Source organism: Caretta caretta, chromosome 7 (assembly GCF_965140235.1).
Source record: "Caretta caretta isolate rCarCar2 chromosome 7, rCarCar1.hap1, whole genome shotgun sequence".
Taxonomy (NCBI): Eukaryota; Metazoa; Chordata; order Testudines; family Cheloniidae; genus Caretta; species Caretta caretta.
In genome coordinates, this window is record NC_134212.1 from 61,623,442 (window position 1) to 62,600,847 (window position 977,406).

The 977,406-nt window shown below is 42.6% G+C and overlaps 5 protein-coding genes, 1 long non-coding RNA gene and 2 pseudogenes across 18 annotated transcripts; 4 read left to right on the top strand and 4 right to left on the bottom strand.

The window, feature by feature from the left end:
- Positions 1-15,472: 15,472 nt before the first annotated feature.
- Positions 15,473-174,325, bottom strand: LOC125639870 (uncharacterized). Of its 4 annotated transcripts, none has more exons than XM_048857642.2 (7): positions 174,240-174,325; positions 144,544-144,661; positions 131,428-131,560; positions 82,665-82,731; positions 19,249-19,452; positions 17,677-18,277; positions 15,473-16,151 (listed from the first exon to the last, which is right to left on the bottom strand). In XM_048857642.2, the coding sequence occupies exons 6-7, from the start codon at positions 18,077-18,079 to the stop codon at positions 15,631-15,633; spliced, it is 924 nt and encodes a 307-aa protein (XP_048713599.2). In that variant the 5' UTR covers positions 18,080-18,277; positions 19,249-19,452; positions 82,665-82,731; positions 131,428-131,560; positions 144,544-144,661; positions 174,240-174,325; the 3' UTR covers positions 15,473-15,630. The 4 variants fall into 4 exon arrangements, with proteins under 4 accessions (XP_048713599.2, XP_074986851.1, XP_074986853.1 ...); XM_075130750.1 differs by lacking the exon at positions 174,240-174,325 and adding an exon at positions 173,543-173,628; XM_075130752.1 differs by lacking the exon at positions 82,665-82,731.
- On the bottom strand, positions 58,207-58,381 carry LOC125640706 (U2 spliceosomal RNA; annotated as a pseudogene).
- Positions 76,467-88,205, top strand: PLAU (plasminogen activator, urokinase). Its single transcript, XM_048857641.2, has 11 exons — positions 76,467-76,576; positions 78,234-78,350; positions 79,537-79,594; positions 79,757-79,861; positions 80,504-80,678; positions 81,103-81,200; positions 81,674-81,869; positions 82,676-82,821; positions 83,819-83,959; positions 85,361-85,509; positions 86,798-88,205. Exons 2-11 carry the CDS (start codon positions 78,291-78,293, stop codon positions 86,984-86,986), a joined length of 1,317 nt encoding a protein of 438 aa, XP_048713598.1. The 5' UTR covers positions 76,467-76,576; positions 78,234-78,290; the 3' UTR covers positions 86,987-88,205.
- On the bottom strand, positions 137,682-140,513 carry LOC125639797 (SCAN domain-containing protein 3-like; annotated as a pseudogene).
- On the top strand, positions 173,686-175,070 carry LOC142072767 (uncharacterized). The gene is made up of 2 exons (XR_012669335.1): positions 173,686-173,772; positions 174,395-175,070. It is a non-coding gene; the product is annotated as an uncharacterized LOC142072767 (long non-coding RNA).
- Positions 175,071-219,742: 44,672 nt separating this feature from the next.
- On the top strand, positions 219,743-327,626 carry VCL (vinculin). Of its 4 annotated transcripts, XM_048858478.2 has the most exons (22): positions 219,743-220,122; positions 266,086-266,156; positions 276,622-276,772; positions 278,595-278,703; positions 284,116-284,238; positions 287,107-287,267; positions 294,775-294,865; positions 296,527-296,674; positions 299,500-299,653; positions 300,571-300,746; positions 301,775-301,965; positions 305,089-305,288; positions 305,939-306,067; positions 307,321-307,470; positions 308,186-308,294; positions 309,330-309,632; positions 310,267-310,394; positions 311,785-311,970; positions 316,522-316,734; positions 319,562-319,765; positions 320,746-320,850; positions 324,922-327,626. In XM_048858478.2, exons 1-22 carry the CDS (start codon positions 219,955-219,957, stop codon positions 325,066-325,068), a joined length of 3,417 nt encoding a protein of 1,138 aa, XP_048714435.1. In that variant the 5' UTR covers positions 219,743-219,954; the 3' UTR covers positions 325,069-327,626. The 4 variants fall into 4 exon arrangements, with proteins under 4 accessions (XP_048714435.1, XP_048714433.1, XP_048714434.1 ...); XM_048858476.2 differs by lacking the exon at positions 316,522-316,734 and having other exon boundaries at positions 219,744-220,122; positions 294,772-294,865; XM_048858477.2 differs by lacking the exon at positions 316,522-316,734 and having other exon boundaries at positions 219,744-220,122.
- A 6,425-nt stretch (positions 327,627-334,051) lies between these two features.
- AP3M1 (adaptor related protein complex 3 subunit mu 1) lies at positions 334,052-379,006 on the bottom strand. 3 transcript variants are annotated; one of them, XM_075130755.1, is made up of 9 exons: positions 378,860-379,006; positions 347,350-347,625; positions 346,545-346,716; positions 343,654-343,791; positions 340,841-340,926; positions 340,021-340,154; positions 338,794-339,001; positions 336,786-336,930; positions 334,052-335,109 (listed from the first exon to the last, which is right to left on the bottom strand). In XM_075130755.1, exons 1-9 carry the CDS (start codon positions 379,004-379,006, stop codon positions 335,009-335,011), a joined length of 1,407 nt encoding a protein of 468 aa, XP_074986856.1. In that variant the 3' UTR covers positions 334,052-335,008. The 3 variants fall into 3 exon arrangements, with proteins under 3 accessions (XP_074986856.1, XP_048714438.2, XP_048714436.2); XM_048858481.2 differs by having other exon boundaries at positions 378,848-379,006; XM_048858479.2 differs by lacking the exon at positions 378,860-379,006 and adding an exon at positions 378,456-378,545.
- Positions 378,937-944,464, top strand: ADK (adenosine kinase). 5 transcript variants are annotated; one of them, XM_048858483.2, is made up of 11 exons: positions 378,937-379,066; positions 417,472-417,546; positions 448,081-448,134; positions 562,871-562,949; positions 651,129-651,301; positions 661,266-661,374; positions 805,516-805,686; positions 855,410-855,445; positions 865,669-865,783; positions 909,630-909,716; positions 939,751-944,464. In XM_048858483.2, the coding sequence occupies exons 1-11, from the start codon at positions 379,005-379,007 to the stop codon at positions 939,873-939,875; spliced, it is 1,086 nt and encodes a 361-aa protein (XP_048714440.1). In that variant the 5' UTR covers positions 378,937-379,004; the 3' UTR covers positions 939,876-944,464. The 5 variants fall into 5 exon arrangements, with proteins under 5 accessions (XP_048714440.1, XP_048714449.1, XP_048714445.1 ...); XM_048858487.2 differs by lacking the exon at positions 378,937-379,066 and adding an exon at positions 405,239-405,378; XM_048858492.2 differs by lacking the exon at positions 805,516-805,686.
- Positions 944,465-977,406: the final 32,942 nt, after the last annotated feature.

Here is a 977,406-nt window from a genome sequence, read left to right on the forward strand (position 1 = left end):
TAACCCTAATCTCTCCTATAGACACTGCAGAGGCCATCTACTCCAACTAGCGCTAGTACGAGTTGCAGACTTTTCAAAAGACATTTTAAAAGCTATACATTTAGTGTCTTCATTATATTCTTTTTTCAGCAAGAGTCCAAAAAGACTGAATATCTTGGAAAATATAGAAGATACACTGGGACTGAAGTTCAAATTAGTCCAACCTGGGAAAACCCTCTGGCTTTCTCATGAGCGATCCTTGGCTGTTGTCTTAAAATGACTCCAGCCATTATTACTGGCTTTGGAAAGTATCTACCAAGATGGGATGGATCTAAGTAGTGAGGCTGGTGGATTACTTTTGCTACTACGTTCAGAGAAGACTACTGACATTCTCTCCCTTGTAAAAATAATAGGAGTACTTGTGGCACCTTAGAGACTAACCAATTTATTTGAGCATAAGCTGTAGCTCACGAAAGCTTATGCTCAAATAAATTGGTTAGTCTCTCTAAGGTGCCACAAGTACTCCTTTTCTTTTTGCGAATACAGACTAACACGGCTGTTACTCTTTAAATCTCCCTTGTAAGTCTACTGTTGAAACCACTTGGGTCATTAAACAATGCCATCCAGGCATCTGCTACAACAGTAGTAGATCTTTGTCCAGCAATAGAAGCTATATTTGGATCAATCAGAGAGCTATCCATTGAAAAAGTACTGGAAGAAGCAAAGACTTCAGTCCAGAAGTTGAGTAATGAAGGCATTTATATTGAATCCTTAAGTGAAGAGGACAAGTGTTTGTTACGACAACTGAAAAAGTACACAGACTTGTACTTGTAAAAATCTACAACAGTGACTTCTAGATTCTACTCAACCTCTACGTAGCTTTTACAGATCCCTGTCTTATAAAACATCGACAGTTGAGTGGAGAGAGGCACTACCAGCAATGGGGCTGCCATGTGCTCAGGACAGAATAGAGAATTTGAGCACACAGTGGAATATCATACGACGAATGAACGAAGATTTGACTTCAACTTCTTTTTTATCATCACTAGTGACTTGACCCAATCTTTGTGCTATGTTTCCTGGGATGAAAGAAGTAGGAATTCATCTCTTGTTACTCCCAGTCACAACAGCTACAGCTGAACATTCTTTTGCCTCAACTGAATGGAATTTTGTGTTCTGAAAGAAGTCGCCTTCTGCCTGGTCATGTGAATGATCTAATGAGCATATCAATTGAACGAATGGAAGTACTGGACACACGAGAGGCCACCAAAGATGAACGCATTGCATTCAAGAAGTTCATTGACAGAGTTGTGCAAAATTATAACAAGAAACCAAGAAGGATGAAGATGTAGTGCTTCATAGAAGGCTTGAGTAGCCAACTTTAATTTTTGTGATGATTTTAAAACATGAGTTAAATCTAATTAAATGGTCATGAAACATTTTTCAGTTTTTACTATGGTGCCATAGAGCCACCTTCACCCTCACGGTCTCACCCCTCATCAGCCCTGACTCCCCCACCCTGTAAATTTGAATACCCCCTATAATTTCAATTCCTGGGGAAAACACGCCTCTGCATCTACCTCTCTACTCCAGTAGAAGTAAGTGTGTACTGGGATGGTGGTTGTAGGGAGAGCCATGGCTCATACCTCATGTGGAGCAGTGCACTGCAGCAGGGTATGAATTCCTGGGAAGCTGAAAGAGCAAAGCAGGGAGGAGTCTTTTGCAATGGCTGCTCTAGAGTTAGCATAGCAGCAGAGTCTGGGGGGTGGGAGCAGTGAAGGCCTTTGAAGTGAGTAACTGATAAAATGGAGAAAAGATGTTTCACTGAATAAATCCTTTAGCTACCGCCCCTTCTTATCTGCTTGTCAACAACAGCTTCTGGCTGTGAAACAAACAAAGGGTGAACAGCAGGAAAGGTGATTTGGTGAGGTACCAATGGAATTTGCCACAACTCTGAAGCAGTCCTGACCTGCTGCCTTTTTCATGGGCTGTTGGCTACATACCAACTCTAGAGAACTGAGGCTAGGACTCAGTCTCACGGCACACCCCTTGTGTCTGTGACATTTCCCCCCACCCTTAACAAACTGAAGTTACATGGTCTAAATAATATAACAATAAAAGGGTGGCATGTGGTTTCCTTGTAGAGAGGACAAGGCTTCACCAGTTAGTGCTCAGCCACCCTCTGTCACTCTCTTTCTCCACATCGGTTCTTCCCTATCAAGATCTTCTGCCCCTTCTTTCCCTTAGTAGTAACGAGCACTGTGGTAGTGTTGTCATCACTACCTTCTCTCTTCAAAGAATTCATTGATTCCCAGGTCAGAAGGGAGCACTGTGATAATCTAGCCTGACCTCATGTATAATACAGGCCAGAGAACTTTCCCAAAGAAATTAGTAGAGCAGATCTTTTAGAAAAACATCCAATCTTGATTTAAAAATTGCCAATGATGGAGAATCCACCACGACCCTTGGTAAGTTGTTCCCATGGTTAATTACTCTCACTGTTAAAAATTTGCACCTTATTTCCGGTCTGAATTTGTCAAACTTCAGCTTCCAGACACTAAATCATGTTTCACCTTTCTCTGCTAGACTGACGAGCCCACTATCAAATATTTGTTCCCCATGTAGATATTTATAGACTGTCATCAAGCCACTCCTTAGACTCAAGGAGTTCAATCTATTTAGCTTAACAAAGAAGAAAGCTATCGCTATAAGGCATGTTTTCTAATCCTTTCATCATTCTCATGGCTCTTCTCTGGACCCTCTCCAATTTATCAACGTCTGTCTTGAATTGTGGACACCACAACTGGACACAGTGTTCCAGCAGTGGTCACACCAGTGCCCAATGCTGAGGTAAAATGGCATCTCCAATCCTACTTGAGATACCTCTGTTTATGTATCCAAAGATCACATTAGCCCTTTAGCCACAGCATCGCTCTGGGAGCTTGTTATTGTCCACCACAACCCACAAATCTCTTTCAGAGTCACTGCTTCCCAGGATAGAGATCTCCATCCTGTAACAATGTCCTACATTATTTGTTTCTAGATGTATGCTTTACATGTATCTGTATTAAAGCACATATTGTTTGCTTATGCTCAGTTTACCAAGCAATTCAGATTGCCCTGTAACAGTGATCTGTCCTCTTCCTTATTTACCACTCCCCCCAATTTGTGGGTCATCTGCAAATAGTATCAGGCCCAGCACACCCATGTCAAAGGAGGTGAGCCCCCATTGAGCCACTTCAAGGGGGCAGAGCTACACCTGGGTCTATAAAGGGCTGTCCAAGGACAGAAAGAGTGATTAGGACAGGCTGTGCCTAGAAAGAGAAACCACAGAAGAGTGATGCTAATTGGCTGAAACTTGGAAGCTGCAAGACATATGATTACAACAGATTCCCTGGGAGGGGAGGCAGTGAAATCCTAGGACCCAGGGTGAGCTGCGGGACTGTTTTTGTTAGTTTTATTTGGTTGTTTGGACAATAAACCTGCTTAAAGGAGACTGGGCGTAGCAGTGTATGCTTGGAAGCTGGGAAGGAGCACTGCCAGGTCACATGATCTAAGTCTCTTCACAAACAGAAGGATGGCTGAAATTCATTGAACAAGTTTTTCACTAGGAATTGTCTTCCCATGTCTGTAAATCAATAGGATCCTTAATAAAAGATTTTAAATCCCACCCATCTTCCATTAGGGTGTGTCAGTTCCTGTTTATGGTTAAAGGAGTTGTTCTACTGGGAAGGGCTGAGAAAGGGCAGATAAATGACATTTCATACCAGCCTTTTGTTTATGAATTCATGGTGTCGTGCAGCTCTGCAACACTGCAGGAGCATTTTAGCCTGACCCTTTGGCCTTCCCAACCCTAGTTACTTTGGGGAATTCTTTAACAGTTGCAGTACCACCAGTGCGGCTCCACCAGTCAAGTGCCATAGTCATGGCTCGGTAGTTCTGACCATTTTATCCTCTAGGCCTGCACTGAGCACAATTAAGCTAGGTGCACCTGAGCCTGCCTACATTAGTTTGTCCAAGGGTGGAGAGCTGAAAGAATGAGCAATTTCCCTAGCAGTGCCATGGTTACAAAGACCATTATGAACCAGGATAACTGCATAATAATTGTTAGATGAATAAAACTGACAAATTATTAATATAGGCCCTGATTCAGAAAAGCACTTAAGTGTCTGCTTAAGTCCCATTGACTTAAATGCAGGCCTGAACATAAGAATGGCCAAACTGGGTCAGACCAATGGTCCATATTGCCCGGTATCCTGTCTTCTGTCAGTGGCCAATGCCAGATGCTTCAGAGGGAATGAACAGAACAGGGCAATTATCGAGCGATCCACCTCCTGTCATCCAGTCCCAGCATCTGCAAATCAGAGGCTTAGGGACTTTCAGAGTATGAGGTTGCATCCCTGACTATCTTAGAAAGAATTCCTATTCAGAAATCCTTTCTTGAATTGAGGTCACATGCTGTCTTTCTACAATACATTCCATCTAAGAGTTAACAATTTAGGCCTCACCAGGCAAGTAGTAGTATTGTTGTCCCCATGGGGAAACGGAAGCACAGAAGTGTGGTGACTTTCCCACAAGACAGGCAGTCTGCATCAGAGCTAGGAATAAGACCCCAAACATAAGACTCCCAGTCTTGTGCTTTAGCCACCAGACTCTTCTTCCCCTCTATGTGCACGGAACTAAACCTGGTCTGAGTGATTTGAGGTCCTTCACATTGGGCTGTGTGCTCATGGGGAAACTCCTCAACTTCCCCCTACCTACACTGTACATTAAATATGAAACAAAGCTGCATCGAAAAAAGCCACCCCTTTCACCAGCACAGAATACAATAAGAAAAGGAGTACTTGTGGCACCTTAAAGACTAACCAATTTATTTGAGCATGAGCTTTGTGATGAAGTGAGCTGTAGCTCACGAAAGCTCATGCTCAAATAAATTGGTTAGTCTCTAAGGTGCCACAAGTACTCCTTTTCTTTTTGCGAATACAGACTAACACGGCTGTTACTCTGAAACCTGACAGAATACAATGTTATCCTCAGTGGTTATCATTGGAGGAGATAATATCTACATTATGCATGACAGCTTGAAACGGGTAAACGTTTTAATGTTGACAACACCAAGTTATATGTTAATGACTGTTGTAATTGGTATTTCATCTTCAGTTCTGGAGGGATGGAAAATTTACACGTATTGCCTGCAAACTACAGACCATCAAGGCATGTTAGACTAACTGCCAGTGCTGCTAACACATTTTACTGTGGGTTTTATAATGCCACCCACCACTGTAGTGTCTGAGTACCTTCCTATGTAAAATCACTGGCAACAGTGACATCTCTAGCAGACTTCATGGAGACCAAGCCTCTTCTCCCATTTTGGGGTCACAACTGCTTGGGGTCAGGTTTTAGTTTTTGATTTTTTAAAAGTTTTTTATTAATCTCCTTTGGTGGTGGTAGGATCTAATTAATCTGTGTGTAACATTTAGAAATGTATCAGGCCAGATGGGGCTTTAAGTCACTGGCTGATTTGGGTGGGGAGCAATTTGGGGTTGTGCTTGGTCACAGATCATACTGAACATCCCCCATTAGGGCTACTGTGCTGGGAATCCAAGCCTCTGCAGCTCAGTTCAGGCTCCAGAGGCTAAAACACCCATGTATTTTGAGTCCTGCCACTGTCTCAGTTCTTAGATCTCAGGGTACACACCTTCTACCTGGCATCCCCTTCTGAGAGCTGGAAGCTGCCATCCAGCTGCCTAGCTCCTTTGGGTGCAGCATGGACCTTTCAGACTCCCTGGTACTTAAACACATCCCTCTCCCAGAACTCTACTCCAAAAATATGAAGCTTCTGGTTTAGTTGAACTCACCCATGGGCTCACAGTAGTTGGGAAGCAGCCAACACATACACACAGACACACCCCTGTTCCAGAGTCTAACACATCTATGCTCCATGATAGTTAATCATATAAAGCACAAGTGCATACACATCATACAAAACAATAAACATCCCTTTCTATCTCACCCTTCCCTAGGGAGCCCTGAAGGACCATCAGTGTCCAGAAAGGCAGGCAGGCACGGTGTCCCCTACCTCATGCAGGCTGTCAGATGGTGAGTGGCCTCTCTCTCAAGGGGTCTACGTGATCATCTCTCTCATTGACTGGAGAAAATGGGCTCCTGAGTAGAAAAGCTTCTGCCCTTTTTAAAACCTTCAGCCTGTGTCAGGCAATGCCCTTGCCAGCTGCCCCACATGAGCACAAACTCCTGCCAGGTGACTTGCCCTCCTGCTAAACCAGTTTTTCTGGGCAGGGACCAGCCTTCTGTCCACAGTGACTACATCTCCAGTGATTGGGTACTTAGTTAAGTACCTTATATTGTTGTTCTCTTGCCACCAGACTCTGGAAACTGAACCTAATGTGGAGACAAACAGACAAGAGAGAAGGCAAAAGGCTGAACATTCAAAATGGAGTTTGCAGCGTGACACAGACACCCATGGCTCACACAATTCATAAACTGTACAGACGTATTCCCAACTCATCACATGCTGCCACATCTGCCCCGGAGGAATTTCACCTTCTTGCAGGACTTGTCACTTATGGCGAGTGTAAACCTCTGAGAAATTGCAGCATACACAGTGCACCCGCTCCAGCTCCAGAGCCAGTTGCAATCTAGATAGTAACACAGAACACATCACTGAAAATGGCAAAACTTAGGCCAAATTATGAAAATAAGGTGCTGCAAAACAGAGGGTAATTAAACTGACAAATTCTGCCTGCATTCCTCTCTCTCAGATGACTTCCTGTTATGGGACGTGAATCTTGCTGATTGCTGCCAACATGTACATAAACACAAAACACATTGAAAGGGGAACTTGACGCCAAATCCTCTCCTTCCTCTCTCATTTTTTGTACTAAATCCTTTCTTTCCAACAAGTAGTATGGGCAAAAAGTGTTTCCACTTTTATTGCCAAATAAGGGAATGCAGAAGGCCCAGCATGATCTAAGGTTCAGTGTCCTAACCACAAAACCTTTACTTCTCCAGCAAGATATTACTTCTTCCAGAAAAGTTCTGACTCTTGGTTTGACTCACATCACACTCCATTCTGCATCCTTAGGTTCTTGTAACACATTACTCCCTTGAGAGGAAGGCTGGGTTTGTAGTCACTAGCACTCAGGAAGTATTTATTCTCTTTGTTGATTTTCTGTGACCAGGGGCAGGTCACTTAATTTCTTTATGCCTTATCCCTACCTCCTACAGGTGTTGCAAATTCATTAATGTATGCAGTATCCTCAGATACTAGAGTCATGAGTGTCACAGAGAAGTCTATAAGTAAATAGATGAACTAGGATGTGCTTCTAACCATCATTTCCATGCCAACATATCTCATCTGGGTAACAGCCTACTAGATTAATTGGACGGTACAATGGTTGGGACCAAGTATCAATGTCCAATACCATTCCATCCATCTATGGTAAACCAAGAAACTTTTACTACAGTTTTATTTGGAAATTACTTACATTTGACATGTAGTCTGAAAAGGAGCTTAAAACCAGCTAAAACCCTCTTTCTTCATTCCCTTTTGCATCAACAAAAAGCCACAATTGTTTGCTTAAAGAAAACTATAAGTAGATACAATTGGGCCAGGTTTCATGCCAGAATGTCTGTTAGAATGTCCTTTCCACAGCTGGGAACTTTATTGGCAGTGAGATGTCTAACATGGGCATTTGGGCACCTACATGCTGATTGCATTTGGGCCTCTCCAGTTTGGGGTGTTCCCACTTGAGGGCCTATATTTGGAAACAGGATTTTGTGTCATAATAGCTCTCCTTTGCCTACAACCAACTCTGTCAATTGGATGACATGCCACAAAGTATTCAACTATTCAAAATAAGAAATAAGCCGCAGATCCATATAAATCTGCAGCAGAGTCTTCTGAACCAGAGCTGAGACGCTGACCTCCATCTTGAGACAGCAGAGGAACAAAAGTATGCACAGCTTTCCTTTTGCCAGAAAGTGAGGAGAAGAGCGAGCACAAAAACCTTCAAAGTGGGATCCTATTGGCCTACTACCCCCTTTCAGGACAGATATAGAGAGTGTTGTCAGACGTCACCAGTGTGGTGTTCTGCAATATCCAATGTTGATAACAATTGGTTGCGTGCGTGTGTATTCTCCCTGTGTGCTGTCTTCGCTCTGCACAGATAGCTGGCATAGCAGATCTCGAGCGAACCGCCCAATGACCACAGACTCTGATAGGTACGAAGGCACCTGGCCAGGTTTACTGCCAAACAAAACACAGTCTCTAGCTCCCTGGATCAGATGTCTGTAGTTCTGCTAGTACATATGTGCTCCCTGACAATGGACCGGCTCAGTCAGTGGCAGGATTTACCACTGCCCCCTAGGCCAGACCAAGACAATTCCTCAGGGGAAAATTCTTATACACAAGTAAACAAGTTACATATCACTCCTGACATACTGAGGTGCAACCCTTCTATATAGTAAGGTGCTGCCTCTCACCTTGTACATATTGGTTCGAACAAAACAACTCTATCCATCATATTGCCCTTTTGTCTGTCTTTAGGATGGGTCAGGCTGTTCCCTGTTATCTGTGTGGAATGTGCAAGTATCAGAGTGTTCTGGTACCTTTTAGGTATGTGTATCTTTGCAACATCAGCCCTCTTCTTGCCAGCTTCTGTGAACAGGGCCTGTCTTTTGCTCACAACTTAACTTTGCTTTATATTAGAAAGTCTTGACCACTACTTTAATTCAGGCCTTAGGCCTCACACCAGGCCTCTAATGACAGGGTTTATGCAGTGATGAGCTGCCAAAATCTTAACAACAGGTTCCCTCCTCACCCCACGAGGGGGTAGTTGCCCACCCCCACCCCCCGGGACTCCTACCCCATCCACCCCCCCTCCCCTGTCCCCTGACTGCCTCCAGAACCGGGCAGGAGGGTCTCGTGGGCCACCGTAGTGGGTGCCCCACCCCACCCCTAAGAGCCAGAGGCACCTGCCGGGGGGCGATGTGGCAAGTCCCGGTGGTGCTTACCTGGGGCAGCTCCCAGGAAGCATCCGGCAGGTCCCTCTGGCTCCTAGGGGCGGGGGAGCGTAGCTGGGGGGAGCTGCCACTCCCCCCACTGATCACATCAAAAGCGGCGCCTTAGGCGCTGACTCCCTGGGTGCTCCAGGGCTGGAGCACTGACGGGGAAAATTTGGTGGGTGCAGAGCCCCCACCGGCAGCTCCCCGCCCTGCGCCCGGCCCCAGCTCACCTCCACTCGGCCTCCGCCTCCTCCCCTGAACCCACCACCCTGCTCTGCTTCTCCACACCCCACGCCCGGCCCCAGCTCACCTTACCTCCGCTCCGCCTCCTTCCCTGAACCCACCGCCCCGCTCTGCTTCTCTGCCACCCCCCCCCCCCCCCCCCGGCTTCCCACAAATCAGCTGTTCGGCGGAAGTCGGGGAGGGCTGAGAAGCAGGCCGCGACTTCCCACTTAGGCCGAGGGTGGCAGAGGTGAGCTGGGGCGGGGAGCGATTCCCCTGCGCCCCCCCCTCCACGGGTTACCTGCTGCGGCGTGGGTGGCCCTCCTCGGGCCCGCCCCAGCTCACCTCCGCTCTGCCTCCCTGGGCCTGAGCAGGAAGCCGCTGCTTGCTTCTCAGCCCACCCTGGCTTCCCGCGCAAACAGCTGATTCGCGGGAAGCCGGGGCGCTGCGGAGAAGCAGAGCGGGGCGGCGCGTTCAGGGGAGAAAGCGGAGGTGGAGAGGAGGTGAGCTGGGGCCAGGGGTGGGGCGGGGAGCTGCCGGTGGGTGCTCTGCACCCACCAAATTTTCCCCTTGGGTGCTCCAGGGCTGGAGTATCCGTGGAGTTGGCGCCTACAGCGCCACATTTGGCCAGTTAAATTTGAAGTCCTTTTAAAACCAGTTGTCCCTCGCGGAACAACCGGTTCTAAAAGGGCTTCTAAATTTAACAACGGTACAACGGTACAAACCGGCTCCAGCTCACCACTGGGTTTATGTTTCGATGCCTCATCTTACTACAGAGAGCAAAGCAGGGCTGTGTCACTGAGCACTCCTCTAGGCTACAGAAAAGAGAGCACAGAGGCTCTCCTTGACTCCCAGGCAGACAGGCTGCAGAATGTAAGTGCTGTAGGGGAGTAGCTAGGCTCCTCCAGAAGACTCTGGGTCAGAGGAGAAAAAGACAAGGTTGATATGCTGAAAGTGTGTTAGAAGAAAGGGACTGGAAGCCTGTGGCTGGAGGCTGTTCTATGGTGCACGGGCTGGAGAGAGAGCTCAGTGCTTTACACTGCCTTCACACCTTTCAGTCTGTATTTGCAGAGACACTCATTTTGCATTCAGTTCAGGGCAACCTCTCAGACACGCTGTGCTCACATAGAAATTTGATTTTATTCTGTTGTATTGTTCTCTTAATCTGAAATAACCATTGAGTGAACTTTTGCATGTGTTCCTTCCGGACTCCATTTAGCAAAACATTTAAATATGTGAATAACTTTTAGCATGTGCATAAAGTTAACCATCTGCATAAAGGTTTTCTTGAACAGGGATGGATTGCAGAAAAAGGGATTATATTTGGAAAAGCATACCAGAACCCCTTGGCCCAGGAGGGGTTACAAAAGACTGATCCAGCACCATTAACTCTTCCAAAGTCAACGCCAGAAATAGGGTGACCAGCTAGCAAGTGTAAAAAATCAGGACAGGGGGTGGGGGTAATAGGAGCATATATAAGAAAAAGCCCCCAAAATCGGGACTGTTCCGATAAAATCGGGACTTCTGGTCACCCTAGCCAGAAACAACATAGGAGCCCTTGACTTATGGAGAACTGTTTCAATTCCAGGGTAAACTACTGCACATCTGCATTACGTCCTTGCAAGGAGTCAGACTGATGCAGACTTCCTCCAGTCAGATTACAAGTCACTCTCAAAATAAGTCCCCATGAACTCTAAAGCTAAAATTGCTCATAGCCGAGGGAACATACGTTTCAATGCTGGTCATTGTCAAAGTTCAGGGAAACTGCACCTATATTTCTCCTCAGAGGACCAGCAAGGATACCCAGGCTTCTGGCTCCCGAGCCTCACCCCCATATCTCTACGTCCTGAGCAGGGTATTTCCAGGCTGACCAGTTCCCTGCCTTCACTGTGTTATTTCTAGCAAAAGTCAGTTGGCTTAAGCAGACCTGCTTTGCTTCACTCCTCAGATGGTACGCAATGGCACAGTTGTTATAAGTTACCACACAGCTCTTTCTAAGCAAACAAATTTTACTCGTAAGGTAAAAGCACATCAGAGAAAAAATATAAAAGAGCCCCACGCTAATAACCTTAACAGAGATACTCCCTCCCTGCCCTCAGTCTCCTCAAGGGCTCTTGTGGTGTCAGTCCTTGCAACCCTTCCCAGGAAGGAGTGGGGCCCTCCCCTTGGCAGGTGGTCCTGTTTGTTTGATGGATCGGAATGAAGGCTCTGAGTCAGTTTAAACTCCAGCTTTGTATTCAGAAGTCCTTTCTTTGTCTGTTTGGTCCCTGGAGAACCCAGTTTGGATCTTTGAACTGATCTCACGGAACAGGTGATCCCCAGACAAACGGTCCACCCCTCAGGGTGAAGCTTCAAAGGTGGAGTCCGTAGGTGGGGTTGCAATCCCCTCCTCCCCAGTACTTCCTAGGAATTCCACTTCATACACATTGCCCTAAAAGATCCATCATGTCTTGTGAACCACATTGTTCAACAGTCTCTTGAAGTTCTCAGTACTTCCCAGATGTTACATTAATCCTGTCTTCCTCCTAAAGTCCCATACAATCCCACAAAAGGACATAACCATTTGCATTTTTAACACAGTGGGCTCCTAAAATACTTACACTTAATTCAATAAGGTTTAACTTAATTCAGTAAGATTTGTCCAGGAGATTGCAGAAGATTGCCACCTGTCCCAGTCATATCCACTCATATCACTCCACTGGCTAAGCCAGAAGGGAGAGGATTGGTTGAAGGAGCTGTGCCAACTTGCCAATTTCAGTTATAAAGGGTTTTCAGCAAATTTTGCCATATGGTATTGTGTGGTTTGTGATTCACTTTGACTGCTCAGTTCATTTCACAAAGGCCAAGAAAAACTTTTTTTTGTCCTTGCAGAACTCAAAATGGCAAAAATGGGATTTTCCTGACTTTTTTTAAAACTAACCAAACACTCTCCCCCTCCAAGCAAACATACAAACACTGTCTCACTTTTGGGCCAAGACCAAGCATGGAAAATTTTAACCGAACACAAATGTTCCGGCATGTTCTGAGCATTAGTAACAAATTGTTTTACATTTTCACTAATACCTGGAAGTTATCTGAACATGACCTCACAAATTACAGCAAACCAGAGTCGGTGCTTTTATATGTAAAAATATTTGTAAATCAAATTTACTCTTCTACAAGCGCCAGTTTTCCCCTTTCATGAGTTGTCCTGTAGGACTAAAATTGTTACTTCCTGACACTACAGCATCATGCAAACTTCACACAATGTGATACCGGAATTGAATTTTGAGAGATTTTTAAAATATCACACAAAGTTTTCTTGCAGGAAGTAGAGAGACCTGTGAAAATCAAGACTGTCCCATTAAAATCAGTGCAAGTAACAACCTACTGGATTCTGTAGTGTATGAATGAGTGAATTTTCTGTTCAACCTCAGGATAAAAGTCTGTAGAGATTCCCCAAACAGTGCAGCCTCCGTATCATTTCTAGGAATTGTTAAAAGAAACCAAAGCAGAAGCAGAATAGAGAGAAGAAAGTCTGTTTACCATCACAAAAATTGTTTCCTTGGTCTAAGGGTATGTCCACACTATGAAATTAGGTTGAATCTATAGAAGTCAGTTTTGTAGAAAGGTTTCAGAGGAACAGCCGTGTTAGTCTGTATTCGCAAAAAGAAAAGGAGTACGTGTGGCACCTTAGAGACTAACCAATTTATTTGAGCATGAGCTTTCGTGAGCTACAGCTCACTTCATCAGATGTTTACCGTGGAAACTCTTCTGCAGTTTCCACGGTAAACATCTGATGAAGTGAGCTGTAGCTCACGAAAGCTCATGCTCAAATAAATTGGTTAGTCTCTAAGGTGCCACACGTACTCCTTTTCTTTTTAGTTTTGTAGAAAGCGTTTTTATACAGTCGATTGTGTGTGTCCCCACACAAATGCTCTAAGTGCATGTAGTCAGCGGAGTGTGTCCACAGTACCAAGGCAACCGTTGACTTCCGGAGCGTTGCACTGTGGGTAGCTATCACATTGTCTAAAACATTGTCGCTGGTGGTTCTGGGTACATATCGTCAGGCCCCCCTTCCCTCCCTCCTTCCGTGAAAGCAAGGGCAGACAATCGTTTTGCGCCTTTTTTCTTGAGTTACCTGTGCAGACGCCATACCACGGCAAGCATGGAGCCTGCTCAGCTAACCATCACCGTATGTCTCTTGGGTGTTGGCAGATGTGGTACTGCATTGCTACACAGCAGCAGTTTATCGCCTTTTGGCAGCAGACAGTGCAGTATGACTGGTAGCCGTCGTCGACATCATCCAGGGTGCTCTTTTAACTGACCTTGATGAGGTCAGGGGCGCCTGGGCAAACATAGGAGTGACTCAGCCAGGTCATTTCCCTTTTAAGTTTTGTCTCATGGCGATTCAGTCCTACCGGCAGTGCACTGTCTTTTAATCTGCAGCCAGCAGAAGACGATGGCCAGCAGTCATAGTGCACCATCTTCTGCCAAGCTCCCAGGAGATGAGGATGGCTAGCGGTCGTACTGCACAGTCTGCTGCCAGCAAGATGTATAAAGATAGATGAAGTGAATCAAAACAAGAAATAGACCAGATTTGTTTTGTATTCATTTTCTCCTCCCTCCCTCTGTGAAATCAATGGCCTGCTAAATCCAGTTTTGAGTTCTATCCTTGAGGTTTTGAGTTCTATCCTTGAGGGGGGCACTCTGTTTCTCAAAAAGCCACCCTCTTAGTTGATTTTAATTCCCTGTAAGCCAACCCTGTAAGCCATGTCGGCAGTCGCCCCTCCCTCCATCAGCGCAACGGCAGACAATCGTTCCGCGCCTTTTTTCTGTGCAGACACCATACCACGGCAAGCATGGAGGCCGCTCAGATCACTTTGGCAATTAGGAGCACATTAAACACCACACGCATTATCCAGCAGTATATGCAGCACCAGAACCTGGCAAAGCGAAACCGGGCAAGTAGGCGACATCAGCGCAGTGACGAGAATGATGAGGACATGGACACAGACTTCTCTCAAAGCACGGGCCCTGGCAATGTGGACATCATGGTGCTAATGGGGCAGGTTCATGCGATGGAATGCTGATTCTGGGCTCGGGAAACAAGCATAGACTGGTGGAACTGCATAGTGTTGCGGGTCTGGGACGATTCCCAGACTGCGAAACTTTCGCATGCGTAAGGGCACTTTCATGGAACTTTGTGACTTGCTTTCCCCTGCCCTGACACACAAGAATACCTAGATGACAGCAGCCTTCACAGTTGAGAAGTGAGTGGCAACAGCCCTGTGGAAGCTTGCAACGCCAGACAGCTACCGGTCAGTCGGGAATCAATTTGGAGTGGGCAAATCTACTGTGGGGGCTGCTATGATCCAAGTAGCCAACGCAATCAAAGATCTGCTGATATTAAGGGTAGTGATCCTGGGAAATGTGCAGGTCATAGTGGATGGCTTTGCTGCAATGGGATTTCCTAACTGTGGTGGGGCCATTGACGGAACCCATATCCCTATCTTGGCACCGGAGCACCAAGCCGCCGAGTACATAAACCGCAAGGGGTATTTTTCAATAGTGCTGCAAGCACTGGCAGATCACAAGGGACGTTTCACCAACATCAACGTAGGATGGCTGGGAAAGGTACATGACGCTAGCATCGTCAGGAACTCTGGTCTGTTTCAAAAGCTGCAGGAAGGGACTTTCTTCCCAGACCAGAAAATAACCGTTGGGGATGTTGAAATGCCTATAGTTATCCTTGGGGACCCAACCTACCCCTTAATGCCATGGCTCATGAAGCCTTACACAGGCGGCCTGGACAGTAGTCAGGAGCTGTTCAACTACAGGCTGAGCAAGTGCAGAATGGTGGTCGAATGTGCATTTGGACGTTTAAAAGCGCGCTGGCACAGTTTACTGACTCGCTTAGACCTCAGCAAAACCAATATTCCCACTGTTATTACTGCCTGCTGTGCGCTCCACAATATCTGTGAGAGCACGGGGGAGACGTTTATGGCGGGGTGGGAGGTTGAGGCAAATCGCCTGGCTGCTGGTTACGCACAGCCAGACACCAGGGTGGTTAGAAGAGCACAGGAGGGCGCGGTGCCCATCAGAGAAGCTTTGAAAACCAGTTTCATGACTGGCCAGGCTACGGTGTGAAAGTTCTGTTTGTTTCTCCTTGATGAAACCCCCGCCCCCTTGGTTCACTCTACTTCCCTGTAAGCTAACCACCCTCCCCTCCTCCCTTGGATCACCGCTTGCAGAGGCAATAAAGTCATTGTTGCTTCACATTCATGCATTCTTTATTAATTCATCACACAAATAGGGGGATAACTACCAGGGTAGCCCAGGAGGGGTGGTGGAGGAGAGAAGCACCAGGAGGGGTGGTGGAAGAGGGAAGGTCAAGGCCACACAGCACTTTAAAAGTTTTAAACTTTAAAACTTATTGAATGCCAGCCTTCTGTTGCTTGGGCAATCCTCTGGGGTGGAGTGGCTGGTTGGCCGGAGGCCCCCCAACCGCGTTCTTGGGTGTCTGGATGGGGAGGCTATGGAACTTGGGGAGGAGGGTGGTTGGTTACACAGGGGCTGTAGCGGCGATCTGTGCTCCTGCTGCCTTTCCTGCAGCTCAACCATACACTGGAGCATATTGGTTTGATCCTCCAGCAGCCGCAGCATTGAATCCTGCCTCCTCTCATCACGCTGCTGCCACCTTTCAGCTTCAGCCCTCTCTTCAGCCCTCCACTTACTCTCTTCAGCCTGCCACCTCTCCTCCCTGTCATTTTGTGCTTTCCTGCACTCTGACATTGTCTGCCTCCACGCATTCGTCTGTGCTCTGTCAGTGTGGGAGGACAGCATGAGCTCAGAGAACATTTCATTGCGAGTGCGTTTTTTTCGCCTTCTAATCTTCGCTAGCCTCTGGGAAGGAGAAGATTCTGTGATCCTTGAAACACATGCAGCTGGTGGAGGGGAAAAAAAAGGGACAGTGGTATTTAAAAGCACACATGTCAAGGTTCCTCCCCCACTCTGAACTCTAGGGTACAGATGTGGGGACCTGCATGAAAAACCTCCTAAGCTTATCTTTACCAGCTTAGGTCAAAACTTCCCCAAGGTACAAAATATTCCACCCATCGTCCTTGGATTGGCCGCTACCACCACCAAACTAATACTGGTTACTGGGGAAGAGCTGTTTGGACGCGTATTTCCCCCCAAAATACTTCCCAAAACCTTGCACCCCACTTCCTGGACAAGGTTTGGTAAAAAGCCTCACCAATTTGCCTAGGTGACTACAGACCCAGACCCTTGGATCTTAAGAACAATGAACAATCCTCCCAACACTTGCACCCCCCCTTTCCTGGGAAATGTTGGATAAAAAGCCTCACCAATTTGCATGGGTGACCACAGACCCAAACCCTTGGATCTGAGAACAATGAAAAAAGCATTCAGTTTTCTTACAAGAAGACTTTTAATAAAAATAGAAGTAAATAGAAATAAAGAAATCCCCCCTGTAAAATCAGGATGGTAGATAGCTTACAGGGTAATTAGATTCAAAAACATAGAGAACCCCTCTAGGCAAAACCTTAAGTTACAAAAAAGATACACAGACAGAAATAGTTATTCTATTCAGCACAATTCTTTTCTCAGCCATTTAAAGAAATCATAATCGAACACATACCTAGCTAGATTACTTACTAAAAGTTCTAAGACTCCATTCCTGGTCTATCCCCTGCAGAAACCAGCATACAGACAGACACACAGACCCTTTGTTTCTCTCCCTCCTCCCAGTTTTTGAAAGTATCTTGTCTCCTCATTGGTCATTTTGGTCAGGTGCCAGCGAGGTTACCTTTAGCTTCTTAACCCTTTACAGGTGAGAGGAGCTTTCCCCTGGCCAGGAGGGATTTCAAAGGGGTTTACCCTTCCCTTTATATTTATGACAACACATTTTATAGAACAATGGGTACACTCTTTCACGGTAAACCTTGCTGTTAACGTTACATACATAGCACATGTATTTTCGTTCCAAGGTCGCATTTTGCCTCCCCCTACAGCGTGGCTAGCCCCTCATCCCTCCCCGGGCTAACGTGGCTAACAGCAGGGAACATTTCTGTTCAGCTACAGGCAAACAGCCCAGCAGGAACGGGCACCTCTGAATGTCCCCTTAAGAAAAGCACCCTATTTCAACCAGGTGACCATGAATGATATCACTCTCCTGAGGATAACACAGAGAGATAAAGAATGGATGTTGTTTGAATGCCAGCAAACATACACCGCAATGCTTTGCTCTACAATGATTCCTGAGTACGTGCTACTGGCCTGGAGCGGTAAAGGGTCCTACCATGGTGGACGGAATAAGGCTACCCTACCCAGAAACCTTTTGCAAAGGCTTTGGGAGTACATCCAGGAGAGCCGCAAATGCCAGGGCAAATTAATCATTAAACATGCTTGCTTTTAAACCATGTATAGTATTTTAAAAGGTACACTCACCAGAGGTCCCTTCTCCACCTGGCGGGTCCGGGAGGCAGCCTTGGGTGGGTTCGGGGGGTACTGGCTCCAGGTCCAGGGTGAGAAACAGTTCCTGGCTGTCGGGAAAACCGGTTTCTCCACTTGCTTGCTGTGAGCTATCTACAACCTCATCATCATCATCTTCCTCGTCCCCAAAACCTGCTTCCATATTGCCTCCATCTCCATTGAAGGAGTCAAACAACATGGCTGGGGTAGTGGTGGCTGAACCCCCTAAAATGGCATGCAGCTCATCATAGAAGCAGCATGCTTTGGGCTCTAATGCGGAGCGGCTGTTCACCTCTCTGGTTTTCTGGTAGGCTTGTCTCAGCTCCTTAAGTTTCATGCGGCACTGCTTCGGGTCCCTGTTATGGCCTCTGTCCTTCATGCCCTGGGAGATTTTGACAAATGTTTTGGCATTTCAAAAACTGGAACGTAGTTCTGATAGCACGGATTCCTCTCTCCATACAGCGATCAGATTCCGTACCTCCTGTTCAGTGCATGCTGGAGCTCTTTTGCGATTCTGGGACTCCATCATGGTCACCTCCGCTGATGAGCTCTGCATGGTCACCTGAAGCTTGCCGCGCTGGCCAAACAGAAAATTGAAATTCAAAAATTCACGGGCCTTTTCCTGTCTACCTGGCCAGTGCATCTGAGTTGAAAGTGCTGTCCAGAGCAGACACAATGGAGCACTCTGGGATAGCTCCTGGAGGCCAATACCATCTAATTGTGTCCACAGTACCCCAAATTCGACCCAGGAAGGCAGATTTCAGCACTAATCCCCTCGTTGGGGGTGGAGTAAGGAAATCGATTTTAAGAACCCTTTAAGTCGAAAAAAAGGGCTTTGTCATGTGGACGGGTGCAGGGTTAAATTGATTTAATGCTGCTAAATTCGACCTCAACTCCTAGTGTAGACCAAGGCTAAGAAAACAGGAAGACCATGATTATATTTCGCAGTCTTTGTAAATACTACATCAATGTCAGCAAAACAATGTCACGCTGTCCCCTAAAAATCCAGATGGCTCTTAATTTGGCAAAGAAGAAGGTATAAACCACACACAGAAGAGAGATTCTTTAGCTGTGTATTGCTTACATCTTAAATTCTTTCCTTGTTTATATGTTACTTTACATATCATGGTTTTGTGTTTAGTTTAGTTTAAACTTGCAACATACTAAACTAAACATACTCTACTGACTGAGCTAGCCAGGCATGTTGCAAGGTTAAACTTGTTCATCCCAGCCACCAATTCTATTAGAAGTAGTAAAATGAAAAAAACCCACTTACACATAATGAGTGGGATATTCAAAAGAATGTATGTGACTTAAGAACACAAGTCCCATAGACTTTCAACAGGATTTGTGTTACGCCTGTGGCTCTCAACCTATGCAGACTACTGTACCCCTTTCAGGAGTCTTGACTTCTCCCAAGTTTCACCTCACTTAAAAACTACTCACTTATAAAATCAGACACAAAAATACAAAAAAGTGTCACAGAACACTATTACTAGGAAGAAATGAGTGAGCAGAGATCTGAATGCAAGTTACTTTAGGAATTACCTGTTTTGTTTGATGCTGCTATAGACATGAAATATTCCATCATCCTCTTCATGTCCAATGTGTATACAATAAACAGATGATCCAATAAACTGGAGAGCCCTATATGTAGGTCTTCCTACACCCAACTCCTTCGGACCATAGGAACTGCGTGGTTGTATCAGATCCATTGTCCATCTAGTCGGTTATCTTGTCTCTGACAGTGGCCTGCAACAGAGATATTTCAGTGGAAAATACAGGCAGATGTAGGATAATCTGCCCCCAACGGTAGGTCTCTTCCTGATCACTAACAGAGAATGGTTTAAACCCCAAACCATGAGATTTAATATCCCTTTCAAAATTTTTATCAAAATGAATTATAACTCTGGACTTCCTTTGAAAGAACGAGGAGTACTTGTGGCACCTTAGAGACTAACAAATTTATTTGAGCATAAGCTTTCATGGGCTAAAGCCCACTTCATCAGATGCATGCAGTGGAAAATACAGTAGGAAGATTATATATATAGATACAGAGAACATGAAAAAATGGGGTTGTCATACCAACTCTTAACGAGACCGATCGATTAAGGTGGGCTATTATCAGCAGGAGAAAAAATACTTTTGTAGTGATAATCAGAATGGCCCATTTCAAACAGTTGACAAGGTGTGAATAACAGCAGAGGGAAAATTAGCATGGGGAAATAGTTTTTAGTTAGTGTAATGACTCAGCCACTCCCAGTCTTTATTCAAGCCTAATTTAATGGTGTCCAGTTTGCAGATTAATTCTAGTTCTGCTGTTTCTTGTTGGAGTCTGTTTTTGAAGTTTTTTTGTTGAATAATTATGACTTTTAGGTCTGTAATTGAGTGTCCAGGGAGGCTGAAGTGTTCTCCGACTGGTTTTTGAACATTATAATTCTTGACGTCAGATTTGTGTCCATTTATTCTTTTGTGTAGGAGACTGTGTGGTTTGGCCAATGTACATGGCAGAGGGACTTCCTTAGTATCTACATACATGTCCAGTTGCTTTTGGAATCTTAAATTCTTGGCCTCAATGACATCCTCGGGCAGTGAGTTCCATAGTTTAATAACACGCTGTGTGAAAAGTATATTTCTTTTACTGGTTTTGACCCACCCCCCTTTAATTTAATTGAATGCCCCCTTGTTCTTATGTTATATGACAGGGAGAACAGACATTCCTGATCTACCTTTTCTGGAGCATTCATTATTGTATATACTTTTATCACCTTCCTTCTTATTAATCTTCTTTCTGAAGTCAATAATCCCATTTTTCCAGTCGGAGAGGTTTATTTTATCTCCTTAATCATTTTGTCGCTCTTCTCTGTACACTGAATTCTGAAATATCCTTTTTGAGATGGTGTGACCAGTCCTGCACACATTATTCCAGATGTAGCTACACACTGATTTATATAAAGACAGTAGAATATTCTCTGTATTGTTCACCATCCCATTCCTTAGGAATTCTAATACTTCGCTTTTTTGACCGAGGCTGCACACTGAACAGAGGTTTTCATTGAGCTGTCCACAATGACAGGTAGATCTCTTTCCTGAGTTGATACAGTTAATAATTTTGAACCCTCTAATATGTAGGAGTCGTTAAAATTTTCCCTCCAATGTGCATTACTTTGCATTTATCAACACTGTATTTCATTTCCCATCATGTTGCCTATTCACCTAGCTTGTCACGTCTGAAGTTTCTCACAGTCCTCTCTGGTCTTGACTAAGTGAAGTAACTTTGTGTCATCTGCAAAGTTTGCTACCTCACTACTCAGCCCCCTTTCTAGATCATTAACAATTATAATAAATAACATAGGATCTAGCCCAGAATGTTGGGGGACCCAGCTGTTAGCCTTTTGCTATAATGAAAATTTGCCATTTGACTCCCCTCTTCTAGACAGTTTTTGATCCATGACAATACTTCACCTCTCAGCCCACGACCACTTAAACTTCTTTAGTGGCCTGTTCTGCAGGACCTTGTCAAAAGCCTTTTAGAAATCTCAATAGTCAACGATTTGCCATTATCCACTAATTTACTGACACATTCAAAGGATTCTAAGAGATTAGGGAGACAATTTTCCGATGCAGAAGCCATGCTGATGAGATTCTCTCAGATCATGATCTTCTAGGTGTTTTGTCGTTCTGTTTTTAATTATAATTTCAATCTATATGTCAGGTACAGACATGAGCCTTACCTGTCTATAATTCCCTGGATCAACCCTACGGCCTTTTTAAAAGAAAGGTACAACATTTACTGCCATCCAATCTTCTGCAACAGTGGCTGTTTTGAATAAGAGACTGCATATTTTTATTAGCAGCTCAGCTTTTAATATTTAAATTTCAGTCACCAAGAGCACCTTGACTTTAATCCTAGAAAAATACAGGTCTAGGGTAGGAATCTCCCCAATCTTCTCCATGGTGAAGTCTAATGGAAAGAAATAATTTAACTCCTCAACATCCTTATCTTCTGAATTGCTCCTTTTAATCCCTAGAGATTCAGTGCACCCATAGATTCTTCATAGGCTTCCTGCTTCTAACATAGTCAAAGTATTTCTTGTTTGTTTTTACACCTTTAGCTAGTTGCTCCTGGAAATCCATTCTGGTCCTTCTAACTTCCCTCTTACTTAATGCCTCCTGTAATTGATATTCCTGTTTATTGGAGTCACTAGGGTCAGATTTCCAAATTTTGAAAGAGATCTGTTTGGTTTGAACAGCTCTTTGAACTTTGCCCTTTAGCCATCATGATTTCCCTCTTGTCTTTCTGATTCCCTTTTTGTTCAGTGGTTCACACATCTTCTGAGTCTTTTTTTTCGGTAACATCCATCCCCCCTCTCAGGATTTTACTTCCTTTCAAAGAAACAAAGTGCAATGAAAATGGGTCAAATTCTGCTCTGTCATACCCAGGCATTAAGTTCAAAGAGTCGGCACAAATGTAACTGAAAGCAGAATTTGATGCCATAGAAAAGGGGCATTAAAAGAGGGAGAAGAGTAAGTGGGAAGTTATCTGAAATAGGATCATGGCATTCAAAAACGAGACAATTGGGCAAATGATAACCCCATGCAAAGGAAGCATACAGAGGGCATACCAGATATTACACTGATACAACAGAACTTAGCCATAAGAACCAAAGAAATTATGGAATGCAATAGGTAATGATGAACAGATGAGGTCAGAGCACACACTGTATACAGTGTGGTGTTTGGAGGAAATGAATAAAGTGACCTTATGAAGCCAATCGCTCTATCTTAAAAGTTTTTTTTTAAGTCACATCCTAGTTTGTTTGGAAATGCAACCCACAGCTATGTAAAGAAACACTGACTTAGCGTCAGGTCATGATTGCATAAACCTGTTTACAGTAGTTGGGGTTTGGGCAGAAATAAAGGAAGCAGCATGAGAAAGCCATCGTAAACTGTAAGGCTGACTGATGCAAGGTGAGTCTCCTCACTCAAACCAGGACAGTCATTTCCCAGCTGTGGCAATCTGTAAGCTTTCAAAGGGAGAGACAAGATTTAGAAATTGTTCTTCTGCATCAAATTATTTAATACATATTAAAAAAGCTCACAACCACATTAAGACTGTGATGTTACTTGCACAGGAAACGCATAGGGATTCAGGTGGTGGTGAGCACCTGAAACATTCTTTTGAAACTCTGATTCAGCTAGGGGCTTTCATCACATCACCATGTGAGATGGCGCAATGTGCTATGCAACTCCACAAGAATACATCAAACATGCTGTGTAGAAGTTGTGCTATTTTCTAGACTTCTGGGCGGACCAAGTTAAGGCTGCAGAGGGGAAGTTTTATTCTGAATGCCCTGATTTTTGTGCAGCCACAATTGTAAATTTAATATTGCATTGATGTAGAATTTTGCAATTTAACGTTCTGTTTTTTATAAAAGGAAAATACATTAAAAATTGAAAAAAAAATTAGGAGAGGATTTCAACAATGTTAAAAATAAAAATTAAAAAACTGTACAAATTATTTTTTCAAAGAGAGAACAGATTGGAGAGAGACAAATATATAAAGGAGAAGTCATTTCTCATCCTTCACTACAGCATCAGTAGTGCGACTTCACCACATCCCCTTATGCACTTTATTGCTTTACTCATCATGGAGCCTGACTACAAATTGCTGAGCCCCTTACGTTCCCAATAACTTCAACAGGAGTTGAAGGTGCTCAGCAATTGAATGGTGCCCCATGCAGCTGTTTTCTCACCATCCTTATCCACTTCTTCATGGGCCGGCTCCTGCTCCCACAGAAGACCATGGGTTTTGCAGTAGACTTCAGTGGGAAGAGGATTAATCTGATAGCCGAAACGCACATTCCTTGACTTCAATGGGACTTTTGGGTGTACCAGGTACTCTGCAGCAGGGCCTCGCTGTTCATCTAACCCCCTATAAGCTAAAACAAGTTGTTATGCAAATAAATATAAATGATACATTAGAAAGAATGAGGAGGACTTGTGGCACCTTAGAGACTAACAAATTTATTTGAGCATAAGCTTTCATGGGCTAAAGCCCACTTCATCAGATGCATGCAGTGGAAAATACAGTAGGAAGGTATATATACAGAGAACATGAAAAAATGGGGGTTGCCATACCAACTCTTAACAAGACCCTTTGTCTCGTTAAGAGTTGGTATGGCAACCCTCATTTTTTCATGTTCTGTGTGTGTGTGTGTGTGTGTGTGTGTGTGTGTATCTTCCTACTGTATTTTCCACTGCATGCATCTGATGAAGTGGGCTTTAGCCCATGAAAGCTTATGCTCAAATAAATTTGTTAGTCTCTAAGTTGCCACAAGTACTTGTTCTTTCTGCTGATACAGACTAACACGGCTACCACTCTGAAATGATACATTATGTCTTCACAAGTATCCACTTTCCCCCACCCAACTCACATCTGCAGCCTTTACTCATGTCAAATTCACATACACTAAAATCCTATTGACTTCTCTGTATGCGGGTACGGAATGATATCCCTTATATGCTATTGCATGGCAAAATTTCATGCAGCTCTTTGAATATAGATACCTGAATGCATTAGTGGATGCTGGCAAGAAGAGAATCGCAAAAGATCAGAGACTGATGAGGACAGTGCGGAATACAGGCACTTACAATCATTATGTAGGAAAGACAAGTGTGGTTCAGTGGTTAGAATACAGCACTGGGAGCCAGAAATTCCTGAGCTCTAATTCCAGCTTTGTCGGTAACACCCTCTGTGGTGTAGGGCAAATCACTTTAATTGCCCTAAGTCTCAGTTTCCCCATACAATGGGGATTACATTGGTACCTACCTCACGTGAGTGTTGTATGGCTTAATTAGTGTGTATAGTTCTCAGAAAGTGTGACGTATTATTGCACATGAACCTGTGCTGCTGTAGGCTAGAAAATGCTAGTGGAATACACAGATTTAAGAGCTTGTTTTCAGTTCTTCACGCTGCACGTTACAGGGGAATCTGTGCTGATATCACCCCTTTCATCTGAGAATTTGCTGTTATAGCTACATGGGCAAACCTTTTCTAGTTTAGAGCAGGCCAAAGGCTGGGACCGTCAGAAGAGCCTAAAAGAGATGAGTGATCAAATTCCATTGAATTTCAACTCCCTTTGGCTCCTTTGAAATGAGCCTAAAGGACTAAGGCGGGAAATACCACAATTTTGGTTTCATCTGCACCTCCTGCTTTAGTGAAGCAAATGTGATTTGAACAAAACTGGGTGTCTGTAGCTCAAAATATATCTGCAAAGAGGCAAAGATTGTGTGAACTATTTGACAGGGAAAATATAAAATTAGCAACATTGACTTATCCTCATTCAAAAGAAAAAATGAGTTCACCCTCTCATTATATATACATATTAAATACTATGACAGGGTCGGGCCAGATGGCTATAGGAGAGTAATTTTTTTTTTTGAAGCAAAAGATCTTTTTATTTGCATAACACACTTACAAAGTAAAAACAGCAGCATATGCAATGTGTAACACAGCATCCAATCACAACTGTTTTCTCATTAGCTTCAGGGGAGGGAAGTGTTCAAGCTTGCCTGGCCCAGAGCAAGGGGGCTTCATCGACTCTCATGGTCTTCCACCCCCTCGAGTTACCTGGCGCCACGCCCGAGTGTCACCAACAATTCCCTCCTCTGAAAGCACCCAACAAGAGGGGCAGGCTGTGGGGTGGACAATCCGGGGGGGGAGACGGGGCATGCGTACCCACGTGTGAAATGACCCCTCTAAGGTGGTGGTGTGCGCAGCAGCAATGGCTGGGGTTGGGGTCCCTTACTCTCTCCCCCAATCAAAGGGTCAGACAAAGGGATCCGGATGGGGACACCGAGCAGAGAACCTCGGACAGCGCCCACCGCTCCTCAAAAGCGTCAAGGGAGTCGGTGGACGCCGCCCAGAGGAACTCCGCCTGGATACGTGAACGGACCGAGGATCGGAAAACAGCCCCACAGTCACAGGAAACTCCATCGACCAACCTCCTCTCTCTGGTTTTATAGATGGCCGTTTTAGCCAGGGCCAGGAGGAGGTTAACTAGGAGATCCCGTGACTTTGTGAGGCCACGGATGGGGAGTGCATAAATAAAAAGGTGAGGGGAAAAATGCAACCAAAAATGTAATAGGAAATTTGTGAGGAGCTGGAACAGGGGCTGCAGCCTGGCGCACTCCAAATATACGTGCGCCAGGGTTTCCCTCACACCACAAAAGGGAAAAAGTATCTGGGATGGGGGTGAACCACGCCAAGTACGTGCCCGTTCTCAAAGCTCCGTGAAGGAGCCGCCAACTGATGTCCCCGATAGGCCTCGGAACCAAGGTGGAATATAGGCTGGCCCACCGAGGCTGCTCACCCTCCAAAGGTGGCAGAAGGCCTCGCCACTTTGTGTTGGGGCAGGACACTAGGGTGAGGGCATGAAGGGTGTGGAGCGCGAGCATGTATAGATGTTTCCTTGGCGCGGTTTGGAAGCGTACCGGCTGCAGTTCATGCAGCCAGCTCTCAGTGAAGGGGCAAGGGGGCCGGGTCCAATTAAAAAGTCTGGCGGGCCTGGGGTAGAGGGTGGGCGGGGCGTGCCCTTGAGCAGGACCCGGTTGAGGTAAACTCAAGCAGTGGGTGGCAAAGCGGCCTTCACCTCCTGAAATACGCGCCGGGGGGTACAAGGTCTGGAGAGCCCCATGCACCAGGCGAGCGTCAGGGGATCCAGCCAGTCTCCCCGGTCATAGTCCAGGAGGTCTCTGACTCTCGTGACTTCTGCCAGGATCAAGCTCTGGCGCACCGAGCGGGACTCCGCCACCTGCACACGGAGCTGGGGGTTGTGTAGCAGGGGCTCCGCGAGGAGATCTACCCCCTCGGTGGCCGCCACGGACCTGGTCGTTAAAAACAGTTTCCAAGTCTGGAGGAGGTCCTGGTAGAAGACCGGCAGCCCAGAGAGGTCTCGCAGAAGACCTCCCGGATGGAGATAAAAGAGCTGCTGGTCGTATCGGAGCCCTCGGATGCGGCACAGGATGGCGTGCGCCAGTGTGCTCCACGCCGAACTGCCTGCACCATAGAGGAGCCTCTGTAGGGCCTGGAGGCGGAAAACACGGACCTGAGTGTGTAGACATTTCAGGCCCTGTCCTCCTTCCTTCAGGGGTAGATGAAGAACCCCTACAGGGGCCCAGTGCGTTCCTGACCAAAAGAACCCCAGAATCGATGTCCAGAGGTTGGTCAGGAAACCCGGGTCCAGGACCAGGGTGTTGAGCCGGTACCAGAGCATGGACAGGATTAGTTGATTAAGCACCAGCGCTCTCCCTCGGAGGGAGAGACATCGTAGTAGTCCCATCCATTTCCGGAGCTGCTCTATCACCCCGCCCTCTAAATTTTCCCAGTTCTCCAGCAGAGAGGGATGCGTGGCAGAAAGATAAACACCGAGGTAGAGCAGCGGACCCGCGCTCCACCGGATGGTCTGAAGCGCGGGTGGGAGGGAGCTCGCCTGCCGCCAGTCTCCTACCACCAAGCCAGAGCTCTTGACCCAGTTGACCCGGGCAGAGGAGGCTGCCGAATAGAGGGCCTGGCAAGCCTCCACCCGCGCCAAGTCGCCGGGGTCCTGGATCACGAGGAGCATGTCATCAGCTTATGCCGACAGGACCAGCCGCAGCTCCGGCTCCCGCAGCACCAACCCTGTCTAGCTCCTGCGGAGGAGACAGAGGAAGGGCTCGATCGCCAGAGCATACAGCTGGCCCGAGAGGGGGCACCGCTGCCGTACTCCTCGCCCAAAGTTGACTGGTTAGGTCAGGGTCCAGTTGAGCTTAACCAGACACTCTGCGGAAGCGTATAGCACCCGGAGAAAACCCACAAACTGGGGTCCGAAGCCAAACGCCTGCAGAGTGCTCAGGAGGTACCCGTGGTCCACCCTATCGAACGCCTTCTCCTGATCTAGGGACAGGAGGGCGAAAGACAGACCGTCTCTACCCCGAGTTCCAAAAGGTCCCGAACCAGAAATAGGTTATCAAAGATACTGCGGTCCGGGACGGTGTAGGTCTGGTCTGGGTGGATCACGTCCGCCAGCACAGACCCTAGCCGCAGCGAGATTGCTTTCACTATGATTTTGTAGTCCGTGCTAAGGAGCGAGACGGGATGCCAATTTCGTAAATTGCGGAGGTCCCCCTTCTTCGGCAATAAGGCGAGCACAGCTCGTCTGCACGAGAGAGGGAGGACCCCGCTCTGCAGAGACTCGGCCCAGACAGTGACTAGGTCTGGGCCGAGGACGTCCCAAAACACGCGGTAGAACTCCATGGTCAGCCCGTCCATGCCTGGAGACTTATTGGTGGGCATACAATGGAGGGCTTCAGAGAACTCGGCCAGAGTGAGAGGCAACTCTAGCCGGTCTCGGTCGCTTGCGCTGACCGTAGGGAGCAGGTGATGTCTTTTTTGGCCCCCTTCATTTTCTCCAGGGCATAGAAGAAGCGGGAGCCACGATCCATCTCCCGAAGGAGGCGGATGCGGGATCGAACAAAGGTGCCCCGGGCCTGATGGTCCTCGAGGGCCCGGAGCTCCTCCCGCTTCTCCCAGCACGCTCCGCAGAGGAGCAGGTCTTTGGGGCTGGTGGCCAGACGCCTCTCCAGCTCTAAGACCTCCCATTCCAACTGCTCTATCACCGCATTTCTCTGTCAGCTGGTGCCCCGGGTGTAGTCACGGCAGAAAAGCCGGGCGCGCACCTTCCCTAGGTCCCACCATCGCCACGCCGAGGGAAAGGCACGCCGCTGCCCTTGCCAGGCCAGCCAGAATTCCTGGAAGGACGTCACGGAGCCCTCATCCTCCAACAGGCTGTTGTTAAAATGCCAATAGCCCGGCCCTGGCCTCTCCGCACAGAGGGAGGCTGTCATGGTGGCTAGGTGATGGTCAGAAAATGGGGCCAGCCAAATGCTGGAGGAGTGGGCTCGTGAGAGACGGAAGCGTGATAGATAAATGCGGTCCAACCGGGAGTGGCTCGACCGATGGGCTTCCACCCGGACAAAGGTGAACGTGGACGTGTCATCCGGGTGGTGGTCACGCCGGATGTCCATTAGGGAGTGATGTTCAACTATCTCCTGGAGGGTGTCCTGGCGGCCCGGCACTGCTCAGTCCCCGAGCGGGCTCGCTCCTCGAGGGTGGTATTAAAATCCCCTCCCAGGACCAGGCACTCGTGAGAATCTAAGTTACCGAGGAAGGTGGACGGCTGCTGATAGAATTGCAGCCGCTCCAGGCCCGATGTCGGGGCATAGACATTAATGAGGTTAACCACGAGCCCCTCTATACGGACCCGGAGATGCAGCAGGCGACCCTGCACGGCCTCGGCAACCCCTAGCACCTCGGGCTGTAGGTTGGGGGAGAATAGGGTCGCCACTTCAGCCTGCCGAATCGTGGAATGGCTAAAGTAGACCCTGTCCCCCAACTCCAGCTGCCAACTATCTTCAGCGGTCAGATCCGTATGGGTCTCCTGCAGGAAAATCACAGAGTACCCTCCCTCCCGAAGGAGAGCACCTGGGACCTGCGAAGAGCCATCCTACAACCCCGAGTGTTCAACGTTGCGATGGTGAGAGGGGTCATGGGGAGGGCCGGGGGGGATCCTCTCTGGCAGGGACGCTCGCATCCCCCAGCAGGCTGCGCAACAGTCCTTGACCCATCCCGTAGGTGAGTAATTGGTCGCGGAAGACGCGGACCCGCCAGTAGGCCGCAGCATTCTGCTTCCCCGTCCCTTTACGTTCCCCCATGAGGGCCCTTGTGGCCCGGAGGATTTGAAAAAAATCCCCCCATCGCTGGAGAGCAAGCTGTACCTTGTTGCGGGAGCCATGGACATCCTCTAAAAACTTCCGCAGCTCTCCTCGCAGCTCATGGGGGGGTGGGGTTACGGTTTCCCGGTTGTTCTCCGGCGGGGCCCTTGGTGCAGCCCCGTGGCCCACTAAAACGGGCAAGCAGGGTGCGGACCCCCGACGGGGTGCCTGATGGGCTGGAGCTTCTAGGCCCGCCTCAAGCCCTGGGGCGATACGGGGCGGTGGAGGGAAAATAGCAGCCCCTAATGGGTCGGGGCAGGAGAACACAAAGGCTGCTCCCTGGGGGTCATCGTTTGGAAAAGGGAAGGAGACAGCCCCGGGGGCAGTGATAACATCGCAGGAGGTAGACTGGATAGGGGTAGGGGCAGGGGCAGGGTCAGAGGCGAGGTTCTAGGTTTCGGGAGGCGAGCAGCTGGATGGTGGCGCCTCCCGATCAGGCTCGAGGGTTAAGGGGGTGGGGAGGGAGCTCTCAGTGATAACGGGCGCGGGAAGGAAATCAATTGCTCTGCACCAACGGGGGGTGCCCCTGGTGGCTCGTGTCCCGGTCGCGTGGCGCCGGCTGTCACCTGAGCAGGTTCAGTGGTCGTCAGCGGGGTGCCATCAGCAGCCGGGTCAATGGAGGAGTCCAGGGGCTCTTCAGAGGTGGAAGCAGAAGCAGCAGTTAGGAGGAGGGAGCATGGGGAAAAGAGGGGTGGAGTGAGGTCACCCAAATCGAGGTTTGCTGGCAAAAGGTCGTCCTCCCCCTGGGGTCAGATCTAGGGCCTCGATCTCCTCGAACATGGAGGAGGGGACACTTTCTGTCGCCCCGGGGTTCTCCCCGCTGGCACCTGCCATGCCAGTTGCCTTGGGGTTCACGGGGGCTCAGGGCAGTGTCAGGACAGAAAGGGCTTCCTCGAGGGTCTCGGAGGGGAGGGGTGACACTACCTTCCAGTGCTACCACATCTTTCCCGGCTGACACTGGTGGATGGGACGCACTCGTGGGCAAAGCGGAAGGTTGGGCATCGGTGCCCCCCTTCCTGGTCTTCCGGGGAGCCTCCGCCTCAGGTAGATGAGGCGAAGCTCGAGCCTTCTGCTTGCCTTGCTTCCCCTGGACTAGGGCCCAGCGCTCCATGGCATCATCTGGGGGCTGGTTAGCAGGGGTCGTGTCAGGGGGTAAAGGCGATGGCTCAGGGGCTTGGGGGGGGATGGTGGGGCGGCATAAGGGAGGGAGGATTCTCCCTGGGGCAGGCTCTCTCCCATGCCTGGTGGTATCTTTGCCACACTCTCCTCCATAGGCCCCGCCAGATTGTCAACAGCGAGGGCGGGGCTCTCCCGCTCGTCTGGGCGTTGTAGGGGAGGTGCCCCTTGGGCCTGAGCGGGAGAAGTGGTGGTACCCGATACCTGAATAGGACGGGGTGGGGGTTCGGGTATCGGGAAGCGGCGCAGGAAGGCGTGCGCCAATATGCTCCACGTCGAACTACCTGCACTATAAAGGAGCCTCTGCAGGGCCTGGAGGCGGAAAACGCAGACTTGAGTGTACAGACACTTCAGGCCCTGCCCTCCTTCCTTCAAGGGTAAATGAAGAACTCCAACAGGGGCCCAGTGCATTCTTGACCAAAAAAACTCTAGAATCAATCTCCGGAGGTGGGTCAGGAAACCCGGGGCTGGGGCCAGGGTGTTGAGCCGGTACCAGAGCGTGGACAGGACTAGTTGGTTAAGCACCAGTGCTCTCCCTCAGAGGGAGAGACATCGGAGTAGCCTCGTCCATTTCCGGATCTGCTCTCCCCCCCGGGCCAAAGGGCAGTCTCTGTGGACATGCCCCGCTGAGCGGCAGAGGTAGCACCGGGCCTCTCCGGTAGAGTAAAAGACCCGATAGCGGGCTCCCTGGTAGGGGACTAGAAAAGACCCCTCGAGCGCCTCTTCGTCACGCGCCCCTGCCGGCGGTAGAAGCTGCACTGGCCGGCAGAACGAAAGGACGTGACGGAGGGTGGGGTCCTTGCAGCTCAACGGGAGAGGGCTGATGACAGAGACAAGTTTCCCCAGGGTGGAGAGAGCGGGTAACAGGGCAGCATTGGGTAAAAAAGGGAGGAACGGAGGTGAGGATGAGGCGAACGCCCAGGTCTTCTAGCGGCACTAGGGGGACAAACACCCCCCACCCCCACTGCCAGGCCCTTCTCCACCGCCTCCTGGGCAGCAGCCTCCGAAGCTAAGAAAAAAAACGACCTTCCCATACATTTTGGAGGCTGCCACAATAGCCGTGGGTCCTACCACCTTCGCCAACGCCTGCACGTATGTCTCCACGTGGGGCGAGGCGGGCACCAGGAGGCAACGGACACCGTGCCTCCTGGTCAAAGTGGGGAAGGGGCTCCGGCCACTGGTGATGGTAGCAGAGGCAGTGGGTGGGCGAGATGACAAGGCAGCAGGCAGGGGGGAGCCTGCCACCACCCGGGCATACGTCCTGGGGGCCGGGGCAGGGACTTTCGCAGAGCTGGTGGAGGGAACAGCAGGGAGGGAAGCCATGGTCGATGACGAGGCCACAGTGGTGGGGGCAGCCCCTGCCATGGAGGGCCTAGTGGTTTTAGCGGGGCCCTTTCCTTTCTTCCCGCCCTGGCCTTTCCGGCCAACTGGGGGGGGTTCCTAGAATCTGGGGGGGCGGTGGACGTAGCAGCGGCAGTAATCGCCCCGGTGCCTCCTGCTGCCGGTGCCCCAGCGGGGGCGGTGGCAGGTGTTTTGACAGTGGTGGTGGTGGGGGGGGGGTTGAGCAGGGGGGTAGGTGGGGGAGGGACAACTGATATTGTTAGAGGGGCCTCGCCCCTCTCATTCCCCGCCATTGTGAGCAGGGAGAGACGGGGAGACACCAGAAGGAGGAGGGGGGAGGGGGAAGCAGATTAACTGCTCCTCCCTACTGGGCTGCAGGCGGGGGGGGGTACCAAATGGGTTGAACTGGAAGGGGGGAAAAACAGAAATCGGGGTCCAGTGATAGGGGCAAGCTGTGGGGTAAACAGTCCGGGGGGGGGGGGGTGTGGACCCACGCATGTTTGTCCAAAGAGTCTCGTTTGGTCGGCTGTTATGTTCGGTCCAAAAGGCAAAGCTTCAAAGCAAACAGCTGGATCCGAAGGCAGATGGCAGGTTGCCAGCAGGGACGGATGGCGGGGGGCCGTGACAGTTGTAATAATGTTGGGGGGGCACCGATGGATCGGGGGGCAGCTCCATGCCACACCCCCTGTGCCGCCACAAACGCAATTAAACCACAGTCAAACTCCCCCCCACGAGAGTATAATTCAAAGAATTACTCAGTCTTATGGCCCCCTCCACGATGATTTGTAGCTTCCCTGGGTGATTTCCTCTGTCTTCTATCTTCTTCTCCAGCTTTGTTGGTTGTGTACCAAGGCTTCCGGCAGGCCGAGAATGTTGCAGAGATAAGAAGAAATTCCGAGCTGACAGCAAAACGGCTGGGTCTGGGGGCTTCCACTCCCCCCTCCGGGTAGTGGGTCAGCAATCTTCCCCCCCTCCTCTGGGGGTTTCAGCTAAGGCAAATAGCTGCACCCAAGAGCAGGCGTGGGGGGGGAGGGTGCTGGAGGCAAGCTGGCAGCCGACCAGCACTCAAACGGCAGCAAAGAAAAACGGCAAAAAAACAAAACAAAACAAAAAAGCGTCTGGCCCGGTCGGGGGGGTGGAGGACTAAGGCAGGGTCAAAAAGTAAGAAAAATCCAGGCCAGGGAGCTTTAGGAAAGAATAGAAAGCAGATAGCTGAGGAGCGAGTGAAGAACGATTCCGGCTCCTTAACAGGGAAGGTTTCAGAACAATCAGGAACCTTCTGGAGACAATTAAGACAGGCTGATTAGAACACCTGCAGCCAATCAAGAAGCTGCTAGAATCAATTAAGGCAGGCTAATCAGAGCACCTGGGTTTTAAAAAGGAGCTCACTTCAGTTTGTGGTGTACGTGTGAGGAGCTGGGAGCAAGAGGCACTAGGAGCTGAGAGTGAGAACGTGGACTGTTGGAGGACTGAGGTGTACAAGCATTATCAGACACCAGGAGGAAGGTCCTATGGTGAGGATAAAGAAGGTGTTGGGAGGATGCCATGGGGAAGTAGCCCAGGGAGTTGTAGCTGTCGCACAGCTGTTCCAGGAGGCACTCTACACAGCTGTATTCCACAGGGCCCTGGTCTGGAACCAGAGTTTGGCCCTGGTCTGGAGTATAGGGTGGGCCTGGTCTCCCCCCAAATCATCCCAACTCCCGATCAGACACAGGAGGAGTCAACCTGTACTGTGAATTCAGAAAAACGGCCAAGCTGAGGGCTGCCGTGAAGCTCCAAGGCGAGCAAATCCGCCAATAAGCGCAGGACCCATCAAGGTAGAGCAGGAACTTTGTCACAATATATAAATATTAGTCACTGGAAGGAAGGAAGGAAGGAAAGCCTTTCTATCAAAGTAGTGAAAACAATGTTCTATTTTTTCTTTTCCTGCTGAATCTGAATATCTCTGGAGGAGTGGACATCTGATTCAGAATTTCTGCAAGTTTTTAGTGAACTATAGCAGAAATGACTAAAAGCGTGAGGAAATGGGAACAGAGACACAAAAAGGTATCAACTTTTTATCTTTCTAAGAATGAACCTCAGTTTACAGAGCCCTTTCTTTGTAGCCGGACTGACACATGCCATGGTCTTCAGTGCACTGTAAAATGATTCCTGGCAGCCACACTTTCACAAGCAATACTGATCATCCAAAATATGGCACTTTTTGCATGGACCCACCCTAGAACCACATGAGAATTGAAATTCACCCAAACATTTTTGGGGGGTTAATACTTTGTTCTGTTGAAAACAAAGCTTCATATGGAGTGTGACTGATCACAGAGAGAAAAAAGGGCACACACTTTAACAAGCAGCAGCACCATAACTAAAGCAATGCCCCACTTACCTCCCCAAGTAGAGAGAGAGCTACTTCAGTTGGTGAAGAAAGCAAACATTATTTACAGTCTCTTGAGTTTGATCATGACCCTAAGTTGAAGGCCACAGTTAATCATGAGGCGCTTGGTTTCCCTGAAGGTTAGCAATGAGCTTTCCAGCTCCACAATATTTGAATGCTTATTCAAAGCTCTAATGCTATCAGAACCCTGTTCGTCCTATCAAGATTGCATTACCATGCTTCCACCCAACAGCCCCTTGATCCTCCATATAGATCCCCTTCCTCCCAACTGGCTTGTGTTCCCTCTAAGGCCCAGTTACCTCACACCCTCCCCAGTCATCCTCATTGGGATACATTCTCTCATATCTGAGGCATCCTTGAATGTTAACATTCCCTGTTGTCACTCAAGCTAGTTACCTCCCTGAGGCTCATGGTTAGGGTGACCAGACTGCAAATGTGAAAAATCAGGACAGGGGGTGGGGGGTAATAGGAGCCTATATAAGAAAAAGACCTCAAAATTGGGACTGTCCCTATAAAATCGAGACATCTGGTCACCCTACCCATGGTGGAGTGTGCGCCAGCTGGGCATCCTTTGAAGATCAGGGAGGGAATTGCAGGCTTCTGGGCCTACCCTCTAACCCCATTCAAACCTGCCACAGCATAGAAGAGGGGTGAAGAAGGAGAATAGTTGAAATGCCTGCACTTCGCTTTGGATGAAGGTAGATAGGGTAGGAGAGAGGTGTCCATAACTTAATTGTCTTGAACCTCAGAGATGTTTGATTTTAGGAATGGATGGAGATTTATGGGTAAGGAGAAGGAGCAGGCTTCCATTTTTCCTTCTGAACACGTTTGCCCATCCCTCGCAGAGTCAAGTGGCCAGCCATTGCAAACTCCGGAGGAGACTGACTTTTTCTGCTGGTGACTCAGGGTGGCCACCTATATTTTCTAGGAAAATGCAGAAACTTGTGATTTTTCTGAAATAATTCCCTATTTCCCAGAACATCTGTGCTCTCGGGCAGTCTGCACCACATGTGCTTAAGCTTCAGTTACATTCTATCATCTCACAGTAAGAGAATAGATAAAAACACTAGAGGTGGCGCAGATCTAGCATGTATTCTGCTACACAGCTTTGTGTTCCCCACAGGTGCTGCTCTCTACCTCCCAGTGCCCTCTTTGGCAGTGAAAGATACTATTGCAGTAGCCAGCCTGAGAGCACTAAGATGATGGAGTTGCTTTGGTTAATTACTCTACTTTTAAAAGTAAACATTGTAGCTTGGCTTCTGAAGCACTATGCTGTTTGTGATGACTAATGTTTGTATGTCTAACAGTCAGACACAAGTTTTGCCTATATTACTGCGAGCTGACGGTAATGCCATGTGTCAATGAAAAGATAATTTCCTGTTGTTTTAAGCTAATGGCTCAAATTTGAAGCTTTCCAAATTGACCCAGCATCTTGAACAGCTATTTGCAAATTCCTAGGCTATTTGGTGATGAACATCATGTTCTATATCAAAGGAAAGGTTATTATATTTTATTGGTGATCTCAGTATGTCAAATTCTGTACATACGTCTATCTCTAGGCTAGATCAACACCCAGGAGTAAGTTTTATTTTTAGAGAATGTATATTTAGATAACTTAGGTGTAAAGTCAATTCCTCTAAATGACAAGAAGCAGGGTCTTAGGGTTACAGCACTGGAATGGGACTCAGGAACTCTAGATGCCATTGCTGGCCCTGCCACAGCCTCCCTGAGCCTCAGTTCCCTATCTATAAAATGGGGATAATATTTTCTTCCTCCTGTCCTGTGACTGTCTTATCTATCATGGTAGTACTCACCTCCCAATTATTTAAAATCAGAAACACCTACACTGCTCACTCCCCCTTCCTTCCCAGCCTGGAGGTAAACCAGTTTGATTAGTTTTAGATTGGGGCCAGGATTTTAAAAAGTGTGAACTTGGAGATGGTGAATTTCTGAAGGTTCCACCTGAGATACTTTCAAAAGGGGCCTGGTTTTCAAAAAGTGCTGAGCACCAACTTGAGACACCTTTAAGGAGCTTGATTTTCAGTGGGTTGAACACCCCAAAAGTGAGCCACCCACAATCACCAGCCACTTCTAAAATAGTGGCCCCAATCTATAAACTAACTGGCCTGGGATATTTTATATTTGTGTGTCAGTGTGGTGTTGGGTGTATTGCATGTTTGGGTGTGGATGTAGAAATTAGAAGGAAAGAGAAATAGCCCTCCCCCCATCATTTATTATTATCATTAAAGCAGCATGAAAACACAACAATCAAGATAAGGGCCTCACTGTTTTAGATCATGTACAAACATAAAATAAGAAAAGTGTATAAGCTAAATAGGAACAAGAGACAGTAGAAGAGTACAGAACACAATGGAAGAGGAAATGGGAAAGATAAGGGTGATATTAACAGTAAACACACACAGCACGTACTATTAACTCTTTTTTTAAATGAATTAGGTGGACAAAAGCTATAGATGAATCAGTAACCACTCCCCCATCTCCCGTCAGCCATATTAATCAGGTGTTTCACTGTAAGCATCATGGCAGAGGTGGGCCTTAAGAAGGGACTTGAAGGACGACAGGCTGGAGGCTGTGCAAATTGATTGGGGGAGAACAATTCACACGTAAGGGATAAACTAGTAGAATGTGTAAAGGCGCTTGGTGGGGCAGAAGCAGACAAGTGGGAAAGAGGCTGCTATTACTGGCAAAGCAATGTGAGTGGGTTACAATGCAATGAGGTAAGTAGGAGAAAGTAGCCTGGGAAGAGTGCCGAGCACTGTTGTGCCTCTCATGTGGCAGACTAGGGAGAGTCACCACTGAAGCAACAAGCTAGGAAGATAATTTTGACTTCACTGTAACTCCTAGTTTAGACAGGTTTCAGAGTAGCAGCCGTGTTAGTCTGTATCCGCAAAAAAACTGTATTACACTTGCGTCTTCATGAAAAGACATACCCATCCCATGAAGATTCTCTTGAAAAGAAGTCCTTGCAGAAGGCTAGTAGGTAGTGCATTCAGGGCTTTTTAAAACTGTGCCAGATTTAAAACTGTGCCAGATTTAGTGTAAGCAGGTCCAACTCCACTGAAGGCAGTGGCATCGCAGACTCTTAGGGCTTGCCTATATGAACAGTTAATTTGCAGCAAGCTTGGATATAAATCTGCCCTGCATTAGCCTGTCCCACACATAGTGTCTGTGTGGATGCTACTGCTGCATACTAACATTCCCTAGTAGTGCATTTAGATCAGCTTCCATTTCAAAGCAGTGTAGATCAAAGAGCACTATGGAACTTTTGGTGAGTGGTAATACATGAACACTTAATATGCGGCAGGCTACAGCAAGCTAGATTTACACCCTCTAGCGTGCCCTAAACTAACTGTTCATATAGACAAGCCTTGATACCAGCTATTATTTTGACCCACAGAAGCAAGTTCCATTCATTTCAATGGATTTACACAAGTAAGTAGCATGACTCATTGCATGTCTAATCCTTTTACACTAGTTTTCCAGCATTATGGTTTAGCAGATAGTGCTTTGCCTTCTTATGCCAAATAAAGACCACTCATTTAGGTCCATTGTGTAATCTTAGAAATTATAGCCCACACCCAAACCAAATAACCAGCCTACCGTGGATGACCGAGAATGTTCTCAATTCCACTTGATAAAAAGTATGATAAGGAATATGATACCTCTACATGTGTGGGAGAATTACATACTTAGTGCTGTCAAAGTAGTGCTTTGACATACTTAGTCATTTACATACTTAGTGCTGTCAAACAAAACCTATATATTCTACCTTCCTGAAACAACAAATCTATTGTAATTAGTAAGCTTCAGGGACTGACGTAGAAGCATGTTCTTCCAAGCTGGAACATTTAAAATGTAAGGAAGGAATCTGACATGTACAATAACAAGTTAATGCAAATGTTTTATTATCTAGTTTAAAATACAACCCCAAATCTCCAGGAACTAGCTGATATGGAACTCCCCAAGTATAACAAGCTGAAAGGGTATTTATCTCAGCCCTGTTTGTTGGGGTTGAAATAAATTGCAAGATCAGTACCCACAAAGCTCATTTGAAGTATCCACCATGCTACTTAAGGCAGTTATTTTCCTCCTTAGCCTCAGTAAAGGCCAAATCTTTGAGGTGCTGTATACCTTCAATTTCCATTGACTTCAACAGAAGCTGAGGGTGCCTTTTTCTTTGCAGGATGAATTGTTTAAAAATGGAAAACATTTACCAAACAAATGTTTTGCACAACTGCAGATTGCCCATGGGATGTTACACAAAGGTGACAAGGTTTTATCTAAAATATTAATAAACAGGGCACTGGACTAGGACTCAGATACCCAGATTGTTGTCCCTGATCTGCCACTGACCTGCAGTGTGCCCATAGGCAAGACACCTCACTTCTCTGTACCTGTACTTCACCTCCAGCCATATGTCTGTCTGTCCAGTTTTTCAGCAAAAGGACTGTCTAGCACAATGGGGCCCTGAGTGGAATTAACACAATACAAATAAGTGCCTCAGTCCAGCCATAACATTTTGCTATATATTTTAAGTAATAACCACTGAAAAAGAAAGACAGGAGCATTTGCTCACACATTCCAGGAGAGTATATTTTCCTTTGGTGAAAATTCCTTCCATTTACCAGCAGGATAGCCAAACAGCCCTTTTCAATCAAAGTGAGCCACCCCACTAGAGAAGCGCCATAGGCTGACTTGCTATCCAGGTATCAGCAGTGTTTTCTTAGGCTTTAAATCAGAGGAACCCTTTAATTTTCTGACCTAAGTGACAACTTTATTGAAGTTATTTATGAAAAATAACTAGAGACACAGATGGCGGTGCTCAAAGAGGCCTCTCTCCTATGATTAAGGATGACATTATTAAGAGGGACTTAATACAATTTAGCCAACAGACTGAAGGCCAGATCCTCCAATCAATTAAGTCCACTTTGCACTGCTCCTGAGCCAGATGCAGCCCCACACTCCCAGTATAAGTGGAGGGAGGAGGTATGATGGACCAGCACAAAGAAGAATTTATGACAGTGGCCTGAGTTAGAGCTGCTCCCTTGCAGCTCTAATTTGCACCAGGGCCAGGCGGTTCAGCATTAGGGAGTGAGAGTTGAGACTCCATCCCTACATCTTTTCAGATGAGTACTGAATTCCTAAACAGATCGTTGAACAGCTGATCCCAATGTCCACTCCAGATGAACGACCCCAAAAACATCCCTACAGCATTGGAGATGCAGACTAACTAGTGTGTTATATGGGGATTAGAGAGAAATCTCGGATACATTTGAAGGTCATCAAATGCTTCCCTAACATCCTGACCCACAAGCAAATTTAATTTACTTCATGGGAGAAGACACTGTTGTTGGTGCTCAGTTCTGGGCTGCCTGTTTCAACTGGAAAACTTGTCATCTTGTTGTAAGAAACAAAAGACAAATCAGCACTAGCCGAGGCAAGCACAATGTTATTTTTGCAGAGTCAGGAGGATCAAACAGCTGGGCTCTACCCAACTCATTCCTTCACTGTGATTCTCCTTCTGAACAGAGAGTACCCTCCGGGATCCACAATTATCCATGCACAAGTTAATAATGTGATGTGTGCTAAAGAACTCAATGTGAGAGATTGGCGTTCATAGCACAACACCTACTTAGATCTAAGTAGTAAGAGCAGAGCAGCGGCCACTGTGCTGCTAACACACAGGTGTTGGGAAGGTTGCATATTTCACTGTGAATGTCTTCTACAACTTCGATACCTCAGCTCTCCGTATTAATAGTCACGATTTCCTGAACAAATGTTAGGACAGCAATAACTTGACTTAATTATAACTTTTTAGAGTATCCCAGTCATTCTTTGTGTGTTGCCCAACGTAATACTTATTTAATATGTACATATAAATATACCACTAGGACTAGTGAGTACTGTTAATCCTTTTAAAATCTGTCACACTAAACTGTTCAGTATGACCGGTTGAAAATTTTCAGACAAGTTTTTTTCCCCATGGAAAACTGGGCTTTTGATGAAATGAGAATTTTCATGAAAACTGTTTGCTTTCCTTGAAATGTTTCTGATTATTTGTTGGAAAACAGGTTTTTCTGGTTGAGAGTGGGTATTGGCTGAAAATTGTTGGTTTTCATTATTTTAAAACGAAAAAAAGTTTTCTGCTAAAAAAAAATTGAAGACAAAAGGATTTGATAGTTTTTGTCAATTTTGGTCAGGAAAAAAATTTCTGAGGAGCTCTACTGCTCAGAATAGTGTTACTGAATGATATATTTGCTCTGTAATAGACAAAACGATGAAATTATGCAGTGAAGGTCTTTCAAATGGGCTGTTTCAGTCCAAAAAACTTATAATTCCTTTTATTACCAAAATCAAAACCAGAAATCGTAAATAAACACGAGGTTTTTAATCTAAATAAGAGTTCAGTGTTGAAGTTAAACCAAAAAAAATCAGTTCATTTATTATAGAATATATTTCCACACTTTCACTGGAAATAAGCCATTTAGGATACTTTACAAACCCTAACATTTGCTTGGCTGACAAGATGCATTAAAAATGATAAATGTTGTTAGTTACCTCCTTCATTTTAGGAATGAGGCCTATTTTTTGCTAGCTGGGAACGTCAGCTTAAAAAATTTTTAAGCTAACTTTAAGGCACTGATTCAGTTTCAACAAGGTATATAAAGATTTGCCTAAGAGCTTGTCTACACAGGGAAATAGATTGTTTGGAAGAACTATACCAGTATAACTATAGTGCTATGGCTACGCTGGTATAATTCCCATGGGGACACTATCTGAGAATAAAATTGACTTTTTCTAGTATAATTACTGCTTATTATACCAGAATCAGGTTGCCTTTATCCTCAAAGTGTCCACATGGGGAGTTATAGCAGCATAGCTATAGCTGTATAATCATAATTATACTGCTGTAGTTCTGCTGGTCAATTGCTAGTGTAGACAAGCCCCAACTTTCAGCAAATGAGAAGACTCATGGGCCTCAATGGGGCTACGTGCTTAAATGAAGGCTCAGGCTTTAGTACCTTGCTGACATTGGTGAGGCCTCATCTGGAGTACTGTGTCCAGTTTTGGGCCCGACACTACAAGAAGATGTGGATAAATTGGAGAGAGTCCAGCGAAGAGCAACAAAAATGATTAGGAGTCTGGAACACATGACTTATGAGGAGAGACTGAGGGAACTGGGATTGTTTAGTCTGTAGAAGAGAAGAATCAGGGGGGATTTGATAGCTGCTTTCAACTACCTGAGAGGTGGTTCCAGAGAGGATGGTTCTAGACTATTCTCAGTGGTAGAAGAGGACAGGACAAGGAGTAATGGTCTCATGTTGCAGTGGGGCAGGTTTAGGTTGGATATTAGGAAAAACTTTTTCACTAGGATGGTGGTGAAACACTGGAATGCGTTACCTAGGGAGGTGGTAGAATCTCCTTCCTTAGAAGTTTTTAAGGTCAGGCTTGACAAAGCCCTGGCTGGGATGATTTAATTGGGGATTGGTCCTGCTTTGAGCAGAGGGTTGGACCAGATGACCTCCTGAGGTCCCTTCCAACCCTGATATTCTATGAATCAAGGCCTAAAGAAATATAAGGCCATATTGCCCCCAGCTCTTACACAGGTGCCTGGGTATAGGGGGTACCTTCCTGAGCACAATCCCTCGCTGAGCTCCCCCTGGGATGAGGGTGCTTGGGCCCCAAGACAGGCCAGTGCTAGAATGACACAATTTGGCCATAGTACGTAGCTTCCTGAATTTCTCTCTCTATCTCCCCTCCCACCCCCAACACACACACACACCCCTGATGTGGTGTAATGCACATGTTTACAGTCAGCATGAGTTTGGGACGGCTGCATTACTCATAGGAGGCAAAGCAACAAGTGAAAATATACCTGTCATCCTATACAAGTACTGATAACAGTTGATACTGCACCACATATGGCCTATATTATAGAACGTTATTCTAAGAATGTTTGAGAGAGTTTTAAAACATTTTAAGGGGACTATTTCTTGTATCCCTCTGCCTGCGAAGCCATGTGCCTCAGTTTTCATGAGGCCAACTGTACAACGCTCAGAGAAAAGGAAAAAAATCAAGCTAAAAATATAATAAAAATAATAAAACTATTCAAATGATCTAAAATAACTTTCCTATAGCTAAAAATTCAATCTCTTGATTCTGATGTCATCAAAGTGCAGATGATTTCAGTGAAAGTTGCTGGGTACTGAGAAATTTTAAAAACAATCAGACCACTTATTTAGGTGCTTAAACATGAGACTTTTAGACACCTGTTTTTGCAAATATCAACTCTGCCACAATTTGAACCTGTGGTTTCCACCAGGCTGCTGTGGGTATTTCAAATCGATGATCGCATCACTAAGCCACCACCCCTCCAACGGATGCTGCACCGTGAGGGTTCTGGCATTGCCTCTTTAAAGAAAATAGATGTATTGAAACATACTTTGCATCTTAGATAATTGACAGATTACACAGATTCAATCACTCGTCAGAACATGGACTCAGCACATCATTAGAAAGACATTTTGCTTGCAGCTGACATAGTTTTAGAACCTGATTCTGAGAAGGCTTTGCTGGTACAATAAAAGATCAAAGCAAGCAGAGCTAGTTAGATTGGCCCAGATCCACAAATCAACAGAAGTTAGAAGCCTACGTACCTTTGTGGATCTGGGCCTTTGTATGTGCCAGTCCTGTGCATATCTGGGTTTTATTTTCATTAACAAGTAGCCTGAGCTCAGTTCTTAAAAGGGAGAAACAAGGGCTGACCTAGGAAAACTCAGCCAGATAAAAGTTTTAATGTATTTTTGTTCTTCCTGTAAGAGGAAGGCAAGTTAAATATTGCTCTTGCAAGAGCAATGCCTTCATGTTGTGCTGTAGCACTTGGCATGATTAATTTATCCTAGCACTCTAGCTACCAAAAAGGCTTTTCCAATTCTGAGCTGATAAGTAGTTAACCATCTTCATTACCAAGAAATTAAATAAATAGCATTTCTATTCAGAGTTTCTTCCAGTAAGTTATTTTGGTGCATCCTGGTCCAACAGTGTTACTTCCTCTTATTGGTTCTATTCTTGATATCAGAAGCAGGGCTATTGTGATCACAGCTAGAATTGTTTATTTAGACAGTAGATAAACATAGCACAGGATGAAGTATAGGACCTTAAGTTTCCTATTCACACCAAATATTGGTCACCATGGACACATTTTGAAGATCACAAATTATTAAGTCAGTGGAGTTGCAAGGGTGTAGTCAAAGATAGAACTTGGTCCCCTATTTGTAAGTTATAAAACAATAAATCTGATATAAAGGAGGAAAGATATGGCTAATATACAAAAAAGCTTCTAAATTACACGAGATAAAATCAAACCATTTAAATAGAGATTTAATGCATTAAAAAGGGTACGACCATGCACAGGTAGTTAAACACTCTAACATATTTCTGTAATACACTGAATAATTTATTTTCATTGTAAACAATAATTACTGTTATGGACTTTTAAAAATACCAATATGAACACAAAATCTGATAACAGTATGGCACAGACAGACTGAATGAAGTTGCACCAGGAAGGCTTTAGTTTCAAATTTTCAAACTTGCTGCCAGTTAGAGAGGTAGCACGGTCTACGGCAATGTTTCTCAGACTACGGGGAACAACCTGGAAGTGGGTTGCACACTAGTCCTGATTGGCTGGTGGTTAGAACTGTTTGGAAAAATTATGAAACATTTAACAGTTCAAAAAATTTTTTTTTCTGTACATTTCCCCCCATTTTTACCCCCATGATGCAAAAGTTTGTTGGAGTGGGTAGACTGTACAACAGTTTTTTTTTTTGGTATTTTGTGGATTGTGGACCAAAAAAGGTAGCGTCTTCTATCGAGAGGAATGAGATCAGGGTTAGGACATAGTCAGGAGTTTCTGGGTTCTAAGCCCAGATGTTACTCTAGCTTGCTGTGTGGCCTGGGGAAAGTCACCTCATGGCTCTGCCTCCATCTCTGCAGCTGTAAAACAGGAATAATAATACTTACCATGCCCAACACACAGGGATATTCACAGATCTTACTTGTTTACTGTCTGTACAGCACTTTGAACATATAAAGTGCTAAGTATTATTAATAATGGAAAGTAATATTCATGGAAAACTTTAACAGTGAATTTCTAATCTTTTGTCCATTTTTTTAATTGTAAATCTTTTATAACTTGAAGGACAAATGGGAATAAGCTGTAAAATGAAAGGCCAAGTGGTGCCTTCTAGACTTCCAGTTTGGATGTCTCACTCTCACAGGCAATACATGCCATGAGCTCAGTGTCTCAGCTGGTGAGCTCCCAATCCCCAGCACAATGCTGGGGAATGAATGAACAGGTAAGGGAACTCCTCATTACAATACAGTGACACTCAGCACTCTCGTCTCTACCAGTGATCTTCCACCTAACTCCACAAAATAGTCCACCTAAAATAGCAGTCCATCTAATTAAATAAAAGATTGTCATTATTAACATTTTCAGGCTTAAGTCACATGGAATGTCACAGGCCTCAAGTGCAGCAGAAGGAAGCAAGAGGCAAATCTGAAAGATTAACTTTCTTCTCAATCTCACCTTCAGCAAGGGAGGAATATTGGGCTGAGTGAAGTTGCCACCTCACTGGTCTCTGCCCCAGTGATGAGATTTGGAAAGCCAATCCGCTTCTTTGGTGAGGGGAAGCAGGCAGGGGAGTGCCATGGGGCAACTGAGTCAGAGGAGACCACATGCTTGCATGTCTATTCCAGCAGAGTGAGAAATCAGCTAGCCCCCTTGGGTCTTTGTGGGCCCAGAGAATGCTCTTGAAGGAAAGGATGGGCAGCATGCATGATGGGCTGGGTACCTCAAAGGGGTGAGGCTGTGAATTATTTGGGAAAACTTGTTAATGTTTATCGATTTATACCAGATGCTATTCCGTAAGCAGCGAGCCCATTCAGTGTTTTGGGAGCCCCAACCACAATTTAAAAGGTCCATTAGCCAGTGTAACAACCGACTTCACTTCATGATAGGTTAATCCCCCCCAAAAAAGCTCCTAGCAAATAATAAAACTTTCCCTCCCCAAAACACAATGGGCTTTGGAGTGGGGCCAGCAGGTTAAAGAGCTCTAGGATCTAGCAGACTATTATGAGAGTTGTGGAGTTGTAAGGCAGTCACAGAGAACACTCTGCTAACAGCTCTCTCACACGTATATCAAGAGACTTTAGGTCAGCTGACTGCACCTTGGGCAGAACAAGGGTGTCTCCCGGGGCAGAGTTCATGTGTCTCAAGGAGCATCGTGAATAGGGGGGTAGCTACATGAGATAGCTCAGCACTGCATCCAATTGTCTACAGGATGGGGAACTGGGAGAAGGTCAACTAGTCATTGGCATCCTTCCCTTAAAACTCACTGAGAACAGGGCCTGCTCATAACTATCTGGAGTACATGTATCTAGAGCAAATATGACTAATTCATAGTTACCTTTATCCTCAGGCACCTGCCCTAAGTCAGCTGCTTTACTCACACCTTGCATTGCCTCTCCTCAGTGACTGATTCAGTGGATAATAAGACAACAACTTCCGGTCTGCCAAGTCTCCTCAGTTTGGCATTTAACGATCAATGGCATGAACTATCTCCAAGACTATCATGTTATTTGTCTTCCATGTACCTCAGTAAACAAAGAACAGAAGAGTCAGGTAGGGCTTGACTCACTCAGGATAACAACAGAGGTGCCGTGTGAAATGATTAGCATAAAGTACTGATGTACAAAGTACATTTCTGGGACCAGCTCCTCACCTCTGTTTCAGCCCCTTTATGCTGGGGCAACTGAGCAGGTGAGTAAGTTACATTGTTTCAGGCTCCAGCAGATGTACCAAAATCACCACCTTGCTGACACTCATTTACACCCTTGGTGGTGGTATCAGAAGATAGGTCAGGGAGTGTATAGGCAAAACATATTTTGAACTTACACAGTTTATGTAAGGACAAAGTATAACCAACTTTATACCTATTTTACAGGTAGGGAAGTTGAAGCACAAAGACTGAATTATAGTTGCCTCTAGAGATGATCTCACCAAATCAAGCCTTAGGTGCATTGCAAAGACAGCATTCATTGTTGCTCCCTGTGCTGTGCCTGTTCTGGTGATTTTAAAAAGTATTTTAACTCACACAAATGTCTTAAAGCTGCATTAATGGAATATTGTGGTTTGGAGACAATACACAAAGCATGCTCACCATTGCCTCAAGTTTGCCCCTCCGTGTGTACTATAGACCACATGGAGCACTCTCGGCAGGGTCTGGGAACGGAGAGCTACAGAAGTAGCTGACTTCCCCTTTGCAGAAAAACAAAAAACAGGGAGGATCTGAGTATGGAGGGCCCTTCTGTATATGGATCATGTGTAACTGAGGCCATAGGTCTATTTATTAAATCCCTCTTCCTGTTCCCACTGCGCTAGCTGCGCCGAGTCTGAAAGCAGAACCCTTCCAACCCTCACTGAAAAGATTTGGCCGCGCATAAAGCCCGGTATGGTACAGCACTGGTTTGCCATAACATTTGTGCCTAAAATTTCAGGTTTGGGGTGGGACAAATGTAGAGACTTTTCTCCCTGTCTAGGTTAACAAGTAGGGCATAGACCACCAGTGGCACCTTGGCCTCTCCCTGTGGCACGTCCTGAGGACTGAAATGCTGTGGTCAAACAAAAGTCTTTGTGCTTAATATTATAGTGGCATCTGGGTTAAAATTAATGGCCTATGATATACAGGAGGTCAGACTAGATGATCTAATGGTCCCTTCTGGCCTTAACCTCTATGAAACTAAGTATATGAGCCACCAGTGATTCAGTATAAGACAGCATGGGTTATGTGAGCACTTCACAAAGTGGCCCGTTTTCCTATTACTGCATTGACTTTACAACTGTGCAGCTCATGAGCTGCCATAGTTTTTGATGTTAAACCCTGTTTCCTGAAATGGATCACTAAACAGAGCAATATCTGGGTACGTATTGGATTGAAAATTGGCAGACAGTCTCCACCTGGGAGGACAACTGCACCAAATATTTAAAAAACAAATCAATACGGGTACTGCTTTTTAATTCAAAGAATTTTTCAATTGGCTTTAGCTGCCATTTTACATTACTCTAATAAAAAGGATTCTGACCTGCAATTTGGGATGTGTGACTGGTCTTGAGGAGAAAACTTCCTGCAGTTGAGCTAGATGCAGTATAATGAAAATAAAAATAGCAATAAATTATTTATGCTCTGTGATCATGACCATATTAAACTATGGGCTAAATCCTACAGTCCTTACTGAGTCGTCAAGGGTCTGGCCCATTGAAATCCACAGGAGTCTTTTCACTGAGTTTAAAGGGCTTTATATCAGACCTTATAGGCAGAGCTCTCATTGACTTCAGTGGGAGTTTTGACTGAGGCAGGAGCGCAATATTTTGTGCTCTCTCTGAATGGGAATCACTTGACCCATTACTAAAGTGCAGTCACCATTCTGATGGAAAGTAGCAGCTAGTTAATAGTGTACTTCTGCATAATGTAGGGCAGGAAGTAAGGGAAAACAGTACACTAAAGTGAAGAAATGTAATTCAGGCAAGCGGAATTTTACTATTCAGGCTAAGTTATCATAAACACTTCATGTCCATTAAAACAAAGCGATTCCATTGACTATGCCAGTTCCAAGAAAACTATTTAACTCACATCATTTACTGGCTAGTATACATCTCCAGAAATCTTATTTCCACTGTTTAGACTGTTCACCATAACAAGATTCTCTTGCAGAATTTCAGAGTGGAGCAGAATCATGGGATTTATAAAGGTGAGGGTACTTTCAGGTTTGTAGAACTTTTTGAAAAGGTAGGTAGAGAGGGCACCTTTGAAAAAACCCCAGACATGCACCTCTTGCTGTAATTAAACTTACTGCAGTATTTCCAATCCTACACACAAGGCAGATAATGCAAACAGCACAGAGGAGCGTCTGGTGACTCCAGTTTCTGCTGAACGGGAGAAAGCTTGTAAGATCCCTCATAAGAGACATAAGGCCCAATTCCTATTTACACCACTCCAGCAACCACTCCAAGGCCATTTTAAGGCATAGGACTGTAGGTTCAAACCTAGGGTCCCAGCTGCTAGAGACATTTCATGAATCTGAGCTTTCAGTTAGAGGAGGAAAGTAGCATATTGCTCTCATGCTTAAGAAAAGCTTGAAAATGACAGCTGAGGATGCAGTGACACTTACCTTCATCTGCATACAAGCTGAATCAATTGCTTTGGGGGTGTGAACTGCCCAGGCACCTCAATGAGGTGTTACCACTAAGACCCACTGCTTTGGGGGACCCTGCCAATACCACCCCAATGAAGAACACTGTGGAAGGATAAGGAGAGTGCAGTGTAGCTGACCCGCCCACCTAAGGGATGTAAGAAATGGGGGACTCCCCCACTTCCCCCGCTGCCTATAAGGGAGTAGAGCTTTTGCTGTTGCTCCTGCAAAGACGGGGCAGCCCAGGCAGCTGTCCCTGCCTCTCTGGGAAGAGAAGGAGGCACCATGCCAATGCCCAAGGGAGTGGGCAGGGCTATAGGTGGAGCGATATCATGGTGCACCTAGGGTCCCAGATTGCCCCTTTGCAGTGGTAGAGTAAAGGGTGGTGTAAAGGGGCAATAATGTAAATATAAACCAGGCCCTTAGTACCCAACCTTCAGCCTGCTCATTCCCCATTCTACTAAACTACAACAGCTAAAACATTTAAAGTCAGCTGGGACAGAATCAAAATGTGGCTTAACATGTCAGGCCACAGCAGGCACAAACTCACTTCTGTTAACATTGAATATGCCTTTATTAATAGGAAAATCAGCTATTAATTATTTGTATTCTCATAGTGCCTAGGAGCCCCACTCATGGACCGAGACCCTAGTGTGCTGGGTGAAAAGACGGTCCCCACCCCAAAGGCTACAAATGGCTCAGATTGTAGTAATCATTCACTGTTCTCTTCCTGCAATCTCTGTGCATGGTCCTAGTGAATAAACATTGCTACATGTCTGAGTTCTCCAACAATAAAAACCTGTGTCTGATCCGTTTTGCCTTCACCCTGCAGGTCCAAGGAGAGGGTAGAGTGAGCCTGCCCTTTGAACAGCCCTTGCTCTGAAAGGTGTGGCTGCCATGGCTGTTCATTCATTCTCTGAGGTTCTCAAATGGCCAGGTACAGGAATGGATGAAAAGCCTTATTCATGAACCAGGCCCAGCTATGCCAGAGGCAGGTAGGGACAACACCTTTTGTTTGCTCAGGGATTTTTCACCCAGTGCCCTGCAAGGAGTCACTCTGAAGCTGAAAGGGATTTCAGCCACCTAATGACTTCAGCGCTGCTCCATGTGAGTAATGGCTTGGCCATGCAAACTACACTGCACATCCCCACAAACTAGAGGGGAAAACCAGAAAGTCACAGGTTATCAGAAGGATCCTTTTGCTGTGACTCTAAACCCATTTTCAGTTCCTCTGCTCAGAACACCTCACTGACAGCACTCGCTCAGAACCATTCCCCCTCCACTCGCAAAGTTTGTCAAGAGACCGGGGTGTTTACTACCTGGGAACTAGGTTTGCCAATTTTGGACAGACATATTCCTGGAGGTTTTATCACATGACATGATCTTTAATTAAAGATTAATCTTTACATTCCGGGAGATTCCAGGACAATCCTGGAGGGTTGGCAACCCTACTGGGAACCAACAGACCCTACCTCCTGGCTGGATTCACCATTACCTCCTATAGTCATTTACATTAGTTCGAAGTGGGTATAAAACATAGCCATGCTGATTTAGGAGCCTTTTACTTTTCTCTGAACCATTTAATTATTTACACCAGTGCAAAGTGAATCAGGCTTAAAATGCCTGCAGCTGAGTTGTATTGGCTCCTAGTAACTAAATAAGCATGGTTAGAAAGTTTGATACCCAAAAATTAACCTAAGAACAACTGGCTGGGGAAAGACATAAACATGCAAAGGTAAAGAAGTTTAAAGAAAATCTGCTTCGTGGACACCGCTTCTGTCACCAATGGCAATCCCTTTTAGCTCACCTTAAGTCCAGCCATTAACATTTGATGCCTTCTGCAAATGGATCAAAATATGCACAAGTGATGTATATCAGTCTAATAATAAGATACAAGTTAACCTTTGGTCATGTTGCTTTGCACATGTCAGAACATGGGCAGCAGCACTGTGCATACACAGGAGTCTGGATAACTGGGAGGGGAAAGCCAGGGTAGAGGAGATGAGGGCATCCGTGTGGATTCCAGCAGGTGTGGAATTGTGGCATACTCCAGCACTGTTACTGAGGCACTGCTGAGATATTGCAGCTGGGGTTTGGTGCTAACTACCTGAATTGCAGGGATGAATGAGAAGGAAATTCAGAACAGGTTGGTATTGCTGACAAAGTATACAGATAGAACCAAGACATACTGCTGATTTCTTTAGTGTTGCATGTTCTAACACTAGTAGCTGGTTGCTGGTTACACCCAATGCTGATGCTGAAGAACTATTGACAGTAATTGTGACTGACTAAATAGTTTTTCCAGGGAGACTGGCCTTATTTGTTTAAAGGTCTCTTTAGCACCCTCTAACACAGATTTCTGCTTTGGAGAGCTACACTCAGGATCTTATTTTTCAGTCATCGCTTCCTTCTCCCCTGCTCTACTTGACTCAGTGGCCCAGCCCTTCCTCTGACTTCCTCTTCCTGGCTGAGCTTCTGTCAGAGTCCCCTCCCTTCCTTCATGATTGAGTGGGGAATTTTATTTTGGGGGAGAGGGGAAGGCAAGGGGATGGACTGGTAACTACCAAACACCTTCCACATGTCACACAGCAGAGTCTGAACCTTTTAAATCTTGACAATGGTCTTTTGGAGCCAGATGCTGTCACCTTTCTTCATGCTGAATAATAACCCCACTCCTCACATAGTCCATTTCATTTCAGTGGGACCACTCAAGGAGTAAGGTGGTACACTCACTGATAGGAAGGATGGCAGAATGGGGCTTTTATTGAATAGTCAAGGAAAAGGAAGACAACCACTGTGAGGACTATTGTACTTAGGCTGATAGCAGAGACCATAGAGGGCTCTTCATGCAAGGATATCCATCTACAGGTATTTGAAGGTCTTTAAATGTCAAAGAGTAAGGGAGTCCGAAAGGCTGGAACTAGGAATAATGAACTTTTAGGCTAGTTGGCACACACTGAAGTCTATGAGAGAGGGAGGATAGTCTGATGGTTAAAGCACCAGACTGGGATGTAGAATATCAGGATTCAGTTCCTAGCTCTGTTACTGACTTCCGGTGTGACCTTTGGCAAGTCACTGAACACCTCATTTCTCCATCTAAAATGGGGATAATCCTTCTCCTTTGGGCTGTCTTCCCTATTCACATTATAAGCTCTTTGAGGAAGGATCTCTCACTACGTGTACAGCATCTAGCACAAGACTCCGAGAAGCGGGGGCCTCTAGGGGCTACTGGAATATAAATAATTATTATTTGTGGGACTATTTTTAAACACTTTTGCAGGTTGCATTTTTTTAAATAAAGAGCATTGCTTTCCTTACAACATAAATACTTCTGCATGCACGTGCTGTAACTCCAAAAGCAACAATTGTGGAGGGAAGGTGGATTTTTACTTTTATAAAGGTGTGGAGTTTTTTTTTAAAGATTTATATTACCTTTAAGATATGGATACTGTTGGAGATTTTGTGAGATACATAGCTAATAACAACATCCATAGGCCTAGATGTGCAATGGGATCTGCTCATACAGACCATGTTCTTTTCCACCCCTACAGAAAATTTCTACTCTTTAGCAAAAAACCAAATGCCAAAATCACTTGATTTGGAAATGGTGCTGCAGTGCCTGATGGGAATTGTATAGTCTGGATGCCTCATGCTCTCTCACTCCTCTGGAGGCCAGGTTCCTTCACTTGGCTACATCTCCCCTGATGCACTACAGTCTCCAATCTTGCCTGTGCGTTTAACATTTATGCATGTGCGTAACTTTAATGGGAGTTTTCACACACTTAAAATTAACCATGTGTGTAATTATTTCTAGGAATAACTAGCAGTACTCAAACACAAAACCCCACTAACTCCCACTACAAACAGCTTTATGTTTCACCTAGCCACCTAAAAAAATAGTAAATTTCACAACTCCAGAAATAAAACCAGTTAAAACCCAAAACATTAATTATGGCAGTTAATCAAATGGTCTAAAAATAGTCCTATTACTATCAAACCCAAACCATTCACATGTAGCTAGACATGATAATTTTAATAATGCTAATAGTTAGCAAAGAACAAACTTTAGAAAGGTTTCAGAGTAGCAGCCGTGTTAGTCTGTATCCGCAAAAAGAAAAGGAGTACTTGTGGCACCTTAGAGACAAACAAATTTATTTGAGCATAAGCTTTCGTGAGCTACAGCTCACTTCATCGGATGCATTTAGTGGAAAATACAGTGGGGAGATTTATATACATAGAGAACATGAAACAATGGGTGTTACCATACACACTGTAAGGAGAAAAGGAGTACTTGTGGCACCTTAGAGACTAACCAATTTATTTGAGCATGAGCTTTCGTGAGCTACAGCTCACTTCATCGGATGAAGCTCACGATGTAGCTCACGAAAGCTCATGCTCAAATAAATTGGTTAGTCTCTAAGGTGCCACAAGTACTCCTTTTCTTTTTGCGAATACAGACTAACACGGCTGTTACTCTGAAACTGTAAGGAGAGTAATCACTTAAGATGAGCTATTATCAGCAGGAGAGCGGGGGCTGGGGGGAAGAAAACCTTTTGTAGTGATAATCAAGGTGGGCCATTTCCCGCAGTTGACAAGAACGTCTGAGGAACGGTGGGGGTGGGGGATAAACATGGGGAAATAGTTTTACTTTGTGTAATGACCCATCCACTCCCAGTCTCTATTCAAGCCTAAGTTAATTGTATCCAGTTTGCAAATTAATTCCAATTCAGCAGTCTCTCGCTGGAGTCTGTTTTTGAAGTTTTTTTGTTGAAGTATTGCCACTTTTAGGTCTGTAATCGAGTGACCAGAGAGATTGAAGTGTTCTCCGACAGGTTTTTGAATGTTATAATTCTTGACGTCTGATTTGTGTCCATTTATTCTTTTATGTAGAGACTGTCCAGTTCGACCAATGTACATGGCAAAGGGGCATTGCTGGCACATGATGGCATATATCACATTGGTAGATGTGCAGGTGAATGAGCCTCTGATAGTGTGGCTGATGTGATTAGGCCCTATGATGGTGTCCCCTGAATAGATATGTGGACACAGTTGGCAACGGGCTTTGTTGCAAGGATTGATTCCTGGGTTAGTGGTTCTGTTGTGTGGTGTGTGGTTGCTGGTGAGTATTTGCTTCAGCCCCCAACTAAAACCTCTCCAACGCATCATCAAGGATCTACAACCTATCCTGAAGGACATCCCATCACTCTCACAGATCTTGGGAGACGGGCCAGTCCTTGCTTACAGACAGCCCCCCAACCTGAAACCTAATTCTGTCAAGAATTATAACATTCAAAAACCAGTCGGAGAACACTTCAATCTCTCTGGTCACTCGATTACAGACCTAAAAGTGGTAATTCTTCAACAAAAAACTTCAAAAACAGACTCCAATGAGAGACTGCTGAATTGGAATTAATTTGCAAACTGGATACAATTAACTTAGGCTTGAATAGAGACTGGGAGTGGATGGGTCATTACACAAAGTAAAACTATTTCCCCATGTTTATCCCCCACCCCCACCCCCCACTGTTCCTCAGACGTTCTTGTCAACTGCGGGAAATGGCCCACCTTGATTATCACTACAAAAGGTTTTCTTCCCCACAGCCCCCGCTCTTCAGCTGGTAATAGCTCATCTTAAGTGATCACTCTCCTTACAGTGTGTATTGTAACACCCATTGTTTCATGTTCTCTATGTATATAAATCTCCCCACTCTATTTTCCACTGAATGCATCTGATGAAGTGAGCTGTAGCTCACGAAAGCTTATGCTCAAATAAATTTGTTAGTCTCTAAGGTGCCACGAGTACTCCTTTTCTTTTTGTGAAACTTTAGAAAGAATCCCATAAAAGTATTCAAAAGCTAAACCAAATAAATTTCAATTTAAAACTCATAATGGAAATGAAAGCCATCAAAATACCCTAAAGTTTTCTACAAATCCTTTAAATCATGAAAAATCATGACAATTTTCATTTATAAAAAACAAACAACACAAAACCACACCATCGGTGAGGATTTGGGATTTGATCCTAGGATTTTTTGCAGGAGCATTTGGCATAGTTTTGTAAAGTTGGATGCCAACATCTGCTATTTCTAACTTATATTTTTGATTAGAGGCATTATTGGCAAAATACATATAATTTTTACATTTTGGGAATTATTTATTTCCAAAGGGAGAACTGAGGAAGCATCTCTACTTAACCTAGACAAAAACACCACAAAACATTGTGTAGGGAACAATTCTGCACTGGCTAAAGGATGAACAAGGTGATTTAGCAGGCATTTTCCACATCTGATTTGCACATTGCACTCCTCAGTGACACTGGTTAGAACAGAGGAAGTCACAATGGCTGATGAGGTAGTGTATAGTCTTGTACTACTCAAGTTTGTTTGATCAGTTACAACACTTTATAGAGCATAAAGCAAGGTCATCCCAGGAGAGAGCTTTCCTGTGTGATTCTGTTTTAGCACTCAGAACTTGGATTATAAATATCTGTTCCAGACTAGAGAGAGGAAACTTCACTTCACTCCAGCCCTGTCTACATTACAAAATAGAGCTGTTGCAGAAAATGGTTGCAGCTGAACCAGCATTGATCACTATTTAGCTGTCAGTGGAGACAAAGACAATTTACGTTCAGAGCAGTTTCAATGAAATTGCTATTGTATTGACAGGAGCCAATACAAATACTTTCTGGGGTACGTCAGCTGGAATATGCACAGCATGGGCTAGATGAAACGTTGCTGACCAGGTCCTCTTGTACGTACTTACAGCTCAACCAAGGCCAGATCCAAGTCCAAGCAGTTTATTTACCAATTCTTTTTTAACGGTCAGCTTCCTGACTCCTGTAAAGAATTCTCATAGGTTGGTAAGGCACTGTTTTTTTTCTTTACTGAAGCCATGCTGGTTAATTCCTATCATACCGTGCGCATCCAAGTGTTTTATTGTTTTTGCTAATTTACTTAGTGCTGACGAAAGGTTCAGTAGTATAATTTACTAGGTCACAAAGACAGTTAGCTTAACACATAGGAGGGGGGGTTCTCTTTAAATTCTGGAGATCAACAGCCAAGCCAGTTGGTGCCAGCTGTGAGCAAGCAGTATGGTCCGAGTTTCTCATGCATTGGAGTCAGATATAATTGTACAATGTGGTACAGAGACCCCAGGTGGAACTTTCTAACAAGTACCTTTGTTTCTTGTGGGCTGCTTAAGATATGCACAGTACAAGGCAAATTCATCCCTGGATTCTGTCCATGAATTTGTCCCTATGACTTACATGAAGTTTATCTAGGTCCCACACATGCAACTTCAGAACCAGTGACATTACAGTACAGCTTTTCTATCCAAGGTAGCAGTTCATCTAGTGTAAGTGACCTCCCGGGGCAGAGTAGGAATCAGAGTAGGACTCAGAATGGGATGGTGCATCTAGAAGGGGTATGGCGAGCAGCCACGGCACCACCTACTTCATGTCCACCTTCACGGGAGAAGCAAGAGCAGTTTTCAGGGTCAAGTGAAGTAGGTAGCTCCTTGCACGCCCTTGCTCCCCTGCATACGTATGCAGGTAAGTTCATGTTGGAGCCTCTAGTAATATCAAATCAGGTCTCTAAACACCACAAGCAATTTATGGGCCTAACTGTGCAAACACTTGCTAGCAGGCACAGTGTTTACTCCTGTGAAGTCTCATTGAAATCAATGAAACTATTAATGGGTGTAAGTTCTACTCCTGATACGAAGTCTTTGCAGAACCAGGCTTTATAATACTTAACAACAATACTCCGCTCTCTCATGACATCTTCCATCCAAGGCTCCCAAAGTACTTTATAAAGCTATGCATGAAAAACATGGGAGACAGCTATAATTTTTATCAATATTATGTGTATCTCTATTTGCTTGATGATTGTAGGGAGGCCTGCTGTATGGAGGGCTAAAGGTTAACTCAGTACTAGCTGGCTTGTAGCCCAGACAGGAAGCCAGACAGTGACTTCAACTCAACTGCTGGTACTCAGATGGACAATGCAGAGGTTAATTCCTTTGAAGATTACCTCCTCCTGGGCCTCTCAAGCAGGAAAAGTGAAACAAAGCACTTGGGAGGGGTTAAAAGCCTCAGCCCAGGGGCTAAGAGGGAGACAAAGAGAGGCAATGACTGCCATGGAGACACTGTCCCTCCACACCCAGACATTAGGGGTTGGGGGAAGTTACACATGCCTAAAGCTGGTAGGTAGGACAAGATGCATGTAGGCCCTTTGTTATTTTCACACTTTTCTTCTCTGTTCTGTCCCTGTGAGTAAATAGGTAATGCTTTGTTCTGAAGAGGCTGGTCTGAGTTATGAGCTGTAGCTCACGAAAGCTCATGCTCAAATAAATTGGTTAGTCTCTAAGGTGCCACAAGTACTCCTTTTCTTTTTGCATTTAACTACTGGTCACAAGCCTCTATGGCAGATACCAAAACCAGCTGGACCTGCTAAGGAAACATGGAAGGCAAACTGGTCTGCAGTAACCTGGAGACTCAGTTTAAAAGCGGGGTGAATCATGGGATTCCACCCCAAGAGAAGCTGAGGTGCTGGGCTTGGCACTTAAAGAGGTGCCCGTGAAGAGACAAAGAGGGTCAAAGGTGTAGCTTACCCTGAACTGTGACACTAATTCTCACAGTATACCTGGAAGGAAAGTAGTCTCCTGTGTGCTGGAATGTGCTGTCCATTCTGCATCAGCAACAGGTTTTAGAAGGGGAAAGAGAAGAATAACTTTCCCAGTAAAGCCATCAGGGGAAAAGAAGGCAGAAAATAATTTTATTAAGATAATGTTGAAGTAAAAAGAAAATGGTACAGAGTTTAAGCATAGAAGTTTCTGGTTATCAGGGAATAAGGTACAGATTATCAAGGGGTGCAAAATCCCGTTTAGGAATGGGTGGCGTAAGGAATACATAATCTGCAATCTCCCCGATTAGGGGTAAAAGTTTAACCGGTCAAAGTACAGACATTGAGATATGGGGGTATGTTGTCCATATAATGGCTATGTTCAGGTGTGGAGTATAATGAATGGATATGATGATGGGGATGAATCTACCCTCATTTGGTGGGATTTAATGTTCAGTGAGTTTATGGTTCCAGTTCATATGGTCCAGTGGAAAAAGTCTCCCAGTCCCTTTCCCATAGTTGATGCACGATGTCGTACTGGCTCACATCTCCTGGTACTGTCGGTGGCCGGTGATGTGTTCGATGTAGATGTCCCTGGACCATCGGATGGTGTCCGAGACCATGAGGCACCACATGAGCCGTGCGTAGCATCGACCAATCCCACAGGTCTGCAGCACACGCTAGTTGCAGGGGTCCCAAGCGCCCAGGGCTCCGACGATCAGGGCATCCATCTGCACCTCGTAGCCCTTTGCTCTCAGGGTGTCGGCCACGGGGGCGTATTTTTCCAGCTTACGAGCTCGGGCTTCGCGGAAGGCCAGGGTCCTGTTCTCGAAGGAGACCGTGATGTCGACGAGGATGATCTTTTTCAACCACAATAGTCTCCCCAAGGGGAGGTGCACCGTTCCTGGAGGTACTGCAATACCAGGTCAATGCGTGGAGTGGATGGAGCAAGCTCCTATTCCATCTCTCTGTTCCAAAAATCCATTTAATATATAGTCCTCAGATAGAGGACGTAATCTACTCCAAGCTGGAATCTGGCCAGAATGTCGTGGCCAATATCTCTGCTGTCATCAGTAGTGTTGATGAATCTGCCAGTGATCACATGTGGACAGGACCTCAGTTTTACATCTTACCCCCCCTAAAACCATGCTGAGGCGTTGGTTCAGCACTGACTCAGAGGGCAGAGTGCCATCTACTGAATCACCAACACCACTTCCTGTAGGACTTTGGGTTTTTGGATGTGGTATTTCCAAGTACTGATTAGATTTGTGGCTGTTTAGCTAAGGATATCACAGAAAGGATATGTGTGCAAGACATATAGGTTTTCCATAGGTACAGAAGAAATATTTGAAATGAAATATCCTGTCGTATTACACAAAAAATTTGAAGTGCATTATGCAAATATATACTGTTTCTCTGTTAGGTGCTGTTCATGTCTTACAGCAAGGAAAACTCAGTCATTTCAAATACAGGAAAGAAGGCAACATTATCTGTCCTTTGTGTCCTGTGCCTCCTCCAAGACACTTTAAGGAATGCACTTCTAAGAGAGGCAAAGAGTCCTGATGGCACCTTATAGACTAACAGACGTATTGGAGCATAAGCTTTCGTGGGGGAATACCCACTTCGTCGGATGCATAGCATAAGCTTTTGTGGGTGCATGTATGCATCCGACGAAGTGGGTATTCACCCACGAAAGCTTATGCTCCAATACATCTGTTAGTCTATAAGGTGCCACAGGACTCTTTGCCACTTTTACAGATCCAGACTAACACGGCTACCTCTCTGATACTTCTAAGAGAGTAGTCATCTTACTTAACAGCTAGGCATGGTTATCTCATATTACAAAAAGATTAGCCAAACTTTTCTGGGAGAGTTATACTTTTATCTGTAACTTTGGTTGAAGAAATCTTCTTTTTAAATAACTCCTAGATACACGTGCGCACACACCCATGCCCCAGCTCAAATGTATCTGGTTACTGATGCTGATAAATGTATTTGTCCCTTGATATGAAAAATGAAAGATCACAGCCTCTGGCTCCCTGCATAGTAGGTGGCTGGCTCTAAATGGTTAAACAGCACATTTTCACTGAGGTGGAGCTGGCATGCCAGCACAAACAGCCACAGTTGTACAGGATATATAACTTGTTCCTGCAACTCTGCCAAGTCCAGGCAACCTCCCCTGGAATTTGACTGCTCTTTTATAATTCCTGTGAAGAAAATTTTGCTCATATAAATGTTTGCAAAAAAGCAGCTGGAAAGGATTAGGAACATGTTTGAAATAAAGTTATAAATTAGGAGTGTTTGAGATCCTTACGTATGAATTTTTGACTGTTTACCCAACTCTAGCTGTTCCCCCTTTGCTGGCTTTTTAAAATCAATTTAACTGTCTCCATAAGAGATCCTGGTGAAGAATCCAAAACTTCCCAAACAATCTTCTCTAACTAGTGCTTACTAATTTTTGTGTCCCTAAGCAAGGTCAAGGATTGAAACAGCTGGAGACTGAGCTAATCCAATTTATAACCAAGGCTCCTCACAAATGGAGCTGTGGGATGCCTGGGAGGTCTTACATCAGCCAGCTCATGGCCAGACAAGAAGGCCCAATCCAACCATGACAGTGCATTAAAATTTCCACATTGCAGTTAATGGGAGTTTCTGGTGCACAAGCACTGGAGCATCAGTGATGCTGGAATAACCCTATTAATGAGTTTCTCCAGACAGTGACTGTACTGTGCGTGTGCTCCCTGAACACTCCGTAAACGGAGACTCAAGCCTAAGATGAGCCAAAAAAGCAGGTTGTATGTAAGCCACTTAGAAGCTGTGCCAGGCTTGTCTCAGCCAGAAGCTGCTTTTGCAGAGTGAGAAGTGCTGCTACCTATGATGCAAGCGGTGCGCTGAGGATGTCAGCCATTAGGGAGGTCAATGGGGCATCTTCTATGGCCACTACAATAAAATATTAGCCTACAGGAATCCTAAGGACCCAGTATGCATCAAAAGAGTCCACTGCTAGAGAACACAGATTCCACTAAGCAGGATGGTAGTAATACAGTAAAACAATACTCAATCAGGAGTGCACCACTGCATTCAAGAATTCAGTGCACACTGACTATGGATAAGATCCATTATTACTACAATCCCATGTCAGATTGTAAAAACAAAAGCTTTTCCTTGCTAGACCTCACATCCTCAGCACCACTAAAAAGCCTGTGAGAGCATTTGGGACAGACCTCCAAGATGGGGAACGGCAGATAGCTGGGGCTATATCCCAATAAGCTCACATTCCATGGCCAAGAGACTCTGTCATGTTGTAGAAAGATAGGATGATGATGCCTTTCAGCAGCATTTGTAGCACTAGAGCCTGGGAATTTATTGACCTTTGAGTAAACTTTTCCCAGCCATTCTAAACACTTAATGCTTCCAAAGATGTTCTTCCTTATAAGGATTGAATATCAGTCTCCTTTTCTTTGGTCTTTACTCCTTTTCCTGGATTTATATTTCTTTTCTGCTCTTTTAGGAAGCTTTTGTTTCTTCTCAGCTGCCCTACGTGCCCTGAAGTGTTGATCCTTCAGCGTATTCCCAGAAATATTCCTCTTTGTGAAGAATTGGGAAATGTGGATCAACTCTGTGGAAGACTCTTTTAGTGAGAATGTCTGTAGCATCTTTGCCAAAAGAGTCTAATAAAGGTGGCTTAATTTTTTTATTTGCCTTAATAGAGCAATCTTGCCATCGGCCCCAGAAATGATGGGATTGTTGTCTGCAACATCCTTGTTATCTCCAACCCATATCTCACAGCATCATTCCTGAAAATTTACATATCATACCAACAGGTGTTTACAAACTTCCTGGCAAGCTGCAATTCTTAACTAAACTACAGCTTCTGGACTACATTTGGCTCTAATGGGGTTGTTCGCAATTGCACAAGAGCTGAATTTGGCCTGCTAATGACATTGGAAGTGTACCATCTGGAAACACCTACTTGTAGAGTCACGCATCACCCTGTTTCAAAGCTTCTAATAAATTCTGGAAATGTTCCACAGCCTTTATTAAAAACCTGAATATGATGTATGGTTCCTCCTTTACCTTTCAACTAGGGCTGTCAAGAGATTAAAAATATTAATCATGATGTTAAACAATAATAGAATATCATTTATTTAAATATTTTTGGATGTTTTCTGCATTTTCAAATATATTGATTTCTATTACAACACAGAATACAAAGTGTACAGTGCTCACTTTATATTTATTTTTAATCAGAGGTGAAAGTAACCCAGTACGTTCCGGTACTGCATACTGGCAAGAGCCGGTGCGCTGGACCGGACCGGCTTTCCCAGGCGGTGATTTAAAGGGCCTGGGGCGCCCGGCAGTGGCTGGAGCCCCAGGCCCTTTAAGTTGCTGCCAGAGCCCCACTGCTGGAGCCCCCAGGTAGCGAAGGTGGCCGGGAGCCCTGGGGCTCCCTCAGCGATTTAAAGGGCCCAGGGTTCCGCTGTGGGTAGCAGCAGCCGGGAAACCCTGGCCCTTCAAATCACCACTGGAGCCCTCAGCCGCCGCTGCTACCCTGTGGCTCCAGCAGCAGGACTCGGACGGCAATTTAAAGGGCCCAGGGCTCTGGAGCTCTGGGCCCTCTAAACAGCTCCCAAGCCCCGGGGCTCCCAGCTGCCTCTGCAGCTGGTAGCTCCAGTGGTGATTTAAAGGGCTGGTGCTCCAAGCTGCCTCTACTGCAGCCAAAGCCCGTAGCCCTCTAAATCTTGATTTAAAGGGCCCGGGGCTCTAAAGGCCCTGCCTCTTCTGGTTGAGGCCCCGCCCCTTCCAGTCAAGGCCCCGCCCCTGCTCAGGACTCCAGCGTACAGGTAAGTCCTTTAAGTTACTTTCACCCCTGTTTTTAATACAAATATTTGCACTGTAAAAAACAAAGAAATAGTATTTTTCAATTCACCTAATACTAGTACTGTAGTGCAATCTCTTTATCATGAAAGTTGAACTTACAAATGTAGAATCATGTACAAAAAATAACTGCATTCAAAAATAAAACAATGTAAAACTTTAGAGCCTACAAGCCCACTCAGTCCTACTTCTTGTTCAGCCAATCGCTCAGTCAATCAAGTTTGTTTACATTTGCAGGAGACAATGCTGCCCATTTCTTGTTTACAATGCCACCTGAAAGTAAGAACAGGTGTTCACAAGGTGCTGTTGTAGCAGGCGTCACAAGATATTTACCTGCCAGATGTGCTAAAGATTCATAGATCCCTTCATGCTTCACCCACCATTTGAGAGGACATGCGTCCATGGTGATGACGGGTTCTGCTCAATAAAGATCCAAAGCAGTGCAGACTGACGCATGTTCATTTTCCATCATCTGAGTCAGATGCCACCAGCAGAAGGTTGATTTTCTTTTTTGGTGGTTTGGGTTCTATAGTTTCCGCATCAGTGTGTTGCTCTTTTAAGACTTCTGAAAACATGTTCCAGACCTTATCCCTCTCAGATTTTGGAAGGCACTTCAGGTTCTTAAACCTTGGGTTGAGTGCTGTAGCTATCTTTAGAAATGTCAGATTGGTACCTTCTTTGCGTTTTGTCACATCTGCTGTGAAAGTGTTCTTAAAATGAACATACACTGGGTCATCATCCGAGACTGCTATAATAAGAAATATATGGCAGAATGCAGGTAGAACAGAGTAGGAGACATACAATTCTCCCCCAAGGAGTTCAGTCACAAATTTAATTAACCCATTTTTTTTAATGAGCGTCATCAGCCTAGAAGCATGTTCTCTGGAACGGTGGCCAAAGCATGAAGGGGCATACAAATGTTTAGCACATTTGGCATATAAATACCTTACAATGCTGGCTACAACAGTGCCATGCGAATGCCTGTTCTCACTTTCAGGTGACGTAAATAAGAAGCGAGCAGCATTATCTCCAATAAATGTAAACAAACTTGTTTGTCTTAGTGATTGGCTGAATAACAAGTAGGACTGAATGGACTTGTAGGCTCTAAAGTTTTACATTGTTTTGTTTTTGAGTGCAGTTATGTAACAAAAAAAATCTACATTTGTAAGTTGCACTTTCACAATAAAGAGATTGCCCTTCAGTACTTGTATGATTTCTTTTATCATTTTTACCATGCAAATATTTGTAATTAAAAATAGTAATATAAAGTGAGCACTGTACACTTTGAATTCTGCGTTATAATTGAAATCAATATATGTGAAAATGTAGAAAAACATCCACAAATATTTAATAAATTTCAATTGGTATTCTATTGTTTAACAGTGCTATTAAAATTGCGATTAATCGCAATTAATTTTTTAAATCATGATTAATCTTTTTGAGTTAATCACATGAGTTAACTGCGATTAATTGACAGCCCTACTTTCAACCCATCTATGTTCCAGATTTTTTTTGCAGATACTGCCTGCTCTCGAGGACACATTTTCCACCATATCCCAAGTCACTCCAAAAGCTGTGTAAGAGTACCATAATACTTCAGTACTTACAGACAGCTCCATACTCAAAGAACTTCCCAATGTCATTGCTGCCATTTGGCAGGTATATATAGTGACGTGCAAAGAGGGTAAGCACACAAAAGATACATGCAGTCAGTGACAAAACCAGAAACAGCACCCAGCTGCCCTGACCCTTAGTTCCATGCTCTATTTCCTGGAACCTACTGCTTCCAAAAGCAAAAAGTATATATATTCTTTCTGCTTAATACCTTGAACATGGATTTCCTTTGGTTTTGCAACATGTGTCTGTTTATCCTCTTTTCCTGTGTTTTCTCACTCATTTGGAGTAGGATTAGTTCTTCTCAGTGATTATTTAAGATAGAAAAAAATATTAGATGATATAAGTTACATCCTGTGTACATCACAAGATCCAAAGACAGTATACATTCCTTTTTAATATGAATTACAGTGGGAAGGACAGAGAAAACACCATTAGACAGTTAACGCCAAGCCGTGCAAGAAAAGCCGATAAGTAAAATTTTCAAAACTGTCCAAGTGCCTTGGGAGCATATGTTCCATTGACTTGAAAATGGTATGTAGCCTTTGAGTGCCTAAGTCACTTCTGAAAATGAGACATTAAGTGCTTTTGAAAAAAATTTACCCAAAGCTCCTGTATTGATTTTGCCATTTCTGTAAAGATAATAGGGGCATAAGGCTATTTGTTTAGGACCAAACTGTAAGTCTATGAAGTGTTTCTACTGAGTTTTATCATATGCTGCTGCACTTTTAAGTCAACAGAAAATCCTGTAGCCAAATGCCAAAAGCAGCAGTGTTAACTCAACTCCTAACCTAAATGAACCTGTTTCACCACAAGGAAGAGAACTCCACAGGGACTGAAATAGTAACATTAGCAAAGAAGCAAAAAGAAAAGGAGTACTTGTGGCACCTTAGAGACTAACCAATTTATTTGAGCATAAGCTTTCGTGAGCTACAGCTCACTTCATCGGATGCATACTGTGGAAACTGCAGAAGACATTATATACACAGAGACCATGAAACAATACCTCCTCCCACCCTACTCTCCTGCTGGTAATAGCTTATCTAAAGTGATCACTCTCCTTACAATGTGTATGATAATCAAGTTGGGCCATTTCCAGCACAAATCCAGGTTTTCTCACCCTCTGCCCCCCCCACCCCCCACACAAACTCACTCTCCTGCTGGTAACAGCTCATCCAAAGTGACCACTCTCCTTACAATGTGTATGATAATCAAGGTGGGCAAAGAAGGCGAGGTAAGCAGCACTTTTATAAAATGTTGTCTTTGTTCCTGCTCCTCTCCCTCTTCAAAAGGGAACTCTCAGCTAGAAGGGGATTGGGTAAGAGTCCATCACTACATCGCTGTAGCTAGGCATGGGATTAGCTGCCACAGGGGATATATAGACAAGAAAGGCCATGCTAGTGCACTGCGCTCTATCATGTTAGGGGTGGTATGGATTATAAAGGGTTTTTTTATTGTTTGTGGAGGCAGGAAAAGAGGGTTCTAAGTGCCTAGATACCCTAGGTCAGACTCTCATCCTTGTTACACAAGTATAAATAAGTGGAGTGACTGGATTTATAAACAGAGTAACTGAAATCAGCATCTGGGCTTCTAATTCTACCAGATATTTTGGAGACCAATCCTGTTCCATTGAAATCAGTGTCAGCAAGACTAGGACCATCCTGTTCTCATATCTGTTTCAAATACTATGTACAACATTTTAATGAGCATAACACAGAAACTTGGAGTTGGTTCTGTATTCCTTATTCACATTCCTGATTCCTGCAAGCACTTCCATTGAATTGAATTGTGTTTCAAGGGATAGGTAAGAAATAAATATTACAACTACATGAAAATTCTGCTTTTTTTTGTTCACCAGTTTCTATTAGCCTAGCGGCTCTGGCATAGCTTTCCTGTTAGACTGCAACATGAATAACCACCAGTGTGCTGAGGGGGAAAAAATGAAACAGGCAAATTTTCCACTGAAACTGAGGGGAAAATCTCAGCAAATTTTATAATAAAGTTAGGGAAACTCTCTCTTCCTCCCAACCCCCAATCCACAATTTTACAAAACTTAAACTCTCCCATCTTAAAAAATACTACCCATGACCCCACTTGCCTCTTCAACTACTGCCCAATCGCCTTCTTCCTTTCATCTCTAAGCTGCTTAAAGACACAGTTTACAATTGCTATTTGGAGTTACTCCCCTCCAATTCCATCTCAAAGCCTCTGGCTGCCACCCCTTGCATTCCATTGAAATTGCTCTTGCCAAAGTCTCCAATGACTTCTTCTAGCCAGAGCTCAGAAGCAGTAATTCATCATCATTCTCCTTGATCTATCAGCTGCCTTTGACCCAATCAACTATGCTCTTGAAATCTGTCCTCCCTTGGCTTCCACAACAGTCCTCTCCTGGGTCTCCTCCTACCTCTGTAATTCCTCCTTCAGAGGATCCTCCTTATCTCTTCTCTAACTTTCTGTAGGGATTCTACAGGGCTATGTCCTTGGTCCCTTTCTCTTCTCCTTTTATACCTTATCTGTGGGTAACCTCATTCAATTACCATCTCTGTTGACAATTCACAGATCTTCCTCTCTACTCCAGACCTGTCTCTTTCCATCCAAGCTAAAAATCTCTGACATCTTGTGGATGTCTAGCAATCAGCTCAAGCTCAATGTTCCTAAAAAATAAACCCGTTTAATATTCCCCCTCAAGCCCTGCCCATTATCTCCTCTCTCCGTCACTGAGGACGCCACTGCAATCCTGTCCGTCACACAGGCCTATGACATGGTAATTATCTTCTCCTAAAACCTCTCTCTAGGTCCTCACATCCAGGCTCTTTCTAAATCTTGCAGATTCTTTCTGGATAACATCTCTAAGATACAACCTTTCATATCCATCCAGACGGCTAAAACTCCCATCCAAGTTCTAATCACCTTGCATCTTGATTACTGCAGCATCCTTCTCTCTGGACTTGACAAAGGCCATCTTGCCCCATTCATATCCAGTCAGAATGCTGCTGTGAAGATCATTTTCCTCGCCCATTGCTTTGACCATGTTACATGTCTCTTTGCATCCTTCCACTGGCTCCCCCTTCTCTATTGCAACAAACACCTTATTAAATTGCTGTTCACAAATACTGCCATGACTCCTGGGAGGTGTGAGCCTTACTTAATCAACAATATCGGTCTATATTTATTAACTATTTCTGGCTGTTTATTCTGTGCCCCCTTTTCCCCATAATAAAGTTTTCTTTGTTGTACTATGGACTCAGAGCTTGCGCAGGGGCAATATTACTTATCAAAAGCACCCAGGGGATGGGAGGGATTCAGTTTTCCCAGGTTTCTGGAATGGGGCTTGAGCTGGTATTATTTGTTAAGTTTTTAGAAGCAACCACTAGACAATTGAATCTGCCCTTGTGCTGCCAACAGCACTTGGCAGAAGTGGTACACAGGAAGACCTTTGTGCTTTCTCCCATGTTGCCACTCACACTTGGGAGCAGCTCCCTGCCAACCGCTGAAAAGCTGCCTCATTATCCTTCTTCAAAAGACTCCTGTTCTGTGATGCCTACAAAATAATCTTTTCCATGTTTAGGGCACTGGTATGCTGAGACAACTGTCAATTGTGCTGAGCAGTATCATCTCATACTTTCCTAGAACATCAACTTGTACTGTATCAACTGCTGTCTCATTTTAGAATTAGATTGCAAGCTCTTTAGGGCAGGAACGGTCTCTGTCTTTTTCGTACAGTGCCTAGTACCACGCAGCCCCGGTCCGTGACTAGGGCCCCCACGCACCATCAGGGCCGGCTCTAGGTTTTTTGCCGCCCCAAGAAAAAAATTTGGGGCTGCCCCCCACCCCAGCCCTGGGGTCCCTCCTTCTCCCCTGTTGCCCCAGCCCTGGGCTCTTCCCCGCCCCCCCACCACATCCCCCTGACGCCCCAGCCCTGGATCACTGGTAACTTGCTCCCAGGGTGGGTCATCAGCATCCCGCTCATGACACTAGCAGGGGCGGCGGCTGCATCCACCCGACTCCTTCCTGGCGCTCAGGGGGCCCTGACTCTGCCCGCTCCCCCCTCGCCTCCAGCCAGTTCGGCGCAGGCAGGATCGGGGTAAGCAGTGGGACTCCTGGGATGCGCTTCAGCCCAGGGTCCCTCCAGCTGGGGCTCCCACCTCCAAGACTGGCTGGGAATCTGGAGGGCAGAGCCAGGGGGACCACCCAGACAGGGCGCTCAGGAGCCAGGGCAGGGCAGCCCCAGAGGGAGCGGCCAGCGGAGCCCCGGAGGGTGGGACGTGGGCCCTGCATGGCAGCACCCCGGGCACCGGTCCCCTCTATGGCCCCGATGTTGCTGCTGCTCCTGGCCACCATGCCACTGCCCCTGGGCGGCTCGGGCCATTTCGCCCAGCCATTGCTGCGGCGCTGGGGGGCGGCCGCCCTGCAACACTTGCAGACGGCTCCTCCGTGCGCCCCATGGGGCGGCCCCCAGCCCGAGTGTTCCGCGCTCCACGTGTCGGACCCCGCTGGCAGCACGAACCACAGCGTCTACCTGGGTGAGCGCCTGCAGGGCCGGCCCCCAAGCAAAAAAAAAAAAAAAAAAAAGAAAAAGATGGCCCGAATACCGCCCCTACGAATGTGCCACCCCAAGCACCTGCTTGCTTTGCTGGTGCCTAGAGCCGGCCCTGGGCACCATCGTAATACACATAATACAGACATATTTTTCTGCATACTCTGATTAGATGTTCTACTTCTTTAGAAGTTTGGATTGGGGCCCATTGCAAAGGCACTTGATTGATTTACAATCAAAATAATCCTTTTACATATCAGGGATACAAATCTAGTTCCAGTCTGCAGCTGTTGACAGAGCTCTGCAGTTCATGGAAGCTGGGAAGAATTAACACACACCAACTCCTGCCCTCAGGGCAGACAAGTCTCCCCTGGAGGCTACTGTTACAACTCTGAATTCCACCTGAGAGGGTGGAGGTGTAAGAGCTAACAACCACACTCTTTCTTCCCCGCAGACCAGCAAAGGCTTCTGAGAGAGGATACTTCTCCAGGTATGGTAGGAACTATTCATACTTGTTAAGCTGCCTCTCTGCCAGGACACCTGCTATGGTGTTGGTACTGCTTGGCTAGGTGGCCCACAAGGTCAGTGCTTTCTTCCCCATGGGCAGACCAACCTAGGTTAGTCTAGGCATTTGTGGTCCTTTGCTGTGTGAGGGCCTGCTGCATGAGCAAGCAGGGAGGAATGGAGTCTCTAATGGCGTCCAGGGTGGGGATCTCTTGAAGAGAATAGTGCCCAGTGGTTGTATAGCATGAACAGCTGGAGTTAGACTGCCTCCCCAGTTATATTACTACTAAGACTTGCCTTATAGATCTCACCCTGGGAGGTTTGTTTGCTTCTCATCTTTCACTAAATCTCTCTTGTTCCTGTTGCAATGGTCTCAGAATGGAGATGCCCCAGCATCAAGAATCTGGGGGATGGGGAAGTAAATTGGCATCTGGTTCTGACCCAATTTGTCATTTTCAGTGCAGGTTACAGCTTTCTGACTGGCTAAAACTCCGCATACACAATGTTCCCTGTCAGCTCTTTCTGCGAAACTCCTGTAAGTTTCCAAATGCTTGGTTTCAGTGTGCTTTTTTCAGAGCAGTATAGGGTATGTGAACATAGCATTCCCTTGAAAAACTGCCTTATAGAGTTTACGGTCAGCATTAGCAGGACAGCTGACTCACCAAAAGACTCTCTGTATGTTTCTGTTTGTCTTGTTTGCCTTCTGGCCTTGGAGAGTCAAAATGAGGTTCTCACCCCCAATGGGCCAGCTGATTTTAAACTAAAGATGGGCCCATGCCTGCACACAAGCAGACATTTTGGGATGTTTTATAACTGGATCCAACATCTGCACCTCAGACTTTAGACATTAATTGACTCATCACAGCATGGCATATTAGTTTGTACAGAAACAAGTGACAGATGACTATCCCAGCTCTGCACATTTTCAGGCATCTACGCAAACCCAATCAACCCCAGAGAGGGTTGGAAGCGTATACAGACTGAATCTGCTTTGGGCATTTGTCACAATTCATGCACCATAGGTTAAAGACAGATATACTGTGCACCAATGTAGCAACCCACCAATGCAGCCACTTCTGGGGCAAAACAGGCAGCAGTGTGAGAGCACACAGCAACTCTGTATTGAAAAACAAGGAAGAAAAACCACACCTCAGATACCCACTTTATACACCCAAGCTCCAAAGCAGAATGAATAAGATCAGAATGATGGCTGGGATTTATTTTCAAAGGTTTCCCAAGGAAGTTAGGCACCCCAACTTCCTCCAAAGGAACTGGGTTCCTAATCCTTTCAGCCTCTTTCAAAATTCCAGCTGAAGTGTCTAACAACACTGTACTTGAGCAGGATTATATTGTTTTGATTTTTCAAGCTCCGTTCCTATCTGGGCACCACACTAAAATAGCTGAGCAAACAGTTGGTTTCTAGACTTGAGTGAAGCAAGTTTTTAAGACTGATTACATTGGCATTTGTTCAGGGATAAAAAGCAGACTATTACAGCTATTCATGGAGAAACATGCAACCTCAACCAGCTTCCCAAGAGTGGCCAGGGACCTACAGCTGATAAACTCTGATACTTTCACCAACAGGAATAAAAAAGATCACTGAAACAACACTAAGCAGGCTAAGTGCAGGACAGGAAGACAGTTAGTTTAAAAAATACAACCTGAGCAGCAGAATTATACCTAAAGGAAATGAGATCATCTTTCACTCCTTGATTAACACCACAAACAACTGACAAGTAACCTGGAGTCATTAAAGCATGAGAATTTTTATGATTCACATTTACTTAAAAATCAACTTCTTTGGAAATTCCTGACAGCCTACAGATGAGCTGTAGTTTGAGTGTAACAGTTAAAAAGGAAAATCACATATATTTGTTTAAGTTATCACCCTCCAGTGTTGCAAACTTTACCAGTTTATTAAAACATAATTGTCCTCCTTGTAAGAGCCAGAAGTGACCCGATTTGAAAAATAAACTTAACTGCTAAAGGGAGAAAACGAAATGGTTTACTGAACAGGTGCCCAAGTGTGTGAACTTTCAGCTAGAATATTCTAAAACAGTGTCGGTAATAGCACATTCCTTTACACATGTACCATTAAGACTACAACTGAGTATCTTGAGATCCATTCCCCTGTATTTTAGCATAACCCATTATCCGTTAGTTTTAAAGTGTAATTCTACAGTCAAAACAGAACAGATTCAGGAAACCTGCTGTCTGCATGTATTTATATGTTCAGTTTTTTACTCCAGTGAATGCTGCAGAGATTACAGTTTACAGGAGAATAAGCTGGACTCTACCTTGGCTTGCACATCCTCAGAATTGTTGGCTAAATGTCAGATGCCAGGCTATATCCAATGCTCAGTTGCATTCAAGTAACTGTGTAGAAGACAGATGAGTTTTACAGATAGCTGATGGAGGGCAAACTTAGACCTGTAGAATTTCTATGGGCCACAAGCAGGGAAGAACCCAGCTTGACTTTCATATTCCAAGTTGAGTTTGAGTTTGTCCAAAACCACAACAAACAACATTTTACTGGTTGTGGGACTGATTCTGATCTCAGTTATACCAGATGTAAATCATGAGCTACTCCATTGAATCAATAGAGTTACACCATCGTAAAGCCAAAATTAGAGAAATCAGAATCAGGCCCATAACAGAGCAAATACGGAGCCGTGGTCCTGCAACTGCATCCATATAGCAAGCCTGCTGCAGCTGTGCAACCCTGCTAGCTTCAATGGGGTCCTGCGGAAGGGTTTGTCCATGCAGCTGCAGTTGCAGGATTGGAGCCCTGATCTGGAATCACTGAGGCTTTGATTCAGCCAAGATCCTAAGAACGTATGTAACTTTAAGGACATTAACTTTAAGGATTTAAGTGTTATTCACTTCACACATGTGCCAAAGTTCCTTACTGAATCAGGGCCTGAGGCGCTAAATCTGGAACTTATGACACCATTTTTAAGAGGCACTTTTCAGGCTAGAACTTCAGTTCCATGGAAAGTTTCTATATTTTAGATAATGCTTAAATTATTTATTTAACTGACTATTTGATAGTTCTATCTATTGGGCTTTAAATAGAGGCCACAAGAACAAGTGTATGGTGAATGCATTTTATTTCTTCCTGATTTTAATATCTGACTATCACTTGTGAAAAAGAACATCCTGAACAAACAATTCCCAGGCTTTCACACAGGGAAATGAAAGCAAATGGAGATCTACTGCCTTTAGAATCTCTCAAGCCCATACGGCTAGATAACCGAGCCCATGCATTTTTAAAAACAGTCAAACATGTAGCACAGATACACACAGTGAACAATGTAGTGTCATATAGGAAGCAGCAGGCCAGAGAGCAAGACTTGCTCACAGGTCACCGATCTCAATTTCCATATAGTACTGTAGATTCCTTCTTCAGCTACATGACTTCTCAGTCTTTAGTCAAAGTCTTTCCTGGGCACATCAGCTCATTGTGGCATTAGTTCTTTGGTGATCTCTTCAGCAGGCCTTTCATTCCCTCAGTAGTGCTCCCAGATATCTCAGCTTTGGAATTCTGAAGGCCTCCCTTATTTTTCTGTCCCATCACAGCTTTTGCATCAGACTTGCCAAGTGAAAAATCAACCCTATGCAGAGGTTGCAGGCAAGGCCTCCCCATCACTTAAGGCAAACGATAATGGAGAAATCCTGCCTCCATAGCTGCAGAAGGTCCCATGGCAGCAGAACAAGTCCAGCCTCTGGGGAACTGTGCACTCCCACCCCCGTGCAACACAGATCCCTACTGTGGGGTTCTCCCTGTGCATCAGCACTTGGGGGCAAAGCCAGAACTGCCATAGTGCACCTCCTCCTGATCTCTGCCCCTTAGCCTGGTGGATAATGGGTGCACAGAGCTACGCCCACCGCAGCCTCATTCCCCAGCACCATTTACTCAACCATTCAGGCATGAGGATTTGGTCTGAAGGAGTTGAGAGGGGGTTGTTGTGATGCAGAAGGCCTTGTCAAGCCTTTACTGTGGTGAATGTTGCCCAGTATGTCTCAAATGGAGAGACAGTGGGCCAGAACCTCCCCTAGATGAGGCCTCATTGCTGCATCTCCTCAGCCGAGGTTTCCATCCACCGTCATGCCTGTCAACATGCGACAAGCCAGTGTAGCATGGGACAAAACAGCTGAAGTGTAGAATGCTGGGATTCTGCTGCACACTGCATCCAAAGGCAGATTATGAAGGTTTTTAACTCCAGAACATTGATGTCAATATTTTCTCTGAGTGAGAGGATGAGATGTGGCAAACAAGTAGAATTTAGGGGGGAAAGGAAAAAAATCTACAGCATAATTTAGCCCATTTCTGAACTATTTCTAATGAGACTGTTACAAGAGGGAAAGGAAACTAATATAACACTACAGCAACATTTAGCCCTTTTTTATCGACAAGAAGAACAGGTGGTTTGGAGTGATGTAGCTGAAGTGTAGTTCACTGCTTGTGGGTAGTTCATGATGTGTGGGCATATGCTATAAGGGGACAAATTCATCCCTCCTGTAATTTCATTGGCCACAGGGGTTTTACACGAGGGATGGATTTAACTCAGGGACTGTAGCAAGGATCTGAAGCAGTCTATCAGATGTGTAATAGTGAAGAAGGCAAAAAGGATTTTATCAAAGGCTTTTAATGAAGGTCCCATTTCTTCCTTTTCCTACTATCTGAGTGATCTGCCTCCAGTCTCAACTGTGCAAATGGCATATTAAAAGTCAGCAAATAAACCAGTCTTCTGGGTTTCCTTAAAAATCTAGAGCAAGGTCTTTGCTGACTTACACCCTATAAAGCCCTGTTGAAGCCAACAGGGTTTCACTGGGATTGCGGCTTGGTAAAATTTGGCCCATTTTCTTCTTGGTAGCTCAGTCATAGATTTCCAAGATGGACGATTCTTCAAATGATTACATTAAATCACCATGCCAAAAAAAATGAGTGGTTCTAATGAAGCTTAAAGGCCGTGGTTGGTTTTCTACTCACCCTCAATTTTGGGCTTCCAAGTTAATCTATTTTCATCCCCCCTTGATACAGTAACCATAAACTCAACTTGCTTTCCTCAAACAAATGACCTGTTCTAATACTAGTAGCCCTGGCTGCATAAACAGAGTATAGGATTTGAGAGCATAAGTAATCCCTTTACGAGCTCCAACTGAGGGGAGAAGGAGATATAGGAGTCAAAGAAGTTCTGTGTCAGTGGTTCTCAAACTTTTCTTTTTGCGGACCACTTGAAAATTGCTGAGGGTCTCGGTGGGCCACTTAATGTTCTTTCCAAATGTTGGTTTCAGAGTAACAGTTGTGTTAGTCTGTATTCGCAAAAAGAAAAGGAGTACTTGTGGGGGGAAATAACCTATTTCCCCTTGTTTTTTCCTACCCCTCCCCCCCCCCCCGCCCCTCAGACGTTCTTGTTAAACCCTGGATTTGTGCTGGAAATGGCCCACCTTGATTATCATGCACATTATAAGGAGAGTGATCACTTTAGATAAGCTATTACCAGCAGGAGAGTGGGGTAGGGGGAGAGAAAACCTTTTGCAGTGGTAAATACCCATTTTTTCATGCTTTGTGTGTATAAAAAGACCTTCGATACTTTCCACAGTATGCATCCGATGAAGTGAGCTGTAGCTCACGAAAGCTTATGCTCAAATAAATTGGTTAGTCTCTAAGGTGCCACAAGTACTCCTTTTCTTTTTTCCAAAGGCTGTTTGTACATTTTGCTAACTATTGTAAAGCGCTTTAGATAAAAGCGCTATATAAAAGAAACCTTAATAATAATTAACGTTTTTTTGTTCTACAAATAAAAGCACACAACTCAGATTTGAATATCAGTACTTACACCTTTCTAACGCAATGGATATGCCCTCTCTCCCCTGCCGTGGCAGCCCCAGAGCTGAGTCTAGGAAGGAGGGCGGTCTCTCCCCCGCCACAGCAGCCATAAACCTGAGGCTGGGAAGGATGGCCATCTCTCCCCAGCAGTCACATCCCTGGAGCTGCAAAAAGTCACCTCTTTCTCTGGCCACTGCAACCCTGCATATCCCAAATTCCCCCCCATCCCCTCTTCTCACACCACTGTCCCCTCCCACCTACCCCTATTCCCCCCAAGGCCACCACCTCACCTTACATGTGCATCTTCTCCAGGGTCCAGGCATCTAATTAGTAGAGCCACACCTGCGCAGCTCCACTAATTAGGTGGGTGGCCCTTCATTCTCTCGTGTGCGGCCGTCCAGGCATGCACCTTAGAGGGAACTATCTGCAGACCACCTGAATGGAGCTCGCTGACCACGGGTGGTCCTCAGACCACAGTTTGAGAATCTCTGTTCTATGTTGTTCCATGTCAGTACATTGTTGCACAATATTATTGTGTGCTGATGTTGTTGCCATTCACCATCCCGCTACAAAGTCACAACATAAAGTGGGAAAATATTTGAGAGGGCAATTTTATTCAAAATAGATAATTGGAGAGTCCAAGCCCTCCTCATTATTCCAACCGTTTCCCTGCTGGCACCAAACAACAGCTCTGCCAGGGATGTTCGATCATATATCCTTGACTTCCATCTATCTTTCAGACCAGACATATGTAGGATGTTGCTCAAATTCTACTGGTCAGTTCGTAACAGGCAAGTCCCTTTTCAAGCACAGATGTTCACATGGGCCAGCTTTCTTAGACGCAATATCCTAGGATTCATACCCAGTGTAACACCTAAAGAAATACCCATGTTCTTGCATGCTCTTTCAGACATGACAAAACTGAACCTCTGTAATCCTCTGCTTATTAGAAAGATCCCATAGAACATTTCTCAGAAATACAAGGTGCCACGTAGTAATGGGCAATTCCAGGGCAAATCACTTTCAATAGAACAACAATTGATCCCCATTCCCCGAATCCTGTGTTCTAGCCAAATTAAAGCTAGGGTAATATATTCTGCTAATTTAAAATTACCTCTTCAGTTTCATCTGGAGACAGTATTCTTGATTCACTGTTCTAAAAGCTTGTGTAGTTCTGCTGGTGCACAACACATGCCCTTCATCCCTAAGTGGTGGCTGTTTCACCTGAAAGGAATTATTTCCCTAACATATAGGGTCAAAGTCTGCCCTAGTCTACAGGTGTGCCCTAACGGAACTCAGATGGTAAAGCAGTGGGATCCTTCAGGATAGAAGGTGCTGTATATTTTTACGTAAGTTTATATAACAGTCACTAGGTGCTATTACAACACAAATAATGCATTTCCTCCCTTATCAAAAGCCTCACCCATATTTCTCCTCCATTTTTAGATACTACTGTAAGCGATTATTGACTGCCAGGAGGACACATTAAGATAAGGAACTCTACAAAGAGATAACTCAGACTACATTTAACTGTTAGATTATAAATGAATTGCAGTGAAACTACAGTAGGAAGAGATTAGAATCCCCCTCCTGAGTCATTCTGCTCGGTTTTTGTTTGAAAAGAGGTAAGTGACCTCTTTTCTAAAAAAAATTCTCCCAAGGGTGCAAAGCTTGAGACAACCTTAACCGGTATCAATCTTGTCATCGGGCTGGAATGCTAGTTGGAGCCAGCCAATCATCTTTCAGGCTAAGGGTTTATATACAGATGCACTTCCTCTGCAGAACAGTGAGAAACCGAGCACAGGGCTCAGATTGCTAAAGGACCTACAAGACTAAACCTGCTGCTGAGACAGCACAGAACACTGCAAGCCTTCCGCATTGTTAGTGGAGTGGTAAGTGCAATGTCTTTACAATCTAATTGTATTTTATAAACACACATGCAGTGTGCCATGCCAGTTGGAAATGAGTGGCTGCTTTACTAAAACCCACAGGCACAAGTTATATTTTTAGCAATTTGAAAGGTTCATTTCAATTGCTAGTTCCTACTCCAAACATCATATAATGCAACATTAAAACATCTATCACTGCAGCCTGCAAGATTTTATGATTTGGGGTTCTAAAGAACTGAGCTTGGAAAATTAATGTTGGAATATCAATGACTGATGTCCCACTTTAAACTTGTTAAGAATTGCAGTCCACTAGCTCAATACAAATATTGTTTGTAAACAGAACAATAAGTTTTCTGCAATCTAAAATGGATTTGAGAAACATGTATTTGTCTAGCTACCTGAGGAATGATTTATTTCTTGCAGTAGTATACTGGTGCTTCTTATACTTAAGCTACTCTAGACATTTTTAACTTTTAGATATATACCCCCGTTTTGGAATTTGGGGCATGTAATATCTGATTTCAGGGGGGAGGGAAAATATTCCAATTAGCTGCGCTGATTTTCTTTAGAATGGTGAAAACAGCCATTTTATGGACATTTTTTTTCCATTCATCCATCATGTTTTGTAAGCCAGTTCGTTTGTTTGTTTAACTAGTCACTTATAGGCAGATTACCATTAACATGCTATGCTGCCTTTGCTGCACATGCACAACACCTCTGGCTGTCAGTGGCAACTACATATGCAGAACCAAGGCAGAATATGCCCCAGCGTCTCTTATATGCCAACTTTTTATATTGTAAATAAAGGGGGGAGGGTGAAGAAAAAGGCTAGATTTTTAAAAGAATCCCATATAGGCACCTACCTGAAGAATCCGGGTTTTCTAGAGTGCTCAGCAGCTCTGACTGAGAACAAATTAGCTACTTAAATGGGAGCTGAGCTCTCCTGAGACTGCAGCTCCAATTTTGGGTGCCGAGCACTTTGAAAATATGGCCACGAACTACTGAATGCCCATTGAGAATAGGCAACCACAGTTGGACAGCAACCGAACACCACTTACACTGAATTCTGTATTGACAGCTCTGCTCTGCAGTTGTGGTTAAAGAGGGGAGCTCTCCACTTCCCGAGCCCTCTACTCTTTTACTTGAGTTTATACAGATGGGTAGTTTTAAATTTGCACAAATGCTTTGAGAAGGATGCAAAATAACGTTACTGAACTGACCATGGCTGGGTGATTCGAGGTGAAGGTTGCAACCAAATCCTTAACTGAGAGCAGGATTTGTCCTTGTGTTTCACCCATGAATGTACAAGCGTTCACACACAAGAGTGGGTCTGTTTAGACTTGCCCAGCTTCCAGTTCCAACTGCTATGATAGAGGTCTCAAGAAACAAAAGCTTTCTAGCTCCAGGAAGGGTTTTAAGGAGCATTAGCAAAATAAATCTATAGGGAATCTATCCTTTAAAACGAGTTCGAGACCAGGTTCAGACAACAAGCTCTCTTTTAATTCATGGGAAAGAAGAGCAAATAGTCCAAGCTAACTTATTCTTTACTCCTTCTCCTAAGCGTACTGTGGTTGATGCTGAAGTTCAAACTGCTGGATGAACAGCTGTAACCTAGCACTCCAAGCCACAACACCACTTTAAGTTCCTCTTTTATTTTCAGAAGCAGAAATACTGCAGGTAGAAGAGGAACCAACCAAGTCACGACTTCCCCAACAGCATGAAGTTACTCATCGTTATCTCAGTTATGCTGGGGGCACTCGTCACAAGCCTAGAATCTGTAAGTTTCGCAACAAGCACAGCCACTCACTCAGCACAGATCCTGCTTACTTCCATTTTTGACTAGACGATAAAATCTTCCCCTTTGATCACTGAACTAGGCCTATTATTACCGTCCTGCTTTCTGCCACATGTATGCACCAGGCTTTTTTCTGTGACACAACTGTGGTTTGAACCTTCTTTCCTGTAGTTGTCACCTATGGATATAGAAGAAACACTATGGTTTTCTGGAGAGAACTTTGATGGGGATTAGATAGGATGGAGAGAGCAGCAGCCTCTGCCATTTTTGCTCTTACTTTATTTCTTCTTAATTCTAGCGCTATTGCAGGACATCAAGTACTAGGAATTAGCAAAGATTTAATGCAGGATACTAGGCTTTATTTGAATGCCTCCCCCGCAATCCCCATGCTGACTTTGGATATTTTGGCTCCTATCAGCTTGTATCACGTAAGGCAATGCTGTCCATACACAAGGATTCAGCAGAAGCTTTCTGTAGCCAAGTCCTGCTTTTGAACTGACCGATCCCCTTCACTCCAAAGGGCAGAGTGCTAGGAATCTAATCCTGTCTTCTCCTGCTTTCGAGCAGAGGCCCCTGCCTGCAGTATAGTTCCAGTGTGCCAGGCAGAGTCAGGATCTGGAACACAGGACAAGTAGAACTACTGCTGTATAGATCCACTGGCCATCACTACCATAGAGCAAGGATGCACCAGCAGCAGGGTTAACAAAAGCTAAGGACTGTAGTGGTGGATAAGTCCTGTGCCTTTATTCCACTGTCTGGTGTAGGTGAATGGGAAGGAGGTGGATTCCCCCAATGACCCTTTGCTCACTGTCTGGCCATATGGGCTTTGTTTCTGAGGCAACTTTGGCCTTCTTAGCAGAATTGCAAAAGAAATGTCAATTTGGTGCATTGAAGCAGTTGGGTGTTTTCATTCTACTTTATTGCAGTAGACTTTCACTGTATCCCCACTCATCCTACCTGGACTGCACTGAATGCCCCAAGTTCTGCTGTCAGTCGCATGCATATAACACTAACAAAGTCATTAGGGTTGCAGGCATGCAGGAAGGGACAGAGCTAGGGCCTGTCTATGTACACTCCAGAGATAGACAAAAGTGAGCACATAAATAAAGGAACAATCTGTAAGAAACTTTCCTTAAAAAATAAACAAATTTTTATTTTCCCCCCTTAGGCTGTGACCAGGCAGCAGCGACACAAGCTATCAATCAAACATAAATCAGGACACCAGGGTAAATACTTGCCATTTCTATTTCTGTCTCTCTAAAACAACACATACTAGACAACAAAATTCCTTTGGAATAGTTACATACCAGACATGCGTCAACTATCCTTCAATTTATGGATCTACTGAAAGATTTATAACTTTGGTTATTGGTGTCTTTTGCTTGCAGATTGTAACTGTGTAAATGGAGGAACCTGCATTTCCTATCAACTCTTTTCCCAGATTAACCGTTGCTTATGTCCAAAAGGATACAGTGGACAGCACTGTGAAATAGGTATGATACAGTGGTTCCTATCCCATTCTATATTCCACCTTCCCCCCCACAACTGCCCATTTTCTAAAATTAAGGTGTTTCTAATCTCAGTTTCTGTGCACCAATAAAAATGAAAGTACCACTGACAGAAACACAAATGGATATTTCTTAATAACTTGTATTAATGCATAAGGGAAGGCGCAATGCCTAAATATTAGGGCAAAGACAACCAGGACTCCTGAGTTCTATTCTCTACTCTGTCACTAGCTGATCTTGAGAAGGTTACAACCTCTCTAATTCAGTTTACTAGTTTGTAAAATACAGTTGGTTTGTTTTACATTCATCTCCAGAAGTATTGTGAGACTTAGGTTGTGAAATATGCCGAGATCCTCACATAAAAGGTAACAGATTTGATTCAAGACATGATTTTTGTGTATTTTTGGGAGAACCAAAACACATATACATTTAGTCTTAGAGCTGCATGTGTCGAACACAGCAATGAAGTGACATTCCAGTCCACATACTGACCTGTTTGTTGGCAAGTGTGTCAGTGACAGGAATCTCATCCTGCTTCTCATTAGAATGGAATCACCTGGCTTCTTTCCACCGTGGCATACGGTGAACAATCCAGAATATGCTGCCAACTGTGTGTTCATATTTCAGACACTGAAAGTCAATGCTATACTGAGAACGGTCAGGACTACAGAGGGACTGTGTCAAAGAATACGAAAAATGAAGAATGCTTATCCTGGGACTCCCCTTCACTAACAAGGAGAGCTTACCATGCAGGCATGAGAAATGCCCTGCAGCTTGGACTCGGGAAACACAACTACTGCAGGTAATTCCTACAGCTCTCATGCCTGTTGGGCTGGCTATTCCCCAGAGCACCTGGAGTGATAGGATGCATTCCGTGGAGTACCAGGAGTTTCCAAGACTGCTTGCTAAAATTTGGACTTGGTCCTTCAAGGTGTCTAGTCCCCTTATTTTTCCACTGAAATTAATGGTATTTGGGTGCTCTCTGTACTTGCTGTCTTGGGCCCTTCAACAGCCTTATAAAGAAATACCAGTGCAGCAAATAATATGGACGAGCTGCAGGTTTTATGCATAAAATATTTGCTTTTGTCCTTCTGCAAATTTTCTCCTTTGACATGCTTTGCAATAGAAGACCCCTGACAGCCCTCTTCAGGGGGAATTCAGATTTTATTGAGTCACTAGCACTTAGAAGCACTGTTTACAAAAAACATGTCTCCCTCATTTTCCAGAAACCCAGATGGAAAAGCTAAGCCCTGGTGTTACATTAAGAGGGGATATCTGACTCTGGCAACAGACTGTGACATACAACTGTGTCGCACAGAAAGAGGTAAGCTAGGATTTACTTGAAAATCACTTGGAGATTTGAACTTGACTCTAACCCCCAGACTTCTACAAAAGAATGGTACAAGGTATGTTCAGTGCAAAACAGAGGAGCAGGAGAGATCCTTTAGTTTTTAAGGCACCTTTTCACAGTACATGGTGAATTTCAAACTGGAGTCCTCTAGTACAACTGGGGGCCAAATTCTTCTCCATTGCACTTCTACAGCCCCACTAGCTTCCATAGATTATCTGCAAGTAGAATTCAACCCATAATATCCACCATTTCGAATTATACATGCTCTTAAGGGCTAGATGGTGTGACTGAATGAGAACATCACAACACATTTTCTTGAAGATTTGTTGGACAGAATTAGTGGTATTTAAGCTAGTTTCAGCACCAGGACTGGTGCTTACTTGTAATTCTATGAGTGCACTTTAACTGAGCACACTTCCAACAAGTTTTTTCCTTTCCTTTCACAGAACCCACATGTGGCCAGAGGAGCTCCAGCAAGTACTTCAAGATCGTTAGCGGGAGCATTGCCACTATTGAGTCTCAGCCTTGGATAGCCACCATCTTCCATTATTCAAAGAGAATGGAGCAGGACAAATTTGTGTGTGGTGGAACCCTCATTGACCCTTGCTGGGTGCTTACCGCTGCACACTGCTTCTCCCAACTGTAAGCACTCATTACCCCTCCCGTGTCTACTGCTGATTTATTTTTGCTTTGCCGCTTTGGGGCAATGCCCCATGGCTAAAAACCACACACGTGTAACTCAGCCACAGCAGGACTGTTCTTTTCTTTAAGCAGAGCAGGGAGAAAGTTAAGCCATTAGAAGCCTATATCTTGTACCTTGTAGCAAAAGGGAGATATTTTGCTAGAGAGTGGAGCTCTGAGGGTGAAGTTTAAAACAAATTCAGATAGCAATTTATCCCTCCCTGACAGCCAGGATTATGTTCTAGCTCAGCTGTTTTCCAAACTCAGAACTTGTTCTCTGACTGGGGTCTGCTTACCTCCTGCACAGAACATTTGGTGATTGTGGAAAGCTGACTTCCCCCTGAATTCTAACAGTTTCAAGAGGTGTCATTGCCCAGAAAGCCCTGGACACCTATAGAACCAGCTAGAAACAAGACAGCCAGCTAGAAATACATTCTGGCTGAGGTTTTTCTAAGTAACTGAAGGGATTTGAACACCCAGTTTCCATTCATTTTAAACGAGGGAATCAGGACCCCAAATCCATTAGAAAAGTATTTAGGCTCAGACTCTCAAAGCTGCCTAGCTTCACTTTTCTACATGAACAGTTGCTGTAGTTGACACAAGACTTTTGAAACAGGGAATGAGAAGGGAGAAGTTCACAGGACTCTAAGATGTTGTTCACATTATGAACCAAATTATTTTTAAAACAAACAAACAAACAAACAAACCTATCCTTGCTCTCAGAAACCCAACAGTTTTCATGTCTCCTTTATTTACCTTCTTCTCAGGGGAACGGATTCATCAGGCTACACAGTTTTTCTTGGAAAGTCCAAGCTTGATGCAACTGATGACAAAGAACAAATATTTCAGGTGGAAAGAATAATCAATCATCATGAATATTCAGATGAAAGAGGTGACTTCAACAGTGATATTGGTAAGTGGTGTCCGAAATACATCTATAATCCTGAGCACATATGAAGTACACTGTTATAGTAGGGGCACTGATGCAGAAAGAAGCAATGCCTAGTAGTTGTCGAGTAGGGGGATGCCAGGAGCCAGGCACTCCTGATAACTAGGCCTGTTTTTGGCTAGAATTCCCTCTTGGGCAAGTCAGTGTTTATAAAGCACTTTGAAGATGTGAAGTGGAATGTAAATGATAAGTATCATTGCATGACACTTTCCCACGCTGTAGATAAAAATTGATTTCATATTGCCCCCTCCCCCCACAAAATACAGACTTTACGTCTCTAATTCCATTGTACGCAATACAGATTTGCTAGTTTTACACCTGCTAACCTCAACCCCATCATCCCTCCACCAGTTACCCATTAGAAAAGACAGAGGCCTTGTTTTCACAGGTCTAGGCTCAAAACAGCTGAAGTTTCAACCAATGTTTAGATCTGAAGGCAGCATCTAGTGGCTGAGTGCTGTAGCGCAACACAGCACATCCTCTTTCGCAGACCCTCAGCTGGAGGGACAGTAGATGCCACCCCCACTCACAAGTCACCGAGCTGTGTTCTTACAAAATGCTGAAAGGAGCACCTGGGGATTACAGTCTCACTCAAGAGAAGTTTTTTCATTCACTGTCACTCAGATGGATGAAGTTAAAGGGTGAAAAACTTGCCAATTTCAATTTGGAAAGATCTGTGTGACTAAAATAATAGTAAAAAGAACAGGAGGACTTGTGGCACCTTAGAGACTTGTGGCACCTTAGAGCATAAGCTTTGTGTGTATAAAAACAAACATCTTCTGTATTTTCCACACTATGCATCCGATGAAGTGAGCTGTAGCTCACGAAAGCTCATGCTCAAATAAATTGGTTAGTCTCTAAGGTGCCACAGGTACTCCTTTACTTGTTGGAAAGTTATCATTCCAGCTGATTATTTTCCTACTTTACAATATTAACTGTAACCACTTTGATTTTTATGTAGCTCTCATGAAAATAAAGTCTGCTTCCGGACATTGTGCAGTAGAGTCTGAATATGTCAGAACTATCTGTTTGCCATCTGAAAACCTAGTACTGAGGGACAATACCCAGTGTGAAGTTTCTGGCTATGGGAAAGAAGACAACTGTAAGTGAATATCATCTTAAACTTATACTGATGGAATGAGGCATATACGGCTAGTCAAACTTGGGAATCTTCTATACTTCAGCTTTTCATCATGGCAACTCAAGTCTGCCCAGTATACAAAGCTAGGCACTGTGCTATGGGGGGGAATTGACCAAAGTTCATTTTTTACTACAAATTAGAAGCGTAGGTGAGGGGATTTTTTTTGTCTTGAGAATGACAGGACAAGTCGATGTGATCTGAGCATGGTGTATTAAAACTAAGTAGTCTCCAAAACAGATAATTCATGTGTCTGGAACCACAGTCCTTCTGAGTAGTCTGACTTTTCCCCAACAAACAGTCGCATTCTTCTTCACACCCTCTCCTGTTACAGTTATCCATACACTGAGTGATCTCTCCCCTCTACTGCCGTATACCAGCATAGGTTTCCATCCCTCTCCTGAAATCTCTAGCACCAGTTGATCTTGGGCACCTTTATTCTTGGGAGAATCCTTCTTTAAAACCTCAGCAGGAATGAGGAACAAAACATAGGTACTAGAAGAGAAGTATAAAAATCTTAAAACCAGGAGATAGAAGGTGACTTTATGAAGAGCAATGGCTGGGGATTTTCAAAGGGCCTAAGAGAATGGAGCTCACCTCTCACTGGGTACTTAACTCCCTTGGGCTCCTTTAAATTCCACCCTATAACAACTGCAGCTTGCTGCAGTGCAGAAGAGGCACATGTCTGGGGCAGCACAGCTTGTGCATGTTATAGAAGTTTTAAAAGAAAGCCATGCAGTGCTACCAGTGTCCACTGAGACCCACCAAACTCAGATGAAACAATCACATTTACGCAAGTCAATGAGTCATGCAGATTGGCTGTTTTGATGTGCCCCATCATGCCAACAATTCAAGAGTGTCTTCCTCCTTTTATGCCACACACATTCTTTTGGGACTCTGAATCCCAGCACCATCTCTGACTCTCCATGTCCATTTCCCTTGACATGCCCCAGTTCTAGGAAGAACTCTTACCAAAATTACCTCACACCTCTATAAAACTACACAAATTAATACAAGAGACACAAAGCATGCCCAGTCTTCTGTTCCTGCTGCAGACCAAAGAGCTGAAAGTTAGATTGGTCTTCTGCATGAATAGAGACTGCAGGTTTGGCTCCACTAAGAGAAGTTATCAAGCCCTGTTTCTGTTTGAGAATCAGAAAATTCTAATGGAAACAATACATTTTGCACCTTATTCATCTACTAAAAGTAAAAATAAAAACATTTGTTGTATAACAAAGATGTAGTATTCTCAAAACTGATATTTTGTGTGGACAAGTTAACTTCTTCTGCTGCATGAAGAGGGAACATAACAGCATGAGGGTTTGTGGGGGAAAGCCAATATAATCAAGCTCCTCGTGTTTGCAGGGGACATTTACTATTCCCAAACACTGAAGACAGCCAACGTGAACTTAATATCACAGTCACTGTGCCAGGATGAATACTATGACCAAACCAGGGTGAATGACAACATGGTCTGTGCTGGGGATGTGCAGTGGAAGTCTGATGCATGCAAGGTAGGAATGCTTACATTTTGTTTTAAAACCATTTGCTGACAGAGTTCCTCTAACATAATCCACATGGTTTGTGTTAATGGTAAATCATTGGAATCTTTGAAGTCCACTGGCCTTGCAGAGAGGGACCGGGGTCATTTTTTGAACAAGAACTCAGTTACTCAGCGGAGTTCACCTTACAGTAATCAGGTGTGATACAGAAAATATTCTGCTGGTGATGGAAGAGCAGCAATCTTTCTCCCCACCCCCACCTCCTTCCAGCTTGTGAAGGAACTGCAGTGCTGTTTCATGGCCTAGGGCAGTGGTCCCCAACCTTTCTGTTGCAATAGCATATTCATGTTCCCAGAAGAGTGTGGTGGGCGCTGGATGACCAGCCGCCGAAATGCCACCGAGAAGCGGCGTCATAGAGAAGCACCGACACCAAAATGCTGCTGAGAAGCGGTGTCATCAAGAAGTGTCGCTGCCGAAATGCCGCCGAAAAGCAGCGGCATTTCGCTGGTGACACTTCTTGCTTCTGGGCGGCATTTCAGCAGCTGGTGGCCATGCTCCTCGGCGGTGGAAGCACTCCCATGTCAGTAGGCAGGCACACATAAATGCCCCAACGGGCGCCATGGCACCCGTGGGCACCGCGTTGGGGACCACTGGCCTAGGGCTATAATAGCTTCTGTAGCTACTGCATGGCCACTCTGTTGGAACAGCAGTGGGTGGGTGTACACAGCAGTGGGTGGATGTACACAGCAGAGGAACTGCCCCTGCTCTTCTCCAGTGTACTCTAGTTTCATTTAACCAGCTGTGCATGGTTGTGAAAAGAACTAAAGCAGAGCTGGTCTCCACAGCCTGGAGGAGATGCAGATCCCTTGCACAGGTTCCTCAAATCCATCTCTATTCCCCTCGACCCTCACACTGTGAACCAGGCCCTGCACGGAGTTGGAGGAGGAGGGAACATGACTTGCAATTAGCACTAAAATTCTCTTAGTGTTAATGGGCAGACACCTGAATATTTATTTCTCTTTTTCCAAGTGAGGATGGAAGGGGAATGGCTTTTGATCCTGCAAGACAATACCTGCCATCCTGGCTTAGGCCTTCTGTAACAAGAATGCTCCATGTACTAATCTAATGATACCAGACAGAGGACTTCATGTAACATAACTCACTCCCTTCTAGCCCATTGAGGGAGGTGCCTTTTCCCTTACAAGTATAATGCTGACCATAAAAGTTACTGGAGCATTCTATCCTAGCTTTCCAGGATCCTCAAAAATCAGATTGTGATCTTTTTTATTTGCTTTGTCAGGGAGATTCTGGTGGACCACTGGTCTGCGAGCACAATGGCAGGATGTCTCTGTATGGGATCGTCAGCTGGGGAGATGGCTGTGCTAAAGAAAAGAGGCCCGGCGTCTACACCAGAGTCACTCAATATCTTTCTTGGATTGAGTCCCACATGAAGGGAGTCAATTTCAAAAGCCGTAGCCTCCCTAAATGAAAGTGACCTTTCCTCAAAGCCTGGACCCAAAGCAGGAAGTCTAGAGCATTCATTTCAAATAACTGGAACTGAGCCACATATTGATGCAGTACATTGAAACCCTGAATGTTAGTTTGGAGTTGATTTGTGCATGTTTGTCTCTCGGGTCTTCATTTTAAATGCCTATGTGGTTTGTTTTCAGCATTCATAGCCATGTATCTGACAGATATCTCCATTGGCCACTACGTGGCGTACCTGAAAGTCCTTCCATGGAAGACTCAAATATTTAACACTGAAATCGTATTTCCAGTCAAGATACTGTACATGTCATGTTATCTCCCTACTTTATATCTGAATCACTATTAGTCACTTTTATAAGTACCTACACAAGTTTTATCAACCAACCAGTTATTGGTTTTAAATTGTAAGTTTTTTTTTTTAAAAGTGTCTATTTTGTAAATATTTGGCCTAAATGAATAGTTGTTTTATTTTAACATTCTGAGGAATGTTAGGATACAAATCACTAGGCAGCAGGAACCCTATGCAGTGAGTGCCTGGTGCTAGTGAACGAGAAAGAGAATTTTTATCACTGCATTGCCATGAGCTGACTGCAGTTCTGATTAGACAAAACCAAAACAAAACAAGAAAAACGCCACACACCACTCATCTTAGAACAAAGGTAGTGAAGCAATTTTTGGCATAGAGGCTCAATCCTGTACTCCTTAGACATGCCGAATGCTCATGGACGTCAACGGGAGTTTTGCCTGGGTGAGGAGCCCTACTAGGGTGCTTTGGTGTAATGAGGTTAAGTAGGGACTGTGCTGCAAGAAAGCAAGTCATTATAAATAATCCGAGTTGACTTTCAGGCCACCTCTCAGGAATGTTTGGTCCCTTCCATAGAGCTTGATCCTGCCATCTCTGCATTTCTGTCATGACTGATGGCAGGATTTAAGGATTTACAATCACTCTTTAAATCTGTGACCAAATGCTGCCCCTGAATACATGCCCACTGTATGTTGCAGGGGTGTAAATTCCAGAATTGTGTCCCCACTCTTAAGTCAACGTTTGGGAGCTACCTCTTTTCCCAAGACTCATAGTATGCCAGTGCATTTTATTTGTTAACTAGCTTTTGTTTTTGTATGAGGGCTGGAACCTCAACTGTTATTTAATGATTTTACTTTGTTTAACTTATTGTTTGTATTTTGGGGGTAAAAACTGTCAATAAAAATTGCTATTCCTATGTGGATGTTTCCCCTCTTTTCTCTATGCTACAGTTGCAAGGGCATGATCTGAACACAGGACTGGGAACTGTGGACTCCCAGTTTTCATCCCATCTCTGGCCTTGAGCAAGTCATGACTTCTGACTCAGTTGCCAAGTATTTTAAGTGGGGATAAACAACTCAGGGTTGTTGGACTTCATGTTTATAATGCACGCAAGAATAAAAAATGCTCAATATTGGATTAGCTGCTTCAGCCATGGGTAATGCTCAGGCTTATGAGTGAAGCAGGAGGGGGGTGGAGTTTAACACAGTAAGGTTCATTAAGGATTCTGTCATTTTTATGATCCTTAGTCACTGAAGCAAAGAGAACCAGATGTTCTCTAGAAAGCTGTTTGCGGTATGCAGAGGAAGTGTCGGCACAGCAAGTATGAGGCAACAGAAGGTGCTTCGTTCCTGACTCTGCTATATGAGGTTTACTGTAGCTCTTGGCTGTGGGAAGGAAAGAAATGGACCTTAGGAAAAGAGAGGTGGGAAGAAGATGCACCAGCTCTAATAACGGAATTAAAGTGCAATTCAGACACTTAACCCAATCTTGCTCTCCTTTCAAGCTCACATTAGAACCATATGTTCAGACTTTTACCCTTTGGTGCTGCTATAGATGCCAAGGAGTTAGAAAGCAACAGATTCTCTTTCTTATCACCACCACCAAGGTACCAACCAGGGCCAGCTCTAGGATTTTTGCCACCCGAAGCAAAAAATTTTTTGGCTGCCCTCCCTTTTTTTCCTTGCTGTGCCCCGCCCCCCCGACTCCGCCCCTTCCCAACTCCTTCCCCAAATCCCCGGCCCCGCCTCCTCCCCTGGGCGTGCCACATTTTCCCCCCCCACCCATTGTTTCCCACGGCTCCCCCACCGCAACCCCCCGCCCTAGCTCACCTCCGCTCCGCCTGCTCCCCTGAACACACCGCCACTCCGCTTCTGCCCCCTCCCTCTTAGGTGAGGGGGAGGCAGCATGTTCAGGGGAGCAGGCAGAGCGGAGGTGAGCAGGGGGGAGCGCAAGAAGTAACTGGGGGGTAGAGGAACCGCTCCCCGCCCCAGCTCGCCTCCGCCGCCGCCTCCCCCAAGCGCGCTGCTGCTCGGCTTCTCCTCCCTGCCTCCCAGGCTTGCTGCGCAAAACACCTGTTTTGCATGCGGCAAGCCTGGAAGGGAGAAAGGGGGGAGAAGCGGAGCGGCGGCGGCGTGCTCAGGTGAGCAGGCAGAGGCGGAGCGGAGGCAAGCTGGGGCGGCGGGGGCACATTTCTAGGGGTGGCATGGCCAGCGCCGGAATGCCACCCCTAGAAATGTGCCACCCCAAGCACCTGCTTGTTTTGCTGGTGCCTAGAGCTGGCCCTGGTACCAACAGCAGCTTCTGCTAAGTCTGACAGAAAAATAAGGTCTCTTTGGTGCCGGCATCCAGTGAATATGGCCCCTGCCTAAGGAGACGGCAGCGTGCACGGGTGTGTGGGAGCCGACCTGCTTTTCCCTGCTGTCCCAGTGGTATCCCAAATTTTCGGGTGCCCTATGCAGCTGCATATGCCTAAAAATGACCCTGACCACCAACCTAGACTAGACTGTAATGCGTAACACAAATATGGAATGTTCATTAATGAATGCATGGGTCCAAATTTCACCCTGGCATATACACCTTGCAAAGCCATCAGAGCTATTGGGATTGCACAAGGTGTGAAGCAGCACAGAATTTAGCACATCCTGTTTAAATCCTTTGACAGGAGTGGCCAAACAGCGGCTCACGAGCCACATTTTACAGTGAAAGTGCAGCTCGCGGAGCCCCCCCTGCCTCCCTTTCTCCACGTATCAGACTGCAGGGAGGGGAGCTCAGGAATTCTGCCCTGCAATGGGATGGTGGGGCTAGGGGATTCTGCCAAGCGGGGTCGGGGGGGGGGGCACAGAGGGGAGGTTCTAGGGCTTCAGCCCCAAAGGAGACACCTGCTGGGGCTCTGCTCTTGCTGAAGTCCCAAGCTCCAGCAGGTGCCTCCCACAGGACTGAAGCCTTAGCCCCACCACCCTGCCACAGGGCAGAAGCCCTGGGCCCTGGCAGGTGCCTCAGGCTCTTGAATGTCTGAAGATTATCGTGTGCAGCTCAGAGGGTCAGGAAGTTTGGCCATCCCTGCTCTATGGCATGTCAAGAACTCCAGCTTTACAAGAGAAAGCTTCAGAAAAAATATGAATCAAGGCAAAAACCTTACGAGTCAAGTACAATTTGCACTTATTTACACAAATTGCAACATTAAGAAAAAACAAAACATAAACAGTCTCAATGACACAGATGACTAAATTAAAAAAAAAAAAGAAAAACATCCCAGATCACAGGGAAGTTTAAAAACTGACTGTGATATTAAGCAACTTTGTATGTAATTGTCTTTTAAAAGCATTTAGGAAAAACTTTTGAAAGAGGCCTTGATTTCAGTCTCTGAATTAACTCTCAGACAAACCTGTTAACGAAAGATTTGTAACTATAAAGAAGAGAGGAGCAAAATTTTGTTCGGAGCCACACAAGCCAATGTTCTAGATGGAATGGGATTCTAATTAATTGCTTCCACCTCGCATTAACTGTGGCTCAAAATTGTTTGAATGCATTGTGTGTGTAATTTACTAGTACTGGATGACAAAGAACGTCCAATAGACTGCTAGGACCTTATTCCTCCATCAAGCGACCAGAAAAATATGTGTGTATGTGTGTATGTGTATGTAAAAGAGACTATGACTGGTTTAAGTGTAAATTGCCACAGAAGGATTCAAACTACAAACCTAGAAGTATGAAAGGCGATGCATGAGAGGGGCAAAAAGGGTCACATGCTCCTCCGCAGATGCCTGGGGAGGGGGCACATTTAGCAGGGAACTCCTGTGGCGAAAGGAGCCAAACGTGCGGCCACTGCTCCCAGGAGCCAGTGCCCCGCGCTGGCAGCTCCTCCAGGGCAGCTGTTCCAGTACCGCCCCCAGCCCTGTCCTCCGGCAGAGCTGTACAGACCCCAGGAGTTGCAGCCACGTGGAAGGGCTGGGAGCAGTATAGCCGTGCCAGAGGAGCTGCCAGTGTGGGGCCCCACATTCTGCTTCTTTCGCCAAGCCCTGCAGTTCAGAAATCTGTATCTGGCACAGTGGGAGGACCAAGGCCCCCCCAGAGGCAAATGTGAGATGGAGAGGGGACGGTGAGAGCATGGGGGCCCCGGGCTGGGGGCAGGGAGGAGTCACATGGGGAGGTCACATGCCCCTTTAGCTGGTGCCCCCTTTTGTGTCCCTCCCATGAGTCGCCTAATCTGGGAAGACGTTCCAGAGATTAAACAAACAGCAAGACTCATCAATCATGGACACCCACACTTTTGAATCTGATGCCCTTTCAGTGACATAATTCCAGCAAGACAGCTAGAAGCATTTCCAATTAAATATTCCCATGGGACAATTTCATCATTTATTGAAAATGGAGTGAGGTGTCCATCCTAACCAGATCTAAAATTTTTGGAAAGTAATTTTTGTTTGTTACATTTGTTATTTTCCTCCTCCTCCTATTTCCATTTGTGTTTCAGTACCAACACAAGCTGACCACCAGAAACCAGTCAACCAATATGCAGCATAGAGCCCTTTGCATTGGGAAATGCTGCTGGCCTTCTACCTGTGTTACATAATCTCCCCACATTTCATAGCACAAAGCCTGTTCTGAACTCCTGGTAATCCACAGAGCTAACCTGCAAATCTCTCGCTCTGGGCTCCCTATGTTGAAGGCCTGACAATAGTTTAACCTTACTTAAACTAAAATATCAGAAACAACCAAACCATAATAAATCAAAGTGTCCCTCTAGTTGTGGAGTTTGCAGCTGTTCCAAAAAGAGCCCTAACATGCAGAGACACCAGTGCTGCTAGCCATGACATTTTAAAAATCCTTGTCATAAATATAAAGGGAAGGGTAAACACCTTTAAAATCCCTCATGGCCAGAGGAAAAACCCTTTCACCTGTAAAGGGTTAAGAAGCTAGGATAACCTCGCTGGCACCTGACCAAAACGACAAGATACTTTCAAAGCTGGAGGGGGGGAGAAACAAAGGCTCTCTCTGTCTGTGTGATGCTTTTGCCGGGAACAGAACAGGAATGGAGTCTTAGAACTTAGTAAGTAACCTAGCTAGATATGTGTTAGATTCTGTTTTGTTTAAATGGCTGATAAAATAAGCTGTGCTGAATGGAATGTATATTCCTGTTTTTGTGTCTTTTTGTAACTTAAGGTGTTGCCTAGAGGGATTCTCTATGTTTTGAATCTGATTACCCTGTAAGGTATTTACCATCCTGATTTTACAGAGGTGATTCTTTCAGTTTTTTTCTTCAATTAAAATTCTTCTTTTAAGAACCTGATTGCTTTTTCATTGTTCTTAAGATCCAAGGGTTTGGTCTGTGTTCACCTATGCAAATTGGTGAGGATTTTTATCAAGCCTTCCTCAGGAAAGGGGATGTCAGGTTTGGGGAGGATTTTGGGGGGAAAGACGTTTCCAAGCGGGCTATTTCCCTGTTATATATTTGTTAGACGCTTGGTGGTGGCAGCAATAAAGTCCAAGGGCAAAAGGTAAAATAGTTTGCACCTTGGGGAAGTTTTAACCTAAGCTGGTAAAAATAAGCTTAGGGGGTTTTCATGCAGGTCCCCACATCTGTACCCTAGAGTTCAGAGCAGGGAAGGAACCTTGACAATCCTAAATTATTCTTCAAACTCCTTTATCCCCGAGAGTGCTGGTCAACTCCGGTGACCCAGGACAAACTACTGTGTATCTATTGTTTTTTAAACACGCTCATATGCAATGGTAATATCCATACAAAACAGCAGAGCCATATGAAAAACTGCATTTCAGTGTGCACCTTTGATCATCTCAGCTGCATTCTGCACAGTAGTTTGTCTCCACCAGGACTACCTCCAACTTTCCAAAACAATGAGCTGCTTTAAAACAGCTGCCATTCGTTTATTTAAAATGGATTTGCCACAAAATTTGCTCTGAGTCTATTGGTCAGAAGAACTCGACAAACAATATTCAGACTTGGATCAATTGTAGACTTAGGGTATGGCTATACTTTGAGCTAAGGGTGAGACCCCTCCCCAGTTCGAGAAGACACACCTGCACTAGCTCTGATCCAGCTAGCACATGGCAGCAGATGGGATGGGACTACGATCCTGCCCACATACTTGCGGTGGCTAGCCCCTCCCATGGCTCATGCAGCTACGCTCTATGTTTCACACGCTTGCTGATTCAGGGTTAGTGTGAATATGTCTCCTCGAGCTGGGAACCATACCCCAGCTCAAAGTGTAGACATACCTTAAGGTCCCATATTTCCTTCAGACAGGGGAAATTTCTAGCTTTCCAGCTGGATAAATAGCTCTTGCTTCTAACTCTGGAAGTAACCAAGGTACCATTTTACAATTGTGACTTAACAGAAACAAGAGATACATTTCATGTCATTTTAGAATAGTGGCCTAAGGGAAGGAGGGAGACTGGGCATGTGCACACAGCCCCTGGCATGAGGGGAGAAGAATAAGGGACCCTGCTGTGGGGGAGGAGGAAGGGGCAGGCAGAACCCCTATCATCGGGGCAAATGGGATAATGAGGGTTCACAGAGCCCCTGCCATGCAGGGAGGATGAGAGAAGGAGGACCACATATAGCCCCCACCATGTGGTGGTGGTGGGGGGCAATGGGACACACAACTCCTGTCAGCGGGGCAACTGGGGGACCCCGTTAACGGCAGGGGAATGGTGGGTATTGAGGACGAGGGAAATGAGGGTGCACATAGAATCCCTGGCAGGAAATGAAGGAGGATGGGAGGGTGGCACACATGGAGCTGGTGCAGTAGAACGGATGAATGCAAGGAGCCCCTGGTGTGTGTACTAAGCTCAGCCTACAGAAGCTAGGGAGCGTGCACTCCCCAAGTAGTCCAACAACAGAAATGAAATGGGGTCATCAACATCTCCAATTTAAGCGCACATAGCACATTCTGTTCTAATTCGATTAGACTCTCTATGGCTTTGATGTATATGGAGCAGAAAACAGATTCTACATGAGTCCCTTTGGGTGGGTTGACAAAGAGTACATGCCTGGGAGAAGACCACTAAGCAAAGAAAGTGATGCGGTTAATAAGCGTCTCTGCAAACACAACCCCATTTTCTTGTTGAATATAATGCCTCTCTTGAACATAAAATGAAAGATCTGGGGAATTAGCTCAATTTGGAGATTTGTGAACACAAGGGGATACTTTTTTTTTAAAAAAGGGGGAGGGGGTAAAGCCAACATGATGGAAGTTTCCTCCCCACACCTCTGATGAGCAAAGGTAGCTAGACTGCAAAATAATCTCATTTCTGGATTTATTCCACTTGGGTAGATGATTCAATCAAGTCCCCAGCAGATAGGACTAGTCCTTCCTTAAATTCTGTCAGATTCTTTGTTGAAGGGGAGGCACCTACTTACCATAATTTATGGATCAGAGATTGGCCAAAACCAAAACTGACCCAAATGTAACCAAACTTTGAGGGAATCCCAACTTTTTTATTTAAATCTGTTTCTAGTTTAAGTACACTACAACCTCAGAGTTACAAACACCAGCGTTACAAGCTGATTGGTCAACCACACACCTCATTTGGAACCAGAAGTACACAATCAGGCAGCAGCAGAGACCCCCCGAAAAAGCAAATATAGTACAGTACTGTATTAAATGTAAACTACTAAAAAAGGGAAAAGCAGCATCTTTCTTCTGCATAGTAAAGTTTCAAAGCTGTATTAAGTCAATGTTCAGTTGTAAACTTTCAAAAGAACCAGAACGTTTTGTTCAGCGTTACGGACATTTCAGAGTTATCCATTCCCGAGGTCTGAGTAATTCTGAGGTTCTACTGTAAGTCTGTAACTCTAAGAAACCATGACCTGTCCTAGAGCTTTGGGAGCAACCATATTTCCCCCTGCCTCCCAACTACACTATCAGATTTAAGGAGTTGCCCCTAGGTGGAGCACCAGCCTCAGACAATGAGATGGGTTCCTTCCCCACAGTCAGCGCTAAGAGTGAACTCATTGTGCCTGCAGACATAAATCACAGTCAAGTGTTTATATTTATATTTCACCCTTTGCTCTCCTTTAATTTCAGCATTCAGAAAAAAAAGGGCAACAATAGACACTCACTAAACACCGAGTCCCTCCCTTATCATTTACGGCACTCACAAGCTTGGCTTCTGACAGAGGAGAGCAACCGAATCCTCCACGCTTGTTATGATCCTATACCTTTCTGGTTTTGCCTAGATTTACACCCAATTGTAGAAAAATTACCAGAAAAAAACCTGTCACGACAAAATTTCCCATCAACTCAGAATATCACTAAACCAGAAAGCAACCATGTCTGCATACTGACACACTCACAGAAAAGCAGGCAGGCTGGGGAATGAACAGCTGACAGGTGGTTTTATAAACTGTAGGGCTATTGATTTACTCACAGTTAACCCACGCTATTAACTCAAAAAAAGTAATTCTGATTAAAAAAATTAATCGCAATTAATCACAGTTTTAATTGCACGGTTAAGCAATAGAATATCCATTGAACTTTATTAAATATTTCTGGATGTTTTTCTACATTTTAAAAATATATCGATTTCAATTACATCACAGAATTCAAAGTGTACACTGCTCACTTTATATTATTATTTTTTATTACAAATATTTGCACAGTAAAAATAATAAAACAGTATTTTTCAATTCACCTCATACAAGTACTGTAGCACAATCTCTATCTTGAAAATGTAACCTACAAATGTAATTTTTTTTTTGTTACACAACTGCACTCAAAAACAAAACCATGCAAAACTTTAGAGCCTACAAGTCCACTCAGTCCTACTTCTCGTCCAGCCAATCACTAAGACAAACAAATGTGTTTACATTTATGGGAGATAATGCTGCCCATTTCTTATTTACAATGTCATCTGAAAGTATGCCCCTTCATGCTTCGGCCACCATTCCAGAGGACATGCTTCCATGCTGATGACGCTCGTTAAAAAAATAATACATTCACTAAATTTGTGACTGAACTCCTGGGTGGGGGGGAGAATTGTATGTCTCCAGCTCTGTTTTACTCACATTCTGCCATATATTTCATGTAATAGTAGTCTTGGATGATAACTCAGCACATGTTGTTCATTTTAAGAACACTTTCACTGCAGATTTGAAAAAAACGCAAAAAAGGTACCAATCTGACATTTCTAAAGATAGCTACAGTACTCAACCCAAGGTTTAAGAATCTGAAGTGCCTTCCAAAATCTGAGAGGGATGAGGTTTGGAGCATGCTTTCAGAAGTCTTAAAAGAGCAACACTCCAATGCAGAAACTACAGAACCAGAACCACCAAAAAAGAAAATTAACCTTCTGCAAGTGGCATCTGACTCAGATGATGAAAATGAACATGCATCAGTCCACACTGATTTGGATCGTTATCGAGCAGAACCCGTCATCAGCATGGACGCACGTTCTCTGGAATGGTGGTTGAAGCATGAAGGACATAGGAATCTTTAGCGCATAAGGCAAGCAAATATCTTGCGACACTGGCTACAACAGTGACATGTAAACACCTGTTCTCACTTTCAGGTGACACTGTGAACAAGAAGCGGGCATTATCTCCTGCAAATGTAAACAAACCTGTTTGTCTGAGAGACTGGCTGAACAAGAAGTAGGACTGAGTGGACTTGTAGGCTCTAAAGTTTTATATTGTTTTATTTTTGAATGCAGTTTTTTTTGTATATTATTTTACATTTGTAGATTCAACTTTCATGATAAAGAGATTGCACTACAGTACTTGTATTAGGTGAACTGAAAAATATTTCTTTTGTTTTTTACAGTGAAAATATTTGTAATAAAAATAAATATAAAGTGAGCACTGTACACTTTGTATTCTGTGTTATTAATGAAATCAATATATTTGAAAATGTAGAAAACATCAAAAATATTTAAACCGTATTTTATTATTGTTTAACAGTGCGATTAATCGTGATTAATTTTTTTAATCGCTTAACAGCCCTAATAAACTGCATTTATTGCCAAAATACAAATGGCTGGTTTTCCTGCAATGGTTCTTGTCCTTTTCAACCCCTTTTCTAACAAGTGAGCAAGTTACATCTAATAGTGTAAAAAAGTCATTGACATCTAATACTGACCAATAGCTATGGACAGAAATGGAAGGTATATTATTATTTAGAACTGTCTCACTGTTACCTTTTGCTCCTCACATCTATTTACTGGGTTCACCTTGCCTTATAGTTAGACTGTAAGCTCTTTGGGGCAGCGACCACTGTGCATGTTTGGGGGAGGGGGAGAGAAGGTGGCAATAAATGGGGACTTGGTGCTACCACAATATAATAAATATGTAGACTGTATATATGGTTATGAAAACTACCACAAAACTCTTGGTATTTCACAAGTCACAACGTTCATCTCAAGCTCTGTGTCTTAAGAAACACACACACTTACTTGTTCTATATAGCTCTTGGGGGGTGGTACTCAGCGCCACACAGGCCAGTGGCATTGTTTGCCATGAACCACTTGGTGGCGCTAGAACATAGCTCGAAGCCAAGAGGATTACTGCAAGGGCGTCAGCAGCATAATTCAGGGGAAGCAGCATGGGAGGAGAGTCCTAGGAGTTCCCTCACCCTGGCCCTCAGGGAGCTACCTGCCAAATTCTGTGAATACATCTAAAAACTTTTAAAAGGAATAAATTGTTCCCCTTGAGCATCCCTTAAAATGCAGTCCATTCAAGGGGCAGAACCTGCCTCTGCTCCCTTCGCAATGTGCAATACCAGCTTCATAAGGGGAAAGCAAAGGGAGTCAAAGGGCTTGTCTACCCTTAAAAGTTCTACCACTTTAACTATAGCCATATAGTTAACACAGTTAACCTCTCTAGTGTGGACACAGTTGTACTGGTTTAGGTCTGCTTATTCCCATATGAGGGAAACTAGAAAGGAACAAGCTATATTTTGTCAAATGCTGTGAAGTTTTACAGCAGCTTGTTTGGGAAGACTTGCATCAAGCACTCACAACACTGTTGCTTGTGTGTAAAATTGGCAGCCCAAACACATGGTAGAAAGGAGCTAATGGCACCCTATACCATGGCATATTCTTCTACTCTCCCTTCAGGTATGTACCAACATGTGCTCAACTCTGCCACCTCACTTCAAAGGAGCTACAGCAAAACTTTCAGTTTGGGTTTTTATTGGTCCAGTCCATTGAATCTGTGTTTGCTTGGACTTTCTGCCTCCAAAAACAGTTCCCGGAGTCAAAACCAGCAAGCCTTGCATGTACTCCAGTACAGGTGAGTGAGCACTACACAACACCACCACCAATATGTGTTCAAGTTTTTTTAAAAAATTATTTCTGCCTTGGACCTTTCTACCAATATTGGGATGGCTGAGTTCTAGTAGTTTGAATATTTGCAAATAAATACACACACTTGAATACTCTGAGAAAGTAAATTTTAAAATTTGTTCCCCACCTGACAAGTCAGATCATCCATAGAGGAACAGAAATGATAGCATGCGAGTTGTGATCACAGACTAAGAAGCTCAAGTTTTGAACAGCAAATGAGAGTAAACTAAATTTGCAGGAGCCATCAAACAGTTTTGCAAAGGAAAAATCTCAGTCTATTCAGGGTTTCTGCTTATAGGGAGAAGGCACAATTCATCAATAATTTGTTTACTACAGGTTAGTCTCTACTCCTATTACCACCCTAAAAGCAACATAGGTGTAACACCAAACCAGGTGACTTTTGCATGGCTGCAGTGCAGCATAGCCATATGGACAATTGCATGTGAGCCTTTCAAAAACTGAAACATTAGCTGCTGTGGAATAGAGACCTGATTTGCCTTGGGTGCTCAGTTTATGGGCAGATTTGTGTAATCCACTGGTCAATGAATGTTATGACTCTCTCTCTCTCTCTCTCTAGTCTAGATGATCGAGAGGATGTGAATCTGTTACAACCCATGTAGCCACAAAACCTGGCTCTTGAGCTCAAATGGCAGAAACTCAAGCTTTCAGTTATGTAGATTCAATCACCAGCACCGGCCAAGACAGAGATCATACTTTTAGTACCCTTGATGTTCTAGAGTCCAACTGTGTTACTGTCCAGGGGAGGGAAATCTGTTAAGAAAACAGAAAATCTTAGTTCACAGTCACACTAAAGAGCACTTGAGAAAAGATGAAATTCCATAGACATATTTAACCTAATGAACAGAACTCAATGTAGCTTAAAGAAATGAATGCTGCTTGTTAGTATCAAATTCTATGTTTGTTCTGTGTCATTCTGGAAAGATAAAATAAATATCCAGGGACATTTCCAGGGATCAATCAGCATGGTTGTGAAGTTCCACATTTCTTCCAGGCTGTTCTCATTAGAAATGGCAATTCTGCATATTTTGAACAGTTTACACTACAAGGATTATTAGACTAGTACAGCAGCATAATGTACAGAAGTTACTGAGCAGCAGCTCACTTCATTGCAAATTGGTAACACTTGAAAATAAGGGTCTAATCATTCATTCCTTTGGCACCAGTCAGTTCTGCCGCATGCACATGACATACCATTTAGAGAAAACAATTGAGGATATATTGTAGGGAAAAGACCTAAGCTAGCAATTGTGGGACAGGACCTTTTCAAACTAATTTCTCAGACTATTATCCTATGCAAAAAGTGATGCTTCAGCTCCCAAGTGCAACTAGTGGAATTCTGCATCACAAGCAGATTACAGCAACAATCAAAGGCAAGATCCATTTTATTCTTGAAGATACTCTGCAACTAAATCCATTAGAAAAATTAAGTGAAGGATAAAATACGAGGTAAGTAATGAATCTTATCCAACTGGACATTAATGACATGTTAACATCGGTTACTGAAGCCCAAGATGACATAACAGACCATGAGAGAGCACAGTGATGTACTCTACATGTGAAAGGCATCTTTCATGAATGACATGGAAGCTGGAGTAATCTCTCAGTCATGCAGACAATCTCTCCAGGTCATTAGTTCAGAGACATTAAGTAAATTTTGTGGAGAAGTTTCCACTGTTACTGCCCCTGCTTCACTCTGTATGGATAGAAGACTCCCTCCTCCTGCACCAAATTCTTGTATTCACCATATTTGATAAGAATCTAAGATATGAATAATTTCAGAGAATTTATTGGATGAATTTCACATTTCCAATCACATTTTCTCTGTGAAGAGACAGAAAAACCGAGAACTGGTCATTCAAAATTAGACAATGAATAATCTGCACAAATAAAGCTTAGCTTGTAGCTGTTTCCTGAGCAGTTCATTGTAAAATACTGGATACTCAAAATTACTTGAATTTTGAATATGTAGACTCTTGGAATGGCTTCTCTCCTCCGATTGGAAGAGTGACACTATTAGAATCTATTTTCGGAGGCAGTTGTGCTTACCGATTCCAAATTTGCTTTTCATCATTCTTCTGCAATATTTGCTTAAAATTGACAAGACATTCCAGAGTGAATTAGTTTGATGAACTATTAGTAGAAAACAAATGCAAAGGCAATCATGGAAGCTCATTTTTTAAAAAATTCAAACTGTTTGAAGGAGAGTTTTTGAAGTATGTAACCAGCTCTAGCTGCAGTCGAGACTGCTTTTTACAGCTAAGTAATTTACTCCAGGAAATAGGCTTTGTAACAGAAACAATGATGTCGTGAATTAACAAGGTATGAGCAGCTGCACCTCTGTAATATCAGATCTACAGGATGGTTGCCTTTACGGTATCGTGTAAAGCTTTCCTCTAAAGTGTGTGCGTATTAGGAGTGGGTGTTCCTTAAAGAGGGCAGCTTTTCCCATAAGGATTTGCATTTACATAGTGTCTAATCAGAACATTAGAAGCCCTGGAAGTAATTGTGTTATATATACAGTATAGTAAAATGAAGTGCAAGAGGTCAAACAGACTTACCGAAAGTCTCACAGAATGACTGAGCAAGATGGTAAAAGAACTAAGAGGTCTAGTTCCTCAGCCTCTGCTACATCACTTGACCACTCTTCCTTCTAAAACACACTCCCATATTGCAATAGAAGCCACAAGAATACTCAGACAGCAAAGCAAAGCAAAGCAAATACAAGCCTGAATGAAGCCAAATACATGTTAAGAACCTGAGTCCACAGCGACCAGACAGAATTAAATCCCCCAAGGACATAGGGACAAATACACTTCTGGTTTAACCGGTCATTCAACAGAGCTACTTTTTGCAGCATTTTCCATGCAACTCCAGGGTGAATGACAGGTTTCAGAGGAACAGCCGTGTTAGTCTGTATTCGCAAAAAGAAAAGGAGTACTTGTGGCACCTTAGAGACTAACCAATTTATTTGAGCATGAGCTTTCGTGAGCTACAGCTCACTTCATCAGATGTTTACCGTGGAAACTGCAGCAGACTTTATATACACACAGAGAATATGAAACAATACCTCCTCCCACCCCACTGTCCAAATTAAGGCTGATCCTTTCTGCATTAATTTACCATGTTGCCTTCTAAGGAGTTGTGGGGCAGTGGATTTTGAGAGATTCCCTGGCAGTGCTCCTCTGGTAGGAGCTGTGCTGTCAGGGATCCAACTGGCATGAGGCCCCTGCTAATCACCTTGGATCTGCTGGTTTTGAAGGTGGAAACCCCTAGCAAACTAGGACAGGCGAACCCCGCAAAGAAAACATTAGAGTTGACAGCCCTCTAAGCTAATAACTCCTTCACAGGAATGTCCTGATCATAACCTAAGAACTTGGATTCTTCCATTTCAGCAGAGAACTGTCAGCGAAGCCACCCCGCACCTCCATATAGGGCAGTCACACAGGAAGAAGCTGTAGCAAAGAGACATGTTCAAAGTGGATGATTCAGGCTCTGAACTGAGAGTGGAGAAATGGCCTCTCCCAGTACAAGTATGAAACCAGCAATTCCCCACCTTAATGAACATGGATGCTCAACAGTTCCTATAAGCCATTTAATCTATTAATGAGCATGTGTCTTTCACAGTGCACAGATCATATGGCTTTTAAAAGGGGAGGCTGGAACAGGGCAGACCAGACAAAGGTACAGAAACTTAGTAAGTAAATTTAGTAAGCTGGGGGGGGGGGGCAGCTCTGAAAGCCAACCTGTGAGAGAGTCAAATTCCGATTGTTGTATGCAGTGTAGTTGTAGCCATGTCAGTCCCAGAATACTAGAGAGACAAGGTGGGTGAGGTAATATCTTTTATTGAACCAGCTTCTGTTGGCGAGAGAAAGCTTCTCTCTTACCAACAGAAGTTGTTCCACTATGAGATATTACCTCACCCATCTTGTCTCACTCAGCGTGACAAATTTAACAGGGCTCTGAGCAAAGTCAGCCATGTATGACAAGGACTCGTATCTTATGTGATCAATCTGCTAAGGTTGTTTCTGCTGCTGCTCTTTACCTCCTGCTCAGGAGAGAGTCACCAGGAGGATATGGCTCCACAGAAGCTGGGACCAGTAAGATGTGGAAGCTACCTTACTAGGGATTCTGAAAGGCATGGAGTAGTTGGAGACAGTGGGTAAGGATCTGTTTGGGACCCACCAGCTACTATCTAACATCGGAACTTGCCTGGCGGATGGTAGCACACCAGGCATACCAGGGAGTGTTTCAGGACAAAGTCTGTCAACATGCAATACTGCAACTACTCCATGCGGGAAAGACAATCACACGTGGCTGAAGAAACTTATTTCCAGCCATATGTTGGATTTCACCATTCACAAGACATACTATGTTGATTAGCTAGGAAGCAATCAATTCAGAAACAGACATGAGCTCTGAAGCTCACCCCTCCACAAGCTTTGAATACTCACAATGAACTACCTGTATAGAGCAAAATGTATTTAATGAAGAAATTCAGGAATAGATTTTGAATAAGTAAGCTGAAGTACCTGTCTGATCACCATTTATGGACAGAAAATAAGGGCAATTTGAATTCTACTGCTCTTTTTAGTGAAAATTATTCACTCAGCTCCAACAGGTACGGACATGTGCCTGTGCCAAATGGTTGCTGCCTGCTCTATAAGAGCTTTTCGAATGAGGGCCACAAATGATACCACAATATCAGCTAAATAAGCCCCTACCACATGCATGTGTGTTGTGTCTTCTACTATAACCATCTGTCATGACTATTTATTTTAGCAAACAAGAACATAAGAACAGCCATACTGGGTCAGAACAAAGGTCCATCTAGCCCAGTATCCTGTCTACCGACAGTGGCCAATGCCTGGTGCCTCAGGGGGAGTGAACCTACCAGGTAATGATCAAGTGATCTCTCTCCTGCCATCCATCTCCACCCTCTGACAAACAGAGGCTAGGGACACCATTCCTTACCCATCCTGGCTAATAGCCATTAATGGACTTAACCTCCATGAATTTATCCAGTTCTTTTTTAAACCCTGTTATAGTCCTAAACTTCATAACCTCCTCAGACAAGGAGTTCCACAGGTTGACTGCGCTGAGTGAAGAAGAACTTCCTTTTATTTGTTTTAAACCTGCTACCCATTAATTTCATTTGGTCGCCCCTAGTTCTTATATTATGGGAACAAGTAAATAACTTTTCCTTATTCACTTTCTCCACACCACTCATGATTTTATAGACCTCTATCATATCCCCCCTTAGTCTCCTCTTCTCCAAGCTGAAAAGTCCTAGCGTCTTTAATCTCGCCTCATCTGGGACCCGTTCCAAACCCCTAATCATTTTAGTTGCCCTTTTCTGAACCTTTTCTAATGCCAGTATATCTTTTCTGAGATGAGGAGACCATATCTGTACACAGTATTCAAGATGTGGGTGTACCATGGATTTATATAAGGGCAATAAGATATTCTCCATCTTATTCTCTATCCCTTTTTTAATGATTCCTAACATCCCGTTTGCTTTTTTGACTGCTGCTGCACACTGCATGGACATCTTCAGAGAACTATCCACGATGACTACAAGATCTTTCTCCTGATTAGTTGTAGCTAAATTAGCCCCCATCATATTGTATGTATAGTTGGGGATATTTTTTTCCAATGTGCATTACTTTACATTTATCCACATTAAATTTCATTTGCCATTTTGTTGCCCAATCACTTAGTTTTGTGAGATCTTGTTGAAGTTCTTCACAGTCTGCTTTGGTCTTAACTATCTTGAACAGTTTAGTAACATCTGCAAACTTTTGCCACTTCACTGTTTACCCCTTTCTCCGGATCATTTATGAATAAGTTGAATAGGACTGGTCCTAGGACTGACCCTTGGGAAACACCACTAGTTACCCCTCTCCATTCTGAAAATTTCCCATTTATTCCTACCCTTTGTTCCTACCCTGTCTTTTAACCAATTCTCAGTCCATGAAACGATCTTCCCTCTCATCCCATGACAAATTAATTTACATAAGAGCCTTTGATGAGGGACCTTGTCAAAGGCTTTCTGGAAATCTAAGTACACTATGTCCACTGGATCCCCCTTGCCCACATGTTTGTTGACCCCCTCAAAGAACTCTAATAGATTAGTAAGACACGATCTCCCTTCACAGAAACCATGTTGACTTTTGCGCAACAATTTATGTTCTTCTATGTGTCTGACAATTTTATTCTTTACTATTGTCTCAACTAATTTGCCCGGTACTGATGTCAGACTTACCGGTGTGTAATTGCCAGGATCACCTCTAGAGCCCTTCTTAAATATTGGCGTTACATTAGCTATCTTCCAGTCATTGGGTACAGTAGCTGATTTAAAGGACAGGTTACAAACCATAGATAATAGTTCCACAATTTCACATTTGAGTTCTTTCAGAACTCTTGGGTGAATGCCATCTGGTCCCGGTGATTTGTTATTGTTAAGTTTCTCAATTAATTCCAAAACCTCCTCTAGTGACACTTCAATCTGTGACAATTCCTCAGATTTGTCACCTACAAAAGATGGCTCAGGTTTGGGAATCTCCCTAACATTCTCAGCCGTGAAGACTGAAGCAAAGAATTCATTTAGTTTCTCCGTGATGACTCTATTGTCTTTAAATGCTCCTTTTGTATCTCGAACGTCAAGGGGCCCCACTGGTTGTTTAGCAGGCTTCCTGCTTCTGATGTACTTAAAAAACATTTTGTTATCATCTTTTGAGTTTTTGGCTAGCTATTCTTCAAACTCCTTTTTGGCTTTTTCTTATTACATTTTTACATTTAATTTGGCAGTGTTTATGTACCTTTCTATTTACCTCACTAGGATTTGACTTCCACTTTTTAAAAGATGCCTTTTTATCTCTCACTGCTTCTTTTAAATGGTTGTTAAGCCACTGTGGCTCTTTTTTAGTTCTTTTACTGTGTTTTTTAATTTGGGGTATACATTTAAGTTGAGCCTCTATTACGGTGTCTTAGAAAAGTGTCCATGCAACTTGCAGGGATTTCACTCTAGTCACTGTACCTTTTAATTTCTGTTTAACTAGCCTCCTCATTTTTGCACAGTTCCCCTTTCTGAAATTAAATGCCACAGTTTGGGCTGTTGAGGTGTTCTGCCCACCACAGGAATGTTAAATGTTATTATATTATGGTCACTATTTCCAAGCGGTCCTGTTATAGTTACCTCTTGTACCAGATCCTGCTCTCCACTCAGGAGTAGATCGAGTGTTGCCTCTCCCCTGTGGGTTCCTGTACCAGCTGTTCCGAGAAGCAGTCATTTAAAGTATCGAGAAATTTTGTCTCTGCATTTCGTCCTGAGGTGACATGTACCCAGTCAATATGGGGACAATTGAAATCCCCCACTGTTATTGAGTTCTTTATTTTGATAGCCTCTCTAATCTCCCTTAACATTTCATTGTCACTATCACTGTCCTGGTCAGGGGGTCGATAATAGATCCCTACTGTTATAGTCTTATTAGAGCATGGAATTACTATCCATAGAGATTCAATGGAACATGTGGATTCATTTAAGATTTTTATTTCATTTGATTCTACATTTTCTTTCACATATAGTACCACTTCCCCACCCCCACCCCCGCACGGCCTGTTCTGTCCTTCCAATATATTTTGTACGCCGGAAAGATTGTGTCCCACTGATTGTCCTCACTCCACCAGGTTTTTGTGATGCCTATTATATAAATATTCTCCTTTAACACGAGGCACTCTAGTTCACCCATCTTATTATTTAGACTTCTAGCATTTGTGTACAAGCACTTTAAAAATTTGTCACTGTTTATTTGTCTGCCCTTTTCTGATGTGTCAAATTCTTTATGGGAATGTTTCTCCTCTGATCTGGCCCACACTTTGTCCTCTTTCATCCCCTCCTCCTGACTAAAACCTAGAGAATCTCTATCAATAGACTCTCCTCTAACAGAAGTCTCTGTCCGATCCACGAGCGCCTCTGCAGCAATTGGCTTTCCCCCATCTCTTAGTTTAAAAACTGCTCTGCAACCTTTTTAATGTTAAGTGCCAGCAGTCTGGATCCACTTTGGTTTAGCTGGAGCCCAGCCTTCCTGTATAGGCAGCACCATCCTTAGCCATAGGCAGAATAGGCAGCCGCCTAGGGTACTACTCTGCCGGGAGTCCAGACAGAGGGGAAGCAGTGGAGCATGTAAGAGCAGGGATGCTAGGTCCTAGAGAGAGCCGAATGCAGCACAGTCTGAGGGAGGGGATTGGCTGCTGGGGTCTCTGGGAAGGGGTGGGGGAAAGGGTGGTGGAAGGAACTGACCTGTGAGTGTGACTCTCTCCCCTGGAATGAGGTGAGGCAGGCTCGGCAGTTGCAGTATCCTTTGTTGCCCCCCCCCATAATGTCCATTCTTCTCCCCCTCCTCATGGAGCACCCCCCCTCCCCTCCCACAGGGCTGGGTTGGGTGAGGGGAAGGGGGGGACAGGGGCTGACTGGCTGCAGTGCTGAGGAATGAAAGTGAAAGTAACTCATTCCTGGGCAGCCAGCCAGGATTGGAAGGGTCACAGGCAGCTGGCTGGGCCAGAGACCATGAGTGAAAAATCAGGCTGCAGTTTGGGGTAGGATCCCACTTTTATAGGGACAGTCCCAATTTTTGGGTCTTTTTCTTATATAGGCTCCTATTAACCCCCACCCCCTGTCCAGATTTTTCACACTTGCTGTCTGATCACCCTAGGTGGGGGTAATTGGTGCCTATAAAAGACAAAGCCCCAAATATCGGGACTGGCCCTATAAACGGGACATCTGGTCACCCTAGCTGGGGAGCGCGTCTCTCCCCTGGGCTGGCAGTGATCCATCACATCTTGGGGGGAGCTGCGCAAGGCAGGATGAGCTGCTGTGGCTCCGTAGGTGCCCCGTCCCTGAGATCAGATGCTGTGCTAACTTCACCATGGTCCATTGGGCTGGCAGTGGTGCCCACTGGTGTGTGATTGGACCTGAGGGTTTGCTGCTGCTGTTGCTACTTTGCCCCCCCAAGAGGTGGATTTTGGGGTACTGCAGGTTTCCACCCATCTCCTCCTCTACTGCAGCTGTTGGACCAGCAGGCTGGGGCGTGAGTGAGCCAATCATGAAAGCAGTACTGTGTTGCCATTTAGATTGTCATTTAACACCATTGTTTGCCAAAAATGCTTGCTAACAATCCTGAATCCAATTTCAATTAAAAAAAATCAATATCTTAGCCAAAAACAGAAAATTAAGTTGTTGACAATTATTTGTGACAAGTTTGGTTTGGGGCAGGGAGTGGGCCAGTTTTCATCAGAGAAACAAAAAATGTTGACTGGCTTTCCTATAGCCCTGTTACCTCTAAATAGAGCCCTCCAACAACTGTAATATGATCATCTCCTTACTAGTGTATAGAGTGACCATATGTTGTACTAAGATTCTCTTGCTTTTTTTTCCCAGTGAGTCAGCATAGCTTTTGCCAGCCCAGAAGTTGGGCAGCCAATGTCTTACGTTTTCACAATGTTTTGTCCAACTTTCATAAAGTAAATACACGATTAATATGAGTTAAAAACACCAGGGACACTTCCTTGTGAAGAATCTGTGCAGCAGATCATGCTAGAGTTGTGAAAATGTCAGTTTTTGATGGAATTTTAGAGGCAGTGATTTATCTTGTTGCCCAAAATATACTGCTAGTGCTAATGTCTTTCCAAACAAAACTAAGGCAGAATAGGACTTCTGTAACAGTTCTGTGCTGCCTTAATCTAGATGAGACGATTCTGTGCTGACTTCATTTTGGTCACTTTGTGCTTTACCGAGGAGTAAAACTAGGGTTATATTTTGCCACTGTTTGGAAACCCAGCTTATTAAACTGGATAATGCCATTGATCTATTTACAGTATAAGGTTGATATAGAGTTGTAACTAACATTAAGACTGACCCCACTATACATTTAAAACTAAAAAGTGGCTTTGTAAAAATGACATGGGTTTCCAACAATGTGTCTCAGTCAGGGAGGAGCGCCTTGTGAGGTGTCTTCACTCTAGCTCAAAGTCACAGACTCACGATTATCATATATTAGTTATTTTAAATAATACTTCTGATAATCTGATAATTTAAACAGTTATTTCTTTAAAAAACACCCTTATAAGTTATGTCGTATCGAAAAAAACTTTCCGGGTCACAAAAAAGAAAACGGAAAGATGAAATAGGATTAGCTGTACAAGCACAGAAGGGTTCTATACTTAAGTTTGTACATTATGAAAAAACGAAGGTGATCAAGATCATCAAGTAACTGCCGAAGAAAATATTTATGCAGGCGAAGCTCAAGAAATGCAACAACACACAGAACAATCATTTGAAACAGATGCAGACACAAAACAAGAAATTACAACAGTTGAAACTCTACTAGCATGGGATATAGATGACATTGGCACATGGCCACAATCTTTAAACAATGAATTCCATGGCATTATACTTGAGAACGGCCCTGGGAGAATAAAAGGTCTCGAATATCCTAAAGACATCAGAGGTAGGAAATTCACAGAAAACAATTACTACAAAAGACTTTCTAATGGTGAAATTGTCAACAGATGGTGGCTTGTGTACTCTAAATGAAAGGATGCTGTATTTTGTTTCCCATGCAAGCTTTTCAATAGTTGCAATTTTAAGATAGCAACCATGGGTATTAATGATTGGAAAAATCTTAGTCACATATTACCGCAACATGAAAAGGCACAACACCACATTGAAAGTATGCACAAATGGCGTGAGCTGAGTGTAAGGTTAAAAATTAGACAACTCTTGATGCCCAAAATCAAAGATTGCTGGAGTCAGAGAAGCAGCATTGGCGTCATGTTCTTGAATGTCTATTATCTATTGTAGAATATCTATCAACAAACAATCTTGCTTTTAGAGGAAGCATTGAGAAATTATTCCAGCCCAAAAATGGAAATTTTGGGGGCCTTGTACAACTGCTGGGAAAATTTGACACAGTGATTCATAGATTCATAGATATTTAGGTCAGAAGGGACCATTATGATCATCTAGTCTGACGTCCTGCACAATGCAGGCCACAGACTTTCACCCACCACTCCTGCAAAAAACCTCACACCTATATCTGTGCTATTGAAGTCCTCAAATCGTAGTTTAAAGACTTCAAGGAGCAGAGAATCCTCCAGCAAGTGACCCGTGCCTCATGCTACAGAGGAAGGCGAAAAACCTCCAGGGCCTCTTCCAATCTGCCCTGGAGGAAAATTCCTTCCCGACCCCAAATATGGCGATCAGCTAAACCCTGAGCATATGGGCAAGATTCATCAGTCAGATACTACAGAAAATTCTTTCCCGGGTAACTCGGATCCCACCCCATCTAATATCCCATCACAGGCCATTGGGCCTATTTACCATGAATATTTAATTACCAAAACCATGTTATCCCATCATACCATCTCCTCCATAAACTTATCCAGTTTAATCTTAAAGCCAGATAGATCTTTTGCCCCCACTGCTTCCCTTGGAAGGCTATTCCAAAACTTCACTCCTCTGATGGTTAGAAACCTTCGTCTAATTTCTAGTCTAAATTTTCTGGTGGCCAGTTTATATCCATTTGTTCTTGTGTCCACATTGGTACTCAGCTTAAATAATTCCTCTCCCTCTCTGGTATTTATCCCTCTGATATACTTATAGAGAGCAATCATATCTCCCCTCAACCTTCTTTTAGTTAGGCTAAACAAGCCAAGCTCTTTGAGTCTCCTTTCACAAGACAGGTTTTCCATTCCTCGGATCATCCTAGTAGCCCTTCTCTGTACCTGTTCCAGTTTGAATTCATCCTTCTTAAACATGGGAAACCAGAACTGCACACAGTATTCCAGGTGAGGTCTCACCAGTGCCTTGTATAACGGAACTAAAACCTCCTTATCCCTACTGGAAATACCTCTCCTGATGCATCTCAAGACTGCATTAGCTTTTTTCATGGCCATATCACATTGGTGGCTCATAGTCATCCTATGATCAACCAATACTCCAAGGTCCTTTTCCACCTCCATTACTCCTAATTGATGTGTCCCTAGCTTATAACTAAAATTCTTGTTATTAATCCCTAAATGCATGACCTTACACTTCTCACTATTAAATTTCATCCTATTACTATTACTCCAGTTTACAAGGTTATCCAGATCCTCCTGTAGGATATCCCTGTCCTTCTCTAAATTGGCAATACCTCCCAGCTTTGTATCATCCGCAAACTTTATTAGCACACTCCCACTTTTTGTGCCGAGGTCAGAAATAAAAAGATTAAATAAGATTGGTCCCAAAACTGATCCTTGAGGAACTCCACTGGTAACCTCCTTCCAGCCTGACAGTTCACCTTTCAGTAGGACCCATTGTAGTCTCCCCTTTAACCAATTCCTTATCCACCTTTCAATTTTAAGGACACAAAATTGAAAGGACACAGTGATGAGTGAACATCTCCGAAAAGTAACTGAAAATGAAATACATGACCACTATTTAGGACAAGAATTCAAAATGAACTGATCATGCTAATGAGTGATAAAGTGAGAGATAAAATTGTTTCATTGGTTACTTTGGCAAAATATTTTGCCGTAATTCTAGATTGCACTCCGGACATAAATCATGAAGAACAGATGTCGTTAGTCGTGAGATTTGTCGACATTAACAATTCAGCACAGATTACAGTTAAGGAATCATTTATCACATTTTTAGACGTAGAGGACACGACAGGTTTTGGACTTCTTCAAGCTCTTCTTGATTAACTAAAACGAATGGGGTCATCCGTAATGAACATTAGAGGACAAGGCTATGATAATGGTGCCAATATGAGAGGATGCATTTCTGGCGTGCAAGCTAGATTGCTGGCAGAAAATCCACGAGCCTTTTTTGTTCCGTATGCATGCCACAGCCTTAATTTGATTTTGTGTGATATGGCCAAGTCTTCTGTAGAAGCTATTTCTTTTTCTGGTTTACTGCAATGCGTTTACGTGCTCTTTTTAGCTTCCACTCAACAATGGCAAATATTCAAAGCACATGTCAATGGTAATACCGTTAAGCCTCTATCTGAGACACGCTGGGAAAGCAGAGTAGAAAGTGCAAAAACGTTGAGATATCAATCTGAGGAAGTTTACGAAGCACTGGTTGCTATTTCGGAAGAAGCCAGAGATCCAAAAGCGAAAAGTGAAGCACAGTTATTGGCCTCTGAAATATCCAGCTTCAAGTTTCTAACATCTGTCGTAATCTGGTATGACATTCTTGTTAAAATCTCAAGTATAAGCAAAATAATGCAGAGTCCAATGATGCACCTTGATTCAACACTTACCTTACTGAACAACACACAAGACTTTTTAGTGAAGTACAGAGAAAATGGATTAAAAGAAGCACAGGTTACAGCGAGAGAGCTTGCACAGGCACTCCGTGTAGAACCAAAATTTCCATGTCCAAACGTGACAGGAGTTTCAAGGAAAAAACGGCAAGTGGAATATGAAGGCGCAGATGAGCCCATAGACAATCCAAAAAAGAAATTTGAAGTTGAGTTTTTAATGTTGTGATGGATAAAGCAATATCTGCCGTTGATGAAAAGTTTAATACCTTACGAGCACACCATGAACAGTTTGGATTTTAGTATGACAGAACTAAATTCAATGAAATAGGAAAACAAGAGCAGCAAATGACAAAGTGCAAGAACCCAGAGAGCCTCCTGAAGCACGGTGATAGTTTTGATTTAAATGGACTTGAACTGTACGAAGAATTGAGTACATTGTCATCAATGTTGCCACATGCAAAATCGGTGATGGACATTGTACAGTTTATTCATATCAGCAAACTTGTTGACATATATCCTAATGTGTACATTGCCACTCGTATTCTACTGACAATTCCTGTAACAGTAGCTTCAGGAGAACGGAGTTTCTCAAAACCAAAGCTCATTAAAAACTATCTCCGTTCTACAATGAGTCAGGAACGATTGACTGGTCTTGCTATTCTTGCAATCGAACAAGACATCACTTTGACTTTGTCTTTGTCATATGATGACATTATTACTGATTTTGCAGCCAAAAAAGCCAAAAAGATCACTTTAATTAAAAACAAATCCTTGTTTCAATACCTCTTCATAGAAATTTCCAATGAAATGTTGACAAATTTAAAAGATTGTATTATTTGCATCATTCTGTCAATAAATCAGAATTTTTCTATAGCGCTACTTCTTTAGTGCTAGTCCACCAGCATTACAGTGTGCTTAATGAAGTTAAAGTGTTTTTAATAAAGTGCATGTGGCAAGTTTTCCAGTACTGTAAGCTTATGTTTGTGTTGCTAAGAGCAAGTCAGGCATAGGGGCACCAGTTTAATAATCCCGCCTAGGGAACCATAAATCCTAAGGACAGCCCTGTGTCTAGGCTCCCCCATCCCAAAAGTTTTCCCAGTTCCTAATAAATCTAAACCCCTCCTCTCTATACCATCGTCTCATCCACGCATTGAGACTCTGAAGCTCTGCCTGCCGACCTGGCCCTGCGTGTGGAACTGGTAGCATTTCTGAGAATGTTACCAGAGCGGTCCTGGATTTCAGTCTCTTTCCTAGCAGCCTAAATTTGGCCTCCAGGACGTCTCTCCTACCCTTCCCTATGTCATTGGTACCTACATGTACTACGACCACTGGCTCCTCCCCAGCACTACACATAAGTCTATCTAGATGCCTCAAGAGATCCGCAACCTTTGCACCGGGCAGGCAAGTCACCATATGGTTCTCCCAGTCATCACAAACCCAGCTATCTATGCTTCTAATGATAGAATCTCCCATTACTAACACCTGCCTTTTCCTAATGGCTGGAGTTCCCTCCCCTGGAGAGGTAACCTCAGTGCGAGAGGATACCCTATCATTATCTGGGAGGAGGGTCCCAACTATGGGAAGGTTTCCCTCTGTTCCCGTTGACTGCTCTCTTTCTCTGGGCTTTTCAAGGTGGGTCAAATCTACAGTGTCCCAGAAAGCCTCAACAACATACCTCTTTGCTTCCTTTAGCTCCTCCAGTTCTGCCACCCTGGCCTCCAAAGCCCATACACAGTCTCGAGGGCCAGGAGCTCCTTGCACTGAATGTACACATACGCCACCCGCCCACATGGCAGGTAATCATACATGCTACACTGAGTGCAATAAAGCTGCTGGGCTTCTGCCTGCATTTTCTCCTACAGTTACCTAGGTTAATGATAGGGTTTTTGTTTGAATCAAGAAGTTTTGATTATAGTTTAGTTAAAAGGCTCTAAAGAATGGTAAGGGTACCTCACCCCCTTCCCAACTCCCTCTCAACTCCCTGTTAGCAGTCGCAAAGCTCCCTGGTCGCTTGCTCACTGCTTTATAAAGCCCTGGCCTTCTTGATAGCCCCGCCCCCTGATGAAGGCTCAGCCAATGAACAGAGGCGTCTAGATTTCAAACCAAGCTTCCAACTGCCAGCCACAGCACACGGTCCTTCAAACAAACAAATAAAATGTTACTGAGTATGTCACTTAATCAATTCTCCGTCATTGCAGTGGCCCCAGGCCCTGGTGCACCTCGGTCCCTCCTGTTTGCTGCCTGTGGCATGCAATAGTTTAGTCTCCTGAGATGTAGGGGCTGCGGAAGCTTCCTAAAAGGAGTGGGGGGGTCCCACTGGAGCCTGAACCATGACCCCACCCCTCTCTGCCGCCCCTTCCCTCCGAGGCTCTGTCCCTGCCCCAACCCCCACCGCTGCACCACCCCTTCCTCCCAAGATCCTGCCACCTGCTCGCTCTTCTCCCACCCACCCCCACTCTCCCTTATAGCCGGTAAAAAGTGAGGGGGCCGTGGGCCCTGGCCCCCCCGTCTGGTACCCCTGCCTGGGGACTGTAATACTTTGATCGAATTCTGGTGGTTGGGCTTGAGGTGGAGGTGGCAGGGTGATACTGAGGATCCAGTAATGCACAGAAGGCCTTAACACTGAGCACAAAGCACTAACAAGAGGCAGTGGTTCTGCAATCAAACCTCATTTTCCTTCCAACCTATGCAAACTGTTGCTAGAGGGGAGATTATATGCGGTCTCCTTTTCGTTGGTTTCAAACTGCCAGCCTAAATAGCAATTTGGTTTGAATAATTCCCCACGTCATAATGCAGATGTCAAATACCAGCCTAAAGAGACACTGGCTACAGTCTATACAGCAGCTTTGATTTAAAAATGAAGGCTATTGAATGAGAAGCTAACAGAGCAGGTACTTTTGATTTTTTTTAATCTTGTTTCCAGCAGGAGACTGGAAATTCCACAGGCGACAGAGTTCTGAATAATTTAGGATGCTTCACGAGTTGGAGGAAATATTTAAGAGGGTAAAAAAAAAAGTACTTACGTTTGCTTAATTTGATGTGTTTGATCTACAAAGAGTGCATTTTTCTTAGATAAGGATGTCTAATAGCATAGCAGCCAGAGTCAGAAGCATTATCATATAAAGCACCACAGCTTGGAAGGATGCATGAATATGGTGCAGTTTCATACAGTTGGTCAAGACAAGGGTGACAAGTTCAGTGGTAGGACTTTTCCTTTGTCATCATGACTGAAAAGGAAGAAAGAGCACTGCTGGACTGTAGGACCTATTCTGCTATTCAGAATAGGTAAAGCCCAAGGGGAGATGGAGGAGGGATCAACCAATGATCACTTTCAACAGTTCTCTAGTGGGTTTGAAGCTTACAACATCAGTCAGCTGAGACAAGTTCCACTTAAATGAGCCAAAGTCAATGGTGATGCATAAGGTGGGGTAAGTTAGGTGCTGAAAAGTGGGTCTGAAGGAGTCTAACTTATTATTTACCAAGGCCAGAAAGGAGATGTATAGCAGGAAGAGCAACTAGCAGGGAGTGAGTAAATTAAGGTATCCCTTTGTGCATCCCCTTCACAGGTGTGTTGCCCCAACTTGGGCAAATACAGAGCTGGGGTTTGAAATATAAATAAAGCTTGCATACAGATAAGCAGCTGTTTTACCAAGAAACCCCATCACTCTGAAAACCTTGTTTGTCTAGATACTGCAGGCTCAGTCCTGCTCCCATTGAACTCTATGGCAAAGATTTCATCAACTTCATTAGTGTCAGGACCAGGTCTGAAGGGGCCAATCCTGCATTCAGCAACACCTGCATCAGCTCTCATTCAGCTCCACAGGTGCTGGGCATATGTCTCAAAGACAGAATTTGGCTCAGAGGAGCTGTTTTAACCTCACCATGCTTTTAGGTGATCAAGCACTAGAAATGCACATTAACAAGACCAATTGCCTACTCAGCTAGCTATCAGAGGAACAGCCGTGTTAGTCTGTATTCGCAAAAAAAAAATTAGTCTCTAAGGTGCCACAAGTACTCCTTTTCTTTCAGCTAGCTATGAAGCACTGTTTTAGTTCTCCACCTGCACGTATTCAAAGCATGTTAATATGTAGGCTTTACAAGACCCATGAACGTGGAGACATTATGCAATTTGTGCTTTGCAAACATTGGCACAACATCTATTTAGAATTGTAGGACTGCACTGTGCCTTTAGCACAGGGTGGTACATAAGCTGCACTGCTTCAGGAGTAGCTCCAAGAGACACTGTTCCTCAGAGGGACCACTCTGAAGCACAATACCTCCATGTGCTCCCTTCATGTGCAGTGTGTGGGATGTAAGATAGAACAGTTGTACCTCTCATCCAGCCAGAAATGCTGCACCCACATGGAGAAAGGTCAAGCCAAGGCTAAAACCTGTGCTAGTTTAGGCCATCAGACTTTTGTGATGTAGGCGTCTGTCCACTGGGAACCAAAAAGACCATTAGCTCTGTGATGCATGGCTAGAAAGGGTTAAACATCCTGCAAAATAATCAATCCACAGAAGACATGTGGGGAGATAATGTCTATGTTTTTGTGTATTTACATATGTATGAGTAGGGTTGATAATATAAAGTCCCTGTCTATGCTGTATTCTGATCATTCAGAGGTCAAAAGAAGATCCTAGCATTTAAATGAATTGTAAACACATCTCTCTTTGAAATGAACTGTGAATGGTGAAGGAAAAAGCAAATGGCCTTATGTTAATTTGTATAGCTAAGTATCGGTGATGGACCTCCTTCAAAGTCATCCTAATTACCTTTTGTTCCCTGACGAAATCTCAACTTGTCAAAGAGGACATGAAACTGTATAAAAGATCCTTGGGTCCTGATTCTGTCATCTCAGATCTGCTTCAGCTTCAACAGGGAAGTTTGAGTGGCAAGACTGAGGTCCCAGTTATGCTGGTATGCCCTGAATGTGATATTTGGACATTGGTCTATGACCTATGAACTGAATTCTAAAGGAACTCTTTGCAACTACAAAGCTCACCATCTCTGCTATGAATCTGAACCTCAAGAATTGAACTCATGTCTGTATGTATATTGATCTTTTAACCACACTCGCTCTCTTTTGTTTTTTAATAAATTTTAGTTTAGTTAATCAGAATTGGCTGTAGCGTGTATTTGGGTAAGATCTGAAACATTCATTAACCTGGGAGGTAATGTGTCCTGTCATTTGGGATTGGTAGAACCTTTTCTTTTATATGATGAAGTAAGATTTACAGAAATTCTCATCATATTTGACATGGGTGGAGGCCTAGGGCTGGATCACTTTAAGGGAACTGAAGTACTTGTGGCACCTTAGAGACTAACAAATTTATTTGAGCATAAGCTTTCGGAACTGAGCTGTAGCTCACGAAAGCTTATGCTCAAATAAATTTGTTAGTCTCTAAGGTGCCACAAGTACTCCTTTTCTTTTTGCGAATACAAACTAACACGGCTGCTACTCTGAAATCTGTCTTTAAGGGAACTGTGTTGTTTAGACTTCTGAGTAACCAGTAAGGTAATAAAGATGCGGTTTTATGCTGGCCTGGTGAATCTAAGTATTGGAATATCCACCAGCTTTTGGGGGTTTGGCTGTCCCATTCTTTGCAATTCACTCTAATTGAGTGACCACAGCTGGCTCCCCACTAGGATCCTGGTCACAGTGGCATAGTCATGCTTAAATACATATTACCACAGGTTAATTGGGTTTTTGGATCAGAACCACACTCTTGTCAAAATTTAATTTTGATATTGGAGAGTTTAACGGTTAAAAATCAGTTACAGTCAATGTTCCCTCTATTTTTTGACAGGTCGTGTGCGCAAAAAATTTCTTCTGCGCAAATTTCTGAAGCAGAGTTCAAATTTGTGCGCCATGAGGCAAATGCGCCCAAGCAAGTAAAATGCTTATATATTTAAAAAGTTTTAATTTGCAATTTGTGATAATAATAGTTTTACACCCTGTTATTTTATAAATGTCATTTTTAAATACTTAGAAAAAGGTAATTTAACCTCCTTTCCCTTTCCCCCTCTTGCCAGCTAGTACAATCTGGCTTTGTTGATAGACGGTGGGCGAACAATGTCAAAAGTTGCCCGCGTATGATATTTCAGCCTGGCTCCGATGTAGTATTTCATTTTTTGTGCGCGTGATGTTTCGCCATGTGCACAGGGTTTAGGATCTGTGTGCGCACGCACACTCGCACAGCTGAGAGGGAACAGTGGTTACAGTGAGTGACCCATGATCAAGATCCTGACAGAAAAAGCCTGGAAGAATTGTGCTTACAGAGAGGGTTGCATTTTAAGCAAAAGGCCCCAGAGCAGGAACTGAAAAATCTGTTAATTGCCAGTGATAAGGAAGCAGACCCAGTGAAAATGGTTGCGGTGAGAAACCAGCAGCTAGAATTTGAACAAAAGCAAAAAATAGCTGATATGGAAGGAGAGGCTGCTGAAAGAGAACACCTGTGATTTGAACATGAACAAAAAATGGCATATATTCGATTGCAGGAACTAGAAGCTAAGGCAAAAGTGGACAGACTTAAGCTCCAACTCAAGAGAATAAAGGAACAACAGGAACTGTATCATCCTGAAAAACCAGCTCCTCTCAACAGCAAAGATGGAGATAGAATCTATCCAGTTTGTAACAATGTTGGTATGTTGTGTGTGTGTAACCAAATTTACCCCAACACGGCCACCTTTTATGTAAATACTTTTACTATGAGCTCAGATGAAGGTAACCCCATAACTTGTGTAGAGAATGTAATAGTCGATGGTAAAAGCTGTTTAGGGCAAATTACAGCTTCTAACATCAGTCTTGTTAAAGCAGATCTTGTCTAAGAGGAAGTTTACTTACCAAATAAGAGTGTGAATATTGTAATCCTCTATGAGTTTACTGTAAGTGTGCCTTTAGCCAGAATCCATCTTGAATAGAATGGTGTTAAACATGAAGTTATAGCTGGTGTAAGGAAGCTATCGCCTAAGGATCTTTTGATTGGTGATATTAACATTTTGTTCAGTCAAGTTGATGACATAAACCAGTCACAGGAAAGAAATAATCCTGAATCTGTGTCTACTGGGAGCAAGGGTTTGCCTATGGAGGGTTTCTCCAAATGTTTGTATGAGAAAGACAGCTGTTTATCTGTACAGAGAAGCAGTGCATATGTGGAAGAAATTTCTGAGTGTCTGTCTGGTATCTCAGAAGTGAATCTGGCATTAGATAGGGCTCAGGGAAATGTTTCTCTAAAGCAAATTAAAGTTGGTGAGCAGGTTAAAGCCCTAACTGAAGAAGGAAGGGGTACATTCTTAGTGAGTGATAAATTGTTGGCTAGTAAAGCTTGGGAAAGTAAACCTGACCCAGGTAAAAGTGATGTGCTTAAAGCAGTTTATCTGTTAAGGGCAGGGCCAGATTAACCTTTTGTGGGCCCCTATGTAGTCATTGTGGGCTCCAAGTGTGGGCCTGGTGTGCCATTGCTGCCATAGTATACCAGATACTGAATCTCAGAGACATTTTTCATTTTGATCACATATCTTTACATGACTATATGCATTGCCATACACAGCTCCCTCAGCCCCCAGTTTTTCTCATTGAGCTGTACACCCATGTGAGTATACCAGTGTCCACAGTGAGCAGAACTTTCATAGTGATCAAGGAAACTCCCCATAGATTTATCTCCTTCCTCATTCAGACCTTCAATAGCCATGTCTCCAGTTCCACCCTATGTCACCAGTCACTGTATGTGGTCCTACTCTCAGCTCAAAGTTCCAAAGCCAGTAGATACCTGATCAATTCTGACAAATCCCTCCCTCAGCACCCATCCTGCCATTTGAGCAAGCCACTTGCAAACACCATTTCCCCAAAGTGAGGACTTAGCCCTTGGGAATCTGAAGACGCCAGCCTTTCTTCCTCTGCTCCCTTCTACATGCTAGTCTACTACCTGATCACCACTACCTCTCCCCATACTTGTTTCCTTTCTACTTTGGACATGCTGCCCAACCAGCTGGGGCTATTCTCCTGCTGCAAGCCTGACCTGCTTCCCCTTTCCCTGCTCCCCTTGACACTCCTTTCCTACTGGTGACCTCTGTTCCTTGAGGTTAACTCCAGTTTCTTTATCTGCTCTAGCTTCATGGCCCCCAGTAGTCACAGAGCCACCTGCAGCTTCTCTGGCTATAGCCATGGGGCCAATTGCCAGAGGCCAGCCTTAGATAGCTGCAGCTACTAGTCAAGGGAGGGGTGGCTATTCCAAGGCTGAGCATGCTTGAACCTTACAATGGCAGCACTAGGAACTCTAAATCCTCAGCGCTGGACCTAGGCAGCTGCAGACTTGCAGTTATGCACTTCCCTTCTCTAGGCCATGGCTTTAAGTATCTGAGATACCCATCACCTGCAGCAGAGGCCACCAGTTCCCATGCACCCCTCAGCTAGCACAGAGTGCAGAAAGTGCAGCCTGAATGATTTTGGAGGCTGGGGTGCCAGAAGGTTCCCATCCCTGAGCAGCAGCTCTGCAATAAGCTCACATGCTCCCCCTTCGCTGTGGGACCAGGACCCTGTGAAGACAGTGGAGTTACCCTGTGTATAACCAGTTCTGACCAAAGCCTCTTGAAGTGAGTGGGAGTCTTTTCATCATCTCTAATGGGCTGTGTATAGAAGCAAAGGACCTTATTCTAGACTCTAGGAGCAAAGTGCATTCTGTGGTGCCCCGGTTTACTATTGTAACAGGAAGGTCACACATTACCTAGTGAACAAGCAACACCTCCTACAGCACCTAACTTTTTCTGAGAGGCTTCCCACCCAATTACTAAATGTAAACCTGCTTCGCTTACCAGGGCTGAAAATATCAGGGAGTATGGTCACAAAAGCAAGGCACTTCTGAATTCACTAAGAATTTTGGATGTGCACAGATCACAGACAGGACTGGTTCCCACATGGTTATAGAACTGCAGTAAAGTGGAACAATTTTCAGTTTGTGTGATTGGAGGATATCTGGATCCATATTATAAGACTGTCCTACATAAATGAGGAAAAGTTGAGGTGTCTTTATTATTCTTTTGTTTCACTCTTCGTTTCTATGGGGAATTTGCCAATGCAATATTACTGTCTTCCTTTTAAACAAACAAAACTAAAAAAAAAAAAAAAAAAAAGGTAATGGCTGTTGAAAATAGCAATTCCAGTTATAGTTAGCACTGGGAAGACCCCAGCATTTGATGCTCAATTTTATCCTACTTTTTCTATAGCAAATTACAGTGCATCAGCATATTTGATTTGGGAGAAATGAAGTAACAGCCGCCCAAATTGAGCTTGAGCATCCTGAATTTTGAGAGTGTTCAAATCTGGAAGGCAGGTGCTAGATTCCCTTTCTGAATATTAGGTAAATCTGGAAAGGAAAAGTCAATTTCTATTTTCATGGCTCAGAAGTGGAAATCCTCCTGTACTGTATCTGAAGCTGCCCAGGTCCTCCTCCCCTCCCTTACTTTTAATTTTAACTTCTGGTGGGATCCACATACCTCCCTTGCTAGGCTTCAGATAGAGAGGTGCACTGTCCATTTAGTCCACCCAGTTCCTTCTTTGGGGGCTGCCAGGCGACATCACACCAGCATCCCTAATCCAGTCTGGGGAAGTCTTCTGAGGGTGATATCTGGGCCAAAGCCTTCTACTCCTTGGGCATACTTGTTCCCCACTCACATTGCCACCCCCTTCTAGCAGCCAGCTCTCCATTCACAGCAAGCTGCGGTGCATGGGGTCTCACAGCTTCCCCACTCCCTCCCCTCCCCTGTCCTGTTGATAATGGTTAAGGGAATGCAGGAAATGTAGTTCCTTCCCTGCTCCAGGGCCGGCACTATAGGCAGGGAGCTGGCCAAGAAACTACAGTTCCCAGGGCCCTGTGGGTTCTCAGCTCCCAGGCTGGATCCCTGCCGCTCTGAGGCTCCATTTTTGCAGCGCTGCGAGAGGGGAGGAAGTGAGTGTTATGGGCCCCCTTCTGAGCTTGGGCCCAGCACTATGGCACCATTGGCGCCATGGTAAATCCGGTACTGGTTAAGGGAGGGGAAGGCAAAGAAAGTTTAGATTAGCATAAACAACGAGGAGTCCTTGTGGCACCTTAGAGACTAAAATGTATTTGGGCATAAGCTTTCGTGGGCTAGAACCCACTTCGTCAGATACATGGAGTGGAAAATACAGTAGCAGGTATAAATACACAGCACATGAAAAGATGGGAGTTGCCTTACCAAGTGGGAGGTCAGTCTAACAAGACAATTTAATTAACAGTAGGATACCAAGGGAGGAAAAATCACTTTTGTAATGGCCATTTCAAACAGTTGACAAGAAGGTGTGAGAAACTGTAGGGGAAAATTAGGTTTTGTAATGACCCAAGCACTCCCAGTCTTTATTCAGGCCTAATTTGATGGTGTCCAGTTTGCATATTAATTCCAGTTCTTCAGTTTCACGTTGGAGTCTGTTTTTGAAGGTTTTTTTTGTTGAAGAATTGCCACTTTAGGTCTGTCATTGAGTGATCAGGGAGACTGAAGTATTCTTCTACTGGTTTTTGAATGTTATAATTCTTGACATCTGATTTGTGCCCATTTATTCTTTTGCGTAGAGACTGTCCAGTTTGGCCAATGTACATGGCAGAGGGGCATTGCTGGCACATGATGGCATATATCACATTGGTAGATGTGCAGGTGAACAAGCCCCTGATGGTGTGGCTGATGTGATTAGGTCCTATGAAGGTATCCCTTGAATAGATATGTGGGCAATGCTGGCAGCGGGGTTTGGTTCCTGGATTGGTGTTTTTGTTGTGTGATGTGTAGTTGCTGGTGAGTATTTGCTTCAGGTTGGGGGGCTGTCTGTAAGCAAGGACTGACGTGTCTCTCAAGGTCTGTGAGAGTGAGGGATCGTCCTTCAGGATAGGTTGTAGATCCTTGATGATGTGCTGGAGAGGTTTTAATTGGGGGCTGTAGGTGACGGCTAGTGGCATTCTGTTACTTTCTTTGTTGGGCCTGTCTTGTAGTAGGTGACCTCTGGGTACCCTCTGGCTCTGTCAGTCTGTTTCTTCACTTCACCAGGTGGGTACTGTAGTTTTAAGAATGCTTGGTAGAGATCCTCTAGGTGTTTGTCTCTGTCTGAGGGGATTGGAGCAAATGCGGTTGTATCTTAGAGCTTGGCGGTAGACAATGGATCGTGTGGTGTGGTCTGGATGAAAGCTGAAGGAATGTAGGTAAGTATAGTGGTCAGCAGGTTTCCGGTATAGATGGTGTTTATGTGACCATCGCTTATTAGCACCACAGTGTCCAGGAAGTGGATCTCTTGTGTGGACTGGTCCAGGCTGAGGTTGATGGGGATGGAAATTGTTGAAATACTGCTGGAATTCCTCAAGGGCCTCCTTCCCATGGGTCCAGATGATGAAGATGTCATCAGTGTAGTGCAAGTAGAGTAGGGGCATTAGGGGACGAGAGCTGAGGAAGCGTTGTTCTAAGTCAGCCATAAAAATGTTGGCATACTGTGGGGCCATGCGGGTACCCACAGCAGTCCCGCTGACTTGAAGGTATAAATTGTCCCCAAATCTGAAATAGTTGTGAGTGAGGACAAAGTCACAAAGTTCAGCCACCAGATTTGCCATAATAGTGTCAGGGATCCTATTCCTGATGAGCATAGGCAGCCTTCTGAGCTGATGGCTTTGTCTAATCAGCAGTTTGGGAAGGCAAGGTTAGTGGAACATGAGTATCCCTATACCTTACCTGTTACCAGTGTGGAGAATTGTGATAGTGAAGGACGTGTTCCTGTGTCTGTTAAGGGTAATGACTTGCCTACGAAGGGAGCTACCTGAATCTCCAAGTAATTGACCATGAACAGCCATGTGTGCTGGGACAAGGCAAATGATATCCCAAGCTGTTTGTCTGTTCAAGGGGAATGTTTCTCCAGCTCTTTTCTGTTTGTAGAGCAGACAGAAGAAGGCTGTCAGCCTATGATGGTTGAAAATTTATCAGTTAACCCAGAGCTGATTCTGGATACAACTAAAGCCCAGGAAGGAAGTGGTCCTGAATTTGTGTCTGCTAGGGATGATGACATGGTAACTAGGTTGCATCCAGTTGATGTCATAAATAGCTCCCAGAGACCAAGTGATTCTGGTGTTTCTATTTTACTAGTGTGTTGCTGGGTAAAGATATGACAACCTTGTCTGATCAGGGTGCTATCATAGGCCAGGCACAAGGAAACCATGAAGGTGATTGGACTATGTTACTCACTGACAGTGTAGAAACTTGTCACAAGGAAGAGAAGGCTTCTAATCTTGTGACTATGAAGTCTACCAGTTTACCTGAAAGGGGGTTTTGTGAAAATCCTCCTGATGGGCCAGAGGTGATTCTGGATGTATGTGAAACTCAGAAGGAGTTTGGTGATTTGTCTGTTGTGCCAAAGTCGGTTCTGGACATAAATAAAGCTCAGAAAGAACCTGTTGCAGTGCATGATATTGCAGAAGGAAAGGAATTTCTTGGTGAAGTCTGTGAAAAGGAATTGTTTCCACTGACTCTTAAAGGGCAATTATTGATAGTAAACAGTCTCTCTTCTGAGGAAAGTGTGTTGGTGCCTAGTGGCCAAAGTCTTTCAAATGAAAATGAATCCACTGAATTTGAATCCACAGATTGCAGAGCAAGGACATGGTCTCTGCTTTTCCCTAATCCCATAAAAGTATCTAAGGCTACATTTACACTTGGAGCTAGGGATGTGATTCCCAGCTCACACTAGACTTACCTGCACTAGCTTTCATTGAGCTGATGCACTAAAGATAGTAGTGTAGCCAGGGTAGCATGGGCAGTGGTGAGCAGAGGAACAGACTAGCCATGCCAGCTACATACCCACAATGTTCAGGTAGGTTTGTGCTCACCATTGCTAGTCCATACCACCACTTGCCACTGCCCATGCTACTCCAGCTATCTTTAGTGTGCTAGCTCAAGAACCGCTAGCTGGGAATCACATCACTAGCTCCTAGTGTAGATATACCCTAACTGTGGTGTACTGAAAACCATGTTAAAATTATAAACTATTGCATCAAGTGGTAAGAGGTTCCTGGTCTTTCTTGCAGGCTAGCAGGCTCTGTCAGGAAGCATGTGATCAGAGTCATCAAATATTTGTCTACAAAACAGCCGATCTGCAACCCTCTGCCTAAGGGAGCAGCCTGCTTTCTCTCTCTGTGTAGTTGGTTGTGTGTCAGATTTCTGAATTCTAATAAAGAAAGCAGTATTATACTCTTCCTAAAAGGTTGCAATATGGGATATTACCATTGTGTGGGTGGGTTTTTTGGTCCTGGGCTTTCATGCTCCCACATTAGCTTAAAGTCTTGCTCAGAGTTAATCAAAATGCGCACTCAGAAAAAGGAAGACTTTAAATTCATACAAGCAGTGTGAATTTATGCATGATCCTGATAAGCACCATACTTTCTTCTTGCACAGAACTTTGCTGTGAGAGATAATTACATTATCAAAGGCTCTAATCGCTGCATTGTTTCTTCATCCCTTATGCAGATTAATTAAAATGGCACATGAAAGCCATCAAAGCATAGTTCTGTTAAGCAAGAAATTTATCAATTTGGCCTAACATTGATGCCTTAATTGAATTTTTTATAAAACCATACTAACTTCCCAAATGAACAAAATAGCAAAGACTCTTGCTGATCTTCATCCAGGACAGTTGCCTGTATATTCAGAACGACAGTGTGCTCAGTGCTGTACAGAGATGGGAAAGCCCCAAAGAGCTTACAGATTAGCATAGAAAAAGTCCCAAAATACAGTGACGGGGTGTGGTACCTCTTAATCCCTAGGGTTGGTTACTCCAGAACAAGAAGGCAGAACAGTGGTGGGGAAGCTTGCTCTCAGCTACCCATGCTTCTTTCCATAAAGGCCTTCAGTCTTCAGTGATGTCCAGTGATACCAACACTATCTTTTAAGAAATTTAGGAGTCAAAAACAAAGGCCACCCAAACTGAAAAGCTGATGGAGCTAGAGTTTCTGAGTTCTCAAGCTCATATGGTATTCAGAAAGTCTCTTATCAGTACATTACCCACTGATTGCTATACACACCAACAGCCCAAGCCATGCCCCATTGGGAAACCTGTGTCTTCAGTTAATCTTTTCTCCGACGTTGACCCACGCCTGCAGGAACTAGCAAGAGACTATGGGTATAGAAGCTTCTGTCAGAGCACACTTCTGTGTTTACAAAACACATACAGTAGGACTTGTATTAAAAGGTGACCTGCAATAGATGAAATTCTTCATGGGTCTTTTTTCGTTCCTTCAGCAATGTATTTTAAAAAAAAGTCAAAGTATTTCTACCACCCCACCTCACTCCCTGCAAAAAAACCATCCATTAACAAATTGGGAATTGTCTAGACTGGAAGATTATGATCTGAGAATTAGTGAAGTGATGACATCAAAACAGTCAGAGTGAAAGCTGAGCAACTGAGAGGGGAGGGAAATTTCAGAGTACATCTGCACTGCAAATTAAGATGTGACTGCAGTGCAGGTAGGCATACTCATGCTAGCTTTAATCTAGCTGGCACAAGTAACAGTGGTAGTAAGGATGTCGCCTTCTAAGTATTCTGGGTATGTATTGGTTGCTCACCCAATCTGGGATCCATATACAGCTCTGTCTTTTACTACCTTAAAACTAGTGCAGGTATGCCTTCACCCATTACAATTACACCTTCATTTGTGGTGTATGTACCCTTAGATTGCTTTTGTTAATATCTATTTAATTTAAATGACTATTTAAAGAGGCATCTTTGTTAGAGATCTCACACACACACTCTTCAATTAGGGTAGAAGAGTTCCCTATGCAAACCTGAACACCTCCCCCAAGACTGTCCAGCAAAACCAGAAAGAGCCAACGTTGGCACACTAAATATTTCTAAGATGATATACAAGCAACATTTTATTTTAAAGCTCTTTGGGGCTTCTTTATACATAATGAAGCAACAGAAGAGAAGATAACCCGGTTCTGCCCTGCGGTGGGGTGGTGGGACTAGGGGCTTCTGCCCTGTAGGGATGGAGGCGGGGGTCTAAGGACTTTAGCCCCACGGGTGGGCATCAGTGCAGAAGCCCCGCACTCCGACAGACGCCACCCCACGGGGCAGGTTGGGCATGTCTTGCGGTTCTCGAACTTCTGAAGATTGTATGTGGTGGGAGGTCAGTAAGTTTGGCCAATCCTGATCTATAGTTTAAGGTAGCTGTACTGTTATGTTATTGCTAATGCGCAGTATTAAAAAGCAGAACTGAAATACCACTTCCTTGTGATTGCTAAATAAAACCTTAGAGCAGCAAGCATTTCCTAAAATGATTTGTTTCCATAATGTTACAGAAGAGCTAAATTTCCATCATAATATGGGGACGATTATGGCACGGCAGCTAAATATCAACCACAATTATTGTTTCTGCAGCTGGGGCAGCTATATCCAAGACAAAGCAAGTTTAAAACCAGTCTTCCTGTCTCATTTAGCCTTCTCAGGAAATGAAGACATGGAGTCTCATCTTAAGATGTCCTTGGCATCCATCAACTCAGCATCCTTTCATTATTGCATCCCTAAAAAGGGTACTTCTTGAATCATACAACCTGGTGCACACGGTTCATAGATCTCACAATTTAATCCAATTAAATCAATTCATTTTCTCTGAGTTTGTAGCTCCAAAAGTAGCAACTGGAATTAGTGCTGCAGTGCGAGAGAAATGACACCTTTCATCCCAGCTCTTCTGATGTTTTTGTGAGCCTCAAGATAGTTGGTATTTTTCTTAAAAGCTCTTGCTTCTGGCGGGATGGGATTGAGGTGAGAATATCAACTATCTTTTTTTTAAAAAAAAGGTTTTAGGCCACACGGTTGCAAAAGAAAGCCTTAAAATATGACTTGACTATGCCCATAGGACTCAAATTCAAGAGGGTATATAAAAAGAGAGCTCCCCATTTTTTTCAGTCTCATGACTTTTAGGGTCCTGACTCATAAATTTTTTGAGTGTTTGGGTTGGCAAAACTGTAAGCTAGGTACCCCAGTTTTCATGCACCGAGCCTTTGGACAGAGAGTGGCAGAAGTATAACCACCACATGAAAGTCTGAAGACAGAAAGTGAAGAAATACTGTAGCCCACTCCAGAAGAACCCAACTAGTCAGAATGGAATGATCAGAGGTTAGAATGTAGCACACACTGTAGGGCTAAACCCCCTTCTTTTACAAGAAGTGCCATGGTAACCCTAAGTGCTTAGAACTGACACTCACTAGAGGATGATAATTCTGGTTTGGGTCAACTTTTAAGGTTTCAAACTTTTGAGGTTAAATCTAGGTCTCCCACATCCCAGGCCAGTCCTATAAACACACCACACAGCCTGCTGCCTTTAATTGCCCACTTCAAACCCCTTATGCTGCAGCTGTATCACTGTGGCACTATAGGCTAAAGAGTGCAGAGAGAAGGGATTCTTCCATCACTGTAGTAAATCCACCTGTCTAAAAGGTGGTAACTAGGGCAATGGAAGAATTCTTCCATCCACCTAGCAGCATTTACACCTGGGCTTAGGTCAACTTAACTACATCTCTCAGAGAACTGACTTTTTCACATCCCTGAGCAACATAGCTAGATCAGCCTAACTTTGTAGTGTAGACCAGCCCTCAGAAACTGATTTCCTTCCCCAGACCTGAAGAAGAGCTCTGTGTTGCTCAAAAGCTTGTACCTTCCACCAACATAAGTTGGTCCAATAAAAGATATTACTTCACCCACTGTGTCTCTCTAATATCCTGAAACCAAGATGGCTACAACACTGCAAACATCAATTCTTGAGGCAGATTTGCTCCATGGGAACTGGATATTTGTGAATGGGCTGAGATTCCTGAAAAAAAGGCAGTGCTCTGAATGCTGTCTGTGACCACCTCTGTTCCAGGACAAGAGAGAGAGCGAGAGCGAGAGAGAGAGTGTGTAAATAAAACAGGTTACACTTCGATTATACACCTGGATTCCATATCAATGATTTCTCCTCTACCAGGAAACTGTCCAGCAAGGATCCAGACATCTGCTACTTCTTGACAAAGGGGAGAGGACTAGATGCCACAGCACAATGATGCTAGAGTGTGAAGGAGCACACTTGATTTTGCATCTCATCTGACAGACCGCATCTCCAGCAACACAGAATTCTCAGCACCATCTTTCATATTAGTTAAGTACCAACTCGGGGAAAGAATGCCACCTTCTCCAGGTGATTATCACCTTCCTACAGGACCCTAGCTTTTTCTTGGAAGGTACTGACTCCAACTAACATGCTCAGCTGGCAGGGGTGCTGGAACGATGTATATGGTGGTGGGGCGGGGGGTGCTGAGAACCATTGAACCAAACTGTAAACCCTGTATATAATGGAAACCACATCAAGACAGGGGGTGCAGCAGCCCCCGCAGTACCCCTAGTTCCAGCACCTATGTCAGCTGAATGAAAGTCTGAAGTGATGTTCGGCATTTACTCAAATGTTTTTAAATAGTCATAAACATGAAAGGTTACCTTTAAAGCAAACAAGCAGCCTATCCATTAGTAACCTCAAGGATTACGATCATTGCTAATGATCTTATAGTGCTTCACTTAAGAAAGCTGGTTAGTGCTGGATCAATAAGGAGATAATTTTGGACCTCCTTCCTTGAAAAACAAAATAACGATTTCATTGCTTTTAAAATAAACTGACTCATGAAAGCAGGATACATGTATAGTCTGTTGCCTTTGGAAAGATATCATATGAAGTTATGTACTTCATCCACCTCTCTGAATGCTTTATAGTTTTAAAGAGAAAGGGGAATGTAGAGAAGAGATTTGAAGAGTGGGAATTACTCATGATTCAAAGTTAAAGTATTCTAGTTAGATGACAGCACAAAAGGAACATATACAGACAAGGCCATTTTTTCTTGAGTCTTGCTGAGCAAAGCAAGGCTATCTATGAAATGTCTATACTGCCCATTACTAGTATCCAGGTGCCTCCCTCAATAGATTTCATGGAATTTTCTGCTCTTCTCCTTTCCCTGGGGACAGAAAACTGCTCTTCGGCTAGATACAGAAGACCAGATCCTCAGGTTCAGCATAGCTGAGCTCAGAACACCCGAGGAAGGGGACATAGGAAGGAAGTGGGCGGAAAGCCAATTCCCTGATCCTTGGGATATTTTGGCCCATCTCAAGATTGAACAGCTTCAGGATGGTTCTAACCTGCCCTAGCAGGAATAGGAACCTGGGGCCATTCCACCAGCTGAGAATTATTTCACCCAGACACCCACATGTCTTTCAGCACACCCACTACGCCAGAAGTCTATGTTGTACAGCCTGCTAGTGGATCCAGCGAGAAAGTGCCTTAGCTAACCTCTCTGTGATTCCCTATGCTCAGCCACCATGACTTGTAGGGTTCCCAGTGAGACATGTGACATGGTCTCCACAGCCCTGATTTTATAAAAGGCCTCATTTTGACTACCAGTATTTGTGGGTGCATCTTGTAGCGCTTAGTTATTCTAAGCATCCAATTGCACTTGCAAGACATTTTATAAAACACGCTTACAAATATTTGCACCCACTGATACCAGAGGCCATTTGTAGGGTAGCAAGTTAGGCCCCATGTTATTAGGCTCATAGCAAAATCACTGATGTGCTAGAAGTGATTGTTGTGCTTTGTTCCCTAAACCAGCCCTTGCAACTCTCCCATGCATGGAATCAGATGCAGGAGCAGATAATCTGTGCCATTACTGAATGGCCCATACTTCAAATTAACTAGAGAAAATCCTTTTTTGGGGCATAGGGTATGTCTACAAAGCAAAGAAAAACCCACAGCTGACCCAGCTCTAGGACCCGGAAGTCTACACAGCAATAAAACAGCCCACGACCCACGCACCCGAGTCAGCAGGCATGGGCCAGCCATGGGGTTTTTTTTTGCTGTGTAGACATACCCTAAGAGGCCAGCATGCTTATCTAGTGCAGCGTCTGCCCCCTCCCCAAATCCCTGGACAGATATTGCCTATGGACCCTGGTCTAGTACAGTACAGAACTACATGAAAGGGCCAAACTTGTCTGAATTACCATGTTGGGAATGGATTTGTGCTTACAATAGGATATAAACTGGAGCCTCTGAGTACCTGGCCTTGACAGAAAGATCTGAAAATTGATACTTTAAGTGACTTTTTAAAAACTTTCAATCATGGCTCCTTTCAGGGGGTGGAAAATCGCTGGAGGAGATCCCTCCATACTGCTTCCCTCACTGAGCGAAATACAGTCTACCCTTTGGCTGTCAGCTCAGGGCTGGCATTGGACTCACTGGGGCCCAGGGCAGAAACTAAGGAGTGGCCCCCACCCTGCCTCCCTAACTTGCTCACACGTTGGATTTCTGCAACGTTTCGGTTTTATCAATGTCATAATAGTAATATTACTGCTACTACTGCCACTCAAGCCATCATACAGTGTAAAAAGGACTTTTATGCAAGAAAAAAAAGCAATTCAGAACGCATCTCTTAAGGAGTATGAAACACAACAAACTTACCCAAATCACTTAGAAGGGGACCTTCCTAGCTTTGAGGAGAAAAAATCTTCAATTATTTTAGAGAAGTCCAGCTTGTGACGAATTTTGCGTTCAACTGAAATCTCAGCCAGACCATTCGGACGATCTTGTGATACTGTTGAATGTAAATAGTTCTTCAGTAAATTTAAGCATAAGAAGCTTCTCTCTCCTGAGGTCATGGTTAGAGGTACAGTCAAAAGGAGATGCAATGCAATGTTTAGGTTTGGATACAGGTCCAACAACTCGACTCAGTGATTGCCTAATTTTACTCTGCTCTCTCTCTCAAACTGGGGCACAGGAACAGGGGGAGCCAGGGAGCCATGGCTCCATCACTTTTTACCAGCCTGAAGGGCGAGTGATGGGGGGAGTTGGCGGAGAGGAGCGAATAGGGGCAGGGCCTCAGGGGGAAGGGGCAACACGAGGGTGGGGCCTTGGAAAGAAGGGTTGGCCCAAGGGCAGAGCCTCGGTTCAGGTGCCGGTGGCCCCACACACACACTTTTAGGGAGCTTCCGTCGCTCCTGCTCTGGAATCCAACACCAATCAACCATCAGCGATTTGCTCTTTCGAAGTGCAGATGTAACAAATCAAACAAACACAATGGAGCTGTGATTCAGTAAGCAAATGAGTTCACAAAAAATATGCGATATGAATTTGTTCTGCCACAGTTATTTTTTAGACTTTAGTGAGATTTATTTCCAGTTTTAGAGATTAAATTGCTGTAATACTTGCATTACATTTACCCACATTGACACTGCAGATATGATATAACTCAGTGGTTTTCAAACTATGGGTTGTGATCCAGTACTGGGTCGCAAAATGGAAGGCACTGGGTCATGGTGGCTCTGGTCAGCACGACTGACCAGGCCATTAAAGTCCAGTGGGCGGTGCTGCCCGGCTCAGGCAGGCTAGTCCCTACCTGTTCCGACGCTACGCTGCGCCCCAAAAGCAGCCAGCAGCAGGTCCAGTTCCTAGGCAGGGGGGCCATGGGGCTCCACGCACTGCCCCCAACCCAAGCACCAGCTCCGCATTCCCGTTGGCCGGTTCCTCGACAATGGGAGCTTGGGGTGCAGTGCCTGTGAGCAAGAGCCGTGCGGAGCCACTTGCACTCCTCTGCCTAAGAGCTGGACCTGCTGCTGGCTGCTTCCGGGGCACAGCGCAGTCTGCAGTGCCAGGACAGGCGGGAAGCCTGCCTCTACACCCCAGCTGCACCGCTGACCGGGAGCCACCGGAGGTAAGCCTGCACCCCAACCCCACACCCCAATCCCATGCCCCAGCCCTGAGGCCCCCCTCAAACCCAGAGCCCCCTCCTGCACCTCTATCCCCACCCCAGAGCTTGCACCCCCATCCCAGAGCCCTGACCCCCTCCTGCACCACAACCCCCTGCCCCACCCCAGAGCTCCCTCCCACACCCTGAACCCCTCATTCCCAGCCTCACCCCACAGCCCTCACCCCTGCACCCCAACCCTCTGCCCCAGCCCTGAGCCCCTCCCAACACCCCAAACCCCTTATCCCCAGCTCCGCTGGGTCACAGGCATCAACAATTTTCTTCAGCTGGGTTGCCAGAAAAAAAGTTTGAAAACCACTGATATAACTTAGCTTTGTGGAGCCCTGGGCAATGGCCCTGTTTGCTACCCCCTAATGCCGGCCCTGAGTCTGCCACAGTGATGATGGGGTCTGCAGGAGAGCCATAGTACATTTCCAGGAATTAGAATTTCCAGTGCTGACTGCAACCACAAGAAAAAACTGCCCCAGCAAAGCATACTCATTTCCTCTGTGGTTTATGCCTCACCAACAGTCTAGAGCCACACCACAGATGCCTATGTGGAGATACCAGGAACTAACTCTATAAAGACACAATCTTAGCTGCCCAGGGTCCTTTAGCTGTGGGCGGGCTTGTACTGCGCCCCCCCTCCCCAGAACCCAATAGGACGGGCCTACTAGTTCAGGTGGTCAGTAATGCATCCCTGACATGGGGCTTTGTGATGAGGGTTTTAAAGGGGAAAGTGGGAGGTTCCTGGGACCTTCCCCCCATAGGCAGCCTGCCAGCCATACACTCTTGCACACTGTAGATCCCTGCTGCTGTGGCTAACATATCCCACAGAACTGGAGATTGTTACCAATGTATAAACAACAAAAGTGAGCCAGAGCACAGACTAAAACCTCACTAGTCCTGTGGGGCTTTCACTGCTAATAACATTAGTTTTATTTGCTGCCTCCTGGCCTTTATCTACATACTCTGACCAGATGTATACATGTATGTCACGCACACACACCACCCTTTGTCTTTGATTTTCACATCCCCAGTCAGCAGCTGCAGAAGTCAACACATCTCAATTCAGTTCTCAAGGTCTGGAAAACAGTTCTTTAAAGTGATCAGAGGTCAAACCATGTATGTAAAAACCCAGAGCCAAGACAACAGTGCACTCATCTGAACTGACCCACCAACATGACTTTGTATTACTTCAGCTCACAGTGTGTAAGTGGGCTCATGTTTCTCCAAAACAGGTCACGCAGCCCTGTTAGCAAGAATATCTTCCCCCAGATGATTTGGAAATTGCAGTTTAGAAGGCTCAAAAGCAATTACCATGCAACTTCTGCTTTGATGGAGGAGACAGAAATAACAATGAATTTGCTTTATAATTGGATGGTGCTTACTAATGTACCACGTAAACCCCCCATCATGACACACTTGTTAGCATGCACTGCAAAGTAACCATCAGCCATTCTATGCATGAATTGTGTGCCCTGTAAAGCACTGCTGAAAAAATTCCATCTATTCATAACAGATTCTTAAAGTTTACAGCTCCCAGGCTACAGATGGAGAGTTTGAAGTCCAGAAATTACAAAGAGCAGGAAACACAACTTCTCTAACCCCATTTAAATTCATTCAGAACATGATCATGTAAGATGGGTTGCAATGACACCTACACACCACTATGACTGGTGCATTAAAACCCAGCCACACTGTCCCAGAAGAGCTTGCCACCATGTGTTGCAACAGCTGTAAAACACAGCTCTGTCACAGAGCGCTTCTAACTGTGCAAGAGTGCTGTAAGTGAGATTTCTCAACATCCCCCCTCCATCAACCCTGACTCGCTTCATATGGGGGTGCCAATGCACAGGTACAACAGAATGCAGCTGATCCCACAATCCTATTCAGCACCTATCCTACCCACTCCACCACTCCTCAACCAACAAGACTAGTCTCCTCAAGCAGCAGCATGCAGGTTTGGTGGTGACTGGCAAAACAGAGGCCGAGCATCTGACCCTGAACTTCCTATTTCATTGGCACAGGAGTGGTAGATCATAGCAACAGGAAACAGCAAGGAATTTTTTGTCTACAAACCAGTCCTATCGAAAGCAGCTGATATGCAGAGAAAACCACAGAGAGCAAAGTACCTGCTGCAGGCAATGAAAACTCTTGCCTCATGCGAGACTGCAGTCAGTTAGGTGCTAAACAGGGCCCCATTTGCCCCTGTAGTCCCTTTTTGCAGGTGTGCCCCATCTGCCAATTGCTCTTCTATAACCCTGTAGCCTGGCTGTGTCCCCTCACTATTTTGCCACAAATGTTCTTCAGTTTTGTAAAAATCCATTTGTGCTGGCTGACACTCACTTCTAGCACCATGAAATGCTGCAGTGACAGGAATGACTGATCACAACAGTGGTAAAGGTTAAGGGATTTATTCAGAGCTGTTTCAGAGTGGTAGCCGTGTTAGTCTGTATCAGCAAAAAGAACAAGGAGTACTTGTGGCACCTTAGAGACTAACAAATTTATTTGGGCATAAGCTTTTGTTGGCTAAAACCCACTTCATCTGATGCACGGACTGGAAAATATAGTAGGAAGATATATAGATATAGATAGATATACAGAGAACATGAAAAGATGGGGGTTGCCTTACCAACTCTAAGGAGACAAATCAATTAAAGTGGGCTATGATCAGCAGGAGGAAAAAAAATCACTTTTGTAGTGGTAATCAGGGTGGCCCATTTCAAACAGTTGATAAGAAGGTGTAAATAACAGCAGGGGAGAAAATTAGCCTGGGGAAATAGTTTTTAGTTAGTGTAATGACTCATCCACTCCCAGTCTTTATTCAAGCCTAATTTAATGGTGTTCAGTTTGCAGATTAATTCCAGTTCTGTAGTTTCTTGTTGGAGTCTGTTTTTGAAGGGTTTTTTTTTTTTAAGAATTGCCACTTTTAGGTCTGTAATTGAGTGTCCAGAAAGGTTGAAGTGTTCTCTGACTGGTTTTTGAATGTTATAATTCTTGACATCTGATTTGTGTCCATTTATTCTTTTGTGTAGAGACTGTCCGGTTTGGCCAGTGTACATGGGAGAGGGGCATTGCTGGCACATGATGGCATATATCACATTGGTAGATGTGCAGGTGAACGAGCCTCTGATATTGTGGCTGATGTGATTAGGCCCTATGATGGTGTCCCCTGAATAGATATGTGGACACAGTTGGCAACGGGCTTTGTTGCAAGGATAGGTTCCTGGGTTAGTGGTTCTGTTGTGTGGTGTGTGGTTGCTGGTGAGTATTTGCTTCAGGTTGGGGGACTGTCTGTAAGCAAGGACTGGCCTGTCTCCCAAGGTCTGTGAGAGTGAGGGATCATCCTTCAAGATAGGTTGTAGATCCTTGATGATGCGCTGGAGAGGTTTTAGTTGGGGGCTGAAGGTGACGGCTAGTGGCGTTCTGTTACTTTCTTTGTTGGGCCTATCCTGTAGTAGGTGACTTCTGGGTACTCTTCTGGCTCTGTCAATCTGTTTCTTCACTTCACCAGGTGGGTACTGTAGTTTTAAGAACACTTGGTAGAGATCCTGTAGGTGTTTGTCTCTGTCTGAGGGGATTGGAGCAAATACGGTTGTATGTTAGAGCTTGGCTGTAGACAATGGATCATGTGGTGTGGTCTGGATGAAAGCTGGAGGCATGTACTAAGTATAGCAGTCAGTACGTTTCCAGTATAGGGTGGTGTTTATGTGACCATCGCTTATTTGCACTGTAGTGTCCAGGAAGTGGATCTCTTGTGTGGACTGGTCCAGGCTGAGGTTGATGGGGATGGAAATTATTGAAATCCTGGTGGAATTCCTCAAGGGTTTCTTTTCCATGGGTTCAGATGATGAAGATGTCATCAACGTAGCGCAAATAGAGTAGGGGCGTTAGGGGACGAGAGCTGAGGAAGCGTTGTTCTAAGTCAGCCATAAAGATGTTGGCATATTGTGGGGCCATGCAGGTACCCATAGCAGTGTCGCTGACTTGAAGGTATACATTGTCCCCAAATATGAAATAGTTGTGGGTGAGGACAAAGTCAGAAAGTTCCTCCACCAGGTTTGCCGTGACATTATCGGGGATACTGTTCCTGACGGCTTGTAGTCCATCTTTGTGTGGAATATTGGTGTAGAGAGCTTCTACCTCCATAGTTGCTAGGATGCTGTTTTCTGGGAGATCACCAATGTGTATAAAATAAAAGGGCTCCTCAGAGTCATCATCATTGTTTTTAAAAAGGCATTTTACCACATCTAATGTGCCACTGCAGCCTGGCCACTAGGGATTGCTAGAGGATGTCACACTGTGTCCCAGGCAACACAGATCTATGTCACACACAGAAGGTGCAAAAGAAAGCAGGGTCCCACTAGCCAAAGTTCTGCTCATGACACTAGTTCAGGTTTTGTGGGAATTGGGATCTCTTCCTACCTGGTTACAGCAAACAGACACCTGAGTTTGACATCTAGAACAGTGCTTCTCAAACTATCTGATGTGGCGGACCGGCAATTTTTTTTCCCCAATGTGCCAGGGACCCGGTACCATATTTGTGCCATATTATTATCGTTTTCGCATAGGCACGTAGCACATCAGATCAGAAAAACTAACATTCTTCACTGTATTAATTGGAATGGGAGTGTGGCGTACATGCGGAGATGTTCCCATTTAAATACACTGAAGACTGATTGAAAGGCTGTGCGTCTGTGTGGATAGTATAAAATGACTATTATTCGTTTACAATCCAAGAAAATATTATTTGAGCATTCGTAGTAATATTAATTTAGACTGGAAACAATATAATGAATAAAATAAAAGTTGGCAGACATTTTTTATTTTATGTTTATTTTGTAAACAAATAATATTACAATACAAATTAAAAAATATTTAAAAAATCAAACCAGCAAAGTCTCCTAATAAAGATATTATAAAAAAAATTATTAACACAGTAATAGGCATGTTAAAACCTTAACCTTTACTAATGTGAAAGGTGAGCCTGCTTCTTCTTTGTCAGTTTATCTAGTTGTGGTTCAATTGAGGACAGTGCCACACACAATGGAGAATGACTATCCATACTATTCCTGTACTTTGTCTTCATGACACTCATGGTTGAGAAGCCAGTCTCGCAGAGGTATGTTGAAGGAAATGGGAGAAGAGTTTTCAGAGCAATTTCAGAAAGCTCAGGATATTCTGCTTTCACTTTTATCCAAAAGGAAGCAAGTGATGTTGTAGTTTCGAAACTCATCTTCAATCTTTTGTCAGCAGCCAGCTCCAACAATTTATCCTCCATAGTGACAGTTAAGTCATCTTTCAATGGAATAAACGGATTTCGGACCCATCCAGTCCCTTTCCGTGGATCTTCTTCTGCTGGGAAGTAAAACTCAAAACGTTCTGCTAAATTCGTCAAGTGTTCACTGATGACATTTCATAGAGATGTAACATCAAGGTCTTCACCTGCATCGGTGATGACTGTCGCTAAGTTGTGAAACACGTCATAACAATCTCTTGACACTTGACTCTTCCATGCTTTTAGCTTTCATTTCTGTCCGTCGATCTTGTCTGCCATTGTAAGACACGAAGCCATCCTTCCCTGCATGGAGGTGTTGAGATAATTAAAGATGGCAAAGATATCAGCTAAATAAGCCAGCTTGGCTATCCAAGCCACATCTTGGAACAATTGTGACCAATTTGGTTTTTTGTCCTGAAGAAACTTGGCAACCTCGTTTCGGAGCTCAAATACTCTTGACAGGACTTTTCCCCTCGATAACCAACGTACATCAGCATGCAATAGGAGCTGTTTATGATCAGCTCCCATATCTCACATAATGCAGCGAATAGTCTCGAATTTAAAGCATTCGCCTTTACATGGTTCAGAATTTTTACGACCTCGCTGAGCACACTGTTTAGTTCTGTTGACATTTTTTTTGTTGTAAGACTTTCTCGGTGTAGGAAGCAGTGCACTGACTTGCATTCGGGTGCAAGCGCCTTAATCTGGGTAACCACTCCAGAATGCCATCCTGTCATTGCGGTGGCGCCAACAGAACATACGCCTACACAAAACTTGAAATCCAACCCACATTTGTTAACAATGTAGACGCTCACAGTCTTGAACACTTCAGAACTAGTTGTTTTTGTTGGTAGTGAAGCAGAAAACAAAAACTCTTCCTTCAAATCACCCTCATGTTCAAAGCGCACATACACCATCAGAACTGCCGTATTAGCAACGTCTGTACATTCATCAAGCTGCAAAGAAAAGTACTTACCTAATTTAATCTGTCCTATGAGCTGATCTTCCATATCATGAGCCAGATCGTGAATTCGTTGAGCTATAGTGTCATTTGAAAGTGGCACCTGAGCCACTTTCTTTGCCGCCGGCTCACCCAGCATTTCCATGCAGACATCTTTAATACAGCCTATCACTAGTGTCTCACCGATTGTGTATGGCTTTTTAGCCTTAGCAACGCAAAGCGTTACTTTATAAGAAGCTCACAGAGCACAAGTATTTATGTGTGACACTTCAAAGATCTGTTTCTGACAGCCTTTTAAATTAACATGCTTTCTTTCGAAGAACTCTTTCGGCTTTGAACTAATTTCATTATGTTTTTTATTTAAATGCCTCTTCAGCTTTGATGCCTTCATTGCGTTGTTAGCCAACACATCGCCACAAATAATGCACTGCGGTTTTGGCACTCCACCATCATTCATGGCTACAAAACCGAACTGAGGAGTCATATTTCCGAGTAAAGCTAGTATGAATTCTTTTTTGTTGACAATACTTCGGTTTCATTTACATTGCCGTCATCTGATTCAGAATTACTTGCGTGTTCAGCAACTGGATGTCTCTGCTTGATAAATATGTCAATTGGGCCTCACTTCGCCATCTGTAAATTAGGCATAAAAATAATTAATATAAATTCCATTACTCCGGGTATGTACTTAATTTATGATATTAGGATGAAAGCCGAATAAATGCAGTGGGAATGCTTTTATTGAGAAATATGTGCGGGAGAACATTGATTAATAGGGCAAGTAATGTTAGGATAAGAAGATAATATACATTTTAAAATTAAATTGCAAACAGGATAATAATTGAAAAGTTAAGATGGTTTGAACATATGGAAAGAATGAATAATGAACGTCAAAAAAAAGATTTACCTGTCTGAAAGATATGGAGTGAGAAAGTGAGGAATTTCGAGAACTTCCTGGAAGAAACACGGAGGTTTGATTCTAAAAGAGGGGAAAGCTATAAGTAAGAACAATGAGAGCATGTATGAAACGATATATGGATATGGAGGAAGCGAGGATGTTACGCTCATACAAAGCACACGGGATCTTTTCAGGGGGAAAAGGCAAATACACCGCATTTATTGAAAATACAACAGTTAGCATATGCTTTTCAGTTTTACACACACACACACACACACACACACACACACACACAGAGTCCTGCCAGTTGTTGTTTATAGTCACCAGTCTGTTGTAGCTCGAGTCAATCTAATGGCCAGTTAGATTGAGCACGAGTGAGGAGCTGGGCTCTGTCAGTCGCGATCTGATGCTCCGAGGCTTTGCAGGACTGAACCCAGAGTTCCATGGCAAAACACCCCAGCTTTATAGTTGTAAATTCCCATTTGAGCCCATGCATTTTGCAATGTCATCCTGTAATCATTAGTCCTTAAGTGGTGTTAATCTTGTGGTTTTCTGCTGTTATCATTTGATGGTTATTGTCGGGCTTCCCATCATTATCTCCTATTTGTTGTCTCGCCTTCGGGGGTGCCTGTCTCACCTCTGAGGTCGTCAATGCTGCTAACATGCTTAGCATCCGATACAATGGATGTTTTCTGATTGTCTTCTGGTCTTTCCAAGTCTCTCACTTTTTCTTTCAGAGTAGCAGCTGTGTTAGTCTGTATCCACAAAAAGAAAAGGAGTACTTGTGGCACCTTAGAGACTAACAAATTTATTTGAGCATAAGCTTTCGTGAGCTACAGCTCACTTCATCGGATGCATGCAGTGGAAAATACAGTAGGGGGATTTTATATACACAGAGAACATGAAACAATGGGTGTTACCATACACACTGAAAGGAGAGTGATCGGGTAAGGTGAGCTATTACCAGCAGGAGAGAAAAAAACCCTTTTGTAGTGATAATCAAGGTGGGCCACTTCTAGCAGTTGACAAGAACGTGTGAGGAACGGTAGGGGGGAAAAATAAGCATGGGGAAATAGTTTTACTTTGTGCAATGACATATCCACTCCCAGTCTTTATTCAAGCCTAAATTAATGGTGTCCAGTTTGCAAATTAATTCCAACGAGAGACTGCTGACACGTTCTTGTCAACTGCTCGAAATGGCCCACCTTGATGATCACTACAAAAGGGGTTTTTTCTCTCCTGCTGGTAATAGCTTACCTTACCTGATCACTCTCCTTACAGTGTGTATGGTAACACCCACTGTTTCATGTTCTCTGTGTATATAAAATCCCCCTACTGTATTTTCCACTGCATGCATCCAATGAAGTGAGCTGTAGCTCACGAAAGCTTATGCTCAAATAAATTTGTTAGTCTCTAAGGTGCCACAAGTACTCCTTTTCTTTTTTCACTCTTTCTTGACCATCTGGATATTTGTAATGACTTTCATACCTTATCTTTTCCTGATGCATTCATTCCTCATTCACACAAACAGTCTCTCACAGAAACCTTCAAAGGTATACAGACAGCAGTATTTTATATTCAGCGGAATATATTGTAAATCAAGCCTTGCTAAATCTTATAACTAAAACAATTCACATTGGGGCTTCAGGCCCTCAACATTTCTCTAATCTATTTATCATAGACACAATACAAAATCCTGTCTCTTACTAACTAAACTTTATAACAGGTCCTAATTGTAATGCATATTGGAAACAGGATCCCAGTCTCAGACGGTCATTCCTTTCTGTTATTCCAGAAGGGTGGCTGGCAGAATGAAATCAAAGTTTACATCAATTCTTATAGTACAATAAGTACAATTATAAAATCATGCTCCTCCAAGGACTGTCTGTCTTTTTGGCTATAGATGTGTGGTGTTCAATTGTCTCCATCTACTTCATAAGGGATATGGTGGGATTGGAGAGAAAATAATTATTAAAATTTATAATATTATTAGTACTTTCATTCTCAGATCAGTGGGTTCGGACGGGGTCCCAACTGACAAACGCGCAGAGTTCCATATGACGCTCTTTATTCAACTTCTCGATGGTAACTGCCGGTGGGGCGGGGTCTTTATATGAGAAGGAGTGGGGTAAGCGCACGCTCGCACGTCTCATGCAAAACATGCTGTAACACTATGGCATAATTATCAATATTATAATATGTGCTTCTGAAAACATAATATTATTTAATATTGTCAACCTTTATTGACTGATAATTATTCTTGGTGGAATTCCGGTGCCATTTTTAAATTATACTATTATTTCTCTCTTTCTTTCCTGGAAACTCGCCGCGGACCGGCAGCCAATGGCTCGCGGACCGGCAGTGGTCCATGGACAACCACTTTGAGTAGCACTGATCTAGAAGGCTGATATGCAATGTGCATTTCTAAGGCACCACTCACTGGCGGCTAGAAGCCATTTACAGGAGCTTGAGAATGACCCCAGTAAAGAGGAACCACCTCTCCACCTCCCTGACAAGTTGCCTATTAGGTAGAGTTGCCTGTCACTTACACCACTAGAGAACAACCAGGGACTAAGGCAGGGGAAAGTCTACCGCTACGAAGGAGAAAGATGCACCTAAACAAGCACAATCAATCCAGTAGGTTTCTCCCTTGCCCCCTTGGGGTCTCCCACCCGCTTGGATGGTCAGGATTCCAGTAATAAAGGGCCCCCAAGCAGGCCAGAGGTGTGCAAGGCGAGGGGGTGGGGTGGAGGGCACACTGGTTCTGTTTGAAATTTTTTCAGCAAAAGGAAAGAACTGCTTCACTATCCATCCCCTCGCAGCCAAGATCTTGAGATGAACTGAATGTTACCCTGAGGATGGGGAAGCTACTTGAATACAAAATATTTTAATTTACTAAAAACATCAAGTTAATCAGAATCACCGGCTTGTTGCCACTTCATTAGGCCTAGAAGTGTTAAGATACAGCACAAGGCTTGCAATTATAGCCTATTAACTGTGGGGACACTAGACGATGCATACTGATTCTATGATTCTATCTTAGAAGTTATTCTATGATTCTATCTTAGAAGTTTTTAAGGTCAGGCTTGACAAAGCCCTGGCTGGGATGATTTAATTGGGGATTGGTCCTGCTTTGAGCAGGGGGTTGGACTAGATGACCTCCTGAGGTCCCTTCCAGCCCTGATATTCTATGATTCTATGATACACAAGTCACATTTAATTATTGAAATTAGGCAGTAGATAGTAACTTAACTGGAACAATGCCAGTACTTTAAACAATTACATTCCTATCATGACAGAGCTTTGTCTTCTGTTGGAAGAGAGACACTGAGTTCATGACTCAATTTTATATTTGCTAAAGAAAGAATTAAAAAGCTGAAGATTAAATTAAGCATTAAAGCTGAAGATTTCATGGTTTCTAAGAATCCTGAGGACCATAGGAAAAAAAAGGAAGTTGTGCAACCAAGAACAAGTTTGTGGTCAGTTACTTATTTAAATTACCAGTGATGTTAGACAGTTTAATTCACGATGCCTTTAAATTTAACCTGCTAGCATTTATTTCTCCCCCATCTCTGCACTGTGCATTTATGCAATATTACCTGCCAATGCAGTTTGGAAGCACGGAGTGTGAAGGTATCACAACTGTCTCACAATTATATCTAGGCATGATTAAAACAAGGAGCAGAGTCCTAATAATTAAAGTTTGGCTCTGGGCACCAACTTGGTCTCTGTGACTGCAGTGTCTCTGGTGTGCACATAACAAAGCTCCATGTCTGTCTCCCATCAACCTGGATTCTGCTGTTTCTGTATTAACTGAAGTTCAGAGCTGCAGGCAAGTGAGCTAGACAAGACAGAAATGATTCTGGTAGGTGAGGGCATTGTGTCTGAACATGCAGCTGGATGGGTGATGCTCCCCTTTTGTAATATGGGCCACACAATCTTACCTCTTGCTGCTTATGCCCCATAAAACCATTTGCCATCTACAGCTGGTCAGGAGATCAAGACCACTTCTTAGGAACATGGCCTCTGCCACAGTTTCTATCCAGATCATCATGGATTTCTGTCCTAGAACCCCTGGATCTTAGAGCAGAGACACTGGTCTTTGGAAACACTTTGCTTGCTGCTCCCAACATGCCATTGCAGAGCAGTTACACTGAGTTTTTAAACCTGTGTCAGCAAGTCAAAGGGCCTACAGCAAGCCTGGGTCTACAGATTAGGCTCACGGGGCTACGCTACGGGGTTAAAAACAATTGTCTTAGATGTTCGGACAAGGGCTAGAGATTCGACTTTGAAGCTTAAGGATGGGGCTAAGCTTCAGAGTCTGAGCTCCAGCCTAAGGTGCAATGTCTACATGGATGTTTTTAGTGCTGTAGCATGAGTCTGAGTCTGTGGATTCGGACTCAAGGATGTGAGTTTTAAAACACAGTGTAGACACAGGCTACTCCAGATTTGAATCTCCTTGTTCTTACTTTCAAGGTCCTGCACAATTTAGTGCCTATTTTCCTTTGGTTCAGTCATCTAAGCAGTACATCTAAAATGCCCTCTTTCACTCATCTGTACATCTTCTTCAGTATAGCCTCCTGCACCCAGAACCTCTTCCCTGGCCGAGACTACCTTTTCCTCCTGCAAACACACTTTTCCAACAGCCATAGAAACACAACTCTTAACAAAGTAGATGCATATTTAGCACTTACTAGCATCAGAGCCTGCAACATGTTCGTGGCCTTCCAAGCAGAAGAGGCCTGGCAGTTCTTCGGGGTAGGAACCAATTAGAGCGGTTTGAACACAGGGTTTTTCAGTTGGCCAGCAATTCTGAAAAAAAGAAAAAAGAAAAAAAATTGCAGGGCAACTCAGCAATGAAAATTTTCAAAGTTGTCACTGAACTGAAGTTAAGAAATTGGGACTGAATTAAACATTTTGTTCAACAAGAAATATTTTGTTTTGATTTTGAGCCATTAAGTTTGTTTTTTTTAAAATAAAGTTGAAGGAAAGTTCTCACTGAAGTTGTTTCAAACCCAAAAATTCAAACATTTCATTTGGAAAGAGTGCAAAAAAATAAATAAACTGTTTTTTCAGGTTTGTTTGTTTGTTTTAAAAAGGATGTTGTGGCCCAGACATTTGGCGAAACTGACATGAACTGGCAAAACAGTCTGGTGTTACCAAACCTGCATTTTTGGCCAAAAAAGTTCAGCTGAATTGTTTTGCTCAGCTTTGCTGCCAATCTAAAGGCAACAGAAAAACAATGAAATGACCAGGATGTTTCTAAACATATCAGCTCAGCTCCTCACTGTTCCTCATCCTGTGGATATTTACACTGAGAGCTCTGCGCGGCCAGGACCTGGTCTCGATGCCTGGCTCACTTGGATCTCAACACTTAACACCTGTGCTTTGTACTCTCCATCAACCAGCATGATACTTCCCAGGGGTACGAAGGACTGGGAGGCCCCTCGCTATGACCTACCCTTAGCGTGTGGATGCCTTGTCTGTCCTTGCCAGGGATCAGCTCCCTGATGCCACCAGGCACAGGCACTCCCCTCCCAGCCGACACAGGCTGGGCTGTTCCTCTACAGGTAAGAGACAGGCCATGTTCCAACCCCCAAGCATCCACCTGCAGTGCCCAGCCCCGGGTCCCCTGGACACTCGCAGAATTTAAGTAAGGCTTTTGGCATAGTCCCACATGATAGTCTCATAAGAAAACTAGGGAAATACGATCTACATGAAATTACCATAGGGTGGGTGCACATAGAGATGCCAGGCGTCCAGTTTTTCACCAGATCGCCCGGTCGAAAAGGGACTGTGGTGGCTCTGGTCAGCGGCGCAGCGGGGGCCCGGGGCTAAGACAGACTCCCTGCCTGCCCTAGCTCTGTGCGGCTCTCAAAAGTGGTCGCCCGGTCCCTGCAGCCGCTAGACACATAGGCAGCCAGGGAGGCTCTGCGTGCTGCCCCTGCCCTGAGGGCCAGTTCCGCGGCTCCCACTGGCCGGGAACCATGACCAATGGGAGCTGGTGGCAGCTGTGGGCACAGGGGCAGCGCCTGCGGGGGTGGGGGCCACGCAGAATCTCCTTGGCCGCCCATGTGTCTAGGGCTGCAGAAACCTGGAGGCCTCTTCCTGGCAGCCATGGTAAGTGCCACCAGGACACCACAACCTGAACCATCTCCCGCACCCCAACCCCCTGCCCCAGCTTGGAGTCCCCTCCTGTACCCAAACTCCCTCCCGGAGCCCGCACACACACCCCAACACCCCAACCCTCTGCCCCAGCCACCTCCTGCACTCCAAACCCCTCATCCCCAGCCCCACCCCAGAGACCACACCCTCAGCCGGAGCCATCACCCCCCACACACACACAACCCAACCCCCTGCCCCAGCCTGGAGCCCCCTCCTGCAACCCAAACCCCTCATCCCTGGCCCCACCCCAAAGCCTGCACCCCCAGCCGGAGTCCTCCCCCCCCACACACACACACACCCTGCCCCAGTCCAGAACCCTCTTCCACACCTCAAACCCCTCATCCCTGGCCCCACGCCATAGCCCTCACCCCCCTCCCACACCCCAACTGCCTGCCCCAGCCCGGAGAAAGTCAGTGAGGGTGGGGGAGAGTGAGTGACCAGTGATGGGGGATGGAGCGTGCAAGGGTGGGGACTCAGAGAAGGGGCGGGGCTGGGGCAGGGTGTTCGGTTTTGTGTAGTTAGAAAGTTGGCAACCCTAGGTGCACAACTGGTTGAAAGACTGTACTCAAAAGTAATTATCAATGGTTCACTGTTAAATTGGGCGGGCATAACTAGGGAGGTCCCATAGGGGTCAGTCCTGGGTCCAATACTATTCAATATTTTCATTAAATGACTTGGATAATGGTGTGGAAGATATGCTCATAAAATCTGCAGACAACATCAAGCTGGGAGGGGTTGCAAGGATTTTGGAGGACAGGATTAGGATTCAAAACAACCTTGACAAATTGGAGAGTTGGTCTGGAATCAACAAGATGAAATTCAGTTAAGACAAATGCAAAGTTCTTCAGTTTGGAAGGAAAAAAAATCAAATGCATGACTACAAAATGGGGAGTAACTGGCTTGGTGGTAGTACTGCTGATCAGCATCAGGGATTTATAGTGGATCACGAACTGAATACGAGTCAACAATGTGACGCAGTGGCAAAAAAAAAGTTAATATTCTGGGGTGTAGTAACAGGATCACTATTGGTAAGACACAGGAGGTAACTGTCCATCTCAACTTGGCACTGATGAGGTCTCAGCTCGTGTACTGTGTCTAATTCTGGATGCCACAGTTTAGGAAAGATGTGGAAAAACTGAAGAGAGTCCAGAAGAGGGCAACAAAAGTGATGCAAAGTTTAGAAACCCTAAGCTGTGAGGAAGATTTAAAAAAAATGGGCATGTTTAGTCTTGAGAAAAGAAGACTGGGGCAGTGGGGGACCTGATAACAATTTTCAAATGTGTTAAGGGCTGTTATAAAGAGGACAGTGATCAACTATTCTCCCTGTCCACTGAAGGTAAAACAAGAAGTAATGGGCTTAATCTTCAGCAAGAGAGATTTAGGTTAGATGTAAGGGAAAAACACATTCCTACTATAATAGTAGTTGAGCTTTAGAATAGGCTTCCAAGGAAGGTTTTGGAATTCATCATTGGAAGTTTTTAAAATTTTGTTGGGAAAACACCTGTCAGGGATGGTCTAGGTTTACTTGGTCCTGCCTCAGTGCAGGGGGCCAGACTTGATGACTTCGAGGTCCCTTCCAGCCCTACATTTCTGTGATTCTGTGAATTCCCAGATCCTCTATTCCTAAAGGAACAGTACTCCATGTCTTATTAGTTACACCAAAGAACACAGCTCCACTTAACACACAGCACTTATCCTTGCTTTCTCTACAAACAAATCTAAGTGTATTTAACAAAGAACAGAGATTCAAATGATAGCAAACAAAACAATATTGGAAAAAAATTCTTACTATCAAATAAGATCATAACACACATACTAGAACCTAAACTTACCTAACAAGACAATCCCATCTCAAAGGTTAGCTGACCCAAAGAATCTCTCCCATTGTCAGACAACCAGACATCCTAAGACAAGCCACCTGGCTGCTTGTCTCCTTGGTGAAGGATCTCTGGGCATAGCCCCCCTCCCCACAGCTTGTCTTTTCCTGTCTAGAATCTCCTCGGGAGGTTTTGCCATCACTCGATTAGCATTTTGCTCAGTCTGTAAATAGGTGTTCATTGCATATTGTTTACTTCACAATCTGCACATAGCCAGTCAGGTAAACAAACAAGTTTCTTTCAGGCAGAAAATGCTTAACACCTTCTGGTGACCAGCCCCAATTCATAGCTCTTAAGAACATTACATTTTCAGTATATATACACACATAACTCCTTATAGCTTATCTGTACATACATTTCACAATGATCATGATGACCAGAATGACATAAGATTTCAGTAGAGACCTTACGTGACACCCTTTGGCAAACTAGCGTGCAGATATCAGACCCAGGGGACCTCTGTATCCCTTATGCACCCCTGTGCCCTCTGCCAGTTGGCACCAACAGATCCCTAGGTCACAACCAGCAACCCAGTTCCAAATGCAGCTCAAGGTTCTAATGACAGTCTAACATCCATGGAGTATTCTGGGGTTGTCTTAAACAAGCCTGCTACTATAATAGATGATGTTCCTTAGACCAGTGGTTTTCAAACTGTGGGTCGCGACCCAGTACCGGGTCGTAGAATGTAAGGCACTGGGTTGCGGAGGCTCTGGTCAGCACCATCGACTTGGCCATTAAAAGTCCCATCGGTGGTGCTACCCGGCTCAGGCAGACTAGTCCCTACCTGTTCTGATACTGCGCCGCGCCCTAGAAGTGGCCAGCAGCAGGTCTGGCTCCTAGGCAGGGAGGCCATGGGTCAATTTGTGCTGCCCCCGCCCCGAGCACTGGCTCCACACTCCCATTGGCCAGGAACCGGACAATGGGAGCTGGGGTGGTGGTGCCTGTGGGCGAGAGCCACGCAGAGCCGCTTGCGTGCCTCCACCTAGGAGCCAGACCTGCTGCTGGCCACTTCCAGGGCGCAGAACAGTCCACAGTGCCAGGACAGGCACACCCCTGCTACATCACTGACTGGGAACCGCCCGAGGTAAGACTGCACCCCAATCCCCTGCCCCGAGGCCCCCCAAAACCCAGAGCCCCTTCCTGCACCCCAAACCCCTCATCCCTGGCCCCACCCCAGAGCCTTCACCCCAGCCCAGAGCCCTGACCCCCTCTCACACCGCTGCCCCAGCCCAGAGCCTCCCAAACCCAGAGCCCCCTCCTGCACCCCAAACCCCTCATCCTTGGCCCCACCCTAGAGCCTGCACCCCAACCCACAGCCCTGACCCCCTCCCACACCCTGAACCCCTCATTCCTGGCCCCACCCCGCAGCCCTCACCCGGCACCCAATTCTCTTCCCCAGCCCTGAGCCGCTCCCACACCCCGCCCAAACCCCTCATCCCCAGCTCCGTTGGGTCGCAAAAGACAGCTCTACTCACCAAGTGACTGATACAAGAATCATTCTGCAGGACTAGAAGACTAGACAAGATTGATCTGTGGAACTTGGACAGAACTTGCAATGGTCTGTCAATTTGTTTCTTCACTTCAGCAGGTGGCTACTGTAGTTGTAAGAATGCTTGACAGAGATCTTGTAGGTGTTTGTCTCTGTCTGAGGGGTTGGAGCAAATGCGGTTGTATCAAAGAGCTTGGCTGTAGACAATAGATAGTGTGGTGTGGTGTGGATGAAAGCTGGAGGCATGTAGGGAGGCATAGCAGTCAGTAGGTTTCCAGTATAGGGTGGTGTTTATGTGACCATCACTTATTAGCACTGTAGTGTCCAGGAAGTGGATCTCTTGCATGGACTGGTCCAGGCTGAGGTTGATGGGGATGGAAATCGTTGAAATCATGGTGGAATTCCTCAAGGGCTTCTTTTCCATGGGTCCAGATGATGAAGATGTCATCAATGTAGCGCAAGTAGAGTAGGGGCATTGGGGACGACAGCTGAGGAAGCGTTATTCTAAGTCAGCCATAAAAATGTTGGCATACTGTAGGGCCCTGCGGGTACCCATAGCAGTGCCGCTGATTTGAAGGTATACATTGTCCCGAAATGTGAAATAGTTATGGGTGAGGACAAGTCACAAAGTTCAGCCACCAGGTTTGCTGTGACATTATCAGGGATACTGTTCCTGACGGCTTGTAGTCCATCTTTGTGTGGAACATGATCCATTGTCTATAGTCAAGCTCTTCAATACAACCGCATTTGCGCCAACCCCTCAGACAGAGACAAACACCTACAATATCTCTATCAAGCGTTCTTACATCTACAATACCCACCTGCTGAAGTGAAGAAACAGATTGACAGAGCCAGAAGAGTACTCAGAAGTTACCTACTACAGGACAGGCCCAACAAAGAAAGTAACAGAACGCCACTAGCCATCACCTTCAGCCCCCAACTAAAACCTCTCCAACGCATCATCAAAGATCTACAACCTATCCTGAAGGACGACCCATCACTCTCACAGATCTTGGGAGACAGGCCAGTCCTTGCTTACAGACAGCCCCCCAACCTGAAGCAAATACTCACCAGCAACCACACACCACACAACAGAACCACTAACCCAGGAACCTATCCTTGCAACAAAGCCCGTTGCCAACTGTGTCCACATATCTATTCAGGGGACACCATCATAGGGCCTAATCACATCAGCCACACTATCAGAGGCTCGTTCACCTGCACAGCTACCAATTTGATATATGCCATCATGTGCCAGCAATGCCCCTCTCCCATGTACATTGGTCAAACTGGACAGTCTCTACGTAAAACAAATCAGACATCAAGAATTATAACATTCAAAAACCAGTCGGAGAACACTTCAGTCTCTTTGGTCACTCGATTACAGACCTAAAAGTTGCAATTCTTCAACAAAAAAACTTCAAAAACAGACTCCAATGAGAGACTGCTAAATTGGAATTAAGTTGCAAACTGGACACCATTACATTAGTCTTGAATAAAGACTGGGAGTGGATGTGTCATTACACAAAGTAAAACTATTTCCCCATGTTTATTTTCCCCCCTCCCCACTGTTCCTCACACGTTCTTGTCAACTGCTGGAAATGGCCCACCTTGATTATCACTGCAAAAGGTTCCTCCCCCGCCCCCCCTGCTCTCCTGCTGGTAATAGCTCACCTTACCAGATCACTCTCGTTACAGTGTGTATGGTAACACCCATTGTTTCATGTTCTCTATGTATATAAATCTCCCCACTGTATTTTCCACTGAATGCATCCGATGAAGTGAGCTGTAGCTCATGAAAGCTTATGCTCAAATAAATTTGTTAGTCTCTAAGGTGCCACAAGTACTCCTTTTCTTTCATTAGACAGGCTTTCCATTCCTCGGATCATCCTAGTAGCCCTTCTCTGTACCTGTTCCAGTTTGAATTCATCCTTCTTAAACATGGGAGACCAGAACTGCACACAATATTCCAGGTGAGGTCTCACCAGTGCCTTGTATAATGGTACTAACACGTCCTTATCTCTACTGGAAATACCTCGCCTGATGCATCCCCAGACCGCATTAGCTTTTTTCATGGCCACATCACACTGGTGACTCATAGTCACCCTGTCAACCAATACTCTGAGCTCTTTCTCCTCCTCCATTACTTCCAGTGATGTGTCCCCAACTTATAACAAAAATTCTTGTTATTAATCCCTAAATGCATGACCTTGCACTTTTCACTATTAAATTTCATCCTATTACTGTTACTCCAGTTTACAAGGTCATCCAGATCTTCCTGTATGATATCCCGATCCTTCTCTATATTGGCAATACCTCCCAGCTTTATGTCATCTGCAAACTTTATTAGCACACTCCCACTTTTTGTGCCGAGGTCAATAATAAAAAGATTAAATAAGATTGGTCCCAAAACAGATCCCTGAGGAACTCCACTGGTAACCTCCCTCCAGCCTGACAGTTCACCTTTCAGTAGGACCCGCTGTAGCCTCCCTGTTAACCAATTCCTTATCCACCTTTCAATTTTCATATTGATCCCCATCTTTTCCAATTTAACTAATAATTCCCCATGTGGCACGGTATCAAACGCCTTACTGAAATCTAGGTAAATTAGATCCACTGTGTTTCCTTTGTCTAAAAAATCTGTTACTTTCTCAGAGAAGGAGATCAGGTTGGTTTGGCATGATCGACCTTTTGTAAAACCATGTTGTATTTTGTCCCATTTACCATTGACCTCAATGTCCTTAACTACTTTCTCCTTCAAAAATTTTTCCAAGACCTTGCATACTACAGATGTCAAACTAAAAGGCCTGTAGTTACCCGGATCACTTTTTTTCCCTTTCTTAAAAATAGGAACTATGTTAGTAATTCTCCAATCATATGGTACAACCCCTGAGTTTACAGATTCATTAAAAATTCTTCCTAATGGGCTTGCAATTTCATGTGCCAATTCCTTTAATATTCTTGGATGAAGATTATCTGGGCCCCCCGATTTAGTCCCATTAAGCTGTTTGAGTTTCGCTTCTACCTCAGATACAGTAATATCTACCTCCATATCCTCATTCCCATTTGTCATGCTACCATTATCCCTAAGATCCTCTTTAACCTCATTAAAGACTGAGGCCAAGTATTTGTTTAGATATTGGGCCATGACTAGATTATCCTTGACTTCCACTCCATCCTCAGTGTTTAGCGGTCCCACTTCTTCTTTCTTTGTTTTCTTCTGATTTATATGGGCTATAGAACCTTTTACTATTGGTTTTAATTCCCTTTGCAAGGTCCAGCTCTACTTGACTTTTAGCCTGTCTCACTTTATCCCTACATGTTCAGACCTCAATAAGGTAGATTTCCTTGCTGATCACTCCCATCTTCCACTCTCTGTATGCTTTCTGCTTTTTCTTAATCACCTCTCTGAGATGCTTGCTCATCCAGCTTGGTCTACAACTCCTGCCTATGAATTTTTTCCCCTTTCTTGGGATGCAGGCTTCCGATAGCTTCTGCAGCTTTGATTTAAAGTAATCCCAGGCCTCCTCTGCCTTTAGATCCATAAATTCTTCAGTCAGTCCAATCCTCTTCCCTAACTAATTTCCTTAATTTTTGAAAATCAGCCCTTTTGAAATCAAAAACCCTAGTTGCAGATTTATTTTTGTTAATCCTTCCGTTCAGTTTGAACTGAATTAGCTCATGATCACTTGAACCAAGATTATCTCCTACAACCATTTCTTCTATGAGGTCCTCACTACTCACCAAAACCAAATCTAAAATGGCATCCCCTCTAGTCGGTTCAGCAACTACTTGATAAAGGAATCCATCAGCTATCGCATCTAGGAAAATCTGAGCCCTATTATTATTACTAGCACTCGTCCTCCAGTCTATATCTGGGAAGTTAAAGTCTCCCATGATCACACAATTCCCATTAGTATTTACTTCATTAAAAACATTAAAGAGGGCTCTATCCATATCCAAATTAGATCCCAGCAGTCTATAGCACACCCCAAGCACTATCCCAGGGGAGACTCTAATAGTTTTCTTCCCCAATGTAATTTTTGCCCAGACGGACTCTGTCTTATCCATTCCATCGCTTCTTATTTCTTTACATTCTATATCATCATTGATATACAATGCTACTCCACCACCTTTACCTTTATTTCGGTCTTTCCTAAACAGCACATACCCTTCAATACCCGTAGTCCAGTCATGACTACTATTCCACCATGTTTCTGTTTTCCCTATAATATCTGGGATCACTTCCTGCACCAGTAGCTCTAGATCCTTTATTTTCTTACCTGGGCTCCTCACATTGGTGTACAAACATCTTAATTTTTGCTGTTTGGCCTCGCTCACATTCTGCACCCGATTAGGCACGGTCTTTCTACAGCCAGTATAACCTATTAGACTGGTATCCACACTGCCCTTACTCCTTATATGCATTCTCCTACCCACAGCTGTATCCTTTCTTACTTCGTTTTCTTCCCTCTCAATGCTAAAATCCGGCATGGAGATTACCTGGACATCTCCCAACCATCTCCCCCAAATTCCTAGTTTAAAGCTCTCTTAATCAGTTGTGCCAGCCTCCATCCTGGAAGACTATTTCCTTCCCTACTCAGATGAAGTCCATCCCAAGAGAACTGTCCTCTGTCCATGAATACCTCCCAGTAACCATACATCCCAAAGCCCTCCTTATAGCACCACTGCCTAAGCCATCTGTTGATCATCATAATCTTGTCACACCTTTGTTGCCCTTCTCTAGGAACACACAGAATCCCACCGCTGCTACGACTGTCTGTGCCGCTGCCTGACAGGCTGGCTACCTTTTTAGGACCCCTTCTCCTCCAACAGAACTCCCACTGAAACTCCGCTGTTTACAGCTCTGTTTGCTAGCTCCTGTGCCGCTACAGCTGTCTGTCTGAGGCATCACCTATCCTAAAACGTGAGGGATTGTCCTGCTTTCACAGGGCAACCAGCCATGTCCCAGCATGCATTTCAGACCAGTGCAAGATCATGTCCTGACTATGGTGACCATATTTTAGAATGGGAAAGGGAAAAATAGAAATGGATACCAGATAATTGGCTACAATGGAGGTACAGATTTCTTTATTTGAAGAGACTGTACTCAAAAATGTATACAAAGTAATTCATTTAATTGTACCAATCTAAGCACCAGTAGAAAACATACCATCCTGACTGATGCAGCTAACATCTTCATTGGCAATGTTTCCCAGCAGGCCCAGGAGCAGTGTTTTATGTTTTTTTATAACTTCTCGAAAGGCAGCAAGAGCCCTATAAGACAATATTCGCATTTCATCTCTGAAAGGAGAACCAGCCCACAGTGAGGTGCCTAGTTAGACATGGAGCCTTTCTAAACCTAGATCTGAAAAACAATGGGACTGGGCAGTTTCGGGGGTGGGGAGGAATCAGCAGTGAGACACAGACACTTTCAATTCTAGGCTCCTATTGTGAATCCATTCAAGTTCAATAGCAAATGAATATCCCTTTAATCTGGAAGTGAGTTTGTGGATCTCAATCCAGTTCCTAGAGGACAACGGTCCACATCACAAAAGCCACTGGTGTACTGTATTCGGCATGCCTCTTGGGGGTCACCGCAAAAAGACCAAGGACTGAATGGACACTGAGCTACTCTCTCACCCCTGCTAGTGAGCTCTCTGCAACACGATGAAGACACAGTAGCTAAGATAATGTAGGGAAAGTTGCACTGTCACTGCTTGTTCTGTGGATAAAAAGAGGATGCATTTATAGTACTATTAACAGAATCTTTCAAAAGGCTTTTAATTAATTCACTTAGAGTGAAGGGGGATTTCAGAGATTCACAATTAAACCTCTCATCTCACAGGTTGATTACCTGTAATCTCATTTATAGCACTTCATGACTGCAATCAGTGAACATAATCAAAGTCTTTCCCTTTGCACAATTTTTCCCCAAGTAATGCTGCCACGTAAGTTGCCAAGCTAAAACCAGAACCCTTTTAGACAGCCGTATTAGACATATGCACTGTGCCTTATTATGAAAGCTCAGCTCTCTGTACATGCTCCAAAGACACCACCAAACCTGAGCTGCTTTTGCAGACAATGAAACTGAAATCACTCAGGCCTACCTCAAAGCATGGCTAAATCCTAGAGGATATAGCAGAGGCCTAAGCGCCGGTACTCTGCCCAGTTGGAGATGCTTTGAATTCCATGAACTAGCAGGTCTCATTCTCACTCTAAGGATTAACCTGCCAAGAGAGATATTTTGCCCAGTTCCTGGGACTACCTTCAAGAGGAAAATTTTACCTTCAAGTAACCCATCCTGTTACTACAAGTGAGTATTTCCCAATGGCTGACAGGCAAAGTCCCACACAGGGTCAAAGGGCATGGGGTCAGAGAAGCTTCAGGTGGACAATTCTCCTAAGGAAGGAAGGGAGAAATATTCTCTTTTCCTCATCAGAGACCCTCCGATACTATATAGGAAATGGAGCACAGGCAGCCTACATACAAGCACCTGAAACAATTTGCCTTTTGATCAGTGGCCCCACACAGAGGGATGATTTTTTTCTCCCAGCTGAGGTTTTGTAGGTCTCTCCTCAGGCCAGTGCTTTCTGCAAATGTACAAAATATCCTTTGGGCTCCATATTTTTATGGCCCGTCTCTCACATGCTGTTGTGCCAAAATAATGCTGGGGTTAAAAAACAAAGGATTTCCTTTGCATAAATTATTCACACACCAAGCACAAATGACAGCACAATTCAGCCTGCTTGCCCATTTTGCTTTCAACACACAGGGACAAAAAGAAGCCAAAAGACTCCAGACATGGGTTTTTCTGTACATCATAGCATGGTGCATGTGTACCCAGCAGATAAGGCAAACTGTTTTCAAATAACCCTTCCTTGAAGAGTAGAGGGATTCATTTATCTACTGACATTTACACCTGTCAAAAAGTTGAGGGCTCAATAAGCAGGCCCAGCTTGAAAATAACTGCATTTTTCACAAAGGATGTGCTTTATGAACCTGACCCAAGCCTTAATGCAGCCCTCTGAGACGGGCAGATACTAATTCCCCTGCTGGGGGAAGGCTCAGAGATGTTAAGTGACTTGCCTGATATTAGACAGCAGCTCTGTGGTAAAGCTGAGATGAGAACTCAAGCATCCCAACACTCAAGCATCCCAACACCCAATCCTTTATTCTAACCACTAAGAAATGCTGAAAAGCTAGTTATGTTCTGAAGAGTCATTCAGGTGACAAACAGTTTTCACAACAGCATCACACTATTGACTCATTCAATTTGCGACCATTTTGACTCCCAGATCATTTCCTCCAGTACTGCTGCTTAATCAATTATTTCCCATTTTGTATTTGTTCATTTCATTTCCTTCCTAAGTGTAGTACTTTTCACTTGTCTTTATTGAATGTCATCATACTCAAGTGCAGCAAGCTTGTTTCACTAGATGGCTCACATGGATACTGACTGTGCAAGTTGCCCTTGTTTCTCTAATATCCTGGGACCAACATGGCTACAACTACACTTCATACAAGTTGCCCTTGGTAACTTTAAGCAGATGCCTCCAGTTTCACACTCAGGGCCAGTTAGACAGGCAGAACTGCAGGGTCTCAATGTGTAGATGAGACGATGGGGTAGGGAAGAGGGTTTTAGGTTTATTAGGAACTGGGGAATGTTTTGGGAAAGGAGGTAGCTATACAGGAAGGTTGGGCTCCACCTAAACCACAATGGAACCAGGTTGCTGGCAAGTAAAAGTAAAATTGTTGTAGAGGAGTTTTTAAACGAAGGGCTGGGGGAAAGCCGACAGGTGCAGAGGAGCACACTGGTCAGACTCAAACATTCCTTAGGGAAGGATTTATTAAAGGGTATATTCTATACCCTGGTAAAGAGAAGAGGATAGAAGTTGATAAAGTACAAGTAGGAACTGAAGAGGAACAGTCACACACAAAAGAGTCCCATTTAGTCACATCACATGAAGGCAGACAACTAAATTTTGACAAGTTGTATTAGCGCTTGTACACAAATGCTAGAAGTCTAAATACTAAGATGGGTGAACTTGAGTGCCTGGTATTAAATGAGGATATTGATATAATGGGCATCACAGAAACTTGATGGAATTATGACAGTCAATGGGTCACCAATACCAGGGTACAAAATATATAGGAATAACAGAATAGGTCATGCTGGTGGGGGAGTAGCACTATATGTGAAAGAAAGCAGAGTGTCAAATACAATCAAAATCTTAAATATAATCAAACTGTACCATAGAATTTCTATGGACAGAAATTCCATGCTTGAATAATAAGAGTATAACAGTAGGAATATACTACTGACCACCTGACCAGGATGGTGATGGTGATATGCTCAGGGAGATTAGAAAGGCTATAAATATAATATAATATAGTAATTGGGGATTTCAACTATCCCCATGCTGACTAGGTACATGTCACCTCAGGATGGGATGCAGAAGTAAAATTTCTAGACACCATTAATGACTGCTTCTTGGAGCAGCTAGTCCTGGAACCCACAAGGGAAGAGACAATTCCTGATTTAGTCCTAAGTGGAGCACAGGATCTCGTCCAAGAGGTGATTATACCTGAACTGCTCAGTAGCAGCACCCATCATATAATTAAATTTAACATTCTTTTTTTGGCGGGGGGCAGGAGGGATACCAAACAAGCCCACCGCAGTAGCATTTAACATGAGAAGGAGGAAATATACAAAAATGAGGGAAGCTAGTTAAACAGAAATTAAAAGGAATAATCACAAGAGTGAAAGGCCTGCAAGCAGCATGGAAACTTTTAAAAAAACCACCCTAATAGAGGTTCAAATTAAATGTGTACTCCAAATTAAAAAGAATAGTAAGAGGATCAAAAACATAGCACCATGGCTAAACAGAATAAAAGAAGTGGTTAGAGGGAAAAAGACATCCTTTAAAAAATTGGAAGTTAAATCCTATTGAGGAAAATAGAAAGGAGACTTGCCAGAATTTATGCAAGTGTAAAAACATACTTAGGCAGGCCAAAAAAGAATGTAAAGAGCAACTAGCAAAAGAATCAAAAATTAACAGCAAAAAATATTTTTAAGTAAATCAGAAGCAGGAAGCCTGCCAAAATCTGTGGGACTACTGGACAATTGAGGTATGTAAGGAGCACTCTAAGAAGAGAAGGTCATTGTGGAGAAGCTAAATGAACTGTTTGCATCAGTCTTCACTGCAGAGGACATGAGGGAGATTCCCATGCTTGAGCCATTCTTTTTAGGTGAAAGATCTGAGCAACTGTCCCAGACTGAGGTGTGAATAGAGGTGGTTTTTGAACAAATTGATAAATTACTCAGTAATAAGTCACCAGGACCAGATGGTAGTCACCCAAGAGTTCTGAAGAAACTCAAATATGCAATTGTAGAACTACTAACTAGGGTATGTAACCTATCACTTAAATTAGCCTCTGTATTAGATGACTGGAGGATAGCTAAAGTGATACCAATTTTTAAAAGAGGCTCCAGAGGCAATCTGGCAATTACAGACCAGTAAGCCTAACCTCAATACCAGGCAAATTTGTTGAAATTATAGTAAAGAACAGAATTGTCAGGCACATAGATGAACATAATTTGTTGGGAAGAGTCAACACAGCTTTTGTAAAGGGAAATCATGCCTCATCAATCTATTAGAATTCTTTGAGAGTGTTAACAAACATGTGGATAAGGGTGATCCAGTGGATATAGTGTACTTGGACTTTCAGAAAGTTTTTGACAAAGTCACTCATCAAAAACTCTTAAGCAAAGTAAGCAGTCATGGGATAACAGGGAAGGTCCTCTCATGGATCAGTAACTGGTTAAGATAGGAAACAAAGGGTAGGAATAAATAATCAGTTTTCAGAATGCAGAGGGGTAAATAATGGTGTCCCCCAGGGATCTGTACTGAGACCAGTGCTGTTCAACATATTCATAAATTTATTTGAAAAAAGGAATAAATAGTGAGATGGCAAAGTTTGCAGGTGATACAAAGTTCCTGAAGATTGCAGTCAGCTTTGGACTTAACTAAGAGTTACAAACGGATCTCACAAAACTGGGTGACTATGCAAGAAAATGTCAGATGAAATTTCAGTGTTGACAAATGCAAAGTAATGCACATTAGAAAACATAATCCCAACTATACATACACAGTGATGAGGTCTAAATTAGCTGTTATCACTCAAGAAAGATCTTGGAGTCATAGTGGATAGTTTAAAAACAACCACTCAACCTGCAGCAGCAGTCAAAAAGCTAACAGAATGTTAGGAACCATTAGGAAAGCGATAGATAATAAGACAGAAAAATATCAGAATGCCGCTACATAAATCAATGGTATGCCCACACCTGGAATACTGTGTGCAGTTCTGGTAACCCTTGTCAAAAAAAAGATATTAGAAATGGAAATGATGCAGAGAAGGGCAACGAAAATTATTAGGGGTATGGAACAGCTTCTGTATGAGGAAAGAGGAAAAAGACTGGGACTGTTCAGTTTGGAAAAGAGATGACTTAGGGGAGATATGTTTTAAAGGTCTAGAAAATCATGAATGGTGTGGAGAAAGTGAATAGGAAAGTGTTACTTACTCCTTCACATACCACAAGGACGAGACATTACCCAATGAAATTAATAGGCAGCAATTTTAAAACAAACAAAAGGAAGTACTTCACACAGCACAATCAACCTGTGGAACTTGTTGCCAGGGGATGTTGTGAAGGCCAGAAGTACAACTGGATTAAAAATAATTAGATAAATTCATGGAGAATAGGTCCATCAGTGGTTATTTGCCAAGATGGTCAGGGATGCAACCCGATGCTCTGGGTGTCCCTAGGCCTTTGACTGTCAAATGCTGGAACTGGATGACAGAGGATAGATCACTTGACGGTTGCCCTATTCTGTTCATTTCCTTTGAAGCATCTAGCATTGGCCACTATCAGAAGACAGGACACTGGGCTAGATGGACCATTGATCGGACCCAGTATGGCCATTCTTATGTTCCTATTTAGTAAAAACTGGAACAATTGGAATGGGGTGAAGTAATGAGATGGCCACACTGGTAGGTAGCACACTTCAGCAATGAGTTATTTACTTAGAGGGATTTCTATTGCCCTCACCTCACAACAGCACTCAGCTACTCTAGTCAGATATGGGGGGGGAATATTAATGAAGGAGTAATTAAACCTTACAGCGTCTCTGAAAGCATCCAGGTCCAATTGTACCCTATAAACTTCATCCAGTTCCAGCCACTCTTTTGATATTTCACCATCATTTTATGTTAGCTGGTAGGCTTTTTTTTTTTAATTTTTTTTTCCATTTATTGGATTGCACATATATTTTCAACTGAAATTCTCTCTTGTTCCTGTGATTACATGCCTTCCTAGAATCCCCTGGTGTAAATGTTTTTATTAAAAAAAGACATTTCATCATTAGGGATGGAACACTGTTGCATCTGCTGAGGAGCATATTAACATCAGTAACTCTTTGGCAGACATAGCAGCTGCCATTTACCCAAAGGTAACACAGGTGCGTGAGGTGCACTAGAAGGTGCAGACCTGTTTATTATTTTACAGCAGCCAGGAGGAACACTGCCATAGAAATAAATGGCACAAGTCCGATCCCCACTCCGAAGATCTTACAGTCAAATTTCAAACATACAAAGGGGCAACAATAATAGGATCAGCTGGTTACTGAAAAGTGTTTGTGTAATGTGGCTGAAAATGGTTTGGGTTTCGATATATATATAGTTCCCACAAAACACACACCCACCACACACTTTGCTAACTTGAAGGTGAGGTAGCTCAAGAGTATCCTACAACACACTCAGTAAGAATCAGGGAAACTACTAAATAGTATAAAATTTGTCTGTATATCATTCAGACAAAACAAGAGTCCTGTTCTCCATACAGCTTTGTTAGACAGTGTGCCAAAATGAAGGATGCATGCATGTGTAAGTGGGGGAATGGGCCCACTATTGAGGGGAACTTTCCTGGCTTCTGCACTTATCCCGGTGAAATGGGCTAGCAGAAAGATCTGAGTCCTCGCTCCCACTTCCTTTACCCAGAGGCCTCCCTGCCCTCAAGGACTCCCCTTCCACTCTCCTGTCTGGCAGAGTCCTTGTAACCCCAACAAGGCTGGGCCCAGGATTCCTGGGGGGCTCGACCCCCAACCCTGCTGTGGTCACCTAGGACAGGGGCTAGGGTGTCCCCACTCCGGCGTGCTCTCTCTGCACTGGACACTTCCCTGACATACAATTTAAAATAAATACAATTTATTTAATCAGCAATTAATTTTAAAAAGAATGAGGAAAAATGGGAAAGGTTAAAGGAAAACACATCACCCCACTCTGCGGCAGGGAACATCACAAACAGTGTCTCTGGAATGTCAGGGCAGTTCACAGTCTGTTCCTTATAGGTCCCAGGCCTTCTTCTCAGGCCCTGGCTGTGCTGCCGGGATGCTGTGGGTTGGACGCTTGCTCTGGTGGTGGCCACACACTTCTGGGCTTTGGGTGGTGGGACCCTTCTTCCCAGCCTCAGCCCCCCATCGGGTTAAGATCCCCCTCCCAGTCTGGCTTGCAAGGACCTTTGTCTGGGGGTGTTTTCTGCGCTGGGCCCTTTGCCCAGGGTCCCCCCTAGGCTGGCCCCAGTTGCTCACCCCACCCAGCTCCAGCCCCAGCTCCGCTGTTCTAGCTCTGCCTCAGCACTGATGCTGCTGCTCTGCCTCCAGCCCCCTGAGCTGCTTCTCTGGCTCTGTGGCTGCAGCCCTGCTCCCAGCACAGGATCTGCTCCCTGGGCTGCTTTTCTGGCCCCTCTGGCTGGCAAGGCTCTGCTCCCCAGCCCAGCTTGGGCCCCTGTTTTCTCCTCAACTCAGTCCCACTCTGTCTGACCCAGCATATTCCAACTCACACAGAGGATAGGACCCCCCTGGCCTCCTGACTCCCTGATTCGCCTGCCCGCCCTGTCAATCAGGATGACCTGGAGCATTGGCCTCTCCCCATTGTTCCTGGGGACTGTCAGTCTCAGGGTCCTGATTTCCCATCAACCCACCCCCTTTCTTTTGGCACTGGGAGTTAGCCCACCAAACAAAAAACCCTCACTGAGTTTTAGTAAGGGGACAACAGTCCCCTTACACTTGCACACACTAGAGTGACCATATTTCCCAAAGGGAAAATGGGAAAGCATGCGGGGCTGGCACGAGCCCTCCCCTGCCTGCACGGGGCTGGCCTGACCCACTCACCTGAGCCCCTGGACCTGTCGGAGCTGGCCTGAGCCACTCACCCGAGCCTTGCCTCCCGCCAAGAGGCTGCTCACCAAGCCCTGCTTCCTGCACTGTGCGGGGTTGCCATCTCTGTCCCCCCAACGCATTCCTCCACACTGCACCCCACTTTTTTGACAAAAATGGGTATTTGTCCCGTTTGCTCTTGCCAGCTGATCAAATCTGCAAGACAAATGGGACAAATGCTCAATTTTGCCAAAAAAATCGGGACGGCTAGGACAAGGCTTAAAAAAAAAAAAAAAAAAGACTGTCCCAGCCAACACGGGACATAAGGTCACCCTAGCGCATACGCACTCTGCCTTAACTCTGCTCCTTTGTGTGCATACATTTCTCTTCACTCAGTTATAAGAGTGCACCAACACTTGCCTGACTCAGTGCACTGTAGGAGCTTGTGGGTGGGTCACTCATGTTTTTTTGTAACAATTTGACAGGTCTCCTCTTGTATCAGCAAAAAGAAATTTCAAGACCTCTACCTTTTTTTTGGTAAAACAGATCTGTTCCTTTTTCAGCCAGTCTTAATAATTAGCCCTGTCACCAAACTGAGTTTTTAACAGAGGAAGGCAAAGGTTAATAAGTCTGACACTTTGAAGAGAATATGGTAAGGCTCTCTAATCTTTCACAGCCAAGTGCTGTGACAGAGGATGTCGGCACACCATGCTCTGGGAAAGTTCCGTTAATAGATTAGACTGGGAGAGACGCAAGCGTTATATTCCTGTCAACAGAAGAAAGAAGACAGGAGTGAATCAAGATGGTAAATAGACCTTTCCCCTTTATTATCTCTGGCAGCTATTCCCCACAAGCCTTTGTGGGGGAGCTTTGCTTAGGCATGTGCCGATTACATAGCTAATGAGGAAGAGAGCTCTCTTACATGCAGCTTTCAAACTTGGATGCATTTTCTACTTGTATGCCCAACTGGTAAGAGAACAAAAGAGCTGCAGGTCTCTTCAGATAAGCATGGCAAAGAAGTTAGAACTATAAATTGGGTTTTCTTTAAATGGTCATATTCCAATCTGCATTGCTTATTTCAGCTCAAGGCAAACAATTTCACAAGTTACTCGGTCAGAATTTAGGCCCTGACCCGGTGAGATACGGAATGCCTTCAGCTTCCACTGAAGCCAATGGGAGTTGAGATGCTCAGAACCTCAAGGAGAGATTGAGTCACGTTCAGAGTTGATTCGATTTTATTATTTACTAGCCTTCTGCAGACTTGCTACTTTGGATTCCTTTTCCCATTTCATTTTCCGTTGCTCACAAATGTTATGTAGGATATCACTGGTAAGTATATCCTGCAGTGGTGCTGCACTGTCCAGTGGTCCTGACCAGGACCGGTAGATAACTCCCAACAACAGCACCCCAGCACATGTTGGGTTTTGCATGAAACCTGGAACAAGTAATTTAGGCGACTAAGTTAGATCTCTGCATACATCTGGCTGGAACAGAGCCTTTGTTAGAGCTGCTAGTTCTAAAAATTCCAGTAATCGTCACTCTGTACACTGATCCAATAGCCCTATGGGATTTAGGTTACAACAGCTCTTTGCTGCTGATGTTCAGTTTTACACTGCTTCCAGTGAAAACTGTATTGAACTACATTTGTTTGAATGCCCCACAATCAATTTTCTACACAGAAGAGATCTGTATTTGGATCTTAAGAGAGCTGTCATCTCTGACAAATCCCAATTTTTAAAAAATGACCCTTTTTCTTCTACATATCTTCCCCCTGGGTGTATCCAGAACTGGAGCTGCTAACTCTAGTGATCAAAAATTAGCTTTCCCCACTAACCCTACAGAACTCTGAATTCTATTCTGGCTCATTCACTGTCAACAGAATTGCAGGGTCTTTATGTAGGTTTTTATTCCACGCTCATCACCAAGGTACAAGAGCTCCTCATCACAGGCAATGCATGAGTCAGAAACAATACTCAGCTTGGTTTTCACATTCCAGCCAGAGTTTACAGCACTGGCAGTCAAACACCAACAGAAAAGTTTTAACTTGTAAACATATCAGATTGAGATGAACACTCAGACACAAACACAGATCCTTCCAAAGCCACTTACAGTCACTTTAAAACATTGCCTAGTAATACCAGCTTTTACTGAATAGGTTGCCTTACATAAACAGATGATCTAACAGCCCAAAAGACAGTGTGTCCCATTAAGTTTAATGTTTCCAGAAAATTGCTCATAGTGAAAAAAAGATGTTTATCTCTATGTGCATAATAGCTGGCTTTCTACAGACATATACCCTCTTTCGCCTATGCCCAGTTTAGTAAAAATAAATGAGATGATTTATATCCCCTACTAATTATTATAAGTAGTGTAAACATAGCACCCAGAAGCCTTAAACCATGATCAGGACCCACTGTGCTAGGTGCTGTACATACACGTATTAGAAGACAGTCCCTGCCATGCAATCGAAGTTATAGAGGTGCTACTAATGAAGTGCTACATTTGAGCATATTAAGTCACTAAAACAATGAGTGTAACAACTACTTCCTTTGGGAGACTCTTTCTACAGTTTTGTAAACATTATCATAGTTCAGAAATGTTTGAGGTTAAGCAAAGGAAAATTCTGGCTGAACTTTACCCCTTTACTCTTACTTACAGGTTTTGGCCACAGAGCAGAATTTAGTGTGGTCCGAACAGGCCACTTGTATGCAATGGGGTGTTTTATGGGTTCAGTGTAGTCAATGCCAAACATTTAAAAAAAAAACCAAACAAACAAACAAAACAAACAAAAAAGAAAGATTTCAGAGTAGCAGCCGTGTTAGTCTGTATTCGCAAAAAGAAAAGGCGGACTTGTGGCACCTTAGAGACTAACCAGTTTATTTGAGCGTAAGCTTTCGTGAGCTACAGCTCACTTCATCGGATGCATTCAGTGGAAAATACAGTGGGGAGATTTATATACACAGAGAACATGAAACAATGGGTGGTACCATACACACAACTCTACACAAAGGATATTAGGAGGCGGCAGTGGAAGGGAATGTCTCTAAAAGAAGCTACACTTTGGATTCTGTTAAGGAGAATCATAACTCAGCTGGCAGCCAGTATTCCAAGGATTCAAGATCCGTAATGCTCCAGATCTTGCCAAAGATGACTCCTGATGGCAAGGCTGCAAGTTCATGTCCCACCCAACAGAGAGCACCTTTGGCAGCACAATGCCTCTTTAACCCCATGCTGGAACAATGGTCAGCACCAGCTCAAAGAGTGTCATCCACTTCCTACAGCACCAAGGATGGAGCTGTCCTATGTTCACGCTGACTGAGCCAAACTTGCTCCAGCTTGTGAACTAGGAGGCAATCACAGCCCCAGGTGGCATGGTGCATCTTGGAATGTAACATAGGCCAAGATCTTACGAACCACAATACCCAACTCCTGCAAGCCAAGAAGAGTCCATTCAGCGTCTTTCAGAAAGGAAAGAATTGGCTTCCCTATAGTGAACGCTGCAGTTGAGCCAGGTCACAGCACTTTAAGGCAGGGACAACATTTGCCAGACATGAACCATGTCAAGGTTCCTTCCCCACTCTGAACTCTAGGGTACAGATGTGGGGACCTGCATGAAAACCTCCTAAGCTTACTTTTACCAGCTTAGGTTAAAACTTCCCCAAGGTACAAATTATTTTACCCTTTGCCCCTGGACTTCCACTGCCACCACCAAACTTTATCTGGGTTCCTGAGAAAACGTAGTTTGGACCCGTCTTTCCCCCCAAAATCCTCCCAACCCTTGCACCCCACTTCCAGGGGAAGTTTTGGTAAAAATCCTCACCAATTTGCATAGGTGACCACAGACCTAAACGCTTGGATCTTAGAACAATGAAAAAGCATTCAGTTTCCTTACAAGAAGACTTTTAATAGAAGTAAAAAAGAATCACTTCTGTAAAATCAGGATGGTAAATACCTTACAGGGTAATTTGATTCAAAACATAGAGAATCCCTCTAGGCAAAACCTTAAGTTACAAAAAAAACACAAAGTCAGGAATATCCATTCTATTCAGCACAGTATACCGAGTGCGTGTCTGGCAAATGTTGTCCCTGCCTTAAAGTGCTGTGACCTGGCTTAACTGCAGCATTCACTATAGGGAAGCCAATTCTTTCCTTTCTGAAAGACGCTGAATGGACTCTTCTTGGCTTGCAGGAGTTGGGTATTGTGGTTCGTAAGATCTTGGCCTATGTTACATTCCAAGATGCACCATGCCACCTGGGGCTGTGATTGCCTCCTAGTTCACAAGCTGGAGCAAGTTTGGCTCAGTCAGCGTGAACATAGGACAGCTCCATCCTTGGTGCTGTAGGAAGTGGATGACACTCTTTGAGCTGGTGCTGACCATTGTTCCAGCATGGGGTTAAAGAGGCATTGTGCTGCCAAAGGTGCTCTCTGTTGGGTGGGACATGAACTTGCAGCCTTGCCATCAGGAGTCATCTTTGGCAAGATCTGGAGCATTACGGATCTTGAATCCTTGGAATACTGGCTGCCAGCTGAGTTATGATTCTCCTTAACAGAATCCAAAGTGTAGCTTCTTTTAGAGACATTTCCTTCCACTGCCGCCTCCTAATATCCTTTGTGTAGAGTTGTGTGTATGGTACCACCCATTGTTTCATGTTCTCTGTGTATATAAATCTCCCCACTGTATTTTCCACTGAATGCATCCGATGAAGTGGGCTGTAGCTCACGAAAGCTTATGCTCAAATAAATTGGTTAGTCTCTAAGGTGCCACAAGTACTCCTTTTCTTTTTAAAAAAGAAAGATTTGATTTTAAAATCATGAGATTTTTTTAAAGATGTTTTGCATCACGTAGGTATCACATTTTCAATGTTTCTCCACAATCATGAAGGCAAGAAACTTTCATTTTAAAAAAAGTAAGCAGAGGTTCTCAGCTTGTCACAAGACTGAAGGAAATGGAGCTTTAAGAAAAATACACCAAGTATGGCAACACTTGTGATAAAAATCTTGTGAGCTGACAACTCTGTGGGCTGATCAAGTGAATATCAGAGAAAACCCTGAACTGAGGAGATACAGATGAGTTTGAATCTGAACAGCCTCATTTACGTGATAACTAAAAGTGATGTAGAGTCTCTTCCATAGAGAGAGAAGGAAAGAACAAATTGCTGTGATAAGCCAGCCTAACCACTAGAAGTTCTGTGGAGAGCTCTCCAGAATGTCTTGGACCAATACCACCACAGCGGAAGAGTAATTAGCTGAGAGGCAGGTAAGGGGCTCTATGATTAGAAAGCTGATGGCACCTGTGCTCTGCTTTGCATTTTTCTTTTTCTCCTCATGCCATTCTTAGGAAGAAAAGAGGGCTATACTTCCAAAGTTTGGGGATTTACAAGGGGGAGGGGAATAAAAGTTTCAGATATTGACCCGAAGAAAGCTTCAGTAGCCAATGCATTGAGCCTCAGCAATATAACAGGTACCTTCAAAGGGGTCTGTTTTGGCTGCCCCTCAAACAGCCATGAATGATACTTATGGACCAACTGAGTCGTCTAAAGAGGATTAAAGGAGATCATGTTTTTAAAGGAAGTTTTGTAATGGCTTTCTTGCTTATGCAGACCTTCTCTAACTTTTCTGAAACACCTTTACACAATATTAAGTACTTGGTACCAAAAACTCTGTCTGGTTTGCACAGCTGCCTAGGTCACATTCTGGCATGCTTTCCCACCTTGGTGTTTGTGCTCTTCAAATCCTTTGTTAAGTTCACCTGTGTTGCACCATTAATCTTGCTTTCAGCCTTTGGTGTAGCTACACTGATGCAAACCCCTAGTATGCAGAAAGGAAGCAGAGATGTGCATCAGCAGAGTTTAACCCATTGTTGAGCAAAATGCAAATGGCAGTTTTCCTTGCCTACACTGCTGCAGCTACACCAACAGCTCCAGTCAGGGCTAATTCCAAGCAAAGATGAGGTCTTCATCACCGTAATTGACACAATACTTTGCAGTGACTTGTCTACTTCTCTGCCCTCCTTTAGCAACTTACACACTACCATAGAAAGCAGGAGAACTTTTCATATTACTAGCTTTCCGAGTGCTGTCTGGCATACTTGGTACAAAGACATTTAGTGCTTCTCCATCTAGACACATCTACATGGATGTGCTGATGGAATGCTGAGGTTGACCCTTGAAGGCTGGCTGCCAAATGCTGCTTCCAAAGAAGTTGCAGCAGAGTGAGCAGCCATAGTTAATTACAGCTGTATTCCATGACAGGTCTCTTACAAGCACAACTGGGAGAATCTTTATAGCATTGCTAGGGGAGAGGGATCTACTACAGCAAAGTTGACAGCCCGACTTTGTACACAGTGACAATCTGCTAAATTGCTAGCAGATGGCCTGCACTGCCATAACAAAAGAATCACTTTATAGCGATGATTTTAAAATGATCAAAGGCATGTTTTGGCCTCTCAGGAAGATATTAATAGCATTTCTGCCCCTTGCTATCCAAATTTTTATAGGAATATCCCAAATAATATTGATTGTGCCTCAGAGACCTGTCTGAGTGACCAGAAGCTTCCTGTCATCTCCACTGGTGGATTTAGAGTTAGTGGGGCCCTGTGCTCAGCTTCATTTTGGGGGTCACCTTCGGGACCCAGCCAAGAAAAAGAACATTCTCTCTTATCTCCCCCATCCCTGTTTTTCATTCTTTTTTTTCTTCATCCTCCTCCTATATGATAAATAATAGGAAGTAAATGAAAATAAAGCAAGGTACCTTGATTGTTTTTGTAGTCTAACCTTTTTTCCCACAGACCACTTGAAAATTGCTGAGGGTCTCAGCAGACCACTTAATGATCTTTCCAAATATTGTTTGTACCACTAGCTAACTATTGTAAAGTGCTTTGGATAAGAGCCCTTTATAAAAAAATGTAAAAAACCATTGGGGTGCGGGGTCTGGCCAGGAGTTAGGATGTGGGAGGGAGCTCAGGGGTGGGGTCTGGGAGAGAGTTAGGGTGCAGGAGTGGGCTGGGAGTTGGGGTGTGGGGTCTGCCCAGGAGTTAGGGTGTGAAAGGGAGCTCAGGGTTGGGGGTGGGGTCTGGGAGAGAGTTAGGGCTCAGGGCTGGGGCAGAGGGTTGGGGTGCAGAGTGCTTACCTGGGGCAGCTTCTGTTTGGTGCGAGGGGTGCACGTGGGGATGGGGGGTGCAGGAGCTCCCATTTGGTGCTCAGGGTGGGGGGAGGATGGGGAGGTGCAGGAATCAGGGCAACGGGGTGTGGGGGGGCTGGGTTTGGGGGGGTGCAGGAGTCAGGGAGGTCAGGGGGCTGGGGCTGTGTGAGGGAGGTGCAGGAGTCAGGGCTGTATGAGCGGCTCAGGGCAGGTGGCTAGGGTGTGGGTGTGTGTGTGTGTAGGGGGCAGTGCGCGGCGGGGAAGCTCGGGGCTGGGGCAGTCCCAGTCATGGCCGCTGGGTTACCTTACCTGACTGGCTGGATGGTGGACTTGTCCCTGCCCCGCCGCTGCTCCTGTTCGCTGCCAAAGGGAGCTGTGGCGGCAGCAGCATGTGAGAGATGAGACCCCCTGGCCTGCCACTCCCTTCCCCTGGCTTTCTTCCCGGGACCACAAGGAGCAGTGCACTCCAGGGACTGCACCTGCGCTGCCCAGCATCCAGAGAAGCAGGGCAGCGGGACAGGCACAGATTGATGCCCCACCAGGGGAGCACACCCGCCTCCCCTACAGCGTGCCCCAAGCTGGCTCCTCACTGCCTGCCTCCCCTGGCTACCTGCAGCAGGAGTCCCAGGAGCCCGGCTCACCAGCTGGGAGAACCCACCACACGCCGCGCCTCCAGCACGTCTCTTAAACCGCCTCCTCCCTGCTCTCCCCAAGAGCTTCTGCCCCAGCAGCGGTCCTGCCCACAGGGGGTGCTGGACGGTGCAGGGCTGCCCGGCCCTGGGGCCCCTAAGGCACTGTGTGTTTAATTGTAAATCCACCTCTGGTCATCTTCCAGGATAAGTTAGTATGACTGATAGCTCTGGTTACACAGAAGCTGATGAAAACTCTTACACTTCCTAGAGCCCCATGACTTGATGATTTTTCTCTTGATTTCTATCATGAAAACGACAGCCTCAATAAAACCTGCCGATTCCAGTGCTGGTGTTTGCAGATGTACTTTATTCTGGTTGGCTGCAGCCCTTCTGCAATTTGTTACAAGACTTACTTCAGTGCATAAAGGGGAAGCCAGCAGATACTGTGCACTTTATTTTGTCTGGGTGGACATTTTTGTTCTAATTCATAGCTGACCTGGTAGCTGAACATGTTATACAGGAGTGGTTTGTCCACTGTAGTGAGACAGGCTTGATTTTAAAAACAGAAATAATGTTCATAGTGTGTTTATGACCATAAAAACCAAGATCAAATTCTGCTCTGTTTGACTCCCACATTCCCCAGAGGGTACCATTGATTTCAATTGTGTTGCAAGAGTTTAAGTCAGGGATGAATTTATCCACTAAAGAAAGAGAGTGTAAATATACAAACATTTTTTCCATTAGTTTTGTGAATTTCAGTGCTCATGAATATGAGGAGCACTGTTGATACTTAGAAAGGTCATAGTTCTTATTCCTGTCAAAAAAGCACCTAAAAAGGTTAGGGGAGAAACCCTGGCCCTGTTAAAGTCAATGGGATTTTTATTTTGCTATTGACTCAGTGGAGCCAGGATTACACCCAAAGTTTAACGCAAACCTCAAGTCCACACAATCAAACTAGAAATCTAGCAATAATAGTCTCATGTGAGTTCCACTGTCTTCTGCTTCCTCTTGTTCAGCCTAACACTCCTGTTTTGCTTTTTGAAAATCAACCCCATCATGAACAGCTTCCCATAGTATTTCAGTATGTTCACTGTTGGTCTCAACAGCATAGGAAAATCAAAGTTAGACAGACTACTTCCTAGTATTACTATTATTAATCATGTTTATTACATTAGTTCCTAAGAAACAACCAAGATCAGGCCCCCGCATTGTGTTAGGGGCTATAGAAACACAGTAGTAGATGGTCCCTGCCTCAGCTTACAGTCTAAATAGACAAGCCAGGCATGGGGGGAGAGGGCGAAGGGTATAAACCCAGCAGAGTGAACAATGTGATGTCAGGAAAGTCATGTTGGTTCCATTATAAAAAAATTTGTCTGGTGGGGGTGGTTAGTTAGGAGGAGCTAACATAAATGGATAGAAAAGTCAAGGGAGAGGGGACATTGAAGCACAGGGAACAAAGGGTAAGAGGGGCAAGTGGAGAGTGAATCTGAGGTAAAGAGATTAAGAGATTTGTAGCCTCTAAAACATCTTGGATTTGGATTAAAAGTTGGTTCTAGTTCTTAGTTTATCCAAATCAGTGTCCCTATGCAGAAATGTTTTTTTTAAATGATGTTTTAGCATTTAAATGATTTCAGTGCTAGTGAGAGGCTCAGGACCACACTGACAGCCTTGGAAACTGAAGATCACTATCCACGGTACAATACAACGCAGACAACAATGAAACAAACTTTCTCACACTACCCTGCCTGAACACTAGGGCTGGTTGGGAAATTTCTGTCACAATATTTCCATAAAAACTGTAGTTTCTGGAAAAACTGATTTTTCCATAAAACAAGGTGGATTTTTTTAAAATTTTTAATTTCAAATTGGGTAGTTAATTTTGGGTTGGCACTGCATGAAGCATAGGAGTCCCATGACCATGGAGCATCATGGGCAATTTAGTCCACCCAGGAAACCAAGCCCATAGAGGGGTATGGGGGCATGAAACATTCAGACAATTCTCATGCGGCACTGCAGCAGCTCAGGGAAGGGAACACAGACTTACGTCAAACTACATTTAAAAGTTTTTTAAAATTTGGTTTGACAAAGCAAAATGAAACATCTCAATACAGAAATGTAGAAAAGTTTCATTTCAATCCGAAACATCTAAATGATATGTTTTGACATTTCCAAACTGAAATTTTTTTGAACTTACTGTTCTGAAAACAAAAAACGCTAATATTTTCACATTTTATCCTGATTTTGGAACAAAAGAAATGTTTCAAAATACAGAAATTTTCTACAGGACATTGATTTTTTGACCAGTTCTACTGGGTACCTAGGCCGAATTTGTTTACAGAATATTGTAAACATTTTGAAGCGTCCCTGCTCAGGCAAACCGAAAAAACAAGAACTCGCTTACCATTTCTGACCATGCATGAAAAGTTTCTCCACCTTCCTAACTATCAGCAAAACCAACCTTGCTTCTGCACGCCAAACCAGCCATGCAAACTCAGGCCACATCTACACTGGCAAGTTTCTGTGCAGTAAAGCACCTTTTTGCGCTATAACTCCCAAGGTGTACACACTGCCAAGCCACCTACTGTGCAGAAACTGCACAGTTGTAGCGCTCTAAAAAAACCACGCCGATGAGAGGCATAGAGCTTTCTGCACTGGGGCTACAGCGCTGCCATTGGCCTCCTAGAGGTGTCCCACAATGCCTGTTCTCACCTCTCTGGTCATCGTTTTGAACTCTACTGCCCTGCCCTCAGGTGACCAACCATCATCTGCACCCCATACAATCCTTTGCAAATTTGAAAGTCCCCTTCCTGTTCGTTCGGTGATGCGTGCAGTGGTCTCACTGCATCTTTCTAGATGGTCATGCCTGCTCCATGCACCAGAAGATCCTCTGCTTGGAGGAATGTCGAGCTGCTGGACCTCATCAGCATTTGGGGAGAGGAGGCTGTGCAGTCCCAGCTGCGCTCCAGCCATAGGAATTATGATAACACGGACAGATTTCATGATGCATGATAGAAAGGGGCCATGACTGTGACAGATTGCAGTGTAGGGTAAAAGTGAAGGAGCTGTGGAATGCCTACCACGAGGCACGGGAAGCAAACCGTCGCTCTGGCGCTACGCCCACAAGCTGCCAGTTCTACAGAGAGCTGGATGCAATACTTGGTGGCAACCCTACCTCCACTGCGAAGGCCCCTGTGGATACTTCATTGGCTCACGTGTCAGTCAAGAGTGGACCAAGCCAGGAGGAGGAAATCTTGGACAAAGAGGGGGAGGGGGATCCAGAGGCAGAGGATGACTCGGAGGCTAGAGATGCATGCAGTCAGGAGCTCTTTTCTACCCCAGAGGAGCCTAGCCAGTCACAGAAGTTGGATCCTGGAGAAGCGCAAACAGGAGAGGAGGCCCCCAGTAAGTGGATGATTTTGGGAATTGCTGATGCAATATGTTGGGGGCAGGAGGGTTGCAGAAAGCAGGTTGTCTCCCACCGCATGCCAAGTCTGAGCAGCGGAACAGGCTGTTGATAAACTCCCTCACTTCACAGGAATCTCCCTCAGATCTCCAGGAAACTCTTGTGGAGATACTGGGCAATCCACTGCTGCTGTGCCGTCATGGGGCACGGGTGAGGGCAGGAGGACACAGGCAAGCCACATAGGGGCCAGGGCGGAAGCCGCAGGCTTGGAGAAGACCCTCCCTTGAATCCCTGCTCACACTCAGCAGCAAGATATCTTCCATAATGATCACCTCCTGTGGAAAGTGTGTGGACAGGAATGATTATCAGGCCCCACCCTACAGTGCTGGCTCTCCCCAAGAGCCACATGCCCAGCATACAGCAGGGTCCGGGAAGAGTGATTTACCCTGCCCCTGCGGCTACTCACTGTTTTGGGGGTCTTGTGGCTCATGTATGCTTGCCTGGAGTCAGCCAGTTGGAGACAGTTGTGTGAGTACTGGCTGTGTTTTAAAGCACTGAATCAGTGTTGTCTGTGTTGCAAACAATACTGCTTCTGTAAAATGTTGCATTTAAACTTCACAGAAATGACCTTTGGAGCCCAGCCTCCCTCTTTGTTATCAGCAGCAGAACGGCTGCACAGAATTAGAAAGTGGCCACAAAGAACTAAGGAGGACTTTCTCTGTGAGGTTATGATGTACTCTGCCGCCGAGAAACAGGAATTGAAGGAGTTGCGGGACAGCAAGAAGAGGGACTGAAAGGAGAATGCAGCACAGCAGTAAGAAGCCACAGAGCGGCTCTTAAACGTTATGGAGCGCCAAGTGGACATGCTCCAGGTGATACTAGCTCTTCAAACTAAGCAGCTCCGCACCCGCCCTCCCCTGCAGCTGCTGTCACAAAACTCTTTCCCATGCGCCCTACACACACTGCCAAAACACTCTTATCAACCTCCTGGCTCCAGTCTCTACCCGCAGCATTCCACTCCTCCCTCCTCACAGTCCAGTACTGTGGACTCCCACTACCCACTGCAGTCAACACCCATCCCTCTGCAGTTTGGCCCTGCTGAAGTACAGCCCTCACTGCATTGTACTCCAAAGGAGAAGGTTGGGTATGATCCCTGGACACACAGAAATCTGTAGCCGTCCCGGGACCCCTCTTCCCCTTCCCCTGTGCCCCATCCCTCTCCCTGCTGATTAATTTTTTCATTTGACTCTGTACTCTGATTGTTGTCTTTTAATAAAAGAATTGTGTTTGTTTGAAAGCAGTCTTTTTTCTATTAAGTGAAAGCAAAAAGAGCACTGCAAAGCAACATAAAATTACGTAAAGGCCCTTTCTTCCATCACGTGCACCAATCACCTAGCATTACAAGCACTGCAATCCCGAGCATAGCAACAAATATTAGTGTCTTTCAGCTTCAAATTGCTGCCTTGAGGCATCCCTGATCCTGACGGCCCTGCACTGTGCCCCTGTAACAGCCTTGGTCTATGGCTGGTGAAACTCAGCCTCCAGGCACTGAGCCTCTGCGGTCCAGCCCTGAGTGAAGCTTTCACCCTTCCCTTCATACAGGATGTGGCTATAAGCATAGGAATATTGTCATCGGCCATGTCCAGCTTCCCATACAGGCATTGCCAGTGGGCTTTTAAATGGCCAAATGCACATTCAACAGCAGGGCCATCCGTAGACATACACCGCATATGCAGCTGAGTAGGGCACCTAAAAATTTGGGGCATCCCTGGGTCTTAGTGTCCACCCTCCCACTTCTTCCTATCCCTGTTCTGACCCTTCCTGCAGCTGCATCCTGACAGGTTTCAGAGTAGCAGCTGTGTTAGTCTGTATTCGCAAAAAGAAAAGGAGTACTTGTGGAACCTTAGAGACTAACAAATTTATTTGAGCATAAGCTTTCATGAGCTACAGCTCACTTCATCGGATGCATTCAGTGGAAAATACAGTGGGGAGATTTATATACATAGAGAACATGAAACAATGGGTGTTACCATACATACTGTAACAAGAGTGATCACTTCAGATGACAGGTTTCAGAGTAACAGCCGTGTTAGTCTGTATTCGCAAAAAGAAAAGGAGTACTTGTGGCACCTCAGAGACTAACCAATTTATTTGAGCATGAGCTTTCATGAGCTACAGCTCACTTCATTCAGATGAGCTATTACCAGCAGGACAGCGGGGGGGGGGGGGGGAGTGGAGGGTGGCGGCGGGGAGGCGGAACCTTTTGTAGTGATAATCAAGGTGGGCCATTTCCAGCAGTTGACAAGAACTTCTGAGGAACAGTGGGGGGTGGGGATAAACATGGGGAGTGAGTTAAATATGTAGTAATCTGGAATGATTACTTTATGAAGGTTTAAGAGTACATTTAAAATATAGAATCAGCTTAGAAATACTGATTAAGAAAATGTAAAACAGAGAAGAGCTGCATCATGTATTCCATAATATTTAATGTTGTATTCAGCAGGACAGTTGACTTGCCCTTACTACAAAGTTTTTGCCAATAAATCTCTGACAGACTTCAGGGTATGTCAAAAAACCCACGACTGACATTTTTTATTCCCAAATTTAGTGCTTTTAATTAGGTACCTTCTGCATGCCAGTCTCCACCTTCTAGCTTGCAGTGGAAAACATGCTCCATTTTCTTTAGAAAGAAATTGCAGAAGAGTGTTTTTTTCAAATGTCATTTGCTTCATTTGGATTCAGGGATTTGGCTGGAAGGGGGTGATCAGGAAGGGGGAAGGAAGAGAGGAGGGAGAAAGTGGGGAGAGGGCAGAACCTGGACAGAGTGGGGGTGGGGCCTGGGGCAGAGCAGGGGTGGGGTATGGGCAGGGCCACAGGCAGAAGAGGTGGACTGGGGAGCTAGCCTCCCCAAAAGGCAGCTTCATCCACCGCTCATTACAGCAGGTAAGAGCGGGTTGGCTCCCACACACCCAGTGAGCACTGCAGTCTCCTTAGGCAGGGGCTGTATTCACAGAGCTGAATGCGCCAGCACCATGGGGTTCTCTGCGGGGAACTGTGACTCTCCGCCACCGTGAGGTGGGCCAGGCAGCTTGGTAACCTTTGCTGCCTTGGCCCTCCGCCCCAGGCTACGAGTCCAGGCTGCCGTCAGGCATGGGGCACCAGTTTAATAATACTGCATAGGGCCCCATAAATCCTAAGAATAGCCCTGCTCAACAGTCATTCTGCACTTGCTCAGCCTGTTGTTGAACCGCTCCTTGCTGCTGTCAAATTGCCTGGTGTATGGCTTCATAAGCCATGGCATTAAGGGGTAGGCAGGTCTCCCAGGACCACAATGGGCATTTCAACTTCCCCTACAGTGATCTTCTGGTCCGGGAAGAAAGTTCCTGCTTGCAGCTTCTTGAACAGGCCAGCGTTCCAAAAGATGCATGAGTCATGCACCTTTCCTGACCAGCCTGCGTTAATGCCCACAGGGATCCACAAGCGCCTGGAGAACCATTGAGAAATACCCTTTGCGATTAATATACTCAGTGGCTAGGTTGTCTGGTGCCAGAATTGGAATGTGCATGCCATCTATCGCCCCTCTGCAGTTAGGAAAGCCCATTTGTGCAAAGCCATCCACAATGTCATGCACATTGCCCAGAGTCACGGTCTTTTGGAGCAGGATGAGAATAAGGGCCCTGCACACTTCCATCAACATGACTCCAATGGTTGACTTTCCCACTCTGAACTGGTTAGCGACTGATCGGTAGCAGTCTGGAGTGGCCAGCTTCCACAGTGCAATCGCGACGTGCTTCTCAAGCGACAGGGCAGCTCTCATTCTCGTGTCCCTGTGCCCCAGGGCTGGGGCGAGCTCATCACACAGTCCCATGAATGTGGCTTTCCTCATGCAAAAGTTCTGCAGCCACTGCTCGTCATCCCAGACATGCATCATAACGTGATCCCATCACTCAGTGCTTGTTTCCCAAGCCCAAAAGCAGCATTCCACTATGGTCAACACCGCTTTAATTAAATTGCATGTCCATACTAACAGCTCTTGTGTTGGCACAGCGCATCCACACTAGCAGCTTTTGCAATGACACAGAGAGTGGTCCACTGTGGGTAGCTATCCCACTGTGCAACTGGCTGCTGGGTGCTTTGGGAAGGGTTTGAAATGCCTCATGGGGCAGGAAGTGTCATTTGATGCATGTTTCTCGATTGCATCTTTCCATGGGCATCCTACTAGATTGCCAGCTGCTTTGCAACTGAAGTGTATGTGGGGAGGAGGGGGGAGAGTGTGTGTGTTATGGGGGAGACAGAAACTGTATGTGTTGGGGAAGTGTGTGAGAAATTTGGGGGGGGGAGAGTGTATATGTGAGAGAGAGAGTGAGTGCGTGTGTCTGTTGGGGAAGTGTGTGTGTTGGGAGAGAGTATGTCGGCATGCTGTCTCTAAGTTCAGAGAGCAGGCTAAACAACCAATCCTGGGGGAGGGGGACACCCCCACCATCAGCCCCCATCTCTGTACAGCACAGCTGTCTCCCCCACCACCACCCCGGTGCAGCCTGCCTGCCTATGGTTCTGTGATTCCCTCCAAGTTCTCCCTCAGTCTCCTCAGATACCAGGAGCAGCATCCTCAGCAGCTCTGGGAGCTTTCCAGGCTGAGGAATGTCAAAGCTTCCCAGAGCTTTGAAAGGGGAGGGGCGCATACCTGCAGGGCAGTCGAGTTCAAAACAGTGAGCAGAGCGGTCACAGCAGGCACTGTGGGATACCAGGGAGGCCAGGTATGTTGACATAAAAAATGGCAGCATCTACACTGGCACTTTGTCGACAAGACTTTTGTGCAAAAAGCCCTATGTCTCTCATTGAGGCAGTTTTGTTTTGTCATCAAAGTAGCATTGCAATATGTACACCTCCACTGTTTTGCAGCCAAAAGCTGCCTTTTGACAACAAAATTCTGCATTGTAGACAAGGCCTAATCTGGCAATTTACATTCAGGTTAGGCTCAGGAAATAAGTAAACCTTTTTGTAGATCTTGTTCATCAAGAAGCTGCAACCAAGTAGGCATATGTGGCTCAGCCCTTCTGACTACAGGTGTCATACACAGTAAGCCACATATACTAAGTGCATTCTCATTCCTAAAGCAACTTTTGTTTAGAAAACATGTATTTTTAATCAAAAGACTGACCATTAAAAAAAATCGTTTCCACTTTTTCTTTCAAGCAAATGTTGTTCCATCTGCAATATTCCACACACATTAGCATTATTTAGCACACTAGATTAAACAAATGAACAGAATGTTTTTCAGAAATACAGGCAGTGATGGTGAGATGGGAGTTTTCACTTAACTACAGTAAGAGAATTTGTAAGAGCACTTGCATCCTTTGCCAGTTTATCTGCAGAGAAGTTGCTCAAAAAATACAAGTTATATTTGATTTGTTTTTTAAAATCTGGTATTTTATCTAAATGTTTCATGCCATTCAGTACCCCCTTCAGATTGCTACTCTCTTCATATTGCTTTTTCCATTACAGTTGACACTCATTGTTGATTGAAAACCCTCTCCATGCAATTAAAGCAATAACACACCAGAACAAAGCTGATAATTTAGGTAGTGTAAGACACTCAGAATGAAATCAGAAGTGACTGGGTTGGGAATTTCCTTACACACACAGAACACAGGCCAAGTCTGGAAACTTGGGTTGAGTTCTGAGCAAGTCTGGGCCAAGTAGGATGGCCAGACAGCAAGTGTGAAAAATCGGGACAGGAGGTGGGGGGTAATAGGTACCTATATTAGAAAAAGGCCCAAAAATCAGGATTGTCCCTATAAAATCAGGACATCTGGTCACCCTAGGGCCAAGTCATGGTTTGGGTCAAAAACCATGGAAGACTCAGGTCTGGTCTACACACAGTTTTTACACTGTTATAACTCAGTATGTTAGGGGTGTGACTTTTCACAGATATAGACATACTGGTGCAACCCCTAGTGTACATGCAGTCAGTGGTGAGCTGGAGCTGGTTTGCACCGGTTCACGAGGGACAACCAGTTCTAAAAGGGCTTCTAAATTTAACTGGCCAAAAGTGGCGCCTTAGGCGCCGACTCCATGGGTGCTTCAGCCCTGGAGCACCCAAGGGGGAAATTTGGTGGGTGCAGAGCACCCACCGGCAGCTCCCTGCCCAACCCCCAGCCCCAGCTCACCTCCGCTCCACCTCCTCCCCTGAACGCGCCGCCCCGCTCTGCTTCTCCGCCGCCCCGCTCTGCTTCTCCACCCCCCCGCCCTGCTTCCCACGAATCAGCTGTTTGCGCGGGAAGCCAGGGGGCTGAGAAGCAAGTGGCAGCTTCCTGCTCAGGCCCAGGGAGGCGGAGGTGGGCTCGGGCAGGGGAGGCACGAGGAGGGCCGCCCGCGCTGCAGCAGGTAACCTGTGGGGGGCGCGCGCAGGGGAACCACTCCCTGCCCCAGCTCACCTCCACCACCCTTGGCCTGAGCGGGAAGCCGCAGCCTGCTTCTCTGCCCTCTCCGGCTTCCCGCCGAACAGCTGATTCGCGGGAAGCCAGGGGGACGGGGGGGGGCACGGAGAAGTAGAGCGGGGCGGTGAATTCAGGGGAGGAGGCGGAGCGGAGGTGAGCTGGGGCCGGGCACAGGGAGGGGAGCTGCCGGTGGGGGCTCTGCACCCACCAATTTTCCCCGTGCGTGCTCCAGCCCCGGAGCACCCAGGGAGTCGGTGCCTAAGGCGCCACTTTTGATGTGATCAGTGGGGGAGCAGCTGCTCCCCCTGCTCCCCCATAGCTATGCTTCCCCCCCTACGAGCCAGAGGGACCTGCCGGATGCTTCCTGGGAGCTGCCCCAGGTAAGCACTGCCGGGACTCCCCACCCTCGCCCCCCGGCAGGTGCCTCTGGCTCTTAGGGGTGGGGTGGGCACCCACTACGGTGGCCCACGAGACCCTCCTGCCCGGTTCTGGGGGCAGTCAGGGGACAGGGGAGGGGGATGGATGGGGCAGGGGTCCTGGGGGGGGCATCAAGGAACGTGGGAGGGTTGGATGGGGCAGGAGTCCCGGGGGGGGGTGGGCAACGACCCCCTCATGGGGTGAGGAGGGAACCCGTTAAGATTTTGGCAGCTCATCACTGCATGCAGTTATATCAATATGGAGACACCTTTACACTGGTATAGCTTAGTTCCATGTGGGAAGTAGAATAAGTGATGCGAGCATAAGCACATTTATATTGGTATAATTCTATCCACACTCAGCAGTTTTTACCACTTCAACTATCCCAGTATGGTTAAAGTAATACAACTTTTGTGTTTAAACAAGACCTCAGTAATACCACATGGCTCCCATCCAAAACTAATGGCACTTAATTGGGACAGAATCTCAGCTGGTATAAATTATTAAAGCCAATGGATCTATGAAAACTACCTATGGTCACCAAGAGTCAATGGCAGAGCTAGGACTAGGACCAAGGTCTCATCTCCTATTCAGTGCCTTATCCACGGGACTACACTGCGCATTATATAGCTAGTAGAGATTTATACAAAAGAGACCCAATAGCATGAACAATGGACAAGCTAGCCTTACATGTGACCCACTCCCAACATAGCTGAGAATGCACAAACAATCATACGATCCAAAATCTGATGTGCTGGGCAAAACTGTTGTGTGCAGAACAATCAGAGTCACTGCAGAAGTACCAATAAAAGGAAACGGTTAAAAAAAAAGAGTAGCTGCTCCACTTTGGTGTGAAAAATGCTGCTTAAAGAACAGATTGACTATTGCACTCAAACAAGTGACTTGGTAATTTCCATTGACAGATACAGAGTAAGAATGACTAGTTTGCATTTATTTCAACTTGTACCCCGTTTCATTATTTGTAACACGAAGAAACTGTTACTTGCCTAACTATGCCCAAAGTGGGAGCTGAGGATTAACTAGCTAATGCATGAATTATCCTTTGAAAAATGTAAAGTGCTAATATAGACAATGACTTATTTGTAGGAAAAAAAACGTGATAAGAATATACTTGGAAGTAAAGAGAACACCCACCCATAAATACCAGGAAGGTGGTCACCCAATAGAGAATGTATGAATTCATGCTAAAAATGCTTTCAGTCACTAAATACTAGGCTATATTGCTCATAAAATGGAGAAGCCTGTTTAATGCTGATAAGTATCTGTGGTCAGTCTTGACTTCCTACATCTCCCACAGACTTTAATGGGAGGTGTACATGCTCAGCAGCTCTGTCAGACTAATACCGAATGACTCTCCGACTGCATTATTGGTATCACCATGTGAACTATGCCTATAGAGGGGAGTCTACAATGGATGGACTTTTCAGAATGAATGGGATTTGTATTCTTAAATGACTTAAGTGCTTTTAAAAATCCCACTGAGTATCTACATGTTGCTTCATCTCAACGGGTGGAGAGAATGGTTCCTCCTTTCAAGTGAGAAGAAAAAAACCAAAGATGTTTTGCAATTAAATGAGAAATATCAATTCAGCTTCTTAATACCATGATACAGTGATATGTGACAGGATAGCAGCTGGGAACCACATTTTTTTCCTACGCTTGGTAAGGGCAGGATAAAATGTCAAAATATTGGGGTTTTTTGTTTTCAAAACAGTAAGTTCAAAAAAATTTCAGATTAGAAACAGCAGTGACAGGTGGGCGGCCCCACAGCCAGCCATACTGGTGCAGCTGAAGTGGTCCTGTGGCCAGCTGCACCGGCCACTGCTCGGGTGGCCCCAGGCAGCTGGCCCCCAGGGACTGCCTGAGCAGCAGCTGGTGCAGCTGGCCCTGGGGACTGCCTGAGCAGTGGTCCCGGGGGCGGGGGGAGCAGCAGTGAGTGCATGGCCCCGGAGGCAGCTGGAGCAGCTGCTGCTCAGTGGCCCCTGGCAGTTGGTACCGCTGGCCTTGGAGGCCCACAGCAGCTGGTGCCACTGGCCCCCGGACCTCCCCCAGAGCAGTCCCCCATTCCCTAGGTAAGATTTAGTCACGGGTATATAGTACAAGTCATGGACAATCATGGGCCATGAATTTTTGTTTATTGTCTGTGACCTGTCCATGACTATTACTAAAAATACCCATGACTTAATCATAGCCTTACCTATACTTTGTATATACACAGATAAAAGGCCAGATCACCTCCACTGGCACCATGCCACCAGGGACTAAAGGAGGACACCTGGGACCAAAGTAAAGGAGTATCCCAGCCCATGCCCCCATCCCACCCACTTGCCCCATGTGAATCCCCACCCAGAGAAAGCCAGTTGTGAGGCCCAATGGAAAGGCAGTCAGCCCTTGCCTCCCCTTCTGTTCAGGAGCAGGGAGATCCACATACTGAGATACTGTTTCAGAGTAGCAGCCGTGTTAGTCTGTATCCACAAAAAGAAAAGGAGGACTTGTGGTACCTTAGAGACTACCAAATTTATTTGAGCATAAGCTTTCGGTGGCACAAGTACTCCTTTTCTTTTTGAGATACTGTGTGGATCTGGAGGGAGAGGTGACAATTTCCCCACCCCAATAACATCGTCAACTGCATATTTCTAATTCCCTGGAATGCTTCTGCAGTGCCAGTGCATTCAAGTGAAATTATGGCACCAAGAAGCTTTAACTTAAGATGTATTAAAATGTTTTATCACTAGCATCAAAGATTACTGTGGTCTGTTACCATAATTTTCAAGTTATTCAACTTCTATTGGGATGCACTTTAAGCTATTTCACACTCAGTAGGAAAGCAATGATTGCATTTTGAATGACTTTCTCTGCTGACTTTTTTTTCCCCTTATGCAAGCGAAAGGTAGGAGTTGATCCTCTATTTTTTTAAAAGCTAAAACATATTTTTTTGGGGTAAATGGATAGCCTTAATTTCACTGCCTCAGAATGAAGTCTGGGACACCGTGGACAGGTGCTGGGTAAGATGCCTAGCATAGCTATTCTATGGCAATGCACTTTAATCCTCGATCTGCATCACCCCTTGCTATTCTAGTCATGGGTTCCCCATGGAGTGCTGGCATTGCATCTCTTCCATAATCTTCAGCACTCCCTGTTTTTCCAGCTATGGGCTCCTAAAGCTCTGCTAACCTATCACTCCTGATGTTAAGCACTACCAAGCCCTGGGCTTTCCTGAGCAGAGACTTTCGAAGGTTATGGCTACGCTTAAAAAGCTACAGCAGTGCCACTGCAGCACTTCAGAGTAGACACTACCTATGTCAACAGAAGGAGTTTTCCCGTTGGCAGAGGGGACCCACCTCCCCAAGAGGTGGTATCTAGCTCAACAGAAGAATTCTTCCATCAGCTTAGCGCTGACTACCCCGGGGCTTAGGTCAGTATAACTGTCTCTGCGGGGTGTGGATTTTTCACACCTCTGACAGATGGAGCTATACGGATGTACAGCTGTGCTGCTGTAGCATTAAGTGTAGAATAACCTCAGTAACTCTTGTTGCTCTTTCACAAAGGTGAGAGCTGAGCAATTGCTTTAGCAAGTGCAACACTCCCCAGTCACTGCCCTTATTGCTAAAGTTGCCTTTCTGGGATAAAACCTGTAATTTGCACAAATAGGGACGAGGCTGAAGTCTGCTCACTTTTGCAATGTGAATCAGACTTGAACTTATGAATCCAAGGTCTCCTCTCTCTTATCCCTACACTGCTGCTAGTGGAGTTATTCCCACTTCACACCAAATCAACAAGTCCTAAGAGGTGAAGTCTAGTGTGTTAAGCCCACGATCTCAGCTCTCAGAAAGCATGTCTCATGTGCTGACCTTTATTGACATTAACAAGTGAAGCATGTGGTCTTTGCTGCTGATAAAAATAAGATTACTAAGTGCATTTGAATACTTGATTAAAACTTCCTCCTGGCAGCAAGAGGGTTATTCTCTGGGCACTGGCTTCCTATGCAAGCTTAAGGTAGATAAGTCCACGGTGGGCTTTGTGCTATGGATGCATGAACTACATGGAATTTAAAATTGAAGCACACACACCATGTTTCTGTACTCACCCTTGCTCCATGGATGGAATAAAACCCTCCTTCCCCACCCAAAACAAAAATACAACCCAGTGCTAAACTGTCTCGCAGGAGTTCTGTACAGAGTATGTACAGAGTACATTTTCCCATTAGAAATTCTCTCCCATCTCAGCTCTTCATTCAAATCTGGCTGTTTTCCCCCCACCTCATTTTCAAAACTAATTTTCACACTTGTTCTATTTTTTCACTGTTCTTTCTCCCAGTCTCCAGGAGAATTGCAAACCTAATAAAACCCAAATAGAATTTAAGCCTACCGCATTAGAGTGGGTTAGGAATTGGGAGAAAATGAGTTGCACAGAGAACTAGGCCATGAACTAGGCCTCTCTATAAAAGGAGGCAGCCACCTTCCAACCATGATCATTTTATCTAAAGTTTCCCCTTACAAATATTCTCTCAGACAGGGCATGGTGGCATGCATCAGGTCCCCCTTTCATTTATTTTCATACCACTACTAATTTGAAGTGTAAACAGCTCTTGTTTTATATGTTATCTCTGCTATAACAGAGGCTAATGCAATTACCCAAGTGCATTCCAAATACTGAGCGGAAGAAAAGCTTGCTCACATGTGGAAAAGGGAGCAGCAGCAACAGAAGATAATAGCTAGTTATTTTCCTGTCACATAGTATCTCCCTAGGGTTTCTTGTTGGCCTGACAGATAAGCAGCCTCTTTCTTGAGAAAATTCAAAACATTTAGCTCATTGGTGTGTTGAGGCATGACCATTTTATACTGGAGAATATAATTGCTTGAGAGCTGAAGTTTCAGTACTCAGCCTGTATCTGGGGGGCAACTCCAGTCCCCTCTGCACGTATGGGAGGCCTAGGCTGCAGCAAAAACAATGTGGTTCTGACGGACAGGATTTGAGAAGCCTATGTCCATACTGTGCCAGTGAAGACTGGGGAGCTCAATTCCACAGGTGCCTTCTGCTGTAGATGGAAACCTGGGACCAGGACTTGAAGTCATTCTCTCCCACAAACAAGGGCACATGTGTGGCCTAGACTCTAGACAATAGGGCACCAGACTGGGGTTCAAGACCCAATTCTGTACCCAGCTCTGCACTGACTTGCCTAGGTAAGCTATTTAAGTTCTCTGTGCCTCAGACTTCCCATTTGTAAAATGGGGGTGGATAACAGCTACCCAGCTTCATAAAGCACAGATGAAATGTCTGTATAGTGCAGAAAGTTTGATTATTTTTAGTGCTTTGTAGGTTACGGCAGCCCGGGACCAGGTGTGAATTGAAGGTGGAGGATTTCATCTCATCAGCTCCAAGCTTTCCTCTGGTGCTAGATCCAGCTTGGCCTTGGGGAGGATTCAACCCCTTGTCTGTGCTGGAGACTCCATTTCCATTTTCACAAGAGCACCACTGCTAAGTACAAGGCAGTTTTGCTTTCTGGTGCCAAAAAGACCTATCTAGAGCTTTTCAAGAAACAGGTACAAAAAAAAGCAGCTGCAGAGTCATGTTTAAAGGTTGTGGCCTTCATGAATGCAGGCAATAAAACCAACCATAGACTTTGCTGATTGAGCACCATGCCATACAACCCTAGGGCTCTCTGTTCTGTAGTGGAGAGGCAGGAAAACTTGCTTGGCCCCAGCACATGCAGATTTATGCACACATTAAAGGTCTTTAAAAGGATAAAAAAAAAAGCCACATCCTGTATCTTAGTTTTTAAGCTACAGCTTCTGTTTAGTTTCATTACTTTCCCCTACAGCTTTAAATTGAGGCCAGATCAAAACAAGAGCAGCTGCCATTAACTGTAATTATTTCCCCCCATTGGGTTACACGGTGAAGGTGAGGTTAGTAACTAAGAGCTTGTCTACGCTGGCAATTAACAGTGCTGCAACTTTCTCGTTTGGGGTGTGAAAAAACACCCCCCTGAGCGCAGCAAGTTGCAGTGCTGTAAAGCGCCAGTGTGAACAGCGCCCCAGCGCTTGGAGCTACGCCCCTCGTTGAGGTGGGTTTTTTTAGAGTGCTGCGCTGTGCCACGACCACACAAGGCACATTAAAGCGCTGCTGCTTTAGCGTTGCCAGTGTAGACACTGTTGAAGATACACGGTATGCCTCTGTCGCCAAATGGGGGTGGGGTGGGGGGGAGTCTGAATGGGAATTGTCCACACCCTGCTCTCTCGGTTCAGCATGCACACACAGTGGCCAAAGTTCACCCGCCTGCAAAGTCTGCCTTTAATTGTCAGTTTTAACAAAATACACTCCTCCTCTCTGAGCCATTACAGTAGCATCTGAAGACTTCAAAAAAGATGAGAACCCTATTGTGCTAGATGTTGTACATACCCTCCCAGAGACAGATCCTGCCTGGAAGAGCTTCAGTGTAAATAGCTTTCAGGATCTGGGCCAAAGAGTTTGAGAAGAAAGACAGAGGGAAGTGAAGTCACAGCAGGACAGTGACAGCACCAGGATTAGCAGGGTCGGATTAATCTTTTGTGGGCCCATCTCCAAACATATTTGTGCACCCGTCCCCCCGTCCCCCCCCTTGGGGAACAACTGTATAAGACAGGAGATTGACATAGGAGTGGTCTTTGACACAGCACACAGCTGCACAGGTTTTATTTACAAATTTAAGTTGCAGATGAAGGTGGCTGCCATTAGGGTACCCGCAATGGGAGCCCACTGGAACAAAGAATACACAGAAGGGCACATAAAATAAATTCTGAAAGAAAGAAAAAATACAAAATAGAACACAGTGGATAAAAACAGCTAACAAAAACCAAAGCTGGCCAAAACAACCAGCCATGTGCTGCTCCCACTAAAAGGGAACTGTCACACTCTCTCACCCTTCATGTTTTTCATATGAGCTACCACGGCTTGAATTAAATTTTTGTATGCAGTCGGGGTGGATTTAAAAAACTGTTTAAAAAGTTTAAAAATTAAAAAATATGAAAAACTTTAATACATTTTATTTACAGCAGCATTATTCACACTAGTCCTGCTAGTCCTTCCCCCCAGGCAGAGAGGCACAGAGACTAGGATCAGAACCAACTGTGCCCCGAAAAGACCGGCCCAACCCTCTAAATCAGACCAGACCTGCATCCCCCCCCCAGATTAACCCCCCCCCGCCCCAAACTGGACCAAACCCCCCTCCAGCACAAACTAGATCAGACCCCTCTGTGAACTGACCCCTCTCAACCTGAACCTTCCCACTGCCTACCAGAACAGAGCTCCTCCTGAACCTCTATTCCCAGACCAGACACCCACCCCCCAAACCCCCAGCCAGACCCCTCTCAGGCCCCCACTCCAAAGCCATCCGCTGCTATCGATATGTCTCTGTTCTCTTCTGAACTGAACTGGGCCACGCCTGGGGTGCAGTTGGCCGGGAGCAGCTCCCCACCAGGCCTGCAGCACAGGTGGGCCAGGGGAGCACAGCGGGCTCAAGTCTCCCCCAGGGGGACTGGTGGAGAGAGATGGGTCAGGGGTGCAGGGGAAGGTCCAGTCTCCCCCAGGGGGACTGGTGGAGAGAGATGGGTCGGGGTGCAGGGGGAGTTCCAGTCTCCCCCAGGGGCACTGGTGGAGAGATAAGGCGATGGGACTCCAGCTGCTCCACCGGGCCCAAGCTGAGGAGGGCTACCTGGAGCAAGAAGTACCCAGTGGTTGGGGAGTGCATCTGCTAGGTGCTGCTGCCACCGCCTCCTGCCCACCATGATCTGGGACCCCCATGTTCCCTGACCTCTGCATTTGAATAATGGCGGGTTGGGCACATGGGGTGGGGGAGCTATCTGCGCAGCACCCTCCCACCCATGCTGCCCCAGGCCTGGCAGGGGCTCGAGAGTCCAGGAAGGAGGTGGGGGCTGCACCATCCGCATGTAGGCCATGACAGGGGAGCCCAGGTGTCCCCGGAGCAGCCAGAAACCCCTGACTGGAGCCTGCTGAGCCCCCTGCTCCACCAAGTAATATAAGCCGCTGAAGGGAGGCGGGGCCAGATGCTGTGCCACCTCCCGCTCACTGCCTGTGCACCCCCAACCTGGGATTATGGGCTCCTTCCCAAGTGTGGGCCTAGCTCCATGGCACCACTCCAAACCCAGTACTGAGGCTTAGAACACAGCTTTCTCGCCTCTCGTCCAGTGCCCTCGTCCTACAGGGCCTTCTCACATTCTTTTTATGCCCCTGCACTGGATCCCTAATAAGGATCTGCTGGTCTGGTGAGTCGGCAAAGCTACGTCTGCATCTTTACAGTGTCCTAGCAACTGACACTGTCATAGTGAAATCAAAATATATTGTTTGCAGCACAGCTAGATGAGTTTGGCAAGGATTTGGGCATGCAAGTGAGAAAAATAAGAATTTCATTGCAGAAAGGAAGCATGGTGAACAGCTGTGTCATATAGACTTCAGCTGTTTATATATGAAACAGAAGGAGCTATGGGTGAGGCACACTGCACAGGAATATACAAAGAGCAAGGACCGAACAGGGGAATCACATACTGTATGTCAAGCTGAAATAAATGCGTAGCGCCGTAGATGCTGTTCGAGGTTTGAGTACGTCAGGCATTTGTCTGAGAATTTATGGCATGCGTTGTCAGATTCTAGTGTTTGTAACTGGTTTTCTATTGATTTTATAAGTGAAGCTCACAGTGGTGTATAGGACCAAAAAAAACCCCCAAAAAACCAACCCCACCCCTCCCCCCCACAAACCCCAGATAAAGACTCCTGTTGACTTTGATGCTTAATCCTGCACCATTAAAGGATACTTTATATGAGTATGTCAGCAAGCATAAGACCCTGTATTTCATTTTTTCCCCTATGAGGATTTAAAGGCCCAACTCCTCACTTTACTGACATGAGTAGAAGTCAGACACGGGGTTCATACCCTGGGTTTTGGTTTGGCCCATGACAGAGATATTGATCAGAACATCCCCAAAGTTCAGAGATGTTACAATTTGGGCCCCATCTCCACTTACAGGCAGTGGGCCAGATTCTGCTGTCTAACACTGGTGAAAGTAAGGGCAACTTCCTCTAACTCAGTGGAGTTAGACTTGTGCAAAGCCTGTGGATGAGAAAGCAGGATGAGGTCCAATGTGTACCTTTAATGACACCAGATAAATGCTTGAGGCAGAGGAAGTGCTTAGCACATCTGTTTCCCTTGGAAGGCTGTGCTGCACTGTTGACACACATTTTAGGAAGTGCCTTTTGGTTTTGGGTGCCTGTTTATTAGCTCAACTTGAGACATCTTGAGCAGGAGTGCTGGTCACCAATAGCTTCCATTTCTGGGATGACACGTTGGGCTACCACAGACTAAGGCACCCAAAACCAGAGACCATGTTTGAAAATGTGGAAGCTGCATTTAGTAAGCAGCTCATTAGCAAGGGCTCTCCTACACATCCAGCACTTATCCTTCAGTTAAATGGTACTTTCAGTTTGCTCTACTAGTGATGTGTCATGGGAAATGTTGATCTTATTTTTGCCCCCAACATTTCCCACAAGTTTCAGCTTTTGCAATGAAAAAACAAAAACAAAAGAATTTCAGCTTTTGAAAAACTTTTAGTTTTCAAGCACCTCCCAACATTTTATTTTACCTCTAATGAAAAGGATTTACTGAAAAAACCTTGAATTTTGGTTTCCAGTTTGTCAAAAACAAAAGGGAAACATTTTTACCGTTCTTAAAATTTTCCACAAATGTGTGTGTTTTGGTTACAAACACTTTTTGGGGGTCTAAAAAATGTTTTGACAAAACAATTCTGATTAGCTCTATCAACCAGTTCATCACCTAGCTGACTCACTAAGCACAATATTTAATTTAGCATTCTGCTCCTTTAAAGTGAAGTTGAATAATGTCAGATGATTAGCTCCGTGCACATTTTATTGCTAATTCGTGATACACAAAGCACCTTTCATACAGCGCCCCATAACACAGAATTTGTCTAAAAATAACTAAGGGCTTCTCTTCACTACACTGTTAGCTCAAGGTATAACCTGAGTGTTGTCCCGCACCTGACTCCTATACACACACACATACACAAAATCTAGCTCAAGCTAAGTAGTTCTTTAAGCTCAAGCTAGCGGTCCCAGAATTGCTACTGATGCTAAAGCTAGTAATGGAGTGGGGACCCAGCTACTCTGTCCTGCAAATTTATGCAATCTGTGCTGCTCAAGTGTTCTGCAACATGATTACGCTCATCTGAGCAAGCTAACTTGAGAGAAGTTGACTTGAGCATAGATAACTTGAGCTAACACTGCAGTGAAGATAAAACCAAAGGAAACAAACTCTGTTTAGTTACTGTCTGTACAAGGAGTACATGATTCACTGAGATGACTAAGGCATAAACCTATATGCTTAAATTCTTGTTTTGTGGGGGGGTGGGGGGGGAGAAGAGAGAAGAGAACCCAAAATAAAGAGGAAAACTGGGGGGGAGGGGTTTGGGAAGTACACAGCCTCAAGACAAGCCTGAGAATAAAGAGCTCTTACAGCATATTAATCCCAAACTCACATTGCTACTGCTATTTCAGTATCTATTTATGATTATTATTAAACTGAAGCTTCTTCTTGTGTTCATCTGGGAATCATTAGTCTTTCATCACCCTCCTCAGCTGGATTTCTGTGTAATATGAAACACTAGAGACACAGTCTTCTTGCCCAAGAACAGGAAATAGCTTTTTGGCAGATGAAAATGAACTTTTGCTCCAAAAAATCATGCAGTACTAAAATGACATTCTACTGAGCTGAAGTCTTGAAAGGGCATCCTGCCAACCTGATTGCTCTTAACTGCCTTAGGCCTAGGGTTGCCAACTGTCTAATTGCACAAACCCAAATACCCTTGCCCCGCCCATTCCCTCAGGCTCAGTCCTTGCCCTGCCCCTTCTCCAAGACCCCACCCCCTGCTCACTCCATCCCCCTCGCTCAGTCATTTGCTCTCTCCCCCACTCTCACTCACTTTCACTGGGCTGGGGCAGGGGTTTGGGGTGCAGAAGGGCATACAGAGTGTAGGCTCTGGGAGGGAGTTTGGGTGCAGGAGGGAGTTCAGGGCTGAGTCTGGGGCAGGGAGTTTGGGTGCAGGAAGGGGTGACGAGTGTAGGCTCCAGTCAGGCAGTGCTTACCTCAGGTGGCTCCCAGAAGTGACCAGCATGTCCAGCTCCTCGGCTCGGGGCAGCCAGGCAGTTCTATGTGCTGTCACTACCTGCCACTACCTGGCCATGGTTCCCGGCCAATGGGAGCTGCGGACTCGGCGTTCGAGGCAAGGGCAATGCACAGAGAGCCCTTGGCCACCTCTGTGCCTAGGGGCTGGACATGCTGGTTGCTTCTGGGAGCCACGCAGAGCCAGGGCAGGTTGGGAGCCTGCCTTAGCCCTGCTGCCCCGCCAACCAGACTTTGGCCTCTTAAAATCTCCTGGATCACCTTTAATAGTCACTGGGAGATGGAGGCCGATTCTGGGAGACTCCCGGCCAATCCAGGAGGGTTTGCAACCCTACTTAGGCCATGTCTACACTACAGGGACTATAGCAGCATAGGGGCCTGATCTACACTACAGAGTTAGGTGGACACAAGGCAGCTTATGTCCACCTAACTATGGACGTGTCTACACTTAAATTTCACTCCCACCAATGTAACTGCCCCACTAGGCTGACTTAATAACGCCTCCTCCATGAGCGGCATAGAGTGAGCATTGATGTGCTTAGGTTGCCACAGTGTCAGTATAGACACTGCATTACTTACATCAACTGAGTGGCCTCCAGAAAGTGTTCCACAATGCCCCACCCTGACCGCTCTGGTCACCATTGTGAACTCTGTTGCCCAGCAGTCAGCTGGCTAGGGAAATGTCCCTCCCCTTTAAAGCCAGGTGAATTTTTGAAATTCCACTTCCTGGTTGCCCAGCTTGGAAAGCACACCTACCAACTGCCCAGCTAACCATGCTGGCTACATACTGTAGACACGCTTCTGCCTGGAGTACACAGCAGGTGGTGGCTCTCCTGGGTCTGTGGGGAGAAGAGACTATGCAGGCACAGCTCTGATCCATCTGTAGAAACTTCAACATCCACAAGCAGATTGCTTGGGGTGTGTAGCCAATCTCCTCCAACAGGGACCAGCAGCAGTGCTGCGTGAAAGCCAAGGAGCTGCGGCAGGTGTACCAGGAGGCAAGGGAGGCCAACAGTCACTCTGGTGCAGAGATACAGACCTGCTGCTTTTACAAAGAGCTGCACGCCATCCTTGGATGAGACCCCATCATCAACCCCAAGAGCCTTGTGGATACTTGGGAGGAGCCAGAGTCAGAAGTCCCTGCCATGAACAACGAGGAGGTGGTGTTGGATGAGGAAGAGGAGGAGTATGGTGGACAGGCAACTGTGGGATCCAGCTGAGCAGCAAGCCAGGACATGTTTGGACTCCAGTGCAGTCAAACCATTCCCTACAGCCCAGCACGGGCAAGCCTGATACAGGGGAAGGAATCGCTGATAATTATGCTGTTTGCTTTGAAATTATAAGGCTAGAAGCTCCAGAGTAGCAGGACATATCTGTTGATTTAATCTTTTTTACTTATGCTAGAAGAGGTAGAAACCACCAACAGAGGTAGAATTATTGGTTTTTTTATCTCCCTGTAGAGTTAGGCAGAGGGGCCCCATGGAACACTCTGTTTATGTGCACCGGGATGTCCTATGAATCCTCCAGAGAGATCTCGATGAAACTTTCATGCAGGTACTTTGCAATCCCCTGCTGGAGATTTTTGGGGAGGGCTGCCTTATTTCTTGTGCCATGGTACCACACTTTCCCATGCCACTCAGCAATTATTTCAGCGGGAACCTTTGCAGCACACAAGCTAGCAGCATATGGTCCCAGGCAACAGCCAGATGCCTGCAGGAGCAGTTCCCATTAAGCCTCAGTTACCCTCAGGAGTGAGATATCAGCTAAAAAGCACCCCTGCCTGTGGCAAAACAGTGCCAGTATGCAGTTCAGTTGCTCTATATGCACATATTCAGCTCCATGAGCTATCCTGCCTCATTTCCCCAGTTTGCCCCACAGCCCCAGGACCACACTCACCATGGATGGCATTGACACTGCTGCCATGCAGAAAGGAGAATGCAGCACTTACAACCTCTCGTGAATACACTGACAGTGGTACCTCCGTGCATTGCATCTTCAACAGCTGCAAATGTGGCCTTGAGGGTCTGTCCATCCACACCAGGAGAGCGGCTCAGCCAGATAAGGAGAAGGAGGAAGAGGACTTGGGATGACATGTTCCAAGAGAGCCTGCAAGCCTCCGATGCTTCAGATAACGGAGCACAAGGCTTGGAGGATCGCCCTTGCAGATAGCATAGGCGGGGATAGACTGGAGAGGACAAAGGCACAGGAAAAGGAGAGGTATGGGGAGCAGGAGATGCTTGTGCTTCTCAGGCTGCAAAACAGACATGCTGCAGACTCTGGTGGACCTGCAGGTTCAACAATTCCATGCTCACCTCTGTGTGCAGCCCATAGAGAACTGCATATTGGGAACTCCCTACAGCCCCCTCAACATTCCATGTGGCATCAGGGGCCACTGCATGACACCTACCACTCCACCCCGGGGACATTAAAGACATTCACAGCTGCACATACATACTAACCTGTGAAAGACACTGTTGATGTGTGTTTCTGAAATGAAAATGACTGTTCTTTTCCCTTAATTTATTAAGTTACAAATGTTTTACTATTTGCGGAGTTATGGAATAAGTATTTTTGGAAATGTAATTCATCTTTATTAGATCACAACATATGCTGGGTGGTGTGGACATCATTCACAAACAGTATTAATAGGTGCATTGGCAATGTTACATTACAACAAACACAGCATCCAAGGGTTCATACAGGGCTGCAAAAGTGCAAGGCCAGTTATAGCACACTACAGTAACACACTCTACTCTGGTTCACTATTAAAATGATCTTTCAAAGCTGAATAGCTCCGCATTGAGCTCTCCTTATAGCCCTCATATCTGGCTGCTCAAAAATCAGCAGACAGCCACTCCACCTTTGCCCTCCAACCCAGTGAAAACTTTTCCTCCTTTGCGTCACGGATATTTTGCAGGACACAGCAGGCAGCTATAACCACTGGAATATTTTTTCCACTGAGGTCCAAATCTCATGAGTAGACAGCACGAGCAACCTTTCAAAAAACCAAAAGCACATTCAACAGTCATTCTGCACCTGCTCAGCCTGTAGCTGAATCACTCTTTGGTGCTGTCAAGGTGCCTGGCTTCATGGCCAAGGGAGCAAGGGGTAGGCTGGGTCTACCAGGATCACTACTGGCATTTCAACAACGCCAATGGTAATGTGCCAGTTGGGAAAGAAAGCCCCTGCTTGCAGCTTTCTGAACAGTCCTCCGTGCTTAATGATGCACACACCATGCCCCTTCCCTCATGTCAGTAAAGCTTCCCCAGTGATTCACCAGTGCTTGCATTACCATAAAAAGTAGCCCTTTCTGTTGCTGTACTCTGTTGCAAAGTGTCTGGTGCCAAAATAGGGATATGCATGCCATCTATTATCCCATCACAGTTAGGTAACTCCATTGCTGCAAAACCATCCACTATATCCTGCACATTGCCCAGAGTCACTGTCCCTCATAGCAGGAGGTGATAAATGGCCCTGTGCACTTGGATCATAACAGTGGATTCCCCAACTCCCAATTCATTCCTGACTGATCGGTAGCAATCTGGCATTGCAGGTTTCCCCAATGCGATCACCACTCACTTCTACACGGTCAGTGCAGATCTCATTTTGGTATCACTGTGCTGGAGGGCTGGAGTGAGTTTGGTACACAGATCCAGGAATGGAGCCTTGCACATCCAAAAGTTCTGCAGCCACAGCTTGTCAACCCAAATGTGCATGACAATGCAATCCCACCAGTCAGTGCTTATTTCTCAGATCCAGAACTGGCTTTCCATAATCTGAAGCTGCTCTGGGAACATTGCCAACAATTTTGAATACAGCAGGATCAGGCAGCCTGTGCTCGCAACACTCATCACAATAGTGCAGAGCTCTGCAAGCTCCATGGACAGTGAGGAAGGATGGGCCTGTTTGTGGGATTTTGAAGAGAGGTGCAACATATTATGGGATGCCGAACCCATGCTCCCAGTCACCCTTGTATGATTTGTTTCAGCCCCATGAGGCATTGCAGAAACTTCCCAAAACACCCTGCGCTGGATGGGAGTGAACTTCACAGTGGGATAGCTACACACGGTGTACTGCACTCGACATCAATACAAGCACTCCTAGTGAGGACACGCACCCCCAATACAAGGGGTGTAGTGTGGACATGCTCAAGCAATGTAATTACTGTGGTGGCTGTATGCCGACGTACGTTAGGTTGACTTAATTTTGTAATGCAGACATGGCCATAGCTACAGCCATGTAACTATGCTGACATAACCCCAATAGTGTGGACACAGACTCCAGTGATGGAAAGGGTTTTCTCATCACTGCAGGAACTCTACCTCCCTGAGCGATGATAGGTAGGAAGCATTCTTTCATCAACATTGCTGTGCACCACAGCAATGCAAACCCAAGTTTGATGTTTAGACCAGGCCTCAAAGTGATATAGCTTCCAAAAGGTGCAACAATGGATAAAACACTAACAAGACAGACAAGCCACTGCACAAGAGCCACCAGACACGTGGAATAAGAGTCAGGCAAACCAGCAGAAAGGATTCGCCTCACTCCCTTTAAAGTAACACACTAACAGTTAGGGAGACTGAGAAGTGTCATCTGTGCTGTATTCCATTCATTTATTTGTTCTACTCCTGTTCTCCGATGACCCTTTGAATAGGTTATGTGTGAAATAAACCAATGCCAACAAATATGGTGTGGAAAAGTCTGATATACTGTGGACATGTCTGATTTCCCCAAGTCCATACTCCTCCTTTTGCTAATTCACACTAAGTATGTGAGAACAATTAGCTAGCTGTATCACCTTACCTTGCATGCCCTGCCTAGGATACCCTTTCCAACTCCAAGTCCAGAAAGACTGCAAGGCCCAATTCCATAGCAATGGCCTCAACAACTAAGTGTCTCAAAGCCAAAAGGCAACCATTACTGAAACTGTGGATGATACAGGACACAATTAAAAAACAAACCAAACAAACCCACCACCAACAAAAACCCCTTAAGTCTTTAAATATAGCTTCTACAGACAGAAGTCAGACTGAGCCAGTTCTCATCAATGTCATACCAGCACTTCCAGAGGCATCATTCTGTGCGGAACCCAGAGGTTTCATTTTTAAAAGTTAAGGTTCTGATACCTTGCACCTTGTGTAGAGTAAGTGTCATTTACATCTTTGCAAAATGGGTGTCGGATTCTACCAGACTGTCAGATTCTGATTTGTGTCTTACAATCAAACTCTGCAGAGGTGGAAGGTGCAAGGCAGTGGAGAATCATGCACCATGTTTCAAGCCCTTGTGGTTGTAATAAGTCTTCCAAATTACTGAGTCTGTAGCTGGACAGGAACAATAACTTTAACAGTGATGCAGACAGCCCCATTTAACATAGTTAGCATTGAAGCCTAATAGCTACAATTTAATGTCAACACCACTAAATATTTAGTTCAACACTTGTCTACTTTGGAATTAGAAGCCTGGTTTAAGGGAGTAGGTGGAGCTTGAGTAGTGCTTGGATTATGGGTAGGTGCAAACCACCACAATTTCTTTCCATTTGCCTCTCGCCTACAACATCAGTTACTTTTGTATTTGGTGGCATAGCAAATTGCTATAGACACAGAGACATAGGTGAACAAGAGAACCTTGGAATCGGAGGAGGGAAATCTTGGTGCATCTGCCCACTGTTATGTTTAAAGAATGTTAAGATTGCTAAGTCAAGCACTCAAAAGTCAGGACATGCCAGAATTAAGGTTACCATGCAACTTTAAATCAGCCCCCTTATATCTGTGCATTATGATATAGTCTTTAATGACATGATCATATACTACTATTTCCACAGGATATGGGACAATGTGACAATTTTTCCAGACTAACCTAGTGCCTGGCCATCAGTCTCTTTGTAGGATATTCCTAGGCCTTGGAAATCACTTCCAAATCCTCTGAAATATAAGTACATTGGTATATTTTCCTGTGAAACACCACCACGGTGGTTCAGTGATACACAATGCAATATCATGGCATCACAATGGCTAAAATGGTCATAGGACAAAGTCAGAAGATAGAAACTCAGGACATAGTCTATTTATTAATCATGCTTCTTTTGACATGCAGCTCTCTTAGATCTTTGTTCTGAATCTGGGAAAGATGGAGACTGAGGCCTGGTCTACACTGGGACGGGGGCGGGAGGGACGGAACGGGAGAAAGAGAGAAAATTGATCTAAGTTACACAATTTCAGCTATGTGAATAACGTAGCTGAAGTCGACATACTTAGATCTACTTACTGTGGTGTCTTCACTGCGCTCTCCCGTTGACTCCGCCTGCACCTCACGCCCTGGTGGAGTACTGGAGTCAATGGGAGAGCGCCCAGCTGGATTGATCTATTGTGTCGAGACTAGATGCGATAAATCGACCCCCGCTGGATCGATGGCTGCCCATCAATCCTGCGGGTAATGTAGACAAGCTTTAAGATAGTGAAAGAGGAAGGTTTTCTTGCAGGAGAGAGATTTACATCTGTGCAACAACAACAAATTAACAATCTTGCAACCCCTTTAAAAAAAATTATTTAATGCAGGTTCAACACCGGTGTCAGAGTGACAACACAATAACAGGGCCAATGCCTCATGCCCTAGCTTTGGAAACATCAAAGTCCAAAACCAGCTTCTATTAGCCCAGTCTAGTTAAAAACAAAACGCAAACAGGGTAGCTTCCCTCAATCCAGTCCAAAGGGAAACCCAAAGATAAAACAGTCTGACTTACAGCTACTACAGTTCCTTTAATCAGTAAGTTTCACAACTCTTTTTGAGGGGCTCTGGGCTTGCCCCTCACTCCAGAAAACTCCTACCTATTCCCTCTCACGCGGAGAAGGGAAACAGAAGCTGTTTCTTCTTCAAAAGGGCATCCATTCCAGGCTTGCTTTTTTTATGGCTTCTCAGTTTGCGGGGGTAGGAGCGAGGAAAGTTGTTAATTCCACCTCCCAGCAGCCTAATTGGCAACAGCTGCCAGTACTTTCTGTGGGTTAGGTTTATCCTCTCAGCCCAGTTAAAGGGTTTAACCCCTGCTGAGACGCAGTCAGCAGGGGGCCAGAACTGGTTGGTTGTTTTCGCAAACAATACAATAGTGGCACATTAGAAACAGCCACCACTCTGCAGCCCTTTGCTCTCAGAGCTGGCTTGCCTTGTCTGGCTCTGCACTCTGCTAGACTGCATGGCACTACTCTGCTGCACATGCCTGACACACAGCTATCACTGCTTCTCAAGGCCAGAAAGCTGGCATATCTGAAATAGTTAAATACATGTTAATCAGCCCATGCCTTCTTAGAATCCTTTCCTGCTATTACTCCTCCACTTTCCTGACTATTTTTCTAAAACAGTGACCCTGAAGCTGCTGTGCCTTATGGGCCTGATTCTGTGAAGCCCTTGAACAAGTGTTTGCAAGACTGGGGCCTAAAGCTCATGGGCCTGAATCAGAAAGTCTGTTCTGAATGACAGGTTTCAGAGGAACAGCCGTGTTAGTCTGTATTCGCAAAAAGAAAAGGAGTACTTGTGGCACCTTAGAGACTAACCAATTTATTTGAGCATGAGCTTTCGTGAGCTACAGCTCACTTCATCAGATGTTTACCGTGGAAACTGAATGAGTTTCTGGCCAGGGATGGTAGTAAATACCACCAGTTTTCTCATGTGAGAAGAGAAACTCTTAAGACCTCAAGGCAAGTTGGCAGACTCAAGAGATGGGGATACCTTGGTTGAAGCCTGCACAAGCATCTGAACTTTTGGGGTACATGCACCATTAACACACTAAGACTGGGATGATAATGGGGAAATGTTGATTTTGCCGCTCTAGTGCTTATCCCCGTATGATTAAACCTCCATGGTATTTGCCTTTCCAGGTGCAGAAGCATATTAATTTCATCTCTTATTTTGACTAATGCAAGTAATACAGCAGTCACCTTTCTGAGCCAGTTTGAAGAGGCCCATATATTCCAAGTATTGGGAAGCTCTGAATTTTGCTTCTTGTCATACTAAGGATGGCTTTCTGCACTACTAGTGCTGCAGCTGCTTATATGCTCCCATATTTGGAAGTTGGCCTGCAGCTTGGAAATCCCTTGTGGGCTGCTGTTTAAATTCCAAAGTCACTGTTGCACATTACCATTTCCTTGAACCGATGTAAATCAAATACAGTATGAAGGAAAAATGTGAGTCCAGCCTTGACTAACTACTTCACTAAGGAAATTGGAGCTAATGCAGAAAGTTTGCAGGAAAGGAAAAAGTATTTCAAAAACTTGGTGGGCCTGAAATGCTACTGCCTCACACATTGTGTTGTCATATATGCCTGTGATTCTGGTATGGTAGAATTTTGCCCCCACTTTGCATAGATGTGAATAACACCATAAAGTGCAGGGCAGTGGAGGATCTTGCCCTGTGTATGAAGTACAGAGTTGCTATCATATTCTCCACTCACTGGGAAGGTGTTTGTGGCTATGCACAGGAGACATTTGTAACCACACGGAGCACAAGGATCTATATGGAAACTCACTTTCTTCCCTACAGACCTCAGGGATCTGCACAGAGAGCCAGTCCCTCCAGACTTCTCCCCATCCTCCTGCTCCCCTCAGCCAAGTTTTTTTTTTTGGTTTCCTCTCCACAGCTCTGTAATATGGTGTGGCAGTACAGGCAGAATGACCCAGTGGACTGTGGGTAGCATACATCTGGGAGTCAGGAAACCTGGGTTCTATTTCTAACTTCAACTGTATGTTACATGACCTCAGGCAAGCCACTTAGGCTACACAGTAACTAGACACCTGTGGGTGACCTGTGCCAGCCAACTCGGGCTTGTGGGGATCGGGCTCATGGGGCTGTTTCATTGCTGTGTAGACTTCCAGGGTCAGGCTGGAGCATAGGCTGGAGCATGGGAGGGTCCCAGAGCGTGGGCTCCCGCCAGAGCCTGGAAGTCCACACAGCAGTGCGACAGCCCTGCAGCCTGAGCCCCGCATGTCTGAGTGGGCTGGCACAAGCCAGCGGCCACCAGCATCTAGCTGCTGTGTAGACACACCCATAGGCTCTCTGTACTTCAGTTTCTCCACTTGTAAAATGTGGGTAGTGAAGTTTGGCAAACTTTGTAAAGCTCTTTGAGATCTACAAATAAAAAGCACTATAACAGCCAAATCTTATTATTGTTTTCCTCTCTGAAAATGCAATATTAACTCACCGGGAAACTGGGTATCCACCAAATAAAATCACTGTTGACTGCAGTAGAAGCAGGAGTAAGGCCACTAATAGATAAAGGTGAAATAAACAGTAAGGGTATGTCTACACTACAAACAGATTCGCAGCATGCCATGGCTGGCCCAGGTCATCTGAGTCAGGCTCTGAAACTTGGTGCTGCAGGGTTTTTTTCTATGGTGTAGATGGACCCTAGGACAACTCTCAAGTTCTGTTCTCAAGACTGCAAATTAATTCCAAACAGGCCTTGGGAAAAATCACTTCATTTGTCTTTTTTTTATATTACTTGCCTTCCAATAGGGTTTGGGGAGGATTAGCTCATGTTTGTAGAATGCTGTGAGATAAAAAGCTCTGCATAATGTAAGTGCAAAGCATTATAGCCTTGAGTGTCCTTTTGAAAATAAAATTCCCTTAATAATTACTGTAGAAGAGCACATCCAGGCCTGGATTTATGGGCAGGCAACCACCTGAGGTGCCAGGCTTGGGGGGCGCTGGGCTCTGGGTACTATTTTTGTTGTTAGCAACAAAAGGGAAAATAGAATGTTTGAAGTAAAATGTTTCAGGTATTCCGCATGTGGCTTCATTTTTCACTAACTTTCTAGAATGTTCTTGACCTTTGTAGAATCTCATGGAACCTTCGAGACTTTCTGAGAACTACACTTTCCTGGAATCTCCTAGAATGTTGTCAGCCATGCCCTCATGGGTATATAAGGGGTAGGGTGACGCCAGTCAGTCAATGAGATATAGGAACAAAATGAAGTGAAGTAAGAGCCCAGCAGCAATATTGTGAACCTTGTTTTATTGTGTAATTATGAAACTATACTTGTGTTTTAAAACTTGAAGAGTGTAAGTAGTGACTAATAAAGGACCTATTTAATGAGATGCTAGAGATATCTATCAAACCCCTATCTACGCAACAATACAAAAGAAATACTGTTACTTCTTTTGCCATACTTAATATGTAATATTTGATGAATTTCTAAGACTTTCAAAGCTCAGGCTCATTAAAACGTATCTTTGATTAATGATAGCTGATGAGAGACTGACATCGCTTGATATTTTATCGCTTGAAAATGCCATTGGCCAGTCTTTGGATCACTCTGACGCTATGCTTCCGTTCGGGAGGGCAAAAGTGAAAAAAGCAACCTTCTGAACTAACGGAGTAGGGTTAGCATTCTAAGGCTATCACTTATTGCAGCTCTATTTAATACTGGTCCACCCAATCTTGGTGCACAGTTCAGTTTCTTGATGTTAGTACATTCCAGTTATTCTTAAAATTAAAGTTTCTATAAGCATAGAGGAAATGTATTTTTATTTGCTTATATAGGGCATGTATAAATACAGACTTACAGATCTTAGCATGCAAATTTATCATCTTCTATGACAGAGAGAAATCATGCATGCAAATCATGCATAAAAGTTGTGAAACAGGCTATAAATGCAAAATAAATATTCAAAAGTTTAACAAATGTGTTGGGTGGGGAGCACCAAAGATGCTCCTCACTTGGGGCACCATTTGATCTAGGGACAACCCTGAGCACATTCCATTCCTATATTGCATGTACAGTTTTGCCACACTGTCCTCCTTCAATGTTGTATGTGTCACAATGTGGCTTAAAGTCTTTCTCAGATGAATTTAGGATCGCCAAAGTACTCACTTATGGTGAAACGATGAGTGTGTACATCCCACATCACTGCCAGTCATGCATATGCTTCATCTTTAACAGAATAAAGCTATTTAGAAATGGTTTTAAAACATTTTACTGGAACTAATTTGTTCAATTCTTCTATTTGAAAAGCCAAGCTTCTTTAGTCACAGATTCTGAGTGCATCACTCCCAGCACTGAACAGTTACTCATATGAATAGTGCCCCAGAAGTAGATGGGACTATTCTGTGGGCTTGTCTCCACTTACAGGGGATTGATGCGTGGCGATCGATCCACCGGGGGTCGATTTATCAGGTCTAGTGAAGTCCCACTAAATTGACTACCGATTGCTCTTCTGTTGACCCCAGTGTGGTGTAGACACTGCAAAAGGTCAACCTAAGCTACATCAATTCCAGCTACGTTATTCACATAGCTGGAAATGCGTAACTTAGGTTGACTGTGCCCCATTGTGTAGACCTGCCCTGTGAGTAACTGCTCCCCACTGTAGGGAAGTCACAGTCTAAGCCATTGAGTAACACCTATCCCTAGGAATACAGTAAGACAGAGTGAAGTGAATTTCAGTATGGGTAAGCGGTTGACACTCTGACCCTTAGTAACCATGCAATTGTACAGCTGTTGCAGGAGACAAAAGAATGTGACCAGTACCTTTAAAAAGAACCTTATAAAATTACTTACCATAGTTCTTGTAAACATAAATGTGATAAATGCAAAATTTTCCAGGTCTAGAAACATGTGCTGCATGTCCCCATGGAAAACTGGGACTCCCTGGTTTGCAAACTCCCACCTGTAGCCCTGCTGATTCAATATTTTGCATTTTTTTACACTTGTCAGTGATGCAGAGTTCAATAGTGCCTGTTCTGGGCTTTAGGTCAAATGTAAGGTGACAGTGGATGAGGAAAGAAAATGATACATTAAGGCCCTGATCCTGCAGTGAGCTCCACGGGGCATATTTCCTGTGCTGAGCCTCCTGCCCAGGTTCTGTGGGGCTCTGTGTGAATGGAGGGTCAAGTCACGTAGAGGTGAGGGGAAGACCAAGGCCTAAGGGTAGAAAGAAGACAATATTGTTGTAGCCTACTTTGTTGTTGTTTAATGCAGATGTTTGAAGCTGCTCTGAGGTTTAGTGTTGGAAATAGTGCTTCTGGAGATGAATTAATGAGCAGAGTATAGGTGAGGCTATCAAACATGCATATTCAAAGTAATTTATCACATGGATTTATAGTCACATAGGATCTATGACAGAGTTAAACGGTTCTGAGTCTAGTCAGTAAAGAGAAGTGGAACCCTCTGCCACACGCACACACTTTATTACTAAATATAGTCTGTCATTGTGGTAGTGACATATTGTGCCACAGAAGCCCTGGAAAGTCACAGGTACTGGCTGTGTGGTGAACAAATACATTCACAAAAGTCCAGAGAACCCAGAACCCTCTAACTCCAGAGAACAGATGTACCACAGAGTCCGCAAATCAGCAAAACACTTGAGTTTTATAACTATTCATGTACTTAAACACGTGCTTAAATGGTTTGGTGGATGAACGTCAGAGCGTGGAGGTCCTGGGAAAGGAGCTATGATAGGCAAGCATAAAATGCCACACCAAAGAGAGATTCGCCTTCTCAGCTGCAATTGACTCCCACAAATGCATGTCCCAGGTCAGTAGTCATTTCTTATAAATACAAGCAAGTTCAGAAGTCTTATCAGCACTCACAACGTTTACTGGAGAGCACACAGCAATGACAGAAATACTTATGCTTTATATGATGTTTAGAAACAATTTGCTGACTTTTGTTGCCATTCCTTCTGGTTGCATGGTAACTGTGTAATTGACCACAGAGTCAAACCACTTGCATTTGCCCACAGTCTCTTGAAAATTAAACTGTGTTGTGTATAAAGAGTAGTAATGTTATAACCACAAAGAGTAAGGAATTTTCTTTGCTTATAGTGTGTATTTTAACAGTATATACATATCCCAGCCCCTAGTTTATAGTTACGCACATAAGAGAAAAGAGAAGAGAAAATATATTTGTTTGAAATTGTTCAAAACAAGAGAGATTGCATTAGACCTTCACCCCAGAATCTCTACCAGAGGTTATATTTGGCTTTGTCCCCTTTCTTCCCCACAGCATCTGTTTTCTGTCCTTCAAAACATTTCTCTAGCCAATACTTATAAAGACTGTAACAGCAAAGATACTAGCATAATACTCCAACATAACCTGCTGAAGAATACAATGTGGTTAATAAAGTGTTTTGGACCCAGCGTAGTTGGCACAAAAACTCGGTGGTGGGGGGAAAAAACAACTTAAAACTTGCCCTTGTTTGGGCTTCTCAGTGAATGTTGCCATTGCTGGGTCTGTCTTTAAGAAAGCAAACACCTTCAGGTAGAGATTGAATTTCTGTCCTGTACTGCTCTAAGCACATGAGCCCTATCATCAGGACTAAAGTTTCAATTGCTTTTGCCTCCGATTAATTTGATCTGAAGATAGAAGACTTCTTTCTGCTGGCCATCTGACATCATGGGACTTATCCTCTCTGTGTCTCTGTTTAAGGCACCTATACATTGAGGATAACAATCCAGCACTTTCCTACAAGAGCAAACTCGCTAAAAAATTACTATACAATTTTCAAAGACATCTGCCTACAGGAAAAAAAGTACTGGCATAGCTTCTTAGTTTTGTTTATTAAATTGTATACATCTGCTAGGACCATTCAGTGCTTAACTACTCTTTAGCATAATAAAGTGAAAAGTGACTACAACATAACAGAACACGGTACCATTGTCATAAGGACACTCAGTGGTAACTAGCTAGCCTCCACCCTGCAGTGGAGGATCTCAGAGCTGTGTGTAAATCCAGCTATCATTTTGGAAGCTATTCTGGGGGGTGGAGTGAATGGGGTAGGAGGAGTCTGGGAAGGGCATGGAAAGCAGTTCTGTAATGGCTGCAGGGAGAGAAGAGCAGGCATATGTTCTGCCTTGAGTGTGATTAGGGACTTCAGCATCTGTTTGCTCCTCCATCACTTTTATCATCTGCTCCTGGCCCTTTACAGTGCACTTTTCACTATCCTTTCTGTCCTGCCTTTCTATTTTAAATTTTTCCTTCATGGTCTCTCTCCACTCCGTGTTCTCTTTTTTCAGACTTTGAGAATTGGTGTACCTCTCAAAACATGCCCTCCTTGCTCTGCCTTGGTTGCTTCCTAATCTGGCAGGGGCACTCCACAGGGGCACTCCACTGGTGTGTAGGGGGTTCCCCTGAAGGCCACATCTGCAGAAGCACAAGAAACAATACACAGCAGCATGATTGTTAATTCACACAGAGCACTGAATTATAGTAAAATACACCTCTTGTAACATACCATTCACTTTCCCACTGTCCCTTGGCAAACACACATCTAGGTGAACACCCTAAACATGATGAGTTTGGCCCAGGAGGGGTTGGGAGCTCAAGATGGGGCAAAGGGTTGAGGTGTTTTCTAAAGGTGATCACTGCAGGTGACTAGGGACAATATTGTAAATTCTGCCATTATTTTCCACAAGTGGGGTTAATTGAAGCCGATATATCACTCCTGAGGGTAAGCAAGGATGAAACGGTACATCTTCTGCACGTGTGTGGCTTCTGACCCGGTCCCTATGCAGCTCACCTGTGTGCCGCTTTGGTCCCTGCACAAGTAATTGCTGATTGGCATGGGAAAGTTTCCTACAATGGGAGGAAGGAACAAAGCAGCTCTTCCAAGGAACCTTTGGCAGACGATTGGCGAGTACCTCCAGGAGAGTTTCCTAGAGATTTCTCTGGAGGATTCCCTTGAAATCTCAGTGTGCATTAACACACTGTTCCACCGCTCTACAGAACTGCACAGGGGAATGTGGACCACACTCAAACACAGCTAGTCTGGTACATTTCTATCCCTTCACCCACTTCTACAATATATACAGCAAAGCACAGCTCTACCTCATATAACCGAGCAGCCTCAACTCAAAAAGATGACTTACCACGGCTCTGCTTTCCTGCATCATGTGCACCAGACACAGACTGCTGGGACTGGCTAGACCCCTCTGGAGTGGAAGAGAGGTCCTGGCTCTCCGCACCACCAGACGACCCTGCTGTGTGCTCCACGTTGTCCTCCAACTTGACCTCCTCATCCACAACTTTGTCCTTGGGGTTTGGTCCACTGTCCACCTCCAGTCCCGCCAAAGTAGCCACGGACCTGTTGGCAGTGGAGGTGGTGTCACTGCCAAGGATGGTGTCCAGTTCCTTATAGAAACTGCAGGTCTTCGGTGCAGCACCAGAGTGACGGTTTGCCTCCTTTGTCTTCTGGTATGCCTGCCTCAGCTCCTTGATCTTCGTATGGCACTGATGTGTCCCCCATTCATAGCCCTTATCCAAGAAGCCATGAGAAATCTGCCATAGCTATCAAAGTTCCTATGGCTGGAGTGGAGCTGGGATTGCACAGCCTCCTCTCCCCGCAGTGCCAGCAGATCCAACAACTCACGTGTGCTCCAAGTGGGAAAGTGTTTGCTGAGTGGAGCCACCATGGTCAGCCGGAAAGATGTGATGTGAGCTGTCCATGCTGAGCAATCAGGAAGTAGAATTTCAAAAATTCCCAGGCCTTTAAAGGGGGAGGGGCAGAGGCCTGTGCACCTGGGTGCAGGGCAGCGGAGTTTGAAATGCTCACTACAGTGGTCAGCGTGGGCATTGTGGGACACCTTCTGGAGGCTTACAGCAACATAACCAAGTGCAGCGTCTACACTAACACTTTGTCGATATAACTTTGGCACAAAAAAGCTCTACGCCTCTCATCAAGGTGGTTTTATTTTGTTAGCAAAGCAGGAATGTATTATCAGCAGAAGGAGCATTGCAGTGTTTACACATCCACTGTTTTGTCGATGAAACCTGACTTTTGTCAGCAAAACTGTTTAGTGTAGACAAGACCTTCTGCATGTGTTTAAATCTTTGGAGGATCAGGGCCTTTGTGCAATCCTGCACATGCAGTATTGATACTTATGGTCCAATCCTTGAAACATTTACTGCCATGTGTAGGAACTTACTACCTACTATAAGCAGGCAAACTAACTTCAGTTGGACTTTATGGTAGCAAGAATATCCCTCAACATTAAGCACTTGGAGCAGCAAGCCCTTAGAGATTCTACTCCACTGACCACGGCACTTGCTATTACAGTACACTGCATCCCCACATAATAGCGTGCAATGCAAACAGCCAAGTACAGGTTTCAAAGTAGCAGCCGTATTAGTCTGTATTCGCAAAAAGAAAAGGAGTACTTGTGGCACCTTAGAGACAAACAAATTTATTTGAGCATAAGCTTTCGTGAGTTACAGCTCACTTCATCGGATGCATTCAGTGGAAAATACAGTGGGGAGATTTATATACACAGAGAACATGAAACAATGGGTGTTACCATACACACTGTAACCAGAGTGATCACTTAAGGTGAGCTATTACCAGCAGGAGAGCGGTGGAGGGGCGGGGGGGAACGTTTTGTAGTGATAATCAAGGTGGGCCATTTCCAGCAGTTGACAAGAACGTCTGAGGAACGGTGGGGGTGGGGGCGGGGAACAAACATGGGGAAATAGTTTTACTTTGTGTAATGACCCATCCACTCTCAGTCTCTATTCAAGCCTAAGTTAATTGTATCCAGTTTGCAAATTAATTCCAATTCAGCAGTCTCTCGCTGGAGTCTGTTTTTGAAGTTTTTTTGTTGAAATATTGCCACTTTTAGGTCTGTAAATCGAGAGACCAGAGAGATTGAAGTGTTCTCTGACTGGTTTTTGAATGTTATAATTCTTGACGTCTGATTTGTGTCCATTTATTCTTTTACGTAGAGACTGTCCAGTTTGACCAATGTACATGGCAGAGGGGCATTGCTGGCACATGCTGGTATATATCACATTGGTAGATGTGCAGGTGAACGAGCCTCTGATAGTGTGGCTGATGTAATTAGGCCCTATGATGGTGTCCCCTGAATAGGTATATGGACACAGTCGGCAACGGGCTTTGTTGCAAGGATAGGTTCCTGGGTTAGTGGTTCTGTTGTGTGGTTGCTGGTGAGTATTTGTTTCAGGTTGGGGGGGCTGTCTGTAAGCAAGGACTGGCCTGTCTCCCAAGATCAGTGAGAGTGATGGGTCATCCTTCAGGATAGGTTGTAGACCCCTGATGATGCGTTGGAGAGGTTTTAGTTGGGGACTGAAGGTGATTGCTAGTGGCGTTCTGTTGTTTTCTTTGTTGGGCCTGTCCTGTAGTAGGTGACTTCTGGGTACTCTTCTGGCTCTGTCAATCTGTTTCTTCACTTCAGCAGGTAGGTATTGTAGTTGTAAGAATGCTTAATAGAGATCTTATAGATGTTTGTCTCTGTCCGAGGGGTTGGAGCAAATGCGGTTGTATCGAAGAGCTTGGCTGTAGACAATGGATCATGTGGTGTGGACTGGATGAAAGCTGGAGGCATGTACGTAAGTATAGCGGTCAGTAGGTTTCCAGTATAGGGTGGTGTTTATGTGACCATCGCTTATTTGCACTGTAGTGTCCAGGAAATGGATCTCTTGTGTGGACTGGTCCAGGCTGAGGTTGATGGGGATGGAAATTGTTGAAATCATGGTGGAATTCCTCAAGGGTTTCTTTTCCATGGGTCCAGATGATGAAGATGTCATCAATGCAGCGCAAGTAGAGTAGGGGCATTAGGGGACGAGAGCTGAGGAAGCGTTGTTCTAAGTCAGCCATAAAGATGTTGGCATATTGTGGGGCCATGTGGGTACCTATAGCAGTGCCGCTGATTTGAAGGTATACATTGTCCCCAAATGTGAAATAGTTATGGGTGAGGATAAAGTCACAAAGTTCCTTCACCAGGTTTGCCGTGACATTATCGGGGATACTGTTCCTGATGGCTTGTAGTCCATCTTTGTGTGGAATGTTGGTGTAGAGGGCTTCTACATCCATAGTAGCCAGGATGGTGTTTTCAGGAAGATCACCGATGGATTGTAGTTTCCTCAGAAAGTCAGTGGTGTCTTGAAGATAGCTGGGAGCGCTGGTAGCGTAGGGTCTGAGGAGGGAGTCTACATAGCCAGACAATCCTGCTGTCAGAGTGCCAATGCCTGAGATGATGGGGACTGAGTATCGCTAGAGAGGCTGCATTGTAGCTATGTGACTTGTAAATGTGCAGTGTTTTTTCTTTTCCACCATGAACAAATTGTGTGAATTCTCACACCAAACTTATTCTACTTTTAGTAAAAGTAACATGTGACTTTGTTATTACTTAATAAAAAGATCCCTAAAGGAAGTGACTAATGGAGGGGAAGAGGGCACCAGCATACAAACCAGTGACCCAGAATATATTTCCAACAAAATTCAGGGCTGCAACTGCTCAGCCAATGTGAATAACAGAACTAAGTAACAGATCAGTACAAGATAGAACTGAGTAACACTCTGGGGACACTGGGATATTTAGGGTTAAGATGATGGGACAGAGATGCATTAGTATTCATAGGCACCGACTTCCCCACTTTCATGTGGGTGCTCGACCCCCCGTTTGCCCCCGGCCCTGCCCCCACGCCACCCCTTCCATGAGGCCCTACCCATGCCCTGCTTCTTTCTACCCTTTCCCTGCCCCCATTCCAACCTCTTCCCCAAAGTCCCTGCCCCAACTCCGCCCCCTCCCTGCCAACATTCCAACTCCTTCCCCAAATCCCTGTCTCGGCCCCGCCTCTTCCCCTGAGCATGCTTGCTAACACTGCCAAACAGCTGTTTGGCGCTGGCCAGGCAGGAAGTGCTGGGAGACAGGTGGAGGAGCGGGGACGCAGCGTGCTCAGGGGAGGAGGAAGAAGGGGAGCTTGGCTGCCGGTGTGTGCAGAGCACCCACTAAGTTTTCCCCGTGGGTGCTCCAGCCCTGGAGCACCCATGGAGTCAGCACCTATGTTCGTATTTCCTTACTTCATTATGGGCCTGATCCAACTACCATTATAGTCAGTGGAAAGACTCCCAATGACTTCATTCCAAGTTGGATAAGGCCCTAGAACAGGGCTTAATCACCCCCTTTATCTGGTCTTGTGTTAAGTTTGTTTTAAAAAAAAGTCTTTGTTGATACTTGCAGCAACATAGCACCTTTACATCCAAGGAGCTCTGTCTTTATTCAGGTTATTATCCCAATTTTACAGAAGGGCGGACTGTAATAAAGAGTGAGAGAGAGAGAGAGAGGGGTTACGGCCCTGAAGTCAATGTGGCTCCATACAAGTACAAAGGTCTGCCTGTGCTGAAGGCTTAAATGACTTACTCAAATTCTCACTGTGACAGATATTACAGATACATGGAAACTGATTTATTCTGATGGAAAAATGTGAATCTGTTTTCCCTCTCACCTTGTGCTTCTAGGTGTGAAGGGGTTAATTGCTTTCTTCAAACAGGACAAGCAAAGCAGTGACTGCAGGGAAGTCATGTAAGCATGAATGAGCTATCAGGAACTATCAGCCTGAGAACTGAGCTATAGCATCAATGAAATATTCAAAGACCATCACATCAACTTTATAAATGTCATACCTACCTATATGCGCTAGCATTTCTATTTTAGTTCCATGGGGAAGGAGTTTCTTCAGAGTTTCTTGCAGGAACTAAAATTGCCGGAGGGTAATTAATGTAATGTAAATACCTAGGCAGATGAACAAGCCTGGAGAAATCTCACGCCCTGTGAGAAACAGCATAGACTCATTTTACTTGGATGGAGAAGACTGGTAAGCAAAGAACTGTATAAACTGACCAGCCTGATATAGCAGGAGGGTTCACGCTCAACCAGACCAAGAATTGGCATGAGACTGTAATAAGAGAGAAGACCCTACAGAAAGCGGTTGAAATACTTTGTTCCTATCAGGCTTTCTTTGTGGAAGATGGATGATTGTCTAGTAAGCTAAGACCTGAATATAAGCTATTTATTGTTTTGAAGCTACCTTTTCTCTGCAATGCTTTTGTTCCAAATAAATAATACTTTGCTTTATGAAGGCTGGCTGATCACTGGTTAACCCTGTCTTTGCTCCTGAGAACAGAATGGCAGGTGCGGAAGTAAAGTCAGACTTGCTAAGCTGATCACAGTGAATTGCAGGACAAACCACATCCTAAATCCCCAGCCTGGAAGGAAAATCTCCTGCCCTGAGAAAAACGACAAGCTGCCACCTAAGACCTAAGTGAGGTGCCCTTGGGGGCCAAGAAAGGATCAGAAGTACAAGTTACTTCAGGAACTGTGACACTCACCATGAATTAGTAGCAGAGCTGGGAAAAGAGGTTTCCTGACTCTTAAGCCCTTCACTCTAATCACTAGGACCCTGTGGCTGCTAAGCACTACTGTATTGCTAATCATAATAGGTACTGCTTCTAGACTATATGAAATATTTTTGAAGGGTAAAGAAAACTTCATCTTTTTTTTTTATTTGGTCTGGGAATAAATTCTTGTATGTCTGTAATACCAGACCAAATACAGACACAAATAAAATAACTCATACTTCCCACCGTGCACTCAATAACCAGAAAATATTATGATAAAAATCCATCATATTCTAGCCAGCTAGGAGCTGGCGAATTAATAAGCCATAAATGCCAGAGAAAGAATCCAACAGGAAGAGCATAATTAATTTAAAATTACAAATATTGAATGTTAGACCAAGCAAGAGTCTGATTTAAACAACAACAAGAGACAACTGCAAAATTATTACTCATCTGGAGTCAAGGAGACAGACTTGAACATTGCAAAGTAAAGGAAAAACAATTTAAAGGCAACTTCTGTTTAATATTATATGGAGCACTCAGTACATTACTAGCTGATCTTTTGTTAAGATATGTTAGTTTATGGTCTCAAAATTAGTTGCCCATGGTACTAACTAGCAGAGCATTTAAATGCTGAACCTATAATGTAGCCTTGTAACATAGTCCTGAAAACTGACCAACCGAGGCAAAAAAATCTCTTTGCCCACTATTACCATGACCAAGATGCAGCAGCTTACCCAGCCCTTTAAAAAAAAACCAATCACTCTGACCTTTTAGGTAAGCATGATTTTAGAAGGATGCTAAAATGGCCATCTGTTCTTTTATATATTATGCATACAGTAGCAGCACCTATTGGAGCCATCTGATGAAGTGAGCTGTAGCTCATGATAGCTTATGCTCAAATAAATTTGTTAGTCTCTAAGGTGCCACAAGTACTCCTTTTCTTTCTGAAAAGTAGTGGTTTAGAATTGCCAAACAAGATTTGTTTTCCGTCCTTTAAAAAACATATAAATGTATGCATATTTAGGCTAGAACTCACTAAAAAACCCTGAAAGCAATTGGTTTTTTTAAAATCAGATTTTAGCTCATTTTTAATTTCCACAAAAGAGAATTAAGCTGTTCATCAGTTTTGCATATTTCTGCAAAATGGAATTTCGCAGATGATTAGTTCACAATATGGACTAATTGCTTTTTGTAATTCCCAGCTGCTGCACATTTATTTCCAGGAGGATTTTTACTGGGCGCTCATTATTACTGATTTAGAATATGCAAAACTCCACCTGCTGCGCCTTGATGTGGTTGCCAGTCCCAACCACAGATAAAGTGAGGAGGATTGAGCACAAGACCAACCTAGCCTCATAAAAGCATTTCACTGGTTATAGTAATGGAACCAAGCTACCATTCTAGTAAAAATGAACACTGCCAAGCCCTTGTATTGCATGAAGGCTCTGGCAAAAGTCAGTCTCCAGAAGCCAGGATCCCAAAAAGTTTGATGCAAAACCCCTCCAAACCTCCACCATCACTTTCAGAAAAGCAGTGATCTCTTTCACAGGTTTTATTTTTCATGGGTCCTCTGGTGACTGAAGAGTCCGATTCTTGAGCCACAGGCAAATTGATAGACATTGCAGGTGGTGTTTGAAGACAGGGTTGATTGCTGTGTGATTGCTTTAACTTTCTTTTCTGGCATTTTTCTGTGACCAGTGCAAGGCGATTTCCCTCAAAAGTGGACTTCCCTCTCTGACAAGTTTTCACCAGTTATCCTTATCCTGCTGTCCCCACTGTGCGGTGTTGATGCCACATCTCTTGATGTTTATCTTGAGGGGGTCTTTAAAGCATTTCTTTCGGACTCCTCATTTCCTTTGGTGAGTTGGGCATACAGCAGTTGTTCTGGTAAGCGTACATCAGGCATGTGCACACAGTGCCCGCTCCACCTCAGCTGGTGCTGGATAATCAGGGCCTCAACACTGAAGATGTTGGCCTCTGTGAGGACACGGATATTAGTGAGATGATCCTCCCACTGTATGTTGAGGATCTTCCAAAGAAAGTGCTAGTGCTGGCATTCCAGGTTTTTCAGGTGTTTTCTGTAGGTCATTCAAGTCTCACGGACGTAGAGGAGAGTTGGGATTACCACCACTTTGTAAACTAAAAGTTCAGTATGTGTTCTGATGTTGTGATTGTTGAACACCCGGCGAAACAGTCTGCCAAAGGCAAGGCTGGCACAGTGAATTCTGTGCTCAATCCCAATGTCTGTGTCTGCCCTCTGTGAGAGATGGCTGCCAAGATAGGCAAAGTAGTCTACATTTTCCAGTTCTTCTTTGTCAATATGGATCTTCCTTGCTGGGTTTTGATGATTGACAAGGAACTGACTGATGGAGAACTTTTGTTTTGCTGATGTTCAGACTTAGCCCTAAGCTTTTGAGAAGCAATTAAGGCTGTTTGAAGATCCTCCTTTGAGCGTGCAACTACAGAACAATCATCTGCGTACTGGAGTTCAGTTATTGTTGCTGATATTATTTTAGTTCTGGCATGGAGACGAGAAAGATTGCAAGACGTTTAACACAGTACTGTACTGTATTTGCTTTGGTTTTTTTGGTCTCTGCTGCTGCCTGATTGCATACTCCCAGTTCCAAATGAGGAGTGTGGTTAACTGGTCAGTTCGTAACTCTGGTGTTCATAATTCTGATGTTCTACTGCACTGATAGGAAAACTCCTGAATACTAAGACCAACAAGCTATTGGAAAAGGCAAAGGTGGGGTATAAGAAACAAGACAAAGCAGTGAAAAGCAACATAAGGAAAGATAAACAGAGATAAGTTAAAGACCTAGCAGCTGTAGCTATGATAGGAAACCACAGAGCCGTTTACCAAGTGACTAGAACCCTGTGTGAAAATTTCAAAACAGGACATAGGCCAATAAAAAGCAAAAAGATATAAAATGCTTTCAACTGAGGTAGAACAGAAAAACAGATGGGCAAAGCATTTCAGGGAAGTCCTCAATAGGCCCAACCCCACCTGAGGGCCAGATATTGATGAAACATGTGAACCTGATCAACTTGACATTAACATTGGTGTTAGAAGTACGGACTGCAATCAAAATAGCTGAAAAAAATAAATCAGCAGGAGATGATCAAATTACAGTAGAAATGCTTACTACCACCATCCTAATTAAAATGACAGCTATTCAATGAAGTTTGGGTGAGAGATCCATCCTGACTAGTGGAAACATGGAATCATTGTCAGAATACCCCAAACGGGCAATCTTACTCACTGTAACTACTGGAGAGACGTTACATTTATCTCGGTTACATGGAAATCTTCTGCAATATGATACTACACAGGATGAAACACGCAGTGGGTGCAAAGCTTGAGCAAGAAAACCTGTGCAGATCAGATAGTCACAGTGAGGACCATCAGAGAAGAATGATCAGAATGGCAAGCTCCCCCCTTCACCAATTTCACTGGTTTTCAAAAGGCATTTGATAGCCACAATGTATGTCTGTGCAGGAATATTCTTCAGTCCCACAGAATCCCTAAAAGTCATCACGGCTAAAGTCATCATCATCAAGGTTGTGTACAAATCTGTAAAGTGGTCTGTAAGGATGTTGTCTGGTTGTCCATAGTGGTTCAACATGGACACTAGTGTAAAACAGGGCTGCATTTTATCTTCACTGTTTGGCATTGCCATAGAGTGGACAATGAAGGAGGGTGTTAGCAACACAAACTCATGACTTGCTTATCAAGAATATCATGGCAAAATGCACAGAGCAACATTATATATAAAGTTATAAGCAGTAATCATGACTGAAGTATGTTTCCCAGATAAGTCTGGGGAGTGGCCAATCCACTTCCTCAGACAAAAGGCAAGCTGATGCCTCAGCCAGGTGTGTGTCAACAAGGCCGATGGACGATTACCTGCTAAGTGGCCATTCTCTGGCAAGGAACGAAAGGGGGGAAAACCAAAGGGTTACACCTTGGCAAAGAAACAGCATGGAGTTTCCTTTCTTCACTAGAATCCTGTTACCTTGCTCCCAGCTGGAAATGCTCCTCAAAGGGGGGACAGGACTATAAAAAGAAAGGGCAGGGAGTTCAAGACCACCCTACGCCCCATTCTCCACAGCTGAGAAGACAAAAGGAAACTGCCTTTGGACTCTGGGAAAGGGGTCCTGACCTGAGAGTTTGGTCAGTAATCTGCTGGAGCACGTGATGAGAAAGTTTGCTTTGCAGCTAAGATAGTTTCCTAAATAAATGCTAGTAAGCATTTTATCTGTATTTTTCTTGTAACCATTTCTGACTTTTATGCCTCATTTCTTGTACTCACTTAAAAAAATCTCTTTTTAGTTAATAAACTTATTTTACTATTTTATTGAATCCAGTGTGTTTAAACTGAAGTGTTTTAGTAACTATTTAAGGTAATAAATTGGCATATTATTCCCTTAAGGAATAATGAACTCAATATATTTGTATTGTGCAGGAGAGTGCCAGGCGATACAGGACATCCAGTACAGGATGTATTGGGGGTCACCCTGCAGTATAACCAAAGCAGGTGAGAGCCAGGGTGTAACTGGCAGACTGCAGTTACACACAGACACTCAGGGTGTGGCTTGCATGCTGGAAGGCTGTTTGTGAGCAGCCCAGGTTAGAGTTACGACAGCAAGGCATTTAAGGCACTCAAGTTGCAAGGGAGGGGTGACCCAGCCCACAATAGTCTGGATTGTCATAGAATATCAGGGTTGGAAGGGACCTCAGGAGGTCATCTAGTCCAACCCCCTGCTCAAAGCAGGACCAATTCCCAATTTTTGCCCCAAATCCCTAAATGGCCCCCTCAAGGATTGAACTCACAACCCTGGGTTTAGCAGGCCAGTGCTCAAACCACTGAGCTATCCCTCCCCCCAGTATGCCACAGAATTATACGCAAAGCGTGTCATAGCTTAAATCTCAATAACACGCAAGTCATAATTAATGTGCATTTAGAGCCCACACTCAAGAACAAGTGTTCTTACTTATGCTCATAAGTACATTTTTAATGTTACTAGAAAACTCAACTAAAAACTTTATCAAGTGTATTAACATATCTGCTCCCAAACAGCACTGGATCCCATAACATGGAAATAAACTGTCTGACTTCCCCATTATACATTTCTCTCCGTCTTGCTCACACACACATATAATCCCACCATGCTAAAAGAGCTAGTAGTATGCTCTAATCCATCAATAAGATACATACTGGCAACCCATCACCCATACCAGGAACCCTACTGATTTCACTGGGATTCTGTACAGGTGCAGTGGCCCATCTATGCAAATTCCATTGCAGGATCAGGGTTCTAATGGATTCTTTGTTCATTTATTGCCGAGGAAATTTCAACTAAAGAAGCCATCCTGTTTGTACTGAAGTATGTATGAGCTCTCTCAGAGAAAGCCTCCAAACCACTGATTCACAGCACAAAGTAGCACTATTAGGACAAGAAAAAAAAGACAAGACTCCACAAATGTCCAAATTTCATCGCATGGGGGGTATAAAAGTCTCAAATCCTTCAAAAGTTGATGCACATGCTCAACTGTATTACTATGAATAGTCTGGATGTCCCAAAGCTCAGTAAAAGCAAAACCTGCGAGGTGGATGAGAGGGGTAGACTATATACAGGAGAGCACATAATAGTTTATTAGGGTTCAGAGGAGTATTGGAGGCCCTGAGCAATCTCATAAATAACAATGATTTCACATGAAGTGGGGCAGCATTTTGCAGACCTTTTCTGGACTGTGCAGTGGTTTTCAAACTTTTTTTCTGGGGACTCAGTTGAAGAAAACTGTTGATGCCCGTGACCCAAAGGAGCTGGGGATGAGGGGTTTGGAGTGTGGGAGGGGGCTCTGGGCTGGGGGTGCAGAAGGGAGTCAGAGCTCTGGGGTGGGGCCAGGGATGAGGGGGTTGATATGCAGGAGGGGGCTCTGAGTTGGGAGGCGAGACTTAGGACTGGGGGAGAGGTGTGGGAGAGGGTCAGGGCTCTAGGTGCAGGCTCTGGGGTGGAGCCAAGGATGAGGGGTTTGGGCTGAATGAAGGGGTTCCAGGTTTGGGGGAAGCTCAGGGCTGGGGCACAGCCTTACCTCCAGCAGCTCCCCATCAGTGGTGCAGTTGAGGTACAGAGGCAGGCTTCCTGCTTGTTGTGACACTGTGGATCGCACTGCACCCCAGAAGTGGCCAGCAGCAGGTCCAGCTCCTAGCCAGAGGTACGCAAGCGGCTCCATATGGCTCTCGCCTGCAGGCACCGCCCCAATGGGAACCGGACAGTGGAAGTGTGGAGCCAGCGTTTGGGGCAGGGGCAGCATGTGGAGCCCCGTGGCCCCCTGCCTAGAAGCCGGAGCCACTTCCAGGACTTTTAACGTCCCAGTTGGTGGTACTCATCACAGCAACCTAATACCTTACGTGCCGGGACCCAGTACTGGGTTGCGACTCAAACTTTGAAAAACACTGTGCTATAGGCCACTGTGCTACAGAGGGTAACTCCTCATCCTTTGTTACTACCACAACCTTAGATGGATGTTTATGAAGCCGCAATAGTTTTAGAAGTCCACTTTACTTATCACTCTGTTTAATTTTTGGTTTTCATTCACACAGGACAAAGAAAACCATTTTCGGGTGCCCAATCCTGCTAAAGCTCTAAATAGTGTAGGAGACTATTGAGGCAAATAAATACAATCATTGCTTGGAATAAAGAATATTCCAACAGCAGAAGTGGTTGTTGTAAGTGTCCTATCAGCGAGAAAAGGTGCAATATATATAATATGTTAAAAACATACATTAAAAACATTCAAAAGGGATCTCAGGCCACAAATGAAAGATGCAGCTGGAATCCTCAGAACAAGGATGGAAAACTACGTTAGCACAACTTTCCTCTGCACCACAATATCTAGGGGACAAAAGTTTCCATAATAAGAGCATGACATGTAAAGTGCTACCGGTCTATCGTAGAGCACTGATTCAAGAAGTCATTTCTTCAAAGAAGGATTCTTCGCAAGCAGAACAAGAAGCAGAGAAGTGGTTTGCTAATTACATCCCACACTCCCCCTGCCCGCATTGGGTGGGGTGTTTGGTTAATATGCCTGTATGTAAACACACAGCCCCATGCGTAGAAGTCATTGCTGAAAAGCGTGTACAGCCTATCAAGCAATCCCAGAAACTAGCACCGAATGATAGTTTTTTGGAACTATTGTGGGAGAAAAAGAAAAAAAAAAGCCCACTGAGTCTTACATGTTGTACCTAGGGACGAAATGCCAGTTTTTCGCAACAACACCAAGGACTCTGAAATCAAATCGGTAGTTTTCTGACCACTCCACCGTCCCTCCAGGAGTATGGGTTAATCCACCCCCCGGCTCCCTCGGAAAACCAGCGCCTTACAAGTTGCTGCAAACTACACAGCTGGCAGCACCGTTCGCTGACCCTAGTGGGAGCCCCAGACTCCCCCACACCTATCAGCTGACCGGGCAGGGCGTTCCCTCACCCTCAAGCTCTTAGGATCCTGTACTCCCATCTCCCCCTCCCGAGTTAGCCTAGCCGTTCTGGCTTTAACCATCTCCTTATATGGACACCAGAATGTCTGACGTCATCCAACTCTGGGAAACCAGGGCCTATGCAACCAAACTTGGTTGGGAAAAGCGGGCCGGAGCTGTTGGAATGTTGATGGACGCGATGCCGCAGCCATTGGGAGCCAGCGGCAGGGCCCCGCCATTGGGCGGGAGTGGCGAGAGGGCGGGGAAGGGGAGGGGTAGGTTGCGCCGGTTGAAAGCCCCTGCTGGGCCCCGCGAGTCGAGGAGTCAGTGGGGCAGGCGCTGCTGAGTGAGGAGTGTGGCGAGTTCGAGTCCCGCGGTTGGCCGAGCCGGGAGTTCCTGGCGGGCCGCTGTAGTTTTTTCGCGGGGTTAGTAGGGGAGCGGCGCCTCCGCCGGAGGGGAGAGGTTCCCTGGGAGTTTGTCCGGAGTTTGGGCCCCGGCCCCCAGCCACGCCGCCGCCATGCCCGTCTTCCACACCCGCACCATCGAGAGCATCCTGGAGCCCGTGGCGCAGCAGATCTCCCACCTGGTCATCATGCACGAGGAGGGGGAGGTGGACGGCAAGGCCATTCCGGACCTGACTGCCCCCGTGGCCGCAGTGCAGGCCGCCGTCAGCAACCTGGTCCGGGTGAGTGTGGGACGAGGCCAGCCGGGCACCCGCCTGGGAAGGGCTCCCCGCGCCAGCCGCTCCCGGGCCCGCCTCCCCTGCCTCGAACTTCCCCCTCCGCTTAATGCCAACCGCTGCTCGGTCCCTGAGCGTGCCTTTGCTCCGCTCCCATCCCCTCACGCTGCTCGTCGCTCCTCCCCTGCCTCTCTTCCCTACTCAGCGCCCAGGGAAGGGAGCTGAGGCTCAAGGATACTCGGTGTACCCTAGTCACCAGCGAGCTCCCCTCCCCTCAGGGCCTCCAGTCGCTCTCCTCCTGCCCCCGCTCCAGTCTCCTCAGGGTGCGGTGAGAAGTGATAGCACCAACCCCCGGCCACTCGCTCTGAGCCGGCTCTTCCAGTCCCTCCCTGTCACAGGCCCTCTACAGCCCTCCCCTAGGTAGGGGGACAGCTCCAGTCCCTCTCTGTCTTATTTTCTCTAGCCAGGGTTTATCAAATCTCCCCACCCAAAAACACTTTGTATCTATATTTTATACTCGCATACAGTCAACTCCTAATAACTTGCTCCTTTCTGCATGGCAGAAAGATGCTGGCTTCCTAAGTGGTGAAGACTTTTCAGTTCAGAAATAATTAGGTCTAACGTGGAAAAGCTTTTCTTCAGTTTTTATTTTAAGACTACATCAGATTGTTTGTTGTTTGCCCCTTGAGTTGTTTTGTGAGTTCTGCTGATTGTTCAGTAGCCCCATATGCAACAGTTGCTTAAGATCTTAATGGCTTAAAAATCTGTTCTTTTTTATTTTATGCACTCTGTTCAGAGGCAGTAATGCACCATAATTATTGGTATCTGCATCATGCTTTCCATATTGGGAAGGATATATTTTGAAACCGCTGATGGATATCTTTGACTTGATGATGCATCATCAATCTCTTTTGTTTTGTCAATAAAGTGTTTACCTCTATTTTGTAAATTGCTTTCTCCGTGAGTGCAAGTGTTGCTTTGATGTGATAAACTGTTTTCTTTTTTTTAAGTGTGTAAGTCAGTAATGATATTCGTGTTCGTTTGTAGTGAAGAGGGTTGCATAGTTAGCACAGCTGTTGGTATGTGTGGAGTCAGGACTTCTTGTTTGTTTCAAATAAAAAAGCTGGGATTGTGTTTTTCAACAGTGAATTACTGCTTCCCAAAATACTAACCTTACCTAGAGACAATGAAAAGTCAATTTTAATCTCTGATTTTTTTTTTTTCCTGAGTCTTCCTTTCAGAGCATCACTTTAACAGTTTACCATGTTTTAGTTGCTAACTGACCTTGTGTCCGGGAAGTCCAAAAAAAACTGGAAAGCATTAAAATGTTTTCATTGGATTTTAAAACATTGATACTAAATTATGTCTAAAGAATAACAAATTACAGACAGGCAACAAACATGCACGTTTTGCTTTGTAAATCCTTAGGTTGCTGTGCCATTTCCTATCTCCACAACTCCCTAGAGATAGCACGTATCTTTTCCTTGCACATCTGTGGCTTCCTTTATAGAGAAGGCGAATTACTCCCATATCACATTAAATTCTTTATTTTGGTCATTAATCTTTTAAGATGCTCATAAAAAGCAATTTCTGCATTGTCAATATAAGTTCGTTAAAAACTGGGACACAACTCTTTCCCACCTTCTAAGCGTTAATCTGCACCAAAAAATCCTGTAGTCTATTTTAGAAAAGATTTTTATGCTACTTTTAATGTGGTACTGCAGCAGGACATAATATCAACTCTGGGAATATTAACTCGACTTCTTTTGCACATATAGATAAATATTGGATGACTGCTGTACTAATGCTTCAGAAAATAAAACAAAATCTATTATTTAGATGGAATGTCATGCCAAACAGGACTGACTTTCAAGCTCAGACAATGGGGCTGCTGGGATATAGGGGAAAAATACATCAGGAATGCCTCTATAAAGGATATGTGGATTGTGCAATTATAGGCCATCGTAAGGCCCTAGAAGTGCCATACAGTACTGATTACTGTGGTATTAGTAGAGCCCTGCAAATCTGCAGATATCTGCTTGATATCTGTGGACCACGTTTGCGGATTGGATGAGGATACAAATTTTGTATCCTCCCACGACTCTAGATATTAGTACTCACTTTTAATTTGGAAATTTTGTTAACTTTATTACATTGTTGCAGTACCTGTTAGGGAAAGAATCTTGGGCACAGAGTTTTAACAATAGTGATGTATTGTCTGGAATATCTGTGCTTTTTGCTTAGCTCCCTCTTGGCAAAGGAATTTTATATACAGGCCCTGAGGAGATGAACCATAGGTGTCTGGGGTAGTTAAACCCAAATTTTCCTTTCAAGGAGAATTTTGTAGTGAAATTTTGTGGTGTTCACTGTGTCAAGCTGGTTTGATTTTACTTCATTATGCAATCATTTTATTCTGGATAAAAGATTTTGTTGGTAAAAAGAAGTCGCAAAATGAGATTCTCTTATTCTTGACTATTAACACCACTAAGTTTGTCTTCCATTTTGGGCTGTGGCTATGGGAGGCATCCTAGCTTCATTTAACAAATAGTTGTCTATTAGCTATATGGAAACCACCGGTCAGGGAAATAGCCTACTTCCTCCCCTGACGAACCAAGGAATGCACCCCACCCATGTACCTATTTGCTGCATCAATACTGACTTGGACTCTAAATACATTCTATGGGTGGCATACCTGAGATCACTTATTCACTGACGCTTTAAAAATTCCTGCACCCCAATCTGGGTCTATGCTGATTGTGCTATGTATGCATCTTGTGAACCTTGTAACCGATACTTGTAATCTCTCATAACTCAAGCCTGACCCGATATGTACAGTACCTTCCTTCTTAACTTGTGTAAACTTCATTTTAAACATTAGATTTTATAACAAGTACTGTTTCTTCCCTGTGCCCACGTGGCTTTGGCTTGCTTCAGAAATACAGAGCAGCTACAGGTGGTGTTGAGTCAGAAATGTTCCTGAAAAAAGAAGGTGCTTTAGCTCCGTGTTCTACCAGACCCTGTTGTGGAGAAGGAACTAAGTTGGTTTGAAAACCATTTGGTAGGAGATGCTGCCAGAGGGTAAATATTAAGCGAAGTTTTATGATGGGTATGTTACGGGACAAAGACCAAAAAGAACATATGCCAGAGGGTGCATGGACACACAGAGGCTTGGACTCCTGGAGGGAAGCGCCACCCAAACTGCTCCTTAGGAACTTCGCGGGTTTGAATTTGAAGACTCAGCAGTTGGAAAGAGGGAGCAGATTCATCGGTTGGCTCCTGTGACTGGAAAAAGGAACCTCTTGTGAATGTATACAATCCCTATTACAGTGTGAACTAGGAAGGTTATTGAAAGTTTATTGATCTGTTTGTGGTGTTTACTCAAGTTAAATAAAAGTTTCGTGTTTTGTCAAACATAGAAGATGGAGGCATAGTCAATTGGTAGGTATCGAAGAGATCTGCAGGACCCTTGACATAGTTAAGGGAAAAACAGCGAAAAAGCGGCCCAGTATTTACAGTCAAGTGTCCTGAGATGAAGGTGGAGGGATAAAAAGGCTCGACTGATAATCTGGTGACATGGAAGTTGAATAATGTGTGTGCCAAGGAAGGGGCAGGTTGTGCCACTTGTCCTCTCTCTGGAACTTCCATTGCTAATGTCAGAATTTTTTGTAAAAATTCTAAGTGTCATGCAACACTCATAAAGAAGTCACTTTGAAGTTGACCTTTGACAGAAGATCCAGTGGGTCACTAGCTGGAAGACTTATGCCATGTAAAAAGAAAAGGAGTACTTGTGGCACCTTAGAGACTAACCAATTTATTTGAGCATAAGCTTTCGTGAGCTACAGCTCACTTCATCGGATGCATACCGTGGAAACTGCAGCAGACTTTATATATACACAGAGAATATGAAATAATACCTCCTCCCACCCCACTGTCCTGCTGGTAATAGCTTATCTAAAGTGATCATCAGGTGGGCCATTTCCAGCACAAATCCAGGTTTTCTCACCCTCCACCCCCCCACACAAATTCACTCTCCTGCTGGTGATAGCCCATCCAAAGTGACAACTCTTTACACAATGTGCATGATAATGAAGTTGGGCCCATGTGGATAAAACTAAGACAATGATGGAGAAGCTTCAGTTTTAGCACACAACTGACACAAATTTGAGGCAATACACACCTCTCTATATTAAGCGGTCTCTCTGTCAATTGAAGAAGTCAGTGCTATAAGTAGTTTGTTAGAGGGTTTCCTTTGCTGCCAGTGAGCTAAAAACTAGAGTTCCATGAAATCCTTTTTATTTTTGTATATTTTTTCTTTTTCTTTTTTAGGAATTCCTTGTATTATCTATCTTTTTTACCAATCCAGGGTTGGGTCCTGCTCCAGTGGGTTATGTGTGGAAGGCCTTGGTGGGGGTGGTGTTGCAGAATGAACCTGCCCCAAATGCACCCAGCAGCGGTCGTATGCAGTTGGGCCCAGCTCCCCGCTCCAGGCATTGCGACCTGGCTCCTGGGGTGATAGCACTGCCCAAGTTTGGCCCGGCCACCTCTCCATCACGATGACTGGGCTGCTGGGCCAAACCTGAGTGGGACCCAAGGAACAGGAACTGCTGCTGCAGGGTAAGGGTTTTTGTTTCATGTTGCTTTAATCACTGGGTTTTGATTTATTTTGGGGCTCTCTTAATAACTGTAAAACGGAAAGCTTAAACTGAGCAGTAACTGGTGTGGTGAGCAGGCGAGTGTATTTGAGAGCCCTGTTGAATTAATTGCTTTGTGAAATGAAGTGCAAAATTCTAACTCCGGTCAAACTTGACTGGACAAAGTTTAGCATAATGGTGATGAATAAAATGAGTTTCTAAAACTGAGTCACTAGTTAATCTACTGTTTTAAGAGAAGTTATAGTACTGTGAAAAATTACCAGTAATTGGGAAGTAGTTTAAAAAATAAGCTTTGTGAACTGTCGTGCTGGGAAGTCTTTGGTCCAGGACTGGTCTCTTCATAATTACATACACAGAATTATTGCTAGGCTGTGAATCTGTAAATGTATCTTTCAGAGATAATAAAACTAAGGTAGGTAAATCGTATGCTCAGACTGAATTTTGTTTAGAAGTGCGTTCAGCTACTAGTTTGTGCTGTGTTCTGGATTTCTGTTAGTAGTTAAGCTCAGTGGTTTTTAGATTTAAAATAATTGTTTTGCAGAATTGAGGGAATATCTTTTAGCCTTTCAGCAACAACCCCAAATGAGCATAGAAGGTTATTATTCATCAGTAAATGTCTCATGGGAGGTTGTAGCTATCTTGACCTGCAGCTGTGGTAATTTGAATACTTTTACCTTGTACATACTGCATAGTAAAAGAGTAATTATCTAAAATTGGTTAAACCAGTTCTTGCCACAAATAATAATCTGTCATAGACCAATGGAGGTTTTCTTCAGTAAACACGGCCTTTAGATCTGTGAAAGGGATGTGTGTGTTTGTTCGCACGTACTCCAGAAAAGACGGTTTTAGGCTTTTAGAATTAAATGACAGCTTCCTTCGTCAACTAATACCTGTCATTGGGGAGATCGAGGGGAAGGGGAATATTCCATGAATAGAACGTGTGTGAGAATGAAAGGTGCTGATATTGCTCATGAGATGTTTTCCCACACTCTAAGATATACCCTTAATAATTAAAATAAAAATAACATTATCTGGATAAAACTGACATTCTCTGGGTAAAGTGCTCCTTCTTGCCTTGTCCCCAACAAAAACCCATCAGTTCTACACTCTTCCTGCTACCTCAGTTCTATCAGTCCTTGCAACCTCTTGCCCACTATTTTTCAAATCATCATGCTTTCCCTTTCCCAGTACCTCATTGAGGGCTTGGCTACACTTGGAAGTTGGAGCCCATTAAATCAGCCCCAGGTGCTCTAACTTCTGAGGTGTCCACACTGGCAAGGCATGTAGAGCGCCTGGACTCTGGCTGGAGTGCTCCTGGTAATCCACCTCCACAAGAAGCAATGAGCTTGCTGCACCCTGGCTGGAGCACTGTGGTGCAAGTGTGGACGCCTTGGTCTATTTACACACACTGATCAGCCTCCGGAAGTGTCCCACAATGCCTGTTCTAGCCACTCTGGTCATCACTTTGAAGTCTACTATCCTGCCCTCAGGGGACCAACCCGTCAGACCCGCCCTTTAAATTCTCTGGGAATTTTGAAAGTCCCCTTTCTGTTTGCTCAGCTAATCATGGAGTACTCTCAGTGCATCTTTCCAGGTGACCATGCCTCCACACGCCAGGCGATTCCCAGTATGGAGCAATGGTAAGGTGCTGGACCTCATCAGTGTTTGGGGGGGAGGAAGCTGTCCAGTCCCAGCTGTGCTCCAGTAAATCCAGGAATTGTGATACCTATGGGCAGATATCAAGGGCCATGATAGAAAGGGGCCATGATCGGGACGCACTGCAGTGCAGGGTTAAAGTGAAGGAGCTGCGGAATGCGTACCACAAAGTGCAGGAGGCAAACCGCTGCTCTGGTGCTGCCCCCATGACCTGCCCGTTCTACAAAGAGCTGGACGAGATATTTGGAGGTGACCCCACCTCCACTCTGAAGAGCACCATGCACACTTCAGAGGCCATGGCAGCCCAGAGTGCAACAAGGCAGGAGGAGGAAAGTGGGAGTGAGGGTGCTGAGGAGGAGGTGGGCCCAGAGCCAGACGATGGCCTGGCATCCCTAGATGCCTGCAGCCAGGATCTGTTTTCAAGCCAGGAGGACGGTAGCCAGTCGCAGTGGACGGTGCTTGGGGAAGAACAAACAGCAGATGAGGTGCCTGGTAAGCGGCTTTTATTTTGAGAAGGGAGTTGTTGGGTTGCAGAAAGAAGGGTTAGGGCTGCATACATGCTGAGATGCAGAATAGATCATTGATGTACTCTCTCACATTTGTGGTAATCGGCCTCAGTGATCTCATCAAAGGTCTCGTGCAGAAGCTGGGCAATCTGCTTGCAGAGGTTCTGTGGCAGAGCTACTGAGCTCCTTGTCCCAGTAAGGCTAACATATCTGTCCCACTGTGCCGTGAGGGGTGGGGGGACCATTGCTGCACACAGGCAAGCCACATAAGGGCCAGGCCGGAAGCCTCATTGTTGCAGAAGACCCTCCCTTGTTTTCCAGGTCACCCTCAGCTGTGAGATATCTTCCAGGACGAACCCATCCTGTGGAAAATGTGGGGAGAGTGTTGAGTATAGGGGCCCCCTGCAGCTGTTGGCTCTCCCCGAGGCACAGGACCCCAGAGGACAGTATGGCCCTGGAACAATCAGTCCCCCCTGCTCCTGTGGTTACTCACCATTTCGGGGCTCTTGTGGGTTATGTGCGCTCGGCTTGGGACAGGCAGTTTGTGCTGTTGTGTGCACTGTGCTTGTCTAGAAGTTCAGCTGAATCATTGTTCTGTCTAGTGTTAACAATGTTGCCTCTCTTAAATGTTGCATTTTGGCTTTACAGATGCAACCTTCAGATCCCAGCCATCCTTGTTATCAACGGCTGAAAGGCTGCAAAGACTCCAGAAGCGGCCGCAAAGAAGCAAGGAGGACCTTCTGCATGAAGTCATGCAGCAATCCTTTACTGAAAATAAAAAAGTACAGGAGTGGTGGGAGACCGAAAGGCGGGTCCGCCAGGAGAATGCAGATTGCCAGCAACAAACCATGGAGCGGCTCCTAAGCATTATGGAGCGGCTCCTAAGCATTATGGAGCGGCTCCTAAGCATTATGGAGCGGCTCCTAAGCATTATGGAGCGGCTCCTAAGCATTATGGAGCGGCTCCTAAGCATTATGGAGCGGCTCCTAAGCATTATGGAGCGGCTCCTAAGCATTATGGAGCGGCTCCTAAGCATTATGGAGCGGCTCCTAAGCATTATGGAGCGGCTCCTAAGCATTATGGAGCGGCTCCTAAGCATTATGGAGCGGCTCCTAAGCATTATGGAGCGGCTCCTAAGCATTATGGAGCGGCTCCTAAGCATTATGGAGCGGCTCCTAAGCATTATGGAGCGGCTCCTAAGCATTATGGAGCGGCTCCTAAGCATTATGGAGCGGCTCCTAAGCATTATGGAGCGGCTCCTAAGCATTATGGAGCGGCTCCTAAGCATTATGGAGCGGCTCCTAAGCATTATGGAGCGGCTCCTAAGCATTATGGAGCGGCTCCTAAGCATTATGGAGCGGCTCCTAAGCATTATGGAGCGGCTCCTAAGCATTATGGAGCGGCTCCTAAGCATTATGGAGCGGCTCCTAAGCATTATGGAGCGGCTCCTAAGCATTATGGAGCGGCTCCTAAGCATTATGGAGCGGCTCCTAAGCATTATGGAGCGGCTCCTAAGCATTATGGAGCGGCTCCTAAGCATTATGGAGCGGCTCCTAAGCATTATGGAGCGGCTCCTAAGCATTATGGAGCGGCTCCTAAGCATTATGGAGCGGCTCCTAAGCATTATGGAGCGGCTCCTAAGCATTATGGAGCGGCTCCTAAGCATTATGGAGCGGCTCCTAAGCATTATGGAGCGGCTCCTAAGCATTATGGAGCGGCTCCTAAGCATTATGGAGCGGCTCCTAAGCATTATGGAGCGGCTCCTAAGCATTATGGAGCGGCTCCTAAGCATTATGGAGCGGCTCCTAAGCATTATGGAGCGGCTCCTAAGCATTATGGAGCGGCTCCTAAGCATTATGGAGCGGCTCCTAAGCATTATGGAGCGGCTCCTAAGCATTATGGAGCGGCTCCTAAGCATTATGGAGCGGCTCCTAAGCATTATGGAGCGGCTCCTAAGCATTATGGAGCGGCTCCTAAGCATTATGGAGCGGCTCCTAAGCATTATGGAGCGGCTCCTAAGCATTATGGAGCGGCTCCTAAGCATTATGGAGCGGCTCCTAAGCATTATGGAGCGGCTCCTAAGCATTATGGAGCGGCTCCTAAGCATTATGGAGCGGCTCCTAAGCATTATGGAGCGGCTCCTAAGCATTATGGAGCGGCTCCTAAGCATTATGGAGCGGCTCCTAAGCATTATGGAGCGGCTCCTAAGCATTATGGAGCGGCAAGTGGACTCAGTGCAGGCACTCATAGCACTGCATAGGGAGCAGATCCATGCCCGCTCCCTCCCTGCAGCCCTTGTCACAAAACTCTTTCCCTTGTGCTCTCATGTCACTGCCAACCTACTTTCCCCAATATCCGGTTTCTTATCAGCACCAGCTGCCTCCAAGACCTGTAGCTTCACCTCCCAGCCCTGCAAACTATGACCTTTATGCACTACACTCAACCCCCATCACCATGCATTTTAGCCAGCCTGAAGTGCAGCACTCGTTGCACAGCACTCCAGATAGGAAGGCTGAATATGATAACAGGACATACGTAAATCTGAGATTGTTCCATTCCCCACCCCTCCCCCTTCCTTTCTCCCACACAGCACAGATGTGTCATGCTGTGTGTGTTTCTCCAGCAGTTGTGTTTCTTTTCAATAAATGAATTTTTTGGTTTTGGAAACATTCTTTATTACATTAAGTAAAAGATAGCATAGCCTAGGGAAGCAACAGGCACTGCTCGTCAGTGCATCATTCATAGCAAACACAGATGTCTACTAGCATTGGAACCACTGCACTTAACTCCTGTGCAGGGCACCAAACATTACTGGTGGCTTTCAGCATCAGATTGCTCCCTCAAGGCATCCCTAATCCTTATGGCCTCACGCTGCGCCCCTCTAATAGTCCTGGTCTCTGGCTGTTCAAATTCAGCCTCTACGCATTCAACCTCAGCAGCCAATGTCTGAGTGAAGCTTTCACCCTTCCCTTCACAAATGTTACAATGGGTACAGCACGTGGCTATAACCGTAAGGATATTTTCAACGGCCAAGTCCAGTTTCCCATACAGACAGCGCAGTGGCCCTTTGCTGTCATTCTGCACCGGCTCAGCCTGTTGTTGAACCGCTCCTTGCTGCTGTCAAGGTTCCCTGTGTATGGTTTCATGAGCCATTGCATTAAAGGGTAGGTGGGGTCTCCAAGGATCACAGTGGGCATATCGACTTCCCCTACAGTGATCTTCTGGTCTGGGAAGAAAGTCCTGGCTTGCAGTTTCCTGGACAGGTCTGAGTTCCAAAAGATGCATGCATAATGCACCTTTCCAGACCAGCTTGCATTAATGTCCGTGAAACATCCACAAGTGCCTGGAGACCCATAGAGAAATACCCCTTCCGATTTCTGTACTCGGAGGCTTGGTGGTCTGGTGCCAGAATTGGAATATGTGTGCCATCTATCGCCCCTTCGCAGTTAGGGAAAACTGTTAGTGCAAAGCCATCCACAATATCATGCACATTGCCCAGAGTCATGGTTCTTCTGAGCAGGATGCAATTAATGGCCCTGCACACTTGCATCAACACAATTTCAACGATAGACTTTCCCACTCTGAACTGGTTAGTGACTGATTGGTAGCTGTCTGGAGTAGCCAGCTTCCAGATTACAATCGCCATGCGCTTCCCCACTGGCAGGGCAGCTCTCAATCTCATGTCCTTGCGCTGCAGGGTGGGGGTGAGCTCATCCCAAACTTGCATGCTGATGTGATCCCACCATTCAGTGTGTGTTTCCCAAGTCCAAAAGTGGTTTTCCACAGTGGTGAGCATGTCCGTGAATGCCACCAGCAATCTCGTGTCATGTGCATTGTGTGTCGACATCATTGTTGGACTCCTCACTGTCACTTTGTAACTTAAGGAGTAACTCGACTGCAATTTGTGACTTGCTGGTGAGATCCGTCAGAATATTCCTCAGAAGTTCGGGATCCATTGCTGCAGACTGAAAGGGAAGACAGAGCGTGCAGTACAAAAAACTTTGAAAGATGGCACCAAATGTGGACAGAAGCACAGGTATTGCTTGGATGCTAAGTGATGCATCATGGGGCATTGGGACAGGACCCAGGATGCCCGGCGCCCCCCACTCCCACGAGCCTCAATGCTAGAATGGGAAGAGGTGATCTGTGGGATAGCTGCCCATAATGCATCACTCCGAATGCTGCTGCAAGTGCCGCATGTGTGGCCATGCCACTATGCTTGCAGCTGACAGTGTGAACACACAGCAGCGCTTTCCCTGCTGCTGTCTCCAAGGGCTGGTTTAGCTCCCAGCGCTCTACATCTGCAAGTGTAGCCATAGCCTGAGGCTCCTCTACCTGGCACCTGTTACTTGGAGCAGCAGTGGTAGCAGGTGGTTTGTTTTTCAACTTTGCTGATAATGGTGGCAGACAGTGGTCTCTGGGTGTGCTGTGATTATTTTTGGGGGGGAAGGTGAGGGAGCAGGCCCTCCTATATATGTGCTGGGTAGTTGGGCATTCTGGGTACCCTTTGGTTCTTGGGGTTATCCCTGACTGGCAGAGAGGTCTCCTTCATCTTATCTGTGTGTGTGTGGGGGGGAGTGTCTCATTAAGTACATAGATACAGTTTCCCTTGGCTTATTGATGGATGCACAAGGCTCTCTCCCAGTCACAACTTTTCAGACTCTGTGCTGGGGCTTAGCAGACAGGAATAAGCAGCAATAAGGGCTACACCTACAGTGGCTGTGAGACTCCCACTCAATAAATGGAACAAATTCATAAACTAAACAGGAATAAGTCTCCAGGACCTCATGGTATTCATCCAAGAGTTCTGAAGGAACTCAAATGTGAAATTTCAGGACTACTAACTGTCATCTGTAACCTATCATTTAAATCAGCTTCTGTACCAAATGACTGGAGGATAGCTAATGTGGCACCAATTTTTAAAAAGGGCTCCAGAGATGACCCTGGCAACTTCAGGCCAGTAAGCCTCACTTCAGTACCAGGCAGATTCGTTTAAACTATCATAAAGAAGAACATAATTTGTTGGGAAATAGCCAACATGGTTTTTGACAAGGGAAATCATGCTCACCAATCTACTAGAATTCTTTGAGGGGGTCAACAAGCATGCGGACAAAGGAGATCTAGTAGATATAGTGTATTGAGATTTTCAGAAAGCCTTTGACAAGGTCCCTCGCCAAAGGCTCTTAAGCAAAATAAGCAGTCATGGGATAAGAGGAAAGGTTCTCTCATGGATTGGTAACTGGTTAAAAGATAGGAAACAAAGGGTAGGGATAAATAGTTTTCAGAATGGAAAGAGAGAAATAGTGATGTCCCCCAGGGATCTGTACTGGGCTCAGTCCTATTTAACATATTCATAAACAATCTGGAAGAAGGGGTAAACAGTGAGGTGGCAAAATTTGCAGATACAAAACTTCTCAAGATAGTTAAGTCCCAGGCAGACTGCGAAGAGCTACAAAAGGATCTCACAAAACTGGGAGACTGGGCAACAAAATGGCAGATGAAATTTAATGTTGATAAATGCAAAGTAATACACATTGGAAAACATAATCCTAACTATACATATACAACGATGGGGTCTAAATTAGCTGTTACTACTCAAGAAAAAGATCCTGGAGTCATTGTGGATAGTTCTCTGAAATCATCCACTCAATGTGCAGCGCAATCAAAAAAGTGAACAGAATGTTGGGACTCATCAAGAAAAGGGTAGACAATAAGACAGAAAATACCCTATTGCCTCTATATAAATCCATGGTATGCCCACACCTTGAATACTGCTTGCAGATGTGGTTGTCCCATCTCAGAAAAGATATATTGGAATTGGAAAAGGTTTAGAAAAGGGCAACAAAAAGGATTGGGGTATGGAACGGCTTCCGCACGAGGAGAGATTAATAAGAATGGGACTTTTCAGCTTGGAAAAGAGGCGACTAATGGGGGCTATGATAGAGATCTATAGAATCATGAGTGATATAGAGAAAGTAAATAAAGAAGTGTTATTTACTCCTTCTCATAATACAAGAACAAGGGGCCACCAAACGAAATTAATTGGTAGCAGGTTTAAAACAAACACGAGAGTATTTTTTCATGCAACGCATTGTCAACCTCTGGAAGTCCTTGCCACAGGGTGTTGTGAAGGCCAGTACTATAATGGGGGTTCAAAAGGGAGCTAGATAGCTTCATGGAAGATAAGTCCATCAGTGGCTATTAGCCAGGATGGGCAGGAATGGTGTCCCGAGCCTCTGTTTGCCAGAAGCTGGGATTGGGTGACAGGCCATGGGTCACTTGATGATAACCTGTCTGTTCATTTCCTTTGGGGCACCTGCCGTTGGCCAGTGTCAGAGGGCAGGATACTGAGCTTGATGGACTTTTGGTCTGACCCAGTATGACCATTCTTATGTTCTTATAGCTTGTCCCTGTCTCCTGTTTTCCTCGTGTGCTTCTGGAGAAATTGGTAGTACGGGTTGTGAGAACTATATTGTATGTACGCCTAGAGGCCTTGGTGTGGGACAAAGCAGGGATCTGCAACCATTGTCACAGTAAATAGCAATAGTAGGCACGCTCAGGTCTGAACACTGTTAATAAACAGAAATGACATAAGTGTTTGGAGGGTTGATTGCAAAACAATTTATTTTCCATTTGTCACCCCTGTCTCTTACAGTTTATTTGATTTGTGTGATTATAAATCCAGTATGCACAAGGCAATCTTAAAGGTTTTTGCAGGGACTTAGTGAAATGATTCATTGGGTTAGCAATTAGTTTGCAATGGTTATCTTTGCAAGGAAAAGGCCTTGAGAATTTTTTAAAAATGGAGGTTCTCCTTTGTGGGTCTTAACAAAAGATGTTTTGGGGTAACAAAGGACTTGTGCATGCGCCTTCCAGGTCATCAGTGCTTAATATTCTTGACTTTTTTTAACTTTGTAGGTGTACAATCTTACATGCTTTAAAAAGTAGGGCCTTGATAAATCTCTGGTACTTGAACATCTCACTAGGATCAAAGAAACCAATTCTTATGCCAGCCCATCTGGATTATGTTATATTCCTAAAGCTACTGTCAAATGAAAAATAACAGCTTGCTAGAGGAGTCCTGCCTAGCTAATGAGAAGATAAAAAAAATTCACTGTAGGTTTGTATAGCTTACACTTGTGAAATAAAATATATGATCTAATAATTGTATTTAAGAAGAGAACTTCTACAGGTGCAACTGTCTGTTTGAGTTTTCTATTCAGAAAGGGGTTGAAAATGTCTGTTTTTCTTCAGTGTACCTGCAATTGCTTGATAATTTAGTGATCTTTAGACATTTTCTGTAACAAGTGGTCATCTGTTTTGATCAAGTAAGTTGATATTTTTAGATGAATAGTCAAAAAGAAAGAAACCAGCTTTGTGGTAATGCCGGCATACATCAATAGCTAGTTCCTTGTTTTCATCATTTGGGAGTGATCTGTAAAGGAGATGAATCAATCTTTCATTTGAATGGATGATAATCTTTTGTTCTGTTGATATGTTCTATGACTTTTCTTACTATTCTCTGCCATCATTTCTGAAAGCAATCTTCCATTTCTTGTTTATGGGTGTAACTGTCTTTAACTATATTTTAGTTAGCTAAACAATTAGTGATTGTCTCCTCAACTTGTTCTAGGCAGAAAAATTGGGAACATTGATAATCGGTAACCTGAATGTGATTGACTGGACATAGCATATTGTCTGCATTCTGAACTGCTACATACCACTCATGTTACAGAAAATCTATAATTTGCAGCTAGTCTGAGTAGTCATTTGAAAAGCTGTCTTTTAAAACATTTTATTTCTTACCTGTAACTTTACTGTATTGTGGTGAGACCATTTTCAGTCTGACAACTTTTGTGGCCAAATTGCTGCTGATGCAATTTGTGGAAGCAGATACCTATACTTAATTTATAACTCAACCACTGTAGTGGGAGTTCAGTTGTTAGAGCCAGGTTATGTTGATGGGTTGAGGAACTGTGTGTGGATTGATGTGGTTTGGTGATAACTTATGGAGCGTCAACGTGAGATACGTAGTGCTTTGTAGAAAGCGTGTGGGGTTTTTTAAATTCTGAAGTGCCATCATGCTCTTGCTACCTAATTTTTTAAAGAGAATTTATTAAGTTGACTATGCAGGGCCGGACAGAAAACTGTTTGGAATGTCTTGGAAACTGCAGAATACCAGTGTACTACATCAACTTGCCAAGACATAGCAGTTTGTTTTTCAGCTATTTTTCTCCTTATGGCTGGAATTTAGAGTGTGTAGTTGTTCCTTTAGAAGACTGTGTAATCTGGGTGAAAAAATGGTGTTTTTTAACACATGTTGGCCAACACATATTGAGATTTTTAAACACCATGTAGCACCTAATTACTAGAGACTTACGTTAAAAAAATGTTAGTTGGTTCTGGTGAACTCTGGTACATGTTTCTAGTTCTCTTGTGTTCCAAATGTGGTGTTAATTTGGTCTGATATTAAAATGTCCATTTCCCCTGTTAGTCCCTTCTTCAAGGTTCATAGCCCTCATTTGCTTCTGAATGAGAGTTTTTGTGGCCATCCACTTCAGTTCATCTGATGTTGCCGAAGACCACTGGTCTAGGCAACCTTTTTATGCCCAAGATCACTTTTTGAACTTAAGGGCAACCAATGATCTACCCCGCCCCACCCCCCGAAGCCCCACCACACTCACTCCATTCCCCCCCCGTCACTCACTCTCCCCCACCTCACTCATGTTCACCAGGCTGGGGCGGGAGGTTGGGGTTCGGGAGGGGGTGCGGGCTCCGAGGTGGGGCCAAGGGGCTCACAGTGTGGGAGGGGGCTCTGGGCTGAGCCTGGGGCAGGGGGTTGGGGTGCAGGAAGGGGCTCCGGGCCGGGGAGGAGTGTTGGGTGCAGGAGGTGGTGCATGGTGCAAGCTCTGGGAGGGAATTTGGGTGCACAAGAGAGCCCTGGGCTGGGGCAGAGTGTTTGGGTCCAGGATGGGGTCCAGGGTGCTGGCTCTGGGAGGGGGTCAGGGCTGGGGGTTTGGGTGCGGCCTCCTGATGGGCGGCACTTAGCTGGGGCAGCTCCTGGTCGGTGGTGCAGTGAGGCTAAGGCAGGCTCCCTGCTCCCAGAAGGGGCTAACGCACCCCTGAGGAGGTGGCAGGGGGCATGTGGCTCCGTGCACTGCCCCTCTCTGCAGGCACTGCCCCCCGCAGCTCCCCTTGGCCGCAGTTCCCTGTTCCCAGCCAATGGGAGCTGCAGGGACGGTGATTGCAGGCAGGAGCAGCACATCAAGCCCCCTGTTCCACCTTCCCCTGCCCTTAGCGGCAGCCCCACTATGCCACCGGAGATCGCGATCGACCAGTTGGTGACCACTGGCCTAGACCATAGCTATAGGTATCTTGTTTAATGTTATCTGTATTTTATATAGTCACATGATTTGCCTGCTTGTCATCTCCTTTCCTGTTACAAAGCTTTTTTATGTGATGTTTCTAAACAGTTGCTTCCAGTTGCATTGAAGTCCATTGTAAATCTTTTCTTTAAGATGCACCTCATTACGTGCAGAGTCACTGTTCCTAAGAATGTTTTTAGTCAGGTAACACTGCATGTCTTATGGCACTCGCTATATTAAGAACATTCATTGTTGAAATGACAGCTGGAACAGAGAACTAGAAATAGACTGAGCCTTATCTCAAACACTGAACAGAAAGCCTCACTTCTCATTATCCCATACTTAATTTATATTTCTCAAACACTATCATTTTTCTCAGACCATTTGTCCTTTTGAGGTGGATATTTGTAAGTCTTTTTCATTTTATAGTGAATTTCCTTCCCCATAAACTTGACATTTCATTCTTCTTGGGGTATAGCCATTGCAGTTATGATGTAGGAGTCATACCACAGATGCTACTTCTAAATATGAATGTATGCAGAGAGGTAGTTTGGGTCATTTCTCCTCTGACTTAGGGATAGTCATTTTTAAATGTGGAACAGCTTCAGTTTCAAATGTCCTACTAGTTTCAGATATATGGATTTCTTTCACAAAGCCCCAGTTGCTAGACAGCTTCAAGCCTTAGACTATAATGCAGCACAGTTGATGCAGAGCCAGTTACTTGGGTTTTTTGTTACCAAACTTCAAATATTCAAAAGCATAAGGGGGCTTATTCATCAAAATGACTCGGCATACTAAAAGTTTTGAAGGGGAGGGGAAGTTAACTGGAAAAAATGGAGTAAACTGACTTTTAATGCATTAAGGCCCTAATTTGGTGAAGAATTTATGTATGGTGCTTAAGGCCTGTTGAAGTCAATGAGACTATTCATATGCTTAAGTTGTTGCTGAATCAATGCCTTAATACACAATAGTCTTTGGTCATGTGGAAGCATGAGGACTGTAAAAATTTAATGCTGGGTTGCCAGTGTTAATCTTCTCCTGCAGTCCCCTGCCCCAAAATAAGGATGGAGAAAGCCAAATAAATACATTATTCCACTGAGGAATTGGAAACTGTTTTCCCCTTAAAGCTACAGACCCTACCCTACCTAATTAAAATGTTTCTGTTGACGTACAAATGAAGTTTAAAAAAAGACCCCACTCATGGATAGTTTCTCTCATGCTCATTCAAACACTGGCAAGCAATCCACTTTGATATAGAGTTCACTCTGGTGCAAGGGGTTTTAATTGCTGCAAAAGGATAATTTCTTCTGGCATTTATTGTTAATTGTAGAAGCACAGGTCCTATTAGGGAGCAATTTAGTATTTTGTTTGGGCAATAAAATTGCTTCTCTGAATGAAGAAAACATTAAAGTGAATTTATTTGGTGTATAAACTGCATTTATAATTTCTTACCTCTTCAATATTCTGTAATATCAATCAGCCCAGGAGTGGATCTGCCCTTATGAATATATTATCTCAGCTTTCTAGTCAAGGTCCAGAATAATGTATTGCTGGTATAGATGTATGGAGTCACAATATAAACGAGCATGTCTTAAAAGTTAGGGCCTTCAGTTATAAATGATGTCCTGGAGTCTCATAAGAGTCCTCTTGGACTCTGTGACCAGCACTCTTAACAATGCAAAAATTGACTTCGAAAGTCTCCTTAGGTTTAAAGCTTGGAAACTGGTGCATTAGCTCAACCTTTCTCATGAGCTCAAGTCATAGCTGCTTTGCAAACCCATGAAAAGGCTTTAAACATCTTCTTCCTTGTTTTGGATAGGAATGTCACAGAGGTTGAGCCATTCCTCTAACCATACTCTCCTGTTAAACTTAAAGAAATCTACAGGGTTACCATCAGCAGAGTCAGCTCCCATCCTGAGATGAGAATCCGTGCTGCTCTTGAAAAGGTTATATAGTAAGTTGTCCTAACCTGCCGAACGGTAAAGCTTTGTGCTACCACGGGCTCACAAGGTGCTCCTAATAGGCTCTCCTTTTTTATGTACAGTAGTAGTCGGTGGCATATTACCCTTGGACGTGGCTATCAAACCAGATACCTGCAATGCCTTCACTTGCCTGTGATAATTGTTTTTACTAACTATATGGAATTAGTGATATCAGCTAACATTAATGCCTCCAAATGGGAGGCCTCATACCTGGCATGAACTCATGCAAGAAATTGGTATCACTTTTGTGAAGTCTGACCTTTTTGTGATCTTTGGTGTTTATTTTGCCTTTTTGTGCATCTCCTGTACAGTTACTCATGTGGACTGCTGACCCTTTGATCAGTGTCAGTGTATAATGCAGTCATCAAGGTGTGGCTAAGGAAGTGAAGGGAGGAAATGGAGAAGCCCATAAGGTCTGTCTATACAGCTTTTTGGAGCCCTCGAGATTGATAGACTTAGGCTAGCAAGGCTTCTGCCCATGCTATAAATATAGCTGTGCTTCGAAGTTGCAATTTGGACTGGAGCTCTGGCTCTGAAGTCCATCCCTTTAGGGTTCAGAACCCAAGCTCCAGCCCAGGCTGTAACTTCGAAGCTCAGCCTGTTCAGTTATATTTGGAGTGGAAGTGCCAGCCCTGCTAGCCCACGTCTGTCAACTCGGGCTGCGAGGCTTGGTCCCACAGTCTGCAAAATACTGTGTAGGCCAGAGGTTCTCAAACTGGGGTGTGTGGAATGTATTCTGGGAGGGTGAGAAGCTTTAAGGGAAAAAAATGGTGCACGTTTTACCCGCAGCAGTGAATAGGGGTCTACTTAAATCGTGGAGAAATCATACGTATTTCACAGGCTGGTCAGAGGATAAAGAGCAAATTTTGTGGATGTGTTCATTCAGTTGTATATTCCATGCCACCCCTACTTCTGAGCTGCTGCTGGTGGAGCCGCTGCCTTCTAAGGTGGTTGCCCGGCGAACAGCTGTTGCTCTCTGGCCACCCAGCTGGGAAGGTAGCACAGAAGTAAGGGTGACAATACTGTGACCCCTCCCCCATAATCGGTATCTCACTTAAAATACACATTACTATATGCTTAAATTGCTCTGTTTGAATCAATGCCTTACTGTTTTTAACATTTAATGGGAATTGCATGTTGATTTATTTTTTTTATCAGTATATGTACTTGAGTGGTGGGGTGGGAGGCATCAACTACTACAGACACAAAGAAGGGGCGGGGGCACAATCAAATCAGTTTGAGAACCACAGGTGTAAAGTACTGTAAGTGTCCTGGTTGAGAGGTTGGCAGCTGCTTTTGGGGAAGCTTTTAGAGAGGATGATCAGCTCTGTTGCTACCACTGAAGGAACTGACTGTGAATAGAATCACAGAATCATAGAATATCAGGGTTGGAAGGGACCTCAGGAGGTCATCTAGTCCAACCCCCTGCTCAAAAGCAGGACCAATCCCCAATTAAATCATCCCAGCCAGGGCTTTGTGAAGCCTGACCTTAAAAACTTCTAAGGAAGGAGATTCTACCACCTCCCTAGGTAACGCATTCCAGTGTTTCACCACCCTCCTAGTGAAAAAGTTTTTTTCCTAATATCCAACCTAAACCTGCCTCACTGCAACTTGAGACCATTACTCCTTGTCCTGTCCTCATCTACCACTGAGAATAGTCTAGAACCATCCTCTCTGGAACCACCTCTCAGGTAGTTGAAAGCAGCTATCAAATCCCCCCTCATTCTTCTCTTCTGCGGACTAAACAATCCCAGTTCCCTCAGCCTCTCCTCATAACTCATGTGTTCCAGACCCCTAATCATTTTTGTTGCCCTTCGCTGGACTCTCTCCAGTTTATCCACATCCTTCTTGTAGTGTGGGGCCCAAAACTGGACACAGTACTCCAGATGAGGCCTCACCAATATTGAATAGAGGGGGACGATCACGTCCCTCGGTCTGCTCGCTATGCCCCTACTTATACATCCCAAAATGCCATTGGCCTTCTTGGCAACAAGGGCACACTGCTGACTCATATCCAGCTTCTCGTCCACTGTCACCCCTAGGTCCTTTTCCGCAGAACTGCTGCCTAGCCATTCGGTCCCTAGTCTGTAGCTGTGCATTGGGTTCTTCCGTCCTAAGTGCAGGACCCTGCACTTATCCTTATTGAACCTCATCAGATTTCTTTTGGCCCAATCCTCCAATTTGTCTAGGTCCCTCTGTATCCTATCCCTGCCCTCCAGCGTATCTACCACTCCTCCCAGTTTACTATCATCCGCAAATTTGCTGAGAGTGCAATCCACACCATCCTCCAGATCATTTATGAAGATATTGAACAAAACCGGCCCCAGGACCGACCCTGGGGCACTCCACTTGACACCGGCTGCAGTTCACAAATTTTTGATTTAGATGGACTAGATGGGCCAAAAGTGTTAATATAAACAGTTTTAAACAAGGTTCAGGATTTGGCATGCAGAGACCTCAGCCTGCTTACTACCTTGGCAAGTACAACATTGAAAATCTGTGTTAACTTTTTATTAAAGATACAGAAAAGAAGGAAAAACAGCTAAATCACTTGAAATGTAAAGTATTAAGTTAGGCTTTCATTTCAGCAACATCCCTTGTTCCCTTTCCCTTCAGCTGGTGAGAGTTTTTAGAAGGAAACTCCCCTCCCCCCCTTGTTTGACAGTTTTTTAGATAAAAGATGGTAATGACTCCTTTTTTGGGGGGAAAAGGGAAGTTAGTAAGATGAGCTGCAGCCGTCATTGTTGCTGTTGTTGAAGTCTGATCCCGTTTCCTATAAGACAAAACCACACACACACACACACACAAAAGGGAAGAGAAAAAAATAGCAAAGATAGAAAATACAGCTTCTGTCTTTGCTGTTAACTTTCACTTGCAACCTCAGTGCTGGAGAAACATAGGCACAGCATACGTTCCTATCAGCCTTGTCAAGATCTGGTAACTTGTACCAACATTGGGCTGTTGAGGGCATTGCTTTTAGTTGCTTTTTTCTGCTCACAGGCTAGCAGTAGTGTTACAGAATATACAGTTTTAGCCTACTAAGCCGGACTCTTATTAGACAGAAGCAAAAAGAAGAGGAATAGGTAAGAGAAGAAATAAGGTGGCGAAGGAAAAGGACATATGGGAGTGGGAAGGAAAAGAGACCAAGTCTCATGTTCCAGATGGTATTTGGGATTTAGCTGGAGCCAGTGGAGATGGCTGTGTCATCTGGGTTCCTCTCTCTGGCCTGGTCTGGTCAAGACATTTCTCAGAATTAGGATGAAGAAGGTCCAGGGTCCCGGGAGATGGTGGCAGTCATGATGGTTATGTAACCAGTTTTTCAAAGTCCTCCCTTAAGGACCCCAAAAGGGGGATTGATGGGCAGAGTAGCCTCATTTCCAACACATCAATTTTGGTTCATTGATTTCTGATTGCACACTTCTCTTGTTTATCAGACATGATCTTGACCCAGCCCTTGAAATATATCAGTAGGCCTTTTTGTTTGGACTAATTCAGTTTCTCTGTCTCCCTTTCAGATCTTTCCCCATCAATATTTATTGTTATGGGTTGATGTTTTATTAACTTTTACAGTTAAACTCACAACTGGGTTAAATTTGTAGGCTGATTTCAGAGTAGCAGCTGTGTTAGTCTGTATCCGCAAAAAGAAAAGGAGTACTTGTGGAACCTTAGAGTCAACAAATTTATTTGAGCATAAGCTTTCACGAGCTACAGCTCAATTCATCGGATACATGCAGTGGAAAATACAGTAGGAATATTTTATATACACAGAGAACATGAAACAATGGGTGATATCATACACACTGTAACGAGAGTGATCAGGTAAGGTGAGCTATTACCAGCAGGAGAGGAAAAAAAACCTTTTGTAGGGATAATCAAGGTGCGCCATTTCCAGCAGTTGACAAGAACGTCTGAGGAACAGTAGGGGGGAAAAAGAAACGTGGGGAAATAGTTTTACTTTGTGTAATGACACATCCACTCCCAGTCTTTATTCCAGCCTAATTTAATGGTGTCCAGTTTTCAAATTAATTCCAATTCAGCAGTCTCTCATTGGAGTCTGTTTTTGAAGTTTTTTTGTTTTGTTGTAATATTGAGACTTTTAGGTCTGTAATCGAATGACCAGAGAGATTGAAGTGTTCTCCGACTGGTTTTTGAATGTTATAATTCTTGATGTCTGATTTGTGTCCATTTATTCTTTTACGTAGATACTGTCCAGTTTGGCCAATGTACATAGGAGAGGGGCATTGCTGGCACATGATGGCATATATCACATTGGTAGATGTGCAGGTGAACGAGCCTCTGATAGTGTGGCTGATGTGCTTAGGCCCTATGATGGTGTCCCCTGAATAGATATGTGGACACAGTTGGCAGTGGGCTTTGTTGCAAGGATAGGTTCCTGGGTTGTGAGCTGTAGCTCACAAAAGCTTATGCTCAAATTCATTTGTTAGTCTCTAAGGTGCCACAAGTACTCCTTTTCTTTTTGCGAATACAGACTAACACGGCTGCTACTCTGAAACCTGTTGCTGGGTTAGTGTTTTTGTTGTGTGGCCTGTGGTTGCAGGTGAGTATTTGCTTCACGTTGTGGGGGGCTGTCTGTAAACAAGGACTGACCTGTCTCCCAAGATCCGTGAGAGGGATGGGTCATCCTTCAGGATAGGTTGTAGATCCTTGATGATACGTTGGAGAGGTTTTAGTTGGGGGCTGAAGGTGATGGCTAGTGGCGTTCTGTTATTTTCTTTGTTGGGCCTGTCCTGTCATAGGTAACTTCTGGGTACTCTTCTGGCTCTGTCAATCTGTTTCTTCGCTTCAGCAGGTGGGTATTGTAGTTGTAAGAACGCTTGATAGAGGTATTGTAGGTGTTTGTCTCTGTCTGAGGGGTTGGAGCAAATGCGGTTGTATCGTAGAGCTTGCCTGTAGACAATAGATCATGTGGTGTGGTCTGGTTGAAAGCTGGAGGCATGTAGGTAAGTTGTAGGCTGAATTATCACAACAGTGTGAGTATTGCACACAACAAACATCACAACTTTTATGGCAAGGGTGAGAATTCTGATTCATGTACTGGTCTTCAAATTAAGAGATGGTTCAGTCTTAAAAGGTCTTAAAAATATATACATAAATGGTTTGATGTGGGCTTCAATTTCCTTGAGAGAGACACTGTATTGAGTGCATGCTATATTCCCTGTCATTGTGTACACAGGGGTGCATAGATCAGCATTCATGTCTGACTCCCCGTCAGTACCCAAGCGAGGCTGGGGAAGCCAATGATCCAAGCAGCGGACCAAATTTGGTGATGAATCCTGGTCATGTACCACCTGAGGCACATTGCACATATGCTAAGAAGAAGATTGCATATTCATCCTGACATTATTGCTAAAATATATATTATTTTTAATACAAACTTTAGTTGAAATCAGACTCTGAACACTGTTTTCTTTTTCTATTATCTCAGTTTTATTTTTCTATGAAATATTTGTAGTGAACATGCTTCTAGCAAACTACAAAAATTTAAGAAACGTTGAATTGCACATAAACCTTTATGGATCACTTCTATTGAAGCATTTTTGCTTCATGATAGCATTCCAGTTGTAGTTGCTTTTCCCATTCCTTTTAATGTCTATTGGAGCTTTGACACTGGGCTCAAAATAATTGAGACTTTTGTATACAGAACAGCTAATAGGCTCTGCGTGGATGAACAAAAAATGTTTTAAAGCTAGTAGAATGTCTTATAAATATCTCATGGGTTGTGAACTTGTTCTTACACTGGAAGAACGATCCAAATTTCTCATTCCGTACCCACATGTACTGCTTTTTGAGGGGGAGGGGAACATTTGTTATACTGAATTAGTTCAAAAAGGTAATATAACACAATCTAACAAGGTTTGATTTGAGAAAATGTTGTGGTTGTTAATCTCAGTGTTCTGATGTAAACATTGTGCTGTAACAAAGATGAGTAAAAAGAACGAGGAGTACTTGTGGCACCTTAAAGACCTTATGTTCAGATAAATTTGTTAGTCTCTAAGGTGCCACAAAATACGCCTCGTTCTTTTTGCTGATACAGACTAACACGGCTATCACTCTGAAACCTGTCAGCATGAAAGATGAGTAAGAGGATTCAGACAGCAAAATATTGCTTTGGCTGGTTTACAATTTCTTTATACTTGAACGTCTTTGTGTTTGCCAGTTTAAATTGTGTGGAGACACAGCAGCTATTCTCTTGTTTCACTGTTCAGCGGGTCAGCCTTCAGTTCAGATAAATACGAGACAGTAAATTGTGTATGGTAATTCCAAAGTTGTCTTGACTCCTTAGTAGTTCAAAAAGGCACAGATTGGTTCAAGGCAGTCTTTAGCTCAGCTTGGCACCAGTTAAACGGTAGAAAGCTTTGTTCTCTAGGGCTAGTAAAGTCTTACAAAATGTACTTTCTATTCATGTAGAATAGTGCTTGGTATTTTTGGATGGTGTTATCCTGCAATGAGCTTTCAAAGAGATGATGGGGAGCTTTTAAATAGTGAAACACTGATGGCATTAGCAGATGATCCGTTCTTCACATTTAGCTTCTGGTTGTGAAAATAGCAAAGTATGATGGTACTCCAACTGGACTGACATCAATATTTTAATTGTAGGGCTCCTGATTTTCAGTTTTAACTGATGAACACTCATAAAACACCCTGGTACATTAAAAAAAAATCCAGTGTTTATTAGATAAACATAAATGGCTACTTGTATCTAAGGTCTTGTCTATACAAAGCAGTAATGCATACTCTGTGGGGTGTGATATTTAAAGCACACTAATGCGTTGCATGGTAATTGGTCTGTCCAGACCCTGCTGGCACTCACTAAAGGTTCCCTATTGTGCTTTAATGTAGTGAAACAGAACCTTGATAAAGCACACTAAGGAACTGTACAGAGACATTACTCATTACAATATATACTATTGTAATGCATAATGGATAGACTATACATTATTTACTACAGTATACATACAAAGAACCCCGAAAACCCTCAATTTTTGGACATGTATATAACACTCAGAAATAAACCCTGAAAAACAGAAGCCCTATTGAATAGTCCAAACTGTGGCTGGCAAGTAATAGAAGTGCTGCTGTGGTCAGAAAAATGAACCTTTTTTGGGGGCTGGGTGGGGCACAGGAAGGGTTTATGTTTTTCCCCTTTGTCACTGTTCATGATTTAGGATAGATTAATAGTAACCGAAGGAGATCCTCTGAAGAAGAGGAAACTCCTGACTAGATAACGGCCTCTAGGAGGGGGACTAGAAGAGAAGCCATTTCAGGTTCCTCCCTCCCACCCTTCCTTTCTTACCCACTCTACTCCTACTTGGAGACTTGCACTTGACACCACAGGCCTCACAAATTGTCAGCTTTGGACCAAAACCACCAATCCTCCCCTCAAAAGGGTTTTGTAATCTGCTGAAGACCCAAGCCCTGATAGAGCAGGTATTGTCAGGCATTCTGAGCATCCAGAGAAGCTGGGTAAAGCTTAAATAAGAACAGATCCATGTGGATTGGTATTGGTTATGACTAGAACTAATTTGCTCTTAACAGAGGGTATCTTCAAATTTCCTCACTCTGGCAATGAATTCCCCTGATCAGTACCGTATGGGAGGTAAGAGCAGGACAGGTAATCATTGGTAGACCATCTGTCGCAGATCCACAGGATCAGTGCTATGTCCCCACCTTTGGAACCGTCTCCTAGAGGATCACGGTCAATGTGCCAGACCTTCCTTCAGGGTACACCAAGCAGCCTCACCACCTGCTGAGACTGAACCTCTAGGCTTTCAGTACTCCTGTTTCACACCGTGAGTGCTGCTCAATGTCTCCAACTGAGGGCAAGCCGACACTACAAAATTAAGTCAACTTAAGTTACATTGATGTACAGCCACTGCAGTAATTAAATTGATTTTGTATGTTCATGCTACCCTCCATCTGTCGGCGATGTGCGTCCTCACCAGGAGCACTTCCACCGATTTAATTGACAGAATTGGGCATGGACCGCTGCCAGGGGCTCCATTGCCCAGGGCTGATAGCTGCTGGGGCTCTGGCCTGTCAGACACCCGGAACAGTCAACACAGTGTGTACACTGTGACTAAGCACTGTGCTTCTCACAGAGGTGGAATTATTAGGTTGGTGTAGTAAGTGACAGAGGGTATGTCTACACTACCCGCCAGATCGGCGGGCAGCGATAGATCCAGCAGGGATCGATTTATCGCGTCTAGTCTACTCCCGTACTCCACTGCCGCGAGAGGCGCAGGTAGAGTCGATGGGGGAGCAGCAGCAGTCAACTCACCACGGTGAGGACACAACAGTAAGTCGATCTAAGTACCTCGTACTTAGATCAATCCCTCCCCCCCCCCCCCCCCCGAGTGTAGACCAGGGCTTAGATCAGCAGGAGCAACATTGTAGTGTAGACGCTTACAAACTTAGGTCAGTGTAAGCTACCTTATATTGACCAAACTCTGTAGCGTAGACCAGGCCTGAGATACTCCTGGTAGAATCTTGTACAGTCTTCAGGACTAATGCACCTCACCCAGTATTTGCAGTGATGCTGAAGCAGCATTTTCAGAATAGTAGGGTTTATTAGTTAGCTGGAACACAGAACTGGAAGTCCTTAGGTTAACACAGAGAAATAAAGGTTAAAGCATTGTCCATTCTGGACAGTCCAGAGGAATTCACCAGCCAAGCTGTTGTGAACTCTATTTTCAGGCTGTGTTTCTCACTAACTTCCTTCCTTAGTCAGTTCCCAGGTGAGAGAGAGCATCCAAGCTTCTTCCAGAAGCCAACTCTTTATTCTCCTGCCTCCTGTTCCTTTGTTCTCGAGCTGGGAATCTCTGCTCAGCTAGCCTGCTGAGAGGCAGGGAAACCGTCCACCCTTTGGGTCATTGGTTCGTAGGTATCAGTGTTCTGGTGATTGGGTTTTCCATTGTCTTCTCGGATTTTCCATTGATGATGGTTGGCCTTGGACAATCTTTTAATTCAGTCTGCTCAGACCGCTAGGGGACGGACAGACCCCCCCCCACCCCTCGGCCTCTTGGTATGCCCTTAGAGCAGACTTAGTTCAAGTCTACACTACCACTTAAATCAATCTAATTTACGTCACTTGGGGTGTGAAAATACACCCCCCGAGGGATGCAGGTTACAGCGATCTAAGTGCTGTCCACACCAGCTCTATGTCCCGTTGACATAGCTTCCATCTCTCACAGAAATGGAGTATTTAGAGTAGTTGACATAGAGTGTTTTCACCAGATACGCTAGAGTCGCATAGAGTGTACGTCTGTGAGCAAGCTGCATACTAGACATTTGAATTTTTTTTCACAGTTTGTTATAGCTTTTACTGCTGCTACTTGTAAGTATTCTGCTGTGTGTGCCTTTCTTGATGTATCAATTGTTTCTGTAAGGAAGACATTCCCTTCTTCTGTTGTCACACAAGCACATACGACAGGATCATTGTGGACATTGCTCCACCCATCAAGACTCAGGTTAACAATTTTACCCGCTAGACCTTTTGCACACTGCTCAATTTCTCTTTCATACATTTTATCCAGCAATTTGCTTGTGACATCTGCCCTGTTGTGTGGACTGTATCCTGGTCTTAATGACTGAACCATGTTTATGAAGTGTGGGTTCTCAATCATACGGAAAGGAGAGTTTGTTGCATAAACAAACTGGGCAATTTTTTCATCGATTACTTCTTTTTGTAATCTGTTGGTTCTTATCACAAACTTATCTATGGTTATTTCTGGATGATGGAGATTTTTTTTTTCCCCTTTGCTACAGGTGATATACTGTGGCTATGTGACATACATGATGTGACTGAAACACTATCATTGGCAGATAACTCTGAAATTATAGAAAATGATGGTGAACTTGAAGGTGGATAGTCTTCAGAATCCTGTATGTTGAGGATGGATTCTCCTAAACAAAATAAGTCAATGCAGTTATTTAATTATTATTGCCATACTGCTCATTTAGTATTACTCATTGCATTCACTGACACTCAGTACTACTTTAAAGGTGAAATTGTAAAAGGAAGATCTGCCTCTTTCAGCTATTTATTTTTTATCACAACTGCATCTAAAATGATAGTACCATAGAGTAACAACTATATATTTTGCTCAAACATGAGAATTCAAGAATAGTCCAGAAGGAAGACAGGCAGTCCTTAAGAAAGAAGTATGAAATAAAAAAGTTTACCAACCTGAAGATCCTGCATGTTCAGACATGTTCCTTTCATCATCTTAAACACAGCTTCCTTCTGAGAAGGAACAGTTCTCATGATGTTTCATTCGGGTGACCAGGCCTTGCATTTCTTTGTTGCACTGTTTGCATTTTGCACGCATGCCTGTCTTACCCACGGGTAGAGGAACTTCATTTAAATATTGTCAAACTGGGTCTCTCTCATGGCCTACTACCATTATAGGTTTTCCCTTCTATTGGGAGAATGGTATGGTAGATCTCAAATCAATGAAGGCTACACTCAGAAAGACCTCAAGACTTCTTGAATATGGTGCTCAAACAGTTTCACTTTTGTTTCTACTGCCTGTCCCTCTCTTCTCACATTTATCTCCAGTCTTCTTCTCCTTGTCCAGATCTTTTTGATCCCCAACAATCTTCTATTCATTGAACTTTTTGAAACTTTGCAGTTCTAGAGAGAGGTAAGGGATTGACTCTGTGTACACAAATTTGCAGAGGGACAATTGGGTTGAGAGGTCTTTTATTTCTCACCTCGATATATTATTTATTTATTTAAAACATTTTTGTTGTCAACAAGCATGTTATCTCTGGAGACACAAATCCACAGTTTGAGAACTGCAAAACTAAGAATCTCTGATGGTCTCTTCTAGACTTAGCACTGAGTCCCGTTGAGTAGATAGAAAGATTAACCAATCTGTACAGAAGCCTCTGGAACCCCATAAGATTGGGTCTCTGATCCATGAACTATTGGAACTCATTTACAAAACTTTTCTTAAAAATTACATGAATATATTGTCTCATACCATAGAATTAGAATTTATGATCCCTATTCCATGATGATACATTATAGTTCATTAAAGATATCTTAATTAAAACTATCTCTAGATAGGTGTTTTCCTCAAAAAGCATTTTATCAAAAAAATCGGATTTTAAATTAAAAAAATCATTTTTTAAAAATCATTGATTTTTATCCACCCTGATTCCCAGTTACTTAGTCAAACATTCCTGTAGTGTTACCTCTGCCAGTAGGTAATGCATTTTCCTAGTGGTCTGTGCAGGATTAGTGTGCCTCCTTTGTTAGCAAGTGTCATAAAATCACAGAAGTGTAGGACTGGAAGGGACCTCAATAGGTCATCTAGTCCAGTCCCCTGCACTCAAGGCAGGACTATCTAATAACTAGACCATTTCTGACCGGTGTCTGTCTAACCTGTTATTAACCTGGTACTACATCAGTGACCTTGTACTTCCTCAGCACCTCAAAGAGGTTGGAAGGTGTGGGGGAAACATGTAGTCACTCTACATTCCATCCTTCTCTTTGAGTTGCTGGTAGGTTGGCGTAAAACTACCCATGACATATCCCAGCATTAAACTGTTCCAAAGGAAACTTAATTTTGGTGTTAACCTGATTTTCCAGCCTAATGTTGATGATAATTACTATAGCTTCTACCTAAGAACATAAGAATGGCCATACTGGGTCAGACCAATGGTCCATTTAGCTCATCCTGTCTTCTGACAGTGGCCAATGCCAGGTGCTTCAGAAGGAATAAACAGAACAGGCAATAATGGAGTAATCCATCCTCTGTTGTCCACTCCCAACTTCTGGTAAACAGAGGCTAGGGACACTCAGAGGATTGGGTTGCATCCCTGACCATCTTGGCTAATAGACATTGATGGACCTATCCTCCAGGAACTTATCTAGTTCTTTTTTAACCCTGTTGTAGTTTTGGCCTTCACAGCTTCCCCTGACAATGAGTTCCACAGGTTGGTTGTGCGTTGTGCGAAGTACTTCCTTTTGTTTGTGTAAAACCTGCTGCCTATTAATTTCATTGCATGACCCCTGGTTCTTGTGTTATGTGAAGGAGTAAACAACATTTCCTTATTCATTTTCTCTGCACCATTGATGATTTTATAGACCTTTGTCATAGTCCCAATATTTTTAATCTATCCTCGTATAGAAGTTGTTCCACAGCCCTAATAATTTTTCTTGCCCTTCTCTGTATCTTTTCCAATTCTCATACCTTTTTAGAGAGGGGGTAACCAGAACTGCACGCAGTATTCAAAGTGTGGGCATACCATGGATTTATATAGAGGCATTCTGATATTTTCTGTCTTACTATCTATCCCTTTCCTAATGGTTCCTAACATTTGTTAGCTTTTTTCACTGCCACTGCACATTAAGCAGATGTTTTCTGAGAATATATATAAAAATACACCTATAGAATAAAACTGAAGTCTGTCATAACACTACTTTATTCTGGAGATTATGTCCCAGGTATCTGGATGCTCTCCAGTTACTCCTGACAGTGACACATGAGAAGTTGGCCTTGCCATCTTGGCGGAGTGACTCTTGCTGTTAACTGATATTAAGAGCTGTTGGCTTTGGTTTAAAGCTGCTTCTTGCTCTTTCTCTCACTCTTCCTGAGAACTCTTACTGTGGATCTTACATTCCACAACTGGCAGAGAATGAGTGCTTCCTGTTCTTATATGGTGCTCATCACGGTAGTTCTGAGTACCTAAACTGGTAAAAAGAAAAGGAGTACTTGTGGCACCTTAGAGACTAACCAATTTATTTGAGCATGAGCTTTCGTGAGCTACAGCTCACTTCATCATCTGATGAAGTGAGCTGTAGCTCACGAAAGCTCATGCTCAAATAAATTGGTTAGTCTCTAAGGTGCCACAAGTACTCCTTTTCTTTTTGCGAATACAGACTAACACGGCTGTTCCTCTGAAACCTAAACTGGTAAAGGGTTCATAAACATGATGCATTTTGTACCTGCTTTCTTCAAAACGGAGCATTTCCTCTCCTCAAGACCGGCAGACCCAGCTGGCCTGAGAATCAATAGCCCAAGAATTCCTTTATGAATCCGGGTTTCCTGTATAGTATATTGTAGTGCTTTGGTCATCAGTGTGTCATCTGGTCTTCTGTGGTGCAAGTTGCTTGGAATCTGTTCCTCAATTTCCCATCTGTAAAATGGGATTATAATTTTGATTTGTGTTACTGCAGTTATACCTCCAAAGAAATTTAGAATTCAAAATAAACTAACTGCACTAATTTATTCTCTTCCTACCCTCCCCACACTTCTCAATCCTGTCTTCAGACACAGAACTGCTATTACCTTGATTTTTCAGAAGAAAGGTGCTTGAGATTCACTGGAATTATCACCATGATACTGTTATGAAGTGAGCTGTAGCTCACGAAAGCTTATGCTCAGATAAATTTGTTAGTCTCTAAGGTGCCACAAGTCCTCCTTTTCTTTTTGCGAATACAGACTAACACGGCTGCTACTCTGAAATCTGTTAAAATACTGGCACTCCTGAGAAAGGCAGGGCTGGCTTCACTCTTGCCACTGAAAAGGGATCTCTATGTTTTAAGCAATCTGGCATTTAGAAAGTCAGTGCAAGTATTTGCACATGATGAATGTAAGACCTTAAAATTCAGAACGTGGCAGCTAGCTGCATTTTTATTTGGATATATTAGAGCTCTTTATGCAACTCAAAATTACTGTTAAAAGTTAGCAGTATGTTTCAAGACTGATTGATGTTTATGGCAATGGAGTACAGAAAGCAATTCAGATTTTTGTAATTAAATGCTGAAGTGAATCTTGGGACATTTAAAAAAAAAAGCTGTTTATTGTGGTCAAGTGAGGTTATAGACAACAGAGAAAGTTTAAAAAGAGAAAGTGCTTTAGTGTGGGCTCATCTTAGAATCTGGGTGTGATCATTCTGTTTGTCCTGTCTTTAGTCGTTTCTACAAAATGAAGCATCTTGTGCTATCCCTGTTCATTCAGTTATTTAGTGCCATAAATGTACATGACCTTTACTAAATAAACACAATGGAAAGAGACATCATTAAGTTTGTCTTCAAGATCCAGTTCTTTAATGAAATTTTTGAACTGTCAATGAGTCTTCCCATTTGAGTAGATTAAGTTGACAGTTTCTAGAACCGTTTTTGTAACATTCCCGTACTTGAAGTATCTGCCTGTGAGATGTTCATGATGGATGATGGAATGAACAGGGAGAAACTCTGGAAATTTGGAATTGTTTTTCAAGAGTCAACAGTGACAAATTTATCCAGTGGTACATCGGCATTTGTCAAAGCTTTGTCAAGTGCGTTCTTTATGTCAACACCACGTGTTGTTTCTTTTAACACCACTAAGTCCATCACTTCTTCTTTCACAGTTACATCTGCTGAAACATATATCCGCTGTTACATCTGCTGTTACAGCCGCTGAAACAAATATCACTAGTTGTGTTTTATCTTGTTTATCTGTGGATTTGTTGACAGCTAGGCTGAATGCTAGAGCATTATTTAGATGGCTTTGTATCTTGCTTGCATTGATCTGGAAGGTACACCACTCTGTAGTCTGGTGCAAAATTGGAATTTGCTTTATTAGTCGTTGAAATTTTGTGTTACTTGGATCTAAAATTGCAAGCACTTCTGCAATATTCTTCTTAACAAATTTTCCATCGCTCTATTGACATTTAGCATGAGCAATACTCCAGGACATAACAAAATTAGCTTAGGTTGTATCAGCTTCCTTACTGAATGACTGACCTGTTTAGGCGTAATTTTAATGTGTTTACTTGTGTTTCCTTAATTCTGAATTCAGGAGGGTATTTAGACGAAAAGTTGTTGGGATTTGTTTCATAGTGACGTTTTAAGTTGCTTGCTTTATAATGAGTGAGTGATGCATTGCAGGTGAGGCACAGGGGTTTGACACCTTTAACAGTAAATGAAAAATCTTCCTCCCATTCTGGCTTAAAATTTCTGTTTTCTTCATACTTGCCTTTCTTACAATTTGACGATGTTGTCATTGTCATCCATGAAATAAACGTAGGGTTTACACTTAAGTTGCATTTGAATAGTTTTAGATTTATGAACAGTAAACACAGCCTGTAGTCTGCAGAATGCAGGGAGATGGCGAGCACATGAGGTCTGCACAGCACAATGTCTGAATACAGAACAATGCAATTTCCCGATACAATGCGCATGTGAGAGCTTCTCTTTCTATTGGTCTCACTCTCACGCTGTTGGGTTCACCCAGGCTTAACTTCTCTTAAAGCGTTGCCTGGAGCCCCCTATGCCTTCCCCCATTCTCTGCCTACCAGACTGGAAGTGGGAGCTCGGGGCTTCTGTCCTGCGGGGGTGTGTGTGTACGCGTGCGTGCCGGGGCCTGGGGCTTCAGCCCTGTGGGGGAAGCTAAAGCCCCGATACCCCCGCTCTCCACAGGGCAGAAGCCCATTGCCTCCCCCCGACCCCTTCCATGGTCTGGTAGGTGTAGAAGAAGGGTGTGGAGGACTCCGAGAGTCACACACTAACTATAAAAGAGCCATGCAGCCTGCAAGTTTGGTCAGCCCTGCTATATAAATACATAATTTATAGTTGGTATTTAGAGTACTGGGATCTGTGTCACTTGAGTTTGTCATCTTGCTGAAGGGAGAAAACCAGCCATTAACTTTACTGGTTTAGGAGTCATTTTCACGCATCAGTAAGTGAGCTCTTAGGACTGGGAGCACAAGTTCATACAGGCCACGTCTTCTCCCTTTCAGCGGAGGAAAGCTCTCTTCCCCCATTAGCAGAAGTGTGAACATTTTGTGATGTACTACTACATTTTAGAGTGCTAAAAAGAAGTTCCTATCTTTCCTTCCCTCTCAAACGTCCCTATTAATACTTTACATATATATTTCCATCTCTGCTTCTCCCTGGAAAAAGACCGCTAAACTTTTATTTTTTGTTGGAGTTGGGGTTGTTGACCAACACTAGGCCATCACTAACAGTGATACAAACATACCTACGTATCATTGATGTACAATATAGTCTGCCCCGCTCTTCAGACTAGTATGTTTCTATTAGATATGCAGAGGGGTTTAGCCCTACAATATCACAATTGCCCTATTTTTCATGAACCTCCCTGGTGGTATGCTTCAGTTCACACGTTGTCTTTCTCCAAACGTTTATGTATGTCTATGGAATTCTGTATCACCTACTGGAGCCACTTTGAGATTTAGAGATCTTTCACAGCCATAGGTGTCTTAAAAATGGGTCAGAGAACAGTTTTTTGGTATCTGCTGTGAAAGGTTTTCCTGTGTCTCCTTCATGTGAGGCAGAGTTAACTTATTGCAATTGTGCATTTTACCGACGAGACAATTGCCATTTTTCTTATGCATATATAAACTTTATCTGGAAAATCTAGGAGGAAAGCGTTAATCTTTGTATGGGCCTGATTAGAGTGGAGCTAGCATATTATAATCTTGAAGTAGTTCTATTCTCAGAAGTATTGCAGCAGGAGAGAAGCTTTTCATAATAGTGCTGGAAAAATTCTCCAATTAAAATATTTTGTATTGAACAGTTCACTGTGCCACACCTAATATTTGCTTTTGTGTTTCCTTCATGTTGATTTATGTACCTTGCATTTAATCAGAAACCTTATGGAGTGGACTCATTATCTGCACAGGGTTACTAGGCTTCTGCAGCATCAATAGAAATCAATTTTGCTATCCAAACGATGTCACTCATTCTGGTTTCTGTGTAGTCTTTTTCTGTAATTAAACTGTTTTAGTTGAATTGTAGGTTTTCATTCTAGGATTTCCTTGGCCATGGGCAGTTGGAACTGGTGTTTAAAAATTTCAGTGTAGCAAGTAGACTTGTTGCCTGATGATGGGGACTGATGGCCAAGCTTTAATTTTCTTGATTTATTGCCAGAGGATGTTGGAATGGTGCCTTGAAACTTCTGGAATTCAGTCTCCAATGTAATCGTGAGAAAACCAGCCAAAAAAAGCATATGTAAATGAAAGATAGGGCCTATAGATGGAACTGATTCAGCAAGGTATTTAAGCACATGCCTAACTTACAGTGTGAATAATTCTGTTGACTTTATTGAAACTACTTATGTGCTTAAAGTTAGGTGTGTGCTTAGGTACTTCGCTGAATCGGGCTATACTGAGGTTGGGTCAAGTGTTAATGTTGCAATGATAAAGATTTATTGTGTTAGAGGACCATAAGATACTTGATACGAACTGCAGGTAAGAAAGGAAGAGCTTGGTTTCTTGCTGGTTTACTTACGGGTTTATCTTGCAGCTCCTAAGAAGATGTGGCTACTTTTCACAGAAGAAGTGCTGTATATAGGCTTTATCAAAACATTCATAAAATAGTGCTAGAGTATGCTTTTTAAACATCTGTCAGTGACACCTTTTAATCTCTTCTTTTGAGCTGGTGCAACTGATTTAAGAGTGGAAGTGGAACAATTTAAAGTTCAAGGTGCTAAATGCGACAGGGATGAATTTTGATTGAGAAACATGCACTAGAGCACTGGCTCTCAACCTTTCCAGACTACTGTCCCCCTTTCAGGAGTCTGGTTTGTCTTGCGTACCCCCACGTTTCACCTCACTGAAAAACTACTTGCTTACAAATCAGACATAAAAATACCAAGCGTCACAACACACTGTTACTGAAAATTTGCTTGCTTTTTCATTTTTACCATATATTTATAAAATCAATTGGAATATAAATATTGTATGTATTGTGACAAAGTTCCTGCTCTACCTTGGTGGGTCTTGTGCTTATTGGCGGATTTGCTCGCCTTGGAGCTTCACGGCAGCCCTCAGCTTAGCCGTTTTTCTGAACCCACAGTCCAGGTCAGCTCCTCCTGTGTCTGACCAGGAGTTGGGAGGATTTGGGGGGAACCTGGGCCCGCCCTCTACTCCGGGTTCCAGCCCAGGGCCCTGTGCAATGCAGCTGTCTAGAGTGCTTCCTGGAACAGCTGTGTGACAGCTACAACTCCCTGGGCTACTTCCCCATGGCCTCCTCCCAACACCTTCTTTATCCTCACCACAGGACCTTCCTCCTGGTGTCTGATAACGCTTGTACACCTCAGTCCTCCAACAGTCCACGTTCTCTCTCTCAGCTCCTAGCGCCTCTTGCTCCCAGCTCCTCACACGCACACCACAAACTGAAGTGAGCTCCTTTTTAAAACCCAGGTGCCCTGATTAGCCTGCCTTAATTGATTCTAGCAGCTTCTTGATTGGCTGCAGGTGTTCTAATCAGCCTATCTTAATTGACAGAAGGTTCCTGATTGTTCTGGAACCATGCCCGTTCCCTTACCCAGGGAAAAGGGACCTACTTAGCCTGGGGCTAATATATCTGCCTTCTTTTACTCTCCTATAGCCATCTGGCCCGACCCTGTCACAGTACATTTTAGTGTATAGAGCAGTATGAACAAGTCATTATCTGTATCAAATTTAGTTTGTATTGACTTAACTAGTGCTTTTTATGTAGCCTGTTGTAAAAGTAGGCAAATATCTAGATGAGTTGATGTACTCCCTGGAAGACCTCTGCGTACCCCCAAGGGTATGTGTACCCTTGGCTGAGAACCACTGCACTAGAATAAAGCGGTTAGGCTGTGTTTTTCCTCATTATTCCTAGATTATTTATTAACTAATTTTCAAGATTATTTCAGTTTGGATAAATACATTGTAAAATGGCAAGATGTTTCCATTTGCTTTATTAGGACCTTGATTTAACAAATTAGTTTTAAATATGTGAGTAGTCCCACTGACGTCAATGAACTGGAGTAGCGGGCAGGGAGTAGCCTGTAAAACGGGTGTTCTCCTAAAATAGCCTGTTCACGAGTCCTCCATAGTCTTCATTCATTCTTGCTCGTAAAGCATACTACACCTTCTCTATAGGAAGCTGAGGTCATCATCCCATCAGACTATTTATTGGGATTGAGGAGTGACAAATGAAAACTGCATTAAATCTGACAGCTTTCATGAGCCATCTAAACTCTATGTATCTTTATTCAGAAAATTCAGTTTTTTATTGCTAAACCAGAGCGTGTAAAGTAGAGTTGCCCTAGTTTATTCTTCGGTAATTTTTTAAATTAAATCCTGCTGGGTGGCGGTATATGGGGACCGAGTCCCATAGAGCAACTTCGAACTTGAGCCATATTTAAAAAATGTTGTTGATTGCCTATAGGAGCCAAATGTTTTGTCATGTTTCAGTGGCTACTATTGTGTGTGGTTGCTAAATTTGGTCCTGTATTTACATGCTAAATAAATATATAAAATAAACTGCAAATTAAACATTGAGTTTACAGTCTCAGATCAGAGTGATCTGAATAAAGCATCTGATAATCTCACCCAGTGTAGTAAATATTTTCTGTTACCGGACCTCAAACTTAGCAGTTCTATACAAACAGGAGACTGGCATAAATTTATCATAATTGCTGGCTGATTCCAATAGCATTTGACAGATGCTTATTTTTAGCCTTGCAGCGGAGGCCATTTTTTATTGTTTTAGGGCTGACAGAAATGATATTGACCATCAGCTCCTACCGCCTAAATATTTTGCTCTGGATATTGCAGTTTGACATTAATGTGGGTCCTGATATGTGTGTAACCAGGAAGTTGTTTTCCATTTGCCCTTTAATGCTTCAGTGGGTCATTAGTATTTGTTTTCAAGACAAATTCCTAAGAGATGAGGAAGATGAGAAACTGCAGAAGTTGCAGAGGATTTGATTGAGTTGCACAGATAAGTAGATAATTTCTGACATGAGTTTTAACACACAATTGCTAAAACATCTTCTTTTTCACAGTCTGTGTATTTCTTATTGGCTTGCTTTAAAATCTGGAAATATTTTAAAATCCTGTTGCTGGCTTAATGCATATGCATGTGGTTTTGGGGTAGTGATGATATATTTCTTGGATATAAACTAGACAAGTTCGGTAGATAAGGTCATTTTCTGCACAAGCCATTCCTAGCATTTGTTATGCTAAATTTGTTTATTTACCTCTTTGCTTTTTATCAGTTATCCAGCTGACAAACCCTTGGCCACACTGGTGTTCAGCTACAGCACCTGAATTTATTTGTTATGGTCTTTAATAGTAAGGATGAAAGTCGACTGCCGCCTCTCTCCTCCCCCCCCCCCTTTTTTTTTTTTTTGGTCTTGTTGTTTGACACTGGTGAATAATTTCATGGAAAACAGATCTTGTTTTAAACAAGCTTTTAAGCTGGGGCACAGGGTCCAGGGCTGCTCCACGCAGCTCCTGGAAGCCGTGGCATGGTTCCCCTCCAGCGCGCCAGTGGGAGCAGCAGGGGTGGTGCCTGCGGACGGGGCAGCGTGCAGAGCCATCTGGCTGTGCCTCTGCGTGGGAGCTGGAGAAGGGACATGCCGCTGCTTCCAGGAGCCGCTTGAGGTACGCGCCGCCCGGAGCCTGCACCTCTGAGCCTCTCCCCCTGCCCCATCCCCCTGCCCCATCCCTGATCCCCCTTCCACTCTCTGAACCCCTTGATCCCAGCCCGGAGCCCACAACCACAGCCAGAGCCTGCACCTCTTCCTGCATCCCAAACCCCTCCCCCAGCCCTGATTCCCCTCCTGCCCTCCGAACCTCTCGATCCCAGCCCAGAGCACCCTCCTACACCCCAAACTCCTCATCCCCAGCCCCATCCCAGAGCCCACACCCCAGCCAGAGCCCTCCCCCGCCCCGACTCCGAGTCCCCTCCTGCATTCTGAAGTCCTCATTTCTGGCCCCACCCAGGAGCCCGCACCCCCAACTAGAGCCCTCACCCTCCACACACACTCCAACCCCTATTTTCTGAGCATTCATGGCCTGCCATACAATTTCTATTCCCAGGTGTGGTGGGCCGAAAAGTTTGCCCATTCCTGCACCCTGGGCTAGTGAAGGAGAAATAGAGCTCAGGAACAGGTTTGCGGAGTTGAAAAATGAAGAAGGGGCACAGCAGGTGGTCACTGAAGGTGGGAGGGCAAGGAAGAAGAGAAGAGCAGCTAATTCTATAGGAAGAGGGGAAGAGTCAGTGGAGATAACAACACCAAATATTAGCCCCAGGAGGATACAGGATGGGTTGCAGAGAATTGCAAGGGAGAATAGGAATCGAGAGGACTTGCAGCCAGAGGGAACAGGGGATAGACTGGAGAATCGCACCATCACCAGGAAAAGGCAGGTCTACATGATTGGGGACTCCTTACAGAGAAGACTAGACAGGCCTGTAACCAGAGCTGATCCAGAGAGTAGAAGGGTGTGTTGTTTGCCAGGTGCTAAGATATGGGATGTGGACCTGAGGTTGAAAAGGATCCTAATGGGAGCGAGAAAGAATCCACTGATTGTCCTTCATGTGGGAACAAATGATAGGGCTAGATTCTGTCTGGAACGTATCAAGGGAGACTATGCCAGCCTGGGGAAGATGCTTAAGGAAATCGAGGCTCAGTGGGATTCTGCCTATTCCTAGAGAAGGGCAACAAAGGTGTGACAAGATTATGATGATCAACAGATGGCTTAGGCAGTGGTGCTATAAGGAGGGCTTTGGGATGTATGGCCACTGGGAGGCATTCGTGGACAGAGGACTGTTCTCTCGGATGGTCTTCACCTGAGTAGGGAGAGAAATAGACTTCTAAGATGGAGGCTGGCACAACTGATTAAGAGAGCTTTAAACTAGGAATTTGAGGGAGATGGTCGGGAGATGTCCAGGTAATCTCCACACCAGATTTTAACATTGAGAGAGAAGAAAACGAAGTAAGAAAGGATACAGCCGTGGGTAGGAGAATGGACATAAGGAGGAAGGGTAGTGTAGATACCAGTCTAATAGGTGATTCTGGCAGTGGAATGTCTGTGCCTAATCGGGTAAAGAATGTGGGCGAAGCCAAACAGCAAAAATTAAGATGTTTGTACACCAATGAGAGGAGTCTAGGTAACAAAATAGAGTAACTAGAGCTACTGGTGCAGGAAGTGAAACCAGATATTCTAGGGATAACAGAAACATGGTGGAATAGTAGTCGTGACTGGAGTACAGGTATTGAAGGGTATGTGCTATTCAGGAAAGTCAGGAATAAAGGCAAAGGTGGTGGAGTAGCATTGTATATCAATGATGAGGTAGACTGTAAAGAAATAAGAAGTGATGGAATGGATAAGAGAGTCTGTGTGGGCAAAAATTACATTGGGGAAGAAAGCTACTGGAGCCTTCCCTGAGATAGTGCTTGGGGTATGATCTAGACCACCGGGATCTGATTTGGATATGGATAGAGCCCTCTTCAATGTTTTTAATGAAGTAAATACTAATGGGAATTGTGTGATCATGGGAGACTTTAACTTCCCAGATATTGACTGGAAACAAGTGCTAGTAAAATTAGGGCTCAGATTTTCCTGGATGCGATAGCTGATGGATTCCTTCACCAAGTAGTTGCTGAACCAACAAGAGGGGATGTCATTTTAGATTTGGTTTTGGTGAATAGTGAAGACCTCATAGAAGAAATGGTTGTAGGGGACAGTCTTGGTTCAAGTGATCATGAGCTAATTCAGTTCAAACTGAACGGAAGGATTAACAAAAATAAATCTGCAACTAGGGTTTTTGATTTCAAAAGGGCTGATTTTCAAAACTTAAGGAAATTAGTTAGGGAGGTGGATTGGACTGAAGAACTTGTGGATCTAAAGGCGGAGGAGGCCTGGAATTACTTCAAGTCAAAGTTGCAGAAACTATCAGAAGCCTGCATCCCAAGAAAGGGGAAAAAATTCATAGGCAGGAGTTGTAGACCAAGCTGGATGAGCAAGCATCTCAGAGAGGTGATTAAGAAAAAGCAGAAAGCCTACAAGGAGTGGAAGATGGGAGTGATCAGCAAGGAAAGCTACCTTATTGAGGTCAGAACATGTAGGGATAAAGTGAGAAAGGGCAAAAGCCATGTAGAGTTGAACCTTGCAAAGGGAATTAAAACCAACAGTAAAAGGTTCTATAGCCATACAAATCAGAAGAAAACAAAGAAAGTGGGACCACTAAACACTGAGGATGGAGTGGAGGTTAAGGATAATCTAGTCATGGCCCAATATCTAAACAAATACTTTCTCTCAGTCTTTAATGAGGCTAATGAGGAGCTTAGGGATAATGGCAGGATGACAAATAGGAATGAGGATATGGAGGTAGATATTACCACATCCGAGGTAGAAGCCAAACTCGAACATCTTAATGGGACTAAATCGGGGAGCCCAGATAACCTTCTTCCGAGAATATTAAAGCAACTGGCACATGAAATTGCAAGCCCATTAGGAAGTATTTTTAATGAATCTGTAAACTCAGGGGTTGTACCGTATGACTGGAGAATTGCTAACGTTGTTCTTATTTTTAAGAAAGGAAAAAGAGTGATCGTGGTAACTACAGCCCTGTTAGTTTGACATCTGTAGTATGCAAGGTCTTGGAAAAAATTTTGAAGGAGAAAGTAGTTAAGGACATCTATGATTGAGGTCAATGGTAATTGGGACAAAATACAACATGGTTTTACAGAAGGTAGATCATGCCAAACCAACCTGATCTCCTTCTTTGAGAAGGTAACAGATCTTTTAGACAAAGGAAATGCAGGGGATCTAATTTACCTCGATTTCAGTAAGGCATTTGATATGGTTCCACATGGGGAATTATTAGTTAAATTGGAAAAGATGGGGATCAAAATGAAAACTGAAAGGTGGATAAGGAGCTGGTTAAAGGGGAGACTACAATGGGTCATACTGAAAAGTGAACTGTCAGGCTGGAAGGAGGTTACTAGTGGAGTTCCTCAGGGACCGGTTTTGGGCTCAATCTTAATTTAATCTTTTTATTACTGACCTCGGCACAAAAAGTGGGAGTGTGCTAATAAAGTTTGCAGATGACATAAAGCTGGGAGGTATTGCCAATATAGAGAAGGATCGGGATATCATACAGGAAGATCTGGATGACCTTGTAAACTGGAGTAACAGTAATAGGATGAAATTTAATAGTGAAAAGTGCAAGGTCATGCATTTAGGGATTAATAACAAGAATTTTTGTTATAAGTTGGGGACACATCACTGGAAGTAATGGAGGAGGAGAAAGAGCTCAGAGTATTGGTTGACAGGATGACTATGAGTCACCAATGTGATATGGCCATGAAAAAAGCTAATGCGGTCTGCGGATGCATCAGGCGAGGTATTTCCAGTAGAGATAAGGACATGTTAGTACCATTTTACAAGGCACTGGTGAGACCTCACCTGGAATATTGTGTGCAGTTCTGGTCTCCAGTGTTTAAGAAGGATGAATTCAAACTGGTACAGAGAAGGGCTACTAGGATGATCCGAGGAATGGAAAACTGGTTTTATGAAAGGAGACTCAAAGAGCTGGGCTCGTTTAGTTTAACAAAAGAAGGCTGAGGGGAGATATGATTGCTCTCTATAAATATATCAGAGGGATAAATACTAGGGAGGAAGAGGAATTATTTAAGCTCAGAACCAATGTGGACACAAGAAGAAATGGATATAAACTGGCCATCAGGAAGTTTAGACTTGAAATTAAACAAAGATTTCTAACCATCAGAGGAGTGAAGTTCTGGAACAGCCTTCCAAGGGGAGCAGTGGGGGCAAAAGACATATCTGGCTTCAAGATTAAGCTTGATAAATTTATGGAGGGGATGGTATGATGGGATAGCCTAATTTTGGGAATTAATTGATCTTTGACTATTAGGGGTAAATATGCCCAATGGCCTATAATGGGTTGTTAGATGGGGTGGGATCTGAGTTACTACAGAGAATTCTTTTGTGGGCGTCTGGCTGGTGAGTCTTGTCCACATGCTCAGGGTTTAGCTGATCGCCATATTTGGGGTCACGAAGGAATTTTCCTCCAGTGCATATTGGCAGAGACCCTGGGAGTTTTTCGCCTTCCTCTGTAGCGTGGGGCACTGGTCACTTGCTGGAGGATTCTCTGCACCTTGAAGTCTTTAAACCATGATTTGAAGACTTCAATAGCTCAGACATAGGTTAGGGGTTTATTACAGGAGTGGGTGGGTGAGATTCTCTGGCCTGCGTTGTGCAGGAGGTCAGACTAGACGATCATGGTGGTTCCTTCTGACCGTAAAGTCTATGAGTCTATTATGCAGTAGAGCTGTTTGGGAATTTTTCAGAAACATTTTTTGTCAGGTTTCAGAGTGGTAGCCATATTAGTCTGTATTAGCAAAAGCAGCGAGGAGTCCTTGTGGCACCTTAGAGAATAAATAAATTTGTTCGTCTCTAAGGTGCCAGAAGGACTCCTCGTTATTTTTTGTCAGGAAAATGCTGATTCATCAAAACAGTTTGTAGGAATGGGCTGATTTCAACAAATTTCTTGACTTGAATGTTTTTTTAAATTTTCTAATAAAAAATTCTTTTTTCATTCAAAATGACAGTAAAATCATTTTAAAAAAAGCCAAAATCAAACTGAAATGTTTTGAAATTATCTGTATTTCTGTTGACCCAAACAGACTTTTTTTTTCAAGTTTTTGGTTTGAAAAAATTTTGAGATTTCTACTTTTCTCATCCCAGCTAGTGTTTGGAAAAAATTTCAAAATCTCAAATTTTCATGGGATGGGTAAACAGATGACTTCCCAGCTCTATTATACCAACTTTAAATGCAAAAGACACAGATGTTTATAATTTATTTTGACTTGTTATAGTCTGCATATATGCAAAAAAGAAATTGAGAACTACCTCCACATGAAGTATGGATATTCTTTTCTCAAATATTCACACAGCTCTGATGGTCTTCAGTGGGAGTTTCTGTTATGTATCCAAGGGCGGAAATGACTCCTGTACCTTGCAAGTGTAGCACTCCTAAGTTACAATATGTATGTTAGTGGTAAACGTGGACTGTTTTTTCGTGTAAGAACTAGAAAATGTCAGGGCTATATTTTCCTGTGTCTTGTCCCTGTAATGTTTAGAACTGTACTGAAAAGGTCAAATGGGGACAGTGCTGGTGAGCAGAGTGTAGCTTGTACTCCTGAAAGACAGTCAAGTGTTGAGGTTTCAGAATAGCAGCCGTGTGCAAGCTGTGTGTGTGTCTTATGGATTCTGACAAAAGTTTTAATAATATGCACCAGCTTTAACATCTCTTTGGTCTGGGAGTATAACTCAGGCAAACCTCTTTGGTTTAATGATTGTATGTTAAAATATATTTGTGGGTACAGTAAAAATTAGGATACAATGTTGTCTTGTCTGTAGCTCAGGCAGTCCTGGAAGCACTTAATACAAACTAGTGTCTGGGGTAAAGACCTTCTGCTTCCCTGGGCCTTGCTGAATGGTTTATTCAGCTGGAAAATACAGTGAACAATGCAACTGGAAATACTCTGTCAAGTTTATGATCTCATAGACCACAGAGAACCAGCTGCTGATTTAAAAGATTTGTGTAACACAAGAGCTATTGTGTATGAAAACAGTGAATGTTGTTACCCTGATCTTAGTTTAGTCCCATAATTGTTAACTGTAAGGGGAAACTTGTGCACCATTATTTTTGCCTGAGGATAATCTATAGTGTGTGTGCGTGTGTTTACTTCCTAATAGGCTAGTCAGGTCGAAGGGTAGAAGAGGTATTTGTTTTGTTTGTTTTTTACCTTGGAGTCTTCTTTCTGATTCACATTTAATTGGCAAGCCTGCAAAGGTTATTGGGGATATAAAGTTCCTTCTCTTTTCTTGCATAATTGTGCAAGAAATTATGATTTTTTTTCTTACAATTTTTGTAGGGGGAAAAACCAAACTAGCTGCTTCTCTGTTTCTGCATTGAGATTTAGTAGAGGTGTCACACAGGACATAAAATGCCTTTATTCATAATACATGATAATGTGACTAGCACCAAGGTCATGTTGATGTACTTACACTAATGATGCAATGTCCAGTTTTATTTGGCTATTAATATGTACTTTTAAAAAGTGCTCTCATTTAGCATATACGCATGCTCACATAAGTGGAACCCCACAAACCCATAAATAAGATTGCTATAAGACTAAATGTGCAACTCATGTTGTTTGCTTTATAAAAATGATTAGCTATTTTTATGGCTCAGTGCTGCAGCTGGTGTTCTTGAAATGCATATTACCTGTAAAAAAAGAATTGTCTTTCAGCAGTAGCGAGAATTGTTTCCTCGAAACTTGACTGCAGCAATTTTGGAAAGCAATGTTTGTATTGGTATTATTAATTTGACCAGATCTGTACAGGGAGCATTACCATACTGCACTCCACAAAACTTGCACAGTGATTAACAAGCTGTTTATTGTCCATGAATTTAATGCTTTCCAAAAAGAGTAAACTTTTTAAAAATTCTACTATTTAGCACCTATATAATGCTTTACATATTCAAAACTCTATACCAAGGATCCGCAATGTTTGGCACGCAGCCCACAAGGGTAAGCCTCCTGGCAGGCCGGGCCAGTTTGTTTACCTGCAGTGTCTGCAGGTTTGGCTGATTGCGGCTCCCACTGGCTGCAGTTCGCCACTCCAGGCCGATGGGGGCTGCGGGAAGCGGTGCAGGCCAAGGGATGTGCTGGCCCCTGCTTTCCGCAGCCCCCACTGGCCTGGAGTGGCGAACCGCGGCCAGTGGGAGCCATGATCAGCCGAACCTGCGGATGCAGCTGGTAAACAAACTGGCCTGGCCCGCTCCGCCAAGGGGGCTTACCCTGGTGGGCTGCATGCCAAAGGTTGCCGATCCCTGCTCTATATAAACATTACCAAAACTAATAAAAGGGCTTGTCAGTTACTAGTTCCTTTTGTTGGTATATGATCTGATTGATGTAAGCATTAAACTGAATCCAAAGCTGAGGGGTTAAATATGACTCTTGGATTTTTCATACAGGTTGGAAAAGAAACAGTGCAGACAACCGAAGACCAGATTTTGAAAAGGGACATGCCACCAGCCTTTATCAAGTAAGTTTATCAACACATTCAAAATGTCTGTCATAGGTACAGGAACCTACATCTAGAAGTAAATGTTTCTTTACAGTGAGGGGGAGGGGGACTTTATTTTTAATGGCCTTTATTTTAATATACCTTTTACTTCCCTGGTCTCATTTACTTGCTCAGGCAATGTCTACACTACCGTGGTAAGTCGGCCTATGCTACGCAACTCTAGCTACGTGAATAACTCTCCCATCGACTTACCTTACTCTTCTTGTCCGGGGTAGAGTACAGGGGTCGACTGGAGAGCGATCTGCTGTTGATTTTGCAGCCCTTCACTAGACCCGCTAAATCGACTGCCGGTGGAACCATCTCAGAGCGTCAGTCCCGGCTGTAGTGTAGGCCTGTCCTTAGGCAGAAACATTGTAGGCTTTTGCTAACAGGAGTAGCCAGATGCCAAATCTCTGCCAGAGATAGCTACTTTGCTAGCCTTTGCTTATATGGGTAGCTTCCCCCCTTCTTCCCTCCCCCCCATGGTACGTTTCTTTCCCTCTGGAGGGACACTGATGGAGGGCGCACAGTATTTCTCCGTGCATTGGTATTAAGCTGTGCTAAAGAGCTTTTTCTGACATTTAGTGCTGTTCTCCCCATAAGTGTTTTCCATTCTTTTGGCTGGAGGAGGAGTATGTCAGTGACTGCATAACCAGTTGCTGCATAACAGGACTTGGAAATATTTTTAAGACACCTAAAAACTAACTGACTAAAAACTAACTCACTTCTAATTAAGTTCATGGCTCAGAACTGAAGATAAATGATTTTCTCCTCTGTGGCCTTGAGTCTTAAAAATGAAACATCACTTTTTAGTGGTCATTAAACTGCCACACCTGTCATTGTCAAATGACAAACTCTCATTGAAAAGACTTCCCTTACCCAGCCACCCCATTGAATTCAATGTTTTCTTTATTAGCAATTTCTGCTGGCACATGCTAAGTCACTGAATATGCTAATGTTTTCTTGAGAGAGAGAGAGAGACAAGATGCTCAAGAACTAGAAGCGGAAACTACTGAACCAAATACTAAAATAATAAACAAATGAGTACTGTGAGTGTGTGTGTATGGGAGGAGGGGAACAGAATGGTTCTCAAAGAGAAACATTTTTGAATAATTTTCTAAGATTTTGTGAAGATTTACATACATGGCAGGGCTATGTTTATTGTTTTGGAGGCTTACATTTTTTGTATTGCTGCTCCTTTAAAGTTATGCAAAATGGTTTATTTTGTTGCCCTTTGCTGTCCAAGATGTATATATAGATAATAAAGTGAAGCCATGGTTTAGTTGATACCCTTTGTTTAGGAGCGTGATAGAAGAAGCAGGTGGAAGAAGTTAATAACTTTCCTGGAATTTAGTGAGCCACCACTGCTTTGTGGAAACGTTTTAAGTATCCGTCATTAAGTCAGTATATGTTAGAGTGAAGCGGAATTGTGTTGGAAGTTTTGTGAAGGATATCTAAGCAGTAGATATTGGGTAAACCCTGAACAAATTCATTTTTAAAAATAAATATTTTGCCAAGTATCAAAACAGTTAGCAAAACAGTGTACTTGTATAAGACTGGGCTTTTATATTTTATCTCTGAAATGTTTGTTCATGTAGATGATTATTCCAGCTGGGAACAGAAGTAAAAAATGGACTCAAAACAGGTATCAGACTTACTCGAGTCTTTTAAAATGGACATAAAAAAAATCTGTATATTTGGGAAACGGGCCTAAGCGGTCAGTGTTCTGAATAAAGCTGCATAATTAGTAGACCTCTGCCCACATGGGTAAACTTGGCTTACACCGAGAGGTGGTTGTGGAGAGATTACTTATGTATTTTGTCAGTACAATATTTGGTTGGTGCTAAAATATAAATTTTTATAGAGTAATGGTTACAGTACAACTTTCTGGTCAAATCCTTTCTTTAGTGTATTTTAATGATTTTGATATGTCCTCTGCATTTTGCTGTTTCAGCATTTTTGAGGGGCTGCCAAGCTGGGGGAGGAAATGGAAGTAGTATCAATACATAGGTAAAATAGAAGATGGTCACTTTTTTCTAATTGGGAGCACAAAATAAAGCAGTACAGGTGAATAATTTTGTTCCCTTGTCTTAAAATTTGCTTGCAAAGTAGGTGAAAAAGTTCTAGATTTTCTTCTTTTAGATGGTCTACTACAGAGAAACAATAACACAACTTTATATTGTAGAATATGTTTTGTCTGTAGCTTTCTTCAAAAATTTTAGTGTTGTCAGTTAACTTTGATCATTTTGGAAACATGGTTTTAGTGATCTACATAGCTCATTTTGAAAACAAATTTGCTGATGTCAAAGTAATACTGAATAGGTATTTGTGACTGAAGCCAATGTATTTCATCACTATGGTTGCAAAAACAAGTGCAGTCCACAGAAATGAGGTTTGTTAGAATAAAAGTTAAGAGAAATGAAACTATTTATTGCCCGTGTCTTAAATATCTGAAGTGTTTAAGGAAAAATGAGCAAAATGGATTGTGATTTTACAATAATAAAAACATATAATCTTTATAATGTGGTATACCTACTGTAACTTAACTTGTGCTGCCTCAACTGTGTTGTATTCCCTTATCTTTTGCTTGTAAGAAAATAACATGTACTGCCCACAAAAGTTAGTAATTAACGATGCTGAAGTCTAGAATACAGAGTTTACTTTTGCTGGTTTAAATGTGCACCATTACATCACATTTCTTTAAGAGACAGTCTGGGTCTCTCAGGTTCTTTTGAGCATTTGATAATTTGATTAGATCATAACAGTGGCTAAAAGTATATTCACAGCTTTTATTATAGACCTTATTCTGTTGTAAGAACAAAAGTAAAACCTTGGTAACAGGAGTGCATGCTTAATTGATATATATGTCTGACGTTGAGTATTGCTGTGATACCTAAAGACCTCCAGACAGTTAATTATTCCACTACAATTGTGTTATTCCTGATTCTTTACAGAATCTAAAGAATTTAATATCTGAACATAAAAATTGTCGTCATAAATATGCAGACTTTCACAGAACCACCATTTTTGATAAGCACTGGTATGCAGTATAATAAGTACAAATATATCAGTTATGTAATTTGGGTTATTTTGGGGGCTATCAATTAATTGCAGTTAATGCCTGTAATTAACTGAAAGCAAAATTAACTTTTTTTTTTTTTACGTGTTAATCACATAGCTGTGGGTGGGACAGGAGGCATTGGCAGCGGGGGAGTTGGAGCAGCCCCAGCCCGCAGCTCCCTGGGTGGTGGTGGGGTTGAAGCAGCTCCCGAGCAGGGCTGAAGTCCAGAGCCCCAAGCCACGATCTTGTATTTGAAAATATAGAAAACCCCCAAATTATTTAAATAAATGGTATTCTAATATTGTTTAACAGTGTGATTAAAACTGCGATTAATTGTGTTTAATTTTTTTAATCACTTGACAGCTCTAGTTGTAACTTTCTTGAGTTACAAACTAGCTACCACAAATGACATCCTTGTGGATGGGTTATGAACTATTTTAATATCTTTTCACATGGCTAGGTTTGCTTTGGCACACTTACTAATGGTACTAAAATAGAGGATAGTGTTTCACATAGATACCTATGTAGTTAAATAACTGTTCCTTAATTACTAATATTGGAATTGTATACTAAAAAATGATTAGTCTTTACTATTGCTGTGCCCAGAATTTGCAGCAGAGAGGGCTCTTACATTTTATTCTCTTGTTAATAACAAAAATGCTTTTATCAGTAAAGTGACCTGACTTTTTTGTGTGATATGGCAAAACTGTAGAAATTTAAGACCTTGCAAGAAATTGGTACTGTCATTTAAACAATGTTGAAAGTATGTTAGGTACTTGCAGGAATGAAAAAATGCTCCTTGTTATGATGAGTTTATTGCAGCTACATTTTAGTGTCTAAAATGCAGTATCTTTCACTTGCTGAATATCCTTATTCTTCTAATGATTTATCATAAGGTTCTATGCTATAGCCCTTCATCATAGTGCCAGGGGATAATCATTCAATTCAGTTCAGGGAACTTGGAGCTTTTTTGTGGAAAATGTGTAGCCACTTTACCTTGGTCTGTGACCCTATCAGATTGGGTAGGCCAGGTCTATATTTGAGCTGGAGATACTCCTTACAGATCTCCTGCTCAGTCTGTTGTAGGCAGTGCTACTAGTGAATTAAATAGATGGCACACTTCCATTGTAGTTGGTATTGAGGGATGCCTTTTATGATGTTAAATGGATCTATCTTGTTAGAGGTTTCATATTTTGTGTGAGACCCGAAAAGGTCATGATTTCTTATGAGGCGTGCCATGGGAATTTTAGTGAAGGCAAGAGAAGAGTCTCTGAATCCTGTGTCCTAGCTGAATGGCACTTAAGTAATTAGTTTCATTTGGACAAAGGGTAGAATTTTCAAAGGCTCCTAACTTCCGAGATACTTTTGGAAGTGAGATTTAGCAGGCTAAGTAATTTTGGATGAAACTTTCAAAAATAACTTGTGTGTTAACTTCCTGCCCTGACGTATTGTTTTGTTTCTACATACTATCAACCAATTGCCCTAGTCCATCTCAGAGGTGGATAAAGAGATCATTGGGTGTAATTTGTTTCACATGGGATCCTTTGGGATGAGCACTGCTGTAAAATGATATATTAAGACTGACTCTTGCTGCTATAACGAGCAGCTTGCAAATAAAACACTTCAGAAGAGGTGCCTATGGGAAATAAGGTTTGATTGGTTATTTGAGGTCATGTTACAGAATATGAGTTAGAAAAGTTGAGCAAACAGGCAAGTGACTACAGAATTTCATTGAACCATTGTTTGTATGTGTGTGTTTTCCATATAACTACCAAACCTGGAAAGGATTCAGAAGGCACTACTTACTTTCATGCAGCATTTTTACAGAGCATTTTGGAAACATTGAGGAATTACCTAGCATTCAACAAATGGTATTTAATTTTTCAGGCTTATGTCCTGTTTGATTTTAGGTTTAAATATCTGTTCAGTATGAGGTATTCTATTAAAATATTTGAATGTTATTTTAAAATTATCACTAACTTGACAGCAGTTTGACAATATGTTGGAAAACTTCCACTCTACTAACTAGATTGCTGTTGGTCAACTTTACATTGTGTTCCTTGTGGTAAATGTCACTGTTGCTATAAATTGCAAGTGTACCCTGTGCACTTATGGAAACTAGTTTCTGAAGAAATGATAATTGATTGCCAAGAGTCCTTTAACATTTTTGTAATTATGAGAAAAGCTTGAAACTGCTCTAATGTCAGTAATTCCAACAGAATGATGCAAATGTCATTGACTGTAATGAAATGTAATATAAAATAATTGTACCAGAAGGGAAGTACATCAGAGAATAAAACATGAGAAAGATATATCGGCACACCTGCAGCAATTAAACTTTATCTTTAGCAACTGAGCTTTTGTGTGGGATTTAAAATTAAGGATTGGCTCTGGTGTTTAAAAAATAAATAGACGTTTTGACACATACGGATCCAATTACATCACAAGTCATCCTAATGTTCCGCTCATGTCTATAAACAAGAGTATCAAAGTATATTTATATATAATTAATCTGCCCTATAAATGTGGTGTTGCTGTCTGATGTTACAGCAGAGGTGAGTTGACAAGTCTGGCAGTCAGATTTCTAGAGCTACCATTTTCTGTCTGGTGGCATTTCCATTTCAAATTATTGTCATTAGCATGCATTCTGTATGTTAAAATGAACAAAGCTCCCCCGCCCCCAAACCCTGAAAAATAGCCTTGATGTTAGCAGAGAAGTGTTAGATTAGTATTTTTGCTTTACAGAATGTATAAACTGACATTAATATAGGTTGAGGGGAAACTGCTCTCAAAATCTTTGAGAAAAGAATAAGAAATCTAAACACTAGATGTAAAAAATAAATCCACTCCTCCCACTGGATTGGTGTTGATAAAATCTTAGCCTACAGTCTTCCCTCAAGTCCCCCAATAATTTTACTGGGTGGGAGAAAATAAATTGAATCATAAGTTGTAATTAGTTCATTACTTAACTATTTCTATAGCATTGAGCATAAAAAAGAATGAGTTTCTAAACATTTTTTGTCCTTTACACCTACCCACAATCTACCTACCTGAAATTTGTGTTGGCGTAGTAATTAATCTTGTCTAGATAATTATGGATCCTCTATTTGACTTTTTACAAAATAAGAGCATAAGATATGAGAGAGTTGTCTTCAGCCAATAAGATCTGAATGATTTTGTAGCTTAAAAGCTTTGTGTTCTCTGGTTGAATCCAAATCTAGCCGTTAATTTTTGTTCAATTTTTTTAACATACTCTATATAGATCCCGTTGGAGGAAAAAGCAGTTGAGTGCTGTGATTGTGTTTTTTGAATGTCTTTCAACTCATACTAATTTTTTTTAATTGGGCAATAAATTATTTTGTTCTTTTACAAAACCCCATTCCTGCAGGCAGAGGCACAGAATCTGAAGTTGCAGTATTTTGAGAGGACTTGGAACATTTCACTAAACTGGGCTTTGTACAATTAAAACACAAATCCACCTCTAAATCTTCTCAATGTTTTTTAAATTAAAACTACATTGCAGCTAAGAAATTCCATTCACATGCTGACATGAAGATTTAAAGAGTTTTTACTTTTACATCAATTGTTCACAAATGGGAAATACAGTCCTACCTGCATTGGAACTTTTATACAAACGACCATGAAATTCCACAGTGCAAATCCAGCAGTTTTGAGCCTATTATTTTGATTTGGGTGGATAGGTGACCTGTTTAATGCCTTTCTTAGTGTGGCTGAAAAGAAAAAATATGACACAGTTTAACTCCTTTCAGCAGTGGGAAACTAACTTTAGTGAAGAATGTTGGTCTGAAAGCTACAATTACATTTTACACAGCAGAGACCAGATCATTCCTGTTTTCTGACTCTTGTTAGTCTTAATGGATTTTCTTATGCAATTGTGACTATTACCCCTAATGAGCTGACCAGATGTTTCATTGTAGACTACATCTTGTGATAAGGTCTGTCTGCTGGCCCATTTAAGTCTACTCAGGGGAACCGCTGGCTGAAAATCTTGTATTGTTCTGACACAACTTTTAAGTATTATGTTTTATTTCTTAGTGGGTTCAGGAATATAGGATGGATTAGTCAATTTTCAATGATTTCACTGCTCTCAGCACTGTGTCTCTAAATGCTTATTAGGAGGAACTCTGGTCATCATGAAGGAAGTTAGGTATCATGATCCAGTTTCTTAGCATAGTAAATCTTGGTTTATCTCAGAACTGGTGTAGTAAGAGTTTCATGTTTGAGTGAACTTTATTCAAGGATAGCTTAAGATTGAATTGATGGATGACACTTAGATTCTCCTTACACTGATCTTATGTCCTGCGCTGTACTTAACTATCTTGTGGGAGGAAGCCAGAAAATGGAGGGAAATCCATGAGCAACATAATCAGTGTCATATCTCCAGGAAGGTCCTGCATCTTAATTTGTATCTGTTACTAGGCCGGCAATGATTACCCAAAAAGCTAGAATGCGTCACTTTAACAGTACTCTGTTTGATGCTTTTTATAGGCTCCCAAAAGTGGGTAGCTGGGGAGGATAAGTCTTGTAATCTTGATGTGCTCACCCTTCCTTTTGTGAGCTTCAAACACAGAAGGGATCTGTGATCTTCAAGTATTTGTCCAAGTATATTCCACCATTGGTGCATGTGTACCTCATGTACTCCAGTTTGTACTCTTTTGGCCAACAGTGTCCATTAGGCATGTGAGGATATGTCTACAGAGCAATGTTCATCTAGGGGTAGTGGGACTCGAGTCAATTGACCTGTATCAGGGAACCCTGGGCATGAGCATCTACACTGCATTTTAACCCTAGGTTAAGGATTTTCTGACCTGTGCTCAAACCTAGGGCTCTGGTGTCCACACTGCAGTGCACAGACCTAAGGGTGCCGAGCATTCTCCCCCCCTCACCCTCACTCCATTGACACTCTAGCCTTAAGAATGTGTTGCAAGGTGGGAAAACGATACTGTCCACCCTGTTTCCTAACTGTGATGGTGCTATTGATGGGGCTCAGGTGCCCATGAGGAACACATGAGTACATAAATTGCATACTTAACTCCTTTGGTAGCTGTCTCAATAGAATGATGGCAATGTGAATCGGCTTTATACGGAACTGAAATCTAATCTGAGCACTGGGTTCTCCACCTCTAGGTTGAGTCACATTGGCAGGAAAGGCCCATGCGCACCTGTTCTGTGGATAATTAGGACATCAGTGTCCAGGGCTGTCAACCCGGAATGGGATGTTCAGTGAAAGGGATTTTGTTTAGCTGGTTTTCTATTTATTTTTGTCTGTTTTTGAAGTTTGCCATAAAATGTAGGTTTTAGAGGAAAAGCACACACATCCCCCCAGCCGGGCTGCTGCCAGCTGTGGAGCAGTGAAGTGCATCCTCAGCACCACCCCTAGGATCCCTGCCCCCGCTACCCCCAGGAGGCAGGGAGAAGGGATCTGTGGGGAAGTTGTGTGGCTGGCTCCCACTCACTACTCTCACAGTGCACGCTGCCTGGGCACCTCTGCATATGCAACCACAAGAAGCTTTCTTCCTCCCTGTGCGGATGCAGAAAGAAGACAGGACATCTTAGAGTTCTTTGTCAGTACACTTAAATGATTTTGTGTTGTAAACAAACTTTGGTACTTGCCTTATTTCTGTCATGTTACCATTGAGTATGTAACCATGTAAAGTTTCCTCTTTAACAGTCTCTTAATGTTCCTTGTCTTATAAATACATTATTGCTTTTCAATTGCTTTCCTTGCTGCACCTAGTTAACCACAGACAACTCTACTGAATCTTACTTACTCAACTGTAGGCACATATCTGAGTACAGTTGTAGTGGAGAATTGTGGTACTTTGTAGGGAGGGGACAGTTTAAAATTGTTCTACTCCTTCAGCCCCTCATTGTCTATGCCATTGCACCTAATGTGTAATGTTTTCTGTTTTCTTCTCTCCCCATGGCCCAACTTCATTATGTGTGTGTTAACTTCTCCCCACTTCTGCAAATCTAATATAAATTCCTAACTTGTGTTGAGTGATGAGTATTCAGAGTTGTGCTGTTTGGCGTTGGTGCCCAGCTGTGATAGCTAAAAGCACAATTATTGTGGAGAAGGAGGAAGGTGGAAGCTCGTTTTTTAAGCTGTTAAGCAAATTTTACAATTGATTTCTTTTTGGTTTTGTCAAATATTTCCTTGGTGGAATTAAATATACAAAAGGTAGTTGGGTGAGCACTTGTTGAAAATATATGCACACCTATACAAATGCCTGTATTGACACTAAGAAGCACCACTTCAAATGCTTCCGTTTGCATGAATGCTCAGGGAAATGTGAACATAGAAGATATGAATACTGTTTGATCAATGAGTTAAACTTGGGAAAATACTCCACTGATAGCTTTGCCCTGCAACAAAATGGTGACAGACCAGATGCTTGCTTGCTAATGTATGTGCCAGGATACTATCCAGATATGAGAGGCCAAGTTAACGGTTGGTTAGTTTGAACTTCTGTGTTAAAGCTTTAGAGTCTGGCTGGAAAGCAAGCTTTTGCTCTGCTACCAGAAAGCTTCTGATTGACTTGTTCAAAGAATACAGCATTTGTGAAAAGTGAAATAGAAATTGATAACTGAAACAGGGTTAACTCCTTAACTCAAAATAGTTTTCTTTAGTGCTGCATTTCAAATAGCTGGATAGAATTAGTTTAATATTAATTTTAAAGCTCATATCAACTGTGTTAAGAGTTACAATAACACTCAGACATTCTGCATTTGGGACCTTCTCTCTTAGACTTGGTATCAGAAGTTGAGAGATCTTGTATTTGCTAACAAGATAGGAGATTCAAACCGTATGCCTATTCACATGATATTGATGTGCACAAGTAGTAATATATTTTAAAGAGCTGGAAAGCTTCTTCATTAACAAATGAGGATCTGAGGCGCCTCAATACTTTTCACAAAATGTCCTTTTGTTATCTTAACTTACAGCTGTGACTAATTGCCTATTGATGCATTTGCCTGTTGACATTAATAGAACATAATGCAAATGCCAGGATGTTGCACAGTGATTACTTTGACTTTGTGATCCTGTTGGAAAAGCTCCCCTCTGCCTAACCTACTGGCTTGTTGGAATTAAAAGGGTATTTTGTGACTCATGTCAGTGTCTCTAATCTGTTACCTCAGTGTTGTTATATATCTAGCTCTAAAGACAATGGCTGATTTAATCAGTGATGTGTAAATATTTATATTTGCACATTTAAACCATGAATGTGTGTTTGTTGGGATGGATGAACAGTTTGCTGGCTGTGTTTTGATGGTAACCCCCTACAAGTTTATACAGCTGTTCACCTCCTGGCAGAGTATTCAGAATAAGTATTAATAGCTGTATCTTATTGTTGCACACAGAGTGGAGAATGCCTGCACTAAACTTGTCCAGGCAGCCCAGATGCTGCAAGCAGATCCTTATTCAGTACCTGCTCGTGATTATCTCATTGATGGATCAAGAGGCATCCTCTCTGGTACATCAGACTTGCTTCTGACGTTTGATGAGGCTGAGGTAGGTGTCCTAGTACCAATAACATCAGTATCATGTTATCTCAAATACCCACTTAATTTACATTTGCTAATTTTACAGCGCTTCCCAAAATTCATTATCCGTGACAAAGACTCTGTTTGGATAGGCACAAAGAATGCTTTCAATTTATCTTCCTGCCAAGAAAAGCCTTTTCATGCTGTCTTGTTACTTATAGATTTTTGTGTATTTCTTAAATCCCCTCCTCCTCCCCCCCCCCAAAAAAAGGGGGGGCACTCAGGACCTTGTGTAAACCCATAGATAGAAGGAAATGTGAGATTGAGGCTTCTACTTCATCTTGTGTATGTTTGTGTGTCTGGTGTTAGTAATGGAACCAATTGGGTTGCTTCACTTTTGTGACCATGTTTCCCCTTCTTAGGAATATGTTATCTCCTGTTTTCTAGCAACTAGTGTCATGCCTTTAAGAGGGAATGAAGTTAAGATAAACATATCCCATTTGGTTGAGGAAAAATTGATGCTGCTTACAGTGTTTACCTATGTCATACCTTTCAACCTGCAAAGTCTCCATATGCTTTCCTTCCCATGGTATGTGAGCACTCTAGTACCAGTATTGCTGCTTCACTGTTAAATCGCTGATTATTGAAACTATTCTCATCATGGCATCCTGAGCTGAGGCTAATGCTTGGAATTACTTTGTGGCACTAGTGATCACAGATATTCTTGCAGGTGATTGTAATCAGTACCAAAAAGAGTTATGGGCATGTTCACCTATTCCACCTATAGATCCAATTCAAGAAGAGAACTCTGTTTTTTTTAAGTTAAACTTTTTAAAAAGCTCTCAACCTCAGCTGTGACATACCCAAGTTCAACAAGGCACATATGTTTGACTCTGGATTTGATTTTCACAAATTTAGCATGTTCCCAACCACTCATATTCATATCTTTCAAAAGAGCCTTGTTCTAATGTTTGCTTATCTACCTTATTTTTAGCAGTAGTAATGAGCTCCTGTTTTTGAGGACAATTTCTAGAAGCATAATTTCAAACTTATCAACACTTGGAGTTTGATTTGAGTCCACCACAAGCAGTACTTTCAAAGTTACATCCTCTAAAATAAGATTTCATGGTGCCATGGGATCTGTCTGTTTTGCCATGCTCTGAAGTATGTGGTAGAAGAATTCAAGAGGCAATATTGGTGTGAATCTTTTTAAAAGCAGTTAAAAACCTAATATGGATTAACAGAGTATTAAACCAAAGTGTACAAAATCCATAGGGAAGTAAAAGGAGAATAAGTACCTCTCTTCAAATGTGCATTGTTTTTTGGAAGATGTAAGAAATTGGATCTGCCCTTCAAAAAAGGTTATTGTATATTGTGTTCTGCATGTGGAAAACTGCCTAATGGATAGCCTTCCATAGGGTAGATTTTGGAATATGCTACTCTGATATAGGTTGGCTTAGGTGATTTCTTTTTTTACCAGTTGAATAGCAATAATAAACTGGAAACTATGCTGTCTTCAAACTGACAGCATTTTCTCTAGTGCCATAATAGTTAAATACACTTCTTCACCATTTTACTACTACTTCTCTGATATTCTTTGTCATCATACAGTTGGAAATTGTTAGAAGCAGGATTTTCATTTCTAAGTACAGATACTTTGATTTTGGCTAATGAGGCTTTCTTGAGTAATCAAATGGTGAGCAGCTTATTCAGCATTCCAAACCACATACTTTTCTATAAATTATGCTACCAAATGCTGTACCTGTTCTGTTTCAGTAATAAACAAGCATTTCTAATTTATTGTATTATAGCTTGGTCTTATAAATGCTGGAATGTTTTTTTTTCCGTAGGTCCGTAAAATCATCCGTGTCTGCAAAGGAATTTTGGAATACCTAACTGTAGCAGAGGTGGTAGAGACTATGGAGGACTTGGTGACATACACAAAGAATCTGGGTCCAGGTTAGACCTTTCCAGTCCTCTGTGACTATGTTCTTGCATGCAGCTTTATTTCTCAAGTAGTTCAGAGGCAAGATCTTGGAGAGAGCTAAAGCTGGGGCTTTGAAAACTACTAGAGGCAAACCATTTATTACCTCTTTCTGCTTGACAGATATTCTTTTCAGTATGTATAGTAGTTCTAATTAGAAAATTGTGCACCATGATTTAATTGACCAGTGTTGGTTTACCCATGTTAGAATATCCATAAGAGAGGTTAATGGTATGCACTATAAAGTCTTTTACTTTGATGGAGTAATGTGCTAAAAGTTGGCATTTGCTGTTGTACTTTTGCTGTACATCATAAAATACAGTTGTGGAAGCTGTGCACTCACTAACACAGAGCTGAATCCCATTTGTGGAAATAAACACTGTGTTCTGATTCAGATGGTTTATGTCTTGAAGGCATCTCTTGGGATGGTATACATTTAAACCACAGTATGAGTTTGACATCTTCAAGTTAGTGAGAATGCAGAAAATAATGTTATAAAAGGCCAGCTTGGGCCCTACCCCTTTTCCCCTCATTACTCACCATCCCTTCTTTACTTGCCAGCGAGATTGCAGCCTTTTTATGACCTGTTACCTTACTGATGAGGTCTTTCTGTTACATGTATTGATGCCTTTGCCCAAGAGTCTGATAAAGCCTGTGTGACTGGCAGAGGTGTTAGTTGTGATGCAGAAAAGTATTAGATATTAAACTTTGATTTGAATAAAAATAAGTATGTCCATGTAAATAAGAATTACCATACAATATCAGACAAATGAGCCGTCTCGTCTAGTACCTTGTCTCTGACATTGGCCATTGTCAGCTGCTTCAGAGAGAGAACCAAGAAACCATATCCTGAAATAACTGGCCCACAGGGGAATTTTAAGTAACACCTGTTAGAAGTTGTCCTGTGGCATGAAGCATGTTTGTCCCATTATATACGGTGTGACAAAGTCAGGCTGGACGGTTGCAAGAGAGTGGTGGAAGGGCAGGTATGTTAGCCCTAGAGTGATGCGCGCTTTTTCCTACAGGCTGAGAGGGGGTTACCTCAGGTCAGTTAGGGACACAAAAACCCTCCTCTGGTGAGAGAAAGGGAAAAGAGACAAGCTGCTGCAGGGCTAGCGGTGGCAGGAAGATAGGCTTTTCTAGAGTGAGAGGCAGCTCTCCTCCCTACAGGGGAAACAACCAAAACTGAATGCCTCTTTAGGGGAAGGACTGACACCCTCCCCCCACCATCCAGCAAAGAAGCAGGGAAAGGTGCATCCCCTTGTTTTGTGTTTATGAATTGGTTTCTTTTGTTTGGTGGAGGAGTACTCCTTGAGCCTGCCCCGAGGCCTACCTTGAAAATACTGATAAATAAACTCAGAGTGGGAAGACAAACACTGTCTAGAGTGGGGTTGATTTACTCCAGGTCCCGCCACCGTCAAAGGGGGAAGTACTAAGCCCGGCAAGATGGAGGCGGCGCCTTGCCACAACGGGTAATCTTTTTCATCCTCCTAAACTCCTGGCCTCAGTGTTACCTTGTAGTAATAAGTTCCACAAGTTGGTTATGCATTGTGGTTAAAAAAAAATCCTATGAGAAATAATGAAATTGAAGGCAATATATTTGGCATCCCCTTGTTGTGCTTAAAAAAATTAAGAACCATTCATTATTTTACATACTTCTTTTTTGTATCCACTTAGTCATCATCTCTAAATCAACAGTCATATACTTGCCGGTTTCTTCATATGGAAGTCATTCTATAGCTCTAATTGTTTCCACTGGTTTTCTCTGGACTTCCTTTACTTCTGAGATATATAAAATTATTTATTTTTGAGCTAAGGTTACCAGAACTGAACTCTATTTCAGGTGAGGATACACCATTGATTTACAAAATGAGGATAATATTTACCTCCTTGGTAAAGCAATTTGAGATTTACTGATGAAAAGCGCTATATCAGAGCAAGTTGTTGTTTTTTTATACATCCTAACATTTTTGTTTTGACTGCAATGACTTATTAAGCAGATATTTTCATTGAGCTGTGCACAGTAAGCTCAGCTTGGTTTCCTGAGTGGTTACAATTAATTTTGAACCCAATAATGTGTATGAGTAGTTCAAATTATGCCTATCAGTGTTTAGAAACTTTGCATTTTTCAACCCTGAATTTCATCTGCTATGGTATTATGTATTTTATCTAGTGTTGTTAGGTTCCTCTGAAGTTCTTCAGTCTTCTCTAGTTGCGGTATCACCATAAATGTTAGCTTCATAACTTTCCACTTTGTCATTGATCCCCTACTCCAGAATATTAATATGTTAACGTTAGCACATATTAAACTCCAGTCCTAGCCCAGGTCATTGATGGGGCAGTACCCTTTCACAGTTAATCTTTTTTGGCATGCTAAAAATGGACTATTCCTTCTGTCTGTCTCTTAAACAGTTTCTAATCAATGACAATCCTTAACTCTTGCTCCTCATAAGTAAGATTATTTTATGGCCTGTTGTGAGAGAGTTCTCAAACTAAATATAGCTCTTGTGTTGTCTACTTTGTTGATAGGCTGAAATTTAGAGTGGATTGGAGAGCCATGATTTTGCTTTGCAGGAATCATGCTGGTTTGTCCCAGTGCTGTTTATCTCGGTATTTTATAACTCTCATTTTCCAGCCAGTTCAGCTGCCACTGAAACAAATCTCATGGGTCTGTCATTCCCACAATAGTGTCTGCTGTCTTTCATATAGCTAGGTGCAATATTTTCGATCTACCAGTCATATGGTTAGTGTTTAAAGTGGTCTCCAAAAAAGTGTGTGTGTGTGTGTGTCTGTCGTCACCCCCATATCTGCCCAGAAATCAATTCTGCCCCCAGCCCCAAATCAGTCCTACTCCTCTAGCCTCATATCTGCAGTATGTGGGGTTCTTTCTCTCTCCTAGGCCTGTGGGGTGAGGGGGCTACAGTGAGGACCTTTCTGCCCAGTTGCAGGGGGGGTGGGAGGAGTAGAGGAGCCTTGCTGTTGCTTGCAGGATGGGAATAGGGAGTGGAGCCATTCTGAGCTGCTGTGTCGTCGTCGTGGTGTCCGTCCCCCCCCCCGCTCCCCCCCCGCTACCTTCTATCCTTTCATTTCCAATGAGAATGATGTTGGTTCCTAAGGGAAGAGAGCTCTACCTGCTTTTGCCCTAATTGGCTGTTTCCTTGCTTGCCCAGCTTCTGCGGAAGAGTAGCCAATTAGAGGGCGTTTTCCCCAGGTAGCACTAAAAATGTGTATCCCTCAGTGACCTATCTTGCTTTTTGGAAATTTTATTTCCTGAACTGCGACCCAGCACACTTCAAGCATTGTCTCTGGTATAGGTGATTTTACTGAGATTGCATTTTTTCTGCTGTTTTTGGCAGTGTAGTGTCCTAGAGCCTTTCCCTGCTATCTCCCCCTGCCAGAGCCTTTCACTGCTGTGAATAGCTACATGCGGCAGTGTGAACACTACCCGCTTTTCACTGCGGTGTGTAACTACACATACACTACATGCCACCACTGCAAGTTTAGACAAGGCCTTTGATACCTCAGTCGCTGACAGTGCCTTGTCTTCATTACCAGGAAAGAGTGGATCAGTGACATTCTCCTTTGCTCCAATGCAATCATGTAGACCCACCAGTTATCTCACAGGTTTCTCCTTCTGGTATGATTGTTGCTTATTTTTAGGCATGGCAGAATTGATTTTTTGTGCGTGTGCAATTTTGACGATTAATAGCATTGATAATGGTGCTGCAGGGGGCTCCCTGCTCAGCCCGGGGGACCAACACACCTGGGTGCAAGGTGCAGGGGAGGTTTTGGTTCTGGCCCCGCAGAGCAAAGGGCTGCAAGGGGGAAGATGAGCCCCCAGCCATGAGGGAGACCACCCTACTGCTGAACAATTCTTGCCTAGGGATGGAGCCATTCTATAGTGGGGTGGCCTCCCCTGTGGTCAGGAAGCTCTTCCTCCTTACCATCCTGGCCAGAGGACTCTGCTCCCCCTGCCAGCACAGCAGCCTTCCCAGAACCTTGCACCTGCAGAGATCAGGTGTCACCGATTGTGCAGGGAGCCTTCTAGAGCTCAGCTGTCATATCCCCAGTGACAGCAAGGCCACAGAGGGCTTCCTGCACTTGCATAGGGCTGGTGACACCCAATCCCTGCAGGTGCAAAGTTAGGAGAGTAGGCTGCACTCTCACAAGCTGTTACTAGTGGATATTTTTTTCATCTATTTCAGTGAGTCAGCTGAAATCGACATTTGCTGGTATCTATCCATTAAAATCGAACCCTGCCAAGCCTACTTATTTTGTATCTCAGGCTCTTTATCTTCAAAATTTCTCCTAGCCCTCCAAATATTTTACATGTCTAAGTTGTGCTTCTTCCTTTTTGGCTTCACTTGGGCTGGATTTTGATTTAGGAAGAACATTTGTTTGGCTCAAATAGTCACTAAACACTTAAAACATAATATTGATAGTAAGTTTTATATAGTCTTAGGCATAATGCTACTACTCCACCTCTCAGGTTTCAGAGTAGCAGCCGTGTTAGTCTGTATTCGCAAAAAGAAAAGGAGTACTTGTGGCACCTTAGAGACTAACAAATTTATTTGAGCATAAGCTTTCGTGAGCTACAGCTCACTTCATCGGATGAAGCTGTAGCTCACAAAAGCTTATGCTTATGCTCAAATAAATTTGTTAGTCGCTAAGGTGCCACAAGTACTCCCTTTCTTTTTGCGAATACAGACTAACACGGCTGCTACTCTGAAACCTGTCATTATGTTCCTCATGTAAGTCTTGAAAGTGCATTTACTTCAGAAATCCAAAGTAACACTTGCTTTGATTCTCTTCTTTTCATCACCGATACAATTTTTTTTTAGAGAATTAAAATATTCTTATTTAGTTTTTCTAGGACAGTGTAAATTAATACACTCATGTTGAAAGTCTTTGAAGCCAACAAACCTAAACCTGTGTCAGTTCTATTTTCCTATTCTTGTCAACCACCCCATTATTTAGGTGAGAACTGATCAAAGCTAAAGGAGGAAAAAGAGTTCTAAACTACCTTGTCATACATTGCTAAGCTGACTAATTTCCCTGAAGTAGGCTATTTATTACTTTTATATTTTTATAGTTCTTTTCTTAAACTTCTTGATAAATGAACGTCAAAAATATGAGACCTATATTCTAGCTTGAATTAACAACTAGAAACTGGATCTGTGGCTTCCCTGAAACTACTGAAATATGGTTTAATGAAAAGTAGGTGATACAAAGCTTCTTCAGTGGTGTCATAACTCATTACATTTTTTGCGTTCTTGTCTGGAAAGCTAAAAAATAACTGAGCCTAGACATTCTTTGTAAAATGTTAATAAATCTGGGGAAACTCAATATGAACAGTTTTATCACTTGAACTTCGTTGTATGACTTAGGAATGACAAAGATGGCTAAAATGATTGATGAAAGACAGCAGGAATTGACTCATCAGGAACACAGAGTGATGTTGGTGAACTCCATGAACACTGTGAAGGAGCTGTTGCCAGTCCTTATTTCAGGTAGTTTCTGCTGTCCTATTATCTAATACATAATCTGAAATATCAAATCTAAAATATCAATAATCAAAATCTGAAATATCAAATCATAATCTAAAAATCAAATACATAATCTGAATTTGGATGCATGTGTATTATACCATTAAAAATAGAAGCTTTGACATGCCTCTTGGGCTGACTGCAAATATTTAGATGTTTGGCTGATTTGTGGCAAACTGGGAGGGGATGGCAAGTTGTAACGCCAGCTCTCCATATGCATACTCTGGGTATTTCCTATTTTAAGTTCTGTGCACCTCCGATTTAAAATGAGCTACATAAACTAGTGATACACTATTTATATCAGATGTATTTGTGTCATGCATACTTGTCACAGTGTAGAGGGTTTAATGAGTATTTTTAAATGGCAGTCTGCATTCATATGGATAAACTCCCTCATGGTTGTCTTATTTTTTTCAGTATCTGTTCATAACATGTCTCACATTAATACAATCTAGTTGCCATCATGAAGGATTAAGGGGAAGGATCTAAAAAAAATTTTGAGGGTGAGAGCCATTGAAAAGTATACCAAAAAGGGGGCACACTTCTGCTGTATTTCTCACTCTTTTGTCTGGCATGATATGTTTTTTTTTTACCCTGCGAATGAGCAAGAAGAAAGGAGAGCTTAACAGCTGAAGATTGTTCAGGAGCAGAACTGCCAGTCCAACAGCTGAAATAGCTTATTCATCTAGCAAAATTCATGTGGTTAGCCAGAGGGAATGCTGGTCTGATTAAACTACAGAGGAAGGAGAAATATCCTCCCCAAGACAAGGGTGAAAGGTGGATTGGGGGAGAGGGAGGCATGTAATAGGACTGAGCACATTTTAGTATGTCAGGGTTTTCACACTTGTGAACATATTAACCCCCTCCCTGGTACTTTGCTGGGTTTTGCCTCGTGGTATAAGCGGTTTAGTACATTAAAGCGTTGCTTTTATTTTAAGAACTGACCATAAAATGAAGTAGAAACTGAAAATGAATTTGACAGTTGATTCTTGCTGCTAAATGAGTGTCATCTTGTATATCATAAAGCACATTTAACCAAATTACCTACTCAGAGGCCCAAACTAGAGTCGCCATCAGTGTTACAGATCAGGACAGAGGATGGAAGCTTGTAAGCAAAGCTGTGTAGGAAGGCAGCACAGTACTCGCCTGAATCTGGTCCATGTGTAATTCCTCTTAAAGCCCTACTTTTGTCCTGCCTTTGATTTTTAAGTGAATTTACTGTCAAAGGGTCACTCAGATTTTGGCCTCTATCTCCAGAAGAATTTACAGCAGTGCTAATGCCCTGCCAACATGCCTCCGTCTTAGTCTGTGGAACTGATTCCAAGAGGTTGGAGGATTAGTTGAGCATTTAAACAGGATCAAACCAGAGTTAAAGCTTGATTCTAACATGGTTTTGTTCTGGGAGGCAAGCTAAACCGACTTGTAATACATATGGCCATGTCTGCATTTAAGGCCAGTGCTAAAATACAAGTACTTGTGGCACTTTAGAGACTAACAAATTTATTAGAGCATAAGCTTTGGTGAGCTACAGCTCATCCGATGAAGTGAGCTGTAGCTCACGAAAGCTTATGCTCTAATAAATTTGTTAGTCTCTAAGGTGCCACAGGTACTCCTTTTCTTTTTACGGATACAGACTAACACGGCTGCTGTTCTGAAACTTGCTAAAATACAGTGGTGTTTGTAATGCAGATGGGGTTTTTTAATTACTGTTGTCCTGGGGTGGATTGTAACTGGCAACATGGGGGAGAAGAGGAAACAAGCTTATAATTCAAATATCAGAAGGGTAGCCGTGTTAGTCTGGATCTGTAAAAGCGGCAAAGAGTCCTGTGGCTCCTTATAGATTAACAGAAGTATTGGAGCATAAGCTTTTGTGGGTGAATACCCCACATGCATCCGATGAAGTGGGTATTCACCCACGAAAGCTTATGCTCCAATATGTCTGTTAGTCTATAAGGTGCTACAGAACTCTTACAAGCTTCAGAAGTGGCAAATTGCCTTTGCATTTTTGCTGAATATATGATAAATTGATGTAAATAGAACAGTAGGATAACTTTTCTTTCTCTTTAAATAAGATTTTTTTTTTTTTTGGTCACCACATGTATCTAGCCTAAGAATGGGACTGTTGTGTAACCATGGCAGAGCCTGATTGCAAGCAAACACAGTTGAATGCATCCACACAGCACCATTTTTCCCAGCAAAAACTGCACTGACTGTACTGCACAACCATGTTTCTGCATCTGTGCATTCTGTGAAAACCTGGGCAGCTCTCCCTCCTATGTTGCCTCAGCTGCTGCATGCCCTCCACCTCGAGCAGAGTATTATGGATGTGTTTTGCAGAGTGGAATGCACTTGGTATCATTCTTCACAGAAATGTGGGAGTAATTGTGACACTTGGTTAGCTAGTCTAAGAGGTGTAGTTCGATTGGTCCTAGCTATAGAGCAGAAAACTTGTCAGGTTGTAACCAAATTCTAAGAAATATGTTCTACCCCTTCTCATAAATTAACGAACAGTACAGTTAAAGTGGCAAAAAACCTCTCTAGTGTAGAAACAGTTATCCTAGTGTAAAAGTGTTTATACTACTATAGCTTATTCTTGTTTGAGCTCTAGTGTAGACATATTTATAACTATCAGCAAAAAACCCACACTGTATAAATCAACATAGATTTACCAGTAAAACTTAAGTGTAGACCAGCCTTTAAAGTCTTTATGGTGTTTTCCTGCCCTGTTCAAAACATATAGCTTACTGTTTCTGAGTTTATGCAGGAGGAGGAGATCTTGTATATGAATCATATCTTAAATAGTGTCTCTAATCTAGAGTGCAATGTTCACAGCTATGAAGATTTTTGTAACGACTAAAAGTTCCAAAAGCCAAGGAATAGAAGAGGCCTTGAAAAACCGCAATTTCACAGTAGAGAAGATGAGTGCTGAAATAAATGAGATCATCCGGGTGTTACAGCTCACTTCCTGGGATGAGGATGCCTGGGCTAGCAAGGTATGTTCAGTTTTTTCTGGAAATAGAAGTCAGATTCTATTTAGCTTCTCACAGCAACTATAAATTGAGGTTTTCAAGAATGTTTGACTAGAGTGTACACAACCTTATCTTGTAACACAATATAGTATTATATCATAAATAGGCTTGGAAAGACTAGATTTTTCAGTAAATGCTCATTTCACTGTATACACACAATGAAAAATGTTTCCATGATGCTGATAAAAATTTACAGATAGGCAATGTAAGAAAAATGCAACTTGAGAACTTACCAGAGTTTGACTTAAGGCTATTTACGTTGTATATTTTGACATTGGTTGAAATTTGCGTTTTAACAGTTAAGAAGCTTTAACTTTTTTTGAATCTGAATGTCTGTCATTAAACTGTCTGCTCCCCATAGTTTCCCACAATTGTGAAAGATTTTAAATGAATAAAAATAAAGTGCTTAAAATAAACCATCAATATTGTTCATCAAAATTATTTTTAAAAAAATTGAATTCTGCCAAGCTAATCACAAGATACCAAGGTACAAAGAATATCTTTGGAGATAATTTGGTCCCAGTTAAAGCTTGTTTTTAAAAGTAACTTGCCTGTCCCATTGCTTAGTCTTTGCTGATTCCTATAATAGAAACAAGTAGGTTAAAATGCATGACACATGATCCAGTGGCTTATTGGAAGCACTCTGTATTGCCATGTAGGAGATCAGGGTTTTGTGCTCATTTCTGGTCTCTCTCTTTGGTTTGATAGGGAAGTGCTAGACTTTAGTATGCTCTTTTCAAGGAAAGAGTGTGTTTAATCTCAGTCATGTGGTGACCAAATTTTACACTGTGTGGTGTGAGTTAATTGGGCACACAAGCTGTCCCTTGAGGTCTGTACAAAATTTGTCCAACTCAGTACAGTACTTAAACACCCAATCTAGTATTACCTTAAGGCGCTTCTGTATGTGTCAGCAGGCGGTTAGTTTGCATTCATATTATCTCTAGAAACTTGAATTTGTTGCTCGGTGTAAAGACGAGGTGAAGAACTCCATCTTAACTGAGCAAATCTTTTTGTATCAACCTGGGTGTGGGTGGGATTAGTATCAGTATATGTTCTTCTTACCCCTTACCTCCAAAAAGGCTCTGTGTTCGAAACAGTCCTTCTGGAGGAGAAGAGGTGTGAAATGAGACCTGAGAAGTTGGAACTTCTACAAAAATGACTCCCAGTCAACCCAACGTATTTGGGTTTTGTTTGCCGCTACTGGCATGCACATGGAGTGTGCAAGGGATGCCATTGCTCTGCTTTACCTGACTGTCCGCTTAGTACAGAAAATGCTGCCATATCAATGCCTGCCTGCTCACATGGGTAGAGCACAGGCCGAATGCAGAGATACTGCTGTGTGCATTCACGTCCTGTGTAGCTGCAGTTACCAGCAAACACAGCAGCACAACTAGTGGTTGGGATGCCCACTGTGTTTGGATGGCCTTTAAAGTATGCTGCTAACAGGCTTTTTAGGATCAGTGGCAAAGCAGCAAATAACTGAAAAACTATATTTTAAAAAAATGTTTAGACATAAAGACAGACTAGTTCCCCCTTAGAAAACCTGTTGTGATAGAGACATTAAAATCACATTAGCCTATGTATTGGTGCCTTGACCCTGATTTTGCATTTGAAGTATTTTACCACTCTACTACTTCTTTATTATGACTACTTTATGCATCTTTGTTTTTGTTCTTCTGTTTATCTTTTCTCACCTTTAGAAGGTAAGATTTCTTCCACACCCCACACCTGTACTTTTGTACTAAAACAAAAAAGCATGTCTGTGGGATTTTGTGCTGTGTGCTGTGTATATTTTTTTCCTGTGTGCCAGTTGTAACACCATACTTATGTATGTAGGTCTAATAGAGGTTTTTAAATGAGCTTTAGCTACCCCTGCTCTGCTCTAAGATATCTGAAGTTTGGAGCAGCTTGTTAGGTGTGAGTGATGACAGCGCAGACTATGCAACTCTGCTGTTAAGAGTTTGATGGGAGTCTTCCCAAGTCTTTAGGACAGGTTCCTGTTGAATGTTTTTGTTTAACCTATGTTACTAGCTTCTGGTGCTCATGATCATAGAGTCCAATTATACAGAAGCAGGCTTTCTGTCTGATGGAAAGCTTTATACAGTAATTTTGCCCATCCCATAGTTTGTGGGAAGAATCTCTTGCTTTTCATCAGCACAGCCCCTCAATAAATAAGTTTCCTCAGAGAGCTTGAGCCTTCTATACAGGGCAGGTGGCTTAGGCTCATAACTTAAGTTACTTTTTTACAATTAGTTTTTCCTTATGGATTTAAACATTTCCCCCACTTTCTTTGAAACCCACACAACCTCACTATTCTAGTGTATGGGAAACCCAGGAAGCTTTCACTGTCCTAAGATGAATGCAGGGCAAACAAGATAGTAAGTGAGATTTTCAAAATTTTTAAGATGCATGTGAAAAATTTCTGTTAGTAACACAAGTCAAGGAGCTTTTATACAAATGCTTATATTGACAGTATCTGTAAGTGGAAAATTTTGGCCAGTGTGCATAATACATAAGTATGCTTTGTGGTCAGTATTCCAAGTACATCATTGTGCACTCTAGGTAAATTTAGAGTAATATTTCAATTATAAATTATATTTCAACATGCAGGATTATGATAGTCTGCCTGCATTTTAGACATGTTGCATTGGGCATTGCTTGTGTGTTGAACGGTTCATGGTACAAAGGATATTAAATGTTACAACTGAACGCTTGTGAGAAGAAATAAGTCCTGGTATTGCTTGTCTTGCTAGTGGTCCCACACAGCAGACCTTCCTCTATTGATACACGTGGCAAATGCTTGATTTGGGGAGAGAGGAACTATTAATTTACTTATATTTGCTGTACCTGTTGCATGCTTCTCCTTACTGATGGAGACTTCCAATGGAAAGAGATGATTCCTACAGAAAGGAGAGGGAATAAAGTAAGTGGAGGAAAAAATTTAGAGCAGAACTGTTTTTCCTATCAAGTGCACACCATTATTAACTTCATTAAGATAATTCTAACACTGTTTTTTAGACTGGGTGTTAATTTCAAATTTAGACAATATTTATAGTTCTGGCAAACCATGAATTTGCTTAAATATAGATTTTGTTTTGTTTTTGATTAAACATAATGTGAGTGTTGGTTTAGAATTTAAATGCTGAATGAATGTTGACAGTTTTTCTGAAGCAAAACTTAATTGTTGAATAGTTTGGTTGCAACAAGTTTTTCATGTGCGGCCCCCCCCTCCCCCAAGACGAACAATTAAATGAAAAATCCCAGTAGATGAGTGGGGATGAAACTACAAATGGAATACATTTGAGTATATAAATGTGTAGTTTCTCCTTTAATTCAAATGTCTACAGGCTGTAACAAAACTAGGAAAAAAGAATCTGCTGCTACAGTGCTCAATTCATATAATTCCCACTGAGGCTGAAGACGAGCAAGCCGGTAGTGAATAAGGAATGGATTCTGCAAGAGACTGAGAATTTCTTGAGAACTGAGGGCTGTTGGGAAGCATCCAGCAGTCTTGTTGGATGCTTCCCAGGCTTGAACCTTGTTTGACTAAGCTAGTTGATATGCCAGAAAACAGGACTTGCTGTACTTTCCCAACATTGCCTTCTTTGGTAAAGAAATGCAGATATTGCACAACTTCTCTAGACTTAGGGTACTTAATGATTCAGAGATTATAGTTAATATTTAGCAACAAGAGAAAGTGTCAGATTTTGGAGATTCCCTCTGAGGCAGGAAAATTGCCAATATCATTTTTCCAATCTGGGCTAGCTCTATGGCTGTTCACAAAATTACTAGTGATGGCGGAAGCAGCAAAAAGAGGAAAGTAGATCTAGGAGGTACCCTTGCTGGAGGATTGGCTTGTAAAATGCCCATTGCCTCTTCCCGAGTCAGGCAGTGGTAACCCTGATTGTTTTGCCTGTTTTATTTAGGCTCTGTGAAAAAAGTTTTGTTTCTAGTATCAGGGGGTAGCCGTGTTAGTCTGTATCCACAAAAACAAAAACAACAAGGAGTCTGGTGACACTTTAAAGACTAACAGATTTATTTGAGCACAAGCTTACGTGGGTAAAAACCCTACTTCTTCAGATGCATGGAGTGAAAATTACAGATGCAGACATAAATATACTGACACACGGAGAGAAGGGAGTTACCTCACAAGTGGAGAACCATCTGTAATTTTCACTCCATTCATCTGAAGAAGTGGGGTTTTTACCCACGTAAGCTTATGCTCAAATAAATCTGTTAATCTTTAAGGTGCTACTGGACTCAGTTTTGTTTCTGTTGCTCTACCTCCTTTATCTGAGGAAAATTTAGACACCATAAATTTAGCTGCATCAGAAGGGAGACAAATCAGTGGAACAGTTTCAGAACTCCAAGAAGATCAAAGTCCAGAAACTGAAACATCTTTTGTTTCTTTTAAAACATCTTTTAATATTTTGGTACTAAAACTGGCTTCCCTGGATACGTTTTTAGTTCCAGGTCCCTGCTTGCCAACCTTTATCAATCAACAGGACTGTAGGTTTCAATGATCTCTGCGCTCCAACCCTCTCCCAAAGTCTGACAGTGGGCCAGGCTCTGTCAATGCTGAAGGGATGAAGCATACAACAAGTACAGTATCAGTGTGTCCAGTTAAGGGGCCTGTTCTGATGGAGTGTGTCCACTAGAAATGAATCCTGACTGGATAGAATGAAAATGTTAAAACAGGCTAAAAGCTGAGAGCAATCTTATGCGTTGCTGTTCAAAAGCAGATACTCTAGTACCATACAACCATGATTTGGATAGGCTACAACTGTGGAGCTATCTGGGCAGTCCATGGGTTGATGTGAAGCTTGGTAACTATGCTTTTAAAGAAGAGATGCTCTTGAATTGATTGAAACAATTTATTGGCTATGTGAATGAGTTTCCTAGCAGAAATCTGAAATATCCAAGCAGAACAGATCTTGACTTACCACCACAAAAAAAAGAAAAAGAAAAAAAAAAAAGGGTGTGTGGGGGGGAGAATGCTGTTCAAATCTGTGCATTATGTCTGTAGCTTTTGGGGAGCCCCAGAAATTGATGAATTTGATACACAGGATGGCAAGACTTAGACAACAGAATGATCAGGAATGGAGCCCCGGTGCTGATGGGAAAGGTGATAGAAGACAACTTGGCTCTCTTAGATCCCAGGTTGAGTACGTAGTGCTGGGAGTTTTCAAAATAAAAAGTGTAAAAGCTAAAAAAAATAAAATAAAGTAAAATCATGTTTCCTTGTGTTTACGAAACAAGAGACTCAGTAATATACAGGAAACCTTCAGTGTCATTTTACTGATTATAAATATACAAAGCAATGTAGAGGACTGCAATTAGCATGATCAGATATAATTCTTGGGCATCATCAGTGCACATTACTGAGGAGGAAGATATGGGTTTCTAAAATTTTTAAGTAGACTTAAAGTGGAAAAAAATCAATGAGGTTTTTTTCAGTCTGTCCTCTTGAAACCTCTTCAATACATAGTATAAATCCAAAGCTTGAAAGTGCAGTGTTCTACTGAATGCTTCAGAGATATGGATGTGAAGGACAAACACAACTTTAAAAATCCTTTCATTTATAAACCCCTTTCTCAGTGGTAAAGCCCTGATTCTACAAAGATTTATGCACAAGCTTAACTTTAAGCACTGAGTGATCCCATCAAGTCTCCACAGGGTCAGAGCATTAATATAGAGACTAGTGACTAATATGTATACCTTTTTAAAGCTTCAGTTAATGCTTTTGTTTTTGGATTATTTATGGAGGGGCAGGTTTGCTCTCCACTATCCATTCAGAGCTAAAACTCCTTTAGTCTGGTATGCAATAACTAAAAGCTGCAACCATCATCACAAGTGTTAAGTTTATCAGCTTAGTTAAATGTTTAATAGCTTTATGCATGGTGCTTATCGTTTTATCACTTGCCTTACATTAAATACAGAATTCACAAATTATAGAGCTCTAAAGTTAATAAAAACCAGTATATCCTGCCCTATGATGGTTTGAAGTCATTTAAAAGCTGCTCCAAGTACAGATCTTTCACTTACCCCTGAAGCTCATCAATCTCTAGTTCTGACAGACTGTAGAGGAAGCAGGTTCTGAGACCTAGGCCTTCTAATGAGCATGTTCTGTCACTGGACTTGGAGAGCTCAAACCTAGCCCCTGACTCCAAGAGCCACCTAGAAGTTGCAATATGGCATGAGGTGACCTTTAAGGAGCTGGGTCCCATACAATATAGGACTGCATAGATTGAAACCAGTCCTTTGAACTATGCTCAGACATGACTCTGTGGCAGGGGCAGCTCATTAACACCATTTAGAATAAACAAATGTAAGTTACTTTTATCACATGCTTATTGAAGAGCTGTTATTCTGGCCCTGTCTCAGGCGGAGGGATAGCTCAGTGGTTTGAGCATTGCCCTGCTAAACCCAGGGTTGTGAGTTCAATCCTTGAGGGGGGCCATTTAGGGAACTGGGGCAAAAATTGGAGATTGGTCCTGCTTTGAGCAGGGGGTTGGACAAGATGACCTCCTGAGGTCCCTTCCAACCCTGATATTCTATGATTCATCTATGACTTCTTATATTTGATTATTCTTGTTTGCTCCTAGTTGGCTAGCAAACTCACAGTGCCCTCTAGTGGAGAGTTAACTGATCAACACTGGCAAGTACACACAGAGAAAGGACTCCATGTTTTCTGCTTTTCTAGGTGAAGGAGTGTTAGTGAGCCAATACCTTTGCTATTGTTAGAAGAGAGCTTCTCTGGAAGAGACTCATTGCCATGGGTAGAGAAGATAAAGTTTTTACTTATTAGAAAGGACCTGAAGCGCATGTATGTCTTAGTCTCCATAGATTTAAAAGTTCTGATTATTCGCTGAATCCTAATAGCTGACAGTAAATCTGTATCTTCTTCCATCCTTGTTATTGTTTCCTCAAAAGTGACACTTAGCTAGTGTCTGACTTTAAAGGGCAGATGAATTCCAAAAATGTAGGTGTTCAACAGATTAGGTAGAAAGGGGCATTAAAATTGTCATTGACCTCTTAACTATAAGACGCCACTTCCAGTAGTATCAAGTCATTTCTGAAAAGACCTATAAACCATAATCTTGTTGCTAAATTTACTATAGTTGCTACAGAGTCTTGGTATACACTTAAAAATCCTGATTTCCAAGATACTGTGTCTGAAAATTGTTGCAGCTTTTTTCCTGCAGGAATTGTAGCACAGGGAAAATAACTGAACAGAAAAAGTAACTAAAAACTTGCATGTAAGAGTTCTTTGCATTTTGAGTGAAATGAAAACGTCTTTTGGTTTTAATTCTCAAGAAAAGACTGTGACCTGCAGCTGTCCAGTACATTTTTGAGCTGTTTTAATAGGAGAATCGACTTGTGTTAAGCTTAATTTTCTATCAGCTTTGATTGCGTTTACTATCTGTGCTTTGGCAAAGAGAATGATTGTGAAAGTTTCTCTTTTGTAAAGGACACTGAAGCTATGAAGAGAGCTTTGGCCTTAATAGATTCCAAGATGAACCAGGCAAAGGGCTGGCTAAGGGATCCCAATGCATCACCAGGTAATAATCAAAATACTCCACCCATGCAGTGTTCAGAATTTACTGTCTAAATGATTGTGGTTTTTTTAGAAAAAATTCTGGTATATTACTAAATTACAGGTGAAGTATTCTGAAAAGAAATGCTTAGATGTTCCTTGAAATATTAATGTTAAGAAAATAATTTATATGCAAAGTGCTTTGGAAAGCTCTGTTGGTTTTTTATTCATGTTGTTCAAATGATATAGTTTAAACCATGTGAAAACGAATCTTCTCTTTTCCATTCTGTAAGAAAATGTGTTCAGTATTTAATGCTGTATTTATCTTCCTTTGCTAGTAAAAAAGTGTAATACATTACAATTAATATGGGAAAACGTGGCTCTGCAGCCCAGAGAATAAAAAAATCCCATAGGCACTTTCATGCTTCATACCTTTAGTTCTATATAGTATTGATCAGGCTGCTATATTTCCATTATTTATTTATTCCCCCCTTTACCGACCCCCCCCCCCCGTCTTCTCAGATATATCTTTTTCACATATAAAACTGCTATTTATGACACCTTATCTATTTCTTTTAAATTCCTGTAAGACTTTCCTGTGGCTAAACATAACCAATTGGCAGGGTTTTTTTTCATTTGTGCATCAAATATCTAAACTAATTTCTTTTTTTTTTTTTAAGGTGTAGGTCAATGTACACCTGAGCGGCAATACTGGAAGTGTTTATTTTTGCTGTGTATGGTGTCACTGTTTTAAACCTCCCTCTCACTCTCTCTCCCTCCCTCTACATAGTCAGTCGTGGCAACTTCAGTTTCCTGTGGTGAAAGGTCATTGAAATGCATCCTACAAAATAACATTTTAATGAATGTGTTTCTAATACAATCCAGTTTTAACTGGGTTGGCAACTTTCCTTTTAAAAGAAATTTTGTATCTTACACTTGGATTTTAATTATTGTATTAACTAGGTGTGTACAGCATTATAGAAAAGCAATAATCAAACTTTAAGAAGCGAGTCAAACAAGTTGTTAGTTTCTAGATTAAAAAAAATAAATCTGTCTTGTAGCACACTAGGTTTAATTGAAGTAACCTCATTAATCCCAGATCTTTTGTCCGTACTGTTTTGTTGCTTGCTTTCATTGAGTCATTCCTAAACTGTAAGCTCTTTGGCACATGAACGTTCTGTGAGTGCTGGAGGTGCCCACAACACCTGGGTGGTTTTTTTAAAAGAAAAAGAATCTAGAACTACCATGCTCTTTGTTGAACACCAAGAAAGCTTTGCTGTAGGCTCCAGCTAAGACTTTGAAAGTTAGTCCCTCTTTCCCTTGCCTCCCACCCAAAAAACCCCACAATTCAAAATCATGTTCTTTTAAAATGTTTTTATATTCCTAAAATTTTCTATAGAAGCTTCATCAGTAGAAATGAAACGATCTTTAGGGATTCATTTCATGCTTAAGTCATGGGACAGGATATACTATTAAAACAACACTATGCTGTTGCAGGAACATTGTCTTAGTAAAAGGTATTGGATTTCTTGTACTCTGTGTGCCTTTGCAGTCATTTCAGTTAATGTACTTTACTCAGTGAATGAAGTATGATTAGTGCAGCAGGTCATGGTGGAATTAGCAGTTTCCTCTTAATAAGCAATGAGTGTCTTTCAGTGTACTTATTGACTGTCTCCTGCATATTAGGGGATCCTGGTGAGCAAGCTATAAGGCAGATCCTTGATGAAGCCGGAAAAGTGGGAGAACTGTGTGCAGGCAAAGAACGCAGAGAGATTCTGGGAACCTGTAAAATGCTAGGCCAGATGACTGATCAAGTGGCTGATTTCCGAGCTAGGTAAACCTTCTATTATTAATAAAAGAGTGTCTCTGAAGTATATAGCTGTTTAGGCTGTGATGTTCATCACTGTGGTACAACAGGTTACATTTGTAGGAGCATACACATTATCTTGTTTGTTTGTCTTGCTATCTCTTCCAGAAGGATAAAACACATGGTGATGTGAATTCATATTTACCAGTGTTCTTGGGACAAAGCAAACAATATAGTTGAATTAGATCATTCAGACTTCACTCAATTGCAAACATGTAGCGATCTGATTTGCCTTGAAAAATCAACAAGCAGAAATGGGGTCTTCAGCTCAGTATAAATAATTCCACAAACTCAGGTGCCTTTTATAAATCAACACATTTCATATGATTCAGAGTACCCTAGTCCTTTGGGTTGCCAGAGGTGATGTACCAGAAGATAGCAGTTGCTCATCACCCTGATAAATAATGTAGAAGTTAGTCTTCACCTACAAGTGCTTTTTGTTTCTGTTTTCCATTTGGCCTTGATGAGCCTGATTCTTTTGCTTGCACCATTCCTCCATCTGTGTTACTTCATTGACTGCAAGAGTTACTCCAGACTTACACAGTGTTTTGGGAGGAGAATCAGGCCCACTGTCCCATGATGAAATACTGGTTCTGGGCTGGAAGAGCAATTTTGTAGCAGACACAGTTCAACATATGGTAGCCTAATGGGATCAATTAGATCATGTTTTATAGGGCACTTTGAACAGGAAAGGCAATGCCAAAGCACTAAGAACTTATTATACTCTCAAAAGCTCAGGGGGCCTTGTGTTCCTTTGTGAAAGTGGAAAGGCAGGAGGGTTACAAAATACCTCGTAATATGAATTTTGTAATTGAATTTTGGTGGCTGAGGACACAAAATTGATGTGCAGTTGAAGACTGTCAGTCAGTTTCCTAACACTGATCTTCCCTCAACAAAACAAACTGTTCCAGTGATCCATTAGGTAGATATGTGGTGGCTTCCTGGCACAATTATTTTTTTCTTTTTTGAAATATTAATGCATCTTGCATATTGCCAGGAGTGGCAACAGAAATTGGTAAGAGGAGAGCATGTAAAAGAAAACTTCATAAATACCATGTTTTTCAAACGTACGTAAACCAAATGGCCTCTTCTGGCATAAGCCTTCTAGTGAAATATGGGTGAGAAGTGAACAAAGCCAGAAATTACTTACAAGTTACTTATTTTGAGCTCTCTTTAAAATAAAGCTATTAAATCCTCCGTATGCCAAACTATAAAACATTCTAATCGTATATGCTCATGCTTGGAATACTTCTTTTATATTTAGCTAAATAAGCACTGGCATACATTAACAGTTGTTATCAGTTCACAGTCCTTGTACATCAAAAAGGTACAAATCTGGAGTATGATCCAACTTCCAGAATATTTATTTAGTTGCTTAATGATTCCATCTGTGCAATTCTTAAACCTGAAGCCATCTCCAAATTATTAGTTGCATTGTCCTCAAAACCAGTTTCAAGGCGTCGATCCATTTCAGCCTTCATGGGAACAGTGGAAGAAGAAGGTTAAAACTTCACTCTTTAAAAGCTTCTAGCAGATTCATAAAGAAATAATGCAGGATTTGCCTTGAAATTTTACCTGTTCTTTGCAGAGCATCAAGGACAAATTCAGTCTCAAGGTTGAGTTTTCTTGCTTTCACAAAGCAACAGTTGGTGCCAGTCTTGTATTGGCTTGAGACGTCTAGGAAGATGATGACACCCACCCCCACCCTCACTCCCACTCCACAGTTAATTTCTGTGCTGGCTAAGTAGTTAAAGGTCCTTGTATCTAATTTCTTAGAGGTTAGGGTTGAAGAAGCATATCTGAAGTTTTGGCCGGACTCAGGAGAGGGGCCCTTAGGCCTACTACTACATGATTATCCACAATCTCCTCATTTGGTGTTTTTTCTCCCCTGTCATCTATGCCTGCTCTATTAAACTAACAATGTATTCTTTTATAAGAAGAGGAAAAATCTCTTTATGAACTCTAGTACTTCAGACACTTAGAACCTGAGATTCCTACAACCACATCTAAAAACCTGTAAGATTCTTGGGCTTTTGCTTTAAAGAATGTTCCTCTTCAGTTGTACTTTATTTCTAAATGTTTGAACAGCCACCTGTGGTGGTTTCAGTTCTTCTCCTGCAGAGCCCTGCTGATTTCCTATATGTATTTCAATAACCTTCCCTTGGGTTCAAATTTAGTAAGATGTCCTACCAAGAGCCTATGTGTTTTTCAGTATTCTATCTTTTGAACTGGTGTAAATATGGGAACCAAAGCAGAGTGTACCTTTAAATTGCAGTACATAACTCATTTAATCCAGCCCTCCTTGCTGTATGCAGCATAAGATGTGGAAAAGCATTATTCACCCTAAGTGCCATGGTTTAAACTGTCCTAGGAGTGTTGAGAAGCCTCTGAGGAATGAACAGAGGAAGTGGACACAGGGCCCTGCCACGGGTAATTCAGTTGCACTCTGCCCCCATAACGCTCTTTTCTCTTCTCGTCGTCATACTAGGAAACCTTCAAAAAATTCAGTTCTTGTGCTGATGTTGCATGTAAAACTCTAGTAAGAGACAGGCACCATTTGTGTTTCCTTTTTAAGAGGCACCTGTCCTAGCCAGTGTTCAGATGAGCTGTTGCCTTCTTGTTCCCGCTCCCCTGTGTACGTTTTAAACATGTTTCCTGAACACCTTTGCAATATCATGATTGTGGTAAGAATTGATGAAAACTTCGAAACCACTGTTAGTGCCTCTTGTAATTAAAATAAAAAAAACTTTTTGTATGATATTCCTATGATGATCTTTGTGTTTTTTGAGTAGAGGACAAGGTGCTACACCAATGGCCATTCAGAAAGCACAGCAGGTGTCTCAAGGTCTGGATTTGCTTACAGCGAAAGTGGAAAATGCAGCCCGCAAACTGGAGGCCATGACCAACTCTAAGCAGGCGATTGCTAAAAAAATTGATGCTGCTCAGGTATATAGTAATTTTATGAATTCAAAAAATCTCTCACACTGTGCCTTTAAGTCACTGTGCTGAACTATTGCAGGTATCCCCAAACATGGTGATTACTTTACATGAGGTATATATTGGGGACATTTTCTTGAGCATACATAAGTCTCCTCTTTCTGATTTCACTATCTAGTGGGAGCCCAGAAGAGTTCTCTCACAGTCTCTCTCTCTCTCTCAAAATAGAAATTCTTTTAACACAGATGTAAACTGATACATTTCTGAAAATAGAGCGGGAGGTACAGTCTAATTTTGGCCATATCATTTTTGTTAAAGAATTATGGAGCCAATACTATGAAAGTTTCACAATGTTGAACTCCCTTGGGCTCTCTGTGGGAAGTACAAATGCAGATTGAGTGCTGCTATGTTTTATGCAAATGGTAAAACAGTACATTGCTTGACCAAGAGGGTAGTTTATTCAGCTCTATAATGGAGGAAGGATATGTAGCATCTTCTTCATAACAAGAAAACTTCATCTTCAGTTGTTAGGTCATGCACTCCATTAATTAAGTGTTAAAAAAAGAACTATTATCCAACATCCTATTGTACAACATTTTTAGAAAGATTCCTAAAAAGAACTCTACATTGTCAAATAAATAAATTTGGACTTGTGGGAAACCTAGGTATAAAATAATTGTGAATACTTAAACAGCATCTAGTTAAAGTGAACTTGTGAAAACAGTATATGTAAGTGGGACTTGACAATGGTAGCTAAGATGTACATAACTTAGTATGGCTTGCCTCATATAACAAAACACCTAGTAGACATTAAAATATCAGCGTATGTTATCAATATGAGAATCTTCTGTGAAATGCCCGTGTTCAAAAGATTTTATATAAGTAGGTGACTTAATCTTTATTTGTACCTATTCCTTTATATGAAGAACTGGCTCGCAGACCCTAATGGGGGAAGTGAAGGGGAAGAACAAATTCGGGGAATTATGGCCGAAGCCAGGAAAATTGCAGAACTGTGTGAGGACCCCAAAGACAGAGATGACATTCTGCGTTCCCTGGGAGAAATCTCTGCTCTGACAGCTAAACTGTCAGATCTACGAAGACAGTATGTATCTATACTGCACACATTGTGGTATCCGAGCATCTTGCAGTTGCAGTCTGAGTGCATGAATTCGATGGATCAGGAAATTCAAAGTAGTTACACAGAGAAATTTGCATCCTGAAAGTGTAATTAGCTGTTCTGTTGAGAATGAATGTCTCATACTGTGGGTTTTCCTCCTGCATGGAGCAAAACATTTTCATGGGACAGAGAATATCATAGTCTTCACACTTCAGATTCACAAGTAGCTTGTAGCAAGGGATTCCTTCCTGTCCTATATCTCTACTACAGAAGATCAGATGGCATGAGGTCCCCCTATAAGAAGATATCTATCTCTGCTATAAAAATTCTCCACAGGCAAGGTCTAGCTAGAAACTGGCCTCTTTGCACCACCGGAGCAGTAGAAAGGAGCTGCAGAATAACACAGAATTTTGCCCACAGTCTGTAATACTAACTAAGATGCACTTATGCATTTACTGATGCAGTTGCCTTCCCAAATGATAACTCTGGTCCTTTAAGAAAGTTACTAAACTATCAGATGGTCTTTCAAGCACTTGGATCATTAATCGTTATGCCTATGTTCTAAATCAGATAAAGCTTAGAAAAGCATAGTATTAAAATGGTCCCACAAGGATCTGTGAGCTTTAGTTCAGTACTTAGCTAAAGAAAGTGTTTCAATATCAGATCTGAAAAGAAGGTGCAGGGTGGAAGAGGAAGGTTACACTTATGTGGGTGTCAACAGTGGTCTTTAATATTAAATCTGTCACTTTTTCCATTTGTAGTTAGTGCTTTTAACATAAGATTTTCTTCAGATTTTGCTACCCTACAGTCTGTACATTGGTGTCTTTCTAACCCCGTAAATAAAGTCCTGTATAAGTCATTATTCTTAATTTCTGTTTTTGTACATAATGAACATAGTTATAGTGAACTGATTCACGAGAGTATTACAGTTAAATCTGTTTTCAGAAATATATAATGTCTTGTATTGATTTCAGTTGAGCGTGTGACTTCAACTATCTTTTTTGGATTTTCAGTGGGAAAGGAGACTCTCCAGAGGCCCGGGTACTGGCTAAGCAAGTAGCTACATCACTGCAGAATTTACAGTCTAAAACGAACAGGGCAGTAGCAAACACCAGGCCAGTTAAGGCAGCTGTTCATTTGGAGGGCAAGATTGAGCAAGCTCAAAGGTGGATTGACAATCCGACAGTTGATGACCGTGGAGTAGGTGAGCTGTTTGCTGAATAACTGTTTGGCTTCATAATAAATCAGAAAAATAAAACTGCATCTCCTGAGATTTTGTTTAGCACATCTGAGACGTTTGGTTTATGTAGAGGTGCATAGTTTATAGCCTGTGGCTCATAGCAGCATTCTGTGCTGCTTCTGCTGGTGAAGTGTGGTGATGGATCCTCCACTTATGAATTTAAGCAGAGGAAAATGAGCATCATATTGAAGATGGGAGAACTTGCAATGTAGAAAGGGCACAAAGGCTAAGAAAACTTTGAGGACCTTTCCAAGGTGATCATCAGATCAGCTGGATTTGTGAATTTAACATGCGTTCACTATCCTAAATAAAAATTGGTATAAAATCACTGTGTTCACAAAAAACTTGATAAGTCAACAAGTGGTACCATACATGCCTTTGAAGTTATTTTCTAATATCCATACATGTAAGTAGGAACAAAACAAAATGCAGTATTTTTTACACTGCTTTGTATTGTTTGTAATTCAAGTACAATGCCTAAAATACACATTTGTATATCGGCTGGCAAATTAGGAAATTAACTCCCATGTAAATAGAAAGTAGATGTTACATTCTGTAAGGGTTTTTCGTAAAGATATGGCTTCACCTCATACAGTTTCTACACAATCTTATGGAACAGCAATATTGTTTTGTTACCAGCAAGCAATGGAAAACGTGATCAAATAGTCATGGTATGTCACTTGCAGGCATATAGTAACGATGCAGGAGTTGCTTTATTGTTAATAATTGGAAGTGGTGGGAAAATTAATTAAATCTTTTTTACGAAGACAAATGCTGCATCCCCACCCCCTCACATTTGTGGTGTTTTTCTTGTTTTCTGACCAGCTTTCTAGCTGGCAGAGTGGCTTTTATCCAAAAAATAGTTTCAATAAAGGTTTTTTTGAAATCTTCATTTTACAATCTCATTCATCATAATAGCGAGGTGCAGACAGCAGAGCTGTGAAAGCTACGAGGAATCCCAACCTGACCCAGCTGTAGTGCAGTTGTAGACCTTCTGTGCCTGCCCTCACCTTTCGGTGCGGTCAGGATTACGTCTGTTGATGTGTGAACAACCTGATTTTTAGATCACTGGTAGGGTTTGCAAGGCTGGCAGTTAAAGAGACCTTTTTATTTTTGAACTTTGCCAATTTTCTCTAGAAGTTGACAATAAACGTGGAACTGTACCATGCAATTTTAGCCATTTTCTGATGCAGGAACTGTACAACAAAGTGTGATAAGACTCCCCAGGCCTTTTTGAAGCTGTGAAAGTGTGTCCCAGGAGGTCTGGTTGCCTTGGTGGGAACTTCTCCAATTTCAAACTGCCCCAGAATCCACTGCATCCTACATCAGCATTCAGCTCCTGGAAGCATGAAATGTAAACAGATACGATTGTTCACTCTTTCCCCTTCAAAAGAAAAATAAGCAAAAGTTTAGATGCAAAAAAGATTTATAATTGCATAGTTACATTTGAGATTTTACATGCAAATTATGTAATTTCCATAGGAATTGGAACTCTCCTGCATTGGAAATATGTTAAGGCTTTAGTCAATAGGTACAATAATATATAATGCCAAAAATGTGTGAAGAGCCAGAATAAGTAGTTGTGGGAGCCTTAACTTTGGAATTTAAGTGTTTAAAAATTTGTTGTAATGTTGCATTAATGTGTGTTGTTTTTGACTTTTATTTTATTATGGCTGTTGGTAAGATTCCTGTATGAAGGATTCATTGGGAACACAGTGCTCTGTTAGATCTCTACAGTATTATTGAAAGAATTTGGCCTGGTAAATTTAGTCTTATGAAAATATTTCTGAGCTGTTCTCTGAACAGGGAGTTTGACCATGTCACAAATAACTTTGCATGTTTACACTTCTCCCAGTGTAAAGTCTGGCCCTATAGGATGGATTGATTGAAGTTCTGAACCATAAAACATACGTTGTTCGAAAATGGTGTGGGTCATTTTGCTGGCATCTCCTGCTGTTTGCTTTGTAAACAGCTTCATTATAATCTGCCTCTACTGAGCGATAAATGGATTAAAATCTTTAATTCTCACTGCCAGATTAAAAATTGGGCAGGATAGGGTGAAATATACCAAATGAATGTCTTCATCACCTGCTCCTTGCTTACTCCAAAACAACAACTTGAATAGATATTACTGGATTCCAACAAGACTCTACTTGGCTAAACTAAGAGATGTCACAAAATGTTGCATCTTGTATATTCTGGGGCTGTGACACAATTATTCTCATCTCTCTGTAACCAAATCTGTAAACTTATCTCCTGAGCTCTAAACTTCTCTGTTGCAGAGTCAGCCAAATTTGTGTGTGTTAGATTTAAGTGAAGACAGCCATACTCCATGTATCTTTAAGACTTAAATGTAATAACTCCCATTTAATAGAACTCTGCTGTGCTATTAGAAAAACAAAGAGCACCAGTCTCTAAACAAATGAACACCACAGATTGTCAAGACTAAATATGGAGATAATTTGCAAGAAAAAAATGGTTGTCATCCCTCTCTCCCCGCCTCCACCCTAACCCTTGGAAACTTAAGTCTCACATCGCAGCTGATAAATCTCTCCTATGTATGAAGTCTGAAGAAAAAGAGGATATGATGCACATCACTACTCTGTTTTCTACCCCTTTTATTTTTTGTCTCTTCCTCCTTGTTGCCTTTGCTTGGTTTAGTTATTGCACCTAGACTTCTTTCCCTAAAATAATTTTGGGGGGATGGAGGCCAATTTACAGTAATCAGAATCGGTGAGTATTGTTAAGGTGGTATCAAGTTCATGGTGATTAGATCAGTGGGAACACAATTAACTAATAATCTGTTCTTGCCAACCCACTCTAGTTAAGGATGGTGAGGCTCGGGCCAAGCATCAGCATATTGCACAAAAGGAGAGTTTGAAGAGACTTTAACTCTCCATTGGGTTTGAAATGCGGTTGAGTGCAAATCTCGTTCTTCAAATACAGCTGAATAATCAGAAGGTTAAGTTTTGAACCAAAAAATAAAATTAGTCCTTAATTGCTACTCACTTGACAATACAACTGAGTTACTCCCTCTACCTCTGGGGTCTGTGAATTACTGAAGTACTGTACTTCTTTCTATTGTAGGCCAGGCTGCAATCCGGGGACTGGTCGCTGAAGGTCGTCGTTTAGCCAATGTCATGATAGGACCTTATCGTCAAGACCTCCTTGCCAAATGTGATCGCGTAGAACAGCTGGCTGCCCAGCTAGCTGATCTGGCAGCAAGAGGAGAAGGAGAGTCACCTCAGGCTAGGGCGATTGCCACTCAGCTCCAGGATTCTTTGAAGGTAAAACTTCATTATAGGTAGAATGGTCACCATTTTGTAGCAGTTTAAGAGCTGAGGAAGCCTCTGCTCATGCTGGTGGGGTGGGTACATAAATACTAAATTCAGTATGAAGTAGCATAGGAAAACTTACAGTGAATACTTGACTGTGGAAGCAGCTTTCACTGGAAGTATAGAGAGCTCCATGCTTCAGTGAGACTTAAAGCACTTGGTTTCATACTTTAGGGACCAAATCTTGGTGTGCTGTAGGAAAGACAGACTAATTTAAAGAGTCTATTCCATCTGCAGTTCCTGATGAGCAGCAGGATGGGTTTTGTACATGGAAAGAGATGCTCAGAAAACTGGCCAAGTATTTAAAGTTTTCTTTTTCACTTACCAAAGATACCACATCAGCAGCAACTTATCTGAGGACCATCTAGGGTCTCACACTATACTGTTCATTCCCTCAATGGTAATTTGGTCTATAATCATTAGTAGCCAAAGGGTTAACATTACAGATAGCTTTAAGAAGCAGTATTTAAAAATACTTGGTAAAGGATATTTCTGTTGGTTGCCATTTTGTGTGGTCCCATGAAGTTTGTTTTTGCAAGAATGCTGTTTCTGGGATTTGAAGGTCCTACAAAATCTTATGATTTTCATGCTATGTTTTTCAGGATCTGAAAACAAGGATGCAAGAAGCTATGACCCAGGAGGTTTCTGATATTTTTAGTGACACTACAACCCCAATTAAACTATTGGCAGTGGCAGCCACTGCACCTCCTGATGCACCCAATAGGGATGAGGTAAGTGTGGTAGGAACAACCAATATTTTCTTACATTCAGCTTCTAATACTTAACTACACAGTTTTACAAGACAATATTTTTGCCCTTAGTCTTCTGATCCATAATTGCTAATAAAGAATGGATGAGCAGTAGTCTGAACTACTGAGAGTTGAAGGTTATGTCATGATTCACTAGAAAAGTTAGTCCCTAAACATTCAGTAAATCTTAGGATCTTACCAAGGATCTTCTGTCATGATGCTGTTGACATTCTTAAGCTACTTGTATGACAGATGGGTACTTAAACTAGTTAATCCTTTTTATATCTTCATATGTAATAGATGCTGATCATGTTCATCTAAGGACACATCAATCAATGTGTTAGACCTAATTTTTTTCACTGTGAAACTTGCTTTCTGTGCTTCTGATCACTGGCTTTATGCAAAATGTACTAAGTGCTGTACTTGGAAGTTGTATTTGGCCAGCTGGTTGGCACAGGGCCAGAACGATTCCAGATGCCTGAGAATTTGGCTTTGCAGGATAGATTTGTTTAAAAAATTTTTTTTAAAGACTAGAGCACATATTCAGAAAATAAGTGTATAAAACAAAGTGTGTGTGTGTGGAGAGACAGACATTTTTCTATTTAGAATGTTTTAGTTTCTAGAATAAATATCCACTTTATTATAACCTTCCATGGAAAATTCTTTTCTGTTTTATTTCTTACTTTTTAAATTTAGATAATTAAAGCCTTTTAGGAAAAATCTGTGAAACTTAATGAATTTAGAAATAATTATATCAAGCATGACAGTCATAACCTTTGGCATGTGCTGCATTCTTCCCATCAACGAAACCTAGCTTTTGGTAGGCAAATTAATTCCTAGGGAGCTATGGGTTCAAAGCTGCTGTGACAAAATGCCTTTTATTATGCAGTGTGAGGAATTCCTGACTCGTTCTACTACAGAATAATGTAAGACATACCATTCATCAGTGGAAGTGTGATAACACACCTTGGCAACAAGCTGTACAGGATGGATTAGCAGTTTAAAATGTCTGTTAATTTGATTAGAAAAACTTGGAAATAACATAAGAATTAAAACATTGTCCCAAGCACCTGACTAGCAAATAGGAAATCTTGGGTTCAAATTCCCCCAGTGTCTGAAGTAAATCTATTAGTAGGTCAGACAGCATGGTGCAGAGTGTGGTATTACACTGTGAATAGAAAAGAGAGCATCTCTTTGAGAAGGTAATAATGCACTTTTCCCCCACTCTCTTACAGGTGTTTGATGAAAGGGCAGCAAACTTTGAAAACCATGCTGTTAGACTTGGAGCAACAGCAGAAAAAGCAGCTGCTGTTGGAACTGCTAATAAAACCACAGTGGAAGGCATTCAAGCAGCTGTGAAATCAGCAAGAGAACTCACGCCGCAGGTCTCTTTACTCATCTCATAATTATAATAAATTAGTTGGCATTGTTAATCTCCAAAGGAATTTTCTGTATGATCCCAGTCACTAAAGCATGATGTGGGTGATCTTACCGTTAGCATTTGTGTTAAGATGTAACTAACATGAAGAACCCTGTGTGTATTTGTGTTGTGATGTCCACTTCAAGGTGGAACTATAAAATGAGGATGTGTTTAGCTATTACACACAACAAGGCTGAATAGATGATGGAGACGGTCTCATGCTCTCCAACTTTTGGGCAGTAATTTCGATGAATTTTCCTCCTAACAAAAATGATTTTTAACAAAACATATGAGTAGAAAATAATGAATTTTTCTTTTAAAATGATTTTCTAACTTCATGTAAAAGCATAATTTTGTACAGTCATATAGGTCTATGTTTGATATATACTGCTCGTTTGCTTTAGCTCCTTTGAGCAAAATTTTATCATGAAAGTGGAGCTTTTTGTGTGACACGTGAATTGCAATTTGAGATACCTGGTGTCTAAGGGCAATTTTAAATCCTTTTCACACAGTGGAATTCTTTGTGCAGCTGAAGGCTTTTCATAGTGGAACTAAAATTGACATATGAATATTAAAAGTAAAACTAGAAAACTAGTTGTATTAAAATAGTGTAGTTTCATGACAATGTATAGTATCCCTGTGTACCAATATTTTTGTATTAAATATTTTACATTTGGCAGGTAATATCAGCTGCTCGTATCCTCTTAAGAAACCCTGGAAATCAAGCTGCTTATGAACATTTTGAGACCATGAAAAACCAATGGATTGATAATGTAGAAAAAATGACAGGTAAAGAATTCTTGCTGAAAGCTTTGTTACTCATTGCTCATTATGGGTATTTTTTCTCCTGTTAAGGTGGATGAAATGTGCACAATATAATGGCTGCACAACTTTTTGTGTCTGAAAGAAATAGCAGGCCTACAGTTTGACCCAGGAAAACACCTATGTTGCATAGTACTAACAATACTGGTTTCCTCCTTTTATATAGGTGCTAAATTAAACCCACCCATTATTCTCTAGTTTAGGGGTCCTCAAACTTTATTGCACTGCGACCCCCTTCTGACAACAAAAATTACTACAGGACCCCAGGAAGGGGGACCGAAGCCTGAGCCCGCCCCACCCAAGCCCCTCCACCCCAGGGGGAGCCACTGCCCCAGGCTGGAGGGCCAAAGGGCTTGGGCTTTGGCCCTGGGCCCCAGCAAGTCTAAGCCAGCCCTGGCGACCCCATTAAAATGGAGTTACGACACACTTTAGGCTCCCGACCCACAGTTTGAGAACTGCTGCTCTAGTTCAGACTTGCAAAGGCCTTTCTAATGCACTTTCAGCATGGTATTTCTACACTGGGATATCTTGTCAATCAAAACAAATTTCTTCTAAAAGTCATCCTTTCTGATGTGACTTGTCTTGCTGCCACAGAGCAGCAGATTACTGTTGAGCTCTGTTCCACTGTGCATGTTGCTGCTGGCATGCTGTGGATGAGGGCAGGCATGAGTGGATTGTGGATTGTATGCTGTTCATGCAATAACATTTCTAGATAATGGTATTTCTTTTTCCTTCTTTCAAGGTGACATATGACAATGGTTGGGAAAATTTGTTTTAAGTTGTTACAACGAACAAATGATGAAGATAATGCTGTATCTTTGTGCTACTGTATGTAACTTTCTCTGGCACACTTTTCTCTAACAATCTAAACTCTGTATCTAAGGAGCCAAACATCCAGGAGAGTAAATACTTCCAAATGTGAACAACCTCCAGAGCCCTAAATACCCATTTCCCTTTCCATACATGGAAGTGGAATGTTAACATGTTCAATTTTTATCCTAGGGTTGGTAGATGAAGCAATTGATACCAAGTCTCTCTTGGACGCATCAGAAGAAGCTATTAAGAAAGACCTAGATAAATGTAAAGTTGCAATGGCCAATATCCAACCTCAGATGCTTGTAGCTGGTGCCACCAGCATTGCTCGGCGAGCAAACCGAATCTTGTTGGTGGCAAAGAAGGAAGTTGAAAATTCAGAGGATCCCAAATTCCGTGAAGCTGTTAAGGCAGCCTCTGACGACCTAAGCAAAACTATATCACCAATGGTAATGGATGCTAAAGCTGTGGCAGGAAACATTTCTGATCCTGGTAAGCATAAAGCAAAGAGCTTCTCTCAAACATTTTTTCCCCTTTTTGATGCTTGAAGCTTTTGCACGTTTGAAACAATTAGTTTTTCTCCTTGTCCATATATCATGACCTCAAAAACCCCAGTATCATGCAATCAAGATGCACACTACTTAATGCTTTTATTAAGTTCAGTGGGAAAACCTCCAGTGAGTTAAAGGGAACAGGATCAGCCTGTAGTTTACTACTTTTGTTACCACCTATGAAGAGACTTGTATCTTGTGATCTTTGTCCCAGGTGAGTATCTGAAATGTGCTGGCAAGAGGACATCTGTATTTTTTCTGTAAAATGGCAAGATGTTGTGTATTTGTGCCTGAGTCTACTTTGGCTATTCATAGTGGATTCTTACTCTAGTCATAGCACTAGTTTAAACCCGCTGGCTATTCTACAGTTAACATTCCAAAAATTAAAACTCACTGTACAACATTCTGTCTGTTGTTTAAATACCATTATATTTTGCAACTAAGTGTTGAAAGTACCTAAATTTGAACCAGGTATTGTGCAAACTGCAAATACTCCTGAGAGTAGTGCTTTTTCCCCCTCTAAGCATGCAAGGTGACAAGGGCATATTACATTAAGCATTGGATTTTCTGTTCAGGTTTGCAGAAGAGCTTCCTGGATTCTGGATATAGGATTCTGGGAGCTGTGGCAAAAGTCAGAGAAGCCTTCCAGCCTCAAGAACCTGATTTCCCTCCTCCTCCCCCCCCTGACATTGAGCAGCTTCATGTAAGTACAATTCAGTTTCTCAGTAATGGTACATTTGAGTTGTACTGGTACTGATTGGCTTTAAGATTAAACTCGATAAGTTTATGGAGGAGATGGTATGATGGGATAACATGGTTTTGGTAATTAAATGTTCATGGTAAATAGGCCCAATGGCCTGTGATGGGATATTAGATGGGGTGGGATCCGAGTTACCCGGGACAGAATTTTCTGTAGTATCTGGCTGATGAATCTTGCCCATATGCTCAGGGTTTAGCTGATCGCCATATTTGGGGTCGGGAAGGAATTTTCCTCCAGGGCAGATTGGAAGAGGAGGCCCTGGAGGTTTTTCGCCTTCCTCTGTAGCATGGGGCACGGGTCACTTGCTGGAGGATTCTCTGCTCCTTGAAGTCTTTAAACTACGATTTGAGGACTTCAATAGCACAGATATAGGTGTGAGGTTTTTTGCAGAAGTGGTGCGTGAAATTCTGTGGCCTGCGTTGTGCAGGAGGTCAGACAAGATGATCATAATGGTCCCTTCTGACCTAAATATCTATGAATCTATGATTGCATCCAGTGACAATAAAGCTTTTATCGGAGACACTTCAGTTCAGGTAGAGTCGTGTTGGGATGTACCGGACTTGTTTTCATTTTAAATAGTTTTGGTGGTCCTTTTTTAGAAGCTAGCATAATTACTTAATTACTTAACTTAAGATTGAAGCACTTCATTAAAGAGCCTGATACAAAGACCAATGGAATACTTTCATTAACTTCAGTGGACTTTGCATGAAGTGCAAACATCACGGAACTCTTCTTGAAGCAGGTAGAGGGAGAGAGGCAACCTTTGAGACAGCTAGACTCCAGTCCATTGTTTGCTTTATAGATCCACGTTTCTTAAGTGACAGGACTTTCAAACAGGAAATACAGAAGTTAACTGCATCTTCTAAAGAGACTGTCTTTCAGCGCAATGGTTGTAATTTTTGTCTTAGCAAATAAAATGATTAACAATATCACCTCACTCTTATATGCTTTGTCTCATGTAGTGAGGAGTGGGGAAGCCTCAAATTCTACCCACTAGTTCATACTAGTTATGATCTCCCATACTTTCGCCTGTGATATGGGTTAGTTTAATGTAGAGGAGAAGTATTGATTTTGACCAAATGGAAAACATTTGTTTTATTCTTTAAATAAAAATGTTAGTTGTATTTGGCTGGTCAGCACCACAAACTTAGTGGGCCAGCCTTCAGTGTGCAAAGTCGTAAACTACTGTGAACGTACTTTTCTTGTGATGGAGAGTCCTTTAAATGTGAGACAGCATGAGCTCCTCATTGTCCTACAGATGCCTAACAACCTGGTACCATGTTTTGTGCCAGTATATTTTCAAGTGTACTGAATATATTCCTTTCTTGCTCAGCTGACTGATGAACTTGCACCTCCAAAACCACCCCTTCCAGAGGGTGAAGTTCCACCACCCAGACCACCTCCTCCCGAAGAGAAAGATGAAGAGTTCCCAGAGCAGAAAGCGGGAGAGGTGATTAATCAGCCCATGATGATGGCTGCTAGGCAGCTACATGATGAAGCCCGAAAATGGTCTAGCAAGGTAAGTGAAGTGTATAAAAGGGCTTGTTTCTATTGACTCTAACAACTAACGTAAGAAAGGTGTTTATCTCTGGAAATTAGAAATAACAGTCAAAGATCTAGGACTGAAAGAAATCAGAGTCATTGTCCAGGACCAATCATGAGCTTGACAGTCCAAAGTCAGCTGTTGCCATTCCTTTCATTTCCTGGGATAAAACAAAACATTATAGTTGGGACTCTGTGTATACCATGATTAAACAGCTGGATATTTGTCACAGCATTATGCTGAAGATTACAGGCTTTCATTTTTCCAACCTTTATGGCTGTGAAAAAATTGTATACTTCTCAGACTAGGAGTCAATGCAATGATGAGTGTAAATCCCTAAAAAATGGCTCTGTGAGACATGATGTGCTCCATATGCCTCCATGGGGTGTTAATTTTGAAAACTAATGATGCAGATTTCAGTGGCAGTATTGTTAAATGCTAGTGAACTAGTTTACACTCCAAATTAATGTGCTTATCCCACAAACCCAGATGGCCTTCCATAGCTTCTCAGATACTGAAACCACCTCCTATTTTCCCCTACAGCTGCAAAACCACCTGCTTTCTCCTGACCCCCTTTTATAATGGAATTTATACATTTGTACTGCTAAGCCCCGCTCTACACCTAAAACTTAGGTCGACCTAACTACATTGCTCAGGGCTGTGAAAAATTTTGCACCCTGCGTGATGTAGTTAGGTCAACCTAACTCCCGCTGTACATACAGCTAGTTCGATGGAAGAATTCTTCCATTGGCCTACCTACTTCCTCTTGAGAGGATAGATTTACTACAGCAATTGGAATAAACACACTGAAGCAACAGAAGGGAAGTGTCTACATTACAGCGGTGTAGCTGCAGCTGCACTTCTGTAGACATACCCTAAGTTCTGGAGTGCGCTGAAAATGTAAATGTTAGGGGCAGAATAAAATATGTGGAATTTAATATCACATGAAACAAAGGGTACAATTATAATTAGTTTTTTTTTTAAATTAAATATGAAAATGCAGTTGGAAGATGCCACAGAATCTCCTCACTGCTATAATGTGGCTGCAGAATGCAAGAGTATTGCCACAGAATTAGGCCAAGCTTGTTGTGAAGTAGACCGGCTCTTGATTATAGCATCCCTGAATTAGTGAAGCCACTCTGTTTGAATGTTTATACCCATCCACTGGATATCTATTCTTGAATCATTGCCTCTGGAGAAATTAGAAGCTTTTTACCTTCAAAACATCGAATAGCAGAACAGCTGTCTCAAGGTCATTCTTATGTGGAGAGCTACTATACTGCACCTTACGTTCTGTGTAAGTATGGATTTGCCTTCCATGCTCACTTTGTGTTTGTGGTCATCAAAGCTGGTTAGTGTGTCACAGAAGCATGGATATTTTTTGCCCGTTTAAGGTAGGAAACTGACAGCTATGTTAAAACTACTATAAGTAGTTCTGGTAGACATCACAGAAACCAACCAGTCAGGCTAGATTGGGTGACTGTAGGTAGCTCATTCATTGAACTCTTCTCCTCCTGAGCCATCTGTTTCTAGAAGATGTATCATTTTTGTTTAAAAAAACCTCTACCCCTTTGAGCTGTGTGTTCTAGGAAGGTACTATTTGTTCAGACACCTTATTATTAAAAGCCATTGTATGACTTTGGGGTCAAAGATCATTCAATTTAAAGGGTTAAAATTAGCACTGAATTGGGAGATTAATGCTCAGCGCATTAGAATTCCATATGTAGGAAAAGTGAAACTTGTAAAACTTGTGAGCTGGGTTGTGTTAATTCTGGGGAGAGCTTTTCTACAATAGCTGTATAAATGTACTGTGTGGAAATTATTTTAAAGTTTGTAAGGTTTATGGTCAAAGTGACAGTATAAAAATGGGACCACCTCACTCCTTTTTATTCAGTCACCCTTACACATACTGACAAAAATATGTCTTTCCTCCTCTTAGCTATATTGACAGGTGCTTTGAGCATCTGGAGTCTATTCTGGTTTGTATATCAATGTAATTTTTTAGCTATGTTACAATTATAGAGACAGATTCTGCCCTTGTTTGCAGCTGTACAAAGCCCATTCTAGGCAGGAGGTGTGGGCTTCCACAGGTGTAACTTGTAGGCCAGAATTTTGGTCTGCAAAATTGCCATTGTTTGGGATGATGTGTAAACCAGAAAACAGATCCTGATGAGTTAGGAGCACTGAGTCGGAAAGGCCTCTTTACTTGTAAAATGAGGAAAATTGGTCTGGATCATTGATGTAATAAACATGAAACCCTGCAAATCCATTTTGGAGCCACTTTTCCGACTAGAAATGTGTTTTACATGAGAAGTTCAGTATATTTTCTGCTGGGTTTATTGTTACCTGTGTGTGTTTATATCCCAAAAGGAGTACTCCTTTATCTTGTTAATCATCTTAAAAGGTAATTTTGAGGAACAATGGGTTATAATTTCCACTTTTCAGAAAGTGCTTTGTGGTTTGGATTTTAAAGCTGACAATCCAATTAAATACAATAAGTACTTAAATATTTGTTTACCATATGTAGTTTATATGTTAAGTAATATGCCTACTAAAATATTTACCTACCAGAGCAAAACACCAGTACAGCTTAAAAAAATAAAATGTACAACTTCTCCTATATTTAGCATGAGCCTCAACTCTGGGGTCTCTGGATTATAAAACAATATTTTCAGAACCTTTCAAGAAAAGTGATTCAAACCAACCAAACCAGGAAATTGAAGTCTAACCTTTCATCCTTCCTTCATGCTTTTAAAGTTGCATCAGCTGCAAAGCAAGCTGGTCCCATGAGTACAACTGCAGGAAATTGCAATGTCCCATGGTGTGCATCCCCCGCCCCTGCTCTTCCCTGCAGATCATGGATACCATCTTGGATTTAATCTGGGTTCAGTTTTAAAATGCTTTCTTTTGAGCAGTAATGATCCTCAGAGAAGCTATTTAAAAGATGAGTCTTTAACTTTCCACTGCAGCCACAGGAGGTGGCCTTCTCTTATGAAGAAAATCTAGCATGGCAGGCACTGAGCGTGATGTGTGGGACTTGACAGATCATGAGACATAAGATCCAGCTCATCCCAAGCCTGCTGGACTTCAGGCTGAGGCAGGCTCTCAGTGCACAAAGCCAGTATTTCATTTTTGTGTTTTCACAATCAGATGCTTTTATAACTTTTTGTATGGGCGGGGGAGGGGAAGGAATGCTTAATATCTTTTTAACAGGCTTTTCATTGCTCTGTTTTTATAAGACTCAAAAGTTACCAGTTTAATCTTTTTACAAATGTCATTTTTGACTGGGCAAACCCAGGAATTCTCTCACCTCTGTAATGTCTTATGGAGGGTCCATAAGCCCATGTGGGTCAGGTTTCCCAAATACATAGTTTCTGCCTCTGCATTATCTATATCAGGATAACTTTGGCATTAGGGTTTGCCAGTTTTATAAAGTCTATCAATCAAAAGGGGCTAATATTGTGTAATGTCTGGAAGATGCTCTGCATGACTAAGATTTTTTTTTAAGATGAGTCACTTATTGAGTTTAAATTGTAGCTTTTCCCTTTCAGTGTTTTTCTGGTGTAGATTTTGTCCATAAAAGGCCTTGCCTTAAAAACAAGGCTCATTAGAAAATACATACCTTCTTGATAAGGATTGTTTGGCTTGTTTCATTCTCTTCGTCTGGTATGGAGAATGTGATTAGTAATTCTGTATAATACAATGGTCCTGGAAGTGTTGGGTATGGTAACATGCCATGCAAAATATGCTGTGACGTTGTTTTCTTACGTATCTCCTCCCCACACTCTCTACTGTAGCCATTATTTGTAATGGCTTAAATCATCATTTTTTCACACAGAAAAGGTAATAACTGCAACATTATGGCAAAACAATATAGTTCTCTTCATAATCCCTTTGTACTCTAATCATTCATATTCACAGTGCTTTGTTTTACTAAGTCCATTTTCAGTCTGTTAGCAAACACTAATAACTTAATTTCCAAGAATGAGCTCCTTTCCCTTTAATCTTTTTTGTTCTCTGTGTACTCTGGTAGCCCTTCACTTCCAATCCTGCTACTCCTCTGTTGTTAATTCTCTTCTTTACCTCTCTAAGGGAACAGAAAGCAGTATCTGGAATCTATATTACCTCAGCCTATTCTTATCCCAGCCAGACATCCTTATGTGAAACCGCATCCACAAAGTTTGTTTTCACCATTACCAAATTATACCACCATTGTCTTGCCAGAAAATGTTGTTCTGAAATTCTGATTTCCTTGAAATGCATAAGATAAATCATGTGTACTCATCTGAACAATATTTCTTTCCACATCTTTCAAATAATCCTAACTTTTTCTCTCCTTAACTTCTTAGTAATTCTGGTTCACAGGTGAAATGGTTGGCCCCCTTTCTGCTGATCCTTGGATTGCTTTCATTTTCTTTTCATAGACCAAGAGGTTGTTTGATTACTAAACCAGCTCAGCTCTTTTACCAAATTCTGCTTCTAATACTAACTGTCCCTGTTTCTCCAATCTCCCTGCCACCTTCAAAGCCTGATGTGACTGAGGTTAATGAAGCCGCTGAGGCTGATGTAGATGTAGATGAGCAGGAGGATGCAGATGATGTTGAATTCACTCTCCCCTCTGACACTGAAGATGATTACGAGCCTGAGCTGCTGTTAATGCCAACCAGTCAGCCCGTTAACCAGCCCATTCTGGCCGCTGCTCAGTCTCTGCATCGGGAAGCAACCAAGTGGTCTAGTAAGGTACTCCTCAGTTTCCCACCGGCAACCGATCTGTGTGCATCCAGCCATTTGGAATGCTGACACATTTGCATCACTCTTGATACTTGCTGGGCCCCATGAGTCTGAGTGAATAAACTTTTGCCTGCACTTCATTTTAAGGATTGAGAGTGGCTTCACAAGTTTGGTAGGTCTGTCAAGGCCAGATTTCAGCTTGATTTTTGGGTCACTTTTTAGAATAAAAAGGCTTTTTTTCCCTTTGATTGCATCTTCCTATCTTTCTGCGTATGGCAGTATTTAAAAATGTAAAAGACATTTTTCTGATCACCTGTGAAGCCATGGTTGGTTTCTCAATGACTTCCAGATAATAACAGAACCTAAGTCATTCAAGAAGTCATTTAACATGTCTATTGTGCTTTGCCTCTATCAACGGCTTCAGCTAAAATCCGTATGACAAGGAATGGCTTTGTATGGCAGTGTTATCAAGGAGGACTTTCTGCTGACTTGCACTTGGCTGTACTGCAAATGCTGGCTTGGATAAGAGAACTCCTTTTAAAGAACCTGCACTGAATGCATTAGTTGCTGAGATCAAAACTGTTTATATGGTACCAATGGAGAGCAAAGCTGGAGTTCAGACATTTACAAGTACTCTCTTGTGTCTAAACACAAAAAAGTTTTTGCAAGGCTGGTCACTTACTTCATCATGGAACCGGCGTGCTTCAAGATATGTAAGGTTGTTGCTCTCCAGTGAGTTTGAGTGTGTCATATGTTGTCAGTCATTCATTTTTAATAGAAAGGGCTTTCAAAAATATTCCTGCCCTAGTGCTAGATAAACAGAGGGTTTCACAAATGATGTTGTTGAATATTCCGAGCTCCTTTATCCCTCTTTACGAATGAATGGAAAAGTTGCCTGTTCTTCACCACTTTCTTTAACAGATTGAAAACGGCAGGACCGGGCAGGCTGGTTGAAACTACCGTAAAGAACAGAATTGTCAGACACAGAGATGGACATAATTGGTTGGGAAATAGCTAACATAGTTTTTGACAAGGGAAATCAGGCCTCACCAGTCTACTAGAATTCTTTGAGGGGGTCAACTAGCATGCGGACAAAGGAGATCCAGTGGATATAGTGTGTTGAGATTTTCAGAAAGCCTTTGACAAGGGCCCTCGCCAAAGGCTCTTAAGCAAAGTAAGCAGTCACGGGATACGAGGGAAGGTTCTCTCATGGATTGGTAACTGGTTAAAAGATAGGAAACAAAGGGTGGGAATACATGGTCAGTTTTCAGAATGGAGAGCGGTAAATAGTGGTGTGCCCCAGGGATCTGTACTGGGCCAGTCCTATTCAACATATTCATGAACGATCTGGAAAAAGGGGTAAACAGTGAGATGGCAAAATTTGCAGATGACACAAAACTACTCAAGATAGTTAAGTCCCAGGCAGACTGTGAAGAGCTACAAAAGGATCTCACAAAACTGGGCAACAAACTGGCAGATGAAATTTAATGTTGGTAAATACAAAGTAGTGCACATTGGAAAACATAATCCTAACTATACATTTACAATGATGGGGTCTAAATTAGCTGTTACCACTCAAGAAAGAGATCTTGGAGTCATTGTGGATAGTTCTCTGAAATCATCCACTCAATGTGCAGTGCAGTCAAAAAAGCAAACAGAATGTTGGGACTCATCAAGAAAGGGATAGATAATAAGAGAGAAAATACCCTATTGCCTCTGCATAAATCCATGGTACGCCCACACCTTGAATACTGCGTGCAGATGTGGTTGTCCCATCTCAAAAAAGATATATTGGAATTGGAAAAGGTTCAGAAAAGGGCAACAAAAATGATTAGGGGTATGGAACGGCTTCCGTATGAGGAGAGATTAATAAGACTGGGATTATTCAGCTTGGAAAAGAGGCGACTAAAGGGGGATATGATAGAGGTCTATAAAATCATGAGTGGTATAGAGAAAGTAAATAAGGAAGTGTTATTTCCTCCTTCTCATAATACGAGAACAAGGGGCCACCAAATGAAATTAATAGGTAGCAGGTTTAAAACAAACACAAGAGAGTATTTTTTCATGCAACGCATTGCCAGTCTCTGGAACTCCTTGCCAGAGGGTGTTGTGAAGGCCAATACTATAACGAGGTTCAAAAGGGAACTAGATAGATTCATGGAAGATAGGGCCATCAGTGGCTATTAGCCAGGATGGGCAGGAATGGTGTCCCGAGCCTCTGTTTGCCAGAAGCTGGGATTGGGTGACAGGCCATGGATCACTTGATGATAACCTGTCTGTCATTCCCTTTGGGGCACCTGCCATTGGCCACTGTCAGAGGACAGGATACTGGGCTTGGTGGGCCTTTGGTCTGATCCAGTATGGCCGTTCTTATGTTCTTTTGTTCAGAGAATTGGTACTGTTTGATTTAACTTACTTTTTTTTAATTGGCACTTGTGTTTTCAGTAATGCTGCTTTTATTGGGGAAATCTAGAATGTCTATAACACTTGAACACACTTGTTCTTAAAATCCAGGCAGCAGCCTCGTCACTTCCACTTCCATGGACAAACTAACATTTTGGTCATCTTTTTTTTTTTTTTTTTCCTCCAGTTTTGAAACTTTTTCATTGAGTGTTGGAGGGGAAAGTATTTCACAGACATTTGTACAAATCTTCAGTGCTCTTTATGAAGAATCTTTTTCAATAGACTTGAATTGTTCTTCCTTGACTTAATGAAAGGGTTTGCTAGTGAGTGTGGATTATAGTTCAGGTGTAATTATATTATATATGTAATTTTTTGTGACTGCTGGCCTAACACTGCCATGTCTAACATTCATTGTTATATTTGTTCCCTGCAGGGTAATGATATAATTGCTGCTGCGAAGCGAATGGCTCTGCTGATGGCAGAGATGTCCCGCCTAGTAAGAGGTGTCAGTGGAAACAAGCGTGCCCTTATTCAGTGTGCCAAGGATATCGCAAAAGCGTCAGATGAAGTGACTCGATTGGCTAAGGAGGTGGCAAAGCAGTGCACCGACAAGCGCATTCGAACAAACCTCTTGCAGGTAATAACCTGGGCTGACTTTAAAATAATACACATACCACTTTCCTTCCTGAGTTCTGCTCCTTCAGTATGGCTCAAGGCTGGAGAGTGAGTTTATTTTTGGCTGAGAATCACCTGTGGATCCCCTTGGCTCCCTATCCCAGCTTTTGTGAGTCTTGAGGCCCAAGTATGTGAAATGTTGATTTTCTTCAACTCCCACTTTGTGACTTCAGGTCCTTTTATTCAGATGGGAGAAGACATGTCAGTGTCCTGTAAGAGAGCCTTTGAAAATTCCATGAATGTCAAGAGACCAGTCTAGCAATGTCTATATCACCTTGGCCATCCACATAGTCAGCCTTATCAAGTCATAGGGTATTGGCAATAGCATAAACCAATACATCCCCGAATCCCATCCTCCATTCCTGATGAAACAGACTCTTGAAGGAATACTGGGCAAAGGAAAAGTGAATTCTGCTTTAGCGAATTGCTAGAATGGTCACCCAAGCTTATCAGGAAGGAATGGGAATTAAATTGCAGTGCCTTAGGTCATGAACACAAGACACTTAGGGCACAGCAAATCTAAATCTACAGCACTCCAGGGTGCTGCGTACTAACTGTCCGGGTGGTTCCTGCTGCTGCTTGCTAAAAGATCCTGTGTGCACTTTGACGTTGTGCTGTTTAAAACCACAGTACATCAACGCGCTCTAGGGAACTTTCAGTGTGCGGCAGCAGGGTCCACATGGTGAGTTAGTGCATAACATGCTGGAGCGCTGTAGATTTCCAACCCAACTTGCCGTGCAGTAAGTGTTCATATAAACATGTCTTCAGTGACATCATGCAAGGTACCCTTGAAGTTTACATGTACATTGTATGCTTGTACCTGAGCCATCAGCAAAGAGAAACTGCTGTAGAGTGAAGCAAAATCTTAGTTTTACTTTAAAAATGGGATATCAATTGTTTCGAGTTTAAAAACTAAAATGATGCACCTTCCCAACTTCTTAGGTGTGTGAGCGAATCCCAACCATCAGCACCCAACTCAAAATCCTCTCCACTGTTAAAGCTACCATGTTGGGCAGGACAAACATCAGTGATGAGGAGTCAGAACAGGTAAGAGCTGCATAATTGATTTTAATGTAAACTCCTGCTCGCTCATTGATGCGGGAGAGAGAGGTCAGGTGTGTGTGTCAGGTCAGGTCAAAGCCTCCTCTTTCAAGAGTAATCATGGGATCGTAGGACTGGAAGGGACCTTGATAGGTCATCTAGTCTAGTCCCATGCACTGAGGCAGGACTAAGTATTATCTAGACTCCCATGAGTGCCTCCTATCGGCTTGGTGAGATGCTGCAATCTTTTCTTCTGGCTACTCAGAGGGGGGAGGGATAGCTCAGTGGTTTGAGCATTGGCCTGCTAAATCCAGGGTTGTGAGTTCAGTCCTTGAGGGGGCCATTTAGGGAATCTAGGGCAAAAATTGGGGCTTGGTCCTGCTTTGAGCAGGGGGTTGGACTAGATGACCTCCTGAGGTCCCTTCCAATCCTGATATTCTGTGTCCTATATATAATCAGATGTGTCCCAGATACTGAGAGTTAGTAAATCTGACCCAGTGTCCAGTAAATGTGTTAATTTCATTACACCTTGGTATATATTCTGCAGTTAACAATAGGACATTGCTCTGTCTCATAGAGAAGACTTAATTTGCTTCTAACCTGATATTGCCTCTTGTTTTAAAACAATCCACAGTCCAAAACAAAAACGTAGAGCTGTTTTTTTGGCATAGGAGATTATTCATCAGCACCCTCTGGTGGTTTCCAATGAATACAAGTTTAAGAATATTGTAACTAAAGCGGGCAATCATTTAAAACCTTTTTAGTTTCAGCTCTCCCTGCTTCTTAACCAGCAACTTCATCTTTGTTTTGTGAAACTTCGACTTCTGCAGCTACCTTCAATGACTCTGGGTATATTTAGTTACGTTTTTGGTCTAGAATTCCTGTAGGTTCTCTAAAGAACAGGAGTACTTGTGGCACCTTAGAGACTAACAAATGTATTTGAGCATAAGCTTTTGTTTGGTAGATGGATGTGTTAGGAATAGTGAGCTGTTCAGCTTGTGTTCAGACATTAGCTTGCACTCAGCTTTTCAAAAGGTAGGCCATGAGGAACAGGAGCCAGTGCTGTTCTTCTTTGAGTAGTGTCCCTGTATGTGCTCTTCAGGTGTGCCTGCACCTTTGATCAGAGATTTTTGGTAGTAGTGCCCATTCGGCATGTGCATGCACCCACACACCCTCATGCCCTGCACCGAGGCTATATGGGACTGCACAGGCCAACAGGACTCAGTTCCTTCTCAACCGCCTTTGGCCAGAGACTACGTCTACTGTGTGCCTGTTTGCCATAGTATTTGATAATTAGTTAGTTACCTTATAGTGTATGTAGTTGTTGGAACAATTCCCTTTTTTCCCCTTTAACTAAAAAAACCCCCCAACATTTTATTGCTAGGTAGACTTAGATAACAGTTAAGAGCTTTTTCCCTTCTAGGGGTCCTCTTTGTTATATTATGCAGGAATGCCAGGCTTGCTGGGATTCAAAAGGTGTCTCTCCTGTGGTGAGGTGCTTGCCATCAATGATGGACACTCCGTGTGCGTTTGCTATTTGGGAGGTAGACTCATCCCCAGTAAGTGCAAGATCTGTACTTCCTTCAAGGGGAGATCCACAAAAAATAGGGAAATCAAGTTAAAACTCGCGCAGATGGCACAAACTTAACAACCAGCTTCAGCTCCAGGAGTGGAGGACCCCTGTGCACACAGACTTCCAGTACCATTAGTGCCCTGTTCACATCAAGATCTCAGTCACCAGAGATCCCTAAAGAGAGAGGCGGCACCGCAGCAACTAGTACATCTAAGGTGCAGAAGTCCTTCATAGAGGTAACCTCAACATCTGCCTCGAAGCAGAAAGTGGTAAGGAGTAAATTTCCAAGAAAATCTTCATCACCAATGCAGATGACGACTACGGAGACCTCGGGTCCCAATGGAGTTCCATGTAGGCTTTGGGTGATGCTGGTACCACAAAGATGAATAGGAGGCAGTTGTCTAAGACAGACATGGTACTGAATTCAGGTACCCATACCCAGAGTGGCAGAGACACTGGTGAAAAAAGTTCTAAGCCTGTCCCTGAGCAGCACTGAGTATCGGTAGCATGAACGTCAACAAAGACCGCTCGGCTACCTGTGGTACCAATGGAATCTGAGTCGACTCACTCCTATGTTAAATGTTTGGTACCAGCTGCATGGGTAAAGAGCCGTCCTCCACAGGTTCTTGCTCAACCCTCTCTTTTATACCATCAGTACTACAAGGTCATAGGTACCCTAAAGACCTGCTAGTATCTTGGAAGCCAGTGCCTTGTCTCTTAATGAGCATGGGGGGTTTGTCAGCATCAAGACTCTCTCTTGGTCACCAGCTCCTGTATCGCCTAGAGTACCATACTTGCCCTCATCATCTTTGCAAGCCGGACAGCTGTGTCACTGCCCCTCCACCCCTTTCCCCGCGTTGGAGTACATGGAAGAGGATATTTCCAACTCTTAGATATCAGTGCAGGGTTCCCCAGTCGAGTCTAGGACACATCGCTGTCCCTCCTCCACTGACTTAATACAGGAGAATAAACCTCAGGTGACACCCACATGGCAGGAACACACATGGATGCCTCCACCTATGCTATTTGGCCCCCATCCATGGCTTCATTGCGTCCTATGGGCGTTCTCTTGTCAACAATTTACAAAGAAATTGTCACACCACAAGAGGGAGCAGGAAAGGGCCCATTCTCCCCAACCTCCTATTCTACCACCTATGCCAGAGAAGAGACCTGTGAGGAGCAGAAAGCAAAGGGGGATAAGGAGATGACTCCTCTTACTAATATTTCTTCCTCATCACCTGATGAAGCTGTGATGCCTCCACCTCCTCCTATGGCAGATGACTTCAGGCAGTTTCAAGAACTGATGAAGTGAATTGCGGGCATGCTGCGGATTCTCTTTAAGGTATTTCAGGTGTCCCACCATAAACTCCTGGATATCTTGCAAACTTTGACATCTGTGAGGCTCACCATTCGAGGCAATGAAGCTCTTATGGAGCCTGCTAAGACTGTTCGGCAAACACTATGTACAGCACTTCCTACCTGCAAGAGGGCAGAGGGAAAATATTATGTCCCTGCCATGGAACCAGAGTTTCTGTGTTCTCACTCAGCTCCAGACCATTTAGAAGATCTCCTAGACTATTTGTATCCATTGCGGACAGAAACGAGGGTTCGGCAGTTTCAAAACAGGTTATCAAAGAGGATCTCCAGTTGTATTAAGATTTGTTCAGCCCACTTCAAGAGTGATATCACGTTCGACAAGAACACTAACTGTGTCTATAGCCTTACTTAAGGATGTACCAATTGCAGAGATCTATAGAATGACCATATGGTCCTCTGTTTGTGTGTTTTCTCAACATTTATGCCATGGTGCCTACAGCTAGGCAGGTCAGTTCTTTTTTCTGTTTTGGACTCTGGTCTGAACCATCCACCTTCTTAGGACACCTTTGGAGTCACCTGAAGTTGAGCACCCACAGAAGAGAGGTTACGACTTGTGCAATAACTGGAGTTCTTCGAGATGTGTGTCCCTGTGAATGCTCTATTACCCACCCTCCTTTCCCTCTGCTTCGGAGTCTCGCTTGTGGGAATTGGTGGTGGTGAAGGAACTGAGGGTGGTACATCCACATAGCCCTATGTAACCTTGGTACGGGGCACAAGTATATGTGGGGTGCATGCACAGGCTGAATAGGCATCCTTACCAAAAATCTGTCAAAGTTGCAGGTCACAGGCACACTTGAAGTGGAGCACCCATAAGGGGACATGTCTCAGAGAACTCCAGTTACGGCATAAGGTGTGTAACCTCTCCTTCTTGTGAATGAGAGAATCGCTTGCTACTTGGAGTGACGGGGTAGCCTTCCCAGTTATGGAACAGGTCATTTTTTACATTTGACTATCATGAAACATACATTAGCGAGAATGACGTAACATCATGTTCCTGTTGTGAGGCCCCAGGCAGGGTGGGATTTTATGCTTCTGTGTTAAACAATTGCTCATCTGAATGTGAACACTGTTTTACCACTATGGATATTTAAGAACTTGAAAGAATAACACCTTTCCTTTGTCCGCAGGCTACTGAGATGTTGGTTCACAATGCCCAGAACCTTATGCAATCTGTAAAGGAGACTGTGAGAGAAGCGGAAGCAGCGTCTATTAAGATTAGAACAGATGCTGGATTCACTCTTCGCTGGGTTAGAAAGACTCCTTGGTATCAGTAAACAACTGCCAAATAACAATCTTCTGAAACATAAAAAGCCTTTTTGAAGCAGAAGAGAATTTTTTAACAGCAAAATGTGCTGTTAACATGAGCTTAAAATTAGCTTATGCTAATGCCCCATTCTAAGGGCATTAATTATAAAAATATGCATTTAAACATCTTCGGAAAGCATCTCAAAATTGCTTCCAACACATTGACAATTTTTATTCTTTTTGGTTTTGAAGATTCTCTCTTTTCATTAATTCTGTAATCCCAGAGACACACTTCTCATTTATGCACTGTATATTTCAGTAGTTTCCATATGGTGGTATGACACATGGACTTTGCTCAAGCTTGAACTGGAGGTCTGGAATACTAACCGTGTTACGTAGCTATTTTGGGGAGACAATCAATGACACTGAAAAGGTGAATTGTTTTAATGACATTTTCAGTTAGCTGTTCTCACACCACAAAAGTGTTACAAGGTATATGTAGTGAAGTTCATTTACATCAGAAGTGACCCCCTCTTTTTTGGGAGAGGGGGAAATCACATTGCTAAAATAGTCTCTTATGCTGCTGTTACTTTGTCTGGCAATGATATCCTAGGTCAGGAAATACTGAGCTGTCTTCTTTACTTCCCATTGCCACCTGTAGTGATTCCAGAATCTGCATTCTTGTGCTATACTAAAATGGTTGGCGATGGATGTTTGTCACAAATAATGACAGCTTGACTGTTCAAGTTTCAGAGGCCTTAGAAAAGCACAGACTCCCATCCCTGCCCCCCAGTAAAAATTTGGTAGAATACGGAGCTAAAAATTTGGAATCCATCGAGTTAGCTGCATTAGTCAGTCAATCATGTTCAAAGCAACTTTTTGTATGAAAAAAAATGCTCAGATAGAACACAATCAAGCTCCATCTCCTTTTCTTTGAAACCTGGCACACCCACACTCCACCTCTGCACACTTCCTTCAGAGTTGTTTTAGGGGAAAATTACACTCCGTTTAATGATGCTTGTGCCTCACTGCCCTTCATTCTAATGATGGAGCATGTGGGAAAGTAGAGGCACTCAATTTATGGAGTCTGTTGGTGTTCCCAATGTAAATCTGTTGTTCAGATAACTTTAATGAGCCATGAAAATGATTTCTAGACTGAAATTCTATATACACATTTAAAGCTTAGTAGCAATTAACGGAATTAGATAAATTATTTTTTTCCAATCGTGTTAAGAAAACAGACTTGGGATGGTTTTTGTACTTCCATACTTCTTACATGCCTTCATTTTTAACATGCTTATGATAGCTGTTCAATAATATTTTTTGGCATTTAAAATGAAAAGTAATTAGATTGCTAAAATTTTAGAAACGGCCTTTGTGTGCAAAAACCTTTGCTAACTTGATTATGTACGCCAGCATTGACATAATAGTGGCTCCTTAGTTTCCGTTTGGTACGGATTGTCACAATGATCATGCTCAAGCCACCTTTGTTAATGTGCTGTTGCTGCCCGTTGATCAGACACACAGTAACAGCAAAGGCAAGCTGTGCAGTACAGCGTCAGACAACAGTTACTCTACACTTTGTTCTTCTCTCGCCTGCATGGTTATCAAAAAGGGAAATTACATATTTAAACTACATTATAATAATCTGCCTCAAACTGATTTTAGCAAGAGAAAGCCCTTGTTCATCCTTAATTCACTCCTTCTCTCCTGATAATGCCAAATACATGGTACTTAGGGTCTTTTCTCAGACTCCTCCAATAACTACCCACACCAGGAAGGATGAAGGAGTGGGACAGAGCCTTAAGCAGAATGTCTTGCCTTTGGTTGGCTTATATTGGACCCTTAACACTATGTAATGTAGTCATTTCTATTTAATAGTAAACACTGAATAGGAGGGGACTCTTGAGGGTCTTCAGAATAGTCTTCCTGTATTTGCTTTCAAAATAGTTCAAGCTTCTCTGTGGGTACATCTACACAGTAACTAGATGCCCACGACTGGCGTATTCCAACCAACTTGGGCTCACAGGGCTTGGGCTGCAGGGCTGTTTTGTTGCTGTGTAGACTTCTGGGCTTGGGCTGTAGCTTGGGCTCAGGACCCTGGGAGGTGAGTCCCCTGAGCCCAACTTTGCTGGCACTGGCCAGCCGCAAGCGTCTAGTTGCTGTGTAGACGTACTCTGAGATTTTTAGCATCACTGTCTAGTTGCTTGACTGATATTAATGCAATATTACTAATGCCTTTAATACATGATTGTTTATGCCAAAGATCACTTTTTGTTTTATTAAGGAATGTTCGGGAAAGTTATGAATCATGTTTGCCTTTGATATTTCTTCAGAATGTTTGCTATTAGTTCTTAAACTGTTTTGTAGGATCTCAAATACTGTACACCTTATGCAATTTGTGCTTTCTTGAAGACTATTGGTCTTCAGACCTAAAATGAAGCAAAATTTTAAAGACCTTGAATGTTGGTTAGAAATGTTTTACCACTAATACTTTGTTTATAAATCAAAATTTGTTGTATAGTCTAATATTTTCAACCTTTTCTTTTTGTTCTGTTAAAACAAAATAAAAATGCATTTGTATAAATGTCACTTTATGAACATTTACAGGGACTGAATAGTAAGAATGTTCTTTAATTGCAGAAAGAACATAGGTCAGCACACCAGAAATATGAATTTAGAGGGTTAATTATTTTCTAAAAAGTTATAAAACAATTGTATGTTGAGTAATAGTTATGCACCCCCAATGTGCTTAAATAGGTAACCTAACAATTTCTATACATTCAGAATAGGAGTAGTGATTCTATCTTTCTATCAGTTACGTGGGCTTCTGGCTCTGATTTGGTACAAGTTATCTGAAAGAGTCAACACTTATGAGTTTAATACATAGAGGACTCTGACATAACTATTATTTGTCGTACAAAGTGAAAAAAGCATTGCAATGAGGGGTGGGGGAGGTTAAATGTTTTGGTACTTTGTGCAGACTGTTCACTTACCTTGTAGGACAAATTTCTGGTGCCCATACAGGAAATAGTTAATAGATTCATAGATAGGGACCATTATGATCATCTAGTCTGACCTCCTGCACAATGCAGGCCACAGAATTTCACCCACCACTCCTGCAAAAAACCTCTCACCTATGTCTGTGCTATTGAAGTCCTCAAATCATGGTTTAAAGACTTCAAGGAGGAGAGAATCCTCCAGCAAGTGACCTGTGCCCCATGCTACAGCGGAAGGCAAAAAACCTCCAGGGCCTCTTCCAATCTGCCCTGGAGAAAAATTCCTTCCCGACCCCAAATATGGCGATCAGCTAAGCCCTGAGCATATGGGCAAAATTCATCAGCCAGCATTCAGAAGTGCTAAGTCCTGCTTGAACCCTATGATCAAGCAGTTTCTGGGTGCACACCTGTCTAGCCCGAAGAGTCAGAGTGGTTACGTTGGAGTTTGGAGAAGAGACTACTGGGCACAAGGAAACACCATGGAAGTCCCTGCAAATCCCTGTTCCACTCAGCCAGACTACCCCATGGTTTTGGAGTCAATAGTCACATGGTGGTGGAAGGCTGCTGTCAACTTTCATCAAGCAACCACTGACCGTGCTGGACGTGGCCATCCTGCATGCAAGTGCCAACAGGTCAGTAGGCAGATTTGGAGGTAAGGAAGGTCAACTTTGAGTTTGCTTTCTCTATTATGAGGGAGATCTAGTTTCTGGTCAGATTCCAGCTCAGTGCCAGGTAAGTTTGTTAAGGGCCTAGGGAAACAGAGTCTGGTAGGGAAGTTTCAAAAGTGTCTAAATTATACCCTCTCTGGGCATAAGAGGAGCTGCCCTGTACTCCAAAAATGAGTTAAAACATTCATAGCTACATAGGAACACGCACGTCCTACGGGCTTGCCCTTCTCCAAGTAATGCCTTGGGAGAAGTCTAGCAGTTGGTCAGCCTTTCATATTAACTAACAAAGCCCTATTCCCATGTGACTGCCATTTTGACAGTGGAGTGAGAGATGAAGGGAAAGGACCTTTTTGCCAGCCTTTTTCTGCTGGTAGCTTCACTCACATCAGAAGGTATATAAAAGATACCCTTAAAATAGATGGAAGGGTTTAGGGTGGGGTGTCTTGTGCTTCAGGTACCAAATCCCTCATCATCCTGAAAAATGGTATTCCCATAAAGCTCCACTAGGATTGGTGTGTTAGTGTTGGACCCCTTGAAGTTGCCTGGTAGCCTGACTCACCTTTGCCTTTCCAAGCCTTTGAGTGTGGCTTAGGTCTCAGGATTTTTTTGGAGTTCTGTAGCTGCCTGAAGACACAAGTCGTGTTGGACAGAAAAACAATAGGGAAAAGATGGCGTTGGTGGGCAGCCAGCCAGCCAGCCTCTCTGCATTTCATTGAACTAGGTGTGAAGCATGTTCATGGTTTAATTAAGCTGTGTTCTTTCCAAAATGGCAGGGAAACCTCAGGGAACGTGAGGTGCAATAGCATGGATGTAATCAGACAAGATCCCCTTGGAGTAATGTTTTTGTGTGTTGCTCCATACAGCAGGGACAGCCATTAGTGTGTTTACAAAAGGATCTGGTGCACTTGCCTCTCAGTAAGGCCCAACAAGCTTGCTTGGCCTCATGTTGCTTTCTGCCTAGGACGGGACAAGTGCACCAATGATTGTTGCCTAGAATTTTCCTACCCTAGTTGCAGTTGACGTCTTAAACCAGAAGGTGCCCCATAGACAAGATATCATTGCCAGCATTTAGGTGGAATCAAGTGACTTGGGCACCTGAAAAGAGGTCTGTAAATCAGAGTGGCTCTGTTGAAGGGCTGGTGCTGTAAAGCTCTTTTGGTGGTGCAAGGAAAAGGTGTGTCTAGGCTTCCTATTCAAGCAGAGGGAAGGTTTAGATTGGCAGTTGGAGCAGAGTGGAGGGCAGACCCCTTTAATTTATTTTCAGTCTATTTAAAAATAATTCCTTAAATAAAAAAAATTAACACAGCTTCTGGTTTAGATAAACGGCACAGCTTCCCTCTTTGTACAGGCACTAGGTTGAATTGGAATTTAACAATGGAGCCAGTAGCAGGCGAACAAGAATGAGAGCTTCTAGGAGTGAAGAAGGAATGGCTCTCTGCCTTGGCCCTCAGATCCTAAGAATAGCAACTTCAGCTGGGAGTAGCAGCAGGAGATGGGATTTCTTTGCAAGAGAGCATAGTGGAAAAGTCTGTGCCTTTCTTTAGGAGCTGCCCTCAATCTCCAGCTGAAGCTGGTCTGATGGGAAGGAACCAAGCTCTGAACTGGAATCCACCTGCTGCCAGGAAGCAGCTAATCAATCCTCATTGACTAAAGGTCCATCCCCAGGCTGCATCCACTTGTATGATATCTGCTACAGTAAGTCCAGGGCAACTATTTATACTGTACCCATAATAAATGAGACATGCAAGAAGTTTACCTGCCACCTCCACTGTTGTAGCCTCTGCTGTGGGCTGGTAGCTGCCGCTGGAGAAAAGCTTGGGTGGGCTTCACTGAGACAGCCAGGCAATAGGAGTGTGTGAAGAGCAGTGTGCTAGCAGAGGGTTAGACTCGTACTGTAGTGACGATACCCACTAAAATAATAGTACTTTTTACTTATCGCTAAGAGCTAGGTTTGACGTAGATCATTGTTTTAGAGGCAGTCAAGGGTTTGGTTGTCCATGTAAACTTTAAGAGGGAAAAAACCATGGCTTTGAGTAAACCAACAATGCATTGACAGCAGCTAGATTTTCAACAGGACTGGAGGTCAGCTGGAATTTAAGGGATGGAAACCTGCCACTTGGTACTTACAACATAGTGTTGCACATTAAACCTATCAAACAGGCTTATTTTGTATAGTGCTCATCCATTCTGTGATATTTTTATAGGCTGGAGCAAAGACAAGGTCTGTAGGCAAAGCAGCATGCTGTACGGGCCTCTCTGTGGATCCAAGCCACGACCTGTTGAAGCACACCATGCTGTAACTTCGCCAAGTACTTTAGAGGAAATAGCACATCTTAAGTGCCCTGAAGATCTAATCTAAATCACATTCCCAAACTAATGCTCGTGAGCTATCACTGGCATGCAGCGACTGGGCTGCTGCTGGCTCTTCCTCATTGCTGTCAGAGAGAAACCAATGTTTGGAAAGGGAGAGTAAAATGAAGTGTGATTAACAGAGCCAGACAGAGGGCTTGTCTTCATGTACAGCAGCACATTTGCACCGGTGCTGCTGTAGCGCTTCAGTGAAGACACTCCTCTACCGATGGGAGAGCTTCTCCTGTTTGCATGGTTAATCCACCTCCCGAGGAGGCAGCAGCTATGTTGATGGGAGAAGCTCTCCCACCCAGGTAGCTCTGCCTACACAGGAGGATTAGGTTGGTGTAACTGGGTCGCTCAGGGATGTAGATTTTTCACAGCCCTGAGTGATGTAGTTATGCTAATAGAGGTCTGTAGTGTAGCCATGGCCTCAGTACAAAAGGCATCTAATACTGTTCCATGTACACAATTGCTGCAGCTCAGAAACAAAATGTTCTGTGCAATTGGGAATAAGTTGTCAAAAGGTCCTTAAGATGCACTAAAGCTGTGGTCCTACTTAAATAACACCTCTGCCTTCCATAAGGAGACAATATCGTTTGACAGTTCAGGAAAGGATCTGGGGGCTACTAATGTGAGAGAGGAACCTGGCTCTCAGTTCATATAGGATGCTGGAGAAAAGTAGACACTTGGCAGAGGACAGCTCTAGGTACAGTATGACATGAGTCATTCCAGCATTGCCAACCTTGTTCAAAAAATTGTGAGCCATGATTGTAAACAGGTTGTATTCTCCTTTGCCAGCTGAACCTTTTGCTTTCACATCTTCGATTTTTTCTTTGCAAGAATGAGGGCTAGGAACTTTTTGAAAATGAAAGCTGAGCTTCTCACTTAGGTGAAGTCAGAATTTAGATGTTCGTTCCTATTTTTCCATCAGTCTATTGCATAGTGTAGGTTGCTCCTACTGGAATTTTTGTAGATAAATGACATCTCGTGGGAGAAAATGTGAACAGCAGTCCCTTCAGATGTAGGAGCTTTGCGTACCCTTTTCCTTCAAAATCAGGACTTTACCCTCATAACAGTGCTGAATATGTTCAGTGTTTGAAACTGGACACTATACTCCAGTTTAGGAAAGCAGATCTGGGTATCTGGCCCCTATGAATCTTGCCCATATGCTCAGGGTTCAGCTGATCACCATATTTGGGGTCGGGAAGGAATTTTCCTCCAGGGCAGATTGGAAGAGGCCCTGGCAGTTTTTCATCTTCCTCTGTAGCATGGGGCACAGGTCACATGCTGGAGGATTCTCTGCTCCTTGAAGTCTTTAAACCATGATTTGAGGACTTCAGACATAGCTCAGACATAAGTGGGAGGTTTTTCGCAGGAGTGGGTAGATGAGATTCTGTGGCCTGCATTGTGCAGGAGGTCGGACTAGATGATCATAATGGGCCCTTCTGACCTTAGTATCTATGAACTCTGTGTGGCTCATTGCATGACTTTGTGTAAGACACTGAAGTACACTGTCTAGGGTAGCTTTGTTCACAGCGTAGGACATTTCAATAACACTGGAGTATCAAACATGAGCTCCAGTATGGCTAATAAGATTCATTTTTACTTCTAATTCCATGGAGCTACCAGTTTTAAATGAAGCTGCTGCAGCATTTCCAGGCTGCTGCACTGGAGCGATATAGAGTGTGGTGAGGAGAGCCTGTCACAGAACGTACGAGGCCTTGGGTGTAACTAGTGTCTCTCCTATTTTTAAGCTTGTTAAATCTGCTGTTAACTTTAAAGCCCTCAGTAGGATGTTAGTATAATCTGCACGGCGGATGGATTGGATACAGTCATGCAAACAGTTTTCCTTGGGGAATTGAGGGTAGCAGTTACATTTTAACTGGATATTCAAAGATTGTAATGTTCTATAATTTTGAAATTCTAGCTGTTCATTGCTTGTACTTGTGAGATCAAAGATTTACAGCACATTTCTTACAGAATGATCGTTTTTTCTAGAGCACTTGGAAATCACTATGCACTTCCAGTGGCCCTTAAGGGAAAATTCTTGTTATCCATAACACCTGACTGAGGAATTATGGGCTGAATTGAAGTTTTTCGTTGCTCAAGGTAACAGAGAGGCGTTACTCTGCTATATAATCAACTAACTCCCGGCCAATGAGAACACATGCAAATATTTAATTCCTCATTGGTTGAAAAGTAGTAATTATTCGGTCTCTCTCAGAATGTTGATTGCAACATTGATTGTACCTAGAAGATGATCAGTGTTCCAAATATAAGTGTGGATACCAAAAGTTACGCTTCATCCTAAATAAAATTAGCCAGATTTTCAGACAAGCTGAACACCTACAACTTGCACTAATGTCAATGGAAGCTGGAGTTGCTCAGTCAGGCTTTTTTTTTTTTTTTAAGTGCTTAAATAAGAATTAAGAAAGCTAGTTTTACTATCCAGGTTTGAAAGTTTAGGCTGCGGACCTTTGCTTTGGTTAATCTTTTCCTCTCAGGTCAGGTCTTAATACCTACTTACCCCTGTTACAGGTAAATAGGCACAAGTCCAGCAGCAAAGTCAGTGGCAAAGTAGGGACACTAACTGCAGTGTCCCGATTCCTTGCTCCTCCTAACAATGAGGCAATGTTGGACCTCAGTCTATTTCATGGCACATTCATTTAACTGGCAGTCCAGACAATGCCAATGCCTAATAAGTGGTTTTGTTCTCAGCTTTAGAGAAGACCCAGTGGTTAGTGTTAGGAAGGTGATTGACAGTTATATATTTCAATATTTTTTAAGCAACAAAGCTAAATGAAGTGAATGGCTTATCACCTCCATGTCCTGTTAGTGATGGTACTTATTCCTTCACACTGGAGAGGTGAGCAAGTTGGTAAGGGTAGCTGTAACTGGTGGTTGCTTTGTTTGTATAAGAAAGTTTCATGTGCTGTTTGCCAGAGCAGGAGATATGCAGGTCATAAGCAAAAATACATTTTTACAAGCGGAGATATTTGCAGCAAAGTTCCCTTTTATTTTAATTAATTACAATAAAGCATACAATCTTTACGTACATTTTACATTTTCTACTGTGCTACCTAAAAGCTACACTCCAATGTACACATGGCACACAAGTCTGGAGGCATTTGCTTCGAAGAGGAAGTGCCTCTAAATCAAAGCTGAGGCTTTACATAAAAATAGATTTTCCTTTAACTGTATTTCTAAAAAAATACAAAGTAAGGTGAGAAGTGAAAAGAAAGCAGAGTACTGAAGCAACAATCACTCCCAGGTTTGGATGCAGAAGGTTATTTTATCAGCTCATCTGTTGGTGGCACAAATGAAAGCTGAGTAAGGCAAACACTTCCTAAGGCAGTATCTTGTAAACATGAGCAAAAGATTTTTCTGTTCATCAGAAAGGGTCTCAAGGCATGTGACAAATCTGACATGTCCCATGCTCACCTGGAAGCCGACCCATTCTTTCTGCTGCATTCTAGTTCTGAAGAGATACCATGCTGCACTGTGAAATGTTAACTCATGGCAGGCTCTGAGAAAGGGTAGTATTCTCTCACCCTGCAGCAGTAAGACCTGCCATCACAAGAGGGTCCTGCTGGGTTGCATGGCCTTTGCCAGTGTGCTTCACCACCTGCAATTCTGGCTTTGGTATCTTATTTGACAGTGTGTTAGCGGCATTCTGTGAATCCTCAAACAATCCTTGTTCAAAAGAATTTATTAAAAGTGTGAAATTATGTTAGAAAAAAAATCAACCTAGTTTAAAGCCATGTTTATAAAAAACAGACTACACTTTCATTTGAATTGCTGCTGTGAACAGAAATGCTTTGATCCCAAATTAATTAGTGTGCATTATTACTCAATTGGCACCTCATAGCAACATATGTCATGAAGTGGTCGCAGTTTCCAAATCTGAAGGAAAAAATAGTACTACTTGCTCTGGCAAATAGAGCATCTTCTCATGTCCGGACTTGGAATTTTCCTGCTTTTGTGATGTACTTGACACCTTTAAAAGGCTTGTATTTCTCTCCAAACATGTCAAGGCGATTTACTTTCAATCCTACACAAAGGGGAACATGAAGAGCAAGAGTTTACATTTTCACACTCGCCTCCCCTTGAAGTCTGGATAATCTGCTTTGGAAATGACGTGAGCAGAGGAGTTTAGTTCTTCCATCTAGCAAGCACTACTGTTCAGTTTGAATTGGTTTCTCTTCTAACCTTTCTTTCTCAGTTGATTTTTATGCCAGAAGGGATGACTGTAATCCTCCTCTAGGCTAGGGCTTCTTAACCTGGCAGTGCGGCCACCCCATCTCTCCTATATTGCTAAGTGAGAGAGAGAGATCCTGGTACACAGACCCATTCTGACCTGTTGCATAGCACATTCTGTACAATAGCTACACCTAATAATTCCACCTCTCAGCTAAATAGGCCACTGGACTATAGCAGAGCTTTTACAAAGACATCCACTCTTGCTTTAAAAGTTTTCAACTGATGGAAAACTACAGCAGCCCTTGGTCAATGCCAGCAATGGTTAGTTACCTTCACAGTTATAAGTTTGCACTTATTTCCAAGCTGAAGTTAATCACACCTTTTTGAAAGTCTTTCCTCAGAACTGAGGCCATTAATCCGGATTTGTTCAAGTCTCCAGTTATTCACATAAGCACTATACAGCATGCGGTCATTAGCAAACACACGTTAGCACAGGTACAAGAGATGGAAAAAAGCTCAAAATAGAGAGGGAACGTGTATGTCTCAAAAGGGCTTTGGCTGGCAACACAAATTTCAGCCGTTCAGTAAGCTTCGAGGTCAGCACTGTGGAATCTAGAAAGTCCTTCGGATAGGCCAATGCAAGTTGAGCAGTGTTTCAGTAGGTGAGTGGCCTCCAACTGCACTGCAGCTCCAGAGGCTGTGCCTGAGTTGCCAGGTTTGGTCATTTGCTATACACCTGACCACCACAGCATTCTGGAACCTCCCCAGGGAGAAGGTGCTTACACTACCACTGTCTTCTGCCCTTGCTAACCCACTGCCCTCACTGATCCTCATTCCCACCTCATTAGGTTGTAAGTAATGTTTTCTGCAAGTGTATAATCAAATATATAGAATACGCCTGAGTTAAGGTTGAGGCCCTGTTCCTGCAAACACTTGCTTATGGGAGTAACTTTACACAATTCCAATTGGTTTCACATACTTTGTTTGTAGGACTGGGGCCTGCAGGCTTAATTTTTCACCTCCATGGTTGTATTAACCCTGTAGCCTTCATGCTCTGAAACTAGGGGAGTTACTCTGAAGCTGATGGAGGCAGTTAAGAACTTTCAATGATTACCAGAGTTAGGAGGAGAAATAATTTCCCAAAATAAAATGGTCACTGATAATCAGGATGGGTTTTTTGTGCTAGGCCCACAGAAGTCAAAGACCTAAGGAAAACCATACTACCGCACACTAAACTCTTCCTCGCCCTGCACCAGAGAAGTTCATGTATGTTCCAGGCAGAAGCCTGTGAAATGCCCACTATTTTGCCCTGGAAAGGCCATGAGAAATGATCCAAATCATCAAGATTTCACAATCTTCTACTTGCAAGATGAAACTGTTAGTGTTTCAAGGTAACTTCATCTGTTTGAATGAACTCTGCTTTGTGTTCTGCAGATTCACTGGGTCAGCAGCTCCAATTCAATGCTAGGAGACCCCTATTCCTACCTCCTCCAACCGTATTAGTTCTGATTAATGCAGCTATCTCACCTGAAATAGCTAGTTGTTGTATCTTAAACTGAACATTTAGGCTGGGATTCTCCTCTGGCTTGGGGGCTCCAGATTGTAGATTCACTATGCCCTTAAGATTTGGTAGCTTTTGAGGGGTAATTTTGCCAATGTCCCAAGTTAACACCTAAAAAAAAAAAAAAGTAGTGAGTGAATTTTAGCAAATACTTTGTCAAGTTAATATCCAGCTGCTAGTTTGTGGGTTGGGCAGGGAAGCTAGTCTGTAGAAAAAAATCTGGCAGCTTGACACCAGGTCTGGGCAGGACCCTTGCCTGGATTAAATCCAAAGTGAATCTGCCTTCCTGCTGCCAGATAAGAGCAATGACCAGGGGTCAGGAACCCTTAATGGGACCCATTTCCTTAGCAATGGTGCCTGATAAATAACTCAGATAAGTCAACAGGGCACGAGAGATAGGAGGGGAAGCAGCATAAAGCTAGCAGGTACCCAGGTAGGAGAGAATTGGAGGGGGTGGAGAGAAGGAAGAGGAGGGATTTGCAGTTAGAAGACCATCTGCATCACCAGGGCTTTATAGGTTCAATTGTTTCACATGACTGTTACTCTTTTAGAAGGAAAGATTAGTACAAAAGCCCTCATTTGGCCCTTCTCTCCATTCCATTAAAGCTTTTAATGTACCAAAATTAACAGGACAAACCATGCTGGCAAAAGGCATCAGACACAAGTCAGCAGAGCTGTAGGAACAGGGTTTTGCGACTGCAGCCTGATCATACATTGAACTCAACAGGAGGTAGGAATGGACACAATGTGTGCTTTCCTGGCTCTACAGGGGCAGATCAAATGTCCTGTGGTGCATGATAGGCCAGCAGACTATTAAGGTAAATCAAGTTTTGGTTCCAAGCCATACATAGTCCTTTGGACACAATTTCATGTATCTCTGTACTAATACACAACAAGGTGTTACAGTGAGGGGAAGACAGCAAAATTTTCTGTCTTCTTCCCTACTTTTTATTTTGTCTCTTCCCAAATGAGTTTTCCTGAACGAGGGTAGAAAGGGACACTGATCATTTGCATGATTTTACCAACTTGAGAAGAACCAGAAGCTGGATGTGTAAGTAGGTTTTACTTGTGTTTTGGGGCTATTTGCTCCTTCGCCCACCTTCCCTTTCACCTGGGGAAAGTTCTAGTATGTTTTTTCTGCCTTGGGGTCTCTTCACTTTGATTCAGTAGTTTATTTTCATTTTTAATCAGTCTGTTTCTTTGGGGAACTGTTGCTTCTTGCTCAAAGCAAGAGCTAACTGGCAACTTTCTGAGCTTACTGCTGCCCCAGGAAGTGACATGAAACATACAGTAGTGGGCCTTGGCCCAAACCCCATCCTACTACAATTGCTCTTAAGCTTCAAAGAAAACTTTGAGTTCTGGGTGTCAACCCCCATGTGCAAGAGTCATAAGTTTGAATATATCATTCCAACATAGTTCTGAGAAGCAAAATTATAGGTCAACTGTTTTCCATTACACTCCCTGTTTGTTTACATAGGTTTTTTGGGTGGCATGAGAGCAACAGCAAACATACCCAAATCCACCCCCTCGTCTGCTACTTGCTGACCATTTTGCCTGTTGCAGCTAATGCCCGCCTGGTACTTGCTGTCTTGAGTTTAAAGTTCTGCTGCAGCAGTTACAAGTAAATGTCTTCTCACAGAGGTTGGGGGAAGGGCAGGCACCACCAGTGAAACTGACACAAAGTGCGAACATGCATTAAACGAACTGGAAGTATGTGGTTCTGTGGTCCCTTTTAGAATTATGGTAACACAGATACAAACTGTGGTTTCAAAGAGGACTGTGGCCCTTAAAAATTTACCAGAAAAAATAATGAAACCAGAAGTTTTTTAGATCATCATAAAACTATACTGAATGGTTAAGTTTGTGTTTTTGCTAGGGTACGTAAAGCACTCTAGAGTATGAAGCTCTCTCTTGATTTCTTTAATTTTGTCTGCATTGAATTTAAAGACAGAAATAAAACAGCTCAAGACTTACTTTAAGGACGGGATCAAATGTATAGCTGCCTTGCGTGGAAGTAAGGTTCATGTTTAGTACAGCTTTTGGCATATGAACCGTCACAATGACTCCTTCCACTGTCTTCCCCATATTCTGTTTAGGTCCAATTGTAACATCGAATCTCCCTGAAGAGCTGTTCTCCTTAAAACTGATTATGTGTTTCACATACACAGGAATTGCTACCAAGCTGAAGACAGAAACTGGGAATTAAAAGACTACTTCAGATACATTAGGGCAAATAAAAGTACAGTTTGCAGAGGATTCTTATATCTATCATGGTGTTGGTAGGATAAATCAAAACCAATTTCTCTTGAAAGCAGAAAGTAATACTCTCCTAAAAAAGATCCAAAGGGGGGGGGGGGGGAGGAATCAAAGTCCTTCAAGTTAGTGGTTTGTAATGCAATAGCAAGTTCTAGTGGTGGTGAACAGTTTTACAACAATCATACAAAAAGGTACTTACAAGCAATCTGACTGGACACATTCTCACTTTTGCCTACATTAAAATGAAACCAAGCTTGAAGATAATTGCAGTTTAGTGGAGGTATGCATCTGATGAAGTGAGCTGTAGCTCACGAAAGCTCATGCTCAAATTGGTTAGTCTCTAAGGTGCCACAAGTACTCCTTTTCTTTTTACAGAGAGATAGCGTCTTAATTACAGAGCAGTTTCTAGCAATGGAAACATCAGGAGTTAAATCTTCCGTTACAAGCTAGTGATCTGCCCCGTTGAACAATCACAGCTGAGATGATATCAGCATCTCTGCCAAGAAGGGTTTATTTATGTTAGAAAAACTGTGACAGAGCATCAGATTAAATAAATCTCAGACAGCTACCCATGAACATGCATTTAGCAATAATGAGAATTCTAGTCATTAAATCATAAATCAGAGCAAATTGAGATGTTCATGAGATTATTCCAGGGCTTGTTTAGAGGGTGCATTAGCCCACAAGTGGGGTGTGGATTCCAGTGTGCACTACCATGGTGTGCACTAAATGGCCCATGTGGCACCTGCTGGTTCCCTAAAAGCTCCCTAGGGAACATTAATAAATCCTGTTTGAAACTTTTAGTGCATGCCAGCAGGGTCCACACAGGCAATTGAGTGCACAACATCCTAGTCCGCACTAGAATTTGCTCCCCTCTTGCATGGGCTAACGCACTGTGCAGACAAGTCCTAAGTGAAGGCTGGATAGCGAACACAAAAAACTTACTTTTGGGAGCTCACACGGTAGGATATCAGTCTGAAGTTGCCGTCTGGAGGAATAAATGAGAGCACTCTTTCAGACTCCCAACGCTTGAACCGAATACAGGGATGGAAACTGACATCATCCAGAAGCCTTGGGTTCTACAGGAAGCAAGACAGATGTAAGCTTCTCCCACATCTGGTGAAGGTTTGATATCAGTTGGCTTATTCCTTCCTTCCCACTCCAGCCTCCTAGCTTTGCTGCTGCAGAGAGGTGTTAGACCAGAGATGGGCAAACTATGGCCACGGGGAACCTCCTGCCCAGCTCCTGAACTCCTGGCCCGTGAGGCTCACCCCTGGCCCCTCCCCTGCTGTTCCCCCGCAGCCTCAGCTCACTGCACCGCCGGTGCCATGCTCTAGGCAGTGAGGCTGCGAGCTCTTCCAGGCAGCGCAGCTGCAGAGCCGGCCTGACCTGGTGCTCTGTGGTGCGCAGTGGCGTGACTGGCTCCAACCGGGTGGTACGGCTGCCTGTCCTGGTGCTCTGGGCGGCGCAGCTGTAGCGTCGCCAGCCACCGGTGCTCCAGGCAGCGTGGTAAGGGGGCAGGGTGGGTTGGATAGAGGGCAGGGGAGTTCAGGGTGGTGGTCAGAGGGCGGGGATGTGTATAGGGATCGGGGTGGTCAGAGGGCAGTGAGTTTAAATGGGGCAGGAGTCTTGGGTGGGGGGGGGGTGAAGTCAGGAAGGAGGGTGGCGGTGGGGGGCAGCCAGGGAGAAGCGGGGGTTCTAACTCTGCTAGAAATACAACACAAAACAGTTACATTTAGATGGCCAATTGCACTGCTAAGTTTACCATGAACGAAAGAGAAAGATCAGGCATTCCTGACAACTTAATGCAGGAATCAATGACACCTTGAATTTCTGCAAAGACTGTGGAACCTGGAAAAGTAGTGTGAGAGAGATGATTTAGTATACTGTGGTCAGCTTACCAAATATAACAGGAGGTGCACTAAAGAGGACATAAATGCATCATATACAATGGTGCAGATATCACTAGGTTTAGCACCCAGCTATGCAAACAAAGTATCATTCTTGTCACATGTGTCACAGAAGGCTTGCTGGGGTATATCAGCTGCAGCAAACAATTGTTCAGGTCCCACCCCAGTTGATTATTGCTTAATCACACAGGATTTGCTACATTGAACATTGCTGTGTCTAAACAGGCATCCTGTCCCTAGCAGTGGCCAATATGTGTTTGAGAATGTTGTGACAATCTATAACCCTATGTTCACCTCGTTTACAAGACTGATAAATTCTGTCTGAAGCATGCCTTCTGAGGTATCATTTGACAACTCATAATTTGCTGATCATAACTGTCCTGGTAAAATGTGTGGCAACACTGTATGTAAAGTTATAAGATTTTACTGTATGATATTACTAAAAGCAGTTACAAACCAGTTCCTCAGTGACAAAAGGCAAACTGATGCCTCAGCCAGATGTCAACAAAATTAAATAGACCATCACCTGGTTAATTGGCCATTTTTGGGCAGGAAAAAGGGTGTGAGCAAGAAATTTACATCTTGGCAAAGAAACAGCTGGAGGTTCCTGTCCCCATAGACTGTCTCCTGAACCCTAGCTGGAGAGGATTCTCAAAGAAAAGGGTAAGTATAAAGAATGGGGAACAGATGGGGCAGAAAGAAAGGGAGAAATGATTTGGGGCAATACCACTACCTGAAGAACAAAGAAACAGCTTTGGATTTAGGGAGGAATCCTGTATGAAAGAAATTCAGCCACCAGTCTGATAGAACATGCGAGAAACTTTTTGCTTTGAATTCACTTAGCTTGCTAAAGTTAGATATTAGTTGTGTTCTTACTTTTTATTTTTTTGTAATCAATTCTGGACTTGTATGCCTCATTACTTGTAATCACTTACAAACTATCTTTCTGTAGCTAATAAACTTGTTTTATCTAAACTAGTGTGTTTGGATTGAAGTGTTTGGGAAACTCCATTGGGGATAACAGGATTTGTGAATATCATAGTCTATAAATAAAAATGATGGACTTTAGATGAGCTTGTATCATCCAGGAGAGGGCTGGCTAGTATAAGATACACATTTCTGGGGAAAGTCTGTGACTGGGAATTAGCTGGTAATTCAAGAGCGGTTGGCTGTAGCACTCAGACAGTATAACTGGGAGTGATTTATTGGCTGGAAGCTGTGTATGAGGAGACCAAGAGTGGTAGCTCTCATAGCGAAACACTGTAAAAGGTGCCAGAGGCTGGAGAATTGATGGGATCAGCTGTTCAACAGTCGAAATTGTACCCTGGGTAATGTCACATATGAAAGCTTCTCCCCCCACCATTCTACTCCTAATAAGTTGTGCAGTGTTGTATATGGAGGCTGAAGCAAGACAAAAACACATGTGATATGCACAGGTGATCAGCTCTTGTCAGGAAACACTTGCCTGGATTATCCTTGGCTTTCATAGATTGCCATGTTGTGGGTTACTCTCACTGTTTAGTGAAATAAGTCTCTTACATCTGTCATGTCTTGACAGACAAGGCAAGACCATGAGATTTCTTATCTAGCAAGCAACTGCTTCCTTAAATGCCCCACGGGAACAAAAAGGTCTCGAGTCTTTAATGGAATGCTGGGCTTATGTAGCCATAAAACAGAAGAATTAATTGGGGGGCGGCAATGCAGAAGCTACTGTTCACTCATTTTGAAAGGGGCCAGAAGAGAGGCAACTTAGGCTAATATTTACATTAGTGACGTGCCTGAAGAGGAAGAGATACCATTTCAAATGGACATGATTTGAGAGTCTCTGTGTAAAATGAGGCAACGTCCTATGCTATGGAAGGATCCTTATCAGCTGCATACATTCTAATGAAGTCTAGGAGTCTCTCAAGAAAGTGAGATCCTTTGAGGAACTCAAGTCAAATGATCTTGGGGGGGGAGGGAATGTGAACTGCTCAGTACTAGTGAAACAACATAGGATTCAAATAGTCTCAGACTTTGCTGGAAGAGGGAGCCATAATGGAAGTACAGGTGGCAGTTTTGTTATACCATTACTAACTGGGTATACCTATTATATTTTTTGGATGGTATTGAGCAAATTAGGTGCAATCCATATTATGTATCAAGGTATTCTGACTGTCATGCCCCCGCATTCAATATTTCAGCCTTCATACTGCCTGGCTACTTGGAAAAGAACATTCTCTCAATGTTACACAGAGGCAGATAATGGGGAAGCTGGAGAGTGACAACTTTTGTCCTGCTCATACGGTGAGGAGCCTTGAACATAAGGATGAGTTGTTAGCATAAAAGAATAGTGGACATAAAGATCACAGACCAGCTAAAGCTTTGGCCTTAAAGAAATATTTTTCCTTTAATAACTGTAAGAAGGTACCAATAGATAAACCATAATTATCTAGATGCAGATACTTCTTGCAAATCAAAAGCTTGCCGAGTAAGTGGCCCAGGCCATATTGCTATTATGAGATTAAAGAAATAGGTTTGTGCACGGTATTTCAAACTGGCAACATAACTTATTTGTTATGTATAAGGCAGCCAGTTAGACTGCTTGAATTCTCTCTAAACAGCACTAGCTAAACAGAATGTTGAAATGTCCTTTGACAAGCACATCTACGTTGACAAGACATCTTACCTGATTTGTCTATAATTGCATCTATTTCTTCAATTACATCAAAATAGGCTTCGTTGTTTGTGTACTTTACCACTGCTCTGCGCCAAGGAATGTTGGACAGCTGTCCAGTGGGAAGTGTTTCACCCATATTGCTACTGCCTGGGAAATGCAGACAATTCAAACAAACAATCCGTTAGAAGGTTTCTTCCAGATCCCACAGTTATGCACCAGAATAAGACAAACCCAGGAACCACAAATTATAAATATCAGGATTTCCTTAATTGGATGATCCAGAGTCACATTTTCTGAAAGAGTCCTTTCTGACAGTGCTCTACTCTGCATTCTTTGCACCTCTAAATATTTGACCTGAGTCAGCAGGAGCTTTTAGGGTGCTAACAACAATGCAGGATTAGTGATTTAGGAGCCAAAGTCGCTTAAGGCACATTTGAATATTTTACCCTCTCGTAGTCAAAATTTGGATAGAAAAATGGTTCTTAACCTTAAAGGTAAATATAGAATAATAGAAGTATAGGACTGTAAGGGACATAGAGAGGTCATCGAGTCCAGTCCCCTGCACTCGAGGCAGGACTAAGTAATAACTAGACCATTTTTGACAGGTGTTTGTCTAACCAGTTCTTAAAAACCTCCGAAGACTGAGATTCCACAACTTCCCTAGGCAATTTGTTCCAGTGCTAACAGTCAGGATAGTTTAGGAAGTTTTTTCCTAAAGTCCAACGTAAACCTCCCTTGCTGCATTTTAAGTCCATTGCTTCTTGTCCTATCCTCAGAGGTTAAGGAAAACAATTTTTCACCCTCCTCTGTGTAACAATTTTCTGTGTACTTAAATTATGTCCCTTGTCAATCTTCTCTTCTCCAGACTAAACTCAGTTCATTCAATCTTTCCTCACTGGTCGTGTTTTCTAGACCTTTAATAATTTTTGTTGCTCTTCTCTGGACTTCGTTAAATTTGTTCACATCTTTCCTAAAATGTGGCACCCAGAACTAGGCAACAATACTCCAGCTAAGGCCTAATCAGTATGGAATAGAGCAGAAGAATTACTTCTCGTGTCTTGCTTACAACACTCCTGCTAATACATCCTAGAATGATGTTTGCTTTTTTTGCAATAGTGGTAACAGTATTGACTCATATTTACCTTATGATCCACTAACTTCCAGATTGCTTTCCACAGTACATCCTCCTAGGTAGTCATTTCTCATTTTGTATGTGTGTAACTCAGAGGTTGGCAACCTATGGCACGCATGCCAATTTTTAATGGCATGCTGCTGTCTGCCGGACCTGGGCAGACAGCAGCGTGCCATTAAAAACCCTGCCCGGCCCATCCTTTTCCACCCCCCCGCTCCCGCTCTCTCCTTGCAGGGCGGACAAGCTTCCCCCTCCCCCAGCCTCTTCCCCCAGCGTGCTGGGTTCCTGCCTCTCCTTCTCTCCCTCCTTGTGGCCGATCAGCTGATGGCCCTTGCTACAGGGACCTTGGGGAAGAGGGTGGAATCAGGGCATATCCCCTCCAGTCCCCTGCCGTTAGCCGCTCAGGGCAGGGGGCTGGGAGCACCCCCACAACCCACACCCCCAGCCCTCTGCCCTGATTTCTGCACCCCCTCACACACCCCCAGCCCCGTGCCCTGACCCCTGCACCCCCCTCACACCCCAGCCCTGTGCCCTGACCCCTCCACCCCCCCCCAACCCCAGCCCTGACTCCTGCACCCTCCTCACACCCCCAGCCCCCTGCCTTGACTCCTGCACGCCCCCTACATACCCTCCCCACTCCCACCCTGAGCACTGAACGGCAGCTCCTGCACCCTCCCCCCCCCCACATTCCCACCTGCACCCCTCGCACCAAATGGGAGCTGCCCAGGTAACCGTTCCACACCCAAATCTCCTGCCCCAAACCTGAGCCCCCTCCCTCATTCTAGCTCCTGGCCAGACCCTGCACCCCAACCCCCAGCCTGCTCCTTCACCCCCAGCCCTGTTCTCAGCACACTCCCACCCTCATCTCAGTGCAGAGAGAGAAAGAGAGAGAATGGCTAGAACCAGGGAGAAGGCAGATACCCACTCTACATGGGCAGGCTGGGATCCCAGACTGGCAGCGGGCTGAGCGGGGCCGACAGCCGGGACCCTGGCTGGCAGGAGCTGGCAGACGGAACCCCAGACTGACAGCAGGCTGAGCCACTCAGCCCGCTGCCAGTCTGGGGTCCTGGCCACCGGCCCCGCTCAGCCCACTGCCGGTCTGGGGTTCTGGCTGCCTGCCCCTTGCCAGCCGGGGTCCTGACTGCAGGCCCCGCTCAGCCCGCTGCCGGCTTAGGTGAGAGGAACCCCAGGCCAGTGGTGTAAGATCAGCATTTTAATTTAATTTTAAATGAAGCTTCTTAAACATTTTGAAAACCTTGTTTACATACGACAATAGTTTAGTTATAGAAAATATAGACTTATAGAGAGACCTTCTAAAAAACATTAAAATATATTATTGGCATGCGAAACCTTAAAGCAAATAATTGAAGACTCGGCACACCACTTCTAAAAGGTTGCCGACCCCTGGTGTAACTGATTGTTCCCTCCTAAATGGAGTATTTTGCATTTGTCCTTATTGAATTTATCCTGTTTACTTCAGACCATTTCTCCAGTTTTTGTCCCGATCATTTTGAATTTTAATCCTATTCTCCAAAACACTTGCAGCCCCTCCCAGCTTGGTATCATCCACAAAGTGTAAGTATATTTTCGATATCATTATCTAAATCATTGATGAAGATATTGAACTGAACTGAACCTAGGAGCAATCCCTGTGGGACCCCACTCGACATGCCCTTCCAGCTTGACTGTGAACCATTGATATTCCCAGAGAGTAGTTAATTAATTTTATTTAAAAAATTTCAAAGCTAGCTGGCTGTTTTAATCATACCTGTGATGGAATTGACAACAGAGCGCAGAATCGTGGGAGGTTTAATCAACTCTTTTAAGATATTTGATTCTGTTGCCAATGGAAAGCCATTGTCTAACATTTCTTCTAGAAGCTCATACACAATAACCACATTGTCCTTAATTGCAGTCTCAGAGCACTCTCCAAAATAATCCTAAACAAATCAGAGATTACAAAGGGAAAGGATTTTTATTCATAATAAAAACACTTTAAAGTTATTTTGCTTATAAAACAAACTAATAATAATGCTAGCAAGGGCATTTCTGGACATGTCTTGAATCATAGGACTATTATAGAGTCCAGTGCAAATATGGGTACAGTCTCTGGTTATTGTTCAGTTTTCAGTTCAAGGAATATTCTGAATACACCACCATGTAGGTTCTTCAGTGCTATTCATTGCATCTGTCAAATAGCTTTATGCTGCAACATGGTAAACTGTATTACAAAAATTACAATTGTAACTGGCAGTTTTATTACACCAGATGCATCAGTATAACAAGAATACACAATCTTATCAAAAGGTTGAAGCTTTTGTAAGTCAGTATTTGTTTTGTTTGAAGTGTAAGTTTGCTTCAAGTGAATATCCACAAGTAAAGAAACAAAGCAAACCTTTTGTGACTTTGTGCTTTATTAAGCAAAACTGTGCTTAAAAAAAAAAATCACAGATCACAAGGGGAATCAGATTATTGACAGGGAGGGGTTTGCTACTATTTTTCCCCCCCAACTTTTGCAAGAGACACACACACTTGGCTAAACTGAAAATTCAAAGAATTTATCAGCGACAGACCTGGAATGTATCTGCTACTCGGTGCAGGAATTCAATTACAAAGAGCGGTGGCACTTCTGTCTGTATGACAGACACAAAGAAGATTTTTTCCCGGTAGATGCTGATGAGGTAGTGGTGGGGCGTTGAGATGACAGGAGGCACATTCTCAACATCGGCTGCTTTCTCCTGAGCTTCAAAGAAATAATCACACACAGATTGGCTCACAACGCTCTTCCAGTGCTTCTCCAAGAATATATCACCAGAACAGTTTATAAGAAACAGACTGTGGATCATTTTCTGTTGGAGACACATTCACACATGTTATACAGATGGAAGTGATTTGAAGATTGACATTACCTCTCCTCCCACCTTCCCTTCACTTGGGTGTTGGCTTTGTACCAACATGCACTGTGAATTTTTTTTTTTAAAGTTACTGCATCATATTTTGCATTACTGCAGTATTTGCTGCAATTCCTCTACTTAATAAAAGAAAATACCCACAAGGACAGTAAGCTGTCACTGTAGTAAGTACTTAGAATTTTTTTTTAATTCAAGGCACCCACACTTTAAGAATAGCTAAGTAAGTTCAAAGTATTAAAGCTACAGTATTTACTCTGTCCAGCTGCACAAACTGTCAACTGATAAAAACATAAAACTGCACTTAAACATGCAGTTAAGTTCAAACTTCAGAAAGTCAAAACAAAGCATCATAGAAATGTAAGACTGGAAAGGTCCTTGATAAGCTTTTCCTAATCTCTAAACTAGATCTCCCTTGCTGCAATTTAATCCCTTTACTTCTTGTCCTGTCCTCAGTGGCTAAGGAGAACAGTTTATCTCCCCCCTCCCTCTTCTCCAGATTAAACAAACCCATTTTCCCCCAGTATTTCCTGGTAGGTCAGGTTTTCTTAGCATTTAATCATTTTTGTTGATTTCCAATTTGTCCACATCTTTCCCAGAGTATGGTGGTCAGAACTGGACACAATACGCCAGTTGAGGCCTTATCACTGCTCAGTAGGTGGAAGAATTACTTCTTGCGTCTTGTTTACAACATAACCCTTGGTTCTTCTGTATTGAGTTTTACAAGGGTACTCTGTTGCGAAAAACCAACATAGTTAATCTGTATCAGTTTCTAGGGCATTGGGGATGGAGAGAACAGCAGCTTCATATATCCAGGAAAAGCCACTGAAAAGAAGTATTTTCATTAATCTGGGTGGTCTGTCCAAGATGTGAAATGGCACATCTTATTTCTCTTATTCCTTAAGAAACACAACTCAGCCACAAAAATATTTACATAGACCTGAAACCTCCAGGTTTAATGACTCACCCACAAAGTTGCCCCTCCCTTCCTGTCCTCCCTAACATACCCTATGCTTGAGACTTGTCAGACTACTGGGAAAAGTGTTTAGTTCCAGACACTTTCTGCTGTTCTCAAAACTCAAGCGTCCTCTCACTTCGTTGAGTTTCCAAGTCACTTGCAATGCTCTAACATGGCTTTTAGGTATTGACCAAAAAATGAAAGCAAAATAGGTTCATCCATCAAACTGGTCAGAAAAGATATACAGTAGTTTTCTAAAGTAAAAGCTGCAATACTAGAAAGCACAAACACTTGAACATTGACTTGTTTGCCCTTTTTTTTTTTTTTAAAAAAAAAGATATGCTTGCATCTGCACAGCACTGAGGGTTTCTGCATGCCATGGTTTCTTTAGGGTTACTCTTATGGCAGAAGAGCTGTCTTCTCAACAGCCCCCCCCAACAGAACAAAAAACACAAAACACAAGATGTTGTGGCATGTATAGACACTCCTGTACCTGAAATACAGTTTGAAGAGATCTGTTAAACAGCCACTTTTTTATTTTAGAGAGAGACAAGGTTACTGTTCTGTAAGATTTATTTTATTGAGTAAGATAATTGAGTAAAAGTTGACTGATGTTTCCATCGCAGAGGGGAGTGGGGATAGGGGTGCAAGGGAAGTCAGCACAAAAACCCTCAACCTTGTAGCCAACACATTGGTCTCGTCTTCACTAGGATTTTACTTCGACTTAGCTAACTGAAGTTAAAAACATCTTTTTTCCTAGTGAAGATGCAAAGAGCAGCAGAAAAACCGGCCACATGTTGTGGCCCTTATACAGGCTAAGAGTCCCATTGACTCAAGATGGAACTTTAGAAGAGGATACTTAGTAATCATCTATGGTACATAGCTGCAGGAGGAGAAGACGACATTGAAGCTAGAAATTAACAGGGTGGATAAAAATGGATTTAAAAAAAATTTTTTTTCTTTAAAAATAAACCTCTTTAAAATGAAATCTGACTATCCCATAATATATGTTAAATTTATAATCCCCTAAACATTTAAAATGAAATAATGCGCTGAATCTTGAGCCTCTATCAAAACCTTTTTATTTCTAACTATTTCCCCCCGATTCTAACTTTTGAGGTCAAGCTGTATATATGGCACAACAGGTCAGCCTACGTAACTTAAACTGTTTCATCTTCAAGATATTTAGAGGAGTAGGAACTTAAACTCCAGTCAATTAGCCATATGAATTTTTTTTTCCAAGGTAACCTGAAATAATCAATTTAATTCAGTGACTACAGTTAATCCATCTGTTTAATAAATCAATTAGCTGTAAATGTGAAAAATGTTTTGATAAGAGAAGTTTATGTATGCAAAACATTTAAGGTTGTTTTGTTAAATAAAAATAAATTGTATATGCTGTGTGTGTAAATAAATTCCAAGTTACCATCATAATGCTTCATGACAAATCATGAGCAGAAAGTTAGTTATCTAGTAAATAAAAAATATTCTGCAACAGTTTCTCATACTAAAAATGTATTTTAATAATAATCTGAAAATACTGAACTAGATATTGCTTAAATAAAATGTATATAGTTCTAGTGTACCCTGCTAAGCAGCAAAAAGATGTACCAAATCTAGTATAAAGGTTCTATTTTATTGTAAATCAACATGTTTTAATGATTATATCAACCACTGAGAATGTACCCTTTTTAAAGAAAAAAAGTATAAATGAAAAAGTTGATTAAACTCGGATTTCAATCAAAGCTTTCCTCTTGAAGTTTTACATTCCCTTGATTTAAATCAATCCATCCTGGAAATTAACACTATTGCAAGTCTTCATTGAGCATACATAGGGTTAACTCATCCAACATTTAGTTGTTACTCGAACAGCAACAGAATTTGAAAAAACTGGGCAACTTTTAAAACGAGTTAAGTGTTCTTGAACACAAGAGCCTGGACATAACCACTTGAATCCAGTTTGACCAACCTTGTCTTGAATTTAGCAGGTACTGCACATTAAATCTCTACAAAGTCTCTCAAGATGGCCACACAAGTGTGATAAGTCTAATCAACCACTGTCAGTATTGTTCCACACCAGCACAGGAGACACACATGAAAGTAATCAGCTATGAAATCTTAGAATAGTTCTTGCATGCATTTTAATGTGGATACAATAGCCTCTTTGTTAATAAAGACAACTCCCAATTCACAGCAAATGTAAACAAAGTTGCACAGGAGAGTTTCAATACAAGCAGCTCTGGATCTGGCTACGGAAATAAGAGTTCATCTCTACAAGGGCCTGATTCAAAGCCCAGTGTAGTTTATAAAGATTCCCATGAACTGCAAAAGGTCTTTGGATCAGATGTCTGAATCATGGAGCATTTTTAAACTCTAGAAATTGTCTTGCTGTTAAAGCCCACAGATTCTATGGACCAGCATGTGCTACATTTTTTATAAACATGCATCACTCATACTGAAATGCTGAACTGCTAAACGTTGATTTGTTTAAATTCTGACCCTAGCAAGTGCTCCTGGATCATCCTTCAAATTGACTGTATTACTGCTGTCACAGCGGAGGTAACAAACCCTGGTTATGAACCTTACAACTGCGAACTGGATAGGTGTTTATTTTATTCCATAAATACCGCTGAGTTTTATGACAGCGTTTGCAAATTTCTAAACTTACAATTTCTCTGACTTTCCAAAATAGCTTTACTATTTCAATCCCAGCTTTAGGGTTCCCTTCAAAGGGACATTCTCTCTCACAGCCCCCAGCCCCAATTTAGTCCTCGTGAGAGGTGCATAGGCAATTGTGACCCCCACACTCCTGATCTGGAAGAACCACCATGTCTATAAAATGGCAGTTCTGCCTCCCATTCAATCCTAGGCCTCTTTGCTATTACTGTCAACAAAGGAGAGCTAATGGTGATGTGGACACTTATCTACAACAAACTGGATTAAGAATGATGATTTATTTCACATAGGGCATTGAACAGCTGGCATTTCGATTATCATAAGTTAAAAAGAGGTTAGCAAATTATGTGCTTCCTTCATTAAATATTTACTGCATGGATCATTGGATTGTTATTTTACTGTTTGCTATTTTAGAGCCTTAGTTAGTAGAAATTTACAATAGTCTCTAGTACAGCGGTTCTCAGACTAGGTCAGGACCCTATTTTAATGGGGTTGCCAGGGAGAGCATTAGATTTGCTGGGACCCAGGGCTGAAGCCCAAGCTCCACCCCTACCCGGAGGGGTGGGGCTCAGGCTCTGCACCCCCTGGGTCATATAGTCACTTTGTTGTCAGAAGGGGCTGCGGAGCAGTGAAGTTTGCGAGCCCCTGCTCTGGTATACAAGCTTCATTAGGCCATGCAGCCACCATTTAAATGCTGAATCCTTATCTCTAGTTATTGATCTGTCCAGAATCAGAGCTCAAGTTTTGCAAGGAAAAAAAAAAAAAAAAGAGAGAGTCAGACCAGGCCTGTTCTACTTGGCAAAGTACTTCTTAACATCAGAGCATAAGTGAAGCCACTAAAAAGCAAGACTGAATTAATCTTTACACCAAAAGGTCAAGTAAATGACACCAGTAGTCACACAGTGCAGAGTATTTTTAGAACTGGGATATTCTGAGGGTAAAGTTCCTGGATCAAAGCCTAGAAATTACACATATACAGCGACCCACCCCATCAAAGAATCATCCGAGTATTTCCACAGCAGCTCATGGATAACCTTCCCAAAGAGCGCTTTGTAAAACACTAGGCCACAGCAGTTAAAGGAGGTAGTAGAAAAGTTCAATATGTAAAGTGTTAAGAGGGTATGCCTGAGAACCTTAAACTGCACAGATCTCCTGGATCTCTACTTTCAGACCTTTATGCAGGAACAGACTGTGGACGTTCATGGATGATTAACTCATGACAATAGCCCAGGGCAAGTCATTCATGCTTATTTTAATAAACTTGCAGCCTTCAACTGGCGGTATTGAAGAATTGTTGACCAGACTGTTGGGGATCATAAAAGGCTTGGGGGAGCAGTTCTTCAGTAAGTTCATTTACTCCTTCCTCTCCAAGAGGCTGCAGAGACTATCTGCTCATTTTTTGTCAAAAGCTCAGCTATGTGAGATCCCACTGGGTTCTTTCTGGTCACCCTTCCTATACCAAGGGAACGAGGAACCCTCCGCCCTGCCCTCCGGAAACTGACGTGGTTTTGTCCAATGTGTCTTCAATATGCTGATGATAGCGCGCGCTCTCACTCTCTCTCTCAACTTTTGATCAAATCCAGATTCTACAGTTTCACTCTTTTCTTGTTGCCTGGCCACAAGAAAAATCTAGAGGAAAGTCTGAGGAAGTTCACTGGACTGAAGTGGTATGTGTGGCGAGTTCTATGGGCCGTGGTGCCTGGGCACCAGGAATAGTCCTGGCCCAGAGCCAGCTCCAGCAACGTTTGAGGCCAGATCTCTCCCTCAGCCCTGCCTTCTGCCCCTGGGTGCTCCCCCCCATGCATCCTTCAGGCTATTTAAAACGGTCCAGAACGCCCACCCACCACCGGCAGCATAGAGGAGCTGAGCTGCTTCCTGTCTGCTCGCTCCATGTGGCTGCCGGCCCCTGGGCAGGGTGGGTCTAGGTCTACGTGCACTGCTCCCACCCTAAACACCCCTATGGCCAATAGAAAGCTGCGGGGGCAGTGCCTGGGGGTAGCAGCATGTGGAGGCCCTCCAGCCTGCCCTACCTAGGAGCCCCAGGTAAGCGCTACACCCCCTACCCCCTCCCAGAGCCTGCAGCCCAACCTCTTTGCCACACACCCCCTCCCACCCCTAAACTCCCTCCCAGAGCCTGCACCACTCCTGCACCCCAGTCCCCTGCGCCAGCCCAAGGCCTGCACCCCAGACCTCCTTTCCCCACCCAAACTCCCTCCCAGAGCCTTGGGCAGGTGGGGGTGAAATCTGGGGGGACAGGCTCTGGGCACCACCAAAATTTCTACAAACCTGCTGCCCCTGTGAAGTGGTACTTATTGGTAAGGAAGTAACGTAGGGGCAATCACTCAGGGAGCATGCCTATCCTTTGCTGGCATTATCTGCCCCAAAAATGTATTGAGTACAGTGTTACCCAGTGATGCCCTGTGTCCTTCCAGAAAGTTGAGTTCAGCTACACTCAAAGCAGGAAACCAAGAGTTAAAGTACGCATCACCCTCCAACAGTGCTACCTTAGCTCCGCCCTCTGCAGCTGGCACTAACCCCCGGGCAAGGTTTCAGCAAGGGGTCTGCCATAATAAGTACCCATGGATGACTAAAAATATGCCGGTTTGTCCTGTGTTCCACAGATCTCAATTACAGTGTTTACTTGCACACAGTCCAGCTGCAGTATCAGGAGTAGATATTGAATGGTGGGACTAGTAGCAAAGGGCTGGCAGAGGTTTCACTAATATGAGGAAAGATGCAGGTGTAACTCTGGGGAGCAAGTATGCCTCATTTCAGTGAGGAGGTCTGTGTCAGTAGCAGGGCACAGGAGACTTCTTAGGGATTGTCAGCAGTCTGGTGGCATGTATGCATATGTTCCCCAGGGCTCAGTGAAAGCAATCTCAGCAGGAATCTTCAGGGGAAAGGTGAAGAGGTGATAACACTTTGTAAGATTGCATCAGTTTGTGTCAGGTGGAGGTAGCTCCTGTTTGCTCCTCCTAACCTAAATCCTTTTTGCTAAGGCAAAACATAGGAGTGTTAGACTTTGCCCTACGGTGCTCTGCTCCTAGTGTTATGTGCCATCCTGAGACTAGAGTGCTAATATATGTGTTGTTGACATGTTAGGGTATAACCTGAAGAAGGAAAAGCTAAAGTTGTGTTTTGGGCATGGGGTGTTCTTTAACTATAGTTCTTGATATGTGGAGGTTTGAGTGTAGCTGAATTTGACATTTGGGAAGCGCACCAGGCATCAGACAACTTTAACTCTGTGTTACAAACTTTGGGGGGAATTTGACTTCCTTGTAAAAAACAAACAAACAAACAAAAAAAACACCTCCCTGCATCTCCGTGCTCCTTCACAGTGATTATCTGAGCCACAGAAATCACTGGCTGTATGTCAGCCCCTTCACTGCCCCCACAGCATCTCTGTGCCTGTCCAGCAGCTTGATCCTCCCTCCCCAGCCCTCTTCCCCGAGGGTTGAGAAGCTGGGGAAGAGGATGTAGAAACAGTGCAGAGACTGACAGAGTCAGGGAGGACACAGCTGAACCCATTCTCCTTCCCCACAGCTCTTCTGAACTGCCCTTTCCCTGAGAAGCAGCAGCAGCAAGGGGAAGGCTGGGCCTAGTGTCCCTTCCCTATTACTGGAGGCAGCATGGGAAAGGAAGATTTGGGTTCCTTCTCTTGATCAAGGACTAGTTGAGGCAAGAGGAGGCCCTAAACTCCCTCCTTTGCCCTGGTTGAGCAGCCATGGGAAGAAATGTTGAATAAGGGCATGGAGAGAGATAAACTGTAGAACAGTGGCAGATGGCCCAGCTGACTCAATTTCCCTTCCCCTTCAAGTATGTCACAGAACAGAAAGGTACCCCCCTTCCACTGGTTCTGCTCTGTTAGTGCTTTTGAGCTCCCAGAAACCAAAGGTCCCTTGGAAGATGACCCCTTATTCACCGAGATTGTAGAAAAGTTACATATTTGGAAACCCAGTTTTTCCACCACAGCGTTAGTCACTGAACTGGGTTTTCAAAACAGTGGTTGGATGATCCCTTACACTTCATTAAGGGTTGTGGTCTCGGGTTCTGCTGGTCCCTCGGAGCACAGCCCTTGGCAGCGAACGTTAGCAAAGGTGTAGAGTTCCCACTCATTCCCTGCACTCCTCCAACCCCTTCCACATCTCTCCTCACTGCTCGCCACATTCCCTAGAGCTTCACCAAAAAGTGGTATGAGCAGCTCATGCTGCGGAGAAAGGGCAGACACAATGTCAATTAACCCCTTGACCAAGTGATCCAGAGACTTGCTCAGTCCTGCTGCTCAGGAAGCAGGTGAAACCCTGTGACATGGAGAAACTTTCTTCAATTTACAGGTCACAAGAGTGACTTGTCCAGCATCTCAGAAGTCAGTAGTAGGGCTTTGAGCTACTCCCACCCAATCTTACGCTTTTAAGCACGAAAGCTGGTATTATCACAGGAGCTTGAGAGTTAGATTCCCATCTCCTACTGATTTGTGGGATTTGGGTGCTGAATTCCCTTAAGCTACTTTGAAAATCCCACATTTCCACTGAATGGTCAAGCCATCTGACAGCTAACTTGCTACCCACAGACAGAGAACACTCCTCTCCCTTACTAACAGCAGAGGGCTCATGAACATGGCCAGTGAAGTCTCACTTCCATCAATGCTGACTAGTGGTTTATTGGAGGGATGTTAAGATCTGGCCAGATGTGGCCTTCTGATTTTATTTATGTCCCAGATTAGCATTAGGTTCTGTAAGGGCTCAGGTGCAGAAGTTCACAAAGCCTCTGTGGTGATGAAGTTTTGGCCCAGTGATGGGGTGTTCACCTGACACTAGCCTAGAAGGGCCAATTAACTGGATAGGCTACATCTGAGGGGAATAAGGTGGCCTAAATAATCCCCTGAATTATAATATGCCCAGTTGAGAAGGAACAGGTGGGGGTAGTAGAGAGCCAGGAAGCTAGCAACAGAAGGAGAGTGCACTGGAGGAGTCTATAGCCATGCTCTGGCCATTAGAGAAGGAAGGATGGAAATAAATCTAGGGGAATAGGTATACAAAAAGGCTCAGGAAAATGGAAACAAGGTTTAAGATGGTGCAGACCTTTGCTGCTGATTAGAGGATGCCTGAGGTAGATCATGGAGTAAAGGGCGGACCCAGGTTACCTTACCAGCCACTGGTGAGGTAGCACGGTCTGGGCAATGAGTGGAAAGACTATCAGAGACAGTTTGTACAAAAAGGCTTTGATTCCCTCTTCTGGGGTAAGGACTATACTAACCTGGCTAGAGGGCTAAGCCAGAAAGAAAGAGCACACGGGAGTCACAGAGTTTTGGGGAGAGAAGTGGCAGGGTGCACAACAAGCTGCAGAAGGGGACATGGGACCTGGAGAGAGCTAATCTCCCAGAGCAGCCAAGAGGAGGCGCTCTACCGGTGAGTGAACCGCCATGACCGATCCTTAACTGGAAAAAAAAAAGATCCCCCCGTTCTCTTAATGTTTATCCTGTCTTACAGATGAGTTTTTAATGTTAAACTGCAGGGTGGCTGGTCATGCCAAAGCAAAGGCAGTGTTAAGTGTTTTCTTTTTTGAAGCCTGGACATACTTGAACTTTATGACACTGATGACTCCCAGATCTTTCCTGTTTACTATTCTGACTCCTAGTTTTTCAGTCAAATACCACACACTAATTACAGATGAATACGCTGCTCCTCACAAAGCAGATACGATGGACAATTCTACCACACAGCTTTTGGTTACATTCAATAATAGAGCCAGAGTAACAGATCCTCTGAATTATCAGACACATCCTAACAATCAATCATAGACATTGGTACTGATAACACATAAAACTGAACCTCCGATATTTCTAGAAGTCTAACTGCTGCTTCTTCAAGTTACTCCACATGTGGGAGTGTGCCCCAGCACTGGAGTTGGGAACACTTTCACTGGTACTGTCCAGTAGCAGTTGTGTTCCCTCACAGTCCCTCTTCCCCCAAGGGCACAAAGGACATAGCAATCCCAACAACAGTGTCCTGCTCTGTGGTTTCCCCCCCCCGACCCCCGGTTTTTGTTCCTTAGTCATTAGACTAGCAGTTAATGTTTGTGGTTAATGTAATTGTTGCTGTTTCATTTGTCTTACTGGCAGTAAGACAACATAAAATAAGAGAGCACAGAATGGAGCTAATGGTGGAGCCTAGATCTCCTGGCTTCAAGCCATGGCCCTCCTTGAGGTTATTCCTCGGGCGGACACCCATGGCTATTTGGGGGAGGAGTATAATCTCTAAGTGTGCTTAAACGCAAGTCTGTCAAGAAGCAAAAACACACAAGGAGACACAGTCCAGACTGACACTTTTTCCTCATGGAAAAAATCCGTAACCGCTTTGGTAAACTCTGAACACAGACCTGGTGGTGAGAGATTACACCCTTGTATTCCCCACCCTTCACGCTATTCTAATCTAGGTACAAAGCATGCCTTGTGAGGTATCCTTTGAAAACTCAATTTGCTGGTATTGTCCTGGTAAAATGTGTGGCAATGTTATATGTGAAGTTATAGGATTCCCCTGTATGATATTAAAACAAGTTCCAAACCCCACAGCATTGTCCAGGCAGAAGTCAGGTCTGTCCGAAAGGAAGGAATGTGTGCTTGCTTTAATTTGCATAAGGAATAAACAGTCATCAAGTAGGGAGGGAAAAGAAGGGAGGTTCAAACAGGTGGGGGAAAAAACCCAGCAGGGACTATCCTACATATATGCTTTGTCTCCTGGGTCTCAGCTGGGAATGATTTTCAAGAGAGGAACTGAAACTATAAAAAAGGGACAAACACCCCCACCCCCTCACCTCATTCTCCGCACCTGAGAAGACAAAATGGTCATTAGACTCTGTGGGAGGGGTTCCGACCTGAAAGCTTGGTCAGTAATCTGGGGGAGCATGGGGTGAAAGTTTGCTTTGCACCTAAAATAATTTAAGTAGATATTACTAAGAATCTTACTTTTTTCTTAACCATTTCTGACTCTTATGCGTCATTACTTATGCTCTCAAAGTCTTAGTTTTACAGTTTTATCTAACCCAGTGTGTATAAACTGAAGTGTCTGGGTAACTATTTAAAGTAATCAACTAGCACATTATTCCCTTAAAACAGTGGTTCTCAAACTTCCTTTTTCGCGGACCACTTGAAATTTGCCGAGGGTCTCGGTGGACCTTTTAATGAGCTTTCCAAATATTTGTACCATTAGCTAACTATTGTAAAGCGCTTTGGATAAAAAATGCTATATAATTTTTTTTTGTTCTACAAATAAAAGCACACAATTCATATTTTAGCATCAGTAGTCTTGCTAATGCGATGGATGTACCCTCTCTCCCCTGTTGCGGCAGCCCCCGAGCTGGGGCTGGGAAGGAGTGAGGGGCCTCTCCACTGCCACGGCCAAGCTGGGGAAAGTAGCCTCTTTCTCCGGCTGCTGCAGCCCTGCACGTCCCAAATTCCTGCCACCCCCTCTTCTCAGCCCACTACCGCCTCCCACCTACCTCCTATTCCCCCACAAGGCCACCACCTCCATGTGCATCTTCTCCAAGGTCCAGGCACCTATTTAGTGGAGCCAAGCCTGTGTGGCTCCACTAACTGGATGGGTAGCCCTTCATTCTCTTGTGTGCAGCTACCCAGGTGTGCACCTTAGAGGGAACTATTCACGGACCACCTGAATGGAGCTTACGGACCACAGTTTGAGAGCAGCTGCCTTAAAGAAATAATAAACAATATACTTGTAGTGTCTGGAAAAGGGATGGGCAGTTCAAGACATACATTTCTGTGGGAAAATCCAAAACTGGGTATGTTGGGGGTGGGGGTGGGGGTCACCCTGCAGTATCACCAAGGCTAGTCAGAGCCAGGATGTAGAGCTGGCTGGCTGTGGTCACACACAGACTCAAGGTGTGGCTTCCATGCTGGAAGTCTATTTGTGAGCAGCCCAGATGGGAGCTACTACAGCAAGACATTGTAAGGCACCCAAGGTTCAAGAGCAGGGAGACAAATCCCCACAAAGTCTGGACTGTACCCTGGCATGTCACACTGGTACAGAGACTTCTTCATTTGATTCATCCTTGCAATGCTCTTGTCACCAGAGATGTAACACTGAGCTCGGGAACAATCAGGAAGCCTAGAGACACTCAAATCCATCAGGACAGTCACAGATCCCTATTGTCCAAGGACACAGGCTCTGACTCCAGTTCAGTTCCCCAGCACTGAGCCATGTCTCCTTTTCCAGGCACAAGGAAGAGCTCTTCAAAGGAGCTGTTGGCACAGGAAAAAGTTGGAGTGGAATTCTTGGTGTTGCACCATAGCAAGGGGCCAGTACAAATGATATCTTTGCCAAAAAGAGCTCAAGGGCAAGGATGCATCTCTCATCCTATTTCAGTACCAGATTTATCTGCACAGTCCCTCTCAGTTTCCTGAGCACGCTGGTGCTATCTCAGCGCCTCCTTTGTCAGCTCTGGCAGCATTAGCTAAATCTTCCTCTACATAAGCAGCTGCAGTCACTGACAAACTGTTAGTATGGAGGAGGTCAGCTACAGCACCCTTAGCACAGATGCTGTTTAACAATAATTTTATAGCTATCAAGAGATCCACAGGGTCTGACCTCTGCCCCAGCTGGTGACCAGTCTCTTGAGAATGACCCTTTAATGTGCTGGACCCAGAACCAGTACTAGGCATAAGCAGACTAAGCAATTGCTTAGGCCCTAAGCAGCTCAAGGGGCTAGCACCGCCTTTGGTTGGGCCCAAAGGACCTACACAGTCCCACCAGGGTAGGCTTATGGTCTCCAAGATTGGGCCTTTGGCTCCATCAATCCCTGTCCCTTGCTGTAGCTTCCCAACAGCAAACTCCTGTGGGAGGCTTGTACTATTCCCCCTTCAGGGTGAAATGCTCTCAGCAGGTATTTGCAGCAACAGTGTTTTCAAAACAAGGTAATTTTTCCCCCTTTTATTCTCCAGCTCAGTTTGCATATCCCACTGCCAGGTTTTCCTGCTTTTAGGTGTCAACTCTTCAGTCACTGGGGAGAACAGAAAGGGGGTGTTTTGCTGGATCCTTTGTTGATTTGGGTCAGTTTCAGACCGTTCTTTACTGCCCCAGCTATTTCACCCAGACAGTTAGCTGACCCATGTACCTCGTGTGTCCTGGGCTGTTCCAAAAGCGGTGTTAACCTTTTTGCCTCCATTGAGTAGCAATGCACAGTACACACGGGAATCATAGGATTACTACAGAAAACTCCCACTTCATCACAAACAGATTCCTTAGTGTCCTGGAATGACCCTGAGGTCTGGTGAGAACCAGAGTCTTCAATCCTGGAAGTCACCTCAGTTTTGGTGCCAGACTGATGCCCTCCTCAGAAAGCAGCAAGGGTTTGTGTGATGAAAAGTTCTCTGAATCAACATTAAAGTACAATTAAGGATGCGAGTCCCATACACATCCTTCAATCTCCTATTATGGCTCCTGCATTAGAGATTTCCTCATCCAAAAGGCTGACTCCTCTTCACCCTCACACAAGTCTTCCACCAAAAAGGAAAGAAAACAAGACTAGAGAGGGATACGGGAAAGACCCTCCTATTGGACCCGAGGATGTTAATTCTCACAACTTTCCTTGGTTTCCTCGGATTTGGTCAAATATCCCTTTCCCGTATGGTCTGCAACCATGGCCATATTGGCCCTCATGGCCACAATGTAAAGGATAAGTTCTCCTGTAACATGTATCACCCATACGCAAGATTCATGAGAACTTGCATATAATCACTCTCCTCATTAAGTTCAGCAAACAGAAGAACAAAAAATTCCAAATGATGTAGAAATACATGTTCACCAGGAGAATTCTTGGATCTTCCACTTGGTTCTTTGGTACCCAGTGAAACCCTTCCACAGGCTACACTAGTGTCAGCTGATTTTAAAAAAACTCACTCGAATGACTGAAGTGCATGGGGGAAAGCACAATCCCGGACATTCTTTTGGATACAATTCAGAAAAAGCCTATCAGCTGTTTATATTCTATAACCAACGTCCCAAAGCAGAGTTGCTCTACCTATTAGTGAAGGGATATTGGAGGCAGCAAAGTTCTTTAGAAGATCCTGCCTTCATTTCAGCTACTTCAAAATGTGCTGATTTTATATATATATTATATAAACCAAGTACTGTCAAAGGTTTTGAGTATTTTTATACCCTAGCTCCATATTCACTGGTGGCATTGCCACCAGTGAGAGATCAAAACAGTCAAGGAAATCAACTCCCATGGAAAAAGCACCCAAAAGCCTGGATCTCTAAGAAAAATCTACTCTTCGGTTGCTCTGCATATCAGAACAGCAAGCTATCAAACCATGCTAAGTAAGGATTATCTGCAATGGGATAGACTGTCAGATTAAGGACAAATTACCCTCCGTTTAAGACAAGTGTAGAATTAAAGTGTTATCTTAAGGAAATGTGTTATAAAGAAAGGCCCTGACTAGCAAGTAGGAAGCAGGCCTCGAAAGTGAGTTATAAGGCCAGCAGGAATGGAGTATGGAAGATATCTGTGACACTATACCTCGGGGGAGTGCCCGATAACCCCCCATATTCCTCATCTATATATAATTTTGATATGGCATATAAAACATGCCATGTGAGGTACTGGGGAAAGGTTATGATCTGCTGAAACTCATTGTTCCAGCTAAATGTGTGGATCATTAATGCATATAAAAATAATCATCTTGTATGGTTTTCACTAAAATATGCTGTGGGTTTGGGAAGTGCCCAGATACTAGCTCTCCAGAGACCATGACAAGGGAGGTAACCAACGCCCAGGTGGATGCTGAACAGACATCACCAGCCATTGTCCAGTAGAGGAGTTACAATTCCATTACTCACTCACAGGATACATACCTGGGTATTGCTTCACCTTGCCCACCAGACATGCCTGGACTTGTTCTCCAAGCACATGGGCTAAGGGTATAAAACAGAACACAGTGGCCTGATGCTTGGCTTTTTCTCCCCCTTTTTCCCCCACCCCAATGCTGCAAGCAACAAGGAGACTGAGAAGACTGAAGCCTCCAACAGGGGAGACAGTACACAGGTTTCAACATTGAAACCTGTGTACTATGAACTGCAGTATCTAGTGGGGTGAGAAAAACTGCTTAATCTAGATGTTGCCCAGTCCACTGGAGTTCAGAGTTTAGACTGCGTGCTTATATATTTTATTTTGGTAACCACTCTGACTTGTTGCCTATCACTTACAATCTCTCTCGTAGTCAGTAAACTTGCTTTACTGTTTATCTTTAGCAGTGAGTTTGCCTGAAGTGTTTGGTAAATCTGCTCAGGTTTACAAAGGCCAGTGTATATCCACTTTCCACTGATGAAGTGGGGAACCAACGAATAAACCTGCACTGCTTGTCTTGAGCAGTGCAAGACGGTATATTCCTGAGGTACAAGGCTGGGAGCTGGGGGACAGGATTGGCTGGTGCCTTTCTGTGTGATTCATGAGTGGCTTTGGGTGGCTTCATTCAATCTAGCTGGGTGGCTTCATTCATGAGTGGCTTCATTCAATCTAGCTGGGTGTGGGTCTCCACATGCTGTTGTGCTGAGCGATAACAGCGCCTGGAGCGGTTTCCTGCTCGGTACTAGCCCAGTATTGTGAGAGACAACCCAGGCTGGAGAGTTAATGGGGCACAACGGTCCCACAGTCCCAGGCTGCACCTTGGAGATTCTGTTAGTCTGGTTCCCCCCCACCGCTCTCCCAAAAAAGCCTCTAACCAGCAGGGGTGTCTGCAAATGGTTTTAAAACAACACAAAGAATCGGTCTTGAAGGAACCAGCTGGATCTTTCCACCACACATGCCAGTGTTATCTTAAAAGTAAAGCTTATGCAAACCCTTTGACGCAAGAAAATCTGTTGGTCAGCAGGGAGGAAAGGCCTTGGGGAGAAAGGAGGTTGTAAATATAATCTGGATTAAGATGGGAAATAAGGATGAACTCTCTCAAAATTGGTCGTTAGCTGAAGTCAGTAACTGACAATCACTTGTTTGTTAAAGGATATAAAAATTAAACTCTTGAAGGGTTTGTGGCTAATACCCGCCTGACCACATTGGGGATGACCAACATGAGACTAAGCACCCCTGGGTTTAGAACATTTATAAGTATCTTGATCAAATGCTTATAAATGTTTTGTTACTGGTGGATGTAGTAAATTGCTTATTTAGGCATGTTTAGAACTGCATAAATTCCATTTGGCCTGTTTATTCAATAAAGGAATTTATGGCTAAATTAGTGTTGTGGTACTACCCTATATAAAACACCTCCAACAAGTTTAAATCTGTAAAGAGGATCTACTGAGTGCTAAAATCTCTCTCAGCGGCATTAGATGCTAGTTCAATGGCTCCAAGTGCTGTGATGCAATGCTCACCATGGTTCTTTGTAACAATTTTCCTGAGAGAAGTGCAAGCAACCATTGGCTATTTACCATTCAATGGTCAGAATTTATTTAGCATTAAGGCTGATGAGTCTCCTCATTGAGACTCGAGATCCACTCTCAGATCATACGATTTATATAATCCTATGTTCAGAAAAAAACCTTTATCCTCAATCTTCCTTCTCTAGTACAGACAGAGAAACACTCCAATATGAAGAGAAACATTCTCATAACTGAGCAATCCATAAAGATCTAGATGTTAGAAAAAGCCAGTTCCACTACCCTTGGACTAATCTACAATGGACTAATCTTATACCCTTCTACTCCACCCTTTGGTTCCCATCTGTTGTATTTCAAGGAGGCTTGGATGGCGATCACCACAGATCAATGAGTCCTTCAAATCAGGGACCATTCAATTTCAAACCTTGCCTCCTTCCCACCCTCTTCCCAAGTACCAGTCTAATGCATGGCACTTGTATGAGAAAACAGACCACCTAAATCAAGTTAGGTGCAATAGACAGAGTGCCTCAGGAGTATGTTGGGAAAGGTTTCTATTCTCAGTTTCCTCACCCCCTTGCCCCCCCCAAAATGGGGCTTGCATTCAATTCTATATCTCAGGAACCCCAATAACTACATGTCGAATTCTGTATGCTTGCTAACTCCAGTTATTCCTGCTGTAGGTCCCATGGAATGGTTCATTCCCCTCAACTTGCAGGATGCTCATTTTCATGTGTCAAATATATACACACTCACACTCTTAACTTTTATGGCTCCACTGCATCGTTAACAGTGTTTCAGAATTTTATCACCCAAGGGTGTTTACAATGTGCCTAACAGTAATAGCAGCTCATCTACACGGACAAGGGTTGCACATTTAACCTCTAACTGGCTTGTGCATGTGCATGGGGAAGGTGTAGGGACAGGAAATCACAAATGCAGGTAATAGCAACCACAAGGAAAGTGATTTCTTCCCCCCTCCGCCATCCTGGATTTGAGGATCAACTTAAAGTTGAATCAGATTCCATCCTGATCTATAAAGTTCATTAAATTCTGCTAGATTCAGCAGCAGCGAGAGCATTCCTCCCACTGGACAGATTCCTCATTTTAAAAAAAACAAAACAAAACACAACAACAACTAATCCTCCACTTCTGTACTTGGCCTCAAACAAAAAACAGGATATGTCTCAAACTTCTAGGCCACATGGCTTCATATATGTTCATAACTTCATTTGCCCGACTGTGTCTCAGATCACTTCAAGCTAGAATCAAATACAGTTTGCAAATCAAGACTCCACATGTCATTAAATGTGCGGATTCCAGATTCAATTCTAACCTCTATGGAATGGTGAATGATAGGAAATGTATGTGCAGGAATTCAGATTGTCTTCTCTGATTGTGTCCAAAACTCTAATTGATTAATCCAAGATGGGTTGGGAAGCATAAATAGATCATTCAGCCTCATGAATTTAGATCTCATCGAGAATACACAATTTACGTGAATGTGCTAGAATTTGCAAGCTAATCTCATGCCTCTTAAAAGCGTTTCTACCTATATTCAAGGATTTTTCAATCCAAGGGGTCTCAGACAATTTCACAGGGGCCTATTCTATAAACAGGCAGGGAAGTGTGATATTAGACCTTCTTTGTCAGGAAGTCATAAACTTTGAGAATGGAGTATTCAGAAGTGTAGACAGCTCTTCACTTCCCAGGAGTCTAGTGGCCGTACTAAGCAGGAAAATATTCTGTCCCATGAGTGGGAATTAAAAAATTGATTGAATTTTCCAATAAGAGGGCTTCCCCACAGAGACTTATTCATGTCAAATCAAAACAGGGAAGTGTCTGATATTTTGTTCTCAAGCAGGAAAGAATCCAGGATCTCTAGCAGTTGCCGTCATTATTTGTTGGTCACACCATCTGATGGATGCTTTCCCTCTGTTTCCACTAAATCAAAGAGTGTTTTGGAAAATAAGGCAAGAAAAAGCTTGAGCTGTATTGGTCGCTCCTACTTTACCCTAATCCGTTTTGGTTCTCAGACCTACTGCTATTGTCAAATTTATCATGACCTTTATGAACTGGAAGTGTGATATCACTGTCTAATTCTTTACCCAAACCCAGCCTCATTGAATATCACATCCTGGATAATATCTATATGTCCTTGGTAAAAAGTCCTCTTCAGAACAGGAAGTTATCCACATATACTGCAAAATGCAAACCATTTTCATTATGGGTGCGATCTTAAGAGGGTTACATTCCACATTGGTGTTTTAGTCCAGTTATTTTAGATTACTTATTTTTAAAGCACTCTGAATTATCGATTGCTTCAGTCAAAGTCACTTGGCTGCTATATCTGCATTTCTTACTCAAACAGAGGGAAGTTCAGTTTTCCCCCCCACCCCAGTCAGTGACTAGATTTGAGAGGGCTTGTTCATATTTTTACTTCTGTGAGAGAGCTACACCATGGGACTTAAATATAGTCTTTTCTTCACTTACAGATCCTCCCTTTGAGCCTTTATCAAACTGTCCAATTCATCTGTCAATGGAAGTGGCATTCTTGGTAGCAGTTACATCAACTAGTAGAATAATCAATTTGCAAGCCTTATTGATAAATCCTCCTTGCAGAGTTTCATATGGGTAGGGTAAGTATGAGACCATACCCATCTGTTTATTAACTTACTAGCCTTTTTTCCAAAACCTCATACCTGGAGTATGTAATCTAAATTCAGACAATGAAGTAAGAGAAGATTGCTATTTTATTTATTTAGACAGATCTTTTCATTAAGCTTAGACTTGACATTGCTAACGGGAATAAATCCAAGGGGATGGCTTTCATCTTAAACTCACAATGGGTATCTATTTGTATTAGAAATGCTTATGATATTAAGTAGTCATCCTCCAAACATCTGAATCCACTCCACCAGAGCACAAGTCACATCAGTAGCACATCTAAGACAAATTGCAATATTGGAAATCTGTGGAGCAGCTATCTGGTCTTCAGCTTATACATTTAGGAAACATTTTTTAGCAACCGCTTCAAGATTTGACCCTGTTTCTGAAGGGAAGTTTTGTGATTTTTTTTCCAGATAATTCCTAGCGGGTGACTGCTGGCTCATCACCATATGCGGGATCCAAAATTACAGTGAAGAAACAACAATGATTACTTAACTTTAGAGTAAATTTTGGTTCTTCAAGATGTTCTGCACATGTAGAGCCCATGACCTACCCTCTGTCCCCACAACTTGGAGTCTTCTAAATGAAGATGCTGGGGGGCAAAGGAATTAAGTGGTGGTTGGAGCTGCTGTGCTATTTAAGCCCTTGGGGCTGGACGGGAGTTCAAGGGCATAAAAGGTACATGCACAACTCCTCCTGAACATTACTAGTGAAAACATTCTGAACTCCTGTGTGGGGGTACGTGGATACCATAAGCAGGATCCACATATACAGAATATCCCAAAGAGCCACAGTTCCTACAAAGTAAGGAACCATTCTTTTTTCCAAGATTCAATCTTATAAAAGTACAATTACTCTGTAACCTTATCTTTGTAGCATTGTCATTTTAATTAACATTCCTTATTTCAAAACAGGATTGTTGATATTCAGAAACTTTTAAAAGCCAGAATTCAAGTGTCATTATTAGGACAAATGTATTATGCAGTCAATTCATAACTGCTTAGTGTCTAGTGACTCATCCCTTTTACTCACCTGAAACTCCCAGAACCAGAATGGGTATAAGTGAGATTAAGAAGGGCTTCTGCGTGAATGACAGCTGCAATAGATTTGAGTCATATGTTTAACCAGCATTGCTTTATACAGTTTTTTTTTTTTTTTTTAAAAGTTCCTGGTTCCCATGTGTTCCTCAACATTTAATTAGCATTTTTTAAAACCCATTGGTAATCACCTTTTGAGATGCTTTAATTTTTTAAATAAATTGTATTTTTAAGGATGCTTTGAAGTTGTTGTTAATCAGTAATTTAGTGTGCAAAACAACCCTTTCCATTATCTGTCTTGTTTTTCCATAATGGAAATCATAACCTGTGTTTGAAGTAGAGATTTGTACAGTATTTCATCTACCAACTGACAGGCCTTTTATAAAGTACTTACATGCAGCCTCAATTCAGTCTGTTTCCAGACCTGATTCACTCCATCACTGGCAAGACTCTAACACAATTGCCCGGACCCGAGTAACACAATTACAGAGATCATTACAGTATTAGCAGTGGAATAATCACATTTCCTTTGAGGGCAGAGGATAGAAAGTTTCATCATTAAAGCTGGAAATCCAAGTGACTCATTTGGAAACAGAATTTAAAAAAACCTTCATGTCTAGTTCCACATTCCTGGAAAATGTGAATGGAACTGCATCTTAAATAGAAGTTACATCCAAGGAAGTCTGGTAAAGAATGCTGTGGGAATGTCTGAGGAAATGTACTATCCAAAAAACAGGTCAGATATTGTACTGGAGAACTAACTAGACAGTAGTATTCCCAAGATCTTATCTATCAAACAGATTTTCATATTCTTTGTAGAACTGGGGACCAATCATGCAGCATGCCAAGTAGTGTCAAATTGCACCAGTACCATTGACCATTAAGAGAACTCCGCAGTTAACAAGATTTGGCCATAAGGAAGCCAGAAATCTGGTCTTGTAGCCCTTGGGAGATTCTCCCCACTGCCCAGCTAACACTCAGAAGCCTTAAAAGCACTAGAGCAATGTGGGGCCTATTAGTCAGCCCCACGCTGCTCCCTTCCTAAGGGACAGTCTGAGAGCAGGAAGGGATGTGTTTGCACAGTGCCAAAAAGCCACAAAGTATTGAAATGCAGTACAACAGTCTATAGATAGCCATTGGGAGGCTGTGGTAAGTTAGAGCAGCTTTGGGAGTTGCTTTAACTGATGCCAAGAAATAGTGCTGGCCTGCAGCCATCCCAGAATCTGAGCGGTGCAAGGGTGAAATAAAAGCACTTCCACCTCCTTCCTCCATGAGGCACAGCACACGTTGGACCTCTGACCAGTTTCAATGGCACTCCTGCTCACATGAGCAGAGGCAGAAGTACTCGTAGAGCTCTGCGTGGATACAAATTTATATCTGCCCCCAGCCCTGTCCTCTGGCATGGCTGTACAGACCCCAGACAGGAGACACAGACAGCTGTGTGGAAGAGATGGGGGTGGGTCTGGGGGCGGTATAGTCACTTGGGAGAAACTGCCAGCATGGGGTGCTGGCTCCTGGGAGCAGTGGCCCCACGTTCAGCTCCTTTCACTGCTGCGGTTCCCGCCAGAGCCCTGTGGTTCAGCAGATACTGATTTATAGCCACAGATATAAATTTGTATCTGTGCAGGTATCTAAGCATTGGGCCTGAAATCAAGTTTCCACACCAATAACATCTAGTACTATAGGGCTGCCTGGAAAAGAATTTCAGAGATCTAAAGGACACAGCAACAGAATCCTTACTTTTAAAACCTTTTTAAAAGATCCAGTGTTTAGAAGAGAGATTTGTTAGAAGTATGTGGTTGTTTACCCACTGATACATCCCTTTATTTAAAAAATAAAAACAGAGACATGAAGTGATTGGAAAAAGTATTCCAGGGAAAAGGGTGGGGAAAAGCAGCCAAGAGATCATAAGAAATGCTGATTTAAAGTTAGTCTTCCACAAGTTTCTAGGTTGTAACTGGGAGGCATTTAGGATCTGTTTCTAAGATGTATTCACAAATGAGTCCAAGCAGAAAAACAGTTGAGTTAGGTTACAGTGTCTATTAATACCTAAGAGACCTTCTCAGGTACTGAAAGGACAGGGATGACATCTGTGAAGGAATTTGTTATGGATGTGGTAAAGACAGATCTGTATGAAGGAGTCCTGTTTGGATGGAGATAGAAGGGGATGGATTTTGAACAAAATATGGGGAATAATCCCACAGTCTGCAGAAGTCTAACTAACCTATTCCTTTTTCTCCTCCAAACACAAAAGGAAGGAGAAAAATACAAAATAAAGGAGTAAGTAGTTCTAAAAGGTGATGTGGGTTGCTTGTTTTCTGGGGGAGAAAACGTTCTTGCATATTAAATTGAATGGGATTTAAAACTCATTGAGTTGCAAATAGGTAAAGACTGTGTCTAGGATTTTTAAGATGTATTTTCCTGATCTTGTATTGTAAACAACATTAAACATCCCAAGTCCCACAGACTAACAGGAATTCCAATATCCATCTGATTCACTTTAATCAGTACTTGTGGCACCTTAGAGACTAACCAATTTATTTGAGCACAAGCTTTCGTGAGCTACACTCACTTCATCGTAGCTCACGAAAGCTTATGCTCAAATAAATTGGTTAGTCTCTAATGTGCCACAAGTACTCCTTTTCTTTTTGCAAATACAGACTAACATGGCTGTTACTCTGAAACTTTAATCAGTGTCTTTTACCAGAGCCAAAGCTGTTTCAATTTTTTTTTAATTAAAGATTTCATCTGCTGCATGCCAGTTTCAAGTGTTTAAAAGGAGACCCTGTAAATGATCACTCCATATCTAACCTCTCAAAGGAAACTTGTGCAACACCTTCAAAAACAAGCCTGGGAGCTTATATTCATAACCAAATATCATTGATTCAATAGAGACAATGATTTTGTGTCTCATTACAAAAGCCTGTAACCCACTAACTCTCCTTTGTCCTACAACTGCAGAGGTAGTAATTGCCTGCTTCATTTTGAGTGGTTTCTTGCAACATGTGCTAACTCCTTATGTTCAACACTGTTTCACCTTATATTTAGCCATGAAACACTGATTACCTTTCCCACACCTGAAGAACAACTCTGTAGAGTTCAAAAGCTTCCCTTCCACAACAGAATTTGGTCCAGTAAAAGATACTGACTTACCCACCTTGTCCCTCTGTAAATCTGTCAGTCCAAAACCAACTTTGTATTCAACAGGTTCCACTTTGTTTATGTATGGAAGTGAAATCTTGCTGCATATTCTATTAAATGGGCAAGGCTAGGGGTAAAGGGAGAACAAGAGGGAAAACTGCACCATTTTAAATGGGGAAGTTTTAATTCTGGCTTCTACCAGATATTGCTCCTATGAATATCAGCCAATTGCCACACCAGCACTTACTATCTGGCATTCATACTTTTCCATGTGTATGACCACACCTTCTCTCCCACAAATAGAAATCTCACAATAAGAGTATGTAATTGCTCAGTTATTAGTAAGCATGAAAAGGCTAGAAAGTTAAATGTCTTTGTCAGAGTTTCAGGATAACTGCACCTGTTTTCCCTGGTCAGGTCTCAAGCGGTCACCTGTCTCCAGGCAGGCACCCTGGTCCCACTCCCTTTTGACTGGGGAGTTTTAAAAGGCTGCACAGCTCCCTGCCTTACACTGATCTCCCTGTGACGTTGCACTCCATATGTTTTACGGAAATATGCTTGTGTGAATATGATGTAACACTCATATGCTTTATGCAAAAGATCTCTTGTAAGGCATAACAAAGGTTATAAACTACTGAATATATTCCTCCTATTTGTATACATGTACCATTCTTATAACTGAAGCTAGACATATGAAGTATAACTCTGAGGTCCTATTATAATTTATGCAAAGTGTGGGCCATTAACGGTGGTTTAGAATCTTGATAGCTCCCAGTGACTCGGACAATTGGTTGTAAATGGTTTATTTACCTGCAAGCCTTCCTGTGTACTTGTGGGCCACCCCCAGAAAAAATGGAGACTACGAGTCTTAGTGACATGTGACCATGTCACATGATCTTGGAATCCATCTTAATCCTTGTACTTTTCCATTGATGAGGCAGGGATGGGGACAAGCACAGACAAAAGATTCCTGCCTTGTGCCAAAGCTATAAAAAGGGGTGGAGCACAATGAAAGGGGCAGCCAGTCATATGAGAACCCCTGCTTACCACCTGACATGTCTGCTGGATCTATCAAAGACTGTATTGGGGAAAGGATTGGGCCCAGACTAGGAAAGAGTCTAGTCTGCAAAAGCAGTTTACTGGAACATCTTTAAGGGTGAGATATTACCTGTAATCAGCTTCTTAATGTATTAGGCTTAGACTTGCAAGTTGGTTTTATTTTGCTTTTGTGACTTACTTCATTCCATCTGTTATTACTTGAAACCACTTAAATCCTACTTTTTATACTTAATAAAATCACTTTTGTTGGTTAATAAATCTAGAGTAAGTGATTGATATCCAGGGGAGCAAACAGCTGTGCATCTCTCTGTATCAGTGTTATAGCGGGCAGACAATTTATGAATTTACCCTGTATAAGCTTTATACAGAGTAAAATGGATTTATTTGGGATTTGGATCCCATTGGGAACTGGATGTCTAGGTGCTGGAGACAAGTAACCTGCTGAGCTGTTTTAACTTAAAGTCTGCAGCTTTGGGGGCATGATCCGGACCCTGGGTCTGTGTTGCAGCAGGCTAGTGTGTCTGGCTCAACAAGACCAGATTCTGGAAGTCTCAAGCTGGCAGGGAAAATGGACCCAAAGTTAATTTCAGCACATCAAGTGACAGTCCCAAGGGGATCTCTGTGACCAAACAAGTCACAATCCCCAGCAAGCTAATCTGCCTAAGGCCAACACTTGTGCTTCGCTTTTTCTCTGAGTGCTATGAACAATGTATTGCCAGCAGTTACCACACAGCTCTTTTTAAGCAAACACATTTACTCTTAAGGTAAAAAAGCATTACTGAGACAACACAGTGAGACCCCGATTTAAACACAACAGGAGTTGTTACGCATCGGTCCCTCCAACCCTTTGCAATGGTGGGGGGGAAGGAGGGAGCCCTTGGAGACAAAGTCCCGTCCATTTGCTAAAAGGAAAAACTAGGAGTCTGTTTAAATACAGCCTTTTATGCCAATAGCCCTTCCTTTGTCTGTTGGTCTACGTGGAATCAAGTTTGAACCAGTACATGCAGCCTCTGCCAGGGGCGGGACCTCTGTGGAGGTGTTTACAACCTAACTGATGCAATTGCCCTTCCCTGTCTCCAGTTCCTGGAGCTGTGATTAAGCCTCCCTTTGGAGATGTATATGTATCACTCTGAGCCAGGGATTGTCAACTTAATACAATATGGTCCTCAAAAATATTGCATGGGATGTAATATGTCAGCATTATTCCCCCCCCCCCCCCAAATTCTCACTACCTCCATTTTGGGCTCAAAATTACAAGGTCCCTAGTTTCTCCTGCAGAGGTGCTATCCATTCTCAACCATCTTCGGACCCACTTATCAGGGACAGGTCTTTTGTTTCTATCTACCATTCCTCCATAATGCTCCCAGAAGCAGAAAATTAACATTTACCACAAGGAAAAGGTTAGCATCAGGCTCCTCTCAATGCTCAATTGCCCATAGTTTAAGCACTGTATTACAGAATATTTACCATGCACAAACCCACTGGATAAGTGACTATTCTTTCCATAACTTTTTCAGCACATAAACCAGATGTTGCAGAGACAATGCCAACTTTTGGTTTAGGTTTTGTAAATACTTAAACACATTCCCCACCTCCAATGCCAAGCTAGTAGATTCATTTCTTTTAAACATTTACCTACAGTGTTTATAATTGAAACATTGCTGTGTCGTGGCTAGTTCATAAGAACCTGAAATGGACTAGAAACTTATTCATCTAAAGTTAGAATAAATATACAGCTTAAACAGCAATTAGATTTTTAGCAACTTCTCCCACTTTTAATAGCATTGCTATCAGTATCAAAGGGACAAGCTTCTGTCACCCTTATTCATGTTGACTAGCACTGTACTCATTACAGACCTATTGATTTTTAGAGGCATTACTCTGTGGATGAAGTCCATTGCTGTGCAGAAAGGACAGTAAAAAGCCACGGTGCCACTGAAGTGAGTTGTCTTTTGAGGGACGAAGTGGAATTCACATGGTGCATAGATCTTGTTCTAGCCCTCCGGACACCAGTGGACTTCACCCAGTAGGACTTAGGATCGCAGGATTAAAAATAAAAACACTTTTTCATGCCTATGTGGAATTTTCATGTATCTACGTACAGATAGAATCTGCTTTTGCCACTTTTCCGAGATTGAGTATTTTCAGTGACAAAATACAGAGCATATTACAGATTAAATCCTTGAGTTTTAGTAGCCAAAACCATTTGAGTTCTGTTTTGGTAAATGGAACAGGTTGTATACTGTTCTTAGCCTGTTACTGTAATCAAGATTATTTTTCTGTTACATCTCAAGTCTTCCTTTCACTTTGTACAACATCACTCCTATCAGTTTTAGTGGTTGCACTTGTAATTTACTTGTTTTACTTCTATTTTGCATGCAGAGTAGCTTTTCTTTCCTCCAATACTTTACACCACTTTGTATGAACCTATATTTCTATAGGTATCTGCATTTTATTATGTATCCTGCACTCAGCCAACTTCTTCCTCCATAAGCTTTTTGAGAGAGAGAAAAAGCCTGCCTCTTGAATTGGTTTTTGGCTCTTGGGCTAACCTTGTTGTCTTCATAAAATTCATAGTGCATTGCATTTAAATGGTTAGTAATACAAATGAATTATTAACTTAAAGGTTCCATTTTTCTCTCCATGTACATAAATGATTCAGTAAAAAGACTTTCCTTACTGTTAAGTTGCTTTATATTCAACATTTTAAAAGACTTTAGGGCTGGCAAACGATCAATCACGTGATAAATTAATCATGCGATAAACAAGAATACCATTTAAATATTTTTGGATGTTTTCTACATTTTCAAATATATCGATTTCAATTACAACATAGAATACAAAGTGTACAGAGCAAGGTATTTACATGCCAGATGTGCTAAAGATTCATGTGTCCCTTCATGCTTCAACCACCATTCCAGAGGACATGTCCATGCTGATGATGGGTTCTCCTCGATAATGCTCCAAAGCAGAGTGGACCAACGCATGTTCATTATCATCTCAGTCAGATGCTATCAGCAGAAGGTGGATTTTTCTTTTTTGGTGGTTCGGATTCTGTAGTTTCTGCATCGGAGTGCTGCTCTTTTTAGACTTCTGAAAAGATGCTCCACACCTTGTTGGTCTCAGATTTTGGACAGCACTTCAGATTCTTAAACCTTGGGTCAAGTGCTATAGCTTTTTTTTAGAAATCTCACATTGGTACCTTCTTTGTGTTTTATCAAATCTACTGTGAAAGTGTTCTTAAAACGAACATGTGCTGGATCATCATGTAAGACTGTTGTAAACAAATATATGCATAATGCACGTAAAACAGAGTGGGTAACATACAATTCTCCCCCAAGGAGTATAGTCTAATTTAATTAACGCACTTTAACAAGCATCAGCATGGCAGTAATTCCTCTGGAATGGTGGCCGAAGCATGAAGGGGCAAACGCAAGGTATGTATGTACGAGATATGCTAAACATTCAACACTGGCTACAAAAGTTACATGCGAACGCCAATTCTCACTTTTAGGTGACATTGTAAATAAGCAGGCAGCAGTATCTCCCATAAATGTATACAAACTTGTTTGTCTTAGCGGTTGACTGGACAAGAAGTAGGACTGAGTAGACTTGTAGACTCGGAAGTTTTACGTTGTTCCATAACTGCACTCAAAAACAAAACAATCTACAACTGTAAGTTACACTTTCATGATAAAGAGATTGCACTACAGTACTTGTATGAGGTGAACTAAAAATACTATTTTTCAGTGCAAATTTGTAAAAGATATAAAGTGAGCAGCGTACACTTTGTATTCTGTGTTGAAATAGAAATCAATGTTTGAAAGTATTGAAAAACATCCAAAAATATTTAATAAAATCAATTGGCATTATATTGTTTAACATTATAATTAATCGCAATTTTTAAAATCATCATTAATTTGTTAATCATGTGACTTATCTGCGATTAAATCAACAGCCCTACTATTTTGCTACAAGTAACACCTGAGAAACAACAACTGATAATTCTATTAGTCATCTTAATGCATACTTTGCTTACTTTGTGCACAGGGCAGTACTTTGACTAGTAAATTTTTATCTTTATTTGTATGGGCCTAGAAACAGGGGAGATAACTCACTTTAAAAACATTACAAAAACTAAAAATTGGCAGGGAGACTCAGGAGCAGCTGTAACTCCTTTTAAAAAACAAAAAACCCAACAAAACAAAAAGACCAAAAGCGACTACATTGCATGCTAATACTGTTCTCTTAATTAGTTAGACCAAGTAAGAGTAACCCCTTAAGTAGATAGCTGGGATGAAAGGTTCACTACCACTTTAAAGATGAGTACTACTGAGAATCACAACTGTGGTGTATTCAGCTCAACAGAAGAAGAGGGAGAAAAAAAGTACATGACAAAAAAAAAAAAGTGACAATGGGTTGGCTGTTGTCTTATGTTATAGTAACCGACAATAACATGGCTGCTTACTAAAACAAGTAACCCTTGTTGAGAGCAAAACGGAGGAAGGACAGTCTTGTGGTTAAGGCTCTGGGATTCAGGAAACACGAGTTCCATTCCCAGCTCTTCTACAGACTTTGTTTGATTGTCAGCAAGTCACTTAGTACCTCAGTTGTGTATAATATAGGAAATCAATCAATCATTTTTCCCCCCTCCTTTTTCTGAGATGGTAAGTTTTATGGATGAGCAACTGTTTCAATAGCTGCACATTCAGCTCAGAGTACAGCAGGTACCCACTCTGAGCTGGAGCCAGTTGGGGCTACTGGGATGGAACACAAAGCAATAACAGAAAAGGGACTAAACACAGAGAGCTGACTTTGAAACTAGTATTAAGGCTGTGTACACATGAGGGACTCTTACAAAAAATTCTTACTGATGCTACCACTGGTGAAGACTGCCCTGCTGGGAACACTAATGACAAGGCAAGGTGCTAGCAGCTCTTTTACATCCATCCATTAAATCTTTTCAGAGCAAGCGTCTCATGGTCCTGAAAAGGGCTGCTAAAAACTGAGCTGTATATACCAGTGCTCCCAACATCAATGCAATTAAACCAATGTTAGTAAGGATGGGAAACCATCAGAAAGTTTCCCCAGGCGTATACAAGATCCATTTGCAGTTAAGCTACTTTCAATACTAGTTCAACTGCACCAATTGCTGACAAATTATCAGCAACTGTTAAACTTCCTAGAATAGAAAAAGCTTCAGAGAAACCAAGTGTTACCAACAAGATATTGTTCCCCTGACTGTTCATAAACAATTAAAGGCAAAGCCAAAAAGTTATTTAGAACCACTAAAAAGATGTAACAAACCTAGCTAACCACATGACCATACTATTGTTAACTCCTCTCCCATCTTCCTGTTCTCACAGCATTGCTCAGATCACTTATTCAGATGTATATAAAATTTAGACTAAAACCTTTGCAGGGCCAAGGACATGTATTTAGTGATTTATAATGGGCCTAGAAAACTTAGGTGCTTTATAAATAACGATAAAATAAACTTTCACCACAGATCTTGACATAACGGACCACTTTGCTTAATATAATGTTACATTGCCTTAATATCAAGCTTCTTGACTGCACTGTTTTTGAAAGATTATGTGACTACTTCTGTGAAATACACATGGGTGTGGCTGTTAAAAATAAGTCTTTAAACTGACCCTTTCTCTGAGAAAGTCCTTACTTGAATTCTGAAGACTATTAAAATTGAAAGAATTTGCTTTTCTATGCACATTTACTTCTCACTCAGTTAGAATTTGCTTTTCTATGCATTTATTTCTCAGTTCAGACAATAAAAACAAAACACTCCACATAACTCTCAAATGAACTTTTAAGCACACAGTGCAAACCAAAATGTACTTCTGTCCCACACAAGTCTAGTGTTTTTATTTCTAACTTAGTTGTTAAAATCAGAGATTCTGAATTTACAGTATGTTAAGAAAATTAACCCCAAATTTAGAGTGTGAATGTGTATATATACACATACTCCTATTCTCATAGTTTTTAAAATCTATAATAAATGAGAACCTGAATATGATAAAAATTATATCACAGTTAAACTCTGAAACAAGCCTATTCTTGGGGGAAAAGGTTTCATACAATGATTGAAGTAGAAGATCTAAGACGTATTAGGACAGTAACAACTCATTTTCTCTTACAGCAAAGAAAGCTTCCAAGATCCAAAGCTAAATCAGTACAGTAGTAAAGATAGTTCTTATGAGTAAAATCCAATCTGAAAACCAAAGGCTCAGTACATAGCAAATTAAAACAGAATCAGATATTAGATCTCATTACAGCACAATTTATGGAGGGGAGACCGGAACAGTTACATTAACTGAAATGTATTTTAAATTTTGTAAAGTTAAAGGAGTTGCTTTGTGAAACTTAACTGGGTCTCTGTCAGACTTTGGGTTTTTAAGAATTTTTCATTAAAATGAATTTAACCAGACAGGAACTATTACCTAGCAAGAATGGAAGAACTAGAAACTGACACACACACACAACATAATACACCTTCGATTTCTCCCGAACTCTCTCTTCCCACAAAAAAACCCGCCACCTCAGCACTCCTTATTTGGCTGGACGACAGCCACGATTCTGTTAACACAAATTCTTAGCACTTCACAAACATTAACCAACATAAAAGTAATAAATTCTGAGGAACAGGAGTGGGATGAGTGCCTGGGACTTTCACGGTCGCACAAATGTATGCAGAACAAAGAGCCATCAATCTCTTTTCCAGAAGTATCAGCTCCTCCAGCTATCACAATAACATTTTAACTTTAAAAAACCCGGCCAGGACAGTAGACTATCCGCCCCCGAATTCCGGGGCTAAGACATATTCACCTGCCGCTCCCCGAGCCACCGCTCCCACTCAGAACAAGGACCCCGCTCCCCCAGAAACAGTGGCAAATATGGCTGCGAGGACCCCCCACAGCCCATGCCTCCTCCCCCAGACGCACGCACAGCCGTCTATGCGACTGCCTTCATCCGTGCAAGACTGTATGTTTGAATCGCCTGTGAATCTGCAAGAAATCTCGCCACGCTGGAGCCGCTTTGAGTTTGGCAAGCCGTGCATGGGCATCTGACCTCGGTGGCCAGTTAATTTAAGCCTGGTCATTATTTGCATAACAAAGAAGGAGGGGATTTGTATCAGATGCCCAAGGCGATATGATTCTCCAGCAATAAAGGCTGTTGCACTGATCCAGCAATTGCCACGTTATTTTAAAAGTGGGTACCCCGCTCCTGACCAATTCTTGAATCAGGCGCTCTGTAGCCCACTCAGCTCCGCGCCCCGCTGCTGCTGGCTGCTTGTTGCCCGGGTTGGAAGCTGAGCCGCTGCTACAAGGGGATCGTGACGAGGCCGGGGCTGCGCGCCTGCTGGGTACACTGAGCATGAAGATGGCAGCAGAGGAACCACAAGCCAAGAAGCCCAAGCTGGAACAAAACCAACTTAGGTAACAAATAAAAAGAGAGCGAGCGAGAGAGAATGAACGTCAGCTTCACCCCGAGAGCGTGCATGAAAAGGGGCAGCAGGGAGTGTTTGCTATTAAAGGGGTCTGTTGTCAATCTCACTCTGCCCCGGCTAAAGGTTAACACGTGCTGCTCAACTGAAGTGCAGCCTGAAAGTCACCCCCAGCAGGCGTGCACAGACCCAGTAGAACAGAACGGCTATTGTGTTACCGTGTAGCTGGGGGGTACTTGGGCAGCCTCTGTGCGACAATACAATCGAACAATTTAATGTGTTTGTGCGTAGTACAGTTACCGGCTTCTCTACAGCCGGCGCACGTTGTCAGTTCCTGGGTTGCTTTCTAGAAAATGCAGTATATCCAGCACAGGCACTCTAACCCTGAGGTAGTTTGTAACGGTTGAATATGTCGTTATAGGATTTGTATGTTTTTCTAGGATTCTTTAATTACACCCGTTACCTGTGGCTGCGGACCGGCGTACTCTTGACACTAACCTAGGGTTATGCTGAGATCGTCCCAGGGAGGAGGGTTCAGTCGTTAATGTGTTGCTGGTAGAATATTTAATTCTTTTCCTCCCCCTGTGAGTAGGTACCGGTATGTTGCTGGATTGTTTAGGTTGCTATCGGGGGGAGGGTGTTTCTGCCAAGCCCCCCAAGTCCTTCATTTTATCGCCATTGCATAAAGTATTCCAATCCAGGAGACAAATGTCAGTGAGTTGAAAATCGCAGCATAAAGAACAATGAGAACTTTGTTTTAAGCAGTCGGGTTTATCTTTCGGTACACAGGAGTTGTGGGTTTGCAATATCTTTTCCTACACGTGGTTGTATCATACATGGTGCCTGCAGTCTTGCTCTGAACTCCATGCATTTGGCGGAGAATAGAAAGTCTGTGTCATGTGCCATGAGGGGGAAGAGGATCGTTACACTTTCTTTCTGTCACGTGTAACCGGATTTTATATAGAACCAGATGATGTCCGTCCATGACACGCTTTAGGCATGAGTACCTAGGCACTTAGTAAGGGCACCTAGGTTCTTCCTATCATTTCAGGCCAATCAGTATTTGGAATAGGGGAAAATGGGATGGTTGCAAAGTGCAGATCAAAGCGTACTAAGAATCCAGCAGACAGCAGTGAAAGAAATAGTGTCCTCTTGAGGAAGTTGACAGTAGGAGCTGCAGTGGAGAGGAAAATGCCAGTCCCTGCTAGGTTTCAGAGGAACAGCCGTGTTAGTCTGTATTCGCAAAAAGAAAAGGAGTACTTGTGGCACCTTAGAGACTAACCAATTTATTTGAGCATGAGCTTTCGTGAGCTACAGCTCACTTCATCAGATGTTATACCGTGGAAACTGCAGCAGACTTTATATACACACAGAGAATATGAAACAATACCTCCTCCCACCCCACTGTCCTGCTGGTAATAGCTTATCTAAAGTGATGCTTATCTAAAGTGATCAACAGGTGGGCCATTTCCCGCACAAATCCAGGTTTTCTCACCCTCCACCCCCCCCACAAATTCACTCTCCTGCTGGTGCTAGCCCATCCAAAGTGACAACTCTTTACATAATCAAGTCGGGCTATTTCCTGCATAGATCCAGGTTTTCTCACATCCCCCCCACCCCCATACACACACAAACTCACTCTCCTGCTGGTAATAGCTCATCTAAACTGACCACTCTCCAAGTTTAAATCCAAGTTAAACCAGAACATCTGGGGGGGCCGGGGGGGGGTAGGAAAAAACAAGAGGAAACAGGCTACCTTGCATAATGACTTAGCCACTCCCAGTCTCTATTTAAGCCTAAATTAATAGTATCCAATTTGCAAATGAATTCCAATTCAGCAGTTTCTCGCTGGAGTCTGGATTTGAAGTTTTTTTGTTTTAAGATAGCGACCTTCATGTCTGTGATTGCGTGACCAGAGAGATTGAAGTGTTCTCCGACTGGTTTATGAATGTTATAATTCTTGACATCTGATTTGTGTCCATTTATTCTTTTACGTAGAGACTGTCCAGTTTGACCAATGTACATGGCAGAGGGGCATTGCTGGCACATGATGGCATATATCACATTGGTGGATGTGCAGGTGAACGAGCCTCTGATAGTGTGGCTGATGTTATTAGGCCCTGTGATGGTGTCCCCTGAATAGATATGTGGGCACAGTTGGCAACGGGCTTTGTTGCAAGGATAAGTTCCTGGGTTAGTGGTTCTGTTGTGTGGTATGTGGTTGTTGGCTGACAAAGGAGGTGCTGTTGTCATCATGAATAGGTCGGAATATGAACAAGAGGCTGCTCGGCAGCTCTCCAACACGAGTTTCTACAAGCCATTACCCTATGATCCCACTGAGAGTTACCAAAAGCAACTACAGCATTTGCTCAAGAAACTTCCTGAAAAAGCACAAGATCAAATCCGCACAGACTCACCCCTGGAACCCCGACCTGGGATATTCTATCTACTACCCAAGATCCATAAACCTGGAAATCCTGAGCGCCCCATCATCTCAGGCATTGGCACCCTGACAGCAGGATTGTCTGGCTATGTAGACTCCCTCCTCAGGCCCTACGCTACCAGCACTCCCAGCTACCTTCGAGACACCACTGACTTCCTGAGGAAACTTCAATCCATCGGTGATCTTCCTGATAACACCATCCTGGCTACTATGGATGTAGAAGCCCTCTACACCAACATTCCACACAAAGATGGATTACAAGCCGTCAAGAACACTATCCCCGATAATGTCACGGCTAACCTGGTGGCTGAACTTTGTGACTTTGTCCTTACCCATAACTATTTCACATTTGGGGACAAGGTATACCTTCAGATCAGCGGCACTGCTATGGGTACCCGCATGGCCCCACAGTATGCCAACATTTTTATGGCTGATTTAGAACAACGCTTCCTCAGCTCTCGTCCCCTAAAGCCCCTACTCTACTTGCGCTATATTGATGACATCTTCATCATCTGGACCCATGGAAAAGAAGCCCTTGAGGAATTCCACCATGATTTCAACAATTTCCATCCCACCACCAACCTCAGCCTGGTCCAGTCCACACAAGAGATCCACTTCCTGGACACTACAGTGCTAATAAACAATGGCCACATAAACACCACCCTATACCGGAAACCTACTGATCGCTATTCCTACCTGCATGCCTCCAGCTTTCACCCTGACCACACCACACGATCCATCGTCTACAGCCAAGCTCTGCGATACAATCGCATTTGCTCCAACCCCTCAGACAGAGACAAACACCTACAAGATCTCTGTCAAGCTTTCTTACAACTACAATACCCACCTGCAGAAGTAAAGAAACAGATTGATAGAGCCAGAAGAGTTCCCAGAAGTTACCTACTACAGGACAGGCCTAACAAAGAAAATAACAGAACGCCACTAGCGGTCACCTTCAGCCCCCAACTAAAACCCCTCCAACGCATTATTAAGGATCTACAACCTATCCTAAAGGATGACCCAACACTCTCACAAGTCTTGGGAGACAGGCCAGTCCTTGCCTACAGACAGCCCCGCAACCTGAAGCAAATACTCACCAACAACCACATACCACACAACAGAACCACTAACCCAGGAACTTATCCTTGCAACAAAGCCCGTTGCCAATTGTGCCCACATATCTATTCAGGGGACACCATCACAGGGCCTAATAACATCAGCCACACTATCAGAGGCTCGTTCACCTGCACATCTACCAATGTGATATGTGCCAGCAATGCCCCTCTGCCATGTACATTGGTCAAACTGGACAGTCTCTACGTAAAAGAATAAATGGACACAAATCAGATGTCAAGAATTATAACATTCATAAACCAGTCGGAGAACACTTCAATCTCTCTGGTCACGCAATCACAGACATGAAGGTCGCTATCTTAAAACAAAAAAACTTCAAATCCAGACTCCAGCGAGAAACTGCTGAATTGGAATTCATTTGCAAATTGGATACTATTAATTTAGGCTTAAATAGAGACTGGGAGTGGCTAAGTCATTATGCAAGGTAGCCTGTTTCCTCTTGTTTTTTCCTACCCCCCCCGCCCCCCCAGATGTTCTGGTTTAACTTGGATTTAAACTTGGAGAGTGGTCAGTTTAGATGAGCTATTACCAGCAGGAGAGTGAGTTTGTGTGTGTATGGGGGTGGGGGGGATGTGAGAAAACCTGGATCTATGCAGGAAATAGCCCGACTTGATTATGTAAAGAGTTGTCACTTTGGATGGGCTAGCACCAGCAGGAGAGTGAATTTGTGGGGGGGGGGTGGAGGGTGAGAAAACCTGGATTTGTGCTGGAAATGGCCCACCTGTTGATCACTTTAGATAAGCTATTACCAGCAGGACAGTGGGGTGGGAGGAGGTATTGTTTCATATTCTCTGTGTGTATATAAAGTCTGCTGCAGTTTCCACGGTATGCATCTGATGAAGTGAGCTGTAGCTCACGAAAGCTCATGCTCAAATAAATTGGTTAGTCTCTAAGGTGCCACAAGTAGTCCCTGCTAGTTCATTCAATGACTGATAAGGACACAGCTGCTGGGTGCCAGGAAGGAGAGTGCTACTATTAAGCCTCTGAGCGGAGGTAACTTCCTCACAGCTGTGTGGGGAGGTATCAAGTGGAGTGCCCCAAGGGTTGGTCCTCAGGCCGGTTTTGTTCAGTATCTTCATAAATGATCTGGATTGCACCCTCAGCAAGTTTGCAGATGACACTAAACTGGGAGTAGAGGTAGATACACTGGAGGGTAGGGATAGGATACAGAGGGCCCTAGACAAATTAGAGGATCGTGCCAAAAGAAATCTGAGGAGGTTCAACAGGGACAAGTGCAGAGTCCTGCACTTAGGACGGAAGAATCCCATGCACTGCTACAGACTAGGGACTGAATGGCTCGGCAGCAGTTCTGTAGAAAAGGACCTAGGGGTTACAGTGGACGAGAAGCTGGATACGAGTCAACAGTGTGCCCTTGTTGCCAAGAAGGCCAATGGCATTTTGGGATGTATAAGTAGGGTCATTGCCAGCAGATCGAGGGACTTGATCGTTCCCCTCTATTTGACATTGGTGAGGCCTCATCTGGAGTACTGTGTCCAGTTTTGGGCCCCACACTACAAGAAGGATGTGGAAAAATTGGAAAGAGTCCAGTGGAGGGCAACAAAAATGATTAGGGGACTGGAACACATAACTTATGAGGAGAGGCTGAGGGAGCTGGGATTGTTTAGTCTGCAGAAGAGAAGAAATGAGGGGGGATTTGATAGCTGCTTTCAACTACCTGAAAGGGGGTTCCAAAGAGGATGGATCTAGACTGTTCTCAGTGGTAGCTGATGACAGAACAAGGAGTAATGGTCTCAAGTTGCAGTGGGAGAGGTTTAGGTTGGATATTAGGAAAAACTTTTTCACTAGGAGGGTCGTAACACATTCCAGTGTTTCACCTAGGGAGGTGGTGGAATCTCCTTCCTTAGAAGTTTTTAAGGTCAGGTTTGACAGAGCCCTGGCTGGGGTGATTTAGTTGGGGATTTGTCCTGCTTTGAGCAGGGGGTTGGACTAGATGAGCTCCTGAGGTCCCTTCCAACCCTGATATTCTATGATTCTATCTGAGGGAAAATGACAGGTTTCAGAGGGGTAGCCGTGTTAGTCTGTCTCAGTTTAAAAACAAGGAGTCCTTGTGGCACCTTAGAGACTAACGCATTTATTTGGGCATAAGCTTTCGTGGGCTATAACCCACTTCATCAGATGCAGGGAGTGGAAAATACAGTAAGCAGGTATAAATATACAGCACATGAAAAGATGGGAGTTGCCTTACCACGTGGAGGGTCAGTGCTAAGGAGGCCAATTCAGTCATGCTGGGTGTGACCCATTCCCAATAGTTGACAAGAAGGGGTGAATATCAACAGAGGTAAAATTATTTTTTGTAGTGACCCCACCACTCCCAGTCTTTATTCAGGCCTAATTTGATGGTGTCAAGTTTGCAAATTAATTCTAGTTCCGCAGTTTCTTGTGGAAGTCTGTTTTTGAAGTTTTTTGTTGAAGAATGGTGACTTTTAAGTCTGTTATTGAGTGTCCAGGGAAATTGAGGTGCTCTCTTACTGGTTTTTGAATGTTACAGTTCTTGATATCTGATTTGTGTCCATTTATTCTTTTGCGTAGAGACTGTCCGGTTTGGCCAATGTACATGGCAGAGGGGCATTGCTGGCACATGACATATCACATTGGTAGATGTGCAGGTGAACAAATTAGTTCAAAGCAGGAAGCATGTTCAAAACAGGAGCATGTAGATAACCACATATGAATACAATCATCTTGGAATTTGATCTGGTTACAGTATTGCATAAGTGAACATCATAAAGCAATAAACAATTTGAAACATGGCTTGACAGAAGGGGCTTAGAGTCCAATGGTAACTAATCCTTTTTTAAAAAATGCAGCATTAAGCAAAGGTACTTTTAACACTGGGATGAGAACAGTCATGATAAAAAGTCACAGATTAACTATTCCTCCTAAATTAAGCTTGGCATTTTTTTTGTCAGTGCAGAAATCGGTGTATTTCAGTGATTTGTTTTTTTGGCAGATGAATGACTGTTTGAAGTCTAATAATAGGTGATGTTGACAATTGTGGATAATGGAAGAGGAAAAAATATCTGCACTGCAAAAACCAAAACCAACAAGAAAACCACCAAAACCAAGCAAATAAAATATTATTATAAGCAAAAATATAAATTTGTATTAAAAAAAAACTACAGTTAATGCCAGTGTCCTTAAAATAGTTCTTAGCATGAAGAGAGAGCAGGAATCCAACACTCTGCTCATATAGCCAAACACAGCGAACTGCATCTTAATCAGATCAAGTTCTACCTAAAAAGTTAAAGTAGATACACTTATATTTTAAAATGAACCATAGCACGTGTAATCCAACACTTCAGTAATAAAATATATTAAAAAAACTGAGGGGGCAATCTGTTGTGACTGAGAATCAAAGGATGTAACACAGAACCAAGAAGGGTTGAAAATTTACCAGGCAGCTACTAGCTGGAGGTCAGCAGGAAAGATGGAAACCTCTCCCAGCATGGTCCAAGGCCACTATCAAGTGGGAAGCTCAAAAGGAATGTTGGTTTTTTTTTTCCCCCAAATGGTGCTTTCTCTGGACTCTGGTGCTCCCTCACCTCCCCTTTAACATCCATCTGTGGTTAGTTGTTGTCTATCAAACTTAAAATTTCCCTCCTCAGTCAGTCACTATCAGTCATTATTTTTGCTATCCTTAATTTCCAAAACAGAATTAATTCAAGAGACATATAAAAAGAAATAACTACAGAATAAGCCAAGTAAAGAAACAATGTGGATCATCGTTAATGCTGTCCCAAAACAAGATATAAAGTCCATAATAGTTGTTTCATTGTTTACAATTAAAGGGTGCCTATAGACCTGACTATTGCATGCTATATATGGGGTGGTTATACCTTAAATTGAACCAGAAGCTGAAGTTGGGGCATGGCTACACTTGCAAGTTAGAGTGCATTAAAGTAGCCCTGGGTGCCCTAACTCATGACACGTTCACACTGGCAAGGCACGTAGAGCGCTCTGACTCCACGGCTGGAGCGCTCCTGGTAATCCACCTCCATGAGAAGCATAACGCTTGCTGTGCCATGGCTGGAGCACCGCGTCGCCAGTGTGGACGCCCTGGTCTGTTAGTGGGCTCTGATCGGCCTCCAGAAGTGTTGCACAATGCCTGTTCTAGCCACTCTGGTCATCACTTTGAACTCTACTGCCTTGCCCTTAGGTGACCAACCATCAGACCCGCCCTTTAAATCTCTGGGAATTTTGAAAATCCCCTTCCTGTTTACTCAGCAAGGCGTGGAGTGCTCTCAGCAAATCTTTCCAGGTGACCATGCCTCCATGCACCAGGTGATCCCCAGTACGGAGCAGTGGCGAGGTGCTGGACCTCATCAGTGTTTGGGGGGAGAAAGCTGTCCAGTCCCCAGCTGCGCTCCAGCCGTAGGAATTATGATTCCTTTGGGCAGATATCCAGGGACATGATGGAAAGGGGCCATGACCGGGACGCATTGTAGTGCAGGGTTAAAGTGAAGGAGCTCGGAATGCCTACCACAAAGCCTGTGAGGCAAACCGCCGCTCCAGTGCTGCCCCCGCGACCTGCCGTTTCTACAGAGAGCTGGACACAATACTTGGGGGTGACCCCACCTCTACTCCGAAGACCAACATGGACACTTCAGAGCTCAGCTCAACAAGGTAGTAGTAGGAGGAAAGCGGAAGCGAGGGTGCTGAGGAGGAAGGAGACAGCCCAGCAACCCCAGATGCATGCAGCCAGGAGCTGTTCTCAAGCCAGGAGGAAGGTAGCCAGTCGCAGCGGCCAGTGCTTGGGCAAGGACAAACAGCAGAGGAGGTGCCCGGTAAGCGGCTTTTATTTTGGGAAGGAAGTTGTTTGGTGTGGGCTCTTGGGGCGAGGAGGGTTAGGGCTGCATGCATGCCTAGACGCCGAATAGCGCGTTGATATGCTCTCTCACATCACGGTAATTGGCCTCAGTGATCACTTCAAAGATCTCATGCAAAAGCTAGCGCAGGTTCCTTGGCAGAGCTACTGTGCTCCTCGTCCCAGTAAGGCTAACATGTCCGCACCACTGTGCCGTGACAGGTGGGGGGACCATTCCTGCACACAGGCAAGCTGTGTATGGGCCAGGGTGGAAGCCGCATTGTAATAGAAGATCCTCCCTTGCTTCTCAGGGCACCCTCAGCAGCGAGATATATTCCAGGATGAACTCCTGTGGAAAATGTGGGGACAGTGTTGAGCATAGGGGCCCCCTACAGCAGCTGGCTCTCTCCAAGGCACAGAACCCCAGAGGACAGTACGCTGTGAAACAATCAGTCGCCCTTTACCTGGTTAGCGACTGGTTAGCGACTGATCGGTAGCCGTCTGGAGTTGCCAGCATCCAGATTGCAATAGCCACCCACTTCTCCACCGGCAGGGCAGCTCTCAATCTTGTGTCCTTGTGCCCCAGGGTGGGGGCGAGCTCATCACACAGACCCATGAAAGTGGCTTTTCTCATCTGAAAGTTCTGTAGCCACTGGTCGTCATCCCAGACTTGCATGATGATGTGATCCCAACTCTCGCTGCTGGTTTCCCGAGCCCAAAAGTGGCGATCCACTCTGGTGAGCATGTCCACGAATGACACAAGCAATCTAGTGTTGTAAGCGTTATGCGAATCAACATCATCCTCGGACTCCTCACTGTCACTTTGTAGCTTAAGGAGTAACTCGACTGCAAATGTGGACGGAAGCACAGGGATTCCTGGGATACGAAGCGATGCATCACGGGGCATTGGGACAGGACAGCGCCAGAATGGGAAGAGGTGCTCTGCGGGATAGCTGCCCATAATGCACCGCTCCCAATGCTGCTGCAACTGCTGCAAATGTGGCCATGCCAGTGCACTTGCAGCTGACAGTGTGAACACACTGCAGTGCTTTCCCTGCTGCGGTCTCCGAGGGCTGGTTTAACTCTCAGTGCTCTACAGCTGCAAGTGTAGCCAGGCCCTAATTTACATAAAACAGCAGCTTGCTTGACACACACAGGGCATGGCTACATTTGCAGATGTAGAGCGCTCTGAGTTAAACCAGCCTTTGTAGAGCGCAGTAGGGAAAGTGCTGAAGTCTGTCCACACTGACAGCTGCAAGCACTCTGGCATGTCCACATTTGCGGCACTTGCAGCGGCATTGGGAGCGGTGCATTGTGGGCAGCCATCCCTCAGAGTACCTCTTCCCATTCTGGCACTGTGGCTTATGGGGAGGGTGTGGGGCATTCTGGGTTCTGTCCCAACGCCCCGTGATGCATCGGTTCGTATCCTAGCAATCCCTCTGCTTCCTGCCACAATTGGTGCCATCTTTCAATGTTTTTGTACTGCCCACTCTATCTTTCCTTTTGGTCTGCGGGAATGGAGCCCGAACTGCTGAGGAATATGCTGATGAGTCTCGCCAGCACGTCACGTTTGGCAGATCCAAAGTGACAGTGAGGACTCCGACGATGATATCGACGCAAGTAACGCATACGACATGAGATTGCGTGTGGCATTCACGGAAATGCCCACCGCTATGGAACGGCGCTTTTGGGCTCGGGATGGTGGTGGGATCACATCATCATGCAAGTCTGGGATGACGAGCAGTGGCTGCAGAACTTTCAGATGAGAAAAGCCACTTTCATGGGACTGTGTGAGGAGCTTGCCCCACCCTGAGGGGCAAGGACACGAGATTGAGAGCTGCCCTGAGAGGGGAGAAGCAGGTGGCTATTGCAATCTGGAAGCTGGCAACTTCAGACAGCTACTGATCGGTTGCTAACCAGTTTGGAGTGGGGAAGTTGACCGTTGGAATCGTGTTGATGCAAGTTTGCAGGGCCATTAATCGCATCCTGCTCAGAAGAACTGTGACACCGGGTAACGTGCATGACATTGTGGTTGGCTTTGCACGAATGGGTTTCCCTAAATGCGGAGGGGCGATAGATGGCATGCATATTTCTATTCTGGCACCAGCCCACCTAGCCTCTGACTACGTTAATTGGAAGGGCTATGTCTCCATGGTTCTCCAGGCGCTTGTGGATCACCATGGGCATTTCATTGACATTAACGCAGGCTGGCCCAGAAAGGTGCATGACGCACACATCTTTCAGAACACTGGTCTGTGCAGGAAGCTGCAAGCCGGGACTTTTTTTCCCAGACCAGAAGATCACCGTAGGGGAAGTCGAAATGCCTATTGTGATCCTTGGAGACCCCGCTTACCCTTTAACGCCGTGGCTCATGAAACCCTACACAGGGAGCATTGACAGCAGCAAGGAGCGGTTCAACAACAGGCTGAGCCGGTGCAGAATGACTGTGGAGTGTGCTTTTGGCCATTTAAAGAGCCACTGGCCTCTCTGTATGGGAAGCTGGACCTGGCCGATAACAGCATCCCTACAGTTATATCTGCGCGCCGTACCCTCCATAACATTTGTGAAGGGAAGGGTGAAAGATTCACTCAGGCAGGGAACTTGGAGGTTCAACATCTGGAGGCTGAATTTGAACAGTCAGAGAGCAGGGCTATTAGAGGGGCCCAGCGCAGGGCTGCAAGGATTAGGGATGCCTTGAGGGAGCAATTTGAGGCTGAAAGCCACCAGTAATGTCTGATGCCCTGCACGGGAGTGAAGTGCAGTGGTTTCAATGTTAGTAGGAACATTGTGTGTTTGCTACTTATGATACACTGACTTGCAGTGCTTGTTGCTTTCCTGGGCTAAGGTATTGTTTACTTTATGCAATAATAAAGAATGTTTTCAAAGCAAAAACATCCATTTAATGAAAAGAAAATTCATTTTTTGAAAAGAAACAGAACTGCTTGGGAAACACAAAGGGCAAGGGGGTGGGGTGGGAAACGAAACAATTACAGGTTTGCGTCTGTCCCGTTATCATACTCAGCCTTCCTGTTTGGAGTGCTGTGCAATGAGTGCTGCACTTCAGGCTGGGTAAAATGCATGGTGATGGGGGATAAGTGCAGTGGGTAAGGGTCGTAGTTTTCAGGGCTGGGTGGTGAAGCTACCGGTGTTGGAGGCAGCTGGTGCTGATAAGAACCCGGATGTTGGGGAAAGTGGGTTAGAGGTAACATGGGGGCACAAGGGAAAGAGTTTTGGGACAAGGGCTGCGGGGGAGGAGGGTGCGGTAGTGCTCCGCCTGCATGGCTGTGAGCACCAAGATGGAGTCGGCTTGGCACTCCATGATGCTTAGCAGCCGCTCTGTGCTTTGGTGCCGGCAATCCACATTCTGCTGGCAGACCCTCTTTCCACTCTCCCGCCACTCCTGCGCTTTTTGATTTTCATGAAGGGAGTGCTGCATGACTTCATGCAGCATGTCCTCTTTGCTTCTACATGGCCTCTTCCTGATTCTTTGCAGCCTCTCGGCCAGTGATAACATGGATGGCTGGGATCTCAGGGTTGCATCTGTAAAGGCAAAATGCAACACTTAACAGAGGCAGAATTGTTCACAACAGAGAGAGGAATGATTCCCCCGTACTTAAGGGCAAGCACAGTCTACACAATAGCATAATTTGCCCGTCCCAAAGCAAGTGCACATAACCCACAGGAGCCCCAAAATGGTGAGTAAGCACAGGGTGAAGGGGGACTGATTCTTTCATGGCTGTACTGTCCTATGGGTTTCTGTGCCTTGGAGAGAGCCAACAGCTGCAAGGGGGGCCCTTTTCTGAACACTGTCCCCACATTTTCCACAGGAGTTCATCCTGGAATATATCTCGCTGCTGAGGGTGACCTGGGAAGCAAGGGAGGGTCTTCTACTACAGTGCGGCTTCTGTCCTGGCCCATCCATATGCAGCTTGCCTGTGTGCAGCAATGGTTCCCCGTGCCCGTCACGGCACAGTGGCACGGACATGTTAGCCTGACTGGGACAAGGACCACAGTGGCTCTCCCATGAAACCTGCACAAGCACATTGCCCAAGTTCTGGATGAGACCTTTGAAGAGATTACTGAGGCCGATTACCATGATGTGAGAGAGCACATCAACCCCCTATTCTGCATCGAGGCATCCATGCAGCCTTAACCCTCCTTGCCCCAAGAGCCTGCACCGAATAACTTACTTCCCAAAATAAAAGCTGCTTACTGGGAACCTCCTCTGGTGTTTGTCCTTCCCCAAGCATCATCTGCCGCGACTGGCTACCTTCCTCCTGGCTTGAGAACAGCTCCTTGTCCGCATGCATCTAGGGATGCTGTGGTGTCTTTCTCCTCCTCAGCACCCTCGCTTCTGCTTTCCGCCTCCTCCTCCTGCCCTTGTTGGACTGTGCTCTGAAGTGTCCATGGTGGTACTCAGAGTGGAGGTGGGGTCGCCCCCAAGTATTGTGTCCAGCTCTTTGTAAAAATGGCAGGTCGTGGGGGCAGGACCGGAGTGGCTGTTTGCCTCACGGGCTTTGCGGTAGGCATTCCGCAGCACCTTCACTTTAACCCCGCACTGGAGAGCGTCTTGGTCATGGCCCCTTTCTATCATGTCCCATGATATCCATCATGTCCCTTGAAGGTGTTGTAATTCCTACGGCTGGAGTGCAGCTAGGACTGGACAGCTTCCTCCCCCCAAACACTGATGAGGTCCAGCACTTTGCCATTGCTCCATACTGGGGATCACCTGGCACGTGGAGGCCTGGTCACCTGGAAAGATTCGCTGAGAGCACTCCACGCCTTGCTGAGTAAACAGGAAGGGGATTTTCAAAATTTCCAGAGAATTTAAAGGGCGGGTCTGATGGTTGGTCACCTAAGGGCAAGGCAGTAGAGTTCAAAGTGATGGCCAGAGTGGCTAGAACAGGCATTGTGGGACACTTCTGGAGGCCGATCAGAATGGATTAACATACCAGGGTGTCCACACTGGCGCCGCGGTGCTCCAGCGGGGGTGCATCAAACATCATTTCACTTGTCGAAGTGGAGTAAGAGGAGTGCTCTAGCCGCGGAGTCAGAGCGCTTTACGTGCCTTGCTAGTGTGGACGCGTCATGAGTTAGAGCACACTGGACTGCTTTAAAGTGCTCTAATTCGTAAGTGTAGCAATGCCCACACAGTATCTTGTGATAAGGATATTGCATTTTTGCCCTGAGATCTCCACTGGGTGCCAATTGACTTCTCAGCAGTGTGTAAAAGGCATTGTTTATGACATAATAAAGTCTTAAATGATCTGGGACCTACTTGAGAGACTCTCTCCCTGTGACATACTGCTTCAATTGTGATTCTTAGTTGGGTCTGGAATGGCTGTGTAGGATTGGAGTTTTAATAGGTCTTCTGACTGAGGAGTGTTTTGTAGGAGATGGGGAGAAGAAAATAACTGCTTGTTTGTTTTTGTTTTATTTTTGGGGTGGTGGTTGGTTTTTTTGTTGTTTTTTACATTGTGCTTTTCATTGGTTTCAGGATACCCGGAGCCTGTGATGGATGATGATTTAAGTTGTCTTTTTCGGGGGGAGGGGAGGGAGGAGAGTTAATAGAAAAAACTCAACAAACAAAAACTGTAATTTAGCAAAAAGAAAAGGAGTACTTGTGGCACCTTAGAGACTAACCAATTTATTTGAGCATAAGCTTTCGTGAGCTACAGCTCACTTCATCGGATGCATACTTACTAACACGGCTGTTACTCTGAAACCTGTATTTAGCAGTATTTAGGATCTAACCAGAATGGTTGCTGCAAAGGAAAATCATGCCTCACTAAACTTTAGAATGCTTTGAACTTGTCAGTAACTAGCTGATACCCAAAAATGGATGACATTATTTATTTAGACTCTCCAGTCGTCTGATCTTTGACTAAGCTCCTCCATATCAGATTACTAAAAGAAACACAGTAGTCATAGGGTGAGAGGTAAAATATTGTCAGGGATCAAAAATTGGCTAGGAAACAGAAAACAAATAAATGGTCCATTGCCATCATGGCAGAAAGTTAATGGTGTGGTGCCACATGATTCTATTGTAGGACCAGTGTAGCTTAATATATTTATCAGTGATCTGGAAAAAGGACTGAGCAGTGAGATGGTAAAATGTGCAGATGACACAAAATTGTGTAGGTTAGCCAAGTCTACAGAGGACTGTGAGGAACTTCAGAAAGACGTAACCAAGCTAGGTGAATGGGCAGCATGATGGCATGGCAAATTAAACTCAATGTTGATAAATGTAAAGTAGTTTGCATGGGTGGGAAAAATGTGAACTACTCATACACCTTACTGGGTTCTAAATTAACTTTACCAGCTCAGGGAAAGGACGTGGGCATCACTGTGGACAGCTCAAGGAAGAGCTCTGTTCATTGTACAGCTGTGATTTAAAAAAAAAAAGGGGGGCAAACAAAACGGTAGGTTATTTAAGGATAGGGATAGAGGCTAATACAGAAGATGTTATGTCATTGCATAAATTGCAATATATGTCATTGCATAAATTATTGCTGAGATTATAAAATAATTTGACAATTTCTCTAAAAAATTCTCTCTCTATATGTATATACGGAACAGGCAAATGAACAACTTCCTTGGGAGCTCTTTCTAGCAAATGCCATTTTTTCCTGTTATAAAGTCCTTTCAGCTACATTATCATTTTCCTGTGGATGCTCTGCATCTCTTATATTAATTGGATGGTCATGATGTAGATGGCAGTTTGAAGAAATTGATTTGTCTACATGCAGAATAGGTAAGCATTGAATTTTGGCAGTTGGTGTTTTAAACTAAAAATACAAAGCACAATATCCTCCTTTCTCTATTAGTATTAGGCAACTTATTCTCCTTAGACTAAGTTATCAAGCACACAATCGTTAATGGTTTTTAGGAAGAGTTGTTGCTCATAATTAAAGTTGAATTTGGGCCCTGGTCTATTTATCGATGTATTAAAAAAAATGCAAAGTTTTTTTTATTCATGTTATTTTACAGTTAGCTTCTTTGCTAAGTTACTAGTATTTCATGCATTTTAAAATTATTCCCTTTCCAGACTTCTTTCAAGTAAAGGAAGATTGCACAATTTTAGGGAAGAGGTTTTATTGTGTCTTCTTTCAGCTACCAATCCAAATAAACTCAACTGTAAACTAGATTGGTATCTTAAATAAACTCCAATAAATTTCCCATCTAGAAGTGAGCAATTCACTTCGTTTCATTTCTCTTGCTTTTTTCATTTCACCCTACTCTCTTTTATTTTTGTCCTTTGTTTTCACCCCCTCAGATCTGTGCATCTTTTTTCTTCCCAGATCCCCTTGTAGGGCCCAATTATGCAAACAGGTAAGCAGGTGCATAACTTTGTTCATATGAGTATTCTCATTGGCCACATGGGAACTGACTTCAGCGTGGCTCGATGCAGATGTGTGACTGTATGTATTAGCTTGCAATATTGGGTCCTGAAAGATGGATCAAACCTGAAAGACAGATAAAACCAATAAGTATATTGTTGACAGGTGGAAATTTAGGGAGTAATATTTTACAAAACTCTCTCTTTAGAAAGATGAGCAGAGCACAAAGGTGCTTTGGTTTCATTCTATGAGGGAATATGAGCAACAAACTTTCCCCTGGCTGCTGTTGGGACATAAATATATATCTTCCAAAGCAGTTAGTTGACTGGCCAACTGAAAAATGCCAGCATTATAATGATGAAGGATCTGTTTCACCTTATGTAGTTACTTAATTCTATAATTAGTAGTTAGGGCCCCACATGTCATTGCTCAAAACTTGAAGTAATCATGCCTGAGTTGCCAGAACAAAAATTACCCAGTGCAGTTTTTATTCTTGTCCATTATCAGATTGGAACAGAGACCTATTTATTTTGTTGTTTATTTAAATAATGTATTCATTTCATGCAGTGTATGAAGGGGTATACAAGCACTTTGGGGGTCACTGGAAAGAACTCTCTTGGGCTATAACCATCCGTATGTCCCCTCATTGTCTACATTGTCTCTCTGGGTTCACTGTTCCCAGCAAATATGCAGGTTTGATAATGAATTCTGAAATTCAATTGGATTCTTCCCAGGTCTTTTGTGAGTTCCTTTCTATCCAACTGGTCTGGGACAGAAGGACGGCAGCTGGGTAGCATTACTCATCTAATCAGGTCAGCTGATCTTACCTACAAATAAACTTGTAAGGTAACTGGAAATGGGGGGGGGGGAGAATTTCCTCTTCCCCCTTTTGTGTGGAAATTGTTGGAGAGTCAATGTGGACAAGTTGGGAGTGTAAAAGAAACTGTTGGATCTAGGGCTTAATTTTGGTTTACTCTGTTTTTTATTATTTGCTTATAGAGTGTGCATAACTGTATTATGGAGAGTGATAGCTTGTGATTGAGGGTTGTGATATTGAATTTGAGTTACTGGGGGGTGAGGAGGAAACAAACTATGTTTGTGGGGTTTTTGTCCACTTATACAGCGATGGTTCACAGATATCTTCAACTGTCCTTGGAGCCTTCCCACCAGGGTCCTGCCCTGCCCATGTGTAAGGTTATGTCTACACTACGAAATTAGGTCGAATTTATAGAAGTCGGTTTTTTAGAAATTGGTTTTATATATTCGAGTGTGTGTGTCCCCACAGAAAATGCTCTAAGTGCATTAAGTGCATTAACTCGGCGGAGCGCTTCCACAGTACCGAGGCAAGCGTCGACTTCCGGAGCATTGCACTGTGGGTAGCTATCCCACAGTTCCCGCAGTCTCCGCTGCCCATTGGAATTCTGGGTTGAGATCCCAATGCCTGATGGGGCTAAAACATTGTCGCGGGTGGTTCTGGGTACATATCGTCAGCCCCCCGTTCCCTCCCTCCCCCCGTGAAAGCAAGGGCAGACAATCATTTCGCGCCTTTTTTCCTGAGTTACCTGTGCAGACGCCATACCACGGCAAGCATGGAGCCCGCTCAGCTCACTTTGGCAATTAGGAGCACATTAACCACCACACGCATTATCCAGCAGTATATGCAGCACCAGAACATGGCAACGCGATACCGGGCGAGGAGACGACGTCAGCGCGGTCCCGTGAGTGATCAGGACATGGACACAGATTTCTCTGAAAGCATGGGCCCTGACAATGCATGCATCATGGTGCTAATCGGGCAGGTTCATGCTGTGGAACGCCGATTCTGGGCTCGGGAAACAAGCACAGACTGGTGGGACCGCATAGTGTTGCAGGTCTGGGACGATTCCCAGTGGCTGCGAAACTTTCGCATGCGTAGGGGCACTTTCATGGAACTTTGTGACTTGCTTTCCCCTGCCCTGAAGCGCATGAATACCAAGATGAGAGCAGCCCTCACAGTTGAGAAGCGAGTGGCGATAGCCCTGTGGAAGCTTGCAACGCCAGACAGCTACCGGTCAGTTGGGAATCAATTTGGAGTGGGCAAATCTACTGTGGGGGCTGCTGTGATGCAAGTAGCCCACGCAATCAAAGATCTGCTGATATCAAGGGTAGTGACCCTGGGAAATGTGCAGGTCATAGTGGATGGCTTTGCTGCAATGGGATTCCCTAACTGTGGTGGGGCTATAGACGGAACCCATATCCCTATCTTGGCACCGGAGCACCAAGCGGCCGAGTACATAAACCGCAAGGGGTACTTTTCGATAGTGCTGCAAGCTCTGGTGGATCACAAGGGACGTTTCACCAACATCAACGTGGGATGGCCGGGAAAGGTGCATGATGCTCGCATCTTCAGGAACTCTGGTCTGTTTCAAAAGCTGCAGGAAGGGACTTTATTCCCAGACCAGAAAATAACTGTTGGGGATGTTGAAATGCCTATATGTATCCTTGGGGACCCAGCCTACCCCTTAATGCCATGGCTCATGAAGCCGTACACAGGCAGCCTGGACAGTAGTCAGGAGCTGTTCAACTACAGGCTGAGCAAGTGCAGAATGGTGGTAGAATGTGCATTTGGATGTTTAAAGGCGCGCTGGCGCAGTTTACTGACTCGCTTAGACCTCAGCGAAACCAATATTCCCACTGTTATTACTGCTTGCTGTGTGCTCCACAATATCTGTGAGAGAAAGGGGGAGACGTTTATGGCGGGGTGGGAGGTTGAGGCAAATCGCCTAGCTGCTAGTTACGCGCAGCCAGACACCAGGGCGGTTAGAAGAGCACAGGAGGGCGCGGTACGCATCAGAGAAGCTTTGAAAACCAGTTTCATGACTGGCCAGGCTACGGTGTGAAAGTTCTGTTTGTTTCTCCTTGATGAACCCCCCCCGCCCCTTGGTTCACTCTACTTCCCTGTAAGCTAACCACCCTCCCCTCCTCCCTTTAATCATTGCTTGCAGAGGCAATAAAGTCATTGCTGCTTCACAGTCATGCATTCGTTATTCATTCATCACACAAATAGGGAGATGACTACCAAGGTATCCCAGGAGGGGTGGTGGAGGAGGGAAGGAAAATGCCACACAGCACTTTAAGCACAGCACTTTAAAAGTTTACAACTTTAAAATTTATTGAATGACAGCCTTCTTTTTTTTGGGCAATCCTCTGTGGTGGAGTGGCTGGTTGGCCGGAGGCCCCCCCACCGCGTTCTTGGGCGTCTGGGTGTGGAGACTATGGAACTTGGGGAGGAGGGCGGTTGGTTACAGAGGGGCAGCAGTGGCAGTCTGTGCTCCAGCTGCCTTTGCTGCAGCTCAACCATACACTGGAGCATACTGGTTTGGTCCTGCAGCAGCCTCAGCATTGAATCCTGCCTCCTCTCATCACGCTGCCGCCACATTTGAACTTCAGCCCTGTCTTCAGCCCGCCACTTACTCTCTTCAGCCCTCCACCTTTCCTCCCGGTCATTTTGTGCTTTCCTGCACTCTGACATTATTTGCCTCCACGCATTCGTCTGTGCTCTGTCAGTGTGGGAGGACAGCATGAGCTCGGAGAACATTTCATCGCGAGTGCGTTTTTTTTTCTTTCTAAGCTTCACTAGCCTCTGGGAAGGAGAAGATCCTGTGATCATTGAAACACATGCAGCTGGTGGAGAAAAAAAAAGGGACAGCGGTATTTAAAAAGACACATTTTATAAAACAGTCGCTACACTCTTTCAGGGTAAACCTTGCTGTTAACATTACATACATAGCACATGTGCTTTCGTTACAAGGTCGCATTTTGCCTCCTCTGAAGCACTTGCATGAGAGGAAAGTGATCAGGAACAGCCAGCATGGATTCACCAAGGGAAGGTCATGCCTGACTAATCTAATTGCCTTTTATGATGAGATTACTGGTTCTGTGGATGAAGGGAAAGCAGTGGATGTATTGTTTCTTGACTTTAGCAAAGCTTTTGACACGGTCTCCCACAGTATTCTGGTCAGCAAGTTAAGGAAGTATGGGCTGGATGAATGCACTACAAGGTGGGTAGAAAGCTGGCTAGATTGTCGGGCTCAACGGGTAGTGATCAATGGCTCCATATCTAGTTGGCAGCCAGTATCAAGTGGAGTACCCCAAGGGTCGGTCCTGGGGCCGGTTTTGTTCAATATCTTCATAAATGATCTGGAGGATGGTGTGGATTGCACTCTCAGCAAATTTGCGGATGATACTAAACTGGGAGGAGTGGTAGATACGCTGGAGGGGAGGGATAGGATACAGAAGGACCTAGACAAATTGGAGGATTGGGCCAAAAGAAATCTGATGAGGTTCAATAAGGATAAGTGCAGGGTCCTGCACTTAGGACGGAAGAACCCAATGCACAGCTACAGACTAGGGACCGAATGGCTAGGCAGCAGTTCTGCGGAAAAGGACCTAGGGGTGACAGTGGACGAGAAGCTGGATATGAGTCAGCAGTGTGCCCTTGTTGCCAAGAAGGCCAATGGCATTTTGGGATGTATAAGTAGGGGCATAGCGAGCAGATCGAGGGACGTGATCGTTCCCCTCTATTCGACATTGGTGAGGCCTCATCTGGAGTACTGTGTCCAGTTTTGGGCCCCACACTTCAAGAAGGATGTGGATAAATTGGAGAGAGTCCAGCGAAGGGCAACAAAAATGATTAGGGGACTGGAACACATGAGTTATGAGGAGAGGCTGAGGGAGCTGGGATTGTTTAGCCTGCAGAAGAGAAGAATGAGGGGGGATTTGATAGCTGCTTTCAACTACCTGAAAGGGGGTTCCAAAGAGGATGGCTCTAGACTGTTCTCAATGGTAGCAGATGACAGAACGAGGAGTAATGGTCTCAAGTTGCAGTGGGGGAGGTTTAGATTGGATATTAGGAAAAACTTTTTCACTAAGAGGGTGGTGAAACACTGGAATGCGTTACCTAGGGAGGTGGTAGAATCTCCTTCCTTAGAGGTTTTTAAGGTCAGGCTTGACAAAGCCCTGGCTGGGATGATTTAACTGGGAATTGGTCCTGCTTTGAGCAGGGGGTTGGACTAGATGACCTTCTGGGGTCCCTTCCAACCCTTATATTCTATGATTCTATGATTCTCCTCCCACCGCGTGAACGGATTTTGGTTGAATGCCAGCAAACATACACTGCAATGCTTTGTTCTGCAGTGATTCCCGAGTACGTGTTACTGGCCTGGAGTGGTAAAGTGTCCTACCATGAAGGACGAAATAAGGCTGCCCTCCCCAGAAACCTTTTGCAAAGGCTTTAGGACTACATCTAGGAGAACCGCAAATGCCAGGGCAAAGTAATCCTTTCACATGCTTGCTTTTAAACCATGTATAGCATTTTAAAAGGTACACTCACCAGAGGTCCCTTCTCCGCCTGCTGAGTCCAGGAGGCAGCCTTGGGTGGGTTCGGGGGGTACTGGCTCCAGGTCTAGGGTGAGAAACAGTTCCTGGCTGTCGGGAAAACCGGTTTCTCCGCTTGCTTGCTGTGAGCTATCTACAACCTCCTCCTCATCATCTTCTTCGTCCCCAAAACCTACTTCCGTATTGCCTCCATCTCCATTGAAGGAGTCAAACAACACGGCTGGTGTAGTGGTGGCTGAACCCCCTAAAATGGCATGCAGCTCATCATAGAAGCGGCATGTTTGGGGCTCTGACCCAGAGCGGCTGTTCGCCTCTGTGGTTTTCTGGTAGGCTTGCCTCAGCTCCTTCAGTTTCACGCGGCACTGCTTCGAGTCCCTGTTATGGCCTCTGTCCTTCATGCCCTGGGAGATTTTGACAAAGGTTTTGGCATTTCGAAAACTGGAACGGAGTTCTGATAGCACGGATTCCTCTCCCCAAACAGCGATCAGATCCCGTACCTCCCGTTTGGTCCATGCTGGAGCTCTTTTGCGATTCTGGGACTCCATCATGGTCACCTGTGCTGATGAGCTCTGCATGGTCACCTGCAGCTTGCCACGCTGGCCAAACAGGAAATGAGATTCAAAAGTTCGCGGTTCTTTTCCTGTCTACCTGGCCAGTGCATCTGAGTTGAGAGTGCTGTCCAGAGCGGTCAGAATGGAGCACTCTGGGATAGCTCCCGGAGGCCAATACCATCGAATTGTGTCCACAGTACCCCAAATTCGAGCCGGCAACGTCGATTTAAGCGCTAATCCACTTGTCAGGGGTGGAGTAAGGAAATCGATTTTAAGAGCCCTTTAAGTCGAAATAAAGGGCTTCATTGTGTGGACGGGTGCAGGTTTAAATCGATTTAACGCTGCTAAATTCGACCTAAAGTCCTAGTGTAGACCAGGGCTAAGGGTCTGCTGTGTGGTTCCAATTGTAGGATTGGGGAATGTATTGCTAACAAAAGCAACTGACATTTCTAGAGAAGTGTAGGAAAACAGTATCCTGTTGAAATTGATTAGTATTAACCTCACTGGAGTATATGAATATTATAAGGCATCCCCTACAAAACTCACCTCCGTATTTTGATTTTTTAATGAAAACCATAAATTAGATACTTTGATACAGAGTAATTCATATCTTTACAAATGTTGATATAAGGATATGCAGGTTAGGTATGCTTCAAAAATATTTTTTCCTCCTATGCCTGCATGCAACCAAGTAACAAGCTGATTATATGAAGAAAATTCTTTCTGAAGGTCCCCATTCTGTGAAAGTGGTGCATTTGCTTAACTTTATGTATGTGAATAGCCCCCCTGAGTACACACTGTGTGTGTGTCTTTATAGGGTTAGGACTTTGGAGACTGATACTTACTTGACCCTCATCACCATAGTATCCTATATAAATGTTGTGGGTTATTTTTCTGTAAGATCAAAGTTTGCATTTTTATTTGTTTGTTTTAATCCTAGATAAAGAGACAAACTATGAAAATTGAGAATAGAGCTAGGTGAAAAAATTGTGTACACTTTTTTCAGCAAAAATACAGATTTGGCAAGACTTTCACATTTTTGAAATATCTTTGTTTCAGTACTAATTTCCTTTGTTTTTATTTTAAAAAGGCTCAGTCAAATCAAAGCTTTTTCATTTTTCATCAAACAATGTTTCCGTTAACCTCAAACTGGTTGTTTTTTTTTTTTTAAAGTGTTAGCGAACCAAAAAAAAAACCCTGTTGTTCACACAATTCTAGTTGAGAGAGATGACTATTCAATTTATCCTTGAAAGAAAGGAAGAGAGGCAGGTGACCCTCTCTCCATTCCTCTCCCCTTTATTGAGTATACCTAAGAAATATGTAAAGGATGCACTTTCTTTTTTTTCTATTCTTTCCCTCTTCTTTTTCTCTATTCCTCTCTTCTTTGGCAATCACTCAGCTTGATAAAATATCATTCACCTCACTGTGGTATCTGAACTGCTATCAGATACTGTAATTAAAGAAATAAAGCACACTTTGGTTTCAGTCGCTCTCCTATTATTCCTGAATAATAATCCACATAAAAAAATCGAGGAGTACTTATGGCACCTTAGAGACTAATAGATTTATTTGGGCATAAGCTTTCGTGCATCCGATAAAGTGAGTTTTAGCCCACGAAAGCTTATGCCCAAATAAATTTGTTAGTCTCTAAGGTGCCACAAGTACTCCTCGTTTTTTTTGTTAACACGGCTACCACTCTGAAACCAATCCACACAAAGTATTTCTTGGTGTGTAATAGATACTGAACTAACTTTCAAAAGTTGTACCTAAGATGTATATAAACAACTCATCTCTTCATAAAGAGCCATCAAAACTAAAAAAGATGAATTAGAGAGATGCATTTTGCCTTTTGTAAGAAGGAAAACACAGAATTGTTGCAATTCTAAACAGAAAAAAATTCTATTTGAAGTAATCCACACTTTATATGATAGAGACGGTAACTATGAATAGATAAACTAAGTTTATAAATCTGTATGAAACTACCTCTCAGCTATTTTAGATGGGACGGGAGACTTTAACTGGGTCCTATGCCTGGAGGTGTGAAGGTAGCTGTAAGCCACCTCAGGATTCTGTTTACACAAGGGAACACCCGTCCCCCCAGTGGCTGGCTTTCTGGCTGCCTGGCATAGTCAGAGGCATAAAGTGGGCTCAAGGATTTGGCCCTTTGACTTCTAAAGGGAAGAGCAGAATGATAAAAATAGTGTAGACTACTGTCTGCAATTTGATGAAAACTCAACTAGTTGTACAGATTTCCTTTTATTAGTACAACATGTGGTCCATAAAATTGTTGTCAGAAAAGCAGTGCTGGTAGAACTGCAATGGAAAGTTAGAACACAACATTTTGTAGTTCTCTAATACAGAATTATTGGCAGATAAATGTTATAGCATTTATGATTGGAATAAGAAATATGAACTTCTCCCCAGCGGAGGTAATTTTAGAAGTTGCAAATGCAAATACGCACACAGTCATTTAAAATTCTAAAAGGGCAGTGGGCAGTCTGAATTACTCTCCCTGTTTGAGGGAGGTAGGTTGAGGAGAAATGATTTTGTCACTCTTAGATAGAAAGTACTGCAGAAATACTAAGCAGGACATTTTTTGGCATAAATAACGTGTGTGACATCAGTGTTCATGACTCAGTATTTCTGGTAGCAGTAACTTCACACAATAAACAAATGCCAAATCTATGTAGGTTATGAGCACTCTTAGCTGTAAAATAAGGAAGAATTTGAGAGGTAGATAACGGAGGGGAGAGAAGAACAATAAATTCTGGGGCTATTAATGCCTTTTTCTACTGAAAAAGCACTTGTCTAGGCTCATCCCATGTGTGATGAGGGGCACAAGTCATTTTAGATGACTAAGGCCACTCTTTCGTATCCCCCAAGGTGGTGTCAACCTTAACGTGTGCAGGGCCCCAACTTCCCAGGGGTCAAACAGGGTTGCAAGTAGCCACCACCTCCAGGGTGGTTGTGAAGGGGTGGGTAATCGTGTGGCCATTAGTTTCATCTTAGGGGAGAACGCTAATCACCTCAGCAAGAGGTGACTAAAATACCTCCAGCTCTGAATATGAGTGGGGGTGGGCAGGGCTGTCCCTAGAGGGGTGCAGGGCCTGGGACATAGGCTCCAAGATTCTAATCTGCTTTGGGGTGCTCCACCCAGGCTCTCCCCCCACTACATCCCTTCCTCCAAGGCCCCGCCCTGGCTTTTCCCTGCACAGTTCTGCTCCCTCCCCTGAGTGTGCTGTGCCCTCGCTCCCCTCCCCTCTAGCACCTCCTGACTCTGCAAAACAACTGATCTGCGGTGGGGTAGGTGCCGAGAGGGAGGGGGAGGTGCTGATGGGTGGGGCCTGCTGGTGGGCAGGAGGCACTGGGAGAAGGGGGAGGTTCTGGTAGGGGGGCTCCTCCTTGCCCCTCCACCTGTCGCTCTTCTCCTTGTTGTCAACCCTCCCGCCTGCCTCCTCACCTCCCTGCCGCTTGCCTCCCTGTTTGCCTGTTCACCTACTTGCCCTCCCACCTCACCTCCCTGCCCGCCTCCTCACGATTTTATCGAAGTGTGGGAACCCCCAAAGCACAGGGCCCAGGGCGGTTGCCCTGATTCGCCATACCCAAGGGATGGCTCTGGAGCGGGAAATCAGTCTTGCTAACTCCGACAGTATTTGGTGTAGTTTCTTCAAGCCCCAGATTCTGAAATTGCTTGGATGTTTCACTTCTTGATTACCTGCTTGTTGCTGAAAGAAATGAATGTCTCTTGTGGTCACCATTGCAGAGGAAAGCTGGACACTGTGACCTAAGTGCATCTTAAAGGCTCAAAACCCAGCAACTAAATTAAAATAACCCAATCTGTACTGGGGAAAAGAAAAAAAATCCATCTGATTATTTTAAGGCCACACTGATGAGTTGTGGGACGGACCTGCCTCATGATTAGGGAACACTCAGGCTTGGCAATTCTGTGGGGCATAAATAGCTTTTGGAAGTAAGGGCAGGACCTCAACAATGTACACAGGTGCAGCTACTGCTGTACCTTCCCCCACCACAGCAGTTTGTTTGTGCATGCAGTAGGGCAGCCCCCTGAGGGAAGATGATCAGGCTCAGAGAGTGTAGTGAGGCACAGTAATTGTGAGGGTCCCCTTCAAACACTTTGTGGCCATCTTTAATATGGGCAGAAAGATCGTTGTAAAACAACCCATTTAACATGGTGCACTGGGTGTGGGTTTTAAAGTTGGGTGACAGATTACGTGAGGGTGTGTGTGCCCACAGGAAAGATGGCGGATAGAGGGAGCGAGCATGGCATTCCAGGTCCTGTAACTGCCTGGTCTCGTGCGCCTCAGGGAGCCAAGGCGCGAGCCCTCCACTTGCCTGCGGCCGCTTCGCGACTCTGGCTCCCCCTCGCCTCAGTCTCTTCTTCTCGCAGGGGCGACGCCCACCAGCTGGGTGTTAGCCGATCGCGGCGCGCGTGTGTGTGTGGGCGGGGCTACGGGCAGGGTGAGCGGCCGGGCTGCTCAGGGGAGGTAGAGGGAGCTGAGGAGAGGAGCTGAGCGGCGGCTGCGGTGCTGTTGCGGGGGTGTTGTGTACGGCCGCTGCTGCGAGTGGGGACCCCTCCTTCCAGGAGGGTGCGGAGGGAACCATGCCAGTTCTCAGGTAGCGCATAGACGTTGATGCTGCTGTGGCTTGCCCCCCTAGCGCGTCCCTTAAGGCAACGGGTTGCTATCTGAGCAGTGCATTGACTTACTACCTCTGCCTAGACTTGGGATGGCTTAGTTTTATTGCCTTCTCCGATGGGTCGTGGGCTTGGGGTGGCTCCGTTTCCCCATTCCTTTCCCTCCCCTCCCTTTTTCTCGGGTTCTGGGTGGGAACTGTGCTGTTTCACCACCCTTCCCCCCCTCCGCCCCCTCCATAACCAGTTCATTTGGTGTTTGACATCCGTCCCACTGGGACCCCTTCCCTGCAACTTTAACTATGTAAGTGCTATCTTTAAATCAGATGGCAATTATCTGTACGTTGCAAAAAATATACAATATTATGGATGCTTATTATTTATGTGGCACCATGAGCGTACTGGATGGTTTACAGACAAGTACCCTGCCCTGAGCTGCTCCCTTGTCTATTACACTCCCACCTATGGTTTAACAGGGTTTGGTTGAAACAAAATTAAAAGCCTGTCCAATATGAAAGCGAATTACCTGCCTCTTTACATCCTCTTGCTCTTTTTCTCTTGGACACTAGCTGGCAAAGTAAAGTGGTTTTTAGTCTGAAATTGCTCTAAATCTTCGCAGTGTTTAATAATGTGTTGCACTAACGTGGGAGGCATGAGGGCATCTGGGTTGAAATGCAAGTCTCAAATTAGGATGTGTGGAGGGATCTGTCTGTCATTGGCCTGCCATGATAAGCATTTCCAGGAAAATCATTTGGGAGTATGTTGACTTTAAAGTGATGGACTATCGAACTGCTGTAATGCGGGGCAAATGTGGGGCAATGTGAAATTGATGAAGGACGAGAAGTAGATGCATATATTTGTGACCGTTCTAAAATCATTCTTGGTGTATAATGTTGGCAGGACTATCCATTCTAAAGTTTGGTTTGGAGCTAAGCCTTTTTCCTCTCTATGCTACACATTTAATTGTGGGGAAAGAGCAACTACAGTAATATGGCAGTAACTTGCATAATCTTGTAGTAATAGATGAACATTATGATCCAGTTTTAATATTTGCTACATTTTTAAGCTCAGTTTAGATCAATCCCAAATGCTGAGGACGATAAAATTTAAGACCCTCAACACATTTATTATGCCAGGGTCACAGATGGGTAATGATTACAGTGACTAGATTTAAAATTTATAGCTTAACATGCAGTAGTGTGAGTTCTTTTTTTGTATAATTAGTTTTTTCTTAAAGACCCTCCTCTCTTAAATGGACTTGTACTATCAAGTGAACTGGTGACCTTTATCATATATATTTATATACATACTGATCAGTCCAATAGTTCCTGAAGAGCTGTCTAAAGTTGCTGAGTTTAATTATCATTTCAAGTTGCCTCTCCCATTCCCTCCCCCCATGCAGTATATCAGATGCCACCTTGTCTCCAGTTAAGGAGTAGAGACCAGTGACTCTTCCACAACATGATGCTATTCAGCTGCCAGGTTATGCTGAGCTAATGCAACTGCCTTAAAATCTCACTAGTGGTAGAACAGTGTTCATTAGTATGACAGACCTAGTTCCTACAGGCCTTGGCTTTAAAGTGCTTGGAATCTAAAATAAATTACGTCTTTCAGAGGATTGTGAAATGCGTATTGAAGATACTGCATTAACCCTGTGTGTAAATATGCAATGTGTTAGCCAAATGTTAACTTCATTTCTTTAAAGCCCCAATTCAGCAAAGCATATGAATAGCCCTTTGATTTCAGTGGGGCTACTTGCATGCTTAAAGTTAGGCTTAAGTGCTTTACTTAATGGAGATGTAATTGAAATGACCTTTAAACTTTATAGACCTATGGAGTACTAGCACCATAGGTGCTGGAACTAATGTGCTGGGGGTGCTGCTGCACCCCCACTTGAAGTGGTTTCCATCATATACAGGGTTTATAGTTTGGTTCAATGGCTCTCAGCACCCCCACTATACAAATTGTTCCAGCACCCCTAACTAGCACTGAAGTGCCTCTGGTCTCAGATTAATTACAGTGAAGGATAAATGATCTTTGTGTTGTAGAAGTAATTGGGCTGTGAACAGAACTGTACTGGACAAAAGCTTTCAGCAGTGTTGTTGCTAGCAAGATTTTAAAAGGGTTTCTGTGAATGAATATGCATAGCTGTTTTATTACATCTTGAAACCCTGTCCTAACTGAACAGTGTACAAGTCTGTCTCTATATAGTGGCTTGTTTGGATTTGCTTTTGAGAACGGGTCTTACATAAGTGTTATAGAAATGTTAAACGCCAGTGTTTTTTTCATGAAATATGCTATCTCTTCATAAATTTAAGACTGGGTGTATAGCATGGTTTAGTAGCAAACTTGTAGTATACCTTTAGCTCCACACAGGAACAGGCCAAACCATGTTGTAAGTATTCGGACATTTTTATTTTTGGGAGAGAGAAGGTGGTGAAGTAATACTTTTATTGGACCAACTTCTCTTGGGGGCAGAAGGGGGAGGAAAAGAGAAGCTTTAGAGCTCTGTGGAGCTCTTCTTTGGGTCTGTTCTGTGGAGCTCAGAAGCTTGTCTCTTTCACTAAGATAATTTGGTTCTATAAAAGATATTACCACACCCACTTTGGCTCTCTCTGATATCCTGAAACTAACATGGCTGCAACAACAGTGCAAACATTACTTTTCTTGTAAAGCTATCTGGTCACTGAAAAGTGAGTGTCCATCTACCGAGGGAAACTTCCGATCTTATACATACTTTACAATGACCAGCAAAGCTGTTTTTGTAGACTTATAAAATACAACGATCAATTAATAGTAAAATAAGTTATTTGCTGCTATTGTCTAGACAGTGTAGGTCAGTAGAACCTCAGAATTGCCAAACTCCTTGGGAATTGAGGTTGTTCGTAACTCTCAAACGTTTGTATCTCTGAACAAAATGTTATGGTTCTTTCAAAAGTTTACAACTGAACATTGACTTAATAGAGCTTTGAAACTTTACTATGCAGAAGAAAAATGCTGCTTTCCCTTTTTTAGTACTTTATGTTTAACACAGTACTGTATTTGCCTTTTTGGGGCGGGGGGGAAGGGAGTCTCTGCTTCTGTCTGATTGCATACTTCGGGTTCCAAATGAGGTGTGTGGTTGACTGGTTAGTTTGTAACTCTGAGGTTCTACTGGTTGCTAATGAGCAGTGCAGATCGCTGCTTGGATTTGACGTTTCCAAATGTCATAACTGCTGCAAAAATCATAGAATCATAGAATATCAGGGTTGGAAGGGACCTCAGGAGATCATCTAGTCCAACCCCCTGCTCAAAGCAGGACCAATCCCCAATTTTTGCCCCAGATCCCTAAATGGCCCCCTCAAGGATTGAACTCACAACCCTGGGTTTAGCAGGCCAATGCTCAAACCACTGAGCTATCCCTCCCCCCCAGTGTAATCCAGTGTGTATTTTTCAAATATTTTTTAAGCAAAAAGACTGAAGTTTTTTTCCCCCCGTATGTTATTGGACACTGATACACTTCCATTCCTGTTTTGATGTCACTCTTTCACACTGCTGTTGTGCTAAAGTGCAGATAGATGTGTGAGAAGATGAAATACTTTGATTAAAATCAGTGCTACTAGTGTCTGGTTACCAATTTTGGAGTTGCATAGAAAGAAGAAATATTTATCTAATTTTGAAAACAAGTAATATTATGTACTCAAGATTGCATAAAAAGATTAAACGCATATTCGCAAAGTACGGTCGGTTAAGATTAGTTTGACATTTATAAAAATGACTTAAGTGGAAGTCAATTCAGAAGCAAAAGAGAGGGTTTTTTTTTTGTTTTGTTTTTGGTATGTTGGCTGCACCTCATTACTTCTGTTAATTGTGATAATGAGAGAGTAATATCCAAAACATTTCGGAAAGATCATTGGCTATTTGTGGAAATTTAATCTCTCTAGTGAACAAACCTACCCCCCCCAACATAATTAGCAGAACATGGCTTATATTTAATAATGTACATAACTTAAAAGCTTGTGACTACCAGTTATTTTCACTAGGTTCTGTAGTAATTGCAAAGTCAATAAAATGCCTTGGTCTTTACTGTGGACAATTTGATACTTTTTGTTTTTTGTGTGTATGTATGTGAGTGTGTGCATGCTCACGAAAGCTCATGCTCAAATAAATTGGTTCGTCTCTAAGGTGCCACAAGTACTCCTTTTCTTTTTGCGAATACAGACTAACACGGCTGTTACTCTGAAATTAGTCTCTAAGGTGTCACAAGTCCTCCTTTTCTTTTTGCAGATACAGACTAATACTGCTGCTACTCTGAAACCTGTCTTTAAGATATCTAGTGTTACAGTCAGGCTGGACAGCTGCAAGAGGGTCCTGGAAGGCTGATATGTTAGGCCTAGGATGTTAACTTCTTCTCAGCTTGTAGGAAAAACCGCGTTTATCTTGTGTAAGTTAGAGACCCCTGAATCCAATTAAGGGTTGCCTGAGGCCTTTATCAACTCCTCCTCTGGAGAGAGCAAAGAGGGAGAGAGAGAGACAAGCTACTGCAAGGCTAGTGGCAGCAGGGAAACAAGCTTTTTCAGGCTGAGAGCCTGTACTCCTTCCCACAGGGGAACAGCCAAATCTGAGTGCATGCTAGGGGAAGGACTGACACCCCAGGGCAAGAAACAGGGCGACTCCCTGCCCCAGTGAGGAGGCAGGGAAAGGTATTCCCTTCTGTTTTTGTGTTTGATACAGTTTCCTTTTTGTCTGGTGAAAAATCACCCATCAGGCTGACCCTGGGGCCTACCCTGAAAACACAACCAAAGGAGCACAGAAGGGGGAAGGCCAACACTGCCCAGAGTGGGGCTGGTTTACCTCAGGCCTGCCATCACTAGAGGGGGGATGTGGAAAGTCTGGTGAGACGAAGGAGGTGCCTTGTCACACTAGCATCAATGATTTCATACATTCATCTCTGTAGTCCCCTTGGAGATGCCAGTATCGCTCAACAGGTCGTCATTTGTGGAAGGCCTCCTTATGAATTCCTCCTTCCTTTTTCATACTTTTATTTTGTATTACTCTCATTGATAACTCTTATATGCATGAGGGTTCCAACCCCTTTTTCCTGATCTGGATATCCACACTGCATAAATGTTGGTATTCCCATCTTTTCATAGCCTGTCCTCTTAGTTTCTCTTATCTTCATTAATGCTTATGTCAACAAGTCCAATGGTGACTTGCAGTTATTGAAGAATTTCCCATGATGTTACCATCAGACAGCTTGTGGTAGTGAGGGGCACACTGTGCAATATTTTCCCAAATATCACCTGTATTTGAAAGAGGACTTTGTGAACACGATACTTTTTAGTTTGCATCAGCAGCGTCCACACAGAGGAGTGGTAGTGCAGTACTGTGGGGCCGTGTAGAGAAGCCCTTGGACCATGAGGCGGAGAGAAACTAGTACGTTTAATTGCATTGCATTGAGACTTTTTTTAAAATTTTTTTTGGCATTTTATGTGCAGTTGTTAATATCCCATATACAACACTGACACTTGTCTGTTCATACTTCAGTTTTGATTGAGATGTTAACTGGAAATAGCACGTATCGTGCATTTCGTCTTCAGGGATCCCAAAGTGCATCACTCAGATACTGTACGATTGTTATACCTCTCTCTACAGCATATAAGTAGCAGCTGAGTGGACAATAAATGTAGGCATATGGAATCTTGGGCAAACTCATATTCAACACTTTCAAATATTATGGCTTTTCTCCACCGTTTGTATAAATTCAGATTAATCACTGATTTAACACAAAAAAACCCCTACTTTTTAAAGTCTTTACTATATCTAGCCTTCTACAATAAACAAATTCTCAGACTATAAAATAAATATGGATATTAAAAATATTGTGGCTCAAAAAGTGGTGAAATACCAAAGACCCGGAAGAAAACAAAATCATCACTGATAAAATTTGCAGACGATACTCAAATTGGGGGAGTGGTAAATAACAGAGAGGATAAGACACTCAGACAGAGCGATCGGGATCACTAGGTAAGCTGAGCTCAGGCAAACAATATGTGTTACAATATGGCTAAATGTATACATGTAGGAACAAAGAATGTAGGTCATACTTGCACTATGGGGGACTCTATCCTGGTAAAAAGATGTGGAGGTTGTTGTGGATAATCAGCTGATGAAGTGAGCTGTAGCTCACGAAAGCTCATGCTCAAATAAATTGGTTAGTCTCTAAGGTGCCACAAGTATTCCTTTTCTTTCAGCTGAACATGAGCTCCCAGTGTGATGCTGTGGCCAAAAGAGGTAATGACAGGTTTCAGAGTAAGTGAGCTGTAGCTCACGAAAGCTTATGCTCAAATAAATTGGTTAGTCTCTAAGGTGCCACAAGTACTCCTTTTCTTTTTGCAAAAGGGGTAATGTGATCCTGCAATGCATAAAAGGGAATTTTACCTCTGAATTTGGCACTGGTGTGACTGCTGCTGGAATATTGTGTCCAGTTGTGGTGTGCACATTTTAAAAAGGATGTTGATAAACTGGAGAGGGCTCACAGAAAAGCTATTGAGGATGATTAAAGAATTGGAAAGCATGCTTTATAGTGATTGAGCTCCTTGAGTCTGACTATTTAGCTTTAACAAAGAGAAGATATTTGATTACAGTTTAAGTACCTACATGTGAAACAAATATTTAATAATGGGCTCCAGTGGCTGGAAGTTGAAGGTAAACAAGTTCCGATTGCAAATAAAGCATACATTTTTAACAGTGATGGCAATTAACCATTAGAACAGTTTACCAGAGGTCATGGTGGATTCTCATCACTGGAATTATTAAATCAAGACTGGATATTTTTCTAAAAGATATGCTCAAGGAATTATGTTGGGAAAGTTCTATGGCCTGTATTATACAAGAGTCAGAGAAGATGATCACAGTGGTCCCGTCTGGTCTTGGAATCTATGAATATTAAGATCTAGTCTGCAAAATTATTTTTGAAACGAGGATTTAGTCCTGTAATATTCTAAAGATCTAACTGTTTCACTCACACACAAAATACTCAGTGATTCTTAGTTCCCCTTACTGTAAATTGTCAGTTTCTAGTTGGTCACAACCTGTGATGAAGTGAGAATGTTCTTAATGTTTTCTCTGAATACTGTGTGGGTGCCTCAGTTTCCCTAGGCATTTCTTAAGTATCTAGGTCGTGGGATAAGGGTGTGTGATTGTTGCAGAGCCCCAGAGGGCCAGCGTGATGGTGTCTGCACAGAGAATGGCAGACACCCTGTCTCCTGGCAGCTGATGGCCTGGGCCCCTCCTCTGCAAAGGTGCCAGAGAACAAAGAGATCAGGTGGTCTCCTGGCCTAGAAGAGACAAAGGCAAGAGGAGGGGCAGGAGAGTTTTCAGTTTGGAGCTGGCTGGGGAAATGGAGGGAGGTGCAGATGGGGCTCTGAGCTCCCTGCCCCTCAAGGCAGACCTGACTGAGGGGTCCTATTCTCTGTACCTACAGGCTCTGTTTTAGACCATGTTTCTGTCATCTAATAAACCTTCTGTTTTACTGGCTGGCTGAGAGTCACATCTGACTGCGGAGCTGGCGTGCAGGGCCCTTTGGCTTCCCCAGGAGCCCCACCGGTGCGGACTCGCTGTGGGAAGCACATGGTGTAAACGGGGATGCTGAATGCTCTGAGGTCAGCCCCAGGAATGCCGAAGTTGTGTAAGCTTCTTACCCTGGAGACAGTCTGCTCACAGAGAGGAGGCATGTTTCCGCAGAGTCCTGACTGGCTTCGTACAGAGTAGTTCCAGAGCATCGCCCGGTGACTCCGTGACACAACCCCATATTTTATTTTGTATTCTTAGTGTTTTTGGTAAATTGAACATTCTTGGCTATTAACTGCCATATTTACTGAAACATACTATAAAACTTCTATTTTATGATTAAGCTATCATAAAAGAAAGTGAGAAACTTGAAATAGAAGTTTTTCAGTTTATCAGTCAGCTAAAAAATCAGCAATTCTCATTTGGTTTTTGCTTGCTTAGGGTTATGAATTACCCAAATTCTAATTTAACTTTATATTGGGCCAACTTCTAGCAGAATTTTAGCTCTATCTTGGTAAATTCGTTTGTGTGAATTTGATGCTTAAAGATATAAGGGGGGAGGGTTAGCTCAGTGGTTTGAGCATTGGCCTGCTAAACCCAGGGTTGTGAGTTCAATCCTTGAGGGGGCCATTTAGGGATCGGGGCAAAAATTGGGGATTGGTCCTGCTTCAAGCAGGGGGTTGGATTAGATGACCTCCTGAGGTCCCTTCCAACCCTGATAGTCTATGATTCTATGATAAGCTTATGGCCTTTGGTAGTGGGCAAGGGTGATGCATGCAGAAATACCTGTATACTAGGAAAACGTGGTAGTGCATATCTATTCCAGTACTGGGTGCTTCCGCTGAGACTTATTGCTGATTTCCAATAGAATTACTCAAAATGTAGTACAGGAAACCACGGTCTATTTATTTCTTGTACAGATTACAAGGAAAAAAAAACTGGAAACGGGGAGTAAGTTGTCAGGGGCAAATACATAGTCAAGGTGGTAATTGACCATGTTAAATAATATAATTTCGTAGCCCCAGAGTTTAAGATGGGAAATGTTAGCGCCTGGATGAGTTTTTAACTGTAGCCTCTTGGTAATGCTTTGGAAGAGGACATGGTAAGACTTGAATAGCAACTGGATGTGCGAGGCAATGGAGAATAGTCATGATTCCTAGTTTATGGGCTGGAGTGAAAGGGAGGATGCTGGTGGTAATGGTGAAAGAGGAGAGTTAAGCTTGAGTTGATGGCAAGAGACCCAAGAGATGTCTTCATCCAGCCAAACCCATATATCAGCACTTTCCTGATAAGTCAGGAGTGAAAAGGTAGATTTGAGTAATTGAGGTCGAGATGGTGAATGCAGCTGTGAGAGTAGCTAGGATCTCCCAAAGAAAGGGTGTAAAAAGAGGAGTGGAAGGGTGAAAAGTAAAAGACTTATGGGACCTCCATGGATGGTATATGAGGAGGAGGATCTACTGAAAGGGCTGCTAAAGAAGGAGGAGAAATAAGAGAGGATGTTGCTGCAGAAGCCTCAGTTGAATAAAATGTCAAGAAGCAGAAGACGAGGAGTAGGATGAGCCCTGAAATTTGGCCAGGTGAGGGTCAATATAGATCTTGGTGAAAGAGCAGCTTCATAGAATAGGAGGACAGAACATGGATTGGAGGGGATCCAGGATGGAGGTGAAAGAGAAACTGGGAGAAGTATTTTATAATTGAAAGTACCTTGACCTAAACAGGAATATCAGGTATTATACCCACCATCCAGGCTTTTTTGTATATAGCCAAGGACAAATATACTTCACAGCACAACATACTTAATCTTGGGTCCTATTAAAAACACAACATTTGTCATCATTTGAAAAATTCTATATTTAAACATGTATATTCATAAACCAAGATAATGGGGCACTGGACTGAGAGGTGTTTTAGGTTCTCTTCCAGCTCTGCTGTGTGACTTTGTGCAAGTCACTTCTCTCTGCCTATGTTTCCCCTCCCACCCCTTCTCGTCTTGTGTCCTTGAACTGTAATGTCTTTGGTGTCAGGACCATGTGGTTGTACAGCACTTATTGCAATGGGGGCTCCATTTTGGTGGGATCCTTTTGGTGCTACTGTAATACAAATAACCACTTACAATGATTGTAGACAACACATTCAAGAGTTTGTAGCTGAAGGGATATGGGGCAGTTGGAGAAGTATTTGGGGACCAGGGTTGGCTTTTTTTGAGGATAGCAAAAGGTGTAAAGCTTGTATTAGGAGAGCTCCAGAGCAGGGAGAGACGTGTTAAGGAGTGTGAGGACAAGGCCAAGAGAGTGGGAGGTAATAGAATTGCTGGAGCAGGTGGAGAGCAAAGCCAGATCAAAACTGGGAAGGCTTTGCCAATATAGCTGCCGTATATACTCATTCATAAGCCAAATTTTTTTGGTAAAAAAGTGAAGCATCAAAAAGCAGGGGTTGGCTTGTCAACGGGTGTACACCAAAATTTGACGATTTTAAGCTCTATTGAATTGAATATCTAATACATTGTTATTGTAGATCAGGGGTCGGCAAACTTTGGCTCCCGGCCCATCAGGGTAAGCTGCTAGCAGGCCGGGATGTTTTGTTTACCTGGAGTGTCCGCAGGCACGGAGACCCTCAGCTCTTAGTGGCCGCGGTTTGCCGTTTCCAGCCAATGGGAGCTGGGGAAGCGGTGCAGGCAGAACAGCTATACCTCCATGCAGGGTCCTAATATCTGACGACCTGTCAAAATGCCATGGAAACTCCTTCACTTGTGACCTAACGCAGAGTTGAGGAAGGGTCTGAAAGCTAAAGACAGCCACATGAAGTTACTTTGTTGCCTGGCTTTGTTTGAGCATTTAGATTTTAAGGCTGAAATCCTGTGGTAGTGCTTTGGAGAATATTGGCCTAATGAAAATCCTTGAAAAATGAGCAGTTGATGGGGAAGAAGGTGTATATTTGATGGCTTCTTTGTTAAATTTTCAGAAATGATTTCAGTCGCCAGATGCTATGGGTGTTTAACCTGCCAGTTGGAGCCAGCAGGTGTTGGCTTGGTCGGGAATGTGATGGATTTGAATCTCGTATTAGAAAGTCTAGTTGGAACAGCTGCATTCACTACCATTTGCCTCTGTCATGTGTTATCTAGTTCTTAATTATTACTGTATCACTGAAATATGTAAGATAACTGACTGAATATGCTAATTTTTAAAAAATTATTATAAAAATACTTGATCATTAGATAATGCCTTTTGGTAACTTGCTGCTTTGCATCATACATTGCATGTTTAGTAATTTTTTTTCTGCATTAAAAAAGTCAAGATTTTATCAGTAAACAAATACTGTTTGGTTTCAGAGTAACAGCCGTGTTAGTCTGTCTTTGCAAAAAGAAAAGGAGTACTTGTGGCACCTTAGAGACTAACCAATTTATTTGAGCATGAGCTTTCGTGAGCTACAGCTCACTTCATCGGATGCATACCGTGGAAACTGCAGTAGACATTATATACACACAGAGACCATGAAACAATACCTCCTCCCACCCCACTGTCCTGCTGGTAATAGCTTATCTAAAGTGATCATCAAGTTGGGCCATTTCCAGCACAAATCCAGGTTTTCTCACCCTCCCCTCCTCCCCCCCCCCCCCCCCCACACACAAACTCACTCTCCTGCTGGTGCTAGCCCATCCAAAGTGACCACTCTCTTCACAATGTGTATGATAATCAAGGTGGGCCATTTCCTGCACAAATCCAGGTTCTCTCACCCCCTCACCTCCCTCCAAAAACCACACACACAAACTCAATCTCCTGCTGGTAATAGCTTATCCAAAGTGACCACTCTCCCTACAATGTGTATGATGATCAAGGTGGGCCATTTCCAGCATAAATCCAGGTTTTCTCACTCCCCCACCCCCATACACACACAAACTCACTCTCCTGCTGGTAATAGCTCATCCAAAGTGACCACTCTCCTTACAATGTGCATGGTAATCAAGGTGGGTCATTTCCAGCACAGATCTAGGCTTTCTCACCCCCCCCGGGGGAACACACACACACACACACATAAACTCACTCTCCTGCTGGCAATAGCTCATCCAAATACTGTTTGTAAGGATAGTTAAGGGGTGGTGTAGAATTAAATACTGCTCTTAACAATTACTTTTATAAGGTTATATTTGTGACTGCTCAGATAAACAACAAAATCTGGCTCATGGAACTCTACAATCTCGTCCACCATTGCCACTTTATATGACCTGCAAATGCAACCCAAGTGGAACTCTTAGAAACTAGATTATAGCATGCATGGCTCATTCTCTGATTGAAGGGTTGCTTAAATGAATGTGCATGTTTGAGACTTTTGTATTGTACGCAATTCACTAAGAGATAATAAAAGTTTGCATTTTGTTCAAATTAGCTGTGCTGTCTGGATTGCAGGCAAATTGACCATGAAGCCCATGGTTGGGCAAAATTAGTTTTGTCCTAATCTGTTTGTCAATGCAATATAATGTTAGACTAGAAACATTAAACTACATTTGAAAAACTTTGGTTCTTTTGTAGTGAAAACGTGCTTTTTGGAATGGGAAATCCTCTTCTTGATATTTGTGCGGTAGTGGACAAGGACTTCCTTGACAAGTAAGTATAAAGATATTTTCACATTAATTTCCTAAATATTGCTGAGATTAATTCTAGAAATTTTAGAAAAGCAACAAGGAATTAAGCACCTGCTTAACGCAAGTACTTAACTTTATCCTTTTTAGTATTGCGGTCTCATGCCAAAAGAGATGGCTAATGCATCATTGAGTTGATTCTCCCAGCACCATGGTGCGGCTTATTTCAGCCCTTGCTGACTGAGAACAATTACAGTGTCCTCTATCACATCTATTTACATATTTGATGGTAACTATCTGTTATCTAATATAGGCTGTACATCCTCTCTTCCCTTAACCTTAAAGTTTTTGTATTTTCCAAACTTCGTCACTTGTTGCTCCCCTCTGATTTCTTCATGTTTACCTAAGCAGATAGCTACATGTACAACAAATATTTGTCTTTCTTCATATGTTACCCCTGATATAGTCCAGTATTGCATTTTCATGGATTTTTTCCTCCTCTCTTTGGGAACCAGTTCATATTTTAATGGATTTTTGTTTGGCCCGTTTCTTTAATTTTCTGGCTTGTGGTATTTAATGTAGTTCTGATGTGCTACTTAAGAGCAGAAACTGTTTAATCACATGGATTGTCCTCTTGACGGATTCTGCAGCGCTTACACAACTTCTCCAAACAGGCCTGCCACTTTACCACTAGTGACACCACCTTTGTCCCATTGGTGGCATGAAGCTTCCTCGTGCTGTGAAGTAGCAGGTGCAACTTCAGCTCTCCCATTACCTGGCTTAGAAAGCTTCAGCTATTAATAGTGCTCCAGTCACCAAGCTGTCTCCCTGGATACTTCCACATAAATTGAGCTCCTTCCAGCTGCTGCTGTTTCTCGCTTCTATTTTGTTTCGTTTTTAGTGAGAAGTGAATGGGTTAGTCGTATCGTTCCAAGTAGTCACAATTTATTCTTGACTTCATGTTGTATAAATATGTTTAACATTCAGTGTTATATCCATTCTTTCCCCTCGGTTGTTAATGGAAGTATTGGACTCAGAATCAGAGGAAGAAAAAGAACAATTACAGTTTTATCATTGACTTCTTATCCTCATCTAACTCACTGCTATTTCTCTTGCTTTCCTATGAAACTTTTCTGCCTTTTTTATACTTGTATTCATTTGCTCTGCTAAGATTAAAAACAAAAACAAATTATTCATCTTAATGATAGAAAACAAACATGACTATGTATTTAAAGCTTTTATAATTTAAAGGTAAGTTTGATAAGGAGCCTGAATGACATAACTTAGAGATAAGACTGCAATAGAATTGGAAGTGAATCACTCAAAGTATGAAATTTTTGAATTCTCCTAAAAGGGTTTCTGAAACTCTTATAAATGTTAAATAAATAAAACTTACTGCATTCTCGTTTAGTGCAAGCAATAAAGTGTCCATTGTAATACTTGTAAAACCATTCAGAAAATGTTTCGGGTTTTTTTGGTTTATTTTTTTAAACCCTTTATTAAACTGAGACCCTAAGAATTGTTTTGGGATATATGCCACAGCAGTGAAATGATGGGAGAGCATTGTACTGGGGCTTGCTTTGGGAAAGCAACACTATTATAAGCGGTTGACTGAACTGCTCATTGGGTTGCAAGAGAATCTAGGGCTTGTCGAGGTGGTGTGTTAGAATTTACATCCCCGTTGTTGCAAACTAATGGGCACCAGCATGATTCTCACTAGCTGCCCCAGGTAATCCTTGCTATTCTTTGTTCTTCATTCATAATTACACCAGTTTCATGTCCAAATTAAGTCATAAGTTTGTAAACACAATCCCCAACCCAAATATTTGTCATCTTGAGCAGATAAGGCTTCATCAGTTCATGCAACCAATGCTATTTAAAAATATTTACTATCTAATCCAAATGATATTTTGTTCTCCCGGGGGGGCTGACTCTTTAAGGGGAGTTGGAATTCAGCCTTATCCCTGACTTTTTAAGCTACCTCCCAGCAGAGACTGATCAGCTGATTTGTAAAAGCAGCAAGAAGCCCAGCTGGGAAGATCCTGGGACAGTGGGGAAAGCTAGAGGAAGCAGGTTGGCTCCTATGGCAGGTCATGGAATATGGTAACTCTCAGGCAGGTGGCCTGTAAGAGTACTGGGGAAGAGCTGCCGGGAGTGAGGAGGGTCCAGCAGGAAGTCCCTGAGTCAAAGGAAGAGACAGGCTTGAGATGTGGAATTTGTTACCAGTTTTATACAGAAGGAAAAAATAAAGCTTGAATCTCTGAGAAAAGGCCTGAAATGGACTCTAAGTGTGGTTTTAATTCTTCCTTGGCTGGAGATATGAGCCAGCAGTCTACAACAGGGGTGGGCAAACTTTTTGGCCCGAGGGCCACATCTGGGTGGGGAAATGGTATGCAGGGCTGGGGCAAGGGGCGGGAGTGCAGAGTGTGGGAGGGGGTGCTGTATGCAGTAAGGGGCTCAGGGTAAGGGATTGGGGCAGAAGAGAGGTGTGGGGTATATGAGGGGGCTCAGGGCAGGGGGTTCGGGTGCGGGGGGGGGGGGTGCGGAGTGCTGGAGTGGTTCAGGCTCCAGCCCGGCGCCGCTTACCTAAAGCAGCTCCGGGGTGGTAGTGGCATGCATCGGGGCCAGGGCAGGCTCCCTGCATGCCGGCCCCGGCCCCACGCCACTCCGGGGAATGTCTGGCACCAAGTGCCTGTGCGGCACCTGGGGGTGGGGGGGGCACAGGGCTTGGAGCGCTGCCCTTGCTGCGCCCTCAGGTACCTCCCCGAAGCTCCCATTGGCCACGGTTCCCCGTTCCCGGCCAATGGGAGCTGCGGGAGGGAGGGGGGGGAGAGAACGGCACAGTGCCTGGAGGCAAGGGCAAAGCACAGAGCCCTCTGCCCCTCCTCCCACAGGGGCTGCAGGGACGTGGTGCCAGCTGCTTCTGAGAGTGGCGCGGGGCCCGCAGCACAACGGGAGGAAGCCCTGAGGAGCCGTAGTTTGCCTACCCCTGGCTTACAATGTAATTTTGTGTCTGGAGCTGTCTTCCTCTTTCTGTATGGTGTGCAGAACGTACCAACAGTCCTCAGTAAAAAAGGGAAACTTTTTATTTATGGTTGGCCTAAAAGTTGCGGCCCTTCCTTTTTTGAAGGTGACTTAGATACAGAAAATCCTTTGTCTCTATAATTCCAAAGACAGGCTACTGGATCCCAAAAACACACCCTAGGATCACTTGATTTGGTCCAGGATCTGAGTATCTTAACTAGTAAAGCTTTTATTGTAACCTTTTGTTTTGAGTTGCATCCACTGTGCTAAACTAATTTTAATTAGTGACTTAGCAGACATCACTAGGGGTACGTATTCACTAGCAATGATAAAGCTTCGGCAGCGCTTTATCATGGCGCTGTAGTCGTGGCACCAGTCCTGGGGGAGAGAGCTCTCCCAGGGCTATATTTAAAAAAACAAAAACAAAAAAACACCAAAAAAAAACCTCACCACCACGAGAGGAATACTATCAGTGCTGGGAGTGCTGACTACACTGCCACTTTACAGCACTGAAACTTGCAGTGCATAAGGGTGTTGTTTTTTTTCACACCCCTGAGTGAGAAAGTTGCAGCGCTGTAAAGTGGCAGTGTAGACAAGGCCTTAGTTACTGATACATTTTCAATCTACTGAATAATGAATGATGGAGTTTGGCACAAGTTTTATTTTCTGCTGGTAGAGGTTAAGGCAATTTTGTTGTATATGACTTTGAAAAAGAGAATCCTTCAGCACCAGGGTATTAAATCTTTAAGGTCATCCTGAGGTTACTGAGTATTCATTCTGGGGAAGCTTGTATGTAACTGTATACGCTTTGAAGTCTGGGTAGAATGTTCATGAATGTGAAATGCTCTGTCTTCTATTATTACCTTCCTCTTTACCACTGTTGTCTTAATTATTTTTATTTTTCAGAAATGGTGTGTCCAAATGTTTGCCTAGTAAATGTACTATAGATAAATCTTTAAAATGCTACTACTTTCTTTTAATGCTGCATCAGATATGCTGATCTAACCATGTGTGATGGGGTATTCCAGACCCTGAGGCCCCCTGCTGGAGGCCTTGCAGCCCTACCACAAAGGAGGTGAGTCCTCCACGCAGCTGCTCTAGGTACCCTAGAATGCAGCCAGTCAGAAAGAGACTGCTTCCTTGCAGCCTCTCAGGGTCGAGCAGGCTTGTATAAAAGGAGGTGCAGGGACAGAGTAAGTTCAGTCTGCTGGTAGGGACCAGGGGAGCAAGGAAGGTGTTCGTGGCTGGCTGCTGGGACTTGAGGAAGATCGGGGCTGTGGGGAAGTGGCCTTGGGATGCAGTTAATTAAAGGGATGTTCCATGTGACTGCTACTTAGAGGATGCCCCCCAAATAGCCACTGGGGAAGTGGCTAAGCCCTGAGCAAGGGAGTTTAAACAGGCCCAGGGAAGGGCTGTATATGGAATTGTTACCCTGAGCCTTGGTCTACACTAGGAGTTGAGGTCGAATTTAGCAGTGTTAAATTGATTTAACCCTGCACCTGTCCACACAACGAAGCCCTTTTTTTCAACTTAAAGGGCTCTTAAAAAAAAACAAAAACAAAAAAAAACCTCCACCCCTGACAAGGGGATTAGTGCTGAAATCGGCCTTGCCAGCTCGAATTTGGGGTACTGTGGACGCAATTAGACAGTATTGGCCTCCGGGAGCTATCCGAGAGTGCTCCATTGTGACGGCTCTGGACAGCACTCTCAACTCAGATGCACTGGCCAGGTAGACAGGAAAAGGCCTGCGAACTTTTGAATCTCATTTCCTGTTCGGCCAGCGTGGCAAGCTGCAGGGGAGTGCAGAGCTCATCAGCAGAGGGTGACCATGCAGAGCTCATCAGCAGAGGGTGACCATGATGGAGTCCCAAAATCGCAAAAGAGCTCCAGCATGGACCGAACGGGAGGTATGGGATCTGATCGCTGTATGGGGAGAGGAATCGGTGCTATCAGAACTCTGTTCCAGTTTTCGAAATGCCAAAACCTTTGTCAAAATCTCCAGGGCATGAAGGACAGAGGCCATAACAGGGACCCAAAGCAGTGCCGCGTGAAACTTAAGGAGCTGAGGCAAGCCTACCAGAAAACCAGAGAGGCGAACGGCCGCTCTGGGTCAGAGCCCAAAGCATGCTGCTTCTGTGATGAGCTGCATGCCATTTTAGGGGATTCAGCCACCACGACCCCAGCCATGTTGTCTCACTCCGTCAATGGAGATGGAGGCAACACGGAAGCAGGTTTTGGGGATGAGGAAGATAGCTCACAGCAAGCAAGCAGAGAAACCATTTTTCCCGACAGCCAGGAACTGTTTCTCACCCTGGACCTGGAGCCAGTACCCCCCGAACCCACCCAAGGCTGCCTCCCGGACCCGCCAGGTGGAGAAGGGACCTCTGGTGAGTGTACCTTTTAAAATACTATACATGGTTTAAAAGCAAGCATGTTTAACGATTAATTTGCCCTGGCATTTGCGGCTCTCCTGGATGTACTCCCAAAGCCTTTGCAAAAGGCTTCTGGGTAGAGCAGCCTTATTCCGTCCAGCATGGTAGGACCCTTTACCACTCCAGGCCAGTAGCACGTACTCGGGAATCATTGTAGAACAAAGCATTGCAGTATATGTTTGCTGGCGTTCAAACAACATCCGTTCTTTATCTCTCTGCGTTATCCTCAGGAGAGTGATATCATTCATGATCACCTGGTTGAAACAGGGTATTTTTCTTAAGGGACATGCAGAGGTGCCCATTCCTGCTGGGCTGTTTGCCTGTAGCTGAACAGAAATGTTCCCTGCTGTTAGCCGCGGGGAGGGATGAGGGGCTAGCCACGCGGTGGGGGGAGGCAAAATGCGACCTTGGAACGAAAGCATGTGCTATGTATGTAATGTTAACAGCAAGGTTTACCATGAAAGAGTGTACCCATTGTTCTATAAAATGAGGTGTAAGCGAGTCAGTAAACTGCGCCAGCGCGCTTTTAAACGTCCAAATGCACATTCTACCACCATTCTGCACTTGCTCAGCCTGTAGTTGAACAGCTGCTGACTACTGTCCAGGCTGCCTGTGTATGGCTTCATGAGCCATGGCATTAAGGGGTAGGCTGGGTCCCCAAGGATAACTGTAAAATGTGTGCTTTTAAATACCACTGTCCCTTTTTTTTTCCCCTCCACCAGCTGCATGTGTTTCAAGGATTACAGGATCTTCTTCTTCCCAGAGGCTAGCGAAGATTAGAAGTCGAAAAAAACGCATTCGCGATGAAATGTTCTTTGAGCTCATGCTGTCGTCCCACACTGACAGAGCACAGACGAATGCGTGGAGGCAGACAGTGTCAGAGTGCAGGAAAGCACAAAATGACCGGGAGGAGAAGTGGTGGGCTGAAGAGAGGGCTGAAGCTGAAAGGTGGCAGCAGCGTGATGAGAGGAGGCAGGATTCAATGCTGAGGCTGCTGGAGGATCAAACTAATATGCTGCAGTGTATGGTTGAACTGCAGGAAAGGCAGCAGGAGCACAGACCACCGCTACAGCCCCTGTGTAACCAACCGCCCTCCTCCCCAAGTTCCATAGCCTCCTCACCCAGACGCCCAAGAACGCGGTCGGGGGGGCCTCCGGCCACCCAGCCACTCCACCCCAGAGGATTGCCCAAGCAACAGAAGGCTGGCATTCAATAAGTTTTAAAGTTTAAAACTTTTGAAGTGCTGTGTGGCCTTGTCCTTCCCTCCTCCACCACGCCTCCTGGGCTACCTTGTTAGTTATCCCCCTATTTGTGAGATGAATTAATAAAGAATGCATGAATGTGAAGCAACAATGACTTTATTGCCTCTGCAAGTGGTGATCGAAGGGAGGAGGGGAGGGTGGTTAGCTTATAGGGAAGTAGAGTGAACCAAGGATGGGGGGTTTCATCAAGGAGAAACAAACAGAACTTTCACACCGTAGCCTGGCCAGTCGTGAAACTGGTTTTCAAAGCTTCTCTGATGTGCACCGCACCCTCCTGTGCTCTTCTAACCGCCCTGGTGTCTGGCTGTGCGTAACCAGCAGCCAGGCGATTTGCCTGAACCTTCCACCCCACCATAAACATCTCCCCCTTGCTCTCACAGATATTGTGGAGCGCACAGCAAGCAGTAATAACAGTGGGAATATTGGTTTCGCTGAGGTGTAAGCGAGTCAGTAAACTGCGCCAGCGCGCTTTTAAACGTCCAAATGCACATTCGACCACCATTCTGCACTTGCTCAGCCTGTAGTTGAACAGCTCCTGACTACTGTCCAGGCTGCCTGTGTATGGCTTCATGAGCCATGGCATTAAGGGGTAGGCTGGGTCCCCAAGGATAACTGTAGGCATTTCAACATCCCCAACAGTTATTTTCTGGTCTGGGAAGAAAGTCCCTTCTTGCAGCTTTTGAAACAGACCAGAGTTCCTGAAGATGCAAGCGTCATATACCTTTCCCGGCCATCCCATGTTGATGTTGGTGAAATGTCCTTTGTGATCCACCAGTGCTTGCAGCACTATTGAAAAGTACCCCTTTCGGTTTATTTACTCACCAGCTTGGTGCTCCGGTGCCAAGATAGGGATATGGGTTCCGTCTATGGCTCCACCACAGTTAGGGAATCCCATTGCAGCAAAGCCATCCGCTATGATCTGCACATTTCCCAGGGTCACTACCCTTGATATCAGCAGATCTTTGATTGCGTTGGCTACTTGGATCACAGCAGCCCCCACAGTAGATTTGCCCACTCCAAATTGATTCCCGACTGATCGGTAGCTGTCTGGTGTTGCAGGCTCCCACAGGGCTATTGCCACTCGCTTCTCAACTGTGAGGGCTGCTCTCATCTTGGTATTCTTGCATGTCAGGGCAGGGGAAAGCAAGTCGCAAAGTTCCATGAAAGTGCCCTTGCGCAAGCAAAAGTTTCGCAGCCCCTGGGAATCGTCCCAGACCCGCAACACTATGCGGTCCCACCAGTCTGTGCTTGTTTCCTGAGCCCAGAATCGGCGTTCCACCGCATGAACCTGCTCCATTAGCACCATGATGCCCACATTGCCAGGGCCCATGCTTTGAGAGAAGTCTGTGTCCATGTCCTCATCACTCTCGTCACCGGACTGAGGTCGCCTACTCGCCCGGTTTCGCTTTGCCAGGTTCTGGTGCCGCATATACTGCTGAATAATGTGTGTGGTGTTTAATGTGCTCCTAATTGCCAAAGTGATCTAAGCGGGCTCCATGCTTTCCGTGGTATGGTGTCTGCACAGAAAAAAGTCACAGAATGATTGTTTGCCGTTGCCCTGATGGAGGGAGGGGCGACTGACAACATGGCTTGCAGGGTTGGCTTACAGGAAATTAAAATCAACAAAGGGGGTGGCTTTGTGAGAAACAGAATGGCCCCCTCAAGGATAGAACTCAAAACCTCAAGGATAGAACCCAAAACTGGGTTTAGCAGGCCGTTGATTTCACGGAGGGAGCGAGGAGAAAATGAATACAAAACAAATCTGGTCTATTTCTTGTTTTGATCCACTTCATCTGTCTTTATACATCTTGCTGGCAGCAGACTGTGCAGTACGACCACTAGCCATCCTCATCTCCTGGGTGCTTGGCAGAAGACCATGCAGTATGTCTGCTGGCCATCGTCTTCTGCTGGCTGCAGATTAGAGGACAGAGCACTGCTGGTAGGACTGAATCGCCATGAAATGAAACTTAAAAGGGAACTAACTTGGCTGAATCACTCCCATGTTTGCCCAGGCACCCCTGACCTCATCGAGGTTGGTTAAAAGAGCACCCTGGACTATGTCGACGACGGCTACCAGTCATACTGCACTGTCTGCTGCCAAAAAGCAATAAACTGTTGCTGTGTAGCAATGCAGTACCGCGTCTGCCAGCACCCAGGAGATATACGGTGACGGTTAGCTGAGTGGGCTCCATGCTTGCCGTGGTATGGCGTCTGCACAGGTAACTCAAGAAAAAAGGCGCAAAAGGATTGTCTGCCCTTGCTTTCACGGAGGGAGGGAGGGAAGGGGCGCCTGACGGTATGTACCCAGAACCACCCGCGACAATATTTTAGCCCCATCAGGCACTGGGATTTCTATCCAGAATTCAAATGGGCGGCGGGAACTGTGGGATAGCTACCCATAGTGCAATGCTCCGGAAGTCGATGGTTGCCTTGGTACTGTGGACACACTCCACCGACTACATGCACTTAGACCATTTGTGTGGGGTCACACACAATCGACTGTATAAAAATGCTTTCTACAAAACCGACTTCTGTAAATTCGACCTAATTTCATAGTGTAGACATACCTTGAGAAGGGGGCTGAACTGAGACTGTGTCTCAGCTGGGGTAAGTGAACTGAGTTTAAGAATAATGGGTCAGTGGGAGAGCTGTAGTCACTGAGGACTCAAGTGACGGCAGAGAGTCTCCAGGGAAGAAACCCTGGATGTGCTGCTCCATTCCAGAGCAGGAACCTTTGCCAGGTAGCCAGACCCCAATGGAGGATACTGTGATGGGGCCTGTTGACAGACTGACTAAGGACTGAGTCCAGGGAAGGCTACAGAGACGTTGCCAACAGAAGGGTTTCATGATGGGCCCTGTTGGACTGTTAATGGACTGAGCTGTGGGGAAGGGGCTTCAGGACATTACTGAGGACATTGAGATAGTCTCAGTTGGACCATATACCCAGAAGGAGTTCTTGGTTTTCACACACACACACTGTGTGTGACTGGGCTGGAGGGCTGAGTCACCAAAGACCCACCTGATGAGTGCAGCAGCCACAGGGGAACTTTGAGCAGAGAAATTGAGAAAAAACTGCAGGCACTCATACACTCCGCCAGCGGGTGCTCACCTGAGGTGAGTGTGCTCTGTAACACTACCTGTCAAAGTAGAAGATGGCTGGTTTTGGATTGATAGTTTGAATTTTTTTTTTTACATGGAATCTAAAGCAGCACATGGGTAGTCTAAGCTCACAACTTACTTAAGAGAATTGTTTTCACAAAACTTACGAAAAAATTATTAAACTTCTTGCTTTTCCTGTGGTGGTTTTTCCCCCCAGTACTTGCAAAACAAATGATAGAGCATTGGCTTCTGTGGCATGGGACTTGCCCCTAAACAAGAGAGAGTCTTAATTTGTATTCACATTCAATTCACTGTGAATTAGGATGGCTTGTTCTCCATCCAAAAGATTGATTGTTATGCCCAGTATACCAAGAATATTTGTTTTTGTTTTTTTCTTTTAGACTGAATCTGCTATATATAAACATGACTTTTAGTTTTGGTATGGTTGTAGACATTTCCTACTGTTTAAGTCTGGCTTTATGCTCTCTTCCCTGTCCCCTTTCTAAAACCAGTATTGACGACGACAACAACAACAACAAATAGGAAAGAATAGAGGGATGATCCTAGTTACTAAGGTAATGAAGTAAACCAGTCTGATTGCTCAGGAATTACCACCGATAGCAATATAATAATAAAGAGGCACATATATGAGAAACTAGGGACATGATGAAATTTTTTATATATATGATTTGTAACTGAAGTTATTTTTAGGGAAAGGTGTTTTGTTGTTTTTTTTTTAGCCTTTTTATTTTAGTATTTTGGAATTCAGTTAATTCTTCAAAAAGAGCTTTGAAAATGTGACTATCAGATGGATCAATGTGACACTGCTCCTTAGTCACTCTATATTGTATATGATTTCAGTTAGGCACCGTATCCTGTGTCATCTTGATGCATGAATTGTGAGGAAGAATAGTTAAAAAATTTGGTTTCTTCCCTCTCTGGTTTCTAAGTTGGAAAACATTTGGAACCTACTACCTTATTTAAAGCTGAACTTTTGTGTCGAGATATTGCAGCAAATGTGTGTACCAATATATCATTAGTTCTGACTTAATAGCATTGGAAGATCTAGCACAATGTTGATAAAAAGGTATACGTGGAAGCTATATTTCAATATTATTTTCCTCTATCCTTCAATATATTGTTTTTATTGCTGCAATTTAATAATGGCATCCTTGGAACAGATCTGCATTCCTGTAAGCTACCTGATTTACTGTAGAAATAATAATAATTAATAATAATAAAGAACCAAGCAGGTCTTTCCATTCTTCAATACGCAGGCATTTTGACTGTTAGATTTCCTACTTGTCATCTGATGGAGACAATGGGCTTGCTATTCCAGAATCCTAAGCTGCTTTGTCTCCTGCATGATAAAATGATGCTATTCTCTTCCCTTCCTCCCTTTCTTCCCCTCTCTGAGAGAAAACCATTCAACTTGAAAGAAGGAACAAAAAGATTTAAGATTTCTGTGTTTATATTTAATTTGACTGGACACAAGAATGCCTAATGGGGCCACCTGCAGCAAGATAGGCTCTAGAACCATGAATTTTTAACATTGTGTTGTGGGCTCCTTTTGGCCTTAATGGTGTGGAGAGTTCCTTTCCCTTCTCTTAAACTGGTATTCTCCCTTGGTAGCAAGGAAGGCAATAATTATTGGAGCTTTGTGGCCAGTCCAGCCAAGAGATACTGGTTCAGCCTTCTTTGTTAGGAGTTACAGCACAGTGGTTCTCAATCCTTTGGGGTACGCAGAGTTCTTCTGGGTGTACATCTAGATATTGGCCTACTTTTACAACAGGCTACATGAAAAGCACTAGCGAAGTCAGTACAAACCAGAATTTCATACAAAAAATGACTTGTTTATACTGCTCTATATACTATTCACTGAAATGTAAGTACAATTTTGTATTCTAACAGATTTATTTTATAATCCTGGTAAAAACGAGGAAGTAAGCAATATTTCAGTACTAGTGTGCTGTGACACTTCTGTATTTTTATGTCTGATTTTTGTAAGCCAGTATTTTTTTAGTGAGGTGAAACTTGGGGGTATGCAAGACAAATCAGACACTTGAAAGGGGTACAGTAGTCTGGAAAGGTTGAGATCATAAGATCAAAGAAGGCAGCAACTGCTCTATTCCTGGTTGTTAAGACACTGCAGCCCATCAAGGATAGCACTTGGTGGTTATTGAAATGCTTTCATCTTAATGGCTTGTGCTCTTCGTCTCATGCAGCTATTAATTCTTATTGTCCACTCATGATGACACAGCTTTCTTAAAAAAAAAAAACAACAAAAAACAAAAAAAACTGAGGAGTCCTTGTGGCACCTTAGAGACTAACAAATTTTTTTGGGCATAAGCTTTCGTGGGCTAGAGCCCACTTCTTCTGATGCATGGAGTGGACAATACAGGAGCAGGTGTAAATACATGTATTCATTTCAGCATAACTGTGCTACACCTTCCCCAGTTTTTCAGAAGAGCTGCTAGAGTCATGATTCTGCATATTCTCAGTCTCTGCCTATTAAGCATCCAAAGAGCTGCAGCAATCTGAGGAAGAGGGACCGGGGTCAAAATTGAGTTGACGCTGCTGGTGATTAAATTTTAGTTTGGAAAGTATGGAGTACAAAATATTACAACTAGTTGGTTGCAGAGTTGGCAATAGAGACCAGGAGATCTCAAATTCTAGCCCTTAGCTTTATCCATTAGAACTCGGTGATTACAAGGATAATATCCCCTCTGGCAGCTCTTTCAAACCTCAAAGGGTCTGACTCAAAAGTGAAAGTGATTTTCTTTTGGGGGTCTTTGCCTTTTTTGTTGTCAGCACTCAAACTGAAAAATATTTTGCAAGAAAATGTGGGGAAAATCCTTAGTAAAATCTGTGATACTTTTGAACAAATGCTGCCAACATTGAACACAGGTAAATTCCAAGCTTAAAAAAAATGATTGGATGATTTACCTTGATCTTCACTTGAGTGCATGCCTCTTGAGTGTTCCTGGCCTGGGAGTAAAAAAAATGGAATCTGAATGGAACCAACTTGGGTTTGTTGAGAGAGATCAAAGTTCTTAATTTCTGCTCCAGAGACATCTTGTTTAAAAGCTGGTTTCAGTCGCATAAAATCAGCGCAACGTTAATTTTCTTCAAGTTTACTTGAAACATATAAAAGAATGACTTCAATAGTAGACATGCACTTACATCTTGGGTAATAAACATGATTGTGCCGGTGTGTAGTTTGGCCTCACCCTCATGACAAACTAGAGAGGCATTTTACTCAATGTATATGACAAGAACATTGCTGCTTGGGAGAAAAAGACAGTCTTTCGTAGGCTGAGTCCCAGCTGTCATTAGATAATGCTGAGCATGAATGTTTTTATTAGAATTCGTATCTTTTGTTAAAAGTTGAATTTTATATTATCAGTTTATGTGCTTGTATGTCTGTTGTATTGGAAACAGAATAGGAGAAAAGAATGCTTTTAATTCATTATTATTACTTGTTGTTTCAACAGATCTTTTTATGTAAGGATTATGCCTGGAGGAATTTCTTTCCTCAGAGAAAATTCAAATGATTAAAAGATGGTTTTTAAAATTAAAGCATCATGAATATGGTTTAACATTTAGCTTTTTTTTAATGTATAGGTACACATGAAGTAAAAATGAGTGAAATTTAATTCTGCTGCTTGTAGAGTCTCATACTTTACACTACATTTTCAAATCTGATTTTAATGCCATGAAAAAACTGATAGTATTTTTCTACAGTTAGAACTCTATTATGTTCTGACCTAGTGGTGTTTTGTCTGCAGTTTACTGTGTTTCCAGTCAATCCAATATGAAACATTAGGCTCAAAGACTTGAAGTCCAGAAGGGACCAGCATGATTATCTAGTGTGACCTGTATGTTGCAGGCCACAGAACCTCACCCCAAACACTCCTGTAAAAGGCCCATAATCTCTGTGTGAGTTACTGAAGTCCTCAAATCTTGATTTTAAAGTCTTCAAGTTACAGAGTCTACCATTCTAGTTAAAACCCTCAAGTGATCAATCTGTGCCCCACACTGCCAAAGAAGGTGACACCCTCCCCAGTCTTCCCTCCCCCCCACCTCCACAGGATCTCTGCCAATCTGACTTAGAGGAAAATTCCTTCCCAACATTTAGTCACTACTTTTAAAATATCTGTGACATGTATAACATTTTAAAGTTAATACTGAAGCAGGAAGAAGTGAAATTGAAAAGCTGGAGGACCTGTATGAAGACCAGGTCAGAGCTGCAGCCAGAAACGCAGATAACTGCAGATAGTCATAGTTCTTTAAGGTGAATTTTCTCTCTCTGCTATCTTTTCCAGGATCTTGGAGTGCATATTTTCCCTAAGAAATGCTGTGAAATTCTTCTGCTGCATTTCTGATCTTCCTCTTGTCTTAATGCGTCAGGATGTGTTTTCAATTGAAATTATTAGTTGCTGCACTAATGAATTATCCAATTGACAAGTTCTAATCAGTGGGAAATACAGTAACTTTTCTAATCTTTTAATTTCAGTATAACTGTTTTCCACATTTTTACTTTGATCTCCTAGAATTTTAATATTGCTTTCAACACACACCCAAACAAAACAACATTTTTAGGCATTTGCATCCTGTAGGCTTTGTCACTAAAATTGTTGCATCTTTGTGCTCTCATAGAAGTCAGAGGTGGAAAAGAACATTTAGATCATTAGTCTGTTTCTCTGCCAGTGCAGGATTGTTCCTCACACTAAACATTTTAATCTTTTACTGCAACATGCTAAAATTTAATAATCACAACAAAATAAATAGGCTGTTAACTGATCTACATAAAAGAATTCTGTTGTACTTTCCATATCTGTGAACTTAAGAAGTTCAGTGCTACTAGTATTTGGTACTGGAGTTCATCCTCACTCAGACTGTTGCTTACTAGGAGTTTCCCTTTTTCTAAAGGAACCTAGCAATCTCTTTTTGGATGATTTGTCACTTGATTTTTCTTGTAGTGGCTACTGTGGTAGGGGCATGTTTTAACATACACAGTTTATTTCTATAGTTTGGTTTTATTCAGCTGATTTTACTATCTAAAGATTTAAGTTTATTGAAGCTGGGGTGAAAGGGTGCTTAGGGTGAAAGTTAGCTTTCTGCTTTGCCTAAAATGTTGACTCCAGATTATTCCCTTGTACAAGAATGTCTGAATGGTTGCTGGCTTTTTTTCCCCTCATTTCTCCAAGCAGGAAATTGCAAGATTTAATATGTATAGATAAAAAGATCATAATTCCAATCAATACAGAGAGAAATGTGCCATCCTTCCAGATCAGAAGGGTATCATCTATTTCAAACTTATGCTAACTCACGCGAACAAAACTTCTGGAAACAGATAAATATGGATTTCATCCCCTGCATGCATGGTCCCAGCAAGCACAGTGTCCAACAGTAGCTTCCTTAAGTTCACTTAGCATAGCTGGAATTTCAGGACAGATGAAAATCCTTGTGTTTGGAGGGCTGGTCACTTGCCTACATCAAGGGGGAAATAAATAAAGGCCCATCAACTGCTTGACAATCTTACTTCAAAGTTAGATCAATTTCCCTTAGAAGTGAAAAAGGTATGCTTGACCTTACTTATGATTAACATGCTCATGAGAGGGTTGGGTTTTCTAGTGCCTCAGGGTTGTTGTTTAGATGGTAATAACATGTGATTAGTGATATCATTACATCACCTGACTAGCCCAAACAACAAAATATACTTTAAATTGTCTAATAGCAAAATTAGTAAAAAATTTTAGGCTTTTTAAACCTTGAAATATGTCCTGCTATCTGGCAAGTGAACCTTAGTAAGGGTTTGTCCACATAGGTGGCGAGTTATATGGGCCCGTGGTGCCTGGGCACCAGGAATATTTCTGGCCCAGGGCCTGGCTCCAGCAATGTTTGAGGCCGGGTCTCTCCTTTGGCCCTGCCTTCCACCCCCCAGGTGTTCCCCCTGCGTGTTTCCTGGGTGATTTAAAATGGCCCGGGGTCCCCACCCACCACCTGCAGGGAGGCGCAGCAGAGCTGAGCGGCTTCCTGCCTGCTCGCTCCACATGGCTGCTGGCCCCTGGGCAGCGTGGGCCTGTGTCTGTGCGCCCTGCTCCCGCCCCAAGTGCCCTTGTAGCCAATAGGAAGCTGCGGGGGCGGTGCCTGGGAATAGCAGGCCATGGAGGCCCCCTGGCACACCCTGCCTAGGAGCCCCAGGTAAGCGCTGCACCCCCACCCCCCCTCCCATAGCCTGCAGCCCCACCCCTTTCCCACGCACCCCCTCTCCTTCCCACACAGCCCCTCCTGCCCTCAAACTCACTCCCAGAGCCTGCACTCCTGCCCCAGCCTGGAGCCTGCTCCCCTCACCCCCTCCTGCCCCAACCCACAGCCTGCACTCAAACTCCATCCCAGAGCCTGCATCCCTCAACCCCTTCTCCTACACCCCCTGATGCAGCCCAGAGCCTGCACCCCTCATCCCCTCCTGCACCCCCACCCCAGCACCCAAACTCCATCCCAGAGGCTGCACCCCAGGCCCCCTCCCAGAGCCCAACCTCTCACTCCTGCTGCTCCCAAACTCCCTCCCAGAGCCTGCACTCTTCCCCAGCCCAGGGCCTGCACCCCAGACCTCCTCCCACACCCAAACTCCCTCCCAGAGCCTTAGGCAGGTGTGGTGGGGGAGCGCGCTGGTTCTGGGCACCACCAAAATTTCTACAAACCTGCCGCCCCTGCTTGTCCACACTGGGAATTATTTGTGATTAATTCCATGTGTGGATGCTCCTATTCAAGAATGAGTGCCTTATTCTGAATTAGTTTAATCCATTTGGAAGTGGATTAAGCTAAATTCAGAATAAGGTACTCTTATTCCAGAATAAGAGCATCCACACATGGAGTTAAACTATTCCCGATGATCTGCTCTAAGATCACCCTTTATCTTACTCTAGGTTAACTTCTATGTGTGGACAATCTTTTAGAATCTAAAAATACCTAGCTTAAGTTATTTTTCTTCTGTATAACTACAGTAGAACCTCAGAGTTACGAACACTTTGGAAATAGAGGTTGTTCATAACTCTGAAATGTCATATCTGAGCAAAACATTATAGTTCTTTCAAATATTTACACTGAGCATTGGCTTCATACAACTTTGAAACATTTCTATGCAAAAGAAATATGCTGCTTTCCCTTTATTTTTTTAGTAGTTTATGTTTAATACTGTACTGCAGGGGTAGGCAACCTATGGCACGTGCGCCTAAGGCAGCACGCAAGCTGATTTTCAGTGGCACTCACACTGCCCGGGTCCTGGCCACCGGTCCGGGAGGCTCTGCATTTTAATTTAATTTTAAATGAAGCTTCTTAAACAATTTAAAAACCTTATTTACTTTACATACAACAATAGTTTAGTTATATGTTGTAGACTTATAGAAAGAGACTTGAAAACGTTAAAATGTATTACTGGCACGCAAAACCTTAAATTAGAGTGAATAAGTGAAGACTCGGCACACCACTTCTAAAAGGTTGCCGACTGCTGCTGTATTAGCTTTTCTTTTTTGGTCTCTGCTGCTGCCTGATTGCATACTTTCAGTTCCAAACGAGGTCTGTGGTTGACTGATCAGTTCGTAACTCTGGGGTTCGTAACTCTGAGGTTCTACTGCATAAATAATAGAAAGGTCTGTCTTCTGGTTTTGAAAAATAAACAAACCAAAAAAACCCCTATTTATAGCAGTGCAATACCAATAGTAATCTTCAAGGTTGTACAGTCAGCACTTCCATTACACAACCTCACTGTGGTTTACTGCTGGAAAATAACTTTCTTGACTGACTTGTGGAATACCAATTTCTGGTTAGGGAGTAGCTACTGGGTTTTTCTCCTATTCTGAACTGACTGCCTTACTTATATTTGTCACTTGACTTGTATAGTGGAGAGGGTTAGTCATGCATTCAGGAACTCTATTTTAATTTTCCTGTTACGGTGGATGGGTAGTAAGCATTAGTTTATATCTAGACAAGGCTCTAATTCCATTTCTAAGATTCTTCTTTTTGATGATGAAGACTATTGTAATGAATTTACTGTACTACAGCATCACTGCCACTCTTAGTTGACTCCTGGCATCAACTCTTGACTTTAACTATAGAGCTATAGTGTATATATTGAGCTGGATCCAATACCTTATGAACATTGCTTTTAAAAAAAACACATGCAAAGTCATGGTATTCCAGGCTTTAAGATGCTCCATGTGTTGACTTGAATGATTAATTAAACTATGGCAGATAAAGAATAGCCATTCAAAATACTCGTCAAGTCTAGCTGGAGGATTCTCAAGATTGCTTCCCGAAAACCCTGCAACCACACTTTTTGGCAAGTAGGCTTTAAGGGAACTTCATCTTGAAGGGAGGGGAGGAAAGTATGTTACAGTCTGAATTCTTATGGAGGAGCAGGATATCTAGCTGGGGAGGATCACTGTCACTTAGCTCCAGATTTTTCAACCACTCCTAGAGAGAGAAGTTGCCATTTGTGTTGGCAGACAGAGCCTAACAAAACATTTTTTGCAAATGATGCTGGCAAGTAGATCTGATTAAACAGTGAGAGAGAGGGTTCATGAACATTTCAGCGGTTTCTAAATAGACTCTTGTTTAGGTTTTGTGTACTTACTTCTCTGTGAATATTTCGGGGAGTACAGTGTGTTGTTTTTATCGGATTTGTTTTGTTTTTGTACTGATGTTTCTAAAATTAACTTTACATCCAAAGCTGAAACTCATTTAACCACAAAACAAGTTTGTTGCTGGTGGAAGCAAAAACAGTGTATAAAGGTTAGTTTATTCTTGAACAGGAACAATACAACAACTTAAATCATTAATGACACAGCTCAGATATTAAATACTCAAAGGAATATTATTCAAAGGAATATGCAAAGAGCTCAAGCTGTCAATAGGCTGAAATTGGCTTGCACAAAACATTAAATGTGTTATAAATATGTTTATACAACTGTTGCACAATTTTTGCATATTGAAAGCCTAACTTGAAGTAAGGTCTAGAAGTGAGGAGAGCATAGAATCTAGAGCATCTGTTGAAAATTGTGCTAAACATAGTGAATGTGTTTGGTGAATATAAAGTGCATTAGATATAACTTTCTAAGAACGATTCTTAGAAGAGGGGAGGAATCTTGTACAGTTGCATATGCCAACAGTTCAATTTTTTCAGCACACTTTCCTTTTCAAATACTTAAAGTGCTTACCTGTCTTATTGTAATTTCTGATCCTCTGGTTTGGTTATAAGAAACTGTTTTGACAAGCCTCTTACTGTATGCTTCAATCCAGAGCAATAGGGCAAATTAAATGCATCATAGCGCGTGCCTCAGTGTGGTGATTAACAAGCTGTGAACTTTTCTTTCTTTTGTAATCCATTTTAATCATTTAAACCTATTATTGTTTCGACTTTAATTTCCAAAGCCCTTTAAATCTGTCTTACAATATTAATAGCTGCTTAACATCCTGGTTTCCAAACACACAGATTCCCCACTGACTGTTTGGTTGAATGGGCTGTTGGAAAACAAAACTATGCAGGATAATGTTGGATCAACAAAAGCCTACCCCCAGCAATGCTTAAATTTATTAGTGGCCATTACCCATGTGAGGATTTGGTATCCTAATTATGCTAAAACAATCCATGGTGTGAGACTTCAGAGACCTCACTGCAAACCGAGGGAACAGATAACTTTCAAATAACAGATGGCGTAGTTTTATAATCCTTAGATTACTACTATGTTAAAATTCAGAATTAGTGATTTTATATTATAAACGAATAACCCACTGAAAAAATGTGCAAAGGACATGAGCTGAAAATATTGGTTGGCCTTTTTCGCTGAGGGAAATTCTAAAAGTTATTTTTTAAGAATGTTTAAATATGTTCTGGGCCTGTTGCAGGCCAAATAAGCCTCCACCCACACTGGCACATAAGAGTTATTAAAAATCTGTGGCTGAAAAAATCAAAATATGAGAAACTCCTCCAGCCCAGGTACTGAAAAGTGTGTTTACAATTTCTTCAGAACTAAAAGCAGTCATATCCTAAAAGCAACATTTCAAGTCTAGGAATCTTCTTGAGTAAAACTACCTTACTTTGGATTTCTGCCTTGAGTTTAAATGTCTTTATTTATGAAGGTACCTGTTGACAAGCACAAACACTGCTTGAAGATATGGTTCCACTTAATGTACCAAACCCAACTCACTGCCAGGGGTAGGAGTGCTCCATTTTTTCCTAGTGTGACCACATCATAGTAGAGAGATCATCAACCTCATGGACCACCTCTTGTATCCATTCACAATTGCATAACTTGTCTGAGGCAGCTGCAGCAGTTGGTAATGTTGAAAGCATTAATTTTCAATCCTCTTTAACATGATACAGCTTTTTTTAAAGAAGACAAAGATATCCCCTTTCTCCTTTTGCTCTTAATTTCAGATCTCCTTTCTGTCACTCTTACTCCTCTTCTTCTTTCCCCAGCGTGTTTCCTTAGCACTTAGCTTTCTTCTCTGTTGGACATATTATTCAGTTACCTGGTTATCTTTTACAGTGGGTTTTTTTTTTGTTTTTTTTTTGGCCAGAAGGGAATGTAAAATCATCTAATCTGACTGCCTACTCGCTTCTCCCCTGTTTACATAACCAAGTATCGCACTGGACCGCTTTACCACAGCCTCACACTGGGAACTCATGTTGTTTCTTATCCACTGTGATCCTTAAATCCTTTTCAGAATCCACTGCTTTTCAGGGTACAGTCCATTCCCTTCCTGTAGCTATGACTTGCATTCTTTGTACCTAGATTTGTGTGTCTGCACTTAGCTGTATTTAGACATTTTATTTCAATGGGCCAAGGTTACCAAACGATCCAGATAACTCTGTGACTGCTCCATCCACCTCATTATTTACCAGTCTGCCAGACTTGTATCTCCTATGAAGTTTATCAGCAGTGATTTTATATTTAATTCCAGATCACTCATAAAAATGTTGAATAGCATCAGGCCTAGTACTGATTCCTGTGAAACCAATCTAGAAGCAGCCATAACTTTTCCCTAGGTGAATGCCTGGTGCTTTCTTCTGGACACTGACTCCTCTGCTGTAGGTGGCCAGCAGCTATAGCAGGTTGATTGTTGCAGGTTTTGGATTTGCAGAAAGTACACCTTCATTGTTGGGCCTTTTATCACTGTCATGTACAAATTGCCCTGAATCTTTCAGGTTAATGGAAAAGGATACTAGCTTCTGGACTCCATGCCATCTTTGGCCAATAAGTTTTTAGTAAATATTTCTTGAATATAATAGCTTCCCTTATTAAATGTGTCATTGTATAGGAATAATAATTTTTTAATTGAAGGAAATAAATTACGTTGACTTGGTTGTGTCATTGTGCACACAGTGCACAATTGCTTGGTGAGCTGCACTGACTGATTGTGGCTTTTGAGGTGAATTCTAAGGTGAGAACCTGGTTGTATCATTGTATGATACTGCCACACATTGTATGGCAGATTTAAAAGAGAGGTGCTCTTGAGACTATAGTGTACGAGTACCCCTCAGCTTTGGAACCAGAGTCTTATGATGCTTGTGCTTCAATTATTAAAGGCTTCTCATAATCTTTTGGTTTCAGGCTTCCAGCTGGTAAAGATCTTCAAAATGTTTTATGTCCTATTAACAGTAATGGGATTGAAGCCACAGTTGCCCTCCTGTGTCGTTTTGAGTTGTCTCTGACTGTCCTTAGTTGAGTAGCTCCGATTTTTATCTACAAGGGTTGTATGGGGGCAGACTCAGTCTCCCACTTTTAGTAGGTCTGAATTCATGCTGCCCTGAAAGGAGGTGGTGATGTATTAGTGTGTGGTCCAGCCGTGAAATGAGATCAAGTAGACAGGGAAGGGGGAGAAGAACGGGAGGGTAATGAAACCCTGGTTATACTAGTAGGTTTTAATCATGTCTACATTATCAGGTTTTAATTGTATTCAACACTGGTTCAGCTGCATTAGTGAGCAATAGGTAACTTTCATAACGTAGACAACTTTTGAGAAGAAATGGGGGGAGAGTTTGAGGGATCAGAGACAGGGCGATGGGGGCAAGAGGCTTTGGGGGCCAAGGGCTTGGAGGGTGGAAGACGATAATAATGATAAGGGAGGGTATGGGAGCTTCTTAATCCCAGAAGTTAGGAGACAATAAGTGGCATCTCCCTCTAACAACCAACAAAGTGACCTTCACTTGTTTGTGCAGAGATATGTTTTTGCTTTGTTTCCAAAAAGGCTATAGACCAAAAACCATCTTTTTTTTTTAAATAATTTTTAAAAACCTCATGCATTTTTGAGGGTTTACTCATGATTCTTTTAACTCTCCTAGCCTGAATCAGTGAAACTCTCCTGACTTTAAGAGTCTTAAGATTTAGTATATGGAATTTTCCTTAAAATGTTTAAAAATATCCATCTGTATGCTGACATAAATTTGAATTTTCCTAGAGTCGAAATGATTGCCGTTTCCCATTATTCTCGGGGAGAGTAAATACACAGGCTACTTTCAGTTAAGATGGCTGTCATTTCTCCTACGACCTTTGCAGGTGGATGAGGCAGCCCCTAGCAAAGACGTCTCCCATTGTTTCCAGTAGCACTGAAGCCAGGGTGTCATCAAGTAAAATGGTTATTCCTTCCGTGCTCTCTGATTTCCTGTCTATTTTTCTAACCATCAGAGGTTGAGGTGCTGTAGAGGTATAAGGTAGCAGAGGGGGAAGAGTGAGGGGAAAACACAGGCACATGATTGACAGAAAAGAGAGAGTATGAAGGCAGAACTTGAGTGGGGCAAGAGATTGTGTGACTATCAGGATATGCTGCAGAGCCCCTCTTTTTTTACTGGGACTTTAATGAACAGAGGTGATGTCCAAGGACTCGTGTTTGGGGTGGATGATGTGTGTATACTTCAAAAAAGACTTTATACTAGTTTAGTTGGTAATGTCTGGCTTAGATGGAGGTTTGTCTACTGGATTTATATTTATGCTGTGTGGTGTAGTTTTTTTGTTTAAAGAAATATCTGGCATATAGAGCCTAGGACAGGCTACTTATTTCTTTTATAGTGCTAAAAATAAAGTGCATGATCTTACATGTTAAGCTTTATGCTAGTGTTCTCTCTCTCTCCCTGCAATGTAGGAGATAACAGACTCTTTCAGAATTTGCAAGTGACTGGCCGTAACAGACAGTGCAGAAATTTTACTTGACATAAGACAATAGTACTTTCGCTGCTGTTAAAGCAGTTCAGTTACTCTCTCTGGTTCCTGTTTTGGTAAACCCCATCTGAAGCAATGGATAAATGGAATTACCAAGCTCAATGGTGCTAAATAGTGTGATAAAGTAACATTTTTGTTAATCTTTGTGTCTGATAAGTCTAAACTTTTTTTTCTGGACTCCTAAGTCTGATTTGTTTTTGAATATCTATTGGGCTTAACCACATATATTGGTGATAGTCCTCAGCAAATGGGAAGGAGAATGCACCTTTGTAGCAGATTTTCAATATATCTCCGTTAGGCTTTTTAGCATCGAAAAATCCCAGGGGATCTCTGACTGTATCTATTTAAAGAGTAGCTGATGCACTCTGGAAAAAATGGACAAGCAAGCACAGACATTCCTCATGCTCACTGTCCTAGTCTTTTTAGATTAATTATTGAAAACATATGTAACAAGCCTGATGGTGGGGTGTTTTGAATCAGACCAATAAGGAGAGGCAGAGGCAATCTAACTACTACAGAGGCCAAATTATGTTTTCTCAGTCAGTTGAGGGTAAAGTAGAAATCACTTAGGTAGAAAAATAAATCACAAGCAAATCAATGAGTTACTTTTAGTAGGAACTACTACTTAAATTTACACTGTAAACTATTGCTGTTACCAGCTGTATATTAACTACTGTTAACTAAATAAAACTCACTTTATAGGTAACAGTTTACATTTATGAAATACAGAATTTGGAATTAGAAAATACAATGCATTAGAATAGACCCCACCATTATATATTCCCTTTTCGGTTTCTCAGTTTTCAGTCTCTGGAAGCCCGGAATTTGGAGGAAAAGTTCTTAGGATTTTAGTTTATATGTTGAGCAATTCTCTTGCTAGCATTTGAGTTCCTGCATAAATAAAGACATGTTTTCCTTGATTCAATGTATTGGTTTCTTGATTGAACAATTATCCCTCCACTCCTTTCTGGTTTAGTCTCTGCTCTTTTGACACTCTCTATTCGTGTCCCTTCACCTTGTATACCTTGAGATGCTGTCTGGGTGTTTTGTTTTGCAGTCCTTACTATTTTCTTATTTTTACTACAGCTCACATCCTTCTTATTTCTTAAACTGTAATTAAAGAGAAACGGACATATTTTATTACAGTTTATTTCCTTTCTATTTAATTCTTGCTTTACTTTTCTCACTGTTTTCTAGCAATGTTTTTTTTATTTCTTAGATTACTTTGAGATACTTCAGTTATTTTTCCTCTGGTCTAACTGTACTGTTCCTTTAACATTTCCTCTTTCCCCTTATACCACTCTTTCCTTTTTCTAGGTACTGCCTCTTTTGTGACTATCCCTATTGTTCCTACTATCTCCGTCTTTCCCGGCTCCGCTGAACTGGACTTTTTCCCTTTTCAGTTGGGTTCCTGGTGCCCCTACAATGATGCAACTCAGTCACTGAGGCTGCTTGCACCCCACTTACTGCATCCCTTCTTTTCTGGTGCCAGGTGCTGCCTCACTTGTTACTGGCCACTGTCTCTCAGTGTGGGCAGCCTCCTTCCAGATGCCACATGCCAATTCCACTCCTGCCTGTTTGGCATGCTCACAGCAGTGCTCTGGAAGGAAAAGCTGCAGCCTGCTCTCTCCTACTATTTTTTTATTTTATTAATTTCTCCCCACAAAATTGTCGTGGGCTCAAGCTCACCCACTTCAACTGCCCTGAATCATTAGTTCAAGATCTCCTTCTCCACTCCCCAGAGTAGCAGTTTCAGGCTCCTCTTCTTTTTAAAAAATACAAAATGACATTCTAAACACCAACTTCACTGCTCTCATTGCTCTTGTGACCCAGCAGCCTCCAGTGCAGGTGGGGCATTACATACACACAAAAGTATCTTTTTTTTTTTTTCTTTTTTGCAAGAGACCAAACGTGGCTTTAACATCACTTTAAGAAACACAACTGCATTGAAGAAGGCCAACTCATTCTTTTGGATGACATCTTCTGATAAACCTGAAGCAAGAGCTGTTTGTGGAAATTATTTGGGTTGCTCAGGGACTTTAATGAGAGTTTCTGCAGAGGTGCATGTGCAAAGTTACATTCTAAAAGGCCCCTTTTAATGATTGAAGTAGAGACTAGCACAGTACAGCACTTCTTTAGAAATATTATACCATTAAGTCGTATGCTCATCAGTACAGCTGACTTCACTGTACTAACTACTGCTCTAGGTTTCTCATAGGGCATCCTCAAAAAGCGACTTTCCCAGCACCTCGAGGTGGGTGTTTTTTTTTTTTTTACTAAGATGGAAGAAACTCTGTCTGAGAAATGTACCCCTTTCTCTCTCATCATTTTAAAATCAGTTTCAGTAATGTAGTTGATATGCTGCTTATTGTAGATACAATTTTGTCACAGTAAAATTAAGCAAAATTCACAGAACAGCCACGAGGGAAAAACAGACAGATTCAGGGTGTGGTCACAGTGGCGCTGAAGCCAAAGCCGGAGCCCCACCGCCTGGGGCTGAGAGCTGGAGACCAAGAAATCAGAGGTCTGTTAAAGTCACAGAATCCATGACCTCCATGACCAAATTGTATCCTTACTTATTATAATTGCCAGACAATGTAGTAGTTACTATTTTTAAACAAAGCCCCCTGTGCCAGTATGTATAATGTGGAACTGGCTTGATCAGCTATAGCAGGAGAGTCTGTATGTAACGTGTTCACATCCATATGAACATCAAACAAGGGGGAAAATGACTGCACGGTTGCAATATACATATTTCTTCTTTCATTCATAGCTTTTTGTCTAGTCCACGTTATAAACTAATAGTTTTTTTTAAAAAAACTTGCACTGATAGGACTTGTTCTCTTCAGCACCTTATTTCTTCATGATCCCTTTTTTCTGAAATTATAAATTAAATTTTAGTTTTTATACAACTTTTTCTACTTCTGCGCAATTTCAATGATGGACATTTAGACTTAATCACATATATGTGCACCTTGCTTGGGGGATATATAAAATTTTTAACTTTGATCTCTACACTGGCTTCATATGCTGTATATATCCGAGGTTTCAGAGTAACAGCCGTGTTAGTCTGTATTCGCAAAAAGAAAAGGAGTACTTGTGGCACCTTAGAGACTAACCAATTGGTTAGTCTCTAAGGTGCCACAAGTACTCCTTTTCTTTTTATATATCCAAGGTAACACAACTTTTTGTTTAATCTCATTAGTGCAATTCACAGGCAGTCATGAAGGGGGAAATCCTTTTTACTAGATATTCTGCTAAACTCAGTTTTTATCTATTGGCCCGTATCTCCAAATGACACTTATGTATCTTGGGCCTTAGGGCAGTTATGTTTTCTTACCAGCTTTTCAGGAAATTCTGGTTCATGGAACAGGTCTGGGCTTGATGCTAACCTGGAGTTAATTCTCTAATTCAGTGGAGTAAGGTGAAGGCCAGACCAGTGACTTTTTTTCTTTTAACTTTTCCTTGATTAACAATAAGAAAACGCTTAATATCAAAGGGCAAAACAATTCAAATTTGAACTAGTCTTATATAATGTTCAGTTGAAGGATCTTAAAATAAATGATTCTAAAAAATAGATCACATCTTATCTGAATAACACTTGCAGTTTAACTAGCTAGGTTACGATCCAAGACTCCCAAGCTTCAGAGCATAAATTGATAACTGTTACAGTTAAGACACTTTTTCTCACCATGTTAAGTATTGCAAATTGGGAGGAATTGGCCCCTATAGGAAATGGAACACTTGATTGTTGGCCTATTTTCATATGCTCATTTTTACAGTGGGTGGAATGCCTGTGGCAGTAGGTAGTAAAACTGTAAAAACATATGATGGAAAGCACTGATGGGCTGCCAAAATCTTAACAACCCCTATAAAAAGTTCTGATTTAAGGGATGTGCCTCTGTCCTGCCCTCATCCCCCCGGCTCCATCTTGCCCCCCCCAGGCTCTGTCCTGGCCCCCTGCCCTCCCCAGGCCCGTTCTCCATCCCAGGTGCCTGCTGGTGGCACAGGAGTCCTGCAGCCCTTGCATCAGTGGGGTTGCTCCCGGCATGTGGGGCGGCGGCTCCCTGCAGGCAAAGGCTGCCATCTGCCTGACTCCCCACCGCGGAATGTGAGCGCCCCTGAGTGTTGGAGGCTGGACAGCCCCACAGCACAGGAGCGGGAGAGACTGGGCGGGGGGCTCATCCCAGCATGCCCAAGGCAGCCCCCAGCCATGGCACCAGCTGGCCCTGTCCGGCTCCTGGGGCAGAGAAAGCTGCTGCTGCCAGGGGCCTGGCTCCCCGGCCCTACCTCCTTTTTGTCAAGGTGTAAATGCTGCTTGCGGTGCTATTTTTCAGTTGAGGCTTACAACCAATGAGACTACAATTTGACGCATGAAGGGGAATTTGAATGTTTACGTAATTGGCATGTAAATACCTTGCAGCACTGGCTACAACAGTGCTATGCGAACACCTGTTCTTACTTCCAGGAGACACTGTAAATAAAAAGGGGGCAGCATTATCTCCTTGTAAATGTAAACAGACTTGTTTGTCTTAGTGATTGGCTGAACAAGAAGTAGGACTGAGTGAGCTTGTAGGCGCTAAAGTTTTACATTGTTTTGTTTTTACTGCAGTTATGTAACAAAAAATAAATCTATGATTGTAAGTTGCACTGTAATGATAGAGATTGCACTACAGTACTTGTATGAGGTGAATTAAAATACTATTCTTTTGTTTTTAAAGTGCAAATATTTGTAATAAAAAATAATATAAAGTGAGCACTGTACACTTTGTATTCTGTTGTAATTGAAATCAATATATTTGAAAATGTAGAAAAACATCCAAAATGTGTTTAATAAATTTAAATTGTATTCTATTGACAGTATGATTGAAACTATGATTAATCACAACTATTTTTTTAATCTATTCAATTTGTTTTGTGTTAATAGCATACATTAGCTGCTATTGACAGCTTTAGTGTTTGCCCTTCAAGAGGGTTGGAGTTCAGCCTTACTTTTGCTAGATGTAGCCTACCTTCCTAGGTGTAGAGAGTGAGTCCATGGGTTATACAATGGAAGCCTTGACTCAGCACAATCCTTCTGGGGAAAGTAAGTGCAGCCTGAGTTAGTTTGAGGAGGGAGCTTTCAGGGAGGAGAGGAGGTGAAACTCTCCAAGGCTCCCAGGCAAAAGGCCTTGGGGAGATAGACATGTAAGGAGCAGACACTCATGGGGTGAAAAGCCCAATTCTGAGGGCATGTCTACATGATGGGGTAATGTGCAGAATGGGAATAATTTCTAAAGTGCACAAATGTGTTGCATGTTAATTGGTGCGTGTAGACCCGGCTGGTGCACTTTAATGTAGTGCTGTTTGAAACAGTGCTACCTTAAAGAGCACTTAAGGAACTTCTAATACACGCCAGCAGGGTCTACACAGACCAGTTAGTAAGTGTACTTATGAAATCTCACCCCTGTAGTGCACGTTGGTGCTCTGTGTAGAGATATCCTAAAAGGGATGCAGAGGAGTGTGAGCCTGGAGGGAGACCTATAAGGAAGGGGAAAACCTGATAGAAGAATGGAAAGACTTCTGAGCCGAGAGAGGCGGCTAAAGCCCATTTATAAATTGAAAGGACAAACTAAGCCCAAGGGAGCAGGATTGTGAAAACACCAGATGGAATGTTTTGTTCGCATGATGGAAAGGAAACTGTGGTGGTGGGAAGGCCCAAAGTCAGACTAGTTATGTCCCTCCTCCAGTCATTAAAGATCCCTTGGTGTATTTCCTGACTGTTTAGTTCTAGTGTCCTGGACAAATTCTGTTTACTGTACATAATTACACAAACTGAATTCCTCCTTTAGTGTGAAGTGAAGAAGTTCCTTTTTCATGTCTTATCTGAAAAGTTATGTGGAGCTATTGGTGAAGTATGGCTATTGTATTATACCTCTGACAAGGTTCCATTTCAGTGGTGGATGAGGTGATCCCTATATATGGAATGTATTGCACAGTAGGTAAAGTATTAAGGATAGGAATATAATTAATGCTGGTCAACATGGAAAATAGGTCTTGTCAAACAAACCTGATTTCATTCTTTGACATTACAAGTTTGGTTGAAATAGGTACACGTTAGATATTTGTAAGGCATTTTAAGTTAGTATTGCATGATATTCTAATTTTAAAAAATCACTGTGCAATATCAATAAAATACATGTTACATGAATTTAAAACTGGCTAATGGATCTCAAAAAGTAGTTGCTAATGGGGAATCATCATCAAATGCGGCTGTTATTAGTGGAGTTCCACAGGGATCAGTGGTAGGCTTGATGCTAGTCAACATTTTGACTGATGTGGAAATAAATATGAAGTCACTGCTGATAAAATTGGTAGATGGCATGAAGATTGGCAGAGTGGTAAATAATGATGAGGATGGCGGCAGCCATACAGAGGTGATCTGTATTGCTTGGTAAACTGGGTCCATTCAGACGAAATGCATTGTAATACAGCCAAAAGGAAGGCTATTAATCTAGGCATAAGGAATGCAAGCCATTGCTACAGAGTGGGGGTGCTATCTCATGGAAATTAGTGACTCTGAAGAAGATTTAGGGGATATAGTTGATAAAGAACTAAACATGCGCTCCCAGTGGAATGCTGTAGCAAAAAGGCCCAGTAAAATCCTTGAATGTATAAATGAGGGTATAGGAAAAGGACTGTGATTTTTACCTCTGTATCTGGCATTGGTTAGAGTGATACTACAACACTGTGTCCAGTTCTTGTGTCAATATCTTAAAAAAGGATGTTGGGGTGTAGGATATTGCCACAAATGATTCAAGGTCTGGAGAAAATGCTTTAGAGCAACAGATGAGAGCTCAATCTGTTCAGTTAAACAATAAGATTGGGTTCAATACAGAGGTAAGTGGGTGAAATGTAATGACCTCTGAGATAAAGGAGATCATACCATATAATATAATGGTCCCCTCTAGCCTCTAGTTCTATGGATTTATGAACGAAACAAAGTACCATGGAATCCTTCTGGATATAAATACATACTGCATATTTTAGCATGAAGAATTCCAGGGTTTATGGTCATGATGTATGCAGATCAGTTGGAGCTTTCCTTCCCCAGAAAAGCATGAAGTAATGTAACACTTAAATCAGCCTGAATTTACATGCTGGTACTTTTTTTTCACATCTGCCTTCACTTCCCTCCTGAAGCTTTTAATTGCTGTGGGTTCTCAGAACTGGGTTCTCTGTACAGTTTGTTTCTCTTGACACCTCACAATATCCATGGGAATTATTTGTTGGCGGTCTTTATTTTTTGTCATGCAAGATGAAGACTTTGTGATGTTAGCTATGTTAACTCTAAAATGCTGTCTATTTTAACAGGTATTGCTCTCTAGTTTTAAAATACGTGAAATGGCTTTCAGTAGACAAAGATTTTAAGATTGTCTACTTTTCAAATGTAAACTGAAAACAAATTTTTTGTTTAAGAACTAAAGTAACTTTTCTCCTGTTTTTTTCCCCCCCTCCCCCCCATCCCACCCCCTTTAAGGTATGGGCTGAAGCCAAATGACCAAATCTTGGCAGAGGACAAACATAAAGAACTGTAAGTTTTTATATACTCTTGTATTTAGGCTGACAGACACAATTATGTGCATATGAATTTGCTCCTTCTCCTACCCTTTTTAAAAAAGGTTTGAAACAGTTACTGTAAGAAAATGTTTGCTGTTTTTCAAGATAGTGTTTTTTTCCCCTTAGGGCTTGTCTACATGGTGGGGTAAAGCACCCTATGGGGGTGTATGATTTCTAAAGCACACTGATGTATTTCACTTTGATTCATCAGTACACACCACCACGGTCTACACAAACACTTCCTTGAGCATTTTAACGTACAGTACTGCCTTAAAGTGCAGCGGACCTGTAGTGTTCACTGCCAGGGCCTGCAAAGACCAGTGATTGCGCAACATGTCACTGAGCTTTAGAAATCACATCTCCCGTAGTGCATGTTGCTGCTCCATATAGACAAGCCCTCAGAGTTCAGTAGTATCTGCTGCTGTGCGTTACTTTACTGTCATCAGTAGCTACATGGTTGAAGAATACCATAATGTAGCTACTGATGACATACCGTAAGCAAACTTATGGGGAAATACACCCCCATCCCGCACTTCCCCTGCTGATTGTGGTAACTTGCGCTAAGCTCTAGTAATGATGACATAATAAGTGAATGTCCACAAGCAGTGTTTTTGATATGAAATCATTATTCATATCTGCTGCAAACTGAAAAAAACAACTATTTCAGGTAATGTCCTTTTATTTAAACTGATAATACTGCACAGTGCTTTTGCATCCTGTTACTTATTGTCAGCTTCCTAATTTCTGTGATCTTGAAATGTTGCCTATTTTAGCTGAGCTGACTTCATTACTCTTTTTACATGTACAATGAGAACTTATGAACTAACCTGTGGAAGATTTTCTTTATCTACATAGTTATTAATTCATTGTCTTGCAGCACAACTGGCAATAGATATTTTAATCAAATGTTATAACAAAAACATGAATATTTTTTTAAAAGCTTGAAATCCAAATAATGGTTCCAAATAAATCTCAAAGCAGTATGTGAGAAACCTAGAGGAAACTCTAGAGCCATCAGTGGAACTTCTTGAAAAGCCTATTAAGGATACTTCCTCTGTAAATCAGCATATATCTTCTGTGATGCTCTCCTCAGGGAGTCCAGAACTATAAGCCCCAATGTTACTACTTTACCTCAGTAAGAGAGAGCTTTGCTGGAGCTACAATTGTGTGATAGCTCCCTTCCACGCTCGTCTGGCCACCTCACCAGCAAACTCCTCAAGACACTGCCAGTCTAAACCTTGCCTTGCAGGTAACAGTGAACTCCAGCTCCTGAGTGTCCCCCCCATGTTAGATGTGCCCTTTGCAAATTGGCATAAAGGGGCTCTTAAGGTCACACCTTCAGTCATATGAATCACTTAATATAAGTGAACATATGGAATGTTTCGACCGCTCAAAACAAACAGCTTGTCGTTGACCCTGCCAAGGAACCACCGGGTTTTGATTTATGTCAGAAAGTCTGGTACAGATTGAATTGCTTCAGGACATCTCATAGGAGATGTGGACAAACCCTCTTTAAATGGAAAATGAGGCAAACACCTGTATGTGACTGGCTGGTCACCAGGCACAAACGATGGAGGACTTCATGGCTGAGTGTCCCCTTCATTCTTTCGTCAGGGGCCTGAAGGACATTCACCAGCTCACTACTGAGGCAGTGTGCTGGCTATCAAATCTAGATATAAATTTGTAGTTGTTGCTACCTACCCAAACTATAGAAAAGAAGACTTAATATAAGGAGGAGAATCCTTTTGCATCCAGAATAACATTGATTTCCCCCCCCCATGGCTAAATATAAACAGTAGTATGAAAAGTTTACATTTAACTTTAGTGCAGGTACTGAATCTTTCCCATATGTAGATGGTACTAATGTGCTTCTGGAATATAAATAATGTTGTTAAAATGTCAACAGAAACTATGCAGAATGGCTAAGTTTCTGAATTTTTTGATCTTTGCATGCCTGCTTTCTCAACCTTAATATTGCAATAATAGTAACTTGATATATAATTTAAAAATATCTACAGGTATCATATCCCTTAAGATAACCTAAAGCTTAAAATAATTCTGTGTGCACCCAGGATTCTAAGCTGCATGTGCATAAAATTCTGCGTTGACATGTGTAACGATGCTGGTTCTGGCGGGACCCAACTGAGAGTGCCAGTTCAGGACAAATTGCTTAAAGCAGGGCAGTTACAGCCCAAGGCAGGTGTTCTTTTGCACACCAAGGCAAACCAAACCAGCCAAGTAGAGAAGACTTTGGTTTTACCCCACTGGCTAACCACAAGTCACACAAGCAATTCCCTTAGACACTCCAGTTTCCCAGTATCACCACCAGTGCCACTCGTTATGGGGGCAAATGGTTATGAACGCCAATGCCCCACTAAAAGAAAAAAAGTTCTCTCGATCCCAAAGGACCAAGCCCCAGACCCATGTCAATATACAAATCAGATCTTAACCACAAATCACACTGTTGCCAATCCTTTAGAATCTAAAATCTAAAGGTTTATTCATAAAGGAAAAAGATATAGATGAGAGCTAGAATTGGTTAAATGGAATCAATTACATACAGTAATGGCAAAGTTCTTAGTTCAGGCTTGTAGCCGTGATGGAATAAACTGCAGGTTCAAATCAAGTCTCTGGAGTACATCCACAACTGGGATGGGTCATCAGTCCTTTGTGTAGAGCTTCTGTTTGTAGCAAAGTCCCTCCAGAGGTATGAAGCAGGATTGAAGACAAGATAGAGGAGCTGCGGCAGCTTTTTATACTTTCTTGCCATGTGGTCTTTCTTTGTTCCAAAGACAAGCTGTCCATCGCTTGGCATGGAAAAACCTCAGAGTTCTGTCCATAGCATGCCTTGCTGAGTCACAAGGTGTGTCTGCCTTCTGTCAATGGGTCAGTTGTATATCTGATGGCCCTTAATGAGCCATCAAGCAGGACAGGCAGAGCTGACACCAACTTGTCTGGGGTGTCACCCAGAAGCATAACATACATTATAGAGCCAATATTCATAACTTCAACTACAAAAATGATACGCACATATAGACAGCATAATCATAACCAGCAAACCATAACGTCTCCATAGACCCCTTACACAACAACCTTTAAGCAATATTTGTTGCAAATATATCACAGTGGTTGCAACAGCGATGTATACGGTTACAGATTCTGTCAATAACATCACAACATGCTAAAAATTTTCTTCAAACGAATTGTTTTCCCTTCCTTTGCCAGGGAACAGCCCAAGCTGAAAATTCTAGCTTAAGCCCTTGGAGATTTTATGAGTGCAAATTTTGTCTTCATGCTTGAGTAACTCAAAAATGTCTGAACGGATTCAGGTCCAACTTAGAAGAAAAAGAAAAAACATTTGTGCTGTGACCAGGGATGGAAAATTTTAGCCTAAGGGGAATTTGTAAGAAATGTAGGGCAACTAAAAAGGGATTAGGATCTGCTAGTCAGTGTTCACTGCCTTTAAAAGCTATAAAGCAACGTTAAAGAACTGCTGTCTGTTTTTGGAGGTTTGGCTGTAATTATCAAACTTAGGTCAATGGAAGGTGGGGTTGTAAAGGGACATTAAGTTTGGGAAGTAAAAGGAGAGGACGGGACTCTAAGGGTATGTCTACACTACCCACGTTACAGCGCGGCCGTGGCAGCTGTGACGTGGGCAGTGTGGACACTCTTCATCACCGGAAAAGAGCTCTCCTGGCGATTTAAAAAACAAACAAACCCACCCCTAACGAATGGTGGTAGCTTTATTGCCAGGAGTGTGGCTCCCGGTGATAACGAGCTGTCTACACTGGCGCTTTTCAGCGCCAAAACTTTTGTCACTCAGGGTGTGTTTTTTCACACCCCTGAACAATAAAAGTTTTAGCGCTGAAAGTGACAGTGTAGACACAGCCTAAGGCTCAATGTCCTTAGAAAACTCCATTCTGGAGTTTAGTCCTAATTGGCTACCTTAAAATTTAAATGTACGAATGAGAACACTTTAAGTGTATTTGAACCATGGAGAGGGAAGAAGTCTTAATGACCAGACTTAGAATTCTTAGGTTCCTTGGAAAGCCTTTTAGTTTTACTGAAACACAACATTTAGCTTTGAAAGATGATAAAAATAATTAACTAAAGCTGCCTTTATAAGACTGCAGTTCCCAGTAATGAAGAAACGTCTTCAAAACCCATGAAGTTGGCTTGGTGGTCCGTATGCAGGGAATTGGGGATAATCTGAGATATATGCAAATGGAAAAGGGTAAATCCTTGCATACTGCTCAAAACTCTTGGATAGGTGAGATTTATTGTTGAAGCATCTATGCCCCTGCTTAAGTATGTGAGGACATGCAGTGATACTCTGTTTCTTTGCTCACAAGAAAAGGAGTTAGTGAGTAATATTGGGTCATGATTGTGGGAAAGTATCAGGATATTCAATTTGATAAAGGCAGAGGACCAAAAATAATGTTGGTTATCAGAATAATTGAGATCTAAATGGAAAATCTGGCAGACTTCTGTCAATACTCATAGGTAAAGGCACAATCCCTTGCTGCTCTGAACCTAAAATCCTGAGTTCTCTCCCAAGTTTGTCCAGTTGACAGAGAACAAAGGGGAAGAAATAGAAGGGTTGAAGACAACCTTACAAGAAATATCCTGCTATATACAAAACACGGCTTTCATAGTGATTTGGTCACTTTCCCAGTATAAATAATGTCAGTAAAAAATTATTAGCTGCAGCTTTGGTATACTCAGTTACTTAAATCCTTGTTAGCAAGAATGAGACATCTTGTGGGAGGAAAGTGTATGAAGGACATAAGAGACAAGATGCCAGGGCCTGAGACGTTACTGGGCAAACAGTCTCTAATAACCAGAGTTTGTTGTATATACCCACTCTTTTTATTCACTGCAAATCCATTAGAGTTGATACATATGTAAAAGTGAATTTGAAGCCATAAAAGAAAATGCTTATTTCCACACAATGTTTCCTCTAAGTCTAAAACAAGTGTTTCTGGATTTCAAATGTTATATTAAATCAGTATCTTAGATGTCTGTATACTAATGCGAGAAGTATGGGGATTAAGCAGGAAGAACTTAAGATGCTAGTTAATAAACACAACTATGACATAGCATGCATCACAGAGACTTGGTGGGATGACACACGACTGGAATATTGGTATAGAAGGGTACAGTTTGCTTATGAAGACAGGCAGGGAAGAAAGGGAGGAGGTGCTGTATTATATATTAAAAATGTATACACTTGGACTGAGGTTGAGATGGAAATAGAAGACAGACTTGTTGAAAGGTTTCAGAGGAACAGCCGTGTTAGTCTGTATTCGCAAAAAGAAAAGGAGTACTTGTGGCACCTTAGAGACTAACCAATTTATTTGAGCATGAGCTTTCGTGAGCTACAGCTCACTTCATCAGATGTATACCGTGGAAACTGCAGCAGACTTTATATACACACAGAGAATATGAAACAATACCTCCTCCCACCCCACTGTCCTGCTGGTAATAGCTTATCTAAAGTGATCAACAGGTGGGCCATTTCCAGCACAAATCCAGGTTTTCTCACCCTCCACCCCCCCACACAAATTCACTCTCCTGCTGGTGCTAAAGTCTCTCTGGGTAAGGATAAAAGGGGCAAAAAAAAATGTCATGGTAGGGGGTCTACTATGGACCACCAACCAAGAAGAAAGAGGTGGATGAGGGTTTTTTTAAACAACTAACAAAATCATCCAAAGCACAGGACTTGGTGGTGATGGGGGACTTCAACTACCGAGACATCTGTAGGGAAAATAATATGGCAGGGCACAGATTATCCCTCAAGTTCTTGGAATGTATTGGAGACATCTATTATTTCAGAAGGTGGAGAAAGCTCCTAGTGGAGAGGCTGTGCTAGATTTGTTTTTTGACAAATAGGAAGGAACTGGTTGAGAATTGAAAGAGGAAGGCTTGGGTGAAAGTGATCATTAAAGGGTAGAGTTCAGAATTCTAAGGAATCATAGGAGGGAAAACAGCAAAATAAAGACAATTGTTTTCAAGAAGGCAGACTTTAGCAAATTCAGGGAGTTGGAAGGTAAGATCCCATGGGAAGCAAGTCTAAGGGGAAAAACGATTGAAGACAGTTTGCAGTTTTTCAAAGAGACATTATTAAGGGCACAAGAGCAAACTATCCCACTGTGTAAGAAAGATAGGAAGTATGGCAAGAGACCACCCTGTCTTAACCAGAAGATCTTCAATGATCAAAAAATGGAATCTAGGTCAAATGACAAAGGATGAATGATAAATAACACAAGTATGTAGGGACAAAATGAGAAAGTTTAATCTCATTTTGTGCCTTGGCCTATCTAGAGACATAAAGGGTAATAATAAAACAATCTACAAATCCATTAGAAGCAAGAAGAAGACCAAGGACAGGGAAGGCCCGTTATTCAATGGTGGGGGCGGGGGAACGGCAACAGTAACAGAAAATGTGGAAATCTTAGAAGTGCTAAATGACATTTTTTTGTTTTGTTTTTTTTGTTTTCATCAGAAAGGTTGCTAGCTATTGGACGTCTAACATAGTGAATGCCAGTGAAAATAAGGTAGATATGAGGCTAAAATAGAGAGAGAACTATTTAAAAATTACTTAGACAAGTTAGATGTCTTCAAGTCACCAGAGCCTGATAAAATGCATCCTAGAATACTCAAGGAGCTGACTGAGGAGATATCTGAGCCATTAGCGATTATCTTTGAAAAGTCATGGAAGACCGGAGAGATTCCAGAAGACTGAAAGAGGGCAAATATAGTGCCAATCTATGAAAAGGGGAATAAGTACAACCCAGAGAATTACAGACCAGTCAGCTTAACTTCAGTAACTAGAAAGATAATGGAGCAAATAAATAATCAGTTTGCAAACATTTTAAAAGATAATGTGATAAGTAATAGTCAGCATGGATTTGTCAAGAACAAATTGTGTCAAACCAACCTAACGACTTTCTTTGATAGGGTAACAAGCCTTGTAGATGGGGGGAAGCAGTAGATGTGGCATATCTTGACTTGAGTAAGGCTTTTGATACTCTCTTTCTTGACATTCTCAGAAACAAACTAGGGAATACAAGCTAGATGGAGCTACTATAAGGTGGTGCATAACTGGTTGAAAACCATTCCCAGAGAGTAGTCAAGCTGGAAGGGCACATCGAGTGGGTTCCCCACAGGGATCAGTTCTGGGTCCGGTTCTGTTCAGTATCTTCATCAGTGATTTAGATAATGGCATAGAGAATACATTTATAAAGTTTGCGGAAGATGATACGCTGGTAGTGGTTGCAAGTGTTTTGGAGGATAGGATTAAAATTCAAAATGATCTGGACCAGAAATGGTCTGAAATAAATAGGATGAAATTCAGTGAGGACAAATGCAAAGCCTTCCATTTAGGAAGGAATAATCAGTTACACACATACAAAATGGGAAGTGACTCCCTAGGAAAGAGTACTGGAGAAAGGGATCTGGAAGGATTATAGTGGATCATAAGCTAAATATGAGTCAACAGTGTAACACTGCAAAAAAATCAAACATCATTCTGGGATATATAAGCAGAAGAGTTTTAAGCAATACATGGGAAGTAGTAATTCTGCTCTATTCTGCACTGATTAGGCCTCCACTGGAGTGCTGTGTCCAGTTCTGGGCATCACATTTCAGGAAAGATGTGGACAAAGTCCAAAGAAGAGTAACAAAAATGATTAAAGGTCTAGAAAATATGACCTATGAGGGAAGACTGAAAAATGTGGGTTTGTTAACTGTGGAGAAGAGAAGACTGAGAGGGGATATAACAGTTTTCAGCTGCATTAAAAAGTTGTTATAAGGAGGAGAGAGGAAAAAATGTTCTCCTTAACCTCTGAGATAGGACAAGAAACAGTGCGCTTAAATTGCAGCAAGGGCAGTTTAGGTTGGACATGAGGGAAAACTTCCTATCTGTCATGGTAGTTAAGCACTGGAATAAATTGCTAGGGAGGTTGTGAAATCTCCTAAAAGCAGATTAGACAAACACCTGTCAGGCATGGCCTAGATAATACTTAGTCCTGCCATATGTGTAGGGGGCTGGACTAGATGACCTCTCGAGGTCCCTTCCAGTTCTATTATTCTGATTAATTCTCACTGTAAATTTGACCTATTAATAAGTTTGTGCACATTTGGGTTCAAAAGAGTGGTGTATATATTTCAGGAGTGCTGACCGCCTACTTCCAGGCCTCTTGGCATAGTACTACACACCCCCTTTCTGTGTTGCTCACCAACTTATATTTATGCAAACTTTCATCCAGTTAAACTGTCATTTTTTTCTGGCCAGAATCCCACTTTGTGGGATTACTAGGTTATGATTTCAGTATGGGTGTACAACATTTTTGCTGTGTTTTAAAAAAATAAAAATGTTTTTATTGCATGAAGTGTACAGTCCATGGAGGGCCTTTTTTGTTGTTGTTGTTTTTGTTTTGGACTGAAGAGGGCAAGTACTGTTTTTCCCTTTAAACATGATTAAGGCTAAGATTTTGTCTCTGTTATTTTTAGTAAAAGTCACTGACAGGTCACTGGCAATAAACAAAAATTCACAGGACCCTGTCTTGTCGGTGACTTCACTAAAAATAACCAGGGGCAGAGCTTGGTGGGGGGAGGGAGACTGACAGGGCACAGCCATGGGGGGTGCACAGCCCCTTCTCCAAAGCTGTCCGCAGCTGCAGGACAGGGGTGCGCCAAGCCCCAGCTCGGGGGAGGGGCACATGGCCCTGGGAAACCGTGAGGGGGGCACATGGCCCCTGCTGCAGCCGCAGCCCCCGGTGAAAGCCCTTACTTTCTGAAAGCCCTTACTGCCAGCCCTTACTTATGCCTTTCAGGTGCCTCAGTCCCTGAACTTCTCAGAACTATCCCCCTGTAGTGTCCAGTCCCTGTCACTGGACACCCACGGTAATTGCCTTGTTCGCTACTCCCAAGGCAATAGTATACGCATACCAGCTTGAGTCAACTGAATATACACTCCAATATAGCAGCATGGCACTGTAATCTATTCATAGTGAAAACAAGTGTAAGTTTATTAACTAAGGTAAAGATTTAGGAGATGGTGAACAAGAGAAATAAGTACAACAGGTTACAAATAAAACAAAAATATAATGCTTCTACTAGACTAAAACCTAACTCTAACAGGCTAACCTTGTCTAAAGCAGTTTTTCACCTAAGCGCTTTCTTGCAGCATTTCATCCAAGGTTGGTTTAGATCCTGTTTTCATGAGTATAACAGCAGAGCCCGGTTACCCCCACAATGCAGGATGAAGCGGGGTGGTCCTTAAATTCCAAAGTCGACTGTTTTTTGTCCCCAGAGTCAGGATGACACCTTGGTTTCTTTCCTGGGGTGCTGGATCTGAAGTGTCATCCCCCATACTCCTGTTTGTTTCACCTCCCTGCCCTCACTGTCCACCTGATTTTCCTGTTGACTTTCACATATAAATGGGGTTTCGTTTGTGTTTACTTTACAAAGCTTAATTTACATATGTACTGAGGCAGGTGATGCCATACCCTTTGGTCTGGCAAAACTAGCTTGCTAACCCTGCTTGAAACACAGATTCTAAAGCAGGGGTGGGCAAACTATGGCCCGGGGGCTGCATCCGGCCCTTCAGATGTTTTAATCTGACCCTCGAGCTCCTGCTGGGGAGCAGAGTCTGTGGTTTGCCCTGCTCCACGTGTGCCATGGCTCCGCGCGGCTCCTGGAAGCAGCATCCTATCCTCTCCCCGTCTCCTATGTGTAGGGGCAGCCAGGGGACTCTGAAAGCACCACCCCCGTAGCTCCCATTGGCCGACAACTGCAGCCAATGGGAGCTGCAGGGGCGGTGCCTGTGGACGGGGCAGTATGCAGAGCTGCCTGGCCATGTCGCCCTGTAGGAGCCGGAGGAGGGACATGTCACTGCTTCTGGGAGCTGCTTGAGGTAAGCGTCGCCCAGAGCCTGCACTCTTGGACCCTATCCAGTGCCCCAACCCCCTGCCCCAGCTCTGATCCCGCCTCCCACACTCCAAACCCCTCGGTCCCACACTCCCACCCACACCCCAGCACGGAGCCCCCTCCAGCACACTGAACTCTTCATTTCTGCCCCCCTCCACCCCAGAGCCCGCACCCCCAGTCGGAGCCCTCACACCCTACTGCACACCAACCCCTAATTTGGTGAGCATTCATGGCCTGCCATACAATTTCCATATCCAGATGTGGCCCTTGGGCCCAAAAGTTTACCTGCCCCTGTTCTAAAGCCTATTTTCAGAACATACATAAACTTTTTTAAATGTCACCCATATATATATCACTCAAGGACTAAGGATCAGTATGATGTAAGCTTCCATTAGACATCACCTATGACCCTTTTTGGGTAAATGCTATGAAAACAGTATATTGGGTGTAATGAATTTGTCAGGCCTGATAGGTGTTGCTGTTAGAGAACAGTGACACCTTTGACAGTTGGCATTGGGGAGTACTTAGAATCACACTCACTTTCTTAGAATCGTGTTAATCATAAATAGTAATAATGTGAGGAAAAACAAAGAACAGCACAACAGGGAGGGGGGAAATGTTTCGGCTTCTTTGTCTATGTATGTACAGAATTGTGCTTATTGCCATCTCATGTATTAAAAAAAGCATAAGATCACCCTGTTCACTTCAGGTTTTAGTTACAAATTTCCCTTTTTGTTTTTTTAAAAATGCTTCATAGTGTGAAGTAATTCTATCTCATGATCCTTGGTGCTTTTTCCATCTCTTTCACGACTGGCCTTCTTTGTTCCATCACAGGTTTCTTCCACTGGCACAAAAGTCTTCTCCAACATGTGGCTGTTCTTACCTCATCCACTTAATCTGTTTTCAGATCTTGCCTGATGATTCTCTTTCAGTTGTCCTTTCTCTCTGCTGCTCAGGGCCCTCCTTCCCTCATATTACTATGACAGGTTTCAGAGTAGTGTTAGTCTGTATGGGGGTGTGTGAACCTTTTGTAGTGATAATCAAGGTGGGCCATTTCCAGCAGTTTACAAGAACGTCTGAGGAACAGTAGGGGGGAAAAATAAACATGGGGAAATAGTTTTACTTTGTGTAATGACACATCCACTCCCAGTCTTTATTCAAGTCTAATTTAATGGTGTATAATTCTTGAAGTCTGATTTGTGTCCATTTATTCTTTTACATAGAGACTGTCCAGTTTGGCCAATGTACATGGCAGAGGGGCATTGCTGGCACATGATGGCACATGTCACACTGTTAGATGTGCAGGTGAATGAGCCTCTGATAGTGTGGCTGATGTGATTAGGCCCTACGAAGGTGTCCCCTGAATAGATATGTGGACACAGCTGGCAACGGGCTTTGTTGCAAGGATAAGTTCCTGGGTTAGTGGTTCTGTTGTGTGGTTGCTGGTGAGTATTTGCTTTAGGTTGGGGGGCTGTCTGTAAGCAAGAACTGGCCTGTCTCCCAAGATCTGTGAGAGTGCTGAGTCGTCCTTCAGGATAAGCTGTAGATCCTTGATGATGCGTTGGAGAGGTTTTAGTTGGGGGCTGAAGGTGATGGCTAGTGGCGTTCTGTTATTTATTTATTTATTTTTTTTTTGGGCCTGTCCTGCAGTAGGTAACTTTTGGGTACTCTTCTGGCTCTGTCAATCTGTTTCTTCACTTCAGCAGGTGGGTATTGTTTATATCTTTCACTAAAATAGAGTTATGAATATTCAACCTCTTCCCCCCCCCCCCCGCAAGTTTAGTTCTTTCACAGAATTTACCATCTTCCTTATCACTCAAAACCTTACAACATTTTAAAGTGTTAAACAATGTATCTGCATACAAATTAAAGTAACTATCCTTGCCAAGTTGATAGCTCTACCTGTCACTTAAGTTCAATGTTACAGGCTTGGATATTCTTCAAGAAGGCCACAGACTTCAGGCTTCAAAAATAAGTGTTCTTATAGTGAACTAGTTGAGTTCAAATGGAAACTATTATTTGTATAGTGCCTGAAGTGTACTGAGAGCTTTAACAAAAAATGTAACAAATGTTTTATTTTAAAATAGTTGAAGTGTGTTTGCTGAGGATTTAAAAAGGGCATTAAATTTATTTCTATGTCATGGTAATATGCCTCAGACATTAAAACTACTAGTGCTGCAGGCAAAAGATAGGCAGTTAACCTAATATACTAATCAAAGTCATTTACATGTAGGACATTAGCTGTGATGACAGAACATGTAAGGACATTTTAGATGTGTTTAACCCACAGTACCCACCGAATACAGTGGAAGTACATCTTTTGAAGTTGTTAGTCTGGAGGTGTGGGAAATGCCACCATTCGAAGGGGTTAAGCCCAAGCTGAAAGGCAATATTGTGTCTACATCAACACACCTTTATTCTGGTCAGTACACATTGTACTGTGTACACAACTTTTATTTGTGTAATATATCTTGACCAAACGTAACATTTAATGTAAGCTTTTCCTTTTGAAATAGTTCAAACTTTATACTAAAGCCTTCACCTTTTCCTGCCCTTTTAAAATGTGAGTTGCACAGTAGTTTATTACAGATAAGTTGTTACTGTGCGAGTAACAGTGCCAAATAGTTGGGGTCAAAATTTAGACTTGAGTACACTGAGATTTTAAAAACAGCAATGAGATAAAGTTCCTGCTTTTACTATTTGCTGTACCAGTGTACCAGATAAAAGACATGCTTTGTAAACAATTGAGAGCATTGCTTAATATTTAACTTATTAATTTTTCAGTACAAAAATTGTGATTTTCCCCCCCCCCCACCCATAGCCATCAGCCGCAACAGAACCCTACTCTTGGCTCTGTGGTGATATTGTGAGGTATGGCTGGAGCTCCCAAGGTTCAGATATATAAGCCAGTGGCTTTAACAGATGAATAAAGTACTCTGCTCTTGCTGTGGAAATGAGGTGTTCTCCAGTGCCTCAACTATCTGTTCATATCTGACCCTGCTCAGTGGAGGAACTCTCATGGATCAATGTGACAGGCTGCTCCAGTGCAACACAACCCTGCTCATCTTGATGCTTGTAATTAATTTATTTTTTTGGAAAAACACTTGTTCAAATTAAGAATATCCTATTTGTCTTTTCTGCTAGCTTCCAAACTTCTGCTACTCTTAAATAGACTTCCCATGAAACTGTGCTACCTGTGTTATATGCACTTCCCAAACAGTTTGTCGCCTGAGTAATGGAGTTTATTTAGCTCTGAGGCTGTCCCTGCCTCAAAGAGCTTCAGTTCTTGCTACGTTATCTGACTGTGCTCAAATGTTTATACCAACCTTACCTTCCAAGCCTTTGTTTTTGCAGATGATGCAGCCCTGCTACTATTTTTTTTTAAAGTGTCAGTTGTAAGTGAAGATGCAAAACCTATGTTCCCTTTGGGTGGAGGTGGTGGTGGTGGACTATTATTATCTTGGTTGTGGATCAACACCCAGATGTTGCTATGGGTTGCCAGATCCCAGGCAGTGTCCTTTAACCTTTCTGACATAAGAGTTTTCTGTCTTCTACCCAAATGAAATTGGTGGTACTTCACATCCTAAGGGATGGGTGGGGGCTGTTGTTTAATGCCCTCTGTCGCCCACCACCTAGAACTTTGAGGAAAAGCAGGAACAAGCTCATTCTAGAAATATGGAAATGAGTGCTCATCTAATGAGACTTAATATTTATCTTAACATGTATTTTCTTTCTCTTCCAAGAAAGACACTCAAATGCTTTCTACTCAAAATAGTGACATGACACTTTGCTTTTATTAAATAATTTTTCTTAAATTTTATTTATCTTGACAATGTCCCTCTAAATAATCCTTCTCTTGGCTGGAATTATTCCCATTTTTAATTCTTAGAACTGCACTAATGCTGTTGACACTGAGATCAATTTGAACAAATAGTCCCGTATGCTTTTTTTTCTTTTCCCCACCGATGTAGACTGCTTTTCTGACTATGGTTCAAGATCAAACATATTTTTGTTGGGAAGAAGAAATCAAAACTCATTGCAGTTAGTAATGATGGTGGCCTGGTTCAGCCTGTCTTGGAAGTTAAAGCAGAATGCTATATTGTTTACCCATTTCCAAATGTACTTATGGCTAGAAATGTAGACTCCACCTTTGTGGGCCAAAGAACATTATTTAATGTTCAGACATTGTTAAAATGGTTGCAGCAAAACCCTGAAAATTTGACTGGCTTGAATGAATTTAACGGGGTGGATGATCTGGTGGTGCCTTCTGGCCTTAAACTGATTCTATGAATAGGGAGCTAAAGTGTATTAAATGAGTGTGTTTAAAGCATTGTTTAAAACTTGGTACCATCTAGTCTGTAACAGTACTTCAAAATGCTAGTTTAATATGTTTGGCTGATGGTCACACAGTATTAACTGTCTGTCTATTCTCAAACCACTTTTAATGATTTTTTGGGGGCCTTAGTTGAAGCAGAAGGAAAGATAAATACGACCTGTGGTGTTCACAACTGGTCATCTTTGCAAACTACAGGTCACAAAGTGATGGAGAAAGAAGAAGGTAAAAGTTGTCCATGAGTTTCCTCTTTTTTCAGTCCCACTGCTGCAAGTGTGCAGTGGGAAGGAAATTGTGCATTTCTGTGAGTTGCAAAGTCTGTATATGATCGAGAGTGGCAGCTTATATTGCTTTTTCCTAATTGTGCCCCTGCCACAGACACCTGCGTTCAGTGAAGTTTAACAATAAAACATTCAATATGCTGAACATCAGCCCAAGTATCAGTAACGTCAAAATTCCCTAGAATAAATGGCTATTTATGTAAAAAAAATAAAATCAGACATACCCTTACTGAGTCATCAGATGCTTTTTCCATTTCCGGTGTCCAAGTAGTCTTAGTAGACTAGTAGTCAAAATGAATGCCCATGCACACACAGTAACATGTTAAAACAAACAAAACCTTTTAGAAAAGACCTATTGTCAAAACCAAAATTCTCACAAATGGACTTGGACACATAACTGCTGTATGTGAAGCAGCGTCCTAGAAGCATACCCAAGCATGGCATTCTACCCAAGTAATATTTAAAAAAAAAAAAAAAGTCTAGGGTATTAGCGTGATTTGTTTGCTTAGTTGTCTTTTCTACACTATTCGTTTTTTTAAAAGTTGAATATGCAGCATCATCTTTTATCCTGCTGTCTTTCTTATATCCATATTTTCATGCCTGATATTCTGAACACTATACAAAACCCTGACTGTTAAAGAATGTCAAGGTCCCAGAGTTGAAGCACTTCAAAGGCTGGAAGTCACAAAGTAAAGATTACGTGCACAACTGTAACTGTGCCTGTATTTGTGAGTGTATTATGATAGTCTTTCAATTACATGATCCTATACTACTATTTCTGTAGGACCGACTCCCGCTTCATTCAGTGGACAAAACAGATGATTGTTGAAACAGGCATCTGTCCTTTCTTTAAAAAGCAAAAAAAACATTGTTCTGTGTTTGGTCCCAAGTCTCATTCACTTGCATACCAACCAAAAGCTGCACTAAATAATATTTGTTTTCTGTATCTCCATCAACCTTGATGACTTTATTATTGTAACACCTTGGTGGAAGTACTGCATCCTCTTTCCATATATAGAACGGAGGCAAAGAGTGTTGAAGGTCCTTTGTTAATATCGCACAGGGAACCTCTGGCAGACAGGAATAGAATCATAGCTCCTGACACCCAGTACAGTGTCATCACAGGACCACAGTATACTCTTTTTCCTCCAATGCACCTCAGCCTTACTGTGTTCCACAGAACTTGTCCAGAGTTCCCTTGCCTTATTCACTCACCTTAGAACAGTTTGCTACACAGCTTTTCCTCACTGACTGTCCAACATGTGCACTGATTGAAGGAAGTGTCATTGGTGAGGTGAGAAGAGGAAGTATTCAACCACCTTAATGTTCAGTTAAAACCAGAAAGCTGCAACACATAGACAATGCCACCAGAGGGTACTGCCTACTCTTAAACTGCATATTGCTTGCAAATTCTTCTGCAGAGTTTGCAGCCAGGTATCAATGTGTCCTATTGATTGTTTTGATATTCTCTGATCACCTATGTTTTTCGGACACATGTTTAAAGGTGACCTGCAAAGAATTAACAGATTGGGCTTGTTCTCCCCCCATTTTTGTTGTTCTGCTTTATAATGGACAACAAAGGTGGACTTGAAATTATGAGGGATTTTTTCCCTTTAAATGCTAGAAACATCAGGAAAGCCAAGTCTGGGCTTCCCTGCTTTTGTTAAACCACCTGCTGGATGTCTGAGGCTGTATGTTAGGATGGGTGTGGGAGTGTTTGACTCTTGATAAACATCTTGTCTTTCAAAACTATTGGCAGCTATCATTTTGTCTAATTTACCTAATTTTATTTTTGCATGAACCAGTAGTTAATATTTAGTATGATTTGACAGGAAGTTAGTTTGGAGAATAGTTAATGGAATACCATTATTGTATTCTGTCAGAGATTTACAGGGTGCTCCATGCCCCCAACCTTTATACTCCATCTGTTGGAGTTGTCCTTTGTATTGCACGAGTCCTGAGGCCTCCACTTTTTGCAATGACAAGCCCTGTGATTCTGCTTCTCCAGGACTGGGCATTTGAACTTCAGCACCCTGTTGCTCAGTGTTGCTCTTTGGTGGGTCCAAATGAGTTTTGATCCCTGTGAGATACTTTTCCCCTTTAGGAGCAATGCAATCAGTAGTTATTTGTAGTAATGCAAGACAGCTTTTCAAGACAAGCCAGAATTATTAGTCAACTGGATTAGTGTTTCAGTGTTCTCAAGTTAGTATGGAAAGGCAAAACTTAATTCACAGTTCGCGTTGGCAGCGTCGCCCACCCCTCTTTTCCAAGCCTTCTGGATTTCATCTCTGTCTCTTCCTCTACACTGGACGTAAGGGACCGGTCTGTAGGCAGTCTGGCTTAGTGGTCACAAGTGGGCTGGTGTCCAAACATCAAGGATGCCCACAAGACAGTAGCCTGTGAGCAGGGATTGGAGGAATCACTAGAGCAGAGTTCAATAAGCAAGAGTCAGGGTCCGAGTGAGGCTAGGGTCAGAGACTGCAGATCAGAGGTAGTAAGTATACCAGGCTGGAATCAGAAGGCAAGAGTCAAGATGGGGTCTGAGATTGGCAATCAGAAGACAAGGTATGGATGGAAGTTGCAGCAGGCCAGAAGTCAAGACAACTTTCTGGGGGACCCACCAGGGTTAAATAGTGTACTTGACCACTCAGAGGGCCGCAGTATACTGTCACTTTGAACCCTTTAGGCCAAGGGTTCTGAAACTTCATTACACCATGACCCCCTTCTGTCAACAAAAATTACTACATGACCCCAGGAGGGGGGAATCAAAGCCTGAGCCTACCTGAGTCCTGCCCTCCAGGGGAGGGGGAACCCAGTTCCACCAACTAGGGCAGGGGGGCCCAAAGCCTATAACCTGAGCCCCGCCACCCAGAGCTGAAGACCTTGGTCTTTGACTTCGGCCCTGGACAGTGGGGCTCAGGCTTCAGCTTCAGTCCCAGAAAGTCTAACACCAGCTATGGTGACCCCCATTAAAATGGGGTCACGACCCATTTTGGGGTCCGGACCCAGTTTGAGAACCGCTGCTTTAGGCGGTACTTCCTGTGGCACCTGATCTCCACAATGTTCCCTGCAGATGGCTCTGCCTGCCTTTCTGGTGGTAATGTAGCCATGTCAGCCATCTCAGGCTCCTCAAACTTGAGTTCCAGTCCCACGGATCCTTCCACTAGCTAGCTGAGTTCTTATCAGAGTCCTGACACCCCAAGAGCTTTGTTTCAGGTTGCCATCTGGTTTGTTCCATCTGTTCTGCTTCTTTTGGCTGCCAGTCATTAACAATTAATATCCGGTTGTTGGTCCTCTATTGTCTCTCCCAGGCAACTTCATTCATATTTGGACAGTTCATATATATGTGTACACCCCATCCCTTATTCCCCTGTACCAGAGGTAGAATTAACTCCTTCACACGCAATACAAATACAATACAATACAAAGTAAGTTGGTAAACTGAGTCACACAGTTTCATAAAAATATTAGAAAATGTCCATAATTGTCACACAAGTTTTCTTTGTTTAAAGAGCATATTAATTATGGCATTTTTACAATTTGTGTTTTAATTATCTTGATTTGCTGCTCATGTTTCTCGATTAGACTATCATACTGTCCTTTTCATTGAAAGGACTGCTATATATGGAAGTCTCAGTAGAAAAATGCCCTTTTTGATTTAATATCCAGGGTGACAATTTTTTGTTAATCTTAATTTTTACCTTTTCCAGGTTGTACTAATTCTACACTATTTTTAAATTAATAAACTGTAAAATAGAATTATCGCTCTCTTAAATTGTCCAGTTTTCACATGCTAACTATCAACTGATTTGTATTGGTGTGATGGTTTTATGGCATGCTGTCATGTTTAAAAAGGAGATTAAACAATGGCAAAGGTTTCTGTGGCTCAGATAAAACGTGTAAAAGTTTGGAGGCTTTGTGAGTTGCTGGGTAGATCTGCTATTTATTGCTGATAAAATAATGTTGTTTGGACTAAACATTAAAATATTTGGTGGAAAATATGTAAATATGATGAAAGAGATGGTTCGCCTGGATGAATTTTGCCTACTGCTCTGGAACAAACATGTCAAGCCTGTTCTTTGGGTTATTGGCTCCCTCTGTAGAACTTTTTTAAAGTTGAAGTTTGGCTTTTTGCCATATGACATTTTAAAATGCTTGCTCATCTCTGTAATAAACTAAGAATTTGCTTATTTGTCTAAATAAACTCTCTTACGGTAGCCTGAAAAATTTCCTCCAACTTGAATTTTTTCATGTACATTTTTTCTAAATGCACCACTGAGAGAAAAATAGGGCCACACAAATTTGTGAAACTTCTGGTATTAGAAAAACACCTTAGTTTTTTTCCCCCCAAAAGTGGGTGCCTCAAGATAGGCTCCTAAATCCTAGTTGACTGTGAGGCACCCATTTAAATTTTTTTTAATCTTGATCCCAGATGAATATCTAAATCTACTCATGAAATGTTTATTAATCTGTTTTACATATTGTATGGTAAATCTAATGTGTAGCTTGTTTATAAAGAAGTCAAATATTGCAGATTGATTATGTACATTTTTTTTAAAAGCAAACCTCCTGACTTGGTATTCTCATTAACATAGTATATATTAAAAATATGACAGGTTTCAGAGTAGCAGCCATGTTAGTCTGTATTCACAAAAAGAAAAGGAGTACTTATGGCACCTTAGAGACTAACAAATTCATTTGAGCATAAGCTTTCGTGAGCTACAGCTCACTTCATCGGATGCATTCGGTGGAAAATACAGTGGGGAGATTTATATACACAGAGAACATGAAACAATAGGTGTTACCATACACACTGTAAGGAGAGTGATCACTTAAGGTGAGCTATTACCAGCGGGAGGGTGGGGACATTTTGCCAACATTTTTATGGCTGACATAGAACAACGCTTCCTCAGCTCTCGTCACCTAATGCCCCTACTCTACTTGTGCTACACTGATGACATCTTCATCATCTGGACCCATGGAAAAGAAGCCCTTGAGGAATTCCACCATGATTTCAACAATTTCCATCCCACCATCAACCTCAGCCTGGACCAGTCCACACAAGAGATCCACTTCGTGGACACTATGGTGCTAATAACTGATGGTCACCCACCCTATACCAGAAACCTACTGACCGCTATTCCTACCTACATGCCTCCAGCTTTCATCCAGACCACCCACACAATCCATTGTCTACAGCCAAGCTCTATGATCCAACCGCATTTGCTCCAACCCCTCAGACAGGGACAAACACTGACAAGCATTCTTGTCTATCAAGCATTCTTACAACTACAATACCCACCTGCTGAAGTGAAGAAACAGACTGACAGAGCCAGAAGAATACCCAGAAGTCACCTACTGCAGGACAGGCCCAACAAAAAAAAATGACAGAATGCTGCTAGCCATCACCTTCAGCCCCCAACTAAAACCTCTCCAATGCATCATCAAGGATCTACGACCTATCCTGAAGGACAACCCATCACTCTCTCAGCTCTTGGGAGACAGGCCAGTCCTTGCTTACAGACAGCCTCCCAACCTGAAGCAAATACTCACCAGCAACCACACACAACACAACAGAACCAATAACCCAGGGACCTATCCTTGCAACAAAGTCCGTTGCCAACTGTGTCCACATATCTATTCAGGGGACACCATCATAGGGCCTAATCACATCAGCCACACTATCAGAGGCTCGTTCACCTGCACATCTACCAATGTGATATATGCCATCATGTGCCAACAATGCCCCTCCGCCATGTACATTGGTCAAACTGGACTGTCTCTATGTAAAAGAATAAATGGACACAAAGCAGACATCAAGAATTATAACATTCAAAAACCAGTCGGAGAACACTTCAATCTCTTTGGTCACTCAATTACAGACCTAAAAGTGGCAATTCTTCAACAAAAAAAACTTCAAAAACAGACTCCAACGAGAGATTGCTGAATTGGAATTAATTTGCAAACTGGGTACAATTAACTTAGGCTTGAATAGAGACTGGGAGTGGATGGGTCATTACACAACGTAAAACTATTTCCCCATGTTTATTTTCCCACCCCCCACTGTTCCTCAGATGTTCTTGTCAACTGCTGGAAATGGCCCACCTTGATTATCACTACAAAAGGTCCCCCCCCCCCCCCCGCTCTCCTGCTGGTAATAGCTCACCTTAAGTGATCATTCTCGTTACAGTGTGTATGGTAACACCCATTGTCTCATGTTCTCTATGTATATAAATCTCCCCACTGTATTTTCCACTGAATGCATCTGATGAAGTGAGCTGTAGCTCACGAAAGCTTATGCTCAAATAAATTTGTTAGTCTCTAAGGTGCCACAAGTACTCCTTTTCTTCTAATTATAAATATGAAATTTTGCTGAACTATTCTCCAGCAGTGCTGTGAAGTCAAACACAACAACATGATCCCAATGTGTAAAAAACTAGGAAGTGAAAAAGGCTAGTCTAGTTTTGCCATCATAGATACTAAGGTCATTATGATCATCTAGTCTGACCTCCTGCACAATGCAGGCCACAGAATCTCACCCACCCACTCCTGCGGAAAACCTCACCTATGTCTGAGCTATTGAAGTCCTCAAAGCCTTGAAAGCTAAGTTAAGTGAAAGTGGTAAAGTAATACCACTAATGATTTTCTGGTAAATCATGACTTCTCTGAATAATAATGTTTAAAAAAAGTTCTTTATGAAATACCAAAGTCAGAAAGGAGTTTGGGGTATCTGAAACACTTAATAAAATGGGTTTTCCATTAAAGTAATTTAGTTTAAATTCTGTTGTCTGGAGTGATACAGCTATCAGTAAGGGTTTTTAAAAATGCTTTTTATCTTAACATGTTTTGAAGATTCTTACGATACCGATTCATAGGTGAATGTTATATTTTGTGAATTTAGCAATCTACTTTAAAACAAACAAACAAAAAAACACTCCTGCTCTCTGAAGGTACTGAACTAGTCTGTTGACTTAATTGTTAATGCTGTGCTATCCCATACAGACCCGTTGGGTGTAGTTTGGTATTAAGGTTAGTAGTACAAGAAATGGCTTGTGAAGAACCAGGAATGCATTGCCAGTACATAGAGAAGAGATAATTAAGGGAGCTGGGATTGTTTAGCCTGCAGAAGAGAAGAATGAGGGGGGATTTGATAGCTGCTTTCAACTACCTGAAAGGGGGTTCCAAAGAGGATGGCTCTAGACTGTTCTCAATGGTAGCAGATGACAGAACGAGGAGTAATGGTCTCAAGTTGCAGTGCGGGAGGTTTAGATTGGATATTAGGAAAAACTTTTTCACTAAGAGGGTGGTGAAACACTGGAATGCGTTACCTAGGGAGGTGGTAGAATCTCCTTCCTTAGAGGTTTTTAAGGTCAGGCTTGACAAAGCCCTGGCTGGGATGATTTAACTGGGAATTGGTCCTGCTTCGAGCAGGGGGTTGGACTAGATGACCTTCTGGGGTCCCTTCCAACCCTGATATTCTATGATTCTATAATTAGCTGATTTAAAGTTTTGCTAGGCTAGGAAAGTCTGTGCTTCAAGACGACATCCCCTAAAAGTAGGTATCAGAGTGGTGCTGGATAGTTTTCTTGGAGCTTGTTCAGAAGAACCAATGTGTAATGGAGGGTAGGCTCTAAGTCAATGGTTCTCAAACTTTAGTACTGGTGACCCCTTTCACATAGCAAGCCTCTGAGTGCAACCCCCCCCCCATAAATTAAAAACACTTTTAAATCTATTTAACAGTATTATAAATGCTGGATGTAAAGCAGGGCTTGGGGTGGAGGCTGACAGCTCATGACCCCCCATGTAATAACCTCACGACCCCCTGAGGGGTCCCAACCCCCAGTTTGAGAATCCCTGCTCTAGGGTATCTATCACAGATATGCAGAAGAGCTTTTGCCTATTCATTCTCATGTGAGAGGTGGATTTGGTTAGTTCTAATCCAGGAATAAAAAAGATGTCTGAACTTCTTTCAGAGATGAGGGACAGATGGACCCTTTAGGGAAAATCCCCGGGATCATCTAAACTCAGATTAGATCAAGATTTTGTCTTGTTGGAAACCTCAGGCAGAGAGGAAAAAGGACCTTATCTTCAGTCGGTATATACTGTAGGGTGAGAACTTAATTTACGGCAAACTATCTCCTTCCCCTGTAACTTCATTGACAGAAGAATTAGCCTCCTAGTCAATCTGGTTTGCTATTTCATCCACCCTGGCCCCAAGAAAAGTTTTGCAACCACCTTTATCCTTTGCTTCCCTTCCTTATACCTCCAAAGTCACAAATGGTCTATTAGATCTATCAATATCTTATTTAAAGATTTACACTTTTGGAAGCTCTCATACCCCATCCTTGGGTTTATAGGAAGTGGCTGCGCAAGAAGATTCTGTACTCTGGAAACCTGTCCTTGTAGCATTGATCTGACTTGTCATTACCTTATGAGCATGGAGCTCCTTAAACCTGGTAAACTAGTGAGATGAGTTGTTGTGGCCTTGCCTGGCCTTGTATTGTGGATCACACACATTCTAAATGGAGTCACTGCCTCTTCAGTTAAAGGAACATGTCAGGTCAACATATGAGCAACACCCCCACACCCGAATTTTTATAAAAATGGTCTTCTAAATTTAAGACCAATAGAAATATATTTTTATGTAAATTAATCAAAAATTACAGGACTCAATCTTGATAAACATCCACTTATAGTATTCACAAACCAAAACACGGAAGCATTTTGCTCGTGCATGAAAATATAAAAGTTAAATTTACTAGAAAAATGATTAAACAATTTTGAAGCAATTTCTCTAGCTATTCAAAGCGAAGAGAATTGTAAATAGTGGGGAGGGGGATGTCTAGATTTTTAAAAGGTTTCTATTTCAAGCTTCAGTTACACATGGGAATTCTTTAACTTAGCTGTCTCTTTCATAGAGTGCGCAAAGTCTGCAAATCAGTGTAGAATAGGCTTTCATAATTTAGCATTAATTCTAAAATGCAATAAATGTTGGTTGATTTAGCAAGTGAAATTGTCTTCCTTCTCTGTCCAACTCTACTATTCATAATTATCAAATGCTCCATTTAAAAATGGCCAGATCAGGTTTCCTTTGGAGTGTGTAGATATATTTCTGAGTTTTAAGCATTTGTTTGGCATGCAGTCCAGCACACATTTCAAAGTTAAAGGTTAGAAAGTAATTACTAATTCAGTTGCTAATTAATAATGACTTCAAACACCACCCTTCTTAAAATTTCACTTGGCAGAAATACATAAAGGATGATTGATTGTTCTATAAGATGGTTCTCTGCCTTGCCTTTTTTCTGCACACCAGTAAGTACAACTCATTCTGAATTTCTTCCAGTGTGTTTGCCTTGAAAATTACCAAAAGAATGGGTCTCTAGTTTAACTTCATATCAGGATGTGGCTCCTACTTCTCTATTGTATCTTTTTCTTCATTTCAAAAGGTGGCAGTTTCACAGGGAGTATTTCTGCTGGCAGTCCCCTGAAGAGTTCTGCTGCTCCAGGATGAAAAGATTGCTCTGTCTGGCAGGAATAGGGTATGAACAACCTTTCTCCCCAAGGTGCTCATGTGTCAGTGGCCCACCTGGGCCACTTCTGGTTCACCCTGGCTCAGGTAGTGGTCCCTCTCCCTGTCTTCCCCCTCTTAAACAAAAGGGGTGTATGTGTGGCGGGGGAGTGTCTTGAAAGGCACCATCACCCTTTCCTTCCCTGTGGCCCGATAAAACCCCCTGCACTCAGGGTGTGGGAAGCACATTTGGCTATCAGTATCCTGAAGAGTGAGAGACCAGGACTAGAAACTGCCCATGTTTCTCGCAGGTCAATGTAGAAGTGACTCCTGCTTGAATATTTTATAAAATGACATTTAAAAGGAAAACACTTCTGAATCCTCTTCACTCATTTGACAGCTGCTGTGAACTCTATTTCTGTACAAACTTTAATGAAAGAAAATAACAATGGACAAGTCAGCTTTGTTATACTCTACAAAATTCAGATACTTATATTTGCCATTAATATAACTTTGCCACAAGGTGGCAGTTGTTATGCATTTTAGTTGGAAATGAATAAAACACTAGAGGCTACCATAAAATCTGAAGTCTCCAATCATTGTAAAGTGCTTTGTCATGCACCCAGTAAGTCCGCCCTCTCCCTGCAAGACCCTGCATTTGAATCTAGGATGCTACTTTAATGCAGACTTTTAAAATGGAGTGGAGGGAGAAGTGTGTATGCCATCACAAGTTAAGTCCAAGAAATAACAGTTTTGTTTTATGCTGAGCGTTCCATATACAGCAGTGTAAAATAAGCAGGTTTCATATTTCTTTCTGTAAAGACCACACATGCTTTTGGTGTGGAAGTTCTTTAGGTAAGTACTTCTAGAATCAAAGTCATAATATTTATGAAAATGGTTTCTTAACGCAAGTTATTGTTCTGTTACCAGTATGACCTAGTCCAGACACGATTATTTTAACATCACTTACACTGATTACAGACAATATGATTAACTAGAAACAGGCCACTGCATAATAAGTAGTATAGTTGTGTGGCCAGCTTAGTGGAACTAAACCATGAACTTGACATTCATATGTGTGTTTTGCACACACAGAGAAATAGATGGAGAGAAGGAGAGTGTAAAAACTGCTTTTAGATTTTCTGCATTATCACACTTTAATGAAAAAGAAATACTGAAACTGGACTTTAGTGTAAACTTTCCTTTGATGCCTTTTGGATTTAATAGATGATTAAATCCTAAACTGCTGCCAACTAGTGTGTGGCATTTTGAAGTAAACCCATCGAACTGTCTGTTACTGGTACCTCTACATGTATTTTTTTATATCTAATTATTAGTTCCTCCATAATCTCCAGGTAGCTGAGTTATCAAGATATAATTCCTGTTTTTTCATAGTGTGTTACTTGTAAATGTATTGGCATTTTAGCAGTAAGAGATGTATTACTGTATGGTCATATTATCCTTGGGTCTTACTTTTCAATGCACAAGATGGTAGAGATTTTTTCCATTTCATGTTAATTAAAAACTTTGAATATGAAAATCTTAATTTTAAATTAGGCTATTTTTAAAGCAAATTTAGTGCAAAAGAAAGGTGCCATATTTATAGCTTTGGAGAGTAAAAGACTCATCTATTCACACCTTTATTATTTTGGTGTAACTGTGTAGACTGATTGCATTTGAATTACTCCTAATTTATTCTGGTATGAAAGCAGATTTTTCACCTGTACTAAATTCACTTCAAAAATTCTTCATTAATATCTTAGACTGTTTATGTGCAGAACAGGTTCAGCTGAGCAGCAGCCATAAAAATTTCCTCACCCTGTCCCACTAACATACCTCAGTTTTCTGGTGGAAGGATGATCTCTGCATCTGAGAGGATAGGTTAGATTTCATGGCCCACTCAGTCTTCATTTCCTCAGCTGAGCCTGGCCACAAGGGTATTAATTAGTGCTCAGTATGGTGATTTCTTTATCTTAAACAGATGGCCATCTACTAGGGATGCAATTAAGACCAATAACTTATCTATATAATAATATTCCAGGGTTGTCACCTGTCTCTGTCATTCTGAAGCTTAGCATGTCTGAGTCAATGTGAAGTAAATGGAAACAGCGACAGGCATGGTTGAGGGCTCTCTTTTTGTTCAGAATATCACTAGGTTCAGTCATAACTGGGATATGCAATCTGTTCCTGTCCGATTCTGTTACCATTCAGTATAAATTCTTTTGACTTTACAAGTTACACCCATGCGACAGGAAGACATACAGCTATGCCATGCCGAGTGCTAGACCATTGTGATATCAACCAGTTACCACCCTTCCTCTACAGCTAATTTCATACAACAATTTCATTGGTTATATGGAGACTGTACGGCTGGTGAATTATTTCGCAGCATACCCCTTTAAGTCCCTATCTGCACAAATCAGGGCAGTCCCCCAGCATGGCACACATTCACCTACCCTCACACTTAACAATAGAACCATAAACTAGTGTAAAAACAATTGAATAGTTTTCGGACAGTTGCCTTTTCTTTCTTGTTTGACGAGAACTCCACAAGCATCAAACTGGAGTTTATGAACCCAAATGTGGATAGAGCTACAGTCTGTTGAGGCATGTTATTCTAAATACCTTATCTTAAACTTCCACTTCTTCATTATTATGGAGACACCAGTAGCAGCCCCATAGTTAACACTAAGTTCTGACATTTAAAGAGAGGATTAATTTCTTTTTTTAAACATATGGGAAAATACAGTTTATCCTCAAAATTATGGCCTTTACTCTGAGTATAGAATGAATTTTCTGGAAATTTGCAGGTAAATCCATTAACTAGTTTTGGAGCTGAAATTTATTTTACAGTGGTTCCTTTAGCATCTGGTGTTAGTCTTTGGTTGGTCCCAGATGGTTTTAGCAGAATAAAGCAGATGCTTCAGACCTCCCATATAATTAGGTCAGTGAAATCTTGAGCATAGGCTACATTTGAAAAAGAAATTGGGATGAATGTTCTTCTCTGTCTAATAGCAGGGGAGCACCAGATGAGAGAGAACAGCTTCGCTTCAGTCTCATTAGGAATGATGGAAGGTGATGCCCATTGTGAACGAAGGCGATTCTTTTTGAGGTTTTTTTTGAAGGAGATTTTATGATTGTGTCTGATGACAGAGAAACTTTGTTACAAGTAAATGCAAAAAATATTCATTAGTACTAAATATTACTGATCAAAAGCTGCCTTTTGTGCCAAATCTAGCCAACAAGGTAAACAGGAAGGAGGGGGAAACTAGTGTGAATCCACATACGTGCCTGCGTGCAGGGGATGAGGGAGGAAGAGGGAAACTGGAGGAGATATGTTTGCAGGGCTATGTGGGGTGCAGGAGGAAGGGGGGGATTTGAGGAATTCACCAATACAAAACATAGTGGCCAGCTAACTAGGGTTTTCTGCTAATTTGTTTATCCAAAATATCACAAAGCAGCTGGAGGGTATACTCCAAGTTTCCCAGGGACATGGAATTTGGAATGTGTATACAGGTACATAGTGAGAGGTGCAAGAAGGAGGTGAAATTTGGAGGATAGGAAGGAGGGGAAAACTTTAGTGTGTATTCCAGCTATGTTGCATTTTTCTTTCAAACAAAGCAGTTGTAAATCAAGCTTAACTGGCCATTGTGCTCTTCTTCTGGTGAATCAGACTCTAAAAGTTAAATTGCAAAAATGATGTTAAGTTGATGTTAATATCTTCAAATGCTTCAAAATATCACATAACATTCTGTTTGACTTTCATGTTTAGTTTTAGTGGATTTAATTTTAATTAAAAAGGAAATTCCTTGTGACTCCATGAGGGTGGAAGAAAAAAAATCAGATGTCTTTTAAAAATCAAGTTGATCAAATCTGGCACCACAAGTACTGAAGTGGATGTGCTTAAGGCATATGGTTATTGCATAGTGTCCCTCCTGGTTGTTCAGGTGTCCAACTATATATTTCCATATCTTAACACGTTCTAAGCTTAACCATAATTAAATACAGAAAAGAACACTAAACTTACAGTGCCACTTCAACCAAAGCACCAAATACTCCTGTTACTACAAAGCATTAGATTATCAAATGTTAAATCCAAATGAGTCAGCACAATGAGGTATCATGGATTGAGAAGATCAGATAATGAATGGATTGTGTGTGACTAAAATGAGCTTAAAGTGGTAAGTGAATGTCAGGGTCGTGTCACGTGTAGAGAGAGAGATCTGTGTGAAGTGCACATATAGATATAAGCCTGTCCAGAAGGGTGTGTGAACACGTGTCCATTCATGAGAGTGGTGTACCTGGCCGTATAAGTGTATAATACACACTCAGTTAGTGATTGTGTGTGGTTCTATGGAGAGAGGGAAATGTTTGGTAAGGCTGGGGGAATAGACTTTTTGTCTGGCCTCTGAGTACAGCATTGCAAAATTGTTGAAAATAAATCTTATTCTGTCACTTCTGTGTACTTCTATAGCTCCAATCACCATAGAATCTGAGTGCCTAACAAGCATTAATTTATTTATCCGAGCAACAGCAATTAACGATGAGCCTTGAAGTGGAGGTTGATCTTCACCTTTACTGTGTGAATGCCCCAGTTAACAGTGCAGAGAAGATCATGCTGTTAAGGTGGTCCAAATCTCTGTTTTAGAGACTGATGCAATTTATGCCAATGTTTCCTAATATGGAGGGATGTGAACCACAGTGTGGGTGCCAAACTGATCCGGGGGTTGAGGCAGAGAGGAGCAGTAGAGTAGAGGTAAACTGCATGACTCCAGATCTAGTTCCCCTGTCCTGTCCCCACATACCCCTTGCAAACATGTTTTAAAGCCAACTTCTTCTAACCCTACTCTTGAGGTGGTCCTTAATGCTGATGTACATGGGAAGTACTCACATAGAGAGCCTCAGCAGGAGCTCCTCAGCCCCACTTTCTCTTTTCTGCTTTCCTGGTATTCACCTCTGCCGTGTGTGCATGCAACTGGGTGCCCTGAATGGAGGCCCCCACCCTGATCCCCAAGAGCTTGTAGCCTTCAAAGGAAATAAGAAAGTGAGGCCATCAGAGAGTAAATAGGCAAAAACTGACAACAATAGAAATAAGAAAGATCAGAGGAAAACAGATAGAAAAGCGTACCGAGGACCAGGCTTCAGAAGTGTGTTGGTGCATGCACTAAGTAAATACCAGGTTCAGGCTCATAAGAACGGCCATACTGGGTCAGACCAAAGATCCATCAAGCCCAGTATCCTGTCCTCTGACAGTGGGCAATGGCAAATGCCCCAAAGGGAATGAACAGACAGGTTATCATCAAGTGATCCATGCCCTGTCACCCAGTCCCAGCTTCTGGCAAACAGAGGCTAGGGACACCATTCCTGCCCATCCTGGCTAATAGCCACTGATGGCCCTATCTTCCATGAATTTATCTAGCTCCCTTTTGAACCCTGTTATACTACTGGCCTTCACAACACCCTCTGGCAAGGAGTTCTAGAGATTGACAGTGCGTTGCATGAAAAAATACTTCCTGGTTTTAAACCTGCTACCTACTGATTTCATTTGGTGGCCCCTTGTTCTTGTATTATAAGAAGGAGGAAATAACACTTCCTTATTTACTTTCTCTATACCACTCATGATTTTATAGACCTCTATCATATCCCCCTTTAGTCGCCTCTTTTCCAAGCTGAAAAGTCCCCGTCTTATTAATCTCTCCTCATACGGAAGCCGTTCCATACCCCTAATCATTTTTGTTGCCCTTTTCTGAACCTTTTCCAATTCCAATATATCTTTTTTGAGATGGGACAACCACATCTGCACGCAGTATTCAAGGTGTGGGCGTACCATGGATTTATGCAGAGGCAATAGGGTATTTTCTGTCTTATTATCTATCCCTTTCTTGATGAGTCCCAACATTCTGTTTGCTTTTTTGACTGTCGCTGCACATTGAGTGGATGATTTCAGAGAACTATCCACAATGACTTCAAGATCTCTTTCTTGAGTGGTAACAGCTAATTTAGACCCCATCATTGTATATGTATAGTTAGGATTATGTTTTCCAGTCTGCATTACTTTGCATTTAGCAAAGTAATAACAGTGAAAACAAAACAGGACTGCTGTTTCGGAGAAGGTTCTTGCGTGTGTAGATCAGTAGCTGGATTTTCAGTACTAAAATGGTTTCACACTATAAAGCCTGTAAATATTGTGGGTAAATTAGTTAACTCATATCCAGTAGCTAGTTGTAAGTGCTCTATATTTAAGATGCAGTTCCTCTCTTCAACTGAGTTGTTTGTTCTACCTTCCCCCTTGGATCCCCCTACTCTCAGAATGTAGATTCCTTGCAGGCCCATCTTGTTTCATATTATTTCTCAGGCATGATCAGAAAATTGAATGGTTCCCTCTTTAAATGAAGAGATTGCCACTAGATGGTGCTATTGTTATGCTGTTTGAATTCTGCTCTTTGATAACATGGACACCATAAGCAACCCCTCCCCTCCGACCCCCCCCCCCCAAAAAAAAAACAAACAAACCTGTGAAGCCTTGTTAAAAGAAAATTTGGTGTTACTGGGTCACAATACCAATGTGAAAATATTAATCCTTAACCTATACCTTTGAAAAGGTTGGAGAAGAGGGTAACTCTGTCTTGTGTGACCTGTATTTGCGCTTTGCAGATTAATGTTTAATATAAACTTGACAGTGAGCCCACTGATTGATAATACAATTGTTTTTATTGTAGATGATCTTGAGGAAGGAGACACATAAGCCAATCAGCTCTGTAAAATCTGCATATTCATAAAAAGTCTAATTATCCATAAAGAGATGCTGAGTTACTGAAATTGTCACTTGGAATGCTTTTCTAACAAGGGGACTGTCTTTTAAAACGGCAGGGGTTACATAGTTAGCTATCTAATACATTTTTTTTAAAAAAGTTGTGACTGCTTTATGCAAATATAGTGCATTACCCCATATAAATGAGAAGGTAAATTAGCTTTTGAAAGCCCTTCATATTTTTTTTTTAGGTGGGAAAAATGAGTCCTCCATATAAATTTGCATTTCAAGCAGTAAGCAATTGCTTGAAAAAGTGCACCCGCTTTTAAAGATTGCAGTTTAATGATTAGGTTAGAGATGGAGAGTTAAAATGTCTAGAATGTTTTGAAATTTATCTTCAAGTATTGTATGAAGAATTGAAGATGCAATCCAATTTTTCAGATATGCTGAAGTTAAAAATGGTGTTATGATTTTTATATTCTTCCTCCTTTCTCTCTTCCTTTGCTCCCCTTTCACTTGTACTTATTTCATTTGTTTGGATCTGCCCACAGAAGTTGCAGAATAAAACATAGGTTCAATTTTAAAAAAAAAAAAGAAAAGAAATTGAGTGCTACCAATGCCAGTCCTTAATTTAGTGGCACGCATGGAATTAGCGAAGAAGGTAACCTTGTAAACAAGATCCATGTTTCAGAAGAGGTTTACTTGCTTGATGAACTCAGTCATCTCTTACTGAAACCAAAGCTGCTTGTTGGCTCCATTTGCAGTAGGCCAGCCCTTCGGTTTGTTTATCATGTGTCCACTAAATCTGTCCTGTGAATTTAAACTTGCATTTGCTTGGTTATTTTTTGTGTAAATTTACTGTAGAAAAATATATACCTGTGCTGCTTTTGTTTGTTTGTTCTAAAAAGTAACAGTTCCTCTTATGAAGAAATTGGGAAGTATGGTGTGTCCCAAGCCCTCTAGTCTAAAAGGCAAGCTTTTCTGTATAATCGCTTATTTACTCCTCGGGGAATTCTGCATGCCCACAGAATTCATATCCCTCTGCAGAATTTCTTTGCTTCCCTGCAGAAAATGATGGGGAAGCAAAGGGAAGCTGTGTGGGAGTGGGGGTGAGACTGGGGACGCTCTTGGGCATAGTCTGGGAGAAGCATTGCCCCACAAACAGAGGCGAGGCATGCAGGGGGTCATGAAGGGTCATGTGTCGCTGTGCTTCCCCCCCGCCCCCTTTTTCTGCGAATTTTCAATTTTTTGGCGCAGACTTCCCTCAGGAATAATTGGTATTCACCAATAGATAATAGGAGTAATGGTTTCCTTGGGCACATTTGTTTTGAGGCTTTTTGTAGGATTTTTCCAAAGTAACATTCTCTCTGTTGCATTAAAAAAAGGAGCTAAAATATCTATGTAACTTTTTAATAATTTTTATGCCTGTGAATGAACTAAGAATGAAATGTGTTTAAAAAACCCCACTAATTGAAATGAAAATTATAAATTAAGGTGACTAGATAAATGATTCAGGATATACCTTTTCATTTGTTTTCCTCTCCCATTGTTCATGACTACCATCCTTTACGGAGAAAGGATGTGGTTCGTATTAAATCCTCCAGCTTTTTGGTTGAGAGGAAGAATGGTGTGGACAGTCTTGAGAGAGGTAGATGCCCAACCCCTCCATCTCTAGAAATCAATACCTATACAGCATATCCAGTGTTGGCTGTTGAAAAAAGCATGAACCCCAGATGCATCCCCAAATGTAGTTCTCACATGTTTATTGGATGGGCCCAGCTCACTTAAGTTTTTTATTGTAGCTTTATTTTCTGACTGTTATGAAGCAACACATCCTATACTCATGTTTTAGTCAGTGTGAATGAATAGAGACAGGGTGTTCGACAATCAAGATCTAGCAATATTGTCATATTGCAGCAGTGGCTGTGTAGCATATGCTTTTAAATGTGTAATGTACAGTAGTCGTGATAGATTTCATATAACAAATTTGTTTCAGAGCATTCTACTTCAAATGTGATGAACAAGATAAATTTTAAAGATACCATCTGTTCAGGATTCTCATTCCTGGTGTTTATCTCCTTACTGTGAGACTGATGAAACTCCCGATAGTTAATGTTTTTGTTTTTCTAGTTTGAGCTATTTGTCTCCAATATTTTTTGATATTCATCAATTGTGCTTCACTATCTGCTTTTTTCAGCACAGCTAGTTTTGGTGACTTGGTATCTGCTCTTTGGTTCTCGCTGCATTCTGCGTGGTAGTGCCTTGGCATTACCACAATGCTTCAACATCAGTATTTTCTCAGTATATGAATTTTAATTTATGTTTCTCTCACCCTATCGATGGTTGACTTTGTGTGCTTCATTGCCAAAGTTCTGAAGGGTGTTTCAGTACCCTGTGATTCAGTGCTCTGGTGCTAGGGCTATTTGGAATGTGGTTCTGGGCTTAGTGCCTCAGCACAAACTTTTTTCATGTTTGATACCATTATGGCTCTCTCCTTAACAGCTTTAGCTCCTGGCAGGATAGAAATCTTTAGGTGTGATATTTTGGAATGGGTGGTGCTCTTAACGTTTCAAAAGCCATTTACCGGAACGACATACACTTACAAATGGAAGCAGTTTGCAGTGTGGTAAATAAGCCATTGTGGACTTCTGCCCCAAAATTGCTAATCTGTTTATCTTCACTTGACTGGGTTTAACTATTACAGTCTATCATGAAGTAGGTTTTCTCAAGGCAAGGGAATCATCACTCCCTGTCTCAATGAGCTTTCCATCACAGATTACAAAGGCAGCTTCATGGTCCTCTGTCTACACATTTACAAACCCTTATTGCTTGGATTCTCCTGGACAGAATTCGGTTTGGTCTTTCTCTCTACTCCCAAACCCATTTCCAGGGTTATAGAGCCCAAACTTTCCAACCCCCTTAACAGATTTTTCTTTGTTTTGGGAGTGTACCTTATTTTCCATTGGACAAGTTCTTCTTTTCTTCCCAGTTACTCATTTGTTCTACAGACTTGAATGTTGATTCATTTAGGTATCGCTAGATAAAACTCTTCCAGCTCACATTTTTGGCATTGGGTTTACTGTTCTTGCATGTTGCAGCTGAGCTTTCATTTTTCTTTAGAGACATCCTTCAAACTTTTTGCTCTGTAGGTATGAGAATCCAGCACAGCTGATATATTTGGAGAGGAAAACTGCAACCCTATTTTCCTGTTTGTATGATGGTCTTCTTTTTTTCTTTTTTCTATGCATCCGATGAAATGGGCTGTAGCCCACGAAAGCTTATGCTCTAATAACTTTGTAAGTCTCTAAGGTGCCACAAGTACTCATGTTCTTCTTTTTCAGGTTGCTCATTCTCCCTCCTCCCCCCATATCCACCTCTCATCATTGCTTAGATGTATACTTTTGGAGGTATTTTTCACTTTGCCATTTGATTTTTTTTTTCAGTTATCTTTGAGGCACATTGTTTTTTGTCCTGTCTTGTTCATTTTGGGATTTGTTTCTCTCTGTGAGAGCTCTGCTTTTTGCTGTGGAGGGCAGCTTTTACATACAGCAGGGGTGATGTGCAATAGCCAATAAAGGCTTGTCTCACGCTCAGTGCTGCTACTGGGATGTGAAAAATCTTTGAGTTAGGGATGTTTTGCCAGCATCATTCTAAGAAGATATTTAGGAATGAGAATTCTACAAAGATAATATCTTGGGAATAGCAGATATACAAGGCAAGTTCATTTTTTACTGTTACATCCTCACTAAATGTTACTCCTGAGAGACCTCTGCACTAAAATATTCTGCAAAATTCTGCTTATTTTATTTGTCAAAGTAACGCAATATAATCACACCATTTTCAAATATTCGCTGAGAAGTATTTTGAAATAAATTACAAAAATAATTGAAAATGGTGTGATTATATTGTTGTCGTGTTTCTGTGTTATTTTGACACAATATGCAGAATTGTGAAGAATTTTAATTTTTTAAATTTTTTGACGCAGAATTCCCTCAAGAGTACCAGGGTTGCGTGTGGTGGGATCTGGGTGTTGGTAGCTTGGTGTGGGGTCTGTGTGCATGGGGGGAATCTGGATGCACAGGGTTTCGGTGCGGGGCTCTGGATGCAGAGAGAATGGGACTTTGCAGGGGAGTCCAGGTGAAGGTGGTTAGGGCTCGGGGGGTGGGGGGTTAGTTAAAATCCCAAAATCACAATATGATGTAACCTTTTATATTTAAATATACCATATTACGTCATGATTTTTTTCCAAGTGCTTGAAGTTGTTTAAAACAACTTAGTTCAGTTGGTTGAACTTTGATCATAATGAAGAACATTTAATTGTACTGTGAGGAGATTTAACACTATGGTGTTTATCTTGAGGGGAATTTTGTTTGCAAGTAAGCATTGTGTATGTAAATATCTTAGTATCTTCAAACACTGATTTCTATAGAATAAAAAATGAGGTAATCTTTGGGTTGACATTCAAATTAGTATTAAACTGAAGAATGTAGTTATTAAAGAGAACAACTTGGAAAGCAGAAACTTGTCAAATATTTTAGATTTCTGCAATTGCTTCAGTTTATTCTAGAATAATGGAAGATATTAACTTTCCAGGCCCACCTCTATCAAATAAGTGCTCATTTGGGTCCTGGACCTCTTGAATTTCCACACAAATTGGTGAGAGTGCAGGGAGCCTGCCCCAATCTGGTGCAGAAATGTTTGCAGTTACTGTGCTCACAGTACAGCACTCAGCTAGCAGATTGAATTTCTTTTAGTCCTCTAAAATGTAGCAAATTTGCATTGCTATGTAAATTCTCAGGAGTAGTGGTGAAGTGTTTTAAAAAAGAAAAGAAAGAAATGGGTAAACTATCCTAAACTAAACTCCATATTGTGTAAATGAGAAGTGGGTAAACTCTGTTTACTTGTGTTTACTCTGTGACTACGCTACTGGGGTGGAGCCTCTTTGTACTGTCAAAGTGCAACGGAAGCACTATCTCTGCATGCTTGGGAGCACAGAGGAGAAATGTAAGCTTCTCTGAGGCACAGTTCTTCTAGCTGCCACTTGTATGGTGCAGCTCTGGACCACCCATTATGTGGGTCAGTACCTTACACACACAGTCTGGTTCTTGATATACGTGAACTTTTAAATTGTCCTCAGAAGCAGCTAACAGTAAAGGTCACTAGTATTATCTGCTACAACTCTGATGAATAAAAGGAAGGCTGCTGTTCTAAATTTATTTGTAAAATATCCTGGATTTGTGGTGACAGTGCTAGGAAAGGTGTTTTCTTTTGCCCTTTATGCAACCCTGTCTGAGCTGTATCGTAAAACAGGCCCCAATGCAAGGACTTGCTAATTATAGCCAATCCAAATGTGGGTTGTGTGGCTTTAGCTCCTTATTTCAGTGTTGAATATTGGTTGCCATTTTACCTGTGCAGTTTTCCTTATTTTGTTCTGGAGATAAGCCATAGCTTCCTTTCCAGTCTAATGTCTCATGCCAGAGAGAGAGAGATGACCTTCTCTCCTGACACTGTAAATCACAATGCAAATTCTCTACATTTAGAAGACTAAAAGATGAGCCAGCTCATTCTTCAGTTTCCTCACTGTGTACTACCCTCCCTTTCGTTACTGCCAAAATGTCACCATTTTTGTTGGCTCTGTATGTGAGAGTTTGAAATGATCCTCAAACTTGAAACCTCTGGGGGCAAGGAAAAGCACTATCCATCAAGCTGTTTGGTAGTTGCGGTGGTATTGTTAAACCTTGAAATGTTGAACTTCTGTGTCTGAAACTCATGTTGGTTATGGTTAATGTGTATATAAGAAGCTTTTATTTCTTAAGAATAAACAATTGAAGACATAGTGGAGAGTTCAACACTGCACTCTTGGAAAAGAATAACTACTATATTGGGATTTGAAGATATTAAGTATCTTTACAGGACTTGGGCATTACTGTCAGCTAGGACAGGTGCTCATCTGTTAATTATGGAGCCTTTGTTCACTGATAAGGTTCTATCTGAAGATTAAAAAGAAAACACACAAATCTAGAGGAAGTAAGTGATAACTGGCTGTTGTCGGTGATGATATACTATACTTCGATTATTATGTGGAACTTGCTACTAAAAAAACATACTAATGCAGTTTATGAATGTGGCTTTCAATCAGCTTCTGGGTGGCTCTCCATCCTGCAGTTTAAGGTGTTAGTTACATTGGTTCTGGCAACCTCAGAAACCACTTTTCACCTTCTGTGATACTTTAGTGCAGAAGATAAGAGAGGCCGCAATGTCCTTATTGGTTTCTGGATTTGAACAGTGGCTGTGTGACAGCCTCTGGAGAAGAATGTAGGATATATTTATTTGGCTTGGTTATGTTCAGTTTTGGTTTTTGTTTTGGCTATTGCTGCATACAGGAGTTAAGGGGATTTTAATGTCCAAGTAATTTAAATAAAACTTCCTTTACTGTGGAACATGCTGTATGATCAGTGTATTTCATCAGAGATTTCAGTCACATCATGTGTCATGGCAACCACAGCACAACTCTTCTTAAATAGCCTTAATAGTACTGCACGTTGCTTATATCATTCATTTTTTAAATTTTGCTTACAATACCTAAATGTCACATTGATTGCTGCTTGCAAAATTAAAAAGTGGTGGTACATGAATCAACATTTTCTTGGTATGAGTAGAAGCAGTACATACAAATTACTCCTGATTTGTCCCACCCAAAATCTGTATGACATGGATATTAGAAGCTCAGTAATGGAACTACAACACTGAAAACTTTTTTGATGCACAGGATGCAAAGTAATTTGGAATACCAGATGCACAATATTGGAGCCCAGTTTAGGCAAGCAAAAAATGCAAATCCCTTTCTGTTCCACCAAGACTGTGGCTATGCAGAGTATCTTATAACTTTTAACATTTGTTGGGTCTTTTACTTCAAGCTACTTTATCTTTTTGTCTTATAAAATTGCCCTCTTATTTTGGGTAAATCAAAATCCACCTCTTGCTTCCTAATAGGTAGACCGATTACTCTTCCTTATGTTATACACATCACGGTAAATTGGCCTGCTTTGTGGATCCTCAAGTCAGCCAATGTCTGCTGTTGACTGACTTGCATAGAGATACTATTTATCTTTCACTGTCTGCCTTCCCCATGTAGCCTTCTTAAAATTAAGTGTGGAGGTCCCTGAAAGTGACCTCAGTGCTTTGCAGACATTACCGTTTTCCCTCTCTGAGATGGGTTTTAGAATCATTTCCTCATCTAGTGGGGAAGATGGGAATGAGGGCAGAAGGGCATCTGATCCAATTGTAGTGCGTTTGTGGGGTGGCAGTGAAGTGTTTTCTGTTTCTTTGTAGCCTGAGATGTTCTGTTTTGTGGGGTTTTTAGCCTCTTTTGGTTTGGTCTGTTTTACCCCGCATTGTTGATCAGAAGCAATGTTTTCCATTAGACAAGATTATGTGGTTATGACATAATTATTGACTACATGGATCAGCTCCTTTGATTTGACCAGATTCTGTTTTTCACAAAGCTTCAGGGAATGGGTGAAAAGGACGCTCAAAGTCACTTTGGCGCTCCCCTAAAACAGTCAGGGGCCAGTTTTGTCCCAAAGGAACTTGCAGCAGCCTTAGGAGAGAGACTCAAAATTCCACTGGCCCACAACAACCCCAACAGATCATTGCTTTAACAGGGGATCACCAGAGCATATAGCACTTTACTAAGTCCCCCATAATATGCCTGTGGGGAGAAAGGGCTGTTGTGGAGCCTGCTGTTCTGGCTCAGGAGTTCCTAAGGGAATGGGGTATGGAGGTGGGGTTTAAGGATCTGGGCTGTTTTGTTTCTAAACTTCTTAGAAATTTTATTCTGGAACTTTGACATTTGAGGCTTATCACATCCATTCGGGAAATCTCTTTTAAAAACTCACGAGACTCTTTGAATTTGTGGTGAGTTCTGTAATATGTGTTTAAACTTCAGAGAGAAATCAGTTAAATTCCTAAACTTTTGAAAAAGCACTACCATATATCAAAATGTCAAAAGACTAAACAGTGGAAAACTGACTTACTTTCATGTAACTGGAAAGGTTGATGATTTCTTTGGATCTCTTTGGTGAAGTGTAGCATTTTGACCTTCCCTGTCTCTGCTCTTGGGCAAGATTTCCCTAAGGTTCAGTTGTTTTTACTTTATAACTGTATGTTCTAATCTTGCTTAAATTCCTATAGTATTTGTGGTGAAGTCATTGAAAACTTGTTTGTTAGCCTTGCATTGGAAAGACACACATGCTTATCTTAAATTACATGCATCAAATTGATTGGAAATTGGTCCATTAGTTACATTGATTTAAAGTGCCAAAAAATTGATCTAAATTTCATAATTTAAGAATGCAAACAGTTTCTCTTATTTATGGGAGGATGATTTATTTAGAGACCAACTGGAGCATGAGTATATGGATAGTTAAATAGATAATGGAAATACAGTAGCTGACGGGGTAGGACTAAGAGTGCAGTCACAGTGTGTTTATGGAATACTTTCGTTGCAACCCAGTGAAAACCAAGCATACTCTGGATATCTGTGTTTCTTGTCAGAACTTCTAGGTTCATAGCATCGCATTTTTAACACTGGCATGTCTTTCACTATCCTTTTTCTAGTGTTTTGAAGATTGTTAGCAAGTATCATGTCTACTTAATGTACCTTTTTAAATAAAAAGCTTTTCAGTTGTAATGGATGAAGTAGTGTGCTTCTGTAATGTATTCAGAAAAGCTGCTGAAATTGTGGACTGGGAGATTTCAAAAGATTAATATACAGGAAAGAGTGGGGAGGTATAAGAAAACGCTGCAGTTATATTGGGACACAGTCGTTTGAAAGAGGAAAACTTTCAAGTCTCAGTTCTTGCTATTAAGCCTCTATCTGCTCACATAACTTCGAGTGCTTGTGTAATACAAATCCCACTTCTAGTTCCATGGAACCAGCAAACCCTGTATGAACATGCAGTAAACTGTTGAATGCTGAGGATGTCCATATATTCACAGAGATTCAAATCATGGAGAAGTTGGATTTATTTTAACATGAATCTTTTAGAACTTCAGGGGTTCTGTGAATAGCTCTGAAACAAAGAAATTGGAAACATGTTTCAAACTGAAGTTGAAAGTGTTTGCACATTTGTTTTCCCCCATTTTTTATATAAATTTGAATGAAAAGTCTAAAGGTGACCTTCGTGATGAATTTCTTTAAAACTATACCTTTTTATTTGGACAGACCACTCATTGCTTATGGTTATTCTCTGTATTTGGTACATTCTTACATTAATTAAATGAATTTAAAGCTGTGAATTTTAAATTAATGAAAGGAAATTGAGCATTAATATTCTCACCATAACCATAATCCGTCCCTTTCATGCACAGGTAATGTTTTTTATTTTACTGTATATATTCAAGCATAAATTTATTACTACATTTTGTGCTAAAGCTAAACAATTGTTGTGCAAGTGTTATTACATAAACAGCGAAATACATAAATTTAGGGCATACAGTAAAGTAAAGCAGTATAAATTGTGGATTACATTTGTATGATACTGTCAGAGTTCCTTCCCCATTCTGAACTCTGGGTACAGATGTGGGGACCCGCATGCAAGACCCCCTAAGCTTATTTTTACCAGCTTAGGTTAAAAACTTTCCAAAGGCACAAATTTCACCTTGTCCTTGAACGTATGCTGCCACCACCAGGTGATTTAGACAAAGAATCAGGGAAAAGGACCACTTGGAGTTCCTCTTTCCCCCAAAATCCCCCCAAGCCCCTCCACCCCCTTTCCTGGGGAGGCTTGAGAATAATATCCTAACCAGTTGGTTATAAAATGATCAAAGACCCAAACTCGCGGGTCTTGGAACAATGGAAAAATCAGTCAGGTTCTTAAAAGATGGATTTTATTCAAAAAAGAAAAGTAAAAATCATCACTGTAAAATCAGGATGGAAAATACTTCACAGGGTACTCAGATTCAAGAACACCGAGGATTTCCCTCTGGGCAGAACTTTAACGTTACGAAAAAAAGCAAATCCCTCTCAGCACAGAGAAAAACACAAGCCAAAACAAAGATAAGCTAACGCGTTCCCTTGCTAGTACTTACGAGTTCTAATGGAGTTGGAGTTCCTGCTTCTTTTGATCGGTCTCCGGCAAGCACACAGAACAGACAGACAAAGAACAGAAAAACAGACCGACAAACGGTCTTTGGTCCTGTTCACCCCAATATGGCCACTAGGATGATCGTGGGCTAAGCTCAGGAGCTTTTCCTGATACTTGGCTGGAACTACCAACTGTCTTTTTAGGATGCTAGTCTTCCTGGTATCCACCAGAAAGAGTTTCCTTGTATAAAAGTGCTCTTTCTACAACAAACCTGGATCGATTAGAAGAGCTGAGAGGCAGTGGGTTGCTCTCTGGAGGCTTTCATCTGCTTCCTGTTCAGCCTGGAACTGTTCCCTTGATGCTGGAGACATCAGTTCCTCAATGGATTGTGGACGTGGGCTTGGTCCCTCTGGAAGCGATGCAGGTGATGGTGCTGTTTTCGTTGACTGTGAACCGTTCTCCGCTGGTGCACTGTGTGGTATTTCAGGCTCTGGCTGAGTCTCTAGTGTATCTGCTTACTACTTATACTGTTATCTGCTGCTGCTGCCAGTACAGGCTCGGTGGTGGCCTCGGGTGTTGGAGTTGTAGGTGGGGTTGCAAGCGCTGGACGCAGTGCTGGCAATGGTTCTGGTGCTGGTTGCTTCGCCAGTTTCGGTTCGGGGACTGGCTTTGGCTGGATCTCTGGGACTGGGTCTGCTACAGCCGTTGCAGTTTTTGTCAGTTCTGGTTCCACCACCTCCATCTGGGTCTCTGGTAACACAGACTGGGCCCTGGTAGAAGGCTCAGGAACAGGGATAGGTGTGAAAGCTTGCTTAGCCTGGCTGTAGGTGACCAGCTTCACATGGCTAGCTTCTCATGGTTGGCCAAGTCTTCCCCCAGCAGCATGGGAATGGGATAATCATCATAGACTGCAAAAGTCCACATTCTTGAACCGCCCTTGTACTGGTCAGACAGCTCCGCTGTAAGCAAATCAAAAGGGTTGGGCTTGAATGGTTGAATCATCACTTGGACCTCTGGGTTGATTAAGTTGGGGTCCACTAAGGATTGGTGGACAGCTGACACCTGCACTCCAGTGTCCCTCCACGCTATAACCTTCTTCCTGCCCACACTCACAGTTTCCCTTTGCTCTGAGGGTATCTGGGAGGCATCTGGGCCTGAGGACCTTTGGTGTGACCCTGGTGCAATGAACTGTAATCTGTTGGGGTTCATGGTGCAGTTGGCCTTTACATGCCCCAGCTCATTACATTTAAAACATCACCCAGCTGACTGGTCACTGGGGTGAGGTGGGTTGCTGGAGAATGGTGTGGTGCGACGACAAGGGGTCTGGGGTTTTCCTTGGGGTGTAGGTGGGGCCTTGGGCTGCCCCTGGTGATGTGGTGTGATCTCAGGGTGTCTCTTCTGGTATCCACCCAAACTGTGACCAGGGTTGTTACTTTCGGCTACCCCCACCCATTTGGTTCCAATTTTCCTTGCATCCCTGGTGGTCTGGGACTGCTCATATTGATCACCATAAAAAGCAATACTTTCTGTTGAGTCCATTTTCTTATCCCGTAACCACTGTTTTACATCATCATTGCTCATAGTCAGGAACTGCTCCTGTATCATTAAATCACCCAGTCCTTCAAAGCTAGTTATATCCCTTCCTTTGACCCATTTATCGAACAGATCCTTCATCTCGTTTATATAAGCCACATTACTTAGTCCAGCCCCTCTCTTAAGGGCTCTAAATTTTACTCTGTAGGTTTCAGGTGTAACCTGAAATGGTTTCAAAACCAAGTCCTTAAATTAACCATAGTTTGAAGCATCTTCAATGGGCATCTTATTGAATATGTCCAGAGCTCTGCCAGTCAATTTTGCTACCAATGTGGTCATCTTGTGATCATCAGGAATTGCATGGAGGGTGCACAGTCTCTCAAAGGTTTCAGAGGAACAGCCGTGTTAGTCTGTATTCGCAAAAAGAAAAGGAGTACTTGTGGCACCTTAGAGACTAACCAATTTATTTGAGCATGAGCTTTCGTGAGCTACAGCTCACTTCATCAGATGTTTACCGTGGAAACTGCAGCAGACTTTATATACACACAGAAATCATGAAACAATACCTCCTCCCACCCCACTGTCCTGCTGGTAATAGCTTATCTAAAGTGATCAACGGGTGGGCCATTTCCAGCACAAATCCAGGTTTTCTCACCCTCCACCCCCCCACACAAATTCACTCTCCTGCTGGTGCTAGCCCATCCAAAGTGACAACTCTTTACATAATCAAGTCGGGCTATTTCCTGCATAGATCAAGGTTTTCTCACATCCCCCCCACCCCCATACACACACAAACTCACTCTCCTGCTGGTAATAGCTCATCTAAACTGACCATTCTCCAGGTTTAAATCCAAGTTAAACCAGAACATCTGGGGGGGGGGGGGTAGGAAAAAACAAGAGGAAACAGGCTACCTTGCATAATGACTTAGCCACTCCCAGTCTCTATTTAAGCCTAAATTAATAGTATCCAATTTGCAAATGAATTCCAATTCAGCAGTTTCTCGCTGGAGTCTGGATTTGAAGTTTTTTTGTTTTAAGATAGCGACCTTCATGTCTGTGATTGCGTGACCAGAGAGATTGAAGTGTTCTCCGACTGGTTTATGAATGTTATAATTCTTGACATCTGATTTGTGTCCATTTATTCTTTTACGTAGAGACTGTCCAGTTTGACCAATGTACATGGCAGAGGGGCATTGCTGGCACATGATGGCATATATCACATTGGTGGTGATATATCAAAGGTGATGAAATATTCAGCAATATCACTGGATTCATCATACTGTGAACACAGTTGCTCCCATTTGTGGATTTTTGGGGAAGGATTGTTAGGGTTATCTGGTGGACCTATCTTAGCCCTTTCCAGATCTAAGCACTTCAGTGCTAACTCTGCCTCCAAGCGGTGCGTCTCTGCCTCCATGCGTTTTGCCTGTTTCCTCTCCTCTGCTTCCAACTCCAAGCTTTTTAAGGCTATCTGTCTGTCGTGTTCTTTTTGTCTCTCTTCAGCTTCAGATTTAGCTAATTCTAGTTTCTGTTGGACATTGCATTTCGCCATCCTAGCTCCTGCTTGCGTAGCTCACCGGAGAGCTAGAAAGAAAAAAAAAAAACCTGCTTGTGAATTTTCTGGCTGTAATCTAACACCTCTGCCTTCAGGCAGAGAAAAAAACTCCAGCTGTTCTCAGCTCCTGCTTTTCCCAAGCAGCTAAAAGAAGAAAAAAACATTTCTAAGGTTTGTGCTTCTAATTCAAAATGATCTCTGGTTCAAAATGATACCACTGCTCTGCCACCATGTCAGGGTTCCTTCCCCACATCTGTAGCCCAGAGTTCAGAGTGACAGATCCAAAAAAATGTCAGTGGTATATTTTTAACCAGTTCAATCAATTTGGTCTATATTTCCCCAAGCTTTTCATTTATTAAGTGGTTACAGGGAGTCAGTCATTCTACTTCTCAACAAATTTTTATCATCTATATTCCTATGGGGGGTAATAGTCTTTGTTCTATAAACCTCTTCCCCAGATTGTAAATATGCATATTTACATAAGAACAGACATACTTGGTCAGACCAAAGGTCCATCTATCCCAGCACCCTGTCTTCCGACACTGGCCAATGCCAGGTGCCCCACAGGGAATGAACAGAACAAATAATCATGAAGTGATCTATCCGATCACCCATTCCCAGCTTCTGGCAAACAGAGGCTAGGGACACCGTCCCTGTCCATCCTGGCTAATAGCCATTGATGGACCTATCCTTTGTGAACTTATCTAGTTCTTTTTTAAACTAGATAAGGAATTTAATTGTATTCCTGCTCTTCACTTGTCTCCTTAGATTGTAAACTCTTCAAAACTGGACTAGGTCTCTGTGTGTACTTTTTAGGCCTAGCAAAAGGGGGACCCTTCTTAATTGGGGTTTCTGGGCACTAATATAAAATAAATATTAACTTAAGTAATAATACTAAATAGTGCTTGATCCTCCAAAACCTAAGGCCTTATGTCAACAGTCAAAAAGCACTATAATAAAAATCGATATGGCAAGTTCACAGTTACTCCCTCTGACAGCAGAGCGTGCCCACACTTGGGGCACTAGCATCGACAGTGTGAGCAGTGCACTGTGAGTACCTATCCCATAGTCCAGCTTGACACCTTCAGTTGCTTGGTCTTGTGGGAACGCAGAGCAGATCGTGGCACATCTTGGGACTGGGCTCAATGTCCCGTGATGCATTGTTTTCTGTCCCAGCATTTCATGGGCTTTCAGCTTGCTTTTGCAGCATTTTTCAACGGCCCTTCTTTGCTGTGCACCCCGGCGGGATGGAGACGGAATGGATCCTGCACTGCTCTCCTATGCTCTGATAACTGTCATGAAGACATCATGGGTGGCAGTGCAGTTAATCATGAAGTTTCTAACTGAAGAAGACTCCCAGTTGCCTGACATGCTGTGTGATAAGGATAGGAGCAACTTTAGATCGCTTTTGGCTTTCACAGAACAGCTGCAGAGGGTGGACTATTGCTTTTGGGCTTGGGAAACAAGCACAAAATGGTGGGATCATATCGTCATGCAGGTGTGGGATGATGAGCAGTGGCTACAGAACTTTTGGATGCGGAAAGTCACCTTCCTGGAACCGTATGTGGAGCTCCCCTCAGCACTGTGGCGCAAGGACACCAGAATGAGAGCTGCCCTATCATTTGAGAAGTGTGTGGCAATCGCTGTGTGGAAGCTGGTGACTCCAGACTGCTACCAGTCGGTCGTGAATCAATTTGGAATCAGGAAGCCGACCGTTGGGGCTGCATTAATGCAAGTGTGCAGAACAATTAATCACATGCTGCTACAAAGGACTGTGACTCTGGGAAATGTGCGTGAAATAGTGGATGGCTTTGCAGAAATGGGTTTTCCGAACTGTGGAGGGGGATAGATGGGGCACACATTCCAATTTTGGCACCAGACCATCTTGTGATGGAGCACATCAATATGAAGGGTATTTTTCTATGGCGTTGCAGGTGCTTGTGGATCACCATGGACGTTTCACTGACATCAACGCGGGGTGGTCCGGGAAGGTGCATGACCCGCGCATCTTCAGGAACATCTGCCTGTATAGAAAGCTACAAGTGGGGACTTTCTTTCCAGACCAAAAGATTATAGTGGGGGATGTTGAAATGCCCATAGTGATCCTGGGAGACACAGCATACCCCTTAAAGCCATGGCTCATGAAACTTTACACGGGAAACCTGGACAGTAGTAAGGATCGGTTCAACAACAGGCTGAGTATGTGACAGATGACAGTTGAATGTGCCTTTGGCAGATCAAAGGCGCACTGGTGATGCCTTTATGGCAGACTAGACCTCAGTGAGGATAATATTCCCTTGGTCATAGCCACATGCTGTATGTTGCATAATCTTTGTGAAGCGAAGGATAAAAGGTTTGCTCAGCGTGGAGGTTGAGGCAGACTGCTTGGCTGCTGATTTTGAGCAGCCAGATACCAGGGCTATCAGAGGGGGGGCAATTCGAATCAGGGAGGCTTTGAGGCAACACTTTGAAAATGAGAACGAGTAATGTACACCTCTGTGATTGGTGCTGCATTGTTACATTACATGTAGTTTTCCAAGGAAGCAATAATGACATTTGGGGCCTTACATTCTAGTAAGCAAATGATTAAACTGCCTGTGTATATATTGGTAGTGCCTTCTATCTCAATTTGTAGGAAACAAAGATGAGTTACCATTCAAAAACTTTGCTTTTATTGCACAAGAAACTCCCGCCCCCCCCCCCCCCCCCCCGCCGCCCCAAGACGCTTGGTGCGAAAGGAAGGGCAGACTTTCAGAGCTGTGTGTATGTCCAGCTATCATTTTGAAAGTTGTTCGGGGGGGTGGACTGAAGGGGAAATGGAGAAGTCCTGGAAAGCGGAAAGGACTGTGTGGGCAGAGTTTGGCGGGGGGCATGGAAGAGAGTTCTGAATGTGCTGCAGGGGAGGGCAGGCACACGTCTGTTCAGTCTGCAGCATTATTTAGGACTTCAGCCTCTGTGTTCGCTCCTCCATGATTTTAATCATCCGCTTAACAAACTTCTGATTATCTTTTTTGTCCTGCGTTTCGGCTTCCTTCCACTCCTTGTATTCTCTGCATTAGAGAAGTGCAGTACCTCCCGGAATATGTCTTCTTTGCTCCATCTTGGGCTCTTTATTTGGCGGAGAAACTCAGCAGGTGTGTGTGGGGTGTTCCTGAGGGCCACATCTGCCGAAGCAGAAGGAACAATGCACAGAAGCATGATTGTTAAATTCACGCACAGCATTGAAACATTTCAGTAAAATACACATTTTGTAACTATCACTTTTTCACTGACCCTTGGCAAGCACACACATCTGTGAACACACAAATCATAGTGAGTATTGGCTCGGGGGTATAGGGGGAGGTGCTCTACATGGGGAAAAGAGCACCCTGCAAGGGTTGCGGTGCAGCCGACTAGGAAAAAAATTCTAAAATTCTTCCACACTTTTCCACAGGGAGGGGTCATTGTAGCAGATATCTCACTGTTGAGGGTAAGCAGGGAAGTGAGGGTACATCTACTATACGTGGCTTCTGCCATGGTCCCTATACTGCTTGTCTGTGTGCTGCTTTGGTCCCTGCACAAGTGATTGCTGAATGGCATGGGAAAGTTTCCTACAATGGGGGAAGGAACAAAGCATCTCTGCCAAGGAATCTTCGGCAGAGGATTACTGAGTACCTCCAGGAAACTTTCCTAGAGATCTCTCTGGATTCCCGTGAGATCTCAGTGTACATCAACACCCTGTTCCACCATACTGATTAGCTACACAGGGAAATGTCCAGCGCACACAAACACAGCCAGCCGTGTACATTTCTATACCCTGAACCTACCTCTGCACTACACAAACCTCACCTACTTACTAGGTGTCTCCTATCCTACTTCTTGCTCACCAGAGAGCAACTGCTGACACTGGTAGACAACCTCCGGAGTCGTGAACAGTTCCTGGCTGCCTGCCAAACCTGGGTGACCCTGCCAGGAGCTCCACATCATTGTCTAATTCCACCTCTTCATCAGTGACTTCATCCTCCGGGTTGGGTCTTCTTTCCGCTGCCTCCAGGGCTGCTGAAGTATCCACAGGGTTCTTGTTGGTAGACGTGGGGTCGCCACGAAGGATAACATCCAGCTCCTTATAGAACTGGCAGGTCTTAGTTGCAGCACCGAAGCAACCGTTAGCATGGTACGCTTGCCTCAGCTCCTTTATCTTTGCTCTGCACTGTGGTGTGTCCCAACTACAGCCCTTTTCACACAAGCCTTGGGAAATCTGCCGGTAGGTATCCCAATTCCTATGGCTCAAGCGCAGCTGGGACTGCACAACCTCCTCTCCCCATAATATACTGAGCAGATCCAGCAGCTCCGCAGTGGTCCAAGCGGGAGAGCATTTGCTGCGATAACCTGCCATGGTCATCTGAGAAGATGCAATGAGACCTCTTCATGCCGAACAAACAGGAAATGGAATTTCAAAAATTCTTGGGGCTTCTAAGGGGGCGGGGCAGATGATTGTTGACCTGGCTGCAGGGCAGTGGACTCCAAACTGCTGATCGGAGTTGTCAGGATTGGTATTGGGGGACACCTCCTGGAGGCTAATTAAAGCAATAGTATCAACCATGGTGTCTACATTGGCACTTTGTCAACTAAAATTGTGCACAAAAACCTTATGTCTCTTGTTGGGGTGGTTTTATTTGGTCGCCAAAACAGGGCATTTTTGCCACCAAAAGTCACATCACATAAACTGTCCCATTGAGTAAAGGTTTGTAGGACATGGCCCTGTCATAAATATAAAGGGAAGGGTAAACCCCTTTGAAATCCCTCCTGGCCAGGGGAAAGCTCCTCTCACCTGTAAAGGGTTAAGAAGCTAAAGGTAACCTCGCTGGCACCTGACCAAAATGACCAATGAGGAGACAAGATACTTTCAAAAGCTGGGAGGAGGGAGACAAACAAAGGGTTTGTGTCTGTCTGTGTGCTGCTCTTGCCAGAGACAGAACAGGAATGGAGTCTTAGAACTTTTAGTAAGTAATCTAGCTAGGTATGTGTTAGATTATGATTTCTTTAAATGGCTGAGAAAAGAATTGTGCTGAATAGAATAACTATTTCTGTCTGTGTGTCTTTTTTGTAACTTAAGGTTTTGCCTAGAGGGGTTCTCTATGTTTTGAATCTAATTACCCTGTAAGATATCTACCATCCTGATTTTACAGGGGGGATTTCTTTATTTCTGTTTACTTCTATTTTTTATTAAAAGTCTTCTTGTAAAAACTGAATGCTTTTTCATTGTTCTCAGATCCAAGGGTTTGGGTCTGTGGTCACCTATGCAAATTGGTGAGGCTTTTTATCCAACATTTCCCAGGAAAGGGGGGGTGCAAGTGTTGGGAGGATTGTTCATTGTTCTTAAGATCCAAGGGCCTGGGTCTGTAGTCACCTAGGCAACTTGGTGAGGCTTTTTACCAAACCTTGTCCAGGAAGTGGGGTGCAAGGTTTTGGGAAGTATTTTGGGGGGACAGACGCGTCCAAACAGCTCTTCCCCAGTAACCAGTAATTGTTTGGTGGTGGTAGCGGCCATTCCAAGGATAACGGGTGTAATATTTTGTACCTTGGGGAAGTTTTGACCTAAGCTGGTAAAGATAAGCTTAGGAGGTTTTTCATGCAGGTCCCCACATCTGTACCCTAGAGTTCAGAGTGGGGGAGGAACCTTGACAGGCCCATAATAGTGTAAATCAGTAGTCCCTAACCTTTTTGTGCGAATAGCATATTCCTATTCCCAAAAGACTGTGGCAGGTGCCAGACACCCCATCGCTGAAATGCTGCCAAGAAGCAGCAGCGGCAAGAAGCATCGCCACCGAAATGCTGCCAAGAAACAGCAACGCTTCTCAGAGGCATTTTGGCGGTGCGGTGTCCTGCAGGTGTACACAACTGCCCCGGCGGGCGCCACTGCACCTGCGAGCACCACGTTGGGGACCCCGGTGTAAACTGTTGTCTTTAGACACCAAGGATGAAATCCTGTCCTCAGTGAATACAATTGCAACACTCTCACATTGAATTCAGTGGCTTCAGGATTTCACTACAGTATTCTAAGAAAGTAGACCGATTGTTCAAAGTCACTAAATTAGAATATTTCCCTACCACCATTATAAGAATTTGGGGATATGTATAGAAAGAGCCTTGAAATTACTATTGCGTTGGTTTTCTAACTTCAGGGCAGAAGTCTTTCATTTTGAAAGTTTCCCAGATCATGTAAAGATGATTTCCCCCGTATAATGGCATTTCTTCTAGCTTTTTGCTGTGAACTGTATGTGTATTTTGTTTTGAGACTATCATAACACTGGTAATATCTAATCAGAGTTTTCATGATATCCTTCTGATAACCTGTAAAGACTCGTGGGTTCATTTTCTTTTCCCAACATTACCTCATCTTGCATTGTTAGTAGTGCATGTACTTCTGTAAATATATGTACGTATAATTTTCCTATTTTTTTTCTCATAACTTCATTGGCTGCTGTTTGGAGAACTGCCTCCAGTTAGATTTTTTTTTTTTTAAATAACCTAGGTAAAAGGAATGGAAAAGTCCATTTTCCTAATTTGTTTCCCTTGAATTGTGTGAAATTCTTTAGTGCAATTTTGACAAATTTATCTGTTTTAATCTTGTTTGTGTCCCCTAGTACCTTTGGTATAATTGGTATAATATATGGGATTTTATATATAGTGATCAGATTTGAAGTATCCCTTGAAAACGCTAGTCCTTCTCTTAGTTTTTCATAATTGCAGCACACTAAAAATCCATGGGTTATTTTTTGGTTGACATACGTTGCAACTCTTTCTTTTGGTGATATTAATAACTTGACTATTTTTTTCCAATCTGTAACTCTTTGATCTCGTCTTCTTTGTTCCAAGACCTAATTTGGGTTGCACAATACAATAGCCATTATATTTGACAAGGATAGTCCTCTATTTTTCTGCAAGAGCTACAAAGATTTTTATTTGACTCTTGGTATGTTCCTATTTCATATGAGTTTCACATATATTTTCCAACTATGTCAATCTGGTTTTTGGGTATGGATATAAAATATTTTTTAGGACAACATTTATATATTGTTTCTGTTCTGCCTGGTAAGGATAATGTAGAACATCCCACCTATTTAAATCTTACTGGAAATTACTCAAAGTAATTACTTTTACTTTGAGATCTGGCACTTTTTAACTAAGTATATTCATTCTTTTTTTGTTCCTCTTAAGTTTATTCACAGTATTGATATTTTCTGGTCTTTTGTTGACTTGTCATCATCACTTCTTGTTTTTATGTCCTTTATCGTTATCCTGGAGCTAGTAATTGAGCCCTACATGTGTGCAATGTGTCTGCATTAAGGTTATGATGAAAACCTTAATATCTACAGCAAAAAAAAACAAATTACATATGTACAGGGCATCAGGGCATATCTGTGGGTCACATGGCCACCTCTATCTTCACCCTGGAATAGAGAGAATTTGACAGAGAAAGGGGAATCAAATATATTTTGACTGTATTTACAATTCTTCCTGAGTAGCCACATGTAATTTTTCCTTGCCTGAAATAATTTTCAGGATTTGGATGTTGAGTAACTTGTTGAGGTGGCCATGATCTTCTAATATGATGTGCTAGTGTGGATCCCTGTATACATATGGATACTATTGACTTTGGGGGTGGCGGGGGAGGGATTTGCATGTGGATCATATTGGAGATTCAGGACTATGGTCAGTAAATCTAGTTATAGAGTTTACAAGGACCCAGTTGACCATATTATAAATGGAGATAGATGGAGTCAATTTCTCTGTATACAGCTTAAGGTTTTTTATGATGCTCATTACTACAGTATCAAAGGGTATGTCTATACTGCGACTGGGAGTGAGTCTAGCTAGCCTGCTAAAAATAGCAATGTGGATATGCTGACAGGGACTTTTGAAGCCTTGGGGATCAGGTAGGCTGGATAGCCCGAGCCAGAACAATCCACATTACTGTTTTTGGTGCACTAGCCCTACTAGTGCAAGTCTGTCTACCTGGGCTGGGAGACCTCCCAAAGAGATCAGGCAACTTCTGGATTCTTCAGAGGCCAAGGCTACACTTCCTCGTTAAACAGAATGGAGAGTAATCTCTGTGGTTGCAGTGAAGCCCACAATAGTAGTGTCTCATTTTGTTGAGATCAGGCCCTCAATACTTGATGATTTTATTTGTCCACGTTTATAGTTAACTAGCCGTGACTCTTTCAAGACTTTTGTAATCTGGGTTTGACAATATGTCTTATTAAGTGGAGTTAATGTATTAATTGAGAGACTTTGCTTACGATACATGGAAAATAAAAGAAGCACATGGCTACTGTCTGCAGTAATGATGGTGAGATTCTTCATTACAGATTCCTTATTTCTAAGGACCACCTTCCCACCAATTTCCCCCTCTAATAATTAAAATTACACCAACCTTTCATGTCTGTTGAAAAACAGTATTGGCTGTCACCCATGTTGCTGCAAGATAAACTTTTAATTCACTTCTATATTAGAAACGACTTTTGGAAGAGAGGGTAAATTTTTCTGAGCCAATCAATGCTGAAGTGCAAAAAGAGTGCTATGAGATTTGTACATTATTGTTTGAGATATTGAAATAAGGGTAATCCAGCTGTGTGTTGACACAGAGGATGTAGTAATATGTGTCGGGTTGTAAGACAAGTTATGGCAGTTTTCCAGTGGAAACAATCATTTTAAAATGGATTAAAATGCATTCATCTCAAATTTTCTGAGCTAAATGCAGAATGTGTAGTCAAGGAAAACTATAAGAAAATTGGAGACGACTGCAAATTGACAAATTGTGCTGATTTGAATTTGGTAATAGAAGATGCTGTAGATGTTTAATGTATTAGCAACCTAGGTAAGTAGGTCAGTTATATTCATTTGGGTGTATTTTAATTCTGTTATGTTTAGATTTTATACACTTAAAAAGATAGCATGTAGTAAAAATAGGTGGGGCATGTACTCATTTCTTGATCGTGCTTAAAACCCCCCAAATCAATCCATAGAGAAAAACATATAGATGACCTAGTTAAAACTCTCCATCTACCTTGACTCCTCATTTTTGTTGTTAATTTACTATCAGGTTTTACTATCATTTCTGATTCTCCTAGTTCTATGTATTGCATCAGTAAAGTTCGCTCATTGGTCATTTCAGCCCTGCTGGCTTGCCCCAATGTAGAATTCTAATATGAAATTATTTTACTTTAACTTCATTAGTAGTTAATGATATTAAATTATAATTGACTAAACTAAATAGTTCCTGAATGTAAGATGTAAAAAAATCCAGTTTAACTTGTGCTATAAATAAACTGTTAGTAGTGAACATCATAGTGAGACCTGGCAATGCATGAATTATTCACTGCAAGCTTATTATCTCTGTCATTAGCATGAATGGTTATGAACATAATTATTATGGTGGTATGCTCCTGGGAGCGTGGAATTCGTGTCCAAGGTTCTGGGCTTTAGTTACCACTCACAGGAGTATTGAGAAAACTGCAAATACTGCTGCAGTGTGTTGTAGCTGAGATGATGTTTCTCCTTTCTGGATGCCTCTAATAAAATATGCATTCTTTGAAAGCTGTCTGCAATAAATTTCAGTTTTAAGTGTTGTTGATTTTGGTTTCTTAACTTTTTTAGAGACTAGTAATGTTTTAAGTGTACATTGACTTCCGCAGTTTTTGGTATGATTGTGGTATTGTATTCAGGCTAAATTGATTTGGTGTTTAATTGTAGTAGCATTGTAGATTTATCCACTTCTGTTAGAAAAGTCTATTACAGTAAATTAGTATAAACAGTCTAATTGCTTAGAAAATCCAGGGTAAAAGGTTAATAAGCAATTTGCCATTCTTAAAGGACTTAAACTAATATGATTTACTAGTCTTAAAGAATTTGGCAAGGCATTAGTTTTTATGCCTTTCTAATCTAAAAGGTTGTCCACCTGATCTTATGTTAAGCTTTTGATGAACTTCATCTTGCTTCTATTTTCTATTATGATAATGTAAATTATCTGTAATAAGCCATCCTAATTAAAGTTGGTAAATCTACAACACTACTCCAATTACACACTAATCAATTACACACTAATTTAATTCTACTTAGCTGGATACAGTGCATCATTAATCAGGTTCAGACTTAATACAACAGATTTATTGTATTAACAAAATTTGAAGCATTCAAATGGAGGAAAAATAAAGGAAATCATAATGCCAAATAGTGCACATAAATACTTTCCTATCAACAACGTGATACAAAAGATTTCATTTTTCAGCTCAGAAGAATAACTGAAACCTGTTCATTCTTCTTGAGAAGATTAATGCTATGGGCTGAAACCACTGATGATATAATACATTCAAGCAGCTTGTAGTTCTTATTCAGTGCCCTATTCTTAATTATCTGGTATTGCAAATTGGCTCACTCTTAACAACATTCAAGTGAGCAGTTGTAAATGAAATTTACTAAAAGTTACACTGCCCTTGGCAGTTGAGCAGTAATAGCTAGTGGCCAATTAGATTTTATGCTATTAGTACTTTAGCAAAGATTTTTTTCCCCATATGCCTATTTGTAGAATTTTGCACATAACTTCTTACCCGCTCTAATTAGGGGCTCTAATTTAACTTAGTTCATTGTAAAATGAGTGAAGTATTTAGGATGCAAAAACGTGTGGGAAAATGTTGCATCAGCACACTTATTTGAATTTAGAAGGAGGAAATTTTAAAATTAAGGTTAGATAATCACTAAATAACAAGTCCACAAACAAGCACCAAATATTGCTCTGCTTTAAAACCAAACCACAAAAATGTTTCTGCATCCACTGTATGACAATCTGGAACTTATTGGTGCTCCTTCATGGTAATCTGGCAGATTATGACAGAGATGAGATTTGGGGGCTCAATTAATCCACTTCCCTCTTTGAATTCATGAGTTCCCACTATTCTTCTGCTCAGAAAGAACAATTATAGATGAAATCAGTTTTTTTCTTGCTCTGTTGCACTGTCAACTCAGTAGGTGATCATGGAATGGAAAAAAGAAAAATGTTATTGATCTTTAACTCCAGTCAATTATTGCTTGGTCAGAGAGCATGGTCTACTCTGTAGCCTTCTCTTATCCAGATTATGTTGTAACTCTAGATGGCAGCAACAGGTCATACAAGGTGGGAAGGGTTGTGAGCAAATTACAGAACATTGTAGTGATCTTATTGTGCAAACACATGTGAAAGAGGAAGTGTTTCTGATACCGCTATTTCTTTGGCTCTCTTGCCTCATCCAGCTCTTTCTGCAGTGAACAGGCACACGTAATAGGGCTCCTGTTATCTTTTAACAACCTGATTGAGAATTTTCCTCTCACAAGCCCACTTCAAGAAAATGTGTATGTGGTGCTACGAAGAAGCTGTGAGTCTGAATTTTCAGGTCGTGGAGAATGATCATGGAAAATAGTATCACAAGGGTCTCCATAAGCAAACCCCAGCAAATGGGTCTCTGTTACTCCTTTCCTGACTGGAGAGGTGGTATTTCACATCATTGTAGATAAGAAGCTAGCATCCGGACAAGTCTTAGTTGTGTACGGTGTGGTGGAGTCATTGCTGAAGAGAAGCGGCGAGAGAAATTTTGAGCTAAACAGACCTTCTAAATTGTAAAAGCTTCCAATGAAGGTTAAAACAAGACAGGGTCTTAAATTATACCCTGCTTTAGGCACCTGCTTCTTTTGAAGAGGGTTGTATCTACAATGGATCCTATTAACAAAAATGTGATGGATCATTAAATTATTTCACATTTAGCTATATTCATGATCGTGAATACTGTACCTTGTGTGTTAGACTTATTGGAATGTTTAATGTTGAATGAGATACCTAGTAGTTGTCCAACCATTCAGTTCCAGAAATCTCTCCTATCTGGTTACCAGTGTTTCTGTTGCACAACTTCTCTTCTTACTCATGACAAATGTGTAATGCCTCCCACCTGTGGAATTAAAAGGTGGTCCAATATGTTGCTATAGGCTCCAGGACTAAGCCCCAACCTTCAATTCAGGTCACATCAATTTCTAGCTACTGTGGTGGAACAACTCGGTGCTTAGGTTTCCTCTGGCCACTTTTGTTTAATAAATTAATTTTTCTTTTTTTGTGGAGTAGCAACTTCATTTTATCGTATAGCTCCATACTCTCTCTCTTTTCAGCTGAGGAGTTATCAGAGCATTGAGGCTCTGAAATTCTGATGGTGCAGTGCCTCTCAAGTGGGCTCCTTCTATGGCCCAGCATAGCAGTGAAGAAGCTCTGCAGCATTGAAGCCTGTGCATGTTCAAGGATTGCTATAAACAGGTTTTTAGAAGCCTCAGCACATGATCTGTGCCCTGCTGCCACAAGCCACTGACCTTTGCTTTGCCAGGGCATGGGGCTTCAGAGGGCAAGCTGTACCTTGTAGTTGTAAGCCACTGACCCTCACTCTGCCAAGGCATGGAGTTTTGAGTTGGACCAATGTGCCAGGGCCTTGCCACCCCTTCCACTCCCCCAAAGTCATAGTTCTGTCATGAGAATGCTTGACCAAGGAACTGAGAACCCATCACTGCCAAATTTGAGACACTGGGTCCCAAAAGACAAAGCAAGAGTCCCCATCATAAGGTAGCAATACATATTGTTAATGAGCAAATGGTGTAAAGATCAGGATTTAACCCTTTTTCTTCAAGTAGCGTCCGTACGGGTGCTCCACTGTAGATGCGCTAGCACCCCCTGTGCCTTTGGAGATTTCTCATAGCAGTGTCCGTTTGGCCCACATATGCATGTTAGTCAGTCTTGTGCCCCCTGTTGCTATCATATGGAATTGAGGGCAGTTACCTACACAGTGCTTTCTCAATCGCCTTGGCCTGAGACAGAGCTGTGGCAATTGTCCAGTTGAGATTTCCTAAACTTTATCCTCTTTTCTTATTAATAGTTAGTTGTAGTATTGGTGTTAGTTTCAATATTTAGTAAATAGTAATAGTATAGCTTTTTTTTTTAAGAAAATGTTTTTTGTTTTATTTTTCCTTATATGACATTAAGATAGATATTAGTTAGTAGCTCTTCTTTACTGGAAGGTTATGCCTGCTTTTCCCAGCTTCAAACCTTGTCTATTGTGCCAGGAGGTGACCCCAGTCAGTGACTGGCACTCCCGTTGCATCTATTGCCTTGGGAAATCATGTTGCCCAGAAGTGCAAATTTTGTCTGGCACTGAAATCAGGAGAAGAAATAAAGCTTCAACTCCTCATGATAGAGCACTCTCTATGCCTGGCTTCTGACCCAAGCAAAGGGACATCTTCCCATCCCCATACGCTGGTCTCTGAGCAAGTCTGCTCCCTCCACAACATTGGAATCCCACACCTCCAGGGCATCTAAGAGGCAGACCCGTGACTTCTGTCATAAGCCCTCAAAATGCCCCTGGCTACCAGGTAGAGAATTTATCGCTAAAAAGCCGAGGTCTTTGGTATCTTCAGCTACTCCAGTGCCATTGGATCTCCAATCAGATACCTGTGTGGCACCTGATTCCTCAGGTATCCTGGGCATGGCTAGACTGAAAGAAGACAAAGCCTTGGGCTCGGAGAGATTATTTGTAGTATTAATGGCAATCAGAAAACCACTTACTTTGTTTCCTCGGTACCCAAGAAGCCTGCTTGGGCTGAGCCCACACTTCCTTCAGAGCTCACAAGACCTACAGTACTATCAATGCCCTTGGCCATGGTCACCTCAGTGCAGACTACAGGTTTAGTATCGATAACACACTCAGTATTGCTTTCCCCAGGACCTTGCTGTATCTGAGACATCTGAGTCTCTGCTGCTCTGTTTTGAGGGGTTGGTTGCGGGCTTGAATTCACATCCTCATCCTCTTCAGCTGCACTAATTCACCAGCTTTCCTCCCTTGGTGACTGCCTTCACCACTTCAGGTGGGCGTGGGAGTCAATCGCTTATAGACAAGTGGGTTTTGGAGATCATCTCCACAGGATACAGCATCCAGCTTACTACACTTCCAACAAACCCTCCATCCCTCTTCAGGGAGCCCTCTCATGAGAGCTTGCTTAGTCAAAAAATGGACGCTCTCTTACGCTTGGTAGCTATAGAACTAGTCCCATCAGTTGGCCATTTGCTGTCCTATCACACTGCTCCTCATCTCCTTTCCCAGAAGGCAAGAAGATTCTTCACCTCAATCTCTCAGTGCTTCATCTGAAAGCAGGATTGGTCAATGGGACACCAGATTAGAGGCAACCTGCTCAGAGGCCGTAAAAAGAGTACTATTACACAGCAGGAAACAATCTACTCTCTGCACATACTCTAAAAAATGGATGAGGTTTGTCAGTTGGTGTGACCTCAGGCATGTTCCATTGATGACCTCATTGCTATCAGGTATACTGGGCTACATCGTAACTCAAAAAACTTCAGACTATTGATGAGATCCATAAGAGTCCACCTGGCAGCCATCATGGCTTTCCACTCCCCAGTAGAGGGTTATTCCATCTTTACCCATCCAACCACAGCAAGATTCCTCAGGAGGCTTGGAAACCTATATCCTCTGGTCTGACACCCTACTCTGGTATGGGTCTTCAATCTGGTCCGTAAATACCTCACAAGACCAGTTTGAACCAATGTCTATCTGCTCATTGCTCCATTTGTCAGTGAAGACAGCATTCCTTATAGCCATCACGTTGGTGCAACAGGTTGGAGAAATAGAGGCTCTGATGGCATACTATCCTTTCACAGTATTTTTTAAGTACAAGGTCACGCTGAGGCCCCACCCCAAATTCTTGCCAAAGGTTTCTTTGGAGTTTCATTTTAAGCAGCCCATTCACCTGCCTCTCTTCCATCCCAAACTGCCTCTAGATAACCAGGAGGCACTGCAACACAGCCTTGACATCGGGAGAGCCCCGGCCTTCTTCTGGATAGGACAAAGTCCTCGGAAAGACCCACATGTTATTTGTCTCACTAGCAGATAAACATAAGGTGCAGTTCTAGCAATATGTGTCATGAACAGAAGCACATTCATGGGATTACAGGGATTACCCATGAATAAGGAAACAATTGTCCCAAACTCCACGTGTCCAGATTTACAGGTCTGAGGCTCTTTTGGGAAACACTAAAGAAATTATCTGAGAAAACAAAAGGACCTCAGTTCTCACTGTCAAATCCACGATAGTAGTTTATAATTCCAATGAAACCTAGATACATTTTTCTTCCCAACCCAACAAAATCCTCAGTTTCACAGAGGCAAAATGAACTTTTGGGAATGAAACCGTATTGATTTTTATACAAGACTCCTCCTTATGATCTGATCTCTGCACCCAGCTTCTTCAGTGGCCGATAGTAGTCACAGCAAGGCTCAGGTCCCATATATGCCCATTTGTGGAGACTGTCACAATCCATGCCCTGTCAAGAGAAAAGACCACTCATAATTTGTCAGCTGTTGGAAAGAATTCAAACCCAAAAGTTGTTAAAAAATCAAGAACTTTTTCAGTATAATGTAATAAATAAACCCAGGAATCAAGACCGATCAGACTGGCTGCAGAAACCTTTCTGCCCAAGGTAAATTATTTTTTCCATCATTCCGTGTAAATAGTTCTCATTTTGGTCCCATCTTCAGCATACCTTTGGAAAGGTTATGGAATAAGCTTTAAAACTCTAGGAATGCCCACTATCTCATGCATACACACACCAATAATACACTGTTCATCTCATTCCATCCAAAATGCTCGCATTTTAGGGCTTTAAAGTTGCTGCAGGCAAGATTTTAGATACCTGCAGTAGTTGCCATGTTCAACATCTGGGAAATTATTCATGGGGGGAATCAAAGTTCCTTCTGCTACATCCCTAGTGACACTGTGGGAAGAAAGTGTTCCTCATCTGAGGGATATTCACAAAGTAGGTTTACATTCCTCTGTGGAGGCATCCTTTATTTGGAAATTGCTACTGGGATGGTTCCCAAATAATTCCTTAAATTCAAAGATTTTGCTTTATAAGGAGGAGACATCTAATTATTCTACTATATTAATTTAAAAAATGCTTTATCCTTTCCTCCCCTACTTGTGTGAATCTCTGCTTGCTACTTCCCATTTCTTCTGAATGGGGAGAGAAGTGGTGCACCAGAAAGAGTTTTCTTACCTGATGATTTTCGTTCTGTTATCAGCTTCTCTCCTCATTCAACCTGCCCTAGTAGTCTGGCAAATGATTTGAGTACAATTTGTAACAAATTGAAGTTTTTCTCTAAAGGAAGACTTAACATAAAATTGCTTTAGTTAATATAATTTCAGGTTATTGTCATAATGCTAATCTTCTGCTGGTGTGTTTCTCTGGCTGTGGGAGGACAGGTTTTAGTTCCTATAGCAACAACAATAGGAGCAATCCCAAATTCCACAAGTGAGTGGCTTTACCCGTTTGTTGTGAATGAGGAGAGAAGCTGCTAGCAAAAAATTCAGGCAAGAAACTTCTTACTCCTTGATATAGAGAATGATGTTTCTGGGGCTTCCTTGAGAAGTACATAAAACAGCATTGTGCCGGAGAGATTTCTGGCTTGTTAGACAATGTCATCAAAACTCTCATCCAAGTTCTTAAAGATACTATTTTGTCATTTTATGTGAGTAAGTTTCTTTAGTATTTTTTGCACCATCCTCTGAACAATTTAGAAAACAAAATGGGCACTCACTCTTTCACTGTTACGAAATCAGGCAAAATTTATTTTTATTTTTTTAACAGAAGGGACTTAGACTTAAAAATACCAGGTCTTCTTCATTGCACAGATATACTCTGTGTTGAAGGTTCCAAGACTGTTTTCCAACACACTGATTTCTTGTGTCTCCTCAGGAGGTCTACCACTTTCCTCCCAGGAAGCGATTGCTTGCTTGACAGTATTTGGGAGCCACAGATAAAATGTGCACACAGTTCCTGTTAGTGATAAACACGGGTAACAGATAGAAAATCTCTCTCCTCTTCCTCTGAATTCTGTAAACAAGAAGGAGTCCGATGTACTGTATTGCATCATTGCCACTGGGGAAAGTGATCAAGTGCCCAAAGAAGAACATTTTGAAGTGTTCTGTTTATTACTATTTAAGTTCTCCAAAATTTGAGTAATTAGCTAATTTGACTTAGAATCAGTTTGTTATGCAGAGATATTTCAAGATGCTGATATCTTGTCCAGTGCTCTGGGTGGTCACTCCTGCATGTTAAGTTTTTGTGTAAACTTTTTAGAATCCTGCTTCCGTATCCCAACAGAACTTTAAATTTATTTATTTTTGTGTATGTGTTTTGATATCTTCTTTACACTCTATGGCCCTGTCATCTTTAATAGAAGTATTGTGGCTTTTGTAATCATCACCACACCAAGCATCTTCACAAAGTCAGTTATTATAAAAGCAGCTCTTCAAAGGCAGTGGAGGTTATTAATTTTTCTTCGTCAGGACAGCTGGATGATCCAAGGTCCCTCACTTAATTTAGTTTAGGAAGTTGTTTTCAAGGTGTTTCATGTGTCCCAACATCTGGGTCTGATGACCAATCAGAAGAAAAGTCCTTTTTTCCTATTATAGACCACTCCTCTGGAATTGGACTTCATCATATGTTTCATGGGAATGTTATTTCTTTCTGAAGAAAGAATTAAAAATGTCTAAGGATATTCAGAAACTCATGGAAGATCAGCTACATGTGTTCCCTGGAGAAAGAGCCTTTGTTATGTCTTTTGGACCTGTTGTTTATTTTTATTTTTTTTTAAATGCCTCTGGGTACATGGACAAATTGAAAAAACACAGACCAAATATTAATCCAGGGACATGATTAACCTAAAAACATCACAGGTTAAGATTTCTATAACTAATGATAAATATATTTCTTAGGTTGTTTAATTTGTGTATTTGACAGTGTTTTGTGTTAGAATCATGCTTTTCCTCCATACACTATACTAATTAGTCTGTTTACTCTTTGTCTTTCACACAATAACCTGGGAGAGAAAAACACTTTAAAAAACAAACAAAAACCCCAAGTGAAATACAACTATAAAGTTGTAAAATTTGGCAGAGGTTGTGCCTTACTACTTGTAATTCCTTAAAAAAAATAATTAATTTGAAATTATCCATGTCTCTTTAATAAAAACAAAAAGTAGGCTGTCCAAATACTAGGTTTGATAATAAATACATTGCTCTGCAACACTCAAGCAAAAATCTTCATAAACTAATGGCCTAAAGACATACAAAATCTGGCTCTTCAGGCTTGATCGAAACTCCATTGAAGTCAATTAAGGTAAGAAACTTCTTATTCCTTGATACAGAGAAGGATGTTTCTGGGGCTCCCTTGAGAAGTATGTTAAACAGCATAGTGGCTAAAAGGTGTCTGGCCTGTTAAACAATGTCATCAAAACTCACATCCAAGTTCTTAGATACTATTTTGTCATTTTAGGAGGGGAAGCTGCTTTGGGACTTCTTGCATCATGCTCTGAACATGGATTTGAGTGGGTTTTGGATTAGGCCTTTTTGGAATGGAGAAGTGAGATCTGGTCATCTACTCTAATTGCTGAATCGCCCTACCAACAGTATCTGGATATTGAAATCTAGAAACTGTTAATGATAGCACAATAGTTTACCTTAGTTGCCATGGTGGTATGCGACTGAGTAGTGTGTCCCTTTAGGGTAGTGGTGCCTAATGGTCAGCCCACCCTGTCATGTGGCCTGGAGCAGTCATGGGCCTTTAAGAGTTTGGAAGATCCAACGATGTGTATAAGGACCTGGGAGATATTGGGAGAGAGGAAATGGCCCCAGGAGTAAGAATTGTTTGGGAGGAAATCCCATCAAAGAAACAGTAAGTACTCCTGGGGGAATTCTGCACCACTGTGCATGCGCAGAATTAATGTCCCCTGCAGATTTTTTTTTTATCTGCAGAAAATACATTCTGTTGGAGAGGTGCTACAGTTATGCCTTTTGCCCACCAGGGACCTGCTGTGTCACCAGAACGGAGCACAGCTGCTCACCAGCTCTAACAGTATATAGGGGAGGGCAGAGGCTGCGTTCCTCACAGTGCCCTGCCTGCAGTGTGGGGCACACATGGCTGCTGGGAGGGATCACAGACTGGGTTTCAGAAGGGCTAGTGTGGTGGACAGACTAGGATGGGGTCTGGATGGGAATGTGGGTGGAGGGTGCAGGGCTACATGGGGACGGGGCAGATGTGTCTTACTAAATGAGATAAGCTAGGGGTCAACCAGGGTCTGCATGTGGGAGGCTCACTAACTCCATAACAATTCCACCCCCCTTTCCAAAGCCCTCCCCCCTCCAACCCTGTTCCATATTTCTCCCATCCACACCCAACAACCCTCTAGGTTCATTCCCAGACTTCTTCCCAGCAATTACTTCCCTCTCCCTCAGCTCCTCCATTATCCTTGACTCCCCCAAGTCTTTGCACTGCTTCTGAGGGGTGCGGGAAATACATTCCTGTATTGTAGTTTACATGAATTATTACTCAGAGTTCTGTATTAATATGCCAAGTAAGGAATCTATTTGTCAAAAAAACATTTCCTGAATCTTAAATTGTCTATATTGTTACAGACATATTTGTTGACAAGTATTTTGAAATAAAATACTAAAATAATTGAAACTGGCATGACTATAGTGTGTTGTTTGGACCAATAAAATATGCAGAATTTTACAGAATTTTAAAATATTGTGTGCAGATTTTTTTTTTTTTTTTGGCACAGCATTTTTAAACTTTTGGAGCAGAATTTCCTCAAGAGTAAGTAAGGGCTGGGGTCAGGAGCCTTGCAGAGAGCATGGAGCAAGGCTCTCCCTTACCCCAATCAATTGGGGATGAGCTAGAAGAAGGGGGCCAGCATAAATACTACCTCCTCCCTCATAGCAGACAAAAGAACCGGTGCCCTGTTGAGCACCCTGAAGCCTGACTCAGGAAAAGAAGCCAGCTGAGACAGAAGCTGACAAAGGCCTTACAGTTTGCTAAAATACAAATCAGCTCTAGAGAGGAGAACTGAGGGATCCTTCTTAAGAAGGACTAAGAAATCTGATTAACAGAACTCAGATTCAAAGAGGAGACCTGGGGAGACTGCAGTTTCAGGAGGAAAAAAATATTAAACAAATGTAGGAGCCTCTTCTTTCCTGTGCCTGTGAATGGTCTCTATTTCTAGAACATCACCCTGTTCATTCATTAGGGGACTAACTAACGTAGCCCAGTTCCAGAGAGGAGAGCTGAGGGTTACTGCTAAAAAAAAGGACTGACAGGAGTAGCCCAGAGAATGAACAGGGTGATGTTCTAGAAATAGAGACCATTCACAGGCACAGGAAAGAAGAGGCTCCTACATTTGTTTATGGCTCTTGTTAATAAATGAGACCGTTGAAAAAGAGTGCTGTTTGATTAATAAAGGTCAGTCTGGACTTGTTTATCACCTGAGTGAAGGGAAGTGGGTCAGGGCTTACCTCTGGTGCTGTGCCTGACTGAAAGGGGGTGGTGCACTGCAGTGACTTCCACACCATCACATGATGCCCAGGGAGAGAAGCAGTCACCTAGGGCCTGCTTTCCATGGGATTAATCATGTTCTTACAATTTAACCAAGTGAATGCTATGTTAAGACCTCAGTTTGCTAGAGGCCAAAACATTTTACATCTTAAATACGGTAGAATCTCAGAGTTACAAACACCTCAGGAATGGAGGTAGTTCATAACTCTGAAATGTTCGTAATTCTGAACAAAATGGTTGTTCTTTCAAAAGTTTACAACTGAACATTGACTTAATACAGCTTTGAAACTTTACTATGCAGAAGAAATCCCTTTATTGTTTTAGTAGTTTACGTTTAATACAGTACAGTACTGTATTTGATTTTTTTTTTTTTTTTTTTTGGGTCTCTGCTGCTGCCTGGTTGCATACTTCTGGTTCCAAATGAAATCTGTGGTTGACTGGTCAGTTTGTAACTCTGGTGTTCGTAACTGAGGTTCTACTGTGTATTCAAATGAGTATTCTCTCTCCTTTTACAATGGTTAACTGTTGATCTAAATGGAGTTACTCCTGATTTACACTACATTGAGCACAATCAGGCCCACTGATTATATATTTTTTCAAAATGTAACATACTTACCAATTTAAAGAAGAATATATTACTTATAAAATACATTTAAATAAGTTAAAGTGGTAGCAGAACATTATGCGCTTGCTCTCACTCAAAAAAAATAAATAATCCCCCCCCACCCCTGTTCCCCTAGTTATCCTGGACTACAGATTTTCTCTCTCAAGGTTTAGTTTCTGAAAGGAATGTTGTTGATGGCCCTGTGCCTGAGTCATATTTTCAGGGGTATCTCATTTTAAAAAAATGAGAGTATGGTATAATGAAACTTGTTCTTGTGTATGTCCTAGAGATATGAAAGCTAGTTTTCTCTGTCTAGCTCTATGTTTTTGGCTCGATTAAATATATATAACGGTACCAGTATGATTTAAGTAGTAATTTTAGATATCAAATGTTGCAAACATTTTCTAGTGAAATCCTTGATTACGGTAAAATACAGATGAAGCTTGCTGATGACTAATGCCATGTTGGACAAATCCGTTAACCTCTCCAAGACTCAGTTTCCAGATCTGTGACCCTGACAGCATCCCAGTGCAAAAAGGCAAGGGACTCACTGATATCTGGTGGTAGGTTTCTCCTAGGCTGACCAGTTCAGTGTTCCCCAGCTCACTAATGTCAGAACCTGTATCTAGAAGGCATCATGGACGATACCAATAGAAAGCGGTTAACATATTGATCAATAATATTATTGTGTGATATGTGTCTGGAGGACAAATTCAGAATTACAAACCTACTGGTTTGTTTATTATCCAAATGTGTCTGCAGGGCAGGGCTGATGTTACCCCATCCTAGAGAAAGGAATGTGGTTCTGCCACCAGGAAGGTATTTCCAAGGGACATAAAGAGACAATGGGAATACAATTTACATAGAATGTAAATAGGACTATCAAGCCAACAAGGAGAGGAGGAGGTAACCACTCAGCCTCACAGCAGGGAGATGACATTGCAGGAAACCCATCAATTTGCATTTTAGCGAACACCAGTGGGGAAAGAAACCAACAGAGAACTTCCTTCAACACCAGATTCCATATTGTTTTCCTCACAGCTTGAATGAACTTTGGGGGATAATCTTCAAAAGAATCCATTTCAAAGGTTCACTGGACTATAAAAGAAAGGACGCAAATCCCCCAAGTTATCTTTCACATAAGACAAAGGAACTGAGCACTTGGGACTTTGTGGGAGATTCTGACCAGAAGGATGGTCAGCCATCTTTCTGGAAGGTAGATTGATAGGAAGAACTACCTTCAACAAAGGCTGTAGCTTGTTTTGTTAAGTCTTAGCCTCGAGAAAGTGTTTTTCACTTTTATCTGCTTTGTACTTGTGCTGACTTAACATCTTGCCTCCTTTTGTTTTGTTTTAAATTTAATGTAAGCCAACCCAGTGCTGTTTGATGTAAAGTTAATGTGGCAAGCTACTGGGTATTAAAAGAACAAACAAACATTAATATCTCTCTTAATGGTATAGGAGAGATCTGGACATTGCAGAGCACAGTTTTGGGAAAATTTGGGACTGCGTATTGGGACCATCCTGCCAAATGTAACCAAGGCTGGTGGAGGCCAGAGTATGGCAATGGTGTAACAAGCAGGCTGCTGGAATCAGGATGCTGAGCCAGGGTTGCTTAACACAAAGAAACTTGGTGCATGCTTGTATGCTGGTGAAAATGTCCAGTCAAGAGAGCTACAGCAGCAGAGCATTTTGAGGAACTCTAGGTTACAGGGCAGGCAGTGACACAACCCCTTACTGGTCTGGATTGTACTCCAAAACATGATACCATCTCTTACAAAAATCATACTTACCTCAGAGGTATCAGGGTTAATTAATATTTGTAAAAGTGCTTTGAAGTCCTAATTAAAAAGAAAAAAAAGAGGTAGGGTATGGATGTAAGTGCAAAGTACATAACTGATGGTTAAATTTCAGCCTATGAGAAGTGTAGCTAGGAAGAGCAGTACTGATTGTTATGGCTTTGTGTGGAGAACTGAGCGCTTGCTTCGAAAATAAAAAAACAGGTTTCATTTGGTTAAAATAGCAGTTTTTATTAACATTTTTCAATTTGATAATGTGTTGGACTATTTTGAAGGGTTGAAATGTGATTTCAGTAGAAACTGCTCTGAGTGTTTTCCGAATCTTTTGGAAAGAGATTTATAAGCCAAGTTAACATTTGTTATGATCCACTGAATTCAGCAAGAACTGTCTTGAACAGTTGAGTCTGTACTCAATACTTAATGTACATGTGAATGACTCCTATTCACTTTCTGTACATTCCAGCTGTTTTGGGCCTTCTCACCTCTCTGTGGGCAGTTACACTACATGTTCTCCAGTCTGATTCCTAACTCCTTATTGCCTGAGTTTTCCCTCAAGATAGCATTTCGTGTGTCTGTGGTGACCTACTGTGGATGCTGCCCCTGAACTTGATACATTGCATTTATCACTACCCTTTAGTTGTCAACCTTATACTAGTTTTATACCCATGTAATGATGCTCTGTTAAAGCCAACTGAATTAATTTGTTAAACAAGATTTTCTCAGGGACAGTAATCACTTTACTAAACTCCAGATATAAGACAATCCATTCTCTTTATAGTTTGATCAAAAAACTATATATGTAAAGCTGAAAATAGAGAATGAATTAGTTAATGTTTTAACTTTATTTTGTTACGTTTAAAACACTGCCAGTATAAAGCATAAGTAGATCTTGCTGAATGGGCTCTAAACTGGGTGGCAAAGGTGCTTTTGCTTAAATAGGATACATGGAAACACTAGGCATCTGCTACAGGCCACCAGAGATGAGGGAAGTGATAATGGAAAAATACATGGACCAATTCTCAGGGTTATTTAACTGTTCTAGATATTTTAGCTATTCCAACGTATGTTGGGTAAAATATGGGCAGTTTCATCAAAGATGTTTCTAATTTACATAGAAAACAAATCTATGCTTCTTAAAAGTTGAGAAACCAACTTTCTTCTATTTCTTACAAACAAAGTAATGGATTTAAAAAAGAAAAATAAGGAAAATTTGAACCCATAACCATGAGTTGTTTGAATTCAACAGAGAAAGGAGTGGTATCATGAAGTACAGCAATAAAAGGATATTAGGGTTTGGGTTTTTTTTATTTTTTTAAAGCAAATAGTTGAGGAATTAAGAAGTCTAGTATTCTGTTGCCTTATATGCACAGTACCATGTGGTACCAGTACTCTGTAGTGCTACGCTGTCCCAGAGGTAGCCCCAGGATTTGGTGCTTCACTGTGCTCCTAGGTATGCAGAGCCTGCACACTGAATGCTGCATCTCTTTATGGTGCAGTTCACATATGATGCATATGGTGGAAATCAGAGCCATGGCCCCATCCCCTTCATGTCCATCTCTGCCTATTGAGGGTCACTGTGAGCCTCCAGGAGAGAAGGGCAGGGTTGGAATTTTGACTGGTCCTTACTGAGGCAGTGCAAATGAGGAGGTTCTTTGCATGCTTCCCTCATCGAATTTGAATAAGGTCCAGTGAGGGAAAATACTTTACTACAGTCCACCAGTGGGGAATACCCAAAAGATTCTGCAATTTAAAACAAATCAGGCTACAGTTCTACAGAAAATTATGGAAGCAATGAAAAACTAATGTGGTTTTCAAAAACATGCAAATCAAATAAACAAAACAAAGGAAAAATATATTATAAATGGAAAAGGGGGAGACAACCAAACAAAACTACAGAATTGGTGAAGGCCTGTAGAGTAACAATAAGGTCGGGAAAAAAGTGCATAATTAGCTCAATGCTAGCTAAAGAGCGTAAAGAGAATAAAAGGCTTTTATAAATATTTCATAAAGGAAAATGAGGTACCAGAGTGGTACCTATTAATAAATTAGGAGGTTGAAATTTATAACTCAGAAATAGACAGGAGAGTAGACATCTATTTTAAAACTTCAATAAGAAAAATACAAGGAAAGCAATTAGAAAAAATAGGAAGTGATGCCACTGTTGTAAAATATTGTTCTTAAAGAACAGGGAAGAGAGTACTTTTGAAATTGTAATTTTATTCATATCAGCCATTCTGGATGACATCAGTGCTGGGGTTGTAAATGAACTTTCTGTTTGACAGAGAATTTAGGTTTGAAAATGGAAAACTAGGGAGGTTGCAGAATATTGGAGAAAAGCAAATGGTGTACTGATCTTCAGAAAGGAAGTGTCATCCTGGCATTTTATGCTTTTTAAACCTAACATCTACTCCAAGCAAAACGATAGAACAAATATCAGGGGGCGGGGGTGTGTGTATGTGTATGCAAGTAAATCATTAATTTCTAGAAGAGTAAGCTCCTTAAGTTTACAAGAGAAAGATGTGGTCTGAAAAACTTTTGTTTTGTTTTAAAAAATATGATTAAGGAGTGGCTGACGAGTATTAGATGTAATGTATTTACATAAAATATAACTTTACCCTTTTTTATTGTAAACATAACCATCAACACTGTGGTCATGGCTGCCACTCCACTATATTGATGAATGGTGGTAGTAGACATCTGTAATCTGTTATTTGCCCTTGCAGATGGGGAAAATAGGCAGAGATAATTTCAGTTAGGCCTGTTTTTTGCATCCTTCAAACAAAAAGGTATAATGCTATGTGCCAAAGTTTCTGATTCTAGAATCAGTGAGACTGGATAGATACACTGTAGCTCTATAGCGATGTGATCTGAAGTGTGTGAACCTTAAATACTTTAATCTTGTATTACAAATTAAGAAGTTAATACAAGAAAAAGAATTTTAAATGTTTTTAAACATATGATGGTTGTATTGAATTGTAAGGTTGAATGGTATGTCTGAATCTTGCCAGTAATGTTCTTAAGGTAATTCTTGTAGTGAAGAGCCTTTAGAGAAGAGGGGAAGGGTGGGAGGGAGCACTGCTTTTAACTTTGCGTTTTGTTTCTGTGGCTCCCTTGGTTCTGAACAGTAGATCTGACAGAATGGTATTCATGTGGATAAGAGATGTATTGCCTTTATTACTACTTAGGACATGAAAATGGCATTTTAAATGGCTACCTGTATCTGTCATGTCATGTGGAAATACTATTGGTAGAAGTAATGTTTTCAAAAAAATATAGATTTGTGTACTGCTAGGAGTGTCCAAAAGTTTCATTATAAAGGCTGCAAACTCAGACTAGGAAAATCCAGATTACTGCCTTTTAATTAACTATACAAATAAAAGAGCAATAATTTTACTGAAAAAAATACTGTTTTTTGGTTGTCCACTACTTGATTTCAAAGTTGTGGTGCTTTTGGGTTTCTTGAAATGCAGGCATAGGTTAGTGAAGTCTACTTCTACTGTAGGAAATGTTGTTGCACATAGATGTGATTAGCTCATAGATAGAGTTAAGGTAACCCATTTCAAGAAAAGTAGTTTTGTAACTTGTCTAATGGATTTATAAGGCGATTTCATTCCATAATGCTTCCATTCGAAACGCTTTAATTTAGATGCCTAATGTACTAAAGAGTTGGAAATTATCTGAAAGACGACACTTCAGATATTAAGATTGTAAAGTAGTTATTGTCTAGCTTCCAGAAAAATAAAAATAGTTGGAAGATGCTTTTTTCCCCCCAAAGACATTTAGATCAAATCCGTGCTTACTTCTCTGACTTTGAATTTTAGTTTTACTCATTAAAAGTGACCCACAAAACTTCTTTGAATTTTTCTAATGGCATTTATAGTAGCATATATGTATTTTTTTAAAGTGGTGATAATTAAAAAAATCTTCTTTGATTTCTTTTTCTGTGTGTGTGTGTGTGTGTGTGTGTGTGTGTACACACGTACACATGGTTTACTTTTCTGCACAAATATACTGGTTAAATCCCCGTGTGGACACATTTATGCCAGAATAAATTCAAAATGAAGGATACACGAGTTGAAATCTGGAAATTAAAACAGATAGATTGATATCTATTTTATATATAGTCTTTTCCCTCACCATCAACACTGACATGTTTCTTGATTCAGCGTTTGTCAATTTACAGTAATTAAAAGTGAGGTAAGAGCAGTTGCTTTGGAAAGAAGTAAAGTTAAGTTTAAATATAGATTATTTTAAGTCAAGAAATTTGAGATGTACTGAGCAGCGTCATGATTGGTTTTTGTAGGTACTTCCTGTTAATTGAGATTTTTTTTTATCTACCTGAACTGTTCTAAGGTTTCTAAAATGTACAAACATTGTAAGGGTTAGTGATTTAGTTCTAAAATTATCTGCATTTTATACTGATTCTTCTTTCATTGTTTGAAATAACGATTGATGGACAAAGGCAGTATTTGTTCTTGTCATAATTTGCAGATTTCACTCAGACAGTATTTTTATAATTAATCAGCATAGGGGAATACAAATTACTTCAAAAAGATAGTAATAAATACATTGAAATGGTAATGATTCCACTGTTTGGTAGAAGATAAAATGCTTCAGGTTTTTGTGAAGAATAGAAAAAGTTTGACAGGAAGAAAAAAGATGAACAATAAATGTATTGTTTTTGTTTAGTGGTCTTTTTGTTTAAAGGAGGAGGAGGGAATGACTTTACTGCTGAAGAACAGATACAGCAACACATACAGTATAGCTAGGGCTTCTGTTTTTTCGGGTTTATTTTTAGCAGTTTTTCAGTTGTGTATATGTCCAGAAATCCACGTTTTTCAGGGCTTTCTCTTTGTATATACTGTGATAAGTAATCTCTCTGTAATGTTCCTTGGTGTGCTTTAAGGTGGTACTGTTTCAAACAGCACTATGTTAAAGGGAACCTTTTGTGCACACCAGCTGGGATCTATGCAGATCAATTAATGTGCATCATGTTAGCGTGCTTTAGAAATCTCATGCTCATAGTCTGCTTTACTGCTCCATGTAGGAAAAACCCTTAGATACAACTAACCGTTTCCAGTGTTTTCCAGTAGGTGTACTTTGACTTCCATATGGGGGGTGAGGGGGGTGCTCCAGTCAGGCCAATAGGGTTGCGTGGAGGGAAGGGGGGTAAATTCTGTGCCTGCCTGAGGCTTGCAGTTTGGGGGTGGGGGAGGGCGTGACACCCCCTGCCCCCGAAACCATACCCATGTGTTTTCCCTGTGTTTATTGGATAAGCACCAATTTCATTTTATTTGTATTGTGGGGGTGTTGTTGGTGTTTATTGGTTAAAACTTAAAATCAGAAGCCCTAAATATATAATTTATTTGTATATACTGTAACTTGTTGTTTCAGTTACCATTCACCTTTATGGAGAAATGTTACTTTTATTAACCATGAAAACATTTTGTTTTTTACAATTACTGGAGCATGTACGTGTGAGTGTGTCATTTGTAAAATCTGCTATTCTCTGAAAATTGTCAAAACTTCTCTAATCCATTGAAAATAAAGATCTTTTCTGAAAATGCATACATCTGCATGATGGGCTGTTCCTCAAAATAGTTAAGATTTTTTTTAACCATAGTGTTGTTTTAAAAACTTTAACATATTTCTACATGAATTAACTACAAAAATTGTAGTTCCTTCATATAAAAACCACTTGACTTTGTCACTTCTGTTTGAGTTGCCTGAATGTTGATTAGACAAGCAATGAAAAATACTTGTGCTACTCTATATAAAACAGGAAGAATGTAGCCCCACTGAGATTAAATTACTTACAGGAAATAATATGGGAGGACTCTTGTTCAGAATATACTTTTATGTCATTAGGTGGAGATAATCTGTTCACTATATTTCAAAGTAAATGACATTATTTGCATAAAGGAATAACACTGCGATATCTCTTTAACAATGTGTAGTACGTTGTATAATGAAAATATTTTTCCAAATTGTACTACTAATATGGTAATTTTGTTTGAAAGCTGGTACTATGAAAAGTTTCATTTGTCTTTATGTAATTAACACTAATTTTACAGCACAAATGATAAACAGATTTGAAATCAGGTTGTAGATAATGGGCTCTGAAGAAAGGTGATATTTCTGCTTGATCTGATGAGCAAAGTATTCTAAATCATTAATATTAGTATTAAAAACAGTGTATAAAGAAATGTACGCAACATGAAGTGAAGTATTAAATATTAAATCAACTAATGCATAATTTATTCCTAAATCTATATCTCCTCCATTTATTGGTGAAAAGAAGTGTGATATTGGTAAATTAGACAAAAACTGATGCCTCTCAGACTAAATGGTTTTGTGCCTGACGGTCTGACATGGATACTTAGTTTTTCTCCCACTACATTAGGACTAAGGACTCAGTTACATTCAGGTAAACCATGTACATCCTCACTGTTGGAAGTATGGAATAATGGAAGGTAGATTTAGTTCTTAAGGTGCTTAATATTGCTGTAATATTTGTTTTTACTGGAATAAATATAAGCCATTTGCAAGATAGAAAGACTTCTGCTGTTTTCTGTGTGTGCGCCTGCCTACATGTATTAAAATGTTTACCGTGCGGAGATTGAGCCACCGTCTTGCTGTGCTGTTCTTAAGGGTAAGTAGACTCAACTAGTTATCACACTTATGTGGGTAATCTGCACCACTGTGCCTATTATTAAGGCTGCCCAATAGTCCTCTTATAAGACCCATTTTGTCAGTTGCTTATAACTTTACCAAATTTTAACTGTTTGGGCTGAAATTATCCATGCCTCATGTCTGCTTCAGGCTGATTATTTAAAAAAAAAACCAAACACAAAAACCTCCCCAAAATCCACCTTCCTCCATTTCCAAGAATGAGGCTTGGAAAAATGTTTTGTCCATTTAAAAAAATTCTGGCGACCTCCTTGTGGGACCAGGGTCTTGAAATTTGGTAGAGGAGTGGCCTTTGTGTAAGGTTTCTAACCATCAGAGAAGTGATGTTTTGGAACAGCCTTCCAAGGGAAGCAGTGAGGGCAAAAAACCTAATTGGCTTCAAGACTGAACTATGGTCTATTACAGGAATGGGTGGGTGAGGGTCTGTGGCCTGCAGTATGCAGACTAGATCATGATGGTTCCTTCTGGCTTTAAAATCTGAGGTATAACTCCAAGTGTAAACTATGGTATCAGTTGGTCATTCTTTCTGCTCTTAATAGCATAAAGCTCATTATCTGTATTGTCTTTATTTATAGTTGAATTTTGGCACATCCAATAATCGTGTAATGTGTCTAATCCTTCATATTATATATTTTCATACATTCGGATGACTACAGTATTAACTAGTGAAGTGGAACAGAGCTGCGAGTTGCAGTTTAGGCCATGCTGCGTGAAAATTAAAACAGTATTTCTTACCAAGGGTATTTTACTTAGAACACATTCATGGTGTATGCACTATATAAATATTCTTTGTGTACAGATACTCTCACAAGATGCAACTAATTCCTTAGAGGTGGTGACTAAAAAAAAAATCTTTATAAGAAGGAAAGATAACAGTGAATTAATGCATATGAGAAGGCTATTGAGTAGAGCATTCTTATGACTTGCAGTGCCAGTCATTGAAAAAGGACATAAAAGCAATATGACATTATTTCCACAGCGTGTATTCATATCAGCATTGTGGTGATGCAGTAGATAAGGCTAGGTTGGCAATTCTTTGCTAAGCTCCTATTTTCTGTGCTTATAACTCTTTCCAAAAACTGTATTTAGATTTCAATTTTCTCTTCATTACTCTTGGTCTATTGGTTACAATGAAGAATATTTATATTGAAAATGTAAAGGACAGGTGGTAAGCCAATTTTTAGTTACCGTGCTGGGGAAAAAGTTTTATAATATTTTCAAATGCTTTCTTTGCACCTTGATACTCCAAAAACAGTCTTAATTTAAAAACTTCTCACAATAATCTGGCTTGCTAAACTGAAAGAAATTGTTAAAATGTAATTGCAAGATTTATAATATACATATATGCACACTTAAAAAATCTAAACACATTAATAACATATCAATTAAAAAAAGTACTCCAGCTAACCCAGTTGCCACATTAATTATCAACCAAAATAAAATCTCCATGTTAACTTCTCATCAAAAAAGGTCTTCAAAAATAGGTGTGCCTTGCTATGTGTCCTGAAAAAAACACCCAACTTGAGTTCTGTTAAATTGAAAGGGGGAGTAAGTTCCAGAGTAGAAGACCCTCAGTTGAGAACACTCCGCCTTCTGACTACATGTTTTCTAAAGACTTAGTAGAATTTAACTGCAATATCTTACACTGAATGTATATTCTAGATCAAAAACAATGTTGTATGTATAATTAGTTTTATATAAAACTTAAATTTGTTTGTTCTGTGCCTTGATTTTTTAAAGCCTTAGTATAAACAAAGAGCAAAGAGGTTTTATGAGGCATATTTTACTTCTGAATCCTGTGCTTTTTGTTTTTGACTAGTGCTTTAGATGTTAAAAGATAACATCTTTTAGTATTGTCTGGTTACTAGAATGCAGGCTTAAACACAATTTGTGTTTAATCTCTGGTTCTATTTTATCAATAATCTTATGGTTTCTGTTAAAGCAATGTTACTGAAAAAAATCTCTTATTGAACTATGTGATGTTTTTAAAAATGTTTAAGATTTCACATAAAATTTAACTGATCACAGATGAAGCTGTAAATTAATACCTCATGAGTTTTACTGACTGCAGGGCATTGTGTGTGAGTTGCTTTGTTCCTGCACACTAGGGAAAGACCAGGTTCAAACTAACAAATTAAAAATTGTATCATAATAACTATGTACTTCTGAAAATCAAAACACTGTTTGAATCACTTAGTGTGCTATAATATTATAAATAGCTATAAAAATGTAATAATTTCCTTAAACTTAAATCTTTAAGGAATGAAATAAGAGACATAACATTTTATTTTGTTGTCATGTGTAGCTGCCATTGTAGAAATTGTATTCTGTTGCTCGTGAAACTGAGCATGTTAATAGCTACTAATTAAACTTAAAATAACTGATTCGATAATTGAATCAACCACATTTGTTTCCACTGAGTTGTGTGCAGCCCAGAAGTGTATGTATAAAATAGTTTTGGACTTTATTTAAGAAAACACTTCCAATAGCCATATTTCTTCACAAATACTGATAGGTCATTCCGAGCCACAAGCTTAGAATGAGGCTTTTTATGTTCTGAGTCTTCCGCTTGTCCTGTCTAGGCCCAAGAAGAAACTTGAGGATGGCTTCTTCATACTCTTCCTAATCAATGAGTGAAAATGGATAAAGGCAGATTATACAGCAGCATCTATATTATGAAATTTATTTAAGTAGTCAAATAAATTCTACATGCTGACAAAGTGGGAAGTAGTCAAGGGCCATGTATGGACGTTAGGAAAGCTATACTGAAAACTGTCAGGAACATTGGCCTTCAGATGAATAATAAAGTGAAAGAAATTGTTCCTAAAAGAGGTTTGAAATCACTCAATTGATTTCATGAAACTTTATTCTTTGGGTTACTGCACATGTGGGATCCCCTTCTTGGTGTCCACGTGCCTCAGCACAGGAGTTTGGAAAGTTTTCAGTAGCCGTATCCAGTAGGAGTTTTGCATGTGCTCTGCACCCCCTGTGGTGTAAAGGGCACTGCAGCTGTGCCCATGTAGAACCATAGTATAGATGCTTCCCACATTGATGGAAAGGGTTCTTCTGTTGAATTAAGTAATCCACCTTTCCAAGAGTTAGTTGCGTCTTCCATCGACCTGGTCATATCTATGGTGGGGTTAGGTTGACCTAACTGCGGTGCTCAGGATGTGAAATTTTTCATCACAACACTGAGCAACACAGTCATGTTGAACTGATTTTTAGACAAGGCCTTAGGAATTAGATTTATAGTTGGTACTTAATTTGTTTATACATCGTATTTAGTGGACTTGTTACTGTTTCAATTAGCTTGTTAGCAGTACGTGGAAAAAAAAAAGAAAAGAAAAGCAGCAGCTTATGGCTGACAGAGCTCCAGGATTCAATCCATGTTCCTCCTGTGCAGGGATTATTCCTCTGACTGATACCCACGACAAGTTCCTCACCCAGATAGTAAAGGCATCTGTCACTGCCAAGTGTGCAATTTTAAGTCCTTCAGGAAGTAGATACAAAACGTGAGGCAGTCCAGACTGAAGCTTATTCTATGTCCATGAGAGCTACATTGGACTCAGAGTACAGACCTGGAACATAGGCATCTGTTTTCATAATTTATCTCTCCAGTGTTCCTGTCATTGGAAATGTGACCCTTAATTCAAGAGCAATTAAAAATACAGGAGAGACTCATAAAGGTCCACTGGAGCAGTTAGGGACCCCTGCTATCTGAGGGCTGAGTGGCTCTAAGGCTTGGTCTACCCTTAAAAATTAGATTTACCTAGCTGTGTCAATCAGGGCAGTGAGGACAGTTTTGCATCCTGAGTGCTGTGGTTTGGTCCAGTGTAGATGCAGCTAGGTCAATCTAGATTTCATCCATCAACTTAGCTACTACCTCTCAGAAATCTACATTCACGGAAAACCCCTTCCATTGATGTAGGAAGCATTTACACTGCGGTGCTACAGTGACAACTTCAATGCCATAGGTCGGCCACTGTAGAACTGTTGATCTGAATTATCAACATGTTGATTTGAAACTGAATATAACCTTTACACTAAATTTGGTACTTCCTTTTGCTAATTAGGACAATATTTATTTTTAGCAGTTACATAGCTTAACATACACTTATTCAGATTCTTAATTTTTACTTTATTATGTTAGAAAATGGTGAATGTATAATCTTGTACTAGGGTTGCAAGGAGATAATTAAGGTATTGGTATCCTGGTCATTTTTTTTAACTTCACTAAAAAGACCCAAAGCTCAGTTGGAGTCAGCCACCATTGTTCTTTTTCCATTTATATTTTCTTTTACCTCCCCAAACTTTCTGGTGGAAGGTATTGTTTTAAATGTCAGGCTGACGCCTCAGGCTTCTAATTTGTTTCTGGATTCCCTACTTACAGGCCTGTTCCCTAGTTCTGCCTCCAGGGCTCTGGCCTGCAGAGAAAAGCGTGGGAAGAGTGTCTTAAGACACTGAAAGGAATATGAAGAAGATGCCACAGGACTGTGGGAATGTTTAATACTCTATATATTTCTGTCTCTAGGGCAGTGCTAGTAGAAGTCCAAGAACTTTAAAGGCATGTGTACATTAGCATGCTACATTGACGCAGCTGCACCTGCTACTGTAGTGCGTCTGGTGAAGACGCGCTGTGTCAGTGGGAGAGCGTCTCCCGCCAGCATAGCGTGGTGTGGACAGTGGTTTAAATTGATGCAACTTATGTTGCTTGGGGGTGTCATTTTCACACCCCTGAGTGACGTAAATTACATTGACTTAAGCAGTAACGTAGACCAGGACTAAGAAGAGAATATTATAAAATGCCATGGTCAAAGACAGTACATTTCCTTACTTAAGAGAAACCTTTTTTACTCCATTATTTGTATCCTCTTTCTCCTTTAAGTTACTGCATTTGACGGGGTTCGGACTCACCACCGCTGGCGCCTCCCGCTAGTTGCTCCGGGAATTAGCTCTGTCCAGTCATGGAGCACCTTTTGAGCATGGTGCCTTGCCCTTCATCTGCTCTGCTGCTTTGGGGACCCTCGTTGTTCCCCGCTCAACGGCATCCTCTTCAGGACACTGCCCTCTGGCAGTGCCCACTGCTCCGGTCTCACCCCCTTCCGGGAGTTTGGTGTTACCAGCAGTCTTCGATCTACACCAGCTCTAGTGGCCGACTGCAGCCTCAAAGTCTAGCCCCTTTGTCACAGGGGCCAGCCACTGCCTGTATCTGGCCTTGCTCCTCCTTAGCCAGGTGTAGTACAAGAAGGACCCAGGCCCATCTGCTACTCTGGGTCCCAACCAAGGAACCCTCTAGTGGCAGCCTCTCTGCCCTCCTTCTCTCCCCTTGTCAAACTATTGGCCCTGTGCACCTGCTCAGTCCTTTGTAGCAAGGCCTGCAGCCTGCGGTTTTCCTTGGCCGGAGCTCCCCAGCTCCTTCCCCAGCACTGCTCCATCCAAGGTGCTACCTTTCCACACAGGAGCCAGTCCTCCTCCCTTGCCAGTCAGGGAGAGACTGCCCTGCTCCCTAGCTGGGCAGCCTTTACATAGGGCCTTGCCCTGTCCTGATTGGCAGCCTCTTCCCCCTCCCTGATTGGCTCTCCCCAGGCCTTCACTGATTGGCTGCTGGTTCGCGAAGCCTCTCTGGCCTGGTTCAGCCCTTTTCTCAGGGGGTGGGACTCTGCCTCACCATACTGCAGTAGGTGAGAAGGAGTACTTGTTCTATAATCAGCCAGATTAACAGGTTGACTGCTATGTAAACCACACACAGAATCAGAAAGTCTCAGAATGTTTATATTCTTTACAACAAAAAGGCTTCAGGAATGGGTCAGAAATGCACTGGGAACAAATAGGGTCAGCAGTATGAACCATGTGGGGGATAATTATATTTGGAGCTGGTCATCACTTAGGCAAACAGTAATGCATTTCACTTTATTAATAATCTAGTCAGATCAGCAGGCCCCTAACTACAGTGTTTTTGGAACTTGGTTTAGTAAACACTGAAGCAGTTTGGATAGGGGTCAGTGGGTTCCCCCTTTCCCTGGCACAAGGTAGGGCACTTTGTCACCCTCCAGTTACGCCTTCACCAATGTGAATCAGCTTTGCTTTAGGAAAATATCGAAAAAGTATGAATGCAAAATAAGATTAAAATCAATTATTTAAATCCTGGTTTCCAGGTTGATGATCTAAGTCACTATTTTAAATTGCTTTGATCTAATTCAGTCCATACTGGGGCTTCCAAATCTGAAGACAGCTAGGTCACCAAAGAATATACAATGGAATTCCAAATTGCCCATCACTATTTTTTTTTTAACCACACTTATCTACAAACATCTCCAAACTTGCTCAGATGAGTAAAACATTATCCAATTTACTAGAAATGGGAGCTATTGAACCAGTCTGAATGTAGAATCATTTTATATTTTTCCTAGTTGCAAGATCAAAGCACTGTTAGATCCAAAGGACTGGGAAAAAGTCAGTTAAGAAAATAGAACTCAAGCAGCAACTTTCAAGAATGATTTTCTGACCTCCGTGGATCTAAAAGAAAATATATCAATATGTTCTCAACAGAGAATCTCAAGACCTTCAGGACCATTTTCAGTACAGTGTACTTAGCTTTTCAGAATCCAGGAGGATCTAAGTTTGGATAGCTGCTTTCAGACAAAAGGCTATACATATCTACCTGTTGGATTATATCTTCATCGGAGCTCCATCCAGAGAAAAAGCCTACGTGTTGTGGAATTCATTATTTGATTTTTTCATATTCATGGTTGTCTGATCAAATTGAGAAAAAGCCAGCCCATTACTTCATGGAGCATTCAACAGCTGGGAGTTACAACCAATAGAAGACCACAAAGAACGTTTTTTTCCCCTCAGAAATCATGCTCCAAAACCAAAATTACATATAGCAAGTTTTCTGTCAGCCATTATCTTACATCAAGATGCTATCCAGGATCTTAGGAATGATAGCTTCTTGTCCGGACTTCTTGACATGGTTTAATGGGGTGTGACTCCTCTCCTGTTTTCTCCCCACAGAAATGGTACAGACTCCCATGGTTGTGCCTTCACTGTGTCCTTTTATTTTAAGTTCCCTCCACCACTTCTACAACAATCTCCATGCAACAATCTATTTACAGGGTCAACAATAGTGAGTGCCATCTTGTTTCAGGGAGGGAATAGCTCATTGCACTCAGCGACTGATCAGGAACTATGTCCCTCCACCCCCACCCCTCAAAAAAATTCAACAAGTAGCAATTCACCTGACTGTACTCTCTCTGAGAGAACAAATATTTCACTATCATAAGATCGTGAGAACACGTGATGAGGAGTATGTCATTAATAAACAAGCAATGGGATATACAGTCATCCAGCATGCACAAGGAAGCCATGTCTTCTTAGGAATTAGACAGTGAAGAACCCAAAACTAGTTGTGCTCTTCATGAGAGCTAAAGTCAATGGCAGCTTGACTGAGCAGGCAGGATGGTGGACCCCGGTGGAGTGGAACTTCCCTCCATCCATCAGCCTTTTGGCAACTAACGGAGAAATTTGGGTTGCCAACAGTGGACCATTTTTGTTTCCAAGAGAAAGCCATAGTCAGTGGATTATTTTCAATGGAGACACATCTTGGGGAAACTCCAGCCCTAGCTTTCAGTGTCATCTCCGTCTTTGGTCTTTGGTCTAAAATCCTGCATGTCTTCTAAACCGCTTTTTTCCTCCTCCAGAACCCAACATACTACAGAAGACCAAATGGGAGAAGGCACAAGTAATTCTTTTTACTTCATTCTGACTTTGGAGTTAAATTCTGGTTTCTGATATAATGAACATGTTCTCTCAACCGTCACCTACCAAACCAAGAGAACCTTCTTACACAAGGATCTCTGAGTCCCCTTAGACTAGGGAAACCTTGGTTAACGACATGGATATTGAGAAGAGGCAGCTGAAGATATAAGGCTGTTCCCAATAATAGTAACATATGTTCTTCTGGTTTCTAGTAAGAGGTCCACCAAGTTGGAATACACCAGATTTTAATTTTCAGTTCTCTGCAACAGTGACTAAGCCCCAAATCAGACCAGTTAAAATTTGCTACATGTTGGAATTGCTTCAAGACATATTGACCCTGGAGCTTAAAGCCATCACCATATTCAACCATGTCTTGTAGGAATTGATAATCCTAGAATTAACCCCTTCTATTCTTGTATAAAAAGATTTCTAAAATCAGTCGGTTAGCTCCCAGGAAATTCAGATTTGCCCATGGAAACATAATCTAGTTCTGACCCATTCACGAGACCACTTTTTGAACCACCGTTCTATCGCCATTCCATATAGGTTCTTATATGGTGCGCATCACTGTTGTATCTGAGCAGTTTCCCATAGTGCATTATGGAACCTGACTAATATCTGTCATGTGTTTGTTCTCCTATACTCTCCCAAGGGTAGAAGCGTGTGCAGTGAAGTGTTTTGTGTTGGAATTGTTTTTTAGCTGAATGTGCAAGGCCTTCCGCTCAACTGGATGGCATTTCTGTGTCTGTCTGTATCCAATGTGATAATTTTTGAAAGCTACATCCAATCAATTCCAAAATTTCAGGGAATGTTTTAGGTATTAGTGGCAGAACCCTATTGAATTTGGGGAAAGCATGAGATACATGGAGCCCCTTCCATCTATTTAGCACAACTACAATTTAAAGCACCTCTGCAGTTTTCTGTAGTTGAAAAAACTGGGTGATGTCACCCATTAATGTGTTTCAGCATAACTGTATCCCTGCTCATCCTCCCAACAGAGTTTAACTTGACTTATCTAACAGACAAATAATAATGGGGGATTTAGGGGAATGGCTATATGAAGGCCACTCATGACATGAAGGGGAGAATGGGGTGACCCTGGTGTGGTGAGTGGGGAAGTAGTAGGGGAGTACACAGAACCCTGGAGGAGAATTGGGGGACTTTGGTATATGGGGCACACAGAGCTCCTAGTGAGGGAAGATGGAAATAAGGGTAGACAGAATCCCTGATATAGGGGCAGTGGGTAATGGGGGGGGGGTGCATGGGAGAAAGGAGAGGAATGGCAGTGCACACACAACCTCTGCCATGGATGTAAATATTGAAGTACTTCACCTAGTGACTGGGGAAGGTGGAAATGGGGTAGACAGACCCCATGGTACAGAGGGAGTAGAGAATGGGGACCCTGGTATAGGTGGAAGAGTGTAGGAGGAAAGAGAATAATGGTGCACACACAGAATATCTGCCATGGGGGGAGACTGGAGAAACTTAATGTGAAGTTAGGGGGCCCACAGAGCCCCAGCCATGGGGCACAGGGTGGGCATGTTGGGGATGGGGAATGGAGGTGCACTTAGTGCTGCTGGTAGGGAGGAAATAATAAGGAACCCTGGTATGGGAGGGTGGAGGGACGGGGGGCACACAAAACCCCAGCATGGGGGAGTTGCAGGGAGTCCCTGAAGTGGAGGGGGATAGGAGGGTGGTGCACAGGGAGATTGTAGGACAGAATGGAGGAAGGATGCAAGGAGCCCCAGGTGTGTGCAATAAACTTGGACTACAGAAGCTACAAAGTGTGCGACACACTAGCAATAGCTACACATGTTGCTGTATCTTTTGCTAGAAAAGGCAAGGTCAAAGAAATGTACTTTGCACTGAGAGCAGAACGTGATGAGGTTCATGATAACCCTTTGTTCCTGCAGGAGTTCATTCTGCAGTTGAAACCAGCCCCCTAGAAAGCTCTGTGTCCTGCACAGATGAGCTTTACCCTTATTGTAGACTTTTTCATTGTGACGGAGGAATGAAATTGTTGACCATAGTCTTCATCCCACAGTTTTAGTCAATCTTTTAGATATCTTCAGCCCAGGGCATTGAGTGCCTTGAAGATAAGGACTGACCTTGAATTTGATTCAATATTCTATGGAAAGCTAACATAGGGAGCGGAGAGGGAAATGGGGTGGTGTGGTGCACAGAACCCCCTGGCAGGGGGCATACTTGGGGTAATTGCAGGGAGTCAGGTTTAATGTGTCCATAGCAGCCAGTGTTGCTGATGACATGTGCTGTAGAGTTCTGTGTCAGTTGGAGTTTCCAAAGTGCTGAAGGCTTCATGCCCAGGCATATTGTATTTGCTGTAATCCAGTGAGGTAATAAACGTGTGAATACCTGAAGCCAGGTCATTGTTTGCCATGATGGAATGGAATACCCTGGCCAACCAGAGGCAATAGAAGGCATTACTTGTAGATGCTGCTATGTGATAGGCTAGTGTCAGTGAAGAATCCAGGTTGCATTTAGAATGCATTCCTAATAGACTAAATTGATTAGTTGTGTGTGTATGTCACCAACCAAGGCTGGCTTCAGTCTCCAAAATGTTGTCCTGTGCTCACCAGCATAACCTCTGTCTTACTCAGATTCAGCTTCAACTAGCCATTCTTTACCCATCAGCTGATCTCATCAAAGTACTGGCCCCTCTTGGAGGTAATGATGTGGTGGTATGTAATGGTAGAGCTGTGTTATCTGCATATTGCTGGCACTTGAGTCCATGTTGTCAGATTAGTTCACCTACTGCAGGGGTGGGCAAACATTTTGGCCCAAGGGCCACATCTAGGTGGGGAAATGGCATGCAGGGCCATGAATTTAGGGTTGGGACAGGAGGTTGGGTGTGGGAGGGGGTTCAGTGTACAGGAAGGGGCTCAGGCCAAGGCATTGGGGTGGAGGAGGGGTACAAGGTGTACGAGAGGGCTCAGGGTAGGGGATTGGGGTGCAGGAGGATTGTGGGGTGCAGCAGGGGGTTGGGATGCAGGAGGGGTGCAGGGTGAGGCAGGGGGCTCAGGTCAGGGGGTTGGGGTGCAGGAGGGGGCTCGGGGAAGGGAATTGAGGTGAGGGATGCACGAGAAGTTCAGGGTGTGGGCTCCGGCCTGGTGCCGTTTACCTTGAGCGTCTTTGGGGTGGCAGCAGCACGCAGCGGGGCTAAGGCAGGCTCCCTGCCTGCTCTGGCCCTGCACCACGCCCAGAAGCGGCCGGCACCACGTCCCTGCGGCCCCTGGGGGAAGAGAGGGCAGAGGGCTCCTTGCCTGCAGGTACCTCCCCCGAAGCTCCCATTGGCCACGGTTCCCCGTTTCCGGCCAATGGGAGCTGCGAGGGGTGGTGCCTGCAGGTGATGGCAGTGCGTGGAGCCCTCTGCCCCCCCTCTTCCCCAGGTGTCACAGGGATGTGGTGGCGGCCAGTTTCGGGAGCGGCACGGGGCCTGCGGTGCCGCGGGGGTGGCAATCCTGTGGGCCGGATCCAAAGCCCTGACGGGCCGTAGTTTGCCCACCACTGACCTAGTGGCTGCATGTGGATGTTGAATTGGACCAGAGAGAGATCCTTATGGGAGACCACAAGTGAGGGGTCTAGGTGGGAGGTGCAGTTTCCTCTCATTGTCTTTCTCTCTTCAGGAAGGACTTAAACTTTGTAGCTGTGTAGCTCCAGAAATCACCTTCTAGTTGTCATTGCTTTTCTTTTAGTCTTGGAACTGGGGATACTTTCTGTGGAATCCCCATGGTTATGTATTCCATAAAGGCAAGGTTGTCTTTCACCTAAGCCCTGTATTCATACCCAAAGTCAAGTTGCCTTTCTTCCTGCCTAAACCCCATTGATCAAAGAGAAAGGAATGGCAAACCCTGGGAATGCTGCATACTAATCCAAACCATACCTGAACAGAAAAAAGCCCTATTCCATCTTTGTGCTATATTACAGTGATAAGGATAAGAAAGCATGAAACTCATCAAAAGCCTGATGAGTTAAGTACTATATGAAAGTAGTATCTAAGCCTACAAAAGGCCTACTTTCTTTATCAAGATCAGAAAAAAGTTATCTCATGAGCCAGAAAAATCATTTGCTTCCTGTAAGGAAATCTTGCAAAATAAAAATATAAATTGGATATTCAAGTTTTGTGTTTGCCTCCTTTGGCAAATAGGTGCTGCAAACTATAGTACCCCATTGATTTTGTATTATTTTGATATACTCATGCAAATGGGCATTAAGTTAAAATTCCCTCGCAATGAATGAATTCATACTGCTGTTGAAATATAGTTCCAGGAATGTCAAGCGTAGAGAAGTGAGAGAGTTTCTTAGCTGATGATTTTCTTTATTTATAGATCCAGATTCACCATTCCTCCCCATCCTTGTTGGGAGTCGTGAGGAGAAAGAAAAGAATTTTCTACTACTCTGTCCTGAGCCTAGTCTCCATTTTTGTTGGTCTTTCTCCCTCATGGCCAACTCTCTTGGCTGAATCTGCTGCTCTTTGTCATTTGTCCAAGTAGCATCAGCAAGAAATTATCCTGATTCTTGACTATTTCTCTGCTGGCTACAGGGTTCATAATAAAAGTTCTGAAACTGATACAGAGTCTAGCTAAATATACTCAGCTGCTGTTTGCAGTCACTGTGGCTGGGTGTCTGCAGAATCAGGAAGGCAAACATGCATTGACTTAATGTTCCTAGTATGATCTTTGCAACTATATAAGCATAAAAAAACTTGTTTCTTTTAAAAGAAAGCTAAATTATGCAGAAATTTACTTTAGATGGCCTCACTCATCAGAGGAAGCTTCCCACTTGTCACAAGTTAGTGGGTTTTTTTTTCTTTTTTCAATCTAGGGTTATCAATTATGCTGTAGACCTGGCTCCTTAATACTGAGGAATTTGGAACTCACATTTTTATGACTTATGCAGTACCATTCCCCTAAGTTTTTTGTTTCTTTAGAATTTTTTTTTGTTATTAATTAAATAGGTTAAATGTCTTTTTTTTTTTTCAAAAGGTGATCCTCTGAAATTGTGCTGATAGAATAAAGAGATGGACTGAATCATCATAGGCTGTGAGATTGAGTTATTTTTAGCTCTTGGCATTTCAAGCTGGAACACTTCATTCTTTCCTGCCTGTTAATGAGTCATCTGGAGAAAATAAGCCTCTTCTTGCTTTCAGAAAGGGTCTGCAGCAAATAATAACAGGCTAATCTCTACCGGAGACATTCTGTCAAGTGAATGAAACTTCAAATATGAAATATATTTGAAGTAGAGACTTATCACCAATATGTAAACATTATATGTGAAGAAAGGATGCCTGTATTGTAATATATATAAAAATCTCAAATACTAAAAGTGTGGTGAAAAATCTATTGACTATTCTAGTGATAAACACAGTTTAGAGAAGCTTAATTGATGCCCAGCACACCTTTTACAAATACAAGAGAATCAGATACTAAGCATGTAATTCAAAATGCAGTTGATACCCGAGGGATCTGATTTAGCAAAAAGCACTTGGTTCAGAAGCTAGCAGTAGTTTTCCCTATGCAGAGTGTTAAGTGTAAGTTTCTGTTAGGGCTGTCAAGCAATTAAAAAAAGTAATTGTGATTAATCGTGCAATTAAAAAAATTACTTGTGATTAATCGCACGATTAATCGCACTGCTAAACGATAATAGAATACCATTTATTTAAATTTTTTTGAATGTTTTCAACATTTTAAAATTTATTGATTTCAATTACAACAGAGAACACAGTGTACAGTACTCACTTTATTTTTGATTACAAATATTTCCACTGTAAAAAAACAAAAGAAATAGTATTTTTCAATTCACCCTCATATAAATACTGGAATGCAATCTCTTTATGATGAAAGTTGAACTTACAAATGTACAATTATGTACAAAAAATAACTGCATTCCAAAATAAAACAATGTAAAACTTTATAGCCTACAAGTCCATTCAGTCCTACTTCTTGTTTAGCCAGTCACTCAGACAAACACATTTATTACATTTGCAGGAGATAATGCTACCTGCTTCTTGTTTACAATGTCACCTGAAAGTGAGAACAGACATTCACATGGCACTGTTGTAGCTGGCATTGCAAGATATTTACATGCCAGACACGCTAAAGATTCATATGTCCCTTCATTCTTCAACCACCATTCCAGAGAACATGCGTCCATGCTGAAAACGGGTTCTGCTCAATAACGATCCAAAGCAGTGCAGACCGATGCATTTTCATTTTCATCATCTGAGTCAAATGCCACCAGTAGAAGGTTGATTTCCTTTTTCGGTGGTTCAGGTTCTGTCGTTTCTGCATCGGAGTGTTGCTCTTTTAACACTTCTGAAAATATGCTCCAGACCTCATCCCTCTCAGATTTTGGAAGGCACTTCAGATTCTTAAACCTCGGGTCAAGTCCTGTAGCTATCTTTAGAAATCTCACATTGGTACCTTCTTTGAAAAGATTCTGTGAAATCTGCAGTGAAAGTATTCTTAAAACGAACAACATGTGCTGGGTCATGGTCCGAGACTGCTATAATATGAAATACATGGCAGAATGCGGGTGGAACAGAGCAGGAGACATACTATTCTCCCCCAAGGAGTTCAATCAAAATTTAATTAACACATTATTTTTTTAACGAGCATGATCAGCATAGAAGCATGTCCTCTGCAATGGTGGCCGAAGCATGAAGTCACATTGGAAAGTTTAGCATATCTGGCACTTAAATACCTTGCAATGCCGGCTACAAAAGTGCCATGCGAATGCCTGTTCTCACTTTCAGGTGATATTGTAAATAAGAAGAGGGCAGCATTATCTCCCCTAAATGTAAACAAACTTGTTTGTCTTAGGGATTGGCTGAACAAGAAGCAGGACTGAGTGGACTTGTAGGCTCTAAAGTTTTACATAGTTTTGTTTTTGAGTGCAGTTATGTAACAAAAAAAAATCTACATTTCTAAGTTGCACTTTCACAATAAAGCGATTGCATTATGGTACTTGTATGAGGTGAATTGAAAAATATGGTTTCTTTTGGGTTTTTTTAGAGTGAAAATATTTGTAATAAAAATAATAATAGAAAGTGAGCGCTGTACACTTTGCATTCTGTGTTGTAATTTAAATCAATATATTTGAAAATGTAGAAAAACATCCAAACATATTTAATAAATTTCAGTTGGTATTCTGTTGTTTAACAGTGTGATTAAAACTGCGATAGCCCTAGTTTCTATCATTGACAGAAATCAAAATTCTGTATGTTGTTTTATCTAAGGCTTATGCAACATCTTAGTTTTGATGGCCTACTGTAGAATTTACATTGTAAAAAGAATTAATTGTTTCTGCAGGAGAATCTACACTTTCTCCATTTGTTTTTTCTTCCTCTTCACCAAGCTTTTTAGGAGTCTGATTGTATACACAAAAAGAAAAGGAGTACTTGTGGCACCTTAGAGACTACTCCTTTTCTTTTTGTGAATACAGACTAACACGGCTGCTACTCTGAAACCTGACTGTATACAATTTGTTTTGTTTGACAGCTATTGATGTAGAAATATGCTTTGTCTCATTGGTATAAAAATCACTTTTATCTATAACTCTCTACTTGGGTGGTAATTGCTCAAAGGTGTTAAACCAATTGCTTCATTTACCTCACTTGTTGAGATCCTGATATTCAATAATGTGAATGATTAGTTTATAAAAATATAGAACCTGAAGGACTACATGAAAGAGGATTCTGTAAATGAGATGAACTGAAAGAATAGTGAGAAATTATCAAGTTGTTGTGTCACATGGAGACTTTTAATGCTGCTTTTTTATGTGATGTTTTTGTTGGAAGAGTTCTCTTAGTTCTTGGGATCAGAGGGTATCTGATTTCAAGCTAATTTCTTTTGCACTGCTTGGTTGATTACTGTTTGGGATTATTGGCCCGCTTCTCATTTATGTTAGGTGACTGAACTCTAAAACTGATTAGAGTTTATTTCAGTGAGTAGTTGTCACAATGCTAAACAATAAGGCTGTTTATAAATTGGTACAATTAGGCTGATGGCTAGTAATTGAGCAATTAAAGACATCCATATAGTGGATTTGTTGAAATATAAGGTACCTTCTATCAGATACAAGCGTAACAAAAAGCCTAGCACTAAGGTTAATTAACTCTTCCTGTATCCATACTGTCCTAAGTCATCTTCCTCACATCAATATTTGGTGATTGACAAGGTGCTCAGACAGTTATATCACTCCTGACTCTATCCATTCAAGGTAATTGTTCAGGCTCCTTCTCTACAAGGTGTCTGAATGGTGCATATCCTAATTTGAGCCTGTACCTCCAATTTACGTTGTCCAAGCTAAAACCATAATTTATTGGCATAGAGAAAGTGTAATTTAGATTGTATGTCATGAAAATTGCTGCTAAGTGGGCCACAAGATTTAGTTGTAGGGACTGGGTTAACTAAGCTACAGTAAATACCTTACATATTAGAAACTTCATTTTCTCTCCAGCAGGCAGTTGGTCTCACATTCCCTTAAGTAACAGTGTGTGTATCCAGTCCTGGGAACTCTTTCTGCCAGAATCCAGCACGTTCCTGCAGCCCACGGCTTCCCACAGCTCCCATTGGCTGGGAATGGTGAACCGTGGCCGCTGGGGGCTGTGAGTGGCCATGACTCTGGATGGTCAATGTAAACAAATGGTCTCGCAGCCTGCCAGCAGATTACCCTGACAGGCCGCATGTGGCCCACGGGCCACAGGTTGCCCACCACTGGCCCAGGTGCTCTGGTTCCTCATTACATCATCTCCCAAAACCAGTTTGGATCTGACTTATGCTTCATCTCAGCCCCCACTTTTCCCCACAGGAATGGACAATAAGCAGTATCTTTGTTAATATGCACTTACAACGTAACATGCAAAGACATTATTCTTAATGATAATGATACTTTCGAGAGGACATTGTTTCCTGTGAACTCCCAGTACCCTTAAATGAAAATGCAAGTTTGGGCATGTTGATTAGGTGCATCTCAGGAATTACTTATCCAAGACAACATGAAGTAAGTACACAAAGATTCAGAAATTGAATGCATAATTAGATGTTTCAAAATAACCATCTGTCACAATGAGTATTGCATTTTGTTTTGAAATAGAAACCTGAACTAAGAACCATCATCAATAGGTGAAAACTTGTCTTAAATTATCTTTTTTAACCAGCAAATTTTATTGGAAACCTTAGACTTTAGTAAATATGAAGTAAGATTGGTGTTTATCTCATAATGGTGCTTACTCAACTAAGTTTTGCTGTACTTATTTTAATTTTGTTTCTGAGATTTGCCATAGCATTGATACAGTTTACTGCAAATCCAGTAGTAGTAGTGTACCTGTAAAAGTTTCTTGGACGTATCTTAATATGCTTTTGATACTGTTTAGTTAAAACCAACATCCTGGATTGATGCTTGATTAAAATGTTTAAAAACAACACAGGTGATAAAGAAGACTGATACGTAACAAATATTGCAGCCATGTAGTTATTGACATTGTTTTTGTGAGTGGAAAAAAATCAACAAATCAGTTTATAGAATATTGATTATTAATATTATCATTAATAATTATTTTGTGCTTACTAATGGAATGGAAATTTTACTTGGGTAGAGTTTTCTTAAATCCAGGAGTGGTACATGGAAGCAATTAGTTTGAGTTGTGTTTAGGCAGACTTATCAGATATTTTATGTGCCTTGAATTAGAAACCAAATTCTTGAATTTGTCCATTTCTAGCTTTGAACAATTTTTGTTTCCAAGTCTGTTATATTGATGGATACAAGTGCAAATTATAAAGTCACTGACTTGTAGATGGTAAATCACCTCATTCTAGCAAGTCGTCGTCTTTTTTTTTTTTTTTTTAAAGGTATCACCCTTCTGAAGGAGGTTTAGGATATTTTAATCTGCAGCTTTATTTCGTTAATTCAAATTGTAGCAAAGATAAGAGCTAAGTTCTCGTGTGTGATGGCTTGATAATTTTAATATTAAACGTTCTTGGCAAATGTTCTGTTAAATTAAACAAATTTTCACTTTAATGTGAACTGGAGTAATTTGAAGCTTGTGAAATTGCAGCTTCAGTTAGCATTTACTGAAAAATTATTGACTGTTAACTTCTGGTCTCTACTATGCCAAATGGGAAACATTTCATGTGATTATTACATAATTAGGGTTATGATCACTAATTTTATTTTTATTTTGTAAAGCAAATATTATTTCTAAAGTGTTCAGTAGTACTTTCCACCCTGCATCTTTACTGAAGAACAGATGACATTTTCAGTATTGAAAAGATTAAAAAGTATATGTTCACTTTTTGATCAGATAAATAGCCTGCCCTTCTGCTTATTCCTTTCAATATAATCTGTGATGAGCAAGGAATATCCACAGATGTATCTGATTTTTAGAATGCTTGTGTTCTCTCCTTTTCTCTTGTGTGCCTATAGTATAGTAGAATATTCTGAAGTAGGAAGGTTTTTCTCAAATAGTTGCACAAATGGAAAACCACTGCCATCAATGATATCAGGCACACGTGAAAATATTTTGTATTACAAATGAGAAATAAATATGATAAAGCAAAGGATGGTCTCTATATCCTCAGGGGCTCAGAACAGATTTTGACACATCTGGAGGGGTGGGGTAGGCAAATGTTTCTTCCATCACCCTGATCTCTGTAGCTACAGAGCACTGCTACAATTTAGGGCAACCTTACGATTGCTCTAATTTGTGTTTGCTTGTAACAGCCTTGTACGCAACAATCCTCCCAGCCTCCCGCATACCCGTGAACCTGGGCTTGGGGAACAGGAAAGAGACTGTGTAGACCGTTTGTACTTCATGGTGCCTAGGGCTTTCTCTACTTTGAAAGCATTAGGAAGGCAAAAAAGAATTTGAAGAACAGCTAGCCGAAGACACAAAAAGTAATAGCAAACTTTTTTTAAGTCCATCAGAAGCAGGAAGCCTTCTAAACAACCAGTGGGGCCACTGGACGATTGAGATGCTAAAGGAGCACTGAAGGACAATAAGGCCATTGCAGAGAAACTAAACGAATTCTTTGCATTGATCTTAATGGCTGAGGATGTGAGGGAGATTCCCAAACCTGAGCCATTCTGTTTAGGTGACTTATCTGAGGAAAAGTCTGGGACTGAGATGTCATTAGAGGAGGTTTTGGAACAAATGGATAAATTTAACAGCAGTAAGTCACCAGGACCAGATGCTATTTACCCAAGAGTTCTGAAGGAACTCAAATGTGAAATTGCAGAACTACTAATGGTTGGTTTGTAACCTATCATTTTAACCAGCTTCTGTACAAAATGAGCGAATATGACACCAATTTTTAAAAAGGGCTCCAGAGGCGATCCCGGCAATTACAGATTGGTAAACCTGACTTTTTCGAGTGCTTCCTCATGACCATTCAACTTAGGAGTGTGTGCTCACCACATGCACCGGTGCCGAAAGTTTTCCCCTCAGCAGTATCCATAGGGGACCAGCTCTGGCACCTCCTGTAGTGGCGGGCACATGCCGCAATATATAGGGCGCCACCGGTCCCCCCACCCTCAGTTCCTTCTTGCCGCCAGTGACGGTGCTGGAACTGTTGCTGCTTCAGCTAGCGCTGTTGCATTCTTGTTCGTACTAACTCGTTAATCCTTGTATTTGAACGTGTATAGTTGCCAATTAGTGTTAGTAAATCCCTTAGCTATAGTTAGAGACTTCATAGGTCCTGAGCGGGACTTTGCCACGGGATGGGGAATGCCCTGGTTCCCATGCTTTAAGCCGTGTGGTTACTTCAAAAGGCCCATGCCCATTAGTGAACCACACAGCAGCTGTCTTGGACACATTAGTGAAAAGTGCAAGTCCTTCAAGCCAAGGACTAAGAAGGAGCACGATATTCATTTAAGAGTGCTCCTTATGGAGTTGGCCCTCACCCCAGCACTGGAACAACGCTCCGACTCAGCGCCAAGCACGGTGACCTCGGTACGCAGTTCCCCACCAGGACCGTCCGCTGGCTGGCACCAGTCCCCATGTGTGGCTCCGGCCAAGAAGACGTTGCAAGGTCAGTCTCCAACCTCCTACAAGGGAAAGGATAAGACACGGTGCGAGCAAGGTCCCGTGCGAGGCAACTCGTCACCCTGTCGGGATCTCGGGCCCAAACTCTGGTTGAGCGGTGTAGCCCAGCCCGCTCCCCACCAACCACCCCGGATAGTGGCAGAGGCCTCCGTCAGTTCCGGGTACTGTACATGCCTGAGGCCCTGCAGGTGGCGTAGGAGTTCATGTCCCTCTGGGTGCCGCCCACACCAGCTCCCATGGTTCACTGGTCACGGGGTAAACCCGCGTTCGGACTGCTGTGATCCCCATCTCAGTGTCACCATTCCCTGTTGCGGGGCACATCACGCCAGCGCTCAACCTCCCGTCTCTGCCACGACTGTGAAAGGCAGATGCAGCGCAGCTCCATTCAGTCCCCGGACCTTGGGCATGGGCAGAGAGGCTCAAGGCGCAGCACCCAGTATCTCCAAGACGGTGGTACTGCTCTAGGGACCAATCAAGGGATCAAAGCTACCATCACTGATCCCTTCGGAGGGCATCACCGCGTGAGGGCCCTTACTAGCACCAGGCCTGTTCCGATTCCCCGTCCCGCTCTTCATCCTAGTACCGTTTGTCAAGCGCAAGACATAGATAGCCAACTCTTGGCCATCGCGGATCCATCAAGCGCTGCTGGTCGCCAAGACCCCATTCCAGATTGGACTCCAGGTGGAGTGATCAGTTGCCTGGGAGCGACCGCTCAGGGTCCAGCTCTGGTTTGGAGCAAGGTTCCCTGATGGCAGAACAAGCTCCGGTACCAGCGGTACCAGCTACATTGTTGGCACTGAAACCGGTCCCGTGGCGTCCGGCCCAGTGGCCGGCACCATGGTACCCATGAAACCTGTGGAGGTTCACCCAGCCCTCCCAGGCCGCCATCTTGGTGTCCGGAGCCTCAGTGAGACCAGCTGCCTCTCTCTCCCACCCTCCTCCGGTGCACGAAGCCTTGGGCACAAAGATCCTGCAGGTCCAAGAAGGAGTATGGGAACAAGCCACTGGGCCACCAGTGGTTGTGGAGGACCCTACGGCACTGGCATCTTCCTTATCGTTGCCAGATGAGGCTATAATGGGCCCCCCCCGGTTCCTCTGGATGATGTTAAAGTGCACCAGGAACTACTGAAGAGGGGCACTGCCAACCTGGGGGTTCAGGCGGAGTTGTTAAAGGAGCCCTCAGACTCTCTCTTTGATGTCCTCTGCTCCACAGCATTGGCCAGGGTGACTTTGCCCCTTCATGAAGGGGTTTGAAAGATCACCAAAGCCCTGTGGCAAACTCCTTCCTCCTTGCCCCCTACCTCCAAGAGGGCTGAGCACAGATACGTTGTGCCATCCAAAGACCACGAGTACCTGTACACCCACCCGGGTCCCAATTCTATAGTGGTGGAGGTGGTTAACCACAGTGAGCGACAGGTTACCCATAAGAATAAAGACTCCAAGAGACAACACTTGTTTGGGTTTAAGATTTATTCAGCCTCTAGTCTCCAGTTGAGGGTGGCCAACCACCAGGCGCTCTTGGGACGCTGTGACTTTAACATGTGGCAAGCCATGGCCAAGCCTCCTTCCTGAGGCTTCTAGGTAGGAGTTCTGGGCAATTATGGAGGAGGGCATGACACTCCAGGCAATGTCAGATGCAGCGGACACTGCTGCCTGAACCATGGCCTCAGCCGTCGCTATGTGCCAGGCATCCTGGCTGCTCAACTCTGGTTTGTCCATGGAGGCTCAGCAATCGATGCAAGCCCTTCCCTTCAATGGGCAAGCCCTGTTTGCAGAACAGATAGACAATAAGCTCCATGGCCTCAAGGACTCCCACACGACCCTTAAAATGTTGGGCCTATACGTTCCCAGCCCTGCCTGCAAGCGGTTCAAGCCACAGCAGCCTCATGGCCAAGGGAGCCCCCCTTGCCAGGAGCCTCCCCGTAGGAAAATCCAGAGACTACAAGCGGCGTCCTAGCCACCAGCCTCCTCAGGCTTCTCAGTCGAGCCCAACCAGCAATAAGCAGGCGGGCAAGCGCTCATTTTGAGGTTACGCCCGAGGGCGACCTACCGGTCTGTTCCCAGGATACTTTGTCTCCTATTTTTGCCAACCACTTTTCTCCTTTCCTCCCTGCATGGGTATCTGTAATATTGGACCGATGGGTCCTCCAGTACGGTGGCATGGGGTTACACCCTTCAGTTGCTTTCTACTCCTCCTTCCCACCCCCTTTCCCTGTCCCTCTTCAGGGACCCTTCTCACGAGAGTATCCTTGCACAGGAGGCAAAGGAGTTACTGAAGTTTGGTGTGGTGGAGGCTCTTTCTCCAGAGTACAGGAACAAGCGGTTCTATTCCCATTACTTTTTAATCCCAAAGGCCAAGGGTGGTCAGCGACCTATCCTGGACCTGCAAGACTTGAGCTGCTTCCTAGCAAAGCTGAAGTTCTGCATGGTCTCCCTGGCCTCCATTATCCCCTCCCTGGATCTGGAGGATCTGGGAGACACCACCCTCGATCAGAAAAATGCATACATCAGATCGCCATCTTCGAGGGATACAGACACTTCCTCCAATTTATGGTAGGTCCCAACCACTGTCAGTTTGTGGTCCTCCCGTTTGGCCCAGCAACAGCACCACAGTTATTTACCAAGTGCATGTCAGTGGCAGCTGCTTACCTCCGACATCCGGGTCTACAGATCTACCCATACCTCGACGTCTGGCTAGTCAAAGGCAGCTCCGGGTCCAAGGGATGTCACGATGCTGTTGGCCACTTGCTGTTGTCTCGGCCTGTTGTCTTGTTTTTTGGTAAACAACAAAAAATCCACGTTCGTTCTGGTACAGAGGATAGAGTTCATCGGAGTGGTGCTCAACTTGACCTGCGCCAGGGCATCTCTGCCACTGGAGAGATTCAGGGCATTGATGGACCTCATCACAGAGGTCTCTGCATTCCTCCTGACTACTGCCAGGGTTTGCCTGCACCTCCTAAGTCAGGTGGCAGCATGCACATATGTGGTGTGCCACGCCAGGCTACGGAGGCGATCCCTGCGGCAATGACTGGCGACGGTCTACTCCCAGTCTGGGGACCACCTGGAAAAGGTCGTTACCATCCCTGCGTCGATACTTACTTCACTGCGATGGTGGACTGACCCTGGGAAAGTCCTGGAAAGAGTTCCCTTTGTCAGCACTCCTCACTCAGTGGAGTTGGTTTTAGATGCTTCAGACCTGGGCTGGGGGGTGCACCTCAGCACTCTCCAGACCCAGGGTATGTAGTCCCCAGAGGAAATGATACTACACATAAACATCAAGGAACTCAGGACATCTGGCACAAGGTACCTCACCCGTCAGGCAGAGTGTTCAGAGTCTTGACAGCCAACACAGCCTTGATGTTCTACATCAACGAACAAGGGGGAGCACTATCCTCGGCCGTCTGTCAAGTGGCACTCTGTCTCTGGGGCTTCTGTATCAACCATGGAATCCACCTAGGAGCGTGTCACCTTCTGGGGGTCAAGAACATGCTAGCAGATCATCTAAGCAGGGACTTCTCTCACTGCAATTGGGTGCTCCACCCAGAAGTAGCCGGCATGATCTTCCAGTGGTGGGGAACTTCCCAAGTGGACTTGTTCACCACAAGGCAGAACAGGAGTTGCCACATGTTTTGGTCCAGATGGGGTTTGGGCAAGGGCACCCTCTCCGATGCCTTCCTCCTGTCATGTACAGAAAGCCTGATTTATGCGTTTCCTCTGATTCTGCTCATCAGCAAGGTCCTAGCAAATATCAAGAGCGACAAGGCTCAGGTTATCACGATCGCCCCGGTGTGGCCTTGCCAGCACTGGTTCAGGACGCTGTTGAACCTGGTAGCTATCCTTCTGTGGCCCCTGCCAAACCGACCGGACCTGCTGTCACAGGATCACGGTCGACTCTTGCATCCCAACCTCATACCCCTCCTCCTCATGGCATAGATGTTGAGTGGCTGGACCCTGAGGAATAGGCCTGTTCAAAGGGTCCTCTGGAGAGTAGAAAGCTCTTGACTAGACAGACTTACCTGGCAAAGTGGACGAGGTTCTCCTGCTGAGTGGCCGAACGAGGCATCTCCCTTTCTTAGTCTTCTGTGCAGTCGATCTTAGACTACCTGCTTCATTTGAGGAACCGGGGCCTGGCATACTCCTATATCAGGGTGCATCTGGCAGCCATTTCCGCCTTTCATCCACCAATCCAGGGGCAGATGGTGTTCTCCCATGACATGATGATCAGGTTCCTCAGAGGTCTTGAGACTTTTTCCACAAGTTCGGTCCCTGGTCCCTCAGTGAGATCTCAACTGAGATCTGGGTCTGTCCAGTCTCACAGGCCCACCCTTTGAGCCTTTGGCCTCATGCTCCCTGTCTCACCTATCATGGAAGGTAGCTTTCCTGGTAGGAGTGATGTTGGCGAGGCGAGTCTCCAAGCTGCGAGCCCTGACCTCAGAACCGCCATACACAGTCTTCTATAAGGACAAGGTTCAGCTCCGGCCCCACCAGGCCTTCATTCCCAAGGTGGTGTCTACTTTCCACGTAAGCCAGGACATCCTCCTTCCAGTCTTATGCCCCAAGCTCTAGGAGACTGGTGAAGAGAGGCGCCTTTATGCTATGGATGTAAGAAGGGTCCTGGCTTTCTACCTAGATCAGATAAAGCCTTTCCGTAAGTCAACTCAGCTTTTCATCTATACAGCTGATAAAATGAAGGGCCTCCCAGTGTCCACGCAGAGCATTTCTAACTGGATCATCTCTTGCATTTGCATCTGCTATGAGTTGGCAGGATTGTCAGAGCCCACTTGATGAGAGTGCAGGCATCTTCAGCGGTCTTCCTGGCACACTTCCCAATCTAGGACATCTGTTGAGCCGTGACGTGGTCCTTAGAGGGCCATGAACATGTGCACTATGCCATCACTCAGCAGGCCAGAAACGACACTGGGTTTGGCAGAACTGTGTTGCAATCTACACATCCGTGAACTCCTAACCGCCTCCAAGGGGAACTGCATGGGAGTCATCTAAGTTGAATCGACAAGAGCAAGCACTCAAAGAATAAAAGACAGTTATCTTTTCCATAACTGGTGTTCTTCAACATGTTGCTCATATCCATTCTACAACCCACCATCCTTCCCATTGTCGGAGTTTCTGGCAAGAAGGAACTGAGAGCGGGGGAGCCGGTGGCGAACTATATACTGTGGCATGTGCGCGCCACTCCAGGGGGCTCCAGAGCCCAATGGATACTGCTGAGGGAAAAACTTCTAGCACTGGTGCATCTGGCGAGCACACACACCTAAGTTGAATGGACAAGAACACCAATTACGGAAAAGGTAACGGTCTTTTCAGTACCAGGCAAACTGGTTGAAACTATAGTAAAGAATAAAATTGTCAGACACATAGATAAACATAATTTATTGGGGAAGAGTCCATGGTTTTTGTAAAGGGAAATCATGCCTTGCCAATCCACTAGAATTCTTGGAGGGGGTCAACAATCGTGAGGACAAGGGTGATCCAGGGGATATTGTGTACTTAGATTTTCAGAAAGCCTTTCATAAGGTCCCTCACCAAAGTCTCTTAAGCAAAATAAGCTGTCATAGGATAAGAGGGAAGATCCTCTCATGGATTGGGAACTGGTTAAAAGATGGGAAACAAAGGGTAAGAATAAATGGTCAGTTTTCAGAATGGAGAAAAGTAAATACTGGTATCCCCCAGGGGTCTGTGCTGGGACTAGTACTATTCAACATATTCATAAATGATCTGGAAAAAGGGGTAAGCAGTGAGGTGGCAAAATTTGCAGATACAAAACTACTCAAGATCGTTTTAGTCTCAAGCAGACTGTGAAGAGCCACAAAGGGATCACACAAAACTGGGTGATTGGGCAACAAAATGCCAGAAGAAATTCAATGTTAATAAATGCAAAGTAATGCACATTGGAAAACATAGTCCCAACTATACATATAAAATGATGTGGTCTAAATGAACTGTTACCACTCAAGAAAGAGATCTTGGAGTTGTTGTGGATAGTTTTCTGAAAACATCCACTCTATGGATGTGTAGCGGCAGTCAAAAAAGCTAACAGACTGTTTGGAATCATTAAGAAAGGGATAGATGATGAGACAGAAAATATCATATTCCCTCTGTATAAATCCATGGTACGCCCACATCTTGAATACTGCATGCAGATGTGGTCACCCCATCTCAGAAAAGGTATATTGGAATTGGAAAAGGTTCAGAAAAGGGCAACAAAAATTATTAGGGGTGTGGGAGAGATTAATAGAATGGGGACTTTTCAGCTTTGAAAAGAGATTACTAAGGGCGGATATGATAGAGGTCTATAAAATCATGACTGGGGTGGAGAAAATAAATAGGGAAATGTTATTTACTCCTTCTCATAACACAAGAACTAAGGGTCACCAAATGAAATTAATAGGCAGCAGGTTTAAAACAAACAAAAGGAACTATTTCTTCACACAATGCACAGTCAACCTGTGGAACTCCTTGCCGGAGGATAGGGTGGATTTAATTTAAATAAAATTGATTTGATCAGTAGTCATTAGATCACTAGTCAGGAAGACTCTATTTAATCATAAATTTCTACGTAAAAGTGCATTCTTGTTGGTTGTTATAACCTTAATACATATTCTTCACAACTCAGAGATAGATGTAGGTTTCATTTTTAGAAGATACACACTATACATTTTTAAAGTGATGTTCCTTTCATCGTCAACACAGCTTTCTCCTGAGAAGGAACACTTCTCATGATGTTGTTTCATTCGGGCGACCAGGCCTTGCATTTCTTTGTTGCGCTGTTTGCATTTTGCATGTATGCCTGTCTTACCCACAGGTAGAGGAACTTCATTAAAATATTCCCAAACTGGGTCTCTCTTATGGCCTGCTGCCATTATAGGTTTTCCCTTCTAGTGGGAGAATGGTATGGTAGATCTCAAATCAATGAAGGCTACACTCAGAAAGACCTCAAGACTTCTGGAATATGATGCTCAAACAGTTTCGCTTTTGTTTCTACTGCCTGTCCCTCCCGCCTCACATTTATCTCCAGACTTCTCCTTGTCCAGATCTATTCTGCCCCAACAATAATCTATTCATTGAACTTTTTGAAACTTTGCACTTTTAGAGAGAGGTAAGCGATTGACTCTGTGTACACAAATTTGCAGAGGGACAGTAGGGTTGAGGTCTGTTATTTCTCACCTCTCTATATTATTTATTTAAAAATATTTTTGCTGTTAACAAGCATGTTATCTCTGGAGACACAAATCCACGTTTGAGAACTGCAAAACTAAGCATCTCTGATGGTCTCTTCTAGACTGAGCCCTATTGAGTAGATAGAAAGATTAACCTAAATAATCTATATAGAAGCCCCTGGAACCCCATAAGATTGGGTCCGTAATCCATGAACTATTGGAACTCTTTTACAAAACTTTTCTTAAACATTACATGAATATATGGTCTCATACTGTAGAATTAGAATTTATAATCTGTATTCCATGATGAGACATTATAGCTCAAAGATATATCTTAATTAAAACAATCTTTAGATAGGTTTTTTCCACAAAAAGCATTTTATAAAAAAAAATTATCTGATTTAAATAAAAAAAAATCATTGATTTTTATCCACCCTGCCAGAGGATGTTGTGAAGGCCAAGACTATAACAAGATTAAAAAAAAACTAGATAAATTCATGGAGGATAGGTCCATCAATGGCTATAAGCCAGGATGGACAGGGATGGTGTCCCTAGCCTGTTCGCCAGAAGTTGGGAATGGGCGACAGGGCATGGATTACTTGATGATTGTCTGTTTTGTTAATTCCCTCTGGGGCACCTGGCATTGGCCACCTAGATGAACCTTTGGTCTTACCCAGTATGGCTGTTCTATTTTTCTTTGTTTTTTAAAAAATTTTCTTAATCCTTATCTATCTACCTAAAGCAACTTTAAGTCCTCTTTGTGCTGCCAAGAATGGCAGGGCTGAGAACCAACGGGCTGTTCTGTGCCCAGATGTATTTTTCTAGAGTTCTGTGTACCACTGCCAAGTATGCTTTTTGCTTTGTGTCACACTTGTTCATAAACCCTTAAATAAGAGAACCTTAGAGTTTACATGAACGCTCTTCTTCGATGACTAAAGTCAAATTAACCTAATTCTTCCATGGCCCAATGTCATTGTGAACCAGTTCACATGGTTTGTGCATGTTTGCATGGAGTTGGCAAGAAATGAAAATGGAACTAGTAGTCATATTAGAAGTACTCAGATAACTTTTTCTAGTGAGCATAGATAATATGTAATACACCAGTGAAAAGGAGCCTAATAGAACAAATTTCAGAGGAACAGCCGTGTTAGTCTGTATTCGCAAAAAGAAAAGGAGTACTTGTGGCACCTTAGAGACTAACCAATTTATTTGAGCATGAGCTTTCGTGAGCTACAGCTCACAACATCTGATGAAGTGAGCTGTAGCTCACGAAAGCTCATGCTCAAATAAATTGGTTAGTCTCTAAGGTGCCACAAGTACTCCTTTTCTTAATAGAACAAAAACGTTCATATCTAATTTTGACTGTAAGTTCTTAGATGCCAACAAGACTTGAACAAATTACTGTTGATTCATGAATGCAGGTTTAACTTGAACAAAGGTTTATTGCAAATACATTTGAAGTTTGAGTTCAACATTTCACACACCACCTGTATTTAATATAGTACAGTATTTTACTGTTGTATCTTGCCCTAGCCTATTGTTTTAATACTGTAAAATTATAGCCATGTAGGAGGAAATGTTTTGATTAAATAAACTTTTGTTTTTACTATTTTTGTTGTACCAAGTATCAGAGGGGTAGCCGTGTTAGTCTGTACCCACAAAATGTAAGAGTTATTTCTGAGGCTGTGGATGGCGTTGTGTTCCATGCAGCTGAGGTTATGGGGCAATTTCAGCCTGTGCACGTCTGTGGATGCACTGTCCTTTGATCTTGGGAAAGGTAGTGGCTGTGTATAAGGGAAAGGGTGCACGTCGGTGCTGTGTGTGTTGCTTTTGTGCAAGCAGCATCTCTGACAGATTTAAGGATGTTGTTGATGCATCCCCGTTATTGGAATTATAGCTGTTGTAACATGGGGTCTGTTGGTGGGGTGGATGAGACTCTGAAAAGCATTTGGAAAATCTCCTGAGAGAGAAGAAAGTGTAGATACTAACTATTGGATTTTAAGCTCCTAGTGAATTCATTAGATACAAGGAAATGCTTCGTTTTCTACTCAGTTGAAGACTTCACCAGAATTTTCACTGTTTTTCATTATTTTGCACAAAGTTAAATTTTCATCCCCTTTATTTCATGTATATTTCTTTCTCAGTTCTGTGGAATATGCACAGGTGAGTAAACTTATAGTTGTCACATGCAATAAAGATTATAGGTTTCTAATGTTCCTGTCCAACAACATTCCCTTAGACCACTTTCTTGTTACTTAGATGCTCCTTAGTTGTATAGTCCATCAACTACAGACTATTTTTTTTTATGAGCATGTATCCCTTTTAACTATTTGTTTCAGATTTAAGAGGGGGAAAGTCAAATGCTATTACTATGGAATGCAAACTATTAATCTAATTACATAGTAGATAGAAGTTCAAGGTATATGTGTGCATGCCCATGGCCGTGTACTCTATGTATATACAGTATATATTAGTGTGTCTTTTGCAATAAGTAAAAGCAGAAGCCTAATATTTTGATTGTTTTCTGATAACTTGGAAACATAACTGATTTACTTTTTAATTTTTCATCTTGTATAGTGTCAACATCTCAACAATTAATTTTATTTAATTCTACCTGACATTTCTGAGCACAATTCTGTGTATCTTCAAGGATATGTGGTGAATGCATGGGTGGAGCGTGTGTGTGGGAACATTCAAATAGTTTAGAAAAAGAGGCGCCTTCATATTTTAGGGCTTTTCAAGGAACACTTATGTAAAGCTGCCTGACTTTCTACTGAAGAAAGAAAAAAAAATTAACTTGGAGAAATGCCTTTAAATCATGATCCTTAAGAGCTGATGTTTTAACCTTACTTTTGAATGACTGTTACTTTTTTTCATCTTGTTTCACTATGCTTAAATGCAAACATATGTGGAAAATCTTCTTTTGGCTTTTATCAAACTGACATTTAAGTGCATTTTTTTCAACCTCGTGAACATTTGTGGTAAAATATTTCAAAGCTATTAATCTTACAATTTGCCTATGCATTTTTTCTCTTTCTTCTGTTAACATTTGGTATTCATAAGCCTAACCTGTTTGGAATTACTGATTTTATTTATTTATTTATTTATTTTTAATTTGCTGTTTGTTTGGATGAGGTGGTTAGGAAAATACTGAATCTGAAATTCTAGTTTGCAGTAGTAAATACTTCCATGAAGAGTCATTGTTTTTTGAACTTCACTGAAAAAGATCATAGTCAGCTACATTCAACTGTAACTTATCCATCATATTCCTAAAATAAGTTGACTCTTCTATGCTGGTAGCTGAACCCAATGGTAAATCTTTTTATTTTTTTGGTATGTTTGTTTGTTTTGCAACATGAATCTAGGTTTGCTTGGTTTTTTTTTCACTTTAACTCTGGATCAATCTAGTGTATAGAAAAATCAGGAGTTAGTTGCACTGGGTAAAGCCAGTCATAGCCAGCGAAGTACTATGTAAACTTTCCCTTGTAGCTCTGCCATTGCACCTCAGTTCTGAAATGCAACATTTTTGCTGTTTCAGGCCTCTCCTTGAGCAGCGACTGCCAGTTGTGACAAGCTTTGAGATCATTTTGAGATGTGGACAAAAGTCCAGAGAGGATTAGGGATGGACTCATTTAATGTGTTTTAACTTTTTGTCTTAGACAGAATTTAAAATCTGAAACCCAAAGCTGAAAGTTTAATATAATCATTAACTTCTCTACTTACTTAGAATATAAAAAAAAAAAAATATCAAATGTCCACCTTTCACGGTACAGTAGTATTTTACTTTTAAAAAAGAAAGAAAGAGGAGAAAAAAGAAGAAGAAACTTCTTAATTATTACCTTGCAGTTAAGGTAATAAACTTTTACCTTGAATTGTAGAACTAGTTTTGGTCCATTGTTATTCATGAACACCATATGGAAAACTGTCTTAGTTGATTTCTTAGTAATCAGTTATTAAAACCAGTGTTCCCTCTAATTTTTCCCATGCATGTGTGGAATGAATTCTGTTATGTGCACATCACCTCCATATTGGTGCACAAAACAAAATTCATGTGGTGGGGGTGAGGCTGAGGGGTTTGGAGTGTAGGAGGGGGCTCGGTGCTGGGGCAAAGGGTTGGGGTACAGCGGGGGTGAGGGCTGTGGCTGGGGGTGCAGGCTCTGGGGTGGGGCCAGGGATGAGGGGTTTGGGATACAGGTTGCCCTGGGGCTACAGCAAGGAAAGAGGACCCCCCCGAGCTCTCTCTCCCCGCTGCATCATCTGGGCTCGGAGGGAGAGGCGCTTCTCCCCGCTGTGACAGCTCCAGGGCTGGGGCCATGGGATAGGCGCCTCTCACTCCGCCGTGGCAGGTCCAGGCCGGGCTGGGTTGGGGCCTGGGAAGGAGTGCCTCTTTCCCGGCTGTGGCAGGTCTGGACTGGGTTGGGGCCAGGTGAGGGTTGCCTCTCCCCGCTGCGGCAGGTCCAGGGCTGGGGGGAGAGGCCTCTCTCCCTGCCACAGCCCTGAACACCTGCGTGGCGCTTAATAGGCTGCTGTGTGGCGCTTAATAGACTGCTGTGTGGCTGTACAGCTAAGAGGGAACTTAGATAATGACCCTTCATTCCTCTGTGAATTCAGATATTCAACAACACATGAAAATTCTTGTTACTGAAATACTGTATCTGTAAATTTCATTTCCAGTTATTACAATTTATTGATTTTCTATTCTCACAGAAGTGGTAATTACTGATTACTTCTGTCTCCTGTACAGTATGTAAATTATATAGTCTATGTGAGACTCTGGCTGTATTGGACCTGCCTATCCTGAAATTATTAAACTTGGGACACGAATGATGACAGGGTCACCAGATGTATGAGTAACTGAAAATACCAAGTATTGACTGAAAAATAGGATGAATAGATTTTGCAATAGTTTTTAACTAGTTTTTTTTTAACTGGAAATGGTAACACTATCTAAAAGCCACATAATGCCGACTTTCTAGTGGCACTTAAATAGCTCTTGTAGGAATGTTATCTCACTCTGAAGCAATTTTTCTTTGATTTACAATGCTGATTCTTTAGACATTCTGTCACTCATTGCCTCATCTGAAGATTTAAATGGCTTTTAAAAAAAATCTAAATAGTGAGATTAGACATGAGGACATTGGGGCGTTAGTCGGGTTCTCCTTGCTGCTATACAGTAAACTGAGATCTGTGTCTAGCATGACCTGTTCTTGCAACTGAAAATGTTAGGCAACTAGAGAAGTGAGATAAATGTAATATATATTACCCAAACAATTGTTTTACTGTCTTATTAAAGCAGCAAGTTGCAAGGATGTTGAACCTTTAACAAAGATCTTTCCTCCTAACTGCTTGTCAGGCAGTTTGTGTTAACAAAAACAAACAAAAGAATTTGAATAATCTAACTAAAAATCTCCGGGAAAAATAGGTGAGCCAGGACCTGAATTTCTAATATACAAAATAAACAGAAAAAAACATATGAACAAGTAAAACACCTTCAGTTACAAATACACTTTTTCCCTCCCCCTCTGCAGCAGCTTTTAGGCAGCTGATCTTTAAAATGTGGCTTCCTGCTGGTGTGTGCTATAGAGTCATCCTGGGTAACAAGGAAATACTTAAGAAAATAGCCAAGAAAACCCATCTTGCTGAAAAACAAGAAACTACATTTCTTTTTACTTCTTGAAGATAAAGTGGCCCTTGACATCTGCATCAACAGTGTCTTTCTCTCAGGCATTTTTTCTCTGTGTGTAACTTGTGTAGAATGGTTTTTAGGTCCATTTTTTATACTCATTTATACAACTTCAGAGGTCAATAAGACTTGGGCTCCAAAGTGCCTAAATCCCTTTTGAAATGGGATTTAAGCACTTTTGAAAAACGTAACCTTATCTATAAATATCCAGAAGGATATAAATCTATATGCGGTAGGAGGATCATCATTATTCCATGGTTACAATGTGTGTGAATAAAGGAAGATGGTTAAATTGTTTTACTGATGGTTAAAAAACTAATTTTACTCATCTAATCCACAAATAATTTTGACTGGAATTCATACCTAAGTGAGTTTGCCATGTTAGATTTACAGGACCTGATTTTGGTCTCACAATAATGTAAATGAAGAGTAATTGTATTAAGGTCAATGGACTGACACTAGTGCAAGACAGATGTGCATAACAGAATCAAGCCCATATTTAAGCAAAATAAAATTAGGATTTGTGTAGTCATGTTGGCAGCCATATTGTGTGTCTATAACTTCCAAGTCCCATTTTCAAAAGAGACTTCGGAAGTTAATGGGATCTAAGATCCTAAGTCACTTTTGAAAATGGGATTTAGGTTCCAAAGTCACTTAGGACCTTTTGTCTTGTTTGTATTCTTTTACACACTCCATTCCGGAAAGTTAATGCACTTGAAACTCAACAAGAACACCCCTTTCCATTCAGTCTTACACTTCACTGTGAGGATAGACAGAAGATATGAGACGACAATAAATGGATACCAACTTTGGCTGACTTTTGCTTTTTGGTTTTGTCACAAGTCGATTTTTAGACTTTAAGATCTTTGTGGCAAGGACTGGCATTTCCCAAATGTTTTTAAAAATGGTACCTTGCACAATGGGGCTGTGATCTGGGTGGCTTCCAGGTGCTAGCTACTGCAATATAAAAATTAAATCTGAATAATTGCAGTACTCTTATTAAGTTGCTTTTTCTGCTTTCCAAGTCTCCTAAAAAGTGAATCTCTTGTTCAGATATACCCTTCAGCATCAGCTTTTATTAGCAGTTCAGTTCTACAAAACAAGTGACAGACGTGCTGTCATTGCCAATGTTGTTTATGAAAACAGTAACATACTTGCATTCTTTTTGGTCAGTGCTATTGTTAATCAGCAGTACCACAGCTAGAAACATGTTTTGCTACTGTTGCAAAAATGTTTTCTCTAAAATATGATGATCAAATTTATGGTACCAAACTCATGGCCTTCTGGATGGTGCTGATGGTGAGATTTATTGCATTGTTGAAGGTGATGGTATGTTCAAAGATTGACAAAAGAACCAGAGTTCTCAGATATGCCAGAGACTTCAGAAATATTCAGAAGGATCATCAGTTGCAGAACCAGAAACAGCAATGTTAGTCTAGCTTATAAAGTTCGAATTTTCTTGAATTTGTCCCAGACATGATAACAGTTTACTCAGCGCACACACACAAGGTGCCTTTGGTATCCACTGGCCTGAAAGATCGTTGCTCCAGTTGATTTTTTTCCCCCCTAAAACAAAAATATATAGAAAAGCAAATTTAACGCTCTTGAAAGGTGCTGGCATGGAATTTCCTATTCGTAGGCCAGGTATAGTGCGGACAATGGCACAGCAAGTTTCCCCATGCTCCCTTGATCATGTACTGATTTTTTTTGTCTGTCCAAATGTTAATTTTTAAAAATGAAAATTCAATTTAAAAATGAAATCCAGTTGTCATTCTTAAGTTTCAGGTCAGTAATTGGTTAATGGACTCTTGTGGATAAATTAACACATTTAATTGATATCAGCCTTACATCATGATATTGAAGACAGTCAGCAAAAGGGATTTCCTTGCATTTTCTTTGAATTGACATATTCACCCAAGGCTCCTGAAGACCTTGTTATATAAAACATGATGAAATGAGGTGTTTTTTTTAAATACTTCTGATTGAAATAGTGAAGGGCAGCAGTCAAAGTCTCACTGTCTGCATGCCTAATTCAATGAAATAATTGAAAGTAATTTTTTTACTCTCCGCTGGCTGTCACCTTGAGATTGAAATATTAAAGACAATATTTTATCTGATGCCAGTTACTGCATATTTATTTTAGTTTAGAAGCCATCTTCGTTGTAGCCAAACCTTCATCACACAGACCACAGAATAAAGTGATTAAATGCACTAGAAGTCACAGCTCTAAATAAAGAGAGACAGTAGGGCATCTAGTATATATTAATACAAGTAGTCTTGAGTTACCTCTCAGTCACCAAGGCAGTTGTAGTAGCAGGTATTTTCTGGTAAAGAAGTTAATATTTTAATTGCTATGCTCATAGATACACAAATAAAAATTAACCATATGGATTGGGTACCAAGCGTTTAAACTGATAGAAAATGTAAGATTTAATTTTACAAATTTAATTTTATAAATCTTGCTGAAACATTGTTAGTTCATGTTGTTGTTGCATTTCTTTATTTGTGAAGTGGTTGTTATGAGACATATTGTTGTTGCTTTTTTGCCCTCAGCAACTTGATATCGGTAGAGGTTGCAATTGCTTGGTATACAATTGGTAGATAATTACTAGTGTGGATGGCTGTGAAAAGCATATGTAGTAATTTAGTTTGTGATTCTTTCTAATTGCCTGCCTGTCGTTAGTTTGCTAGGATGGGTATCTCATTATTCAAACATTTGAAATGGAGAATCATTATGGAAAGAAAAAGATCATAACTCTGACCTTTAACAGAGTATTGAAGTACATGAGTAATTATTGGACAATTATGTCCCCTGTCATATGCTATAGAGAAGTATGTGTGTATGTGACAGGATGGATAATATGGTTTAGGTAGTGTTTTCCCTGCCCCCCCCCCCATCCTGAAAAATATTGTTTTGATAAGTATTTTAACAGAGACTTCAAAACTGAAACAGAATACGTGAAACCAAAAAAAACCTATATATCGGTCGCTAAATTTGAGCTTAACAAGTTGAGGCTTTTGAGTGTAAATATGTAATATTGTAAAGTGAGATGTAAACTTGGACCCAATTAGTGGACTTTAATAGAAGCTTAAATTGTATTCAACTTAGTGTTGAAACTTAACTCCAGTACATGATCTACTATTTGATGATAATGATTGAATTCCACCAGTACTTAATGGTATGTACTATATAACTGGTTGTAAGTATTATAGAATAGGCAGTACTCTTCTTGAATGAAGGGTGGTGGGAGCTACAGTTTTGACTACTTTAATATTAATGGGTAACTTTCCATTTCCAGCATTTTCCTTATAATAGTTCTCTTCAGGCTCTTCTCCAGAAAACTGAAATGTGTGATAGCAGATACACTTTGTCAGATAGAAACTCTGCTCAGTCTTTCACTAATCCATCCTCCATACAACTCTTTCAGTTCTCAGTACAATGGCAAAAACGTTGAACTAAACTGTGCTACTTCTCTCCTTTGCCTTTCTCTTGTTGTAGTCCTCCAGCCTCAAACAAGGTAAATGATAGCAAGAAATTAAAAACCTTTAATATTTTAAATTCCACTACTTAACCTATTTGTGAGAGACTGAAGAGATAAGTTACTCAAAGAAAATGCAAGGAAAACAGGACCAAAGGTGCAGAGGTGAGCATTTTTAGATATTTCCTGTGCCCACATTGCTAAATTTTCTGTGTGTGTGTGTGTGTGTGTATGTATGTGCAAATATAAAATTAAAACAAAACTAGAAAACAAAATTCTGCTATGAAAAGTCAATGTGCCAAATTTTAAAAGTAAGCCTCGGATTTTAGATCTAATGTCCATGTACATCTCAGCTCAACCTTAATAGTCATTGCTGATGCCTCCATTTTCAAAGTAATTTGCAAACGTGACTTAGAGGAAACTATTGTAGAATCATTAAGGTACAACAGCTTATAAAAGTAGTCTGTGAATGGATTTCATAACAGAAGCAGCAGCCTCTTAGCAGCACAGATACTAATAATCAAGAGACTCTATTGATGATGATTTATTTATTTAAGGTGACATGGGTCTCTGTCATAGGATAGGAAGTTTCTATTCTGGATATTGTATGATAAAACTGCTGTGCAACAAGGTTTTCCATCTATTATAGGAGATTGTCAACCCAAGAAAATAAATATAATGAACATCCGGAAGCGTAACTTTCATATTAGTATGGCTGTAATAAAATGACATTGTGGGATTCCATATTTGATTATTTACTTGTACAGCAGATTGCTAAGCTGACCATTCAGAATGATGTATTTGAAGTACAGGTCAACTGTACTTCAGCTCTCAATCTAGAGATAATGCTTGTAGCCAATCATAAATGACAGGTTTCAGAGTAGCAGCCGTGTTAGTTGACCTGGGAAGAACTTCCTGTAAGTGAGTTTTACCAGAGTAAGGACTACAGAAGCAGCACCAACGATGTTGGGATTCCCTGTGAGACCTCGTTCCACTCAGCATCCCAAGAACTTAGTTCGACTCCAGACTCCATCACTCAGTGCCACATCCAGCCTCACTTTGGTCAGCCATGACACTTCAGCAGTCTTCTCATGGGGCATCTAGTTCTAGCTGACAGACCCCAATTACCCCATCAACACCTGAAAAGAGATAGAGTACAGGGTGAGAAGGAGTATTTAACGCCTTGAGAAGTCCAGTTGATTTCAGTGGGACTAATTGAGGAATAACTTACTACTAAAAGTAAGTTATGATATTCCTCTTCCTTCCCTGAGATATCCTTACGGGGATAAGAGTCCTGCAGCTTGCTGAGAGCAGTGTGGGTGGAGAGCTAAATGAAGAATACTTTGCTGGTATGCATCCGATGAAGTGAGCTGTAGCTCACAAAAGCTTATGCTCAAATAAATTGGTTAGTCTCTAAGGTGCCACAAGTACTCCTTTTCTTTATGATTATAGAGCACAAGACAGAATGGAATGTAACTCTTTCTGATAGATATACTGTATCTGGATCATGGTCGTTGGCATTTGTGTTTTGGCATTAGCAAATATGTTGAAAGAAGATGCCTTTTTTTAATAGTTACTTTTCTGGCTGACGTTTATTCCTTTTTCATTGTTGTATTATAGGTAATCTATATTTATATAATAAGATTTTGTGAGTCACTCTGAAGTCTAAAATGTCCATTGAGTCAGGGTGAAGTGATGGAAACAGCCACAAGCATGGTTGAGAGCTCTTTATGTTCAGAGTATGTCCAGGTTGACTCATCACTGGGTTTCGTGGTCTGTTACGATCAAATTTTTAAGTTTTCAGCCATTTTGACTTTACAAATTACCCTCATGCAGTGTATAGCTTGTGATAGATCCAGGCTAGTTGGATACAGCAGAGTAGCAGAAGGCAGATATACTGGCCACTAGATTAACAGTTTTCTGTTCCCTGACTGACCAGAGCAAAGGCTGCTCCAGGCTAATGAGAACACCTGACTCCAATTAACTTGCAAATAGTCAGGTGAGGCCATTAAGCTAATGTGACCACCTGACTCTTAAAGCCCCTCTGATACTATAAAAGGGCTCACTCTAGTCAGGCAGGGGAGAGCCAGAGGAGAGGAAGTGCGGCTGAAGGGCTGGTTAATGAAGACACCCTCAAGTCATTGGTAAGGGAGCCCTAAGGTAAGGGTGAAGAGGGGAGAAGCAGGAGAGCTGTGGGGAAGTGGCCCAGAGAAATGTAGCAACTCTGGCAGTGAAAGGTTGGCTGCCAACAGCTCCTACCATTAGGGTCCCTGGGCCGGAACCCAGAGTACAGGGTGGGCCCAGGTTCTCCCCAGCCCACCTCTACAGAAACACCTCCTGCGGGGGGAGAACAGGCCCCTGTCAGGACCAGGAGGCTAAACTGTTCTGGTATGAGGCCATAGGAGCAACAGAGACTGTGGGAGTTCCCTCACCGACCTCCTTGCTGACTTATGATGAAAAGGGCTCAGTAGACTGTATCCCTGACCCTAGAGAGAGAAGGGCTGTGTGGAGGGTTGCGGTGAGCCTCTGAAGCTAGCATAAACCGCCTGGAAGTGTGGGACCCACGGGGACAAGGTCAGAGCTCTGCCACAAGCTACAGTAGGCATGTATTTATGCCATGCCTAGATCAATAGTCCCCAAACTGTGGGGCATGCCCCCCAAGGGGGGAGTGGAGGAATGGGGTGTGTGTGGCAGGGCCTGGGGCAGCCCCCACAGGGGGCGGGAAGGAAGCACCACCCAGCTGCAGCTCTGCTCTGCCCCTGCTCTGTGCCCAGCTCTGGCCCCAGCCACGACTCCACTCCACCCCCTTCTCCATCCCCAGTTAAGCTCTGCCCTCATTGCCTCTCAGCACCCCCCCCCCCCCTCTGGCCAGCTCTGTCTCTTGCTCCAGCTTCAGCACAAACTCCTTTGCTGAGCCAACTGTGCAGTAATGGTAGAGGGGGAGTGCGGAAGGATTCCACTAGTAGTAAGGGGGAGGGCATGACAAGTAAAGTTTTGGTACCATTGTCCTAGACCATTGTGATATCAGAGGTAACTCATCCAGTCACCACCCTTAGTCTGCAGCTATTTTGCCTACAACCAGTGAAATGGTTGTGTGAAAGAGACTACACAAATCAACACAACCAGCACACATAATAATCCCCCAAATCACTTTGTAGCCTAGAATGTCAGTTGAGTCAGCGTGAAAAATGGAAACAGCTACAAGCATGGTTGAGAGTTCTTTTTGAATATAATATCATCTGTTCAATCATCCCTTGGATTCACAGTGTGTTGCCATCCTATTTTTAAATTCTCAGCCATTTTCAGCTTTTTTTACACACTTCACTTAATGAATTACATTCTTGTGACAGCACAGGCTTTCTGCTACTAGTATTTATTGTAAGGTTGGATGGGTGCCTAACTTATTTAAAAATTATGTGTATTAAAACAAGGGGAAAGTGTTTTCTGTTGATGTATGAACAAGGAGACAATAATGAAAAAACTATCAGGACTGCGACACATGAAAAGTAACATGCATAAGTTGAAATGAAATAAATTTTCATACAGTGTGCAAGAGTAGTGGTTCTCACTTTTGTATTGGTGACCCTTTTCACATGGCAAGCCTCGCAATTTATTGCGACCCCCTTATAAATTAAAAACACATTTTTGTATATTTAATGCTATTATAAATGCTGGAGGAGAAGCCGCGTTTGAGGGTGAAGGCTGACCGCCCGTGGCCCCTAGGTAATAACCTCATGACCCCTGAGAGGTCACGTCCCCCAGTTTGAGAACCACTGTGCAAGAGAATGCACTTATTAGTCAACCTCCTATTTTCAGAGATTATCACAAAGAATCCACAAATGGATAGAATACTATTCTGCTCCATCTTCATTAGAAGACCACTTCTGTTAAACTATTTTAGTTGGTCCCTTAAGACAGGTTTCACTATATTTCTCTTGAATATTGGGATTTTTCTTGATGGTAGTCCAAACCTAATTAGAATTTTACATTACTTTTGTACTGACCATTTATCGATCTTTCTGGAACTTAAACAATTCAACTTGCACTGCATTTTTTAACAAAGTCCTTTTCATTGTTTCAGTGGTAGCTATGCACCAGATCTAACTAGTGGAACCAGACATTATTAACTTATAATTGTTATGTACGTTATGTTAAAAACAGTGACTTTTCCTTTTAAAGTAATCAAGCTGTCTTTATACATATTTTTATATTGTGAAAATAGGTTTTGCTAGTGAAACCAAGTGTTCTTTCAAAACATTTGGACAGCGGAGCTTTTATATTATTTAATTTATTTTTTACACAATGATCCAACTTAGAGGACTAGAAAACGGAAAGAGAACTGGTCTGCCACAATTTACACACATTTTACAATTCTTATTTTTTATATCCGGATTTTCTCAAACTAGCAGTAGATCTATTTATAAAGTTCCAATACCTGACAAACACAAGTTAAAAATTCATGCTTTAAAATATTGTTTAAATTTTGAGTGCACACTATTTGACTAAAGTTTTAAAGCAGATAAAGTATCTTATTATTATTATTTATTATTTTATTATTGAACTTTTATGTTACGTATTTAGCTAGAGGAAGTGTGAATCAGCACCTCCTCATTGGTTTCCTTTAATTTTTTTTCTTTTACATGCGAGCATATACTTTAGAAGCTTGAAAGTTAACTATCATCGTGCACAAGCTCCAGATGCTGTATTCCTAAGACATTCTTTAAATGTTCTAGACTTACAATACAACTGTAAGGGAGTGAAATCAAGTTGATATCACTTGCTTTGTCATTGAGCCAGTTGCTTAGTGCGCATACTGTGCATGCATGCTATTTTAGTCTGCGTTTTCTCAGCTAGCACCTTGTAAAAGAGCTAATATGTCTGAATTTCCTGTTTACAAATAACTTGATCTCATACATTTCTAATTTAGATGCTTATATAGTTTTTCACTGTGAAAAATTACAGAATCTGACTGCCTTTCTGTCTCTCTCCTTTTCTCCCCCACCCCCCTACCCCGGTGGTTTCTTACAGGTTTGAAGAACTTGTGAAAAGGTTCAACGTAGAATATCATGCTGGTGGCTCTACTCAAAATTCTGTTAAAGTGGCTCAGGTTTGTTCTTCCTTAAAAGAAATTAACTATAAAATATTCTAAAGGTGTTCACTGTTAAACAACTTCTTGTTCTAAGTTGCTTATCATGTTGCCCAGAGGCATTACTCAGTGAGTGCATGTTAGTCTGTAGCCTAAAATAAGTTGAGCTCTGTACTCTAGAAGTGACTTTAATATTTTTTTTCTTTTTTTTTCTGTTGCACTGTTATTGTTCAAGTTGCAACATTTTAATTATAACCACATTTATTTGTTAAGGGTTTATAACCTGTGCATAAATGATTGAAGTGAAAATTTTTTTACATGAGGAGAATTTTAGAGATATGAATATCATGAAGTTGGGCTTGCACTGATCCAAGGTAGATTTTGTGCATTTTGATAATGGAGAATGTGTTTTGTTATATACTAGTGAATGAAAGCTAATCTAGTAATACATTTTGTGTGTACAATTGTAGATGCACCCACCACACAATCTGAAAGTGTATTGCATAAATCCCATAATTTAAAACGTGCAACTTTTATTTAGAATTCTTTTTCTAACTAATGGCTGGTTTGTTGTTCTTCAGACTTCCTATGTAGATAAAACATATTGCCAGATACCTTCAAATGCTCATTTTGAAGAAGTTAGATTGTAATTCAGCAAAGTTATTAAGCTTTGTTTTGCTTTACAGTTATATTCACAATTTTCTCTTACTCAAAATAGCTATTTCCCATAATTTACAGTGGGACTCCAGCTACCAAGTGGGATTAAAGGCGTTTATGTCCTAGGTAACGATGATCGCTACTTTACTATTGGGAGGGATACCCTAATAAAAATAGCATCCATTTTCTAATGTTTCCAACTGGGCTTTGAAGCCATAGACAACCATTAGGAAATATGGCTGCCATTTCACTAAGGCCATCACGCTTTTCAAACCTTAAACCTACCAGTCTTTGACACAAGCAATTGAAAGGTATGACCAATGACTGAAATGTGAACTCCTATGTTTTGTTGTGTGTCACATCATAATTCAGATTATAATAATTTTTTATATAAAACCTGTTTTAAGATCGTTCTTCACTCTGTAAATTAGATGAAACATTTAAAAAAATAGAAAATGAACTGGAAAAATAGGAATTTTATCACGTTCACTTATAAGGACCACTACATGGATCATCGGTAGAGTTTCAACCCAAGACATTCAGATTTTGAGTCCATATCGCTACCACTTGAGCTACGGAAGATGGTGGTAGTAGTAGCATAGGCAGCTGTTCTCTGTGTGGTTCAGCCACCAAAGGGGATTTTTGAATGGATTTCACAACCATTTGCAAGACGTGCTGAATGTCAGGAACCATGGCTTTGTTCCTAGCTCTGGAACAGTGGTTTACTGATTACAATCACTTATAGAGTTGACAGATTCTTTCTGTGAGTGGCTGAGACTGAAAGTTAATCATAGAAGTACATTGGTTCTATTTTCATTTCTTTTGCAATGTTGCAGATAATTTATTTGTAAAACGGAGTGAGTGATACTTGACTGTCTCTTAATATAGGGGTTGCTCAATAATAGGTCTGTGAAATGTACAGAAATATAAAGAAATATAAATAAGAGCAATCAAAAGATGTGAAATGTGAACTCCTGGTGTCCTGTCTCCCAGTTCAGTGCACCTTCCACTGTACTAAAATGTATTTTGTTAGGGAATTTGTCACTCACATAAACTGGAACTCTGATTCAGCTAAAATGCAGTAGACTTGAGAGCTTTGATGGTCATGTGAAATTGAGGCTGCCCAGTAAAGATGGCCGTCTCTTAGCTCGTCTTTCCAATGGCTTTGAAGCTGCAGGCTGCTCTCCATGAAGTTCCCCTCCATCCTCTCCCCACTATGCTCTAAGGTTAAGAAACTATAAGAAGGTTGTCTATGCTGTAAACCCTGACTGAGTCTGTGGGTGATACCAGCCAGGGTTGCCAGTTGAGAGCTGCTTTGATTTCCAGTGTTGTGAGTTCTTCAGCTTCAGTTGAAGTGCTGCATCTTCGACAGAGGGTTCTCCAATCTAGACAGCCATAGCTGGCCCAGTGGAGCAGAGATGGCACTTGACAGATTCCTTTTCTCTCCACCCAAGGTGTTTGGGAGCATTCTAATTAAAATTTTGCATTATACTGTGCTGGAAATAAATGTTATGTCTCCTTATCAGTTGGAGGTATCATCCGTGTGGCGGTGGACTCTGTTGCCCTCAGTGGAAATATGCCCTCTGTGGGCATTAGAGGTGTCCCATAACTGGACATTTCCTTGCTTTCTAGGGTTTGAGTCAGTGGAATATTACATCTATACAGTCTCAATCCCTTTTTCAAGGGTCTTTATTTAGATCATTTATATAGTGCTATTAAAATATGTGCTGTTTCATCAGAGTAAATATAGGGGAAAGGGTCTGCCCCAAGTAGCTTACAGACAAATTAAAGTGAGGTTAGATGAGCTAAGGTAGTTGATCCTGGAGGTAAGTGCTTTCTCCAGAGGCTACAACAGCAAATGAAGGCTAAAATGAAATATTGTAACATCTGAAAGGTGTATAATGAAGAGACACACATACTCATCAGAATGAGGCTTTTGTTGAGTTGGTGCAGAATATTGTCATGGCCCCTTCTCCCATAAGGGCTTTAAAATCCAGTGGGGTTTGCTGACTGAAGATAGACCAATCAATCTACAAGTTTATAAACAAAGAGTGTAAAACAGTTAGGGTTGCTTGTTCCACTGAATAGGCATGCTTTACCAACTAACTGTAAGTAAAAGAACAGTAGTGCAGGAAGCTTTTCCAAGGCCTTATCTATAGAAGCTATAGAGAGGGAATATATACAATTATTAGAGACTGGAGATAGGCCAGTGTCATCAAACTACCAGGCCAACTGAAACAGGCCAGTTAGATGGAGGGCTAAGAAGGTTAGAACAAGCATCTTAAACTTAGTGTGCGGTGCGGGGTTGGTAGGCAGGTGATTGGATAGCGTGGGGAGTCATGGCAGAAACATTGTTTGAGTAGGTGGGCAACAGAATTGTCAACAAGCTAGTTATTTATAGAAAGAGCCAGGAAGATAAGCTAGAAATCAAGGCAGAAGATAACAAAAGCTTAATTGAAGAGAGAGAGATGACTTGTATAAATTTTAAGACAAGGTATAACCCGACACATGGAATCTACAAGGAACGTTTAGAATGGTAGGGCACGAATCCAGATAAAAGTTTAGACGGGAAAAGCATGTGATAAACAGTGTTTCGTCATCAAAAAACTCAGTGAGAATAAAGAAAAATGAGAGAAAAGAATATTAAGGGTACATCTACACTGTTTAAAAACAAAAAACTCACAGCAGCAAGTCTCAGAGCCCAGGTCAACTGACTCAGGCTCATGGGACTTGGGCCACGGGGCTAAATATAGCAATATAGACATTTCTGCTTGGGCTGGATCCCAGGCTCTGAGACCCACACCCCTCATCAGATTTCAGAGCCTGGGCTTCAATCTGAGTGGGAATGTCTATGTTGCTATTTCTAGCCCTGTAGCGCAAGCTTCAGTCAGTTGACCTGACCGCTGAGGGTAAGTCTAAACCACAAAACAGAACCTGCAGCAGTGAGTTTCAGAGCCCAGGTGACCTGACTCAGGCTATGTCTACACGACCAATTTTTGTCAACAAAAGTGATGGTGACACCCAAAACTCAACATAATAAAAATCAGAATCTCATATTCACACTTACTCCCTCTGTTGGCAGAGCATGTCCACAGTGGGGGCACCATCCTTAACAGTGTGAGCATTGCACTGTGGGTACCTATCCCACAGTCCACATCAACACCTTCTGTTGCTAGGTGATGTGGGAAGGCAGAGCAGATTGCAGTGCATCTTGGGCCCTGGCTTAATGTCCTGTGATGCATTGCTTTGTGTCCCAGCAGTCCATGGGCTTCCAGCTTTCTTTTGCGGCATTTTTGCAACAGTCATTCTCTGCTGTGAACCCCAGCATCTTTGTGGGAAGAGATGGATCTCGCACTGCTCTCCAATGCTCTGTTAACTGTCATGAAGAAATTGTGAATGGCAGTTCAGTTAATTGTCAAGTTCCTAACTGAAGAACACTTTCAGGCACCCGACATAGATTACTTTTGGCATTCACAGAGCAGCTGCATAGGGTAGATCATCACTTTTGGGCTCACCTAACAAGCTGCTCACCTAACTGAATGGTGGGATCGTATTGTGATGCAGGTGTGGGATGAAGAGCAGTGGCAACAGAATTTTTGGATGTGGAAGCCACTTCCTGGAACTGTGTGGGGAGCTCGCCACAGACCTGTGGCACAAGGACACCAGAATGAGAGCTGCCCTCTCAGTAAAGAAACATGTGGCAATCGCTGTATGGAAGCTGGTGACTCCAGACTGCTACCAGTCAGTCGCGAATCAATTTGGAGTCAGGAAGTCGACCATTGGGGCTGCATTAATGCAAGTGTTCAGGGCAATTAATTGCATCCTGCTACGAAGGACCATGACTCTGGGAAATGTGCATGAAATAGTGGACGGCTTTGCAGAAATGGGGTTCCCTAACTGTGGAGGGGTGATAGATGGTGCACACGTTCCAATTTTGGAACCAGATCACCTTGCGACGGAATACATCAATAGGACAGGGTACTTCTCCTTGGTGTTGCAAGCGCTTGTGGATCACCGTAGGTGTTTCACTGACGACAACGCGGGGTGGTCCGGGAAGATGCATGAGCCACGCATCTTCAGGAACACCAGCCTGTACAGAAAGCTACAATCGGGGACTTCGTTTCGAGACCAAAAGATTATAGTGGGGGATGTTGAAATGCCCAGAGTGATCCCAGAAGACCTGGCATACCCTTTATGGCTGTGGTTCATGAAACCTTATATGGAACACTTGGACAGCAGTAAGGAGAGGTTCAACAACAGGCTGAATATGTGCCGGATGACAGTTGAATGTGCGTTTGGCAGATTAAAGGCACGCTGGCGATGCCTATATGGCAGGCTAGACCTCAATGAGGATAATATTCCCATGGTCATAGCCGCATGCTGTACGTTGCATAATCTCTGTGAAGCTAAGGGTGAAAGATTTGCTCAGGTGGAGTGCTGAGGCAGACCGCTTAGCTGCTATTTTTGAGCAGCCAGATACTGGGCTGTCAGAGGGGGCCAGTTTGAATCAGGGAGGCTTTGAGGCAGCACTTTGACAATGAGCACCAGTAATGTATATCTCTGTCAGAGGTGCAAGTTTTCCTAGGATGCAATGGTGTCATTTTGGGCCTTGTATTTCCATAAGACAATGATAACAATGCCTGTGCATGTATTGGTGGTACCTGCAATCTCAATTTGTAGGGAAAAAAATAAAGGTGATTCACCATTAAATAACTTTGATTTTATTGAACAAGAAACAGCACACACAAAGACACAGATGCCTGATGGGAAGGAGGAACCAGGGAAGGACAGACTTTCACAACTGTATGTAGATCCAGCTATCATTGTGAAAGCTTTCCTAGGGGGTGGAGTGAAGGGGAAACCAAGAACTCCTGGAAAGTGGAAAGGAATGTGCAAGTGGAGTTTGTGGGGGAAGGGAAAGAAAAGTGTTCTGAATGTGCTGCAGAGGAGGGTGAGCATGGATCTGCTCAGTCTGCAGCACTATTAAGGACTGTAGCATCTGCATTTGCTCCTCCATTACTTTAATCATCCTCTCAGTTGCATCCTTAACAAATGCTTCATTCTCTTTTCTGTCCTGCTGTTTGGCTTCCCAGCAGTCCTTACGTTCCCTTTTTTTTTCTGCATTGGAACACTGCAGTACCTCCCAGAACAGGTCGTCTTTGCTGTTTCTTGGGTGCTTTCTTATCTGGTGGAGATGCTTGGCAGGGGTGTGTGGGGTGTTCCTCAAGGCCACTTCTGGAGAAGCACAGGGGACAATGCACAGAAGCGGGATTGTTAAGTTCACGCACAGCATTGTAACATTTCAGTTAATACACCTTTTGCAATATTGCCATCACCTTCTTACTGACCCTAGCCAGGCACATATCTCTGCGAACAGCCAAAGCATGGTGAGTGTTGGAGGTGGGGTGGGAGGGCCTGCTCCACATGGGGAAAAGTGCACACACACTCTGCAAGGGTCATGGTGCAGCTTTCTATGGAAAATTCTTCCACATTTTTCCACTGGTGGGGATCATTCTAGCAGACATCTAACTGCTACAGGTAAGCAGGGAAAGGAGGGTACATCTACTCCATGCTTGTGGCTTCCGCCCTGCTCCATATGCTGTTCGCCAATGTGACGCTCTGGTCCCTGCACAAGTGATTGCCAAATGGTGTGGGAATGTTTCCTACAATGGGGGACGGAACAGAGCTGCTCTGCCACAGAACTTTTGGCAGAGGATTACCGAGTACCCCCAGGAAACTTTCCTGGAGATCTTGCTGGAGGATTCCTGTGAGATCTCTGTGTGCATCAACACCCTGTTCTGCTGTACAGATTAGCTACACTGGGAAATGTCCACCTCAAAGAAACACAGCCAGCCTCCCACATTTCTATACCCTGAACCCACCTCCGCACTACACAAGCACTTACCAGACTCACCAGCGCCACTTACCAGACTCATCGCCTGCTGCTTTCTCCCGTGATAGCGACTGCTGAGGCAGGCTAGATGCCTCTGGAGTGGAGAACAGTGCCTGGTTGCCTGGCTGACCGGGCGACCCTGCTGGGAGCTGTACATCCTAATCGAATTCCACCTCTTCATCAATAACTTAGTCCTCTGGGTTAGGTCCTCTTTCATCTGCCTCCATTCCCTCGAAGTATCCACGGGGCTCTTGACAGTGGAGGTGGGGGTCGCCACTGAGGATAGCATCCAGCTCCCTATAGAACTGACAGGTCTTAGGTGAAGCATTGGAGTAATGGTTCGCCTCCCTCGCCTTATGGTATGCCTGCCTTAGCTCCTTTATCTTCGCTCTGCACTTCAGCGTGTCCCGATCATAGCCCTTTTCACACAAGCTTGAGAAATGTGCCCATAGGTATCCCAATTCCTACGGCTAAAGCGCAGCTGGGACTACACAGCCTCATCTCTCCTTAATATACTGATCAGATCCAACAGCTCCACAGTGGTCCAAGCAGGAGAATGTTTGGTGCGATAACCCACCATGGTCACCTGGGAAGATGTGATGGGACTTCTCCATGCTGAGCCAGCAGGAAATTAAATTTCAAAAATTCCTGGAGCTTCTAAGGGGGAGGGGCGGATCTTTGTTTACCTGGCTGCAGGACAGTGGAGTTCCAACTGCTGACTGGAGCAGTAAGGATGGGTATTGTGAGACACCTCCCAGAGGCCAATTAAACCAATGAAATCAAGCGTGGTGTCTGTACTGGCACTTAGTTGAGAAACTGGAGAGGAAAAAGACATAAGTCTCTCATCGGGATGGATGTTATTTTTGTCACCAAAACCGGGCATTTTTCCCGTCAAAAGTCGCATTGCCATGTGTATGCACTATGCACATACTGTTTCTTAGACAAAAAGCAGTTTTTGGTGAAAAAGCTTGGTCATGTAGGCAAGGCCTCAGGCGTGCGCTATGGAGCTAAAAATGGTAGTGTCGGTGTTCCTGCCTAGGTTCTGAAACTTGGCGAGGGGATGGGTGTCAGAATCCAGGCTCCAGCCTGAGCAGGAACTATTTGTAACCATGTAGTGTGAGCCCCATGAGCCCAAGTCAGTTGACCTGGACTAAGACTCAATGTCCTGGCTGTTCTTTGGAAAGTGGACATACCCAAAGACTTGCTGCCTCGGGTCTTTTTTTGGCAGTGCAGACATACCTTTAGAAGACTGAAGGGAATTGGAAACTGTGATGGGGTTGAGACTTACCACCACAGCGCCTCCTGCTGTTCAGTCTGGGAATTAGCTCAGTTCATGCAGATCGCCCTCTGCCTGTGGTGTCCTGTCCGTCTCTCACCCTCGATTGGCGTCTCGACCCGCATTGCTACCAGTGTTCTCTTCAGGACACTGCCCTCCGGCAGTGCCCCCCAAGTCCACACTCGCCCCCTTGCAGGGGCGGGAGTTAACAGCAGTCTTTCCAGTCACTCCTGCTGCAGTGGCCAACCACAACCCCTTGAGTCTAGCCCCTCTGTTCAAGGGGCAGTTGCAGTTCAAGTGACGGTTGCAGGCCACCCTTCCACAGCCAGGTGCTGTACAAGGAGGAAGCAGGGGGACCCAGGCCCGCCCACTAGGCTGGGTCCCGACCCAGGGACCCTCTAGTGGCAGCCTCCCTGTCCTCCTTCTCTCCCCTTGTCTAACTGTCCCTTGTCTAACATGGGCCACTTCCCTTCTGGCCTTCATATCTTCTAGGCCCTTTCTATCAGGGCCTGCATTGTGGCAGGTATTGGGCTGGAGCCATTCTATGCTCCCCCGAGCCTACCCAGCACTGCTCTGTCTGAGGTGCCTGTCTCCTGCTCAGGAGACAGACCTTCCCCCATGAAGGGCCTAGCCTAGCCCTGATTGGCTGGCTGGAATACTGGCCCTGATTGCGCACCACTCTGGCCTACTCTAGCCCTATCTCTCTTAGGGGTGGAGCAGCCGCCCCACCAGAGAAACGCATAACTGTTTGAGTAGATTGGTGAGGGTGAAAGCCTCAATAAAGTGGATAATGGAGGAAGTGATTTCAAAGTCTTTGCTCATCCATTAACCTCCCTTTTTAAAAACTAAAACGTATCCAACATTTAGTTTCAGATAGATACTGATATGAAATTAGGGCTTGGCTACACTTGCGAGTTACAACGCAATAAAGAAGCCCCAGGTGCACTAGCTCACTACCCGTCCACACTGGCAAGGCCCGTAGAGCGTTCTGACTCCGCGGCTACAGCGCTGCTGGGACTCCACCTTGGCGAGTGGAATAACGTTTGCTGCGCCCCCGGTGGAGCACCATGGCGCCAGTGTGAACGAAGTGTTGCATTACTGCACTCTGATCAGCCTCTGGAAATGTCCCATAATCCCATTAAGTCAAGTGGCCACTCTTGTCATTGTTTTTGAATCACTGCAGGAATGTGCATATGCCCTTTGAAAGCTCCATTTCCAATAGCCGGCTGCTTATCTGCTCCGAGACAAAGCAAGCCATTAGTGTGGAATGCTGTGTGAGAGAGATAGAGGGTGGTGGGGTCTGCTGCTGTCTGAATTTACAAGACAGCATGGTGACATGCTCTCAGCCCCCCAGAAACCCACTCTCTCCCCCCACATATTCACAGCACACTCCCTATCAGACTCCACCCCTCCCCCCATTTGAAAAACACATTGCAGTCACTTGCATGCTGGGATAGCTGCCCATAATGCACTGCTCCCAATCCCGCTGCAAATGTGGCCATGCCAGTGCGCTTGAAGCTGTCAGTGTGGACAGACTGCAGTGCTTTCCCTACTGTGCTCTCCGAAGGCTGATTTAACTCAAAGTGCTCTACATCTGCAAGTGTAGCCATGCCCTCAGACTCTAACATCACTGAAAACTGCATGATCCAAAACATGATGGAAGGATGTTTCAGGTTTAAAATCTCAAATTCAACACTACTTGCTTCGGTAGATTCTAGATTTTGGATTTGTCCTTTGTGTAGAATTTTTTTCTTTTTGTCTTGAACATTGAAATAATGATGCACATTTACAAAAATAATAAGAATTCTTTAGGATTGCATCTTGCTGTTAATCTCATTTTAATTTATCTCATTAAAACTTGGCTTTATATCTCTCATGATATGTGACATTTGCTCTCATCTGAGATCACTGCAGTGCCTTCAAACAATTGGATCCATTATATTCAATCTGCAAAATATGTATGCTAGATAGCTGTATACAGATCACGAATAATGTATTATTGTTTGAGTTCTGCCAACTACCTAAATTCAGATTTGTGAATATAGTATTTCACTACTCATGAACATATTTCTGCATTTTTTCATTAATATTATATACTTGTCTCATAGCAAACATTGGCTTGAGGGGGCAAAACAATAAAACTCACATCTTTGAGTTTTAGGAATCATGGTGATAGCTGCTTTAAAGGAACCCGAAGATAGTTTGTGTGTTCAAAATTAGTTTGTATTGCGGGTCATGCTGTACATAAGAATGGCCATATTGGGTAAGACCGAAGGTCCATCCAGCCCAGTATCCTGTCTTCAGACAGTGGCCAATGCCAGGTGCTCCAGTTGGAATGAACAGGTAATCATCAAGTGGCTCATTCTGGCAAACAGAGGCTAGGGACACCATCCCTGCCCTTCCTGCCTAATAGGTCCATCAATGGCTATCTTTCATGAATTTATCTAGTTCTTTTTTGAACCGTTATAGTCTTGGCCTTCACAATGTCTTCTGGCAAAGAGTTACACAGGTTGACTGTGTGTTCTGTGAAGAAATACTTCCTTTTGTTTGCTTTAAACCTGCTGCCTATTAATTTCATTTGAAATTAGTTTTTGTGTTATGAGAAGGAGTGAATAACACTTCCTTATTTACTTTCTCCGCACCAGTCATGATTTTATAGATCTCAATCATATCCCCCCGTAGTCCTCTCTTTTCCAAGCCGAAAAGTCCCAATCTTATTAATCTCTCCTCATACAGAAGTCATTCCATACCCTAATCATTTTTGTTGCCCTTTTCTGCACTTTTTCCAATTCCAATATATCTTTTTTGAGATGGGGCGACCACATCTGCAGTATTCAAGATGTGGGTATACCATGGATTTATATATAGGGAATATATTTTTTGTCGTCTTATCTGTCCCTTTCTTAATGATTCCCAACATTCTGTTCGCTTTTTTGATTGCTGCTGCACATTGAGTGGATGTTTTCAGAGAAGTATCCACATGACTCCAAGATCTCTTTCTTGAGCGGTAACAGCTAATTTAGACCCCATCATTTTCTATACCCACATGTCTCATGACTGTTCTTTTAATGTGGGGGGATGAGAAATACAATCACTTGGTTTATTTTTCTATTTCAATTACTGGTAGTAGTTTACTGTTTCAAACCAAATCTGATGACAATACAGCTGATTTTAAACACTAATGCGGGTAGCCCTGTTAATGAAGAGTTGGTTTGTGGATCAGTGTGCTTTTAGTTTTGGTATTGTGAAAGTGCACTTACGATCGAGAAAGGGACTGTAAAAATAGCACCTCCTTACTCAACAGAATTGTTCTGGGTTGGTGCTCAGTTTCATATCAGCTTACTCTGACTTTAACGCTTCTATTGTTGCTGTGAATCCTAATCCAACTAACAGAGAAAGTGAGCTGTATTCTGTTGTCTCTTGTATTATACAGAGGATTAACTAAATTCTCATTGCAGAATTTCTATTACTAGTGATGATGCTTGAGCGAGAAAGAACACAGCTTGTCTTTCAGATTTCAAGATGAGTTTGAAGGGCTGGCAGTTATTGGGAAAAAGATCTTTTAAGTTACAATTTTTTGAGCAAATGTGATGCAGATAAATCTGGAACCCACAATGCTGTGTTTACAGTACTCCACAGAATATAACCACACATTAAGTAATCACCTCATATTATTTTGTTCATTGCCTCTCATTACCTAACCTTTAAATTTAACTACATATAGTTGTATAATATTTAACAAGAATGTATTGTATCTAAACTTGTTTCAAAAATATAACAGTCTTATAACTTTATTGCACATGTGCTAGATAGGCTCAAGGTAGTTTTAAAGGTTTGTTGCCTGAAACCATTATTTTCCCCCTAGAAATGTTTCTCTAGTTTGCACTCCATCCAGGTAGACTTGTGACAAATTCTGTAATCTTGAGTGCTGAAACTAGCTTTGCCACTATCTTGCTTTGTGGCTTTAAGACTTCACCTTTCTGTTTCACTTTTCTCATTTGTAAATCATAGAATCATAGGACTGGAAGGGACCTCGAGAGGTCATCTACTCCAGTCCCCCGCACTCATGGCAGGACTAAGTATTAGCTAGACCATTCCTGACAGGTGTTTGTGTAACCAGCTCTTTAAAATCTCCAGTGATGAAGATTCAGCAACCTCCCTAGGCAATTTATTCCAGTACTTAACCACCCTGACAGTTTGGAAGTTTTTCCGAATGTCCAACCTAAACCTCCAGTGCTGCAATTTAAGCCCATTGCTTCTTGTCTGATCCTCAGAAGTTAAGAACAATTCTTCTCCCTTCTCCTTTTATGTACATGAAAACTGTTATCATGTCCCCTCACAGTCTTCTTTTTTCCAGACTAAACAAACCCAGTTTTTTCAATCTTCCCTCATAGGTCATGTTTTCTAGACCTTTAATCATTTTTAAAAAGAAAAGAAGTACTTGTGGCACCTTAGAGACTAACCAATTTATTTGAGCATAAGCTTTCGTGAGCTTCACGAAAGCTTATGCTCAAATAAATTGGTTAGTCTCTAAGGTACCACAAGTACTCCTTTTCTTTTTGCGAATACAGACTAACACGGCTGTTACTCTGAAATTAATCATTTTTGTTGCTCTTCCCTAGACTTTCTCCAATTTGTCCACATCTTTCCTGAAATCTGGCGCCCAGAACTGGACACAATACTCCAGTTGAGGCCCAATCAGTGCAGAGTAAAGTGGAAGAATTACATCTTGTCTGTCTTACAATGCTCCTGCTAATACTTCCCAGAATGATGATGCCCCTTTTTTTTTTTTTTTTTTTTTGGGCAACAGTGTTACACTATTGACTCATATTTAGTTTGTGACCCCTATATCTCTTTCTGCAGTACTCCTTCCAAGGCAGTCATTTTCCATTTTGTATGTGTGCAACCGATTGTTCCTTCCTAAGTGGAGTAATTTGCATTTGTCCGTATTTCATTTCATCCTATTTTCTTCAGGCCGTTTCTCCAGTTTGTTCAGATCATTTTGAATTTTAATCCTGTCCTCTAAAGCACTTGCAACCCCTCCCAGCTTGGTATTGTCTGCTAACTTTATAAGTGTATTCTCTATGCCATTATCTAAATCATTGATGAAGATATTGAATAGAACCGGACTAGAACTGATCCCTGCGGGACCCCACTCATTATGCCCTTCCAACATGACTGTGAACTACTGATAACTACTGATAACTACTCTCTGGGAACAGTTTTCCAACTAGTTTTGCACCCACCTTATAGAAGCTCCATCTAGGATGTATTTTCTTAGTTGGTTTATGAGAAGGTCTTGCGAGACAGTATCAAAAGCTTTACTAAAGGCAAGATATACCACATCTACTGCTTCCCCCATCTGCAAGGCTTGTTACCATGTCAAAGTTATCAAGTTGGTGTGACACGATTTGTTCTTGACAAATCCATGTATCTTCTCACCTTATTATCTTCTAGATGTTTGCAAATTGGTTGCTGAATTATTTGCTCCATTATCTTTCCAGGTGCAGAAGTTAAGCTGACTGGTCTGTCGTTTCCCAGGTTGTCCTTATTTCCCTTTTTATAGATGGGCACTATATTTGCCCTTTTCCAGTCTTCTGAAATCTCTTTTGTCTTCCATGACTTTTCAAAGATAATTGCTAATGGCTCAGATACCTCCTCAGTCATCTTCTTGGGTATTCTAGGATGTATTTCATCAGGCCCTGGTGACTTGAAGACATCTAATTTGTCGAAGTAATTTTTAACTTGTTCTTTCCCTATTTTAGCCTTTGATCCTACCTCATTTTCACTGGCATTCACTATGTTAGATGTCCAGTCACCACCAACCTTGTTGAAAACTGAAAAAAGTCATTAAGCACCTCTGCCATTTCTACATCTTCTGTTTCTGTTTTTCCCCACTCATTGAGTTACGGGCCTACCCTGTTCTTGGTCTTCCTTTTGCTTCTAATGTATTTGTGGAATGTTTTCTTGTTACCCTTTCTGTCTCTAGCTAGTTTAATCTCTTTTTGTGTCTTGGCCTTTCTAATTTTGTCCCTACATACTTGTGTTGTTTATCTTTATCCTTTGTCATTTGACCTAGTTTCCATTTTTTGTAGGACTCTCTTTGATTTTTGATAATTGAAGATCTCTTGGTTAAACCAGGGTGATCTTTTGCCATACTTCCTATCTTTCCTACACAGTGGGATAGTTTGCTCTTGTGCCCTTAATAATATCTCTTAGAAAAACTGCTAACTGACTTCAATCGTTTTTCCCCTTAGACTTGCTTCCCATGGGAATCTTACCTACTAAATCTCTGAGTTTGCTAAAGTCTGCCTTCTTGAAATCCATTGTCTTTATTTTGCTGTTCTCCTTCCTACCATTCCTTAGAATCATGAACTCTAACATTTCATAATCACTTTCACCCAAGCTACCTTCCATTTCAAATTTTCAATCAGTTCCTTCCTATTTCAATCAGTTACTCCCTAAAATCAAATCTAGCACAGCCTCTCCCCTGGTAGCTTTCTCCAGCTTCTGATATTAAAAAAAATGGTCTCCAATACATTCCAAGAACTTGTTGGATAATCTGTGCCCTGCTGTGTTATTTTCCCAACAGATGTCTGAGTAGTTGAAGTCCCCCATCACCACCAAGTCCTGTGCTTTGGATGATTTTGTTAGTTGTTTAAAAAAACCCTCATCCACTTCTTCTTCCTGGTTAGGTGATCTGTAGTAGACCCCTACTATGTCATCACCCTCAGTTTTTTTATCCCTTTTATCCTTACCGAGAGACTTTCAACAATCTGCTATTTCTATCTTAACCTCAGTTCAAGTGTATACATTTTTAATAAAAAGGCAACACCTCCTCCCTTTTTTCCCTGCCTGTCCTTCCTGAGCAAGCTGTACCCTTCTGTACCAATATTCCAGTCATGCATATTATCCCACCAAGTCTCTATGATGCCAACTATGTCATAGTTGTGTTTATTTACTAGTATTTCAAATTCTTCCAGGTTATTCCCCATACTTTTCGCATTAGTATACAGACGTCTAAGATACTGATCTGACAGCTTCCCCCTCCCCCCCCTCCCCAGTTCTGTCTTGTCTCTCCTTTATCCCTACTGTAACAGACCCTTCTTCCAGGTCTGCATGTTTTTGACTTACCTGTGGGCTTTGGTCACCTGCCCCCTTTGAACCTAGTTTAAAACACTCCTCACTAAGTTATCCAGTCTGTATCTAAATATGCTCTTCCCCTTCTTCAATAGGTGGACCCTCTCTCTGCTTAGCAGTCCTTCTTCCTAGAACAGAGTCCTATGGTCAAGGAAGCCAAAGCCCTCCTGGCGACACCATCTTCGCAGCCAGTAATTCACCTCCAGAATGCATCTGTCTCTGCCTGGGCCCCTACCCTTGACCGGAAGGATCAAGGAAAACACCACCTGCACTCCCAACTCCTTCACTCTTACTCCCAGAGCCTTGAAGTCACTTCTGATATGTTGAGGGTCATACCTTGCAGTATCATTTGTGCCCACATGGATGAGTAGCATGGGGTAGTAGTCAGAGGGCTGGATGATCCTCAACCATTCCTCTGTAATGTTTTGGATATGGGCCCCTCGCAGGCAGCATACTTCCCGGGATGCCATGTCAGGGCAACAGATGGGTGCCTCCATCCCCCTCAGAAGAGTCACCAACCGCCAGTACCCTACGTTTCCTCCTGGGAGTGGTGGCTGCAATCCTCCCAGCCTTGGGGGTACATAGTTTCTCTTCCTGTAGTTTTGGGGATGATTTCTCATCACTCGTTGCCAGGGCAGCATATCAGTTTTCCATCATCATGCTGGGTGGGTTGGGAGTAGGGGTGGAGCACTGCCTGCTGCCAGAAGTAACCAATAGCCAGTGTCCTCCCTGTGTCAGAACTATATCCTCCTCCCCTGTTGGTGTGACAGCAGTCCTCTGAAGCTGGATAGTTTCCTCATGTCTCCATATGAATATTCTCAAGGAATTCCTTGTGGACATGGATGCTCCTCAGCCTAACCACCACCTCCTCCTTCCCACCTGCCTCTTGAGAGATTCCACCAGCAAGCATCTTTCACACTGGATGGTCCCCCCCAGCCTGGCTTTCTGTGAGTGGGAAATGAAGGCCACAGTCTCTGTGAATTCACAACAGGATATGGGTAGAGGCATCCAGGGTTAGGTTGTCTGTTTGGATAGGGGCGCAGGTGGAGGAGATAGGAACAGCACTGGCACTGACAATGCAGCCCTTCCTAACCACAGCGATTCTGTTACGTCTCCCTCCCACAAACTCCCTCTCAAATTCCCGTTTGTGGTGATGAATGTTTATTTCACAGGAGGATTGCTGTATTAAAGTTTTCATAGTGTTTTTAAAATGTAGAACATATAATTACTACGTATTATTAATATGAGAGTTTCAAAAACTGCAATGGTATTCTATTCCTATTAAAAAAAAAAACAACCCACACTGATGATCTCACAGGAATATGGGATTGCCATACCAATCAGATCTGTGATCCATATTTCAATATCTCTGACAGTGGCCTCATATTAGGGCATTTCGTTGTTGTTGTTGTTTTTGGAGTAAGGTACAAGAAATCTTGTTAAAGGCAGTTATGGAATAGTATGCCAATAGGGAAGTTTCTTCCTGAACCCCAGGCAGTTAGTAATTGACTTTTTTTATAACCTGCAACACAAGTGTTTAAATCTGTTTATATATTATTTATCCTGTGTGTTGATGATCTTATTACTCATATACATGTATAATCCTTTTCTGAAATTTATTAAGCTCTTGGCTTCCTTGATTCCTTGGAACAAAGAGTTTCATAGATTAATTTCCCATTATGTAAAACAATATTTGCTTTTTAATTTTGATTTTTTTTCTGCTTGTATTAGATGAGGGCTAAAAGGAGTGCTTTATTGATCCTCTATGTACCATTCATTATTTTACATATGTCTATCATGTTCTTTCTTATCATTTTCTCTCTAAACTAAATAGTCCTAATCTTTTCTATGTCCCTTCATATCAAAGTGTTTTTATGCCTCAGTCATTTTCATCATTGATGTCTCTATTTGATAAATCTTTGAGATAGGATAAGAAAACTCAGTATTTGAGATGAGACTACACCATTGCTTGATACAATGGTATTATAATATTTTCCTTGTTGTGGGATTGTACATTTGATAAAAATGAGTTTCCTGTCACTTTCACACCTTCACCTTTCACACTTTCACACCATATATGATTTTTAGGGCTTCCTGCCTTCCGTGTCCTATCTTTTTATTATTTTTATTTTTTGATGCGACTGTTTTTCTGCATTAAAAAGTTTGATAGATATGGGTTACAGGTGTCCCATTGAGGTATGCCATAGGGATTAAAAAAAAAAGAAAAAAGTTTGTGTTCCCTATTACACTCTGAATTTGTAATTCTCCAAATAAGAGCAAGAATGCAGTAATTCTAGTTCCTTTTCTGCCATACCGTGCCAAATGAAAGTAAGCATTGAAAGTAGACAGCATAATGGCATAGTTAAATACCATTTCTGCATTCTGCTCTCAATTATGAGGTGTCTTTCAATTATGATACCCAAGTGAGAAAGGTATCATATCATATGTACAACTGTAGCCATCTATTGATCTTTCTACTCACATAAATTGAATAATTTATCTATGCATAGTCTGTATAGCAGATTTTTCCACAATTTTAGGACTAACAAAAATCTCCAAAAAATTTTTGAGATGAAATGCCTATGACAATTCCAATTATTTTCAGAGGAGATTATCAAGGGATTAGGAAAGAAAATATCCTTAAATAGCTGAACCTGGGCATGTCCAGAAAGGATTTTCCTCTTCTTAAGTGCTGCCAATGCTAAGACCACACTGACATATGTAGCATCTGTTATGGCCTCCAGCTCTGTCAAAAAGAGCTTTGATATAAACACTTCCTTGTAAGGGAAGTTTAAGGAGAATTGAAATTGGCTGTCATAGTAGGCAGAACCCAACTGTACTCATCTAGACTATATTTCCTGATGACCTTATAGTTGATCTAATCTACATTTTAGAATTTTGTCCTTTTATAATTATTCAATCAAATTCTGCAATCTTCAATGAAGCTGAATTTGTCAACCTTAAAGTCAGGTAATCTTTCTCCTTTCCATTTTAGCAGCACCCACACCTGCCGGGTGGCAGAGAGAGAAGGTTGAGCAAACATTTATAATAGGGGTTAAATCCACTGCCCTTAAAAAGTACACCATGGAGTTCCATGTTTATTGTCTCAGTGCTTCCATGTCATTTGTTCAGTTTTTGTTTTTAGTTTTAAATGGGCCACCTTGCAAGCCTAGCCCAGACCCAGAGTCAAGCTGGCTTCTTCTCTCTTCTACATCATCACCATAGTAAACATTCTGCAGGCCAGTTGATGCCCTAAGTTACACCTTGTGAAACATCATTAGCTTTCAATGACATTTTATAGATGTAATTAAGGAAATCATTTTCCAACATAATCTTTTATTACTAGTGATGATGCATGAAAGGGAAAGAACTCGGCTTTACTCAGATGCCAGATAGAACTTGTGGGCCTGGCACATAGAACAACTCTCTTTATTTGTAAATGGAACATATTTGATTTTGAGTCAGAGAGACATCATAAACAGTCTGTGTGATTTTTGTGGAGTTTATTTTCAGAGAAGAAGGGATTCACTTTAAAGAGATCGAGGAGAACATATAGATATACTTCAGCAAATGTGGATTTTTACAAAAAGCAGACAGTCTGAAATCTTATTTGCTTCCATGCCTGAAGTAGTCCAATATTCTATGACATACAGTATCACAAGTTTGAAGAAAACTGTCTTCCCTTTAAAGTTGAATGACGGCTGAAAAGATTGGTAGTATCATGGTCGCAGAGGACATGTGCTTGCTGAGGACTACCATTAACTAATCCTACCCAGGCCTTTGGTTTTGGTATGGCCTTTAAATTGGATCAGCAATCGTCTCTGTTGCTCCTCTTGTAGCCTGGAACTCTCCCATCTATCCTCTGTTGAAGTACAGTGTGCTTTTTTGCATGTATACTATTGTTACACATATGAAATACTAATTTCCTAATGTTCCTTTTTCCTTTCTATAGCTCAGGATGCTCTACTAGTAATTGCATCTTGTAGCAGTATATCAACTTCTAGCCCAGTCTCACTTGTGCTCCTGGTGATTCTAGCAGCAAGGGATGGAACAAGTCCCCTCCACTGGGGAGATCATATTTTGCTCATAGAGTATTGAAATCATGCCTTCTTCAGTGTAGCTGGAAGCAACTTTACTGGCCAGAACTGTTGGTTATACAGAAGATCTGAACCTCTCCATGTGAGATTTGGTGGCTTCACTGTTAAAGTAGTGTTTGCAGTTGGAATAATAGTGCTGAGATCTTGGGACCCCATGTTGACAGGTTCACTCACCGGTGGGGCCGCCCTTTGTGGCTGGATCTGGGGTCCACTGTAGGGCCTCCTTCTATCTCTTGCTCGTCTTGTGGCCCTTCTCACTCTCCTGGACTTGGGTGCTCTCTCTTGTGACTTAGCCCTCCTTCTAAGTCACTATATGGTCTTCTCCTTCTGGGCTATCAAAGTCTCACTGGACCAACTGTCGGGATGCTGCTTTCACCAGTCCTGCACCATTTCCCAGTGGCTGGCAGGGGAACTCAGGCCTATGCACTACTCTGGGTTCATAATTAGCAGCCAAGGTCTACACAGTCTCCACCCTCACTGCTCTTTCCTTGGGCTTCTTCCTGCTTTGCCTTCCATAGGCTTTCTTCCTCACAACTCCTCTGGGTAAACACCTTCTGTCAGGGACAGGATCCCAGGAATTTTGTTTCCCCCGGGTTTCCTCCTACTGACCTTTTTGTGCCCAGAGAGCAACTGCAGACTCTCTCCCTGCAGCCCACTTCTGCTACAAACTTCCTGGCTTTATATGTTACCCAGCTTCTCCTCCAACAGGGCTTCATCAGCAATTAGTAATTTATCAATCAAGCTTAATTCTCTCCCCAGATGTAGCCAACCAGATTAATTTACCCCTTCTGAGCTATCTTCACCCCTTCAACGGTGGTGTGGGTTTGAACAGGCCATATCTCACACACAGAAATGGCAGCCCTCTGCAACCCAACCATATCAATTAACTTCAAGGACTTCCTGCTTACAAGTTCAGCAGCTTGTTAGTTTGCCTTTGCCTTTTTCAGCCTTTTGGAAACATAACCATTACTATGTTGTTCCCCCTTTATGCTACTGTATTAGCTTAAATAAGATAAATATAGAAACCATATTTAGTAGGTAACTATTTTCAAATTGATTTTTTTAACTTTAGCATATCTGTTTTGATCATCAGTTTTCATCAAGAAAAAAATGAGATTTCCCTCCTGCTTGCTCTATTCAGCTTTAGCATACACATGTTAGAAGATAAATGTATAAAGTATTTGAAAAGTACATCATAAAAACGGGAATGATTAATTGCTTAAGAAGAAATAGAAATATAACCTTCAATTATAGGTTTGCTGTGGTGTTTTTCAATAACATTGATGTGCATTTATAGCTATCCCTGTGTGTTTCTTTTGAGTGAACTCAGGTATATGTGTGTGTGTATATGCAAGGCGTGTGAGGTAATATCTTTTACTGGACCAACTAATGCCCCAAAAACAGCTATGTGGATGAAACCAGACAGTCACTACACTCTCACAATTGTTTTGAATATGGATGTGGATCAAGTGGAAGATGTACTTGGTCCACAAATTGATTTCATGTGATCCACTAAACCGCTATCAGATAACAACTAATTTCAGATACTACCCAATCTTACACTCCTTTTTTGTTTTTTTCATGGTATTATTTAAAATGATTAAAGAGCTTTTTTTATTACAAGGCCCTTTTTTATAAATAAGACTTACTGGTAATCGTAAACATTCAGCAATGTATCTGCTTTAGCATGTCAAATATTGGTGGTGTTCAAGTGCTAGTGCAAGTGGAAGTCAAGTCAAAACTGTTTTGAAAATGTTTTCTAAAATCTCCTTAAAGGAACCGAAATACTTTTTATCACTATATAAATATGCGTAAGATCCTAAATTAGCAGAATACTGGGATAGACTTAAGTTAAAAATACATGAAAAAAACAAAACTGGTTGTACCACTGGCTGCTTCACTTAAATAGTTAGGTGCTTTAGAGTAAATACTGAATAGTTATTTTCTTTTAATTTTGAGATATGCATCTCAGGTTTTGTTGTATTTTCTTTCCCAGCTCCACTCCCACCTGCTGATTGAAGGCAGGGCCTGGTGGTGCTTTGGCTATGACACTGAAGCTAGAGTTGTATCCTAGAGAAGTAATAACTTCCTACTTTGGCCCTTACAGAGGGTAGCACGGTTGCTAACCAGTTCACAGTGAGAAAGTCAACTGTTCGACTTATGTTCACGGAAGTATGCAGGGCCATTAATCGCATCCTGCTCCGAAAGACCATGACTCTGGGCAACATGCATGACATTGTGGATGATTTTGCACAAATGGGTTTCCCTAACTGCGCAGGGGTGATGATGGCACGCATATTCCAGTTCTGGCACCAGCCCACCTAGCCACCGAGTACATTAATTGGAAGGGTTATTTCTTGATGGTTCTCGTGATCACAATGTCACGCATGTTGCCCAGAGTCATGGTCTTTCGGAGCAGGATGCGATTAATGGCCCTGCATACTTCCGTGAACATAAGTCGAACAGTTGACTTTCTCACTGTGAACTGGTTAGCAACCGATTGGTAGCAGTCTAGAGTAGCCAGGTTCCACCGTGCAGTCACCACATGCTTCTCCAACAACAAGGCAGCTCTCATTCTCATGTCATTGCACCACAGTGCTGGGGAGAGCTCATCACACAGTCCCATGAATGTGGCTTTCCTCATGAGAAAGTTCTGTAGCCACTGCTCATCATCCTAGACATGCATGACGATGTGATCCCACCAGTCACTGCTTGTTTCCCACTGTGGGCAGCACCTCCATGAATGCCACAAACAATTTCGTGTCATAGCTACTACATGTGGTGAGATTGATGTCGGACACCTCTTGCCTTTGTAGTTTAAGGAATAACTCCACTGCCACTTGTGATGTGTTAGTGAGAGCGAGCAGCATATTGGTCAACAGTGTGGGATCCATTCCTGCAGACCGAAGAGGCAGAGCGCGCAGTACAGGAACTGGTGAAAGATGGCGCCAAATGCGGATGGAGGCACAGGAATTGCTGGGATGTGAAGCAATGCAGCATGGTACATTGGGACAGGACCTAGGGTGCCCCGCAACCCCCTACACCTTCCCACAACACTTAGCGGCAGAAGAGGAAGAGATGCTCTGTGAGATAGTTGCCCAGAGTGCACTGCTCCGAATGCCTCTGCAAGTGCCGCAAGTATGAACATGCTAACAGTGTGAACACACAACAGCAGTTTCCCTTCAGCGCTCTCTGAGCGGCAATGTAACTGCCAGTGAAGAAACTCTACCAGTGTATACATACACAATTTCCATAAATCTTAGGGTATCAAGTAAGATGTCAATGGAAAAATTACAATCTATCAAATATGGTTATTTGGTTAAATCCATGTATTATTTCTGCATCTGAAATTATGAATATTGGCTGTGTATTCGTATTTGAAACCCGTGTTGTATTCCTGGGTGACACCCACCAGATGGATTTACATCAAGGCTACGCAGCTATGTATAGATGGCCCATCAAGGACACTTAGCTCTCTCAGTGAGCCATAGAAGGCACACATCCTGCTCATTTAGCTCTTCTTGCGAATGCCTCCGACTCCGAGGGGCCAATAGCCACCCACTGTGTGTCTGCAAGCCATGTAAGGACATGTGATATGTTCATGTGACCCTGGCCTCCATCTTGTACCTGTAACTTTTCACAAACAGGGGTTGTGGTCTTTGTTTGGGACAGTAAGTTTCCATGCACGTGCAGAAGATATAAAAAGACACCTGAGACATCTCCATTTTGTCTTAATTTCCTGCTTCGTTTCTCTGGGCTACATTTCTAACAAGGAAACTGTGAACAAGGACTGATGACTTCCAGTCTGTATGGGTAATTCCAGAGAGACTTTTGCAAGCTAGCAGTTTATTCCATCACTAGTATGATCCTGATCTGTCAACACTGAAAAATCCCTTGTATGTATATGATCTATTAACCATTTATATAACTCTTCTTCTTTTCTTTTATTATTAAACCTTTAAGTTACTAAAGGATTGACATCAGAATGATTATTGGGTAAGATCTAAGATCCATATTGATATGAGGATGTGGGTCTGATCCTCATGTGATCAGTAAGAACCTCACATATGGTGAAATAGGTTTTCAATAACACCTCACCATGTTAGATCTGTTTATCTGGATGGGAGCCAAGGGCTGCATTGCCTAAGGGGGACTGTGTTTGGCTTCTGGTTAATCAGCATAGTACTGCAGAAGCTATTTTGTTACTGGCTTGGTGAATCTAATTATAGAGTAAACCACTAGTTTTGAGGATTGTCTGCCCTATTTCTTGCAGTCTGCCCTGAGTGTGGCATTCTCAGTGAGGCCCATTCCAGGAACTCAGTCACACCTTACAAGGCTGCCCTTCTTCCTTTTAGAGCTAAACCTAGAAAGTTATGATGGACAACTGTATTTTGGCTTCTTGAGATGTTGCATATGGAGTTCCTCAGGGCTCTGTCTTCTTCCCTGTGTTAGTTAACATTTTATGAGAAACCGTCAGGGGAGATCACGAGGCACCGTGTATGTTATCAAATGCCAGCAGTGTGCAAACATCAAATAGCTGTACATTTTTCTTCACATTAAGTGCAGAAAATACCATCTCTTAGCCATATCAAAGCTTTTATGTGAAATCAGTGCATATATGAGAAGTAGGTCACTGAAGCTGAACTCAGTCAATACAGAAGTGATGCTAGTAGAAAGATGAAGCCACCATGAAGAGTTAATTAGTAGTTTTAGACAAATCATTGAGAGAACTGGCCCTCAGTTAAAATGCTGCGCAGTCTTGTAGTCTTCCTGGACGTTTCACGAATCCTGGATGTGGATTCAGAAGCACCCTTTTAAACTAGGAGTCTGAACTTTATTCTGGCAATTGCAGCCCTAGGGATGGTTTACCAAACTTTTGAGATTTACAGTCTTGATTACTGTAACACTCCAATACCTGGAAAGTACACAATCCCTAAAATAATTCCAAGTGGTCTAGAATATGGCACTTGGCTTCCCCAGCAACACTGGCAGTGGGAGCACGTTATCTTAATGCTCTGACCACTACACTGGTTCCCCATTACATGATGCCAGCTCCACATCACAATACTGGTCTTCAAAGTCCTCCATGTGTTGGGACTGAGCTACCTGAGAGAGATTTCCCCCTTTCACAACAATTTTGCTCCTTATGAACAATGGATCTATTAAAAATAAGAGTTAGAGCTGTGAAAGCTAGAAACGGAGGGCTGCGTTCAGAGACAACGTGTAAGATGGTGTAAGTTAATTTTCTTTTGTAACTTAGACTCCATTTAACAGAGGACTAGGGAATCAAATTTAGTGTAAGGGAATTTGTCTTGTGACCATTTCACATCACTGCTGAATGTGGCCCAGAGTTTCCTGTCTCATTCCTGGAGAGATCAGTGACCTCAAATCTTTGTCTTCAGACCCATTTGTAAAATCCTCCTCTTTTTCTTAGCTTTCCTTCAACAATAACAATAAAACTGTTGGGGAAGAGGAGCAGAGGGAGAGAGAGGGAGATGACACAAACTGGAGGGGGCGGGGGTGAGAACCACCCATTTAAGATGAACTACTTATTTTATTTAAATACAGGGTGGAGTGTGGGTCTAAATACCTGGGTATATACCAATGGATAATTTTTCTCTTGTAGCACACTGAAGGGGAACTCAATCCAGCCTTTCGATTATCAAGCACAGGTCTGCAGGGCCCCAAGCACTACTTTGCATTGCTCATGACTAAGGTCAGAACTGGCCCCAATTCAAAATTATATCAGAAACAAGAATGTGAGGCAAATACTTACTGGCTGTCTTCCCCTCCCCTGCTTATGCTGCATTCTTACCTGATGAAATTCACTCCATGCAAAGAATTGCCTCTGACCTTGACAGCATTTAAATTTTCTGTATTGTGTAAAGAATATATTATACAGCCTTTCTCCTCTGAGTCAGCAAACATTGCCTTTGATGTTAACTGACTGGTGTAATTGTGGTGAAAAGATAGCCAAAAGACCACTCCAGTAATCAAATTAAACACTTTTAAAGGCAGCTAGTCTGTGCAGATCTATTAAATTAATGCAGGGAAGTTGTCTCTGTAGATTTGGATGCAAATAGAGTAATAAGCTGCAGTGAGATGTGCATTAGTACGCTATTGGTGGACTCCTTGGGTGTGCTGTGCTTTCAGATAAGGTAGAACTTCACTTAAGCACACTAGTGCAGACCTCTTCCTGGCTAATGGCTATTAGAGTTATGTGCAAGTTTAAATTTCATTAAGAAAATATTTTAAACCAAATTGTGATGGAAAGAGAGGCTATGCAGTGTGCCTTTCCACTATGAAAAACAATGGTAGAGCAAGAGGAAATAGTAGGTAAAAGGTGATTACAACCTTATTTTATTAGAGTAACCATACATGTTTGTTAAAATAACTTGCTTTAACTCTTCTCTGCATTTTTATGACCATTTCTCCTTCTCAGTCCCCCTGAACTTCAGTACCATTTCAGCAACAATTTGTGATCAATGGCCATTTTTAACTCTTACTTTCTATTAAGTAATCTAAAATTGGGATCGTAGATCATTTCAGATTTTAAATTTAAAGTAAGTTGAAAGTGGTCAAGTGGCCACAAATGGCTGCATAAAAAACAACTGATCTCATAGGGGAAGGGCTTGGCTGCCTCTCTTACTGCTGAGCCTTGTGGTTGGGTTGGAAGATTAAGCAGTTACTCCATCAGGCATTGCCTTCTTTTAACTTGTACTTTGAGAAGTAAAAAGCTGGTGCTTATCTAGATGACCTCCTGAGGTCTCTTCCAACCCTAATCTTCTTCTATGATCCTATAATTCCAGAACTTGATGTTCAGCTTTTAACTGAGCTAAAAGCTTAAAAACTGAATTGGGAGGTGATTATGAGAAGAGGTCTTCCAATTCAGTTAGATGACAACTGACAGGCAGCTTTTTTTCTGTAATGAATTCATATTGTGGCTAAGGGCCACATTGGCTTTGGATAGTGAGTTACCAAAATATTCTAGTGAAGATTACATTGCAAATGTAAATATATTTGGTCTCATGTGAATCTATGTTTGTGTTTAAAAACATATTATTAATTGGGGAAGATTTGCCTTCTGTCATGTGTTGATGGTCTTGAAATGTTCAGAAGTTAGAAATTAGGGCTCAGGTGCAAGGCTGGAGCTGTGTGATTTAAGCTTGTGAAGAAGCAAATGCAAAAACTTAAATTGAAGGAAATAACTTTTGTGCTCCCAAAGCAGTGCCATCTTTTTGGCTACTTTTCAGGGACCTGATCAGTCCTTAATCAGTTCATTGGGATATTTTGCCTCAGTAAGGACTGTAAGTAAGTAAGGACCTTTAGTTTTTATTAATTTTAGAGCTGGTTTGTCTCTAGCTTTTCTCATTGTGGGCCCAGTGTTTTTTCTGTGGAAGTTTGTGGGAGTTTTGGTATTGATTTGAGTGGGGATTTTAATTTTTTTAGCTATATTTATATTTTATTCCTGAAGGCATTAGAATGCTGTCTTTCAAGAAGAGCCAACTGCTGTATAGTAAGTATTCACAATAAGTGTGGTGGTCTTTCTCTCTACATATATATACTGAAGTAGGTACTTGGTAGCTCCATTGCCATTGGTAATGTAATAGAGCATAATGCAAAGAGGAAAGCATTTCATGAGGCATGTATGTGCAAAACCAAATCCTGTGTGTTCAAATCTAAAGTCTGAGAATAAGATTTAAAAGCATTTTGGAAATGCCAGAGATCCTGACTACTTTTGGTGTATTTCTGTCTAAATTTTGTCAATATGTACCTTTTTTGTAAAGCTTTTCATCAAACTCATTCACCAAACGTGTTTACCAGTATACAAACTGAAGGTTCCTAGTTGGTGGTTTGACGGAAGATGACTTACTTGGTGATCCAAAACACTAGGGCCAGTTTGTTAAGCGGCTAGAGCTGGACAGGGATGACAGTTCTATATCATGACTACAATCAAGGTTGTTTTTGTTCCGCGTTGGAATGAAAACAGAACCTTTTCAGTGTTTTTGAGAAATGGAATTATATCTAAGCATCCATTTATTTTTATTGAAAAGGTCAAGTTTCACTCTCACAAAATGCTTGCAGATACCATCCTGGACCTCAGAAACCTTCCTGTTGAAAATTTCATCAGAATCGATAATCTTTATTAAACATTTTGGTTTTGAAAAAACAGCTTTTCAGACAAAAAATGTTTAATCAAAAACGTTCCGAACAGCTCCACTGGGAGCCCTTGCGTGAATACAAGAACCAAGAAGCCTTCCCCCCCACCCCTTTGTGCAATTATGACAAGGACCTCTTATATTTGCAGTTCCTGTCTTCTTGCACTGTGCTAGCCTTCTCTGGGACTCAGGATGGCACAGGTCTGCTTTAAGAACCCAGGAACTGTAACAGTCCCCTGCACTCCCCAAAGCTGTGCCAGGCAGAAACTCTGTGCAGCTGAGAATCCTAGACCACTGTCCCAAGTGCCCTTCTTGTGTTGGAGTGACTTCACTCCATTCCCTATTTTAGGACAGTGTCATAAATTCCACAACATAGCCTTTATTGTATAGAACTATAAAAAACCCTGCATACTACTTGTCTGTAGTGAGGTCATACTCCATTAATGAAGAGTCCTTCTTTGTCAAAGACAGAGAAAAGCATTAATATTAACCTATAGTGAGAATTATTAACTTTATTCGTGAACGTTTGTATTTTAGGAATATTTTGACAGTCAATTAACTTCTCTTGAGTCAGGTCCATTTTTTTATGTCCATTTATATCAAAACCAAAGAATTTTTTCATATATTCAATTGTCTTTATTAAAGTACTATTTCAGAAAAGTAAAATTCAATTATAGAAATATTACCTTATTCAGAGGAGACTACGTTCAATATCGGTCACCAAAAACTTTTACTGATTACACTTAAGTAGTGGCACATGATAGTGCAAAGACTTTTAAAGAAGAATCTGGGTCCAATTCTCTTTTCACTTGTACTGATGAAATCCCACTAACTTCAGTGCTTTTAGTACAGACTATGATAAAACCAGTTAAATCAAGTCTTCCCTCTGTATACTTATAACTTATGCTGTCTTGGAAGATGGAATGGAAAACCGAATAGAGATGGAATAGATTTTTTTAAAACAATTATATATGTCCTTTGTTTGTTCATTCTTGCTTCTTTTCTTAAAAAAAAGTTTGAAATACAGTGTAAGGTCTTGATACCACAGAAGAGGATTTTAGTGTAGGCTTGTGTGCTGTCTTCAATATACCCTGTTGTGTCTAGGTATTGCAGCAGTCTGACAGCAATGACTGATCTTGTATGTGACATGTGGTGCATTACCTAGGTACCCAGCAGGTTAAAATAAGGCCTCCAACTAGGATTTCTTTACTTTTGTTGGTAAAACTCAGACCTTTAATGTTTATGTAGTTTTTCTGTGTGTGAATAAATTGAAATTTTTTTTTTAATTTCTTCAAAATGACAAAATCATTTAGGATGCCGATTAACCCTCTATGACTTAAAAGTAATAGTATCCAGGGGAGTTTATATGGATATTCTGGATTTGAGCAATGTTTTTCTAATTATAACTGTAAATCAGCATTATCGGAAATTCTTGAGATTCCTCTGGGAAAGAAAATTATAGGGATTGAAAACAATTTTGCAGGATGCAAGGAATTTTATGCTATAAAAACTTTTAGTGGTTGTTAGTATGTGGATGAATAGAAAATTACTGGTTTACAAATATAGTCTGTAACATTATATGAGGCGTTATGCATATGTTATCAGCTCTTGTCATAAATTTCAGGAAAAAAAACCCTTATTTTCACAGAAATAGTGTTTTGGGATTGTAGTTGAGATACAAATCTACAAACTGTAAAATTGTGTATTCCAAGTAGGAGCCTAATAGATAAAAAAATAAAATGCTTATAATTGCTCCAATCTTTGCTGAAGAAAGTCTTGAATCCAAGATTGTTAAGAATATGCTGTCTGTATTTTAGGGAAAAAAAATGGTTATCTGTTAAATGCGAGGAGAGCTTTTTCAGCTTGTTTCTATTTTATGTTCATAGAATCATAGAATATCAGGGTTGGAAGGGACCTCAGGAGGTCATCTAGTCCAACCCCCTGCTCAAAGCAGGACCAAGCCCCAACTAAATCATCCCAGACAGGGCTTTGTCAAGCCTGACCTTAAAAACTTCTAAGGAAGGAGATTCCACCACCTCCCTAGGTAATGCATTTCAGTGTTTCACCACCCTCCTAGTGAAAAGTTTTTCCTAATATCCAATCTAAACCTCCCCCACTGTAACTTGAGACCATTACTCCTCGTTCTGTCATCTGCTACCACTGAGAACAGTCTAGATCCATCTTCTTTGGAACCCCCTTTCAGGTAGTTGAAAGCAGCTATCAAATCCCCCCTCATTCTTCTCTTCCGCAGACTAAACAATCCCAGTTCCCTCAGCCTCTTCTCATAAGTCATGTGTTCCAGTCCCCTAATCATTTTTGTTGCCCTCCGCTGGATGTTTTCCAGTTTTTCCACATCCTTCTTGTAGTGTGGGGCCCAAAACTGGACACAGTACTCCAGATGAGGCCTCATCAATGTCGAAGAGAGGGGAACGATCACGTCCCTCGATCTGCTGGCAATGCCCCTACATATACATCCCAAAATGCCATTGGTTTTCTTGGCAACAAGGGCACACTGTTGATTCATATCCAGCTTCTCGTCCACTGTAACCCCCAGGTCCTTTTCTGCAGAACTGCTGCCTAGCCATTCGGTCCCTAGTCTGTAGCGGTGCATGGGATTCTTCCGTCCTAAGTGCAGGTCTCTGCACTTGTCCTTGTTGAACCTCCTCAGATTTCTTTTGGCCCAATCCTCTTAATTTGTCTAGGTCCCTCTGTATCCTATCCCTCCCCTCCAGCGTATCTACCGCTTCTCCCAGTTTAGTGTCATCTGCAAACTTGCTGAGGGTGCAATCCACACCATCCTCCAGATCATTAATGAAGATATTGAACAAAACCAGCCCCAGGACCGACCCTTGGGGCACTCCACTTGATACCGGCTGCCAACTAGACATGGAGCCATTGATCACTAACTGCTGAGCCCGACAATCTAGCCAGCTTTCTATCCACCTTATAGTCGATTCATCCAGCCCATACTTCTTTAACTTGCTGGCAAGAATACTGTGGGAAACCGTGTCAAAAGCTTTGCTAAAGTCAAGGAACAACACGTCCACTGTTTTCCCCTCATCCACAGAGCCAGTTATCTCGTCATAGAAGGCAATTAGATTAGTCTGGCATGATTTGCCCTTGGTAAATCCATGCTGACGGTTCCTGATCACTTTCCTCTCCTCTAAGTGCTTCAGAATTGATTCCTTGAGGACCTGCTCCATGATTTTTCCAGGGACTGAGGTGAGGCTGAGTGGCCTGTAGTTCCCAGGATCCTCCTTCTTCCCTTTTTTTAAAGATGGGCACTACGTTGGGTACTACTTCTTTTTCCAGTCGTCTGGGACCTCCCCCGATTGCCATGAATTTTCAAAAATAATGGCCAATGGCTCTGCAGTCACATCCGCGAACTCCTTTAGCACTCTCGGATGCAGCACAACCGGCCCCGTGGACTTGTGCTCATCCAGCTTTTCTAAATAGTCCCGAACCACTTCTTTCTCCACAGAGGGCTGGTCACCTCCTCCCCATGCTGTGCAGCCCAGCGCAGCAGTCTGGGAGCTGACCTTGTTCGTGAAGACAGAGGCAAAAAAAGCATTGAGTACATTAGCATTTTCCACATCCTCTGTCACTAGGTTGCCTCCCTCATTCAGTAAGGGGCCCACACTTTCCTTGGCTTTCTTCTTGTTGCTAACATACCTGAAGAAACCCTTCTTGTTACTCTTAACATCTCTTGCTAGCTGCAACTCCAGGTGTGATTTGGCCTTCCTGATTTCACTCCTGCATGCCCGAGCAATATTTTTATACTCTTCCCTGGTCATTTGTCCAATCTTCCACTTCTTGTAAGCTTCTTTTTTGTATTTAAGATCATCAAGGAGTTCACTGTTAAACCAAGCTAGTCGCCTGCCATATTTACTATTCTTTCTACATATCAGGATGGTTTGTCCGTGTAACCTCAATAAGAATTCTTTAAAATACAGCCAGCACTCCTGGACTCCTTTCCCCCTCATGTTATTCTCCCAGGGATCCTGCCCATCAGTTTCCTGCGGTTGTCAAAGTCTGCTTTTCTGAAGTCCAGGTCCAATATTCTGCTGCTCTCCTTTCTTCCTTGTATCAGGATCCTGAAGTCGACCATCTCATGGTCACTGCCTCCCAGGTTCCCATCCACTTTTGCTTCCCCTACTAATTCTTCCCGGTTTGTGAGCAGAAGGTCAAGAAGAACTCTGCCCCTAGTTGGTTCCTCTAGCACTTGCACCAGGAAATTGTCCCCTACACTTCCCAAAAACTTCCTGGATTGTCTGTGCACCGCTGTATTGTTCTCCCAGGCGATATCAGGGTGATTGAAGTCTCCCATGAGAACCAGGGCCTGCGATCTAGTAACTTCCGTTAGTTGCCGGAAGAAAGCCTCGTCCACCTCATCCCCCTGGTCCGGTGGTCTATAGCAGACTCCCACCACGACATCACCCTTGTTGCTCACACTTCTAAACTTAATCCAGAGACTCTCAGGTTTTTCTGCAGTTTCATACTGGAGCTCTGAGCAGTCATACTGCTCTCTTAGATACAATGCAACTCCCCCACCTTTTCTGCCCTGCCTGTTCTTCCTGAACAGTTTATATCCACCATGACAGTACTCCAGTCATGTGAGTTATCCCACCAAGCCTCTGTTATTCCAATCACATCATAATTCCTTGACTGTGCCAGGACTTTCAGTTCTCCCTGCTTGTTTCCCAGGCTTCTTGCTTTTGTGTATAGGCACTTGAGATAACTTGCTGTTTGTCCTGCTTTCTTGGTATGAGGCAGGAGCACTCCCCTCTTACGCTCTCCTGCTCATGCTTCCTCCTGGTATCTCACTTCCCCACTCACCTCAGGGCTTTGGTCTCCTTCCCCCGGTGAGCGTAGTTTAAAGCCCTCCTCACTAGGTTAGCCAGCCTGCTTGCGAAGATGCTCTTCCCTTTCTTTGTTAGGTGGAGCCCGTCTCTGCCTAGCACTCCTCCTCCTTGGAACACCATCCCATGGACAAAGAATCCAAAGCCTTCTCTCCGACACCACCTGCATACCCATTTGTTGACTTCCACGATTCGACGGTCTCTACCCAGGCCTTTTCCTTCCATGGAGAGGATGGATGAGAATGCCACTTGCACCTCAAACTCCTTTATCCTTCTTCCCAGAGCCACGTAGTCTGCAGTGATCCGCTCAAGGTCATTCTTGGCAGTGTCATTGGTGCCACATGGAGATGCAAGTAGCGATCAGAGGGCTCGATGAGTCTCAGCAGTCTCTCCATCACATCGTGAATCCTAGCTCCTGGTAAGCAGCAGACTTCTCGGTTTTCCCGGTTGGGGCAGCAGATAGATGATTCAGTCCCCCTGAGGAGAGAGTCCCCAACCACCACCACCTGCCTCCTTCTCTTGGGAGCAGTGGTCGTGGAACCCCCATCCCTAGGACAGTGCATCTCATGCCTTCCAATTGGCGGAGTCTCCTTCTGTTCCCTTCCCTCAGATTTATCATCTGATCCACTCTCCACATTAATACCTGTGGAGAGAACATGAAAACGGTTGCTTACCTGTATCTGCATTGCTAGTACATGGACACTCCCCTTTCTTCTTCTGGAGGTCACGTGCTGCCAAATTTCTTCACCATCCTCCTGTCCCCGCAGCACAGCCTGCTCTGAATCTTCAGAACATTGTGTCCGTAAAAGCATATCCTGACATCTGTCCAGGAAATCTTCAGTTTCTCTTATGCAACGCAGGGTCGATACTTGTTTCTTCAGACCTTGAACCTTCTCTTACAATATGGAGACCAGCTTGCACTTTGTACAGACAAAGTCGCTTCTGTCCTGTGGAAGAAAGACAAACATGGTACATCCAGTGCAGGTCACAACAGCTGAACGCTCCCCGTCCATATTACCTTCCTTCTGTGAGCTTCCTCAGGAGTTGCAGTAACTACTCAGAGAAGCCAGCAAGATGTAAGCCTAAATGGGCTCTCCCCAGGCAAACTCCCTCTGTTAGCCTCTCTGCTGTTCGCCGCTCAGATTCAGATTCAATATTTCTATAAAATCTAAGACTAAACCATCAAGTTGACGGAACAGAAACCACAGGATTATCAAGTATTTAAATATCTTACTGAAACTAATTACTTTAATCATAAATTTGAATTTCATTGCGTTGGAGGGATATTTCAAAGTTAAGGCTACTACAGATCCCATATTTTAGCTCTGCTTTGCTCAGACATCATAGCAAATATGATAATCTATTCTAGAGGTTTCCACTGCCTGGGGAAAGGTACATATTATGTGTGATTCTTTACAGACTTTTTTTTTTTTTTTTAACAATAATAGTTTCCTTTGTCTATGACTTTCTTGGTTTCTTTGCGCGCTTCTCTGAGTCTCCTATTGATATAATACCTGGAGCTTTAATACAGCTTTTGCAGTAGGGGTGCAGGAATTACTCACGGATCTGGCACTGAAACACTGTGTGATGACTATTTCCTTGGGAGAAAATGTGTGTGCCTGGGTGTGGGGTAGAAAAGGAGCGTTTTCATCTTACACCATGTCATAAATGGTGTTTAACAGGTATTTTGTGGCAACCATTGTAGATACTTGCAGCCCACTTGTTCTTCCTCAGTGTGAAACTGATGTGCACCAGTGCAAAGGTTTTAGATGCAACCTCAACAACTGGGAGCAGCTTAAACTAATTTTCACACTCGGTGGAAATTTTGTATATAAACTGTTATTTACTGGTAATTTATTGACAGTATTTCATTTAAACTATATGTCTGATACATAATCATGCGGTATATATACTAAATAATATACTAAATATATAAGTATATAATATACTAAATAATTTAAAAAAAATGGTTGGCCCCAGCAGGGAGAGTCTGAGTCACAAGATTGCTAGATCTTACTTTCATTCCCTTGACCAACCCTGCTGCCTGTGTCTCTGGAAACCAATCAAAACACTTTACAATGCTCATTTCCTTTGAGTAGTTAACAAAATGGGTAAACAGTAAAATACAATAAAGCTCTAACCCAGCATTAAATTTGATTACTTGTCAAAGTTACGTTTATAATTAATACAACCTTGTCTTGCCAATAACTCAAATCTGCTTCAAACTAATTTTGCCTTGCATTAAGTTGCAATCTAACCACACTACACCAGTGCTAAATAACAGTACTATTATTTATTCTGCTGGTATTACCATTTCCCCCAGTTTTGAGAAACGTGAACAGGTATATTCTGAGCTAATCTTAAACAGAAATTACACAAATATCCCAAACATACCAGACTGGCTCTTTTTGAGGTTTATATATAATTCTGAATATTTAGATTAACAGTGAAATTTACAATAATTCTTCCATAGTTTACCGTTGGTATGCACACTGAAGTTGGTGCTGGGGAAAAGGGGAATGCTTTTCATGTGTTTTCACACTTGTATGAAACAAAAAGCCAGCATTGAGTGAAAGGAAGATAGGACTGTATTTATGGACACTTGAGGCTGCTAGAAAAAACTACTTAGGGCTTGCCTACACTGTACTGCAGTTTGGACTGTGGGGGTGTGCGTGTGACTTAGCAGTATGCTCCAAAATGCTGAGCTGTAACTCCCTCCTGTGTGGACATTGTGGGTGGGAATTTAAAGATTCCTATTTTGTGTTAACGTAGACCTCTTCAAACAGGATTATATTAATGTGAACTACGAACCTTTTAGTTTGCACCCTCAGTGTCCTCACCGAGGAGTTACAGTGCAGAACTTCGGTGTGCACTGCTATTCACATCCCCGTAATGCAGTCTGAGAATGGTGTAAACATAGCATTGGATGTTAACAGAAAGTGGACCTAATTATAATGAGTTTTATGTACATTGGTCAAATTGTAACTTCTAAATATGTCCCAGATGACTGAATTTCTGCAATTATTTCCAGAATGATGCTTGAATTTGTTACCTGCTAGCTTTCCTGTCATGGTATATTGGTTTTGTTTGTTATAAAGGCATATTGTACATAAAACTTGAATTTTCCTTTATTATTTTTAAATCAAATTCCATTAAAGTTTTAAAAAGGCCGTAACAACAAATCCTGCATCTCACAACAAATCCTACGTCAATGTGTGATTAGCAATTTTGCACTTTATTAATCCAGCAGCGGATTAAATAATGTGTTTGTGATAATGATTTCTAATGTGGTAATGAGAGAAAGTTATTAGCATGACTTTGTTGTCTTTTTATTTCTTAATTGCATGACTGACTGACTGATGGGGTGTACAAACCTCACACTGATGAGCAGGGCTTTAACAAGCAGCTCTGGTTATGGGTGGCTCTGCCCAGCCATGCCTGCTGGGTGTGCTCCCAGTAGAGGTGGAGCTTAAAAGGGGGCAGCATGGCCAAGTCAGGGCAGACAGTGCAAGGGACCAGACATGCACCAGTAGCTCCTGCAGGAATCCAGCAGGTGCCTCACATTGTCCGGAGGCTGACCTCAAGTTACAGTCGCAAGCCAATTCAGCAGAGACAGCAGAGTAGCTGCTTATGACTGAGGAAGGGAATCTCTTGGACCCCTTCTGTGGCAGACACGTCACAGGCCATGAGCCAGGGTGATACCCTAGCCAAGGTCTAACACCTGAACTGCCTGCTCCAGGACCCTGAGGTGGAACCTGGGGAAGTGAGAGGGCTTGAATTTCGCTATCGTTAAACCTCCAGACTTGCACCATTAGGCGCTACTGCCGAACGCTTGGATTTGCACCAAGTTGTTATGGATAGCCAGTGCTCTGACTACTAGGGGGCATGGTCTGAGGAGACGGTCCCCCACACAGACTATATTGTATGCTGCTCTAACCAATTTTTATAATAGCGCAAAACTAAGTGCATTATGGTGAGACCAGGAACAGACAAATTTATGATTAGTTTCTGGATAGACGACATCTGTCACTATGTGGTTTCTTTTGGGAATACTGTAATTATTAATGGGAATTTTTTCCACACAGAAAGCACAGTATTAGTATTGGCAAACAGGAGAAGATTCCACCATTTAATATATATCTTTCAGTAATGTTATCTCTCTCACACATTTAGAGTGTGACAAAACTGAAGTCTGATTTGTGTCACAAGCCATGGTGTTCCTGGAGGGCAATGATGTGAAATCATTATAACATCAATGTGATAGCACAGAATAGTAATACCAGAATATTCAAAGTGCAATTAAAGGATAAGCATTAAGATGAAAGCCCTTTCTACCTTAATAACTGATACATTTTTGTAACGCAATACAGTGCAAGCCCAGTGTCAGAAATGAGGCAATACTAAGGCAAGAAAACGTGCATGATGGGCAGATGTATAATAAGCTCAAGATACTGGGGAAAAAGGTTGATACTCAATAAACCAGTTAATAAGAAATTGTGTGCATGATCCTACAGAGTGGTGTGGAATTTAGAAATTAAACAAAACAAAATCTGTCAGATACAGAATCCGAATTTTTCTCCATTATCAATAAAGGTAGTGTATATAGTATGTATTTTTGAAGGAACTTTAATTAGTCCATGAAAGCAATATAGGAGTTGGAAATTTGTCCTAACTTTAAGTTTACCAATTTAAGAGATGACTTGGAACATTGATTGTGAAGGATAGCCAACTGACACATACAAAATTGAAATAAGTTATTCAAGTTCAGTGGTGTCATTCTTCACAAAACCTCTATAGAAAAGCTGGGAATTCATAGGTAGTGTAGAAAAAATGTAGCGGTGAGGATAACTGCATTTGCAGTCATAAAAACGTTATAATCTGAGTTGCATATTAAAAATGTGTCATCTACCAGAGTACATTGTTAACAGGAAACCTTATTACAGCAGGGAGCATGTTGAACATTACACAAAGAGAGCCAGTGTCGGGATAAAAACTGAGCATTAACCCCATGGAAGGTCTGAGCATCAATAATCCAGCCAGTAGAGTAGAACTTCGTTTTGTCTCAACTACCCAAAAACAGATGTTATGTTACTACTAAAAATATGACTAAAATGGATCATAAGTTAAAAAGGTCACTGAAAAGTGCTTGGGTAACTAGAATTTAATAATTGGCTTGATAATCTGCATGTTGATTAAAATGGTATTTTAAAAAGCATTCTGGAAAATGAATCAGTATTTTGGATTATTTTGGAGCACTTCAAATTAATTTTGAATAGGAAGTATGCTGACGACCCCAGTGCTGCCGTAAGTTATTATGGTTTGTAATTGGCTCTCTGTGGCTACCTCTGCATTATGAGCGAGGGGTGTGATTACCAGCTCATGGGTACATACTTGAACTAGCATATTTAAAACAGTTAATCCTGGCGGGAATTCTGCACCAAAAAATTAAAAATTCTGCATATTTTATTTGTCAAAATAACACAATATAATCAGGCCAGTTTCAATTATTTTAGTAATTTATTTCGAAATACATGTCAGCAAGTATGTCTGTAACAATACAGACAAAAGAGAGTCAGGAAATGTTATTTTTGACAAATAGATTCCTTACTAGGAATCTAAATACAGAACTTTGAGTAATAATTCATTTAAACTACAGTACAGAAATGTATTTCCTGCACCCCTCAGAAGCAGTGCAAAGGCATGGGGTAGTCCGAGGTAACAGAGGAGCTGAGGGAAGTAATTGCTGGGAGCCTGGGAGTGAACGTGGTGGGTTGTTGCGTGTGGGAGGGAGAAGCATGGAACAGTTTTTTTGGGGTGAGGGATTGTTAGTGTGTTGGGGAGCCTCCCCCAGACAGACCCTAGCTGACCCTTAGCCTCTCCCATTCAGTCAGGCACACCTTCCCCTGTTCCCATGTCCCAGCACCCCCACTCAGCCACCCCACTTCCCCATCCCCATATGGCCCTGCGCCCCCCATTCCCATTCAGTCCTTGGCTCAATGTTGTCACCCCATGAGCTCCTGTGCCTCCCCCCAGTCTGTCCTCCCACTTCCCCTTCTGAGCCCCAGTCTGTGTGACACCTCCCACCCCCAGCAGCCATTTGTACCCTGCTCTGTCTGTCCCCTCATATCCGGTTCCTCTTTACCTGGTCTCATGGGCAGAGCGCTGTTAGGAAGGCAGCTTCTGCCCCAGCCCTCTCCATATCTGGCTGCTCTGGCCCATGAGCCATCTGCCCCCTCTTCCAGTGCCACATCATCCCCTGGTGGGTAAAAGATGTAATTGCAGCTTCCCTTCACCTCCCTGTTAGAATCAATTATTCTGCAGGAGAAAAAAAAAATCTGTGGAAGATATTAATTCTGCTCTTGCACAGTGGCCCAGAATTTCCCCAGCAGTAAGCAGTGTAGCCACAGTAGTAGGGAAGCGGCGGAATGAGCTAGCCACCCTGATTGCATGCCCACAAGGTTGAGTTGGGTTTGTATGTCAGGCAGCTAGCCTATGCCACTGCTCCCCGTGCTACCACAGCTACACTATTTTTTTTTTAGCGCACTGGCTTAATGGGAGTTAGTGAGACAATGTGTATGGGAGCTGGGAATCGCACCCTGAGCTCAGAGTGTAAACTTAGCCTGTGTGTGTGTTGACCGTGCCTTTGACCTACACTGGCATGCTTCCCATTTTGCGGGCAGTGTGAAGGACTGGTGCAGAGCCAGTGGTGAGCATTACTCCAGTCAGAGAACCCTCTTCAATCTGAGGGGGGCTGCTTTGGCCCCTTCAGTGTGTTGGAGCAGCCCTAATGAGACCATTCTATAAAGTACAATCTCTGTGTGTGTCTTTATTTAATACTGATATACTGTGTGGGTATGTGTTACTTTACAAATAATTCTCACAAAATCTCTCATGTAGTGTTTTTTGCAAAAAATAAAATAGAATGATGACTCCACTGCCTTGATGCCTGTCAGGCCTTGGCCTTCTACTTGCGGAGACCAAGATGGATCTGGCAAATGTCCTAGGCTATTTGTCACACTAGGTGAAAGAAGGGTCAGGCAATCTCCACACAGAAAATCTCAAAGTGGATTTCGGAATGCATTACACTCAGTTATCAGGACTGCCTCCACTCTCTGAGGTGTGGGCCCATTCCACGAGAGCTCAGGCTTTGACCATGGCCTCCTACCATGACGTACCACTCCGGGACGTATGTAGAGCAGCCACGTGGAGTTCAATACACACCTTTGCTCACATTATGCTTTGGTGCAGGACTCAGCAGTGGATACCTTCTTCAGTGCAGCTGTCTTCTGCTGAACCATACCATCTTCATCCTTGCACCCTCCTTCATCTTAGGTATTGCTTGTTAATCACCCTCAGTGGAATACAATCGGGACCATCACTCAAAGAAGAGGAGGAGGTTACTTACCTGTAACTGGAAATTCTTCGAGATTTGTGATCCCTATCTGTATTTCATTTCCCTCCCTACCCGTCTGCAGCAGATCTGTTGGATTTGCAGTGAAGAAGAAACTAGAGATGCAGTTGGTCTGCCCCGCCCCTTATCACCTCAAACGAAACCACGAGGCGAGACAAGGGCACATGCGCAGACCAACAGATGCTGCTACTTTCAGATTCTCCAGTTCTGGATGCATGGTGTGCATGCATAAACCCTCAGTGGAATATAGTGAGGGACCACACATCTCGAAGAACCTCCAGCTACAGGTAAGTAACCTCCTCTTGTTGACTGTTCCTGCTTCAGTTCCTATACGTAGTGCAGTACCATTGGACCCAACAGTTAATGTGCCTCCCAGGTCAGTATTGACTAGGGGAAAACCACCTATGATCTCCCCAGTACCTCCCACTTCTGGGCTCTTAACCTATCTCCCTGGTACCAACAGGGTCAGCTTCATCCTGGTTGGAAGAAACAGACTCCTCATATTCTGAGGTGGTTACTTATGTATCACAGCTTGGGCACATTCAGAAGCCCCTATGCAGTGTCTCCCCTCCATGGTATTGGCCTCAGTTGCAGTATAACCGTACCACAAAGACCCATTGCACAGACATAGTTGGGGTCCAGCATTATATCAATGGCCTTTCAGGAATGCTTGGGGTTCCTTCCTCAATCCAGGGTTATCGCCACACCCTTCACATCCTCCTTCAACTGTGTGTCATGACCACTTACATTAGCATCAATCCTTTCTCAGTACCCTGCATGAGGATGTTCACTCTTAGGAGCTGCCCCTGGAGCAATTGGAGGAAGCTCAGCCTCACCAACTCTTGGCCTTCTCTTCTTCATCCCCTCATGAGGCAGTGGTAGCAGAGTCTGTTTCTCTGCCTCCTGATTATTACAGAGCCCATCAGAAATTGTTGAAGAGGATGGCTGCAGCTCTTTGTATCCAACCAGAGGAGGTCCAGGGAAAGTCTCATAGGCTTGTTCAAGCTATCCTGGAGGCTGTTGGGGTCTGCCATAGCCGTCTGTCTTCCCTGCCCTGTACTGCAGAATGAGCAGAGAGGAGATAATGATGTCCCCTCACAGGGCTTTGAACTTTTCTGTAATCATGCCCCTCGGGGCTCCCTGGTAGTCTTTGCAGCTAATGAATGGGAGAGGGTCACCAGGTATCAATGCCAAAAAGCAAGGAAGAAAAGAAATTTATTTGGAAGCAAGCTTTATTCCACAGAAGGGGGGTTACAGCTTCAAATTGCAAACTAGCAGGCTCTGCTGGATCATTACAATTTTACCCTGTGGGATAACAATTTAAAATTTGACAGGCTTCCAGATGAGCTACAACAGCAATTTACAGCAATGGTGGATGAGAACAAATTAGTTGTCAGAAAGCTTTTTCAGGGAGATCTAGATTGTGGCTGACTCTGCCACTTGAGCCATGGCCTCCACCCTCACTATATAACAGTTTTCATGGCTGCAGTCATCTGGTCTTCCCCCAGAGGTTCAAGAGAGCATCCAAGACCTTCTTTATGAGGGTCCTTTGCTCTTTTCTGGAAACATTGGTGAGAGGCTGCACAGTCTCAACGATTCAAGAGCAACCCTTAAGTTTCTGTATATGTATACACCAGTGACAACTAGACAGCCCTTTTCCTCACAGCACTCCCAAAGGAATCCAAGTTTTGTGACTCATACCCAGGACCTCTCCATAAAGAATGGCAGAGGTTACAGAAAACATGCACCACCTCCTCCTTCTGCTTCAGCGGCTGGACCATCTAGGTAAACTGACCGAAACTCCAAACAAACATTTTGGAGTGTTGGTCAAGGACAGAATACCAGTTCCCAGAATACCATTTTTTCGTCTCCTCCTGTTTGCCAATTGCCTATCCCACTTCCTAAGTACTTGGTCTCACATTACCACAGATCGGTGGGTCTTAAGCATGATGGAATTGGGGGGGCCATAGAGGAAGTTACTCCATTACTAAAGGGAAGGGGTTTTGTTCCCACTACTTCCAAATCCAAAAAGCAAAACGGGAATCTCAGTCCAATTTTTAGATCTAAGAGAGCACAATAAGATCCTAAAGAAAATAAAATTCCAAGTGGTCACTCTAGCTTCCTTTATTCCTTCTCTGGATCCAGGGGACTGTTATGCTACCCTTGACTCTTAAGATTCATATTTTCACATGGCAGTTTTTGAGAGCCACTGAAAATTGCTAAGATTCATGGCCAGTGCATCCTACTATCAGTTAATGGTGCTGCTCTTTACCCTGTCAGCTACCCCTTGTGTGTTCATGAAGTGTATGGTAGTGCTAGCAGTGTTGGTGGAGGTCAGGAGTCCATGTGTACCTTACCTACATGATTGGCTGGTGAGAGGCCAGTCCATATCTCAGGTGCTGACCACTTTTGATGCACTGGCATTGCTAATCAACACATAGAAGTTGATCCTGTCTGCTGTACCAAAATTAGAATTATTGGAGTTATCCTGGACTTTACAGAGGGCAACATCTTCCTGTCATGATTCAGATTCCAAACATGCAAAACATTGCTCTAGACTTAAAGGCACAATTCCAATCACTATAATATGAAACTGCCTCAAGCTTCTAGGACACATGGTGGCATGCACTTACGTAGCACTGTATGCCACACTGCACTTCAGGAAGCTACAAGATTGGATAGCCCCAGAGTATTCACCATTCTGTCATTATATGGACATTGTTGTCCAAGTACCACATAAATTCTTGTCCTTCTTGGACTGATGAACATAATCCTCCAATGTTTGCACAGGCATTCCCTTTGCTCTTTCACAACAGACACTCACCTTTGTCACAGATACATCGAATGTAGGTTGAGCAGCTTGCTTGATACAAGATCTCTGGTCTGCCCAGCATCTAAATGTGAGGGAGTTGCGAGCCATCTATTTAACATTCATGCTGTACCTTCCACACAAAACAGGAATGAATTTGTTGGTACCAATATACAATACAGCAGCCATGCTTCATGTGAGCAAGCAACGGGGAGCCCAATGAGACAATTGTTCCAGGATGTTGTTCTGCTTTGAGATTTCTGTACCACCAAATCTATGCACCTGAAAGCAGCTTGCCTTCCAGGAATACAGAATGCTCTGGCAGACTAAGCAGATTGTTGATCATGAGCTATCCTTTTCGTCCAGAAGTGGCAAGATCCATTTTCCAGCTCTAGGGAGCTTCCCAGGTGGACCTGTTAGCAGCAGAGATCAACACAAAATGTCATCAGTTTTGTTCCTGAGCAGGTCACAGCCTGGGTTCTTGGACAGATACCTTCCTACCTCCCAATTACATGCTGTATACCTTCCCTTCCTCTACTTCCCAAAGTTTTGTGCAAAATCAAGACTGGGCACACCTTATAGCCCCAGTGTCCCCCCATCGACACTGGTTTTCAGCTTTACTAGCCATATTGGCCAGGCGTCCATTGTCACTCCCACTAAACACAGACATGATCTCCCAATACTGCTGCAGCTGCGATCTCCATCCTGTCCTAAAGGGCCTCTGCCTCATGGCCTGGATGGTTCATAGCTGGTATCTTTGGAAGAATATTGTTCTTAAAGGAGTACAGGAAGTGCTTCTAAATAGTAGAAAACATTTAAGTAGGAGTATATACGCAGCTAAATGGAAAAGACTCTCCATCGGGCGCTGGCAGAAAAGTGTTTCCAGCTTCTATCCAGCATGTATTGGTCTCTCTCCTTTTCATGAAACAGCCAAGAGTTAGCCATTAGTTCATTAGTCCATTGGAGGATACCTAGCAGCTAGCTCGGCTTTCTGCCATCCTGTTGATAACAGTTGATTCTTTTCCAATCCGATGTCTATCAGATTTGTAAAAGTCTGGGCAACTATATTTATGGGTATAGAATCCTGTTCCCCTATGGAGCTGGAATCTAGTTTTAGCAAAGCTGATGGCTCCCCTCTCCTTTGAGCTGCTGGTAACCCATTCCCTCCTATACCTTTCATTGAAAGTGCAATTCTTCAATCAAATTTAACTTGCTCCCCAAATTTATTAGCTATTTCTCTTTCCTCTTATTTTCTTTCTCTCTTCAGTCTGTTGTATTATGTTAATCTTGAAATTCATAGAATTGATTTTCTCCCCTATGCATTAGTGGAAGTGGCCACCCCTTTACATTGTTGCCACAAGAGCAGTTAATTTGGACTGGAGTCTGAGCTCACTTAGGCAAGTTTTATACCAATATCCCAAATGACTTTAATGATTTGAGAGAGATTCAGTACCTTGATATCATGTTGGTTCTTTACCCACCCATTAAATGTCTCCTCTAATCACTTATCTAAAACCTAGATGTGTAACTATATATAAATAGTAACAAGTAGTCTACTTACTCTCCAATGGCTTTCCCACCCAAAATAGCATCTATATTCAATAGTGCTCGTATTTTGACTATCTAGTTCATTAATTGCCTCGGGTCTAATCACAATGGGCAATTTAGTAGAAAACCACTGAACATCTCTTTTTATCTCAATACTCAGACACAGTCTAAACCAGGGATCTCAAACTCAAATCACCACGAGGGCCACATCACTGAAATGTTTTCACACAAAAATACAAAAGCCCCCCGGCCCTACCCCCACTCCTCCCCTTCCATGAGACCCCGCCCTGCCCCACCTCTTCCAACCCCTTCCCCAAAGTCTCTGCCCCCTCCCTGTCCCTATTCCAACCCCTTTCCCAAATCCCCGCCCTGGCTCCGCCTCTTCTCTGCCTCCTCCCCCGAGTGTGCTGTGTCCCCGCTCCTCCCCCTTTCCTCCTGGAAAGTCCTAAGCGCCGCCAAACAGCTTGGGTGAGGGGAGCTTGGCTGCCAGTGGAGTCGGCGCCTATGGTGGGCCGCAGGAAATAACTCTGTGGTCCACGTGTTTGAGACCCCTGGTCTAAACTGATTATAGAGCAGGGAGAAGCTATACATTATTGTAGCTATAACTGGTTCTTCCTTAGTTTTCATAAATAATATAGCAGCTGTCTCAGACTGTTCCCACCCTTTCCCTCTAGAACACTGATCCTCTGTTAGCTTGGCTTTTGTTTTTGTTCGTTTAATAACATTGATTATTGACAAACCATATCACCAAGTCTCCTGTTGTTGATGATTTTTTTTAATGTTTCATATGACTAGAGATAGGAGGGGAGGTCATCCATGTGATAATGAATGAGAGGGGAAGAGTCTAGTTGGGGTCCACCCAGTGAAACAATTTGAGAGCTTCTGCTTGATGTAGAAATCTTGAGGTTCTTTGGTGTGCAGATGATGCAGATGATTGCTTTATGTTGGAGCAATATTAAGCTCCGAATGCCTCATCCCATTCAGGAGACAGGGCGTTTCATTCTGCATGAGTTGAGGTTTCTGAATATTTCAAGCAGCCTCAAATAGAGTGCATTTTAGTAATTCAGCCTGAAGATTACCAAGACATGGTTACTGTGGCAAGGTCTGCAACAGAGAACAGTTATAACCTTTGGTAGATGGAAAAAAATGCTCTACATGCCACAGCCATCACCTGAGACTCCAGGAGAAATGATAGATCTGATGTGAGCCACAGACTGTGAAATACTTTGACAGATTTTCTAAGAAATTATAATATATGTAAACGATGTATGTACATAAATGTGTATGTGTGTGTGTATATATATGTGTGTGTGTGTGTATTAGAATATAGTGTTTTAAAATCTTCCAAAAAATGTAAAATCTGAGTGACTGAAGTTAGGTTCTTAGATCCATAGTTAGGTACCTAGTAGAGATGGTTTAAAAATACTTTGATGGAGCCATTTTGTGTCAGAGCATGTGATTCCACTGAAATCAAAATATGTCAAGAAATTGTCTGTTTCACAGCGGGACGGGGAGTTCCAACAACGTCAAAGCATCCTGTTTTGATATTTCCAGAAAGACATGTTTTGATGTGTCCTTTTAAAAGAATTTTTGTTTTGATTTTTTTTGTTTTGTGTTATACCATAATATAAAATTTAAAAAGTCAAAACCAAAATATTTTGATTCATTCAAAATTAAATTTTTTCAGAATTTTATTTTGCAGAGAATTTCAAATTTTTTAGGTTTTGTTCCTACGTGAAACAAAAAGGAACTTCAAAGTCCTCTGCAAAATGCAATTTCCATTCACCTTAAAGCTCTGGTATCTAGATAGAAGCAGCACAATATCCAGAAGTGCTGTGCACTCCTTCTCTCATAGAAAACAGCACTCCTATCTCCCACTAACTTAAGTGGGAGATGGAATTGTCTAGTACTTCTGAAGATTGGGGCCAGTTCCGTTCAGGTGCCTAACTGTGGATTTAGGCACCTAGGTTTAAAAATGTTGACAGCTATTTGCACTTCAGACATTCTGAAATAAATATTTCTAAGTGAAAAAGGTTATCTAAATTCTTCTAAAAAATGAAGTTTGCCTCCTCCCTCTCAGGACTAAAAATGTGGCCATCAAGAATTGAAGTGGGAATGAGAGATTATCAGACACTTAAAATGACAGTTTCTAAATGTCAATTGTCAGAAAAAGATGTTTCTTTTGTTATCAATTCTAGTGAAATATAGCTGTGCAATGGCTTCATGACAGCTAAATATAGCTCTTTTCCCCCTTGCTTGCACTGGGTTTGGGGCCATATCTGTTAAATATTTGCCTTTTTGACAGATTTCCCCTGAAGGATGTTATCAAATCAAGTATTTGATTGAAGGGCAGCTCTGACTACACAAGAGTAAATACCATATCATCTGCAACCAGAGAGCATTCATTTATTCTCCCTTGAACTATATATTATAGCTGATATTTCAGGGTTCTTTTGAAGGTCTCTGTCAAAGGCTTTAATTCTAGTGCAATAAGCATGTAGAAGGGGGAGATTTTTGTAGACCAGAGCACAAACTGTGTTTATATGTAAGGACTACCGGTATGGTAAATAAAATGTCTTCTCTGCATCTTTGGCAAACAAATCTAGAGTCTCCCTGGAATTCCTGTTTTACCACAATTGCATCAGAGCCTCTTTGTTTTATTCTCTGAGGACCATAAATTTCCACCTGATCCTTTTATATTAGATTACAAAAATAATGGATGAGAAATGGCAAAGGATAATACCAGAATTTGTCAAGGAAGTACCTTCTCCTTTCCAAGTTCCAGAAGTTCATTCTCGTTCAGCCTTGTTCATTTTTTGTGGGTTCGCATTCTAAATCTGTTTTATAATTTTTAGTTAAATGGCATAAAAGGATGATGGTAGATCTTTATAGCATGCATTTGGGATACCATCCATTGTTTGGTCACATCATAGCCCCAGTAAATTAAAAACAATCTTTTAACGCAATTTGGAAATCATGCTATCTAATAAATTTCTCTGAGACCCTGGATAAGGTGACATTTTGGAAGAATGAATCAATGTATTTGAGTACAAACGATGAATATGCATTCCTTGTAGTAATGTTATGCAAATGATACATTGTGGCCCCAGCTAGATAATGTTTACAAGAGATAAATCAGGTAAATTTCACATACCACTTTGCATAATTTTATCAGAATCTGAGTGTCTGCTATTGGGGCAAGAGCCAGTGTAAAAAACTGACCTTATGGTTTACTTATTACAAATATCTTTTATTTTCCACAGAGACGTGATTTAAATTGAGCATAAACTAATGGTTATTACTCTGCACAATACATTTTTCTTTATACATTTATGGAACAACCTGTTAATCTGATACAACTAAATAAAAGTGTGTTACATAGTCAGGGATGCAACCTCATGCTCTGGTTGTCACTAAACCCCTCGCTGCCAGTAGCTGAGACTAGATGATGGAGATGGATCACTCGATAATTGCCCTGTTCTGTTCATCCCCTCTGAAGTCTCTGGCACTGGCAACAGTTGGAAGACAGGGTACTGGGATAGATGGACCACTGGTCCAACCCAGTATGGCCATTCTTATGTTCTTATTTAATCTTGAATAAATGTATGTATTTTAAAATATTTATCCAATAACATGTTTTATTGCTCATTGTCATGAAATCAGTCAGTCAAAGACTATTAAGGTATATGTCTTAGGGCATGGAGACTGGGGTGAAGTGAAAGAAAAGAGACTTAGGGATATTGAACCTCAGAATGAAAGATCAAGGAAGAAGGAAGCTATGTATTTCTTTGAATTTCCCAACTTTTGTGATTGTATTACAGCAGAGCAGGCCACAATTTTTGAAAATGCAGAATTTCAAAAACTGCTCTTGAAAAATATTAGGCTACTCACTTGTTTTATCAAGGTCAGTGTTCTTTTTCTGTTGCATTCACTCTGCTTCTCCTCCATTCTTTAGTTATTTTAGTAAATCTTGTTTGAAAGTGATTACATTTTGTATTATGTCATATTTGCATCATACCAGAACCTTCTTAAATAAACTATTGCACTAAATTCATATCTCTCTTAATTCCAGTGAATTCAGGATTGTATTTACCATATTCTCTATTTGTGTCTTGTAACGACATTAGCTATTCAGAAAAAGTTCTAAATATTCTGCAATCTGTTATTTTCAATTAATCACTCCAGTGATAGTTTTAAAATAAATACAGGTCGGCCCACCTGTCAGAGTTCCTGGCATTGTTCCCTGGACTCTAGGCGGCATTCCCTGGGATCCCAGCGTCGATCGCTGACTGTCTGGTGCAGATCTGTGGAGGCACGTCAACAGTCCCTGGAGTCCGGACACCAGTCTCCGGAGCAGCAGGGTCAATCTCCAAACTCATGGCACCGCTCCAAAGAGTCCAGACGCTTGTCCCCAGAGTCCTGTCTCCAGATCGCTGGTACGTCAACCGTCTCAGAGACATCGATCCTCTCATTCCCGTTCTTGCTCCTGGTCCACGGAGTGGCACTGCTCTCAAAACATGAGGTGTCAATCACCGGGGTACCATCGCCGATCTGCCAAACACCGCTGCTGGTCACCAAGCTCGCGGCACCAAGAGCCATCATGCTAGTACAGGTGCCCTGCTGAGGTATGTGGAGAGGGCCCACGGGAAGGGGGTAGACGCAGCACTGGTACCATCCTGGTCCCCCAGACAAGTTTCCCCCTCCTCAGGCTCTGAAAGTGAGGAGGAAGACCTGCCTGCAGTCCAAGGCCACCCACCAGGTGCATCGGCATTTCTGTCCGGGCCACCAGTGGCTGCATGGCCTGAGGGCCAGTGTCCAGTCCCCTGGCAATTATGGAACTCCTGGGGGGTTTCACAACCATGGCAAGGGCACCAGTCAGTCTCCGGGGTATCTGAAAGACAGTCAGCAACAGTCTCCTGCACTCGGAAGCGGAGTCAGAGCATGGTCCCGAGGTGCAGCCAGCCTCAGCCGAGGTTCCCCTGGCAGAGGCAGTGGATTTGGCAGACCAGCCTATACCCTCCTCCTCCTCATCTTCGCCTGATGAGGCGATAGCAGGGCCTTCCCACACAGCTCCCCAGGATGATGCAAGGGCCCACCAGGAGCTGTTAAAGAGAGTGGCACCAAACCTGGGGCTGGAAACGAAGGAATTGGCTGAGCCTTCTGACTCCCTGTTTGTATTAAGTACAGCAGCTCTCTCCAGGGTGGCATTGCCAGTCCACGAGGGAGTAGTAAAACTGATCAAGGCCTTGTGGCAAACTCCCTGCTCCCTGCCCCCCATCTCCAAATGGGCAGAAAGAAAGTACTACGTCCCTGCTAAGGGGTTTGAATATCTGTATACCCACCCCGCTCCAAGCTCACTGGTTGTATCAGTAGTCAATGAGGGCAATAGATTGGGCCAACCAGGATCGATGCCTAAGAATAAGGAGGCAAAGAGGCTTGATCTCTTTGGCAGAAAGATTTATTCTACGGCCAGCCTCCAGGTGAGGTCTTGGCTGTAATTATTTTAATATTTGGCAGTTCATGGCCAAGTTCTTGGATTTACTGCCAGAGGAGCCCAGGAAGGAGTTCCTGGTGATCCTTGATGGGAGGAGGGCTGTGGCCAAGCCCTCCAAGCAGCCTCCCATGCGGTGGACTCCACGGCCAGACCCATGGCTTTGGCCATTTCGATGAGGCGTGCTTCCTGACTACAGCCATCGGGCCTGTTGGTGGAGGTTCAACAGTCCATCTAGGACCTTCCGTTTGATGGTCTGGCACTGTTCTTGGAACAGACAGTAAATTGCACAGCCTGAAAGACTCTGCGCTCTCTGGGCTTTTATACACCAGGGCCGATGAGGAAGTGGTTCAAGCCGCAGAGTTGCACAGATTTGGGAGCCAATCCTGGTCAGAGCCATTCAGCAAGAAGGACAAGAGGTACAAGTGTCAGCAAAGCCATCAGCCGACCCCTTCAGCTCACACGAGCTCTACCCACAACCAGACAGGTAACAAGCAGGCCTTTTGAGAGTGCTTTGATCCCTAAGTTCTTTAGCACCCATCAGCCCTTAACTGGGAGAGGGCGTGACTCAGGAAGATATGGGCTTTAAAAAGCCCGCTCCTAAGTGACCAGAGGAGCTAGCGAATAGGAACAGCTAACGGGGGTTTTGCAAGGTAGTTCTCCAGGGGGGAGTATGTGGGGGCTAGATACACTTACTGTTCCTTAAACTTCTTTAAACTTAAAGCCCAAAACACCCCCTGATTAAAAAAGAAAGAACAAAGGAACAAGTTTCAGGAGTTAAAAGACAATGCAGGCAGAAGTCCAGCAACATCATGGGGGCTATGCAGTTTATTGCACCCAATACAGCATGTATGGTTATCTTCCCTATGGGCAAGTGGCATATGTGTGCATTCAGTGCAAGGAGCTCCTGGCCCTCAGAGGCAGTGTACTGACTTTGGAGATCAGAGTGGCTTAAACTGGAGGAGCAATGGAGACAGAGAGGTACATAGATGAGACTTTCCGGGACACAGTAGAGTGGTCCCACCCCCGGTCTGACAGCCTCTGTGCTGTTGTGGAAAATAAAAGTCTCAGGGAAGGAGAACATCCAACTGGAGCAGAGGGAAAAGATCCCATGGTTTGGACCCTCCTTCCAGATAATGTTGTGGTATCCTCTCGCACTGAGGATACCTCTCTGGGGGAGGGAACTGCAGTCATTGGAAAGAGACAGGTATTCGTAATGGGCGATTCGATCATCAGAAATATAGATAGCTGGGTTTGCACTGACCAGGCGAACCACATGATGACTTGTCTGCCCAGTGCGATTGTTGTGGATCTCTCAAGACCTCTAGGTAGACTTATGTGTAGTGCTGGGGAGGAGCCGGTGGTCATGTACATGTAGGTACCAATGACATAGGGAAGGATAGGAGAGAGGTCCTGGAAGCCAAATTTAGTCTGCTAGGTAAGAGATGGAAGTCTATGACCTCATAGCATTCTCTGAAATGCTTCCAGTTCCATGTGCAGAGCCAGTTATACAGGCAGACCTGCAAGGTCTCAATGCATGGATGAGATGATGGTGTAGGGAGGAGGGGTTTAGGTTTATTAGGAACTAGGGAAACTTTTGGGAAAGGGGGAGCCTATACAGGAAGGGTGGGCTCCACCTAAACCAAAATGGAATCAGATTGCTGTCACTTAAAATTAAAAAGCTCATAGAGCAGTTTTTAAATGACATGTGTGGAGGAGCCCGGGGTTCAGACAGGGACATCCCTTAGGGGAGGATCTATTAATGGAGATTCTCTATGTCCTAGTAAGGAGGAGAGGATGGAAGATGATAAAATGTGGACAGGATCTGATGAGAAACAGTCAAATGAAAAAAAAAGTCCCATTCAGTTACATCATGTAATGGCAGACAGCTAAACAGTGCCAAGTTTTTAAAGTTCTTATATACCAGTGCTAGAAGTCTAAATAATAAGATGGGTGAACTAGAGTGCCTTGTATTAAATGAGGATATTGATATAATAGGCATCACAGAAACTGGGTGGAGTGAGGATAATCAATGGGACACAGTAATACCATGGTACAAAAAATATCGGAAGGACAGAACAGGTTGGGCTGATGGGGGAGTGGCACTATATGTGAAAGAAAGCGTAGAATCAAATGAAGTAAAAATCTTAAATGAACCAAACTGTACCATAGACTCTCTATGGATAGTAATGCCATGGTCAAATAATAACAATATAGCAATAGAAATATATTACCAACCATCTGACTAGGATGGTGATAGTGACTGTGAAATGCTCAGGGAGATTAGAGAGGCTATAAAATACAAAACTCAATAATAATGGGGGATTTCAACTATCCCCATATTGCCTGGGTACATGTCACCTCAGGACGGGATGCAGAGATAAAGTTTCTGGACACCTTAAATGACTGCTTCTTGGAGCAGCTAGTCCTGGAACCCACAAGAGGAGAGGCAATTCTTGATTTAGTCCTAAGTGGAGCACAGGATCTGGTCCAAGAGTTGAATATAGCTGGACCGCTTGATAATAGTGACCATAATATAATTAAATTTAACATCCCCATGGTGGGGAAAACACCACAGAAGCCAGCACTGTAGCATTTAATTTCAGAAAGAGTGATTACACAAAAATGAGGAAGTTAGTTAAACAGAAATTAAAAGATACAGCACAAAAAGTGAAATCCCTGCAAGCTGCATGGAAACTTTTTAAACACACCATAATAGAAGCTCAACTTAAATGTATTCCCCATATTAAAAAACATAGAGAACCAAAAAAGTGCCCCATGGCTGAACAACAAAGTAAAAGAAGCAGAGAGAGGCAAAAAGGCATCCTTTAAAAAGTAGAAGTTAAATCCTAGTGAGAAAAATAGAGAGGAGTATAAACTCTGGCAAATGAGGTGTAAAAATGTAATTAGGAAGGCCAAAAAAGAATTTGAAGAACAGCTAGCCAATGACTCAGTAATAGCAAAAAAAGAAAAAGAAAAAAAAAGTTTTAAGTACATCAGAAGCGGGAAGCCTGTTAAACAACCAGTGGAGCCACTGGACGATCGAGATACTAAAGGAGTACTCAAGGACGAGAAGGCCATTGTGGAGAAACTAAATGAATTCTTTGCATCGATCTTCACGGCTGAGGGATGTGAGGGAGATTCCCAAACCTGAGCCATTCTTTTTAGGTGACAAATCTGAGGAACTGTCCTAGATTGAGGTGTCATTAGAGGAGTATTTGGAACAAATTGATAAACTAAGCAGTAATAAGTCACCAGGACCAGATGGTATGCACCCAAGAGTTCTGAAGGAACTCAAATGTGAAATTGCAGAACTATTAACTGTAGTCTGTAACCTATCATTTAAATCAGCTTCTGTACCAAATGACTGGAGGATAGCTAATGTGACTCCAATTTTTAAAAAGGGCTTCAGAGGTGATCCCGGCAAAGGTGATCAGTACTGGGCAAACTGGTTGAAATTATAATAAAGAACAAAATTGTCACACATAGATGAACATAGTTTGTTGGGGAAGAGTTAACATGGTTTTTGTAAAGGGAAATCATGCTTCACCAATCCACTAGAATTCTTTGAGGGGATCAACAAACATATGGACAAGGGGGATCCAGTGGATATACTATACATAGATTTTCAGAAAGCCTTTGACAAGGTTCACCAAAGGCTCTTAAGTAAGCTGTCATGGGATAAGAGGGAAGGTCTTCTTATGGATTGGTAACTGGTTAAAACATAGGAAACACAGGGCAGGAATAAATGGTCAGTTTTCAGAATGGAGAGAGGTAAATAGTGGTGTCCCCCCAGGAGTCTGTACTGTGCCCAGTCCTATTTAACATATTCATAAATGATCTGGAAAAAGGGGTAAACAGTGAGGTGGCAAAATTTGCAGATAATACAAAACTACTCAAGATAGTTAATGAGCTACAAAGGAATCTCTCAAAACTGGGTGACTGGTCAACAAAATGGCAGATGAAATTCAATGTTAATAAATGCAACATAATGCATTGTGGTAAACATAATCCCAACTATACATATAAAATGATGGGGTCTAAATTATCTGTTACCACTCAAAGAATGGAGTCATTGTGGATAGTTCTCTAAAAACATCCATTCAATGTGCAGCAGTAGTCAAAGCTAACAGAATGTTGGGAATGATTAAGAAAGGGATAGATAATAAGACAGAAAATATCATATTGCCTCTATTTAAATCCATGGTACACTCACATCTTGAATACTATGTGCAGATTTGGTCACCCCATCTCAAAAAAGGTGTACTGGAATTAGAAAAGGTTCAGAAAAGGACAACAAAAATTATTAAGGGTATGGAATGGCTGCCATTTGAGGAGAGATCAATAAGACTGGGACTTTTCAGCTTGGAAAAGAGATGACTAAGGGGGGATATAATAGAGGTCTATAAAATCATGACTGGTGTGGAGAAAGTAAATAAGGAAGTGTTATTTACTCTTCTCATAACACAAGAACTAGGGGTCACAAAATGAAATTAATAGGCAGAAGGTTTAAAACAAAAGGAAGTATTTTTTCCACACAATGCACAGTCAACCTGTGGAACTCCTTGCCAGAGGATGTTGTGAAAGCCAAGACTATCACAGCGTTCAAAAAAGAATGAGATAAGTTCATGGAGGATAGGTCCATCAATGGCTATTAGCCAGGATGGGCAGGAATGGTGTCCCTAGCCTCTGTTTGCCCAGGATGGCTGTTCTGGCCCAGGTTGGCCATTCTCATGTTCTGAGAACATTGGGATCAGTTTAAGTCCATTATAGAAGAGAATCAGCTGCTAGCAAAGAGATTTGCTCCAGGCCTGCTTGGATGTTGCAGATACGGCAACACGGTCTGTGTCCATTGCAGTGGTCATGAGAATAGTGTCTTTGCTACAGCTGTTGGGCTTTCCAAGAGAGGTTCAGAGTAATTCCAAAGATTTTCCCTTTGATGGTCGCAAACTATTTGCAGACTCAACAGATTTCTCATATGCAGTGGTGTAGCTGTGTCAGTTCCAGGTTACTAGAGAGACAAGGTGGATGAGATAATATCTTTTATTGGACCAACTTCTGTTGGTGAAAGAGAGAAGCTTTTGAGCTACACAGAGTACTTCCTTACGTCTGGGAAAGTTACTCAGAGTGTCACAGCTAAACACAAGACCAAACAGATAGTTCAGTATAAGTAGTGGGAACATATTCTTAGGGACCATTCAAGATGAAGTGGTCTGTTAACACCCCAGTAGTTATAGGACAAAAAGGGGGTTAGTGGGTTACAGATTCTTATAATATGTCATAAAACCAGTGTCTTTATTAACCCCATGATTTTTAGTGTCTAGCAAAGTTATGAATTTAAGCTCCCAGGCTCATCTGTTAAAATTGTTATGCTGATTTCCTTTGAGGATGAGGATTGAGAGATATAGAGTGATCACTTTGTGAAACTTCAGATCACTCAGATATAGAGTGATCACTTTGTGAAAAGTGTTAAGCCACAGGTGATAGTGTTTTTGACTTATCATTTTCCTGTACGAGTTCATTTGAGAATGTAGTGATTGTGTGGTTTCATCCACATAGTTTTTTGAGGGGAATTTAGTGCACTGGATGAGGTACACGACATGTTGTGATGGGCATGCTTAGGACCCATGGATCTTGTGGTGGGTGTTGATCATTTAGCAGTGGAGATATGTCTGCAGGTTTTGCATCTGTTGTTCTGGCAAGGTCTGGTGCTGCTTTGAATTGGTGTGCCTTGGTCTGTGGGGGGCTTGCTTCTGCTGGGGAGAGTTTGGGTTGTTTGAAGGCCAGAAGGGGGTGTTCGGGAAAGATTTCTTTCAGGATGGGGTCCCCATCAAGTTTGGGTTGTAGTTGTTGGATGATATCCCTTATGGGTTCCAGTGTGGGTTAGTAGGTGACAACTAGGGGTGTGCAGTCAGAGGGGGTTTTATTTCTGTGTTGAAACAGGTTCTCTCAGGATATTTGGGTGGCCTGTTCCATGATGTGGTCTACTTTTCTGGTGAAGTGTCCTTGTTTAATGAAGGCGGACTTGAGTGTGTTAACATGTATATCCCAGTCTTTCTCCTTGGCGCATATTCCATGGTGTCAGGGTGCCTGGCTGTAGATAACAAATTACTTGGTGTGTTTGGGATGGTTACTGCATCCATGAAGATGAGTGTTTCTGAGAATAACTCACCACACTTGCAGGACATCCAAGATTTTTACTGAAGGTGGCTTAGAATTTCATATTAAACCTTTCATCTTCTAATTTTTTCCCCCAAACTGCACAGAACTAGTCAAGAAGTGGTAACTTGGTCAGCTGTTCATACTTTTTCTAATCATTATGCTGTGGTACCTGCGGCAATGCAGTTATCTCATCTGTATTGGACTCCGATCTGAACCTCCCACCTCCTTAAAGCGGGTAGTGCTTTGGAGTCATTTGAAGTGGAGCCCCCACAGGGACACTAATCCAATGAGAAGGAGAACTTACTCACCTTCTGCAGTACCCACAGTACAACTTTGAGATGTATTCACCTGTGTGTGCTACACTACCTACCCTCTTTCTTTTCTGCTTCAGTGTCTCCCTTGTGGGTCTTTGTGATGGAGAAGGAACTGAGCGTGGTTTGCTCATGCACCCCATATAACATTGATGCGAGGCACGAGGATATATGGGGTGCATGCGTGGGCTGAACAGGCACTGCTATCAGAAATTTCCAATCAAGGGCACAGCAGTAGAACAACCATAGGGGGACACACCTTGAAGAACGTTGGTTTTTGCATGAGGTGAGTAGCCTCTCCTTATGCTGCCAGAGTTTGCTGAAAAGTGACATTTCTGATAATGGCCATCCTCAAATCAGGAAGAGGTTCACATATGCTATCACATATGCCAGCTGAAATAAATACATTTCAACTATATTTCACAATCTACTAATAGCCTCTTGATTTATGATCACTAATTTCTGAACCCAAGTGATATTAATCTTAAATAGTCATGTACTGTATATACACACATTATATGTATGTGCATAATTTTAATAATTCTCAAGCTTTTTTGCAATGAAATTTATAGTTTTAGTTTTGACCTTTTTTTAAATGAATCACGCAACACCTTTTGGAAAATTCATTGCTGGAATATTTCCATTTAGAACATCTACTTGCCAAATGTTGTACTAGTATTATAAAGTGGGTGTAACTTCCTTTGCCAATCATATTAGCTATGCTAGCAGAATGGAATGCTTAAGTACAGGCAGCTGTTTGTTCTTTTAGTCACTGTCTCTAATATGCTTTGCTTGGTTGTTAGTACTTGCACAAATATTTAGCAGGTTAATGTGTCAGTTTCATGTCAGCGATAAAAGTAATTTTGGCAGTCTTTCAAATAAACTTTTCTTTTGTGCTTGAAAGAATCCTGAGTTATAGTTAGTGTTTTAAAATATTTCATACATAGATTACACAAAATACATTTCTAAAATTGTACACAGATATCATGTTATGGAGTATTTTAAAAACACTTTAGGTGTTAATTTATATTTGAAAACTGAAAAACTCTAATAGATCTAAAATCGAAGCCCTTTATTTTGGCTATGTTAACTTTGTTTAACTCAGCCTGTTATAACTAGGGCTTCGGATTTCATGCGGTAACAATATCACAAGACAAAGATACAAGTTGCAGGCATGTTTTGTATTAGCCAAATTTTGCAGCTCTAGATTTCTACGTCTAATTTTTGTTTTAGTGTGGGGGAAATCTTATGATCTCTTATTCTACATACTTAGCTACTGTCCCTTTCACATGGTCATTCTCGTAGGCTCTGGCTTCTTTTCCCAAAATGTCTTAGCTTCAGGGAACCTTGCTACTTTTCCTTCCTTCCTTCCTTCCTTCATCAGTTGTGTACTGCCTTGTTGATATATTCCTTGGAATTGTACTGTGAGCCCATTGATCTGATAATTTTTGTCCCATCACTTGATGCTTTGTACTATAGTAATATCCTGTGGAGTTCTATAATTTGGTCTCTCAAAAAAGAAAAGGCGTACTTATGGCATGTTAGAGACTAATTTATTTGAGCATAAGCTTTCGTGAGCTACAGCTCACTTCATTGGATGCATGCAGTGGAAAATACAGTGGGGAGATTTTATATACACAGAGAACATGAAACAATGGGTGTTACCATACATACTGTAACAAGAAAATAGCCCACCTTGATTATCACTACAAAAGGATCCCCGCCCCCCTCACCCACCCCCCACCCTGCCGCTCTCCTGCTGGTAATAGCTCACCTTACCTGATCACTCTTGTTACAGTGTGTATGGTAACACCCATTGTTTCATGTTCTCTGTGTATATAAAATCTCCCCACTGTATTTTCCACTGCATGCATCCGATGAAGTGAGCTGTAGCTCATGAAAGCTTATGCTCAAATAAATTTGTTAGTCTCGAAAGTGCCACAAGTACTCGTTTTCTTTTTGCGGGTACAGACCGACACGGCTGCTACTCTGAAACCTGTTCTCTTAAGGCTCTCAAAATTAGGACAACTATTTACCTGTTTGTCCATCACCTCATTAGTCCACTAGCATATAAAAATCCCAAAAGATTAAAAATCTGATACTGTTTTAAAAAAGAAAATATGGAGTGCACAACAGTTGTGACAGATACTCATACTTGTAGTCATTCCGTATATCTCCTCCAGTATGACTACCCTTTCAGAGTAGTCACATTGCGATCAACAGAGGTGTGCACAATCTTTTTTCCATGATGTTGCAGTAGGGAATGCAATATATCATAATAGAATCATTTCACATCCCCAGGTAGGTTGTGCGCTGTACATTCCAAAGAGCTTATTACCACTATGATAAGCATTCATAACTTCCATTAATGTTAATTGGAGTTATCCATGCACATCAAGAGGATAGATCCTTACTGAAGTAATGGGATTAACTGAGCTGTGTTTGGTTCATTAATTACTGAAATGTGGTCATTAGACTCAAAAAAGAAAGAATTGCTGTCACGTACTAGTGGACATTGTATTGCTCATTGATTTGCTGAGGCAGAGGTGATTAGCAGAACAGTTAATTTTTAGAAATTTAATGTAAGAGGTGTGATGAGTGTATGTCTATGAAAAAATCAAAACTCAGTAATTCTGAGAGAAGTGATTTAAAGGGAAATCTAATTTGTATAGTTTAAAAAAATTAAATGTGTGTTTTATCGACGTCTCTGAAGAAAAATCTCACTTATCTGGCAGCCATTTTGGAATCCAAGATTATCATGTCAGTCCAATGGAGAAGTACTCATCAATGTCGTCATCTTTATTTTATTGGTTTAGGGTGCCAGCTGTCACTAAGAAAGCCATTGTGGAGCTTCTACCTAACACCCCCCCACCCCCCCAAAAACCCCTCTTGAGTCTAATGATCTTGCTATCTGTTAACCTTGTGTCCAGATTTCCTTTTCTGTGTAGGTTTATTGAGATAGTTGTGATGGAGTATCCGGAATCCTCAGATATCCTTGTTTTGAGTCAGCCTGCTTTCAGATTTGCGTATGGAGTGTAAGATCTGTACTAATAGGTTAGGTTGCTCAGGGACCCTTTAAGAAAATGCTCTGCCAACAGCCATCTTTCTATTTGATTGAGGAAAGCATAAGTGTTTCTACTGATTACAACTGTAGCACTTTATTTGAGCATGAGCTTGAGCTGTAGCTCACGAAAGCTCATGCTCAAATAAATTGGTTTGTCTCTAAGGTGCCTCAAGTACTCCTTTTCTTTTTGCGAATACAGACTAACACGGCTGTTACTCTGAAAACTGTAGCACTGTCTCTGAGAGAGAGGGGCTCATAGGTAGACTAGTCCCACGCTATGGAGGACTTTTTAGGTGAAAACTAACATTTTAAATCTGTCTGGGATAGGTAACCAGTGCTTCAAGACGTTGCAGTAGTCCAAACATGAAGTTGCATAGGTGAAAGTAGTAACGTCCGCATCCAAATGAGCATTGCCTTCTGGCCACGCGTAGATGGCCAAATGCCACATTAGTGGTCGTCTTCTATCCTGCACTTCTCCTGGATATTCATTTAGCAGCTGAGAGCAAAACTTGATTTTTCCATCTCCAGTGGGCAAAAAGAAAACACATTTCTTTCACATGTGTATCTTGCTACAATTATACATGTTTTTGTCACTAAACTACTGTAATAAACTCTTTTTATGGGGCTCTGCTTTGGTACCATTCAAAGGCAGAAGTTTGGTGCAGAGCACAGCTGCCCCTTGTATTAAACGGTACCTTATTCAGACAGCACAACACACACCAGTGCTCTGTAGTTTTCACTGACTGCCTTGTTTGAGAAGATTTTAAGGGGTTGGTTTTGAGCTGTAAAGGCCTAAATCATTTGGAATCGGTCACTTGAGAGATCAGCTGTCTCTCTTTGTGATATGACCAGTTGTGATCAGCAGAGGCATTCTTGCTAACACTCTGTCAGTGTAAAAGGGAGGAGATTAGTGGCTAGGAACATTCTCTGGATCTCAGTCCCCACACATTTGGCTGCATTGTTCAACCTTACAAGTACACTTCATAGCTCACTTTTTTCTGAGACTTTTGATAGAGGGATGTATTGAGAGGCACTGAGATACTGTGTTGATCAGGGCCTTATAAATACTGTTTTAGATAGTTTTGGCTGGTTGGATATGGCAGTTATTACTTATTGTCGGTGAGTATTACTCTAGTTACAGTAGATTTGGCTGAGCATGTTTTTTATATTTGATGTTATTTGATAGGTACTTTATACTTTATTATAAGTTTAGTTTATTATCGGATATTCTTTTCTGTTTAGAAAAGATTGACTCCAAATGCTTAGAATTACAAATCTTTTCCAAAAGGGAGAGTTATTTTGTAAGTAAGTAAACTCAGTTGATTCATGTCTCAATACTGGTGACACCCTAGCAGAATTTTTGGAAGCCGCCTTGATCCATTGCTAACTTTACACGCTCAGCGTCAGGAATCAGGGCCTGCAGCAGAGCTAGTATATGGACAGCCTAATGAGTGCAGCTCGCCTATAGTAAGCTGCCTGACTGGCAGAGCTAGTTCTAGGCATAAGCAGACTAAGCAATTGGCTAAGGCTCTGAGCAGCTCAAAGAGGCTCCTATTCACTTTATATTATGCGTTGTGTCAAGGAGGGGGCCCCAAAATATTTCTACTTAGGCCCCCAATGGTCTAGCACCACCTCTGCTGACTAGCTACATGGTCTGATCGGTTAGAAGAGTCAGCAGACTCGCCATTAAGCCCAGCAGCATAAGCAGCTGCTTAAAGCGTTTGCCCATGGCTGCAATAGCTCCTGATTGTTTCCACCATATTTTGTCCTGCTTCTGCCTTGGCCTCAGTCTTGTCCCTGCCTTGCCTCTTTCCAGGCTCTGTGCCTCGGTTCTGATTGGTGACTTCTGACTCAGGCTCAGGTGCTTGGCTCTACCATCTGGCTTCTGACTCTGGTTCTGACTCTTAGTTCAAATTTCTGACTCTGGATCTGACCCTTGGCTCTGGCATCTGGCCTCAGACTCAGGCTCTGACCCTTGGCTCTTGTTCCTGGCTACTGACTCCAGCTGTAAGTGCTAGGCTTGATTCCTGCTCCAACTCTCGGCACAACCACCCACATACCAGTCACTGAAACTCAGCAGCTGACCTTCCGGTGATCTTCCACATGCCATCTATCCATCTCTTCACTGCCTGTCCCCTGGTACAAGGACCTGCCACCATTCCTTCCATGATATCTTTCTCAAGGTTATTTCCATCTGTACACCTGATGTGATTCCTGTAATATTTCTAATTTCTGTCCAAGAGCTACTCAAGAGTCTTTTCCAGCACCACATCTGAAAGGCTCCAATTTTCTTCTTGTCAGCAGCATTAATTTCCCAGGATTCTCATCTATAAATCACTAGTCAAACCTTTGTATATTTTGAGATGCCACAATGATTCCACACTTTTGTAAGGGAGACCATGGCTGAAGGAGCCATCCCTAGTTATCCTCCAATTTCTTTAAAACAGTCTCCTTGGTTGAATATGTATGATCCCACGTAATTAAATTCAACAGCTGCCTCTATAGTTTGACGGCTAATCATGATGTCCGCTTATGTCCTATTATAATTGATTGTGTCAACATACACACATTTTATTTTTGCCAAGTTCAGGGATAGTCCCTATTCCTCACTGTTTTTGTGGACTCCAACATTTGTTTCACTGCACTGATGTTTGAGGCAAAGAATGTGGCACCCATGGCTGTGAGTTATCCCGTTGCCACCTGTCTCCAGCATGAGGGAGTCTTGCCTTTGCCAGCTGAGTGTAAACTTCCTAACAGAATAAGCCTGTCAGCCACTCAGGTCTTCCGTTGCCCTGAGATGCAATAGATTGACAATAGATGCACCCCAGCTCCCGAGTCCCTTCAAAATGTCCCCCAGAGGAATCCAGCCCTTGATCTCTGGTTACCTGTATAAATCCAGATCCTCTGCTCCTAAAGAAACAGTGTACTCCAGCTTACCAGTTTGACCATAGCCGACTACTGCTGTATTACACACAGCTCTTGAGTTCAATTATAGTAAAATAAAAAGAAATTTAGTTAAGAAAGAGTAGAGATTCAAAGAGAAACAAGCGTGAGTGGTGGAAACAAATGATTACATACAAAATAAAATCATAAAATGCAAACTAGGGCGTACCCTTAATAATAGTTACCTTTCCTATCGAATAAAGTAGGTTTTCACTCCAAAGTTCGGTCTTTGCAGCTAGAATCCAGACTGTCATGAAGCACCCCCTCTCATCAAGGTAACTCCCCAGGGAATGGATCCAGTTTGTCTTTCTTCACCCGGTGATATATTGAATAGGTCTTTTGTCTTTATTCACAGATAGGGCGATCCCTGCACTGTTGTATCATTTCTTTTCACTTCCAGGAGGTTTCAGTGTTTGTCTTGGATGATTTTTCATGGACTTTTGTGGGTTGGTGAAAAGGTGGACAGTTGAGCAATACATTACATCATTGGCTAGCTGAGGAGGGGTGACAAGTCCCCCCCACTTGAATGGACCATCACTGAAACATATCATTCCCTGGTGAGTCACTTTCATTCCAAGACCCTAAGAGCTTAATTTTCAATATAGTTACAGCATTCCTTAAATATTACCTGTACACACACATCGCAATGATTGAGTATCAATGAGGTATAAGCTTTCAGTAGAGACCTCACATGCTATCCTATAAGGATAAATATCAAGAAAATGGTGTATTATATGTGGTGAGTTTGCCAAGCCTGAGACAGGAGTTGCTTGTAAAGAACAATTAACCCTTTGCCAGTTGACACCAGTGAGCCTCTGTGTCAAGTCATATCATCAGTATTTCTGAAGTCAGTTAAGAGGTGCCAACAATGTAAATCCTACTTCCTTCCACTTTATCAAAATCTTCGTGGGCTTGTCTCATAATAAATTCTGCATACATGTTGGAAAGACTTGGAAACAGAATGCAGTCTTGTTTCACACTATGCCCAGTGAAAAACCACTCATTGTCACACCTGTTGTTTGCACCATGGTCTATTGCTGACAGTAGAGACTTGCAATGAGCTCAGTTTGATGCTTCAGAATCCACATATCTGCCAGTATCCTCCAGAGACAGTCATGTCATCCTCCAGAGACAGGTATCATACACTTTGGAGCAGTCAATGAAACGCATAGTCAGTGGGTGATTATATGCCCTGCATTTTTCAATGATTTGGCAGCTTGTTCTGGTGGTAGTTCCGCTTCTATCATTCAATTCATGTGCTCTTGAATTATGTAGTGCAGCATTATCAGGAAGATGATATAGTAGTTACTGCACTCTGTGATATCCCCTTTCTTTGGTAAGTTAGAGTCCCTTCTTCCCATCCGGTCGATTTTGAGTCATCTATATGTTGTGGCAAATTTTTCACATGAGATCAGTACTGTGGTAACCAATTGCTTTAAGCAGTTCTGCTGATCTGTTTTCTACCCCTGGTGCTTTTCCCAAGCTTCATTATCATATTAGAATGCATCCTTTCTCAGGATTGATGTCTCCGGCCCTGTACTCTCTTTTCTGTGCTACTATATTGTAAGTGGCATACAGAATGGCAAGTAATTGCTCCACTTACATTTGATAAAATCACCTTCAGTAAGAACTCTGCCATTTTGATCTTTTATTATTTATTATTACTTCATACCTACACTTTTTGCTCAGCCTCTTTTATACCAAATTTCCTGGGTATACAGAGGACAGTACTTTTGCAGGCTTCAAAGGAAATGTAAAGTTTGTTTATTTTGATTCAGTGAACATACACAGTGTACTGATATACTGGAAACAATAGCTTAGTTTCTCTCCCAACTTAATTGAATTAGTTTCTGCAGTTGAAGGGCTCATATCTAGTTCAAGGAAGTCTAGCGTTGTACCAACAGGATGTTCAGGGGAAGCCCACCAAAGGAATTTCTTGAGGAAGTTGCAGTGTTGCACTACTCCCAGACAGAAGTTCAGGCTTTTAACTGGGAGACCAGCTGACTGAACTCTCTCCACAAGTAGCATGTTATTCAAGGGCCAGCTTTCCCTCTCCAGAATGGCATTGTCTTGCAAGGGCCAGTTATCACAATATGCAAGATATACCTGAGAAATTTAGAGTCATTCTATCTGCAAAGCAATAATGCAATATCTTTAGTGACACTTAATCATATGTGCAGGATACTTATGGTTTTGTGCCCTCCCTATTTGAAGGTCATTTACATCTTATCACAACACCATTTTCTTACATGAAAAGAAGTTCTATGTTCATTATAAAATACTCAGTTCCACAAATCAGCTGATTTCAATCGAATCTGATAAAGACTACTGATATACCATACCTGGGCTTCATCTTTACATGCCATGGTTTGCCAGCATTCATCAATGCGCTCGAAGTTCCTGTTTGCTGTTTTTGTTCTTTCTGCATGCACTGGAGTGCAAACTGCTGAGCCTCATTTTTGAATGTAGTGGTGTAGGTTGGCAGTCAATAGGTAGGGGTTTTTTTTTGCGGGGAATCTAAGAAACTTCAGGAATAAATTGGGACTTCTGTATTATGATATTCTTTCTTTTAGCACTCAGTAACTTTCTAACATCTGGAGTACACTGTATACTGTATATGATCCCTGTGTGGGTTAAAGGGATTTCTGCATCTGAAATTACAACATAGATACCTTCCTAAATGTGCAGTCTGAAGTTTTGCAAAGCTACCCTCCTGTTTTTACTTGTTTCTGAAAGATCAAGATATCCATGCTGATGTTTTTCTAGTTCTAAGTTTTTAATACTGCTATCCGTTGTTCCACCTTGAGTCATTTATTACAATGGTTAATGGATTAGCAAGGAAATTAGGTACAGTTCTTGGATTAAAGAATGTTACTTTTGGCTTTTACTAAAGAAAAACTTTTTTAAAAAGTTGAAGTTATTATATTGAATGTCATATTTAATTGTAGGAATGACTGTACCCACATTGTTTTCCTACATATATCTCCATAAGCTTTCTAAAATATTAAAATATTAGTTTAGAGTGGGATTTTAACAAATACATTTTGGAAAGTAAGGTATTTATTTTGGCTTGTTAACCACGTCCCCCCCCCCCCAACCTCCCCGGTCAAAGGATGAACTTTTAATATCGCTGATTCTGGAAGGGTTCCTCACTCTGAGCTGCAATTTCTCTACCTCTGGAGATCAGTGGTGGGTGAACCTAGAGATGTGGCAAATCTGGATACAGGAGTGTGTTTGGGACTGTGGCTGCCTGGGGCACTGCCTAAAATAAGACAAATAGTGGGGGTGACAAATGTGGTAATATAACTGTAAGAAAAGAATTACAGAAGTGCAGGGCTGGAAGGGATCTCGACAACTCATCAAGTCCAGCCTATTGCATTAAGACAGGACCAAGTACACTTAAACCATCCCTGATATATGTTTGTCCAACCTGTTCTTAAAAACTTCCAGTGATGGAAATGCCACAACCTCCCTTGAAAGTTTGTGCTAGTGCTTAACTACCCTTCTAGTTAGAAAGTTTTTCCTAATATCTAACCTAAATCTCCCTTACTGTAGATTAAGGCCATTACTTCTTGTCCTACCTTCAGTGGACAGGAAGAACAATTGGTCACAGTCCTCTTTATAACTTCCCTTAACATATTTGAAGACTGCTATTAGTTCCCCCCTCAGTTGTATTTTCTCAAGACCTTTCGTCAGAGGCTAGGTTTTCTAAACCATTTATCATTTTTGTTGCTGCCCTGTGGACTCTCTCCAGTTTGTCCACATCTTTCCTGAAGTGTGGTGCACAGAATTGGACACAGTTCTCCAACTCAGGCCTCACCAGTACCGAATAGAGCGGTACAATTACCTCACATGTCTTACATACAAAACTTCTGTTAATATACCCCAGAGTGATATTAGCCTATTTCACAACTGCATCACATTGACTCACATTCAATTTGTGATCCCCAGATCCTTTTCAGCAGTACTACCATCTAGCTGGTTAGTCCTCACTTTGTAATTATGCATTAGATTTTTCCTTCCTAACTGAAGTATTCTGCACTTGTATTTATTGAATTTCAGCTTGTTGAATTCAGACCAATTCTCCAATTTGTCAAGGTCCTCTGAATTCCAGTCCTGTCCTCCAGAATGCTTTCAATCCGTCCCTGCTTGGTATCATTTGCAAATTTTATAAGCATACTCTCCATTTCATTATTGAAATCATTAATGAAAATATTGATTTTTACCAGACGTTGGACTGTCCCTTTCCAGATGCCTCTAGATACACCCTCCCAGTTTAACAGTGAACCACAGATAACTACTCTTTGAGTAAGGTCTTTCAACCAGTTGTGCACCCACCTTATAGCAAAATAATCTAGACTGCATTTCCCTAGTTTGCTTATGTAAGTGTCATGTGGGACTGTGTCAAAAGCCTTACTAAAATCAAGATATATCACATCGATTGCTTCCTCCCACCCACTGGGCCAGCAGTTCTATCAAAGAAGGATATTAAGGTGGTTTGGCATGATTTACTCTTGACAAATCCATGCTAGCTATTTCTTATAGCCCTATTTATCCTCCGGGTGCTTACAAATTGATTGTTTAATAATCTGTTCCAGCTCTTTGCAAATATCAGAGTTAGACTGACTGCTCTATAGTTCCCCAGGTCCTCTTTGTTCCACTCTTTAAATATAGGTGCTGTGTTTGCCTTTCTCCAGTCTTCTGGGACCATACCCAGCCTCCATGAGTTCTCGAAGATAACTGGCCAACGGTTCCTAGACGACTTCAGCTAGTTCCTTAAGTACCCAATTTCATCATGGCTTGCCAACTTGAATACATCTAACTTATCTAAATATTATTTAACCTGATGTTGTTGTTTTGTTTGCATTCCCTTGTAGTTGATATTAATTGAGTTGACTATCTGGTCACCATTAACCTTTTTTAATGAAGACTGAAGCAAGATAGGCATTTAACCTCAACTGTCTTGATGTCCTGAGTTATTAGTGCTCCTTTTCCACTAAATAGAGGAACTACACTTTCCTTCATCTTTCTCTTGCTCTCAATGTATTTAAAGAACTTCTTCTTATTCCCTTCTATGTCTCTTGCTTGATTTAACTCATGTTTTGGCTTAGACTTTTTGTTTTTGTCCCTCTGTTTGAGATAAAAGTCTGTTATGATCTATGTTTGAGCCTGTTGTCTTTTCTTACAGTTAGATCTGCTGTTCCAAAATGATGGTAAAATGAAACGGTTCATCTGGGGGAACCTGGCAGCAGTTAGAATGATGAGATGGTGAATAGCCACTGGTTAGATACTGCAGTGAGGGGCTGCTACCTCCTCTGTAACTTCCAGACATGATCACTCATTAAAGAGAGAGGACACAGAAATATTTGAATGACCTTTATATAGATCCTAGCTTGTCAATTCCCATCATACTTTAATACAATTGTCATAGGCCACACCTGCATATCAAATATTAAGATAGTTGTAGGTTGTATTATAAAACTCCAAAGGGTACATTCATGTGGCCCTCAGCAACAGCTTATCTACCCATTTTAGCCCAACTTAAAATTGAGATGGTCATATTAACACATAATTTTAAAAAAATTGTTCTTATTAATCACCAGGTTTGTAGAGGGGAAAAGATGGTTATCAGATAATATATCAAGTCCCAACAGCCTTTTCCTGAATATAGGTTATGTCATGTTAGTACGGGATGAAGATTTTAAGCATTTTAAAAATAATTAATCTATCAGTCTATAGAAGTTGTTTTGTTAAGACTTGATGTCTGAAGGATTTGGTGTAATTTCCACATCTTTTTCTTGAGATCCTAGTGCTTGAATTACAAGGAAAGCAATTACCATAATGGTTTAACTACGTTATTTCTGCATGTGCACTATTGCTACCGAAAAAGTTGATGATACAGAATTTGTCATGCTTCCTTACAAATAGTAAAAAAGATTAAATTGTATGTTTACAAGTGTGTGTGTGTGTGTATATATATATGTGTGTGTGTGTGTGTGTGTGTGTATATATATATATATATATATATATATATATATATATATATATATACACACACTTGTAAACATGCAATTTATATATATTCAATAATATATATATTATTACCATAGCACTAAGTTATTCCATGTTTTTATATATACACACACACACACACACACACTCTAAAAATATGGAATAACTTAGTGCTATGGTAATAATAATAACGCTTAGCATTTATGTAGTGCTTTTTAATTTCAAACTGCATTGCAAGCATTAGTTAATCTCTCCATAGCCCTTTGATATAGGAATGTTTTTGTATTCCCAAGTCTTCACTGGTTACCTACTAAGTAGCATAACCTACTGAAGTAAAGACAGAATGCTACAGGGCCAAATTATCATGTCATAGTATATTGTTACATCCCCACTGAAATCAGTGAGATACCACTAGTGTATATGAGAGGAAAATTTAGCTTTTAGCTTATATGAAAGTGGAATACTCTGAGGTGTCTTCTGGAAAACTGAAGATAAGAGTCTAATTTGCTAACTGTTGTCTTTGTAATCACATAGTTCAATCAAACACAGTGGTGTAGCAAATACAGTAATTCTTTAGCAGTCTGCTTCCAGGTTACATGCTAACTTTTATAACAATTTGAGTGTTTTAATACTGGAACGTGTCCTTATCTTTGGCTTGATTTACTGTCAGGTTCTCTTTTTAATGCAGTTTAGATGGAGCCTTTAACTTTTTTTATTCCTCAGTTGCTTCAGACTTTCTAATGTCTTAGTATTATTTCATCCATTCAGTGCCTGAAGCTACTTTCCTGCTTCTGTTTTATAATAACATTTACAAATCTTGCATGCTATATTGCAAAAATAAATTTGCATTGGCTGTCATTTTATCATCTTGACAGCTTCTTAATCTACTTCTTTCCTCTGCCTCTATAGAGAATAAATAAATGGAAGTACATGTTCTTGGAAAATCATGTAATGATATAATTAACGTATTAGTAGAGTGGTTAACAAAAAACATTACATAAAGCTATGTTTCTGTTTTTAACTATTAAGAAAAAAAGCTACAATTTCTAGACCTTTATCGTTTTAGTTTAGTTTGCAGTTTCTTGTGTTTAAATGTGTTTTTGCTTTGCTTTTAAGTTTAATGAATTTATATCTGTGCAAGTTTTTTATTACCACAGATTTTATGCGGTATAGATGATGACTATATGGAGTACCAAAGACCTACTACAATATTATGATTTTAGCTCCAAACTAATTTACATAGATTTGGTTAAAAATTCAGGCTGAGTACACATAGCACAAAGCATTGAATTTGCAGGATTTACAATTCGCATATTTTGTAGTCAATGAAAGTAAGATATGTGGTCTTTGGCTTTTCCAGTATGGCTGAAAGCAGTAACTTCCCTCAAAACATTTACTATTAGTAGTTACTGAATTGTGCTGTTGATCATACTATGTTTAAATTTAATTTACCGGTAATTCTATAATAAAGTAATTGTTTGAGAAATATATTTAATTTAATGTACTATTGAACATATTAGGATTGGGATAATCTATGATGGAATTACTCAAAAGAAGAGGAGACTATTTGTATACTTCGTAATTACCCAAGAAGAGAGAAATTCTCAGATGATGCATCTAATAATAGATCATGCAATTTGAATAGTCTGGATGTATCAACCAGAAGTATTCAGGTTAATTACTTAAAAGTATTGGACTTCTTCCAGTATAAGCACAGATCAAATGAATATCTCACAGTTTAACAGAGTTTTGGCAACATCGATTATCATTTTATTTCGGGCACTGTTTGTGGACTGCCACTGATTCTGATAGCCGCAGAAATTTGCACAGCTTTGAGAATTAATTCTTTCTTGGTATTTCCTCTGTGTGATGGGTTTTCTTTTTCTTTGTTTCTCCCCCTTCTTCCCCCCCCATTTTTGTGTCCGCTTTCAACTCTTATTATTCTTCCTCCCCGTACAGCCACCATCTGATACTTAACCCTTGCAGTACAACTTTTCTCAAGATTGATGCTACCCAGCTATAGTAAAAATGGTCAGGTCAGGAAATCTCAGGTTTGTGAATTTGGAGGTAAGGGCAATCCTGCATTTTCATCAAGACCCTTTTCCTCCTTATGAAAAGGCCTTTTGTTAGCCACACCATCTGATCTAGAGGACTGAACTGAAAATTAAAGTTCTATAAATGTCACAATCACGTAACAGGTTTTGCTGTTTGATGATCTGAGATTCACCTTGGTCTCTAGCATCTTCTATTATCAAAAAGAGAAAATGTGGAGGATTGTTCCCACCAGATGACTATTTTTTTTTTGGTTGGGGGTCCAAATTAATTAGCATTTTGTAAAATTAAATTCTATATTTAATTTTTTTAATGGAAATGCAATATAGGTTGCTATCCTTATCCCTTTTTTACTGCCTCCCTGAAAACAGGGAGTGAGGGGAAAAGAAAACTAGTTGAAATATTCCCATTTGAATTTCACAATGGGATGACTTCTGGAAGTTGGGTATTTTACTTTTTTTTTTTTAATATAGAGTAAATGTTGTCTCCATATTTTAAAGAATTCTTCAGTTTTATTCTCCAACATGCATAATACATTTCCATAAGTGTAATCTGTACTAAATGCCAAATCCACAACTTTTTCAATGACCGTGACAGTTTTCGTGTGTCTTATCATTTATTATCATTATTTAACATTCATATTGTGGTTGTGCCTAGAGGCCATCCAGGTTGAGGCCCTGGTGTGCCAGGTTCTGTTCAAACATATACTTAATGACAATCCCTGTACCAAAGAATTTACAATTTAAAAAAACAATGGGGCCCTATTGAAATATGTTCCTTTAGGATCACCATTAATCATAGAATCATAGAATATAAGGGTTGGAAGGGACCCCAGAAGGTCATCTAGTCCAACCCCCTGCTCGAAGCAGGACCAATTCCCAGTTAAATCATCCCAGCCAGGGCTTTGTCAAGCCTGACCTTAAAAACCTCTAAGGAAGGAGATTCTACCACCTCCCTAGGTAACGCATTCCAGTGTTTCACCACCCTCTTAGTGAAAAAGTTTTTCCTAATATCCAATCTAAACCTCCCCCACTGCAACTTGAGACCATTACTCCTCGTTCTGTCATCTGCTACCATTGAGAACAGTCTAGAGCCATCCTCTTTGGAACCCCCTTTCAGGTAGTTGAAAGCAGCTATCAAATCCCCCCTCATTCTTCTCTTCTGCAGGCTAAACAATCCCAGCTCCCTCAGCCTCTCCTCATAACTCATGTGTTCCAGACCCCTAATCATTTTTGTTGCCCTTCGCTGGACTCTCTCCAATTTATCCACATCCTTCTTGAAGTGTGGGGCCCAAAACTGGACACAGTACTCCAGATGAGGCCTCACCAATGTCGAATAGAGGGGAACGATCACGTCCCTCGATCTGCTGGCTATGCCCCTACTTATACATCCCAAAATGCCATTGGCCTTCTTGGCAACAAGGGCACACTGCTGACTCATATCCAGCTTCTCGTCCACTGTCACCCCTAGGTCCTTTTCCGCAGAACTTCTGCCTAGCCATTCGGTCCCTAGTCTGTAACTGTGCATTGGGTTCTTCCGTCCTAAGTGCAGGACCCTGCACTTATCCTTATTGAACCTCATCAGATTTCTTTTGGCCCAATCCTCCAATTTGTCTAGGTCCTTCTGTATCCTATCCCTCCCCTCCAGCGTATCTACCACTCCTCCCAGTTTAGTATCATCCGCAAATTTGCTGAGAGTGCAATCCACACCATCCTCCAGATCATTTATGAAGATATTGAACAAAACCGGCCCCAGGACCGACCCTTGGGGCACTCCACTTGATACCGGCTGCCAACTAGACATGGAGCCATTGATAACTACCCGTTGAGCCCAGCAATCTAGCCAGCTTTCTACCCACCTTATAATAAATTACTGTGTGCCAAATGGGAAAGGATGAAATATATAGGGACAGCTACTGGAAATGATTCTTTTCTCATTCACATCCTGTATTACTCAAGAGTAACTTTACTGAAGTAAATAGATTTACAGCAGTGTAAAACTGGACTAATTGAGATCACAGTCAGGTCTGCTGTGCATTCCAACTTTTCAGGCAAAACTGAAAACTACAGTACATCTTAAAAAGTATCTGACTTCAAATGTTTACTTCACATTGCTGAATTCCATGAACTTTTCAAAAATACTAACTAGATCAGGGATATAAATGTCCACAGAAATATTTTTCTTTGGATCTTCTGTGTTTCTTTCCCATATTATTTGTTCTTTATTTTGAAATGGGCTTTTGTTAATCTTTCTCTTTTTGTAGAGATAAAATGAATCCAGTGATGAGCTGCCAAAATCTTATCCGGTTCCCTCCTCACCCCACGAGGGGGTCATGGCCCGTCCCCCTCCCGGGACCCCTGCCCCATCCATGCCCCTCCTCTGTCCCCTGACTGCCCCTGGAACCGGGCAGGCAGGTCTCGTGGGCCACCGTAGTGGGTGCCCACTGCGCCCTGCTCCTAAGAGCCAGAGGGCCCTGGCGAGGGAGCGAGTCCTGGCGGTACTTACCTGGGGCGGCTTCCAGGAAGCATCCAGCAGGTCCCTTTGGCTCCTAGGGGCGGGGTAGTGAATCTGTGGGGGGGGAGAGGAGGAGGAGTGGCTGCTCCCTGCACTGATATCACATCAAAAGTGGCGCCTTAGGCGCTGACTCTGTGGGTTCTCCAGGGCTGAAGCACCCACTGGCAGCTCCCCGCCCCATGCCCGGCCCCAGCTCACCTGCACTCCGCCTCCTCCCCTGAACACGCCACCCTGCTCTGCTTCTCCGCCCTTCCTGCGAATCAGCTGTTCGCGCGGGAAGCCTGGGAGGGCTGAGAAACAAGCGGCGGCTTCACGCTCAGGCCCAGGGAGGCGGAGGTGAGCTGGGGCGCGGAGCGGTTCCCCTGCACGCCCCCTCCCCCCCCGGTTACCTGCTGCGGCGCGGGGGGCACTCCTCGCGTGTGCCCCCACCCCAGCTCACCTCCCCGCCGCCTTCCTGGGCCTGAGCGCAAAGCCGTTGCTTGCTTCTCAGCCCTCCCAGGCTTCCCGCGCAAACAACTGATTTGCGGGAAGCAGGGTGGGGGAGCGGAGAAGCAGAGCGGGGTGGGGTGGAAGCGGAGTGGAGGTGAGCTGGGGCTGGGCATGTTGTGGGGCAGAGAGCTGCCGGTGGGTGCTCTGCATCCACCAAATTTTCCCCGTGGGTGCTCCAGCCCCGGAGCACCCACGGAGTTGGCGCCTAAGGCGCCACTTTTGGCCAGTTGTTAAATTTAGAAGCCCTTTTAGAACCGGTTGTCCCAGGACAACCGGTTCTAAAAGAGCTTCTAAATTTAATAACCAGTTCCAGCGAACCGGTGCAAACCGGCTCCAGCTCACCACTGGATGAATCTGATCAGGCCTGATCCTGGTGTCGCTGTAGTCAGTGGCAAAAGATCTGATCCAACTCCTATTGAAATTCAGTGGGAGTCGTTTTTTACTTCAGTCGGGGTTGGATTATGCCCATAACTTCCACTAACTTCCTTCAGTGCAGGATCAGGTCTGCCATGATGCAGGATGTGATTATGTGAGGTACTGCGCATCTTCAGCTCCCAATGAAATGAGTTTGTAACTATGAGCAATCAGCAATTGCACAGAAATCCACTGAGAGAGAGGATTCCTGCTAATTTTTTCCATAACAGTTTAGTTATTCTTTCTGTGAAAATGGTTTGAATTTGTCAGAGATTTGATCTGCATGCCAAGGAGTTCTGGGAGTCCTAATCATTCCTTTCAAAGGTACATAATTATAGGTCACTTCTTTTGTCAATTTTGTTAAAATCCTTTTTATTAATTTTTAACATACCAATATAATTACTCCAGTGAAGGAATAACAGAAATTAACAGTATGAGCATGAATAATTCTGTTATACTAAACAATTATAGTCTGCTCTTTTCTTGGGTGTCTTTGGAAACAGTTATGGCAAATTGCATAGTGAAGAGGTCAGGGTTCAAACAGTTGGCTTCCAAGAGCCATCCATGCTTCAGATTCCTAAGTTGAGGGCTTGATGTGTTTTAGCAATACATAAAAAGAAAAGGAGTACTTGTGGCACCTTAGAGACTAACCAATTTATTTGAGCATGAGCTTTCGTGAGCTACAGCTCACTTCATCGGATGCATACCGTGGAAACTGCAGCAGACTTTATATATACACAGAGAATATGAAACAATACCTCCTCCCACCCCACTGTCCTGCTGGTAATAGCTTATCTAAAGTGATCATCAGGTTGGGCCATTTCCAGCACAAATCCAGGTTTTCTCACCCTCCACCCCCCCACACAAATTCACTCTCCTGCTGGTGATAGCCTATCCAAAGTGACAACTCTTTACACAATGTGCATGATAATCAAGTTGGGCCATTTCCTGCACAAATCCAGGTTTTCTCACATCCCCCCCACCCCCATACACACACAAACCCACTCTCCTGCTGGTAATAGCTCATCTAAACTGACCACTCTCCAAGTTTAAATCCAAGTTAAACCAGAACATCTGGGGGGGGGGGGGTAGGAAAAAACAAGAGGAAACAGGCTACCTTGCATAATGACTTAGCCACTCCCAGTCTCTATTTAAGCCTAAATTAATAGTATCCAATTTGCAAATGAATTCCAATTCAGCAGTTTCTCGCTGGAGTCTGGATTTGAAGTTTTTTTGTTTTAAGATAGCGACCTTCATGTCTGTGATTGCGTGACCAGAGAGATTGAAGTGTTCTCCGACTGGTTTATGAATGTTATAATTCTTGACATCTGATTTGTGTCCATTTATTCTTTTACGTAGAGACTGTCCAGTTTGACCAATGTACATGGCAGAGGGGCATTGCTGGCACATGATGGCATATATCACATTGGTGGATGTGCAGGTGAACGAGCCTCTGATAGTGTGGCTGATGTTATTAGGCCCTGTGATGGTGTCCCCTGAATAGATATGTGGGCACAATTGGCAACGGGCTTTGTTGCAAGGATAAGTTCCTGGGTTAGTGGTTCTGTTGTGTGGTATGTGGTTGTTGGTGAGTATTTGCTTCAGGTTGCGGGGCTGTCTGTAGGCAAGGACTGGCCTGTCTCCCAAGATTTGTGAGAGTGTTGGGTCATCCTTTAGGATAGGTTGTAGATCCTTAATAATGCGTTGGAGGGGTTTTAGTTGGGGGCTGAAGGTGACGGCTAGTGGCGTTCTGTTATTTTCTTTGTTAGGCCTGTCCTGTAGTAGGTAACTTCTGGGAACTCTTCTGGCTCTATCAATCTGTTTCTTTACTTCTGCAGGTGGGTATTGTAGTTGTAAGAAAGCTTGACAGAGATCTTGTAGACGATGGATCGTGTGGTGTGGTCAGGGTGAAAGCTGGAGGCATGCAGGTAGGAATAGCGGTCAGTAGGTTTCCGGTATAGGGTGGTGTTTATGTGACCATTGTTTATTTGAGACCGTGTGGCACAAGCTGTCAGCATAGTCTGTGTGGTATGTAGATTGTAATGGATTTTTTACCTTCAGTCCTTTTGGTACGATGTCCATCTGTTTGCATTTGGAAAGGAAGATGATGTCTGTCTGTATCTGTACAAGTTTTTTCATGCAGTTGATAGATTTCCACTCCATACGGCTAAATGCAGTGCCTTGCATAATGACAGGTTTCAGAGTAACAGCCGTGTTAGTCTGTCTGTATTTGCAAAAAGAAAAGGAGTACTTGTGGCACCTTAGAGACTAACCAATTTATTTGATCCACTTCCTGGACACTACAGTGCTAATAAACAATGGTCACATAAACACCACCCTATACCGGAAACCTACTGACCGCTATTCCTACCTGCATGCCTCCAGCTTTCACCCTGACCACACCACACGATCCATCGTCTACAAGATCTCTGTCAAGCTTTCTTACAACTACAATACCCACCTGCAGAAGTAAAGAAACAGATTGATAGAGCCAGAAGAGTTCCCAGAAGTTACCTACTACAGGACAGGCCTAACAAAGAAAATAACAGAACGCCACTAGCCGTCACCTTCAGCCCCCAACTAAAACCCCTCCAACGCATTATTAAGGATCTACAACCTATCCTAAAGGATGACCCAACACTCTCACAAATCTTGGGAGACAGGCCAGTCCTTGCCTACAGACAGCCCCGCAACCTGAAGCAAATACTCACCAACAACCACATACCACACAACAGAACCACTAACCCAGGAACTTATCCTTGCAACAAAGCCCGTTGCCAATTGTGCCCACATATCTATTCAGGGGACACCATCACAGGGCCTAATAACATCAGCCACACTATCAGAGGCTCGTTCACCTGCACATCCACCAATGTGATATATGCCATCATGTGCCAGCAATGCCCCTCTGCCATGTACATTGGTCAAACTGGACAGTCTCTACGTAAAAGAATAAATGGACACAAATCAGATGTCAAGAATTATAACATTCATAAACCAGTCGGAGAACACTTCAATCTCTCTGGTCACGCAATCACAGACATGAAGGTCGCTATCTTAAAACAAAAAAAACTTCAAATCCAGACTCCAGCGAGAAACTGCTGAATTGGAATTCATTTGCAAATTGGATACTATTAATTTAGGCTTAAATAGAGACTGGGAGTGGCTAAGTCATTATGCAAGGTAGCCTATTTCCTCTTGTTTTTTCCTAACACCCCCCCCCCCCCAGATGTTCTGGTTTAACTTGGATTTAAACTTAGAGAGTGGTCAGTTTGGATGAGCTATTACCAGCAGGAGAGTGAGTTTGTGTGTGTATGGGGGTGGGGGGGATGTGAGAAAACCTGGATTTGTGCAGGAAATGGCCCAACTTGATTATCATGCACATTGTGTAAAGAGTTGTCACTTTGGATAGGCTATCACCAGCAGGAGAGTGAATTTGTGTGGGGGGGTGGAGGGTGAGAAAACCTGGATTTGTGCTGGAAATGGCCCAACCTGATGATCACTTTAGATAAGCTATTACCAGCAGGACAGTGGGGTGGGAGGAGGTATTGTTTCATATTCTCTGTGTATATATAAAGTCTGCTGCAGTTTCCACGGTATGCATCCGATGAAGTGAGCTGTAGCTCACGAAAGCTCATGCTCAAATAAATTGGTTAGTCTCTAAGGTGCCACAAGTACTCCTTTTCTTTTTGCGAATACAGACTAACACGGCTGTTACTCTGAAACTTAGCAATACATATTTCTCATCTCAGTATTTACTGTGTCATTCCTTCAATCTATGGGCTAGGAAGAAGAGAGAGAATCCTTTTCAGGCCTTCTTTAATTCAGAGGCCCTAGCAGCCAAGTCTGTATTTTATGGCAAATAGAAGCATTTTCAAATTACAGATCCTGGGAAAAGATATGGTCTTGTGTGTCTACAGCACTTTTTGAGATGTTAGAGATGAGGTGGGCAACAGGGGAAAGTGAGATAAAATATAATTCCTCCTTATTAGTTGTCTGGGCATCTATAACACATCTCAGTACAATAGAACCTCAGAGTTATGAACACCAGAGTTACTAACTGACTGGTCAACTACATTCCTCATTTGGAACCAGAAGTATGCAATCAGGCAGCAGCAGAGATGGGAAAAACAAACAAAAATGCAAATACAGTACGTAAAATACACATTTACGGTGTTAAACGTAAACTATTAAAAAAATAAAGGGAAAGTTGAAAAAAGATTTGACAAGGTAAGGAAACTTTCTGTGCTTGTTTCATTTCAATTAAGATGGTTAAAAGCATTATTTTTCTTCTGCATAGTAAAATTTCAAAGCTGTCTTAAGTCAATGTTCAGTTGTTTTCTTTTGAAAGAACAAACATAACATTTTGTTCAGAGTTACAAACATTTCAAAGTTATGAACAACCTCCATTCCTGAGGTGTTTGTAAGTCTGAGGTTCTACTGTAGTTAGACATACAAGTACTGAATAAATAGACAAATACAGTTCTCACCTTTCAATTGTGCAAAAACTTGACTGGGCCCCACCCAACTCTGCTCATTAATCCATATACTTTAAAAAAAAATCAAATAATTAACTGAGATACAAAATGGTATTAATTTTTTATTTGAGTGGATGATACTAATCACCCTTCATCTGGCTTTGGGGGAGGGGAACACACTACTTTTTTGTTTATTTGGGCAGCATAAGGCATCGTAAATCATCCGCTTAAGATGGTAAGTTCTTTTAGGTGGGAGCACAACTGAAGCTGATCAGCATTAGTTTTTAAATATGCCAATAAAATGCTTGTGAAAAGTGTCAGAGAGCCCAGAGGACTAAACATACATCAGTTTTTCGCAATGTCCTCTAAATCTTGCTTTATTGTAAACTCTGTGTATAAATAAACCTGAAGACTTTTTCTGAAAGGAGGCTGATTATTTTAAAATATAGTTATTGTTAAGCAGTGATTAGGCAAATGCTTAAACTGGACAACATCCTCACTGCCTTCATTCTCTTGTGTATGGAAGAAAAATACACCAGAAATTAGAAACTAGCTTTTCTATAATCCCACCTCACCCAACAAAACCAATTTTTTTAAAATGGCTAGGCTGGGTGGAGTTGCAAAAGAAGAACTGGATTGTGAGTTCAGACTTAGTACAGTAAAATGTTTTATCTGTGATCTGCAACTTGTTGCTGTGGCAACAAAAATACATGAATTTAAAGAGGAAAATTTTCAGCATATGGGATTGATAAAATTGCAGTGTCTTTCTGCTCTTTCCAATTCAGGAGTAGGATTATCCTTTGCCAAATTCTTATAATTGTCACACATTCTTTCTAAATGAAATGTAAATTGTATATTAAATTGTTATGTTTATGAAAATGTATAATAACTTAAAAATTAGTCAAAAGAATGTTCTCTAATAGTTCAAGCACGCATAAGCTAGGGCTTTGATTTGACAACAAAAATTACTTTTACAAACTATGTTGCCTGAGCTTTACTAAATGGTAAATAGTTTAATGTATTGGGAGTTCTTGACAGCAGATGAAGACCTGCCACTTTAAAGGCTCTGTTGCCTTAAATGCTTTCTAACTCCAGTAGTCAAAGGCTGTTAAGCTTTAAGTGCTCTGTCATACTTACAGGCTTTTATAGCAGAAGCATACAGCAAACAGCAATGATGATGGAAAATGATGGCAGGTAGACTTAAAACACCATAAAGCTTAGAGACAATTGTATGTAATGCCTCAAATTGAATCCGTTTTGAATGAAATGATCAGCCATATGCGCCACCCTTATGGACCCTGTAAGAAGAAGAGAAGAAATGTACCCTATTGCTAACTGTGCATGAAATTGCAGTGTTAGGAGATATTGACCAGATGTTTCAGTCTCAACAAATAGCTTGTTATGTGACTGAGTGAAAATCTCTCTGCTGCTTTGATCACTTACACCTTAAGGGAAGAAGTAATTTAATAGAGGCTGTCAAAGTTCATCAATGTCAATAAATTTTGCCTTGACCTTTGCCATCTGGTTTTGATACTGTTGCTGATAGAAGTTGAGAGGCAGATGTTTACAGTATGAGGGAGTACTGCTCTTTATGAAATCAACGCTACAGAGAGCAATGGAGATCCTTTCACTCAGACTCTTTTGGTGTGATTCAGGTGTTGGTATGTGTTCATTCAGACTGCACAGCATTTACTGGAGGTGCAAACATGGCACATTCTTGCATTCTGAAAAGTAAAGATGACTATTTGGGGGTTATAGATGTGCTTTTTCATATATTTTGTATCATTTTAGTCTGTCACAAAGAAATCCTACATTAAATCGTATTTGTATTTGGCAGCGGTGATACCTGTCCTGGCAGGTTAATTGTCATTTAACTACTTTGTACTTACACAGTGCCTTTCATTGGAGAATTTGAAAGCATTTTTCAGACACTTACCACACTTCGCAATGTCCCTGTGGAGCAAGTATTATACCTTTTGTACAATGGGTGAGCTGAAGCATGCACAGATTGCAACATGCTGATGGTCAAATAGTGAATCTATGCCAGAACTGGTAATACACCTCAGAACTCTGAAGTCTATACTTGTTCTCTCACCTTTATACCACACTTCTTCCAATAACAGCAGATACATTCTGTAGTTTGCAATTACACTTTACCAGTGGTTCTCAAACTTTTTTTTTCACGGGCTATTTGAAAATTGCTGAGGGTCTTGGCGGACCTTTTAATGATCTTTCCAAATGTTGTTTGTACCATTAGCTAACTATTGTAAAGCGCTTTGGATAAAAGCGCTGTATAAAAAAACCTTAATAATAATTAACCTTTTTTGTTCTACAAATAAAAGCTCACGATTCATATTTTAATATCTGTAGTCTTACCTTTCTAATACGATGGATGTGCCCTCTCTCCCCCACCTCAGCAGCCCCCCAAGCTGGGGCTGGGAAGGAGGGGCATCTCTCCCGCTCTCCTCTGCAGTAGCAGCCCCCCGAGCTGGGGCTGGGAAAGGGCGGGGCGGGGGTCTCTCCCCCACCACAGCAGCCACAGAGCTGAGGGTGGGAAGGAGGGCCATCTCTCCCCAGCAGCCGCAGTCCTGGAGCTGGAGAAAGTGGCCTTGTTCTCTGGCCACCGCAGTCCTGCATATCCCAAATTTCTCCCATCCCCTCTTCTCACTCCACTGCCTCCTCCCACCTACCTCCTATTCCCCCCAAGGCCACCACCTCACCTTACATGTGCGTCTTCTTCAGGGTCCAGGCTCCTAAGTAGTGGAGCCGCACCTGTGCAAGTCAACTAATTAGGTGGGTGGCCCTTCATTCTCTTGTGTGCAGCCACCCAGGTGCGCACCTTAGAGGGAACTGTCCACGGACCACCTGAATGGAGCTTGTGGACCACAGTTTGAGAACCTCTGCACTACATGGCTAGCTTTATTCCTGTGTTGTATTCACTGCTTTGCTACACAACTGCTGTATGACTTTGGGCATGTCACTTAACATCTTTGCATCTCTTAACGTATCAGTAAAAAGAGTCTACAAGATAATTCTCTCAAGTAGCTTAGTTAATGTTAATAAAGCTCTTTCAGCTTTCCTTAATAAACAGTGGTATACACTATAAATGCCATATTCTGGTCCCTGCTGTACAAAGGGCTTTGGAGTATTCAATGTATGCATATGTTTTTGCCAGATTCATACAATGGTTTAGTTTTTACTTCAATTTTTTTCCTTACATTAATGGTCTTCTAAGCTGAGTTGTGATAAACCTCCTTCCTACATCCTTCCATTTTAAGTGTTCATAACAAATTATTTTCAAAGGGACTCTCCATATTCTCACTATTGAGAGAGATGCCCAGGGTGCAGCAGGCTGGTAAAACAGTCTGAAAGTAGTGCCTTTTGGGACTCTTTTGGCTCTGAATATTTTGCTGATGAAGGGGCTCTCTAACCTCCTCTGAAATTCTTTTCACATGCAGTTGTGGGTAGACCTGAAACTTCTAGCTTGTCTCCATTGACCTTTGTCAGTCTTTCTATTGATTTATTAAAAAAATGGTAAGTGGTGGTTAAGATAGTTAATGTTAGGTTTTAGTAAACAGGTAATATATTAGCTAGTTTTATAGTTGTCGAGCTGTCTGTGCTCACAGGTGTGATTTGCAGTTCTGACAGGATCAGATATGGCAGATTGCACAGTGAAGAGGTCAGGGTTCAAACAGGGCCTTCCAAGGGCCTTCCATGCTTCAGATTCCTAAGTTCAGGGCCTCACGTGTCTTGGTGATACACATTTCCCATCTCAGTATTTTCTGTGTCCTTCAACCCATGGACTAGAAAGGAGAGAGAGAATCCTTTTCAGGGCTTCTTTCATTCAGAGGTCCTAGCAGCCAAGTCTGTAGGTTTTAAGCCAGCAGGATCTTTGGGTTTTGTGCAAGGCCCTAAGAGGCAGTCTCCTTTTCTAAGCAGGTTCTAAGAAATCAGCTCCAGGATCCCTATTGACCTCTATTTCTGGATTTGGAGCAAAGGCAATCATGTTGGGTTTAGTGACTAAGATTCCATTTACTGCTTACTTCAGAGCAGAGGGATACAATGCTCCTAGCCAAGTACATCAGTTTCTAAGAACCCAAGATTCAAAAGTGCAGCACTGAAAATTCCTTCTGCTTAGAAGGAACATCACACTAAGGAGAAGGCTTCAGATGCTTCATGGTAATGTTGCTAGCATGAGGAGACTTTCAGACCTCTCTCTTCAGCTTTGATATGTAAGTATGCTAATAGCTGCAGCTTCAGAAAGATTCAAGAACTCAGTCTGCATTGGCTGATAAAGATCAAAAGATGGATTGCATTGACAAAAAGATGTATTTATCAGTCTCTTTCGTCATCAGGATTGCTAATATTTCCCAGATACCAATACCATCTAAGGGACAAGATGGCTATTTGCTCAGAAATTGTCTGAGGATTAGAGTAAACTTGCTAATGCTGTAACTCTGAAGAGCTGTTGGTGCAGTCTGAAAGCACCAGTTGACTATTTAGACTGTTTCTAGAACTGTCTCCTCAAGATGACATTCCTGTGTAAGGTCTTTAAGATTGTCTGCTGAGACCCAAGAGCAGAAGACCTTCCTTTTGAAGGCAAAGGTCTCTTCACAATGGAGAAGCTGAGGAAAACCAGTTCAGTTGCTCAATCTCTGGGTCTGTCTTCACCTGAGAAATGGAGGCACTGCTCTCCACTACCAGTGTCAGACAGTAATACCCTGTGCTGTTTGTACCCTCCTCTAAGGTGGCCATACCAACAACAGCAGAGGAAAGCCTTTCAAACAAAGACTAAAGAGATATGATCTGGTTCATCTTTCAACCCAGCATCCTCATTCTGGAGAATTTAGGCCATATGGGATATTTGAGAGCCACAAACCAATCTTAAACACAACTTTGTTTCCCTTTTCCCTACTTTTAGAGAATAATAGTCTCTGTTGCACGTGGCATGAAGAGGAATTGCTATGGGTCATTGGGCTCTAGAGGTCATTCATAAAAGACTGTGTAATCTAATTTGACTCTATGACACTTCCCAATATGTTTTCAAGGCTCTTTCTTACAAGACAGTGGTGAAAGACAAAGTGCAGTCCTTCCCGCAGTTGGGAGCAATAGAAGAAGTCTCTATGGAATTTAGGGGAATAATAAAGGGCACAGGATCCAGAGATGTTTGGGAAAGTTACACATAATCATCTTGGAGCAGTGGATAACGAGTAGGGACGTAAATACCATTTAAAAAGCTAACTGTTCAAACTATTTAAAATATTTTGTTTAAATGGTTAACTGATTAAGCAGCTGGGCACAATCTGGCTGGTGGCAGTGCTGGCTGGGGCCGATCCAGCTGGTGTGTGGGTTAACGATTAAGGCAGGTAAACCAGTAAGACTAATGCTTACATTCAATCGGTTAACATTTTACATCCCTAGTAGTGAGATGGGCCCTCAATCCTTCTTCCTCAAGATTCAAGAAGAATTGTTCACATAGTCTGTGATCATATGTACTAAGCAAGGAGGGAGTTGATTCCAAGCAATTCTGCAAAGTGGGAGTAGTTCATTAGAAACTGTATTTATCATGTTTAGCAGGTGGTTTTCCATCTTGCAGGAAGAGACAGTACTCTTACGTGCCAGCTCAACCAAAGTCTTCAAAACCAACATGAGTTGTCTGTGAAACAGTCAGTAGTAGAGTGGATTTTCCACAGTGGGGATGTCCAGCCAAAGACCTTAGTCTGGACACCAAATGCAAAAGATTCTGCTCATCAGGAGGCCTAGAAAATCATTCCAAAACAGGTGTTTTTCTCCTGGACTAGAGAAGAGCCCACCTCTGCACCTTTCCCTCCCATTCCCTTCATATCAAGGAGTCTTTGAAAAATCATAGGAGGTAATACTTATTGCATCAGCATGAGAGGTATTCTGAGTTGCTTCAATTGTCCTGGTTCTTACGAATTTCACCGCAATTATTGTCTGAGAAGAACAGATAGATAGATCCAGCATCCAACCCAGAGTCTGTTCACCTTGCGGCTTGGGCCATGGGACTTTGATGGCTCCGGGACCATGCTGCTCAAAATCAAGTTCATGAGTTCCTGACGAATTACAAGAAATGATCTTCTCCTGCTTGTTACTTTCACAATTGGAAAAGGCTTTTGCTGTGGATAAACAATAATATTATCTCTCCAATTTCAGTCCCAATGTCATCAATACTAGAAAATTTTCACTCTCCACTACCTTGTCCCTATCCTCTCTAGTAACGTATAGAGGAGCTCTTTCAGCTCATCATCTAGTACAGAGGTCCCCAAACTATGAGGTGTGGATGAACATTCAGGGGGGCGCAGCAGGGCCCGGGGAGGTAGCGCCACCAGCCTTGCTCTGGCCCCAGCCCGCCCTTAGTCTTGGCCCCCAGCCATGGCTTCTGCTTCCAGCACCAGCCACAGCTCTGTTCCTGGTCCCAGGCCCATCCCCAGCTGCGGCCATAACCTCGGCCCCCTTTATCCTGTCCATCCTCCAACCCCTGCTGCAGCCTGGTTCCTGGAGTGTGGGGGTGGGTATGGACAGGGTAAGGAAGGGGGGCGTGACCGTGAAAAGTTTGGGGACTCCTGATCTAGTAAACAGCAAGAGTGTGTTCAGTCACTCTACAGTGAAAGACCCAACACCAACTTGGGACCTGAACTTAGACCTCATAGGGTTATTGAAGCCCTCTTTGAAACCAATGGCCAATTGCATTCTATTTAATTTCTCTGTGAAAACAGCATTCTTTATTGTCATAACATTTGCAGGAAGGGTCAATGAGCTTCAGGCTCTTATGGGTGACCTTCATTTTACAGTATTTCATGAGGATGAAATTTTCCTTCACCCTCATCTTTCCCAAAGTGTTGACAATTATTATGAGAATCTGGCAATAAATTTGTCAGCATTCTTTCCAAGACCACGTCCCATTGAAAGAAAGCTCAGTTACATTCATTAAATGTGAATAAAGCATTTCTACTTCACTAGATCCAAAGAATTCAGAAAATCACCCATGTTTTTCACTGCCTATAATAGTGGTTCTCAACCTTTTTACCAGTGTGAGCCACATATGCAGCTCTCTGTGTTTGTTATGTAGGCCACATCCATACAATATATATACTTCCTATATGGCCCTGAAGATGTCACAGGGGTCCTAGCTGTGTGCTGACTGGGCTGCAAATGGCCCACAGGCTGAGAATTACTGGCCCAGGGAACTACTTACCCTAATAGTTATCCTATAGCAGGGGTGGCCAACCTGAGCCTGAGAAGGAGCCAGAATTAACCAATGAGAGTTAACAAAGAGCCACAGTAATATGTCAGCAGACCCCCATTCACTACCCCCCTTTAGGGTGACCAGATGTCCCGATTTTTGAGCCTTTTTCTTATGTAGGCTCCTATTTCCCCCCACCCCATGTCCTGATTTTTCACATTTGCTGTCTGTTCACCCTACCCCCCTCCCTCCCTTTGCCTCCTGCCCCCTGCAATCAGCTGTTTTGCAGTGTGCAGGAGGCTCTGGTGGGGCAGGGGGAGGAGCAAGAGCATGGCATGCTCAGGGGAAGGGGCAGGAGCCTTGGGGGAAGGGGAGGAGTGGTGGCAGGACCTGGGGCAGAGCAGGGGGTTGAGCAGTGAGCACCCCACAGCACATTGGAAAGTTAGCATCTGTAGCTCCAGCCTCAAAATCAGTGCCTATGCAAGGAGCCGCATATTAACCTCTGAAGAGCCGCATGCATCTCTGGAGCCACAGGTTGGCCGTCCCTGTCCTATAGGGGTAACTATTAGGGAAATGTCATCAGTGCCCAGCACCCATCCAAAAGCGTCAGGCTTTACATTGGAAGAGTGTTATAAGTTAGCAGTGTTCTTATGCTGGCTCATTGGCGAGATCACCTTAATTGTATGCCATAGACATATTCTTGCCAGACCTATGGCACTCAGTACATATGTTTACTAAGATTTACTCTTTCAACTTGTGTAAATCTGCCACAAAGGCAAAGTAATATTGCAATCCTTATTTAACTAACACTCCTCAACCCACCATTTTTGGGAGGAATATCACTACTAGTTGAACTCGCCAAAGTGGGAATGTGCAGAGGTCACGCAAAGAAGAAACCTTTCAGTATGTGGAGTTTTTTGGGAAAAGCCTCTGCACAGTCATGCTGCCAGTCCACGGTCCCCTCTTCCTCAGAGTTCTGTTGCTGTGCCAGGCTTTGAAGTTCATGTGGAAGGAACTGAGGCAGTGAGCATGCCCCACCCCCTTTTCATATGCATGCATCTGGAATGTTCAGAGGTGTGCGCAGGCCCCTCGACAGGCACCGTCACCTGAAGAATCTCTGCTGTATCATGGGCACATCTCCCAGTAACAGGAATGCGCAGGCTCATCTCAAAGAACTTCAGTAAGTAACCTTTATTTCTGATACATCAGGACACCTGTACTTAAACTGAAAATGAAGACTGGTATAGACTTGAATCCATGCAGGACCTAAGTGTTCAGCCACCCAGTCCAGAAAATGTTTTTGACCTCTCCTTCCGAAGCGGATTTACCTGGAGTGAGAGAGAATGACATCCTTGGAAATTGGTCCTCAGTGCAACCACTCTGATCACCTGCCTGCCAAGGCCAGCCTTGATTTGAATATTTGATGGCAAGTTGCATGTTTAAACTCAGTTGACCTGCTGCACATAGTCAAAATTGTGGCATTGTAGCATATATACTTTTTCATAAAGATCTATGATATAGTACATGAGTGGTGTTAATGCTCCAAGTTTGATCAGATGGTATATAAGGATGAAAAAACAGATATGTTGTTTGCTAAAATGTGTTAGATCCTCAAGGGGCAGTTTGTGAAATTCCACAGGGATTTTTGAGGAATTGGCAGGGTTCATAAAGAGCGGATGCTTTAAGTGCTGTCCATAGTATACCCTGCAAATTCTAGTAATCTGTGAGAGTAAGTCACACTTTTTGGCAGAGAACACAAGATTTGAACCTGTCTCCTCTTATCAACATTGAAACTGGTTCCCTGCATTCCATAAAGGAGCGTATGGTATTCTTAATCTTATAAAATAATCTGTACTGCTTTCCCCTGCCTTCAAAGATAGTAAACTAATCTGTCTGAAAGAGTTCAACTATTGGTTTTATAAAGTATTCTGTGTAACGTCTCAGTCTCTTACATAAAAAATTCCTTATTCTGTAAAGGTTCAGTTACTTTCTTTATTAATTTAGAATAAGAACAAATAGGTCTGCATAGCTCATCAAAGATACATTTTTGTGTGTGAAAAACTTCTGTTGCTCCAATAAAGATAACACATTTTCAGTTTTGTCCACTTTTTCCTAATTAGTGAAGACTTTTTAATGTGAATAAAGCCCTTTTTTCCTCTGGAACTGAATAATAATGGAGACATGACTAAGACTGTATTTCCAGCTCAGTTACTTGAACTTTCTACAACCCACAGATTTGTAACGGAGACATTATCATTTATTTAAATCTTGATTAGGAAACAATTATAAGTGGGGGTTTAGCATGCAGTAAATTCATGTTGCCTTTAATTCATACTGTAGATTGAGTGGATAAGCTTACTGATTTTAAGTAGGGGGAATTATAATGACTTCAGTTGGTTGACTCATGACTGCCAGGGTAGAGTTTTGTATTGTTTCTTCATGACATTTATTATATTTTTAGGTCACTGCCAGTTTTATCTTGTGGTTAAATTTTATTTTTCCCATTTTAGCACACAACACAGAATCAGTTACAGTTGATTGATATATCTGTCCTTCTTTTGTAAAGAGAAGCTTTGTGAAATAACCCAACAGTTTAGCAGCACTACACAGCTATACTCTTTATTTAAAAATCAATTTGCAGAATTGCTCTGAGTAAAGTTCAGGACAGAGATTTTTACATATAATTTACCAGTGTGGATAGGATAATTCCCTTATTTTGCATATAACTGTTAAATACAAAGGGTTATTTTCAATGCTAGTTGCATTTTTAAAATCTATATTGTGAACATTGTAGACTTTCTATTTTTTTCAAATGTACTGTCTTCCTCTGTTTTGCTCTTCCGTTTGTGTTTTGTTTTCTTCTGTTTTGCAATTACTATTTAAAAAAACCACACAAAATCCCTTTTAAGTTCTTTTGAGGGAACACAGATTCACTGATGTATCTGATCTCACAGGCAAGTGATTTTTTTTTTTACAGTACATCATTATATTTGAATACAGTATCAGAAGGACTCATGAGTTTTACTTTAATTTTGAATTATTAAACCCTCAACATTATTCTATGTGAATCCTTTATTAACCTTTCCTGAGTTAATGTATCTAATACTTTTTTTTAAAACCTATGGCACAGAGTATGTGACCTGACTTAAAGAGGTGGAAAAAAGTATATATCAAACATTCTCAGTTATTTGTATTTTTTTTTTCTTTCCATCGGCAGTGGATGATCCAGAGCCCTTACAAAGCAGCAACTTTCTTTGGGTGCATTGGAACAGATAAATTTGGTGAGATCCTGAAGAACAAAACTGAGGAAGCTCACGTGGATGCTCATTACTATGAGCAGAGTGACGAGCCAACAGGAACTTGTGCTGCCTGCATCACTGGTGACAACAGGTCAGATGTCTTTCCCTAGAAGTTTTTCTTGTTCTGAAGGATATGAGTGCCGATAAAATAGAAGTTTACCTTTTGATTTGGAATATATTTGCAATATTTGACCTTGAAAATGTAATATACACAATAAAGATGCAGTATTAACAACAACAGTTATTTGGGGAGTTGAGGCAGGCTGGCTCTTCTATTTTTGTTTTCATGTTCTGAGTATATAAGGTGCGTGACAATGGAAGGGTGTTAGTATACTAATCAGGAGTCCGGCGGCACCTTAAAGACTAACCGATTTATTTGAGCATAAGCTTTCATGGGTAAAAACCCCACTTCTACAGATGCACATTCTTCTCTGTGCACATTAACTACTCCAGCCTCACCTTAGTCTCGAGAGGCAGGCGAAGCAAAGAAGATACCCCCTATGCATCTAAGGGAGGTAAAATATAATTACTCAAGCCAGAATTTGGCCAGGACATCAGGGTTAATGCCCCTCCCTCTTGTGCCCGCTGTTAACATTGTAGTGTTTACTATAAGTAAATTCAAGATACAGCTTCAAGGTTGAGACACAGGGCCAGACTCACAGCTGGCGTAGGTGAGAGCAATAATTCCACTGTCTTCAGTGGAGCTGCCCAGTTAGTTACACCAGGTCTGAACTCGGTTCAGTGTCTCAGTTCACACCACTTCCACAGCCATTGAAAAAGGAGCAAAATATTTCAGACGGGCAACGTAAGCTGAACTCTGTAGAGTGTTCGGCACCATGGGTGGCCAATAATCGAAAGTAGCTTCTTGTTACTGAGACTTAAACTCTGTTGTTCTAGACAAAGGACTGTGTACAGGAAAACCTTGGGAGGCAGCGGTTAATCTCAAAGTCCGTCTGTTAATTGTAGATGAAAGTTGATTGGCACATCACTATGAGTGATGAAAAATATTAATGTAATTAGTGTATTTAAAGAGGGTAGATACCAGTTAATCAGTCCAGTGCTGTCACTATATGGAAGGATGAAAAGTGAGATATTGTTTGTCACTGATGTTCACGAGTCAATATGAGAACTGTAACTCAAGAGAGGTGAGTGAGACAATGAATGAATGATATCCTGAAATTGTAACTGAACAATTAGAATAAGCATAACTTTGAACTATTCACTGCTATGTGTTTTATTTGTATTTGAGATTTGTATTTGTTCTTATTTTAATTGATCTGTATATCATTGAAGTTTCACACTCATGACACATTCATTTGTCTCATCTTGTCTTAAATTAAATAGTAAGTGCTTCATGACAGGGACCATAAATTCCAGTTTGGCTGTACTGAACATTGTGCTATGGGACTCTCATCCTGATTGGAGCATTTTGGGTGCTACTGCAATACAACCAATCAAAAGGAAGAGTTTTGAAGAAGAGAATGAAGATAGAGTAACTCATTCTGAGCATCTTCTTGATTTTCTCTGCACAAAAAGGTTTCCTCTTTACTGTTGCTGACACGTACTGATTTTAATGATGGTTGCTGAAGACTTGAGATGGCTGTTATGCTTTCTGGAGTGACTCACGACCATGAGTGCCAACCTCAGGGCAGACTGTCAAGAAGCAGGGCAGAGATCCCAAACCCGTTGTATGGTCTACAATGAGATTTCACCAACGCAGTAACAATTGTGAACTCCTAAAGCACTATGACAGTCTTACTATGGAGTCAGACAGTTTCCTTGGGCATTCCAGTCTATCTTGCCACCCAGGCAAGCTGGACTTAGTGATGATTGCTATATTACCAAAGATCACAAAAGATTCAGGTTCCTTCCAGTCCCAAGAGACCAGTTACTTACCTCAGGGCAATTTGTACCTTAGACCTCTGGCTAAAGATAATGCTTGTAGACAATCCTATAATAAACTAGTTAAAGATTTATTAACTAGGAAAAACAAATAAGTTATTCTTCTTCGAGTGATTGCTCATGTGCATTCCACAATAGGTTTGCGTGCTTGCCACGTGCACCAGTGCCAGAAGTTTTTCCTTTAGCAGTATCCATAGGGGAGCGCCTCTAGTGACCTAGAGGGCTCTGCTATGGCGCGGTACAAGGGGAGCTGCGCGCTCCCTCCACCCTCAGTTCCTCCTTGCCGCCAGTGAAGGTGCTTCGGAACTGCTCTGCTCCAGCTCTGCTGTTGCTTTCCCTCTTGAACTCTGTTAGTTCATAATTAGTCATGCCTGTAGTTGTGTTTGGTTTTTTTAATGGTAGTTTTAGTTAGAATTAGTTAAGTGCGCCTGTGGTCGGGGCATGCACCGGGCTTTAAATCGTGCAACACTTACAAACAGCCTATGCCCGTGAGTGATTTGCACACAGACTGTTTACGCTGTCTGGGGGAAACCCATCTCAGTGATGGCTGCAAGATTTGCAGTTCCTTCAAACCTCGGACCAAGAAGGAGATAAACATTCGGCTCCGAGCCATTTTGAGGGAGTTGGCCCTAACCCTGACACCTTTGCACTGCTCCGAGTCAGGCCCGAGCATCGTGGCATCGGTGCACAGCAACCCAATGGTCGGTACCGCTCCCTGTCCACGGGACATTCCAAAAAGGCGAAGAAGAGGTCTTCTCTGCCAAGGCACCAGAGCAAGACTGGGGGAGAGACTAGACCTTCGTTCTCAACACCGTTCCCCGCTCAGTGACCCCCCCGTGCGCAATCTACACTGGTTCCCATCGACCCCCACCAGGTTGTCTGGCTGGGTACCGGCCAACAGGGTTTCCAGGCACCACTACACCTCGAGAGAACGTAGATCTCATGAGGAGAGTGTGCCCCATCGGGACCGGGGCAGATGGCACTGGAGGTCGTTGTCTCTGAGAAGCTACCATAGCCCCTTGCAGTAAGGGCATCAACACCGTTCCCGTTTGTCTCGCTCGAGGTCCCCACCATGGCACCACTCCCGAAGCCCCAGGCGTCAATCGCCAGCACCCCACCATTGCGGATCCGCCCATCGGAGCTGGTCATGGAGCAGCTGCTACCAGCTGTACTCCTGCTCCTCCACGATGGGATCACGGTCTTGTGGTTGGCACCACTCCCGACAGCACCACTCGTCCCAGTCCCAGGATAGCGGTCAATTGTATGCCAGCCCGGCCTCCCTTCGAAGTTGTCACTCAATGGGACAGTCTAGTCAGGCTGGACAGCCCACTCCACCAGTGCCACAGCAGGTTGGTGGAACAAACAGACATGAAGTTACACAGTCTGAAGGACTCCCACAAGACATTAAAGACCCTTGGCCTCTATGTCTCAGCCCTGGCCAGGACCAAGTTCAGACCACAACAGGTTCCCGCTCAGGCCACCCACTCCAGATACGAGCCCCTTTATAAAAAGTCAAGGGATTATTGCCTGCAAATGCAGTCCCGGCCTGCACCCCAGTCTGGGACCTCTAAGGGTAAACAGGCAGGAAAGTGCCAGTTTTGACGGGATGCCCTGGGACGATTTACCAGTTCATACCATGTATCCACCTGCAATAAAACTTCCCTTTTCCAACCAGTTGCATGTTTTTCTCCCAGAGTGTTCACGGCTGACCTCGGACTGATGGGTCCTCAACACTGTCTCCCAGGGCTACACCCTCTAGTTTACTTCTACCCCACCCTCCATCCCCGTCCCTCCTCAGAAACCCCTCTGACGAGAGCCTACTTGAGCAAGAGATGAGGTGGCTTCTTGGCTTAGAGGTGGCGCCAACAAAGTTCAGACGCAAAGGGTTCTACTCCCACTATTTCCTTATCCCGAAGGCCAAAGGGAGGCCTGAACCAGTACATGGTAAAGCTCAAGTTTTGCATGATCTCTCTGGCCGCCATCAGCCCCTCCCTGGATCCCGGGGACTGGTATGCTGCTCTCGATCTACAGGACGTGTACTTCCACATTCATACATTCAGGGGATGCAGGCGTTTCCTCTGTTTCACGGCTGGGCCGGAGCACTACCAATTCACTGTCCTCCCCTTTAGCCTGTCCATGGCCCCTAGGGTATTCACAAAGTGTATGTCTGTGGTAGCGGCCTACCTCAGACGTCGGGGGGTCCAGATCTTTCCCTACCTCGACAACTGGCTGGTCAAGGGCAGCTCCAGGTCGCTGGTACAGGATCATGTATCACTCCTCCTGTCCACATGCACCACTCCTCCTGTCCACATGCACCACACTGGGCCTGTTGATAAATGACAGCCAAGTCCACATTAGTTCGGGTGCAGCGCATAGAGTTCATTGTGGCAATTCGGGACACGACATCAGCCAGAGCCTCCCTCCCACTGGACAAATTTGAAACCCTAAGGGAGCTCATCAGCTCAGTCATGAGGTTCCCCATGACCATAGCCAGAGCGTGTCTCCAACTCCTGGGTCATATGTCGGCATGCACGTAGGTGGTTCGTCATGCAGACTCAGGATGCGGCCCCTCCAGCTCTGATTAACCTCGGTATTCTCCCAGTCCAAAGACAGGATGGACAAAGTCCCCTCTGAGAAACATGCTTCAAGAGGTCCAAGAGGTCCCGTTCAGGGGACTCCCCCTTCTATGAAATTGGTGTCTTCTATGAAATTGACGCATCGGATCTGGGGTGGGGAGCCCATGTGGGAAACCTCCAGACCCAAGGTCTGTGGTCCACACAGGACCTTGCCCTGCACAAAAATGTCAAGGAGCTAAGGGCGGTCCGTTTGGCATGCGTGGTGTTCCTCTTGCACCTGGTAAGCAGAGTGGTCAGGGTTCTCACGGACAACACAGCCTCGATGTTCTACATCAACAGGAAAGGTGGGGCCCGTTCCTCAGCCCTCTGCCAGGAAGCCCTCAGACTGTGGGACTTCTGCATAGCCCGCAACATTTACCTGGAAGCCCACCACTTACCAGGCATCTAGAACTCTAGGGCGGATCGGCTGAGCCGAGACTTCTCCTCTCAGCACAAGTGGTCACTGCACTCAGAGGTGGTGCACACGAGTTTCCGAACGTGGGGCACTCACCAAGTGGACCTGTTCATGACCTGGCAGAACCGCCGGTGTCCCCGCTTCTGCTCCAGGGGAGGGTTGGGCATGGGCGCGATCTCCGACGCCTGCCTTCTGTCCTGGTTAGGCCAACTTTTCTATGCCTTTCCCCCCGATTCCACTGATGGGCAAGGTCTTGAAAAAGATAAAAACGGACAGGGCCCAGGTCCTCCTAATCACCCCGGCATGGCCCAGACAACATTGGTACGGGACTCTCACAAGCCTGGCAGTCGCCCCGCTCTGGCCGTTGCCATCCTGCCCGGACCAGCTCTCCCAGGACCAGTGTCGCCTCTTCCACCCCAGCCTCACGGCATGGCCGCTCAATGGTTAGGTCGGGAGGAGAGGACTTGCTCGGAAGGGGTTCAGTTCTTCCTCCTGGAGGGCAGGCAGCCCTCCACGTGTCAGGTCTACCTGGCGAAATGGTCTCGGTTTTTCCAGTGGGCCGCTGATCGGGGCATCTTGCCTGTGGCTGCTCTGATCCATTTTATATTAGACTAACTCCTTCATGTTAGAGCCCAGGGCCTAGCACCCTCATCTGTCAAAGTGCACTTGGTGGCCATATCGGCCTTCCACCTGCCAGTGCAGGGTCACATGATATTCTCTCATTCCATGACTGGCTGATTCCTTAAGGGTTTGGATCACCTCTTCCCGTATGTTAGGCCCCCAGTCCCACAGTGGGACCTGAACTTGGTGCTGGCCAGGTTAACTGAACCTCCATTTGAACCACTAGATACATGCTCCTGGTAACACCTCTCATGGAAGGCAGCCTTCCTGGTGGTGATCGCGTCCGCTATACAGGTCTCGGAGCTCTGGGCCCTAACCTCCGAACCCCCATACATGGTATTCCATAAAGATAAGGTCCAGCTACAACCACATCCTTTGTTCCTCCCTAAGGTGGTCTCCGCCTACCATATGGGCCAGGGCATTTTCCTTTTGGTGCTCTATCCCAAACCCCATGCATCCAGCAAGGAGCACCGCTTCCACATGCTGGATGTGAGACGGGCTCTGGCCTTTTACCTGGAATGTACAAAACCGTTCAGGAAGTCTTTGCAACTGTTCATTGCCTCAGCCGAACACATGAGAGGCCAGCCAATCTCCACTCTTCAACTGGATCACCTCATGTATCCATACTTGTTAAGACCTGGCAGGAGTCCCCCTGCCGCCGTTGTGAGGGCACACTCGACCAGGGCACAAGCCTTGTTGGTTGCTTTTCTGGCCCATGTCCCTATTTAGGACATCGGCAGGGCTGCCACATGGTCATCGGTTCACACGTTCACCTCGCATTATGCGATCGTCTCCCAAACCGGGGAGGACACTGGGTTCAGGAGGGCCGTGCTCCGTCCCGAGTGTCTGTGAACTCCTGCCCACCTCCAACAGATACAGCTTGGAATCACCTATTGTGGAATGCACATGAGCAGTCACTCGAAGAAGAAAAGACAGTTACCTTTCCGTAACTGGTGTTCTTCAAGATGTGTTGCTCATGTCCATTCCACTTCCCGCCCTCCTTCCCCTTTGTTGGAGTTGTCTGGCAAGAAGCAACTGAGGGTGGGGGGAGCGCGCAGTGCCCCTTATATCGTGCCATGGTGGCGCCACTCCAGGGGTTGCTATGGGCGCTTCCCTACGGGTACTGCTAAGGGAACAACTTCCGGCACCAGTGCACGTGGTGAGCACACACACCTATAGTGGAATGAACATGAGCAACTCATCTCAAAGACAACCAGTTACGGAAAGGTAACTGTCTTTTACAAGGTTAACGTAGGCACACATATATACACAAATGAGTTACAGTCAGTGGTTTTAAAAGATGACAGAGCTGTAGTAATGTCAGCTCTGAATGTCTTTTAGAGCTAACCCAGGTTGACTCTAGGGATGCCTGCTTGTGTTTGCTAGCTCCAGCCGTGTGAGAGTCCAAACACCAAGAGAGATCAAAAATATTATTGTCAGCTACTTTTATTTCCTTCTTCCAGAATTCAAGCTGATGGGACAAGCCTGTTGGCACATAGCCTCTTCATGGGAGTGAAGGGAGAGTTAACAAATATGTGATCTCGCACAAAGGCCCATTTAGTTTTGATAGGCCTTCTTGATGAGCAAGAGACGATCCCTCCTGACTGGGTACACAGTTTCAGAGAAAACGTTTTTTACAGTTATAAAGTGAAAACTTAAATATTACCTTATAGCATGTGATAAAGAAATTGTAAGTGATATTAATGCATGCAGCAGCTTTCAAGCATTTCATATAGTCTAAAACTAAACACATTGTTATAAGTTCAATAACCATCTTAACCATACTAACACACAGGTGGAACAGATTGGTTTCTAGCAACAAATTTGTCAGTGCTCGGCTGAGGCCTGAAGCCTTGGCAAGAGCTGGCACCTGGTCTGCCAGCATCACAATTATATCTTATGCTATAATTTCATGGGATAGAGATCCGTTCAAGTTAGTTCATGCTTTAATGCATAAGTAGGTAGAAGAATTTCTAGATTTGATCATCTGGAATAGCAACTGATACATTTTTCTGAAACTGTTAAATGTTTATTCAGTGGCATTAGTTAGCTTCAGTGGACTCTGCTGAACAGAGTAACCATTTCTCAGAGTCCCTAGCACCCCCCACCATCCCAAAATGTGGCCGCACTAGCCCTAGGACCATGGGTACTTTGGGAAAACTTTACTGCCCGCCTAGCACATTATCAAGGAGCAGCTTGCTTTGCAAAAGGCTTGATTGGTTCACTTGCCCTTGAATGCTTTCTGATAGTATACTTGTGGATTGCAGATCAGAAGAGATTTGGTTAATGCTGACCTGAGTTGAGCTGCTGCTGTTTGCAAAAGGGATGTGGATTGCTGTTTGCAAAGGGGATAAAATTGATTGTGGATTGTTGGGATAGAGAGGACTAAGGAATTCCTTCCCATAGAATTGTAGGATACTTCTGGATGACGCCTGGGACTAGGCATTCAACTGGAATGCCCAGTCGAAAAGGGACCCTGGCGGCTCTGGTGAGCACTGCTGACTGGGCCATTAAAAGTCCGGTTGGCCACCCGCAGCAGGGCAGGCAAACTGTCTGCATGGCTCCCAGGAAGCTGCTGGCATCTCTCTCTGACTCCTAGGCATAGAAGCAGCCCCAATGGCTCCACTCACTGCCTGAGCACTGACTCCGCAGCCCCCATTGGCTGGGAACCATGGCCAATGGAAGCTGTGGGGGCAGTGCCTATTGGCAGGGGCAGCACCCACCGGCAGGGGTAGCACACGGAGCTGCCTGGCCACGCATCCCTCCGCCTAGGAGCCAGAGGGAGATGCCAGCAGCTTCTGGGAGCCACCTGAGGTGAGCGCCGCCCAGAGCCTGCACCCCTCACCCTCTCCTGCACCCAAACTCTCTGCCCAAGCTTTGAGCCCCCTTCTGCAGTCCGAACCTCTTGGCCCCAGTCAGGTGCCCCCTCCTGCATCCCAAACTCCTCATCCCCGGCTCCGTCCCAGAGCCTGCACCCCCAGCCAGAGCCCTCACCCCAACCCGGAGCCTGCTCCTGTACTCTGAACCCCTTGGCCCCACCCCCCAGCCAGGAGCCCCCTCATGCATCCCAAATCAGTCATCTCCAGCCCCAGCTGGAGCCGTCACCCCGTCTCACACCCCAACCCTCTCCCTTAGCCTGGTTAAAATGAGAACATGAGCGAGGGTAGGGGAGAGTGAGCGACAGACCGGGTGGATAGAGTGAGCAGTGGGCAGGACCTTGGGAAAGGGCTGGGGCAGAGGACAGGGCAAGGGTATTCAGTTTTCTGCAAATAGAAAGCTGGCAACCCCATTTGGGACCTGAGTCAAGTGGAGCTGCATCTTTGCTGCAAAGAAATAGGGCTCAGCCTCTGGGTCCCAGCTTGTCTCGAACTTGGACCCTTTAGCCCTGCAGGGTCCTGGGACCCTGGGTCCAAACCACGGGTTAGCACAATTGGAGTGTAGACACAATGGGGGTTAGCCTGGAGCCCAGGCTCAAACACAGGCTTACATTGCAGTGTAGACATATTCACACACACAAAATCCATAATTAGCAATACCGGGTAGTAGCTTGTGCTGTGTTCTGTGGATAAATAGAGCACTGCACTTTCCAGATTTGTTAATCTTGCTCTTTTTATCATCACAAAAATTCAAAAACCATGTTTAAATGTATTCTTAAGAGTCGTTTTTTCATTCTTCATGCAACAGCTTTCTCACAGTGGTACTAATAGTTTGTTCAGCTGCAGACAGAAGTGAATTTGACTTTTCAGCTTATTTAGCCAAGAACTACTTTCAAGAGTTTGGTTGAATCAAAGCCACGAAAAGGTGGAGGAAAAGGTTATTTATGCTTTCTTATCCTTTTAAATTATACTTTTGCTTCAGTGAATGATGATCTGGCAGAATATATTCATCTCAGTTCTTTCTCCTATTGCCCTGTAGTTTTTGGAGTTTTGGGTCATTTCATATTAAATTAATTCGTATTAGTGGAGGTGGTCCCTAGTATCATAAATCTGATAGAAAAAAAAACCCTGCATGCACTGTTCTTGATTTCCCTTTTCCATAGAAAGGAAGTTTTGCTTTTTCTTCCCTTTACAACAATTTTTATTTTAAAATATGCAGAAGGATCTAATGCTTAGAGCAGGGAACTAGGGGCCAGAACTCTCTCCAGGTGTACAGTGTGTTCATGGGCAAGTCTTTTTACACCGGAGTGGTTGTGTTAAATCTTTTCATAGTGGAATTGCATACTAATGACTGTGTATGTGTATGACATACGTTTATAGGTTTTTCCGTAAATGTGGATTTAAAAAAACGTTTCTCAAGTTTTTATGATTTTTCTCTCCGTATATATTTATACATGTTATGTAGATATATTTTGCATGGACTATTTAACTATTTTACATTATGGTAGCATTCATGCCCTCAGATATAAGTATTTTTAAAGAATCTTTTTATCTGATGGGGAGAACAATACTAGTGTTAAGAAAAAGGATGTGTCTAATTAATATGTGTTTCTTTGGTCATTTTAGGTCTCTTGTAGCTCACCTTGCTGCTGCCAATTGTTACAATAAGGAAAAACACCTTGATCTGGAGAAGAACTGGAAACTGGTGGAAAAGGCCAAAGTTTATTACATAGCAGTAAGTTTGGCTTATTTTAAAGTTATGAAATGTTTGTGGGTTACTATACTCAATTTCTGTAGCACTGAACTACTAGTGTCCAATTTGCATATGATGCAGGATAACTTTTGTGAATGTTGAGAAATAAAATGTCTGCTTCTGTTGTCACTTGATCAGATTTATTTACCTTGAAGTTTACATCCTTGTAAATACTGTTAGTTATATGCATTCTTAAAATGAGCACAGGAAGCCATAAGAAAAAAACTCTTAAAATGTGTTCTATAATAGTGCATCAAATTTACATTTCACATTTTCTGGCAAATTGTTGTGAAGGATGCATAGATCATGTAGAAAAACAATATTAGCCTAATTATTCACTGCAAACAGTTTGAGTTTATTTGTGAGAACCATCTTAATTGCTATTTATTCCATAGTAATTACCAATGCAACTTACAACTTGATATTTCAGAAACAATGATCATGACAAGTCTCTTGAATATGGGCAGACGGGGCAAGCTATGATTTCAGTGACTAAATTTTACTTCTGGTACCAAGCTTTGGGGGAAAATGAAAAATAGTAGGGTCACAATTAGTTTTCAGAATAAATATTATTTCTTGGGTTTTTTTTTTTTAATTTTGGAATTAATGAAACCATATTTGTGTAGATTGCCTTCTGCCTACATATAAGTGGTAAATTTTTCATCTTTCTCTCTTGATATGACCAATGGCAATTAGAGAAGGTATAAAACATCTATGATAGATTAAAAACACATAATATGCAGATAATACATGCTTTCTGTATGAAAGCTGCTGTCATTTCGCAACCTGAGCTATTTGGGAACAGCTGGTAAGAAGTGTAAAAAATTGATTATTCAGGAGGAATAAGTACATTGAAAATAGTTATTTCTTTCAGCTAGCGTTAATGTCTCCTACAGCCTGTTAGTGTGCACTGCTGTAGGCTTTACATGGTTGTTATTGATTCTTGCATATGGCCAAGGCTGCCCCTTTATAGCTGTCAAACAAATACTTACACTGAGAAGATTATACAAAGGAAAGGCATCCCATTGCTTCTGCTGCATATTTAAGATGTATTTAAAAATATGTATTTCTTCAGTAGTCTGCTCATTTTTAATTTATACTTTTAAAAATGGACAGTATTTTAAATTTCAGATGATTATACTGTAGTGTGTTCTGAATGCCAGACTTGGGGCTAAATGCTATAGGGCTAAAAATTGCAGCAAGAATTGAGTATTGTTAAATGAAGAAGAATGACAAATGTTAGCCAAAGCCATACTGAACTAAGCTGTCTGTTTTCTATATTTGATACCTGTATATAATTATCACTGAATCTTTTAATGTGTGATTTAGAATAATTATTCTCAGTTGAAATGGTTCAGGGAAAGTTGGGAAGGTCACATAAGGGGAAAAAAGGGATTTTGTTGTATAGAAGTCCACTCTACACTTAATTTTGGTTTTAGAAGCCCATCTTCTGTGTTCAAGCACCGAGCTCAACCACACATTGGGGAGCCAATTTACCATACAGATTTGGGCTTATATTAAAAAGAAATTCCTGAAGTCTGATGGCCATCCAGACTTTATTACCCTCATTGACCAAGAAGCTCAAAAGTTAGGGAATAAGCTTGCAAAACTGAAAATAAAACAGAAGATATGAATAAATTTCAATGGAGAAGAGCTGGGAAATTGTATTGGATATTTGAATATGAAGGGCAGGTTCGTGGAACACCAGGTTGATAGTGGGACCCAGAGAATATTCTGACAAGAAGAGGCCAATTGTCATTTTCTCCTCTCTCTTTGTTGCATTCTTCCCTCAGTCCAGTTCTCCATTGCTACAAAGGTGCAGTACTGCCACCACTCAAGCCAGTAACTTGGATGATAGACTGCAAAATAGAGTTATAACCCCATCCTTTTTTGTTGATGGTTGTAACATCCCAGTACTGAACAAGGTTAATCAATTGGCATTTCTTCTGGATCCCTGCCATTAATTGTCTGCTGGAAATCGTCTATCTTCTGCTGTCATTGGGACTGAGACACAGAATTTGAGCTCAAACTTTGATGACTCATAGTGACCACTTGGAGTAGATCGTTCATTTCTGACTGGGTTTGATAGTGGTAAACTGAAACAATGCAATATTTTGAGATACACATCATTTCTGGATAGGCCAATTTGTTGAAATTTCATTTGTTCTTTTGGAATGTGCTGCTCTTGATGTGAGAAATAAATTTCTGAAAATAGGAAATGTTTTTCATGTGTCAACTAACTCCCTCCCTACTTCCCGGAAAATTAGATAACATTTCAGGAGAGTCTAAAATTGTCCAGTTCCCACCTGACATTGTTTGTTCAACAGTTCTATATATTAGAACTCTTACTGAATGACTTATTGAGAGCTTTCTTTATCCTCCATACAAGATATCTCTCAAGGTCTCTGGAACACTTCTGACTTTATTAAACAGAGTATCCATTCAACGTTTAGTCTAGTGTTGCACACTCTTTGCAATACTTTATGAAGAAACCTCTTTAAAGTTCTTAACCATTAAGATTATTTTTGAGATAGCAGCGTTAGCTTACGGAACACACTCTCTCTTTTCAGTTATCCATAAAGACAACTTAACCAGCGTACTGTGCTATCTTCTGTGCCCAAACACTCCATTATTTTTTCACCAGAATCAGGATATTCAGGATCTCCTATCTTAATGCCCATTTCCTTCCAAAAAAGCTGAGGCATCTCAAAAACTTAGATATAAAAAATGCCTTACAATTCTATTGAATTGAACAGAAGGCCTTGGAGCTTTTAATCTGTTCATACACTGGATTATGATAGGCCAAAGAAAAGACATAAAGCCAATAAGTATTCAAATGTATTATTACTGAAGTATACACTGTGACAAAGTTCCTCCTCTACCTTGGTGGGTCTTGCGCTTATTGGCAGATTTGCTCGCCTTGGAGCTTCATGGTAGCCCTCAGCTTGGCCGTTTTTCTGAACCCACAGTCCAGGTCGACGATTCCTGTGTCTGACCAGGAGTTGGGAGGTTTGGGGGGAAACCGGGCCCGCCCTCTACTCCGGGTTCCAGCCCAGGGCCCTGTGGAATGCAGCTGTCTAGAGTGCCTCCTAGAACAGCTGTAAGACAGCTACAACTCCCTGGGCTACTTCCCCATGGTCTGCTCCCAACACCTTCTTTACTCTCACCATAGGACCTTCCTCCTGGTGTCTGATGATAATGCTTGTACTCCTCAGTCCTCCAACAGTCCGCGTTCTCACTCTCAGCTCCTAGTGCCTCTTGCTCCCAGCTCCTCACATGCACACCGCAAACTGAAGTGAGCTCCTTTTTAAACCCAGATTAGCCTGCCTTAATTGATTCTAGCAGCTTCTTGATTGGCTGCAGGTGTTCTAATCAGCCTGTCTGTCATAATTGTCTCCAGAAGGTTCCCGATTGTTCTGGAATCTTCCCTGTTCCCTTACACAGGGAAAAGGGACCTATTTAACCTGGGGCTAATATATCTGCCTTCTATTACTCTCCTGTAGCCATCCAGCCCAACCCTGTCACAATACGCATGAAAGCCTTGTCCTGAGGATATCAAGCTATTCCATCTTCTAGGTACAGATGGGCAATGCTTCCCTAAGACAGTTCTGAAATATTGTGTGGTCCCCTATATATACTTACTAGAGTAGATACATATGCCTTTTCAAATGCAGCATTCAGTAGAGCAGCATTCAGATGAAACTCAGCCCTGAAATCTAATCAGTTCACAGAGGGGGAACAGGTCCAAAGAAAAAGAGCAATGGACCTATGGCAGAACCCTGAGAGGGAATTTGTGTTACCGTTTGTGAACACAATACATTCATTTTATCCATCTGGCAAAAAGATGTAGACAGATTGGAGAGAAACTACCAAAGAAGAGAACCTTGAAAACCATAGGTTGAAGAAAGATGTAGACCAGGCTGAACCAATCCTCTAAAGTTAGGAAAACTGAAAAAGATGTCAAGGAAAGAAAGAAGAAAACAGAAGACTGATCAATTCTTTTAGCTTTGAAATAATTCCATATTTTAGCAATTTTTCATAATATTTTACAGGTCTTCAAACCCCCTCCCTTCCACTCTCCAGTCTTAATTAAACACAGCAGTTTCTTCCATTGGCATTATATCCTACAGATTCTTATCTTCTTTTCATTCTGGATCAGCTGTACTTTTGGTGGCTAATCAGAGTTTCCTGACAGGACTTTAATGTTTGCTCACGCTTGGGCACTTACGTTTCCTCAAAGTTCCTGTTTAAGAGTTCTTCCTACTCTAAACATCACAGTACTGTCTGTTTCTGTAGTCCATTAATGGGCCGTATCCTGAACTCTGATTTTATTTATGTAAGACTTACGTTTCTTAGTGGTTTTCTTCTATCAATATGTACATTCTTTTGGGACTGGATTTTTAGAAATTGTGGCTAAAATTTTCAAATTAGAGTGACCTAAATCTCTATTTAGACACCTGAATGGTCTGATTTTTTCAGAGACACTGCACTACCATTATTGTGATTATTTAGGCATATAAATAGGAAGTCTGATTGTCAGATGACCATCTGCAATTCTTCTTGTGAACTGCAGGTGCTCACACTTCTGAAAGTCAGAGTACTTATTTAGGTGCCTAATTTAGACACTTATATTTGAAAAAAAATCCAAACATTTGGAATTTAATATAATACAATCTTTATTAATATCTCCTGTGGAAAAAAAGGGCTGCCTATTGAAGAGAGCCATTGAGGAGAGCAGAAAAGGAGGGTCTTATTCAGATGTTTTACTTTTATTTGACTCTGGTATTCAATAAACACTGTTATATATTGACATGGAATTCTCTGCTTATCCAATGAGAATGGGGAAAAAATTGAGAACGGAGGAAGTGCTTGTCTCCATTAAAAGTTGCAGTTAACCAGGTGGGATTTTAATTCAGTTCTGATGATTGATTCTGCTTCCTCATGCAGACAGAATAATATAAACTTTTCCCAATGTGTTGTATCCTGTTCCATATTTTTCCTCATGTCCCAATTAGATATCACCATTTCTCCCAGTTAGTGTTTCTCAGTTTGCTCTTCAGTACTGTACCCATGTTAATTAATGTTTGCTGTTGGAGGTGTAAAGTAGGTGAAGTACCATAACTTGTTGCTGTTAATGCATTAATTCCTTATATCTCAAGTGCTTATATACAAATGCACAAAGCCTTGGAAACAAGCAGGGAGAACTGGAGGTCCTGGTGATGTCAAAGAACTATGACGTGATCGGAATAACAGAGACTTGGTGGGATAACTCACATGACTGGAGTACTGTCATGGATGGTTATAAACTGTTCAGGAAGGACAGGCAGGGCAGAAAAGGTGGGGGAGTAGCACTGTATGTAAGGGAGCAGTATGACTGCTCAGAGCTCCGGTACGAAACTGCAGAAAAACCTGAGTGTCTCTGGATTAAGTTTAGAAGTGTGTGCAACAAGAGTGATGTAGTGGTGGGAGTCTGCTATAGACCACCGGACCAGGGGGATGAGGTAGATGAGGCTTTCTTCCGGCAGCTCACGGAAGCTACTGGATCGCATGCCCTGATTCTCATGGGTGACTTTAATTTTCCTGATATCTGCTGGGAGAGCAATACAGCGGTGCATAGACAATCCAGGAAGTTTTTGGAAAGCGTAGGGGACAATTTCCTGGTGCAAGTGCTAGAGGAGCCAACCAGGGGGGGCGCTTTTCTTGACCTGCTGCTCACAAACCGGGTAGAATTAGTGTGGGAAGCAAAAGTGGATGGGAATCTGGGAGGCAGTGACCATGAGTTGGTTGAGTTCAGGATCCTGACACAGGGAAGAAAGGTAAGCAGCACGATACGGACCCTGGACTTCAGGAAAGCAGACTTCGACTCCCTCAGGGAACGGATGGCCAGGATCCCCTGGGCGATTAACTTTAAGGGGAAAGGAGTCCAGGAGAGCTGGCTGTATTTCAAGGAATCCCTGTTGAGGTTACAGGGACAAACCATCCCAATGAGTCGAAAGAATAGTAAATATGGCAGGCGACCAGCTTGGCTTAATGGTGAAATCCTAGCGGATCTTAAACATAAAAAAGAAGCTTACAAGAAGTGGAAGGTTGGACATATGACCGGGGAAGAGTATAAAAATATTGCTCGGGCATGTAGGAATGATATCAGGAGGGCCAAATCGCACCTGGAGCTGCAGCTAGCAAGAGATGTTAAGAGTAACAAGAAGGGTTTCTTCAGGTATGTTGGCAACAAGAAGAAAGCCAAGGAAAGTGTGGGCCCCTTACTGAATGAGGGAGGCAACCTAGTGACAGAGGATGTGGAAAAAGCTAATGTACTCAATGCTTTTTTTGCCTCTGTTTTCACGAACAAGGTCAGCTCCCAGACTGCTACGCTGGGCATCACAAAATGGGGAAGAGATGGACAGCCCTCTGTGGAGATAGAGGTGGTTAGGGACTATTTAGAAAAGCTGGACGTGCACAAGTCCATGGGGCCGGACGAGTTGCATCCGAGAGTGCTGAAGGAACTGGCGGCTGTGATTGCAGAGCCATTGGCCATTATCTTTGAAAACTCGTGGCGAACCGGGGAAGTCCCGGATGACTGGAAAAAGGCTAATGTAGTGCCAATCTTTAAAAAAGGGAAGAAGGAGGATCCTGGGAACTACAGGCCAGTCAGCCTCACTTCAGTCCCTGGAAAAATCATGGAGCAGGTCCTCAAAGAATCAATCCTGAAGCACTTGCATGAGAGGAAAGTGATCAGGAACAGCCAGCATGGATTCACCAAGGGAAGGTCATGCCTGACTAATCTAATCGCCTTCTATGATGAGATTACTGGTTCTGTGGATGAAGGGAAAGCAGTGGATGTATTGTTTCTTGACTTTAGCAAAGCTTTTGACACTGTCTCCCACAGTATTCTTGTCAGCAAGTTAAGGAAGTATGGGCTGGATGAATGCACTACAAGGTGGGTAGAAAGCTGGCTAGATTGTCGGGCTCAACGGGTAGTTATCAATGGCTCCATGTCTAGTTGGCAGCCGGTATCAAGTGGAGTGCCCCAAGGGTCGGTCCTGGGGCCGGTTTTGTTCAATATCTTCATAAATGATCTGGAGGATGGTGTGGATTGCACTCTCAGCAAATTTGCGGATGATAGTAAACTGGGAGGAGTGGTAGATACGCTGGAGGGCAGGGATAGGATACAGAGGGACCTAGACAAATTGGAGGATTGGGCCAAAAGAAATCTGATGAGGTTCAATAAGGATAAGTGCAGGGTCCTGCACTTAGGACGGAAGAACCCAATGCACAGCTACAGACTAGGGACCGAATGGCTAGGCAGCAGTTCTGCGGAAAAGGACCTAGGGGGTGACAGTGGACGAGAAGCTGGATATGAGTCAGCAGTGTGCCCTTGTTGCCAAGAAGGCCAATGGCATTTTGGGATGTGTAAGTAGGGGCATAGCCAGCAGATCGAGGGACGTGATCGTTCCCCTCTATTCGACATTGGTGAGGCCTCATCTGGAGTACTGCGTCCAGTTTTGGGCCCCACACTTTAAGAAGGATGTGGATAAATTGGAGAGAGTCCAGCGAAGGGCAACAAAAATGATTAGGGGTCTGGAACACATGAGTTATGAGGAGAGGCTGAGGGAGCTGGGATTGTTTAGCCTGCAGAAGAGAAGAATGAGGGGGGATTTGATAGCTGCTTTCAACTACCTGAAAGGGGGTTCCAAAGAGGATGGCTCTAGACTGTTCTCAATGGTATCAGATGACAGAACGAGGAGTAATGGTCTCAAGCTGCAGTGGGGGAGGTTTAGATTGGATATTAGGAAAAACTTTTTCACTAAGAGGGTGGTGAAACACTGGAATGCGTTACCTAGGGAGGTGGTAGAATCTCCTTCCTTAGAGGTTTTTAAGGTCAGGCTTGACAAAGCCCTGGCTGGGATGATTTAACTGGGAATTGGTCCTGCTTCGAGCAGGGGGTTGGACTAGATGACCTTCTGGGGTCCCTTCCAACCCTTATATTCTATGATTCTATGATCTTTGTAATCTTAGAAATTTCTTTGTTTTGCCTTTAGTTGTTCATCTGCTCATAAACAGTTGTGCCTTACTGAGTGCGTTGAAATTACATGATTGATTACCATTACTGTTCTATTTAATAACTCACATGTTAATGTGGTGGCTTTTAGTGTTGAATAATTGCACAGCTTTTAAGAATGTTAAACCAATCAGATCACTGAATTAGTAGAATATCCAAATGACCCTTTCCTTAAAAGGGAAAATAATAGATTGTTGGTGAGGGAATGTCTTTGAATTACTTTTTAAAGTTAAGGCTTGTAAACAAAAAAAAAAAAAACCTTTTAATTTGTGAGTGCTTAAGAGAAAGAGACATCCTTTATTGGACCAACTTTTGTTGATGAGAGAGAAAAAGCTTTCAAACTTAGACAGCTCTTCAGTTCTAGGAAGTTTACTCAGAGTGTCACGGCTACATACAAGATGGAACAGATTGTTTAACATAAGTGGTTAACATATTAATATATTTCAATGATGTCTCTTTAAAATCTTTGCTATTTTAGTGTCTTCAAGGTCTTTTTGAGTAGCCAATTGGCAATTAAAGGACATGTCATCATGTGGCTCAGCTCCCTGCAAGACCAATATTTGTTTCTCCTTTTGCATGGGTGCCTGTTTAATGCTTCTGATGCTCAGTTCTTTGCCCTGGCAGTGCTTGAAACTTTCATGTTCCTCAGTACCTATGAATTTGTCAGAAAGGAGATATAGGGCAGTGATACAGTTCTGTGGTGACCTAGAATCCTATTTTCGATGTCTCTGACTTAAGGAATATTTCCAACATACCTCCGAACAGCATACTAACCCACAGAGATCTTCCTACCAACACTACAAAAAGAAGGATTCTGGGTGGACTCCTCCTGAAGGTCAAAACAACAGATTGGAGTTCTACATAGAGTGCTTCCGCCGACGTGTACGGGCTGAAATTGTGGAAAAGCAGCATCACTTGCCCCATAACCTCAGGAGTACAGAACACCGTGCCATCCACAGCCTCAGAAACAACTCTGACATCATAATCAAAAAGGCTGACAAAGGAGGTGCTGTCGTCATCATGAATAGATCGGAATATGAACAAGAGACTGCTAGGGAGCTCTCCAACATCTCATTCTACAAGCCATTACCCTCTGATTCCACTGAGGGTTACCAAAAGAAACGACACCATCTGCTCAAGAAACTCCCTGAAAAAGCACAAGAGCAAATCCGCACAGACACACCCCTAGAATCCCGACCTGGGGTATTCCATCTGCTACCCAAGATCCATAAACCTGGAAATCCTGGACTCCCCATTATCTCAGGTATTATCCTGCACCCTGACAGCAGGATTGTCTGGCTATGTAGACTCCCTCCTCAGGCCCTATGCTACCAGCACTCCCAGCTATCTTCGAGACACCACTGACTTCCTGAGGAAACTAGAGTCCATTGGTGATCTTCTGAAAACATCATCCTAGCCACTATGGATGTAGAAGCCCTGTACACCAACATTCCACACAAAGATGCCCTGATAATGTCACGGCAAACCTGGTGGCTGAACTTTTGTGACTTTGTCCTCACCCATAACTATTTCACATTTGGGGACAATGTATACCTTCAAATTAGCAGCACTGCTATGGGTACCCGCATGGACCCACAGTATGCCAACATTTTTATGGCCGACTTAGAACAACGCTTCCTCAGTTCTCATCCCCTAATGCCCCTACTCTACTTGTGCTACATTGATGACAACTTCATCATCTGGATCCATGAAAAAGAAGCCCTTGAGGAATTCCACCATGATTTCAACAATTTCCATCCCCCCATCAACCTCAGCCTGGAACAGTCCACACAAGAGATCCACTTCCTGGACGCTACGGTGCTAATAAGCGATGGTCACATAACCAGCATCCTCTACCGGAAACCTACTGACCACTATTCCTACCTACATGCCTCCAGCTTTCACCCAGACCACACCACACGGTCCACTGTCTACAGCCAAGCTCTACAATACAACCACGTTTGCTCCAACCCCTCAGACAGAGACAAACACCTAGAGGATCTCTATCAAGCATTCTTACAATTACAATACCCACCTGCGGAAGTGAAGAAACAGATTGACAGAGCCAGAAGAGTTCCCAGAAGTCATCTACTACAGGACAGGCCCAACAAAGAAAATAACAGAATGCCACTAGCCATCACCTTCGGCCCCCAACTAAAACCTCTCCAGTGCATCATCAAGGATCTACAACCTATCCTGAAGGACGACCCATCATTCTCACAGAGCTTGGGAGACAGGCCAGTTCTTGCTTACAGACAGCCCCCCAACCTGAAGCAAATACTCACCAGCAACCATACAACAGAACCACTAACCCAGGAACCTATCCTTGCAACAAAGCCCGTTGCCAACTGTGCCCACGTATCTATTCAGGGGACACCATCATAGGGCCTAATTACATCAGCCACACTATCAGAGGCTCGTTCACCTGCGCATCTACCAATGTGATATATGCCATCATGTGCCAGCAATGCCCCTCTGCCATGTACATTGGGCAAACTGGCCAGTCTCTATGTAAAAGAATAAATGGACACACATCAGACATTAATAATTATAACATTCAAAAACCAGTTGGAGAACACTTCCATCTCTTTGGTCACTCAATTACAGACCTAAAAGTGGCAATTCTTCAACAAAAAAACTTCAAAAACAGACTCCAATGAGAGACTGCTGAATTGGAATTAATTTGCAAACTGGACACCATTAACTTAGTTTTACTTTGTGTAATGACACATCCACTCCCAGTCTTTATTCAAGCCTATTTCCCCATGTTTATTTTCCCCCCGACTGTTCCTCACATGTTCTTATCAACTGCTGGAAATGGCCCATCTTAATTATCACTACAAAAGGTTTTTTTCTCTCCTGCTGGTAATAGCTCACCTTAACTGATCACTCTCGTTATAGTGTGTATGGTAACACTCATTGTTTCATGTTCTCTGTGTATATAAAATATTCCTGCTGTATTTTCCACTGCATGCATCCGATGAAGTAGGTTTTAGCCCACGAAAGCTTATGCTCAAATAAATTTGTTAGTCTCTAAGGTGCCACAAGTACTCCTGTTCTTTTTGTGGATACAGACTAACACAGCTGCTACTCTGAAACTTTTCTACTCTTATAATTGTGCTCAGCTGAATTTTTGGTTTGTTCTCTTCAGAATTGCAAGGTAACATCCTGCTTTCATGTGAGGTGATGGTGCCTAGACCTCAGTGTCACATTTCATTCAACCCGTTTGTTCATAAGATGCTAGTTCACCATTATCCATGAGAATCTAAACTTTCCTATGTATTTTCATGTGATGGTAAATCATTCAAATTTTTCAACACTGAAGGCTTACTCATATGAATCTAAAAGATATTCAGTGATCCCAACTGTCTTGTTTGAAGGATGATATGCCACCATATGGCACCCCATACTCCTTGGAAACGTGCTAACATTGTACACTGATTACTGCAGCTGTTCGGAAAAAGTAAGTATTTTTTAAAAAATTGTTAGAAATTTTCTGTGAATTTCTTGTTTTTTCAACAAAAATTTTGTTTTATATGTGGGAAACACTTGCACATCTTATATAGGGGCAAACACTTGCACATCTTATCTTCCTTTCCCCCATTTGTAAAAGGCTGAAGTAAAAAAAATTTGGGATTTTTTTTCTCCCTAACTTTAAATATTTTTACTTTTCCCTCCTTGTTTGATTGTGGAGCGGTGTGGGTGGCAGGGGTACGGTGGGGTGCACAAAGTTACTTTACCTTTCCCTCTCCAATGAAAACAAAATTTGTTGAAAACATTCAGAATTTTTCATTTTGGAAATTTTCATAAAAGATAAACAAACACGTCAGCCAAAATGAAATTTGGCAAACACAATTGGTTTGGTTAAAAAGGTATTTTCCATTTATTAAAATTAAAATGTTTGAAAGAAAATTTTCAATAAGCTCTGTTGCTTACACACACTGTTTCAGTATTTTGATACTTAGAATCTGGGTGACACAGATTATTTAACTGAAATGGATTGGGGTTCTTAGAACAGTTCAAAAGGTATTAACTCTTTGCTCTGCAAGCAAACTGGAGAAACAGGTTCCCATTCACTACTATTGGTGGCGTATGATGATGGCCTTCAGTGGCATTGTATTTAGGATAAAATCTTCTAAATCTGTTTAGATTGTATGCATGCACTTAAAAAAGAACAAAGCAAAATATATTTTATGCTACACTGAACAAAAGGGTAGCTTTTGAGTTTTAACCATTCTTTATTTGAGTGTATGATATGTAATACTGTTTTAAATATGCCCATTAAATTAAATAAATTATTAATACTTCAGTACCTCTGTATATTTATAAAACTAATAGCAAGTGCATAATTTTAATGGCAACCACTTTTCAAGATTATGTATTTTGTTTTATAGATTCTGTTTGAAGGACAGAATGTCATGTATTTTCAGTGGGTGATAATCAATACAGTATAATATGCCTACCTGTTGGAGGAATAGTTCTTAAATCTCCAAAGTCAATGGCATATTTATGAACATATAAAATGTCATTTTTACATTTATTTTCCTACAATGGCTACTTATCTAAGCAGAGAAATACTGTGGTAGTATATGGGCTTGATGGTGGAATTATCTGGTTTCAACATGAGACTGTCAAAACTTTAGCTTGATGTCAGCAATGTGTAGCACATCTTAAATACTACTTCACAGCATTTTGTTCTTTTTACATGGTTTTGGGCTATTCTGCTTTAGAGAAAAAATTCTGATATAACAATGTAAGTATAAATGAAATGTCTTTTGTGCTGTCTCCTCCTCTCAAAGGTATGTTCAATGAAGCCATTTTTATTATAATTTAGTTATATGATGATTGATACATTTAAGATGGATTGTGATCAATATTTTGAGATGTGCTGGTGCTTCCCTATGCATGGGAAACTAGTGGCACTCACAGAGACTGGCAGAAATCAAAATATCCACCAAGTATTTGTAGCTGTGGATAGCTGCACAATACTCATGCCTCCACTGATATTCTTAACCGTAATGGTCCAACATTTCCTAAATAACTGCATCTGGGAATAATTCGTAGATTTGAAGGTTGGAAAGGAACCATTCTTATCTTCTAGTCTGATCTCAAAGATGAGGCCACAGCTAGCAGTGGATGATTGTAATGTTACATCACTGGCACGTTGTATCTTGTCACTTCCAAAACCACCATTTTGTAGGATTGTACTTTTGGGAATTATGGAGGAAACAGGGTGCCAACTACCATGAGCAGGTCCTGTAGCTGTGTAGAAAGGAAAATCCATACATCCTTCACAGGCGTGCAGCACAGTACCCAAATATTTCCTATCTCATAAGCAATTGAGAAATAAAAACAACGTTTCCCTCCCTTTAAAGAAAGGAAAACTTGATCAAAATGTGAACCAAAGGTCTTGTAAATTTTCAGCACAATGTATTGAGTAATGCCATGATACATACTGCATATTGTGAAGATACACAATGAAGTCTCACCCTGCCATCTCAGAATGTGATTCTATACACAGATGTCTTTGTTACTAACTTCTCAAGTAATTTAACTGGCAAAAAGCTGGGTTGTGTTCTGTTTGCTTTCTGGGGATTTTTGCAAATTGCGATCCACAATGGTCCAGTATGTGAAGATTATTGATGCTTACCTTGTGGAGAAAAAAAAATCCATCAAACAATATTTCAGAAATGTTACCCACCCTTTTCCCAAATAGCAAATTAACAGGAGCCCATGTAACAAAGAGAATAAAAATGTTTATTTGTAAATATTCACCTTTAAGTTGCCAATGATATTTATTTATATGTGGAATATGCACACTCTTCCCCCACCCTCCCTGCATCCCAGTAGCCTTTAAATTGCAGATAAACTTCCTCAGCACAGTCAGCACAGTAATTAGTGAAGCTTGGTCATTGCTCCTCTTATCATGTGATTTTTAAGAATGCATTATTAGAGCACTTACACAGCCAGTCTAGCTGCAACAGCCAGACAGCAACAGCAGTGCCATTTTTCACAAAGAAAATGTTGAACAGGAGCCAAATGTTTGGTGGCAGAGTCTGTTGCTAGGAAATCAAGTTCCTGAGGCGATTAATGACAAAGCAAGCAATAACAAGAAGGCAGAATTACAGATTTAAAAGAGAAAAAAGTGGTTGGTGTTATAATTACCCAAAGAAATCTGCACTCATTAAATTGGCTGTTTTTATGATTGACTTTAATTGGAGGTTAGCTCAGATATTTAGCTCCTTTCCCACCCCTTTAAACACACACATGAACATAATCTGTAGAACTGCAGACTTGTTTTTCTAAGCATTGAGAGGAGCTTGCCCTGTAATTTGATCCCCACTGACAGATGCATTTTCTATGCTGCCATTTTGAATTAACCTATTGTGCAACAATTTTCCTCTGCTCTGTTGAATAAAACATCAAGTCTTATTACCTCAGATGGATTTGATAGAGTAAAAGAATGTACTTCTAGCTGAAGTAGACTATTTGCAGTGAGTTCAGTGATTGAACTCTGCCAACAAGCACCAATAATTTGTGATATGTACTTAAAGCATGAGATGAGGGGAAGAAAGAGCCATATGGGGTTCTCTTTGGAAGTATGAAGTTCAGACTGTCACCTCAACGTAAGATTGCTGTTTGCATTAAGGTTGTTGCTCAAGATGAGGACTTCTAGATAAGGTGTGTTAACTAACAGAGTTTTTACCATTATTCAGATTTATTTAATTAGAATGTTTAAAAAAATTAACAGTTTGATGGCTTCTTTGGGGCCATTCTTCCTGGAGATAGTCTTCCTCCCAAATTTGCACTTAATATAAACAGATCTTTTTTTAGAAAGAAAATTTTATTCTCTCATAGGAAAATGAATCTGACATTTAAATCCTGTCTTGTTTCATTGATCATTTTCAAGTCTACAGAAAGAGCTGTTCCTATCTTATACAACTAGTTGTAACTGAGAAATTATCATGATACACTTACAGTACCTGTAAGTGAACATACAGAAGCTGAACTGTAAGAGCTATATGATGTCACAACTCTCCAAATCCCTAATCTGAAACAATAGAGCTGCAAGTATTCTAGCCAAAAATACGCACATTGCTAATCAGATGCCATTGCCAGGCTGTCTGCTTTGTTAAATACCCAGGTTCCCTGAGGCAAGAAGACAGCTGCTATAACTACTATGAAATTTGGTAGCTCAATCTATTTTTGCTACCCTTGGGCTATCAAGCTACTGTTAATTTAGACCACCCCAATTGGTACACTTCAGGGATTTTTTTTTCAGTGTTTGTAATTAAAATGATAAAACATCATTATTACTCAGAAGACGTTGTGTACATTTTGCAGTTGACAGATACCTACGGAGATAAACCCAGCGTGTAATTTTCGTTGACATAATGGTTGTAATGGCATTTCCCTTTTAAAAATATATTGCTTTTTTTAGAAAAAAATGGGAGGTGGGAAAATGGCATGCTTTTATTTCATTAGCAAAATTTGTAAATCTGCTAGAATACTAAACCAGTCTACTGGTAATGAGCCGCTTCAACTGCAAAACCTGAATCAGCCTTTGTGCAAGACAGGGAGTGAGTGAAAATATATATTCATCAGCCTGAACACTACCACCAGGGGGAGGAAACCTCAGAGCATATAAATCCACATTGATCTATCTGACTGCAAGCAGATTTTACAACAGAGGCCTGCAAGTGTACTTATCCTGCTCTCCCAGATGACTCTGCCTTTAGGGATGTTGAGTCTCAAATTGTATGTAAAGTCTGGGCAGACTTAACACACTATTTAAATGTAAATTAAAAGAGAAGCTTCCATATTCAAGGGGATGGAGGGAGTCAATCTGAAGGAGATTTTTATTGCTATCCTCTTGCTTGTCAGTCTTATTAGATGCTATCCTTATGAGGATGTAAGATTTTAGTCACTTACCATGTCACGTTTCTTATGACGAGATCTCAAAAACAAAGCACAGGCAAATTTACAAGAAGTTTACTGCTGTGAGTGGCATTGCTATTGCTGCTGTATCATACAATATTTGAGGATGTGAGTATTTTCCTAATACACAGGTCTTAAAAAAAAATTCATTCATTCCAGAAAGATTTTAAAACTACTATAAAGATTCACCTTTGACATTGACATTATCCCCTGTGACAAAGTTCCTGCTCTACCTTGGTGGGTCTTGCGCTTATTGGCGGATTTGCTCACCTTGGAGCTTCATGGCAGCCCTCAGCTTGGCCCTTTTTCTGAATTCACAGTCCAGGTCGACTCCTCCTGTGTCTGACCAGGAATTGAGAGGTTTGGGGAGAACCCAGGCCCGCCCTCTACTCCGGGTTCCAGCCCAGGGCCCTGTGGAATGCAGCTGTCTAGAGTGCCTCCTGGAACAGCTGTACGACAGCTACGACTCCCTGGGCTACTTCCCCATGGACTCCTTCCAACACCTTCTTTATTCTCACCATAGGACCTTCCTCCTGGTGTCTGATAATGCTTGTACACCTCAGTCCTCCAACAGTCCACGTTCTCACTCTCAGCTCCTAGTGCCTTTTGCTCCCAGCTCCTCACACGCACACCACAAACTGAAGTGAGCTCCTTTTTAAAACCCAGGTGCCCTGATTAGCCTGCCTTAATTGATTCTAGCAGCTTCTGATTGGCTGCAGGTGTTCTAATCAGCCTGTCTTAACTGTCTGCAGAAGGTTCCTGATTGTTCTGAAACCTTCCCTGTTCCCTTACCCAGGGAAAAGGGACCTATTTAGCCTGCTCTCCTAGTGCTGCCCTCTGGCCTGGGCTTTTCTTGCTTTTCGCCTCTGCTTCGGCTCCCCCCTGACCAGGCCAGACGCTCTCCCCCTTTCTTTTTTTTTTGTTTTTTTTTTGTTTTTCTTTCTCTGCTGTTGCTAGAGTGCTGGCCGGCTGCCGGCCAGCTGTTAGCGCCCCCCTCCCCCCCGCCCTCGGACGCTGCTGCCACTCCAGCTGAAATCCCCCCCCGAGAGAAGGGGGGCCTGCTGACCCGCTCCCCAGAGTTGGGGAAGTAGAAGGACCCAGACCCAGCTGCTTGCTGTTTGTTTGTGGACCCGTCTCTGGCTGAGAGAATTTCTTATCACCTACTCCGGCATCCCTGGAATCTTGGAGCTGCGAAAAAGAAAGCCCGGACAAGGAAGGGAAACAGCCGTCTACTGGAGGAACACCTCCCGGAGAATCTACAAATCGCCGTGGAGGGGGCCCAAGACTGAGTAACTTTCGAACTGTGCTCTCGTGTGGGGGGGAGGCCTTGACTGTGTCGTGACTATGTTTGTAGGGACACAGGGGATGTGGCACGGAGCTGCCCCCGGATCCATCTGTGTGTCGTCCCACCACACACACTACTATCCTCATCACTGCCCCCTCCATCGTCATTGCTGGCTGTTTAACATCTGCCTCTGGACTTAGCTGCTCGCCCTGATTCCACCGTCTGGGCCAGAAACACCAGCCAACCAAACAGGACTCTCTGGACAAGCGTACGGTGGTTCATGTGCCCCCCACCCCCCGAACTGCCCATCCCACAGTCTGTCCCTTTTTACCTGACCCCAACTCCAGTTAACCACCTGCCACCACCCCCGCTGGGGCATCGGCAATGGAGGGCACCGGGGTGACCTCCGCTGCTGCTATGCCCACCGCCTCCCCAGACTCTAGAGGAGCCCCCCCAGCCGGCGGGAAAGGCCAGGGCAAGAAGAAGGGGAAGGGCTCCGCTAAAACCACCAGGCCCTCCGTGGCAGGGGCCACCCCCACTGCTGCGGCCCTGCCACCGACCATGGCGTCCCCGTCCCCCCCGCTGCCCCCTCCACCGGCTCTGCGGGTGTCCCTCCCTCACCCCCCAGGATGTATGCCCGGGCAGCGGCAGCCCCCCTGCCTGCCGCCTCGTCATCTCTCCCGCCCACCGCCTCCGCCACCATCATAGAATCATAGAATATCAGGGTTGGAAGGGACCCCTGAAGGTCATCTAGTCCAACCCCCTGCTCGAAGCAGGACCAATTCCCAGTTAAATCATCCCAGCCAGGGCTTTGTCAAGCCTGACCTTAAAAACCTCTAAGGAAGGAGATTCTACCACCTCCCTAGGTAACGCATTCCAGTGTTTCACCACCCTCTTAGTGAAAAAGTTTTTCCTAATATCCAATCTAAACCTCCCCCACTGCAACTTGAGACCATTACTCCTCGTTCTGTCATCTGCTACCATTGAGAACAGTCTAGAGCCATCCTCTTTGGAACCCCCTTTCAGGTAGTTGAAAGCAGCTATCAAATCCCCCCTCATTCTTCTCTTCTGCAGGCTAAACAATCCCAGCTCCCTCAGCCTCTCCTCATAACTCATGTGTTCCAGACCCCTAATCATTTTTGTTGCCCTTCGCTGGACTCTCTCCAATTTATCCACATCCTTCTTAAAGTGTGGGGCCCAAAACTGGACACAGTACTCCAGATGAGGCCTCACCAATGTCGAATAGAGGGGAACGATCACGTCCCTCGATCTGCTGGCTATGCCCTACTTATACATCCCAAAATGCCATTGGCCTTCTTGGCAACAAGGGCACACTGCTGACTCTCATCCAGCTTCTCGTCCACTGTCACCCCTAGGTCCTTTTCCGCAGAACTGCTGCCTAGCCATTCGGTCCCTAGTCTGTAGCTGTGCATTGGGTTCTTCCATCCTAAGTGCAGGACCCTGCACTTATCCTTATTGAACCTCATCAGATTTCTTTTGGCCCAATCCTCCAATTTGTCTAGGTCCTTCTGTATCCTATCCCTCCCCTCCAGCGTATCTACCACTCCTCCCAGTTTAGTATCATCCGCAAATTTGCTGAGAGTGCAATCCACATCATCCTCCAGATCATTTATGAAGATATTGAACAAAACCGGCCCCAGGACCGACCCTTGGGGCACTCCACTTGATACCGGCTGCCAACTAGACATGGAGCCATTGATCACTACCCGTTGAGCCCATCAACAGCGGCCGGGGCCCCTTCCCCACCATGACAAGGAAGCACGGTGTCCGATGCCTCCTGGTGCCCGCCTCGCCCCACGTGGAGACCTACGTGCGAGTGTTGGCGAGGGTGGTGGGGCCCTCAGCCATTGTGGTGGCCTCCAAAATGTACGGGAAGGTTGTCTTCTTCTTAGCATCGGAGGCTGCCGCCCAGGAGGCGGTGGAGAGGGGCCTGGCGGTGGGGGGGGTGTTTGTCCCCCTAGAGCTGCTGGAGGACCTGGGCGTCCGCCTGGTCCTGACCTCTGTCCCTCCTTTTCTCCCCAATGCTGCCCTGTTACCCGCCCTTTACACCCTGGGGAAACCTGTTTCTGTCATCAGCCTTCTCCTGTTGGGCTGCAAGGACCCCACCCTCCGTCACATGTTTTCCTTCCACCAGCAAGTGCAGCTTCTACTGCTGTCAGTGGCGCGCGATGGAGAGGCGCTCGAGGGGTCCTTCCTAGTCCCCCACCAGGGGGCCCGTTACCGGGTGTATTTCTCCATGGGGGAAACCCGGTGCTACCTCTGCCGGGCGTCAGGGCATGTCCAGAGGGACTGCCCCTTAGCCCGGCAAGGAGGGGCACCTAGGCTCCCCGAGACCCGGCAGGACATCAGCCCCGTCGTTGCCGACACCCCTGGCCGCCCGATACCCGAACCCGACCTCCCCTCCTCTTCGGACCACCGCTTCTCCCGCTAAGGCCCAAGGGGCACCTCCCCTACAACACCCAGACGAGAGGGAGAGCCCCACCCTCGCTGCTGACAGTCTGGCGGGGCCTATGGAGGAGAGTGTGGCAGAGATACCACCAGGCATGGGAGCGAGCCTGTCCCAGGGAGAATCCTCCCTCTCTTATGCCGCCCCACCGTCCCCACCCCCCAGGCCCCTGAGCCATCGCCTTTACCCCCTGACACGACCCCTGCTAACCAGCCCCCAGATGATGCCATGGAGGGCTGGGCCCTAGTCCAGGGGAAGCGAGGCAAGCGGAAGGCTCGAGCTCCACCTCATCTATCCGAGGCGGAAGCCCCCCGGAATACCAGGAAGGGGGGGCACCGATGCCAAGCCTTCCGCTTTGCCCACGAGTGCATCCCATCCACCGGTGTCAGCCAGGAAAGATGTGGTAGCACCGGAAGGTAGAGTCTCCCCTTCACGGGAGACCCTCCCCTCCGAGACCCTCGAGGAAGCCCCTTCTGACCTGACACTACTCGAAGCCCCCGTGAACCACGAGGCAACCGTCGTGGCGGGTGCCAGCGGGGAGAACCCTGGGGCGATGGAAAGTGTCCTCTCCTCCATGTTCGAGGAGATCGAGGCCCTAGATCTAACCACGGTCACCCAGGGAGAGGACAACCTTTTGCCAGCAAACCTCGATTTGGGTGACCTCACTCCACTCCTTTTTTCCCCATGTTCCCTCCCCCTAACTGCTGTTTCTGCTCCCACCTCCGAGGAGCCCCTGGACTCCTCCATTGACCCGGCCGCTGATGGCACCCCACTGACGACCACCGAGCCTGCTCAGGTGACAGCCGGCGCCACACGGCCGGGGCACGAGCCACCAGGGGCACCCCCCGTTGGTGCAGAGCAATTGATTTCCTTCCTGGGCTGGGGCCCAATAGAAGATAATCCACCTCCTGATACTGTGGCCGCTAAATCCACCACAGAGCGCGTGTCCGGTGTCACTAAGAGTTCCCTCCCCACCCTCTTAACCCTTGAGCCTGATCGGGAGGCGCCACCATCCAGCTGCTCGCCTCCCGAAACCCAGAACCTTGCCTCTGCCCCTACCCCTATCCAGTCTACCTCCTGCGATGTTATTGACGCCCCCGGGGCTGTCTCCTTCCCTTTTCCAACTGATGACCCCCAGGGAGCGGCCTTTGCATTCTCCTGCCCCGACCCATTAGGGGCTGCTATTTTCCCTCCACTGCCCCCTATCGTCCCAGAGCTTGAGGCGGGTCTAGAAGCTCCAGCCCATCAGGCACCCCATCAGGGGTCCGCACCCTGCTTGTCCATTTTAGTGGAACACGGGGCGGCACTAAGGTCCCCGCTGGGGAACAACCGGGAAACCATAATCCCACCCCCACATGAGCTGCGAGGAGAGCTGCAGAAATTTTTAGAGGATGTCTGTGGCTCCCGCAACAAGGTACAGCTTGCTCTCCAGCGTTGGGGTTTTTTTTTTTCAAATCCTCTGGGCCACAAGGGCTCTCATGGGGGAAGGTAAAGGGACGAGGAAGCAGGATGCCACGGCCTACTGGCGCGTCCACGTCTTCCGTGACCAATTACTCACCTACGGGATGGGTCAAGGACTGTTGCACGACCCGCTAGGGGATGCGAGCGTCCCTGCCAGTGAGGCCCCCCCCCCCATCCCCAGCCCTCCCCATGACACCTCTCACCATCTCAACGTTGAACACCCGGGCTTGTAGGATGGCTCTCCGCAGGTCCCAGGTGCTCTCCTTCCTTCGGGAGGGAGGGTACTCTGATTTTCCTGCAGGAGACCCATACGGATCCGACCGCCGAAGATAGTTGGTGGCTGGAGTGGGGGGACAGGGTCTACTTTAGCCATTCCATGATTCGGCAGGCTGGAGTGGTCACCCTGTTCTCCCCCAACCTACGGCCTGAGGTGCTAGGGGTCGCCGAGGCCGTGCAGGGTCACCTGCTGCATTTCCGGGTCCGTATAGAGGGGCTCGTGGTTAACCTCGTTAACGTCTATACCCCGACATCGGGCCCGGAGCGGCTGCAATTCTATCAGCAGGCATCCGCCTTCCTCTGCACCTTAGCTTCTCAGGAGTGCCTGGTCCTGGGAGGGGATTTCAATACCACCCTCGAGGAGCGAGACCGCTCGGGGACCGAGCAGTGCCCGGCTGCCACGGACACCCTCCGGGAGATAGTTGAACATCACTCCCTAGTGGACATCCGGCGTGACCACCACCCGGATGACACTTCCACGTTCACCTTTGTCCGGGTGGAAGCCCATCGGTCGAGCCACTCCCGGTTGGACCGCATTTATCTATCACGCTTCCGTCTCTCACGAGCCCACTCCTCCAGCATTCGGCTGGCCCCATTTTCTGACCATCACCTAGCCACCGTGACAGCCTCCCTCTGTGCGAAGAGGCCAGGGCGGGCCTATTGTCATTTTAACAACAGCTTGTTGGAGGATGAGGGCTTTGTGATGTCCTTCCGGGAATTCTGGCTGGCCTGGCGAAGGCAGCGGCGTGCCTTTCCCTCGGCGCAGCGATGGTGGGACCTGGGGAAGGTGCGCGTCCGGCTTTTCTGCCGCGACTACACCCAGGGCACCAGCCGACGGAGAAATGCGGCGATAGACCAGTTGGAACGGGAGGTCTTAGAGCTGGAGAGGCGTCTGGCCGCCAGCCCCGAAGACCCGCTCCTCTGCAGAGCGTGCCGGGAGAAGCGGGAGGAACTCCGGGCCCTCGAGGACCATCGGGCTTGGGGTGCCTTTGTTCGATCCCGCATCCGCCTCCTTCGGGAGATGGATTGCGGCTCCCGCTTCTTCTATGCCCTGGAACAAACGAGAGGGGCCAAGAAGCATGTCACCTGCCTCCTGGCAGAAGACAGCACCCCCCTCACGGAACCGGCGGAGATGTGCGGGAGGGCCCGAGCCTTCTACGCAAGTCTTTTCTCCCTGGATCCGACCGACCCTAGCACTTGCAGAGTGCTTTGGGAGGAGCTCCCTACAGTCAGCGCGAGCGACCGAGACCACCTGGAGTTGCCTCTCACTCTGGCCGAGTTCTCGGAAGCCCTCCGTCGTACGCCCACCAATAGGTCTCCAGGCATGGACGGGCTGACCGTGGAGTTCTACCACGTGTTTTGGGACGTCCTCAGCCCAGACCTAGTCACCGTCTGGGCCGAGTTTCTGCAGAGCAAGGTCCTCCCTCTCTCGTGCAGGTGAGCTGTGCTCACCTTATTGCCGAAGAAGGGGGACCTCCGCGATTTACGAAATTGGCGTCCCGTCTCGCTCCTCAGCACGGACTACAAAATCGTAGCGAAAGCAATCTCGCTGCAGCTAGGGTCTGTGCTGGCGGACGTGATCCACCCAGACCAGACCTACACCATCCCGGACCGCAGTATCTTTGATAAACTATTTCTGGTTCGGGACCTTTTGGAACTCGGGCGTAGAGACAGTCTGTTGTTTGCCCTCCTGTCCCTAAATCAGGAGAAGGCGTTCGATAGGGTGGACCACGGGTACCTCCTGAGCACTGTGCAGACGTTTGGCTTCGGACCCCAGTTTGTGGGTTTTCTCCGGGTGCTGTACGCCTCCGCAGAGTGTCTGGTTAAGCTCAACTGGACCCTGACCGAACCGGTCAGCTTTGGGCGAGGAGTACGGCAGGGGTGCCCCCTCTCAGGCCAGCTGTACGCTCTGGCGATCGAGCCCTTCCTCTGTCTCCTCCGCAGGAGGTTGACAGGGTTGATGCTGCGGGAGCCGGAGCTGCGGCTGGTCCTGTCGGCGTACGCTGATGACGTGCTCCTCGTGATCCAGGACCCCGGCAACTTGACGCAGGTGGAGGCTTGCCAGGCCATCTATTCGGCAGCCTCCTCCACCCGGGTCAACTGGGTCAAGAGCTCTGGCTTAGGAATAGGAGACTGGCGGCAGGCGAGCTCCCTCCCACCCGCGCTTCAGACTATCCGGTGGAGCGCGGGTCCGCTGCTCTACCTCGACGTTTATCTTTCTGCCACGCATCCCTCTTTGCCGGAGAACTGGGAAAATTTAGAGGGCGGGGTGATAGAGCGGCTCCGGTAATGGATGGGACTACTCCGATGTCTCTCCCTCCGAGGAAGAGCGCTGGTGCTTAATCAACTAGTCCTGTCCATGCTCTGGTATCGGCTCAACACCCTGGTCCCAGACCCGGGTTTCCTGACCACCCTCCGGACATTGATTCTGGGGTTCTTTTGGTCAGGAACACACTGGGCCCCTTTAGGGGTTCTTCATCTACCCCTGAGGGACGGAGGACAGGGCCTGAAGTGTCTACACACTCAGGTCCATGTTTTTCGCCTCCAGGCCCTACAGAGGCTCCTCTATGGTGCAGGCAGTTCGGCGTGGAGCACACTGGCGCACGCCATCCTGCGCCACATCCGAGGGCTCCGATACTACTGGCAGCTCTTTTATCTCCGTCTGGGAGGTCTTCCGTGAGACCTCTCTGGGCTGCCGGTCTTCTACCAGGACCTCTTCCGGACTTGGAAACTGTTTTTAACGACCAGGTCCATGGCGGCCACCGAGGGGGTAGATCTCCTCGCGTAGCCTCTGCTACACAACCCCCAGCTCCGTGTGCAGATGGCGGAGTCCCGCTCGGTGCGCCAGAGCTTGATCCTGGCTGAAGTCACAAGAGTCGGAGACCTCCTGGACTATGACCGGGGAGACTGGCTGGATCCCCTGATGTTCGCCCGGAGCATGGGGCTCTCCAGACCTCGTACCCCCCCGCGGCGCGTACTTCAGGAGGTGAAGGCCGCTTTGCCGCCCGCTGCTCAAGCTTACCTCGACCGGGTCCTGCTCGAGGGCACGCCCCGCCCACCCTCTACCCCAGGCCCGCCGGACTTTTTAATTGGATCCCTGCCCCACAGATCCAATCGACCCCCCCACCCCTTCACTGCGAGCCGGCTGCATGAACTGCAGCCGGTATGCTTCCAAACCGCGCCAAGGAAACACCTATACACACCCTTCACGCCCTCACCCTAGTGTCCTGCCCCGACACAAAGTGGCGAGGCCTTCTGCCACTTTTGGAGGGTGAGCAGCCCCGGTGGGCAGCCTATATTCCACCTTGGTTCCGAGGCTCATCGGGGACATCAGTTGGCGGCTCCTTCACGGAGCTGTGAGCACGGGCACGTACTTGGCGCGGTTCACCCCTATCCCAGATACTTGTCCCTTTTGTGGTGTGAGGGAAACCCTGGCGCACGTATATTTGGAGTGCACCAGGCTGCAGCCCCTGTTCCAGCTCCTCACAAACCTCCTATTATGTTTTTGGTTGCATTTTTCCTCTCACCTTTTTATTTATGCACTCCCCATCCGTGGCCTCACAGAGTCACGGGATCTCCTAGTTAACCTCCTCCTGGTCCTGGCTAAAACGGCCATCTATAAAACCAGAGAGAGGAGGTAGGCCGATGGAGTTTCCTGTGACTGTGGGGCCGTTTTCCGATCCTCGGTCTGTTCACGTATCCGGGCGGAGTTCCTCTGGGCGGCGTCCACCGACTCCCTTGATGCTTTTGAGGAGCGGTGGGCGCTGTCCAAGGTTCTCTGCTTGGTATCCCCATCTGGGTCCTTTTTGTCTGACCCTTTGGGGGAGAGAGTAAGGGACCCCAGTCCCAGCCATTGCTGCTGCGGACACCACCACCCTAGAGGGATCCTTTCACACGTGGGTGCACGTGCTCCCCCCTCCCCCCGGATTGTCCACCCCACAGCCTGCCTCTCTTGTTGGGTGCTTTCAGAGGAGAGAATTGTTGGTGACACTCGGGCGTGGCGCCAGGTAACTCGAGGGGGTGGAAGATCACAAGAGTCGATGAAGCCCCCTCTCTCTGGGCCACCAGGTAACTCGGAAGGGTGGAAGACCATGAGAGTCGAGGAAGCCCCCCGCTCTGGGCCTGGGCAAGCTTGAACACTTCACTCCCCTGAAGCTAATGAGAAAACTATTGTGACTGGGTGCTGTGTTACACATTGCATATGCTGCTGTTTTTACTTTGTAAGTGTGTTATGCAAATAAAATATCCTTTGCTTCAAAAAAAAAAAATACTCTCCTATAGCTATCTGGCCCAACCCTGTCACACCCCTCAGTTTGGGATAATTTTTTAATTAAAAGAGAATTTTAAAAAAGTAAAATAAATACTCAATACTTAATTAATCACAATTGATCCAAGTTCTTGGTTCTGTGTTTCTTCTACAAAAGTTAATCTCAGTTACACACAAAGCCATGGAAGTCTCTAATTCTAAAAACTGCATTCTTTATGTTTATCATTAAATGCTGCAGTAAAAATGTGCAGTCCTGAATTCAGGCCTAGACAGGAAAAAAGCCTTATAAGAGTACAATTTTGAAGTGTTGTTCTGCTCTGGAAAATTACTGTAAATTGGGACTATGAAACTGTGTTTCAATCATGTTCAGATCAAATGTGCTCTGTTTACAAACAAAAAGATGATTTGTCTAACACCAGTACCTACAAATTCAACTTGAGAGCTGGAGTACTTGTGGCACCTTAGAGACTAACCAATTTATTTGAGCATGAGCTTTCGTGAGCTACAGCTCACTTCATCAGATGCATACCGTGGAAACTGCAGCAAACTTTATATATACACAGAGAATATGAAACAATACCTCCTCCCACCCCACTGTCCTACTGGTAATAGCTGAGAGTCAAGCTGGCTGAAAAGTAATGAGGCCTGGAGACCAAATAAATACCTCATTTATGCATGAGCAACCATAATAGGAGAAAGTGGAGTTGCAGATATAAATGAGAGTATAATCTATGTGCTGAAAAATTGATACTGGTTATAATGCACAAGAAGGAAAGAATGCAGCAGTGATAGATGGGCATAGATGGAAGTGCAGCCACTTGGGCGCTCCTTCTCTAGGACTTCCTGTGCCACAAACTATGGCTTTGAGCCACAATTCGAAATGTTTTATAACCTTCTAAAATGCAGGAAATTGTACCTGGTATGTCAAAAAGGCTATGGGCTTGCCTTTAACAAAATTGAAGGACAAAACAATTAGTTTCCTTGCTTTTATAGAAAGCAAAAATTAATATTATTGGTCTCCAAAAGTGTGCACATTCCTTTGTAATTCAGAAACTGTGTTCCTTTCTTGGCTTCTACATCACGTGAACAAAAAATTTTAAAATGGCATTAGTCCACATTGTAGACTAGCGGCACTTTGTGTTATCTGAGGAAGTGGGAAAGACTGGGACAAGATAGAAATGTCAAGAACACTTTTTGATACAATACATAATTCTCATTTAGAAAACTAGATGAAGTTTCTACGTAAATACCTTACTCATCAACATCATAAAGATTTGTGGCTTGCAGAACTAGTGTATGATGACATAATAGTAGCAATTTCATGTTGGAGTAGGATGGTGTAAAGTTTCTGTGAAGACACTTCTGCACAACAATAGTACACCAATTTCAACAATAGTACACCAAAACCACAAGAAATAAACAAAATCTGTACCATTTTGTAATTGGACTTTCATCTGCTTCATTCAGTGCATTTCCGCTGGACTGTCAAGATTGTAAGACCTAAAGGAAAGGGACCGGTTATTTTTCTATATATTGTACAGCAAATGCTAACTTTGCTAAATAAATAATGAATGTATTAATAGGGCTGATTTCCATTTCAGCAAGATTCCGCTACTTGTTAACCCTATCTGAAGAATTATAGCCCACCGTGGCAGTAAGTAGGGCTTCACTGATTAAACAAAATATTATAGATCTTGAACAAGAAAAACACATAAAAGTAATGCTAGCAAGGGTCTGATTTAAACCAAAAGAAGCCAAAGATGCTTTGGTCTTCTCTACACTGGAAGGTGTTTTCCAGTATAGCCATATCCACAAACCCTCTTAATGGAGATGCAGCTTATACCAACAAAAGAACTCTTGTTGGTATTGGTATGCCTGCAGATTTTTTATGCATAGACCAGGCCTTGGACTTCATCCTGAGACTCTAACCATCATTCACTCTCATGTCCCTACATATTGTACATCTATGCCTGTGTTTCTGTATCTGAGAAATGCTGAGGGAGCCTACACACGTAGAGATCTATAGATGAAAATGGCTGTATACATTGTAAGTGTTACTGTGTTTTATAACATGGATAATATGTGTGATATGTTGTGAATGCAAATGTTGCTATTGTTTGCAATTAGTTCCATGGCAGTGGAATCTCGCCTGATGCAATGTAGTAATACCTCCCCATTTGAGATATGGAAAGGGGGGTAGCAGTAGCTGATGCTATCCAGCATGTAATGTGGCTCCTTATTCTAGGTATGTCTTTCTGAGAGCGTGTAGTGTACAGCGTGGTCAGGAGGAACATCATGGAAGTGAGCATTTGTGGAGGGCAGAGGCAAGAGGTATGAGTTATCAAGGTTTGCAAGGCAGTGGTGGATTAGCCAGTTGGCCAACAGGGCCCGTGCCCAGGGGCCCGGCCGATGGGTGCCCCCGGAAAAATGGGCACCCCTGTGCCCGACTGGCTCTGCCTGCCCAGAGCTCCTGCCGAGGAGCAAGGCAAGCCCCCACGCCCCAACCCCACTCCTCGGCAGGAGCACTGGGCAGATGGGGGAAGTCCCAGCACCCTGAACCCATTTCCCTGACAGACGCGACTGGGTGGGAGGGTTGAGAGGGACTACAGGCAAAAGGAGTGGTTAGGGGGCCACCACTTGCTCTGGCCGAGGGCCTCACAAATCCCTAATTTGCCTCTGGTGAAGGGCATAAGGAGTGAGGCATAAAGAAGAAAAAAGGCAGGCAAGTGGAACATGGGATAGTTGGATACCCACTACTTTTGCTCTGTGAACCCTATGCAAAGTGTGATCATGGTGAAAAAATGGGTGTAGCCTTGGGGGAGGGAATGCTGTATTCTGAAGAGATTTCTCTGTAAATCAATATTAGTACTAATGAGCAACTCAGCAAAATAAAGGCACACTGACTGTGTGGGCTTGGAAGATGGTGTGTTAAACAGAGCCAGTAGTGGGAGCTTGAGCAGTGGCTTCCATTGGGGGCACACAAAAAGCGAGCAGCTTTCATGGCTATGCTTAATACCATTAATTATGGTGCTCTTTGAGCTAGTAGTTCCTGTAGTACAGGGGTTCTCAAACTGGAGGCTGGGACCCCTCAGGGGGTTGCGAGGTTATTACCCGTGGGGGATCACAAGCTGCCAGCCTCCACCCCAACCCCGCTCTGTATCCAGCATTTATAATGGTGTTAAATATATAAAAAAGTGTTTTTAATTTATAAGGGAAGTCACACTCAGAAGCTTGCTATTTGAAAGGGGTCAGCAGTACAAAAGTTTGAGAACCACTGCTGTAGTATGTAATCCCAGTAGGGTAAGGTAAGAATTAGTTTCATCCTAGGTATTAATTTAGTGCATTTTCTGGGTTGGGGTCTAAACCTTAATGTAATTTTCTTTTGGTTTTATATATATATATATATATATATATATTACTTCAAACTGAGCATTCCGTATCTTGCTGTAGAGAACTCGTAAAGCAGTGTGCAGTAACTGGAATACCTCATCATTTCATTGATTTTAAACATTAATTCAATTTTATAGCAGTGACCCATTGAAGAAATAGATTTATAAACTGCACTGGATTGGAAATATTCAGCTATACTATAGGTCCAATTTTCTTTTGAGAAAAAAAAAGTTTTCAATGGGGGTTGATAAAGGATAGCAAGCATTCATTCCTCAGGACTAGTGCTGTCCCTAAGTACTTCTTTCAACTGCTGAGAATGGGCTGAAGAGATACTCTACTGAGGGCTGTAGATTCTTATCTGCCTAATTGAGCCATCATTTGTTGCCAAGAGTGAAATCATGTGACTTGCCTTAATGCATTTCTCAGTAACAGCAGGTGGCTAGAATGTAGTTCATGTAAGCGTAATGTCAATAGAAATGTTGTTAGAATGTTCATAGTGGCCTAGGATGTGAAATAATTTGAGGGTGGCATTAGAACAATAAAGACAATTGTCTGAACCTTTTCACAGGGTAATTTTTAGAAGGAAAAAAGGTAGAGTGTTGGTCAAAGTGTTCAGAGTTTAAACTTTTAGTAACTTTGAAAATACTAAAACATTTATTAGAAAGCCCTGAAAAGATTGGAATATGAAGTTAATTTATATGCTGCTTTGTTTCACTGCCTGCTATACTAATTAATAGCTAATATTAGTAGAGTAGAAAGCTGTTGGCATTTTTTTCTTCAAGCAAAACTGTTATAATATTAGGTTTCAGAGGAACAGCCGTGTTAGTCTGTATTCGCAAAAAGAAAAGGAGTACTTGTGGCACCTTAGAGACTAACCAATTTATTTGAGCATGAGCTTTCGTGAGCTACAGCTCACTTCATCAGATGTATACCGTGGAAACTGCAGCAGACTTTATATACACACAGAGAATATGAAACAATACCTCCTCCCACCCCACTGTCCTGCTGGTAATAGCTTATCTAAAGTGATCAACAGGTGGGCCATTTCCAGCACAAATCCAGGTTTTCTCACCCTCCACCCCCCCACACAAATTCACTCTCCTGCTGGTGCTAGCCCATCCGTTGTCAATTCATACGTTCATCTTCATGAGGTGATTGTACACCATGGAAGGGGGTGACAGAAACATTCAGCAATATCAGCTCTTAGGTGGATATTGGGAAAGGATGTTTCTAAGTGCCCTATAACGGTGCATTATTTGCTTTTTTTCAGTTCATGTGCTCATATCATCTGCAAGGAATTGCTTTAATTTCAGCCATATTCCCTAACCAAATTTCGTATAGTATAGAACATAGGTTGATAGACTTACTACTGTCTTCTGGGAGTGAAAAGAGAATCTTTTGGGAAAGATGTCTACTGAACAGAACAGGTTTCTGTACAATATTAGATTACTACAATCTCATTTGTGAGAAAATTTACAATCTTTAAACAAATTCTTATTGTGTCATAGATTCCAAAGGCAGAAGTGACCATTATGATAATCTAATATGACCTCCTGCATAACACAGGCAACAGAACTTCCCCAACATAATTCCTAGAGCACATTTTTTTCGAAAAGCATCCAGTCCTAATTTTAAAATTGCCAGTGATGGAGAATCCACTATGACCTTTGGTATATTGTGCCAGTAATTAATTTCTCTCTCTCAAAAATTTACGCCTTATTTCCAGTCTAAATTTGTCTAGCTTCAATTTCTAGCCATACCTTTCTCTGCTAGATTGAAGAGCCTGTTACCAAATATTTGTTCCTCTTGTATGTACTTACAGACTGTGATCAGGTCACCCCATAATTTCTCATACTTAAGTTGAATTTAGATTAAGCTCCTTGAATCTATCACTCTAAGGCATGTTTTCCAATTCTTTAATATTTTTTGTGGCTCTTCTCTCTGGACACTCTCCAATGTATCTTGAATTGTGGACATCAGAATGCAACACAATATTTCAGTTGCTGTTTCACCAATGTCAAATATAGAGATAAAATAAGCTCTCTACTCCTATTTGAGATTCCCCTGTTTATGAATCTAAGGATCTCATTAGCCTTTTTGGACACGGTGTCACCCTAGGAGCTCAGCTCATGTTCAGCTGCTTATCCATCATGATCCCCAAACATTTTTCAGAGTCACTGCTTTCCAGACTAGAGTCCCCCATCCTGTAAGTATGGCCTGCATTCTTTGTTCCTACATGTAGACATATACATTTAGCTGTATTAAACTGCATATTGTTTGCTTGAGCCCATCTTACCAAGTGATGAAGATCGCTCTGTATCAATGACCTGTCCTCTTCATTATTTACCACTCCCCCAATTTTACTGCAAACTTTGTCAGTGATGATTTTATGTTTTCTGCATTGAAAACATTGTTTTCATTGATAAAAATGTTAAACAGCATAGGACCAAATAACCAGTCCATGCAGGACCTCATTAGAAACCCACCCACTCCACGATGATTCCCTATTTACAATTACATGTTGAGACCTATCAGTTGGAAATTTTTAAACCATTTAATGTGTGCCGTGTTAATTTTATATTATTCCAGTTTTTAATCAAAATGTTGTGCAGTACCAAGTCAACTGCCTTGCATAAGTCTAATGCAATGTTGTAGCCATGTTGCTCCCAGGATATTAGAGAGACAAGGTGATTGAGGTAATACCTTCTATTGGACGAGCTTGTGTTGGTGAGAGAGACAAGCTTTTGAGCTTATATAGAGCTCTTCTTCAGGTCTGAGAAATGTACTCAGAGCATCACAGCTTACAGAAGTCTAAGTATATTACATCAACACTATTCCCTTTATCAACCAAATTTGTAATCTCATAAAAAAGATATCAAGTTAGTTTGACAGGATCTGTTTTCCATAGCACATGTTGATTGGCATGAATTATATTATCCTCCTTTAATTCTTTATTAATCAAGTCCCATATCAGCCGCTCCATTTCCTTCCCTAGGATCAATGTCAGATGGACAGGCCTATAATTACCTTGGTAATTGTTTTAAATATTGTCACAGCATTAGCTTTCTTCCAGTTTCCTGGAACTTCTCTAGTGTTCTAAGATGTACTGAAAAGTCAATGTTAGCGGTCAAGCGAGCGCCTCAGCCACCGACAGCTCTTTTAGAACTCTTGGTTACAAATTATTTGGACCTGCTGATTTATAAGTGTTTCACTTTAATAGCTTGAGTTGGACATCATCCTTAGTTACTGTTGGAGTGGAAAGTATTTCATCATTATCATCATCATCATCATATGGCATGAGTACATTATTTGTGTTTTCCCCAAATACAGAACAGAAATATTTATTGAACACTTCTGCCTTTTATGCATTATTATTGATAATTCTACCATTTCCATCTAGTAATGGACTGATGGTATTTAACGATTTTTTTGTTCCTAACATACTTTAAACACTCCTTATTTTCCTTAACTCTGCTGGCCATAGATTTCTCCTGGTGTCCCTTTGCTTCCCTTATCAGTTTTCTACAATGCCTACCCTCTGATTCATATTCATTAATATCAACTTCCCCTTTCTTCCATTTGTTATATATACATTTATTTTATTTTTTAGAGCTGCCTTCATGTCCTTTCTAAATCAGACGGTTATTTGAACCAGCACGGCCTTCTTCCTCGATTGCGGGTTTTGGGGCATCTAGTAAAGCATTCTTAAATCATTTCCAATGATCATTCACATTTTTCTGATTAAATTCTTCCTCCAAGCTGATTTGGCTCATTATTGTTTTCAGTTTTGTGAAATTGGCCCTTTTAAAGCATCTAGTGTATATATGTTACTGGTTTGGACTTTATTCTGTTTGCACATTATAAATGTTATCAAGTCATGATTACTTGTACCTAAGCTACTCTTAATTTTTAGTCATGTGATCAAATTTTCTTTAGCTGTAAAGATAAAGATGTCTAATCTAGAATGCCTCTGTTTTGAATGCAACACTTTTTGAGTTAAGAAATTGTCAGCTATAATATTTAGAAATTCAACGGATGTTTTAGTACTTGCAGCACAGCATCAGACTTTCAGCATATGTCGCTCAAACTGAAACTGAAGTCCTGCATGATCACACAGCTTTTTTCCCCTACATATCATAGATGCATGCTTAAAGAACCAGTGTCTCTGTTCCCTACTGTGACTTTTGTAGTCCATAGCAGACACCAGTGAATATGCCATCTTGTGCTTTACCAGTTAAGACAATGATCCATAAGCATTCAAGGTAACTTTCATCTTAATTTTCAGTGACTCAGGTAGTGCCATTTTTGATGTAAACTGCCTCTTCCCCTCCCCTTATGCCCTCTTGATCCTTTTTAAATAGATTATAACCATTGATTTTAACATTCCAGTGATAGGAATCATCCTACCAGGTTTCACCACTACCAGCTACATTGAATTTATGCTCATAATGAGCAAATCCAAATTCTTTCATTAGTTACTCAGGCTCTTGGCATTGCTGTGTACTCAATTAAAAAAACCAAACCACAACAACTTCTCTTCTTGTCCTTCGGTTCCTTAATTAATTTTGTTCTCAACATCTCAATTTTGTGGTAAATCGGTGCTCATATGTTGCCTCTTTTTACCTACTCCCTTTAATCATTAGTTTAATAAGTTCCTGACTACTCTAGCCAGCCTGTCCCTAAGAAGATTAGCTCCCTTTCTCTTGAAGTGGAGGCCAACCAAACCTTACAGCCCTCACCCTAATAGAAGATGGGCAAATGGTCTACAAAATCAAAACCCTTCATCCTACGTTGCTTACCTTTCTTTGTTCTTGAGACAGGAAGGTTTTCTGAGAAGATCACTTGGACATTATTCTTCAGCACACGTCTGAGCTCCTTGAAACCATCTAAATGTGAGATACCCTGTGAAGCATTGTCATTCGTGCCGATATGGACCAGCACCAGTGGATCCTTGCCTATAAACTTCAGAAGCCTATCCCCCAAGTGACCTCTCATGATTTAGGTCATCCTGTTGCCCACCTGTCCCTTTCAGAATGTTCTTTTGATTCTTCTGAGTATTGAATCATGTCTCTTTCTTGGATGGTTGGAGATGTTTTTGTAGGCAAGCTTGATTTTCTTACAGGTTGGGTCAAGCTGCCATCCAGAAGTGTGTTCCATATATCTCTTCGCTCCCATAGACTAGCTGGATCTTGAGAGAGATCTTCCACAGCTTCCATTTTTGAGGACCTGGTATCAATTGGAAACTTTTAGCTGTGTGGAATTTCTCCCTGTCCTATTCTCTCTGATGGCTGCAGCCTGCCCATCTATATCTCTCTCCAGCTGTGCAGAATGCTGCTGTGACCCTTGTCAAAGTGCCAAACCTCCTCTCTGACTTTTTTTCAGTCTGATTCCTTGATGGCCAACTCCTTTCTTCCTTGAATCCAGGGTACTGATGTTTCCCAAATCTGGCCATCTAGGAACTCCTCAGCTTTTCTGGTTCTCCATAGCATCTCTACTTGCCTCTCCAATCCAAGAATTTTTCTTCCAGCATAGCCAAGACCTTGCATTTTCATGCACATTTCATGCAAGTTGCTTCTGCCTTCAGGCCAGAAAGGAAACATGGCACATCTGTTGCAGATCACCGCCAATGTTCCATCACTGTCCATCTTGAAATTGCACATACGCTTCCCTTCTAGGTTCAGCTCTTTCTCATTCCCTCTCCAAACACCTCCCTAAACTCCACTGTTAGCTGCTTCTGTCTGCAGCCCTTGAATTCGCCTAGCAAGTGATCTTTTATACTAAATCTTCCTGCTTAGCACAGCTCAGCTATGCATCTCACCACAAGGGGGCAATTAACCATTCAGAGACTTCAAACAGTGGGGCTGATCAAAGCTCCAAGGGGCAGAGCTACAGTGATCTTTATCAAGGTACCCAAAACAAACCTGTTTCAATGCTTACTCAGGCCCACAGTTCAGCTGTTCAGCCCATATACAGAGAGCAAGCAAACAGTCAAAACCCCACAGGTGGACCAAACCCATCACTCACCAAGTCCTGCTTCCTCCAAGCACAGAGTTCACAGCTATGCCCTTTAAACTTTCCTGTTAGCTGCATCTGTTCATGGCTTTCTGTTGACAGACTTCTCTGTTGGTATAGCACAGTCACATGCTATAGTCTGGGATATAGTGGTGTGAAAATGAAGTTGGTCTTGTGAAATTGAGATGAATCATGAACCACCATTTTCAGGCTAACTTATGACTGGATTTTGGCTGTGAAAACATTTGCTAACTATCAGTACTCCAGCAGAATAGTGTCGGTGATACTGGTATGACTACAGGGAGGGTCAGACGAATACTTGATTCAGACTGCTTCAGCAGTATGACCTCTTCACACATCATCAGTAAAGATGCATACTTTGCATCTTTCATTTCTCAACTCTGTTTTTTTCTCCAATTTAAATAGCAATACTGTAATTCTGACCCTGTGAGAGAAGGAACGTGGGAGGAAGAGTGATAGGAGAGAGGCAATAATTTAAGAAGTCTTTTCTGATAAATTTAATTCTGTCTCCCTTTCAGAGAGCAACTAATTTTGTCTACTTGAAGATATATTTCAAGAACCCCTTCTTTACCTCTGCAAAAGAAAAAAAAATGTTCTTGGAGATACTAGATTGCAAAGCATTAATAAATTAATAATAAGACATCCAGATACAGCAATGCATTCGTATGTAGATAAACGGTGGTGGTTTGCTTAGAGTAAAACACATCCTAAACTTGTGTGAATAATAGTGGAATATTTGTAATATTTTTGGTAAGAATAAAGCCTACCAAAACACTGTTACTAATAACTGTGCTGAATCATGTATTTAAGAGAGTAAAATTTGTGCTTATGCTTATGCTTGTAGACTCTGATAAGATGTAAATAAACAATGGGTTAGATTTAGACTTTTGTCTTGCCCTATGTAAGGGCAGCACCCCCCAGAGCAGCTCAGGGAAGTAATTGTGACTGGGGGCAGGACCGAAGCCTGGTATAAATTGTCATAGCTCCATTGAAGTCAATGAGGATTTATCCTGGAGAGTAATATTTCTTCCCTGTACTCATCCTTTGCTTCCTAAGGCGGTGGAGTAATTTGTATAACATTTTACGGGGCACATCATATTCCTGTGCTGACTAACACATTGCATGGGGAAAGCTTCTGCCTGCTCCCCACTCGTGTCTTTTCACTTTCCATCCACTTGAGTAGGAAAAGCCCCTCAGAGCTTGCTCTCTCTTTCCCCTTCTTCCCCCACACTCCAACTAAGCAGACTAGATAGGTTGTGAAGGGGCACTTTTGGCCTTCATTTCCCTGAGTGGCGTTGTCAGGACCAATTACAGTTTGGCCCAAAATATTTGGTTCAATCACCTTTCACATATATTTTTTTCCTTCTTGTTAGTACATTCTATACCGTGTTGTTAAAAATAATAATTTGTTTGTAAGTACTTCCTCTTGCTAAAGCAGTGGTTCTCAAACTTTTGTACTGGTGACCCCTTTCACATAGCAAGCCTCTGAGTGCGACCCCCCCCTCCATATAAATTAAAAACACATTAACATCATTATAAATGCAGGATGCAAAGTGGGGGTTGGGATGGAGGCTGACAGCTTGCAACCCCCATGTAATAACCTCATGACGCATGAGGGGTCCCGACCTCCAGTTTGAGAACCCCTGTGCTAAAGTAATATACTTTCCTTCTTCGAGTATTTGCTCATGTCAGTTCTGATTAGGTGTGTGCCCGCCATGTGCACGGCAGCGGAAAGATTTTCCCCTAGGAGTACCTGTTGGGTTGATCCAGGCGCCCCCTGGAGTTGCACCTGCATTTTGCCAAATATAGGGTCCTACTGACGTGCCGCCACTTCAGTTCCTTCTTACCACCTGTGACGGTTAGCCAGAATACTTATCTATTGCTTCAGCAAGCCTTCTCTGTCTCTAAGCAGTTTTTTCCTGTAAATAGTTAGTTTGATATAGTTAGTCCTAGCAGTTGTTTATTAGTTAGCTCTCCATAGGAGTTCATTTGGGGGTACTCCTTGTGTCCCCTCTTCTCTCCCATTACCAGGATATGCCTCGGTCCCTGGGGTTTAAACCCTGCACAGCGTGTGGCAAGTCTATGCCCAGGAGTGACCCCCACACTTCCTGCTTGAAGTGTTTGGGGGAAGCCCACCACAAGGAACACTAAAATCTGCAGGGGATTTTGCCCTAGAACTCAGAAGGAGAGGGACCAGCGCCTCAAGATCTTTCTGGTGGAAGCTTCCCTCCATTCCCCACTTGAACCCGGGGTCAGCCGAGCCGACACCGAGCACCTCGACATTCGTGCGCAATGCTCCAGCACTGTCGCGGTGTGAGTCAGCAGCGAGGAAGGACTCTGCCAGAGACCCTCAGTACCGGCAAAGTTCCCACATAAGGCAAGTGGGTGGCACCATTCACAGTCCGTGGTGCCCCACAAGAAGGGGAGACTCGAAAGGGGCCACTCCCCCATGCCCAGACTGGCACAGAAGGAGTCTGCCGCCGTGAGACCCATGTCGGGTCACATATGCTTGGCACCGCCTGGTAGGGTTCCATCGATTCCTGCCCCACCATGGGACCAGTCGAGTCTGGGCCCCCAGCACTCCCCTCTCCGGGAAGGTCACAAATTCCTGCAGTTGCTTTTCACACCAGAGACGTTTGAGGCTGCCAGGGATCTCATTGCTTTCACGGTGCCGCCTTCCCCTCCTAGGCACGACTGGACACCGAGCTCCATCTCAGAGGCACCCGAGAGATCCTCGGTGCTGTCTAGAGGCAAGCTGGCAACAGTACCATGCCGATCACCATCCCCTCGGCACCGGTCACCAGTACCTTTCACCAACGGACGGACAGGGGATCCACACTGGTCCCCAAGTTTCCAGCACCAGTGCCTGGCACTGGTGGCCATGCCCTTCCATGGTCATCCTATAGCAAGTCCTCCCAGTCAGAATCTGAGTTGGAATCCTGTAGTTCGAGGTAAAGCAGGCAGTCCAGGTCCAATAGACACAGGCAATAGTTTCATCCACCGCCATGGCCTGAACAATGGCAGGCTCTAACTCAGTGGCCTTTCTGGAACCCCTGGATGTTCCACCACAGTCAAGGCCAGAGCGAAGGGTCTTATTCACGGAAGTTGGCATTGGTCCCTTCGCCATAATATGTGCCTCCGGCACCTCACCCGGGGCAGGACCAACCACACTACGCAGCACCAGTACCTACTGCACCGGAAGACCAGGCACCGTGTGATCCCCTTGGTGACAAGGGCAGAGAGCAGGACCCACACCCAGCTAGGGCCTCATCCTCATCCTCTCCTGATGAGGCGGTAGCGGGAATTTCAATAGCCCCTGCCCTGGAGGACAGCAGGGTGCTGCAGCAGCTGCTCAGAAGAGTGGCACAGAACCTGGGGATCCAGGTTGAGGAGATCACTGAAGCATCAGATCTGATGGTAGACATCTTTGCCCCCTCTGGCCTCTCCCGTATTGCTCTGCCACTTATAAAAACTATCCAGGGCACCATTAAGACACTGTAGCAGACCCCTGCCTCCATACCATCAACGTTGAAGAGGACTGAAAGAAAGTACTTCATTCCCTCTAAGGGGTTTGACCATTTTTATACTTATCCCCTGCCAGACTCTCTAGTGGTAGCGGTGGCAAATGAGCGGGAGTGCCAAGGATACCAGGACCCATCCCCTAAAAATCAGGAGGCTAAGAAGATGGACCTCTTTGGGAGGGAAATTTATTCCCACAGGGGGCTCCAGTTCCGAATTTCCAATCACAAGCTGTCCTCAGCTGGTACAACTACAATTCATGTGGAGCTATGGCCAAGTTCATGGAGCTTCTGCTAGAGGACTCCAGGGCAGAGCTCTCCTCCTTAATAGAGGAGGAGAAGCTGATTGCCAGGGCTTTGCTCCAGGCAGTCCTAGATGTGGCTGATTTGGCCACCCGCACCATGGCCTCGGGAGTAGCCATGAGGAGGAGTTCCTGACTGCAAGTATCAGGGCTCCCATATGAGGTCCAGAAGACCATACAGCACCTCCCCTTTAATGGCTCATCCATCTTTTCAGAGAAAACTGATTCGCGGTTTCATAGCCTCAAAGAGTTGAGGGCCACCCTCAAATCCCTTGGCCTTTACATTCCGGCTACGCAATGGAGGCACTTTAAGCCCCGCCTCGATTCTACCACCCACAAAACAGGCAGGATTTTTCAAGAAGCCATAACAGGAACAATAGAAAGGGGCCTCCCCCCTCGTCAACCCTGGCTCTGGGCGGGCGAAACAGTCCTCAGGCCAGAAGCAGAACTTTTGAAGGTGTGCCCAGGGGGGATGCGTGAGTCCAGACTCTGGATCCATCCCCTTACCTTCTTGTGCCAACTATCCCGTTTCTACCCTGTCTGGGCCCGAATTACATCAGATCATTGGGTACTCCGCACGGTAGAAAGGGGATACTACCTCCAGTTCTCCTCCCTCACCCCCTTCTACCTCCCATTTCCGGTCCCTCTTCAGGGACCCTTCTCATGTGCAACTCATCATGCAGGAGGTGCACACACTCCTAATGGTGGGGGCAGTGGAAGAGGTTCTTCAGGAGCTGAAAGAAAGGGGTTCTAGTCCCAATATTTCCTAATACCAAAAGCCAAAGGTGGCCTCAGGCCCATTCTAGAGCTGCGAGACCTCAACAAGTTCATAAAGAAACTGAAGTTCCGCATGGTCTCTTTGGTCTCCATTATCCCGTCCTTGGATCCAGGGGACTGGTATGCCGCCCTTGACTTGAAGGACGCTTACTTTCATATTTCAATAACACCGTCCCACAGAAGGTACTTCAGGTTGTGGTGAACCACAATCGTTATCAGTTTACAGTCCTTCCGTTCGGCCTGTCAGCAGTGTTTACCAAGTGCATGCCAGTTGTGGCTGTGTTCTTGCGCAAGTGTCAGGTACAGGTGTTTCCGTGACGACTGGCTAATCAAGGGTTGCTCTAGGGCTCAAGTGGAGGTGCAAGTGAGCTTCATAAGGGCTACTTTTGTCTACCTGGGCCTTTTACTGAACGTTCAGAAGTCAACCCTATGCGCCGTTCAGCGGATAGAGTTTGTAGGGGCAGTATTGGACTCTGTGCAGGCAAGGGCATGCCTCCTTGAGTCTTGTTTCCAGTCTCATCCAACATCATACGAAGTCTCGGGCAGTTCCCTACCACCACAGCAAGGAATTGCCTAAAGCTTCTGGGACACATGGCAGCTTGTACCTATGTATTTCAGCGCACCAGACTGACTCCGACCTCTTCAGGCGTGGCTGGCTTTGGTGTAGCAGCCTATTTGGGACTGTCTAGACAAACTCGTCACTCTATCTCGACCAGTTCTCGAATCCCTCCTATGGTGGCTTGACTTACAAGCGGTGTGTGTGTGTGTAGCTGTCACCTCGCTGGACCGCAGACTTCCCTTTCACTGGTGATGGACGTGTCAACGATGGGTTGGAGTGCGCACCTGGAAGACCTCAAGACTCAGGGCCTCTGGTCCCAAGCAGAGCTCTCACTTCACATCAACATCAGAGAGCTTAGAGCAGTCCATCTAACCTGCCAGGCATTCCAAGCCCATTTGGAAGGGACATGTGTATCGGTCGCGATGGACAATAGAAAACTGATGTTTTACTGATGGGGGTGCACCCTCCTCTTCCTTGTGCCAGGAAGCCCTCAAATTGTGAGACTTTTGCATAGCTCACTCAATACACTGGAGGCGTTGTACCTTCCTGGAGTCCAGATCGAGTTGGCAGACTATCTCAGCAAGTCCTTTCACAGCCACGAATGGTCCATCTGGCCGGATGTCACGAACACCATTTTCCAACAGTGGTGGTTTCCCCAGATAGGTTTGTTCACCATGTGACACAACTGGAAGTGTCTACAGTTCTGCTCCTTCCTGAATCACAGCCCAGGTTCTGTCACAGATGCTTTCCTCCTTCCCTGGAAAGGACACCTTCTGTACATATTTCCACCCATACCTTTCGTTCATGAGGTACTGCTCAAGGTTTGAAGAGACAAAGCCTTGGTGATATTGATAGGGCCAGGGTGGATAATGATTGATTATCATGCACATTGTGTAAAGAGTTGTCACTTTGGATGGGCTATCACCAGCAGGAGAGTGAATTTGTGTGGGGGGGTGGAGGGTGAGAAAACCTGGATTTGTGCTGGAAATGGCCCAACCTGATGATCACTTTAGATAAGCTATTACCAGCAGGACAGTGGGGTGGGAGGAGGTATTGTTTCATATTCTCTGTGTATATATAAAGTCTGCTGCAGTTTCCACGGTATGCATCCGATGAAGTGAGCTGTAGCTCACGAAAGCTCATGCTCAAATAAATTGGTTAGTCTCTAAGGTGCCACAAGTACTCCTTTTCTCCTGGAAATGTCCGTTGAAAACCCAGTCACCTTACTGCTGCTCCCAGACTTGCTAACCCAGGATCACAGGCATCTCCAGCACCCGAACCTCAAAACTCTTCACCTCATGGCGTGGAAGCTCCATGGCTGAACCCAATGGCGCTTGCCTGTTCGAGTCCAGCTTGGCAGTAGGAAATCCGCCACTAGGGCTACCTACCTAGCCAAATAGAAAAAATTCACAATTTGGTTTTTGCAATATCTCCAGTCTCCAACACTCTCGTCCATACCTATGATATTGGACTACCTCTCCACCTAAAGCGGCAAGGGCTTTCTATGTGTTCAATAAAAGTACACTTGGCTGCCATTTCTGCCTTCCATCCAGATGTGGAGGGCTGGTCTGTCTTTGCCATCCTGATAGTAGGCCGTTTTCTTTAAGATCTCGAGAGACCATTGCCTCACGTATGACAGCTGATCCCAGCTTGGGACCTTAATCTTGTACTCTCCAGGCTATTGGGGCCACCTTTTGAACCACTTGCAACATGTTGTCTGCTGTACTTCTCATATAAGGTGGCATTCCTGGAAGCGATAACTTTGACCAGGAGGGTGTTTGAGCTCAAGGTTCTAACAGCTGAGCCTCCTTACACTGTGTTCTATAAGGACAAGGTTCAGCTTAGACCACATCTGACCTTTCTTTCTAAAGTTGTCTCCCAATTTCATGTTAACCAAGATATCTTTCTTCCAGTTTTCTACCCCAAGCCACACGCATGCAGTATGGAGCAAAAATGTCATTTGTTTGACGTTTGACAGGCATTAGCCTTCAATATTGAGCAGATGAAACTGTTTTGGAAGTCTATTCAGCTGTTTATCACAGTAGCAGACAGAATGAAAGGACTTCCAGTCTCCTCCCAAAGAATTTCATCATGGATCACATGCTGTATCTGGGCACGCTACAATCTGGCGCAGATACCTGCCCCTCCACTTACAGCGCACTCCATAAGAGCACAGGCATCGTCAATGGCGTTCCTGGCCTAGGTTCTGACTCAGGAAATCTGCAGAGCTGCTATGTGGTCCTCAATCCACACTTTCACCTCGCATTACACCATTATTCAAGCAGGCTAGAGATAATGCAGCCTTTGGCAGAGCGGTGCTACAGTCAGCAAGCCTTTGAGCTCCAACCCCACCTCCAAAATTTAGGCTTGGTAATCACCTAATTCATAAAGTCGACTTCCCCTCTGCCTAGTGGGGGCTCGACCCACCCCTGGCCCCGGCCCTGCCCTGCCTCTTCCTGCCCTTGCCCCACCCCCATTCTACTCCTTCCCCAAAGTCCCCGTCCCAGTCCACCTTTTCCCACCCCAGCCCCGCCCCCTTCCTGCCTCCATTCCACCCCCTTCTCCCAAGTCCCCGCCCCTGCCCTGCCTCTTTTCCACCTCCTACCCCTGGTGCGCCGCATCCCCGCTCCTCCCTCTCCCTCCCAGAAAGTCCTATATGCTGCCAAACAGCTGTTAAGCAGTGGACTGGAAGCTCTGGGAGGGAGGGGGAGGAGTGGGGACATGGCGCACTGGGAGAGAAGGAGGTGAGGAGAGGGGAGCTTGGCTGCCGGTGGGTGCAGAGCACCCGCTAATTTTTCCCTGTGGGTGCTCCAGCCCCGGAGCTCCCACAGAGTTGGCGCCTATGATCTAACTGGAAATGACATGAGCAATCACTCGAAGAAGAATAAATGATTACCTGCCTTTCATAACTCTTGTTCTTCGAGATGTGTTGCCCATGTCCATTCCAATACTCACGCGCTTACCCCTCTGTCAGAGCATGGCCAGCAAGAAGAAACTGGAGTGGCGATGCTTCGGCAGGGCCCTATATTCGGCACCATGGAGGCGCAAAGTCAGGGGGCGCCTGGATGATCCGACTGGTACTGCTAGGGGAAAATCTTTCTGGCTGCCATGCACGTGGCGCACACACACATAATTGTAATGAATATGAGCAACACATCTCGAAGAACAACTTCTATGAAAGGTAGGTAACAGTTTTTTCCATGTCAGTTTCAGAAATCATTGTCTGTTCTTTATGAGTCAGCATGGTTTTCAATTTAAAAATGGTAACAATAACAATAGTTTGAAATTTTTTTTAGATAGTAAAGTATGTATTTTCTTATTGATCACTCTTTACTCAGGCAAAACTCCCATTGAAGCCAAACACAGTTTTGCATGAGTAAGAAGCACTGACTATGCCCCCTAGGTAGCAAATATGTGTTCTCATTTTTACAAATTCAAAACTTCCAATAGAAATCAATCTATGTTTTTAGTACAACAAGAAAAGAAGTATTGAAATAATATGAACCATGGTTTGTTGATACAGCCACTGGCACAAAATCTGTGTATAATAGGCTTACTCATTTATACTAGAAGGACAACAGTAGCCTGCAGCTAAATACAAAATAAAATTGGAGTTACACTACATATGATTTTATGCTTCGCATATGTGTTTTTCATTATTTTTAATGGAAACACAATTAAATACTTTGTGACAATGGTACAGTTATTGAATATGGACAGTAAGCATTATGATTTAGGTAAATTCTTAGGCTAGAAATCTTCATAAGGTTACTTAAAGTCTAAGGGATTTTTATAACTCCCTTGAGTTGAAGAGCTCTGGCTGAATATAAAAGTTTTGATGAAAAGCATGAAGTATGCATTGGCACTGTAAATTCTACAGGAGAAATATTTACTTTGGATTTTTCCTTGCCTTCATTGATATGTTTCCCGAGCAATACTTGGAAATGATGATTGCCCTGAAATGGCTGATGGTTCAAAAACAAGCCTTGTGTAAATAAAAGGAAGTGAATATTCGCCAGATCTCACAAATTAGTTGTAAGTTCTAGAGCAGACATAAAAGCAGTTCTCAAATTAGTCTCTTGAGTAAAAAGAATTAAAAGCTTTAAGAAATCCTATGAAACACTTTAGGTCCATCTCTATCTCAATAGAATCATTGCCCCCAAAGAGCTACACTTGCTGAAAATATATTACAGTAGACTACTCAGCACTGTAGATATTAAGGGTTACCACCACTTCCCATTCTGCTGTATGATTGCCATAGTTTTTATGTTTCATTTCCAAAGCTTCTGAGAGGGATTCTTTTTTTTTCTTTTTACATCGAGGTCTCTGTTTTTCATATTGGACTTCATCTTTTTTTTAAAATCATCTAATGCTATATTGATGATTTTGGACTGGCAGTATTTTTTTTCTGAAAGCTCTTTGCTTGTAATCTCAAGAACATAATATCAAGTGTTGAAACTAAATACATTAAGAAAACACCTTTTCAGTCAATCTGTCTTGTTTTGTATAGACTTATTTGGCATGGTCTTTCTAATAAGCAAATAGTACACAAAGTTTTCCAGTCCCCAAAAAAACTCTTCCCCTTTGTCAATGTTACGACAGCAAAATTAGATTTTGTTCATCTGGCTCTCTCTAACTTGTCATATTAAAAGGAGTGCTCATATACTAATGAGCAACTTCAAGATCTTAGAGTTCATGGACACAGAGTGTTTATGCTACAAAGGTGATTGCTTTGGCGTCCAAAGAGAAAGGCTTACTTAATCTCCCCATACTTCAGCTGTATCTTCTGACAGGGTTCTATATACTGTCACTTATTTTACAGCTAAATTTTCTTGGTGCACACATGCTTTTAGTTTGTTAAAGTAATTTGACATGAAAAATACAAATAAACCTTAATCCTTTGAAGATTTCTCCTGTTTGACGATGTACCAGATTTTAAAGTCCACTGTCACACATTTGGGCCTTTGTAGGTTGAGTTATGAACTTCATAAATTACCCAAAGAAGGAAGTGGTACAGCCAGGAATTGCTGTTGAGGAAGGTATAACTTTATTTACAACACAGACATGAAACTAAATGATAGGTGGAATGACGAGAATGTTATGGCACAGTTTAGAACTGTATAGGTAAAATAGCTAGTGTGTTTATGGAACATATTTAAGATATTTTACCAGGATATGGGATGGCCCATTTGGTTTACAGTGTGGTTTTGCTGAAAGCACAGCATTGGTTAAGTACAATTGGTTAACTAACTAAATAAAATAAAAATAAAATCCCCAGATATGTGGTTAGAGTACCATGAATATTTACTGTTCTGAGCCCTGGCATAGTTGATTGCCCTTGAATTAGCGTATGGTATTGGGGCTCAAATTTAGCATGAAATTCAAGTGTACTAGGATTTTTTTCAGTATATACTTCATAGGTTGTTATAAGAGAGTGTTAAATGCCAGTCACAATACACCATGTAATTCAAAAAACCATAACCTTAGTTACATTATGTAATATATTGACCATAGCCTGCATTTAACAGTAAAAGCTGTTAAATAACTTGATATATTCAGTGTGGATTAAATAGGAAAAAAGTATTCTGTGCACTGTAGTATGTGAGTTTGTTTTTTTAAAATATTAATGTTACAGTTCATTCCTCCTTAAACCTAGTCAGAAGACTGCAGAATTTGTCATCGTATTTAACCAAGGATGTTTTAAAAAAGCAATAACATTAAAGGTAGCTTCATTTCAGAAATTAAGTTTTCTATGTTAATAGCAATCCAGATGTTAAACCAAGCACAATTCCAACTTCCTCTTTTATCAAGATTTATTTAGATATGTGAAATTCCTACAGTTTTAGGCAAGGAAACAGGAAGGAAACAACTTAACTTACTGAGAAAGGTACAGTGATGGCGATTCATGATCATTCTGCAAGCTGATAATAGTAGCTCATTACCCTGTAATAGGCTTGAAAGAAATAGGATTAGTCCTCTTCCAGATGTGGCAATAATGTTTGAGCTGTGACATAACAGGAGTATTGACTGTTGTTACAGCTAAACAAAAGCCAAGCCACTTTCAGTAATGCTTTGTTTAGCACTACTTTGTATTCTGATTGATCTTGATCATTTAGGATGCTCTCCAAAATTGCACCATGGACTTTTAAATCAACAAATGTTCAAGCACAAGTTGGACAGTGGTATGCTACATTTACTGTCATTGGGTTTTTTTTAAAAGTCCAAATAAGGAAATTTAGTTCCTAGACTCTGCTAACTAGTGGATCTCAGGAAGATTATAGTTTTGTTATGTTGTAAGAACTCTATAAGAAAAGGAGTACTTGTGGCACCTTAGAGACTAACATTTATTTGAGCATAAGCTTTCGTGAGCTACAGCTCACTTCATCTTTCCACTGAATGCACCTGATGAAGTGAGCTGTGGCTCACGAGAGCTTATGCTCAAATAAATTTGTTAGTCTCTAAGGTGCCACAAGTACTCCTTTTCCTTTTGCGGATACAGACTAACACGGCTGCTGCTCTGAAATCTATATTGAATGTTTGGCAGCACGTCAAGTGAAAAGCAACTTAAATTATTTGTGGGTTTTTCCTGTTACTTTCATTTGTTCATGTCATTAATTACATAATATTGTACTGAACAGCTAGTGAAGGTGATTAATTTAGTTCATGTCAAATGGCAGTTTTTTGTCTTGGTTTTTGTTTGATGTGTGGACCCAGGGGAAAATTGATGTATAACCTAATATATGGTAAATATCTGTCTCACCTTTTATTCGCCTATCAGGTGTCCTGTTACGTTTAATTGTTATACATTATTTCACTTCTGTTGGTGACTATACAGTTCATTATATTACCTTGATGATTGTATTGCACCACTTTGTACAATTGTTTTATGGTCTAGTGATTAGAACAAAGTACTGGGACTCACGACTTTTATTCCTGACTCTTCCACTAGCTTGTGTGTCCACAAACATACTGAATACAATGTGAATGCACTCTAAAGAAATGATTTTTAAAATGGTACCATGTGGTTATTTCCACCAATGATGCCATATCAAATTTGCTCAGTTTTCACGTTTTTTTATTGCTGATATTGACCAACCAGCTGCTTTCTTTCTAGCTGGCACATTGTCAATTATTATTTAAAAAAAATATTAAATTGGAACTTAGTTACCAAATTTACTGAAGTATGAGCCTTAATACAATCCAACTTGCTCTCTTACATCATTATAGGCTCTACATTGTGTTAACTGAAGTAAAAAAGCAGTAAAAACTTATTTTCTCAGAAATGTAAAGCAGTTAACTTTTTTCAAGAAGAGGTCGGAGGAGATGCAGGTAATAGATTAATAAACTATCCTAATTTGGTTTATTTACAATATACACAATTCCTTCAGGAGATGAATATGAAATAGCAAAACACAACTCCACTTAGGTCTATCTGCTCTCACACTGTGGGTAACATACAACACCAAGAACTCCAGAGACCAAGCTAAATGAATGGGCTGCATGATGGCACAAAAAAATAGGAATACAGAAATATAGAATAGCCATGCTGCATCAGTCCAGTGGTACATCTAGTCCAGTAGTCTGTCTTGAACAGGAGTGGCACCAAATGCTTTAATGGAAGTGGACAGTTATGGAATAACCTGCCCTAGAAATGGTTTCTTCCTACCACTCAACAGTGTTTGGTTGTGCCTTGAAACGTGGGCATTCATATCCCTAATTTAAAATATATAATGCCGTATCTCATGTAACTAACTGTGCCTGTTCTTCTTATCCATGTAAACATATAATCTATTTTTGATTCCTACTATGCTCTTGACCTTGATGGTATCTTGTGGTACTGAGTTCCACAGGTTAAATGTGTATTGATAAAAGACCATGAGCTTTTTACACAGTTTTAAATTTGTTGCCTTTAAACGTGGTTGGAGATCTCTTGTATTACTCTGCACCATTCATTATTTGTATATCTCTCACGCATCTCCACTCTAAATTAAACAGTCCCAATCTTCTCATTCTTTCTTCTGACAGATATCTTTCTTTGCATAACATTTTAATCACTCATCTCTGCCCCTTCTGTTTGTGCTATTTCTGTTTTGAGATAGGATTACCAAAACTGAACATAGTATTCCAGTTGAAGGTGTTCCATTTGATTTGTATAATGGCATTTTTAATATTTTCAGTATTATTTTTCTAACCTATTCTTTATACAAGTAAACCTTTTCTTTGCTTTTATAATCATTCCAGCACACTGAGTGGTGTCTCAGGTGGGTAGAGCTTGGGAGAGTGCTTTTTTTTTTTTTTTTTTTTTTTAAATTTGAGCATTATATACATGAAGAACACAAACAAACTTTTTGCCCAAAGAAAGCGATTACAAGAGTCAATGGCTGTAGAGAAAACAAAGCACAAGGGTGGCCTGTGTAAATATCTTTGTTGGAGAGGGCCAGAGGTTACCAGAACAAAATAACCTGAGTATTACAAGAGGGTGGACTCCAGGAAAAAGAAAGGAAAATGAACAAAGGCAATTGATACAACAGGAGCATTACAGCTACCTCGAGACCTGAGGCTGTCTCTGATGTGCTGCCTGACATACAGAACAAGTTGCAGAAAGAAATCAGAGTTTGCTTCCTTGTTTCCTCACTCTTACTACACAGATGTACATATCTAGATTAGCTTTTGTGAAGTTTAAAATCCCCTGCAAAGGGCTTTATGTTGGTTATGCTTCCCTTCCCCACCTCCCTTTTAAGGTGTATAAGATGGTGTGAAAGGCTTTTTGAAAAAAATTGTTGTTTTCCTTCTTTTTTTATGTTAAACATTCAGGTCTTGCCTGCTCTCAAAGGCTCCTGAGTAACTGGCAAACTAGAGGAATGCTATCATGAACCAAGAGAGGGAAAGCTAAGCTGTTGAGAGAGGAAGGAACTTTTTAGTTAGACTGTTTAAAACTTACTTTTTGTGTTTTTTGTTTTTATTAACTTCTGTTTAACTTGAAATGCCTAACTACCATTTTGGAGAGAGGAAATTTTTCTTAAAAATTCAATAGCCCTGACCTTTCAGTTAAGATGTAAGAGTTCACAGTACACAAGCACATGGAGAAATCCAGAAAATCTTCCTGCAAAACCAGGTTGAGATTGAGACTTATAAGCTAAAAAACAACCAGAAAAAAAAATCAAGTGTTCCTTATATGCCATAAAGAAGCATAATGCAGGCATAAGCCCAATTTTAAAAATATATCCTCTAAAGGTCAATTTTAAGACTCAGTATGTTATGAAAACATTTATTTAATATGATTTTCTCTCTAAATAACTTGTTCTATTACTAGATGTGCTTTTTAGACTATTTGTTCAAAGAATGTGAAAAACCAGTACAATTTCTATGGGGAACTAATGAAGAAAGGCAATCTGGAGAAGACCCGTGTTGGGAGTCTGTCTAAAAGAGTATGTACTATAACAGCTGTTATGATCAGTTTGCGGGCTTCTGAATACATGGGGACCATCTAGTGTATATGGGTGACAGTCAAAATTGTAGGACTTACGGTAACAGTTATTCATGTCAGTGTTTACATACCACATGATTTGTATCTATGATTGATACTTGTGGTATGTGCATGTAAGGTCAAAGTTGAAGTTTATATTTATTTGCAATACAGAGCTGTCATGCATTTATTTGTAAGTCATATGCCCAGATGTTCTATCGGTCTTGGATTTTTCCATTTCTCTCAAAATACTATAAACTGTGTGTTTAGCAAGGTGAGATGATCATATACCCATAGGAAGTAGATTCAAAAATGAAATTATAATAAAACAAAGTATGAACACATAATTACCAAGTGTGGGCTGCTAAATGTGGCTTAATGCCAGAGCAGTCAATGATTTCTAAAGGTTGAATAATGTCATGAAAGGAGGCATGTCACCAGATATCATTGTGCACCAATGATGTCCTCCTACACCTAACTCTGACAGCTGCACTGCAGGCAGCTCTGCACAGTGTGAGAAGATTATAAAATTAACCTTATAAATTATAACACATCTTCACAGCCTCAAATGTTCCTATTCCCCTGTATGTTGTACAGACCACTCATAATTTGAAATGTTAATTTTACAGTTGTACACAATGTAGTTTAGGAAGAAATGGAAAAGAACTGTTAGGATAGAGGAGGATATCACTGGTGTACAATGCTGTTTCATGACATCCTTTTTTTTACAGTTTCATTGGTGTGTCAAATAATTTGAGCACCTATTCTGTGAGTTCGTGAATCTGCTAAATTCCTACCCAATCCTCAACAGAGTACATAGACTCTGACATAGTGTCATGTTCATTCCCTTCCTGGGGGTTGGCTTTATTGGTGACACAATGTGAACTACAGACTAATCATCCTATCCAGACTGACTGTTCCTATTGCTTTGTGGCTCAGAATAACACTACCATTGCCTTTATATCCTGGTTGGAATTAACTGAAGTAGCCTCCATCATGATGTGACAGTAATTATCCCAAATCTTAAAGCACTTGAAGCTAATGTGACTCCCCAGAAGAGCTGTACTTTCCATACAGATACCACTTTCCTGCAGATTTATCTCAAGTTATCTACACGTGAGTTATTTCTCTCAAGTTAGCTTGAGTGAGAAAATTCACACTGCAAAGTAATACTCAATCTATATGTCCACAATGGCACTATGCTCACTTGTGTGTGGTGCTAAAACTTCTGGGGGTACATCCCATGGTGATTTGCTCTTCAGTAAATTCAGCTACTGTATGAAGTTTTTCCTCAATGAATTGTGTGCCCTTTCAAGGCACATGGCAGGAATTGTGGAAAGGCATTGGAGGACTAATGGGCACTTCGGTGGTGCCAGACTGCATCCAGGCTATGGAGTGGTCAGTTAACAACTGCTGGGTTAAGCTAAATTGAATTTTAGCCTAGATCACTCTCAGGCCAGTCAATCCAAATTAAAAGCACACCCATTTTCCAAGTAAAGGATTTTATGTGTAGTTGGGACTCAATTTAGGGGCAACACCTGAATTACAACTTGAGTTAAACTTGTAGCAAAGACAAATCCTTAGAGTCTGCCGTCTTGTTCCAGTGCTGTGCTGAGCCCCAAACACGTTGAAAGGTTATATATGAATTCCTAATGGAACACTTAAACAAGGAACAACCCCAAAATAAAAATCTGAGCAAGAGCAATGAGAAGTAATTAACTGTAGTTTCGAGACTTCAAGAAATAGCTTCTCTTTTAGTAAGGGAGTGCAATACAGTTAAATCGGAGTCTGTTTTCAGGGTGGCCCATGCAGTTCAGCCAGTGTCAGGATTCCTAATAAGCTCAGAACCTCTCCATATAAATACTAGTTATCTCTTCTCAAGGACAGTGAGACATAGATAACTTTTTAAATGGAGGGTGTGGATTTTGTCATATTCCCCAAATTAACCCAACATATTCATTGAACATCCCATTGATCTTCTTTTGAGATGAACACTTCACTAACAAATCTCAAAGACTAGCCCATCAGGAATGTAAATACTAATGTGGATGCATCCTCAGCCTATGTGGGAGAGAAAGCGCCTGTGTTTGAGGGTGAGGTCCTCCAACTCCTTTGGCAACAAATACTGAAACAAGTAGATGAATGGGTGATATCTCTGGAGCCTCCCATGACCATGTGCTCTAGTGTTGTTTTACTCTAGATTTAAAAGGGGGATTAGTGTATTAAGGTGTCTGAAGGAATAAACATTACAATGAAAGATTAAAGAAGTGAAAGATACAGTTTCACATTTACTTATTTTTAATAAAATAACTGCTTTACACACTTGAAATGTTTCTCTTTATTAATTGTAGACCATGCAGTTGGAGAATATCAGTATTTCTGTGGTACTTCCCATAAGACTGAAATTTTGAATTTTTTTCCTGCATGTGGAAATGTAGAAAGAAAATCCATAAACTTTATTTCAGAAAAGATTAAAAATACCCTGCAAACCTTTGCTAGGCATACATAACTATATCAAGGTTCTGACATCAGGAGAACCATTTATAACAGTCTCATTCACTTGTGAATTATTTGTAAGATTGAAGTCTCCCACTGAAATTCTATCAACAGAATGGACCCCATTTCACAAAAGCAATTTAATTGTTCCATAATGATGCTTTCAACTTTGATAAAACATCTGAGTGAAATCTTGAAATGTGTCTTTTAGAATTCTTGTGTCTTAAATTTATGTTTTTCATATAGCAGGATTCTAATTGTTTTTAGTTCAAACACATCTATGTAGCACTATATACTCATGGTTTATGTGCAGTCTTCAGCTGATAGTAGCAAGATCAATGTGTGTGCTAATGAATGAGGTATAATAAACCCCACACATTTTCAGAAGTGAAAATAAATGCTGCTGTAACTGAAATGAGGATGTAACAATATTTGTAATTTCATTGAGTTCTCAAGGAAAACTGACACTCTTTGACTACTTCCCTTGTTGATATCCCAAAATACTATGACAGTCCATTTAGGGAATCACAGCTTCAAATGTAAAGTACAAATTGCCTGCTTCTCAAATGTGCTGAGCACCCATAACTCCCATGCAAGTCAATGGAGAGGGTGAGGTTCAGCACTCTGAAAAATGAGGTCATAAGTTTGAGTGTAATAACTGTTGGACCAGCCTGGTCTGTAAGGTTGAAAAATTGTAACTGGTTTGAAGAGCTGAAGGAAAAACATAATGTCTTCGGATATTGTTTTCAATGCATCAGAAAATCCCACATTATGCTTCTTGTTGGTACAAAGCTCCTACATCACTTCATTATGTAGGGACAGCCATCTGAGAAAGCATCCAAATTCCTGCTTCCAACAGCCATATTGGGAATGATTAAATTAATGTTTTTAAAAAATTCTAGGAAGCACTGCTGGTAACTAGTATTTGATATTAATGAATGTACACGCAATGTTTGATCCTGTAATGAAAAACTCCATAGATAATGTGGGACTGTGACGGATTCCACCTGATATACTGGGGTCCCACTGAGCCTACCTGTTCCACCAGCCTGGACTCTCTCTCTCTTTCTGGGTGAGCCAGGCCCTCAAGCCTCCTCTAGCACACACACAGCTAGTGCCACACCAAGTTGCAAAAGGACACAGACACTGAGATCAGCTCAGTGTGGGAAAACTAAGCTTGGGGATTGCCCTGCACTCAAGTGCACACCCCGTCTGGAGTGTAAGCCACAAATTTTTATATTGTCTTGTGCTGCACAGAAAACTCTCCAATGTAAGCTCATAAAATTCACTCCCTCTCTCAATTTAGAGGAAGATATGCACAGCTTTTTGTCCTCCTCACTTATGAATGGCACAAACTGGGTTTTAGAAAACAAAAAGGGTTTATTAACTACAAAGGATAGATTTTAACTCATTATAAGGGATAGCAAATGGATCAAAGTAGATTACTGAGCAAATAAAGTAAACATGCAAACTAAGCTTAATACACTAAAGAAACTGGATACAAGTAGTAATTTCTCACCCTAAATATTGTTTTAAGCAGGTTGCAGAGATTCTTGAAGACCAATTTCTTTTGCTTGCAGTTTAGAATTCCAGATATTCCCTTCACAGGCCAGACACCTTCTAGCCTGGGTTCAGCTCTTCCCCAGTTCAATCTTAGGTGTTTTTAGCAGTCGTCTTGAGGAGGAATTCAGTGAAGAGTCGACCCCGATTAACCCACTCCCCAGCATTAAATAGGATTTACATATGGCAGGAAGTCTTTGTTTCCCAGTTTGATCTCCACCCCTTTTTGTGGAAAAATACGAGCAGGCCAAGATGGGGTCCAGTACCGGGTGACATGATCACATGCCTCTGCAGTGGCAAAGCAGCATCCCAGGAATCTTCTGAGGAAGGTGGGAGATTAGCATCTTCAAAGTCCTATTGTCCTTCCTAATGGCTCATCCAGGCTGATTGCCTACTGTCTGGTGCGTGTTCCCCAGGTGCAAACACTTTAGTAATTGATACGTAGTCAATTTTCCTAACTTCAGTGACAGAAATGATACATGCATACAAATGGGATAATCTTATTCAGTACATCATAATTTTTACAATGATACCTCAGATGACCCATATTGCATAAATTATAGTTATGCCATATGTATATCATAACAATGTTTCTATGAGGAATATGGGGCGTAATGTCACAGTAACCTCATACAAGCTGAGTACAGGTTGCTGTGGAACCTCAACTTTGAAATTCCTGATATCTGTGTGAATTAAACTGCATTCCTAACATTATATTAACATTGTTTTCACAGCACAGTTTAACAGTTCAGTTAGCAAACATTTTGTCTGGGAGGCCAAATACAATACAAAGGATAAAGTAGCACCAATTTATTTGAGCCCTTCAAAGTCTGTCCAGTATTCCTGAACCAAAGAGCCCAGTCCAGATTAAAAGAGAGCAAATTATAGTTTTTCTGAAGGCTGCACAAATCTATATTGCTCTCATCTCTGAATCCAGTTTCATGGGCTTCCACTGTAATTATTTTAAATAGTTTATACAAATAATTGTGCTCCTAATAACAAAGATGGTTTCTATAGTATACATTTCCTTAAAAGCACTGGTGAAAGGATATGACTGTATAAGTTGTAGTGTATCCCTCAGGCTGTTTTTTAATAGAAAATTAAGTATCTGCGACATGACTTCTGAGTAAAAAGATATTGTCCATTACTTGCAGTGGTGTCACTTACATTTTGCTTTGAGGTATTTTGAAACATTATTTGAATATTTTTGGCCTTAGTATAACATGAACTTTAAATTTACAAACAGTGCATAGTCAAACCTTCTCAACAACACTCCTTCTATATCACACTCCCCTTATCAATATACTTCCAAGTATCTTTTATTACATGGAAATCCTATTATTTTCTTACTGCCCTCCTGGAATAGAATTTGGAACTGCTTGAGGGTTAGGAGTTGGTTAAGTAGCTCACCAGGGTGCAGTTCTGGCACCTTTTGCATTACATTCTAGAATGAAGACTGGGTATGAACTGTCACATCAAGGTAGCTGGTTGTTTGTTTGGAGGGCAGCAGCTTAGTGGAAAGCTCAATGGAAGGAGCGGAAATTTGGGAATGCATAAATCCTGTTGAGCCAGTTTGGTGCCATTTGCCAACAGTGGATTTTGAAGGGAAGGTCTGAGAAATATGTAACAATTGAGAAGAATAGATTAGCTGAGATACCTTGAACTCTGTGAAAGTGTGAAGGGCATTTACTGTCTCCTGGGGGTGTTTTAAGAACTAAGAGGAAAAGCAACAGAGTCCTTGTGGCATTTAGAGATTAACAAATTTATTTGGTCATAAGCTTTCTAAGGTGCCACAAGGACTCCTCGTTGTTTTTGCTGATACAGACTAACACGGATACCACTCTGAAACCTATAAGAGGAAAGTTTGCTTTCTGATTTATTCTTTATTGTATATTCCTGAATACTGCATGTTATTTCTGTTTATAATGTTTTTGTTTTTAAGAGCTTAGTGCTTGTTCTTTTAATAGTTGTAGATAGATAAATAAATGCATCTATTTATTTTAAATTACAGTTATCTTTCTGTGACCCTTCCTCGCATTGAATAGTACCTTATTCTGTGAGTTGTTCTCTAGAAGTCAATGACCCAGATTGTGGTTAGGCCCTGTGTGGCTGTGCAAAGGCAAAAGGGAAGCAATACCTGTCTTCCCCCCTCTTTTGTGTGGTCTTTCTGTCTCCATTACAGGTCTAGGCAGCAAGCAGGAGGCTGCATGCCTGAGTTCCTCACTTCTCTCAATGTATGTGGGCAAGGAGTTGGCATGGAGCAGGGAATGAGTGGAGTCTGGGCTCTGCCTCCTCAATGTGCTGGTCAGTACAGCTGAGCTGGCATGGGAGTTTGTAATCTGCTACTGTTAAGGATCTGCAGGATATTACATTTTTTCCAGGGGTAAGTGAAGAGCAGGGAAGGAATTGCTGCTCGTGGTGTGTCACACTTACCATGCTGTTTGTTACAGGGTACAGGACGTAAAGTGACAATCCAGCTCAATGAGACTAATTGTGCAATTAAGGGTGGTGCCCAGTGTGTTTCATAGATAAACATTAGGTACAAAAAAAGACTAAGTAGGTAAGCTGGTCCACCTGCAAATCATATTAGATTTCAGGAAAGGCATAAGGTGGTCAGAATATAGTACCCGGTCCTTAAGACTCACAACCAAAAAGACAGGTTTCAGAGTAGCAGCCGTGTTAGTCTGTATCCGCAAAAAGAAAAGGAGTACTTGTGGCACCTTAGAGACTAACAAATTTATTTGAACATAAGCTTTCATGAGCTACAGCTCTGATGAAGTAAGCTGTAGCTCACGAAAGCTTATGCTCAAACCAAAAAAAGTGGTGGTAGCAATATTATGATCGTTATGAAAGCGCTATGAAGAACTACTACTTACAGATGGATTTTGATTTGTGCAGGTGGCAGTTATGACATTCAGAGAAGAACTGGACAACTTTTTTCATCCAAAAAAGTTGTGTTTTAAGAAAAAATGCAGATTTGGCAATGTTGAAACTTTTTGTAAATTCATGTCAATTTTGCTGAATTGTTTGTTTTGTGGGAAAAAAATCTTTAAAAAATTAACATTTAATTTCAGTCCGTTCTAAATTAAATATTTTGATTTTTCAATTTGACATGACTTTTTGTTAAAAACTTTCCTGATTTTTTTTAATTCGAAAGTATTTTAAAATGGTTGAAATTTAAACATTATGGTTTTGTTGAAACAAAACATTTCATTTGCACTGAAAGTAAATTTTTCTTAAATTTTGAAAATTTTAATTTTTGATCCTACCTGAAAATGAATTTGTTGCTGACTTTTCAAAATTGCCAGTGAACCAAAAAAATTCATTATTTTCCCAACCCTATTTCTGTACCGTTTCAAAGATGACAACTTTAAATAGACTTACTGACTGTATCATATTAAAAGTTGAGTGATTTTTCCAGTCTTTATCCACCAGATTTTTGAGTACTATATAATTTAGGTAACAAATGGGTATGGGCTAGTTTGCAGATGTTGCCAGTATTACAGTGTGCTGTTAATAGCACAGGCTGATTTGGTTTGGTGTATCAGGTTGTTTCCTGGGAAGAGCAGTAGAATGGGATAGCTAACCATAATTTTTCACTGATCTTTGTAAAGTCTAAATTAGCCAAACAAAGAAAAAATGTGGTTTGTTACAGCCTTTGTAGACAGTTAAACAACCATACTCACATTTCAATTTCAGCTAGTTGCTTTGAAATGTGAAAAGCATGCTTTAAGCAGTTTTTCTTTAAATACAGTTAGTCTCATTTCTTTTATGCCTTTTGAGCACTCTCTCACCTCTCACTCATCTTTAGAAAACCTCTATAGTTATTCCCACTGATTAAATTGGTGCTTACAAGTGCATACAGAGCTTAGACCCTGCAGGCTATGCCTCTTATGTCTCTGACATGTTCCACCTTTTGAAGAATGATGATAAATTGTGGACATGTTTTGTTTTTTTATTTACCTGTTTAATTCTAGAAATAAAGTTCACATCTAGAAACAATGTATGGCTCTGGCGGGTGTCATGGAATCCTGAACCAGAGCACTTACAAGCAATCAACCAACTATACCATTTCTTCCTGGATAATTATTCCAGTTGGATAGTTGTGTTGTAAAGGCTGTTGGATAAGTGTAAGCTACATTCTTGTTTGTTGTTCCAAAGCATATTTTTTGCTTAAAGTCCAAGTGAAGTGTAGAAATAATAGGAGTACTTGTGGCACCTTAGAAACTAACAAAGGTGCCACAAGTACTCCTTTTCTTTTTGTGAATACAGACTAACACGGCTGGTACTCTGAAACCTGTAGAAATAATGGCTCAGCACACAAGATCAGAGCTAGGAACGAATTCTTGGACTTTGCATCTTCAGGGCTAATAGCATTTCAGAGGTGATTTTCTATCACCAGGGTGAGGGTAGAGTTGGTTAGTTTCACTCCAAATACGTCTTTAGCCTGCAGCAGGAACATACTGAGAGCATAATAAAAATAAGAAAGAGAAGGAAATGGGATCATAAAACAGAAATATATTGGCCCAGAATAAATGAGCAGTTGAAATCCTAAAGAATTATGTTTAATAAAGAGCCACTACATCTGTGGAGGGGAAGGAGTGAAATGCATATATGCCTGCTTTCCCCCAGGCCATGAAAGATAGTATTTACCAGGCATAATAGCTGTAAAGATGCTATTGAAAATGAAGAGGCAATAGGCAAGTGTGCGCACAAAGAGGAGGGTAGAAGGAGTAAGGCATGGGCCTGTGCATATTTGACAATGTTGATTTCAGGGCCATCCAAAAGCTGGTTTTAAACACAGCAGGGGATTTGAGAACATTAGAATGCCCATACTGGGTCAGGCCAGTGATCCACCTAGCCCAGAATACTGTCTTCCAACAGTGGCCAGTGCCAGATGCTTCAGGGGGAATCAACAGTACAGTGCAGTTATCAAGTGATCGATCCCCTTTGGTCCAGTCCCAGCATTTGGCAGTCAGAGACCAAGGGACACCCAGAACATCAGGTTCGGTCCTTGACCATCTTGGCTAATAGTCATTGATGGAAGTATCCTCCATGAAATTATCTAATTCTTTTTTTAATCCAGTTACAGTTTTTGCCTTCAGAACATCCCCTAGCAATGAGTTCCACAGGTTAATTGTGTGTTGTGTGAAGTACTTCATTTTGTTTGTTTTAAAACTGCTGCCTCTTAGTTTCATTGCTTGACCCTTGGTTATTCTGTAATGTACAGGGTAAATAACACTTCCTAATTCACTTTCTCCATGCCATTCATGATTTTATAGACCTCTATCATACTCCCCCCCAGTCATCTCTTTTCCAAGCTGAAGAGTCCCAGTCTTTTTAATCTCTCCCCAGGTGGAAGCTGTTCCATAACCTGAATATTTTTTATTGCCCTTCTCTGCACCTTTTTCATTTCGAATATATCTTTTTTGAGATGGGGTGACCGGAACTGTATGCAGTATTCCAGGAGTGGGCATACCATGGATTTATATAGCGGCATTCTGATATTTTTTGTCTTAATATCTATCCCTTTCCTAATGGTTCCTAACATTGTTAGCTTTTTGCACTGCCTCTGCACATTGAGCAGATGTTTTCAGAGAACTATCCACAATGACTCCAAGATCTTTCTTGAGTGGTAACAGCTGGTTTACACCTCATTATTTTGTATGTATATTTGGGATTATGTTTTCCAATGTGCATTACTTTGCATTTATCAACATTAAATTTCATCTGCCACTTTGTTGCCCAGTCACCCAGTTTTGTGTGATCCCTTTGTAATGCTTCACAGTCTGCTTTGGACTTAACTGAGTCTTTTTGTGTGTAATTTTGTGTTATCCTCAAACTTTGCCACCTCACTGTTTACCCCTTTTTCCAGATCATTTCTGAATATTTTGAATGGCACTGGTCCAAGTACAGATCCTTGGGGGACACTGCTATTTACCTCTCTCCATTCTGAAAACTGGACATTTATTCCTACTGTTAGTTTCCTGTCTTTTAACCAGTTACTGATCCATGAGAGGATCTTTCCTCTTATCCCATGACTGCTTGCTTTGCTTAAGAGCCTTTGAGGGACCTTGTCAAAGGCTTTCTGAATGTCCAAGTACTTTATGTCTGCTGAATCACCCTTATCTACATGTTTGTTTTAACCCTCTCAAAGGATTCTAATAGATTGGTGAGGCATGATTTCCCTTTACAAAAGCTGTGTTGACTCTTCCCCAACAAATCGTGTTAATCTATCTAATAATTCTGTTCTTTACTATAGTTTCAACCAGTTTGTACTGAAGTTAGGTTTACCAGCCTGCGATTACCAGGATCGCCTTTAGAGCTTTTTTTAAAAAATTGGTGTCACGTTAGCTGTCCTCCTGAAGCGGATTTGATAGGTTACAGACCCCAGTTAGTAGTTCTGCAGCTTCATATTTGAGTTTCTTCAAAGATCTTGGGTCAATACCATCGGGTTAAAAATACTTTTTTTTAAAAAAGGAATAAAAATAATTAGAATATGTAATTGAAAGGATGTTTTATCAGGAAAAAGATTTTTTTTATGTAGTGCAATTAAAATAAAGCATTAAAGGGACACTAAATCTGTCTTTTGATTTTACATAACATCCATGGAGCTGCAAAAGTCTGTCTCTAAGGACCCTTTAATGGGACTACTCATGTAAGTAAAGACTACTTTCCTAAGTAAAGACTTGAAAGATTAGTTTGTTTTAGTAAAGTAGTTCTTATGTAATTCTCTCAGGAGCCAATCATCCATCTAATCTGGTAACCTATTCCAGATATTCTAGAGATGTAAGAAACCAAAAAATAAAATCCTATAATAATCTACCCAGTCAGGTTTGAGGTACTGTTAAATAGTAGGTTGTGAGAAATGAAAAATATATTCCTGATCTCCTTTGGTGGTCATGTGGAGTGTGGCAAACCAGTTATACTCTAGCCCTTATAATTGTACCCTAGTTGTTATAATTATGCATATGCTACAGTTACTCGTGTATTTAACAGCTTACTTAACTATTTGATTTAATCATATCTTGTGGCAATAAATTCCACAAATTAAATATATATTGCATAAAAAATGGTATCTTGGAGTGACTTCTTGGTATTGTTTTATGGGACAGGGAACATGAGACCATTCAGCTCACTTTCACCATGCTGCTGATGTTCCCTCAGAATTCCCAGACATGTGGCATTAATAATATTTGCATTTTGTATATAGTCAAAGGAAGGGTCTGTTACTGGACATGTGGAATTACTCTTAAGAATGCCTTACATCTTTTATTATAAGGCCGTTTATATATTACAGTAAAGATGTTACTGGATTTGCTGCTTGATGTCCATTTTCAGAGTTGAAATTTAATTCTAGAGTTTGGGATCTGTATTTTTCAAAGTTTGCAGAACTGTAATCCTTCAAAAATATTGTACATAAAATAGCAAGCTGTTTTGTATTTGCTAAAAGCTGAGAAAGTTATTACTTTAGCTTTTGCCAAGTAAGATGACTTAAAAAAGAAAAAGTTTATCAGAAAGGATTATGGAAGGAACAGATTTATGGCAAGTGTCTGATATATACTCAGAATCCTCATGTTCAACTAAACCAGACTTGCCCTAGGCCTTCAGGAGCACAATGCCCTTAGCAAGTAGCTTTCAACAGTTTTTTTCGGGAAGCAACATTTTTCTTCAGAAAGAGGGTCACTCCACTGTTTTTCTTTTTTCCTTCTCTCTTGTCTTATCTTTTGAGTTCAGGAAGTACTTTAAATGTGCAGCCAGCTTTGAAGGCATGAAGCAAGTTCAGCCCCAGAAGTATTTCCTGTTATGGCATTAATCTAATTCCATGAAAGTAGAACTGATTTTTCATCTGTAAAGTAGATAACTGCCTCGAGCAGCAGACCATTACTTCTGGGTTATCATGATAAAGAAGCTTAGTTTTGACACTGAAGTGTTTATCTGCCTAACCAGTGGAAAATTTCATCCTTTTTGTTGAAAGAGATATTAATGGATTATAATATTTCTTTACTTCATGAAGACAATATGAGTTCATATTGAAAATGTTGACTTGAAATAACATTGTACCCATAACAAATTATAAGCTAATTTATCAAGTAAATCTACTGGTACCTGGGGAAACAAGGGAAACTGTTTGTAAAATGATATTACAATCAGCAAGTATTTCATGCATACACTATAGTGTTGATTTCAAATTTTCAAAATAGCTTTAGAATTCTGGCCACAACTAGAGCTTTCTGACTAGCATCGGTGATGCCTATGGTTATATTGTGCAGTGAATCTACTTTGCTTAGTTTTATGTATACTGCAGATTCTATTATATAGTAGCACTCAGGCACTCCAGACTGTGTATTTCAGGGCTATTATTACACTTTATTTTTTTTAAAGATGGCTAAAGTGCCAAAGAATAACAGTACCAAAATATGCTTTAGTTACCTAGAAATTCACAGCTCATGTCTTATTGCTTAATTGTAACATTGTCTTTTATATGCAAATAAATAAATAAATAAAGTAGTAGTAATAATATAAATAATAATAATGTGTTAGTACTTACCAAAATATCAGTTGATAATGTTACAATATTTAAACTTGTCTTCAGAAAACAATTCTGATCTGACACTTTGCGTGTACTGTCAGTATACTAGTGTGTGTGTGTGTGTGTATATATATATTTATATACCAAGCTTATTTCTGTCCATTAGAATTATGACTGAGAGATTGTTTCATATAATAATTGTTTAATTATAGATACAATTTGACCCCTAACTATCTTGCTACATCTCCTTAGGGTCCAATCCTGCAATTGGGTCTGCACAGGTAGACCCTTTGTGCCCACACAGTACCTTTACTTTCAGTGAGTTCTGTATCAGTGCACCAGTCTGCCTGTGTTTATCCGATTGCAGGATCAGGGCCTAAGTTATGGACATGGCCTGGATTACTTTTGATGTTTTGGGGAAAGGGGGGAAAAAAGCATGAGACTGTTTAGCGTGGCTAAGCACTAATAGTATGTAATTTAACTTTTTGAAAAGCACTGAGTGGGTTTACAAGACAGGCCATAGTGGCTCCATACAGTGGCTAAAGTGTATTAGATAACTAATACAATGTTATCCTCAAAATTATTTATGCTTACCAGGAGCTTTACCTTTCAAAACTGACCAGAGCTAAATGAATAGGTAGTGCATAAAAAATTGATGGATGTGGTGCATACTTATCCAGTGCTATGCATATTGCCAATACATTTGTACAGTATAATTCTGAATTGTTTAGGTCTATGGAATCATTTCTCATGTGCAATCATGACTGTTTTTAAAAAATACCATTTTTGTGTGTCATCGTTGAGTGTCCACAGGCAAAAATATGATGTAAGTAAAATTTGATACAAAAATTATTCAAATGTAAGTTGTTTTTAAGAATCATGATTGTCAACTGTGACTCTTGCTTTATGGTGTCATGAGGTAAAAATAATAGCTTGCTTTTAAATCTGAATTCCCTTTAATTTCCCATGTCTTTTAGTCTTCAACTCTATCAACCTATCTATTGTGATGTATAAAAACTGAACATTTGGCTTGTTGACATGATTAGGTTATGGATATTTCCTCTGAAAGTGTCTGTGGAAAATGAGACTATCTATATAGCTGACCTTTTTTTTATTTATTTACGGATATAAACCTTCAGATTTCAAGGGCAAAGGCAACTATTAGCTGACAGAGAATTAGGAAGAAACTTCCCCATGGGCAAATTAATTTATAGTCTATGGGGTTTCTTGCACCTTCCTCTAAAGCATCTGGTACTGGCCAATGTCTGAAACAGGAAACTAGACTGGAAGGATCACTGAAATGGCAATTCCTATGACCCCTTAGGCTCTGTCAACATGTTGGGTAAAAATTAATATATTGTATTCCCGTGGATGTGATAAGAAAACTGACAGGAAAGAAAACCAAAGTTATGTTTATAGTGAAATCTTATCTAATCTTTTACAGTATTATACAGATTCCTCAGGGACTCCCTTGTGGCAGTTTAACGGTCATAAAGGACCAAGAAAAGCAACATAACAGGCCCCTAGGGAATTCCTCAGTAACTTCTTGTTCTTTCTCCATGCCCAAAACTCCATGAAGAGGCCTGCTGGGGGTAATTGGGAACTGGATGGGGAGTAGATAGAGCAGTTTTCACTCTGACTGATTTGGTCTGCTGAGGGCAACCATCATAAGTTACAGCAGTTCCTGGGGCCACTCGAGTCTTTGTCAAGGGCCAAACCAAACCATTCCAGAATATGGGACATGCAAAGGTGACATAAAGTCCTCCTAGGCTCAACCGTATGTACTGTGTCTCCTGAAGTGGCTTTTAATCTGTTTGGCTTCCCCTAGGGTTGCCACGTGTCCAGTTTTCAACTGGAACACCCAGTCGAAAAAGGACTCTGGCAGTGCTGACTGGGCTGTTAAAAGTCCATTTAGCAGCGCAGTAGCGCTGGCAGACTCCATGCCTGGCTTCGCATGGCTCCTGGGAAGCGACAGGCATGTCTGGCTCCTAGGCACAGGGATGGCCATCAGGGCTCCGTGCGCTGGCTCTGCAGCTCCCATTAGCTGGGAACCACAGCCAGTGGAACCTGCGAGGGTGGCCCCTGCGGTCAGGAGCAGCGCACAGAGCCACCTGGCCGCCCATCCACCCAGGAGCTGCCTAAGGTCAGCACTGCCTGGAGCCCGAATCCCGTCTTGCGCCTCAACCCCCTGCCCCAGCTTGGAACCCCCTCCCACACCCAAACTCCCTCCTGGAGACTGCACTCCCTCCTGCACCTCAGCCCTGAGCCCCCTCGTGTGCTCTGAACCCCTAGGCCCTTGCCCAGAGCCCCCTCCTGCACCCCACTCCCACACCCCCAGTCCCCACCCCCTCTCTCACCTTCAACCCCTCATTTCTTGCCCCACTCTGGAGCCCACACCCCCAACCCAGGGCCCATATTCCCTCCTGCACCCCAGCCTGGAGCCCCCTCCCACACTCTGAACCCCTCCACCCCAGGTCAGAACCCCCTCCTGCACCTCAAACCTCTCATCCCTGGCCCCAGCCTAGTGCCCACAGCCAGAGTCCAAACCCCCTCCCGAACCCCAACCCCCTGTCCCAGCTTGGTGAAAATGAGCGAGTGAGCGAGGATGGGGTAGAGCAAGCGGTGGAGGGAGTGGGAGGGAGTGGGAGTGAGTGGGAGGCGGGGCCTTGGGGAAGGGCAGGACACGGGTGTTTGGTTTTCTGCAATTAGAAAGTTGGCAACCCTATTTCTCTCATGTAATTTTCTACCCAATTGTTCCACCAGAAGGTTGGGAATTCCTCTGCTTAATGAGTCACTGGTTCTACCCATGATTAGATGCACAGGATTTAGTTTAAACACCTACCACTAGAGAATTGGTTATGAACATGTTACAATGATTTGGTTTCTGTGGGTTTTTTGGTGTGTGTGGGTGGCGTGGGAGAAGGTGAGGAGGGGTTGGTGTATGACTACAGGAATAGCCTTTCTTGTCCTAAAACTTTGCCTGTGGTTTCAGCTATTGCCAACACCTTTTCACTCCAAAAAATAACAAATACCTTGAATTTAATTAGCCAATATTTACTTAAATGATCTTCTATGGGCCACTACATCAGTTTTTTTTTTCAGAACTGTTGTTAAACAATTTGTTAGGAGTTTTTTTAAGTACTAATAATTAATTAATGTTACCCTAAACAGGCGTATTCACTTCTGACTTGCTCAATGGTTTTTAACTGTGTGTAATAAATATCACAGTGCCTTCAGGCTGAACCTTCACAGCAATGTAACATAGCACCTCTGCACTTAACCCGTCTGCCACAAAATGTAAGCCTAATATGTACAAGTAGTAACTAAAAAATAAATGAAGTGTTCCCCTCCTGAACTGTGAAGAAGGCTACATACTTTATTCATACCTATTGGGAATGTTTTCATATTCCTCCCAAATAATTGACCTGTTATGGTTTATTAGAACAGGAAGGAAATTGGCAAACATGCTCAATATGCTGAATGTATTGTATTCAAATGTAGCTTATGTGTTGGTTGGTTGTTTTCATCTAGTGTTCATCACTTACTTATCTAAGTACTGCACAATATTAAGAATAAAAGCCCAGAGCATAAAGTCTTTTTTTCCCCTCGGTCTTATTCCAGAGAAGTGTTTGTGTGTAAGTTAAGAACATTTTTTGCAAATTCTAATCACAAAGGCTGGGTAAATGTTTCCTCAGATTTCGCCAAATATTTTTAAAATATATTTTATATAGCTTGATTACCAGGATGATCTTCAATGTACATGCAGTTGAAACCATGGACCAGATTCCTTGGTCTTCTGAAACATTAGAAAACCAGGGGAGAATTTCTCCTCTTCAGGGGAACTCTTCACTGAAGTAAAGTTGGCAGAGGCAGCTCTGACACTTATTGCACCATTGGTCACCTGCAACCTCAGTGTAAGGGGAGAGAGGGAGCATACCATTCGTGTGATATGGACAGGACGGAGAGGGGAGAAGGGTGTAGAACTGTGGAGTGGAGCTATGGCTGGTTTAAATTAGAGTAACCCTGAATCGGAGAACTGCAGTGAGCACCTGGTTTGCCAGCCTCCACTAGATAGTATGGAGAATCAAGACCCATATGTATTTTTACACACTAAGTACAATTGGTATCAATGGCCTGAGCAGCATGTTAAAACCCATCAGTGCTCACCAGCAGAACTGGAAAAATACTTAGCACAGATAAGTTCATTGTAGATTTAACTTTTCTTCAATCTTGCACTGTAGATACGGCAGATCTCTTGACCACCACTCTTTCAGCTTTGAGCAGCTTATACAGAAAAGCCTTATTTCCCAGTATCCTACTAATATTGGTGTTAGAGATGACAGTATCCTGGACAAACCTTATTAAATTAGCTTTAAGTATTTTAAGAGTTCATTGTACTAAAAATGCAAATATTTATATGCTGTTGAGGAATTGTATGTATTTCCATGGGGGAGGGGAACCACAGTCCTCCAGGGACTGAGTGGTGTGATTAGGCAAATTCACTCAAACTGTAACAATTCCAGAGAGGTGCCACTACCTGGAAAGAGGCTTACATACATTGGTTCAAACTGGATTCACCTCAGACCAACAGACTGAGGGGCCATGAGTCTCAAATCTGGGCCTGCAGGTCATTAGGCAGTGCTCAGACAATGGCTACCATGCAGCAGCTCACTTGAAGCCATGGAGAAGGGGGCTAGTGAAGCTTTAGCTCACAAAAAGCCTTGCACTCAAAACACCTGATTGCGGGAGATGTCCACCCCGCTGATTGGCTGGGATGCACTACTTAAGCCAGAAACAGGCACAGGAAGTTGTAGGCGCAACTAAGTCACTCCCCGACTGGCTGCTACTACAGATCCTTTCTACTTGCTAGAGCCCTGCCTTCCTACCTGTTCCAGGCCTTCTCATTGCTAACTCTCGTCTGCTCCTGGTCTCTGCTCCACCCCTGTTGCTGACTCAGGCATTGACCCTGTCTTGACTCCTGACTTTGTCTCTGGCCTTTGGCTTTGCATCTAGCTCTGACCCTGGCTCTGGTTCCAGGCTCCTGATTCTAGCCATTGGACTTGACCACCCAGGCCCTGGTACCTACACAGACAAAGAGAGGATTTTTGGTTAAACAGCCTGAGTTAAAACTGAATCTAGGCTTTTTTTTTTTTTTTTTTTGCTCCAGCATATGGACAGGACCTCTAATCCAGGGGAGGTCCCAATCCTTAGAGCAGGGTTCAAAGATCTTTGGCTTACTGAGATCCCATAAGACTTGGGTACTTGTTCTGAGCTGAAGCTGTGATGAACTTGTGACCACAGGGAAAACTCCTGTATGGGATTTGATGTACTAATCACCAATCAGAGCCCTTTTTGGAGAAAGGGGGTGATCTCTGATTATCTTACTAGCATGCATGTAGGTTATTTTATTGTTTTTAATATGTTCTCTCTGCAAGGCTTTTCGCCTTACAAACAAATATGCTCCCTTTTAAAGGGTATGTGGTATCCTAACTCCGGCAATTACACTGTGAACTGAGTCTGAGGAGAAGCAAAGCAGGCCTATTTAGATAGTCTGTCTTTTGTTGGGGAATAACACGGTCAAGGCAGGGAACTGTTCAGCCTGGACATACCCCAGCCAGGACGGGGAGAGACATGTGTCTCCATCCAAAAGAGATGACGGCTGAGGAACCTAGAGTAGTGCCCTTCCTGGACCATAAAGGGGGAAAACAGGTGCAGTTTCCTTCAGCTGTGACTAGGGTGACCAGACAGCAAATGTGAAAAATCAGGATGGGGGTGGAGGGTAATAGGAGCCTTTATAAGAAAAAGACCCCAAAATTGGGACTGTCCCTATAAAATTGGGGCATCTGGTCATCCTAACTGTGATAATTGGCATTGCTCTTTCACTGCACCCTAATCATCATTCTAAAAATGTGTCTGAGAGTCCAGCAGCTATTCCCAAAGAGTTTTCACAACAGGGAAGCATGGTCACCTCTGCAATATCTGCTAGTGGCCTGCCTTTTCCTTCTTTGGCTGGTCTGTAATACAGACAATCTACAATGGCCAGAAACGATGATAAAATACTCCAAAAACTAAGAATAAGGAATGTTTTGAAAAGTATATTTTCAGTAGCAATTCCACCCTTTGTAGGATTTCATTTATGTATATGCAAAGTTTTCATTGCTTACTGGGGGTACAGCTTATGTTACTTCAGTATCTTTGAGTCACTAGCATCTGGGTCACTCTAGCCCTTTTCTCATGCCGTTTCAAGGCTGCCAAGTCATGTAAAGTGTGGAGAAGAGACTGGATGAGTCACTGCTGATTGTTTTGAGACTATTTGATATGTTTGATTCTTGCAGCCAAACTCTGGGGAAGACAGGATTGGTAGTCCCATGCTTACATCTGTTCTCAGCAAATCAGGATGTCTTTTGCCCAGCACATTCCCCTAGCACAGCTGCTAGCTCCTATTAGAATATTTTAATTTTATTTGTACATACGTTGCTGCTATTGCTTATATGCACACATTATGCTGTTGAGTTCACAATGCTGGACTTAAATTTGTGTTTTTGTTTTCGTTAGATACTGCTTTTTCAGAGGATGATACATTTCATGTAAATGTCATCTCTTCAAGGTCACAGGTCAAGAGCAAATTTCTCTGGAAGATTTGAACACAATCAGTTAGCCATCTGTTAGCTCATTGCTCAATCATGAGTGGAAAAAATCTTTAGAAATTAATTTATAATAAATTAACTACTTCATGTTGCTTTTCCATTACAAACAAGCAATTTAATTATTTTAAAGTGAAGTTTTGCAAAATGTTCGACTGAAATTTGAACAAATTTTTCTATTTGCTTCTCAAAAAATGGAAAAGGGGCAAGTTATTCCCCTTTTTAAGTAATTACAAATATGCACATTAAATCAATCATATTTTGATCACTCAGACTTCCTGAACATTTATCATGTAGAGCTACAGTGAGCATCATTTAAACTCTATCATCAGTAACTAGATTTACCCCAGCAGTTGCAATACTAAACATTCTATTTACAGTAAAGGAATGCACGTGGTATATGTCCATTTTAAAAATTCTCTTCATTATAGAAACCATATAACAGTTCATGTGGAGGCATAAAAGGAAAACATAATTACTTAACAAACAAGAATATAGGGTGGGGTGGGAGGAGGTATTGTTTCATATTCTCTGTGTATATATAAAGTCTGCTGCAGTTTCCACGGTATGCATCTGATGAAGTGAGCTGTAGCTCACGAAAGCTCATGCTCAAATAAATTGGTTAGTCTCTAAGGTGCCACAAGTACTCCTTTTCTTTTTAAGAATATAGAAGCAGATCACTCTGAGGTATCAGAGCCCTATGTCTTTTCACATTTGCAATCCACCAATGGAGAAGAGGAAGCATAATTTCCAGAGCGTAATCCCCTGAAATTTGAAAGTATTGGTGAAAACCCATTAGCTCATGATGACACTTGCTTTATTACATATTGTCTATTATATGAGATTTTTCTCCATAAGACCTGGAGTTTGCAGCAGTTTCACAGTCCAGGCAAACTTCCAGCAGTGCTCAAAGTTGAATACTTGCCTTTATGCTTGTCAACTATCTAAATGGGCCATCTTGATTATCACTACAAAAGTTTTTTTCTCCTGCTGATAATAGCTATTAATTAATTAGCCTCTTACAGTTTGCATGGCAACTTCCACCTTCTCTGTATATATATCTTCTTACTGTATGTTCCATTCTATGCATCCAGTGAAGTGGGCTGTAGCCCACAAAAGCTTATGCTCTAATAAATTTGTTAGTCTCTAAGGTGCCACAAGTACTCCTGTTCTTTTTGCCTTTGTGCTTGTCTCTTGTATTCCCACTTCCCTTGCCCCATTTGTGCCCTTCTGTGAACTAATAATTTAAAATTAAAGACAGGGAAGAGGAGATTGGGAGACGAGGATGGTGGGGAATGTAAGAAGGGAAAAGTTAAGGTGAGAACATTTTTATATTTAAACATTTAGCCACACCAGAGAGACAAACAGGCCCAAACTTCTAACCTTTTAAAAACCTTTGTTCAGAATTCCTTAAAGCTTTTTTAAATAGTACAAGTTAAGGGTACTAGGTAAATGTTCTCTGTTGCTTAGGATGGGGAGTGCCTACAAAGAGGTCAGTAGTTGAAATCAGTGCTTCTCAGTGGTGTTGTTCTTGGACATACACCAGTGGGCAGTATAGAAGTGGCAGGTCATGGCCAATTCCACCAGTTATACAGATTCACTGACTAACATTCTGCATAAGGGAGAATAGTGGCTCACTGTTGCCCCTTCTGGGTACATGGCATCAAGCAGAACCCCACCCCAGCTTATCGGCCACATACGTTGGGGCAAGCTTCTGCCAGGTGTAGACCTACACAAAGAAGATACCAGGACTCCCCACTGGCATAACTCCACAGCCCAGCACCCTGATGACCTCACAGCTTACACTGGTCATTGGCTACTACTCCTACTCCTGGAGCCATTGAAACTCTGTGGAAGGGCTGGGTAACCATGGAAGTGGGCCCAACTAGTTGAGTTGAATAACTGTTCAAGGGTTCATATTGGCTTTTTTTTTTTTTTCTATCTCCTTGCCCCACACACACACCCTATTTCCCCCCCCCCCCCCCCCCCGTAAGGTCCTAGTTAGGAATGGGGGATTGAGACATTTGGGGAATAGAAAGGCAGGATGATGAAAAGGTGATGAAGTAACTCAGGTTAGTTATTGGCAGGGGGCTCACTAAGTACAAAAGGGTAACTAAAATAGCAGATGGAAATGTTTTGGGTTTTTTAAGTGCAGTTGAACAATGGCTAAGTAATTTGGAGAGACAGCTGAGAGTTTACTAAGAAGGATACAAAAACACCATGAATCTAATAAGATTTTTGCCTATCATCACCTTAATCACTTTGCTTGTATGTTATATCCCTTTCCCCTCACTTTATTCCTTTTTTAAAAAGGTTATAAGCTCTTTGAGACAAAGACTCTGTCTCCCTGTGTTTGTACAGCACCTAACATAATGATATCACAATCCTGATTGGGGCTTTGGGTTCTGTCACAACACGAATAAATTATAAAAGCTTAATAATAATAAGTAGTTGTTCCAGCTCATCTGCACAGGGACACCCAGTCTCCAGGACTCCTTTCCCCCTCATCCCCCATGTTAGTCCGCTTTGCATAGCCTACTAACTTTGGCTTTCCTGGGATAATACAAATCTCCTCCATGGGAGAAATATACTTACTCAAGTAAAACTCCCATTCGCTGAGTAAGAACCACTTTTAAATGCAAAGGTTGTTTAAAGCAGGAAGAGAAATAACTGAAAATGTGATTCAAGCACAGTTGTTTCTGAACATAAATATGTTTTGTGAGGTAAAAGTCTAGCAGAATTTCATATTATTGATAATATAAATAATTTTCTTCGAGGTTGCACCTCCCTTTCCATTCCTCCTCCTTACTGTTACATTTCAGTTCAACAGGATCAGGCAGATGACAAAGGAAAATCAGCTGTTCATGGACATAGACATCCTAATATGCACTTAGTAAGATACTTAGTGATTAACTGTATGTATTAATTAGTAACAAATGTTTGGTGTCATTAATATATCTATATTTAATTACAATATTAAATACCTTATGTGTCTTATGATTAAATCTGTCGCTAAAGCAAGCATTTACATGTTTATAAATAAGTGGTGATTGCTGCGTAATTATCGTTAAATTGACTAAAATGAATTATTAACTGTATAAGTGCAACCTGTGTCTCTCATTCAGCTTGGGAATGAATGAAACTTTTCCTGGCTTTCTTTCCAACATATTTGCATAGCTGTGTTAGAGATTTCTATATATTAACAATGTGTTTAAGTATATTTTCTCTTTGAGAAAGATAATGCAAAACAGACTGTGAAATAGGAGCCCATTCTTGACCATGCCAGTGATGTTCTTGTCTCATAAGCACATTTGTGTGCTTTCGTTTGTGTAGCTTTGTATATTTTTGGAAACAAATGAGAACTGCATCCCTTGTGCATGTGTTACAGAACACTGACCATCAGGAGATTACTGTATAGCTCATACGAGGAACAAAAGAGCCCATTACAACATCTCTTAAAATTAGAACTGGTTGTGCCAAATTAGCAAAAATCTTAGAGTTCAGTCCTGCTCCTCTTGGGGTTGGCGAAGCTCAGAGTCCTTTCTGCTTTTTGTGAACACTTGCATAAGAGTGAGGATTTGTGGACATTGCTGCACTGGTGGCAGCTCAGGCGAGCCGCTTGAGTCCAAGCCTGCTTGACTTTCTGAGTCTAAGCTTGGGTGGCCAAGCCAAGCCACCACCCTCACCGCAACATAAGCAAAGATTTTAGGCAGGTTTTCCTTTGGCACAGGTCAGCTGTGCCCCCACCGCTGCTACCTGTGCTACCACTGCTACCTTGCTATTTACAGTTGCATTACCTCAATGAGAGCTAGTATGAGAGTGCGGACATGAGCTGGGGAATCACACCTTTAGATCCTCGTGTGGACGTAGCATTAATGTGTAGGAAGAGTGTCCATGCTTAGTGTACAGCAGCTGTTATGCTTTAAATTCACACCCTACCTCTCTGCACAATAGCTTCCTGGTGTAGACAAATCCTTACAGTGAGAAAGGGTGACAGAATCAGACTCATGTAATCAATTTGTTAGAACCTCCAAGAGCCTTAGAATTAACCATACTCCTCCAAGGCTCTATCAGGGAAGGAAGGGTACTCATGGTTAAGACACAAGATCTGGAGCCATGAGAAAGGGTTCTATTCCTGGCTCTGCCATAGGCTTCCTGCATAACCTTGGGTTATGGAAACGCTATTTGGCTTTATTCATGAATGGTTGTAAAGTGTTTTGAATTTCTTCAGTGGAAGGTTGCATCTAGTATAAGCACAAAATATTTTTATTAGCCTTGTTGTTGACTACTTGCTTATGGTATAATATGTTACCCAAATACTTTCTTCTGCAGTAGGGTTGCCAGGCTTCCAGTTTTCAACAGGAATGCCCGGTCGAAAAGGGACTGTGGCAGCTCTGGTCAGCACTACTGACTGGGCCGGTTGGCAGCGCAGGCCCAGGGCTAAGGCAGGCTACCTGCCTGCCCTGGCTCCGTGCGGGTCCTGGAAGTGGCCACCAGGTCCCTGCGGCCCCATGGTGCGTGGGCAGCCAGGGAGGCTCAGCGCGCTGACCACACCCCGAGTGCTGGCGAAGCAGCTCCCTATGGCCAGGAACCACAATCAATGGGAGTTGGGGTGGGGGCGCCTGCAGGCATGAGGGCAGCAAGCGGAGCCTCACTTGCCGCCCATGCACCTATGGGCCACAGGGACCTGGAGGTCACTTCCTGAGAGCTGTAGTAAGCGCTTCTGGGATCCAGAACCCCAATTCCCTCCCAGAGCTGGCACTCTGCAACCCCCCTCAAACCCTAATCCCCTGCCCCAGCCCTGAGCCCCGTCCTGTACCCCAAACACCTCATCCCCAGCCCCACCCCAAAGCTCAACCCCTAACTGGAGCTCTCCCACCCCCCGCCCCCTAACCCCGTGCCCAAGCCCAGAGCCCTCTCCCACACCCTGACCCCCTCATTTTTGGCCCTACCCGGAGCCCACTGCCCCACACTCCAACCTCCTGCCCCACCCCAAAGCACTCTCCCACACCCCAAATCCCTCATCCCCGGCCTCACCCCAGAGCCCGCACCCCCAGCTGGGGTCCTTACCCCCCTCCCACACCAAACCCCCTGCCCAAGCCTGATGAAAGTGAATGAGGGTGGGGGAGAATGAGCGACGGGTGGAGTGAGCGGGAGGCGGGGCCTCGGAGAAGGGTGTGGGGGAAGGAGTGTTTGGTTTTGTGCGATTAGAAAGTTGGCAACCCTAGCAATCACTAATATGTAATCACTAATATATGTAGAATATGCCCATAGGTCCCATCTGTACCCATTATGATGGTGATATAATCCGTAAGGAAATTGCGGAGTGTTGAAATAAGAAGCATGTTCTAAGAAAACGAAACTGTCTCTAGTGTCCCATTTTTAATCATGATTATGAATTTACGATGTTACAACATTGGGATTATATTTTGTTTCATTCATCTTTTGTTGCGATATTTTCAAAATTTATTTGTGCCTTTACATACTCGATACTTTTTTCTGCAATCTTAAAAAATGTTGCTCCATGTAAAGTCAGACCTGACAATGGCTATTTTTTGGATTTTCAAATTTAGTCAAAAGTAAATAGCAAAATCTAGTCCTTTTTAAGATGACTTTGTTTGCTTTTGAATAGGGTGAAAAGACACTCTCTCAGACCCTACAGGACTCTTGAAGAAAATGAACTTGAATTTTTTCTCCTAGTTGCATAACTAACTTGTAATGCATGCTCTAGGTATAGATAAGAAAAGTCAGTGATAATGTACAATATCTGGCTAAGAGAACAATATGACAGGCATTTTTTATCAACTCTGATATTTCAGCATCCAGCAGAACTTACAAAAACCTAATATAGATGTAGAATTGCTGCAAGACATTATCGATTTTTACCATCTCTCATCAGTTGCAAATTAATTTTTCAGCAGTTTATAAAACAATTGTTCTGTTCTAGTTCTTGATTTAATTGTAGATGGGAATCTCTGGTTCAACTAAATTAAACTGTTATAGCAGTAGGGGTTTGAGCCACAAGTGAAATCTGACTCACTTACTCAGATGTTGGAAGTTACGTACTCTGAAACAGGTCTTAAATCTTACATTATTTTAATTCCCTGTTGTTCTTCAGATAGACAGAGTTCATTATCAAACATCATAATGATATCTCCCTGAGACAAGTAAAAACGTAATATATAATGTTTCTATATTGTTGTTCTTTTCAGTACAAATATTTGTTTTAGGATTAGTGGTTTAGGAGATAAATGTTTCAAAGACTAATTAACTGTGCTATCTTATTATCATCTTAACTTATTAGTAGGTCAGTGGCCTGTTAATGCATGAAAATTGCTTTTTTTTCCACTTCTAATTAAGCATCAGGAAGATGTCAAAAGCGAAAAAGCAAGTGGGTTTCCCTTCTACCTTTTTTCAAGGGTTATGATGTTACAAATCTGCCTGCCTTCTCTGAAACTGCGTTATATATGTGGAGGGAGGTTGCTTTATTGACTTGAAATAACAGTAGACAAAATTCAAGTCCTGTCAAATGAAAGCTCCCTTGCTGGGACAAGAGGTACACCTTCATGCTTGCAGGGAGAATGAATAGAATACCACCTTATGTTTATATAGGACTTTGCAGGTACTCAAGACAGTTTGATGTATTGTAGTAGTGCAGGATGGAATATTATTTAAAAAACTTAATGAACCCTAAAACATTTTGAGTTGTTTTAGCCCTTGAGGAAAAGTGGACAAGATAACTAATTTCATGGCTTTTCTGTGACTTGATTGTGACTGGTATTCTCCTCTCCGTCCGTGGTAGATATGTGTGAGGGATGGGGATTTTGACTCTTCTCTACAAACGTATTTTCCAGAAGGCTCTCAAGTTGACATTGCTTTTTCATGTGAAAATCATCAATTTGATTTCAGTTGATTTGAAATCAGTGTTGCAAGGTTTTAAGCAACAATAGTGAATTAACAGAGAGAAGTGGCAAATTCTTGCAGGTTATAAACCAGTAGAAACATGGTTTTATTTCTTCCTAACACTTGGATCTACATGGTGAGTGAGCAAGAAAGGTCCCCAGTTCTTTATAGATTTGATCAACTTTGGATTCAATTCCTGCTGTCCCAAAGACTTCCTGTGTGACCTTGGGTGAGTTTCTCAGCTTCTCTGTACCTTAGTTCCCCCTCCCTCCACTTCATAAGAGTGCTGTGAGGATAAACGCATTAAAGATTGTAAAGTGCTTTGAGAAATCATGATGTAAAGAGCTATGTGAGAGCTAGGTATTATTATTATTATTATTATTTTATTTATTATTTATTATTTATTTTATTATACCACCCTAATCACTAGGTAATGGAGCATCTTCCAACAATGCAATGAGCAATGTGAGTTGGTTCCTTTTCCATTTTTCTCTTCGGGGGAAAATCATGTGTGGTCTTCGTTTTGTTTGGGGTTTTTAATGTCCTTTCTTTGTGTTTGTTTTTTTATATAATATGTTAGGTTATTTTATTAGTGAAGACTAGGCTGAAGCAATATACTTTGCACTGAAACAGAAAGTGGTGCGGTTTGACATAGTTCTTGGTTCCTGCAGGGATGAATTCCAATGTTGTGTGTCAAAATCATCTCTGGAGGTCAAATTGGCAGTTACCAGGCTCCTAGTAATGTGTCACTCTACAGTAGATGGTTAACTGAGGTAAAAAGAAGCTCATTCTTAGAAAGAATTGGAAAAATACTAACCCTGGCCCACAACTTCCAGTAATAATAATAATACCTCGCCCTTTGTAGGGCTTTTCATTAATGGATCTCAAAGCGCTTTACAAAAGAAGTTAATATCACTATCTCCATTTTACAGTTGAGGAAACTGAGGTGCATAGAGGGGAAGTGACAGCCATGGTCACCCAGCAGGCCACTGGCAGAGCTGGGAAAAGAGTCCATATCTCCTAAGTCCCAGTCCAGTGCTCTATCCATTTTGGCCACTCTGCCTCCACACTAGAAGGTGGATAAAGCAGTATTTCTCTCCTTGGCAATCTTAGGGTCACTCTAGAACTGATCATCAGCCCCAGTTCTGCTCAGGGCTCCTACTACAGTACCTACTGAAGGCATAGAAAACAAAAGCATTCACGTGAATGCTCACCACAGATGAAGACCTTAAGGAATGGTAGCTTGCAGGCCCAACTTCCTCAACATCTGCTCCATATACCTCTTCAGCATGTGCATTACTGTGGATAAGAGTGTGTCAGTGTAGGTAGCACATACTGCTCAGAAATTAATGCAGAGAAAATGGTCCACAGAAATAATTTTTGGGCATCAACGCCTGGAGGTCTCCGGATCATTTATCACAAATAAACTAAAAATTTACTTCATTAACTTGCCCAATTAAATCTCAGAGTAAAAATCAAGCCTGTAGGTTCTAGATTATCTCTGGTTTTCAATACTAATATTAAGGCACTGAATCGTGCTCATTAATCTATAGAGAACAGTGGAGTTAACAAAGATCAGGCAAAGGTCCTTGAGCTGTTGTGCTGCTTTACTCTGCCATAGCTCCAGGCTCAATAAACATCCTGCATTTGTGAACAGTGCAAATAATTGTAACAGAAGCATCCAGACATCACCTGTCCTATTATGGTCAGATAGCACATTGGTAGTGGCCTACTAAAGTCATCATAAAGAAACCAAATGCCAAAGCTACCTAATTGACGCATTTCTTCTGCCAATTTTTTCCCATGATTTGATTACAGGGGAAGGCACCAACCCATTACAGCGCTGTCTTGTGCTAAGGTGTGGCTAAAAGTTTTCATGTCACTAAGAAATGCAGAGAGGCTTTAGAACATTCCTTTGGAGCCTTCTAAAAGAGAGAGCAAAGCAGGGCACACAACATTCCTCTTCTTGATTAGCTGCCACTTGTTTAATTGACTGATGAGGATTTGTACCGCCAAGTTACATAAGACTTATAGGGCTGGATTGAGCCATTAAATTCTAGCCTGAATTGGAGACAGTGCAGTCACCCTATGAGCTCCCTTCTGTATCTGGTGAACTGTGCTGGCAGTTGCATATTGGGATGGAGCCCATAGGCCTCCCATCCCCCCACTATTTTATTTGAGAAGTTAGTGCCTATGGAGGCACTAGCCCTTAGCCAGTCCTTTCATTCACGGTAGTGCAAAGGATACAATTGCAAGTATACAGGTAGCAAAGGGGGAAAGTTCATTGCATCTCATAGGGTCTAGTTATAATCTGGCCATTAGCAGGTAAGAGGAGTAAGGATTTATTTATTTATTTATTTACTTGTTTGCTGGCCTAAAAAGGGGATTGTAGTTTACACTTTTGGAACAATACAAATTTAATCTCAGCATTGGCAGTGAAAAGGACAACATAGGCAGATCCGAAGGTCTGATTATGCCAAACATATATGGTATTTACTTTGTGATTTTAAGGCAATAGAAACTATTAGTTGCACTAATGAGTAAATATGAAATTTTGTGAATTTGAAAATAAATGAACACACACAGTAAACAAGGATCATTCATACTTCACAATATGTACCTTGTTCATGGATTTTGACAAGTGCAGTACAGCTTTAATTTTTCATCATAATAGCATTATAGTAAATATACAGTTGTTGCCATTTAAAATTCACAGCTTTCAGCCTCAGCCAATAGGTGCCATACAGCAGTATTTAGATATCACTGTTTTCTCCACCATTTATAATACCATGTTGTATCTGTTGGCAAATGTTGGCTTTTCAATGTTGAAAACTGTAGTATGGTACATTATATAAAAATAATTAAGTCCTACTAATAAAAGATCTCACTATATCTCTGTGCTATTAAAACTTAGGAGGAATGATGTAAGACTGCTAGAAAAAATCAGACTGGAAATAAGGGATATGTTTTTAACAATGGGAGTAATTAACGATTGGAACATCTTATCAAAGGTCATGGTAGATTCTCCATCACTGACCATTTTTAAAACAAGATTGGATGTTTTTCTAAAAGATCTGCTCTGGGAATTATTTTGGGGACATTCTCTGGCCTGTGTTACACAAAAGGTCAGACTAGATGATCCCAATGATCCCTTCTGGCCTTGAGATCTATGAAACTTACATTGCTGTTGGTGGGGAGGGGTTGTATATTTTGTGATTTATGAGGTTAATGAAGTGAGAATAAGGGAAGGTTTTTGGGGTATATAAAGAAATAAAAAGCTTTATTTTTCCTCTTCCAGTAAAGGTCACAGCGGTGAGTGTGGTGCTGACAGCAATGTGATTGAGAGCAGGCACCTTTTAGGACACTGCCACAGTCTGAATTATAGTTTTTTTACTTTGAAGCACTGGTGTTTTCAACCACATTCTGATGGGAAACATTTAATGTAGATAGAAAAAAGAAAATTGATTTTTCAGCCTGGAAATGGCAGAAATGTAGATGTGAAATAGGTGTTGAAGTATTTCAGAGATAATGTACAGATTGAAGGCTTTTTTCCCCCAGTCTCTGCTCTAGTCTATTAGCAGCCATTCGTAAAATACTATGATGATGGGAGCCATACAAGCACCTAGATAGTGGGAAAATTGCACTCATCTAGGATTTTCCATTTATTCTGTCTGTCAAAGCTTCAGTAGTATTAGGACTTAAGCCCAAGTAGCTGTAGTGTGTTGCTTTTCCTGGAAATGTGATGTACACTACCATAAAACAATGCCAGGAGTCCAGGAGTAAACTGTAGGGAAGAGTGAATGAACAAAAGAGCCTTCAGGATCCATGTGTTACATACCACTTTCTTGTAAAGAAGTGTAAGACTTGTGAAGTAGTATTAAGTACAGTCCCCAGCTTTCCTACAGCTGAGGCTGGTGCTTTGAATTGTATCACCTGATGTAAACTAAACAAAGGCCAATACCTCAGAAGCAGACTCGCTCATTACATGTTTTAATTTCCTGGTTTTGATTAATTGGATAGAGCAGCTGCAGCTGATTTTTTGTAGAAAACTCTGGGAATTTTATACCGTATGTACGGTACGTGTAGGTGTGAAATAAGAGTAGGGCAGAAGGAATCTCTCTTGGTAGTATTAGTAGATATTGCAGAAGCTTCATGCAAATTAAACTCCATTTGGTAAGACGTATGCTAATATTGTATGTAGAAGAATGCTTTTCCAGGTTAGCTTATTATTATTTCCACAGCATATCCAATACTGAAAAGGCTGGGAAAGTATATTCATCCGTTAAAATTTGCTCCTCTTCTGTGGTTAAAGTAGCATTGATAAGCTGTGCTACATTAGAATCATAGAATATCAAGGTTGGAGGGGACCTCAGGAGATCATCTAGTCCAACCCCCCTGCTATTAGCCTTTTTTCACTAAAAATTCCCACTGTTGCTACCCAGTTGCTAGCGCAGATCATGCTGTCTAACATTGCTCAGAACAGGACTGGAGGACATGGTGGATAAAATGCTTTTGGTTACCATTTTGTCTACACCTGACCTCTGTTCATCCCTACCCTCCACCTGTATTCCCTTTCCCCACTGGCTTCCCAGTCCCAGTCTCCCTCCTTCGGCTCCTTGTCCATGGGAGGAGATACCTACTATCAATATAAGGCCTTCTCAGATTTCCTCCTTCCACCTGCTTCCTAGCTTCTTGTCCCAGCCTCTTTGCACAATGAATGCCAGTTCTTCCTCACAATTCCCTGATTCCTTGTCAGATTTGTCTCCCCTCTCCCTCGTCGTCCTTCCTCCGGCCCCAGAAGGTCCCAGTTCTTCTTTGAGTGCTTGCTCATTTACATTCTGTTGTAAGTGTGTGTGCTCGCCCACATTGTAGGAGTCAGAGTAGCAGCCGTGTTACTCTGTATCCGCAAAAAGAAAAGGAGGACTTGTGGCACCTTAGAGACTAACAAATTTATTTGAGCATAAGCTTTCGTGAGCTACAACTCACTTTATCGGATGTATTCAGTGGAAAATATAGTGGGGAGATTTATATATACAGAGAACATGAAACAATGGGTGTTACCATACACACTGTAACGAGAGTGTTGAAGTAAGGTGAGCTATTACCAGCAGGAGAGCAGGGGGGGAAAAGCCTTTTGTAGTGATAATCAAGGTGGGCCATTTCCAGCAGTTGACAAGAACGTCTGAGGAACAGCAGGGGGCGGCATTAAACATGGGGAAATAGTTTTAATTTGTGAAATGACACATCCACTCCAAGTCTTTATTCAAGCCTAATTTAATGGTGTCCAGTTAGCAAATCATTCCAATTCAGCACTCTCTCGTTGGAGTCTGTTTTTGAGACTTGTAAATGGCAGAGGGACATTGCTGGCACATGATGGCATATATCACATTGGTAGATATGCAGGTGAACGAGTCTCTGATAGTGTGATACACCACTGACTTCCTGAGGAAATTACAATCCATCGGTGATCTTCCTGAAAACACCATCCTAGCCACTATGGATATAGAAGCCCTCTACACCAACATTCCACACAAAGATGGACTACAAGCCGTCAGGAACAGTATCGCCGATAATGTCATGCCAAACCTGGTGGCTGAACTTTGTGACTTTGTCCTCACCCATAACTATTTAACATTTGGGGACAATGTATACCTTCAAATCAGCGGCACTGCTATGGATACTCGCATGGCCCCACAGTATGCCAACATTTTTACGGCTGACTTAGAACAACGCTTCCTCAACTCTCGTCCCCTAATGCCCCTACTCTACTTGCACTAGACTGATGACATTTTCATCATCTGGACCCACAGAAAAGAAGCCCTTGAGGAATTCCACCATGATTTCAACAATTTCCATCCCACCATCAACCTCAGCCTGGACCAGTCCACACAAGAGATCCACTTCCTGGACCCTGCGGTGCTAATAAGCGATGGTCACATAAAAACCACCCTATATCGGAAACCTACTGAGCGCTATGCCTGCCTACATGCCTCCAGCTTTCATCCAGACCACACCACACGATCCATTGTCTACAGCCAAGCTCTACGATCCAACCACATTTGCTCCAATCCCTCAGACAGAGACAAACACCTACAAGATCTCTATCAAGCATTCTTACAACTACAATACCCACCTGCTGAAGTGAAGAAACAGATTGATAGAGCCAGAAGAGTACCCAGAAGTTACCTACTACAGGACAGGCCCAACAAAGAAAATAACAGAACACCACTAGCCATCACCTTCAGCCCCCAACTAAAACCTCTCCAACGTATCATCAAGGATCTACAACCTATCCTGAAGGATTACCCATCATTCTCACAGAGCTTGGGAGACAGGCCACTCCTTGGTTAGAGACAGCCCCCCAACCAGAAGCAAATACTCACCAGCAACCACACACCACACAACAGAACCACTAACCCAGGAACCTATCCTTGCAACAAAGCCCTTTGCCAACTGTGTACACATATCTATTCAGGGGACACCATCATGGGCCTAATCACATCAGCCACACTATCAGAGGCTCATTGACCTGCACATCTACCAATGTGATACATGCCATCATGTGCCAGCAATGCCCCTCTGCCATGTACATTGGCCAAACTGGACAGTCTCTACATAAAAGAATTAATGGACACAAATCAGACATCAAGAATTATAACATTCAAAAACCAGTTGGAGAACACTTCAATCTCTTTGGTCACTCGATTACAGACCTAAAAGTGGCAATTCTTCAAGAAAAAAACTTCAAAAACAGACTCCAACGAGAGACTGCTGAATTGGAATTAATTTGCAAACTGGATACAATTAACTTAGGCTTGAATAAAGACTGGGAGTGGATGGGTCATCACACAAAGTAAAACTATTTCCCCATGTTTGTTCCCAGCCCTACCCCACCCGCTGTTCCTCAGATGTTCTTGTCAACTGCTGGAAACAGCCCACCTTGATTATCATTACAAAAGGTTCCTCCCACCCCCAGCCTCCACCGCTCTCCTGCTGGTAATAGCTCACCTTACCTCATCACTCTCCTTACATTATGTATGGTAACATCCATTGTTTCATGTTCTCTGTATATATAAATCTCCCCACTGTATTTTCCACTGAATACATCCGATGAAGTGGGCTGTAGCTCACGAAAGCTTATGCTCAAATAAATTTGTTAATCTCTAAGGTGCCACAACTCCTCCTTTTCTTATTGTAGGTGTGAGTTTTTCCCTCAGTGGTATTCATAGGGGACCAGCTCTAGGACCCTCTGGAGTGGCGTGCGTATGCACCTCTATAAGAGGTGCCGCTGGCTTCCCCTTCCCTCAGTTCCTTCTTACCCATGCTGGAACGTCTCCTACCCTTGACAAGCTTTCCTTCTCAACAGTGTCTAGTTGTGATTCTCTGTATATAGTTCTTAGAAAGTTTGTATCGTTTATTAGTTCCCTTAATGCACAAGTTAGAAATAGTTAGTCCCCTACAGGACAGCCTCGGGACAGGGCATGCCCTGATCCCCAGGCTTCAAGTCTTGTGACCCCTGCAAAAACCTATGCTAGTCAGTGATCCCGATCAAAGCTGTCTGAAGTGTTTGGGGGAGATTCAAAAGGAGTGGGACATTTGACTAAGAGCGCTCCTCATGGAGTCTGCCCTCACACCAGCCTCAGAGCCGGCTAGATTGGACTCCTCTCCAAGCACTGCAGCATTGGTGCAGAGCACGCCACCAGCACTGGCCTCCAACCAGCATCGATCCCCAACCCAGGTACCGGCTAAAAAAAAAGAGAGGCTGGGAGAGGGCATTCTCCTATGTCCCATAAAGGGAAGGAGAGAGCCAGAGGAGAGCAAAGACCCATGTGGGGCGGCAACTCCTCTCCAGACGGTGGCCAAGCTCCAGCACCCGTTGCACTGTGAAGCCCCCTTCAAAACCTGCCTGCCACCCTGGGAAGAGGCAGAGGCACTCCGCACCTGGCAATGCCATCCACGCTGGAGGCCTTTCAGGCCACTAAGGACATATTGTTCCTTCCAGTGCCGCCTACCTCGGCCAGCAAGGTGCCCCCTTCGAGGGGTAAACCCATTCTGGGACCTTTCCAGCAGTCCCCATCAGTGCGGCACCGCACTCAGATGCAGGGGGTGCCCCAGCAGCGCTTGCCTGAGCAGTGCCGCCAGCCCCCAGATATGGGTCAGCTTACCTGTCAGAGTGCCCGGCATCATTCTCCAGACTCTATGCAGCGTTCCCTGGGATCCCAGCGCCAATCACTGGGTGTCTAGTGCAGACCTATGGAGCCGCATCGCCAGTCCCTGGAGTCCTGGCACCGGTCTCTGATTCACTGCTACAGATCCTCCTGGGCACTTCGATGTTCTCCTCAGCCAAGAAGTCAATTCTCTCACTTCAGGTCCTGGTCCCCAGAACGGCACTGCTCTCAAAATATGAGGCATCAATCGCCGGGGTACCGTCACCGATCTGCTGAACACTGCCACTGGTCACCAGAGGCGCGGCATTGAGAGCCGTCTTCTCGGTACACGTCACCAGTGGAGACCCAAGGAGAAGGTCGACGGGAACGGAATAGAGAGGTGGCTTTCGTACTGGTCTGGTCTCCTAGACGAGTCTCTCTCTCCTCAGGCCCGGAGAAGATCTGCCTGCAGGCCAAGGCCTCCCTTTGGGGGCATCAGCATTCCCATCGGGACCACCGGTGGCCACATGGCCCCAGTGCCAATGGCCAGCTCCCTGGCAGCTATGGAACCCCTGAGGGTTTTTCCAACCGTCGCAGAGGCACCAAAAACTCTCAGGGGCCTCTGAGAAACAGTCTCCCGCCCATCCCCAGACTTGGAAGTGGAATCGGAGCAAGATCCCTAGGGACAGCCAGCCACAGCCGAGGTTCCCCTGGCAGATGCTATGGAGTTGACAGGCCCACCTATGTCTGCCTCTTCATCCTCTTCGTCTGATAAGGCAATAGCAGGACCTTCCCACAGGGTTCCCCAGGGCGAAGTAAAGGCTCACCAGGAGCTTCTAAAGAGGTTGACATCTAACCTGGGGTTGGTGGCTGAAGGAGTTGGTGGAACCCTTCAACTCCCTGTTTGATCTTTTAAGTGCAGCAGCTCCCTCCAGGGTGGCATTACCCATCCACGAGGGAGTGGTAAAGCTGATCAAGGTGTTGTGGCAAACTCCCTCCTCCCTGCCCCCCATCTCCAAGCATGGGGAGAGAAAGTATTACGTCTCTACTAAGGGATTTGAATACCTATATACACACCACACTCCAAGCTCACTGTTGGTATCAGTGGCCAATGAGCGTGATAGACAGGGCCAGCTGGGATCAGCCCCTAAGAATAAGGAGGCGAAGAGGCTCAATCTCTTCGGCAGAAAAATTTATAGCCTCCAGTTAGGGGTGGCCAACCATCAGTCCCTACTTGGCCATTATGATTTTAACATTTGGCAGTCCCGCAAGACCATGCAGAACTTCAACTTGTTGATGCTCCACAGGTCGAGGATAGGGCATGGACCCCCCCCCCCCCCGTCCCTGTCCCCGCCCCATTGGCCTTTGGGATAAAAAAATAGCAGAAGTAAAATGCTTTCTCCCTCAGTGCAGGGGGACTTTCTCCATGGCTCCCACTCGCAGAAAGCCCTGCACTTCCTGAGCAAGCAAATGCTTGTGAGAAGGGTCCCTGAACAGGGTTGGGGATGGCCCAGGATGCAAACCTAATCGAAATGGCCTAAGCCAGGGTTCAGGCCGCGGAGATTGCTGCATCTGAGGCCTCTTAGAGGGCTGCCCTGGCCACAGCTCTGTCATCATCCAGAATAGTCAGGAACTCCTTTCTGGGCTCCTTTGGCAACGAGTCCTTGAACTTGGCCATCCCTTCCCTGGATCTGGGAGACTGGGTACGCTGCCCTCAACCTGAAAGATGCTTACTTTCACATATCAATATATCACAGACATAGACGGTTCCTATGTTTCGTAGTTGGGACCACCCACTACCAATTCGCATTGCTCCCTTTTGGCCTAGCAACAGTGCCAAGGGTGTTTACAAAGTGCATGTTGGTAGTGGCAGTCTACCTCAGAAGTCGGGGTATCCAGATCTACTCGTACGTCAATGACTGACTCATCAAGGGCCGGTCTAGGTCCAGAGCAGCATTGAGACATTGCGAGCCACTTGTCAAGCTCTGTGCCTGTTGATAAATGAACAAAAATTAACATTGATCCCGGTCCAAAGGGTAGAGTCTATTAGAGTGGTACTTGACTCTACCCTGGCCAGAGCATTCCGGCCAGAGGCCAGGTTCAGGACGTCAGATCTGATTGCCAGCGTCACTGCCTATCCACTCACCACTGCCTGGGGGAGAAAGGGTTTTACTCCCACTATTCCCTCCCCCAGCCCAGGGCTACCGGAGCTGCTGCAGCCCGGGAGAGGCGCCTCTCACCTGATCCCAAGCTGCTGTGTCGAGAGAGGGCTGGGGGGGGAGTCTTTTCTCCCCGCTGTAGCCCCGGGGCAGCCTGCACCCCAAACCCCTCATCCCCGGCGTCACCCCAGAGCCCGCACCCCCAGGCAGAGCCCTCATCCCCCCATGCCTCAACCCTCTGCCCTAGCCCTGAACCCCCTTCCACACCTCAATCCCCTCATCCCTGGCCCCACCCCAGAGCCCACACCCCCAGCCAGAGACCTCACCCGCCCTGCACCCCAACCCTGAGCCCCCTCCCACATTCCAAACCCCTCTGCTCCACCCCCACCACATATCACCTCCATATTAGTGCACATTACAAAATTAATTCCACACATGGATATAAAATATTAGTGGGAACACTGCTCAGCAGGTCTTTCTTTGCTCAGCATGAGTGGTCCCTCCACTCAGAGGTCATCAGAGTACTCTTCCAGAAGTGGGGAGCTCCCCGACAGGACCTATTTGCCACCAGAGAAAACAAAATGTGTCATCAGTTCTGCTCTCTCCAAGGCCTCAGCAGAGGCTCATTTTCCGATGTCTTTCTCCTGTCATGCTCAGGAGCCTTGATGTACGCCTTTCCGCCAATTCTGCTCATCAGCAAAGTCGTCTCAGAAATCAAGAGGGACAAGGCACGGGTCATAATTATCGCCCCAGCCTGGCCTGGCCAGCATTTGTTCGGCATGCTCATGGACTTGGCCGTAGCAGCCCCGTGCCACTTCCCACCTGCCCAGATCTACTCTTGCAGGATCACAGTTGGCTCCTGCACCCAAACCTTGCCTTTCTCCACCTCACAGCTTGGATGCTGCGTGGCTGAATCCAGGGGAACAAGCCTGCTCAGTCAGGTACGGCAGGTTCTCTTGGAGAGCAGAAAGCCCTCCACCAGAGCTACTTAACTAGCTAAGTGGAAGCATTTCTCCTGCTCAGTATTGGAGCAGAATATCTCCCTGACTCAGTCGTCTCTGCAGTCCATCCTGGATTAGCTGCTTCACTTAAAGCACCAGGGCCTCGCCTTCTCTTCGATCAGGGTGTATCTGACAACCATCCTCACATCCAGGGTAGATCAGTATTCTCGCATGAGATGTCGATCAGATTCCTGAAAGGCCTTGAAGGACTCTCTCCGCTAATCTGGGACCCAGCTCCCCAGTGGGACCTGAACCTGGTCCTCTCCAGGCTCAAGGGTCCACCCTTTGAACCTATGGCTTCTTGTTCCCTTTCCCACTCATCGTGGAAGGTTGCATTCCTTATAGCTATTACCTCAGCGAGACGTGTCTCCAAGATTAAAGCCCTCGTTTCTGAGCCCTTGTACATGGTATTCTACAAGGACAAGGTCTAGCTGCGGCCCCATCCAGCCTTCCTGCCTAAGGTAGTGTCGCACTTCCATGTCAACTAGGATATCTTCCTGCCAATGTTCTGTACAAACCCTCACATGACCAATGAGGAGAGGTGGCTGCACACTCTAGATGTCAGGTGTGCCCTGGCTTTCTATCTGGAGCACACCAAGAAGATCAATCCAGCTCTTTTTTGCTATAGCTGACAGAATGAAGGGCCTTCTAGTGTCCTCTCAGAGGGTTTTGAATTGGGTCACCACCTGCATTAGTACTTGTTATGAGTAGGTGCAAGCTGTGCCTCCACCGATAGTGAAGGCTCACTCGACTAGGGCTCAGGCCTCTTCAGATGCCTTCCTGTCGTATGTCATATCCAGGACATCTTCAGGGCCGTGACATGGTCTTTGGTATATATGTTCATGACGCATTAGACCATCACCTAGCAAGTCGGACATGATGCTGGATTTGCAGAGCTGTGTTGCAGTTGACACATCCATGAACTCCTACCCACCTTCAATGGTAATGGTTGGGAGTCATCTACAATGGAATGGACAGGAACAAACACTCGAAGAAAAAAAGATGATTATCTTTCTTAACTGTTGTTCTTTGAGATGTGTTGCTCATATCCATTCCATGACCCACCCGCCTTCCCCTCTGTCGGAGTTCCAGTAAGAAGGATCTAAGGCGGGGGGAACCAGCGGCACCAGAGCCAGTCTGCTACGGATACCACTGAGGGAAAAACTCCTGGCATCAGTGTATGTGGAGAGCACACACACCTAAAATGGAATGGACATGAGCAACACATCTGAAAGAACAACAGTTATGAAAGGTAACCATCTTTTCCAGTCTCCTCTCCCAGTTTCTCAATAATAGGTAGTGCTAACAGCCCAACTTGTAATAATTTGCCCTTTTGGTAAAGATGTAGTTTTTGTGGCTATTGTAAGACTGTAAGACTATATACTAAGAGGAGTATATCTGATTTACAGAGCTGAATTTTGCGACGAGTTTTTGTGTTCCTCAGTAACTCTATACAGCCAAATAGGGATAGCACTTATTGCATCTTGTTTTGAGATTTGGTAATCCAGGCAGGTACCTCCTTGCTGACTAAGCATGGGAGGAGATGCCTACTATCAATATTAGGCCTTCGCAGGTATAGTTAATGGAGGAGAGGGAGTCACTGTGTGAAATCTTAGCATAGCAGGTTGGGCCATTAATGAGGCATAAGCAATTAGATAGTAGATGGAATTCACTAGTGGCACCAGCCCCAGCAGTTGGGTCCCTGTGGTTCATGTAATGGTGTGAATTTCCAGTTCCCATTGGTCTGATCCTAATCTGCGAGGATTTACTACCTGGAGGTAGGTTGCTCAGTTTTAATAAAACTGCAGCCAATTTGATTCCACTCCATTCATCTCGCTTCATTTACAGTCTGGAACTCTGTCATCAGTGTACCCTTACAATAATAGCAAGATGCATGCTATGCAATTCCATTTCAGACAAAAAGCCACCAGAAAAACCAATCTGGAAAATTTTCAGTATTTGCAATAATCTTTTTTTAAAGTGTATACGCATTTCTGTTTGTAAAAAAAAAAAATAATTACAGGAATGGGCACCTACTAGATTGGATACAAACCTTTAAAAAAAAATAAAAGCACAGCCAACTGGTGAACTGCTAATTCACTCAGTGTAAAACAAAGATGCATTTCTGTGGGGCTAACTACATGCATCCCATCTCCTTGACAACCGCTCTAATTACCTCAGCTTGGACGATCAATATTTGATCTTTTTCCCACCATGCAAGCATGTCACTTTAACTCCATAGCTTTCTTTTAGCTTTTTGATAATTTGCAGCCAAGTGAGAATGGTCCATTCTATTTGTTCTTCCTGGCTTCAGGCCAAGGGTTCTCACTAGTATAATACAGTTCATTCATGTGAATTTGTCAATCTCCTGGGTAGTTTTTCACAAATTTAAGGCAATTAAAAGCCTTTATAAAGGATTTCACTTCAAGTTATTATTAGTTGTTCAATAATTTTGCTTTTAAAAACTACTTCATCATTTTCTTTCCCCTCGTCTGTCCATGAAACAAATTCAGAAACAAGGAAAAAACCAGCCATTTCATTCACTGGTTTATGTAAAAGATCTTACAGCTTTTAGACTTACAATTTAATGACATTTTAGAAATATCTAAGTTGATTAATTTAATTTTAAAGAGTAAGTTTTGGATGTTTGAAAAGGTAGCTATTCTACTTGTCGTGTAAAATATATTGATGATGAAAGAGGAGACAATTTTAAGAACAGTTGTGGGAATCTCATAAAATGCACTTTAGCAACAATGAAAAAGAATGAAGGAATTTTCAGCTTTTAGTATTTTTATGATCATTAACTGCTTTGTTAGTACAGAGTTGCCTCTATGTTAGACTGCTCTGGGAGATTTTTAGGACTTAAGGCTTGCACACTGTATAGTGAGTTGGTTCTTGGAAACAGAATCCGGGATAGATTTTATGGCAGCACAGAAGCTTTTGACTAGATAGTCTTATTAAATAACGGAATATACTATGCAGCTCCATAATGTCTTTAACTGCCTTTTTAAAGGCCTTCAGGTATTGTCACCCAAACTGGAAACATAACATGTCTCAGTGTGCAACCTAGTCCACTTAGTGAATTATTGAATTCCATTTGATGTCTATATGTGGAGTCTGGTTTCCCTTGATAAAGGAGGAGGTTTGGAAAAGAAAACCAAGAGATTAATGGTCTGATATAGGTAGAACTCACACACTGCTTTTGGTAAAAATTTGGGTTGAGGTTTTGAGACAGCTTTGTCCCTGTGTAATATACAGTATCTTCCAACATTAAACTAATTCTTCTTCCAAATGTTACTGCAATTAAAAATGTTGTTTATGACAGGTAAAATAAAGAGTAAGGTCTCTGGTTAAAATATATTAATCAATCCTCTAAAGACTCTTGTGATTTAAGGATGACTGACAATTGCAGAACTGTTTTCTGAGGGACGATTTGCTGAGATTTCAGACTGCTGCAACTTGACAGAAAGTGATGGGAGGCTGAAAGGCCTTGAGTAGCAGAGCAATAGCAACCCCTATATTTAGTTGCCTAACACTACAAAAAATGACTGGTTTATTAAGAGCTTGCTCTAACACATCCATGGCTTGCAACAGGAATTTGAAATTTGGCAGTGGGATTATCCTTGGGTTAGGACAGCTCTTTCCAATTTCCAGGAAAATCCATTCAGATTGGGTGGAATTTTAAACTGTCCAAAATCACTATTTCCCATCTGAGGTTTGCTTAAAAGCATTTACTAGAATTTAACCACTCAAATCTCTCACCATCCTATTAGTACTGCACAGGCACTGTCCTGACATCATGCTTCAGCATGTCACACAAAACTGAGCCTATGGAAGGAATTCAAGTAAAATGACTGCTGAAGATGCATATACATATTTCATATGCACATAATAGAATTTGTTTTTTCTTTAAAAAAAGATAGATACAACATTTCCTAGTACACTTCATCCTGTACTCTGAAGTAGGTAGAGGTCCTCTGAAAGAAATAGTTGTCATACTTAAAGACTGTATCATAATACATATGCACACGGGAACAGAATTAAAGATGTAAGGGGCAATCTAAATTTTGGCATTTCCTAGCTTTTATATACTTCACTTTGCAATCTCCACATTCTACCCTACAAGTCCACACAGTCCTATTTCTTGTTCAGCCAGTTGCTCAGACAAACAGGTTTATTTACATTTATGGGAGATAATTTGGTCTGCTTCTTGTTTACATTTCCTGAAAGTGAGAAAACAGGCATGTGCATGGCAGTGATATAGCCAGCGCCGCGAGATATTTACGTGCCAGATGTGCTAAAGATTCATATATTCCTCCATGCTTCAAGCACCATTCCAGAGGACATACATCCATGCTGATGACGGGTTCTGCTTGATAACAATCTAAAGCAGTGCGGATTGATGCATGTTCACTTTCATCATCTGAGTCAGATGTCACCAGCAGAAGGTTGATTTTCTTCTTTGGTGGTTCGGGTTCCATAGTTTCCACATCGGAGTGTTGCTCTTTTAAGATTTCTGAAAGCATGCTCCACACCTCATCCCTCTCAGATTTTGGAAGGCACTTCAGATTCTTAAACGTTGGGTTGAGTGCTGTAGTTATCTTTAGAAATCTCACATTGGTACCTTCTTTGCATTTTGTGAAATCTGCAGTGAAAGTGTTCTTAAAATGAACAACATGTGCTGGGTCATCATCCGAGGCTGCTATGACATGAAATATATGGCAAAATGCAGGTAAAACAGAGCAGGGGACATACAATTCTCCCCCAAGGAGTTCAGTCACAAATTTAATTAACACATTTTTTTTAACAAGCGTCATCAGCATGGAAACGTCCTCTGGAATGGTGGCCGAGGCATGAAGGGACATAAGAAAGTTCAGCCTATCTAGAACGTAAATACCTTGCAATGTTGGCTACAAAAGTCCCATGCGAACACCTGTTCTCATTTTCTGGTGATGTAAATAAAAAGTGGGCAGTATTATCTCCTGTAAATGTAAACCAACTTATTTGTTTTAACAGTTGGCTGAACAAGAAGTGGGATTGAGTGGACTTGTAGGCTCTAAAGTTTTACATAGTTTTGTTTTTGAGTGCAGTTATGTAACAAAAAAAATTTACATTTGCAAGTTGCACTTTCAAGATAAAGAGATTGCACAACATTACTTGTATAAGGTAAATTGAAAAATGCTCTTTCTTTTTTTATCATTTTACAGTGCAAATATTTTTAATCAAATGTAATATAAAGTGAGCAGAGTACACTTTGTGTTCTGTGTTGTAATTGAAATCAATATATTTGAAAATGTAGAAAAACATCAACAAATATTTAATAAATTTCAGTTGGTATTCTATTTAACAGTGCAATTAATCGACAGCCCTAGTTTTAACGGTTGCAAGATTGTGAAGTCTACTTTATTTCCCAAAATTATTTTTCTGTTTGAGACAACCCAAATCCAAGAGAAAATGTTAAAAACCCAGCCACTGAATGAGGGATACTTCTTGGGTGGATCACTACATTCGGTTCCTGCTTTGTCCCAATAGACTTTTTCCATAATGTGACTTATCACCACAGTTATTTGTTGTTGTTTTTTTACAGTTGTACCTGTACTCCACCTGACATTTCATAAACTTTGCTCAAATGTATATATTTATTCCACGTATTGTTGCCTTTAAAAATGATTTGTTACAAAGTCTTAACAAGTTGCAGGTATCACAGACAGTAATTGACATGGTTAAGTTTTTGTAAGCAGAATTGCAGTTGCTTAATTGAGAATTTCATGGTCAAGTGCAGTTTTCCTTTCTGTGAAATGTCTGAAGTATCTTTGGATGTTCTATTTAGGAACTGCTCCATCAACCAAAAGGAGAAGATAATACTTCTCAGGCTTCCCATATGTGAATTTCAGGCAGTCTTCATAGAAAATAATACTGCAGACACCAGAGCTCATTCAACTTTGGTTGCAAACCACTTACTTGTTTTCTTTTTCTCTGGCTACATTTTTTATAAACCAGTTATGTTTTGTTAATTTTTTTCATAATTTGTAATTGTTGACAAAATAGTATTTATGGACCTAGGTTTGAACAGCCTTGGTACTAGTTCCAATAGCCACCATAATACCATGAATTCTGGGCTGTAAGAATATGGTTTGATATATACTGATTTTAATGAGTGAGAATGAAGGAATACAAGAAGCGAGGCTTGTAAAGACCTTATGGTGATGTTAAAACATTATAGAAAACATTTTTTAAAATTTTCTTATAAAGAGACTCTCTGTATAAAATAACTAATTATTGCTTAGATTAAACTACTAACACTACAGAAAATATCTAAGTTAATAATAGTTCACCATAATAACACATGCAACTGATTTTGATACTCCAACTCATGCTGAATAGAATTCAATGGGACTACTGGTGTGAAGTACGCTAAAGGAGGAGTAAAGGGTATAAGAATATGGGCCTAGCATTTCATTTGCTGTAAACTACTGTGTTGCAGTAGCGAGGCAAGATGGCAGATGCCTCTTTCCTTTGAAATTTACCTTTTTTATATTGAATAACAATTTAAGACATGTGATGCAATACACATTTTTATAGCCAAGTGGCGTGACTAATCTTTTTTTATAAACAAATAGCTGTTCTTCTTTTAGGATTCTACTGGCAGTAGAAAAAGACCACAGATATTACTTTTAAATCCTCAAAAATTATAGAAGTGGATCCTGAAAGGTTTTGAGACCACTGGTCTTGATTCAGCAGAACACTTAGGCACATGAATAGATCCATTCATGGGACTTGCAGGATCAAGCCCATAAACTATATGTACAAAGACCTCTGTCCTTTCATCTCCAGATGGAAAAATGTCCTTCATCCAAATACAAAAGTTGTTTAAATTGATTGCTAAATAAAGAAAATAATTTTAATTCATTACATTCTTTTCACGAACAAACCTTATTTAACTTCAGATATAATTTGGCAAAACTTCAGTAGGGCATTTTGTTATGAGAGTCAGTGGGAGGCTGGTAGAAGATTGTCCAGTGGCTAGAGCACTACCCCGTGCCGTGGGAGATCAGCTTTCAATTTCTTCTCTGTCACAAACATCCTTGTGATCTTGAACAAGTCACTTAGTTTCCCTGTGCCTCAGTTCCCCATCTATAAAATGGAGATTATACAGTACTTCTCTATCTCATGGGGGTATTCTGAGGATAAATATATTAAAGATTGGAAGGCACTCACATATTACAGTACAATGATGGGGGCCATGTAAGTACCTAAGATAGACAAGACAGATAGACTTTATCCTGACTGCGAGATATTTACCCTCTCTCTGCTGCAGTTTCCAATTTGCAAAATGGGTATAATTCTTATCTCCCTTGCAGAGCTGTTGTGAGGTTGAATTCATTAAAGTATGTAAAAAGCTTTAATCTTCAAATAGAAGACACTGTCCAGTAGAAGTGCAAATAATTGTTAGTATTTGTTCCTGCAAAATAAAATATCCTGGCGGGAACTTAAGGGAATGTTATATATAAGTTAATTTTTTAGTCGTTTTTATCTTTACCAAAAAAAAACCAAAAAAACTCCTCCCTTTCCTTTCCCAAAAATAGATTCTGAGGTTTAGCTATAAAGGACCTCTTTAGTCATCTTGACCAGTCTTGTTCCCTCGCGTAAGTAAATAAATAGAAAGAAATGACATGCACAGAAATTGCCATTGGGGTGCATGCTTGTCAAGTTCATTTAGAAAACCAATATCTGATTTAATCATGATGCATCCTGCTGAAGTAAAACTCAGTCTCTTGACACACTGAAGTATCTTCATGATCTATTTCAGTATAAGCATTGTGTGCAAAATGTTCGAATAGTCTTCCTGCACCTTTTAACAGTTTGTTAATTAAAAGTAAACAGGACTCTTAAGTGGAAAATGAAATTATCTCATTGCCTGAAATACCTTGATGCAGTTTTTATTACAGGTTGCATATGGTATCTGTTAGGAATTGGAGCTTGGGTTGGCTGTTGAATTATTGTGTGGATTAGCTGTAGCATTTGAAGGTTCTCGACTTTAAAAGCATGTGTCTGTTTTAAATCCTACATAAATTCCTCACAGTTTTTTAGAACAGTCTGTAACTTTAACCGGGGCATTTTTTAACACCATAGCTTCAAGCCAACAGCAGGAGCAAATCTAAAATATTGCTTTGAATGGTTTCATAACATCATTAAAAGATTTCTTTTTAATTAGATAAATGCCCTCTTTCTTTAACTTTTCAACCTTTTTGTAGTTTGTAGTACAAGACAAATAGTGGAAAGACTAACTGAATTTAATTAAATATTAAAACATAAAAATTGTCATTTTTAGAGCTCACACAAAAAAACCAAAACAAAAGTACTTGTAAAACATATGCTTTTTAATGCACATTTAAATTTCTTTTAAGATCTTTCCAAAACTATACAGATTTATCCTAGTAAGAAAAATTATGGACTGTGTTGTCTCACAGGACCACTAAAGTTTCCAAAATGAAGTTCAATATGTAATACATTTTTCATATGTTATTTTAATAAAATCAAATACCATTGTATGTTTCCACCAGTGAATGGGGACCCATTGTTTGGTCATGGTTCCATATACCAGCAGCTACGTTAAGGAGGAATAAAGTACACTTATTTTAAAATATGTTGATTGTATTTCTTTCAAATGACAAATACCTAAAGGATTACATCCATGTTACATATGAAAAATGGTCTATTCGTATATTGGTGTGTTTGAATTTAGCGTGTGCACGTGTGTGTGTATATTTATACATGTATTAAACTGGGGAGATAAACACCATACCAATTTCCTCTCTTATCTGTATTCCTGACTCAGCAGCAAAGAGAAAAATATTGGTACTCAATGATTGTGATCTATAATTAGCAATAAAAGAGAAGTTACATTTACATAGTCTATTCAGTTACCATTTTGCCACAGTAACTTAGAACTTCATACAGGAACCTGTAACTGATATATGGAAAGTATAGCGGAGCTACTCAATGTTTATAAGCATTGATCTGCATTGTAAAACCAATGGCTGTTTTAGTTTTACTATTTTAGATCATCAGTCTGGTTCATGCCGAAAATATTTTAAAGAGGCTTGCAAACTTTTAAAACCTGTCTACACTATTAATGCATTTCTGCTGGGGACTCTTTATAACCCATTTGTCTCCTAACACTGGTAAAACATGGTTGGTCCTCTGACACTAGTAAACCACTGTATTGTTGATGGAACATAGCTGTATTTTCATCCTGTCTCCAAATTGTGGTAAGCCCTGGATGTCTCCAAGCACATAAAACATTATTTGGTCCCATCTACACTGCAAGACTAAACTGTTTTATCAGGGTCAAGGGATAACCATGTTCTAGTTGGCTGTCCTAGCAAAGTTGTATTTGCAGTGTAGGCAGGTCTAATGTAAGCCTTGTGGCCTGAAGCATAAAGGGTAAGGAGCTCCCTGCTCCTTTCTGGTGGTAAACAGGGAAGAAGGGCCAAGGAGCTGCTTCATAAGTTGTTTATCTAGAATGCGAGATGGACAGAAGCTTCAGAGGGGAAGGAGCTTTCTGCTGCTCTCTATTAGTAAACAGAGGAAGTACAGCTACAGAAAGGGCTTCATCTGCATAAGCTTTCTACACAGAATTCCTCCAGTAATTCTTTGGGAGCTTCCATAATGGGACACAAACTCACTTGGTTGGGTAGTGGAATTAAACTGAGGGAGGGAAAGGGCTCCTACCCTGTTGCAAGGCATGCATGCTCACTGGCAAGAGGTCTGCTCAAAGGTCCTACATGTTACTGGTTCCCCTCCCCTGGGGATTCTGCACTTTTGAAAGGACTTAATGGTGAGAGATGATGCAGACTGACGCTTCACTGCAAGAGTTGTTGCAGAAGACATTGTGACAGGACATGATGCAGAGGCAGCACTTTGACGGAGATAACACATAAGCAGCTCCTCAACAGGGTGCAACACAGAGAGGCCCTATGCTGAAGCTGAATGACTTTCAGTGAAGCCCCTTTTACCCAGGCACTAAATGAAGCTGAAATCAAAATCTCTGGATTAGGCGATGGAGCCTCAGGACAGGACCAGGTAGTGTTTCCCAAGGGACTAGAGCTATGTCTGTCCGAGTGCACCTCAGGACTCTGGGACTTTGCCACTCCTGACACCAAACCATGTGTGGCAGTTTAGTGGATGGAGAAGGGGGAAGTGATTTGATAAAGGGACATTTGTGTATTGAATGTTCATACTGGTGGGTGGGGAACCAAGCTAAAGGGCTACTGCCAAAGTTACCATGTGGAAGTGTTTTGCTTTTCATTCCTTTAGAAATACTGTTGCTGTGTTTTCCCAAGTTTATGCTATGTTCCCTTTTCTCTAATTAAGTTTGCCTTGTTTCATGCCTACACTCAATACTTGAGAGGGGGGAAGTGTTGGTCATTAAGGATGCCCAGGGAAGCTATTTAGTGATCCCAGAAATTCTGGGTACAGACTACAGCTGGTGGTGTGTTAGTTATAAGAGTGACTCAATATAGCTATTTGAACTCAGCCCTTGTTGCTGCTGACAACACCTGGCAGAAGGGTTACACTTAATTACTACATTTTCTCATGTCGGCCTGTATGCAATTATGCAAACTGTACAGCATCTTCCTGTATAATAAAATGGGTATCCCTAAATTAAGCATTTTATAGTTTTTTTCTGTCGTAAAGACACATTTTTAATTTCTCTTTGCACACTTCTAATGACTGGTTTCTTTCATTTTTCTCTCGTAAAAAGAAAAGATTTATAGGCTAGATTGTGGCAGAATCTGTTGCTCTACATTTCAGTATGGCCTGGCTTTTTAAGTTGGATTCACCAAGATGTCAGTCGGCATGACTTTTCTTTGCAATAAGCTAATAATATAAACAGTTACTGGGTTACCCTGCTTGCCTGTCTGGCTCCAAATCTGAAAATTTAAATAGCAGTAACCCAGATTTACAGTATTCTTACCACTTTTGTGGGAGTTGGCAAGAAAGACTTGAACAATCAAGCACTTCTCCTGTTGCTGTCTCTTACAGAGGAATAAAAGAGATTTGCATTCCCTTGTGTTTATACATTGGTTTGGGGTTTTTAAAATCCTTTTGAGGCTTTTGGATGAGGTGGTGTTTGAGGATCCAGTTTCCTCATTCCTGTGTGAGCTGCTAGAGGGTGAGAGCTTTACAGAGTGATTGACACTGATATGCAGGACACACGCTTGTGTTTTTGTCATCTAGAGTTTAAAAAAATTGTAGAGAAGGGTAAGAATTGAGGGAAAAGAGTGCAGGGAAGTACATTTCTCAGCATTGTCAATTCCATTTTGTTTTAAAGTCTGTTAATTGAAGTTTTCACATTTTTCTAAAGTCTAGGTGCAAACTGCAATCTGTGTGAGATATCAAGGTAGCCTTTCTGAAACTATGTTCTGGCTTTATATTTTATGTGGTTTTCATTCTTCACTGGCCTCTGCAAATTGTAAACCAAAATAAACTACTGGTACCTTAGTCTGTACTTTTATTTGTAATAGAAAAGCTGCAATTATGTAGTTTGCATTATTTGTCAGTTGTATAACTGTATACCTCTGATAACTTTATCCTAGAGGATCTCAAAGCACTCTCCAAATTTTATGAACTAGTATATTATTTAAGAATCAATTCCTCTTCCTCTAGAGTGGAATACAGTAGTTGTTTAATAGCATATAGGAGTGTTACATGATAGTTTAGGACAGGAGGTATGGAATGCAATATGCAGTTGAGCCTACAGAGTGAAATTAGAAAGCCAGGAAATAGTTGGCCAAATTGGAGACTAACATATTCTTACTCTCTTACTCCTACTAACACTGTTACTCTTAGAAAACTCCAGGTCTCCATTGTGCTAGGTACTTTACAAGCACAGAATCAGACAGTACCTTCCCTATGGATCTCACAATCTAAGACAAGAGACAGCAGAGGGATACAGACGGATAGGGGAGCACAAGGAAACAATGAGACCATATTGGTCAGCAAGATAGGCCCTCTGTACACCAGTACACTAACCATTGTCAAGCTGTTTTATGGCCATTGTGGAAAAGGAGAGTTTGAAGGAGGATAGTAAATTAGTTTTGTGGATATGTATGGGGAGCTTCTTCCAAACCTGAGGGGGCAGCATGGAAGAAAGCCTGCAGGTTCTTGTTTGAAAATTTAACAAGTGGGCAATGGAGGCTGGCATCATGGGCCAGTTGGAGACAAGCTTTGACAGCCCAGTAGTGAATGAGGGATAATAAGTAGGATGAGGATAGGCCATGAAGGGCCTTGAAAGTGAAGACAAGTAGCTAATGTTTTATGTGAAAAGAGACCATGGAGCTAGTTGCGGATGCAAAGAGAGGGGTGACATGATCAAAGCAACAGGGAAGGAAAATGATCTTTGCAGCAGCATTCTGAATGGGTATGAGCGGGACAAGATATCATTTGTCAAGACCAGAGAGAAGGATGTTGTAATGACTGAGACACAAGATGATGGATCGGAAAGGCTGTATTTTAGAGATATTATTCAGAAACAATCTGCAAGATTTAGACATAGCATAGACGTGAGGTCTGAGAGAGGTATGAGTCAAAGATGATACCCAAGTTATGGGCCTGAGTGAAAGGCAGGATGGTGGTGGTGTCCACAGTGATTGGGAAAGAAGTCATTAGGGAGGAGTTTGGAGGGAAAATTAAGAGCTTTGTTTAGCTGTGTTGAGCTGGAGCAGATGGCTAGACATCTATGAGGAGATGTCAGTGACAGGCCAAGATTTTAGTATGGACAGAAGAAGATTTCGGTATGGACACATTTTAGTATGGACAGGTCTAGAGTAGTCTGTATAAAAATGGTACTAGAATTTGTGTTTGTGGATGAGATTACCCAGTGTTAAGGTGGATAGCGGGAGAAGAGAAGAGGACCAAGGACAGAGCCTTGTGGAACTGCTGCAGAAAGTTGGTGGGGGATGAGGAGCATCTTCCAAAGGACATGCTGAAGGACCAATTAGAGAGAGAGCTTTTATGACTCTGTCCCTCTCCTAAGGGAGGGCAAGATTTCAAGAAGAAGAGTATGGTCAGTTGTGTCAAGCTGACTGATGTGTCAAGGATGGAGGGCGATAGAGTACTGGTTCTGAGCTTTGACTAGGAAGAGGTCATTAGAAACTTCAGTTAGAGTAGTTTGAGTGGAGTGCCAGTGGCAGAACCCCAATTGGAGAGGGTCTAGGATGGAAATGAAGGAGAGAAATATAGATAATGCATTCTATGATCTTCAAGGTGAAAGGGAGAGGCACCTGAGGTGTCAAGGTGGTTCTATTTCAATATGGAAGAAACTAAAGCATATTTATATTGTGAGAGGAAAGAGCCAGAGGAGAGTGAGAGGTTAAGGAGAAAAGTAAAAGAGGGGATGAGAGTGGGCACAAAGGAGATCAGGAGATCGGATGGTGTCACTGCTGTAAGTGGAGGGGCTAGCAGAGGAGAGCAGATGAGAAATGTCAACATTTGCAAACGGGAGAAGGAGGAAGAGAGTTGTAGGAGAGAAGGGGAAAGGTTACATCATATTTTGTCAATGTTTCTCTTGAAACAAATCAGTAAAATCCTGTGTGGAGAAAGAATTGGAGGCAGGAGAAGGGAAGGGTTTGATGAGTAAGTCAAAGGTTGCAAAAAGGCAGCTGGGATTGCAGGAATGGGACACAGTTACATTGAAGAAATAGAATTGTTCAGCTTAGGAAGATGGCAGTCCTGAAAGAGGAGAGAACAGATTTGTAGTGGAGGAAGTCAGTCTGGTCATGGCTTTTCCACTAACGGCACTCTGCAGAGTGGGAGTGGGAACAGAAGAAGCAGGTATTGGGATCAGGCAGACCTTGAGATGGGAGAGGGGCAAAAGAGGCAAGGGCAGAGGAGAGTTTAGCATGGAGAGACTCAACAACCATGTCAGTGGAAGAAAGGACAACATAACAGCTTTCTTTTGATTATATTTATCTAATTTTAGTCCTGTTAAATTATAACATATGTTTTAGAAAGCGCTGCTTAAACCTTAGGAATACTTTCCTTTGTTATCATTTACTCTTTATTATTCTGTTCATTTGTATACCCCTCTCTTTTTTTAATCAGTTGGCAAACCTTTAAGTTGACATGTTCTATATTATGTCATTGAGGCACATGTGTCAGCACACTACATAAACAGAAGCAGCTGGTTTCCTCAGCACTTAAGAGAATACATACACAACTGAGATCTTCAAATCCTCTGTATGCTTTGGATACAGTTCCAATCCTGAAAAGCCATGCTGTGATTTCAATTAGTGCAGATGTGCACCAAGCCACCTTGTTGGCTAAAAAAAGAATTCTTTTGTTTCAACACTTGAACTGCTAGATCTGGTTAATGTTACCAAAAGAAAAAAATAACATCACACCTATGGTATTAGGCCTGTACTCCAGTATCTGAAAAAGCCTTGGCAGAAAAAAAATGTTATCATCTCATAGGGAAAAGCTGAATTCATACACAGGAACTGCAAGATTACTTCGACATTTTACTAGTCCCCTGTAACACCAGCAAGTCCCATAAATGCCTAATGGAAAAACAGCAAAAAATGAGATCAGCAGCAAGCCTTTAGAGATCAAATTTATGTTGCTGAACACTTTTTTCAGGTCGAGTTTAAAGGTCAAAAGAAAGTGGATAGATTAAATTTGCTGATTTTTAGCAACTTTAAAGGCCCCATTTAAAGGTGTTCTTTTTCTACAGAAAGCCACCTTTGGAGTAGTTTTTCTATATAAGAGAACCAAAATATGTAGTGTTTCCACTAAATTTGCCATATATGAGAAATGCAGTTATTTAATAATGTTTACACATCTTCCACACTGTTAATAGCATCTGTCTTCAATACAAGTTACATAGTCTTTTGTGAAGTAGTCAGTAGTTTCTAGTGAGAAATGTTTTTCGTGCCTGTGTCCTCCATCCAGACTGATGGGTCATCCCTACCAACATGCGACAGTGGTGTAAATAGTTTAGCTTCATTTTGTCTTCATGCTCATATTGGAATAGTGCTCCTCATTTCTCACACAATGCTTTTCCTCCTTTATCTCAAAGCAGAAAGGCATCCCTTTGGGAACTTCACTGAGTTCTAAATGCCAGGCTTCCTCAAATGTGAGTGGAACAAAGGTTAGAGCTTACACAGTTGAATAGGAAGCAAGGGGTGCATAGTGGTTCGGAGACTCATCAGGGATGGGCACTCTAGATTACCAGTCACAAGAAAATTAAGTGCAATGCTGGTCAGCAAACCCATGATTGAAAACAACTGCTATAAAATATCTTTAGAATGCAAACAAAATTGGCCCTATGGCTCAATATACTGTAGATCCCTTTGGTTCAAACTGTTTTAAAAAAAATCTTCTCTGTTCCACTGAATACATTTTACCCAAAGACGAATTGAATTAAAAATTCAGATTGCCATACACAAAGCTTTGAACAGTTAGCATGTTGGTATAAGTGATTCAGCTGCACCACTGTAGTGCTTAGTGAAGACACTACCTATACCTATGGAAGAGATTCTCCCATCATCAGAGGTACTCCACTTCCCTGAGAGGTGGTAGCTATGTCTGGGGGTTAGGTTGGTATAACTATGTTTCTCAGAGGTGTTGAAAATCCACACCCCAAGCAATGTAGTTATACCAACGTAAGTTTGTAGTGTAAACTAAGCCTAAGTGTCTGAATATTTCAGTATTTACATATTACAAGATCGTTCAACATTAGCACAGTGTCAACACTAATACTCTTCATTTCACAAAATTGTAATCTTGCCCTCTCAATACACTCTGTCAGAAGAAGCATGAACAAATAGGCAGTGTAAATTTTATATATCTATATACATATACACATGTACACACATTTGCAGCCTCAGTTAAATTAGGTTAGGTTTTGGAAAACACTTTGGATTACTGTATTTTTTTACACTTCCCAGTAAAGTAAGAAATATACTGTGACAATCTTAATTTTATATGCGATAATTTTCATGATATTGTTTTCAGTAAACTGCTTCAAAACCACATTGACATCACATATAATGAAGGTCCTGGGCCACTGGATTGACTCTGAAAGGTGGGAATTACTACATAAATCTTTTTAAGGCAATCTCCTCTTTAGGGATGAATTAGTAGACAGTGTACTTAAGGAGATTATGGGAAAATATCATCCCTTTTAACAGCCAAAACTTGTAGCTTGTGGAGCAAATGTTTACTAATATCCATCTCAAAAATACCTCTTCTAGAAGCATTAATAGTTTTTCAGTTAAAAAAAGAATTTCTTTAATCAGAAAAGTACAAAAACTGAAGGATCTGGTCCTGATTTTTGAGTTCTACAACAAAGCTTCTGTCAGGACATGTATGGCTGGGTCTGGTGAGGATCTTTGTCTCTTGCAAGTAGTTATTTACCATGGGAAAGTTCCATGGCGGAACTCGACTGGCATTTATAATGCTTCTCAAACCCAATTCACAGTTGATGTCAAGATTACAGCTTCAGCCTAGCCAGAAGTTCTCTAAATTAGGGGTTCAAGCATCCAAAGTTTTAAGTGAGATACAGCTACAGGGGCCATCTCTTGAGACTAGGGGCGCAGATGCTAGTTTGTCCCGTCAGGGAACCTACCTGAACTAAAGAATAGTCTGAGGCTTGTGATTGGGCTCAGAGAGAAGGCATCACAAAAATATTCACCAGCTTAGGGTAGTATTCAAAGTTCTCCTGCCCTTCAGGGTGCAGCTAATGGGGCATCTTTTAGTAAAATCAGATAATATGTAATTGTACCATATATCAACCAGCAGGCAGACAAAGAAATCGGAATTTATTGGAGGAATCCATTTACTTTTCCTGTGGACAGAGCTACGTCTGTCCTAGCCATTTTTGTGTTTTCTCAAAGTGCCAGCAACTCAAGAGATGTTATATTAGATCTAATTTTTCAAATGGTTCCTTGCCACCTGCATCCTTGGAATATAGGAGTATAATCATAGTGTAGATTTGCTATTCATCAACACTATTCAGCATCTAAATTCTTTAATAATCATTATTAAGGGCTTGTCTTCACTATCGGGGTAAGTCGACCTAAGTTACGCTACTCCAACTACCTTATTCACATAGCTGGAGTCACCATAGCTTAGGTTGACTTACCCCGGTGTCTTCACCATGCTGCGTCGATAGGAGACGCTCTCTGGTTGATTTACCTTATTCTTCTCAGGGAGCTGGAGTACTGGAGTCAACCGGAGAGAGTTCTGTCATTGATTTGCATTGACTGCAGCAGCGTCAATCTCCCTGGTAGTGAAGACAAGCCCTTAGTCTTAGAACATCTTGAGAAGACAAAAATTTTCCACAGGAATATCATCCATAGTGAACATTCTAAAGTTCCTTTACTATGGCATCAGAATGGACAGGGAGAGGGTGGCATATGTGAGACCCAGACAGTCAGCTTTCTTAAGCTAGATCTACGCTACGAGTTAGGGATGTAATTCCCCTGCTCATGTACACATAATCGCACTAGCTCTCACTGAGCTACCAGGAGTATAAATAGCCATGTAGGTGCAGTAGCACTGGTAGTGGTAGCAGAGGCACGGCTGAGCTACACTGAGTACAAACCTGCCGGAAACCGAGGGGTACGTACTCGACATGGCTCAGCCTTGGCTTTGCTACTACTGCCCGTACTACTGTGGCTACGGTGCTGTTTATACTCAGGCTAGCTTTATAGCAGCTAGTGAGTGTGTGTGTGTAAGCAAGCAGGGGGATAACACCCTTAGCTTGTAGTGTAGACATTGCCTTAGATTCCTCTGGGTGCAAGGCTTTTGCAGCTGCTCTGGGATGTGCCTTGGTGCCAGGGCAGGGCACAGACTGGAAAGTGAAGGGGGAGCCAGTACCATGCAGCCCCTCAGGCCCCCTATGACCCTGCTCACCATGGAAAGCCCCAGCAACTGGGCTGTAATCCCCCTGTCAAGGACTCCGGCAGGGGCTCCCATGTTGGATAGGGATGCGGGTACCTGAGCCTGTCCTCTGTTGTATGGGCAGTAAGTTCCTGGCCACGGGGCTGCCCACACTGTTGTCTCAGGCATGGCCAGGAGGGGAGGTGGCACCTGCTGGTCTCTGCAGCCTCAGAGCTGGCCAAGGGGAGAGTGGGAGCTTGGCCCTCCTGCCCCGTCACCTTGTGGCCCCCTGCCCCTGCCTTCCCTATGGTCAGTGCTAAGGTATGTGGGGGGGAATCTTTACTGCTTCATAGGCCAAAGGGTCTGAGCATGCACACTGACCATAGTGAGGTTGCTGCCAGTGTCCTCCCTGATTCAAAATGGGGAGGGGCATAAGCATACTATTTGAAAAATTTCTGGGGATGCCCCTACCTTGATATGTCACTGAAGTTCAAGTAAGGGATGAGCTATGCCATTATTTAATTTAATTTTATTATCTCTTAACCCCTTTAATGGATTAATAGTTAAATCCTAAAAAAAATCTGATTCTAGAATCTGGAATTGTATTTCTGTATGTGGCTACAGAAACAGCATCTGGCTCATAGAATTGAAAAGGTTGGACCATTCTGAAATTAGACCTAGGATGAAAGAAGTTTCCCTTCCTTGAAGTTTTAATCTGATGCTAAGATGTCTTTTCCTACCCTTGTCTAACCCCAGTGGTAGTTCCATTTATTCTTATTCACTGAAGATGTTGAGGTTATGCAAAATGTCCTCCTTAGTAATTCTTTGTATCTGGTTTCAGCAAGGAAGATGTGGCACTGAAAAACACACTCCTAAACTTGTACCCACTAAGATTTTTTTCAAGGAATTGCACTCCCTAGTGTCTGACTTAGCTCAGACATAGAGAAATTACTTCACTTGCTGCCTCTAAGGAGAATCCTGACATAAGTGCTAAATATCTGATGGATATATTCTTTTAATCATGATAGAAGGGCCTTGAAAGCTTTAAATCATCATGACTTGTGCAATCTAAATGGCATGTTTTCTATACTAGAGAACTGTATTAAATTTTTAAAAGTTGAATGTTCATTCTGTCAGAGCAGTTTTCTCTGTTGGGTGGCCTGAGGGAAGGCTTCCTGCTAAGGCTGTATGTAAAGAAACTAAATGAAGTTCCAGCCACACATTCATGAAGCATTGCAAATTCAGGGCCAAATTCACTGCTGGCATAAATGGGTGGAAATTCATAGAGGCTAACAGAGTTGCACATGCTTATGCCATCAGTGAATTTAACCCTGAATTATCGAACAGCTACAAAAGTTTCTCACAAAACTGGGCGACTGGGCAACAAAATGGCAGATGAAATTCAATGTTGATAAATACAAAGTACTGCACATTGGAAAACATCATCCCAACTATACCTATAAGATGATGTGATCTAAATTAGCTGTTACCGCTCAAGAAAGAGATCTTTGGGTCATTGTGGATAGTTCTCTGAAAACATCTACTCAATGTGCAGCGGCAGTCAAACAAGCAAACAGAATGTTGGAAATCATTAGGAAAAGGATAGATAATAAAACAGAAAAATATAATATTGCCTCTGTATAAATCCATGGTACACCCACTTCTTGAACACTGCATGCAGATGTGGTTGCCCCATCTCAAAAAAGGTACACCTCTACCCTGATATAACGTGACCCGATATAACACTGCATTCGAATATAATGCAGTAAGCAGCGCTCCGGGGGGGGGGGAGGGAGGGCGCGCACGGGACTGCGTGCTCCGGTGGATCAAAGCAAGGTTAATGCAACGCGGTTTCACCTATAATGTGGTTAGATTTTTTGACTCCCGAGGACAGCGTTATATTGGGGTAGAGGTGTGTATTGGAATTGGAAAAGGTTCAGAAAAGCGCAACAAAAATAATTAGGGGTATGGAACTGCTTCCATATGAGGAGAGATTAATAAGACTGGGACTTTTCAGCCTGGAAAAGAGACGACTAAGGGGATATGACAGAGGTCTATGAAATCATAACTGGTGTGGAGAAAATGAAAAAGGAAGTGTTATTTACTCCTCATAACAAAAGAACTAGGGGTCACCAAATGAAATTAATAGGCAGCAGCTTTAAAACAAACAAAAGGAAGTATTTTTTCACACAATGCACAGTCAACCTGTGGAACTCTTTGCCAGAGGATGTTGTGAAGACCAACATTCAAAAAAGAACTAGATAAATTAATTGAGGATAGGTCCATCAATGGTTATTAGCCAGGATGGGCAGGGATGGTGTCTCTAGCCTCCGTTTGCCAGAAACTGGGATTGGACGATGGGGGATGGATCACTTGATGAGTACCTTTTCTGTTCATTCCCTCGGGGGCACCTGGCATTGGCCACTGTCGGAAGACAGGATACTGGGCTAGATGGACCTTTGTTCTGACCCAGTATGGCCCTTCTTATGTTTTTATACAATATGTAACATACATGTTGGCACAACAGAATAATTCTAATAGTACTCAAGCGATAAAATATTACTATATAATTGTGGAAAGATTTGAACATTACAATAGGTTGCTTGTAACTGAGGGACAGATCAGAAGGAATACCTCATTAGTAGGTAGCATCTGGCCACAAAAAAACAATTCACAGGTAAAATACTATTTCTGTGTGTGATGGTAATGAGTCCTGTTATGGACTGTGGACAAAGGAAATCCATGTTATTTTATAAACCTTTTTAGTTATTTTTTTCTCCATTCATATTCAAGGAATAAGATTCCCTTACTTCAGAAACACAGAGTGAAGGAAAAAGGAGGGAAATGGAGTTTGCACCTTAAATTAGCACATCTAAAGAGAACAAAGACATCCATTGTGTTGCTTTCATATGGCTGTTAGATATTAATTTGATAAGGGCAAAGTATCTTAAAATGGGGACTGAACAAATCTTGAACCTTTTTTTCCCTATGGCTTTATCTTATATTAAAATGTTTATTGTTGAGATAAAGTGCTCTCTATTCAAGCAGTAACAAGTTCCATAGTGGAACAAAAGTAGGCAGCACTCACAAAATTCACCATAACAAAACGTATGAACAGTAAGATATGAAAACTATTGATTATGTTGTCTGTGGTGACATACAAACAAAGTGATAACTGTTCACATCCGTAAAAGTTGAAGAATGGCAATGTCAGACCATATGAAGATTAACATCAGAATCTGACATCTTTGGTGAAAATTTATAATTACATTTGAAGCTTTTGGTAGAGATTGGAAGAAGGGTGGAATTTCCTCAAGCAATTTTTTTATTCGTGTCTATGCTAGCTAGTTAACTCTTTGATTCATAATAATAATTACTATGGAGAAGCGCAACAACTTTAACAGGAGGCTATGAGGAGGGTGAAAGAGTATCGGGAGCAGCAGTATGTTCCCAGTGTAGTAGCTGTATTTGCACTTCTGTGTCAAAAGTGAGCCATCTAAGTTTGGTCTTGACCTGCAGAATACCTTAGTCCTTAATATGGCTGTCATTTAGCATCAATGTACAGGTAGCAGTGTCTATCTTAAGTACTGTGTCTTGAGACACAGTCAGAGGACCAAACTGAAAGTGTAGAAGCATAAAATCATAGAATCGTAGGACTGGAAGGGACCTTGAGAAGTCATCTAATCCAGTCCCCTGCACCCGTGACAGGACTAAGTATTATATAGACCATCCCTGACAGGTGTTTGTCTAACCTGCTCTTAAAAATCAACAATGATGGAGATTCTACAACCTCCCTAGGCAATTTATTCCAGTGCTTAACCACTCCAACAGTTAGGAAGTTTTCCCTAATGTCCAACCTAAACCACCCCTTACTGCAATTTAAGCCCGTTGCTTCTTGTTCTATCCTCAGAGGTTAAGAACAACAATTTTTCTCGCTCCTACTTGTAACAACCTTTTATGTACTTGAAAACTGTTATCATGTCCCCTCTCAGTCGTCTCTTCTCCACACTAAACAAACCCAATTTTTTCAGGTTTCAGAGTAGCAGCCGTGTTAGTCTGTATCCACAAAAAGAAAAGGAGTACTTGTGGCACCTTAGAGACTAACAAATTTATTTGAGCATAAGCTTTCGTGAGCTACAGCTCAGTTCATCGGATGCATGCAGTGGAAAATACAGTGGGGAGATATATATATACAGAGAACATGAAACAATGGGTGTTACCGTACACACTGTAACGAGAGTGATCAGGTAAGGTGAGCTATTACCAGCAGGAGAGCGGGGGGGGGGGGGCGGGAAGCCTTTTGTAGTGATAATCAAGGTGGGCCATTTCCAGCAGTTGACAAGAGAACATGAAACAATGGGTGCTACCATTCCCTCATAGGTCATGTTTTCTGGACCAAGGGTCAGCAACCTTTGAGTAGTGATGTGCCAAGTCTTCATTAATTCAAGGTTTTGCATACCAGTAATAAATTTTACATTTACAGGGGCCCCCCAATGGAACCTCAGACCGTCAGCTGGCTAAGGGAGCAGACTAAGGGAAAAGAGACGACTCAGCCCACAGCCGGTTTGTGGTTCCTTCTGCTGGCTCCTGCCAGCCGGGAGCCGGGGTCCCGGCCACCGGCCCTACTCAGCCTGCTGCCAACCTGGGGTTCCATTCACGCAGACAGGCAGCGTGCTGAGTGGGGCCAGCAGCCGGGACCCCGGCTGGCAGCAGCATGCCAGTAAAAATCATCTCACGTGCCGCCTTTGGCATGCGTGCTGCAGGTTGCCGACCCCTGTTCTAAACCTTTAATCATTTTTGTTGCTCTTCTCTGGACTTTCTTCAGTTTGTCCACATCTTTCCTGAAATGTGGCACCCAGAACTTTACACAATACTCCAGTGGAGGCCTAATCAGCACGGAGTAGAGCAGAAGAATTACGTCTTGTGTCTTGCTTACGACACTCCTGCTAACACATCCCAGAATGATGTTTTTTTGCAACAGTGTTACACTGTTCACTCATATTTAGTTTGTGATCTACTATAACTCCCAGATCCCTTTCTTGCAGTACTTTTTCCTAGGCAGTCATTTCCCATTTTGTAAATGTGTAACTGATTGTTCCTTCCTAAATGGAATACTTTGCATTTGTCCTTCTTTAATTTCATCCTATGAGTTCATTCTGAAGAGTTGTTTGTAATTAAAAGTAGAGATTTACTCATAGTTACCACAGATCCGAGATTCCTCAATTATTTCCTCCTCTTGTTATTAGGGGGAAACTGTGGCATCCCTAATAACACTATATGGTAACTGTGGCTAACTTTTGACTATTTAAAGGGATCCCCTGATTTGTTGGGGGATAATAAATGGAGGAAAAAACAGGTAATGCACAAATGAATCTGAGGTTAAAAGCCACATAGCTCATCTTGGAAAACCCTTTATTCTCCAAGTTATCTGTGTTGCAGGGAAGTTATCGTCCTCAATAGAAGGATCAAGTCAGCATCTAAAAATTAGAGAATCCCATTAACATAAAAACTGTTTAGATCTTGAAAGAGGAGATTGTTGATGTCTCATGGATACCGTAGGATTTAAATGATTCCACTCTTATGTCCTATTGTGGTTTTATATATTTATTATGAAAATATGCAAGTCATGTGTCACTTCCAAGTGGCCCAATTACTTTCACTCTTTACAATGAGAACGTGGCTATACAGTTAAAACAGGTCCTAATTTGGGTATGGCGAATGATGTCAACATAAAGAATCAACTTACATCCAAAAAAGCAGAGAGTATTCTGAGTGACTTATAATATATATACTATGGCCCCATTTCAAGAAAGCAGATAAACATGTGCTTAAATGCTGTCCTATATAGGACTGCTTTCCTTTTATCCAGTATAACAACAATTATGCCTTTATACCTGTCCAGTATGGCCAAGTTATAGTTTTATGGGAACTAAAATCTTGAATTTTCTGCCACTTGTATGTTTAAAATCTCAACCATAACATTGAATTAACATGACTTTTGTGTTTAATTTCCTCATTTTGTTTTATTTTCAAAGACAAAAATGGGAAAGTCATAGCCAGAAAAGAGTGGGAGGCAGAAGGGGGATAAAGAGCAGAGGATATGCTTTAATAATTCTTGGTCTCAAGGTGAAATTCACCTCTGTACAGAGAGCTCTGTGTACACGAGGCTCAGTACATTGTGTGAATCTCATTTAAGCTCTTAATGTAAGTCTCAGGAGGGCCTAAAGTGGCCCAGATGGTCTCAAGAGGGCCCTGTTCACAGGGGGGCTGTTTCATCCTGAATGCGTTTGTTTCATCTGCAAGGTATAAACAGGCAGTGGTGTGTTTTTATTTTGTGATGATTATATACACATGCACGTATCTCAGGGGTGGGCAAACTTTTTGGTTCGAGGGCCACATTGGGGTGCGAAACTGTATGGAGGGCTGGGTAGGGAAGGCTATGCCTCCCCAAACAGCCTAGCCCCCCGTGCCCGCTCCCACTTCCCGCCCCCTGACTGCACCCCTCAGAATCCCCGACCCATCCAACCCCCCCTCCGCCCCACCCGGCTCCATGTCCCCTGACCACCCCCCCTGTTCCCCATCCCCTGACTGCCCCCCCAAAACCCTATCCACATCCCTGACAGGCCCCCCGGGTCTCCCACACCTATCCAACCACCCTCTGCTCCCTGTCTCCAGACCGCCCCCTGCCCTCCCAGAATCTCCGCCCCATCCAACTGCTCCCTGTCCCCTGACTGCCCCACCCCAGGACCTCCTGCCCCTTATCCAACCCCCCCTCCCCGCCTCCTTACCATGCAGCTCAGAGCAGCAGGAGCTCGCAGCCACACTGCCTGCGTGGCGGCATGGTTGCAGGGGACGGGGAACAGCAGGGGAGGGGCCGGGGGATAGCCTCCCCGGCTGGGAGCTCAAGGGCCAGGCAGGATGATCCCGCGGGCCAGATGTGGCCCGCGGTGCGTAGTTTGGCCACTTCTGATGTATCTGGAGCACTGTACTTTAGAATGTTGTGAAAGTGAATAGATAATAGGAGAAGGTTTATTGAGCCCAAATGCTATGTAATTTTTGAAATATCACTAACTCCATTATTTTTCAACCAAACTTCTTCAAGTATGTTACAAGCAAGTTTTAAATGACGGTGAGTTTGAACTTTCAAAAACAAGTAATGTGTGAACAAAAGTACCCTAAAGATATCTTAACTCATATAAACCACTTTTTTTAAATTTTGGCTCCAACATTTCAAAAACAAGCAAATGGAATTATGTCAAACAATAAATTCACCTGGTGGCTGAGAACAACTAGGGGAAATTTCAGGCAAAAAGGTTTTTTAGTTCTAAACTTCTGAAAACAATCGTGTTGGAAGTGTCTTTGTAAATGTAACTACAATTCCATAAAAATAACAGCTTTGGAGCCATAAGGGTTGCCCATGCAATCACAAATGTAGGTTATCATTAAGATACCTAATTTTCACTACTATTCTACATTATTAATCTTAATTTGTAAATTGATGTTAGTGCAATTTACTGAGACTTCTCATTTAAGTGATTTTCATTACTTTGTCATACATAATATTATAAAATACCCATATGTTTCTACAGTTGTAGAAAAATGTGTATAATATTATATAGTATTTATAAGAGAAATAGTATATGGTTTTATAATTAAAAACTGCATCATAATATATACACACAGGGCAGCATAGTTTGGCATTTCCTGAATTCTGAGTACTTAGCCATGAAACATTCACTTTAAGTTTTTTAAGTGGAATTTCCTAGGTTTGTGATTTAAAAAAAAAATGCAGGGGGAAATATTCCTTAATTTGTAACTATTTAGCTAGACACCACTTGAGTGTCTCGTTCCATACACATTACAATATGTGCAGGAGGGAGACCTCTCCCCAGTGAACCGTAAGGGCCACCCAAGCAGGGCATTTTCCGCAGGTTCACAACGGGACCTTTGCCTCAGCCCATGTACATCCAAGTTTAACTAGCTCAGCAGTCTTTAGTTTACCAATATAATTCTGAAATTTAGTATGAATTTTTAAAGGTTCAAAATTATCTCAAATCAAAACTAGTTTTCATGGGAAAAGTCAAAGGCTCTTTTACTGAGCAAGTATTAGCTGTCTGACTAATTTTGACTTTTTATTTCCACCTTTTATGGCTCTAGAACTGTCTTTTTAAAAAAGTGATCTTTTTAATGGAAAAAGTGTTTTACTCTTTTGCGCTCATGGAGTTTGAACATGTTTTTATTCAGATTTTGCTGGGGGGGCGGGGGGCGAGAATCATGCTTGGCAGAGAGGAAGTAGGGAATATGTCCTCCTTGCAAAGTTGGGCACCTAAAATAGGGGCTTAGAATGGAAGCCATTATGCAACCTGTCACTTGTGCAATAATATAACATTATAATAAGCAGTATTTTAGAAAATAGATAACTTTTCAATTAGATTATAGTAGTTGGAAATAAAAAATCTTGACACTATTCTCTTTGATTAGAGCAGAAGCCGCATGATTTAAAAAAATAAAAAGTATGAGATCACAAATATTTTAGAAGCAGGTATTTAACTGTAAGTGTCATCTGGCTCTAAAAAGTTAGTAGTTAGATTTCCCCCCTCCCCTAAGTCTGAAGAAAGGGTAAATGTGGATTATAATATTGATACTTAGTACTTACAGTTGATATATCACTTTGTGTTCCAAGTGCAGACATTAATTAATGTTCTGTTCCCAAAACTAATTTAAGTGCAAGTATCTATCTTTGGGGTTTAGCAGCTGTCCACATTTCAATTGTATTGCTCAATAATTTATTCGATGTAGTGCTGGTCCCTATCCACGTTGTTTTGTGTGTTCACAAACAATGCAAAAGCTGGTTTCAGAGTAACAGCCGTGTTAGTCTGTATTTGCAAAAAGAAAAGGAGTACTTGTGGCACCTTAGAGACTAACCAATTTATTTGAGCATGAGCTTTCGTGAGCTACAGCTCACTTCATCGGATGCATACCGTGGAAACTGTAGCAGACTCTATATACGCACAGAGAATATGAAACAATACCTCCTCCCACCCCACTGTCCTGCTGGTAATAGCTTATCTAAAGTGATCATCAGGTTGGGCCATTTCCAGCACAAATCCAGGTTTTCTCACCCTCCACCCCCCCACACAAATTCACTCTCCTGCTGGTGATAGCCCATCCAAAGTGACCACTCTCTAAGTTTAAATCCAAGTTAAACCAGAACATCTGGGGGGTAGGAAAAAACAAGAGGAAATAGGCTACCTTGAATAATGACTTAGCCACTCTCAGTCTCTATTTAAGCCTAAATTAATAGTATCCAATTTGCAAATGAATTCCAATTCAGCAGTTTCTCGCTGGAGTCTGGATTTGAAGTTTTTTTGTTTTAAGATAGCGACCTTCATGTCTGTGATTGCGTGACCAGAGAGATTGAAGTGTTCTCCGACTGGTTTATGAATGTTATAATTCTTGACATCTGATTTGTGTCCATTTATTCTTTTACGTAGAGACTGTCCAGTTTGACCAATGTACATGGCAGAGTGAATTTGTGTGGGGGGGTGGAGGGTGAGAAAACCTGGATTTGTGCTGGAAATGGCCCAACCTGATGATCACTTTAGATAAGCTATTAGATATCTAAGATATTAGATAAGCAGGACAGTGGGGTGGGAGGAGGTATTGTTTCATATTCTCTGTGCGTATATAGAGTCTGCTACAGTTTCCACGGTATGCATCCGATGAAGTGAGCTGTAGCTCACGAAAGCTCATGCTCAAATAAATTGGTTAATGCAAAAGCTGTACATAATGTAAATAAAAAGGCCAGACAAAAACATTTTTCTCTTAAATAATGAATTTTAATGTGGAGAAGTGTTAGTAAGTTTTATAGTAAACCCTGCTGTGCTAATTAATCCAAGTGATTAGGACCTAATTGCTTGTTCATGGTAAATATAATATTTACTGTGAAGTAAGGCGACGCAGATTTGCAGTTCGAGGGATAGAGTTGTGAGAGGAATGATAGTTACAAGAGATAGGATTCAAATTATAGCATTTATGCTTCACTGTTGTAATGGTAGAAGAAGTCTCAGACCAATTATTAAAATTATTCCCTTTTTTATTTTATTGCTCGTTTTATTCTGATTTTATGAGTTGTTTTCCTATTGTTTTAGTTTTGTGAATGAATGTTCCCTTTGAGTAAAATAAACACAAACTGAAAGTCACATAGATGTTAATGTAAGGAAGAAGTTGGGGCAGAGGAGCCGGGGTTGTAGAGTAAAGGGGACAATAGCATCAACCAGCAGACAGATCCTTCGACACCTTTAACGTTTTCTCCATCTTTGCAAGATGAAACTATGATCCCAGTAGTTACATCTATAGTGGATAATTTCAAGGCATTTTGGGACCTTCTTAAGCGGATGGCCAAACCCTGGAAATAGCACTAGAAGTGGGTCAAGAAAAATCATATAAGCTATTTGACATTTTATACTCTGCCACACAGGGCCATTTAACAGTGCCTATTAATAAGGATATTTTAGATCCATCCAAAGATCTTTGGCAGACCCCAGCATCCATTTCTGTAGTCCCCAGACAAGTGGATCACAAATATCAAGTCCCATCAAAAGGATTTTTATGCTCACCCTATCCCAGAATCACTTGTTGTTTTGGCTGTAAATGAAGCATTGAGGTAGTCTGGTCCATCAAAGTCATCAAAGGTAAGGCATCAAAGAGATTAGATCTTTTCAGGAGAAAAATATATCCTTCAGCTATTTTACCAGTCAGAATAGCTAACTGTCAGGCTTTACTAACCAAATTTGACTACTTATTTACAAGAGGACAGAGTTTCCCAATTTTTGGATGAACGTCCAGTGGAATTTAAGGAAGAATTAAAATCTGTGGGGCAATTAATTGCCAGATCAACTTGCAAGTAGCTCTAAATGCTGCTGATACAACTACAAGATCAATATCAACTCTTGCTTGGTTGCATTTGGTATCCCAAAACAAGTCCAGAGAACAATAGGGGGCTTACATTTTGAAAGACGTAGCAGAATTTAAGGACAAGCTCCCTGCAAACGACCATGCCCAGTTCCAGGCCTCAGTAGATATGGGGAAATTGGTGGCAAAGGTGGCTCTATGGTCCATGATGGATGTAGCTGATGCTACATCCTGTTCCCTGGCTACTGGGCTCGTTATGTGCAGAGACTCTTGGCTCCAGTCTTCTGGTTTCCCAAGGGAGGTCCAAAACACTATCAAGGACCTCCCTTTCCATGAAGCCAATCTTTTCAATGATAAGACGGACAGGTCTCTGCAGTCCCTCAATGATTCACGCTCCATTCTGGGGATGTATACCCTGGCTCCCAGGAGGAAGCACCAGAGACAGTCCTTCAGACCATGGCCACCTACTGCCTGGCCACCTACGATCAATGGCCACTGAAACCTCTCTGTAAATGACAGAGGTCCCAGAGAGCCTGGTTTCCAGGCCCAGCCACTGCCACCTCCTCCTCCCTCTCCCAGCTGCAGGTCAAGGGTCACTTTTGACATACGGGTCTAGACCTGTTAACAAGTTTCAATGCCACCTACCTCACCGCCCATCATTTTTGTCAGCCGCCTTTCCCTCTTTGCCCACAGTTTGGACAATTGGATACTGGAGATCATCAAGGATACTCCATAGAGTTTCTTTCCTTCCTGCCGCATCACCCTCCCACAAATTGATTCTTCCACAGGAAGCAGACTCCCTGCTCCTCAGGGGTGTGATTGAGGTTGTCCCGCCTCTCTACCAACAGAGATGTTTCTACTCACCATATTTTCTCCTCCCCATAAAGGGTGGAGGATGGAGACTCATCATGGATCTTCGTCAGCTAAATATATTCATCAGCTGAAATTCTGGATGGTTACATTCACATCAATAATTTCCTCCCTCCAGGAATCATTGGACTGGAAGGAACTTTGAGAGGTCATCTAGTCCAGTCCTCTGCACTCATGGCAGGACTAAGCATTATCTAGACGATCCCTGAGAGGTGGTTGTCTAACCTGCTCTTAAAAATCTCCAGTGATGGAGATTTCACGACCTCCCTAGGGCATTTATTCCAGTGCTTAACTACCCGGACAGGAAGTTTTTTCAAATATCCACCCTAAACCTCCCTTGCTGCAATTTAAGCCCATTGCTTCTTGTCCTTTTCTCGGGGGTGAAGACATAGTAAGGGAAGCCTTTTTGTTTAACTTGGCCAGCAGTCACACTTGTGCAGCACTTGTTTTAGGGCTGAATCTCATAGACTTCAAAGCCACAGGGACCATTATGATAACCTAATCTTACCTCCGGCACATTGCAGGCCACAGAACCTCACCCACTCACTCACTCCTTTAATAGACCCAGAGACCTCAGCACACCATCTGCTTGGGAAGATATCAGGGAGGGATCTGGAGGTTGGGAAGAGTTGTGAGTTGCCCATTAATACATTTCTACTATCAAAAAAATCTACCAAATTGTATAAGAGACCGCACTGCCAGAAAAGGAAGTGTTTCCTTTTCCACCACAACATCACAGCCTGGACTTAGCTCGATGCAGCAAATATGATGTCAAGAGTTCTGGATTAATCTGCAAGGACGTCTACCCCTTCTCCCCTCCTTTCGGTACTCACTTTGTTTTGAGGATGTTTAGACTGGAATTAGGATGGACCAGTGGGTCCTCATAGTCATTCAAGGAAGTTATGTCATCCAGTTCCAGTCTCTGCCTCCTCTCTACCCCCATGCTTCTTCAAGGACCATTCTCAAGAGAATCTGCTTTAACAAGAGGTGGCTTCCGTAATTCTGTATTGTGGGTGCAATGGAAACAGTGTGTCCTGCGTTCCAGGAAAAAGGGTTCTATTCCCTATACTTCCAAATTCTGAAGAAGAATGGAGGTTTGTGACCTATCCTGGACCTCAGGCATCTGAACAGGTTTATCAATAACTTCATATTCCACATGGTAACATTCGCTTTCATTATACTTTCCTTAGGTCCCATGGATTGGTTCAGAACTCTTGGCTTACAGGACAGTTACTTGTGTGTCTATCCATCCAGCTGATAGGAATTATCTATATTTTGTGGTAACAGGAGTGCTCCCTTTTGGTCTCTGCAGTACCACCAGGGTATTCACAAAATGTTTTTTTTTATAGCTGCTCATCTAAGGAGATATGTCTTTATGTTTACCTTTACCTCCACAATTGGCTGATACAGGGAAGGTCAGCTCATCAAGTGACCAAGGCTTAGTTCTTCCATTCTTTACCTCACAGGGTCTCAGGGACAGCCACAGCAAAACTGTTCTTACTCCTACACAATGGTCAGAGTTCAGAGGAGCAATTCTTGATTCGGAGTTCTTTCTTCCCCGGGAAAGATTTTATACTATTCAACACTTCATAGTGGATCTTCAGCCTCATCCATTAACTTTGGTAAAAGTCTGTCTCCAGTTACTTGGTAATATGGCCTTCTGAACCTTTGTAACACTGCATGTCAGACTTCACCTTGCATTCTTTCAGGGGAGATTGTAGTTCTTTGGCATCTTCCATCCCTGTTGATCCCATGACTTCACCCTCTTTCCCTGATTCTGGGTGGCAAAGGTACTGAATGGCAGTTGGAGTCGCTCTGCCCTCAGGAGGGGTAGCATGAGGAAATATGGGTACATGTGCAGGCCCGGAGAACACTACTTGTTTAAAGATTCTGATCGCCTTCACATGGGGATCATGTGCAACAAAAGTGAGATCCATATATATCCACATAGACAATCTTGAAGAACCTCACTTACTGTAAAGTAAGCAACCATTCTTTCTTCTAGGAGTATCTGTGCACTTGGATCCTGTGCTTGGTGATTAGCTAGCAGTTTAATTCTTACGGTGTGACAGCTCAGCCAAACTGAGCATCAGCTGTAGAGGTTGACACACAGAAACTGTAATTAGTAAATGTATGAACTGTTCTTTACTTACAGCTGTACAAAGTATGTTTTGGATGGTGTCCTCCTCCAAAAATGTTATAAAATACAGACTGTCGACCAGATTATGTTCTCAGCTACCCCAATTGACATCAGTTCAGAAGAGCTCCAGTGGAGCTATTCTGGATTTTTACTGGTATAATACTAGAATCTAGCACTGGGTTTCTTTGTTTTTTTTTGTTTACAAAATAACATTTTAAAATATTGTGACAGGGTCGGGCCAGATGGCTACAGGAGAGTAATAGAAGGCAGATATATGAGCCCCAGGCTAAGTAGGTCCCTTTTCCCTGGGTAAGGTAACAGGGAAGGTTCCAGAACAATCAGGAACCTTCTGGAGACAATTAAGACAGGCTGATTAGGACACCTACAGCCAATTAAGAAGCTGCTAGAATCAATTAAGGCAGGCTAATCAGGGCACCTGGGTTTTAAAAAGGAGCTCACTTCAGTTTGTGGTGTGTGTGTGAGGAGCTGGGAGCAAGAGGCACTAGGAGCTGAGAGTGAGAACGCGGACTGTTGGAGGACTGAGGTGTACAAGCATTATCAGACACCAGGAGGAAGGTCCTATGGTGAGGATAAAGAAGGTGTTGGGAGGAGGCCATGGGGAAGTAGCCCAGGGAGTTGTAGCTGTCGCACAGCTGTTCCAGGAGGCACTCTAGACAGCTGCATTCCACAGGGCCCTGGGCTGGAACCCGGAGTAGAGGGCGGGCCCGGGTTTCCCCCAGATCCTCCCAACTCCTGGTCAGACACAGGAGGAGTTGACCTGGACTGTGAATTCAGAAAAAGGGCCAAGCTGAGGGCTGCTGTGAAGCTCCAAGGCGAGCAAATCTGCCAATAAGCACAAGACCCACCAAGAGCAGGAACTTTGTCATAATATATAGTATATGTCTGTGGCTATATATAGGCTACTATTTTGTCCTTTGTGAGTTTGCTTTAGTTAGGCACGAATTCACTTAGAATAGAATATGGCTTGCTTTTGTACAGTACAGTAAGCTTCAGTAATTTTTTTGTTACCTATTCATTTTTTTAACACCTACTATGCTCCATTATCAGAGCGCAGTCCTTTTGATTATGTGATCATTATCAGTGAAATAATATGCTCTTTCTTCAGGGCTCTTGAAATGTGTTCTAAAGATGATGGTAATTGACTTTGATTAATATTTAATCCCCATGCTGCTACATGCTTACAACATCAAGATCTCAAAGGTGTGTTGGTTTTTTTAGCTAAAAGTTTTCAGTGTCTACCTCACTTGGAAACTATACATGGTATTTTAGTACCCTCTGTACGTTTTATAAACTGAATCCAGATATAACACTGTTTTACACAGTGACCATTTCGTATACATGGAAATTCACATGAAACAGAGGGCATGGTGCTCACATGAAGTTGATTTATTTTTCTATGGTATTTGATTCATTCTTTTATTTGTTCGTATGGATCAATTGTTTTTGCCTAGAGCTGGTGTCATTTCTCAGCACTCTTCTGAAGCATCAGGGAATCCCAACACTGAAAGTGCCCAATTAATATGCTCTGCATAGAAAGGATGTCTCTTTGATAAATAGGAGGATAGTTTCAGATCAGTTCCTCCTTCTTCCACCGACCCTTCCATTTCCCAAGAAATGTTTAAATACCTACATAGTCACTTGTCCAGTGCTAAAGAATTTTTCAGCTTTTCAAGCCATCAAAATGTCAAGGACAAACAAATGTTGTGTAAGCAAGAATAATATTGTAGTTTTGAATAGCTCTCCAAGACCCTTTAAAATCATGTAAAATTATCCAAGTTTTTACAAGCTCTTTTGATACACAGACAGCCAAGAGTGATTTTGTCTAGTAATGTAGTAATGTATGGGCCAGCCATTTTTTCCCAATCTTTAGTATTTAATCTATAAAAAGAACCATTGTGCCATTCTAAATCTAAATAATTTAAAATTATTCACATTCCTTCTTTTCTTCTCCAGGGCTGTTTGAATAAACAAGGAAATAGGTTTGTTTTAAATGTTTCCTTATAGATTATAAATATTAGATATTTTAAAACCTCCAAAGAATTAGAAATTTTTCTTTATAGATTCATGATAATATTGATTTTTGTCAATACACAGTTAATACTGTTCTGTAAATAATCTCTTCACCCCAAACTTCGATGAATTCAATATATGGTTGATATTTACATACTTAATGAGATGCTAAATTACATTGATGTTACAAACCACCAAAAAAAATGTTGCACTAACATCAAGGATCCAGTTTAACCCACACAAACTCTCTTATCATGTATTCCTGACTCAACAAAACACCAGTTGCCAGAACAATTACTCTAGGATTAAGCTCAAAATAGAGGAAATTAAAGTTGAAAATCCAGCCTCATGTTCCTAGTCATAGTGGTTGATATCCTTAACTGCACATTTAAATATTCCTGCAATAGGAAACATAGAGTATATGGTCCTGATTTTAGTCTCAATGATTTATGTCCCACTTTTTTTATAGGTGTGCACTGAGCTTCCCTAAATTGAGTAAAGATTCTTTTTTCAAGTGACAGAGGGGGAGGGGGCAAGAGGCAACTTCTCGTTCTCTCTCTTTTTAACCCACAAAAATTGTTTCAAAGATTAAGAGAAGACTGGTTTCACATTGCTATCCAGATTCTAGATTTTTATCCCAAGGCAGGAATAAAAAATGCAATATATTATATACAAAAAGTAAAGCACAGTGTTTTGGGGTATAGGAGTGAGGAAGGAAAAGCAGATTGCCTTTTATCTCGTTTGATTTGCAGCTTATATTTTATTGATAATACTCTGCATTCTGTAATACCTTTCAGCATAGCATCTCAAAAGCCTTTACTAGCGTTAATTAATTAAACCTCACAACAATTTTGCAAAGGACTTCACAATATTATTATATCAGTTTTTCAGTTGAGTAAACGGAGTCACCAAAAGGTTAAATGATTTGATCAAGATTTGGCAGAAAATAACAATCATGAGTTCTGACTCCATCTTATGCCCTAACAACGCTTTTTCATAAATTCTCTGCATATTGAAAAATATTAGGAAAAGCACAATGTTGAAATGACTGATGCAGGCAAAATGCATTTTTGTAACCACAAAATATATTTTGAATGAAAAATCTACAGTATTTCAATAAAAAGCATGTCAAAGCTACTCTTTTCAGTGTAAAGACCATATTTGCTGAAGAAACGTATTTTAATCTTTTGCATGAAACTCTAGAACTGCCAGCTCACTGAATTCATTGAGACAGTTGTTAACTGCAGGAACCCCGGATATAGAGTATAAACCTTTGAGTCAAGGACCATTCCTAATTTTTTGTTTGTGGAACACATAGCATATTGTTGATGCTACAGCAAATAATAATTCTCATGTTTACAATATTTAGATATTGGCCACTGATATTTTTTCTGCGAAACTGACTTTGTTGAGTCAATGAAAGATCAGAAAGATACTGAACTGTCAGAAAGTGGTCAATGGGTGGATATTAGTTATCAGGTTTCAGAGGGGAATTTGTTTTACATTAAATGGCCAACCAGAACTTCTAATATTGGAACAGCTCCTCAATCATATGAATGAAAGTTACTTCAAAGAAAGATCTTTTGAAGCATATTAGTAATTCAATGAACCTACTCTAGGTCACCCATGGAAATATGTGGATCTTTGTTCTCTATGTGGATTAAGGCATAAGGCTCAAACTCAGACGTGAGTGTAAATGTAAGAGGCAGCAGCTATTATAAAGGGGAATCAACATGTGGAGAAAGTGCTCGCTTACTCTTTTAAAACAGGATGTAGTAGGTTCAATATATGGTGCTGAGTTCTGCCACCTTTACTCACAATGAGTAAGTATCTTACTTTGCAAGTAGTCCGTTTGCTAAGTCTGAATGCACAAGGTGACAGAAAAAGATTTTACTTGTAAAGTGAGCACTTTTGATATGAAATCATTGAGAGAAACTAAACATGGAACCCACACTGCCATTTTTATGGTTATATTTCAGAGTAGAACCACACTTTAAAGGAAATATGTTTATTTTTTACTATACTGTTTGCCTGACCTTTTGTATGCTAAATTCATCCCAAATAAATTTGTAACTTGGTTTATAATGAAAACAATGCTAGACTCTTAACTCTTGCACAGCAAACTTGCTACCATAAAACTATACTGACGGGTAAAAAACTGGGCAATCTCACTGTGGGCTTCAACACTTCCATGGCATGCCTTCTTCTCTGATCTACTTCATTTGTGAATAGATGTGTTCATATTGTATATTGGACGGGCGTCTCTATGAAACACTCTGCTCTCCAATAATTTACCTGCTAGCCTTTGTTACACAAGATAAACAAAGTATGTCAAGAGGGCACTGTCCGGGGACTCCTGTGAATTATATGCTCTCTGTCCCACTGGAATCATGTCTGCTGAAAGTGGGCAAATTCCCATGCAGATGGCACATGGTATTTTAGACCTTACAATTTATTGTATATGACTTTTGCTCCCGTTTATTTCATCAGTAGTTAATGTATGCTTAGTTCTTGCACACATATACCCCTCATATGGCATAATAACCTGCTTTCTATTGCTCTGAGCAGCAGAGGTTTATTCAGTCAGGGAATGTACAAAAATCTGAAATCAGCTTATTGATGACCATATAAATGTTGAACATGTGGAGACTAGGGGGAAAAATATCTTGGAATCATTACAAGATCCAGTTTCTGGAGCCAGAACAACACAGGGATCCCAGTTCCTGCACCTGGTAAATCTGTTCATTCAGCCCCTTGGAGATGGTGGAGACCTTCTGTAGCTAACTCAGGGACAGACTTAAGGAACTAGCCCTCCTTGCCAAAATGAGGACCATTGTGATACTGAAGCCCTTTGTCTGGGGAGAATGAAGATGGGAAAAAATGATAGGAACTTCCCTTCATCAGTCTTTTCCCTTATCCCTCTATTGCTTCTCTGTCGGTCTGTCTCTTTGTTCTGTAAGTTCATGTGCTCAGATACAATAATTTAACAGATTTCATATGTAAAATCATGTTGCTGTTTTGTCCTAGGTTTGGCTGATAGAAATTCCTGAAGAATGCATATCTTAACCTTTACAGTAATTTTAACTGAAATGCATTTCTAAATTGTTTAAGGAATTAAAACGTTGCTATAATGTGCACAAAACAATTCTATTAATCATCTAATGTCAATATTTGAATGAGTTTTTATGCTACTGTTGCAATCTGATAGATACTAATATGGCAGCAATCAGAGTTTGCTTCAGCAGAAAAAAGCTGTTCAAGTCTGAAAGCAATCCTCTCCTTTTGACATGTTGGCCCCATTTTAGAAGAAAATGTCAGGGTTAATATAAGCACATTTACTGATAGTTAAGCTTTTTCCTTACTGAAAACTGTTTGAAACTTGGCTTTTATCAAAAACAGAAACACTGGCCACTCAGAATGATAAAACAATAGCTTACAGCTTAGTCATTTTCCAGTTATAAAGTGATACTTTCATAAAAATAAACAATGCAAACTGCAGTGAGCCAAAACTATTACTCAGAGAAATTGTTGCGTTTTTGCCATCTTTACTTTCTGATTTAAAACAACTGTTTCCAGTAGGAACTAGTGGAAACCAGTGGTTTATATTTCATTAAATAGCCATTTGCTGATCACTAGAAGATAAAATGTAATTTGAAAGTACAATGAGCACTGTGTAGGTACTTAGTGTTCCTGAGGAAAAGGGCTTTTGAGTTTGAACAGCTTTCATGTACTGCAACCATTTTGTATGTATGTAGTGGATGTTCTGTGTAGATTATTTTCTCCTTCTAGGTGAAGTACAAGATATTTTAAAAAAACACCTTCATTAAAAAAGTTGACACTTTTTTCGTGTTGTTTTGTTTAAGTTTTATATTTTAGGGGTTTTTTTTACAACAGCAGTATTTTAATACCTAAGTCATTTGGTTATCTACTATCGGATACCTGTATAATTAAGCTGTAAAAGTTACATTAATGTATTTTTAGATTATTAATTTAAATGGTCATAATTGAGGAAAAAGTTACCTGGTTTATTAAACCCATTTCTTTGGCAATACTGTATGTCCTGAGTAGTACTGTACAGACATTTCAAGATTTAAAGATGAGATTTTTCAAATGGTTCTCCCTGTCCCTCTCTCTCTCCCCCTACATCCATACACATAACTCAGATACAAGTAAAGGTATTTTACATTAATGTTATAAGAAAATTCACCTCCTGCCTCAGAGCTACCAATGGAAGTTTTAACTCAAAGGAAGAATGTTTTAGAGCTATGATGCGCAGTGGGTGGATTCTGGGCTGCATCAAGTTCATGCTCCATGCAGCTCAAATGATGGGAAGCAAAGGTGTCTCTTTGCCCCAGCCGCAAGGTGGCACTGGCCCTTTGAGCGGGAAGAGGCTAGTGCACTTATGACTCATCAGCTGACTCCAGTTGGGCTGGAAAGACAGAAGCTGGGCCCTAGATGGGAGGGATTGATCAGGACAGTGGTAGAGTCAGCAACAGCTCCCTGCGGGAGAGAGATTGGCAGATGAGAGACCAGGTGGTCTCTGAAGGTAGCAGTGGTAGTTCCTAGCGGAAGGGGGGAGGCAGGAGATCAGAAGGTGGGGTTTGCTGGATGACCTCCCTAAGCCAGAGAGCTGAAGGCCAGAGAACAGCAGAGGGAGTTGCTTGCTGATTTCTAAGCCAGCGAGGGCTGAAAGCAGTGGACCAGCAGAGGGGAGAACGGGAGCCAGGAGAACAATGAGAGAGCCCGAGGGAGTGAGAGATGCTCCCCTTGTGAGGACAGACTCCCAGGAGAGAGGTTTTGGGGCCTCCCACTGGTAAGAGCACTCCAACTAAAAGGGTTGGGGTGGTTGTCCTGATAAAAGGCCAGGCCAAGACCAAAGAGGAGGCCATGAGTGGTGGAAGATGCTGTATGTAGTACGTTGATGGATGGGAAGATGTGGAATTTTAAAGACTATGTATAATGGGTATGAGAAATGAACTATATTTGGGACTTTTGTTATGGCTTATTTAAACCATCTTTCAGTAATAAACCAGCCCCAAGGAAGGTATTAGTGAGTTAAGAAATCTTCCAGGGGAGTTACTGGGATCTCTGAAGGAGGGAAATTGAGGCAGATGTGCCTGTTCTGCCACAGCCTTCCATGGGAGAATGCTCCAGGCAGGGCCATCTTTCTACCTTCCACCTTTCTGTTTTCTTCAGCCACCTTTCTACCTTCTCCATGGGAGAAGATATACTCATAGGGGCTTGTTCTAATGTATCCTAGCTAGAATGAGTCCCTGGGGGATCATTCTGCAGGCCTAGGATTGCCAGAATGCATTGTTTACCAGCTTTACTCCATTATGCATGCCCCTGATATGCTCACTAGGTTTACAGGGGGAGGAATGGATGGTGCAAGGCTACACTATGATAAGGGACTGTTCATCTATCTGATTAAGGTAGCTTTAAGTCCCCTTTGTGGTATTGGAGTTCAAAGGAGATTTAACCTGAGCGAAAGATCTGACCTAGTGAGTTATGACTCCAGTTCAGCAGAGGACTTAAGCATGTGCTAAACTTTAAGATTTCAGTGGGACTAGTCACATGCTTAGGCTATGTTTACACTAGAAATGCTACAGGGGCACCGGGGCAGTGCTGCTCTAGTGTAGACATTGACCGCAGCAACAGAAGGGGTTCTTCCATCACTGTAGTAAATCCACTTCTTCCGTCAACCTAGTGGTTTCTACACTGGGATTTAGGTTGATTTAACTACTTTGCAAAGGGCATAGGGCCTGAGCAATATAGTTAATCCAGCCTAACTTTAGTGTAGACCAGCCCCAAGTTAAGCAAGTTCTTAAATGCTTTGCTGAATCAGGACTTATATCAGGATTTTCATTACAGCAATGTCCAATTGTCTATATATACAGAAAACTTCCATCCTTTTGATGGATGAGGGTGGTGTAATTGAAATTGCATATTGCTGTAAATGTTTCCCATAAAATAAATTTGGATTAAAGAATTTATTCCTTTCTGTGTTGGCAGAATATAACCTGTTTTAAAAGGCAGCAGGCAGCTTTATATTTGTTTCTGACAGTTAAATATTTTGATTCTCCCTTACAATTTTTCTATATTGTTATCAAATGCTGTTTGAAAATCAGTCCAGACCATCATGAATCAAAATCCATTGGCTCAGATGGCTATGAATTATTTTTATGTAAACTGTTTTAGTTCTGCTTCGAATGATGGTTCCTATTATATTCCACTGAGGGTTATACACATGCGCCAAGCATCTGGAGTTAGGGATTTTGAAAGTAGTAGTGTCTGTTGGTCTGCTCATGTGCCCTTTCTCCACCTCACGGTTTCATCTGAGGTGATAAAGGGCAGAGCGGACTGACTGCACTCTCAGTTCCTTCTCACTGCTGCATGGTCCGAGTTGGAGCTTCTACTGTTCTCTTGTGACATACTTTCTAAAACACAGAAAAAAGACTTTTATTCTTCGAATGGTATCTTTGTTATTTTTGTAGTAGTTATACTGTGAGTAGTAGTTTTAAGGACTTTGGGATGCTGTTTTGCCAATCTCCCACTCCCCGCACCCTCTCAGCACCCACGCCAGGGTACTAGATTATGCCGAAGATGCTGGGGTTCAAGATCTGCACTTCCTGCCCTTGCTTGTTCTCAATCAGTGATGAGCAGCAGTGCTGCTGTTACTGCTTGGGGGAAGCCCACATTGCATTCAGGTGCAGTATCTGCCTCTCCTTCCCAAGGTGTACCTAGGAAGGCCGGGCTCTCCGCCTCAAGAAGCACCTCGTGGAGGTTGCCATGAGGCCGCAGTTGGATCCAGGCTGGGAAACCCCCTGTACATTGGCCTGAGCAATCAAGGAGTGCACCTCCTGATGCAGAGTTCCAGTCCGGTTCCGCAGGTACCAGTGTTATGGACCCCATGCTGGAATCTATTTGTGAGACAAGGAAGTGTGCACATCAGCATGGCAGTAAGTCTTCCTCCAGACCCAAGAAGGATACTGTTCCATCCCCTAGTTCCAGCCACGGAGAAGCAGCATGTTCCAGTGCTCAAAAGCACAATAAGAAGTCGCACAGACCGTCGGCTCTGCCTGTTCTGTCCACCAAGCCGTGTATTTCTTCCAGGTCAGTGCTACTGAAGTCAAGGGAACCTTCGGTTCTGAGGCAGTCCTCTGTTCCAGCTCTTGTTCCAACTGTGGAGTGCCTACCACTGATACTGGGGAGACTCAAGTTGGCCCCTAAGCCTCATGACCTCTTTGCCTTGGAGGAGGTGAGATCTCCACATCTTCAAGTGCTGTCACCTCCTAGGTGGGTATGCTTTCCTACATTAGAGTTGCTTCCCTCGGGTCAAGTTACTGCCGGTTTACCTACAGATCCCACAGTTCCAATGTCACTGCCATTCGAACTGGGCTCTGATTTTTCAGCATCGGAGGACTCAGATGGAGCCCAGGGTCCGGTCCTCCCATACCACCAATACGACTAACCTAAGGTCACACCGACTCAATTGCAATACTCTCCCTTTCCTAAGCAATGGAGCCATTGGCACCCTGCTTCTTGGGACACTCTACAGCAACCACCAGATCTGCCTGGTTGACTGTACTGGGGGTCATAACCGCAGTATCTGCCTTTTGAAACCTTCTCACGCCACTTGAGAGGAGTCCCCCATCTCTCCTCTTCGACCGCGTAGTCTGACTCTAACAGTACCACAAGAACCAGAGCAGTTCCTTTCATTGTCTGCAGACGCTGCAGTGTCTTCGACTCCCTCCTTGCCCCCAGATGACTACTATCAGTTCCAGGAATTATGTTGGGTGGCTGATGCCCTCCGCATTCCACTGGAGGAAGTACAGGAGAAACAGCACCAGCTGCTTGAAATCTTACCAGCAAGAGTGGCTCTACCAATCAATGGTGCCATTCTTCAACTGGTCCAGAATGTCTGGCACACTCCAGCCACTTGCACACCCACCCTCAAGGGGGCATAGAAGAAGTACTATGTACCTGCAAAAGGGTTCAAGTTTCTGTTCTCTCATTCCCCACCCAATTCCCTCATCACACAGGCAGCAGTGGAGCAGGCCCATCAACAACACTCGCACTCCCTCCTGGCAAACAAAGAGGGCAAGCAACTGGATCTTCTGGGTCACATGGTCGTCTTCTCTGCCAGCCTTCAATTTCTCATCTCCAGTCACTTGGCTCTATTCACTATATATAACTGCCTTACCTATGGCAAGTTGGCAGACTTCTCTGACAGATTTCTCCAGCACGATCAAGCCCACTTCCAGGCTATCCTACAGGAGGGAAAACTAGTTGCAAAGACAACTACTCCAGTCTACTCCAAACACTTCTTTGCACACTGTGGCTACAAGATTGTCGTGAGGAGGGAGTTGTGGCTGCATTCATCAGGTTTCTCAAAGGAAGTCCAGAACACCATATAGGACCTCCCTTTTAATGAGTCTCATCTCTTCTATCAGAAGACTAATGATTCCCTTCACTTCCTCAAGGACTTCAGAGCCACTCTGCAATCACTGGGTATCTACATACCAGCACTCAAGTGCAAGTTTTACTGCCCACCACTGGTGCAACATTTTAAAGCTCCCCAATTCTTCCACCAATGGTCCTATGGGCCTCCTTGCAAATGCAGAAGACCCAATGGCCCCATCCAAAATGCCTATCCAAAAACCAAGCTCTGAGGTGAAGTCTGTGGATCAGGATGCTGGATCCTGCCGCTGTGTTGCATCAGGAGTTCCAGGAAAGCTGGAAGTGGGGGAACAAGCTGACATGTGGAGACGAAGGGGAAACCAGAACTGGCAAGGCCAGAACGGGGTGATCAGAAAACTGCTCTCTTCTGTCTGATCTCGTGTAGGACATGCAGCAGGAGCAGTAGGGGAGGCATGGCATAATTTATCTGATCTGACAAGCGGATGACTTGTGCATTGCCTTGAGAAAGAGTGCCGAGCAGTACTGGTGCATTTGCTGTTGGCATGGGAGGCAAAGAGGTCTGAGGTAGGAATCCTGCAGTGGTTGAAAATGTTGGAGACCATGGTGTCGCGGAGCTCCCATTTGTGGTTGGTCACGAATTTCCTGCTGAGGGACTTGCAATTACGTTTTGAATCCCAGGAAGATATGCTGCCATCAACAGGATCATGTGGCCAATGCACCAATCCCAAAGACGAACTGCCTCTGCACAAACCGCAGGTGACCTTGTGCCCCTTGTTTGTTGCTGTAGTAAAAAAAGTGGTTTTGTTGCTGTAGTAAAAAAAGTGGTTTTGCCTGACATGATGAGAACATGATAGGAATAAATGGATGGGAGAAATGCACAACATGCTGTCCACACCACCCAGAGTTACATGATATTGATGTGCATCTGGGATTCCTGAGCGGTCCAAATCCCTTGAGTCATGTGCTTACCACTCCATCTGATGATCGTCGCATCTGTGATGATCGTCATGCTTGGGGAGGATGGAAGGAATGGTGTCCCAGTGCAGTCCCCGTCCACCACTGGAAGGAGGAGGGAACCTCGTGGGGAACCATCAGTAGGAAGTCCGTGCTGTGGTGCATGGGAGAATATGTTCTTTTGAGCCACAGTTGTAGGAGGCGAAAGCGTAGAAGATTTAAGGCAGTAATTTATGTGTAAGCTGTCATGTGGCCAAGAAGAGAAAGGTAAGTCCTGACCAGAACAGAAGAACTGGAAATCACCTTGGAAATGAGCTCTTATAGGGCCTGGAACTGTCCTCCTGTAGGTAGAAGCGTGTCAAGATCACGTCAATGCGGCCACCAATAAATTCTAGGGAACATGTGGGATCCAAAGTCAATTTTTCAATGTTTACACTCACTCCCAGGGAGGAGAAGAGCGTGAGAAGCATAGAGGTCGAGGCATGAGCCTCCCCTTTTGATTGCACTGCTAGCAGCCAATTGTCAAGAGAAGGGAACATAAGGACCTCTTGGTGCAGGAGGTGGGCTTCCACTACCAACAAAACTTTGGTGAAGACCCATAAAGCAGTGGTGAGTACAAACAGTAAAACCCTGAATTGGAGGTGACAAAGGCCCATCATGAATATCAGGAAATGTCTGTGGGTATGATGGATATCCACGTGGAAGTATGTGTCCTGCATATGGAGAGCTGGAAATCACATGCCTCTTTCTAATGAAACTTTGGCTTGCATATGAAGCAGTTGAGACAGCGGAGGTCTAAGATCAGTCTCCACCTGCCCTTCTTGGCAACTAGGAAATAGGTGGAACAGAACCCTGCACCCTGATAGACCTATCACTCCCTGTCAGGGTTCCCTCTCCACTCTGAACTCTAGGGTACAGCTGTGGGGACCCACATGAAAACCCCCCTAAGCTTTTTCTACCAGCTTAGGTTAAAACTTCCCCAAGGCACAAATTCTTTGCCCTTGAAGGGTATGCTGCCACCACTAAGTGATTTAACAAAGAATCAGGGACAGGACCACTTGGAGTTCCTATTCCCCAAAAATATCCCCCCAAGCCCTTACACCCCTTTTTCTGGGGAGGCTTGAGAATAATATCCTAACCAATTGGTTACAAAGTGATCACAGACCCAAACCCCTAGGTCTTAGGACAATAGAGAAATCAGTCAGGTTCTTAAAAGAAGGATTTTATTTTAAAAAAGGTAAAAACCACCTCTGTAAAATCAGGATGGAAAATAACTTTACAGGGTAACAAAAGATTGAAAAACACAGCAGAACTTCCTCTAGGCTTAGTTTCAAAGTTACAAAAAACAAGAATAAACCTCCCTCCAGCGGAGGAAAAATTCACAAGCAAAACAAAAGATAATCTATCTCGCCTTGCCTGGCTTTTACTTAAAATTTTTGTAATATGAGAGACTTTTAGGATGGTTTATAGGAGAAGGAGTTTTCTGAGCTGATGCTTCTCTGCTTCCCAAGAGAACACACAAAACAAAGCCTTCCCTCCGCCAAGATTTGAAAGTATCTTCGTTCCCCATTGGTCCTTTTGGTCAGGTGCCAACCAGGTTATTTGAGCTTCTTAACCCCTTACAGGTAAGGAGGAATTCTAGGCTACCCTTAGCTGTATGGTTATGACACTCCCCTTTGCAATAGGGAGTCTACTTTTAGGGTGAGAATGCTGTTGTGAGAGTGGTCCCTGAGGCGGGGCCAGGGTGGGGGACGTGGATGAGGTAATGTTGTGAACTCAATCATATAGCCATGTTGAATGACATCCAGGACCCATTTGTGCATTGTTATAGCACTTCAAGCTTGTAAAAAGAGTGCTAGATACCCCCCGAAGGGGGTAGGTCAGGTTTACAGCATGAGGGGGTTGTGGCTCTCTAGATGCTCTCCGAAATATCACTTCTGCGAAGACTAAGCGTAGGAGATGCTAATGGTTGTGAAGATGAACCCAGAACCCAGAGGCATTTTCACTAGAATGGGAATGTTCATCAGCAGTACAAGATATCCTCTCGAGTAGCACAAAAGAGTCCACAAGGCAGTCCTATAGGGCCAAGTGGAAGCATTTCTCCTCATGATCCCAACAAAAGTGTCTTGCTCCTGAAGCGGTGGACATCCCTCTTCTTTTGGACTATCTCCTCTCCCTGAAGGCATCAGGCCTCGCTCTCAAGTCCATCAAGGTGCACATAGCTGCTATCAGTGCTTTCCACCCCCTTGTGGAAGGGCACTCTGTATTTACTCACCCCTCGACTACCAGGTTTTGGAAGGGCTTCCTACAGGCTTTTCCTCCCGTTCAACCCATCGTTCCCCAATGGAACCTCATCCTTGTCCTCATGGCATTGACGAAATCACCCTTTGAACCTCTGGCCTCCTGCTTACTGTCTGTCCTCTCCAGGTAGGCCTTCTTGGTAGCTATTACTTCTGAAAGAAGGGTTGGTGAACTGGGGGCCATGATGGCAGAATCCCCCCTTTACCATGTTCCGTAAAGACATTTTTTCCCCTGTGCTTGCATCCCAAGTTTATGTCAAAGGATTTATCCCGCTTTCATCTCAACCAATCCATATACTTACTTGCTTTTTTTCAAAAACCTCACTCCTCAGTGGAGGAACAGCACCTTCACTCCCTTGATGTCCGCCAGGCCTTGGCCTTCTATCTGCGGAAGACAAGATCATTCAGGAAGTCCCCTAGACCAGGGGTTCTCATCCTTTTTCTTTCTGAGACCCCCACAAGGTGCTATAAAAAATCCACAGCCCACAATAGCTGTTTTTCTGCATATAAAATCAAGGGCTAATGTTAGTGGGTAGCAAGCAGGGCAGTTGCCTGGGGCCCCATGCCACAGAGACCCCCATGAAATTATGTTGCTCAGGCTTCAGCGTCCACCCTAGGTGGCGGGGCTCAGAGCCCTGGACTTCAGTCCCATGCAGGAGGGCTTCAGCTTTCTGCCCTGGGCCCCAGCTACTGTAACACTGGCCCTACTTGATGGACCCCCTGAAACCTGTTTGCGGCCCCCCCAAGGGGCTCCAGACCTCTGGTTGAGAACCACTGCCCTAGACTTTTTATCACTGTAATGGACCAGGATTAAAGGGCAAGCGATCTCCATTCTAAGTGGGTTTCGGGGTGCATTACACTCTTATCAGTTATCGGGATTGTCTCCACCACTTGGGGTAAGAGCCCACTTCATAAGAGTGTAAGCATTGACTACAGCAGCACCTCACAACGTACCACTTGCAGGCAATAGGTTGGCCACATGGAGTTCAGTACATACCTTCTTTTCCCATTATGCCTTGGTGCAAGATTCTGCAATGTATGCCTCGTTCAGTGTGGATGTTCTCTGTTCCATGATTCCATCATCTTCCTTTCACCCTCAGTGGAATACAATAGGGACCATCACTCAAAGAGAAGAGGTTACTTACCTGTAACTGGAGGTTCTTTGAGATGTGAGGTCCCTATCTGTATTCCAATCCTGCGCTCCTTCCCCTCTGCTGCGGATTTCTTAGTTTGTGGTGGAGAAGGAACTGAAGGCACACTTGGTCCGCCCTACCCATCAGCACCTCGGATAAAATGGCTGTTATGTTGGATCATATTAAAGAAGTTCTGTATTAAAATCACAAATGAGTTTGATTTCCCATAGTTTAAATTCCAGGGTATTACTAATTAAGAGGTCTCTTGGTTTTTTGGTCTCTTATTTTTACAGTTTCTCTCCCTCTCTGTGTGAAACTTGCAAGCTGCTAATTGTGTTAGTACATCCTAAAACAGAGTCTGTTCTCAAAGCAATACTTTGTAACAACAACTACTCACACAGAGAGAGACCAAAGCGATACTTTGTAACAACAGAAACAACACACAGAGACTCCCCGCCCTTTTGTTGTATTCGTCTCGCTTTATTAACAATTGTGATTAAAATAGAGATAGAGGATGTATGTGGATGAATGCTTGGTGTGGATAATAAATGAATGATCAGGGAGGTGCCAGCCTAAGAATCCAGTGTCAATTGGCCGAAGATAGCGTCAAGTGGAAACAACCAGAGGACCCCCGGAGGGCAGACTGGAATCCACCCAACAGCCTCAAGAATGGGAGAATCAAAGAACAAGATAACATCTGGCAGCACGGAGCCATCAGGAATGTGCCATCTGCTGATTGATTCAGCAACAGCATGATGAAGCAATTCCCATAGACTGGCATAGGAATACGGTCCTATAAAAATGGACTCTAGAAACTGAGAACTTTGGGGTCTGATTCTGCAAACCAACTTCCAGGAGCATCAGATGAGCATCTGACAAGGCCCAGCTCCCTCCTCATGTCCAGGCCACCTGGCCATTGGCTTGGCACGAGCAACTCTAAGGCTAGTAATTATGATGATAACCTTGCAGAACCTGTGTGTGTGTGTATGAATGAATGTGTGAATAAATATGAAATTGAATGGAATGTTATCGCTATAACTAACTGCTTACTATGATTCTTTCTGGATTCACAATAAATGTAGCATTTTGCCTTATTCCCTGCTGGTTTTTATTTTATTGGTATAACACAGTGAAGCAAGGGAGCATGCATGAACTAACAGGCACTACTACTTTCAAAATATCCAGCTCCGGATGTATGGCACATGCGTATAACAAGTGAGCTGTAGCTCACGAAAGCTTATGCTTAAATAAATTTGTTAGTCTCTAAGGTTCCCCCAAGTACTCCTTTTCTTTTTGTGGATACAGACTAACACAGCTGCTACTCTGAAAGATAGGGACCACACATTTTGAAGAACCTCAGTTACAGGTAACTAACCTCTTTTTTTCTTGAGTTGTATTTTTTGTTCTCATACAAACATTGTCTGTGTGGTATTCAAGAATCATAAATCCAACAATACATAGTTGCTTGTTGTCTTCTGAGTCTGGGTTTGTCTAAATGAATACTAAGTCACAGATTTCAGCTTTGGGTTTAAAGAAATACTTGTTGGCTTTAGAAAATCTTGGCTCTGATCATGCAAACACTCATGCATGTGAATAATTTCACTCTTGTGTTATCTTACTGAGTTCAGTGGAACTATGCATGTGAATAAAGTGTCTCATATGCACATGTGATTGCAGGATCAGTGCCTTTGGGTGGAACACCTTATAGAGAAATACCTTCACCACAGGTGGAGTATTCCTGGCTCCAGGAGATGCTTCAACCGTCTCCAGTCCTGTAATGTGGACACTTTTGACACCCTTAATTTGTTTCACTCACATCTGCTATTGCTGGTGGTGCATAGGTTTAGTGTGAGTCAGAAGAAACTCTCTGGGTCTTCATATGATAAAAACAGGAGAGATGACCTCACAAAAGAAATTACTTGTGCAGAAAATTACTAAATGCGTCCAGTCATTCTGATGTCTACGAAAAGGACACCTGAATATGAAAGATGGAAAGGAGCAGGAGGGCCACCTCACACAGCTCTACTGATGGAGGAGGCCTCTCAGGTCCAGTTGACTCAGTCTGGCAATGTGTACCTCCAGCATCAACTTTAGACATCAACTAAGCTAACTGGCTTTGTATCTGGTGGCATCCATGTCTTTGGTCTTATCTGTTGTACCCCAGTGCTAGGGCCCTGTGCTGGCTCTGAGGTTTCTGGATTCCTCCAGGTCAGCCTAATTCAGCACCAAGGTTCTGGTACTGTCAGCTTTGTGCCAAAGTCCTCAGAGCCTTACGGGTCGACTTAATTTGGTGCTGACAGTCAGACACCATAGAAATCCCTTGATCCATACCCATCAACAGAGTGCAGTGTCTAGTATCCAGCACCATGGACCTGGTGAACCACTTGATGCCCATAATTTATAGCATTGAAGGTCCAATAACCATCTGAATTTGCTGCCAAAGTTTTGACACTGTTTCCAAATGCACCACTTGCTTGAAGTAGTCCAGTGCCAGTATAAGTAAAAAAAATCACACCCCTAAGTAACGTAGTTATCTTGGTACCAAAACTGTGTAAACCAAGCCTCAGTGAAATACAGGCCAAATGGCTATTCCTCTATAAACTGAAGTAGGATTTCATTGGTATCCTCTTCTCCATTTCCAGTCTCAAGTCATCTCTGTTTCCATCTCTTACAGGCCACTAAACTTGTCTGTATTCCCCAAGTCTCTTGTACACCCTTGGTATGATTCACCAGGTTTTCATTCACCTGGATATATATTAAAAGATATTCAGTTAATCTGAAGGCAGCATCCTTTGGGGGCTTAGTCTTTTCATGGAATTTGTAAAGTTGTTACTTGAAGCAAAAATGTGTCCCTTACTTAGGTGTGATCAGGGAGAGCAAAATTGTGGCCACCCTCTAATCCTCTCTTGACCTGCCATTCAGAGCTGATGCTCATTTTGGCAGTTCTGCATTTCTTGTTCATCTAGAACTCCTCAGCCCACCTTCCTATGGAGATGTGCTGCTTGTTAATCTCCCACAAGAGGGAATGTGTAGAGGCCACTGGAAGAAAAAAGAGTTATTTGCCAGTAATAATTGTTCTTTGAGAGTGTTGCCTCTGTGTGTTCGCAGCCCCTGCCCACTTTCCCCACTTCTCTGATGTCTCAGGTAAAGAATTCCAAAATTAGAGAAGGCACTGAACAGTGGCTGGGGCCACTCCCCGCTTCATATTCTGGGAATCATCCACAAGTGGAATGGAAGGGAGGGGCAAATGGCCTCAACAGACACTGCTCTCTAGAAGATTCCACTGCTCAATACCAAGAGGTGCCAATCCTGCAAGTTGGAATATGCATAGATAATGCACTCAAATAATAGCTGCTAGTAGGTGACCTCTCGTTATAACTCCCATTAATACTAAATGGCAGTTTCATCCATAAACATCAAGATGAGAGTGTTCTGCTAAGAGAGTTCTCCTGATTAGCTGTTTTATATTCTTCCTCCACTCAAAACATTTCTGTTGCGAGTTCAAAATGTGTTCGTTTGCAGCTTGAGAATAGAGCTGAAGTGGTTTCCATGTGTCCTATACAATAACGAGAGGTTTAAGGCAATAATCATGTTTTTTAACACTGGTTAATGTGTAACTAGGAAATATAACTTCCAGCCACTTAGGAAGTTGGCAGTGCTCGAGGGTATGAGAATCAGAAGGATAATTTGATGTTACTTTGTCCTGTTATGTGTCCGCTTTCCAAAAAACTAATCTTATATTTTTATTACTAAATGTTCACTCCTTGGACCGACAAATATACTTTTGTTGACCTTACGTTATTACTAGATTTTGGTTGTTACTAGAATTTGAAAATGCTGCAAGCCGCTTGTTTTAAGCATAAGAGAGAAATTTGCATATGGAATTTCAAAGGTTTTGTCTACAGTGGTGATTTGTCCTGATTACAGCTATTGTGGCCAGGCATTCTTGTAGCAACACTGGTGCAAACATCTAGCATAGACAAGGAAAACTGTTATTTGAACTGGTGGAGCTTACTCCTATTTAAAACTATAGTAAGCTACAGTGGTGCAAATCAAAACTTACAATTTTTTTAGTGTGCCCACTAGTTGCATTGGTGCAACTGCGCTGATAGCTGGACAATGATGGCTGAAATTGGAGCCTCAGTAAAAACATGGCCAAAGTTCATTTCAGTTCTTGGAATGCAAACTGGTTGGCTTACTTAAACCCAGCTCTCTGGTTAAAGACCAGTCAAATTTCCCCCTACATTCTTTTTCGGCACTATTGCCTGGAACAAACAGCCGAAAATTACTTCTACAAAGAAAAATTATGGTTGGCAGAGTATTAAAAAAAGAGCTCTCTCATCTTTAATACAGCTGTAATCCCTAAATGTTTTAAGACCAAATTTTCATTTTAAGAAAAATATGAGGGAAAGAAACCTTTGGAAGAGTGGAGTGAAATTAAATTGAGGAGTTTATTTTAAAGAAACCCAAAAGTCAATCTTTCAACTTTGGTGAGTTCATGGCCTTTACTGTGCAAGGTCTGAAATGCAAATTATACTTTGTACATCTCAAATACCCTTATGTTGCATTTCAAAAGAAGAGGGGAAAAAGTTGGACTTAGGCATGACTTAGATCCCAAGGGGATACTATTCTGTACCTTAAATTACAATCAGATGGATTTTAGTTCAGATCAAGTTTTCAATCTGAAATTGGTAAGAAGCCTAATTATTTGACCAGGATAATAATTCCAACTGCTCATTAAATGAAACACTAAAAGATGGAAGAGATTGCTATGGAGACAAGATGTTATATCATGTTTGTTTTAATTCTTTGGGATACAAAAATGGAAAGGAGGCAGGTTTGTTGCTTATATGGTTCAATACTGAAAGGTGCTGAGCAGCTCAAGGAGATTTAAAGGGTCCTCAACTCCTGTTGCCTTTAATGGGGCGCTCATCTCTTGGCAGGATCCAGTCCAGATTTTGGCAGTGATCGTATATTTGCTAAACTGGAAAGTGTGGAGCAATGGGAAATATTTAGACAATGTTTTCAAAATGATCTTTAATCTGTAAACTCCTTGTTAGACTAAAATTTGTCAATGAGTAGAACTTCCAAGATGATCTTTAGCTGAATTACTTTGAATAAAAATACAGATGTATTCTAATGTGAAGACAGAATAATATGGTGATGAGAACTGGAAAATAGAACCCTTTCATCATTATGTTTTTAGAGTGTTGCAGTAGTGTTGCTATAGATAAGACTGAAATGGCAGTTTACTTACAAAACCCTACTTGCAAGTTGCTTGTTATTTTGCAGCACATGTGATTGCTGCCTTTAATTCAGTATGTTTAATCAAATTTGAGAATATTTAGTGAACTCTTTAAGGTTATGGAAATGCAAAACTACTATAATTAAGCAATTATAAAGGTATTATTTTTAATAAGTGAAGCATCTTAGAGTATGTTTAACTTGGTATCCTACTGTGATATTAAACTTTATGGAACTGAAGAATGTTACAGTTTACCATGGTAAAGTCAGTGTGTCACAAGTTTAAAAAAAAAAAAGTTCCCTTTTTTGGTTGAAACAATGTATAAAAGATGGACTACTATCAATCATCACAACACATTGGGTGTACAAACTGAGATCAGTAATTTTGAGCAGGGACAAAGTCTGCCATTTCATATGGGTGAATTTGAGGTCTTGGATTTTTTCACTTGTAGGAATAAAACCAATTTTATTTATTTGCATAACCAGACTTGGTAAGTGATTGCTCCTTAATGAAGACTCAATCATTTTGCCTGCTTTTAATTATTGATTCTACTAAGTTGCAATTGGTTTTGAAATGATGATTGGTATATGCGCAGTGCAACATTGCATGTTAGATTTTAGTCACAAAGATTCAGAATGTTGAGCTCAAAATGGCAGCCATCACATCTTTTCAATCATGGTTCCCATTTTGACGTCAACCTACTAGAAGAAGTAAGTCATTTTACCTATCTATGGAATCAGAAATACAATGATAGTGACACCATGCTAGATGTCAAGCAATGAATATCAAAAGCAGCAAACAACTTTCATAAGCTTGAGAAGATTTGGAAAAGTAGCATGATTGGCCCTGACACGCAACTATGAATTTTGAATACTGGTGTCATGTCTGGAGCGGAGTCATAGAAATCTACAGCAGAAATTGATGAGAAGATTAACTCATTCCAAAGCAAATGCCTATAAAAGATCTTCTGAGTGCATTGAAGACAGTTTCTTGCAACATCAGAAATTCAAAGGAGAGCAAACCATACTGAAGCATCAAATATGCAAGAAGAAAATGATGGACATATTTAGGACACACTTTAAATATGCCAAAAACATAACTTCCACAGCAAGTGATAACGTGGGCACCACCTGGAAAGAGTAGAAAGAGGACAACCTAGAGAAATATTACTTAGAACAATAGAGAGAGCTAAATTCATCAACATGACATTCAGAAGCCTGAACAGACTAGCTCAAGACCAAAATAAATGGTGGAAAACTGGTGAACGCCATATGCACTTAAGGATGTGAGAGGATAAAATAAAGGAGGGGGAAAGAAAGTAAACTGAAATTTAATTAAATGAGATACTGGATTGTTTCTAGTTCAACTCTGTTTATTCAGTATTTCATTTTTGACACTTATTTTATATTTGTCATGTTTTCATCATTTGAGTTCGGAGAGGGAGAAGCTCTTGAAAAAATTATTACTATTATAAAGTATGTACAATCTACAGAGCTTGCAGTAGTTACATTAACTAATATTCCCCACCAATGTGTAGCATCTGCATCAGGGATCGGCAGCCTTTGGCATGCAGTCCGTCAGGGAAATCCGCTGGCGGGCCGGGACGGTTTGTTTACCTGCAGCATCCGCAGGTTTGGCCAATCGCAGCTCCCACTGGCCACTGTTCGCCGTTCCAGGCCAATGGGGGGCTTCAGGAAGCAGCATGAGCTGAGGGATGTGCTGGCTGCTGCTTCCCGCAGCCCCTGTTGGCCTGGGACGGTGAACCACAAGCAGTGGGAGCTGCGATAGGCCAAACCTGTGGACGCTGCTGGTAAAGGCCCGCCATCAGATTTCCCTGATGGGCCACATGCCAAAGGATGCCGATCCTTGATCTATATAAATATAAAATACCAAAACAGGGACACTGAATAGTAACTAGAAAAGGAGTACTTGTGGCACCTTAGAGACTAACAAATTTATTTGAGCATAAGCTTTCGTGAGCTACAGCTCACTTCATCAGATGCGTTCAGTGGAAAATACAGTGGGGAGATTTATATACACAGAGAATATGAAACAATGGGTGTTACCATACACACTGGAACAAGAGTGATCACTTTAAGGTGAGCTATTACCAGCAGGAGGGTGGGGGGGGGGCGGAACCTTTTGTAGGTGGGCCATTTCCAGCAGTTGACAAGAACGTCTGAGGAACAGTGGGGGGGTGGGAAAATAAACATGGGGAAATAGTTTTACGTTGTGTAATGACCCATCCACTCCCAGTCTTTATTCAAGCTTAAGTTAATTGTATCCAGTTTGCAAATTAATTCCAATTCAGCAGTCTCTCGTTGGAGTCTGTTTTCGAGGTTTTTTTGTTGAAGAATTGCCACTTTTAGGTCTGTAATCAAGTGACCAAAGAGATTGAAGTGTTCTCCGACTGGTTTTTGAATGTTATAATTCTTGACATCTGATTTGTGTCCATTTATTCTTTTACGTAGAGACTGTCCAGTTTGACCAATGTACATGGCAGAGGGGCATTGCTGGCACATGATGGCATATATCACATTGGTAGACGTGCAGGTGAACGAGCCTCTGATAGTGTGGTTGATGTGATTAGGCCCTATGATGGTGTTCCCTGAATAGATATGTGGACACAGTTGGCAGCGGACTTTGTTGCAAGGATAGGTTCCTGGGTTAGTGGTTCTGTTGTGTGATGTGTGGTTGCTGGTAAGTATTTGCTTCAGGTTGGGGGGCTGTCTGTAACCAAGGACTGGCCTGTCTCCCAAGATCTGTGAGAGTGATGGGTCGTCCTTCAAGATAGGTTGTAGATCCTTGATGACGCGTTGGAGAGGTTTTAGTTGGGGGCTGAAGGTGATGGCTAGTGGTGTTCTGTTATTTTCTTTGTTGGGCCTATCCTGTAGTAGGTGACTTCTGGGTACTCTTCTGGCTCTGTCAATCTGTTTCTTCACTTCAGCAGGTGGGTATTGTAGTTGTAAGAATGCTTGATAGAGATCTTGTAGGTGTTTGTCTCTGTCTGAGGGGTTGGAGCAAATGCGGTTGTATCGTAGAGCTTGGCTGTAGACAATGGATTGTGTGGTGTGGTCTGGATGAAAGCTGGAGGCATGTAGGTAGGAATAGTGGTCAGTAGGTTTCCGGTAGAGGATGCTGGTTATGTGACCATCGCTTATTAGCACCGTAGTGTCCAGGAAGTGGATCTCTTGTGTGGACTGGTCCAGGCTGAGGTTGATGATGGGATGGAAATTGTTGAAATCATGGTGGAATTCCTCAAGGGCTTCTTTTCCATGGGTCCAGATGATGAAGATGTCATCAATGTAGCACAAGTAGAGTAGGGGCATTAGGGGACGAGAGCTGAGGAAGCGTTGTTCTAAGTCAGCTGTAAAAATGTTGGCATACTGTGGGGCCATGCGGGTACCCATAGCTGTGCCACTGATTTGAAGGTAGACATTGTCCCCAAATGTGAAACAGTTATGGGTGAGGACAAAGTCACAAAGTTCAGCCACCAGGTTTGGCGTGACATTATCGGGGATACTGTTCCTGACAGCTTGTAGTCCATCTTTGTACAGAATTTTGGTGTAGAGGGCTTCTACATCCATAGTGGCCAGAATGGTGTTTTCAGAAGATCACCGATGGATTGTAGTTTCCTCAGAAAGTCAGTGGTGTCTCGAAGATAGCTGGGAGTGCTGGTAGCGTAGGGCCTGAGGAGGGAGTCTACATAGCCAGACAATCCTGCTGTCAGGGTGCCAATGCCTGAGATGATGGGGCATCCAGGATTTCCAGGTTTATGGATCTTGGGTAGCAGATAGAATACCCCAGGTCGGGATTCCAGGGGTGTGTCTGTGCGGATTTGTTCTTGTGCTTTTTCAGGGAGTTTCTTGAGCAAATGCTGTAGTTTCTTTTGGTAACCCTCAGTGGGATCAGAGGGTAATGGCTTGTAGAAAGTGGTGTTGGAGAGCTGCCTAGCAGCCTCTTGTTCATATTCCAACCTATTCATGATGACGACAGCACCTCCTTTGTCAGCCTTTTTGATTATGATGTCAGAGTTATTTCTGAGGCTGTGGATCACATTGTGTTCTGCACGGCTGAGGTTATGGGACAAGTGATGCTGCTTTTTCCACAATTTCAGCTCGGGCACGTCAGCAGAAGCACTCTATGTAGAAGTCCAGTCTGTTGTTTCGACCTTCAGGAGGAGTCCACCCACAATCCTTCTCTTTGTAGTTTTAGTAGGAAGGTCTCTGTGAGTTAGTATGTATTGCAAAGTAACAAGGGTGTATTACAGTTCAAGACTAAAAGGTATATGTGGCCTGTTCTTCTGCTGTCTGGAAACCTTAAAGAAAGTGATAGGGACTACTAATGTCAGGTAATGAAGATTTTCTTTTAGCTTCAATGTGTGAATTTGAACGAGCCTCATATACATTCCAGCAGAGTTGGTTTCCTCAGAAGGGAATCAAGTGAAGTAAAGGCCTGGTCTGATCTTCACTCTTATTACTTTCCTAAACCGTGATCTGCACTCCTTATTCTAAATTAGCTTTTTCTTTGGGAGACCGCACTTAGGTTGCCAGTTTTGGTTGGACGTATTCCTGGAGGTTTCATTACATGACATACTCTTTAATTAAAGATTAATCTTTAATTCCTGGAGACTCCAGGGCAATCCTGGAGGGTTGACAACCCTAATTTATGTAGTTATTTATTTCCGTTTCCTTTTATTGTTATTGGCTTTATTAACATATAAATGGCTTCATATTTTATATTATAAAATATTATCAATTATGTTGGATGACATCTTTTTCATTGTTTAAATATTATACTGCATTATTAAGAGATCAGGCATAATGGATTAATCTAACTAATTAAATTAAATCAAAGGATGCCATTTATACACAGTTTCACATTCAATAAGTGTGCTTTTCATTTTTTGTCCTACCTGCAAACAACTTATTTAATATGATTCCTAATTTGAAATTAGTAATATATATTTGGTTGCTTGCTTGCAGGGATTTTTTCTTACAGTTTCACCAGAAGCAATATTAAAGGTGGCCAGTCATTCTTCTGCAAACAACAAGATCTTCACTTTGAATCTTTCTGCACCATTTATTAGCCAGGTCTATAAAGAGCCGCTGATGAAAGTCATGCCTTATGTTGACATACTTTTCGGAAATGAGATGGTGAGTCCTACTAAAAATATTTGTTTCTGACAGATGTTTATGTTTAAAATAATCTCTGGGGGTTTTTCTCCATTAACATATATTTTAAGGAACTTTGTGTAAAATGACACTGTAAAATCTAATTTACAGTCTAAGTTTAAAAAGAGAGAATTAAACTAGTGCAGTGTTTCAATGGACTGTTAATGTGTTAACCTGTTAAAAGTTTTCATCTTGATAGCTTTAGTCTTGACGGCCCATTCTGCAATAAAGTAGACACTTTCTTTAAGCAGGAGGAGGAGGACATTAGGAAAACGCAGTTTATAAATTTCTCATTGATCTCTATGGAAGATAAGAGTGCCAAACCATCTATGGAAATTCAGTTTTGTTATGCTTTTCTGTGCAAGAGTGGGGTAAACAGATGGGGTGAAATTCTGTGCCCACTGAACTCAATGGCAAAATAGCCATTGACCTCAATGAGGCCAACAGTTTACTGATTGTATTGATATCACTTTGCATTTTCTTAATTCACAGGGTTCTCTTGTAAGCATTTATATGTTTGCTTATCATGAACGCCTGAGAAAGTCACATAAATAAATGAACTGAGTGAGGGCTTGTCTACACTTGAAATTTTTGCACCAGCATAGGTTACATGCATTATTGAAGCTTGTCTAAGTGTCAGATCAGAGTAAACCGTATTGGGAAAGTGACTTTTTACACTGGTGCAGCATGTCCGCTCTCGGGGTGTACATTGGTGCAGGTACACCAGTGCAAAAACTAGCATAGACCAGCCCTGAATACTTTTTTAAAGATTAGAAAATAGAATATTTCTTCACGTGCAGTACGATAGTGAGAGTCTATTAACCACAGGTAGTTGGATGGGAGGAGTAGTTAACATTGACAGTTCTTCTTTGAATGGTTGCAGACATGTATTCCACTCAGGTGTGTGTGCACCCAGCACATTGAACCCGGAGAACTTGGCCTAGCAGTACCCACAGGGGTAATGCCTGTGCCCTTTGGCCCTTAGCCTCTCCCTTGACTGTTTAAGGGCAGCTCTGCTCTGACACCTCTCAGTTCCTTCTCACTGCCTGCGGCTAGAGTCAGAACATTTTGTGTGGTATTTTACCTCATGCTTCTCCACCTCAGTCTGTTTGGGATTTTATTGTGTATAGTTAATAATTAAAATAGTTAGTGGTACTCTCAGGTTAATTTATTGTAGTAGTTTAGATGGATCATCATCTTGGCTGATGCCATCACCAGAGTTTAAACATTATGCTTTGTGTGAGATGACTGTCCTCAATTGTGACCCCACACATGCTGTTTATTATGCCTGTGTTAGGGACACCTTAAGTAAAGGTGCTGCATCTGTAAGTGAATGCAGAACCTGCATTTGAAACAGCACCTTCTGGAGCAAGCCATATGGCCTGCTTTGGCAATGGGGACCTTCACGGATAGGTAGACCTCCCAGAGGGTATTTGAGGCAGCATGGGCTCTCCCCGGAGGAAGAAAGACCGTTCTCCTTCCTCTGGTCCCCCTAGAAAAAAATCTCATAAAAGAGTCTGGAGCTGTTCCAGAGCTAGGAGAGATTCCTCTTTCCCTTCTAAGAGGAGTGCAGACAGGTACCGTGATTCATCCTGTACGTGAGAGCAGGGTCATCTACCCGCTTTTTGGCACTGAGGCGAGAGCAAGTGGACTGAGTACTGTCGTCTCCAGTATCATCTGTGGGTCCACCATTGAGTCTGGTACTGGTGGTGTCAGTGTTGGCAGCATCAGACTTGCTTTGCTTGACAGCATACCAGTGCAGGCATATCAGGCAGCATCAGACTTGCTTTGCCTGTCAGTTCCTGAGTCTCCTCAGATTTAAGGGTGCTGAGGTGTGATGGCTTCTTCGTCAGTGCCCTTGGCGCCATCTGTATGGGTTGTGGACTTGTCATTAGTGTAGGCACCAACTTTGGCACCTCTTCTAACTGAGGGTTCAGAACTAAAGTTGCCCACCTTTTGGGCACTGAAAATCAGCACAGGTATTCTCTTTGCTGCTGTTGATGACTCTGGTGCTCACTGCCATGATGGGAATAGTGCTGGCTTCAACTTCAGTGTTGACATCTGCTCTGGTATAGAATGTAAGTGTGAGGCCCTAGCAGTGCTTGAAGTGTCTAGGGTTTTAACTTCATCATTACCAATGCATCTGATGTGCTGGACTTTGGATGAGGCTGGACATTTGTTGAGCCTGCTGGGGATCGCTCTTTCATTGCATGTGGACTACGTGGAAAGTTTCTCAGTATCGGGCTCAGAGATGTCTTTATCTTCTCCCTCACCTTCTTGTTATCACTCGCAGAAGTCATCAAGACCTCCCGGGGATCACCCATCAGTACCCGGATTGGCACCAATCCTGTAGTAAAGTGAGGCATCCTTGGCCTAGTGCCTACTGGCCACCAATGCAGTACCCTTACCCAGAGTGGCCTCCTTGGAATCTCAGGGATGTTCCAAAGTCAGCATGGTCTCAATCCTTGGTGCAGTCCAGAATGATATTACCAATTCTGCCGGTCGCCTCTCCTCCTGCACATCTGTTGCTGCAGCCACAAATCTTGTTTTCTGACAAACCTAAGGAGATGTTACATTCATGTAAAGACTTGTGAGCTAAATTGCATTCATTTGGGGATTTTTACCCCAGCAGTAAACAGATGTCAGCAGCAGCAATATCGCCCTCAGTGGTTTTTCAGGTCGAATTGTCTCCAAAAAGAGGCACAAGTCTCATAGGATAAGGTCTTCTGGTCCCAATGCCAATCAGACAGCCCGTCCTCCATCAGCTTCTGCCAAGCAGCCAATTTGACTCTGTCTCTGGGGTCGGCAGTCCAGTCATTATGCTTCAAGCCGCCATTTGAGGATAGGCTTTGCAACTTCTACAGGGCTTGAGAGTCAATAATTACAGACAACTGGGTCCGAAGCACTGGGACTGGGTTATGCCATTCAGTTCCTATTTATGCACACTTCTACCCCATCCCATTTCAGGGAACCCTCTTAAGAGTCTGCTTCTTCAGTAGGTGCACACTTTTTGAGCTTTGGGGGTCACAGAGGAGGTTTCCTTTCAGAATCAGGGAAAATAATTCTACTTATGGTACTTCCTGGTCTCCAAGTCCGAGGGAAGATGCAAGATTCCTCATGGTTACCTTAATGACTGTTCTCCCTGCTTTGAATCAAAACTGGTTTGCTACCCTTGATTTTCAGGATGCTTATTTCATGTGGTGATTTTTCCAGGTCACAGGAGGTTTCTGTGATTTGTAATGGCAGGTCAGCATTATCAATACACCGTGTTTCTGTTTAGCCTGTCCTCCATTCCATTGGTATTTACCAACTGCATGACTATGGTAGCAGCATAGCTCAGGAAAAAAGGAGTTAATATCTTCCCATATCTGCATGATTGGTTACTGAGGGGCAAGTTCTCTCACATGTCCAATTCTTTATGTCTCTACAATCGTCTGGGTCTGATTTTGAACAAAGGGAAGTTGTTTAACACTGACTCAAAAAAAATGAGTTATTTGGGGGCCCTACTAGACTCTTGAGTTCGAGAGCACTTCTTCCAAATGAACGATTTTAGGCGTTTCATCATCTGTGTTTGGCACTTCAGTCTCAACCTTGGACTACAGTCCATGTATGCGTGAAGTTATTAGGCCATGTGGCTGCGTGCATGTACATAGTCCAGTATGTGAGATTGCCCCTTCGTCTGTAAGTGTGATTGAAGTTGGTCTATTGCCTGAGTTGTCAATTGCCCAAATTCTGTGGGTGTCCCCAGCAATCCTGGTCTCCCTACAGTGGTGGGCAGTTCAGAGCAATGTTTGCCAGGTTGTTCCCTTTGCTCCACCAACCAGAACTTCTGCAGAAGAGAAGAGTAAGGGGGGGATTTGATAGCAGCCTTCAACTGCCTGAAAGGGGGTTCCAAAGAGGATGGAGCTTGGCTGTTCTCAATGGTGGCAGATGACAGAACAAGGAGCAGTGGTTTCAAGCTGCAGTGGGGGAAGTCTAGGTTGGATATTAGGAAACACTATTTCGCTAGGAGGGTGGTGAAGCACTGGAATGGGTTACCTAGGGATGTAGTGGAATCTCCATCCTTAGAGGTTTTCAAGGCCTGGCTTGACAAAGCTCTGTCGGGGATGTTTTAGTTGGTGTTGGTCCTGCTTTGAGCAGGGGGTTGGACTAGATGATCTCCTAAAGTCTCTTCCAACCCAAATCTTCTATGATTCTATGAACTGTAATCACCAATGCCTCTCCAATAGTTTGGGGACCACATCTAGGGGCACTGAAAATTCAGGGCTTGTGTTCAGAAGAAGAGTGTCTGTCCATTTCAATGTCCTGGAGCTTCAAGCCATTTACAATGCATACCAAGTCTTTTGAGATCATATCAGGGACACAGCGGTTCACATACTCACAGACAACAACACCGCAATGTATTGCATGAATAAGCAAGGAAGAGCCTGCTCCAACCAGCTTGTCAAGAAGCAGTAAGTTTTGGCAGTTCTTCATCGAGGAAAACATAATTTGCATAGCTGCTCATTTACCCAGGGGTACACAGTCACTTGGTAGATCACTTCAGCCGGATTTTCTCCCAGAATCACGAGTGGTCTCTGAAGTTACAATGTGCTGAGGTCCATCTTCGCAAAATGGAGCATCCCAGCTATTGATCTGTTTGCAACAAAAGACAACAAGTGCGATCAATTTTGCTCTCAGCTTGGTCTTAGTCCAGGAACCTTAACCAATGCCTTCCACCTGAACTGGGAATCAGTGCTAATGTATGCCTTTCCCATGATCCCACTGATTCCTCAACTTATTCTCAAACTAAAACTGAATCATACCAAGCTAATTCTCATTGCAACAATTCGGCTGAGACAGTGTTGGTTCTCTGACCTACTAAGTCTATCTATTCAACCTCCCATCTCTCTTCCTCATTGTCCTGATCTACTGCCTACTGACTCAGCACTATGGTTGAGTTTTGCATCCAACACTGAGCAGTTTGTATCTCGTTACGTGGATGCTGCATGGCTAGATGAGGAAGAGGAATGCATGATGTTTGAGAAATACCTCTCAATAGCAGAAAACCATCCTCTAGAGTTACTCATTTGGCGAAATGGAAGTGGTTTTCAAATTGATCACTGGCCCTGGGCATTCAACGAGGGCTAGCTTGTATTCAGGAAATTTTGGAGTATCTGCTACATCTCAGTGCTTAGGTCTGTCTCTCGTAGGCCATGTCTACATTACGAAAGTACTCAGATTTTACAGAAGTCAATTTTTGGGAACAGATTGTATAAAGTCGAGTGCATGCGTCCACACTAAGCACATTAATTCGGCGGTGTGTGTCCACAGTACCGTGGCAAGCGTCGACATTCCAAGCAGTGCACTGTGGGTAGCTATCACACAGTTCCCGCAGTCCCCACTGCCCACTGGAATTCTGGGCTGAGCTCCCAATGCCTGATGGGGCCAAAAATTTGTCGTGGGTGGTTATGGTAAATGTTGTCAGTCAACCCTCCCTCCTTCCATGAAAACAACAGCAGAAAATCATTTCACACCCTTTTCCCTGGATTGTCTGAGCAGACACCATAGCATGGCAAGCATGGAGACCGTTCAGCTCACCGCAGCAGTTATGGCCATTGTAAACACCTCACGCATTATTGTGCAGTTTACGCAAAACCAGCACCTGAAAAACCAGGCGAGGAGGCGACGGCAGCGCGGTAATGAGGACATGAACACAGATTTCTCTAAAACCGCAGTCCCCGACATTTTGGAGATCATGGTGTTACTGGGGCAGGCTCATGCCATGGAACGCCGATTCGGGACCTGGGAAACCAGCACAGAATGGTGGGACCGCATAGTGTTACAGGTTTAGGATGATTCCCAGTGGCTCCGAAACTTTCGCATGCCTAAGGCACTTTCATGGAACTTTGTGACTTGCTTTCCCCTGCCCTGAAGCTCAAGAATACCAAGATGAGAGGAGCCCTCACAGTTCACAAGCAAGTGGCAATAGCCCTGTAGAAGCTTGCAATGCCAGACAGCTACCGGTCAGTCGGTAATCAATTTGGAGTGGACAGATCTACTGTGGGGGTTGCTGCGATGCAAGTAGCCAATGCAATCATTGAATTACTGCTATCAAAGGTAGTAATTCTGGGAAATGTGCAGGTCATACTAGATGGCTTTGCTGCAATGGGATTCCCTAACTGTGGTGGGGCTATAGACGGAACGCATATTCCTATCTTGGGACAGGACCACCAGGGCAGCCAGTACATAAACCGCAAGGGGTACTTTTCAATGGTGCTGCAAGCACTGGTAGATCACAAGGGACGTTTCACCAACATCAACGTGGGATGGCCGGGAAAGGTTCGTGACGCTCACGTCTTCAGGAACTCTGGTCTGTTTAAACGGCTGCAGGAAGGGATTTACTTCCCAGACCAGAAAATAACTGTTGGGGATGTTGAAATGCCTATAGTTATCCTTGGGGACCTAGCCTACCCCTTAATGCCCTGGCTGATGAAGCCCTGGACAGTAGTAAGGAGCTGTTCAACTATAGGCTGAGCAAGGGCAGAATGGTGGTAGAGTGTGCATTTGGATGTTTAAAGGGTCGCTGGCACAGTTTACTGTCTCGCTCAGACCTCAGCGAAACCAATATTCCCATTGTTATTGCTGCTTGCTGTGTTCTCCACAATCTCTGTGAGAGTAAGGGGGAGACGTTTATGGTGGGGTGGTAGGTTGAGGCAAATCGCCTGGCCGCTGAATACGCACATCCAGACACCAGGGCAGTTAGAAGAGCATAGCAGGAAGTGCTGTGCATCAGAGAAGCTTTGAAAACCAGTTTCATGACTGGCCAGGGTACTGTGTGACACTTCTGTTTGTTTCTCCTTGATGAAAATCCACCCCCTTGGTTGCCTCTAAATTCCCTGCCACCCGCCCTCCCCCCTTCGATCACAGCTTGCTTGCAAAGGAAATAAAGTCACTATTGTTTAAAAAGCATGTATTCTTTATTAATTTATTACAAAAATAGGGAGATAACTCACAAAGTTGCCCAGGTGGGATGTGGGAGGGGGGTAGGAGGGAAAGAAAAGGCCACTTCAAAACTTGTTGAATGACAGCCTTCTGTTGCTTGGGTGGAGTGCGAGGGTGCCCAGAGCCTCCCCTGCCAACGTTCTTGGGCGACTGGGTGAGGAGGCTATGGAACTTGGGGAGGAGGGAGGGCGGTTAAACAGGGGCCGCAGCAGCAGTCTGTGATCCTGCTGCCATTCATGAACCTCCACCAGACGCTGGAGGATGTTCGTTTGATCCCGCAGTAGCCCCAGTGTTACATCATGCCTCCTCTGATCTTCCTGCCGCCACCTCTCCTCACGTTCATCGGCCACTTTCCTGTACTCTGATATTGTGCCCCTCCACATATTCTGCTGTGTTCTGTCAGTGCTGGACGACTGCATGAACTCAGAGAACATTTCATCGTGCGTGCGTTTTTTTCGCCTCCTTATCTGAGATAGCCAAATGCGAACAGCTCAGCACCAATGCCCACCACCACCACCACATGGCTAACTGCGGGGAGGATTTCTTTTCAGCCACAGGCAAACAGCCCAGTAGGAACGGCCACCTCTGAATGTCCCCTTAATTAAATTCCCCTATTTCAACCAGGTTACCATGAACAATATCACTCTCCTGAGGATAACACAGAGAGATAAAGAACGGATGTTGCTTGAATGCCAGCAAACACCGGGACCATATGCTGCCAGGCTTTGTTATGCAGTGATACCAGATTACTTGCTGCTAGCATGGCGTGGTAAAGTGTCCTACCATGGAGCATGGAATAAGGCTGCTCTCCCCAGAAACCTTCTGCGAAGGCTTTTAGAGTACCTCCAGGACAGCTTCATGGAGATGTCCCTGGAGGATTTCCGCTACATCCCCAGACACGTTAACAGACTTTTCCAGTGGCTGTACTGGCCATGAATGCATCCCAAGTCCTCAGGGCTACTTAATCATTAAAAACTGCTTGCTTTTATAGTATGTATTATATTTTAAAAGGTACACTCACCAGAGGTCCCTTTTCCAGCTTGGTTGAGTTGGGAGGGTATTTCAGTCAGGGTGATAAAAATATCCTGGCTGTCAGGGAGAACGGTGTGCTGTGTGCTCTCCTCAAGCTCGTCCTCCTCATATTCCCTGTCCGCAAAATCCTCAGGCATGGCGGAGAGTACCCCATCATCGGAGTCCACGGACAGGTGTGGGGTAGTGGTGGTGGCCCCCCCAGAATTGCATGCAGCTCAGCGTAGAAGCAGCATGTCTGGGGCTCTATCCCGGAGCATCCGTTTTATTCTTTGGTTTTCTGGTACGCTTGTCTGAGCTCCTTAAATTTCACGCAGCACTGTGTTGTGTCCCTGCTTCAGCCTCTGTCCCTCATGGCCTCGTAGATTTTTTGAAATGTTTTGGCATTTCGTCTTTTGGAACGTAGTTCTGATAGCACGGATTCCTCTCCCCATATAGCGATCAAATCCAGTACCTACCGTTTGGTCCATGCTGGAGCTCTTTTTCGATTCTGGGACTGCATGGTCACCTGTGCTGATGAGCTCGCCTGGCCAAACAGGAAATGAGATTCAAAAGTTCCCAGGGCTTTTCCTGTACACCTGGCCAATGCATCCAAGTTCAGAGTGCTGTCCAAAGCGGTCACAATGGTGCACTGTGGGATAGCTCCCGGAGGCCAGTACCTTCAAATTGCATCCACACTAACCCTAATTCGAAACGGCGATGTCGATTTCAGTGCTAATCCCCTCATTGGGGAGGACTACAGAAATCAGTTTTAAGAGCCCTTTATGTAAAAAAAAATGGCTTTGTTGTGTGGACGGGTGCAGGGTTAATTCGATTTAACGCTGCTAAATCCGACATAAACTCATAGTGTAGACCAGGCCTTAGCGGCAATCTCAGCATTCCATCCGTCCATCCAAGGGAAGCCATTTTCTCAAACTTCATGATAGTGAGATTTCTGAGATGAGTCATTCATTACCTCCCACCAGTGAAAGAGCCGGTTCCCTTGAAGGACCTTAATATTGTGTTAACTGCTGTTATGGGGCTTCCATTTGAGCCCCTGGCAACCTGCTCTTTGTCCCTCCTGTGCCAGAAGACAGCCTTGTTGCTATAACATTTGCAAGGAGAGTAACTGAGCTACGGGGCTTAATGGCAGAGCCCCCATATGCGGTTTTTCAAAGACAAAGTAGCCCTACAACCATATCCTAAATTCTTGTTGAAAGTGTTTCCCCATTTCTACCTTAACCAAGTAATATACCTACTGGCGTTCTTCAAGTGCAGATGAACAGAGACTTCATACATTGGATGTGAAACGATGCTTGGCGTTTTACCTGGAGAAGACAAAGCCTTGATGTTCATCACGTTGTCATTTTGTCTCCTATGTGGATTGAACTAAGGGTCAGGCGGTCTCTATGTACACGATTTCCAGGTGGATAACTTCCTTCATTACAACACCATATGAAGTATCTCAGACCATGCCTCTGCAAAGATTGCAGGCTCAGTTGATGAGAGCTCAAGCAATGTGTAGCATTTCTCAGTGATGTTTTGATATAGCACATTTGCAGGACTGCTACTCATATGTTATCCAAGCACTATGCTGTTACCACTGCATCTAGGTCAGGTGCAATGTTGGGAAGGCCATTCTGCTGTAGTTGTTTAAATAGACTCTGAATCCCACCTCCTACAACTACTGCTTGTGAGTCACCTGTGTGGAATACACATCTGCAACCACTGAAAGAAGAAAAAATGGTTACCTACCTGTTTTGTAACTGTTGCTCTTCAAGATGTAGGTGAAGATGGGTATTCCATGCCTCATCCTCCATCCCCTCTACATCAGAGTCTCTACTCTTGACATTGGGTGCAGAGGAACTGAAAGGCATCAGGGAAGCACTGCCCTTCAATAGCCAGGGGAGGGGCTAAGGGCCAGAGAGCATGGGCTTTGTCCCTACAGGTACTGCTGGGCAACTTTCTCTGGCTTCCGTGCACTGGGCACGAGCACACCTGAGTGGAATACATATCTGTGCCCACATCTCGAAGGACAACAGTTGCACAACAGATAGGTAACAGTTTTTTCCCCTATCGTTGTCACTATGACAGCCTCATTCTGTCATTTGCATTGTGAAGACCTCACCGAGGTGCTATCATGTATTTCTTTTCAGGAACCATACAATCTCAGGTGTTGATCTTGTCAGATCTCACAAGTTAGCAGAGTCAGGCCTGGTCAATTCTTGAATGGGAAACCTCCCAGGAAAACCCAGTGTTGTGTTCCTCCTCCTTTTGTGTTGGTACTGCTGCCCTAAACTTTCTGATATAATACATCACTGTGGTGTGTAAGGTGCCATTTTTCAGATGAAATATAAAACAGAAGTTGTGATCACTTGTCATTAGATGTACAACAACATTTCACAAAACTAGATGCAACCAGTTCAATGGAAACTGCATTCTGCCTACTTTAATGCCCCCTGCTGTTTCAATAGGATATGGTATTACTTACTTCTTGTCATAACTTTTTGTATAATACTGTAATGCATAATGCAGTGTAAAATCCTCCCTGCATTTACTGTATATGGTTTTTGAAGCAGTCTGTTATCTGTTAGGGTAAAAGATACTATTCAAATATAAGCTATCATCATTAAATGTTACCATACTGTTTATGCACTTTAAAGAGTACCAGACATCTTGATCTATGTTGCTTGCAGCCTTGCTAGAGTGGGATTTCCCGTTCATTGTAAGCAAAGTTCATCTTTGCTTCTTGCTATGTAACCTACTTATTGCCACTTTAGATTGTTCTTTCTTTAGGATACCTTTCACTGCGGTATATTCTCTTGTTACTCTGTGATTTGAAACCCTTTCTCTTTCCATGGTACACTTCCTAATTATTGGCTTGGGCTGTATCTTCTGGCTCCCAGTGTTTTTGTTCCATGTATCTTGGCTTGTGGTTAAGAGCATGCAAAACCCTTTTAACAAGAAAAGTTTCTCTGGCACAATTCAACTTTCTGAATGCTCCTCTTCTCGTTTCTTCTCCTGGATTCATTTCCCTGATTTTGAGTCTTGTATAATAATGTTTAATTGTCTGTCTATTTATGTATGTCTTCATGTGAAGTGAACCACTTGGCTGAGCCAATGTATACCTAAACACCTATTTTTCCCCATCTATTTTGATCATTCCTTCTGTCTTTATATTTTGTTTTCATTGAGTTTTGCTAATTTATCTATCATAAACAGTAAAGGGACATACATAACTTAAGTATATAAGCTATAAAATGCATACTAGATGGTATAATTATTACTTTATTAGAACAGAGAGTAGCCTCACACAAGATTTTACTCTTCTGTATATTTATCTTCACTTCACATTATAGACCAACACAGTTTTATTGTTGAACATTATTTTTAGAGTAATGCAAAAAGCATCAAAAGAGCAGCAGAATTCCAAATTGATGCCATTCTTAAACTAAAAACAATTGGCAAAGAGATTTTAAATTACATCTTGCACTTAAAAATTTACAACTGAATGGAGATTGGTTATTCCAAGTTTCAGCTAGATGATAATTAAAATGGGCAAGTTGTAAACCTCACAAAATAAATACTCTAGTTTAGAATGTAAATGCCAACGTACCCTTAACTGCAGTGGTGGTGCTGAACACTGCTATAATAAACTGTAGTAGTTATCAGCTACAACTGTAGCTCAATGGCCATTGGTATGTTGATCATTTGTCTTTGAAATCTCTTTCATACCTATCCAAAACATTTTGGCTTGGATATTTGGCACTTATTAACTAGACTTCACATAATAAATTTAATACAAAACATTCAATATAAAAATAATCATACAGCCAGTGCTACTAACCAATTAAGGCCATTCTGAGGTCATTATCCGGCAATACATGACAAGAGAACCTGATTATTGTCATTGCTTTTAATTTTTATTAAATTAAGTTTTTTTTTAATAGTGTCATTTTGCAAATGGTTCTTAGCAATAATACCTTCCAAACTATCATAATCACTGGATAATTAACCTGCCAGGATTAAGCACACTCTACTTTGCCTCAGGATGCTTAACTCTCAAATAAGGTCAATTATCTCCTGACGATAACTGCTTTGTCACCAGTTGCTACCTAATTCATCTGTAACAACTCACCTCCTAATACATACTTTTTACAACTCAAGCTAACTTTCAATAACACAACAGTGGTTTGGGTTGTTAGAGATGAAGGCTTTAAAAATTGAATCCAAATCTAAACTCACCTAATAGGCAGATGATTTTTTTCTTGCACAAGAGGTGCTGTGCAAGCGGAGTAGCACACATAAGAGGATAAGTGAAGGGTGGAGAGCAGTACCGCAGCTGTATGCTTGTTCTCCCATTTCTTTGAAAGCTCCATTCTCCCTGGTTTTTGTGATGAGGGTTCCACAACTCTGGTAGGCCTGTTTTGGATCAAAGGAGGATGGATCCAGGAAGCAGTAACTCTGTGTTATCTGTTCCCTCTCAAAACCTGTGTCTATTCACATGGGGAGTATATGCTGGTCTTAGGAGAATGAACCCAAGTTCTATACCTCTCAAAGAGGGTGCAGAAGCCAATGGCCACACCTAAGGGATGGTAATATATGCTGCAAGGGAAGCTGTCTGCAAACTTTGGGACACACTGTTGAAAAAGAGGTTTTTCCTCATAGATCTCTGGGACATGTGGGTTCCCTGCCACTTCAGCACCACATTCCTGCCCCTTGCAAGCCCCTCTGTCCCTGAGAGGACCATTTGTTAGGAAGTTGGCATGGTGAAGCTTGCTGGGTTTCCGGGGTCCTATGTCTATTTCTGTAGGATTTCTCCACAGGAAATTTATTTATTTTCTTTGGACTTGGAATAAGATTTTGAGTACCCTGTCAGTTTTTTAAGTAATAAAGCCACATAAGCAAACAATATGGCTCATAGTTCACAAGTCAGTGGAAGTTACAAGGAGGATGTGTTGAACGGTGATCCCAAATGTGAAGGTGAAATCAGTTTTTTGAAGCAACACAATAATATAGACAATAAATTAACAAGCTCCCTTGAAAATCAGAACCCTCTTCTCTTCAGTGGGTGAAGCGGTTACTTCTAAAGGTGTGGTCTCTGAACAAATTAATTACAGAATTCTAAACTGAAGTTCTGCAATTACAGAGTACTGTTGCAACCAGATTGGGAAAGTGATGTGGGTGCAACAACAAAAGTGCTGTTACGAAAGGACTTGTACATTTTGAAAAGCAATAACAATAGCTTTAATAATGGTTCTGGAGTCATGTATCCTGAGCTGTAGAAAGATGGGTACATCTGCATGCAAAAACAATAAAAACAAGCAGGCCTTGTCATCATTGTGTTTAGCAGTTGTATGAAAATGGCATATGGTACCTCCTTAAATTAAAATGTTTGCATATCTTATAAAGTATCAAATAATAACACATAAAAATCCTCACAAAAAGATATTATTTGGATGCAGTATGTACAGATAGCATATTGGAAAGTGTATTATTCAGTGATTCTACTATTTATTTTGATACTGTCCATCTTGTTTAATATGTGTTTAAGTTGTACATTCTATTGTTACTCCTCTTTCAATGACAAGGAAAAGTCTTAAATCTAAAAGCACTGATAATGATTGCAGTTGTCCTGACTTTGAACTTGCTTTTGTGCACTGGAAGCTGATTTGCTGATTCTTTGTGCTTGTTTTAACTGCAAGAATGGATGTAAATACTTTGTTTTGCAGTCTGAATAGATCCTGCTATCTATTTCCTTTACTTGTGATATTGTATTATGTTGTATACAACTTTGCATTTTGTACGCATTTCTATGTAAAATGCACTGAACATTTGAGTCAAACTGCAGTCCAGCTTCTAAATTAGCTGCTTTAATTTTGGCCCACATATGGCAAGTGGGGAATGAAACAAATGACCTTCCTACAGTAAATCAGGTATGTTCCAATTTTGATTACACTAGTGTAAATCCAGAATAATTCAGTTATCTTCAATGGAGTTACTCTGGATTTACACCAGTTTAACTGAGATGGGACTAAATCCTAGTAGGTGCATTTTAAAGATACAATATTCCAGGCTTCCTGTGTTCATTCCTTTGCCTGAGGAGTGTCTGATACTGGGGAGTGTTTGGTGTAAGCAGTTGCTGCTGAGAGGTTTTGACATAAACAGGCTGTATGGAGGAAGGAAAATGTAGTTGGAGCTATGATAAAAGATGAGAAGGGAACAGAGCCTCATCAGTCTCTCCTCCTCTTCTAAATCATGGTGGGCTCACAAGAGAGGAGAGGTAAGTAGAGAGTGGTTGGTCATGCCATAAACATCATAGGTAGATGCATTTCCTCTTCCTAATTAGTTTGTGTCAATCATATCAGTATTTCAAATGATTTAGCTGAAGCCAACTATTAGAACTGTATCTGGAATAAAGCTGGATACCTCAGTGAAACCTCATTTTGGTATGACATGAGTATAGTGTATGGAGAAAGAGAGAGATTTCTTTTTCTTTATTTGACTTAGTAGGACTGCTCCTATATATGTTGAGAGGTTATTTCCACTCACTAATTGTTGGTAATCTGTCTCTAAATTCACTTGATAATTTGATTCATTTTGAAGGAAATTTTCAGCAATGCTAACAATCTTAATTTCAATTTTGAATTTACAATTACATCATGCCAATACTTTGCATTTCACAATGCCTTCCATAATCTAAGGATCTCAAAGTGCTTTACCAACACCTACTCCCTGGATGAAGTTAAGTATTATTATCTCGCTTTATAGATGAGACGGGGAATGAATCAGAAAAATTCAGGCTTGCCCAAATTCACATGGTAATCTGTGGCAGAGCTAAGAATAGCACCCAGATCTCTTAACTCTCTGGTCTGTTTTCTTATTAAACACATACAGGGAAAACCTTTGTAAGAAGACATCTCATCTTCTCTTTCAATCTAACAGGAACAGACATTTAAGGTCCATAGATGCCGGTGTTTGTTCTTTTGATGGAAAAAGCAAATAGCATTCTGTGTTCTAAAGACTGGATTTTGATTTTTATAAAATCTGTAACTGGAAGAGGGGGATGGGGGAATGGACAGACATTTAAAGAAGGTAATTTTCAATAGAGGAAGAATATTGTTTTTTTACAAAAGCTCTTCTGTTTCTTTGCAGAATTTTGACACTGATTTTCTGGTGAAGGTATTGACTTTTCAATTACAAGAGCTATGGCATCATCATATTACTGCTAAATTCACAGAATTAACTTCCTCAGTATCTCAGTGTCTAATAAATTGTGTTCCACAGAAAAATGAGGTGTTCTATAGCACAAGGTTTATAATGTCAATGGCATGTTGTAAAGATGTGCTTTGGGAAGGATTCTGAAATAGCCCAAGGCTATTTCAGCTGCAGACACTGAATCTCCTTCTCTCTCTCCCCCACTACTCCTCCCCCCCAGTTTTTTTTTTTTTTTTTTTGTGAACTGCAGTGGCTGTCTTTACATGAAATGCTTTTAAATCATTTCCCAGCCTTGCAGCCATCATTGATAAAAGCCCTGTTATTTGAAATAATCTCAATCACGGTGGAGTTAATCATACCTTATACAGCAACATATTTCAGTGTGATTCATTCTGCTTCAGTTAATCTTCCTGTTTATCTACACTATCTCAGCTGCTGCAGTACAAATTCAGGAGTAACAAGCAAGTCATTATTTCAGAATAGTTTACCTAGTATATTATGAATGAAAGAAAAATTGAGAGCCTAATATTTAAGTTGATATTTAGGGCTGCTTTTAACTAATCATTAGCTATTTAAATAATTTGGGAATCTTACCTCAAAAATGTTTTTACCATATGTTGAAAACGAATGAGCATATAAAAAAGGGGACTACATTTTACAGCAAGCTTTGCTTCTTAAAGCTAATGACATTTTCCAGTAGCCTCTCTGACAGAGGAGGAGGCAGTCAGGGCCGGCCCACAACATTTTGGCACCTGAGGCGGGGAGCTCAAATGATGCCTCTGTGCCCCTTCGCTTGGGCCAAAGCTTTGAAAGGTCTCAATTCTGCCTTCTTCCTGTTCTACTCCTCTCATGGTACTGCTCTGCTACCTACCCCAATAAAGAGAACTAACAACTTAAAATTCCTTGTTCAAAATTTTTAAGTAACACTTAACTTTCAAACGCTTGAACAGCAAATGTGACTTTTCTTGTCTGCATAGTTAACACTGGCATTTTTATCTGTTTGAATAATCAAAGTGGTGCTTCTCATGCCTTCTTGGTTGCAAAGATTTGAACTGCTTCCTGCAGGTCCACAGTCTGGGCCAGCTCATGCTCTATTGAGATGGTTGCAAGGCCAACCAGCCTCTCCTGTGTCATTGTGGAGCATAGATGTGTTTTTATTAATTTCAGCTTGGAGAAGCTGCGTTCTCCACTGGCAACTGTTACAGGAAGTGTAAGAAGTATGCGCAGAGCAACAAAAGCATTTGGAAAGAGGGTGGTCATCTTATTTTCATATTCCAGAACAGCCTTTGGAGTTGATCCTGCTGAAATGTATCTTGAAAGGACTTTCAGGTCATCACCTAAATCACTCGCATCAATATCGCACATGTCATCATGTGTCAACACTGTCTCTAGTGCGCTGCATTGCTGGTGTAGGTCTTCTTCAGGTATAGTGAGGAGATTTGGAATATCATACAACATCCCAAATATACTGCTGTGTTCCTTGAGCTGCATGAAACATTCTTCAACTGATTGTATTGAACAATCTAGCACCTGGTTAAAGAATTCAACTTTGAATTGTTGTTTGGGGTCTCTTATGGGATTATCCCATGCCTCGTAATCAAAATGTCTTCTTCTTTGGTGACACTTGTATTCTTGAATGGGTGGGAAAATAGCTTCAGTGTGAAGTTCCTCTGCCAACTTCTGTGCACGCTTCAGAACGGTTTGAAATCCCTCATCTGACCGGTAAGACTGTAGGTATGACTTTGTTTTGTCCAGTTGTTCCATTGCTCCAGATATATCAAGGTTAACACCTTGGAGTCTCTTGCTTACAACATTTATTTCAAACAGTATGTCATGCCACAACACTAAGCCACACAAAAATTTGAAGTTACGTATGTTTCTGGTGATTCCATTTCCCTCTGCCACTGTTCTCCCACGAACAGTTCTGTCATAGCATTATCCTCCATAATGGCAACTATGGCATCATCTATCTTCCCAATCTGGTGTTTGATAGGCTTTATCGCCTCCACTTCGTGTGGCACTTTGTGGTTTCAGTGTCAGAGAGGATGTTCCCAGATGTTGCTTCAAAATTTGCCATTGATGAGTTGATGCAGAGAAAAATACATAGAATGCTTTGAATTGCATTAAAAAATTCAGCAGCCTCACTAGAAGCTGATGTTGCATCACTGACCACCAAGTTCAATGAATGAGAACTGCATGGGACAAAAAAAGCTCGAGGGTTTAACTCTCAGATCCGTGTCTGCACTCCTCTGTTCTTTCCTCTCGTGTTGGCACCATGATTGTACCCCTGACCTCTCATGTCAGCTATCACAATTCCCTTATCTTCCAGCTTTTTAAGAAGCACGTTTGTCATACCAGCTCCTGTAGTATCATCAATGTCAATAAATTCTAGAAAATGCTCTCTGACAGTCACCATTGAAGGGATATTTTCACTAGGTTCTGTTGTTGTTACAAAATGCACCAGTAAAGTCATTTGTTCCGTATGGCTGATGTCAGGTGTGCAGTCCAGAATAACAGAGTAATACCTTGCTGACTTCAGATCTTCTCTTTGACTTTTGTTGCCAGTAACTGTATGATCTCATTTTCAATTGTTTTTCCAAGGTAGTGGTGTGTGTACATTTCTTGGGTGGTGACTCTTCTTAGATGTTCCTGGAGTACAGCATCAAACTCAGCCATCAGCTCCACAATTTTAAGGAAGTTTCTATTGTTTGACACATACAGCTGATCTGAAGTTCCACGCAGTGCTACGTTTTGGGTAGTAAGCATTCTCACAATGGCAATGAGCCTTTTCAGAACATTTGCCCGTAAAGAGACTCTGATGCAATCTTCTCTTGATGCTGATCATCTATGGTGGCCTTTAACCTTAGTCTCATCTCAAGCTCTTTCCAACTATGGAATACTCTCTGGTGATTTGCTGCCTTCTCATGGCATGGCAAATTTCTAGCCAGATTTTTCCAGTCCTTTGTTCCTGTAGAACCCAGTGTGGCTGGAACATTAGACTGGAAGACTTTGCAACAAAAACAGTATGCCGCATTCTGGGTTTTTGAGTACATAAGCCATGGCCTCTCCACTTTGTCACCATTGGAGATTTCATGCCAGTAATGTGTTGGATGGAAACTTCTATTTTCATTGTCTTTGGGGAACATGAAGTTTTTCACTTGCTGTGGCCCATGCAGTACAAGGAAGTCCCTCAGGCTACTGCTCAAGTGGGTCCACAGTCCTGGATCATCTAGACTTAAGAAACTAAACTCAGCAGCAGCTGTTTCTTGCGCCTCCATCACACTCTTCTCTGATCTACACTTTTCTTCAGGAATGTGCATGGTTACATCCATTTGAGATGGAGATATGGATGCTGCAGTAGCTGCCAGGTCATCTGCACTCTGACTAACTGGAAGATCAGGCATCTACTCACTGCTCACATCCTCACTGAGGCCGGTAGGCTCACCATGAACATTCGTGTCTGTGTATCTCAGGAGAGCTCCTTCCTGCTTAGATAGAAAAGCTTCCTTTGCTTTCTTTCTTCTTCTGAATGCTGCCCCAAAGGGGTGTTTTCTTCTTTCATTCATGACTGCTGTTCTGTGCCAGCTATAGTGGCTCTCAACACTCAATTGAAGGGGACAAATAAGTAGGCTGGTAGCTGGGCCTCAGTGAGAGAAGAGATCAGCGTCTTAACGGCCTAACTGGCTCCTACTACTTCAGTTGACTTCTTGTTCTCCTCAAGTGGGTTCAGGGAAGCAGCAGGAAACAGGAAGCTCCCAGAGAAGCTGGTGTTAATCAGTCCAGGCTCCTGGGGGTGCTAGAGAGGTACATAAGAGGCTCCTCCTCCTCTCTCTCCCTGCAGCTGCTGCTGCTTTCTGTTATTATCTCTCACCTTTTCTCCTGCCTGCCTGTTATGTCTCTTGTGTCCTCCTTCCTGCAGCAAAGCACTCCACCATGAATGCACCATGAATACATATGCACCAGCAGCAGACACAATTTTCTACACTGTGGGTCCTAGTGGCGCCCCCCAGCCCACAGTCTGGCACCTGAGGCAGCCGCCTCAGTTCACCTCATGGTAAGGCCAGCCCTGGAGGCAGATCTTTTATTAATCTGTCCAGGTTTTAGATACTTCTGAGATCAGGAATTAAAAAAGTCAGTGTACTACTGAGTGTAGTACAAGATGGAAGGGTTATTCTAGAGGAGAAGGCAGATTCCATTGTAGCTCAACAGCTTCTCTGTTAGTAATGATGATAATACTTTGCACTGTGTAACATTTTTCAGATAATCTCGAAACACTTTACAAACATTAAACCTCAAATTATACCAGTGGGGTACTGGTGTATTATTGTCCCTTTTTACAAATGGACAAACTGAGCCCAAGGTCATGCAGCAAGTTAGTAACAGAGTTAGGAACAAGCATACTTAAGGATTTCTGGTACTTTCCGTTTCTCTAACTTCTAGAAATGCTGCCTCCACACTGGATCTGTTTTGGCCCAATCTCTGTTAGCTGGAGGTATAAGACATGCAGAATTTGGCTTTTATTTTTTAGTTTATTATTTTAAAGTTGATCTTTGAGGACTTATTAAAGGTAGAGCACATGCAGGAGACAAAAAGCAGGGCACTTACATCATAAAACAGCTGTGATCAGTCAGAATACTAATAAAACTAAATAGTATAATTAATATGAAGCAACAGAGAAGAAAATGGAAATGTTTACAAAAGCTCTTCTGTTTGTATTTCACAAATATTTGCAGATAACTCCACATGCAAAATATGTGGGTATGAATGCAGAGTTCAGTACTCAGCAGCAGCTGAAGTTTGTCCTGTAGCTCCGCAATACTAGGGCTGGCCGGGGTAGATATCATAGAATCATAGAATATCAGGGTTGGAAGGGACCCCAGAAGGTCATCTAGTCCAACCCCCTGCTCAAAGCAGGACCAATTCCCAGTTAAATCATCCCAGCCAGGGCTTTGTCAAGCCTGACCTTAAAAACCTCTAAGGAAGGAGATTCTACCACCTCCCTAGGTAACGCATTCCAGTGTTTCACCACCCTCTTAGTGAAAAAGTTTTTCCTAATATCCAATCTAAACCTCCCCCACTGCAACTTGAGACCATTACTCCTCGTTCTGTCATCTGCTACCATTGAGAACAGTCTAGAGCCATCCTCTTTGGAACCCCCTTTCAGGTAGTTGAAAGCAGCTATCAAATCCCCCCTCATTCTTCTCTTCTGCAGGCTAAACAATCCCAGCTCCCTCAGCCTCTCCTCATAAGTCATGTGTTCCAGTCCCCTAATCATTTTTGTTGCCCTTCGCTGGACTCTCTCCAATTTATCCACATCCTTCTTGAAGTGTGGGGCCCAAAACTGGACACAGTACTCCAGATGAGGCCTCACCAATGTCAAATAGAGGGGAACGATCACGTCCCTCGATCTGCTCGCTATGCCCCTACTTATACATCCCAAAATGCCATTGGCCTTCTTGGCAACAAGGGCACACTGCTGACTCATATCCAGCTTCTCGTCCACTGTCACCCCTAGGTCCTTTTCCGCAGAACTGCTGCCTAGCCATTCGGTCCCTAGTCTGTAGCTGTGCATTGGGTTCTTCCGTCCTAAGTGCAGGACCCTGCACTTATCCTTATTGAACCTCATCAGATTTCTTTTGGCCCAATCCTCCAATTTGTCTAGGTCTTTCTGTATCCTATCCCTCCCCTCCAGCGTATCTACCACTCCTCCCAGTTTACTATCATCCGCAAATTTGCTGAGAGTGCAATCCACACCATCCTCCAGATCATTTGTGAAGATATTGAACAAAACCGGCCCCAGGACCGACCCTTGGGGTACTCCACTTGATACCGGCTGCCAACTAGATATGGAGCCATTGATCACTACCCGTTGAGCCCGACAATCTAGCCAGCTTTCTACCCACCTTGTAGTGCATTCATCCAGCTCATACTTCCTTAACTTGCTGACAAGAATACTGGTGGGAGACCGTGTCAAAAGCTTTGCTAAAGTCAAGAAACAATACATCCACTGCTTTCCCTTCATCCACAGAACCAGTAATCTCATCATAAAAGGCGATTAGATTAGTCAGGCATGACCTTCCCTTGGTGAATCCATGCTGGCTATTAAGCCTTCAGCATAACTAGGGCTTGCCAGGGACTGTAAGGCCAACCAGGAATACTCCAGCTATGTTCTTTTCCTCTGCCTTACTCCTTATGCCAGGGTGAGCTTAGCCACTGTAGGGTTCCCTCAGAGTGGGCAAAGAGAACATAGTGGGGGCCAGGCTATGGCTCAGAGTTTTTAGGATTTGTATTATGTCAAGGTAAGAACACAGAAATAAGAACTGTGGTGAGATATTGTTCTATATAGACAGTTAGTGAAATATTGCTCTACGCTGATAAAGTCCACATGTAGTTGTAGAGTTCTTGTACACAAGTAGCTGTGAGGCTTTTCATAAAGAACAGTTTGTAGTTTTCCAATCATTATGTATTGATACTACTTCTGATTGTAAACCTGGGTCTAAACAAGTATGGGATGGAACAAAATGTGGCAGACTTGGGGAGGGACAGTGGCAAAAGGATCTGTAACTAGTAGAGAACACTCCCTACTAATGCTACGACTTACTTCATTAGCTCAAGTGATAGAGAGGTCTGTGCCGTAGATCCAAAGGTTTTGACCCTGCTGATGACCCATGGTTCCAGATGGTGGAATTTGCTTTTTCCATTTTCTTTTAATTTAAGAAATTGTACACACAAAAACATGATGTTAAGAAAAACACTAAGGTTTAAAGGTCAAGCACTCAGAAGATAGGAAATGCCAGAATTAAGGTTGCACATGCAACCTTGAATTTATTTGAGCATAAGCTTTTGTGAGCTACAGCTCATTTCATCGGATGCATGAAGTTGCATCCGATGAAGTGAGCTGTAGCTCACGGAAGCTTATGCTCAAATAAATTGGTTAGTCTCTAAGGTGCCACAAGTACACCTTTTCTTTTTGCGGTTACAGACTAACACGGCTGCTACTCTGAAACCTTGAATCCTAGTCTATAGGAATTGGGGAGTATCTCTTCAAATAGTTTCTGAGCTGTCTATTGCCCTTCTCTCTCTTCTGTGTTCTAGAAACTGCCAGAACCCTACCAGGACAGAAATGTATATATGTAGGTAGGCCTTGCAAGTTGCATATAGTTAGTCAACAAGATTATTTAGACCCCATTGTGTATGTGTGGTTGCTTCATATTACATAAGATGTGTAAAAAGTAAAAGACACAATATATAGGGTCTTCAGTTACATGGTCAAATTTCACTATTTTTTCCACAGGAACCCTGCCTCATTCAGTGTACAGAGTTCAGGAAATTAATCAGGGTTGTTCCATGAACGAAGCTGTTGTCTGTAGGACCCCTGCCTCAGTTGTTGCAGAAGTTGGAAGATGTGTAGTGAATGAGATTAGGGACTGCTGGAAAATAAAAAAAGGTCTCACAGTTAAGGAAGTTGAATGTCAGTCTTGAGAACTGAATTCTATTCCTGCCTTTGCCACAAAGTGAACGTGACTTTGGACAAGTCACTTAAAGCAGAATTATCACAGGTGCTTGTAATTGTGTGATCCTCATTGTCTGAGTGCCCAGTGTGAGACACCTGGAGCCTGCTTTATAGAAGTGCTGAGCACTCACAGCTGCAACTGAAGTAAGTTGGAGCTGTGCTTTGAAAATAGCATTTTAAGCACTTTATAAGTCTTCTAGAAAGTCGTCAGGCATTAGACATCCCAAGTTGAACACCCTAAATTATTGGATTCCTTTGACAGTTTTGATATTATTTGCTCTGTGCCTCAGTTTCCCAATTGTAAAATAAGTATAATAATAGCATCTCACCTCACAGGGCTATTAAGTTCAGTTTATTATTGTTTGTGAAGCACTCAGTTGCTATAGTGATAGGAAAAATATGACACAAAGGGTAGCAATAAATGGTCAGTTTTCACAATAAAGAGAGGTAACTAGTGGGGTTCCCCCAGGGATCTGTACTGGGACCTGTGCTGTTCAACATATTCATAAATAGGGTCCTACCAAATTCACAGCCATGAAAAACGCATCACAAACCGTGAAATCTTGTCTCCCCCCATGAAATCTGTATAGTATAGGGTAAAAGCACACAAAACACCAGATTTAATGGGGGAGATCAGCGTTTCTCAAATGGGGGTCCTGACCCAAAAGGAAGTTGTGGGGGGGTCACAAGGTAATTTCAGGTGGGTTGCGGTATTGCCACCCTTACTTCTACACTGCCTTCAGAGCTGGGCAGCCGGAGAACAGCAGCTGTTGGCTAGACGCCCAGCTCCGAAGACAGCACTCCGCCAGCAGCAGTGTAGAAGTAATGGTGGCAATACTGTACCATGCCATCCTTAATTCTCCGCTGCTGCTGGCAGCGGCTCCGCCTTCAGAGCTGGGATCCTGGCCAGCAGCCACTGCTCCCCAGCTGCCCAGCTCTGAAGGCAGCGCCACCGTCAGCAGCAGTGCAGAAGTAAGGGTAGCAGTCCTGCAACCCCCCTCTCCCCCCTCTCCCTACAATAACCTTGCAACCGACCCACAACTCCTTTTTGGGTCAGGACCCCTACAATTACAACACTATGAAATTTCAGATTTAAATAGATGAAATCATGAAATTTAGGATTTTTAAAATCCTATGACTGAAATTGGCCAAAATGGACCATGAATTTGGTGGGGCCCTATTCATAAATGATCTAGAAAAAAGGGTAAACAGTGAACTGGCAAAGTGTATAGGCGATCCAAAATTACTCAAGATAGTTATGTTCAAAGCTGACTGCAAAGAGTTACAAAGGGATCTCACAAAACTGGATGACAGGGCAACAAAATGGGAGATGAATTTCAATGTTGATAAGTGCAAAGTAATGCATATTGGAAAACATAATCCCAACTGTACATACAAAATGATGGGGTCTAAGTTAGCTGTTAGCACTCCAGAAAGAGATCTTGGAGTCATTGTGGATAGTTCTCTGAAAACATCTGCTCAATGTGCAGTGTCAATCAAAACAACTAGCAGAATTTTGGGAGCCATTAGGAAAGGAATAGATAATAAGACAGAAAATAACACAACGCCACTGTATAAATCTGTGGTACTTCCAAACCTTGAATATTGCATGCAGTCCTGGTCACTCCATCTCAAAAAAAGATATATTAGAATTGAAAAAAGTACAGAGAAGGGTAACAAAAATTGTTAGTGGTATGGAACAACTTCCATATGAGGAGAGATTAAAAAGACTGGGACTGTTTAGCTTAGAGAAGAGATGGCCGAGGAGGGGATATGATAGAGATCTATAAAGTCATGAATGATGTGGGAAAAGTGAAAAGGATGACCCCTTCACATAACACAAGAACCAGGGGTCATCCAATTAAATTAATAGGCAGCAGGTTTGAAACAAACATAAGTACACCCATTCTATTCCAATTTAAATGTGATAAAAAGTTATTTTAATATCTGCTTTACTGGAGGGAAATAGGTGCTTGTTCTTCTGCGTATTTCTAATTGTACGGAAATATGTTGGAAGCCGATGACAAAGGCTGTTTGGGTTTTCATAACTTGTGTAAGGAATATAGCTTGCTTTTTGGGAAATAACCTTAAAGCTTACTGCAATATGCTTCAGAAATACTGGTGACAGTTTCTTTATTATACATCATATATTCCCACACGATCATGTAGTACCATTTCTCTAAAACCACACACCCAACTCCTCTCTCCTCTGCCCCCTCAATCCACCACCCACATATACTCTGTCTCAATTTCTATATATAGCTTATAGAATACGCTTACCCCAGTGAAGAGGGTTGCACATCCAGATTCTAAACTCAGCAACAACTGTTTAATTTTTTGAATCTGTATGGAGAGGGAGAGCAAATCCTAGGCAGCCTGCATCTCCCATTAACGTTTTCCCCCTCCCCCCCCCTTCTATTTCTGTAATCTACTATCAGTAGGAAGAAACCTAAGTTACCAATGACAATATTGAGGCTGTTTGTTAAGGACTGCCCAAGAAGCCTTATGAATAACAGAGAGATTCATCAATTTTTTTTTCCTTCCTGTAAGAGAATGCATTGTTTAAGAACTATGCATTGACTTCTGCTAAACCATGGTCCAAGGACTAAAGTCCATACTGGAATTCTGGGGTCACTCAAGTTGCAGTACAGTGCATTGCCATTAGCCCAATCTACTAACTGTATTTTAACCATATAAAGGGGATTCAAAGGAAGCCTTCATGGCACAGCGTAACATAAGCAAGCTCTCTCATTCATAAAATATCATACGAACAGCTGAGAAAGTATTCTTGACAATCTTTCTCAAAACACCACCACAACATTAGGAAATTAATTGTTGGTAAACGGGATGGGGAAAATCTAAATTATCTAAGCAACTGATCAGCCATCCGAATGGCAGGTATAAATCTACAGCTTTGTGAGTGTGCAACCCTAATTGCATATTTGGGGAGTTGGTGGTCAGATTTTGGCTTTTCCACAGAATCGCTTGATCAAATACTAACAAAATCTGAAAGCTGCAGTGGAGGAATAGCTACACTATAGCAGCATCACTTTGCTATTAATTTAACATAATATCTGTATAAGTCATTACACTCACTTGGAATTCTGTGTAGACATGATCTACCAAAACATAACAATTACACGTATACCACCTTTCATTTTAGTGAGAGTTAACTCCCCAGATACATTAAGATACATTACACTATGTGGATTCCATACTCTCTCAGTCCCTGACATATTTAAAGCAAAACATTTGAAGCAGGAAAAGGGTGTGTGTCAAACTGAGATATCCGCAAAAAGAAAAGGAGTACTTGTGGCACCTTAGAGACTAACCAATTTATTTGAGCATGAGCTTTCGTGAGCTACAGCTCACTTCATCAGATGTTTACCGTGGAAACTGCAGCAGACTTTATATACACACAGAGAATATGAAACAATACCTCCTCCCACCCCACTGTCCTGCTGGTAATAGCTTATCTAAAGTGATCAACAGGTGGGCCATTTCCAGCACAAATCCAGGTTTTCTCACCCTCCACCCCCCACACAAATTCACTCTCCTGCTGGTGCTAGCCCATCCAAAGTGACAACTCTTTACATAATCAAGTAGGGCTATTTCCTGCATAGATCAAGGTTTTCTCACATCCCCCCCACCCCCATACACACACAAACTCACTCTCCTGCTGGTAATAGCTCATCTAAACTGACCACTCTCCTGAATTGGAATTCATTTGCAAATTGGATACTATTAATTTAGGCTTAAATAGAGACTGGGAGTGGCTAAGTCATTATGCAAGGTAGCCTGTTTCTTCTTGTTTTTTCCTACCCCCCCCCCCCCCCCAGATGTTCTAGTTTAACTTGGATTTAAACTTGGAGAGTGGTCAGTTTAGATGAGCTATTACCAGCAGGAGAGTGAGTTTGTGTGTGTATGGGGGTGGGGGGGATGTGAGAAAACCTTGATCTATGCAGGAAATAGCCCTACTTGATTATGTACATGCTCAAATAAATTGGTTAGTCTCTAAGGTGCCACAAGTACTCCTTTTCTTTTTGCGAATACAGACTAACACGGCTGTTCCTCTGAAACTGAGATATAGCTCTGTTTCATTTAAGTGAAACTCAGATTAAGATTATAGCATTTGCTGTGCTAGCCTCCTACAACTGTATCCCTGGAATTCTTTCTAGGCCATAGTGGAAGTGACTATAACCAAAATAAGTAATCTGCACACATGGTAAATAATATAACACAATCTTAATTCAGGTTTTTCTTCCTTATAACACAATCTTAATTCAAAGTCTACCTATTAAATTCCCGCTTTCTCTTCTGGAGCTATTTTTGTCAGGGGATAAATGTCAATTACCTCTTTTTAATGAACCTTCACCTCTACTATTGTTAAATAAGATTTTATCCTCCTTGTTATTTCAAACTGAAAAATACGCCATGTGGAATACTGCAACATAAACAAGCAGAAACATTGGTTGCTTCAGAAGGCATTTAGATGGATCCAGAGTGAGAAAGGAAAGTGTAATAGGTTATAGAGGGATGATATCACCCCAGGAAGGTGCTTAATTCAGGAGTAAATTATGCAGGCATTCCTTCCTCTCACTATTTTTTAAAATAACAAATTGCAGCAGAAATAGAAGATATGTAATTTACGTTTTTCTTTTATTTTGTAAAATTGTTTAATTTCATCATGCAAATTAAAAAGCCTAAGTTTTCCATTTTAGACTATATATAATTTTATTGGTGTAATAATTCTATATGCTGGATGGGTGGAGAGGATTGGACATTTAGATGGATAATGAGAACATCCACAGTTAAGGGAGATATAAATTCTCATTCTTCAGGGCATAAGCCAGCCATCATCTGATGACAATTGGAGAGAAACATCTCATATGAGCAGACTATTCTATAATTGTCTAATATGGGTTTCTTGCCATTTCCTCTGTAGAATCTGTTGCTGAATTGTCAGACAGGATATTGGAGTAGATAGATCACTAGTCTACTCCAATATGGGCAATTCCTATGTTCCTTTTGCAATTATTTTTCTCTCAAGAACGGAGAACTCATAGTTATGTAATCAGAGTTGTTCTCATCACAATTTATGTAATGTTATGACTTTCTATTGCATTTTTTTAAAAATTAGAATTGGACAACTGTTTGTGATGCCACTGGTTTCATCCTCCGTTTCACTCCTTTGAAAGCATTTAATCGAGCCTCCTAAATGACTCTTGAGGAAAACTCTCACCCCATCTCAAAGAAAGATGCTACCATCGTGGGAGATTAGGAGGACCCTTTACCAAAGAAAATGTGTCTTCTGGGGGAAATGGTAGATTGGCATTTGCCATCCATTTATATCTACTGACTTTTATAGTAGCTCCCTGTAGACTTAGGGAAATGCCTGCCTGGAGCTTTATGCATGACCAGGGCCTTTTAGAAGGAAGCTGGTGTAAGAATGGGGGAAGGAGAGGACTTACTTCCCAGGGTTGTTCTTTACTCTCTCTCCCATATACCCTGCTCCACAACAAGGAAGAAACAGCACCATGAAAATGTCCATCTTGCTCAGATGGTATACCCAAAGACAGCATATTTTGATTCTTCCCTCCAAGTCACATTGAAGAACATTTATAACATTTTGCTGGTTCCCTCAAGGCCTCTATGTGAAAATATTGGGATTGATGTAGCACAAAGTTGGTACCTTGATTGTTCTTCCTCCACTCATTCCTTTCTCCCTGTATTGGTGTCTTTGGAAGTAAATGCCACACTTACTGCTCTGCAGGATGAGGTCAGTACAAGGAATATGCTCAGATTTGGACAGAAAAGAAGTTAAAGCTGTGTAATAGTTTAGACCCCAGTCCAACTTCTATTAAAGTCAATGGAAAAACTCCTATCGACTTCAGCAGGAGGCTGGCTCAGGCTTTGAGTAAGGTAGTCTAGACTGCAGTCACAGCTGCATGAGATCAGGAGATTAGTGTTCGCAGCAGTAGTTGGGTTTTTGGCTCCAGTTGTTGATGAGCCTTTCTCAAGCCTCCATGTCCACTGTGATTATCACAGAAGGAACAGGGGCTATCTCATAGAATCTTAGCAGGTTTCAAGCTGTCTGTTTCTCACTATAGGAAAGTTATATACTCTGTAACCCTTCCTCACCATTGCATTAAGGAAATCTTCCAGGCAGCAGATTAGCTAATGCCAGTGTCCACTATGGTCTTCTGGAAGGACTCCATGGTAACTGAGCCCAGGGCAGTGATAACACTGACTGGGAGAGAAAAGGTGGAGCCCCTGTTTGTTGTCTTCTCCAGGTCATCCCTTATCTCGCTATATAAGGTGAATGATGACTTCTGGGATGAGCCTGTGTTGCTAGTCTACCTGAGCCGTGATGAAGCCAAGGAAGTTCTTCCTTGGCTTGTAGACCCTGTGTGAAGAGCATCTGTGAGCCAGTGAAAGTTTTGCTCTCCTTTCCCTTACTTGGCTCAACATGTACTAGAATGGTTGGGTGTTGTGCTATAGCCAGAGATTGCCACAGCTTCCACGCAGGACTGGCAAGCATCTTCCCTAAGGCCTTTTCTTAGTCCTCCCCTGTCCTATACCTGGGCAGTCTAATTGGCTTCCTCTCTCAAATAACCAAGCCTGGAGCCCCTTGAAAACTGCTTGCATGTTCACTCTCTCTCACCCATGCTCACCTGACTATTTGTTCAGGGAGAAAGGATAGGATATTTAATTGGTTTGGAGTGAGCATTTTAGCTGTGTAGAGTGCAGAGCAACCTATGAGTGTCTGGTGCCTTAGGCCCAGATCTGCAAAGGTCTTTAGGCACCTAACTGCTCCTGAAATCAATGAGAGTTAGTAGCTTAAATATCTTTGAGGATCTTGGCCCTAATAGTTTAACTAGTATCACACACATTACTGCTGACATGACTAAACAAGCAGCACCTGGCTAAGTACATGTGGGCATCCAGCTACTTCTAAAAATCTTACCTGAGTGGTCAGCCTCTAACTGCAGCCTGTGGCTGAACACTACAAGGTCCCGAGCACTCAGAGAATTTAGGTGTGGGTAACAAATGGTTATGTTGAGGTTATGTTATGTTAAGTTGAGGTTCATTGGGAGCATGCAGCATACCACCAGCACTTGTGTAAGCTTTGAACAAATTCCAGTTTATTGTCTGCTAGCAGAAAAAGTAAAGAAAGTCATTGACTTATGATGATGATAAACTGGTAACCTTCTTGCAGAAAGTGCTTGTTGAGGATAATGAACAAGAGGGAGAGACTGTATATGTAGAGTTCCCAAGTGTAAAAAGAAAACATCCCCAACTCCTCTTACAAAGTATTAAAAGTTGAACTGATTTTATCCATAGTTCCATATGTAACTATAGATGCCAAACTAAACCAAATCCATAAAATGTGATACTTACCTTTTGGAGTAAAAAGAAAAGGAGTACTTGTGGCACCTTAGAGACTAACCAATTTATTTGAGCATAAGCTTTCGTGAGCTACAGCTCACTTGGAGTAGTTCCTTCTAGTGTGGCTTATTAGCAATCAAACATCAAATGTTTTTAAAAAGCAATGCTGAGTATTAACTGAGAATCATTCTTCAGTAGAATCTAGTGACGGTTACTTGGAAATGAAGAATTCTTGTGTTTTTGTAAGCATAGTAAGTTATGCTGTTTTTCTTTAAACTTTAGGGTATGAATTATATTCTTATAATGGCAGCTGCAGAGTGGAATGTTTTAACACACTGGAGTGAGATATATCTTGGACACATTCTTGGTATCTTAAGTTCAACATGCTCCATATGGTGCCACTGAGACAGTGATTTTGAAGAAAACAGTCAGACTGCTGAAACAGCGTAAAATGCAAATTAGTCTTCGCTATATAAGTACAAATTCACTGTCAATCATTTTAGTTTCCTTTCTCCACAAATACTTCCAAAATAGGCACCACATTTTATACCAGCTGTTGAACATCAGTTAAAGAAATGGAAGAGGTGGTGTGCTAAGAAATACTTATGGCTGAGATTGTGTCCTGGTGTAACGCAGTCATGTTGGAGAGCAGAGGAAAGCAAGATGCAGCCTTCCTTCCTTATCACATTAGGACTGCCTTTATCATGGCTCCAGGCATTTTGGGAAGAGCCAGGGCTGTGTGCTAGCTCTTCCTCTCCCTGCAAGCAAGTATAAGGTGGTCTGACAGAGGGAGCTGTGGCTTCACCAACACCATGTGCTGGCCAGCAGAACCTCCTCGATAAGGTGGGGGAAGTGTGCGGATCTCCTTTAAGGTCTGTAGCAACGTCATTCCCCATCAGCACAAGAGAGGAGCCACAGAGTTGCCCCAGCTACCACCAAGAGTAGTAATAGTATTTTGCCCTATAGCAGTGCCATGTAACAACTATAGTTAAGATTAAAATATTTTAATGCTTGTGGTCCCAGATTAGATGAGATTAATTTTTAAAGACATGATAGGGGTTTTTTCATATATTTTTCCTCTCAAGGAATTTTCTGGGTTTATAATACTTGGTTTTGGGATACAACATTCTTGTAATGTTTTTGCCCTTAATTAACTGATACATACTCTCAACATTAACTCCACCTTTTAATATAAGTGTTTTTCTTGGCCTTTTAAAATTATTTAAAATGTCACACATGAGCACTACATGAGAAACCCAAGGAGAATGCTACCTTGTGACATTTTTAAAGATTTGAAGATATGGAATATCAACCTTAACATTTTTTCAAAAAATGATTTACTTTTAAGGCAAGATTCACTGGTACACCAAAGCAACCAGCATGAACTGGCCAGCTAAAATGAATTTACAACTCTTTTGCATCATCAGAGCAGTGCAAAGCAGCCAAAGCAGTCTAGTGAATCTGCCCCTGAAATTGCAATTGACTTACTGGTTTAGAGGGTTGTGTTAGTGAGACCGGTGCTCTGTGAAGAGGGAGAGCTCAGTCCCTGAGTCCCAAGTTCTTTGTGAGCTTCTGCCTGATTTGCCCCAACAATGTGAAGTGCAGTGGAACTAAGGGAGCAGTACCATGGGGAACCTTTCAAGCACTAAATGCTAAATGTCATTAAGGACCCAGTTTTTAATTTATGTTGAGACAGAAACTAATTAACAAATGTATTTGTAAATTTGCAGAAAATTCATTCTATACTCAGAGTAAGTGCTGTAAATTTGGGGTCAATATGCTGTCCCATACAAAACAAATGTCAAATCCCTGCTTTGAGTACAAAACAGAACTCATAGTTAATTGTGGATTCATGACTAGCACTTGTACAATACATTGACTCACATTTTTTCCACATACAAAAAATATAATTTTATCTCAAGATTGTCAGATTTTTTTTTCCTTGCATGAGCTGATTTTTTTTATTTAAAAAAGAACTCTGTTCATCCAATCAAATGACACCTCACTGAACATGTACTGGTAGAAGCGTTTATGAGAGCTTTATGCCCCTATAGCTTCTGATATGCAATAACTCTTTTGACCTCCCAGTCTGTACATTGATCCTTACCCCTCTGACATGATGATATAATGATGTCACCCAAGACCACCTCTGATTCCCTCTTTCTCTGCCTATCAATGGCTTTCCATCACTGTGTGTCTCAGTACCATGTACATAAGTAAGAAGAGTAAAGAAGCCTGTTTAAAAAAAAAAAAAAAAGAGCTGTGTTATAGGTCTGACAGTTGCATTTTGCAGTTTAGCTAGTGAAAAGAGAAGGGACTCACTGGACCAAATATTCTGTTCATCCCCATCCCAAATGAAGAATAGTGTGAAAGAAAGCAAAAAGCCTCACTCCACAATATATAGCCCCCGCCCCTTTTTTTTTAAATAATAAAAAGAGGATGGGGCCCAGGAGCCAGCTGTATTCTCCCTGTACTAAACCCATACCCCCGCCATTCGTGGTCTATGCAAGAAAATTACTCCTACTGTGGAAGGGACAGAATCCAGCCTAAAGAGTTGTGACACACAGGATGCAGAGAGCTCATTTACAGAAGCTCTACACTCCCAAGCAGCTCTGCACTTCCCAGATGTGGAACAATTTCCCCAGCCTTTCCAACTGTACACAGTATATCAGCCTTTCCCCAGTTAAAGTCCACTCATGTGACTAGAAAAGGAGTACTTGTGGCACCTTAGAGACTAACCAATTTATTTGAGCATGAGTGAAGTGAGCTGTAGCTCACGAAAGCTCATGCTCAAATAAATTGGTTAGTCTCTAAGGTGCCACAAGTACTCCTTTTCTTTTTGCAAAGACAGACTAACACAGCTGTTACTCTGAAACCACTCATGTGACTGGCTTTCTGGGTTTTGTATGAGCCATGAGACTGTGAATACATTCTGCTGGCTAGAGCCCTAATAGCATAAATTATTCTTTTGAAAAGTTCATCGAACCTTTTTAGGTGAATGATCAGCTCACCTTTATGCACTGTAGGAGGCAAAGGGAAGATTGTCATCTTAGTGAAATAAAGGTACATGGGGAGATACTAATAATTTATGGCTAGATTTAACTATTTTAAAGAGAGTAAATTATTGCAGCTCCAGGGCAACAGTAACTTACATAGTGACAACTTATACAAGTTTTATGTACCTGTTTACTTCAGTGTTCACTACAAAAGTGTAGTTACCATAGCAATGGTCTTATCGTCTGATTCCTATGCTAGTTTTGAAATGCATAACACCCATATGCAACCTGAATTGTGATTGTTTTCTACGGCAGGTAGAACTTGAGAACTTGCCACACACCTTTCTAAATAAATAGCAACACATATAGATTTATAAAACATTTTATGGTGAAAAGTAATGGTCTGAGTAGATCTCAGGTCTCTATTATTGCTAGTACTGTAAAACCTATGCTACTGAAGTAAAATAAAAGCTTCCCTTATCAGCAGGGTATCTACTACTGTATATTTAACCCAATATCTTGTGCAGCATATCAGTACTTATCTACAGTATTCCAAGATAAAAATGTATAGCATTCAGGAAGACATTTTCTCTGATTGAGAAGGTGAACTTCCAAACAGAAACATCTTTTGGCTCTCTTATTGCTCCTTTAGAATATGTAAAGATGGCCTCCCAATGCTTTTTCCCCCTTAGTTTGTTTTTCTGCGTGCGAATATATCTAGTTCTGTCTTTTCCTATATTTACTGGAAGACTTTGGTAATCTTCTGGAAGACCTAGGTGATGACTTCACACAGCTCAGAGCTGAAGTGAGGTGCAGCTCCCCTGACCCCAAGGTGTGGGATTAGGAATCTTGAGTCTTAGATTCCTAAATTAGTATTACCCCACAGGAGGGTGGCAGACTAATGCAACGGGGCACTAGACAACAGAAGGAAGTGAATAGAGATATGGAGAGCTCTGTTTCCACAGATCTGCTCTTTCCCCTCCCTTGGCTCTGCAAATATGTTCCTAGAGATGTGTATAAATCTTCATGAGTTCATTAAAAACTGGCTGTCTTCCCTCTCTGCTCATACAGACAGTTGCGTGCAGATTCATGAGTACAGGGTTACAGGCTCAGGCTGCAGTGTGCTGGCTCAGGTTCCTCACCTTTAACACCTAGCTTAGATGCACGAGCACATTTCACCCAGCCTCTCTTAGCCATTAGTGGACAATCTAATTTTTGGTGGGTAAGGAAACTGGCAGGAAGAGCTAAAAACAATCCTACATTGAAAGGTTAGGACTGGTTAGTTGTAGGGAGTGAGACTATGAAGCTTGACTCAGCATCCCGTAACCCTTCAATCAGGAACTGGGATTGCACGGCTCAGGTTTCAGCCTCATGCTGTGAGGTCACTGTCCAGACCCCTCTAATGATAACCAAAGTGCTCCAGTAAAATGACTGAAGTCAGGACAAGATATTTTTAATTTTTTTTTAAAACACTGTTTATCATAACTCTCAGGCTGCTTACATACTGTGTAAATGGAACTAATGCAACTTTTTTCTCTGCTTTACAGTTCATCATTGACAAGCACTTTAAACTAGTTTTGGATTTCTCAGCTATATTCCTTTCTATGTGAAAGTAAAAAGTTTGCTCTCTCCAAAGGACAGTAGAAGCGGATTGTGCTTAATTGTTTTCTGAGCACCATATTGTATCCACTCTCTGCACAGGTGTACAAACAGGAGAGGATGGAAGAAGCCTCACATCACTTACCATATGGCCACACTTACCACACATGAACTAGCCACAATAAGTCTGGAGAAGGTAGGCCCAAGTGAGGACAAGGCAATGACCACCCATGTTCTTCATCTCTCTGACTAGCAGAGTTGGATGGTTTGGAGTGGTGCACACCTTGCAATCTTCTCTAAGGATAGTCAGTGATAGGTCAGGTATATGGTTGATTTATTGGGTTTACTAGCTTAGTTTGTAAAATCCCATTGGTCCTTTTTCCACTTCCTACTCCTTACATCTATGCATTTCTCATTTTGCCACTTATTGCTTTTATAGCCCATGGTGAGTGCATTCCAACTAGTTTCAGAGGGGTAGCTGTGTTAGTCTGTATCAGCAAAAACAACGAGGAGTCCTTGGACTCCTCGTTGTTTTTACATTCCAACTGGTGACTTTAAAATGCGCAGCCAGACACTGACCTATAGGAAAGTTATGTCATAATATATTTTACCATTGTTGGCAAATGTGAACATAGGAAAGTGCACACTAGCACTATAGAAAGTGAAGGTGCCATATACCCTGGCCCTTACTATATAAACAACAGACTTTGAAGGAATGAACCACATACATTTTCTAAATGAAGGCTGTGCTACTGCTACTAAAATTGTGGTTTCATATTCTTGATCATCTGTTGCTACTTGAATATAGTATTCCTTCCTTACCCTCTGCTGGTGGTCCAGCCACATGGTCTGGGGTGGACTCCCTAGGACATGTTCACACACATGCTCCTCCTCAGCCAGGAGAAGAGGACATAATTTTCTGTCACATGAAAGAGAACTGCTGGTACAGTACATCACCAAATGCTAGACTCATTTCTTGAAGTGGGACCACTGCAGGAGAATCTGGCAAGGAAGATGTGTTTATGTAATGGAATTGAGTGTTGCAATTGCCATCACTTAGTTCCCTGGCTGCTGTGAGCAAGTGGAGGGAGAAAAACAATTCAACCTGAGATATATTCAGACACCAGGGGCAGCTCTAATTGTGTACAAATACTTATTTAAATACTATGGAATATTATTGGAGGCAACTGTAGTATTAAGTTCATTGAGAGACCATATGTAGCAGGCTCATTGATGGGGATGGGAACACCCAGGTCCCCAACCTTTTGTTGGAGATACATCTTCCTCAAGTGTCCTCAGTATATGGCAATATCCCTGGGAGATTCACAACACAAGAATAATTACTGAATTACTTGGCTCTTGTACTTAAAAATTACTTTCCAAGTCCAGCTGTTTGGGGTATAAGTGTTAGGAGAACAGGATCCTTATGATGTAACTTTATGAAATGCAGCTAGTCTTCCATCAAAATGCAGAAAATATAAGTTAGAGCCTAGGACCCTAGTCAAATCTGGCACATAAAATTTTATGGTTATGTTTAATGTTCCATATGTGCTTTGGACAGATGCCAGGTTTGAAAAGAACTGGTTCAATATTATTTACCAAAAAAACAGTATTTTCAATACAGTATCTTCTGTGTAATGTCCAACTGTTGATCATGTGAGCCGGTCAAGTTATGGGTGAAGTGTCTGGGGTGGGGTTGTGTGTTTCTTTTATATAATATAAATCTGTGATCAGGGAAACATTTCTAAAACATGGCACAGCAGACATCATTCAAGACCCTCAGAAAGCATAAATGAGAGGGAAAATAATCTGTTTCTCCTCACTGGAAGCAAAAAAAGATGATGATGATGAGATTGAAACTTTAACAGATGTCTGGGAAAATGGGAGAGGATCATATTCTTGACTTTTAATGCAGATGCACCGACCTATGCAAGTTCTGCTTTTCTATTTTGTTTTGGTGTTCATTTGTAATATATTTCTGTATTATGTGAGCTCCAAAATTTTTCTCAGCTTTTTTAGGGAGTTTTGAATAGGACAGTTTTAGAACAGAGCGATGCAAACACGAGGAATTTCTATAAATCTATGCCACTCCTATAAAGCAGGCGAAGAGATCCCAGCCTGGCTCTCTCTCTCTCTCCCTCACCACCACAAATGAGGCCCTTTTCTCTTTGGGTTCCCAAGGCAGTGTGGCGGTGCTGCTGCTTTGGCAGCGCAGGATTGTCCTTTAAGAATATTCATGATGAGTTACTTTATTTTTGGTGTGTTGCCAAAAGTTTGCTGACAATACAAATGAAAGACATGGGACAAGGAATAGGCAACTCTTTGGTCCCAGGGCTTTCGCCCTGCTAAATTTCAAAGACCTGCTGCAAAAAATGGAGGTAGTACAGCTTCTTAATAAAAGGTCACATGAATCTTTTATAGTGAAAAGTGTCAGGCATCCTAAATATAGGGGTTGCTATCAGCACCCCCTATAATACATAAAAAGCAAACATTCTAATTAAGCTATTTATACTTCAGGCAAGAACAGGAAAAGAGAGAGAGATTATTTCCATTTTTAAATACTTGGGATGTGCTCAGATGCTATGGTGATGGGGCCATGTAAGTACATAGAGAGACTGAAGGAGCCATTAAATCCAAAGCTCATCTAAAAATTTTAATTTCAGTTTGAAGACGATTTATAGTTTTTCAGTTATCATGTCACCTAGTGGGGGATAAATCTGGAGCAGTGTAAGCATGTCATCTATATGTACTGCAGGACTAATCTGTAAATCCCAGTAATTAAAGAAAAAAGAAAAGAAAATGGAGATAGTATGACAGAGTCTAAAATAAATGGAAGATTTTAAATATAGCGGGGAAGAAACTGAAATGATAAGTGGTTCAAACTTGTAGTGCTGGATCAAATCTGTTATCTGATATTATCATAGCTGACAGGCAAGCTGAAGATATATGTACCAAAATGTCAGAAAGAGTGTTGTTCTGTGAATGTGTTACACTGCTGCAAAGAAAGCGATGCAAGTGACAATTTCAAACAAGTGGTGTTCCTGCAGTTGTTTCCTTACTTCGTAGAGGCTTACAGGTCAGCTTCTGTAATATTGCCAGTCCTCGTCACATCCGAAAATTAAAGAGTTTAATTTGGACTTAAACCAAGTCTCCCCCTTTGTAGCGCATCTGTGCCCATAACTAAGTCATCCTTAATATTTTTATATGAATTAAGCCCAAACCTTTCATTTTCATCCTAGAGTTAAAAGTTAACCACATAGATTTACAATCTGTGGAATAAGTTAGTGCAATATTCATATTCATTAAACTGTAGGAAAAATATATTTGAACTTTAACATTTTTATGACTAGGTAACACATGAAATGGTATTTTTAACAGAAAAGGTAAACTAATCAATTAAAAGTTTAAAACTATATTAACAAAGCCATTTATAGTTATAATTAGGTTATCACTGTCTAAGATTAATGTTGTTTTAACCTAGTGGTCTTTAACGATAGTCCATAGAGAACCAGTGGTCTGCAGAGTTCTTGATGGTCAGCAGAATGCAATATTTTTAATAAGAAAATCTGATCTTTCTCCTAGGAAGTGGTCTGGAGAATGAAAATCCACAGTAAGAATCTGGTGTAGGGGATATGGGCATGAAAATAAAAGTACATCCTATAGGAAAGGGATCTGATGCCCTCATATAAAATTACCTGAAGTTCTCATTTTGTTGAGCTACAAGAAACACTCTGCATTTGGAAAAGTAAAGACAAGGATATCAAATGTTATCAAGGTACTGACATGCAGAAACACTTATGTCAGATATGTTTATTCATATTGCCATATATCTTTAAAAAAATCCAGTACAGCTCTGAGCACAGTTCCTGAAAAGATCACATCAGGTGAAGGAACACACATTGTACGAAATCACCAATGTGACACTCTTCAAGACTATGTGCCTGTAACTACCCATATCTTTGATAAATTGTACAAATTTTGTTTGCCATGAGAATTACATTACCAAGTATTAGATGAAACATCACATGCTTATTTATACAGGAAAGTAATTTTAACATGGTTGAGTTTTATTTTTAAAACTTAAAACAAGTTAATTAGTAAGTATACTTTTTTTTCGCCAGACAAAGTGTTTCAGTTTTTTGTCTTTTACAGTTTACAATTTGTTTTTACTGGCAAAAGAGATGTGTCTTCAAATTAGAAAGGGCATGGTGAGAAGTATCCTCATTTCCTTTTCAGCGTAGGAATGCTGAACCCATTCTTTTCCTGAAAATATCCTATTTTCGCATATGAGAGCAGAAAACCAGCTGGCAGAATAGACATTATCTTTTTACCTAAGCCAATTTTTCAAAAAGATAATTAAATTCAAATCATATGAGAAGGTGACTAGGTGTCTGAAGAAATCAGTAATGGGATACAGAGCCTTTTGTTTCTTGTTCAAATCTGTCCACGGTTGGTAGGAACTTAAGGTATATCTACACTGCAATTTGAAACCCACAGTTGCCCGTGCCAGATGACTCAGGCTACCAGGGCTTGGGCTGCAGGGTTGTTTAACTGCAATGTAGACTTCCTGGCTGAGGCTGCAGTCTGAGCTTTGGGACCCTTCCACCTCTCAGGATCCTAGAGCCTGGGCTCCAGCCCAAGTCCAAACATCTACACTGCAATTAAACTGCTCTGCAGCCCAAGCCCTGCGAGCCCCAGTCAGCTGGCACGGGCCAACCGCAGGTTTTTAATTGCAGTGTAGGTGTACCCTTATTGGCCCAGGTGAAATAAATCTGTAGACTGAAGTCCACTTCGTATCAAAACCTTTAGTGCTATTTGTGGGTGTTGTCATTTGGGTTTGACAACCTTTCCACCTTTCTGTCTACAAACATATCATGCTAACCCAGGGCTCAGACTCAGCTTCCCAGGAATCCACGGAGTGAAGGGTCCAAGCCTGAGTCAAGCTGGAACCCAGGGTTCGAGCCCTATTGCTTTGCAGTGTAGATGCAGCCTCACTGGACTTGTGCTCTGGGAGTTGACCAAAAGTATCCCACAGGCCAACTTTCTTTGTTCTCTGGATAGTCAAGTTTGGTGAACAGTCAAGTTCTCCCACATTGCACCATGAACAAAGGGATAGAGTGGCCACGTTTTGGGAGAGTACTAGGAAAGCTGGAATATGTGTGGTTGGACTCAGGCCCACATAATACAGTGCAGACCCTGGAGCCCCAGGTTGGGAGCCAGGGTTCATCAATTCCTAACCTGGGGTTCCAAAATGAGTGTAGAGGCTCAAGCCCTAAGTTAACAAGCCCAGAGTCTGGTAAGTCGAGTGCTACTAATATGAGGCTTAAATTGCAGTGCAGACATACCATGTGTGTCTAGCATAACTGTAGTAGCCAAACCTGTAAAGTGCAACAGAAGCCATGAAATTTAAGTGGGGTTTTCAGAGAGAGCTACAAAAAATGTACAGACTAAGTTAACAGGCACTGGCATAACAAATTCTCTATAATAAGAATGTCTAAGTCAACTGAATTCAAACTAACTTTAAAAAGGTAAAATCAGTACTGTTAATATCAGTAAAAAGTCAGGACTCTTGCTGACAGATGGGGCGGTCAATTTTATTTTTTTGATAGGAGTTAGCTGAGCAGTTAAACCTAGCACAGAAAGATCGTTCACCCCCTGTTCTTTATAGGGTTCCTGACGCGATAGCCATTAGTTATAATTCTAAATGGCCACACATGACATCATACAAACAATGTATATCAAACATCTTGCTTTTACTGCTAAAAATCTATTAACCTTTTAGGTGTTCAGTTGACAATATGTGATCTGCAAGTCCTGCTACATCACAGCAGTTTTAGAACTACCTAATCATTTTCCTCAGCTAAGATTGCTGTAATTTCAGGCCAGTGATTTCAGGCCAGTTTGAGTGCCTGCAATCACAGAAGGACTTGTTGAAAGTGATGCAGTCCTTTATTTCTGTTTGTCATCCCTCAGCCAGGAAATAATACAGGAGGTTTCAGATTACAGACTGAGAGAATCCAAGGGCCAGCATTACAGATTTCAAAAGATCCTGGACATCTTTCATTTTTATACATTTATTAATTCCTTATCTCCCCTAATACCCTATCTACTTGATTTTAACATATTTGTTTCCATCTTTATTTAGTTTACTTGATCTGTGGATTAAGCAAGGAGGCATTTATCTTTTTCCCCCTTTTGCATTTATTTTTAATTAGAGACAGATGCATTCATATAGACAAATGGACAATTTAAGGTAATATGATGTAGCTAATTTGATATCAGAAGCATACGAGTTGAGATACAGTGAAGAGAGGCATAAATAGTGCTGTTCCTTAGATTAGGATGTAAAGTGGAGATATAAGTAATAGCTTTTTATTCATCATAAAATTTCAAAATGGCTCAGAAGTGTATCACTATTGCAGCTGTTGCAGACCTTGTAATGGCATTAAGCCTCTGACTCTGAGTGACTTTTTTATTATTATTATTATTAATTATTATTTTGCCAGAAGATTCTGGCAGCCACTACAATTCTAGTAATAACCTGAATAAGAAAACAGTTGATGATGATGCATAGGTAATAAAGATGCTTGAGCCTTGCCAAGGCTGATATGGGAAACAAAGTTTTAATTATTTTCTAAATGAGCCCTCACAAATAACTCCCTCCGGTAGAACACCACGAAATAACGTGCACATTGCAGCTCTTATCCCACATAGTGTTTTCACATGTTCTAAACTGATTTTTTTTCCCCTCATTTGGTGAAACCCATGTACTTTATGAATTGGTCAGTTTCTGTAGCAGCAGTGGGACAATTTAGGGCATAATGTGGGCATAATGTGCATCCCTGCTAGCCTCTATGAACTAAGATAACTTTGGGATCTGACACTGCTCACAGGAAAGGTAAAGGTTTTCAGTATTTCATCCAGTTAATGCCAGATGTGCTTTAATCTGTAATATATAGTGGTGGGTATGCACTTTTTCAGAGATTATAGTGATGATTCTCAGGCTCTATGCAGGAGCCGCCCAGTCTGTGACCAGCTTTTATTGATCCCTTGTCTGAAAATGTGAACAGTTGTATGCTCCTGACTAGAGAAATCTTTTAGATGAATCTCTCATACTTGTCAAGGAGCAAAATATTTTGAAGCATTGTACTCCCAGGAAGCATCTCCAAGTATGGATCAAACTTTACCAACTGCATGAGAATTTTATCAGATACATATTTGCTTCAAGAAGATATGTTTGATGTTTCCCTTTCTTTCTTTTCCCCTCTGCTCCCAAGCTCTCCGTCTCTCCCTTTCTAAAGAAATTTTTAAAAATTCTGGAACAATATTTCTTTGCTGCTGAGTTCTGAGTACCCTTTATAAATGGGCAGTTTTTATAAAGGTTTAGGAGGATGTATTGTTTTGATACAATGGAATGTGGTACTATCTGACCTAAAAGGAATGTCTGCCTAAACCAAATTGCAACCAAGTAAAAGTCTGTATAGAATAGACCAATGTTTTGTGTTGAAAATAACTATTGATAATTGCATTAAACTGGATTGATGTGAAAATACATGTTGTTGTCACTATTCACAACAAGTTTACTGCTGCCATTAAAGAAAGTATATAGAGGCAGGTCCTTGGGTCATGTAAATTGTAATAGCGCCATTGAAGTGAATAGAATTATGACAGTTTACACCCAACTGAGGATCTGCCACATAAACTGTACATCTGTCCTTTTTTAAATGTCAGGGTGCCGTGTGGACACTGGTGGACACTTCATAGAATTCTTGTTTTAAAATATCTATACCCAGATGCCAAGTAATCACAATGCTCATCTTAATTACGCTAATATCATTAGTATACTTTAAATCTATTTTTATTTGAAATATCAGCTACAACTCAATAATATGTACCTTCCTTAAATCAAACATAAATGATCTTAAACATATATCTACTTGCTTATACTTCTTGATTGCTATTACACAGTCATGGCGTCGCTCCTAACTACATGATGTAAGGTTAATCGTGGCTCTTGCATCCTATTAATTCATCATATTAAGGTATGTGGTTTGCTGTTACTGCTCCTCATTTGAGAGCAGGACAGGTAATAAAATGAAGACATCATACATATTATGCACATTATAATGTAGCACATTATACAGTGAAGTGAGTTGTAAGAACAGATCATATTATGAAGCTTTTTATGTGCTTTATAGAATAGTCAGGTTTGGTATAAAAAAACCCCTACCAAGAAGTATGTCATGGAGTTGGTGATGTATGTAGGATGCCTTTGTTATATTCCAAAACATAGCAACCAGAAAGCTGTTATCCTTTTTATGCGTTAAGACAGATGCCATTTCTAGGATCGTATTTAATAGTGTGACCTGGTCTGCAGTTGAAAGAGTGGAAAATGTGGCACAGCTTACTGAGGCATTTAATAAAAACTTCACCCCCTACTCAAAGACAAGTTTAACTCCCACACAATGATGCGTCTGTTACAAGAGAGGCACATGTAAGGGACTCTTGGTGCTCTTGATAGCAATATTCTTAAAGACCAGGTTTCTACATAAGTGTGAGGAAAGTTACCACCTTCCATAAAAGGGGAAAAAAGTCTTCAGCAAAAAGGTGCCTGATTTTCAGAAGTGCTGAGCACCCAGATATCCCACTGAAGTCAAAGGCAGGTCAGCACCTTTGAAGTTTGCAGTATACACCAAGGGAGAGGCCAGCTGGATTGCAAACCTGGAAGCTGAGCGTTTGTTTGTTTGTAGGTTTCAGAGGAACAGCCGTGTTAGTCTGTATTCGCAAAAAGAAAAGGAGTACTTGTGGCACCTTAGAGACTAACCAATTTATTTGAGCATGAGCTTTCGTGAGCCACAGCTCACTTCATAAGTGAGCTGTGGCTTACGAAAGCTCATGCTCAAATAAATTGGTTAGTCTCTAAGGTGCCACAAGTACTCCTTTTCTTTTTGTTTGTTTGTAGTTTGCTTTAATTCATGGAGTGAGGAAAGAGAAAGCAATGCTGTGTGCAATTAAGCATTAATCCATGGGGAAGGGGACTGCTAGCAAGGGTCAGAGAATGATGTAGGAGAGAAAGAGGTGGGCTATTTTTTCCCTAGTTTACAACATCCAGGAGGGACAAATCTTTCTGCATACACTCATTCTTGAGTAGAGCTTCATGTCTGACACCTCTGTGATGTGTTGTGACCAAAGCATACTCAAATGTGTTTGATTTCTTCTATTTATTTATTTTTTTTAAAAATTTACAGGGATTCTGGGCAAAATAAATGAGTGTCTATATCATGGATATACTTTTTAACCACTTAGCTCAAAGGTAGTGTGTCATTACTACAGCAAAACTTAGACTATCTGAACCATGTCTATCAGAAAAACCCCTGATAGAAAATCCAACTTCCAAAGTGCATCATTTGTTTAAAAACTCTCTCTTAACTGCATCCCTATTTATTTATATTACTTTCTTGTCCTCCATTCCATTTAGACAATTAGGGTTTCACTGTAGTAAAACTTTATGCTACTAGCATTTCATTATGGCAGACAAGGTGAGATGTAGAAAAACAAGAGAGAATTCAAAGAATACAAAGTTATACAAGGATTAGAGGAGAATTAATAGGAGAGACTGAGAAGACTAAATGATTATGGTGTAGAAAAAAGAGAAGTCTCTGAGGAGGTGATCATAGTCTTTAATACCCTCAAGGAAACAATATAAATGAAAGAAAATAATAATTCACAACTCTCAGAAGCTGATAGTGCAAGGAGCAATAACCTGAAGGTAAGGAAGGGAAAGTTTAGATTTTAGAAATTTTTAAAAGAAAGAACAATTTGGCCATGCTATAGATTGCTAGAGAATATGGTAGAGACGTCATTCAAGAAGTGGTTAAATGAGATATTAGTGGGAGTAAAATAGTGAATGAGCGGGTCTGCCAAATGCAGACTCAAACTGCATGATCTTAGTGGTTTTAAGAATCCATTAAAGTTTTGTTGCTCATAATCCACTTGGATTTGGGAAAAGCATTTTAATACTCTAAAACCGTTCTGTGGGGGAGGAGGCTTTAAAATTATTCATGTTCCAGAATCTACTGATATGCTGTTGGTTTGTCTTCCCAAAGGAAATGGAGGGTACCACTTATAAAACTGTAAGCAAATGAAGGCAGAAAATGCTGTATCCATGACCTTCCATGATGGGTGTGCAGATTTACAGGCGTGGCAGTGAGAACTCCCTCATAAATAGTCAGTATTCTACCATGGCAAATTTATGAGCGAAACGTAGGAAAAAGTGACTGGGTTTTATGGTGTTCAGTGAGATATTCCTTCCTTCAAGAAGGATTTTGAGGAAAGGTTAGGTTGTGCATCCCCTGCATTTGCGATCTTGTATAATTATTGAAAACGCATTCATGTGCAAGGTTATTGTTTCCTGCTGTTTTATAATTTATTTATGACATAGTGTTGGTTTTAGCAACAAAATGCAATTTGATTTGCTGTGATATTTTTGCAGGCTTAAAAGTCAAAATGCATAATGTAGATAATACCATTGCTGGCACTTTTTGGAAGGTCTTGTCACTTGATTTCAGCAGTACATAGTTTTAAATGCTGTTGAAGAGAATTATATGAGTTTTATATTGGCCTAAATTAATTAAATTTAATCCGGCATGCATTTTGTTACTGTTTTGAGTATAATTTAATCAAGATACCATATAACCTTGGTACCAATAAAAAAAGAACTCAGTATGCCAAGAAAATGTAATATGTAGTTTACCTAGTGTTTGTTATGGCAAAGAGAACATACAATCATTGATAGTTGAACCATCTAGCTCTGTAATCATAAAATTCTTGCTGAACAGGGGGTTAAATACCCATAACAAAGTACAGGTTAATTAAACTTCTGTTTGGAGGATATGTTTCTGTTTATTCATAAACAAATAGTTTTATATTATTGGTTATAAAAAGCCTCGGAATTTTAACAAGCCACGATACAATTAGTTTCAGTCCAGATTATAGACAGCTCCACTTAATAAATACTAGGAAACTAACAGCAATAAAATACATGCAAACGTGTAAATGGTTTTAAGCTAGCAAAAGAGATGTAGTATAATAGCAGTGGTAGGTACTAAAGGAAGTTGTCGTTTTTTATTGTTATCTCTTTAGTTTATCTCCCCTTTCCTGTGTAAACTGTTCAGTGTTAATTTTAGTGATACAGTGTTATTCAAGTTAAACTACCCTGTACACATAGTTTTACAGTGTGAATTTCCATATACTACTAAGGAATGTTTTTCCCAACGTGATGATGCATTATTGTTAAACCAGTTCTATTTCTAGTTTGGGCTATCCAGTAACAAATCTGCTGTGATAGGCAAATACAAAGATGGTATAAATGAGAGTATGATGATTATAAATATATATCATAGTTTGAATGAGCACACAATGAAGCTTTTATAAAAGTAAGTGTTGTGTTGTGAAAATATGAGTTAGTGAAAGTTTATCAAAAGTGGAAAAAAAACCTATCCAGCCTCCTAAGAAAATTCTGTTTTGTTGCTGTTTTGCTTTATGTTGTCGCATGTCATGCATGAATGAAGAAGCTGCATTCTCCAGGGAGCAGTAAAGTCTCTATGTGGGTTGTTTATTTCCTTAATCCTTCCTTCTTTGTGACTCCTGATGTCAGATATAAAATGGAAAGCCTGTAAATATAGTGATTATCAAACTGATTATCACCTGCATGAGGGAACGCCCTGACTGGCTATCATAACCCTAGCAGACTCCACATGTTACAGCCACTCTAAGGTTAGATTTTAAACTGACTACTTCATTAGTGATGTGAAGCTCAGTATGAGGCACCCTGAGGCAGCACAGATGGGGACTGCTTGTTTCCTCTTTCACTCTTATTGTGAATAGAAACTAAAGATTGTCCAGCTATACTGAAAGAACAACAAGAGACACTTGATATGGTTTTAATCGGGCTGCAACTTTATTGTTAGATGTCTGGGACTACAGTTACAGTGCAGGTAACTCCATGGTCATTTCAATAGCTATGGGGGCTTACGCCAACCCCCATCTTTTTCCATCCGGGTCCCCCAGCCAACCTTACCTTCCCACCACCTCAAACAAGGGTTAAGATGGACTATAAGGAAAGGGCTCCCTGCCGTGCCAGTCACAGGAGCCCCAAACCTCCCCCCCCATTCCGCTCCTTTAACAAACGCCTCCTTTCTAAGTCCTTTACCAAGCCATTTCTTTGGTAACTGTAGCCCTTCCCTATGGCGTACCTGCACAGGACATCCACCCCAAACTTACAGAATAAGCTGCAACATCATAACCTAGCTCCCTTCCCTACTCACTGTAATAAAGCCCCCCAGGAAGGCAAAAAAACCCACTCCACCTAAGCCAGTCTGGTGGTGAGGGAAAAATTCCTTCCCAGCCCCCTTAGAAAGGAGCGACTAGTGTGATGCTCACAGCAAGTCCTGACCAAACCTGATACTTTGTCAAGGGGAGGGAGTGTGGGTGCTGCTCAGCCTGGTCTGGAAAAAAGGGGCTTCTCCTACTTGGCTTGCCCCTTTTCAACTCCCCAGCCCTTCCAGTCCCTGGGGGTGAGTCAGTGTCACCTCACTGACCCACTCCCACTTTTGCAGCAGCTTCTGAGCCCCTCTCCCACCCTCCACTCCTAAAGCACTATTCCCCTTCCCCCGGAAAGCCAGACAATGCCTCTTCCTCTCCTCCCCATTGAGGTATGATGGGGTCATCCTCTGCAGTTCTGTTTGGTTAATTTACTTTGAACTATCCTTAAAACTAATATTTTTCACTCTTCCGCAAACCCAGTCTGCAAATCTTCAGTATTGTCTTTTGAGCTTTACTATTTTCTGTGCTATGAGGGCTTTAAGGTTAAGGTTATTTTTAAATGGGTGTGATCCTTCATAGGGAGTTGCATGTGTTGAGCATATCTCAGGATCAAGCCCACAAGACAACTTGTTTTGATGGTTTTGTTGATTGGGGGCTAGGTGGTCAAGGGAGAGACAAACACTGCTGTTGCTCTGTGGTGCTTTCAAACATCTTTAGATCGAAGGTTTATTATAGACAAATCTGTGGTTGTATAAACTAGCTACCATCACTTATGTAGCTGTAGAGATAGCAGACCAGCATAAAAGATGAAGCTATAAGAGGGGAAAATCGGAAGATAAGATATGTTTTAAGTGTTGTTCAAGTGCTTACACATTTTTGTGCATGGGCCAGGGCTTTCAAGCTGCATGTGTGATATGAGAATGCCCAATTCCAGAAAATTAAGATGAATTTCCTTAAAGTCTCTCTCCCATATAAGGAAATAAAAATACTGTTAACTGCAATAGTTTGCACTTCACAGATGTAAGAGTGTACTGGTATCCACTTTCCTGTCCAAACAATAGTTTAACACAGATGTTAATGTCTTGTTGCTCTGGGACCTTCTTTAAGGCCCATCGGGATAGATCAGTATAACTTTGTATTTCAATTTTATAACTAAAAACCAAGGTTAAAAATGTAATCTGGCTACAATACATGGTTTTTAGTTCATTTTTATATTCTCTGTGAAGCTTATCATCCCTCTATTTTTCTCATTGTTGCTTTTTCTGTGTCCCAGTCCCATCTAAGCCTTTCCTGATTGTATTGCAGTTCATTGTACATGCATCACTTTATAGTAGAAGCTTGCAGACTCCTTTTTTCATATGAGTATAGGCTTTGTTAATGACATGCTGGTTTAGGAAACACTGCATGATATCTTTGAACCCTACACTCTTCCTTGACAGCCTGGCTAGCAAATGTCATTGAGTATGTGATGTACAAGAAGGAATTCTATTGTACGTAAATTGTCAAAGTGGCTAACCTTGCCTGCACCCAATTGTCAGGACCATGATTCAGTTTTTCTGTCAACATCAGCTAAGACTAACCTGGGCAGCCTTATATTTCTGCAGTGAGCAGCCTGAGGAGTTGTGCTTTTCAGCTTATCACATTTTATTAACCTGACCTTACTGTTGTAATCAATTACATCCACTTCAAGTTCTTAAATTGTCAAAAAATTGGCAGGTTATATAGGTTCACAAATGTGTATTTTTCCCTCCCCAGTGTACTGCTTAAAAGTGAAGCATTACCAAAAGCTGTCCTAGAGATACTGATAGTATGTCTAAGCACACTGCCTTAAATGATTTGGTATGGTAGTTGTTTTAATTTAGTTGGATCATCTTGCTATTCCAGCTCAAGACCCATCCATCTATTAATATCACTTGGCAAAGTTAATTTGGAAGAAGGCAAGTTAAGGTGTAAAGACTCTTGACAATGTCTGCAATATTTGCTTATGCTAAGTTGGAAAGTGGATAGGAAAATAACATTGCTATCGTCCTCTATGTCTCTGCTTTCATTGAAAAACAAAAGATATGACTGGAGCGATTAACATAGGTAAGAAACAAGGACATTGTGGTTCCCTGATGTTTCTTCTGCTCTTTGAGGAAAGGAACATAGTTACAGCGCCTGACTCTGTGATTAAGACATCTGAGTATTTAGAAATGTTCCTGTGATTCTGCCACAAAGGTTTGATCTCATTTTGTTTAAATAATATCTAGTCCTATCTTTTTAATGTGCAGTAGATGACAAATGATTTTTAAAAGGCTTAATGACCTATATATCCTGATGTCTAATAGACAAATAGGGAAATGATGCTTTTTAATTAATAATATATCTTAAAGCCATATGCCTGGGTTGGTTGTTAAAGTTACTATAACCAGAAGTGAATTTGCCTGCTTGAAGAAAAACATACGTTGCACCTTCTTCATTGTAACTTGTGAAGTCCATTGATAATACCCTGCTGTCTTGCTGGGGATGGGGCGGGGGGAGCCCTTTAGTGCAAGTATCAAAATTGAGCAACTGTATATGGATATATTGAGATAATTGTGTAAAAGAGAAGACGGCCTGAATGAGTTTCAAAATGTATTATTTCTTCATTAGCTAGCACTTTATAATTAACTGTTTTTTATTTTTATTATTTCAGGAAGCTGCCTCTTTAGCCAGAGAGCAAGGCTTTGAGGTGAGTTAACCCACAATTGCACACTAAACAGATCCTAAAGGTTTTTTTCTTGCTGATAATGAAGTTCTTTTGGACAGTGATTGATGTGCTATTATACTCTCCAAGCCTCGCAGTGGTTGCCATGGAAACTTGGCAGTCGTCATGGTTTCTTTGTTCTGCCAGCTCAGTGTTATGACGCACTCTGCTAGGTCTGCACCCAACATCGCCTACAGATGTTATTTATTGAATTTTGAAAAGCCTCTTGGGAAGCCGAGAGGTTGGGCACGGTTTCAAGCTGCCTCTGCAGATATGGGACCTGTCAGTTTGTTCAGTTAAAAAGCTACCTCATTAGCTGCATTACACTCCATAAGGATTCGCTGCTAAAGCAGTGGTGAAGCAAGACTAAACAGTGAAATATAACACCGTTTTAGATAACTTAAACCCTGCCACATGCGGATTATCATTATGCAAATGAATTTTAGAAAGGTTGTAAATAAAATGGTTAGGAACTGATTAATGTGAACCCTGCTTCTACAAACAGCCCCTTTTGGAAGGGTAGTGTAAGTTTTTGTTTTCACACGCACACAAGTTGCTGTTTTCCATCTGTGTTCTCCAAAATGTACAACCTTCACTTAACACTCACTTTCTTGAAGTAAACACTGTTGATTTTACAGTGATTTTTCAGAGCTTTTGATGTCAACTTTATCATCTTGATGTATTTATTTGAATGACTAAGCTTTTTTATAGTTTCTCACTGGCTAAATTCATGTACAATAAATTGATCAGGAGCTTTATCAGCAGTAGGACTATAGTGCCATCTCCAAATGTGCAGTTCTTAAACACTATAATTATTGTGACGACAACTGTACTAATTTTACTGATAGTTAAGTGATCCTACTGAAATGTAAATTGCAGCACAGAGCACATGTAAATCCCTTTCAGCACTTTTAAGTGGGAATCAGACCAACTCAAAGTTTTATGTTCTTAGTACAAATGTATAGATAGAGCTTTGACTCTTCAGCTCCCATTGGCATTAATAAGAGCAGCACAGTTAGAACCCTATAGGTTAATTTGAGAAATGCGACTTTTGTGTGGGTCTGATTGTGTACAAAAGAAGAGGGAAATATTTATATCTTTTGTTCCCCGATTTAGATTTCTTTAGGATCATTCACTAGCAGGTATATTAATGTTTTGGATATTAAAACTGTCCCATTTCAATGTGTGTGTCATAAATTCTTGCAGTTGCTTTGTAGAAATCTAGACATTTTATCACTGTCAGGATTCATTTGTATAATCTGTATTGTTTGCATAAAAATACATTTTCCATTTATTCTGTCAATTAAATGAATTTTGCAGATGCTTCCAAGTATCACATGTAGTGTAACAAATTATTGGGACCCAGTAGTAGCTAGACAATAAAGAAAAAGAGGAAGTAGTGTATTAAGCCAACCCATTATATATTTTTATTGCCACCTTGAGCTAAAGGTTTTGAATGTGCCTTGTTTAAATTCAATCCTAGTGACAAACCACTTTTGCTGGTGTCCACTAACCACCATCATATTAACCTTTCCATTAGCGTTTGCTTAGAGATTCTAGCACAGTTTTTTCTGAACATCCTAAATCTGCCACATTTGATTAGAGCACATCGGTAAAGTGCACAGTGATTATGATCTTATCTCCTATTGGCCCCATGCTTGGCAATAACTATCATGTCAAGTTTGCTGACAGTTATATATAAAATTTGATACGTGTCCGCTCTATTGTTTTCTCTTCTGGTTTGAAAAAAAATTCCCAGCACCAAAAAGCGACATCAAGGGAAGGTAGAATAACCTCCGTTAGATGTTTCATAAATAATAAAACATAATGCCTGTGTGAAACTCAAACTGGAAAAAGCTGAGCCAAGCCACTGCTATTTGAGAATGTTTTCAGAGCTTGCTTTGGACAGCACAGAGTAATTTGGAAATGCCTGTTGGAGAGTTTTGTACTTCTGTGAATAAAGCACAGTGTAAACTAACCAGACTTAAAAACAAGTGTAATATAAAAAGAAATGGCTAGACTAGCTGTTTGTAAGCATACCAGAATGTGAGGAGAAATAACCATTGTTTAGGCATGAGTCAACTATTACACGACATTCTATTTTTTTGTTTGTTTGTTTCTTTGTAAATTTTGCATGATTTTTTTAAAGAAGAACTAAATCTCTGAAATGGATACAGTGATTTGCAGTGAGAAGAGACAGCTCGAAGAGTACTTGAGAGCAAGATAAGAACTGGAGTTGGGCAGAGCAAAAAACAGAATATTTTTCAAGTAGATAATGGATTATTAGAATCATAGAAATGTAGGGCTGAATGGGACCTCAAGAAGGCATCAGGTCCAGCCCCCTGTGGCAGGACCAAGTAAATCTAGACCATCCCTGACATGTGTTTGTCCAAACAGTTTTTAAAACCTTCTGTGATGGGGTTTCCACAGCCTCCCTTGGAAGCCTGTTCCAGAGCTTAACTACCTTTGTAGTTAGAAAGTTTTTCCTAATATCCAACTTAATCTCCCTTGCTGCAGATGAAGCCCATTACTTCTTGTCCTACCTTCAGTGGACATGGAGAACAATTGATCACATTATTCTTTATAGTAGCTCTCAACATATTGGAAGACTGTTATCAGGTCCTCCCTCAGTCTTCTTTTCTTAAGACTAAACATGCCCCGTTTTTAGTTTTCTAAATGTTTTGTTATTTATTCCATCTCTCCTCTGGACTCTTTCCAATTTGTCCACATCCTTCCTAAAGTGTGGCACCCAGACTCCAAGCTGACGCTTCACCAGTGCCAAGTAGAGTGGGACAGTTGCTTCCTGTGTCTTATATACAACACTCCTCTTAAAAACCCCCCACCCCGCAGAATATTAGCTTTTTTCACAACTGCATCAGATTTTTGACTCAGTTTGTGATCCATTTGTAACCCCTAGATCCTTTTCAGCAGTACTACCCTTTAGCTCGTTATTCCATATTTTAGACAGGTTTCAGAGTAACAGCCGTGTTAGTCTGTATTCGCAAAAAGAAAAGGAGTACTTGTGGCACCTTAGAGACTAACCAATTTATTTGAGCATGAGCTTTCGTGAGCTACAGCTCACGAAAGCTCATGCTCAAATAAATTGGTTAGTCTCTAAGGTGCCACAAGTACTCCTTTTCTTACTCCATATTTTGTAGTTGTGCATTTGATTTTTCCTTCCTAGGTGAAGTACTTTGCGCTTCTCTTCTCTGAATTTCATCTTGTTGATTTCAGATCAGTTTTTCAATTTGTCAAGGTTATTTTGAATTATAATCCTGTCCTCCAAAGTGCTTGCAACCCCTCCCGCTTGGTGTCCTCTGCAAATTTTATAAGCATGCTCTCCACTCTATTATCCAAGTCATTAATGAAAATATTGAATAGGACCATATCTAAGCCTGACCCCTGAGGGACCCCTCAAGATTCACCCTGCCAGTCTGACAGCTAACCACTGATAAATACTCTGGTCTTTCAACCAATTGTGCACCCATCTTATAATAATTTCTTCTAGACCGCATTTACTTAGTTTGCTTATGAGAATGTCATGTGGGACTCAGTCAAAAGCCTTACTAAAATCAAGATATATCACATCTACTGCTTCCCCCTTATCCACTAGGCCAGTAACTCACTCTGTCAAAAAAGAAAATTAGGTTATTTTGGCATAATCTGTTTTTGAGAAATCCATGCTGGCTATTCCTTATAAACCTACTATCCTCCAGGTGCTTACAAGTTGATTGTTTAATAATTTGTGCCAGTATCTTTCCAGTAGGATGGCTGGTCTATAGTTCCCTGGGTCCTCTTTGTTCTACTTTTTAAAGATAGGTACTATGTTTGCTCTTCTCCAGTCTTCTGGGACCTCACCCGTCCCCCAGGAGAAAGATAGTTGCTAATGGTTCTGAGATTGCTTCAGCTAGTTCCTTATGTACTTTCTGATTAATTTCATCAGGAGCTGCCAACTTGAATACATCTAACTTATCTAAATATTATTTAACCTGTTCTTTCCCTTTTTTGGCTTGCATTCTTTCCCCCTTGTTGTTAATATTAATTAACCTTTTTAGTGAAGACTGAAACAAAATATGCACTAAGCACCGCAGCTTTCTTGATGTCATCAGTTCTTAGCACTCTTTCCCCACTAAGTAGAGAACCTACCCTGTGATTTGTTTTTCTCTTGCTCTTAATGTATTTAAAAACCTCTTCTTATTTCATGTCCCTTGCTAGGCGTAACTCATTTTGTGCCTTACCTTTTTTGATTTTGCTCCCACATATGGTTGAGTACTTGATTTAAATGACAGTCCTGCTAAGAACTTAAAATTAAGATACTTTATCTAAAAGTTTCACAAGCGTGATTTAGCATTGAAAATTAGTTATAACTAGAGTTTTTCATATCTACTGCATTTCTAGCTGCAAATTATTAAAGCCGCTTTATACTTTTAGGACTTGTATTAGACAAAATGCTTCTATAAATATATATTCAATTCCATATGTCTGTAAAGATTTTAAAGGACCAGGTTTAAAGAAAGAGAAAACACAATTTAGTCATTTTCAATAAAGTTATACTTTTACATAGAAATAACTTGTTGCTTTGTGCCAGAGATAGGGGAAAATCTTTAGTTGTATAAAAAAATCACAAAAATGCTGCTAAGAAAGATCACATTTGAAGGACTCTTTGGATGTACTCCAGCTCCAGTTTATCGAGTTAGATGGTCTTCTGTCTCACTTGAAGGAAATATCAGTGAGTTTTCATCCAGCACTGCATTCTAAGGCCACCATTTCCTGCCTTTATCTCCTGCCCCACATTCAGCTATATTAATTGTAGGTGGAACTTAACCTCTAATGTATGGCTTCCTCCAGTGGCACATCAATACCTGCTTACTGCATGAATTTTTTGCCAAGTGCACTGCTAAATGAGTAGTGTGTGCTCCCTCTGAAGTCAATGCTTCATCCCCAGCAAAACAAAGAGAGCCACAACTCCCTTCCCTGGGGACCACAGCAGGTGGCTCTTTCCCCCTGCAGCTCTGGCCTGCAGTTGCCCCAGTGACTGATCACAAACCTCTGTTTTCCTTCCCAGAGTCCTGATTTAGTCATGACTTGCTTCAGTCTTTCTACTTGATTAATCAGATTAGTTATGTCACAGGTGGGCTGGACCATTTATAAGGGCCATCCCCCTCATGACTATGTGTATTAGGGGCTAGTAGCGCCTCCACACAAAACTGTTGGTCTCCCAGAATACTGCAGACTTCCAAAAAAATCCCAAACCATTACTTTAGATGTATTGGACCAAATTCAGCCTTGATGTTTGTGGGCACAACTCCATTAATTTCAAGGATTTAAGCCTGTTTAAGCCAGGTCTGAACTAGTCCCATTATATTTAATGTACATATATTCAGAGATAAAGAATTGGAGGTTTTGTTTGACCAACTGTGGGAGGTTTCAACTCTATGTACCTGTTATTCAGCATACATGACATATGTTTCTGAAGTGCAATATGTTCTACTTGATAGAGTAAATGCAGCCTGTGAGCCTCCTCAGATGCTTTATTCAATAGGGAGCTGCCTGCCCCTGTGTGATTTTTATATCTTCGTAGCTAAATCAGAGCCAAATCCAAATGTAAAATCCAGCATTTCGAGGCATCATGTGCATTTATGACACTCTTTTAGATACTTTGGGACCATAAAGCAATGATATGTTTGCACTCACTCATATATGTAAGGGAGTAAGGGATTCAGAACAGTGCCCTGGATAAGAATTCAAATATAATCCAATGCAAGTTACGAATAAAAGTAGGAAATAATCTTTGCTACAGGTATTTCAAAATAATATGTATGGAATAATTTTGCTGAATAGAAATTACTTATTCAAACTTGAGGGAAGGTAGCATCTTACAGGGACTTGAAAGACATGCCACAGCTGAAGCCCTTACTTGTCATTTGTCTTTCACTTCACTGAACCACGTGACACAAAACACCACAACCGCACTTCAGAATATAACAGTGCGTAATGGTCAGACGAAGCTAGACTGTGGAGAGGTGAAGGACTTTCCCACATTAAGATTATAACCATCTTCTGTGATAAGGCCCCATTTTAGTTCCCTTTGTCATTCCCAATGACTTTGGTATGGAAGATTAGTTTGGCCTGAAAATTAACTGATTTATTCACAAGGTAAAAGATAATGTCCAATTTTATTCAAAGGTTGCAGGAACAGTTACAGGACACTAAATTACCCTGGTTTGAAATTCTGACTTTTGTACAATGTTTTTTTGTTTCTGTGTAACTCAAAGACAGCTTATTACTCCTACTTCCCCATATAGTTAAATCTACTTGAAAACTTGTGCTTTATCTTACTGTCTTTCATTTCCTCCTTTACCTTCATCCTCAATTAATCTTTTTTTCCCTTGGGTCTTTCCTCTCTGATTTCAAGGACACCCTTGTAATCCCTCACCCTGAAGAAATCCTCTCTTGATCACACCATTTTCTCAAACTATAGCCCATCATTCTCGTTTCCTTTGACTCTGAAGTCTGAGCAAGTTAGTTTACTCCAAATGTCTTCAAATTCTCTGATTCCTTCATTCTCTTTACTATGAGCTCTCTAACGATTATCACTAGGGACCACCTCCTAGTTAAATCTAATAGCCTCTTTTCTAGCCTTATTTTCCTTGAGCTCTCTGATGCTTTAGTCTCTCCTCCTTCATGGCTCTCTTCATGGCCTCTAAAGGTTCAGGATTTAGATTAAAACATCTAGTAGCCTGGATACTTGTCTCAACCAATGTAGGCCTGCTATTCTCTAGCCCCCAACATCTCCTATTCACCACTTGCAGTTATCTTCTTAAGGAGAGGTACTATAGCATCTTTACAGAAGAAGAGAAGGCCCAGTTCCTTCTCTGGCATCTTCATGGTTCATCTCATCCTTCTTTTCCTGGAGAATAGTGCAATGTGGCCTTTCTGTCCTCCTCCCCTCAACCAGGAGAGATGTGGGACTCCTTCCGTTTGTCTTTCTGGTAGGGAAGGCTATCTTCCAGTCTCTGTGTTCCCTTCTCCCAGTGTCCATGTATGTCACCCTGCATCTGTCCTCCCATCTGGGGAGACCAACCACCACATCTTTTCTCTCTCTCCATATTTATCTTTTATACATTAAGAGGAGCTGGCACTATATGGGCAGGGCAGAAGCAGCTACTGCTTGTCTGGTTGCCTTCTTACTGCCTCATATGCTTTCTGCCCTGGATCATTTTTGGATACTCCAGCAGACAGCAGAGCAGCTATGGTAAGGAGTTTGGGGAGCAAAGGCAGCCAGAGACCTCCCACCCACTCAGGATGGCACTGTGTGACCTTCCTGTGACATTGTCAGGGACTGTAAACATCTGGAACTAAATTTCAAAAATGCAGGGTAGCCCTGACCAAAATAATGCAGTTGACAAGTATGTAGTAATAATTTTAGTTACGATCCTGGTCTCAATTATGCCCACTACAATCATCTAGGAAGTTAGTTCTGAATTAGAAAGCCAGGACAAGACACATGATAAAACCTGCATAAACTGAGACAATTACATGGTCATGTAGGCATGTCTTAGACACTTACCATAAATGGTAAAACGGAATGGAAACTACCTCTCCTGCTCTCCCTCCTCCCCCACCCCCAGTATGAGTAGCAAAATCTGGCCTAAAGGCTACCCAGTGCTAGAGAGACTTGTCTTGTTTAGCCTAACAGGAAGGTTGACAGGAGAGATGATTTCTCTCTATAAATAAATCAGGGATAAATACCGGGGAGGGAGAGGAGTTATTTAAGTTAAGCACCATTGTGGACACAAGCAAATGGATATAAATTGGCCATCAACAAGTTTAGGGTCGAAATTAGTTTCTAACCATCAGAAGAGTGAAGTTCTGGAACAGCCTTCCAAGGGGAGCAGTAGGGGCAAAATACCTAACTGGCTTCAAGACTGAGCTTGATAAGTTTATGGAGGGGGTGGTATGATGAGACAGCCTACAATGTCATGTAGCTGATCTGTGACTGCAAGCAGCAAATATTTCCAATCTCTTATGATGGGACACTAGATGGGAAGGGCTCTGAGTTACTACCGAGAATTCTTTCCCAGGTGTTTGCCTACTGGGTCTTATCCAACTGCTCAGGGTCTAACTGATTGCCATATTTGGGGTCAGGAAGGAATTTTTCCCTGGGTCGGATTGGCATAAAATTAGTGTAAATGGTGGAGTCTCTGTAACTTGGGGTCTTTAAACCATGGTTTGAGGATGTCAGTAACTCAGCCAGAGGGTAGGGGTCTGTTACAGGAGTGGGTGGGTGAGGTGCTGTGGCCTGTGATGTGCACAAAGTCAGACTACATGATCATGATGATCCCTTCTGGCCTCAAAGTCTATGAGGATATGGACAACTTTGAGGGATCTAACAAAGCTAAGTGAAATTAAATTCACTTTTGACATACAAGATAATGAACATAGGAAGGTATAATTTGAAATACTCGTACATTGCTGGATTCTAAATTAACTGTAACCACTCAAGTAAAAGTCTTGAGGAGCCAATGTGGACAGCTCTATGAAAACCTCTGCTCAATATATAGTGGTGGTTTAAAATAAATAAATAAAAGTTAGAATAAAGAACGGGGCAGAAAATTATTCTGAAAATATTATGATGATATTACATTAACAAACAGTCCACCCTCGCAGACTTGCTGAGTTCAGTTCCAGTCACTTTCGTATAAAGGCAGATAGGAAAGACTGAGACTGTTTAGCTTAGAGAGGATATAAATAGGTTTTGGCAGGATTCTTTTCTGAAGCCCGTTATACTTTTGACCTTCACAACATCCTCTGTCAATGAGTTCCACAGGTTGACTGTGCATTGTGTGAAGAAGTACTTCCTTTTGTTTGTTTTAAACCTGCTGCCTATTTATTTATTGGGTGATCCCTGGTTCTTGAGTTACGTGAAGGAGTAAATAACACTTCCTTATTCACTTTCTCCACACCATTCATGATTTTATAATAAATATACTGTACAGTATAGTACATATCCTTAAATCAAACTCTAATAAGTTCTCAAGCAGCATTTTTCTTACTTTGCCTACCTGTAAATTTCTATTATTATTAATGGCAATATCTTTTAATTGGTTTGTATGTGTATAATGAAATTGACATTTATCGATAGAAATTTAATCCTTGCACACCTAGATATAAATAAGAAGGGACATAGCAAATGGCACAGAGAAAGCATGTTCATTTTGTTATTCATGCTCTTACAATTTAGATGCAAAGGGGCATTCTCAAATTGAATTGAAAGGTAGCATATTTTGTAACTGAAGAAAGGAAATACTTTTAACACACTAACTTGTGGAATTCATTGATGTAGAATATATTTGAGACCAAAAGCTCAGTACTGTAGCATTAAAAAAAAATGATTAGACCTTTATATGGATAATGAGAACATTTACATTAGGTAAGATTTTTAAAAATAGGAATAGAAACGCTTGTGCTTCAGACCATTGCACAATCACCAACAGATGGGATTAGGAAGGATTCCTAAAGGCTGGTCATTCCATAAGTGTCAGTTACTGGGTGTCTTGCATCTAAATGAAGCATCTTATACTGGCCACTATCAGAGATAGGATACTGGAGTGGATGGACCACTAGTCTGATTCAATTTGGCAATTTCTATGTTTCTACATATATACAATATGGTGTGGAAATTTGTAGTCCCTCGGAAGTGTTCAGAGAAACAGCAAGGGCCTGATTCTTCTTGAATTACACTGTTGTAAATCAGCAGTAATTCCATTGAATCAGTGCTGTTAAAGCAGTGTAAACCCTCTATATATGGGAAGAGAATCAAGCCCTGAGATTTTCTGAGTTATTCTCTTTCTCATTTTATTTTTAATTTTATGGGGAATAAGGTTAGAATTTAGCCAAAGCACGGAAAATCAATCGAAATTGCCAGTTAGGAAATGCTGTGTAATTCTTTCATTAGGCTCTGCATTGTGGCTATTGGTATAGCTCCAGTATCACTTCCAAGATTATAGCCAATGGCCTCTTGGTACTACATAAACCTTTAAGAGAACGAAGTATTCTTCCTCTTAAAAATCTTTCTCAACACACAATAAAGTCTATTTTATTATCTAGTCATAAGAGGATAAATCTTTGATCTGCTAATAAAGTCTTAATCTTTCACTGCTCTGCTATGCTGGTTACAAGAATTTTTTCTCCCTTGCTATTAATAGACTGAAGATATTAAAGAGATAGCCCAGAAGGCACAAGCCCTGCCAAAGGTGAACCCTAAAAGGCAACGAATTGTAGTCTTCACCCAAGGGAAAGATGACACTATAATGGCTACAGGTACCTTTTTAAAGCTGTATTGTTATACAGAATACATACGCGTTAAATCATGTATTAGTTTTACAAATAATAACTGTGAAATTGTATTCAAAGTACTTGTCTTTCCCTGATTTTATCTTAATAAACGTTTCTCATGTTTTTAACTCCTTAAATGTCCTAAACATCAGAAGTTAATATTTCACAGGAAAGTTCAACAACTTAGTTATGGATATCTTAAGTTATTTTTATAACATAGATCTAAAATATTTCTCCAATTGGTTTTACTCTGCTTTTTATGACTTCAGATTTTATCTGCAAAGCCATCTTTGCTGCAAATAAGAACACACTATACTTGTTGGGAACAGCTGCAGCAACAGTAGAGTACATTTAAGCATTTGTGAAAATGAGGAAGTGAAATCCAGCACGAAGTGAATTTCCAGGCTTTTTTGATTTGAACAGAAAGTCTCACTTCTAGCTTTTCTCAGCTGTCTGCTCTTCCATTCTCAAAGGAATAAGTGGAAAAAAGGTGTTCTTAGCTGGGATATGAGTGGCTTCTGCTGTTTGAAATAATGATATGTGACACACAGATTTAAGCATTACAAACATGACTGCCTGCCTTTGAGCAGGCGCTTTAATTTGTCCACCTATAATTCCTAGATTAAATAATACAATTACTGCCATGTGCTGTTGCAAGCCGTTTTAGTCATTAATTCCTGCACAAGGTAAGGTATTAATTAAGGGTCTGGTTCTGTTAGGTGCGGAGTGCATCCTGTGAGGCTAGGACTTCAGGATTGGGCTCCAAGTAAATATGTCACTACCTTACAATTTGTTCTTAGGAGAAATCTAAATTATTTCTGTTTTTTAGATTTTCTTCCCATAATTTGTTAGCCACAAATGGCTTTCAAACAACACGGGTTCAGAGTTGGATATGTCTGTCTTGTCTTGCAAGCATGACAGCTTTGCTTCCAGAAAATCACTGCAATATTTGAATGGTCCATATGGAGATGCTCCACTTGAGCTTTGTACGGTTGGCTGAAAAAATAGTAGTAAAAATGTTTTTATACATGAGTTAGTAATAATGGTGGTAAACCTAAATCTTACATGTAACCCTCCTGTGCTCTTATTTAATTTTCACTGTGTATTTATTTTATTCTTTAAACTGGAGTTGTTAACAAATCCATTAATCCATTCTTTGATATTTTTCCAACTGGGAGCTTATTTGAGAACTGACACTTGCTAATCTTAGCTGTTTGTTCCCTATGAAAACGAACTTAAATTAGAGAATGCACTTTCTATGCATGATAAATGCAAGATGGATAGAGAGGGTATGCAGTGGTGTCAGCTACAAAAGCAAACATGATAAATGTTAAGGCAGTTTTGAGCCCTGGGATAAACTATTCAGTGCACAAGCATAGCTGAATCTCTTTGCTGTGTTGTTATTCATGGCAGCCAAATAAATGTCAATAATAAAAGAGAATTAAAGATTTTCATTTCCCAGAGGCAGTCCTCTAATACAGCTTGATCTTTCATTTCATTTGTAATTCGTTCTCATGTCAGGATGCAATCATTTGCCAGGCTCTGTGTGTCATGTTAAGTCATTTAATAATGATTAAGAACATAAAAATGCTTGGCCTGTGGGGCAATTCTCAAAAGAGATACCAATTTGTTATTGTTCCCCACCCCCTCCTCTCTTCTTGAATATGGATCAGCCTTTTCCCACCTCCTAGCTTTAAACTACTAATGAAGAATAGAAGGAAAATGTGTCCCTTGATTTAGCATATAGTGACACCACAGACTGGCATAGGGCAGTGCTAACACAGTTATTTCAACACTAATTAGGGCTTGTTGTGTTTTAAACCCTGCATTGTAAAGTGTTTGTAAAAGGTCATTGGAATGATGGCTGCACTGAGCAATATCTGAGTGTACAAATTAAGCCTCTCTTCTTTACTGCATAAAAGACAATTAATACATGTTCACAGGGACCAGTTGTGGTGCAGTTTATTCTAATGCCTTTCTGAAGAGATCAGATATTCAGGAAGAGTTTGATCAGAGATTAAAAGAATACTTGCAAGGAAAAGGAGGCAGTTAGCCAGCCATGGGTTTGAGCATGCTAGTGGGGAGCTCCTACTTTAGACTGCAATTAAATAACCTTTTGTCCGGTTTTGACCAGCTGAACATGACAAAAGGAACTTCCTGGTTACTAGGTCAAAGAGAGATGTCTAAAAAAGCAATATAAACATGAATAATTTAATTTCTCCCACCCTATCTCAGGGATTCAGCATCTATGCAACAGACTCTACTACTTCTGTCCCTTCTTCCCTTGCTGCCATTAACTGTCCTGAAACAGTTATTGAACAGATCACTTAAAGTCTCCTTGAATTCTCTTTATGCCAACCTGGGAAAAATTAACCACCTCCATCTACAGGAGCTTTGGGGGGCACCTGCTATCAGTTCTAGTCTCCTTTGCCACAATGGACTCCAGCTGCCAGGCTGGCAGGAGCAATTGCAGGGAATGTTCTGTTGAGCTCTGGCCTGCAGCATGCTCAGGGCACTGTGTGAGGGTGAAGCAGACTGAATTGAGATGCCAGCCTCTAACAACACTCTATTGAGCATGTGCAAATGACAATTTTCATTGGCTTCTCACTTGGCTGTAATATGGTTGCACTTTCATGGGGGACAACAAAAGGTGTCTCTGTTGAAAGGGGAAACAACTCCACCAAATTTCACATTTGCTCCAAAATATGAAGCTTCTCAACATGATGAATGTAAGAATTAACCTTGGCAAAACACCATTTTTACCCTTAACGTTCTCAGAAACAACTGAACCATTTTTGCTGAAACTTTCAAAGGAAATAAATACACTGAGGCAGACATCTGGCCCAAGAAAAATGTCAGCCAAAATTGTTCAAGTTAGGCAAAGTTATAAGCAAATGAACACAGGGACTTAGGGATTGTGTACTTGGGGAAATTTACCAGCAGAACTATATTATACCAGCATAGTACTGCCAGTAAATGTCATCACATTAGACAAGCCCTTATTTTGGAAAGTGCAAGGCAACTTTAACTATAGGTATCACTGCAAGCTTCCACGCATAATAACAAGACATTCAGTGATACCTTTCGGTAGTGATCACACCATGAAAAGTAGACCAAAATGAAAGCAGAAAGTTGATTAAACAAAATTGTGGCCTCTAGAAAAACCAAGTTGTTCATAGTCACCATTTGCTGTCCATAAATAAAAAAAAAAAGTTGGGGATATACAAATGGCTTTACTAGCTATTTCTGTGAAGGTAATTGTACAATGTGTTTTGGGTTTTTTGTCATAAATATTTGTGGGAATGGTTTGATGTTTTTTTCAGCATTTGGTTTATTTGAAAGTTCTCCCACCTGAGAACAGAGGAGGCAATGCTCTTGATTTAGTTGAGCTATCAGATTGCATCCATTAACATATAGTTGAGTAATTTTTTGTACATACGATCATATGAGCTAGTGCAGCGAATCCTGACAGTGAAAATGGTCCAGGTTGCCTCCGTTTGCTAACGCAGGTATTGATCCAGAAGTATGCCTGATTCAATCAAAATGAGCCTTTTAGTAGTTGCCCAAAGAAAGCTCTGCAGCTGTGGAGGTTGCCTTTTTGACTGAAGAAAAGAAATGCTACCTTATCTTTTTAGCAGAGGTCTCTTTCCAGGGGGCAACTATCAGACCTCTCCCAACCTAATCAATGTATATGGGAAGGGCGCTCTTGGAAATGTTGCTTAGCGAGTCCCAAGATATCCAAATGCAGGGGAAGGACTCGGTAGTGACCACTGCCCACATGCACTTCTTGCACAATAGCTGCCTGAAGTGCTTGGGGGAAGCTCACACAAAGGACCAGTGCCAGATTTGCAGGGAGTTCAAGCCTAGAGTGAAGAAGGATAGGGAGGTGAGGCTGAAATTCCTGCTGATGGAGGCAGCACTTAGGCTACCACTGGAGTCATCCCTGTCTGACTCGGTGCCAAGAGGTGCAACTTCAGTGAGAAGCGCACCTCCAGCTTTAGCATAATCCTGGCACCATTATCCCTTGCCTGTACTGAGGAAGAAATACAAAACTTCCATAGAAGCCCGACTAGGGCAAGCTCTTCAGTCTCTAAGTCTGGTAAGAGGAGCAAGAAGGAGTCACGGAGAGTGCACCTGAAACCTAGGCATTACTCCAAATCAGTGCCTAAATTGGCTCAGTCAGCTCCAGTGCCACAACGAGCACTGTTGAGACCAGTGCTGTAAGTGACACCATCAACTTCTTCAGCACCAAGACAAGAGACCATCTCAGGGCCGACTACTCCAGAGGAGTTTGCAGCGGCAAGAAATCTGTCTCTTGGTACCTGTGTCTCTTTCCTTACAGGAGTCTGATCCCTCAGCACCACTGCCCTGTCCACCAGCGACTCAAACACCGATACTCAGTTGGCTGCTTCTTGGACAGGGAGGCCTCGGTCCCACCCAGGGCCAAACCAGCAATGATGGCATCACTCTGCCCATTGTCAGGCTCTTGGCACCGGGCCCCGCCCCTGACTAGATCAGCCCCACCATGGTTAGAGAGCCCACCTGGGTTCTCTACAGATGCAGGGTCTGTGATCCTCAAAGGACTTAGCTTTGCACATCAGTGTCAGAGAACTGAAAGCTGTCAGACTGGTGTGCCAATTATTTCTATCGCTGATGAGGGGAAGCAGCCTATTAGTCTTCACAGACAACATGGTGGCAATGTTTCACCTCAACAAGCAGGACTGTACTCTGGGAGCTCTTCAATGCCAGCATGATAGAGCTAGAACAGTGGTTCCCAAACTTGTTCCACCGCTTGTGCAGGGAAAGCCGTGCCGGGCCAGGCCGGTTTGTTTACCTGCTGCATCCGCAGGTGCGGCCAATCGTGACTCCCAGTGGCCGCAGTTCGCTGCTCCAGGCCAATAGGAGCTGCAGAAAGCTGCGGCCAGTACGTCCCTCGGCGTACGCCACTTCCAGAAGCTTCCATTGGCCTGGAGCAGCGAACCGCGGCCACTGGGAGCCACTGTCGGCCGAACCTGTGGACGCAGCAGGTAAACAAACCAGCCCGGCCCGCCACAGGCTTTCCCTGCACAAGCGGCGGAACAAGTTTGGGAACCACTGATCTAGAAGCATCTTACTTGCCAGGTTACAGAATGACCTAGCAGACCACCTGAGCAGATCATTTATGAGTTGTTTGTTCGCCCAGATGTGGCTAGATACATATTCCAGTGGTGGGGTTTCCCCAAGTTGACCTGTTTTGGGACAAAGTCCAACAAAAAGTGTCAGCAATTCTGCTCCCTAGGGAGTCACAGCCAAGGTTCTATAGTAGATGCCTTTTTACTGATGTGGTCAAGTAGGCTCCTCTATGTTTTCTCCCAGATCAGCATATTCACAGGGTATTACTAAACATAAGACAGGACCGTGCCAAAGTCAGACTTATAGCCCCAGCATGGTTCTCCACTGGTTCTCCACTTTCCTGGAACTGTCAGTGAAACTTCCAATTTCACTTCCAGTAGACTTGAACCTAATCTCTCAGGATCATGATCGCATAATCCACCCAAGCCTACAATCCCTTCACTTAACTGCATGGATGCTCCGTGGCTAGACACTAGAGAGTAAACCTGATCAAAAGTTGGTCAAGAGATCCTGCTAAATAGTAAAAAGCCTTCTACAAGAGCTACTTACTTATCTAAATGGAAACATTTTTTCCATATGGTCTTACCAGGACAGTGTCACTGATCAGTTCTTCAGTTAAACATATTCTGGACTACTTATATACTTGAAACATCAAGGTTTAGCAGTTCATTCAATCAAGGTACATCTGGCAGCTACTTCAGCATTCTACCCTAAAATGGACAGTCGCTCTATTTTGTCCAGTCCATAAGGTTTTTTAAAGGCTTTGTTAAATTATACCCACTGGTGCAAGACTCAGTTTCCCCATGGGATCAACACTCAGTATTGTCAAGACTTATCGGTTCCCAGATTGAACCGTTGGCTACCTGCTGTCTGCTGCATCTGTCAATGAAGGTGAAATTTTTGGTGGCTATTGCCTCTGCCAGAAGAGATGGGGAGCTGCAGGCATTAATGTTGTGGCCTCCATACACGATCCCTTTTAAGGACGCAGTTTACCTATGTCCTCATCCAAAGTTCATCCCAAAGGTGTTTTTTTCTTTCCACATCAACCAGACAACTTATTTGCCAGTATTTCATCCAAAGCCACATATGAGCAGGGAAGAAGAGCGATTCCATACCTTTGACATCAGGAGAGCCTTAGTGTTTTGTCTAGCAGAACCAGGCACTTTTGTAAATCCTCCCAGCTGGTCATAGGTCTAGGTCTGGGATTATTATTTTTTAAATATCTGATTTGCTTCTGCACATATTTGTACATTGTGGGACAACTAATATAAAATGACCTCGCTTCATTGAAGTCAATGGAACTAGGCCTCTATACATCAGCTGAAGGTCTTGGTACTACCTCTTTTAGTTGAATAGTAAAAATAAGGCCCTGACTCTTTGAGCTTATTAAAGATACTGTAGCACATCCAACTTGGGGAATTACATGGTGTGATAGGGTCAGGCCAGATGGCTACAGGAGAGTAATAGAAGGCAGATATATTAGCCCCAGGTTAAGTAGGTCCCTTTTCCCTGGGTAAGGTAAAAGGGAAGGTTCCAGAACAATCAGGAACCTTCTGGAGACAATTAAGACAGACAGGCTGATTAGAACACCTGCAGCCAATCAAGAAGCTGCTAGAATCAATTAAGGCAGGCTAATCGGGGCACCTGGGTTTTAAAAAGGATCTCACTTCAGTTTGTGGTGCGCGTGTGAGGAGCTGGGAGCAAGAGGCACTAGGAGCTGAGAGTGAGAACGCGGACAGTTGGAGGACTGAGGAGTACAAGCATTATCAGACACCAGGAGGAAGATCCTATGGTGAGGATAAAGAAGGTGTTGGGGAAGTAGCCCAGGGAGTCGTAGCTGTCTCACAGCTGTTCCAGGAGGCACTCTAGACAGCTGCATTCCACAGGGCCCTGAGCTGGAACCCAGAGTAGAGGGCAGGCCTGGGTTCCCCCCAAAACTCCCAACTCCTGGTTGGGACACAGGAGTTGACCTGGACTGTGGGTTCACGAAAACGGCCAAACTAAGGGCTGCCATGAAGCTCCAAGGCGAGCAAATCCACCAATAAGCGCAAGACCCACCAAGGTAGAGGAGGAACTTTGTCACAATGGATACTTGCCTAAATGGAATTTTTTTCCTGCCGATGCACAATTGGCTATATGTACTCTGTGTAATATTTTTGTTTGTTTGTTTGTTTGCCTTCCTCTAAAGCATCAGAGATTGGCTGTAGCTGGAGATGGGACACTAGACAGGATTGACTGGTACTCTAAGGTACTACTGAGAATCTTCTTTCTAGGTGTCAGGCTGGTGTGTTTTGCTCATATGCTTAAGTTCACAGTTACTGACAGATGTGGGGTCAGGAAGAATTTTCCCCCAGTTCAGACTGACTGGGACCTTGGGGGATTTTCACCTTCTTCTGCAGCATGGGGCATGGCTCACCTGTTGGGATCATCTGGGCATAACTCACCTAATCAATTCCCTGCCAGTGCAGGGGCCTTGGGCTTTGCTGGCACCTTGGTTTCTTCCATTCTCTGCCGGCGGTATACAGGTTAGTCTCCTGAATACTGAAATGCTTTAGTCAAACTAAGGTCTTTGGGTTTACTAAAGGGGCATCTGAGTGAAAATCGATGGCCTGTGATATAGAGGAAATCAGGCTAGATGATCTAATGGTCACTTCTAGCCTTAAACTCTATGAAACATCTATAAAACCATGAAATTCCTCCTGCAGTTCCACTGGATATGTTGTTCTTCACTTCCTGTCCTAAAATGGTTGCTTATCATTATTATTTATCAGGTTTACTCTTACTTATAAACTGCCATATGGTAAGTGTGATCGCACTTACCAGAGCTTTAGACAGGTCCCTGCCTCGAGAATCTTACAATTTAAGGTCCATCCCTCAAGAAGTTTACAATTGACATTGGATGGTTGCAATACAACAAATTAAAGGATGAGTCAAGAGAGTATGAGCAGGCAGAGTTGTTGTTGGTCATGAATGGAAAGCTAGGCAAAAGAGTGTTTTAAGGTCGGGATGGTCTGTAAGAAAAAGATTGTTGATGGTAGGGAGGTAGTATGGGGAAAAAGTAGAGAGCCAAGAGAAATAGAAGGGAACACGGAGAACTAAGAAGAAAGGACTGGAACGGGTATAGAGTCTGGGAGAGGTTTATGAGAAAATGAGTAGGCAGAAAAGGGCTGTCGGGGTTAAATTAGATGTATCAAAGTAGATGAAGCAGGTACAGAGCAACGAGAGAGTGGTGATTTTTAGCAGCAGTATTTTGACATTATGTATTGTTCCTGTGCCCTATTTAAACAACTACTGTATCACATTTTCATGAATAGTTCATTGGAGGGTGATGTGATTTGTGTATGTACATTAATTTCTTATGGGTATGGATATATGTCATAGCTATATGTGCACTGTAACATTTGTCAGTATCAAATGCTGTGAAATGTACCTCCTTTTCAGGGCTCCTCATGACACTTTTAAACAAATTGCTTTTGGTCAGATACATTTTATGTCTGGGCTCGGCCCAAGGGAAAATCTTTTGGAAAATCTGAGCACAATCAGTTGAGCAGTGGAAAACACACTTTTCTCTTGAAATATTTGCATAATTAAAAAACAGCTGAAGCTACAAACTTTAAACTTGTCTTGTTTTATGGTTTTAATAGAGGAAAGAAAAACAATCCCAGTTTGAAGAAAGTCACTTCAGTATTTTTAAAGTTATGAATGATGAAATTTGGCATATTCAGGCATGCATATTAGAATTTTCCATTCATTTTTCCCAGTGTTTTTAAGACCACCTCTGTTAAGGGCATGTTGCTTATGGGCTCCTTTATTAGGAACATGGCAGTTAAGGTTGGATGTGTTTTTAAAGATTCAAGCATTTAGACCACCTTAGGCAAGCCCTGTTGTGTTAATGATGCTTCAGTTAAGGCCACTTCATTTTGGGCTGAATGCATCAGTAAAGAATGTGTTCCCAAGAGCAGTAGAAACATCAAGGAGTATTTAAATTTTGATAGGTGCGCTAAGGCATCTTTAAAGCAATTTAGCAGAGCTTTTTCCTCTTAAAAAGCTTATGTAAATTAAATGGAAAAGCTGGTATTTATGCAACATTAAGATTAAGATACCAAGTGCTCCAAAGTCAGGAAATTCCATTTGTTAACTCTGTCACATTGTAAATATGTAATAATTTCTATTGCTGTTTTCCTTGTTAAATGTGACCCTTTATATTAGTACTTGTTAGTTAATCTATATCATAAAATAAGCCAGATATGCTATGTGGCCATGTTAACATTTTGGCAGTTAAACCTTTCAGCATTTCCTGATTTGAGTGCTTTCCCAATCTTTAATGTTACAGTAAGACAAGGTTTTACATGTAGGCCCCAATCCTGAACCATTTATCCATGTAAGTAACTTTTATACATGCTAGTAGTCTCACTGAGTTAATATAGATAAGAAAATAAGGAACTGAATCTAAAATATTTAGTTTTAATGCATAAATGTGTTTATAATTCATAAGTCTAAATATATGTTTGGTTTGGGCCAGATCTTGATCCTTTTTGAAGTCAATCACAAATATGGATAGTATTAAGTTATGAATCATGGAACTCCCTCCATTTTAGAAGGATGTGTTGCAGCCTTTAATATTTTCAGAAGGTTTTTTTTTATTTTAATTTAATGTCTTAGAAATCTTATAGAAATTTTGCAAGATAGGGAATTGAAGGAACAGTTGTTACTTAATCACAATGTTATGATACAATAAGCTTTAATTGGGAATCAAGAGGAGTTGCTGGTGTTCAAGCATGCAATGAGCTCTTGGGGCATGGCTACACTTGCAGATGTAGAGCGCTTTGAGTTAAACCTGCCTTCGGAGAGCGCAGTAGGGAAAGCGCAGCAGTCTATTCACACTGACAGCTGCCATCGCACTGGTGTGGTCACATTTGCGGCACTTGCAGCAGCACTGGGAATGGTGCATTATGGGCAGCTATCCCACAGAGCACTTCTTCCCATTCTGGCTCTGTGGCTTGTGGGAAGGGGGTGCAGGGCATTCTGGGTCCTGTCCCAACACCCTGTGATGCATCGGTTCGCATCCCAGCAATCCCTCTGCTTCCATCTGAATTTGGCGCAATCTTTCAACATTTTTTGTACTGCGCGCTCTGTCTTCCCTTTCGGTCTGCGGGAATGGAGCCCGAACTGCTGAGGAGTATGCTGACGAGTCTTGCCAACATGTCACATTTGGCAGTCGAGTTATTCCTTTTGATCCAAAGTGACAGTGAGGGCTCCAACAATGATATCGACTCAAGTAACGCATGTGACACGAGTTTGCGTGTGGGATTCACAGACATGCTGACCACCGTGGAACGCTGCTTCTGGGCTTGGGAAACAAGCACTGAGTGGTGGGATCACATCGTCATGCAAGTCTGGGATGAGGAGCAGTGGCTGCAGAACTTTTGGATGAGAAAAGCCACTTTCACTGGACTATGTGATGAGCTTTCCCCCACCCTGCGGCGCAAGGACACGAGATTGAGAGTTGTCCTGATGGTGGAGAAGTGGGTGGCTATTGCAATCTGGAAGCTGGCAACTCCAGACAGCTACCGATCAGTCGCTAACCAGTTTGGAGTGGGAAAGTCTACCATTGGTATCGTGTTGATGCAAGTTTGCAGGGCCATTAATCGCATCCTGCTCAGAAGAACTGTGACACCGGGTAACGTGCATGACACTGTGGCTGGCTTTGCACGAATGGGTTTCCCTAAATGTGGAGGGGTGATAGATGGCACGCATATTCCAATTCTGGCACCAGCCCATCTAGCCTCCAAGGATGTTAATCATAGAATCATAGAATATAAGGGTTGGAAGGGACCCCAGAAGGTCATCTAGTCCAACCCCCTGCTCGAAGCAGGACCAAATCCCAGTTAAATCATCCCAGCCAGGGCTTTGTCAAGCCTGACCTTAAAAACCTCTAAGGAAGGAGATTCTACCACCTCCCTAGGTAACGCATTCCAGTGTTTCACCACCCTCTTAGTGAAAAAGTTTTTCCTAATATCCAATCTAAACCTCCCGCACTGCAACTTGAGACCATTACTCCTCGTTCTGTGATCTGCTACCATTGAGAACAGTCTAGAGCCATCCTCTTTGGAACCCCCTTTCAGGTAGTTGAAAGCAGCTATCAAATCCCCCCTCATTCTTCTCTTCTGCAGGCTAAACAATCCCAGCTCCCTCAGCCTCTCCTCATAAGTCATGTGTTCCAGTCCCCTAATCATTTTTGTTGCCCTTCGCTGGACTCTCTCCAATTTATCCACATCCTTCTTGAAGTGTGGGGCCCAAAACTGGACACAGTACTCCAGATGAGGCCTCACCAATGTCGAATAGAGGGGAACGATCACGTCCCTCGATCTGCTGGCTATGCCCCTACTTACACATCCCAAAATGCCATTGGCCTTCTTGGCAACAAGGGCACACTGCTGACTCATATCCAGCTTCTCGTCCACTGTCACCCCTAGGTCCTTTTCCGCAGAACTGTTGCCTAGCCATTCGGTCCCTAGTCTGTAGCTGTGCATTGGGTTCTTCCGTCCTAAGTGCAGGACCCTGCACTTATCCTTATTGAACCTCATCAGATTTCTTTTGGCCCAATCCTCCAATTTGTCTAGGTCCTTCTGTATCCTATCCCTCCCCTCCAGCGTATCTACCACTCCTCCCAGTTTAGTATCATCCGCAAATTTGCTGAGAGTGCAATCCACACCATCCTCCAGATCATTTATGAAGATATTGAACAAAACCGGCCCCAGGACCGACCCTTGGGGCACTCCACTTGATACCGGCTGCCAACTAGACATGGAGCCATTGATCACTACCCGTTGAGCCCGACAATCTAGCCAGCTTTCTACCCACCTTATAGTGCATTCTTCCAGCCCATACTTCCTTAACTTGCTGACAAGAATACTGTGGGAGACCGTGTCAAAAGCTTTGCTAAAGTCAAGAAACAATACATCCACTGCTTTCCCTTTATCCACAGAACCAGTAATCTCATCATAAAAGGCGATTAGATTAGTCAGGCATGACCTTCCCTTGGTGAATCCATGCTGGCTGTTCCTGATCACTTTCCTCTCATGCAAGTGCTTCAGGATTGATTCTTTGAGGACCTGCTCCATGATTTTTCCAGGGACTGAGGTGAGGCTGACTGGCCTGTAGTTCCCAGGATCCTCCTCCTTCCCTTTTTTAAAGATTGGCACTACATTAGCCTTTTTCCAGTCATCCGGGACTTCCCCCGTTCGCCATGAGTTTTCAAAGATAATGGCCAATGGCTCTGCAATCACAGCCGCCAATTCCTTCAGCACTCTCGGATGCAACTCGTCCGGCCCCATGGACTTGTGCACGTCCAGCTTTTCTAAATAGTCCCTAACCACCTCTATCTCCACAGAGGGCTGGCCATCTCTTCCCCATTTTGCGATGCCCAGCGCAGCAGTCTGGGAGCTGACCTTGTTAGTGAAAACAGAGGCAAAAAAAGCATTGAGTACATTAGCTTTTTCCACATCCTCTGTCACTAGGTTGCCTCCCTCATTCAGTAAGGGGCCCACACTTTCCTTGGCTTTCTTCTTGTTGCCAACATACCTGAAGAAACCCTTCTTGTTACTCTTGACATTTCTGGCTAGCTGCAGCTCCAGGTGCGATTTGGCCCTCCTGATATCATTCCTACATGCCCGAGCAATATTTTTATACTCTTCCCTGGTCATATGTCCAATCTTCCACTTCTTGTAAGCCTCTTTTTTGTGTTTAAGATCCGCTAGGATTTCACCATTAAGCCAAGCTGGTCGCCTGCCATATTTACTATTCTTTCGACTCATCGGGATGGTTTGTCCCTGTAACCTCAACAGGGATTCCTTGAAATACAGCCAGCTCTCCTGGACTCCTTTCCCCTTCAAGTTAGTCCCCCAGGGGATCCTGGCCATCCGGAGGGGGCATTTCTCTATGGTTCTCCAGGTGGATCACCATGGGCATTTCATTGACATTAATGCAGGCTAGCCCGGAAAGGTGCATGACGAATGCATCTTTCAGAACACTGACCTATTCAGGGATCTGCAAGCTGGGACACTTTTCCCAGACCAGAAGATCACCGTAGGGGAAGTTGAATGCCCATTGTTATCCTTGGAGACCGCGCTTACCCTTAGTGCCGTGGCTCGTGAAACCCTACACAGGGAGCCTTGACAGCAGCAAGGAGTGGTTCAAAAACAGGCTGAGCCGGTGAAGAATGACTGTGGAGTGTGCTTTTGGCCGTTTAAAGCAGGGGCAGGCAAACTTTTTGGCCTGAGGGCGACATCGGGTTTCCAAAATTGTATGGAGGACTGGTTAGGGTAGGCTGTGTCTCCCCAAACAGCCAGGTATGGCCCGGTCCCTGCCTCCTATCTGACCCCGCCCCACTTCTCGCCCCCAATGGCTTCCCTGGGACTCCTGCCCCATCCACCACTCCCTGTCCCCTGACCACCCCCGGACCCCCTCACCCCTGATTGCCCCCTACTGCCCCATCCAACCCCCCCTCTCATTTCTGACTTGCCCCCTGGGATCCCTGCCCCATCCAACCATCCCTTTTCCCTGTCCCCTGACCACCCCCGGAACTCCTGCCCCTGACTGCCCTCCACCACCCCATTGAACCCCCCCTCTCCTTCCTGACTTCCCCCCTAAGATCCCTGCTCCATCCAACCCCCCTGTTCCCCGCCCTCTGACCACCCCGACCCCTATCCATACCCCCACCCCCTGGTCACCCCCTCTAATTCCCCTGCCCTCTATCCAACACCCCGCTCCTTCCCCCTTACTGCACTCCTGGAGCACCAGTGGCTGGCGGTGCTACAGCTGCACTGCCTGCAGCACTGGGTCAGGCCGTGGCTCTGCGACTGAGCTGCCCGGCCGCCCAGAGCATTGCGCCAGCAGTGCGGCGCGCTGAGGCTGTGCGGGAGGGGGGACAGCGGGGAAGGGGCCAGGGGCGAGCCTCCCAGGCCAGGAGCTCAGGGGCTGGGCAGGAGTGTCCCGCAGGCTGGATGTGGCCCGTGAGCCGTAGCTTGCCCACCTCTGGTTTAAAGGGCCGATGGCGCTCTCTGTATGGGATGCTGGACCTGGCCGATGACAGCATCCCCTCAGTTATATCTGTGTGCTGTACCCTCCATAACATTTGTGAAGGGAAGGGTGAACGATTCACTCAGGCATGGAACTCGGAGGTTCAACACCTGGAGGCTGAATTTGAGGGGCCTAGTGCAGGGCTGCAAGGATTAGGGATACCTTGAGGGAGCAATTTGAGGCTGAAAGCCACCAGTAATGTCTGGTGCCCTGCACGGGAGTGAAGTGCAGTGGTTCCAATGTTAGTAGGAATCTGTGTTTGCTACGCTAACTTGCAGTGCCTGTTTCTTTCCTGGGCTAAGGTATCGTTTACTTTATGCAATAATAAAGAATGTTTTCAAAGCCAAAAAATCCATTTATTGAAAAGAAAATTCATTTATTAAAAAGAAACACAACTGCTTGGGAAACAGAAAGGGCAAAGGGGTGGGGTGGGGAACAGTACAATCACAGATTTGCGTATGTCCTGTTATCATACTCAACCTTCCTGTCTGGAGTGCTGTGCAATAAGTGCTACACTTCAGGATGGCTATACTGCATGGTGATAGGGGTTGAGTGCAGAGGGTAAGGGTCATAGTTTTCAGGGCTGGGTGGTGAAGCTACAGGAGTTGGAGGCAGCTGATGGTAGTAAGAACCCAGATGTTGGGGAAAGTGGGATGGGGGTAACATGGGGGCATAAGGGAAAGAGTTTTGGGACAAGAGCTGCCGGGGGGAGGAGAGGGGGTGCAGTAGTGTTCCGCCTGCATGGCTACAAGTGCCTGGATAGAGTCCGCTTGGCGCTCCATTATGCTTATCAGCCGATCCGTGCTTGGCTGCCAGAGCACCGCGCTTTTGTGCCGGCACTCCTCATTCTGCTGGTGGATCCTCCTTGCACTGTCCCACCACTCCTGCACTTTTTTATTTTTATTATTTGAATGCCGCATTACTTCATGTAACGTCTTCCTTGCTTTTACGTAGCCTCTTTCTGATTCTTTGGAGTCTTTTGACCGGTGATAACACGGACGGCTGGGATCTCAGGGTTGCATCTGTAAAGGCAAAATGCAACACTTAACAGAGGCAGAATTGTTCACAACAGACAGAGGAATGATCCCCCATACTTAAGGGCAAGCACAGTCTACACAATAGCGTAATTTGCCCTTCCCAAAGCGAGTGCACCACGGGAGCCCCAAAATGGTGAGTAAGCACAGGGTCAAGCCTGACTGATTGTTTCATGGCTGTACTCTCCTCTGGGTTTCTGTGCGTTGGGGAGAGCCAACAGTGGCAGGGGGCCCCTATACTGAACACTGTCCCCACATTTTCCACAGGAGTTCGTCCTGGAAGATATCTCGCTGCTGAGGGTGCCCTGGGAAGCAAGGGAGGGTCTTCTACTGCAATGCGGCTTCCACCCTGGCCCATATGCAGCTTGCCTGTGTGCAGCAATGGTCCCCCACGCCCCGCACGGCACAGCGGTGTGGACAAGTTAGCCTTACTGGGACAAGGACCACAGTGGCTCTCCCGAGAAACCTGCGCAAGCACATTGCCCAAGTTTTGGATAAGACCTTTGAAGAGATCACTGAGGCCGATTACCACGATGTCAGAGAGCACATCAACCCGCATTCCACATCTAGGCATGCATGCAGCACTAACCCTCTTCGCCCCAAGAGCCTGCACCGAATAACTTACTTCCAGGGGTGAAACTAAGTCGAGTGACTTACCAGTACTCTGGGGCCAACTCTGGCCCCCGAAAGGGGCAGGGCCTAGGGCGGAAGGGGCGGGGTTGAGGGGGTCAGAGCCAGCCCACCCTGTAAGGTAAGTGCCCCCCCACCAGGTAGCAGCAGCAGCCCAGGGCTCCGGGGGCTATTTAAAGGGCCCAGGGCTCCCCTCTTCTACTGCCCTGGCACTTTAAATAGCCACTGGAGCCCTGGGGAAGCGGCGTGGCTCCAGCGGTTATTTAAAGGACCAGGGCGGTGGAGGCAGCTGGAGCCCCGGCCCTTTAAATAGCCCCCGGAGCCCCCGCTACCCCAGGGCTCTGGGGGCTATTTAAAGGGCCTGTGGCTCCCCTGCTTCAACCGCCCCGGTCCTTTAAATAGCCACCGGAGCCCTGGAGTAGCGGCGGTGGGGCTCCAGTGGCTATTTAAAGGTCCCGGGCAGTAGAAGCAGGGGAGCCCCAGGACATTTAAATAGCTGCCGGAGCCCTGCAGCTGCTACCCCAGAGCTCCAGCAGCGGGGCTCTGGAGGCAATTTAAAGGGCCTGAGGCTCCAGCCACTGCTGGGAGCCCCAGGGCCTTTAAATTGCCCCCTGGGGAAGCCGGGCTGCCCCAATACGGTGCACTGGCTCTTGCCGGTACGCCGTACTGGGGCATACCGGCTTACTTTCACCTCTGCTTACTTCCCAAAATAAAAGCCGCTTACCGGGAACCTCCTCTGGTGTTTGTCCTTCCCCAAGCACCAGCCACCGCTGCTGTGTACCTTCCTCCTGGCTTGAGAACAGCTCCTGGCTGCATGCATCTAGGGATTCCAGGGTGTCTTCCTCCGCCTCAGCACCCTCGCTCCTGCTTTGCTCCTCCTCCTCCTCATTGCACTGGGCTCTGAAGTTGGTCCATGTTGGTCCTCGGAATTGAGGTGGGGTTGCCCCCAAGTATCGCGTCCAGCTCTTTACAGAAATGGCAGGTCACAGGGGCAGCACCGAGTGGCAGTTTGCCTTGCGGGCTTTGCGGTAAGCATTCTGCAGCTCCTTCACTTTAACCCTGCACTGCAGAGCATCCTGGTCATGGCCCCTTTCCATCATGTCCCTTGATATCTGCCCAAAGGTATTGTAATTCCTACAGCTGGAGCGCAGCTGGGACTGGACAGCTTCCTCCCCGCAAACACTGATGAGGTCCAGCACCTCGCCATTGCTCCATACTGGGGATCGCCTTGCGTGTGGAGGCATGGTCACCTGGAAAGATTCGCTGAGAGCACTCCACACCTGGCTGAGCAAACAGGAAGGGGATTTTCAAAATTCCCAAAGAATTTAAAGAGCGGGTCTGACGGTTGGTCACCTGAGGGCAAGGCAATAGAGTTCAAAGTGATGACCAGAGTGGCTAGAACAGGCATTCTGGGACACTTCTGGAGGCTGATCAGAGCGCATTAACATACCAGGGTGTCCACACTGGCGCCTCGGCGCTCCAGCGGGAGCGCACCAAACATTATTCCACTCACCGAGGTGGAGTACCAGGAGCGCTCTAGCCACAGAGTCGGAGCGCTCTACGTGCCTTGCTAGTGTGGACGGGTAGTGAGCAGGTGCACCCGGGGCTCCTTTAACGCACTCTAACTTGCAAGTTTAGCCAAGCCTTTACTAGAGGTCAGTAGGTTTTCTTTGACAGATAATACTATAAACATTGCCCAGCATGTTGCTTGTAAGCTTATCTATAAACCACAGAGGCATTTATCACTTGATATTTTTGCCATTTTGTACTGGGTCTGTTTTTAGCCCATCGTTCCATAGGTTACTATGGATTTGGTGTTCTGAACTCAAATAGTGAACCAAAGGTTTCTCTTCAGTTATGGTGGATTTCATGCTCGGCCTTCGGGAAAGCAGGAAAATCCCAATTAACCAGTATGCTATTCAGTTTTGCTATATTTGGGTTGCACACAATTGGGAGATTTGTTGGTTTTAGGAAGTGTTGAATGTTCAAAGTGTTCTGTTTAAGATTATATTACAGTGTGCCTGTTTTTCCAGAGGATTGTTTTTCCTATTCACAAATACAGTGACAAGTTTCTAGTACTTTGTGTATAGCAAAGCAAAATAAAGATCGAGTTAACTGTTATTCTGATCTGAAAAACAGAAAACTTTGAGCATACAATGAATAGTCGGTAAAGAGACATAAAACACCATCCATGCTCCAGAGGTCCTATCCTAATTTTATTTGAATTACTTTGTCTTTCAATTTTTCTAAAATACTGTTGTTTAGGAAAACATCAAGCACAAGTTAATGATGGAAGTCCGCAATTATGTGTAAATGAATGACAAGGCTGGCAGTATGTGTGTGTGATTGGCGCTCACCAGGATGCTCTGTGAGAGAGGCTGCTTAAGAATATTTCTAGGAAGCACAAACTGATACGTTATTAAACCTTAAGTTTCTGGACACTGATATCGTCTTTGACTAATAATTATGTTTCAAAGAATGCATACCTAATAATTTTTTGAATTATTCTAGCAACTTCCAAAGTATTCAGAGGTTTACAATCATGAATTAGGCATCAAAACAACCTTGTGAGGTAGAAAGGTATTATTAGCCCCATTTTACCAAAGTAGAAACTGAAGCACAGAGAGGTGAAACTGTAGTTCTCCGCTTGCAGAGAGGATGAGAGAACAAATGACGTGACAGATATTAGTCATGTTACTTAATGCACTGTTGGAAGGTGTTCAGATACTGCGGTGAGGAGTGCAGTATAAGCACCTATATAGAATAGAATACTTTTACCCTGAAAAAAGGCTCTGTGGGACCTCCCATGTTAGTTGTCTCTGAATGATTCCATATCAAATTTGCTCAGGTTAAATCAATGGTATCTTTTTCTAACTGTCAGCCCTGCCTATTTAACCTAACAACTGAGAATCAAACTGGGAACTTTCCTTTTCACACATTATCACTAAGGCTAAGATTTTGTCACTGTTATTTTTAATAAAAGTCACGGACAGGTCACAAGCAATAAACAAAAATTCACAGAGCCCATGACCTGTCCGTGACTTTACTAAAAATAACCAGGGGGCAGGGCTAGGTAGGAGGGAGGAATGGAGTCCCATGGGTGTGGGACTGACAGGCCAAGCCCCCCGCCATGGTGGGGGCACAGCACCTGCTCCAGAGCTAGCTGCAGGAAAGGGCTGCAGCGCCCACCAAGTCCTGGCCACAACCAGGATGGGGCACGCACAGCCCTGGGAAGCCATGAGGGGGGTGCATGGCCCCCACTGCAGCAGCCGGGGAGGGTCATACGGCTCCAACTGCAGCCCTTTGCGAAAGCACGGCGCTGGCTGCAGCCCCTGCCAAGCCCAGGACACCACAGGTTTGGAGCATACAGCCCTGGAAGAAGCTGCAGGGCTGGCGCTGCAGGGTCCTGGTTCCAGCCAGCCCCAGTTGCAGGGCAAGGGCGCATAGTCCCACCTCCACCTCCTGAAGCCGTGAAGTCACAGAGCTCCAGTAAAGTCACAGAATCCGTGACTGCCATGACCTCTGTGACTAAATCGTGGCCTTAATCATCACTCGTAATAAGGAACCTAAAAGGCCCTCAATTAAATCTACTTTGACTTTCAGATCCTAGGGTGAATTTGCAGGGCTGGTATTTAGGGAAAAGTACCCTTTTAAACTGAGTAAATTTTTTGCAATCAGTGAGAGAAAATAAACATGGGATTCCACAAACACCATTTTTATAGTCACTGCTCAGAGTAAAACTCCACTTGAGTAACTTGCTCAGAGTCAACACAGAAAGTCTACGGCAAAGCTGAGAGTTAGTACCCATTCTTACTCCACTGGATAGCGTTTCTTCTCATGAATTACTCCGAGTAACACTTAAAGTTGTGTCCCACATACAAATTTCATTTAGATATAGTAAGTCAAATATTGTACCATAATAAAATAATCACCAGAACCATACCTGTTAATGCTCAACTGTATCATTTCTGTAGTAGGTATCAGAGACTTTTGGAGGTCCATTACTGAAAGAGTAAGAGCAGGTGAACTGAAGTGAATGTTAAGAGGGGACAAGTTGCACACCAGAGGCCCACCACAGCAGTGGCATGCTCTCTTGCCCAAGTGGACGTGATGAGTTTCCTAAAAGACAGGCATCAGAACACAGTTACCCATCAAAACTTTGTAGTTATAAAGATATGCACTGCTGTTGTGAGACCATCACGGAAAATATAAGGGTAGAGCCTGTGCACATTGTACATGTTGCTTTCCACAGAAGAAGTATGGTTGAAAATGATCCCAAGATTCTTAACCTGGCTTATTACTTCAAAACAAATTATTCTTTACTAGTTGGGACATGGAGGAATAATCCTCCTCTTATTTACAATCCCTTTTTGGAATAAGGTGACTGATACCTTTTGCTTATTTTTTCTAGGCTGCCTGTAGATATTAGGGGGCAGGGACTAGCAGCATGCTATTGAATTTGAAGTGTAAGCTTGAATACATGCAAAAAATATGAAATTCTTTGAAAACTTCATTGACGTCAATGGAAATCCCATTAACTTTAGTGGGGATTGTTTATGGTGGTAAAGAACTTACAACAAAATGTTCATTTGTACTTAATTACTGCTAGTGCTCCATGTTCACAAGATTGAGAGGAACATATGCAGCTGACAATATTGTATAGGCATGCCTGCAAGCCAAAGATCAAAGCTGAAAGATACAGGGCCAAGAGGTTTAGAGTGGTGTATCTTCAGCATAGAAATGATCTCTTCAAAGTCTTACTCTGTAATATGATATTTTTTAATAAAAGGCCATTTTAAAATAATTCAAAATGTGCAAAATCAAAAGTTATGAAATGCCTCAATTAATTGCAACCTTGCAACTTGTGCATATGTATTACAATACAGATTTTAATGACATGATTACCTACTATTTTTTTCCACAGGACACTTGCCTCAATCAGTGCACAGGACACTTTATTTCTGGCATTTCCTAACTTTTGAGTTCCTGAATTAGCAACCATAATGTTATCTCAATGTAGGGTTTTTTTGTACATAATTTTCTATGTTTTTAAGCAAACTGAAAAAAAACAGAAATTCCATCAAATGGAATCACATTGACCTTCACACTGGTTAATCGGGGTTGGAACATTTAGAGCTACAGAGCAACTGGTAACATTAATATGATGTTATCCTCTATGTAATCCTGCCATTAGAGGGGGATAAGACATGCTCTTGGCCAGTGGGTTTCACAACTATTTGCTAGACATCAGCGGAATATTGGGATTTAGGAAACCTGAGTTCATTCCTAGTTCTGGCGGGAAGTATCCTCTAGTGATTAAAGACCTTTCTGCCCTTTTTCTCCACTTCTGCCCCTGTCCCAGCATGTTTCTGCTAGCATACCTCCCTCTACCCCGTCCATCCCCTAGCCTGCCCCTGTCTACCACCCTTCTGTCCCTCACCACTCTACATTTGAGTTTGGCTGCATTCTCGTACTGCTGCATCGTCCATGCTGCCTGGGCTCCTTCATGGGAAGGAATGGAAGTTGAAGTGGGGCAGTCTTCTCCCAGTTCTGGTGTCTGGTGCCATAGTGTCCCCAAGAAGCGGGAAGAGCAATTGCAGGGAAAATCCTGTTAAACCCCTGAAGCCCTGGGCTGGAGCATGTTCAGTGCAGACAATATCTTCAAAGAAATTAGCTGCCATCTCTAATAAACCTTTACCTGAACACATGCAAAAGGCAGTGTTGCCAATTCTCGTGATTTTATCATGTCTTGTGATATTTAGTGTTTGTCTGTAAAGCCCAAGCACCTAGAGGCATGTGATTAGGGGGGAATCTCAGCTTTCATTTTTTTAAAAAAGTAATGCCCTAGCCTAGGTGGTTGCAGAGAAAAGCTTGAAAACATGATTCAAGTGTACTCCAAAGTGTCAGAAACCAGAAGGCAACTATAAAACTGTATTTTTTAAAAAGAACTCATGAATTTCATGATTTTCTGAGGCTTAACTCATGTTTGAGCTCTTGAGACCGGTAATACTGAAATGGATTTCAGGGGCTTAAAACTTTCCCAAATTGGGATGGATTTTCATAGGAAGAGCGAAAAGCATCTGTCTGACCCTAGGGCAAAATCCCTTGCCAAATGGTAATCCCCTGCTCCAAAGCATGGGGATACAAAAGTTTCTTAGGGAAATGGTTGTCAGAATTTTTTGAAATTGGCAAAACAGCATACTGTTCCTTAACCTTGTTCTTGGAAATGGTTGAGCTGTTTTTGCTGAAACAGACTCCTGGTATGAAAAATTGCAGCCTGGATGCTTAAAGTTTGGCAAAGTTGTGAGCAACTGAAAACAAGGTCTTATAATGGAAAGACCTGTTAAAGTAGCTATAAGCGCCACTGCCGGCTCAGCTTATAACTGAACAATATGGTGGCCGGGATAGACCTTTGAAGAGTGCCATTTTTCAAATTGCGTAATAGATCAATAACATTACTGACAACACAATTGTCAACCACTGCCAACCAACTCCCTTTAGACATCCTCAAAATGAACCAACATGAATTCAGTTGAGGGGATAGCACATCAGGAACCCACAGCTCTTGTGGTTGAAAGATCCGTAGCGATCATTCTGGAGCTTATCTGTCTTTCCTGTAAAAACTTAACACAGTAATTGCAAAGTTTATTTGAAAAGACTGTTAATGGGGAGAGACAATCTACATGAATCAGAAGGGCACTGCCCAATAGAGTTCAGCTGAATGGTTCTTCACCTTGTGTTTGGCTTAGGGCAAGTAGGTACGTGGGCCTCAGTCATAGCTTTCCTGTATGCCTGCATAAAATCTTTATTCAAAAGAAAATATTTATTTGATACATATGCAATGCACAATAGTTCTTTTATAAACTTTTCATTAAATGTGTATTTCAAAATTTAAATTCAGTGTTCTAATAATTCATATGCATATTTTATTCTGCTGTAACATTCAGCGTTTGATACAGCTTGTTTCTCTTTGAACAGCCAATGCCGTTTAATAAGGTGATACACAGGGCAGGTGATTGAGGGTTATAGTGCACTAGTCTTTCACCTCCCAACCTTTGGGTTCAAATCATAGCTCAAGCAACAAATGAAAACCTCTGGTATGGTATCCACTTTTATGTCACATAAATTAATCTGGTGATTATTTTGTGAGATTAATCTGATGTCATGCTTATTACCCTAAATTCTACTACAGATTTTTTAGAAATCTATTTTAGTTTTACCCTAATTATGTGTGATTATTTTTTTCATTGTATGGGATTAAAGAGCCAACTACTTCAGCAAGTTTCATAATAGCTCATAATAATAAGTTGGCTTTAACATTTTTTCTTGTGGGGATGCAGAAAGATCAATGTCTGTGGTGCCCTAGGTCATGATCAATACTTTTAATAAAACTTCCTTTTTTAACCTTTGTATGGTTTTGCTTTTATTAATGAGCTTGTGTTTCAGTTTCAGACCATTAATGGCTTTCTGATAATGTCATACTGCCCAAGATGAAGGCCAATTTGAACTTATAACTCTAGTATCAGTGAGTAAATCCGTTGTCTCTGTGGGCTTAGATGTGTTAGAAGACATGAGTCTGAACACATCATGAAGCACTGCACTCTCGAGCTCAAAGTTAAAAACCTTTTGGGAGGATGGCAAATTAGATTTTTTACAAATCTTATGGATCTTGTACTCTAGTATTGTTGGTAATCGCAAGTAACTACTGCAGCCTTGACCACTCTTCAGTTAAGTAAGGGTATTAAACTTTCCACAATGACATTGTGTGACATTATACTATGCATTTTCTAAGTTCTTTTTGGAATAAGGTGACAGACACCTTTTGCTCATTTTTTCTTGGCTGCCTGTAGATGTTAGGGGGCAGGGTCTAGCAGCATGCTATTGAAGTTTGAAGCGTAGGCTGGAATACATGCAAAAAATATGAAATTCTTTGAAAACTTCATTGACGTCAATGGAAATCCCATTAACTTTAGTGGGGATTGTTTATGGTGGTAAAGAACTTACAACAAAATGTTCATTTGTACTTAATTACTGCAACTGCTGCATTCATCTTTGTATGTATTGTATCTTGTCTGCATCCTCTGGTTCACTTCTCATATTCACCTGCAAGTTCATCAGTAGAGAACTTTCTATATATTCAAAGGTTTGGTAACACATTTTACCTTAGGGTATATGCTTTGTAGTCTCTTACAAATGAGGTGGAGAGAGAACTGGACACTTAGACCAGTGGCACCTTGGGAGCACATTTTATGTAGAGGAGTCTTTTTTCCAGAATTTTGGAAGTCTTAGCCTTGTTATATTTGATAGCAGATCACTTCATAACAAATCATCACAAAGGAGTTAGAACAGCAGTCTCTGCTGGAAGTTGCCCTACAGACTCCAATTTAGAGGCTTAAGTTCCCATCTTGTGATTATAGTTGAGTGAGCATTGTAGGAAAGTTCAAATTGTAGCTATCTGTGTCGTGCTTTTGCTGTAGATGACAGAACTTACATTGTCAGTCCTCTAATCTTCACAAGCTCAAATAGTCACCATAAAATTATTGTACAAAATAAGGATGTGTGGGTAGGAGGCATGTCTGTGACTCTCGGGGGAAACCCGCTGCAGGAAGTAGCCATCTGATCAGATGTTTCTGTACTGGAGAGGCCGTTCCCAGGAGGTACAGACTGTGGGAGGAGGGTGCCCAGACAGACAATGGATTCTTAGTGCTAGGAAGGACAAGACAGAGATGGGTGGCTGGTAGAAAAAAATGAAAAAGATGGACGAAATAGAGAAAGGAAATAGTTGGAGGGGACTTGCTTGACTGATTTTTGGGTCAGGAGTCTAGAGATAATTATTTGTATAGGGCACCAACATACCTAGGAGCTGGCATGAATATAAAAATAGTCAAGTGAGGGTTCACTCTACAAAGGGAAAATTGTCTAAAAGTGGACTGGTGAGATTCTGTGGTTAGTGTGACTTAAAAGTTTCAATAGTAAATTTTCTTCTTTTCAAATAAAAGAGTGGGAATGACTTTAACTCCAATATTTGGAAATCAAACTCTGACCTTTGTTGTTCACGCAGCATCATCAGTAACCTTGAAACTGATGAGGTATATTTAAAGTACAATTTAGGTGTACACATGAATACCACAAGGAGAAGAATCTGCAGTTGATAATTAACATTTTGGTTGATCCTTTGTGAACCAAAGTAGATTCTTGCTCACTCTCTCCTATCTGTATGCATTCTACATTGCTCAGAGGAGTAAAATAAAGACTTATTTGTGTCAGTAAAGTAAGCAGATCTGTTAAATAAGAAGGACAAGAGACAAGGTGGGTGAGGTAATATCTTTTTATTGAAGCAACTTCTGTTTGTGAAAGAGACAAGTTTTCGAGCTCCACAGAACTTTTCTTCAGGTCTGGGAAAGGTATTCACAGTGTCACGGCTAAATACAAGGTGGAACAGATTATTTAGCATAAGTAGTTAACACATACTGTCTCTTGATTTCAGCAATAGAAGTTGGTCCAATAAAAACGATTACCTCACCCACCTTGTGTCTCAAATACCTGGTACAAACACAACTATGACAACACTGCAAACAACTGTTTGTATACAGTTAGTTTTATGGCCATACATGCAAGGTGATATAACAATATAATAATACTGATTGTTTTAAAAAGATACATCCAGTCATCCTGATGAGATTTAAAGTTACAGACATATTCATGTTGAGTTTACTTGACTTGATGTTTTTAGTTTTGTTCACTGCCCATTAACTGGGCGAGGGCAGCAAAAAGATGTTCTGTGAAGCCAAATATTTGTAGCACTTAAACTCTGACACTGTGATATTGCACTGTGAACCTGCATTGATGCTGGGCCAGGCATTGTGGCTAATAGCAATTGATCACAGGATGAAACTGCAGAACTTCATTCCAAATTGTTGGCTTTAGAAATTTGATGAGTACCTTTTCTGATGGAATAAAACAAGTGCCACAAGCAATATCTCCTCCTCCATGCCTTCCCCCCCACCTCGCAAGTTTCAGAATAGTGTTTGTACAATGTATTGTTGTCAGTGACAACTGGACAAGAATTTTTAGGAGCAGTTGGCTATCAAAGAATGGCAAATTTAAAGGTTATGCAAATTGTGCCAGTACAGCCCAGCTTGTTTCAGACCTCTTTTCTCTATTATCATATCAATCGAGGCAGCTCATAGTAGACAAAGCAAGGTTATGGGAACCACCTAGAGCATCATGCATCATTAAACATCAATGCAGCATACATGAACATCTGCAATGTCGATTTTATTAACGGAGGGTATAGGGGAAGGCGATAAACAGCTTTCTTAGTCACTTAATTGTAAGAAATTTAATATCCTAATGCTTGCATTGTTTATCAACAGCATGTACATCAATAATTATGTAAATATAGTAGGCTAGATTACAATACCTATTGCTCACTGTTAATCACTACACAAATATGAACTTCCATCTGTGAGCACTTAAACACGTCAGTTGCACTAATAGTGCAGTTCTCTTTTAATGTTCCTTGGCTTGTGGGATGGAAGTATTTATGTGTCTCTTACATTGACATTTTTCTAGCTGGTGCATGAAGATTGTTTCTTGGATGTCCTATTAGCCTGGGCATCTTAGAAACTTCAAAAATCATGCAAGGATTTTTATTTAAGATTTAATAAAGGTGGGAAAGAGAGGGGGAAGCCATTAAGGAGTCCCTGTGTGTGCACCCAAAATTTGGAAACATGAAACAAAAAGTGTCAAACATTTGTACTAGAAATCTATAGATTGTGGGGCAGGCTTTTAGGATAGGGGATAGAAAATGAAAGCAAGTGAGGCTGTGGCCCCAAATGACTTGGAGGAAACTGGTATAGCAATTAAAATCTATTAGAGAGCAAAGAGTACAGTAAAGAGGGGGAAAGAAGTTGGCTACTTAAACCCAGATTGCAAGGCAATGGCCAGAGATTGGAACCACACCCCTAGATGGCACAACAGTGGCAGCTGGCAGCCCTGTTTTGTTAGAAAGGCTGTCATTGGTGAAATTCCCTATGCTTCTTACAAATGCTGGAGTTGTTTAGCCAGGTGACAAGAGGCCTGCCCATAAAAGGGTAAAGGTGGGTGGAAGTACTCCTCTTCCTGTTTCGTCCTGCATTCCACTGAAAGCGAAACAACTATTTAACCAATAAAATCAGAAAAAGGAAGCTGGTGAATGGAGGAGTAAAGTAATACAAGCTCAAAGATCAGGTCCAACAAGTTCACTCAGCAGAAAAATGGTCTAAACTTATCCTGTTTCCAAGAAGCCTTGTTCTTTCCTCAGCACCTTGTACTAGCCCTAAGTTACTGCTCACAGTGAGTAGCAGGCTCCTGTTACATTTGCTTTTTATATGGAAAAAGAAAAAAGTCTTCAAAGTTTTTGTTGGCATAAAAATCCAAAATATGTGCTCAAAATGTAGGCTACGTTCAGCTGCAGGGAAACCTACAGATGAATGCAGAGTCAACAGTAGTTGTCTCTGCGGTCAGTAGAATTCAACTGGTGGCAAAGAAAGGTGAAAAGAAATATGTTAGAAAAAGAAAGGTGAGTCAAATTATGAACAGGGTTGGATGAAAACTGTGTGCAAATGTAAACTTGGCAATTTGATAGTTCATTTTGTTTCCATACCCTAAAGGATAGTTTTTATTAGTCTAAAGTGCGTGTTTGACATATTTAAATTCAAAGATTCAGAGTTCATTTCAATTGTTTTTTAAAATTAGATACTGTTCATAAATAATCATCAAATACATCCTCTATGATGGATGGATTAAAAAGCAACACATAATTGTCTTTTTCCACCATCCTTTCCTCATCTCAAGATGTAAGTGATATGTTCTATTTCCTTCCACAGGTATGAAAACAGAAAATTTGGCCCTGTAGCAGTCCATGAAGTAATATTCTGCTTTAAACAGCAGACTTTGTTTCCTATCTTTTTTCCTTTTCATTCAGAATAACTAGTAGTTGCAACAGAACAGGGTCTGTAATCCAAAAAGAGTTGTATTTATTTTTATCGTTTTTGCTAGAATGGTCACAACTCGAGCTTTCTTTAATATGCTTGTGAAAGTTGTGATTTTGGGGTGTTTTTAAAGCTCAAAATACATGATCAAAGGGTTAAAAAGATTTTTTTTTATTTTTTCTTTAAATAAAAAACTCTAGGATGCAGCTAATAGTATGGTAGTAAAACCCTGAAGGAAGAGTGAGTAAAAGTGACAGGTTGTGGTACAAACTCGACACGGTTCTGTAAATGTGGATGATGGAGATTTTTAATTTATGCCTTCTAACTTGATTATTGTGGTTTTGTCAAGCAGCCTGTTTTTATAGCTTCAGGTTTTACTGTAAATGACAGTGGTGCGTGCACTATAAATCCTGTTGTGTTACCTTTGTGAGTGCGTATATCCTATAGCCATGCTTTAAAGAGCTTGCTATGCAAACATACGATTCAAGTGCTCTTGCTAGAAACTGTCTGTCAAACTGTTGTTATAATAACTGCATCATAATGAGTCCTGTTCACTATGTAGGAAATAATTTATAAACTAAATTTATAGTGTTGCATAATTTACATTAAACTGTATGTGTAATTATTTTGAACTGAGTAAATCCTATACATTCAGTTTACAGCCGTAATTAAGTAATATCATTTTGATACTAATTAGGTGATTCCAAAAGGATCATAGTTTTGTGTATTTAATTATCAAAAGAACAATAAACAACTAATTTAGGGTGAAAAAAACCTCCTTCATTTTGCACCAGATTCTGCTCTTAGTTACCATGGTGTAAATGTAGAGTATTTCCACCGAAGATAATGGAGTTGCTCCTGATTTTTATTGGGTGTATCTGAGAGCAGAATTTGGCCCTTTGAGATTAGCACAAATCTCAGCCCACACTGCACTTGCATCTTCTAATAGATATATAAAAGCTGTGAAAGCCTAGGAGAATCCACTTAATAAGCAAACTTCCATTCTGTTAAAAAAAAATCAGTCTAGAGAGATCTTAATTAAAGGCAACAGAGAATTTATAAATACAGAATGAGAGCAACAAAAATAGTAATTAAAAACCCTAGATCTAGCTTCTAAACAAAACTAGCAGAAATTAAAATCTCCAGGTAGAAATTAGGTATTTAAAGGCACTAATATAGGGTCACTCAAATTTTTCTCTCTTCTTCCTGAACTTTGTCCAAGAGAATGAAGTCTAATGAATAAAAAATTAGTCATGTGCTGGGGAAGTCTTTCTCTGATGCACTGATCATATTTATAAAATTAAATGTAAAATCTTCCAGAAGAAAAAGCTCCTTCAAGAGTGCTCTGTAGTGACCAAGGGCTCACTCCTTCCCTATTCAGTCTCAGTCATGCTCAAATAAAACAGAAATGCCTTGGGCCCATTTCTGCCTCTCCTGACGACCTGTGTTTCTCAGATTATCATGTAACATAAACGAAACTGTCGTCTAACATGGCCTCATTTAAATTATGTGATTTCTGTATTCTCCACTCTGAAATTGAGGTGTAGCTGAGGAAACTTGCAAGTCTCATGGTGGGGGTCTGCACATAACCCATGGGAAAATGAAGCTATGGGTATGTCTACTCTACGAAATTAGGTCGAATTTATAGAAGTCGGTTTTGTAGAAAGCGTTTTTATACAGTTGATTGTGTGTGTCCCCACACAAATGCTCTAAGTGCATGTAGTTGGCGGAGTGTGTCCACAGTACCGAGGCAACCGTCGACTTCCGGAGCGTTGCACTGTGGGTGGCTATCCCACAGTTCCCGCAGTCTCCACCGCCCATTTGAATTCTGGGTAGAAATCCCAGTGCCTGATGTGGCTAAAACATTGTTGCGGGTGGTTCTGAGTACATATCGCCCCCATTCCCTCCCTCCCTCCGTGAAAGCAAGGGCAGACAATCGTTTTGCGCCTTTTTTCTTGAGTTACCTGTGCAGACTCCATACCACGGCAAGCATGGAGCCCGCCCAGCTAACCGTCACCGTATGTCTCCTGGGTGCTGGCAGACGTGGTAATGCATTGCTACACAGCCGCAGTTTATTGCCTTTTGGCAGCAGACAGTGCAGTATGACTGGTAGCTGTCATCGACGTAGTCCTAGGTGCTCTTTTAACCGGGTGTCTGGGCAAACATGGGAGTGACTCAGCCAGGTCATTTCCCTTGTTTCGTCTCGTGCCGATTGAGTCCTACCGGCAGTACACTGTCTTTTAACCTGCAGCTAGCAGAAGATGATGGCTAGTTGTCATACTGCACCGTCTTCTGCCGAGCACCCAGGTGTTGATGATGGCTAGTGGTCGTTCTGCACAGTCTGCTGCCAGCAAGATGTATAAAGATAGATGAAGTGGATCAAAACAAGAAATAGACCAGATTTGTTTTGTATTCATTTTCTCCTCCCTCCCTCCCTCTGTGAAATCAACGGCCTGCTAAACCCAGTTCTGAGTTCTATCCTTGAGGTTTTGAGTTCTATCCTTGAGGGGGCCATTCAGTTTCTCGCAAAGCCACCCCCTTTGTTGATTTTAATTCCCTGTAAGCCATGTCGTCAGTCGTCCCTCCCTCCGTCAGGGCAAAGGTGCACAATCGTTCCACGCCTTTTTTCTGTGCAGACGCCATGCCACGGCAAGCATGGAGCCCGCTCAGATCACTTTGGCAATTAGGAGCACATTAAACACTACACGCATTATCCAGCAGTATATGCATCACCAGAACCTGGCAAAGCGATACCGAGCGAGTAGGCGACGTCAGCATGGTGATGTGAATGATGAGGACATGGACACAGACTTCTCTCAAAGCACGGGCCCTGGCAGTGTGGGCATCATGGTGCTAATGAGGCAGGTTCATGTGGTGGAACGCCGATTCTGGGCTTGGGAAACAAGCACAGACTGGTGGGACCGCATAGTGTTGCAGGTCTGGGACGATTCCCAGTGGTTGCGAAACTTTCGCATGCGTAAGGGCATTTTCATGGCAAATCTACTGTGGAGGCTGCTGTGATGCAAGTAGCCAACGCAATCAAAGATCTGCTGATATCAAGGGTAGTGACCCTGGGAAATGTGCAGGTCAGAGTGGATGGCTTTGCTGGAATGGGATTCCCTAACTGTGGTGGGGCCATAGACGGAACCCATATCCCTATCTTGGCACCGGAGCACCAAGCCGACGAGTACATAAACCACAAGGGGTACTTTTCAATAGTGCTGCAAGCACTGGTGGATCACAAGGGACATTTCACCAACATCAACGTGGGATGGCCAGGAAAGGTACATGACGTTCGCATCTTCAGGAACTCTCATCTGCTTCAAAAGCTGCAGGAAGGGACTTTTTTCCCAGACCAGAAAATAACCATTGGGGATGTTGAAATGCCTACAGTTATCCTTGGGGACCCAGCCTACCCCTTAATACCATGGCTCATGAAGCCGTACACAGGCAGCCTGGACAGTAGTCAGGAGCTGTTCAACTACAGGCTGAGCAAGTGCAGAATGGTGGTAGAATGTGCATTTGGACGTTTAAAAGCGCGCTGGTGCAGTTTACTGACTCGCTTAGACCTCAGCGAAACCAATGTCCCCACTGTTATTACTGCTTGCTGTGCGCTCCACAATATCTGTGAGAGTAAGGGGGAGATGTTTATGGTGGGGTGGGAGGTTGAGGCAAATCGCCTGGCTGCTGGTTACACACAGCCAGACACCAGGGCGGTTCGAAGAGCACAGGAGGGCGCGGTGCACATCAGAGAAGCTTTGAAAACCAGTTTCATGACTGGCCAGGCTACGGTGTGAAAGTTCTGTTTGTTTCTCCTTGATGAAACCCCCCGCCCCTTTGTTCACTCTACTTCCCTGTAAGCTAACCACCCTCCCCTCTTCCCTTCGATCACCACTTGCAGAGGCAGTAAAGTCATTGTTGCTTCACATTCATACATTCTTTATTCATTCATCACACAAATAGGGGGATAACTACCAAGGTAGCCCAGGAGGGGTGGTGGAGGAGAGAAGCACCAGGAGGGGTGATGGAGGAGGGAAGGACAAGGCCACACAGCACTTTAAAAGTTTAAAACTTTAAAACTTATTGAATGCCAGCCTTCTGTTGCTTGGGCCATCCTCTGGGGTGGAGTGGCTGGGTGGCCGGATGCCCCCCCACCGCGTTCTTGGGCGTCTGGGTGAGGAGGCTATGGAACTTGGGGCGGAGGGCGGTTGGTTACACAGGGGCTGTAGCAGCGGTCTGTGCTCCTGCTGCCTTTCCTGCAGCTCAACCATACACTGGAGCATACTGGTTTGGTCCTGCAGCAGCCTCAGCATTGAATCCTGCCTCCTCTCATCACGCTGCCGTCACATTTGAGCTTCAGCCCTGTCTTCAGCCCGCCACTTACTCTCTTCAGCCCACCACCTCTCCTCCCGGTCATTTTGTGCTTTCCTGCACTCTGACATTGTCTGCCTCCATGCATTCGTCTGTGTTCTGTCAGTGTGGAAGGACAGCATGAGCTCAGAGAACATTTCATCACGAGTGCGTTTTTTTCGCCTTCTAATCTTCACTAGCCTCTGGGAAGGAGAAGATCCTGTGATCCTTGAAACACATGCAGCTGGTGGAGAAAAAAAAAAGAGACAGTGGTATTTAAAAAGACACATTTTCTAGAGCAATGGGTACACTCTTTCATCGTAAACCTTGCTGTTAACATTATATACACAGCACATGTGCTTTCGTTACAAGGTCGCATTTTGCCTCCCCCCACCACGTGGCTAGCCCCTCATCCCTCCCCGTGGCTAACAGCGGGGAACATTTCTGTTCAGCCATAGGCAAACAGCCCAGCAGGAACAGGCACCTCTGAATGTTCCCTTAACATTGGGTGGGTTCAGGGGGTACTGGCTCCAGGTCCATGGTGAGCAACAGTTCCTGGCTGTCGGGAAAACCGGTTTCTCCGCTTGCTTGCTGTGAGCTATCTACAACTTCATCATCATCATCTTCCTCGTCCCCAAAACCTTCTTCTGTGTTGTCTCCATCTCCATTGAAGGAGTCAAACAACACGGCTGGGGTAGTGGTGGCTGAACCCCCCTAAAATGGCATGCAGCTCATCATAGAAGCGGCATGTTTGGGGCTCTGACCCGCAGCGGCCGTTTGCCTCTCTGGTTTTCTGGTTGGCTTGCCTCAGCTCCTTAAGTTTCATGCGGCATTGCTTTGGGTCCCTGTTATGGCCTCTGTCCTTCATGCCCTGGAAAATTTTGACAAATGTTTTGGCATTTCGAAAACTGGAACGGAGTTCTGATAGCATGGATTCCTCTTCCCATACAGCGATCAGATCCCGTACCTCCCGTTCGGTCCATGCTGGAGCTCTTTTGCGATTCTGGGACTCCATCATGGTCACCTCTGCTGATGAGCTCTGGCCAGCATGGCAAGCTGCAGGTGACCATTCAAACAGGAAATTGAAATTCAAAAGTTTGTGGGCCTTTTCCTGTCTACTTGGCCAGTGCATCTGAGTTGAGAGTGCTGTCCAGAGCGGTCACAATAGAGCACTCTGGGATAGCTCCCGGAGGCCAATACCGTCTAATTGCGTCCACAGTACCCCAAATTCGACCCGGCAAGGCCGATTTAAGCGCTAATCCCCTTGTCGAGGGTGGAGTAAGGAAATTGATTTTAAGAGCCCTTTAAGTCAAAAAAAAGGGCTTCGTCGTGTGGACAGGTGCAGGGTTAAATCGATTTAACATTGCTAAATTCGACTTCAACTCCTAGTATAGACCAGGGCTATGTGTAAATGGGAGCAACCTGGTGAAAATATGAGGGAAAACATAATTCTCTTCCTTTTCAAAATTAAATTACACTCAATTTTTTTTTTTTAATTTTGAGTTTCCCCCATTGATCCGGTGTAGACACTGTAAAAGGTCGACCTAAGCTATGTTGACTCCAGCTACGTGAATAACGTAGCTGGAGTTGTGTAACTTAGGTTGACTGAGCCCCGTAGTGTCGACCTGCCCATAGCATCATACACTAATACCAGCAATCAGGCACACTTACAACAATAAACAAAAGAAAGACTGGCAAAAAGACTAAACTAGTCAATAAAAAACAAATGAAGGTTTTGGTTTTCTGCTTAGTAAACAGAAAAGGAGTACTTGTGGCACCTTAGAGACTAACCAATTTATTTGAGCATGAGCTTAGTAAACAGTAATTCTTTCCTGGCGGTCAGCTATGTCTTCTTTTCCTAGCTTGCACCGCCATGCCTCTGAAACAAACAGGCTCTGGTTTTGTAGGTGACAAATAAGTAAATAAATAACCTAATTTGTGTTTTAAAAACTAAAAGGTAAAAATTGGAAATCTTTTTATTTATGGTGGTTGAAATCATTGTGCTCTGAAGTTTCTATGTGTGCATATTTACAAATATAAGGTCTGTCCACATAAATGTCTAAGGCCAGATTCACCACTATGTTACACTAGTTTTATGCTGGTGTTGCTTGACTGATTTCAGTGAAGCTACACTGTGGTAAAACTGGAGTAATGCAGTGGAAAATCAAGCCCTACATGTCTGAGCAGGGCTTGGGAAAGTGTATTTTGGGTCTTGGGTTGCTGTGACCCATCCATTTTCTCTTCAGGCCTGATTATGATCATACACTGGTATAATTCAGGAGTAACTCTATTATAGTCATTTGAGTTACTGTAGTGTAAAAACTGTACAAGTTCAGAATCAAGCTCTTCTTCTTTCATGTGTGATGCTTAAATCTTAACACTCTTTGCCTTTCCTCAGCCTCCAACCCCTTTCCTTGCTCAGACAGAGATCACAGGAAAGTGGTTTAATTCTGAATGCTACCTTATGTCTTTAGCAGCCATGCTGAATTAGGGGAGTTAGTTTTCTGGCAGTTCAGTGGATGCAGTTTCAGCTCCCACTGAAAAGCATGCCTAGCAGGCAAATGGTAGTTCTCTTGTGAACTTGGAAGGGCTTTTTCAACAGAATTCACTGCAGTTCTAAACTTTAAACATTGTGACACATGCCAGAAAAATTCCTCAGCCAGTTCTTCAGGGCACTTTTTCTTAGGAATATATATGTTTATATAGGTATATATTTCATCAGAGCCAGAATAAAGATAAAACTTTAGCATCTTCTGCTACCCTCCCCTGCTCCTCTGTCTGATATACATAATTATAGTGTTTTCTGTACCAGTCTAAACAAAACATAATAAGATTTAAAAAATGAAACAGAACTTCAGCTGTTGGCATCAGCAGTGAACTGGACAGAGAATGCCAAAGAGGAAGGAGCTCCCATACCTCCTGTAAAGAAAACACTTTGGGGTCTATAAAAAACATTCAAGACTGAGTCATTCATTAGTGCTGTTAAGTTTTGCAGTTCTTGCAACTAGATAGAGTCTGAGGCCATGTCTACACTACAAAGTTAAGTCGACTTAATGTAAGTCGACACTGAGTCTCCGATTTAAGCAAGTTGATCTTGCATGTTCACACTAGACTCATTGTGTCGGCCGAGTGCATCCGAGTGCAGGGCTCTTATCGACACATGGAGCACTGCACTGCAGGTAGCTATCCCACAGTGCACGTAGCCAAGTGGAATTTTGGGTTGGGTTTACAATGCCTTATGGGAGCAAAATCTTGGCGTGGGTAGTTATGGGAACATAATGTTAGCCTCCCATGATGCACTTACCTCCCTCCCTGAAATCAACGGCAGACAAACCAAGCCTTTTTTGTAAGCCTTGGTTACCCGCACGGACGCTATAGCACGATAAGCCTGGACCCCACTCAGGTGTAAACTGTTGTTGTGAGCATTACAAACACCTCATACCTTATCCTGCAATATTTACACAGCCAATACAGGAGCTGCCACGTGGAACAGTGTGATGCCATGCAAGCAGCCCTGCTGGAAGACATAGAGCAGAGCAATTTGCAGTTGCTGGCGACAGTCACACATCACCTTGACACGGTTGAGTGCCGTTTCTGGGCCTGGGAAACAAGCACTGACTGGTGGAACCACATTGTTATGCAGCTATGGGATGATGTGCAGTAGCTGCAGAACTTTTGAATGTGTTATGCCACTTTCCAGGAACTGTGTGAAGAGTTTTCCCCAGCCCTGAAGTGAAGCAATACTAAAATGAGAGTTGCTCTGACAGTGGAGAAGCAAATGGTGATAGCTCTGTAGAAGTTTGCAATGCCAAACTGCTACCGGTTAATGGGGCATCAATTTGGAGTGAGTAAATCTACCCTGGGATCTGTTGTGATCCACCATTGCAGGGCCATCAACGGACTTCTGCTAAGAAGGATAGTGACTCTGGGCAACGTGCAGGACATAGTGGATGGTTTTCCCACAATTGCGTTCCCTAGTTGTGGTGGGGCAACAGGCGGAATGCATATCCCAATTTTGATACCACACCACCCTGCGAAAGAATACATAAACTGAAAAAGGTTACTTCTCAATGGTGTTGCAAGCACTGGTGGATCACAGGGGCCATTTCACCGACATCAACATGGGATGGTTTGGAAAGCTGCATGATGCGCACATCTCTAGGAACACAGGTCTGGTCAGAAAGCTGCAATCAGGAACTTTCTTTCCAGACTTCAAAATAACCATTGGTGATGTTGAAATGCCAGTTGTGATCCTGGGAGATGCAGCCTGCCCCTTGCTCCCATGGCTCATGAAGCCATACACAGGCATCCTGGAAAGCAGTAAGGACCTGTTCAACTGTAGGCTGAGCAACTGCAGAATGGTGGTGGAATGTGCCTTTGGACATTTAAAAGGTCACTGGCGTTGTTCGCTTACTAGGTTAGACCTCAGTGAAAGCAATATCCCCATTGTTATTGCTGCCTGCTGTGTGCTCCATAATATCTGTGAAACAAAGGGAGAAAAGTTTACAGTGGGAGTGGGGAGTTTAGGCGGATCGCCTGGCAACCTATTTTGAGCAGCCAGGCACCAGAGCAATAAGCAATGAGCCAGAGTAATATGACACTTACGTATACTGTTCCTTACCAAACTGTCCCCTCCAGTGCATTTTCTCCCCTGTAAACACACCCCCACCAACCACTGTGCTGAATGAATAAAGAGCCTTTTCTCCTCAATCTGTTCAGTTTTTTTATGCGCACACACACAGAGATGGCAAAAAAAAAAAAGTAAGATAACCTGGGGTAAAAGGGCTGATAACATTCTGGGCGGGAGAAACAAGGAAAGCTTGCTTACAGATGCACTGCAATAACAATCAAAGGTGTGGGAATGGGTGCCTTCTAGTCCTTTTACCCTCCCCTGGTGTTGAGTGAAAGGGATACCGAATTCTTTCCCCTTCCCCCATACGATGTTTGGGGAGTTGGATGTAGAACTGGGCGATGATGGCAGCAGGTTCAGCATAGGCTGCAGAGGGACTCTGGCATCCAACTGCCTTTCTTGAACCTCAATCAGATGTCTCAACATATCTGATTGCTCTTTCATAATCTGTAGCATCTCTTCCTGCATGGCATGCTTGTGTTCTCTGAATGCTCTCCTGTCCTCCCTGTCCATGTCCAGGTTCTTGGACAGTGTAATACTCCATGCTCTGAGCTCCATCTTGTCATTCTCGGAGGCGTGCATTAACTCACTGAACATGTCTTCCTGAGTCTTCTTTTTCCACCTTCTAATCTGGGAAAGTCTCTGTCCCAGTGTGGAGGATGCACCAACGGACAAGGAATACAGCTGCAAGGAATACAAAGCACAAGGGTAGCATTGACAGTGCATACATCGTTTCTGGTGCAAGGTTAATTATTTTCTTTAAAAAAAAACCCACGTCACAATACACTTCACTGCAAGCCACAATGACATCACAACTGGTGGCTATTGCAAGAGTCAGTTTTCTACTCCAGCCATGGTGAGCAAGGCCATGAGGCATGGGTAAGACATCTTGTGGTGCTGCTTTTGTGAAGACATCATTTGGATCACAGGTTGGAACTTGAGAAAAGCCCCCTGTCCCCTAGCAATCTGAATGGTCCTTGAGGACAGGCACCAGTGTAAAGCCCCACAAATATTTTTTTACAAAAGTGGCACTGGGTGAGGGGGGGAAGAGGGAGACAAACAGGAAGCCTCCACCCCCCCCTTTTTTTTGCAATACACGGTGATCTCTTACAACCACGGCATGTTTGGGAAAGCGTGGTTGTGTGACCCAGATGTCCCCAAATGGGGGACGGACTATTTGTTGAATTGTTTGCAGTTTAAGGGCTAGCATTCAAAACTCTCCCCGTTTCCCCTAGGTGACCCTATGCGATATCACTCTCATGAGGGTAACAGAGGTGGCAAGGGAGCAAATGCTGCAAGCGTCTGGGAATAGACCCAGTCCTTATGCTGCAGTGCTGTGTGCTGCAGTGATGCCAGCAGAGTTAATACTGGAGTGGTGTGGGAAAGTGTCCTATAGTGGTGGACGAAATAAGGCAGCCCTCCCCAGAAACCTTCTACAAAGGATTGCAGAGTACCTTCATGAAAGCTTCCTAGAGAGCTCCATGGAGGATTCCCGGACCATTGCCATGCACATAAAAAGTCTTTTTCGGAGGGCATCCTCTGTGTAGCTGGAGTGGCCACCGATACCCACTACCCCTACTTTTTTTGTTCATATTAAACATAAAAAAATAGCAGCATGAAATCCCTAAGGTTTGTTTGGAAATGTGTACTCACCAGAGATGCCTTCCCCGGCGTCGCGTTCTGCCCACCAACTTGTCCTGTTAAGGGATGGGCTCCAGGGTTAAAAACAGTTCTTGGCTGTTGGGGAGAATGGATCCTCCGCATGCCAGCCTCACATTCTCCTCCTCCCCTTCCTCGTCAACAATGTTGTCCTTTTTGTTGCTCAGGGTCACCTGGGGCTCCTGGGACGTATCCATGGAGAGTTCTGGCATGGGGTGGGGTCGCCTCGGAGAATTGCATGCAGCTCTTCATAAAAGAGGCATGTCTGTGGGACAGAACCAGAACAAGTGTTCACCTCCCTTATCTTCTGGTACGCTTGCTGAAACTCCTTTATTTTCATGCAGCACTGCTGCGTGTCCCTGGTGTAGCCCTTCTCCCCTGTGCCCTGTGCAATCTTGGCATAGATGTCAGCGTTTCTTCTGCTGGATCGGAGCTCTGCCTGCATAGGCTCTTCTCCCCACACAGCAATAAGATCCACCACCTCCTTTATATTCCATGCTGGAGCACGTTTGCAGCCTTGAGTCTCCATGATCAGCTGTGCTGTGCTGGCTCTCCACACTGATCAAACAGGAAATGAAAAGCCAAAAGTTCCTGGGGCTTTAACAGGGGACCGGCTGTTTCCTGTGTACCTGGCTGATGTGCAGTGGAGTTGAAAGTGCTCTCCAGAGCAGTCACAGTGGAGCATTATGGGACACCTCCTGAAGGCCAATTTATTCGATTTACACAATGCAGTGTCTACACTATCCCCATGTCAACCTGTGGAGGTAGAGTACAGAATGCCAAGGGACGTGCTGGCCGCCCTTCGCGCAGCCTCCATTGGCCTGGAGCAGCGAACCGCGGCCTGTGGGAGCCATGATCGGCCAAACCTGCGGACGCAGCAGGTAAACAAACTGGTCCAGCCCGCCAGGGGCTTTTCCTGAACAAGCGGCCGACGGCTTTGAGAACCACTGCACTACACCATCCCTGTGGATTCTTTATAGCTTTGGGCATCTCTGGGCTGATATTGATATTGGTATGACAGTATCTACTTAATGTACATGATACTGGTTTCCTTTTTTCCTGTTGTGGAATACAGCAGTGACATTGGTGCCTACAGCACTAAAAACAAGAAAAAACATTATTACTGTACTAATTTAAAGGGTTTTTTAATTACCTCGATGTAAGGATGATGTGGAAGCCTAAACACTGTTAGGTTCTTTTTCACCCTTCTTTGGAGTGGGTTAAGAATTCAGGTTCTGCTCTGCTGACTTGGAGTTGATTCCGAATACTTCTCTCACTTCTCCCCACCACAGCGGCCCAGAACCATTTATATATTTCTGGGCTTAAGTTAATATCTTCTTTCTATTTTTTTCTGTCCTTTCTTTTCCTCTCCTTTCCTTTCCATCTGGATTTGGCCCCTGATCTAAAGAAAATTGTGTGGGGGGTTGCAGGTGGGTTCTGTTTCACAGTTATTGTTTTATAAAAAGTTCAGCTTACAAATGAAAAATGAATGTGTCCCAGCTTGTCAGCATCTGTATAATCAATATCTGCCCATGTATCTAAAGATTATTATTTTAGGAAGCAGCTAGACAATACTATGGCATTTTAAACTCCCTTTTTTTAAAAATGAGAAGTTAAGGGCACTTGGACATGTTGCCTTTAAGAGTTCTGTTACAGGTAATTAAATATAAGTTTACACATTTAATTTACCTCTAAGAGCAAGAGAGACTAGTAATGACCCAGTTAAGAAAAGTACTCAGCCTAATTGGATGTAATGATTGTTTGCTAGTGTTTATTACTGTACTACTACAAGCAGACGTATAATCTGTGATTCTAATTTGGTTTAGAGGCAGACCTGTGGTACTCGAAGCTACCATCAGTGTTTCAGCTAGCATCATGAAACTGGCTATATTTATTTGGCAACTTTAATTTCTGTGCGTATTAGGGTGGGAGGAAGGATGTTTTTCTGTCAATATTGTTCTGCAGCATTACCTCCAGGCTCTGTTTTACCTGCAAAAATATTGTTTGGGTGGATACATTAGTGTACATATTTTCTAAGGCAAAAAGATAGGTCCTATATGCATAATGCAACAATTAATAACAGCTAGGATTTACCACTGAACTGACTTTGACTAAGGTTGTGTGTTATAAAGGTGTCTTAAGCACAGGAGGCCACTACATTAGAGCCTGATTCTGGTCATGCTTACATCAGTGTAAATCAAGTGTTGAAGTTAATGGAACTTTATCAGTGTGAAACTAGTGTGAGATCAAGCCCTAAGATTCTAGCTTTCAGTGATATTCATTACCAAATTTTGCTTAATTATTTACACCTGCTGTAACTCTCACTCACACACAATGCTTAGCTTCCAAGAAGCAACATAGAGAGGGTGCCCTGTATTTGAATGTGTTTACCATAGAAGAGGTTTGTTGCTTAAAAATAGCACGCTGGATTTTATGCCCAGAGGAGTAGCACTTGGATTTCAAAATACTTATGTAATTATTCTTTATTTCATAAGCTGTCAGAATGATAAATGAAATCAGAACTGACTTTGAAAAGCAAGGTCATTTGATGACCAGTGCACTTAGCCAAGGTGTCCCTGTGTTCACTATGATGGATTTGGGAGGTTTATAATATAATATATCACACATGAAAACGAAGTTAAAGTAACATTAAACTCACAATAGCAAGGAAATTCAGAGTGGAGGCTTCTGGTTCATCCTTAATTCACCCCATTGTTCCTGGTTATTACAGGACCTGCACAGTGGTGGATGATGTTAGATATCACATATCCTGCTGCATGGGCATAGCAAAGTGAATTAAGCCTATTGACTTCATTTTGTGTGAGTTAAAGATAGATCCTTAATGTTACTTCAGTGTATTTTAAATGTGTGTTATTGTTATCTGCCGATGGTAACAAAAGTAGTCTGATACTGATCAGAAGTAGTCTGATACTGTAGGTCCAAAAGAGTGATTAAATTCTGTTGTGGCAACAGACATTTGCACAGAGAAAGTTTTATAATTTGCTGTATTGAACATGTGCAGTATGTAAGAATATCAACTTCTTTTCAAAGTAGTACATGCTGCAAAACCAGACAAACTGTTTCTGAACCCTCAGCATCCTGACTCAACCCACTTGAAAACATATAAAGTTATAGAAGCAGGAAGAACAGACTGGATGACCCATTTAAAACTGAAAATTGTGAGAGTAAAGCAGGTTTATATCATATCAGCTGAAGTCATTGGTGCATTTATTTTTTAAAATAATTCAGAGTTTCCTACTATTATATCTGATACAGAATGAATAGCATAGAAAAGTATAAGTCCAGTACTTAAGAGTACTACAGGCAGCTTAGGGAAGGACTCAGGAGGAGAGAAGTGAGGAGAAAGAGAAGATGGTGGTGGGAGTTCTTTCATTCACGTGAGTTTGCTTGAATACAGAATCCTGTTTAATCTTGATCCTTGCCTGTTTAGCTTATTCAAGTACAACATTTGTGCATTATGTCTTTTCTGTGCACATACATATACATTCATACACATACACAAACAGCTGTGTATGCACATATACTTTATATGGTACATCTGTGTGTATATCTGTTAGGGGAAAGGAAATCTGCAGAAGGCCACAACAACAAAACAAACTTCTTCATTGTAATGTGTCTTTTAACAGGTTTGTCATTTTATGGATTGTTTTTGCATAAGCTAGAACAAAATATGTTATACTTCCTTATCAGGTGGTTGACTGCACTCTGCTCTCCCTGCAGAGTTCAATACAAAACCTGTATTCCTTGATTTTCAGTTCAAATGAATCCTGTTAAAGTACTATCGGGGTGAAACGCTTAGCTCTTGAATACCATAATGCAACAGCATTTAAGTCACGTTTCTAAATAGCTTTATAAATGAAATAGAGAGGATGCACAGAGTACTGACTAAAACCTGTTCTTTAACTGGAATATTCTTAGATTTTTTTCGTTACCCTTTTCCTTTTTTCCTTTGCCTCTCACTGATGGTTGTTGATAACACTCCCCTCCCTTTCTGGTGGGCCAGCCAACAGTTCCCTCTGGAGGTACCATCATTATATCTGCCTGGTTTACTTAATAGCAGATGGCGAAGAGCAGTAGAGCTGGTACACTGCACTTCACAGAAACCAGGATCCTTCTGGTACCTCTGTAACACACACACACACACAGGCTCCTGGTTTGAGACTGTTAATTCTGTGTTTGCTTCCCAACCTGAGATGCTTTGTTCATGACTGTGTATTGGACAAGTACTCTGTGTATGAACCATTTTATGATCTGCTGTGTAGCTGGGTAATGAAAAGACTAAACACCTGAAATTTTTACGTATTGCAGGGACTATTTGTCATGTTACTTCTATTTTTATCAAAAATTAAAGGGTGAAGACAGCTCTGATAGTTTTCAGTGTTGCTGGCTGACAGGCAATTTTTTTAACTATCTGCCAAAGGAAATCCATTTGCTGAGACCATTTTAATGCACACTGAATACCAGAGGCAGAACTTCCATTGGCTCTATTACAGGGGTAATTTACACTTTAACAAGGTATTGTGACAAAGTAGTCATTATCTTTTTATCACGTCATTATGACATTACCACCTGGAAAGCCCTAGCTGATTAATTAGTGGCATATATTAAATTTATAACCCTAGATTGCTAAAGTTATCATATGTAAGTGGTGTAATTATGTTCAGTTGTAGTGTGTTGGTGAATTGGAGGTCCAGATGCTCTAGATCCATCTGTTGAAATAGTTTTTATGGGTGCCAGTAGACGATAGAGAGCTTCAGGGGAGAGAGACTAAAAAAAAACCACTAAGGAAGAAGGCTGAGGTCACTGGACATTTTGAAACCACATCTACTTTGGCTGCAAATTCCTAGGGTCCATCCTCAGACACATTTTCAAATGAGATGCAGTTTCAAAGTATTTTACTACCCCAAAACGTATTAGCTTTCCCCTTGTATCTTACATTTTTATTATTTCACATTTATTTTGGCTTTTCTTACGCAGATACTTGTAGGTCCTCCCTATTGGGCTTGTTACTTCCTGAGGCCTTGACTGTCTAGTCTAGAGGTTGCATCAGCTGTCTGCAGCTGACAGGAGGTCCTGGTTTTGGCAGGATGGATTTTTCTCCATCTCTCTTTTCATCTGTCTCTGCATCTTCTTGTGTTTTTCTGTCAGTTAGTTTGACCACCCATACACACGTGTCCATATGGTATATAAATTGACATGTAAACTAAATGTGTGATCCTTTTGGTCCAAATTGAGTTGTTGAGCACTGACATTCACATGTTGATTGTTTTATTTTGCAGTGAGGTGTTTCAAATTTGTTTCCCAAATTACTAATGTTTTCTTTTCCCCTACTCTTGTAGAAAATGAAGTGACTGCTTTCCCAGTCTTAGACAGTGACCAGAGTGAAATCATTGATACCAATGGAGCTGGTGATGCTTTTGTTGGAGGTACTTATTGCTTTCTTTATTCTCTTATTTGGAGGTTAGACTTTTTTCCCCCTATTCTTGATGGAATATGCATTTTTCAGTCTAGAATTTCAGATTGTTCTTTAGAGTAAATTTTGTTCTTTCAGGCTTTCGTTTACATCCTGAGATTGTGTTTTAATTAAGTGTTAATTCTCACAGGAAAAAATGTGTTCTATGACTTTAAAGATAATATGCTATTACGTTATCCTGTGGTCGTTTTCACAAGATTAATTGTATCTGTCAGAATGTTGCATAAACAAGCTGCATCAAATACATTGTATAGTGTACTCAGATCCCTCCTGGCTTAAATTTTAACACATTGTTGTTCTTTAAAACAGGTTGTGGTGAATATTAAATAGCATTTTAATAATTGAGTGTAATGTCTTCTGATCATGTTGTTTTGTTCTAGAACATCTGTTTCCAGTCTAGTTGTTTGGAGATCAGAAAATAATATAAAGGGTTAACTTTTTAAAACTAGACTAGAATATTATCTGGCACTGCTTAATATTCATTTGCAAATTGACTAATCTTTGGCATAAGCCCTCAAAAAAAGAGGATGTTATGTCTGTGCCTGGTTCAAAATGACTCAATATAAGCCAATAAAAAATCCAATCCAAAAATTCCCTAGCTGGTTGTAGCATTTATGTAGTGCAGTGACATGCTATTGCATCTTGAAGGCCACACTGGAAACTCTAGAATGGCACAGTTGCAGTGCTAAAGCTGTGCTGCTGTAGTATACACACTCGCTACAGCGATGGAATGTGTTCTTCTATCACTGTAGTAAATCAAGCTCTCCAAGAGCTGGTAGCTAAATTGATGGAAGAATTCTTCCATTGACTTAGCAGTGTCTATGCCAGGGCTTAGGTCAGCTTAAATACATTGCAGAGGGAGTGAAATTTTTCACAGCCCTGAGCAATGTAGTTAAGCCGACCTAACTTTCTAGAGTAGACTAGCCCTGATTAATAGCAGCAAGTGTCCCATTAGACCTTAACTTACTGGAAGCACAGACTAAGATAGAGATTCTCAAACATTTTTTTGTTGACTGACCCCTTTTCAAATGCAATGTTAATCATGCACCCCCCAACTGAGAAACTGATTGACAAAAGTATCTGTGTACTTTGTATAAACACATACTGTTAGTGATGCTTTAAGAAAAAGAGTAGAAGAGTACTTACAGATATCAGTGCGATGGGTGGGCCTGTTTCTTACTGCAGAGTCTATCTATCCTTTGTGTGATGGTTGACAAGCAAACTCGTAAATCACTCTCCACTTCCAGTCGAGACCCGAACTTTGTCTTCATAGCTGGCATGGCAGAAATGGTGCTTCACATATAGGTATTGTTGGGAAAGGTAGCCACACTTTCATTGCTTCTGTAACTAAAACTGGGTACTCTGTAGCAATAGTTGGCCAAAACTGGCAAGGTCTCTGTTCCTGAAACTTAATTTTGAGTGTGTGGGCACAGGTAGTTCGAGCAGCTCCTGTTCTGCTTTTGCACTCAAATGGCGAGATGACATAGCAAAAGTTGAGAACGGATCCCAAACCCAATCATATTCCTCCGTGTTGATATTTTTAAAGTAAACCGTGAAGTGCTCGGCTAAAGTTGAAAGGTGACCAATGATCCTGTTTCTCTCACAGCCAATTGTCATTCTGTGAGTATCCAGAAATTCTGTCAAAAGCAGAAACAGATCTGATGTTTCACTGCTCAGCCTGGTTTTCCAAATCTCTACTTTCTTCTGAAATGCTGCACTCTTGTCACTCACCTCAAGTATGATTGTACTGCCCCCTTGTGTGGACAGGTTCAGCGCATTCAACAGATTAAAAATGTCTGTGAGGTATGAAAGCTGCGCGATCCATATTGGGTCAGAAAAGTTTGTGGCGATCTTGGGATTGTGCACAGAAAGAAAACCCAGCAGCTCTTTGCGAAGCTCAAAAACTCTTTCCAACACTCTGTCGCAAGGTATCCAACACACTTCTGTATGAAACAATAATTTGTCATGTCCAGCACCCATTTCTTAGCAAAGCTTTGCAAAAAGGCATGAATTCAAAGGCCAGGACTTTACAAAATTCACAACTGTCACAGCTCCATTTAGCATATCATGTAATTTGGGTTCCATTTTCTTTGATGTAAGGGCCTAGCGATGCAACATACAGCCTGTTACAATTACCTGTGGATTTATGGCTCATAGTCTTTCTACAACACCACTCCTATTGCCTCTCATAGCAGCAGCACCATCCATGCAAACAGCAGCACAGTTCTCCCAGTTCAGCAAATCAACTTTCACAAAATCATCCAATAATTTAATATTTCCTAACCTGTTCAACATCCTCAGCCAAGGAATTGTACCCAAACTAGCCCAGGGCCATTAAACTCTAAAAAGAGGACTTCAGAAAATATGAGCCTAAGCCAAGAAGTAAAAATAGAGTTAGATGGTAAAGTTCACATGCTTTTTTGAGCCAAAAATGGAAATCCAACCCTAGGAGACTAACAGAATGGAGCATCTCTCGTGACAGGTAAAATCTAAGAAGGAAACTAGGAAATTACCAGAGAAATACAGTTAAATAAGAAATTATTTAAAAAAATCAGAAGCTGAAAATCTGAGAGGAATTGGTGTCTGCTGGATTACCGGAGAATAAAGGAAGCAAATAAGGAGGATACGGGCATTCCAGAGAAGCTGAGTTATTACTTTTCCTCATTCTTCACCACAGATAGTAGTAGGGAAAAACCTTTCCTGGGCCAGTCTTTTTCTGGTAGTAAAGATGAGATATCAGCGATTGAGGCATCAAAAGAGAAGGTGCTGGAACAAACTGATAAATTAAAGAATAAGAAATCCACATGTCCTGAAGGAGCTTAAGCATGAAGTGGCTGATCTGCTAACACATGTACACAGTCTCTCATTAAAATCATTTAATATACTGGGCCCTCGGGAGTAGCAAATGTTATATGTATCTTTAATGGCAACACTAGGATTGATGCTGGGAATTACATAACAATAATTCTTTCTTCTGTTCCAGGGACATTCAGTGCCCCTGAAAGGTCCCCACATAGAATTGTGTACTTTTTAGTCAATGGAACTCATTGCCACAAGATATTGAGACTGAGCACTTAGTAGGTTCAAAAGTGAACTAAAATTTTATATAAAGAGAACATCCACATTAGAGAGGATAAAAACATTAAGAAGAGTCCTTCCCTCTTCAAGGCATGAGCCAACCACTCATTAATGGGGATTAGGAAGAAACTTCCCCTTTTGGCAGTTACACTATAATTGTCCACAACATTGTTTCTTTCACTTTCATCTGAAGCCTCTGATACTGGCCATCCTCAGAGATGGGAAAGTGGACTATATTGACTACAGGACTGATCTGATCTGTGTTCCACTGGAAACAATCTCCGTGTTATCTATTAAAAAAAATTCTTCCCTTTAAAAAACTATATTTGTGGAAGATACAGCCTTCTATGACCTATTCACAAGAGATGATCCTATATTGTGGTGGTGGTGGTAGTAGTTGTATTTTTTGACATTTATAGTCCCTACTCAAGCCATGGAGCCAGATGTTGAATTACTGTCCTACCCAATTTTTTTTATAAGGGAAAGTTTTTATTCTATCTTTTCAATACTCCTTGCTTTAAAAGGTCATGTGTATTGATACGCCTGACACCTCAGTATACAATTTTGATTCAGCTTTTAGTTTCCTTATAGCAAAATGCTTCAAATCCCATCTGTTGACTCATAAAATGCACTCATGGTTGTATTAGAGACTGGAAAACATGGCTGGTTTTTCAAATTAAAGGAAGCAAAATCCTCTCAGCAGAGCTTACCATACTTCTCTGGGAGTGGTAAATTAGCATGGCTGAGTTGTGGGCTGCTGGATCAAAGGCCTTTGCTTCAGCTAGTGGCTGAGACAGGGTCGTGTCAGCCCTGCTGGAAACTAAAGACTGCATTCAGGGAGTCTATTTTTTTTCCCAAGTGGTCAGGGTGATACAATGCATCATGTGGCTTGAAAACCTTTGAGCTAAGCCACTCATGTCCACAGACATGGGAAACTGAGGTGGAATCTAGTTCTGGGGCCCACAAGATTGCAAGAAAAAGTTGGCCTCAGTGAATAACTGGAAATGCAAGGTTGGAAGGCTGTTCCTCCCAAATAGCTTTAGGGACAAGAAAGGTGGGAAAAGGCAAAAATAAGAAATGTATTTTTTTTTCCTCTATAAAGAATCTAACTACTAAAGTTCAGTAAATTTTAAAATCATTGAGAAGAAAGATTTTTTAAAAGTTTCTGAGCACCTGTAGCTCACATTGGCTTCAACTGGCATTCTGGGTGTGAAGCACCTCTAAAAATGAGGCCTCAAGTCTCCTAGTGTCAGTAGCTCAAAGCTCTGCTCAGCCAAGCAACTAGAGACAAAAAATGAACTGGATTCTTTAAGTGGAACTTGTCTTGATAGGGTTTGACATCAAACATTTCATTGAATTCCCTGCTTCATCTGCAGGCAGAAAACCACGTTACCCATTGTCCAGACTGTCCCATAAGAAAATGAATTTTAAAAGCTTCTAAAATGTATCTTTATTTTGAAACACTTCTCTGAACACTACCGTCAGTTCTGCTGCCTCCAGTGGTTTTCAGCAGCACCACATCCTTTTACCAGCTTAAGCAACGATAAGCAGCTTTACAGTAATTCAGCACCTCTAGTGGTTTGCAGAAGCACACCAGATTTCCATTTCTAATATTAAATGAATCTCTGAAACACCCGCAAAGTAAAGCTGTAATTCCACCTCGGGTTCTGGTGACATTGACAAATCACTTGAGCTTTGCTAACATGGTTTATGTCACCAGGGCCCCCGGAATGAAATTACAGCCTGATTCTGTAGCGCTTGGAGAGGTTTCCTTATTATTTAGCCAGTCCCATCTTGAACAGCCCTAATCGTGTGTTGCAAAGCCTATGTAATGGCAGTGCACATTGGAAATAGGAACAGTTATATCATTTTGAGCTCAATGTGCCTTCCTAATTTCCTAGATCAAGAGAAAACTCCTTTTTGCTGTCCTGCTGTTTTGTCAGAGTAGGTCTGTCTGCCATTTGGAATCCTCTTTGACATTGTCACAGTAACAAATGAAAACAGTGAGAATATTTTGTGACAATCACTGTCATTGTTCCCTGCAAAACCTCTCCGCTAGTCTCGTCCACTAAATGGAACTGGGGAAAAAAAACATAACAAATGGACAGAAAAAGGTGCAAAATCAATATGTTCTACAGGTTCTCTAACAAATGTTGTAGCTAATCTAATGTGATTTAATTGTGTGCTGTAAGAAAAGTGTTAGAGTATGAACTATAACTGCAAATCGTTTTTAAAGAGTTTAATGCAGCAGTGACAGAATATATGCAGTAACATTATAGCCATGTGATAAAAAATCTTATGCCACTTGCAAGGGCCAACATTCTTGAGATAAAAGCAGCTCCTCATTAAGTGCTGTGAGGTGCCAAGTACTAGCCAGAGCATTTTACTTCTGTCGGTATCAAAGCTGTAGTCATCAGCTCCCACCCGTTGTCATTTTCAAAATCCAATTGATAGCTTTAACATAGAGACAGATCCTAGGAAGAAGTTACCTATAGTTTAAAAACTACAAAGAGAAATCCTGCTTCGGTGTACATGCTTGCAGAATAAACAATTATCTCTCCCCTTTTAATGAAACATAGCATCAGTCTTGCTCAGTGACAGCTACTGTATCAGCCATCAGAACACAATTCATATCGAAGTTAGTACTTGACACAACAGGAATAGTCTGTCCTCCTACGTATCTTCTGTGTGCCTCATTGAATCTTGCTTTAGCTTATCATTTTGAGATACACAGGATTTATTAGATATATTTTCCTGTCTTTTGTTATATTCTTGTTGCCACATGGGCCAAAATAAAGCCAAATCCCTCAACTTTAATATAGAGGTAAGGCCTGTGGAGAATGCAGGTCCCAGTTTGTGATCATCCCCCTTGATCAGAATGCCTTTACAAATTACATCTGGCCTTTGAACTTCTGGCAAGTTGCCAAGTGTCCCTCAACAATGCAAAGATTGGCCTCTTTCTTGTGGCAAATGCAAATGATTCTCTGTAGGTTAACATCCAGATATGATTTCAGAACAATGTAATATTTTGTATATTTGTAGTAAGGCTGTCAAGCAATTAAAAAAAGTATTCCTATTAATCACGATTTTAAACAATAGAATGCAATTTATTAATATATTTTTGGATTTTTTTACATTTTCAAATATATTGATTTCAATTACAACACAGAATACAAAATGTACAGTGCTCACTTGATATTTATTTTTATTACAAATATTTGCACTGTAAAAAAAAAAAAAAATAGTATTTTTCAATTCCCCCATTAGAAGTACTGCAATCTCTTTATCATGAAAGTCTAACTTAACAAATGTAGAATTATGTACAAAAAAACCTGCATTCAAAAATAAAACAATGTAAAACTTTACAGCCTACAAGTCCATTCAGTCCTACTTCTTATTCAGCCAATCGCTGAGACAAACAAGTTTGTTTACATTTGCAGAAGATAATGTTGCCTGCTTCTTGTTCACAATGTCACCTGAAAGTGAGAACAGGCGTTCCCGTGGCATTGTTGTAGCTGGCATCGCAAGATACTTATGTGCCAGATGCGCTAAAGATTCATATGTCCCTTCCTGCTTCAACCACCATTCCAGGAGACATATGTCCATGCTGATGACGGGTTCTGCTCGATAACAATCCAAAGCAGTGCGGACTGACATATGTTCATTTTCATTATCTGAGTCAGATGCCACCAGCAGAAGGTTGATGTTCTTTTTTGGTGGTTCGGGTTCTGTAGTTTCCGCATTGGAGTGTTGCTCTTTTAAGACTTCTGAAAGCATGCTCCACACCTCGTCCCTCTCAGATTTTGGAAGGCACTTCAGATTCTTAAACCTTGGGTTGAGTGCTGTAGCTATCTTTAGAAATCTCAGATTGGTACCCTCTTTGTGTTTTGTCAAATCTGCAGCGAAAGTGTTCTTAAAATGAACAACATGTGCTGATTTCAGAGTAGAAGCCGTGTTAGTCTGTATCCACAAAAAGAAAAGGAGTACTTGTGGCACCTTAGAGACTAACAAATTTATTTGGGCATAAGCTTTCGTGAGCTCACTTCATCGGATGTGCTGAATTATCATCCGAGACTACTATTAAATGAAATATGTGGCAGAATGTGAGTAAAACAGGGCTGGAGACGTACAATTCTCCCCCCCCCAGAAGTTCAGTCACAAATTTAACGAATGCATTATTTTTTTAACGAGCATCATCAGCATGGAAGCATGTCCTCTGGAATGGTGGCTGAGGCATGAAGGGCCATACGAATGTTTAGCATATCTAGAACGTAAATACCTTGCAATGCCAGCTACAAAAGAGCTATGTAAATGCCTGTTCTCGCTCTCTGGTGACAGTGTAAATAAGAAGAGGGCAGCATTATCTCCTGTAAACAAACTTGTTTGTCTTAGCGATTGGCTGAACAAGAAGTAGAACTGGACTTGTAGACTCTGAAGTTTTACATTGTTTTGTTTTTGAGTGCAGTTACGTAACAACAACAAAATCTACATTTTGAAGTTGAACTTTTACGACAAAGAGATTCCACTACAGTACTTGTATGAGGTGAATTGAAAAATATGGTTTCTTTTGTTTATTATTTTTACTGTCCAATTATTTGTAATCAAAAATAATATACACTTTGATTTCAATTACAACTCAGAATATAATATATATGAAAATGTAGAAAAACATCAAAAATATTTAATAAATTTCAATTGGTATTCTATTTAACAGTGCGATTAAAACTTATTAATTGCTATTAATTTTTTTATCACGATTAATTTTTTGAGTTAATCGCATGAGTTAACTGCGATTAATCGACAGCATTAATTTGTACATTATTGACTTTTTTTTAAATTGCTCTGAATATGTAAAATACATCAGATGTATAAACAGGCTTATGCAGACCACATAATCCCTTCGAGGGGATAGCTTTAGCACATCATTACTTCAATGGTATAAATGTTGCTCCAAGAAGTTGTTTAACATAAAACCAAAGGGATTGATTGTAATAAACCAGTGTAAATCAGGAATAACTTCACTGAAATCAGTAGTTTCACCATTAGTGTAAGTGAAAGCAGAATGAAATCCAACATTTTTAAAGATGCTGCCATAGAGTCATAGAACCATCGGGTTAGAAGGGACCACAAGGGTCATCTAGTTTAACCCTCTGCTAAGATGCAGGACTTGTTTTGTCTAAACCATCCATGACAGATGGTTATCCAGCCTCCTTTTGAAAAGCTCCAGTGAAGGAGATTTCATGACTTTCCTAAGCAATTTGTTCCATTGTCCTACTGTTCTTACAGTTGGGAAGTTTTTCCTAAAATTTAATCTAAATCTGCTATGCTGTAGTTTGAACCCATTGTCTCTTGTCCTGCCCTCTGTGGTAAAAGAGAACACTTTTTCTCCATCTTTCTTATGGCAGCCTTTCAAGTATTTGAATACTGCTATCATGTCCCCCCTTCATCTCCACTTTTCCAAACTAAACATACACAATTCCTTCAGCCTTTGCTCATATGGCTTCGATTCCATCTCTTTGATCTTTTTTCTCTCTCGGCCTCTGGATCCTGTCCAGTTTCTCTAGATCCTTTCTATATAGCAGTGACCAGAATTGGACACGGTACTCCAGCTGAGGCCTAATCAGCACCAAGTAGAGTGGTATTATCCCCTCCTGTGATTTGTATGCTGTGCCTCAGTTAATGCAACCCAAAATTGCATTTGCTTTTTTTTTCAAGAGCATTGCATTATTGACTCATGTTGAGATTGTGAGCCAACACAGCAACCAGATCCTTCTCAGCAGTGCTGCTGCCAAACCAGTTATCCCCCATCCTGAATTTGTGCATTTTTTTCTTCCCTAAGTGTAGCACCTTACATTTGTATTTGTTGAATTTTATTGTCTATAGCCCAGTTCTCCTATTTGTCAACATCCCTTTGAATTTTAGCTCTATCCTCCAGAGTGCTTGCAACTCACCCCCAGCTTTGTATCTTCTGCAAATTTGATCAGTATGGTCTCTATTCCTACAGCCAGGTCATTAATAAAAATGTTAAATAACACTGGACCCAGAACAGATACCTGTGGGACCCCACTTGAGACCTCCATCCAATATGACATCATTCCATTAATAGTCTTTGTGGTTGTTTAACCCATTATGTATCTACTTAATGACAGTTCTACTGAACCTGCATTTCTCCAGCTTACTTATGAGAATGTCATGCGGGACTATGTCAAAAGCCATGCTAAAGGCCAGGTGTATTATGTCCACCGCATTCCCCCTAGCCACCTGTCAAGGTTCCTTCCGCACTCTGAACTCTGGGGTACAGATGTGGGGACCTGCATGAAAGACCCCCTAAGCTAATTCTTACCAGCTTAGGTTAAAAACTTCCCCAAGGTACAAACTTTGCCTTGTCCTTGAACAGTATGCTCCCACCAAGAAGCGTTTTAAACAAAGAACAGGGAAAGAGACCACTTGGAGACGTCTTCCCCCAAAATATCCCCCCCCAACCCTACACCCCCTTTCCTGGGGAAGGCTTGATAATAATCCTCACCAATTGGTAAAGGTGATCACAGACCCAAACACTTGAATCTTAAGAACAATGAAAAATCAATCAGGTTCTTAAAAGAAGAATTTTAATTAAAGAAAAGGTAAAAGAATCACCTCTGTAAAATCAGGATGGTAAATACCTTATAGGGTAATCAGATTCAAAACATAGAGAATCCCTCTAGGCAAAACCTTAAGTTACAAAAAGACACAAAAACAGGAATATACATTTCCTCCAGCACAGCTCATTTTACAAGCCATTAAACAATCTAGCTAGATTACTTACTAACTTTACAGGAGTTGAAAGGCTGCATTCCTGATCTGTTCTCAGTAAAAGCATCACACAGACAGCCCAAACCCTTTGTCCCCCCCGCTCCAGATTTGAAAGTATCTTGTCCCCTCGTTGGACATTTTGTGTCAGGTTCCAGCGAGGTTACTTTAGCTTCTTAACCCTTTACAGGTGAAAGGATGTTGCCTCTGGTCAGGAGGGATTTTATAGCACTGTATACAGAAAGGTGGTTACCCTTCCCTTTGTATTTATGACACCACCAAAACAGTTTCTTTGTCAAAGAAGGCAATCAAGCTGGTTTGGCATGATTTGTTCCTGGCAAATTCATGCTGGCTGCTAGTGATCACCCTTTCATCCTCCAGGTATTTGCAAATGGAATGTTTTATACATTGCTCAGTAGCTTCCCAGGTATTGAGGTCAGGCTGACTGGTCTACAGTTCCCCAACTCCTCCTTTCCTCCCTTTTTAAAGATGGGCACTACATTAGCCCTACTCCAGTCTTCTGGGACCTCTCCTGTCATCTATGAATTTGCAAATATCACCAGTGGCTCTGAAATTTCTTCAACTAATTCCTTCAGCACTCTGGGGTGAATAGCATCAGGCTATTCATTCATCATTTAGAATTCATTCAAATCAGTCAGAAAATCTCTTATGAGCTCTTTATTTATTCCAATCTGCATCCCTTCCCCTTTATTGTCCATGGCTCCGGGCATTCCCTCCTGCACCGAGAATCCAAGAAGCTTGAAAAATTTAGTTCGACTTCCAGCAGGATTTTCAAAGAAGTTTAAGGAAGTTAGGTGCGCAAATCTTACTGAAAGTCCATGGAAGTTGGGCACCTAACTCCTTTAAGCCCCTTTGAAAATCCCAGCCTCCACCATTTTCTGAGAGCTCTTAGGATGGTTTAGAAACTGACTAAACCAAAAGTGAAGCTTTCACAAGCAGCCATGGAAATTCCCTCCTCCCCTAGTAATTTCGACATGGTGCATGAATGTGCATCATCTTGAAGAGACCCACACATCCTTCCTGCTTTTAAAGAGATGGCATTTTGTGTGCACATACATATATACTGTAGATATCACTAGAGAGTGCTGCACAGGAGAGCTGTGAGATTACACATCAGAAAGTTCTTTTGGCATGGTCAACAAACAGTAGTTTCGGTGGTTTGTGATATAAAAACTCTGAGATGAATGAGTTTATGGCCTTATTCAAAAGTTCCTGTACTTACTATATTTGTATGATATTACAAAGTTATAAACAAAAAACATGTTTTTACTAAAATTGTAGCGAGCACAGCATATCCTTTTGCTTCTTATGTGTTTGTTTCTGTAACATAGACAGACATACAAGAAAAACAATTCTAGATGTCATGAAATCAAGTTTCAGAAACTAGGAACAATTCATTGTTGAGTGGCAGAACTGTGACATCAGAGACTACTTAATCACTATACAGTGGCATTTAGTTCATCTGTGTATAGCTATTTTAATTGGTTAAAATACCATGGAAAGTTGTCACAGTTTTTTCAAACACATTTTAAAAAGACACATTTCATGGATATAATATCACAACCATAAAATACAGCCCTCTGATGCTACCATAGCCCTAAGATACGACTTTATTTGCCAGCTGGCAGTATGATTGTTGTGATAGCAATTAAATATATATTGATATGTAACATGCAATGGCTTATTTCTGTTATAAAATGTATCTTCATAAGGAAAGAGATGAGGGGACACTACTTGTGCATTATTCTGTCTTTCCTTTCAAGTGAAGATAAATGTTCTAACAAAGATCAGTGCCCATGTTGTCTTCATTTATACAACATGGGCGACTAATTGCCTCTGAGCAATCCTGTCGTTGAAATCATAGTTGATGAAAAATAAAGTGTTGAAATAAAAATACTCTTTTAATATTATAAGCATTTTGACTGACAACCCATTTTCCACATCTTTAGCACTGCTGTTGTATAAACAGCACACACTAGTATAATAACTCAGCTGTAGATAGGGCAACAGTCTTCACTTCCATGGGGATGACTTGTCAGAACTCTCAACTTGTTCATTACTGTACTGCTCATGTGTTCTGATGTCATCCTTAACTCACAAAGATAAATGCCACATCTAAAACAAGGCTATTAGATGCCCCCTCTGTCTCTTTAACTGACCTTCCGTAAACTAGAATATTGTCAAATTATGCCTTCATAGTGGATTTTTCTCTGTCACTGCTGGAGGTGCACTATTATTCTGATAAATGTTGTAGTCAGCCACCAGTATGCACTTTCCACATTGGAATTGGCACAATTTAGAAATTTGCCATACTGTTTGAATTGCCACCACTTTTTTAAAAAGCATAATATAAAAATAAACACGTCACTCAGAAAAAACACTGCATATTTCCCTTTTCTATTTACCTCACTGTTTCAGACTGTACAAATTCCTAAATATTAATTATAATGAAAACTAATTAGATGTTTGCAATCATGAAAGCTTTATTTGGAAGTAATACATTATACTTTATTGGTATATGTACACGGCCAAATGCAATTTCAGTACAGTCCTATCTGTTTTTCTTACTTATCACCTTTCCACTGGGATCCAGGTATTCAACTCTTTGGTTTTACTGTCTTGTCTGTATTTCATCTTATTAAAATACAGTAAATTAAAAATTTTAATTTCCAATTACACAAAACACATGTGCTTTAGAAAACAATGTAAAGAAATAAGTGCAAGATAAACTAAATGCTAATTCATCTGCTCTCATTTTGAAGGTAACATTTAATTTTTCAATGCATTAAAAGGGATGTGCGTATGGAATAAAATGCCCCATGGTTCTTGGTTTGGCAGAATTAGGGCCTGATCTATCAAGGTACTGAGCATTGTCAGTTCTCATTGATATCAACAGCATTGTAGAACGCTCATTACCTTGCAGAATTAGGCCTTAAAGGACAGATATTATTCTTAATGACTTTCTAGACAGACTTGAGGGGAAACAAAAACTGAATATGTGTTATGTATGTTTAAAAATATTTTGCATTAGAAGTAGATTTTCATAACAAATTATAAGGTTCCAGTTTTTGCTCTGTTAGTTCTGGGACACAATGTGACTTAAAGTCTGAAAGCAAATCATCACTGTTTAAAAATATTTTGTCACGCCTACTGTCAGTGTAACATTTTATTTTATGTTAATGTGGCATCCATTAGAAAATCATGTAATGATGAAGAAAATGTTGTATGGAAGGTTAGAGCAGTGACTTTAATGAGTTATTATCTCTCACTCAGAATATTGGTAATATTTTTGCACTGGTTTAATGTATTCTGAGTAGAAATACAGGCACTAGTCAAACTAGATCATTGAGCAGATTCCTCTGGGAGACACGGCAGGATATAGTCCCCTGAGAAATGATGCATAAAATTAAGCTGATATTATATTATCATAAAATATAAAACATATTGAAGTATAAAATACTTGAAATATATTAGCTATCTCATATCTGACAGGTCCCCCAATTTTATATCGTGTATATCACCTTCCCCACCACTGAAATGCACCCACTTTTTGGGTGGGAATATAACTAGGGTGAAATCCTGGCACAGGTGAAGTTGATAGAAAACCCCCCATTCGTTTCATTGGAACTAGGATTTCACCCAGAGATGTGCTGGGGTGAAAATTACTACAAAATATTTAAACACGTGGGCACCGATTCTGCAAATATTTTTATGCACATGCTTAGCTTTACTACTGTGGGTAGTGTCATTGAAATCAGTAGAGCTTGTTAGGGGGCTTATTCCTTCACCCATTTACTTCCCTGGTCCTTCTCGCATGAACAGAGAGCAACAATACCCGAAGTCCAAAGGTGCAAACAATTCGATGTTTATTGGGGTGAACTTCCAGCAAGCATGATTCCAGTTTCCTTCCTTAGTGTCCCCCTTCCCAGCTCTGACGCCACAGAGTCTTACCTTTGTCCCTGTTCCCATTCCCCCCCTTAGCAAAACATTATTCCAATTTCCCCACCCCCATTCCCTGTTCCCATTTCCTCCCACCCACTCACTTCCTGATTGCAGACTATATAGTGAAACTTGAGTTCTGCTTAGCTATACCTTAACCAATCATTTTACTGAAATTTAACTAACCAATCCTAATATTGAACATGATTATTTAACCAATTATATCCCACCACCTTAATTAGTTTACACCCAGCAAAATTAATTATACAGCAGACAGAAACAATCACAGAACCAGACAGAGACCATGCAAATAAACAATAGCAAAGTGGGAACTATAATGACAAAACAATACAGAAGTGAGGATTTCACATCCCAGCTATTGATAAGTGAGTTCTAGCCAGACAGGATGCTATCAAACTAAGTTTCCTTTTACATCTTCTAGGTACTTCCCTTTCTCTGGAGGCGATAGGCATTATCAGGGCAGGATTGTATTCGTAATAGCCCAATAGCACCTTATTTCAATGTGACTAGGTTGGAATGTGAGGATGTGACCGTTTGCTTCCTAGCTTATGGCTGCCTCTGCTGCTTAGCCAAAGGCCTTAGCCTAAGAACAGGGCCTCAGACTGTCACAGTAAGAGAAGGCTCTTACACCGGCAGACAGTGATTTTGATTCTCTCTTTATACATCTATAACTAGCTAAGTGATAAGAATACACCTAAATTCTTAGAGTATAGGCCTTTACAGACAGGCCTGAATATCTATATCCTAACAGAGCTACTCACAATATCAAAGTTAAGCATATGCAAAAGTGTTTGCAGGATCAGGGCCACAAAGAGTAAAATATTGTGTGCAGTTGAGAAGTTGCCTTACCTTGCTTTCCTACCGTACTTAATAAACACTACTGTCATTGACACTTCTTAGTAATTGACAAGAGGCTTTTTCCTGGCCATGTCAATTTAGCATAGGAGTAGTTATTAAAAAAAAAAAGACATTAAATATGACCCTTCTGAATTCATTGCATAGAAGCTCTATTAATATAGTGCTGTGGTAGAGAATTTCAGCCCACAAAAGTCATCCCCCTTGCACAAAGGTTTTATTTTGTTACACTCTGCATGCTTTAATGTCTGGCAATGTATTTGCAAACTGCAGTGTGGCTGACTTATGGTTGCTGTGGGAACTATAACTTCGAATTTCCTGGCTTTCGTGCATGTGAAATCTCAACCATAATGTTACATTCATGCAACCTCTTTGCATTTCATTTCCTCAAGCAGATGATAGGAGCATCATCCCCCCCACCTCAAAAAGTGTTTAAAAACTGAACAGAAAGTAGCATTTTGCATTCTATTTCGTAATGTTTATAACTTTATCTTTTTTACATGAAATGAACCAAATTCTCTTCTAGTAATTATTTTTATAGCATGCCCATTGCCATAGTATCTGGACCCAGGTGCCATCTTTGGGTTATTGAAGCAGATAAATAGCACCTGAAAATTTTCTGAACTGTTAGAAATCCACTTGTCTTCATTCTGATATCTCAAAAATGGTGAAAGAGAATTTTATCCAACTTCCCAGAAACAATTCACTTGTGTGCTAAGAAAAAGTCAGACAAATATCAGCTTGGAAATAATTTTTTTTCAGATAGCCAGAAAATGTACTTCAGATGAAAGTATCCAAGTTTTAATGTACCTGATGTAATGCTCAGATTACCTTTTGGAAGCCTGGAGACAGTGAAATACATTTCCCTCAAATTGTTTTCCCTTATCCTGGTTAAGCAGGGCCAGATCCAAATGTGAACTTCTTCAAAGATCAGTTGGTAGAAAATAAAAGAAAAGTTTGATGGGACAATCACCATTTAGGACTTATCAATATCTTTCCATCACACATTTCTGAGAGGAGATTTTAGGTTCATCTGACAGGTTTCAGGGTAACAGCCGTGTTAATCAGTATTCGCAAAAAGAAAAGGAGTACTTGTGGCACCTTAGAGACTAAGCAATTTATTTGAGCATAAGCTTTCGTGAGCTACAGCTCACTTCATTGGATGCATACTGTGGAAAATACAAAAGATGTTTTTATACACACAGACCATGAAAAAATGGGTGTTTATCACTACAAAAGGTTTTCTCTCCCCATACCCCTCTCTCCTGCTGGTAATAGCTTATCTAAAGTGATCACTCTCCTTACAATGACAGGTTTCAGAGTAACAGCCGTGTTAGTCTGTATTCGCAAAAAGAAAAGGAGTACTTGTGGCGCCTTAGAGACTAAACAATTTGTTTGAGCATAAGCTTTCGATGCATCTGAAATGCATATGCATCCGATGAAGTGAGCTGTAGCTCACGAAAGCTTATGCTCAAATAAATTGGTTAGTCTCTAAGGAGCCACAAGTACTCCTTTTCTCCTTACAATGTGTATGATAATCAAGGTGGGCCATTTCCAGGACAAATCCAGGTTTTCTCCCCCCCACCCCACCCCAAAACCCATGCTCCTCCTGGTCATAGCTTATCTAAAGCGATCACTCTCCTTACAATGTGTATGATAATCAAGGTGGGCCATTTCCAGTACAAATCCAGGTTTTCTCCCCCCCCCACCCCACCCCACTCTCCTGTTGGTAATAGCTTATCTGAAGTGATCACACTCCTTTCAATGTGTATGATAATCAAGGTGGGCCATTTCCAGCAAAAATCCAGGGTTTAACAAGAACGTCTGAGGAACAGTGGGAGGGGGAAAGGAATAAACAAGGGGAAATAGGTTACTTTTTATAATGAATTAACCATTCCCAGTCTCTATTCAAGCCTAAGTTAATTGTATCCAATTTGCAAATTAATTACAATTCAGCAGTCTCTCGTTGGAGTCTGTTTTCGAAGTTTTTTCGTTGAAGGATAGTCACTTTGAGGTCAGAAATCGAATGACCAGAGAGATTGAAGTGTTCTCCAACTGGTTTATGAATGTTATAGTTCTTGACATCTGATTTGTGTCCATTTATTCTTTTACGTAGAGACTGGCTAGTCTGCCCAATGTACATGGCAGAGGGGCATTGCTGGCACATGATGGCATATATCACATTGGTAGATGTGCAGGTGAACGAGCCTCTGATAGTGTGGCTGATGTGATTAGGCCCTGTGATGGTGTCCCCTGAATAGATATGTGGGCACAGTTGGCAACAGGCTTTGTTGCAAGGATAGGTTCCTGGGTTAGTGGTTCTGTTGTGTGGTATGTAGTTGCTGGTGAGTATCTGCTTCAGGTTGGGGGGCTGTCTGTAGGCAAGGACTGGCCTGCCTCCCAAGATTTGTGAGAGTGTTGGGTCATCCTTCAGGATAGGTTGTAGATCCTTGATTGGAGGGGTTTTAGTTGGGGGTTGAAGGTGATGGCTAGTGGCTTTCTGTTATTTTCTTTGTTAGGCCTGTCCTGTAGTAGGTGACTTCTGGGAACTCTTCTGGCTCTATCAATCTGTTTCTTCACTTCCGCAGGTGGGTATTGTAGTTGTAAGAATGCTTGATAGAGATCTTGTAGGTGTTTGTCTCTGTTTGAGGGGTTGGAGCAAATGCGGTTGTATCGTAGAGCTTGCCTGTAGACAATGGATGGTGTGGTGTGGTCAGGGTGAAAGCTGGAGGCATGTAGGTAGGAATAGTGGTCAGTAGGTTTCCGGTATAGGTTGGTGTTTATGTGACCATCGCTTATTAGCACTGTGGTGTCCAGGAAGCGGATCTCTTGTGTGGACTGGACCAGGCTGAGGTTGATGGTGGGATGGAAATTGTTAAAATCATGGTGGAATTCCTCAAGGCCTTCTTTTCCATGGGTCCAGATGATGAAGATGTCATCAATATAGCGCAAGTAGAGTAGGGGCGTTAGGGGACAAGAGCTGAGGAAGCGTTCTAGTCAGCCATAAAAATGTTGGCATACTGTGGGGCCATGCGGGTACCCATAGCAGTGCCGCTGATTTGAAAATATACATTGTCCCCAAATGTAAAATAGTTATGGGTAAGGACAAAGTCACAAAGTTCAGCCACCAGGTTAGCCGTGACATTATCGGGGATAGTGTTCTTGACAGCTTGTAGTCCATCTTTGTGTGGAATGTTGGTGTAGAGGGCTTCTACATCCATAGTGGCCAGGATGGTGTTATCAGGAAGATCACCGATGGATTGTAGTTTCCTCAGGAAGTCAGTGGTGTCTCGAAAGTAGCTGGGAGTGCTGGTAGCATAGGGCCTGAGGAGGGAGTCTACATAGCCAGACAATCCTGCTGTCAGGGTGCCAATGCCCTAGATGATGGGGCGCCCAGGATTTCCAGGTTTATGGATCTTGGGTAGCAGACAGAATACCCCAGGTCGGGGTTCCAGGGGTGTGTCTGTGCGGATTTGATCTTGTGCTTTTTCAGGGAGTTTCTTGAGCAAATGCTGTAGTTTCTTTTGGTAACTCTCAGTGGGATCAGAGGGTAATGGCTTATAAAAGTGGTGTTGGAGAGCTGCCGAGCAGCCTCTTGTTCATATTCCGACCTATTCATGATGACAACAGCACCTCCTTTGTCAGCCTTTTTGATTATGATGTCAGAGTTGTTTCTGAGGCTGTGGATGGCATTGTGTTCTGCACGGCTGAGGTTATGGGGCAAGTGATGCTGCTTTTCCACAATTTCAGCCCGTGCACCATCAGCGGAAGAACTCTATGTAGAAGTCCAGTCTGCTGTCTCGACCTTCAGGAGGAGTCCACCTAGAATCCTTCTTTTTGTAGTGTTGGTAGGGAGGTCTCTGTGGATTATGTAGCATAGGGCCTGAGGAGGGAGTCTTCATAGCCAGACAATCCTGCTGTCAGGGTGCCAATGCCTGAGATGATGGGGCGCCCAGGATTTCCAGGTTTATGGATCTTGGGTAGTAGATAGAATATCCCAGGTTGGGGTTCCAGGGGTGTGTCTGTGCAGATTTGATCTTGTGCTTTTTCAGGGAGTTTCTTGAGCAAATGCTGTAGTTTCTTTTGGTAACTCTCAGTGGGATCAGAGGGTAATGGCTTATAGAAAGTGGCCTCAGAAACAACTTTCCCCATCTTTCATCATCTGGACCCATGGAAAAGAAGCCCTTGAGGAATTCCACCATGATTTCAACAATTTCTATCCCACCATCAACCTCAGCCTGGTCCAGTCCACACAAGAGATCTACTTCCTGGACACTACAGTGCTAATAAGCGATGGTCACATAAACACCACCCTATACCGGAAACCTACTGACCGCTATTCCTACCTACATGCCTCCAGCTTTCACCCTGACCACACCACACCATCCATTGTCTACAGGCAAGCTCTACGATACAACCGCATTTGCTCCAACCCCTCAGACAGAGACAAACACTTACAAGATCTTTATCAAGCATTCTTACAACTACAATACCCACCTTGATTATCATACACATTGTAAGGAGAGTGATCGCTTTAGATAAGCTATGACCAGGAGGAGAGTGTGGTGGGGGGAGAGAAAACCTTTTGTAATGATAAACACCCATTTTTTCATGGTCTGTGTCTATAAAAACATCTTCTGTATTTTCCACAGTGTGCATCTGATGAAGTGAGCAGGGGGATGGTTTCAGAGTCCAAGCTCCAGCCCAAACCTGAACATCTACACAGCTGTTTTTAGTACTGTAGTGTGAGCCTGGGTCTGAAGATGGAGGCTCTGAGATTTCCTGCCATGGTTTTAAAATGCAGTGTAGGTATACCCTAAGTGGCTAGATTCACTACTGGGTCTCTACACTGGCATAAAAAAGCATAGACGCAAACAGAGTCCTCTGATTATGGAAACTTTACCAGGAGAGGAGGCTGTATCACTGGAAAATGCTGCATCCTCCCCTCCACCCTGGGTTTCATATGGGCATATTGCTAATCACAGAGGTGGGTGGTAATCACTAGGCATGTGCAGGGCAGCCAAGGTATGAGCTGATTAAGGGGCTCATGCAAAGCACCTTGAAGTTAATGAAAGGACTCCCATTGACTTCACTGGGCTTTGACAGAGGCCATATGTGCATCCTTTGAACAACCTTCAGCAGCAGAGCTCCTGTAGAGTTCCAGCTTGCGCTTTACGCTTGCTGGCCCACAACACAAGCATCAAGGTGGGAGATGATGTGGCAACACTAAAATCCCTGTAGGGCACAAGCATCCTGGCTGGCACTGAGAAGTATGATTATGCCTCACACCACCAGCATTAGTGAACTGCTCAGTAAACTTACTGATGATATTAATAGTACAAACATGCTTTGCAATAAAAAAATACTTCGTAAACATTAACTGATTCATTGCTGAGATAACAGGGATGATGTGGGGCTTATTCTGTCCTTTGCTCTTGTAGACTTGTTTCACAGGTATTTTTTTATAGTTTTTTTTAGTTCTTTTTGCTCGAGAGCATAGCTGCACACAGCACCTTCATTTCAGCAGGAAATGACTACTAAAGCAATGCGAAACCGCCCCCATCGCTTACCCACATCATCCAGTCAGTGCAAAGTTGCATTGTTTGTGTGAGTGTCCACCCATAAATGATTGTATAAACTCAGGCTGAGGAAAATGCACACACAACTGAGTGATCCTTAAGGAAATTGAGTGCACTAAATATAAAGGAAACAAGAGGAATGGAGATAGCAATAACAGCACTGCTACTCTTGAGTGCATACTTGTTTTAGCCTTCATGCTGGTGATTAGAAAATAAGAGGCTTTGTAACAAGGTTTTTTATATAGTCAGTGAAAAGTATTCACCATTTAGCACGTGAAACATTTTATAATCAGAGTGAAAATAGACTTCCCAAACCTTTTATTCATGATCTCATGGTTTTGTCATTCTGTGGAAGTAAAAATATTGACATTTACCAGGCTGCTTGTTCCAGCTTTCTGATCTCCTGCAGTTTATTTTTATAACAACCTTATTGATGGGCCTCTTACCCAGCTCTCTAGGTTTAACTGAGTTGAGTCGATTTGTTACCAGGGCTTCAAGTAGCTGTTACAGAACAAGCAAGACATCCTAATAAAGCTGTAAACATGTTTACTCAAACGTGGTATTGATTTTACTTGGAGAGGGAGAAGCTAGTGCTTAGCATGGTGTCAGGATGGATGAATTTAACTGCAGTTTTTCATTGTCATCTGTCATGGTTGTGAAACACTAAGTAAAGCCGCGAGAGGATAATTAGAATTGCTAGAAATTTAGCCCCTAAAATCAGTTAACCGTTTGGGATTTTAGTAGTTTAATTAGTTTTTATTAAAACTTTCCTCTAGTGGTATAATCAGAAAGGCACTTCTAATGTGCTTTCAGCTACAGTGAGAATGCAAGGTTGCCACTTCATTAGATCTACGTTTTAAACAAATGATTTTGTTGAGAGGGATGAGTAACTTTTTTTCTTTCACTTGTAATTAGCCCAGCACTGGTTTGTCTTACGCATTGTAACAGTGTGCCAAGCTGCATTGCTGAAATTCTACTTGTGTTGCCTGATCTAATGATTGTGCATTGATTGTTTAAGAATTCCCAATTGATTCCCTCAGATTAACACTCTGAGGTTTGACAGGTTTCAGTTCCAAGATTAGACCCAGAGTTATTAGAGTTAGGGTTAAATTGGAAACCCCAACGTGCACAATTGCAACACTCACACTTAGGAAAAAGCTTTTGAATTTGAAGTAGTTTTATTAACACAATTTGTAAACACACAAAAGTTCCAAGCCAAACAAGAATGTAACAGTAATCCAATAGTAACTCACTATTACTCAATAATAATACTCAATAGTAACTGTCATATGCATACTCACACAATTCTTGTGGAGACCTAGGGCAGGGAGACAGGTGGTGGCCCACGAGATCCTAATCTGGTTCATGAGGTCCTAACCTATTTGTGGCATTCCAAAAGACTCCGATGATCGAGGTCTTACCTGTCTAAGCCAGGGGTCGGCAACATTTCAGAAGTGGTGTGCCGAGTCTTCATTTATTCACTCTAATTTAAGGTTTTGCGTGCCAGTAATACATTTTAATGTTTTAGAAGGTCTCTTTCTATAAGTCTATAATATATAACTAAACTATTGTTGTATGTAAAGTAAATAAGGTTTTTAAAATGTTTAAGAAGCTTCATTTAAAATTAAATTAAAATGCAGAGCCCCCCCAGACCGGTGGCCAGGACCCGGGCAGTGTTCGTGCCACTGAGAGGCGGTACGTATGCCATAGGTTGCCTACCCCTGGTCTAAGCCATGGTTAGCCCCGTTGTAGTATCTGATGGCTGCAATGAATATTCATGTGAGCATTTGCGCTCCTTTGCTCGTAACTAAGTTCCTCGCCATCATATTGTTGGGGTATCCTTATTCTACATGTTAGTATATTAATTACATTAAATTTATACATCCATTGGTTACTATAGCAATCCTGCAGTTAAGCGTTTGCTAATTTTCCTATCCTAAAATACCCAAACTGGAATCAACTGACTTTTTGCAGTTACCTATTAGCATTTTATACAGAGTTTCAGTAGAACTGTTTATTGCAAAATTATCTCTTATGCCATCTTGTGACTTAGGGTCACTGTTGGTCAACTTACTTGTGCTAAGGTTTATAGGCCTAATTTCCTTCTACTAAATGCTTAAGCTAGTATCTTACAGGTTTGTGCCTGTAGGCTTCTTGCATTACTGCCTTATACCTATATCAGGGATCGGCAACCTTTGGCCCGTGGCCCGCCAGGGTAAGCCCCCTGGCGGGCCGAGCCGGTTTGTTTACCTGCCGCATCCGCAGGTTCAGACGATCACAGCTCCCACTGGCCGCGATTTGCCACTCCAGGCCAATGGGGGCTGCCGGAAGCGGCAGGCAGCACGTCCCTTGGCCCACGCCGCTTCCCGCAGCCACCATTGGCCTGGAGTGGCGAATCGCGGCCAGTGGGAGCTGCGATTGTCTGAACCTGCGGATGTGGCAGGTAAACAAACCGGCCCGGCCCACCAGGGGGCTTACCCTGGTGGGCCGCAGGCCAAAGATTGCCGATCCCTGACTTATATCTTACTTTTAGGTTTAAAAGTAAACTTTAAACTTATACTTTAACCCATAGATGACACCTTTAATAAAAAATATTTCTATTTAGAATAGCCGACTATCAGTTTGATAGATGGGTAGGGCTTCTGGCTTACCCCAATTCTTGGCTGTAATATCCACCATTTGCCACAGAAATAAAAGAGGAGACCCACAGCATGTCTAAGTACAGTTGTTCAGCGACTACATTGCAGAAACATCTGATGCCAATGTCTTTTACAGAATCTAGGTTGGCTGGCTGATTTCTTGGCACCAGCTTTGCTAACCAGCTGATCACAATTGACCAGATTTGTGTTACCATAACGTTATCCCACACCAGTAGCACTAACAGACTTACAGAAAAGTGCAGCAGTATTGGCTAAAAGATTGTAAATGGTTTGATGCTAGAGTACTACTTCCTTAAAACTACATGCTCCCTAATTCTTTTTGTCATTGCTGGCCTGAATGGCTAGTGGAATCATATAAGAATAGATTTTTATTTTAGATTGATTTGGAGGTGGAGAAACATCTGGGAGGATCAGGATGCAGACTTTTTTTTAAGGATCATGCTGCTCTTGTGTAGGGTTTGTTAGTCTTCCAGTTGACACATCTGATAACTGCTTTTTCTGTCTACCTTTTTTATTTAAAGGAAAAAATTCACTTTGCTTTGGGCATTTTATTAAAGTTTTCACGGTGCGAGGAGGAATAAAATGTGACATACTTGTGGGGGAACCCATCTCAAAAATAGTGTTCTTATAAGAATGGCAACCCAGGAGCTCCCTGTCAAAGACTTTAAGCCAGTTTCCAGCCAACTTTAGTAATTAACAGTCATTAAAATTAATTGTCAAGTTTACAATTTGAAATTAAATGTTAGGCTTCCAATATAAGCTGGTTTTAAGTGTTGTTAAACCATTACTAAAGCAGAGCAAAACTGTTTTAAAATCTCAGCCCTAGCTGATGTCATTGCACTAGCACTAGACCTTTATTCAGAGATGTCAATGGTAATTTTGGAACAAAACCTTTTTAAAATACATTGATTATAGTGACAGTTGCTCCTGACACAGTGGGTTTGGAACTTCCATATAGCTGCCCACAGTAAAATGAATGCAGTTTTCCTTTAATGATGCTGAAGTTCAGTTCTGCTCTCAAAAGTAACTAAGTAAAAACAGCTATTGCTCCCTCAGTCTTTTCAGAGTTGTATTAATAAAGCTGTGGTGGAGTAAACTGGATTTTATTCCTGCTTGTGATCATCAAGAGCATGATTTTCTAGGTTCCAGTCAGTTATACCCATGCAAAACCATTTGACGACAGTTGGGAGGATGACATCACAGGTGTCACTGAGGGCATAAATGGTAGACAATAATATTATGCTGGTTCCATTGAGGGCCTAATTTGGCCTGCAGAAGCTTTATGTCTGATGACGATGTGCCAGGAGGAAAGAAACCAACTTGACTTTCGTATCCCATGTTGAGCCTGCAGGGCTGGAAGTTAGAAAAACTGTCTTAATACTTGTAAAATTGAGTACAGACAGCATGGAAATCATTGAGAGACAATAAAGATAGTACTCAGTGATATCAGAGACACTTTTCAGAGCCAAACTGCATTTTAGCTCCTGGGTAGATAGAAGCCCTGCAATTCTCTTTAGGAAATAAAATTGGGCCGTTAAAGCTGTTGATGTTTTCCCATAACCGTTTCCATTGGCTGAGAATTTGTGCACAGCTTTGTTTTGTACCCTTGTGAGGTACAAAATTTGGTTTTTCAAACACCATTTTATTGAACACAATTCCAACTGAGCTGCTGTAATGAATAAGGGTAAGATTGTCACTTGTTCAGCATGTCTGTGTGGGTGTGGTGGGGAGAAGGAGGGGTGCAGGGGAAAAGGCACCTCTTACTCCCCTGCATGAGCTACCCAGATCACTGATTATAGTAGGGAGGCAGAGCAATCACCATGGATCTGCTATTCCCACCTCCTCCACACACACTCCAGAGAGGTGGTAGAGCAGGGGCAAGCAATGAGTGGGGCCTTGACTCTGGTTCCTCCCCCAACACTCTGGCCAGCAGAGGTTTGTATTAAAGTGTGCGACGTATCCATGTGTTTGGACTCTGGAAAAATGCTACTGGCAATATCATCCGCACAGTGGCGCTGGAACATTTTTAGTAGTAGGGGTGCTGAAAGGCACCCCCCCTTACTCCTGTCTGTGCCTCTCCCCTTCCCCCAAAGCTGAGACTGAGAGCAGAGCTGTGTCTCCGGGCGGGGAGACCCGCACAGAGGTAAGGGGGGCTGAGACTATGGCCGCAGCTGGGGGCGGGTGTGGGGCCAGGAGCAGAGCCTGGGAGTGGAGGCATGTGAGCGGGAGGTGGGGCTGGGCTTGGGACCCCAGGCACTCGGCCAGCGGCGGTAGTTGGGAAGCGGAGTCCTGGGCGGAGGGCCAAGAGCAGGGCCCCAGGCATAAAGCAAGTGGCTGGGGAGCAGGGCTAGCCCCCGGGACCTGAGCCGGGGAGTGGAGTTCTGGGCGTGGGGCCAGTGGCCCCAAATAAAACCTGGGGGTGCTGAAGCCCGCATCCTCCTTCCCGCGCCTTTCAACAATATTTAGACAAAGATGCATTGTATTCCCTAAGGCTGATTTGATAGAATATACAAGGCCAGATTCTCAGGTCTAGCTGAGCTTTTCTTGATTAGGGAGTTGTGCCACCTTTGCACTGCACTGAGCGTGAGGGAAGCCAAGAAACTGGCTCTGCCCTGGCATAAGTTAGAATAGTTGCTCGCGCCTTAGAGGCCAGTCCCATGACCCAGAATCACAGAAGGATAACCATGCCCATTATGCCCATGTGGGACTAAGAGCAAGTGACACATAATCAGTATATAGGGGATGGAGAGAGGCTGAGGATACGGGCCTGTCATAAATATAAAGGGAAGGGTAAACCCCTTTGAAATCCCCCCTGGCCAGGGGAAAGCTCCTCTCACCTGTAAAGGGTTAAGAAGCTAAAGGTAACCTCGCTGGCACCTGACCAAAATGACCAATGAGGAGACAAGATACTTTCAAAAGCTGGGAGGAGGGAGAGAAACAAAGGGTCTGTGTGTCTGTCAGTATGCTGGTTTCTGCCAGCGATAAACCAGGAATGGAGTCTTAGAACTTTTAGTAAGTAATCTAGCTAGGTATGTGTTAGATTATGATTTCTTTAAATGGCTGAGAAAAGAATTGTGCTGCATAGAATAACTATTTCTGTCTGTGTATCTTTTTTGTAACTTAAGGTTTTGCCTAGAGGGGTTCTCTATGTTTTTGAATCTAATTACCCTGTAAGATATCTACCATCCTGATTTTACAGGGGGGATTTCTTCATTTCTATTTACTTCTATTTTTATTAAAAGTCTTCTTGTAAGAAACTGAATGCTTTTTCATTGTTCTCAGATCCAAGGGTTTGGGTCTGCGGTCACCCATGCAAATTGGTGAGGCTTTTTATCCAACATTTCCCAGGCAAGGGGGTGTGCAAGTGTTGGGAGGATTGTTCATTGTTCTGAAGATCCAAGGGTCTGGGTCTGTAGTCACCTAGGCAAATTGGTGAGGCTTTTTACCAAACCTTGTCCAGGAAGTGGGGTGCAAGGTTTTGGGAAGTATTTTGGGGGGAAGGACGCGTCCAAACAGCTCTTCCCCAGTAACCAGTATTAGTTTGGTGGTGGTAGCGGCCAGTCCAAGGACAACGGGTGGAATATTTTGTACCTTGGGGAAGTTTTGACATAAGCTTAGGAGGTTTTTTCATGCAGGTCCCCACATCTGTACCCTAGAGTTCAGAGTGGGGGAGGAACCTTGACAGGGCCAAGGTTGGAGTCATGCTGGAATGCTCCGGAATGCTGTGCTTGCACTTTTGGGGGGAACTAATGCTGTTCCAGTACTATCACATACTGGAAGTACATTCTTGCACTTCTTTTTCTAGGACTGGAGTACTGGATAGGTCCCACAGTATTTGCACTACAGAACATATCACACTGGAGAACCCAAACCCAGAATTATATTTGAATTTGATTGCCTTTTATTGAGTATACTTAAAAGGCCACTCTGCAGCTAAAGCAGTCTGCCTGACTGAGTTCTTTGTTTTTCTACTAAACCAAGAGTGCTTTCTGGTGTTTCCCTAGGGTCTACTTTGCTAACTGCCTATGTTTAGTATGTGCTATACTTATATACTTGTGATTTATGTGTTTGCATTATTACTTGATGCGATATTACTTCTGATGCTGCGCCATTCTCCTTTGTCAATCCTGTAAAAAATAAATAATTTTTAAAAGAAACTTTCAAGATTAGATATTGATCTGGGGCAAACTTTCCACAGCAGATTCTACACATTACACAAGTAGCAGTTGAACTAGGACCTTGAGTCTGCTCTCAGTCACTTCAGTGTGAATCAGGAGTAGCTCCATTGAAGTCAGTGGAAATACACTGGTCTAAAACTGTGGTAAGCTGAAAGGCAGTCAGGCCCTAGAGGTAGTTCGTATTAAATGATATTTCATTTCTTAAGATCCTTCACATACCTTGGGTTCCTTATTTTCATAAATATTCAAAGTATTGACCTTCAACAAAGAGTATGATTTTCTTTTTTATATAAAACCCTTTCTGGACTTATGCTCTTTACAAAGCTGAGAGTTGTATGTATTTTTCAAGGCCTGCACAATACATTTCTTAGGCTTACTGATTTAGAAATGAACATTCTTAATTGCCTAATTTTACATATGGACACACTAGCACTCAAGTTTTAACCACCCAGAAACTCACTGGCAAGCTCATGCGTCCCAGGCAGTTCAGATGTAGTGACTGACATTCCCTGTGTATCCAGGACGGGTTCTACTAAGAGTACAAGCGAATTTAATGGAGAGCAGACTATTTTAATTGCGTTATTCAGAAACCATCTGATTTCTACCAGACATGCGTTTTGAATTTCAGAACTATTGTCCAAACCTGGTTGCTGGTTGGACCCTCCTGCCACCAGTCAGGGGGTATGTCAGCCTCAGACTGCCATTGCTGGCAGTGCTCATGGCACAATTCCTCTTCACTTGTTAAGGCTCTCATCCTGATGTATTGAAGACTTCTGACTTTCACTTACATTTATGGCCTCAGAGTTTGTCAGTGACGTCATATCTGTGAAACTGTAGCTAACTTATGGCTTAGGTTTCCCTGGAAAAATACTGATTTTAAAACACACCCAGAATCTTTCATGGTTGTCAAGCTGTCAACCAAAACACCTACATTCCAGCATCTCACGCATTCCATTGGAAAATCTGTGGTATCTGACTAATAGAACCTGTGGCTTTTATATAAAAAGCCCTGCTTTTCTCCATGTCAGTGGCATTTAGAGATGACATTGAGGATCAGTTAAGCCTTTTTTCACGGTTGGTTATGATGGGGAGAGGTTAGAACCTACTTAGTCATTGACAGTGATCTTTTTGGCTCATTGGTATTGTCCACAGTTCTTGAGATTCTTTGTGTTTCATGTTTTATGTGTTTTTTGTATTATAAATTGATCTCTAAATTACTAACAGGCATTATTACACAAGATAGAATGTTTTTTTTTTTTGTGTTCTAAAATAGGGTTGAACATCCCAAGAGGAGTAAATATTTAATACAGGTTAAATGAAAACAATCTTCCTTTAGGGCTTTAGAGTATTGTACTAAAATGTAGGTAGTTTATTTTCATAGTAACCAAGCTGAATATAGAAAACATATAGGGTTCTCTCAAAAGAGAACTAGTGGAATGTGTCATTCTCTTTGAACCAGAATTTCTGATAAGTCGGAAGATGGTAGATTTGAGCTACTTTTATGAGATGTGATTTGAGACTAATCTTGCACTGTTGAAACACAGAGGGAGCCTGAATGTGACATGGGGACTTTAAAGAGTGAAAATGGAGGTCAAGAGTAAAAGGATGGGTGAAAGCCTTACAGAATCTGTTTGGGTTTACCTTAATTCCGGACCTGACTGGCTGAGGGTGGTTTTGCTCCAGTGCTTGGATGGGAAAGGGAGAACCCAACCTGTGACATCTGAGATGCTTTTTAAAAAAGGTCAAACTACTTGGTAAGAGTAGAAAATGTTTACCAAATATTGTGGGGTTGGTTCTGATTATTTGATTTATTTCTTCCCATTTCAAGCCATGTTGAATTCTAGTTTTCAAATGTATTTTATTTCCTATCTGCAGTAAGTATTGTCAGTCTGTTAACCATGGTGTTGCTTTGTGCTGATGCATGTATGCAGATCACGGACAAGAGTTTCCAAAATGAAGCTGGGATTTTCACAGCACCTAAGGGAGTTATTCACCTAATTCCCACTGGCGCCTAGCTCTTTTAGGCTCCTTTGGAAAAACCCCAACCAAGGAGATTAAAGTTAGGCTTTTGAGTCCACATAGAGGCACTTAAACAGGTGGAGCTGATTTTCAAAAGTGCTGAACTCCTCTTGCTTTCAGGTTTTGTAGGCAGTGGTTATGGTAGTTGGTAGCCATTGGTAGCTAGTTAAGTGTCCTGATTGGTCAACATTCTGGAAAATGGGGCCACTTATTTTAGATGCCTAAGTTCAAACTACAGAGTTCAATTTAAGGCACCCACTTTTTAAAATCTTGATTCCTCTTTCCCTAATGAGTAGGGAACAACAGCTGCCATCTGAATTTTCTGATCAGTTTAAAATTTCTCATTTGATTTTGCTTTGGACACCTACATCTATGAATAAAGTTAACATTTATGCTCTTAAGCAGTTTGCTTTCTCAAAAGGAACACATTGTCCAGAGGTAAGTTGGTGGGCCTGTAAATGCAGCCGATATGAACAGTAGAAACTCTCCAATAGGAAGAGTTGCTTCTACTTTTTTAAATGGGATTAGAGGTACCAGCAGCTCCCCCTGAAAGAAGGGGAGAACGAGGAGTGTGATCCTTTTTGTTTGAGGTCACTAATAAAAAAACCAACCTTGATAGTTATACCATTTGCTTGAAGCTACCAGGTGGAAGCTTTAAATAAAAATAAGTAAGGCCCCAGTTTAGCAAGTTACTTAAACATGGGCCTGAGTTTAAATTTAACTTCAGTGGGACTACTAATATGCTTAGAATTAAGCATATGTTAAGTGCTTTGCCAAATTAGGGACTATATGATATACTCAAAATCTAACTATTTTCTTCACTCTCTCTCCATTCTTTTGTTCTGTAGGCTTTCTCTCTCAGCTTGTCTATGACCGACTGCTGACAGAGTGCATCCGAGCCGGACATTATGCAGCCAGCGTGATCATAAAGCGTTCTGGTTGTACTTTCCCAGAAAAGCCTGACTTCCACTGATACCAATGAATCGGAGGGATCAAGGGAAACTCTTATGTTTATGGGATTGCTGCCTAAATATTTCCTACTTCCCCTTTCTCACCCTCCCAATTACCTGCATCAAGGCTTCTGTACTTCTGTTCACTTTATGCTATACAAAACATATATTGCTATGGTATTTTCCTATTCATACTACCATAATGTCTCACTAGTCTTAATTTAGGGATTACAGTGCTATGTGACGCTTATTCTCTTATCAACTTGGAAAAGTTGTATTATTTACGTAGGTTACAAGAGAAGTCTCATGTAGATGCCACAGCTGATTAACTCTGTTAAAACACTTCTACAGAAACCTCTAGTTTGTGTTTCATCATCGCCAAATCCTGCTCATCTTATTCATATGTAAAATCAGCAGGCCTGACATTCATCTCACAATGGTGTAAATCAATAATAACTCTTCCTAAATCAATGGTGATTGTCCAGTGTTAAAAGTAGTGTAAGTTTGAAGAGAATCAGGCCCAAGGGATCTACTTGTGTAAGTATAACATGCAAGATCTGCTCAGTCCTGTTTCCAATCAAGTTAATAGATGTTTTGCCAGTAATTCAAAGGCCTCATCCAAAGTCCATGTTTAAGTCCATTATTAAGAGTCTTTCCATTGATGTCTGTGGGTTTGGATCAGGCAGTATTTTCTAGCAGGATCTGACCCTTAATTTGTAAATTCATTTGCATCTCTCAGACTGGCCAGTAAGACAGGCACTCTCAGTGATTTTGAGGCAGAGACATGATCTCATGATAGGATCTAGCTGTACATTTTATATCTGTCTCCTCAGTGTAAGCTTTTTAAAGTCTGAATTTAATTAAGATACAAACACATAGTGAAAATGAGGTACAGAAATATTTATGCAGGATGTCTTGTCAGGATATGCCAAATGGAATCTCTTAAACGCACACTTTTAAACTTGTAATTTACTTTGGATAATGAAACAATATGCCGGATTTTATTTGTATTACAGTATTCAAAAGAGATTGTCTGACACTTGCCTTCATTACTTTGCTATGTAATTTGGTATTGATGAATAAAAAATTGTCATATAGTAATTCCCTGGCCTTTTGTTGCCAAGAACACAGTGAGAGTAGTGCAGTGTGCGTTCAGCCTTCCTGCACAGATCTTATTAAACCAGGGGCCAGGAAGCAGGTGCTCAACCCACATTATATGATGGAGCTTGAGATTTTATTTGCAACTTGAAGTGTCCAGGCTGACACAGGGTTCAGTCTCAGGAATTTGCTCATCATTAAGGAAGGAAGTGGTTGTGTGTTTTCTCATCAGTGTAGTGTTCTCACCACAGAAGAGATGAGAAGTTAGTAGCTAAGGTTCAATGAACCACCAAAGGGCGTCACAAACAGATGCAGTCTTGCATTCTCCTGAGCTCAGAGACTACTCTCTGCTAGCACATGCTGGGGTGCTATGCACCCCAAAGAGAGTGGGGAGGAGGCAAGATCCTGTGCATGGGCCAAGGAAGCTGGTTGGCTGCAGAGGAGAGCAGGCTCCACCTTCAAAACAGATGGTACAGAGGGCACTTCTGCCTACACACCAGGGAACTCCAGGAGGCACAGTACTTCCCAAAGCACCCTTTTCAATCGTGACTTGGGAGGGAGGGATAGCTCAGTGGTTTGAGCATTGGCCTACTAAACTTAGGGTTGTGAGTTCAGTCCTTCAGGGGGCCATTTAGGGATCTGGGGAGTTGGGGATTGGTCCTGCTTTGAGCAGGGGGTTGGACTAGATGACCTCCTGAGGTCCCTTCCAACCCTGATATTCTATGATTCTGTGACTCCACTGTCCCCAGTGAGTTGGTGCCAAATGAGCACAATCTATACTTAAAGGATTTAGTGAGGCTTAAGAAATGGACAGGGTAGAGGCAGGCTCTCTTCAGTTCTGTTAATACAGCTATGTGTATTTACAATTGACACCTTCTGACTTCACAGCTTCTAATCTTCCACTGTTAACTCATAAGATTTCACACTTAGGGCTTGTCTACACTTGGCGCTATTCCTAAATAACTCCATGAGGGGACACTCTCATTCTGGAATAAGAGTAGCTTGTTGCTGTGTAGCTTAACACAGATATCATCTTGTAACCAGGAATTTGTGTGGCAGTTGGGAAAATGGTTAAATCTGACATTGCTATTACTCGGCACACAGTGACATGTTCCATTCCCTTTTGTAACACCTTCATTCCATGTTATCCCTGTTCCACCCAGAGAGTTATGATTCATTTAAAACAACAGAATTTACAATGGATATGCTCCCCATTTCATATTAATTACATTCAGTTTCAATGGTGAAAGAGGTCTGGTCTATTAAGATCCACAGGATATGGAATATATTTTACATTTCATATATATATAGCGTGAGTTTCTTCATTTTAGTACAAAGAGCAGAGGAGTTCGGGTCTTAGGTTCTATTCTCAGTTCTGGCACTGAGCTACTGTGAGAGCTTGGACTGTTGACACTTTAACTGTTTTTGTCAATCCAGCTAACGAGACTAGCTTGAAACCATTGGGACCAAAGCCAACTACGTCGTCAGAATCTGACCCAGTATGTTTAGTTCCTCAATATCTGGAAATTATAGGACGATGCATGAATACTTAGAAATAGCTTGCCAAGCTATGCTAAGTAACTTCCAAAGGTACTGTCAGCTGTTTTCCTTCAGAATTCCTTTCAGCATCTGTTTCTTTTTTTGCTTACCTCCGCTGGAAGATTTTTGTCCATATAATGGTTACTGGTGCCATCCCTGGCCTGTCGCTATAAGTATTCTTTTTCTCCAGTTTGTCCTCTACTGACCACCTCCATGTAAGAATGGGCTTCCTGAAAAACATGCCATCAAAGACTTGTCAAGCTCTGACATGTGCAATTGTCTGAAATCCCAGCTCTGCCAGATGAACTCAGGTGAGTCTGACTCTGAACTTGAACCATCATTCAAAGCCAGAGTCCTCAGATCAGGACAGTGTCAGGAGGGTACCCCTTTGAAATGCACCACTTATTAACCATTGGCCCCCGTGCTTACCCAGCTAAAACTCCCATTGACTGCAAATAATTTTACTCAACATTACACAATTTGGGCTTCAACTGATACCATTGAAGTTAATGGGAGTTATGCCATTGAGCTCAATGGTCCATTATTCAGAGAAGCAGCATAATCCATGTACTCCACTGGTTTGGGAGTAGGACTAGGAATCAGGCTACCTGGGTCCTGTTTCCATCTCAGCCATTGATTCAGTGTGTGATCTTGGACAAGTCACTTCACCGCTCTATACCCCAGTATCCCCAATGGATAAAGTAGTGCACCCTTGAGTACAATAGTATTGGCAATATCATTCATTGTATCTTTTCCTTGACTTGCCTTTTATAGTTATAATTGCTTTTTCTTGTAGCAGCTATGTGCCCCATATATTTTTAAAGAGAGGATAGTGTTAAGTGTTACACCTTGTTTTGGGGGAAGAATAAAGCTTCATCTTCAAATATTCTAGCTGGAAATTACAATAGAAATACAAGCTATTGAAATATGACAAGTTTGGGAACAATGTTTAATGTAGAGTGTCTTAACCACAGTTTTAGCAGAGAAATGTTAATTAAAAGTGTGATGCCATGTTCGGGATTTAAATGAAATCACCCTGCAAAAAATTTATAGCAATCAGCGCTCATGAGCATCAGGATTATGGCTTCTTGTGCTGTTCCTTTTCAGTGATCATGTGATTGGCCTGTTGTTAAATATAGCTTCCATGTAGTGAATTGAGACAGGCATGGGAAAGGTAGGAATACTTCCCTTTAACCCGATGGAGTTCAGAGGTGTTAGAGATTATACAATTCATTAGTCTTTACAAAAGATCAAAGGAAAGAGTATCTTAATTTGGGCACTGACTGCTACTGTCTGAGCGTTTTACATAGATTAAATGGAAAATGAACATGTGCAGTACTAACTGCGTGTATTAAGGCAGGAGCCTATTGTTTTATATCTCTCTAACTCACTGTGCACTTCCTGGAGATAATTCTCACACTTAAGACCTTTTGAGATAGTTATTTCTATTGTGACTAGTTCAGCAACCAAATGACTCAGAGGTTAGTGCCTAAGCATCTTCCTCTTGGTCTAATCCCTTTCAAGGGCTTCTCTGAGCACTATTGTTAATCTAAAAAGAATGCTGACTTCTATGGCAAACATTATTCAGTTTATGCTTTAAATATTTCCTGCAGAGGCCAACAAAAATTCTGCTTTTTAAATGCGGACCTTTGGGTGCCCCTTGTGTAGTATCTTTTTTTAAAGATTAGAACAAAAATGACAGAGTTAAAATGCTGAAAATCTGTATTTAAAACAAAGCTGCACCATCTAACCCTGAGGGCCACACAAAGTGGACAGCTAAAAACCACCGCACCAGTAGAGTTAATTCTGTGTTAATAACAGTGAATGTTACACAGACCCTGTTCCTATGAGATGCACAATGTATCATTGCATGGCAGGGATTCAGAGATGGAGGTGAAATATTCTCTTATCAAGACTTGTAATAACCAGGCTCATTACAAAATGAAAACCAAATAAACATACTTTTAAAAAGCAAGTCTTTTGTGTCCTATTTTTGTCAGATCTCACCAGAGTTGGTGAGAAAACTCTTGTTTGTGTCAATGGTCTTGACAGGCCTTGCATGCCTAATGACAGGATGGGAAGAGAGATGGACAGATAGATCTGAATAGCAGTATGGTGGGTTTCTTTTCAGTGTGATTAGAGCATGGGATTCCTGTGTGCTGAGATGAAGTATAGCCCTGCTGCACAGTCCAAATATTTAATGCTGTTCTAACTATCCCCTGGTTATTGGATTGTGACAGTTAATAGCCATCAGCTGCCAAACCCGCTGAACAGTTTGGTTCCCTAAAAAGAAAATGAAAAGTTAAAAATGAAGCCAAGTCAGACCAGACACCTACAAATCAGAAATGTGCTATAGCTTAGCAGGCAAATCATCTCCAAAGTTCAGCCTGCTGTCGACCTGAGCTGCTGCTCAAATCAGAGACAGAGGGCTGGGAATCAATCATGCCTAGCTTCCATTCCCAACTTTGTGATGGACTGCTGTACACCCTTCAACAAAATGCTTCACGGCTCTGTGCCTCCGTTTCCCTATCTGTAAAAGTGGGATACTACTACTTACCTCTTAGTGCTCTCTGTAAAGCACTTTAAGATCTTCTTATTAAAGGCTGCAAAGAAACACCAGCGATGATCGTTCTAAACATCCCAAGTGATTGGTTCAGTATAAATGCATAGCTATATGGAAGCATCACTAGATTAAGTTTAAAAGGCCAAATTGTGCACTGACTAAACCCTGCAACCCATGGAGTTGCATGAGATGTAAATCAGTGTAGAATTTTTCCCAAAAAGAAGTTCTGTATGGCTGCGGTTAAATAAAAACAACATCTGGTGGAATGCTTAAAAGGGACACAGTCAGCTTGAAAAAAGCACACTTCACTATGAACAGTATTTTACCTACTGTTGTTACAAGTAACATGGAATTTTATGAAAAAGATTATTCAGAGAAATTTTATATATTGAACATATTACTTTGCGCATTTACTGCACTTTGTGGAGAGTGAATGTCACTGTTTTTCCTATATAGTCACTGAGTTTTTGGTTTTTATGGGGTTTCATACAGGAACAGTGGAGAGAGAAACATTAAAAACAAACAGATAAATGCAACTGTAAACCCACAAAACATTGGTAGAGGGACTCAGTGGCAGGCGGTAGCACCTACTCTGAAATCTGTTTTTAAAATCAATTGGATTGGAAACTGAGGGTGGCTCTTTTCAACACCCATCTTGTTATTAACATACCCACTGGAGAGTGCACCAAGCTCTCCCATCTATCCCTAAGCTGTCATTTAGGCAGCAGTTATAATGCTACTAAATAACTTTTTATTTCCATTTATAGTGTTGGCACCTCCACAGCAGAGGTAAGCCCCTCTAATTGAATATATTTTACAGAGCAAGTTGTTTCTTTCCAATCACAATGGTCCTCCCAGACATGAAGGCTATTGGAATCGCTGCCTGTGGATCAGCAGAGTATAAATGGAATGACGAATACAAGTGCAATAGAGAATTGTGTGATATAACTCCAAAGGCACCATCTACCTGTGGGATTATACCAGATGGAAGTATTTATTTTAGAAATTGCATTGCTTGAAAACATAATTTATAATCACTGCGCTGGGCCGGGGAACCATAGGGGTGCTTGCTGTGTAAAGCTCTAACTCGGGGAGGTAGTGTAAAAACCTACGACTTGCGTACGCAAGATGTGGCTTAGAGGGCCTCAAAAGCAGCAAGCTGCTGCTGCTGCTTTCCTGCAGGGTAAAGACAAAGCTGATCTTCTTTTGTTGGTGGAGAATGTCAGCGACCAATGATTCCATGTCATCTACAAAGGATGGTACACACACACACACAAATAATAGGGCTGCTGGTGTTTGTGTCAGATAGTGAAATGTACAGTAGAACCTCAGAGTTACAAACTGACCAGTCAACCACACACCTGATCTGGAACTGTAAGTACACAATCAGGTAGCAGCAGCGACCCGCCCCCTCTCCCCCTAAAAGCAAATACAGGAGAGTGCTGTGGTAAACATAAACTACTAAAAAAATAAAGGGAAAGTAGCATTTTTCTTCTGCATACTGAAGTTTCAAAGCTGTATTAATTCAGTTGTAAACTTTTGAAAGACCAACCATAACATTTTGTTCAGAGTTACAAGGTGTTCGTAACTTCTGAGGTTCTACTATACATTTATTGGTGCAACCTTTGGATTCCATCAACGGTCAGAGACGTCCCCACACTAAACAGTTTAGGTGGCCTGGCCTTAGGGAAGGGTGTGCCCTGGATGCACATTGCCTTAAAAATGCATTTATACTCTAAAAAAAGAAAAAAAAATACTATACAGTGCCTCCTGTAGGTCCGTGTTTATTGAATCCCAGTGCTTTCCAGATCAATGAACGCTCCTCCGTATGCATGTAAGAAGATTTTTCTTAACTGCCAACTCTGTAAATTTAACTTAGTTTCCAGCAGCTGAGGATCAGCCTCTCAATTCCTATCAGTGCTCCACTGGATGTGCTCTTTTGAATGCAGGTGGTTTCCTTTCTTCTTGTGCACCATAACCCACGATCTTGTGTGGCTCAAAATGGGATCGCCTAGAGCATATTTGGTTCTATCTGATCCTCAGAAATAGTTCTCCTCTGAGAAGAGGCCTCTGGAGCTTGCCTTCACTTAAAAAACAAAAAAAGTCATGATGAGTTTGAGGAGTTGTGCTAACTAACAGTTTTATCCTACTGGAGCTACAGCTTTACCCACAGCCAGCTGACACAATGTTAAACACACCCCTAACTGCAAATCCATGTTTAATACCATTTTAGTTACCTCAATGCCTCACGTGTTTTAACATGATCTCATTTTCCCTGAGAAGCTCTGGTCTTTTCTGATACTCGAGATGGAGACGTTTTTCCGGTGTCCAACTAATTTCCCTTGACACTGTCTGCCTCTCACTCTTTACTGGTCCAGGTATCATACTGGACTATCAAGAGATGCTGAAATTAGACAACCCTGGCAAAAAGGCCAATGAGATTTTTAATGACAAGTTCATCACACAATGCCTCTTAAAACTATAGTGATCCATTGGCTCAGTACTGTCTGAGTGCAACCCAGCAAATTACTAGCCTCACTTCCTACTGTATTGTAATTGTCCCTTCGAGGTCATGTACTGAGCCAGCCTAACACTGTGGTGTCTAATGGGATCAGAGCACAAGGTGTATTTCCCTATATCCCTGCTTTACAGCGTGATGATATTTAGTACAAGCAGCAGAGAGAGTCACCTATTTCCCCCAAAATTCTGCTGATGAAAGGAAACAACAGACCACTATGCACAAATCTCATGCCTCCCAATTCTGCTAGTAACCTGGCTGAACATTTTATTTCCTTTATTATTTGCTTCCGCTCTATAAAACCATAGTTACTAATATTCAGTTTTAAAGGTGAGCCACACAAGAATTGGGCCTTCACACAGGACTCTTACTGGCTGCCGTTCCTGCTGACAGAAAAGACGGCAAGAGTCAAGATTTTGAATAAAGGACAAATGTCACATATGCCAAGTGCTACAGAGGACAAATGTGGAATACAAAATATGTTTAATTGCTGAGTTAATTATCTCACTAAAGTCTAAATGTTGTTTTTGGCACTTCCTTCCCCCTACCCGTACTCAGTTGTTTGATTTTTTAAAAAATTTTCTGATAAAAGTAATGTCAAGAAAAACGTAATTATATTCATACTAATCTGAAGTGTTTTCTCATTTGTGTACTGCAGTCTGATATGTTTTATCACTTTCTTTCCAATTATAGCACTGGAAATTGCTTGCTAAATCTAGGACTTAGGAGCAAAAGGAAGAAAGAAAGAAAGAAAACCAAATAAAAAAAACCAAAACATGCTTTTCACCAAACAAGAATTATTCCTAATGACAAAACTTCTGAAATTTCCTTTTAGATAATTCATGAATAGCCAGGAATGAATTGGGTCAACAAGAACTTCATTAAAATCCAACAGAGAAAACAAGATCTTTCATGTGAATAATTTGGAATGATTGGGTAAAGATGAGGCATTATTATAAGATTGCTTTCTGCTCCACAAGCCAGAAATATCCAGGCTCTTCCTTGCTGAAGTGTGAAAGCATTTTGTAAACAGTTCTAGTTAGTCCTGAGTGTCAGATGATTGTGCTACTTAATGAACTGCTGCTCATTCTGAGTTAAATTCATCCCTTCCCTTCACAAAGGCCTGGTAATTGGGCTTGGTCTGAGGCACTTTGAGCAGCGGAAACGTCTCCTCACTCGAACTCACACAGGTTATAGTGCTGCACCGTAAGCCACCTGCAGTCACTGCTTCAGCCTATGGGTACGGCTACACTGCAATCGAATAGTGGAGCACCCACAGGGGGACACAGCTCAATTAACCTCAGTTACTGCACAGGGTGAGTAACCCGCTCTTGCAGTTTGCCGAAGCATACCTGTGCTAGCTTTCATCTAACGAGCATGGCTAAAAACAGTCGCAGAGCATGGGCTTCACTGTGGGCTAGAAGCACAAATATGCACCCAGGGTTCTGAGTGGCTTGTACAGCTCATGCTGAAGCCCGTGCTACCACAGTTTCACTGCTATCGTTAGCCTTGCTAGCTAGAGCATGGGTCTGAATACCTGAGCTGCAGTCACACCTCCACTTGCAGTGTACACATATCCTGTGGGCTGGAATGGCAACTCCATGACCTCTGCACAGCATTTTGGGCCACTGGATACATAGAAGCACAGATCCTATAGCAATTGCCCTGCTTCCTTGTCTGCAGTTGAGACCTCTACAGAACATAAGGTGTGGGTGTATCAGACTCCGCTCCCAGAGTGGCCATTCTGTCTATATGCTGTCCCACTGAGCACAAGTGAGATGGAAGGTTTTGCATGAGATCTCCCCATCTCAGTGAATTCCATCCATAAGACACTGAACTGCATGCACTTTCCCTAGCAGATGGGTTGCATATTGCACATTGTCCTACTTTCCCTTTGCATTGCTAAGGCCTGGTCTACACTACAAATGTAGGTTGACAGAAGCCGCCTTAAGTCAACCTAATAATGTATGCATCTTAACTACCAGGTCCCTTCCGCCGACCTAACTCGCCTGTAATGTCAACTTAATTACTCCACCTCCACGAGCAGCGTGATGCTTAATTCAATGTTGTTGGGTCAACAGAGGCAGTGTAGATGCACTGTTGTGTAGGTCGACTGAATTGGTCGCCAGGAGATGTCCCACAATGCTTTGCTTTGACCGCTCTGGAGAACATTTTCACCTCTGCTACACAGCAGCCAGGGACATAGGAAACAGCCCCTCCCCTGTTAAAGTCCCATGAACTTTTGAATTCCCATTTCCTGTTTGATCAGCACAGACAGTTTGCCAGCCCAGCTGATCATGGTGACTCAATGTCCCAAATGCGCTCCAGCCTGGAGTATACAGGAAGTGGTGGATCTTATTCATCTGTGGGGAGAAGAGTCTGTGCAGGCACAGCTTCTATCCAGCCAAAGAAATGTAGCCTCTATGCAAAGATTGCCCAGGGCATGGTGGAGAAGGGCTACAGCAGGGACATGCAACAGTGCCATGTGAAATCAAAGAACTTCAGCAGGCATACCAGATGAGAAAGGAGGTGAACAGTCGTTCTGGTTCTGCATCACAGACATGCGGCATGCAATTCTTCGTGGTGACTGCACCACTACTGCCAAACGCAGCGTGGATACCTCCCAGGAGTCTGGGTCACGGGCCACCTCAGGCAACAACAAGGATGACGTTCTGGCCAACGAAGAGGAGGAGGAGAATGGAAGGAGAGCAATGGATCCATTCTCCCCAGGAGCTATTTTTAACCCCAGAGCCCAGCCAGTCGCTGGAGAGCATGGTGGCTGAATGTGATGCCGGGGCAGGCACCTCTGGTAAGTATGCAATTCCAATCAATTGGTAGGGGGTTTGTGCTCTTTTTTGTTTAATCTGGGGGAAAAAAAAGTGAGGTGCAGTGGGTATTTATTTCCCAGGGGCTGCTCCAGCTACACCAAGGGTCCGCCCTGGAAAAGACTGTTTATGTGCACCAGGATGGCCCAGGAATCCTCAATGGAGATCTCAAGGAAACTATCATGAAGGTACTCTGCAATCCTTTGCACAAGGTTTCTGGGGAGGGCTGCCTTATTTCTTCCACCATGGTAGGATACTTTCCTGTGCCACTCCAGTATCAACTCTGCTGGCATCATTACGGTACACAGCATAGCAGCTTAAGGACCAGGTCTGGACTCAGAGACTTGCAGCATCTGCTCCCTTGCCGCCTCTCTTACACTCAGGAGACTGATATCACATAGGGTCACCTAGGGGGGACAGTGGAAGTTTTCATTACAAGTGCACGTACCACAAACAATACAGCATGTGATCCCCCACCGTGATTTCCAGGTCCCTCAACCACGGTTTCCCTAACATGCCGGTGGTTTCAGTGGCAGGAATCGGTGTTGACCTCAGAATCTGCAAGCCTAGGGCGACTGCTACTAACAGTGTTAATGAGATGGGAGGAGGGGTTTCCTGTGTTCTCTTGTGGCCGCAAACACACTCCCCCCCACCTCCTTCAGAGCTGCCTCAGACAAAGACCACAATTTTGGAGACTTAATGCTGGTCCCTGATCTCAAAGCAACATCCATGTTGCTAGGGGGAGGGGGCATTGTCCACCTCTGCTCCTGATGCGAGTTCCCCACAAGTTACAGCACAAGGCTCATCACTCATGCCCCTGGGCCCCAACTTACCATGGCTGGTACTGGAAACCAGTTCATTGAATAGCCAGGGATTCTCATTGTGGTCTGGCTTGCACTTGACTGTAATAAGGGGAGAGACTTTAAATAGCAACCTTGTACCAGACCCAGGGAATGCACTGACAATGTTGCCTTCTGCTTTGCATGCCTTACAGTGGAAAGCTTGGCCTTCAGCACAGCAGATTAGAAGATGGGAAAAGATAACACATGATGACACGTTCAATGAGATAATGAATGCCTCCGGGACAGCTGACACGGAGCTGAGAGCCTGGAGGATTTCATTGTCTGAAAATCTGAACATGGACATCGAGAGCATCCCAGAAGCATGAGTGGGCTACACAGGATGAGATGCTGTGGATTATGAAGGACCAATCAGACATGCTGAGGCATCTGGCTGAGCTTTAAAAAAAAAACAGCTGGAGGCTAGACTCCCCCTACAGCCCCTACACAATGACCTGCAACTATCGACCTGTTCCCAATCCCCCTCCCCCAAAGTTCCAGGAGGAGGGAAGGAAGATGCAGTATCCCTTCCACTCAACACCAGGGGAGGGTACTAAGAACAAGAGATGGCCATTTGAAGACCTTTGATGGACAAGACTTCTATGATTTCACAGACAGTCTGACTTGGTTTCTCCTCTCCCAGTTTTATCATACCATTTGTCCAAGGTTAAATTATTTTCCTGATCTTTAGTTTCTTGGTTTGTGCAGTAAAAGTCAACTTTGTGAGAATTAAACACTCTTTATTCCAGGCATGGGGGTTTGGACGGTGAAGGGGAGATACAGGGAAACTGATGCAATGGAAGGGATGGTATGGGAAGGCACAACGCAGATAAGTAGTGCACATTACTGAAAAGGGTTTTCAAAGCCTCCTGGAGATGCAGAGCTCCTCACTGGGCTCTTCTTATTGCCCTGGTATCTGGCTGCTCAAAATTAGCTACCAGTCTATGCACCTCCAAGCCCCACCCCTGTGGAAACTTCTCTCCCTTTGCCTTCCAAATATTATGTAGCACACAGCAGGCAGCAATAACAATGGGGATATTGCTTTCACTGAGGTCTAACCTAGTAAGCAAACTGCGCCAGCAACCCTTTAAACATCTAAAGGTACATTCCACCACCATTCTGCACTTGTTCAGCCTACTGTTGAAGCACTCCTTACTGCTGTCCAGTGTACAGCTTCATGAGCCATGGGAGGAAGGGATAGGCTGGGTCTCCCAGGATCACTATTGGCATTTCAACATCATCAATGGTTATTTTGCGATCTAGAAAAAAAGTCCCTGATTGCAGCATTTTGAACAGACCTGTGTTCCTAAAGATGGGTGCATCATGCACCTTTCCTGACCATCCCACACTGATGTCGGTGAAACACCCCTGTGATCCACCAGCGCTTGCAACATCATTGAAAAGTATCCCTTTTGGTTTATGTACACTTTGGCAAGGTGGTCTGGTGCCAAGATGGCACACATATCCCTATCTATCGCACCACCTGCAGTTAGGGAACCCCATTGCGGCAAAACCATCCACTATGTCCTGCAGGTTGCCCAGAGTCACTACTCTTCTTAACGGAAGTCGATTAATGGCCCTGCACACCTGAATCACAGCAGCTCCCAAGGTGGATTTAGCAATTCTGAATTGATTCCCCATTGACCGGTAGCAGTCTGGCGGTACAAGCTTCCACCGAGCGATTCCAACCCGCTCCTCCACTGTCAGAGCAGATCTCAGTCAGGGCTGGGGAAAGCTCTGTACAAGATTCCTGGAAAGAGCCCTTCTGCATTCAAAAGCTCTGCAGGCACTGCTAGTCATCCGATAACTGCATAATAATGTGATCCCACTAGTGTTAGTTTCCCGGGACCAGAAATGGTGCTCAACCGTGTTCAGCTGCTGCGTAACTGCCCTCAGCAACTGGGAATTGTTTCATTCTGTGGCTTGCAGCAGGGCTGCATGAATGCATGGGCAGCGGGTATAATAGGCCAGGGAAGGTTCTACCTCCCGTGGTGCTGCTGCTGGACACCTAGTTGTGGGTTTGTCTGAGGAAGTTTTTGCTTTATTATGCCCCATGCAGGAGCAGCTGAGGTGGTGGTATGTGCTATTCAGCTCCCCGGGTTCATCCGTAATCTCCCAAGACTCGAGAGAGATTACTGATAAACCCAGAAAGCTAAGTAGCAGATACTGCCTCCTCAGCCGTCTCAGAACCTGCATGGAGCATAGCTAAGTAGCAGATACTGTCTTCTTCTTCAGGAAGAGATGCTGTCACACTGTGGTTTTCTTGGGCGGCTTGGGGTCTGGGGAGGGGAGGTGTGGCTGGCCCGGGGGCTCCTCCCGGCAGTGGCAGGGAATGGGGCTCCTCCTGCTGGGGGGGGGGGTGGCCTCGCTTGGGCCGAGGAGGGTGGTGCACAGGGCTTCTCTGGGTGTGTGGGGTGGCGGCTCGTTGCTCCATCCGTGGGGGTGGGAGGGCAGGGCTCCAGCTGCAGGGGGGAGTTGGGGGGGGCTCAGGGCTCCAGCCCAGGCGGGTGGAGCTGGGGGGCTAGCCTCCATCCACCACCCATGCTTGAATGACATTGCTATGTTCTGTGTGGCAGCTCCTATCTCAGCCCTGGAAATACTGCAGGATACGGTGTGCGGCATTTGTAATGTTCACAACAAGAATGCACAGCTGAGCAGGGTTCATGCTTCTTGGACTATGCCGTATGCATGGCTAAGCCAGGCTTTTGAAAAAAGGAGCAAAAAAACATGAGTTGTTTGCTGTTGATTTCAGGGCAGGGTGGGAGGAAACTGCATCATGGGAGGTCAAAGCCAGGTTTCCATTCCCCCTTGCAACAATGTTTTGGTCCCATGAGGCATTGCAAGCGCATCCCAAAACCAGCAGTGGTGCACTGCTATACCCATTGATGCAAGTGCTGCGAGTGAGGACACACTCCACCGACAGAATGTGTGGGGTGCGGACATGCATGATTGACTTAATTAATGCGGAGACTGGATGTCGACTTACATTAAGTCAACTTCACTTTGTAGCGTAGACATGCCCTAAGTGAGCTCTCAGAGCAAATTCCTCTCTCTGCAGCTGCCATTGTGACAGCTATGCAGCCGGGAAGCACAATGTAGCAGTGCCTGTTAGCAAACCAGACAGAGGCATAGATATCATCTTCCCGGCCAATGAAGCAAACTCAAAGGAAGTAGAAATGAGCTCTGGATTTTTAACAGCTGGAGCCGGGGGGAGCGGTTCAGATCCAGGATATTGGTTTGACTCAGTATAAAGATAGGGCCCATTTGCTAACTTTGGTCTGGATCTGGATCCAGCTACCTATGAAGTTCATCGTTGTTTGGATCCGGGGTTTTGATTTGGGCCTATTAACCTACCTTTCCAGTCTCTCCCTTTGGCTTTGCTTTGGCACCATCACTGGAAGAGGGCCAGGGATTTGGTGTGTGGTCTCCTAAACTGAATTAATATAGCCTTGGATTTTAACATATTCACGTTATTTTAAAGGAAAGAACACTTACATTGTTTACACTGTAATAACAGATACCTCAACTCACATGAAAATCATTGAAAAATTCTGGCAGCCCTTGGGCAACAGTGTAGCCTGACTGCATCAGGTTTTAGATGTATGTGATGCCATAATACTGAATCACTGTGGACAAGCTCAGAATTAGGGAGGACATTTCCTTATTATTGCTACTGAGAACAATGAAGCCATCTCTAGTATGTCTTCATTAGGGAGCCATTTACCCAGTTAAAAACTAAGACTGACGGTATTAAAATGCCATTCCACAGATAATTGTTTGGGGTTGGTTTGAAATCGTGGGAGGGCTGTTTATTACAGTAATGTAAACACATTTGGGGAAATTTCAGAGAATTGGTGATGGGAATTAGAATCTGATCAGAGCTAATTAAGATGTGATGGCTGTTTTGTGACCTATGTATGAAATGCGTTTGATAGGATTCAGTTTGGCTCTTAATAAGCAAGCACCCACAGTGCAAAAACCGCCACCACAATTAGTCCCTTCTCTGGTCATTTCAGCAGAACAGCCCACAACTGAAAGAGGAATGTCTGATCAGATAACCCTTCATCCCTGGCACACGCAAGGTCAAAGCACATTGAAGGAGTGCTGTGAGAAAATTTACACTGGCTAAACAGAGGCCATCATCTTCCAATCCTGCGAATTTAATTTAGCAGCAAATTCACTTTTAAAAGGGGAGAAAGGGAACCTATACTGCAGTATATTGTAGCTAAAGGCCATATTGTGTCATCACTTTTTAAATAGACGCCTGTAGTGAATTCAGTACAGAGGTTTGCTGATAGATCAATGACGTGCTCCAGCCCTACCTTAACTCTGTCTAAATTTTAAAGATTTGTTTGCAGATGTTGTGTAGCCTCTTTAATCTCGTCCATCTACCTATTAGTAAATATTGTGTGTCATCGTTGAATAGTCGACATACCTTAGACAGAATAATTCCAGCCAGCACCGAAAATTATCATGATACATTTGTTTGAATCTCAGGCCAGACTCTAGCTGGTGTCTGGGAACAGATGTGACTGGCCTCTGCTCTAAGCAGCAGCACTAATATATTGCAAAAGCAGCACTGACATGCACCTGCATCCTGGCTGAAGCCACCATATCAACTGCCCTGCCTTGTGTATATTCTATTCCTGGTACTAGGAGTTATTGGTGAGGGGGTTGAGAGGAAGGGGGGGAGGCCGGGGCGGCAATACTTGCTAAAAGTCACCATATATGGGTATGTGGACAAAAGGTGAACCATCCCGTTACATTGTTTTTTGTTGCAAACCACAGAGGACCGGTAGAAGGCAGAAAACAGGAGGTCCATTTTCACCCTGTACTTTCACTTTGGCTGCAGTTTTGCTGGCTTATACATGCGCACAGCACTAGCCAGAATTTGGCCACTCCACAGATTAACCCTGCATTAAATTATACACCAACAAGCCTTGTTAAATATGTGGCTGCTATTCTAGGCAGTGAAAAAAGAAAGCTTCTAGGGCCCAGTCCTTAGCTAATGGAAAGTCAGAGGTGCCATGCCAATTCACACCAGCTGAGGATTTGGTACATAGGCTGGGGATGTTTACTGCCGGTTAACTAACAAGGAGATGTTATTTTCATATGCTAGGGCCCTATTCTACAAACACTTTTGCACAAGAGTGACATTACCCATGTGAGCAGTCCCACTGAACTCAACAGACTTACTCACTTGAGTAAAAAGTTACAATGCATATGTTTGAAAGACTGAGGCCTTAGGTTTTCCCCTGAAATCTTCAGTATAAGAGAATCCTGGTTCTAAGATAGTTCTGTGTTCGGAGAGTCCATTTGCATTTGTTCTTATGACAAAACATGGACTTTGCTTATTTTCATACCATTATATCCCACTTTTCAACAGACCCCTTTTCCTTACCTGTGCTAGCAACAGTGAGTAACAATTCATATGAACAACTCTGCCATTCATAATGAATGAATATTTTTACTATGGCAGCTCTGTGCTGCTGAGTAAGTGAGCAACCTGAGGAAATAAACTCATGTACAGATGTAGTGTTATATTAATTCTCTGCTTTACAAGGGAGGGGGAAGTGTGTTGTAATCAGCAGACACTTGTTTCCATTTTTAATGAAGAGTATTAATGGATTAATCTCTGACAACCAGCTCCTCTTTTTTCCCCTTCCACTTCACAATTCAATGGTGTTGGGAGAAAGAAGGCTTATGTTTAGCTGAAGGGGCGATGTCTCTATGTAGAATGCGCATGCAGGCATATGAGGGCCATAGGGATAAGAGAAAGGCAGCCACTGTTACTTGTACCATCCCTTTATTGCTGGCATGGAAAAAGTAACAATAATTGCAGCCTGGATGCTTCAGGAGTAGAATTCTCACCTGCCATTTGGGAGGTCTGGGTTAAATTCCTGGCCAATGCAAAGCCTTTGTCATTATCCTTATCACAAAGGCAGATGTCTGTGCTTGGAGCCTGGAGGGGAGGGTCTCTGAAAGCTTTGGAGCATTTTAGACATCCGTATGTTTGTCTGAAAAATATGCTATAGCTCAGCCACAAAACTACTGGGCTCAATGGAGGACCCCCTGGGTGGAATTCTCTGACCTGTGATATGCAAGAGGCCAGGCTTGAAGATCAGTGTCTCTTCTGGCTTTATAGTCAATGAATTCCCCTGTCCTGATTTCAGTCCTGCCCAACATATATGTGATTTGCTGCCTACATATCAGTTTGTTTCATGGGCCAAAAAGGATCTTTCACAAGGCCTGGAGATGGGTTTAAGTTTTTTAACCCAATCTCTGCTTTCAACCAAGACCCAAACCTGTGGGTTGCTGAGAACCTCCTGGGAATTGCTGAGCACACTCATTGCCCATTGAATCAGGCCCCAGTTCAGAAATGTACTTTTGGACAAGGCAAACTTTAAGCCTGTGAGTTGATCTGTTGACCCGAATTGGACTGCTCATGTGATTCAAGTTCTGCACATACTAGAGTTAGTAGCTACATCTGGGCCTTAACTGGGAACTCAGCACTTCACAGCACATCAAATTGTGCACAGTAAAACAAACCTCAGTGCAGTTTGGCTCGGCGAGTTTCCCCAGTGGACAGTCACTTTCCACGAGTGAGACCTGCACTTTTCCTTTGATTTGTGCACTGTAAAATACATTTATTACACTACAAAGGATGTATGGGACACCTATAGCTGTCAGGCTTTTCACACTCTTCAGCAAAGGAATGTTTTGTCTGTCTTCTTCTCTTTACTGCATTAGTTATTCATGCATTAACACAATTTACAGTCACTTTCATTTCTGGTGGTGTTGCATTATGACCTTGTGCATTACTTTATTTATTAATCTCTTCCTGCTGGTTTGCCTAAAGAAATCATAAAAACTAGAGCAATGATATGGCTTAGCTCTGTACAAACACGGCCTCATTAACCTCACAATGTTCCTGGGAGGAAGATCAGAGTCATCATCCCCATTTTACAGATGGGAAAACTGAGACACAGAGAGCTTAACAGCCATATCGTGCCATCAGTTTAAATGGGTAGTTCTGCTAACAATCAGTGACACATGTCCCTAAGGGTATGTCTATGCTGCACAGTTAACCTGGGCCTTTACCCAGATTTTAGCCTTACCTGCACTACCGTCCATGCAGAAAAACCTTTGACGCCGGTTTGGAGATACTTTAAGCCTAAACTAGTTTACCTGGGCAGGGGTATGGATTTGAGACCAGATTCCATTTGAACTTGGACTGGAACCTGCCCACTTTGCAGTGGGGAAGCATGCTAAACCGCTCAAGTATTGATAGTCCTCCAATACCTTCCCACAATTCCCCTGAAGGACAGACCAGTTTTTCTGCAATTGACACAGCTGACTGAGAAAGAAGTCTAGAACGAGTGAGGACACAGCAATATGGGTAGGGATTTGCAGTGGCAATGCTCACATCACACACGTGCTCAGCCCTGGGTGCCACACAAACGGTAAACCGTGCAGTATAGACACTGCTTGAAGGCAGGTCTACACTCCGAGCTGGAGTGTGTAATTCCCAGCTCAAAGAGACATAACTGCACTAGCTCTAATCTAGTGCAATACAAATAGAATGAAGCTATGGCAGTGGGAGGGGCTTGTACTTGCTATATGAGCACATCCTTGGGGCAGCTAGCCAGTCCTGCTGCTCGTGCTGCCACAGCTATGTGCTCTTTTTAGCACGCTAGCATGATCAGAGCTAGTGCAAGGATGTCTTCGCAAGCTGGGAATCACAAGTCCAGCTCAAAGTGCAACATATCCATAGTGACTTGACAAGGGACACAGAGAGAGTTATTGGCAGAACAGTTATTTGAAATCAGTAGTTTTTACCTTCCTGTCCCACATGCAGATTAAGTAACAAAAACAAAAAAGATACTTGCACAAAATTTGCTTCCCCACCTGAGCCAACTAGATCCAACATCCATTTGATTGGATTAGAAATTATCCATGGTCATTAATGTGTTAAGAAAATTACTTTCACATACAAAATAATGAAATAACCTGAATTTTGGAGGACCAGAACAAATTGTCTTCCAACCAAGGTAAAGCCACTCTGCTTATTCTCAATTTGGAAATTAGATATTTAAAAAAACAAAAAAAACCCTGAAAGCATATTGTCACCTATGAGCATGGGACTGCAGCGTGAAAGCTGAAATGCTGTATGGACTAAAGAAATGAATTCCGCCTTATTTTCTGCATTACTATTTTTCTTGTGACCTCCTCATTTGGTGCACCTCAGCCCACACATGGACCTAACCAGGTTGAGAGCTGCATTTACATCATTTTACCTATCAGAGGTACTACGACGCTTAGGGTACAATCCCTGCATTGCTGTACTCTGCAACCCCTTTGCATTATCTGTGTATATTAGCGCAGCTCTCAGCCTGCCAAGGACCAAATATGAGACAAAGATCAAAATGGGCAACACAAGAAAAAAATACCAGAATAGAAACGTTAATGCAATGAGCCATTCATGCTTTTAGCCAGTAACATTTTCCAACACATTCCATTTCATGATTCTGCATTTGAAATCTAAATTATACATGACAAAATAACTGAGCACACCTCAGAGTGGAGGTAACATTGGTTCTGTAATGAGATGCTGTTGAAAAGTCTATTCAATAGGGAGACTTTTGAGAGTATAGTCTTAACGATACTTTCTTGGGGCTTTGATTTTGGTCTAGACGAGGGGTGGCCAAACTTACTGGCCCTCTGAGCTGCATACAACAATCTTCAGAAGTTCGAGAGCCAAAACACGCCTGCCAGGAGCTGGGGCTTTAGCCCCACTCCTGCTGAATCCCCGAGCACTGGCAGGATTGAAACCACAGGGCTGAAATCCCAAGACCCTCTTCCCCGCTGGACAGAAGTTCCTACCCCACCACCGCACTGCAAGGCAGACATCCCAAGCTCAGCCCTCCCTGCCTGGTAGGTGGAGAATGCAGGATCAGAGGGGGCTTGCAAGCCGCACTTTAATGGTAAAAGAGCTGCATGTGGCTTGCGAGCCACAGTTTGGCTACCCCGGTCTAGTCCTTATCCTTAGCTGCAGTTTTTGTATATTATTTAACTTGGTTGCATATTAAAAACAAAATCAGCTGAATGAAAGAATGTTCTCTCTTTGAAAGGGAGAAAAAAGGCAAACTATTTAATTCCTTTACCTCCCTATCTGGGGCTGCAATTTAGGAAAGCACATTCTTAAGTGCTTTCCTAAATAAGAGCCTGAATCCCTTCTGGTTTTCTTTGAAGTGCTTCTGTGTGCCATAACTTAAAGCCACTCAGTCCTCTTGCCTTACTCACTTAAACAACTGTTTTGATATCAGTGGGGTTGCATGAGTGTGGAACTGAAGACAGAATTTGGCCTTTAAGATCTAGTTCAGCAAAGCATCTAACCTTGAGCATGTGCTGGGATTTTTGAAGGCATAAGACAGTTCTGAACTCAGTCACAACTGAACATCAATCAAAGTTGGGTGCCAAGCTCCTTTGAAAATGCCAGCTGAAGTGCTTTGCTGATTCAGGCCCTTAGGGTCTGTAAAATTTAACCTGTACTTATGGGATGGAAGAAAATTCAAAACAACCTTGAATTATGAAATATATATTGCCTTCTTAGCTCTTAAAAATGGCTTAACTAGTTTAGTAAATGGAGGAAAATATTGAGTTGGAGGTTTGGGAAAATTCTTGCCCACTAACACAAAATAGAGCAAGAAATGTGAAATGTAAGTATAGCACCCCTATTCACCCGGTTATCTCCTTAAGAGTTTTGATGGATAGGCCTGAGTTCTTCTGGATCCTGCCACCCACTCAGTAGGGTTGTAAATATCGGTTTAAAAAGTTAACCAGTTAAATTATTAAAATTATATTGTTTAACCAGTTAACTGTTAACCAAGGTCACTCCAGCCGGCCTGGCATGGGTCGGGCCGGGCCAGGGTCCCTCTGGCCGGGGCAGGGTGGCCACGGTCACTGCGGTGCGGTTGGGGTCCCTCCAGCTGGTGTGGGGCCACTGGGGTTAATGGTTAAGGTCAGTTAACGGTAAGCCTAATGCTTACCAGTTTACTATTTAACCTTTTACATCCCTACTACTCAGCAGGGTGTAGCTTCTTTTTCTTCCCCTATGAATTTAGTTGGCCGTGCCTCCACCCCCCTTGCTCCTTCCTGGCAGTGTCACCCGGGCAGTCTGGGAAGAAAATTCTAACCACAGGATAAACCCCTCCCCGCCTTACTTGCCAGATAGTTGGAGACATCCAATAAATAAAACAAGCACCCAAGAGTGCTGGAACAATTTTTATAGTGGGGATGCTGCTGAATGGAAACCAGGTATTTGGTGTTTGTTATTACTACTTCAAGCCAGGGGGTATGGCAGCACCACCAGTTCCAGCACTACTGCAAACACATTAATATAATTACTATGTAAAATATATTAAATATAACATAACTTGGTAAAACACTATTCTCAGGATCATCGGTGCCCACGCTAATACCTGCGAATTTCCCCAGTAACATGACCTGATATAGCAAGCTTAAAATTAGTGTCCCATTGGTATGCATACTTTGCAGGGGCCTTTGACGACCTGTGATCATGATATCTTCTGTGCAGCAGTTAGCAACTTGGCTGACTGGGTTCAGTACAGCCCAGAAGACTCTCAAGTGGGATAAGATGTTAAGTCCTCCAAAGGTTTAATAGGCAGTAGGTAATAAAATCCCCAAACCCGTTCCCCCTGTCTTTAGAACACCATGCAGGTAGTATGGGGTCTCCCAAACAATCTCTCTGACTAGCTAACTTAAAGGATGGCACACTCACAACTCCGCCATAGCTCCTCAGGTTCAAAGAAGGCTGTGGACTCCTCCGTCACTGCAGAGGGGCTGATGACCGCTGCTGGCATGTGCCCTCTTCATGCAGGAGTCAGACTGCTTCTGGTCCCAGGATTTCCCCTCACTACAAAGGGGTGCAGGGCCCAAGGTGCCAATTACAAAACTATACTAAAAATCCAAACTTTAGTCTCCTACCCTAGGGCTCAGACACTCCCAGCAGGTAGCAGCCCTGGACTAGAAGCCAGAGCAGAGCTGGTCATGTGGTGACTGATTTTCCTTAGGCAGTTGGAGGGTTAACTCAGCCTGGCTAGGTGGGAGGTTTCCTAACAAAACTCTACAAACTGGGAGTCATCTTGGAGAGGGATAGGGCCAAACTGAGGGCTCATCTTGCTTCCAGGTCCCCAGAGCCCAGTTCTCAGGGAGAACCTCCTGTATACAGACTTGGGGCTCCAAGGTTAATCCGGCCCTGAGTGTGCCTCTCCCTGAGCTACCAGGACATAAAGCCCCAGGGACCTAGGTGAGCTCCAGGGGGTTACGTAAGATACAGTAGTGTTTCATGATTCCTGATCTTTATTGGCCTTAAAAAAAAAAAAACCTCTGAAACACATGTATATCTGAGATCAACACAAGTTAGAGCTACCATACAGACAACCATAACTGGAAGTATAGAGAATGTGGCAGTGTGTAAAATCTACTAAAAAGATGGGCAAAGATACAACAAATAATGAATGCAACTGAAGAAAATGAAAATGTTCTACTGAAGCCAAGGTTGTTCGCTCAAGGAGTCCTTTGAAGAATTGGGGCTCCCCAGCCAGCCCTGCCCTTTCTGTGGCAGGCTCCAGACTGCTCCAAAATGGTTTCTCCGCCTTCCCTCCCCAGTGCTCCCAGGAGAGGGCATTTCACTTCCTATTGGTCAGGCTAGCTCTTCTTCTTGGGCTTTCCCTTGTCAGTCATTTGACTCTGCCCTCTCCTCCCAGCAGGCACATCTGCTATCCTTCCCCTAGCCAACAGCGGCCGTGTTTGTTCTAAATCAGAGGTTTCCAAACTGTGGAGCACGCCCCCTACGGAGGTGCTGAGGAACATTCAAGGGGGGTGCCAGGCCAGCCCCCATGGGTGGCGTAGAGGGAATGCTACCCAGCTCTGCTCCTGGCACCGGATGCCAGTCCCGTGCCTGGGGCTCCGTGCCCAGGGCCCCAGCTGCTGGACCCATGCCAGGAGCTCCGGCTGTTGGCCTCAGCCCCCAGCCGAGGCCCCCTAACCCTGTTCTACCCTCCTGGACCCCACGGCCCCACTCCTGGTCCCAGCTGAGGGAGGGCGAGGTAAAAAGTTTAGGGAACTCTCTAAATAGTGGCTCTCCTTGCTCCTCCTTGGTTGCCTAGCAGACTCTCATCTGCCCTTGGCTCCCCCTCCCTACTAGGGACAGTGTGCCCAGTGCTGGATTTACAATGGCTCCAGTGGCTCCACGGAGCCTGGCCCATGCTCAGAAGGGGCCCCGACCTGCTCCACTTGCACTGCACCCTGAGACCCCGCTGGCTCCCTCCACCCACCACTTGCTCCTCTCCACCCCTGGCCCCACCCAGTGACTCCTCTCTGCCCCTTGGTTGGACCCCACTGCACTTCTGGCTCTGGGCAGTCTTCTGCTTCCTACCAGCTGTGGGGCCCTGCCTGTCTCCCCGGAGCTGAGCCGCCTGGGGCTAGTGCAGAAGCCTAGCCAGGTGGTGGAGGGAGACAGTGGGGGGGGCTTGGCTGGGCCCCTCCAAGCAAGTCAGTCCTGAGGGAGACAGTGGGCGGTTGGGGCTGGCCCTGGCCTGGCTGTTCGTGCCACTCCCGAGGGACCGGAGAGATTCCCCATCCCGGGACGAGCCCTGGCTGCACTGCTGGCTGAGCCCAGCAGACACAGTCGCCTCCCAGCAGGGCTGGTGAGTGCAGCCGGGAGGCAGGGTGTGGGGGAGTGAGGGTCTCTGGCGGGGGTGCTGGGCTGTGAGGGGGTGGGAAAGATGTGTGTGTTGGGGCACTAGGGAGTGGGGGTTCTGTGTGGGGTGCTGGGCAGTTGTGGTGGGGCTGTGGGAAGGGTGTGCTGGGCAAGGGTGGTGGTGTGCAGGGTGCTGTGCATTTGTGAGGAGAATTTAGGGGCACTGGGCATAGTGGGTTTGGGAGGGGCTCTGGCCATGGGGAATCAGGGGGGTGTTGGGCAGGGGAGCTGTGTGGCATCACATGGGCCCGCCCCTGAGGCAAAGGGGCACGCTGGCAGCACAGGGCCAGTCAGCCCATTGTGTGTCTGGCAACTGCCGGTTTGTAAATAGTGCCCTCGAACTGGGCTTGGCAGAGCGGGGCTGCCCCTGCCCTGCCATGCCCCGTTACCTCTGACTGGCCTCTTGCTCTGGGGACTGACCTCCCCATACCATGCTCCACTGCCTCCATGGGGACCCACAAATATGTTTGGCACCGGGCCCACAGAAGGTTAATCCGGCCCTGAGTGTGCCTCTCCCTGAGCTACCAGGACATAAAGCCCCAGGGACCTAGGTGAGCTCCAGGGGGGTTACGTAAGATACAGTAGGATTTCATGATTCCTGATCTTTATTGGCCTTTAAAAAAAAAAACCTCTGAAACACATGTATATCTGAGATCAACACAAGTTAGAGCTACCATACAGACAACCATAACTGTAAGTATAGAGAATGTGGCAGTGTGTAAAATCTACTAAAAAGATGGGCAACGATACAACAAATAGTGAATGCAACTGAAGAAAATGAAAACGTTCTACTGAAGCCAAGGTTGTTCGCTCAAGGAGTCCTTTGAAGATGATTCTACTTCTCACAGCCATTTTGTGTATCAAACAACAATGGGCATTGAAAAAGGTCTGGATGGTACATGACAGGATTTCATGGTGAGCTCCCAATGAACAACTGGGTTATAGACTGAGAAATAATTGAGACCTTTCATTGTGCTCCCTCTAGCACCAATCCAGCATTTTCACTGGTGAGTAGTGACTTCAATAATACTACACGTGGGCATATAAGCATGTTCAGGATTGGAGCTTTAGTAATATACCTTTGAGTTCAATAGGACTTCTAATGTATGTAAAGTTAGGCTGTGGCCGTGCAGAATTTTTTTTTTTTTTTGGCGTTACATCAGTGCAAAATATGCAGGTGTGCTGCACGAATGTAAAACAGTGCTTGAAGGGGTGTGGCATATGCTAATTTGAAACCATATTGACATCGTATCATGAGTGCAAAAAACCCCACCTCTGTGTAGATAGGGCCTTATTCATACCTATATGTGTTTGCAAGATGAGGGCCACACTGTAACATCAAAGTCCATGTAGCAGCCATCGCTATGACACTCTTGTACTCATTTCAGTAAGGAGAGGTTTTAAAAAAATATATCTAGTCTGACAAATACAGTATGTGTCCGGTGGCAGCATGATGAGGTTAAGGAGTTGAGTTACACCACTGTAATCTGTATTTCTATATTTTGCTAGCTCTCAAATCAGGGGAAATCAAAGTACCATGCTCCAAGTCCCAGCAGCTCAATTGCCACGGTTCTCAATCTAACACCTTTAAATGTGCACGTGCGCACACACACACAGAGGAGTCAGTCTTCTGACTATGCTAATAGAATGTAACCTGTTCGTGCAATATGTTTTATACTAAGCACAACATCCATTGAGCTGTAGATTTTGGAATAACTGAATGTGCTGGACCTTAGAATCTTCCAGTATAAAAAAAGTTTAAAATGGGGCTGACATGAGCTGCTTCTGAGGAACAGAAACAAGTGGTTATAGCTTGGTTAAATGATGCCTGGGGAGGGATGTGGCAACTGCGTGCATAGAATAACTGTCTACAGATAAACACCAGGAAAGGAAAGGAATTGTTTAGAGGCTATAATTAGGAGCATAGTAAGGTGAAAAGAAAAGAAAAAATGTAAGCTGAATATCAGGGAAAAAGTCCTGATGGCATGTTCTACAGACTGTGGAATGATCTCTCAGGGGAGTGGTAGGAGCCCCACTGTTTGGGTCAAATTAAGGTGACTTGCAGAGGAAAGCTCAAAATTGAGTTAAGCGTTCATTACTTAATTCTGAATTTTCATTTGCAGGTCACCTTTAAAGCTAGGCTGAACAAAGCACAAATATACTACAAATAGCTATCATGAGTAAATTAGTAAAATGCTTTGCCCACCCCTGGCCCCGGGAAAATGGACATGACAATCCATTTTCCATTGTTTATTTCTATGATTCAATACTGGGGAGGGTTTTTAATTTTTAAGAACAGCTTAAAAGGGGGGAGGAGAAGCAGGGGAAAGAAAGATTTTTAAACTGAAAAACCCGAAGACATTCAAAATGGAAGCAGGCCCACCACCTTTAGCATTATTTATTTGTTATTTATTTGTTACAGTAGCACCTAGAAGCCTCAGCTGAGATTGGGGCTCCCTTGTTTTTCAATCTAAACAGACAAGATAGATGAAGGGAGTAGTAATGTCCCCATTTTACAGATGGGAAACTGAGGCCCAGAGAGATCAGGGCACTAGGTCATGCAGGGAGTCTGTGGCAGAGCCGGGAGGTGAAGCCAGATCTCCTGAGTTCCAGTCCGGTGCCTTAACACCAAAACCATCCTTCCTTTCTATCAGTCTGTCTTGCTCTTGTAGGCCTCTGAGTGGTTGCAAAACTACCTGACAAATTCATTGCAACCTAAGCACAATGGGATGTGCATCTTCTTGATTGGGTGGGCTTGAGTCACAAATTAGTGCTATTAAACATGGCTGGCTGTGAGTTAATTCTTTTTAAAATGAGATTGGTTTTCATGTGTGTTATACAGCTGTGCTCAAGGGACCCTACTCTGATTGCTTCTGTTACCTACCAGCTGGGAAGTAGAAGATTGTAATTTTAGAAGCAAAAGGAGAAATGCAATTTCCTTGACTGTAGACATTTTTAAAGCAATTATCCATTGTGTATAAATTCAACATGTAAACTCACTGCTGATTCTTTTATAAGAGGTTAATTGTTATAACAGAAAAATGTATGCAGCAATTGAAATAGAGTGGGGTGTTCTCTGTGCTCAGGAAACCCTGTCCTTTGCTGAGCGTGTTCTGTGTAATAATACTCAGTACTTACATAGGGAGTATCACTTTTCAGCTTCAAAGTGTTTCATTGTGAGGTAGGTTAATACTGTCCCTATTTCACAAATGGGGAAACTGAGGCAAGGGGGTTAAGGCAAGACTAGTGAGGGGCTTTTGTGTCAAAGCTATGTTTAGAACTCAGGAGTTCCTGCTGCCCAGTACTGTGCTCAGACCATTGGGCTCTGCTACTTCCCATTATTCCACAGGTCTCTGGTGGTTATGGGAATGTTTTGCAGGAAAACAGGGAAGAACAATAAAGAGTTAGCCTCTGAAATAGATTAAGAATGTGAGAGCAGGGTCAGTGAAGAAATGGAATCTGGGCAGGAATGCCTTCTTCGATTGCTGTGTTCATAATAATAATTTGATCCGACCTAACATTTTCATCTCAAAGCACTTTACAAATATCAATGGATTGGATTTCACAACATCCCACTGTAGAAAGTGAATCATAGAAGGGACCACAAAGGTCATCTAGTCTAGAGGTTCTCAAACTGGGGGGGGGTGCCCTTCCAGGTGGGCATGGAATGCATTCTGCGGGGACGTGAGAAGCTTTAGGGGGAAAAAAATCGTACTGCACACATTTTACCCACAGCAATGAATAGGGGTCTACTTAAATTGTGGAGAAATCACATATTTTTCATGGGTTGGTCAGGGCATAAAGAGCAAATTTCACAGATGTGTTCATACAGTTGTATATTCCATCCCACCCTTACTTCTGCACTGCTGCTGATGGCAGTGCTGCCTTCAAAGCGGGGCACCCGGCCATTAGCCGCTGCTCTCCTACCACCCAGCTCTGAAAGCAGTCCCACGGCCAGCAGCAGCAAAGAAGGGTGAGATGGAATGGTATTGCCACTCTTACTTCTCTGGTGGTGGCACTGTGTTCAGAGCTGGGCACCTGGCCACCCATTGCTCTCCAGCCGCCCAGCTCTGAAGGCAGCACAGAAGTAAGGGTGGCAATACCACAACCCCCCTACAATAGGTATCTCTCTTAAAATTTACATTACAATATACTTAAATAGCTCTGTTTGACTCAGTGACTTAACTGTTTTTGATATTTAGTTAGAGTTGCATGTTGTTTTTTTATCAGTATATGTACTTGCGGGGTGGAGGAGTAAACTACTACAGGTATAAAGAAGGGGGTGTGATTCAGTAAGTTTGATAACCACTGTCTAACTCCCTGCCAAGATGCAGGATTTTTGTGTCTAAACCATCTAAGATAGATGGCTATCCAGCCTCCTTTTGAAAACCTTCAGTGAAGAAGCTTCCACAACCTACCAAGGCAGTCTTTTCCATTGTCCTATTCTTCTTACAGTTAGGAAGTTTTTCCTGAGATTTAATATAAATCTGCTGTGCTGTAGTTTGAACTCATTGCCTCTTGTCTTGCCCGCTGTGGTAAGAGAGAACAACTTTTAATAATAGCCCCTCTGGGACTTTGTAGTTGGGGAAATGAAGGTACAAAGAAATTATGGGCCTGATTTTCAGATGTGTTGGCAACCTGTAAATCCCATTAAAATCAATAAAATCCAGATTAAAACCCAAGTTTTCTGACTCCCAGTACTGCTAAATAAAGCCACAATACCATTTACCCTTCTCTTGTGTTTAATGTAACACAGAATGGAGGAGGGAATATTTTTATCCTTTTCCTGGGTGTTCTAAATGTACAATTGAGGACAATATATTTCTGAATTGGTTTTAAAATAAGCTACAGAGGTTGCCATTAAAAAAGTCAACATTTGCTAATAGAAAGCATACAGTTTATTAAGTAGTATTATTATGTATTTACATATTATGGTTGAGCCTAAAGACTCCAGTCAAGTATTGTGAAGCTGAAGCATCATTATACAAAACACTGTCTATAACATAATGAAAGAATAGTCTCTGCATGGAAAAATCTAAGTAGTATTTCCAATTCTACCTGATCCAAGTTTTAATACAGGGAAAACCTGTGGTATCTCAGATAATCTGGTAATTGTTGGAATATGCTGTCTTTTTAAAGGCAAACAGGGAAACCATAGTACAAGGAAAACTAATATGTTCAGTGTAAATCATTTCTTATTTACTTATCAGTTTTTACCACTGATTGAATGTTCTCTCATGCTTCTTAGCATTCATAGTGGCATTTGTAAGGTAGTTCTATTTATGATGTAATGTGGGAATTTATTACATATGTTTGTAGATTTCCTTCCTGTTAGATAACGCTGTATCTGTTTTCTTTATGATCCACAAATGTACCCTTTGCCTCCCAGTAAGAGCAAGAGCTAGGGGTCACAGATGTACTTCTTATTTTTGAATGGAATTTCTTTTGGCCAAGATTTTAAAAAATGACTTATTTTGGGGTGCCCAATCTCACACAGCATAAGTAGGGTTGCCAACTTGGTAATATTTAAAAACTGGACACTCCAGCAGGAATGCCAGAACCTCCACTGCCCCGCCTCTTCTCTCCAGGGCCCCACCCCTGCCTTGCTTCTTCATCCAAGGCTCCGCACCCATCCACTCCTCTTCCTCCCTCCACTCTGTCGCTCGCTGCTTTTCCTCTCCCACCCCTCCACGCAGGTCAGGAGGGACTTGCCTACTTTGCTGGGGCTAGGAGCTGAAGCAGCCCGATGCAGATAGGAGGTGGCACCGGCTGAGTAGGGGCTGGCGCGGGTGATGACCCAGTGCCTTCTCCGCTTGCAGTAACTGAACTTTGGGGTCCAGTAAGTAGAGCTGACCGGACACTGTCAGGTCCCCTTTTCAGTTGGACTTTCTGGTCAAAAACCAAGCAGCTGGCCACCCTAAGAAAGATGTTTGATTATCAAAGGGCAAATGTTCATCCCTTTCAGAAAATCAGGCCCCATTAAGGTGTCTCAAGTTGGGCACCCAAAATCACTAGTCATTTCTGAAAATGTTGACCTTTATGTGGAACAATTAGTATACAAAATTTTGAAACCTATATTTATACTGTGTTGTTCCACACTGTACTTTTATTTTCTTGTTTTATAGTTATATTAATTCAGCCTCACAAAATTAGGCCCTGATCATGCAAACACATAGGGTGAGATTCAAAGTTCATGGAACTAAATCGGAGTCTTTCCATTGACTTCAGTGACCTTTGGATCAGGCCCTTAAGCAGGTGCATAATTTTATTCACATGAGCAAAGCCATTGAAATCTTTAAGATTACTCAGATGAGTAAAATTACACATGTCCTTAAGAGTTTGCAGGACTGAGGCCTATATACGCTCAGGGAAAATATACATTTTGATCGTAAGCATTTCCATTTTATAATCATCGAAGAAAAGGATGGGTGAAGAGAGTTTGAATCTGGGCAGGTAAGGCCCTATGGCAGTTTTGCAAGGCTGTATTAAAGAGTTGTATGAGGTAGATGCTTCACTTCATTCATTGTGCTTTTACTATACAGTTACATAGACCATTGGGATCCTTCGGAATACAAGGCACAATGTAAGTCTAAGTTGTTACAGGCTCCAATTCTGCACTAGAATTTGCTAGCAATGATGCTTGCAAACTCCTATTGCCTTCAAAAGGACTGCTCATGTGAGTAAGACAAGCTAGAATTAAGAGGAGATTTTGACTGGCACAGGTGGGAGTTAGGCACCCAATTCCCACTGAAAGTCAATTAATTGCCTAGCTCCCATCTGTGCTTTGAAAATATTCCCCTTTGCTCTCAGGCACCTTCAGTTGCTGATATGGAGAACACTGGTGTTTGCATCAGGGCAAGATATTCATGTTCCTTATAACCACAGGAGATAAAATCTAAATAGCTGGCAATAAGCAACGTGAAAAGGTATTAAATAAAAATGTTTGGTGGCCCAAAATTAATGGGGAGGGAGGACATCCTGAAAAAGCAAGTGAAACAGGGATGGATGTTGGGGAAAAGCTCAGGGCCTGATTACCCAGGCATCAAGGGGGATCAAAAATGAGAGAGGGTGTTCTGTAGCTTAATTAATGGAAAGAGGCCTGTGCGTCTGACAGCAGCGCCTCTGCAAGGTGAATTCTTTCATAAAAGGCCGCATTCATGAGTTGCCAAGACATCCATGACCTATTCTTGAATTCACACAAAAATTAAAATAAAAACAACTGACTGGCTAATTTAGCAACTTGCAGGATGCAGCTGGTGCTACTGTTTTCATTAAAAATAAATAAATAAAAAAAAATTATTGGCCTTTCCCTTTCACCTTCCACCCATTCTGATTTTTCCCCCTCAGCTATTTTGTATCCTACAGTACCAGTGCTGAGTGTGACAACTCACTGACTTAGCTGGCACTGTGGGATACAAAATAACAAAGGGAAAAAACATCAGGGTAGTTGAGGGGGTGATGGCTAGCACCACAAAAATACATGCAACCACTGCACTCCCTGCCCTGATCTTGCTTCTGCTTCTATCAGCTGAGAGAATGGGAATTTCCCCCTTTTAAAATAAAACAATATTTTTCTATGAATTAAACAAAAGGGTTAATGATGCCAGACTGTGAGTCCCCCACCCCAGCATCGTGATGAGTCACTATCTACCTAGCCATGACAGAGAACATAAGGGATAGCTTGTGCCACAGGGCTCTGCAGCTGAATATTTAAAGAGGATTACTTTATGTTTCTAGCACTGATAATTTACCTTAGCTTTACAGCAGTTCCTAGCTTCTCTGGTCATTAACGCTCTCAAATACCAGAGGCAGATCAGTTGATCAATTGATTGATCCATCAGGTACCTTTCCAAAAATTCTCTTTACACACAGTTCTTTCCTCCACAAGAGATGTTTTAAAAACATGTCGCTCTGTTTGTAACACTGGTTCGGCTTTAGCAGTGTTAAACTGACTGCTGGCTGATGACACCGTGCTGATTAGATCAGCTCTGAGCAAGGTTAGAACACATCATGTTTGAAGTGGTCTGGGCAGTGGACTTCCCATCTATGTTGCCAAGATGAGTGGAGCTGAGCTGGTGTTAGCAGCCATGGGAAGTGGTTGACTAGGGCATCCACAGCTAAAGCAGTCAATGCATTTTAAATAAAACATTAAATATACAAATAACAATAAACAAGTAAATATATCCAGTTAAAATCCCAGCAGGAGATAGCAGCCACAATCCTGGTGTCTGGCTGAGCTCCACATGGCACAACTTCACAAGACGTAAAAGGGAGGGACCACAAAGGAAGTTACTCAGCTTCCAGAGTAACTCAGAACAGACTCAGGGCTGCTCTATACTATGCTGGCTTGTAATGCACTGATAGGGCCATTTCAGTTTCCTCATCTGGTAAATGGGGATACAGCTAGTTAAAAAATGCAGGAGGGGTGAGAGGGGAATGGAATTGATGAAAATGTGGTCAAACGTCCCCTCCCACACATTCTATTCTTCTTGACAACATCTGACAAGAACAACTAATAGACAAATCTGGAAAATTTCAACCAGCTATAACTGGATAACAATGTTCTATAACTACCTCCCAGTAGGAAGTTGTGAGGCTTCATTCATTAACCATTGGGGTCCTTAGATTTAGAGTGCTTCAGAAGCTCAGAATATTGTTATTTATTAAATCTGCCTATCCAGTTTCTCCCAGTGGCTCAGCTGCGGGCAAGGATGGTCTTGTTTTTTCCTGGTGTGCTCAGCAAGGGGAGAGGTATTTTCTCCCTCATCGTCTCCAAATGGGTCTGGAGAAGGTTGTGAATGTAAAATTAAAAGAGTGAGTGAGAGCCCTCCAGCAGCTGTTGGGAAGCCATGAAAAGGATTTCATGTGAACTCTAAAGAGAATCCCATCCTCTCAACAAGTGACAACTCAATATCCCCAAAGGAAACAGCAGGAGGGAAACCTGAACCTGTGGGCAAGTCAACCGATAACAATTGGAGAGTTAATTACTTTAATGCTAACAAAGACAAGCTGTTAAACTGGTTCCTGCAAACACCATCCTCCTCCTGTTTCATCTAGACTAACAAAACCTAGAACAATTTGTGGATGAAGGGCCTGTACAGACCCCTGATTATGGCCGCTTTCACTAGTTCTGAGAAAACAGATCTCTATTCATTTTCAGTTCCATCCTTCATCTCATCAACTGCCTTAACAAAGTATCATGGTAAATATGTGTAAAAACACAAAGCTGTGCCAAGTTCAGTGATACTGCCTGACACAGAGAGCTGGAATTTAAAAGGACAATCTTTCCTCTTGAGATTAGACAGCAAAATACTACTTTTGCACCCAGCAGTCAAACTCCATCTGCCATAGAGATACATTTTACACGGGGGGGGAGGGATCCCTTAAAACAAATATAAATATGACAAAATTTACTGCAGATTGGATGACCAGAGGCTACTGTTTTTTCTTTATCAGAATAGTTTTGGATCACACTTTACATTATGGTTCCATTTATAAAGGGTTAATAAATGATTAACAGGCGTTATAAGCATGTTGCAGACATGAGCAGTATGTGTTATAGAGGTTTATAAGCACATTGATCGATGTTATAGAGGATTATAAGTCAAGGTTATAAGCATCCTGTTGACCTGTTGGGACTCATAACAATTGATTAACCATTTGTTAAAACAGCTATTAATCACTTATTAATCCTTTATTAACTATTTATAAATGGAATCTGTTAGTATGCAGTCTGACCTTGATTTGGTTATGCATTGCACAGGGCTTTGGGATAATGTGCATAAGAAAGGCACTATATGATATAAACCTCACATTTCATTCTTCTGCTTTGTTTTAGAGAATTTTTGTTTGTTTCCTTGTTTGTTTTGTGGGAGGCCTGCTTCTTTAAAGCTGTGGAAACCCATTTCTCTCGATGAGGTACATGAGGTGAATCTGCTTTGAACTGTAGTTACTGTGGCAAAAGAACAAGGTTTCAATATGTGTATTTACAAGCAAGTGGTTTTGCTCTCTTTGGCTAACAGTTATTCTCTAACTGGACGTGGAAAGATGTTCTAAGGGCATGTCTACATTACAATACAACACCCATGGCTGGCCCATGTCAGCTGACTCAGGATCGCAAGGCACAGGCTGCGGAGCTATAAAATTGCTGAGAATATGTTCAGGCTCTGGCTGTGAGGTTCCCAGGGTCCAAAAGCCTGGGCACCAGCCTGAATCTGAATGTCTACGCTGCAATTTTATGGCCCCTCGGCCAGAGTCCCACGAGCCCAAGTCAGCTGACACAGGCCAGCTGTGGGTGTTTTATTACAGTGTAGTCAGACCCTAAGGGGTTTGAACAGGGGACTAACTATCAGAATGGCTGGGTTGTCTTCTCAGCTCTAGCACTCACTACAAGCTACTCTACTCTGTGCCTCAGTTTCTCTATCTGTAAAACAGGGATAATAATACGCACTTGCCAAACAGGGCTGTTGTGAGGCTTAATTAATTAATGTTTGTAAATGAGATCCTTGGATTAAACAAGTTACAGAAGTGTGATTTATTATGAAGTCACTCTTTATCCCAATGGGATGGCAATTGATCCAGCACAAACATTGTTATTTTCGTATTATAGCATCACACCAATTATAATTCTTGAGCTAAGGCTGTGTCAGCATTTCTCCTGTAAACCCTTAGTTTCAGGGATTTAGAAATAAAACAAAAGAATTAAATAAGGTATCAGCAGGTGATTATTTATACTATCATCTAGGTTCTTTAAGTATAATGGCTGAGCTAGCTGATGTTGAGAAGTGAGTACTGCACATGCCCAGAATATACTTTCATAAATATTTCACTAGGCATATTTATTACTATTTATTAATTACTTGTGTGAGGTGAAACCTCAAGGCTGGGATCGGAGTTCCATTATGCTATAGTGCATATAATAAAGCATATCATAGATTCTCATACATAAGACAAGAAATGTAAAATCCACATTCAAAGGGATTGTCTCATATATATGGATCACTCTTTCAGGTTCAGTTACAACGCAAGTAACAGGCTGCAGAAAAGGCAGAGGTGAGATGACGAAGGGATGTTATTCCAGGCCAGAAAGAAATCTATTTCGGGGCTCAAAGCCACAGTGAGAGACACAGCCTAGCTGTTGAGCTCGGGCAGTGAAGCAGACCAGAAGATGAGATGTAGCTACAGAATCTGTGTATCTGACATGGAGACACTTACACTTACAAGACCCCTGGACAGAGAGGTAACTTACTGAGCTCTTATAGCTAGCTTTATCCCCAAGGTCACTACAGCCAACGGTCTGAGTCAGGGACAGGAGAGTTTCAGGTGGAATTTGCTGATATGTGTATATGTATGGTCATTACACAATAAGTCTTGGGTGATGTGGCTGAATTTAAGTCAATGGGACTTTTGCCATTTACTTCAGTGGGGTCTAGATTTCACCCCTTAACAGCTCCAGAAGAGCTAAATGGAGGTCTATTGTTAAAATGACAAAACCTCCCCCGCATTTTTTTTTCTAAATTCATATAAAAATAATGGACAATAATGACTCCACAGAAGAGAAACACACTCGGTGAAGGACATGCCTTTTGCAAATTGGCAGCATGTGTATTTAGCTGATAGAGACCTCACATGTCAGAATTGTTGCTAATTTGTTAGCCTTTAGCTGATGTTTGTTTGTTTGACACAAATAAAGTAAAGAGGTTTAAAGTGAAGGTTGAAACTTCAGCTTCATCTTGTTTCTCTGGTTCCCTGAGCCCTGTTGCATGAATCCATCCTGGTGTAACCCTACTGATCTTAATGGAGTTACATCACGGATTAAGGCCCTGATCCTACTTACATATGGGAATCACTTTACACACAGGAGTAGCCCCACTGACTTCAAGGAGTAGCCCCTACATAGATTGCAGGATCAGGCCCTAATTTATTATTATTGTATAATCCCCAACACATGCTTCACACACAGGGTTGAACACAAGTATTGTAGCGCTTCAGATGAAGCTCTGAGATCAAATGTCTATAACTCTGTGGTTACAAGGATAATATTTCAGCCTGAAGGGCTTGATTGTCAGACATGCTGAGCATCCACAGCTCCAACTAAAGTATGTGGCCCCTGAGAATGCTCAGCACTTCTAAAAATCAGGCCCTGGCTACATCTTTGTTTGCATTGGCGTGTGTCCCCAACGTGGGCAGTGTGTCTGGATTTCTGCACTAACCCTAAAGACATACGGTACATAAAACATGTAGATATGTGTAAACAAATGTGTCTAATGGGACAAATGTAAAGTTTTACCTATATTTTCCAGACAGAAAAACAAAAGTATTAGGATTATCATAATTAAGGGAAGGAAATTGACACAGTACGGTGAATTGAACCATAATATTTCCTTATAGATGCAGGTGCAATAGTATGCTTTTGATCTTGGATAGTATTTATTAGAGGCTCTCTGGTAAGTAGGGGGAATAATATAGTACATTTCTCCCTGAGGTGTCTAGACATCTCTCAATGCTTAGGGGCACTATTTGGGATTGTGGCTCATTAGTGTTAAGAGACAAGAGGGGGATAGTGTACTATCTTTTATTGGAGCAACTTCTGTTTGTGAAAGAGACAAGCTTTCAAGCTCTTCTACTCTGTGGAGCTCAAAAGCTTGTCTCTTTCACCAACAGAAGCTGATCCAATAAAAGATATTACCCCACCTACCTTGTCTATCTCATATCCTGGGGCCAACACAGCAACAACAACACTGCAAATAGTAGTTGTAGGAATGTAAATCCCTCACAGTTAGATGGGGGAAAACATTTCTTTACTATTACTTTTACTGGCTTCTGTCACATTCTTAATGTCCTTGGAATTTATATATACCAATTTAAAAAAATTGTTTTTAATTAAGATATGGTTTGCTTTGATTAGATCAAATATAATACAACATAGGGATCCCATATTTAGCTCACAGACTAAAATACATCTGAGTGGGAAAAATTATGTGCAAAATAACAGTACAGCAAACACGTACTAAGTTGGGCCCCAAACCTTCCAACACTTACGAATCATGTGAACCATCCTCAAGTTCATAAATCTGACTCCTTTAGGAACTTTCGCCCAATTAAATATTCCTGGACATGGATATTTTTATAAAATAGTTTTGAATGCTCCTTCTTTTCAAGTGCTAAAAAACTAGAACAGAACATTTAATGGTCTAGAATTCTGAAAAATTTCCTTTTAGAGAAGCCCTTCTAGATAGAAAAGAATTGGGGTGTGGTAAGGGTGGTGAAGGAGGAATATCTGAAAACAATAGCAGTCCTGTTTTTTATGTCTTTAGTACACTCTTAAATCCAAAATGGCCAAATACATTGTCAAGTTTTCCCCAGAGTTTTGTTTCCTGGACTGAGAT

What these genes read in the sequence shown, in the direction of transcription:
- LOC125639870 (XM_075130751.1), bottom strand. Translation starts at nt 18,079, where the DNA reads ATGAAGGACAGAGGCCATAACAGGGACCCGAAGCAGTGCCGCATGAAA. An exon ending in AGGTGGAGAAGGGACCTCTG is followed by an intron (nt 16,152 to 17,676) that starts GTGAGTGTACCT and finishes CCCCTCCACCAG; the next exon opens with CTGCATGTGTTTCAAGGATC.
- PLAU (XM_048857641.2), top strand. Translation starts at nt 78,291, where the DNA reads ATGAAGTTACTCATCGTTATCTCAGTTATGCTGGGGGCACTCGTCACA. An exon ending in TGGACAGCACTGTGAAATAG is followed by an intron (nt 79,862 to 80,503) that starts GTATGATACAGT and finishes TTCATATTTCAG; the next exon opens with ACACTGAAAGTCAATGCTAT. An exon ending in TGACTTCAACAGTGATATTG is followed by an intron (nt 82,822 to 83,818) that starts GTAAGTGGTGTC and finishes ATTTTTATGTAG; the next exon opens with CTCTCATGAAAATAAAGTCT.
- VCL (XM_048858478.2), top strand. Translation starts at nt 219,955, where the DNA reads ATGCCCGTCTTCCACACCCGCACCATCGAGAGCATCCTGGAGCCCGTG. An exon ending in CTGTCAGATCTACGAAGACA is followed by an intron (nt 300,747 to 301,774) that starts GTATGTATCTAT and finishes TTGGATTTTCAG; the next exon opens with TGGGAAAGGAGACTCTCCAG. An exon ending in AGGAAACATTTCTGATCCTG is followed by an intron (nt 309,633 to 310,266) that starts GTAAGCATAAAG and finishes TTTTCTGTTCAG; the next exon opens with GTTTGCAGAAGAGCTTCCTG.
- ADK (XM_048858483.2), top strand. Translation starts at nt 379,005, where the DNA reads ATGAAGATGGCAGCAGAGGAACCACAAGCCAAGAAGCCCAAGCTGGAA. An exon ending in CTGGAACAAAACCAACTTAG is followed by an intron (nt 379,067 to 417,471) that starts GTAACAAATAAA and finishes GTTCTTTTGTAG; the next exon opens with TGAAAACGTGCTTTTTGGAA. An exon ending in TACTTTTCGGAAATGAGATG is followed by an intron (nt 805,687 to 855,409) that starts GTGAGTCCTACT and finishes TTATTATTTCAG; the next exon opens with GAAGCTGCCTCTTTAGCCAG.
- AP3M1 (XM_048858481.2), bottom strand. Translation starts at nt 379,006, where the DNA reads ATGCTCAGTGTACCCAGCAGGCGCGCAGCCCCGGCCTCGTCACGATCC. An exon ending in TACCGTGTGAGCTCCCAAAA is followed by an intron (nt 339,002 to 340,020) that starts GTAAGTTTTTTG and finishes TTCTGTCTTCAG; the next exon opens with CTTGGTAGCAATTCCTGTGT. An exon ending in CATTTGATCCCGTCCTTAAA is followed by an intron (nt 336,931 to 338,793) that starts GTAAGTCTTGAG and finishes TTTTTTTTTTAG; the next exon opens with GTGTTAACTTGGGACATTGG.